The sequence below is a fragment of the Eretmochelys imbricata genome, chromosome 3 (genome assembly GCF_965152235.1).
Source record: "Eretmochelys imbricata isolate rEreImb1 chromosome 3, rEreImb1.hap1, whole genome shotgun sequence".
In the NCBI taxonomy this organism is placed as follows: Eukaryota; Metazoa; Chordata; order Testudines; family Cheloniidae; genus Eretmochelys; species Eretmochelys imbricata.
The window spans coordinates 201,936,585-203,090,017 of record NC_135574.1 but is presented as its reverse complement, the minus strand read 5'-3'; the positions used below and the strand labels follow the sequence as shown (position 1 = coordinate 203,090,017).

The 1,153,433-nt window shown below is 42.9% G+C and overlaps 3 protein-coding genes and 1 pseudogene across 3 annotated transcripts; 2 read left to right on the top strand and 2 right to left on the bottom strand.

The window, feature by feature from the left end:
- Positions 1–110,954: 110,954 nt before the first annotated feature.
- On the bottom strand, positions 110,955–156,764 carry HAO1 (hydroxyacid oxidase 1). The gene is made up of 8 exons (XM_077812058.1): positions 156,628–156,764; positions 145,242–145,393; positions 127,274–127,529; positions 122,315–122,490; positions 119,241–119,332; positions 113,968–114,126; positions 113,680–113,749; positions 110,955–111,025 (listed from the first exon to the last, which is right to left on the bottom strand). The coding sequence occupies exons 1-8, from the start codon at positions 156,762–156,764 to the stop codon at positions 110,955–110,957; spliced, it is 1,113 nt and encodes a 370-aa protein (XP_077668184.1).
- A 13,216-nt stretch (positions 156,765–169,980) lies between these two features.
- TMX4 (thioredoxin related transmembrane protein 4) lies at positions 169,981–227,672 on the bottom strand. The gene is made up of 8 exons (XM_077814097.1): positions 227,470–227,672; positions 208,049–208,164; positions 197,326–197,371; positions 195,567–195,695; positions 193,752–193,797; positions 188,702–188,803; positions 177,839–177,902; positions 169,981–174,776 (listed from the first exon to the last, which is right to left on the bottom strand). Exons 1-8 carry the CDS (start codon positions 227,670–227,672, stop codon positions 174,469–174,471), a joined length of 1,014 nt encoding a protein of 337 aa, XP_077670223.1. The 3' UTR covers positions 169,981–174,468.
- Positions 227,673–322,446: 94,774 nt separating this feature from the next.
- PLCB1 (phospholipase C beta 1) lies at positions 322,447–982,020 on the top strand. Its single transcript, XM_077812057.1, has 32 exons — positions 322,447–322,545; positions 339,779–339,856; positions 501,799–501,867; positions 743,347–743,487; positions 751,746–751,825; positions 760,108–760,161; positions 761,160–761,235; positions 770,948–771,048; positions 772,865–773,031; positions 794,870–795,016; positions 807,735–807,892; positions 812,964–813,046; positions 823,044–823,128; positions 823,629–823,806; positions 832,790–832,860; positions 835,454–835,550; positions 848,075–848,159; positions 849,338–849,462; positions 851,603–851,757; positions 854,153–854,317; positions 857,373–857,472; positions 859,129–859,233; positions 860,034–860,143; positions 865,164–865,296; positions 870,097–870,150; positions 872,250–872,469; positions 878,061–878,238; positions 889,268–889,344; positions 889,450–889,539; positions 893,549–893,606; positions 897,542–897,628; positions 981,790–982,020. The coding sequence occupies exons 1-32, from the start codon at positions 322,447–322,449 to the stop codon at positions 982,018–982,020; spliced, it is 3,657 nt and encodes a 1,218-aa protein (XP_077668183.1).
- On the top strand, positions 651,852–653,898 carry LOC144262451 (E3 SUMO-protein ligase ZBED1-like; annotated as a pseudogene).
- Positions 982,021–1,153,433: the final 171,413 nt, after the last annotated feature.

Sequence of the window (1,153,433 nt, the reverse complement as noted above, 5' to 3'; positions counted from 1 at the left end):
AAGGATTTTGGCAGGAGTGATTTTAAACATATACTGTATCAAACCCAAAGGTTAACGTTCCTTCTGAAGCTATACATATATATGACAGAAATAGAGCTTTTATATGTACATGAAAACGACAACTGAGTTCCCCTCCAAAGAGGAGGAAGATATTTCATGATTTTGTTTCTGTACCTGAACGTCAAACAGACAAATCAGTCTATTTGGTGCATGCTGACATGTGACTTTGACCGCACATCATAAACAGACAGAAAATTTTGCTTTACCAGTCAGTTATGTAGGACCAAAGGTGGAGAGAGAATACAGCAACAATGCCAAGTCACCAATAGGAGAGGAAAAAACCTACACCTTCTAATAGGCCCTCTCTCCAGAATTCCACACAGCATGAGTGAGTGTGGAGAGGCTTAATTGATTGTGGCTGATCCAAAAAGCAGCAGGAGTCACTACACGCAGCAGCAGACTGAATTCAAAACAAGATTAGACAAAAAGATACTCACTTTTGGTTCCTCTGGCTACCTACTCATTTCAATTTAGAGTTTGTTGACAGTTTAAAAAAAAATCATCAAGTGCTTCTTGTTGCTATGCAATATTCCTTTGCAAGTCTACCAACTAAAACATACAGCCACACGCACATAGCCTACTAAGGACGGTTACAACAGCCAGGTAATGGCATTGCACAGCTCTGCGATCTGGCTCAATCCTACAAATCCATGAGTCTTCAGGGTGGCCCCAGAGGTGGCAGCAAGTAGGGTCAAGGTGGGCAGATGGCAAGTTTGAGAGCATACTTTGCTGGGGCGTTTTTGCGAGATGGCCAAAGAGCAGACAATGCTGCTTTTGCATACGAGGAGTGACTGACGGGAAGCCAGTTCTTTGCAAGGATTGTGACATTTCACGCAAAGTCAAGCCATTTCACGCTCTGGCTTTGGCAGTGACCTGCACGTATGGAATGCCTCTAGCCCCTTCAAGTCTGTGTGTAGGAGGGTCCAGGTTTCCGACGCGTACAGTGATATGGGCAGCACCCAGTTTTCATAAATAGTCGCATTTTATATTCAGGGTACATTTACAGATAGGTTATGAAGGATTAATGTATTAATCTATATTTTAATAAATAATTCATCAGCAGAGTCCAACAGGTTAATGGGTTGCTTATGATGACTTATTGATAACATCTACTGAATGCGTACTTATAACAATCTATGCCACTTGTTATTTACGTCTCAAACAATGCTTGTAACATCAATCAATCATTTAGGATACAATTGTCAAAAGTGCCTAAGTGACTTAGATGCCTGTCACTTTTGAATATGGGACTGAGACTCTTAAGCACTTTTGACAGTTGTATCCTTAATAACCGGTTATAAACCATTTATGAATTTTCCCCAATATAAAATGTTACCTGAAATAGGACAATATTGATATAGGTTTCTATATTGTTGAATGCTGATGCTATTAAAACAGAATAAGAGCACCTTACATCACAAAGTGACCCATTGACTTAGATGAGACAACTTGTGGAGGAAGGTGCTATTCAGTTATCTACTCAGTGCATTATTCCAGAATGACTAGTCCATTTTGGATTAAACTAAAAAAGGAACAAGGTACACTTATTCCAGACTAGGAGCATCTACACATGGATTTATTCAGGAATAGCTATTGTGCTTTTTATTCACACCCTGCCTTAATCTGAATCAACTTTCCAGTGTAGACAAGCCCTGAGAGTAAGGAGTCCAAATCTGGCACTAAAAATATTTAGTGGATTTGCAACTGTGGATACTGTCAAACATGCACTAACAAGCACTCTCAGAGAAGCAATCTGTTGTTAGAGATCATTTGATGGTATCCCAAGTTTCCAGTACAATTTTGTTTAACTCAGGGTCAAAGTCCCTCTGCTAGACAACTAACTTTTGCTGACTTAAAGTAATAATAAAAAAAATTTTAAAAAAACGTGCGCCAGGTTTTATTGTATTTATTGGAACATCTACTTGTAAGTCTTAAAAAACACTACAAAAATATGGTATTTTTCAGTGATGTTCAAAGCAATTTTGGTTGGTTGGTGTGATGTTTTGCTACTGTACAATGATGAACTGGGCCAATATTTTTAAACTCGGATGCCTAAAATTAGGTACCTAAACCCATGCTTAGGATGTGGTTCCCAGAATTTGTCAGCGAACTGGAGGTTTGCCACTGAGTTCAGTGGAAGCAGTAACAGCTCTCCAGTGTTACTGACATTTGCCATTAAAGTTTATTTGACCCTTCTAAAGATTGTTTTTTTCTGCATCAAGCACTAGGAGAAGGGAAATTCAGAAGTAATTAATGCATTTTGCAATAGTTTATTCTTTTTGAAAACCTTGAGCCAAATTCGGTCCTCAATTTCCATGTGTGTAAATCCATAATATCCTTGTTAAATGCAGAGTATCTTCAGTGGCATTACTCTGGATTTACCCTAGCCTATGTGATCAGGATCAGGCCTGTCATGGTTATGAAGAGCAGTTTAAAAAAATGCAGTGAACAGATGTTTTGTTATCATAAGGCATTTAACATCTTGCCCCGTGCACATTTTTAAAACCCTGAGGTTAGTAGGGTTCCCTGATATAATTCTTGTATACTCTTGTTTGTAAAAGGAGGCATCCAGGATTTCCTGCAACATTCTTACTGTAGCTCCGATATTCTCTTAACTAAGCACCAGAGTCAATACAACCACCAAAACCCCTCTTATTGTTATACGCTACATACATTGCTTGAGATTTGCAGGACCAGATGCTATGGAGATGGCATTAGATCCTAAGGGATATTTCTAAACTAATAGTGGGCATACACTCCATCGCTCAGTATTCTGTTTACTTCAGACAACTGAGAAGCCATTACAAAAGACACTGTCTTTTTGTCCCAGAGCAGATTTATTTCTATTGGGAAAATCTGCTTGCTGAAAGTGGACCCCTCAAAAACCAATAGCAGGATATTAGCTATGTTAAACTTTGTTCTCACATGGCCTGACCCAAAGCCAGTTTGAAGTGTATGGGACAATTTCCACTAGCTTCAAGGGGATTCGGATCTATTGAAGTCAATGGAACCGCTCACCACTTGAGCATGTGCTCGAGTATTTTGCCATTTAGAGTCTTTGAGTTCTTGAAAGAGCCAGGACTGCCGGGAAGCCTTGTATGTCGCCAATATAGCTTCAGCTTTACACGGCGGTGGAGTAATTATGCTGACGGAAAAGCGCTCTCCTATTAGCATAGAGCATCGTCACCAGACACACTGAGCTGATGTCATGCTTCTAGTGTAGACCTGCCCTCAATATCAGTAGAAATTTTGATATTTTATTTTGACTGGATGGGAAATTTTGAAATCCTCCTGTAATGACAACAAACTTGAAAATAGCACCATGCTAGTGCATGGTACCAGAAAGTGAAACTGTCTATAAGAGAAAAGGAAAATAACCGCACCCCCCCCCCGCAAATAAAACAGATTTTAAAATAACCTTGGGGCTAGACAGGTTCAGGCCATAACAGCACAGTGACCATTAAAATCAAAGAGAGTTTTTCACGGTCTTCAGTGTGTTCAGCTACCTACCTAAACACATGAACAGACCTAGTCACAGGATGAATCCCTCAAGATGCATGAAGCATTCTTCATCCTGCAAAATACTTAAGCATCTATTTATCTTTAAGCACGTGAGCAATCCCATTGACTTCAAATTTAAACTCAGATGTTCTGACCAGTTTTACCTAGATTAGAATTGGTTGACTTTTATTTTTTAATAAACAAAAATTTTTGTAACATGGCTTTTTTTCAAAAATAATTCCCTCCCTCCACAGACGTACAACTTGTCGTCATTCTAGTAATGTCTTGGTTTCGTGAAGAGTGTCAATTTTTATTTATTAAAAAGTCATCTAAATGATTACAGAAACGTTGAATTAGTTACACCCTGAGCTCTCAGTAAACAAAGTTTTCAATAATCTTCATTTCTGAAAAAATTGAAATGGATGAAGAATTCCTCTATTTTGAATGCTTTGAAACAAACAAACAAAATGCACATTCAGCAAAAAATGGTTTTCCTGCTCTAATAATTCTGCAATTTTGGTAAATTGTTTTCCGATACAGTTGGGAGGAAAGATGCTATACCACAGTGCAATATTAATTTAAACATGCAAAATTTACTTTTGCCAAAAATAATATAACTTCAGTGGAAATTTTACTCTATCAACCACAAGAATGTAATGCATGATGTAATCTCTTTAAAAATGTCCATTTACGCATGGGATTACTGACAGGAATTTCCATACCGGGTCAGACTAGTGGTCCATCTAGTCCAGTAGCCGGTCTCTGACTGAGGCCCATACCAGATGTTACTGATGAATGTGCTGCCCCACCATTTGCTATTATAGGGTAACTTGCCCTGGGGGAAAGTTTCTTCCTGACCTCTGTTAGTTGGATTATGCCCTCAAGCACAGGGGTCTGTTCTGGGACCAGTCCTATTCAACATATTCATAAATGATCAGGAAAAAGGAGTAAACAGTGAGGTGGCAAAATTTGCAGATGATACAAAATTACTAAAGCTAGTTAAGACCCAGGAAAGACTGTGAAGAGCTATAAAAGGACCTCTCAAATCTGGGTGACTGGGCAACAAAATGGCAGGTGAAATTTACTGTTGATAAATGCAAAGTAATGCATATTGGAAAGCATAACCCCAACTATACATATAAAATGATGGGGTCTAAATTAACTGTTACCACTCAAAAAAAGAGATCTTGGAGTCATTGTGGATAGTTCTCTGAAAACATCCACTCAATGTGCAGCGGCAGTCAAAAAAACGAACAGAATGCTGAGAATAATTAAGAAAGGGATAGATAATAGGACAGAAAATATCATGTGGCCCCTATATAAATCCATGGTACGCCCACATCTTGAAAACTGTGTGCAGATGTGGTCGCCACATCTCAAAAAAAGATATTGGAATTGGAAAAGGTTCAGAAAAAGGCAAAAAAATGATTAGGGGTATGGAACGGCTTCCATATGAGGAGAGATTACTAAGACAGGGACTTTCCAGCTTGGAAAAGAGACAGCTAAGGGGAGATATGATTGAGGTCTATAAAATCAGGACTGGTGTAGAGAAAGTAGATAAGGAAGTGTTGCTTACTACTTCTCTTAACACAAAAACTAGGGGTCACCAAATGAAATGAATAGGCAGCAGGTTTAAAACAAATAAAAGGAAGTATTTCTTCACACAACGCTCAGTCAACCTGTGGAACTCCTTGCCAGAGGATGTTGTGAAGGCCAAGACTATAACAGGGTTTAAAAAAGAATTAGATACATTCATGGAGGATAGGTCTATCAATGGCTATTAGCCAGGATGAGCAGGAATGGTGTCCCTAGCCTCTGTTTGCCAGAGGCTGGGAATGAGCAACCGGGGATGGATCACTTGATTACCTGTTCTGTTCATTTACTCTGGGGCACTGGCCATTGTTTGAAGACAAGATACTGTGCTAGATGGACCTTTGGTCTGACCCAGTATGGCTGTTCTTATGATTTATATCCTCTTTTTTAAAATTCTAATTACAAGTCTGGATATTCTAGTTATCAGACTTAGGGTTTTATACTGCCACCCATCACCTTAGTATCCAAGCACCTACCGTGTGTCAAAAGTCAATAGCAATGGACCCAGATCCTCCAAAGGTATTTAGGTAACTAACTCCCATTGAAATGAATCTGGGACAAAGCTTATACATGTACACACAGATACTGCTTTTTAGACACACAGCTCTTGGAATAAAACCCAAAGCCATCAAATACAAATTCCTTGGGCACTATAGCTATTTACTCCAAGTGTCTGGCATGTTCCAACTTCAGAGCACATACTATTTAGGCTAAGTGGTAGTGGGGCCCCAGTAGAAAGGTGGGGGGCATGGATCAGCATTCATGTCACACTCCCAGTCAGTACCCAGCGCGGGCAAGCTAATGATCTGACCAGTGGACCACATTCGGTGATGAATCCTGGTCACATGCCACCTGAGGCACACTGTGCATACGCTAACTAGAAAGATTACATCACAAAATAGGACTTATTAATTATGACTGCGCCAGCATGGGGAGATTTCGGCGGGAGGCCTCTGGGTGTCACTTAATTCTTCTGAGCAGCAGAAAGCCATAATATAGTTGCCTGCCTTCATTTGGCCTGGTTCTCCATTGCCCTACACCTTATGTAGTCATCTACACATGTGCAACGGCTGCACGTGTCACCCTTGTGATGATGTAATAGTTTATACCCACTTTGCACAGGATGCAGGGCAATGGAAAAAACAGACCTCTTGATTGAAAGAGAAAGAGGTTCTGGCTTTCCCCTAGCATTAACAAGCATCTGCAAAGCTGAACTGTAGGGGGTGCACTTGTACTAATTGCAGCTATTAAGAATACCCCTCCCACACACCCCTCAAAAGGCATTGTACCCCCTCCTAATTCTTGTAGCCACCTCCCTAATAATATGCTTCCCCTTCCCCCCTCCCCATCCCCATCCCAATCCCGGCTCTGTTTCACAGCACTGAGCCTCTCATATTGTCTATTATGTACCATATTTCAGTGTATCATCAACCTTGGCTCCATAGGCTAGGCCCAGTTTATTTACAAAAGTTAAAAACTTAGTAAAAGACGTAAGGTTTAAAGGGAGTTTCAGTGGAGTCCCGTGCCGCCTCTTTACACATCTGCTCTAACAAACCTCGGTATGAAATATAAACACCCCATCACATGCTCTTCATATTGTCTCCCTTTGCGATTTCCCCCTGCCTCACCCAAAAACGTTAAGTCTGGGGATTTCAAAGGGAAGCAGGCACGCGGCTTCGTTTAAAAGTCAATGAGTTTCAACAGGAGCTGGGCCCCCAACTCTCTTGGGGCCCCTCTAAAAATCGCAGGCAAAAAGATTTTACCCCATCAAGACCAACAGCGTTAGAGTTTATAGCCATTCTGGAGCTAGGATAAGCCAAAGATGCGTTAGGAAGGTTTTCAAAAAGGCCCAGCCAAGACTATGGTTTGAATGCCACTGGCCTGATAGCCTCAGAACAGTGAGTGGAGAATCAAGCCCTGTAACTTTAAAACCCCCTCCTTTGCCCCCCGCACCCCCCCCCCCAGAAACATTCGACCCAGAATGAGGTCTGGCCTGTGACATTTCACGAGAGGTTAATCTTTTATGCAGTGGTGTGACTGCAAACAGCACTTAGATTGGAAGCCATGTCTGGTGGTGGAAGCACCCTGCTCTGTTGAGTGGAGCTCAAATCCTAAGCCACATGCCTGAGAGAACCATGCAGATCTCCCACCAAACGCAGACCTCTACAATCCCTGAGAGGCAGGCATTAAACCCACAAACAATTCCTATACTGACCTACAGATTACACCTATGTCTGGGCAGAGACAAACTCTCAAGTATACCAGGGACCATTCAGGGACTCTCATGGGGAGTCACACAGACCTTCACCCCAGCAACAGCACCCTGTTGCAAGTCCCCAACACCTAAATACACAGGGGGATGCTCTCTAAGCCAGTGCAGAACCCCCAGTCTCATAATGCCAAACGGGGTACCTTCTGTCCCTTGCGCTGGTCACCAGGGCTTGGGTGTGGGGCAAACTCAAAGGTGAATCCCAATTTCTGCTGTGCTGCCTGGCTCCCATCACAGAACTCCCACCCTGGATCCAGGCTGCTCCTTCACCCTGGCTGCTCCCTGGGCCAATCTCCTAACCCAGATTCCAGCTGTGTTTAGGCTTTCCAGCAGCAGCAAATACATAGGCAGGCTTCAGCAGGTGTCCCTCTTCCATTCTATCCACACCAGCCCATTGGCTCAGAGCCAATCAGCTGACTGGCAACCCAGCACCACCCCACTCGAGCAAGGCTGGGTGATATTCCTCTCCTCCAGTGGGATTTCCTTCCAGGTCCCTAGCCAAAAGCACCCAGGACCCACAGCCCTCTCTGTCCAGCCCTTCATCAACAAAGGCTCATAGGTGTGGGGCGCTGCTGCTGATTTGTGGAGTAGGAGCGCCACAAAAACCCTAACTGTGGACTGGCTACATAATACTGCATATGCTACTATTCTCTTCATGGTTGATATTTAAAGAGTTATGAGAGATGGATTTTAGCTAGACTTTGTCCTGTGATGTATGTTTCATTACAATTTTTATTGCCAAGGATTTAAAAGTCCATTTTCCCCTCTAGCCTATATAAAAGCCCGTACCAGTGTCTGCCTTAATTCTTTAAAGAGTGAATGCTTCAGGTCAGACATCAGTCACTTGCTAAGCACATCTGGGCCAATAAATGTCTGTGGATTACATACAATCTGCTTAAAGAGCATGTCTGTAAATTACGTCACTTATTCCTGAACCCACAATACTCAGATTTTGATCAGCTTCCTGGTTCTTAAATCAAAACTCTGCCGCCTGTTCTGATAAGAGTTTTATTTTTGCAGCTGTCGGCCAAACAATATGCCATCAGTTTAACAAAAGGATCAAGTTTCAAACAGAATTATAAACCAGCCTAGTTTATTTGTTTTGTTTTAATGGAGACAGCTTCTACCAGTGGATTCTAGAGTGATTCTAGACTCTATTCGCCAGTAGAAATCAAGTTGAGTGGCTTAGCCTAGCAAGTTTGGACTAGGGAGGGGCTTTCAGGGAACGTAGAAAAGAGGAGTGGGGGCCTGAGGCAGAGGAAACTGCCCCAGACAGATGGAACCCAGGATCCATCTTTTCTGGGGGTGTCAGAGGGCCTGGTTGGTTCAAAGTGAAGATTTGCTTGGTGGAGTTCTCCACTGGACAGGGGTACCCAAGAGCTGTCAGGACTCCAGCCAAAGAGGCAGGTGTGCCTTCTGAAGCTACTAAGAGGATTTTCTGGGGGGAGAGGAAAAATAACCTGGCACCCACTGTGATGTATATGAAATCCTGCAGCAGGCCTCTGGCCAGTATAAAAATCACCCCTTGAAAAAGCTGCTTCCATGCCCCATGGCTCCCTCTAGCCCCCAGGGTTTCTCCCCAGATGACGCTTTCCTCCATTTCCTCCCCTTCCACAGGGCTGACCCGATTTTATGGGAAGAGCCAAACCACGCCAGGCAGCTTGGTGTCCCAGGCTGCCCAGCTCCCTGCTAGCTCTCTCAACAGCATCAGCACCTGGCTCCTGTTTCTCTTCTGGGCAATCACCGCACAGTGGCTCTCAGGGAAAGGCAAATGCTAGAGGGGCCTCAGGGAGCTAGGGTGGGACTTACTGAGCTGCCCGCGGGGGAGAGAGCAGGTCATTTTTAAAAACACTGTCTCCTGCTGGCTGCAACCTGGAGCACCCATCCAGACCCGGGTTTCCTGGGATGTGCGTGTCCGACTCTGGACTGTCCTGGCAGTTCCTTTCCAGCTCTCAGACAGGGTGGGATGGGTCTGGTGCTTGTGCTCCTGTCCTGCATCCACAGTGCTGGTCAGGAATGCGAGCCCCAGACTCTCCTTTTCTTCTGGCTCAGGCAAATGTTGCAAGAGGGCAGCCGCCATTGCGCAGGGTGGGAAGAGAACTGCTACTCCAGAGGGTGAGAGGAATACAGGGAAGCTACTGTGTGTGCTAGGTGAGCTGCAGGTGCGGGAAGTACAGAGGGGCCCATCTCAGTCCCAACCTTAAAGAGACAGACATTGTGTTTGTTTGGGCGACTTGATTCGGTTCTCTCTTTCCAATCCCGTTTTGGGCAGGCTGGCTGGGGACCACCTAAAATGCCCCTGGAACCTCCATGGGCCATTCTGGTCCTGCAGCCTACTCTTCAATTGCCTAGACGGGTGTGCACAGGGCCACACAATCCAGCTTGTTTGTGGTCTCCGCCACAGGGAACGATACAACCAGAGCGTTGCAGATCCCACTGCATTGACAGCGCTGTATGGAGAAGCTGGGATAGTGTCCCCCTGCACTATTAGGCCTGATTCTGTTCTCATTTACACCCGTCTAGCTCCCCTGATTTCCCTGGAGTCATTCTTGATTTACATCACTCTAGCTGAGCTCAGAATCAAGCCCAGTATCAGGATCTGGTACATGCTAGACGGCCCTCTCATTCATGCCCATGAAAATGACTCACAGGTGGCATATATATTTTTTGCAGATTGAAGGAGTTCAGTTATTTAACATCTGTAAAGGATCAACGTGCTGAACAGTTCGGGGGAAATTAGATAGCAATGAGCACAGTGCATTTGCCCGCGCGTGGGATTGAACTCAACTTGTCTAGTTTTAGCACCGACAGGCGTATTTTCCTTTAATTACAACGTGAATCGTGAATGCCGTGCACACACAGTATATGTCATTTCTGTCAGCCCATGCTTCAGCACTAAGCTACTGTAGTTTGCAATAAGTGAACACTTAGCGGGCTGATGCAGCCAGCTGCCATTTTCCATCCCCATCAGTGAGTATACACTAACACTGGGGAATAAAGAGAACATTTATAGAGCTGCAGCCTTCTGAGTGCATTTCCAGCTGAACAGGAAAACATGGAGGGAGAGTCAACTGTAATGCACAATAAACCTCATTTAATTGTACCGCTGAAACAAGCTACAGCCTCGATCCAGTGGGGTCAGCGAGAGTCTATCAGTTGACTTTATGGGCACTAGATCAGGCTGGGTCTGTAATAACTGGTCCTTTAAAAAACAACCATTTTCCCAAGGAATTTCTTTTTTTAAATGAAAGTCTGTGTTGGGAAGTCTGTGATGCTGCTATCCTAACACCATTCCACCATATTTCCTACAGAAAATGAAGGATGACAGAAGATGAAAGAAGACATTAGCCTTCCCGTGTCTTCAATATCTCAATCCCTTTCTCTAGCATTGAAAAAAGATAAACGAGGTGGCCTGCCTCCTCCTTCATTCTTTGGGAGAACAGGTTCGCTCTTCGTCTGTTTGATGCTGCCCCTTACCACCCGCCAGCATTTCTCCAGGGGACAGCTGAATTCAGGTCACCACAAGAAGAATCGGTGCCTAGCACAGGATGACACTGTTGATTGCCTGCAGGACTTTTGATACTCCAACAGCAGATTACAAACCTAAGAACCACCATGCCTTGTAAAACAGAATATTCAAGGCTTTGCATGCCATATACATTCTCTGTTTTCCCAGCAGCTGGGTGTCATCTGGGACATTCCTCACACTTTTGCAAGTACGGAATCAGGCAGGACAGAATATAGCAAACCACCAAGAGTTCAAGAACTATTTTTGAAAGCCTTTCAAAATGGAAAAGCCGTTCAAAATGGAAGGGAGTTTCAGCTCCACTATTTTTCTTTTTTAACTCCCCCCACGTGCTAGGACTTTTTCTCCACTTGTCTGCAGTCTGCATGGAACTAAGGCAGGAAAACATTCCTGCAGGTGTGAGGGAAAGAATCAGTGCAGTGGGTCAACGTACAGGAGATTATTTTACCATATGGATAGCCATGTGTCCAAAAAGAAGTCTATATGCATTATCATTGTAGGACTCGGTGGATATGTCAAAAATCCCAGGTGTGACAGTAAAATTGGTTGTGAAGCCTTCACCTTCAGAAGAGTAATAAAATACAGGTTCAAAACTCATATTAAGGCCAACTTTTTCAGCAGGCTTTGACTTGCCTGCACCCCTCCTCCACCTCCCCCTCCCATTTCTGCACCTATATAGGGTAGGACAGAAGGGCACATAGGCCCTAAGGTATATAGATGCCTAAATACCATAGCTTTCAATAGGAGTTAGGCACCTAAATTCCTATGGGGACTGGGGCCATAGTCTACTGCAGATGAAGGGAGCTGCCTCCATACAAGGTGACAAATTGAAGTGTGGGCCTAAAAAAAGTCTACATAAGTAAAATTAGTTCCGGTTGTTACATTTTAATGATATTCTGATTATCCTTGAAACGGGACACTACTGAAATTGAGACTAGTCTGATACTTTATTATAGCCAATAGGTTTATGTTCCCAGCTGTGCCACATAGTTCCTGGGTGGGCTTGGGCAAGTCACTGCATTCTCTGTACTTCTGTATTCCATCTGTAAGTGATGGAGACGGATCCTTCCTTTCTCCCAGCCTGTCTGCCTTGTCTGCTTTGACTGTAAAAGCTTCAGGGGTGAGGCTGTCTCTTTTGAGCCTACCTGGGCCTTCTAGGTGCTTGAACCAAACACCACCAAATAACTCTGAGAATTATACCCAAATACAAACCTACCAAAGATATGATAGCATTTCATGTTATCTTTTTATTTGCTACTTGCCATTTAAAAAAAAAAAAAAGACTTTTGAAGTCTTTTGGAAGTGGCCACATTAAAGAAAAATGAGAACACCCAAAACTTCCCAGAGCCAAGTGAACCCACGAGTCAAACAAATGCACTTTAAAAGTCCTCTGTTATTTATATTGGCTTTGTTTCTGTAGCACTCTTTCATGAACGGCCTGCCTAAGGCGTTTGTCTCCTTTCCAGGCCAAAAGGTACTCTGCTGGGGTTGGGTACACCATGCTTTAGGTTCTGCACTGGGCTCCTCGCCGAAGCTTCCACCTGTATATTCCAAGCCGGAGCAGCTCATTTGTTCTGTGAGGGCTGATATATGAAAGTTAAAGACATATGCAGTGACGACCCATTGGTAGTACTGCACTCTGTCTCACTTATGGAGCTGAGAACAATCCGAGAGCCAGTCAAGAGTAAAGAAAGAGCAATATTTTAGACACTAAACTTTCCAAGCATTTAGCAGAGAATGGATTGCAGATGTATATGTTTAAATGCCATTTTCGGTCCTATTGCTTCCTTTAACCTATTGCCTTTCTTTCTGAAAGCATCTTCTGATGAAAATACCAATACTGCTGAAAGCAATGGTCTTCTCGGTGAGAAATAACATCTTTCTCCTGAATGCTAAAACAAAAGGCCAGCATTTCACTTTTACTCCTTCACAGAGATGAGGCCAGACTGTTGCCTTTTGTGCAGACCTCAGAAATGCCAATATAGCTTGTGTAACTGGCCACAGGTGAATCACCCCAATGCAGAGGGACCCTGACTTACACAACAACACAAGAACGGCCATACTGGGTCAGACCAAAGGTCCATCCAGCCCAGTGTCCTGTCTTCCAACCATGGCCAGTGCCAGATGCTTCAGGGGGAATAAACAGAACAGGGCAATTATTGAGTGATCCATTCCCTTGTCATCCAGTCCCAGCCTGGGGCAGACAGAGGCTTTGGGACACCCAGAGCATGGGCTTGAGTCCCTGACCACCATAGCTAAAAGTCACTGATGGACCTATTCTCCAGGAACATAACTAATTCTTTTTTTAACCCAATTATATACTATTGTCCTTTACAACATCCCCTTGGCAACGAGTTCCACAGGTTGACTGTGCATTGTTTGACATACTTTCCTATGTTTGTTTGAAACCTGCTACCTATTAATTTCATTGGGTGACTCCGGTACTTGTGTTGTGCTAAGGAGTAAATAGCACTTCCCTATTCACTTTGTTCATGATTTTATACATCTCTATCACATCTCCCCTTCAGCATCTCTTTTCTCAGCTGAACAGTCCCGGTCTTTTTAATCGCTCCTTGTATAGAAGTTGTTCGATACACCTAATCATTTTTGTTGCCCTTTGTACCTCTTCCAATTCTAATATATCTTTTTTGAGAGGGAGTGACCAGATCTGTACACAGTGTTCAAGGTGTGGGTGTACAATGGATTTATATAGTGGCATGATCTCTTATGTCTTATTATCTATCCATTTCCTAATGGTTCCTAACACTGTTAGCTTTTTTGACTGCTCAATGTGCAGGAGCAGATGTTTTCAGGGAACTATCCATGATAATTCCAGTTCACAGCCTGCCAATCTCCTACTGCCATTTTGGCTCCTTAGGGCTACTAGTAGCCAGTGTAACATAGAAAAGCGACTGGATAGATACCAAAACTCCCTCAAGGCAGTGCAAAGGTGAGCTGTATGTCACATTTGCGCCTGTTTCCTAATCTCCACTGTGTGGTTCTCAGCCACGCCTAAGGACCTAGCCCACAGTCAGCAGGACTTTAAGCCACCCAGTAGAATCAGTTTCAATAAGGGCCTGATCCAAAGCCCATTGAAGCCAAAGGGAGACTTTCTATCAAAGTCTGTGACGTTTGGATCAGGCCCTACATGCAAAACTATCACCGTTAGCTGAGTTTTTCTGTTTGCACACCTCAAAAATCACCTAAAGATTGAAACAGGCTACAGTAATAAAATACTGGAAATTAAGATGTTCTAGGGATTTGGGGGGAGGAAGGGTGAGGGGATGGCCTCCTTACCAAAGACCTAACCAAGGGCTCACTGAAGTCAGTGGCAAGGTTCCCACTGACCATGGTGCAAAAGCAGACCCTAAGCTTTGTATTAGCAGAGTTCTTTCAAATTCATATTGCAGGATAGGAAACCTTAGCATATTTTAATAAGAGTTCAATATTTCACTTTATTAGGCTTACATTAATGGCACATTGCCTGGTGCTTTCAGATAATTTAATCCCCAAATCAGGAACCCTTAAGTGCATATTTAAGCAGTTTGAACATAGATGGAATTATTCAAATGCTTGAAGTTAAGCATGTGCTTGAATCCTTTGCAGAATCGAGGGTTAACTACAGAAGTAACCTAATGCTGATTGAGAAATAGAAAAAAAGTCTTCGTCAAATATTATAATCAACAAATTTCACTAACATTCGTCAAGTAATTGATTTCATCAGGGCTTAAGCACATGCTTAAACTTAATCACACTTCCTGAATAAGGATGTGTTCCTGAATTGAAGCTACAGTCACCAAGGAGAATTCTAATAGAATTCTACAATTGTTATAAGGCTGGTTCATCACCAGAAAAAGAAAAAGCAAGTAATTATTCAAGCAAAAAAAGTGAAATGTACTAGTCATATTTAGTAGTCAAATACTACTTGAGTGGCCCTTATTATTCTGTAAACCAAAAATAGCCCCAGATAAACAAACCAACAAAAGCCCAAGCGTAAAATAAAGGGGCCAAGTTCTCATTTCATGTGTTCTTGTGCAATGGTGCGGAGTTTCAAGTGTGGCTGAAAGAAGAATTTAATCCCAGAAGTTTAGGGCCTGCTCCTGCTCCCTTTGACTTCAATAGCACAGTCCTCTCCTTGTTAAAACCAATATGATAATTATTTTTTCATTTACCTAGGTGTTTTGATTTCCTGGATGACAGTGCTTCTCTAGCCTTTACTTGTAAACGGTCAGATAAGCTCTAATGGTCTAAAAAGGAACTGCAAACCACTCCAGCTGTTTAGATGCAATATGACATTGCATCTAAATTTGCTGTAGGTATGGAATTTTTCCCATAGTTACATCAACAGTTCCATTTAGCCTAGGACTGCATGGTTTCCATTAGATTGCCTCCCCTGATTCCTTAAAGATGGAGGCCGCCTGGAAGTTTAAGATTCAACATTATTTTGAGAAAGAAAAAAAAAGTCTGCTTAGCATCTGAATAATGTTATCAGAATATTTGCTGATGTATAAAAGAATAGTGCTTCGAACTAGTGATGGCAGAGAGTGGTTGGGATGGACATCCACAGCATGATTCTCATTTTCACTAAGGTACCTCTACACCTCTCTGGCAGAGGTATGGGGCCATAAAGTGGACATAAAGTCAGAGACACCTAGTACATTGAGAATAGCCTTCCTCAGTAATAAGAGTGGGCTGCCAAGCTGAAGCATGAGGCATAGCTATATAGATAGTGCCTGACTCATAACATTTTCCAGATGGACGAGAAAAATGGATCACAGAACTTCAGTAGGAATCATTGAATAGCAGTGTCCTTTTGAGTAACTATATTTATTCACTGCACGGAGCCAGCTAGATGCGTCACCTTGTCTTGATGATGGGTCAGTCCCCAGAAATCAGCAACAGAGGTGGCTGGATATCAGAATTATATTTTATTTCTTTCCCCACGTGGGAAGGCCGAGATATGGAATAGAAATATCTTAACTTTGACATTTGCTAGCACTGTCATTCTATACAGACAAGCACAGCGCATTTTTGTGGCTATCGTGTACACAAGTGAACAGGAGTTAAGAAACAGTGGGAAGTAGTAAGAATTTTTCTAGAAACAATTACGATATCAAATACCAACCCCAAGGCCTGACCCAAAGGCCACTGAAGTTGGTGGAAAGAGACTCCCAATGACTTCAATGGACTTTGGAACAGGCTCTCGCTTTGTTACATCTCCACAGCAGTTTTTAATTCAATTTGCCCAACAGCTTCTTCCCAAATGGTACAGATACTTTGGCATCCCATACGAGAGTGTCTCTATTTTTGATTTTCTGTCTTGGAAATCTCCTTTGTGGTTCAACCACTTTTTTTATTTTTATTTTTTTAATTAAAACTTCCTATTTTGACACATGATCTTAGGTTGGCCAGGATAAAGGGACATGCTGCCTAACAGGTCATCAGGAGGAAACCTGCATGACCAAGAAATTTGCATAGAAGTGGTTTGACTGAAAAAGAGGAAAGCTTTTGGATAGGATCTTCCTGTGCGGAAAAACAGTCAAGCTAGACAGAGGGAAAAACGTCGGCCATCTGAAGAGATGGGCCCAGATCCTCAGCTGATGGAAGTTATAGCTCCTGTCAAGGTTCCTCCCCCACTCTGAACTCTAGGGTACAGATGTGGGGACCTGCATGAAAAACCTCCTAAGCTTATCTTTACCAGCTTAGGTCAAAACTTCCCCAAGGTACAAAGTATTCCACCCGTGGTCCTTGGAATGGCCGCTACCACCACCAAACTAATACTGGTTACTGGGGAAGAGCTGTTTGGACGCGTCTTTCCCCCCAAAATACTTCCCAAAACCCTGCACCCCACTTCCTGGACAAGGTTTGGTAAAAAGCCTCACCAATTTGCCTAGGTGACTACAGACCCAGACCCTTGGATCTTAAGAACAATGAACAATCCTCCCAACACTTGCACCCCCCCCTTTCCTGGGAAATGTTGGATAAAAAGCCTCACCAATTTGCATAGGTGACCACAGACCCAAACCCTTGGATCTGAGAACAATGAAAAAACATTCAGTTTTTTACAAGAAGACTTTTAATAGAAAATAGAAGTAAATAGAAATGAAGAAATCCCCCCTGTAAAATCAGGATGGTAGATATCTTACAGGGTAATTAGATTCAAAAACATAGAGAACCCCTCTAGGCAAAACCTTAAGTTACAAAAAAGATACACAGACAGAAATAGTTATTCTATTCAGCACAATTCTTTTCTCAGCCATTTAAAGAAATCATAATCTAACACATACCTAGCTAGATTACTTACTAAAAGTTCTAAGACTCCATTCCTGTTCTGTCCCTGGCAAAAGCAGCACACAGACAGACACAGACCCTTTGTTTCTCTCCCTCCTCCCAGCTTTTGAAAGTATCTTGTCTCCTCATTGGTCATTTTGGTCAGGTGCCAGCGAGGTTACCTTTAGCTTCTTAACCCTTTACAGGTGAGAGGAGCTTTCCCCTGGCCAGGAGGAATTTCAAAGGTGTTTACCCTTCCCCTTATATTTATGACACGCCCCCCAAATCTCAGCTAGGGTGAAACACTGGCTGGGATTTCTTCCTGGAGCTCTAGGAAAAACAGAGTTAATAAGACACATGCATCTCTAAATATACTACCAAGTACATAAAGACTAACAATATTTTCCACATCTTAAGGACGATTTTAACCAGTTGATTCTGGGAAACTTTCACGGGAGAGTGCATCAGCCACTTTGTTAGAAGCTCCTGAGATGTGTTGGATGTCGAAATCAAAATCTTGGAGAGCTAAACTCCACCGAAGAAGTTTTTTGTTAGTTTCTTTGACGGTGTGAAGCCACTTCAGTGCAGCATGGTCGGTTTGCAGGTGGAAACGCCGTCCCCAAACATATGGGCGTAGCTTTTCCAGAGCGTAGACAATGGCATAACATTCTTTTTCAGTGACTGACCAGTTGCTTTCCCTCTCAGACAGTTTTTTGCTGAGAAACACTACAGGGTGGAATTCTTGATCAGGTCCTTTCTGCATTAAAACTGCTCCCACACCACGCTCGGATGCATCTGTGGTTACTAGGAACGGTTTGTCAAAGTCTGGGGCCCTTAGTACAGGGTCAGACATGAGTGTCGCTTTAAGCTTGTTAAAGGCCTTCTGACACTTTCCGGTCCACTGAACAGCATTTGGCTGTTTCTTTTTGGTTAGGTCTGTCAGTGGGGCAGCGATTTGGCTGTAGTGCGGTACAAATCGTCTGTAATAACCGGCCAAGCCTAAGAAGGATTGAACCTGTTTCTTTGACTTTGGGACAGGCCACTTTTGGATAGCATCCACTTTGGCCTGTAGGGGGCTGATAGTTCCTTGACCCACCTGGTGTCCAAGGTAAGTCACTCTGTTTAGGCCTATTTGACACTTCTTAGCCTTAACAGTTAGTCCTGCCTCCCTTATGCGCTCAAGGACTTTTTGTAGATGTTCCAGGTGGTCTGCCCAGGAATCCGAAAATATGGCCACATCGTCAAGGTAGGCGACTGCATATTCTCCTAATCCCGCTAGGAGACCATCTACAAGTCTTTGGAAAGTGGCGGGTGCATTTCGCAGCCCGAAAGGGAGTACATTAAATTCATACAGCCCGAGATGTGTGATGAAGGCTGACCTTTCCTTGGCAGATTCATCTAGCGGTACCTGCCAGTACCCCTTTGTTAAGTCCAAGGTAGAGATGAACTGGGCCCGTCCCAGTTTCTCTAACAGTTCATCTGTGCGTGGCATTGGATAGTTGTCTGGGCGAGTTACAGCATTTAGCTTACGGTAGTCCACGCAAAAACGTATTTCCCCATCTGGTTTGGGAACTAGAACCACTGGAGATGCCCATGCACTTTCAGAGGGGCGGATTACACCCATCTGTAACATATCCTGGATCTCCCGTTCTATAGCAGTTTTAGCTTGAGGAGACACCCGGTAAGGTTGGACCCTAATTGGGTGAGCATTACCTGTGTCAATGGAGTGGTATGCCCGTTCAGTCAGTCCTGGGGTGGCTGAGAACGTTGGCGCGTAGCTAGTGCACAGCTCCTGGATCTGCTGTCGCTGCATACGCCCAAGGGTCATGGAGAGGTTCACCTCTTCCACACCACCAGCACATTTCCCTTCGTAGTAGACACCTTCAGGCCACTCAGCATCATCTTCTCCCTGGGCTGTAAACTGACAAACCTTTAATTCTCTGGAATAAAAGGGCTTTAGAGAATTAATATGGTACACCTTAGGCTTTCGGTTGGAGGTGGGGAATGCTATGAGATAATTAACAGCTCCCAGGCGCTCCTGGACCGTGAATGGCCCTTCCCACGATGCTTCCATTTTATGGGCCTGGAGCGCCCTTAAGACCATGACCTGGTCTCCTACTTTGAAGGAACGCTCTCTGGCATGTTTATCATACCAGGCTTTTTGCTCTTTTTGAGCATCCTGTAAGTTTTCTTTAGCAAGGGCTAAAGAGGTTCGGAGGGTGTTTTGTAGGTTGGTTACAAAGTCCAGAATGTTAGTTCCTGGAGAAGGTGTAAATCCCTCCCATTGCTGCTTCACCAACTGCAATGGCCCCTTAACCTCACGGCCATATACAAGTTCAAATGGGGAAAACCCTAAACTGGGATGTGGTACAGCTCTGTAGGCAAAGAGCAACTGCTGCAACACTAGGTCCCAATCATTGGAGTGCTCATTTACGAATTTACGTATCATGGCCCCCAAAGTTCCATTAAACTTCTCCACCATGCCATTTGTTTGATGGTGGTAAGGAGTGGCAACCAAGTGATTTACCCCATGAGCTTCCCAAAGGTTTTTCATAGTTCCTGCCAGGAAATTAGTCCCTGCATCTGTGAGGATGTCGGAGGGCCAACCTACCCTGGCAAAAATGTCTGCTAGTGCCTGGCATACACTTTTAGCCCTGGTGTTGCTTAGAGCTACTGCTTCCGGCCATCGGGTGGCAAAATCCATGAAAGTCAGTATGTACTGCTTTCCTCTGGGTGTCTTTTTCGGAAAAGGACCCAGAATATCCACAGCTACTCGCTGAAATGGAACTTCAATGATGGGGAGTGGTTGTAGAGGGGCTTTGACCTGGTCTTGGGGTTTTCCCACTCTTTGGCACACCTCACACGACTGGACATAGGTAGAAACATCCTTGCCCATTCCCTCCCAGTGGAATGACCCCCCCAAACGGTCTTTGGTCCTGTTCACCCCAGCATGGCCACTAGGGTGATCGTGGGCTAAGCTCAAGAGCTTGGCCCGGTATTTAGTTGGAACTACCAACTGTCTCTGAGGATGCCAGTCTTCCTGGTGTCCACCAGAAAGAGTTTCCTTGTATAAAAGTCCTCTTTCTACAACAAACCTGGATCGATTAGAAGAGCTGAGAGGCGGTGGGTTGCTCCGTGCCGCCATCCAAGCTCTCTGGAGGCTTTCATCTGCTTCCTGTTCGGTCTGGAACTGTTCCCTTGATGCTGGGGACATCAGTTCCTCATTGGATTGTGGACCTAGGCTTGGTCCCTCTGGAAGCGATATAGGGGATGGAGCTGTTTCTGTTGACTGTGAACCGCTCTCCGCTGGTGCACTAGGTTGGGATTCAGGCTCCGGCTGAGCCTCTTGTGTAGGGTTATCGGCTGCTGCCAGTTCAGGTTCGGTGGGGCCCTCTGGTGTTGAGGTTGCAAGTACTGGATTCAGTGCTGGCACGGGGTCTGGTGTTGGTTGTTCGGCTGGTTCTGGTTCTGGGACTGGTTCCGTCTGGGTCTCTGGGACTGGATCCACTACTGCTGTTGCAGACATTGGCCTGGGGTCCGGGTCCATCACCTCTGACTGGGTCCTGATAGAAGTTTCCGGAACAGAGCTAGGCCTCACGGCTTGTTTAGCCTGGCTGCGGGTGACCATTCCCACCCTCTTGGCCTGCTTCACATGATTGGCCAAGTCTTCCCCCAACAGCATGGGGATGGGATAATCATCATAGACTGCAAAAGTCCACATTCCTGACCAGCCCTTGTACTGGACAGGCAACTTGGCTGTAGGCAAATTGAAAGAGTTGGACTTGAAGGGTTGAATTGTCACTTGGATCTCTGGGTTGATTAAATTGGGGTCCACTAAGGAAGCATGGATAGCTGACACTTGTGCTCCGGTGTCCCTCCACGCGGTGACCTTCTTCCCGCCCACACTCACAGTTTCCCTCCGCTCCAAGGGTATCTGGGAGGTATCTGGGCCTGTGGACCTCTGGTGTGATTCCGGTGCAATGAACTGTAATCTGTTGGGGTTCTTGGGGCAGTTGGCCTTTACATGCCCCAGCTCGTTACATTTAAAACATCGTCCAGCTGACGGGTCACTGGGGCAAGGAGGGTTGCTGGAGAACGGGGTGGCAGGACGATAAGGGGTCTGGAGGGTTCTTTGGGAGGTAGGTGGGGCCTTGGGCTGCCCCCGGTAATAGGGTGTGGTCTGGGGTGGTCCCTTCTGGTCTCCGCTCCAACTGCGACCAGTTTTCTTCTTCTCTGCCACCTCCACCCATCTGGCTCCAATCTCTCCTGCCTCGATTACAGTTTTGGGTTTCCCATCTAGGATGTATCTTTCTATTTCCTCAGGAACACCCTCTAAGAACTGCTCCATTTGCATTAGGAAGGGCAAATTTACTGGAGATTCAACACTTGCTCCTGATATCCAGGCATCCCAATGTTTCACAATGTGGTAGGCATGTCGGGTAAATGACATGTCTGGTTTCCACCTTAGGGCTCTGAACCTCCAACGAGACTGCTCGGGTGTTATCCCCATTCTGACTCTCGCCTTGGATTTAAACAGTTCATACTTGTTCATGTGTTCTTTAGGCATTTCAGCTGCCACCTCAGCTAAGGGTCCACTGAGTTGCGGCCTCAGCTCTACCATGTACTGGTCAGTAGAGAGGTTGTATCCAAGGCAGGCCCTTTCGAAGTTTTCTAGGAAGGCCTCAGTATCATCGCCTGCCTTGTAGGTGGGGAACTTTCTGGGATGGGAAGTGGTACTTGGAGAAGGATTACTAGGGTTTGTTGGGATATTCTGCTGAGCCTTTATCTTCTCCATCTCCTCCACATACTTCCTCTCTTTTTCCTTCTCCTCCAGTTCTTTGTCCCTCGCTTCCATAGCTCTCCTGTGAGCAGCCGCTTGGTGTTGTTCTGCCTCCCTTTCTTGTTCCTTCTTCAGCCGCATGAGTTCTATCTGTCTTTCATGTTCCCTTTGTCTTTCCTCAGCCTGAAATTTGGCTAATTCCAGCTGTAGTCGAGCTGAGGATTTGGTCATTCTAACCTCTCTGTTTTTAACTAACTTTACACCCGAGGTTTAGAAATAAACAAACAAAACTTGGCTGTAAAATTTTGCTGTGCTGGAATAGAATACCTATTCTCTGATAGTGATTGTCAGCCTACAGAAAAAGACAATTCCCTTGTCTCTGTTCTGGGCCCAACTTAAAGCAAAAAACCTCCAAACTACTTGGAAACCTGCTTACCCAGCCCAAAGAAAAAGCAAATGGGTAGAACACACACCCCCTATTTACTTTTAGGAAGAAAAGAAAAAAAAAAACCTCTGGGTTGGAAGACTGTGAATTTCCCTGCAGGAGTTAAGTACCCTGCCTCCAGGCAAAGAAAACCTGCAATTCACAAGATAATCCCCTTTTGTCTCTGCTTGGCCACAAAGCAGGGAAAACCCAAGATGCTTTCAGTTTCAAAGCTGCTTCAAAGCCACAGGAAAAAAAAATTCCTTTTTAAAATCTGTATTTCTAGTTCAAAAAATCTCAACTGGATCTCAAAATGATTTCAGGTTAATCCCACCACTATGCCACCATGTCAAGGTTCCTCCCCCACTCTGAACTCTAGGGTACAGATGTGGGGACCTGCATGAAAAACCTCCTAAGCTTATCTTTACCAGCTTAGGTCAAAACTTCCCCAAGGTACAAAGTATTCCACCCGTGGTCCTTGGAATGGCCGCTACCACCACCAAACTAATACTGGTTACTGGGGAAGAGCTGTTTGGACGCGTCTTTCCCCCCAAAATACTTCCCAAAACCCTGCACCCCACTTCCTGGACAAGGTTTGGTAAAAAGCCTCACCAATTTGCCTAGGTGACTACAGACCCAGACCCTTGGATCTTAAGAACAATGAACAATCCTCCCAACACTTGCACCCCCCCCTTTCCTGGGAAATGTTGGATAAAAAGCCTCACCAATTTGCATAGGTGACCACAGACCCAAACCCTTGGATCTGAGAACAATGAAAAAACATTCAGTTTTTTACAAGAAGACTTTTAATAGAAAATAGAAGTAAATAGAAATGAAGAAATCCCCCCTGTAAAATCAGGATGGTAGATATCTTACAGGGTAATTAGATTCAAAAACATAGAGAACCCCTCTAGGCAAAACCTTAAGTTACAAAAAAGATACACAGACAGAAATAGTTATTCTATTCAGCACAATTCTTTTCTCAGCCATTTAAAGAAATCATAATCTAACACATACCTAGCTAGATTACTTACTAAAAGTTCTAAGACTCCAGTCCTGTTCTGTCCCTGGCAAAAGCAGCACACAGACAGACACAGACCCTTTGTTTCTCTCCCTCCTCCCAGCTTTTGAAAGTATCTTGTCTCCTCATTGGTCATTTTGGTCAGGTGCCAGCGAGGTTACCTTTAGCTTCTTAACCCTTTACAGGTGAGAGGAGCTTTCCCCTGGCCAGGAGGAATTTCAAAGGTGTTTACCCTTCCCCTTATATTTATGACAGCTCCATTGGAGATACCAGCTCCCCAGCTACATAAATTAATGTCACCAGATTTATGAAACTAGCCATGCTTGAAAAGACGTTGCCGTTCAACTGGTGACATTCCCCTCTCCTGTCTACAAGAAGTGACAGGTTCTATTACATGGCATTGCTGAGGTTCTAGCAGGAGGATGAAATAAGCAATGGTTGGTTCTCTACTGGCCTGCTTTCATACATGGGCTGAACTAATCCTAGGTCGGAAGACAATTCTATGCATTGGTCATTTAAATAGCTCACGCTTTTGGGGTGCAGTTTGCTTTCCCAGCTATCACATGTGAGTTGCTCTATGCTTATTTCCTAAAAGCTCCCAGGAATAGTAAAGCATGACACATTGTTGCTGTGGATGTTGCAGTTAACACCAAAATAACCATGCCTCGTGAATTAGGAACGTTTCCCCAAAATCGAGGGGGGCAGGACCTGATTTGGAGCTTTTCTTATACCAGGGTAAAATCAGTGTCACTCTAATGGAGTTATTCCAGATTTACACCAGTGCAAACGAGAACTGGGCTTATGATTCCTAACTCTGGGTCTGATTTACCATACAGTTTTCAGTGGCAATTGCTTTTGCTGAAAGCCTGTAGCTCCAAGTCACCCCCTTGGGAGCTGTTAAAAATATACTAAAACAGAATTCTGTTTACATTTATAACGTGACATTCATGCATAGATCTCACACTGCATGACAGTTACAGCAATGGGCATCGCTGTAAAACATTACAATAAGAAGCAAAAGAATGTGAACAGTAAATTGTGAGAGGCATAAAAGCTCAGGAATAGTACTGCAAGGGCCAGCACAGGCAAGGGGTTGACGTCTTATGGAAAGGAGGCAGCGCAGATGGTTAGGTTTTGCTTAGTTCAAAAGGGAGGGTGAATAGACTCCTCAGATGGCTTCAATAGCAGATTTTTTAAAGAAAACCTCTGTCATGCAGAATTTCCAGGCATTTTGCCTTGTGGAGAAGGTTTTGGTTTTGCCTCACTGGGAAAACAAAAAGTCAGGTTCTAAGCAAGTACCTGACATGTTAGAGGTGTGTGTAAATTCTGTGTGAGTGTCAGGGCTGGACAGCGGGCGGCCAGTGTGCATTGCCCAGTTACCAAGTTGTGATCAGGAGAGATGTAGCACAGTCGGAGTCAAGCCAAGTCAGGATACCAGGAACAGGCACCAAGTTGAAGGCAGGAGGCAAGTAGCTGGGTTCAGGTTGAGCCAGGTCAGGATACCAGGCTCAGGCACCAGATTACAGACAGGAGGCCAGTAGTGAGGACAAACTGGGATCAGAAGTTCAGAGTAAGCCATGGTCTGGAGCGGAAGCAAGCTGACAGTCTGCATCATTGCTCAGACAGCTCCCTGTAATGACTTCCTGGTTTATGTACCGGCATAGGCTAATCAAGGAACTGCGGAGGTCCACCACTCAGGCCCTGCTGGGCAGTACGTCCCACAGTGTCTAGCTCCACAGGGTCTCCCAGAAGAAACCCATCCTGAGCTTCAAGGCAACACAGAAGCATCAGCACACCACAGCCTCCATGGTCCCAGGTTCTAGTCCAGCCAGTGCTTACACGGAGGGCACTTACAGTGTGTCCTTGTGGACTGGAACTTGGGAGACCTGGGTATTATTCCCAGCTTTGCCACTGGCCTGCTGGCTGACCTTGCGCAAGTCGCTTTACATCTGTTTCCCCATTTTACAGATAGGGATAAGATACTGACCTTCTTTGGAAAGCACTTTGAGATCTCCTGAGGAAAAGTGCTATACAAGAGCCAGCGCTACAAGAGTTAGGTAGTAATATATAATCATGTAGCTATCCAGTGCTTAGAGTGAAAGAATGTGTTCCTGGAACAGTCGCAAATGGCACAAATTACAACACAGGACATAATGGGACCAAAAATAACCGACCAGCTACATTAGGCCTTGTTTCATAATTGCTTTACACAGCTCAAGTGCTTCCCTGATATCTCCACTAAACTATTCCTCATTGTGGGATGGATCCAAGCCCACTGGAGTGGCTGGAAAGACTCCTGATGACTCCAATTGGCTTTGGAGTGGACTCAGTCTGAATAATCTGAAGTAAGTGTCTCTGTGCCCTTCCATTTCATCTATTTGCTTAGAATAAATAAAAGCCGTAACTTCTGCTAGATGGGGAAAAAATGGAGCCCAACTCCATTCACAGCCTTGTGGGATTTAATAGCAATGCACGACTAACTCCCATCTCTTGGAGATGAGCTTTTGCAACCCCAGAATTTTATCTTCCTCTTTTGTAGAGATGCAATGGAATCTGCAAATATTTAAGGTACCTCTCCCACCTGGGGTCCGATCCAAAGCCCACTGAAGACAGTTGCTGCTTTTCAATCAAGTTCTCCTCATTTAAAGTCTCAAAAAATAGCCAGTACCACCTCTGTGTAGATACACAGAAAGGGCCAAGTTGTGCTCTCAGGCTGGTGTAATTCTGGAACAGCTCCCCTGATTTCAATACAGCCACTGCGATATTTCAGTGGCGTAACAGATTAGGCTCTTGGCCAATGGCTACCCCATGCGAAAAAAAGCAAAGTAATCTCATTTTTAGAGCTTCATGATGAGGTACATTAGTTAATTATTTTTTTAGGAAATAAATAGTTTAACTATCACCCAGTTCAGTTTTTGTGGGTACATCACCAAGTTCTCCAAAAGTTCTAGCTCCTGAGACAGTAAAAAAAGCCTGACTGAGGAAGTGTATTTATGCCCTCCAACACATGCATTAGTGAATGCCAGGTCACCCAGATAGTCAGCTGGTAACTGTTGCTGGCATAAAAGGAGTAATGGATGCAACCCACTGCTGCTTACATGTGAGAGAAAGGTTATATGGAGTCTCACTGTCCACCAACTAGCTGGTCACACACCCCTACTGTCCCTCCTTCCAAAACCGCAAATTCAATCTCTCCTAAACTTGGAAATCTCAATTTCAATCCAAATTTTGCATCTCATACCCACCTCCACTGCCACTTGCAAAAACTTGAATTTTTTTTTCATTCCAATGTGAAACAAAAAGAAAATTTCAAAACCTCAAAAGTTGTCACAAAACAGACTTGTCTTCCTCCAGCCAGCTCTAGAAGTGACCATTTACTGGTAAGAGAACAGGTCTTCTGAGGGCTAGATTATGCCAGTCAGGCACAGCCCTATATTTTTATTATTTGTATTCTCATAGTGCTAGGATAATCAGCCACGGACCAGGACCCCATTGAGTTAGGTGCTGTACAAACAGAGCAAAGAACTTACAATCTAAGTAATGGGGATGCTGCAAAGTCTCAGGCACACAGGATGCCTCCTAGACCACCTGTTGTCACACTGCACAACACACACACTAGAGAGGTACTACATTAGAATGTAATAACGTAATTTATGCGACCAGCTTCCACACCTTTAACGGAGTGCTGATTACTTCCAACCCATGAAGCTGGACAATTCCACCAGCCAACATGTAGGGCTGGAGCCAGGGTCCCACTTTCTCCACCCTCTCTTTGGGGCTGTATTCATTTATATTTCTTGAATATCCACCAATGAACAGGTCCGGGCAAAGCCTCTGGAGTGTGGTATTTGAAGCAATTCTATTGCACACGTTTTTGGAAGAGCAGTTATGTACAAGACCTGCTCTAGGAATTATTTAGAGGACGTTCTCTGGCCTGTGCTATACAGGAGGTCAGACTGAGATGATCACAGTGGCCCCTTGTGGCCTTGGAATCCATGAATCTATAAATTAGGGACTTTACAAAAGAATCAGAATATTAGTTATAGGTAATAAAGTGTTTTACAAATGAAGCTGTCCTGTCCATGTAACCTGTATTTATGTACTGCACTGCTATATTACTGCCTGTTTGTAATGCCAAGGTCCGTTTGGGATCATTTTGCTTTGCACAGCCTTGTCTCAATGGATTACTAAGGCTTTTCAATCCTGTTATGACTTTGTATATCTTCTCAATCAACAGCTATGGATTAAAAATCCATATACAGTCTCTATTGAGCCCATTACCTCAGAAATGTGCACAATCGCTGCCGTTTGTCACGAAAGAACAAAATTTACCATTTCTCTTTCAAATGCCAAAGGGTATCAGTGCACATTAGAGAGACATGGCCTATACAATTTCATTTATATATACACACACCAAAGTAGCTTTCCATTCATACACGTGCAAAACAAAACAAAAATGGACTCAATTTTTTGTTATTGTTGCTGTTTTTTGCCATCTTATCCAACTGCATAAAATGTCTAAGCAGAATTCCAACCTCCTCAAAATCTTACGTGAAAAGAAATCCCTCCTGGGCTAAAACCTTGATTGGAATGTCTGCAATCTCTGCCAAACATGCTTGTGAGTGAGGAACGCCTCAGTACAGCTGTTGGGAATTATTTTTTCCTGTTGTGAAAAGTTTTGATGAAAATAAAAACATGTTCATCAAAAACATCCATTGAAAGTTTCAATTTTTCAGCAAAAATTCAAAAACTGACGTTTTTCAATTTGGAAATGTTGCTGCAGTGCCTCATGGGAGCTGTTGTTCTGGTAGCTCACGCTTTCATTCTCCTTTATAGGCAAGGCTTAATGGCTGGGGGTGTGGGCTCTGATGTGGGGCCAGAGATTAGGAATTTGGGGTTCAAGAGGGGCTGGGGCTGAGGGGTTTGGAGGGCAGGAGGGGGATCAAGAATGGGACTGTGGGTTGGGGCCCGGGAGGGGGTCAGGGGTGCAGGCTCTGGGCAGCGCTTACCTCAAGCAGCTCCCAGAAGCAGCGGCATGTCCCACCTCTGGCTCCTATGCGGAGGCATGGCCAGGCAGCTCTGCGCGCTGCTCCATCCGCAGGCACTGCCCCTGCAGCTCCCATTGGCTGTGGTTCCCAGCCAATGGGAGCTGTGGGGGTGGCGCCTGGGGCGGGAGCGGCATGCGGAGCCCCCTGGCTGCCTCTACACATAGGAGTCGGAGGAGGGACATGCGAGCTGCTTCCCAGGAGCCTCTTGGCACAGAGGTTAGCAGGGAACCTGCCAGCCCCGCTGCACGGCGCCGCCACCAGGATCCCTTTTTGACCGGGTGTTCGAAAACCAGACACCTGGAAACCCTGACTCCCTACTCCTAACCTTGATGTGGCCTGGTCCACTTTGCTGGTTGGTCTGGAGTGAGGAGGGGGCCAAGTCCCCACATATTCTCTCCCCTTCTCCTTGCCCCCTGGGTGGTTTGTAGGGGGAGCAGACCTTGTACTCCACTGAATGCAGGTACTGTGATTGTATCTGTCCCTCATGCAGTGTGAGTGTTCCTAGCTCTCATTCACCACTGCACCTGTGGAATTGAAAATCTTCTTCTACCTGATCTCTGCCACTCTTTATAAAAGGGTCAGAGACAATCCAGCCCTAAAAAAACAAAAAAAAAAAAAGACCAGAAAAAATGTTTACAGCTCGGTTTTCAACCCCTCCAACAAGGGATTCTTTAGAACCAGAGACAAGCCAAGATCCAATACCCAGCTCTGACCCAACCCTTGGGAAAGCTTGGATTCACACCAAAAGAGTGCACCTCAGGCCTATTTCTGAGTAGTACAAAGGGTGAACTCTCACCTGTACCTCAGCTTCAGGGGCAAAAACAATGCTTGGATAAAGACAAAGTTCCATGGTTTTTTAAAAAAAAAAAAAAAAAAGTAAAATCCCAACTAATACTACAAAAAAAACCACACTTGGCAACAGGGATATTAAGTTTGATAGTTGCATCACTAAATCTAATACCCTTCATGAAGGCTGACATCAGAGGAAGGAGACGTCCTAAGAGTGATCTGTAGACTACCAAGGATTTTCAGATGATCAAAGAGAGAATACTGGCTCCTTTATATTACCAGTGATACCAGGAATTTCCTGGTTCACTAGAGTCTCTGGGCTGGATTCTGCTCTTACTCCCACAGGTTTTACACTGTTGCAACTCCATTATCTTGGCAGGTGTCACTCCTGATACACAGAAGTGCACGCTGTAAATAGAATCAAGCCCTTTATCTCAAATGCTGGCTAACTGAGAAGAATGCTAGGAGCGTGATCATTTGGGGCAAGATTCACCAACATGCTCCAGCTGCTTTGCATGTGTCTGGCAATGCAATGTAGCTGTAAACCCAGTTTAATGAGACCTGGCTTAAATGGTTAGTTAAGCAGCGTTTGACAACTTTGTATCAATGGAAGCACACAAAGCAGCCGGAGCCTACTGGTGAATCTGTATGCACTAAAGGGATAGACAATAAGACAGAAAATATCATACTGCCTTTATATAAATCCACGGTACGCCCACATCTTGAATACTGCATGCAGATGTGGTCGCCCAACCTCAAAAAAGATATATTGTAATTGGAAAAGGTTCAGAAAAGAGCAACAAAAATATTAGGGGTTTGGAACAGTTTCCGTATGAGGAGAGATTAATAAGACTGGGACTTTTCAGTTTGGAAAAGAGACGACTAAGGGGGTATATGATTGAGGTCTATAAAATCATGACTGGTGTGGAGAAAGTAAATAAGGAAATGTTATTTACTCCTTCTCATAACACAAGAACAAGGCGGCACCAAATGAAATTAATAGGCAGCAGGTTTAAAACAAACAAAAGGAAGTGTTTCTTCACACAACGCACAATCAACTTGTGGAACTCCTTGCCAGAGGATGTTGTGAAGGCCAAGGCTATAACAGGGTGTGGCAGAGCTCAGACCTTGTCCCCGTGGGTCCCGCGCTTCCAGGCAATTTATGCTACTTCAGAGGCTCACTGCAACCCTTCACATAGCCCTTCTCTCGCTAGGGCCAGGGATACAGTCTACTGAGCCCTTTTCATCATAAGCAAGCAATGGAGGTTGGTGAGAGAATTCCCACAGTCTCTGTTGCTCCTACAGCCTCATGCCAAAACAGTTTAGCCTCCTGTCCTGACAGGGGCCTGTTTTCCCCTCCCAGGAGGTGTTTCTGTAGTGGTTGGTTGGGGGGAACCCGGGCCCGCCCTCTACTCCGGGTTCCGGCCCAGGGACCCTAATGGTAGCAGCTGTTGGCAGCCAACCTTTTACTGCCAGAGTTGCTACATTTCCCTGGGCCACTTCCCCACAGCTCTCCTGCTTCTCCCTTCTTCACCCTTACCAATGGCTTGAGGGTGTCTTTATTAACCAGCCCTTCAGCCACACTTCCTCTCCTCTGTCCCCTCTCTGACTGACTGGAGTGAGCCCTTTTTATATTATCAGAGGGGCCCTAGTTAGAGTCAGGTGGTCACATTAGCTTAATGGCCTCACCTGACTCTTTGCAGGTTAATTGGAGTCAGGTGTTTTCATTAGCCTGGAGCAGCCCCATCTCTGGTCAGTCAGGGAACAGAAAACTGTTAATCCAGTGGCCAGTATATCTGCCTTCTGCTCCTCTGCTGAACCCAACTGGCCTGGGTCTATCACAAGGGTTCAAAAAAGAACTAGATAAATTCATGGAGGATAGGTCCATCAATGGCTGTTAGCCAGGATGGGCAGGGATGGTGTCCCTAGCCTCTGTTTGCCAGAAGCTGGGAATGGGCGATGGGGGATGGATCACTCGATGATTACCTGTTCTGTTCATTCCCTCTGCGGCACCTGGCATTGGCCACTGTCAGAAGACAGGATACTGGGCTAGATTGGTCTGACCCACTATGGCTTTTCTTATGTTCTTAAATTGTTAGGAGATGTCAGACATCTAGGTAATGAAGCTGTGACTTCTCAAAATCTGGTGATCATCAGTAGCACACAAGTATAAATTCTGCACACACCTTCTCGTTTGTAATTAAAGAAAATACTGAAAAAGAAACTCTTGTATTGCGAGGCAGGAACAACTTAGAAGACACTGCCCCACGAACATGATTTAACTCTAAACACACAATACTTCTGAGGGTGAAAAGATTATTTCTTCTCAGGGCTCGTTCAGTCCTTGGTTTCTCCAGTGAAACTGCCACCAAGGAACTGTAACTGTAGAAACTACTGAGACTGGGCTTTTTGCGATCAGCTGACCGCCACGAATGGGACTGAGGCCTCCACCTCAATTCACATAGGCTGCTGACCTGCAGTAGGATGGCAAAATTCCCATTGGTTTCTATAGGGCCCAGTGATTTTCAAGCACAATCAACCTCCCCTGGTTTGAAACCAGTTCCCTATATAGAAAGTCTCTGTATCACATTACCAGTCCTCTTGTCCCATAATATTTTGGGGGTTCGTAGGTTCTCGCCCTGTGTTAAGGTTTACCAAGCATTAAGTTTAAGCACACTACAGGAGCATATACAACTAAGTTCAATGTGAACCCCACTCCTTCTAAGCATTTACATGCTTAGATTTTGAAATAGTTTGCAGCTGTTGCTTGAGTTCGGCTAACAAACTCCCATTTCCTTCTCTCTTCATTTTTTACTTTGGTTGGGAGCTAGATGTAGTGATGGAAGAAACACCGAACAACAATTCATGTAGTGTATTCCATGCAAGACGAAAACAAAGGAGGAACCAACAATGGGACGAGGGCAAGAAAGCGTTTCTAGTTTGTTGGATACATGCTACCGGGAAGACCACCCTCTGCGTGTGGTATATATCGGTGTTAAGTCTCACGTCTCTTCTGCAATATATATATTTTTACAAGGTTCTAAGCCTTTTTATGAGGTGAATAAAACACACAAGAGCAACCTCCCAAGCAGTTAAAGGGCAGTGGTAGATGTCTCCGCTGTACACTTGCTTCTAATAGAATTCCCAGTTGCTTGGCTTCAGCAAATCAAAAGGCTTTGATGGAAAAATTCTTTGGAGATCAGTGGCCCACACTATCCCTTTCTAAAGGAAAGAAAGAGGCATTAAATGTTTGCAAGGCTTCCCCCAGAACATACATCCACGGAATACGCTGTTGAGTGAACGAAATGCACAGTAGTTCCCGATGAAATCATACAGGGTTACAGGCTCTGAGAATTTCAGGACTCCACACTTCACTGGAGACTCCAAAGGGCCTACAGGATACTGCAAAATCACTCTTGATGTCCCACAGCACACTGTACTTCCCCACGTGGGTTTGATCAATTTTCTTGGGTAGCAGCAATCTGCTCCATAGTGTTTTCTTTCATTTGAAGGCAGCTAATTGTTCTTGTCTCTCATCAGTCCTTTTTGAATCAAATGGTCTTTTACTCCAATGGAAGTGGAAGCATCTAGCTTTCTTCTCTGCTGCTTTTCAGGCCCTTTTCTTCAGCCACCAAACCATCTTCTCTAATCCAAGAACTTTCATTTTTTTCTGTTCTCCTCCTCCATTTCCAGGGTCAGTGCTTGGTTATAAGCAATGGGTACATTCTTTTAAGGATGTAGTGAGCCCAGCAAGATTCACTGAGGCCTCTAGATCTATCGGAGGTAAAGGAAGGGGATGCTGACCTCCAACGTATGGGAGAAAACTAAAATGAAGCACGTGACAAAAATTAGCAAAGAAGGAAGCTTGAAAAGATGGAAAGAATTTTCGTGGAGTGAATCAGATTTCTCATATGATTCAACAATTCTGTTGTTACGCTGCAAGTTGAAGTAATGGAAAACAGAGCAAGGACTGGGAGGATGGGAGGTGGAAGTGAACTGAAAATAAAATGATGTGCCACCTTTTAATGCAGGAGAGGTGACGGTTACATATGTTTAGGATGCATTAAAAGTATCTATCACTTGGTGAAATAAAATAACTTGTTCTATTTGCCTTTCCATTTGAATTTTGTTCTTCCACAAAAGGGTTTACTATTATTGGCTCTGTGTTTTACAAGAAGACCTAAGGTCTTCTGAAGGTTTGTTGGTCTCAATTTGGCCTGTAAACTTCAGCATCATGGAATCTGAGCAGCAGTTTGACAGAGGGAAATCTCACTAACTGACCTACAGCTAAACTGTCATAACCTCTTACATCTAGTGGAGCCAAGTACATCATCACATGGTGTTCACACTGAATATCAGTTGTGAATAGAGTTCTTTTCGGTTTCTAGAGCTGATGGCTCATTAGCTTTCACCACCAATTTTTACCCAGCTGACAAAGGAAAAATATTCAGTCATCACACTAAAAAGAGGAAAAATTCAGCAGTGTTACCTCTTCTCAGAATTTCATTGAGTCTTACAATATTTGTTGTTTTTGTGAAACCCCACTTCCAAGAATCAAGAGATGATAACATGAGAATCTCAGCTTTCATTTTATAAAAAAGTAAGTTTCTAGTCTTCATGGTTGTGGAGAATAAGCTTGAAAACATGAAAAATCTTATGATTATTTAGGCTTATATCATGATTTTGAGGGGATTGCCATGATTTCTGAATGCTTGCAGTTGGCAATACTGTGTGCCATAACACACAGGGGAATTTGCTCTTACTGTGTGCTAAGCATAGAATAAGAACACAAGAGAAAAAGAGAGATGAGTGACAGATAGAGAGCAGAACAGGAACTGTGCTTGGAGGGCCACCTGTGGTACTGTGGGTGTAACCTTTGCGGGGGGCTGGAGTTCACTTCCTTGCCGTTCTCCAGTGCCCCACAAAAATCCAGCTCCCCTAGAAAAGCAGTTGGAGGCCCAGAATTCAGTCTCTGAGGATTTTCCTCAAGGATTGCCCGGGTCAGCCTCCCCGCATTCAAGTCCCAAAAAGAACAAAAAGGAATGAACTTAACTAAGTACCAACTTTATAAAATCTCATGATAAAGAAACATAATTTTTTACAACAGAACATGGCTACTTTATAATTCACATACATTAACTTTACAGTTATACATCAGCATAAATAAAGAAAACAAATGACATCTAAACAGGTCAGTCCCCACAGAAACACAGTGAGCAGAAACTCGGAGTTCCCAAAAGCTTAGACTGAGTTCACCTGAGTCTCAGAGGCTTTGATCACCAAATCTATGCAGTCTGGGGAGTCAAAATCAACATCTTCCCTCCACTTGCCTGTAGGAATCTTCAGCTGGAATCCATGCAGACTCTTCCTTCTCCTCTGCCGAAATCACCGTTAGCTAGTCAGCTCCCTGATTAACCAACCACTCAGTGAAGTATATAGATTGAATTTTAAAAACCCTGCAGCAAAATGCTTCAGAGTTATGGAAAAAACAGCCTGCTTTCTGCTCCTGGACTCAGCTTCTCCCAGCCCACACAGGGCACATGGCCTTTGTAAAGCAGCTGCCTTGACTGCTTGTTCTCATGGAGCCTGAGTCCAGCTACAGGGAACCTACTAAGCATACCCAAAACTGCCACACCCAACTCCAGAAACTTCTGGGTGTGGAGTTAATTGTGCATCTGCCTAGCAACAACGATCCAGACACAACTCACTCCTACCCACCCCCATAATAGAGCCCTTAAAGAGATATCTCCCTATTAGTCACGTGGGTTACGAGATGACAGTCCAACTTATATCTGCAGTGAGACGATGACATGCTATAGCAAGAACGCCATGATAGGATGTGGAAAGGCACGGCAGTAAAGGATGAAACAAATGAAGACCGCCGTGGGAGACAGAGGGTAGGATAGCAATGCTGGGGGCAAGCATGGATAGCAGGAGACAGGCTGCCATCTGAGGGAAGGGGTGGGAAGCTGAAAGAAAGAAAACATGGAGAGAAGAAACGGAAAGGGAGATAAAAAAGAACCAAGCAAAGCAGGTTTGATTTTAAAGTGGTGTGCAAATGTTATGAAACATGTGACGGAGATGCAGGCATACAAACACTTTCACTGCATTGTGTAGTAAATGTACCCAGTTTACAGTGCAGCTGGGACCTTCAGTTGTGGGAATTAAGCTCCTTGTCCCTTTCCAATATTTTGGGTCAAAATTACCCCACTTCCCAGAGACAGAAGACCTGGGGCGATAGGAGTTAGTGCATAGCAGAGCAGATACTCAGCTGGTATAAATCAGCTTACCTCTATTCGAGTCAAAGGAGCAATATCAATTTACACGGGGGAGGTTTTGGCTGCATGTGTTTTGATAGCAGTGTCCAGGAAAAAATCCCTCCCCGCACTTCTCAGGGAAAGCATGTGAGTATCCTGCTGACAATGGCTGTATCTAACACACCTGTTCCACAGCTAGCATGGTTCTGATCCAGATGTGGGCAGGACCTAAGTCTTGTTCATGCCCTTAGTGCCTGATCCCGTGCCCATTGAAGTCAATGCGAATTTTCCCATTGACCGTAAAAGGAACGGGATTGGCTCCTTGGGAAAGACATGTCTGTAACAAGTATACCCTCTTGCAGTGATTACACTCAGCTTGCCAGACAGATTCATTCCAGACATGGTGGATGAGAGATGAAGTTTGAATTTCTACCACACCCACCCAAAATGAACTAAAAGAGCCCCACTCTCTTTCCCTCCTTTCCCCCAACATTCCCACCACCACCTCCTAGAAAAGCGCAAAACTCTAACTGGTACAGACCAAATTATATAAACTGATGTTCCAGTTAACAGTCACTTTGGAAATTCCCAAGCCGTGAGCTGTCCTGCAATCTAGAAACTGTGGTTACCAAACATGAGCTAAATCAGAAACTGCTGCACAAAGAGTCTTTGCAAACATTCCTGGGGTCATTGTTTCCAAATAAAGCTTGTAACATTTGAATCCCATGACCACAAGAGCTTATCCGTTGGAGCGAGTAAGGAATATCCAGTGAGTTAGGAAAGCACCCCTTCTCCCCGCACTCCCTTTCCACTCTGACAACACTGTATTGGATCAGGACTAGTAGCAAGGGGCGGGGGTGGGGAGGGGCTGCTGGAAAAGGATACTGATTTACCTGCAGCACTAATGATAACTTCAGGATAACTCTCAGTACATCTTAAATCAAGGTAATTTCCATATTCCTGTTACTGGTCGCTGTACATCCTGGAAGGCATTTTGAAAGACTTTCCTTAGCGTTCATGCCTGAGGAAAGCATTGGAAAGTAACATCTTATCCGCAGAACCGATACCATATGGGTTGCAACACTGCAATATTTTCCTTCTAGAATACCACCTTTCTCCATTGTTAGCAGCAGAATTACCATAGCACATAGAGGCTCAGATCACTGTACAAAAACCATAGTGAGAGTGTGTCTCTGGTCCCTCGGGAGCTTGCAGTTTAAACAGACAAGTATCACCATCCTGATTTTATAGTGTGCAGTCTAAACAGACAAGTATTACCACCCAGATCTCCTGACTCTTAGTCCAGTGTCTGACAAGACCATCCTTGCTCTCGAATGCCCAGCTACCACTCTGGGAGATAGGAAGTGAGTTCACTTTCAATGCTCATTAAGGGCTGAATCTAATGCCTACTGAAATCAGCTGAAAGACATCTGTCCTGATTTCACTGGTTTTTAGATGAGGCTCTAAATTCTCCAGGACAGGGACCTTCTCTCACACGGTGTTTGTACAGCACCTTGCACACTGGGGGCCTCAATCTCAGATGGGGCCTCTAGGCACTTCTGTAATACCAACAATGAACAATACTAATACATTCTCAGCCTTTCCGTGCTAGTTCTAATGGTGGACTTCATGATGTAGACACCTGTGCAACTATTCTGAAAATGATGGTATTTGACTTTGGTCACAACTATCCTGCTCCATGTTTAAACTGGTGAACCAGTTCCAAAAGATTTCAGATTCCATGGTCCTGAGTCTCATTTACACTAATGCCCTTATACATGGCTCTGGCTCACTCCTAGAGCCTTCTTCGATATCAGTACAATGTTTGCTGCCCTCCAATCCTCTGATACAGGAGCTTTTAATAAGACATTTCATATTTTTGCTAGCAGCTCAGCCACTTCACACTTCTGCTCCTTCCGAACTCTTGGATATAGCATTTGGGCCTTACTGCTTTTTTAAAATGATCAGTTTGCTCCAGAACCTGTTCTCCTGACACCTCATTCTCCAAGACTACCTGATCCATAGTACCAGAAAAGAGCAAGTCTGGGGTAGGTCTCTCCCCAACATCCTCTGCAGTGAAGACTAATGCAAAGACATCATTCAGTTTCTCCACAATGCCCTTATCTTCCTTAATTGCTACCTTTAGCCCCTCATGGTGCAATGGACCCACCAATTCTTTCACGGACTTCCTGCTTCTGATATCCTTAAAGAATTTCCTGAATAGGGATGCTTTCCTAATAAGTCAGGGCCTCTCTGAAGCAAGGAGGTATTAATATACCCACTGGCCACTCTTGGCTGCAAGAAATCTTTGGAACTTCTGGTTTTATTATAAAGGCTAGGTAGGACTATAATTGTAACTGTTGGTGAAATTAACACAAATATTTAGTAAACTGAAGTTCATTACCGGCAGATGGTATGACTCACTGAAAATCAAAACTTACCAGTAGGCTGGCACTTTGTTTTCAGTAATTTAGGAGGTGTTGGGAAAAGGAAAAGGAATTTATCAGAGAACCGTTATCTTCAGTCTGTTCCAGCCGGAGAGGTTAAAGGAGAATCAGCCAGAGGCAGTGAAGTGCAAATAGGATTTTTTTTTAGCTCCATAGCAGATTGTAGAGCTCTGCAAAAGTAAAAATACCACAAAGATTCCAGGAAAGCAACAAGGATTTGGATAAGTCAGGCTAACACAGACTATTAACTCTCTGGAGTTTGTGGACATAGAGAGAATTCCAAATTTTGCTTGATCAGCTGAAACAATTGAGGGGATAATTTTATCCAATTTTGTTGCCGGAATTTTAGCAAGAATTTTGTGTCAACAGTAGGGAAGATATATGTTTATAACTGCAAACATTAGGAGAATCCCTGCCTCGCTTTTCTAGTAAGGTGATATGAGCCTTGGAGGATGAAGCATCTTGCAGTGTCAATGAAATTTGCAAGTTAGAAGAGTGCTAAAGGTTTACATTAATACAGACCAAAAGCCAGCTGAAGCACGGGCTTTGCTCATTTTCATTTTAAGGCTGCTTTGGGAGCTTTCCTGTTCAGACTTATTCTTCCAGACCAGCTTGCACGGCTAAGACTGGTGGTTTTGTTGTTGTTTTGTCTGTAAGGTAGCCTTCAAACTTGTACCTCACAACACAACAGAGATGTGTATTAATGATCTAATATGCACCCTGTCATGGCGTATTGCTATATTAGTGTCTAGTTATAGAGAATGATTAGCCAAAGCCACATTCTGATTGGCTAAATGGACATTTCTGATGATGTCAAAACTGTGGCCAACTCCTAGCAGTGCACAGCTGATACCCTTGTCACTATAACACACACTGGCCTTACACCTTGTGCAGCAATTTACACCTGTGTAAAGTAAGTGTAAAATGGTAGCATTCCGATGGAGGAGTGTGTATACTCACTGCCCAGTATAAATGACTGCACAAGCACCTTCATGCATCAGGCCTATAGTCTCTAGGCCCATTATTTTAAATGTGGAGTGAGGAGAGAAGAGAACATCTATCTTGGAAGTATATAGTTGTAAGGCACACTCTAGGAATGGGGGCTGAAGAGGGGTAATTTGGTGTGGGTGGGGAGAGAGGGACTGAAAGCAAAAAGTGACAGGAGGATGGATAGGTGGAGAGGGTAAGTGGAGAGCCCACCTAATGAAACACTAGAGATGCAATTACAGGCAGTGGAGGAGAACCAGGAGAGGACAGAGTCATAAAAGCTGAGAGGGATAGACAACAAGAAGAAAAGCACAGTCACGGCGTGGTTCAGGGAGGGTGGAGCTTTGCCCAGAGACCAGCCACTGGAGACCATGGTGAGTATAGTTTCAGAGGAGCATGCAAGGTGGAAATCAGATTTGGAGAGGGCCTAGGATGGAATCAAAGGGAAGAATTCCAGGTACCATTTTTGTAGACAGCATGTTTGAGAATTGTGGAGAAGAAGGGGAGAAGAAAGACTGGTTTATACTTTGAGGGTGAGGTGAGGTCAATAGTATTATCTTAAGTTGGGGAGACCAAAGCATGCTTGTATGGAGAAGAAGGAACCTGATGAAAATGAGAGAGCCATCAGAAGTGGGGGGGAGCGGGGAAGAAAGAGAGACTATTGTACTATATGCTTTTGACAGCATCTTTATCCTGTTGGGCCAGTCACCTGCACATACTATGGAGTATATGTCAAGCCATGAACATCATCCCAGTCCTCCAGTACATCATGTGGAGCATTTGCTCATGTGCATTGGGAAGAGCAGCCATAGAGCCCTATTAAACAGAGCGGCTATAAAAATTCATTCTGCAGTGAAGAAAGCAGATTTTGGCAGGTGGCTCCTTCCTCCAAGAGGTTTTGCTGAATAGGCAGGCCATCTGTTTGGGGTGGATGTGGTTCGACAGCAAACCCAGCCAGTTCCCTGCAAATCATCATCCACTGGTAATTGTCATTGTACGGATCTGCAGCTGTTTAATTTTTCCCTAAAAAATGATAACAATGCTTTAAAGTTAGACACTGGAATAATAAAACCATGTAGGTTTGTACAAAGAAAGCGTGTTGGGGGGGGATTCTTGGGTATGCTGTGTTTATTGTTTTAACTAGTTGTGAACCACAATCTATTTTCATTGTCTCTCTGATCTGCATTGTACATCTGGCTGCCGGTGCTAATGTCAGCTTGGTGGGAAAATTCTCTAGTGGTTTGTGTATGTCAAATCTCTCTGTTTGGCAGCCTTGTATGTAGGTTTGGAGGTTTCCTTTGTTCTAACCTCCCACGGAAGGCTCACAAGTGAAATGCACTTCCATTAAGAAAAGAATCCAAACAGCAAAGCCACAGCAGCCAACTATGTATATGACTGGGAAAAATCAAGAAGCAACATGTCACTTGGCTTCTATTAACCACTTTGCCCAAACCCATCAAAAGCTTGTTTGTTCATGTCCAATAAAATAGCTCATGTTAGTGGTCAACCCTACTGTTCTGTCCCCCACAAGCCCTTGGGAAGTGTCTGAGGCACTAGGATTGTCTCAAGTTTAACATCTCTATTATGTCTTCTTTAACCATCTCTTGGTGAATGTGGACATACAAAAAAGAGGGAATATCTCAGGCAGTGACCTGCTTTCTTGTGTCAGTTGAACACTTGGCATCTCAACTTGGCTGTTGGAAATAAAGTGGGGGAAGTTTCGTATTTTGTCTCTTCTGGCCATGAGCCTCATCCTGGGAGCTATGCACCTCCTGGGAAATGCTGAACATTTTCAACTCCCAAGATTTACTTCACTGAGGGCTGAAGGCACTCCACATTTATAATGCATTGTTGGTCTTACAGTAACACCCAGAGGCCCCTACTGAGATGGGGGCACCATTGTGCTGGCTATCATACATATACATAGTAGGAGACCCTGTCCTGAAGAACTTACAATCTAAACCAGAGGTCTTCAATTTGTGGGGCGCGCCTCCCTAGGGGGGTGTAGAGTAATGTTTGGGGGAGCTCCACTCCTGATCCCAGCCCCAGCTGCCAGTCTGCGCCTGAGGTCCCAGTTTCTGACCCCACGCCCAAGGATCTGTGCCCGGGGTCCCAGCTGCCCTCCCTATGCCTGGCCACGGCTGAAGGCCTCAGCCCCTGGCTGAGGGTCCGCTCCTGCTTCCGCCCCCAGCTGTAGCTCCAGCCTCTGCTCCCTTACCCCTGTCCGCCTCCCCCCTCCCAGAGCTGTGGCCCCCCTCCATGGGGAGGGGGGTGTGCAGACAGGGGTAAGGGCGGCGCGAAGTAAAAAGTTTGGGGACCACTGATCTAAACAGACAAGACAGAGAAAGAAATACAATACACAAGGAAGAACTGACGCACAGAGAAGTTGGAAGATTTAGCAAGGAAGTCTGTGGCACAGCTGGGAATTGAACTCGGTATTACAGAATCCCAATCTACTGCCTTAATTACCCATCCTGCCCTTCCAGGACCAGGTAATTTCTATTAAGGTAATTTCTTTGTCATCTATATAGTCAAGCGAGAGAGAGAGAAAAAACACAGCCAAATTCTGCCCTCAGTTACATCTGTGCAATTTCTCTAAGTCAATAACATTGCACCAGTAGAAATGAAGACAAACTCAGTCCATAATTGCTAAGACAATAAAACAGTCATCTGTGGACACAACCTCTGATCTTGACGTCACACACCATTCTATGGGCCCCTTCAGGCTCCCCTTGAAGGTCAGTGTTCTAATACCCACACCAAAGTCTGGGTCATAAATATGGGTCTAACTCATGGAAATTCATAATGCTGTAAAAACAAAGATGATGAGTCCCATAATTTAAAGAGAACATTGTTGGTTTTGAAAACTAGTCTATTATATTTATGCTTTATGCGTGGATTTGGAAAATGGAAAACTCGATCTGTCTCTAGACATATGTATATTTTTTTAAATGCGCTTCGTTTAGATTTTCTACTCACTGCAAACCACACAATCCATATTTTTATCTTTTGAGGCTTTGTTAAAGAATTTGGCAGACAATCAGTGATCTGGAATGCTTCATACACTGCATACGCATAAATGAGCTGTAAATTGGACCTCATTTTCTCTCTCTTGTGACGAGCAGCTCCTCAAGTGCTAGATACAGCACGGTAATTACAACTATACTAATTTTTTTACTCCTGGTTTGGAGTTCATAATAGTGCGAACAACTGGCTTGGGGGTTCCCTGATGCTCCTGGAAGAAGAAAAAAATAAAAAAGCCACACATTTTGGGTTGAACAAAACATTTAAATAAATTTTAGTGAACCCAGAGTTAAAAGAAATGTTTCAGGTCAACCCAAATGTTTTGTTTAACCCTGTGATGGTCTGTAATTATCAGAAGCATCCCCTAGTGGTGAGCAGTTGGACCCTTTTAATGCAGAGGGAGGTGGTTAGGGGAGCTGGGTCCCTCCCATTCCCCTAAGCTGTGACCCAGGGCCCTGTAAGGGTTACCAAAGTTCTGGCACTCAGGAGTGCCTTAAGGCTGCCCTCCCGGAGCCACTTCCTGCCACCACTGTTCCCTCTAAGCTGTGCGCGCTGTGAAACAGGAGGGCCAGGGAGCAGTGGGAGAGTGCTAGATTACAAGCTCAAGGCTAATTAAGGCGTGGTTCCCTGTAGACTAGGGAAGGTGGTTGCAGGTTAATTGGAGCCCCTGCAGTCAATTAACCTGTTAGGAACCCAATAAAACCCCCTGCATCAGGTAGACAGAGGAGGAGGAGGAGGAAGGAGAAAGGAGTGGAGTTTGAAGGTGTGTCGAGAGAATTGGAAGACCTGAGAATTGGAGTAAGGGAAACCCTGCGCCCCAGCATCTAAGGACTGAGGGTAACCCCACCTAAGGGGGACGAGGGTAAGAAACCCACAGGGGTTGAGAGGGGCTGGGACTCAGAGCGAGAAGCAAACCCAGTCCCCTCCCCCTGCTTCCCTCCTCTACCACCTTCCCGGGCTAGTAGCAGGGCCCTCGGCACCCAAGAGCAGGGGCAAAGGGTGGCATCTTAGCTCCCCGCCGAGAAAAGCGCAGGACCCACCAAACTAAAATCGGCCATCTTGCCACAGCTCGCACACAGATCCTAAACACAGCAAAACACCGCACGCACAGAAATGTGCACAGAAGCACAAACATTTGCACAGAAAATTTTTTTTGCGCACACGGCCTGTCAAAAATTTGCACAGAAGAAATTTTTTGCGCTCACAGCCTATCAAAAATTAGAGGGAACATTGCCTACCACCCAGTCTCTCCTCAGAGTTTTGCAGTCTGTTCTGAAAAGGTAATAGAAAAAGGTGCTAACTGCACCTTCAGTCTGTCTGAGCCCATCAGGTAGGTACCTCTTCTCCAAGAGAAGGCTTCTGCAGCAGCCCTCCTCAGGATCTCCCAGGGCAGGTCTTCTTCCCTGCCTTGTCAGCCCCATTCTGAGCTTCCTGGCTTCCTTTTAAGTTCCACCTCCATCTGGAGCATGGTCTGTAGGGGAGGCTTGGTGGAGTCATCTGGACCCAGAGTTACTCTTTAACCCCTTCAGTTCTCTCATGAGCTTTATATACCCCATCGCAAACCCAAAAAGAAATGTTTTGTTTTAGTTTTAAGCTTTTTTTTTTTTTTTACACTGAATATATATATTTTAATAAAATTGAAGTCAATTTCAAAATCAAAAGTTTTGAATAAAAAATATATTTTAAAATGTCAAAAGTAAGCTTTTGTTTGTTTGTTCTTTTGTTCAGGTTTTTCCTCTTTTTTTTTTTTAACCAAAACAATTTGGCAAGCTCCGCACAAATTTACAAAACATGTTGGCTGACCCAAATCTTCATTATTCAGCCCAAAAGTTTAATCCAGCTCTATTTATAACTTCTATAAATCTGGAGAAATCTTCTGAAAATGGCCACTGAAAGCTCATGCAAAATTTTATTTCATCCACGATTGCAAAAAGCTCACTTTCATGCCAAAACTCCACTGGAAATTTTTTAAAACCTCAAATAAAAGTAGAGGGTGGCACCAGCGCTTAGTCCAGTGGATTAAATGCTAAACCATTCTATACTGTCAGTGGCAGAGGCAGGGACAGAATCTAGAAGTTCCTTGTGCCAATGACCCCTAGCTAAATTCACTAGGTCAGGAAGGTTTTAGGATACTGTTGGGCTTAGAATAATTTGCCATTATTATTTGTTAGGTAAACAATATTAACAATCATCCTGCCGGTCATATGCCTGATTCACCAGAGAACAATGGCCACGACTAGGAATGTCACTTGACCTTTCCAAATCCTCACAACAAGCATATTAATATTTAGCTACCTTCAATAGCTGTGTGACCAATTAAAATCCTGTATATTTCTGGATTTCACTTTAGATTTAGAGATAGACGGCCCTGGTCTTTGTGCAAGGGGGACAATCACAGGCCTGTCCCATCCATATGAACCCATAGAAGAGATTAAACACCCCCAACAGGGTGGGGTTATGGCTCTCAACTCCTATATGTCAGCCCACAAAGCTCACTGGTCATCCTGGGGAAACAGACTACAGGTGTGCCAAGGGACAGTGCATCTTGCTCTCTCTGTGTACTGGAGTAGGGAGAATGCATCCGGTAGCATAATCCTTCTTCGGGCTCCTGCTCCAGTGGTGCGGCTCCACCCTGCTGCCCGAGCAGGGCTTTCCCTCACTGCCTCAATCTAGTCCCTAGAAATTTACATTCAAGAAGGGAGAGTGACTTTCATGGCAGCCAATGTAGCCCTCTATGTTGGGCATAGGACCAGAAATCATGGGACCCGAGTCTGAGCCCTGGTTTTGACACTACATTGCTGTGTTACCGTGGGTAAGTCAGTTAAATGGGTTAAGCCAATATCATTCAGTCACTGAATAAGACATACCATGGTCCAGTTCCCAAGCGTATTGGACAATTAACGCTGCAACTGGCATCCTTGTTGGCATCCTCTCACTGCCTCCAGGAACATATTGACAGGACAGGGTGGAGAATTCTGATCTACAATTCTCTGTGCTAGATGGGCTCTTTGAGGGTAGATAGATAAATAATTTCACCAGCTGGGTGAGATAAGATCCAGACAGACCAGGGTGACATCAGTATTTTAAAAGTACTGTGGCCTATAACTCCTCACCAAGCCTCCTATCAGCTTCATATACATGTTGACTAGGACATTAGAAGAGAGAAACCCTTCCTAACTCCCATCAAACTAGCAACTGCCCCTCAGAATCTCTCAGGAAGAAAAGAACAGTCATATTCCATCTACCCTTACAAGGGGCCACAGACATTTCACCTCTACCTCACGGTCAACAGCTGGCAAACCTGAAAGAACTAACTTGGTCATCTGATCATCATCCATTGCCAGTGAGAAATAATTCATCAATGAAATTAGCACGGTTGTTACTTTACCAAGAGCAAAACTAGTTCAACCCAGGTCAACTCCACATATTGGTTGCTTTGTCACAAACCTTCCAGCAACTTCTCGCACCACCCCAAATATGGAAGGAGGGACTTGCTGTCATTCTCCAGCAACTCAATGCCTACTGCTCCCATGGTAGCTTTTGCAAGCAAGGATAAGCATGGATCCCTGCCAATATCAAAGCTCTCCAAGCACCTTCACTAGCCATGCACAAGTAATGAATACTTGGTATTTATCCCCTTATAATGTTGTTCTGCCACCACAGATAGATAGCTTTGTCCAGATGTGGGAAGATTACCTTATATGACTCCATAAAGAAGTGCAAACAACCCCGATTAACCAGGACGTCCTCCTCCATGGACCAGTTTCACTGTTTCAGCAGAAAACAGAGAACAAGCAATTTGGGAGGTTTTTTTGTAAACTGTTTATGGTTAAGATTTTCTGCTTTTCAAAAGCTAAAACCTGAATATTTTGATTTAAAAAAGAAATAACATTATCGAAAAATGTTTTGTTTCCAAGTTTTCATTTTTTCCAATGAAAAAGCAGAACATTTGGATCAAAATGAAAATTTGCTGTGAAATTTGCTTTTGATCGGAAAGCCATATTCCATAGAAACACATTTGGATGGGAAAAAAAGCTTGCAACTAGCTGCAATAATGCTATAATGAAGGCAAAGACTAATTTCTCCACCTCCTGCACAGTCATGGCCTAGAACTCCAAAAGCTATATAACACAACTGGTAGACTTGCTACACAACTTCTACCTGTGAAACACTCACTTTATATTGAAAAGATTCTCAGCCAGGGCTATAATAGTCTTAATATGAAAGGCCCAGATTATCAGGATTCTGATTTCTACATGCACATAATTTGTGTCTCCATCTGTCCTCACATATGAAACCTGCATCTGCACTGTCAGATGAGCATTTATGCATACAAACTGGGTTGGGGGGGGAGCCTTGCAGATGCAAAACGATGCTTTTGACCATGAAAATGAGTACACACACAGACTATTGGCTTGTCCTCTCAAAGGAAAATCTAATCCAAAATTGTGGACTAAGTAACCTCAACAGAAGGAACCTGATTTCCTATATAGGGATCATGGAGCGGTGATGAGAGAGCGTGCGACCAGGAGTCAGGATCTGTTTCTGGAGCGGTAACTGGCCTGCTGTGTGACCTTGGGCAAGACACTTCTCTGTGCACGAGTTTCCTCCTCTATAAAACAGGAGCAAAGAGAATACCTACCTGCCTCCCAGTGGTCTATGGAGGCTTAATCCATTGTGTGGAAAGCAATTTGAGATCCACAATGGAAAAGTGTTATAAGAGTGCAGAGTGCCATTATTTAATGATAATGTAACAGTTATACTGGTGACAGCCCTTCAGTCCCATCACCTGTCCTCTGAGCTGTCTAGTCACTTTGCCCAAAAGCTACCAGCATAATTTGTGATATAGCTAGTGCTAAACAGAAAACAGCAGTACGATTCGGGCATCATATCCTGCAAACAGACCATGGTGTGTTAATTTTATTCGCCAGGTATTATATTGCACACACAGGTTGGGTAAGAACCAAATGGGAAGAAGATTGAAGGGGAAAATAGTGCCGATCAAAGTAAGTAACGTTTCATGGAATACTAGAAATTTAATTTTGCGCACATCACAGCCATTTCAGCAAAACCTTCGCTAAGAGAACAGTTGCACTAAGAATGTCCCATAAATGAAGATGGTATCTCATTAGATCCATCAACTCCTTTTAAATCTGTTTTCTCTCTCTCAAGTTTTTCATTACCACCATAAGACATTGATTTTGCAATGTAAGGATGAAACATATCGTAGCCCCAGTAAAAGAGAAACAGAGTAGTTGCCAAGACTTAGCAAAGCTCAATGAATCCTGAAGTTTTTTCTGATCCAATTCCAGCTTATAAATGGTCAAGGCTTTGCAAACTTTATGGGACATCTGCAGGCCTTAGACAATTTATGTTTGAAGTGTTATGTCAGATCTTTAAATCCTATTTTCACTGAAATAAAATAGTGGGTAAAATTTATGCTTTGCAGAAATTTCTCTTACAATCCAGTTTTATCACAGTGAAATTGTGACAAACATACCAGAGGCCCTTGGTTTTCCTCTGAGCTCTTTCCCGTTCTCCCCACCATCCTCTCAGCATAGATTTGGTGGCTAAGGTCCTTTCTGGACACAAAAAGTGACCAAAACCTTAATCTAAATCTCAAACCAAACAAGAAGCAAGCTTTGAGTCGGGGGTTGGACAAGATGACCTCCTGAGGTCCCTTCCAGCCCTGATATTCTATGATTCTTCAAACCCCAACACTTTGGTTACAATATTTTTCTTCATTGTTTTTACCCTTTCCAGGCACTGGGTGATAATGGAAGCAAAAGAGACAAAATACCATGAAAAAGCCTGTTCTCATGAGATTCCATCTCATTTTTTGTAGACCCAAAGGATTCAGATAGCTTGGATACACTATGCATCCTAATGTTTGGGTATGAATGAAAGTAAGGGGCAAATCCTGTTTGTCTTGCTTACTCATGTCATACCAATGAAGTCAAAATAACATAGGGACATCAGCCGTGACAGACACTTACATAGAGACCTCTCAAGACGTGCACATGCTAAGCACAGTCAGATATTTCTAACAGAGTGATACACAAATGTGTAATTTATGGGTTGAGTTCAGGTCTCCATTTACTTGATGAATGTTCAGCGTCTACATTTTTTTAGTTCCAAGAGATTAGGTAAATTTAACATCAATAGAAAGAAGCAATGTAGCAAAGTATGTTGAACAACATTAATATTTATTGGCATAAAGGTGCCACCTATTGTCATGATGACCACTGTGAGAGTAGCTTTAAAAGGCTCAATTGAAAAGTGTACCCCTTTTAACTCTATCTATGGATCATTTTTCATGACCCATCCCCAACAGGTAAAAATTTCTACGCATATTTATGTGGGGATTTTTGTTAATGGCACGGATTATAATTTAACCAAATTTGGTCAGTGTTATGAATGTTTTAAATATATTTGATATTATCCTAGACAGTAAATGTCAAATATATAAATAGGCTTGGAAATGACAGTAAACATACAATTTCACCATACATGCACAAGCCAATGGAAAAATATTTCCGTCACCACTGATCGAAACTTACAGATACACAAAATAAGAAAACTGCTGCTTGAGACTTATTAGAGTTGATGAAAGGATATTTACTTTGCATACTTGTACACGTGATGCTGGCAATGTGTATTCTAATGGTTATACATTTTTGAACTCGACATCAAATCATCGTCTGGTTTGGTAAATCTGCTCAGGTTTACAAAGGCTGGTGTATATCCACTTGATGAAGTGGTGAACCAATTAATAAGCTTGCACTGCTTGTCTTGAGCAGTGCAAGACGGTATATTCCTGAGGTACAAGGCTGGGAGCTGGGGGGATTCGGCTGGTGTCTGTCTCATGAGTGGCTCTGGGAGCATTCATGCAATCTAGCTGGCTGTGGGGATCCACATGCGGTTGTGCTGAGTGATCAGAGCACCTGGAGGGGGTTGCTGCTTGTCACTGGCAAAGCACTGGGAGAGACAGATGGGTCTGGAGAGTTAAGGGGACACAGCGGTCCCACAGTCCCAGGCTGCACTCCGGGGATCCCGTCACAGTGTCATTGGAATAATACGTTATCAACGCTGCTCAAAAGCGTTGCTTTGCCCTAGTAGCGATGGTACAAGAAAACTAAAATCCTCATTGCAAAGCATTGGCTCTGTTGTAGCCCCTAATTTTTGATTTGCATTTTGGGCACAAACGCAGTTAATAGGTAGAGAACAGATTTTTTTTTTTTTTATAAATGGTGATCATTAGAGATGAGAAACACCATTAACGATATGGGACTATCAAGCTTCTCTGACTGTCAAAAGGGTGAATCTGCATTTTTACTAATGGGGTATAACAAAGATCAGGTACAAAAAGCTGTATTATGACCAGCAAGTGTTCATCCTTATCTTCAATAATAGTTAAATATTTTGGAGCAGGACCACCCAGCTGCTGCTAAGACTAAAGAAACATCCATTGCCAGTGGTGTGGGTTTTTTGTTTGTTTGTTTTTGCTAATAGTATTCTGAAAAGAAGGAGCATTTTACTGCATGTTAACAGATCAATATCTGCTTCTTTTGAACCAACAGGGTCTTCACATTAAGATTAACAGTCTCTATGAACTGGACAGGTACTCAGACACCATAGCAATGGTCAACCTTCTAAAAACCTAGAGGGATGCAAAGGATTAGCTGGGTTTCATTTCATTTCATTTGATCGTTCTGTGTTGCATAGACTGTGAGACCAAGAACTACTGAACTAAGGTGTTCAAACCATCTTGTACGCTACTTAAAAACAGTCAGGGTACAGACTGAGCCGGTACATGGTCAGCAGCAGTTTTTCTTTAGTGACTCATATAGTCCTGCTATCTTTGAGCTTTCAGGTGTGGGTTTTTTTTTTTTTTGGGGGGGGGGAGGGGTAATGGGGTTAAGACACATTTCTAGCCCAAAGAAAACCTACCAAATATGTAGTGTGATGCAATGCTGACTTACTGAGTCTGCAGACAGAAAGAAACAGAAATTCTAAGGCAGTAGAGAGTGATCCCCATTCTCCTCAAACGGAACTGAACATGGAAATCTAAACGTCAGCATTGTTAGCTGATTAGAATTCAAAACCTTGATAAATTAGAAATTTAGTCTGAAATCAACCCGATGAAATGTAATAAAGACAAGTGCAAAGTACTACACTTAGGAAGGAAAACATCAAATGCACAGCTACAAAATGGGGAACAACTGGCTAGGCAATAGGACTGCTGAAGAGGATTTGGGTGTTGTAGTGGATCACAAATTGAATAGAAGTCAATAACGCAATGCCATTGCAAAAAGGCTAATATTCTGGGTGTATTAACAGGAATGTTGTATATAAGACATGGGATGCAGTTGTCCTGCTCTACTCAGCACTGCTGAGGCCTCAGCTGGAGAATTGGGTTCAGTTCTAGGAAAGATGTGAACAAATTGGAGAGATACCAGAGGAGAGCAACGAAAATGATAAGATTTAGAAAACCTGACTGATGAGGAAAGATCAAATAAACTGGACATATTTACCCTTGAGAAATGAAGACTGAGGGTGGACCTGATAACAGTCTTCATATATTTTAAGGGGTATAAAAAAGGACAGTGATCAGTTGTTCTCCTTGTCCACTGAACATAAGACAAGTAATGGACGTAATCTGCAACAAGGGAGATTTAGATTAGATATCAGGAAAATCTTTCTAACTATAAGGGTGTTTACTGGAATTTGCTTCCAAGGGTGGTTGTAGAATCCCTATCGCTGGGGTTTTTAAGAACAGGCTAGACGAACACCTGTCAATAATGGTCTAGGTTACTTGGTCCTGCCTCAGTGCAGGGGGCTGAACTTGATGACCTCTCAAGGTCCTTTCCAGCCCGACATTTCTATGATTCTACAATTCTGTGGTCTTTTTAGCAGAAATAACCAAATATTCCAGGACTGTGGGTTTGAGTGTGTGGACCTGCCAGTGGGGTCACCACTCTGATCCCAAAAGACAGAACAACCGAACCAGTAGCTATTTGACTGTTAACTCTTCCAATCAGAATAATTCTATACTCGGTCGTTATTCTTCTAAGGCTAAGCTATAGTTCTGGAATTCTAAAAGTAAAAGTAACCCTGAGATTCCTAACTGACAATGTTAGCAGGAGGCAAAAAAAAATGCTTGTTTTAATTTGGCTGCCCTTTACCAAACAATATTAGTATTATTTAATATAATTGTTTAGATTTATGCAGCAATGAAAAAAGCCCTATACAAAAAGTTCTAGGTACTCTAATGATTCATTAGATTTATAGTCGCAGATATCAACCAATTGGCAGAATTAAATAATCATAAAAAATCATTTTAAAAAAAAATCAACATTTTCCCATGGAAAATCGATATTCCAGAAACCACATTTTCTGTCAAGAAAACATTTCAGTGGAAAATTCCCAACTATCTCTTGGATGAACAAGTTCCACAGTCCCGGAGATAATGGATGACTGTGGGAACGAATAGTGAGGTAAAGACCCAGGACGCCAGTTGAAATCTGCCTTAGGTCATTCATAACCAAAAGGCACTACTGGCTGAAGCCCATGCAGCTTTACTTGTGTGTATGGTATATTAAACCTCTAAAGAGGTTGGGATAGGAGGCGTCTCAGGGCTTGGGGCATATTTCAGAGGTAATGATTGAAGTAACCTCATTTTGGCTCTGCTAACTAACCAATATGTAGCTACAGCAGATTTCAGCTCAGCTGGTAATTCCCTTAATGAACTTGTTGACTTGTAACTATCAGCGGATGAGATAAGAAGCCCATTTGTTTACCTTTGGGAAAGAGAGATTTAGTGAGAACAGCTGTTCTTAATAACATCATCTAACCCTGAATTTGACCAACTAATGGAAATCCTGGTGACAATGCCAAAACACACGTCTTAATTGTTGACGCCGCTTTTACTTTTTGCAGTAAAAATATAAATCAATAAGCCAGTAATTAAAATTATAATATCCTAAGTGAGATCTTTATGCTTTGGCTCTTGCCAACAGATAAGAGTGGAGTTTAAGAACCATAAATGGACTCTTTTCAACTGCAATGGAGCAATAAGTTGTTTTTTGGAATTCATGTGTCCAGCCCGACAGCTCTTCTGTGAGAGCTCTGTACCCATAAAAGCAGGGGGGAGGTATTGATAAAGCAGAGTCCCCACCAACTTACATCAACCTCTCTTTCTCTAACCCCTCTCACACTGGGGACCCTGAAGTGCACGGCTAAGTCTCCCAGAGGGCGAGGTGCCTGAGCCCCTTTCTGCAAGGAATTGGATGGTTTCCACACAGATGATCTGCAGCCATAACAATTGGGGAATTAATCTGCCCCATTATTCATTAAAGCTAGGGGAACAGGTAATTATACCCCAGTTTAACAGCAGAACATCCCTCTCTGCCTGTTCTCAGCGGAGCAGCCTAATGAACCATTTCTACAGTTCAGCATGATTCGACCTCCGTATAACATGGGGAATGTAACAGGATGTTCAGTGCAGCGATTGTCACGCCCATGCGGGCCGCGGACCAGACATTAAAAACACACAGCATTGACTGCGTGGCAAAGGTGCAGATTTCTGTCCCTTGCCCAGGCACAGAAAACTGATGTCTGCTCATTGTTTGCTTTACAGAGAATCCACCCTTTTGATCAGTGGGGCAATGCTCTGAGTGCCTGAACCTACAGAAGCATCCTCTCCTGTGGACCCTCTCTCTCACACTGAGTGACACTGGACTATTGCAAGGCAGGTGCCCTCCTGGCCTCAGTGGGGTTCCATAAAGGGGTCGGGGTCCTTTTGCGCAGATTCTCCCTGGTGCTACTATTTTATTACTATGCTGAGTAGTGGGGAGGGTGGTATTTTGGTTAGGGCACTAAGCCAGGACCAAAGAATTCCAGCTTCAAATCCTGGCTCAGCCACAGACGCCTTGGGTAAGTCATTTAAGCTCTGTGCTCCAGTTTCCAATTGCTTGCTTTCATGTATTATCCCTCTCTCCCTCCCTTTGAGGGTCTTGTTTATGTAGCACGTATGCTCTTCGGGGCAGGGACGGTCTCTTACTGCATGGTTGGACAGCACCTACCACAGTAAGTTCCCCATGTCAGCCTCTAGTCACTACTGTAATGTAAATAATAAGAACATTCCATCGCATCCACGGCCTGGTCCACACACAGTTTTGTACTGGCCCAACTCGGTCAGTAGGGGTGAGATTATTTTACTAATATTACAACTCTTTATTACTTGTGTAACCCTTCTGCCCATCAGAGTTGGCAGCAACAAGGGCCGGGTTCAGTATCTAGGGGTTCCATTCCAATAACACAATGCAAAACCGGCTTGAGCACCCACCCAGTGACCTTGGACAAATATATACCACCCCCGCTGGGCACCTCTAAGAGGCAATACTTCCCTTCTCGCAAGCACAGAGTCTGACTGTAGCAAAAGCCTTTTAAGAAGAGAGAGAAACAATGTGGCATTACACCACCAACAGGATTCATAACACAACCCATGAGCAAAACCCATCCCAAGCAAATTGGGCTGTGTTCTTTCCCTTTGGTTCTTGAGTCCAGCAACCCAAAACCCACTCAAAGTCCCAAAAGTCCAACAACCCAAGTCTCTGTCCCTGGTCAGTACAGCCCCAAAGTTCGAAAGTTTATCTGCAGAGTTTTACCTCCCAACGTGGGTGGAAATGGGAGGGTTAAGGGGCACCTTACGTGGTCTGAAGTGGATTGCCCCATCTCTTTGTGGGGCTCCGCTCCGCTCTACCAGCTGTCCCATGAATCGCTTTGCTCTGCCAGCCCGCCTGTAAGCTGTGCCAGCTGTCCCACAAACTGCTCCACTCCACCAGCCGCTCCGCTCTGCCAGCCATCCCATGAGCCGCTCCACCCGTCCCGTGAACTGCTCTACAATATATCTTCAGGCCCCCCCACTACTTAACACAACACTCAGTGATTTCAGCTCTTTGTAATTTTAGCTCTGTCATGATTTCAGCTTGTAGTAGAGGAGCCTCAGTGCTGGTGCACCATTGGCCCAAAGTGAATTCAGCTCAGCAGCGTGTAACTAGATTCCTAATGAAATCAAAATTAGCTCTGATAATCCACAAAGAGGAGGAGGAGGACGTGGTGGTGGTGGAGGTGCAATTGGCATGTAGGGCCCTCACCAGGGGCCCATACCACCCGGTATTAATACCTGTCCCCAGCCTCTCTCAATTCACTGAATTTTGGAACCCATGTTCCTTGCCCAGCGAGTGCTACTTAGTTGATGGCAAGTCCCTCCATCATAACAAAAGGCCAAGTACACTTCCACTGTCCTTGATTCACATAATCAAGATAATAACAATTTATTCTTCCTGCCCCAATAACAGAGAAACTGGGGATCCCTCAGCAGCCAAAGTGACCATTTGGGCAGCTATGGACTCATGCTAGGTGGGGTGGGTGTGCCTATGCAAATGAGATACATAAAACTCCACAGAGATTCAAGCATCACAGGGCCCATAGTTAGATGGAGAGGGACTATGCTAATGTAAGACTGGCACTGCTGTAAAGTGACTGGTTACTTCACCACCACAACCCAGCAAAACACAGATCCCATCAAACACATTACATATTCTTGCTGCTGCAGCTTTAAAATTAACCAAAACACGGAGGGGAAAAAAACAAATGAATCTAGCAAGTGGCTGTCGGTTACAGTTACATGTTTATTTAGTGTCTCTTTTGTTGGATTTAAATGGATGGCATTGTCAAGCAGGGTAAACAAGTTTCTTCCTTTCCCTTTATTGATCCCCCCTTTCTTTCCCTAGCCCTTTTCTCCACAAAATCCCGTTTCCACCTCAAATGGAACTTCAAAAAAGCAAACAATGATTACAAGTCTGCCACTCGCATGGAATTTTTGCCACTTGACATTCAACGTGAAGTCGTATATAATTGGATTTCTGTTTGGCACTGTACATTACAGTTATATTCTTGGCAAAGGAGACCTAGAACTAGTGAAATTTAAAAAAAAAAACAAAAAAAACCTTCTTTTGCTTTGTTTTGTCCCCTACTTTCCTTCCACAGCCAAAAATCACAATTTGCTCCACAAAGAGAACACTCAGTAAGTCTCCGTGAGTCTGCCTCCTCCATTTATTTGCATTGTATAAACCACCGTAAATCTAACCCTGGATTTTAATTCCACTCCAAACCTAGGCTTTCTGCTCGACTGACATAATCACACAATGGACACTGTCTATTATATACAGCAAAACATGCCGCCTGTCGAGCTTCCGCTAATATGAAATTAAGCAGGAAAAATGCTTTTGTCCACTATTTCCAACTAGAGAAATAACATGCCCAATAACGCTCTCATTCTTGCATGATTTCCCATTAAAAACAGGACCACAAAGTATGCCTTTTATACAAACATCAGTTGAGAGTTGTATGCTACCAGATCAGAAACCTTTTATAACAAAGTTTGCCTATTTCAAAAGAGTTGTAAAGTTTAGAACTCCAAAACCCAGGCCTGCTCTATGAAGACATTCAACAGCCTGACGTGTAAGTAGGCAGAGAGTGCGGATCTAAAAATCAAATGCTTTGCGTCGCTATTTGTAGCCAGATTCTTCCCTCTCCAACAATAGACATGCACGATCCTCCTGCTGTAGTTGTGTATCAAAATCTGACATCAGAACAATTATGGATGAAATGCAGCCCCATTCAGAAGGCCAGCGTAAGATCAATGCACAACTTAAGTCCGCAAAATAGCACCGCATAGGCTTCATGCTGGTTCTCGACCCAGGGTGAAATTCACCCGGCAAGAATTTAAAATGGATGAACTAAAGACCTGTGGACAGGTCTACACTACAAAGTTGCATCAGCGTAGCTATGTTGGTTGGCGGCTGGGCTGTGGAAAAAAAACACTATCCCTGGCCAACATAGAGATGTCAGCAAAATCCCCAGTGTAGGCGTAAATGGGAAGAATTATTCAGTCAGCTACACTAATGTCGTTCGAGAAGGTGGTGTTACTCTGCTAGCAGAAAAACTCCTTCTGTCAGCAGACCCTGCATCTACACTATGGAGCTCTGCCGGTGTTGCTATACTGGCAAAGCAACTAGCCAAGGTATAGTATTGGGAGAAGAGGTGCTGGGAAGAGCTCTGGGCCAGCAAACGGGCATTTATAAGATTACAGCTATCATGGTACAATTCACTACAAGGTGCTCCACCAAACACAGGGCTATGATCCAAAGCTACCGAAGTCAATGGGAGTCTTTTCACTGACGTAACTAGGGTTGGATTAGACCCTAACGTTGCATGATGTAAAATAATCTACAAACTGGGTACAAATCCTGCTGCTCCCACAGTGTATCATAAGATCGTACCTTACACTGATAGGATGCTGTGGCAATGTGCCTGTATGAATTCACTCTGGTAATCTCTCATTAACTATATTTTTAACCTTAAAGACATTACACTTTGCTATTTAAATACAGTCAATAGTCCTGTGAGTAGGAACGAGGAGAAATGCAAATACTTCCCTAGCCAAATGCAGGACATTACTACATTAGTAAACCAGTCTTAGCCATTCGCAAAGCAAGATGGGGCAAACAACATAACGGTGCTGTTGGATAAGGCCTGCAGCACAATAGAAGACCAAGAAGCAATATCTGAATTCATAATTCACAATTCATAAATGTCTATTGCAACGATCAGTTCAAACCTTAAACCCTGAGAGATGGATGATCTGGAAATGCTGTACAAGTCTGTCTTAGTTGCCTCGTGGAAGGGGAGAACAAACAGGTGACGTACTGTATATTCTGGACTTCTCTCTGGAAATCTGGGAGCTAAACCACAAACATTTGTACAAGTAGCAGTCTCACCCTTTCATCACTATCATCATTTGTAAAAGAGCATGTAGTCAGTTGGATATGACATAAGCTTTGCAGTATTGCCAACTCTCACGATTTTTTTTTGGTCGTGAAACATTTACATACACATCTTAATATAGAATTAACATTATTAAGCAACACATATATTGACCGTGTATTGTTATATCATTTACATTTCCTTTTTTTTTTCAAAATTATTTAAATATAACCTTAACATGGTATCTATATTGTAACCATACATATGAACTTGTTTTGGGGAAACTGAATGGTTTCCAGGGTGAGAGAGAGAAGATTCTCAGGAAATCAGGAAAAGAAGCTGGGTCATGAGGGCAGAATGTAATTCAGTTATCTTCTGTGTATGTCCTTTATGACTAACCAATAAGCATAAGGTTACTGTGTCTACGTCACATCATCTCAATCATTTCAGTAACTGGAAACAAATGCTAATAGAATATCTTATAATGGAAGATTTAAATTTTGTGAGAACAGTGCCAAACAAATTCACAAAAAAGGATAAAATGAATAGCATACATTGCACAGGAAAACTCTCAGGGTTTCATTGTGAAGTCCTTGATATTTGGTGGGGGAGGGAAAGTTAAAAGCCGCAGCTCCTGGAGTCAGGTGATTTACATGAGAATGTCAACTTTTTTTTTTTAAGTAAGTTTCTAGCCATCATGGTCTCAGAGAAAAAGTTTGAAAACATCATCCCTAAAAGATCAAAAATGAGAAGGCAAATTAAAACAAGTCAAAAATGTATTATTTTTGAAAACTTCTTGATTTTTAAGCCGATGTCATAATTTAGTGGGCCCTGATTCATGATCTTAGAATCTTTAGGGTTTACAATAATGTAGCTGGCAATCCAATATGCTACAAGTCTATTACCCAAATCACTAGAATTACCCAGGTTCACATGTGATGTAATGTGGAGTTCTTCTCTTGCATAGTTTGAAATGTCCTTTTTTTAGTTGTTAAACTTTTTTTTGCAAACTAAATAAATAATGATATTCTTAAAGATAAAAATATTTCTCTTGGAGAATTCTCAGTTTGCTAGAGCACTTAATATATTACACATAAATAGTTGCATTAGCAAGTACTATGGATCTGATACAGTTATAGAAGCACTGCTGATTGACTGACAGTTCAGTTTTCAACCAACTTTGTTTTGTAATGAATATATGGAATGTAGATCCAGCTATGAACCATGTACAGAAAAGGAAGAACATTTGTTTAAAGTAGAGACATTAACAAATGTTTACATCCCCTGTGAATTAGCAAACAAAAGAAAGATTTTGCAATATTACCTTGGTGTTTACCTAGATTTTGTAGCTTAGATAAAGTATACTACATATTTCTCCAGAGTGACTCAAATTGATGGCCTTGTCTATTCATTTTTGCAACGTAGTAGTCACCAAGACAGCAATGCATTGCAGAGAGTAGTGCGTTTTACTGATGACATCTTTAAGAGTAAAGTTTAATTTTGTTAATTTAAATGAGCAAAGCAGTTGTCATGACCAGATCCGCAGTGGGTGTATATCAGCGTAACACTGATGTACTCCAGCTGAGAATCTGGTCCTACCGGTCCAGTCTATATTAGATATAGCATGGACTGGTTTGGAAAAATCTCACACTCTTTAAAGTTTCATGCACTTTGCAAACAGTGCACAGGGTTTGGGAAACTAGAGTTTGTGAACTATTTCCCTCCGTAATTTAGATCCTATGTTTTTTCAGGGAGATTCAATAAAAAATAACCAATGAATGGGAAGCTGTAAGGTGTATGAGGTGAACTTGCTCAATGTCATAGTATTGCCAACTCTATAACTTTATCATATGTCTCATTATTTGGTGCTTATCTTAAATCTCTAGCTCCTGGAGTCATTATTTGAGAATCTCTGCTTTCATTTTTGAAATCTCATTCCTAAAATGAAGGTATGTTTTCTTTCAATCTTTGCTTCTAAAAGGAATTAAAATGCCAATTTAGCCCCTGATCCTGCAACCACTTACACATGTGCTTAGCTGTATTATTGTGAGTAGTACCGCTGGCTAGAATGAGTTGATTTCAGCTGATTGATTTCAGTGAGATTTTTCACGGTAGCAAACACAATCATGTGCATAAGTACAGGACTGAGGCTTTTTATTGTTGGTATGCCTTGCGTAAGGAGCCCAGTTTTCCAATAGGGCATCTGAATCATGCATTTTAGACACACAAACTGGCATTCACAGTAAGCTCTTGAATGCTAGTTGCTGTAACTGAAGGTCAACCTGACCCTCCAAAATGTGGAATTTTTTACATCCAATTAAATAGCCTACCTTTTAGCACTGGACCCCCAATGGCTGCCAATATTTAATTATGTCTTGAGAAGACAAGAATTTAACGGAGACAATTCACACCTGCCTCATAAGGTTTTGATGGTGGCACTGAATAAATAGTCCTTTGCTCAACAGATGTACTGGATCAAGGTTTAGCTTGTTACATAGGAAAAAAAAAATAAACCAACTCATGTTTCCTTTACTTCATTTTTCCAGCTCTCTCATTCCATCAAGGAGCACATTGCATGGTCAAATCAGGCATGGCCATGCTTATTAATAAATCTTTGGAAAACCATGGATATCATGGTGCAATCATTTTTTATTATAGTCAGCGCACACCTGGTGAAAGATACTTTTATTTGTTATTAAAGCTCCCAAAAGCAGATGAAGAGAGGGGGGGGAAGTACTCCATAAGCAGAACCATAACTGTGATGCTGCTTTTCAAATCAAAAGGACAATACAGTCTTCACAGGATATGGCTCTTAGCCAGGTGTTTAATGCTCACAGGCCAATATACAACCACCTGAGCATCTGCTACCTAATTGAGAAACCAAATATCAGCGGCAGTTAGGTTAACAATTTAGCATTCCTTCATTTAAGATCTGGCTTTGAGTCCCTTAGCTCCTACCTCTTTTTATTTTATCATATACAAATATCCACTCTGATCCCAGAAAGACAATATAAATTTGACCCCTGGTGAACGGTGGGTGTTTGGACACTTTTGAGCAAGACCAGCTGTTCACCACCCTCCTGGCTTTCAGTCTGCCAAGCAGTTCAAACCCGTCATCACGGGCATAAATTATTCGCAGACTTGCAAACCAGGAAGACATTCCTCCCAAATATTTTTGATGGGTCACATCATGACCCCAAACATCAGCACATCACCAGGCAGCATGATACAATCCAGTAAAGGATTCCATCTTGTTGGTAAATCATTTGTGTTGCAGGCTAAATTTTTAACTGGGGGGGTGGGGGTGCCGGCGGCAAAACCAAGCACTCCAAACACTAACAAAGATTTTTTAAAAAAAAGCCACACAGTTATTCTTTCTTGTCCTTTCTCTATTTTGAGTGAGCAAACACACATGCGATGGCAGCATGCTAGGAGGGTGCACCGAACAAAGAATAAGCAAACAACAGAAGTCAAAGACATACATACAATTGCCCAGACAAGTAAGCAAGAGCCAACTTTAAGTATTATATGCTAGGGCTGATTACAGCCCTCATTCTGACCCTTCTATTGCCACTGAGGCTAAATATAAGGGCCAGAGAGGTGACAGAAGGGCCCAGATCCTCAAAGATACATAGGTGCCCAACTCCCATTGATCTGGGCCAAGGGACCGAGGAGAAATTCCAGAACTCAGCCCCATGCTACTGCTCCCTGCAAGCCTGAACATGCCCTGCCCCCAGCTCAGGGGTAAGGTGGGCTATTGGTGGGAGAGGGAGTAGAGACAGCACTGAGAGCCTGTCAGAGTGGATTCTGGGCTGTGGGATAGCCCCAGAAAGGGTACTGTAAGTTACAGCAGTCCTTACACAAAGGGCCATTTGGGCCCCATCAGCTGCCCAGAGACCACAGGCTGCAAACCTGGTGTCAAGCCCTCTCCCTGGGCTGCGCCTTCCACGCTGCATCTCTCAGGAGGTGCAGCACCGAACCTAGCTGGAAGCCCATGAGCGAAGTATGTCTGCACGATGCTGGGATCGTGCCCAAGCAGATATTCAGACACCAGATGGCGCTCTCAGTTACACCAGTGTAAATTCCAGAGTCACTCCACTGACTTCGTCAGCTTGCTCAGTTGTGGATTTAAACCAGTGTAAATGGGAGCGGCATCTGCCTTCTTTCAAATACACACCGTGATGCGTTCCGGCATGGCCTGTGCCGGAAGGGGAGAGAACACAGGCACTCCCTTGGCGCAGCCATGCAGGACCCCGGTGTAATGCTACCACCAGCGTTTCCTGGACGTAAAGGGAGCAGAGGGCCACCCAGCACACGGGGCCGCTGCGGGAGAAAGCCCCTGTTCATTTTGGAAGCAGCGGTAAAGGCTGGCTGCTTTGCTCGGGCCCCTCTGTCAATTTTCCCTGCCTCTGCCTTGTGCAGACAGACTGGCTCAGGGAAGCACCCCACAGCTGTGACATCTCCACGGCCTTCCAGCAGGGGAAAAGCCAGAAACTGGCCCTTAGCGTATGCAGCACAGAAAAATAGCCCTAGTACAATGCTGTGACCTGCAGGTTACTCTTTGCACATCCTCCTAGGGAGAAAGCTGGAACTTACCCAATGTCTAAGAGAGTCTCTGTTCCCTGGTCTTGGCCTGGTGGTATCCTGTGAATGTGCTTCACTGGCAATTATTTTTTTAAAAAAAATACACGTTTTATGAAGTTGCTGAGCCTAAATTGTAGGCCTGGGGGGCTGGAGCTGCAATATGCAACACGCAAAGCGGAGAGAAAGCGGCTTGTGTCACGAAGCCAGTGGAGTCCCTCCAGCTTTGCACCAGCGTGAGACCAGACACTCCACACACTTCCCCCTCTGGGGGGGAGAAGGGAAAGAACAAAGAGCATGTGACAGATGTGTAGTCGCGTTGCCTAATGCACTGCTGAAAGGTACTCCAATGCAGGGCTGATGAGCGCAGTATAAAACCTACGTAGAATAAAATACACAGAACTGGGAGCCAGGGGAGAAGCAGGACCTTGGGCCTGGCATGCTCAGAGTGGCCTGAGTCATGGAGGAAGCGAGCAGCCGCATTCTGTACCAGCTGGAGCCTGGTTTCAGTTTCATAAGAACATAAGAACGGCCACACTGGATCAGACCAAAGGTCCATCTAGCCCAGTATCCTGTCTTCCGACAGTGGCCAATGCCAGGTGCCCCAGAGGGAATGAACAGAACAAGTGATCCATCCCCTGTTGCCCATTCCCCGCTTCTGGCAAACAGAGACCCAGGCCACGTCAGAGCATAGGTTTTGCATCCCTGCCCATCCTGGCTAATAGCCATTTCAGACACAATGTGTTACAGTAATCCAGCTCGGAGGTGACAAACGCATGGATCACCATGGCCAGATGGCTGTTGGGAAGGAAGGGACAAAGTTTCCTCAGAAGCTGGCAGTGAAAGGAGGCATTTGGGGAAACTGACGAAACGTGATCATTCAAGCTTAGTGAGGAATCAAACAGGACCCCAAGGCATTGCTCTACTGTGATGAATGGGGGCTGCATGCCTTCAATGGAAGAGAGAGATAGTGCTTTGGCCAAGCATTTCCCTTTCCAAAAACCATCACTTTGGTCTTGCCTGCGTTCATCTTGAGCCAGCTGCTTTTCATCCGAGAGCTGATCTGGTAATTTTGTAGGTATGTCTACAATGCAATAAAAAAAAAACAACACACCTATGGCAATGAGTCTCAGAGCCCAGATCAACTGATTTGGGTTCATGAGGCTCATGCTTCAGGGCTAAAAATAGCAGTGTAGACATTCAGGCTCGGGCTGGAGCCTGAGCTCTGAAACCATCCGGGTTGCAGCCCGAACATCTACACTCCTCATTTTAGCCCCATAGCAAAAGCCCTATGAGCCCAAGTCAGTTGACCTGGGCTCTGAGACTTGCTACCACGGATCTTTTATTGCAATGTAGACATATCCACTGAGTGTTGAGTGGATAAGGGGCTGAACACTACAGGGGAATGCTTCAAAGGGGCTTGGCGACTGGGGTGTACCTATTGTTAACAAAGCAAGGGCTGGCCTAGCCCAGAAGATTGTTTGGGTGGCTGACAGATTGGAGGTGTCAGGGAGCTGGCACCCAGTTAAGCACAAACAATTCTCCCTTTCGTTGGAGGCGGGGGGGGAGGGATAACAAGGTGACTCTCAGGCCTGGGTACCCCAAGAACCCTCACAGAGGAATTGAATTTTTCCATTAGTTATAGGCATAGTTGTTCTTCACTGGTCTTCACCAGATGGGAGGGGCACAGATCCACTTTGCAAGGAGTGGCTCTAATTTTTTTTCGTAGGGTTTCCTTGAGTCTTGGCGTGTACAACGGGGCCAGTCCCAGTGTGGGGTCATGAAGCAGGTAGTACAGTCTGGGCAGCAGTGGAATGCTCTTTCCCAGATCCCTTGGAGTGTATTCGGGTGATCTTACCACGGCAGTGTGCTGACAGCTCTTCACAGCAGCCTGTGCTTGGGTCCGGTGTCTGAGCCAAGCGAGATAGCTCCACTGGCTGTGGTTCCGCTGGATCGATTGCAGATTCGCGTTGCTTCCTGTCCTGATGTTGCTGCTGCTCTCAGAGGGATTCAGCGTCTTTGGCTCTCTTTTTTTCCTGCCTGTGCAGAAAAAAAAAAAAACACCCCTGACCAACATAAGCAGAATGCTCTCCCACCGACATAGCTACCGCCGCTCGCTGGAGTGGTTTAATTATGCCGGCTTCGCAGGAGACCTTACAGTGCTGCAGCGGTACAGCCGAGCCGCTGTAGGGTCCATAGTGTCGACATAGCCTCAGAGATTGAGTCAAATGCTGCAATAATCACGGAGATCATCTTCGTTCTAGTTTTCCATAATCGTTCCACGCCATTAAGAATAGAAAGGAGCTCAAAGCACTGAAAAGGAAGGCTGGGCTCACCGGATTATCTGTAGCAACTACAGACATGGATACCAAACAAACAAACAAGTTTCTGAACCGACAGTGACCAATATCTGATTTGAAAGTAAATTCAGCATTCTATCCCTTTCCACGCAAGATCTTGTTCATCTTTGCCTTCGTAAACACAGTAACTTTGAATCTTATAGTTATTTATTGTAAGCCTTCCCATCATTACAATAACAAAACGGAACCAGCCTAATCCATGTGGCTTGATAGGCATGAAAACAGAAAGTCCTTAAGATAAGTTCATAGCTCTGAAAGTATCACAAGAAGGCCTAACACTTGCCTTAATAGCCCGAGCTATAGCATTTTCAGTTTTGCCAAAAGCAACGACTTTCCTTCTGATCCCAGAGTAACTGTTTCCACACAAATCACATGTGGAGACAGTTTACAGGGAGTTATGATTGTGATGCTGGGAGACCTGGTGCCAGCTCTTGCCAAGTCTGTAGGCATCAGTTGAGCACTGACAAATTCATAGCTGGAAACCAGACCAGCTCACCTGTATGTTAATATAGTTCAAGATAGGTGTTAGACTTTAAAGATGTGTTTAGTGTTTAGAGTCTATAAAATGCACGTAAATTGCTGAATGCGTTAATCTTACTCGTAATGTCTGCATCCCATGCCATCAGGTAATATGTAAGTTTTGCTTTATAATTGTAAAAACGCCTGCTCTGAACTTGTGAAGAGTGGTTGCTCTGCCCATCAAGGAATATGAAGACTAAATGAGCCATTGTAGGACAAATACGTTGTTGATTGCCCCTAGTCATGAAGAAGTTACGTGCAGGAGCCCTCGTCCCATCAGTTTGAATTCTGGGGAAAAGCATATAAAGATGCTCTCAAGAAGAAATGGTTCTCTTTTATGCTGCCTGGGCTCTGAGAGACAACATAAGCAAAGAGAACCATATGCTACTTGGCATGGGTTAGCCCTGAAAGACATTTTGAATTGACAGATTACTACAACTCTGTCCCCTTTGAAATCACAGACTGAATCATTTGTATGTATATACTTGGTTTCTTGAACCTGTACATAACTCTCTCATTGCTTTTTCCTAGTTAATAAATCCTTCGTTCATTGATTATAGAACTGGCTACAAGCATGGTCTTTGGTGTGAGATCTAAGGTACGAATTGACCTGGGGTAAGTGACTGGTCTCCTGGGACTGGGAGCAACCTGACTAGTTTGTGCTTTTTGGAGTAAAGTGACCACTTAGCACTAAGTCCAGCTTTCATGGGTGGCAAGATAAACTAGAATGCCCCAGAGGACTGCCTGTGACTCCATAGTAAGACTGTTACAGTGATCCAGGAGTTCACATTTGTTACTGGGTTGGTGAAATGTAATTACAGAACATACCATCCGTCTGGGGTGTCTGCACTGTTTTTTTGACAGTCTCCCCAGAGGTTCGCACTCACAGTCATGACCACTCCAGAGAGCATGACAATTGTATCTATGCCTCTTCTGTTATCTCTGTGCATCAATTATTGTATTTTAACACTACATTTCCTCCCTTATAGAAAGATCTTATCAATTAAATGTACAGTTTTACAACTGGGGACAGATTGGTCCAGCTTGTTATAGTTTGGTATATGGAACAGGAATGAACGTCCTTCATGTGTTTAAGGCAGACATTACCGTTTAGGAAGTGAGACAGTGTTCATCAGTGTCTAGATCAAAGGACTTTGGAATGAGGGAGCCCTGGGTTCTATTCCCAGCTCTGCTTCTGACTTGCTGTGCAAACCTGGCCAAGTCATTAAGCCCTTCTGTGCCTCAGTTTCCCCATCAGTAAAACAGAGCTATAATAATAATACTGGCCCACTTTAGCACCACAACATCCCTCTGCATTCATAGAGCCCTAGAAATGTAGGACTGGAAGGAACTTTCAGTAGTCATCAAGTCCAGCCCCCTGAGCTGTAGCAGGACCAAATAAATCTAAACTACCCCTCACAGGTGTCTGTCTAATTTGTTCTTAAAACTCGCTAGTGATGGGAATTTCATAACCCTTTTTGGAAGCTGATTCCAGAGCTTAACTACCCTTATAATTAGAAAGGTTTTTCCTAGTAGCTAACCTAAATCTTCCTTGCTGCTGATTAAGTCCACTACTTCTTGTCCTACCTTCAGTAGACATGGAGGACAATTGATCGCCGTCCTCTTAATATTTGAAGACTTATCAGACCCCTCCCCTTCAGTCTTCTTTTCTCTAGACTAAGCACACCCATTTTTTTGAAAAAAAAAAACTTTTCCTCACAGGTCAGGTTTTCTAAACCTTTTATCATTTTTGTTGTGCTCCTCTGCTCTCCCTTCAGTTTGTCCACATCTTCTCCTAAAGTGCAATGCCCAGACCTGGACACACTACTCCAGCCGAGGCCTTACCTGTGCTGAGTAGAGAGGGACAGTTACCTCCCGTGTCTCACTTGTGACACTCCTGTTAATACCGCCCAGAATGAAATTCACCTTTTCCACAGCTGCATTGCACTGTTGATTCATATTCCAGTGGTGATCCACTCTAACCCCCAGACCCTTTTCAGCAGTAGTGCCACCTAGCCACTTATTCCCCATTTTATAGTCGTGCGTTTGATTTTCCCTTCCCCCGTGAAGCACTTTGCACTTATCTTTAATGAATTTCATCTTGTTGAATTCAAACCAAAAGGTGCTTGCAACCCCGCCCAGCTTGGTGTCATCGGCAAAGTTTATAAACATACTCTCCACTCCATTATCCAAATCATTAATGAAAATGTCAGGTTTCGGAGTAGCAGCCGTGTTAGTCTGTATCCACAAAAAGAAAAGGAGTACTTGTGGCATCTTAGAGACTAACCAATTTATTCGATCATAAGCTTTCGTGAGCTACAGCTCACTTCATCCGATGCCTATGCTCAGATAAATTTGTCAGTCTCTAAGGTGCCACAAGTCCTCCTTTTCTTTTTATTAATGAAAATGTTGACTAGTACTTTGATGCCTGCAAAGTGCTGAAATACTGCAAGTATTCATGACATAGAAAAGACTCTAAATAAGGAAACCCAAGCCACTCTGGTAAAAGTGAGGTTATAAGGGAAATTGAATGACTCATCATTCAGGAGAATTATACCCCAGTATAATTACACGGCAAGCTTGTTAATTCTCACCTATGCAGTGGATAGCAGTAACAGTAGGCTAGCATTTAACATTAGGGCAGTATTCATGGTACTCCTTACATATTCTCTCTGCTAAGTGCAATGAATGCTGCAAATACCATGGTATTGTTCATTGCTTGCAATGGGGAAAAAAAAAAAAGATTATAAAAAAAACTGTATACCAACCATTGTACAAGTGCCAGTGTATAAGGCTTCAGGGACATGGATAGGACATTTGTACACTTTCTCTGAAAAGATAAGGCACCAAGATTTAAGTTTCCAGACACAACACAACTTAAGGATGCATGAGACGAATGTTACCTAATTTGAAATATTATTATTGGGCAGACATTCTGTTCATCTGTGTTAAGCTATAAAACAGCAAAGCCAAGGAGACTGGGTAGTCATCACACAGAGAGAAATGTTGAAACAGGAGTGTCACGTGCGGAGACCAATGAGAAATACAGGTGAGGGGTAAAACTCAGACAAAAATTGCACTGCCAAGCAAACTAATGACAAACGATTGTCTTGTCAATTTCACAAAAGGCCGGGCATGCACTGGCATTATAAAAAATAAAAAAGACTATTGCAACATTTGGATTCCATTTGCCTATTATCTATCTATTACTGGAGGCAGCATAATTTAGTGGATAGGGCACAGGCCTGAGACCGAAGCTCTATTCGTGGCATAGACCTGATCTGTGACCATGGGCCAATCATGTCACCTCTCTGCCTCAGTTTCCCTTCTCATCCTTTGTCTGGGTGGTCTACCATTCTTTCAATTTTCTCCCCCGTTATCAACTTCTAGCTTCATGCGGTGCTGTAATACTTAAAGTGAATTTCATTTATTGATTATCCTTTGGGCCTGATATTGCTGCAGTATTCACTCAAGCACCTATTATTCTCTATTATTCTCTGTAACTTGAAGTTTTTAAATCAAAATTTGAGGCCTTCAGTAACTCAGCCAGAGGTTATGCACCTATAACAGGAGTGGGTGGGTGAGGTCCTGTGGCCTGCAACATGCACGAGGCCAGATGAGATGATCAGGATGGTACCTTCTGGTCTTAAAGTCTATGGGCATGTCTACAGGCCAATAAAAAACCCACAGCACCGAGTGTCAGAGGTCAGGTCAGCTGATAGAGATTCACCAGGCTACAAATTGCAGCACTGATACTCAGGCTGGGGCCAGAGACCAAGCTTTGAGATCTTCCCTCACTTGAGGGCCTCAGGGTCCGGGATCCAGCCTAACATCCCCACAGCCAGAGCCCAGGTCAGGTCAGGTCAGATGACCTAAGCCAGTGGTTTCAAACTTTTTTTCTGAGGACCCAGTGAAAGAAAATTGTTGATGCCCATGACCCAATGGAACTGGGGATGAGGGGTTTGGGGTGTGGGCTGCAGGGTAGGGCCAGGAATGAGGGGTTCAGAGTGTGGGAGAGGACTCTGGGGTGCAGGAGGGGCTCCAAGTTTGGGGGAGCTCAGAGCATGGGAGGGGAATCTGGGCTGGGCAGGGGGTTGGGGTGCAGGAGGGGGTCGGGGCTCTGGGCTTGGGCCAGGGATGAGGGGTTTGGGGTTCAGGAGGACTCTGGGTTTGGGAGGGCTCAGGGCTCTCAGTGCAGGCACTGGGGTGGGGCTGGAGATGAGAGGTTTGGGGGGCTCAGGACTAGGGCAGATAATTGGGGCACGGGATTGGGGCATGGACTTACCTCCAGTGGCTCCTGGTCAGTGGTGCAGTGGGGGTGCAAAGGCAGGCTTCCCGCTTGTCCTGGCACCGCGGACCACGCTGCGCCCCAGAAGCAGCCCGCAGCAAGTCCGGCTCCTAGGCAGAGGCACGCAAGCAGCTCCGTGCGGCTCTCAGCCGCAGGCACCATCCCCACCCAGCTCCCATTGGCTAGGAACTGAGTGCAGAGCCTGTGCCCGGTACAGGGGGAGGGGAGGCAGCACATGGAACCCCATGACCCCCCTGCCTAGAAGCTGGACCTGCTGCTGGCCACAGGGACTAGCCTACCTTAGCCGGGCAGCATCACCGACGGGACTTCTAACAGCCCAGTCGGCAGTGCTGACCGGAGCAACCCAGTGCCTGACATGCCACAATCCAGTACTGGGTCATGACCCGAACTTTGAAAAACACTGACCTAGGTCAGCTGCGGCTGTGCCATAGACCTTTTATTACAATGTAGCCACACCCTATGAGTCTATGAAGTCAATGACCGCCTACCACAGGGTGCTCCCTCAGGTACCCACTGTGTGCGCTGCCTTGCCGGCTTCCATTGCCTCACAGTCATAAACTCACTCAGGCGGCTTCCCTTTCACCACCCGTACCTATTATTCCACCATTCTTTTCCAGACAGAACATGACACAGGCATATTGACACAGAAGGTTGCCACACACCTCTCTCTCAGCTCACCCTTAAGCCTCCTCCTTCCTGTTCCTCCCAATTATTGAGCTAATTGTCTCCTGAGCCCAGCTGTTACCACCTAGATGTCAGTAATCCCCCCAGCAGAAACTGGTTAAGTACTTCCAATTAAGCCTGCAGCCTTCTCTGTGCTGCAGGAACCTCAAGGTGCTCCAGCTATTCTGTCACACACTGCCCTTATTATTGATAAAAAAAAACAAACACTAAACTGTAATCTAACAAACCCAGAAAAGCCCAGGGGAGTATGTTCTCTTCCAGCTTTTCACACATTGTTCTGCATTCCCATATATAAATGTTGTGATTATTGGGAGTATGCTTTTTAGTTTACAGGAATAATGTTACGTTTAAGAGGAATAGCTTCAAAACATTTCTAAAAGTGGCCTCAAATATCTTTACTATACATAAAAAGAGTCATGATAGACTGATCTTCTCTGCCCCTCCTCCCAGGGCTAGATGCAGGTTTTGTGTGTCACATTGTAAAACTGGAAAATCTCCCCCTAACAGTATAACACAGCTCTTTCTCAACCTGAAGGGTGGTGATATATTGGACCTTAAACCTGACTATGATGCAGGAATGGACAGTGCCCATCCTGCTGCTCAAGCCAGTGTCATTTTGGTGGAAAATCTGCACATTTGGAGGAAAGAAGAAAACAATTAATTAGGTTTTTTTAAACATGACACAAAAAATTGGTTCATTAATATCAGCTGTTTGAAGCTACTCAGAGGTTTGGAACATTATTAAGTAATCCTGGAGGAGAGGGATTAATGCGCACAGTGTAGGTGAAGTAAGCAAATGTGCTTAATAAATGCTGTTTACCAAATTGAAGAGCCATGTATCACACGAATATCAACACCAGATATATGTGTGTGTGTTTGTGTGTGCACACATTATTTTTTAATATGATGGGTAATACATATAACAGTATAGCTGGAAATTCAAGTTGCAGTGGGGGAGGTTTAGATTGGATATTAGGAAAAACTTTTTCACTAAGAGGGTGGTGAAACACTGGAATGCGTTGCCTAGGGAGGTGGTGGAATCTCCTTCCTTGGAAGTTTTTAAGGTCAGGCTTGACAAAGCCCTGGCTGGGATGATTTAACTGGGAATTGGTCCTGCTTCGAGCAGGGGGTTGGACTAGATGACCTTCAGGGGTCCCTTCCAACCCTGATATTCTATGATTCTATGATTCTATGATAAATCCATACATCTATAAATACATGTTTTATGCTAGTTATGTTTGAAAACAAAAAATACATTAAACATTGTCCCATCACTATATCCAGAACCCCAAACCCTTGAGTTGTTTGAAATCCACATTTGAATTATGAGGGTTTCGGGCCGTTCTCTAGTGCAAGGCCTGGGGCATACCCCTGCAGAAATGAACAAGGACAAACGTCTGAAAACACAGTTTCATTGCAATGATATTATCCTTTATATTGGATCAGCTATTAGGTAAATTGTATAACAGGAAAGTCCAACTAGATTTATCAAAACGGCCACAGATTATGAATTCATTACTTTGCTTTGGAGCCAAATGCTCAGCAGGGACAGCGTAAGGAAGGTATAACAAAGGTTTTGTTTGTAGGGGATAGAACCACTGCTCGCTGGTCAGCGACGAGGTTGGCTGATGTGTTTTCCATAATAACCAGTTGAACAATCTGAGCACTCAATCCCAGCCAAATATTAATCTGCTGAATTTATTACCTTTGGGGTCTTAAATTAAAATTGCCAGCTGGAGCCTGCATGTGTGGTATACTGAACAGTGCAGTACTGTGACGAGGTAGACAAACTCATCTATACCTTGAAGCCCCATGAATTGTGATACTGCACACAGAGCATTTGCTTGCTTTGGTGGGGGGGGATTAATGAGATATTTGTTAATAATTCCGCAATGTACCTCTAATGGTGTACACAGCTCAGGTCTGGCTTGACCAAACCAGTCCTATCCATTGAACAAAGCCAAATTTTATAGGAAAAGGGCTGTGGTGGCCAGAAATAATGCACCTACACAAAAAATCCCAACTATTTTTCCCTTGCAGGCATAAAATGGGGCAAGACAACACAAACGGCTTCAATACTGCAGCTAGAGAAAGCTCACCAGGTAAAATCCTGGCCCCACTGAACTCACTGGGAGTTTTGCCATTGACTTCACTGGGGCTGAGATTTCACTCACAGCTTTGGTTTGTAAAGGTTTCTGTGGAGCTGCAATTTTAATTCACATTGTTTCATTCAGTCACAATGGGGTTAAATTTAGGCCCTTCACATCTTGCAAGTTATACTCAGGTGCCAGCATCTTGCTGAACAGGGCCACAAAGCTTGAAAACAGATTACTGTGTTGTGCCACGCTTTGGGCTTTCACAGCAGAGTTATGCCCAACCACCAGCACAACATGGTTTAGATGAGACATTGGAAGTGAGTCTAGGTTCACTGGATGCTGGACTCAAGTTCACTCAAGGTATGTCTACAGTGCAAAGAAAAACCCACAGCACAGCGTCTCCAAGCCTTTCTCCTGTCTCTCTCTTCCCTTCTGGGACTCCGCTCCTTCCTTTACGAAGCAATCCCAGCTCCTCCCCAGATGGTTCTGATAAGGAATGAAGTCTGATACCCTCCAGCTGCGACAAAGTGGACTAACTGAGCTCCCATTAGGCCCTGGCCTACCATCACACCCCACTATGATCAAAGGAGATCCTATTCCCTGCATCTGCTGCTCAATGTGGGGCGTGGAGACATGTAGAAGGGAGGATATTTTCTATTAGCCTAGCAAATTAACTCTTTCCCCATCCCTAGGTGTGGTCCCACAGAAGCATATTGACTGGGCATATGGGTAGCAGCATGCTTCCACAGCTGCTGCCCATGCTGTATAGAAAATGGATATAGATCTCCATAGTTATCATTACAGTGCCTTTTCTGGGCATAAACTCACTTTCAAATATGCTGTTTGCAGTGCAGTTGTAGCTGTGTTGGTCCCAAGATATGAGAGACACCAGGTAGGTGAGATAATATCTTTTATTGGACCAACTTCTGTTGGGAAAAGAGACCAGCTTTGAAGCTTAAGAACTCCGTGTAAACTTGAAAGTTGGTATTTCACTAACCAAAATTGGTCCAATAAAAGATATCACCTCACCCCACCTTGTCTCTTTGAAACATGTAACTAATTGCAAAGTGCCAAAGAGAGGTGAGGGCTTTGTTGGTTGGTTTTAGTTGCTGTATTTCCATGTAGCAAGAGAACAGATATGCAAAGAATCCATTTCTGTTTTTTATGTTGATATTTACGTCAGAGAAAAAGTGTGTAAACCTCTTTTCCCAACCTTTAGGTTTGTCAGTCTTAATCACTGTCATAATACCATCTCACTCACCCTCTTGTAAATGGATGAGTTGTTATGTTTCTGACTGTCCTTACAGAACCTCCTGTAAAGAGCAAGCTCAATGGAGTTCTCCACTGCACCCCCTGCCCCTTCTAATTTGTTATCTCTCCAGAGCTTTATGATTTAGTTACTTGAAACATCCTGTAAAACCTAACAGGATTAGTACCCCCTACAGAAATATTTGTTCTCCATCCAAGCTTACCAGGTGTTCCTCACATTCTAAGTCTTGAGGTTTAACAAAGTGCACCCAACATATTAGGCAAGAGTGGCCTTCCTAGTGTAAGAACATTATCCTGCTTTCTTATATCGCTTTGGCTGAGACAAGACTGAGCTGCAGCCATTGTGAATGAACCAAGGACAGCAGAGGAAGTGTCTCTCTGATGTCATTAGGACATTATATCCCAAGATGAAGAAAAGGTTCCCTTTTTAGACAGAACTGGACATTTTACATCACAATCTGTTGTGTGTCTTGACACAGCGTGTTGTGTTTAGGATTTTTGATCTCTGTTTCATCCTATTCCATAATCTCCAGAAGAATAAATAATCAGATTATAACCCAACACAGGTTATAACCCAACCCAACCCTAATATCTAGTCATGCCGGATGTCCTGATGATTAAGAAATTAAGGTGGGTAAGAGAAAAGGTCAGAATCTGGTTGTGGTAGAAGTGTGCTGAATTAGATGGAAATGGTAGTGGATTACTATTTTTGAGCAAACATTTCTTGCAGAACCTTTTATCAGTTTTACAGTGAAAACATGAAGGATTTTATAACAAAAAAGCCCACCAAGATGTCTGGTTAGATAAGGTGGCTTATTTCTAGTCATGTACAAGAAGGTATTTGTTTACACAGTGATAAAGATTGATTTCCCTTTCTTTGAATCATTCACTTCTCCTCACTGGAAGCTTTCGCCCACACCGCCCCTCATGCTTGGGAGAAATTCCCCATAAAGATCCACAAAACTAACTCATTATCCTACTTCAAAATCCTCCTTTTCCGTGAGACCTACCGAAAAACAAAACAAAACAAAAGAAAACGTAACAGGCTGCTGTTGCACATTGACCAATTGCTGATCACATTGACCAACATTGTCTCATTTTTTCCCTTTCCCTTCCATTGGCCGGTCTGTAACCATCTGGTGTCTCTTGTCTTACACATAGGCTATGTCTACACTGTGTACCTTACAGCAGCACAATTGTGCTGCAACAGCCATGCCGCTGTAAGGTCGGCCGTGTAGCTGCTCTTTGCAGCAGGTCTCTCTCCTTCTGACAAAATAAAACCACCTCCAATGAGAGGCGGCAGCTCTCCCGCCAACAAAGCTCTCCACACTGATGCTTTTTGTCAGTAAAATTTTTGTCGGTCAGGGGAGTGTTTCTTTCACACCCCGACCGACAAAAGTTTTACCGACAAAAGCGCCTGTGTCGATATAGCCTAAGATTGTGAGTTCTTTGGGGCAGGGACAGTCTTTTTGTTCTGTCATTTTGTAGCTCCTAGCACAATAGGGTCCCAGTCCATGCTGGAGCTCCTACGAGAATGCAAACAACACATCATAATAATTGGAAGCATCACTGCAGTGATGAAAGCTTGGAGGGTTCCAACCTGAAATGACTGCATTTCAGGATTTCAAAAGCCAATATTTCAGAACTAATTTCATTTCTTGAAGGCGGCTGTAATTCTGTACATTTTTGAATACCCATACTTTATATTTCGGCCTTTCTCTGAGGCCCTGTGCATACAATATTTAGACTTAAATTCACAGTAAGTCAATTATGAAAATACTTACCCAGGGCAGGGTCATGGAGGTTGCTACTTTTCCACCTTTACCAGAAGTGACTTTTGGGGCAACATCCAGATGAGGATGGTCAAAAAGCAATAAAAATTTGCCATTTAAAAAAATTATGCCATTTTCAATCAAGGTGTCAATAATTCGTAACATTTCTACCAGCTTTGTTTGTAGATTGTTCTAATTTTCCCTTGTTTAGTCATCACTTATTAAAATCAGTAGCTTGGCTCTTTTCTCATAACTCAGTCCCTTCTATTTTTCTTGCTCTTCTGGGCTGACCTTCAATTTTCCAGTAACTTTTCAGGTAAGGAAAGGTACCTGAAGTGGATTCAGTATTCTAATATACACTAGAGCCATAAAGAGGGACAATCACCTCCCTTCTCTGAAATGTGACAGCTGTATGAATGCAGCCAAAAGCTGCATTAACATATTACATTGCAAAAATCACTTCTAATTTGCTCTCCACTACTATTAGACTTAAGGCTTTCTGGATATTACTGCTTTCAAGCTGTATTTTGGTTAAATGCTGCACGAACGTAGTAGCACACATTCTAAGTTAGTCTCATGTTCTGTTTATGTAACTCCCCGGGTACCTTTTTTCACCCTGTGCTCTTGAGAGGAAGGGAGTGAGCAGGCAAAGATCCGGAGCCTTTTCAGCACAGAGCACCGTGCCTACTGCTTAATTTCCCCTCAGACCTACACGCAGTATCCACTCATACCACAGTGCAAAAACCTTGCAAGGATTTGAGGATCAAGACCTTGCTATCATTTGAGAAGTTCATTAATGCACTATCCACTCCTGGTTCCAGATCATTAATGAACATATCGAACAAACACAGATCTCTCTCCAGAGGAACAAAAGACACGTTCTCACAATACCTAGCTCTTCATCAGGTAACAGGGCATCTATCACTTGCTTTGGAAAACTGAATTGGTGTTCTTTTTACCTTTGTCATGCCCCATTGCAGTACAATTGACTACAGTATATCAGAGCTGAAAAAGTTCCCCCAACAATCACACATAAATCCTATATACAGAGACTGTTCTGCAGAGACATACTTGGGTGTCATGAGTGCTGAGCTACAAGTGTACAATACCAGGTTTACTGTGGCGCTGAGCCCACACTCAGAAGGGGCCCGGTCCCCATTCTCTGCCTTGAGGCCCTGCCCCTGCTCAGCCTCTTCCCCCCAAGGCCCTGCCCACTGCTAGCATAGGAGGAAAAGGCCGAGTGGGGGTGGGGCCTCAGGGCGGAGCACAGGCAGAGCAGGAGGCAGAGCCAACCATGGGTCCGGGCACCGGGGCCCACAAAAGATTAATCTGGCCCTGCAAGAATACTGTTAAAAATACAGGGCCATATCTGTTATGCCAGATAATAAGAGCACCCGTTAAGATATAACCCATAACGTAAGAGCAAATCATGGAATATTTTTCAGGAAGAAGCAGACCCAAAAGCCATCCATTCAACCACAAGAGTATACAATGGAAGCTTCACTGTGCCGGAGCCATGATTCAACAGCAGTCAGACTGGGTTAGGTGGTCTACTAGATATTTCAGTCACCACTTCCTTTTAAATACTCCTTTTCCACTCTCTGAACGTGGTACTCCTCCTGCTTTGACCACTAGTACAGCCTAGTTTATCTGGAAAGAATAGTAGCTTGTTACAGACCCAGAGTTTAAGGTCAGAAAGGACCATCATGATCACCTAGTCTGACCTCCTGCACATCTCAGGCCACAGAACCTCACCCACCCACTCCTGTAATAGGCCCGTACCGTCTGGTTGAGTTACGGAAGTTCTCAAATCTTGATTTAAAGACTTCAAGTTACAGAGAATCCACCATTTGCACTAGTGCAAAACTGCAAGTGACCAATGCCCCATGCTGCAGAGGAAAGTGAAAAGTCCCCAGAGCCTCTGCCAATCTGACCTGAAGAAAAATTCCTTCCCAACTCCACATATGGTGATCAGTTAGACTGTGAGCATGTGGGTGAGACCCACCAACCAGACACTTGGGAAAGAATTCTCTGTAGCAACTCAGAGCCCTCCCCATCTAGCATCCCACCTCTCGACATTGGAGATATTCGCTAAAAGCAGTCACAGAAGGCCATATGCCATTATAGGCAACCTCATCGTGCCATCCTCTCCACAAACGTATTAAGCTCAGCCCTGAAACAAGTTAGGTTTTTGCCCCTACTGGTCATCTTGGAAGGCTGTTCCAGAACTTCACTCCTGATGGCTAGAAACTTCTGTCTAATTTCAAACCTAAGCTTGTTGATGGCCAGTTTATACCCATTTGTTCTTGTGTCAACATTGGCCCTTAAATTAAATAACTCCTCTTACTTCCTGGTGTTTATCCCGCTGATGTATTTATAGAGAGCAATCATATCTCCCCTCAGCCTTCATTTTATTTGGGTAAACAAGCCAAGCTCCTTAAGTCTCCTTTCGTAAGGTAGGTTCTCCATTCCTCTGGTCATCCTAGTGGCCCTTCTCTGCACCTGTTCCAGTTTGAATTCATCTTTCTTCAACGTGGGAGACCAGAACTGCACAGTATTCCAGGTGAGGTCTAACCAGTGCCTTGTACAATAGCCATAACCCTTCCCTATCTCTTCTGGAAGTACCTCACCTGATGCATCCTAGGATTGCACTAGTGACAGATAAGCAAAAAGACTTGGGTGCATGTGTCAGTCACAAGATGACTATGAACTACCACTACAATACAATTGCCTTTTTCACAGCTGCATTATATTGACAGTTCATAGGCATCCTGTGATTGACCAATATACCCAAATCTTTCTGCTCCTTTGTCACTTCCAATTGGTCCCCAGCTTATAGCAAAAAGTCTTCTTGTTAGTCCCTATGTGCAAAGTGCAAGGTAATGCACAATTAAGTTTCATCCCATTTCTATTACCAGTTTACAAGATCATCCAGATCTTCTTATATGATATTCCGGTCCTCCTCCATATTGGCAAAACCTCCCAATTTGTGTCAACCACAAATGTTATTAGCACACTCCCACTTTTTGTGCCAAGGTCATAAATGAAAATGTTAAATAAGGTTAGTTCCAAGACCAATTCTTGAGGAACTTCATTAGTATCATCCCTCTGGCCTGAGAGTTCACCTTTCAGTATGACCCATTGTCCTCTCCCCTTTAACCAATTCCTTACTCATCTTTCAATTCTCATTAGTCCTCATCTTCTCCAATTTAACTAATAATTTCCCATGTGGAATTGTGTCAGATGATTTACTGAAATCCAGGCAGAATATATCTACTGCATTTCCTTTGTGTAGAAAATCTGTTATCTTCTTGAAGAAAGAGATGAGGTTGGTCTAGCCTGATCTACCTTTTGTAAAACCATGCTGTATTTTATCCCAGTTACCATTTACCTCTATGTGTTTATCCTCCCTCCCTTTCAAAATTTGTTTTAAGACCTTGCATACAATTGAGTTCAAACTAACAAGCCTGTAGTATCCCCAGATCACTTCCCCCGCCCCCCCCCCAACATGCCTTTCATAAAGAGAGGTACTATCTCTGCAATTTTCCAGTCAATAGGATACGAGCCTTGAGTTTATAGATTCATTAAAAATCCTTGCTATTTGACTTGCAATGTCATGTGACAGTTCCTTTAATATTTTGCATGGAGATTATCCAGCCCTCCCCGCAATTTGGTCCTATTAAGTTGTTTGAGTTTGGCTTCCATCTTGGATGTGGCAATTTCTGCTTCCATATCCTTGTTCCCATTAGCCACTCTGCTGCTGCCCCCAAGGCTCCTCATTATCTGTATTAAAAACGGAGACAAAGTATTTGTTTAGGTGTTGGGTCATACCTAGGTTATCTTTAATCTCCACCCTGTCCTCAATACTTAGCAGTCCCCCTTCTTTTTTATTTATATGGCTAAAGAACTTCTTACTATTGGTTTTAATTTCCTTTGAAAGGTCCAGCTCTGCCTGTCTTTTGGTATTTCACTTTTCCCCTGCACTTCTGATCTCCAAGAGGTAGCTCTCCTGGCAGATCAGTCCCTTCAACTGGTTAGGAGCAAGAGCCACAATTACTGCTTTGCATTCTAGACTTGTCATTAAGAGTCTCAAATGATTCACAAAACTGCCATGCTGGTTGCCTCAGATTCTGCCTCTTGACAGAAAAATTGTGGGCAGAGTAATTGTCATAAATATAAAGGGAAGGGTAAACCCCTTTGAAATCCCTCCTGGCCAGGGGAAAGCTCCTCTCACCTGTAAAGGGTTAAGAAGCTAAAGGTAACCTCGCTGGCACCTGACCAAAATGACCAATGAGGAGACAAGATACTTTCAAAAGCTGGGAGGAGGGAGAGAAACAAAGGGTCTGTGTCTGTCTGTATGCTGGGTCTTTGCCGGGGATAGACCAGGAATGGAGTCTTAGAACTTTTAGTAAATAATCTAGCTAGGTATGTGTTAGATTATGATTTCTTTAAATGGCTGAGAAAAGAATTGTGCTGAATAGAATAACTATTTCTGTCTGTGTATCTTTTTTGTAACTTAAGGTTTTGCCTAGAGGGGTTCTCTATGTTTTTGAATCTAATTACCCTGTAAGATATCTACCATCCTGATTTTACAGGGGGGATTTCTTTATTTCTATTTACTTCTATTTTTTATTAAAAGTCTTCTTGTAAAAAACTGAATGCTTTTTCATTGTTCTCAGATCCAAGGGTTTGGGTCTGTGGTCACCTATGCAAATTGGTGAGGCTTTTTATCCAACATTTCCCAGGAAAGGGGGGGTGCAAGTGTTGGGAGGATTGTTCATTGTTCTTAAGATCCAAGGGTCTGGGTCTGTAGTCACCTAGGCAAATTGGTGAGGCTTTTTACCAAACCTTGTCCAGGAAGTGGGGTACAGGGTTTTGGGAAGTATTTTGGGGGGAAAGACGCGTCCAAACAGCTCTTCCCCAGTAACCAGTATTAGTTTGGTGGTGGTAGCGGCCAGTCCAAGGACAACGGGTGGAATATTTTGTACCTTGGGGAAAGGTAAGATAAGCTTAGGAGGTTTTTCATGCAGGTCCCCACATCTGTACCCTAGAGTTCAGAGTGGGGGAGGAACCTTGACAGTAATGAAGGAAAGAGGGAGGTTTGTAAAAGACAAAAGAAACCCACCAGAAATATCCATGAAAGAACAGGCAGGACAAGTACCTATTTTCTCCATTCTGGATTCTAACACCACCAAAAATATGGTACACAGGACAGATCTAGAGCCATGCTTTTTTTTCAGTTCAGTGGCAATTCAGAAAAAAACCCAAAACTTTTGTGTTGAACTGAAAAATGAAATTTCTGGTTAACTGCAAAGTTTAAAAGTATTTCATTTCAGGTTGAACAAAACCTTTCGTTTAATCCAAAATTAAATGTTTTGGTTCAATTTTGAGCATTTAACAATTTTGATTGTTTTTTTTTAAATGAAGTCAAAAAAATTGAAACAAAAAAGTCATTTCAAATTGAAAAACTGAAACATTTCAATTTCAGAATTTTTTAGGACCCCCCCCCCAGCCAAAACAACTCAGTGACGCCAACATACATTTGTGAAATGTTTTGGTGTCAAATCTGAGTTTACACTGGCAACAAATTCCATCTGAAAAATTTCTTCTAGCTTTAGCCAGAGCCACCATTGTCCACAACCCATGTAATCATTTAAACTTGTGCATTGGGGGTGTGAAATGCTCTCAAAGCACAACAGTAGTGTTTCACATTCATTTTGCACTAGTAAGAATCTGTCCCTTTGAGCTCATTCCCACCTTTCTTCCACCAGTGTAGATCAGGAGTAATTCCACAGAGATCAATGGAATTACAGAAGTGTAAAACTGGTGTGAGATCAGAATAATATCATAAGAGTGGAAAAATTAAGAATGAAAGCAATTGACTTAAAAGCAGAGTACATGCAGAAAAAAAAACCCCAAGGGACGCATTAAAAAAGATAAACACTGACTTTGCCCCAATAAGTATCTCTTAAGCACTTTTTGAATAGAAGTCCTGCTTATAATTAATAAAAAAAACCAGCTGTGTGTAGCCTTGAGGCAACCTATGCGATCTTTGAATTTAATAGAGATAATCCAAAAATATGTCCATGAATCTACAGAGAGAAAATGTTTTTATTTTAATTTTGCCCAGGCTTTACAATTAGAATGCAAAACATCTTGTTAATACTAAAGCCAGAGAGAAAAGAATTAGGTTAGTAGGTGAGTTGAATTCCTTGACTGAATTTGGCTCAATTTAATTCTGAAACTATAATGTAGCATTAGTAAGAAATTTAATTTTTTACACAGGTTAGCTGCTTAAATTCCATTCGGGTAAAAGCAAACAGTCAAATGGATAAATCAAAAGATTTTGTCAGAAAATTTCAAAGCTTCCTACAGGGTTTGGACACCCAGTTCCCATTGATTTTAATGGGAAGTAGTCATCAAAATCCTTTACATGGCTTTGCAAACGTCAGCCTTTATTTCCTTAGACATACTAATATTAAAGAATGGGCCTGAGCAGCAAAATCCAGGTCTGGATCTGGATTTCCAAAGCTCTCCCTGCAAAGGGGCTAAGGTCTGGGGTTTGAGTTCCAGAGAAGCTTTGATCTAAAGCATTTCATTTCATGGTGGATTCTGTTTTATGTATTGTTTTAAAGTGTGCACAATATTCCTACCAACTGGTGTTGTATCCTATTTGTTGACTCCTGGAACTGTAGTTGTAAAGAACATAAAACTGACTCAGAAGTTACAGCATAATAAGAAAGCGTTACTCACATGCAAGTCTGGTAGCTTTTCCTGGCCTAAAATTGGAAAAATCCTGCCTTCCTCTCTACAAACAAAATGCAAAAGTAATAATTGTAGTAAACCCAAACTCATGCACACAAAGGGGGGAAAAAAGCATGGCAGACAATATTTTAATTGTAATTAAGTTGATTTTCCATTAGGAAAGCAATTAAGAGCTTTCATTAAATCATTATACTTTGTGCATGGTGGCATGTCATACCACAAAAAAAAAAAAAACCCCAAAGGAAAAAAAACCACCCCAAACATACACACAACCCAGGTATTCCACCTTGTCACAATTTGTCACAGTCCAAGGGCTTGTGTGATTGGTAGAGAGGCTGAGATACATGGGCTGTAGTGTTAATAATCCAAGACGTTATTTGTAACAGGTAAGAAGCTGTGATCTAATCCCACGCTTGGTGCAAGGACATGTTGTACCTACTTACGCATGTGGCAGCTGTCCATTTCAGAAGAGGGTGGCATACTAACTGAATGGCTTTGGCGTGTACGTGTCATGCTGCAGCATCACAAAGGAATAAAAAAGTCCAATTCTTGAGGGACAGCCCTTGCCACAAATAATTCGGGGGTAAAGTGCTTGAGGCCTGCTGCACTTTCCTCTCTCCCAGCCAGCTCTTTTCAGCCTTTTTAACTTCCTGGTGCAGCACAGCTCTCCAGTATAGCCTGTTACTCCCCACATCTTCCCAGCTGGTAATGTCAATTTTGAGAGTTTTCAAATTGTTCTTGCAAACCACCTTGAACTTTGGCCTCAACGCTTCAAGGCCACTGGGCTGACCCACAAGTTCTGCATAGAGAAGATCCGTTGGAATACATCTGTTGTCCATGTGGTGCAGTTGACCAAGCCAACAGAGGTGTCTGTGTTTGAGGGTAGTGATTAAACTTGGTAATTTCGCTTCCCCAAATACTTCATTGTCAGGAACTTTAGTTTGCCCTCTTGATATTTAGAGTATGGTGAAGAAAGCAGGCGTCAAAGGTGCTAGGCTTCTTTGTGGCCCAGGTCTTGCCACCATACAGATGCATGCTCAAATTTCAGTGGGTAGACCTGTGTTGTCAGTGTCCTGTTATCTCACATGTACTTGGTCAGCTGGCCAAATGAGGTGGCTGCCTTTCTCATGCAAGAATTAAGCCAGATTATCTGAAACAATCTCAAGATGACAATTGATTCCAGAGAGCAGAACTTGTGCACAAGCTATTAAAACTTCCAGTGCACTCAACATACCTTATGCCATAAACACTGTCTTCTGTGCACTGATGGTTAGTCTAAATTCATAACAAGCTAGTTCACACCTACTCTAACATTGCTGTAGCTCTCCTTCACAGTCTGTGACGAGCAGTGCCTCACTGGTGAAAAGAAGTTTTCCTATAGGGTGGTGTTTGACATTGCTTTTTGCTCTTAAATATGGAATGTTGAAGAGTTTTCCATATGGTCTTGTATGGAGAGGTACAGCCTTGGTGCTAGATGAGAAGGCAGGATGACGCAGCAGAGAGAAGAATATACCAAAGACCGTAGGTGCCAAAGCACATCCCTGTTTGACTCCTCAATGGATTTCAAAGCTGTCAGACTGATCACTGTCAGGCTGGACTGTAGCCTTCATGCCATCATGGAAGCATTGAATCTAAATGAGGACTGGAGAGTATCCAATTCTCTCAAGTGATTGGAAGAGGCCCTTTCTGCTGGCAAGATTAAAAGTCTTACATCAGGGATGAATTTGGGCTCCTGTTTTCAAAAGTAACATTTAAATTTTTAATTGTACAGAGTTGCTTTAAACCAAAATCTTTGGCCTACAACAGCAGTTTCATCAATAATGCGTGGTGTATGTAACAAAGTCATCACAATTTCATAGTATTTTGTGTGCCACAAATTTACATTTCCAAGAATGTTGCCCATGCACACTTGTATGGTATAAGAGACACAAGGTAGGTGAGGTAATATCTTTTAGTGGACCAATCTTGGTATATTGGAAGGTACAAACTTTCAAGCTTCACAGAGCTTTTAAGGTCTGAGGAAGGCAACCAGAGTGTCTGAACTAAATATAAGTTGGGACAGATGGTTAAGCATAAGGTGTTTCCATTTTATAGTAAGCAACAACGAGAGCAAAAGTTAGTTGAAATCTCAGTTCTTAATTATTTCAGTGACTGTAGCATTTTCACATGCAGTCATGAGCTCCGTATTATTCAGTTATAACATTTATGTAAAAAATATTACTTGGTTTTGTCCCAAGAAGAATTTCTCTCTGTTAAAAAACCTCCAAGCTATTTCCCTGGTCAGAAATTAGTGGTTACATAACATTTACTCCTGGAAACCAACGGTTAAGAACTATCAGTTTTCTTGAAAAAGGTCACACTAAGACAAATTAACTTTATTTCCTGCCTGGGTCACAGTCACCTTACCTGGGTCAGAGTTACAAAAAATACTGACCCCTGTCATATGAGAGGGGTATTATCTATTAATTCTAGTGGCTATTGTTAGTCAGCACTTCCGAGATACATTACAATCTACTAGAATATTTAAGCCATGTTCAGCGATACTTAGCACTAATACAATTAGGGGCCACTCCACTGAAGTTAATTTGGTCTAAGGCTAAATACATTAGACTTCTTTTTCTTAAAAAATTTCCCTGTATTGCTTCATCAGTGACTAAATTAGTCCCTAGGGCAGGGTGATTAAAATGCCAGCAGCCACCACCACTTTGTCTATTGGAGAGTCCCTGCCACTCCTGGTGGAATTGAACTAGTGAGAAGCAAAGATGGGAAATTTAAAGGAAAAAAGTCTACAATAGACAAAGCCCCAAATTGGGAAATGGGGCGGGGGGCGCATCCAGGAGGAATTGACTGAGGTATCTAGGTCTGAGATTTACATTGTCAATAGCAATTATTTTACAACTGTCTTTTTACTGAGAGATTCCAAGATCATGAGAACCATCACTACACACAGCTGTTTTCTGCTATCAGAGAGGATTCAGACAGAGCCCTCTGACAGTTCTCAGGGTGCCCGGGACTGTGAGTCACCTTGTTATCTCTGCCTCATGTGAGGGGGCGTCTGATAGAGGTTCACAATACACCTGGGACCATTCTTGCTCTGGCTTCACTGGATTCCATGAGGTTACTACAAGCATAAACTCGACCCTTGCTCTTTTCATATACTTTTGTAAAAATTGGTTGCACTGAGGTCTCTGCTCATCCTGAGCAGCCCAGGGTGATTGGGACTATGCCCTATGGAGATAACACATCCTGTGTGGAAGCAATGCCTTGGCTTGCTTCTGCAGGGCACTGAAAGGATTAGGTCCTAGTCTCCACTCCAGTGTGTATGGGTGTAGTCAGGGTTAAGTTCATGTGATAGATGTATATTTAATATACTGCAAAATTGACTTCTAATGAGTGTTCTTTTTTGAGGTGTGCATGAAAGTGCAGAGGTGCTACAAAAGTGCAACTGTTTAATTATAACTCCTTTCTGTTAGGGTTAACGATCCATTTGGGCCCATAGGTGTCCGTGGAAAAAGAAATATAAGATCACAGGCGGTGGTGGTTTGGGGTGGTGTCAGAAAGAACCGAAAGAAAGAAGGGAACAGACCTTGCAAATAGCCAACATATTGAAGGATTGTAGAAGGACAATGACATAACTATCATTCAAGCTGCCTATTGCCAGTAAACCTTAAAAAAACCATTTCTTTATCAGAACAAAAGTTTAAAACAGGTTGCACAGGAAGTTTGGTGGAACTGATTGAATTTCAGTGGGTTTGAAATCCCACGTGCTATGTTCAACCTACCCCATAGTAAAGTGCACAAAAACCCTATGTTAGTGGTGCATGCAACTTTATTATGAATCAGTCTCTTTCTCTGCACAGACACAAGCTCTTTGTTTATTGTGGATACTAGCAGTTACAGCTGCTACACCACATAGCTCAATATAATGCATCATATTACTGTAGTTATGATAAATAACAGTAACGTTGTTATTGCAAATAAGGTGGTGTTGTTGCTGTTCCTCTGCAACGTGAAGACTCATGGAGTATATCTTATTTGTTTTACAGGGAAATTCAGGGCCGTATTCTGGCTTTTATAATCAGACCACATGTAAGGAAAGTGCAAGAAGACACAGCACCAGTGGTCATTCCAGGAGGCACTGCCTGCCTAGGACCTAGGCAGAATATGTCCCATGTCACTTAGGAAAGAATATTCAGAAATGGCTCTGACCCCCCCTCCTGCCTTTTGAAAGTGTTGCTGGAAGGACTGGTAGAAAATTTTCTGTCAGAACTGTTTTGCTACAGAAAATTGGGTTTTGGACGAAACGAACATTTCTCTGGATCATATCTGCTGTCCACAGAAAATTTCACCTTTTCAGCAGATAAACAAAAATCCCAACTGCAAATATGTTGTTTTTTTTTAAAAAAAAAAAAATCTAAATTCTCTCCACATGAAAAAATCCCATTTTCCAGCCACATCTAGTTGTGTGTTTTCCCCCATCCTTCCCCAGTGGCAGTTTCAGTCTGCCAGCCAGTGCGAAATGAGGGCCTATAGCTCCACCCAACATATCTACGCTGGAGTATCTGTGGGGCTTGCAGCACTAACAGCCAGCTGTCCTTGAGTTCAGAAATCACAAGGACCTGGACTGTGGCTTCCCCCGTGAGCAGGTGCCAAAGCAGGGCAGGGTGGACAACCGCTCTCCACCCTTTATTCCCGTGTACCAGTAGCTGCCCTATGTATTTTTCATGTTTCCAGTCAGGAGATGTATTCAGACTTTCCAATACAAGGTGCCATGGAGACACGACCATGACCATGACCCTCCGGAATGAAAAGACTATGGGTACGCTCCTTTCCTTACTGCTAGGCTTTAGCAGTTGGTCACTACAGGTGACATTGGTTAGGTGTTGTTTAATCGAACAGCTGTGTACAGCTAGAAGCCAAGAACCGAAGGGATCATCAAAATTCAGAACTAGTGTGCAGTGTGAGGACCATTTCACACAGAGCCCCCTTATGTTTGCATTGCAGTTAGAAAGTACCACCTGTATATAATAGTACAGCAGCAACCACGTACCAAGTACGACTTCATGGGCGGCAGTTGATGCTTCCCCTTGGGGAGGCTAGCCCCCTGTCCGACCTCTTCCAGCCAAGGCCATGCCGGTGGCTCGCTGCTCTCATCTCCCCCCTGCCCCTTCCCCTCCGTGGCCCCAGCCAGGGTAGTGGGGAGGCTGAGCGCTCAGCCCTGGCCAGGGTCAAGCTCTCAGGCTCTGCCAGGAGCATGGTGGAGCTCTTTCTGCCCTGGCTAGAGCTCTGAGCCCTGCCCCCAATTCCACCCCTTCTGCCCATGGCCCCACCCCATTCTGCCCCTTCCCCCATGGCCCTGCCCCTGTTCGGCCTCCACTCCATTTCTTCCCCACCGACGACCTGCCCCCCACTCGATCCTTCTTCTCCCTCCTTCCACACCCCAAGACCAGAAAAGCTCTAGAGCCACAGCGGGGAGGGACAGCTCCTCCAGCCCCGGGGCCATGGAGGGGGGAGATTTTTCCTGGGGCCCCCAATCTGCCACTGCCCCTCCCCCACACACACCCAGCGGCATGAAGATTGGGGAGGCTTAGCCTCCCCCGGCCTCCATTACACATTGCCTCTGTACTACTTCCATGTTTTGAAACCGGCAGTGCTTTTGTGGCCTATTTCTCTGGTTTGTCATCACTGATTGTTTTTAGACAACTCACATTCCCTTACATACTTTTCAAGTCCCTGTAAGTGAGGCTATTGTCACTGAACTCCCATCACCAGGGACCCCGGCTAATTTTAGTTGCTGCTGGGGATGACAAATAACAGTTGGAGATTAAGGTGGGTGAGGTAATATCTTTTACTGGACTGACTTCTGTTGGTGAGAGAGACAAGCTTTCAAGCTTACACAGCACTCTGCTTCAGGCCTGGGAAACTAGCTCAGAGTGTCACAGCTAAATACAAAGTGGAACAGATTGTTCAGCATAAGTTGTTAACACATATTTCAAGGGACCGTACAAGGAGAAGTAGAAGGAGAAGGAGACCTCTCCCGGACATTTATAGGTAAAGTTATAGTGTATTTATATGATGCCTCATTTAGAAAGGAATGGGCTTGAATGTGCTGCCCATGCTCACCTTGAGTAGCCCCTTACTCCTTGAATAGTTCCACTGATGTCAACAGGTGCTCATCGCTCTAGGTGAGGAAGGACAGCACCAGTTGACCCAGCCTAATACTTTGTGTGACTATAGTGGCTTCTATCTGAACATCTCAAAGCACTTTGCAAACATCAAATTTAGCCTCATAATTACTGGAATCAAAGAAACCGAGGTGCAGCGAGACTAAGGGCCGGATAGTCAATAGCACTGAGGGGCCTAAAGATGCAGATACACGTTGTTTGTACTGGGGAAGGTGGTGAAGGCTGCTGGTGCTTCTGGAACGCTGGTGTTAGTTGCACCAGCCAGGAGTCCAGCTTGCCCATTCAGCAGACCTCAATGTTGTTCATAAAGAAAGACCACAGGCTCGGTGTGGTGGCAAAGGTGCTCGGCCAGGTTCAGTGTGGACAAAGTGTGATACTAGTGCCCCATAGGAGCTACAGGTACACTAAGACATGTCCACGACAATGGGACCAGCTCCATTAGCACACCAGGGTGCAGTCCCCTAGGCCAGCAGAAAGATGCCAGGTCTACTACACAATCATTGTTTTATGGTCCTTTAGGACGTTTCCCTAGTCCGGACCTAGGGCTTTGGAATGACGTGTCAGTGATGCTGACAAAGATGGAAAGATCAACATACACTTGCTAGTTGGAACAAAACATCGTCATCCATTATCCTGGCATTCTCTTCTTATCTGCTGTCTCCTTATGTGTGTGTCCCTGTACCACCTCCTAGGAATGTGTTCACGCAGTTACTTCTGACCGCTGAGTGTTCCTGTACCATCCTCTCCGGCCAGGAATGTGCTTACTTGGTGTTAGTTATTATCTGGTGTGTTGCTATTTTGCCAAGGCCAGACCTCCTCTGGTTCACAGCCTTTGGTTCATCCGATTAGTTATGCCAAGGGCTCCCGCAGGGCCTACCTTAGGCACTCAGGGGGATTTTCAATGTGCCTAAGCAGGTTAGTCACGTTACTCCTACTGACTTCAACCCAGAAACTCCCAAAATCCAGGTTTGTGCTTCAACAGCAACAAGGCCATGCAATTGTATAGGAATTCCCTTGCCCACCACTGAAACACAGCCATTCTTAAGGTGCAATGTAGCAATCCTAGGTAACCGTTTAGTACAACAAGCACTCGAGTTGAAACCACAGGTGTCATTTATGTACGGAGAATATATGTAGGTAAGCTGCAGTTTTGGCAAGACATGAAAGCTAGATTCCCCACTGTTGAAAAAAGAACCCTGGATTCTTTAAAGACCCTCACAGTCAAGATGAGGCCCCCATATACGTTACAATTCTGCAGATACATAGTCTGCAACTTGTTGCAAAGCTGCTCCAGAATCTGTTTTCATGTAAAACAATTGTTTCTAAGCCTTTATGTTTATAAAGAAAATCGTCTTACTATTGACTGACTATGCCAAAGGTACTTGATTTTGCAGGACAGTCTAGCTGATTTAGACTCCCTGTTCCAAATCGGGTGACACTCCAGGTGTGGGGGAGAAGAGCGAGCCTCCTTATCCTTTAATCAAGGTGAAGGTGCACTGAATTCTGAACTAGGGAACTCTGAGGTCTGTTCTCACCTCTACCAAATTCTGCTTATTTTGCTGTGAACCTCCCAGCCCTTATTAATGCACAAAGCCTCATAACCCTACCTGAGTGGACAGTCAAATAGTATTTGCCACATTTATAATGAAGGTGATCGAAAAGTTGCACATGGTCACTTGCAGAAAAGCTGAGACTAGAACCTGAGTCCCTAATACAAAAGGCCTAACGCTCATTTATTCAGCTGTACTGCCTTTTGATATGAATGGGCTAGCTTGTCTCTATGCAAGCGACCACAACCCTCTCAGAGCCCTGAGTAGGAACCTAGGATTCCTGATCACCAACACTCTGCTGCTTAACAAACAGCCATGTGGATTCCAGCAGCAAAAGTGTGTGTTACATCCCCCTCTAGTGGCTAATCGACTTGAAAAATAACAGTTTCTCCTCCAGATCAAGAGGCAGATCTCCGTGCTCGAGATTTGAAGGGTCAGTGCAAACGCTTCTACCAATCCATGGAGGGATCCTGAGGATCGCATGGGATGAAACTCCTGTTTTGGAAAACCCGGTTTATTTAATTCACACAGTGAGAAAACAGCCTTTAAAACAGATTTTTAAACAGACCATTATATAACCTATTATGGCACAATGTGCAACAAAACATGGCTTTCCTCATACGGGTCATTTGTCAGACACCTCCATTGCTTGAAGAGGGTTGAAGGGTGGGATATATGGTTGTCTTCCTGCATCTGCAGACAGCCTGAAGTAGTAGCTCTTGGAGATGTGTGAACTGCTTCCGTTCGCTTCCAAGGAGTGTTAACGATGAAGCCAAACCATCAGTTTAAATGTCAACATGGTTGACCACTTCCCTGTTGACCCTGTCAGCACAAACGCTCAGCTAATGTTCTTGCTCCACAATCCAAAACTGCTTCCTGCCTCTTCTCAGGTGCCCAAAAGTGCCATCTGTGCCCAACCCAGCTGCCAGAACATCGATAATCCCCCTCACACAACTGTCTTGCAGAAGGTGTGATCAATACAAAAATCTGTAGCAAACTGCACATTGGAGGACACCATAAAAGAAACTGAGAAAGTCAACGTCAGAATACAAAACACACGTGCTACTGTGCTGACTGCATCATTTATACGCATGTTTGTGGAGAGGAAAGATACTGTTGCAGTTGAAGTATTGGACTAGGACACTGGAGATCTGGTTTCAGGCACTCAATCTCTATGAGTCTTGGCTCCACATCTGTATAATAGGAAAACAATACTTCATTTGTCTATTTAGACTGTAAAGTCTTTGAAGCAAGAACCATCTCTCATTAGATGCTTGTACAGTGCCTTGGTTTCACCTGGGTACACAAATAGCACCCAGCCATTAAAAAATGTCCATTCCTCAATTTAAATGATCCTGACACTGAACTCCCAATCTGCTACAGAAATCAGGTCATCTGGCTGCAGAGTCCACAAGGCCTTGGCTATGACCATGGTATTCATGTGTCATCCAAAAAGGAGCACATCGACAAGACAGCACCTCCTAACACCACACAAGAGCACTTGTTCAGTATTGACTCATAAGGAAATGTACCACCTACTGAGTCACCAACACCACTTCCTACTGCACCTCAGTTTCCCCTTGAAGGTCTCCCATTTACGTACAGATTTGTCCTGACTAGAGCTGTGCACGATGTTTGCAACGAAACCCCAAACCGCACAAAATTGGCCTGGTTTGCAGTTCCACTGCAAACTCAAAACTCACATCAGGTTTGCCCTGAAAAAATCTGCTAAGGTTCATGCACTTTTGGAGCAAACCTGAGATCATTTTATTTCAAGCAAACCTGAACTACTTTCTGGCTGTTGATTCTGAATCTTTGGGATAATGATGGTTTCACAAAACCAGTTGGAGCACCGGAACCGAGGACTGAATGGCATTTTGAAATTCTGATATTTTTTAACTCAAAACAAATCAAAACTGAAAGAAAATGTGAAAAGCAACTGCTTAGTTATGCACAGATTTACACTTAATCTGATCCCCAAGACCACTGGGATGAGAGGTATAGCTGTCTACAAGAGATATTTGATACATTTATAAAGCAATGATTTTTCAAATGAAAATTTGTCCTAAGTAATGAATCATTTACTATGTACAATACATTCCATATGCATCCCACAGTCAACAGTCACAGCAACTGTTGGCATTGTATTGCAAAATACAGCACCATGTATTTAAGGAAATGACCCTTAAACAAACAAAAAAAATATTGTCTACAGGATTGTCATATGCATGTTTTGCATCTTTTGTCTGGCTTTGGGGTAAGTGTTCAAATACAGTCACAAATGAGACGTGCCAGAAAGAAACATGCCCTTTTCTATGGGAGATCAGCTCACAGGTGGACTCGCCTTTGATTCACTTTGACTCACATTAATATATATTTCCCCTTCCCCTTTAACCCACATCCTGAAAAGCTCTGCATTAAGGCAGCCATCCCCCTAGCCAAGAAGATACAGCTCTGGCTCTCTCCGGCGTCCCGGCACTGCTCAGCAACTCACGGCCACTAACCTAGCATGACAGCATCCCACAGAAGAAATGGCCTAGGCCCCAGTGACCTGAAACACCACTTCCTTCCCCACATCCTGCCCTGAAAGTTAAAGTCAGCTGTTGTGCTCCAGTTTACAGCCCCCGGACTGGAATACCTGGCTGCTGGGTGTTTTCAGTGGAAGGCCTCCATGCTGGAGTTTGTTCTGCCTCCACCTCCCCCCCAGTCCAAGTCAATTGAACTTCAATCCCAGGTGCAAGACTCATAGAATCATAGATGAACCAAAGGCTGTGAACCAGAGGAGGTCTGGCCTTGGCAAAATAGCAACACACCAGATAATAACTGACTCACCTGTCCTCCCAGTCCTTTGCCCTGAGGAGGGGGCAGGGGAAAGAGGTACAGGGTGGAGTTTCTGTGTTTACTTATTTCTCTATGTACGTAAGTCTATGTATTTATTTTTGTCTGGGTGAGGGCATTTATTTATCTTTGTTAAAATTGCCATTTGGAGTTTGTAGATTTTAAAGAAACTTCACATTGCAGGAGGCATTTGCCACAGCTACAGTTTTATAAATAAAATATTAGCACCCAGATTAATAGGTTATTAGTGGAGAGAGACCAAATGCATTCAGACAGTTCCAAACACAGGAGGACCTCTGGTTAGCACAAACTAAGCCTAGCAAGTTCATTAAAAAGCTACGTCTACACTGAGAAACAAACAAACACAGAAGCAAGTCTCCGGCTCCAGGCTCAGTGGAAATGGCCACACTGCGATTTTTAGCCCTGTACCATGGGCCTCCCCGGTCCGAGTCAGTTGAGCCAGGCTCTGAGAGTCGCTGCTGGTGGGATTTTTGCATTGTAGGCATACCCGAAGAAGCTTATCAAGGGTTCCCCCTATATACAGAGATGGTTCTAGTTGATGACCTCTCCTCTCGGCTATGGAAAGGGCCAGACATCCCTACTCACGCTGCTGGGCCTCTTCACAAGGTTTAATACAGTGAACCATGGAATGACAGGTTCCTGCCTCAAGATCTGGCAGCAGTCAGTGGAGCAGCACCTCATCCGGAGTCACAATCGGTCAGAGAAATTTCGACGCAACCACATCCCATCAGAATATGCGGTTCCATCAATGCTGAAATGCTTTGTGAAGCAGGGCAGATTTCACTGGCATTTCGTTTAAGAAGAAAACCTGGGAAGGGGGATTCGGAGGGGTGGAGGATAGTAATTCTGACAATGTTAAAACATCCTTTTATGACATTTTTCTTAATTGAACATTGCAATCGTTTGTTTTGAATTTATATTATATATCATAATAGAATACGACATTTTAAAAGTCAAAATCAAAACAAAACGTTTCCATCCACCTGAAACAAAAACCAAAAAAAATCAGAATTCTGCCGAGAATTTTGAGATCTTCTGTTGATTTGAAATGTTGCCAGATTTCAAAATCTCCAAGAAACAGAACTTGCACCCTCTGCTCAGCTCTATCCTTCAGCCTCCAAATTACCTCAGCCTCACCAGACCCCTCACCCGGGGAGTGCTGCAAGAATCCAGCCTCTCCCTCTCTGATTCAAAGCCCTAGAACACAGTATGAAACTGCAAGGGTTGATACATCAGAAACATGAAAACGACACCTAGCTCTACATTACCTTCACCTCAGCCCCGAACAAAACCATCTCCCAAGGGCCAGGCTGAAATCAGCAACTGAATGAAGAATAATTGGCTGACGTTGAATCCGGGAAAGAGTGAAGTGATATCAGTGTGGAGAAAAAGGGAAGATCACTTCGAAGAAATTGCTCCACCCATAACATCACCCTCCATAGCGGTTGTCCACCCTGATATCATGAAAATGGTCTGCTTCCTGAGTGTTCACCTGAATTCCTCACTGCTTTTGGATTCCTAAATAACCACATCCATTATTCACTGTGGCCTTGATTCAGCAAGGTACTCAAGTATGTGCTTCTAGAGTTTGGGAAGTGCTGTGGGATACACAATACAGATTATTTGTATTACAGTAACATACAAAGGACTATGTGATCTCTGTTTGTGCAGCAGCTAGCAGAATGGAGTTTTGACCCATGACTAGGGCTCCTAGGCGTAATGATAATAGACATGATAAATAATTGAGACTCATTATTATTATTATTATAAGTAGTCACTGGTAGGTGCTGCATGAATACCCAAGTGTAAAATGTAATTTTTTTCTTTAATGTATGCTCATTATGCAATATTTACAATCTGTCTTTGAAATGATCAATGACAAGTATAAGTGTGCTAGAGTGAATCAATAGACATGCAGCACAGTACCAACAAACTCACATAGATAGTCACCTTACCCAGTGAAAACCAGCTACGTAACATACAAAACTTGTTCTGTACGAACCATGCACAGGGAAAAGCTGATCACGCATTGGAATAGATCTGTTAAAATCATAACATACATTTTCTGTGCACTGAATCAAAACACACAGAGAATAATACAAAAGAGTCCTTTAAAATGTATGTCTGTCGAAGGAATAAATCTGTTAAACGAATCCCGTTTCTGTGTAACAAGGTTATGGCCCAAATTTCAGTCTCAGTTTTTTGGATGTAAATCTGGGGTAGCATGGCTTCAGTGGAACTTCTGCAGATTATACTTGTGTAGCTGAGGGTGCAATTTGGATCTATGGAGCATTAGTGGGTCCCCACACACTGTTCAACAGAGAGTATCACGTCAGCATTACTAACATTTTGAATCACACACTGGAGTTAGTTGCAAGTCCTGGCATTTGCCCTTCCATCGTTTTTTCTCATTAAGATGCGTATCGCGTCTCAGTCGGCACGTTGCCCTATTTGCTTTCAAATGAAAACCAATGGGGTTCTCTCCAGCTGGACTCTCCTGCAGAACACTTGAACACACCAGCATCCTGGCTCATTATTCAGTGATTCCTCAAGGGAAAGAAAGATCAGACTCAAATTATGTATCTGAAAAGGAGGAGTCGAAGTTCTAAACCCAGGTGGTCTGACACTCATTTGCTCTTTCACCCCAATGCAGAACATCATTGTAAAAAAGTCACTAGGTATTGCTTTCCGCATATCTGGTAGGCCAGATGCTCAGCTGGTGTGAATAATCCCAGCTCCAATGGAGCTACTCCAGTTTACATCACCAGCTGAGGATCTGACCCGTTGTCATTCAAACACCGTGTATTATATATCGAAGGGCCTGCTCTCATTTTTTCCAACTATTGTTTGTGTAAGTATTGGGGGTTGCTCAAGGCTGGAGCACACCAAACCCCAAGGGGGCCAGTCGTGAGCCAGGTGCACCACAACTTGGAGGCGGGCATGGTAGGTGTTTAAACACGAGCCCTGGTGGGTCCCAATAACCACCCAGACACATGGTTGAGGGAAAGGGTATTTTCCTAGGGCTGGTAGGAAAGGTTGTAGATACCCTAGAGGCGTCAACAGTTACAGTGCAAAGGGAGCAATTGTTTGGGTCCTTGGGGCTCTCCAGTAGAGAGCTTGGGGTGTCCTCTCCAGTCCAGTGTCTATTCAAGCAAATAGGAGCTTGCAGATTTCAAGGCCAGGTTCAGTTGAGTGTCTCTCCTGGGGTCCCTCTGCAGTGGCTCCCTGCCCAGCCGCTGCTGCTCTCCCATAAGTCCCACCCAGACCTGCACTCAGTAGTCATGGCTTGTTCCACACACACTCCTGGGGATTCTACTCTGAATTCAGTTCCTCTCCGGCTCCCTGCTTGCCACGCACTTCAGCTGAATTCACGCATTCTCTGCAGCTCCTGGCTCACCATGCCCACATTGCTTCCAAAGGGAGCCCAGACACTTCCCAGTTCAGGGACCTACCTGGCCAAGCGCAAAGGGATGTGTAGTTGGGTGAGGGCTAATGGGAGTTGTAGTCCCCTGCTTAGCAGATCTATCACATTTGAAAAAGAAAATACAAGGGCAGTCTCACACAAAAGTCCACGCTGAAACAACTTGAAGGGTCAACTAAAAGACAGGAACCTGACAGGCTTTAACTCTGTCCTTAACTCACCATTGGGCCTAGGTACAAACAGATTGAGAGAGAAACCTGGAGTTCAAAATGTGGTGTCTCTCTTTCCTTCCACGGCTGAGCTATTAAATTTTTTTTAAAAAAAATAAAAGTTAAATTGACTCAAAGCCCGAAGTGCCAGTAAGCAGAGCAGGATGGTGCGGAGTCCCCTTCTCTTGCTTTTCAACTCCTTTTTCAACTTTACAGCTTTGCGGGATAACAAAACCAGCTGCTCGAGGTTGTTTATGTTCCTTGCCATGCATATTTCACACTAGTCTAGCTGCTGCCCTTTTCCAGGTCTCTTCCCTTTACAGCACATTGTCAGCTCGCAAGATGCCAGTTCCAGCTGGCAAACATGGGGTTACTTTGCAAGAGAGTGATACGTGTCCACAGGGGGGCAACAATGCATTGGGTCTGATCCTACACTGATCGAAATGTGAAGGTGTCAGTGAGCCCTTCCCTTATCCCTGTAGCTCAGAAAAACAGGTGTTAGGTGAAATCATAACCAACAATACAGGACTGTGTGATTCATTTAACGTTTCGTTCCACAGAGACACACTGGGTCTGGATATTCGTACATGCATATATAGGACATGGCCTAATTTCCAGTCTGTGGAGGGGGTCTGGTATAGATGAGCCACAGGGATAATTTAGGGGCATTGCTCCTGGCAGCTGCGAGGGCCTGGCAGCGCTGGGCAGGAGTAGAAAGGAAAGGTGATGCTAATCTGGGAGGTGGGGGAGAAGCAGCTGTCAGGAAGCAGCAGGTGGACTGAGAAGGGGTGCGTGAGGCATGAGATGCATGTGAAGGGACAAAATGAAGGAATAAGGTAGAAGAGGGTGGGAGCGTCTAGGGGAGAGGGCCACATGAGTGGGAGCACATAAGGGTACCAGTGAGCTACTGCCATTGGAGGAGGAATAGGGAATCAGCCATTAAGGGCTGGGGAACAGGTAGGGGGGCAGCACTAGATGGGATGGAGAGGGGGAATGGGGACTGGAAACTCAGTGAATGAGGCCAAGGAGCCAGCAAGGGGAAGGAGGACTGAGAACTGAAGTGATGAAGGGGAAGAAGCACCAGGTGGGAGCAGGTAGGAACTAAGCGCTGGGGTTCACACCCTTCCCTTGAGGGGAGGGCAGAGGGTTGTCAGCCTGCATTGCCCCAGTCAGAAACATGCCGCCATCTCTAGGCTCATGCTTAGCACCTAGCTGGAGACTGAAAATAGAGCCCCTCCTCCTGGCGGGAGGCAAAAACCAGCAGAAGATGGCTGTCCAAGGAGCAGAGAAGATAGCGGCTGGATTTCCAGACCAATAGGAGCATCCCATTGCTGTGGGGAGGAGGAGGTGGATTGCCGCCGCAGCAGGTGGCTGAGAGTGGGCGTTCCATCATGGCAAAATCCTTGGGGCCGCTCAAGTGGGGACCCTTCTACTGTTCAGTCATTTGTGATTCCAGAGGCCCTGACCCTGCAATGAACTGTATGTGGGTGAACTCCCATTGACTTTGCTGCCTCCCACACAGAGCTCATGGCAGCACTAGGCCTTAGAAGGTTTTATGGGGGATCTCTGTCTCCTTGGCCCGCCTTTCCCCATGAATAGTTGTCTACACTAGCATTGGCCAGAGTAGCCATGCCAGCTGGCCTCGCCTCTCACAAACAAAACAACTTTGTTATGGTGCTTGGACAAGAGAAACACACCTTCCCGCCCTCTCATCTTGGTCTCCCTAGCAACCTTGTTTTGTTGTTCCACAAAGAAAGGCCAAATCAAATAGCATTGGAGGCAGAGGCACATTAAAAACCTCTTCCCTTCATTGAAAGCCTCCATAACTTGGCAAATTCCCTGGTTTGGGAAAAGTAAACAGTTTAGACAGCATGCTGTACACTACGATTTCTATTCTATGAGGATGTGGAGATCTGAACTTCACTCCTGTTCTGTTAGTAATTACACAGCCTTTCCTGAGAATATGGTCATGCCGCTTGTCAGGTTAGAATTAGTAGCCTATTACATAAGGGTGCATTTCCCCCAACTCACTTGATGTATCACAGCACCATCTGCTGGCTCCTATAAATTAAACAGATTGACGTCTCTGCTAAAAAAACAAAACAAAAAAAACGACTGGTAGAATATTCTTAATGCTTCACAGCTAACCTGAAGGTTCTAGATCTTGGTCTCTTCAACTAATTGTTGATGGTAAATAAAATAATTATCTATAAAGGGCTTTCGCCAGGAGTTCCTTCTCAGAAACCATATAATGATCAAAATCCAGCCATTATGCTAGTCCCCCCAGCTGAACTCTTGTGCCTTTTACAAGATTCTTTGGCCATGATTTTGCAATCCAACTAGTTATTCTGGGTGCCTCAGGTTTTGGGTGTCCAATTTGACACATCTGAAAGGGACCTGATTTTCAAAAAGTGCCACACACTTGCCTTCTGAAAATCAGGCTTTTTGAAGGTATCTGAAATTGGTCCCACGCAAAAGCTTTGGAAAATCCTCACTGGCCTCTAGCAATTATTTACTCCAGGCAATTGCCTCACTGGGCTTGCTTCACCAGAATGGCTCGGTCATCTTTATGAACTTTACTGACAGTTGCTTCTTGCAGTTAAGTTATAGCTTCTTGGGCATTGAGAGGAGTGTTCTGATCCCAGTCCCTTGCATGGTGATGCTCTGTGAGTGTCTTGGAAAGGCTTTGAAGAGGGGAAGACTTGAGCAAACTGGGAAAATGGCTAAAGAACTAAGAATGGAACATAATGTCTTTGTAGACACACACAGTCAAACATATTTACAGCACCTACCAGGTGGATCTGCCGGGGCTAGTAAATGTACTTTTATTTTTTAAACAAGCCATCAGAGGAATACAAAGAAAATGTGATGTTTTGCTGATGGTCCCTTGGTTGTTTTTATTTTCTCTGAGTGGGTTTCCTTTGCCTACTTAAAACAATCCAGATTCAAAGGAGACTGGGTTCCCACCCGCAAGCAAAAAGTAATATTGTTTTTAGATTATGAAATCTTTGATACACAGAAGATGAAAATAATTTTACTTTACTGCCTTACACACCCAGTCCCCAAAACCCTTACTCATTCCTGTAGCACGGTGTAAATTAGTGGGACTACTCACGTGAGTAAGGGCTATCACAGAAGTAATGGCAAGCAAGATCAGGCTATTATTTAGAAGTGTAGCATAATCACTACGTAAACTGGATAACTTAACCCACAGCAGTCAAATGTGTCATGATATTTGAGGTAGCTCCTGATTTGGGAGATAGTATGGTCAAATGGATAGTACAGACTGGGAATCAGAAGACCTGCTTCTATTCCCAGCTCTGCTTCGTAACCTAAGGCAAGTCATTTCATCTCCGTTTCCCCTCCTGCCCTTTGTCAGGCTTGTCTGTTTAGATTGCAGGCTCTTCAGGACAGAGACTGTCTCTGACTATATCTTTGTACACCACCTAGCACAGTGGGGGCCCATCTCGGTTAGGACCTCTAGGTGCTACTGGAACGCCAATAACAGGAATCATCATTTTAATCAGACAGAACCGATCTGCAGACAAAGTGGTAGAACTGAATACTGTGCAGCGGTAAATGGCCATTCTCTACTGTTGCCGGTAGTCTGCATGCTTCCATTTCTACAGGGGGTGCTAGCATGAATATACCATCTCCTAAAATTCAAGTTAAAAAAAAGGGATTTCATCCACACCCCCCAGTAGCACTTTATATTCCTTTCCAGTCTCGCTCTTTCATTGAGCCGTTTGAGCTGTTATGTGATGAAGAGCAATTTGCAATAATAAGCATTTAAAAATGTGACTCCAGATACACAGCGTTTGATTTAAGGAAGAGGGTTTCCCCTTTCACGGCCCAGCACACATACAAGGTTCAAACAAAGTGCGAGGTGCTGATGAACAGAGTCTTGACAAACTTTGTTTTCCTGTGCGGCATCTCAGCACATAATGATTTCATTCAGCAGCTACTGCTCAAGCGTGGAAAGCATTGCTAAAGAAATCCCACAGAGTTCAGACTATCTTTTCCCTAACTTCAGCTCCCCACACACACACACTTTGCCTTTCAGGTTTTTTGCCAGGGATAACATAAATATTCATCAGCTGATATTTGCCATAGCTGTGAAGTCATGAATGAGGCCAAACGCTTTTCCCGCCTGCCCTGTCTGCAAAATGGCAGCTTCTGGTCTTAGCTCATCGCCAAATGACACTTTCCAAAATCCCCAAAGTGCACTTGCAGGCTTTTCAAATTCGGTCAGGTTTTTAATGTGCAAAGCAGAAATGCTGTCTGCCTAATATTTACCCTGGGATTTACAGGGAAAAAAAATATTACTTTGCTATGCTTTAAACTGTGGGATGCCTTGACATAACGGACAGAAACGCTGGCAGCTCAAATCTTGGTTGGTTTATTTCAGTGAACATGACTGCTGCAGGTTTCCTTTCTGAGTCAAACACCAGACACTTGAACGATTTGTTGTGCGGAAAAGAGAAACAGCTTTAGTCCATCATGCCGTTTTCTTAACCACTTAGGTGCTGTCACAGGAAGCCACATGCATTGGGAAACACTTTTAATAAGACTCCTTTAAGCTTGCCTTGAAATTTGGATCCTGAAATGTAGACTCTCCCATCCCTTGTCACAAGTGTTTGCCCTCTATGGTCCAGGTAGTGATTACCTCCTTAGAATTGTTCTAACCAAATCCAGAATCATTCATTCAAGTTTATACAGAGTTAATAGGTAGAGGAGTATCTTACTTACTAATACCTCCAGGGATCCCCTGACCACTTCTGATACTGCTGCTCCAGGCTATGGGCCATTACCATTGTCACCAGTGCAGAAAAGAGGGTGGGGGGACAAGGATTGCTTGGTGCCACTTTTCCAGCCACCAGTCTCTCACCCTTCCTCCCTCTTTCTCTTCTTTTTCTCTCTCTCTCTTTTTTATGCACACACAGTGAAAGAGATAGCGTGTGAGGAAGTGAAAGAGAGAATGACAGAGCAAGAATGAGCAGTGACGAAGAAGTGATGAGGATAGAGAAGCACTGTTGCCCAGCAAGCCTACTCCCTGGGTGCATTCAGAGTCATATTTGCTAACATAACCAATGGAGCTGCACCAGATTACACCAGCTGAGAATACAGCCCAGTCAGCCATATCATTACAGCCCTTTGAGACACAGGAAACATTTTTCTCAGAAAGCTTTCATCAAAATTGCCAAAATTTGAAACATTTCAGTCATCACTCTGCTTTGCTGGCCAGTCAAAGCAATGAATGTAGCTGTGCATTTTCCCAGTGCATTGCTCTTCGTATATTGATTACTATTAAGTCACTATTAATGACAATAAAAATACTCTGGGGTAAAATATTCAATGCAAAGTGTTAGGATTCAGTAGGGGGAAACTTTTGTTATTAGTGGGAGGCAGTAGTTAAGTCCCTTCACTTCCCTTTCTCTACGACTGGAATGAAACTGTAGCTCTGGAGATCACAACTAAGATCACAGTGATGGACTTGGATGCCTGGAACTATATCCAAAATGTTTGCTTGCTTTAGGTGAATCAGGGATTTTTGATCACATCAGTGGACAGTAACTTGGAGAAACAGAAGGTTCAATAAGAATAAGTTCTAGAAGTACATTAGGAGCAAGAGAAAAACCAAAGAAAGTATAGGTCCTCTACTTAGAGTGGAAGGAAAGCTAAAAATGGAAGACATCAACATGGCTGAGATGTTCAATACCTTTTTTAATTCAGCCTTCATTAAAAAGGGTAATAGTGACCAGATACTTAACACAATTAATATTAACGTGGAGGGAAAGAACAGGTTAAAGTGCTTAGATAAGTTGTGTGTATTCAAGTTGGCAGGGCTTGATGAAATTCACCCTAAGATACTTAAAGAACTAGCTGAAACCATCTCCGAATCATTAGCAATTATCTTTGAGAACTCCTGTAGAATGGATGAAGTCCCAGAAAACAGAAGATGGGCAAACATAGTACACATCTTTAACAAGGAGAATGAACAGGACCCAGGGAATTACAGCATAATTCACTTAACTTTGATACTTGGAAAGATACTCTGTATACAAACTATTAAACAATCAATGTGTCAGCACACAAAGGATAATAAAGAGTTATAAGAAATACCCATCATGGATTTACCAAGAATGAATCATATAAGCCAACCTAATTTCATTTTTGACAAGGTTACTTGCCTAATGGATAGGGGGAAGCTGTAGACATGATATATATTGATTTTAGTAAGGCACCTGCCACAATCTCGCATATTATCATAAGCAAACTCGAGAAATGTGGTCTAGATGGAATTATTATAAGGTGGGTACAAAACTGGTTGAAAGACCATATTCAAAGAGCAGTTATCAATAATTTACTGTCCAACTGGGGTGGTGTATTTAGTTGGGTCCTGCAGGGGTTAGTCATGGATTAAATACTATTTAATATTTTCTTTAATTACACGTATAATGGAGTGGAGAGTATGCTACTAAAATTTGCCCATGAGAGCAAGCTGTGGGGGGTTGCGAGCACTTTGGAGGACAGGATTAGAATTCAAAAAGACCTTAACAAAACTGACAAACTGGTCTGAAATCAACAAGATGAAATTCAGTAGAGATGAGTGGGAAGTACTGCACTTAGGAAGAAAAAAATCAAATGCACAACTACAAAATGGGGAATAACTGGCTAGGTGGTCATACTGCTGAAAAGTATCTGCAGGCGATGGTGACTCACAAATTGAATATGAGTAAACCATGATGCAGTTGCGAAAAAGGGCTAATATTGTTCTGGGGTATATTAGCAGGAGTGTTGTATATAAGACAAAGGAGGTAACGGTCGCTCTCTACCAGGCACTGGTGAGGCCTCAGCTGGAGTACTTTGTCCAATTACAGGCGCCACACTTTAGGAAAGCTGTGGACAAATTGGAGAGTCCGGAGGAGAGCAACAAAAACAATCAAAGGTTTAGAAAACCTGGCTTGTGAGGAAAGGCTAAACAAACTGGGCATGTTTAGCTGTGAGAAAAGAAAACTGAGGGGAGACTCAATAACAGTCTTCAAATATGTTCAGGGCTATACAGAGGATGGTGATCGATTGTTCTCTAAGGTTACTGAAGGCAGGACAAGAAGTAATAGGCTTAATCTGTAGCAAGGGAGATTTAGGTTAGACATTAGGAAAAACTTTGGGACTGTAACAATAGTTAAGCACTAGAACAGGCTTCCAAGGGAGATTGTTGAATCCACATCAGTGACGGTTTTTAAGAACAGGTAGGGTAATACCTCTCCGAGATGGGCTATGTTTACTTGGTCCCACCTCAGCACAGGGGACTGGACTAGATTCCCTGGACTATGATTGTATGGTACAGTGGGACTGAATGACTCAGGATAACTGCCTTTCCCCTCTGAGTCGTTAATTCCAGTGTAACCCAGGCAAGTGGAAACAGAACATTTTAACCATGTGGCGGCTTTTCAGTGTTCCACTTAGTAAATATGTTTTGCACCATGAAAGCCATCAGCAAACCTTGCAAACTTGTTGGTTGCCACGTCTTGGGCTGTGTCTACACGAGGGATATATTCCCAGGGTTCTCCACCTTTGCAGCTCCACCAAAGGTCGCCTGGGGCAGAAGATGCTTCAAGCCACCACTTCAGTTTTAAGCAGGCCTGCACAAGACTCTAGTTAAAGCACCAGCAGCATCTTGCAGGTACGTGCATTGTCACCATTGCTACCGGCAGATGGGTTTGCAACGGTAGGGTGCTCTGGTGGGAAATTCCTAGGGTAGACGAGGCCAGAGAGGATGAAACAGGCATGGAGAGCAGTGGAGTAACTGCCAGCAAAGTCTGGGCAAGGCAATGGGCACAGACCTTCAGTGATGAGTGCCCCCTAGCAGGATAAATCCCCTGCTACACCCCCACCACCAATGAGGCTCTAAATGCCTCCCTCTCCCCAAATATTCACTCCTACACCCTCCTTCCAAACATCCAGCTTCTCCTCCCTGTCACAAACACTCATCCCACTACCCTCCCATCAAACCCTCACCTCCTCCAACCATCCTCCCCCTTCTCCCCAAACACACCTCTCTCCCACCCCACACTCAGCCCACAGTTAGCATGATAATGCTGCTGGAACTATTATTGCTATTTTATTTTAAACAAGGAAAGTTAAAAACTGAAATTCTCTGCACCGATTTGTGTCTTTATAGCCTGTTCCTGCACTCCCTTATCAAGGGAATGAGGGTTTCCAAGATGGGCCCTCAGTTTGCAAACCTTTGTTAAAGAATGTTCTATGCCCCTACCGGGACGGTTCTATTGAACAAATGCTATTCTGAAAGCTCAAATGGCAGCTGTTTACTCTAGATGGGCAGCATCAGGATGGGGTGTGGGCTTTATAAAACCAAAGTCAGGTACATTACAAATTCAGTTCCATAGTTTTCAACCTGTCAACATTTTGCAAGAGACATGTCTCCAAGTAAGCCAAGGAGTTGACCACTTGCTGTTTGTATTAACCGTTTAAGCACTGTCCCTTGAAATCTATAAAATGCAATGCCTTTGAAAATGAAGATGCTAAACTGTGACAAAGCCAGTTTGCATCTGGAGGAAAAGTTTTGCTACACTGAGAAATTCTTTGTGTAACACATGTGGTATTCTCCCACTGTTTGGCAGGAAATAAGATAAACAGAAGCATAGCAAAATGAAAACAAAATGGAGCATGTATGCATCATGAAATAATTACAGTGCCATTTCATTAGAATCTAAATCTGGATTGGCAAACCTGCTTTCAAAACAATTTTGCTCAATCCACTGTGATAGAATTTGAAAGCAGTGACATCTTGCAGTACAGCAGCCAGAGCCCAGCTGCTGTAAATCGGTGTAGATTGACAAAGTCTATTTGGAGTGACACCAATTTATACCAGCTGAGGGGCTGGCCCAAAAACTTTAAATCTACTTTCTAGGAGTGTTCAAGGACACCAACTTCTCTGTGTCCTGTAAGTCAGTGGTTACTTACAATGGTCTTCAGTGTGAGTTGGAGCCAAATGTCCACATCAAAAGTAGTTTTATAAGACAGAGCCTTACAGTGAGGTTCAGCACACCATCACAACTTCAGAAGGCAGCTTTTCCCATGCTCTTAGGATTTGATTTGGGGCTGAAAACCATTCAGGAAGCCAAAAAACACAGCGCCTACTTCCCTAGGTTTGTTTCATCTCTGAGTCTTCTGCATATTCAATAGCATCAGGACCTACACTGTTCTTTTATCAAAGTGAGATACTCTAAGTGTCTGTTTATTAATGTTAGGAAATTCTCAATAAGACAGACAAGTTTCACCCATAACTGGCACTCTCCCCACCAGCCGAGCTTGCGAAAAGGTAACACATGGCTCGCCAGAGCAATTCTGTTTGGTTTGCCCACAAGTAAAAATAAAATAAAATACACCAGATACCAGAGGAGAGCTGAAGGTCACAAACAAAGGTCTGGTGGGCTGGAAGCTCCCTGTAACACCCTTTCAGCTCTTGATTGTCAGATTACTACTATAATTTACCTACTGTAGCACCCGCTAGATGCTCTTTCCAAACATTCAAGAAGGAGCAGTTCCTTGCTCCAAGGAGTTCACAGTCTAAGGACAGATAGACAATAGTGAAGTTATACCATGTAGAGGAGATCAGCTGGAAGGAGGCATGAAGATGATGTTGCAAAACAAAAACGAGCAGACCAGTCAGGAGCGTTAGCGGAGCGGAGGGCATGGGTGACAAGATGAAGGACGGACAGGCAGAGTTTGAAGGCACTGACAAGAAGCTTAAATGTGATGCAATAGCAGAAGTGGAGCCAGTGAAGGCATTAAAAGAGGGGGAGACATTATCAGATGGTCATGCCAGGAAGATGTGTTTAGGGGCTGAATTTGGAATGGACTGAAGGGGACAAATCAAATACAACCCAGTGGGTTATGTCTCCAGGACTGGGTTGAGGTACATGGTATGAAGAAGCTAATGTGCCTTCTGTCTATGCTATTCCTGATCTGTAAGGGCCTGATCCAAAGTCCGTTGAAATAAACTGAAAATCTGTTGATTTGACTGGGCTTTGCATCAGGTCCTAGATGAAATAAGGATTTCAGTTCCTGGGGCTATCAATCCAGCACCTTCCACAAGTAATAAATTCACATAAAAACTCCAAGTACACAAAACCCAAGAAATGCCTCTCAATGATACATGATTCGCAAAAAGAAAATGATACATGATTGTTAGGGCAGTAGCCTTGTCAAGACACATTTTGGAAAAAGTTATCATTGGAACAAAAGCAAATGTATTTTGTTTGCAGAACCACCCCCCTAAGTCACACTGTTTGGTTCGGATAGTACCAACAACCTCTAGGGTCTCCTAACATCTACTGGCCCAATCCTCCATCTCAAAGGCTCAGATTAGTTACTTGAATTCTTCAGAAAAGTTGTCAAGATTTTGGAACCCCCTAATTCTCCCTCACTTTTCCTTTACCTCCTTGTCCACAGAATACAATTTGGAGGGTGAAATACCCAGTATGCTTTTTGCTTTGCTACAGCTGCTGTGCCTTCTGTTGATGATTATCACCCTCTGTGATGGGCTTAATCCCCATCACCTGTAACACAAGGGAAAGAACCTAATTAATTATGCTTCACACATGGGAGGTGATTATCTAATTGCCTCCTGGCCAAAGCTAGGCTGTATAAGATGTTGAGGGAGCGACTGCAGAAGAGACAGGTCCTGCGGGAGAAGGTCCTAGACTAAGGCTTAACTGGTAGGATACAATAAGGGAACTGTACTGAAGCCCAAGAGGCGTAGAAGGGCTATTAATTTAAAGACTCGTTTGAATCCTTATTTGGACTTGTTCATGCTATCCCAGAAGGGGCTTAGACTTTTATGTGACTTGACAAGAAGGCCCATGGAACACCTGGAAGGGGAGAAGATGCAGACTGAGAAAAGCTATTGCTGGCCAAAGGACTGGCCACTGGTGTTGCGCACAAGAGGCGAAGTTCTATGCAGTGCTGCATGCCCAGGTGTGAAGGGGCACCCTAGAGGCAAGGATGCACATTTACATCCTCCTCTGTGCTTTTTGGTTTTGGGGCAACACTGCCAATTACTTCTGTTTTCCCTACTTAAACAACTGAACTTATCAGCCGAAGACATATTCTATTCTATACAGCGTCCTATCCCATCGTCATCATCATGCATTAAGTGACATGAATAACTGTGACATACCAGGGTATAATCCCGACTAATACATAGCTGTGTCACCCCTGCCCTCTGACCTGGGGTGCCCTTTACAACACTTCCCACCTGGACTGCTCACAAACAGCCTCCAGCGTGCAAGTTACTCCCAGCTATGTCTGTGTGGGTGCTGTAGCCAGCCAGCCAAACCTTGGCTCTTACTAGCCTTGGTTATACTGCAGGGGACCCAACACATCCCCAGTCTTAGATTTTCCGCAAGAAATGTAGGTCCTGCCTACAATGCCCAGCTCTATCTAGGGCAATACAAGTTTCTATTAAGTCCATTATTCCTTGAATAGAAATAATATGCACAAAACTTGCCACCCGAATGAAGTTTCCCAAATACTTCAATTTAAGCACACTGGGTTAGATAAGACAAGTTTATTAACTACAAAGAAAGAGATTTTTAAGAGAACACAAGAAACAAGGCATGAAAGTCATAAATGGTTAGAAGGAAATAAAGTTAAAATGCCATGAGTGCCTAACTTAAACTGTATCAGATTTAAGCAAAATTTCTCACCATATTTGTTCAACAGTCTTACTGACCAAACCCTATAAATCAGGACCTCTTCTCTTCCAGAATCCAATGAAGGCTTCCTTTGTTACTTCAGATGTAGAGAATAATATGGGCAGGGGGAGAGAGATGGGTACCTTGGGGTGTTTGTCCCTTCCCGTTTATAGTTTCAGTACTCCTCTTTGGTACCAGGAGACAAAAAGTCTATGAGGAGGGATGTTCCCTGCTGCTTCTTCCCCACAGGTTTCCCTTCCTGCTTGATGACTCTGTTTACTGCTTAAATGCAAATCAAGCTGAGCACACATACCTTTGTTTGAAACAGACCTGTCTGCCAACTTCTGCTTGGTTAGGGCTGTGGTTTGGAGCATACGTTATCATCATCATACAGGGAAATCTAACCGTAACATACGATATCACACATTTTATCAGGATGATACTGATCAGTAAACTACAAATTTTCAAATGATACCTTACATGGCATACTTTGTACAAAGATTATTACAATAGTGTGTAAGTTGTGAATACAGGGGTACATTCTCTCACACTAACATCTGTCACATGTGGCTCATTCTCACTCATCCTAGCCCCAGGGGGGAAATTGGGTATGCAATGAAAGTTGTTTTTATTTTGGTTGGACGGGACTGGGGTGATTTGTGTGGGTTTTTATGAATCTGTGTGCTCCTCTGCGATCTGTTGAGCCAACCCCTGCTTTCCCACCCCATAATCAAAAATCAGATACAAAACTCCTGTCTTTTCACATTAATTTTCACAAACAATGTTGTTAGTCTGTCACAAGATCCAGGGAAATTCCACTTCACCATGAAAGTTTTTTTTTAAAAAGGAAAGATTTAAGGCAAATGCATTAACTTCATCCTGCAGCATTTGGCTCTGAAATCACTCTTTATGAAGAGGGCTTATCAGCTTTGAACTTGGAGAGTCAGTCAGTTTGGAGATAAGCAGAGCAAGTTCATTATCCCACAGGAGCAGTAACTTAGAAATGGTTAATTAAACCCAATAAATAAAGTCTATTTCCTCACCATCAAAATTTACTCTGGGCCACAACACTATGGAACCTTCCTCAAATTAAGCTGGGTTAAGGACAGGAAACTGCATCTTCTAAACTTTAGAAATAGATCTTAAACATGTAAACATAAGATACTATGCCCCTATCTTTTGAGTAACATTTATATTATCTAAAATAAACAGTCTTTCTGAAATTGCTCTGTAATTGACATCTGACACAGTCCACATTGCAACACATATGATAAGTGCAGTAAACAGTAGAAATTATGCTTCCTTATGCTCTGAGAAACATATTTCCTTAAACAGATAAACTTTATTTTGTTGCTATGCAACCGTCATGCAACATAATACACTCGGCAGTAAATACGAGTAAGAATTTTACAACTGAAGGGTAGCGTGTGGCCTTTTGTTTCCCCCCTCCCCCACCCTTTGAGTTCAAGTCCCAATTTACGTTCATGCTGTAATATTCCATCATTTTATTCTAAAACCTTTTGCAAATTCAAACTTTTGGCAAAAAATGATTCAATGAGTAAAGCTCAATGCGAGGTATTTCAAATAGTGCATAAGGGAAGTTGGGGTAGGAGGATGGGGGGGATGAAGATGCACCACTCCTATGTGGTTGATGGGAGATAAATGACTATGGGTCTGAGCCTACACCCATTTATATCAATGGCAAAATGCCCCGGGACTTCAACAAATGCAGAACAATGGGATAGAGCCCTACTTTCTGTTTAAAAAAAAACCTTATTGCTAGATTTCTAGGGCAGACTTTTCCAAAGCATTCTGCACTGATTTACCTTCGCTCCCACTGACCGTGCCACTGACTTCAAAGGAGTAGAGTTAGGCCAACAGCGATTGCTTTAGAAAACTCTAGTCCTAGTATTTTGTGTTCACTTGAGAGGTGAGATATCAAGAGCAATCTTGGGTTTAGGCTGAGGGAGACTACTAGATTCTTAACCCGACTGCCTTTATGGATTCGGGGAGGTCACTTAACACTGCTGTGCCCATTCCTATATTTTGTACCAAGGCAAAATTCCCATTCCCGTCTACTGAGAATTCTAGTTTGCTCAAGGCATACAGGACCAAGTCCCTTGTCTTAGTTTTGTCGTACCAAATAGCGTCAATAATACTTATGGACCTGCCTCAGACAATGTTAGATCTAAGGGCTATCAACCCTTCAAGTACACAAGTAGTTCTTATTTTATTGAAATACTCACCTAAGTAAAGCTTTGGAAGGTCAAGCCATGAATAGCTACGGCCCTTATGTGAACAATGGGACTAGTCATTTGAAAAAGGACTACTTATGTAAGCAAGGGTTGGAAGAATTAGCCTCTTGGGGGCCCAATCCAAAGGCCATTTAAGTCAACAGGAGTCTTTCCATTGACTTCAATGGATTTTGAATAAAGTCCTTGATGAGTCAAACCCTGCTCTCCTTACTCGCGCAAGGAGCCACACTGAGTTTAATGGGACTTGGGTAAATGGAACGTGATTTGGCCCAATGGCTGCAGAGTACCACTTATATGCCTATGTGAAATATCAGCCAATATATGGCTGCTAGGCTGGAGAGTTGGCCTATTATCTAAGCACTCTCCTACTACTTTCTCTGAGGTGTAAAAATTCCCAGTACACCATTTTGAGGACCTCCACCAAAATGAATACTTGCCAGCAGTAATATTCCTGAATTAATTATCAATCCAAAAAAACAGAAACACACATCCAGGCCTTCTTTATACATCATCAATGGAAATAAGAGGACACACTCAATTTTACTTACTTTCTTAGCAGTTTACCTATAATCTTTCTGCACCTCAGTTTCCCTATCTGGAGAATAATGGATAGAGACCTTCCTTGTGTGAAATGCTTTAAGATGTGTGGCTGACAATATAAGGTGTCATACTCAGCACTTACTGCATCATTATTATTATTTAGTATTTATACTTCAGGGAAGTTGAATTTGTCCAAGAAATCATCTAAACCAATGTTAATTTTTTTAAAGTAAAAATATAGCAGAGCTCCAGCTGGTGTCAGTCAGCATAGTTCTGTTCAAGTCACTAGGGCTACATGGATTTATACCAGCTGAGGATCTGGCTTATGGTCAGTATTCATATGTTATTATAATTTAAGTGCAAAGAGATTCATGTCAGTTAAGACTGTAAACCTCCAAACTCTGGATTGGCTGTACAATCCCTTGCATCTCAAAAGCCTCCAAGATACTTACCCAGCTCCCAGCCTACGCTGTTTACACACAGTAATGTAGTTGCTAGGGGAAACGATGCCATGTTGATACGAAAAGAATATTTAATCCGGACAATCTGAAGTGTAGTTTCTATAAACAGCGAACAAGAGGTATCCTTTAAACTTTGATATTTTGGTAGTTGTTTGCTATCAAAACATTTCTGTTTATAGTTTCATTTTAACATCTAAGCTACTTCCAGACATGCATGTTAACATCTGAGAAAAGTTCTTCGCATCTGTACACATATTGAAAAGTCAGCAGTTTCTGCTTAGCTGGACGACAACTACAATTGTGTGCACCAGGAGAGAATTGGGGCCCACTCTTTCCATCCTTATTCGCACCAGGGGCCAGATTCTCAAAAGTGCTCAGCTCCTTTTAAGGAGCTAGTGCGGGGTGCTGAGCACTTAGGAAAACCTGGTCCATGTACACCTTTCAGAAGTAGCCCTCTATAAACCAATAGGGCTACTCTCCTAAGTAAGGGTTTCATGATGAGGCCCAAACAGAACAATCTGGCCACAGTGAATAGGGTGGCTTTACCCAGAGCCACACTTTTTTTGTGCTAAATCTTGGAAACTGCAGATGAAGTTCTTCGTACCAATGTCGTGTCAATCCCTTTCACGCTCTGGCATCCTGGGAGATAAATTACATACATATAATATGAATATGCTTAGAAGAATAATCAGCATTATTCAGGAACTGGTCTTCCAGCAAAAGATGACCCTTGACTGTTGAGAGGATAGTCTTGTGGTTAAGGCATAGGTATAGAACTCAAGTCATAGGGTCTTCACCAAATGTCCTGTGTGACCTTGGGCATGTCACTTTCAGAGTTTAATTCTGGAAGGGACCACTATGATGATGCAATCTGACTACCTTACATAACACAGGTTAGAGAATGTCATCTGTGATTCCCGCACATTGAGCCATATAATTTGTAATTGAGCTCGAGTTACCTTTTAGAAAAACACTCAATCTTGATTTACAGATGCCTAGTGATGAAGAATGTACCACATCCCTGGTGTTGTGTGCTAATTGGTAATTAGCAACACTGAAAAATTTACTATTTAGTCTCACTTACTCTCTCTGTGCCTCAGCACTCCATCTGTAAAAGAGGGATAATTATACTTCTTTTCCTGGTATTGTCTATGTAAATAGCAAATTTTTTAGGGCCGGGACTCTTATTCTAGATCTCTGCAGTGCCCAGCACATGGGTCCTTTTCTCTCTGGTCCCTAGGCACTACTGTAATAAACATAATAAATAATAATAGATGGAACTATTCAGGATGGAGACTGTTTTGCTATATGAATGTGCAGCACCAAGGGCAATGAGTCTTGGTTGGGGTGTCTAGATACTACTGTAATACACAGAAATGTGTAAAGTTTACAGCTCAGTGCAGACTTGTTAACTTTTATAGTTTGGTGGATAGGACAGTGGGCTGGGACTCAGGAGACGTGGGTTCAATTCCAGGCTCTGCCACTGGCCTGCTGGGTGACCTTGAGTAAGGCACATCCTGCCCCGTGCCTCAGTTTCCTCATGCATAAAAATGGGGATAATGATACTAGTCTCCTTGGTAAAGCACTTTGACACCTACAGATGAAAAGAGCTAGATACTGAACCATTTTTATTATCTGCACTCAAGTGTAGGACTGGAAGGGACCTCAATAGGTCGGCTAGTCCAGTTCCCTGCACTTAAGGCAGGACTACGTAATAACTAGACCATTCCTGACAGGTGTTTACCTAACGTCCTCTTAAAAACCTCCAATGATGGAGATTCCACAACGGCCGTACGCAATTTATTCCAGTGCTTAACCACCCTGACAGTTAGGAAGTTTTTCCTAATGTCCAATCTAAGCCCCCATTGCTGCAATTTAAGCCCATTTCTTCTCATGCTAGCCTCAAAGGTTAACAAGAACAATTTTTCTCCCTCCTCCTTGTACCAACCTTTTATATACTTGAAAATTGTTATTGTGTCCCCACTCAGTCTTCACTTTCCAGACTAAACAAACCCAATTTTTTCAATTTTCCCTCAGAGGTGATGTTTTCTAGACCTTTAATCATTTTTGTTGCTCGTCTCTGGACTTTCTCCAATTTGTCCTCATCTTTCCTGAAATGTGGTGCCCAGAACTGGACATAATACTCTAGCTGAGGCCTAATCAACATGGAGTAGAGCGGAAGAATTAATTCTCGTGTCTTGCTTACAACACTCCTGCTAATACATCCCAGAATGATGTTTGCTTTATTTTTGCAACAGTGTTACACTGTTCACTCATATTTAGCTTCTGATCCACCATAGCCCCCAGATCCCTTTCCGCAGTCAGTTCCCATTTTGTATGTGTCCAATTGATTGTGCCTTCCTGAGTGGAGTACTTTGCATTTGTCCTCATTGAATTTCTCCCTGTTTTACTTCAGACCATTTCTCTAGTTTGTCCAGATCATCTTGAATGTTAATCCTATCCTCCAAAGCACTTGCAACCCCTCCCAGCTTGGTATCGTCCGCAAACTTTATAAGTGTACTCTCTATGCCATTATCTAAATCAATTATGAAGCTATTGAACAGAACTGGTCCTAGGACTGATCCCTGTGGGACCCCACTCGTTATGCCCTTCCAGCTTGACTGTGAACCATTGATAACTACTCTCTGGGAACAGTTTTCCAACCAGTTATGCACGCACCTTATACTAGTTCCACCTAGGCTGTATTTCCCTAGTTTGTTTATGAGGTCATGCAAGACAATATCAAAAAAGCCTTACTGAAATCAAGATATATCACAATTACTGCTTTCCCCCTATCCACAGGTTTGTTACCCTGTCAAGGAAAGCTATTAGGTTGGTTTGATGGGATTTGTTCTTGACAAATCCATGCTGATTGTTACTTACCACCTTATTATCTTCAAGGTGTTTACAAATTCATTGCTTGATTATTTGCTCCATTATCTTTCCGGATGCTGAAGTTAAGCTGACTAGTCTGTAATTCCCTGGGTTGTACTTATTCCCCTTTTTATAGATGGGCACCATATTTGCCCTCTTTAATCTAGCCAGTGCTGCTAAAAACAGCCGTGAAGACATGGTGCCACTGACCCCCAGCACAGGTTACCTACCTGACTGGGTACTCAGGCGGGCTTGTACAGCCTGCACTGAAGACCACGCTGCCACATCTTCACAGCTATTTTAGCCTCACTAGCTAGATTAAATCGAGCACAGGTTGGCCTATCTGAACTGAAAATAATGCTTTCAATTACAGCATCCAGAGAAGGATTGTGACTATGGAAAGGAAGCTGGTGTCTCACCAGAAAGTGCCATTGCTAGCTGGAATTCTTCCTTCAGCATCTGGAGAACTTCTTTTGCTCCTTCTTCACCCTAATAGATTGGAAGACAATACATTGTACTACAACATATATACGCACCAGGGGGCTGAATTAAGGTTTCATGGACAATCTTAATTCTGGCATTTCATAAATTTCATGTGCTTGAGTTTGCACCCATAACAGTCCCTAGTCATATTTTTTGAATGTTAATGCATGTCTAAAAGGTTAGTCTAATAGTCAAAATTTGGACTGCAGCCTTTGATGAATTACCTGATAAACCAACCCCCAGATGATAGGTCTTCCAATGAACACTGCCTTGGCACCAAGAGCCAATGCCTTGAGAACATCTGTGCCTTTTCTCACTCCACCATCCAGGAACACCTCTGCCTTCCCTTCCACAGCCTCAACAATTTCCGGCAAGACATCAATCTAGGAAAGCAAGAACAGGACAGTAGCAATTCAGTCACATGTGACACTACTGAATTTTTAAGCGAACTGCCACATGTAGGAACCAGTCTTTAATGAAGATAAGCGTGAATTTTGTGCCTAATGTATGTGCACAAATAATGCAGTTGTGTGTACAAATATGGACGTGACTAACCATACTAGTAGGCAGAGGTTAGTAATGATCCAGTGCAGTGCTAGGGGATACTTTGTTGAAGGTGCTGTCTTTCTCATTATACATAAAAGCAAGGTCCTGGTTAGGACTGTATGTGCCTTTCATAATGAAATCTAGAACCAGATTAAACTCATTTTTCTCTTAGCACAGTGTGGTATGGCGATTTACCAAGCCCAGTGACCAGCCACAATGAACCTGATCCACAAGACCTGAAGAAGAGCTCTGTGCAAGCTCAAAAGGTTGTCTCTCTCACCAGCAGAAGATGGTCCAATGAAAGATGTTACGTCCCCCACCTTGTCTCTCTAATTGTGCTAGAAGGTATACATAAAGATCCTGTTTTACATGCACAATCACAATGGCTACATATACAAGTTTCCTGTGCATGATACCATTTGTGTGTGTTATAGCCCATCAGAGATCAGGATCCCATTGTGCCAGGCTCTGTACGTACACATAGCAAGAGACAGCCCTTGCCCTGAAGAATTTACTGTTAAAGCTGGTAGAAAGTTTTCCATCAAAAGATTTTTTCCAGTGAAAATGGCTTTTTCAGTGAACATATTTTTGTGATCAATTTTCCATTTTTGTGAGGAAAATGTAGGCATTGATTGACAACCAAAACATTTTCAGTATTTCAACTAAAATCTGAAATACTATTTTAAAAAATGGTTTTGTCTAATTTTTTGGGGGGGGGCAGGGGGCATAATAATTCAATATTCAATATTCAATTGGAATAATTTCCAACCAACTCACTATCCAGCCAACTTAATATCAAACTAACCACGGGAAAGGATGGAAGAAAGAAAGGGGATTATTCCTATTTTACAAACAGGGAACTGAGGCAGAGACAGATTAAGTATCTTGCCCATGGTCACACAAGATGCCTTGAGTCCCAGACTAGTACCTTAACTGCAGGACCACCCTTCCTGTCATGCCTAACTTTTTACTATCTCAGCAAAGCAGGAGAGATATTCGATTAGAAGCAAAGTGCTAAAGAGGCTGAAAATATCACGCTCTAGGAAAGCAAGCAGGGATCCAAATTATCCCTTTTCAAACAGGGATGTAATTCCTTTCCCTTTTAAAGGATCAAAACATCTCCCTCTTTCTACATCCAAGCAAACTGCACCACCATACAAGTGCTGTAATTACTAAAGTACAATGTTTTAATTATGGTTTGTATCAATTTCCTCAATGTGTAATTAGATATTAGAAAATGTTAACCAGTTTGGGTTCAACTCACATTTCAAAAACCCATCCAAATTAAAGCATGTGATTATGATGCAGAAACAGAAACACTTTATGATCTGGTACAAATATATATTATGAAAAATGTAATATAAAATATACCCCATTGTAGCAATGTGAAACCCAGTGAACAGACCAAACATTCAAAATACATAACTTAACGGTTTCTTCTCCTCCAAACTAACTTATTACAAGCAAATAATTTGTAAAAAATACAGTTTTCAGTTCAATTTTTCCTTCATTTCAGTTGGCAAAATGTCAAAATTCTTGAATTTCCTTATTATTCAAAATCATTTGTTAATTTCCTCATGAATTGTTTATTTCAGAATAGCTCTCACATACAGTGTAAAATTTTCAGAAGTGCCCAAGTGACTTAGGAATCTAAGTCCCATTTTCAGAAGTGAGCAAGCAGATTTTCAGATGTGCCTCATTTTTTGGGTGTTCAGCTTCAGCCACCTAAAAAGAGATCCTCATTTTCAGAAAGGGCTGAGCCCTTGCCCTCTGAAAATCAGGCCTTTTTTGGTGTCTTAAATTGAGTACCTGAAAATTGAGGCTACCAAAAATCACTGGACATGTTTAAAACCTTGGTCTAGGTCACTTTTGAGAATGGGACTTTGACTTAAAAGTCTATGAGGCACTCTTGAAGATTTTAGTGATAATTCACTGCAAATCCTCTTTACATTTACACTTCAGAATCCATGCAGCACTGGTTAGTAAGCACAAGTCACATGGTAATAGTTAGTTCCCCAGTTGAGGGTCTTAAGTGCTGCCTGACACCATGCAAATTTGGAATTTTACTATCAAGTATATCATTTGACATTTGCTGTCTGCAAACATTCAAGGTGGTAAAGCCAGACCGAGCGAATGTTTGCAGAAAGCAAATATTAAAAAGTCATGATCACAGTTAAATTTCATTTTGAATGCAAACAAATGTTCATACAAATGCTTTCCCATTGTTGACTCCAATCTAATTTCATAAGTTAGCTGGAAGGGACAAGTACTAAATTCTGCTCATCTGACTTATCGCAAAGCATCTTCTTCTCTCCCTATAGGGGTAAGTTTCCTACTGTGATGTCATGGGAGAGCCACACTAGTATTCAGAGAACATCTGAGAACTGAAAGACCTGAGAGTAGAATTTTGACCCCTACCTTACATTTAAAAACTGAGCCAAGTTGCCAGCTGACATATTCACATTCTCCCAGGGTGAGAGTATCACTGCATGGCTGTCTTCCCCCAATCCTCCTCCTCCCTCCCCACCATCATCAGTAGTCCTTGGTCTTCCTGAGACACATGGCCAAGCTAGGGCCAATCAGAGGCTGACTCCTTGCTTTCTGTAACATTTAGGAAACACGTGTGATCATAGCTGGAATAGAGAGCTAAGATCATTTTTCTTCTGGAAACTAGCAAAAGGTCATTTGTGTAACACCAGCAGGATCTAGGGAAGAGGGTTAATGGTGGAAATTGGCAGGCCCCCCAGGGAGGAAGGAAGAAAGGAAGGAAGAGCTTGAAGGGTTCTAAGGGAAGGAAGGGATGTTCTAACACAAATACTGGAAATTTTTCATTCAAAATGTTTTTCAGTGAAAAACAGCTTGTGCTTCAGAACGGAGAACTATTGTGAAAACATCTGTATCAAGCTTTCCAGTTTTTTATCAAAAGCAACAATTTCCCCAATTACTCTTCTCTGCCACTGAATGCAAAAGCATGACTGAGTACTAGCTGTATGGTTATTCACCTCAGGTAAACATCTTTTCTTTTTTACTCTACTCACTATCTTTTCAAAGTTACAAAGTTACAGAGCAGCAAAAGAAAAAATGAAACACGAAGGGTTAGTCTACACTAAAGGCGCTACATTGGCATAGCTGCACCTCTGTAGCATGTCTGGTGAAGACACTCTGTGCAGACAGGAGAGGGCTCTCCCGTTGGCATAATAAATACACCTCCGTGAGAGGCGGTAGCTATGTCGGCAGGAGAAGCTATTCCCATTGACATAGCGCTGTCCACACTAGCACTTAGGTAGGCATAACTACGTCACTGAAGGGGGTGGCTTATTCACACCCCTGAGCGATGTAAGTTACACCGAAGTAAGTGGTAGTGTAGACCTGGCTTCAACGACTCTGTAAGGTTTCCAAAGTTGGAGAAGTAGTGAAAAGTCACAGTGGCAGACTTTGCAATTTTCATTTCTCCTTTTGCTGCTTCATAGCTTGCCAGTAGGTTTTGAAAAGTTATAGTGTATCAAAAGGAAAAGACGGGGTGGTGGGGACAAGTCTGGACATGATTCAATTTATTGCACTAGGTGGTAAAAAGGAGGGGTGGGGAGGAAACTGGATACAAATACTAAGAATTTCTAAATTTTTAAAATTCAGAAAACTTTGAAATAATATTCCATACATTTTGGGGGGTGAGGGGGAATAAGTTTTGTTGTATTGATCCAATCCTGCACAAAAACTTTGAACTTTTTTGTCAATTCCTTTTCCCATTTTCATCCAGTTCTATTAAGACTCCTGGTTTCCTGTAAAACCCTTGATTTTGGGCAACCTCTCCCACCCACCTGAATCTCCTGCTTTTCACACAGTCTCTCAGGAGCTCAGGAATCTCAAGCAGCAAGGAGCCAGAGAGTGGGGAAAAACGGTGAAGAAACTCAAAGGGGAGGAAAGCTAGGTGTGGTGAGCAGGAGACCTTTGATAGATTTGATTGTAGGAAGGTTTATTCAAATGAGGAAATGCATATTCAAATCTGCACATTAGAATATTGCCTAATAAGCATAAAATCCCCAGAATTCCAGGCCTCCATCCTTAACTGGTATGATTAGGAGAAGGTAACAGTACAGAAGTTGCTGGGCCCTACCATTCTTAATGTAAGTGGAAGACTGCCAAAGACTGGGGGCTCATGGACATCAGCGGGAACAGAGACAGATGGGAGCGGAAAGGAGTTCACTAAGGCTCAACCCCCAAACAAATGCAGACTTTCTGCTTACAGTAAAGTGGAGATATCGTAGTTAATTCAGCTATAGCTGGCTTGTCACCTGGCTAATCCAGCCAACAAATTCTTTAGATGTCACCTCTGGCCTCCTGATATATTATTTATTCCACATTCCGCTGTGTTGTATTGCCATCAGGTAACAGGAAGTAAGACATTGTTTCAACGTGTCAGAAGACACGGACCCACTTGCGCCTCCTAGTGCAGTTAAAGTTTTGAATTATCCAGGGCATGCCAAGCATCAAGGACTACTTTTCTCCTTTTATTGGGCTCTTAAATGAGCTAACCTGAAACCGCTCCTTTGGATTGCTTTCCTGAGCCCTGCAGCCAGGGCAGGCTGCCCAGGTTCCCAGAGGCAACAGCCCACATGTTAATCCTTCTGTGGCTTTTGGTTTGATTTCTTAGAAGAAAGAAATCCACAGGCTGCCCTCACACACGCACCAGTAAGAGGCTGCGAGTGCCTACATGCACGTTGTGAAATTCTAAGGGGCCTTGAAAGAAACAGCCCATTGGAGCTTAAAAAATATAGCACACGTTTACATGTTTCCTCTCCAGTAATCACATGTGCAACTTAAAAGGGGCAGGGCGGGAGCAGGGGACACAGAGACAGAGAGAGAGAACAAGTTAGCAAGCAGCTGTAGATGCAATTAAAGTTACTAAACAGATTCTCAAGTGCCATTCCTAAGTGGTTTCACCAATACTCACAGTTGCTGGCACACCATCCAGCTGGCGCGCACCATGGTTTGACACCAGGATCCCATTTACACCGTGCTTCACAGCTTCTCTAGCATCATCAGCTGGAAGAAACAAAAGTCAGCCCTTCAGACAGTGCAGTTTATTAGGGCTGTCCATGTAGAAATGAGAGCATCTGTAAAAATATTCTGTTAATAAGAATTTACCCAGGGCTCTGGCTTCTAATAGCTGGGCCTTGTACCAGCCTGTGGACAGCTGTGTCCATAAATTGTGGCCTGACCAGAATTAAAGTTAGCATTTGTATCACCTGGAACATTGGAGGAGGTAAGTAGCTCTGAGTGGGCAGTTATTGATCTCTTCTGGTGGCTGGCATGTACTTTCATCACACTGATCTGCAGTTCATCATCAGTAAGACAATCCTGCTGCGGTGAGTTTTACTGTAGTCTGAAATTATTAATATCATTACAGTGTGTAATCACTTCACTAGGTTCAATTGGCTTTTGATTGATTACAGAAGCTTCAGAAAGAAACAAAAAAAAGTCCCATTCTCACTTATACACATGCAGAGTGTAACTCAGAGCTGAGCTTGGGTCTGTACATGCCATGGGTAGAATACGTCCGTTTGTTCCCGTTTCCTGTCATAGCTGATTTCAGATTCACCCTAAATTAATGCCAACATATGAATGCTTATACAATTATGGAAAATGGAATATTGTATTGATTTGGGAATATCAGTTAAAATGGAAAATGAGGGTCTTCTAGAACTTAGACAGAGGGAAGATGGTCTAATGGTTAGGGCCCTAGTCTAAGATTTAGGATTCCAGTCTTTGCTGTGGCTCAGACTGAGTGACCTTGGTCAAGTCACTCAGGCGTTTTTGAAAATATGACCCTAAATGACTAAGCCTTTTAAGTGCCTATGTCATTTTTGAAAATGGGACTTAGGAGCCTAAGTCTCATCAGAAATCAATAGGACTGAGTACCTAAGTGACACAGGCACTTAGGTGTCTAAGTCACATAAATACTTCTGAACATTTTACCCAACGCTTCTGTGTGCCTCGGTCTCCCTATCTGTACAATGGGGATAATAGCACTTCCCTACCCCACAAGGCTGTTGTGAGGATAAATATATTAAAGACTGTGAAGTGCTCAGCTCCCATGGCCCTGGGGGCCATTATAAGTACTATAGATAGAATTATACCGAGTTTGACATATTAAAGTAGGTAAACATGTAAAACTATTGATCATACTTATATGGTGCCCACTACCATAGTATCTGAGCATGCACGCACAAACACACACAAATCTTTTAACGGGATCTCAAAGTCCTTTCCACATGCTAATTATGTCCCGCAAATATTACTGTTCACCTTTTATAGATGGGTTAACCATATGAGTGGTCAAACAACTTACTCAAACACCAAGACAGGGGCTGAGTCAGGAACTGAAGCCAAGTATCCTGACTCCAAGTGCACGGGACAATGACCCTTCCCTTATGCATGTAAATGAGCTGTAAGAATCTCTGATATTAGGCAGAACTGTGTTGCAATAATACATGGGGTACGGGATATGCACAAAGCAATACAAACTTGATTTCCACACAGAACAACGCTCTGTGTGTGTGTGTACAGCACCTAGCACAATGGGATTCTACCCCATGAATGACATTCCTAAGTGCCACTGCAATAGTTAATAACTCAAAGCCAACTTTTGGCTGTCCAGTCTGCAGTGCAGTACATGAAGACGGCTGAGGTGAAGGGTCCCGTACACATCACTGATTTGTTTGCAGGTGGTGATGGTCTCTCAGGGAGGCAGTGTGATTTAGAGCACCCGGGACAGCACTCGGAATAGGGAAATACAAATGCAAAGTCCTGGCTCTGTGCCTAGCTTGCCATGAGACCTTGGGCTAGCCACAACGTCTCCATACTTGATTCAATTACTTACACTGGTGTTAATTAGGAGTTACTACAATGAGGTCAGCAGAGTTACAGTGATCGGAAACCTGCGCGGGCAAAAGCACAACCCAGCCCTCTTCATCTCATCCATGTGGTGATAACACTTACCTACCTTGCAAGAGTAATGTGAGGAGTAGTTACCTAAGGTCCTGGTTCTGACGTCACTGACACTGGTCTAATTCCATTGGTTTCCAGGGAGCTACACCCACTTTACACCAGCATAGGTGAGATCAGAATTATGTCCACAAAATTCTATGCCATGTAAATGCTTAATAGTACTGGTGAGATGGTCTGTAACTATGCAAGGAGGCCAGTCCTGGTTCTAATTCTCTGCCATTACCCGTGTTACACCTCTGTAACTGCACTGACGTCAGAAGCCCATAAAAACCATGCTTCGCTGGTTTGTGCGATGCAGAAGCAGGATATAATTTTTGTTAGCTTGCACTCTCCTAGGGCCCAATCATTGAAGGCGATGAGCATCTCTTGGCCAGGTGATCAAAGACCTCCGACAATGCCTTCAGTGCCTACTACAAAACCCACATCTTTGCCCTAGCCTTCCCACAACTGGAAAAATAATGATGTCCAGTCCCTGCTGACCAGAAGGAAGAGTCAGAGCAATATAAAATCTATGTGTATGCTTCATAACATTGGGAGAGACTCCCATAGCACAATGAGGCATGCCGTAGAATAGTTTACATGAGAAAGAAAGGCAGAGAAAATGCCCTTCAACTCCCATTGAACTTGGTCAACACGGAAAGAAAGTTAGCACTTCCCAAGCCAGCCCCCAGTTAGGAAGAAGAAGCCATTTGTTTCAGCTGGTTTTTTAAGGCTCCAGTTGGGCAACTCCTCCCTATTCAGCAGATCGTTGAAGCATGCAGGTAATCCCCATTAAAATCCATGAGATTTCAGCATATGCTTAAAGTTACAGTGGCCTATGTTATAAGAATATTTTTTAAAAGATAAAGGAAAATCATGCACACTCTATATCTATTCTATGCACACATTCTTGCCATTTAATCCTACAGAAAAATCTGTGGCAATAAAGCAACATAAAAGTGTTTCTTTCTATCAGCGGTTGATTTAAATAAAAGAAGCCTCACGAGAACTTGTTGCTGAACCTTCACTGCTACAAACCTCGGAGAATTCCTTTAGTGACTATCGGCAGAGATGTCAGTCCTCTGAGCCATGTAATATCCTCCCACTTGATGGACGGATCGATTGCTTGGGCTACATAAACAGCCAGTCCGCTATTTTCACCGTAGCCTTTCTCGGAGGAAAATGCCAAATCGTTGGTGTCGAAATTTTTCATTCTAACATTACACAGAGACAAAAGAAAATGACACTGAAAAAAAAAACATTTAAAAACCCACATTCGCCCTGCAATGAATTCCATGCCAGCAGATCCCTTCACTGGTACAGATCTTATGGCAGGATCGGGGCCTCATATTGCACAGTGTGATGGGGCCGGTCACCTCCCGTGAGTGCCTCCTATCCTCCTCTCTCTCTAGCTGCGTCACTTGCAGTGACCACCTGTTGGGCTGTTAACTTCTCAAGCAGGTTTTCAGTGACTCAGCCCTCTGGCCAAGTCACACACTGTCTGTAGGTGTGCAACACAAGTCAACCCCTTCTGGGGTACACAGTCTAACAGGGCCTCTCACAGTGCCGTTAGCTATGTCTTTATCTGTAGCCCTGTTCCTGGGCTCAGTCCTTAATCAGTCCAACCTAACCTAGGCCTAACCCAGTACCCTCAGTTGGTCTCTTTCGCCCTACCTCTGGGCTTGGTTCTCAACTGTCTCTCAGCCGATTCTGGGCTAGCTTTCAATACTCCCTGCTCTGTTATAGAGCAGTGCCCCCAGGACTCCCTCCCTGGAGACTCTTCGCTCGGTAGCAAGGCTCACTGGCCCCGGCTCTTCAGCTAAGCCACTAGTTCAGTCCCCTTCCAGGGGGTTATCAAAGTCCACAAATGCTGACCCTCTTTGGGGTCTTCAGCCAGCTCCCTGGGGCCTGTGTAAATTCCCCTTCTCCAGGGCTTTGGCCACTCCACCTGTGGCTGGTGGTGGGGAGGGGTACCTGCTGCTGGGCTCACCCACTACTCTGAGTCCCAACCCAGGGACCCTATAAAGAGTAGCCACCTGCTGCATCCCTTTTAATTCTGTGGCTAGTGTTCCCTGGGCCACTTCCCCACTGTCCCTTCACCTGTACCTTCACCCTCAGCTCAGGGATAAAGTCTTGCTTGAGCCCCTGCAGTCAGCAGGAGCACCTTCCTTCCTCCCCTGGTCCCTGCTGGCAGTGCTCTGTCCAGTCCTGGAACTGTTGCAACCTGGAAAATGCAGCCAGGAGCATTTTCTTTGCTCCTCAGGCTCCAGCCAGCAACTGGTCTGATCTGTCCAGCAGCTGATTTTTATAGTAGCCTGATGGGCTCTGATTGACTACCCCTGCAGCCTCTCTCTAGTTGGCTGCTTCCATGCAGCCACTCTAGGAAGCCTGGAGGAGTCACCTCCACTGCTCCTTTTCTGGGACGCGGTGTGGTAGGACAGCAAGGCCTCCAGCAGGGGACCTCAGATACACCCCATCATACACAGTTAGCAAAGGCACATATCCTAGCATTTAGGGTAGTATTCGATATCAACGAAAAAAGTTGGCCAGTCATGTGTCTCATAGCTTGCATACAAAGGGCCTATACTACTGTCATTGCAGTCAATAACAACACTCCCCTTGCTTCCAAGGGAAGTAAGATCAGGCCCCAGTCCAACAGCAAGTCAGGAATAAAACCTATGAAGAGGAAGGATGGCCCAGTGGTTAGGACGGTGGATTCAAGTCCCTTCTCTGCCACAGGCTTCTTGTGTGACCTTGGACAAGTCACCAAGTCTCTCTGTGCCTCAGTTTCCCATCTGTACAATGGGGATAACTTCATGACCCTGCCTCACAAGGATATTGTGAGGATAAATCCAGGAAAGATTGTGAGGAGCGCAGATACTATGGTAACCAGGCCCATATAAGTACCTAAAATAGATAGATGCTCATTCTGCTGGACCAGAGCTGCTCCTTTAGGGCCTAATCCAAAGCCCATTAAACACAATGAGTGATATCCTGATCTCATTGAAGTCAATGGCATAACGCCTGTTGACTTCAGTGCAGCCAGGATTTCATACAGTGGATCTGGCCTATAGGTATCTCTAAGAGTACGTCCATGTAGCTATAGCTACAGCACTGTAGTGTAGACAATGAGGCCCCGTCTACACTACAGTGGCGCTGCTATCGCACTGCAGCTGTGCCGCTGAAGCACCGTAGTGTAGATGCTTCCTACCTCAACAGAAAGGGGTTTTTTTTTCCATCCATGTAGGTAATCCACATCTCAGAGGCGATAGCTAAGTCAATGGAAGAATTCTTCCCTCAACCTAGCTGCAGATACAGTGTGGGTTCGGTCAACCTAAATATGTTGCCCAGGCCATTAAATGTCTCACAGCTCTGAGGGACACAGCTAGGCCAGCCTAAGGCTTTGTCTACATTAGCACATATGTCGGCCAGGGGTGTGAAAAAAACACACCCCCGACCGACATAAGTTTCACCGACAAAAGGGCCAGTGCGGACAGTGCTATGTCGGTGGTAGATGCTCTCCTGCCGACATCGCTACCACCACTTCTTGGGGGTGGTTTAATTATGTCGGGGGATAGCTCTCTCCCACCGGCATACAGGGAGATCGTACAGCTGTGCCACTGTAAGGTCTGAAGTGTAGACATAGCCTAAGTTTTAGTTGAGGACCAAGCTTTAGTTAACCCACTTACATTTCAAGAGTTAGCTTGAAGCAAGAGGGATATTAAGGGGAATTTCCCCAGTGCAATCTTCATAGGCTGGCTCATCAGATGAGCTCACAAAGGCTTCATTAGCATTATAGTGGGAGTGGCAGCAATTGCTAACAATGAAGGTTGCTTAACAGTTTCCATTCAAACACCCCTTTTTACAGTTGTACATAACTTTCTGAAATGTTTACCTTTGGGACTGAGGTAATTATTTTTTTATTGGATGAACTCCTCCCCTCTCCAGAAGTAGGTCCAATAAAAAAATAACACTACGCCGAACTTGTCTCTGTAGTATCCTAGGACCAGCATGGCTACAACAACATGAATATCTTTTGGACTGAAATTTTCCTTGTGTGGTCACTGCCTGAAGGTGAATATTTTTGGAAAGTTTGAGCAAATGAAGCTTCCACTGTTTTTTTTTAAGTAAGATGAAGAGGGGTGTGTCACGTATTTCTTGTACACAGTAGGTTACTACTAGAAGATCAGGCTCTTATACCAGATATGGACCGGCTACAAAGCTTCTTACACTGAGAGATATACCAGAGGTGTGTATTTCATAACCATCCTTTAATGCACTCCTGCTTATGATACACTAACTCAAGTAAGGGATGTTGCACATGGTGCCACCTAGTGGCTGAACAGTATTGTACAGTTTAGCATTCCAAAATGGTGGGGGGGATCACATTGGGTTTTGTTAAGCTCTGTGCCTTGCATATGGGTATAGGAGGTTTCACAGTCCTTAAGCCTTGCAAAGCCTTGTGAAGATTCATCATTTCATTTGTCCAACAAGCATGACATTGAATCAGTTGATTCTAGTTTCCTTGTGAAACACAAAAGAAATCCATGGCACTCCATACCAGAACGTATACTGTTATTTGGATTATGGTAACACCCAGAGATGCTAAGCGGTCCCTGCTGTGCTAGGGGCTGTATATACACCTAGTACGAGATAGGCGCTGCTCCAAAATGCTCATTGTCTTAATAGACAAGAGACTTACCCAAGTCACCCAGTGGCAAAGCCAGCAATAGAACCAAGCTCTTCTGTGGCCCACTCGAATGCCCTATCTACCAAACAACTCTGCCTTTTCAGAAACTGGGCCCGTTCTCTGACGGCAGGAAAGTTTCATTTTGCATTTCAATGACCAGTTCTAAGAACCAAGCAATTTTCACATGAAACCAGCTGGTTTCACTTCTCTGTCCGTACCTAAAACTGGCTGAATTTCACCTGGTTTTAGGCTTTTATTGTGCCACTCTAATAGTAGCATTAGAAGAAAATGAGAAGGGAACAGTCTGCCTCCTCCCTCCCCTCTCCAAGTCAGATCCAGCTTTTCAGCACTTGGTTTGTGGGGTGGATAGGAAAAAACAGAACCATGGAGCCGATTTTAGCAATAACTGTTGTTTTTCTTGGACTCTGAAATGCAGATCAACGCTTGAATGAATGTTGTCTTACATACATTTCTGTGCACAATGGCACCTTGTTGTTACTCTGAAACTTTGTTGAAAGTCTGAAGCCAAGAAAAAGTTATCTGATAACTTGACAAAAGCATCATCCTGGAGAATTTCACCGATGGCTCTGAAACAAAAAGCTACATGGAAGTCTTGTTGTGTTTTCCATTTGAATTATGCTATTTCAGTGTTTAAAATAATTCTCTGGTTTTAGAAGGTTTTACAGGGTTAATTCAATGAAAAAGCAGATTTTCCCCAAGTTGTGGAATTACCTTGATGACAAACTGTTTCAGAAATGTCCTACTCAGTCTGACCACGCAGAGGCTCACAGGTAAGACTTGTTTCATTAGCAGTAAGTGACGCAGCAAACAGGAAGAGTTGTAGGAAACAGATCTTCGCTATGTGCGCTGAGCTACTAGTGTTATGTGATGAGAGCCAGCAACCTGACTCAGCGTGGATTCCGCAGATCCCCTGGTGGCACACTGAACAAGGTGCCTCCTGAAACTGGATCCTCTTTCTCCAGTCCAACTCATTACACTGCAAGATCCAGATGGGTTTGTTTTTAATCAGGAGGAGTTCCCCTTCCCCCCTCCCCACCGCTTGTAATACTTCCACTGACACGAAAGTGTTGGACTCAAGTACGCTCCTAGAGGTGGCAGAGGTGAGCACGACAGAGGAAGCTTGCTCAGCTCCTGAGTCATAAAGGAAAATGTGATGCACCTAACCTGGAAGAACCTGCCCCGAAAGGAACAACCCAAAACGACATACAACACTGCAGGAGCAGCAGCAACAGGTGCATATGTCCTAGCTGAAAATGGACTTTCCAAAGCAGCAGGCTGGTAAGTACCTGAGGTGCGGGGGGAGCTGGAATTTGTTGCGTACGTCGTCAAAGCGCTTGCCAAGGAGCGGCGTGTCCACCGTCACAAAGATTCCTTTGTAGCCTGCTCTCTCAGCACGCTGCACGAGCGACCTGGTGACCTCCCGGTCCTTGTAGATATAAAGCTGCAGCCAGTGAAGGCCATCAGGAGCCGCCTGGGCAACTTCTTCGATGGTGGAGGTGGCCCAGGAGCTGAGCATCATCCCTGTCCCCAGTGACCTGCAAGCTGAGGAGCAGAAGTTAGATTAGTGCCTGTTCTTGGACCCTTTTAGAGCTGGCTACTTGGCAGGAGTCACCAGGTTAAAACAGCAGTGAAGACACGGCATCTCTGCTTCCAGTACAGGTTAGCAGCTCAAGTTACAGTTTGTAGGGAAGTCTGGAGCGGGACTCAAAGCACCTAACCCAAGTTAAAGGCAGAGTAGCCATGTCTCCACTGCTGTTGTCACACAAATTAGCTCACTCGGGCTCAGAACACACCTTTTTTCCTGCAGTGAAGATATACCCTGAAAGTGGGCACACAAAGAGTAGGCGGTAAAAGAGAGGTGACTTGCCCAAGACCAAACAGCAGGTCAGTGGCAGAGGTGGGAATACAACCTAGGTCTCCTGCCTCCCAATCTAGTTCCCTGTCTATTAGACCACATTGCTTCTTGAGCTTTTTCCTCCTAGAATTTAAATATCTTGTGGGTGAAAACCCCCTCCTGTGCAGAAAGTTAGCTATAGAGTTATGCATCATTTAAAAGCTCCACACAGGGGTTCAGTGGTGCCCAGGCTGTGTGCTAGCTGTCTGCTCAGAGGGGACTTCCACCCCAGGGTGCTTGACAAACCAACTAACCTCGCACAATCACATTTTATGACTCTAACAGGGCAATCTATCACAATGTAAAATAGAGGGAAACCCACCGTAAAGCTCTAAAATATCAGATAGAGCCTGCTTTTTTCTTGGTGCACCACAGTATACATATTTTTCATGTAAATGGACCTCTGTCCAAAAACCTCATCTCCATACTTTCCAGGCCCTAAAAAGTGGTCTTTATGGCGAAGTTTGATTAAATAAGGATTACAAATCTCTCAAAGTGCCATCTTATGAACAGTTTATTCAAACAAATTGGTTACACCCTCCCACAAACACTAGGCAGCCTTCAATCGGTGAAACAAGCATGCTTTGGTCTTCTATCTTGCAAGTTTTGCTACTCCATGAAGCACAAGCAGAGGGAAGCGTAAATTACAGAAGTGGAAGGTTGGACATATGACCAGGGAAGAGTATAAAAATATTGCTCGGGCATGTAGGAATCATATCAGGAGGGCCAAATCGCACCTGGAGCTGCAGCTAGCAAGAGATGTCAAGAGTAACAAGAAGGGTTTCTTCAGGTATGTTGGCAACAAGAAGAAAGCCAAGGAAAGTGTGGGCCCCTTACTGAATGAGGGAGGCAACCTAGTGACAGAGGATGTGGAAAAAGCTAATGTACTCAATGCTTTTTTTGCCTCTGTTTTCACTAACAAGGTCAGCTCCCAGACTGCTGCGCTGGGCATCACAAAATGGGGAAGAGATGGCCAGCTCTCTGTGGAGATAGAGGTGGTTAGGGACTATTTAGAAAAGCTGGACGTGCACAAGTCCATGGGGCCGGAAGAGTTGCATCCGAGAGTGCTGAAGGAATTGGCGGCTGTGATTGCAGAGCCATTGGCCATTATCTTTGAAAACTCATGGCGAACCGGGGAAGTCCCGGATGACTGGAAAAAGGCTAATGTAGTGCCAATCTTTAAAAAAGGGAAGAAGGAGGATCCTGGGAACTACAGGCCAGTCAGCCTCACCTCAGTCCCTGGAAAAATCATGGAGCAGGTCCTCAAAGAATCAATCCTGAAGCACTTACATGAGAGGAAAGTGATCAGGAACAGCCAGCATGGATTCACCAAGGGAAGGTCATGCCTGACTAATCTAATCGCTTTTTATGATGAGATTACTGGTTCTGTGGATGAAGGGAAAGCAGTGGATGTATTGTTTCTTGACTTTAGCAAAGCTTTTGACACGGTCTCCCACAGTATTCTTGTCAGCAAGTTAAGGAAGTATGGGCTGGATGAATGCACTATAAGGTGGGTAGAAAGCTGGCTAGATTGTCGGGCTCAACGGGTAGTGATCAATGGCTCCATGTCTAGTTGGCAGCCGGTATCAAGTGGAGTGCCCCAAGGGTCGGTCCTGGGGCCGGTTTTGTTCAATATCTTCATAAATGATCTGGAGGATGGTGTGGATTGCACTCTCAGCAAATTTGCGGATGATACTAAACTGGGAGGAGTGGTAAATACGCTGGAGGGGAGGGATAGGATACAGAAGGACCTAGACAAATTAGAGGATTGGGCCAAAAGAAATCTGATGAGGTTCAATAAGGATAAGTGCAGGGTCCTGCACTTAGGATGGAAGAATCCAATGCACCGCTACAGACTAGGGACCGAATGGCTAGGCAGCAGTTCTGCGGAAAAGGACCTAGGGGTGACAGTGGACGAGAAGCTGGATATGAGTCAGCAGTGTGCCCTTGTTGCCAAGAAGGCCAATGGCATTTTGGGATGTATAAGTAGGGGCATAGCGAGCAGATCGAGGGACGTGATCGTCCCCCTCTATTCGACATTGGTGAGGCCTCATCTGGAGTACTGTGTCCAGTTTTGAGCCCCACACTACAAGAAGGATGTGGATAAATTGGAGAGAGTCCAGCGAAGGGCAACAAAAATGATTAGGGGTCTAGAACACATGACTTATGAGGAGAGGCTGAGGGAGCTGGGATTGTTTAGCCTGCAGAAGAGAAGAATGAGGGGGGATTTGATAGCTGCTTTCAACTACCTGAAAGGGGGTTCCAAAGAGGATGGCTCTAGACTATTCTCAGTGGTAGCAGATGACAGAACGAGGAGTAATGGTCTCAAGTTGCAGTGGGGGAGGTTTAGATTGGATATTAGGAAAAACTTTTTCACTAAGAGGGTGGTGAAACACTGGAATGCGTTACCTAGGGAGGTGGTAGAATCTCCTTCCTTAGAGGTTTTTAAGGTCAGGCTTGACAAAGCCCTGGCTGGGATGATTTAACTGGGAATTGGTCCTGCTTCGAGCAGGGGGTTGGACTAGATGACCTTCTGGGGTCCCTTCCAACCCTGATATTCTATGATTCTATGATACAGAATCCGTGAAGCAGGATAAATATAGATATCAGACAGGCGTTTATGATGCATTAGAATCTACTAAGCATTTGTTTTTATTTATATTCTCCTTTGGCTTAACTCAGTAGAAGGACAACCGTATAAAGTGAACAGCAGCAGATGGGTCTCTTGCATTTGCACTGTCCCAGTGAGAGAAATGATAGACAACATTTTTACTCCCTGGCCTGCCCAGAAAATTATAAAGTGCAAATCATTAATTATTTGAAAAACTTTGCCTCTGATTTTTTTCACAAATTAGCAGCAACTGGATAATGACTTCCGCCAATGACTCCATTGCCCAGAATTACGTGCTGAATAATTCTTGGTCTCAATGACAGGTGGTTCACAAAGCAATTCCTTGAAAATATTCAAAACTCAAGCTGATTTGGTGGGACATGCAAGTAACACAGTACATTTCTGTCACCTGATTAGATGAGAATCATTTTAACAGTTCGGTGTCTGGTATGAATCCTCTCATATTTGAAATTCGCTTTCAGCAAATATTCCGCAATATGACCTTGAAACTCACAATGTCAACAAATATTCCTACCAAAAAACTTAATGACAATATTTGTGAAAAGAAACATCTGTGCAACACTTTCATAATGTCTAAATTGAGCCATGATTTGGCCCAATGTGTAAGAAAGAATCCAGATTGATTTAAAGTCCTCGCTTGATTTCACGTGACTGGCAATTCAAAGAAAAATCTTTTTACTCATGAGCTAACCAAATCATGATGGAATCTCTCAGAAATCATCAGCTTTTCACGGTAGAACTCACTTTTGGCTCAGATCTAGCAAAGAACTGAAGCACACGCGTTAATTTGCCATGAATGGGACTGTACTCATGCTTAAATTTAATTGCTTAAAAGTGTCATAATCAACAGTGCCTAAGCAGGCTAGGGTCATAAATGCACAGACTTTAAGGGACCATCATGATAATCTAACCTGACCTTCTGCAAATTTCAGGCTAAACTGCCACACCCACCCATTCCTGTAATAGGCCCATAACCTCAGGCTGAGTTAACGAAGTCCTCAAATTTTGAGGTAAAGACGTCAAGGTGCAGACTCAACTGGGATCAATGGGAGTTAGGCACCTTAGTCACTTAGGTGACTTTCTATATCCCGCTATAAGTGTTTTGTGAAATCATGGCCTGTAAATGTTGGTAACTCAGCTACAGCAGACCTGAAATCTAATAATGGCAGAGAATGTAAATATTTTGCATTCAGATGTGTTTAGATAGTTATTTATTTTCTGTTAGGGCTTGTCTACATGGTGGGGTAATGTGCTCTATGGGGGTATGATTTCTCAAGTTCATTAACGTGTTGCATATTAATTGGACCATATAGACTCTGCTAGCATGCTTTAATTAATGCTGCTTGAAACAATACTACAGGTGAGTCGCATCATACGTGCATTTTATTTACGCGAATTCAACTATATGCGCTCGGCAAAAAAAAAAAAAAAAAGACCTGTAAATAGTGTGGGCGATTCCACCCACCATTCCACTCAGTGAGCGTGAGATGGGAGACGTGAATCTGCTGTTCCCTCAATCGGTCTCAGTTCCCACGTGCCTCTCATAGTGTGAGCATCTCGCCACGCTGAGTGTGATTCTAGTCTTTAAAGATACGTATTTTTCGTACAGCATGGCCCCTAAACGCAAGCCAACTACTTCATCTGGTGCTCAACCGAAGAAACAGCGATCTGTTCCAACGCTGGAGGAAAAACTGGCTGTGTTGGACTTATTGAGAGACGGTATGTTGGTCTCCAACGTGGCGCGTAAATATGGCCGCAACAGATCTAGCATCCGTGCCATCAAGATTCGAGAGAGAGAAATTCGTCAAGCTGTGGCATCAAGTGCTCCAATAACTGCTAAGGTGACGAGCCAGGTGCGTGGTAAGACTTTAGTGAAGACTGAAAAGGCATTAAACTTATGGCTGGAAGACATGAACCGTAAATGTGTGCCTATCGATGGCAACACGTTGCGGGAAAAGGCTCTTAGCCTCTACGCGCTGTTCAAACCTCCCGCCGAAGGGGACAGCCTCCTGCTGAGAAGGAATTCAAAGCCAGCCAAGGTTGGCTTGACAGTTTTAGGAACTGCTTCAACCTCAAAAACGTGCAGACTACTGGTGAAGCTGCATCTGCCAATGAAAAGTCAGCAAAAGCCTACCCCGAACAATTAAAGAAAATCACAGAAGAAAAGGGCTATCTTCCCTAACAAGTTTTTAATGCTGATGAGACTGGGCTCTTCTGGAAAAAAATGCCCAACCGCACTTACATTTCGAAATCAGAAAGACAAGCCCCTGGCTTCAAAGCAGCTACAGACCATGTGACTATGTTGTTTTGTGGCAATGCAGCTGGGCATTTAATAAAGCCGGGCTTGTTCTACAGGGCTGGAAATCCCTGTGCCCTAAAAGGCAAGAACAAAGGTCTCCTGCCTGTGTTCTGGCAATCAAATAAAAAGGCTTGGGTGATGGCAGCATTATTTCTGGATTGGTTCCACAAGTGTTTCATTCCGGAGGTCAGGCGATACCTTGAAGAGAAAGGACTTGACTTTAAAGTGTTACTGATCATAGAAAATGCTCCTGGCCACCCAGCGGCACTCCGGTTTGTGCATAACGACGTTGAAGTCGTCCTTCTCCCCCACAATACCACCTCCATCCTCCAACCTCTTGACCAAGGCGTGATTCGCTGTTTCAAGGCCACATACACAAGGCTTACGTCTCACGGATACGTAGCACTATGGATGCTGATCCCAATCGTAATGTGATGGAGTGCTAGAAGTCCTTCAACATTGGCAATTGCATCACTTATATTAAACAGGCAATGGATGCAATCAAGCCTGAAACAGTCAATGCATGTTGGCGAAACTGATGGAAAGAATGTGTGAATGATTTTAAGGGTTTCCCCAACCATTGACAAAGAAATGAAACGCATTGTTCAGGTGGCCAGGCAAGTGTGTGGTGATGGCTTCGTCAACATCTTTGAGGAAGAAATTGAAGAATTAATTGAGAGCCATAGAGAAACATTGACTAACGAAGAGTTAGAGGAAATGATAAAATCGTCTACAGAAGATGAAGATGACGACGACGAACAGGAAGAGCCAGCAAGTTGGAATCTTCATAAATTTGCTGCAGTGTTCCAAGCAGTGAAACACTTGAATGATTTAATTTCTGAATACGATCCCTCTATGGAACGAAGCCTCAAAATCACACGTAGTATTACAGATGATTTGAGACTGTATCAAGAAATGTTTGAGCAGCTCAAGAGACAACAGCGACAGTTGCCGATCACCATGTTTTTCAAGGAAAAACAACCAGCAGCAGATAAGCCTATGCAATCAACTTCTTGAGCTGAACCAGAGCCAACCACTTCATCTACGACTCGCTCTCCATCACCCAAGCTCTCAGTCACCTCCGTCTCCTGGACTGACATCAAGCCCTGACGACCCCCTGTAATTAATCCCTTTAATTAAAAATACAGTACTGTAAAATCATATTTTGCATATGTAGTCTATTATATATTGTACATTACTGTATACATTATACATATTACTGTATGGGGTTGTACAGTATACACAAAACCATGTACAGTATACTGTACTTTATGGGCAATTTAAAGGATTTTCAAGGGTAATTTTGACTATACACGATTTTCGCCTTACGCGCTGACTTTAGAACCTAACCCCCGCGTAAGATGCGACTCCACTGTACATTAAAGTGCACTTGGGAACTGAGCACGGGGGGAGCTGGAACACCAGCAGAGTCTACATGGGCCAATTAACGTGCAACACATTAGTGCACTTTAGAAATCACCCCCGCCCCATAAAGCGCATTATCCTACCATATAGACATGCCCTTATAGTTATACCTCTGTAACCCTGGTGACATAAGTGTAACCGCAAATGAGTAAATGAACATAATCTACCCTATTTACATTCATGTATATTCTGTTAATAGTAAAAGATCTTGGATATTTTTAATAAACATTTCAGTTCAACTATATATATGGAAATGAATTGGAAAGACTGTGTTTACATCTGGATCCAGATTAGGTTTAGGTTAGGGTTTGAGTTCAAAGTTGAATCCGGGCTTAATAGTGCCAAATTGGATTAAACAGAGCCAAATTCTCACAAAAGTTCAGCCTCATCTGAACTATATATGGAAAAGTCAATGGCTGGAGTCTACAGTCTAGGGGAACTTGGGCCCTCCCTGCTCCACCAGGTTCCAACCCAGGACCCAATGAAACAATAATTCGAAATGTGCGGCCAAGGGGGCGGGTGCCCTTATGCCTGCTCCCTGAGCCACTTCCTACTCCTGCTTCTGTTCCTCTGTTAGCATCCCCGGTTCGCCTCTGAGTCCCTCCTGGCGTCCTCCCTCTCTGTGCTCCAAAGGGCCTTTCTCTCTCAGTCACATCTTGTCATCATCAAAGGCCTGGGGCGCCTTGGCAGTGAGGCAAGGGCCCAGCCGCGTAGGGCCTTTGCGGATTCTTGGTAGGACCCTGCACCACACAACGGCTCCCCTGCTCCATCTGCCCTGAGTGAGCTGAGCTGCTCCCTTTTGAGCTCAGCCTCCACTGTGAGCCTGGCCGGCAGGGTGGCTGGGCAGGGCTTTCTGGGCCCAGAGCTGCTCTTTAACCTTTACCTCCCCAGTGTGGGGCTTGTCCACCCCATCGCACATGCATATTGGCCTGTGTCAACTGGTCAGACCAGATGATCGCAATGGTCCCGTCAGGTTTGATAATCTAGCTGTTGCTGGAAATATGCACCCCATTCTAGTATTTTATTTTAGCAACAGTTTTATGATAGATGAAACTAGCTACTCCAGCAACCGTATTTTACCCTTAAATTTCAGAATGTGCTTTTATTTGCTTAGTTATGCAAACTATTCCTGGATCCACAATAACTTGGGACACTCTTGTATTAACAAGAGACGTTTGCACAGAGCTTATACATCAGATTAATTTTGCTATCCTGCCCACCCACTCTTGTTTTTCATTTACCTTTTACTTCTTGTCTTTTAGGCCTCAATCCTACTCTGGTTGACATGTCTTTAACTAAATACATGTTGATTACTCCCATTAAAGTCAAATGGGCTACTCAAATTGCCTAAAGTTGGGCATGCATGAAGGTCTTTTCAGGTTCAGACTGTAAATTTCAGACTGTAAATTCTGTAGGGCAGAGCCCTGTATGTTTTTGCCTAGCACAAAGGGGCTCCGATCCAGTTGAGGCCTGCGAGAGGCCTTGGGACACTACCACAACATAAATGATAAATAATAATCAATTGTGATTCTGCTGGGGAATTCAATTTTAAAAATGGGATAAAGGGACAGATTAAAGCTTAATGAGCCCAGATCAACCAAGAAGTGGGGCCAAAACCCCACCAAGGAGCATGGTGAGAGGTAACACAGCCTTTCTTAACCCTTTTCATACTAGCAGCCCACCTTCCCAGGTTCCTCCTCCCACCTAGACAGGATCTAGCTGGGATCCCACTCCCATTTAACAGAATGGGCAAGATAGGTTGGTCAGGAACTCTAGGTTAAGACCCCTTGGGAAAGCATGTTTAAGGTTCCCTGGGGTTTGGCTTACATATTGTGACTCAGGTTGTTCATTGCCTTGTATGTTTCTTGGGAGGTTGACTAATTTTCTTTGTTTCTCGCAGGGAGGTTCTCCCATCATTTCCAGTCTTGGGGGGTCCTTTGGAAAGGGCAACCTGAATTGCCAGTCAGACCCAAATCCATCACTAAAGATATCATCTCTAGGTCACAGGATAATGCATTATGTTGGTTCAGCATGATGCCTTTAGAACTTGGCAGTATTTATGGAGAGAAACACCCACGTTTTCCAAGTTGTTTGAAGTGCCTAAAGTTATTTGCTTGACGAAACACGGTTGGTCCCTGCAATGACTTGCTCAACAAAATACTCTGCGCCAGCTCTGCCTAAAATAATTTTGTTGACAAAATGAATTTTGTCATCTTTGCAGGAAGTCGTTATGGAGTGGGGAAAATATGCCATGATGAAGTATAAAATGGTTTCTGTTGATCTAAAAAAAAACAGAGCGGTCATTCCGGAGCATTTCCACAAATGTGCACCTGAAGGCCACAGGCTGCGTCAGCCTCTCCCATGGTTCTGTTTGCTGCAGGGGCTGTGATTAGCTCAGACCAGCCATTTTTGCCAGTGTTGACATTGCTTGTTGAACAAATGAAAATGACTCCATTGAGATTTTCCAGAAGTACGGCTGAAGAGCGGTGACCTAACGGGGAATTCGGCACCCAGATCTGCCAGTTGCAGTAGACTAAAAGTACTTAGGAGAAGTCTCACACACAGAAGCAGTGTAAGATCTGTTCTCTCTACAAATGCTTAAGGAATACATCCCCCCCTGCTGCCCTACGAAATAGGAGAGTGCAGGGGGGAAACTTTGACCCTGGTTTCTAGCTGGTTTGTTTTTTAAGTGCCAGATGATAGCCCAGCCATAAGTGACCCCCCAAGGAGCCTAAGCAGGTATAAGCAACTCATCGCCCCCTGCCTGTGCACAGCAGATGCAGGGGGAGAAAAAGAAATGCTGCACGATTGGCTCATCAACACCTCATGCAGGTGGGCAGAAAGAGACGAGCACGGGTGGAACCTTGGCTCGTCCCTACCTCACATACCTGTCCAGCTGAGCTGGTGGGGTGAGGAGCGGTTCATTATCTAGCAGTAGTCAGAATCACGGGGAGATGACTTACCCCCGCCCCGTCTCAGGCTGATGCTCTGTATAGTGGAACTCAATGAGCAAATCAGACGTAGTAACTATGCTTTTGAAAAACAAAGAGGCGGGCAAAGACTGCCCATTCTACAAACCATACAACCTGTTGGGTTGGAAAGTCAGCATCATGCTGTCTCTTGGACTCCCATCCCGATGATGGTGTGCCCGCTGAATGGTAGCCAGCCACCCAAAGTAGATGTATTAATTAGGAGAGTTGCTACATCTCAAAGCTGGATTTATTGTGCCTGCAACCTGACCAACATCCCTCCCACATCCCTCACTGAGATTCAAATCAGGGCATTCTTAGTCCCCAGGCAACAGCTTCTCCAAGGAACTAACAGGACATCCTTCTTCCGGCCGAAAGCCCCATGCAGGTGGGTGGTTCCTGAGACCCCTCACAACAGCCATTCTCCTGCTAGAAAGAGTACGTTCTCACAATAGGAGAGGAATATGACATCTATTTTTTCTGTATATCTTACAGAGACTGCAAGGTTACAGAGTGTTGCATCTTCCAAGGGACTGGCCCAGATCCTCACCTGGTGTAAATCGCTGTAGCTCCATTGAAGCCATGTTGATTTACACCAACTGGCAATCGCCTGTGTGTGTTTCTGTAGTTAAAGGGGATACTGCACAGGCTTCCACAGGGGTAGAGGCTTATTTGACCACAAAATCCACTAATAACTAGCTTTTATATAGCACTTTTCATCACTAGATCTCAAAGCACTTAAAGGAGTAAGTATCATGCTTTTTCCTTTTCTGATTTAAAACTCAGGACAGTTAAACGTCAGATCATCTGTTAAGCTTGAAAATTTCAGGTGCGCAAAAGTCAGGGCATTCCAAAATGAAGGTACATCAGAATACCACAACCACAACGCAACCCTTGCGGTTAGTAGTTTGTATCGCTGTGCTGTATATGCCAGTTAATGTATGCCTTAAAAGCGAGTCGGTCCTGGGCTCTGTGGTAATCAACTATGGAATGTCCTGAATTTTGTGCATTTTAAATCTCAGCCATAACATGGCGTTACCATGGTTGCATTTAACAGCATTATGGGTCGCAGTTTCCCCAGTAATGTCCTATCATTGTAACCGAGGCCAAAAATATCGAAACATGTTTTCAGCTGACCAGCCATTTCTAAGAAAACGGACGGTGCGGGAAGCCCTGGTCTCTAATCACTACGATCTATTAAAGGTATTAGAGCTCCATCATGTGGAACAGATCTGTATAACTATAGAGATATATCAAAAGCCATTAACTCACGAATAAATCTCCCAAGAAGCAATACATCTTTAAACCTGCTATAAATCTTCATCAAAGCAACTTGCTCTTACAGAGTTTCTGATTCAGGCTGACGGCTAAAGAGCGATGAAGGCTAGTCTGAATAGAAAGGCTACGATTGACTGAGTCCTGGAACGCTGTGGGGAGCTGCGCTGCAATTCACCTCAGCAGACCCTGTGTGCAGTGCCTCTAACCACTTTTTTCATATAGAACTCAATCCTCCAGTAGGAACAGAACCAGACTCAAAGTTGCCCCTTCAAAAGGAACAGACACTGGCATTTTTCGGATTCTAGCATGGGAGATGTAGCTAAATGTATAGTTTATGCATGCACCTTGCCCACACGGTGCTGGTATTTTACCTTGTTATCCCTTGTTTATAGCCTCGTTCATTATTTTCACATTACAAAAACTTAAAGGTACTGGCTGGTCCTCTTTCATGAACAGTTATTGCATGGCCTCTGAGATACACACCTGGTGCTCTCTGTAAGTCCATAGGGTTAGGCTGAGCTAGAGACAAACAGCCCAGAGTAAGGAGTAAGAAGCAGCTCCAAGCTGGACACTGAATACTGGTTAATGACCCTGGACTTTAGGTCTATATTACAGCCTTGTAGCCTGTAAGCTCTCTGGAGCGGAGACCATCATTTACTATATATTTGTACAATGGGGCCCCAGCTTGGCTGACTACTTGGCATGACCACAGTATAAAGGTGAAATGTTAATATGTGCTCGAAGGGTTAAATTCCTTGAGCAGATGGCACTTGAAAGGGGAAGCAAAGGCTCCTGAAGTCCTACCGACAAAGGCATGGATTCTCGTAGCTGTACATAAACAGACCCACGACTGCCAGGAGAGGAGGCGTAATACCGGGGAGACAATCCATTAATCGGTGTTTGCATTTTTACAGACTTATTTGCACTGAATTGTTGTATTGACTGCTTTCACGTACCCTTCTGTGTGCAAGTATTCTAGCAAAGGACTTTACCAGGAGGAACAATCCCAGAAGCAGCTGATTGTCAGTGGCTATTGCAGAACATGTGGGCCAAGTAAACACTGAATTAACAATAAATAAATTCACCAGAAACCTGATTCTGAGGATTATGCTCCTCCAGTCAGGGAACAGAAACAATACCACATGACTGGCATGTAAAATGAAAACGACTTAAAGGATGAATATCCATTACTCCCCTTGTAAGCTGCTTGCAACAAGCTATCAGCCAAAAAATTATTCATAGAATGTGTTGGGAGGATAATTTTGAATAACAAATCTGAGGAAATTACCTGGGGATGTTGTGAAGGCCAAAACTATAACAGGGTTCAAAAAAAAGAACTAGATAAGTTGGTGGAGGATAGGTCCATCAATGGCTATGAGCCAAGATGGTCGGGGATGTAACCTCATGGTCTGAGTGTCCTTAGCCTCTGTTTGCCAGAAGCTGGGAGTGAATGACAGGGGATGGATCACACTCAACGATTGCCGGTCCTGTTCATTCCCTCTGAAGCATCTGCTATTGGCCACTGTCGGAAGACAGAATACTGGGCTAGATGGACCTATTGGTCTGATGCACTATCACCGTTCTTATGAAATTGTGATCGGTTTGCAGCCAGTTCCCAACAAACAAAAAGGAGGCAAAATGCCTTTAATTAATTATTTGTTATGAATCATTCAGCCAGCTCAAGGTATCATGAGTGATAACTTGAATGACTAGAGGCCTGGAAAACATGCCTTATAGTGAAAGACTACATTAGCTCAATCCATATAATTTATTGAGGAGCAGGTTAAGAGGTGATTTGCTCCAGCTCTGTAAGTACCTATATGGGGAAGAGACTTCTGGCAGTGGAGGGCTTTTTAATCTAGCAAATGAAGGCATAGCAAAATACAGTGGTTGGAACCTGAAGCGAGAGACATTCAGACTAGAAATCGGGCACACAAGGGACATGCTGGATTCCCCATCACTCGGAGTCCAAGTCAAGACTGGGTGTCTTTCTAAAAGACATGCTATGGCCCAAGCAGAAGTCATGGGTTTGGGGCAGATCTTAATGGGTGAGGTTCTTTGGCTTGTTTTATACGAGGAGTCAGACTAGATGATCAGAATGTTCCCATCTGACCTTAAAATCTCTGAATCTATAAAGCATTATTTATATTACAGTTGATTCCAAAAAGCATGTGATAATGTGCAGACACCTCGAAAGTCATAGTCTTTGTCCCAGGAAGTTTACAAAAGAAAAACAGACAAAGGGTCAGAGAAAAGGGTGCAAAATAGAAGCAAAATTGATCCATAGATGATTGACACCCAGTGAGAATCTGCCAAAATCTCAAGGAGTTCTGCAGGGCTTCCATACAACCATCTGCACTTTGTAGCTCCGACAATGCAAACACCTGTCATTTGCTCCTGTTTGCTTGCCATGTATTTAAGCTGATGGCACTTTTCCATGTTTATCTCTGCCACAAACCATTGTTACCCTGAAGCGCCATCAGGTTGCAAGTGGCCCCCACAGATGTTCTTTTAAAGAAGAATGTTTCTAAATGAAAGGCCAAATTTTTCACAACTGGGTGCCTAAATAGAGGCAAGTAAATCAAAGTGACCTGCTCTTCAAAGGTGCTGGCTGTACACGGTTCTCATCTGAAGCCAGATGGAGACGCATGTGCTCAGTAGCTTTGAAGGCCACTTTGATTTAAGACTCTACACATTAAATTAGTGCCTGGCATTAGATCCCCGACGTTTGCAGCCATTGGCCCATGTCACGGTTGAAATGGGATTCATTTGGTTCCAAAGAATATAATTGCTTCATGATTTGTCCCTTCTCTCTTTTACCGAGATATAATGATGGCAGTGAGCATGCCACCGTTCATTCTGTGCCTCAGAGCGTGCCTATGTCTGGAAGGAAGAGAAGAAATAAAAATGGTAGACCAGGAAACTGGTGCAGCTCCATGGACTCCAGCAGAGCTACGCTGATTTATACCCGCTGCAGAACTGGCTCAGGTGGCAATTCCTTTCCCACAATACTCATCTTACCTGACTGACTTTTTCAGGAACTGGAGCCAGAAAAGGAATTGTTGCTAATACGTAGTGCTAAGAACAATGGGATAGACCTTTGACGGCTCCTCCAGTGGAGCTATGCCGATAGACACCAGCTGAGGATCTGGCCCCTAATTCTAAAATAATTCTGTTATAGCTGAGCAAGGTGTTGTGAGCAGATGGGATTGTGTGAGTGTATGGAGGACAGGGAAGAAACAACAGGTACACCTCCAGAGTTATGCATGTTTTAATTCCCTTTTACTGTAATGGGAAGTGCATGGCTAAATGCTAAAGTGCTCCAAACGGCAACACAAGTAAAAACAATTTAAAAATGAGACCTTGGCCACACTGAACTGATAAGTTCATCCCCTCATCCTTAAAACATACAAGAGAATATTTTAGCCTTGTTCCCATAAATGTAACTGCCTAGCCACAAACTACTGCTGAAGCATCCAGTTGAGCCTGAAAACCAGGCCCAAATTCTGCTCCCAATTCCTAAACCCACCAGGAATTGAGTTTTCTATTCTGGTGTGGAGTTCTCCTCTCCACGTATCAACAGTGGGAAGGACCAGCTCTCTGTGCCCAAAGCCCCAGCTGGCTAGGCAGGTGGCTAAAAATCCCATGCCTACCTCCCGTAGGTCAGGTCAGGCTTTATAGCCTGCTAGTGTAACGGCAGTAGATGGTACCACCTGCAGCTGGTCCATGCTGTGCGCTGAGAAGCAGTTAAGTGACTTGGCAAACCTCAGCAAGCGCCAAACCCTTCAGATGGATGTGCACTTGCGGAAGGTAGTAGGACCTCAAGGAAGGAAATGTCATCAGAAGGCAGAAGAGGTAAATCATGATTTAACCAATGGCAGATGGGAGAGAACAAACTGGAGAGAAAGCGATGGGAAACCACCCTCTGTACTTTCACCCATGAGAACTATAATAGCCGAACAAAGGTAAAGTAATCCATGGGTGGCACTAGACAGTGAGCTCCCCAAGCCAGAAGGTGTGGCAAATTATACTGGAGAAGAGGCTCCAGCCATCAATACAAGCTGTGGCTATGATGATGTTGTACCAAATCCTTGCACCAAGGAAAAGAATGACTTGAACCTTCATAAATGAATCATCAGAGTAGGAACATGGAACTTGAGGAGTCTGTATGCAGGGAAGCTCACCATTGTGACCAAAGAATTGGAAAGATGTAGGACAGAAATATATGGAACTCAGAGCTGCATTGGAAGGGTAGGGGGTCATTTCATGACAATGGATGGATACAAGTATACTATTCAGGATCTGAGAAAATGGGCATGCATTTATGTCATCGGCGGAAACATCATAGTGTGTGCTTGGATAAAATCCAATCAGTGACAGAATCATTACAATTCACCTTAGAGAGTAGCCTGTCAAGAAGTTGAGTATACAGGTTTATGCCCCTACAACAGCAGCCGATGACAATATGATTGATGGGTTTTGTGAACAACTTGAAGAGACACTCACTAAAACACAGCGTAAAGATACCATTGCTGTAATTAGGGACTTGAATACTAAAGTTGGAGCTGTAAGCTTTCATAAAATAGTAATGGGGGGAAATGGTCTGGGTTCACAGAATGAAAGATGAAGGTGTTTAGCTGAATTCTGTTCCTCTGCTCACTTGGTTATTACAAACACCATCTTCACCCAACAACCTAGATATTTATACATGAGAGCATATGCCAAAGAACCAAATCAACTATGTAATGATATAGCAATACTGAAGATCGAGTGTCCATTGAGCAAACACTGTCTTGAGCGCAGACTGTGGGTCAGACCATCAGCTGTTAGCTCCAAAAATCAAATTAAAACTTTAAAAGATATGATGTTCAACAGAAGCAGTAGACGAATTCAGTTATCTGGGATCATACACACCAACCGAAGAGGCTGTCCCAAAGAAATCAGAAGACTAGGGATGGCTTGCTCAGCTATGGCCTCCTTTAAGAAAGTGTGGGAAACCTGTGGTATCTCGGAATATATGAAGGTGCAACTGGTGAAAAGCCTAATTTTTTTCCCCTAGCGATTTATGGATGTGAATCATGGGACATCAATGCTGCTGACATGAAGAAAATTGAAGCTTTTGAAATGTGGTGCTGGCAAAGACTCTTGCATATCTCCTGGATGGAAAAAAAAAAGATGGATTGCTGTGTTAGAGATACTATTGGAGAGAAACAGACCCTGATGTCAGAAATCAACAGATGGAAATGGATGTAATTTGGTCACATTAGACGATGGAAATAACCTTGAGAAAGTTACTGTGGAAGGAACGGTGGAGAGTCATTGCAGATGGACACCTGCTGCTGTTGCAGGGACACAGCAACAGAGTGTCTGAGCTTGGGGCAAGGGGACAGGCCCAGGGAGCAGCTGGTCTGTCTGTCCACTGTGCGCTTGTAATGCACTGCACAAAGACTAGCCATAGCCCAAAGGAAAGGGGTGCCCCGATGGGTGGCTGGGGGAGTGACACTGGAGCGGCACGTGGGCTGTTTGCTGATGTTAGTTTGTTCTGACCATGGTGATGGAGCGATTACAGGTGAAATCCTGACTCCCCAAAGACTGTTGTAGGGGTCTCCATCCCAAGGCAAAAGGTGGGAGTTTCTAACTACCATGGATCCATCCCCTGTCATCCAGTCCCAGCTTCTGGCAGTTGGAGGTTTAGGGAAACCCGGAGCATGGGTTTGTATCCTTGACCATCGTGCCTAATAGCCATTGATGGACCTATCCTCCATGAACTTATCTGATTCTTTTTTTAACCCAGTTATACTTTTGACCTTCACAACTTCCGATGACAAGTTCCAACTTCCCCAGGTTGACCTTGCGTTGTGTGAAGACGAATTTATTTTTGTTTGTTTTAAATTTGCTACCTATTAATTTCATCTGGTGACCTCTAGTTCCTGTGTTATATGAAGGGGTAAATAACAATTCCTTATTCACTTTCTCCAGAGAGAGGACACCACCACCATATGGCCATAACTGTGGTGACTCCCTTAGGAATAGCAAACCAAGCACAAAACTTCCTTGGCTGAAAGAGAATAAAGAGAACATGGTGGAAGATATGCTCATCACACAAAGTGTCCAGGTTATGACACTCATGACAGAATTAATATGTAGGCACCTGCAATCTTTGAAAAATGTCATTCTCCTGGGAACAGAGAAATGTTTGCCGTCACTACCCCATCTCTCCCTGATCCAGAACAAGTTCCTGTGTGCCAAAATGTATTCCAATTGGTGTTGGGTCAGTTTTATACTCCACAGAAGCCAGATCTTCAGCTGGTGTGAACTGGTGTCGCTCCATTGTGGAGTTATGCCACTTAGACTAGCAGAGGATTAGGCGTGCATACAACTCAACCGAGCGGAGGCTATTATCTGCTTGTACATGGGCTTAACGATCAGTGGTTTCAAAATGCCCTTACAGCTTTTGTAATTATGTATAGCTGTTTTGAAACATGGATTATGAAATGGTTATTAACTTGGGCCCAATGCCTCAGCCGCTGAGTCATTTCATTTCTCAACACCGTTGCACACTGAGGGAGAACCAAAAAAAAAAAAAAAACCACCCCAAAAACAAAACAAAAAAAACCTGACAGCAACAACTAAAAGCCATTTGTAGAAAAGAATCACCAGCAAGAAACAAAGCAAAGATTCATGAGCTGCAAGCTCAATGTCATTCCATTCATCTCTTTGATTTGCTCGAGGGGGTTTCTCTGCTGTGGTGGTTTACCTCTGGCGGTAGCTGCTTCTCCGTCCAAGTGAGCCATGCTCTGCATGGCAGTTGCTCCAACACATATTGGCATGCTGATTTTCTGCCCTAAGACAGCGGTTGACAGGTCCATGACAGACACATCCCTGAGCATCCGTGGATACAGTCTCAATCTGACATAAAGGAGAGGGGGGAGAAAAAATTAACTATGTTATTCATAGCTCACAATGAATGAGATCAGGTTTCCTTTCATGGCGACAATCGTCAGGAAAGATCGAGAAGAGAAGGAAGCCCAGAGAGCTATTTGAAAGGTAGGCAGGGGTAAGTTAAAAGCTAGGGAGGGACACTGCTTTAATTTACTATCCCAAGCTTCTGTGAAGCTGCTGAAATGTACAAAGCAAGGGAGGAAAGGAATCAAAAAAGGAGGAAATAGGTGAAAAGCATTAGATAAGTGGCTCTCAACCTTTCCAGACTACTGGAGCCCTTTCAGGAGTCTGATTTGTCTTGCGTACCCCCAAGTTTCACCTCATTTAAAAACTACTTGCTTACAAAAATCAGGTATAAAAATACATAAGTATTGTCACAGCATGCTATTACTGAAAAATTGCTGACTTTCTCACTTTTACCATACAATTATAAATCAATTGGAATCAATATTATATCCATATTGTACTTACATGTCAGCGTATACTTTATAGAGCAGCATAAACAAGTCATTGTCCATATGAAATTTTAGTTTGCACTGACTTCACCCATGCTTTTTATGTAGCCTATTGTAAAATTAGGAAAATATCTAGATGAGATGATGTACCCCCTGGAGGACCTCTGCGTATCCCCAGGGGTACGTGTACCCCTGGTTGAGAACCATGGCCTTAGAACATTATCTGTTCATACAGTATTCAAAAAACAGCCAGCAGGTGCAAAACAGCTACATGAGTCTCCATCCCAGAGCAGAAACGGGTGTCTGTCAATGTCAGATAGCAAGAAAAATTATTGCTCAGCTCAGCTGCCCTCGATTATTTTCCCCCTGTGGAAACAAGCATTTAACGGAAAATGGTACAACATGGTCAGTGATCTCATGCACTTTTGTCCCTATGTGGCTGACACCCTATGCACTGGCTGTCTAGAATATGCCATGGTCTTTCCTTAAGGCTAGGTTGTCTTACTTCCTATGCACCCAGTCAGGGGGAGTAAGGGAGTCCCAGGTAAGCCTTTTATTCCCTGGCATGGGCTACCTGCATCATCACTGGTGACCTTGTGGGGAGAACATGCTCCACTGGGCTGCTCTTTAAATGCAAATTATGAGATAACTCTGTTGGAGTAGCTGAATTAGTTTGACAGTTTAATTTTTGTCAACTCAAAGGCTGCATTAAGTGACAAATGAGTAGACAGGTGATCAGTGAATATCCTAGCAGGTGAGCGATTATGTGACAATTAACTGGGTATGCACCATGCATATTTTGAGAGGAGTGGCATGTAAATACATTGGATTGTAAAATGTTTCTTTGAATTGTCAGGCAAAGGGGAGAAATTTGAGTAGCAGGGGGGTGGGAAAGAAATGGGCACAGGCTTGGTTTCCCTCACCCTCTCCACTTAAAAGCAATGGCCCAGTGCAGAGGGGGAAGTCACCTGCTACTGATCTGTACCAGCAGCAAGATTACGTCCTTCCTGGAGGAAGTGGTGTGGGATGGAATGAATTGAAATGTTCCTTTTGTTGCATGGTCTGCTCCCGCACAGCTACGTACTCCCCCTGAGGCAGGGCTGACTGGTAAATTACACTCTACTCCTTGAATGAGTCTGGCAGAATCCGCATGACCCTCCCAGCCCCTGCATTGGGCCCAATCCATTCCAATGCCTGGAAATAACACCATTGCAGAGCACACCATTCTGGTTCTTTATAAAGGCCAGATTTCCAAAATGGATGCTGCATCAGGGTGGTTTCCCCGCTCCGGCCCTGAAGGGCTTAAAACAGCCCTGGGAGAGGGCTGTGGCAGAGGGAAAGCTGGGCTGATTGGGAAAGCAGCCATAGCTGTAGCCAGTGCAATCAGGGCCCAGCTGGCCCTTATAAGAGGGCAGTGGGCCAGAAGGAAAGGCAGTCTCTCTCTAGTTGCAGAGAGAGAAGGACCTGTCTGCCTGGGAAGCTGAGGAGGGTACCTAGGGTGGAGCAGTGCTGGGGAAGGGTAGAGGGAGCTAGGGAGTTCCAACCTAGCAAAACCCCAGGCTGCAGGCCGAGATAAGGACCCACAAAGGGTACTGGGGCTGCCGAGGGGTAGCCCAGAGATAGGCAGAGGCAGCAGATCCAAACCCTCCTTGCCAAAGATGAGTGGCCTTTACAGACTGCAGTCTACCCCAGTGAGCGGGGGCTAGATGGTGACAGGCAGTAGTCACTGAGGTGGAGATAGGGCGTTGGGGGTTCACCTGAATGGGGAGGCCCAGATTGTGGGTTGCTGTGGTGGGCAGAGCCCCTGAGTAAAGGGCACCAGGGTCTGGGAGGGACACCGGGGGCCAGCAGCAGGCGAGACATGAGCTGGCAGAGGGTGCTCCGGGGCTGGAAAGAGCTAATTCCCTGGACAACCAGCAGTGGGCACCACAGCAGTGAGTTGTCGTTGCCCCGCCACGTGCCATGAAATGGTATTCCAGAACAGGTAACAGAAGAGTCATGTATTACATCTCAATAAAGCCGAATGTCGTGCTTTGACAGTAAGCAACTCAGGACAGGGAGTCTTTGTACAAACAGCTAGCACAGTGGGGTCCTGGTCCCTCCCTGCCTCCTTTATCACACCCCCCCCCCCCGTGATATCACAATATAAATAACAAACATGCATGGGGTGACGTTAACGCTGGGCTGTCTGTCAAGTCACCCTTACTGTGACCAACAGGCTGAGGTCTGAAAGACAACAGTAAAGATCGAGCCATTATTACGACAAGCCACAAGAGGGTGTGCATTAGTAGGTACTGGTGCATGTCCGGAGTGCATTGTGAGACACAAGGAGGGAAGGCTGGGTGCTTTTGGCATGCAGTGACAAGACACGCATCTGTATCTTGCTAATGCACATGCTGGGATGGCTGCTTGCTATTAGATTGTGGCTCCTGAATTTTAACTAAAGAAAACTGATTAAAAGCTGCCCAGCTATCGGCTGAGTCCAACCACCCATGCTGCACGGGAGTCATGGATTCCCTTTGAAGCACCACTTCTGTTGTTATTCATAGGGTACCACCTAAATGCCCCAATGTGCTAGGCATTATAAAGCCATAGTAAGAGGAGGTCCCTACCCTGAGAAACTTACAATCTAAGTAGACCAAACAAGTTTTATAGAGGGCAAACTGAGACACAGAGAGATGAAGTGACTTTTCCAGGTCTGCGGCAGAGCCAGGAATTAAACCCAGATTCCTTGCATCTCCATGCATTGTCTTACCCACGAGACCATCCTACTTCTCCAGGAAAGCGCTCCTCGGGGAAGAGAAAAATGTTACCTTCTCTTTTGTTCAAGTGATTGTGCTCAGCAAGAGCTAAAGAAGTAGTGTGTGATTTTAACTATGCTGGCATTCTTTGCGTTCTCGTACTGCATAGGAACCCTAGTCATGGACCATGACCCCACGGTGCTAGGTGGTGTACAAACACAGAACAAAAAGATGGCTTCTGCCCCACAGAGTTTATAATCTATCCTATTTCTCGCCCGTTACATTCACATAAGACATGGCCCTCAGCCTTGTGCCTAACAACCCACTAAATAAGGAATTACCACTCCCATCAAGACCTCCCCCTGTCCTATCTGATTGTTGTGTTTTGGTGAAGAATGGGTTGAGGGATGCAAGGAAGGGGACACTGCTTTCCCCCACCCCCTATCATCCTCTCCATTCCAGCACTTACAACTTAGAATTTACAGAGACTTCCTATATGTAGCCATAGGAACATTTTCTGTTCTGGCCTGAGATGACACTAGAAGATTGGTGTGAACTATGCGTTCTGGGTCGGGGGAGGGATAGCTCAGTGGTTTGAGCATTGGTCTGCTAAACCCAGGGTTGTGAGCTCAATCCTTGAGGGGGCCATTTAGGGATTTGGGGCAAAAATTGGGGATCGGTCCTGCTTTGCGCAGGCGAGTTGGACTAGATGACCTCCTGAGGTCCCTTCCAATCCTGATATTCTATGATTCTATGATACTGCCAACAAATAACACTTACTCCTTGCCTTACTGCAACTGGTCTCCTCTGACACTCCAAGTCCACTTTTCCCAGCACTTATAAAGCAGGGATGGGCAAAACAGAGCAGAAAATGTAAATCCCTCTAAAACTTTTGCTCATTTTTTTGGGCAAACTTAAAATAAAACCTTATGGTTCGGGCAGTTTTTATGGTGGATTCTCTGTACCTTGAAGTCTTTAAATCACGAGTTGAGGACTTTAGTAACTCAGCCAGAGGTTAGGGGTCTATTACAGGAGTGGGTGAGTGAGGTTCTGTGGCCTGCAATGTGCAGGAGGTCAGACTAGATGATCACAATGGTCTCTTCTGACCTTAAAGTCTATGAAAGGTTTGCCACACCCCACCCCATCTTCTACTTTCAGGTTTTGGCTGTGCTTTATTCTGTAAGGCTCAGATTCATAGGTGCTGGGGGTGGCTGTTGCATCCCTTGGCCTGAAATGGTTTCCATTATATACATAGCTCACAGTTTAGTTCAATGGCTCTCAGCACCCCTACTATATGCATTGTTCCAGCACCCCTGCTCAGATCCCCAGCTGGTGTAAATCAGTGTGGTTCTGTTGAAGGACACCAGCTGAGGATCAAGCCATGCGTGCCAAAATACCATAACTCCCGCAGTATTTCTGGCCAGGAACAGATGCAGAAGTACCCAAATCTCTCTTTAAAAAAAGCTGATTTTCATGAGATTTCCAGCCTAAATTTGCAGAATCAGGAGGCGTGGCTGTTTATAAACATCCACATTTTAGGAGAATAACCTCAGTTCCCAGCCCCTTGGACTTCTACTGTCACTATTACATGGCTCCTAAAAGTGAATATTCTTTGGTTTCCTTTTTTGATACTTCTCCCCTTTAAACGTTTTCATGGAGCAAGTTCTAGACCAGGGGTGGGCAAATGCCTGAGGGCCACAACAGGGAATAGAAATTGTATGGCAGGCCATGAATGCTCACAAAATTGGGGTTGGGGTGTGGGACGAGGTGCGGGCTCCGGCTGGGGGTGCGGGCTCCGGGGTGGGGCTGGGGATGAGAGGTTTGGGGTGCAGAAGGGTGCTCCATGCTGGGATTGAGAGGTTTGGAGTGGAGGAGGGGGATCAGGGCTGGGGCAGGGGGTTGGGGAGAGGTTCAGGGGTGCAGGCTCCGAGCGGCGCTTACCTCAGGTGGCTCCCAGAAGCAGTGGCATGTCCCATCTCTGGCTCCTAGGTGTGGAGCAGCCTGCGACCCTCCGAGCAGGGCCGTGCCGCGGCTTCCGGGAGCCACATGGTGCAGCTCCCCAGCAGGAGCTCACGGGCCGACTTAAAACAGTTCGCAGGCTGGGTGCGGCCTGCGGGCCGTTGTTTTCCCACGCCTCTTCTAGACAGATGTTGGACCAATGCTCATGTTTCAGCAGTGATTTTACAAGGTCACCCATTGTTATGAAATAAAGAAAATGACACATTTGGTTCCTCCAGCCCTGGAATAATAGCATTTCCTGGACATATATTCAAGACCATGTATACTTTTTTTAATAATCTTTTGAGCACCCCCCCCCCTTTCTTTTTTTCAAGTTAATATAGCCTGCACAACCATGTGCTGTGATCCGCGGTTCTAAACTGTCAGTCGTTGGGATGAGAAACCACCACGATACATCTCAGTGATATGGAAAGTAGCTTTTGTGATTTCAGTGGCTGTGATGGTCACTTGTAATAACAAACTATCATTCTGTAGTTGTTAAACTCATCTTATTGTTTTATCTTAACCAATGTGTTTGGATTAGAGTGGAGGGGAACTCCATTTAGAATAGCAAGGCTGGGGCATATAGGATTTCCTTTGATGAAACGGACTGTCTATGAGCATGCATTGTTCTGTAGTGTGCTGGACAGGACAAGACGCACATTTCTGGGGGAAGATTTGGGACTGGGAATTAGCGGGTGTGGGCCTGTATGTAATTAAGAAGTGACTGGTCAGAGCACTCACCTATTTAGCTGGGAGTGAATTTGCATGCTGAAGTCAGTGTGAACAGGCCAAGAGGCACTCCAGGCCAGAGATTTTAGGGGACACAGTTGTTCAAACAGTCCAGATTGTACCCTGGGGACGGTCACAGTGGCTTGCTTCCAAAGTTGGTTTAAAAAAAAAAAAAAAGAGGAGGGAGGAGGAATTTCTCCCCCCCCCCCCGTTATTTTTGACATTTGAATTCCATTGAAATTTCAAAACCTGAAAAATTTCAATCAGTTCTATATTTGGTTTATAAAAAGAGAAAAAAATTCACTGACATTTTCCCCTATTGCTTTTTAAATTTCAGTATTTTAAATGTCATTGAAATGTTTAAATATAATAAATTTTAACCAGCTCTCCTTTGTTCCCTCTAAGTCGGTGCTAATTAATGCCCCAGCTCTGTGCTGCCAGATAAACATATTGTGAAATCAAGCTTCTTATCCCAGGCAAATTCTAACTCATTCTGCTACCTTCCTTCCCTCTACAGCTCTGCACTTCCTGTCATAAACTGTCACGGCTGGTGCTGTGCCCTGTTCAGCAGTTACCCAGAGGAAACCTAGTAGATCTCACAGGCTGTTTTGAATTTAATCTGTTTATTTTTTTGCAAAGCACTTGGAGAGCCTTAGATGACAGACATCACACAAATGCAGCCAGCGTATCCTCATTAAAAACCTATAAACCTTTTGGGGAAAGACAGGTGGAAATTTCCAGAGATTTATTCAAACAAGCCATGTAATAGTGGGTATGTCCACCCCCTTCTCTGGAGATCCCTCTGCAGTAGAAACAAGAAAATATTTCAATCACCCTTTGCTATCGATGGGGAGACAGCATGATACACATGTTCAGAGTAGATTCTTTAGTCTCCCAGTGCAGCGCTGTGTGGACACAGTATAGGGTTATCCTCCAGCAGCAAGCACTCAGCACTGAGAATTTACACCTGACAGGCTTAAGGAAGATGCTGACCAGAGTAAGTGAGCACAAGCCATAAATCACCCCCACTTCAAACATACCCCTTGAAGAGGGAGATGCCAAATGAGGTGACTTGCTGCTACTCAGTGAAGTACTTTGGCTTTCCAGAGGCAATGTTCCTCTTTGTTCCTTTGAACTTCTATCTAAAATACAAAACATTCCTGGCTTTTTTTTTTTTAACTGAATATAAATACCTGCTTGAACCTGACTGCATTCTCGATCTTCCCCAACAGATATGGACAGTCACTTGAATTACCTTAATACCTAGCCACAAGGCAACGATCATTTGCTGTGGCTTTGGTAAACAAGCAGTCGTTGTTCCATGTAGGTGTTCCTGAGTGTAATGTCTCTTGTTCCAAATGCCTTTGGAAAGTCCATGGCAGAGTGTGTCACAACAGGTTATCAGAGATTTATTCCCCTCCCCCTCCGCTCTTCATTTAAAATGCTGAAAGAAGAGATTTTAGATTGATTTCTTGAGTGCCATCAAGTCAAAGACACCATGACCTTGTCCTAAAATCCATTCTCTGTTCGTCCTGATTGGTAATTAGAAAACTTTAGGAGTGAATTTAATCACCAGGCAGCACAGCCTTGGAAGGACACAGTGTCGTGAGATAAAAACAAATGCAAGGTGAAAAAGGTCACGTTCTGTAGGGATGACGTGCTCGGACATCCCAAAATCTTCTCTGACCTTAAAAATCTCACCTTTACAACAATTACCACCATGTTATCCCAGGGCTCTGAAGGAACAGTGAGCTACTGTTAGCAATAAAGTCCTGACATTGGAATGTGACCCCTGGCTCTTATTGCAATACAGACTCATGTTCCTGATCAGTGTTAACAATCACTTAAAAATCAAAGAATACAAGAAAGTTACTGTGACTAGCATAAGAACTGATCTCTGGTGGAAATTTATACTCTAGGTGAACTGATATGTCAAGAGCATCTGAAGTTACTCAAACTTCTCATTGCTTAAAAGCGAAAACAATTATTTTTTAATCCATTATATGTGCGTGCCACTTCTCCAGAAGCACACATGGTCCAGACCAAATTACCTGTGTCACATCCCAAAGTAATCTCTCTCTTGCTAGTACATTCATTGATAACCATTCTAATCATTTGTCACTTAATGCAGCCATTGAGTTGACAAAAAAATAAACTGATCCAACAAAGTAATTCACATTTAAAGGCACCAAAACTATTTACTGCATGTACCTAAATAATTGCATCATGTACCAAATCAGCAACCTGCGCATTTCCCACACACTTTCCAAGTGCTGATTCGGTCTCAGTTTTGTGCTGTTACTTTGCAGTTAAAAAAAACCTGAATTTTAAAGCCAATCGGTCCTGACTCCTTTGTCTTCAAGGTATAAGGGACATCTGTGCTTTTAGGGTAGGGTTTTCAAAAGTATTGGCTTAATTCTGCCTCCATTGAAGGCAATGGGAGGTTTAGGGGTTTCATAAATAAAGTTCAGTGTTAATGAATCTTTGCAACACTAACTTTGTGAGCTGAAGAAGTAAGATTCCTTTCTCTCCCCCCCACCCCAGCCCGAGAACCCAATACTCCTGAGCCATAATCCAGCCACTGAACCACAAGACCATCCGTCCTTATTCAGCCTTGTGGCTGAAACATATTTGACAGCCTTCTCCATAGGCCCCAAAACACAACGGGGCAGAACCTCTGCCGGTGTGAATGGTCAATGCTATGTAACAGGCACTCTTCAGAATCCTGCAGAAAAACATCATTGCGGTGAAGCTCAGGTTGCAGACACTTATCCATGTTTCGAGTGCACGTTACCTTTCAAAAACATTAGAGTTTAAAAATACTTATACACACTAAAAATCCGGGAATGCAGTTAAGGTTGCACTTCTCAAACAAAGCACCCAAACTACATTAACTTTGTACCCTTAGAGATGCCAGATTACTGCCTTTCCTGATAGCTATGCATAGATAAGGGAATGGGAGTATTTCATGTTCTCAAGGTGCCTCTATAAGTTCTAATAATTACATATACATTAGCACACAACCAGTGGAAAACTCTTCCATTTTACAGTGTCACAGGAGCAGGTAAGTAGCTGAGGATCACCTAAATGGAGAATGAGCATTCTAATAGAAAGGACTTTTTTAGCTTCACATGTTAAGTATAATACAGCAGGATGGCCTAGCGACTAGAGCATTGGACTGTGACGCAGAAGATGTGAGTTCTATTCCCAGCTCTGCCACTGGCCTGCTGGGTGACCTTGGACAAGTCATTTCACCGTGCTGTGCCTCAGTTTCCCCAGCTGTAAAATGTGGATAAGGATTTCTACCCTCCTTTGTAAAGGAGCATTTGAGTGTTGAATAGCACCATAATGGAGCCAGTTTTTCTTAGTATTAAACCACAACTGCTGTTTTGGGTTTTTCCAATAATAATTCCCAATAGTAAAGACTCCTCCCTATAAAAAGTAACACTGAAAAAATATACTGGCCCTGCTTCCAGTCCCATTGACTTCAGTGGGAATACCCATTGTTAATGGAGTTTGCATTTCATCCTTTCTAAAAGCTGATATAATGGTATTTACTCATCCAAGGTTATTAATCCTATATAATGCAGAATATTTGTTACATATGAATAGGCCAATAAACACTTGCAAAGGAAAAAAGTGAGCAGTTATTTGTGTGAGCCTTTTGGCTGAACATCCTAAGGAGACTTCCAATTAGTTGAAGACTAATTATTTTTAATAGAGATAAGCTATCTGCATTGTCCTGTGATGTAACACACAGGGTCACACCTGTTATGTCTTCCATAGGCATTAGTTATACTCTATATGTTATAGTGATAACGGGGTGTCTTGTGCCCATCAGGAAACAAGGATTTCATTAACATCTTGTCCCTTGTTATATTAAATGGTTAAGTGTGATCCAAAAATTTCAAGTTAAGTTAAGGCTGGTTTTCTTCTGTTATAACCACCACCATTAACATCTTTTTAACCTTTTATTAAAGATACAGAAAAAGGAAAAACAGTTTCAGCATTAGAAATACAAAATGTTAAGAGTAAGGTTTTCATTTTAGCCATTTCCCTTATTCTCTTCCCTTTAGCTGCACAGAGTTGTTTATTGGGAATGCCCCTCTTTGTCTGTCTTTTAGACGTATAAAAGATGGTAGTAACTGGCCTTTTTTGGAGAAAAGGTTAGTTTAGATGATCTGGTGCCATCATTGAAGTCTGATCCTGGTTTGTTTGTTTTTTTAAGACGAAACATGACAAACACGCACTGAAAAGAGAACAGCAAAGATAGAAAAGCAGCTTTGGTCTCTGGTGTGTTTTTCAGACTCCTGAGCAGTGAAGGTAAGCCAACCGAATTTTCTAGCATAGACCAGGCCTAAGAGAGCCCGCCACCCAACAAAACTGGTCTCTGACTACCCGACAGTAATGGCTGGCCTTTGTAGAGATGTCTAGCACGTAACCCAGCCACTCAGACTGTGCACTAGGTTTTGTGGTTTGCCCCTAGTGGCACCAATAGGACACAGCTTTGATTCAGCTGCCCGGCAGGAATGCACGTCATTGGTCATCTGAATAACTGAGTGGAGGAGCAGTGATTCACTATTTTGAGATATGATATAAATCCCCCTGAATTTCATCCTCGCAAAGAGAATCTGACGAAGGTTGAAACTGATCTAAAGATTGTTGCCTACTGCTGTTAGTACATTTGTCTGAGTCAATAAACATGAGTGTCAGTTACCCGGGGTTGCAAATTTGCTGGAGTGCAATCCAGTTTTGAAGTTTTCCCACATCTCTCATTAGCCCGCCGGAGGCTGAAACGTGGAGGCTGAAACATACCCTGATGGCAGATGTGTGAAGACGAGTGTAGAAATTAAAATCTCAATTAGCAGATTAAATACTGCTTACCCCAGGGGTGATCCAAAGCACACTGAAGTCAATAGGAGTCTTTCTACAGAGTGCAGTGGAAAATCGATCGGGCTCCCAGTAAGAGCTGGTCAAAAAAACACTGTCAAAAATATTTTCCATCTTTGGATGGAAAACTTCGGGGGTTTTTTGTTATTAAATGGAAATTTTCAAGAAATTCCGTGTGCTCAAAAAGTGTTACTTAAAAACTAATTTATTTTCTCTTTTCAAAGAAAAAAGTATATGGAAATGAACAATTTTTCATTTCTGGGGTTTTTTTTTTGGGGGGGGGGGGGGGGAGGGTTTCTTGCTGGAAAAAAAATTATTTCCCAACCAGCTCCACTCCTAGTAAAGACTTTCAACCCGTTAAAGAGTGACTCTGTCTTTTTCCTACCTTGAAAATGCTGCTACGTTATCTGCTAATGTCTGTTGATTGTCTGCTCCTGACCGGTAATAGTCGTACACTGCTTTTGGAAGAACTCTCTTGGCATATTGTTCAAAATCACCCACACAAACTGGTTTTCCAGACATTTTGCGGACCCCACAGGATAAGTCTCTTCTTACATTCCACTCTTTTTAAGGTCTATTTTTCGGCCTGTAAATAATTAATGTGTGACTTTTCCAAAGTTCAAGTATCTGAATCATTTGAATTGATTTTTTAAAATGTGCAAACAACCCTGGCACATCTGGACATTCTCTTTGGACTTTGCCATTCTGTTCTGATTCACAATTTGAGGGACGTGCCCAGTGTGTTCAGGGCAGATCCAGACTGTAAAAGGTCTACAACATGGGGAAAAGGAAAAGCAAGAAATAAAAAATGAATAAATAAGCAAAATAAACATATTGGCACTTTACGGATGCATGAATTAAAAAGCTTAACCTAGGCTAGTCCCTCGGGTCAGGGACTCTCTGTGTGTATGCGTGTGCGTCTTGTTCAGTGCTCTAGACCTTGCCAGTGCTAAAGACTAAAAAATTCTGATCTAGGCAGTTTGCAAAACCAGCTCCAAATCCAGGTTCAAACACCCACAAACGTAGAGGATTCTCAGATGTCTACAGGTAAGGCCCCTACTCAGGAGATCTGGCCTCAATGCCCAGTTCTACCACAGGTTTCAGAGTAGCAGCCATGTTAGTCTGCATTTTCCACAGTATGCATCCGATGAAGTGAGCTGTAGCTCACGAAAGCTTATGCTCAAATAAATTGGTTAGTCTCTAAGGTGCCACAAGTCCTCCTTTTCTTTTTAGTTCTACCACAGACTCCCTGCCCCTGGGTAAGTGACTTTCTCCCTGTGGCTCAGTTCCCCCTTTGTAAAATGGGATAATAATCCTTCCTCTCTCCCACCCTGTCTTGTCCACTCGGACAGGAAGAGACAATACGTGCCCCAAAGTACTTACTGTGTGTCTGTACAGCACCAAGCACTGTAGAGTCCACTTCTGTAACATAAATAAATCCCACCTCTACTGATCACCCGTAACACGTAAAACTGGCCCCTCACTACTTCATTGACCAACACCTAGATCAATGGTGCTGTGCTTCCTTTTTTCCCCTGCAGGGGGGGCTGTGAGCAGCGGAAGCCTCTGCCCATTCCACCACTGCAGACACAAGCTCAGCGGGTGGGGGCCAGTCCTGTGAGAACCCCAGTGGGAAGAAGGCTGAATGCCCCAGCAAAAGGAGAGGTTGTTGAGGGAGTCAGAACAGTGAGTGGAGGGTTGCGGGGGGGGGGGGGGTTGGGGAGGGAGGGGGTGATCTTGGTTCTCTCACTAGCTCTCCTCCCCCACCCATCAACTCCTGGTGGTCTCTTCCCTCCCCCCATGCCCAAGCTCCATGCTCACCCACATTATTAAGACCTCACCAACCCCAGTTCGTTTGCCGGCCCGGCCCTTATCCTTAAATCTCTCTCCATACTGGGAGGAGCAGTGCATGATAGGACTAGTGGTTTCTATGGGTTGCAGTCTCAAAATAAAGATTAGGCAGGATTCTACTTTTGGCTTTTATGCATTTTAACAGATAACATTCGCATTTATTTTCAAACTACACCTAAAGACATCGTCTACAAGTAATGATTTGCAAAGTCTTGTTGAAACTGTGCAATCAACTGAGATTTATGCCTTAGCTGGAAATAAAATGAACTCACCTAATAGCTGTTATTTATCCAAAACGTAATAACTGTAAAACAAGTCAAGATTTAGAAATTAAATCATAGTACTTTGACTATATAACATTAATTTCTTCTTACCAGCTTGCCAAAGAGAATTGTAACTCACAAGCACAATGTATCTTAACGTTTTCAAATTTCTTGCTCTGTGGGTGTCGGTTATTAATGATGAAGATGTTTTCCATTGCTGTTTGGGGTAGAGGGAGAAATCTAGAACTGAATTAAAATCTTATCCTTCCAAGTCATAGGATGAGGTACAGTAGAACTTTGAAGGTCACCTACAAGCTCGGTAGGTCATATTTGGGTCACCACAGGTCAACATAGGGCCTGATTTCTCACCGCATGACTGCACTGTTGAAGTGACACCCGCTTCAAACTGGAGTAACGTGCTGATGAACCAGGCTCTAGTATCTACTTGTGATGTGCTATCCAATCAGGAATTGCACGTAATCAAAAAACAAAGCCAGCCACCCAGTCCCTTGGCCATTTGCATTGTAGAGTGGCTTTATGTTTCTTTAATGAGGCTGCAAAGTAAATAAACAAACAAACAAAACTGAATCACAATACTTCCTAGTACACTGTAATGTGATACAGGCTGTTTTTTAAACCAGTGCCTTTGTCTTGTTTTAAAGGTACATCTTTTTTTATGGATACACTGTCCAGAGTATAACATCCAACGATGAGTGAGAAAAACAATTCAGCAGGGATTTTCTAACATCTTTTAAGAAACACCTTAGGGATCGGAACAGGATGGGTAGTGCTGACCATACGGTCAGTCTTGGGAAACATTTAAAGAAAGCTACAGCACTTAGAGAGAAAGCTGTATGTCTCTAATTGCTTTTCCCATATGAAGAGAAGATTAGTCTAAGAGGCTTGCGAGAGAGAGGTTTATGCTTCTTATGGGTATTCATCTGCTGAGAACTTTCATGAGAGGAATTACTGGAGATGAATATTAACATAGGTATAATTATACCAGGAGATATTTTATCTAAAGAATGCAGGTCACACATCCATGTCAATTTCCAGCAAAATCCAGAATGGTTTAATTGACATCTCTCGCCCCTCATGATACAAAATTGGAGCTGTATCCTACCTTTTTTATTTCAAAAGCATACAGTCTATGCTAAACAGGCTATCTATCCCAATGCACACCAGAGAACAAATACTGTGTGATAGCCAGGCATTTTAATACAGGCAGCTGCATTCAAAGGTACTTTGTATGTCACTTTATAATCTTGATAATTTGCCCCAAAACTGGTGAAGATAGCTTAGCTGCTCCACTCTTCCCAAGCTGTTCATGCCACCTCCCCCACCCACTACGTCTTTTCATTAGTCACCCTCACATAAATGAGACTACCTTTATGTCACTAAGTAGTTATTTGGTGCACAAGCCAATGCTTCCTCTCCCATACTATGGGACACAAACTCACCACACACACAAAACAGGGGAGAATGCTCAGTCCAGACTGGCTAAGAAGGTAAACCTAGGACCAAATTCTGGCTGCTCTGTGCACAGAGCCATATGCCAGAAAATCCTCAAGGAACAGGAGAGACCTTCCACCTCAGTTTTAACCCCCCTCCCAAAGCATTCCACAGCTGTCCCATGACAGGCGACCAGGGAAGGACACTCCTGGTTGGAGCCTCAGTATAAGAAAACGTGGTCCACACGTTCGTATGTATAGGCTACCCTGACCCAGCAATGGGGACTATGAACACACCTCAGACAGATCATTCATGTTCCTAGCAGAGATAAGGTGGGTAAGGAAGGCTAGTGGGCAGGGCTGGGTCGTTACTGGCCACAATTCAGTAGCACGTTGCTATTTCAAAGGTTGCATTTGCAATATCCATGCATTTCCATTATGGAGCTACTTACGCGATAGGCCGGAATTTGTCCCATGTTTTTGATGTAGATGTAATCTATATATCTTTGTGTACATCCTCTGATTATAGATGAACATTCAGCAAGCAGAAAAGGATGGCTACATTATTTCATGTTCATTTTCACAGCAAATAATTCACTCTGCTGTACTGTGAAAAGATACGCTATAATCCCAGCAAATTGCCTTGGAGGTGGAACGAAATGCTTTTTAAAAAATGTACTAAATGTATAATCGCCCTTGGTGCTCTTTCCGTCTCCCCAGCAGCCCTGCTTTCACTGACGTAGGTGTTAGAGATGTCACTCACACCAGCCTACAGAACATGTCGCGAGGCACCACTGTTTAAACACGCCCTCTTCCCCAAACAGCAATGCTGTAATGATGTCAGGCGCAGAAGGCATCAAGCACCTGTGCCCTGTGGCTGTAAGGAACTGTTTTAGAAGAAGGGGTCCAACTAATCTGAGAAGGAGTTTGATATATTGTGAATGTTGAACAGTGCATTCATGCTACCACACACGAATGCCATAGACATGCTTCTGAATAGCATAGTTAGGGGCTACCAGGCTGGGATGGAAATAGGATGGGATGAGCAGCTTTTTCAGTGACATCACCTCCTAGCTTAGGGTGGCAGTACACCTCTACACTTAGGGGCTCGCGTTAGGTCTTGTGTTGGGAAGGCAGCAGGCGATATCATACATCGGTGTCCCAGATGCCATGGGCAGCTCGAGACTGATCCGTATCTGATTGTCATGTACCCCATCAGGATGGGTCTGCTTCATCCACTGGGAGCAACCCAAGACCATCAAGTAGAGGGTGGGGCAGCTCAAGCCAGGGAGGCAGGATACATTTATGTTGCCCAGCAAAGGTGCTTTGAGCTTTCTGCATTGGCTGTGAACACGTTATCCCATCCGGCTTCTCAGCACATGAGAACAGGGGGGTTATGAGTCTGCCCATCCACACTCCTTATTCTTAAGCAGCGCAGCTGTCCTCTTAGGCTACAGATGAGATGTATAAGGTGTGTGGTTACTGCTACCTGATCATTTCTGACCGGGGGGAACCTCCAAATTTATTACAGAGCACATCAAAAACTGGTTGTCTGACTATAGGTCTGATCATTTGGCCTCTTGCAGGTACAGCCCAGTGCACCGGACAGCCTCCTCGCTGCATCGGACAAGATATATACGCTAGCTCTGACATGGCTTCCTTGTAAGTAATTGGCTCCTTTATTTTAACGAACCTATGCACTTGCTGTCCTGCAGGATGAACGTCTCCTTCTGTCTGCTTAATGAGACCTCCGCGGTCTGAGCTTTCACCTTCGGGAAAGGCAATGGCATTTTGAGGCTCAGCAAAGAGCTCGCTGGACAAAGGCAAAGACAGCTGATAAAAGTCAAAGAGCAATCCAACTGAAACATTCAGATGTAATTGGAGGGGTCGAAAGGGGACAGAAATCAAGGCAATGTTAACATCCTATTCTGCAGCTATCACTGCTTCTCATTTGTTCCCCTGGCAGACACTGGAGAGTTACCATGGGAGTGACACAGCAGTGAAAGATTAGCCAGGCTGTCCACAGAACGCTGCCCTTTCCCAGGATTAAAGAGACAGTGAAGACAGAAGTCATATGTTCTTTTAAAAAAAATTATCATCCTTGTTTCAAGCACCTTCAGTGATTAAAATGGAGAGGCTGTTCTATTCAGGTTCTTAGCGAGGGCTCTTGATCACTGAATCAGAGTGATATTAACGCTAGGTTTCCCTATTTATGCTCTTTGTTTACTTTTCACTCACCTTGGCTATGAAGTCAGACAGGCCTGGTTCCTTTAGAGCATAAAATGCTTTCACAACAGTATAGTAGCTGAGTTATTGCCGACCACTTTTTGGCAGAAGCTGAGCTTTCCTTTTTCAAGGCTGAAGTCCAGGTCCTCTGCAAAGCTGGCCTCCCAAAGTAAGGTCTGATCCCTGCAGCCAAGCAGCTGCGTCTGGCAGTGGCTTTTAACCTTGGGGGTGGCCAAATTAGGCTGGAGCATGGTTTAGTTCAGCCCGTGTGGATGGGGTGAGGCACCAAATTGGGCACACTAGTGATAGCACCCGCTGGAAGGGGGGGAACAGGGTCAGGAAATGTTGTGAGGTTCACATCAGAGCCCTCATCTAAGCAGCCACTTGGGGATGCAGGCTCTGCAGGGGGTGTAGCTGCCCCGCCCCACAGATCTTGGGGCTCCTCAGGGAACCCCCAGTCCTGCAGAGAGTTAACACCTCTGTGCTACTCCCCAGACTCTTCCTGAGTAGCCGGGCTCCCTGAAGAGCCCTCGTGTCAGAAGGCAGCTATCCTGTGATTACACAGTCCCCACCCACCAACTCTCACAGCTTTTCTCTGATCAGCCTTTAGTGTAGGGGCAGATGTATGCTAGGATGGGCCCAACCACAGAAAGGTTCCTACTGCTCCCACCCTTGTCAGAGTGCCAGGCAAGTCCATTTTTAAAAAGGAAGTCTAGCAAAGGGAGAGGCAGCGTTCTGTATTGGACAGTATGGCCCAGCACTTCTGGAAAGATAGGACCAATTAGCCCTTTGTTTAATGAAGCAAATCAAAGAGGACAAGTTCTACAGGCAATCCTGTGAGCAAGAGTCAGAATCAGATGAGGGTATTCTTTGACAGTTCTCTTGCTTGTTCTCAGATGAACGATCATCCACGCTTAAAGTGTAATTATACTCTGATATTTTGGTAGAGTGCCTCTCTAGGGCCCCATCAGAATGCCTTGCAAACATTAAAGAATCTATGCTCAAAAGCACGGCAAGGCAGATAGGTGTGATTATCCCCATTTTACAACTGGGCAACTGATACATGGAGGTTAAGAGACTTGCCCAGGGTCACACAGTGAGACCGCACAGCCAGAGCTACATTTCAATCAGAAAGACATATCTCCTTTTATTTACACAGCTACATGTATCTCAAGTCTGGCCTGGCCTGGCCAGGCCCTTAATAACATTGGCAACGGTATATATCCTCCCTTCCATGCCTATCTAGACAAATCACTTTCCGTGTGTGGATCCACTTTCTGTGTGGATCTTTCTTCTGCCAGACTAACAGTGACAAGGCCTGGGGCCAACCTTCCCCAGTGGTGGCCATAGTCGCAAACTGAAATTTAAGATAACAGAGAGGTGAGGGACTGACACACCAATTTTACCTTCCCCTGTGGCAACCTGTGAGTTGAGGGCAGGTGCGCAGTGCCGGGTTGACAGTGGTGGGGAAAAGGGTGGCTTCTTGGCCAGGCAGAGCGAATGGTGGATGATAGCAGGGGAAAGCTGAGGGGCTCTGAAGAGAGACCATTCAGCCGCACAGGGTCAGAAGGACGGTGACCTCTACCTGGAGATCAGACGGTGGAGTGATAAGTGCAGGAAAGGGGCTTCTGGCAGAATCTGCAGGACTCTGTCATGAAGATAGGGGGGTATTACAAAAAGGGAATGTAACATTCTCTCCTCCTTCTTAACCAGGGTGATTTAGAAAGAAGCTGCATCCATCTCAGGTGTAGGTTTTGCACTCCCATTAGAATAGGGCGATTTGGTCCCAGGAAGCTCTTGTGACGTGTCAGGGCACAAGCCTGGTCAAACACGCAGTCAGAGCACAGGTTTCCCCAGACCGCGCCATTTCACCTGCTGGTTTGCAAGAGGAACAGCCTTTGGGATTCTCAGCCAGCGCCTGCCTCAGCCTGTGCATTCTCCACCTCCCTCACCCCAGGCCAACTGATAGGGCTCTGTGGGCCTCTGGAGATCAAGTCTGTGCACCATCATTTGAGAACCTCTGGCCTACAGCTTTAGCATCCTTCTAGACACCAATAAAAGAGTGCGAGAACAGGCTTCATTCTCCATGAAAACAGCCCAGTTTCTTTGCTCACCTTGAATGGCTTGCACCACTCCCACGCTCCAGGTATATTCACTGCATGAACTCTGAGGAGATACTCCACATTGGGTGTTAGGTTCCACAGTTCCACAGAGTTGCTCGCTATTTGGAAGAACCATGGGCTGAGCTTCTCAATGGCCATATCTGTACTGTTGGTGTCTACTTCCTGCATGACCAGCTGGTAAAAACTCACCTGCTGCCTGTTGAATGGGGCCATCCAGCAGAGCCCACATGAGCTTTCTTAGACCTGTGGATCTGCAGAAATCATCCGCAGACTAGAGAATGGGGAGAGGTTGTTATCTTTAGAGCAAACACCATAAATGGCCATGCTGACACACACAAGCAGCCTGCTGTTCTGTGACCACAAATGCCCCTAGCCACCACTGTTATCTAGAGCCATATCCTCAAAGATATTTAATGCCTAATTCCCCTTGATTTCAATGGGAGTTGGGTGCCTAAATACTTTGAGGATCTTGGCCCTAGTGACTAATGAATTGCACTTTCAGGTAGGAGGTTGAGGGTACATACTTTACATACGCTGCGGTGTGTGTACTAGCATTTGTGAGTAAGTGAACTGTGTGCATATCTTGTGTACATCATTTGTCAGTATATGAGCCCAATTCTTTTGTCACTCACACCTGTGTAAAATCAGGAGTAACACCATTGAAATCAATGGCTTTATACCAGTGTACAACCAACCGACGTCAGGAGAGAATCAGGCTCTTTGTGTTTATCATTATTCATTACAGTTGGTTGAATTTCTTTGGTCAAAGTTTTCTGCATTAAAATGGATTTCAATGAAAATTGAAAATTTTATGGAAAATTTCATTTTATTTGTTCCCCCCCTTTCTTTTTTTAATATACACTTTTCCTCCTCCCACCAGAAAAGAGGGAGAAAAGTAAAGAAAAGTTGGGGGGGAAGGGAGCGGAGGGGAACACTTTTTATTAAAAACTTTTTCCAGTGGAAGAGTAGAAAAGAGTGTGTTAAAAAGCAGGAGGAAATGTTACATTCACTTGTTCTTAAAAATACACGTTTTCTAGTTGGAAGGAAAGGTCAGAAAGAGCTGGGAAGGAAATGGGTTGTATTGATAGGACTGAGTACAGGTGGGAATAGAGTCAAACAGTGAATGAGGTTGTGAGTAGGGCAGGCTGGAAAACAAGAATTCCACTTTGCAAGGGCTTTTGAATTTTTTTTGGGGGGGAGAAAGATAGAAAGAGAGACCTCTGCCTCATTATAGCCAATAGCCCAGTGGTTAGGGCATTCATCTGGGATGTGGAAGACCTGGGGTCAGGTCCCTGTTCCATCTGATTCAGAGCAGGGACTTGAACCTGGTTCTCCCACATCCCAGGCATGTGCCCCTGCAGCCCAACTACTCATGCTGGAAATGAGGAGCCCCTGGCCTGCTTCGCGGGACAGTGCCTATAGTGAGTGTGAAGGACTGGAAAATGAAGTTAAACAGTCAAGATGGGGCAAGGAAAGGGAATGAGGCCCTCTTGGACTTGAAACTTTTGATGGAGCAAGTGGCAATTTTAATTTCCTTTCCTAGTGCCCAGTTCACTAGCAGCATGATGATGGATGGGTGGCTTTGCTGTAGCTCTGTGTTGGAGATCTAGAAAATCCAGGCGGTGGGAGACTGCAATAGTCCATTTACTCCCCATGCCAATGGATTCAGGGTGTGTCATGGAGGAATATACTGGCCTGAGACAAGGAGGTGGGGAGGGGTTGGGATGTTCTACTCGTGCCACCTGGCAAGCCGTCCTACAGAGTAGCCACTTTTGGGGACCAACACAGCCAAGAAAAGCCATGTTCCACTGCCAGGGAAGTGCATTCCTCAGACAATGATACATTGATTACTGACTGATCAATTCTACCTCATTGATTATAACTCACAAATCAGGAGGTTTGCTTTTAACATGAGATGCATCCTTGTACCATGGCAAAGGTCACCCTGTTATTACAGTAAAAATTAAAGTAAACAAGTCTGAGCTGCTTCCAGTTACTCTCTACTGAAATGAGCCAGCCATTTGTCCATTGACCTTCAGATGATCTCACCTCCTGCCATATTTAAAAGAGCTGGTTAAATACAGCACAATATTATAATAAAGACAATAAATATTAAAATAAGTTATCAGTCAAATAAATATACCACTTGGTTAGCGTTTGACCAGCTCTCACACTGAATCACACCACTGGTCCACCAAGTTCAGAGACCCGCCTTCAATGATGACCAATGTCTGATGCTTACAAGGAAGGCAAAAATACACCTAATTGTGCTATATAGTTGGCAAGAGAAAAACCTCCTTCCTGACCCTCTGCAGCAGTCAGCCTAGGCCCTGAATCATGAAGTTTGATCTCCCTTATCATCAGTAGCACAGGAATTTTCTGGCCTAATATTTTTCACAAGGTGGTCTGGTTTCCAGAGACACAAAATGTTCTTTGGAAAATGTGGATTTGAATGAATTTTTTTTTGTTTGTTTTATTTTCCACCCAAAAAAATCCCTTCACCTCTACCTGAGCCACCATGAAGAGACACATTCTAAACTATGCACCAGTCATGCCAGGCAGCCAGTACTTCCCATGATGGACTGGCCTCTCTGAGTGGCCAGGATGCATCATGGGAGGTGTAACATGGCAGAACAGTCCAGCCCTTAGAGGAGAATGGGGGCACGAGGCACCATGGTTCAGGTGGATCCAGACTGAAGTTGAATGGATCCAAAATTAAATGTTTCAAGTTGGGTTGAGAAACCAAAAATGTGATGTTTCAATCTGGGAATCTCAAAATGTCTCATTTTGATTGAAATGCTTTGAGGTTTCTGTATCAGATATTTTACGGAACTTTCTGTTCCAACATGGTGACAGGACCACTGAGGTCACAGGGGAGTTTACATGGGAAGAAGGCAGTAACGTGAGCTGCAGAGGAGTATGGAATGAAGGCTGTGCCAGGAACTGATGCGGGCGCTGTGGAAGCAAGAGTGTGGAAAGGAACAGGGGCAGGAGAAAGAGGGACTACAGTCTGAAGCAGGAAGGGACTACAGTATAAAGAGGTGGCATTTCCTTTCCTGAGGGTTAATAACTACAAAGAGGAATACCTTCCTACGGCAGTTGCTTAGGGGAAACCTCTCCATTTGTCTGTCTGCATTTCAGACTGAATTTACCAAGAGAAAGAGTCTCTCACGTTGAGAAGGGCTCCCCCCAAAGAGTTCCAACACAGAGGGCAGGCCAAAAATTCTGAGAGGCTGACGACAGGGTAGAGGCCCCTCGGTGTACCTATATTACAAGAGTTAAGGTTTTCAAAGATCCCCCAATAGGTCTATGAGATGTTTATCTCTGGCTTCCAGGGGCTAATACTATTGTAACTTAGGACTCTGGGACAACACAGTGTGCGCATGGTGGGGAGAGGAGGGGAAAATCCAGAGCTACCAGCACCATGTTGTGAGGCTGCCTATAAACAAAGCAGCAGTGTGCATGCAAGACCTTGCATTGAGCTTGTGAGAACAGCAGGGACTTATGGGCAGGGGCAGCAACTTTCTAAGATGCCTTGGGAAGACCAGTGCTGTTAGGGGTGGGTGCCTATGCATATCTGGCACGACAGGATGCAAGATTAGGTGTAGGTTGCAGCGAGGACCAGTATCACGTGCTAGGGCAGAGCCGATGTCAGGATTCATCAGTGTAATATATAAGAGCAGTGTTCCTTAATGTAACTTTTCACCTTTCGACCTTCTCTGTGCCCCTCGCTCCACCCTCTCTGGCTTTTTTTTTTTTTAAATAACTAATTTAACGTGTGTTCTGAACGTTTGTCATTGACATGACCGAGGTAGGGGCAGCACTTCAGGCAGATGATGTAAATGAGCCCGCAACGGCAGACAGGTGGCGCCAGCAGCAAGGATGTCCATTCCAGTGCATGGGAGGACTAAGGAATAAGGAAAATGGAGAGCAGCTCCACTTTTTCCCACCTGGTTACCCCTAATTCGCTCACCTAGTGACCCCCACGCCACCCTCAATCATTCATAAAGTCCCCCACCCACCTTCCAGCACCTGGGTGGATTTGTCTTTTGTTCCTCCTTTTTCTTGTTCTCATTTTTCCTGACTCTGTTCTCTTGTCTAAAAATGTAGAAGAAAGGCAGAGATGCCCATTGGGAACTAAGCTTTTATAGCAGGATTATTTACAACAGACACTCTCCAGACAGAATAATTCTTGGTTTAAATCCTTATCCACTAAATACCACCACATAATTCCCAAAGAGGAAAATTAAGGATTTGTTAGGAATTTATAATCTGCTATTCCAGAGATCCTGTGATTTTTATATTTTTTCCTGTCCTAGAGATTCTGTGATATTTTTTATAAAATGTATATATATTTAAAGCCACATAATCATATACCAGTCAAGGAATCAGCTACTAAAAAAGTTAAAAAAAAAAAAACACTGCCTTCTCCATTCCACAAAGCAGGCCTGTCTAATGAAACGCTGAGGGAATACTGAATTAATATTTTATAAGTGTTGATAAAGATTTGAGAGTGCTTCAGTTACTCAATAAGTATTCTCTCTCGGGCCCCCGATAGTTTAGTTTAATGAGTGTCTGAGAAGCTGTGGTAAGCAATGATAAAGTGTGAGGAAATCCCTACTTTCCTGTACTACTGAGCCACTCACCAAATTGAAAAGATCTTTGTCCTCAATATTTCACTTAGGCTCAGAGTTTATACTCTGAATAAATGGTAATGGCTCCCTATTAACTTCTAGGATGGTAGTGCTTTCAGGCTAACTCCACACTGGCCTTTGACAATGTAGCTAGCCACATTTTTATTATAGTGGAGAACAAACATTTGATGCTGAGATTCAAACCATGGAGCTGTACAGAATATTCACAGTGAACCTCAAATGCAGACAGCTTGAGCCTCGATACCTGGATTTGAAAGTCTCTCTGGAAGTCAATTAAGTCAAAGAGGGAGGGAGCACAGACTGGTGAGAGAAAATGAAGGAGAGGAGTTTGATGTCAGATTTATAACCAAACACACATACACACACAGGTCATTTGACTTTGAGACTGTTCGAACCAAACTTAGTTAAGATAGCAAACCCTTTCACAAAAGCCACATGAGTCTAATTTGAGAAACATGCAGCCCAGATGTAAAGAGAAAGATCACTCATCTACAGCAAGTGAAAAGGTGACAGCTACACAAAACTCAGCTGCTTCACTCAAAGGGCATATGAGAATATTTTGATATGCATGAGTTTGCATCTCATGTTTCACTGTGTTTTGGATTAGAAAAATGCAAAACCTTAAAAAAATAAATTTAGTTGCAACCTGGTTTTGTATGAAGATTAGAACACAAACCCATCAGCTGTCTTACTTTCACTTGAAATTTCAGCCCACATTAGCAACTCTTTGGATGAACAAAGAGTGAGCTTTAACTTTGCACCAACACAAGAAACTACAAATTTCAACCACAGTGAATAAATAAGTCAGCATTTCAAAGAATTGCAAGAATTCTGTTTCCCTACTGAATATAAAAACAAATTTTACATCTCAAAATACTGAGCCATTTGGGATTACAAACTCCGTTGCTTTAAAAATAATTACTAGAACAACTAGATCTTAGGCTCTCTTATTTCCATACCTGAAGTTGGCTAAGGAAAATTCTTTTATCAACTTCATAATTGGGTTTGCAGAGCTAATTATAAGTAGAATGTAGTATTAAATTGGTCAGATGTCATATCAATGGAACTCTTAAAGAGTTAAAAATTATGTATAAATGTTACAAGCACATTATAGCCACACTGTGTGTTATAGATGGCTTTCAACATCAGCAAGTGTTGTAAAACTAACAATTGATTAAACATTTATTAAAACATCTTAATTTATTAATCCTTTATAAACTATTTACAAACGCAACCTTGAGATACAGTGTGATTTTTCAATCAAATGTAATTGTGCTGAAAAATAAAAACTAGCCAGAACCAGATCATAAATAAAAAATTTATATGGAATTCCGGTACAAATACCCATGGCTTAAAGCCACAGAATTTTTAGTATAAAAAGTAATTTTGCATAACATTTCCATGAAAAAGCCATGTAACAAAAAATGTTGTCCAACAGAGTAATTATAGTCGAAGGCTTACACAGATTTTATTTCACTTGAAACTTTATCGGAAGCATAAGTAAAAAAGGCAAAGCTTCATTTGTGCCCTCTTTAGAAATGTAGCCTTAACATTTCAAGACTGACTTACTGGTTTGTGGATGCCTCATTTTTTGGAGGCTCTTGTTGAGACACTTTCAGGACATGATTGCCAGAACATGTTGAGCACCAGCCTCTGAAAAGTGAGTCTCTAAATTGGAAATCCAAAATCTATGGTCACCCTTCAAAAGTCTGCACTCCCCGTCAGCAGATCTTACCAGAGTTAACGGTGCTACAGTTACTCAAACCATTTCAGTCAATTGTGTGAACATCAGCCTCTTTTCAAAGACATTTTGTCTATATTCCAAATGCAAGGACAAATGCTACTTCTGTAAAGTGAATCAAAACAGAGGATGGAGGTGATGAGATGACAAACAGTCTTCTCAGTTGGCACAAATGAGAGGTATTAATCCTTTAAATAACCCAGAAACACAGACGATGCTAAAACTGCAAGTCTAATACTGACGTAAACATTTCAGTACTACACTAACGTGTCTTAAGGTTAAGAAGACATTTTTCAGTGAAAAGGTACACGCCTTCCATATATTCCAAGACCGACATTGCTATTATTGCATGGTTACCACATTATTCATTAAGGAGAAACCTGCCTTTTATAATGCCCTTTAATACCACCTGTTACTTAAGCAGAAGAGCAGATTTCCTCCACAAGCCAAGAGTTACTACTGTTTTGCTGCAAGTCTATTTGACAAAGAAAAATGACAATCTTAAAGTTGAGGTGTTATTAATGTCTGCACAGCACTTTGGGAAGTGTTCTATAAATACAATAATCAGACCCACTGTATTTCAACTCCATTTGCAGTACAAGAGATCAACTGTCAAACCAAAGCTAGCGCTAATCTTCCTTATTAGCGGGAATATGGAAATGAAGGGGCCACCATCTACGGGGTCTGATGTTTGAAACACCTTAAAATGAATGTATCATCACTCAAACAGAATGTCAGATTCACAAAAAACATAACTGGGGGGAGATGAACAGCTGCCATTTGGTATGTGCCTAAAGGTTTGCTGTTCTGGCACGAGTCCCACTTGTTTGTGTCCCTTCATCTACAGAGATTTCATGTCGTCTTTAGACCGGTTTTCACTGAATGCTTTCTACAGCCCGAACCTGAAACATGTGACATGCTCCTTGACTTGAATGGGAGTTACTTGAACATAAGGGACTGCAGAAATTTGTTTATGTCATTAAAGTTTTGTTGTTTCTCAGGACATCTTGTAATCCCTGCATCTTGTACGGCAATAAGCTTGTTATATAATTTGTTAAGATCTCTTAGTTAATGGAGACAGAGGTGTACCTCTTTGCAAGATTAACAGATTTTTCAACACCAGCATGTCAAGATTTTCAAAAACAGGTGCCTACAAAGTTACTCCTCACTTAATTCTCAGGCACCAAAACGAGAGGAAGGTTTTTTAAAGGCTATACACCTAGCATCTTGTACTGAAGTAACTGGGAGGTTCTAGATACTCTGTACTTTTGAAAATTAGGCCTCTAATTTAGATGCCTCAAGATGACTTTCTGAGGCCAACTTTAAGCTCTTATTTTTTAAAAATCTTTGCCATCACTTTTTGACATTTTTAATATGGACGTTTCTCTCCCTCCAAATCTTTTTGGAGCAACTCAAGACTCTATTCTGTAGGGAACACCCTTTTCTTTTTATATAGCACAAGTCAACGTTTTCAATTACTTCATGATGGACACAATCCCCTATATTTTCAGGTCAAGCAGAGCTTTAAATCCATGACTCATTGAAGATGTCATCAACTTGAATCTTAGTCAGGTCACTGAAGATATGACCCTTGGTCTGCTTGTCCTAGCTAGTTTTGGTGATTTTAATATTTCATTTTCCTATTCTTAAAATATTTTCCCCTCTCGCTGTATGATTTACCGACACAAACAAGGAAAACTGACTATAGAGGAAATTGTGAAATGGAGTATACACAGCTCTGTTAAAAGCACAGCCATGGTTTCTCTCCCCCCCAATCTCTTCCATTTACAGTAATCTTGCAACAGATGTAGGCAAAAATTAATTTTTTATATTGACTGTATCACTTTAAAAACAATGCTGAAGCCCTTAGCACCACTTCTGAAAGTTTAGGGGACTGTGTCCAGGCAAGCCAAGCCATCTGCTCTCATTTTAGTGCACTGCAACAATTTCATTTCCATCATATCTATTTAAGAATTTTCTCTGCATCTATTTTCTCTGCATCCAGAGGGCTGGAGAAAAGAGTCTAATCTTCATGGCTGTATGAACAGTCTAAGTATCTGAGTATATGCAGAAGGAAGTACTGCCCCAATTCTGATCTCCTTTATGCTCAAGAGCTCAGTGAAGTTACACCTCTTTACACTTAGACAACAGACCAGAATCAGGCCCTACGACTGCAGGATTTATACTAGATTAGCAAATGTTGTACATTTGGAAACATTTAAAAAACAGTGAGTCACAGTAAGTTAGATTGCTTTCTGCTAAATAAAATTTTCACATTAACAGTAAAACAATTCCCAAGACAGATGTAAACTGACCCTGTCAAGACTGATTGTCTCCAAAAAATCACCTTTGTGCACTGGTAATATCCCTTTTCTCACACAAGGGGGCAACCATCTTAATCTCACAGAACACTCCTTTTTCTCACAAAAGGAAATGAAGAGACTGATGCTAGATGGCCAGGTTTACGCAACATGGTAATTAAATATGCAATACAAAAGATGTAAACAACCTTTCTGCTTCTTATTATGCAATCTGGATCAGCATGCTGCCAAAGTGGGAATGTACACGATTATCCTTTAGATATTCATTCACGTAATGGGATGTGGTTATTAAAAAAAAATTCTTAATATAAGTCATGCTAACTAGAATGAATAAAATGCTGATCTCTTGAATAAACTCGACAGCATGGGGTGTTGTCAGCAGATTAGCTAATGAGCCGTTTCCACTTTATGCAGTTCAAAAGATGCATCTGAATGTAGACAAGACAGCAGTGTAACCAAAAACTATTTCTTTCATTTCCTGATGTGTTTTTCCCACTACTTCCGTCATTAAAGCCAGTACACTGGAGGTGAAACCATAAGTGGTTTTTCAGTTAATATTACTAAAGCAGTTCTGACTGCCAACTACTGTGAGCTGGGAACAGCAAAAAAAAAAAAAAAAAAATACTGCAGTTCTCTGCATATGACTAGCTTGTATTGGTAAGAAATATGGCATTTACTGTTTTAGACACAAATACTTCTCACTTCAACATCTTAAAGGAAAAAGGTTACACTTTGGTAAAAATTCCTTGTTCTCACTAAATCATTTCCCTTCCAGCCTCTGAGATTCCAAACACGTCATTTTAAGCATTTAGTTGTCTATGTTCCATAGCCCAAGGTTTTTTGATGATTTTAAATTATTAAAATCACCAGCTGACTTGTGCACTATGCTTTTGAATAATCAACAGTTGAGAAGCTTTGGGTGCACTTCAAGCATAGAATAAAACTAGTTTCTGTTATAAAATTATGGTATAGTTTCAAAATAACTTCAGCAGAAAAAAACAAGAAAAAAAGCAACATAATGAAGGTGCTTCAGTTGAGTTGATGAAAGCAAAACCACTAAACACAAAGCTGTTTTAATGGAAGACAATTAAGGTGCCTCTGTCTGCTGTTTTATGATGTGCCTGATATTCTTATGGCATTTAAGGAACATATTCAGAGAGAAAGAAAAGGAAGTCAAGACTCCTGCTAAGCTACTTCTTGTTAATGCAGGTTTGTGAATTCAGATTCTCTTGCCTCATCTTGCTTTGAGCAGTGTCTATAAAAGAGCACAAGCATGAACAACAAGCATCTCATTACCAAGTCTTTCATCCCATTGGTCACGTCCCCCTACCCCTTAAGTCTCTAAGCAGACCAAATTATACTTATGATTTTGATTGTCATGCCCAACGTAATATATAAAGGCGTGCTTATAAAAATGAAAATCTATGAGCAAACATTGGCTTAGAAAAAGGAAAGAAGAAAGAAGCCAGCTGATGCAGAGCAGAGGTTTCGCTTTACATAAACACAAACTACAAATCAAGTGTTTGGCTTCAGCTGCAGACCAGAAGGGCCCCAAATATTTCTTTGGTCCGAGTCGATGGAAAACACCAAGAAAACTATAGTCCATTGTCAGCCATCTGGCTTTTACGTTGCCTTACTGAGCTTTGGGTCTCTGAATCAGATGGAGGTTGTTCACAGATGTCTTCTGTCTCTTCTGTCCCTGATCCTTCATCAACGGCAGAATCCTCTTCTGAGCCATCCTCACTTGAATTGGCCTCTTCACTTGATCTGGCTCCATCTTCCCCATCTGAAATGTCCTTCTTTTCCTCTGCAGCCTCTTCTAACTCATTTGCTGATAACTCTTCAGCTTCTTCCACCTCTTCTACTGCTGTAAGCTCTGCATTCTCCTTTTCAATCCACTCTACTGAAACAAAATAAAGATTGAAAATGTTTAAATCATAGGGCAAGTCATCTGCTGAAGCCTCTTTTCTTGTTACCACACTATCACAAGAGTACAAAAATTACAAAATATGCTTTGTGAAAAGATCCTTGGTGTAATTCTAATGTAGCATCATCATCATCTCATTTTATTACTTTACTCTGTTTCTCTGTACTCTCAAACCTAGGTATAACTTCCACCCCCTTATAATTTGTCTGTTACTATTAGGAAAATATTTGTTTTCATTTTGTTCCTAATGGATTACAAGTTAACAGTAGCTCAATTTTATTTAGTTCCTTTAATGTCCACCGTCATCCTACAAGCATTAGCTGGAACATAAGCAACTCTGGGAATGCTTTTTGTTAGGTAATTGTAGCTATAGAGCCAATCTAGCAAACACAAAAAGCACATATTTGTGTAAATCTGTCATAAATATACTGTTCCCATTGTTTCTCAGAGTGATGGATGGCTTCATATTACATGAAGTATATTCTCCACAACTTTTAAATGTGGCCAGAGTGGGACCTAATTACTTAGCAGTATCACTTTAAATGATGCATTTGAGACACTCCGTTCATTATTTTCAATACTACTGAACCAAACCCAAAAACCTACCAGCAAACATTACAGAGATATTTATGATTCCATAAATCACATACATATATACAAATCAAATTTCTTTACCTCCAGGTATCAGTACAACTATGTCAAGATAAGATTCGTGGAATATGGTGTTCCAGAATCAAACCTAAACCTAGACACCATTAAATGATTAAATATTCACTGGGGACTGAGATTTTTGCTTTGTGCTCACTGCTACCACCATTACTTTTGTAGAGTGGAACCTTACTATAAGAATCTTCACACTGACAAGGTGGCAGGACTGTCTCCTTTATAAATCATATACAGTAGATTCCGCATATTAGCAACCCCGCTGGTTGCCAGCAAGAAGTTGCTTTTATCTGGCATTTGTCAATAAGTGGAAGGCAGGTTTGCAAGGCTGCAACCAGGGAAGCAGAGGGGAGAGGGGCTGCATTCCAGATGCTGCGGCCTTCTACAGGGAGCAGGGTGTGCTGCAGGCCCACAGTACTGCACAGTACCTCCCCCTGCACTCTCTGGGGATGGGGGTCTGCACATCCCAGCACTTCCTTCCCTGGGCACAGCCCTCCAGCAAGACACAGCCCAGAGAGCCCAGGGAGAGGTACCATGCAGCAGCCCCCCTGCGTGCTACTGCCCTGCCCGCAGCCTCCCTCCCTCCCAGCTCACAGACCCTTACCACCTGTGGGGTCCCTGTGCACAGGCAAGTTTGTGGGGCTGAAGCCAGGAATGACATGTCCCAGCACTTCCTTCCCTGGCTGCAGCCCTTAATAAGCAGCATGCCCATTGCCAATATCCAAATCCCATTAACACAGAAGTCATTGGGACAGGATTGGTTCCCAGCAAAATATTACTATTAACCAGATATCAATATCTGGGCTGCTATTAAGCAGAATCTACTGTATAAAAGTTTCTGAACCTTTCTAAAGGGCAGTTTCAACCCTCAGCTGCACATATTGCTTTCCATTAAAGTAATGGAGCGTTCTAAATATACTGGAGGGGATAATTCGGCCTTAAATGTGCTGAGACTACAGACAAAGATAATGAAATAATATTAGATTATTAAAGGTGCACTTTGTGCCATAAGAGGCAGCTTGGTCTACTGGATTGTCCCAGGGACTTGGGAGCCAGAAACTCCTGAGTTCTCATCATACGCTGCCATGGACTCACTGTATGCCTTTCAGGAAATCTTACACAGCAAATCTGCACCAAGTATGTCTTGAGGTACATCTGCCTCCTTTGCAGACCCAGTCAATCAATCAATCAATCAATCAATATTCTCGTTCTATTTTAGCAGCAACGATTGAGATGAACTCTACTAAGCAAGTGTCAGCTAAGATATGATCGCAAAATATTTAGTTCTGGTACTGAGGTAAGAGGCAGAAAACTTCCCAACTTGCGAACGGGGCACACTGGATACGGAAGTAATTAATTATTATAAAACTGCATCACGCCAACTTTTTTACATCTTTGGTGACTTTAAGCATCACAATACCCACTCTTGCAGACCATATGTGAACGTAACTTCCACTTAAGTGTTGCAGAGGGAGGATAATTTGGGTCCAAAGTGCAGTCTGTGTAATGTCTGCCTATATACAGAATGTGCATTAGAAAAATCCTGTCAGAGAGCAACACTGCTTGTACCTTTAAATTAGAACAGGGGTTCCCAAACTGGGGTTCGCAGAATGTTACAGGGGGTTCGCCAGAAAAATTTCACTAATGGCGGCCAGAGGACCCCGGACATTGGAGGCAGCAGGTGGGACCTAGTTGCAGAGCAGTGAACCCAAGCCCCAGGGAGAGTGGGGCCAGGCATTTGGGGCTGGCAGCCCAAACCCCGGCGGTCAGCGGAACCTGCAGCCCAAGCTCAGTGGAGCTCAGTTGACCAGGGCGGTCAACGGGGTCCAGCAGCAGGAGCCCTATGGAGTGCGGAGGAAATTTAAACTTAAATCCCCGGAAATATTCATTTTTAGGAGTGGGTTCATAAGATTTCACAATTTAGTGAAAGGGGTTTAGCAGGCTGCTAAAGTTTGGGAACCACTGAATTAGACAATTTTGTGGATAAGCATAAAACTGGGAATCAGGAGAACCATTTCTACTTCTGGCTCTAACATGGATTTCCTGATTGACTTGGGATGTTTTTTAGCCTCAGTTCGTGTGCCTGTAAAATGGGACTACTACTACTTTTTCTAATAAGGCTGTTACAAGGCTAAACTCTTTGGTGTTTATAGAGTGCTTTGAGTTCCTCAGATGGAAGGACATGAAAATCATAGTGTTGTTTACAACAGTAAATACAGACCCTTCTCAGATATGCATGAAGGAATTGCCTGTACTCAGGATTAGTCAGTTGCCATCAATGAATCTTAGAGGAAAGTTTTATCATGAAAAAAAATGTACATTAGTAGGCATAAATCTTTCCAAAAATAGAATATCCAAGCATGTCGAGTGCTTACCGGATGCTTCTTCTCTGTACCTAGCCTTGGAAGGGCAAAAGCAGTCTGCAAGCAAAACCAGTATCTAAGTAGAAGAAGAAAAAGTGTAATTCAGTAACTTAACCAGTAGGAATTTCTTATCTCACAGCCCCTGCAATATATCAGTCCCTTTGCACCACTGAACTGGGTTTATGAGCTTACAGTAAATTTAACTGGTGACCGGGTAATAAGAAGACTTTTTGAAGAAGACAGTGCCATCCTGACTAAGTCATTGCTGTACTGGTCCTCCACAGTGCAGAGGCCTAGTTCTAATGTTTTCTCCTATATAATTACTTACTTTTACATTACGAAAGGGGTCACACTTTGTATTAAGAATGTTTATAAAAAGTTAATAAATGATTAGACCATTTTAATAAACAGGTACTTTTTTACAATCACACCTTACCGTAATGGTCTATAACACATTCTATTCATATCTAACATGGTTAATAAATGATTAATACATGTTCTAAGCATTTATAAATATACCCTTAATATCAAGTAAAGGATTATTTCAGTATTTGGAATTTATATTACTCCGCATCTGTTCCTAACTAATATCTACACAAAAGTAAAGTGGCAAATGCAACAGATGAATTTCTTCAACAGATGAAAGCAGAGAAAAACAACAATGGCAGTGGACAGGCTCAGACAGGTTTAACAGCTATCATAAGCGGAACCACATTCAGAAAGGAATTACTACTTTCAAATAATTCTATGGGTCATTTTCCTCTTCTCCTATCCTACAATAAGAATTCCAATAGCCTCACTTACCAAGAAGCAGAGGACAAAAAACAACCGTGACTGGCAGTATAAATATCCACGCTTAAACCCCTTGCCTTAATTTATAAAGAGGACAAAGCCTGGGAAACCTCAATACTAAATACACAAAAATGGAGGAAGCAGAATAGGAGATGGTGCTGACAAAGTTACTAGCTTTCCATTGCTGTATGCTCAGCTTCTCTCATCCTACAATAATTCCAGTACAAGCAAGTAAGTAGACAGTACAACCAATGCAAAAAATGAGTTAGTCTAACCCTAAACAGCAACCTAGAAAAACTACAACCTCACAGGACAACAGCAGGTCAGGCTGTCACAATAAAGTACTGAACAGAGAACTACACAACAGACATGTCTGTATCAAGCTTTGAAGCGGATCCCCCCTTCCTAAAAACCATCATTCTTTTTGAGTATCTATTAATAGGTCTTCTATCCACTGAACAGTGGTCTTTACAAAGCTGATTGAAAACAACATTTTTTTCCATGCAACAGAATTTTAGAGACTTACAGAGAAGCTTTATCCAAGTTGATTGTCTCCTTAACATCTAAGCTATAGAATTTCTTCTGGGAACTAAAGTAAATAGTTCAGAGAGAAATAGAAAACTCATATGCTGCCAACATTGAGATGAAAAGTGTGCAAGAAACCAACACTGAGATGAAAAGTCTGCAAGAAACCGGAGGTTTATTCAAAACACTTGTAGATGAGGTGGACCAATATCTCCTCTCTTCCAATAGAGAGCACAAAACTTAAATAGAGCTGGACAGGAAATGACCTTCCTGTCCCAAGAAAACTTGGTATTTCAAAAACATTTTCGTGTCCCATATCAGGACAGTCAAAATCTCAAATGTTTGTGAACTGATAATCTAGAAAAATATCAGTTTTGATCAATCTAAACATTTTGTTTCCACAATTTGGAAATGTTTTGTTTAGATTTTGACGTGTTAAAAACGTTTTATTGTATATTAACTTGCATATGGAAATAAGTCATGTCAAATAAAAAAAGCAGCCGTTTCATTTAGAAAATGCCAAACAGGACATTTTGACAATGCTGAAACTTCGCAAAAAAAAAAATGTGACATGGGAAATTCATCAAAATTAACTTTCCACTGAAGAGTTTGGGTTTTCCCAAATCTGCCTAACAACAGAAAAACGTTCTGTGGAAAAATTTGTGACCAGCTCTACTGAAGAAGGCTATTTGGGCAGAAAGAAAATGAAAGGCTGCCTTTACCAGAGTCTTAAAACAACAACCCATAAAATACCATGTTTAAACGTAAAGTTGGTCCCACTGAGGGAAAATAAGTGTGCTTACTGCGCAAATCATTAAGTTCTGGAGAAAAAAACAAAACAGGAAAGTGATATGAACAAAAAGGCACATTCCTCAATGAAGTACCAAACAGCAGAAACAGTAGCTGTGAACTATTAGCACAGGGGTGGCCAACCTGGGGCTCCGGAGCCCCATGCGGCTCTTCAGAAGTTACTATGCAGCTCCTTGTACAGGCACCGACTCTGGGGCTGGAGCTACAGGTGCCAACTTCCCAATGTGCTGGGGGGGTGCTCACTGCTCAACCCCTGGCTCTGCCCCCATTCCACCCCTTCCTGCCCCAGCCTGCAGTACCCTCGCTTCTCCCCCCTAGAGCCTCCTGCATGCCACAAAACAGCTGATCAGGAGGCACAGGGAAAGAGGCGCTCATCGGCCTGGTGGGTGGGAGGCGCTGACATGGGGCTGCTGACGTATTACTGTGGCTCTCTGGCAATGTACACTGGTAAATTCTGGCTCCTTCTCAGGCTCAGGTTGGCCACCCCTTTATTAGTGATAAGCCCAAGATGCTCGGGGTGTACCTACACCACATGACAATATCAAAAGACACCTGCATAACATCTACCTGAGTGCTTACATTATTAACACCAGTGCAGAAAAATGGGTAAGAAATTACCTAGAGTAGACAGGCCTTTAAATGCTGTTAAAACAAAAATCAAGAACTTGTTGAAAAAGCAAACCTTAAACCTTAAAAAAAGAGAGTAAAATTTTCAAGGGCACCTAAGTGACTTAGGAGACTAAGTCCTACTGACTTCCAGCAAGACTAAGGGTCCTCAATTACTTATGGTCAAATTTTTAAAGGCACCAAAGTGGATCAGTGCTATTAGCAGACATTTGGACACTTCAGGCAAAAAATCTTCATTCAAAGAACGAAATGTGTGCATGTGTAGATAGAAACACAATGCATTGGCAAATCTACAGGCCTTACTCCTGAGGGAATTCTGCACCAAAAGATTTAAAATTCTGCAAATTTTATTTGTCAATAAATAAATGTGGCTCCAGCATGGCAGTGGGGAGCACATGCCACTACTGAGGTGGGAGATCACCCTGAAGCCCTCACCTGCCCTGTTACAAGGACTCGGCAGTGAGGTTGCACCTGTCCCTGATACAGTGCAAGGGCTGGGCCTGCCCTAGAAACACCCCGGGGTGCCAGGTGTGGGTGGGCAGGCTCAGCCCAGCAGGATCCAAGTATAGAGGGATCCAGATGTGGTGTGAGGGGTTACTGTGCGAGGCAATCTGGGTGTGGGCGACACAGTGGGAGATCTGGATGTGCAGCGGCTCGTTGGGGGGTACCAGGTGAAGGTGGCTGGGACTCGGGGGGGGGCTGTGTGTGGGGGTCCAGGTGCTGGGGAATTGGGGCTTGATGGGGTAGGGGTCCAGGTGCAGCTGGTTTGGGATCAGTGGGGTGGGAGTCTGGGTGTGAGGGGCTCGTCGGAGGGGTTCAGGTGTAGGGCTTGTCAGGGTGAGGGTTCAATGGGCCTGCTTAACAGGAAGCTCCAGCTGCTACTGTGGGGTTGCCGCATGCCGGGATCCCACTTCCCTTATCCCCGTTTTCCCTCCATCTCCCTGCCCTCACTCCCATATTCCCCTCCCCTGCCATATTTCATCCCCCTTCCTTCCCACCCCCTCACCCCCCCCCCACGTTACCCAGCCCCACCACGGGCACTCACTGTTGCACAGAATAGAAAACAGGAAGGCTCCCAGCAGAGAAGGGGACCACGACTGGCACTAGATCCAGGAGGCAGCATTCAGCTGCAGAGCCAGCGGAGCCCAGACACAGACTCCTTCGGATGAGCAGCTCTGTGCTAGTGGAATGAGGGGGGGCAGTGGCATGTGCCCCCTCCCTTGCCTCGCCTCTGTTTGGAGCGGGGCAGTCCTCGCAAAAAAACTGCACCCATCCCCGGGCGGCTTCCCTGCTATTTTCTGCAGGGAAAGGCAGGAAATCTACGGGAGAGGGGAGGACATTTTCTGTAGGCGTGTAGTCCCGCAGAATCCCCCCAGGAGTAACTGGCGCATTGGTATAAGCTATAGCAGCGTGACTATTCCATTTGCCTGTTACATGGTGCACCACTGTCATCCAGCAAAAGAATCTAATGGACATATGAGCTTCAGAGCTGGAAGAGGAACTGAAGACGCAAAAACTCGTGATCTCAGGAGATGAAGGTCCTGCGTGAATCAAGCCACATTTCCACTGACAAGGTAACAGTCATATCAGCCTGTAATTTGTCAACTCCCTCAAAAACTTCTTTCAGTTGCTTTTTGCAGTGTTGTCGTCACTGTGTTAGGTGACGACAACACTGATACTACAAAGACAAGGTGGGTGAGGTAATATCTTTTATTGGACCAACTTCTGTTGGTGAAAGAGACCAGCTTTCAAGGTACACAGAGCTCTTCTTCAGGTCTTCAGTTGCTTTTGTAAGTTCATTGCTTCTCTGTAGAGATGCGAGGTGTAAAATACAGGTTATGTTTTCATCAAAGACCTCCTCATGTTCAGTACATATTTATGGGAACGGGATGCAAGCAGACAACTTCCTGAGATTCCTGTCCCTGAGAAGTTGCGGTATTTATCCTCCTCGTTCAGTAAGCCAACGGGTGGTCAAAGACTCTTCTAACTTCCACAGTGTGCTGTAGAGGGCAGTGTTTAATGTTATTTTTTCCTCTAAGAGGTTTGAGTAGCATGCTGAACACACTAAAAGTTTAGGTTGCTTGCATCATAGAAGTGACCTACTTTCTCATTTTCTTTTTGTTGTGTGAGCAAAGACCTCCTTATACTTCTCTGCATTCCTGGGTTACAGTCAGCAATTTGGATGCAATATTCTGCAAGTTACTTTTCAGACTCAGAATAAATACCAGTAAGTAGGAACATATTTTTCCGTTCAATCACCATCTTACAATAATGCCATGTTGATTAATTTAATCCTTTAATTTTCCCTTTATTGCTTCACTAGCAGTATCTAACATTGGATTTACAAGCTTAAATCTGTCTCGAGAAGTACATCCAGTAAGAAACACTTCAGTTATGTCTTTAAATTACTCGTTTTGTGCTACACTGAAGGCCAAGTTAGCAGATACGACGGTTGCAACATTTTTATCAAATTCACTGCTTTGCCACTCAGTTTTTATGACAATTGCTAATTGTTCTTTGCTATTTTTGGATGGCAAACGTGCACTGAGAAGGCTCCTGAATGATGCTGATGCACCGCTGAAAGGCATCGAGAACTTAATTATTGTGGCTACACTGCAAGGGCAATGGCCTATTCGCCTCAGACAAAATTTCAAGTGCAACATCAATGGAGTTTCCCACAATCAAATCATTGCAGCGCTTTCTCAGTAATTATTTCAGGAAGTTTTCTGGAGGTAGAAGAGATGTAAGGTTAGTATACAAGGCAAGCCATGTGTCCAAGCCTACAGTGAATCTCAGCATGAGACTTTAATCCATGTTCCATGAAAGGAACACGAACAGTAGGGTCATGACTCAGACGGTTGTCTTCTTTTTGCTGGGAACCTGCAGCGTAAGTGGTGATTCCCAAACTAAATGTTTTTAACCTCTTTTTCCCCCTCATCCTCTTCCTTTATCTAAACGATCTCTTTTTCCCCCTCTGAAGACTCACATTTGTTCAACGTTGAGGAATGAGTGAGAATTCCATGTTTTCATTCTAAAGAAGCTAAAAAGTGCTGTAGGGAAGTGCTGCTGGAGCCAGGGTATTTATATGGACAGTTCCCTTCCTCCTGCTTCCTTTGTGTAGGGCACATTGAAATGGCTTAGGCTAGGAGAAAAGGAAACGTCCAGCAACTGCCATTTAATAAGCGAGGCTCTTTACAGCAAAGAGCTGACGTAGGGGGGGTTATTTATTTACAAGGCCTATGAAGTGTTTCTATCCACTGGATAATTATCCAAGTTATTTTTGCATAGAATATTTTCACCTCCTGCTATGGTTTTTTGTTTTGTTTTTTACACAAGGCTTTGCTGTCGGAGTAAGTTGTGACTTAAACTGCAAACACCATCTTATCACTTCTCAAAAAGTGCACCATGTAAGTGCTCAAACCAAAATTTATATATAAACAGTAGAAAAAGAAAAACAAGAAAATGGTACTATATATTTCAAGAAACAGATCTTCCAGTCAGTACAAAATACAGTTTTTCTAGAAGTAATGGCAAACAAATGATCCACCAGCTGAAACTTTTCACCTTCATCCATTTTTGGGTAATAAATGTATTCTGTTTCTTGCTAGCTGTGAATCTAATAAAAAACACCCATTTGATTCACATCCAGTTAGCAAGGGTACATTTACTACTTAAAAGAACACACAGACATCTAAATGTAATAAAACTTATAATGCAGGACATTCATCTTTGCACAGGTTATACACTGATGCCCACAATGTGCTGCATATATCGAAGGATAGAGAAACACACAATACATACACCGCTTCGATACAATTACAGCTCTGTTATAATTAAATTCTCAGAGCCCTTTATTCAATCCCAATCCCAGCAATCTGTGCTCAGGACCTAAGGGGAACGCCCAAAAGGTGGCTTTAAACTATCTCTTAGGCCAGTCGGGGTCTAGTTCAGCCCCTGATGCTGCTTGGCAACCAGCACACAAAGCTTATTTTGCTAGTAGATCACTGGACTACAACAAAACTACAGCTATGCCTCCTACTCCAGCCATACTCTCCGTGCCAGGGGCTGTGAGGTGAGTATGATGCTGGCCACACCATCTTGGGGAGGATAGGTGAATATTCAGTTGTCCAGTTAAAGCTGCTTTATATAGCCCCTTTCCAACGCTGAAGCAGTGCAAAGGCTTTAGATGGACTACATGAGCCAAAGGTGCAACATAACCTGGTCACTGTCTAACACTGAACAGTGTTAAACAAGGTTCAGGGTTTGGTATACAGAGACCGTGGCCTGCTTAGTACCATGGCAAACACACTATTAAAAATCTTTTTAACCTTTTATTAAAGATAAAGAAAAGAAGAAAAGGCAGTTAAAGCATTGGTCATGTAAAGTACTAAGTAAGGCTTTCATTTTAACAACATCCCTCGCTCCCTTTCCCTTTATCTGGAGAGGGTTTTTAGAAGGAAAAAAAAACCCTTGTTTGACAGTCCCTTAGATGATACCAAAGTTGGTAAAGTAACTGTCTTTTTGGAGAAAAGCAAAGAAATTAGTTGAGACAAGGTGGAGCTGTTACTGTTAAAATCCAATCGCATTTCATCCTGATGTTGTTTGGGATTCAGCTGGAGCCAGCAGAGGTGGCAACGTCATCTGGGTTCCTCTCTGGCCTGGTCTGGGCAGGACCTCTCTCAGGATCAGGGTGATGAAGGCCTGGGATCCCAGGGGATAGCCCAAAAGGGAATGTTGGGTGGAACAGCCATCCCCTCATTCTTTTGTCCACTAATTAGGCCTTATAATCCAACACACCAATTTTGATTGATTAATTTTTCTGGTCTTACACTTTCTCATTTCCAGGCACGATCTTAACACAGTCCTTGAGTTATATCACTAGGCCTTTTTGTTTGGACTAATTCAGTCTGTCTTCCTTTTCCCACCACTATTTGTCATTATAGATTATTGTGACATCTTATGAACTTTCACGTAATTGTTAGTTCAGCTGTAAAAAGCAAGGAAAATGTGAATACCCAGTTAACACAAGAGGCTCCAGAATCTGGCCCTCAGCATACAGGTATGTTACCAATGTTGTACAAGTCTCTACTGTAAGTACTTTTTTCAGCAACTGTAGTTCTGTGACCATCTGGGGATTTCAGAATACTCTTGGGTGTCAGTTTTGCTCAGTGACAACAGATGGCAATGTCACAGATACTTGATTTTGATTCACCAAGGGGGACTCAAATCAGGATGGAACACATGGACGAAACAGTGGGAAATTAAGTTTTAATATAGACTAAAATATCAAAACAGAGAAATTATGAACCACTGTTAAAAGCAAACATCTTCATACACAATGAAATTACAGAAAGCCTCTTTCAATCTGGGTTCCTTCCCCCCCAAAAGACCAAAAGTCAAACCTTGAAATTTAATGAATTATAACCTCACAGAGTGAATCAAAGTGACCTTATGCTTTCAGTATAACTAATCATTAGTATAAGATTATTTTTCACTGTTTCTGTTTTTTTAGCAACGGTATGGGTAGATATGGCACTTCAAGCACTACAATGCTACATATATCTCCATTCCACCTACCATACACAATCTTTTCCACAGTGATTGTGCTTTCAGAAAAACTGAATCAGATGGATATGTAAAAGATAAAAATATTTACCTGTAAACATGGAAACTTTCAATATAATGATACATCTTGTGAAGTTATTTACTGCTACTTAATTTTAGTCAATTTAAAAGAATATTTTTACTCCATCCATGAAGATAAAGGTCAAATAAAACCTAACCTGATTGAACCAATGAGTCCTGATCCCTGCTTAAGATAATCACTGAAGCCAAAAGAAGGCTCTGCTCTAGAATGGATAATATTTAAACCCACAACAGGAATGGAAAAGAGGAAAGCGTTTGTACGGTTCTACAAGTGTTGCAAGATGGTCACACACGAGATCAGTGATTCCTTCTTAAAGTAGGGAAGAGGTGTGTGATTACATGACAATTTACAGAACAGAAGAGCTTGACTATTTAATAAACTGCTATTTATGAAATCATTACATTTTGAAACAGTATTAAAAGAGCTAAAATAATTAAATGTATATTACTTCTTTTCAAATCTTTTTTTGGTTTGTCAAATAACCAAGACAACTTTAGGATTACTCCCATAACTTCCTTTCTCAGAGTAGAGAACTGGAAAATAAACTAAACCTCTAAACAGGACATGGTACAGAGGAAAAAAAATAGCTCTCAAATTGTGAACAATCTATCCTAATAATCCTAATTAGATCCGTTCTAATTCAGTATTGCTGCACCTTCTGTCACTTAGCTTTTGAGAAAGCCAAACAATACAGCAACATTTAAACCAGTAAGAGAACATATGTGCAGACTAGTTTAAAAAAGTAATACATTATAAAATTATATAATTGGGATTGGCAAGACAAGCGGAGCATAAAGAGACAGCTTTAAGTTTTTAAGGTCAGGCTTGACAAAGCCCTGGCTGGGATGATTTAATTGGGGATCAGTCCTGCTTTGAGCAGGGAGTTGGACTAGATGACCTCCTGAGGTCCCTTCCAACCCTGATATTCTATGATTCTATGATCTTGAGAGAAAATCAGTGGTAAACAAAGAAGCACCATCATGAAGAGCCTTGGATACGAGGAAGAGAAGTTTGAATGAGATGGGAGCACCATGAAGGAACTCAAACACAGGACCAAGATCAGAACTACGGGCAAGGAAGAGTGTTGCATGAACTGGAACTATGGAGAACGGAATGGAAAAAGTTGCAACCATTTAAGCAAGAAATGACGTGGGCATGGACAAGAGTTTTAGCAATATGGATGCAGAGGAAGGAGTGGATTTTGAAGATTATGTATAAGTGACTGATTTGGCAAAACCCTAGGGGTGAAAAGGATAGAGAAAAGTCAAAGATTGCAAGTTTGAGAGGCTAAGGAAAAGAGGCTGACAAAATATGGGGGGAAGACTAGAGTTCAAAAAAATAAATTACTAATCTGTTTACATTTTAAAACAACGTATCTGAAGACTGGCTTCCTTGTTTAACTAGTATAACCCACTTTCTGCTCCTCCAGCTACTGCTGTTGACTGTGGTCACATAAGGCCTCCACTCAACTCTCCTTATTCAGGCAAATCTTCCACTGAGCGTTGTTTGAGTAATGAGTGCTCAGCAGGGCTCGAAGGGTATGTCTACATTGCACACACACAAAAAAGCTGCAGCAGTTCTTATCAGAGCCCAAGTCTACAGACTCAGGTTCACAAGGCTCACACTATGGTGCTAACAACAGCTGTATAGGTATTCCTGATCCAGCTGGAGTTTGGGCTCTGTTACCCAGAGTGGGAATGTGTCCCAAGAAAGCTTTGCTTACAGTAGTTTTCTCATGTTAGTGATGCCATCAGCAGGGTAAATGAATTCAGAACATTGCAGCTAGAGGAACTAATTTTAAAGATTTTTTGTCTAAAAGGTAAATATATTTGTAAGTGGTAAACTTTGTCATGAATGCGACCAATTTGGGGAATGGGAGCTAGTTCAGGGGCTGGTAGCAGGGTGCCTCTTATTCCTCCCATACAGAAAGTTTGGATGCAGCGGGTGAGGTGAGTTTGCAGAGTATCCCACAAAACAGCTGCTACCAACACCACAGAGGTAAGGAAGGTTCACAGAAGTGCCTTGATGCTATTTAGTATCAAGATCTTATTGTGACAGTACATGCAGCCATTAATGGGACATGTTTTCTTCTCTGCAACCCTATGAAGACAGTTTAGAGCCATTATACATACCATCAGGTTTCAGAGTAGTAGCCGTGTTAGTCTGTATTAGCAAAAAGAACAGGAGTACTTGTGGCACCTTAGAGACTAACCAATTTATTTGAGCATAAGCTTTCGTGAGCTACAGCTCACTTCATTGGATGCATTCAGTGGAATACTATGTACACATTGAAACAAACGTTTAATTTTAAGTATTACAAAAGAGCCCCCTTGTAGCCCTTCATTAAAAATAAAATACCCTTGCTGTTTCTTTTTCAGCAATTACTGTAAAGCAAGATCTCTAGATAATTTTTAAAGCAATGAGTTCACATTTGGCTGTAAAGAGGAAAATTAAAATGTAATACGCTTTCTTACCAAACCTAGGATCAGGCCAATCAACAAGGTGGCTAAAATGAAGATTGCATAAGAACCCCAGACATGAATTCCAAGAGTGCCTGTGAAGTAGCTGTGAATTTGCTGCAAATGGGAAAAAAAACAGATTTAATATGCTCGTATTACACATATTTAGTACCCATTCTGTAAACTGTTCTTAAGTTAATTCCCAATTGAGACTTTTCATTCAACAGCCACTAATTACATTAAAAGAATCATCCCCCTTTGCCCTCACGCTCTTCCACACTATACTTAAGCTTACTGATACTGTAATTCTTATAAGACATATGATAGTGATAAAAATCAAACCATTTGTTTTCCTTATTTAATAATTCTACATGTAAAAGCTGTTTCAGGAAGGAAACTACAATTTTTCCTTCCTGTAATACTTTCAGTGACTAGTATTACAATATCAAATCTTCCTGAATTGAAATTTCATATTGGCTCCATCACTAATTTACAATGCAATTTCCACACTCCACTCATCATACTGGAAGGGACAGAGACAGGGCCTACACTTGTAAGAGGGCATATGCGCAAAAATATGTACCCAAGTTGTGCGTGCACTTTTAATGGTAAACCTAATCCTTTATATTAAAGAAAGGAAAGCCATGTCATAAGGAAATAATTACATATAGTGATCTTCACATTACTGACTTGAATCTTTTTCACGCTCTTCCCTAGGTCTTGTAGCACACAGTCCTGTGACATCTACTTTTGCTCAGAAATCGGGTAGCAAGAGAACAATATTAACAAATTTAAGGCTTCAGATTATCTTAATGATCTGATCCCTGTGCTCAGCACTATCATGCAGATCCATTAGTGTTAGCAATGTTAGGGGCCCTAGTAAAACAAATAAAACTTCATTACGTAATCTGTGCAAATCTGCAACAATTAGTATCACAAGGATGTTTACAATTCAGGGAACTTCTACCCCAATTTCTAATCAACTTAAGAACTGCCATATGGCTTCAGACCCCTAGTCATTGCCCTGTCTCAAACACTGGCTGGAAGGTACAAGAAACCCAAGAATACACAGATGTAGGATAATCTACTGCCCTCAAGAGAAAGTCTCCTCCTAATCCCTTATAGTTTAGATTGGCTTTAATGCATGAAATAAAAGGTTTTATATTCCTTCTGAAACCTCTCTTTTTAAAAAAATATTCCGTAAATTCTGGATATTCTTGTTATCCATCCAAGTGTCCAATGCCACTTGCACAATGCACTGATGCACAACAGTGTGCAAGTCATTTAACCACTGAATCTTAAAAGTGCCCTCCTGTAAAATGACATAGAAAAGATTTGCACCTACTAGGAAAGGAACGAGAAGGAGCAATAAGCTATGCCATTCACTGTTCCATCCAAGGGAACAACTAAAGAGTAGCTCAACCTACCTGCGTGGAATTCAGCTGCTCAGCTTCCCGTCCCTTCAGTTCAATCTTTTAATTTGCTGCAAAGCCGACTTTTCTGCCTCCCTTCTTTAGGGGTTGCAAGTTACCCTGCTATATGTGGCCTCTCCTTCATAGGAAGCTGAAGCCCACTGCTTGTGCTCTAGTGACATATTTATCAGCAGCTCTATACTTCATTAAAAATGCATGCTTGATAGAGCATTCTGATCAACCTAGTTTTTGCCTGATTAATAGAAAGCAAGTACCATGGGACTTAGTGAAATCAAGGATTCTGTTATCTTCAACCTTTTAGAAAAAACCTGGGTTGTTCACAGTACCATGTGCATTAGGCTCACAGGGAGGAAAGACTCATGTTTCTCTATGCCGGATGTAAGTGTGTGTGTGTATTTGTGGACTGGTTTCTTCCATCTCATCTTTTAAAAGGTGCTCTTTAAGCAATATTCCCATCTGCCATCACCTGCCTTCCCACCCAGGCACAGGATTTAAGAATTTGCCACCTCCTTACTCACCTACCAAATTGGTGGGGAGGTAGAGACTGGCAGGGGCTCAGAATTTCTCCTAGTAGCTCTACTGGGGAAGAGACTCTGGGGAGCATGTGGTTGTGTGAAGATTCCACCCCACTGTCCTTTCCGGTGAAAGTTATTTAGGTAGATGCCAGTGGACGGAAGCAAGAACTAAAGATGGGCACTCTGGCAACCAGTGGCTGATCAGAAAGGGGAGTAAAGAACATAGCTGAGGTATGGGGATTGCTGTGGAAAGGACCATGGATGATCTGAGCAGTTTTCTATCATTTAATTTATATTTTCAAAGACTACATTCAAACAAGTCTCAAAATTTAATTTAAAAAAACACTGTCTACCCCATTTCTTCATTTGCATTTATCCAAAGGATAATAAAAGGGACTCTGGACTCCTTGCCATTATTCAGCATTACAAAAGTTATCACCCATATCCCAAACAACTTCATCAATTTGCAAATAAACCCGGAGTATTCAAAACTTCAAATCCAGCACAAAATTCCCACCATGCCTTAAATCCTTCCCCTACACATCTAATCCATACATAATTCTCCTCCTCAAAGGCCCAAACAGATGGACATGCCTTGAACTTCAATAAATTCACACTATTTCAGAATGACCCCGGACATAGGTGAGAGGATGAAATCCAAAGATGAGGGGCCCTCATCATGGAGGACACCTTGGTACAGCTCCATCTGTTACATCAAGGAGACTACAGTTTGAACGTCCCCAATAATGGCAGTTGTGACAGTATTGGCAGTTGTGAAGCAAACAAGCCACAGACCATTAGAGCTTCCTAGGTCAAAGCATACTTTAATCTCCACCCAGAAGCCAAACAGCAACTATTGCAGATTACAAAGTAGAGATGTCATGTGACCTCATAAGAAGACCTTTCACTCAAGCAGGCAGCTGCCTTCTTCAGGGTTGCAGCTTCTGAATAGCCTTAAAACGTAGCCTCATACTACACTATCCTGGATTTAAAAGATGTTTTAATGTCTAAAATTTCATAAAACCAGATTCTCCAACTTTTATATTGAACCTTCAGTCAGGTAATTTGGCCTATAGTGAATAACTAAAATGAGCCATCCAGTTCCTAAAAGTACTTAAAGGCACTCCTCTGAGCTGAGGACAACTGAGGACACATTGAAAGTTTCTAAACTAAATCTTTTCAGAGGAGATATTCCAAAAATAAATGTTAAGACTTCCCCAGAAGTGAAGAATCTCATTATTCAAATCCGTACCTATAAGAAGTCAGATTTAAATAACGTAATCTTAAGAAAAACATTTATCTGGCTAGACACCAAGCATGAAAAATTCTAGGCGGAAGACTTTTTTTTAAAATGACCCTAGAAAGATGGAACAGTCTAAAATAAGCATATACTAGAAAACTATTTCTAACATTAACAGTGTCACTAATAGAATTCCAAATTCATTTCTATTTTCTTTTTCAAGGTTTTTTTACTTGTATAAATAAGAACGTCAGAACACAAGAACGGCCCTACTGGGTCAGACAAAAGGTCCATCTAGTCCGGTATCCTGTCTTTCAACAGTGGCCAGTGCCTCAGAGGGAGTGAACAGAACAGGTAATCATCAAGTGATCAATCCCCAGTCGCTCATTCCCAGCTTCTGGCAAACAGAGGTTATGGACACCATTCCTGACTATCCTTGCTAATAGCCATTGATGGACCTGTCCTCCATGAATTTATCTAGTTCTTTTTTGAACCCTGTTATGGTCTTGGCCTTCACAACATCGTCTGGCAAGGAGTTCCACAGGTTGCCTGTGCATTGTGTGAAGAAATACTTCCTTTTGTTTTAAACCTGTTGCTTATTAATTTCATTTGGTGAACCCTAGTTCTTGTGTTATGATTTGTTTATACTGTTGATTTGTTTATTCCTTAGATTTGTTTATACTGACTACACAGCTCCTAGTCTGTCAGTCATTCTGAGGAGGGCTGCTTTTTCTTTATTGGATTCCAACCCTTATTAATATTTCAGCAGTACATTCTATAAATCTACTTCATATGACTATTCAAGGCAATGAACTGAGGGACAAAGCAGCAAAAGGCCACTATATCCACAACAGGTCAAATAGTAGAAATACACAGCAGCTGAAGGATTAAGGGGATGTCCTGCTCAGGATGTGTGATACCCTTGCGAAAGACCGTACAATTCTGGAATGCTTATTCTGACAAATAAAAGGGAATTATTCTAGCAACATAAAAATTACTGAGGATACATTTAGAATGTTGTGCTTACTTCTGACCACCTTATTTTAAAAAGGGCATTACAGAAATGGAGAAAACACAGTATGGGGCAGCCAGAGAGTTTGAAATGGGTTAGTAGTTAGATGGGACAAGTCTAAATGGTTCCAAAAAAGGCTATAAGTTACAACAGAAAAAAGGACAAGAAATTCTAAATTTGAACTTGGGTCTTCTCTCATAGTTATATGGAAGTGATACTCCCAGCTTTGTATGATTAGAGAAAGATACGACACTAAAACAAGCTCATGTATAAAGCAATTCTTTCAGGCCGTGGTGCAGAGGGCCAACACAAGACCTTCCACAGACAAAGCAGTCTCTCAGACTTTAAGGTTAGAATGGACTATCATGATCATCCAAGTCTGATCTCCTGAACACTGCAGGCCACAGAACCTCATATATCAACCCCTAAAATATAAATATTAAGAAGAGAATCATCTAGAGAATATGATGGCATCCTACCTCCACTGTGAATGCAAAATATATTCTGCAATATGGTAGTAATCAGACTATAACAACTCCAAGTACCAGTACAGAATTAATTTTAGGCTGGCTCATTTTATTAGGGCTGCTAACCAATATTAAGATAACACTGAGCAGAGAGTACCCTTTGGCATTGATCATAATCTTATCTATAGCCTTAAAATGTCATTTTTGGCAAACAATTAATTAGCCAAGCACAATTTCTGCCTTCAGTTACAAGGACACAGGAATACATCAAGGGCATAGCCAGCCACAATAAGAAGAACGTAAGTTATGTATAAGGCTGTCAAATATCTGTTTAAACATTGTTTGACACACTTTTTCCTCAGATCTTAAATGCTGTAATAGCGAATAGTGTTACTTACCCTGATACATCCAGAGAGATGAAAAAGACCTGCCATTCCATGCATCCTAAGAAAGAAAGGGGATTAAGAGTTTGATGCACGACATACTGTACAAATTGAATGAAAACTGATGGAAGAGATGGATGTAAAATTTCCAACATCCATCACATCCAGCCGTTCACATCTTCAAAGAGAAACTTATATTGCACATTAGTGAACGTAGGGTGAAAGTCATCCCGCCTGCACTTAGCCTGAGGTAAACCAAGTTGTGTAGAGGACACTAAGTAGAGGCTTGGGAGAAGAAATTCAGACAGACACAGCTGTCCACAGCCACTACTTCATTCAATAGGCCAGAAGAGCCACTACCTGCCTTTTTATAACCCCCATGCAGGGCACAGTCATGGATCCTGTGGTTCTTCACCAGCCCAGCCTCCAACAGACACTGGAACAGGAGAGGCTCCTTATACCTGTAGAATCCCTAGAGCCTTCCCAGCAAAAAAAGGCTGGGGCCCTCGACACCTCACTTGACTTTCACTCATGATGACTAAAGGACTCTCTTACTTGCAGGTCCAACACAAATCTCTGATTCATTGTTTCATCACCATCTCTAACGGGAAAAGTGTGGTTTTCACTTAAAGCAAACCCTATGTAAATGCAGCAGGTTACAGGAAAATACCTTATTCTAGCACTACGCTTTATCTCCCACCATTCAGCAACAAAGTATGGGAAAACTGCACGTTGATGTATGTGCTAGTCACTTAATGACAGAGATTTTTAGTGAGTCAAAATGGCCCATGTGACCAGAAGTCATTATATGGCAGACCTGCATAACAAAGCAGTTTCATTCCAGTACTCAGTGGACATAAAAACTGCCATTCCTGTTAATAATAATGCTGAGCAGTTATGCTTTTCACCTTCCAAGAACTCTCTGTATTTAAAACATATAAATCTTAAAGATGTCAAGGACTGAACAGGCATGGAAAATAAACCGCTCACACACCAAAGGGTCAGGGCTGAGGCACCAGAGCAGGGTAGATTGCCAATACCTATGCTATGCTTCTCCAGTGAACAAGGACTTCAGTCTTTAATGCTATCAGTCTAGCACAGAGGTGGGCAAACTACGGCCCGCAGGCAACGTCTGGCCCGCAGGACCATCCTGCCCAGCCCCTGAGCTCCTGGCCCATGAGGCTAGCCCCCGACCCCTCCCCCGCAGTTCCCCTCCTGCTCCGCCACGCAGGCAGCGGGGCTGCGAACTCCCGCCACTCCGAGCGGCATGGTAAGGGGGCGGCGGTGCACGCATGGCGGTAGGGGGACAGGGAGCGGTTGGGGTGGGGGAGTCCCAGAGGGCAGTGAGGGGACAGGGAGCAGTTGGATGGGGTGGAGGTTCTGGGGCGGTCAAGGGTTGGGGAACAGGGTTGGATAGGGCGTGGGAGTCCCGGGGGGCCTGTCAGGGGGCAGGGGTGTGGATAGGTCAGGGCAGTCAGGGGACAGGGAGCAGGGGGGGTTGGATAGGAAGTGGGATCCCGGGGAGCGGTTTGGGGCGGGGGTCCCAGAAGGGGGCAGTCAGGGGACAAGGAGCGGGGGGGGGGGCAGCGCGTTGGATGGGTCGAGGGTTCTGAGGGGGACAGTCAGGGGACAGGAAGTGGGAGGGGGGCGAATAGGAGGCAGGGACCAGGCTATTTGGGGGGCACAGCCTTCCCTACCCAGCCCTCCATACAGTTTTTCACTCGGGTGTGGCCCTCGGGCCAAAAAGAGTTTGCCCACCCCTTGTCTAGCACCGTTTATTAGTAACATCAAAAGCCAGTTATTTTTAAGGTAAAATTATACGGCAGTTACATTAGAGAAGACGGGGATTTCCACCCAGCTACAGGCTCTACGGCTTCCCATTTTCTCTCTAGGACATAGCCTTGAAGGTCCTCTGACGTCCTTGATCCGCGGTATCTGCGAAACACTCCATCCTTCGCACTGAGGAGCACAGACACATAGTGATTACAATGATGCCCCTTATTAGAAGAAACTGCCCCCTACAGCCAAAGTGAATTACCCATCATCAGAGGTGTTGGTGCCACTTACGAAGTTTGAACTGCACACCAACGAAGAGACCCTTGACGGTAAATTAAGGTTCCAAAAAAATTATGAATACTTCAATTCATGAACTCTTGCAAACTAAACAATCCCGAGGGATTAAACCTATTTTTAAAAGAAATATACCCACATATACACACCATTAAGGCAGCGATTTTCTGAGAAACCTAAAAAAGTTGGGATTCCAAATCTCATTCAAATTCAATAGAATTCAGGCACCTGACTTGCTCAGGCTCCTTTGAAATAGCCTTCAGTGTTTTTGTTTTTTTGTTAAATTAGTTTACTGTAATAGACCTAACTGCGTGACATATTATTTATGTGCATTTATTTGAAGGATTCTTACAACATAATGGAGCGGAAGGATGAGGGGGTGTACACCTTACAATTTCTCCCCTGAATGTTTTAAATTATGTTATGCATAAACAAGGAATTTACAGATACTATTTTTCTTGGAAACAACTTCTGGTGAGGAATTTACCTGTGTTATCACAGACAAAAGTTTTAGCCCAAAGCTTGAATTAAATTTCAGACAATTAGTGTGTTCTCTTTGTTCATTCATATCCCCATTCTGCTTTCAATTATACCAGTTTAAGACCAGTTACAAGCAGAATTTGGAATACACACACACAGTATATGCACACATTAGATAGAGTTATTTTTAGGGTCCATACATTTTAAAACAATCTAGTAATAAAAAATCCAGTACTATATATATATATGCAGTGCGAGCAAGTTATTGTTGAGATGAAAACCCAGACTTCAGTTTCCTGATATGTTTGAATTTGCAACCTTAATGTTATTAACATTCCTATTCTTCCTGCTCAAATAATTCCCTTCGGACTTCACGATTACATAATTTTTCCAAGAAAATTCTCACTTTGAGATGATATGGTCATAATAAATCTCGACTCAAAATGAAAATTCCAAGGAAAACCACAAGCAAGTAAGAACAGAGGAAAATCTTTGTGCAAATTTAAACTATAGCACTGGTTGGTAATAATGCAATTAAAATTGTCTTTAGATTAAGAAATAGCTGATTTAATTCATATTAATCTGAACTACATATGCATAGCAAGGCTATTTTGTCTTGGAACAAAAAAAACTGTTTTTAAAAGATATTTTAAGCTCTAAAATTTATTTCTTCAATTTAAAAAAAACCTGTACTTAGCTATCCGGGGATCTCGGTGCTTATCCCATAAATTAAAACACAAAGCAGACAGACATAGGACTACTTATAGCTATAACCACTCATCCCACACCCTCCAACAGCCTTAGCAGAGAAGGAAAATAAACTGCAAGTCTTGTTCTTAGCCACTGCAACAGCTAATGCTCTGGGGAAGGTGAGGAGAATTATGTTACATAACATATGCCAGAATTATGTTCAACAGGTGGTGGCTATCAATAACAGTATGTAAGAAATAATTTTAATTTGCATCTGTTCACAGGCTCTGCATGATGCTTCATCTGTATGGAAACTGACAGCTTTGATTCCTGTATGATACAGACTTACTGGTAAATAGTAGGAAGTGTGGTAACAAAAAAACGGCCACTCAAACCTGGTGGAGAGAAAAAAAAATACAAATCACATTTGTTCAGTTCAGCTTTTGAAAAATAAATTTCTATTTCTATTTTCTAAAGATACCTATAAACATTTGTCTTTTCAGAACAAAATGTGAACATGAATGGGGTTACCACATCTCTAATAAAATGTTTAGTTTTATTCTAGAGAATACTGCAGTAAATCCATGACAACGCTATTCAATATAAAATATTGTCTAGCATAAAGGCAAAAAACTTAAAAACTGTTACTTACCTTATGGTAACTGATTCGTTGAGAAGTTTTGTCTGTTTGGATCCCACTCTAGGTGTGGGCATGTAAGATCAGAATCTTTGAAAAGCAGCATCAGTTGAGCTGTGCCTACAACGTTCATGTGCTGGCCCCCTGCCAAGGGCATAAAGTGCAGAATGGTTGCAACTGTCCCTCAGTTCACTTGCTAATTCAGAATCAGTTAACAAACACTCCAAAAAAAGCAGAGAGAGAGAGTGGGTGGGGGGATCCGGCTGATGACAACCACTCAAGATTACTAGTTACTAGAAGTTAAGTAAATGGAGGTTACTTACCTATAACAGGAAATTCTTAGAGATATGTAGTTCCTATCTGTACCCAACACACACCATGAGCCTGAGTCTGGCATTTTTTGCCAGCAATATCTGTTGGCCCACGCACGTGCTGTAGCTCTCTCCGTGCTCCAAACTGGTGATCTGGGCAGATGCCTCTCCAGTTTCCCCTTCTTATTGCAGTCCAAACAAAATGCACCGCAGGGGATGGAGGGCAGGTAATTGAATATGTTTAGGGACTACAAATCTCAAAGAACCTTTCGTTACAGGTAAGTAATCTCCATTTCTTCGAGTGAAAGTCTCTGTGTATTCCACATATGGCAGATTATCAAACAGTAGTCAGACGGGGGAGGGTGTGCGGACGCAGAAGTAAGAGCTGTCCCCACAGCTGCATCCACAGATGACTGGACCAGAGAGTAACGTCTCATGAAGGTATACAAAGGGCTCCAAGTAGCTACCCTACATATCTCTGGGAGAGGTACACCTCTCAGAGATGCAGCCAAAGTAGCTTGCGCTCCAGTGGAATGAGCCCTCACCCACTCCGAAGGAGGAACACAAGCTAGTTGGTAACAAAGCAATGCAATCCAAGATCTATTTTGAAAGTCTCTGGGCCGATACAGCTTGATTACTCAGCTATGGAAATAAATACTTTACGCATCTTTCTAATATCCTTTGTTCTTTGCAGATAAAAGGCCAAAACCCTTTTATCCAGATAATGCAGCCATCTTCCCTCATATGAGGCATGTGGTGTAGGGGAAAAAAAACAATGGTAAGTGGATGAAAGGGGACTCGTATGAAACTTGGAAACTATTTTAGGTATGCATCTGGGGTGGGGTCACAATGAGACCTTTTCGTTACATTCTCCATGAGATGTTTGCTGAGTCTCAGTTCCCAACCCTCATGAGGGAGGAGAAGGGCAGATGTTGCGCCTCGCAGAAACATTAGCCTCACCCAAGCAAAAGAGGCAGCATTGATGTTCATCGCTTACCAAAAAGGAGGGAGACCATAAAACACAGGTTTTGAACTCTGGGACCCTGGGCATAATCCCAGACATCTTGGGGAGAAAAAGCCCCCGGGCGGGGAAGAAATGGGGGAAGCTATCTTACTATACTATGTTGGATTATACTATAAAGACTACTAAAGCTACTAAAATTACTAAAAAAACTAACTATATACAGTATCTTACAGCTATGACACAGGAAAAAAGGTGCTGAGGACACAGAAGATTCCAACTCAGACCTTGCGGCAGTAAGAAGGAACTGGACAGGTGTCAGTTTCATGCCCGCAGTTCAGAGCACAAGGAAAGCTACAGTGCACGTGCGTGCCAATGGACACTGCTTGCAAAGAAAATTCTGGACTCAGGCAGATGGCACACACATGTATCCCACATGCAGAATATGCATACGAACCATCACTCGAAGAAGAATCATTTGTTCTTAATATGCATCCACGGGGATCCCTCTCTCCAGGTGACTGATGAGCAATGCCCTTATGGAAGGTGGGATTGCGCAATCCAAACTGCCAGTAAGAAAAGTGATTTTAACACTGTCCTACCAAATCTGGCACCTGATCTTGCAACTAAGTGTTTAAACAAAAATAAGGGGATTACCCAAAGTGGCTATCTTGCAGATCTCTGATATGGGGATGTTTCTAAAGCATGCAGAGGAGAGACTGTGGTCTAGTGGAATGAGCTTTGATGCTTGGAGGAAGAAGCGTTCAAGCCATGCGATAGATACACTGGGTAATCCAGTTAGACAGTCTCTAAAAGAAGTGGCCTACCCCTTAGAAGCACTACTTTTGGCAACAAATACAGGGAACTTGCCTAAAGGACTTTGTTCTCTCAAAATATTATAACAAGGCTCTGAAAAGATCCAAAGTGTGAGGTTTTGTTTCCCCTGGGGACAAATGGTGTTTTGGAATGAAAGCAGAGAGATCAACAGACTGATTTAAACGGAAATCTGATAATTTTGGTAATAATATTTTAGAGGGGATCTCAACATCACCTTATCTCTGTGGAATGTTGTATGAGGATCATCAGCCACAAGGCTTGGAATTCACTCACCTTCTGGCTGATGTAACAATAAAAAAAGGTCATCTAAAGAGTAAGGTGGTGTAAATTATTCACGAGAAATTCAAAAAGAGATTCCATGATGCTTGCAAGGACAATATTAAGATCCCACATCTGAGGGGGCTCTTTGGTGGGTAAGTATGAAAACTACAGAAACCTTTAGATATCTGGGGTGAAGAAGAAAGAACACAACTGCATAGGATGCCATGAATAAATAGCTGCAAGGTGGACCTGAATGGAACTAAATAAAAGTTGAGAGTGTTTCAAATGTAGAATACAAATCAAGGATTTTAGGTCTGGGAGCCTCCAATATGTCAAGGTTGTGCTGTGCTACCCAAATATTGAAAATCGTTTCCACTCAGAGGAGTACTTTATAATTGTAAATCGCTTTCTGCTTGGCAGGAGGATTTGTTGGACTTACAGTGAATCTGTCAGTAGCAGTCAACTGGACAATATCCAGGCTACCAGGTGTAGCAATTTTACTTCTAGGTGAAGTACTTTATATTGGTTCTGTGATCTGTCTGGACAGTTTGGAAGTGCGACTGGAAGCTGAGTAGAAGGAGACTAAGATCTATCAACCAGAATTTTCTTTGCCAATATGGCACTATCAAGATAAGTACAGATACATCCTGTCTGATTTTCCATATCACGCAGGTTATCAGAAAGATCAGTGAAGAAACACACAAGACTATGATTCCACAGCATGATACAGACATCTTTCAAGGATCACAGGCTCATGAATCCTCTGAAGCAAAAAAGACCAGACACTATGTTCTTTGGTGGCAAACAAGACTATAATATGATTCCCCATGGATGTTTTTATAAAAGGTATGATCTAGGAATTATTTGGGGGAAATTGTATGGCTTATGTTACACCACAGGTCTGCCTAGATTATCACAATGGTCTCTTTTGGCCTTAGAATCTATAAATCTGTGAAATACAGGCATGATGATGAAGCTCTTCAGAGATCATTTGTTGTTGCTGATGGCTTTCCTGCTTGAGAAGTCTGTTACATTGTTACTGGCTCCTGGGAAATGAAGAGCTATTAGGGCTATCCTGTATTGTTGACACCATGTCCATAATTTCATTGCCTCCAGGCACTGGAGTGATGAACAAGCATCTCCGTAGTTATTTACTGTGGAGTCTGTGAGAACCCATACAGTGGAATTCTATAAAACAAGCACAGCGACCTCCTCTATCATAAGGTCAGCTGGCACTATTAATGCTGCTATTATTGGTGCCTGTGTCAATGCTAGCAATTGCCAACATTGTCAGGTGCAGGCCCCATAAAGGTCTGAGCCAGAAGGTAAGCTCATGTCACTTGCCCCATCATATGAGTGGTCTTAATGCTCTATCCCAAGAGGAGAGCAAAGGTTTAAGCTTCTTTGGGAATGAGAAGATTGGCACGAGGAATGATGTTCTGACCTCCTTTGTTTTAAGGAGGAGATACTACTGGTCTTGGTGCTAGCCCATACAGCCGGGGGGACAGGGTTCGACAATCTCAGATCCTTATCAGACAGTGTTGGGGCAGATCTTTTGCAGGTATCAACCGCAAGGGTTGCAAACTGGCTATCAGGGGCACCAGCAGACTGGGATTTAGAAGTGACTAGTCCCATATTGGAAATTGATGTCCATTCTTCATTACTGAGGCTCCTCTCTCCAACTGCTGAAAAACATACTGAGTGTTTCTGGCTTTCTTGTTTTGGCTGAAAAGATCAGCAAATCAAGCAGCAGCCTAGTATGTGGCTCTAGCCAAGACAAAAAAAGGCAGTGGTTTTGACAGTCTGTGACGGCAAGGGTTTTGTCGCCAGAGGAACACAGGTTTGAAGCCCTAATGCTTCAAATTTGTTATTTTAGGGTTATGATATCGGCACAAAGTACCATGGAGAAATTAATTTTTTTTTAAAGGAGGAATTTTGTTTGGAAATTAACCTTAACCAGGTGAAGATAGGAAAGGAAAACTTCTGCTATGTGTAGTGGACAGACACCGCTTCTTCGGTCTCACTGCCATGGGTCGTAAGAGGGAACCAAGGGACTTGTGGCCACTCTGCCCTTTATGCCCTGAAGTGGAGGAGTGTAAGTACATGTATAGCACAGACAAAGCCCAACAGAGATGTCTACTCATTCAAAGATTCAGACCTTGTGCACGTCAGGGACATGTGCTTCTAGAGTGGGATCCACATGGATAAATACTTCAAGAAGAAATTACTGATTCTGTTACCTTTAAACTTCACTATCATTCATTTATGTATGTAAATATTCATTAATTCAGGCATGCAACTTCACACAGGTCTATAAAATTTTGCTAGAAGGCAGCCTGGCAGGAAGCCAGGGACAGTAGCAAGGGGCCCTAAATGCCAGTCACAAGGTACAGGGTCTTATGTGTAAATGCCAACTCACTTGTATATACCCCAGGCTTAAGGATCAAGCCTCTGCATCCCCACAACTCCCTGCTCTCAACAAAGAAGGTATTTGGAGAGGCATTTTGCTTGGTTTATTCTTAGCCAGCACTTTGGATTTTAAAAACATGGATTTTTTTTTTGATTTTTTTTTTTTTTTAGGACTTGTTAAATGATGCTTAAAATAAGGATTCTATGACTCTTGCATTACCCTAGACCAAAATCTGTGTTAAAAATGAGATGCTAAATGGATCAATCAGAAGTGAAAATTCAAATACCCAAAAAGCCCTTCAAAATTGTTGCAGTAAGAGGGAATCAGAGTAATCTCAGGTTAATCAGCCAAGACACGGCACTGGATTAAGAACCTGCTGCTTATTTCACCTCTGTAACGCAAGACCAAAAAAAAAAAAAAAAAAAAGAAGTGGGAGGGGAACAGAGGAAGGAAAAGCAATTAGATTAAATAAAGAAGAAACAATGTGAGATTTAAAGCTATGTATTACTTGTTATCGAGGGATCTAATTCAACCTGTAGCACATCAGAACTTTTAAAATATAATCACCGAAATGGCACTTTGTCATCACTGCACATTTTTTGATTTTCCAAGTTTCATTAGATCAGCTGGAAACTTCTACCTAGCAGTACTTAACTCCTGGTGTTTCCATCGTCAGCATCCTTAATGGAACTTATACCTCTCCGTCATGTTTAGTAATACCATTTTTTTCTTACATGTAACTGGTGTCGAAACAGATATTAACTTTTTTACATCAGTTGCCAGATATTCTGTTTTATCATTTTAGATGAGATCAAATAAAATCCCGTAGCGCTAGAGAAAATATTTTTCAAAATCATAACAATGAATTAAACCACTGATATGTCAAATTATTCTACACCACCATTTTCATTACATCTGCATAGTAACAGTTCCCATTATAGTTGTATACATTTCTAGAACAAAAGCACAGCCATACTGGGACAGACAGATGGTCCAGCTAGCCCAGTATCCTGTCTTTTGACAGTGGCCAATGCCAGATAATTCAAAGGGAATGAAAAGGAAAGGGCAATTTTAAGTAATCCATCCCTGTCATCCAGTCCCAGCTTCTGGCAGTCAGGGGCTTAGCGTCACCTAGAGCATGGGGTTGCATCCCTGACCATGCTGGCTAATAGCCCTTGATGGACCTATCCTCCATGAACTTAGCTACTTCTTTTTTTGAAAACAGATACACTTTTGGCCTTTACAACATCTCCTGGCTACGAGTTCCATAGGTTGACTGTGTGTTGTGTGAAGAAGTATTTCCTTTTGTTTCTTTTAAACCTGCTGCTTATTAAATTTCATTGGGTGACCCCTGGTTCTTGTGTTGTATGAAGGGGTAAATAATACTTCCTTAGTCACTTTCTACACACCATTCATGATTTTATAGACCTCTACCACATCCCCCCCTTAATCATCTCTTTTCTAAGATGAACAGTCCCAGGCTTTTTAAACTCTCCTCATATGGAAGCTGCTCCATACCCTTAATCATTTTTGTTGCCCTTTTTTGTACCTATTTCATTTCTAATGGATGTTTTTAGAGATGGGGCAATCAGGCCTGCACACGATATTCAAGCTGTGGGTATTCAAGCTGTGGATATTCAAGCCCTGGATTTATATAGTGGCATTACTGTAATTACTATCTTATTATCTATCCCCTTCCTAATGGTTCCTAACATTTTTTGACTGCAGCTGCGCATTGAGTGGATATTTTCAGAAAACTATCCATAATGACTCCACTTTCTTGAGTAGTAACAGCTAATGTTGACCCCATCATTTTGTATGTTTTCCAATCTGCATTACTTTACATTTATCAACACTGAACTTCAGTTGCCATTTTGTTGCCCAGTCACCCAGTTTTGAAATATCCCTTTGTAACTCTTCACAGTCTGCTTTGGACTTAGCTATCTTAAGTAATTTTGTATCAACTGCAAACTTTGCCCTTCACTGTTTCCACTTTTTCCAAATCATTTATGAATATGTTGAATAGCACTGGTCCCAGTAACGATCCATGGGGGACACTGCTATTTACCTCTCTCCAGTCTGCAAACTGACCATTTATCCCTACCCTTTGTTTCCTTTCAGTTACTGATGCACGGGAGGACCCTCCCTCTTATCCCATGACTCCTTACTTTGCTTAAGAGCCTTTGGTGAGGGACCTTTGTCAAAGGCTTTCTGAAAGTCCAAGTACACTGTACCCACTAGATCACCCTTGTCCATGTTTGTTGACCCCCTCCAAGAATTCTAATAGATTGGTGGGCATAATTTCCCTTACAAAAGCCATGTTGACTCTTCCCCTACATATTGTGTTCATCTATGTGTCTGATAATTCTGTTCTTTACTATAGTTGCAACCAATTTGCCTGGTACTGAAGTTAGGATTGCCTATAATTGTGAAGATTGCCTCTGGAGCATTGTTTAAAAATTGGCATCGCGTTAGCTATCCTCCAGCCATCTGCACAGAAGATGTAAGTGATAGCTTACATATCACAATTAGTAATTTAACATTTTATTTCCTTCTGAGCTGTTGGGTGATTTATTACTGTTTAATTTATCAATTATTAATTTAAGGAGCATTTGGTCCTGGTGATTTATTACTGTTTAATTTATCAATCTGTTCCAAAATCACCCCTACTGGTGATCAATCTGGGACAGTTCCTCAGATTTGTCACCTCTGACAAATGCAGAGAATTCTTTGACTGACGCAAAGAATTCATTTAGATTCTCCGCAAAGTCTTTTTTTTCCTTGAGTGCTCCTTAAGCATCTCAATCATTCAGTGGCCCCACTGATTGTTTGGTAGTCTTCCTACTTCTGATGTACTTTAAAAAAATTGCTGTTAGTTTGTGTGTTTTGTTAGCTGCTCTTCATATCTTATTTTTTGGCTTGCCTAACTATGCTTTTACACGGGACTTGCCAGAATTTATGCTCCTTTCCATTTTCCTCAGTTTGACTTCCAATTTTTAAAGGGTTCCTTTTTGCCTCTAACCGTTTCTTTTACTTTCTTGTTCAGCCATGGTGGCATTTTTCTGGTCCTCTTACTTTTTTTTTTTTTAATTTGGGGTATACATTTAACTTGGGGTATATATGAAATTTAATTTCTACTGTATATATTAATCCTTCACTGTCCATGGAGGCTACCATCATCCCAGGAGACATGCATAAGGCATTCATGCAGTACATTTATTAAGCTTGTAATGAATGACATGACCATTAATGTGTCTACTTTTCAAAGGCACAAATGGCAGCTAGGTGCCTAATTCCCATTGACCAGTGAGAGTTAGGCACCTGAAAACCATTTAGGCCTTTAAAAGTCTCCCTCACTATCCCTAAGTATTCCCATCCCTATCCAATTACCCAATCCATCTGAATGGAGACTTTTAGGGAGAGCAAGGCAAGGACATGGAAAAAATTTTCCCCACCTGTTGATTACAACCAAATTCACACTTCCAACAATGATCTTTCCCAGCACATACCTTCTAGCCAAGAACTGAAGCGGGCAAAGCCCCAGTATGATTGCCCCTATGGTTGAAAAATACTTCAACTTAGGTTACAACCAAAAATGGACTAAACTCAAGTAACCTTAACAGGTCCCCTTGCAAAAAACTTTTTAGAGCACAAAAAACATGGAAGCCTATGGTCAACTGAATTCCCACATAGGGCACACTGTAATCGTAAACTTACCTACTACAAGAAAAATCAGATGATAAACCAGAGAGCCAAAACCACTTAGGCTTTTTGAAAATCCTACCAGTAATTTTTAGGTTATTTATCAGAAAGACTAATTCTTTGAAATTTTCCCAAACAGTTCTGCTTGTCACAGCCTTATTTTTGAAAGAATCATTTTCTTAAAAAAATCACATGCTTCACATAAGTGCCTGTAGGCCCTAATAAAGATCAAAGTCCCATTGTTTTAGCACGGTACAAACACAAAAGAGCTTAAAATTTAATGCGCATTGGAAGGTCACAATGGAACACTGGTTGCAATCTTAATGTTGATATTGCAATAGTTAGGAGCTCATTGTTTCTTTAATATGAGGAAGCAGAGGTTCGTTTTAATTAAGGTCTCGCCCATGAGAAAGGAAGAACTGTTTTCAAACTCATCCCTTTATTAATCAGGTAACGATTCGTGCATTCGCTAACTGAAGAACCCATACCGGTACCTTTTCAATTTCAGAGAATTTTGGTGTTCCTCCAACTTTCTAATAATACAACTCACAAGCACACACTGAGCCCTTACGAACAGCCGGTATTCTTTGTCCTTGAGATTAGAGTTCAGCTTCACAGGTACAGAAAAATTAAGTCTGAACTTGTTAAAATTAACAGTATGGAATTAACTTAATTGCAGTATCACCTGCACTTGAGAAATAAACCCATAAAGTATGTACGCACTTCCATGGTTTGATAAAGCAAAATCATCAGCCATGGTTTTCTGATTTGGATGTATCTGGAACTTCCTCCCACTTTTATCGCAAATCATTACTATAATTAAGCTTAGCATATTTTTTTTATTTCAGTGGATGACACTGATGTTTATTTTAAAGCCTTTTTATTGTCATCAATATAAATTTTCATAGTTGTGGGAAATTGGGGGGCGGGGGGGACAGGCAGTAATTATTTAAAGGTAAATGTTGAGATTCAAAAAGTAGAAACTGTATAACCATTAAACCACAAAGTATCCTTAAGTCAAATGCTAATAATGGTTGTCAAACAGCATTTTTCTTACTTTGCCCATCTGTAAAGTTTCAGTCATCATCAGTGGAAATATTTTTTCCTAGGTTTATAAGTCTACAGTGAAATTGACGTTTACCGACATTTACTGATAAAATTCTAATCTTTCCAAGCCTAACTATAATAAACTTCATCCCTCTGCAGCTAGGATAGAATTGTAAAAATATTGCATTTATCTGCACGTACATAAAAAACTAACAAAGCTTTTTTTTTGTTTCAAAATGTTACATATCTGTGTCAGACTCATTCAAAAAACACACCGAAGCCAAGAAATAGCCTATTTGAAAGTATAATTTATAGAACAAGTTTATAAAAGCTTTTTTCTATTCATACTTCATTTAAAAGAAACAAATTAAACTGGTCCTTTAAAAGTACTTAAAAGCATTACTATAGCTAGATAATACAATAAAGCAATAAAGCAGCCAGCTAATAGAGAGAGTTTATAAAAATTTCCATTTAGCTTGAGCAGACTTCAAGATTGTTTCCCCAACTAGAATAATCCATGGTTTTCAATCTCCTTGTTCCCCCAACCATTACTACCAGGCAGTGGAAATATCTCAGTCAACTAAGAGCCTTCCATGGCAGAAGTAGATCAACACTGTAGGTAGACACTTTTATGGGATGTCCGCTGCAGAGGGCACTACAGCAGAGGACCCACACTGATCCTTCATTTGGAAGATAGAAACACTATGCTGTTAAATTCAAAAATGCAAGCAGCACAAAGAAATGGAAGGAAATAACATTTCTTTTGATTAAATAAGCTCATTTTTCTGAGTTGGCCAATTTTTCAGTTGCCCCAGTAAAATGGAATATTTTCCCAGTAGCTAAGAGTTACACAGGTTCGAGTGTTCCTTTTAAATACCTATATATAGTGCTCATTTCACAGCTTACCTGGTTCTTGAGTGACATCCACTTTTCCTACCGTGGTATCTAGATGTTCACTTTCTTTTGCAAAATTCTCCCATGCTGCTTCAATCTGTTGGCAGGCTGGACACCAAGGGGCGTAGCTAAGAACAGAGAAGAATGTATTAGTTTAATATACACACACAAATTGTTTTTTAAATCAAGATTTCAAGAAAATGCACATCTGATACAATGGAAATATAAAAGTACTAGCCACAGATAAGTAGACACTTTTTCTAATTTTCTCTTTAAACTACTGGATTAGGAAAAAAAATCATGAAATCCCAACCAGTTTTCTATAAATCCATAGGGATTTTTTTAAGTTGTTTAAACAATTCACAAGTTCGAAAAGATCAGCTTTTCCAAATCCTTCACAATGCAGCACAAATAACTCCATTTACACACAAAATTGATTTTCATGGAAGCTGTAAAAAGTTACCGAAGCGAGGTGTATCTTCAAAAATTATGTCCTAAAGACAACATTCTACATCACCTTCATACATCTCAGGCCCTCCTCTAAATTACATTGACTCTAATTTGTTAAAAGAACAGGAGTACTTGTAGCACCTTAGAGACTAAAATTTATTAGAGTATAAGCTTTCGTGGGCTACAGCCCACTTCATCGGATGCATAGAATGGAATATAGTATATATATGGAATAGCATATATGTAGATATATATATACACATATAGAGAAGGTGGAAGTTGACATGCAAACTGTAAGAGGCTAATTAGTTAAGATGAGCTATTATCAGTGGGAGAAAAGAAAAAAAAACTTGAGTGGTAATAATCAAGATGGCCCATTTAGACAGTTGACAAGAAGGTGTGAGGATACTTAACTTAGGTCATGTCTACACTGCGAAAGTACTCCGATTTTACAGAAGTCAATTTTTGGGAACAGATTTTATAAAGTTGAGTGCATGCGTCCACACTAAGCACATTAATTCGGCGGTGTGCGTCCACAGTACCCTGGCAAGTGTCGACATTCCGAGCGGTGCACTGTGGGTAGTTATCCCACAGTTCCCGCAGTCCCCGCTGCCCACTGGAATTCTGGACTGAGCTCCCAATGCCTGATGGGGTCAAACATTTGTTGCGGGTGGTTATGGGTAAATGTTGTCAGTCAACCCTCCCTCCCTCCGTGAAAGCAACAGCAGACAACTATTTCGTGTCCTTTTCCCTGGATTGCCCAAGCAGACGCCACAGCGCAGCAAGCATGGAGCCCGTTCAGCTCACCGCAGCAGTTATGGCCATTGTAAACACCTCGTGCATTATCGTGCAGTTTATGCAGAACTAGCACCTGAAAAACCAGGCGACGGCAGTGTGGTGATGAGGACATGAACACAGATTTCTCTAAAACCTCGATCCCCAGCAATTTGGAGATCATGGTGTTACTGGGGCAGGCTCATGCCGTGGAACGCCGATTCTGGGCCCGGGAAACAAGCACAGACTGGTGGGACTGCATAGTGTTGCAGGTTTGAGATGATTCCCCGTGGCTCCGAAACTTTTGCATGTGTAAGGGCACTTTCATGGAACTTTGTGACTTGCTTTCCCCTGCCCTGAAGCGCAGGAAGACCAAGATGAGAGCAGCCCTCACAGTTCACAAGCGAGTGGCAATAGCCCTGTGGAATCTTGCAACGCCAGACAGCTACAGGTAAGTCGGTAATCAATTTGGAGTAGGCAAATCTATTGTGGGGGTTGCTGTGATGCAAGTAGCCCACGCAATCATTGAGCTGCTGCTATCAAAGGTAGTGACTCTGGGAAACGTGCAGGTCATAGTGGATGGCTTTGCTGCAATGGGATTCCCTAACTGTGGTGGGGCGAAAGACGGAACACATCCCTATCTTGGGACCGGACCACCAGGGCAGCCAGTATATAAACCGCAAGGGGTACTTTTCAATGTTGCTGCAAGCACTGGTGGATCACAAGGGACGTTTCACCAACATCAACGTGGGATGGCTGGGAAAGGTTCATGACGCTCGCATCTTCAGGATCTCTGGTCTGTTTAAACGGCTGCAGGAAGGGATTTACTTCCCAGACCAGAAAATAACTGTTGGGGAAGTTGAAATGCCTAAAGTTATCCTTGGGGACCCAGCCTACCCCTTAATGCCCTGGCTCATGAAGCCGTACACAGGCACCCTGGACAGTAGTAAGGAGCTGTTCAACTATAGGCTGAGCAAGTGCAGAATGGTGGTAGAGTGTGCATTTGGACGTTTAAAGGGTCGCTGGCACAGTTTACTAACTCGCTCAGACCTCAGCAAAACCAATATTCCCATTGTTATTGCTGCTTGCAGTGTGCTCCACAATCTCTGAGAGAGTAAGGGGGAGATGTTTATGGCAGGGTGGGAGGTTGATGCAAATCGCTTGGCCACTGAATACGCACAGCCAGACACCAGGGCGGTTAGAAGAGCACAGCAGGAAGCGCTGCGCATCAGAGAAGCTTTGAAAACCAGTTTCAAGACTGGCCAGGGTACTGTGTTATCCTTCTGTTTTTTTCTCCTTGATGAAAACCCGCCCCCTTGGTTGACTCTAAATTCCCTGTAAGCCACGCGCCCGCCCCGCTTTTATCACAGCTTGCTTGCAAAGGAAATAAAGTCACTGTCATTTAAAAAACATGTATTCTTTATTAATTGATTATAAAAATAGGGAGACAACTCACAAGGTAGCCTGGGTGGGGTGTGGGAGGAGGGAAGGAAAAGGCCACTTTAAAACTTCTTGAATGGCAGCCTTCTGTTGCTTGGGCTGCCCACTGGGGTGGAGTGGTTGGGTGCCTGGAGCGCCCGCCCCGCGTTCTTGGGCATCTGGGTGAGGAGGCAATGGAACTTGGGGAGGAGGGAGGGTGGGCGGTTAAACAGGGGCTGCAGCGGCAGTCTGTGATCCTGCTGCCATTCATGAACCTCCACCAGATGCCAGAACATGTCCATTTGATCCCGCAGTACCCCAGTGTTGACTCATGCCTTCTCTGATCTTCCTGCCGCCACCCCTCCTCACGTTCATCAGCCGCTTTCCTGTACTCTGCTATTGTGTCCCTCCACACATTCTGCTGAGCTCTGTCAGTGCCGGACGACTGCATGAGCTCAGAGAACATGTCACCGCGCGTGCGTTTTTTTCACCGCCTTATCTGAGATAACCTTTGGGACGGAGGAGGGAGGCTTGAAACATTTGCAGCTGCTGGAGGAAAAAAAGGGAGTGAAGTATTTTAAAAGATACATTTTACAGAACAATGGCTATACTCTTTCACGGTGAACAACACTATTCACATTACAGAGCCCATGTGATTTTGGTACGAGGTCGCATTTTGTATCTTATATTGAGTGCCTGTGGCTTTGGTGTTTAGAGATCACACACGCAGGGCCGGGCAACAGAATTCGGCTTGCAGGTGGCCATGGTAAGCCATAGACTTTTGGCTTCTGCAGCCTTTATAACAGCAGCCCCCTCCTCTCCCATACCAAGCAAAGCACACTGAGTTGGCCATTTAGTGCTGCGGTTTTCCTGTTAACGTGCAGCAGAAGAAACCAAACTAGCCCTCCCACTCCAATTCTCTGGGACGATCGCTTTACCCCTCCTCCCACTGCGTGGCTGGTATCAGGGAAGATCCCTGCTAGCCAAATGCGAACAGCTCAGCGCAATGCCCCCCACCACCGCTTGGCTAACTGCAGGGAGAATTTCTTTTCAGCCACAGGCAAACAGCCCAGTAGGGAGGGCCATCTCTGAATGTCCCCTTAATTAAATTCCCCTATTTCAACCAGGTTACCATGAACGATATCACTCTCCTGAGGATAACACAGAGAGAGAAAGAACGGATGTTGCTTGAATGCCAGCAAACACTGGGACCATACGCTGCCAGGCTTTGTCATGCAAATGATACCACATTACTTGCTACTAGCATGGTGTGGTAAAGTGTCCTACCATGGAGAACAGAATAAGGCTTCTCTCCCCAGAAACCTTCCGCAAAGGCTTTTAGAGTACCTCCAGGAGAGCTTCATGGAGATGTCCCTGGAGGATATCCGCTCCATCCCCAGACACGTTAACAGACTTTTCCAGTAGCTGTACGGGCCATGAATGCATCCCAAGTCCTCAAGGCTACTTAATCACTAAAAAACGCTTGCTTTTATAATACGTATTATATTTTAAAAGGTACACTCACCAGAGGTCCCTTCTCTGGCTTTGTTAGGTTGGGAGGGTATTTCAGTCAAGGCGATAAAAAGACCCTGGCTGTCAGGGAGAACGGTGTGCTGTGTGCTCTCCTCAAGCTCGTCCTCCTCATCGGGACGCATTGGGCTTTGTTGCAAGGATAGGTTCCTGGGTTAGTGTTTTTGTTGTGTGGTTGCTGGAGAGTATTTGCTTCAGGTTGGGGGGCTGCCTGGGACTGGTCTGTCCTCGCTTAGAAATTTGTCTTATAGCTGCTTCAATGCCACTAATATCACAACTTGAGAGAATTTGATGGTATTTTAGAAATTGAAAGGGAAATTGTGATTGGAAATAAATTGTATTGCTTGTGATAATTAGAAATGGAAGCCTTAGCTTGAAAGCTAACCTAGTGGAATTATGAAGTAATGACATATGTATTAGACCATTTAAAAATACAAGAATATCACATATCCCGAGAGGGAACAAACATTTACAGATAATATTGTAGAAATGCATTTCCCAACAGAAAAGCAACAGATTTTTGTACTGAACTTTCTAAGTCACATTCCCCAAGAGAAAGCGCTTCTGACAAATAAAGCAGACAATATTGACAGGAAAAAAGCCATAAAATAACTCTGTGCTCTATGAAGAAAAGAATAAATCACTTAAGGTACATTCAGAAATCAGAGAGTAGTCAGAAAATACAAAAGACAAGAAGAAAAACTATTTAATGAGAAAGCAGAAGGTGAGAGAGAAAGCCGCTGCAGACAGCTGATGTGAGAAGAAAGAAAGAAAGAAAGAAAGAAAGAAAGAAAGAAAGAAAGAAAGAAAGAAAGAAAGAAAGAAAGAAAGAAAGAAAGAAAGAAAGAAAGAAAGAAAGAAAGAAAGAAAGAAAGAAAGAAAGAAAGAAAGAAAGAAAGAAAGAAAGAAAGAAAGAAGTCCACAGGCCTACATCCAAGTGAGCAAAACTGGGATTTAAGAATACTCCTAAAGCATTCCATTTTCAGAATAGCAAGAGAATTAAGTTTGTGCTATCCTTTTAGAATTCAAAGCTCCGTGTTTGCGGAGAGTTGAAAATGTAAAGTTTAAGAATTATGGGAAAGAAAAAAAATAAATGAGAAATGTTAAACTAAAGCAAAAGTATTTTATATTGATGTGAGAATAAAATGTAAGCAAAACCATCTCTTATACTACAACCAGATTTATAGGAAAGGCCAAATGGGACTGTGTCACTGTAGGCTACATTAAATTGAAAACAATATTAAACAATATTAAAAAGCGGGGCACAACTTTTAAAGTTATGTATGGAATAAAGGAGAGCTCTTTTATTGAGAGGTGGGTTTTGGGCAAGAACATGAAGTCTCCACTCCAACCACAAAGAAGAAAATATAAAATAAAACAGGCAACATAGAAATATTTAGATGAAAAAAATGGGAGAGGAAGATGAACTTAACACTGATTTCTGGAGTAGACTTATACAAGACTGTGTATATTACATAACAATATACCCTGCCCAAGATCTGCAAGTGGGATTGAGAACAATGGAAATTTCATTTACAACCAGATGACCCTTGTTCGCACATCAAGCTACATCTATTATACACATACCACTCAATACAATGCATAAACCCTGTAATATAAGCAATCCCACAGCCTTCTCTCTCATAGATGTCCAACATCCTATGTCACCTCATCTCTCATGTAGACCCTCACCCCATCAGGGATCTACATGGACAAACCCTCACTGTAGTAAATGGGGTTCCAGGAAGGCATAAATTCCCATTGACTCCTGTCATAAATATAAAGGGAAGGGTAAACCCCTTTAAAATCCCTTCTGGCCAGAGGAAAAATCCTCTCACCTGTAAAGGGTTAAGAAGCTAAAGGTAACCTCGCTGGCACCTGACCAAAATGACCAATGAGGAGACAAGGTACTTTCAAAAGCTGGGAGGAGGGAGAGAAACAAAGGGTCTCTGTCTGTCGGTACGCTGCTTTTCCCGGGGATAGAACAGGAATGGAGTCTTAGAATTTTTAGTAAGTAATCTAGCTAGGTATGTGTTAGATTATGATTTCTTTAAATGGCTGAGAAAAGAACTGTGCTGAATAGAATGACTATTTCTGTATGTGTGTCTTTTTTGTACCTTAAGGTTTTGCCTAGAGGGATTCTCTATGTTTTGAATCTAATTACCCTGTAAGGTATCTACCATCCTGATTTTACAAAGGTGATTCCTTTACTTCTATTTACTTCTATTTCTATTAAAAGTCTTCTTGTAAGAAAACTGAATGCTTTTTCATTGTTCTCAGATCCAAGGGTTTGGGTCTGTGGTCACCTATGCAAATTGGTGAGGATTTTTACCAAACCTTTCCCAGGAAGTGGGGTGCAAGGGTTGGGAGGATTTTGGGGGGTAAGACATGTCCAAACTACGTTTCCCAGTAAACCCAGTTAGAGTTTGGTGGTGGCAGTGGATATTCCAAGGACAAAGGATAAAATTAATCTGTACCTTGGGGAAGTTTTAACCTAAGCTGGTAAAAGTAAGCTTAGGAGGTTTTCATGCAGGTCTCCACATCTGTAGCCTAGAGTTCAGAGTGGGGGAGGAAACTTGACAACTCCAATGAGGGGCTACCTACATAACTTGCATGGGTTGATAGTAAACAAAGAAATAACATGCCATGACTAAAGTGGCAGCATGCTTTAACTGTTTCTTGTTTACAAACTTTATTATGTTGAGATGGTGCACAGTGTGCTCTTGTATAGTAGTAAGTAATATATGTAGAATTGTAAAAAGAGAAAGTGCCTTTTACAGGCTATAGGTGCCTTTAACACTAAAAACAAATTGCACAATATGACTGACCCAGCAGCCAAGCTTTCCTATGTATCAAAAATAATCAGAAGAGATTGAAAAAAACATCTTTCTTAGACACCATCCCTTAGCTACTCCTCCCTCCTACTCCCCAAACCTGAGAAAAGAGATTGGTTTTTCAGCATGCCCTGGAAGTCAATCATGGAATATTTCAGACGAGGACTTCACGCAATCGGCTGAGCCAGCAGTCCTCCCATCCTTTTAAAAGAAGGGGAATATAGCTGGAACCTTGCCATTCACCTCAGTTATGCTATTTTTTTTTATAGATATAAATGTGCTGATCTATCAAATGCTTTTAGGCGTAGCGTGGCTGTGTTCATGGTAAGTACTTACATTTATTTTATCCCCCATTGCAGATGAGGACAGAATTATTAAAGAGGAGATTATTACTACATTCCACAGTCTACTGTGCACCCGTCACAAGCGTTATGAATGTGACGCTACCAAACATGTTAAGAACAATGGCAAGGGATCCTGAGTGAGGACCAGGCTTCGGAGAAGCCTCTGTCCTCACTGCTGCTGCTAACATAGAGCTGCTAACACAAGTACACACGATGGCAGTCTTTCCCCTTCAGTGGGCTATAGGATTGCATATCCATATGTAGGCACTTCCACCAGGAGTTCCAAGAACAGTGAGAAAGAGCTTTAATAGCTGAAATTTTTTGGCGCTATTCAAAATTTTGAGACACTGCGACCCGCCTTTAACTTTCACTTCATATTTTTATGCACCTTAAGTTGACTGGTTTTGAGTCATCTCTTCACAAGCCACTCCCAGACACAGCCTTACAGACCTTAAACTACTGCAGTCCAGTAGTGATCAGATGTCACAAGAATGCAGTGAAATTAAAGAATGTACAGAAAAAACGACGTAAGTCCCAAAATAGTTAAGAATTAAACTGGATGGGAAGTGGAGGAAAGGAGTACTAAGATTGTGTGTGCAGAATGGAGGTGAACGATGGAATGGAGAAGGACAAAAAACTATTTTTATTTTCTCCTATTTCCCGCTGTTTACACCTCTTCCTCTTTAAAAATGACAATGGTTTTAAATAAAAATTACAGAAAAGGTGAGGCTCAGGGAAAGCAAAAACTGAGCTCTTGAAAGAATTTAGGTTTTAGTAAGTTACATAACAGTGGGATGGGTAATAGATTAATAAAGAAACTAAAGCCAGCCTATGCCCCTACAACCTAATAATTGTACATATTGATAGGAGTTTTATAAACCCAGCTGCACTACAAATGTGGTACCTGAGAAGATAATCACAAGATTTCCAATATTTACAAGATCAAAGAAGTTTTGTTGTTGTTGGTTTGCGGGGGGGGGGGGGGGGGGGGGGTGAAACCAAAATGTCACGATCTGGTCACAAAATTGGATTCCCAGATAATGAAGTTTTTCATGCCTCCCAGTTATAAAAGTAAAGCTACAAAAGCCATTTGAAGAAATATGACAGATAACTGGTTTCCTGTGAGTCTATTAAGTTACAGGTAACCTCAAAATAACAGATTATTTTTTCCATTGATGCTAAAATAGAAAATAGTCAAAATATTTTACAAATGCAGTAGACTACATTTTTCAGATCTGTGCAACAAATGAGAGAGCCAACCAGGAGAGGAAAAAAACTCCATGAAATGCTTCACACTAGAATTGTAGCTCAAAACTCCTTAAATAGAATCTGCTCCTTTAGAACAGGTCAGTGTCACACTGACATCCATAGCTTGTTAATAGGGCCAAAAACACACATCCTAACACCATCACAAACAGATATGGTTGAAGTATATTTATTTATATTTTTTAAAACTGCCTATGAAGTTCATTGATGCAAGAGTATAGAATTGTTTTAGTTACTGAACAAATACACATTTACCATCTTGTTATAAAGGCAATGTTTCAAAATCTTAAGTACAATACGCTGTTTGAAACAGAAAGGTGAAATCACTGAGGTCAAAGTTTCAAGTTTGGACGCCAAGTCACCTGAGACTATATGGTCAGCTCTTCCCTATGGCCTGGTCTACACTGGGGTGGGGAACGATCTAAGTAATGCAACTTCAGCTACGTGAATAACATAGCTGAAATCAATGTACTTAGATCTACTTACCGCGCCGGTGTCTTCACTGCAGTAGGTCGACTGCTTACGCTCCCCCGTCGACTCCGCCTATACTTCTCACTCCGGTGGAGTACCGGAGTTGATGGGAGAGCACTTAGCGGTCAGTTTATTGCGTCTTTGCTAGACATGATAAATCGACCCCTGCTGGATCGATCGCTCCGGAGGCAAGTGTAGACATGCTCCTATCATGCCTTTGAGAAGAGTGCCAGAGCCAGGACAGCAGCAGGGAGAGAAAGCCAACTGATAAAGGGACATATCAGACAACCCTGAGTGTTGATTTTATTGTATCATCAAATTATTGTATTTTGCTGTTGAGCACATGGGGAATAAGATGGATTTTCACACAACACAGGAATCGGCAATACTGGGCACCCCAGAATATAAAAGTAATTTCCTAGAGGCCAGCAAAACCACACCCAAAGCACACAAATCCTCCTGTGTTTTTGCCCTTACTAAAAATAAAATTATAAATTGTTTTTATTTATACTGCAGTAGCACCCAAAAGCCAAAGCAAGATTTGAGACCCAGTTGGGTTAAGCACTGTTCAGACACAGTAAGACCATCCACATGAATCTTAACAGCTTCAACCCTACTGTCTCTGCAGCCACTCTCAGTACAGCAGCTCCCAGCTGATACTGAGGTTATTTGTAGGGGTGGAAAAGGCCACTAGTGAAAACGAATCCTTAGACTGCTCTTCTCTGCCTCACATCCAAGCACATACCCAAAGAGAAACACACTGTAGATGGGACCAAATATGGCAACAAAACTAGCTTCAAACCAGTGAGTTAAACTTTATTAAAGCCATACTATTCGTTGTGCTAAATTTTACAGGTGGACAAATGGCCCAGGAAGCAGGGGAGGCAGAAGAATCTAATCTGAACAGTGATCCTATCAACAGTGGCAGTTGGGATTAGGACAGATATTTAACACACGTACGTTTTACTGTAGAGTTCATCTTCCATTGCACCTATTGAGGCTCTGGGGATGGGCAGGCTCAAGCCAACCTACATCTAAAGCACCACCATTCACCCCCCTCTCCCCTCCCACAGCCTAAGGGGAGGAGCCACCAGACACAGGCAAAAAAATGGAAAAACAGGGGCACAGGTTCAAAAGCAGGGATCCAGATAGGGACACTGAGCAGAGAACCCCGGACAGCGCCCACTGCTCCTTGAAGGCATCCAGGGAGCCAGTGAACGTGGCCCAGAGGAACTCTGCCTGGAGGTATGACTTGAGGGAAGATCAGAAATAGACCCTGCACCTGCAGAGCCCTCAGCCCCCATCCAATTTCCTCCTCCTGGTATGATGGATGACCACCATAGCCAGCACTAGGTGGTTGACGAGGAGGTCTCGCAACTTTGCGGGGCCACAGATAGGGTGTGCATAAATCAGGAGGTGTGGGAAAAGTGCAGCCAAAACTTAAGGAGGTGGTTTTGGAGGAGCTGGAAGAGGAGCTGCAACCTGGCACACCTGATGTAAATGTACGCCAGTGTCTCCCTCTGACCACAGAACGGACAAGTGTGTGAACGACACCAAGTACACGCCCATGGTTACGGCTCCATGAAGGAGCCGCCAACTAACATCCCCGGTGGGCCATAGGACTAGGGTGGAATACAGACTGGCCCACTGGGGTTCCTCATCCCACTTGGGTGGTGAAAGATCCCGCCATTTGGTGTCCGGGAGGGACATGAGGGTGAGGAGCATAAGCACGTACAGCTGTTTCTTGGGCATGATTCGGTGACAGCCTGGCTGCAAGTCTCGCAGCCAGCTTCGGTGGTGCGTGAGGCAGGAGGCGCTGAGGGGGCTCACAGGGCAGAGGCCCGATGGTGAGGTCCCCTGAATCTTCCACTGCAGTGACTCCCTGCTATACTCACTCATCCAGCTCAGTGGCAAGCTGAGGAGGCAGAATGTCCTTCCCGTCTGTCCTATCAAAATTGATGTGCCTTTTTACAGCACCAGGGGAACAGCCTTTTTTTTTTTTTTTTTTTAGTTCAAATCCAAATCTGACAGGGCAGCCTAGGATCATATGCAAAAGATTTTCTCAGAGGAAGGGGAAGGAATACTCATCATCTGTGGCCTATTACAACCAGTAGAGTACCCTCATTTTGCCTATAATTCGTCAGTCTTTCAAGGCCCAGACTGACAGAGAGCCTCAAATATTTAGAAATGTATATTTAATATAATGATCTATTCTGGTTCTCCCCCTTTCAAGTGCTCTAGGCAAGAATATTTCACCTTGTTTTTAAAACTTAATGGTTTCAAAGGGAAAAAATCTCTATATTTACTTTCTCAGAGACTGCACTTAACAGTGGGCTGTCTGAAGCTTTATCCACTGAACAGCTGTGGATTGAAACCTGCAAGACTCACGCGCTTCAAAGCCCAGAAGCGACTGTGTGAGTATATTTCTCCTACATTGGGTCCTGGCAACAGTGTGCATCACGTAAGGAAGTTGCTGCCTTTATGAGATGTAATTAAATATAACGTGATGTAACACAAACCAAAAAAGATTCAGGAGTACAAAGAAGGCAAGCAGAAGTCCAGCAACAGAGTGGGGGCTATCCAGTTTATTGCACTGAATGTGGCTTGTATGATTACCTGCCTTGTGGGCAGCTGGTCTATGTGTGCATTCGGTGCAAGGAGCTCATGGCCCTCAGACACCAAGTACAGATTCTTTACACTAGAGTGGCTGATCTGGATGAGCTAAGGGAGACAGAGAGCAGGTCTACACTGGAAGAGTTTACATCCAATGTAGATGTGCCGCTGTAGTGCGCATTGTGAAGACGCTCTATGCCGCTCTCGTGTCGGCATAATTACTCCACCACCGTGAGAGGCAGAAGCTATGCTGGCAGGAGAGTGTCTCTCACCGACACAGCACCGCTGTGGACAGCACTTAGGTCACTGTAATTTGCACTGCTCGGGGGGGGGGGGGGGGGGGTATGTCTTTTTCACACCCTGAGATCAACTTAAGTGGTAGCATAGACCTGCCCAGAGATACATAAAAGAGACTTTCTGAGACAAGGAACACATGAAACCCCAAATCCATACTAGAGGAAGGTGAAGATAGAAAGCCAGGCCCTGTTGATCAGGAAGATAAATAAAGGCTTTTATGCTGTTATGAGAGCGAAATCATGGCCCATCAGATATCAATGGAAAAATTTTCATTGACTTCAATGGAGTCAGGATTTCACCTCAGAGATCTTATTATGCACAGGAACCTACCACTGTTTTCCACCAGCCCCAAATACTTTCCTGTCCAGCATCTCCCCCTTCATATCCTAGCTTCCTTCCATCATTTTCTGCACCCTCTCCATTCCCCTAATACATTTTCCTCTGATTAGCCTCACGCTACAGTTCCTCTTTACATGAGCCTATAGTCTATTCTTTCAGTGAACTCCACTCAGGGTACGTGTGTAAGACTTATTGTTTATTAACATGTCTGTTACAAAGTGTGGCATCATTTACAGTGAGGAAACCACATCTTAAACCTTTGAATATATTCCAAAACAGAAAGAGATAAAAAGAATTGATAATCATGCTCTTAAAAACATTTCCTCCACTTTATAGCCAAATATGGTAAAATAATCCAGCATTTAACTTAAGCAGGAAATTGGTGACTAACGTCGCTAATATACCCACAGCAGCTACTATTGGCACGGTTTTCTTCATTTGTTTCCTTCCTTGTCTTTGCATTGCAAAAGCATTGCAAAGAGTACCACTTGGGTTAGGTTTCTTGACATGCACAACAGCACTAGCCTGGCATTCAAGGAGTTTCAGACTGATGAAACAGGGTTTTTTTAACCTCCTTAATCCATGCATTGTGAAGGGAGATGTATATTGCAAATACATAGTACACAAACCAAACATCGGGAATGCAGGTAGTGTTATCACTGCTCTTCAGGAGTTATCTTACGACCATTCAAATCTTGTTTTTACAACAGCTTCCTCAACACTCTGTGTTGGTTAATCCAGGACAGGCTGCATGCTCCAAGGAAATAAAAGATAAGTAGACTCACCAAGATTCTGCAGGAACAGAGACCTGATTTCTATGAGGAGGTGAGAAGAGAGTCACCTTTCACAAAACTCAGTAAGTCTCGAGAGCATTTAATCTGACCAGTCAACAAAGATTCAGGAATTAACCTCTGTAATCCACTAACTCCATATCACAAAGGAGTAGACTTTAAAATTGATATATTGATGCTTTTTGTTATAAGCAGAAAAGAAATATGTGAGTTCCATCAATCTGTCCACTATAGCTGCAGAAGGCCCAGAGGGTATGCCTACACTGCAACTGAACAACCAGGGCTGGCCCATGCCAGCTGACTCCGACTTGCAGGGCCTGGGCTAAGGGGCTGTTTCACTGTGGTGTAGACATGGCTCAGGCTCAAGTCCAATCTCCGGGACCCTCCCACCTCATAGGGTCCGAGAGCCTGAGCTCCAGCCCAAGACTCTACAACGCAATTGGACAGCCCCTTAGTCCAAGCTCGGGCCAGACATGGGTTTTTAATTGCAGTGTAGACATACCCTAATTATGCTCAAACCCTCAACAGTAAACACTAGCTCTAAATTCTATTGCTGTATAGACCATTAGCACAATGGCTTACACAGTAGACTTGCCTACACTTTACATGGAGGACAAATAAGTGGTACTCGATATCTACAAACAGCATCCCCAAAGTAATAGGTATTCTTTTGCCCACAGGAGGTGAAGCACTTGTCTGGGCAGCACTTATGCCAGGCCAAAGCCCTTCCTCCTCTTCTGTTAGTTCTTTGACCATTACTCAGTAGCGTACACCATTAGTTCAACTGGGGCCTAGTCCAAAACAAATGCCCTACTGGGGCAGAGTTCGTGGCCAACGAACAGGTAAACCAGGCACTATCAGGCCATTCAATGCACCACTAGACCTGGAATAGTGTTCAAGGCCTGGGCAGTTGTCAACAGTCACACTTGCACATAAATGTGTGAACTCAGGGACAACCTTCTGGCTCCCAAGTCATTCCTCCCACAAGTACAGGAGACAGCGGTTTAAGTTGCCACAGACAACGTCAGCAATGTATTCATATAACACAAAAACAACAACATAAAACCAAAAACAAAATATTTTCTCAGATATTGTGGAATGTATGATTTCTACTCTGTAAGCTGAGAAAAAATAGAAGTCAATTAAAAAGCCTTTCCTATTTTGTTCATACTAGCCTCTTGCTATCCCCATTTCTTGCAAATGTTGGATCTCACACACTTCAGCACACTCCTTTTCACCTTGATGCAAACAGAAGCCCCAAAAAAGCTATGATTTCTTTCAAAGATAGTTATCCTACATTTCATTGATAAAACGTTCTGCAGTATTTCCAGATCCTGCAACTTTGCCAGCTGTGAACAGTTACAAAAAGCCATCCAAGAACTAATTTTTTTTATTGGCGTGTTTTGCAGTGATACACTGTACTGTTCTGGAAAAAGAACTTGACTCTTCACAGCTGGTATTGTGTAGAAAAAGTTAAAACTGAAATGCTGACATTCAAGATTTTTCTGTTTTCTATTTGCGGCTTCTAAATGGTGTCAGTACTATGCCAATTAGTTTACACTATTCCCTAAGTATTTGCCATTGTATCATTTTGAACAAATGACAGCATTTTTCAGATATGCAGGTTGACATGGTCTAGACAGCAGCCCTTACTATACAACAGACAACTTACAGCCTTTAAAGAGGGATCTCCAGTGTAGTCATGGTTGCCACAGAAGTGCTAAGAGAACTCATCATGTGTTAGTGTAGAAAGAAAACTCTGGACACACCAAAGGAGTTGGAGAAAATGCCAGGCCTCCCAAGCAGCTAGGATTTTTATGTCAAATACTGCAACAATTTCAGAGGAGTATATCGGACTAAATTCTGGATCAAGAGACTGGTAACTGGGTGGGAATCTCACCTCCAGGTCACCAGTTCAAATCCAGACAAAGTAAGCAATGACAAACAGTTGTCATCATTTAATGGCTGTTCTGTGAATACCAGTGGATCTCAGACTAGTTTCTAGTAGAAAGACATCAAGACTCCTGATCACAAATCCAGCACCAGTGGATTCACTCTCACTTAGAGAGGTGACCTCTTGAGGTCAAGCCAGAGGCACTTTAGGATATTCAAGGAAAGAGAGCACGGGGAAGCTTAAACAGATATTTCCTATTACATACAGTGTCTATGTATAAACATAGTACAACTACCATAAGGGAAAAGAATTTAGGCAAGTCAAGTCCTATCCCCCATACTCAGCTAGTGGTAAAACCTGGGCTGATAGGTTTCCCATGCTACCATCTCCACGAGTCACTAGTTCATTTATCTTCATCACTTCTAAGCAGAGTTAACACTACAGTTGTAGTGTGGAAAATATGGTTTTCAGATTCATGAAGTTAGTGGAAGGGCAAAAAAACACATTGCAGACATCAGTCCAGCGGAGGAGTTTGTTGCTAGTTAAAAAAAATCAGGAGCTTTCATTTTTAAATTTAAAATACCATAGGAAGTATCTTAATTAAAAAGTCCCAGTGTCCCATAATTCAGGTGATTTAGTTAAATTAAGCACCAGTTTTGAGAAGAAGAGAGCATCTGACTGAAACAAGCTCTGAGATCTAACCAGCACTGAATTCTGACAAAATTAGCTCTTAAGGAATGAAAACCAACCTAATAATGTCCTTGCTCCACCACTTTTGGTTTTAGACATTCACCACCATCTTTGCATGCTGCATTTCTCCCTGCCCCCCTTTTTTGGCAGGCTGTGTGTGGAGTGGGCAGCTGGTTGCTTAAAATATTTTCCATCTTACTTTTTATGGCCAAGAGAAAGTGAGGAGCCACCACCATTAACCACCCACTTGATTTTAGTATAAATTTATTATTCATACACAGGCTAGTGAATCTTCTTTCTTCATATAAAAACCTTAATTTATAAACCTTCACAGAAAGTCTAAAATTTGTGTTAAACCATTCAAGGTCTAAGTGAATGAAAAGCTTTGTTACATTATGCAAAACCTCTTCTATTTAAATCCTACATTTTAAGTCTAAACTAACAGATTGTCTCCAACTAATGAAATACTAAATGACTTATCGTTACTGAAAAAGGTACTAGGAAATCATTAATATATCAGTTGATTATCAGTGGCTCATAATATTTTTCATACAGCAGTAACAAGGCAAAACACTAACTACCAGATGACCTCAACTCTATTTTATTATTTTTCTTCTATTTATATCAGAAACTTTCCTTTCATTTTCATATCACAGTTTTGCACTTAAGATAGACAATGAAAAATCAAGCCCGATCCTAAAAAACCTTATTCACAATAATGAGTCAGGGAATGTCTTTAAAGCAGGGCCTTCAAGATGGTCAGGCATAATATCTATTTTGACTACTTGCTGATATCACTAAGACTCCAATAGGCTTCTGAAATCTAAAATTCCTAGGTGGACTAGACAGTCCCTCCCTCTAATCACCTCCCAATGCAGAGTGACTCAATCCCAGTAGAAGAACAATAACAAGGCAGAAACAAACCTAGGGAAATAGTCTAAAAACAAACATGAATGCAGCTATCATAGACTCAATGCTAGTTTACATCCTAAATTTACCCAAGGATTTACTGAAGTTTAACACCCACCACCATCAACTTTGAGTCATGTTATTTAAACATGCACAGACTTTCTAGGAATAACGCGTACAGAATTAGATCATCCAAACTAACTCACGGCTTCAGTCTAGGACTAAGCTCTTTATTCTCTGTTATGAAGAGCATTTTTTAGAAAACAAAATTTTGGAAACAAGTACACTTGATTGTTCCTCATAACATCGTTGCAAAGGACACCACTAGTAGTTCTTAGCTTGTTTTTAACTGCTCGGATATTCAAGCTGTGAGAGCACTTTTACAGAAAGGCAGCAAACATGCCAAGATACAAATTGCACTTTACAGCACCCCTGCACGCAAAACCAGGGAAATATCATAATCCCTTCTAACGCTTGTTTTTAAAATGTTTTGCGGAAATGCAAAATTGTTGTTTCTAAACAAATACAGCTGGGCTAGCCTATAAATTAAAAATATCTATATTTCAGAGATTTGAATGGTCTGATATCCTGGGTGAAATCCTAGCATCATTACAGTTAATGGGAATTTTCCATTGACCTAAGTGAACTTCGCTCTATTTGTTAGTCTCTAAGGTGCCACAAGTACTCCTTTTCTTTTTGCAAATACTGACTAACATGGCTGTTACTCTGAAACCTGTCAACTTCCATAGAAGTCAATGGCAGAACTCCTACGGATGTCAATGGGAGACGGAACAGGCTCATGAGGCATTTTTGGTTTGCTTCATATCTTCCAAAGACAAGGAGAATTGGACATACCCTGCTGGGAAGTAAGAAGGGAGGGGGACGGACTTTGTAGTTTTGAACTCATGCATAGTGCCACTGTATCCCAATTTTGCATTCCTTATTCCAACAAAACTCAATCGAAGCTTTGAGTGCAAAGAAGATGCAGGACACATGCTTAACTTTGCAAACACAAATAGTCTCACTGAAGTCCATGGGACTACTAACATGCAGCAAACTAAGCATGTTCTTAAGTGTTTTTGGCCCTGATTATGCAAACATTATTTAGTGGATTTCCCACTCCCTGTTGAGGACAGAGGTAACAGCAGATATTTGTCACAGGAAAATTTTTGCATGTTTATAACCTAGGGTTGATGGGAAGCAGTAGAAAAGAGTATAGGCCTGGTAAGACTGTCCACGAAAAGCAGCGGTAGTCACTTAGTCATTTCTAAGTCAAGGTCAAGACTCCAAAGAAAATAATAAACAACAACAACAAGTGGTAAATAAAAAGATTTTAGGGTCTGTTCAAAAGCATCTAGCAATCCAGATTTGGCCCACCGGCTGCCTATGTAAAGGATTTGCCTGATGTAAAGGATTTGCTGGATCAGACCTGTATTTCAGAAGGTTGTTATCTAATCTGAAGAAACACACTGTATTTGGGCGTTAGTTACTACACAAATGAACAAAAATAATACTGTCCCAAGTAATGCAGTCACTCTCTCCTTCTAAGATGGTACACACAGGAAAAATATCACTCTAGGGATGGGAGAGCAAGTTATCTGGAGCACGGCATTATTTCTTCTCCTGGCCCCCTACACTGTCCCTCCTCTGGATAGGTGTTTGGGCTGGAAGGATGCACAGTGTTGTCACCCCACCAGCCCACAGGAGTTTGGGGGGCAGGGGAGGGTACAGTATAGGCATCCCAACACCGTGGGGTGACTGTCGCGGGGGAGAGGAGACTGTGCATGGGGAGGACAGGCTGCCCTGGGGCGGGGGGGACGGCACCCTTCGGAGGCGGCAAAGGCTGTGGAGAACAGGCAGTCCTGGGCAGGGGACAGACACTGGCACGGGGGGAGAGCGGGGCGATGGAGAACGGACTGTCCCGGGGGGACGGATTGTTCCCGGGGGGGGGGGGAGGGAGCGGGGCGATGGAGAACGGACTGTCCCGGGGGGACGGATTGTTCCCGGGGGGGGGGGGAGGGAGCGGGGCGATGGAGAACGGACTGTCCCGGGGGAGGGGGGGAAAGACGATGGAGAACAGACTGTCCGGGGGGGGGGCGGGGGGATGGATTGTCCCGGGGGCGGGCTATGGAGAACGGACTGTCCCGGGGGAGGGGGGGAAAGACGATGGAGAATAGACTGTCCGGGGGGGGCGGGCGGGATGGATTGTCCCGGGGGCGGGCTATGGAGAACGGACTGTCCCGGGGGAGGGGGGGAAAGACGATGGAGAATAGACTGTCCGGGGGGGGCGGGGGGATGGATTGTCCCGGGGGCGGGCTATGGAGAACGGACTGTCCCGGGGGAGGGGGGGAAAGACGATGGAGAATAGACTGTCCGGGGGGGGCGGGGGGATGGACTGCCCCGGGGGCGGGCTATGGAGAACGGACTGTCCCGGGGGAGGGGGGGAAAGACGATGGAGAACAGACTGTCCGGGGGGGGGGCGGGGGGATGGACTGCCCCGGGGGCGGGCTATGGAGAACGGACTGTCCCGGGGGAGGGGGGGGAAAGACGATGGAGAACAGACTGTCCGGGGGGGGGCGGGGGGATGGACTGCCCCGGGGGCGGGCTATGGAGAACGGACTGTCCCGCGGGAGGGGGGGAAAGACGATGGAGAACAGACTGTCCGGGGGGGGCGGGCGGGATGGATTGTCCCGGGGGCGGGCGATGGAGAACGGACCGTCCCGGGGGCGGGGCAGGGCGGGCAGGCGGCGGATTATCCCGGAGGCGAGGTGCCGGTGCCGGCGGCGGCGGCGGCGGCGGGGCCGTTACTCACAACTGCACCATCCACTGGCCCTGCAGCACCAGGCTCCAGTTGGCGGCGCTCAGGACCCGCACGCGGCTCCGCGGCTCGCCGGGGCTGCCCACCTCGGAGGGGCGGGACGCGGCGGCGGGGCCCAGCGCTAGCACCAGCCCGGCGGCCAGGAGCGCGCTCACCGCGGCGGCGCCGGGCCTGGGTTGCCGCGCGCCCGCCGCCATGTTCCCCGGCCCAGCCCAGTCCAGCCCAGCCGCTGGGGAGAGGCGCCGGAAGCGGTCCGGGGGCGGGGCCTCCCTCCGCGAGGGGGCGGGCCTCGCTGGCCGGGACGGCATGAGGGGCGGGGCCTGGGAGGACTGGGCGGGGCTGTCAGGGGGCGGGGCCTGGGAGGAGGGGGCGGGGCGTCACGTCGCTGGAGCGCAATGGAGGGGGCGGGGTCTATGGGGGCGGGGTCTATGGGGGGCGGGGCAGAGGTAGAACCAGAAGTGGGGTGTTGGGGGTGAGGCCTGCTGCAGCCCAGGTGTCTGGGGGCTTCCTCCCCCTCCCCCCCCCGTGGCAGGGCGGGGCTGTGAGCATGTGTTCAGCTGAGTGCACTTGCCCATGCCTCGGCCTCCATTGGCTGGTGCGTGTGCACGCCCTTCTGCGCCAGTGGTCTTGCACCTCCCCATGCTTCAGGTAGCATGTGCCTGTTCCTTTGGCCTTGTTTGTCCCCATTGTAAATTGACTGCCTGACTTAAAAACAAACAACATGTGCTGGGTCATCATCCGAGCCCGCCACAACATGAACTATCACAGAACATCAGGGTTGGACGGGACCTCAGGAGGTCATCTCGTCCAAACCCCTACTCAAAGCAGGACCAATCCCCCATTTTTGCCCCAGATCCCTAAATGGACCCCTCAAGGATTGAAGTCACAACTCTGGGTTGTGCAGGCCAATGCTCAAACCACTGAGCTATCCCTCCCCCCCATTATGTGGCAGAATGTGGGTAAAACAGAGCAGGAGACATACAGTTCTCCCCCAAGGAGTGCAGTCACAAATTTAATTAACGCATTTTTTTTAATGAGCGTCATGAGCGTGGAAGCATGTGCTCTGGAATGGTGGCTGAAGCATGAAGGGGTATACGAATGTTTAGCTTATCTGGCCTTGCAATGCTGGCTACAAAAGTACCATGTAAATGCCTGTTCTCACTTCCAGGTGACACTGTAAATAAGAAGCAGGCAGCAATTTGTCCCGTCAATGTAAACAAACTTGTTTGTCTGAGTGATTGGCTGAACAAGAAATAGGACTGAGTGGGCTAGTGGAGTCTAAAGTTTTACATTGTTTTGGTTTTTTGAGTGCAGTTCTATAACAAAAAAGCATCTACAGTTGTAAATTGCACTTTCTTGATAAAGAGATTTCTTTATGGTACTTGTATGAAGTAAATTGAAAAACACTGTTTCTTTGTTTATCATTTTTACGGGTGCAAATAGTTGTAATAAAAAATAATAATATAAAGTGAGCACTGTACACTGGGTGTTCTGTGTTGTAATTGAAATCAATATATTTGAAAATGTAGAAAAGCATCCAAAAATATTTAATAAATGTCAGTTGGTATTCTATTATTTAACAGTGTGATTAATCGCGATTAATTTTTTTGAGCTAATCGTGTGAGTTAACTGTGATTAATTGACAGCCCTAATTTATACTGATTAATTTTTTAAATGTAGATGAGACTTAAGTGTCTACAGGATCAGGGGCTTACTGTCTGCTTTTCTACAAAAATTCAAGATGGAACATAGTTGGATTTTTTAAAAATTGTTGTTCTCTAATTCAAGAGTGTTGTGTGTGAGTTTGTTTTAAAAAGGAGGAAGGGTGAGGCTATTGAAAAAAGCATTTTGCGGTAGAGGCCAAAGCCTGCTCTAAGTTGATGAGAGCTTTGCTATTGGCTTCAATGGGAACAGGTTCATATATATATATTGGTATATATTTAGGACTTGTTTACAATCGAAGCACAGCTACTGTGCTGTAGCTATGCCACTGGAACACTGCAGCATTGACCCTTCCTGAAGTGACAGAAGGGGGTTTCTCCATTGGTGTAGGTAATCTACCTTCCCAAGGGGCAGTAGCTAAGTTGTCAGAAGCTACTCTTCTATCAGCCTAGATATGTCTACACCGGGGTTAGGCCAGCATAGCTCTGGTGTTCAGAGATGTTGAGTTTTTCATACCCCTGAGTGATGTAGTTATGTCAATCTAAATTTGAAGTGTAGACCAGGCTTTAGCGGTCTGTCTACAAATCTTCTGGTTTTGTATGCGAGATGTGCAGAAATGGTGGACTGGGGGAAAGCCAACAGATGCAGGCGGGCACAGGATTTGGGTGGAGACGTCCCTTAGGAATACATTTATTGAAGGGGGAATTCTATATCCTAGTAAAGAGGATAGGAATGAAGTTGGTAAAGCACAGACAGGAGCTCGTGAGGAACAGTCAAATGTATATTTTGTCAATATTCAGTTGCTTGCCTTCCTGTGTTACATTTAAATAGGTTTCAGAGTAACAGCCGTGTTAGTCTGTATTTAAATGTAAAAAGAAAAGGAGTACTTGTCACGAAAGCTTATGCTCAAATAAATTGGTTAGTCTCTAAGGTACCACAAGTACTCCTTTTCCTTTTACATTTAAATAGGACTCTCTTACATGTGCTTACATACAAATACTAGAAGTCTACATACTAAGATGGGTTAACTTGAGTGCCTGGTATTAAATGAGGATATTGATATAATAGGCATCATAGAAACTGGGTGGAATGAAGATAATCAATGGAACATGGTAATACCAGGGTACAAAATATATAGGAAGTAGAGTAGGTTGTGCTGGCTGGGGAGTGGCACTATATGTGAAAGACAGCATAGAGTCAAATGTGGTAAAAATTTTAAATGAATCAAACTGTATCATAGAATCTCTAGGGATAGAAATTCCATGCTTGAATAATAAGAGTATAGCAGTAGGAATATATTATTGACCATCTGACCAGGATGGTGACCGTGATTGTGAAATGCTCAGGGATATAGAGGATACAAAAAGAGAAAATCCAGTAATGAGGGATTTCAGCAATCCTTATATCGACTGGAAACATCTCACCTCAGGAAGGGATGCAGAGATAAAATTCTAGACATTAAATGACTGCTTCTTGGAGCAGCTAGTCCTGGAATCAACAAGCTAGTCTTGATTTAGTCCTGAGTGGAACACAGGATCTAGTCCAATAGGTGACTATAGCTGAACTGCTCAGTAATAGTGATCCTAATGTAATTAAATTTAACATCCTTGTAGGGGGGAAACACCAAAGAAACCCACCATAGTAGCATTCAACATCAAAAAGGGGCACTATGAAAAATGAGAAAATTAGTTAAATGGAAATTAAAAGGAACAGTCAAGTGGAAAATGCCTGCAAGCTGCATGGAACCTAATTAAAAACAGCATAATATAGGCTCAAATTAAATATATACCCCAAATTTAAAAAAACAGTAAGAGAACCAAAAAAAATGCCACCACGACTAAACAGCAGGGCAAATGAAGCAATTGGAAGCAGAAAGCATCCTTCAAAAATTGGAAGTCAAATCCTACTGGGAAAAATAGAAAGGAGCATAAACTCTGATAAGGTGATTGGAATAGTATAATTAGGCAGGCCAAGAAAGAATTTGAAAAGCAATCAGCTAAGGAGACAAAATCTAACAGCAATTTTTTTTTTAAATACATCAGAAGCCTGCCAAACAGTCACTGGAAAATCGAGGGGCTAAGAGAGCATTCAAGGAAGATAAGGCCACTATGGAAAAGCTCAATTAGTTCTTTGCATCATTCTTTATTGCAGAGGATGTGGGGGAGATCCCCAAACCAGAGTCATTCTTTTTAGGTGACAAATCCGAGGAACTGTCCCAGATTGAGGTGTCAATTGAGGAGGCTTTGAAACAAATTGAAAATTAAACAGTAGTAAGTCACCATGACCAGATAGTATTCACCCAAGAATTCTGAAGGAACTCAAATATAAAATTGCAGAACTACTAACTTTGGTATGTGACCTGTCTCTTAAATCAGCCTCTGTACCTGATGATTAGAGGGCAACTAACATAACGATGATTTTTTTAAAAGGTTCCAGAGGTGATTCTGGCAATTACAGGCTGGTAAGACTAGCTTCAGTACCAGCCTAATTGGTTGAAAATATGCTAAGGAACTAAATTATCAGATACATATAATGTTTATCTATGTTGGGGAAGAGTCAACACAGCTTTTGTAAAGGGAAATCATGCCTCACCAATCTAGTACAATTCTTTGAGGAGATCAACAACCATGTTGACAAGGATGATCCAGTCAATATAATGCACTTGGACTTTCAGAAAGCCTTTGATAAGGTCCCACACCAAAGGCTCTTAAGCAAAGTAAGCAGTCATGTGATAAGAGGGAAGGTCCTCTTATGGATCACTAACTTGTTAAAAGATAGGAAACAAGGGTAGGAATAGGTGGTCAGTTTTCACAATGGAGAGGATCCCCCAAGGATCTGGACTGGGTGAGACCAGTGCTGTTCAGCATATTCATTAATTATCTGAAAAAAGGGGTAAATGGTGAGGTGGTTAGATTTATAGACAATAATAAATTATTCACGATAGTTAAGTCCAAAGCAGACTGCGAAGAGTCACAAAGGGATCTCACTGAACTGAGTGGCTGGGTGACAAAATGGCAAATGAAATTCAAAATTGATAAGTGCAAAGTAATGCACGTGGGAAAAAATAATCCCAACTATACATACAAAATACTTTTGTCTAAATTAGCTGTTACCACTCAGGAAAGAGATCTTGGAGTCACTGTAGATAGTTCTTTGAAAATACAGTATCTGCTCAGTGTGCAGCAGCCCGAGGCAACGCATGGGGGGGGGGTGAAGAGGGAGTCACATTCCCCCCAAAATTGCTCAATCACATGGTTCAGCTGAGTCCCCTCCTTGCAGGGCAGCTGAGCCTGCGAGCTGCACCTTGCAGGGAAAGGCAGAGGGAAGAGGAACAGCTGGAAGCTGCAGGGAAGGATAGCTGCTTTCTGGGAGGAGGAGGGGTTGCTTGGTGGATATGTGACTTAAGCTGTTCCAGGGTTGTGCCCTCCCACCCTTACCATCAGCAGGCATGGGTCATCTCTGGTAGCAGCAGTCAAAAAAGCTAACAGAATGTTAGTAACCATTAGGAAGGGGATAGATAATGACAGAAAATATCATATACCACTATATTAATCCATGGCATGCCCACACCTTGAATATGCATGCAGTTCTGGTTGCCCATCTCAAAAAAGATATTTTAGAATCGGAAAAGGTACAGAGAAGGACAACAAAAAATGATTAGGGGCATGGAACAGCTTCATTATGAGGAGAGATTTAAAAGATTGGGACTAGTTGTCTTAGAAAAAGAGACGACTAAGATGTTGAGGAGATAGGATAGAGGTCCATAAAATCATGAATGGTGTGGAGAATAGAGAAGTTTTGTTTACACCTTCACATAGCACAATAACCTGAGGTCATCCAATGAAATGAATATGCAGCAGGTTTAAAACAAACATAAGGAAGTACGTCTTCAGACAACACATACTCACCCTGTGGAACTCATTGCCAGGAGTTGTTTTGAAGGCCAAAAGTATAACCGGATTCAAAGAAAGAACTGGGTAAGTTCAGGGAGGATAGGTGCATCAATGGCTATTAGCCAAGATGGTCAAGCATGAAACCTCATGCTCCAGGTGTCCCCAAGCCTCTGATTCCCAGAAGCTTGAACTGGACAGCAGGCTGGATCATTCCAAATTGCCCTGTTCTGTTTGTGGCCCCTGATGCATCTGGCACTTGCCATTTGCCAGAAGATAGGATACTGGGCTAAGTGGACCATTGGTCTGACCCAGCATGGCCAGTCTCATGTTCTAATGTATGTGCTCTTTATAAACAGCGCTTTGAAATTTATTCTTGTCAAATGACAGAAATCACGCATAAGACTGTCTATGGATTCTATCCAAGACAGGGTTTCTCATATGAAATCCAAAGAGCACTATTTATTTCAGAGACTTGTAATTAAAAAACAGAGCAGCACTGCTCTCTGTTTACAATATCAACAAAGTCTATAAACACTGAACTAAATCATTACATTACAAGGAATATTTTAGCCTCATCATTCAGCAAAAGTCAAAACAAAGTTTTTCTCCTATAAATCTATTGTTGCCCTTAAACTCTTCTGCAGTAGGACCTTCCTTCTAGACACAGGAAGTTTTAGGGAATATTGCAGTAACATTTAGCTTCAAAGGGAAAATTGAAAAGTGTAAGGGGTTCAGCTTTGAAGACAGCTTCCACATTAAAATAATCTGTAAAATGAAAACATGAAACAACTTTAATTTGGTGTAACCACCAGCACTTCCTTCAGACATCCACATGTGATTCCCATTGAAGTCACTGGGACAGATCCTCAGCTGCTCTAAGAGGGTGCAGCTCCATTGACTTCAGCAAAGCTACACCAATTTACACCAGCTGAGGATCTGGTCCATAGTAAGTCACATGCATGCATGGGCAGACTGAGTGTTGGTGGACAATATGAAAAGGAGTACTTGTGGCACCTTAGAGACTAACCAATTTATTTGAGCATGAGCTTTCGTGAGCTACAGCTCACTTCATCAGATGCATACCGTGGAAACTGCAGCAGACTTTATATATACACAGAGAATATGAAACAATACCTCCTCCCACCCCACTGTCCTGCTGGTAATAGCTTATCTAAAGTAATCGTCAGGTTAGGCCATTTCCAGCACAAATCCAGGTTTTCTCACCCTCCACCCCCCCACACAAATTCACTCTCCTGCTGGTGACAGCCCATCCAAAGTGACAACTCTTTACACAATGTGCATGATAATGAAGTTAGGCCATTTCCTGCACAAATCCAGGTTCTCGCACTCCCTCACCCCCCTCGAAAAACCACCCCCATACACACACAAACTCACTCTCCTGCTGGTAATAGCTCATCCAAACTGACCACTCTCCAAGTTTAAATCCAAGTTAAACCAGAACATCTGGGGTGGGGGGTAGGAAAAAACAAGAGGAAATAGGCTACCTTGCATAATGACTTAGCCACTCCCAGTCTCTATTTAAGCCTAAATTAATAGTACCCAATTTGCAAATGAATTCCAATTCAGCAGTTTCTCGCTGGAGTCTGGATTTGAAGTTTTTTTGTTTTAAGATAGCGACCTTCATGTCTGTGATTGCGTGACCAGAGAGATTGAAGTGTTCTCCGACTGGTTTATGAATGTTATAATTCTTGACATCTGATTTGTGTCCATTTATTCTTTTACGTAGATACTGTCCAGTTTGACCAATGTACATGGCAGAGGGGCATTGCTGGCACATGATGGCATAAATCACATTGGTGGATGTGCAGGTGAACGAGCCTCTGATAGTGTGGCTGATGTTATTAGGCCCTGTGATGGTGTCCCCTGAATAGATATGTGGGCACAATTGGCAACGGGCTTTGTTGCAAGGATAAGTTCCTGGGTTAGTGGTTCTGTTGTGTGGTATGTGGTTGTTGGTGAGTATTTGCTTCAGGTTGCGGGGCTGTCTGTAGGCAAGGACTGGCCTGTCTCCCAAGATTTGTGAGAGTGTTGGGTCATCCTTTAGGGTAGGTTGTAGATCCTTAATAATGCGTTGGAGGGGTTTTAGTTGGGGGCTGAAGGTGACGGCTAGTGGCGTTCTGTTATTTTCTTTGTTAGGCCTGTCCTGTAGTAGGTAACTTCTGGGAACTCTTCTGGCTCTATCAATCTGTTTCTTTACTTCCGCAGGTGGGTATTGTAGTTGTAAGAAAGCTTGACAGAGATCTTGTAGGTGTTTGTCTCTGTCTGAGGGGTTGGAGCAAATGCGGTTGTATCGCAGAGCTTGGCTGTAGACGATGGATCGTGTGGTGTGGTCAGGGTGAAAGCTGGAGGCATGCAGGTAGGAATAGCGGTCAGTAGGTTTCCGGTATAGGGTGGTGTTTATGTGACCATTGTTTATTAGCACTGTAGTGTCCAGGAAGTGGATCTCTTGTGTGGACTGGACCAGGCTGAGGTTGGTGGTGGGATGGAAATTGTTGAAATCATGGTGGAATTCCTCAAGGGCTTCTTTTCCATGGGTCCAGATGATGAAGATGTCATCAATATAGCGAAAGTAGAGTAGGGGCTTTAGGGGACGAGAGCTGAGGAAGCGTTGTTCTAAATCAGCCATAAAAATGTTGGCATATTGTGGGGCCATGCGGGTACCCATAGCAGTGCCGCTGACCTGAAGGTATACATTGTCCCCAAATGTGAAATAGTTATGGGTAAGGACAAAGTCACAAAGTTCAGCCACCAGGTTAGCCGTGACATTATCGGGGATAGTGTTCCTGACGGCTTGTAGTCCATCTTTGTGTGGAATGTTGGTGTAGAGGGCTTCTACATCCATAGTGGCCAGGATGGTGTTATCAGGAAGATCACCGATGGATTAAGTTTCCTCAGGAAGTCAGTGGTGTCTCAAAGGTAGCTGGGAGTGCTGGTAGCGTAGGGCCTGAGGAGGGAGTCTACATAGCCAGACAATCCTGCTGTCAGGGTGCCAATGCCTGAAATGATGGGGCGCCCAGGAGTTCCAGGTTTATGGATCTTGGGTAGTAGATAGAATATCCCAGGTCGGGGTTCCAGGGGTGTGTCTGTGCGGATTTGATCTTGTGCTTTTTCAGGAAGTTTCTTGAGCAAATGCTGTAGTTGCTTTTGGTAACTCTCAGTGGGATCATAGGGTAATGGCTTGTAGAAACTCGTGTTGGAGAGCTGCCGAGCAACCTCTTGTTCATATTCCGACCTATTGATGATGACAACAGCACCTCCTTTGTCAGCCTTTTTGATTATGATGTCAGAGTTGTTTCTGAGGCTGTGGATGGCATTGCGTTCCGCATGGCTGAGGTTATGGGGCAAGTGATGCTGCTTTTCCACAATTTCAGCCCGTGCACGTCGGCGGAAGCACTCTATGTAGAAGTCCAGTCTGCTGTTTCGACCTTCAGGAGGAGTCCACCTAGAATCCTTCTTTCTGTAGTGTTGGTAGGGAGACCTCTGTGGATTAGTATGTTGTTCAGAGGTATTTTGGAAATATTCCTTGAGTCGGAGACGTCGAAAATAGGATTCTAGGTCACCACAGAACTGTATCATGTTCGTGGGGGTGGAGGGGCAGAAGGAGAGGCCCCGAGATAGAACAGCTGCTTCTGCTGGGCTGAGAGTATAGTTGGATAGGTTAACAATATTGCTAGGTGGGTTGAGGGAACCATTGCTGTGGCCCCTTGTAGCATGTAGTAGTTTAGAAAGTTTAGTGTCCTTTTTCTTTTGTAGAGAAGCAAAGTGTGCGTTGTAAATGGCTTGTCTAGTTTTAGTAAAATCCAGCCACGAGGAAGTTTGTGTGGAAGGTTGGTTTTTTATGAGAGTATCCATTTTTGAGAGCTCATTCTTAATCTTTCCCTGTTTGCTGTAGAGGATGTTGATCAGGTGATTCCGCAGTTTCTTTGAGAGCGTGTGGCACAAGCTGTCAGCATAGTCTGTGTGGTATGTAGATTGTAATGGATTTTTTACCTTCAGTCCTTTTGGTACGAAGTCCATCTGTTTGCATTTGGAAAGGAAGATGATGTCTGTCTGTATCTGTGCAAGTTTTTTCATGCAGTTGATAGATTTCCACTCCATACGGCTAAATGCAGTGCCTTGCATAATGACAGGTTTCAGAGTAACAGCCGTGTTAGTCTGTATTCGCAAAAAGAAAAGGAGTACTTGTGGCACCTTAGAGACTAACCAATTTATTTGAGCATGAGCTTTCGTGAGCCACAGCTCACTTCATCAGATGCATACCGTGGAAACTGCAGCAGACTTTATATATACACAGAGAATATGAAACAATATGCTGCATCTCTATCAACGGGCATGCACAAGTTCCTAAGCACAGCAGAAGTTCTTTGCTTCTACTATAGCAGGGGTGGCCAACCTGAGCCTGAGAAGGAGCCAGAATTTACCAATGTACATTGCCAAAGAGCCACAGTAACACGTCAGCAGCCCCACATCAGCTCCCCCCCTGCTCCCAGTGCCTCCCGCCCACCGGCAGCCCCGTTAATCAGCGCCTCCCCCTCCCTTCCCGCACCTCCCGATCAGCTGTTTCATGGCGTGCAGGAGGTTCGAAGGGATAAGGGGAGGAGTGAGGGCACAGCAGGCTCAGGGGAGGGGGCGGGAAGGGGTGGAGTGGGGGCAGGGCCTGTGGCAGAGCCGGGGGTTGAGCAGTGAACACCCCCCGCACGTTGGAAAGTTGGCACCTGTAGCTCCAGCCCCGGAGTCGATGCCTGGACAAGGAGCCGCATGTTAACTTCTGAAGAGCCGCACGTGGCTCCGGAGCCGCAGGTTGGCCACCCCTGTATTACAGGATGTTGGAGAGCCTGCAGTGTAAGAATCTGCAACCTCGAGACACAGTACAGAGCTCTGCAGTGTCTCGCTGCACTAGAATAGAGAGGATGATTTCTGTTTTGGGTGCATGACCCATGTACCCATATGCAGCATAGCCACTAACCTGCAAAGAGAACAACAGCAGACAGCCTGCTATTTTTCATAAACTGCCACAGTGGTAATGACCTATTTGCATGAGTTCTCAGGTCCCATTTGTTGGTTGTGAGGAAGATCGCCCTCTGTGCCTGTTATGATCATGGAATACACGCGGAGAAGTTAGATACAAACAAAATACTCTTGGCTGGGAGGCTGGAGCGTAACACTATTTTATCTCTTAGAATTCAGAACAATAACACACAAGAACCAAAACCCAGAGAGAGACAAAGCAGGCTGCTCTCTAAAACAGAGTGGCACAATTCACCCCCATCTTATTCTAGGTTGTCTGCTGACTAACTCTGTTGCCCCAGACAGATCACACACTTCCCTACAGATTTACAGAGACCCGTAAGGTGCAAGCAGGACCAGGAGAATCCCTGACAATTTAAAGTAATAGATCACTCTGGTCCACGGTATTAAAAGCTGTGTTAACACAGAGTACCATGTCTTTTCCACGGGCAAAGGCGTTTTACTTATGCTTTGTTCACTGACCCAGAATTTGGACTTCTGCGGCCCTGTCTGCCTGGCTATTGCCATAAAAAGGGTTAACAGAACACTCAGTTCTAGATACAACGGTGTAAGTACAGCATGTGTTTGGAAACTCTCTTCTGTAACTTTCCTCTATCGAGTTTATTTTCTACATTGTTAAACACTGTCCTATTATTAGGCTGGGTCGATGTCCTATGGTAAGGAATGTATAATCTGAGTGACTTCTTTCACTATGTGCCATGACAGATTCATGACACTGCCTCGGAGCAGAATAGATCATTGTAACACTCATTTTCCTAAAATACACCTAATTGCATAAGCCATGTAATTTTATCAGGTCAATACCGAATTTCCAGAGCTGTCATTCTAAAGTTTCATGGTTTGTTTGGGTTTCGTTGTTGCTGTCTTTCAAGAGCATATCTTAAAAACATGTCTGGGAGCTAAAGTACAATAGCAAAAAATTTCTCTTTTTATGATTTAATGTTCAAGTTAACAGAAAAGTAACTGTTGCACTCACTTGCCTCATTGTCAGCAATGTTGGTGGTTTGCTGGAGGAAAGCTACACCAAGTTTGGTGAACCCAACTGTGTGGGGAAATACATGATAAGAAGTATATTTCACCCTGTATAAATTACAATTTGCATTTCCAGTCCTAGTGATGGAGGCAAACTTTTCAGTAGAAAGTAATAACATTTGTGATATCACCTACGTAACAGCATACAAGATGCTGTGTTTAAAGCCTGTTTCAACTGTGATTTGAAAACCATACCGTGTAATATTTAAGCAGAATGTTTATTTTTTAAACATTAATGTTTTCTTCTGTTAAATTATTATCACCACATTCTATAATACTAACAGGTGCTTGGTTAACAATTTGCCATTGCACTGAATCTTGGTATCTATTTAAACTGAACCAAAAAATGTTCACAAAAAGCAGAGTTCCAGTTTTGGCGCCAGATGACAAACAGACAGCGTTTGCTTCCGTCCTGCATGAGTCAGACTACTATATTCCTGGGATCATTACTTCTTTACAGCAGTAAACTTGGAAAGCATGTCATTGTTTGTATGCATTAAAAGGGATCTTCACCAGAGCATCTGCTAAACCATTATCATGGACTGTAGATAAGGGATAAAATTGTAAGAGGACATTGCATGGTAACATTTTGCCTCAGTAATACACTAGGGCTAGAGGAAAGTTGCTACATTAATAATATACACTTAATTTAATATGGTGTTAAGAATTTATATCTGAGAAATTCCAGTACACAGCATCCTGTATATATGTACACAAAGGAATTAGGGCTAGATTTTTCAAGTGGTTACTACCCACAGCACCTCACATCCTGAGCTCTTTTGAAAATCTGACTACTTATTTGGAACCTAAGTGGGAGCTAAGGATGTGCAGAACCTATCTTTTCTCATAGACAAGGCATGAAATAACGTACCCTCTCATCTTCCTGGAATATCTAACTACAGAAGGCATGTGAGAGGTGTAGTAGAAAAACCTAATAGTGTACTGAACCTGCCGGCTCATTACTGAGCAAAGTGTTAACCCCCAGTGCAACATCCCGCCCATAGAGGACTCCACAGTCTACAAAGCACAGGGAAAGAAAGTATCACCAGAGGACAGAGGGGACGGGATGCAGGAGCAGCAGGCTGGGTCAGGGAGCTGACTGCAGAGGCAGTTGGGGAGCTGGGACTAAAAGTGGTGGTCTGGAGTGCATATCCTGTCAGTAGGCTTGAAGAGACGCACTTTCATACTTTTATCAGGCCAACCCTAAAGCCTGAGGTAGGAACTGCAGGTTCATTGTCTGTGACTTAAAGCCCTCGTGCATAGGGTAATGGCACTGATTGTACCTGGCAGTCCTAGGTTATTCATCAGCCTCTGGGTGTTTATGGGAACTCACCATGGCCGAGCCTAAAAGGCCTAGTCTTTAGAGAGCCTACAATGCTTACCTCCAATTGCGTTATACACCCAGCGCACGGCCAACTGTGTTGACACTACAGCGCTCCCAGCCACTCCCTCATGTGGGCTTGGATATAGTTGACTAGAATTTAGGTCTAGGTGACTTATTTTATATTTAAGGGAAACCAGCAACGTAAAATCCCCACGGGAGAGAAAGCAGCATCTCTCCTGTTGCCAGATCCTCCATTTAGAATTGCCTCACCACCCTGCCCCTAGCAGACAGGCAGGCACACATGCTGGGACAGGTCCTCAGCTGGCAGCATTCAGCATATCTGCACTGGAGCTAAGCCAATTGACCTCATGGTACATAAAGGTGCATGGCCCAGAAATCAGAATCATAGCTCTGTGCACCCTACTGAGGATCCAGTCCTGAGCCCAGGGCCATGCAGGAGGACTCCTGTGCCCGAGTGAAGTCTGTATGCAGACAGATCCCTGCAGCTGTCTCTTTGCAGGATTCAGGCCCCACCCCTCCAACTGCTGCTGTTCACTTTCACAGTCTACTCAGAATGCCTGTCTAGCTGCTACAACAGCATGAAATGAAGGCTGACGTTGCGCAGGAGATATAGGAGCAAGCTTTCCACTTTGAGCGGATCCGATCAGAACAGCGCTGACAAGAAGCATGAATTTTTATTGCTTCAGTTTTTCAAGGAGGAGGAGTTCTCCTTCCATGAGAGGAAGTGTTCCTAGCAATCTATTTCTTTTCTGCAGTAAAAAAAAAAAAGAAAAATCTCTAAGGCAGAGATACCATTCTCCCTTTGTGGCCCTGACACCTCTGAAGCCTGCTAAATAGGTTGCTGTGTAAACTAGATAAAATGGTTTTATTAGGTTATGAGGCAAGCCCCAGAGGGCTATGCTTATCAAATTGTAAATCTGCTGCAAACATGGAGGACCAAATTCTGCCCGCATACACCTGTCCCTGTCCAGTGACCACACCGTTCCTCTTTACCCCAATAGTAGCAGCCTTCCTTGAAATCAGTGTGGCGGCACAGGGGTAAATGAGAGCATGTTTTATTCCATACACAAACCTTTAGTACAGAGGTGGGCAAACTACGGCCCACGGGCCACATCCAGCCCACGGGACCGTCCTGCCCAGCCCCTGAGCTCCCTGCTGGGGAGGCTCGCCCCCGACCCCTCCCCTGTTGTCCCCCCTTCCCCGCAGCCTTAGCTCACCATGCCGCCAGCACTCTGGGCGGCAGGGCTGCAAGCTCCTGTCGGGCAGCACAGTGGCATGGCTGGCTCCGGCCAGGTGGAGCGGCTGCCAGTCCTGCTGCTCTGAGCAGCATGGTAAGGGGGCAGATAAGGGGCAGGGGGTCCCGGAGGGCAGTCAGGGAGCAGGAGGCGGTTGGATGGGGCAGAGGTTCTGGGGGGTGGGGGCAGTCAGGGGTTGGGGGTTTGGACAGGCATGGGAGTCCCAGGGGGCCTGTCATGGGGCAGGGGTGTGGACAGGGGTTGGGGCAGTCGGGGAACAGGGAAGAGGGGGGGTGGGGTCCTGTGGCGGGCGGGGAGTCCCAGGAGGAGGTGGTGAGGGGACAAGGAGCGGGGGGTAGGGGGGGGTTGGATGGGTCGGGGGTTCTGAGGGAGGCAGTCAGAGGGCAGGAAGTGGGAGGGGGCAGATAGAGGGTGGGGGCCAGGCTGTTTGGGGAGGCACAGCCTCCCCTACTCGGCCCTCCATACAGTTTCAGAACCCCAATGTGGCCTCAGGCCAAAAAGTTTGCCCACCCCTGCTTTAGTAGCAAGATTGCTTCTGATCTCACACCCATGTCAAGTCAGGAATGATTCCATTAATGCTGGTGAAGCTATGCCAGATTCTGGCCCTTTGTATCAACAGAAACTGAATCTAGCTTCTATAGTGTGAGTAAAAAGAAAAGGAGAACTTGTGGCACCTTAGAGACTAACCAATTTATTTGAGCATAAGCTTTCGTGAGCTACAGCTCACTTCATCGGATGCATGTAGCTCACGAAAGCTTATGCTCAAATAAATTGGTTAGTTTCTAAGGTGCCACAAATACTCCTGTTCTTTTTGCGAATACAGACTAACACGGCTGCTACTCTGAAACCTCTCATTATAGCATGAGTGTTTCCGCATCAGTCCCACTTAAACACTTTGCCATTTCAGAGACGTTCTGCTGCTAGAGAATCTGAGGGGGAGAGACTGTGTTTAGGGTAAGCAAAACCAGCTGCGGGGCCACATTTGCATGGACAGCTCTCATTGACTTTAGTAGTAATTGCCCAGGGATCGGGTCTGTGAAGGCAAAATCAGGTGTTCCAAGTTCAGCAGCTATGCCCTCTGCGTCAGCTGGTGAGACTGACCCATCGCATTGGTTCTAGCAACAGCTAGCTTTGTATACAGTCACCTTATGCACATTTACATCCTCAGGGATTTATATTTCTGTAAAAAGAGGCTATTAGAAAGTATACTGGACCAAATGCTACTGGTGTAAATCTGGAGTAAATTCACTGATTTCATGGGTGTCACTGCAGAGCAGAATGATCTCGGCAATATACAGCAGGCATACTGTACGTGTATAAATTAGATTTTTTTTAAAAGGTCACCTAATGCTTCGAGACTTCATATTAATAGAAAAGCTCACATGAAAAACTGCATGTCTGTGATCATGGAAACTGATACATCGTAAGCCGTGTTCATGCTCACAATCTGCATCTGGACACACAAGTATTAAGAATGGGCCTGAACCAAAACCCCAGAAGCAAACATTCTTGAACTTTGAAAATAAATCCCAATACAATCTTCCACAAACTTTTCAGTTGGCCCCTGTCTGTATTGCAGGCCAAATTAAATCCCCAAATCCAGGTACTGCTGAAGAAAGAAAGGAACAAAATAAACAGATAAAAATAAACCAGTTCCTACCCCACCACTTGTGTGTATGCAAATTCCTGATGGCTGTCAGTCTGTCACATCCACAGCAAGAAAGTACACCTTCATCCACATGCAGTGAGAGCTAATGCACTTGGAACCCACACCTGTGCAATTAGGGCTCTGCAGGATTGATGTCCTGCCAGTATTACCAAGCTGTTGACAGCTGTCTGAGAAGTCCACTTTCATCCTTCCGAAACCTGGAATCAAGTAATATTTGCTCATCCTCATCATCACTATGGTCAACAAATGTGCAATCCTTGCTCTGGAGTAATTAGTCAACTGGTGGTCAATCAAAATACTGTGAGCCTGATTTGCCATTGCTCTGCACTTTGTGTAGGCCTTTACATCAGGCCGAAGTGAGTGTAACACCGTCACTCTGATCTGGTAGTCTTTTACATCCTCTTAAGAGTGGGGTAATGACTTTATGATGTGTCAGGCAGTGGAGAATCAGACCCAAGGGCTTTTTCACGTGGAGAAACTGACTGGCAGAATGAGAGTTGTATAAATATGCTAAGCTGGCATAACTCCCCATATGGTCACGCTATACTGGAATAAAGTGCCTTTAGTAAAAAGTATCCACAGTGGGGGGTTATACTGGAATAGCCATAGTAGCATAATGATTCTGCTATAGTCAATTTCCCCCTGTAGTCAATTCCTGAGATTTGATGGAAGAGTTGCTTCTTACCCTTTCCAGTCATTTCTTTCAAGGAAAGACCTGCTTTGTTTTACAACAGGCGAATTGCCTTGTCCAACGTGAAGTCTATTGGCGATGTATCCACAAAGTACTGAAACGGTTCAGTGCTTTTAGATCAGTGCTAGCATCAGCAATACACTCTGATGGAATCAGTTCCTCTTTCAGAAGTATGCTCTTGATTACCCAGTGCAAGAGTTCATTATCCAATCACTCACCCCACACCACCACAATGGCAAATTGAGATTTCAGCCCATTTACCTTTCATGTGATAATCAGCTTTTCCTGCCACCCCCACTCCACCAAAGCAACAAGAAGAAAAACAGTGTTGTATTGAAACAGTCACTTCCTAGTGAATAATCGCTTTGCTTACCAAGTGTCTTCTCGCTTGGCAAGTCTGCTCACTTCAGTGTAAGAACAAGATAGGAGGAGGGAAATATTAGAGGGCAAAATCCTGCTCTCCTTACTCACACAATTAGCCCCATTGATTTTAAGGGGGGTTACTTATGGAAATAAAATGAACAGGATTTGGCCCCAAATGCTCTCTCTGCTTAGTTAACATTGAAATGTAAAGCATGCTGAGTGTATAATTCTTAGTCAGCAACAAAAAGCCCAGAAGTGCACAACATGCCAAGACAAGGGGATTTTATTGCTGTTGAGTGGGAGACTGGATTTTCTCTCCAAGAGGAATGCAAAATGGAATGAGGAGAGTGTTTAGGTTACATAGTAATTTATGCAGCCATGGGAACGTTCCTTTTTGCACCACAAAGGGGAGGGTGTGCAAATCTTTCAAGACGCTCATGCAAGAAAATATTTAGGAGTGAGCAGAAAGTGTCTAGAGTCATCAGAACCAAGAGAGTCACAAAGACTTGGGTGTACAGAGAGAATGAGCCACATAGATAACCCCATTCATAGCTTGGTCACACATCTGATGCATAAGCATCAGGCTGTTTTCTTGTGGTGTTTGCCAGTGGCCCAGACAGGGCTGCTGCTGTTGGAAGAAGCTTTTCAGCAACTTGCCATCTGGAGTTTGCACTGCCAATTAGACGGTAAATAAAACAGAGATCAAGGGCCCAATCCTGCCGTCCTTACTCAAACAAAATTCCTTTGCCTTCAGTGGGAATTTTGGCTGAATAGTTACCGCTGGATCAGATCACAGAATGTTGTAACCATTTCCTACTGGCATGTTATACTGATGCACGGATCTTCTTAAAGAGAAGGTGCTTAAAAAACAAAAACTAGAGCCATCCTGTAACAGGCTGGCTCACCCCTGAAGGGCTGGAGTCAGTCAACTCTGATTACAGAATAAGCCACACCTGGGATAAAGATCAGTGTGATTGCCCTATAGCAACAGGAACCATAGCAGATAGTGCTGGGATTTAGGACTAAGAGTCCAGCCAGGTAGGGCCTGCTAAAGCAGCAAGTGTAGGTGTGAGAACTAGGGGTGTGGGGGTGCTGCAACATCTCTGCTGGCCCTGTGCGCCTGGGGTCCTGGCATCAGCTTGGGGGAAAGGGGCTGGCTTTCAGCACCCCCACTATTAAAAATGTTCCAGCACCACTGGCAGCAAAACCCCAGGCAAGAAGGTCTGGGAGGAGGAACAGAAACCTTTGTTTTGCGTGGACTTTTAACGGGACTTGGAAACTTTATTTTGAATGTTTGTTAACTTATTAAAGGTAGAACCTGAGAAGGGACTGAAGGGGCAAAAAGTATTGAGTTTATTGAACAGTCTGATAGGGGAAGCTGAGGCAGGCTGCCTCTCACATGACCCTAGCCATGAGGAGGAACATGGGAGACAGCTGGTCCAGTTACACAGACAAACAGGCAAGCTCCCATGTAGCTTAGAGCTTGGTCTGGGGTTTGTTTTTTTAAAATGCTAGAGGCCACAATCTGCATGGAACTCCATAGTGCACAGAGACATCTAGTGACTCAATATCACCCTGCAAGTAAACCTGCTATAGCCACGACATACTATTTTGGAAATACTTTGGATCAATCGAGTTGTGCATTGTCAAACTAAGGACCTGGTCCTGGAAGCTCTCCACATCGATGACACTGATTGACTTCTCGAGGTGTTACACAGGTGCAAGGTTTGCAGAATCCAGCCTTGTGAGATAAGGGGAATGCCTGTGGTAGAAACAAGCAGATACTTGAACAGAAATGTTTCTTTAAAGATAAAGATGTTGGGCTAGTTTCATCCTGGTATAATTGCACAGTCTGAAGTAGAGTTACAGCAGGGATTAAGTTAGCATATCATGGGCCCAATACAACTCCCACTGAAATTAAAGAAGAGAGACCAGAGAGGAAATTCAGATCTTAGGACTTATACAAAAAATAATCAGTACCGCTGGAATGAAGCTCCTTTTGCCAAAGGCTGCATTAGCAGGCACCATGGGGAATGAGTTTATAATATTTTGAAAAGAGTATGAATGTTGGACCTTGCATCTTATCTGGCAGGCTTTTCCTACCCATTAAATCATGCGTGATCTGGGCAAGTAACCACGTGTTTCTCTAAGCAAATATCCAATGAGATTCACTGTATGTCTACACAGCGAAGAAAAACCCTTGGTTGGCCCATGCTAGACTACCTGAACTGCAGGCCTGGTTCACTGGTGGAGCCTGAGCTCTAGGACCCTGTGAGGGCAGAGGGTCCCAGAGCTCAAATTTCAACCCAAGCCTGGAAGTCTGGGTAGCAATGAAACAGCCCCGCAGCCCGAACCCCGTGAGCCTGAGTCATCTGGCACGGGCCAGCCATGGGTTTTTCTTTGCTGTATTGACATATCCATTGAGGGTTATAACTATCACGTCTGCTGTGGTTAACGGCCATTAGTGCCAACCTCAGGGCAGACTAACAAAAAGCAGGGAAAACACTCCAAACTAGTGGCATTTCACCCATCCAATAACAAATGTGAACTACTGGATCACAGTAACAAAGTCTTACCAGAGAATCCCAGGCAGTGGCCTTGGCATTCCAGCCTATGTCGCCACCCAGGTCAGCTGGACTCAGTGATAAATGAATGGAGTGTAATTGTAGCTGTGTTGCCCCAGGATATTAGAGAGACAGGGTGGATGAGGTAGTCTTTTGTTGGACCAACTCTCACAGGTGTAGGACAAAAAAAGCGGGGGGGTGCACTGTAACCCACCAACCCCCTCTTTTTGTTCTGTGCCTGCTGAGGTTTTACCAGACCACTCTACCTTGCATGGTCCCTTAAAATATGGGCTAACTACTCATGCTAAACAATCTGTTCCATCTTGTATTTTGCTGTGACCCTGGGAGTACCTTTCAGAGACCTGAAGAGCTCTATATGGCTCGAAAGCTTGTGTGTCTCACCAACAGAAGTTGGTCCAATAAAAAAGTATTACCTCACCCACCTTATCTCTCAGTAATAAATGGTCACTTACACCAAAGATCACAAAATATTTAGGTTGCTCCCAGGCTGACCCTGGGGATCTCTATTTTTGTTTTCCTAGCTCCAGCCCTGTGAGAGTCCAAGCAGCCAAAAGAGGAAGAATTTTCACACCAGCTATCTTTATTTTCTACTTCCAGAATTCAAGCTGATGGGACAAGCTTCTTTGCACATGGCTCCTTTGCCAGTCTGAGAGGGCCATTAGCCCAGTCTTTGTATCGTGATGTTTCAACAATGGTCCACTTAGTTTTTTATAGTTCTTGATGGTTGGGGGAACCCTCCATCTGAGTTCACAACCACAGCAGGCATTTTTATCCCACCTTATAGCACGGGATACAGGCATTACAAGTAAGATTCACGTACGACCCTGGCAAACCAGGTGCCAGCTCTTGCCCAGGCTGCAGGCATTAGCTAAGTACTAACAAACTCATAGCTGGAGAGCTGACCAGTTTGCCTGCATGTTAGTTTTGCTCAAAATAGGTATTAGTCTTATAACAATGTATTTAGTGTTTAGACTCTGAGATGCTTGTAAATTGCTGCATGCATTAATCTCACTTGTAATGTCGGTATTCCATGTGATAAGGAAATCTGTAAGTTTTGCTTTGTAACTTTGAAAATGTGTGCTCTGAATCGGTGAGCCCAGGCCTGGGAATCATCTCCCCCACTCTCCAGAAGGGCTATCAAAATCAGATGGGCCACCAAGGAACATCATCATCATACAAAGGATTAGTTAATGGCCACATCACACCTACATGCAAGGAAGCTCCTCTTGTGGACTTGGAAGCAGAATGAAGAAAATAAGAACAGGAAATTTTTCCATCTCGCTCTTCGCTGTTTGAACACTGCCAGGGCCAAAGCCCCTAAACTGAGACAGAGATATGCAGGGGTTGCGCCTAGGTCCACCCCTAAAAGACACTTTGAATTGACAGATCGCTACAGCTCAATTACTCTTAGGATTTAGATTGTAACTAATTTGTGTGTATACATTTACTAGCTTTAACCTGTAAATAACATTTCTTTTTCCTAGTTAATAAACCTTTAGATAGTTTATTACAGGACTGCTATGGGCGCTGCGTTTGGTGTAAGATCTAGGGTACCAACTGATCTGGGGTAAGTGACTGTCTCTTGGCACTGGGAGTGTCATAAATATAAAGGGAAGGGTAACCATCTTTCTGTATACAGTGCTATAAAATCCCTCCTGGTCAGAGGCAAAACTCTTTCACCTGTAAAGGGTTAAGAAGCTAATGTAACCTCGCTGTCACCTGACCCAAAATGACCAATAGATCATTCATGTGGTGTTAATATTTCAAATCTGCTTTCCTAATATTTTAGGCCATTAGCTCACTGTGAAAAGAAAATTAAAACACAAGGCACATAAAATGATGATTTCCAGCTCATTGTTTGCAGTGTTGTTATAGCCGTGTTGGTCCCAGGATATGCGAGAGACAAGGTGGGTGAAGTAACATCTTTCAGTGGACCAACTTTTGTTGGTGGTCGAGCCAAGCTTTCAAACTACACAGGTCAGGCCTGAAGAAGAACTCAGTGTAGCTCAAAAGCTTGTCTCATCCACCAACAGAAGATTTCTAATATGAAACTTCTGTTACTCATATTTACTGCTGCCTGGATCAAAGATAGATAAACTAATTCCACTTATTTAAGAACAAGTCACAAGGCTGACAAACTGGGTGCCACTTGCATTCTCAGATGATTTGAAACAGCAAAGTTACAAACTGCTGAAAAACCTGGTTTATAATGACAGGTTTCAGAGTAACAGCCATGTTAGTCTGTATTCGCAAAAAGAAAAGGAGTACTTGTGGCACCTTAGAGACTAACCAATGTATTTGAGCATAAGTTTTCGTGAGCTACAGCTCACTTCATCAGATGCATACTGTGGAAAATACAGAAGATGTTTGTTTTTATACACACAAATCACGAAAAAATGGGTGTTTATCACTACAAAAGGTTTTCTCTCCCCCCACCCCACTCTCCTGCTGGTAATAGCTTATGTAAAGTGATCACTCTCCTTACAATGTGTATGATAATCAAGGTGGGCCATTTCCATTTATAATGGAAATGCTGTCAGGGCCTTGACCATAATAATAAAATCACTTTTTGTAATGAGATTGTGTACCTATAACTACAATATTTCAATAAATTACCCTCTTCTGTTTGGCCTGAATATAGATTCACACTCACCAAATATATCCATCTAAATCACAGTTTCTAGCTTGAAAAGCTGTAGCAGTCTATTCTCTAGGGCTACCCGTAGTGCTTTTACAAACTTCTGTGAAGAAGCAAAGTTACAGCTCTGGCTGAAAAAGAAAAAAAATTTGTTTAGTAGAGTTTAGAAAAGAATAAACTTCAATTCAATGATCAAATCCTTGAGCAGCCTCTCAATCATGGAAAGCACAGAATTAAATGGAACAACCAAGGTACTGGTCATAAGGCAGCAAAGAAGTGGAATGTTTATGTAGAGATTTCATAGTCCCACCACCGCACTCTGGAACTGTGCTCTGCAGTGAATCTTCTAATATTATTGAGAGTCAGTAGATGGTACTATTACTGTATAATACACTGTATAGGCTGTTAGACCCTCCAGTAATGTTTATAGACAGCTGTGGTGCAATTCTTTTTAGAAGGTGAACACATCACCAGTAATGCTTGAGCCACTTTTCAACTAAAATAATACCTTGGGTGCAGAGTAGCTGCTTACAGATTAAGTCTGCAGGAGAGAGAGAGGAAAAAAAATCCTAGAACATTTTGTGGTTTCCAAAGCACTGTATCTGTAAAAAAAAAAAAAAAAAAAATGGCCTAACAAGAAAACAACTCTGGCCAGGATTTTAGTTTTCTGAGGTCCAGATGCCCAGGATGAACAGGGAGGGAATGCTTCTGAGAAGTGTAAAGAACTCCAGTAGCATGGAGAGCTCATTTTCAGTGATCCTATGAAATCTAAAAATGAGAGAAATATCATCTGCTAACCTGGGTTATCGAGAAAGGTAGAGAGCTTTCTAATACTTGGATAAATATGTCAGCAAATAGAAAAAAGGACTGAGGGAATATTAGAGTAGTTTTGATGAATTGTGTACTTTCAATGGGTAACCCATCATTTGCACGTAATAAATTTTATCTCAGGGTACAAGGTCCAAGTGAACCCATAGAAAAGTAGAAGATTTGCTGCTCAAGAATTTTGCATTAACTGACACAGATGAATTGTTTCAGATTTAGTATGCAGCCGGGTCACAGTTTCCAAGCTTTCCTAGGCAGCTATGAAGGGCAGAAACTTAACTTTTTAAAAATGAAAGCAGAGACTTACATTTTCACTTGACTCCAGGAGCTAGGGCTTTAAGAAACACATGAAATTGAGGCTCACAATAAAATCACAATAGTGAGCAACACTGCTGAGTTAACATCGGGGGTGGAGGGAGACTGCCAGGTTAAATTTAAATTGGACAGTGCTGTACAAGTTAGTGTAATATCCACTGAAGTATACAAACTGCTATCGCTCTTAAATCCCCCGCTTCCTTCACCCAGAAGGTGTCTGGTTATGGAAGTGAACCACAGACATACAGGAACTGCAACATGTAAATGTAATAATGATGCACAATGTCTACAATTTTACATCATAAATACATGGTCTCAGAGCATGCCTGGATCTTAAATTGATCAAATTTGTATCGACGGCAGTAAACATCTCAGGTACAGTGCCAAGCTATGACAGATGACCTAGTAAGAGAAATATCCAGATGCACTTCCTTGATTGGGTGCTGGGAACACAATATAAAAAATGAGCACCAATAGAGATACTCGTAAATAGCCCTCAAAAATTCTCAGCTGCACTGGGAGACGGGTTGACTGAAGAGATTTTGAGATTGGAAAATGCCTGCAGAGGACAGTGGCAGTGATATAGGGGGCTGGAACAATTTGTGTAGTGGGGGTGCTGAGAGCCACTGAACCAAACGGTAAACCCTTATGTGATGGAAACCACTTCAAGCCAGGCAGCACCCCTAATTCTAGCACCTATACAGTGATACCCAGACTCATGAGAGCTGAGTAAGGAAATCAGTTGAAAACATTACCAGATGCACCTATCTGATGATGTAGTGAGTGAACTAGCTGATGGCCGGGTTGTTGGGGGTTTTTTGTTTTTGTTTTCATGTGCTGGATGCCAGGTCTGGATACTAGCAGATAAATCTAAATAAAAGATCAGTGTTACTGCAAGAAGGGAAGACACTGGTTCATGTGTGCAAGCCTCTCACATCCACAGAAACTGCACTGCTCGGAAAAGATCTGTGCTGTTTTAGGGCTTTGAGTGCTTCCATCTATGCACGTGAGGGAGAAAAGCTGCTGCAGACCCTTAGCGTTAGCCGTAGGAGACAATAATGAAAAACACTTGCTACAAAACCCCCAAGGCTAAAAAAACGAATGCATTTCTTTTTAAAAATTGGAAAACAACAAATGGACCAAGAAGGAAAGGGGAACATTGTTGATGGAAAACATTTCAATAAGCAGATAAAGTCCACGATATTCATAGAGTATAAACCCAGAAGGGACTATTCGATCAACTAGTCTGACTTCCTGTGCAACACAGACCACAGAATTCCATCCAGTTACTCCTGAGTTGAGCCCCATAATTTGCATCTCTTCCAGAAAGGCACCCAGGCTTGATTTGGAGATGGAAGAGATGGAAGAACCACCATGTCCCCTAGTAGGTTGCTCCCATCACCTGTGGGGTGGGAGGGAGTAAATTCCTTAACTGGAAGATGTTGCACAGTATTTTGGGATGATAAAAGGCATGCTTGTCACCTCCTTAAATCACAGGAATTAACGTGATTAAGGAGAGCAGGATTTGGTCATAGTTTTGTTAAAATGGGCTGATCGGAGTAACAAATAAATAATCTTCCAAAGACACCTGGTTACTGCCTAGAGAGTATTTCCAGTTACTTTTCTTGGCAGTCCTACCCAAGTATGATTTTATTCATGATAGCTTGAGTGGCCAGTCATTTCCGTACAACTCAGATGCATTACAAAAAAGTGATTGACAAGCTATTGCTCTGAGGAAGTAATTATCCCTGTGTAACTGAGGAAAGGCGGCTTGGGGCTAAGATGCAGAACTGGTCGTCAGAAGAGCTGGGTTCATTCCCCCATGCCACAGATTTACTGTGTGACCTTGGGCAAACCACTTAGGGTGGGATTTTTCAAATGTGCTCTCAGCATCGACCTAACGCTGCTCCCATTGGGAGTTTTATCATTGACTTCCGCAGGAGCAGAATTAGGTCAAAACTTAGTGCTTTTGAAAATCCCACCCTATATTTCCATGCCTCATTCCCCAACCTGTAAAACTGGGATAATAATAAACCTTTCCCCCACCTTTTGTCTGTCCTATCTATTTCAACTGTAAGCTCGTTGGGGCAAATTATTTTTATAAAGAACCCAGACAACAGAACCCTGATCTCAGTTGAGCCCTCCAGGACCTACCATAATACAACTGAGAAATAACAAGTACTTTTCAAATTCAGTAGCAAGGAGTCAATTTTAATCAGTAACTTTTTCAGAATGTCTTTAACCAGTACTATAAAACCAGGGTATATTTTGTGCATCATATTCTCCTGATGTCCATGGGGCTCTTTCTTGCAGTACGCAGTGTGAAAAGCAGCTTTGCTCCTCACACTGAGGCTGTGAACCGTTTCTCTGTGATATTTCAGCTTGAACGATGACAGGTAGTTGGCACTGCCCTGTGGAGTCTTAGCAAACAGTCAAGCCTTGACTCACCAAAAAATAGGGCAAAAAAAGACTGTTTCACAAAAGGCAAAAGGGCTTGTGATGGTTTATACTCCCCACACTGGCCCTGAGAGGGTAAATTAGGCCTAATTAATTAATAGGCAGCACCTGGAGGAGGAGGCAGGGAGCAGGGATTGATTAGTCAGACATGAGGCTCAGCTAGACAAGAAGAAGAAGGGCCTGTATAAAGCCAGGTAGCTGGCAGCAGAAGTGGGTGGCAGGGGAGTAGGTTACAGTCCTTCCCTAGGAGGAAGGAGTTGGGAGGTTGGCAAACCCAGAACTGGGGGGAGGTAGGAAAAGGCTCGGGGGCCGGGGGGGGAAGCAGCAAGGTAGGGCAGTGCATGCCTTGGCTGCTGACGGGAGGGCCCTGGAGCTGGAACCTGGAGGGTGGGCCTGGGTTCCCCTATCAGCCACTGAGGATGTGACATAGACCAGGCAGAGGGCAGTGGATTGCCTGGGATGATTTGTTCTGGAAAGACTTTGTTATCCCCCCCTGAAGGGGGAGCCACGGAGTGACCTGGCCGGAGGGCCGAGTCACGAGGAGGAGGCTGGGGTTACTGGAACGAGAGGGGTCTGCAGGGCAAGAGGACGATGGGAGAGACGCTGCTGCCAGAGGAAGGCGCAATATCTGGAAGAGTTAATCCCCTGAATGAGCAGGGGGCGGCACCTCAAGCGGTGAGCGGACCCCCTGACAGGGCTATATTAGTCTTACCTGAACTTCCTCTGCTTGCAATGTGGATTTGCGTGTGATGCAGACAGGACACATAGGGACCTTGGAGAGACAAGGTGGGTGAGGTAATATCGTTTATTGGACCAACTTCTGTTGGTGAGAGAGACAACAAATCCTTGTCTATGTAATGTCCTGGGTCCAGAGCCGTCCCGTCCATAGGATGGACCGGGGCAATCGCCCTGGGCCCCATGCTTCGGGACGCAGGGTTCAGGGCGGCCTGGGGGGTTAGCAGGGAGCCTGGCACCGGCAGCAGCGAGCGGCCCGCCGCACTCTGCTGGCTCCCAGCATTGCTTGGGGAAGGGGGCGGAAGCCGGAAAGAGGTGGAGCGGGAGTTTGGGGGAAGAGGCGGGGTGGGCGTGGAGCGGGGGTGGGAAGAGGTGGGGTGAGGGCAGAGCAGGGGTGTGAAGAACCAGGGTGGGGACTTGGGGTTGGGGCGGGGCCTGGGCCGGAGTGGTGGGGTTGTCCTGGGCGCCATACCCCACTAGGGATGGCCCTGCCTGGGTCCAACATGGCTACAACAACACTTCATACAAGGTATAGATGTGTGGGCAGGTTGGCTTTTGACAGCAGAACTGGAACGATGGGCCCTCTTGTCAAGTGTGGCGTACTCCCACTTCCCCTTGATGTCTTCTCAACATAGATCCAGTCCCATATGTTCCCCACATGGTTAGGGAGTAAAAGCACCAGAAAAGCAGGGGGCAGCCAGGTCTCTTGGCATGTCTTCACTGCAGCCACAGATGTGATTTGCTGCTCATGAAGACACAGCCACACAATTTGTATACTAGCTAGCTCACTAAAAAGACACGTAGATGCTTTGGTGCAGGTTTTAGCAGGGACTGCACAAGCCTGCCTGACTCACACCCCACCCGCTCCTGGGGTATGTATTCACTTGGGCAGCTGGCCCTGAAGCTCACACCACAGCATCCTCGCTTCTCTTTTTAGTGAGATCACTAGAGGGCAGCTAGCACAGGTATGTCTACACAAGCTTCAAATCAAAGCCGTGGCCACAGGTGTTGGTGCTGGGGGTGCTACTGCACCCCCTGGCTTGAAGTGGTTTCCATTGTATACAGGGCTTACAGTTTGGTTCAATGGCTCTCAGCATCCCCACTCTAAAAATTGTTCCAGCATCCCTGCCTGTGGCTGCAGTATAGATGTACCCTAAGAATTCACCTAAAATATAGCTGTAGCTCAATCACTTACTAGCTTTTTCCCTCCATCATAAATCCTCTTTCCAAAGCCCCACGTTCAGAAATGTGCCAGTGGCTGGAAGAAAGTTTAAGATGTGTTACATTTTTGTTTTACCTTTGCTTTAGTTGTCCAACAGTAAGATTGGAAAAATATGCTATCAGTTTGGAGTCCACTCTGATCAAATTATCTGCTAGCTCCTTGTTGTTGTTTGCAATATTTCAGGTGCACTCTAACTGATTCCATTCTTTGCAGGGTACACATGGATAAGGTTACTGGCTCTACATTCCCTTAGCATAGAACAAGAGACAAATTGATGCATAAAGCATCTGATAGAATAGGTAGACAAGTCATAAACTCTTCTGGAGTTTCCATCTCCCACTTAGCCTTGGCCTGCACAACTCTCAATCAGTCTAGTTCTCCATTGTCTGGCACTTTGGCAGTCATTCACACCAGGGCGAAGTGGGAATAAATGCTACCAAATAAGAATGGCAGCGTTTTACACCCACTTTGCACAGGTGTGATTAACTGTACCAGGTGCAGAGCAGGGGAGCACAGCTATCTGATCATCTTTTCAGAAGAAGATGCCTGCCTAAAACCCACTTTGAAAGGCCTATGGAAAATAGCATCTGCTAGGAGGGTGTGTAGTCACCTGCTTTGAGTGCACAGACACAGGGTGAGAGCCTCCCCTTCTGTTCTGGCCCCTTAACACTGGGTAAAAGGGCTGGAATGGCATAAAGGGGCCATAAAAGCCCTGTATTTGGCCAGGGAGGATATGCCTTAGGGCACGTATGGTGGTTAGACATCCAGAAGGCTGCTCTCTGAGACCCCCAAAGAAAGTCAAGATGTGGAGTGTGTGCTAGGGCAGCACTGCAGAGATCCTAGGCGGTACTTAGCCTATAGAATTGGGAACCTTATGCCGAGGGTCTCTCCAGTCTGCAGAACTAGGAGGGCACAAAGGTGGCTTAAAACCCTAGAGGTGCAGCACAAAAAAACTCACCGCCAGCATGTTGCAAATTCTGATCTTAGAGGATTAAATGCAAAAAGCAATTTAAAATCTAAATGCATTTGTCACCATTTATGCCCTTTGCTTATCATTTGTCATTCACTCACCTTGTTGGACTTAAATTTCCCTTTGGTGGGCCTTGGGCAACAGTTCAGGGAAGAGAAACTGTGTGAGGTTTGGGGGAGGGGGGGAAAGGTGATTCTCACTGGGGATTTTAGCCTTTGAATGGAAACTACAGACTCAGCACTGCCCTATTTGGCCCAGAACCAAAGCATTCTAAGACCCATAGTTCTGAGAGAAGCTGTAGACTTCACAGCAAGGAATGCCAAATAAAAGAACTGGGTGGGAAGCAGTGTAGGGGAAAGTTGCAATGTGAGTGAAAGATATCAAAATCTTATTGACCATGATCTGAAAGAAAGCATGAAAAGAATCCTGGTAACTCTACCGTAGTATGGTGATGCCCTTTAAGCACCTACCTCTGACCTTATTGTTGGACTTTCAGTGGGTATTGCTCCAAACCAATGATACTTAACGTTCCTGCTAGGAACTTGTCACCCTTGCATCTTTCTAGGAGATAAATGAGGATCCCAATAAAAGTAAAGGAAGCCAAATGGGACCCCACTCAGATCACCTGCTAAACCATTCGCCACGTTTTCTCGTTTTAGAAACAAGGGAAATAAAACTGAAAATGGCAAAATGTACTGTCTGGATTTTGCAGCTGCTGTCCTTTCACAGTTGGCTTATTCCTGCGCCCTGGGGAGAATTCAGTTACACATAAAGATAGGAAATCAGATTACACCTCCAAGGCTTCAGTGTTAAACATTTCAAGACCAAGCGGGCTGCAATTTAGCAGAAATGTCAGTAGCTTTCTCTTGACTGCTTTATGAAAAACAAGATCTATCATCCCCTGACCTCAGACATTAAATCCAAATGGCCATGTTAGCCTCAATTAATGATCAGGATAGGGCCACATTTGCTCTCCTGGGAGTGAATTAGAATTTTGCCCATTTCCTCAGTAGGAGCCCACCCCCAGTTGTCTCTTTGGTTTTATTGTGGAAAGATTTTTTTAAAAGCAAAATCTATGTTTGATCTTTCAGAAAAATAAACACAAAGATGAGAGAAACCTCGAAAAAGCAGCATTTAACCCCCCCAAATCTGAGAGGAGAGACAGTAATTTGGATTGCTACACACTTCCGCAAGGTAGTTAGAAAGCCTCCCTATATGCTCTTACTTGGCTACACAGACTCGCATCTTGGGAGCATAGTAGTAAACAGGGGAAACCCTGCTTATTCCCAGTCCTGGAGCAGCTGGGCAGTGGGTCATGGTGGGTAGGACTTTGTAATGGGTAGAACTTTGATTCAGCCCCTCACCCCTTGGTGCCAGAGTAGGTGAATCCGTAGTAAATTATTATGGGTAAAATTTCAAAAGTGACTTAGGAGCCTGTCCCACTTTCAGAAGTGACTTGGACACTTATACACCTAGATTTCATTGAAAGTTGGTGAGATTTAAGAGCCTACCTGCCTAAGTCACTTTTGAGAATGGGACTGTCATAAATATAAAGGGAAGGGTAAACCCCTTTGAAATCCCTCCTGGCCAGGGGAAAGCTCCTCTCACCTGTAAAGGGTTAAGAAACTAAAGGTAACCTCGCTGGCACCTGACCAAAATGACCAATGAGGAGACAAGATACTTTAAAAAGCTGGGAGGAGGGAGAAAAACAAAGGGTCTGTGTCTGTCTGTATGCTGGGTCTTTGCCGGGGATAGACCAGGAATGGAGCCTTAGAACTTTTAGTAAGTAATCTAGCTAGGTATGTGTTAAATTATGATTTCTTTAAATGGCTGAGAAAAGAATTGTGCTGAATAGAATAACTATTTCTGTCTGTGTATCTTTTTTGTAACTTAAGGTTTTGCCTAGAGGGGTTCTCTATGTTTTTGAATCTAATTACCCTGTAAGATATCTACCATCCTGATTTTACAGGGGGGATTTCTTTATTTCTATTTACTTCTATTTTTTATTAAAAGTCTTCTTGTAAAAAACTGAATGCTTTTTCATTGTTCTCAGATCCAAGGGTTTGGGTCTGTGGTCACCTATGCAAATTGGTGAGGCTTTTTATCCAACATTTCCCACGAAAAGGGGGGTGCAAGTGTTGGGAGGATTGTTCATTGTTCTTAAGATCCAAGGGTCTGGGTCTGTAGTCACCTAGGCAAATTGGTGAGGCTTTTTACCAAACCTTGTCCAGGAAGTGGGGTGCAAGGTTTTGGGAAGTATTTTGGGGGGAAGGACGCGTCCAAACAGCTCTTCCCCAGTAACCAGTATTAGTTTGGTGGTGGTAGCGGCCAGTCCAAGGACAACAGGTGGAATATTTTGTACCTTGGGGAAGTTTTGACCTAAGCTGGTAAAGATAAGCTTAGGAGGTTTTTCATGCAGGTCCCCACATCTGTACCCTAGAGTTCAGAGTGGGGGAGGAACCTTGACAGGGACTTAAGCACTTCTCGAGAATTTTATCCTGTAACTCCAGGGAGATACTAAGACTCAGGGAGGGATCTGAGCTAGACAGCTTCCAGGAACTACTCCTGAGATAATGCATTTTATGCATCACACCTTCCTCAGGGCTAGTCTTGAAACCTCAATCTGGCTCACAGAATTAAATAGAAAGCAAGAACCTTTCTGTATATATATTTTTAAAAACTATCCTTTAGAATTTGAGAGAGAACTCTGTCCCTGTAATAGAATCCTCCAGGATCTGTCCCCAAATACCTACACACAAAGGTTTAGCATTTGCTCAAAGAAATGTAAGAGCATATTCTTTTTTTTTTTTATTGGCTTCATTCTTGTTAAATTTTATAGGACTCTCTCCCAAGAGAAAATCTTTATAAATATATACAGAGAAGCTACAGATGAAGTGCTTGCTTTTTCCACTTCGTCACTCCAGTTTTATGCCATACAATGTGCTGAAATCCATGGAGTTTCACCGCTATGGAATTGATATAAAGGAGTAAAATATCAGGTTCATTGTGCCAGATTATGCCAGCTTTACTCATGTTAAGTAGCACCTAACTCCTCAAGGAGTCCCATTGAATACAATGGGACAACTGGTAGAGTAAGCTGTTACTCAATGAAGGGTAAGAATAGCAGAATTTGACCCTCCCTGGTTATTCATTTAAGGCTGGTTACTTACAACAAGGAAACAAACGTGAACACAACATATCCCTATGCAGTTAATAGTTGCTGACTAAACTAATCCTACAAATAATCAACAAAGAAAAGGGTAACGCCTTCAAAAGAACATCCATTTAAATAAGGAAAGAGATTTGACTGAGTCTGGCCCACTGCTTGTAGATGTTAATTTATCTGGGGGGTTGTTCCCTGGGGAGGCAGTGTTGCCTAGTGGCTAGCACTGGGGCTCAGGAGACCGGGGCTCTATTCCTAGCTCTGCCACTGGCCTGCTGGATGGCCTTTGTTGGTCACTTCAGTGCCTCACTTTCCCCATATGTAAAATGGGGATAACGATACTGGCTTCCTTTGTAAAGTGCTTTGAGATTTGCTGATAAGAGCTAGGTTTTATATTATGGGTGTTTCATTGCTACTGTACACGTACTCTTACTCAAATTCAGGGTTGGGGGCCAGGCTCAGTGAGTGGAGAGTTAGGAGATGGTAAAGATGACTTCCAGTTTCTCATTGCAACACACTGTTCAGCATTTTCAAACTAGATACACAATTTATTTTTCAAACCTGTTGTGTGGACAGGTTCCCAGTGTTCCTTCTTGTGGCCACTTTTGACACCCCATATTCAGGAATTCCTTCTTTCTTAATAAATAGTTGAACCACACTAATGCTACCCCAGGATCATGAAGGAGTCTGTATCAATTTAGCACTTTAAAAAAAATAATAAATGAAAACTCTCTGCAGAAAGCACACAACTTTCCGGGTAAGCAGCATACAAGTACACTGGATGAATATCTTGTAGAAATCTAAGACGTCTATGTTTTAAAAAAAACAAACAATAAAAAAAAGCCGGCTATTCCTTTCATGGAAAAATGGACACCACAATTCATCTGCTAGTGTCTCAGACTATTGCGTTTTCACTGCCATCAAATAAATAAAAATATGGTTACCTCCAGCTTTGATAGTTCTACCACGAGCAATTTAGATTTGTTAGCTATGGCATCACTGTGCAGAATGTCTGGGTCTGCAGTAGGGAAATTAAGAGGAGTCTGTAAGCTACTAAAATGTCATGCAGACGTAGAAAATGAAAGGAACCGTGAAAACTCCAACCTCTTCAGCCCAGATCCTCAAAGATCCCATGGGAGCTGGGCACCTAAATGCATTTGAGGATCTGGGCCTTCCTGCTCTAAGCAGTGTTGCAGGAAAATACTTCTTGGAATAGGGGAGTAAGGGAAGAACCCAGCTGGGGCAGATACAGAGGGGATGATGTAAAGGGAGGGGAGCAATTTTCACTCTCAGGTGTACACACTTAAAATGTTACAGTGGCACAGCTGTAGTGCTTCACTGTACACACTGCCTACGTCAACGGAAGGGATTCTCATTTCAGTGCAGGTAATCCACCTCCCTGAGAGGCGGTAGTTATGCTGATGGGCAGAATTCTTCCATCGACCTAGCACTGTCTACACAGGGACTTTGATCGGCTTAACTTCACTGCTCAGGGGATGTGGATTTTTCACACCCCTGACCAATGTAGTGAAACACACCTCATCTTCTAGTGTACACCAGGCCTTAGTTCCCGTTGACTCAGTGGGAACTGTGTCAATATATTTGAAGGCAGAATTTAGTTCAAGATCCCCGCTGATTCTCTGTTCACACTAAAGCTAATCCATTTTAGAGCCAGACTTTTGGGTAGGGCTCAATTTAATCTCCTCTTTTGTGCATGCAACTTTGCTCCTGCAAATGCTTGTGTCTGCACTTTTTTCTGCAACTTTCACGGCAGATGCAAATATGAGCAGTTACACCCGACCTGCTGATATAAACAGATTTTTATATGCTTAGCTACTAATACGTACACATATAATGAATATCAGAGGAAAACTGTTCATGAATACGCAGGGAGAAATGGAGGCCAATGGTGAAAATCTGTCTTACCTGTCCTAGGTTGTCCAGTAGAAATCAACAATCCTAGGTAAGCAGATCTGATTTTGCTTAGTAGACTGCAGTAGAACATAAACACACATATATTGCAACATATAAGGCCAATTTTCAGAAGTAGCTTCTTATTCTAATCTTGCATATATTCATTTGCATGCACAAAATCAGCATTGCCCCAGGCACATGGACATTTGCAAGTATAAATCACTGTGAGATTTAAATGACCCAACACTTGTTTTGGTAAAAAGGGCCTGATCTTGATCCCACTGTAAACACTGGCCAAGGTCCTGTTGATTTCAGTAGTGGCTCAGAATTTGCATGGGCAAAATTGGAGGCTGTTTCAAAGCTGGCTGCTACTGGTCAGCCACCCTGGAACTGACTGCTGGATGCGAGAGGTGGTTGAAGATTTACCAGGTTTACATAAATGGAAGGAAAAATGAGATGGCAACTTAAAACATGGATTCTTTTCAAAATGTAACCCTAGGAGTTAGTACATCTTAAAATGAATTACCACAGGGAAGATGAAATTGTTCAGCACTTAAAGAGTTTTATCTTTTCAGCTGCTGGACTCATCTGATTTTCTGCAATAGGAATCTTCAGTTTCTTATTTACGCTTGGGAGGCATTAGCTAGTACTTCCTAGCCTGCAGAATCACTTTAACAGTGACAGGGCGGGAAGAGAAAAGTGTGGTAAATAGCATGGGAGATCAAAAATCACTATCATCGGATGCACTTCTCAGTGTTAAAGCACTTTAAAGTATTCTAAGTCTGACTTTTCTAAATGGATCACTCCTTTCTAAATCATATCTATTCTACCATCAGGCTTGTTTTGCCAGGAATGCAGAACAAGAGTAATTCTGAATGGATTCAGATTAATCTACCTAGCACCGCACTTCTTTTTTCACTACCCACTAATTATTAATATTCCTCACTGTCAATAACGTTCACTTGGGACCTGATTCGAAGCCCGTTGAAGTAAATGCAAATAATCCTATTACTATCCCTGGGTTTTGTATTGGGTCCTACCAGCACTAAACTACACTAGACATGCACTATCCAAATAGGATGGGTTGGAGTGGCATTTTTCTAACTGGAGTAGAACCAAGCAGCTATTTGTATAAAAGAGAGAGAGAGAGATGCAGAATTAATACGCCTGAGCTGAAATTAGTGACCATCTTCATGTGTGGATGTCACAACTCCGGTCAGATACCCACTTCTTGGCCACTCGTCAGACTGTTTGAGGGGATCCAACGGCTGGACCCTGTGTGTTTTAATCCTCTGGGGTCTGAATGAAGCCCAGGCAGTGCTGTTGTAAGGCTTGTTTTTTGGCCTTTGCAATTTTGTTTTATATAAGTGGTTGTTTGCCCTCCGTGTTTGACCCCCTTCTTGTTCATCAGTTGCTGCCCTTGTTCAGTAAGAGCAGGAAAATTGTGCCATGTGACTTGGGAATAGCCTGCCTAGTAACAGGAGAGCATAAAAGCCTGGCACGTCCCATGAGCGTGCTGTCCATCCCAGAGGCAGCCCAGTGTCTGCAGAATACCATCAAGAAAGAAGATCAACTTACCTGTTTGTGAGTCCCTGATCTGGTGTCATTGTTCCTGGTCCTTGTTGTCCAGTCCGTGGTGGTCTTAGTCATGGTCCTCTTCCGTCCCTGTTCCAGCCATGGCCCCGATCCTGTTGTGGCGTCCCTGCTCCCCTTTAGGTATCCCTGTGAAATGGTGATGTACAGTTTTACCTGTTTATCTTGTTAATCCACTTATAATTTGGGGTCCTGGCTGCAAACCAATTTGTGTGTTAACTACTGAGTTACTTCAATAAATCTTGTTGTTTTGTTAACACTGAGAAGCACCTCATTAATTGCTCTTCCTTTGAAGGGAAGATCTGGGGGTGAGGGAAGGGGATTGCAACCAGTGATCAGACATAGATCAAGGGGTGCTTGCAGTAAGAAGGAAGGGGGAATTTATTTCTTGGCCTCTCCTCCAACCCAACATTGTCTTGGGACCTTGTCATGGGGTGAAAAAAAACCCGTCTAGAGGGGAAGGAACTTGGCCCAGACTGGAGGAGGAGCTTTAAAGGAGAAGAGCCAGTGGAGGAGGGCTGAACCTAAGCTTGCAAAAGGAGCACAGTGGGAGGCCCAGCTGCCAGGGCCCATGATTATTGATGGTCTGCCTGACCTGCTGAGGAAAAAGGACTCTGGACACTTGCAAGGTCGGAGACATTTTTCTTTGATTTATTTTGTTTACAAGTCCTTGCTTTTCCTTCGTGTGTGGGGAGGCTGGTAGGAAGGGATCCAGGGAGGGTATTGCATAGCAATCCAGCATACAGGACCCTTTGGGCCCCAGATCAGAGCCTGGTGGAGATGGTAGGCCTGGGATCCCCTACCCACCTGTGCTGGGGCTGGAGGCAAGAAGCCTAGCTCTGATACTAGGGATAGGACTAAAAGCCCATATGCCAGAGAGCCCTGGCTGTGGCTGGGTGAAGCCTGAAGCCCCTGGCTGGGCAGTGGAACTAGCATTTGTTGAACTCTTTCCATACCCTGAAAGGGATGGATACAACTTGCAGCCCAGTCGGCGGGACGAGTCTCAGAAGGGACTGGGCCAGAGCAGCTATTGATAGGGAATGCTAAGATACAAGAGTACCTGTCACATCTTTTCCCGACCACTAGGTAGCACCTGTGAGGAGCAGATCCCTTCACAGGCCTTATGGCACACTTTTGGGTCTAGTACCCCTCCTGTAGAGCTGGGACCATCTGGCCCACTGCCCAGGCTCTGGAATCAGTACTGACCCCCTCGGACTCCTTCCTGCAATGTACACACTGTGGCCCAGAACCTCCACCGTATGGGTGTTCTGGGTCCACAGGTTAACACTTCAAGGGTGCATCATAAATGTAACACATAACATAGACAGACTCTTCAAAGGATTCTAAATCACCTTGGCGCTTTACTTAATTGCACAAGAAATACACAGATCTATACCAAAATATACCCTACTTGCATTTCCCTGCCTCGGTTTCCTCACCATTCTTTGGAGTGGGGTCCGACATCTGGTTATATCCAGGATCCATCTGCTGCAGCACATGGCATTGTCTTTTTTTTAAACATGGAGTCCTCTCTCCATCACACTTTCTGACTTTGGATGGTTGATACGCTTCCTGTCTCCTGCCCAAAGCTTCCTGTATGGCTCTGTGCATCTTTCCTCTGGCCCACCCGCCTCTGTGCTTTTCGAAGACTAGCATCAATATCTTGGTGTCTTTGTCCCACATTAGGGTATTTACAGTTCTCCAAATGCCAGCCACTTGCTGATGGCACATGGAAAACTGCTTCTCCCAGCTTCAGCCAACCTCTCTAAAGCATTGTGTGGTGCTCTCTCCCATCTGAATAGGCGATTGTAGAGTTCTAACAACTCACCATTGTATTTGGCCAGCAAGTTAAAGAAGTATGGGCTGGATGAATGGACTATAAGGTGGATAGAAAGCTGGCTAGATCATCTGGCTCAACGGGTAGTGATCAGTGGCTCCATGTCTAGTTGGCAGCCGGTATCAAGCGCAGTGCCCCAAGGGTTGGTTTTGTTCAATATCTTCATTAATGATCTGGAGGATGGTGTGGATTGCACCCTCAGCAAGTTTGCAGATGACATTAAACTAGGAGGAGTGGTAGATACGCTGTAGGGTAGAAATAGGATACAGAGGGCTCTAGACAAATTAGAGGACTGGGCCAAAAGAAATCTGATGAGGTTCAACAAGGACAAGTGCAGAGTCCTGCACTTAGGACGGAAGAATCCCGTGCACCGCTACAGATTAGGGACCGAATGGCTAGGCAGCAGTTCTGCAGAAAAGGACCTAGGGGTTACAGTGAACGAGAAGCTGGATAGGAGTCAACAGTGTGCCCTTGTTGCCAAGAAGGCTAATGGTATTTTGGGCTGTATAAGTAGGAGCATTGCCAACAGATGGAGGGACGTGATCGTTCCCCTCTATTCGACATTGGTGAGGCCTCATCTGGAGTACTGTGTCCAGTTTTGGGCCCCACACTACAAGAAGGATGTGGGAAAGATTGGAAAGCATCCAGCGGAGGGCAACAAAAATGATTAGGGGACTGGAACATATGACTTACAAGGAGAGGCTGAGGGAACTAGGATTGTTTAGTCCGCAGAAGAGAAGAATGAGGGGGGATTTGATAGCTGCTTTCAACTACCTGAGAGGTGGTTCCAGAGAGGATGGTTCTAGACTATTCTCAGTGGTGGAAGAGGACAGGACAAGGAGTAATGGTCTCAAGTTGCAGTGGGGGAGGTTTAGGTTGGATATTAGGAAAAACTTTTTCACTAGGAGGGTGGTGAAGCACTGGAATGGGTTACCTAGGGAGGTGGTGCAATCTCCTTCCTCTGAGGTTTTTAAGGTCAGGCTTGACAAAGCCCTGGCTGGGATGATTTAGTTGAGGATTGGTCCTGCTTTGAGCAGGGGGTTGGACTAGATGACCTCCTGAGGTCCCTTCCAACCCTGATATTCTATGGTCTGAGAGACATGCGCCCAGCCTTGCCAGCAGTGGTGGAATTCACATACACAGAGAGGCATTCCATGATTCATCAATTTCATAGTAACTTCTCAATATCAACCGGAATTGATAAGATACCCAAATCTTGGGCACAAAATATCATTCAAGACTTCAGTAGTTTGAGTATTGTTGGCAAAACGCTGGGCCAGATTCCTCGCTGATCTAAACTGGCATAGACATTATCATACTTAGGAGTACCATAGTTTTTAAAAAAAAAAAAAAAGAGTACCATAACTAAAACTGCTGTGGCCAAAAACATCATCTTATGCACAGTTAGACTTATCCTAGGAAAGAATTTCTGGGATAGTTTGTTTGAAAACAACTGGGTAAGTGAATAGTGGAAAAGCAGCTGTAGGAGAGATGGGGAAGCCATGGTTTCAATCCTTTAAAGTACAGTTTCACTGTGACAAATGGAGCGGATCAGAAAATGAAATTTTCAGTGGAAATAAATACCAAGTTTTGGGTGGACAAAAATTAGTGTTTTAGGGGGGAAATGACTTATTTCGATTCTGAAATGCCACCCTGGTGCCTTATGGGAGTGTTTGTAGTTTGGATCCCTCATGTGCTTAGGTGACTCTCCTCTAGCAGTGGCTCACTGCTCAGATTACCGTATATGCTCCGTTCATAAACCAAATGCTTTAGTAAAAAAGGGAAGCATCAGAGAAGGGGGTCGGCTTATGAACGGGTATAGAGAGGGGGAGAGGTGGGACACAGCCCCTCTCCCCAACAGAGGGGGCACTGAGAGGCAGTAGAGCCAGGAGGGAAGAGGTGGGGCCAGAGTCTCTCTGCTTCTGGCCACCTCTGAAGCAGCTGCAGCCCCAGGGCTGGCAGACTATGGCTACGCCGCTTGGACCGGCCCCCCAGAGCAGGCTGTGGCTGCACCGCCTGGCCCGCCGGAGCACGCTGCGGCCAGGCCAGAGACATCCTCCCCGGCCCTCCACAAATAAGGTGGGAAGGGATGGGATGGGGAGAGTGTGGGGGTCCCGGGCTAGGGGTGAGGTCATGTGGGGAGTGGTCACAGGTGTTACTCCCCCTCCACCCCCCCAAAAAAAATTTCCCTACCAGTTGCTGTCCCGGCCTGTCAGGGTAAGTAGCTGGCGTGCCAGGACACTTTGTTTACTTAGGTTTACCTCCATGCCTGCGGACGCTTGAGGTAAACAAACCATCTCGGCCTGCCAGCGGCTTATCCTCATGGCCCGGGAGCCAAAGTTTGCTGACCCCTGAATTACAGGGTCAGCTTATGAATGGGTCACAAAAATTTTCCATTTTTATTTATCCATCTTGGGGGGGGTTGGCTTATAAACGAACCGGCTTATGATTGAGTATATACGGTAAGTCTTCAAGTTTCATTTCAGAGTGCATTTTTAGTTTCCAGGTGGTCAGTTTTTTGACTGAAAAGTTGAAACAGAAAACAGACGCTTTTCATGAAAGTCTCTGTGTTGTTGAAAATCTGGTTTTCCATTGGGAAAACGCTCTTGATGTAAAACTTTCAACCAGCCATTGAGAAGAGTCACTTTGTGAAAAAAGGCACCTTGATGTATATGCTTCCTTTGTACAGTCAGCATCATAGCTGCATGCTTGCATGACGAGTGGCGTTTATTTTTAACCATTATAAGCCCTGCAGAGCTAAACTAGAAGTGAAAGTGGATTCTCTTCTGGCTTTTGTGTGGTTAGAAACATTGCCTAAATTCTACTAGTAGGACAGGTGTGATTATATAGCTTGCATTCACTTTGCAGCTGAGAATCAGGCTCAATAAGTCTGGAACCCCATGCTTCAGCAGATGCTCTCATTAAAAGTACTAGGGCCAGATTCATGGTCTTGTTAAGTCTGTGTTGTGCTGTGGGAATGCCTTAAGCCCATCTTAAAGGGCCACTTCATAATTCCCCCTGGTAGAGGAAACCCCAGGAGCAAAAGCTGTTCCCTTCAGTGTATGCATTCAGCAACACAGAGGCCACTGTGTGGTAATTCAGGCCAAGAAAACTGAGGAGGAAATGAAATTAGAAGAAAGCTTGCATAGTGACAGGCCAGCAAGTGGATTAATCAGTACATGGAGAATTGATTTGGAGTTCCTTCAGTATTTAGTCCTGAAGACATGCCATAACATTCCTTTGGGAGATTATTTTAAAACCCCAAGGAATGTGTGCACTGTTCTTGGGTGTTAAATATCCACGTGCTTGTGCAGTCTGCTTGTCCAAATGCCGAGGGAGTGGGTGATATAAAGAATCTCCTCTCTATTGAAAAAAGGCAGTGCTATTGCTCTTCTTCAACTAGAAATAAGTTTATTCTTGTCACGGAGTCACCGGGCGATGCTCTGGAACTACTCCATACGAAGCCAGTCAGGACTCTGGGGAAGCGTGCCTCCTCTCTGTGAGCAGACTGTCTCCAGGGCAAGAGGCTTACACAGCTTCGACCTTCCTAGGTCTGACCTCGGAGCATTCAGCATCCCCTTCCGCACCGTGCACTTCCCACAGCGAGTCTGCACCGGCGGGGCTCCTGGGGAAGCCAGAGGGCCCTGCACCCCAATTCCGCAGTCAGACGTGACTCTCAGCCAGCCAGTAAAACAGAAGGTTTATTAGACGGTAGGAACGTGGTCTAAAACACAGTTCATAGGTACAGCGAACAGGACTCCTCTGTCAGGTCCATCTTGCGGGGGCAGGGAGGCCAGAGCCCCATCTGGGCCTCCCTCCATTTCCCCAGCCAGCTCCAAACTGAAACTCTCCAGCACCTCCTCTGGCCTTTGTCTCTTTCCCGGGCCAGGAGGCCACCTGATCTCTTTGCTCTCCAACACCTTCAGTTGGCACCTTTTGCAGAGGAGGGGCCCAGGCCATCAGTTGCCAGGAGACAGAGTGTCAGCCATTCTCTGTGAAGACACCATCACACTGGCCCTCTAGGGCTCTGCCACAATCACACACCCTTATCCCACCACCTAGATACTTAAGAAATGCATAGGGGAAACTGAGGCACCCACCCAGTATTCAGAGAAAACATTAACAACAGTCCTACTTCATCACAATTCTGTTTCCACCTCTTGCACCCCCCGGTAGCCATTTTGGGTGAGAGCTTTCATGAGGCTCTCTCATTTCACATCATGATCGTTATTTCTCTGCCAGTGCAATGCCACACTTCCCATATCATCACACCCAGGAGATGAGTTTTGTTTGTTTAAGCAGAGAGATTTGTTCAAAATCAGGTTTAAAACAGTTTTCCGGACCAATTTTGGTAATCAATTTTATGCTGAGTTTAAGACAGACAAAGGCTTAAAGTGGACTTAAAGCCTTTGAGTAACTTCAATCAAAAACATCACAACCACTTTGAAGTGGCAATGTGCATAAAATTGAAACTTGGATCCTGAATATTCATAGTAATTATTTCATTCAGATGTGAAAACTAACTTCATTTTAAAATGTTCTCGCTCCAGCAATAGAATATCAAATGGCAATTGTAAAATTATCGTTAGTGGTCTATGGACTTCAAAACTCCAATAATGTGATTGCATATCTCTGGAGGTGGTGCAGCAAAGTCAAAATGCTTTGAAACAACATCAGCGGAAGTCCATGGAGAGAACAGCAAAACTAAACAGAGTAATGTCAACTTACAAGTCAAAATCCTGAGATGTAGTTGTGACCAAAAGCATCCCTGTATTCACACCCTACACATTGTTGTAATAATCTTTGTGTAAAATATGCCTTGTGAGGTATCATTTAAAAACAAATAACATTGATCATCAATATTCTTGTGTAATGTATATACAAAGTGCACATTAAAATTACGAAAACAAGCTGAAATTATCATGCAATGTGTTTGCCAGACAAGTCTGGGAAAAGGGTAAACCAGTTTCTCAAAGACAAAGGACAAGCTGATGCCTCTTGCCAGGTGTCATCAAAGTTGATTGGCTATCACAGGTCAGGTGGCAACAAAGAGGGACAGGAACAGATCGATCTGCATTTTAGCAAACAACAATGTAAAACCTCGTTCACCACAAGACTCCATGTCTCCATCCTCACAGCTGGAATGAACTTTATCCAAGGATAACCCTTAGGAAAATGCATTTCAAAGGGTGTCTGGACTATAAAGTGAGGGCAAAAACACCCCAAGATCTCACGCTCACTCTTTTATTTATTTTTTCCCACCTAAGATGACAAAGGAGCCAGCCTTTTGACTTTTGGAGGAGATCCTGACCTGATGTTACTGGTAACCTATGGTAAGGATTTTACTTTGAACCAAGTCTAGCTTGCTAAGCTTTAGCCACTAGGAAGCATTTTATCTTTTTCTTTTGTAATCATTTCTGACTTTAATACCTTGTACTTGTACTCACTTCAAATATATCTCTTTGTAGTTAAATAAACTTGTTTTATTTTTATTTTTAATTAAAACCAGTCCAGTGCTGTATTTGAACTGTTTGGTAACTTAAGTTAAAGTAGCAAACTGTCAAATATTGACTCTTTATGGGGCAATGGCCAGATTGAATTGCCCAAGAGAGGGTTGGACAGTGAAGGACACATGTTTTGGGGGAAATTCAGGACTGGGAGTGTGTTAGGGTCACTCTGCAAGAGATAACTAAGGTCAGCGGAAGCCAGAGTGTGACTGGAGAGTTACTGACAGGCTGTTAGAAAAGAAGTACTTGTGGCACCTTAGAGACTAACCAATTTATTTGAGCATAAGCTTTCGTGAGCCACAACTCACTTCATCGGATGCATCTGTAGCTCACAAAAGCTTATGCTCAAATAAATGGGTTAGTCTCTAAGGTGCCACAAGTACTCCTTTTCTTTTTGCGAATACAGACTAACACGGCTGCTACTCTGAAACCTGACAGGCTGTTGGAGTCAGAGTTGCTGGAGCTATACACAGACCCTCAGGGTGTGGCCTGCATGCTGCTAGGCTGTTTGTGAGCATTCCTGGTTGGGAGCCACAACAGCAAAGCCTTGTGAGGCAACCAAAGTTACGGGGCAGGCCACCACCCCTTGCTGGCCGGAGTTGCACCCTGGAATGTATTCTCTGGGGTTGGCGGTTACTGACCTGTGCCATGTAACTTTAGCTAAAGTAGAAGGGGGTTTCTTCTGCGGGATGGGAAGAGAGGCAGACAAGTGACAATAAATAATAGTCTATTGCAAAGTATAGCAAGATCTTCTAAGACATATCCACAAGTATGTCAGGCTAAGCATAGACTCTCCGCTCATGAATGCTAAGTTAAGCATGCTGTCAGTATACCTTGCTTTCATATATTTATCTCACTCAGTTTCAAATACTTCTTACTCTTTAATATGCACGTGAGTGTAAAAGCAAAGAAGGGGAAAATCCATTAAGAACATTCACTAAAATGTTGACTTTTAAATTAGACAGAGGGATTACAAATTACTCTGGTTTTTTTTAGTAAACTAAGCAGTGTTAGTCCACTTCATAACCATTATCAAGGGAGAAGGACGTCAAATACCCTTCATCAGTTCTGCCAGAGAAGGGAAATTATCCTTATTAAAATTGTGGTGTTTTTTTGTTGTTTTTTTTTAAAAATTTTATTCTGGTTTTTCTGGACTCCATCCAGGATGAACTGCTTTAATGACCATTGTCAGAGAAGCAAGCTCCATTGCAAGACAGATTGTGGAAGAATTTACTCTCAACAACACACCTGGAGCAATTCCACTAAAGTCAGTGGAGTCTGCACCATTGTGACAGATCAGAATCTGGCCCACACGCTCTCTCATTATAATGCAACAAGCTTAACTTTGTCAGCAAATAACTAATTTGCAGTCTGATGTTCTGGACCAGAATATTGAATGGAGATCAGAGGGCAAGCCTGCTGAATGTAATTTTAGAGAAATGGTGTGATTCTTGTAACCCCAACTGCAAGAGCACAGCAACAGTGCTTCCGTGGACCAAGCACTTAGTTGTCACATGCAGGGGAGCTGCTAAGACTCCAGTGGTAAGAGAATGGTATTTGCAAATGGCAGACGCAGCAGTTTATGGCTATATTTAGCAATCACCTTGGCAAGGGATTGAGTGCCCTAATTCCTTCAGCCTGGGTGTAGGCATGTTGAAAGATTGGGCCGAGATCGAATGCTCTTAGAAATGGATTTTGGGAGCCACACCACAGACGTGGGCCTCCAAATCTCTTAAGCGCACAGATCTTCAAGGAATTCAACCTCTGACTCCTCTGAGTATCCACAGAATGGGCCACTTTCTTCCTCCCTTCCCTGTGCCTTCAAGACCACTGTCCTGGTAGCATAGCCCCTCTCTGTATCGGAAATATTACTTAGATACTTGTATCAGTGTGGGAGGGGTTACTTGGCTCCAACGGGATGAACTAATCTTTCACCCCTCCACAAATTCTCAGCTATCATATGGCCCCTTGGGCCACCAGGGAAGCTTCTGTCTGAGGGATCCAGTTCCCCTATTCCCCTCCACCCCCAAATCTCCTCTGCCAATGTGATCTCTGCAAAAAGAATCTTCCCCCCCATGTTTGCACGGTTGGAGGCTACACAAGAAAAGGCTTAGGTTAGATACCAGGAAAGGCCCCTGTCAGAAATGGAGCTGAATATACTATTGTTAAAGCTAAGTTTTGGTCACAGATATTTTTAGTAAAAGTCCGGGACAGGACACGGGAAATAAACAAAAATTCACGGCAGCCTATGACCTGTCCCTGACTTTCACTAAAAATATCCCTGACAAAAGGGGTAGGTGGGGCTGCTGGGGCTCCCAGGTCCCCCCACCAATGCGGTGCTTAGGAGCTCCGGGGTCCCCCAGCTCCAGGGGCTGGGCAGCTGTGCGGTCTCCCCACCAGGTTGGGAGCTAGGAGCTGCAAGGGCAGGGCTGGAAAATGTCCCGTAGGTCAATGGAAGTCACCGATTGACATAATCGTAGCTTAACTATTGTTGGAGATGTTCACAGACACGAGTTCAAGCCCCAAAATATAGTTGCAATGCAGAAGTACAGTGAAGTGCATGATGCTGAATGGCCAGCTGTGACTGCAGTAAGATGACCCATTTCACTCCCCCTCCAAGTCAATGGTGAAACCTACCACTGACTTGGATAGGAACAAGCTCCAGGTGATTTTCTTCCTCTATAAATGCTACAGGTCTAGCGCTGCCCTCCCATACACCTGTACGATCCCAAGGGAAGTTGCCCACTAACGTGGGCATGCACAGGTTAGTCCTGTGGTTTTTGTGTTTCAGAATATTAGGCAAAGCATCGGTGTTTTTCCTAGGGTTTTTATTCTGCACTTGCAATAACGGCTTAGACTCTTTTACTAATTTTTTTTTAAAAATGTGTTTTAAAGTCTTCCAGTTATTCTCAGTTTCCTATTTCAGTTTCCCACTGACATGAATGATTTGAGCAGACAAACTGTATTGCTCTGGGTAACCAGCTTGCTCATCAAATGCCATGTGTGATTGAGCTAAGTGACTGTTATGATTTCAGGACAACGCTAAGTGCTAGAAGCTGAATAAACTTCACACTCTACATTTCAGTAGGTGAAGGCTGTTTATGCAGGACAAATATCCAGTGGAGACTGACTGTTCTAATTTTTAAAAGCATGGAAGGCTTTTGACACTTACACTATTAATTTTCCAGTAAGGACAGTGAGTCCTTAAAATAACTGTTTAGCTAACCTCTGTATGAACTGGCTCTGCTTGTTACTACTAAAAGTGGAAGTACTCATTGTACTAATGGATTTTGGCTCTTCTCTGCTGCTTTACCTTTATCTTTTAAGCATAGACTTTGTTATTTGAGAACTGGTGTTTTTCCTATGCGAAAAGATAAAGCGTGCATTTTAAATTAATCATACTTATAATATTAGCTACCATATCGCTGTAGCATTTCTTCCTGGAACAGGGGTGGGCAAAGTATGGCCCACAGGCCATGTCTGGCCCATCAGAACTTTTAATCCAGCCCTCGAGCTCCTGCTGGGGAGCGGGATTTGGGGCTTTCCGCGTGGCTCCCGGAAGCAGCGGCATTCCCCCCCGGGAACTGAGGCCAATGGGAGCTGCAGGGGCGTCTCCTGCGGACGGAACAGTGTGCAGAGCCGCCTGGCCAGCACCACGCCTCCACATAGGAGCCGGAGAGGGGACATGCCGCTGCTTCCGGGAGCTGCTTGAGGTAAGCGCCACCTGGAGCCTGCACCCCTGAGTCATTCCCCTGCCCCCCCCATGCCCCAGCCCTCTGCCCGAGCCCTGATCCCCATCCCACCCTCCAAACCCCTTGGTCCCAGCCCGGAGCAACCTCCTACACCCCAAACTCCTCATCCCCAGCCCCACCCCAGATCCTGCACCCCCAGTCAGAACCCTCATCTCCCCCTGCACCCCAACCCCCAATTTCATGAGCATTCATGGCCCGCCATACAATTTCTATACCCAGATGTGGCCCTCAGCCCAAAAAGTTTGCCCACCCCTGTCCTAGAAGCTCATAACTGCTGAACAATAATGCAATTACTAACATAGTAAATTGGACTGTACCAACATCCACTGCAAAGCTTTGCTTTGCTTTTTCTAGCAATACCCTTAAATCTCAGGTGCCAAAATCTTAGCCTGACCGCTGTTAATCTTGATACTCAAGGATCTGAAGGCCAAATGTAAACCTATATCCCAAAATACTGTATGCAAGCAGCTGTGTTTGATTAAAAGTCTTATGCTGGCAATATATTAATAAATTATTTGTGTGAAGATATAAGTGCAGTAAATATTTCATCTAAATATTTTAGATCTCAGCTCTCCCAAGTTTTAAAGCTCAGTTTCAACACTTAGAGCTGCTTTTGATGGACACTTTTAATCACTTCAAGTCAAGTCCCCTGCTTGGTATATCAAGACTCACTAGCTGCCTTGAAATCCTAAAATCCCAACTGAACCCTAAGCAGCAGGTTTCAAACTAATTTCCTGACTTCCTAGCAGTTGAAGTATGGGGCGGGAGTAGTCATCTGCAGCTGAACTAAGGCTTGGATTTGTATCATGTATTTATGCAATTAGGTTTCGTTGGATTTTAAGTTCTTTAGAAGTTCTTTGAATATATTTTTTTTTTCCAGAGGACCTGTCGGAGGATAAACAACTGTACAGGAACTCTGAAAAATAAACGTATGTTCCGGAGTAACTTGCTTTTGAAATAACTTCTGTAACATTGTGTGCCTGTATGTCGTCATCTTAGTAGAATTAGGTGTGGTTTTTTTTTAAAGATATAGAGGAAAAATCAGAGTATCATTCTATAATGGGTGAATAAGTAGCTGGCTAAGATTCATTCTAGAACCCCGTCTTACAGAATGAAAAGCATTTGAGGCATAACAGGTCTAGAGGCTAATCCCAAATGCCCCAGTGGCTCTAGAGTAACCAAAACTCTATTTGTCAAGCAGAAACTATATCAGTACTAGTACTGACAACATTGGAAAAAAAACGATGTTTTCCAGAGATATCTGCGAGATTGGCTTGTCTGTTTGCTTTCAGTGGATATGAATGTCATCCTGATCAACGAGTCTTCTACAAAGCTCTTGTAGATGTAAAACTGAATACTTGGTGCTCTTTCAAATGTCCTTTATTGGCTGGAAAATGTGGTACTGAAGTCTTTTTAATCATATGTTTGCATTCTGTGTATGTATATGTAATATGCACTTTATCTATGCCTATGTCCCTTTCTGAGTTTAGAGTGCTTGACTTTATAACCACATTCTTATAACATACCATTTTTTTAAACAAAATATAGCTCCCTATATCTTATTTAAAAAACTGGAAAAAATCATAGAATCATAGAATCTCAGGGTTGGAAGGAACCTCAGGAGGTCATCTAGTCCAACCCCCTGCTCAAAGCAGGACTGATCCCCAATTAAATCATCCCAGCCAGGGCTTTGTCAAGCCTGACCTTAAAAACTTCTAAGGAAGGAGATTCCACCACCTCCCTGGGTAACACATTCCAGTGTTTCACCACCCTCCTAGTGAAAAAGTTTTTCCTAATATCCAACCTAAATCTCCCCCACTGCAACTCCAAATGCCATCATGTGGAACAATATCAGCCTGCTGTGTAGGTCATCAGGAAGACTTCAACCCAGGACCTTTAGACCCACAGCACAAACTTCTACTACTGAAACTCAAGGAATAACTGGTAGTGGTAGTTGTCTTCTGTGGGAATCCTCCATTAGAAGAGAAGATGGAACACTGTGCCCTGCCAGGGGCTTACCATGGCTATTTGCTAAACAGCAGAGGAATATATGGAATCAGAAATCCTGGCTCTGGAGAGGAGCGTTGTCAAGTGGTTCACCAGCTGAGCCCCAAGTTTAGAGTTGGTCATTTCTTATAAAAGACAGCATGGCTCAAAGGGTACTTGAGTGTGCCGTGTTAGAGAACTGTCTTCTATTCCTTGCCTTACTAGAAGCAACCTTATGTAACCTCTTGGTGGGGCATGACACTTGTCTGCTTCCTAAGGTAAGGGTATGAGGCCTTGCTCAATAAGAGCTCTGAAGTGAACAGAGCTACTAGCATTAGTCAGTGCAGGAACTGAGATGAGAACTCATGGTAGTCTCCTGGCTCATAATAAAGTAGACCTTCCTTAAGGCCACACACAGGGACTGTTGGCTTGCCTGTGTATAGTCCAGAGAGTTTCCTCAGTGGGGCCTGGAAATATGCATGCTCAGTGCAGCTGAAATGTTCAGAGATCTTAAGAACAAGACTTTAAAAGGCTTTATTGAACCGGTACAAATAGTGATTTTTTTTTCCCCAGAGACTTATTACTTGGTGAAATCTGGATGAATTTTATTGGAGACAGTAAAAAGGCACTTCTGTGAATGTGGCAGTAACTCTCTGCCAGATGTCCAGTTCCTGCTCCAAAGCATCAAGGTGCTAGAGCTCTGCCAAGAAACAGTATGAAAAAATGTAACTGTGGCAAAACTACCTACTTTCCCCTAGCTTTATTCTGAGAAACAGCTCAACCACTTTTGCTGAAAGTTTTCCAGAACAATTCAGTCTGAGGTAGACACCCGGCCTGGAAAGATTTCGACCAAATGGTTAAAGTTTGGCAAAGTCACAAGCAACAGAAAACTGGATTTTATAATTGACTGTGTTAAGCAGCAGTGTTGCTACAAGTTCCATCTATAGTAGGATAGAGATGTTCCTGTTTGGCAGAGAGAGGTACCTAGAGTACTTGGTGTATGATTTTGGTACGTGCTCTTTAAAGGACTCCACATTTATTGAACCACTTCGGCTATGATTAAGCCCTTCAATTTCCAAAGTGAGATAAACAGCATTGTAGCAGTGCTAGGCAAAGGTCTTTGGTTTGTGAAGTCTGCAGCTGCAGATTTCAACACTGAGCCTTGCTTTATATGAGGCTTACCTATCTCATCCGAGAGACAGGACATGTTCAATTCCCATGCTCATTTCAGGTGTACAAATAGTTCAGGAAAGTCACAGGCTCACTGATGCTGTCCTCTGGGAAAACTTTTTGCAACTGACATTGGGCCAGATCTTCCTTGACTTTCTCATAAGGCATGTGCGTTGAGTGAAAGTTTTCAGTGTTAGTAAGGCAAGCAGAAATTGGCCTATTATTGTCACATCAATTTTGAAAGGCCCTGCTATGACCCCATGGAATCAAAACAAGCACAATCCTTTCAAGTGTGCCTTGGCACCTTTTGACCGGAAGCTAAAATAAAGATGACTATCCCCAGAACAGAATTGCTTCTGCCTGACGTTATGATGATAATTCCAGAACAGCTGTTTTATCTACAGCTATAGCGCTGGGCCAGATCCCATAAATCCAAACCACAATATTTCTATTTGTATCACTCCCATACAAAAGAGAGGAAATAGCTCTGATTTCTTCAAATGAAACAAAGTATTGAGATACTAGGGTTGGAAGTGGGTCAGTAATAGTGTCTTTCAGTTTAAAACAGCTCCTTTTTTAAAAAAAGAAACCCATTGCTCCTTAGGAAACTACACAACCCTGCCTGTGGCTCTTTTTAATTAGCTTTCTTGCTTTCATCTCATTTTTTCTGGAGACAGTTTAAAATGCACCTTTCTCTGTTACTTTGCAGAAGTTGTGACGTGTGATAATACTAAAACCCTTTTTAAAAAAAGCTGGAAAAAGGCAGAACATTCACAGAATTCCACTGCGCCACATGCCTAGTTATTACAGGGGGCAGGGGGGCAGAGCAGTAGTTGATTCAGCAAATATGCAGTCAGTCCACAGAATATAGCTTTAATGTTGGAGCATCATTGTTTTACTTGGCCTAATAATCATTAGCAGGATGTAAGATAGCTTTTGAATTTCATTTTCCATATTTTAACAGTTGGGAATGCTTTTTCAGAGGAAAAATGTGATTATCTTCCATTGTGGTATGCAGAGTTGTTGCCATATTGGTCCCAAGATATTCGAGAGACAAGCTGGGTGAGGTAATATCTTTTATTGGACCCATTTCTGTTGGCGAGAGAGACGAGGAAGAAGAGCTTGCTTCTCTCACCAATGGAAGTTAGTTTAATAAAAGATATTACATCACCCTCCTTCTCTCTCTAATATCCTGGGACTGACAGGACTGCAACAACACTGTATATTTCCTTGCTAACATTTTAAAGGGATGCTGTAGCCCCTTTAAAACCAATACATGAAGTTGATGTCTCAAGGACGTTTGATTTGTGGTGTTTGCTGGTATTGTGGACTAAAATGTTACCATCCACGTGGTCACTGAGCTGGCTGGGTATGTATGGATGCCAGACTGTGATGTCAGCTTTTGGGGCCTAGCTGCACCCTGATATCGGCACAGCAATCTGTTTCCTTTATGGATGTGTTAGCATCCTCACAGAGCTGACCATGGCAATGACTCATGCCTGATATCAGTAGCTATGAGTGGGGAGGGAATGGAGGCCTTATGTCCTCATAGGGGCTGGGGTCGTTAGTAAATGTAAGGATCAGATTGTTGACCCCTTTACTCTCAAAGCAGCAGCATTGACTTCATTGGAGCTATCGTGGAGTAAAGTACTACTCAGCATCACTGGGAGTATCCCAATCTTTTCAGACATCCAGCACTTCACACCCTTTCAGGAAGATTATACTACGTTTTTAGGCCACACCGTTGTTTATGACAAATGTATTTTCAGGAGGATCCATAGAATCATAGAATATCAGGGTTGGAAGGGACCTCAGGAGGTCATCTAGTCCAACCCCCTGCTCAAAAGCAGGACCAATCCCCAATTAAATCATCCCAGCCAGGGCTTTGTCAAGCCTGACCTTAAAAACTTCTAAGGAAGGAGATTCCACCACCTCCCTAGGCAACACATTCCAGTGTTTCACCACCCTCCTAGTGAAAAAGTTTTTCCTAATATCCAACCTAAACCTTCCCCACTGCAACTTGAGACCATTACTCCTTGTCCTGTCCTCTTCCACCACTGAGAACAGTCTAGAACCATCCTCTCTGGAACCACCTCTCAGGTAGTTGAAAGCAGCTATCAAATCCCCCCTCATTCTTCTCTTCTGCAGACTAAACAATCCCAGTTCCCTCAGCCTCTCCTCATAAGTCAGGTGTTCCAGACCCCTAATCATTTTTGTTGCCCTTCGCTGGACTCTTTCCAATTTCTCCACATCCTTCTTGTAGTGTGGGGCCCAAAACTGGACACAGTACTCCAGATGAGGCCTCACCAATGTTGAATAGAGGGGGACGATCACGTCCCTCGATCTACTTGCTATGCCCCTACTTATACATCCCAAAATGCCATTGGCCTTCTTGGCAACAAGGGCACACTGCTAACTCATATCCAGCTTCTCGTCCATTGTCACCCCTAGGTCTTTTTCCGCAGAACTGCTGCCTAGCCATTCGGTCCCTAGTCTGTAGCGGTGCATTGGGTTCTTCCGTCCTAAGTGCAGGACCCTGCACTTATCCTTATTGAACCTCATCAGATTAACCTCATCCAGTAGAACCCTGTCTTGTAACAAACCTAAAATTGCTAGGTAGATGTCTGTGCTTACACTCCGGGTATGTCTACAGTGCAATATGAGGGGTGACTGCAGAATGGGTAGACACACCTGCACTAGCTTGGCTAAATAGCAGTGTAGATGCTGGGTATGTACTAGTGGTTCTAGTCTGTGCCTTTGCAACTACACTGCTACTTTTAGCTGCGCTTGTGCAGGGACGTCTGCCCAGGCTGCACTCACACTTCTGACTAAGTATAACTACGCTGCAGTTCAAGGTGTATCATATGGCCCCTTCTATGTGAAAGAGAGAACAGGCCATTTGTGACATGAAGAGCAGTTACCACTTCTTGCAGTGAACTCTGAAATATACTGAAACCCACTGTATGGAAAGGAATCCTTTCCTTTATGACACTGAGACCAGCATGACACCACAGCCAACATCACAATAAGGTGAATTCTGCATTTCTAATGTAAGCTAAGGCATAACCTCCTCTGCCCTGTGGGCAAAGAGCCTGTGAAATTTCATTTAAAAATGAAGCTTTCATTATTGTTAACATCTAAAACAACCAAACCGCTATTCATTAAATGCTGTTTAATTAAAAACTGGATTAAGTGATTTAGGGGCCTGAACCAATTCCCCCGATGTTATTGAGAATATTTCCACTGAGTTTAATAGCAGTTGGATCTTGCCCCTAAGTTTAACCTTTTGGAAACAGCAAACAAGAGCATATTCAGCTTGTCCTGCTAATCACTCATTTGGCCAGCAGTCTGGAAACTGCAAATGTGCTAAGGCTTAAATACAGCTTTGTCACTGGACAAAGAAATTGCACACCAGGTTCTCACCAGTTGCACATTAATAAAGTGGGAATTTATAACTACCTCTGAAGTAGGCTTTATAACAGTCTGACATTCAGGGCTGAGAGTGGGTTAGGGAGACTTTTTTCCCCCTCTAGGTTACTCGTGTTAATCTGAAATCAAGTGAGTGAATCTTTATCTGATTTTTTTTCTGAAATTGGTTAGTGTTGCGGTCACTGTCCTAGTTGACAAGTGTCCATGTCACAAAAGAACACCCTCCCTGCTGCCCTTAACTGCTGCCCTGTGGGCATTCCTAGTAGAGAGGCCAAAGACCAAATGAACATGGAGGCTACACTACCATTCAAGCTAAGTGGCGGTCTCTCCGAGTCAAGGTTGAGGCATGTTGCCAAAAAGAGCGGGAAAGCTTGTGCGGCTGCTCTGCTCCCTGCTTATTTGTTCTGTACATTTGGCAACTTTCACAAGCACTGATATAATGAATTTATTTCCCCCAGCAGTAGAATTTCTGTTGAAGAAACACTTCCCTATACCAGCGCTGTTGTAATGCACTGGTAGCTGAGGAAACGGCTTAACTGCTACATTCTGACTTGAGGCACAGCATCGTATAAACTGTACTGCCCCAGGAGCAGCTGTTGGGGGTGCCGTGACTCAGACATGCCTGTATCAAAATTACACGGGCTCCCAGCGTGTAGAGATTTACCGCATGCCAATAGCAGCAGTGATTAAGTACCCTCCTGCCCCAGTGCTGGCTTAGCTACTGGGACCAATGAGTCCCACGGCCCACTGGGGATATCAGCTTGCGGCTCCTTTATGGAGCTGTGAGCACAGGTGTGTACCTGGCGTGGTTCAGCACCCTCCCCGACACCTGTCCCTTCTGCGGCATCAGGGAGACCCTGGGGCACGTCTCTCTGGGGTGTTCCAGGTTGCAGCTCCTTTTCCAGCTCTTCCAGAATCTTCCCTTGAGATTCTGGCTGCACTTTTCCCCGCACCTGCTGATATATGCACCTCCTATCCATGGCCCCACAAAGCCTCAAGGCCTCCTCGTCAACCTCTTCCTGGTGCTGGCCACAGTGGCTGTCTATAAAATCAGGAGGAGGATTTTGAACGGGGAGGTGCTCTGTGACTGTGGGGACTATTTCTGCTCCTCCCTAGGTTCACCTATTTGAGTGGAGTTCTTCTGGGTCACGTCTGTTGGCTCCCTAGAAACCTTTGAGGAGCAGTGGGCGCTATCCGGGGTTCTCTGCTCAGTGTCTCCTTCTGGCTCCCTGCTTATGTCCCTGTAACCTTCACTCCTGTTGCCATTCTGTCATTTGTTGCCCCCCGCCCCTCCCCAAAATCATTTGAGCCCTGGGTTCTGTAGCTCCTCCCCTCTGGCTGGGGGAAGGACATTTAGATGTAAGCCCACCTGCTCCTGGAACTCAATAGGTACTGGGACCAATGAGAGGGGGTGTGGGGAGCCAAGGGGGTGGTCATTCTCCATCTGCTCCCAAGACTGTAACTGAGCAAAGATTAAGCCCGACTTAATTTTATATGCATGAATCCAAGGTAGCCCATATAGGGGCATACTGTGGCGGTCTTGCTCCCTCTTATTCCCTTGCGCAGGTGCATAGTCTGAGCCACAACCTGGCACATAACTAGACAAATCGCTAGGAATTTTTTTAGTGATTTCTTTTATGTATCTACTGCAAGAACAAAGAGTTTATTGTATTGCTTATTGTATGTATTGCATATTGTAGACAGAAGGTGCAGGATAAACAAAATAGTTCCCCCACCTCCCTTTAAACTCTACCCCTCAGAAAGCAGCTGAACACTGAAAAATGCTCTTCACGAGGGCCAGCCAGAATGATGCTGAACTCCTTGCTGGCCTGACAATGGCTCCCAGCCTTCTTTTTGGAGGTGATCTCATTGGCTGTGCACACAGGCTCTTTCAGCTTGGCTTGGCAATCTCATGACCGCCGTGAAAGCGGGTGGAATACATCAGCTACTAACGGGGACCAGGGAACGACTGAGACTGTACCATAATGGGGGTGAACAATGGGTGGGGATATGTCAGTAGAGACAGCGCTTTCTGTGCGTGATGACGTATCTTTTCTAATAACTCCCAATATTAATTATACTTTAATGTCTGTGTATTGGATAAGGATAGAAATCACGGTCTCTTTAAAAAAAATGGGGTGGATCTATTTTCTTCTGGGTTTAGATGCCTAGTTCAACTACACAGTCAAGATGGAGGAAAGGAGCAGAACCTTGCTTGGGGCTAGACTGTCACAGCTCCTATATGGCCATGCAGGGGATAAAAGTGAGGAATGCCCCACACTCCTTTGCTTGAGCCCCTGCTCAGCCAAGGGATGATTGGCTTCTGGCTCTAGCCAAGAGAGAGTGAGTCAATGAATAGGGGCTACTCTGCCGATACTCCCCACTGTGAGTGGGGTGGTGGAACTGGGCAGGGTCTGGGAGAAACCCTGGCTCCATGCGCTCCCTTGCTCGCCGACCGGGCACATGTGACTGGCTGGGCACATGGGGGAGCAAGCTACTCCATGGAAGGGTGAAGTAACTTACTCCTTCCCCAAAGCAAGTGGGGAGCAGTGAAAGAACAAAGTGTGTTCATTCCTGCGGTAGGCCAACTACATGCTGCCCTTTACCCAGGGAAGATAGCAAAGTTATGATCCGGCTCTTGGAGAAGAATGGCAGGGATACTCCACACACTCTTAGTCCTATTTCCTTCCTTTTGCAGGGGGAGTGGGGGGCGGGGGGCTGTGATCAGTGTCATTTAAAGCATCTCACCCCGTTTATTAACTGAAATACATCAGACAATGCTGTGTGGAAGTAGCAAAGCTGACACATAATCCTCTGTTGCTCTGTGCTCCTTGTCTTGACAGAAGAGTCCCAAAGAAATCCCCAGGCTTGCTTCGCTGGTGAGAAAAACCTGAGCCAGGAAAATCTCCACAAACAAACCCTGCCGAAGGGACTTGCATTCTAAAAGAGAAGTTATCATTTAGCATGGCTGAGGAAACAAGGGCCCTGAGGCAGACCCCACTGGCAGGAGGATCAGGCCCCAGGTTGGGAGCCGTGAAGAGCAAATGAGAGTCCACAGTGGCTGAAATCTCAGAACGGAGAGGTTGCAGTACAGTTGTGGGGAACTAGAATTGACACACCAAGTTGTACAGAAATAGAATCTTGGTGCTAAAGGATTTAGGTGCCCACCATCTCATGTCGTTTAGCATCGCCCTCTAGTCTATCAGTGTCCATGACTGGGCTGCCACTCTGACCTCTCTGTCCTGCTCTCTCCTCTGTTAATTCACTCCACAGTCCAGCTTCATGGACTTCTTCACCTCTCTTTCCTGCATGCTGTAACCTGCCTCATCCATGCCCAACAGCTACTTCCTCTACACCTAGCCTCTCAGACCAGAGGGGCTATGGAGAAAATATCATCTCCCTTCAGAGGAGGAAAACTGATAAATAGCAAGAGAGAGCAGTAGAAATACCAGAAGGGAAATGGGTCAGTGGTGCCAGTATCAGGCCTCTTGTTTTCTCAGCCATGTTAAAAAGATAATTTCTCTTTTAGGATGAGACCCTCTGATAGGGTTTGTGGAGATTGTGGAGGCTCATCTCCAGTCTTGATTGTGTGGCTGGATGGTCCAGTGGACTGGGCGCTGGCCTGTGACTCAGGAGGCCTGGTTTCTAGTCTCAGCTCTGCCACTGATTTCCTATTTGACCTTGGGCAAGGAATTTACTCCACCCTGTGTCTCAGCTTCCCATCTGTAACATTGGGATACTACATCACAGGGGTGTTGTGTATATCAGATCCGCTAAAGATTGTGAGGCTCTGTGATGGGCTGTCCATGCCACACAAGGCAAAGCAGGTTGTTGGGGCAACTAACTTGGTAGGCCACACCTGGGGGACAGCCAGGGCCTGAAAGGCTAATTGATGAGGGAGCCCAGCTGGGCACGGGCTGGCTGAGCTTGTATGAAGCCAGCAAGCTGATAACAGAAGAGGGCTGCAGGGGAAGTAGTCTGCAGTTGTTCCCTGGGAGAAGGGAGTCTGGGATGGTAAACCCAAAGGAGGGGGCCAGAAGATATGAAGGAGAAATCACAATAGGGCCTGGGAGCCAGTAGACAGTAGTTGCGGGACAGGGTCCCTGGGCTGGAATTCAGAGTAGACAGCAGGCCTGATTTCCCCTACCAGCCGCTGGGAAAGTGGTACAGACCTAGCCTTGGACCAGAAAACAGTGTACAGCAGAGGACAGAGTGGGATTTTGATATCCTGGAAGGGGAGAACTATACAGTGAACGGGCTGGAGTGCTGAGTCATGACGAAGGAGCACCACGAGTCTTGGAGAGCAAGCGGGATATGTGGTGTGAGCAACTGTCGAGAGGGGGTGTCTGATCAGAAAAGAGCAAATCCCCAGATGCAACCATACAGCAGGACCCCAAGGGTGAGCAGTAAGCCCCGTGACAGGCACTCAAAAACTATAGGGATAGAATTTGTTTTTAAATAAACCCCAAGAAGCATTGTAACTCTTTCTTTTAGCTATAATTCTTGTCCCAAAAGAGCTAAAGCCAAGTCAGCTTAATGCTGTTATTTTCTATCTTCCCATAAGTCATATTATATTAAAAGGAAGAGCTTTTACTGCAGAATACAAATGGCAAACAAACCTAGTAGGGAAAAGGAGATGTATTTCACAATGTACTAATTGTGGGCCATTCTGGAGATAGCACAAATATTTAGTACTGACTAATATTCTTTCCTAGACTATACGAAGTCATTATAATGAATGATATACCCTTTTGAGTGTCTGTGCATTACGCATGCTCTCTGGACAAGTTGTGATCAGGACCAGGAATTATGCCAATTTATTATGGTTAAAGTGATACTATTTAGCATTTATATAGTACTTTATGTTTGCAAGGGGAATTTTAACTAACTAACCGTTTCAACACTCACATGTACTCAAGTGTTATCACCATTTTACAAATGAGAAACAGATTCAGAGGTTAAGGCCCAGATCCTGAAAGGTATTTAGGCTCCTAACTCCCACTGGCTGAAATCAAGGAGCCTAAATACCTTTGAGGATCTGGACTTGTCTCTGACTTCAGAATGCTGTGTTTAGAATGCAGGATTAGAACTCAGCGTCCTGGCTCCGTGATCCATCCACTAGATCATGCCACTTCATATATCTCCAGTTAAGAGTTTATAAAAGTGATTGGGATTGGGGAACGCTGGAATCTTCTGGCGTATTCCAGAGCTCCCCACAATAACCGCCCTGCTTCCCTGGGGTAGTTAGTGTGAGACAACACTGGGCAAAGAAATGGAAGCATCACATCATCAGAACCAACTCTGAGTCTAGCTGATGCTGTTGGCTAGCAGTTTCCCGGAACTGTTTTTTATGAATTAACCCTTTGATGGGTGTCAGATCCACAGTTAGTTCTTGGGCACTTACACCTTCCCCTGAAGAACTTTGGATCCTCAAACTCCATGTCCACATGACAAGCAGCCTTAAGCCCCACAATCTCAGCTGGCCAAGCTTTTAGCCACTCTAGACTTAAAAAAAAAAAAAAAAAGAAAAAGAAAAGGCAGATGGATTGAGGGCATATGAGTCCTTGTAGTCCTGATTTGCCAAATCCTTCAAAGAATGTATTTTTCATTTTTTACAGGCTATCTTTATCCCTAGGGCTCTCCTTCCCCTTTAGCTCAGTCCACATTTTCCTTTTTTTAAAAGCTACTCTGGTTTTGTGGCACGTAGCAATGACTTTCCGTGTACCTATCCTGCAGAATCTAAATGTTAAAAAGCAGCCATAGCCTTAGGTAAAGATTTTGGGTGCCTCATATTTCAGTCCTGTATCCCATCTTCAGGATACAGACACTCCAGAGGAAGGTGGATGGGGAAACCTTTTGTGGCCCATTATGAATAATGGGCCAGATTCTATGCTGCAGCAGGAGTAGGAACCCAGACTAAGGGGCTAGAAAGACGGCATTAAATCACTTCTTCATCTCCCTAATTTGCACAACTGTCCATTGGCTGTTCTGAGGTTTTGAGCAGCTCGAGTGCCCTGGCTACACCCCAGCATGCCACTAGTGAGGGGCTTACAGGTTAGTTTAGAGCTGCATGTTTGGCCCTAACCATCTTGCGTGCCGCATGCATTGGAGAATTCTCAAAGGGGCCATCCCTCTTTACTGTTCCCTTACCTCCCATTAATCCTATATTGGTTGTGTAACAGGGAAGAGAATCCATCTCAGCATTCCAAGTTTCTTCCCAATCCTGGGAAGTCCGTGATTAGTTTATGTCGTGAAGGAAGAGGATGTGTTCCCCTTCGAACTGTCTTACCCTAGCTGGTATAAAACGATATTCACATAAATGTCTAATCCTCATTTCATTACAGAGTCAACTTTAAAATCTGTTTGCAGAACAAACAAAGTTAAAATCAAAGCTAATGGAATCATGAAATGATTTAGTTGATTTACACTTTAGCTCATGCTACCACTAAGTACACTTTTAAAGTTATAAAGAGATGAAGAATTATGATATAATGTTAAAGCACAATTCATCTAGACATTGTTTGGAATGCTCACCCTGTTAGGCATATAATGCATCTGAAACACTGTAAAGATGCATTTAAAAAACCATTGAGAGATCAAAGTCAGTAGCACGAATGAGTGGTCATTGTAGACAGGGTTGACACATTTCATATCTGTTCCTACATATATATATATATAAGGCTCTGAACTTCTGAAGAGATTTCCAATTCAATCTTAGTCAAAGATTATCTCAGATGCCACTTAGCGTTAACAATTTTCATGTGCTTTTGTGTGATGAAGCAAGTACTCCCTCTGGGGATGATGTACACGGTTGAGTTAGGTGTTAAAATAAATTGTGGTAGGAGGGGGAAAGAGCTGATTGATTGAGAAGACAATTTCCTGGATTCTTAGCTTTTGCGTACTGTGACAGTGTATCTCTTTCATCATGGCAGGATTCAGCGTTGCCCCTCTGGCATTGAAGGGATCTGATGTAAATCAGTTCCACTCAGGATGTTTAATCCTTCACATTGTCTTATTCACAATATTTTACAGGGTAGGCCCACAGGGCTTCTTTAAACATAAACAAAAAAAAAATTAGATTTCCTAACTCCCACTGGAGTACTGCCTCTTATGCCAGCTACTGATCACCAGCCACCCTGTCTAACCACTCTTGGCCCAGCAATGTTGGGAACAAAGGCCTCCCTCCCCAAATACAAGGCTTCCCCTTACAGGGTAAAACAGCTCTTTACCTAGGAGGAGCCTGTCCCCTTACTTCACACAACCCTTCTGCACCTTGCTTCCCACCTCTCCTCCCCTTTCTCAGTGGGAGAGGTTTTTAAAGGTCACAGGCTGCCCTTAATTAGACTCAGGTGACCATAATTAACCTGAGGCAACTTCTTTCAGTTCATAGGGGAAAGGGCTTTAGTCATTCTAAGACAGAAAGTTACCTTCAACCACCCTCCCATTACTCAGGTCTGACTTTTTCACAATACCTATTGACAGAAAGGCCTGTTTTCTGGTAGGATCTTAAAACGGTTAGTAAACTTCCCCTGGCAAATGGGTAACTAAAGTCCTGACTGCAACCAGATCCAGTAATTCCAATCCTTGCACATTGGCACTCTACAGGAATGGGTGCAGGAGCTATGGATGTCACTTTGATTTTTGCCAGGGGGAGAGTAAAGCCTTGTATTTGATGTGATACAGCAGTCTGGCACTGCTCAGTGTTCCTTGACTAGTATAAGAAAGTCCTTCTCACAATTTGGGCTAAATGCAGGAATCATTGGGAGAACTCTCTGGCCTGTGTTTTATGCAGGAGGTCACGCTATGTGATCATAAGGGCATTACAGACCGGAATAGGTCCGGGGGGGGGGAAAATCAGTCATTTTGAAGAGTTTTGGTTTTGTTTGTTTTTCCTCTTCCTATCTCCCCCACCCTCCTCAACATTAAATACAGTCAGGGGTTGAAACGTTCCCACATAAACAGGAAATGTAAGACTGCTGTATGTAAACCCTCTTTGTCACAGGAGGAGATTAAATCAATGGGCACAGTCAAGTACAGGCTGGGGGAAAATTGTTCGAGAGCCCCACTACTCTGGGAGCAGCCATGTTTAAACATGATTGGCTACAATCTCAGAATTTATAGAACCTAGGCTTAAAAAACAGACATAAAATACACAGTTTATGGTTTATGTTTATGGGCATCCAGAATCCAGGCCAGGTTTTCAGCAGAGCTCAGCTCCCATTTAGACACCTAAATAAGCAGTCATCTTTTCAGATGAGTATGGCCTATATTGGGTGCTAAGTACTCTTGAAAGGTTTTTTTAAGGTACCTAGATAGGTGCTAGAGCACCTTGTGAAGATGTGTCCAAGAGCTCTCTTGAAAATCTGTCCTCACATGGGTGAATAACTGGTACTTAGCCTTTATTTTGTGTTTGATTAACCTATGCTGTATATGTTAATTTTTGTAAAATATTTCCAGCATCCTACTAACAACTGGTTAGGTGGCCTGATGGAATCAAAGTTTTGGTTCAAATACACAAAGAAGCTTATAAGTGCGAGAATGTGGATAAGATGCATTCTCAGTTAAAGACATAGAGTCAATAACCTTAAACTAAAGTTGCGTGTTGTGCATTAGCTGTGCAATGGCAACGTAAGAGGAATGTGTATACCAAGGCCTTCATTCCTAGGCCAGTTGGGTGGACTGTTGAAACAATACTGAACAGGAATAACGTCCCATAGGATTGGTCAGTGACTATGTTGAGGCATTGCAATCTTGAAAGAAGGATGTACTGTCACTATCATTTCTGACACCTTTTATACAGCATCCCTTTGATAAAACAAGATGGTTTACCAGAAGACAATCTTGCATCTAATAAGATTATTTTTTAATATGGATATTCTGCTTTCTCTCAGTTTACATTTAAATTTGTCATCGTTGCACTAGGAAAATCAGAATACATCTGGGGAGTATCTTTTGTAGTATCACTTCATGAAAGACTTCTGACAATCTTTCTGATCTCTTGTCACAACTGAAGTGCAGTCTTACTCTCTGCTCGGTCTGATGACAAATGGTGTGTCTGTCAGTCTATTCAGCCATCCTATAGTACTCATGCAAATTATTTTACTGTCATTTTAATGGTATGGGTCTGCCACAGGGTGTTCTACTCACTCCTAGGTGGTGCCTCTCTGGCAGTTCTGGGGATTAGCTCGGCCCAGTTCAGCACCCCCTTTCTTCTCTCCTACAGTTGCAGCTCTCTTTCTGCCCACAGAGTCACTCAACCCTCCAGCCGGGTCACACTGTGATTCCCCTTCCAAGGGAGTCTTTCAAAGTCCTCATGCCCCCTGCCCTGTGTCACTCCCACAGCGACTCCGGCAGTCTTCCTATTCACCAACCCTAGCAATGCCACTCTGTGGCTGGCAGGGAAACCCAGGCCTGCCCTCTGCTCTGAGTTGCAATGCAAGGCTTTACAGAGAGCAGTTAAGGTCTGCACCTACATCTCTACCTTACTGCTTTTACCCGTGAACTACCTATTGTGCTTGTCCAAGCTTTTCGTTCTCCAGCCTTCCTAGTCAGACACCTCTCTCTTAGGTCTACTAGGTAAACCCTTCCTCCTAGGTTCCTATCCCTTTCCTCAGGGGTTGCTATCTCCCCTTGCCTCGGGGAGAGAGACTGCAGGCTTCCTCCCGGCTCCCTCCTTGCTTTGTGGTATCTAGAAATTTTGTCTCGAACACATCCAGAGGTGACCTGTATCCAGTCAATATGGGGATTGTTGAAATCATCCATTATTATTGAGTTTTCTATTTTTATAGCCTCAGTAATCTCCTTGAGCATTTCACAGTCACCAAGACCATCTTGGTCAGGTGGTCTGTTTTATAGTCTGTCTGCTATACTCTTATTATTCAAGCATGTAATTTTTATCCATAGAGTGCATGTCACTTCAGGATGGGATGCACAGACAATATATCTACACACATTAAATGACTGCTTCTTGGAGCAGCAAGTCCTGGAACCCACAAGGGGAGAGGTACTTTTTGATTTAGTCTTAAGTGGCACACAGGAATTAGTCCAAGAGGTGAATATAGCTGAACCACTGAGTAATAGCAACCATAACATAATTAAATTTAACATCCATGGTGGCGGGAGAGGGGTGGGAGAATGCTAGAGAAACCCACCACAATAGCATTGAACTTCAAAAAGGGGAACTGCACAAAAATGAGGAAGCTAGTTAAAATGGTAATTAAGAGAAACAGTCACAAGAGAAATGCTTGCAAGCTGCATGAAAACTATTTATTAAACAACTTAAGAGAGGTTCGAACTAAATGCGTACCGCTAAATGAAAAAAAAAATACAGAAAGAAGCAAAAAAAAAAAAATTGCCACCATGGCTAAACAGAATAAAAGAGATAGTTAGAGGAAAAATGGTACTAGAAGCCAAATCCTATTAAGGAAAATAGAAAGGAGCATAAACTCTGGCAAGTCACTTGTAAAAGTGTAATTAGGCAGGCCAAATATTTGTAGAGCAACTAGCAAAATAGACAACAGCAAAAAATATATATATTTTTTTAATTATATCAGAAGCAGGAAGCCTGCCAAACAGTCAGTGGGGTTACTGGAGGATTGAGGCACTAAAGGAGCAGTCAAGGAAGACACAGCCTTTGCGGAGAAGCTAAATGAATTTTATGCATCAGTCTTCACTACAGAGAATGTGAGCAGTTCTTCTTAGGTGACAAATCTGAGGAACTGTCCCAGATTGAGGTGTCATTAGAAGTGGGTGGAACAAATTGATAAATTAAACAGTAATAAATCACCGGTACCAGATGATATTCATCCAAGAGTTCTGAAGGAACTCAAATGTGAAATTGCAGAACTACTAACTGTGGTATGTAACCTATCATTTAAATCAGCTTCTGTACCAGATGACTTTAGGAAAGCTAATGTAACACCAATTTTTTTAAAAAGGCTCCAGAGGTGATCCTGGCAATTACAGCTGGTAAGCCTAACTTCAGTTCCAGGTGAAAAACAGAACCTGTAAAGAACAGAATTATCATATGTATAGATGAACACGATTTATTGGGGAAGAGTCAACATGGTTTTAGTAAAGGGAAATCATGCTTCATCAATCTAGTACAATTCTTTGAGGGGGTCAAACATGTGGACAAGGGTAAGCCAGTGGATATAGTGTAGTTGGACTTTCAGAAAGCTTTTGGTAAGGTCCCTCACCAAAGGCTCTTAAGTAGACTAAGCAGTCACAGAATAAGAGGGAAGATCCTCTCATGGATCAGGAATTGGTTAAAAGATAGGAAACAAAGTGTAGGAATAAATGGTCCATTTTCAAAATGAAGAGAAGTAAATACCACTGTCCCACAAGGATCTGTACTGGGACCAGTGCTGTTCATAAATGATCTGGATCATAAATATTCATAAATGATCTGGAAAAAGGGGTTAACAGTGAGGTGGCAAAGTTTGCAGGTGATACAAAATTATTCAAGATAGCTAAGTCCAAAGCAGACTGAAAAGTTGCAAAGGAATGCACATTGGAAAATATAATCCCAGCTATACACACAAAATGATGGGGCCTAAATTAAGTGTTACCACTCAAAAAGAGAGACCTTGGAGTCATTGTGGATAGTATATTAGCTTTTGACTGCAACTGCACATTGTTCAAAAAGACTGTAAGGATCCATTAGGAAAGGGATAGACAAGAGAAATTATCATAATACCACTGTATAAATCCATGGTACACCCACACATTGAATACTGTGTGCAGTTCTGGTTGCCCCATCTCAAGCAAGTTATTTTAGAATCCGAAAAGATACAGAGAAGGACAACAAAAATGATTAGGGGGATGGAACAGCTTCCATATGAGGAGAGACTAAAGACTGGGACTGTTCAGCTTGGAAAAGAGACATCTAAATGCGCAGGGAGAGAAGAGAGAGAAATCTGTGGATGTTCTAGAGGTCTATAAAATTGAGTGGTATGGAGGAAGTGAATAGGGAAATGTTGTTTATCCCTTCACATAACACAAGAACCAGGGGTCACCAGATTAAATTAATAGGCAGCCAGTTTAAAACAAACCAAAGGAAACACTTCTTCACAGTCAGCCTGTGGAACTTTTTCCGGGGGATGTTGTGAAGGCCAAAAGTATAACTTGGTTTACAACAGAAGTAAGTTCAGGGAGGCTAGGTCCATCAATGGCTATTAGGCAAGATACCCTGGGGTGACAGGGGATGGATCACTCAATAATTGCCCTGTTCTGTTCATCCCTCTTGGCCACTGTCAGTTGGCAGGATAGTGGGCTAGATGGACCATTCATCTGACCAAGTATGGCCATTCTTATTTATCCAGGTAATATAGCAATAGTTGTAATCCATTATTCCTAGGGTTTTTCTGTTTTTTGGCAACTCCCTGAGCATTTCCCAGTCACTGTTACAAACCTGCTCAAGTGGTTAGTAGTTGAGTCCTACTGCTTTACTTTTTTTTTTTACATATAGTGCCACTCCCCCACCATTGTAACCTACTCTGTCATTCCTATGTATTGTGTACCACAGGGCCGGCTCCAGGCACCAGCGAACCGAGCAGGACGTCGGGCTCTGGGGCGGCAATCCGCCTTTGGCGGTGGCGGGAATTGGCGGCAGCTCCGTCACAGCGCGTTTTGCGCTCGGCGGCAATTCGGCAGTGGGGACGTGACTCTTCTTCGGTCGCCGGCAGCAATTCCGTGGCCATACCCTCACTCCACCTCCGTGTTCAGCGGGCAGGATTCCGCCTCCCCATTCGGCAGCAAGTTTTGGGTTTTTTTGACGCTTGGGGCGGCAAATACGCTGGAGCCAGCCGTGGTGTACCAGGATATTACCATGTCCCACTGATTATAATTCTTTCATCACGCCAAAACGCCCAAATAAAATAAACACATTCTATATGTTGTACCATAATTCTGCTGTATTTTAGTTTTATAAGGCAGTCAAAGGCTTTGACCACTGAATGGATTAGATTTAAATCAAGGCACCAAAGGTAGGTGCCTTACTTTTGAAATACAAAAGGAATTTATTTTAAAAGCAATGTACATTTGAGGAAGAATTTCTCTTCCATAAAGATAACATGTACTTTGCCAGTCACATTTATAATGCAGTACCAATACTCTCCTGCACTGTGCATTTGTAATATTTCACATAGTTCTCTTAAAAAATTGATGCTGTGAGTGGAATTACTTCAGCTCTGGCACTTACTGGCTGCAAGCATAGTGTCCTCTATTGAACATTTACAGCAAGCTAAAACACTACGAAAATATTGTTGCCAGCAAGAAACGTGTTATACTGAGTGCTAAGCACAAAGTTGTTGTGGTCTTTTATGTCAAAGAGCTGACCAGCGGAGCCCCAGCTGTGTCGGTTTCATTTATAATAAGGGTGTCTACTACTCACTGCTGGGTCATCTCCTTGTGGCCACATCTGGGGACTACCGCTCAACCAGTCTGATGCCCCTTCCTTCGGTTGCATACCCTTTCTCTCTCTCTCAGGACTCTGTATTGCTTCCTCTTTGTGGCTTGGCCCTCTGGCCACCTCACTATAGTGTTTTCCCCTTCCAGGGTCTCAAAGTCCCACTGGACAATCTGTCTCAGGCAGTCTTCCATTCCATTCCCAGACTATGCCACTTCCCCTGGAGCTGGTAGGGGAACCCCAGGCCCATCAACTCCTCAGGGTTCCAGCCCAGGGACTCTTATGTCCAGCAACTATGATCTAAGCAAGCCCAGACCCTGTTGCTGCTTCCCTGGGCTCTTTCCTACTGTCCTTTCTCAGTCTTCTGGCCCACCCCTGAGTTATCACTAGAACCACCACTGTTCCCTGTGGCTACTTCACCCTCTCTCGGGTACTTGCTAGAGTCTGTGTTCCCAGGCAAGATCCCAGGGTTTAGTCCCCACTAGGATTCCGTGTCTCTTTCCAGTTCCCTTCTGCTCTAGAGAATGACTGCAAAGTTCCTTCCTGCAGCCTCCTTCTTACCACCAACTTCCTCTTTTTGTAAGTCCAGCCCAGCTTCTCCCCGAGCCGAACTTCATCAGTGATTAGGCCTCATCCATCCCTGACTTTCTACCAGGTGCATCCTGTAAGGTTAATTGGCCTATTTTACTATTTAGGGCTCGTGTTGTGTATATGGTGTCCTATCAAAAAGGGCATTGCAAGATCCAGACAAATCATTCACTTTCTTCAGTGCCTGCAGATCAGTAAGGACATGATTGAGCAAGGTACTCAAGCATGTGCCTAGTTTTAATCATGGGAGTAGTCTTCAATGGAAGACTACTCCCATGCTTAAAGTTAAGCATGCACTGAAGTACCTTGCTGAATTGGGCCCTTATCTTTGTGTCTGTATTTTATTCAAGGGGCTTGCAAACTGGCCCTCTTTGTATGCTTCCATTCAACCAGACATGCCTCTCAAACTGGAGACCAGAAGGAGGTGGTGAAGAGCCACTGTGTCACTTCTGTATCATCCCAGGGATTCTGTCTACATTGGAGCAATCCCCATGTAGCCAGTGAAGTGAGCTTTACAGCATCTTTGTTTCACACTAGAGTAAAAGATCTGGCCCTTTAAGATAAAGAGGGGCTAGATAAAGGCTTGTGGCAGGTGGGAAAATATATTTAAGCATCCTGTTTCAAGAATTACCTATTCCCAAAGTTCATTTCCTTAACTGTGGAACAAACTTTTACAGGTGAAGCATGTCACGTGTCATAGGCAATGCTGTCTGACTAACAGCAGGCAGAGCTAATTGAGCACAGATACTAATGTCAGGGAGGGATGGTCCTGAATACAGGGTAGCAATTCCTTTGTGCCTACAGGGAATCTCATTTGTATGCAATGGCACAGACAGAGTACCTCTTCTCTGCCCCTCTGTTAAACCTAGTTAGCCTAGAGAATCTCCGGAGATTTAATAATGCAGTATAACAAAGTCACCAAAGAGGTAAACAAGAAGAGAGTGTCTTCCTGCATATTTGATGGGCATGTCAGGAAGCTTGGCTGTTAGGGGGGCAGATGAATGATGAATTTCAGTCCAAATGGTGTTTAGTTCAGAAAATTACAAGTGCCTCAAATCAGGGCCTTAGAATGAAAACACCTCTTAAACCTTAACAATAACATCCTTGCCACAGTGCCATAATGCTTTCAATGTATTTAGCCCATTTTGATACCGAATGCTATCATTTTTTGTGCACAGCTGATCTCGTATCACTTGATATGATGGCAAACAAATAAACCCCTTCAAATATAAAATAGCATGTTCATATACTGAAGTCTGTCAATATAAAGTATCCATTATTTTTTATCTCTAAAGAAGTACTATATGTATTTACCGTCTCTAAAATGTACAGTGTAGTCTACAGGTTTCCTTCTGAGTCATTGTGCTTAGAAAGTACTTAACACTGAAACAGGTTTTAACTCATTTTTATAGCACTAGTAGGCAGTGTCTTCTTAATAACATTTTCTGAGACTAGAGAAATGTTACCATTAGAGGTGGACTGTTGCTAGAAAGAGGCAACTGAGATCAACTAGACCAGCGGTTCTCAAACTTTTGTACTGGTGACCCCTTTCACACAGCAAGCCTCTGAGTGCGACCCCCCCCTTTTAAATTAAAAACACTTTTAAATATATTTAACTCCATTATAAATGCTGGAGGCAAAGCGGGGTTTAGGGTGGAGGCTGACAGCTTGTGACCCACCACGTAATACCCTTGCGACCCTCTGAGGGGTCCCGACCCCCAGTTTGAGAACCCCCGAACCAGACACTTCATTAAAGAATGCAACAGAATAAATTCAAGCAAGGCTCTAGCTTCTTTTTGGTGTTTTGGTTTTTTGTTTAATAGAAGTCTAAAGAAATAGAGGGCATTTCTGTGTCACCTTTCTGCCTCGTCTTGTCAGCAGCAACCAGGGGGCTGGATTAAATAGCTCCTGCAACCAATAAACACCAGACGCTTGAACCCCCACCCAGAAGTTCTGGGCTCACTAAAATCTGGGCTCACTACCTTCCCTACGCACCTCTCATGGGCAATACATCCCCACACACAAGCACTGAGTCTGGGTATGAGACAAGGAAAACTTATTAGGGGAAAATGGAACACAGCATCAAGCTGGGAAGACACAGCACCAATATATCTATGTGAATGGTAAGTAAAACACTCTCTCAGGGTGTCTTTGGCAGTCTTTTGCATATCAGCGCCACGCTCCCCTCTTCCCCCGCCCAATAACTTAGTGTTAGTGAGCAGGATAGTCCTAGAATCCCGAGGTCCATTCCAGCAGACTTGCCTCTAGTCCCTCAGGCAGTGCCGCCTGGTCCTGTCTCGAGGATCCACCACCTAACCCAGTGGTAGTTACCTCAGCTTTATTTAATGGCTGGATAGGAGGGACCTCACCAACATTCATTCAGCTCTATGGCTTCAGCAAAGAGCCCTCTTTAGGATCCACCTTGCAGAGATGACCCATGTCTGCTGATAGTGGAGGGGCTGAGTGCGGTCAGCCAGCTTCAGCATTGTTACTGAGCATGCTCAGTACAAGCCAAGCAGAAAATCAAAGGCGTCGAGGTGTATGTGATCCCTCGCCTCTACCACCTTGGCATCATCTCCCATAGCAAAGTCCTTAGCCTGCATTATCTCTCACCATGAAGTCCTCTCAGGAGCACAGGATCTGCAGGAGAGAAGAACCAGTAGCATACAGGAGCTATGCGCAGATCCCTTGTCCTCCGATAGACCCTTTTTCCCCTTCCTTAGTTCCATACCACTATCCAACCAGTCTGGAGTTTGTGTATAGTTATGGCGGCTCTCACAATATAATTGGAGGATTCTGGGTAGAAAGCTTATGCAAATTAAGCTAGCTGAAGCCCTATATGTTCCTGTGCACTAACGGATGGGAGCAGAGCGCCTTTTCCTCTGTAAAGCTTCAGTACATAGGGCTTCCGTTTATATATATTAAAAAATAAACAAGGCATTTGTAAATACCAATCACCATAGTATCTAGGCACCAAGTGTCATATCTGTAAGACAGAAGTGTTTCTCCACCAAATTGATTTTGACCTGTACAAGATGTTTCAATCTAACATCTTTGCCCTATGTGTTCTGCTTGCTCTTGCTAAAACATGGTATTGATTTGAAGCCTTCCATAGTGCTGTAAATTCCATGCTATGCCTGCTTTTGTGTACTTCGGATGGATATCAAAATGGACTGATCTTAACCTCTTCATTTTTAAAGATCCTGTGGTTCTTTTGCACGACAAGCGCTAGCCCTGGCGTCCTCGCAAATTGGTTTCATTTTATCTTGGTTATCTAAAATTTCCTAGCTGTTTCCAGTGAACAAATTCCTCTTCGTCTTCTGTCCTATAGGGATGTGTAAAGTTCCTGTCATCTGTTAAATGGCTCCCCCGCAACTTACATCTCTTGACATATTGTTTGACTAAGTGATCTCAGTCTATCTGATGCAAAGAATTATATTGAGACAGTGGTGTGTGATGACTGCCATCTTTGGCTGGCTGACGCACTAAGAATTGAAGTAGGGACCTCCAGGCCTAAAAGGTATACACTGCTACAGCTTGAGGTAAAGAGCACAGTCTGATATTACACTCCATAGTCTTTATGAAATTATGCTTATGATATGGATATGACATAGCCACATGAGATGTACTTTATGCAAGATAGCTCATGTAAAATATCATTGGAAAGGTTATGACTTACTGAATGTGATTATCCAATTTGTATGCCTGTATCATTTCTGTATCTGAAGTTAGGAATGAAGTGAGCTGTAGCTCACGAAAGCTCATGCTCAAATAAATTGGTTAATCTCTAAGGTGCCACAAGTACTCCTTTTCTTTTTGCGAATACAGACTAACACGGCTGTTACTCTGAAACCTGACTATGTATCTGTATTTCAAATGGGTTACTTTGGGTGTCACCTCCAACTAGCCCTTCAGGTACAACAGTGAGAAAGCCAGACAGTGCTAATGGCCCATTAGCAAAGACAATGGACTGTAAAAGAGCTTAGTCTTCCTGTGGACCCTGGAGACAGGCTAGGAGCAATGGCTACCACAGCCATGCATAGACATGGGTCTGAGTCACCTGATACTGGATACCCTTCATTCCCTTTTGGAATGCCAGTGTTTTTCTGCTGGAAGACAACGGGTTCCCACCTTACTCAAGAGCTATATAAGGCAGGGAAGTGACATCATTGTCGTTCTCCTCTGCCTCCCCACCCAAAGAGACACTGAAAACAAGAACTGAACTGGGGGGAGAAGGGTTGAGCCCAAGCTGTCAGGGCGTCTAGCTTGTGAGTAATAATACCTGAGGTCTCAAGCTGTAGACCAGTGCAGGTGCCTTTCATGACTGTCTGTAATCTCCCTGCAACAATATCTAGGGTGAGAAATTACTATTTGTAACCAATTTCTTTAGTGAAACAAGCTTAGTTTGCGTGTTTTGTTTTATTTGCTTCATAATTTCCTTTGTTCTGTTTATCTGTTTATCTTTAACCACTTAAAATTCACCTTTTGTAGTTAATAAACCTATATCTTGTTTATAATATAATCCCGTTTGTACAATTAACAATGGGGGGGGCAATAGGAGGCTGTGCATACCTTTCTCCACATTAAGAGAGGAGGTGGATTTCATAATATACCTTTGGGTCTGCACTCTAAACACCTGAGTGCTGGGGCAAGTCCCTTAAGCTAAGTCTTCCCAGAACTGATCTCAGTGTCTGTGTCGTTCTGCAGTTGGGTGTGACCCTGCCCGTGTGCGTGCTGGAGGAGGTTTAATAGCCTGGCTCAGCAAGACAGGTTAAAAGGGTGCCCAGGCTGACAGAACAGGTGGGCTCAGTGATATCAGCACATCAGGTGGCATCCTAATGGGGGCAACCTGTCATACCCAGACTCTGTAGCCATGGGCTGTAACAACTCCAATCCTCTGTGGATTGGCACAGAGAGGGGACCTATAACACACATGCACTTGCCTGGGGGTTACAGTTGCACAGCTGAAATCACAGAAAATGGGGAAATGGAAAAATAGTTTTCACTCCTGCAACAGAGTTGACTCAGCCGTGTTGCACAACCGCTGGGTACACAAATGGAGATTTAAAAAAAAAATGCTTGTGCTTAACTTCAGCATGTATGTGCTCATAGTTTGGCATGAGGGAGAGGAAAGTTCCCCCATTGGTACCACTGTTTGTTTGGTTAGAGATGGTGTCAAGGTTCCTCCCCCACTCTAGGGTACAGATGTGGGGACCTGCATGAAAAACCTCCTAAGCTTATCTTTACCAGCTTAGGTCAAAACTTCCCCAAGGTACAAAATATTCCACCCGTTGTCCTTGGACTGGCCGCTACCACCACCAAACTAATACTGGTTACTGGGGAAGAGCTGTTTGGATGCGTCCTTCCCCCCAAAATACTTCCCAAAACCTTGCACCCCACTTCCTGGACAAGGTTTGGTAAAAAGCCTCACCAATTTGCCTAGGTGACTACAGACCCAGACCCTTGGATCTTAAGAACAATGAACAATCCTTCCAACACTTGCACCCCCCTTTCCTGGGAAATGTTGGATAAAAAGCCTCACCAATTTGCATAGGTGACCACAGACCCAAACCCTTGGATCTGAGAACAATGAAAAAACATTCAGTTTCTTACAAGAAGACTTTTAATAAAAATAGAAGTAAATAGAAATGAAGAAATTCCCCCTGTAAAATCAGGATGGTAGATATCTTACAGGGTAATTAGATTCAAAAACATAGAGAACCCCCTCTAGGCAAAACCTTAAGTTACAAAAAAGATACACAGACAGAAATAGTTATTCTATTCAGCACAATTCTTTTCTCAGCCATTTAAAGAAATCATAATCTAACACATACCTAGCTAGATTACTTACTAAAAGTTCTAAGGCTCCATTCCTGGTCTATCCCCGGCAGAAACCAGCATATAGACAGACACACAGACCCTTTGTTTCTCTCCCTCCTCCCAGCTTTTGAAAGTATCTTGTCTCCTCATTGGTCATTTTGGTCAGGTGCCAGCAAGGTTACCTTTAGCTTCTTAACCCTTTACAGGTGAGAGGAGCTTTCCCCTGGCCAGGAGGGATTTCAAAGGGGTTTACCCTTCCCTTTATATTTATGACACGCCCCCCAAATCTCAGCTAGGGTGAAATACTGACTGGGATTTCTTCCTGGAGCTCTAGGAAAAACAGAGTTAATAAGACACATGCATCTCTAAATATACTACCAAGTACATAAAGACTAACAATATTTTCCACATCTCAAAGACGATTTTAACCAGTTGATTCTGGGAAACTTTCACAGGAGAGTGCATCAGCCACTTTGTTAGAAGCTCCTGAGATGTGTTGGATGTCGAAATCAAAATCTTGGAGAGCTAAACTCCACCGAAGAAGTTTTTTGTTAGTTTCCTTGACGGTGTGAAGCAACTTCAGTGCAGCATGGTCGGTTTGCAGGTGGAAACGCCGTCCCCAAACATATGGGCATAGCTTTTCCAGAGCTTAGACAATGGCATAACATTCTTTTTCAGTGACTGACCAGTTGCTTTCCCTCTCAGACAGTTTTTTGCTGAGAAACACTACAGGGTGGAATTCTTGATCAGGTCCTTTCTGCATTAAAACTGCTCCCACACCACGCTCGGATGCATCTGTGGTTACTAGGAACGGTTTGTCAAAGTCTGGGGCCCTTAGGACAGGGTCAGACATGAGTGTCGCTTTAAGCTTGTTAAAGGCCTTCTGACACTTTCCGGTCCACTGAACAGCATTTGGCTGTTTCTTTTTGGTTAGGTCTGTCAGTGGGGCAGCGATTTGGCTGTAGTGCGGTACAAATCGTCTGTAATAACCGGCCAAGCCTAAGAAGGATTGAACCTGTTTCTTTGACTTTGGGACAGGCCACTTTTGGATAGCATCCACTTTGGCCTGTAGGGGGCTGATAGTTCCTTGACCCACCTGGTGTCCAAGGTAAGTCACTCTGTTTAGGCCTATTTGACACTTCTTAGCCTTAACAGTTAGTCCTGCCTCCCTTATGCGCTCAAGGACTTTTTGTAGATGTTCCAGGTGGTCTGCCCAGGAATCCGAAAATATGGCCACATCGTCAAGGTAGGCGACTGCATATTCTCCTAATCCCGCTAGGAGACCATCTACAAGCCTTTGGAAAGTGGCGGGTGCATTTCGCAGCCCGAAAGGGAGTACATTAAATTCATACAGCCCGAGATGTGTGATGAAGGCTGACCTTTCCTTGGCAGATTCATCTAGCGGTACCTGCCAGTACCCCTTGGTTAAGTCCAAGGTAGAGATGAACTGGGCCCGTCCCAGTTTCTCTAATAGTTCATCTGTGCATGGCATTGGATAGTTGTCTGGGCGAGTTACAGCATTTAGCTTACGGTAGTCCACGCAAAAACGTATTTCCCCATCTGGTTTGGGAACTAGAACCACTGGAGATGCCCATGCACTTTCAGAGGGGTGGATTACACCCATCTGCAACATATCCTGGATCTCCCGTTCTATAGCAGTTTTAGCTTGAGGAGACACCCGGTAAGGTTGGACCCTAATTGGGTGAGCATTACCTGTGTCAATGGAGTGGTATGCCCGTTCAGTCAGTCCTGGGGTGGCTGAGAACGTTGGCGCGTAGCTAGTGCACAGCTCCTGGATCTGCTGTCGCTGCATACGCCCAAGGGTCATGGAGAGGTTCACCTCTTCCACACCACCAGCATATTTCCCTTCGTAGTAGACACCTTCAGGCCACTCAGCGTCGTCTCCTCCCTGGGCTGTAAACTGACAAACCTTTAATTCTCTGGAATAAAAGGGCTTAAGAGAATTAATATGGTACACCTTAGGCTTTCGGTTGGAGGTGGGGAATGCTATGAGATAATTAACAGCTCCCAGGCGCTCCTGGACCGTGAATGGCCCTTCCCACGATGCTTCCATTTTATGGGCCTGGAGCGCCTTTAAGACCATGACCTGGTCTCCTACTTTGAAGGAACGCTCTCTGGCATGTTTATCATACCAGGCTTTTTGCTCTTTTTGAGCATCCTGTAAGTTTTCTCTAGCAAGGGCTAAAGAGGTTCGGAGGGTGTTTTGTAGGTTGGTTACAAAGTCCAGAATGTTAGTTCCTGGAGACGGTGTAAATCCCTCCCATTGCTGCTTCACCAACTGCAATGGCCCCTTAACCTCACGGCCATATACAAGTTCAAATGGGGAAAACCCTAAACTGGGATGTGGTACAGCTCTGTAGGCAAAGAGCAACTGCTGCAACACTAGGTCCCAATCATTGGAGTGCTCATTTACGAATTTACGTATCATGGCCCCCAAAGTTCCATTAAACTTCTCCACCATGCCATTTGTTTGATGGTGGTAAGGAGTGGCAACCAAGTGATTTACCCCATGAGCTTCCCAAAGGTTTTTCATAGTTCCTGCCAGGAAATTAGTCCCTGCATCTGTGAGGATGTCGGAGGGCCAACCTACCCTGGCAAAAATGTCTGCTAGTGCCTGGCACACACTTTTAGCCCTGGTGTTGCTTAGAGCTACTGCTTCCGGCCATCGGGTGGCAAAATCCATGAAAGTCAGTATGTACTGCTTTCCTCTGGGTGTCTTTTTCGGAAAAGGACCCAGAATATCCACAGCTACTCGCTGAAATGGAACTTCAATGATGGGGAGTGGCTGGAGAGGGGCTTTGACCTGGTCTTGGGGTTTTCCCACTCTTTGGCACACCTCACAAGACTGGACATAGGTAGAAACATCCTTGCCCATTCCCTCCCAGTGGAATGACCCCCCCAAACGGTCTTTGGTCCTGTTCACCCCAGCATGGCCACTAGGGTGATCATGGGCTAAGCTCAAGAGCTTGGCCCGGTATTTAGTTGGAACTACCAACTGTCTCTGAGGATGCCAGTCTTCCTGGTGTCCCCCAGAAAGAGTTTCCTTGTATAAAAGTCCTCTTTCTACAACAAACCTGGATCGATTAGAAGAGTTGAGAGGCGGTGGGTTGCTCCATGCCGCCGTCCAAGCTCTCTGGAGGCTTTCATCTGCTTCCTGTTCGGTCTGGAACTGTTCCCTTGATGCTGGAGACATCAGTCCCTCATTGGATTGTGGACCTAGGCTTGGTCCCTCTGGAAGCGATATAGGGGATGGAGCTGTTTCTGTTGACTGTGAACCGCTCTCCGCTGGTGCACTATGTTGGGATTCAGGCTCCGGCTGAGCCTCTTGTGTAGGGTTATTGGCTGCTGCCAGTTCAGGTTCGGTGGGGCCCTCTGGTGTTGAGGTTGCAAGTACTGGATTCAGTGCTGACACGGGGTCTGGTGTTGGTTGTTCGGCTGGTTCCGGTTCTGGGACTGGTTCCGTCTGGGTCTCTGGGACTGGATCCACTACTGCTGTTGCAGACATTGCCTGGGGTCTGGGTCCATCACCTCTGACCGGGTCCTGATAGAAGTTTCCGGAACAGAGCTAGGCCTCACGGCTTGTTTAGCCTGGCTGCGGGTGACCGTTCCCACCCTCTTGGCCTGCTTCACATGATTGGCCAAGTCTTCCCCCAACAGCATGGGGATGGGATAATCATCATAGACTGCAAAAGTCCACATTCCTGACCAGCCCTTGTACTGGACAGGCAACTTGGCTGTAGGCAAATTGAAAGAGTTGGACTTGAAGGGTTGGATCATCACTTGGATCTCTGGGTTGATTAAATTGGGGTCCACTAAGGAAGCATGGATAGCTGACACTTGTGCTCCGGTGTCCCTCCACGCGGTGACCTTCTTCCCGCCCACACTCACAGTTTCCCTCCGCTCCAAGGGTATCTGGGAGGTATCTGGGCCTGTGGACCTCTGGTGTGATTCCGGTGCAATGAACTGTAATCTGTTGGGGTTCTTGGGGCAGTTGGCCTTTACATGCCCCAGCTCGTTACATTTAAAACATCGTCCAGCTGACGGGTCACTGGGGCGAGGAGAGTTGCTGGAGAACGGGGTGGCGGGACGATAAGGGGTCTGGAGGGTTCTTTGGGAGGTAGGTGGGGCCTTGGGCGGCCCCCGGTAATAGGGTGTGGTCTGGGGTGGTCCCTTCTGGTCTCCGCTCCAACTGCGACCAGTTTTCTTCTTCTCTGCCACCTCCACCCATCTGGCTCCAATCTCTCCTGCCTCGATTACAGTTTTGGGTTTCCCATCTAGGATGTATCTTTCTATTTCCTCAGGAACACCCTCTAAGAATTGTTCCATTTGCATTAGGAAGGGCAAATTTTCTGGAGATTCAACACTTGCTCCTGATATCCAGGCATCCCAATGTTTCACAATGTGGTAGGCATGTCGGGTAAATGACATGTCTGGTTTCCACCTTAGGGCTCTGAACCTCTGACGAGACTGCTCGGGTGTTATCCCCATTCTGACTCTCGCCTTGGATTTAAACAGTTCATACTTGTTCATGTGTTCTTTAGGCATTTCAGCTGCCACCTCAGCTAAGGGTCCACTGAGCTGCGGCCTCAGCTCTACCATGTATTGGTCAGTAGAGATGTTGTACCCAAGGCAGGCCCTTTCAAAGTTTTCTAGGAAGGCCTCAGTATCATCGCCTGCCTTGTAGGTGGGGAACTTTCTGGGATGGGAAGTGGTACTTGGAGAAGGATTACTAGGGTTTGTTGGGATATTCTGCTGAGCCTTTATCTTCTCCATCTCCTCCACATACTTCCTCTCTTTTTCCTTCTCCTCCAGTTCTTTGTCCCTTGCTTCCATAGCTCTCCTGTGAGCAGCCGCTTGGTGTTGTTCTGCTTCTCTCGCTGCCTCCCCTTCTTGTTCCTTCTTCAACCGCATGAGTTCTATCTGTCTTTCATGTTCCCTTTGTCTTTCCTCAGCCTGAAATTTGGCTAATTCGAGCTGTAGTCGAGCCGCGGATTTTGTCATTCTAACCTCTCTGTTTTTAACTAACTTTACACCCGAGGGGTAGAAATAAACAAACAAAACTTGGCTGTAAAATTTTGCTGTGCTGGAATAGAATACCTATTCTCTGATAGTGATTGTCAGCCTACAGAAAAAGACAATTCCCTTGTCTCTGCTCTGGGCCCAAATTAAAGCAAAAAACCTCCAACTACTTGGAAACCTGCTTACCCAGCCCAAAGAAAAAGCAAATGGGTAGAACACACACCTCCTATTTACTTTTAGGAAGAAAAAAAAAACCTCTGGGTTGGAAGACTGTGAATTTCCCTGCAGGAGTTAAGTACCCTGCCTCCAGGCAAAGAAAACCTGCAATTCACAAAGATAATCCCCTTTTGTCTCTGCTTGGCCACAAAGCAGAGAAAAAACAAGCTGCTTTCAGTTTCAGCTGCTTTCTGGACTTCCTTTCCAAAGGAAAAAAAAATTTCCTTTTTAAAATCTGTATTTCTTGTTCAAAAAATCTCAACTGGATCTCAAAATGATTTCAGGTTAATCCCACCACTATGCCACCATGTCAAGGTTCCTCCCCCACTCTGAACTCTAGGGTACAGATGTGGGGACCTGCATGAAAAACCTCCTAAGCTTATCTTTACCAGCTTAGGTCAAAACTTCCCCAAGGTACAAAATATTCCACCCGTTGTCCTTGGACTGGCCGCTACCACCACCAAACTAATACTGGTTACTGGAGAAGAGCTGTTTGGATGCGTCCTTCCCCCCAAAATACTTCCCAAAACCTTGCACCCCACTTCCTGGACAAGGTTTGGTAAAAAGCCTCACCAATTTGCCTAGGTGACTACAGACCCAGACCCTTGGATCTTAAGAACAATGAACAATCCTCCCAACACTTGCACCCCCCCTTTCCTGGGAAATGTTGGATAAAAAGCCTCACCAATTTGCATAGGTGACCACAGACCCAAACCCTTGGATCTGAGAACAATGAAAAAGCATTCAGTTTCTTACAAGAAGACTTTTAATAAAAATAGAAGTAAATAGAAATGAAGAAATTCCTCCTGTAAAATCAGGATGGTAGATACCTTACAGGGTAATTAGATTCAAAAACATAGAGAACCCCTCTAGGCAAAACCTTAAGTTACAAAAAAGATACACAGACAGAAATAGTTATTCTATTCAGCACAGTTCTTTTCTCAGCCATTTAAAGAAATCATAATCTAACACATACCTAGCTAGATTACTTACTAAAAGTTCTAAGGCTCCATTCCTGGTCTATCCCCGGCAGAAACCAGCATATAGACAGACACACAGACCCTTTGTTTCTCTCCCTCCTCCCAGCTTTTGAAAGTATCTTGTCTCCTCATTGGTCATTTTGGTCAGGTGCCAGCGAGGTTACCTTTAGCTTCTTAACCCTTTACAGGTGAGAGGAGCTTTCCCCTGGCCAGGAGGGATTTCAAAGGGGTTTACCCTTCCCTTTATATTTATGACAGATGGTTTTCTGTAAAATGGGGCAGTTGCACAAATGTTTAGGAAAAGAGGTGCTCATTTTTGGATGACAGGTTTCAGAATTGACAAGAAGTTGCAGAGTGTCAGAGAGAGAACAAAAACTGCAGCAATGCTAATGTTGCAAGATCCATGATTTCTTTTTCTTCACCTGCAGTTTTCTCCTTCAGTACCATTAAGGCAAGTTTTTAAACAGCTTTTGCGTTAAGGCTTCCTCATACAAACAGACCCAGCAGCAAGCCCCTTCTTTGGAAAATCATACAGCGATTAAGCAAAGGTGTGGGGTTCTGGTCACTTTAAAACAAAAGCTTAGCAAATGCACATTGGTTGTGTTTAAAAAGTCAAGGTGGTCAAAAATGTTGTCAATTTTTCTTTGACAGAATGGAAATTTTCACCGATATTTTTTTTATTGAAAAATGTTTGTCAACCCGCCTCCCCCAGATAGTCAGATTTCAGCAGCTGAAAACCAAATATTGTTTTTTCTGTCAACTCCAAAATATTTTTTTTTAAATCTTTTTTGAGGAAAATGAAGGGGGAAAAATTAATTGAGAATATCCATCGGGAGAGAAAATCATTTGCCAACCAGCTCTATGGAAGTGATTTTTCTACTGGCTGTTTTTCATTCTCCATGCAATTAAGCAAAGGGACCAGACCTCAATTAAGAGCATATATCTCACATTCCAAGTTTCAGACTTTACCTGGTTTGGCTATAATTCGGTCTAAATATGTGGTCAATATGTTTTCTTTTTATAGTGGCAAAAGCAGATTCCCTTTCTTGTAGCTCAGAAATGCTTAGATTTTATTCAAATTTCATATTAACAAAGGAAAACAAAAACCATTTTCGGGCAGCGAACAAGGTTATAAAAATTTAATTCCAAAATGCCAATGTTATTGAAAGTCACAAATGTGGGAGAGCAGAAGTTTATAATAGAAATTTTTCTGCAACCTTAGCTATGCTGGACGCAAGCATTGTCTGGTATAATAAAGAGCTCTATTTTCCTCTATGCAGGAACAAAATGTATAGCTCAAAAGGTCCTCTTTCCATTACGGTGGCATAGTTCAATTCATCCCTGAAGAAGCCAGCAGTTTCTGAGAATAAAATGGACCTCAGGGTATCTGCGGGAACCAAGGGACATTCACACAGATGTCCCCTGCTTCTCCTTGGCTGCTAGGACCTTGTGACTCACACCTACCTATGGACTAGTTGGGGATTGGTCCCGCTTTGAGCAGGGGGTTGGACTAGATGACCTCCTGAGGTCCCTTCCAACCCTGATATTCTATGATTCTACGTGGATCCTGCAGAAACTATTGTTCCAGGATTTCCCCAAATGCATCTGCGAAATTCCACCTCACAGGGGTAGGGACAGAACAAGTGAATGCTACACCAGACTGTATCAACTTGAGCTGGGTTCCCACACAGGACTGGGACAAGGGAACCCATAGGGTGCCAGGCACATCTTTCTTCACCCACTCCAGTGCCCCCCACCCCCACCCCACGCACACACAAAGGATTCTGTAAGACAAGGAAGGGGTGAGACCATGATGTCATCCTTGCATGGCAGGGAGCTCACAGAGAAAATCATGTTTTCCACAATTTGAATGATGTTACTTTTGAGCCCTTTGGTGTCTCTGGATAAGAGGTACTTCATAAATGTCAACCATTAGCCTATGTCTGTTCCTTTGCTCTCTTAACTGGCCAGACTTTTAGTAACCACTTACATACCAAGGCAATCTTTGGGCTGTTTAGAGATCTTCCTCCTTGTTCCTGATATTCATACCCCAGCCAGGAGTGTTGTGATGTTTTTGTTTTTCTCCCTCTCATCAATAAAATCTGGTCCCCTTCTGCATGTGATTTGCTGCTAGGTGATCTAACTTCCACCATATTTTATGTGCCCTTGCTTATGGCTGTAAACCTAAGTGTAATCTTTCTATACAGCAGTCTGTGATATAGAATTGGTAAGAAGGGAGACTCAGTGTAGTTAGTATTTCAGAGGTGGTGACCAAGTCCTCTGGAGTTGATGTGGCAGTCAGAGTTCAGGGACGGTATTCCATATTCCTCTCCACCCCCCACAAATCCATCCATTCAGTAAGTGTCCACAGAATGAGCTGGGGGAAGCTTTTGTGGAGTGTTTTTAACCTTCCTCCCGTTCCCTCCCCTCCTCCAAAAAAAACCCCCTTCACACACAAGTTTTGCCAGCATCCCTATTGCCAACATTTTATTATACAGGTTTATCATTACTGATGTTTTCCTATGATAGATCGAGCACCCTTTAGCTGACAATCCCACAGTGCTTTGCAGATAGTAAGTAAGCCTTGCAACACCCTAGTGTGGTGAATAAGCATCATGATACCCACTGAAACTGAAGCACTTGTGCAAAACATTTCAATTTCTCTCAAGTTGAGAATGGCAGAGATGGGGAAAGAAACCAGGACTCCTGATGCCTAGTCCTGCGCTTTAACGGATACACAAGCTACCTCTGTGTACGTGTGGTCAGACTGAAGCACTGTGGTTGCATCTTTCATCAAAATTAGCCATGTACATGTAAATTTATGTGCAGGAATCTATACCATGTTTTGATAGATTTGTATTCATTACTTTAGGATCCACTGGATTTTCCCTGTGGAATGCTGGGATTCTGGCTGAGGAAGGGTGATCTTTTATGACCTGAAGTTGACAATTGATGGGCACTTACAAACTCCATGGAGATCAATGGGTGCCCAGTACCTCCTGGGATCAGGCACGTGGATTGCAAGCACTTTGACAGTCCCTGCTGTGGTGTCTTTGCCTTCTCAGTGATTAAACTCATTAGGTTGCCCTACCCTCCACTCTGCCAATGATGCCAGCCTGGATGCTGCATTTATGTGGCCTTCCTGCCATACTTTCCTGATTTTCTTTGATGCATAGAACTTCTTTCTTGAGCTCGTCTGCAAAGCAGCTCTACTTTCCTCATTTAAATACCTCCTTGTGAGCAGTTTCTGCTCTGTTATCTCTGAGAAGTTAGCTCACGCTGAGAATATGTTCTTGACAATTATTTTATGTATACTTTTTTAAAAAAATGGGCCAGATCCTCAGCTGGTGTAAATCGACCTAGCTTCGACTTCAGTAGAGATGTGCTGACTCACCTAAGGATCTGGTCCCATGTTCTTACTACAGCATGGTATGGGCTAGCCATCACCGAGGAACTGTGTATACTTATTAATGTGCCCCATGTCCTTTCTCCCACTCCCTTCCCTACTGGTTTGTTAACCCCTGATGCTGCATCCTGGTTAGAACACCTGTGTTTCCTTATATGTATTGGGAGGCACCTGGGAAGAGAGAAAATGACAGGTGGTTTGGTTTTTGGTGAGTAAGGCCTTCTACTGGGATTCTGGCCATCTAGGCTCAATTCCCAGTGCTCTCTTAATCTCTTTGTGCCTCATTTCTCCATCAACTCCCTAAAATGGGAATGACACTTACTTTCTTCCTGTGTCCATCTTGCCTATTTAGACCGTTTGGACAGGGACTGTTTCTTACTTTGTGAAGGTACAGCACCTAGTTGTTGTGTCCTCCTGGCACTACTGTATTATGAATAAACAATAACCTAGCACATTCTGGGCACTGTCAAACGAATGAAAGATGTTGATTGTTCCTGGTTTTTCTGATGAATCATAGAATATCAGGATTGGAAGGGACGTCATGAGGTTATCTAGTCCAACCCCCTGCTCAAAGCAGGACCAGTCCCCAACCAATCCTCAACTAAATGAAGAAACAGCAAAATATACTGTCTTTAATTTGCATACCCATTCAGATTAATGCTGGAAGCACGCAGTCGGATCAGTAATGATTTATGAAATAATGTTGGGCACATTGCTGCCGGGAACGGTAATGCTCATGTGTATTATGGGTCCATTCTGGATGACCATCGGTTACATTCACATAAAATCAATGCTTATGCCAGCTGTTCCAAATGACTACTGCAAATCTCAGCCTCGTTAGAGAAAGCAAGATATGTCCTTTATTATATTTTGTGTAGTTCATTTGAGTTCTGTTTAGCTCAAAGTTTTATTCCTACTTGCTGATGAAAAGCTGAGGTTCCTTTATGGTAACTGCTCTTTATTTCAAATTATATGTCACAACCTTTAAATATTTACAAGACTACTGGGAAAACGAGAGTTGAATCCTAAATTAATCATTGGATGTTTCATCGAAACTGTTGCATAATCTCATAAAAAGATCATTAGGAGATCACTTATATTGTTTGCTTTCCTAGGGCCCATTCCAGCTCCCACTGAAGCTGATGGAATGACTGCAACAGGAGTTGGATTGGGCCCTTGGTAATCACTTTCAGTGACATAATGCTTTGTTTTGGTTCTCGCTCCCTGGACAAGACGGGGATTGGATTGCTAATGGGGAGTGTGAGGGGAGAATGGGAATAAGGGGTGTGTTCTGCATTGTTCGAGTGATCCCAGTGCTGTCTAACTCTTATACAACAGACACACAGTGGCTTCTCATTCCTTCCCCCCCCCCACCCGCCTCCCCCAGCAACCCCTACTGCCACTCGTGGTTAGATCATAAATACCAAGTTGCAGGCTGCTGGCTCCTTCATAAAGGCTTTCTTTTCTTTTTCATTTAACCTCCTCCCTTCCTCTACACATGACTTGTGTATCTCCCAGTTGGGAACTCAGGGAATGTTGCTTCTGATTGCCCAGCAAGTGTCCCCACAGAGCAGGTTACATCCCTGAGAATTCAGTGTTTCACCTCAGCAGGGCTTTGACTTGCCCAGGTTCAGGGTACGAGGCGCTGATTGCACATTCTTCAGACCCAGATCTCTAGCTTCATAGTTCTTAGCTCACTTCTAGGTCACAGAGTCCATTACGGCTAGTCGCTGATTAATAGATGCCTCTATGTGTCCAACAGAATGATTTCTAACTCACAAAACCTTGTCACAGCTCTTAGTGGTTCATCAGTTTAAGAATTTGGATAACACAGAATAGCCCTTAGGTTACTTAGCTAAGCTGCAGTCTTTGGATCAAGGGGGAAGATACTAATTGGTCTCAGTTTGGCAGTTGTACATATGTTGTATCTAGCCAGGGTGGAAGGAAATTAACTGGTTGTCTACTCTATATACCTGGGCATAAGTGATCAGACACAACATTGCTAAAGAATGCTAAAGAATGTTAAGAACTAATCTTAAAATTTAAAGAAACCTCTTTGAAACATGTCACTGGCTTGTAGGAGAATGAGTTAAAAATGAGAAGGATCACTGTAAGATATTGTGGTTCAGAGTTTACGTCATTAGAAACACAATTAATCAAACCTTGGAATATCTCTTCTGTTTCAACTACGTAAATGGTGTTCTGTTGTTTTGTGACTAATTTTTTTGGTCATGGAATTCCAGTTTTTACAACTGTGTTTTGTAAGATAGCCAGAATGGACATGGGAAGCCTGTGCTGATTTCAAAATGCTTTGGGGAAGTGGAAGTAGATATTTCTGAAAAGGGAGGAGAGAAGAAACATTAGGAGATTACAAACAAGACTTTACATTTTAAAATCAGATGTTTAGCTCCATGATACGGCATAATCATAATCTATTTGTATTCTCTTGAGAGAGGTATCAAAACACATAAGCGTCTGGGAACTTTCAAAAAGTTTGGAAAACAACATGCCAGAGTGCCAATGCAACACGTTCAAACCCAAATTTGCCTGTAACATGGAATGACCTAAAAGAAACCCTGAACTATTTTTGTGAAATTAAATTGAGATGATGTACATTTTTCAATATCTTAAATGTTCTCTTTCGTTTCTGGCTATTTAAGCCAACAATTCCTTATTACTTATTTGTATTATGGTAGTACCTAGAGACCCTAAGCAAGATCAGGACCCCATTGTGCCAGGCACTGTACATACAGAGACAGTCCCTGCTCAGAAGATCTTATAAGCTAAATAGACAAGCCAGTCCAAATGATGTGGGACTGGGGGAAGAGAGGCACAGAGAGATGAAGCCACTTGAACACATTCACATGACAGGTCAGTGGCAAAGCCAGGAATAGAACCTACAGAGTCCCAATCTAATACCCTAGCCGCTAGGCCACCCTGCCTTGTGTGCTGTGATGTGTGAGTGCTTGTAAAACTGCACAAAACTTGGTGCTCGAGACTGAACTCGTGAGCTTCCACAGGACAAAGCTTGCAGGAGCTGTTTGGTCCCCTTGGCCTCTGCAGCCATGGAACTACCATGCATACTGAGTAGGAAGGAACGGCCTCTGAAGTGGCTACGTGCGGCCTATGCTGCTCCCTACCCCTCTTCCCACTGGTAGAGTCCATGACCTTGCCCATCCTGGCTGACACACATGGCAGTCAGGCTTTTGGGAATAATACCCAGGCATCCACTGAGCACGCATACTGCCTTCCTGATGGTCCTTCTCACCGGCAGGACAAGGTCCTAGAAAACAGTCATCTAGCTGACTGCTCCACAAAAGAGGCATCAGCCAGGGTATTGAGATGCCCCTAACCGATCCCCTCTCCACACCAGATGCATAGCCTTCTCAATTGTTCTGACCTTATATGTCTCCTGCAGCTATGCAGGCCAGCCTCAATGTTCAGCTCTTAATCAGCACACCATGGAACAAAAGAGGCAAAGCTGGTCTTGGTTATTAAAATACAATTCCAAAGGACTTATAACCTTGTCATGGTCTGACCATTACTGCCTTTCCTTCAAGGTTAACTCAACACAGCTCTCATCAGGACCTACTGTATTGATCCTCCCTCACAGATAAGTGGAACTGGTGTTGTTCGGGAGACTGCTCTGAGGAGAATACAAGGCAACTGATTAAACCTAATAGTCAGATTAGAAATTATCACTTTCTCTAGTTAAATACAGTTGACACAGTGCCCCCAACCTCCGTTTTGTATTGTTCTCGCAGGTCATTGGCACACAGACAACCTACAGCAGATGAATCATAAAGCAAGGAGGTTGGAATTACTTGCTGTGACGTTACCTATCTATGTGACGGATACGATCATCTAGATTCAGACCGGGCTGGTTCCTTCAGTGGAGGCAGAACCATATTACGAAGGGATGTGGTGAAGTCATCTCTGCCTTAGTTTTGGCCATTTATCCTTGATGAATTATGATGCTCAGGGAGCTCTGGGCTGTGGGCCACTCCTTTGCAAGCTGATGAAAGCATGCTGGGACACACTGGGTCCATTACTGGTGGAGATTATCAGTAGATCTTGGAGTGGGGGGCAAGGTTACAGGCACCTCTAAATAAATTATTATTAGGTCTGTTCTTAAGAGACCAACTCTTGACACCGACAGACTTACCAATTACTACCCTTTTATTTATTATTTTTATTATTTGTATTACCATAGTGCCTAAAAGCCCCTGTCATAGACCAGGATCCCATTGTGTTAGGTGCTGTACAAACGCAGAACAAAAAGATGGTCTCTGCCCCCAAGTGGCTTACAACATAAGTACAAGTCAAGAGACAACAGATGGATACAGACAGATGGGAAACTACAAGGAAACAAGACAATACTGGCCTGCATGATAGGCAGTGGTCTTGGCATACCAGCAGATGAGCCATTGTCAAGTTTTTGCAGGTGTAACCCACACACCTCCTAGGTGTGGTGTTCTGTCCTGTCTAGCGGCACTGAGACCACTTAGAGAGAGAGAGAGAAAATGAATCTGCTCTACAGCCTTAGCTAACAGTCAGTAGACCTTTAGCTCATGTGGTAGAGGCTCATGCACTAAGCTCCAGAGGTCCCCGGTTCGATCCTGCTCGCTGATGACTGGGGTCCCTCGGTGTTACATAGGCATCATGGCAAAACAGTTTTGAGGAGGGATTTGAAGGTGGATAATGATGTAGCTTTACAAGTATTTATGGGAAGTTCATTCCTCCCAAGCACGATGGAGAACGTACAAAGGGGTTTCTTCAAAAACTTAACAAGTGGGAGTGGCATGAGCGGCGGGTATAAGAAGCCTCCCCAAACAACCAGCTTGCTGCCTTTGGAGCGCGTTGCCGCCAAAAGGGTGCCCAGGCCGTGGCCCCGTCCCCACTTCACCCTGAGACCCCGCTCTTGCTCATCTTCTTCCCTCCAAGACCCCACCCTCGCTCTGCCTCTTCCCATCCCCACGCCGCCCGCATGGGGACCTGGGGGAGGGGATGAAGAGGCGCATGCAAGCAAGTGGTGAGCTGCCGAAGGGCAGGCAGGGGGCCTCAGGGGAGGGGGCTGAGCAGGGCTGGGGGTGGAGTGGGCTGGGGCTTTGGGGGGAGGAGCTCAAGTGGGGACAGACCTTGAGGCGGGGCCATGGTCCGGGTACGCCCAACCTCCCCAAATGGAGGAGTCACATGCCGCCCATGGGGCGTGGAAATTGGTATCATGGGCCGATCAGAGGTGAGCATCGATAGCAAATGAGGGATGTTAGGGAGAGTGGGAATTGACTGTGAAGGGCCATGAAAGTGAGGACCAGCAGCTTGTATTTGATGGGATAGAGAAGGGGGAGCCAGTGGAGGGATTCAAAGAGAAGGGTATTATGGTCAAAGTGATGAGCTAGGGAAATAATCTTTGCAGCAGCAAGATTACATGTGTCAAGGCCAGAGAGAAGGATGTTGCCGAAGATCAGAATTGAGATGATGAGGCCTTGGACGAGAGTTTAAATTATCTTAGAGATGTTATGCAGAAAGAATCAGCAATACTTAGACATTGTCTGGACGTGAGGACCTAGAGAGAGGTCTGAGTTGAAGATGACACCTTATGGGCCCGAGTGACATGCAGGATTGTAGTGTTGTCCACAGTGATCAAGAAAGGAGTAGCTGGGTCGACTTTAGGAGGGAAAACTAATAGCTCTGTTGAGCTAGAGCTAACAGCTAGACATCCAGACATCCACAAGGAGATATCTCAGACAGGCTGAGATTTTAGTTTGGACAGAAGGAGACCAGTCTGGAGTATAGAGGTAGACCTCCAAGCCCTCAGCATACAGAGATGGCAGAATTTGTGTCTGCTGATGAGATTGCCCAGAAATAAGGTGCAGAGGGAGAAAAGAACAGGACCAAGCGCGGAGCCCTGTGGAACCCCCACAGAAAGTTGGAAAGAAGACCTGTCTCTAATGAGAAGACCTGTCTCTAATTTCTCTGAGAAAGAAAGGTTGTGATGAAGCAGCTGGGGCATTAGCTAGACTCCTCAGAGTTCCTCAGTAACCAGTGACTAAATAAGTAGATCAGAATGAATAAAATAAAACCAAGACAGTGGCAGAGACAATTTCAAAAGAGCAAAAAAAATCGCAATGTGGGATTTCCCTTGCAAGTGCTTGTTATGAAAATTCTGCTCTAATGCCAGAAAATTAAAGTGCCTCTGCAGAATTCCTTGCTTCTCGCAGGAGCCGTGCTCTCATTAATGACTTTGCCAGCACCTGCACAAAGCATTGCCACACAGGGATAGAGTGAGAGTTAATGATTTGGAAAAAAGTGAGGAAAGCAAATGATAAAGGTCTAGAAACTCATCTGGTGTAAATTGGTGCATCAGTATTAAAGTCCATGGAGTTGTGTACCTGTTTTCACCAGCTGAGAATCTGGTATGTAACAGGATATTTCACAGCAATGATAATTTAGCCATTATTGTACATTCTGTACAGTTCTTACGGTGTGTAGTTAATGATAAAAATATATTAAAACACACGTTATCAGAGAAGCAAGAATAGACTGTATTATATACAGCAACAAGGGTGAAGTGACATCACTGTGAACCCTACCTTTTGACTCTCTCGACTTGTTCTGTTTTGACCTGGGCAGTCATGACACTGCATTAATGGAGTTTTTTGTGTTTAACAGAGTCTTAATGTGCTTTATTTTTTCTGAGTAAAGGCAATTATCTAGCTGTTCCAGTTCAGCTGCTGATCCCATATAGGCGACACAGAAAAGGATACTGAGAGCATAGGGCTATATGATCTCCCAATGGAATGAATTAATCTGCAGGACATATAGAACCACAGAGCTCCAAAGACATTGGCTGTAGAGCCCTGATAGGCAATGTTTGCTCTAAAGATCACTGGGGGAATAGATCTACCTAATCCTGAGTCCTGCTCAGAAGAAATAAGCAGCTTGCTGAGGTATGGAAATACATGTGCCAGCTAGTGTATCAGGCTAGCCAATCCAGAATAAATGGTGGGCTTAGTGCAGAAGTGACTTCTTGGGTCACTTCATATACATGAAGGTGCTGATAAAGTCACAGATAATCTCAACCATTATGCATTAAGCTTTCTCATAGTCTATATTCTCCCAGGATTTTTAAAGATGTTGCATGACACATTATGAAGAAAAAATGTTGTTTTTTAAAAAATTCTATTGACAGGGAATAGATGTTTGTGGCAGATTGCTCTTTTATTTTTCCCTTTCCTCCCCTCCTTCTAATTTTTCCTTTGTGCAGCTGCGGCTGTTGCCAGGCTGTCTTTGTTGCTATGGTGTTGTTTTGTGTGCCAGAATTTTATATTCACTCTTGAGTCACCTGATAACTCTGTCTGCTCACTCCTATAAAGATAAAGGATATATCAGACCTCACCCATCAGATCTTATTTACGCATGACATCTAGTGAGTTGATCAAATTAAACATAAATATATTCCACCATGTACTGTTCTTGGGTGCATACAATTATTCATTTAGCAGGTGTGAATTTTTTTACTCTGGGGGATTGACTGAAAAAAGATCTCATGGGGATTTTTACCTTTACTAGGTTTATTTTTCACAAGACAGTCATCTGTGAGAGGGTTTCACTACACATTGCAGTAAACACTGGTAAGATTTGGATCCTACTCATGAAATCACTAGACTATTTTCTTGGCAATTACTTTGTTTTTATTAGGAGATTAGGGCCAAATTTTGCAAGTTGTCCTACTGAAGCCAGTGAGTCTACATGTATTATTAAGGAAAACGTACTTTGCCCCAATTCACAATGTAATTAAGATAATGCCATTTTTTAATTTTTATTTCTTTCACTGAATTTGTCTTTCACCTTTGATCTGCAAACACTTATGGGCATGGTTAGAGTTAAGCATGTGAATAGACCCACTGATGTGTGTGTGTGTGTGTGTGTGAGACTAAGGCCATAACTTGTTTCTTGACAGAGAGTTTAACCAGAATAAATTATTTAAAATTCTGATACACTCAGAATAACATCTCTGGTTGATATTTTGCATTTATTTTTTCTGAAATCAGGATAAAGGAACTGTATTTTTCACATATTTTTCTTATCACTTTATGGCACAGTCATCCAATATATTTCTTATAGCTTTATTTAATCTTACTTAGAACAATGCCATCTGTTATTTAAATCATTTCTGACTCGCCTATCTGTATTTGTCTACTTACATACGCATATGTGAATCTAACACACACTGTACATTGAATTCTCTCTCTGTAAATTACATATATGTACACGTGCACACACAATATAAACATATAGTGTGCATTTAATATATCTGTTCACTATCTATGTTAATACAGCAGTAAGGGTGAGATTTTGAATGCACAAAACATCGAGACATTCAAAAGCGAGCTCCCGCAACTTGGGACATCTCATTTGAGATGGCCCTGGCTCTCAGCCCCAAACACTGCCCCGCTTAAGTTGGTGTTGGAAGTGTTCCTGGTGAGGACGCGCACTACCAACAGAAGAAGGGTGATGTGGACATGAACCCCTGCAGGAATTACTGCAGTGGCTGTAAATCAAACTAACGTAGGTCAACTTCAGTTTATAGTGCAGACATGCGATAGACTTTGGGGCCGAGGTATGTCAGATTCTTATTTTCCCTGAACTGCTCCAACCCGCTCAGTGATAGGACCGCCTCATCCCTCCTTCCTGCTGACCCCAACCTTCTCCCAGAACCTTAACTTTAGCCTTTGTAGCTATAAAAGCTTGACTTTAATTGTGCATTTTTATTTTATTTGCAACATGCATTGCCTATTTAGGGCCAGATCCTCAGCTGGTGTAAATGTCAATGGAGCGACACAACCTGATGATTGGGGATTAAATCCTGGTCCCACTGAAGTCAATGGCAAAACTCCCATTGACTGCACTGGATCCAGGATCTCATCCTGGGTCCACAGTATCAAAGAAGAAAGACACATGCTAATGTTACTAATGTTCATATACTTATTTAATGCCATCTCCTCACTCACCTTTTTTAAGAGTTAGTTATTGAAATAACATGCTATATTTTCCTTTGTTCCTCTTATTTAGGTGCAAAATTCATTACCAAAATTTATTATATGTGCTATTAAAGGCATATTTCTGTGAGGCCAAATTCTATTATCGGGTGCATCTCATATAAAAGTGACTTAACTGAAGAAGCTTGTGGTTGAAATATGTGTGGGTGGGTAGCCAGGTATATGCTGTATGTGCACCTCTTAGACTTTAAGATTTATAAAGCATCCCCAAAATGGAATGTGAGGATGGAATAGTGGAGAAACAAGTGTTTTTTAGCACAGTGAATCAGAAGCGTCTGTCCTGATGCTGGATTTAGTAAAGGCTAGCTTAGGTGAATCGGTTCTTTCTCTCTTGTTGAGAAAAAGGGACACAGTAGTCTCTCATGTATAGCCAATAAGCAGATGGAAGAACCAAGATGGGTATTCATTACCCTGCACGGAGATCCACACACCATGAAACTCCTTCAAGGGTGTCTTCCCTACAGGTGAATTAGTAGCTTGCTGGGAATGTGAGAGTTTAAGTGATCATGGATGATCATTCTACTACTCCCACTCTCACCTACCAGTTTTTTCCAACCCAAACTCTTCATAAATCACACACTATATGCTTGGGTGAAAAGGCAATCCTGACAACTGTCACCCAGATTCTGGTCTCAGCTACCCCGGCATAAATGGAGCTGTTCTGGCTTTACGCTGGTGCATTTGAAAACTGAATTTGGCATCGTCTCTCCTAAATCATGGCAAATCAACAGAAATTAAAGCACTGCAGTGAGTGGGCAGACTTTCATCCTGACTAATGTTACATTCGTTCATGCATGCAAGCTTGATAAGAAGAAAAAATAGATCAAACAGGTTCATGGGTAGTGGAACACTGATTATTGTCTGCATGGACTATCACAAAGGGCCAGATTCAACTCCCATTGAAGGCAATGGAAAGTATCCCATTGAAGGCAATGAAAGTTGAAGCAAGCCCAATACATTTTAATAACCCAGGAACTAACAATAACAGACAAATGAGTAAATTGTAACATTCTTGTAACTTATTTTTAAAACATCTCAAAAACATATACCTACACCAAATGAATTATTTGTAATAACAATCCTCAACCCCAAAACTTATTTCCTCAAAGGCTGTTCCTTCTGCATAATTTGCATTGGCCAAGTTAGAACAAGTTTGACCAGCTGCCTTTAAATCTTAAGGGTCAACCAGAAACCTCTGCAGGGAAATCCGAACTCTTATGTGCTGCGTCATCTGACACTTTATCTCTGCAGTGACTCTTCAACAGGCAGAAGGTCACTGCTAGAGCATGTTTGATTTTGTTCTTCAAAAACCTTTTTCTTGAAAACCTTGGTTTTAGGATGTCACTCGAATGTTAGTGCACATTCTGTCTTTAAATGAATTGAGAAAAGGATACCTAAAATGGAATTAAGGTCAGAGGTCTTTATTCCAAGAAAACCTCTCAGTATGGATGATTAGTTGGAGATGATTAGTATTGGATGATTTAGTTGGGGACTGGTCCTGCTTTGAGCAGAGGGTTGGACTAGGTGACCTCCTGAGATCCCTTCCAACCCTGATATTCTATGATTCTATGAAGAGAACATAAAACTTTCTAAAACCCCTTTCTTATACACTTTTGTGGCTCACCAGAGACCAGTGCTATGAGATTATAACTAGATCCCAAAAAGAGTTGATGATTTTAGGTGTTGTCTTTACCCTTTCGTCACCTCATTTGTCAATTTCCAGACGAATGAATTTCTTCCCTTTGTCTGAACAGCACCCCAATAACATTTTCCAGACTTAGCCTCAACTTTCTCTGCACTTTATTCTCTCTGAAGAGGTATTTGTAACCACTAACAACCCTACCTGTCACACTGTACCTAAATAGCAAGTGTGATACAACTTTTACCCCTGGGTCTTCCAAACCCAGTGTTCTCACACCATCTGTTACAGTAAGTTAGGGAATAAGAGAAATGCTTAATTATTACAATAATACTCCCTAGCTCTTATACAGCACTTCTCAGCCATAGGTTTCAAAGTGCTCTACACAGCAAGTCAGTATCATTATTCTCATTGCACAATGGGGAAACTGAGGCAGAAGGCTGTGCGATGACTTGCCCAAAGTCACGCAGCCAGCCAATGGCAGAGCGGGAAATAGAGCCCATGTCTAAGCATGGTGTTCTTTATAGGTAGGGTGGGCTACGTTTCAAGGAAATAAAGGACAGGTGTAGGAAAGTTAGGGACATAATTTTTTCCCCATATGTTTTACCGATGATATAAAGCAGCGGTTCACAAACTGTGGGTCGGGACCCCAAAGTGGGTCACGACCCAGTTTTAAGGGGTTCACCATGGCTGGTGTTAGACTTGCTGGGGCCCGGGGCTGAAGCCCAAGCCTAAGCCCTACCACCCGGGGCTGAAGACTGAGGGCTTCAGCCCTGGGTGGCAGGGCTCAGGTTACAGGCCCCCCAACCGGGGCTGAAGCCCTTGGGCTTTGGATCTGGTCCACCCGGGGCAGTGAGGTTCGGGCTTTAAAAAACAAATAACCAACCCTGGCATTTGTACCAGACTAGAATTTTCCCCATCATTGCTGGCTGCCATGTGGGCTGTCTCCTATATGTCATGCGCTCATGGGGACACTCGTCACCGGTCCCTGGGCAGGAGGGACGGGTGTCACCCTAGCTATAAGACTCCTGGGTGGAATTTTGCCTCTGCTTGCCGGCCAAGGGGCGTTCTCCCGCGTGGGGCCAGGATTTCCCCCTTCCTGCTGAGCAGAGAAAGCCTTTGTCACCTGTTCTGCAGGTGGGCCCTGCCCCCTCAGCTGATGCTGGCAAAGGGCCATGAAATACTGGGGGCGATTGGAGCCGGGGGGGAGAGGGGAAAAGCTGCAGCTGTGCTAACCCCTCTCTCCCCATATAGAGCCAGAGCTGGCCTGCCCCTAACTTCGCCTTGCCTGGGGGTTGCAAAGCCAGTCTCCCCCACCCCACCCGCCAGCTCCGCGCGCGCCACTCTGTCTCCTCCCGCCCCCCCACCCCCGGCTGCAGCGGCCTCCTTGTGCCGGTAGGTGGCGCTGCCGCCCCGCGGGCAGGCGGGTGACCCAGCGCGGAGGAAAGTTGGGGGCCGAGTCAGCTGGGGGGGGGGGGAGGGGGAGGAGGAGGAGGGCGGGCAGCGCGCTCGCGCCGGGCGCGCGTGTATATAGGATGTGCCGCCGCTGCATGGCTCTGTCCGCCGGCGGCCGCGCCAGCTGCCTGCTCGCCGCCCCTGCGCGCCGGTGACTCCCTCGCCCGGCTTCTCGCCGCCGCTCGCCCCGGCTGCGGCAGCCCACTCCCCGGTGCTTCCTCCTCCTCCTCCTCCTCCTCCCCCTCCTCCCCCCCCGCGCCCGGGGCTGCCCTCCTGCGGGCAGCCTCCATGCGCTGCCCATGGCCGGGGCACAGCCAGGCGTCCACGCGCTGCAGCTCAAGCCCGTCTGCGTCTCCGACCTCCTGAAGAAAGGCACCAAATTTGTCAAGTGGGACGATGTAAGTCGGATCTGCCCCCCCCCCCCCACGCCTTCTCCGTCCCCCCCCCCCCCCCGCCTCTCCCTTTCCAGGACAAGGTGTGTGTGTGTGTCCCTCTACCCGCCCTCCAGGCGCTCCCCCCCGCCCCGCCCAGGGCTGCCCCCTCGGGCGGCGGGATGGGGGACAAGGCAACGTGCCGAGCGCGGCTGGATGCCCGGCTCCGGCCCGGCCCATGGACCGCGCCGCGCACCGCCGGGGGACGGGGATCGGGGGAGGCGGGGGGCAGCCTCACCCCGGCTCACACCTGTTGTGGGCTGGGGCAGAGCGAGGGGGCCCCCCGCGTCCGTGCCGAGTGTTGCATTTCATGTTGGGGCGGGGGAAGAGGATGATTCCTCCGAAAAGGAGGAGCCCGCGCTCGGGTGCCGGGGGTTTGGGGCCAGCACCGGTGTGTGGTGTGGCCTCCCCCGCGACTGGGTTTGTTTCCAGAGCGTAGGGCGAGTGTGTGGGGCCGGAAGCCACACAGGTGCCGGGCCGCAGTATACAAGTTGGAGGATGAGTCTGGGGGTGGGGGGCGTTTAAAACGGAGGGGGAGCAGGTTGACAGTACGGATTTGTTTCCATGCCGGCGGTGAATTATTGTCCCTATTCCTTTTAGCATGCCATCTACGTTAGTGTGTGCACCTTCGGATCTATTGTTTATTGTAACCCTTTGACATCTAAATTGCCTCTTGACTGCTAAAACTTTTCTGAACTTACTTTGTCTCCCTTGCATCTATCTGTTCTTCCCATTTCACTTCATTCACTGTTATCTTTCCCCTCTCCGGTGTCTCTTGGTTATGTTGTATTCCATCTAATTCACCCTGTATTCCCCTATATTGTTATATATGGTGATTTAAAGTGTATTCTTTTTGCTTTTGTCCCCTTCCTCTTTCTTTCCCTGTGTTCTCTCTCTCTTCGTAATGACTACTTTCGCAGCCTTTTGCCGCTTTCGCCAGTCTTCTTTATTCCCTCTTTCTTTATGGACTGGTCCCCTTCCACCTTGTGACCTGAAATAGGCTGAAAGCTTGTCTCTTTCACTGACAGAATTTGGTCCAATAAAAGCTTCTACCTCACCCAGCTTGCCTCTCCACCCTCTATCACACGACCTGTGCATACACACCCTTGCATCCCCTAAATGAAGAACATCACAGGTACCCGCTCACCTTTTTTCCTCGGCAAACAGCTCTCACAATCCTTGACTCCTCCCAAAATCTACATGCATTCAAGCCTCCCAGCAAGACCCCCTCTCTCATACACACTTCTTCTCTGATTCCCCCAAAGCTCTCGTGCATTTTTGTTTCTGCAACGCAAAACACATTCACACCCCTTCAGTACAAAATCACACACACACAAGCAGCATCCCTTCCTCCCCTGAAACATCCAATACTATTTCTGTCTCTTCATCTCAGCATTGCTACATAGTGTGGGAGAGGGGTAGGTCTATGTTGCCCCCTGAACGGTAGCCAATTAGCAGTTGGGACTTCTTTTTCTCCCTATAGGCTGTGCTAGGGACTTCTTCAGAGACCGGGTGGATAGCATTCTCCTCCCCAGCATTGGGCCACCAGTTATGAGTGGGGAGGATATAGCATCGGGTGGAAGGAAACAGAGGGGGCAGGTTCCTTGTGAATCCCATCCCTCAGTGGTTGCTCCTGTGGTAAAACCTCAAGGGTTCCTGCCCTCCACACACAGCTAGAGAAATGGACACCCCACCAGGGCTGGTGCTGAAGTGTGCACTGAGGCAGCATTGTGATGAAAGTATATGGATTGGGCATAAAGGAGAAGACCGACTTGCTGCACAGACTGAATGGCAAGAGTTGTTGAGAAGAACTAGTTTTCGAGATCTCCTTTTATACTAGCTCAGCTCAAAAAGAAAAATTCTTGTGTAAAGTTGACTTCTCTGGAGACATGCGCAGTAACAGCTAGTGGGACAGCAAAGAGAAAGTGCCGTTCACTGCTCCCGTTCTGTTGCACAGTATCACGTTACCATTGCTCTCAACCTGTCAAGAGACTAAAGGTGTGATCCTGACCTTCATAAATGTGTGACAAATGCTTGCAGTGAGGAATGCAACACCAAAAAATTAGGAGGGAAGTCTTGAAGCAATGGGGATTTACTTATTAAGGGATTCCTAGAAGCTGAGTTTCATGACTGTGCCAATACTTTACAGTTATAAACAGTGAGATAACACCAGGGTCACATAGTGCCTGAGGTAGATTTGGATCTAAAATGGATGATTCACTTGCTGTTCGGGTTGAGTTGACACCTGTGAGTTCTCACCGATCAGATTTGCTGTATTGTAGATCACAGCACAGTTTCAGCCTTAGTGCTGTGAGATATATATATATATTTTTGATAAGCAATCTTGCCAGCAAATTCATAAACTACATATATGCTGAGGGCAAATTAACAGTGATTTATATTCTCCAGGTGAAGAATACAAGGAGTTATCAAACATGGATTATGTGTTTTGCCTATTTTTCATGGCCCTCGAATGTGTAACTGTGACAAGAACAGAATTGTTTGCAATATCTCATGGATATTGTTACCTTGAAAGATAGGACTAAATTATCTGCAGATAAAACTAGCTGATAGAGTTAAGTCTGCAGAGAATTTGGTCCTTCGTTTTTATTTGTGAGGGCTATTACTGCACCGTAATTCAGAAATGTGTATAGGTGAAGAGATGCACTCTGTGAAAATGGAGTCTTCCTGTATAAATAACTTACAGGATTTTTTTATTTAATTATAACTATATATTAGTATTGTATAGACTAAGTGAAACCACCCACAATATTAAGCATGAAGGTTGTTAGCAAAAATTGACAAAGGATATAAATCCTAAATCAAGATTAATTGTTATAGATTCCCTGTTATATCTGGCACATATGAGCCCCCCAATCCTGCAACCTCATACACAAGAATAGATCCTCATGCCCCGCCCCATTCTTTATTGGTGGGCTCTCTAAGTGAGGAGGGTTCTCTGGAACATATATGAATGTAGAAATGGGACTGAGATTATCTGGCACTGAGACACCTGCCATGGGCATAACACTGAAATAGTTTTGAGCCTTAACTCTCTTTTGATTTATTTAATTGCAATTTACTTAGTGTGTGCGAGAGGGTTTTTTTCTTTAATATTTTTTTACCCACAATGCCTCATTCCAGCAATGGAATCACCCCAGGGAAAAATATTTTAGTGGAAGTGATCCCTACTGTAGTATGGAACATTTCATACCTTAAATTGTCACTAGACATACATTGCCTGTATTCAGAAAAATTTTTTTTTTAATGAGCATCATTGACCTGAGGCTTTATGGTCTAAAGTGTGAAAATGTGTATATAGGAGCTCCTCTGTGAAACAATAAGCCATAATAATGATGATACATAATATGTTAAAGAACTTACCATGACAATAAAACCTAATAGACCATTACAACTACTTTGGATCCATTGTGTAAACCTAGTGGATGTGCAGAGAAGTTAAGCTCATGCACTAAGGTTCCTTATGAAATATTTGTTGGGTGGAGGCAGGGGAGAATACTTCCCACAATCCGCTTTTGTAGGAGGAGATTTTAAAAGGTGCTTAAGGGGTTTAGGAGCACAAGCTCCTTTGACTATCAATGGGACGTGTGCTCCTAAACACCTTAGGTGCTTTTGAAAATATCTTACTAAACAAATAATTAGCTATTCTTCTCTTACCCCCTTCCTCCTCCCATACATGAATACTGGTCCTGTCTGTAGGCAGAGCCAAATTACCACTGAAGTAACAAGTCCACAGAACTTGGTCCTGGAATTTCAGTTTGTGTTGTTTTGGCCTCCCCAAAGCACCTGAAAACGACTTTTTTCGTGTTTGGTACAACCCTAGAAATCTGATATGGAAAAGATTTGATCCACTCCTCTGTCAAGACAGCATTATCGCCTACCTATGCTTTCCCATACAGCACATTTCCTGTCTGTTTTATTTCTCTAATAGAAAAATGACCATATTGACTTCTTTTCACATCTCATAAAACAAAGGCTCTTCCTCAGCAAAACCTTGTGACTTTTACCAAGTTTCAGCCCAGAGCAAAATTTTCCAGATGAGTTATAAGCCACTGAAAATAGCTTTCTGCAAATGGGAGTGCTGAAAGGATTTTACCCAGAGTAGCACTTAGTGGCTATCACGCAGTCACACAATGTGTTGGATGAAGAGTAAAGCAATAGCTCTTAAAGAATTAATTTAGTACTTCTTTGAATGATGCTGGGGTGAGATGCTGGCAGAAGCAGTAGTAATGTAAGCTTTTAAACTGACCCACCAGTGTGCTTGAAACCTGGCCTGGAGCAGCCATTCCTAGGTGTTAGAGAGCGAACTGCCCTCCAATATCCATCTAGTAACTTTGCTGAGACCACTAAGAAGTGCAACATGTGCAATGCTAAATGTGTGATGTGGACCCTCATCTACTCATAAGTGCAAATTGGTCACCTACACGCCTCGTATAGGGCCTGATCCAATGTCTGTGTGAAGTGCATAGGTGATCTCAGTTGAAAGACTCTTGTTGACTTCATTGACTGTGCTCTGAGCAGTAATCATCTTCTGTCAATTTAGACTGTTTAAATTGGTGCAATCTACGCAATCGTAAAGGCTGGAAATTCCATGTGTTCTGCAGCGGATTTCCTGTCCTGTACGTTGAAATCCATTTAAAATCTTATTTAAATAAAAGAGAATACACCTCTATCTTACGAGACAAGTGAAGTTCTCATACACCAGGATTACAGGTGACTATATAATATCCCCATAGCCATCTGCTTCCCCATTGAAGGATGTTTTGGCTTGAGACTCCTTACAGGGGGGCCTGATTGTCAGAATGGGCTGAGCACCTTGCTCTCCGAAATTGGGATCCTTTCAGCTGTCTCAAGTTAGGCTTCCAAAAATCAAGATGAGCAGAGTCACTGGTCAGGAACAATCTTAGCCTTTCGTAGCAGGGAAAGAAGTCTGGGTTGTTCAAACATTGGTTTGACTGCCAGTGCTGTAGACATGCTGGTGTCCCTCGTTCCCAGTGTTTGACAGTTACCGTTTCAGGAAGAGGAGATTTATAGACTGAATTTACTCTGGCCACTTGACAGTAAATCAAACCCAATGTTTTAATAATTCTTCCTTGGAGAGTTTTAAAGCCATTTTCAAAAGAACTACATTCACTGCAAAGTGACGTTATAAGGCTTTCCAAAGTCCACTTTGTTTAGGGATAGTGCAGGGGGTGGGGCCTGATAACGGCAGATATATTACTAGCTGGGTGAGTTAAAGAAACCGGAGTAGAAAGGAGTTTTTCTCATGGGGTTGGTGGAGGTACAGCTCTGCCCTGGCTTTGTGTGCATAGTTGCTGGAACTAGGGGAGCTGGGGGTGTGGCAGCTTGAAGTGGTTTCCATTATATACAGGGCTTACAGTTTGGTTCAAAGGCTCTCGGCACCACCACTATATACAAATTGCTGATTGTGCATAATGGTTTCCGCTGTGTGGCCCCAGCAGGAACAGGACAGACATTGCCGAGGTAGCACCAGCCCCAGAGCTAGGACACCGTTTAGCTGGTATTGTCTAGTGGTGGTAATTGGCATGCCAAGGCAGGTTAATGGAATGGTATATGTTAAAAAAGTGTATTTGTTTTCAATTCTCACTTAAAGAGTTTCTTATCTTCTGTAGTGATAATATGTACTTTACATAAAGGCTTTGACTGGGTCTTTGCTGCTTATGCTATTTACTTTCACTTTCAAGTGTAGTCTACCAATAAATAATGGAGAGGTTATATTTATTGGGAATGCTGCCTAAATTAGGCGACTTTCTGGCCATAAAACTGGAACCCAGTTTGAACCAAAAATGTAGTTATCAGAATTGAACTGTTGCACACGCAGCAGCATCCAGTGGCTAGGGCACCAGGTGGGAAGTCAGGAGACCGGGGGCAAGGTAGTCCAGGGTGACTAGTGAATTCTGAGCACCCAAATTGAGATACTTTAAAGGGGTCTTATTTTTAGGAAGGGCTGAGCACTCACCTTTGAAAATGAGGTTCTTCCGTTTGTCTCATGTTGACTCGCTGCTCACTCTTAAAAATCTTGGCCCTGGGCTCTGCCATGTCATTTGTTTTATGACCATGGGCAAATCACTTAACCACTCTCTGCCTCCACACCCTCCTCTGTAAAATGGGGTAAATATCATTATCCTATCTACTCATCACAGTAGCGCCTGAGCCCGTCAAAACCACTAGTGGATTTTATCCTCACAATACCCCTGGGAGGTAGGGAAACGTTATTCCCATTTTACAGGTGGGGAACAAAGGTGCAGACAAACTAAGTGACCTGCCCACGCTCACCCAGGAAGTTCAGAGAGAAGTCAGGAATTGAACCCAGAGTTCTTCAGTAGACTTCATAAGGACTCACCTGCTAGACCAGTGATTCTCAACTAGGGGTATTTGTATCCCTGGAGATACGCAGAGGTCTTCCAAGGGGTACATCAACTCATCTAGATGTTTGCCTAGTTTTACAACAGGCTACATAAAAAGCACTAGCGAAGTGAGTACAAACAAAAATTTTATACAGACGACTTGTTTATGCTGCTCTGTATACTATACACTGAAATGTAAGTTCAATATTTATATTGCAATTGATTTATTTTATAATTATATGGTAAAAATGAGAAAGGAAGCCATTTGTCAGTAATAGTGTGGCTGTGACACTTTTGTATTTTTATGTCTGATTTTGTAAGCAGTAGTTTTTAAGTGAGATGTAACTTGCGGGTAGGCAAGACAAATCAAGACTCCTGGAAGGGGTACAGTAGCCTGGAAGGGTTGAGAGCCACTGTGCTAGATTATCTTTACTCACATTTATAAAATGCTTTTGAACTTGGTGGGTGACTAGTGCAGTGTGATTTGATCCGGGAGAATTCATGGGCCTATTTGTTTGTTTGGCGTCTTTTTTTCAGAAGATTATCAAGAACTTTTGATGTGTTTGTTATATTTTATAAACATCCAGATATGTACATGTATCAAGTATTATCAGTATGGATAAGTAGAAATAAATAAAACAAACTAGTTGTGAATACTTGCCTGAGAATGTATTTCTCCCTTGAAGAAACTTTCAGATGTGGTTTAAATTATTGGCTGTCATATAGCTTGTTTTATTTTGGCATTTTTTTTATTCTGTCCAAATCAGTCACTACTGAATATTTCTGAGACCATCAGAAATGAACCAACATTGGTCTGCTCTTAGATATATTCAGAGATTAGACTTTTCCTTTTTTAAAAACAGAAGAAAAACATACTCAACTGAACAACTTTGTTTTTCCAGCCGGTTTGGATTTGGAACTCTCTTGAGTCCAACGTGTTCCGTTTGTTTTTCTTTAATTATATTTAATCTGCAATGATCGGACCAAATATAATGAACAAAAATAAAGTAGGGAAGGATACACTGTTATCTAAACTAGTGGGAAAATGTTGTATAACCGTTCTCTTGCAACACAAGAAGAAAATCAGATACTGAATTTAAACAAATCATATTTCAGATGTTCAATCAGCTAATATTTCATCACAGGATAAATTCTGATCCTATTGAACTCCATTGGAAAGCATTTATTGGGACAGAGATTTGGCCCCAAGGTTATCTTGTAAAATGAGTAGACTCTTATCCCAAAAGGATATGAAAATGATTTTCAATTCCATATACAGCCTCTACATCACCTCACAATCCCTTTGTCATAAATATAAAGGGAAGGGTAAACCCCTTTGAAATCCTTCCTGGCCAGGGGAAAGCTCCTCTCACCTGTAAAGGGTTAAGAAGCTAAAGGTAACCTCGCTGGCACCTGACCAAAATGACCAATGAGGAGACAAGATACTTTCAAAAGCTGGGAGGAGGGAGAGAAACAAAGGGTCTGTGTGTCTGTCTATATTCTGCCTTTGCCGGGGATAGACCAGGAATGGAGTCTTAGAACTTTTAGTAAGTAATCTAGCTAGGTACATGTTAGATTATGATTTCTTTAAATGGCTGAGAAAAGAACTGTGCTGAATAGAATAACTATTTCTGTCTGTGTATCTTTTTTGTAACTTAAGGTTTTGCCTAGAGGGGTTCTCTATGTTTTGAATCTAATTACCCTGTAAGGTATCTACCATCCTGATTTTACAGGGGGGATTTCTTTATTTCTATTTACTTCTATTTTTATTAAAAGTCTTCTTGTAAGAAAACTGAATGCTTTTTCATTGTTCTCAGATCCAAGGATTTGGGTCTGTGGTCACCTATGCAAATTGGTGAGGCTTTTTATCCAACATTTCCCAGGAAAGTGGGGGGGGGTGCAAGTGTTGGGAGGATTGTTCATTGTTCTTAAGATCCAAGGGTCTGGGTCTGTAGTCACCTAGGCAAATTGGTGAGGCTTTTTACCAAACCTTGTCCAGGAAGTGGGGTGCAAGGTTTTGGGAAGTATTTTGGGGGGAAGGACGCGTCCAAACAGCTCTTCCCCAGTAACCAGTATTAGTTTGGTGGTGGTAGCAGCCAATCCAAGGACGACGGGTGGAATATTTTGTACCTTGGGGAAGTTTTGACCTAAGCTTGTAAAGATAAGCTTAGGAGGTTTTTCATGCAGGTCCCCACATCTGTACCCTAGAGTTCAGAGTGGGGGAGGAACCTTGACACTCTTATTATATTTATTCTCACAACATCCGTGTAAGATAGGCAAGTTCTATTTTACCCTCTTTACAGATGGGGAACTGGGACACAGACAGGCTAAGTGAATTGCCTACGGTCATACAGGAAGTCTGAGGTGGAGAAAGGACTTGAAGTGAGGTCTCTGAAGTCACAAGCTAGTGCCCCAAGCATTGGATTATCCTTCAAACAGCTATGCCAGATAATGATGAAAGGACTGAAATCCTTATCTGTTTTAATCTGGTAAATACAAGTTCTGTCAGTAGAATTTGATGTATCATTATTTTCATTGTGCAAAAATGCTTTCTAGCAGAGTGGAAAAAAATGGAGAAAAACCGTGGCTATCAAAATGTGTCAGCCACCAAAAACTGGCTTTTTGTTAACTAAAACATTTCAAAATGGTCACTGAAGTTTTTGATTTACTGAAACAAGATGGGTTATTTTTAAATGAAAAACTTGTATAAAGTATAAACATTGACATTTTTATGCAATAAATTGCAGTTTAGAGAAAAAGGTTCTTATTTGATTGAAAAAAGTTCTAGTTAAAGAAGTTTTGACCTGCTCTACTTTCTACACAAAACTTTGCTTTTTAAGAAAAAAAAAACATTAAATAAATTTTTTGTTACTACAGTCAAACCACATTAAAAGACCATTAGTAAGGTTGCAAAATCAAGCAATTAAAAGCTAGGAAATGCCAGAATTAAGATTGCCTGTGCAACTTAATTTGGTCCCTTGTGTGTATGCATTATGATACAGTCTTTAATTACATAATCACATACTATTTTGCTACAGGATTCCTGGCTCATTCGTTGCACAGGACAGTGGTGTTGACTTATTCAATCTTATTAACAGTCCTCATTGTTCAGTGGATGGCTCCATGGCTTATTTACTGTATGCTATTCAAACCCTGCGCTGATGACACAATTATTAATTTCTTCATGGGCTTTTCTGTAGTACCCCTCACCGTTTGTTGAAGCACTCAGATACTACATCAATGAATTAATGTTCACAATGCCCCTGTGTGCTCAGGGTGTGTTGTTCCCATTTCAATCCCCATCCCCAAAACTCTTCCCCCCCCCCACCCCCCCAGCCTTGTTTAGCGGCATGACATGAAGGGCATGTCTACACTTTGAGCTGGGTGGGTGATGCCAGACTCAAGGAGACATCCTTGTGTGAGCTCTCAGCTGGCTCGGACAAAGCTAGTGCACTAAAAACAGGGGGTAGCCGCGGCAGTGTGAGCGGCCCTGAGTACGTACCCGCTGGGGACTGTAGGCATGTACTCAGGTCAGGAGAGACGGAAGCGCCCTAAAAGTGGATGGGCCACCGGTGCCTGAACTGTGGCCCTGCACTGCCCCTTCTTCCCACCCTCGCACCGCCCCTTCCATGAGGTCCTGCCCCTGTGCTACTGCTTCCCTCCCCAAGACTCCGGTGCAAAAACAACGAGGAGTCCTTGTGGCACCTTTAGCCCACGAAAGCTTATGCCCAAATAAATGCGTTTAGTCTCTAAGGTGCCACAAGGACTCCTTGTTTTTGCTGATACAGACTAACACGGCCACCACTCTGAAACCTTCCTGGTACAGTATCCTAGGGCTTGTGTGTGTAGAAAACTTGTACCGCTTTTAGCTATGCTGTACTGGTATAGTTAAAGCAGTGCAACTCTAGAAATTGCACTGGTAAAGTGCTTTTACCCCTATCACTTATTCCTGTACGGGAAGGGGGGTTAATTATACTGGTATAAGGCGCCTTTATGCTGCTCTAACTGCATCCACACTAGGGGTTATACTGGTATAACTATTTTGGTTTAAAAAAAAAAAAAACCCTACACCCATAACTGTAACCCCCTACAAACTCTGAATGTGGGCCCGGCTTTAGCTGAATCTGAGGGGCTTGTCTACATGAATGTTTAGTTTGTTGCAAGTTGGGGTGTGAATTTACCCCGCACTAGCCTGCAGCTCACATCTGTCCTTGGGAATCCTGGAGACGTGTATTAACAGTTCTTTAAAGTGCATTTATCTAGTGCTCTTTACACTGGGAGGGCATCAGCAGGGGCCATACAGACAGCGCAGCAGGTCAGTGCGGAATAGGGTCACACCCCAGCTTGCAGTGAACTAAACTTTCTTACAAAACTGCTGTAGGTGAAGACCAAAATATTGGGAGATTAAAGCCATGATCCTGTGGATTCTTAAACAGGTGCATAATTTTAGTCATCATCTCCTGTCTGCTGCTCTTGTGCTTAAAGCCATCCAGCCACTTTTATAGCATTTCTCATAGGACGTGTCTCAACACAGAAGTTGCACCAGTAAAAGTTTTGGCAGAATGCATTCATGTTGGGTCGTTTGTGCCATTCAGCATGTCACCACAGCATTGGGCAGTAGTGGCAGAAGTGTGGAGCAGTGCGGGTAGACATCCCACTTTCTTTGATTGTGCCTCAGTGGCATAAAATCTCTTTACAACAATGAAAAGTCACTTAGGTTTTTCAGTACACTAAAAATTACAGTGACCTTTTTTTATATACACAGGCCCGAATTTTCCAAAATGGGAGCCTAAAGTTATGCTTCTAAGGGGGTGGGGGGGAATTTTCAAGTCTCCTGAATGATTTACGGGCACAAGTCCCATTAACATCAAACTTTGATGGAGGCATGTAGCCTGGTTGATGCATTTCAGCTTTCTTGACTTCTGTGAATGCAGTATGTCAGGAGGTGGTTTTGGTTGCAAATACAGCACAGGGCTAGAAGAGTGTTTTAAGTGTGAAACGTCTTAGTGGAAAATATCTCTATGCAAAATATGAAATTAATACCAAGTTAGGAAACCACTTAAAGAAAATAGTCCAAAATGTCTGTTTGAGCAATTCAAGACTATAAAATTGGAAGAGAGTAAAGAACATGTAAATAAAAAAAAATCTGTTTTAAATTAAAAATCAGGGTTTTGTTGTTTTTTTTAATCCCTCTGATGTTGTATATACTGGTCTATCAGATTGGGTCCATGCTGCTGCTGTTCTTTTTATTTCAGGAATTTGCAGAGGAACTCCATCAGAAGCCAGAGCTCTGCTTGGCAATAGTAGGCAGAGGGTGGTATTTGAAGCTGCTAACAATTTGCGGTCATTTGTGGCATGGACTTGTTGGCTAGACGTTGCAGATCTGCTGTGCCTTTCTCTGCTTTTTTTTTTTCCTTCTCCACCCTAATTGTTTCTCTTCCCCATCCCACATCTTGATTGTATTCTCGGAACGTCTCCATGAATGTTTCAGCATGCCATGTATTGGTTGTTCTGTTTGTTTATTTAGGGCCAGATGTTCAAAAGATGTTCTAAATACGTGTTTGGCTTTCCAAAAGGGACACCTGTTCTCAATGGGAGCTGCTGCGCTTTGAGTACCTTTTTGACAATCAGGTGCCTAAATGGGAGTTGAGCTCTTTAGAAATCTAGTCCTGAGAGACTGTGCTGAGAACAGCCTCTTTGCTCACTTGTGTGAGGATACAGTCAACCGAGCCTCGTCTTTCCTTCTGTTGCTTTATTCTCTCTCTTTTCTTTTGTGTGTTGGATTCAATAGGGGTGGGGAAGAAATGAGTTTGCCCCCCTCCCTCTTTGTTTGTCCTTAGGTGTTTTTCCTTTGTAGGGGTGGCTTGTTTACCTGGATGGAAGGGAATTGTATTTCGTACACTCATAAAGTGCTTTTGTGTCTCCTCGGTTTTGTTGTCTGTGTAGGTGTGGATGGAAAACCGCTCCATTTGGGGAGGTTGGGAAGTGGGTCAGTTATGTGCGGGAGAAAACTGAATGAATGGGTTTGAAGATACTCCTCAGCAATGACTCGTAGCAATGCGGGGTGCAAAAATATCTTATTTGTAAATATAATACAGCAATTGTGTATGAAATATTTATCTGCTAAGTCAGACAGTTATTACTTGGAACGGTGGGGTTGACCAAACTTCTGATGCACTGGTTTAGGTTCTTCATTTTCTTATGTGTAAATGTATAGGGCGTTTTCATGGGTTTTTTTGATTGATTTCCCCTCCCCAAATAAAAAGCTACTTGTGGGTCCATAGTCCCAAAGACTGAGTGCTTGTGAGTGGGGAAGAGCATCCTGCAAAGGTGAGCAGAGAAGTTTTATTTCTGTTCCCAGATCCAGAAATAGGAGTATGGCTCTGGATGAGAGCTTGACACAGTTTTATTTTAGAAACAAGAACGTAGAGACAGTCTGAACCCAGCCCTTGCTGCTGCTGCTGCCACTCGCAGCTGCCACAAGGGTGAGGAAGATCTGTAGACAACATTTTTAAAAAGTTAGATATGGTAAATAAAAGTTTTATAGGGCAGGCACTGTCTCTGGCTCTGTGTTTATACGATGTCTAGCAGAATGGGACACCAATTTTGGTTGGGACTTTTATGTGCTGTTGTAATACACATCATAAAATGTTTTGTCATATCAGAGCAGTGCATTTAACATAAAAAACAAGAGTAGAAATTATTATAAATTAGTAACAGAGCAGAGAAAATGTTCTTGCTTTTGCATTTCCTGACTTAAAGCTGAAAATTTTTTTTGTTAGCACAGCTTTTGATTTTGTAATATAATAAAATTTCTACTATACTCAGAAGCTTTAATTAAAGCTTCTATGTGTAATTCCTCTTTATGCATCGCATGGTGCAGATTCCGTTTTGTCACTTTACAGGGATTGGAGGCTTTGGTGCAATTCTTTTTGTGGCACTACGAAGTCTGCTGAGTGTAGCTGGCATCCCACAGCCTGAGACTCGAAAAATCGTACTTTGACAGCCGTATATCGTCCACGCAGATGCAGCCAAACAGCTTTTGGATTTAAGCAGTTGATTTGGAATGATTAACCAGCAAAACGGATTAATCCTAGACATAATCTCTTTATGCCTGTCTTTCCCAACACCTCCGCCTCCTCCAAATGTCCTGTGTGCCTCATCCTTCAGAGGAGCAACTTGCATCTCTTTTACTGTGCTGTCAGTTTACGTACAAACGGCACAAAAAATGTCTAGAGGTGGGCTGAGGAAAGGCAGTTACGTGGTGTGAATCATTTCTTTTCGAAAGGAACAGATTTCAGAGCACTTTTATAGTATTTTACAGATACTGACATCCACTCAATCTCTTCTTCATTAGGTTTGTTTTAGATTTATTTTCCATTGCATCTAGTACAAGTGTAACATGGACAGACCCTAGTCGTCGGCAGGTGGGATCGAACCTAGGACCTTAGTGCATGAGCCTCTACCACAGAAGCTAAAAGCCAGCTGACTCTTAGCTAAGGCTGTAGAGCAGACTCATTTAACTCTCTCTTTCTAAGTGGTCTTGGTGCCACGAGATGGGACAGAACACCACACCCAGAAGGTGTGTGGTTTACACAAGCAACCACATTGCACCCTTTAGACTTGGGGAAGACCCTGATTCAGGAAAACAATCCAGTGTGTTCTTATCTTTATTCAGCAAAACATTTAAGCATAGGCACAAGTTCTACTGAAATTGAAAGTTAAGCAGGTGCCCAAATGCATTGCTGAATCATAGCAAAATATCTTGTCTCCCTCCATACTTTTAATTTGTTGTGACGTCTTTTGCTAATACACAGTACCACTAGTATTTTTTTAGTGGATCAGACTTTCCCTTCAGTTGACTGTCAGGACACTTGTCGCAGGACAGTTAATGTCCTAGTGTGACTTACCAGCTTGTGTTCTATGACTTTAACGTTTGGAGAGAGAATTTCTGGTTTTCATTTAACAAAATTCTAGCCAGCACATTTTGTGTTTTGTTTCCTTTCCTTATTACTGTCCACCTTTCCATAGCTTCTTTCCCTCAGTGTTTCCCCTTGATCTTACATCTGAACTGTGGGTGTCCTGTGTTGTGCTTCTGAGTTGAACTGTAATACTTTCAGGGCAAGGACATAGACTTTCCTCAGACCTTCACGTGTTATCTGTTGAATTAAAGTGTTTTGTGCGGTAAGGTGCTACTGAATATGAGTAAGGGTATTTGAATTGTGCATTATGTGCTTTGTAAAGCTGACATAAAATACTCCATAAATAATCATGTCCCCAAAGCAGATAATGTCACATGTCAGTTACTTTTGTCAGGTAATCCTCATTAAGGGCTTGATGCTGCATTCCTTGTGCATCCACAAGAAACATAGAGTTTGGTTCTATAAAGTATATGTCCTTATGCTGGGATGAAAACTTCTTTAAGGGACACTGTTCACACTTCTCTGTTTCTCTCCCTCCCTTCCCCCTCCCCACCCCCGTTGATACAAATGACAGCTGACAGATAACAGAAAGGGATTAGAGAAATTATTTTTCCAGTGTGTGTTTGTGCATTTGACAAGCAGTTTCACTATTTCTCTTTATAGTCAAATTTGCCTATTTGGATGTATCTTTCATACAGCCATGGGGACAGTTAAAAGACTGTAAAACAATTTAAAAAAAACTGGTGAGGGTATTGAGGGCAGATGTCTCACCGTTGTTATGATGGCTGTCAATTGCTTGACCATAGCTAAGTGGTGGACATGCTGTCACTTTTGCTTATTGTATCAACTATGATTATTTCACTAGTTCGTCTTCACCTATTGCCTCCTCATACATTCAGATTGTAAATTCTTTGGGATGGAGATTGTCTCTTTATTATGTATGCGCACTGCACAGCACGGGGGGCTCCAATCCCTGTATGCTGCTTCTAGGCACCACTGCAATACAAATGGTTCATCAAGTGTCGTGCTTGAAACTACTCAACTCTCTCTCTCTTTTTTTTTTTTTTTAAAGCTGACTAGACTTCAAGTCGATGGGATCACTTTTAATTAAATCAAGCAACCTGCTTGTGTCCGTTGTGTATTAGACATTATATTCTATACACCGCCCTTGATCCATTCACACAAGAAGGGGGAAAAATCAGCTGTGAAGCTGAGTGGCTAATGGATCAGTCAGCAAAGGAATGTCCGAGCCCAACTGAATTTGTCAGAAAAAGCAAGCTAAATGCCACTGAGCCAGCCCCCGTACTGCATTCTCCCCATGCGGTGGTCCCTGGGGAGGATCGAATCAGAAAGACGGGTCTTCAAGTCCTCACCCACAGAGGCCAGTGAGAACAAATTATAAACTGGTACTGCATTGGCCTTGTGTGACCAATAAGTGCTTGTCAGGGTGGATGCCAAGAGAAATAAGGTGACATGGCTGCTTCAGGCAGGCAGCTGTCTCAGGGAAACCACTGTTCCATCCCTGTTGTTGGAAAAATAGTGATGACTGTCCAAACCTTGCACCCTGAAGTGCAGTCCACCCCTGAGGAAAGCACTTGATTGAGGCCTACCCTGACTCCCATGACCGCTGCACTGGATGCTCTTGTGTAAACACTGCAGGAAGCAGGATGTACCCTGTGGGAAGACCTGGCAAATCCGTTTGCCATCTGGCTCCCATTCTGTGATCCCTGGTGGCTAGGCCACTGGTTATCTTCTCAAGACCAGTGGCTCTTGCTGAGATGGTCAGCGTTGGATCACTTTCCTTAAGATAGTATTTGCTGCTGCAAATTTAATACCTTTCCAGTCCAGACAGGATCCCCAGTCTTTAAAAGCTTGTCTATGGAGGGGAAGGATGCTCCAGTGGTGAGGGCCCTCTCTTAGGAATTGGGACCCTGGGCCCTGCTCTCTCTGACTTTGTGTGACCGTGGACAAATCCAGTTAACCTCTCTGTGCCTTGTTTCCCCATATGGAGGGTAATAGCACTGTCCTACGTCGTGGGGGTGTTGTGAGGATAAGCATGTTTAAAGATTGTGAGGTGCTCCGATACTACAGTAAAAGGAGCCGTATAAGTATTTAAGACAGACCAACATTATCCTGCTTTTTAAAATTTTTATTTGTATTGCATCTGTTTTGTGGAATAAAAGAAAGTTGAGTAATATCATAGACTGCAACTTACATGATTAAATCGTGTTCTATGTTTTTTTTGTTTTTGTTTTGTTTTTTAAATGTTCAGCACATTTTATTTTAACTTGGATCAATCGGAGCCATATTTTCTAAAGATCTGTAGAATGTGGCCTTATTTTTTGTTGCGTGGGAAATGGCTGAGTTTCAAAGCTTTACAGGAACTGTAACTGGTTAGGAGAAATATACATCCACTTTCCGAATAATTTTAATAAATAAAATTTTCAGTGATCCCACATATGGACTTTACAATTGGATTTTTATCTGCTTTCAGAAAAATGCATATCGCTATAAAAAACGCATATATGAATTACAGACAAAAACAGGAAGTATTTAAATGGAAAACAGAATTAACAAGATTCCTACAGTAATTTAATATGTATAACTGAGCATGATTGGGCAGATACATTCTCTCTCTCTCTCTCTTTCTCTTGCACATATACAGAATGTAGAACATGAAAACATTTAAATTACTTAGAAATATATTATGACATCGGAATGGAGATTTGGGATGTGGGATTAAACTGTGTAAGTGACATTCTGTGATTTGGTACCTTCAGGGTGGCTGTTAGGGCTGTTATTTGTTAACAGTGAAGATAAGGTGGACCCGGCCTTGTGGCATCTGCCTTGCAAGTTTAATGTTCATATTGTTTACCCTTTTTTTTGTAGGATTCCACTGTTGTGACTCCAATTCTTCTCAGAACAGATCCACATGGATTTTTCTTTTACTGGACAGATCAAAATAAGGTAAGAGAAGAAATGACTTTTTTCGTATTGATTTGAATACGGTGCGATAGGGCTGGTGCGATAGGGCTGTGGGCAGGAAGCTTTGCACTCTAATTCTGGCATAGAGGATGCCCAAGGAGCGCTGCAGTGCAGAGAGCTCCTCTGTGATGTAGAGAAAGCATACATACTCCTCCCCAGCCCCTGCTGCACAGGGCATGTGGCTGGGAAGAAGGAGAGTGATTGGCAATCCTCAGCTGCCTGAGTGGCCCCTTGTGGACAGGGGCCACTACTGGCATAATACAGAGTTGTTCCAATTTATACCTGGGGACCAATCTGGCGTGAAATCTTGGCTCTGCTCAAGTCAGTAGGATTTTTTCCATGGTGTGGTTGGTCCAATATTGGAGGAGTTTAAAGCCACCTATTTAAACCTCCCTGCTGAGCTACTCTGCGCTCCTCAACTGCGACTAAGGATGTGGGTCTATGTTTTTATTAATCCGTGTTGGAGACTCGGTCTCTTGTTAAATATGTTCCTGTATGCTTGTTGGGAAGGCTTAGAGCCTGCTGTATTGCTCCTATTTTACACCAGTGTCATTCCAGTGCTGTCCTGTTTCCTGCAGACAGAATCCATGGCATTACACCAGGGTGAAAGTGGAGCAATACAGTGGCGCATCAGGCCTTTGATCTCTTGTCAATATGCTGTCATAGCGATTCAATGGAAAAACACAGTCCAAGTATTATGAAGAAATTAGTTCCTCTTGTCCCCGAAGATGGATTGTGGTGGTACCTTGTTAGAAAGTAACCTTATCTTGTATCTGTTGCCTGTTACAAAAGAAAATATTAGAATAATGTAATTGCTTCTGTACAGTTTTCATTTTCTGTTAGTGTTTTTTGCTGGGTTCAGAGTATACAAGGCTGAAGCATCAAGGCTGCTGAAACTTAGTTTTCAAAACACACCCTCTCACCCTCAAGTCTTTACAAATAATTCTTTGGCGTTGCAAAAAGGCTTTTATTTTGGTTGTTCTCTATACCACATGGTCCTCTTTAAATATAACGTCCCTTTTAGGCTTTGATTCAGCAAAACACTTAAGCATGTACTTAAGTCTGGAGTTAAAAAATGACCCAGAGTTGATTGGAGAGTTTATTCACGTACCCTTCAGTTTCCTACTGTTGTCTGTAAAAACAATGCCTTGAAGCAGTTCTGTAAAATGGCTATTTATAGAATGGTTATTTCCATATTCATGAAAAAATGTATTTATAATGCCCAAAACATTTTTTAAAAGGTTGGGTATTTGTACAAGAGACATAAGTGTCAGTTTGATTTTTTTGAAACTGGGGAATCAAATATATATAAATGGCAACAAAAAAGATTTTGTCTGGTTAGTAATTCATGACAACTAAGTAAAGCTTGTTTTCAAAACCTATCCTAAAGGTCTCTTTATTTAAAATGTTTGTGTTTGGGGATGATCACTTTCTGCTTATGCAGTGAATATTTTGATTTATATTTATTGTGAAATTATTGAAATTTTTAAAAAAAAATTAAATTCTGGTTAAGTATTAGGTGAGATATTTAAGGTGGTTCTTATGATTTATGGTTGGAAATCCAAAGAAGGAACAGTAACCTTACTTACACACCTACAACCATTGAGAGATCTTCTAAGAGACACATTTTTCACAGCACTGCTGTCATGTTTCTGACAGATGGTAGACCATCACGGGTTAAGCTGCTCCCTTCTAAAAAGGAGAAGTTATGAATTCCATCGCATTTTGGACTTACCTGAAACCATTCTCTTCCTCTTGTGTACTGGAAGAAGCAGACACAGGTTTTGGCTTCATTCCATGTAATCGGTGCTAATTAAAATGGGTATGTGCGACTGGCGTTACATTTTGGACAGGTTTGTCAAAACCTCTCTCTAAATCCAGAGAGTCATACACCTCTAACAACATTAAAGCCTCAGTGAGACACGCATCTCTTAACCGTTCATCCTTATTATTATTATTATTTTATTTTATGATCAGCTACACAATAATTTGTGTGTGTGTGCACTCATCAAAAGAACTGAAGGAAAGGGTAGATATAACAAAGGGAAAATTCTGCATGCATGACCTCTGTGGTGTTTTCTTGAGACAATGCACAGTTGGTGCAAATATAAATTGCATTCATGCCAGTGGTAGTTCAATTTACACTGGCATCTATGGTATTTCCTGTTCTGTGTTTACAAAGATAGAGCAAATACCTCATTAAAATCAGATTCTGAGGTATAGATTGATTTTTTTTATCTTTAATGGTGCTTGTTTGATATCTGTTGATAAAAAGACACATGAAATATTAAGGTAACCAACTTTGCTCAGAATAGCAAAACCACAATAAAGAACTTTCTTGCTCAATCATTCCCCTCTATTCAGCACTGGTGAGGCCTCATCTGGAGTACTGTGTCCAGTTTTGGGCCCCACACGACAAGAAGGATGTGGAAAAATTGGAAAGAGTCCAGCGGAAGGCAACAAAAATGATTAGGGGGCTGGAGCCTTATGAGGAGAGGCTGAGGGAAATGCGATTATTTAGTCTCAGAAGAAAAGAATGAGGGGTAATTTGATAGCTGCTTTCAAAGAGGATGGAGCTCCGCTGTTCTCAGTGGTAGCAGATGACAGAACAAGGAGTAATGGTCTCAAGTTGCAGTGGGGGAGGTTTAGGTTGGATATTAGGACAAACTTTTTCACTAGGAGGGTGGTGAAGCACTGGAATGCGTTACCTAGGGAGGTGGTGGAATCTCCTTCCTTTGAGGTTTTTAGGGTCAGGCTTGACAAAGCCCTGGCTGGGCTGATTTAGTTGGGGATTTGTCCTGCGTTGAGCAGGGGGTTGGCCTAGATGACCTCCTGAGGTCCCTTCCAAACCTGATATTCTATGATTGATTAATATAGGATAGCTGGCTTTGGGCCAAAGGAAAGAAGAGACCTCGTCTCTCTTTATGACAAGGAAAATGTACAAAGTCGGTGCTTACAGACGCTGTGTTTATTGCCTTGGAGCTTGGATGTTCGCACTCCAGGGATGGTGTGAAGCTGAAAAAAGACCTGTTCGTGTCACATCTGTCCCTTCTTCACAGCCAAACCAGAGTACAGAGATGCTAGCAGATATTCCCCTTCCTTCCTCAGAGCACTGGCACCAAAACAAGGTCTTCTGTAGCTGAGAAGAGAGAAGATCAAACATTTCAGAGCAAGGATTCAGTAATATTCCATAGGATCTAAAACTATGCCTTTCTCCCTGATGATGATGAGTAAGAGGCATGAGAGACTAGATAGTCGTTGATAACCTGACCCCCAATTTACAGCTCCTGGGGATTATTCTATTATCCTGTGCAGAAGGAGGAACAGGGAGAGTATGACTGTATCCCAGGTGATGTGTATATTGTGGAGTCCCAGCAGTTTATGAATGGGAAGAATCAAGGGACTGGTATAAAGTCAGGTTGGTTTTGGCAGTGGAGGAAAGGAAGGGGGAGTAGCACAATGAGCTGGAAAGTGGCATTAGCTCTTAGGTTCTTAGACTGTGTTTTTTTCCAAGGCATGAACAGGGCCTTTCTAGTTAGGGGTAGGGGTGTGTGTGTGTGTGTAAAGTCCTATCACAGTGTGGCCCAATTTGTGATTTCGGGGTGCTAACCCAATATAAATAACATTAGAACAAAATGAGTAGTGACTGTCGCCGTCTGAACTTTTCCTGGAAGGTTGCTGTCCGCAGAATACTGATCAGTTCCAAGGTAACCTGGGTTTTTATGGGACCCGGATCATGCATGTAGATGCTTGGGATGTGGCTTGTGCACTGGCATGGGTGAGCCCCACAAAGGTGAGAGCAGCGTCTGTGATTTTCAAGGGTGGACTTGGTCATGTGCAGACCTCATGGTGCTAGGGCTCTGCCTCTCTCCATTCTTGAGGGAGTGTACTACATTGCAAAAAAAAAAAACCAAAAAAAAAACCACCCCAAAAAACCAAACAGCCCTGCAGCAGTAAGTCTGAAAGCCTGGGTCCACTAATTGCAGCTCTCAGACCTCGTGTTTGGGGGCTCAAAATTGTAGTGTAAACATTCCCGCTCAGGCTCTGAGACCCAGCAAGAGAGAGGGATTTCAGAGCCCTACCAGGAATGTCTACACTACTATTTTTGTTTTTGCAGTGTGGACATACCCTTGGAGTCCCCCCCCTTGGTCTCAGGAGCTTTGCTCTGTTGTGTTTCCCTACAGCTTGGATTGGGATGCTCTGTTAAACACTGGCAACCCATGGACCCTCTCCTAGAGAAGATGATATGAAAAGGTTGCGGTTACTATTTCAAGGACTGTCTTCTTGGACAGATACTGTACCCTGGGACAGTATTCTTCCACTTTGCCCTGCCTCATGAGATTCATAACTCATAAAAAAAATAGATGGTGAAAAATAAATTTCTGGACGGCGAGGGTTTTGTCATAGTGGTGATGCGGTTTCTCTAAGAATAGCCTTTGTGTGCAATGGGAGAGCAGAGCATAACTCAAGATACAAGTTACCTATTGATAATAGTTTTGGATCAGCTGAATTCTGCTGCTTTGATAAGGAGTTTGAAGATAGAGAAGCTGGCAAAGTACTATTATAATGTGGCCCAGCGCCCATTCCTGTGCTAGCCCGAGGCAGAAGCTAGCTTCAAAACAGAAGCTTTGGATCCCTTGACATTTTTGGAATATTTCTCTTGTCCAGCCAGCATGAAAGGTAAAGGATTGTTTATAGAATTCTTCAAACCCTGTGCTGTACAGGTGGCTGGGTACATTTTTTTCCCTCTGAATAGCTTGATCTGGAGGAAAAAGCAGTCCCAGGCAAGAATGCATGCAATTTCTGACCAGGATCCTAGAGACAAGCTCATCTGCATTCTGATCCTGCAACCAGATATAGGCAAGATGGGGATCAATCCATTGCAGGATTGGACCTTTTATTTTGTAAATTTTCAAATTAACAATTTTATAAAACCATAAGATGTCTCGTATTTTAATTGTTTATAATGTGCCCATGCACAAAGTGCACTGCTGCCTTAGATTTACAACTGGGCTATCATTTGTTATCATTCAATCCTAACTTAGTTATATTTAAATTTGAACTGTGACTGGTTTTTTTTCTATGTTGCCTTGGGGATTTAGGTGCGCACATTTTTCTTTGACATTAATGGGTGGGATTTTTATATATGCTTAAGTGACTCAGAAGCACAAGTCCCATGTGTCTCCTTGAGTCATTTAGCTGCTTCTGAAAAAGTACCATCCAGTGTCTCTGAATGCCCTAGGCAGTTTTGAAAAATTTCAGGAGTGCTCTTCAGTTGTTTTGGAGTTGCACAAAAATTGTGCTTTTGTACCATTCTGAAAGAAAAGTAAACTTCTGCCTGTAACAAAATTGGCATACTTGCCCCCCCCCCCGCTTTTTTTTTTTTTGGAACTTCCAGACAATGAAAATATCAATTGATACTTTAGGAATCATGGAGACCTATTAATATTCGTGCCTCTCCATGAGATGAATAGCAGATGAATAGCAAGATTTTTGCCTGGACAGTACAGGGGTGCAGTGCAGAGGTGTAGCATTTCATTGGCAGCTCTAAGAGGAACTGTGGTAGATGCATACAGAATTTCCCTTGGGGATCTGGAGCAGCATATGCTGAAGTGGCAGCTTGACCACCTTCTGAACACGTTCATTTCATATTTCAGCGCTAGTCAGCTCTGTTGGCCAGTGTGCAGTGTGGGAGAGGCCATGGCCCAACCCTCACCCAACCCCTTTTGGGAAGGGTAGACCCTCTGGCTTTGCTAGTATCGAGCTCTGGTTGTGCTCTCCTACCGTGGTGAAGATGGCCCCTTACATAGAGGTGTTTAGTAGAGGGGAAAAGTTCTTTTTGCAGGTCCATGCAGAGTCAGCCAGAATACCGGCTCTGTTCACAGTAGACCTCAAAAATTCTCCCTTCTGCTGTATAAAGTGTGTCCCTTGTCTAAATCTAAGGCCATGTCTACACTACAAAATTATGTAGACCTAAATGACCTTGGCATACAGCCGACACAGTTATTAAATCGTTTGTGTTGTGTGCACACGTAGCTCACAAAAGCTTATGCTCAAGTAAATTGGTTAGTCTCTAAGGTACCACAAGTACTCCTTTTCTTTTTGCAAATACAGACTAACACGGCTGCTACTCTGAAACTTGGTTCCTTGTGTCAGCAGTACGCATCCTCACCATGAGCGCTTGTATCAATGCAGTGTGCAGTGCAGTATGGGTGAGTATCCCACTGTGCAACTCAGCACCATCCAGTGCAGGCTGTTTTGGAAATTTTTTGCAGTGCCTGATGGGGCTGGAATGAGTTGCGCAGGGGTGACTGGAAGCATGTGGTCAAATTCCCATAACGTGGTCTTCTCTGTCCCATAATTTCATCTGCAGCCCATAATATTTTGCACCTTCTTTTCAAAGACCCACAAACCCATGCATCCCTCCTCGCTGCCCACCATCTCTGATGGAAGCATGCGGCCTTCACAGCTCTGCACTATTGTGATGAGCGTTGCAATCACAGGGCGCCTGATCCTGCAGTATTTGCAGAGGCACAAGAGGAGCCGTGGGGAACGTGATGTTTCCTTGGAAGCTAGATTGCGATGGGACATAGAAACAATTCAAGGTTCTTGGTGTCATTCATGGAGTAACTGTAAGGGAGATGGTGGAGTGCCGGTTCCAGGCTCAAGAAACAAGCACTGACTGGTGGAATCTCATTGTTATGCAAGTTTGGGGTGGTGGGTAGTGGCTGGAGAACTTTCGGATACATAAGACCACATTCCTTGATCTGTGTGCCAAACTCACCCCAGTCCTCCAGCTCAGGGACACCGAAATGAGAGCTGCACTGACAGTTGAGAAGTGAGTGGTGACTGCACTGTGGAAACTTGCAATGCCAGATTGCTTCTGGTCAGTTGAGAATCAATTTGGAGTCAAGAAATTCACTGCAGGGACCGTTGTCATGCATGTGTGCTGGGCCATTAATCACCTCTTGCTATGCAGGACTGTGACTCTGGGCAATCTGCAGGATGTGCTGGATGGTTTTGCAGCAGTGGGGTTCCCGAACTGCAGTGGAGTAATAGATGGCATGCATGTCCCTATTTTAGCACCAGACCACCTTGCTTCAGTACATCAACAGAAAGGGCTCTTTTTCTACAGTATTGCAGATGCTGGTAGATCACCGGGAACACTTTACTGACATCCGTGTGGGCTGGTCAGGGAAGGTACATGACGCCTGCATCTTCAAGAACACGGAACTGTTCAGAAAGCTACAGGCAGGGACTTTCTTTCCTGACTAGTGGATTACCATTGGAAATATGGAGATGCCAAGAGTCATCCTGGGTGACCAGCCTATCCCTTGCTCCTGCGGTTCGTGAAGCCATATACTGGCCCCCTCAACAGCACCGAGAAGCGCTTCAGCAACAAGTGCTCAGCAGGTGCAGAATGACCGTTGAATGTGCCTTTGGTCTTCTGAAGGGTGGCTGGCATTGTTTACTTCCCAGATTGGTACCTCAGTGAGAAAAATATCCCAGTGGTTATAGCTGCCTGCTGTGGTCTGCATAATATCTGTGAAGCAAAGGGAGAAAAGTTTCTGCCGAGGTGGTGGGCGGAGGTGGAGCGGCTGTCTGCGGAATTTGAACAGCTAGATACAAGGGCTGTTAGAAGACCTCAGTGCAGAGCTGTACAACTCAGGGAGGCTTTGAAAGATGATTTTAATAGTGAATAGTGTGGGTTGTTGTTGTAGTGTGCTCTACCTGGCCTTGCTGTTTCGTGGCCTGGTATGAATCTTGTGATTGCTGTGTATGTAGGACTATAACAATGTCCATGCACCTATTAATATTGTTTGTTGGTGAATGGTGTTTATGGGTTCTGTAACACAGTGCAGGAACAGGAAATTGGTCGCTGTCAGATCTGCTTAGTACCAGCCAGCATATGTTGTGAACTAATAAAGATGAATTCTGTTCCAAACAATAAACTTTTATTCTGTAACATGAACCAGGCAATTAAAAAAAGGCAGTACTTGATTAAATTTAGGGAACAGGACTTACGAAGGAGAGAGAACAGTTGTTTCCATTTCAGGTACCCCTACACTGACCTGTGAAAGTCACGGTTGGTGCATGAGAAGCTGTGATTGTCTTTAATGTTCCCTGGGTGGAGTGGTAAGGGCAGTGCACTGAGCCCTGATGCCATGTGGAATGTTGGGGATAGGGAGGTCCCAATATAGAGTTTTCTCTATGGGCTGCAGAGAGAGGCAAGCACGGGATGAGATTCTGGTCCCCTTGAAGTCAATGGTAAAGCTCCAACTGATGTCAATAGGGCTAGGATTTCAAAAGAGATGCTCTAGCTCAATCACGGGCTTGATGCAGGAATCACTAAGTAGTGCAGGAATCAATGCAGGAGGCTCTGTGGCCTATGTCATACAACAGGTGAGATTAGATGGTCATAATAGTCCCTTCTAGCCCTAAAATCTGTGATTGAGAATTGATCTGCTATGTGTCATGTGGCCAAAGTGCTACATCTAGAAAAAGAGAGGAGTAGAGTATGTAGGATCCTTCAGGATCCGAGTCAATTTCAGCATTCCTGTAAATAGCGGGTCACTTTTCAGCTAGTTAAATTGCCAATGATCCATTCAAATCGAAGGAGCTGTGCTCACTTGCACCTGCTGGGGATTTGGGCCAGTATCTTTTTATGGTGCTCTGTATCCATTTTTAAATTTGGCTTTAAAGCAGAGCGTTCCTTAGTGACCTGCAGGCAAAAGAACTTTAAGTCCTTTATATGTTTTACAGTGCATCTGATTAGAAAACTGTAGTAATGGGTATGTTTTTTAATATATATTTAATACATAACTAATATAATTTCATCACACTAATTTCACACAGAATTTTAAAAGGGTCATATAGCTTTTTTAAAAAAACCTGCTCCAACATTGAAGTAGCTTTGTTTAGTTTAATAAAGAAAGAGTATACTGTACAGTCTATTTCACTGCTAAGGAGGTCTTGGCAGGATGTCTATAAACATTCTGACTGCCTAGTCCCTCTCTGTGAAAAGAAGGCCAAACAAACCCTTTGTACTGAGGCTTTTAGAAGATCAAGATTATAAATACTGCTGAATCAATGGGAAGAGGTGATGCTTATGCCTCTCTTGTTAAGCGATCATCTTAACATGCTAAATCAAATAAAAGTTATTGTCTTTTTCCCTGTTTGTAAATATTTGGTAGTAACCTTACCATTTCAGCAGACAGAACCACTTACAGTGAGTCTGCACTTATCTGTCGTGAGCCTTAGTCACAAAGGCATTCTATCAACTTGTAGGTACCATTCAAACAGCCTTTTGCTGCAACTGCAAGCTATAATCCACACAGAATCCGAGAGCCAAGACACATGGACTGAAGAGTATTACAGGCTTTGAACACAACTTCAACATTTTTGTATCAGTTGGGTTTTTTGTTTTGTTGTGAACACTTTTAGAAAGCATGTGTTTTACGACATAGTCCCAGCATTCTTGTACCTGTGGGACTTTGATGTGGATATAGGTACAACATCTAACCCATATCTCCACATCCCCTCTGGTAAACTGAGGCTAAGTGGAGCCCTTGGATCAATGGTGAAAGTCCAAAATCCCTTTCTTCTGAGCTCTGTGACCTTGTTAATTATTGAAGGAACCTCTGATAGCATCTGAACGTTGCTGTCTTCAGCTATACTTTGAGTTAAACTCCTAGAAGTCTATCTGAGTGAGTAATGAGTTAGCGCACGAATGTGGGAAACAAGCATCCTGTTAGTTGATACCAAGCAGACTGATTTAAGTGGCTTCATGACACTTCTCGGGGCACCCAAGGTTCCAAGTCACCTTGCTTCCACTGATGTAAGTTGCCCTCTACACCAACCTAATAACTCCACCTCCGCGAGAGGCATAGCACCTAGGTCAATGTCGTTAGGTCAACATAGTGTCCCTGTAGTCACTGTGTTGCTTACATTGCCTGTTGCTGCCTTTGACAGCCAGAGCCCCGCCACCCTGGGGCTGACCGCCCAAGTGGGACTTCCCCTTGAATGGTTTCTTGAAATATGCATTAGCCACTTATGCTAAACAATCTGTTCCACTTCGTACGTGGACACACTTCGTAGCAGGGACATACTGAGTTAGTTTCCCAGACCTGAAGAAGAGCTCTGTAAGCTTGAAAACTCATCTCTCTCCCCGACAGAGATTGGTCCAGTAAAAGATATGACCTCACCCACCTTGTCTCGCTAATATCCTGGGACCAACACGGCTACAACAATACTGCATATTTAAGACTTTACTCCTCAGCAGAGCCCTCAAAAATAAGACTGGCAATAGCACCCATCCTGGCACTTTCACGCTGTACTGGAAACTGACTGGGTTACCTTTCTCCTCCCTGCTGGGTTTTGAGTAGAAAGCGAGCCCCCCTGCTTACCTTAGGTGTGCTATATAGATCACTTGAAAGGAAAAAGAATCTGTTTATATATTTAAAGTGGAGCAGCTTTCTAGCTTAGCAGTTAACACAACAGGGGAGTCAGTCTAGTAACAATCTGTAGTCACCTGTAATTCCCAGATGCTGAGATGCCCTCCACCCCAACTACTTACAAATCAGCATGTGGAGCGGGAGGGAAGTGAGGGGGAGTGATGGGGATTGCAGCTGAAAGTGAAAATAAAGAGAAATCTTTCATGGAGGCCAGCTTTCTGTCATTTGCTATTATATTTTATTTTTAAGAGGAAATCCCTCAACTTTCAAAACATGGAAATTGTTCAGGACTTGTAAGGGAAATGGGACTACATCAAAGACAGAGGCACACTAATAAGCGTTTGCCACTGGTAAATATAACTTCTTATTGCGTGGGATGTAACCTTCGTAAAACAGGTGTGGGAAATTATTAATACACAGTTCGGGCCCAGTACTTAAAATGAGAGAAATCCTCAACTTTTAAAGGGGATTACTGCTTTTGTGGGGTGACTAAATTTTTTGAGACCAACATGTGACCCCTTAAATTGGCCTAATTATTCAGAAAATGCTGAGCACCACTTCCTCTCTCTGAAAACAGTGTTGTCCTAATGTAGCTGTTGGAGCGCAAGAGTATGTCCAGCAAATTGCTGTATGGAGAACAGGCTGTGCTCACTCTTGTAAGAACATACTGTAGCTTGTCCTACTTTTGGAGAAGAGATAGGGTTATGCAGTTGTAGATTCAGTTCAGAAATAAATATTAAGGCTGGTCAAATTTTCCATTGTAACTGTTTTTTGGTGGGAAAACTGGTTCTTTGAGAAACCAGTGTTTTTCATAACAAGTGTCTGATTTATGTGAAAAATTTCAGGTTTTAAAGTATTTCAGACCCAAACTTTGACAGAAACAAAACAAAACATTTGGACCATCTGCACTAGAAAGGTGTAACAGGATCCAGTGACTGGAAGTTGAAGCTAGACAAATTCAGATAGGAAAAGGCCTATATTTTTAGCAGCATGGGTAATTAACCAAGGGGACAACTTACCAAGGGTCGTGGTGGACTCTCCGTCACTGGCAATTTTTAAATCAAGATTGGCTGTTTTTCTCAAAGATCTGCTCCAGGAATTATTTTGGGGAAGTTTTATGGCCTATGAGATACAGGAGGTCAGACTAGATGATCTCAGTGATCCCTTCTGGCTTTGGTACCTGCAAATATGACCTATTGATCTTGTATGTAGCTGTGACACTCTTAGTACCTTTCCCAGACCCAAAGAAGAGCTCTGTGTAGCTCAAAAGTGTCTCTCTCACCAACAGAAGTTGGTCCAATAAAAGATATTAACTCACCCACCTTATTTCTATGATTAGTCCATGTTAATTCATACATCCTGTGAGCTGTTCGGAGTGTTGCTTTATCTCTGTCGCTACAGTAAGTTTAAGTAGCTTAAGTAAGTTTAGCGATCTTCAACTAACAGTTGTGCACAATTTTAGGAGTAGCATGGTGTAGTGGATTAGGGCAGTGGAGTGGGGTCCAGAGGATCTGGGTTCTAGTCCTAGCTCTGCTGTGAGACCTTCAGCAAGTCACTTCATCTGTTTGTGCCCGTTTTCCCTCCTACTTTTTGTCTGTCTTGTCTAATTAGAATGTAAGTACTTTAAGGCAGAGACTGTCTTACTGTGTTTTTTTTTTTTTTTTTTTACAGCGTATAAGACAATGGGGCTCCAGTCTACTGTAATACAAATAATTTGGCAGCAGAATTGCTAATGTACATAAAATCCCCCAGCTGCACAGAGACCCGGGCAATAATTGAACACAGCAGCGGGTTGGTCAGCTGGAAGTCAGACTTCCATTTCTTTGTTTTTTACTTTTTAAGTCTTTTCTTATTTCATAGTCTTCACTACTGCACAGGTGCCATTGATTTTGCCAGCTGACCTACTGTTAGTATGGTTGGAAAGACTACTGCTCTTACATCAGCCTTTGTACTTTTGAGAAAAAGCAATTGATCTCTTGATGTCTGTTAAATTGGATTCTCTGTGTGCAGTTGGGCTAGTTCAAATACTACTATCTCTTTTGCGTGTTTGCTCCTCTTACTCACTATTTATTCTTCCTATTGTGCTTTTAAATAGCCATTCTTTTTGGGGGGAAAGTTTGCATTCAAACGCATTTTCTCCAAGTAGGATATGTTCCATCTCTATGCATGTCATCTCCCTCCATAGGTGTATTCTTTGACTGCAGCTACTAATACAAAATAAGACAAATTGAAAAAAAAAAAAAGGGTTTTAGCAGAAACATGGGGTGGCACACAACTAACTGTGGGATAGTCTGAATATTTCATAATCTTTGAACAAATACTTGCACTTCTTTAAGACCAATCAAGCGCTGAGACTATTCACTTGACCGCACTGCCTTGTATCTTTCGGTATGTCTACACGTTAGTAAAAGACCCATGACTGGCCCATGCTAGCTGACTCGGGACTATGAAATTGCACTTCAGGCTCAGGCTGGAGCCTGGGCTCTGGGACCCTGCAAAGGTATGTAGACATACCCTTTGTGCAGTCTTGCTGATCTGGTAGCATTTTGCTTGAACTCGGTATAGCTATAAATGACTACCCAAGTCTCCATGGTGGTAAGAAGAACATGCTCTATTGTGCAGCGTGCTCTATTGTGCAGCGTTCTCTTTTGTCTATACCACAAACTGTTCAAAGCAAGTGGACAGTAGTGTACTAGGCAGTCCTTGTAGAGAGAGGACAGCAGCAGCAGCATTCGGCTACATCTGTCCTGCCTCTAGCCTTGCCCCTGCTCTTTAGTACTTGATGTCCCCCACTGCTCCAACTCCTAGTGCTATGCATGGCCAGTGATCAGATGCCATGCAGGCACACCTTCCCACAGCAGCCTTCAGCGCTCCAAGTTCTTTGCACATTCGTCCCACAATATTATTTTTTAAGTGTTTTGTAACTATGGAGGGGCAGCACCCATCACCATCCTCCTCCAGAGAGTCTGCTGGGGTAGAAGACTGTGGCTCTGTGGAAGAAGCGTCCCCAACAGAGGCTGTCTGCGGGTTATGCTGAAATAGAGATTTCAAAATTTGTGTCGAGATTAAGGCCAGAAGAGACCATGAGATCATCCAGTCTGACCAGCACATCCCAGGCCAGTAAATGTCTCCCAGTTACCCCTATGCTGAGCCCAATAATTTGGATTCAACTCAAGTATTTCAGTCCTCAGGAGGCTCAACTGCTGCAGAGAACAGGCAAGAACAAGATGCCACTAACACTCAAGACCCCTGCAATGACAGGGCCTTGATTAGCGAAGAGACTCCCTTACTGGTTCTGCAGGAGTAGGGCTTTTTTACATGGTGGGGGGTAGAGGGGATGACCAGACTAGCTCTGCAGTAGCTATTCCAGTCAACTTCCCAAGGTCGACAAGCCCCCTAGCTATAATGCTTTGTTGGAAAGAAGTCCTCTTCTATTTCTGGGCAGGTCACTGATGGCAGCGCCCTTTTAATAGGAAAACCAAACCCAATAGGCACTGGCTCAGAATCTCACTGGCGATTGTTTAGTACGCCTTTTCTTTTTTTTTATGTCAGTGTAACTCCACTGATGTCAACGGTTCCTCCTGAGTTACACCAGTGTGAGGGAGTGGCACTTGGGACACAAAAGGGTTTACTGGCTCCCATGCCTTATCCATCCACTTGAGGTTCTGACACAAGTAACTCTTTACATTATTTCTCCAAAGATAGGCTTCACAAGGGGTGAAATGGCACTCTGAGGCCCCGAAATCCAAAATTTAGATCCTCAAAATCCCTGTTCAGCTGCTGCCTCATTCTGTAGCTGCCTAAACTCCTCAGCCACGTGATCTTCTGCCAGCTGGCGTGTGCATAGCCTCCTCCGTCCTGCTGCTGCTGACACTTAACTCATGCTTAAGCCCTGTCCGGATTCATAAAACAGGGTCTGCCCCTGCTTGTTTTGCCTGTGGGGCCCAATCCACTAGACGAGCTCCGAGACCACTTTAGAGCACATCTACCTGATAGGCCTCCCCACAAAACACAGCTGGAGGAGGTGGTGTCCCCTTTATATGCTTGAGACCTGTAGTTTGAGCCCTCAACCCAGGTGTGGGAGACGTGGGCTCAGTTTCCCCCTCTGCTTGCTGTAGAGCATGGACTTAAACCCAGGACTCTCACCTCCCAAGTCTCACCCCTAGCATATGGGGTATTTTGAGGTGGGTCTCTCCTGTTGAAGCTGTTTATTTGCATAAAATATTTAAACAGTGATTGGAGCAGAGTCTTGAACTTGGATCCCTCATCCCAGGTGAGGACCCTAACCACAGGGCTATGGGGTCAGTTGCTCTTTCTCTGGGCCAATGCCTTGTTATACAAAGTGGAACAGCTTCAGCAGGAGTGTCTGAGAGAGACTTGCTCCAGGATACTTGCTCCAGGAGACTTGCTCCACTGGTTGGAGCACTAATCTAGGAGTTCAGAGACTTGAGTTCAAGTCCCTGCACCGTCACCGTAGGCAGAGTGGGGCTTTGAACCTAGGTCTCCCATGTCCTTGGGGTGTGCCCTAACCAGTGGGATATGTGAGTAAAAGTGGGAACAATTACAGCATTTTTTCTGAAATCGGGCTGAGCTGGTGTTGGTGCCTGACTCCATGAGAATAGTTGATGCTGTGAATCCCGAGCAGAGGGAGATGCATCCTTTCACCTGGAGTTAGGTGCCCAGCTCCGTGAGAGGGCCTGGGCTTAGGCCTCACCCCTTTGCTCAGCATTTTCTGTTGGCTAGCTTAGGTGCCTCCCCACTCAATGTGCTGGCTTCTGTGAATCCTTTTTTAAAAAAAGTGAGATGCAGCAATGCTCAGCCCAAGCCCCCCGCAACACGTACTTTTAAGCTGGTGCACAACTTTATTCAGGATGTGCTCTGCACTATAAGATGAACAGGGTGTGCAAGATTTCAGTGAACAGTTGCTAAAGAACATATTCTAAATTATGGCTCCCCAGGGCATCTTTAAAACCTCTAACATGTCCCATTAGCACGGTGATAAAACGTACGCTTAGGAAGTGCACACAGCACTGCAGTTTAAATGTGCTGCAGTGACACTTTCTCCCCCCCCACCCCCCTCTTAAGAGTTAACAGACTTCACAAGGTTTTGGGGGGGGGTTCAGACCTCAACCGCTCCCCCTTCAATTTATGCACAGGCTGTAATTCTGCAGCGTAGCCCTTCCATGTCCAATGTCCTAATCTGCTGTGTTGCTGATGGTAATAAGCTGACCAAAATCTGTCAATACACATATCTATAAAGTATGTTCGTCTTAAGTGGGACATGGGTAATCGGGACAGCTGCTTTAGGGGAACATTTTCCCAGGGAGCTGATTAATCCTGGCGTTCACAAGTGGCAATGACTGCCGCTTAACAAGCGCAATAATAACAAAAATGTTGATTAATGGGCATGCGCTTGCTTGGTGCCAAGCAGTAAGTGAGGCGGGCTTCCCCAGCTGTTCAATAGCGGTGAAACTCTAAGCTCTGCTTTTCATACGGAAGTTGTTTAATGTGGTAGAGCTCAGTTGTGCAACTCTTGCTCAAGTCAATGGGACTACCTAAGTAAGTGCTTCCTAACATCAAAATTGCACAAATGACACCAATAATGATTGAAAGGAGGAGGAATAAAGGTGAAATATAGTGTAGAGCCCTCTTGTTCGGTACAGAATTCTATGCTGCTTAGCCCTTTGAGGCTTTATTGCCTCGTGTTTGTAGGAACATTCAGAGTGTGTCAAGCAGCTATGCTCTATAACTCATCTAACAAATTACAAAGGTTGTTTATCTGTGCTGGCAAGCTGAACCTGCCTGCTAAATATTGACAGTTGTTGTTTCCCAGGGTAGATGTAAAAGCATGTAACTCTGTACATCACCTTTCTCAGGGCCAATTAGGACTGTCTGTCTGAAACGTCAAACAAATTGTCCTTATCTCTACTTGGGCCTGTGTATCAATCATAGGTTTCAGAGTAGCAGCCGTGTTAGTCTGTATCCGCAAAAAGAGCAGGAGTACTTGTGGCACCTTAGAGACTAGGTGAAGTGGGCTGTAGCCCACAAAAGCTTATGCTCAAATAAATTTGTTAGTCTCTAAGGTGCCACAAGTCCTCCTGTTCTTTTTGTATCAATCATGCTTCCCTTCGACTCCGATCCCCAACTCACCTCTACTGGCTAGCCTTCCAGTGTAAATTCTCTGCTCCATCACTACCTACCCCTCTGCAGCCTGGACAACTCTTAATTTAAACAAAAGCAATTTCCCCCCACTCATAGATGTGAGGTGAAACTGACTTGATCTGCGTTCTTTGTAAACAATGCTCTTCCAAGGCCAATCCCCTTCCCTGTTATCACTTGTGTCAACTCCTTTCCGCTGCCCCCCTGTTCCCATGTTGGTCATTACGCACTGTGATGTCTGGACCTTGGAGCATGAGAGGTGCTGAGTGGACGCTTTTCTGCATCTTGCAGGCTTGGACCTGAGTCTGCTCTCATTGCAGTCCACTGGAATTTTGTTCCTATGTTCCTTGGCTCAGGCTCATGCTGTAGCGCTGGATTGTGATGTTAGGTCTGGCCCAAGTAAGGGGTGTGGTGGAAACAGCATCACCGGGAGGTACTGTGACTGGGTCAGAGTTCTCCCTTGGGGGAGTGGGAAAGGAGGAGCTAGTGTTTTCCTCGTAGTCTGTGGTGGCAGAAAATTGTGACATCTTTCTGCACCAATGTTTGCTATGCTGACCAGTGATTAGGGGTGCAGAACCATGGCTACCCTGACACCCCATCCAGCTGCTCTGGTCACTAACCCCACTTTATTCCCATACATCTGGCTCCTGTAACCCATGTATCAGTGTAAGGGGGGAAACTACTTATTCCATTGTGGGTCATGTTGTCAAAGTCCCAAGCTAGTCCATACATTTTAGCCTCCTATGTATCACCTTGCCTCTGTGTTTGTCTGTAGTGCCATGCACACTTGTTATAATGCTTTAATATTGAAGTTTTGCACAGTGTGTTTTAAATGGCTTGAATGCCGTAATGCCATCTGCATAAATACAGTAGCTATTGTTTGCATTTTCTGTATTTACAGTTACAGATCCCATAATGCCTGCCTTCTCTGTACTGTATCGTTTATACAATGATTCATAAGCTCCATCCTGTGCTACGTGTGTTTTGATTTACATGAAAATGACTGTCTATAAGTCTTGCACCCTGTCACGTATAGCTCTGCATTTCAGCACATTAACCCATCTTACTGAGTAAAGCTCCCAGTGGGAACTTAATGAAGCTCAATGGGGTCTTTTGAATAGAGCATGGGGAGATATTGTACTCCATCACTTCCTGCCCCATGCTAACCATTCTTGGGAATATTTCATTAAGATAGAAATGTGTAAACATCGTTCATGGTGAAGGTTGCCTGAGAAAACTTTCTTGTTAAACCAATCATGCTGGTGATACTTTAGTATGTCTTTAACCAGTTGTGTTGAATTCGTGGAAAGGAGAGAAGCTCTTTCATCAGCTCACATCATATAATCCCTTTCATAAAATTATCAAGCTCCATCTTAAAACAAGTTAGATTTCTTGCCGCCCCTATTCCTATCAGGAAGCTGTTCCAGAACTGCATTCCTCTGACAGATAGTAATCTTCTTCTAATTTCCAGTCTAAATTTGTTCATGACCACTTTATCCCCATATGTTTTTCTGCCAACATTGTCCTTTAGCTTAAATCATTCTTCTCTCTCCCTGGTGTTTACCCCCTGGATGTATTTATAGACAGCAGTCGTACCCCTCTGAGCCTTCTTTTTGCTAGGCTCAACAAGCCAACCTCTTTTAGTCTCCTCTCTGTAAGATAGGTTCTCCGTTCCACTTTGAGTTCATCTTTCTTGAACACAAATGACCCGAATGAGATTCCTCCCCGTCCACTACCTGATCATAACTATCTGCATCTCAGTCACACGCACCTTCCAAAGCGTCCGTCCCCCTGCTGTGTGTCTGCAAAGTATACACGAGAGTGATGTTTCTAATACAGGGACACGCATTTTTTTTTTAATGCACGTGCTTCAGTATTCTTGTGAAAAATGAATTTAGAAAAAACCTGTGCCCGTAGGTAAGATACAGCATGTGAAGTTTCAAGTCAGTTGAACTGGGTGTGCTGAGGTGGTGAGAGTGCGGTCTTATAATGGGAAACTAGCTTCAACTTGAATTATGGGCAAACTAATTCAAAGGAGAATTAAACCAGGGAAGTCCTGTGGTTTGTGTTATGCAGGTCATGCTAAGTTATCAATGTCCCGTCTAGCGGTGCTACGTAATGGAGAGGAAGGGTGGTTGTGTGGATGGTCAGGGCACTGGACTAGGAATTAAGAGATCTGGTCTAGGAATTGAGAGATCTGGGATCTAGTGCTCCATGGCAGGCTTCCTCTATGACTTCAGGCAAGTCACTCCACCTCTCTGCGCCACAGGTTCAGCAGCTGTAAAAGAGGCTCAGCACTTCCCTACCTCAGATGGACGCTATGACGCTAAATCCATGAGTGCTTGTGAGGTGTACAGATACTACGGAGAGGCGCACCATAGAAAAACTGACAAATCACTACTTTCTAGACTCACTTCATGTGAAGTATGTCATGGCTATGGATTTTGTATTCAGGAGAAAATATACCATATCTAACCTATCCATGGACTAGAGCATAGGCTTGGCCTCCAACAAGTTTCCAAAACATCTTCAACCTATTTAAGACCCACTCCTGTACGCACTTATATACATGTTTAACTTTAAGCATACGGGTAGTTCCATTAAAGTCAATCATAGGCATAAGTGTTAACAGGAGTGGGACCTGTGGGACCTTGGACAAGTGACTTAGTTGCTCTGTGCCTCAGTTTCCCCATGTGTAAAATGAGGGATATTCTCGTTACTACCAAGCTTCATAGCTTTTAATCTGCCGCTACTAGACTGGTGACCTGATGCACATACTGCAGCGTAATGTACTGTTATTGGTATTTACCTGGAGGGGGGAAAGTTAATATTTGGTGATTGTCCTCCCCAGGAGAGCTTTGGTAATGTCTTCTTTCTTTCTTTTTGTCCAAGCTCAGGTGAGTGTCTGCTTGAAACTTGTTTATCCAGGTATTCTCTTCCTCTCAAACAGTTATTAGAATCACAGGTTTTGACATGGAACAACAGAATCAAGAAGTTCACTGTTAGGATTGTAAGCTCCGGCTTTTGGGCTTTTTCATTATATTTCAGCTTGGTGAAATGCAGAGTTGTGTTCATGAGTTGACGAAAATGAGTGAGAGTAGTATGCTTCTAAATCAGGGGTGGCCAACCTGAGCCTGAGAAGGAGCGAGAATTTACCAATGTACATTGCCAAAGAGCCACAGTAATACGTCAGCAGCCCCACGTCAGCTCCCAGTGCCTCCCCCTCCCTCCCTGCACCTCCCAGTCAGCTGTTTCGTTGGGTGCAGGAGGCTCTGGAGGGGAGGGGGATGGAGCGAGGGCACGGCAGGCCCAGGGGAAGGTGTGGGAAGGGGTGCAGTGGGGGCAGGGCCTGTGGCAGAGCCGGGGGTTGAGCCGTGAGCACCCCCCGGCACATTGGAAAGTTGGCGCCTGGAGCTCCAGCCCCGGAGTCGGTGCCTGGACAAGGAGCCGCATGTTAACTTCTGAAGAGCCGCATATGACTCCAGAGCCCCAGGTTGGCTGCCCCTGTTCTAAATGATGAGTTGCGTGGGGTGATCTTGGTCTAGATTTTAGCTGTCCTAAAATCTCAAATGTGCCCTTTCCCACGTTAAAGGGACACAGTCAACTGAAAAATCACACTTCTTCCGCCTGACTTTTTAACTTACTGTTGAGGGTCAATCTGTTTCCTGGGTGTAGCCGGCCCCCCCATTTGCTTTTCACATATTCGACTCCCACGCAGGGGTTGGCAAAGAAGATGATTAGTTCATGTACTCAGCTTCACGTGGTTTATTTTAATAAGGAACCGACATCTTAAAAATGTGTAAGGTTTGTCATTAGGATTGTCTGGGATCTTGGCAGGAAAGATTTCTATGGTGTTTAAATTATAAGATCAGAGGGGACCATTAGAACGTCTAGTCTGACTTCTTGTGTATCACAGGCCATGTTGTTCAGTTATTCCTGCATGGAGCCCAATGACCTTTTTGGCGAAAGTGTATTTTCCAATACAGGCATCTTGTTTGGATTTGAAGCCATCAAGAGATGTAGAATCCACCACTTCCTTTGGTAGTTTGTTCCAATAATTAATCTCACTCTCTGTTAAGTGGTGCCCAATTCCTAATTGGAACTTGTCTGGCTTCAGCTTCCAGCCAATGGTTTGTGTTCACTGAAACAGCTGCGAAGCCACTTAGGTTATGCCTACACAGCAAAAAAAACCCAAACCCACTCCACAGCAGGGCGTCTCAGAGCTTGGGATCAACTCACTTGGGCTCACGCCATGGGGTTGAATGAGCAGTGGAGATGTTCCTGCTCAGGCTGGAGCCCGGGCTCTGAAACCTGACAAACAGGGAGGGCCTTGGAGCGCAGACTCCAGTCCTAGCCTGAATGTCTACAGTGCTCTTTTTAGCCCTGTACTGCGAGCTTGAGTCAGCTGACATGGGCTCTGAGACTCGGTGCATGGGGTGTTTCATTTCCCTCTGTGTAGATGTACCCTTAGGCGAACGGTCAAGGCTTGTCTGTACTAACGGTGGCATGTAGGATACAGGCACCTACCTATGTAGCTGTGCGTTGGAGTGAAAAGCGGGTTGTGTCCATCTGTAGCTACATAACATAGCAAAAGGCTCTGGTGGTAGGGAGAACTGGGGAAAAGCTCCAGCAGCTCCCTACTGCCACAGGCTTTCCCTGCCGCCTCCACCATGCCAGGGTCTTTTCCTGACGCTGGAGCCTTTCGCTGCTGCAGGGAGGCAGTGGGACACCGTGCTGCTAAAAATAGCAATATAGATGGGGAGGCGTTGCTTGGGCGTGAGGAGAGAGCCATGTAGGGTAGGTACCCGAAGGATCTGGTGCATGTCTGTACTCACCTGAGCAGTGCCTTGCTGTCTAGTGTCTGTTCTCTACTCGCTGCCATATGGAGTTTGCAGCATCAACATACCCGTAGAGTTAGATATCTTTCTGGGTTATTTTAGAACAACTTGACCTGATGTCTCAAAAAGCTTCCCAGCTGCATATAAACGCATCTGTCATTGTTCATACCCAAGGCTTCATATAGAGACTGATCCTGCAATCTGTTGGGCTGGAATCTGCTCAGCACTTTTGAAAGATAGGGCCCCCTTTGCTGTTCAATGGAGAAAGAGACATCCGCCTAATCCAACATGATGGAAAAGGTTCATCAGTTGTAAAGCATGAGACCTGGCTCATTGATTTGCCACTCCCACTGACCACAGGGACCTGGGTTTAAAATTGAATGGCTGGCGTCTGATTAAAGCCTTCCCTGCTGATCTTTTTTTTTTTTCCTATTGAAAATGGCACATAAAAGAATATTTATCACATACCTACAGGGGGAAACTTAGCAAGCCTCGAGCACAGATATGCTGCATTATTTAAGAGTATCTGGTAGCTTCTTTCATTTCCCTGCTTGGATGAACAGTTAAATTAAACTATACACCAGGATTTCAATAGAGTCTCTGTAGCAGAGGCTTAGGAAAAGTCATGCTATATATTATTTACTTTCCTGGAATTAGGAGTCTACATGTTTTTCCCTACTAGATAAGACCCTGCCAAGAAAAGGAGCCAAAGAGCTAATGTTTTGTCTCATTTTATTGTTCCAATACAGTTCTAAAGCACCTGTTAGTGGGCACTCATATATACATTTGTCTACTACAAGGCTTGTCCCTTAAAATGAAGAGCTATCTTCCTACTTTCCTCCTGCACAGCTTTGTATAAGAAAAATTAGACGTCCTGCTCTATTTTATTCTAGACATTGTTATTTTTTAAATGTATGTGGACCTGGACAGACACACATTTGAACCTGTTTGGGGGTGGGGGGAGAGCGGGTTGGTTAGAAACTAAGTAGGTTTTAGCTACAATATGTGCAATTTTTTACAGCACCCAAGAACAAGGAGCAAACGCAAAGGGGGATTCTAGTGGGTCGGACAGTGGCAAAGGTTTCATGTAGCTCTACAGAGCTTTTATGTGGGTCTACGCAGCTCTGCTTAGGCTTCCCTGTAAGTATAGGAGCTAGATTGGAAATAATCCTCTCACCTGCCTTTTGACAGAAGGTTCTACCATGGTGGTAACATGCTCATCCTTTCTTATGACACAGAGACAGTGGCCTAAGTTTCTGGAAGCCAGGCCCAAGTGTAAAGTTTTTCCCAGGGGTGGGGAGGAAATGAGATGTTTGGTCACTGAGCCTGTACAGAGTACACCAAACTCTGCTGTAGTCATCTCATCTTTCATCAGGTGATATCACTTGGGGGTCTCTGAGCCTTTAGACCATGGGATGATAGCCGGAGTATGAGGAGCGCAGACATGTTTGGTTTCCTCCTCACCAGCTACCAATCATAGAGTCACAAAATCAATCATAGAATATCAGGGTTGGAAGGGACCACAGGAAGTCATCTAGTCCACCCCCCTGCTCAAAGCAGGACCAACCCCAACTAAATCATCCCAGCCAGAGCTTTGTCAAGCCTGACCTTAAAAAACCTCTAAGGAAGGAGATTCCACCACCTCCCTAAGTAACCCATTCCAGTGCTTCACCACCCTCCTAGTGAAAAAGTCAATAGGTCATCACTTAATGTTGTGTTTTGCAGTTGGTGTGTAAGCTTTTTGCCTTTCACAGAGGACATTCTGCTGGTACACTTATTTACAGTCTTGTGCACTCATTGTCAAAGTAAAGCTGGAGGATGGGTTTCTCAGAAGTACTCACCTTTGGCCCAACTCCGCTCCTATTGAAGTCCATGGCAGTTTTACTGTTGCCTACAGTGGGAGCCAGTTCTTTAGACATATCCTACCCGAAGTATATCATGTGCCATAGTAGGGTGCTTTTCTGGGTGCGGACTTGGAGCAATCATTCTCAATAGAAAGAGGAATGCTATTCTGACCTATGGAATCCCCTTTTTTATGATGACTTCTCTGTCTTCATCCCATAATCCTCCTGTCTTTATATTAAGTGGAAGGCAAGTGACTTGGTAGTGATGTCTGGGGATGTATTGGAATCTTATGTCAAGGTTTTGCTGAAACACAAGGGAAAGTATTAGATTGATGTAAATTAAAGCTCTGGGAGATCGTAGGGGGGATGTATGAGAGTATGGAAGTATTGCTTGCTACTTAGCAATTACATTGATAAGAGACTTTTTTTTTTGCATCCACTTTGAAGTGTTGTGCTGATGGTAAACAGCTTTTGGCAACTGAAATCTTAGATCAGGGGGTATATGAGTAATGAGTCTAGCGTTACAAAGGAAAAAATCCTTCCTCTGCTGACCACAGGGAAGATTGTCATGAGGAGATAGCTTGAAGCCATTGAGCTCCAGTAGCTTCTTTAATTAAAGTGCTAGGGCAAAAGAACCAGAACTTTTTCAAAGGAGTCTGGCTACACAGTGTGGTGGAACCTTGGGGGTTTTTTAGAGGTTTCAGAATAAAATGAACAGCATCAAGAGCGATGCATTTGTACAGCCCAACACAGCAAAGCTCTTCCATTATAACAGAGAAATGAGAATGACTTTTTTTTTTTTTTTTTTTAGACAAGTACAGAATTGTATTCTATTTAACTTGTGCGGTATTTTTTTTTCCCTTTAGCTGTGACTTCAAATTAAATGGGCTGTCGAAATGAGTAGCTGTGTGTGAGCTGTTTATTCAGCATTCTTCACTGAGGATTTACTGGAGTAAGGAATTGGGAAACACAGAGTAAAATAACTGCCTCTTCCAAGGTTGGTGGATTGACTCAAGGTCGTCTTGTTTGGGAGGCCCTTTCCCAATACAGGACTCGTTACGTAGTGAAAGTTCAGGGATGGATGCCTGCCCTGCACCTAGGCTAGTTAGGATAAAGGCCTGTATCTTCCATCCCATCCCTGCCCTTGGAGTCTGGCCCACTATACAAAATAAGGATCTACTCTGATGGGTTTCAATAGGAGGAGTACTGAGCCTGAAAGTTGGCATTTCCTATTTTTCCATTGATTGACTTTTTGCCCTTAATGTAATGAGATTTTATTTTTTATGAATATATCTGTGGGACCTCTTTCTTAAATTAGCACTTATTGAGGGCCTGAATGATTCAAGGCGTTGCTAGTGAACTACAGAGCCTTCACCTGTGGTTCACCAGTTTGAATCCAGCCTTGCTGAGTAGGGTTTAAAAGTTGTTCCTGTCTAGTGGATATTCAGTGGCCTCTGAGATGAGTTTGGGTCTTTGTTCCAGCTTCCACATCATAAATTTATTAGACCATTTGGGGTAACTGGCAGATTAAACAGAGAGGCAAAGGACTGCATAGGCAATGGAGACTGAGCTACCACTAGAGAAAGTCCTTGCTTTTTTTTACTTTCCAATCCGTGAGGCATGCTGGCAGCGCAGTTTGTGTGCGAGGATTACTTTGCTGCTGCCCCGTTAAACACAGGTTTTTAAATGATCAGTTCAGAACTGCTGATTTTTTTTGTCTTGTCTTTGCGTACTACACCGAGCACAGTTGTCCAGGACTGGAGCTTCTAGATGCTGCTGCAGTACAAGTAGTAATCCAGATGTCTAGCCGACGCCTCTCACAAACACTAAATCTAGTTTTTTATAGTTATATACGCAAACAAGCTCATTAAATAACCTGCATAAAATATTACACATGGAGCTGTACAAAATTTGGCAGCTACGCCTCCTTTCTGCTAGGAAGGAGTAACTGTACCTGCACAGCAGTGTTCATTAAAGCGTAATCGGATTTATGCTGCCCTTTGTATCAACTTTTTACTGTATGCTATACGTGGAACACATTGCATCAGTTCCACAGAGGATCATACCTTTTGATCCTGCTTTGCATTCAAAATAGTGAAGAATATCATTTGCAATTCAAGATTTTTTTGAGGGGGTGCCTTTTGAATTTGTCTCCTGTAGGAAAATGGATTCTTTGCCCCTCTTCCTGCGGCTTGTGTCGTATACTTGAACAGTAACCATCCTTCTTTTTTTTTTTTTTTTGTGCTACAAATTTATTCTTGTCTTGTGTCTGTATGTAGTGGATGTAAAGCAAAACCCACTGAAAAACACACAGTAAACTTGGCAGCACCCCACCACCACAAAAACTATCCTCTTGGATATTTAACCCTACTCTTCCTGGCATTACCTCTGTGTCTTACCTGCTCTGCACATGGGCAAGACTTCATGCTAATTGATATTGCAACAATTGGTAAAGCTCCCATGAGATCCAGCTGGCTGTCAGAAGACTCGGAGGTTCTTCTCTGGAAGCTGTCCGTCTGGCAGCGACATCTCCCTCCTTGGCAGCTTCCGTAGGTAGTTAAGCTGATAATGCTGGAGTTGCATCTGAATCTGTTACAGAGGAGGAAACCTCAAGCCTTTTGAATGCTTACCTGAATGTTTTGAGGCTTCCCATGCTACTTTCTAAGGAATGGATTAAATCTGTCTCAGTGTTTTTTGTCCTCTTGCCACCCAGCCTTCCAGTTGCTCCTGGCAACAACTCATTCCTGTGACACCCAATCACCCCCCTGCCCTTCACTCAACAACCTACAGGTTTTGAAGCTTCCACTGACACTGGTTCTATTTCTGCTGGCCCCCTTTGTGTGCCCATGTGTGTGAGATTTGAACTCAGTGTAGCATCCATCCTTCTGCAGAGAAAGTGTCAGGGCTGCTGGGCACTGGAATGGGATCTCCAAAGGGTAGACGGATTTGCAGGAGGAAGGAGCTCAGCGTCTTTGGTTCACTGGTTGTTCCCTGTAGTGTTAATACATGCCCTCTCTTACAGTGACAATCCCATCCTCCAATCAGAGGAGGCTTAGCAGTAGGAAATAGGGTCAGAATTTCCTGCTGGCTTTCTAGCCAACTGGGTCTCTGTGCGGGGAGGGTAGAAAGGCCAGCTTCTTCTTGACTGCCCATCCCCAGTCAATTGGGATGCCAGGGCAAGGCCAGCCTTTGTAGCCTGGTTGCTGATCTGCCATGTGGGCACTCTACAATACTATTTTCAATGATGCGTTTAGTAACTCTTTAAGACTATCCTTAATGGCATGTAAGCCACTAATTGTTGTTTCTTCTACACTGTAAAACTAACATCTTTGTCTTCCGCTGCCACCAGCTTGCTGTACTCAGCATGGCTGTGAGGGGCATTGATTAGTGTTGCACTCAATTATTATAGAGCTGGCTTTTCCTGATTCTAATCCTGAAGCCTAGTTATCCTGCCTTAACTGTTCCAGAGTCAGAAGAGCGTTACTTCATGCACCCAAAGGTTAATGAACACGGGACTGTTCTTAGCACCCACATTTGTACTGCGCAGAATGTCTACACTCATTGGCCTTAAAGCCAGCGATTTTTGAGTGTTTGGATGTTGGCTTCCTGGAGGAATATTGTGAATGAAAATTTGGGAGAAAGATCAGTTAGGGGTGTAGCATTGATCAGGTGGCATTTGGCAGGGGCTAGCATCCCTTTAGTTAGAAATAGGATCCACTGGAGAGTAATTCTAGCTGAGTGAAGGCTTTCTCCCCCGCCCCCCCCCCCATTACCTAAAATCATTGATCTGTTTGGAAACTGCATCTGCACTCTAAGGTCTAAAACCTGTCCTTGCTGTCACCCATGTAACCCCTGTTCTAGTCAATGAGGATGCATGGGAGTGAATAAGGGCAGAACTTGGGCTCTGCATGTCGTTGTCTTTTTTTGACTAAACAGATACACTGACCTGGATTATACAGTGCATGATGAGCTCTAGTTTCCATTTATGTTTATATATGCTTGGGATTATTACCACGTCTGTAGCTAATATGGAACACTGGAGTCCTATGTTGGAATACCATCGTGGAAGGAATCATGGAGCTCCAAGACAGACTCCAGAAGTGGATGGTTCTGTCCAGGGAGGGGGCATGGTAGGTCACCTGGAAGATGTATGGACCCCAAGTGAAGGCTCTAATCTTCTGGAATGTGATGGGGTGTCTGCCCCACACTAGCAGAAAAGGGGTTAAAAGCAGCCCTTGGGAGGCTGCACAGGAGGCAGCCAATCACAGAAGGGATTATAGGAGCAGCCAATCGGGGCCAGGCTGGCCTATATAAGAAGGGCTGCAGAACAGGGCAGTGGGAGTCACTCCCTGGAGCTTGAGAAGGCAGGAGGACTGGCTGCCTTGCAGGCGGAGGGCAGCAAGCACCCTGGGTAGAGCAGTGCTTCAGGAAGAGACCCAAGGAGCTAAAGGCAGTTCCTGGCAGGTTGCACGGATCTGCAGACTGAGGCCCTGACACAAGGGCAAGTAGGGTACTGGTGCCACTGAAGGAAGTGGCTAGAGTGTGGACTGCAGGTGCCCCTGGAAGTGGGGGACATAGACTGGCACAGCTGGAGGGCAGTGTCACGGAAGAGGACATGGGTCCAGGAACAGAGGTGAGAGCGGGCAACACACCACCAGAAGAGGGTGCAGCATCAATTCCCCGGACTGCCAGCAGGAGGCGCTGCAGTGATGAGGTGCGCCCCGTCACATGGAACCACAATGCAAAATGACTGCGTTGAATGCCTCTTCAGATGCCGCTTCCCCACTGCTGTAGGAGTGCTGCAACTTGCATCCTCCACTGTGAGCAGGGATAAGTCAAGCCATCAAAGTGTGAATGCAGATAGTTTTTATAAAGTGAAAAACATTGCCTAACATTTGGGCAATAAATGAAATAGAATAATTGAAAGCCTTGTAATCTTCATAAGGGTTGGGCTTTGTGGTGTTGTTTAGTATATTATCTCTCACCAGGCGGGCAAACGTGGCTAATCATTAGCTCCGTTGCTACTAAACCTCTCCTTAAGGCATCTAACTTCCAGTGGTCTGCAGGTGAATAATAATGAAGCATAATTTAGCAGAAGAAAGGGTTGCTGCATGCTATATGTAATCCACACCTGTTGTTACTAGTTTAAACATTAACTTGGCCTTTTTAACTCTGATAAAGTAACCGGAAACTATTATCAATATGGACGGTATTACACAAACAAAACTCCCAAACTCTGCTCCTCATGTTAAAATGGAGAAAACACTTTTATCTTCTGTTGGAGGTAATATATATTCCTAAGTGTGTGGGGTTGTTTTTGTTTTGTTTTGGTCGATTTATTTTTTTATGATTTGCCTCCAAAAACCATGGTGTGCTTAACCAGAAGATTTTGGTACAAAGTGATCAACAGTTTGGCTCTGAACAGAGAACTTAAATATCCCTGTACTTTTAACTGTGACTGTTACCTCCTTTTTAGATCTACATTTTTTCCCCTGTACAGCCCTCTTATTTCAAATGAAAACGTCCATAGTGTAATGTTCTTTTCAGCAGTGTGAGCAGGTCGATCTATCACTATCTTCCCCTCTCATCAATGAGATCTAGGAATACATTCATAAAAAGCTGCATGCATGGATACTCTAAGCTCTTTGGCAAAGAAGCAGAAAACCTCATGAGTTCTAACCACTTACATTTAGCCTGTACTGGTTCATGTGCTGAAATTCTTCTTTCTGGGGCATCAGGGTAGTCCGGCTGCAAATGCTTTGGCCAGTGGGCAATCTTGTTAGCAGAACTTTGGAGACATACGTTGTTTTCTTAATGAATGATAATGAGAATGCAATAATGAATTGTTGTTGTTGTTATTATTTATTTGATTATTATTTTATTATTTATTATTAAAGATTTATATTCTGACATCTGTTTTCACTAATGGCTTAGAAGATCAGTAGAGAGACAATAAATAGGGACCCAAATCTATTTTCTGCATTTTCATTGTCTGTTGAATATTTATTTGTAAAGTTCTGGAAACCACTTAGGTACTTGGAGGGAAAAAAACCCTCTTAAGAGCCTGTTAAAATTGGCTCGTGTTCTAGTTTCAGCATGATTGTAAAACTGGGTTGAGTAGTCCTAAATTGGAATAGGAATGGTTAAAGATCACAAGATTCACGATACATGCCAGTAGTGGTTAAAGCTTTCAGCAGAATTTACATGTGTTCTGTTATTCTGATATGTATATTTTAAAGTGAATGGCACTATTTTATATGTCACATGTCGTTTCTAGTTATAGAGTTATTGGGAGTTGAACCTTGTATGTAACAGAATGAGGTGATCACTAGAATTAATGACATAAAAAGCAACGAGTTTTTTTTCCAGTACATGTTTTGACTGAGGTAAGCTAGAAATTGAACATTACTTTTGTTATTACAGCTTCATAAAAAGTGTCTTCACAGTCATAAAAGAAGTCTTATTCACAGCAATATTTACTGGGTCAAACCCCGAGCAGCTACGAATTGGCATAGCTCTATTGAAGTCACTTGGGCTCTTTTGATTTAAACCAGCTGAGGATTTGGCCCATCTTATAGAACGTCTGCTCTCTCTCTCTCGCTGGCTGAAAGTTAATCATTACAAAATGAAATAGGTGAGTGGCCTGCTCATCTGTCAGAGGGAGGGACATGAGGACACTGCAACTGAAGCTGGTGTGAGAGAAAGCCAAAGGGTTGAATTATGGAGGAAGGGGGCTGCAGAAGATTCAAATATGTTTCATTTGAACAACGAGTAAGGCGTGTGCCTGTTGATCATTTTGCTTTTATATTATAGACTTCAAGGTCAGAAGAGACCATTATGATCACTTAGTCTTATGTCCTGTGTAACACAGACCAGAGAATTTTCATGCATCCAGTACCCTTTCCTCAAACCGATCCCTTTTGTTATTTAGACTGCATATACTCTTCAGGGCAGGGACTGTTCCTTCCTTTGTCTTTGGAAAGTTTCTAGTAAATTTGGAGTATTACTGCAATCCAAATAACTAACAGAGAACACTAAAGGTATTGTAAAGGCAAGTGTAAAGGCAATCTATTGCTAGTAGAAAAGAATATGCTGTGATCTAAATCATTAAGTCTAACGGCAATAGCTGTAATCTGACTTCTTGCCAGATCCATTGGCGGCTTTGTCAGAGATTGTGATTGAAATACAGAAACAAACACTAATCATATTCATACAAAACCTGTATCATTAGCCTCAGGCTCATCAATGCATGATTACTAAATGCTTCACCAGCTGCTTTTTATTAGCCTCTTTTTTAAAAAATCTTGCAGGGTTTAGACAAAAAGTCCATTAAAGTAAGCTTGTAACTCAAACTCCTAAAATCAAGGAAATTTGAAGTTAAAGTTGAAGCTCACTTCTTTTAGTCTGGTTGTGTTCAGTTATTGCAGAACGCATTACTTCAGGTCTCATTTTTTTCCAGCAACGTGTAGGCTCCATCTGTCTCAACTGTTCAGATCAGCCTGCCATTTTGAATCTCTTTACATTTTGTGTTTGAGTTGGAAACGTTACCTCTAGGCTATCAGAGAGAGAGAGTGAACCGGGATTTTAAGCATTCCCTGATGTAAATTCAACTCAGGTATTCCAGAATTGTTCTTCGTGGGGTTCCTTGCACCATGATCCGTTACTGGCCAGTATCAGACACAGGGTGTTTGACTTACACTCTAAGTGCAATCCAGTGTGGTATCTCCTGTGTTCATATGCATCACTGGGATGAAATGATGGAAACTGTTTAATAGTGAAACACCATCCAATAGTTCAGTATAGGAAATTAAGAATATATATTTTTTTATTTTAATTGAAAGTGCTGGGACGTTTTAAAAAGTTTTTTCAATAGTGTGGAGTTCCACATAGGGAACAGATAATAATGCACAAATGGGTGCTCTGCAGCTAGGGGTGTGTGTGTGTGTGAGTATGCACGCGCATTTTAGTTACATTTAAAAATGTGATCAATTGGAACAACTTTTTTTCCCCTCTTTTTAGATTAGTTTAGAAGAGTACGTGAGTCAACCAAACGTTATGGGAAAACATAGTTGCTCTGCGTGCACCACTTTTAAGATATTAGGGCTTGATCCTCCACTTTGCAACTTTGTAATAATTTATACCAATGCAGAGTGGGGGGCTAAAGTGTTGTCCTTCTGGCTTGGCAATGCCTTGCACTCCCTCTGCACAGCTTGTGATTCAAAGCTTGTGGAAATCAATGGTAAGACTTCCATTGTCTTCAGTGCCCTTTTGTCTCTGGATAGTATCAGATGTAAACTCCATATTCTCATGTTACTCTTGTTTCAAAACAACAATGCCTCCATGGATCAGTTGATGGTTTTTCCTACCTCTGGGGCATCTGGTCTTAGTTTCATGTACTATTTCAGAATTTGTGCTCGCTCCCATTGTTAATACCCCCGTGCGATACTAAGTATTGTAAGGATCCAGTGCTTGATCCTGTGATCACTGAAATTGATGGTTCAACCTTCACTGACTTCAATGGGAGCAGGGTTAGGCCTTTGTCCTCATACAGACTTTGTCCTTCTGCTGAAATATTGAATCGAGGTCCCTTCTACCCATTAAGAAATGTCCTTTTTAGAAAGTGCAGGTCAGAACCTTGGTGTTCTAGCCAACATTCCCCCTCTCAGTCAGGAGCTGATGTTCAAGGCTGTGCACAAGATATTGGGGAGGTGTTCAGCTATTGAAGTCTGAGGAGTGAATTGATTCTATGCTAGCACTATGGGGTCCTGGTCCAGATTTAGGGCTCTTAGGCACTACAGTAATACAAATAATACACTATAAATTGCTTTGTAGTACTGTACCTTAAGTAAGAAAGGTGCTACATTAAACCAAATCCCCTTCTATAATTGTCAACCAAATGTCAGGGTATTTTTAAACAACTTGATTTGCTAGTAAAGCACTATGAAGGTCTGAAACCAGTTGAAGTCCTTTATACCCATCAAAACACTTAAAAACAAACAAAACCCAACCGAATGGATCTTTCACACTGTACAAAAACATGTGCTGATAGCCTGTGTGCCAATTTTCAGCACAAAACTATTAATAAACTTTGGATGGAAATATTAACACAGCCCTAAAATATATCCTTGGCTGTATTATTTGGGGAGAGGTGGAAGGAAATCATGTTCAGTAATTTGAGAAAAGATTTCTTTTATTGATCCAACACTTATCCAGATTATAATTACCCATAACATAATTATAATTATTGATCCAACACTTATCCAGATTATAATTACCCAAACAAAAATAATTTTTTCAAAGGTCACATAACGTATTGTTAGAAATGTGACGTCCACCACCCCAATAATGTCAGGTGTTACAATATTCTATGTGTGCACGGTACATAATCTTAAAAACAAACAAACAAAAACCTCTTTGCTGTGGATTCGAGGACGTATTGTTTCTTGAAGTTTGGCATTTGAGCCCTAAGCTTGTTTTACTCTGCACAGTTGCTTGTGTTGAATTCTTGCCCGCTCTTTTCACTTCTCAGGGCATGCAAAACTTGTTAAATTTCATGGGAAAGGATTGTGTTTTTGGTACATAAACATCCAGCCAAGTGTTTTTAGAACTCAGGAAGAGCAGGCACTTTCTTTAAAAGTTGCTGGAGTCAAACACATCCATGGAGCTTGTACATGGCCCTTTCTCTAGGGAGAATATTGTATTAAAAGATCAGGAAATGTCTTTGCCAAGCTGGAGTTTCAAAATACTCTCCCCCTACCAGAATAAAATGCACATCAGACTGTCTCATGAAAGCTGGTTTTGTCACTTGCTGGATGATATGTCTTTACATTCTAGAAAAATCAGGCAATAAATAAAGCAAGACTTGGCATGGCCAAGGCTGATTTGAAATTTTCAAAGGAAATGCCCCCTTAAGGTTAGCCTTTGTTTTCATTTTCCCTTGAACTTGCTAAAAAGTCACCTAAACAAACCAGAGAGGCTTAATTCAGACTAAACAGGGAGCTTTATTTTTCAAAGTAGGTCCCGGTTTGTTAAGAAACGTTAAATTTACAAGCACTTCTAATAGGATAAACAAAAGCTGCCAAGATCAGCCACAGAAAGCATCATAGTCATGAGTAACCATTTCTCTCCAGAGTCATTAAAACATGGCATGCGTTATGTTTAAATTTTGTATCTTGATTTATTAATTGACCCAATGAGTGTTGGAAATTAAGGGATACATTGAGTCTTTCATGCATTTAAGAGCACCAGGGGGATGTAAGAGTTGCTCTTCTGAGTTAGCCAGAATTCCTCCTAGGACTGCCCTAGATTCCAGCTCCATCACTCTCTGTGGGGGTACTGGATGATCTGATGCCTCCATTGAGTCCCCTATGGCCAGACGCTGCGTTAGCAGCTCCTGCCAGGTGCCCCTCCAAAACTGGAGAGCCTGTGGCTATGAGGTTCCTGGGCTGCCATAGCTGGCCTTGGGCAGCTGTGATGGAGACCGTGAATAACCTGTGAGTTTCAGGGGAAACTGCCAGGACACACTTTCAGTCCTGGGCCCATTTTATGTTTTGAAGCATACACTTTGCAACAACATGGCTTAAAAATAAATGATTTGGAAGCTGAGGTCAGCATTAAGAGTTACAGGGGCTCAAAAATGTGGGGGCAACAGCGGCTGAATAGTGGGTAGGCCCCAAACGCCAGCTCTGCAACCTTGGTCCAATCCTCCAGTTTTAAGCCCAAAGTCATGCTTTTCTAAGGTTTGTCCCCAATCCGATACTGAGACAAAACTGAACATGGTTTTGTGTGGTGTAGAGCGTGTTGCCTCAGTCACGCAGGTGCGGGTGGGCCCATGCCATTCCCAGAAATCCCGGAATGTTTGGTTTCTAGGGATGCATCGGTGACCACCCTACTGCAATCAGAGTTTGCCCTTGAAAGGAAAAAAGGCATTTACGTCAACTTTTCGGTGGTTCTCTGCATGGTATAGAGGTAGCAAAGCTCCTGCAAGGGTGGTGTGTAAGCTTCCCCCTTATTTTCATAGATCTGTTTTTTCGTCACTCCTGGCTTTATTCTCACTGATGCCCTTCCAAGTATTTTTCAGAAAGAATGGACCTCTGAGTCATTTTGGTACCTGGAAAAATTCAGTGATCATCTTCCAGACTGTACTCAGAGATTAGTGTCCCAGACTGTGCTCAGACATACCTGTGCTCAGAGATCAGTGTCCCAAGAAACTATATGAAAAAGATTAATCTAAAATGAATTATCCTGGGTGGCACATCTCAACCATGAACTAATAGTATGCAAGAGAGTGTCAAATTATAGCAGCATGATACTGTGGATACTATTTTTTAGCAGTGTCTGAGTCCCACCTTCAAACGTGAGCTAGGCATGTCCAGATTTTTAAAGCTTTTTGAGCATTGCTGTGCTCAGCGTCACAATGTCAAACTGATGTAGGAGCCTAAAACTAATTTTCAAAAGGGATTTAGGCATTCAGGAGTCATTCAGAGGTAAAAAGTAATTGATGGCATATCTGTTTTCATTCTCAAAGTCCCGCACTTTTGAGTGTGTTGGCTACTTGGGCATCTAGCTGTCTATTTTCATAGATTAGTTAATGTAGTTTTCAATGGTAGCTGAAAGTGTGGCCCTGAACATTTGCACTCTTCAAATTAGCAATATTGAGCCTTGCAACATTCCCCTTATCCTTAAACAATATGATGTGGCCATGACAATATTTCTGTGATTCTGAACAGTACAAATTTCAGGTCTACAGTCCGTATCCCTAAGTAACTTTAAACAGTAGCTGGGATTTTATTTGCTGGAAGATAAGTCCATACAAGTGCTTGCTAATTAAATCTGGCACTCTGCCTTCATTTTAAATGTGGCCCTGTATGTTCATTAATCACAGTGTCGAACCACTTGAGGCACCATAGCAATTCCACCCTTCTCTTGCTCCTTTCAGCTTGCTCTTTGTCCCATAGAGTAAATGTTAGTAATGAAACTGCTTCCCACATGACTTTAAATGCCATTGCTAAAGCAAGAGTGAATTTTAAAATGTCAACCCTGCTTAACCTTATGTTTAGACTAGGAGTTGTGTTAAAGAAATAAACTGAACACGAACTGAAGTTTTAACATTTATTTAAATAAATCCCATTAGCCTTTGCTGGCAACAAGAAACTTGGCCCTGTAATGTGTGCTTTCAAAGGAATGCCCACGCTTAGGGTGCCTTTTCTGTGCCCTTCCTGGGATAAGTATTTTGCATAAGAGAGTGCGCTCAGGTTCAGCCTCAACATGTCAGGTCCTTAGGTGTTGTATATGTTCCTTTTATTAAAGTGCTGTATAGTGTAAATTCATTTTTGTGGTTAAATATTCATTTACTGGTACTTTGTCTTCTGTTCATTTATGGTCTTCTCTTTTAAGGATTTCTTGTTTAAACCCAAAGAACTTCCATTCTTGAGGTGAACCAGGACCTGAGGCAGATTTAACTAATGCAGCAAGCCCCTGATTCCATTCAGTCATCATGTTTGTTTCAGCCCTTACGACGTTAATTATATCACATAGCTCTTTTCATCATCAAGGTGCCGTATTAACGTTAATTGACTAATTCTTACAGTGTAAGTATCGTTGCCCCAATCATTTGGTGCACCCGGAACCTGCATAGTTAACTTAGTTGCATACTTATTTCTCAGTTATGCAGCTTGTCAAGGTTCCTCCCCCACTCTGAACTCTAGGGTACAGATGTGGGGACCTGCATGAAAACCTCCTAAGCTTACTTTCACCAGCTTAGGTTAAAACTTCCCCAAGGTACAAATTAATTTTATCCTTTGCCCCTGGATTTCCACTGCCACCACCAAACTTTAACTGGGTTTACTGGGAAACATAGTTTGGACATGTCTTTCCCCCCAAAATCCTCCCAACCCTTGCACCCCACTTCCTGGGGAAGGTTTGGTAAAAATCCTCACCAATTTGCATAGGTGACCACAGACCCAAACCCTTGGATCTTAGAACAATGAAAAAGCATTCAGTTTTCTTACAAGAAGACTTTTAATAGAAGGAAAGGAATCACCTCTGTAAAATCAGGATGGTATATACCTTACAGCTTAATTAGATTAAAAAACATAGAGAATACCTCTAGGCAAAACCTTAAGTCACAAAAAAGACACACAGACAGGAATAGTCATTTTATTCAGCACAGTTCTTTTCTCAGCCATTTAAAGAAATCATAATCTAACACGTACCTAGCTAGATTACTTACTAAAAGTTCTAAGACTCCATTCCTGTTCTATCCCCGGCAAAAGCAGCATACAGACAGACACAGACCCTTTGTTTCTCTCCCTCCTCCCAGCTTTTGAAAGTATCTTTTCTCCTCATTGGTCATTTTGGTCAGGTGCCAGCGAGGTTACCTTTAGCTTCTTAACCCTTTACAGGTAAGAGAATTTTTCCTCTGGCCAGGAGGGATTTCAAAGGGGTTTACCCTTCTCTTTATATTTATGACACAGCTCCTTGCACTCTAATAACCATCTGAACATTTGGCTATCTCAACGTCTCCCCACTGCGTTACACAATCGAACCCTGGGAAGTGCTCTTAGTTCCCACCCACTTCCCCTCACTAAGCCCTCCTCAAGGGGCACTGAGGAACTGGGACATAGATTGAGAAGACTGGGGTTTTGTGAGGAGGGAATACAGTTTAGGTGGCCATATTTCTTGTGGTCGTGTAGACAGGGAGTTATGTGAGCAGAAGTGTTAACAGGAGTCACTCTGAGGGCATAAAATAGAAGATGGAGTGCATATTTCCCAATAACAACTTGTAACGCTTCCTCTTAACCATACTGTGGGCTAAATTATCGACTCAGCCTCGGTGCCTCTTATTAAGCCCAAGTTGATATTACTTCTTAAAAAATGAGCATGCTGAAGGCGTGTTCAAATTCTTCCTGTTTTACAGATTTGGGTAGTGAGGCTGAGAGTTTAGGTGGCTTGCCGAAGGCTTTGAGGCGGACTGTTGTCAGACCTGGGATTAGAACTTGACATCCTGGCTCCTGGTCTGGGCTCAGATTGCCCGCAGTACCTTCTTGCGTACGAACTTTAAACGCAAATGGAACGCTACGTTTCCAGTAAGAACCAGAACACACAGACAAAACAAAGTCGCGACACCAGTACTGCACGCCTTTAACAACCAAAAATCAGCTCAAAATTGTCTTTTGCTCTCACCAGGCTCTCTGCCATCTCCCAGCACTCCCTTGGGTCTTCTCAACCATGGCAACGTGCCGAAGAGCAACACAAATAGTTGAGCCTAGTTCTGCAGGTGCTTCTTCTTGTGTCTGGAAACAGGCTGAATGCTTTCATGGGCACAACGAATACAGAATCACATATTGACTGAAAATCCCCAGGGAAATCTCAGGCCAGTGCCTCCCCTTCCTGGGTGCACCCATTTCTTCAATGGATGAGTCAAATAAAAACCATGTAGCTGGGTTTGGCTCTGCAGCAGAAGAACTTCTAGTTTTCTTACCACTGAACACCAGATAGTCAGTCACATTTTTAAAAGGCAGACAAGGAAAAATTGTTCCAGAGTACTAGAGGACCTTATTTTCAGGCAGCCACCTCTTCAGTTGTGGGTGCTTGGTACTTCTGAGAATCATTCCCTAAATGTTTCAAACTTCCTTCTTTTAGACAGTCTTCACTCACTATCAATGCTGACCACTCTGATCCAACCCAACGTTAAGCAGGTGTGTTGTTGTATTGACGTTGGTGGGACTGTGGATGTGCTTTGTGGGATAAATGCTTGAATAGTCAGCATTTAGCATACGGTTTACCACCGAATACCAGAATATTCCTAATAGCCCTGCAGTTAACAAAACATTATTATTATGTAGGCACAATAATGCTCCACTTAAACAATTCAGGACTTTCTCTTGGCATTATCAGGGAGTTCTTAGGGAATGTCATGTAGAAAGGGTTTTCCTAAAGTATGAACCTCTATGCCGGAACACTGTTGCAGAAATTTGCGGTTGAGAAATATACCATTAAGCTCTTGAGACGTGAAAAGGAGCCCACAGATCAGTTACTGGGGAAATAGATCTTCTTCAGTGCTGAATTCCCATTTTGTTTCCCTCTACTGTTGCCCAGTAATACTGAAAAATAATTGACCATTCCTCACCACCGATACTTGAACCAATGGAAGTTAAAACCTCTGGGCACGTCACCCCCGTTCTCATTTCTTTGACTGGTAAGTGCACTATACATCTCTTAACCAAATTACATGCATTGCCTGTTAAGTTTCTGAAATACCAGAGGAGGGGATACAAATAAGCCACATAGATACAGACCGCTAAATAGGTTTGTCTTTATGAATAAGCACCTATCTGCTAGTGTCAGTTCTAACCATTCCACCTCATCCCCTTAGCCTGAGAAGTGGCAGTCTTCTTATCCTGATTCAGCTTTGCTTCTGAATCATTATCAAATATTATTCCCCAAATATCTGCTGCTGCTGTAGGACTTGACACCACCTGCAAAGCTCCTGGAAAAGGAAGTCCCCATCCTCAAGCCTGTATAATCTATATGTTAGTGTCAGCTCCAGCTGCAGGTAAATAGTGTGTGTGTGTGTGTGATCTCTCAAAATGTACTAACATTCTCACATGTGCATGAGGGAACATTTGATTGCCTTATCTAAATATTTCTCTCTTGTCCATGCATTTTAGGTATGCAATTGCCTGTTACCGTATGCTGCCCACAATAATGGGGTCCTAAGAGAAACAATCCAACAGTGAAAAGAAAAGGAGGACTTGGGGCACCTTAGAGACTAACCAATTTATTTGAGCATAAGCTTTCGTGAGCTACAGCTCACTTCATCGGATGCATACTGTGGAAAGTGTAGAAGATCTTTTTATACACACAAAGCATGAAAAAATACCTCCCCCCACCCCACTCTCCTGCTGGTAATAGGTTATCTAAAGTGACCACTCTCCTTACAATGTGTATGATAATCAAGGTGGGCCATTTCCAGCACAAATCCAGGGTTTAACAAGAATGTCTGAGGGGGGCAGGGGGTAGGAAAAAACAAGGGGAAATAGGTTCCCTTGCATAATGACTTAGCCACTCCCAGTCTCTATTCAAACCTAAGTTAATTGTATCCAATTTGCAAATGAATTCCAATTCAACAGTCTCTCACCGGAGTCTGGATTTGAAGTTTTTTTGTTGTAATATCGCAACTTTCATGTCTGTAATCGCGTGACCAGAGAGACTGAAGTGTTCTCCGACTGGTTTATGAATGTTATAATTCTTGACATCTGATTTGTGTCCATTTGTTCTTTTACGTAGAGACTGTCCAGTTTGCTATTACCAGCAGGAGAGTGGGTTTGTGTGTGTGTGTGTGGGGGGGGGGGGACCTGGATTTGTGCTGGAAATGGCCCAACTTGATTATCATACACATTGTAAAGAGAGTGATCACTTTAGATAAACTATTACCAGCAGGAGAGTGCGGTGGGGGGAGGTATTTTTTCATGCTTTGTGTGTATAAAAAGATCTTCTACACTTTCCACAGTATGCTTCCGATGAAGTGAGCTGTAGCTCACGAAAGCTTATGCTCAGATAAATTGGTTAGTATCTAAGGTGCCACAGGTCCTCCTTTTCTTTTTGCAAATACAGACTAACATGGCTGTTACTCTGAAATCCAACAGTGGACTCAAGGACAACATTGCCTTTTTAACCCAGAGTGTGCTTCTATAACTTCCCCTTCCACACATCCACCAAAGGAATATGCACTGCTGGAATTTACATGACCTGTAGCCAATTAATATAAAGTATGGTGGAATATTATGCAACAACGCCAGCCATAAATAAATTAAGTTCACGCTATCAAATACAATGCTGGAAAGAACCCTCCCCTTCGCCCACGTTCAAATACCTCCCATAGACTACTTAGCGTATCGGCAATAAGCAGTGGCTGAATACTGGAGATGAGTTTCAGGTACAACCTTCAAATGTGATGCACAAGTAATACACCACCCAAGGCATTTCTGTTATCGATGGCATTTCTAAGCTCTCTGCTTAATTGTGAAATATTAAATGGACCTGCATGTTTACCAACAACTGTTCAATACAAATTATTTTTTTTTCTTTCTCTTTCAGCTACTTCATTTAAAAAGTCATCTCACTTGTATTTGTAAATGAGCAAGAATAGACATCAGGGTCTACTCATTTGATGCTATTTGATGTTATATTTATAAAATGCATAGTTCCACAGGGCTTAGGCTACAGGTAAATATGTCAAGTGATCATCTAAACTCTCATTTCACACTCTAATTACACACTACAACTGTGTTGGGTGTCTTTTTTTTTATTGGGGGGGAAAAAAGCTAGCAGTTTATACTGTTCTAGCATAAGCATTACAGGAATTGGCTGCAAACATCTGGTTTTTTTTTTTTTTTCAATTTTGCGGAACTGCTGCATCCCCAAATACACTGTAAGCTCACTCTTCCTTTCGCTACTGATATATCACCTAAGTTGCCAAGGATCATGAAATATGTAACACACGTGGGGATATTATGATACCATTTGGAAAGCCATGTCTTACCATTGTCTGTCATACTGAGAGGGAGTTTACCAATGGTCTATTTATGATAAGGCTTTTTAAGACAACTGTCTATTAGAAAGCCTGTATGCAGCTCAGAGTTGGTGCAGCTGTAAGACACACTTCTGACTCCCAGTGATGGGATTTTTAGAAGAAGGAGGAATTAGCATTATTATTATTATTACACTAAATTCAGGGAGTCTTTATTAGGAGGAATATAGAGTAGAGCAGATTTTTTTGTCCCCCAGGTATTGGGGGAATTCCTCACAGCAGGATGCAATGCAGAATTTATACTGTATTTCAAAGCCCATCCTCGTCATTAACAGCAAACAGTTATGGATAACATGCATCTGGGGGGGGCCTCTCTCCAGTTTATATTTGCTGAGCTTATCCTAATGTTTTCACGCTTCTCTATTTAGAATGTCTAGTGCTTTCTTTAAAGCACAATCTGAAAGCCCATGAAATCAAATTTCAAGATATTCTACCTGAAGTGAAGAAAACAAAAGATAAAAGTGAGATATAAGTGGAGCAAAAGAAAAATAAAGCGCTGCATTACAAAAGCAGACAGATGTTTCAGCTAGATACATAATTTGTAGGAAAATGAGAGAATGCCTGTAACCTTGATTTCTCTGCTGGGTTTTCTATCCTTACACTGTAGAGTTGTTTAGTACCAAGGGTCTGATTCTGATCTCCTTTATATTAGTGCGTGGCAGTAGGAAAGTGTGGTAGTCTGGTCATTTTAGGGAGGACTACTAAGGCACAATGAACCCATTTTTGAACTCTCATATTTTACCCAGATGTAATTCCACTGGCTGCAATGGACTTGTTTTCTATGCTCTCTAAAGGATTTAGCTGTGAATGTCCCATAACACATGAATGATGGCTTTGATTAACCCAGCAGCAGGTCAGTCTGATCCCATCTTTGCCGTGGTTATCCACTAGAAAGAAAGTGCTGTTGGTCGAGTACCATTACCAGATCTTTGGCTCAGTGGCATGGCAAACTAGTGAGAAGGGAAAGAACAATGCTTCATGCCACAGATACAAAGTAAAACCTGATTCTTCCCGCCTTTGCCTGTGGGTGACTTGCCCAGTGGCCAGTCCTGGACCTGGACTACTTCTTAACCGATCCAGTTACAGGTCCCAGAACCAAGTAATTGGTTGCACTGGCCATGTCTGCTGGGCCAGTTGAGCTCCTGTTGTCAACCATCAGAAGGATTATCAATTGTTTGCTGCTAACTCTAGAGGAACTGCCATTTAATGGATATCATTACATGAATATAAATAGAACCTTTAAAGAATCCAGATGCACTCCTCACAGCTGTTACTATTTTTAACTTTAAATTCTGACATATGAGTTATTTAACGCTCAGACACAAATTACCTTTGTTCATAAAACGTTTAATGCATGAAGTAATGCAGTTTTATAAGTTTATATGGTATCATAAAATGAGAACCTTTGCCCCATATACTGTAGCAAGAATCTAATATTGCTAGCTTAATTTTTTGTTCCCGCTTAACTACTCCATTTTGAGCATGAAGAGGCCAACGTTTTATATTTTCTTAATGGTAGCAATGTAATTTCATAGGTACAGTCAGAGTTTTGTGGCTACATTTGCAAATAGCTTGATACCTAAAAGGAAAACTGATTAGCAAGCATGCCATTTTCATCCAGTTTTTAGTTTTGTCTTCTGTTTTCCTTTTCTTCTGCCAGATGGCGGTGATATTCCAGGGGTCCAAACGGCCCATTTTGTGTGTAGTGCACGTTAGACAAAAAAGTGTCAGTTATATCTAGTGCACTCAGAAGTGTGCCACACCCACACTGCCATTTTATGAATCCAAGAGAGAACAGTATGAGCATAACCTTGGTGCGCAGACATGGCTTGTTCGCTCATAGTAGGCATGGTCTTTTAAAAAGTTGTGGCCAAATACCCTGTACTCAGGACAACTCCTTCTAAGAGCTTCATGTAAAAAGTCACAAGTTAAAGCTGCCAAGTGGAGTTTTAACTTGCAGCTCAGCCTCTTCACATGTGGAACTGCAGCAGCTGTTGGTGCCACTGAAAGCAATGGAAGTATATGAGGGCAGAGCAATGAGTATAACTAACGGCAGAATTTGGCCTAGTCTGCCGGTTCCTTAAGGGCCTCCTCTTTAACCCATTTAAATTCATGGGAGCTTTGCCTTGACTTCCTTAGAAGCTGGACTGGGATCTAGGTCCACAAGGTCCCCTCAGTGAAAATTAAGTTGGACGAGTGCTTTGAAAGCAGTGCACATTTTCTGTACGTTACGGGCTTGTCTTCATTATGGAAGCAGCGGCATCGATTTAGCGGGTCTTTACCCGCTCAGGCTTTACCTTGAGATCTTGGACGTTCCTTCAAGTACAGGTGCAGTAAACCTAGATGGACTGAACTCGGTTTGTTTTTATAGCTCTTGCTCAATTGAAGATAATACATTTCCCACAAGATTTGACTGACATTCAGGTATGTAAAAGCCTTTCCGGCTCTCATTTGCTTTGGGAACTGCCTCTACCAACTTCTCCAGCAGATATAGTCCATTCCAGAGTTTTCAAAGTACAATAGCTCCATTCACAGCAAATACTGTAAGTTTGTGGCGGCTGTGGACCTCTTCTGCTAAAGATCTACTAGTTTCATCCACAAAGCTTGTCGCCACCTTTCTCTGGAGCTAATGGGCTTGAGGAGTATCAGTATGTATCGGTAAACAGCTGGCTGTGTTTACAAGCTCCACCACCCATTCATAACATAACATAACATAAGAACAGTTATACTGGGTCAGAGCAAAGGTCCATCTAGCCCAGTATCCTGTCTTCGGATAGTGGCCAATGCCAGGTGTCCCAGAGGGAATGAACAGAACAGGTAATCATCAAGTGATCCATCCCCTGTCGCTCATTCCCAGCTTCTGGCAAACAGAGGCTAGGGACACTAATAGGTCTAATAGTCATTGATGGACTTATCCTCCATGAATTTATCTAGTTCTTTTTTTAACCCTGTTAGTGTCTTTGCCTTCATAACATCCTCTGGCAAAGAGTTCCACAGGTTGACTATGTGTCAACCTGATTGATTGCTCCGAAACCACTACCCTTTTGGGCTTGCAAACTTCTGCTCCAGTAGCTGAACTTGTAAATACCTGTAAGCAAAGACCCATGTGTGAATAATTCATAGCAAATAATTTATTCAGCACACTTAGCCTCCTTTCTTGTTTGTGAATTGAACATGAGGAGTTAGAGAGAATCAAATGTATGTACCTTAATTGGATGGATAATTTCTGAAAATTATTTGTAGATTGTTAATTAACAGGTTGTATTTACTATCCAAACTTCAAGCTGTCTTGTCTCTGAATACACATAGAGCTGATGGTATTCTTTTTGTTCCCTGATTAGATGAGTGTAGCTCTTAGAATCTGGTTCCCAGTGCGAATACTTGCACTTACAAGTTCAGAACTCACTTACCGAGAATCTTCTATAACATCCACTTTAAATTCACTATTTCTATTAACTTTCCTGCCAGTAAACTCTTCTCCTGGAACATTAATGAAAAGGGGAACAGACACAGGCCAAGCCAGTTCACGTTTTTATTCAAGCAAAGAGTGAGGTACTGCATTTCCATTAGCTGTATCTATGAGCATGTAAAAATGTGTTTGAGTGGAAACTGTTTTTCATCGTTAACGACGGAAGCTTTTACCGGCACAACCACTAAAATACTTGAGATTCTGTGCTGTGCCTCTTAGAAGCATAGTACTGAACTTGCAATGCAGTGGCAGGGAAGGCCAATCAATGGTGGCTTTAAGCCACCTTTGCACTCTCTTGATACTGGGCTGTTCTGGAGACTGAAGAGACCCACAGCATCAGAAAAACAGCTCTGGGGGCACTCCAAGTTACAGCCTCTCTGGGCCCCTCTATGGGCTGTAATGCTGACTGGACTCTCCATAGCACCATGTGCCATGGCCCTTCTTGTCCTCAGCCATTTCTCCAACAAGCCCCCTATGCCAGGGCTTGTGAAGGGAGTCCTTGGGAGGCAGCCTGCAGAGCCTGCACTGAGGTACCCTCCCCAGGCTCTAGAGCGGCCCCTTTTTGCTACTCTGGCCCTTTTACATGGCATAAAGGAGTCAGAGTTGGGGGAATGAGCTTGCTATCTGCCTTTCCATAAGGCTTTTCAATGGAGGACAGAAAGTGCTTTACCAATGATAACAAAGTCTCGCAGCATCCTTGTGAGGATGGCATCTTGGGGTTCCAGCGTCCTAACAATTTCCATATCAAATTAGCTCAAGTTCACAGGTATAGTGTGGTTGGTGTGTCGTCCGTCCCGTCGTCCCCCCCCACAATCTAAACCTGGTCTCTAAAACTCAAGTTGTCGTCTTTCTGGATGATGAATAAAAGATTTTTCAGGTTAAATTCTGTTTCTGAAGTTCCAGCAACTGTCCTCTTTAGAGCGGCAGGTACCACAACTGAGGGCAGAATTTGGAAGTGCAGTGGGAACCAAGGCCCAGATTCACAAAGAGATTTAGGTGATGCGACACTGAGCGTCGCACCGCTAAACTTTTAGAGGCTTAGAGAGTTTGCAGGAGCAAAACTTTAATTCTCACAAAGCCCGAGTCAGTTGCCCAGACTCCCTATACATTGAATAGGGAGAGACAGGTGCCTTTGAATATGATTCACAAAAGCCAATACGCTAGGCAGGGAGCTGCTTAAGCTAGCCAATGGGAGAAGCTGAGGAGAAGAGAATATGCTAAACCCTTCCCCTATCATGGAGATAGGCACCTCTCTGCAGCCCAGACTTAGGTGTCTATCTCTGCTGGCCATTCTCAGCTGTAAACCCTCTCCTGGAGTTCGGTATCTATGCTATTTCTTGCAAAAAGCTGTGGGTGGCAGGAGGAGGAGGCCCTCCTTCAGGACTTTTAGCTTTGAGTACTCATCTGGGATGAAGGAAAAGCCCCAGTTCAAGTCCCTCCCACCCAACCTGATGAGGGAGGTGAAGGGATTTGAACAGGGATCTGCCATTTCTTGGGTGAGGGCCCTAAGAACTAGGCCATGGGATATTCTTATGGGGAATGTCCCTCAGTTTCTCCTGATGAAGCTGGATGAAGAGTCATCGGAGCAGTGGGACTGGATCCAGGGTCTCCCACATTCTGGGTGAGTGCTCTAATGACCAGGCTAAGAGTAATTCTCATATTGGTGTGCACGGGCTCTCTGGCCCAGTGACATTTATCCAAAGTGCAACAACTTCCTCGGGGCAGATTGAGGGGACTTAGACTTTGGATTTAGAATCTCCTTTGCCTAGTTGCACACAAAGCATCTCATTTTTCCCACTGCCGTCTGCCTGGAGCAAGACGTTTGACCCCATGGGAAGTTGTCTCTGTGAAAGCAGCATCCTTTTAGATCATCCTGCAGTCGGCCATTCTTTGTTCTCGATGCCTTCTCTTCCCTCCAGGCGGGATCCAGACCAAGATGTACCTTTTGCTTCTGCCACGAGAGAGCCTGAAGATATGGCTAAACTACAGTAGCCATCTGTCTAATTATTGAGTCCCCAGTCTTTTGACCCATGCAGCTCTCCACATTGGTTACACAATGTCTCCAATCACTTCCCCAAATTCTTCTTAAACAATCCTGGCAGAGTGGATTCTGTTTTCTATTGTGTACTTCCACCATCTGCCACATTTCTGAGGCCTACAGTAGTTTAAGAGGACAGTAACATTGTACAGTCTCATTTGAGTGTGTAGATGTATCTTCTTACTCTTCCAGATGTTTGACAAGCAGGAAAGTGATCTACTGGCTTTACCGATTCGTGTGTGTGTGTGTGGGGGGGTTCTGGCTGGTTAAGCACAACCTAGAAATGTTCCACCCAACAGGCTGTCTGTCCTTCCTCTTGGGCTAAAATTGTGCCATCTGAAGCCTTCACAATGCCACAACGGTTCAAGGTCTGTGATGTCAGTTATTTAGAGATTTGAAAAATCTTTTCAGAATCCCTTCTTTTGGAACGTGTTCTCAGCTTCTCTTGCTTTATTTTCCAGCCCTTCTCTTTTATCTCTTCTGGCTGCTCTTTTAACTTCCTTGTTTTTGTCCGCATATTCTTGTCACAGAATAGCTTTTATTGTTGCCTCGTTCTTGCTGAATTCTCTTCTTTAATTATTTCCTAGCTTCAACAAGCCTTCATATATTTGGTTGGAGCCAATCTTCTCCATTAGATCTTTTCATCCCTACTGTAGTCCTGGCTACATCCACACATGTTTCTTAAAAGTACAATGGCAGTTTTTCAATGTTATCCATCAATGTCTGTCTTTAACTTTTCAAATCTATTGTGAAATATGCCTTCACTGCTGGATCCGCTAGGTTTCAAGTATAATACATACCCTCTGATAACTTGTTTTAGTCTACTAGTGCTTCAAAGCGATCTAATGGTCCAAAACCTAATTCTTGTCTTAACCTTAGCTATGAAGATGCCGCATTTCAGATGAAGAATTTCCTTGTGGCTTTGATTCTCCATTATCATAGTGTCACCTATATTTGTTGGTTGGCCAGTACTATCTTTGTCTTATGTCCAGCTCATGATTCTCCATAGTTGATTATTGTATTTGCAAATCTGTGACAGATATTTCTTGTGTCTGGGTTATTTCAGTAACAGAAAAAGCATTTTTATGTGGACAGTTTGTTCTCCTGCATCACAATCCCCTACTGGGAGGACTGGTGGACTGCCTTTAGTTTGCCCCCTACCCTTTGACCTTTCTGGCTTGGATGGTCCTACTAAGAGTTCTTCTCCCACCAGCACAGCTCTTAGGGTCATTGGATGCAAGCCTTCCCACCATGTCAAGGAATAGTCCCTGGGGAAAGGATTGAAGGGAAACCCTCAGACTAACCCATGCCCATTAATTAGGTCACTCTTACTTGAGAGGTGGCAGATCCTTGTTCAAATCCCTTCTTCTTATAAGGTGGATAGGGGGCTTGATCTGTGGGTCTCCCACATCCTAGTTGAGTACCCTAAGGACTGGACTAAAAGTTATGAGGGAGGTCCTCCTCCTCTTTCTCAGTCCCCACTGGCTTTGTGTGAATTCTCCTGCAGGGCCTGAGCTGGTAGGCATGCTTTGAGTACGCCTACTGGATTGGGTTCTGCAGGTGGGTTAGGCAGAGGAACGCCTATCATCCCCCAGTTTGTGAATTGCTCTCGGGTTTACATGGGAGATAGGTGTCCAGATGCCTAGAGTGAGGCAGCAGTGTTTATGCCCAGAGACAGTAAAATAGGTGCCTAGGGAACTTATATTCCACAAATGTCGGCACTGAGGCACCAACGGGTTTCAGCAGATTATTTTTTGAATTGCAGTGAAGCTTGAAACTGGAATGCCAGTGCCTAGTCCTGGATTTAGGCACCTAAATCTGCGGTTTAAGAGCCTAAGTCCCTTTGTGAATCCAGGCCTAGTGAACCAATGTGTTGGTGTGAGCCAGAACAGAACCCAGGTCATTCTCCTTCTGTGCTTCTTTTGGTGCTGAAGTGCTCCTGGGAGCAAAACTAAGTCAAAGTAACTGTGTCACTGAAATCAGCAGATAGAACTGTGAATACACATGGGAGCAGGTCTACTGAGTGAGAAGGGACCATTTTTACATAGCCACTTTTCAGAGAAGGTAAAATATGGTGTATCGGGCCTTCTCTATCCAAGCAAAAACTGACACCCTAATTCACCGTCAGTACAGCTCTAGTTTGTCAACAGTGGAAGCTGTAGATTAGAAAGGGCTTCAGCGTCTTTCCCATTGCGTTGTGTATCCCTAGTTTTAGCCAACAAAGTCATTTTAAATACTGGAATCCTGCCTACGCTGCAGCTTCCATTCCTCCTACCACTGACAATGACTTACAGAGGCTGTATCCACATTGACAGTGTTGCACAAGTGCTTCTTGAGGTGAAACATCAAATGATTAATTAGTAAGAGACAGACAGGGAGGGGACGAAAGACTTAAACCGGATATCAGCAGACCTCAGACAGACCAATTTGCATGACAGCTTGGCTTACGATCATGAGTTTTGGAAGAAGGCTATAAAAGTAGCCAACCCTGAATAGGTAAGTGGCAAGAAAGAAGAGGTAATAAGAGAATGAAAATATTATACTGTAAATGTTTGTTACATGAATACTACATAATGTTAGATAATAAAATAATGTTTAAGTCTGAACTTTTATGACATGTTGTTTGGACTTTCTTTGGAATAGTTTCAATGAGCTTTAGAGGTGCATGTTACTGGAGAGTCATAGATTTTAAGGTCAGAAGGGAGTGCTATATCATTCAGTCTGACCTCCTGAACTACACAGCATATAGGACTTCCTGAAATTAGCTCCTGTCTCACGTCCTGTAGCTGTGTTTGAACTAAAGCAGCAGTTCTCAAACTGTGGGTCGGGACCCTGTTTTAATGGGGTCTCCAGGGCTGACATTAGACTTGCTGGGGCCTGGGGCCAAAGCTGAAGTCTGAGCCACATCATCCTGGGCAGTGGAGCTTGGGCTTTGGCTTTGCCCGCCCCCCCTTCCACTGGAGGCAGTGGGGCTCGGATGGGCTCAGGCTTCGTTCCCCCTCGGGGTCATGTAATAATTTTTGTTGTCAGAAGGGGGTGCAATGAAGTTTGAGAACCCCTGAACTAGAGCATATCTTCTAGGAAAAAAAATCCCCAACAAGCAGCATGTTCTTGTAAACCTGTATTCCTAATACTTCTCTGTTTTTGTTGTGTGAAAAGAGCATTGTAGGGAACTATGGGGAATCTCTGGCAGTTTCCAACCATTCTGAAGGCTGTGAAAGAGTTGTGTCCAATTGTATGTAGTAGATTTCAAGAAATGGAAAAAATAAATTACTTCCTTGTTGCTTTGCTTAATCCAATGTCCTTTCCCCTCAGATCCTTTATAGCTGGCCTTTTCGTATAAACAATAGAAATACCGAAAGCAAATCTGACAGCTGGCAGGGAAGGAACTGTTCCTTGGCCTGCTTCAAAATAAATAAGTAAACACAGGTTTTCATTCTTCAGTAAAATTCCAAACCTTTTGCTCTCAGTGGTGATATATTAGAATGAATGGATTAACTCAGGAGAGCTTCATTGATGCATCCTTAACAAACACGTCCTTAATTGTCTTATTCTACACTGCAGTATCCTTACTGCAGGAGTCCTCAACCAATGCATCCTTAACTGAAGCCTCTTGTGACAAACTGAGAAGTCCTTAACTGAAGTGGCCTGCAAACCGCAAACATTATGGATTGCTCTAAAAGAAAGCTGTTCTAAGTGAGTAGGAAATGTTCTAGTGCCCAAGAGAACATCTTAAATGTACATCAACTTTAAAAATATCAAACTTTCTTCCATCCATAAGGTCTCTAAATAAAGTCAAATGTGAAGCTTCCATCTTTAGCCACTACTGAGTTCTTGGCATGTGAACATTTATGTTGGAACATGAGGGACCATGTCTAGGCCTGGCTGACAATTTTCTGTCAAAACTGCTTTTTAAATGGAAAACTGGGTTTTGCGAAAAGTGTTTGCTTTTCATGGAAATCATTGGTGGTTGTTTTTTTGTTTTGTGGTTTGGTTTTGTTTTAATATCAAAGAAACTTGGATATATTTTGGCTTTTGGCCACATTTTTTTTGCCATTCTAATTTCTGCCAAAAAAATCTAAATTTTCCACAGGGCAAAAATATTTTCAGCCATCACTAAATGTGTGGTGGTTTTCCCCCCCAGGGCTCTCATAACACAAATATAAACAAATCTTAGCCATTTCCTCAAATATATGTGTATGCAATTCACCTGTTAAGCTGAAAACCAGCAAAGACAATTTCATCCTCTGTAATTTTTTTTAATAAACAATTGAGAAGGGGGAGTTAGAAAGGTAACTGTAAAAAGACAAGTAGGACTTGTGACACCTTAGAGACTAACAAATTTATTAGAGCATAAGCTTTCGTGAGCTACAGCTCACTTCATCAGATGCATACAGAAAGGTAACTGGAGTACAACCTTCAGCATTCTCTATGCATGAATGCTATATTAAAGCCACAGACAGTTAATAAAAAGATTTAAACAGATGCTTATGATTATGAAGCACTACAATATGTGCTGTTTGTTTTGACCTGAGGAAAACTACCATGTGCATGTCTGTTACACAAACAATATTGTAGTGGTGACTAAAACAAATGTTGTTGCTTTTTTAACAGTGTGAATGGCATGACATAGGCCTGATCTGAAGCCAATGAGAGTTATCCCATTGACTTCAGTGGGGTTTGGATCAGGCCCCTTGAGATCACAGTACAGGTACATGCAAATCTAAAATCCTTTTACTAAAGACCAAATCCGCTTGTGACATTTGTGTTCCTCTTGGCTGTCATTGCTTTAAGAATATTTTTACATTTGCATTTATTGTTTGTTTATCCTTGGTGCCCCCCGGTGTTCTGAGGTTTTTTTTAACATAGCATATGCAAGAAGTTGCTGAGGTATAAACTGAGGTATGTATTTACACTGTGGTGGTAATTGCATGCATAGCTTTCTTTTCATCTGAAACCCAGGAAGTCAGTTACTACGAACATATTTTTGTTGGAGATTAGCATTATAGGAAGCCTTATAACCTTGGTTTTAAAATGATTGTATTAAGACCGCTCGCGCTCTCTCTCTCTCTCTCTCTCTTTGAAGAGTCTTCATTCCTTTTGCACACCAAGCTCTTATTGGCTTGGGTTGGAGTCATGCACTTACACAGCTTGCAGAAGTGGCTAAAAATAAACAGATTGATCCCACGAACTGTACACATTTAGGAATCCATTTTACTCTGTGATCAACAGTCATGCCAGACACATTGAAATCTTAGTTTTTACATATGAAAGTAGTTTCCTTAAGTATGTAAAGCTGACCATTTTTCTTTACAGTAGACATATGGCAAATCCAGTTTACAGGCACATTATTAGACAGTCCTGTCTCTGGAAAGCACTTAGCTGCAAGTTGCAGCTTCCAGTGTTTAGTAGGTGACCTTTTCATAGGCCTCTTCTCCTTGTGCTTTATTGCTTAAATAAAAAATATTAATTAAAATCATTAAGGATATGCTTAATAGAAGTCTGAGAGTCAGTGACCTAAGAAGAAATGTCTGAGCTGACACTGGCCAGGAGGTGTTGCCTGCATGCAATAAACACGGTGAAATTTAATGTAACTAACAAGTGAAAAGTGTGATGTAGCTATCAGAATCTAGCAGGCTAGACTGATTCCTTTAGTGTCTGAATGTAGTTGGAATAAGGAAGAGAATAATGTGAACTTCAAAATGGACAATACAGTAAAAGAGAGTGGAATAAAGAGGTGGAGAAGTTAGATGTCTGGCTTGGGGTTGCCTCTTTCTAGGTTGTCTGTGAGTGCAAACATTATTAAATGATTCTCCAAGCCACTCAGTGATGCATAATGTGTGTAAAGGCAGAATTGCTTAGTATTCTAGTTTCACTTGATAGGTTTATCTTTAAATTTATTACTGTGTGGCAATTTGTAACAGTTTATTAACTGATATTTTTAAGGTATGTTTATCTTGAGCTCAGATGCAAATACCATTTCTAAATCATATGCCAGTCATCTTACGTTTGGGAAATGCGTTTGGCAAAGGGATAATTTTTGGACAGAATTCATTGTTGCAAGATTTTTACCATATATGGATGCCCATTTGGCCTGTGTTTGTTCCCCTTTTGATTTCACTTTCCAAAGAATATTGTAGAGAAAGTTATCGGAAATGGTCAACTTTAAGTGGCTATTACAGAATATTCTCAGAAAGTGAGGTCTGAACAGGTAAGTGCAAATATGCACACTGGAAATTTGATTCTAAGAGTTACGCTTACCCAGTCAGGGAACAGAAACAATGGCATGAGACCAGTGTCCAGTCAGAACTAACCAACACTACTTGAATTATGGGTAGTTTTGTACAACATGCACAACATCAAACAGCCAGCTAAAGTAAAATGACTTAAGGCCCATACCCTACTGGACGTTGGAGACCTGAGTTCTTTTTAAGTGTGTGTCACTTTTTAACAAATACACGTATCTCTGTGCTATTGTACCACTGTCCGACATAATGAAGCAAATGCTCTTCTGGGCCCAGGCTGGACAGCGTGGGAGAGAAGAGGACATTAAAAGACAGATTACAGCTCTGCCTAGTCCCAGCCTGTTGAGTGCTCTAAGGTACACCAGCTGGCAGTTGTCCCCAAGGGATCTTGCACCTGTTTAAGATTTCCAGAATGCATCATGCTTCAGTCATGTGCGTGCTCTCTCTCTCTCCCTCCCCTGTCCCCCTTCCCCCCGGCATCATGTCCTCTGCACTGGGGGCTGTGAGGGATGGATGAAGAGGATCCTAGGGCCAGATCTACTGCTCCACACCAAATGGGGGAAATTCTCCCAGAGGCCTCTTTGGGGATGGTAAATCTGCTGCTGCACAAAAGGAGTGGAGCAAGATGGAGAACCTACCCGAGTAATGTTAGGATGTGTTGTGTTTGTCAGAACTAAAGCAGAGCTTGGGGAAACTCAAATTTGCTGCCTCAAAAACTGATTAAATGGTCAGATGAAAATCTTGAAAATGATGAGGTGTGATCTGAATTTCTGGCTAGGAAGCAGTGGGGAGATTGGATGAGTGCTCATTCCTATTTGGGATTATAAAATATATGAATGATCAGCATCAGTATTATTATTTTTAAAATTCATGATAACGGGAAGCTGTTTTGGGACTGTAGCAGTTATACAGTTAGGGCCAAGCCCTATCGCTGGGCAGATCTTGAGTAACTGGGCTGCAAGTTGAGGAATTCCTTACAAAACAAAGGAAAAGAACCTTCCCTACCCCTCATGCCCAAAACCACTGTGGCCGTTCCTGTGGGCCTGAGGCTGTAGGAGCCTATATAATCCCCATACACCTCTCCAAGCATAGGGGGTTTGGTGCATGGATCTGTGCAGCCATGTTCGGCTGGCCTCAACTAAGCCATATCCCCACACTTAAAATCCCAATATCCTCTGCATCAAGACAGACAGGAAGCCTTTGCTAAGCTGTACTCCACGGTGCACGGAGATATATAGCTTCTATACGAGTCACTGATTCCTGCATAGTAGAACCATGTCCCAATCAGTTGAATCTAGAGCCCTCTTCACCTCCTCCTAACCAGGGCCAGCGAAGAATGTGGATCTCTGATTCCCTCTAGTGCCTGGTCCACTTAAGTGACTTTGTTACTGCGTTCTGCTATAGGGTTTAGTCTTTCAGCTCAAGTGGTAGAGCCTCAGGTTTTCTGCACTGAAGTCCCTGGGTTTAGATCCCACAAGCAGAGTCCGTTGCATATGGAAGGAGCAGGGGCAGTATGTCCTCATGGTCCTTATTGCTGAATGTACTTCCTTCTACTAAATAATAGTATTAAGTTATAGGTAAGTTTACAAGTGCTCTGAGTGGAAGGCAGGGGATGTGCAGGGTGGTATGACCCAGTTCTCTTCCTCCAGTAATTTTTCTCTCCTCTGCATTTTCATATTAAGTATGGAATTTAGTTATCAGCCCTTACAGAAAATGCCTTTGTCAAAGGGGGAGATTTCAAATACCATTACAATGGTGATTACTGTCACTTGTTACCTTTAAGTCCACTGTGAGTCTTATTTGAGTAAGTGAAGAACTCATTAGGCACATGTGGAAGACGCGGCAAATTTAACTCTGCCCTGATTAATCGATTTCAGCTCCTAGTGCACAAAAGATGTTGTTGGCCTTGTTTTAGTAGCTTTCCAGGTATCAGGAGTGTAAGACTGCATTTAAAGTCATTTGTCACAGCATTGTGTCCAAAATGAGAATTGTCACTGCCAACAGCTAATAATATCTGAATTACCCAATTATAATCTTATTTCTGCCAGTGGTTTATGAACACTGATCTTGCTGAATCTCTCCATTCAATAGGTCAGTTCCTAGGATATATGTAAAGTCAAGACAGTAGTACTGACTTGTACAAAAATGTGTTATGACTGTAGCTCTTTCTGCTAAATTACATTTATTAAGACATTTCAGGTCTCTCCAGGAGACTTTAGAGAGGAGGGAGCAAGCCATCAAATAGCTTCTGTCTTCTACAGGATTTTCCCTGGTGTTGACGTTTTACTGAAGCCTCCAATCAACTGTCAGATTCAACATCTCCTTCCTTTGATCATTGAGCTCCCAATGTGGGCGGTGTTTGAATGTTTTTAAAGAGAATACATCATAAGTGACGTACTGTGATATAATTTTAGATTACTTTAAAGGGTGAGGGGAGGCTTCCATGGAATTCTTGGTGATGGAAATTAAGGGCATGGTGGGGTCTTGGTGTTGATGCATTATTATTATTATCTTGGAGGCCCAACAGAGACCAGAACCCCATTGTGCTCAGAAGCTGAGACAGAGAGACTTTCCTACACCGTAACTTTGTGATGCAGCCAAGAATTTAACCCCAATCTGCTGGTCTAACTAACAATTAAACAAGTTCTTTGGTGATCATTCTTGTGCCTTATAACTGAAACATTCAGAACTGTTCAATTTTAGGGCCCAGTCCGACTCCCACTAAGGTCAATGGCAAATATCCATCTGTATTAGCCAATCAGAATATTAAAAAATTGATTAAAATACGAAGAAATACATTCACCAGGAAAGATATGCATCAATGGCAAGGATGAAACATGGTCTCAGGGGGTGTATCCAAACTAGGAGAAAAGGTGGGTATTTTTACCACATGTTAGCTAACCCATCTTAAAATCCTAGATTGTGCAAAACAACTGTCGTTTTAACGTTTGTCCCACTCAGTGTTAACATGTGTTAGTGGGTCAAGATAAAAACTATAATTGCATTGTCTACCCTGGGATTTTACCACATGTTGTTACCATGTGTTAGCTGATATAGGGTGGTAAAATACTTCCACTGCCCCTCTTTCCCCCTGATTAAGACAAGGCCTAACTGAGGTAGGCTCCCACAGTCTCTCCTTTCCATACCTTGCGCCAAGAGCACAGATTGAGAAAGGAAGCCTGGGTGTTTTAGTCACATAATAATGTGATGCAAGTAATAAGTGAAGTTAAATAACAAAAACAGCGTTTCCCCCTTGCAGGGTAGTCCTTTTTCAAAGGGACTAACAGCTTACTTCAAAGTGAATAAGACTCTAGACCAACCGAGAGGACCAAATATTTCTGAATGTGCACTATTGATGCTTTAACATCTGTATTGGGGAATAACATCCCATTTCGGCTGAATGTGTCACTTGTCCCTAGACTTGACTGGAGTGCGTTTGAAGAGTGTTAAAATCAAGGATTATGGAGCCCCCATCTAACAGAGAAGACTCCATTCTACCCATATATCATCTCTTCTATGCCATTGAGCTGACTACCCCTGCTCCACCAATAATGCCGGCCTTCATTGTCTATTGTCATATTTTCCCACAAACACCACTTCACTTTCTCCATTGTCTCCCCTTCTATGTGGGAAAAGTGCCACATAAATATCTGCAAAGCCACTACATTGTCCTCCTCCAAATCTCTCCTTAAAACGACTAAAATTTGCTACAATGCCTACCAAACAGTCATCAATGCCTAGTCAGCTGGTGTGCTAGGACTGCTACTTATCACACTTACCAGTGTCCGACTATTACTGCTTCCTGCATCCTGTTTGCATCCACCTGATGTCTCGTCTTTTGCTTAGGTTGCACACTCATTGGACAGTGACTGCTTAGAGCCTTTAGACCCAGCATGAAAGCCATATGTTTTAACTTCTGCAGGGGTTATTGGTTGGCAACTCCACACATGGGAATCCAAAGTCAAGTTACATTGCTTCCTTATTGGTCTGTAACAGTTCTTGGCATGAGATCTAAAATGATAGAAATCTATCTTTGCCCACTTTACAAACATGTACTGAAAAGAAGGAGAACTAATTGATTCTAACATGGAACAAGGAAAGCATAACCCTTGGGCATGGATTTTATGGGGAAATTTTTTTTCCCATGACTAATTCCTAACAGATAAAAATGTTAACAGACAAAAACCAGCTTCTATATCTGCATTTGGCATAAAGGACCTCTTGACATGCCTTGTGACTTGACCATGTAAATTGGCTTGTCAAATGAAATAAATGGATCCACAAGAGCAGGTCAGAATAATTAGTGACAGCAGCTTTCCCTAATTCTGTAACTAATAAAGTAGCCAAGATTTCCTTGAGACAGTTCACAGGTAGAGTTAGCTGGAAAATGGAAATTCCTTCCTTTGGAAAAATTTAGTTTCTCAGATTTTTTTTCATCACAAATCAGGATGAAAAGTCAAAAATGTAAAATTTTTGTGAGGCGGCATTTCCGGAAAAATTGTTTTTTTGGGAGAACCAAGACAGACTATTTTGGCACGCCAACTGCTCATCTGGAAGGGTCTTGTCACTTTCATTTTGCCTCCCAGCTCTCAACCTCCATTTCTAGGATTTGCCCAAAATTTTAAAATGAAAATTCTCCCTGTCTGGGGTTCAAGCTGCATTCTCTCCTTCCGTAAACCTACCCCCATCCCTCCCAAACATTGTTCTAGATTTTTCTAGAATCTAGTCACTGGGCCTGATAGATTACAGAACCCAATTTCGTGTGCTCCAAGCTGCCAAATCCTTTTCTTCTTGCTTGTACACCCTTGCCATGAAAAGGGAGTGTTGGCTAAGTCGGACAAGGTGGAACCAATATGCCCAAACACTTCCAGGATTCTCATGATGGGCAGTATAAGGCATTACAAATCCCCAATTCCTACATGCTACTCCTGTTGAAGGATATTTTCTTCAGTCATAAAACCATTTATAGCTAATCTTAGTTCTGTACATAATTACTGTATTTTCAACCACCACAGCAAACTCTTTATACTTTCCCAGGAGTTCATGTTCTTAATTGCAGCCTCAGAGCGACTTTTAAATTTAACATGTCTTTCCTTTGATCTTGATACCTACTTGAAACATGTAGTAATTGGGAATGCATCCTCTGCATCCTAAACATTCATGCTTTAAAAACTGCTATTAAGCTTAATTGCCCCTCTTTCTCTCTTCCTCTGCTACACAGTGCTGAACCATTGAAGAAAGCTTGAAACCTACCCGTCTTATTGTTCTGTAGCATTTCTTTTCCTGCTCTTTGCAGTCTGCTGATTTTTCCTACTTGGTACAAGCTGTGCCAACTTCTGACAGCCTCCGGAGGGCACTCATCAGGCCATAAAGAACTGCCCAGTGATCTGTCTAGTTTGATACCTTGTTTTTGACAGTGATTAATGTGGGATTAATTCAAGGAAAGAATAAATCTCTGTAATGCACCTGATAGCACACTATTATACAGCACTTTTTCCAGATGCTAGTGTAGGATTATTATGATTTAATGCTGTGGCAGTACCTAAAGTCCACAGACAGATTTGGCCCTATAATCACCGTATGCAAGAGAAGAGATAGTCATGGTTGCATAAATATCTAATTTGTTTTTGACTATGCTACTTGTCTGTCACAGGACATTGAGGCTACTTCTAGAGTGTTGCCTTTTAATGTCAACGCATAGTCCCCTTTCTTCTAAGAGTAGAAGGAGAGGAAGGATGATGCAATGGTTAGGGTGCTAGCATGGGTCTCAGGTGTCCTGGGTTGAATGGAAGTTAGGCATCAGAGCACTTTCGAAAATCCCACGAGGCGCCTTTCTGCATCTTTAGATGCCCTAATACCTTTACATTTCTGGCATCTCATCTCTTTGGCCCAGATCCTCAAAGGTATTTATGCTTCAGACTTCCATTGATTCATTTGGGCCCTTGTGCCTCGGTTCTCCAGCTGTAAAATGCACTTCCTTACTTCATAGGGGTGTGTGAGATTTGCCAAATATTAAGGATTCGGAGGCTATGCTAATACACCTTAGATAGCTAGACATGGTTGCCAGCAGCCTCTTCTGTAACTTATTAGGCCTTGTTTGCATTCCTTTCCGCTAAACCATTGATGTGTGTTCAGTAGCCATGTGTTCTCTAAACATAGTTAATTTTGAGGGGGATTAGTAAACTGAAATCTGCTGCTAAAGGAACTTCCGCTGCTTTCGTCGCCAAAGAGTTTTGCCATGTGGAACCCAATATCCAAGTACCCCCCCCACCATACCATCAGCTGGTCAATGCTGACAAATTGGCCTGAGGACAGCAGGGCTTGCTTTCTCCATCATGCTTTAAACTCCTTGCAAATGCTTGTTGATGGCTGATGGTATGAAATGAGTGGTGCGAAGTACGACGAAACCATCTATCTTTTTTTATATTCTTTGCTAGACAGGCAGCCAGACTTTTGAAGACTGAATTTATTCCACTTTGAAAAAGCCCTCTATTTTCAGTGTATCTGAAAAATTTTTATGCCTTTCAAGCAGGCTTCTTTGGAGGGTCACCAGTTTTGGTTGGATGTATTTTGGGAGGTTTCATCACATGACATAATCGTTAACTAAAAATTAATCTTTAATTCCTGGAGAGTCCAGGACAATCCTGGAGGGTTGGCAACCATACTTCCTTAGCATCTATCATCTGTGGATCTTAAAGCACTTTACAGGCGTTAACTAGCTGAGCCTTGCATCATCCATGTGAAGAGGTTGATAGGGATTATACAAGGATCACTTCAGTAATCACTGAAATGCAACCACTTCTGAGGTTGAACACAGCCCCAGTTTAACAGTCTAGCAACTCACTTAGGCCTGAGTTCAGCGAAGTTCTTAAACACCTGCCTAACTTTAAACATGCTCGCGGTCCTGTTGGCTTTAAAGTGGTATATGCTGAAGTAACTTGAATGCAGGCCTTTGGCACTTTTGAAAATCTCTACGTAAAAGCATGCTTTTTTCAAACACTCTTGTATAATAAGCACACGCTTGTTATACTTTCAATACATGGTTTTTACAGTCCCACCTTCCTTCCCTACAACCCATTATCTAAATCAGAGGGAGGGTGGTGCCATGGCTGGGAAGTTCAAAGGAGTCTAAATTCATTGATTCAGTGAAATCCTACAGGAGATGGTTGCCTGACTTTCTTAGGGTCTTTTGAAAGTCCCAGCTTGTCTCAGGATATCAAATGGATACCAAGTGATACAGAAGGGGTAAGGTAAATATAGGTAGCAGTCTTCCTAAAGCCCTTACTGAATTCTGTAGCATTCAGAGTGTGCCGTACCTGTGTGTCGTACACAACATATGCATGAAAATAATGTGTCAGGCTATCTTTGTACAGACATCGTCCTTTTATTAGACAACAGTTTTCCTGAAAGGCATATCAAGCTTAAAGATAACAAAAGTATTCTGTCTGTTTCATTCCCAGACTTCTGCATCTCTCAATAAAACACCTTCCCTTTATTATAATCATTCACATCAAAACCGTGGGAGCCTTGGAGAATAGTGATGTATCTGGAATTCCCTTTTTGTCCTGATCAGTGGTGATTAGACAATACAGTATCCGTTTGCCCAAAACTCTAGTGACAGTGTGTGCCAAACCTTCCTTCCAGCATTTCTCTAAGTGCCTTCTTTTTTTCTGTCTCTCTCTTTTAAAGTGATTAGCTGACAAAATAACTATTATTCCTTGGCTTTTCTGAACTACAGTTAGTATAGAAAGAAAAGAAGTACTTGTGGCACCTTAGAAACTAACAAATTTATTTGAGCATAAGCTTTCATGAGCTACAGCTCACTTCATCAGATGCATTCAGTGGAATTAGTCTCTAAGGTGCCACAAGTACTCTTTTTCTTTTTGCGAATACAGACTAACACAGCTACTACTCTGAAACCAGTTAGTATAAAAGGCTCTGTTAATTGCTGAAAGTCTTATACTGGCTTCAGCCTATGTATTGAAAATCTGCCTGATGTACTAGATGTACAGGAAAACCTGCCCGATGTAGTTGAGGAGTAGACTTTCTACTAAAGCAGAAATTACCTTTCCTTAACAAAACAAGTTGGCAACAGTCATTCAGTCCTGTAAGAATTTTTGGCATTTTAGTGCTTGTTGATTCACCAGAAGATTCCATTTCCTTGATTCTGGATAATTTGCACATACAGGAGTTCATGTTGATACTTGCTAGACGTAATCCTTCTGAGCAACAGGCAGAACTATCTCATCTGATAAAGCAGAAATTTACTTAACCAAAGTATTAGAATTCCTTCTAAGAGCTATATACACCTCTCTGTCTGTGCACACAGCTTCCACGGATATCAATAGAAATTTAGCCACAGATCAAGGGCAGTTTATGGCCCTAAGTATATAATGTTGCTCTGTGATTAAAATGCTAATATAAATAATTAATGTAAACCCTGTAGATGCATCTAATAGATCCTAATTTTGCTCAAAACTGTTGAGTTAACGAAGCTCTGAAAAAATAAGCTACCCAAGTACATTTTATAGAACAGTTTGTTTCATCTTTGTGCATATTAAATACTGCTACTTTTTTAAATAAAAAGAGCACACAAGTGCTTAAAGTGCACTTATGTTTTAATGATTATAATCAGGACAAAACACCTCGTTAGCCAATATATTATGGGTACAGATCCAGATTCAATAGACTAAATTAGAATAAACATAATTGACTTCATCACTCAGTACAATAGGTTTGCAAATCAGAATGAGATGAGTCTTTATCCAAATGCTTGCCCTGTCAGGAGGCTCTACTTTAACAGGGAAAAAGGAAACAAATGTACAGATTTCTTGTCAGGCCACTGAAATAATTTCCCAGTTCTTTTTCTCTTGCTCAACACTGGCTGCAGTTATTGTAGGGAGCCCAGTTGGGAACCAGTGAATCTGTGTAGATACTCAATGAGATTGTATTTGAGCCAACCCTCTGCTCAGTGCCAAGTAACCATGTGGGGCACTGGGCAGCTGTAGGGGGATAGGACATGGAATTATTCTCCACAGGCCTCCAGGCAGTGTAGTAGGTACAGAGTTGATCTGCAGAATCTATTTCTAGCAGCCAGCCCAATAACTGGAGTAGTCCCCATAGAGCCAGGGCCAGCCCTAGACGAATGATGCCTCAGGCGAGGAGTGTCTTCAGTGCCCGCCCCATTTGTTAAACTTTTGAATACCTTATTTTTTATTGCATTTGTAGCCCATTTCATCACATTAATGCACAATTTGCATGCATGATTTATCCCTGTCACATAAGATGATAAATTGGCACACTAGGGTCTGTAAATCTGTATTTATTCATTATATTTATGAATCCGCATATGGAATACCTGAAACGTTTTACTTCAAACATTCTATTTTCCCTGTTGTCGCTAACAACAAAAATGGGACCCTGAACCTGGTGCCCCCCAAGTCCGGCACCCCAGGCCGTTGCCTGGGTCGCCCGCCCCTATATCTGGCCCTGCATAGAGCTTTGTACAGCAAGGATGGAAGGATCTGTTCAGTGCAGGATCTCCTGCCCGTACTTCTTCCCAAACATGACCCATCTCTTCAGAGCCCTGTATGTTGCAGTTGGCCAGTACTTGCTCATGCAGCAGAGCCATGCAAATTCCCTTGACTGTGGAGAAGAGAGCTGGTTTCTTACCTTTGTCCTTCAAGGATTATGAAGTAAGAAATATTTTAAAATGTGGAGTGGGTACTTGGGAAACATTAATGAGTGAAAAGAAAAGGAGTACTTGTGGCAATTTATTTGAGCATGAGCTTTCGTGAGCTACAGCATCTGATGTGATCTGTAGCTCACGAAAGCTCATGCTCAAATAAATTCGTTAGTCTCTAAGGTGCCACAAGTACTCCTTTTCTTTTTGCGAATACAGACTAACACGGCTGTTACTCTGAAACCTGTCATTAATGAGTGAGTGTATTTCTGCCATTCCTTGTCTGTTGGTTGGAATTTGTGTGATCATATGTGATGGAGGGGTGCAAAATCAGTTGTATAAATGGCAATGTGCAGAGCTCACAGGAAATGGTTTGTGACCCTGTCAGTTATACAGCCCACAATACACCAGGTACTTGTAGGAGATGGTGACATATAGATCTTTTAGTATTTTATCTATGACCTCACCCCAAAGCCCCTTGAAGTCAATAGATACACTGACATTGATTTTAATAATCTTTGGATGTGACCCCTTAACCTCACAAATCATCAATATGTTTTGATTTGGGAGACTCAAAAAGAAAATAGCTTGAAAGTTACTTTGCACTGTAAAGTTACCAGGAAAAAACAGTATAGGCATGTGAATAAAGACTTTAACTTCCTGTAATTTTACAACATTACAATTCTATTAGCAAACAGAGATACCAACCTTACTAAGCACACATTGAATTCAGCCGTTTCTGACAGCAGTTTTAAGCCATTCTTTTTAAGTTTTGCATCATCCGTTTCTCAACATACCATTTTAAAGCAATGTAATGTCACAAATGATTACATCAGAGAAGGGGAAAACCGTAAATTCAGATTCAAGCATCACTCAGGCATAGCAGCTCTCATTTGCACTTTCCAAAATTGGGCTGGGGAAGTTGGCATTTGCAAACCAACAATAATATCAAGACACTAGACGCTTCTGCGTGAAGAGGTGGTGTGTAGTAGTAACCTCAGGCTACTGCATCAGAGTTAAAATGGATCCCTAATTCTACAAGCTGTTAAGATGGTTGCATATGCCTAAAGGCCATATTAATCCTACCCAAAACTAAACTTGAACAAGCTATTTATTGCAGTTGTTGGTAAAATCCGTATTGTACAGGAACATATATAATGTATGTCACAGTATATTTTGTTAACCAGGTAGGGGAAATAATTTTTTAAATTTATTTGGATTTATACTTTAAAATTTAAACACACAAGAATACCTATTCCAGATTCTAGGCACCATTGCCATTAATTGAAAAAAACAATACAGTGCAAACCTTGCTCCTAAATGAAACCGAGCTGCACACTCTCCGATACGGACAATCACCATATAGCATACCAAAACTTTCTGACCCTTCTAATTTCCTGAAGCAATGTCCCCCTACTGCCACCTCACCCCTCCCCAGCTATCTGCTGCAGAAGACAGGCTTTGCAGCATTCCCCAAAGGTCAGTTCAGGGAATTTGGGGCCATTCCGAGTGAGGAATGGGTGGGCCAGAACTGTGATGTACTTAGCCCCGGTTGGGGATGTCCCTGGCAGTGCTGGGAATGTGGCAGCTTTTAAAGGGGCAACACCCTCTCTCCCCGCCCACAGATAGAGGCAGTCCAAGACCTTTTTATTTTTATTACAAAATACTTTTTTTTTTTTAAAAAAAGGTTGCTGGAGGAGGATTCAGATCTCATCGTGAATTTCTCTTTGGTGGGATCAGCTTGAATCTTTGGTGTACAAACTTTTTGGATGGATTGCCCGAGGCAATCTGACAATAGGGACCGGAGCTAATAGATCCCCTGATGTTGGTTGGTTTGTTGTGTGTGTGTGTGGGGTACAATGTTTTGTGTGTTGCTGTTATCTGCAAGATGAAGAGCCCGTGCAGAACCCACTGCCATTACTATAAACGCTCCTGTACTATTATTTCAAGGAAGGCTAAATTTCCCCATAAATCTATAAAGGGGAAGAGTGTTTTGCCAATGATTCACTGTTTTCTGAGAAGATGATTATCTCGGTCTGCATTCTTAGAGTTTACTTACTGTCACATAACTTCATACGTTTATCTATTTATTCTAATTTCTAAAACAAAAGGCACGTACCTAAAACATTAGGGCCCCCGCTATCATTTCAAATCACTATTCAATATTATATAGCACAGTCCAGAGAGGAAGGATGATCTTGGGGCAGACTCAGGGAGATGGGGGTTTACTTTTCAGCTCTGCCACAAAGCTCCTGTGTGACCTTGGGCAAGTCACTCAATCTCTCTGTGCTTCTGCGCTCGACCTACAGAGTAAGGATAACACCATTCCTTTCTCTCACCCTGTGTTTGTCTTGTCTATTTAAATTGTGAGCTTTTGGGAGCAGAGGCTCTCTCTCGTTATGTCCTGGTCTGCATTTAATGGCTGTGTCATTGAGGGGTGTGATTGTTTGTCTTTCCTCCCCATAGCTCTGCTGGCAAAAGCCCTAGGTTAGATGCAGTAATACCAGCATAAAAGTGCTTTTGCCTGTATAGCTTGTTTTGCTCACCAAACTGCACTAAGCTCCGTCAGCAGAAGCACTGCTACGCCAGCATGGTTACACTGGAAGGGTTTGCTGGTATAGCTATACAGGCAAAATTTCTAAGCGTACACCTGGCCCAAATGTTTGTACAGCACCTATCACGACAGGGCTCTGATCTTGATTAAGGCCTCAAGGCCTTATTGTAATAGTACCCCCCATTGGCCTTATCCCTTAACATTATCCAGTGATTCTTAACCAGCAAGGATTAAGCTCATTCCACATCAGACCCGACCCATTTTCTCCTATTCTTCCACCTTCTTGAAAAGCCTGTGAAAACAGATGGGCTTTGCAAGGTGTCCAAAGGGTCAGTAGATTTGGCTATTTCAGCCCAGGCAGGGGAATGAAATCCAAAGTGAAGGGGTCCTCATGGAAAGCACCCTGCTGGCAGCTCGCTCCAGCTTCATCAATGATGCTATTGCAGGGGCAAGGAGGCAGATTATGCAACCTGGCAGATCCCAGCTCTTCAGGGCTTTAAATTGTCCGCAGCCAGCAAGCAGGGTGGATCCTGGAGTATAGGTGTCATGTAGGCTCAGTAAGATGCTCCACTTAACAAGATGGCAATCGCAATCTGTGCGAGTTTCAGCATCTGGAGGATGTTAATATAACCTCACAAGTGAATCCTTCTGAGGTTCAGGAGCCCCCACTAGCAAAAAAGGTGCAGTTTGCACACACCCTTGTGCTAGTAATTGTGAGTTAAGTCCATAGTTCAGGGTGCTGTTACATAGGACTCTTGTTAGAGGCAAACAATATGGTATTGCATTCACAGCATTCATTAAAACTTACATGGGAAGGCACCATGCCATGCTCTGCTCTCATTTGTACCAGCGTAAATCTGGAGTGACACCACTGACTTCTTCAGAACTGCTCCAGATTTGTTCGGGTGTAACAGAGAGAAGAGTTTGCCCTGGAGTCTTTAAAAATGCTGAGCATTCTCTTCAGCTATATCCACACTACATCATGTACCGTAGCGCAGCTGCACCGATACACCTGTGCCACTGTAGCGCTTCTGGTGAAGACAGTCTAAGCCGATGGGAGAAAACTCTCCCGTCGGCTTAATACCTCCTGCCTCCATGAGAGGCGGTAGCTGCGTCGGCTGGAGAAGCTCTCCCACCAACATAGCACTGTCCACACAGTGCTTAGGTCAGTATAACTACGTAGTGCAGGGGTGTGGATCATTCACGCCCCTGAGTGACGTAAATTATACCAAAGTAATTTGTAGGGAGTCATAGCCTTCCTTTGCCTGGATGAGAGAGAGAAGAAATGCTAGTTAACGCAATTGGGGACTTTGTTAATTCTGTGGAAAACTCTTCAGACTTCTGAAGGGAAAGTGGTCTCCATGCTGTTTCAACTCCAGCAGCCGCTTCTACAAAGATGCTGAGATAGGATCACTAGTATTTGTAAGATTATTACCTCTTGCCTTACCAAAGCCTCTCAGGTTGTAGATCTGACTTTTGTGCTTACCTACTGTATTTAACTCACCAGAGCGGCCTTGTGCTCTCATTTCTAAAACTGGACTTCACAGACCCACCTTAGAGCTTCTGGGCTTACTGCACCGTGAGTATGAACGATACACCCATCGTTTGGGAATATTCACTTAACAAGAAAAGTGAAAGAAAGAACAATTAAGGTCCTGCCCGGGAACTCTTTAATTCAGTCACCGACCATTACATATGTGTTAGATAAAGATGGAGCATAAAATCCAGACTCTAGTGATGTTAATGGCAAAACACCCTTTAGGGCCAGGGTTTCACCAAGAATGTCTGTTTGCCAAAGGAGTCAATCCTGCAAGGTACTGAACATCTCTTTTATCCATGTCCTGAAATCCATGGGGTTAGAAGTGGGGCAGTACCCCACCTGTGATGTGGAGGGCAACCCACAATGTGACAATTTGGAGGAAACGCTGCCAGTCCAAATGCAGATTTTCCCATCTGTTACGATTTTTTCTCATAGAGACAATGAGTTAGCTGTAGATATGTCATTCAATAATTCAGACATATCATCTGTGTTAACCCAGTTCTTCTAATAGATGTGTAGATCTGTTTTCTCCTTTTTTTAACTGAAGCACCCGGGCCTTTGTAGCTCCAATTGGCTAAAACATTTTCAAGGCTTAGACAGAGGCTATTTGTCATCATAAGTTCCTCGATTGGAAATACTGGCAGGCTGACCATTAGGTTAACCGCCATTGAGTCATTAGGTAATACAGCCCCCAAGTTTTGCTGCCATGGCATACCTAAGCGATACTGAAGGTGGGTGTTTGTTTTTCACTTACTGGTGTTTGAGCTGCTTTGCATAGGTTGCAGTGCACTGATTGTACCTCCCTTCTGTAAACAAAATACTCCCGTGAGAGTTTTACCGGTATAGAATTTCAAGATCAGGTCTATAATATTTAACGATGTTTAAATATATTTATTGGGAATTAACTTCAAAATTAAAATATTGACTGTGCAAATAATACATTTCACCTGGTCATTTCAGTTCATTGTAAGTTTGATTAATGTCAGTTTTGTAAATTGCAAACAACAGAAATAAGATTAATGTCCTAATTTAATATTTATATAGGTGCCCTAGCAATATGGCCTAAATATATAACACAGACAAGGGTCAGTGCTGACATGAGGATCACATGTACATGTAGGACAAGAAGCCTGGCTGAATAATTAGCCTCCATTTCTAGCAAGCAGCACATATTCCATCCTCACAGTGTAACACTGCAGGAAAAAAATAAGATTTTTAAGGCATAATGAGGAACAGCTGTTTGATGTTGACATTTAGCTTCCCCATTGTTTGATAAAATTTGGCTAGCGTCATGTTTAGCATCAGTCAGGTAGCTAACGTGTTATATAGTTCCTTCTTCTTTGAAGACAGTAATGAGGCAAGAAAAGTATTGAAGTAACTGGTTTTTCTTCAAGTCATTTTATCTGCACTGGAAATGTATTTCTCATCCCCTGTAAGAATGAATATTTACGAGGTTTATGCAATAACATCTTCACTTCCCAGCTAGAGATGCCGTAAGAATTATGTTTAATATGTATTATTCTCTCTACTCAGTTTGTTTTAAACTTCTTAAAAATCACATGAACTGTCATTTTGAAATTTGTCATGTTTAGAATTAGTCCAGAAAACACAGAGTGGTTTATGGCGTTTTTAAAATAAATGGGTTTGTTTGCTTCAGTGTGATATTTTTAAATCAATTAGGTTCCATTCCTGCAAATACTCACTTCACTTGACTACCAAAGGATAGTCCCTTTGATGTCAGGGCAGGCCTTAATTGCAGGCCTAAGTGTTTGCAGGATCAGGACCCTGTTTATTGTTGAGCCCAGTTTTGTAATTCCTCATGTCATGGAACTCTTCCATACTTCAGTGATTGAGCCCATCCCTTGTAAGTTCTTTAAGGAAGAGATTTGTGAGGGCACAAATCGGTGTTAGACACCCAACATCTATTGACTGCCAGTAGGAGTAGGCAGCCTAGCTGCCCTTTGTGCCTTTGAAAATCTTCCCCTAAAATCATTATGAAACCTAAAGCAGAGAGACTGCACAATTAGTGCAGCCTTTTATCATTTAGAAAAACATAGGAGACATAATTTCTTTAATAAAGTTGTTCGATGAAATGCTTTGTGTGCCGTAATAAAATGAAAGATTATTATTGTTCTTCAACATCAGAAAGACAAATCTGGGAATACAAGGACTAATGATGCAGGAGGAGACAAGTTTCTCAGCTGTTTTGTCATAATTAGCACAATTTTGTGGGGTGAGGGCAGAGGCGAGTGCAACAGTGGAAAAAAGACACAGAATTTAATTTTCCAAAGCCACTAAGTGATGTAGGTGCCTAAAGCTAGGTCTGTACTACAAAGCTTTGTCGGCATAGCTGTGTCTGTTGGTGTGTGGGGAAAAAACCAACACCCTCTAGTCAATATATCTGTGCCATCTGTGCAGTGTAGATGGAACTATGCCGAGAGAAGAGTTCTTCTGTCAGCATAGCTCGGCCTGGTCTGCACTTAAAAATTAGGTGGACGTAGGTATAGCACTTGGGGTGTGAAAAATCCACACCCCGGAACACCAGAGCTCTGCTGACTAAACCCCCAGTGTAGACGTGGCTAGGTCCATGGAAGCATTCTTCTGTCAACCTATCTACTGTCCCTTAGGGAGGCGGAGGTACTAAAGCGATGGAAGAAGCCTTTCAATCACCATAGCGTGTGTACACTACTGGTTTACAGTAGCATAGCTGCAGTGCTGTGGCTATGCCATTATAGTCCCCGTAGTGTAGACGAGCCCCTAATGTCGTTTGGGGAAGTGGCGTTCCTATCCTGAGAGAGAAACTCCTTCTGTAGGAGTGTAACTGTATCCGCACAGTCTGTGGAGTAAGTCTTATGTCAAAGCCCCATCAACTTTATTGGGACTTAGGCTACTGGGTCACTTCGGTGCTTTGGAAAATTTAACCCTGTTTCCTGTATTAAAGTTGTTCGTGTCTTGCAGCTGGTTCCCTGCCTAGCAAGATATCTAATGTGCAGGCTTTACCTTACGCAGAGCTGGTCGACCCAGCTGTGTCGCTGACGGGTGTGAAAAATCTACACCCCTGAGCGATGTAGTTAAGCTGACCTAACCCCCAGTGTAGACTGTGCTAGGTTTTGGAAGAATTCTTCTGTCAACCTAGCTACAGTGATGGGGAAAACCCTTCCCATTGGTGTAGATAGCGTCTACACTGAAGCGCTGTATTGGTGCATTTGCAGTGCTGCAGCTGAACCACTGTAGTGTTTCAAGTGTAGACAAGTCCTTGGTCTTTACTGAGGGCCTGGCTACACTTGCAGATGTAGAGCGCTTTGAGTTAAACCAGCCTTCGGAGAGCGCAGTAGGGAACTTAGCGCAGCAGGCGTGGCCACATTTGCGGCACTTGCAGCGGCATTGGGAGCGGTGCATTATGGGCAGCTATCCCAGCATGCAAGTGGCTGCAACGTGCTTTTCAAATGGGGGGCGGGTGGGGTGGAGTGTGACAGGGAGTGTTGTGTGTATGTGGGGGGAGAGAGAGTGGGTTTTTAGGGGGCCGAGAGGATGTCAGCATGCTGTCTTGTGAGTTCAGACAGCAGCAGACCCCCCTCGCTCCCCCGCCTCTCTCTCTCACACACAGCATTCCACAGGAATGGTTGCTTTGTCTCGGAGCAGATAAGCAGCTGGCTGTCAGAGACGGAGCTTTCAAAGGGCATATCCGCATTCCTACAGCCGATTCCAAACAATGACAAGAGTGGCCACTTGACTTAAGGGGATTATGGGACATTTACGGAGGCTGATCGGAGTGCAGTAAAGCAACACCTCGTTCACACTGGCGCTGCGGGACTCCAGCGAGGGCTCAGCAAACGTTATTCCACTCACCGAGGTGGAGTACCAGCAGCGCTGTAGCCGCGGAGTCAGAGCGCTCTACGTGCCTTGCCAGTGTGGACAGGTAGTGAGCTAGTGCCCCTGGGGCTCCTTTACTGCACTGTAACTCGCAAGTGTAGCCAAGTCCTTTGGCAGAACTCCCCACTGAAGTCCCTGCTCAGGCTAGGCGGCAGGAGGTTTGCTTTGATAAGCCCTGAGGATTGTTTCCGTTTGTTCAGTACTCTCTGAAATACATTGGTAGCCAGGGCGGTGCCCCAAAATCAGAACAGCCCTAAAGCACATGCTAAACATCAAACACACACTTAACTGCTGTCCTGAGAATAAGGATGGACTTAAGCACGTACTGATGTTGCCTTTCTGAATCTATCCTGAGTGAATTAAAATGGGTTTGATTAAACAGGTTTGACAGTTAAAATGCACATAGAAAAATGGAGTTTTCTGGGTTGTCTCAGCTGAAAAGTTGAATGCAACTAAGCCATTTTTGCAAATAGCTTTGTTGCAAACTAAAAAACCAAATGGATTTTACATGGAGCTTGTGAGTAAGAGACGATCTTACAGAGACTTACACTCTGACATGCAAACATTTGCCATTCCATTCTGCTTACCGTGAAACAGCTATGATTGATAAATAGATGATCAAATGGTTTGTAGCAAATGAGAATTCTAATACTGAGACAGCTTGAGTTCCAGCCAATGCCGAGTGCTTTTTGAGGACAGGATGAACGTAATATTATGGGTCAGGTGCAACTGCCACTTTACAGTCAGGATCAATGTAAAGAAGACATTGTCATCCGGTGGCTGAAACAGTTAAGTGGCCTCCATCCCAAACATAGGCCCACGTATCTGGCCAAAACAAAGGCAAATCCAAGGCCACTCAGGAATTTGAACTGTGTGGGTAGGTGCCAGGCTGGGCACTGTTTATTTGGAGGATGGGTGTGTGAGTGAATGAGAAGCAGGACAGAGAAACAGAAGCAGAAAGAAAGCCAAGCAGACAGCAACAGAATGCTGGTAATCTGGCCCTGGGATTTCCGTTTTCATTGAAAATGTTCAGGCTTACCTTGAAAACCTGAAAATTGTTCTACTTTCGGCAACTGAAAATAACACCTTTTTTAAAAAAAAGAAACACCCCATCCCCAAACAAACACTTTCATTGAAAGAGTTTGACGTTTGTTTGTTGGTTTGTTTCCATCCCCATATCTTGCAGGAAAAATGTTTGTTTCGTGACCATCTGGCTGCAACGCATAAGTTAAGGAAAAGCGCCTCTCATGTGATAGCTGTTAATAAGCCATTATGTACATACTGCTGGTAAATCTGAGAGTGCTATGTGACCTATTCTGTGCACAGCTGTATCTTTGCTTTACAAAAGGTGTTTTTTTGCCATGGTATAACTAACATGTTAGCGATCCCACTGGACAGACCTAGTGGAGACCAGGTCCCTGAAGCATTTACCGTGAGGTAGCTATGCGATGTCAGCGCTATGCACCCCTCCCCACCCATGATTGCCCTGGCTTCATGTACCTGACAGTGAAACTGCAGCGCCTTGGCTCCACTAGGATTGTACAGCAGGATTGCTAATGTACAGGTTTAAAAGGTTCCACCTTTTTTGCCATGGAGGCAACATTTTTGTATGTCAAGCTCCTGTTAGTCAGCTGTTTGGGAAGTGACACTCTCATTGTGTAAGTGGCAGGGATATGTCTGAAGAGTGCTTGGTTATGTAAAGAAGGGTGAGTGCGAAATATAAAACAATGGAGAAGTAATGTGTTGCTGTTCAGGTTTTATTTTTTCCTTTTGAGCTTGCCAGTATCAAAGGCCCTTTTTCTCTTCCTCCCCATTACAACTGAAGGAGAAAGACAAGAAAAGGGAAAATAATTCACCACACTCACATCTCTGCTTCTGTCCAGAGACTCTGTCCTTGGTGTGGTTTCCCACATCCTGAATGATGAAAAAGTAAATATAGAAGATTACGAACAAAAATGCAAAATGTGATGGGATGTGTTGTATAGAGGCACTGTCTACATTTTATTTTTGTAACCGACAACTAGCATTTAAAAATGTAAAAATAAATTATTTCAGACCCCAGATTTATCCAGAAAGTTGTGTGATGGTTTTTGATCAATTTGAAAGCGTCTTAATTCTGAAGGACTTCCATCCCTCTGTTATTCTCTGGCCAAGTGGGAGGTGGGCTTTAGTACTTTTTGGTTACGTTCATGTTGCTGCCACCATAGTGTTATTTATGGATAAATACGTGAGTCTCTTTTTGTTTGGTTGCATTTATAGATGTAAGAGTTTATCAAGGTCTCCCAGAGCTCCACATAGGCATTCTTTTATATAGTGTAATATAAATCTAAATAATAAACCACATGCTAGTGATCCATTCAGTCCCTTGATGTATATCGTCAATGACTGGCTAGGTTAATTGCCTCTTTCTGAGAGTGTAGGTCAGGATTGCACAATAGATGTTGTATGATGGACAAATATGGATAAATATTCTATTTATTTTAGGTGTAGAGAGACAAAGTGGATGAGGTAATATTTTTTATTGGACCAGCTTCTGTTGGGGAAGGAGACAAGCCTTTGAGCTTACAGAGTGCTCTTCAGGGCTGGGAAAGGTACTCAGAGTGTCACTGTGAAATACAAGGTTTGAACAGATTGTTTAGCATAATACAGATGTGCTCCCTCCCCTTCCAATTACCATAGTATCTTACAATCTGTAATGTCTTTAACTCTAGGTACTATTACCCCATTTTATGTATAGGTGCACTAAGGCACAGACTGATGGTGGCTTGTCCAAGGTCTCAAAAGGTAGTCTGTGGCAGAACGGGGAATTGAAATGAACCCAAGTATCCCAAGTCCTAAGTTAGTACCAGTTGTTTGTGATAACACGAAGATCATTGGCTGATGTAAAATTCATGTTGCAGAACTCTGCTAGTGAATGCAATTGAGTGTATGCTCTTTGTATTGTTAGTGTGTGTTCCGTGCTGATAAAATGGCATAAAGGAAGAAAAGCTGCACATTTAGGGCCTGATACTCCCATTCCCTTATGTGGGCTACATACTCCGTTGTGTTTTTTTTCCCCAGAGAACCCGACAACCCCTCCTGTACAGCTGGCTGGGGCTGCATGGCCCATGAGGGAGTGTTCCGGGGAGGAGTGAGCCGCTGCTTTCTATCGCATACACTCTTTGGGACCCAGCAGCATGCTTAGTGGGTTTCCAAATAGCATTAACTTTCTGCCCTCTGAGGAGTGAGTCCATTTGTGGTCTTGTGGGGGACATCTTTAAAGAGCTTGAGACTGGGAAGCCAAGGAAGCAGGCCCAGATCCATGAGGTTGGAACCTGGTTTCCTGAGTGCACCCACCATTACCTTTTGAGGCACTACTAGAAGAAGGATCACCATTATATATGTGATATAGTATTATATCATCGTCCCCATTTTAATTTTCCTTCCTTTTTTAAAAGAATGAAGTTTGGCATTGTGACTCCATTAAAAGTAGCTCTGAATAACACAGAGTGCGCTGCACATGTTCCATTGCTTTGAAAGAATTCCCGGGTCCCAAAGATTCCTTAGAGCTGGGAGGAAAATGCTGTTTATTATCTGCATACTGTTTTCAAGCAAAGTGAATTTTTTCATTCTGTTTGAATTATTTTTTGTCCAGTTTTGGTTTCAGCCAAAAAAAAAAAAAAATTAAAAAGAAAGAATCGGTTGTCCGTTTCCCACTGAAAACCAAGGAATTTTTGTTTTGGTCAAAAAGCCATTTTTCATCAAAACCTTCCCTCACGTTTTGATGAAAATATGTCAACCAACTGAAATATTCACTATTTGAAAGTAGGGATTTCCATAGGAGATGGTAGAATCATCCAAACCTACCGTATTCACCACGTCATGGGCAAAATGCAGCGTGCCTCCAGCAAATATCTGAAGTCAGTAAACACACCATATGGTACCTTCATATTTTAACTACCTTGTCATAGTGTGGCTTTCAACTCCTTGGTTTTACATTCTCTGCTTTTCCATAAACGATATCCCATATCAGACTCTAATTTCTCACTTTCAACCTGCTGGCCATGGTCGACACCACTGCTATACCGCAGACTAAAAGGCTTTTCTAAACTGCCTTTCAATCAGTGTCTGTTGGTAAATCCATGTTTAAATTTGTCATTGCAATTGCAAGCCCTTTGCAAAGTTTCCCTGGTACTGATTCTCTTGAAGTTCAGTATGTTCATTTGGTCCCCTTGACCTTGTACTTTCATTGCTTCAGTTTAACACAGCACCTTATGTACCTCTCCTAATTTGTCCTGTTTTCTTTTAATTTGCATAACTTTTAATGGTTATAGGGAAACAGACTAGGTGAAGCTATCTAAGTGCCTGGTAGTGCTTTTTTTGCCATGAGTGCTCCCGCTGATTTCTGATGGACACTTTGTGGGAATGATAACAGCACCTAGGCCTTACTTACCACTCTCCAGGAGTAGATCTCAAAGCGCTTTCACGTTTCAGCTCCGGCTCCTGGCTGTCAATCCCAGGTGGGAGGAGGGGGCTCCAGCTGTGAAACAACAGCAGCCATGAAACGGACAGGAATGTCAGTTTCTCTGCTGGTCAGTTTTCTGCTGTGAAAATGAGCCCTGAGCAGGCTCCCAGCTGGGCTGTCAGTGCCAGGGTGGGGGGCCCCAACTGTGAGCCAGTGCCTGCCTGGCAGTTGCGGAGGAGGGGAGCTGTGAGCCCTGTGCCTACAGCTGAGTCTGTCAGTCCCAGGGCTGCCAGGCTCCAGCTCTGTGTCCAACAATTCCCCACTTCAGTTGGTGGAAGCGCTCCTGCTGAGGACATGCTCCACCAACAGAAGGAGCCACTGTGGACATGAACCACCTGTTTAATTACTGTGGTGGCTGTATGACAACTTAACTTAAGTCAACTTAATTTGTAGGGTAGACAAGCCCTTATTGATGTCACATTAAAAAAAATAAGATTCCCTTTGTCACAGAGAGATTTTTATCTCAACACCTCTCACCTCTTCAGCATCAAATTGCATATAAGTCAGTAGTCCAGTCTCAGTGCTTCACAGAGTCTGATTTTTCCCGAGAGAAATGGACGGAGCCTTTCACACACTTGATATTTGCCCGTTCAGAAGTGAACGCTATCTTTACTCACCCAAGTTTTATCAATTGATTGATTTTACTATTTGTATTGTACCTAGAGGTCCCAACCTATCTGTACTAGGCACTGCAGTTGTAGTCTATCCAGTGCTGTTTGAAATGAACCCTTGCATTGAAATCCCCTCTTAGGGTCTAATTGCTTTACAGGTGTTTGAGCACTGTCAGCTCTGTGGCAGAGGGCTTGGAGTTAGCAGGTGAAGCAGCACACTGATCACTCTGGTACTAATTAGGTCCCACAGAGTGGCCTGTTTGGGAATTGGGATGTAATTATCCAATCAAGCTGGCAGGCTAGGGGGCGCTAGATGAATAATTAGCCCATCTGCTGAGGACTGATCAAAAGGCACAGGAAAGAAGTGGGGGTGGAAGATAGTAAGTAGGGCTAGCTAAGCTCAAATTCACAGGGCTCTCAAGGAAGGGAGACCTCTTCTACTCTTGGGCTCTGGGGAGAGGGCTGACGAGACAAGGGGCAAAATAGTACTTCCACACAGAACTGTAAAAGTGTTGGCGGAGGAACCTAAATAAAATCGCTACCTAACTGGCAGTTGGAGCAGGTTTCAAGCTCCCAGGGACATCAGCTGGAATTCTGGGTGCTGCACGTCAGCAAATCGAGCTAAGAATGTATTCGTTTGCAGTCAGGTCAAATGCAAACCCTCCTGCCTGCCCCACTGCCCAAACTAGAACTCAGAGAAATGGAGCATGAACCATGAACCTTTTCTGTTACCCTAAGATGAAGAGTCTGGGATGTCTACACTATAAAATTAGATCGAATTATTAGGACGTGATTTTATACAGTCGATTGTGTGTGTCCCCACTAAGCACATTAAGTCGGCGGAGTGCGTCCACAGTACTGTGGCTACCATTGACTTTCGGAGCGTTACACTGTGGGTAGCTATCCCACAGTTCCCACAGTCTCCGCCGCCCATTGGAATTCTGGGTTAAGCTCCCAATGCCTGATGGGGCAAAAACATTGTCGCGGGTGGCTTTGGGTACATGTCGTCAGTCGTCCCTCCCTCTGTGAAAGCTATGGCAGACAATCGTTTTGCACTTTTTTCCCGTGCGGATGCCATACTGCTTTCAGCAGACGGTGCAGTAGGACCGTTAGCCGTCATCATCGAATCACCATTTCTGCTGCAACTCTGTTCTCCTGCTCTTGTTTCCTGCTCTTGTCCCCTCCATGTTGGGTGTCATGGGCTCCCACTTCTGCTGCAACTCTGCTCTCCTGAATCCACCTCTCAGGTCCTCTCATTGTTCTCTCTAAATATCTATTCTCGTGGCATCCGTCGTCAGCCACCGCTTCCGCTGCAACTCTGTTCTCCTGCAGATGCCATACCATGGCAAGCATGGAGCCCGCTCAGATCACCGTGGCAGTTATGAGCATTGTAAACACCTCACGCATTATCCTGCAGTATGTTCAGAACCAGAACTTGCGAAAGCAGGCGAGGAGGCGACAGCAGTGTGGTGACGAGAGCGATGAGGACATGGACACAGACTTCTCTCAAAGTACAGGCCCCGGCAGTTTGGACATCCTGGTGGCAATGGGCGGGCTTATGCCGTGGAATGCTGATTCTGGGCCTGGGAAACAAGCACAGATTGGTGGGACCGCATAGTGTTGCAGGTCTGGGATGATTCACAGTGGCTCAGAAACTTTCGTATGCGTAAGGGCACTTACATGGAACTTTGTGACGTGCTTTTCCCTGTCCTAAAGTGCAGGAATACCAAGATGATAGCAGCCTTCACAGTTCACAAGTGAGTGGCGATAGCCCTCTGGAAGCTTGCAACGCCAGACAACTACCGGTCAGCTGGGAATCAGTTTGGAGTGGGCAAAACCACTGTGGGGGCTGCTGTGATCCAAGTAGCCAATGCAATCACTGAGCTGCTGCTATCAAGGGTAGTGACTCTGGGAAATGTGCAGGTCATAGTGGATGGCTTTGCTGCAATGGGATTCCCTAACTGTGGTGGGGCCATAGACGGAACCCATATCCCTATCTTGGGACCAGACCAACTTGGCAGCCAGTACATAAACCGCAAGGGGTACTTTTCAATGGTGCCGCAAGCACTGGTGGATCACAAGGGACATTTCACCAACATCAGCGTGGGATGGCCGGGAAAGGTACATGATGCTTGCATCTTCAGGAACTCTGGTCTGTTTGAACAGCTGCAGGAAGGGACTTACTTTCCAGACCAGAAAATAATGTTTGGCGATGTTGAAATGCCTATAGTTATCCTTGGGGACCCAGCCTACCCCTTAATGTCATGGCTCATGAAGCCATACACAGGCAGCCTGGACAGTAGTCAGGAGCTGTTCAACTATAGGCTGAGCAACTGTAGAATGGAGGTAGAATATGCATTTGGACGTTTAAAAGTGCGCTGGCGCAGTTTACTGACTCGGTTAGACCTCAGCGAAACCAATATTCCCATTGTTTATGCATCCAATGAAGTGAGCTGTAGCTCACGAAAGCTTATGCTGAAATAAATTGGTTAGTCTCTAAGGTGCCACAAGTACTCCTTTTCTTTTTGCAAATATTCCCATTGTTATTACTGCTTTCTGTGTGCTCCACAATATCTGTGAGAGTAAGGTGAAGATGTTTATGGTGGGGTGAGAGGTTGAGGGAAATCGCCTGGCCACTGATTACACCAGACACCAGGGAGATTAGAAGAGCACAGCAGGGCGCGCTGCGCATCAGAGAAGCTTTGAAAACCAGTTTCATGACTGGCCACGCTATGGAGTGACAGTTCTGTTTGTTTCTCCTTGATGAAAACCCGCCCCCTTGGTTCACTCTACTTCCCTGTAAGCCACCCAACCTCCCCACTTCGATCTCCACTTGCAGAGGCAATAAAGTCATTGTTGTTTCAAATTCATTCATTCTTTTTTAATTCGTCACACAAATACGGGGATAACTGCCAAGGTAGCCCGGAAGGGGTGGGTGAGGAGGGAAGCACCGGGTGGGGTGATGGAGGAGGGAAGGACAAGGCCACACTGCACATCAAAACTTATTGAATATGCCAGCCTTCTGTTTCTTGGGCAGTCCTCTGGGGTGGAGTGGTTGGGTGCCCGGAGCACCCCCACCCCGCCCCCTGTGTTTTTGGGCGTCTGGGTGAGGAGGCTATGGAACTTGGGGAGGAGGGTGGGCGATTACACAGGGGCTGCAACAGTGGTCTGTGCCTTTCCTGCACCTCAACCATACTCTGGGGCATATCAGTTTGATCCTCCAGTAGCCTCAGCATTGCATCCTGCCTACTCTCATCACGCTGCCTACACCTATAATCTTGATCCCGCCGCCTCTCCTCTTGCTCCTGCCACCTCTCCTCTTGCGCGTCCCTCCTGTCCTCACATTCATTTTGTGCTTTCCTATTGCTTGCCTCCACACATTCTGCTGAACTCTTTCAGTGCGGGAGGACTGCATGAGCTCAGAGAAAATTCATCGCGAGTGCGTTTTTTTCGCCTTCTTATCTGCATTAGCCTCTGGGATGGAGATGATGGGGGAGCGTTGAAACATTTGCAGCTGCGGGAGGAAAAAAAGGGAGAGTAGTATTTAAAAACACACATTTTAGAGAACAATGGGTAGACTCTTTCAGGGTGAACCAAGCTGTTAACATTACATAGCACAGGTGTTTTCGGTACAAGGTTGCCCCCCCAACCCCCGCCAATTCTCTGGGATGATCACTTCACCCCTCCTGCCACTGCGTAGCTAACAGCGGGGATGATTTCTTTTCAGCCACAGGCAGGAACAGCCACCTCTGAATGTCCCCTTAATAAAATTCCCATTTCAACCAGGTGACCACGAATGATATCGCTCTCCTGAGGATAACACAGAGAGATAAAAATGGATGTTGCTTGAATGCCAGCAAACACCGGGACCATACGCTGCCATGCTTTGTTATGCAATGATTCCAGACTACGTGCTACTGGCCTGGCATGGTAAAGTGTCCTACCATGGAGGGCGGAATAAGGCTGTCCTCCCCAGAAACCTTTTGCAAAGGCTTTGGGAGTACCTCCAGGAGAGCTTCATTGAGATGTCCCTGGAGGATTTCTGCTCCATCCTCAGACACGTTAACAGACTTTTGCAGTAGCTGTACTGACCGTGAATGCATCCCTAGTCTTCAGGGCAAATTAATCATTAAACACGCTTGCTTTTAGACCATGTATTATATTTACAAAGGTACGCTCACCAGAGGTGCCTTCTCCACCTTCAAGGTCCGGGAGCCCGACCTTGAAGGGATAAACAGTTCCTGGCTGTCAGGGAGAACGGTTTCATCCTCCTCCTCCTCCTCATCTTCCTCGCCCCCAAGATCCTCATCCCTGTTGCGTGAGACTCCCCCCTTGCAGGAGTCCATGTACAGGGGTGGGGTAGTGGTAGGGGCACCACCTAGAATTGCATGCAGCTCATCATAGAAGCGGCATGTCTGGGGGGTCTGACCCGGAGCGGCCATTTGCATCTTTGGATTTTTGGTAGGCTTGCCTGAACTCCTTAAGTTCCATGCGGCACTGCTGCGGGTCCCTGTTATAGCCTCTGTCCTTCATGCCTTTGGAGATTTTTTTCAAATATTTTGGCATTTCGTCTTTTGGAACGGAGTTCCGATAGCACAGATTCGTCTCCCCATACAGCGATCAGATCCAGTACCTCCTGTTCAGTCCATGCTGGAGCTCTTTTGTGATTCTGGGTCTGCATGGTCACCTCTGCTGATGACCTTGCCACGCTGGCCAAACAGGAGATGAAATTCAAAAGTTCCCGGTGCTTTTCCTGTGTACCTGGCTAGTGCATCTGAGTTGAAAGTGCTGTACAGAGCGGTCACAACAGAGCACTCTGGGATAGCTCCCGGAGGCCAATACCGTCAAATTGCGTCCACACTACCCCAAATTCGACCCGGCGATGTCAATTTCAGCGCTAATCCCCTCGTCGGGGAGGAGTACACAAATCAATTTTAAGAGCCCTTTAAGTCTACAAAAAAGGCTTCGTCGTGTGGATGGGTTCAGGGTTAAATTGATCTAACACTGCTAAATTCGACCTAAACTTGTAGTGTAGACCAGGGCTAAGTAGCAGCCATGCATGTCTTCTCAAATGTATTTTCTAATTTAGAATACTGATACCGGCTTTTGTTTAAAATGCACTTGGGAATCTCGGTGATATTTCATTCTGCTCAAGTTGTCGCCTTTTTTAAAAAAAGAAAATGGATAGTACATGATTGTAGAAAATTGTTAGTTTATTTTGAATATATTTAAATTTTTCCTCTTTTGTGTTTGACTCATCTGTTTATCTTGCTCGTAGTTTTTGCTTTGTTTCCTGTGCCGAAATAGGTATGTAGTTAGAATATTATTTTAAATTGTTACAGAATACCCATTTTTATGGAGAAGAGATCTTCCAATGCAGTATTTAATATACTGCGCTGGTGGGTTAAATTTGCTTAAAATGTAGAAAATCTCCCACATTTTACCTATTCTTAGACCAATAGAAACATTTCCAAATAACCCTCCCGTTGTGACTTCCAGCGAAAGCATTGCTAGTGGTAGAAATGTGCTGGTGTCTGAGAACCTGAAAGTGACTAATGTGTATTCATTGTCTAATTTGAGAGAATTTTCTAAGGTGGTGTTGTAAACTAGGTAAATGCTCTCTGGAAATCTGAGATTTATTTATTTTTTTAATCCTGACACTGTTCCTAGCATATATAAATAAACCCAGCAATCCTTCGTGTGTTATAGGATAAAGTTTTCAACATGTTACAGAGGAGGTTAGTTGTACCATGTCACCTATAATTGGGACTTGTCCGATGTGTCCCTCTAAGTTTCAGCTTTGCCATAAAATCACCACTTATCACAGTCTGTATCTAGATCGGTCTATGATTGATCCTACAGTCCTTACCCAGATTACATACTCACTGATGTCTGTGGGAGTTTTGCCAGAGACCATGGTATCAGTCCCACCATGAGTTAAAATAGTGCTAACCGTCCCGGAAACATGCTTAATGCAATCCTTGTTTTTCTTCTTCTGTCAGCCAAGCGTGTGCTGTAATCCTACAACATTGATGAATCATCTGGGTACAAGTGGAAATCTGAACACACTAAAACTAACATGGTTTATTTATTTCTGTCCTCGTCTGAGTGAAATTACTTAATTTGACAACTAATAAAAATGACTCTTCTTTTTTACAAATAGCTCTCACTGATTAAATGACTGGAAATGGATATACCTACGCCCACCCCCCCGCCCCCCCTTACACACAGACTCATTCACTCAGTCTCGTTTAGATCACAGATTTGAGGAAAATTTTAAGCCAGTGCAAACCTCTCATCCCATACTGTGGCTAAGAAACGCATTGGAAGTTACTCTCTAGGGGGTCATAATGCATCCTAGTACCGCACAGTAAGTTTTTTATAGTCCTTTAGGGTGCCCTTTCTTGACCTGTATTCTCTCGTAACATGTCTCTCTTGCACCCCAGCCTTAGGGAAATGACACCCACTTCTAAAAATAGTTGCTGCTTTTTGTTAAGATGCCAGAAGTATTTGCATGAATAAACAAAGTCAAATTCTTTCTTTTAAAATTACATGTACTGCTCTCAAGGGAAGTTCTTGCTGACAATCTCCAGACTTACCCATGATGGCTTTTCAGCCACTTTAACCTCTTCTTGTAACCTCTTAAACTAATGCTCACAATTTCAGTCATCTATGTTCACTTTTTTTTCCACTTTCTTCTAATGACCATTTTTAAACTGCTGTTTACCTTTGTGCAGATGGTGCTGTCAAATTCAGTAGCGATGAACCAGTTGTGTAATTGGAGTAAATTGCATGTGTATTACATCGGTGAATAGATAACAATTTATGTTATACAAAGAGGTGGTGAAGGGGAAGGAGGAAAAGCAGTTAACTGGAAGGGTGTAGGCTAGTTTTCTTATCTATTCGTGCTAGTTACTTTTTCCACTGCTACCTTACCATTTCATCCCCTTGACAGGTAAGACATGCCTATTTACACTCACACCCATATGCAGACTTGTAACTTCAAGACTTGTACACTCACACCCATATAGCAAACCTATATTTGTTAATTGGGAGGAAGGCTGGTTTTGTGGTTAAACTGCTGGACTGGTTCTTGGGAGACCTGTATTTGGTTTTGAGCTCTGCTACAGATTTCCTGTGGGAAAGTCACTTAATGTCTGTGCCTCAATTCTCCCAGCTGTAGAATGTGGGGTAATAATGCTTCCTTTCTCCCACCCTTTATCTCTCTCGTCTGTTTTGACTGTAAGCTCTTTAAGGCAGACACTGTGTTTGCAGGTTTCAGAGTAACAGCCGTGTTAGTCTGTATTCGCAAAAAGAAAAGGAGGACTTGTGGCACCTTAGAGACTAACCAATGTATTTGAGCATGAGCTTTCGTGAGCTACAGCTCACTTCATCGGATGTTTGCAGTGCCTAGCACAATTAGGGCCACTAGGTGCTACTGTAATAATAATATTTACCAAGTCAGTTTTCAATTGTAATTGGAAGGGTTTGCACGGCTCTGTCTATAGCCTTTGTTAGAAACCAAAATTTAGAGCTAGGCCATTAATTTGCCTGGACAGCAAACCTTGTAATAAAATTAGTTCTCTGCTGATTGTCCGTCAGAATACTGCTTCCCCTCCTCAGTTGATCTGGAAGTTCCAGAGGCCAAATGAACTCTCATCTGAATGTCAAAAAGTGACTTCCATGTTTCCATTTGATCAACTGGTGACTAACTGGTATGAGTGACAGGCAAGCCGCTTTCTTACCAGGCATCCAGTTTGTTTATTCTGTGGCACTTGCATGAGTGTGCGTTTCTGAAGCACAGTTAGAGATGTCGGCAATCAGTGTTGCGTGAGTGAAGGTTTCTGTCAGCTCCTTCAATTCATTTTCTCCTTTGGGTGGAAACAGATTGAATTTGATTTTTTTCTGGTAATTGCTGAGAGCCGAAAATAACTACTCTTAAGTGGTTGCTAAGGTAGTGGAAAGCTACAGCAACACAAAACCACAAACACCAAAGTACAGAACTGTGGCCTGGAAGGCAAAATAACTACAACTGGCACATCCTTTATTGATAACATTGTCGTATGATGGACGCTTACCTAATGTTAATGCAGTGATAATGCACTGAGTCCAATTCTCCCAGAGCAATCCAGGTTAACCAGGGATTCGACAAGCAAATGATTAAAAGTGACCTCTGAATAATGCACCTGTCAAGGTTCCTTCCCCACTCTGAACTCTAGGGTACAGATGTGGGGACCTGCATGAAAGACCCCTAAGCTTATTCTGACCAGCTTAGGTTAAAAACTTCCCCAAGGTACAAACTTTGCCTTGTCCTTGAACAGTATGCGGCTACCACCAAGTGTTTTAAACAAAGAACAGGGAAAGAGACCACTTGGAGACGTCTTCTTACAAAATATCCCCCCAAGCCCTACACCCCCTTTCCTGGGGAGGGCTTGATAATAATCCTCACCAGTTGGTACAGGTGAACACAGACCCAAACCCTTGGATCTTAAGAACAATGAAAAATCAATCAGGTTCTTAAAAGAAGAATTTTAATTAAAGAAAAGGTAAAAGAATCACCTCTGTAAAATCAGGATGGTAAATACTTTACAGGGTAATCTGATTCAAAACAGAGAGAATCCCTCTAGGCAAAACCTTAAGTTACAAAAAGACACAAAAACAGGAATATACATTCCATTCAGCACAGCTTATTTTACCAGCCGTTAAACAAAACAAAATGTAACGCATTTTCTAGGTAGATTACTTACTAACTTAACAGGAGTTGTAAGGCTTACATTTCTGATCTGTTCCCAGCAAAAGCATCACACAGACAGACAGAACCCTTTGTTCTCCCCCCACTTCCAGATCTGAAAGTATCTTGTCCCCTCATTGGTCATTTTGGGTCAGGTGGCAGCAAGGTTACCTTAGCTTCTTAACCCTTTACAGGTGAAAGGGTTTTACCTCTGGCCAGGAGGGATTTTATAGCACTGTATACAGAAAGATGGATATCCTTCCCTTTATATTTATGACAGCACTTCATTAAGAGTTTATTGATAAAACACTGAAAAGCTGTAGAGGACAGACAGACAAAGGCCAGCAAATACGCAATAATAAAGAGGCTCACTGAACGATGACTGGGATCAGACACTATTGATCTACAGAATGGCTGAGACAGCTTTCAGAGAATTCTGAGGATGTTTCGTTACTAGTCCAAAATTGCTTTTCAGGCGTTAAAGGGCCATTAATAGTTCTGAATGGGAGGAGACATTTTCACTGAAGCTCATATGAAGCTGGCCTGGAAACTTCTGTTCCTGCTAGTGAAAGCTGCCTGGCAGATATCCACATCACACGGGACTATGCACCGAAGCCATGTACCTGGGACCACACATGCCTAACGCAGAGGGAATTATGTATTTCTGGAGACGAATTGGTGCTGAGCCCATGCTTGGGGCCTCAGAGGGACTTCATGATGAAAATCTCAGCTATGATAGAAGGGGCACAGCAGGCCATATCTACTTCTCCCTTTGCTAAACTGACTGTCGTCTCAGAGCGATGGCTGGGCCTTGTGACACACGTTACAGCTGAGATTTCACTCCCTCAGGCTATGTCTACACTACTGTGGGAGCAACACTCCAGTGATCGATGCACCGGGGATCGATTTAGCGGGTCTAGTGAAGACCCACTAAATTGACAGCAGAATGCTCTCCGGTCGACCCCGGTACTCCACCGGGAACGAGAGGAGTAAGATAAGTTGCAGTGTAGACCCCACAGTAACTTGACTTAAGTTACGTCGACTCCAGCTACGCTATTCGCTACGTAGCTGGAGTTGCGTAACTTAGGTTGATGTACTGTGGTAGTGTAGACATAGCCTCAGCCTTGCTGGCTTTGCAGCACATTGTTATTCAAGTGAAGCTCACTTGCTCAGGATAAGTTCTGTAGTGCTAAAGTGAATTTAGTGCTCAGGTAAGGTGTCATGCAGACAGTCCTGGAGATGGAATTCTTCTGTCCATCTGCAGAACAGATACAATCTGCAAAGCAGCAGTACAAGCTTCCCTCCAGTCTCCTACCAATGTGTTTCATCCCTGCTCTTCTTGTTGATGGGGAAGTCAGTCTTTTTGATCATCTTACCATGGCCTCTGTTGTAAAACTTCCCGCAAGGTTGATAGGTAACCATTGTAAGCCACCAAACAGCTAGCAGATAGCAACAATATTTGGTAGCAGTCACTCTGATCTGGATCAGTAGTGATGACCTAGAAGTAAAAAGCTCCCTGGCCTATTATTAATTCCCTGAGCCTTCTGTTCCCCTGAAAATGTACCTCTAAGTCAGACTTCCATTAATTCTTTTTTACCTCTGCATCATTCTTATTTTACCCACAGTTTTCCTAAATCTGCAGATACTCAGCCAGTCCAGGGAATTTCCCAAATCCTCAAACGAGCTCTGACGCTACCACAGAGAAAACCAGCCTGGTGAATTTGGGCATTTTACTTTCGGTGAATTATTGCAGCGAGTCCGTATTTCTGCTAAAAAAGTACCTGCGGTTTCACACAGTGCTTTCTCTATGAAGTGTTGATATATAAACATAGTGTGAACATACATATTGGTGCTGCCTGCTTTATGGTGCTATTCAAGCAAAAGCAACATGAGCCAGTCGGAAAACTTGCAAGTCTTAAATTATTTTGAAAATCTCCCATTTTACATATATGACTCATTATAACACACCTTTGTAAATTCTAGCTTGCTGATTTTTTAAATAAATGTTTCTTGGCATCAGTAAATCCATTACATTTTACCCAACAATTTTTCTCCCTAGTTCTAGACACGGGCAGAACTTAACTTAAGATAAAGAGATTGCTGTTGAAGATATACTGTGATTTGCCCATATCAGCCTGCACTATTTTGACTTTCTTTTCACATGGGATGTCAAGACATCATGGTCATTGTCGTTAAAGGCAGTGGATTGGTCTAAAAGAATCTACATAGACACCTAATCTTCATCCACCTTCATGAAGGGACGTATGCAACTAATAAACTCTTTGTGCCCTACCCAAGCTTGAAACCAAGTTGACAAATTCAAGGAGACCCAAGATGGAACCACTCCCAAAATGCCTGAATTTGTCAAAGTATGTAAACAGCCCTAATTAACCAGGTTGTTCATCGCCCAGAAAAGTTCAGCTGATCCTGACTTTGTGGATGCTATCACTTTCCTTGAGTCCTACAAAATGATGGCATAATATTTCAGAAAGACTTTACACTGCAATCAGCAATATTCAGCAAAAGCTGTTTCCCCTTGACTTTCTTCCCCTCTTCCCTGCTTATTCACCTGTCACAAGCAATCAGTATATCATATTGACAAAGGGTAGCAGATGCTCAAGGGCCCACTATTTCAATTGTCAAGGACTAGGGAGATTATGATGCGTGTCGCACCACGCTACCAGTAGAGTTCTTTGTTGGCTCAACAGTATTCTTCCCCTGAGTCCTCTTACCATAATGATTTAGGAGCTCAAATCATTTTGTTTATTGTTACCTTTAAATAAAAGCATTTAATTCCACCTTTAAATTGGAGGAGTGAGCATGTTGCTGCTGAGTTTCTGCCAAAGCATTTGCTGTTAATTTTGCAGACGTATAAACAAACATGAGGGATGGAATTTCAAGAGTTATTTACAACATTATTCACAGCTTAATTTCACTGCCTGGCAGTAATAGAAACTCGGGTTAGGACTATCATTTCACTTCATTTTATTTTCAAGGATTGCAGTATTGGTTGTATCTGTAAAAACAATGCCTTGCTCTTCTGATAGCAAAACTTGCAAGAAGCCTACGTATGTATCACTGACTGTGCAGGAAGTAGCAGAGGGGGAAATGGCAGAGACAAAGCAATTGAGAACAAATTAACACTTCATTTCTATATTCAGAGTGTCTAGGCCTCCATAGAAATTATTTAACTGCAGCCCCCAATGCACCAAAGTGCTCAACTGCCTACGTAACTGTAATCAAACGAATTGTGCTCTTGAAGTCAATGGGCCAGATTCCTTGACCTGCACATTGCATAGTCACTTTCACCAGTGCTAAGCGAATGCTACGTGCTATTCGATTTACACCCATTTTTCACAGGGGTAAACGGCTGCAAAAGGCGCAGAACAATGGTGAATCTGGCCCAACAGGTCTGCTCTCGTGGTTGAAATTAGGCATGTGTTTAGACGCCACTGCTTTAGAACCTCATCCTGCAAGGCGGTGAAAGACTGGCATGAATACCAGTGACGGAACCCTGAACCTTTTTGCTGGGCCTTGTGCAACCTGGTTACCTGCCTCTCATTCATCATCACATGCCTTAACTCTCAATGGAATTTGGTCTGCTCCCAACCCCAGTCTTACTGTTGTGTCCAAGCTCCATGGCAGGTTACAAGGTGTGCTTTTGAATAGGTGGTGGACGCTGCCTGGTACATTTAGTACCAACTCTGCAAGGGCAGAGTTCCACTGATGTCAATGAGGCTCTGTACAGAGACGTATGCAGAATGGGGGTGGAGTCTTAGTTAGATGTAGAGTACACAGAAGGAAGCCAGTAATGGGCATTTTGTGCTAGAGTGCTGTGCCCCCGGGCACCATTTCTTTTTATTGGTAAGTTTTCTAAGTATACTGAAAAGCTAGGGAAAGCCACATGAGGGTGTCTAAAATAATAAAAGTGCCTCTATGAGTTCTTTGCTGGGCATTCATTATCCCTTTTATTTCTGTTTATGTTCTCTGTAGGTTTTTCCCAGAGTGGAGAGACTAGGAACAGGAGGAAATCACTGGTTTCCTTCTCAGACCCCTCCTCTCTCCTTCCCTTGATCCGCTCTGCATGCTTGAAACACACTGTTGCAACCACCTTCTCTCTGGCTTAAGAGAATTGGAGGGAGCTCTCCTGAGCCGGCCAACATATTGCTTCTGTTTATGCAGCTGCAGGGGGAGCCGTTGAGCAGCCCACCATTGTATCGCTCCCCGGTCACGGAATGTGCTGTCTTGACAGCACACCCAGCAGGTGATGGGAGAAGGGAGAGGCTGGCAGGGAATTTGCCCTGCGATTTCCCAAGTGCCAATTCCCCAAGCAACTGGGGAGCTCTGCTGCTTTTTTGCGTATGCGCAACATGCCTCAGACATGAGCAGGATTCAGCACCGAATTTGGTCCGCTGGCTGGATCATTCGCTTCCCAGCCCAGGCCGGGTACTAATGGGGAGTGTGACATGACCGCTGATCCACGCTACAAACTCCTGTACCACTTGAAAAATGAGTGATGTAATTTAGTTACCTCATGATTTATGAGTAAATAAAGACTATAATAGTAATTGGCACCCCGTCAGTGCATTCACAGCTGGTTTCAACTCTTCTCTATCCCTATGATTGGGTTAGATCATACAAGTGGTTTTTCCACTTGCTCTGCAGAGACGACATGAAAAGATCTGTGCCACCGTGGGTGGTGAGTTAGGCACACAAGCCCTGGTATTGTTAAGGGAAGTTGACAGCCTGGCATTCCACACCATCTGTTCCCAACTTATACCTTGAGATTTAATGTCTGTTAGAAAAAATAAAAAGTCTTATGAAAGGAAGTTATTGACTGTGAAGGCAGCAAGGGAAATCCAGTGTATATATCGGCATGTGCTTTTTAAACTGGAAAGCAGATCAGTCATTGAAATAATGGAAATAGTTTTTCATGCAATTTTGTTTGGGTTTGACCAGGCCCTCTTCCTCAGGGAATGTGGGATGATTGTCATCTTGGCCAACCCTGGGCACTTCCAGGAGTAAAAGCACTAGTCTCTACAGCTCGTGCTAAAGCACCAGCCTAACTGGGAGACGGATAAGACTTGCATCCTCTGTGGACTGGGCACAGAGGAGGTCTGTATCATGGGTGACAGAGGCGCAGGGGAAGACAACAAAAAACTCCTGCCCCTTTTGTGCCTTCTGGACACAGGGCTTGATCCTGCAAGGTGCAGAGTGGATCCTCCAAGGGTGAGCATCCTCAACGCCTACTGAAGTTAATGGAAGTTGAAGCCGCATTGCAGGATCGAGCCCAGAGACAGAAGAGGGTCACAGTGCATGCTGTGATTTTGGATGGTCAGCAGGTGAGTGCAGTAGCTGGAGTGTCATTCAGACGTGATTAGGCAGAGCCGTGGTGCCTGAGGGCCAAACATTATCTTATAAAAGTCAAAGGACTGCAATCACACTTAGGCGGATTCTCCAGCAGGGGAACGGCTGCCTGAAGACTTAAATCCACAGTCTGTAGCTGTGACAGGTTCTCGGTGGAGTTCTCATAGATGAGGTTTGAATTAGCTGCAGTGAGTAATTTATTATTTTTTGTACTAATGCAGTGCTTAGGAACCCTAGTCATGGACCAGGGTCCCCACTGTGCTAGGCGCTGTACAAAGCCTGAACAAAAAGATGGTCCCTGCCCCAATGAGTTTACAATCTAAGCATAAAACAAGAGATTACGAAGGGATTGATGGGGGGATTACAAGGAAACAATGAGAAAATATTAGTCAGCATGTTGGCAGCGGCCTCAGCACCTGGGCACCTGAACCAGTGTCAAATTTTTTCTAGGCATCACGGCAGAGGAGAGTTTGAAGGAGTATAATGAGGTAGCTTATGGGGATGCTCTTCTCAAATGTGAGGAGCATCATGGGTTTGTTTGACAAGTTAAACTGACAATGGAAACTGGCATCATGAGCCAGTTGGAGGTAGGAGCTGACATCTCGATAGCAAATGAGAGATATGTCTGGTGGGGATAGACTGTGACCAGCCTCAAAAGGGAAGATGTGCACTGTATGTTTGATGCTATAGAAAAGGGGGAGACAGTGAAGGGATGCAAAGAGAGGAGCAATATGGGCAAAGCGACAGACTGAGTGGATATGAGTGGGGCCAGGCTGCATTTGTTCAGAGCAGAGAGAAGGATGCTGCCATAATCGAGATGTGAGGTGATGAGAGCTCCCGCTGGGTGGCTGGAGAAGAACGGTGTACCTTAGAGATGTTACGCAGAATGAATCTGCAAGATTTAGACATAGCCGGAATGTGAGGACCTAGGGAGAGGTCTAAGTTGAAGATGACGTCCAGGTTACAGGCCTGAGTGATGGTCAGGAAGGTGGTGTTGTCCACAGTGATCAAGAAAGGATGGAAAGCTTAGTTGATGGCTAGGCATCCATGGGGAGATGTCAGAGAGACAGACTGAGACTGTAGTTTGGACAGAAGGAGACGAGTCTGGAGCAGAGAGGTAGAGGAAGTGGATGTTGGGAAGAGCCAGGGCTGAGGATCAGCAGGGCAGGCCTTGCAATAGGAAAAAGGGGCAAAAGAATGGAGGGTGGAGCCATTGTGGACTGGATTCTAGAATATCCCTGGCTGTTCCTGAATGTGCAGAAATGTTTTAAATGTTCAGAACCACCAAAACAATTCATGGTCTCCTGCACAATTGATTTGCAGCAGGAAGTTGGCAAATAGTGCTTATATTGAAACTTCTTCAGATGGGCTGGGTGGGGATCCAACCTCAGATGTTCACTATCCATTGGTCTTTTTTTGAAAGAGCTTAGAATTTTGGAAGAATGCAAGTCCTCTTTTTCTTTTTGCGGATACAGACTAACACGGCTGCTACTCTGAAGACAAAGGGAGATTTCCCACAAATTTCAACTGGCATTGGATCAGGCCCTCTGCTTCAAGCAGTAAATAAATAAAAAAACAGAAATAATACTGCTGATAAGCATATTAGCTGAACTCACAAGTTGCATCAAAAAATATAAATCCCCCTTTTAAAAAATTCCTGTTCATTCTATTTTCTTCCCAATATGTTGTCTGGTATGAGAGTTGCAATGGGGATTCATCTTCCTTATTTAATGCTGGGAAAATATTTTTAGCAATAGAGAGGAAAAAATTCGTTAAAGTCATAGCAAAATATTATTGGTATTCTCCCTGTAACTTTTCTTTAAAGCCTCATGTACTGATGCAAAAGCAAATAGAATTAATGCTCCATTTATATTTTAAGAATATTTAGGGTGTTTCTCCCATAAATATTTTAATGTGCCTAGCTTTGTTTTTCCATTGTATCCAAAATACTGGAATTTGATATCATCACTGGAAATTGTAGCCTAGATTCTAACCTCAAAATCTGTGGTTTACAACTACGTAGTCCTTGCAACAAAGCCCGTTGCCAACTGTGTCCACATATCTGTTTGGGGACACCATCATAGGGCCTAATCACATCAGCCACACTATCAGAGGCTCGTTCACCTGCACATCTACCAATGTGATATATGCCATCATGTGCCAGCAATGCCCCTCTGCCATGTACATTGGCCAAACTGGACAGTCTTTACGTAAAAGAATAAATGGACACAAATCAGTCGTTAAGAATTATAACATTCAAAAACCAGTCGGAGAACACTTCAATCTCTTTGGTCACTCGATTACAGACCTAAAAGTGGCAATTCTTCAACAAAAAAACTTCAAAAATAGACTCCAATGAGAGACTGCTGAATTGAAATTAATTTGCAAACTGGATACAATTAACTTAGGCTTGAATAAAGACTGGGAGTGGATGGGTCATTACACAAAGTAAAACTATTTCCCCATGTTTATCCTGCCCCCCTTCTTCTCCTCCCGTTCCTCAGATGTTCTTGTCAACTGCTGGAAATGGCCCACCTTAATTATCACTACAAAAGGTTCCCCCCCCCCGCCCTCCCCTGCTCTCCTGCTGGTAATAGCTCACCTTACCTGATCACTCTCCTTACAGTGTGTATGGTAACATCCATTGTTTCATGTTCTCTATGTATATAAATCTCCCCACTGTATTTTCCACTGAATGCATCCGATGAAGTGAGCGGTAGCTCACGAAAGCTTATGCTCAAATAAATTTGTTAGTCTCTAAGGTGCCACAAGTCCTCCTTTTCCTTTGTCTTCAGTGTTCTTTGAGCCTGTATTGAATGCAAAACAGGAAGTAACTGATTCAAAATCAGTTGAGCAATTGTTGAAAGTGGGTCATTGGCCACTGAAGTGGCGTTTGGTGTAGTCTATAAGTAGAAATGTTTAAAGGCATCCATAGTACAGTAGTTAAGTAGAGTATTTCATTGGACAATACAATGAATAGGCATGGGAAATTAACTTTGTTGGCAGGATGGAGGGGAATTTTTTAATCCTTTTTAATTCAAGTTGTTTATTGGTGAAGGGAGTGCTTTCCTCCTTTATCCTGCTATCTTGGGTGGGCAAGTATTGGATTTTGTTCTGCAATCTGTCTTCTACTACTTATAAGCACTCTGTGCTAAATAAGCTGAACCACGTGCATTGTAACTGGTTGTTCTCTTGTGTGCTTCCTGTACGGCAGAGTACTCACAGCTCTTGGTGGCTGAACTTAAAGCAACAAAGAACTTAATATTTATTTCCTTTTATCGAACAGGATGATGGGACGGACCAGAGAGCATGAATCTCTGCAAAAGCATAGGCACTGATTTTTATTTTTCCCCACCTCCGCTTTGCCCTCAGGCTCTGCCTCCACTCTGCCCCTTCCTCCGAGGCCCTGCCCCAACTCTGCTCCCTCCCTGAGACCCCCACCCGCCTCTCGTTGCTCTCCTCCCTCCCCCAAACCACTCCCCCAACCACCAAACATCTGATTGGCAGCACAGCCGATCAGCTGTTCGGTCTGGTGGGTGCTGAGCATTCACCCCTGGAGCACCCATGGAATCAGCGCCTATCTGCACAAGGCACCCTCTTTGGTTCAGAAAGCCTCTCACCCATTAGACATTCTCAGACAAATTTTGCAAAGCAAATGGTGAATTTGGGTTGCTCAGTTTTTGGATCCACCGCTTGAGACATCTTGAAGTGGGCTGATATACACAAAGCAGTTACTGAAAATCAGACCCTTCTGATGTATCTCAGGTTGGGTACCCCGCAAACATATCACAAGTCACTTTTGAAAGTTGAGGCCATTAAGTGCAGAACAAGGCTAAGAATCAGGGCTTCAAAAATTTACCCAGCACCTACTGGCATGAAGACTAAGGCTAAGTCAACACTACAAGCTACGACCATGAGTTCCCTGCTCACATACATACTTTATGTTTTAAACTAGCTTCCAGAAAGAGAAATACCTATAATGCCCCCGATCCTGCAGCTTTATTGTGTATTGTTTATTATATTGATTTCAATGTGACATCAATGTGTTTAGGATTCTATTTAGTACATTTGACTGTCAACTAAGGGTGGTAGAACATTATTTGGCTGATTTCGCTGACGTTTCTGGAGTAATATACTGCTGAATAGTAGTTGGCCAGTTACAGAGCTGGCCAGATAGCTCAAATTATTTGCCCAGCCCCAGTTACTGTGAGTCTGATCAAAAGCACATTGAAATCAGCGGGAGTTTATACCATCTTTCCCCTTCGTCTTTTATGTAACAGATCACTTGGTGTCATTGCCTACATGTCAGTATCTGTTTCCTTCTTTCTGTTCCCCTACACCCATTATTTCGTCCTCTCTTTCCCTGCCCTTTTGAGTTGGTAGGATTGCACGCTCTGTTTGCACTGCTGTAAATGACTGCACAAAGTGCAGGGCAGTGGACAGTCGGGCCCCTGAAATCTTTGGACAGGCGGCCCAGCGGGCCTCTCTGGATCTGTCTATAGGTGGAGGGTGACTGGCTGGTTGGCTCACTCCTTGACTTCTTAGGGAAGCAGAGTAGCTTCCAGGTTTGCTTTAGATAGTGCTAATGCTTACACCAGTTCTTATTTTGCAACAGGTGATTTGTTCATCACTAATTTTATTAAAAACATTTTTTTTTAAATCCCCAAAGGAAAGAAATGAAATAGGGAAGACATACACGAGCATCTCTGTTTCCTTTCCAGGAGAAAGCAAAGGGGAGGAGAAACTCTTACATGGCTAGAGTTGCTCGGGAAACCATTTTATAAAGAATATGCAAAATTCAGAACCTTTGGAAATGAAAAGCAATTGTCATTAAAATAAACAAGAAAAAAAACAAAATTGAATCCCTCATTTCTATAGGTTACAGGTCAGATTATTATCTCTTTGTTATCTGGCAATACAAGCGATAACGGGCTAGCTGCTGATGAAGTTACCAACTGACGTGTTGAATATAAATACCATAGTTCAGTATTAAGGCAAATGACACAGTGAAATGCTATCTCTTTAAGTAATCCTGTTGACAGCCGTTTTCTTTAGCCCTTGATTCACTGCTCTTCTGGTGAGGGCTGATTGCCCTTAACTCAGCGCTGGCATTTCTTTGTTTCCATGGTACTGATTTGCATATGGAACTAGTCCTTGCATTTTCATGTGTTCGTGTGGCTCACACATTTACTGTGTTAACTGTTCTCAAGGAAGGGATAAGCCTGTTACTGTTAAAGGGAGTTTGCCAGAAGGAAAGTGTGGGCGAATAATTCTTTAGGATGTGTTTGCAATGGTGGAGTGCTGACTGAGTGACTGGCTTCTGCAGTGCCATAGAAAATGAAAAAGGAGTTTGTTAGGGGTCCATCCTTATAACTGCGGAGAGGCTTACCCCTTCCTCCAGTGACGGATTAATAGGCCCCTGCAGGAGCGCTGGACCTGCATAGAAGTGGGGGGGCCTCCGGTGCCAGAACTGTGGCCCCGCACCCCTACTTCTCCTTGTCCCCCTGGGGTCCCAGCCCCTGCTCCTCCTCTTCCCCCAGAGGCCCTGCCCCCTGGCCAGGCCAGAAGCTGGAGCTGGGTGGGAGGTTGGGGTGTCCAAGGGCAGCCCCTGGCCTGTGTTCCCGCCTGCTGAGGTGCACTACCTAGGGCAGGTGGAGACTTCGGGGCTCCCCACAGCAGCCTAGGCTCCCTGGGTGGCTCTTACCATGGCCTGCCTTCAGTTTCCAGCCCGGTCATGGGGTGGGACCTCAGGGGACAAGGAGGAGCAGGGGGGGGAGCCCCATAGCGAGGGAGGTGTGGGGGGCCCAAATGTTCTTAGCACCCAGGGTTCCTGCCTTCCTCCCACCCTTTACTGGAGCCAACACCATTCAGGGGTGGTCCTTAAACTGCAAGCTCTTCAGGGCAAGAATTTAGGGTGAAATTTTCAGAAGCGCCTGAGTGGCTTGGAGTCCAGATGCTTAACTCCCACTGATTTCTGGGATTTAGGAGTCTAGATCCCATTTTCAAAAGTGATATGCACGTGGGAGTGACATTCAGTGTTGAGCATGCACAGCTGCGACTGAAGTCAGTGAACAGTTAAAGCACTACATAATATTTAGCTCTCTGGAAAATCAAGTCTTGGGCCTCTCAAACTGGGGATCCAAAATTAGTGGATGCTCTTGGACCTTAATTGATCTGGGCCTCAGTTCCCCGTCTGTACAATGGGGATAATATGCCCTCACCTCGCCAGGATGTTGTGAAGTCAATTAATATTTGTAAGCACTTGATTCACGTAGTGATGTGTGCCATTGAAAAGCCTGTGAGGAAATTTAATAATCCCGTCTTCAGAGCAGGGTGTGAATAGTGGGCAGCGAATTAGGCCTGGGGCCCACACCCGGAGCAGTGAGGATGAAACGAAATGTTGAATAGTTGCTCATCACTTGAGTCCTGTCCATTCTATGGAAGTGGAATCCTTGCCCTTCCCTTCTTTTTTGGCGTGAGAGTGTGCAACTACCCAAAGGAGAGATCCTTGGAAAAGTCCACATTTTCTGCTTTCCTAGGGAGGAGAACAGGGCTCTAATTTTAAAGCTCTTTATTAAACATGACTCCAATGGAAAAATGAGCCTTTGAAAATGCTGGCCTTTCTTATCCCTATGTTAGCACCATTTTGCCCCCTGAATCGGGATGTGGTTAATTGAGGCAGTCACTTTTACTGGGATATCTCCCAGGGAACCGTCTTAGCCTAATGATAATCAATGGCAATCACTGTTGCTTAATCAAGGCAGCACCATAAATCCCACTTATCAGGCATGCATGTGACCAGTGTCAAGAGTGGTTAAACAGGTGTTAAATAAGCATGCGCGGGGGGGCTTCCTTCAGGCATTACAATGCGGAGGATGCCAAGTGACAACTGGAAGCAGTTTTGTGCTTGTGCTTTGTGTATATTTGTGCTTGTCTTTTTAATTCCATACGAGATTTTATGTAGTGTTAACAGGCTGCTTTAAAAATAGCCTCCTTTCTTAAGTGAGATAGGATGAGAAGGGAGGAAAGAGGGTCTAGGGGATTGGGCACTATTCTAGGGTTAGAGAACTTGGGTTAAAATGTGCACCTCTGCCAGGGGCTGATGTGACTGTCCTTGCTCTGGTTGAGTTCCCCCTCTTGACCACTCACCAGACTGCATCCCTGCGTGTTTTAAACCTCTGGAGTCTGAACAGCATCCAGGCACTGCCCCATCTTGGTGTCCACAGGCACACTGTCTGGGTGCAGACCCAATATCTAGCACCCTTCATGAGAGCTGCAACCACGTGGCCCCCTGCCTCTGGAACCAGTGCTGAGCCTCAGACTCCACTGCTCTTTACTTAATCACATGAGCAATACACAGCTCTAAACAAAAATAATAAACTCTCCAGGCATGTTCCTGCCTCAGTTTCCTCACCTCTCTGGGGCATTCTTTGGGCTGAGGTCAGAGTCATCTGGGGCATCCAGGGACCTTCTGCTGCAGTGCAAGGCCTGCATTCTGAAATATGCAGCTTTCTCCTACCAGCTCGCTTCTCTGAGCTTGTCTGCTCTGTCCCCTTCCTCTCATCTGCCTAAAACTTCCTGTGTGTCTCCTGCAGTCTTCCCCCTGAGAGTCCTTTTTAAAGACTATCGTCACCCCTGTGGTGACTGTATTCTGCTGTCTGATCTCCAACCCCTCAGACTGATGGTGAGAGAAGTTGGAGAGAACTGGTTTCTCTGCTCAGGCAACCTCTTCAGTGTACCTGTTGTCTGGTCATTAAATTCTAACGACCCTCTGTTGTCCCTGGGCTGGCAGAGATGAGACACAGCCCACCTAGCGGCATTCACTGATACAGCAGTTTTCATACTAACAACTTCATTGTAGCAACTAGAATTTACAAGTTGTACAGACAGATCCCCCAAATTGTCTCCATGACCTTGGACAAGTCCCTTAGGGTAAAAATATCAAAAGCCCCTAAGTGACTTAGGCTTCTGAGTCTCATTGAAAGCCACCACATGGTTGCTTTTGAAAATGTTACTTCTAGCCTACTCTGTTTCCCAGTCCCCCTTCTGTAAAAGGGAAATAATACTTCCCAAAGGTGGTGTTAGGATAAAATCCATTAGTGACTGAGAGTCTCTTTGTGACTATGGTGATGCGAACCAAGGAATGACCTAGAGCGAGAAGCAGCAGCATGATTGTGTGGGATCTGCCAACTCTTGTCTCACTTATGTAGGTGGCTCAGGCAGAATTGCAATCCATACATTCTCCCACTCCATGGAGTACAAGCCAGGATCATGGGCGACTCCCACTACAAGCCCACATAGCCTGGCCAGCCAGTGCTCCTTCTTGGGCAGTGCAGCTCCACCTATCCCCTTTCTCAGAGTTGTCCCTTATGGCACAAATTGGCCCTTATCAGGGATGGTATAAGTTGTCCCCTGCTGTTAAGAGGGGAATGGAATGCTTTGCAGATTCAGTTTTCCATCCTAGTCATGATGGAATTTTACTGATTTAAAATGAAATACATGTACAACACCTTTTATAAACATGTAATATTGAACATGAATTTGGGAGGGGAGGTTAATGGGTTTTTCGTATTTTTAATAAAGATTAAGAAGAAGTGCATGTTCCTCAACAGAAAACAAAATATCGCTACAAACCCACTGTAAGAGAGAAATCCCACAGACCCTTATTGAACCCTGTGTAATTGCTGCAGAGCACTTATGCCAGGGACAAATCAGTCTCACTGAATTGATATGAAATGTATGCAACCAGACATACCTGAAACAGATGGTAGGCCACAATTGTCATGCTCAATCATAGACTTACAAGATATGGGCCCATATTACACGATACTTGTCATACCCATAATTGCTACCTCAGCTCTGTTAATTTTGTTTGCCGACATCTAGATTTTTAACAATTATTTTCCTAGCAACTGTGCCTGCTCTGAGGATAAAACACTTCACACACTTTACTAATATCACCTAAGTAAGAATTTCTGGGTTTTCTGCTGGGAAAACTCAGCATTGCCATAGGTGCATGGTTTTTCTTTCCAAATAGAAGAACTGTGGTGTCATCCCAAAGCCTAGGTACTAAATCACCCCAGTTCCTACTCAATCTGTGCATCCATCACTAACATACAACAGTAGGTGCCACCTCCCCTCCTGAAAAGGGACAGTCCCCATTTAACAGCAGCTAGCATTGTTAAAATTCTTTCTAAATGTCCCTCCTAGCCCATTGCATTTCAGGAGCGTTTCCAGCTGTGCCCCTGTATCTCTCACCTTGTTTCCCTGCATGTTGCTTATGTAAAACACTTTGCTTCCTACCAGAGAATCCTAGGGTGGGTTCTATCCAGCATTATGAGCTCATGCAACCTCATCCTAAAATGTGCTGTAGAGGTTTGTATTAAAAGGAAACTCTTCATATCGGATTAGTCTGTGCATTGCATACTGCCCTGGGGGAGAACTGGAGTCCTTCAGCTTTCCGAGTCCTCAGAGTGGTATGGGCCTCCTGTGGAGCAGTTTATGCCCTGCCTCAAGTAGGTACTGCAATTCTGCCTGGCCTAGGTTTGGGTTAACTTGACTTTACCCCATATAGCTTGTTTTATTTGCTGCTTGGTCCTCAGTAACCTAAGGAGGTAAATACGTACAGAGCAGAGAAAGAACTAGTCACATGCTGCAGATGAATGGATGTATTACGAGTAGAAAGCCCCACTGCACTTTGGTACATTTTTTTAGCTAACAGATCTGTCATCTCCCTAACTGGATGTAAGATTTGGAAAACTCATCTCACTCAAACTGACATCAGCTCGGTGTTTATAAATAGCCAGTCCACTGCCAGCCCCTTCACTCCACACACATTGCCTGGGTCATTACAAGTTTTAAATAGAAATAGCTCTATATTCTGTTACACGGTGAGCTCGAGGATGAGGAGATATTTGGGAACTCACAGGAAGCCAGGATGGTATTGCAGCAGCTACTTGATTTTTGCTTTTTTTCTCCAGCACGGCAATGCACAGCCAGCAGATACAGAGGGACAGGTGGTGTTAAATCTTTAATAGAAGCCTTGGTTAATATTGCAGGACCAAAACCTTACATAGGAATGAGAAAGACTTTACTGTGCACATCTTCACAGCATCACGGCACGTTTCCGCAGTGCAGACGTTCCTAATCCAGCACTAGAATGAAGTGTCTGTCATTTCAAGGCCCACTCCTGTAAGGTATAGAGCAGGGGTTCTCAAACTTTTTTTCCTGGGACCCCCTTTGAACATATTACAGGCTGTGACGACTCCCCTTCCTCCCCATACCATGCCATGCTTGCTTCTGCGCTGAATAGCTCTGAAGGCAGAGCAGAAGTAAGAACTACAATACGGTGACTCTTCCCCCGGCCCTTGCAACAGGCTTGCAGCCTCCTCTTGGATCGGGACCCCCTGTTTGAGAAACGCTGGTACAGAGCTACCCCCAACTACCATTGACTTCAGTCATGATCATTATTTGTATTTCGTTAGTGCCTTGAGGTCCCAGTCAAGATCAGGGTCCCATGGCATTAGGCTCTGTGTAGACAGAGTAAAAGATAGTCCCCACCTTGAAGACATTATAATTTAAAAGAGACAGGAAGTGTTCTCCTCATTTTATAAATAAGGAACTGAAACACAGAGAGATGAAATCATTTACTTAAGGTCAGACAAGATGTCTGTATCAAAGCCAGGAGATGAATGCAGATCTCCTGAGTCTGAAACCAGTGCCTTCACCACAAGCAAACCCCTTCTTTTTGCATAGCAGTTCAATAGACATTAAGGGTACTGACCTCACAGGATCATCTCACTGGCTTAGGGCCTAGGAGGCTAGCACTGCAGCCAGCCAATTACTGCTCGCAGTCTCCCTGAAAAATGCATGGAAAGGCCAGGATTCAGGAAACTCTGTGGGTTGAATCTCAGAGACCTTCCATGGAATCATTCCATAATGGGATCTAGTTGCCCACCTGTGCATGTATATTGAGAGAAATCCTTCCCCATCGGGCCGTGAAGTGGAAGCAGAGCAGCTCAGTGGCTGCAGTAGCCTTTGCAGTTCTTACTTCCCACCTGTGTGGGGAAGTGGGTGTTGGGAATGGTTGGGGAGCCCACAAAAATCATACATCTACCAGCTATTGCCCCAGCTTCTCCCATGTCATGACTGGGACGGGGCAGCCTGACCTAGTGGTCAAAGCAGGAGTCAGGCATCAGGCCGGGTCAGATACCCGGAGGTCAGAGTCTGAGAGCGGCCATAGGCACAACTGAGATTCGAGTGTCAGGAGGCAGGCAGAGTCACGTTACCAGGAGATCAGAAGCAGGAGACAAATGTGAGAACAGAACTATGGATCGATAACCAGAGTCAGATACCATGAAGTCAAGCCACAGAAGCAGGAAGCACACAGTCCAGAGCAAGGTGGATACTGGTTGCATGGACAAATTTCTGTTTCAGTGCTGGGTTTACATGGGGGCTGTGGACCAATCAGGGCCCCCAGCGTTCTGCCAATCTGCTCCCAGGACTGGAGTCCTCTGTCTGAGTTCAGCTCCTATTCTGACAACAATTAGCAGGTCCCTGGGTGGCAGGGTGGAACCTGCTAGCTTCAAAAAGCCCAGTGGACCAGCATTCAAGACCCATGGTGCCTGACATCCCCTGATCTGTCCCAGTGTGTCTCTCTTTTTAAACAGCCAGGCTTCCCTGCCGCAAACAAACAGACACCCTAATGCCCGACCCCTGCAGGCTAGCAGCCAATCAGACACTCACTCAGGCTCTCACACTGCCCTCCCAGCAAACACACGCTGGGATACTTCCTCAGCAAGCAAACAAACACACACTCGGATACTTACCAGTCCCAGGCAAACTCCTGCTGTGAACTGCTCTGCTGTCCCCCGCTGCTCAGCTGGTTCGCCGCCGCTCAGCTGGTTCGCGAAGCTCTGGCTATTTTTAAACAGCCAGGCTTCCCTGCCGCAAACAAACAGACACCCTAATGCCCGCCCCCTGCAGGCTAGCAGCCAATCAGAAGGACCTAGACAAATTGGAGGATTGGGCCAAAAGAAATCTGATGAGGTTCAATAAGGATAAGTGCAGGGTCCTGCACTTAGGATGGAAGAATCCAATGCACCGCTACAGACTAGGGACCGAATGGCCAGGCAGCAGTTCTGCGGAAAAGGACCTAGGGGTGACAGTGGACGAGAAGCTGGATATGAGTCAGCAGTGTGCCCTTGTTGCCAAGAAGGCCAATGGCATTTTGGGATGTATAAGTAGGGGCATAGCGAGCAGATCGAGGGACGTGATCGTTCCCCTCTATTCGACATTGGTGAGGCCTCATCTGGAGTACTGTGTCCAGTTTTGGGCTCCACACTACAAGAAGGATGTGGATAAATTGGAGAGAGTCCAGCGAAGGGCAACAAAAATGATTAGGGGTCTAGAACACATGACTTATGAGGAGAGGCTGAGGGAGCTGGGATTGTTTAGCCTGCAGAAGAGAAGAATGAGGGGGGATTTGATAGCTGCTTTCAACTACCTGAAAGGGGGTTCCAAAGAGGATGGCTCTAGACTGTTCTCAATGGTAGCAGATGACAGAACGAGGAGTAATGGTCTCAAGTTGCAGTGGGGGAGGTTTAGATTGGATATTAGGAAAAACTTTTTCACTAAGAGGGTGGTGAAACACTGGAATGCGTTACCTAGGGAGGTGGTAGAATCTCCTTCCTTAGAGGTTTTTAAGGTCAGGCTTGACAAAGCCCTGGCTGGGATGATTTAACTGGGAATTGGTCCTGCTTCGAGCAGGGGGTTGGACTAGATGACCTTCTGGGGTCCCTTCCAACCCTGATATTCTGTGATTCTATGATTCTGCAGAAGCACCTTCTTAATAGTGTATTAAGAAGGAAATCAATCTGGAGGTATGCTTGTGCAGCTAGCATAGGCTCACTTTCCAATTCAGTATGCATGCAAACTGATGAAGGAGGAAGAAATAATAGTAAGACAGAGAATATGACTGAGGGTGTGAGGTTAGAAGTGAAAGAGCTATCATAGGAATGTAGGGTAGACTAAAAATAAAAATGTAAATGCAAAATTTGAGAGAACGTGAGATCTAATCAGCGAAATAAAAGAAAAAGGTGTGTGCATATAGGGAGGAAAAAATACACCAGACATTTCAAAAGAGCTCAAAGTGGATTTTCAAATGACCGATATCCACAATTTGAGAGCAGATTTCCATGTACAGGTTGAACATCTCTAACCTGACACCCTCGGGACCTGACTGGTGCCGAGCCAGAGAATTTGCCGAACCATGGAAGCGGGCAGGTCTCTTTTTATTTGTATCTCGCCAAGGCGAATAAACGGAACGATGCTTACAACGCCGCTAGCCAAGGCTTACCGGCTTCCTTCATAGCAAAGTGTTAGTGTTGTTACACAATTTTACTATATTGGCACAAGGAAATAAGTAGACGAAGCACAAAAAACATAAAATAAAATCATGCCGGAGCACAGATGTTGCCAGACCAGAGAGTGCTGGACTAGAGTGGTTCAACCTGTACAATTAACTCCCATTATCATAACAAGGAGTCCGGTGACACCTTAAAGTCTAACAGATTTATTTGGGCATAAGTTTTAGTGAGTAAAAAACCCACTTTTTTACCCATGAAAGCTTATTGTTTTTCTGGATACAGACTAACACGGCTACCCCCAATACTTGATCTCATTGTGATGTGGAGGGTCAGGTTTTGTGCTGAGGTCTTTTGAAAATGTGGACTCAAGTGCTGAGTACTTTGGAAAATCTGGCCCTAGTGGAATAGAAAGGTGAGTAAAGCAAAATAATAATTGCATGTTTTTTAAAAAAAAAAAGCTGTTTGTTTTAGGGAGTAATAAATATAGTGAGGAATAAAAAAAGAACTGTGTGTGGGTGAGTGAGAGGAAGTTCACCAGTGGTGAGCTGGAGCCGGTTCGCGTGAACCGCTTGTTAAATTTTTCAGCCGGTTTAGAACCGGTTGTTAAAGGGGTGGGCAAACTCCTGTCCTGCTCGTCCCGCCCGAGCTCTCGGCTCCCACTGTGAATTTGTACTCACCCGGCGGCACTGCGCGCCTTCAGCAGCATTTTGGCAGCGGGCCCTTCACTCGTTCTGGGTCTTCGGCGGCATTTCGGCGGCGGGGCCTTCACTCGTTCCGGGTCTTTGGTGGCAGGTCTTTCAGTGCAGCCGAAGACCTGGAGCGAGTGAAGAACCTGCCACCGAAGTGCCGCCATAGACCCAGAGCGACGGAAGGAATCGGATCTTCAGCTTCTGGCAGCTCATCTCTGAAGTTCACCATGTAATTAAGAGAAAGAAAACAATTGATGAGACACCTAAAATATCAGGGAAGGAAGAGGATGAGCAGGTAAATGGCTGAAAGAGGTAATGGATGCAACATACATGTCCAAATGCTAAAGTAACTAATACAGTCCTAGTGGCAATAATGTAAAGAAAGAGACTCTGGATACTAAATAGCCTGGACGCAAACATAGGATCAGAGGCAGAGCCTGGAAGAAACGTGATGTGCGGGAGAGCATTGAGAGTGGGAGGATGTGAAAATCTACGTGTACTTTCCGCAGCCATCTGCCCTGGCCAGGATTTTCAGAAGGGCTGAGCACTCCCAATGGGAGGGGAGTCAACCAGGGATAGGAGCAGCAGAAGCTCCCTAAAAGTGGAGGAGCCACAGGCTCCCAAACTGTGGCCCCAACCCCCAATGCTGCCCCTTCTCCCTGAGCCCCCACCCTCGTGCCACCCTGTCATAAATATAAAGGGAAGGGTAAACCCCTTTGAAATCCCTCCTGGCCAGGGGAAAGCTCCTCTCACCTGTAAAGGGTTAAGAAGCTAAAGGTAACCTCGCTGGCACCTGACCAAAATGACCAATGAGGGGACAAGATACTTTCAAAAGCTGGGAGGAGGGAGAGAAACAAAGGGTCTGTGTCTGTCTGTATGCTGTGCTTGGCCAGGGATAGACCAGGAATGGAGTCTTAGAACTTTTAGTAAGTAATCTAGCTAGGTATGTGTTAGATTATGATTTCTTTAAATGGCTGAGAAAAGAATTGTGCTGAATAGAATAACTATTTCTGTCTGTGTATCTTTTTTGTAACTTAAGGTTTTGCCTAGAGGGGTTCTCTATGTTTTTTAATCTAATTACCCTGTAAGATATCTACCATCCTGATTTTACAGGGGGGATTTCTTTATTTCTATTTACTTCTATTTTCTATTAAAAGTTTTCTTGTAAAAAACTGAATGCTTTTTCATTGTTCTCAGATCCAAGGGTTTGGGTCTGTGGTCACCTATGCAAATTGGTGAGGCTTTTTATCCAACATTTCCCAGGAAAGGGGGGGTGCAAGTGTTGGGAGGATTGTTCATTGTTCTTAAGATCCAAGGGTCTGGGTCTGTAGTCACCTAGGCAAATTGGTGAGGCTTTTTACCAAACCTTGTCCAGGAAGTGGGGTGCAGGGTTTTGGGAAGTATTTTGCGGGGAAAGACGCGTCCAAACAGCTCTTCCCCAGTAACCAGTATTAGTTTGGTGGTGGTAGCGGCCATTCCAAGGACCACGGGTGGAATACTTTGTACCTTGGGGAAGTTTTGACCTAAGCTGGTAAAGATAAGCTTAGGAGGTTTTTCATGCAGGTCCCCACATCTGTACCCTAGAGTTCAGAGTGGGGGAGGAACCTTGACATGGTGGCATAGTGGTGGGATTAACCTGAAATCATTTTGAGATCCAGTTGAGATTTTTTGAACTAGAAATACAGATTTTAAAAGAAATTTTTTTTTTCCTTTGGAAAGCAGCTGAAACTGAAAGCTGAAACTGTGGCCAAGCAGAGACAAAAGGGGATTATCTTTGTGAATTGCAGGTTTTCTTTGCCTGGAGGCAGGGTACTTAACTCCTGCAGGGAAATTCACAGTCTTCCAACCCAGAGGTTTTTTTTTCTTTTCTTCCTAAAAGTAAATAGGGGGTGTGTGTTCTACCCATTTGCTTTTTCTTTGGGCTGGATAAGCAGGTTTCCAAGTAGTTGGAATTTTTTTGCTTTAAGTTGGGCCCAGAGCAGAGACAAGGGAATTGTCTTTTTCTGTAGGCTGACAATCACTATCAGAGAATAGGTATTCTATTCCAGCACAGCAAAATTTTACAGCCAAGTTTTGTTTGTTTATTTCTAAACCTCGGGTGTAAAGTTAGTTAAAAACAGAGAGGTTAGAATGGCAAAATCCGCGGCTCGACTACAGCTCGAATTAGCCAAATTTCAGGCTGAGGAAAGACAAAGGGAACATGAAAGACAGATAGAACTCATGCAGCTGAAGAAGGAACAAGAAAGGGAGGCAGCGAGAGAAGCAGAACAACACCAAGCGGCTGCTCACAGGAGAGCTATGGAAGCGAGGGACAAAGAACTGGAGGAGAAGGAAAAAGAGAGGAAGTATGTGGAGGAGATGGAGAAGATAAAGGCTCAGCAGAATATCCCAACAAACCCTAGTAATCCTTCTCCAAGTACCACTTCCCATCCCAGAAAGTTCCCCACCTACAAGGCAGGCGATGATACTGAGGCCTTCCTAGAAAACTTCGAAAGGGCCTGCCTTGGGTACAACATCTCTACTGACCAATACATGGTAGAGCTGAGGCCGCAGCTCAGTGGACCCTTAGCTGAGGTGGCAGCTGAAATGCCTAAAGAACACATGAACAAGTATGAACTGTTTAAATCCAAGGCGAGAGTCAGAATGGGGATAACACCCGAGCAGTCTCGTCGGAGGTTCAGAGCCCTAAGGTGGAAACCAGACATGTCATTTACCCGACATGCCTACCACATTGTGAAACATTGGGATGCCTGGATATCAGGAGCAAGTGTTGAATCTCCAGTAAATTTGCCCTTCCTAATGCAAATGGAACAATTCTTAGAGGGTGTTCCTGAGGAAATAGAAAGATACATCCTAGATGGGAAACCCAAAACTGTAATCGAGGCAGGAAAGATTGGAGCCAGATGGGTGGAGGTGGCAGAGAAGAAGAAAACTGGTCGCAGTTGGAGCGGAGACCAGAAGGGACCACCCCAGACCACACCCTATTACCGGGGGCCGCCCAAGGCCCCACCTACCTCCCAAAGAACCCTCCAGACCCCTTATCGTCCCACCACCCCGTTCTCCAGCAACCCTCCTCGCCCCAGTGACTCGTCAGCTGGACGATGTTTTAAATGTAACGAGCTGGGGCATATAAAGGCCAACTGCCCCAAGAACCCCAACAGATTACAGTTCATTGCACCGGAATCACACCAGAGGTCCACAGGCCCAGATACCTCCCAGATACCCTTGGAGCGGAGGGAAACTGTGAGTGTGGGCGGGAAGAAGGTCACCGCGTGGAGGGACACCGGAGCACAAGTGTCAGCTATCCATGCTTCCTTAGTGGACCCCAATTTAATCAACCCAGAGATCCAAGTGACGATTCAACCCTTCAAGTCCACCTCTTTCAATTTGCCTACAGCCAAGTTGCCTGTCCAGTACAAGGGCTGGTCAGGAATGTGGACTTTTGCAGTCTATGATGATTATCCCATCCCCATGCTGTTGGGGGAAGACTTGGCCAATCATGTGAAGCAGGCCAAGAGGGTGGGAATGGTCACCCGCAGCCAGGCTAAACAAGCCGTGAGGCCTAGCTCTGTTCCGGAAACTTCTATCAGGACCCAGTCAGAGGTGATGGACCCGGACCCCAGGCCAATGTCTGCAACAGCAGTAGTGGATCCAGTCCCAGAGACCCAGACGGAACCAGTCCCAGAACCGGAACCAGCCGAACAACCAACACCAGACCCCGTGCCAGCACTGAATCCAGTACTTGCAACCTCAACACCAGAGGGCCCCACCGAACCTGAACTGGCAGCAGCCGATAACCCTACACAAGAGGCTCAGCCGGAGCCTGAATCCCAACCTAGTGCACCAGCGGAGAGTGGTTCACAGTCAACAGAAACAGCTCCATCCCCTATATCGCTTCCAGAGGGACCAAGCCTAGGTCCACAATCCAATGAGGAACTGATGTCCCCAGCATCAAGGGAACAGTTCCAGACCGAACAGGAAGCAGATGAAAGCCTCCAGAGAGCTTGGACGGCGGCACGGAGCAACCCACCGCCTCTCAGCTCTTCTAATCGATCCAGGTTTGTTGTAGAAAGAGGACTTTTATACAAGGAAACTCTTTCTGGTGGACACCAGGAAGACTGGCATCCTCAGAGACAGTTGGTAGTTCCAACTAAATACCGGGCCAAGCTCTTGAGCTTAGCCCACGATCACCCTAGTGGCCATGCTGGGGTGAACAGGACCAAAGACCGTTTGGGGGGATCATTCCACTGGGAGGGAATGGGCAAGGATGTTTCTACCTATGTCCAGTCTTGTGAGGTGTGCCAAAGAGTGGGAAAACCCCAAGACCAGGTCAAAGCCCCTCTACAACCACTCCCCATCATTGAAGTTCCATTTCAGCGAGTAGCTGTGGATCTTCTGGGTCCTTTTCCGAAAAAGACAGCCAGAGGAAAGCAGTACATACTGACTTTCATGGATTTTGCCACCCGATGGCCGGAAGCAGTAGCTCTAAGCAACACCAGAGCTAAAAGTGTATGCCAGGCACTAGCAGACATTTTTGCCAGGGTAGGTTGGCCCTCCGACATCCTCACAGATGCAGGGACTAATTTCCTGGCAGGAACTATGAAAAACCTTTGGGAAGCTCATGGGGTAAATCACTTGGTTGCCACTCCTTACCACCATCAAACAAATGGCATGGTGGAGAAGTTTAATGGAACTTTGGGGGCCATGATACGTAAATTCGTAAATGAGCACTCCAATGATTGGGACCTAGTGTTGCAGCAGTTGCTCTTTGTCTACAGAGCTGTACCACATCCCAGTTTAGGGTTTTCCCCATTTGAACTTGTATATGGCTGTGAGGTTAAGGGGCCATTGCAGTTGGTGAAGCAGCAATGGGAGGGATTTACACCTTCTCCAGGAACTAACATTCTGGACTTTGTAACCAACCTACAAAACACCCTCCGAACCTCTTTAGCCCTTGCTAAAGAAAACTTACAGGATGCTCAAAAAGAGCAAAAAGCCTGGTATGATAAACATGCCAGAGAGCGTTCCTTCAAAGTAGGAGACCAGGTCATGGTCTTAAGGGCGCTCCAGGCCCATAAAATGGAAGCATCGTGGGAAGGGCCATTCACGGTCCAGGAGCGCCTGGGAGCTGTTAATTATCTCATAGCATTCCCCACCTCCAACCGAAAGCCTAAGGTGTACCATATTAATTCTCTAAAGCCCTTTTATTCCAGAGAATTAAAGGTTTGTCAGTTTACAGCCCAGGGAGAAGATGATGCTGAGTGGCCTGAAGGTGTCTACTACGAAGGGAAATGTGCTGGTGGTGTGGAAGAGGTGAACCTCTCCATGACCCTTGGGCGTATGCAGCGACAGCAGATCCAGGAGCTGTGCACTAGCTACGCGCCAACGTTCTCAGCCACCCCAGGACTGACTGAATGGGCATACCACTCCATTGACACAGGTAATGCTCACCCAATTAGGGTCCAACCTTACCGGGTGTCTCCTCAAGCTAAAACTGCTATAGAACGGGAGATCCAGGATATGTTACAGATGGGTGTAATCCGCCCCTCTGAAAGTGCATGGGCATCTCCAGTGGTTCTAGTTCCCAAACCAGATGGGGAAATACGTTTTTGCGTGGACTACCGTAAGCTAAATGCTGTAACTCGCCCAGACAACTATCCAATGCCACGCACAGATGAACTGTTAGAGAAACTGGGACGGGCCCAGTTCATCTCTACCTTGGACTTAACAAAGGGGTACTGGCAGGTACCACTAGATGAATCTGCCAAGGAAAGGTCAGCCTTCATCACACATCTCGGGCTGTATGAATTTAATGTACTCCCTTTCGGGCTGCGAAATGCACCCGCCACTTTCCAAAGACTTGTAGATGGTCTCCTAGCGGGATTAGGAGAATATGCAGTCGCCTACCTTGACGATGTGGCCATATTTTCGGATTCCTGGGCAGACCACCTGGAACATCTACAAAAAGTCCTTGAGCGCATAAGGGAGGCAGGACTAACTGTTAAGGCTAAGAAGTGTCAAATAGGCCTAAACAGAGTGACTTACGTTGGACACCAGGTGGGTCAAGGAACTATCAGCCCCCTACAGGCCAAAGTGGATGCTATCCAAAAGTGGCCTGTCCCAAAGTCAAAGAAACAGGTTCAATCCTTCTTAGGCTTGGCCGGTTATTACAGACGATTTGTACCGCACTACAGCCAAATCGCTGCCCCACTGACAGACCTAACCAAAAAGAAACAGCCAAATGCTGTTCAGTGGACCGGAAAGTGTCAGAAGGCCTTTAACAAGCTTAAAGCGACACTCATGTCTGACCCTGTCCTAAGGGCCCCAGACTTTGACAAACCGTTCCTAGTAACCACAGATGCATCCGAGCGTGGTGTGGGAGCAGTTTTAATGCAGAAAGGATCTGATCAAGAATTCCACCCTGTAGTGTTTCTCAGCAAAAAACTGTCTGAGAGGGAAAGCAACTGGTCAGTCACTGAAAAAGAATGTTATGCCATTGTCTACGCTCTGGAAAAGCTACGCCCATATGTTTGGGGACGGCGTTTCCACCTGCAAACCGACCATGCTGCACTGAAGTGGCTTCACACCGTCAAGGAAACTAACAAAAAACTTCTTCGGTGGAGTTTAGCTCTCCAAGATTTTGATTTCGACATCCAACACATCTCAGGAGCTTCTAACAAAGTGGCTGATGCACTCTCCCGTGAAAGTTTCCCAGAGTCAACTGGTTAAAATCGTCCTTGAGATGTGGAAAATATTGTTAGTCTTTATGTACTTGGTAGTATATTTAGAGATGCATGTGTCTTATTAACTCTGTTTTCTTAGAGCTCCAGGAAGAAATCCCAGCCAGTGTTTCACCCTAGCTGAGATTTGGGGGGCGTGTCATAAATATAAAGGGAAGGGTAAACCCCTTTGAAATCCCTCCTGGCCAGGGGAAAGCTCCTCTCACCTGTAAAGGGTTAAGAAGCTAAAGGTAACCTCGCTGGCACCTGACCAAAATGACCAATGAGGGGACAAGATACTTTCAAAAGCTGGGAGGAGGGAGAGAAACAAAGGGTCTGTGTCTGTCTGTATGCTGTGCTTGGCCAGGGATAGACCAGGAATGGAGTCTTAGAACTTTTAGTAAGTAATCTAGCTAGGTATGTGTTAGATTATGATTTCTTTAAATGGCTGAGAAAAGAATTGTGCTGAATAGAATAACTATTTCTGTCTGTGTATCTTTTTTGTAACTTAAGGTTTTGCCTAGAGGGGTTCTCTATGTTTTTTAATCTAATTACCCTGTAAGATATCTACCATCCTGATTTTACAGGGGGGATTTCTTTATTTCTATTTACTTCTATTTTCTATTAAAAGTTTTCTTGTAAAAAACTGAATGCTTTTTCATTGTTCTCAGATCCAAGGGTTTGGGTCTGTGGTCACCTATGCAAATTGGTGAGGCTTTTTATCCAACATTTCCCAGGAAAGGGGGGGTGCAAGTGTTGGGAGGATTGTTCATTGTTCTTAAGATCCAAGGGTCTGGGTCTGTAGTCACCTAGGCAAATTGGTGAGGCTTTTTACCAAACCTTGTCCAGGAAGTGGGGTGCAGGGTTTTGGGAAGTATTTTGGGGGGAAAGACGCGTCCAAACAGCTCTTCCCCAGTAACCAGTATTAGTTTGGTGGTGGTAGCGGCCATTCCAAGGACCACGGGTGGAATACTTTGTACCTTGGGGAAGTTTTGACCTAAGCTGGTAAAGATAAGCTTAGGAGGTTTTTCATGCAGGTCCCCACATCTGTACCCTAGAGTTCAGAGTGGGGGAGGAACCGCCCCCACACTGCCCCTTACCTGAGGTCCTACCCCTGTGCTGCCTCTTCCCCCCAAGACCGTGCCCCCTCTCACTCTTCTCCACCCCCTTCCCACTGTTGCTCGCCCTTATGGCTGGTAAAAAGTTGCCCCCTCTGTTCCAGTGCCCCTGACCAGGGATTTCCCGAGCTAAAGCCTGAGCTGCTACCATTTAGACGTACTCGCTGGTGCAGTAACACACTTCAACCTGCTGTGGATCTGGTGCAGAGGGGGACCTGTTACACACACTCCCAGCGGGTTACAGAGGCACCAAAATAAGCAGCCACATTTTCAGAAGAGCTCGGCATGGTGGGTGCTGAGATATTTGGAAAAAAATCTGGGCAGAAGTGTTACAATGGGAGCTGCTGGATGAGCACTATTGAAAACCTGGTCTTTGTATAGGTGTCTAAAGGGAAGCTGAGCTCTTCTGAAAATCGGCCCACCTGTGACCAATGGGACTGCCACTGCCAGGATCCTGTCCTCAAGATTCACTCCTCTAGGCTGGAAGACTGCAGTGCTCCTGAACAGCTTGTCATACAGAACTAATGATATAGCCCCTTTTGAAGCATGTATTCTTTATAGACGACACATTCTGGGCATCATTTATTTACACGCTAGCTTTTGTCTGCAGCAACTGGGCAACGTTTTAAAGTGCAGATCTTCTCTGAAAAGTGACCCTGTTCCAATGGAATTGTGGGGATTCCTGTTGGTTGTGTCTCACTGATTCTGGCAGATCAAATGGGCTTCATGAGGAAGTGAAAAGATGTTTTTCCTAACTGCTATGCAAACTAGGGTTGACACCTGTCTGGGTTGTACCTGGACAGTCCAGTTCTTGGCTTTTGTGTCCGGGTGCCATTTAGGGTTGCTAGGTGCCCGGTTTTTTACTGGAAAATGGCACTTGGCAGTTACCGCGGGGTGGGGGGGAAGCACCGGGTCATTAACTTGAGCCAGCCACTGCTCAGCCGGGGCCACCTCCTACCTGCAGGCAGGCTCCTTGTCAGCCCCGGAGCAGAGGGAGCCCAGCTGGGGACTTGTGGGGAGGGAAGGGAGGTGGAGACGATCCAGAGAGTGATGGGGGAAGGGGAGAGAGGAGCGAGCGATCAGGACGGGGCCTTGGGGGAAGAGGCCGAGATGGGGGTGGAGCCTGGGGGAAGAGGTGGGCCAGGGGGTGGGGCTTGGGAGTCTAGTTACCAGCAATTAGAAAAGTGGCAATCCTAATACAAACTCAGCATGTGTTTAAGATTCCCCAGGCCAAATTCTGCCTTTAGTTTCACCTGTTCAATACCATTTTCTTCAATTCAAGCGGAGTAGGCATTTGGAACTTTGTTATCTTTGATGTGATTGCATTTTTAATCCTTGCCAGGGGCTCTCTGAGCTCTGACGAGATGCTTTTTTGTATATATTATACACTAAAAAAGAAATACATTACTTGGGGGTCTGATAGAACATGGAATGCACCTTGCTAACCCTTAGTACAGAGCTAAGAGTGGTGGACACTGGGGATAAAATGAACACAAATGCCCTCTGCTTTGCAAGATGTTTAATGTACTTTACCTACCACTAGCAGGTACGCCAGGTTGTTGGGTTTCTTTTTCACTTTGGCAGCACCATATAGTGGGGAATAAAGGCAGCGATCCCCCCTTACCCCATCTTTACCCTGCCCCCCCCGGAGTCGGGGCTGAGCGGGGCCACAGCTCGGGAGGGGAGCATGGACGGGGTAAGGGGGCCAAGGCTGGGGGTGGGGACAGGAGCGAAGCTGCAGCGGGGCTGCAGTGGGGGCCTGTGGCCAGGTGCGGCTTCTCTCCCGGCCCCGCCCCCAGCCTTGGCCCAGGGGACACGGCCAGGGAGCTGGGGAGGGGCTGAGGGCCGGATCGGAGCAGATCTGGGCTTGGGGAGGGGCACGCTCCCTCCCCGCCCCTGCAAGGGCTGGTGCAGGCCCTGCCGTGCCCCCCCGGACGTTATTCCATGCCCCACAGTTTGGAGACCTCTGGCATAAGGTATTTTGAAAAGAACTGCAGTTAAGAAGGTTACATTGCAACCCGCATATTGGACTCTGGAGCCTCCGTTCCTTCCACCTCTTCCGCCTTCATCCCCATCCCTCGAGTCTGATCTGATCCCCTTCCTTCTCTGGATCCCTTTTACTGAAAAGAAGCCTCCAAGCACCTTTGTCCCTGGCAGCAGCAGGAGTAGAAGGGTCCTGAACAGCAAAGGCAGGCTCTGAGTATTTAAGATGTTGAGAAGGGGGCAGTCAGCTGGAGAGTGAAAAATATTCGGGATCAGATATGGTTTGGTGGGCTTGTTCTCCTATATCCCAAAGCCAAACAAACACACCACCTTCCTAATTCTATGCATCATTAGCACCAGAGCAATCCCGTCCATGTTCCTCATGGCAGGGAGGGATTGTCTCACTATGTATGTGTAGACCACCTAGCAAAACTGGACATATTTCTTGATGCTCTGTGGGCCCCGATGTGTTCCCCTTACCACCACTCTGCCACGGAGAAGCCCATGGGGAAGGGCAAAACTTTTTTTTTTTTTTAAACGGCAAAGTTCATCTTGTGGAGGTGGTGCTGCCGGCTGCCCTCAAAGGGAGAGGTCTGGGGCCCTAGAACTGAGAAGGAGGCATATGACTATGTAGTTAAGGTCATTGGACAGGATCCACCGTCCGTTCCATTTGTGCCTCTGCTGAAAATAGTTTATTGCCATGTTTAAATTTAGTGGTGGTGTTGCTGTGTCGGTCCCAGGATATTAGAGAAACAAGGTGGGTGAGGTAATATCTTTTATTGCAACAACTTCTGTTGGTGAGAGAGACGAGCTTTCAAGCTTACACAGAGCTCTTCTACAGAACTGAGATATGTACTCAGAGTGCCATATCTAAATAGAAAGTGGAACAGATTGTTTAGCATAAGTAGTTGACAGATATTTTGAGGGACACCACAGAGCAGACAATCACTACACTGATTGCCTCAGGAAATTTTTTCGTAAAATCCTTAACAACACATTCACTACAATCTCTCCACTGCTGAGAGGACAGCTATGCAGTCCCTGAAATCTAACCACTAAATAGTGTTCAAAGGAGCAGAAAAAGGGGGTGCCATTACAATCCTGAGCCATGAAGAATATGTTAATGAGGCCGAGACAACTCTCTCACACCACCTGTTATAAAGAACTCAAAGAAGACGCCACACACAATTTACCCAGGAATTTAAGGATATCATCAGATCCTTTCCCAAACAACTCCAAGAGAAACTTCACAAACTTCTTCTCCCATGAACTCACCCCAGGTTCCTTCTACACGCTTCCTAGGATAAGGGAACCCAGGCATGCCCATCATATCTGGCCATGGCACTCTTACTGAAGGAATATTGGGACTCATAGAAACCATCCTCAAACCACTCACCACACAAAGGGCCAGTTTCCTCCAGGACACAACTGACTATCTCCACAAACTCTGCAACATTAATAACCTCCCTCAGAACACCATCCTCGCCATCAAGGATATCACTTCCCTATACACCAAAATCCCTCACAATGAGGGCATAGTTGCCTGATTCAAATATTTACATGACAATGGACAACCCTCAGATATCCACCCCAAACATGTTGCCAAACTCATGCATTTCATCCTCACCCATAACAATTTTACATTCAACAACAAATGCTTTGTCCAAACCATGGGAACAGTCATGGGTACTAGGATGTCTCCCAAATATGCCAACCTCTTCATGGTCCATCCTGAAGAATTTCTGGACAAATGCACTACAAAACCAATGATATACCTAAGGTACATCAAAGATATTTTGATCCTCTAGACAGAAGACTTAAACTCCCTCATAGATTTTCACCACAACTTCAGGAACCACCACCCATCCATTAAACTTTCTCCGGAACACTTGCACACCAGCATCAATTTCCTGGACACCACACTCAGCTTCAACAATGGAACCCGACACACAACTTTATACAAGAAACCCACAGATCACCACACCTACCTTCATAGGTACAGTAACCACCTCAAACACACCAAGAAATCTGTTATCTACAGCCAGGCACTCAGATACCACAGAATATGCTCTGAGGAGAAAGTCTGGGATATACACCTTAACACACTCAAAACCGCCTTCATCAAACAACGACACTCCACCAGAGAAGTAGATCGCATCATGAACTGGACCACCCAAATGCCCCAATAGAATCTGCTTATACAGAAATAAAACCCCCTCCTATTGCACACCCCTAGTTGTCACCTACTACCACACACTGGAACCCATATGAGGTCTCATCAAACAACAATAACCCATACTCAATGGGGACCCCATCCTGAAAGAAATCTTTCCTGAACCCCCTCTTGTAGTCTTCAAACCTCCCCCCCGGCCCCGCCAACCTCTCCAAGCTCATCGTCAGAAGCAAGCTCCTCACAGACCAAGACACACCAACTCAAAGCAGCACCAGACCTTGTCAGATCAACAGATGCAAAACCTGCAGACATCTCTCCACTCCTACAATGATGAACACCCCTCGCAACACACGTTTCACAGTCCATGGATCGTATACATGCTTATCACAACATGCAGTGTACCTCATCCAGTGCACTAAATGCCCAACAACAACTATGGGGTGCGGGGGGGGGGGGGGGACCAGACAATCTCTGTGCTCTCGAATGAACTCACACAGGAAAGTGGTAAAAGACAAGAACACCGTATCACCTCGGGGTGAACTTGCCACAAGTACTCCTTTTCTTTTCACAAAAGCAATCACTCTCTATCTGACCTATCAGTCATAATTCTCAAAGGAAAGTTGCACAGCGCTTTCAACAGATGGGTCTGGGACCTTAAATTCATAACTCTGCTAGACACTAAAATCATGGACTGAATAGGAAGATGCTGGATTTATGGCTTATTACAACAATCTGTAACCCACTTACACCCCCCCGCTGCTTTTTTCCCCTACCTTACTTCCTTTTCTCCCTATGACTGGCAGGGTGTTAATGGGCTACTTCACCTTGAATGGTCCCTTGAAATAATATGTGTTAACTACTTATGCTAAACAATTTGTTCCACCTTTTATTTAACTGTGACACTCAGTAAGTTTCCCAGACCTGAAGAAGAGCTCTGTGTAAGGTTGAAATTCTCTCTCACCAACAGAATCTGGTCCAATAAAATACAGTACCTCACCCACCTTGTGTCTCTATTTTTAAATTTATTATTTGCATTTCCTGCCCAGGCAGAATTGTATTATTTTAAGGGACGCCCGAGGCTAATCAGACTAGCTGTTCCTGAGTTATAAGGCTTTGAAAAAGTGGTGGATTTTTCCATACTTTTTTAAATTATATTTTTTGTTCAGAAACTCACAATGCAAAAATTGCTTGCTGTAAAAATGTCAGACGTGAGCCAGCCCTGGAAGAGGTGTAATAGATGGGATGTATACACCACCAGGCCGTACTGCCTCTCTGCTAACACCTCAAGATCAGATTTAAAATCACTTTAACTTCCCTTGTGTAAAGATAACCTTGAATACCATAAAGTAGACAATATAATGATAATACAGAAGATATAGCCTACCTATGTAGGAAAGGACTTTGCTATATGCAGTTTTCTTGACCCTGAATTTTGCTGCTGTTGGTATAGTAAAGTACTGCTCAGATTTAGCATTTAGCTGTTGTATTTAGACTGAATGAAGGTTTTTCACATTCTAGAGACTGATCCAATACCCATTGAAACAAGTGGAAAGACACCCATTGATTTCAAAGGAGCTGAATCTGGCTCCTAGCCTCCACTCAATGAAAGCATTATCCACCTAACTCTCATTAACCTTACTGCAAGCCAGACAATGAGCTGGGACTCCAGATTGCTTCTAGGACATTGCGTGATGATGATTATGCTGGCAGGCACACCTATTTTTTTAATGTGCTTGATTTGACATAGTGCTGTTCACCATCTGAATTTTACCACAAGTTCTTTCTGCCAAAAGGAAAGAGGTAGTGTTTTTCTTTTCATCCATTTTAGACAATCATTTACTCCCTTTCTGTGGAAGAAGAATATTAACATTGTGGTAAATTCTTAACTCTTCACTTCCTAAATTAAAACAACTAGGAAAAACTCCTCAGCTGGTATAAATCAGGATAGCTCAAACAACTCTGTGGGGCTACCTTTATTAACACCAGGTGCAAATCTGGCCTGACTATCTAGAGTGGCAGCTGCATGTAATTTATCTTATCTGCTAGTTCATTATTCTGTGCACTTTGGAAAGTGCTCTGACTCCTCTTGTTGTGTCAGACTGGTCGAAGGAGACCTCTCTGCTGCTGCTCTGCAACAGCAGCTCTCAACCTTTCCAGGCTACTGTACCCCTTTCAGGAGTCTGATTTGTCTTGCATACCCCCAAGTTTCACCTCACTTAAAAACTACTTGTTTAGAAAATCAGACATAAAAATGCAAAAGCGTCACAGCACACTATTACTGAAAAATTGCTGACTCCCTCATTTTCCCCATAACATTATAAAATAAATCCAAGTGGAATATAAATAGTGTCTAACATGTCATTGTCTGTATGGAATGTTAGTTTGTACTGACTTCACTAGTGCTTTTTATGTAGCCGGCAGTAAAACTAGGCAAATATCTAGATGAGTTGATCTATCCCCTGGAAGACCTCTGTGTGCCCCTGGTTGAGAACCACTGCTCTGCAACACCGTATCAGAAGGTATAGTATGGGATGCTGATGTACCTGTCCTTTGTCCAGGAGAACTAGCTGTTAAATAGCTATACTGTCATGCTGTGAATTGGGAGGAAGATAAACAAATTATCCTCTGACTTTATTTTCTCCATTTTCTGATTAAGGCAGTGCCCTAAGGTGCACTCGTGGCAGAGTTGCCACTGAACCCAATTGCTTCTTGCAGTGTTTCCTTACTGTTCTTAACCTTGTAAGGTCACTCTGGAGATCTGACCCCCAAAAGGAGGGAAAGATCTTAAAATTGTCTTCTGAATGCAGGGGGGCTGGAAAGTCTCTGAATTTGGACTGACAGGGTGAAATCCTGGTCCGATTGAAGTCTATGGTAAAACTCCCATTGACTTTAATGGGGCCAAGATTTCACCCACAAAGCTTTCATGGGTTTTTTCCTGCTGTCAGTGTTGCCAACATGGGTAATTTGATCCCAAATCTCATAACCTGTGGTGTTTTGCTGAGAGTTCCAGCTCTGGGAGTACTGTGATTGTGTGAGGATCTCCCCTTATGGGTGCCAAGAAAATCTTGAGCGTGTGGCCTGAGCGCACCCTAAAGACTCAACCCTCCCCAAAGTGTGTATAAAAGAACACCAGATCTATTATCCATTTAAACTCTTGTGATTTGTAAGCCAGTCTCATGATTTTTGAATGTTTGGGGTTGGCAGGAGCATGAAGTGCACAGATCTCCAGAGGGCTGCTGGAGATGCTGGCCATCCATCCATGACTGATTTACCCAATTTTCAGAGTAGCAGCTGTGTTAGTCTGTATCCGCAAAAAGAACAGGAGGACTTGTGTTAGTCTCTAAGGTGCCACAAGTACTTCTGATTTACCCAAGGCTGGCAGTTAGAAAAGAAACCAAAACATCTTAATGCTTGCAAACAGAACCACGCTGAAATGGTATCCGGGAGAGTTAGCAAACATGAACCTGTGCCATGGCACTCGTGCAGAGCTGAGCCATCTTTCAAACGGATTGAATGTCTTTGAAGATGGTAGAATAAACATACGCTGACCTCGATCTCTGTAAAGAATAACACTTTGCTTATTGTTGATGGATGTCTTCCTACTGGCACACCTTTTATTTGTCTAAAGGGAGAGAGCGGGGTATCGGTTTAATGTTCTTGTTTATCATTTCAGATAGATTACAAGATGTTCTCTTCAATGGCAATATATTTTAAGGAATTTTATGGTTTTCATGTTTTTTTTAATTTAATTTTCTTTGTTTTTTTGCCAGCATGAGAAACTTCCTCCTATTCTCCCATCTGGCTAAATAACAAGCCGCAAAAATGTCTAGAATAAGTTGAAACTGGCAAAATCTGTGACTTGGTTAATTAACTCCCCATTAGTTCAAATAGCCAAAAAGTCCATTTTCCATTAAATACTTTTGTATAGATGCGTGTACCGCCCACATGTATGTAGTTAAAACAAACCATAAGGTATTCAGTCTTGGCTGGTCCATGCAGCAATGATCTTGTTTCTGAATTCAGCTTCCAATAGGTATATAGCAGCATGCTGTCATTTGAAGTACATGTTAAAGACATGGTGATGTCTTTATGACGTAACTGACATGTGCGAATATGTGTTCTAGCTCTTGGCAGAAGCTTGGTAAGGAGGCTGAGAGAGAGAGAGGGAGAGTAGGGCGACTATTGTTACCTTTATTCTAATAAAGTTCCTTGTTCAGTGTTCAGATAAAGTCTCTTCATGCGATCCTTTACCATTGTCATATGACAGAAGCCTATCTATCTTCCCGCCTCACCTCATCGCTTTCCCTTGTGAATGTTCTGAAGTGTAGCTCTTGGGTATCTTTGTCTTGCCCGCTCCAAGACTGAGCAGAATCTGGAGAGGGTAATGGATTTGACAAGCACCATTTTTTAATTGGGGGCGGGAGTTTCAGTTGAAAAAAATGGCGCCAGTTCTAACAGTGACTAATGATTTGGGGACATGTTTTCATTGCTATTCATGCTGTGTCAATATCTGTCCCCAGATTTATAGTCATTCTCTCTTTTCTTTTCATAGGCGCAAAAGGGATTTTTATATTTAAATCTAAAAGCTAATACTTGAAATAGCTGATTAATCCGCCCCTCCGCCCTTTATTTTTTATTGGCCTTTTCTTAATCCAGTGTTTGCTAAATCTGTCAATTCCTCGCTCTATAAATCTGTGCTGAGGTTGCAGAACCATTTCTGTGCAGACACCCAGTGGGGAGGTAATCCTCTTGCCCTCCTTCCCAGCAGCCTCTGCAAATATCTGCCTGAGTGTGTAGGGAGGGCAAGGCTGCATGCCCAGTACTTCCTCTGGTGGAGAGTAGGTGGCTGGCACCAGGGGAAGGAATCTGCACATGGTAAAGGGGTGGCATAGTTCACTTCCCCCTAGGAGCAAGGGTAGAACAGAGAAGGGATTGTGCTAGGGTAACCAGACAGCAAGTGTGAAAAATCGGGACCGGGGGGAGGGAGGAGGGGAGGGGAATAGGATCCTATATAAGAAAAAGACCCCAAAATCAGGACTGTCCCTATAAAATTGGGACATCTGGTCACCCTAGATTGTGCCGTTTTGACGAGTTCTTCTGAGGCATGCTGCTGTCTCTTACACAGGATGTTTAGCAAAGTCTTGGTCTTCTAGCCTTTAGATCTCGGCCTCCTGTTTCCGTCACTCATACTCACATGTTGAGGCCAACAAATGAGGTGTCTGTTATATGTTACTGCATATTTACTTGCTAAGCAAACCCTCTGTACTTTGTTATGGTCAGAGATGTTTGTCCTGAGCTGGAAGGAATTGTGGAGGAAAAAACCCATGCCCAAACCTACTAGCGTGCTGGTCACCGATCAAAGGTCACAGCTAAATTTTTGAACCTGGAACATCCTGATGATAAAGATGGGGTGACCAGAACCAGATATGTACCCGATGGCTGCATATGTGTGGTTGGCCTCTGCTGGCAGAGGAGGTACATAAGATATAATGAAGGGGAAGGAATTGCTCCCAGATAATCTGTTTGACTAGTGTGGGCCATTCTAATGTTGCCTTTAAAAAAACAGCATGCTCAGGGCTTACGACTCGAAGGGTCTCATCCAAAGTCCATGGAAGTCCATGAGAGTGCATGAGTCTAGCACAAAGAGCTGTGCTGTGAGGATGAAGGAGATGTGTTGCCGGAGTGCTGGCGTCTGGAGGCCTTATGCCTGTAGTAGCCAGGAACAAGCTCGTTCCCTGCAGGTGCACTGGGCTGGGTAGGGAGGTCTGTCTTGTTTACCAGGGACAGTTACTACATCACCAGCTCAGGTGAAGTGTGAGCTGCCCCTCTTTTAGCTCTGCTGCCACTGGCCAATGTGCAGGAGATGGGACTATCCCCACCCACCCATCTTGCCAAGACACAGCCCCTTTGGAACAGCAGCAGTCGCTCCTGTGAGTGCTAGAAGTCCCCACTTCTCCCTCTCGCATTCAGGATGTGCATTATTGCAACATCCTAAGCAGGAACGTTAAAGGGGGAAGCTGCTGGTGGTGCCCTCTGCTGTGTCACCCTGAGCTTTTAGGATCGTTTGATAGAAGGGAACTCATTGCAGTGAAATGGAATCTAAACACTACTGAGATCACCACATAACTAATACTGCAAGCAACCCCCTGCTTTCAACGGAGGACAATAAAATGGCTCTTTCTGATTCTCAGATCTGATCTGTTCAAGTTGTTTCCAGCTCTAACATGTGTTGTGTGTGTCAGATCCTTCTGTGCCTAGTGTTGTGTTAGAAATAGCTCCTGTACTCCATAAAGGGGCAAGTGTGGCAAATGCCTCTAAAAATGCTGTTCTAATACCATGCAACTTTTAGCAAATAAGTAAAAGTGTCAGGAATAGAAACCAGGCGCCCTGACTCCCACTCTCTTTCTGTAGCTACTAAACAACATTCCCTCTCAGCTGGTGTTCCGTATTAGGAGTGCTATAGCTTGCAACATGTATTGGTGCACTGAACTGGCTCTGTCCGACGCAAGGGAAAGATTATCGATTAGCTCTGCTACTTTCCTCTGAAGATGCATGTGACTAAGAGCTGAAGTGATGTGTGACTGGAAGCGTCTGCTGATGTCTCTGAATGTTCAGAAACAAAGACAGCTATGTGCAGCAGGCCTGATTCTTCCCTCACTGGCTTGAGTCCATATCGTCACTGAAGCCAGTGGAATTACACGGGAGTAGAACGTGTGTGAGTGAGTGCAGAATCGAGCCGCTGGGTATACTAGGCTATGATTAAAATGGTGTGTCCAGACTAATGCAGCGAGAGACGCAGCTCTGAAGCTAAGTGAAGTGAATGTATAAGAAGAGCAGTTTTGGAAGAGTATTTTCTCCCCCCTCTAGTGAATACAAGAGAGATTTTTGTATCTCAGATCCAGATATCCAGAGCACTGACCACGCCCATTGAAACTAATACTTAAGCACATTGAGATGAAAGGCACTATGTAAGTGCAACGTATTGCGTAAGGCCCAGGGGTTGCCATGAAAAATAAATAATTATCCACGTTTACCACACAGCTATACGTGAGATGCTCGTTCTTACTCTAAGTGCAGGGAGAAACTATGCAGCATGTGGACTACCACTAAATGGTAAATGTGGTCAGCCAGTCTAAGGGTATGTCTTCACGGCCATTGGGAGGTGTGATTGCAACACACATACACATATCTGAGCTAGTTTTGGGCACTGGCTAGCCTTGCCTGCCCAGGACCTAGGCTATTACTTGAATGGCTGCCACCCATATTGTTGTGACTTCAGCACTGTAGGAAGGCTTGTAACTCTTCCATTCATTATACACCAAAGACCATCGGTGGCAACTTTCAGAGCAAGACTCTAGATCAGTGGTTCTCAACCAGGGGCACACGTACTCCTGGGGGTACACATCAACTCATCTAGATAGTTGCCTAGTTTTACAACAGACTACATAAAAAGCACTAGCAAAGTCAGGACAAATGAAAATTTCATACAGACAATGACTTGTTTATAGTGCTCTATATACTAGACACTGAAATATAAGTACGATATTTATATTCCAATTGATTTATCTTATAATTACATGATAAAAATGAGAAAGTCAGCAATTTTTTCAGTAACAGAGTGCCGTGACACACGTGTATTTTTTTTAGTCTGATTTTGTAAGCAAGTAGTTTTTAAGTGAGGTGTAACTTAGCGGAAGGCAAGACAAATCAGACTCCTGAAAGGGGTACAGTAGTCTGGAAAGGTTGAGAGCCACTGATCTAGATCTCTTTGTTTTCCGTGTTGCTGTATTGATGTCATCAGGTTATGCTATTGCATCTTGTACTGGTATGGGGGAGGAGATGCTGGGAAGGTTTTTTTTCCACTCCTTTTTGCAGTCTATTTGACACATTGCTCCTTGGCAAATTGCTGTATGGAGTATGAACTCCCTCATACCACAGAGGAAGGGGTTTTGGGTTGGGGGGCAGGAGAAGCTAGTAACTGCTGAGACCCACAGTCCATTACTCCCTGGAGTTATGGGGTGAACCATTAGTAAGGACAGCTACTACAGTGAGGGTGCTGTTTGCTCCTGGGACTGTGTAGGGAAATTTATCCTTTGTGAAGCTTGCATACCTCCTCAGCACGTACTTAGCTATATGGAGGGGAATAAATATTTTGCCTCTTAGTTATTTTTAGCTTAGGGTGCCCAGAGGTCTTTCAAACACAAGGCACAAAGGAATGCTCCTTTATTTATTTACTTACTTAATGTTTATATAGAACACAACATAGAGCAGAAATAGATCTAACACTTTGACAGCACCTGGCATCTTAAATCATATCAGACGTGGTTAGAATGGTCAGGTTTAGTCAGTTGTCTATGTGGATTCACTCCACAGCTCCTGGAGATGATTGACCGTTCTCCTTCGACAAGAAATGCGTACAGTGCGTTCAGCAGTCGACGTCTATTAAAATGAGAAGCAGAGCAGATACCGCGGATTGCATCCCTTGGAGGAGTATCTCTGTGTGTGTGCGTGTGCGCTCAATAAGACCTTTGCTTGACGGGTCACAAATGACTTTGCCCATTTTTTGAAGAGAAAAAAAAATGGACAGCCCTTGAGACCGAAACTCTCTCCATTCAGAGAACAGATAACGCGTGGCAGCAAAGCTCCATAGTCAGTGTGCTTCACCCTAGCCACTCTAGGGAAGAGAGGGCAGCTCAGTTTCTATTCTCACTGAGAGTCTGATCCAAAGACCATGAAAATCAATGGAAAGACTCTGACTGACTTTGGATCAGTCCTACAATCCAGTGAGAGAACCAGCTCATTTTACATAAGCCAGCACTGACAATCTGCTGGGGCAGGGCTCCATTCCCTATGGCACGTTTTTCAGCCGTCCCTTCCCATCTGAGTGCATAGTTTTCAAGCCTGTTCCATTTTCAGCGTCGTTTGGATTCCGCAGCCTTTAGAGCATTGCAGCTGCCAGGCATAAAGACATCAAGTAGACCTAGAAAAATGAAATGGCAGAATATTTTATTGATTCGTCAAATCTAGTTGCCCAACTGCCCGTGGTGGCTTGGATGAGCAGAAGCAGGACACGTCCAATGCTCCTGTCAGAAAATGTTCATAAGACGATAACAGCTAGTCCGTTCCAGTGCTTGCAGAGAAACAAACCTAAATTATGAGAGCTTATTATTTTAATTATAGCACTTAGTGTGTGCTACATGCTCTAATAAGAAGACTTGAGGAGTCAATCGCATAAGAGGTCTTATTTCCACAATACCAGTTCCTATAATAACTCCTCAAACAGTCCACCCCTTTTTTATTAGGTACGGAGCTGAAAGAGTCCTTGACACTGCTCTCTCTGTGTTGTACTGCTAAGGTAGATCTGGGTTCCGTTGCTTGCATAGTGACTTGTATCCCTAAACATTTTGTTCCAGGATTGCAACAGGTAGACATCACATGATCCTTGATATTTAAAATAGACTCATAAAGAAAGAAGCTTTTGGAAGGTGGTTTAGCAATCACTTCTTGGATTTGACTTGAAAGCAAAGTGCCTGGGTGTAGCGTAGGCACATGTGGTATGCTGGCAGCCTAGCGAAAATTAAACTGGAAAGGCTTTTTATCTGCCAAGCCTTGCATTCGGGATTCTACGTATGCCTTGCAGCAGGCGGGGCATGACACTAGTAACTTCAGACTACACTCAGAAAGTCACATCTTCTATTGCTTTAGCTGGTGTAGGCAGGGGAGATCAGCTGCAGTTGTAGTGCGGTGTTGCAGTCCTCCAACAGCCATAGCAGGACACATACAGGATGCAGCTGGGATTTTCAAAAGCATGCAGTGTGGGTGTAACTCTGCTCCCATTGATGCCATTAGGAGTTTTACTGTGGACTTCAGTGAGAGCAGATTTACACCAACACAGAGTGCTTGTGCAAATCCCAGGTGAAATGTTGTGATACACATCTGCTGGACGATCCTAAGGAGGAAAAGAGCCTTGTATGTCTAAAAGTAAGAGGTGTCAATCCTAGACATCGCTTATTCACGTGCTGTTGTCGGCAACAAAGGATAAATGTTGTGCTCATGAAACATGCTGTCTGATCATGGGGCTTTTCTGGCATTTCTTGCGCACCCAAAGCTCTCGCTGAGGAGAACAGAAATGTTAGGTGTATGATGAATTGAGGATGGAGCCAGAGATGTGCAGGTACGTAATAAGGTACTACCTGCCTCCATAACACGGCATACGCCTGTCAAATAAGCTAGACGTGCAGTAGCAAAATCCAGCTCTTGTGGACAGTGAATGGATTTATGTCACTGCATGTTGGCCGGGAAGAGTCTGGATTGCACAGATATGAGAGCTAGGGCCTGGGATGGGGCGTCATAATTTACTAGCAGGAATCAAAAGAACCAATAAACATCCAGAATATGGAATTCTGGACAAGTCCCTAGTGGAAGTGAGAAATACTAATGTATGCACTGCTTTGGAATTCCATGCATGTGTATATAACTAACTGCATTGGAATTGCTTAGCCAGTTGAGAAGGGACTGCTGTGTTTTCTGGTATGTGCCATGCCTTGCGGTTAAGCAAAAGCTATGTCATGCTCTACTTTTTTTCAGCTGAGGCGTGCCACCAAGACAAGCTGAAAAAACAGCCTTTAACTCTGCTGAGAAGCGCGACACATGTCCCCAAGTCCATCAGTTCTAACTTCACAATGTTCAGATCTATACTAGTCAGTTACACTTTCTATCCATGTTGCTGAAGTAGCTGTAATTTATGAAAGCAACAGTTCCACATTTGGGAGCCTCAGCTGGTGTCAATTCCCATGTAATCCCTTGATTTTCACAGGCTGAGTATCCAGCCCATTGTATAAAAAATGAGGCATTTATTATATATTATGGGGCAAATTCTGCTCTGGGATGTGAAGAGCCCCTCCTAGTGGCATAAGTGGGATCAAGGAGTGTGCATCGAATGGCAGATTTCTTTGGTTTTAGTTCCGTTTTTAAAAACCTGTTTCTTTTATTTAAAGAGACACTGTCAACTTGAATTTTTTGCAAAGTAGCAGGACACCTGATTTTATTCTGTTAATTATTCCTTTTAAAATACCATTTAAGAGTTTTTCTGCTGATCCTTATTAGGTTCTCTTCGGAAAGGAGAGTGGGCACATTCCAGAGCAATACAACCAGACATGCTCTGCTCCCTCCTCATACCCTTATCCCTTCCCCAGGCTATTCCTCTTCTCAGTTCCTGTTGCTCCCTTCCTCCAAAGGGTAAAGACTCTTGGAGCCAAACTCAGAAGCAGCTGTGGTGTTGTTCCTGCTGAAAGCCTTCTTGAAAAGCCTGGGAGAAAGTATGCACAACAGTTCTTCTTTCTCCCCCCCCCCCTTCCCTAGCTCCTCACCCCCAGCAGTGCATAAGAGTGGTGTCATGATGTTGGTTCAGGAGACAAGAAATGTAACTGACCCTTGAAGAAGAGCTCTGTGTGGCTCAAAAGCGTGTCTCTCTCACCAACAGAAATCGGTCCAATAAAAGAGATTACCACACCCACCTTGGCAAAACAGTGAAACTGACTACTCACAAAGTGCTGCCTAATCCACAAAGTAAATAAACTAAAAAGATTGGGGATTGGGTGAATAGTTTCCTTTCTCCTTCAGCCTTAGGAATTGTAGATGTTACTGGTAAATATAGTAGTTAAAAGAAAATCAGAAAGAGTTGTGATCCCCCCCCCCCCCAAGCTGGTGTCCTCTTTTAAATTTAATTTTAATTCCATGCTGTGTTTAAAGTAAAAATAATACAGATTTGATATCTGCAGATCCAGATACCCATTAGTACAAACAAATTAGCTTTATGTTAGATATAATGAAGGAAGGTCTGGGGGCGGGGGGGAGAAGAGGGAAAAAAAAATCTTGAATGCACGTGGCTTTTAAAGTTCACCTTTAGTATTAACCTGCCATATATTTCCTGCTTGTACAAACAGATTGTTCATTTTGTTTCCCTAATGCTGCATATATGTCACTTTACTATGTTTGTTTTGAGTAGTACGCAATAAGACCCTTTTCTGGGTTGACAGCTAGAATGAGACACTCCAGGAAAAACCCATACGATGCTTGGTTATAAGTAATGGTTAGACAAGGACCGTATCTGCCAGAATCCCTGCCCTGTGTCAGTTGCTCCAGGCACAAGGATGAACCAAAACAAATTGAGCAGTATGTGGTGTAATTGAAATGTCACTAGAGCAGTCCATCTACTTTTTCCACCTATTCATTTCCCCCCTGAATTGATACCTAAGATCATTACAAGCTTTGAATAGTATACTCAAGCCAGCACATTGGATTTGGGAGGATAAAACAGAAATGCGCTGGTTATTTATATAGCAGAGGAGGTAATTGGCTATATCGTTTTATAATACAGAAGTCCTGTAATACAGGTACACATGCTGTACTATCCCAGTCATGTAACAGTTAACACTAACATTTCGGCCACTGAGTATGCATGCTTTTAAACCTGAAAATTGGTATCTTTACTTTGTACTATGAGTGCTAATCTATAGACACCTTTGTGTTGCCCTGTGCACTGTGGTTAATTTTGCCTCTGGGCCTAATTCCATCTTCACATATGTGGGGTCAGGAAGGAATTTTCACCCAGATCAGATTGGCAGGGACCTTGGCAGGGTTTTTGCCTTCCTGTGCAGCGTGTGGGCATGGGACACTTGCCAGGATCATCTAGGTGTGGCTCATGTAATCATTTCCCTACCCTTGTGAGGACCTAAAACATCTTGGTCCCTCCTATTCTCTGCTGGTGTTACATTGTAGTTTTATGTCCTCTGGGCTGTAATACTTTGGTCTCATTTAGGTTGTTGGATTTAGTGGTGTTGGTAGCCTGTATATATAGGAAATCAGATTAGGTGATCTATTGGTCTGTGATTTAAGCAGATTTGCCTCCCAATTTGCATGGGCATCAAGCGTGTCCAGAATTGGGCCTTTTGTTCCTTTACCTGTTTGCAAATTGACAAAACCATTGGCTGTGGTTTTTCGCCACATGCTGTGTGCTACAGTTAAAGGGGACAACAGAATGCGTTAGAACTGAAGATTCTCAGCTGTCATGGAGAATTTGATCTTGTGAAGTAGGGTCAGGCTCGAGTGAGACACAGGAGTCGCTGCAACAATGCTTATTGGCTCTCGTTGAATAAATATGGGATTATAGAATGAGTATCATTTTCTGGTTATTCCACAAAGTTGTTTGGATACATGGTGCATAAGGACCTGAAAGTAATATATGTATTTATTTGATTATCTGTAATGGCTCCACCAGAGCCAATTATGGATGCCTGTAAATATATAATTATGAACCTTTTTAAAATGGGTAACATTTCTTTTGTAGCACTGAGGAAGCCATTACTGAGCCTAGCTAGACTATTTAGTGGATTATTGACTTGACAGACTATAACCATGGCCTCCAGTGTAAGTGTTATTGACATAAGAGCCTGTAATGGGTCCTTTAGAAGCCATTATGGCCTTTCACTGAAGGCGTGCTGCACTTTGAGACTTGCTTTGGGTGGACAGATCATAACATACTGGGTATATGTTAACCGACATACACAATAGACATTTGTTAAAATATTTCATAACAGCCAAAGAAAAAACACATCACAATAACAATCCAGGCACGCGGTCTTTTTCCTAGGTGGAGAGGATGTCCTCATGCACAGCCAAGAGCCATAAAAGCAGCCATGCAATTTCAAGTGGCAGTTATTGCTATAAAGTTATTTTAAAAACAAAAATAATCCCCATTGGTTTTTATTCATTTGCCTTTTGTCGTAGTTTGATTTGGTGCAGAGTTCTTACATAACTTTTGACCACAGTGCCCTAGCTGTGTAGTCTCCATTATTCAAATCACTACCAGATATCCCCACTGCTCATGTCAGCATGTTGCATCACACTGCCCTGCAACCATTAAAAAGCAGTTAAGCATAAGCCAGCATTGCATTTCTCAGTGCGTACAGAGAGAGGCAAATGGGTGCCAAGAGGAAGGACGACCTAGTTGGGAAGTGAGAGGCGCTACTGGGACCAAATGGGGCAAGTGGGGCTAGCCACGATGGAATTAGGTGCAGGAAAGGCTCATTAACCATGTCTAGCTTGAAATAGAAGGGAGAAGGCAACACTTCCGAAGGGGTATAGGGCAGAGGAAGTTCCACACCAGAGCACATTAAATAATCGTAGCCTTTTTAATCTGAAAAGAAAAGACTGCTGTTGGAGGAGATAGGATAGAACCATATAAAGTAATGAATGACGGGCCATCTGGTTGCTCCATTTTACGTTGTCTCATTACACAAAAAGAGTGCACTCAATGTAATGAACATGATAGGAACAAATTCAGAATTGTTTATGCAATACAGAGTCCAAGGAAAATCCCTGCTGTGGGATATCATTGAGACAAACAATGCGGGTAGCCATATTGGAATGGAACTAGACAGCTAATGTGAATGAGAATCTGCATGTTTCAGTGTGTAAGATGATCACTGGCGGGTACCAGCAAGAGTATTCTTCTCCCTCCCTCCCACCCAATTCTGTACAGCTGGAGAATTGCCAGATATACTTTAATGGATTTTATGGTGCATTGAAAACTATCACTTTATCAGGGAGATTCTTGGTCCTGCTTGTAGTCCAGGGGGCTCTGTAAGGAAGTGTGCTATCTAGGTCCAGTAGCAGTAAGTCTGCAGAAAGACACCCTAGAATAAAGTGGGTTGTGCCTCTCTATTTTAGGGAGCAGCCTGCTTTGTTTCTCTCTGTTTCTGGATTCTTGTGTGTTATCATTCTGAATTTTAAGAAATAAAGTAGTTACACTGCAACTTCGCAGAAACAGCACTTTGCTTGTATCTAAACTTCTCTGTGCATATTCCATGAATAAAACAGATTTACATTTTCCTATCAAATATCAGAAGTAGAGTTCCTGACTAGTTGGATCACTGGTCTATTCCAGTGTGGCAATTAATCATAATAATAACTTCTTACATTTTTCTATTGTTTCTTTCATTTCACAGCACCGTAGAAACAATCCATACTTATATTGTGTGGGGTGTGTAATCAGAGATTTTATATACCTATGCAAAGAGAGACTATGTGTTTGCATGCTATATCATGGTTTTATTAGCAAGTGTATGGTTGGCTACATTGCTTGCATGTAGTGAAGCTATGTGTGAGCTATGTTTGTTTTAGTGGCATCTGAAGCTGTTCAGATGTTTAATGTTGTAAGTCCCACTGAAGATGGATTGGTGGAGGGTAATTCAGGCACTCAGACTTTATGGTAAATGTTATTTATCACATGCTTGGCAACTTCCCAAATGCAGCTGTCTCAAGAGTGTATATATATGTGTGTGTGAGCACACGCATATGCGTGTATGTTGCGGGGGGGATATGAATAGTGTAGGCATGTTTTTATATTGTGTGTATGAGGGGAAATTGCTGTTTTCCACTGAAATGCAGCCATTTCAATAGCAACTGTTAAATGCACAGCAATGCTACACAGATTTTAGGACAAGGAATGAAGGAGATTTCTGTATTCTGTGACACTGTAGGGAGAGTTTACATAGGCAGAATGTATAGTAGTTACCCAGTTACTCTCCCAAAACTCTCCTTTCTAATTAGTTGGAGGCAGGCGGAGGGCAGCTGCATCTTCCAGATCTCTCTTTGTGCCAAATAGCATTTAATCTACATCAAACCCTGCTGGGACAGAAGGATAAACTATCTGATTTTTTCCGCTCTGTCTGCATCCAATCTCTGCACCTCAGTCTTACTGAGAAAAATTGCAAATTCTAATCCCTGCATCGTGAACATGGAAAAATATTAAAAACTGATCTCCAATATTACTGAAACCCATTGATTTGCACAAGCTGAAGTTTGGTACAATTTCAATTTATGAAAGGGGGCGGGGGGGAAGGGGGCTGTAAGTGTATCCCAGAAATAGATTGATGAGGATATTTTAGAACTTTGGGATTTGTTTGATAGTGGGTGTTTCAAGACTCTTCTGAACTCCAGAGATACTTTATAATTTATCTGAGGTAGAAAACTAGTTAAACAATCCAAACTGGGATTCTTTGGTTTCTTTGCCAATGGCTAGACTTTCTACTCTAGTGTTTATAAGATTTTACTTAAACAAATTAACACAAATGAGTAGTTAAAAAATGATGCGAGTTTGATGTGCAAACCTTTAATATCACAGACAGGAATCCCATCCCTAGCAATGTTTAAAACAGCTACGTGGCTCTAAAGATATGGACTTTGAAATCACAGGAGGTACTGCAACCTGAAAAGGCTTGGAAGAATGAACCATACAATTCCGTATACCTCTGGAAATGTCACACTGAGAAGGAAATGCTAAATCTCACACAGTATTAGGAGATTGCCCAAGAGATCAGCCATTTTGGCCCTGTGTCTTCTCCAGAATTAGTTTGTTATTGAGTCTGTTTCTGAAGAAGTCTGAATCCACCGTACTCGATAATACATCTCAGCTGGTTTGATATGAGGTAATACTTTGACTCATAACCGAAGTTACTCATGTGGCTTCAAGTGTTACAGTAAAGAAAATCCCAGCTCTTCCTGTTACTAACCATTAGGAGCCAGCCAGATTATACCATTCTCACTGAAGTTATGGTAATATTTTACCCACTAGTAGATTCTTTGAAATGACTGGCTCTACTCCAAAGAAGGGACCTACTCAAAGAATAAGGTTAATTCAGCTTCAGTAAGAGTGATAGACTTTGCCCCTAGAGTATTATTTTATAAGAAATATATGATCTCTATACTAATTAATACACAACCTACAGTATTATAATAGGTGAACTCTGATTTTATGCTTATGCATACGGCCAAATTTTCAGAAAAATCATCTGAATTGCACCTGTCAAATTTGAGTGGAGAAGAACTTGTGAATGCAAGCGGAAACATGCATACAATTACACCTTTCTGCTTGCACAAATGCAGGCTTGTGCATGCACAGTTTATGCTCTGGTACAATTTAGGAGGATCCTTGGAAAATGTGACCCCTAGTCTTAAAAATAAGAATTTTGGTCAAGTGCTAAAACATCATACATCTACACTTTTTTAGAGCCAAACTTCCTAACAGGAAAACTAATCTTCCTGCAGTGCGTGCTATATTTCATGGTTCATTCCATGACTGTTCCATTTGGAAGACTGGGATGAGGCTTGGAGAATTGATATCTGTGTTTTGTTTTCTCTCTTCGGTATTTGACTGATACTGTTTATTTTGCGCTGGTACAAAAAATTATTTCAGCCCTTGGCGTGTGCCTTCCATGCATATTCTGACAATGCTTGTATACAGATTTATCCCAAATATGTAGCTAACAGGCAAAAGTAATTTTTGCAATCTGTATATTCCAGAATGATAGCTAAGCCTCAGCTGCTTTGGGTTTTTTTTTTAGGTTTTGTTTGTTTTTTTTACCATAGCTGGTACATGAAAGTTCTTGGCTTGTCTGTAAAGCAGTGAAACTGATGTTATTGTACAGACCAAAGTGAGAGCAAAGCACTTGAGGCAAAATTATACTGATTAAAAACAAGGTTAAAAATTCACATTGAAACGTCTTTATAAACTGATTGACAGCCAAATTTATAGCAGGGCTTTCACTTAAAGCTTTTCAGGGAGCATGTACATTATCAGGAGATGTCTGTGCTTTGAAGCACCTTTTGTGTATTTGGGGGATATAATACCAGTGTGGTGAAAGAGCAGGACAAGGCCAAGCTGGCTTGTGTTTTAAGTTCAGATTGGCACAGGCAAGCTGATCTACAAAAACTCACCAATCAAGTCGAATATGTTGCACAATAACTTTTGGTATATTAGTCACTTGGTTGATGAAATTAACCAGGTTATTTAACACTTGATAAAACTACTAACCCCTTGTAACGTAGAGTCTGATCCTTATCCCCTCGCTCAGGTCAAGTACCCTCTTACTCCATGAGTGGATCTGTTGGCTTAAATGGGACCATTTGTGGCACGAGAGGTCTGGGACTTTTAAGAGAAAGCTGATGCAGCTCACCTGTGCCTCATCATGGGGCTTGATAGAGGGCAGCTGGTCTCTATAAAGAGCCAGAGGATGTCTACATTGCAATTGCACATCAGTGCCTGGCCCATTACCAGCTGACTCGGGCTTATAGGGCTCAGGCTGTGGGGCTGTTTTATTGCGGTGTAGACATTCTAACCTAGGCCGCAACCCAAGCTCTGGGACCCTCCCACCTCACAGGGTCCTAAAGCCCACACTTCAGGCTGAGTCTACTCTGCAGGTAAACAGCCCTGCAGCCCAAGTCCCATGAGCCCTAGTCAGTTGGCATGGGCCAGCTGCGGCTTAATGGTAGTGTAGACATACCCAGAGAGGTAGCTGTGGCAGGGGGAGCTGCAGACAGTTGGATGACTCCTGCAGGTAGCAGCAGAAGAGTTTGAGTCTGCAGGGGAACAAGCCCCCAGTCAGGGAGTGGCTGCCTTAAAAGCAGGAAATTGAATGGGACTTTGTGAACTTTATTTGGGGACTTTGCGTTTTGTTTGCCCCTTTGATAGGAATTGATCGGGACCCTGAGGGGTGTTGCAACAGAGAGAAAAGTGTGTGAAGTTGATGGAAGTTTATTTCTCCCCAGCTGCCTTCCTTGAGGAAATCAGAAAGTTGTTTTCCTTTCACTCTGCAGCCTCTTCACCTCAGAAACAACTTGAGACTTGTCTAATTGAAAATGAGCTTTATCAAGAATAGGGAGTTGATCAGATTGAAACAAAAGACTGGATAATGCTTAATGCAGCAAGTCTGAAACAGTTCAGCAAGATAGGTACACAGCACTGTTAACCCCAGCATTCAAAAATCTCATGATTTTTTCCAAGTCTGACTTATAAGGGGCCAGGTAAGTGAGTGTATAGCTATAAGTGAGTGTATAGCTATAAATAATTTTGGGATCTTTGTTTGCCTTCTGGTTTCTGAGTCTTTACCATACACTTTGGTCATTTTTTCTGTCTTTCCTTTGTAACCTTGAGGACTATAGACTTTTTATTTAAGTGGAATCTGAGATTCTCCAATAATCACAGGACTCCAGGAGCTGGGGCTTTCAAAAATACCAAATATCACAGGACTTGTGATTAAAATCATGAGATTTGGCAACACTGTATGGTATCATTACAATGAAGTCTGTCTTGCCTTCCTAGAGTGCTTGCTTTCCCCCCTTCTGAGCCCTTCAACAATCCTGTATGTCAGAAACACAGTTTCTAGTTTCAGGTATCTGTCGTCATCTTCCCTGCTCAGACTGACTCACACCCTGGCTAGACTTTGTTCAAAAGTGCTCAGCACTGGCCTAACCTTGCTCCTATTGAAGTCAGTGGTAAAGCTCCTGGTGTAGGAATTAATATCCTCCCATGGAACTTCTCCCAGCCCACCCCATGCAAAATGGTGTCCTCTGGTTTCTCCTCAGGGAAGGATATTTTCTGGCTCTCCAGTTGTTTTTACTAGTCATTGTAATCGCTGTCTTGGAGACACCATTTAGCTTCCTGATGAATTCTGTTTACATTCCATAACTTAAAGTTCCTTTTGAAGGTTTAGCCACACAATAGCTCTCTTATTATCAAAATAAGCACCCCTCCTCTAAAGGCTGCCTGCCCTTTGTTCTCTCCTCACTAGCACGCTTTTTGCATGTTAGTGGTTTTGGCAGGAGGTATCTGTTTTTAAAGATACAGCAGTTCTTAGTGTTAAGAATTAACTAAAACTTGACTGTAGATCAACTTGCATCCAAAAAAAACCTGTGTTAAGTAATGCTAAAGTTGCCAAGCAAAGAACTCAAGTTAGGAATTGCCAGATCTAAGGCTGCATGTGCAACCTTAATTCGGTCTCCATGTGCATTATGATACAGTCTTTAACTAGATCCCATTCTAGCTTTTCCACAGGACCTTTACTTAACATGTGCAAATTGAGATTTTTTTCACAGGCATATCATTTTTCCAAATTTGGATGTATTTTCATGTGCAAAAGGCACATCTCTGAAAACTGGGTGATCCCTGCCCAAGCCAGATTTAAAATCTTGTGGGGATGACAGTACTGTCCTGTAGAATTTAGAATCTAGCCCTTTTTGGCTGAGCCATTTTAGCTGAAACTTTAAAAAAATATTCAGCCTGATGATTGACACCTGAGACTGGCATGGAGAATTTGGTAATTTCCTAAAAGATAAGCCAATCAGTGAACAGCCAGCAAGTAGCAATATGCTGCTGTTGGAGGAAGGGAGCTGACTGGAGGTCATAGACAAGACAGTGGGAATTTAAAGTGTTTGTGGGTTGGGGAATTTAGGACTTCAAAAAAAAGTCAAGAGCTAAATATGGAAACTATAGTAATAGCATTAGTTAACAGAGGCAGCCTTGGGTTCGTTGCTTTTGTGTTTCACTCCAAACTGTTCACATGTAAACAATACAAACACGAAAGGCATTAATTGGGAAAAGTTTCACTTCAGTCTTCTGTAGTAAGGAGTACAAATAAAATGCTAACAAACCAAAATAAATAAATAAATAAAAACCCCTTTGAGATCAAGACAATAAAATATCTAAAAACAGCAAATGTTTTACAAAAAGACCAAATGGGGCACTGGAAAAAAAACCCCACACTTATACTCCAGAATCTATAAAACAGACTTTTGTAACAGACAGCACAGTTTATTCCCATGTTTTCAACAAGCGGGAATTTTAAAATGTGATGTTAATTATGGGCCGTTGAGAACTGAAAAATCCCAGATTTGAAATTTGATCATTCTGTCCAAAGTCAGTAGGCATGGGATTCATAAAGATAAGCTAATTCAGTGCAAGTTAGGTCTCTAAGTACCTTTGTGATTTCCCCCTAAAAGCCCAGTCATTTTTCTTGGATTTCAGCCATATGAGTGTCCTTATGTATACTAAGGGTAACAATTTACAAAACAAATTCTTCTGTGACTTAGTCGTGTCCGGTACAAGCCATCCAATTAGGAGTAAGGAAGGCCATCTGATGTTACTAGTTCAATGGATCATATTTTTAAACAGGAAAACATCCATAAAGTGCATTTATTGGATAGGATTATAAGATTTTTTTGTTTGGTAGATAGACAATGTGACACTGAGCTGTAGCTGAGGTTCTCCCTTATTCTGTCACTTATTCAAATCCTTCCTAATATATGGTATGAAAGATTCTGTGCAATGGGACAGCCTTTTGTACAATTTCAGTTCATCTTGTTTGCAGAGAATGGCAACTTGAATAGAAGGATAAAAATATATTAAAAACATTATAAGAAAATTAATGATTGAAATCCCCAGGATGATCTAACTCTTCAGATGTCATTGAAGTACAGTCCCGTATTTTTAGAAGGTCCACATGTCCTGTGGAGTGGAGTAACGCTTACAGGAAATCAGTGTTGTCCATTGGCATTCCACTTGCAAGTGGTATTTAAAGGCTTCAATGCCCATAATCAGTGTGTGATTAAGTCAATCCCTATTCATGAAAGCTCTTGCTCACTTCCCAGTGAAGTTAATGGGATCTTAGTGCACACAGGCTTTATTTAAGTTAAGCACCCGCTTAAGTGCTTTGCTGAATCATGAGCCAACAGTGTAAAGCAACCCAAGTGTGACAGTGTCAAGACTCACCACCGCTGGCGCCTCCTGCTGGTTGTTCTAGGAATTAGCTCTGTCCACTGCGGGGCATCCTCAGCGTGTGGTGTCTTGCCTGTTGTCAATTCTGCTGCCCTGGGACCCACATTACTCCCCGCTTGGTGGCATCCGCTTCAGGACACTGCCCTCCAGCAGTGCCCACTACTCCAGACTCACCCCCCTTCCAGGGGGCGGGTTAACAGCAGTCTTTGGGACTTGCACCTGCCTCAGTGGCTAACCATAACCCAAAGTCTAGCCCCTTAGCTCAGGGGCAGGTTGCAGTCTGTATTGGCCACAATCTTCTGTGGCCAGGTGCAGTATAAGGGCGAGGACCCAGGCCCGCCCGCTACTCTGGGTCCCAATCCAGGGACCCTTTAGCAGCAGCCTCTTTCTGCTCTCCTTTGTTCCCCTCTTGTCCGCCTAGTCTTCCCTGGGCCACTTCCCCTTTGTTATCTGTGCACCTTCTAGGCCCTTCGTAGCAGGGTCTGCAGCCTGGCAGGTAACGGGGCTGGAGTTCTCTCCTGCTCCCCGGAGCCTGCCCAGCACTGCTCTGTCCAAGGTGCTGGCTCCTTGCTTCAGGAGCCTGTCCTTCTCCCTCACTAGTCAGGGAGAGACTCCCTTCTTCTCTGCTAGGCAGCCTTTATAGAGGGTCTTGCCCGGCCCTCATTGGCTGCCTCTTCCTTCCCCTGATTGGCCCTCCACAGGCCTTTATTGATTGGCTGCTGGTCTGCGCAGCCTCAAAAGGCCTGTTCCAGCCCTTTTCTCAGGGGGTGGGGGCGACTGCCCCACCACACCAAGATTTTCAAGTTTTGGGGTAGCCAGTTCATTCATCTTTCAGTGAGATTACAGAATGTCCCACTTCTTTATGCAGTAGAATTCTAATTTCACGTGTAGCTTCCCCCTCACAGTATGAGAGCATGAGACATACCACTACAAATACACTAAGAAAATAATTATTTCCCATATGTATTTAGAAGATTCATAAAATACGGTAATAATAAAGGAAATTATGCACTCAGATTTCTAGTGGATGAATGTAAATTAAATCTTTAGAGATTCACCCACTAGTAATTTAGATCCTTACGTGTTGCTTATCTTTATGTTTTTGACTTTGATTTTTAAAATGTACTTATCCACATACTCAGGGACCACATACAGTAAAAATAAGTACAGCTCATACAAAACAAACCAGTAAGAAATTCTAAGCTCCACCCAATTAATTCACCAATATGAATAACCATCCTCCTCAATGAACTGAGTGAGTTTAGGAGCTAGAAAATGGGAGAAACAGGGCAGGTTAAAAGATGTCAACTACAGATGTTAAGAGAAAAAGAAATGGAAATAAGTTTACTTCTGACAAGTGGCATCATCTGTTGCTGGAGTATATGTCAGTGATAGTTTCTGCTGAGTTATTACACTAGAAACTATATAAATTCCAAGAGGGGAAAGTGAGATTTGCCCAGTGATAACATGTTTTCCTGTGCTCACATTTGATTGCTGTATACAATTATGCACTCACCTAAACTCTTCTCATCTGTTATATTGAGACATAAAGAGCCAATCCTCAGCTGGAGCAAATTGGTGCATTTCTATTGACTTCAATAGAGCATTGCAAATTTACATCAGCTGAAGAACTGGCTCAATAAGTTTCCCATTTTATTTTTCTAAGTCTGTGTAACTTATATTGGGTCTTCCTTACACCTGCATAAAGGGTTTTTGCCCTTACACAGGGAAAACATCCACTGAAACCACTGCAGGATCAGACCCACAAGGTAGGCCTCAGTTTAAACTACTCTTTAATTATTCCTTCCTTAACTGTCCTATGGTAACTTTAGATTTGATAAGCAATTGCTGCTGTGGGGGAAAAAAAGAGTTTTTGTTCATATAGTCTCTTTTTATGGTATCAAATCAATAATTCATACTTATATGAAATGTGTAAAATAAGACTGTTTTATTCCAAATGGGATAATGAGATTCCTGTTTGTTACATTATGAATTTCTTAAATGACTCATTAAAGACCCAAACACCAAAGCACTTTTATTACCAAGGTCTAGCATCCCTGCGAGGGAAGGCTGATAGAATATGTAGGGAAGTTGAGTTCCAATGCGGTATTTGTTATCGCCTCATAAATAATTCTCTGGCATATTAGTCCAAAATGTGTATGTCCATAATCAAGGAAAGATGTAGAAAGGGATATATATGTTGCATGCTGCTTTTGTGTTTGATTGTCTTGATCTCCTTGATATAAAGTCGATCAACAGTGGTGCTGAAAAAATTGCTGAATACACATCTTGAATACTATGTGCCGATGGGGTCGCCCCATCTCAAAAAAGATATATTGGAATTGGAAAAGGTTCAGAAAAGGGCAACAAAAATGATTAGGGGTATGGAATGGCTGCCATATGAGGAGAGATTGAGCACAAATCTTCACCCTGAGATGGCAGAAATCTTCTCAGAATAACTGATCTTATGAGTTTTTTCAGGATTCAGGGCTGGAAATCTGAGAGCAGGTTTTTTTTGGCACTGTTTGAACCCAAACCACAGCCCTGAAGTCAAACCTGGATCCTGTCATCTTCACTCTAGTTCATGTTTATTACACAGAGTCAGTTTATAGCCCTTAAGCTATTGTCTGTGAAGGAGGCAGTGCTTAGAGACCATGCTGCAGGGGGAGATTCCACTAGGAAATTTGGCAGGCATTTGCCTCACCCATACCTCTATCCTTTTCTGGGTAGCTAATGTGTGTGTTTGGGGGGGGGCGGGGAAGGGGGAGAAGCAGCTAGCTGTAAGAAACACATGCACTCCCCAATGAACTTGCTCCCAGCCTTTGTATAGTATGCAGTGAAAGAATTCTTGTGCCTTCCCCCTGCTTGAGTAGCCATACAGAGCTGGTCCTGTAAGTAGGATCTGGGTTTCTGTGTTAAGATTTAGCTTTGTCACCACTCCATAAACTATGTATTTAGACAGAGAACAGATCTAAGGGTCTAATTCCCTACTCTTGCTAGCTTAAAAGGCATCAAGGAAATATTATAAATATAGAATCATAGATAACACATTAAACATAAAAGCTGCCTATTGAAGATTCTAGGCACCCTGCCATCAATTAAACATACAGACTATAACCCCGTCCACATAAAACAACCAGTCAGTAAGAAAACCATTGCAGAGCAAAGTCCCCTTTGAAAACCCCACACTCCCACCCCCTGGAGTCCTTTCCAAAACATCTCCTCCAAACAAAGATGAGCTTTTCAGCCTGCCCTGAATGTCAGCACCTTCAGGCTGCATAAAACAGAACAGGGATCATGTAGAATAGGTCAAAAAGACACAGCTTGTGGTCCATACTTGGACAGATCTCCCATTGCCATCAAGGGTAGTTTTGCATGATTAAGGACTGCAGGGTTGGCTCCTACATGGGCATATCATGCTTTGCGACAAGCAGCAAGCTCTGCATTGTCTCGTTCAGGTCTGTGGGTGGATTAGGTGACAGCCTGTGTTCCAACTATCCACTATCTAGGGCACTCTGGAAATAATACTTCACGGACAGGTTGTGGGCAATACACAAAAATTCATGGGAGCCCTGACCTATCCATAACTTTTACTAAAAATAATGGGGGTGGGGAGAGGGAGGAATGACACCTGGATCCCCATAAGCGGCACTGACAGCCCCAGCCCCATGGGGGTGGGGGGGCACAGCCCCAGCTCCAGAACCTGCCAAAGCTGTGGGGTGGGGGTGCGCAGCAGCAGCCCTGGCCACGGCCAAAGCCACAGGGACAGAGGCAGGCGCGCAGCTGAAGCCAAAGTCACAGAGGTCCGGTAAATTCACGGAATCCTTGACTTCCCTGAGCGCCGTGACAAAAATCGTATTCTTAACGATCCCCTGAGAGCATGAGCCAATGTCAGGAAATATCTTACAAAAATATGATCGGTCTCTCATGTGGGGCGGCATTTAATCATTATGGACTCGTGATTATAACTGTTTGGTTTGGAGAGACAAGCTTCTTAACAGACAGTGCTTTTTGTCTGCTGCATGAAAGGTCAATTCAAAGTGACTCTTACTTGAATTCTGGTCCCAACTCCATCATTTCTACCATTGCTACTCATTGCTCATGACTGTAGAGAACAGCTCCAATGGAACCAAACTAATCTAACTGGTATATCAGTACTGTCTGTGCAAACTCCCACTGCTCATTGCAGAAAAACAAAACAAAACACCTGTTTGGACGCAACATCTAGCTGCAACAATCAAGAGAAATTGACTTGCACTATGGTTCAGCAAATAGCTCCTACTGTGTGCAGACCCCCAGCTGTGAAGGAAGCAAAAGTTTCTTTCATAGTGAGACCACAGTCATGTGAGCCAGCGGAGCAGTGCAGAATTGAGGATTCCAAAGAAACCTCAGACATGCTGATTGGAACATTTAAAGCCGGAAGACAACCATGAAGCTTATCAAGGCTTATCAAATCTGATGTGGACACTTACACCCTGGTGGGATCCTCCTGTGAGGCATTCCCTCACTATCTCGCCCGTGGGGCCCAATTCAGTAGGCATGTTCTGAGGTCAGTTTCCCTGTCTATGAAATGAAGGTAGTGATAATTCATCAGCTTGGTATGATACTAAAGTCAACCTGATTCCCCAGGTAACTCAAGTTACTACTACCACAGAGCTGCCAGCTGCTACGTAGCAGCTCTTTACTCCACACCACATAGCACTAGTGCGTGGGCATTCAAACATCACCCTGGCTTTCCAGCCCATTCTTGGGGAAGCGGATCCCCTGGATTTGGAGGATACGGGCCGTTGCAAGTTCATCCACCTTGTAGGGGAGGCAGCCTGGTCTAATGGACTGGAAGCCTTTGAGTTCTATTCCCAGCTCTGCCACTCACTTGCTGTGTGACCTTGGGCAGATCACTTCACAACTGTTCTCTCTCAGCCTCTGCCTGCCCCACAATCACAACCTGGAGAGGAAACTAGGACCAGCCCGTGCATGTTGCGGCAGCACTGGATGAGCCTGAGAGTAGCTTCTTGAGCCTGGTCCAGGATCTGTGATCAAGATCAAAGACACAGAGGCAGGTGCAGAGATGGGCTTCTGAATTTACTTAGTGTTAGACTTTATCCCACTGATGTTTCCACTCTATAAGAACATAGTTTTCAGCTCCCTGGCGTTGCTGCTCATCCGTGCATGGAAAAGCAACAGTAAGGCTCTTGTCCGAGAGTGCATGAGTTGCTGTAGCAACGGGGTGTCAAGAGATCAGCTGTGATGTCACATCCCGGTTTGCAGCAGTGGGATTCCTTGCCTGATTATGAGCAGACTTTTGAGTTGGCACAGCGTGTTGCCTCCTGTCCTATAATGGGGCATCAGTCAACTGGAGTCGTAAGAGGTCTGTTTCATCTGTCACAGCTCTCCAGGCAAACGTAACAGCAGTAGCATCTCATCGATGGTCTGGCAGAGCGAAGTGCACTGGCACATACAGACTAGTGGTTGATGTATAATTCAAGCAGCCGCTCAGAATAGAAGTGGGCAAATTCAGCTGCAAGTCACCAAGCTGAATGTGGTGACTGTACCCCCATACATACTGACCAGTATTCAGCTGGAGCAAACACCAGGGCCAGTACAGCTGTGTGCAGGACCAAAGGGTCTGTTCCCCAGCAGACTCCAGACAGTTTTTGTATCAAGGCAGTACTGGAAGAGATCTTCATTTTTCGGTGCTCCAGGTGAGGCTAAATGTCAGGCTATGGTCGAGTTTTACTCCCAAGTATGTGACAAGTGGTTGGAATAGCGGTAGCCATCCTAGTACATGGATCGAGATGGATCAATTGGCAAGATGGTTGTGATGGCAAGTAGTTCGCACTGTCTCCGTTTCATTAAGAATTTGTCTCCGTTTCTGGAAGTAAGTGGTCACGTCTTGGAGGAGGTTCCCTTCAATGCTATGGAAATTGTTTCCATACAGATGTCATCAGCATACACGTACTTCTCAATCTGCCTTTTAGGAAACTTTTACATGTATATTGAACAATGGGAACCAAAACTGACCCTTGTGGAAGGCTGTTGCAGAGATATTTAAGGCACGTGATTTTTTTTTCTCCCCCAACTTGCAGGATGCAACTGCAGTTACTAAACATTTCTTGGATGAAACGTATCATCGATCTAGAAGGAATAAGTTAGAGCAGCTTGGCTTTCAGCCCAACGTGTCAGACAGTGACGTAGGCTGCCGTCAGATCAATACGTTTGCTAATAATTATCTTGCTCTACCCCGATAACGTCTAATCTCATCATGCTATAGCAATATTGAAATATAGCCATAGCTTCAGACATGTACAAGAAAACACAGATTTAAAAAAATCTTAGTCCAAACTACATGCTTTTCAGATACACGGAGAGCTTGAACCTGGGCTGATGGCTAGCACAATAGCATTGACTGTGTGACATGTGCTTCATGCATCAATATGGTTCAGTTCACTGTGCACTGGTGGAAATGAGAATTGTTACTACTGTCAGAGCATATTCCAGAGTTTCCATTCCTGGGAGCGGGAGGTAATCACAGATTGTGACAAGGGCAGAGATTCTTGACCCTACCTTTTGACATTGGGAATTGAGTTGCAATCAGCTCCCATGGACCAATTTCCAGTCTGCTCAGCCACTATGTCTGTAAATCCAAGCAAATGTATTTATTTTTTAATGTAGAGGTGAGGAACTGAAGACCTAGATCTGCAAGGGCTGTTTTTGCTTTGTTTTGGTATCAGAAGGGTACACTAGTATGGAAATCTCTTTGCATTCGTTCTTCTAATAGCATTGTGCATCCTATTTCCTCTGTATTTGAAAATGTTGTCATTTCTAGGTCTCCAGGGACATATTTTTAGAGCTTGCGCATCATTAAGATGGCAAACACTTTTTCTGAGTCAACGGTGGTTCTTTTTCTTCTCTGGCCTTCCAGTAAGGATGTCACTACAGGAGTCACTGGGTACTACTTTAAGAATAACTGCTTAGAAGATCAGTGTGACACTGCACCCCATATTCTTCATAGTGATATTAGTATGATTTCATTTATATCATAATTACAATGTATTTTATGCAAGATAAGGCATGTGAGGTGTCATTGGAAAGTTTATGGTTTGCTGAATATGATTATTCTATTTGTATGCATGTATCATTTTTGTATTCAAAGTTATGGATATTGACTATGTATCTATTTCACCTGTAGCTATTCCTGGGCAATGCCCAGTAGGCAAAATGCTCTGTGTGTAGATGCAAAAAGAAAAGGAGTACTTGTGGCACCTTAAAGACTAACCAATTTATTTGAGCATGAGCTTTCGTGTAGCTCACGAAAGCTCATGCTCAAATAAATTGGTTAGTCTCTAAGTGCCACAAGTACTCCTTTTCTTTTTGCGAATACAGACTAACACGGCTGTTACTCTGAAACCTGTGTGTAGATGGGTGGCTGGGAAGGGCCCATTCAGGTTAATGAGCCAGTAGGAAGAAACAATAGGCCTTAGGAGAAGCTTCGCTCCCACCTGGTGAGCCTTCCTGTGAATGCTCCAAACAGCTCTGGGGGATGGCTGCTGTGACTCTACAGGGACAAGTGACCAGGTCACCTGGTGCTGGACTCCATCTTGGGATGTCAGTATTTTTCCGCTGCCTGGCGTGAGAACCAAGCTTTGAAACAAAGAAATTCCCCCCATATGCAAAAGCTATATAAGGGAGGGGAGTGACATCATCTGCGTTCTTCACTGACTCCCCACCCAAGAAGACTCCTGGAAACACCTGAGGAACAAAGACTGAACTGGGGAATGTGCTGGACCCAGGCTGAAGGGATTTTTAGCCTGTGAATGGAACATCTGGGGATTCCAAGCTGTAAGCAAGTGCAGCTAGCCCCTTAAGAGCCTTCAGTCTGCTTGTATCATCTCTTAGGGTGAGAATTTGCTACTCATATCCAATCTATTTAGTATATTAAGTGTAGTTTGCGTTTTTTGTTTATTTGCTTGGAAATCTGCTTTGATCTGTTTGCTATCCCTTATAATCAGTTTAAAATCTAACTTATTTTTGCTCTATCATAACTCAGGGCAAAAAGCTGTAGCATATTTCTCTCCACATTGAGGGAGGGGGCAAATTTTATGAGCTTATGCCGTAGAGTTCCCTGTGTAGCACAAGGCGGTATAATTTTGGGTTTACGCTCTAGAGGGGATGTGTGCCTGAGGAGCTTGAAGGTGCCTTAGCTGGAGCCTTCCCATGCTGGGGCTGGTCAGAGAGCCTGCATGTAACTGCAGCTGGGTGTGTCCCATCTATATGTATGTTGGTGAAAGTGCAGGCTAGAGAAGGCTTTGCAGCTTGTCATAGCAGTACGGTGTAAAAGGGAACCCAGGCTGGTGGGTCAGGGAGGCTCAGTGGTATCCCAGTTCCAGGTGGCACCCCGGGGGAACCCATCACAATAAGAACCTCAAATAAATGGACTCTAGAGGACATCTGAAAAACACACGCAACACAGTTAAGTTATATTGCAAATATTGCAGCAACTGAAATTGCCAGGTGCTGAGAATCAACAACTCTTTGCTCAGCCCATGAAGGTTCAGCTCCACAATTAAATCTTGAGATAATACCTGGCTTCACTGCTTGCAAAGAACACCCTCATGCTTTTGGATGAATCACTGCCCCAGGCTAACTGCGTGTGTGCGCGATGGAGGCACTAGACTGAAAGAGAAATAGCCCATAATGTCCTGACCAAAGATGTGTGCCTAAGGGGCTCACCTCTGCCCAGGACAATGACCCTGAACATAAAGCTGGTCAGGCTGAATTTGCAAGCTTCCACCTCTTCAAGCTTCACCTCTTCTCTATGATGGACATTGCTCTTCCACTGCCTCAGCAGCTTGCAATGCCTCAAAACCCTAAGCATGCTGCCAAGGAAGCAAGCAGCCTGTTGGATGACCAAAATACTCAGCGTTTTATAACAAGAAATGGGATTAGACATTTCTACAAATGGGGGAGAAAGGACAGTCTGTACGCAAGGATAATAAGGCATCAGAATGCTGTAATAATTTAGTAATGCTTTACTGTTATATTGTGCTTTCAGCTCAAAGCACTTTACAAGCACAAATCTTTAACCCAGTGCAGAGCCTGAGTGTTTTCCAGGAGAACAAGTAGGGGACTGGCTCCTACTCTACATGGGTTGCACAGAGGAGCAGTGTAGCCGCTCCATGGCTGCTAATGCACCCTGTGGTTCCTTGCACCAACTCTATTCATGGAGAATGGAGCAATAGGTGGTGGGTCAATCCTTGTGGATCCCCTGCATCTGCTCCTTTCTAGCTTGTCTCCCCAAAAAAACCCACCTGTGTATGGGGGTGGAAGGATCCTCTTTCTGTGGCAAACAGGGGTTTGGACCCCCTGTGAAGGGTCACAGCATTCTGCTCTCTCCCCACCTGCAGTGGGATCCTTGGATCATGGGGATAGGGTTTGCCCCTAATTACGCCTCACCCCATGGAGTCTGTATGGTATCCTCCCCTTTTACTGGTGGGCAAGTAATGCACAGAAGAGCTAATTGGCTTACTCAGCTTTGCACAGGAAGTTTGTGTAGAGCTAAGTTTAGAGCCTTGAACTCCTGTCCCCCAACCCCATGCTGTAACCGATAAGGGATATCCATACATTGCAAATGTAATGAAACTCGACTGATCTTTAAAAGCCATAGTTAGGCACTGCTCGTTGAATTTCAGTCTTTTAGTGAGCAACTCCAGAGGAAGTCCGAGTAGACTTTTTAATGCATGGTGGGCGCTGAAATCAATGGAACAACTCCCCTGGAATGAAACAATATATTTGACGCTGCAGTGCCACTCCATGACCTGTCAGTCCAGGGCGTTGGAGCGTGATGTAGACTTCTGCCGTCCCTCACTAAATAGTGCCATGCGCTGAAAGCAAGTGGCACAGAATTCTCAAGGGTGTAAGCATAAAAGAAATCCTGACATATTCCATAAAATGTATATAGGGCTTCTGGGTTTTTTTGGAGGGGGGGGTATTAATTTCATTGGGAGAGGGGTTATTTTGGCATTTTTTGAGTTCTACATCAATGTCCCATAACCAGGTTTTTCAGGGCTCTCTCTTCGTTATGTTCCCCATTGCACTTTAATGTGTGTTTCAAGCAGCACTACATTAAAGCACACTAGGGAACCTTTAGAGCATGTCAGCAGGATCTACATGGACCAATTAATGCGCAGCACATTGGTGTGCTTTAAAAATCACACCCCCATAGAGTGTATTACTGGTCCATATACATAAGCCATTAGGTACAAGAAGGCTGGATAGAATTCAATATTTGGTGGGGTTTTTTAATAATTGTGACAGATAATATTGATTATTTTTAAGCATTTTTTTCAATATCCATTTTCACAGTTGTGGAAAATTATGGGGGGAGCGTCAAACAATAATTATTTAATAACTGTCGACGTTGAGATTCCAAGAGTTAATGCTCTATAATCATTACCAGACAAGTTGTCAACATCGCATATGAAAATATACACAGTAAATATCCTTAAATCAAACTCCAAGTTCTCAAGCGCCGTTTTCCTACTTTGCTTATTTGTAAATTTTTATTCTTATTGAAGGAAATATTGTTTTGGTGATTTGTGAGTGTGCGGCAAAATTGACATTTACTGACATTTACTGGAAGAAAAAAAACAAACCAAAACAAAACCGCCCTAATTCTTCTAAGCCTAGATTCAAGTAACAATCTCTGGTTCTTTTTCTGGCATTTATTGAATAAACACCAACTTCATATTTTTTTTTGTATTGAGAGTGTTTTACTGGTGTTTGAGTTAAAACTGAAAATCAGTACCCTAAACACGTTTTTATATGGTCACATCTGCCATTTATTGGGCCTCTATGAGATGATCCAATGTTTGAGTTTCAAAATCTCTACAATAGTTAAATGTTGCTATTAAATTCTCCTAATTACAGCTAGTTTAGATTCTTCAGTCCAAAAATAATTTTTGATGCACAGAGGCTTTTTACTAAACGTTTTGAAAATGTCTAGTGTGTCAACAAAAGTTAAAAAAAAGTAAAAATGGAAAATGTCCATGAAAACTTTGAAAATGAACATTCATTTCTTTCAAAAACTTTTACAGAAAATACTTACTGTTTTCCAACTAGCCCATTTAAGAAATGGGACCATTTTCTGTTCTCTGCTAAGACTTACCATTTGAGTTAGGCGCTTAAAAAAAGCAAACCCCAAAAACTTTGTCTCAGAAAGATTGTGGTAATTTAAAAAGGGCATTATCTGATGGCAAAATACTTTCCTCTTTCTATTGGAAGTCATTGTCTGTATACAGCTTGTTTAACGTGCTTTATCTTTTGGGCCAGATTGACTTGTGTAAGGAACCCACTCCCTGCTTACATCTTGTGCAACGACTGGGCTCAGTTAGCTGGAGTGAAAACAAAGCAACTAAACAATGTTGCTTGCAGCATATCCTGCCCCCATTGGGGTGTAAATGGTCATCACTCAATTGAAGTCATCAAAGCTATGACAGTTTACACCAGCTGAGGATCACTGACTGTCATCGGACCCCTATGTCTGGTCCCTTTCAATTGTGGTGGTCACAAGGTGACATTGGCCCTTTAAGATGGAAGAGGGGCTCCCAGTTGGGCTTAGGAGTGGGCACCTGAGTCCGAGAGGAAACGAGACTGTATGAATCAGAGATTTGGAGAGTCAGAGGGGTCAGACTCAGGCAGGGTGGGTGAGAGCTCCCTAAGACTCAGAGAGAGAGAGAGACCGGAAGCAACAAGAAAGTACGAGCAGGAGTTGCTTGAAGAGAGCAGTAGAGAGAGCTGAGTCTGGATGAGACCTGGTGGGGGCAGAATAGGAGTTGAAGAAAGCCGTTGGAGAGGACTGGCCATATCTGGGAAACCCTGCTGAACTGCAGGAAGGTTTGTGCATAGGTGCCTGGGCTAAGGGGAGAAACCAGCTTGGTCCACGGAGACTGAGCCCAGAAACAAGAGAGTTGTTGTGGGCGGCTGGCTCCTCCTGTTGTGGGCAGGAGTAGGACTCCCTGGCAGGGAGGCCTGGAGGAGTGGAATGCTGCAGGAGGGCGAGCCTCCTGGGTGAAGACCAGGGCTGCAGGAAGGCTGGTTGCTGTCAGGAAGGGAGGTCTGAAGAGTGGGGTCTTGGCTCTGAGCAAAAGGGACTGGGAACAAAGTGCTGCTGTTCACTCTTGAATGGGTGATTTGGAGGTGAATGGGAAAAATCATATGTTTATATGGGAATTGGATAATGGTTTTATTACAAGGATTTTGGGGAATTACAGCCCTAGTCTCTGTGAATAAATTTGTATTAAACACTGAGAAACTGAATTCCTTTCACGGGTGGACAGAAAGGGAAACCGAAGCTTGGTGTACATGTCGTGCCATAACCTGATACTGGAGGGGGTTTGAGGCGGGACCGCCCTGCCGCAGTGGTTGATGTGGATTTATGCTCCATGGGTGTGGGATTGTTTCCCTAGATCCACATATGGAGGGGACTTTTTGTGCATGGAGAGGGATCCAGTGATTTCCATGCACTTGTTCCACTGTGTCCCTGCACATGGTTATGGGGGGCATGCCTAGGGTTGCACTAGGGGTGAATGTGCATCTTTCTGCTAGCACTGGACCCCAGGCTATATTACCCATTCTGCATTCCCCTGCAATATCGCTCTGTGGAGCAGAGCCCTTCTCTGTGGGATGTGTAGGTGGAAGAAACAGTGGCCAAATGGCTCAAGGGGAACTCCATCGCTAGGGAACAGTCGAGAGCCACAGGGGGCTGCAGAACCAGTAGGGAGGCACATTGCCTCTGCAAGCATGGCCTTGGCCTGTGGAGGATCCCTGGGAGGCTCTGTCTGGGGCTGACTTTGCTGCTGTTTTGTGAGGTGCTCAGGAATTTGGGGAAACTCGGTGAGAATTCAGACCCTCACAGCGTTGTTTTCTCCTTGGCCTCCCTCCTGCAAGTGGGAGCTGGTTCTTATGTTTTAAATGGCACTGAAGTGGAGGAGGGCTGTAGAGGGCTTGGGTCAGCATTGTCAGCTATGGAAGCAGAGCTTGCAAATAAATGCGCCATTGTCAGGCAACTGAAGCTGTGGAGGAAGCCGAGGATTCTGTCTTTCGCAGCACTTCAGAAACGCTGAAGCACTGGGTGCCAGAACAGTGGGCGTTGATTTTTCAAGAGGTGTTTGGAGGCAGAGAATTCAGAATTTCCTCCTTGCCAGCTTAGAGGAGTTAGAATACAGGAATAGCAATGTTCATTAATGTGCCTTCATAGAAGCTGGTCCGTGTGTTTTTATATAAATGGTACCCACAGCAGTGCTGCCCTCAAGATCCACCCCTTCCTCCTCACCTCAATCTAAGCAATCTTTCCACTGTACCTGATAATTGCATGCCTGCCCGCAGAGTTCAGGTAAAATCCTGCCTTTTTCTGAGCTGTGGTGCGGAGGGAAGCAGAAGTTTAAGTGCCAATGCAGGGCAGGAAGTCTTGGGGAGGGAACGTGCCGTCAGGAGCACCTTATGCAGCTCCATTACAGCCTCCCCGTCATGGCAGCTGCCATCCATAGCTGACAGCAGCATATGCAGAGGAGCCTCGCCATGTCCTTACGTAAGTAGATAACGCCCTGGCTTGCCACGCGCCCGCTGGGGTATTAGCCTGTGTCCCAGCAGGTCACTTGAATGCTAGGTTAGAATCTTGCCCTGCTACATTATAGGAAAAAGAGGAGTGTCTCTCTCCCCTAGCTTCCCTGCTTAGTGCACCCATACAGAAGATAGCAGGGTTTGGCTTTTTTAATCCATAACAGATTTTTAGGATGTTTTAGCAGCTCACTGGCTTTAAATCACAGTTTGAAGAGGTTGCTATATTTTCTTCCGGTAGGGACTACAATGAACATCCAGAGAGCAAAGTGTGCTGTTAGCAGCAAGACAGTGGTCCTCTCTTTGCGCTAGTGGACCTGCGTGATGGGCAGTTTACCAGAGGGTCCTTCTGGCATTGTCAAGCAGAGATTTCAGTCGTGACCAAAGTAAATTGCTAACTGGATTCTGCAGAAAATGACGAACCCAGAACTGCACAGCTTTTTCATTGCCATAAATGTTTATTCTTGTGACATCTTTTGATTACCCTTCTGGAAACCAATTACACGTTCAGTGCCAATACAAACAAGTTTTAGGTATTTATGACCAGACAAGAGCATTTGTTTCCTTTCGTTTGAATACCTAGCTATTGCCACAAATATCTGCTAGCAGAAGGAGATCCCATAATTGATTTGAATCCTATACAAGACGCTAGAAGGGAACTGTGCAGTTAGAAAAGGTAGGCCAGCCTTAGCATGAGAGCAATAATATGTGTGTGTGTGGGGGGGTAACAGTTCATTGTTTAAGGAGCTAAGAGGAAAAAAGGGGTGGATGAAAGATCATAAAGAATTTGACAGAGAATTGCCAGCTAGGATTCATAAAGAAAATTAACTTATAAAGATTCTTCACTAGTATCAGTAATACCTAAACTTTTAAAAAGGCGGATTTAGTGATAAATTGGAGAACACAGACTAAATTCTAACCACAAAAACCATGTATGCATACACTATGGGTGAAATCTCTGCCCCCTGGAATCCCAGGTGAAGTTTTGACCCAAATGGGAGTTTTGCCCTTGACTGCAATGGGGTTGGGATTTCACCCTGAAATTCCATTATTGACAAAGAAGTTGAGTTTATGATGCTTGACAACACACCATTTGGTATCCATCTTTTCATGCTTCCACAACCTGAAGAAGCTTGTGACTTCCACCGAGTTGGTCGAGTAAAAGATATTCTCTCACTTACCTTGTCTCTCCTTATATCCTGGGACCAATGCAGCTACAATAACACTTTAGTGGAGTTAGGGAAATGCTGAGAGCTTTTAACCCCCCCTCACCTCCCCATTCTCCCATAAAGCTTTCCTTTTGGGATGATGACATTAGTTTTGCTGTGTGCTTGTAGGCGTGCGGGACTCACCCCTGCAGCACCTCCTGCTGGTGTCCTGGGAATTAGTTCTACATCAAGCCTTAGAGTGCCCTCTGCAGGCCAGTATCCTGCTTACGCCAGACCCAGTGCCCCTTGTACCCCGGGGTGCTGCCCCCTGGCACTAACCCCTCACTTGCAGGGTCTCCCCTCCCCAGGGAACCCCTATCCCTACCTTGCCTCAGTCATAGGCTACTGCCAGTCACCAGCGAGCCCCCACGCCCTGGGGCAGACTGCAGTATAAGCCCCTCATCACAGGCCAGACTGGGTTTGGACCTGCTGCCTCTGTCTAACCTTGGGCTGTCCCCTACAACCCCAGTACATGTTGGGCCTAATACCAGCCTGCAGCTTTCCTGACTGGAGCTCCCCAGCCCTGCTCCAATCTAGGTATTCTGCTAAGGTCCCTGCAGCAAGGTCCCTCCCTCTCCGAAGCTAGAGAGAGGCTCTTGAGTGTCAGCCCAGCAGCCCCTTTATAGAGCCAGCCAAGTCTGTTTGGGGCGTGGCCACAGCTGAGGCTGCCTTCCAATCAGCCCCACCTAAGGCTCCCAGCCCCGGCCCTCTCCAAGGGCTGGCTTTTAACCCTTTTGGGCCAGGAGCGGGTGACCACCCCGCTACAGTTGTACACGCTCGTGCTCAATACGTTACATTTCCTCACCTTCGTGTCCCGCCCCGACACCAAATGGCGGGACTATCTTCCACCTAAAGAGGGTGAGGAGCCCTGGTGGGCCAGCCTTTATTCCACCTTTGTGCCACGGCCCGCCGGGGACATTAGTTGGCAGCTCCTTCATGGAGCCATGAGCACGGGCATGCACCTGGCGCGGTTCACCCCTACACCTGAGGCCTGTCCCTTTTGCGGCGTGAGGGAGAACCTGGCGCACGCCTATCTCGAATGCGCCAGGTTGCAGCCCCTATTCCGGCTCCTCCAGAACCTCTTGTTGAGGTTCTGGCTGCACTTTTCCCCACACTTGTTCCTCTTCGCACACCCTATCCGTGGCCCCACGAAGTCGCGAGACCTCCTCGTCAACCTCCTTCTGGCTCTGGCCAAAGTCTCCATCTACAATACCAGGAGGAGGATGTTGGACGAGGGGGTGCTCTGCGGCTGTGGGGCCTATTTCCATTCCTCCCTAGTTTCATGTATCCGGGCAGAATTCCACTGGGCAGCGTCTGCTGGCTCCCTCGACAGCTTTGAGGAGCAGTGGGTGCTGTCCGGGTTCTCTGCTCGGTGTCCTCATCCGGTATCCTCATTTTGAACCTTTGACCCTCACTCCGGTCCCCGTTTTTCATTAGTTGTCCCCCGTAATCAGTTGGTCCCTGGGTCCAGTGGTCCCTCCCGCTAGGCTGGGGGAGGGGCCTTTAGCAGTGGGTAGGCTTGCACCCACCCACTTCCCGGGTTTTCCAATAAGACCCCGCTACAGTGCTATATTGCAAAGTGACTAAAGGAAAGAGAAAAGGAAGGGAAGAGTACATGATGCAGCCCTGACTGAAAAAGAACCTTTTCTATTTCAACCTTTCATGTTCATTGGTCATTTCGGGGAATTTAATACCTGAGACAGTTTGGATGTAACTGAAGTTGGAGCTTTCTACTGAAATCTCTAACCCTGAATGTGGCTGCCATATTCACTCTAGAGATGAGTGTGAGTCACAAAATCTGCATACATATTTAGTCCTGAATATACAGGGTGAGATTCTTAGCTGGTATAAATCAGCATAGCTCTGTTTACTTCAATACAGCTACACCAATGTATATAAACTAAAACTCTGGTCCATAAACATAAACAATTATCTTGATAAGAATTTGCCTTATTAAGGCTTGCCAAACTCATTTTCACTTAATCTTTTACACTCAGTGGACAACATTTTCCCATAATGGGTTGTTTAACCTAAAAAGAAATCACATACTTATTTGCTTGTCAAGTTGAGTGGAAAAACAAAGCAGTTACTCCAGATTCATACTGTTGTTACTGACAAAAAAATCAAGTTCGGTATGTTCGGGTTGGGCCAGGGTGTATTGATAAAACATTTGTAACAGTAACTGTGCTACACAGATTTTCCATTTAACTGAAAATTCTCTGATTTCAAAATTTGGTTTTATTCTGACTCAGAACGGAAGGTCAAATTTAGAAATTTCCTGCAAAACAAAATTTTCAAAAAAAAATCACTTCAGGTCAGTCAAAACATTTTGTTTTGATAAAACCAAAATATTTCATTTTAATTTTGACTCTTTCTATTTCATTTTTTTAACGACTTAAAAGAAATCGAAATAGGTTATTTTGATGCACAAAATCAAAACATCACAAAAATGTCCAAATAGAACACTCTGACATCACAACCCTTTGTTTTGATTTTTTTTTTCCTGAACAAAATTTTGTCAGCCAACATATTCCTGTGGAAAGTTTCAATTTCAAGGAATTGATATTTCCGATTCAAAAATTTTCATCTGGCTGTAATTATTAGGAAACAACATGATTTAATTATCATGTAATTAATGCAGATTACAGTAGGGTTTACTCAACCAAATCCCCTGCTAATGTAAATTGGCATAGCTACACTGAAGACAAATCTGCCCAGAGTTGTGCTAGGCACTTCACAGCAGTAGTCTGACGTGATGCAAGGAGGAAGGTGGAAGGATGAATGGAGTTTATAGCAGTAAGATTACATGGTTTCTCAACAGGCTAGCACTCAACATGGTGGAGTAGAATTGTGTTTTTGGGGGGGAGTGGAGTAAGGTTATATATAAAATAAGTACATATCTATGCTGATTCATTCCATGCAGACATCAAAACAGACATCTACATTTACTATGTAATCTTGAAATAGGCTAAAGTGTCATGCAGAATTTCACAAACTAAACTATGAGCCATTGATCTTATTGGGAACTCTGGTTCACAAACGGATGGCACAATCCTTATTTCTATTTATGTATACTGTTTACATGTAAATCCACACTATTTAGCAAGTAGAGAACAACCACCAAGAGGGATTTATAGCTAACTGGCTGGCTGGGTGTCCATAAAAGGGAGCTACCCCACACCTTTCATTTATCACTGAGGAATTTTGCCTTGTTAACTAATGTTATGTTCATACGAAGTACCTAGACAAGGGGTGATGTGCTTCGCTCGGTTTTGGGAGGCTGAAATTATCTAATAAAAGTAAGAGTGAGCCAGATCCTGGGCAGGTATAAATTGGTGTTGCTCTACTGAATTCAGATGAGACTGCTTGCATGAGTAAGTGCTCCCCAACACAGGAAGGGTTGCACAATGCGCGGTTTCTGTGAGAACGTGCTCACCCAGAAAAGTGAGGATGCACAATCTAGCCCTATATGGATGGGTCTCTGTCTCAGATGATAGTTGAAAACAAACAGCAGGAGTAATATTAATTTCTTAGTGTTTTTATGGTAGCTGAATTAAGAGACATTATTCTCTTGCAAGAGTAATAGCTCACGGTAACAATGGTTACAGGTCTCTACTCAGTGCCAGGCTGGACTTATAGTGTTTTTGCTTCTCCGTTGCCATAGGCTTTCATGGCTCATCTAGCACACAGTTCCAATCCTGTGCCCATTGATTTCCGTAGCAGCAGGATTTAGAATTTCAATTTTGCAGGTCTTGAGCTGCAGCATTCTTCTGCCAAGTAGTAAAGAATGGAAGCATATTTTGGCTTCACAAAAAACCTGTCCAAAATGTATACTAAAATATTAGGAAATTGCCCTCCCACTCTTTAATGAGTCATTGGGAAGATGAAAGCAATTACTAAAGGTCGCAAAGTTCCCAAGGGTTTGATATTCTTGAACCTCGGAACTTCTAAGAAATGTTACATTATGCCTTCTGACTTATTCAGACCCTAGTGAATGCAGACTACAGTGACATTTATGTGGGTGTGCTTACCTCAGTCTGTTGCCTTTAGATGGCAAATTACAATGGCATAAGGGCTACTGTTTTCACAGTGCAGGAGGCACATGTAAAATTAAATTGCATAAATGTACCGTAGTTGTATGCAGTGTTGTTGTAGCTGTGTTAGGCCCAGGACATTAGCGAGACAAGGTGGGTGAGGTAATATCTTTATTGGACCAACTTCTGTCTCTTGCCTCTCTCACCAACAGAAGTTGGTCCAATAAAGATATTACCTCACCCACCTTGTCTCTATAAATGTACCGTTCAGTTCTAATATCTGTTAATAAACAAGGACTATGGGGCATATGTTCCCAGGGCTTGCGTAGCTACTTCCTACAAAACCTACATGAAAAGTCTGTGTGCTCGCCAAAAAAACCTCCTATGTGCTCGGTTGCCAGACCCAAAATATGGTAACGTGGATAAGGTCTCAGCAAGGATTGACAGATCCCACTCTTTAAAAGTAGGGATCTAATTACATCCCCTCTTCAGATGGCCTTGGTTTTGTAGACTGAGTGTGCTGACAGCTCCACTGCCCTGTTCTAACAATCCCCTTCCTAAAGGGAGCCCAGATCCTAGGATACAAATGCTGGTAATAATATTGACTTGATTGTTCTGTGAGGTGTTGATTTGTTTGGCTGTTTGTTGTTCGCGTTTATTCTTGATGTGTATTATTTGAGTTGAAAGGCTCTTGTTATATGTTTGTGTTAGGGGAGGTCTAGCCATTTATTCTCTTTTTAAAATAAAACACAAGGCCAATCCTACAATAACAAGCTTCTCACAATCACCTTGTGTGTGGTTTTTCATCTTCTCTTGTAATCCCTTTTTCTTCTACTTCTTTCATTCTTTCTCATGTTCTCGCTGTTACAACCATTCACTTCTAGCAGTTGTCAGTCTTTTCAGTTTTCTAAATCCTTCTTTGATTGCGTAAGCGGAATATCTTTCTTCATGTCTATAACGTCCTTAGAGCCACATTGCCACAAGGTTGCCATCCCTCAGGATTTTATCTTGTGATATTTGGTGTTTTTTGGAAAGCCCCAGTGTTGGGAGACCTGTGATTACACAAGCGTCTTGGCTTTCATTTAAAAAAAAAAGTTTTTTCTAGCCCTCATAATTGCAGGGAAAAACTGAAAACCACAAACCCTAAAGGCTCAAAAACCAGAATACAAATAGAGCACCCAAAATGTTTCCCTCATCTTTTGATTTTTAAGCCCTTCTCGTTACTTTTGAGCTCTTGGTGTTGTCAGTAGTGGATTGTGGATACCTGAACTCATGTTGAATATTGCCTGACCCCACAAGCAGTCTCACTGAAGTCAGTGGGACTTCTTTTGGGGTGAAGGTATTACTCAGTGAGACAAGGGGATCACCATGTGATCCTTAACATTTAGGGCCAGATACTCAGCTAGTGTCCATGGATCTATGCTGATTGACACTAGTCGAGGATAAAACCCTGAATTTCGAATAGTCATAATCTGCATGCTTCATTGTGTGTAGAATTTTTTTTTACCCTGTTCAGTTCTGTTGATAGAGCAGAACTGCAAAGAAGGAGAAAGACTGTCTTAGTTTCCATTTCACTCTCGAATCCCTGGTTCTCTTTTCAGTTTCTCGCTTACCTTATCTCCCTTTTGTTAAATGTCCTCTCTTCTCCATCTTTCTTTAATTACATCTAAAGTCTAGAGCTCCTCTTCCCATTCTAAATCTTATTGCCGTTATCAGTCTGATAAACATGAATGCAACTCTTCCATATATTTCATTAGTTTTGTTCTTGCCTATATTTGAGTGTCTCTCAGACATTAAGTCAACAGAGAGACTCCACATCGCGTCCTTATTTTGCTGTATTCAGAGTCAAGCTCGCTACCAGCCCTGCACACGCAGCTATTTAATAGAGCGCTGCAATTAGCTTCATTTGTTTCAGATGCTTTTCTTCCTGTCTCCTCCGTTGAGTCTGCCCTTAGTTTTGATACATTCCAAATGGGACTTCCACAGAACAGGCGCTAGAGTGGTTCCTAAGAACAGCTTGAAAAAATAAATAACTTGTATTTTTTTATCTTTCTTACATCAGAACTAGGGGGGAAAAAAGCTTTTTTAATTAACAAAGAATAGACTGGCTGTCTGCACCAAAAACGTTATGCTGCATTCTGAGATGCATTTACAGTGGTATGCAAATATGGCATAAAATAAATTGCAGAAGAAATAAAAACGTATGTGAGGCATTCTTGCACAGATCTGACATCTCTGGGGTCTGGAAGAAAATTCTGCACAAGGATGGACAAAATATGAAGAGAATGTAGAAATGTTACAGTAAGACCTAGGGTCAGATTCTCAACCGGTATAAATCAGCATTGCTTTGTTGAAGTCAGTGAAGCTGTGCTGATTTACACCAGTTGAGGATCTGGCCCCATCCCAGCCTGGGGATCAGTTATGCTGGGTGCTGGAGAACAAAACACAATCCACACTGCACTCTTTGTGCACTGTGGATGACGCTCATGCTTTGGTAGAGGGCCCATTGCTAGATCCTACATGACAAGAAGGTGTCATGCAAGTGAGCTTCTGCAGCACCTTTGCACTGGGAGCGAGTGAGTCCCACAGCAGCTTCAAAACCCACCTGGATGATCTAGAAGAGGAGCTGCTCCACCTAGACCTGAACAGATTCAGTAACTAGGAACCTTCACGTGAGGGCAAGGAGCAGCATCCACTCTTCAGGCCTGTCAGCTGGGGTATTAGCCATGACAGCATTGTACGCTGTCACAGAGGGACTGTGCTTCACTGCTGTGGCCTGCCCGGGTGTTTGGGGGATGGTTCTATTATCTTCAATCCCCATTTCATTTCCATGTCCTAAGTCTCTTCATGCTTTGGTGGGGCTTGGAATCGAACACATAAGCCCATGGGATGCCAAAAGGCCTTTCTGCTCCCAGCAGAGGTGTATGCATGGATCTGATCCAATCAATATCCACCTCATTTGTGATGGTATGTCAGACGGAGCAAGGGACGGGAAAGTGTGGGAGCAGTGTGGTATGTCTGGGAGTGGATCTTCAGTCTGGAATTGAAGTGGTGCACAGTGGCCATTTTGTTAAGAATCAGATACTCCTGAACACTGGTTCGGATAACGGTACAGGCAGCCAGCTGTGAAAAGGATAGGAACTGGTGTTGTCAGGTGAATATTTTTTCCACAGGATACAAGTGTATTTCTCTCACTCTTTTTTTTTGTTTGTCTGTTTTTTGTTTTGACTGGCTCAGGATCTGGCCTACAAAAAATGAAAAAGAAACCAATTGACTGCTACTATAGTACAGGTCACAGAGAAAACCTGTATTTTCTCTTGGGAATTTGCTTTTGCTTTTCGAGGTATAGTGGCTTTATACTGTACATGGATTTCAGATTTTCTGAGCATCAACGCAGGAATTATTTAAGATAAAAATTCTGTTAAAGTAGTGTTGCTCTGTGGCTAGTGTGGTCTGATTCTTGCTTTAGCACTGTTTATACCTGTAATTGAACAGATTTATGCTAATATGGACTATTAGTCTTCATCAAGGTGTAAATGAGGCAGACAATAGTAAGAGGGGCTTTAATATTTTTAAGCAATGTCCAGTCAAATCAGAGTTATTTGCCCGAGTCTCACAGGATAGTTTGTGTTGCTACTTGGGAAATATGTGCTCGGTGCTTGCAAAGAGCGTACAAGTGGAGATAAATCTCTCTTCAAGTACTGTTCTTTCCACAGTAGCTATGTCCATATGTGATGGCCTTCACTTGTGGGGAGCATTGCCTAGTGGTGAGGCTTACTGCCTTCAAACGGCGGGTGGTGGTGGTGGGGGGAGGGTTGGTAGGGGAGCCCAGGCCCTCCCATTCCACCAGACTCCAGCCCAGAGCCCTGTAAGGACTATCAAAGGTCTGATGGCCCAGAGAGGGCAGCATCGGCTACTTTCTACCACCCCATGGTTGCCCAAAGCTTGCTGTCTATGGTTAGATGTGCAGGTGGTCAACTCACCACTTGGCACCAACTTATGGCCATGCATGGTGTGGTAGCTCCCTCTGTCTCGGGGCAGCAGCTATCTCTTCCGGTGGCTTGGCCCTCAGCCAGGTTCGGGACAGGGTATGGGGAGGGTAATAGGAGCCTGTATAAGAAAAAGACCCCAAAATCGGGACTGTCCCTATAAAATCGGGACGTCTGGTCACCCTAGTTCCAACTCTCTCCCCTGCTGGGGTAGTCCATAAAGAAAACAAGAAGAATTAACGCAAATAAACTGAGTCCATATGTGGGAGGGAATGCCTCCCTCTCAGGGCATCCCTGAAGCAGGTCCTCCCTTCCCTCAGGGAGGGACCTTTGGTAGGGGAGATTCTGCCTTCCCTCAGCTTTTCTCTCAGGAGCTGCGAAGTGCATGTCTGCTCTCTTTTTTGATCTGCCCCCAAGGGAGCTGTTCTGCATCCTTTAATTTCTCCTCCACCCTGTGTCTGCCTTGCAGGTGTGGCGGGGCAGGCCTGGCCGAGCCCAGAGCAGCCCCTTAACCCCTTGTTGCCCAGTGTGGGGTTTGTATACGTTAAGGTATTACATCCAAAACCCTCCATGATGTGCAATTACACCTACCCAGGAGCAGGTAGGGAAGAGGATATTGATTCTGAGTCTGCCTGGTTTCCCCCTGCTCCAAGAGGGTGGGAGTCCTTTGTACCAATCCTAGACTTGGTGATGGGTATGCTCCCCAATGGTGCGGCAGCAATGCCCTGCTCATTGTGTGTGTGTGGGGGGGGGGCTAGCCATGGTTCCGTTCATTCTCTGCACCTTCTCCACCTCCCCATGCAGCGTGGGGGAATACTGGCCCTGCAGAGGGTGCGTCTCATGCTGCACTGCTACCCATGGTATGGGTAGTTAGTGCAGAGTAATGGAGGGATACCTTACACCTCTGCATGGGTATGCAGGACTGGACACAATAAGGCCCTAGGGGAGATAAAGTTTGGCTATTGTTAAGGTGGATGACTGGGACTCAGGAGACCTAAGTTCTGTTTCTGGCTCAACCACTGGCCTGCTTGATGAGCTTGGACAAATCATGTCACTCCTGTGTGCCTCAGTTTCCCCATCTGTAAAATGGGGATAATGATACTGAACTCCTCTTTGTAGAGTGCTTTGAGATCTGATAAAAGCTAGCTGGTATTATTAAAACTGTGTTTAAAAGGTAAAATTAAACCCTTGGAAAATACAACACAATATTCTCTGTAATTGTTTCCCTATGTAGGAGAGGTCACGTAGCACATCGTTTTTGTTCTCTTAAGTGCAATATGTAGAAGTCATCTGAAGTGTGAGATGGTGGTCAAAAGTACATGATTTTTAATGAGTAGTAAGGAAAATAGTCGTCCTAAAATTGATGGTGCACGTTATCACTGAGTGCACAGCATCCTTCTTATTCACACACACTTTTCAAAATGTCCTGTCTACAATCATGTAGATTTTTCCACTGTGAAGTTAGGATGTTCTGTTTTTTTCTCTTTTGCAGAATGGTAGCCAGGAGCTAATTATTGCGAGACAAGGGATACATAAAAAACAATACACAGAGGTTTTGTTGAAAAATGTGAACCACAGTAGAGTGCTTGGCAACACAAGAAATAGGCTAAATAATTTTGGTTTGAAATGAGTACCTGGAAAATCAATATATCAAACTGGTGGTGGAGATGGGGTGGGGGGGAAAAAGACCAAAGCAGATTTTCAAGGAAATAATGGGGCTATATGACAACGGTTCCGCTATTGCAGTGAGGAATTGTTACTCCTGACTGGTATGCAATGTGCAGGACAGAACCTGCACAGAGCTCACTGAAGACTGAGGTCTAACAGTAGCATTACTAGGGAACAAAAGCGCAGTTAGCGAAGTGTGCATTTTCAATGAATGGGTAACAATGTGTATTTCAACTTTTCCTTATAGGAGACAGAGCTGCTAGATCTCAGCTTCGTCAGAGATGCCAGATGTGGGAAACATGCCAGAGCTCCCAAGGTAGGAACTGCTGTTGTGTACGTACCAGATGTTGCATTGATAACTTAGATGAGATGGCTTGGAAACTATATACAGCAATTAGAAAATTTGCCCAACACAATAAATATCATTTTGCTTTTTTCTTCATTTACACAGCCTGTGAAACGATGCACTGAGACGGCTGGGCCATTGACTGTTGAGCCTGTGTATACAATTCTGATGAATGTTTTCTTTGCAGTGAATAAACAAAAAACTGGAAACTCATGCATTATTTCTAAAGATCCAGTCAAAATGATGGAAGCTCTTAACTTCCCTGGGGGCTGAGTGTTTAGTTTTAGTTCTCCCTTGCATTTGGTATGGGATGTTTGCCTGCTTGTTGAAGCCAATTAGTCTTTTTCATGTGACTTCAGTGGTCATTGAATCAGACCCTGTGGATCCCGTTAGGTGGGGTTTTTTTGTACCTTCCTGTTGAACGTTGCTGACAGAAATATGTTTTTTGTATTGTTGGTTTTGGACAGATAATTTCCTTCTAAGTGGAAAATCCCTAGCGCGCCGTTCTGGTAACTGGACTGTACCCTAGGGAAATCCACAGAGGTTTGTAGAAGGAAAGAAAATCTCTCCAGGGCTCTGGAAATGAATATCTGCGGCTTCACGGCTGCTGCCGAAGCTTCAGGGTTGCAGCGGCCTCTGGAGTTGCAATTCCTACCCTGGCCTCAGGGGAGGAAGTGGATGATTGATTTGCAGTTGATCCTCTCCTTCCACACTCCTTTCTGCCCCTCCTGTGCTCCACCCAGCTGTGTTGCAGGATGCTTTCCCATAAGCTGCTCAGGTTTTGTCAGAATACGTTTTAGCAGCATGAATGGCAAGTCCTGTGTATTTGAACCTATCTGATGGTTATCTTCAAATGTATTTAAATCTGGTTTTCAAAGCTTTCCATATGGTGCCAGCAGCATTTGAAATGCTGAATTGTAAGTGAAATGCTACAGAAGTACTTTATGACATCAACATTAATATCAAATTAATTCTTCATGATTAATGGTTTTATGATGAATAGTAATAAAAAATTAACAAGGGCTGGAACATTATTTTTAAACTGATACCCACCTTTATATAAGGCATTCAAGTTCTTCTAGCAAAAATGTTTTTAGCTTAGATTTATGTGCAGGCATTGTTTTGGGGGCTTTTGTTTAGTAGGTTACATAAAGGCCGTTTTTGTTATTGTGTTTCACCAGCCTGAGTGCAGTGGCATTAATTGAAGGGTACCAGAAAACCAAGACTTCCGTCCTGGTGTAATGCCTTGTACCTGTGTGAATCAGCCCGCCTTTCATCGCTGGTTGCGTGGGATCCTTGATTGCGAGGCGCAATAGATGCAGCACCTGCATTGGCAGTTTGACAGGGCCATGTTTACCCGGTGGAGCAAAATGCTCATTTGGGGATCAGTTATGCCTGTTATGCACAGGTCCGTGTTCTGAGCACTGTGGGCAAAGAGGTGTAATTCATGGGCGAGTGTATGTTACAGGAGACTCAGTATGACAGAGCCACATTAGCAGCTCATGCTTTGAGATCTGGACATCACTAGTTCAACCCCAGGCCGAGGGGGGGCCGCCAGAGAGGTATAGTGACTCCCCAAGCTACCAGATGTACAGAATCACTTCTCCACCGCTACCCTCCTTAACAGGTCGCAGGGTGCCCTGTCCATGGACCCTCTACTTCCCTACCATTAAGTACTAGTGGGAATAATCCTTGCATTCAGGTGAGGGCAAGGATTGTAATTGTGGCCAGCCCCTGCATGGAGCCTATTCAGAGGAGAAAGTTCCTTGCACTTAGCACCCATGTAAAAGCATAGCACCCATAATCTGCTCATCCTACATCATTCCTGAATGTATGGTATATAAATATTATGGTCCAGAGTCTCAGCTTCTGTAAATTGGCGTAGATTCACTGAAGTTGTCTTAGACCAGCTGAGGATCTGGCCGTTTATGTGGTGCCGGAGGCACTCTCCGTACCAGGGACATGTCGTAAGCCTATATGATCTGTGTCCCGGCTGTCTTAGAGATCGTGTGATATTTAGGTCATGGCACAAGGTCCAACTGTTTGTATCAGAAAGAGGATTTGGATGGAAGATTCATTAAATGGGTAGAAATAACCTTTTTTCTTTGCATTCCTCTAATTTATGATGATTTGTGGTATTGAATTTGGTGACTCTGTTTCCTGCTAGTTTGAGTAAGCTCATTTAATTTTGTGTATTAATTATAATAAAAAAGGCTTGTAGATTGGGCCTCAGTCTTACAAGGGCCTGATCCAAAACCCATTTAAGTCAGTGGGAGTCTTTACACCACCTTCAGTGGTCTTTAGATCAGGCTTAAAGGTGGACAGAAATAAAGTGATCATCTGTATCCAGCACTGGCTTTTCTAATGTCCTATTTGATTTATTTACTTTTGTAGTTAAATAACAACACCAAAGATGCCTATACAAGGCACTAGGTACCCTAACACATTATTAGTATTGCAACAAAGTCCCAGCATCATTAAAATAATTATTTGAAATTATATTAAATTTTACACAGCCACCCACATGTAAAAAAAAAACCCTCCTTTCCACCTGTTCATTATTCCGGGATGCTCTTCCTCCACCCTCTTCTGAACCCCTATCAAACAAAAAGGGGGGTTGTAAGGGACTGCGGAAGACTTTGTTACAGCCTAGCTAGGGAACTTCCGCTATCTCGAAGCTGACAGGTCACTGTAGGACATAGAAATCCGACTATAACCAGCTTTAGTTATAGGTTAGCCAGGTAGCGGAAAACCCCTTTAGGAAAGTACCTAATTATATATTCATGAGGTGTTTCTGTGTACTGCTTATTATGGCTCACTGTTTGCCCCTTCGTCGGACTCCGTCCCAGGCAGAGCTCCGGTGCGCTGGGTTCCCCGCCTCCGTGACAGCAACGCTTGGAGTCCCTGTTGCGGGTGTGTCACTTACCTTCATTAAAGCCAATAACTCGCTGCTTTGCTGCTTGTAGGTCTCATTCTTTTGGAGCACTCCTGATAGGCCTGCGGCCTAGCACAGAACAGGGGTGTTTCTAGGGTTACCTTTAATTATTTGCCACGGTATTGTATAAAGTCCATCTTTGGTAGTAAGTGCTGGCATCTTTAAGTACAGGAAGCGAAACTGCTCATTTATAGGTCTGTTTCAAACTCATCTGTGTGTATTATTTTCAACAATTGTCTTCCACCAGTCAAGAGAGCCATACTTTGTGAATTGTTTTGTATGTGTTTTGTAATCTCTAATGTGCCTTCTTAATTGTTATAAAAAGGAATATTCTTTTCCTTTGGTCATTTTTAGCCGTAGGGGGAAAATACTCAATTCCTTTTATCTTCTTGTGTAGTGGGTAACATTGCTAGTCTTTCTGTCAGCCTATCTCACTCTGTCTCAAACTATCATGATATGTTTTGCTCTGATAACAATCATTAAAGCTAAGCTATGGATTTATGTGCTGTGGAAGGCTGGTAGGGAGGGAGCAGCCTGTCCTCTGGAGAAAGGAAATATTACGAAGGTGGTCTTTTTAATACCTGCCATGGCCACAATGTATGGTGCCTGGTACACCTCTTGGGAAGGTGAAATCTGTAAATCCCCTTATACTCCCCTGTAGTTGTGATAAAAAGGACATTTTCCTGTACACGGTCCCACAAGACTTGTTCTTGCCATCCAGGTACCAATATGAACCTCATCACCATGGCATCTAAGCCTCCTCACAGTCTTTAATGTATTTTTCCTCCCATCATCCTTTGAGGCAGGGAAGTTCTACTCCCCTTTTACAGGTGGGAAACAGGCACAGGGCATGTTAAATGCCTTTCTCAGCATCACACAGGAAGTCGGCTGCAGAGCCAGGGACTGATCCGAGGTTCCTTGTGACCCAGTCTAATGTCCTATCCATGACTAGACCCTCCTTCCTTTCGCTGCGGACAGTAGCATGATGGGCGGTACTACTTCTCCCCACGTCTGCACTCCCAAGCACTGCAGCTGAGTCTTGTGGCTCTTCTCTGCTGGGGTGCCTGAGGAAAGAAGGGGCTCTTTTGCACCCACCGCTCCCCCCGAGTACCCACTCAAGCATTATTTGAACCTTCATGTTTTCCTAGGATCAGCATCAGCTGCTGGGTGTGAATATACCAACATCCTGATCCATCTCATGAATTCTCCAGAAATCGACCAAGCATTTTGTTGTCTTGCACATGTGCAATGTACTCTATCCAATGCCTTTTTGAAAGCTGGGCGGGTGAGATCCTGGCCCCGCGCAAGTCAATGGCAAATCTTCTGTTGGCATCAGCGTGGCCAGCATTTTATCCAGTATCCGGAACAACGGCTCACTGAGACTCCAACAGTGGTATTTGACTACTTGCTCAAGTAGGAGTGCTGCAGAGGAGTCTCACCCCTGGAAAGCTCAGAGGAAGGACTGTGTTCCAGGAACAATTCCCTCCTAGTGTGCAAGGGGCCATTGTAGGTTGCACCATACTCCAGATGCACCTGGCCAACTATGACCTATGACTCTTTTGGTGCCAACTGGCAGAGGGCACAGGGCATGCATATAGTTTTACAGAGTTCCCCCTGGATCAGATTCCCTGGATCACTAAAAGGCGGCATGTAGGGTCTCTGCTGTCATCATAATCACTGTGGAGCGTATACATAGATAAAATTTACCAAGGTATGCATCGTATACTGAAAATTATGTTCTTAAGGTAAGGCAGGTCACTGGACGGTTCCTTCTAAGCAGGAAGTAACAGGCACTTCTCTTTCTGTCTGGTTATGCATGTACTGGGCATTGCATAATGAGCCTGATACCAGTTGAAAGATTGCCAACTCTACAAGAGAGGACATTGCAGGAAGAAATAAACAGCTGGAGGGGATCCTGTTTACGAGTAAAAGCAATGGATTATGGGGGTCTATCTGGGAGAGCAGATGAAGGTCCGCTCTGGGTCTTTCAACTTGGAGACCAGCTGACAGCATGTCTTGTCTCATGAGAAACGGATCACAGCCTGACTTATGTCTGAGCTACTGAAGTCCTCAAATCGTGGTTTAAAGACTTCAAGGTGCAGAGAATCCTCCAGCAAGTGACCTGTGCCCCACATTGCAGAGGAAGTCAAAAACCCCCCAGGGCCTCTGCCAATCTGCCCTGGGGGAAAATTCCTTCCCGACCCTAAATATGGCGATCAGCTGAACCCTGAGCATGTGGGCAAGACTCACCAGCCAGATACCCAGGAAAAGATTCTCTGTAGTAACTCAGATCCCACCCCATCTAACATCCCATCACAGGCCATTGGGCCTATTTACCACTAATAGTCAAAGATCCGTTAATTGCCAAAATCATGTTATCCCATCATACCATCTCCTCCATAAACTTTTCAAGCTTAGTCTTGAAGCCAGATAGGTCTTTTGCCTGCACTGCTTCCCTTGGAAGGCTGTTCCAGAACTTCACTCCTCTGATGGTTAGAAACGTTCATCTAATATCAAGTCTAAACTTCCTGATGACCAGTTTATATCCATTTGTTCTTGTGTCCACATTGGTACCGAGCTTAAATAATTCCTCTCCCTCCCTCATATTTATCTCTCTGATATATTTATAGAGAGCAATCATATCTCCCCTCAGCCTTCTTTTGGTTAGACTAAACAAGCCAAGCTCCTTGAGTCTCCTTTCATAAGACAGGTTTTTCATTCCTCGGATCATCCTAGTAGCCCTTCTCTGTACCTGTTCCGGTTTGAAATCATCCTTCTTAAACATGGGCGACCAGAACTGCACACAGTATTCCTGATGAGGTCTCACCAGTGCCTTGTATAATGGTACTAACACCTCCTTATCTTTACTGGAAATACATCGCCTGATGCATCCCAAGACTCATTAGCTTTTTTCACAGCCGTATCACATTGGCAGCTCATAGTCATCCTGTGGTCAACCAATACTCCAAGGTCCTTCTCCTCCTTTGTTACTTCCAATTGATGCGTCCCCAGCTTATATCTAAAATTCTAGTTATTAATCCCTTAATGCATGACCTTACACTTCTCACTATTAAATTTCATCCTATTACTATTACTCCAGTTTACAAGGTCATCCAGATCTTCCTGTATGATATCCTGGTCCTTTCTGAATTGGTATTACCTCCCAGCTTTGTGTCATCTGCAAATTTTATTAGCACATTCCCACTTTTTTGTGCTGAGGTCAGTAATAAAGATTGGTCCCAAAACCGATCCCTGAGGAACTCCACTGGTAACCTCCCTCCAGCCTGACAGTTCACCTTTCAGTATGACCCGCTGTAGTCTCCCCTTTAACCAGTTTCTTATTCACCTATCAATTTTCATATTGATCCCCATCTTTTCCAATTTAACTAATAATTCCCCATGTGGCACTGTATCAAACACCTTACTAAAATTGAGGTAAATTAGGTCCACTGCGTTTCCTTTGTCTAAAAAATCTGTTACTTTCTCAAAGAAGGAGATCAGGTTGGTTTGGCATAATCTACCTTTTGTAAAACCATGTTGTATTTTGTCCCAGTTACCATTGACCTCAATGTCCTTAACTACTTTCTCCTTCAAAATTTTTTCCAAGACCTTGCATGCTGCAGATGTCAAACTAACAGACCTGTAGTTACCCGGATCACTTTATAGGAACTATGTTAGCATTTTCCAGTCACATGGTACAACCCCTGAGTTTACAGATTCATTAAAAATTCTTGCTAATGGGCTTGCAATTTCCTGTGCCAGTTCCTTTAATATTCTCGGATGAAGATTATCTGCCCCCCCGATTTAGTCCCATTAAGCTGTTCGAGTTCGGCTTCGACCTTGGATATGGTAATATCTACCTCCATATCCTCATTCCCATTTGTCATGCTACCATTATCCCTAAGCTCCTCATTAGCCTCATTAAAGACTGAGGCAAAATATTTGTGTAGATATTGGGCCATGCCTACATTATCCTTAACCTCCACTCCATCCTCAGTGTTTAGTGGTCCCACTTCTTCTTTCTTTGTTTTCTTCTTATTTATATGTCTATAGAACCTTTTACTATTGGTTTTAATTTCCTTTGCAAGGTTCAACTCTACATGACTTTTAGCCTTTCTCACTTTATCTCTACATGTTCTGACCTCAATAAAGTAGTTTTCTTTGCTGATCCCTCCCATCTTCCACTCCTTGTATGCTTTCTGCTTTTTCTTAATTGCTTCTCTGAGATGCTTGCTCATCGAGCTTGGTCTACAACTCCTGCCTATGAATTTTTTCCCCTTTCTTGGGATGCAGGCTTCTGATAGCTTCTGCAGCTTTGACTTGAAGTAATCCCAGGCCTCTTCCACCTTTAGATCCATAAGTGTTTCAGTACAATTCACTTCCCTAACCAATTTCCTTAATTTTTGAAAGTCAGCCCTTTTGAAATCAAAAACCCTAGTCACAGATTTATTTTTGTTTATCCTTCTGTTCAGTTTGAACTGAATTAGCTCATGATCACTCGAGCCAAGGTTGTCCACTACAACTGTCTCTTCTATGAGGTCCTGACTGCTCACCAAAACCAAATCTAAAATGGCATCCCCTCTTGTTGGTTCAGCAACTACTTGATGAAGAAATGCATCTAGGAAAATCTGAGCCCTATTATTATTACTTGCACTTGTCCTCCAGTCTATATCTGGGAAGTTAAAGTCTCCCATGATCACGCAGTTCCCATTAGTATTTACTTCATTAAAAACATTAAAGAGGTCTCTATCCATATCCACATCGGATCCAGCGGGCTATAGCACACCCCAAGCACTATCCCAGGGGAGGCTCCAGTAGCTTTCTTCCCCACTGTGATTTTTGCCCAGACAGACTCTGTCTTATCCATTCCATCACTTCTTATTTCTTTACAGTCTACCTCATCATTGATGTACAATGCTACTCCACCACCTTTACCTTTATTTCTGTCTTTCCTAAACAGCACATACCCTTCAATACCTGTACTCCAGTCGTGACTACTATACCACCATGTTTCTGTTATCCCTATAATATCTGGTTTCACTTCCTGCACCCAGTAGCTCTAGTTCCTCCATTTTGTTTCCTAGGCTCCTCGCATACAAACATCTTAATTTTTGCTGTTTGGCCTCACTCACTTTCTTCACCTGATTAGGCATGGTCATTCTACAGCCAGTATGACCTATGAGACTGATATCCACACTGTCCTTCCTCCTTATGTCCATTCTCCTATCCACAGCTGTATCCTTTCTTACTTCATTTTCTTCCCTCTCAGTGTTAAAATCTGGCATGGAGATTACCTGGACATCTCCCAACCATCTCCCCCAAATTCCTAGTTTAAAGCTCTCTTAATCAGCTGTGCCATCCTCCATCCTAGAAGTCTATTTCCCTCCCGACTCAGATGGAGTCCATCCCAAGAGAACAGTCCTCTGTCTATGAATGCCTCCCAGTGGCCATACGTCCCAAAGCCCTCCTTATAGCACCACTGCCTGAGCCATCTGTTGAGCACCATAATCTTGTCACACCTTTATTGCCCTTCTCTAGGAACAGGCAGAATCCCACGGAAGATCACCTGAGTCTCTATTTCCTTAAGCATCTTCCCCAGCCTGGCATAGTCTCCCTCGATACGTTCCAGTGAGAATCTATCGGTATCATTTGTTCCCACATGAAGGATGATGAATGGATTCTTTCCTGCTCCCTTTAGGATCCTCTTCAACGTCAGGTCCACATCCCGTATCATAACACCCAGTAGACAGCATGCCCTTCTGTTCTCTGGATCAGCTCTGGTTACAGACCTGTCTATTCTTCTCAGTAAGGAGTCCCCAGTCACGTAGATCTGCCTTTTCCTGGTGACGGTGCAATTCTCCGGTCTATCCCCTGTTCCCTCTGGCTGCAAGTCCTTTTCATTCCTATTCCTATTCCTATTTTGGGCTGTCGTGTTCCTTTGGGAGCAGCAAGTCTGTGAGTGTCCCATGGAACAGGGATGGGACACTCCAGGCAGACTCTTGGAGGGCTCAAGGGGTGAGCTGTGCCTATCGCTAACCTTTAGAGAGAGCAAGGCCTGTGCAGGCCTAAAGGGGAGGGCTTGTGTTGCGCGTGGCTGGTGAAGTTGGGGAGAGGACCCCCTGCAGGCACAGACAAGGCTTCCTCATTCTAAGGAGCAGATGGTAGCGACGTGCCCCCATAGCCATGGGTACCCCCAGGAAGTGTCACACACCCTTCTCCATTCTTTTTTGCCCCTTTTTTTCGGATGATGTGTTTCCACAGGACCCTATCATGATTTAGCTCTAAAAAAGGGCTTGATCCTGCACCTCCAGCTCAGGCCAGATTTCCACTGATCTCAGCTGGCAAGGAAACAACAGAAAGATTTGTTTTCATTGAATTTCCTTGTTCATTGTCTTCACTACCGGTGAACGCTGAATGTTCCAAATAGGTGAAAGAGGGCTCAACCAGTCCCCACTTGTAAAGAAACTGGGTGAAACTCAGGGGTGGTAACCATGGAAGTGGGGCCCATTGATTGTATTGTTATTTACAATTCAACAACACCTAGAAGCCCCAGCCGAGATCTTTGGCCATTGTGATGATCACTGTACATTCACATAGTCAGAGCTCCTGCCTCCTATAATAAATAGAGAAGACAGACAGAGTCAGAGGAAGGGAGTGATATGCCCTTTTTACATATGGGGGAACTGAGGGAAAGTTAGATCAAGGACCAGATTTTAAAGGTATTTAGGCATCTAGAGATGCAGGTGGACCTTCAGTGGGATTTTGAATGGGAGGTAGGCACCTAGGCACTTTTGAAAATCCCACTGGTGGAGCCTCAATATCTTTAAAAATCTGGCCCCAAGTGACTTGTGATAGAGGGCTTTAACCACAAGCCAATCCTTCCTATCCCCTAATTTTAAAGGATTTATTCTTCTTTCTTCAACCTCAAAACACCAGACTTGGAAATTGTGGCAATATTTCCCACCTAACTGGGGTGTTTGTGCAAAGTCTTATGCTTTAGGTACAGAGTGCTGGTAACCAAGGACAAATATCAAGCGCCACCAGTGTTGCAGTGAATTTGCAAATGAGAAGATAAATGGAACTAATGTTCCAAAAAAACCCAAAAGAAACCTTTATAATTGTGAATTAGGAGAAGTGTCTTGATTCCAATATAATCAGAGATATAACAGGGCCGAGGGAATAGTAAGATGATAATATTAACCTCTGCTTTTTAAATAAGTTATTAGAATCATTTAAGAAGGAAGCAAAAGTAATTTGGGGAGCAGGAGATTAATAAGCGATTCATCTTTAAACCAGAAGGAATAACTGCTGATGTAGATTCATTTCTGAAACATGAAATGCTCAGGGCCTCACCCCATAGTCCTCACTCATCAAAACTCCCATTGACGTCAGCCAGATTAGAACTCCAGCAAGGGCAGACCCCAAGCTATTTATGTTTCAAAAATGCTGAAGCTGATTTGTAAATCAATAGTTGCTCCTTTGAATTCCACATTCATTTCCTCTTGCCATCCCATTTACCTGGTAGCAACCTCTGCAGTTTTATTTCAGTGTGAGGGCTGGGAAAGGCCTGTTTTTGTTCTTTTACTTGGAATGTATAGAAGAAAATTAACTATATACATGCAGTGAAGAGAAAAATTGGTTCTTGTGCAATAAAACACACATTTCTGTGAACATTCATATGCTCTGATGTGAGGTGTAGATGTGTCAATAATATATAAATTCTTTAATGTAGGAACATAACTTAATAATGTCATAAGATACTAAATATCAGTTGAACGAATAACTATTGAAGAATTTGCATCCACAGTATGCTAACAGGACTATAAAATACACACTATTTTTTACCATTTTGAAATTCTTGAGACAATAACAGTTTCTATGGGAACTGAAATCTTCATGTAACTATATAAGGGTTTCAGTAGCAAACAGAAATATTAGGACGAGTTGGCGAGGCTCAGGAAGAATCCTTATGGCAAATGTTCACCTTTTAGAACTTTTGATGCATTTGATTATTGCTTTCCCCCTTTCAACAGGAAATGAAATATTTTAAAATGACAGATGGTATAGAAACTTGAGAAAATTAAATAATAAATAATTAAAGGGACTGTTCTGAAAGCCTAAAATAAATAAATAGGGCAACCCCCAGTACTTCAAACGTTTCAGCCCTGCAAACGCATTTCCAGTTAACATGGTAAAAATCCGCTAAGCGCAGTCGTTAGCGTTTTGAAGTGTCAGGTGTTGTGTTCGCAACTCTTGTGGTCTTGAGATATTTGGCATTTTTCTCAAAGCCCCAGCTTCTGGAATCAGGTGACCTGGGGAAAATCTCAGCTATCAATTTAAAAAAACCAGGAAGTTTCTAGCACTCGTAACTGTGGAGGAAAGCTTGAATATGTGAACCCTAGAAGCTCAAAAACCAGAGAGGCAAATAAAAAGGATCCCAAGTTTATTACTTTTTAAAGTCTCATGACTTTTGGATGGGGTCATTCATGAATTTGAAATGCTTGAGGGTTTTACTGCACTTGATTTTCTATTCTGTTGCACTGTTTTTTTTCATTGACAAGTGTGGTGGAGTGGAGAATCAGGCCAGATGTGTATTGAGATTTCTTTAGCAGTCTCTCTCTCTCACTTTGTTTTTAACCCTGTCCTCTGAATTTACAAATTGGGATTTTAGAGCACTGTTTCAGACTCATTCAGCACATGCATGCATAAATAAATAACACGTGGTTGTTCTAACTTCTGATACAGCTGATCAAATAGGAATTACAAGAAACCATCAGGATAGTAAATATAGTTGAGGCATTTGACTTTTGCGTGAACCCTGTCCTGAAGCAGAATTTGACCGCTATTTTATGTTTGCAAACATGGTCTGGTGCTTTGGGGAGTGTATACTTCAGGGGAAGTTTCTATAGTCTCATGTTGAACAGGGTCTGATTTAAGGGAGTGAGTGTGATACCAATGAAATATGAAAGATTGTCTTGTTTTGGGGTGTTTTCTTTCTCTCTCTTTTTAACTCTCTCTGATGTTCATTTGATTCCCAAAAGAGCCAGGAAGGAAATGTCTGCACTGGAACTGGAAAGTAGAATTTCCAGCTCCATGAGACATCCTCGCGCGAAGTCTGATCGAGCTAATGTTGCTGTGGCGGTGAGGGTGGCAGGGCGGGGCTAGTCGCTTAAGTATGGCAAGCTGCCAAGCATCATACGCCGATGGACTGCCTGTTCCACCGCTAGCACCACTGCATCTACAGTGCTCTTGCTAGCATGTTAGCTTGATCAGAGATCGCCTGGGTATGTCTACCTGGGCTGGAAGTGACACCTTTCCAGCTCCACAGTAGACATACGCAGACTCCTGACGCCTAGTCGTGTTGCTTTAACCACCAACTGACCCAAAAAGATAGGGGCTAATTGTCCTTGTTAAATTCTCAACAAGCCCTACCTGGCCTCTGAAGAAAGTAGATTCCTGGGCCAATCGGGAGAGCTACCATTCAGATGTTGGAAGCTACTGGCCTCCTGCTTCCAAGTGCTGGCAGTTAAACTGCGGGGGCTGGAGCTGAAACCTCGGAGGACAGTAGGCTGGAAAACCACCCGAAGGGGCAGCTGTGATGCTCTAATCTGACCTCCTGTAGAATGGGGGCCATAGAACTCCCCCAGATTAAGGGCTTGTCCACACTGGCAATTTACAGCGCTGCAACTTTCTCGCTCGGGGGGTGTGAAAAAACGCCCTGCTGAGCGCAGCAAGTTGCAGCGCTGTAAAGGGCCCGTGTAGACAGTGCACCAGTGCTGGTAGCTATGCCCCTCGTGGAGGTGGGTGTTTTCGAGCGTTGGGAGAGCTCTTTTCCAGCGCTCGGACGCGACCACACAAGCCACATTAATGCGCAGCGTTGCCAGCGTAGACTAGCCCTGACTCATAGAGCACATCATCGATAGCCTGTGTTATGACTTGGGTTGGGATGTTTTTGAAATGTTTTGGCACATGTCCTCTCCCAGCTCAGGGAAGGACAAATAAAACTCCTACCCTCTAGGGAGAGAGGGAAAGCACCTGTGACTTTTTGTGTGTGAAGGCCACACCCACCACTCAGGGTGGCCCTGTGACAACAGTCAAGTTATATTTTTATCAGTGGAACAAAAGAGGCTTTTGTTGTCTTTATCACATTTGAAAGCTGGAGCGGTTGTTCTTTTCTTTGTGGTGAAGGCTGAACTAGGGCAATTATGCTGTGTTTAATAGCCTCCCTGATAAGACAGCGTGTGGGAAATGGTGCATAGCCTTTTTCTTCTGTGCTATAAATCCCCTAGAAAAGTTAGCTGCCTACTTAGAATTTTATTGGAAGGTAGATCAGGCCCTAGTTTTGCAGCCCAGCAAGGTTTCTGCTGCTCTGCCTGTTTCAAATGTTGGCATCACTGCTATTTATATCCCTTGATAAATTCATGTCATTTTTCCCTTCAATAACCTTGGCGTTAAGTTAGAAACTCTTATGTAAATTACACCTTAGTAGGGCTCTATTTCTGCCAACAATAAATAAAAGCAGATTGTGCACATTGCTCACCTTCTCTTCACCCAAGCTCATTTGAATTCACTGTACTTAAATACAACAGTGGCATCTTTTTAAAAAAAAAATGTTTGTTCTTTTCCTGCATAGCATTTCAGTTTCACGTTCACAATAATGAGAGTTAACCGTATTTCCCCCCCTCCCCCAGGCAGTTGGCATAGCTGTAAAAGGAGAGTTGTCTTAAAAAAGCAAAATAAAGATGTCAAGGAGTCTTTCCTCTGCTGCGGAAAGTCGGATACACACCATGCTGTGTGTGTTTATCTGAGGGAGATGTTGATTTAAACAAAAGCATTTTTGCTATGGGTTGGAATTGTCTGGTAAACGTTACACCTGAATGGAGTTTACCTTGCGAGTTCATGGTCACAGGACGCGGGAGTTTAAATAACTGGAGTGCAGCAAAGAAAGTGATAAAGGAAGTTTGCCTTTAGAGCGCATTCCCTGGGAGAAGAACACATTTCTTGCTTGTGAATTCTTTGCAAGGTGTGGAGGAGAGAGGTCTTTGTGGACAGAGTACTTGAGATGGTCTTAGGAAGGTGCAGTCAACTGATAGTGTACTAGAGGGATGACTGAAAAGGAAATGCTGGATTTAGGCCATGTCTACACAAGCACATCTATCGGCAAAACTTTGGTCGCTCAGGGGTGTGGAAAAAAACGCCCCCCTGAGTGACATAAGCTTTGCCAGCATAAGCAATGTGTGTACAGCACTGTCGGCGGGAGTTCCTCTCCTGCCTACATAGCTACTGCCTCTTGTTGAGCTGGTTTTATTATGTCGACTAACGCGCCTACACGAGCGTTCTTACAGTGGCACAGCTGTCTCGGTACAGCTGTGCCGCTGTAAGCTTGTAAGTGTAGACATGGCCTAAGTCTGCCCAGGAATGAGTCTCTGTTGGGGAGTTCACCTTGCTTACCTCAGATCTCCTCACAATGGGTTGGAATCCTTTGACTTTCAGGAGGACTTGTGCTCCTCAATCCCTTAGACACTTGTGAAAATCTCCCTCAGAACGGTTCCAAGATGGTGAGAAGAGTGATGAATCCGGACGATCTACAGCAGTGATACTCAGACCTCAGTGGTTCAGGAGCCAAATTAGTGACCAACATTACCCAAAAGAGCCACAGCAGTGTGAATTCGTTGTTTCGTTTACTATATTACTATAAATTCATATTTAAACAGTATGATGGGGAAATATTTTGTGTGTGTGTGTGTGTATTATTCTCACAGCAAAATGACTGATCAAGTACTATTATTTTACCAACTACAATTGGTTAATAACATAGTAAAAGCATCCTGATTGGTTAAGAACTTAGATTAGTTAATAGTTAAATCAGTGTTTTAATATGTGCTGCAAAGAGCCGCAGAACATGCACTAAAAGGCCACTTGTGGCTTGCAAGCCTCAGTCTGAGTATCACTGATCTACAGACACAAGCATTTCTCTGTGAAAAGTTTTCTAGACAGTCTATGCATAAAACTAGCTGGATCCACAACAGTTTGACTCCTTCCATGGCTGGTCTTTGTGTCCTCACACTCCTTTTCTGTGTACCATCATATTGCCCCTCACACCTAGGTCACCCATTCTCTTTGTGAGAGAGCAAACATCTCATGTTAGCAAACATCTACCCTCTCCTATTTCAAATCTCTCCTCAAAACACACTCCTTCCAGGAAGTGTATCTCAGCATTACCTGCCACCTGGTGAAGTGCTGTTATTTATTTAAAATCCCAACTGCTTCACTGCTAGGTGATGGATCCTTATCTTACTGACATGGTGTTCTTTATGTCTCCATTGTTGTCTGCTTGTATAGGGGGTCAGCTTCTTGGGGAAGGCCCCATTATCTCCACTCTGTTCTGTATAATGCGGATTACATTGTTTGGGCTCCATAAACCATTAAAACACTATAGTATGAAGTAGAGAGACAATGGTATCCTCTTCGATAGAGCGTCACATGACATTTTAGACAGAAGGTGTAGTGTGGGTGGGAGGAGGCAGAGAACTCACCAGTGCCAAGAGCATGTTTCTTGAGCAAAAGCCCAACAATTACTTCTTTAAGAGAAGCCAGCCCCTTGTCCTTCCTAAAGGGAGGCAGTGACATTCCACTCCTGCAATGGACCCACTGTTTTCCACAGTAAATTTTACCAACCAAGACATAGGGGCTTTGCATAACGTGGCCTGAAGCTCATTATTTTCTTGTACTCCCCCATCTTTCTGTCTGAATCCATCTGTTGTCTCTTGTCTTATGCTTAGATTGTAAGCTTTTAGGGGTAGTTCTGTGTTTATACAGTGCCTAGCACAATCGGGCCTGGTCCAGGACTAGGCTTGCTAGGTGCTATGATAATCCAAATAATACTAATAAAATAATAACAACAAAAACAACAACTTTGCTTTCCTAGAAAAGATAAGACGTGCTGCACTCTGAATAAGCTGCATTTTACGTAATTCTATCATGAACTTCAGAAAACAATTACAACTATCAGTTGTAAACAAAGGCATTAACTAACGTATGTAAATCCTTCTTGCTGAACAATGGTCTCAGCCTGGTAATATTATAATAAATAAAATATTTTAGCAGTAGACTGAACCTTACCCATTGATAGATCTGATGACAGTGTATGTAACAGACCTAGACTTTGGATGCTTGAAGATGGAATAAATAGTGCATTATAAAATAAAAATGCCAAAGTGGGAGCAATTTTCAGCAGGCACTTAGAACAAATAATTAAACCTTCCCCGTTTTATTATAATTCAGTTTAGTAAACTTACATGACACCCATAGCTGGATGTCTTGTAAACAATTGGTCAGAGTGGAAGTTGCAGCATTGACAATTAGATGGAAAGTTAGATATATTTGTTGTCATCAGCATATTAATGACAGGCAGATTATTCTGTACCTCGCTGAGCTGAAAGCAAGTAGAAGCATATAAACACTTAGAAGTTCGAAAACTGCTCCCTGTAGAGCACCACAGTAAAGAGAAGCAGAATCTGAACATTGCAGACACAAGGAAACCATCACCAAATGAAGTGCTAGGTTCATTTTAACCATGGGAAAGCTGTATTACTCAGCACAGCAGTGGACACTAAATGTGTTAAAAGAATGATGTGACGGGTAGCATGGAATGCTGCTGGGGAGTCCAGTGATGCTAAACATTGACAAATGATGTAAGAGTCAGGAGAATCAGTAAGTCATTATCTACCTTGAGCAATGCAGCTTCCGAGCTATGATGCATCCTAAAACTTGATTTGAAAATTTTTGGATAAACCAAATGGAACTAAACCATTTGCAACAGACTATAAGCACTTTTTAAACAGTATCTTTGATCAACCTCATTACTTAGAAGCTGAGTAAAAATTAGAGACAAGGTAGGTGAGGTGATATTTTTTGTTGGACCAACTTCTGTTGGCAAGAGAGACAAGCTTTCGAGTTACATGGAGCTGCTTTTCAGGTCTGGGGAAGGTTCTTGAGAGTGTCACAGCGAAATACAAGATTGAACACATTGTTTAACATAACTAACTAGTTAGCACATATTCTAAGGAAACATTCAAGGTGGAGTGTGCCATTAACACTCTTCCAGTCATAGGATAAAAAGGGAGGTTACAGATTATTGTAATAAACCATAAATCCAGTGTCTTAATAAAGACTGTGATTTTTAGTGTCTAGGAAAGATATGAGCTTAAGCTCCCAGGCTTGTCTTTTGAAAGTGTTGTGCAGGTTTCCTTTGAGGACAAGGACTCAGATATAGAGTGATTGTAATAAGCCATAAATCACTTTTCAGAAAGCAGTCAATAACCCACTAACAACTTCCGCAGCCCCCTTCCTTTTCTCCCTGTGATTGGAGGGGTGTTAACAGGTCAGTTCACTTTGAATGGTCCCTTGTTAACTACTTATGCTAAAGATTTTCAAAATTTTTGTGTTGGTGACCCCTTCCTCACACAGCCAGCCTCTTGAGTGTGATCCGCCATTATAAATTAAAAATGGGGGCGGGGTTTAATTTAATGGAGGCTCGGGGCTATCAGTCCCACAGAACTGACAGCTCACAACCCTCATGTAATCACCTAGCGACCCCCTGTGGGGTCACAACCCCAAGTTTGAGAACCCCTGTGCTAAACAATCTGTTCCACTTTCTGTTTAGCTGTGAGGTACTCAGGCCAGGTGTACACTACAGACCAGGTATAACTACGTTGCTCAGGGGGGTGAAACTGTAGTTATACCAACCTACCCCACCCTCCCACCCACCCATATAGACAGCGCCATCAGCGGGAGAGTTTCTCCCATTAACATAGCTACTGCCTCTTGGGAAAGTGGAATAACTACACCAACAGCAGAAGCTTTCCCATCGGCGCGGTTGCATCTTCATTAAAGCGACACAGCGGCACCGCCGTGGTGTTGTATGTGAAGACGAGCCCTGAGTAAAATTTCCCAGTCCTGAAGGAGAGCTCTGTGAATGTTCGAAAGCTTGCCTCTCTCACCAACAAAAGTTGGTCCAATATTATATCACCCAACTTGAGTCTCTAATATCCTGGGCTACAACACTGCATACAACGCTGGAATATATCGAGCTTAGTTACTTGATGGAATGCGACTTACTAGGATTCAGTTATTGTTGGATTCCAACAATATTTGGGAGTCTAAATATTAGATAAAAGAATGAGGAGTATTTGTGGCGCCTTAGAGACTAACAAATTTATTTCAACATAAGCTTTCGTGGGCTAAAACCCACTTATTAGATGGCTCACAGGGTGATTCTGGATTTCTTACATCCTCATGTTCGAGGTAAGATTGGATTTATTGTAAGAGTAGAGTATACTCATTGTATGTGCCCTGAAATTGCAGTACACTGTGCTTCCCTTGTTGTGGGAATATGTTTTCAAGCCCCTGTACTCAGCCTAGGATGTATGTCTTACATTGGTGTTATGTTACTGTATTCTGCTTGTGTGCAAGAGAATGGAGGTGAATTCATCCCCACCTCTGTTCTTGTTTATACCAATGGACATTTCGGTAAGAAATAGTTTTTTAAAACATAGGCAGGAGTGCACTAATATTAAGGCGTGTCCAAACCTCACTTTTTAGAAGTGATAACAAAATACCTTAGAGCTTTATTCAGTACGAATTCTATGTCTCTGGGCTTCCACAGCTCAGCTGCCTCACCGCCTCATCCTAGTTAAGTAAACAAAATTATCAATTGTTGCTGCTGGCGAATTTAGCTGCTTGCCTTTTGATGACACTCCTCCACCCTGCTCACCCAGAAGGCCTTCATGAGCCATCTGTGGGTATGATGGCTCAATATTTCTATTTCTCTACTTCTTATACACCTTAGGATCTGAGTGCCTTCCAGCAATGCATTGAGCGGCATGACTAACATCTGTCACATGTTGGTTCTCTCATCCTCTCCCCAGAGGGACATTGTGTCTGCAATGAAGTATTTTCTTTTGGTAGGTTTGGGGTTTTGTTTTTGTTTTTAATATACATGTTGCTGTATGTCTGTTAGAGGAGGCAAGGTCAAAGAATTTTACCTGGCACTTGGAGTGGAAATTTGCGATGATTCTTAGTTCCTTCCACATATGACCCATTGACATATGTGTTTATTTATGGTCCACTGACATCAACAAGGCTGAGCAATATTATTGTACTACCCATAATATTGATGCTAGAAGAAACACCCAGGTTAGCTTAGTCCACATTTTACTCAGACTCCCACTGGATTCACTGGCAGTTTTGCCTGAGTAAAAGTGAGGACTCAGCTTTGTCTGGTATGCACTGCCCAGTGTTGGGAGTGGTACAAGGCTGTTGCCTGCCAGTAACACACAATGCATGCAGGAATTGTCTACCACCCAGGGGAATGCACATACTGTTACAGCGCCTAACTGGAGTGCCGCATGTACTCACCTTGACGGCCAGCCTGGTCTGCCTCTTTTGAGGGTGGCTAGCCTTCCCTAGTCGCTGTGCTTGGTGGGCCTTTGACCTGTCACTCCCATGCAGGGGCTGATCTTGAGTGACAAAAATCAGGAGTTGGTCCCTCCTGACAAGGTCCAAAGGCAGAGGAATCCTGCCCATCAGCCAGTGTCACTTCTATTGAGTGGAGCCCTTTTGTATGATCTTCTGGATACAGCATGGAAGTAGCTAAATTACACAAGTATAAATGGTTTCACCGTGGTAGTCGTGCTAGTCTGTATCAGCAAAAACAATGACGAGTCCTTGTGGCACCTTAGAGACTAACAAATTTATTTGGGCATAAGCTTTCGTGGGTTAAAACCCACTTCATCAGATGCATGGAGTGGAAAGTACAGTAGGCAGGATGTATCTACCATTCAAGTGCATGGACTAGCACCACATTTCATGCTGACTTAAAGTGTCTAAGTTGGACACAGGTTTTTTGTTGGGAAACAGTTGTTCTCCGTTCCAGGGAGCTTGATATGTTCCAGGCATAGAAACCCCAGGGGTTCTCTTCAAAATGTACAGGAATGATGCCAGATGCTTGGTAGAAGTTCTGGCAAGCTGTACGGCATATGTAAGAGCAGGATCAGTCTGTTGGCTTTTGCATTAATTAGGACTGATGACTTCCCAATCTGAATAAAGTAGTTCAGTCTGAATTTCACACCTGCTCGTAGATATCATGTACTGAATGCCATTTCAGGCCACATAGTACTCTTAATAGTCAAATAGTTGCATGTGTGGATCAAGGGCAGTGATATGATCATTAGACAGCATAGGTGAATTGTCAAATGTCCACACCAAGGTTAGGAAGTGCTGTAAAAATACTCCTAAGGCTTTTAAGCCAAATTCAGTCCAGGGCTGAGTGTTTCTTTGTTGGTAATCAGAAAACAACTTCTACATCTAAAACTAAAAATCAAAGCATGTAACTGTAACATACATTAATTTATTAGTGCGAAGTTTCGATCTTTAGGTCTGGTTCCGTGTGGTTTAGGTTTGTTTGTTATTTGTGGGGAATTTTGAAAAAAAATAAACACCTCTAATTCTGAGACAATAGAAATACTGTTTCTGTGAGTTGCCATGTATCGGTGCACGTTTAAGTCGCTCTATTTTGTGTGTGTGTGTGTGTGTGTGTTTGTCAAAATAACAATACCTCTAGTCAATACAATTTTAGAAATAGAATCAGCTACAATGGAGAGTGGGTGGAAAATATTCTTTGTCATGCTAAAATTATTAATTCCTCTCATACACTGGGATTGCATTGCCTCTGATTAATATGCAGAGATGTTTAGTTCTTTGCCAAGATACAAATTCCTTGGGACTGTTACTACCCATAACACTTTTATTCTGTGTATTAAAAAAAAAAAAGTGTATGGCTTTTCCTGATTATTGCCGTGAAGAATCCTAAAACACATTTTTAATTATAATGTGAGAATGCTAACATAATCTATGTTCCATGAATTGCAACATTTCTAAAACTGAATGAGCATTTCTGCTGAAATACGATTACATTAGTCGATACAAGCTGGATTCTTTGCTGATGGTGGGAGGCTAGCTGCAGACCATAGTGAGTCTGGTTCCACCTGGCCAGCATAGTAAGGTGATAAGGTGCGTGCGTGTGTGTGTGCGTATATATACGCACTCCCTCCCTCCCATCCGCCCCCGGCCCTTGCAACAGAAACAGTGTCTCATTAACCTGGCCAGTTAAGACCAGCAGGCTGTAAAATGAGTGGTGGTTCATTAGCTGTTTAAAAAAAAAAAAAAAAAACCAAAAAACCAGCTCTACGGAGGCGAGACCTAGTTGCAGGTGTTAGAAAGCAGTGTTGCCAATTTTTATGATTTTATCACAAATCTATTGATATTTGGTGACTTTTCATAAGGGCTCAGCTGCTGGAATCAGGTTATTAGTTGAAAATCTCAGCTTTAATTTAAACAAAAGAAAAGCGGAGAGTCTTCTATAAAAGGAGTTGAGCACCCTGATGCATAGGGGCCGACTCTACAGGTGCTCCGAGGCTGGAGCACCCACAGAAAAAAAAAATGGGTGCTCAGCACCCAACGGCAGCCCCCTCAATCAACTCCTCTCTCTCCCCCCAGCACCTCCTGCCCACCGGTGATCAGCTATTCAGTGGCGTGCAGGAGGTGCTGGGGGAGGGGGAGGAGCGAGGGCAGGGCATGCTTGGGTGAGGGGGCAGAACCGGGTGGGAAGAGGTGGGGCAGAGCAGGAGTGGGAAGAGGCGGGGCACGGGTGGGGGCTTGGGAAAAGGGGTGGAGTGGGGGCGGGGCCTGGAGCGGAGCAGAGGTCGAGCACCCCTGGCAACTGAGAAAGACAGCTCCTGTGCCCTGATGTACTAGCAGTAGTTTTATCCTTTGAGGTATTTTGAAGGCTTTGCTGTTGTCTATTAGAAAGGGACAGCAGTAAGGGCAGTCTTTGGGGATTAAAAATGCAGAGTGAAATCCTGGCCCTACTGAAGTCAGTTAAATATCCCCTGATACATTAGGATTTAGATGCAATCACTTCCGATAGAAGAATATTTAGTAACCAAAACCTGACTATCAGGGTGGTGGAACTGGGTATCGGGCAGGATTTCACATTCAGACAGTTCAACTTGAGCATGACTAACGGCTTAATTTGACTCACTGAAGTCACTGTTAGTCTTTCTGCTGAAATGATGGGAATTGTATCAGATTCCAAGTAGTCAGTACCAGCTGATGGCTTTTTTGTAGCTTAAGTAAAATGAATTAGTTGTCTCAATTCCCAGTGGACATCTTCACATCACCAAACTCAGCCTTCCCATTAGCACTAACTGGCACTTGTATTGGCATTTGTCAAGGTTCCTTCCCCACTCTGTACTCTAGGGTACAGATGTGGGGACCTGCATGAAAAACTCCTAAGCTTACTTTACCAGCTTAGGTTAAAACTTCCCCAATGTACAAACTATTTTACACTTTGCCCTTGGACTTCCACTGTCACCACCAAACGTTTATCTGGGTTTATTTATTAGGAAAGCGTTGTTTGGAAACATCTTTCCCCCCAAAATCCTCCCAACCCTTGCACCCCACTTCCTGGGGAAGGTTTGGTAAAAATCCTCACCAATTTGCATAGGTGACCACAGACCCAAACCCTTGGATCTTAAGAACAATGAAAAAGCATTCAGTTTCTGAAAAGAAGGAATTTAATAGAAGTAAAAAGTAAAAAAGAATCACCTCTGAAAAATCAGGATGGTAAATACCTTACAGGGTAATTAGATTCAAAACATAGAGAATCCCTCTAGGCAAAACCTTAAGTTACAACAAAGACACACAGACAGGAATATCCATTCTATTCAGCACAGCTTAATTTCTCAGCCATTTAAAGAAATCATAATCTAACGCATATCTAGCTAGATTACTTACTAAATTCTAAGACTCCATTCCTGTTCTGTTCCCAGCAAAAGCATCACATAGACAGACACAGACCCTTTGTTTTTCTCCCTCCTCCTAGCTTTTGAAAGTATCTTGTCTCCTCATTGGTCATTTTGGTCAGGTGCCAGCGAAGTTATCCTAGCTTCTTAACCCTTTACAGGTGAAAGGATTTTTCCTCTGGCCAGGAGGGATTTTAAAGGTGTTTACCCTTCCCTTTATATTTATGACAGCTTGGAGACAAGCTATCCTGGTTCACCTTCAGAGTAGGTTACACTGCTGCAGTTTCTTGTGTGTGTGTGTGTAATATGGTTTCTGGAGCAATCAGTTGTTTGGGATTTTTCACCAGCAAAAACTGTTAATCAAAGATTCGTAGTTAACCCTGTGATGATCAGCCAAATATCTGGTGAAATCTTGGCCCCTTTTGAAGACAATGGGAATTTTGCCATTGACTTCACTGGGGTGGGAAGTTCACTCTACAGCTAGGCAATGTTAGTGAAGCATTTTGTATTTAAAATAGCAGTGAAAATATTTAAACTCACAGTAATCCTTTTGTAGTTAAAAAAAAAAGTGAAAATCCTGTTTTTCCTTATTTACTCCTTGTATTTGTTTCTGCGAATATCCCACCAATGATTCTCAAGCAGAAAAATGAACAACACAGAACATCGGTCAATCATTTTTTGTGTCCCACTGACTTTATTCAATACTCTCTCTTTAACTTTTCTTGGTGGTGTTCCATTTGTGCTTTCTTTTATAGGCTGTGTGCTGTTTGATCACCCGAGAAACCCAATAGAGCAGGGGTTCTCAAAATTCATTGCACCGCGACCCGCTGCTGACAACAGAAATTACTTCACGAGCTCAGGACGGGTGACCGAAGCCTGAGCCCCCCGCGAGCCCCACCGCTCCAGGGGTGGGTGGGTGTGTGTGTGTGTGTGTGTGTGTGTGTCTGGGGGGGAACAAAGCCTGAGCCGGGGCGCAAAGCTCAAGGGCTTCAGCCCCAGGTAGGGGGCCTGTACCCTGAGCCCCGCCACCCTGGACTGAAACCCTCAGGCTTTGGCTTTGGCCCTGGGCAGTGAGGCTCAGTCTTCAGCCCTGGGCCCCAGCAAGTCTAAGCCAGCCCTGGCGACCCCGTTCAAAAGGAGTCACGACCCACTTTGGGGTCCCAACCCACAGTTTGATGCAATAGAGCATCCTTTTGGAACTGCAACTTCTTTCTCCTACTCCAGTGGTGCTGGAGATGGGGGATGGCTTTGGCACTACCTTTACTCTACCCAACAACTCATTCTGATGCTTTCTTTGTAATGAGTGGTTTCTATTATAATACAGCCCCGAGTAAAGGGTAGTGCATTGTTGTGCTGACCCAATAGCAGCCCAGCGCAGTCTTTTCGCAGCACTAAGAATGGCCCAAACTGCGAGAGGTCTGTATCTGTTGCAGCGTGGGTTTCTCAATGAGCTGCACTGCCAGGCACGTTCTGCCCACTCATAGACTTTAAGGCCAGAAGGGACGATCATGATTATCTAGTCTGACCGCCTGCACAAGGCAGGCCACAGAATCTCACCCACCCACTCCTGTAATAGACCCAGAACCTCTGGCTGAGTTGCTGAAGGCCTCAAATCATGATGTTAAAGACTTCAGGTTACAGAGAATCCACCATTTACACTAGTTTAAACCTGCAAGTGACCAGTGCCCCATGTTGCAAGGAAGGCGGACCCCGCCCCACCCCCCCAAGGTCTATGCCAATCTAACCCTGCGGGGGGGGAAATTCCTCCTTGACCCCAAATATGGTGATCAGTTAGACCCTGAGCATGTGTGCAAGACCCACCCAATCAGTCAGACAATTGGGAAAGAATTCTCCATAGCAACTGAGACCCTCTCCATCTAGTATCTGATGGTATCTCCATTGGCCGTTGTAGATATTTGCTGCTAGCAGGCACAGATCGGCTACATGCCATTGTAGGCATCTCATCATAACATCCCCTCCACTCTTCATCTTTCCATTCACCTGCTCAAGGGGGTAACACAGCAGCTCTATAGGACTTGTTCCCCTCACTCACTGAAGGCAGTGGTGTGGCTCACCAGTGCAAGGGGAGGAATCGCACCTTATTTCCCTTTTGTCCTTTGTGCCGGCATGCAGGAATAAAAAATTGTAGACAGGTTTAATGTATGTATCTGTTCAACTTCTCGATGTTTTGCTTACAGTAGAGTTTATATGCTCCTTCTCTGCATGATTTACAAATCCCCTGATACTGTACAGGCTATGGTTGTGGAGTCCGTTACTGACTTTTGTCACGTGCTAAACGACTGATTGTCAGACAGCATACTTCGTTTGTCGTGAGCATATCCTGGAAATAGTAAAATGTGGACATTTGATAAGAACTATCTCAGCCCTGTAACCTAACGATTCAGTGGCTTGCAACTGTCTCTCTGAGAGTATCTGTTCAGTGATTTTAATCTCAGAGGCAACTGTCAGAGGACAATGCTGTCCTTCGTATTGTGTGTTCCATTAACTGTGTTCCCCACTCCCCCCCCCCCCAAACCAAAAAAACGAAGCAACAATTTCTTTCAAGCACCGTAACAGTGAGGCTTGGAGGCAGAAATCTTCTCTGACGTAGCCTCAGCCGTTCTGCTATAGAGTTTCAGCAGCCAGGAAAAATAAGGCAGGTTGTGCACAGAAAATTATGCGTGTTTTAGTCAAAAGAGTGCACGAATGTGTTACTTGCCAAATGAGATACAGTTCATATCAAGCCCAGTCAAGCAGAAGAGTTATTCTCTTCACTAAACAAATAAAAAAACACTCTTCAAGTAAGAAAAATCGTGCAGCCAGTGATGTGCTTTCTGTGTGCGTAGTTACTGGCCTGTAATCTAGACTGCTGTTCATGGAGTGGTTTCTGTCACACTGGTGCAGCATCTACCAGTCTTCAAACAGCAAAGCTTGGTGCTGGCTTTAGCCTGGTGCAGGAGCCAAGTTAACCAGCACTGTAAACTGATTCAATTGCATTGACTTGCGTGGATCTGTTTCTCCATGATTCCACTGAGTCTTACGGTGAATTTGTCACCAGGGCTCATTAAAGATTTACAGAGGCTTTTCTGAGAAACAAATGAGAACAACTCCAGTACTTTTCCTACATCCCCCATATCTGCTTCATGTCTTTCTCTGTTGTAAAATCAACCAGGGTCACATCTGTAGAGGACATTGCAGTTTGAGAAGTAGCAAACACAGGAGGGCAGAACGCAACTGCAAAGTAACCAGGAGAGATTAGAGCAATAGGGGCTGCCCTCTATTATGGAGTGAATCAGTAACAAGAAGATTCATCCTTGGTGTAATATCCAGCATGTATTTGGTTCAGCAGAGGTAATTACAAGCATAGACACACAATTGTTTGAGTTGTGATTAGATGGACAAACAAGCAGCCACATACATCACGTTAACGGAAATGCATTGTCGTCATGTCAACTTTTAGGACCCAAATCAGCAAAGCACCTACCGTGTGCTTATGTACTTTGCTGAATCAAAGCCTATATGACCTAATATTGCTTTTGCACATAGCCAAATAGTAGAATAGCTGCAGGGAAGGTGTGAGATCAAGAGTGAACAAGTAGGAAGTGCGGTGGAGTATGAAGGGTCTTGGTCTTGAGATACAGTCCAAAATATTGTGAAGGTTGAGAATCAGTGTATTAGTCAAAGGGTTCTGCCTCAGTGAAATCAACAGCTCCTCCATTGACAAACCACCATGTCAGTATTAACATGTTTTAGCCGAAAGACAAATTCAAAGCCATTTTGATGGATTATTGACAACAATTTATAAGGGAAAAAGGATAATCTGCACTCACTCCTGGAGTTAATGCCAAGCAGTTCATTGATTATAAAACTGTTTTATTTAAATATAGGGGATAGCTGTATGACTTTAACCTTTATTTATTTGTGGACTGTAATAGGTGTCGGGAGAGAGGATATTTTCCTCTGTCTGTAGCATTGCGTGGCAGTCTAGGTACAAGAGTAATTTACTGGTCACTTCTAGAAACAGGAGATTGAATTTCATGAACCCAGTGGTCTGCTCTGGCATGGTAAATCCTATGCTCTTGTTCAAACTTCTAAATATCTAATGGCACATGTGCTTTGGTTAAAGATTCTGTTCTGCATGAAAATCGAGAAGGGGGTGTTTCTATTTAAATTTACCAGCTATTGGCAGTTCCTCTGAAGTTTTACAATTGCAGTTTGTATTTTCATTTCCTATGTTACAAAGGTGTGAAACACAAGAGTGGTACTGAGGGTCTAATATTTATTTCAAAGCCTGCCATATGACATGGGTTGAGTTTTAAAAGGTTATACCATGTCACATAGCAGGGATCTGTACCTGATGACTTAGTTACATTCTTGGCAACATTTCCATTTGAAAGTGTTGTCTGATGCCAAAAAACCTCCAAGAATATCCTGGCCTGTAGAACTTTTGATCACTCGTGAGACTGTTTACTCCTGAGAATAAGAGAACAGCTAACATAAATGAAGATATATCTCATGAGGCTTTCAGAAATCCTGCCAAATAAAAGACTTGGAAACTTATGCTCCCCGAGAAGCTCACAGAAGTCATGGGCTACAAAAAGCTGATAGTTTGAGTGTCTGTGGAATGGAAAGAAGACAATCTGTGCTGCTAGTATAGGACTTTCCTTTTCTATAACAATGGCTTCAAGTAGGGTTCGAAGTATAAAATGTTGGAACAAGTTTTAGGGTCACTGGACCCATGTGAATATTTGGGTTTGAAATTTTTTGACTTCAATGCATTGATCGATATGTACTTTAAAGACCGGTCATTTTTATCTCAGTCCTTTGATGGCTGCAGTTCATACATAGTTGGCATTCATGTTACACTAAGAAAATCCATTTCCCACTTCTGTGTTGGTGTCTTCTTCGCTACAGGAACTCAGACATGCACCATTAATTAGGTACATCATTTTGACTTGATGAAAAGTACCTCTAGCGGGATCTCAAGTAATCTAACGAGCATTGAAATTCACCCATGAAATTCACCCACGGGTTCTTTACATAACCTGAGCTATACAAGTGGAGTGCACCACTGTGATGTTTTGAGGATCACCCAGACCAGTAAGGGGTTCTGTCATTGCCTGCCCTGTAACCTGCGGTGCCTTTATGCTGTGCAGCTTTGGTTCAGAACCCTGACACCAGTAATCTGCCCACCAACACAAAGTCTCACCCTGGCTTCCACCAGTCTAATTACTCCATGCAGAGAGATACCGTTTGCCCTTCCTGTCCCAAGTCTCCCCAAATCTGTCCTCCCTGAGTTCTTAACTACCAGACCCTCCGACATTTCCCCTCTGATTTGTCACTCCCAAAGGCGTGAAACCAGCCCCCGCCCAGATGTCAGTGTGGTTTGGTACAGCCATTCAACACAGTTTGCACGACAGTCTGTGGTCTGTGTCGGATAAAAATAAACAAAGGGGTTATTTTAATAGAAAAATCAAAGATGGGAAGATAAAATAGTAAGGAAAAACAAACATATACAGGTTACCTGGAAGATGAAAGTAAAGACACAACCTCAAGCTTTACACTTTTATGCTAAATAAACTTCCTTTTCTAATACAGGCTACCTGTTGCCTCTGGACAGTTTCCCAGTGTACCCCCTGCCACAAAGGGGACCCAGCCATTCACAGACACTACCCTCAGTTTCTGGACCCCAAACCTCAGATACAAGTCTGCTTTTAAAAGGCTTTTTCCCCTCTTTTTTCCCCCCCTCAGTCCATGGTGACTCTTATTTATTCAGAGTAGGGAAACCCCTTCTCAATCAGGCATTACTTGGAGCTGGCTCCTTGGAAACACCTGTCTTGGGAGGTGCCCCTCCCTGCTGTGAGGTGTACTTGAAATTGTGGTACAGGCTATGAGCACAAAAAGAAAAGGAGGACTTGTGGCACCTTAGAGACTAACCCATTTATTTGAGCATAAGCTTTCATGAGCTACAGCTCACTTCATCGAATGCATCCGATGAAGTGAGCTGTAGCTCACGAAAGCTTATGCTCAAATAAATGGGTTAGTCTCTAAGGTGCCACAAGTCCTCCTTTTTGCGAATACAGACTAACACGGCTGCTGCTATGAGCACAGTTTTCTATATACATAAATACATAGATTCATAACCACAGTCTGTATACATATCTTATAATGACCATCAAGTTCAGAACATTGTAAGCGTTCATAAAAGACCTTACTTGACATTTTTATACACAGTGACTTCGTATATAATCAGCTGATTCAATTGCTTATTCTTTGGGGTTCATACCACTTGTTCTCCCCTTGGGGTGTCTGGACTTTGATTGTCACACCCACACATGGGTGCACTTACATACACAATGGAAAGACTCTTCACACTGTGGTATAAGGAGTTGGCGTGGCAAACAGCAGTGGGGTGGGACAAGGATCATCACATGTATGGCATTATGGTAACCGTGTTTTCAACGTCCTGAGCAAGGGTGGCGAAGGGGAGGTGACCGCAACTCTAACCCAAAGACCCGAGCCCAGGCTGGGGGATGGATTTCATGTCCACTTGTCCTATGTTGAGCTTTGTTTAAGCAGTGAAATGGGTTTCACATTATCGAGTGCCAGAGCGGAGTACTGTTTATTTCAATGTTCATAAATCAGGTTTCCTGTAACAATCAGTAAACCGCGAAGTATTTATAGGGCTCTTTGTTATCTGTATTTGCCATGTGTTTTTTCAATTTCCTTAATGGCTGTGTGAGTCTACTGCTTGAAATAAATAAATAAATCCCTTTTTGCTACAAATATGTGTTGGTGCCCACTGAGACATTCGAATGCCCCTGTTAAGGCTGAATCCCCACTCTGGCACCTCGAGTGCAGGAAGTAGGGCCTGCAAGGTTTCTAAAAACTAATACTTGCCACTCCAGGTATTAAACTCCCAGGATTACAGCTTTTCTCTGACCTAGGCTTCGTAAACGCAGCCACCACCCAAATGCAAAAAATCCCTTTTGGACCCAGGAAGGAGCAGTTGGAAATTCCTCCCTGTGGGGTACCCTCAAACACTTTCACCCCACCCTCCGGCGAAGAGCTAAGAAAGAAAACAAAGGAAATTAGTGGTGGCCACCAGCTAATTAAACAACATATGCACAAACCTCTTAGGACACCAAAAATCCAATCCTGTTGTTAAAAAAGGTAAATTTTATTAAAAAGAAAGAAAGAAAATACATCTGGAACTTAGGCTTTTGCTAGATTTTAAAAGAGCAATTCCAAAAATTAAGCACCCAAAATAGCTTCCTTGGGGGTTCAGGTTAAAGGTTACAAGCAAACCAAAAGCATCTGGGGTTAGCACAGAGGAGATCCACAAGCCAAAATAAGAAATAAACCTGATAGCATCTAACTAAACATTCCCTGGTTTGCACCTGGTTCAAGCCTTACACAGCATTCCTGCTGCCCTTTGTTCCCTTATTTCCTGGAGAGACACAACACACAAAACAAAGGGAAGTTTTTTTCCCCCCATTTTAAAAAGGTCTAGCCCTCCCATTGGGTCTTTTGGTCAGGTGTCCACTCCTTTTCCTTTACCTGGGGAACTTTGTTAACCCTTAGAAATTCATTTCTAGCTATTGTGATTAAGGAGAAAAGCTTGAAAACATGACCTGAAGGTACTAAAGACGTTCTTACTCTCGAAGATTAAAAAAAAAAATCAACGCTGTGTTCTTTTTATTTATCTCATGGTTTTTAAGCCAGTCTCATGATTTTAGGGAACTGCCTCATTTTTGACAAGTTAAGTAGGTGATACTACTTTCTACAGCTCGAAATATTTTGGTCACATCCATGTTTGATGAGACAGGAGAACCAATCCACATGTTCTTCATCTCCACCCCTTTCCTTTTCTTCTCCTGCCCGTCGCATCTTCCAGTGTGCCAGAACATGAAACTCATTGGCTTTGAAACCCAAGTTGATTCCATCACTGCTGTTTTCCTGGTATGCAATTTTTCAAGCTCATTCTTGATTACTGATGATAAATTACCTCTGAGATGTGAGAAAAATGATCCCTGGTAAACTGCAAGCAAATGAGCCTGACTCTTCATTAATATGTGTGTGAAATAAAATCATGGAGGAAAATCAGTTCATAACTTACCTATGTAACGTGACTGAGGAGGAAATGGAAATGTGTCTGGTATTGTTTGAAACGATTCCCAGTCTTAACATAAAAAGACAAGTGATGTGGACATCAATGCCTGCTGTGACCCAGTTTTAAATAATGTTGCAGTCACTGGTGTTGTAATGGGGTCTACATACTGAATTTAGCATGGGGAGGAGAACCTCTCTAGTTTACAAGCAAGCTGCTTCACCACACCCCAGGCAACTGCCAGAGCTGCCAGTCATGGAGACAGGCACCTGCAGCTACAACCAATAGAGGAAACTGGGCCTGCTATAAAGGAGGGAGTACAGAGAAAGAAAGGGAGGCAAAAAGGTCTGGGACAGCAGAGGGGAGACAGTCCTGCACCAGGCTGCCAACAAGAAACTGAAGCAGACTGCAAGCCCTAAAACTGAAGGGCTGCTAGCCTTAATTAGAGGTGAAGGTCCAGGTATTGATCTGACCGAAGGCAAGCTAAGGGGAGTGGTCAGTCCTTGAAAGACCACACTAAGGGACAGTGACAGGTGTATTAGGACAAAGATGCCTGCTACACTGAGAGTTCAAAAATCTTATTAATACTTCAATTTTTTTTTAATATAATTTCTATGGAAGATCTGTTTTCCATGGCTCTATAAATTGTTTAATTAAAGGCCACTGAGATGTGGGTTTAACAGATGAACAACAAATGAGCATGAGATTGCAAAAAGAATTAACTCTCTTACTTCATTCAGTGTTAAAAACATTTCAGTCAGTGTTAAAAGAGGCATCTAGAGGAAATACCCTTTCAATTTTGCTATTATAATTACTCACTGCAGGTGTGGATCACGGTATTTACTTGTTTGTTTGAAATTGCATGACAATGCCACACGAAGACTCCCTAATTGTGGGTATATATAGTTTCTGTCAATGTTTCTATCTACCTACACAACCTTTTGTGAATGTTAAGAGGAAATAATTGTGTTATCTCACATACCACTTTGTGTAAATGTTGGTTTGTTAAGGGAGAAAACTGTATTTCTATTGTTATTGTTTTAATCTATCGCTCTTGTCATTTGAAAAGTGGAAGTATGTTTTCATCATATGCAATTGTTTCTGAAACTGGCTACAGCACAGTAGCTGATTTCAGAAGCTATGCAGTCTGTATGCCCGCATATCTTTGGTTAGGATCATGCATTAATCTATAATCAGTTTAGGTAGATGTACAATTCCCGTCCTGTTCTCTGTAACATGTTTCTTGGAAGAATAAATTGTGCCTGACAATGTACTTGTTACTGGAGAGAGAAAATCAAATCTGTCTAATCCTTGAAATCTATCTCATGTTTTTATTAGTGAAAAAAGCCTCCGTCCAGAGTGCTGTCTGGAATGTCCCGCAGAAATAACAACTAACAGCCATTAACCTCTACCAGTGCACAGTACATCCAAGCACGAGCTAGGTAGGACACACCAAAGCTGTCTCCATGGTTTCCCCCATGGCTTCCGACTACAAAATATTAGCATCACTTTAAATTTAAACATCTTCATCGTTTACTTTTCAGAGACACCCACGAGATATCTGAAAGATAAGCCATTTGTTTCTGTGGCCATTCATCAAAATTGTTTAACTGGTGAAAGAGATGGCTTACAGATATTGTCATCTGCATCTCTATGAATACAGCCCTTCTAACTCTGCTTTGTAAGCTGCTGGCTTGCAGGCATGGCATTCAGTGTGTTTGCAAATGTGTACAGGTTGTGTAAAAGCCAAGGCACGGAATGGTTATTATTTTGAGATCTGTGCCTAATGCAATTTCACAGTAGTAACTGAATCAGACAATGCCCTCCATATTTATTTGCTTTCTTTTTCTGTTCACGGTGAGTTTGGAATACCCTGTTTTTGTGAATCTGAGGAAGAAACAATGAACATTTGAAACAGAACTTATGAAAATGTTCATATTTTGAGTTGTTTTGAGGTGTTGCTTTCTTTCTCTTTCCTTTTTGCTGGAGAATATATTTAGAAGAAAAAGCTCTGATTTACTTACTCTTTTTCACACACGTGATTAATGCTTCTAGGACACTGGAGTGAATATTTGCAGATGTGAAGTGAACATGTAATATTGGAACAATCAAATATTTAAACTGACCATCTACCGCACAACTTAACAGATGAAAAATGAGCAGCAGGGAATTTATATAACATGTCACTTGTTTGCATAAATCTAGGATTAATCCTTTACAGAACTATCACATTAGACGCACGTGCTAATTTTGTTTTAAACCCTCCGATGTGGTATGTAATCTAATTGTGCACCTCAGCACTGTCTATCATTTTTAGTGGAACAATAGGGCTTGTTGATAAACATAAAATAATCAAAGAAGCATCAAACATAAGAGCCAAAAGTTCCTAAAACTACTCAGAAAAGAGCACAAAATATATCTCGAACTGATTTTAAATAATCTCTTACGCAGTGTACAGATTTCGTGTACGAAAATGAACTGCTGACTACTGGTAGACTTCGCAGCAGGTAAATTACTGAAAGAATGATACATAGCTGATGTAACTGAATTATTGTTGATTTGCCTGATTCCTTGCCTAATTAATGGCTAATATAAAGGCATTTTTGAAAGCACACATTTAGAAGTTAATGACTGTCACAGAAAAGCGGGAGCTAACATTGTCCCTGAGCCTGAAGAGCTATGATGTACAACAGCAGAGGATCTGGCCTCTTTTCTGGGGAGAAATTAAAAGATAGCGGGCCAGATTTTGCTCTAAATCCTTCCCTTTCGAGACCATGTCCTTGAGATTCTTCGTTCAGTTCAACCTGTTGGTTTGTTATTGACTTCAAAGAGTGGGCTTTGAACCAGTGGCTAGAGTTTCAAGGATTTTAAATAGGGAAAATGGTATTTATGAATCTATTAGTGGAGAAGCTTGGCTTTAGGTTATCTATTATTAAGGATAACTAATTAAAAGAGATGTTTGATGTTGTCACTACTGATGTTTTCCCGTGTTAATATTTTAATTTATTTCTAAAATCGCCTTAGATAGCAGCATGCCCTGTGCACAAGTGATGTCCAGGGACCAGCCCTGCTGTAACTCTGAGAACTAAAACAGTGATCAAGCACATCAGAGAAGTAAATAAATCATGGACAGGCAAATATGTGGGGTTTGATTCTCCACTGGCCCTGTATTTTGTATAGGTCATCCTCACTAATACACGATGAGGCCAAAATGTACCGGAATCATAATTATTTTGCACACTAGTGAATCAAGCCCATTGTGGGATGCCAATCTCAAAAGTTGAAAAATCATGGTAGCCCAATGTATGTGAGGTAATACCTTTTATTGGACTAACTTCTGTTGGTGACAAGGATAAGCTTTCGAGACTGTGAAGCTCAGAAGCTTGTCTCTTCCACCAGCAGAAGTCGGTCCAGTAAGTGGTGTATTACCTCACCTACCTTGGCTCTCTCGGATCCTGGGACCAACATGGCTACAGCAAAACTGCAAATAGTAATAATAAAAAAACCCATAAGTCAGGCTCCCAATATTCATGACAGTATTTATAAAAAAAAAAAAAAACCTCATGATTATTAAGAAATAATAACTATTAAGTTCTTTTTATTTTCTTTTGGAGCTTTGAGGCTTCAAACTTCTCTCTGCAACAATGAGGGCTAGAAATTATCTTTTTCAAAATAAAAACTGAGATTCTCATGTGACTTCCTCTGATTCCAGGAGCAGGGGCTTTAAGAAAAAGACCAAATATCATGAGTTGGCAATGCTGCCATTGTGACTTCATTACTAATTTGTGATGTTTCTGTGCTCTCTATACCCATGAGTTACTATGAAATAATTGAGAATTGTTTAGAGGAACTGTGAGAGGAGGTAAGATATTTAAAAACATACAGATCTTTCACTTTAGTGAGCCCTCAACTGATGTACAAATAGAAGATAACGTTGCTTACATATTGGCCTTTTACGTCTTTAATATCATTCAAATAGACATCCCTCTTTTTAAAGCATTATCCATATCAGCACCCTGCTCCATTAGGTTGTGATTCCGTCAGATCAAATAAACAAACCTGGGTTAGGCCAGGACAGTAGGTGGATCAGTGAAGACTAGGTGCTGCAAGGTATGGAGCTGGTAATTCAATAGGTGATGGTACTCCTGTTTCCAGCATACTTAAAAAATGACCTAGTGCTAGGTGTACTGCAATGCTGGAGGTAGGTTAAATGGAGGTCTTGACCTCTTGTGATAACCCAAGATCCTGTAGTTTGTTTTGCAAGGGTAATTATGTTTGACCTTAGTGTCCTGGCCAAATCCCAAAGTGGCTCATTTTTCATTTCCTGCCGTGAACTCTGGTGGCGTTTTGCTATAGTCTGTTACAGAGCTACTTCATTACAAGAGGTTACGTTTTCAGTGGTGGATAAAGTGAACTTTGTGCATAGTTTATATGTTAGTTTATTAAAGATGTAAAATGCTCTGGTATCGCTTTATAGGAAAGGTACCAAATATATTCAGGATTATTTTTATTATTTGCTCTTTAAAATGTATTTATTTTGTTCATATTTGCTCTATGTTCATAACAGCGCCTTATTGTTCATTGTTTGTATGCCCCTTTTTTATGTGTGGGATAAGGAAAGAGTCCTATCTGAAGACCATAAGCAAAATGATCTTCAAATATCAATATTGGTCCCTCTATTTTTACAAGGCTAAAAGAGTATAGAACTCAAATGAAAGCAATGGTAAGCTGGGGAAACAAGGAGGAGCTCTATCTAATCGCAAGACAAATGACTGTCTGAGGTCACTGAAGAGAGAACTCCATTTTGGGGCACACTGAGCCACAAAGATTGTACCATTTAATGGGTGCTGCATTAATAAATAATAATACTAATACTTAACAGCATTGTGGTGATGCCCAGAAGCACAGTCACAGACCAGGACCCCATTGGGTTAGGCCCGTACAAGCACAGAACAAAAAGACAGCCCCTGCTCCAAAGAGCTTACAGTCTAAGATGGCACTTAGTTCATTCACATGCTTTAAAGAGTTTCCTAAATATGGCCCCAAGCTGAGAAGTCCCTCACATCTCATTATGTGCTGCTTAGGCTTATTTAATAGTTAGCTTGGTTTGGCCAAAACAATCCAAAGCAGGTTGTTGAGGAGGTCATAAAAGATAGTTAGCAAGAGGGTGCCTGAAAATAAAAAGGTTTGTTGGAGGTGCTCCCAGAACTATAGGAGGTGGAATAGTGCAGATTTATGCACATGTCCCACCAGCTCCTCCCTTACGCAGAAAGGTCAGGCAACAGAAATCTTTTTGTAATTGCTCATCTATGTACATGTCTCCACAGAGCAATCTCCAGATCTCTGAGTGGCCTCTGGATGAGGCGTACCAGAGGGGTAGCCAGGTTAGTCTGTATCCACAAAAACAACGAGGAGTCCGGTGGCACCTTAAAGACTAACAGATTTATTTGGGCATAAGCTCTGGATGGGGGTTCACTTAATCAAACAGGGATCCTCAATGGGTGGTAGGATGTTCCACCAGGTGATAACTGGGCAGGACATAATGGCAATTCAGCAGACTATGTAGAACGTGTGTTATAAAGTTATAGTCCTTGGCATGGATGGGAGTGGGCTATGGTAAAAATCTGACAGCTTGGATATGTTGTCAGTAAGGAAGGGGATTGAGAGACTGCACATGAAGATTTGATTTACGGTGCCAGAGAGTTAGAGGAGGATGGTGAAACAACAATTTTCACTGGAGCTGTGACAGCTCTGTGCTGTTGATCCACAAGAAGAGCGTTCTGTAATAGAATTAAAAGTCCTGATTCCCCCTGTCACGTACACTGGGTTAAATCAAGATCATTGAAATCAATGGAGTTGCATTAGTTTAAACCAAGTGTAAGTCAAAGGAAAATCAACTTCAAAACTACCATTAGCTTCAGTAGAGTCAGGATTTCACCCTTGATCTACATTCTGCAATGGTTTTATTTCCTTCAGAATGTGCCCGTTGGTGCTGGTTTGGGTCTTCCCAGAGTCTAGATTTCTATATACAGTAATACTAAAGTAAGCCACTGCAAAATCAGTGACTGGCTGCTGGAACAGATAACACTCCATATTGCTTTTTATTTTCTGTACAGCTTTTCTCTGGATCCTCCCTGCCCCCCACTGGGTTGATTTTTAATTTGATGTTTGGTGAAGCATTTAATAAAAACGATTTCCCCAACATTTTCATGCAAATTATCAGTGTATTTAGTTTGTAATGGATAAGGCTGTGCTTGCAACTAAAGATAGCATTAGTATCTACAAACCAGTCTCAAGTTTAGATACTAATGCTAAGTCAGCTGGTCGAACTTAGCTCACCAGATGTATTTAACAGAAATCAGAGCATGACTAATGCTTTGAGAAAGATTTGCACACACAGAAGGGCCAAAAAAATCCAGATTTACAAGATGGTATTTTTTTTAAAAAAAGAGAACCCTTTCATGCATATTATAGCCATAACATTATTAATATTTTAAAGGAAAGGCGTAATTGCAGAAAGAGGAACCCATCAAAAATGAAAAATACTGGTGACTAAAAACTGCATATTGGAGACATCTTCATGGAATGCATTTTTGAAATTGAATTATCTTACTCATGCAAGCTGCTTTGCTCCAGATAAACAAAACCAGACAGGCTATAAACAGATTAAGATATTGTACAATTAAGGAAAAATCTTGGAAGTGTAAACCGCTATTTCAGTTTTAAAAGTTTGCAGCTGAACCTTTAGACTGCTAGCACAACTCTATGGCCTGGTCTACACTCTGGCGGGGGGATGATCGATCTAAGTTATGCAACTTCAGCTGAGTGAATAACGTAGCTGAAGTCGACGTACTTAGATCTACTTACCGCGGCGCCTTTCACTGTGGTAAGTCGACGGCTGACGCTATCCTGTTGGCTCCGCCTGCGACTCTCGCCCTGGTGGAGTACCGAGTCGATGGGAGAGTGCTCGGCCGTCCATTTATCGCATCTAGACTAGACGCGATAAATCGACACCCGCTGGATTGATCGCTGGCTGTTGATCCAGAGGGTAATGTAGACAAGCCCTATGTGTGCTAGGCATTTTAGACACCTGAGTTATTGAAGATTTGAATAACTACAAATAAGTAATTCAAAATTTAACTTATGCATTAGAATAAAGCTTTTTGTCTGTGCTAAATAATTACAAGTCATTGGCGGTTGAAGTTGTTCCATACCACACAGCCTGGCTCAGCATCTTGCACGATCAGGCTTTTAAAGTAATATCCAACTCAGATGCTGCAACTTAGTTTGTTATTTCCATGAAGACAATGGTATGTTTCATGTACTGTAATTTAAGTTATGTAGTGCACAGCTATTTATATTGCACATTATCATCTTCTAAAATATAGACAACAGGTGATACACTTAGAAATAATTTGGTATTGCCAGCTTGAAGGTAATTGCTCGATAGTTTTTAGAAGGAATGAAGGGGAGCTGACAGTATAATTTTAATGCTGCATTTTTGGTTTCTTAAACATAATATATACTAGAAGCAACATCAGTAATAAAGGCCATTAGTTAAGCTATAAAAAGCAAGCAGGTAGGCAGCATAGTAGGATAAAGTCAAGGTCACCTGCATTATGAGGAATGAGAGGCAAAGTAGAGTTCTTTAAATGATTTCAGATGGCATCGGCTCTGCTCAGTTAATGCCTTGAGGTAGCTTCCTTTGGTTAGAAAATAATATATTAAAAATAACAAACAAACAAATACATACCTTTTAATTTTTATTTATTTGACTTTTCCTTGCTCTATTTTCTTATCCTTCTCCTAGGAACTATTTTCCTTAGTGGAAGGATACATTGCATAAACACTTCAATTTTTAAAGTGTGTTGTTTTCCAAATTTAATTTCAGTTTAGCTGCTATACTGGAATAACATTGAGTGATTGCGCTTAATTCATCAGTAGGATACTGAAGTCAGGGTTACACATCAGGCCATACAAACGGCCAACTTATACATACCCTCCTTTGGCCTATTGCTGTGTTAAACCATTTAGACTATATGATGAATATTTCTGTAAATTAATACCCCTTTTTCAAGATCCTGTGAAAAAGTTTTATATGATTATGTAACTAAAGTAGTAAAATGCATTCACAGAAATGCTAGAATTCCAGCGTTTCCCGATGTTTGAGTGCTTCACTTTGGAACCTTAAAAATATTATTTGAACTTTTTTTTTGTTTAATATTGTGTGGGGGTGTGTATTTGTAAAATATTTTATATACAGGTATGTATAAATCTGATGTCTAGCATCTGGGCATATAAGGAATGGTATCTCTGTGTGTGTGTTTGTATTATATACAAATATAAAATCTAGGCTTCAGTGTTGACTGAGCATATTAGCAATACTTAAGATAGAAGATATCTGTACCATCATGCAATGACATTTGCACTATGAGATTATACACTTGTGCCAGCATAGGCAGTAATATCCATATCATTTATTCCACATCAGTAATTATTAAGTCAATCATACTACATCAAGTTGAGTTCTCATAAGCTAAGCAGGGGCAGCCCTGATCAGCATTTGAATGACAGACATAAAGGAAAACCTTGGTGGTTAAGAAATTGGCAAATCAGTTGGTGGTGGACCTCCTTTTGAGTCAATACTTAAATAGTGCCCACCTGAAGTGCCCACCGCAATGTCAATTGGAGATTCGTAGGCTGGTAGAGTCCAAGGTCAGAAGGACCATTGTGATTGTCTAGTCTGACCTCCTGTATACCACAGGCCATACAACTTCCCTAAAATAATTCCTAGAACAAAATCTAATCTTGATTTAAAAATTGTCAGTGATGGAGACTCCACCATGAATCTTGGTAGATTGTTCCAATGATAATTACTCTCACTGTTAAAAATTTGCACCTTATTTCCAGTCTGAATTTGTCTAGTTTTAACTTCCAGCCATTGGATCATGTTATACCTTTCTCTGCTAGACTGAAGAGCCCATTTTCAAGTATTTGGTCCCCATGCAGGTACTTACAGGCTGTGATCAAGTCACTCCTTAACCGTCTCTTCATTAAGCTAAATACATTGAGCTCCTTGAGTCAATCACTATAAGTCATGTTTTCCAAACTTTTAATTGTTCTTGTTGCTCTTCTCTCTCCAATTTATCAACATCCTTCTTGAATTGTGGGCACCACAGCTGGACACAGTGTTCTAGCAGTGGTCTCATGAGTGTCAAACAGAGGTAAACTAACCTCTCTTTTCTTACTCAAGAGTCCCCTGTTTATGAATCTCAGGATCATATAAGCTCTTTTGGCCACAGTGTTGAGCTCATGTTCAGCTGGTTATCCACCATGACCCCCAAATCTTTTTCAGAGTCACTTCTTCCCAGGAGAGAGTCCCCTGCATCCTGTAAGTGGGGTCTACATTCTTTAGTCCCAGATGTAACCATTTACATTTAGCTGTATTAAAATGCATACTGTTCACTTGTGCACGGTTCATCAAATGATCCAGATCACTCTGAATCAGAGATCCGTGCTCTTAGTTATATACCACTCCCCTAATTTTTGTGTCATCTGCACACCTTGTCAGTGATTTTGTTTTTCTCCAGATCATTGATGAAAATCATGTAAATGTGCATCTGCACATCCCCACTTAAAATAATTGTTCATTACTGGTGGTGCAGAGTGGCTGTTGTTTTGTTTGTGAGTAATCCCTGTATATACCATCTGTAATGGACTTTAGGGCCTGATCCAAAGCCCACTGAAGTCATTTGGAGTCATTCCATTAACTTCAATGAGCTTTGGATCAGCCCATTCTGGTATGGACAAAAGGTGCTATAAAAATAATGGAAATGGAAGTTTTAGAACTTTAATTAATTGCCAGCTCCGAATTAATGAGTCAAACAGTATTACTTGCACAAGATAGTTTAAACTAAATCATTATTTTTTCTTTAGTTTTAAATACAGGCTTTTGATAGCTAATATGGCAGAAAATGTAAATTAAACTCCTTGGGATTAAGAGTAAGTAGTTCAAAGTAATTAAAATGTGTGTATATAATATACTGGGGATATCTAAACCATTTCCCACCACTCAATGGTGCCACGTACTTGCACTGCATTAGATGAAATTTTCTGAGTGGCACACTATTTTTGTATGAGCAGGATCAGTTATTACTGCTTGTATTAGCACAGCGCATAAGAATCCCTAAGTATTGCTAGGTGCAGTTCATATAGTCCCTGCCCCAAAGAGATGACAATCTAAGGCCTTGTCTACACCACGGGGGGAGATCGATCTGTTACACAACTTCAGCTACGTGAATAATGTAGCTGAAGTCGACGTACTTAGATCTACTTACCGCGGGGTCCACACTATGCTATGTCGACAGGAGACGCTCTCCCGTCAACTCCCCTTGCGCTTCTCATTCAGGTGGAGTACACGAGTCGACGGGAGAGTGATCTGTGGTTGATTTAGCAGGACTTCACTAGGCCCGCTAAATCGAGCGCTGATGCATCGATCACCGCACGTCTACAGGTACTGGGGAATGGACAAGCCCTAAGTATAAGACAAGAGACAACAGATAGCTACAGACAGACAAATGGGGGAGTACAAGGAAACAATGAGAGAATACTGAGCAGCACAGTAGGCAATGATTTCAGCACACCAACAGCCTAACTACGATCAAGTTTTTTTTGTAGGCATCACGGTAAAGGAGAGTCTTAAAGAGGGTTTGAAACCTGCAAAGCTTTATACTGACTTCCTTAAATGTATACACTGCATTGATTTCATTTAGACTACCCACAGCAGATACATTTAAGTCTGTGCAGGATCAGGGCCTTAGTTCGATCCACTGTAAAATGGCAACACTAAATATTAAGTCATGCACCTTTTAAAAATATTTTAATCACGAGGCCGAATACCTGTTCTTCTGCTGATTAATATTGAAGGCCTGACCCTGCAGTGTTCTACCTCTGGGCAGGGCATGCCACTACACTTGCACAGATCCCCAGTAACTACAGGGGGGCTCTGCATAGACGCTACATGTGGTCTCTGCAACAATTTCCAGGATCAGGGCCTAAGAGGTGTAAGTTTAAGTTTATTAGCTTTAAGGAAAAACACCGAGATTTACTATTTGCATTTGAGAATTATAACAGAGAATCCTTTGGGAATTATTTTTCTATTAGACTCAGTTTTGCACCAATTCTGTACTCTTCCTCTGTTTCTTTGATTTTTTTTTTAAATTAATAGATTTCACAGCAGTTCATTCTCTCCTAGCTTTCCCTTTCTATTTCCTATTCTTATCTGTTATAAAACTATGTGCTGTTCATCCTCTCAGCTTCCCACGAATGAAATGTTTTATGTATTCTGGTTATTTTTTAATTGATCTCATTATTTTGCCATCTGATAAATAAGCATTTTTATGATAGTTCAGATGTAGATCAATACTATCAGATAATTGTTTCTCTCCAGATGGCCAGATGGATTACTGGTTTTAGGGATTAAAATACTTGACACTGCCTTTCCCCCCAGTTAAAACAAAAGCAAAACTCCTGTTTACATCCCAAGACATCAGGAGACAAATTCTGCCCATCTCACTTGGGCAAAACTCCCACTGAAACCAAATGGGAGCTTTGTCTGAGAGAGCCTGGCAAGATTTGATCCTAAGAGAGAACATATAAGCACATATGCGTTCAAATAAATGCCTTTCACAGTGGACCTGGTAGGTTTTTGCCTGTTATGTCCTGAGTTACAGCTCTGAAAGTTTACAGTGGGTCTTGCAGCAGCTGCTGATCACACTAGCATCTAATCAGTACAACAAGTGACTATGTTATTAACACAGCTTTAGGGATTAGAGATGTCGACAGCTCTGGTAGAGAAAATACCAAACTTGAGTCTTGAGAGGAAAGCAAAGAGGGAACTAGTGGGAAACAGTGTCTGGTTGTGCTTGTTTGTAATTCCTACCTCCCTACCCATATCCTGTTAACATTGTTCATTTATTATTTTAAAGGCATTTCGGTCACCTTCAGTGTAGGATTTGAGGTGTTCTCCTTTTCTGTTTCACATAAATTGGGACAAAAAGAAAATATTGGAAGTGATTGCTACCTTATATCTTACATCATTTGCAGGAATTGGCAACACCTAGTTAAGAGGCTGTCATTAAACACCATGGTCTAGGTTCCAATTTACACTAAGCCCCATCCATTCCCCCCACTGCTCTGGTAGTTTAAATGGGGCTTAAAGTGTGAATAAATTATTTACACTCACTCCATGGGCCCTTTATACCACCGTGGTGGTGCAAATGAGAAGCCAACTTTAGCCCTGTAGTAAGCAGGCACTACTCTGTTGGGTTCTGTGGACTGTGCTAAGGCATGATTTGGCCCAGTGGACTTGCAGCTAGAAAAATAAAGGCAGAATTTATCTTAACACGGTTCCAAAGATGCAACCAACGGCAGAATTTTCCCGTGCTGGTACAAGATATATAATTGCCATTATAGATGGTGAAATTCACCCCAGTGCAGAGAGTCTGTCCAACGCCCTCGGTGATGCTTATCCTCCATGCACGAGTGAGTTTGTGGAGAGAGCAGACAAGCAGAGCGATATCCAGTAGTAGAGATGGGCTCCCAGTGAGCTGGCATAGAGAGGAGCGTTGTGCAGGAGGAGCCCATTGCATCTGAGTTCACATAGATCCAGGACCTAGTAACCCCGACATAGTGTGCGTAAAGGGACAGCAACCACTATTCCAGCCCATAACCATGGAGGAGGCTGGAATACAGCCATATGGCCTGTCCATGGTTTGAGGTTGCTTTACATTCCTCCCATGCAGAGGTGACACATGTGGGGGCCGTACAAGGTCACATCCCCCCCCCCGATTTGCTTGTACTGAGCATGCTCATACGGACTGAGCGTGCTCAGTAACAGTGCTGAAGCCGGCTGCCCTCGCTTTGCCCCCTCATTACCATCAGGTACGGCTCGTCTCTGGAGGAAGCCTGTTTCTGGGGCTTCATATAGGCAGAGGTGAAATGCATTAATGGTGCACTGAGAAATCAATCCAGGGCTGTTCAGTAGGATCCCATGCTGTAAATCAGTGCAGTAATCCATCCCTGCATTGTGAATTCTTTCCTTGTTAATTTCTAGACACCTTAGAAAACCTAGGCACTGATCGTTTAGTTGTTTTGGTCCTGAATGTGTTGTTTGTTTTTTGCTATCACTTCCATAGGCAGAACTGGGCAACTGGGGACCCTTTCATGTGTTCAGGACTTTGCATTAGTTGTATTAGCTACAGGGTAGTGGTGTGTGCCATAGCTTATTCTTCCATGGTGTGTCTAAAGCAAAATCTGCCCTTCACGTGAACTTGGAAATGTGCTCACCACGTTTTTACCCAACTGTTATCTGAGCTATTAATATGTCACTATGTGGACACTAAAGAGGCCATGGGGTGATATTTACAAAGGGTTCAATGCTTGCAGAAGACTCCTCATTAGGCTTTCATCGCTATCAGCCTAACAGCTAACCTTTGCTATTCTACCTTTGTTAAGGAAAGTAGGGCTAAGGTCCTGTTGCTTCTTTGCAACTGGGGCCTGGTCTACCGTTAAAAGTTTTGCTGGCATAGCTCTGTCATTTAGGAGTGTGTGGGGTTGGGGGGGGGGGCGAGGGGAGGGGAAATCACACATCCCAGCCAACGTAGATATAGACCTTATATGAGAGTTTAAGGGCAGAAGGGACCATCAGATCATCTAGTTCGACTGGTAAATCACAGGCCATTTAAATTTCACCCCTATATTGAGCCCAGTAACTTGGGACTAAAACATTTCAGTCTTCAGGAGACTAAACTTTTGTGTGCCACAAATTTGAGGCCCCTGTGATGACAGGGATAGGTAAAATATGCCCAGATGTTCCCAGCAGACAATCAACAGTCCATGCTCCAGAGGAAGACAAAACCCCCCTAAGGTCCTGTCAGTTTGGCCTGGGGGAAAATTCCTTCCTGGCCCCAATTCTGGTGATCAGCTTGAACTTGATCACGTAAGCAAGAGACACCAGCCAGGCACCTAAGAAAGATGATTGTCTGTATTACCTCAGAGCACTGGTCCGTCTGGTGTTCCCTCTCCAGCTGTGGCCAATCTCTGATGCTTCAGAGGAAGGTATTTGTTTTTTTGTTTGTTTTTTTTTAAAAACCCTCCAAAATGCATCTGGCCAGTTGTGCATTGGGGAAATAATTCCTGCAGGTAACCAACTTAAGCCTGAGATTTATGACAGTTATTGTTATACTACAGAGCTGCACATGTTAGCAGCAACATGTTGAGGGCAGAGCAGAACTTCCTGTTCGCTCCATGACCTGTGAAAGAAGAGGTGAAGAACATTCACAGATTCAGATGTCAAGGCCAGAAAGGCTGGATGGTCACAGTGGTCCTGATTGCCTGCACACAAGATCTATGGATCTTGAAATGTGTGTTGCGGGGTGGGGGGAGTAATCATAATAGTAGCAGAGCTATATCTGCAGGTTTTGCATCTGTTGTTCTGGCAGGATCTGGTGCTGCTTTGAGTTGGTTTGACCTGGTCAGTGTGGAGCTTGCTTCTGATGGTGAGCTTGGAGAAGGTGGAGGGTGGGGTGTTGTTTGAAGGCCAGAAGAGGAGGGTTCAGGAAAGATTTCTTTCAGGATGACGTCCCCATCAAGTATGGAATGTAGTTGTTTGGTGTGCCATGGTAGGTGACAAGTAGGGGTGTGTAGTTGGAGGGGTTTTATTTCTATATTGAAGCAGGTTCTCTTGGGTATTTGGGTAGCCTGTCCCATAATGTGATCTACTTCTCTGGAGTATCCTAGGTTGGTGAAGACGGTTTTGAGCATGTTAAGGTCTATATCCCAGATTTTCTCTTCAGAGCATATTCTGCAATGTTCGAGTGCCTGGCTATAGGTAACAGATTTCTTGGTGTGTTTTGGATGATTACCAGATCTATGAAGGTAAGTGTGGGGATCCATGGGCTTCTTGTGCCTGGTATAAGGACATCTTGTTAAAATACTGTAAGTTTTTAGCTTGTTCCCTGAAATTCCCTATCCAAGAGAATATAGTGAATAGAAATTGCCTTTGGTCTAAAGTCTGGGTTTTGCTATATTAAGTCTTGTAGCTTTGGTAAAGAAAGCATTTGCTGATCTGTTGAACACTCTTAAGGTTGAAAATTTTGTAAAGCAGCAGGGATAAAAACAAATGCTCAAGATGTCAATAAAAATGATTCCACAAAACTAAAATAAAAGAACTGAATGCAGTGACAAGAATTTGTCACCTGGGCATCTGGCCCGATATTTACTCTGGTATGGCTCTTGCTCCCTATGACATCTGAGGACTAGGGTGGGGGAGAAATACAGTCCTATGATGCATCTTAGGTAGAGCTAGTCAAATAATGGGATGTTCACTTTCCAATCTGTCGAAATCTGAAATGTTTCAAGCAGCTCTCTAACTGGTTATAAAATGGGGCAAAAATGTTAACAGTGCATATTTTTGAAATCTTTTTACCATGAAACAGTTCTCTCTTCCATGCTTTTAGAGGATTTTCAACAGTGCAGTGAAATTAACTGGAGAAAATGTTGGATTCCTTATTTCTTTAGGTTAAATATTTCTCCATTTAACTTCTATGTAGCTTCTCTTGTATGTGAAAAAGGAAACAATGACCCACGTGCATAAGATCAAGAGTTACAAATAGGAATATTTATGTAAATATTTATGTTGTGAAAGTACAGAGAAGTTTTAAGATGTTTGCACTAAATAACAGATTATATATCACACATTTTATTTTAGGAGGTTGATAGCCAGGCTTACCAACCCATATCCCATGACCTGAAAGGTCACAAAATATTTGCAGATGTAGTACTGTTTTCAGAAGACCAGTACACTACTTTAAAAGAAATTTTGTTCCTGTAGTCAGTCAAATTCTGTAAGACTCACTCAAGTTCTCATCATACTTATTTGGCCAGATAGTTACTACCACCCACTTAGGCATTTTACTTTCATAAGTAAAAGCACTTTTAGTCTATAATGGCCTTCTGCTTAGCCAGCTTAATCATCTGAATTCATTAAAAAGATCCCCTCAGATCACTCTTACAATCAGTCTGGGAATCAAGAACTTCTGCAGGAAACCATATATTTTAGTTTTAAGTACCTCTGAAATGAAGTTCTCATGGATTAGTTAAATCTCTGGACAGAAAGAGGAGCTGGAAGAGAAAGATAAAACTTTCAGAATTCCAAATAAGAAATTAGAATGATACTGGTAAATCATCAGAAGGATAAAGTATTTAAACATGGAACACAGTGAAGGCAACAGTCAATCAAAGGCAATACTTCCTTGCTGGAATTCAGCCATCGAGAATCATAAATGAAGAGATTATGTAGCTGACCCTGTGACAATTTCTGCTTCAGTATGACTATTGCTCTCTCAGTAGATCAAGAAAATTTGGTTCTGTTTGTTTAAGGAAAAAGGAGCCCTGTCTAAGGAAGCTGAAAGTCTGATTTACCTATGAATGATATCTTTATGGATGTTTTATTAAATTTTCTGGCAAAGGGTAAGTGTAAGTTAAATGAAAGCCTGATGCTACAATAGGTAGGTAGGTAAAGTTGTAAGTCTTGGAGCAGTTAAATTTGAGTTCTGTGGTGGTGATGGTTATGAAAGGCCTTTGGGAAGTATTAATTTGTAAGTATATTTGTCACCTGTAATCATTTCAAGGCTCAATTTTCAAATCTGAGTGACTCAGATTAGACACTAAAGGCACATTTTAGAGCGAGACTAGGTGGGTGAGGTAATATCTTTTACTGAACCAACTTCTGTTGGTAGAAGAGACAAGCTGTTGAGCTTTTCTTCAGGTCTGGAAAGCTCTTCAGCTCTCCAGCTCTGACAGGTTTTCTTCAGGTCTGGAAAAAGTAACCAGACTGTCACAGATAAATACAAGATGGGACAGATTATTAAGCATAAAGGGTTAACACATGTTGCAAGAAAGTACTTAAAATGAAGTGGGCAATTAACACCTCTGCAGTCATAGGACAAAGGAGGGTTAGTAGGTTACAAATTGTTTTCATGACCCATAAAACCAGTGTCTCTGAGACCATGATTTTTACTGTCTAGCAGAGTAATGAATTTAACCTCCCCGGCTCATCTTTTGAAAGTGTTCTGCAGGAACCTTCTGCAGGTTTCCTTTGAGGATGAGACTGAGAGGTAAGATGCGGAGTGATCGCTTTGTGAAAAGTGTTCGCCCACAGGTGATGCGGTGTTTTTGTTTCATCTTTTTTCTGTGTGAGTTCATTCAAGAGCGTAGTGATTGTCTGGTTTCACCACATAGTTTTTGCTGAGGCATTTGATGCACTGGATGAGGTATGTCCCATGTTGTGATAGGCATGTATAGGACTCATGAATTTTGAAAGATGTTTTGTGGGGGATATTGATCATTGTAGCAATGGAGAGATGTCTGCAGGTTTTGCATCTATTCTGGCTCTGAGTTGCCGCTTTGAGTTAGAGTGCCCTGCTGTGTGCGGAGCTTGCTTCTGATGATGAGTTTGGCAAAGTTGGGGGGCTGTCTGAAGGCCCGAAGATGAGGTTCGAGAAAGATTTCTTTCAGGACGTGGTCCCCATCAAGTACGAATTGTTGTTTGATGGTACCCCATATGGGTTCTTGTGTTTCTGTGGTGTAGTAGGTGACAGCTAGCAATGCAAACATTTTCAAGACTCAGGATAAACTTTTCAAAGGCATGTGAGTGACTTAGAGCCTAAATCCTATTTTCCAAAGCACGTAATTCCCAATTAAAGTGTCATTCAGGAGCTAAATCAGCTCTTATAATCTAAAATCAGTATTAACTGGATTCCTAAAAACAGTCATGTAATCAGTAGCTGATGAGAGATGCTGGGTGTTCAGCACTTTTGAATATCCAGCCACTCACTTAAGTGCCTGATTGTAGACCTAGGAGCTTAACTTTAGGCTACTATTTTTGAAAATCTTGTCCCTAGATTTTAAAACTAGGCCCATATTTAACTGTATATTAGAAAAATATTTATTGTACATGTTTGAGACCAATATAAACATCTGGATAGATTATTAGAAGATTGGGCGGGGGCAGTCTTTCACTGTTGCAATACTGCTGATTTCCTCTGAATTACCAACTGACAACTTTGCACAGTGTCCACTGATATTTTGAACAGGACAGAGATGAGGTACAGTTTAGCAGGTATTATGGACCAGCTCCAGCTTATGCTGAAGTCTGTGGAAGTCTTTCCTTTGACATCAGTTGCAATAGGATTAAGCCATATAAGAACTGCTCCACAGACCTCTGGAAAATAACACTGGACACATAAGGCAGAATTCTTCCATTTTGTGTCACAAGCAAAATCAGGACTTTCATGGACGGGCTTGATCTGTAGTTGACAGCTAATATGCTACCACTAGTAATAGCTGAACTTTGAAGACTTTAGGCATTCTGTTCAGATAAATACTTCAGAAAATGGATTGAGCCAAACCTCCTTCGGTCACCAAAAACAGGCAAAAATCTTGCAAGAAGAAGGTTCTCTTGGAAGATTTTTTGGTACCACTTACTGCTTCAGCTTGGTCAGGGAATGCACAGTACTATGATCTCGGGATAGAACATGGAAATAAAAATCTAAGGCACAGCTGCAAAATGAGGAATAACTGGCTAGACGGTAATACTGCTTTAAAGGATCAGGAGGTTATAGTGGACCACAAATTGAATAAGAATTAACAGTGTGGATCACTTTAGAAAAAGGCTGATATCAGTCTGGGTTGTATTAACCAGAATGTCATGTATAAGATAGTGGAGGTAATTGTATTTCTCCACTTGGCACTGGTGAGGCCTCAGCTGGAGTACTGAGTCCAATTCTGATCACCACACTTTAATAAAGACGTGGACAAATTGGAGAGAGTCCAGAAGAGAGCAACAAAAATGGTGCAAGCTTTAGAAAACCTGACCTCTGAGGGAGGATTTAAAACCCCCCACAAAAACTGGGTATATGTTTACTGTTGAGAAAAGAAGACTGAGGTGGGAGCTGATAAGTCTTCAGATATGTTAAGGGCTATTATAAAAAGGATGATGATCAGTTGTTCTCCATGTCCATTGAAGGTCGGACAGGAAGAAATTGTCTTAATCGTGCAGGAAGGTTAAATTTTAGGGGAGGGGGAAGTTTCTAACTATAAGGATAGATCAACACTGAAATAGGCTTCCAAAGGAAGTTGTGGGATCCCCATCACTAGAGGTTTCTCAGACAGGTTGGACAGACACCCAATGGTCTGAGTAGGCTTGGCCCTGCCTCAGTGCAGGGGGCTGGACTAGATGACCCCTCAACTCTATACATGCAGAGATGTGTAAAGACAAAAAGCAATGAATGTCTGGATTTTACAGAACCTCAAAAGAAAAAAAAATCACTTTGGGTGAACGTTCAAGTCCGTTCTTACTGTATGCAAACCAGCATGCACATTTCTTAATTTTTAAGCATTTGTTTCCTTAATGTGGCCTTAGTGACAGCAAGAATTTTCATGTCCATTCTCATGAGAATATTGGATAGAAGCACTGGCTTATATCAGCATGATGTCTCCCACACAAGCTGAATGATGAAATCAGGACTGGTTATGTGAACACGTTCCCATCCCTGAAAGTGTTTGCGCGTCTAACCCCAAATGATTCTTGCTACCAGGAGGGACCCCTTCATCCACCAATAGCCATAATCGGAAGGCCCTCCTATCAAAATGAAAATAGTTAAAAATAACTAAGAAAAAGTAAGAAAAAAATAAAAACCATGATCAGGAACAAGGAGATAATGAATTTGCAAAGCTCTTCTTCCATTGCCACAGTGATCTAAGTGCTTGCACCACAGTACTTGATGGTCCTAGCTATAGAATCTTACAACACGGGGCAGGAAGCCGTGGTTGGGCACTCATGTGCATGGGTGCTGTGTACCGGGCACACATGCTATCCTAGTAGCATCAGCATTTGTGTCATGGCTGGATATCATGGGTGAGGGCAGGAAGTAAACTGCTAGCAGCAGACGGTGCTGCTGGAACAGTACTCCTGTGATTTTAATTGCCTTAAAAATAAGAATGTAATTTTCATAGAATGAAATAACTTGGGGTTTGATCGTGTTCCAAAGGGAAAGTCATGGAGAGAAAGATCCCGCTTTTCTTTCTAACAGGCTGCAGCCAACAAGTTCTCCAGAAATTCTGGCCTTGTATCAGAGGGAATGCCCTCGACTTCTTTCACAGTCCAGGCTGTTCAACTCTTGTCTACCATGCTTATTGCTGACTGAGCACCTACATGTCAAGGGGAATATCACAGCATCTTTGCCCAGCGAGGTAGATGCACGGCTCTTAAAGCCAAGTCTGAGAATATATTTTATGCAGTTTTATTCTTGGATGAACCAGAAACAACTGGTGTGAAAAGATTAAGACATTCAGTTTGTGGGGACCACAGTGTGTACATTGTGACATTTTGGGCTTATTTTATCAATCATTAAATCTGGAAGTGCTTTGTTATCATTCTGCTAGTCTCCCTAGAGAGAAAAGCAACTGCATTCATCAAGGCAAAAATAATGATGTAAAATTTATGAAGTGGAAGAATTTCCACTAGCTTATTTTCAAACATAGCGGGGATGAGCATTTGCAAAACTATTACACAAAACTTTCCTCTGCTCGTATTGCAGAAATTATACATAGCTTGAATCTCTTTCAAAGTGAAGAAAGGATTGCTGCTTCTCACTTGGGTTTATGTAAGCATCCACATGAGACATAAACCCCTAATGGTACCAGGATTAATAAAATCAGAGTTCTGTTTGGGATTTAATTGCTTGTAGTCTTTTTTATTAATAGTAGTGAGACTTTTTAATGTTAAGAATGCATTATCTAAAACATTTAAATATTCAATAGCAAGGGAGCAACTTAAAAAGCAGTGATGCTGATAAAGACTTCCATGTTATATTGTACAACAAATTGGAGGAACTTCAAGGAAGACCAACACAAGTTAAGGAGCTGGAGTGGTTGACTTATGAGAAAAAATTAAAAGGGGCTAAATATTGATACTTGGCTAAACAATTACTACACAGTACATAACAAATCTGAAGAGTGAAAATGCCAAGAGCTAAATTCATCTACAGAGTTTTGGGATGGGGAATAGGGGCTGTTGGTGCCAGTCATCAAAGACCCAAAAGAGAGCATAGGGGTATGTATGCATTGATTCAGTATGTTCCTTAGGCACTCTAAGCCAGTGGTTTTCAACCTTTTTTCATTTACAGCCCCCCTAAAAAATTTCAAATGGTGGTTCAGACCCCTTTGGAAATCTTAGACATAGTTGGTGAAGCTCCAGGATATGTGGATCACAGGATGAAAACCACTGCTCAAAGCCTATTGGTCTCCTCCTGAGTTCACATCCAAGAAACTCTGGATCTGGTCTCCAAACTGCAAATTGAGGTTAGGTTAGTGCAGGGGTTCCCAAACTTGGTTCATGGCTTGTCCAGGGTAAGCCGCGCTTGCAGCTCCCAGTGGCCACGGTTTGCCGTTCCTGGCCAATGGGAGCTGCGGGAAGCTTATGCCCAAATAAATCTGTTAGTCTTTAAGATGCCACTGGACTCCTCGTTGTTTTTGTGGATACAGACTAACACGGCTAGCCCTCTGTCATAAATATAAAGGGAAGGGTAAACCCCTTTGAAATCCCTCCTGGCCAGGGGAAAGCTCCTCTCACCTGTAAAGGGTTAAGAAGCTAAAGGTAACCTCGCTGGCACCTGACCAAAATGACCAATGAGGAGACAAGATACTTTCAAAAGCTGGGAGGAGGGAGAGAAACAAAGGGTCTGTGTCTGTCGGTATGCTGCTTTTGCCGGGGATAGACCAGGAATGGAGTCTTAGAACTTTTAGTAAGTAATCTAGCTAGATATGTGTTAGATTATGATTTCTTTAAATGGCTGAGAAAAGAATTGTGCTGAATAGAATGACTATCTCTGTCTGTATGTCTTTTCTGTAACTTAAGGTTTTGCCTAGAGGGATTCTCTATGTTTTGAATCTAATTACCCTGTAAGGTATTTACCATCCTAATTTTACAGAGGTGATTCTTTTTTACTTCTATTAAAAGTCTTCTTGTAAGAAAACTGAATGCTTTTTCATTGTTCTAAGATCCAAGGGTTTGGGTCTGTGGTCACCTATGCAAATTGGTGAGGCTTTTTATCCAACATTTCCCAGGAAAGGGGGGGTGCAAGTGTTGGGAGGATTGTTCATTGTTCTTAAGATCCAAGGGTCTGGGTCTGTAGTCACCTAGGCAAATTGGTGAGGCTTTTTACCAAACCTTGTCCAGGAAGTGGGGTGCAAGGTTTTGGGAAGTATTTTGGGGGGAAGGACGCGTCCAAACAGCTCTTCCCCAGTAACCAGTATTAGTTTGGTGGTGGTAGCGGCCAGTTCAAGGACAACGGGTGGAATATTTTGTACCTTGGGGAAGTTTTGACCTAAGCTGGTAAAGATAAGCTTAGGAGGTTTTTCATGCAGGTCCCCACATCTGTACCCTAGAGTTCAGAGTGGGGGAGGAACCTTGACACCCTCTGATAATAAATAATACATTTAAAAAAAATCTGCCATGGCTTTCTGTAATTAACTGGGACTACTTGCCTTAATTTTGCATTATTTTTCATCATCTCAGTCCACTGTGGCACTGTAGTGTATGTCTAATTGTTAGAACTGTGTTTCAAACCTCTCTCCTGTTTTGTGACACAGGGCGATGACGTCTTCTTGTTATTGCTAAGGGCCAAGTAATGCCCTAGAGCTGTGCGCATGACTTCCATTGACACCTGTCACAAGAGATCTTCCCTGAAACTTTTGGCTGGAATGTATATAAAGATCTGTTGTGAATTGCTTTGGCCCTGATCCAGCAAAGCAGCAGGTGTGTAACTTTAAGAACTTGTCTTCAATGGGATATTGATGTCAATAGGAATACTGACAAACTTCTAGTTATGCATATGATTAAGTGCTTTGCTAGAATGAGGTCTTAGCTTCGAAGGCAAATTTTAACATAAATCGTCACTCTATTTTTCTCTTCTTTTATTTATTATCAATTATTTTAGAGTGAAGTAAATTAAAAACCTCATTTACTTACCAATCCATCAAAGACTTCTGTGAATAAAAGCTTCAGGGAAAAAAATGTAAATATCACAATAATATATCTTAATGTAAATATTTAGCTCCTTATATCCTTAAGAAGCATAAGTAATTCCAGAATGAATTAAATTAAATCAGCAGGGGGAAAACCTTGATTTAAATAATAGATTTTAATTATTCTTTGTATTTGTGCTTTTTTGTTATTTTCCTAAAGAAAAGAGGATTTTTGTTGGTTGGTATCCATTAGACATTTGCAAGTATAACCTTTACACTAAATTTGGTGCTTCTTTTTGCTAATCAGGAGGATACGGTATAGCTATACACATGTAAACAGTTATGTAGCCTAATTTGCATTTGTTCAGATTCTTAATTTTTATATTTTTTGAATATTTTAGAAAATGGTGAATGATCCATCTTATTTACTAGATTATGCTTCATTTTTTACTTGTGATTTTCATCAAGTTCTCTTTGAATGGAAGCTCAAATTCAATTACAAATACACAAAAACTGCATTTTATTTTTTTCTTAAATTAAATAAATCTACTTTTAAATGTGCTAGAAATACAAGACAAAAAGTTTGTCAAGGTTTATCAAAGTATGTTTTGGATTTAAAATTAACTGCCCAATTAAAGAAAGAAAGTTAGTAAATTGAATTGATTATTTCTTGTCACCGTGTCCTTTAAGATTTTAGAACTAGTAGATCTCATCCTCTCAAATGTTGTTGTTATTCATAGATTGGAAGACGAAAACAAGCTGTCCTGATTTTTCAACTCCCAGTTGGTTTCTTAACTTCGAATGACTAGTAATTTAACTGATCCAGTTGAATAATCTGAAGTGAAGAAAATATTCTTTCTGTACCTGTAGAAGAGGCTACCGCTGTCAAAAGCCATTTTAACATTCAGTAACTTCCGGTTTAGGTACTTAGTCAGTGACTTCCACCAGTTCAGTGGTCTGACTTTCTTTAAAACTTGGTAGCAAACGTGCTATTTAATATTATTTTTTTGAATTTCATTTAAATACTTTCAATAGATTGTAATAAAATGATGCTTAACATTTATTGTCAATTTCCAATTGAATATTAAATGGAGTTAGTTTTAAAAAAACAAAAAGTTAAAGTTAAAAAAATCCAATTTAAATAAAAAAAAAATTTAAATCTTTGACTTTTATCCACCCTGACTATGCCTGACTTTCATTAGCTTCAGGTAGTGCTTGAGAATAGATGGCCAGGCATAAAATAGCCTTCTATTCCTAAAGGCTAATATTCAGAAACCAGAAGTAAGGTCACTTTGTGGTTGAAAAAAATGTAAAATTTACCATATGGTTTCATTCATTATATCTAAGCAGTAGAAAATGATACACGTTTTCCAGGACTGTCTTTGCCCTAACTAATGTTTCTTCAGCCATTTTAGTGTAGGAGATTATTTCCATCATTCCTTATCAAAGTCTGCCCTGGGCCACAGATGGCTCATCAGTCTGAGACAGTTTATGTCTCATCAGTTTCCATAGCCAATGGTACAAAAGGGAGCAATATAGCTAGCATCACGTCCAGCCCCCTTTGTTTTCCCTAATCCTATGGGTCAGGTACCCATTTGGCTGCTGATGGAACACAGCCTTCAGTGTGAAATAGAGCAATCCTTGAACTCACAACTTCTAGGATTGTAGTCAAGCAGTTTAATCACTCAGCCTCTGCACTTCTATTGTTCTTTGTAATAAGGAATTATTCTGACCTGTTACATTCAAATTTGCATGACTAGTTGTGTAAAAATATCATCATAAGAATGGGATGTATCCAGTAATTGCCATGTAATTGAGGGAAATGTCACCATTGCTATGACATGATTTTAACGACACCTGGGAGCAAAATGTGTAATGTTTTGGGCTTCGGTTAATCATTCCCACAATGTTAATATATGTAAACTCAATATCAGTCTTGTCTTTACATCTCTTTTGTATGCAATCCAATATTTCCAATATGAGAAAGTAAATGAATAATACAGTTGAATATGGATAAAAATATCACTTGCTTGAAGTGACCAGCTAAGTCTGAAAATGAGTGATTAATCATCTCTACATATTCTGGCAGGTCTCTTTATGGCTTTATGAAATGTACAAACAATCCTGTCCGTTTTAATGGCCACGTATAGGGCAAGATCCTCAGCTAATATAAAGCGTGTAATACTACTGCAGTGGAAGTCAGTGGATTTAAACCAGCTGAGATCTTTACTCTGCTTATGAAACTAAGAAAACTATTTTAATCTCTGTGGGCCAGATTCTGATACCCATAATTTGTGTTGAATAGCATCGTACTCCACAAGTATCTCCAGTGACTTTGTTGGGGCAATTTCTGAAGGAAGATGCTACTCCGTGTGAATAAAGGGATTGGAATCTAGCACTTTACATCTGGGCATGTGCGAGTGGAATTCCACGTGCATTAAAATGAGCACAAACCAGTTTGACAGGCTCAGTTTTTAAGAGAGAGAGACATTAATTGTGTTCTAAACAGGAAGGCAGGCGCAGATGACATCAGTAAATGACTATTACTAGAAAACCTGCCTAAGTGAATTTTAGCTGGCTTTCTTTTAACCTAAAAACAATAGTGCTGGAGCTGAAAGCTCTTACTAAATTAATATTTTTCAGCCTGCTTTTTCTCCCCAATGTTTCCCTATGTCAGAGAAATAGATGCCAGGTTTATCCTAATTCTAATTTTTTTTATGACAGTGGAAGTAACATGTTTTCTTGCTGGAGGCTGGGGGTTTAATAGTCTCAAGACTTCCATTCATTTCCCAGAGAAGCAGTTTTTACAAATTCCTTTCTTTGCAGCAGCATTTTTGCCTTTTTTTAAAAAAATCTTTGCACAATACTTTAACACTGTCTCTGCTCAGTAACAATAGGTCATCTCATTTCATAAAGTTGTTGGAGCTGGTGACATGCTATTGATATAAGCAACAGCATGATCGTAATTTAGCCATTAAGCCATTATTCTTTTTTCTCTGCCTTGTCTGGATTTTTGGAAACTGTCTCCTTAGTTTAGTTGAGTGGCCTGACCTGCCACTGCTAGTGGCAAAAGTTCACGATTTGGATTTATTTCATCCTTTATATTTACATTGCTGGAAGATATATGTCAGAAATACTGGAGCTTTGTAATTCAGTGCTATTCAGGGGAGCTGGAATAATTTGTATAATGGGGGTGCTGAGAGCCTTTAAACCAAACTGTAAACCCTGTATATAATGGAAACCACTTCAAGCTGGGGGGGTAGCAGCACCCCCAGCACTCTTAGTTCCAGCACCTATGGAACTTAGTCTCAAGTTCTGTTGTTCATGGTTCTCTTCATGGTTTCTTAGTTTCACTTCTTGGTGCATAGTAAGCTTTGTGGGACAAGAACACAAAATAATCTATTTTGCCATAAATATCTTTTTAAACAATGACAGTGGCTACCCTTGAAATATTGTTATTGAACTTTATACACCAAGAGCATCATGCCCTTTTATTATTATACTTGTTTTGTTCCTGATTATTTGTCAAGGATTAGGGCAGTGAAAAGTTTAGAGCGCTTGAAAGCATTTGTATGGATTGGTTCACCAAAGTGTTTCTAAACAAGGTGCCACACCAAAGTGTCACATGGAAAGATATTGCACCCTGAAATGGCGCAATACATTTTAAGACTGGAAGAGGAACTCTTTTGGTCAGCTGGTTTGACCTCCTATATCACACAGGCTTTAGGATTTCACTCAGTGATGTCTGCACGGAGTCAAATGACTCGTGGTTGAGCGACAGCACCTTTTTCAGAAAGACAGCCAATCTAGATTTAAACACTGCAAATGATGGAGAATGAATCGCATCCCGGGGTAGATGGGTCCAATGGTTAGTTGAAAATGTGTGCCTTATTTCCTGCTTGAATTTATCTTGCTTCAGTTTCTAGTCATCTGATCTTGGTTGGCCTTTGTGTGAACATCTCTTGCATTTTGCTCTACTTCCATTCTGATAAGGACTGCTGGGGCTAGTAAGCAAAAACATTGACTCACCTGATACCGAAGCAGGAATGAAGCAAGTGGGTTATCAGAATGATGGGATCTTAAGCATCCATATTTGCCACCTATATCTCACTGCCTGACAAGGACAGAAATGAGTGCTGAAAACCGCAGCTCTCCAGTGTCACCATATAAGACAGATATTTCTGAACCTGATGGTTTGGAAGGCTTGCGGCAGTAAAGCTTTCACCTCTCCATCAGCCTAGCAGAGCTTTTTGGTCTAAATATAACCAGTCCCAGACCCACATCAATGTAATTAATATTCAATACAAACATCCCGTTGACATCCTGAGTATGGTTGATTTTGGAAGCTATTTTGTGTCTTTGAGTTTTGCATGTATTACACAATTACAATCACTTATATTTTTACTGCTTTTGTTTCTAAACACCAGGGCAAACAGCAACATTCAGTCTGTGAAGGCATTTTGTTCCCTGCTGTTGTCAAAATCCACTCTTTTTACTGCACCAGTTTTATCATCCTGCCACCCCCTCTTTACTGCCCTGTACCACCATGCTTGGGTGATGTGTAGTTTCAGGCCTGAACCATAGAATTGTCTAGCTCTCCGTAAGATAAAATCCATTAATGTATTTCACAAAGCATACTGTCTTTGCAAAAGAGTTTAAATGAATTATTCCAAGTAAAAACGATTGCATGAATGCAACATATAGAGCTCTGTCCTGCTCCTACTGGAGTCAGCTTAAAACTTCCAGGGTCTGATTTTCAAAAGAGTTAAACATCCACAGCTACCACTGACTTTGAGTTGGAGTTGTGGGTGGACAGTGCTTCTGATTTCAGTATAACATTGTAAATTAGAATTTCTCAAGGTAGCCCACAAGAGAGACTTCTTCTCATGCTGTTGGAAGTCAACATTACATGATTCTGAGTCACTTAAAAAAATAATCAAACCTATTTAGAGGTGCTTCAAAGTCGACTGTGTACCTTGTTATGAACAAGTATTACAAAAGAGTTACAGAGATGTTGTAAATTAGAAGTATATTCTCTTTTAAAAGCTTTCATGCTGCATCTAAGTTTGGAGAGTCTGAGTTCTGTAAGATTATTTAAATGAACTTGTTTGTGCAAAGATATACTTTATAAGAGTATTGGATGGCGGGCCTGGATTGTGTGCTGGGGCTGATCAGTTTTCCTGGCTGTTCTACACATGTATCGATCGATCGATCGATCTATCTAGACTAGACCAGATGACCTCTCAAGTTCCCTTCCAGTCCTAAGATTCCATGAGTCTATGCTTTTTGAGTGCGTGAACATGCAACCATTGCATGTGGGTAAATCTCTGACACCTTGTTTAATATGCAGTCATTACATAACTATAATATAGGCTGCTGCTAATGATAAATGGAAATTCTGCTTGTGAGGGAAAGCTAAATGTAAAGCCATTGTTACCTTTTTGGTTTCATTAATCTTTTATGGGAGATCTGCCACATTGGACTATTGTTTTCAAGTACTTTCTCTGGTCCCTTCTTATGCTCTGTAAGCAAGTAATATTACCACTATTCCTTTTTGTCTCATATAGAATAAGTGATGCAAAGAGTAGCCTTGGATTAATAATAATTGACTGGCAGGTGGCCCTACAAAAATAAAAAGTAAGACTGCATCCCCTAATAAAAATCTGCCACAATACTAACGGCCTTATCAAAGGCTCATTGAAGTCAATGGGAGTCTTTCTAAAGACTTCAAAGGGCTTTGAATAAGGCCCCAAGTAATATGTTAGTTTCTCTTAACTTAGGCCCTGATTAAACAAGGTACTTATGCCCATGACCAACTTCGTATACATGTGTAGTGGGACTAGTCATTTACTTAAAAGTAAGGCACATGTTTGAGAGGATAGTTGAATTTGAGCCGCAGTGATCCAATTTTTCACTATTATTTCATAGTTGTTACGGTCTTTTTAAATAATTGAAACATGCCCTATCTTTCCTGGTTAAATAACATTCTTAGATGAATACTAAAAATAAAACGGTTAGAATTTAAAGTTACACACTGCAGACCTTACCCAAGACAGGAAATGGAGGGCATATAAGGGTAGAATTCAACCTGCGGTATTTGAACAGTTCTGACATGCAGAATTTTTAATGTAGTCCCTAAAAGCACTCAATGTACCATAATCTTTCTCTTGTTTGTATTCCTACTATCATAAATGTTTCTAACTAAACCTAAAATCCCTCCTGTGCTACAGTTTCCCCTTGTTAGGAAACTGTTTGTAAAAAGTTTTTAAAAGTCGGGGTAGATGCTCAGCCGGTGTGATGCTTTAGCTCAACTAGGGGTTATGGGCTTGATGCAGGGATGACTGGCTGAAATTCTCTGGCTTCTCTTGTGCAGGCGGTCAGACTAGATGACCATAATGGTCTCTTTTTTTGGCCTTAGAATCTACCAGTAAATTGGCGCAGCTTCATTGGAATGAATCCAGAAGGATTGCAATGTGCTTAGCAGGCGTGTGTCATATACAAAACCCGCTATGTATTCAACCAGCTCAGTCCCTGCAAATCAAGCAAAGTTTCATAGTATTTTACTGCCCATCTAAAATACATTTTCTCTTGATAGAAAACATCTTTTAAAAATGGGTACAAAAATGGTTATTGCAAACATAGTTGCACCAGCCTTTGTGGATGGAACATGGCACATTGCTAAAACCATTGCTAAAACCATTTGTAAAAACAATTTTCCATAATTTCAGCCAAATCCTGCTCACTTTACTCACTGCAGATTGATGCAAACGAGCATATTTGTGTGAATAAATTGAGCAGAATTTGCCTTATCTCTTTGCAAACAGTGGTTTTACAAAGCGGTGCTCCAAAGCAGCATCAAAACCACACAGGCTAGCCTAAATAGAGCCATGAACTGAATTCTGAACGCTGGCCAGGCCTTCAGCTGATGTAAATTTCCATTGAGGCTTTACTGGAGAAGCTAGTGGAGTTGAAGGGGAAGCCTTGGAAAAAGTACGGGGAGGAGGAGATATCTGTGAGGGGCTTTGTGCAGCAGCAGCAAGGGGGTCTTGAGATAGCAACGAGGCTTCAGCCCACGTAGGAGCACCCTGGGCCCATGCAAAGCTCAGATTCTCATGCGTGCAATGTTTATAAAATGTCTAGTAGTACATTTGGCTCAGTTTTTGCTTTAGCTTCACCATTGTGAATGTTGTCACCAGAACCTCTTGATGGAATTGCAGCCCCACAAATCCAAGTTACCTGTTGTTGGCTCCCCCTCAGCGGAGATCTTCAAAGGCAGCTAAGGGATTTAGGAGCACAATCTCATTGACTTGTGCAATTGGTTTCCGCTGGATTAATATTATGTTGTTTTTCCCTTTTATCACATCCTCCGAACAGTCAGTAGTATTCAGTATGTACAGGTGATCAGATAAAAATGGCTTCCACTTAATTTTGTTCCATCTGTCCTTTTCTATCACACCATGAACTCTTTTTACTACATTTCCCTTGGCCTTTTTTCGAGTTTCTGAGAGAGCGTCCTGATTGCTGAGTGACGTTTAGTATGTGGGAAACTCTTTTAAACCCCTCTGTCAGCTCATCAGATAAGTATACTTGAGTGAGTTGGACATCACTATAGCAGATAGTTCCTCAATCCCATTCTTCTTTGGCCTTCTATCAGTTAACGATCATGAAATAACTGTGTCTGTGTGTGTGTGCCAGCAAGATATGAATGATTTTCATTTTTATTTTAGCTCTGGGACCATGAAAAAAGAGGCTTGTCAAAACTGCTACATTCTCACAAGTTCACTTTTTACAAGTTCAAGTATGCCAATAAACAGAGAGGGACAGAAATAGATATTCTATCGAAGTACTGAAAAGTTTTTTGGTTTACAGTTTGTCTTTGCTGCTTATCACTATCAAGAGGCTCTTCTACCTCCCAGGATCTTTTTAGTTCCTGAAAGAAGAGAACAGAGTGGTGTGCTTGTCAGTGCTTTTATGGGAGGGTGCTTTCTCTCTTTCATTCCCTCCAATCAACACACTGGCAACAGTTGTGAATCATGTTTCCCCAAACTCTCACTGGCAACACCAGGAGGGCAAAGAAGGGCTTGTGTTCCCTCCTTCACACTAGTTACACCACCAATGAGGCATTCAGTGACGTACAATGGGGTAGTGTACTGCAAAGATTGAGTGCTCCTTTTGGATGGGGTGGGGAAAGGGGTTGTTGTTTTTGCACAGTAGGAGCCAGCATTCTGGAACAAACTACTTTAGAAAGTGCAGATTCTCTCTCTCCTCCTCCTCCATGATCAGAATAAGAAATGTATTACACAAAGAAACTTCATGCTGTTTGTGTTTTTCCTTTCACCCCTGCCAGATACTTTTACCAAGTGAAAAGGGTTCTGAAAACCCTTGTAATGAACATCAGTCTTGAACATTTTTTTTTGTATGCGTGCTACTTAATGGTTGGTAATTATACCTCTTTTCAAATATTCAGCAGATCTAACTTCTCTTTCTTTGGGAAGGGAAAAAAAATCCGTTTTCTGTAGCTAAGTGGTTGATGTACTTGGGAGCAAACCTGTAGATGCATTGTTTAGAAAGTGGGAAGAAAGTGAAAGGTGGCAGGTTAATTACTGGGCTGGGATGCCAATAGAGACAAATAAGGTGCTCACATCTGTAAAATGCTGTCTTGTAAAATACAAGGACTTAGTTCTGCAACAGGAACTCTTATCTCAATAGAAATATAGAGATGTCTAAGAGGTAGAAATTTGAGCAAGCTGAAGAGGAAAAAATCAGTATTGTGTTACAAGGGCATTATTATTATTTTCAGTGAATATAAAGTCTCTGCTTAGTGCTGCTTTTAAAAGAGACTTGTGTTGGAATTTTGGACATACTTTTTGGTCTAAAGTGCCCCATTCATATCTTCCTTCTGGTGGGTAAGAAGCTGAGGCTGATGTTAATCTGGCCCTACAACGGCTGCCACACCAACTCCCTCTTCCTACATCCTTATTACCACTGATATATACTCTGCTTAGCTACTGAGACCAAGCAGCAGTGCAGTTCAGATGAGCCTTGTCCTTTTTAGGATCATAAGACAGTGAATTTATTTTCTTAGATATTTGTCAGAGTACTCCAGAATTTTAGAAGAATTTGTATATTGCAGAGGACTCACTGATGCCCAATTTCAAACAAATTAATCTGTTTTCTTTGTTTTTTCTTCTTCAAACATTTAAGGTTCTTGTGAGTGTAGAAGAGTTTTGGATATTGTCTCCATGGTCCTCTGTGTTTAAATGATCATATTTAATAACAGGCTATTTGTCACTGAGGCTATTAAATGATCTGTCATTTTGAAGTATGTATCATGGTGGGTATATTTTTAAACTAAAGAAGAATCACTTCAGATTCTGTTCTTGTGGGAATGATTCAATTGCATTAGACAATCGTCAACATATTTTAAGGTTAATAAAAATAGGAACCTGCTAAAAGTTCCCGAATCTTGGCATGTTAATGATTGGTTTGCTAGTCAGAGTTGGAAGAGTCGTAAACCTTTTTGACTTGTACAAATTAGGTTAAGGCTTTGGACACAGACCTCAAAAAGTTGCAGGGTCCCAGGAAATAGCCTCCAGAGATCCCTGTGAAGCACCGTGTCCCTCACTGGCTTTGGGAATGTGGTGATTTGCTGCTGACCTATACTACCAAAATTGCTGTTCTAGTCTGCACTGCCTGGTGCATGAGGGAATGGGAAAAGCCAAGCTCCGCTCTCTCTTCTCAGCTCACCTGCTCTAACGCAGGCAACTTGCAATTACTTGTATGTGCTCAGACCCAAGGCCTGGGTAACTGTTGTGGGCATGCAAGAGAGGTTCTTTCACCGCCTACGTGCCCTGTATTGACACTCAGCCCAAGTCACAACCTAACCCTATGTTAATTTGAAATGCAGGGAAGCAACTCTAGAGATTATAACAAGCATTTTAAAAGCTACAGAAATATATATTTTCCTAATAATTTTTGCAGCATATCACTTAAAATAAGAACATAAGATGCATCCTGAACTTTCCAGTTAGGATCTGTATTTGTCCTGTTCTCTCTATATGAACTCAGCTCACTGCATACATGGCTACTGCTATAACTTGATGGTGATTTTTTTTCTAATCTTGGCTCTCTCTGGGCATATATACATAACCATATCATGCTCTGTGTGTGTGTGTGTGTGTGTATTTACACACATATATATCACCACAGTCTCCGCTGAAATTAATATTTGCCAAGAGATACTGTTTTACTGTTGCTACAACTATTGTTAATTCCAAGTAAGGGGGAATTTGTGATAATTTGCATGTCAATGTTTCATGAACTGTTGCAGAAATATGATTTTTCAGAGGTGAGCACTGCGGGGGGGGGGCGGGGGGCTATTTTTATTGACAACTTATTTTCACAGTCCTTCAGAAGGGGTTGATTTTTGTATGTAATTACATTATTTCTCAAGCCACTGGCCTGTACAGTACAGCTTTCTTAGACAAGCTCATTCTACAGGAACTTACACACCTTAAGCTTCCCATCCTTCCCCTACTTTGAGTTCAGACTCACTCTGCTGAACTGCTGCAGCTCTACATTTGACCCCGCTTCACCTTCCCTCTGAGAAAGTAAGGCTAATCTCATTGCTCTCCACAACGGAGAGATTTTGGGAGGATGAGAATTTCCTCTCTCAAAGTCCTGGGAATTTGTCAACTTAAGGATCTTTTGTGTGGGACCTGCACTTCCATTTGATTCTGAAGTTTGTATGTGAGTCAGAGTGGTATAGTTTGGCCAGCCATTTCACCTCCCTTGGTTTTCTTGGCACTGACATATCGGGTCATCTATGACAGGCACTTTCTCCTTCCTGTGCATGTATCTACCAATATATGACTTTCTTCCCATGGTCTGAGTGGCTCAGCACATGACTATTTGTAGCACAGTCCATAGCTACCCAGGTTCATAAAGATGCAAGTTTGATAACAGCCAATGCTTCCAGTTTTCATCAAGGCCACCACAACCACTCTTGAATTTGACAGTGATCCTCCAGCAAGGATACTACCCCGAGCTAGTATCAGAAACCGTGCACAGCCTGAGAATATAAAAAGATTTGGAGCATTTTTTCAACAAGTACATAGGTCTTGGCCTAAATCTGTCCCAAAAGGCTGTCACAGACCTCTTCTAACTTAAGAATCTCTTTATGCCAACTGGCGAAGGGCACATCTAACACACTGTTATTAAAATATTTAGCCAAACTGCCTCATGGTATCATGTAAAAACTGGTAACATGCTGGTGATGAATTGTGTGATGCACATGCTGGTCATGTATAAAGAGTTATCGATATATGCTGGAAATATGGTCTTAAAATATGTTTTGGAGGCAGCTGATAAACAAGCCTGCCCTAGGCACAGGAGAGCTGGGTCTTGGTCCTCCACTTTCTGCTGTACCCTCGCATCGGTTTCTTTGAAGCTCTCACTCGAGAGGCGCTTCATAAAGAAATCAGTAGCACTTTCGCCTGGTTGTACAGGCCCTCGCAGAATGTCCTTTGAAATATTGGCCTCAATTTATTTGTCTCCAACATTATAACAGTTGCTTCAGATAAGAGACTCAAATACTTAGGCTTCTTCAACTGATGAAGCTCCTTTCTCCAATTCTTCCTTGTCGAGGTGATACTCAGTTCCAGGCCTGCCTGTGTAGGCACTTTAAATAAATTAAAAAGAACACAATTCCCTTTAAAAAAGTTTTTCTCTACCATACTTTTGTCCTATATCTGTTGGGGAGGCTGCACACACCAATGAACAAGGCATCGGATGTCGGGCCTGGGTTGTGTGCTGGGGCTGATCTGTTTTCCTGGCTCTTCTACACATTTATATCACATGCAACCACTGCGTGTGAGTAAATCTCTGACATCTTGTTTAATATGCAGTCATTACATAACTATAATATAGGCTGCTGCTAATGATAAATGGAAATTCTGCTTGTGAGGAAAGCTAAATGTAAAGCCATTGTTACCTTTTTGGTTTCATTAATCTTTTAAGGGAGATCTGCCATATTGGACTATTGTTTTCAAGTACTTTCTCTGGTCCCTTCTTATCCTCTGTAAGCAAGTAATATTACCACTATTTCCTTTTGACTCATATAGAATAAGTGCTGCAAAGAGTAGCCTTGGATTAATAATAATTGGCTGGCAGGTGGCCCTACAAGAATAAAAAGTAGCCAGTATCCCCTAATAATTAACATGCACACAGTCTCTTTACACATTCAACAACCCCTGGGAAAATAAGGATGTCAGTTATGGTATGTAATGCGGCTAGCTGGGGCTCGACCCTCTCTGGGGCGGCAGGGAGCCACACACCAGCTTACTACACACAGATAATGTTTGGGGAAATTAGTCTGGCCGCGGGAGTCTCCCTCGGCAGCCCTTGCTGCAACTGAAACAAGCACTGTAAGCCCGGGCCCTAGATCAGGGAGGGGCAACAATAAGTCAGGTGCTCAGGCCCTCCGGCAGGGGCTGAGCAGTAGCAAACATTATATAGAAATAGGCCCAGGCCCTGGGTCAGGGCGGGGAAAGCAAGTCAGTAGCTCCGGCCTTCAGGCAATGGCTGAGCAAACAGTTCAATGTTAGCAGGTCCAGGCCCTAAAGGACCTGGAAGAGGGGGAGACGGCCAGCCACGAGTTGGGTGACAAGGGGGACACAGGCCCTCCCACTCCACTGCGTCCCAGCCCGAGGCCCTAGTAGCGGCAGAAGACCCGCTGCTGGGTCAGTGGGGATCCTGGCCGCAACACACTGACGTGGGCTCTGTCAATCCTACAGCCAGACTGGGGTCGGCTGTCCCCGGGCTACGTCCTAATCCCTCCTCTTGGGGTATCTGGGTCCAGGCGGTGTCCTCCGGGGCGTCCAGCACCATGGGTTCCTCAGGGTAGCGGGCAAGTGGCAGGCCCGGCAACTCCTCCGGGTAGCGGGCGCAGGGCAGGTCCGGCAACTCCTGGCATGAACCGTGGGCGGAGGGGGCTTCCCAGTCGTGGGCCAGGCTGGAGGCGTCTGGCCTCCCCGGCGTCTGGGCCCTCAGTGAGCTCTGAGGGCGAGCTTTTATACTTTCAGGTCGCTGCCTGACCCTCTGAGGGGCGGGCTCAGAGCTCCCTGTCTCCGCCCACTCCGGCACCGGGATGGGCTTGTCCCTCTCCAGAGCAGCGGGGAGCCACACCGCCTCACTACATGGTACCACTAGTTCAACTTCATTAATTCTTACGTATTTTGTTATATGATTCCATTATCTTCTTTCTTATGTCAATAGTGATATGAGTATAATTTTGCTCTTGCTATTCTCAGAATAAAGGAAAAATAATTACTTTTAAACAATCTCAGCTCCTGCCTATCAGTTCTGACACCATGTAATTAACGTGATCATGGACTCTGTTCCCTTCCTAAGAAACCTCCTAATCCAGAGCCCATTGATGTCCATAGGAGCCTTTCGATTGACTTCAGTGAAATTTGGATGAGATGAGACCTTTTCAGCCAAATCCTGTAATCAGAAAACTCTCATTTCCTTTAACACTTTCGCCTGCAAAAGGACTGCAGGATTTCACCCTAAATAATTCACTGTTGGCTGACTAGCTCTTTTCTTTCAGTTGTCTCCTTGTACATTTTCACTGTTTCCGTGGTATAATTGCCCCTTTCCCCCCTTAGTGAGTAAGAAATAATGAAGTTGTTCCAACGAGAGAGGAAATGCGTTTTGACTCCATTGTGTCACAGTGCCACTTTGGAGGTGATTTGTTTAACTTGTGTTAAGTTTCCGTTGCCAGTTCTTTTAGATGATTATCGTTTTGTAAACATTACATAGTAGGTTGCGGAGTGCCAGCTGCTTTCTGTTTTCTGTTCAGTAAAACCTATAGTGTAGGCCATTCCCATGGTGAACTTGCCTTTGGTTCCCATGTTGTTAGGCATCATTGGGGGCCAGTGCCCAGAAGAGGGCCAATGTTCAGTAATTCATAAACATAGGGGCCGTAGTGCGCTCAGCGTTAGAAGCAGTGACGGCGAGATGTGGTGACTAGAATGAGGGCAAATTAAAACACTGAACGTAATTCATTTCAGTAAAGGAGAGAGATTCATTTGGCAATGAAAGCTGTAGGTGCTGCTATACCACGTAAATCTGATTTCCTCGTAGCTAGTTTGTACATTGGGGTCCTGACCATTGATACCCAGGGTACGTCTACACTGCACCGCCACTGGTGGCGGTATGTAGGACACATGTTGCCATATGCAGCAGTGAAAGGCTCTGGCAGGGGGAGACGTTTGGAAAGACTTCAGCAGCAGGGTAGGGCTCTGACAGTTTCCTGTGGTGGGGAAAGGCCCCAGCAATGGGGAGTTGCCGGAGCCTTTCCCTGCTGCCAGAATCTTTCACTACAGCTGGGAAATGCTCCCACAGTGGGGAGGCAGTGTAGCTGGAAGAGTGTTTGTGTAGAGCAGGGAACATACCCAGAGCATTCAGGTGTGTCTTTTCGTACTCGCCTAATCAGTGCCTTGCCATCTACACTGCTATTTATACGCATGCCAGGGCGGGTGCGCAGTGTATGTATTCTACACACTGCCATGTGCCGTGCAGGGACTCTATCCACTGAGTTCAGTGGGCACGGGACCAGTTACCCCAGGCTCATGTCTGTGCAACAAATGCTGGTTTGCTCTCTTTGTTCCTTTTATCCTTTGTATGTTCCAGTGGGCAAATCCTATCCACAGTGCACGACCTGTGGATAAAACCACCCCAGCAACACAATAGTTCTCCTACAGCTGCTGTAGCCCCAGGACCAACCATAGGAGCTCTGTGGCTCTTGTGTCCCTCTCAGTGGATGGGGGAGAGGGAATTGCTAGGGGAGCCATATAACTGTGGAACCCTTGGCCTGGCCTGCCCCTAGGATAAATCCTCTGTCCTGCCTCATCAGTTCTTGACCCTATATTCCTGCTGGTTGTACAGGGGAGTGAAGGGTAGGATTTGACCCCAGTTCAGTAAGAAATCAATTCCTGTTATAATTACGATCGGTTCAAATCCATTTCACAAGACCAGAGCTGATAATTGAATCACATTTAAAATATTGAACATCAAGGACCTTCATGAGTTATCTAGTTTTCAAGAGGACAATGCGCCTGTCTGTTCTAAAAGATGGCATAAAACGTGGGAACATTATTTCAGTTCAGACTTCCTAATGGCTCTCACTATCTATATTGTGTTAACATGCATCACTTCTCTACTTAGTCCTTTCATGGGTGGGCGCACACAGACACAAAGAGGGCAGTTGACTTATAGTTAGTGCAGGCAAACAGCAGAAATGGATAATTATGCATATTGTGGAGGGTGAATATTTAAAAGTAATTTTGGATGCATTAACTACCCTCTCAAAATGGTATAGTCTTAATAATCTGTTATGGCTAGTTTCCATTGTTTTCATAAAGTTCCTTCAGAAAATCTGGAAACCTCTTTTCCCTGAATGGTAGCAATTTTTTTTGCATAGGATAAAACTACCAGTTGATAGATTTTTAAGGCCAGAAGAGACCATTATGATCATCTAGACAGACCTCCAGCATAACACTGGACAAAGAACTTCGTCCAATAATTTCAAGTCCATAACTTCTGTTTGAGCAATTGCATAGCTTTAAGGAAGATAGCCAGTCTTGATCTAGATTTCAAATGATGTGAGAGTCCACTGTTTTCTTAAAACCTGATTAATTTTTCACATACGATTGCTGAGATCTTCGTAAATCATGGTCCCCTATCTTCTCCATACATTTCTTTATGTAGGACTTTTGTCGATTTCTAAATATTATTGCTTTTTTAAATTTGTGGTCTTTTCCAATAGGCCAATTGTAGATTTTGGGGAGCTCCATCTGAGGCAGTGCAAATTACATAATGACACTTCCCAGATTTATAAAGCAATATTGGCCAAGCAGGCTGAGATGGGACCTGTCTACAGGGTTGTGTGACAGTTCTAAGGACTTGCTTTCCTGCAGGCAAAAGCAACCAAGCTGCTGTACTGACAGCATGTCTGCTGGTAATGAAGGAAAAATTAGGTTTTCAGGGGCAGGAAGATTCTTGTTATATTTGTGACAATAGTTGAAGGATCAGAGAAAGTTGTTTTCTTTTAACACTGATCAAGGAATTTCTTAGAATAAGGCGAAAGGGTATATAGCTGAAGCCAGCCATCCTGCCTGATTCTCTCTCTCTCTCTCTCTCTCTCTCTCTCTCTCTCTCCCCCAGAGTTAACTCAGACATGAACGGTAACTTTCGGAAACATTCTTATTTAAAAATCTTAGCTACTAGACAATCTCTTTTATGCTTTTTTTTTGCTTATGTGACGGACATGGAGCTGTTGAATTATAATTTACTAATGCTGTGTGGCGATCTGTCTGTTGAGATGTTTACTGTATGGATATATTGGGTTAAATCAACAGCTCTGTTGGAAAAACAAGCAGGAAGTAAAACAATGGCTCCGGATAAGTCACCCCTGGTAAACAATGTGACAGTTCTATCTCTGAGTTCCAGCTAAATTCCCAAACTTGTTTTGTCACATGGGGTCAAGGCTGGGAGCCACCAAATCAAAAAGGACTACAAAGACTTAAAAAGAGTCTGTGTCCACAGATCAGGCAGTTGTTGTGTGGGGGGGAGCAGTTCCAACCAGAACCGTTGGGGATGTCTAAAGGACGTAGGCCTGCCTACAGGATGGTAGGACTTTAGATAAGATAGACATGCATGTAGACTGTTACCACTGGTGAGGGACTCCCGAAAGGAAGAACTGCAAATGCCTAACTCACTAAGACCTGCTGGGTAAGCATACATGTGGGTCTATTCTCCAGGACACTGTCCAAGATTGGGAGAATAGCATGATTTCACCCCCGGAGAGGAAAAGGCACATGAGGCCTGACATCTGAGGAAATGCACTCAGAGAGACCAGGGATGGGACAGAGGTGCAGCTAGCGCTGTAACTGTGGCAGTTTATATTAGTCACATGATCCGATAGTTAATATAGCATTCTTATAAAGGTTCCCGTACTTTCCCAGGGCCTCTGGGCCTTTTGGTAAAAGAGTGCCCATTCCCAAGTTCTGTTCTTTTTGGAAGGAAATGCTGATGAAGCTTTTTAAGAATAGCAGTGTCACTGTTCTTGTTTCCTCCCTCTGCAAAGGCACATGACTTATCACTGTTTGCAGATTTGATCCCTGTTGCATCTATTAATGAGCTTACCTGCACTTTTGCATTCAGCTTTGTTGCAGTTCAGAATCTGGAGAATTGCTTCTGGCCATCAGGCTATTGGTGGGGCTTATCAGTCTGAAAGATCCAATCTCAGGTGTGTCCATGAAAGAATCACAGAGAGTCTCTTTTTGCTAAGAGTGAACAAGGAACTTTATGAGAACATTAAATAGTGTCGTCCTTCACTGTAGTACCTTCACTGTAGGACCTTCTCCAGTCCTCTCCTGTAACAGTGTACATATTCTTGCACTAGGTGCTTCTATTAGCTATTCATTCACTAAATGCAAAACATAGTGTGTAGAAGGTAATTAATAGGCTAGTCTTTGCTGTAAAATCAGTCTTTCTTTCAGCTTCTTGCATGTGCCAATGTGCCTTTGATAAACTTTTGACTCAGCCTTGTTTGGATCAGGTATGTATGCTGCCTTAATTTTAAAATACTGATGCTGTATTCTTACTTTAAAAATATTTTTTTAAAAGGAAATAAGATGGGACCTTAGTGAGGATATAAAATGCTAAACTGAAATGGACACTGCATGGCTGACAAATCAGTGACAACTAAGAGTCGTAACTAAGGCATATACTTTTATAAGCTATACAAGCATTAGGGTCCCTTGATTTAATTCTAGTCATTCATTTCTGCTAGCTAAGAGCAAGGGAATGCTTCTTCCCCTATCTATATACCTATTCTGTAATCGCCCCTAGCTTTACAAATACTGCCAAAGTCCAGCTGTAGGAGACAAAAGCCATCTTCCATTCAGATGAGTCACTGGGGTAGGCATACAACAAAATGGATGCACATCATGTTTACAAATACACTGTGGCCAGCCTTATTTGGTAGTTTATATGGATGAGCCTATAAAGTAGCTGCAAGGTTTAAAGTGGTGTTGTAGCTGTGTTGGTCCCAGGATACTAAAGAGACAAGATGGGTGAGTGTGACATTACGGGGTGTAATCCAGTACAGTGAAGGGGTGTAATCCTGGCCAGTGAAGGGCTGTGCCACCCCTGCCATGCAAATTTGGGTGTCTTATCATAGCTTGCTGTAGTAGCTCCCGCCTCGGCAGCTTCAAACAGCCTTCCATCATGCAAGCCAAACTCTGAGTGTTGTTGCGTAACTTCAGCCTGCCTGCTGGGTTACACTCTGGTGTTTACCAGCCTGGGTTACCTCTGCAGGGTAACCCCAACACACTCCTAGTCCCAGATTTTCCTTCAGAAATGTATATCTTATACTGCCCAGTCCTCTCCTGGACAGTCCAGAGATATTCAATCTGTTGTCCCTTTAAGGAAACAATACACAAAAACTTGCCACTTTAAGTGGAGTTACCCAGACAATTTAATTTAAACACACTGGATTAGTTTCAATTAAAGAATCAAACAGGTTTATTTAACAACAAAGAGACTAAGTGATTACAGGCAATGAGGCATAGCAGTTAGAAATGATTACAAGAAAAATGCAGATTAAATGCTTCCTTCCTAGGGCCTAACTTCACAAACAAGCAAGCTTTTGTGCTGAACAGAGCTCTTCTTCTTTCGAGCCTGTAGCTTGAAAGCTTGTCTCTTTCATAGAAGTTGGTCCAATTAAAAGTAGTACCTCACTTTCCTTTTCTCTGTAAGATTTAAACTCATACTGCTGCCTGAGGATAATAAACAGCACCAGCTTCAGCTGTAGCTCATACAACTTTCTCTGTCTCAGTCCTAGACAAACCCAGGGAACCATCAGTACTTCAGCATTGCCAGCCCCAACACTCAAGTCCCTCACAAAACATAAAATTGGCTTTAAAATTAATTATTTTTATTCATCTTCTGGATTCTGAGCTTTTAGGGTATACCCAGGCCACATTTCAAGCTTGTCTCTGCAACCATGAGGGCCAGAAACTTGCTTTTAAAAGAAAATTAAAGCTGAGATATTCATGTAATTACATAACTCTGGCACATGGCTTTTTAATAAAAGTAACTCACAACAAAATTGGGAGAGACTCACGATAAAATGAGGAGAATTGCTACAAGGAATACAGTAAGTAAAATATACCCCAGTGCAGAGATCCTGTACAGGCTCACAGTTTCAAAAGTGGCTTCTACTTTTTGGTGGCTCACTTTCACAGGCTCTGCATGCGCACCGCTCCTGTTGACATCAGCTGGAGTATGCCGTACTCAACTTCTGAAAATTCTGAAGAGCTTCTGAAAATCAGACTCAAGGTGACTCGAGTAGAAGAACCAAAAACAGAAGCACCCAAGGTTAGAGGCTACTTTTTGAAAGTTTGAACCCCAAGGTGGGATTTTCACAGACATTTCGTGGCAGTCTAATTCAATTCCCATTTAAGTCAATAAGGATTGTATCACTGATTTCAGTGGGAGCAGAGTTAAGGCCAAAGCTGAGTGCTTTTAAGAAACGCATCCTACCTGCTGGGCCTAAGTCAGGAGTAAGGTGTGCATCAGGCTTTGTACAGGCCTTCTGGAATTCTGAATTTCACAGAGAGGAAACTGAGATCAGGCGTGTGGTGTATTAGAAAGGGAGCAATTTAACATATAAGCACCTACAAATGACTATAAGACCACACAAGTTTGTCATTATATTATATTTAAATAGCACCGAGAGAGTCTAATGACGGTACTAGGTACTGTAGAAACATATAGCTGAAATGCAGTCCTTGTCCTGCTGATGAATGGGAGGGTTCCTAACCAAAAGACAAAAAAGACCTCCCCTCCCCCCAGAAAACTAACCAAACACCACCACCTCCATCTGAAGGCCTTTTCCCTACTTCCCTTTCCCCACCATGTGTAATCCTAGCCCAGTGAAGTTAATGGGTATTTTATCACTGACTTCAGTGAGGCCAGGATTTCACTGCAGCTCTCCTGAATTTTCTCATGGTGAAAGAATACCCCTTCACTGTGCGTCACCATATCAAGAGAGCTGATCTTTATTTTTATTCAGCTTTCCTGCTTGAGCCTTTAGTATACTTGATTTCCTAAGTACCTTGTTAACTGAGAAATCTTCTTCTTCAGAATCGCCTGCCATACAAATTCCATAGCCCACTTCACTGGCAGACGCTTGGGGCATAACCTCAGCTGGAACTAGCTCAGTGGAGCTCTGACAATTTACACCTGCTGAAGATGTGCCACTTGTTCTCCCTTGTACAATATCATCTTCACTTAGTATATAAAGAATAAGATGCTCTTCAGCATCTGTTTCTTGACTCAGAGCAGCATCAGTAGCTGTATTGAGGGGCTCTGTTTGGAACTCTGAAGTGGTTTACGTAATCAGTTCTATACAGTGCATTATGGTATATTAAAAAATCACTCCCCAGCACTGTCTGAAAATAGTTTGTTACTGAGGACTTTAGGTACGTATGCCCTTTCACAATGGATTGCATATTCTGCTGTATAGATGAAATATAAAGCAGATGGTTAATTTTATAACTAAGTGGGGAGGTAGTTTGCGCCTTCTTGACAGGACACCTGCTAATTTATCCCTCAGCACTAGTTAGAGTCGCCTCAAGTGCTGTCCTACTAACATGCCGACAAAATGAAGCCCTGATTCTGCAATCTGATCCGCAAGGGTAGACTCTGACACCTGTCCAGGAGCCATATTAAGGTCAGTGGGGCTCCCACAGAGTAAAGATTACCTAACTTCATGGCTCAGCTTGGGTGATCAGGTTGCATGGATGTAAACATGATTGGAATTTAGTCATTAACAATTTTATTTTCGGTTTTCTGTTTGCTGAATTTGATGATCTGTCTTACCCTTTCAAATATTTCCTTCTCCAGCCATTAGATTATTATTAGTGTTGCTAATAAAAATAATGAAACAGTGTAATTAAAACAAAAGAGAACAAAGCAACACATTTAAAATCAGAATAGAATTGTAAGTAATGCTAGGACTTCATGTGAATGAGTGAGGCATTTCATAGGGCCAAATGTTCCTGCTAATCCCGACACTCTTTTTTTTTTTTTTTGGTTCTAAGGCTGCAGAGGTGCTAATGCACTCCACCTTGAATGCTCCCATAGAATATGTGCTAATTACCTACACAAAACAATCTGTTCCACCTTGCATTTAGCTGTGATGCAGGGAGTTCCTTTCCCGGACCTGAAGAAGAGCACTGTGTAGCCTGAAAGTTTGCCTCTCTCACCAACAGAAGTTGGTCCACTAAAAGATATTTCCAACCACCTTGTCTCTCAACTGAGGAGGGGACACGTCCTTGATTTTAGCAGAGGATAAATAATGCTTCCCAACCATTTTCCAAAACATGCCTCAGCACCAATGCACATCAAGGGAGTTAGAATGTGGGTCCTATTTTAAAACGTTGGGCAGTTAGTGACTGTTTTTCAGTTTAGCTATAATCCACTGCAACTGAAAGGTTCCAATCACCTTTTTATTCATATATTCATGCACATTTCCAGGGGTTGTCAATACCCCAATCTGTTTTATAGCCTGAACCTCGTTCTCATATATTACGTTGCCATTCGGGTAATGGATGAAATCTACTCATTCTCAGCTGGAAGTGACTTGTCTGTGCAATATCTCAGTATAATTCATTTCACTGCTAACTTGAGATTTCATGGTGAAGAGAAGTGCTGAGTGCCCGTTTGATATCAGACTTGAGGCTGTTTAGTTAGAACAGCCAGGCAAGCCTCAATTAACCATGTTTTTAATTCTTTAGGACTGTGTCCCTGAAGTCATACATATAAATCAGAAGTCATGTGGGTGATTTGGCTGGTATTTTAGTATCTAAGGTGATCTCAGTTTTTCCCAGGATTTCATCCCCTGATTTATGTGCAATTAACTTCCTGCTATGCCAAAGCACATGGCGTTAGATCTCATTCTTGTTTTGCGACTCTCCAGCAGAGAGAGAAATTCTCAAGCCTAGCTGGTGCCTAATAAATAATACCACAGTATTTCAAAGATCCAGTTCACTAACATACACGTTTTCTCTATAGTAAACTATTGTTCTCTAGGATACAGCTTCCTACTTAATAAGATGTTCCTGGCCATCCATTTCTGAACTCAGAAGCACCCAGACCTCTGTGATCCTTTGTACTTTCAGGGTCTTGTGTTAGTTTTTGTATTGTACTTTAAACAGCCACAGTTTTTCAATTGTGGTGTATTTTAACTGCTCTTCTGCTGTGCTTCTGTTTACTGAAACCTTTCTTTTTCATAGAGGTGGAAAGGACTTGAGTTTTAAAGCCCAAAGTTAGAGATCCAAGAAGCTGAGGGTTGATGTACTTTTTAAATCTTAATATGTTTAAAGTTTTAGACAGGTTGTAATCAAGTCTATCTAAGGAGTCTCCCAAAACCCAAAAAAATCCTGTGATCTGCAGAAATATCAACTATGTATGGAATTCCTTTTTACCCCCCAGCTTTTGAAGTGATCTCAAACATTTTTTTTAAATGCTACTTTAAAAGGAAACAGAGACAGCTGAAGAGCAGGGCTGTAGAGTGAGGGAGACAAGAAAGTTTGGTACTGCTCAGAGTGCTCTTATTATATTAGCTGAAGTCTGGCATCCTGTATAATGAATTAGATTTGACAGGCTCATTCTCCTCATTAATGGCTCTAAATTACACTTCCCGTTGCCCCGTGAAGATGGAAGAGTGTGTGTAAGGGGAACAGGGTAGGGCTGCATCATTACAGCTTTGGCTCTGGCAATCTGCTCTGTTTCTTTCATACCAGTGAGGCCTGATGGCATCTTCCTGAGGGAAGGGAGGAAAGTCCCAATGCCTGGATCCTGTTCAATGGGGAGAAAAAGGTTAAGTGTCTCTAGGAATCTGACACTTTCTCAGCTTTCATTGCCTGTTGGAGACAAGTGTGTCAGAAAAGGGAGGGGCAAGGGGACCATGGCCCCACCACTTTTAAAAGTAGGAGGGCTATGCCCTTCCACTTTCTACTGCTGTAAGGATGAGTGACAGGGATAGGGGATGGGGTCTTGGAGGGAAGAGGCGGCATGGCGGCAGGGCTTCAGGGGAAGGGGCAGTGCAGGGGGTGGGACCACGATTCAGATGCTAGTGTTCCCACCCCCCCAACACACACTGTTAGGAAGCTTTCACCGCCCCTGGTTGGAGATACTTCTATAGACAGTGCAGGTGGGAGAAGACAGGAAAGGACATCCTTGGTGAGTTCATCTCATGTCATCTCTCCAGACCACTGCTGGCAGTTCAGCATGGATCATTTGTGTTAGTGACTGTCCCAATTCATCTAGAGTTAAGGAAACTCCAACCTACCCGAATGGCTTTTTGGAACTCTAGGGATGTGGTAGCTAGTGAATTCACATTGTAAACTTTTATGTTCCAGCCTGCTTTATTGCTTCATTTTACTTGGCAGGGTTCAGGTGAGGTGGAGAATCTGTTGCTTTGAATTAAAGTGTTTTCTTGACTTTACACGTTATTCCCACTATAGGTATTGCAGGTTACATCCAAAATGAGCTACAGAGATTATAATTTTCCATATTTCTACATTCATTTGTGTTATAAATAGAAGAGCCCTATGTAGGAGAAATGCAGCCTAACCACAGTGCTCTACTGTCTGTGCACTCTGTCTACCAATATGGGAAGAGTTTTAAAGGGACATGAAGGAGAGGAAGAAGCATCTACCAACCTGCGCTTCCTATCCCCTTGGTGAAAAAGGAACAGGAAATGCTACCCACTGTCTCTGCAGCCATGGCACTTAAGCTGGCCAGAATCTGTTTATCTGTCCCCTGGGGTCTCCTACAAGGGGTTCCTCAATCAATAACTCTGTTTTTGTGTTTTTGTTGTCTGGGTGGATAACTGCTTAGACGGTTTGCTGTGTCAAGACTTAGAGGTCTTTTGCTTTGATTATTTGACCTTGTTTGCATTGAGAAAAAGTCTCAAGTATATAGAAAACTCTCTTCACAAATTCTTGAACCCCTCTCCGCACCCAAAGTATTACATTATCAAATGCATCAACAAAACAAATATTAGGTTTTCAGTTAGGCAGCATACTAAGGAACAGGTCATTATGAAACCAATGCCGATAAAAATTGTATCTGACAGTCCACCCTTGTTTACTAGTATCATTTTGATAGGTATCATTGACATGTGGATTCAGAACATTGAAGCAGATGGAGAACACTAATGGATACCAAGTGCCTATCAAGGCAATGCAGCAGCATCTTCAGCATGGAAAATAACTTCATATAATTTGTTTAGTTTGAATTTCTCAGTGGATGAAAATGGATGGTTGGGACCTTGTCAAGACATTGTCATGTCTTGTCATTTTCCATAGAGAAGATTCTTGTAAAGTTAACTGTGTCAGTTACATTCTCTGTCTATTCCACTCTTCTGTTAAACAAATTTTTATCACAATGTCCTGTTAAAGCCAGTTACTCATTTCGCAACCTAATTCTGAAAGGAGGATACAATCCAAAAATCTAAATAGAAATGGTTAATCTCATTTGTACAAAATACATGTAATTTTCTCAGATTGGTATTAAACAGGTTAACATGGGCAGTAGTACGCAGTGCTTAGTGAAATTATTGATGCTTTTAATTTAGATTTGTATACCAAAGCATAGATTCAATAAGTACTCTTCACACGTGCTTAAAACCTATTGGCATAAATGAAGCCAAATAATTTTGTATAGCCTGTTGGAAATGCATATACGTCTCTATATAAATGTATGTATGCCAGAAGCTATCCAATTGGCTGAGAGGGTCAAGTGATCTAGAAGATTTGTAGTATTGCTTTACTAGCTGATTAATTATTTTCGGTGACTCAGTTAGCTATTGGCTGAGACAAATTGACGTAACCTGTGACCTAAAATAGTGCCTCTAAGGCCATTTGCAAGTGAGCTGTTAGGACATACGTGTGAAACACAAAGTCTTTTCCACACTTATTTCAGTGGTCGGGACCCATTTTTGTGGCTTTTTTTTTTTTTTAAATTAGGCTTGTTAACTCACAGCAAATATCGTTTTAAAAAAATACATCCGCTAGGCACCAACAGATACAACAAAGTCCCGAGTAAGTTTAAAATCTTACTGTCAGTGCGATTGTGTGAGGGACAGGAAATGTAAAGTAAAATTTAAATGTACAGACATCAAAGATAGCCGCCACAATTCCTGTTGGGACTCTGGAGTGAGGAGCGCATTGTCTTGTGATGTAATCAGAGAAGCCTCAGCAGAGAGTAAATACAGGTTTTGCATCTTGTCAAGAGTATTGTAAAACATCACCTGGCCCAACCCTGAATTTGACAGTCTGACATGTGGTGCCTGTCCCTTTGGGAGCCTAATGAGGACTTTAATGGGGTTACACAGAGACACAGAGGGCTAATCATGCACTTTCAATGGCAAGACTGGCCATATATTGCCAATCGCAGTAGGCCGGAAAAAAACCACCCTTATTCTGTGCAGCACTTCAACACATATTTAACCTTAAACATGTGCTGAAGTCCTAATGAAGTCAATGGGACTTAAGCACTTGCTCAAAGTTAAGGAGCTAATTGAGTGCTGACATGAACTGAAGCTGCAGTCTACAGCTTTCTATTGTTGGTGTGTATTCCAACCCCACATATTAGTTGAAGAGGACCAATAAACCTGACAAGAAAAGGAATGGCCTCCCAGTAATTGACAGTAGTTAGTACCTACATATTGCAGAATACAGCTACATTGCCCTTATATGGGAAGTGTCAAACTGATGCAGTCCAGCTCACTGAGAAAGCATGTCCTAAGGAAATATAATTGTGGGTCTGACTACTTTCATGTAACCTCACTCTGTTCCCTTGTGCACAGAAAAGTTGGAGTTTTTATTACTATGACATTCCTCCAGCATAATTTATTTTTCTCTCTAGGTAGAAATATTCTTCCAATTGCCCTGGAACCTACAGGCTGTCACAGAAGTTTTGGCAACCTTATATTAATTAGTTGATGTGGTTTTATGTGCTGGGATGATTTCTTTTATATATTGCAATTTATAATGGTTACATACTGTTATATCTTTTGTAATCCTACTGTTCAACGTACACACATCGTGTGTGCACTGAGATCAGCCCCCTCCATCCCTCCTACCCCCAAATTTTCATCCATCCCCATGCTCAGATTTTTCAGTGTCTTTAACTTGTTACAAAGACGTGTTGGTGGAGAATCACAGAGTTCCTTCATAGTGATACTCTTTCTGTTCTTGATTCAGTGACATATGCTGTTTAAATAAATTGGATTTTTCTTTGTTCTTCTATCTCTTCATCAGTAATGCTCTGAATGCTCCATTTCCCCCAAAAAGGCAAAACACTCCTTGTATTTGCATCCTGAATGTCAGTGAGCATTAATTACTAATGGCAAAAAGAATAGTGTATTATGTAGGGAGAAATACTATCATTTGTTCCAGTGACTTATTCTTTTTTCATTTATTATTGCTATTAAATGGTAAGCATTAGAAATTACACTACAACCAGTTTTCCTTCTCCTACTCTCTCAAAATATTTGATAAAGAGAAGGGAATGTCACTGATTCTGTGAAACTGCACGTAAATATCTATCAAAAAATATTATAGCAAGATTTCTTGTTCAGGAGCCATTTGGAGTTCTGTTTCTTTTTTTCAGTGGTTTAAGACTGTTGCCACTCCATGCACTTTTAAATGACTGCTAAAGTGCAGGATTGCAAAGTCTGATTAAATATTAATTGTGAAGTTGAGAATTTCTATCTTCTATTAATTGCTTGCTACATTGATCCCTAACCTCCACTTGAACATCCTTTTGCAACTGATTAAATATGATGAAAATGAGAGGAGAGCCTCCATGAGGCTAAGTTTTAGCTGGACTGCTTATTTACTGGTATGGAAACAGATTTTTTTTTTAAATAAAACATTTTGGTGACATATTCAGCACTAATTCTGTACCCAGAACTTCCACTGATGTCCAAAGGAGTTTTCCACATTGAAGACTCAATCCTGCAACCTAGCAGTCCCTACTTTGGCAAAGCTCCCATTAACTTTACCAGGAGGTCTTTTGATGGCTAAGGACTGCAGGATTTGCCCTTAATATGCGGAATACATGCCCCTCTTATAGTTAGTTTCCCAGAGATACTCTAAATAGTTTGTGCTAAAATTAGGCGCATCCCACTGGAAGACGTACAAATTCTTATAGATACAGAATACTGGCATTTGTGCTATACACACAACAGTGCTGCATTCCTTATGTGATGGCCACCCTCCTGGCTAAAAGTATGAACTGCTACAGCTTGAGTTAACACGCTGTAGCTGCGGATGTTACAGACTCATATACTCTGCAGACTTGGTGCAGACTGGTACCTGTAACTTGAGTTGGGCCAATCCCATGACAAATTCAGAGATTTTGAACAGTTTGCCCCTCCCCTCCTAAATCCCAGGGATGAGCCATAACCACTGCACTATAGAATCCATCTGTTTCTCTCTGACTGAACGGATATTTATTTGCTTAAAAAAAGTGGAAAAACTCCAACAGGAGACGTTGAGAATGATCCACCTCAGAATAGCTGATAGCCTGGGGATTGGAGCACACAGTTGGGATCTTGGTGACTCAGGCTCAAGTCCCTGCTCCAAATCTGGAAGATCACGGACTTGCATAATGACCTCCCACATCCCAGGTGAATGCTCTAACCACCTGACTATTGTATGTTCTGGCCAGAAATTCTATCTTAGACCTGAGAAATTTTTCCCGATGAAAGTTTCGTCAGCATTCATACACAGAGTGTCGGTTTCAGTGAATTCATTTTCTGATGGAAACATTCCGGTTGAAATATTCCTGATCAGCTGTACCTGTGACAGTCATTCATCACTGGATTGCACTTAGGCAGAAACTGAATTCCCATTGACCCCATGATCGGGCTCTGAAAAGTGCATTCCCATTCATGCCGGTCACAAATTCTTTTGGTCTCTGCACATACTTGCAGAATTGGGCCCTTATGCTCTTAGGATTCCTTTCGCTCACTGGACCATGTGTTGGTCACTGTTACAAATCTGATTTATGTTGATGGAACTGAGAACAGAATTTGGCCCACTGTTTGTGTCAGAACATTTAATATATTGTTTACAAGTCAAAAAGGTAAAAATTCTGTATGTAGAGTTTGGCTCATAGAACGCAAACATTTGTTAGCATACAACCTATTTATATATTAAATACATTTGTGTGCAGTATACTCCTGTTTATACAAAATCCTATTATCTGAACCTCGACATTGTTCAAATTTCTTCCTTGTCCCCCATCATGGAATGATTAGGATGATTTACTTGGGGGTTGGTCCTGCTTTGAGCAGGGGGTTGGACGAGATGACCTCCTGAGGTCCCTTCCAACCCTGATATTATACGATTCTATGATTCATGAGACACATACTGTCTGCAGCATGTATCTCGTGCTAGGGGACAAGAGAGGGGTTTGGATAATCCAGCAGTTCGGATAATAAAGCAGAGACCCCTGGGCAGGACTGCGGAATGGCAGAGGGCGCCCTGCGCTGCCCCCGGTCCTGTGACACTCCATCCCTGCAGGCGCAAGGTGCAGGGAAGGCTGTGGTCCTGGCGAGACAGAGAAGAGTCCAAACTCCCCATAATCCAAATAAAATCTGTCTCTCTCGTGCTGTTCGGATTGCAGCGGGTACACTTGTGCGTATGGAGTCAGTGCAGATTGTCAGGCCTGAGACAAAAAGTCTTTTATGAAGCCACAAATCAGGCACTGCACAGGCAATGGCTTCTGCGCTCTGCACCAACTGCGGCCTGGAACTTGTCCTGAAGCGACCTCCCTCTAGAGGTGTGGAGAGAATTCATTCTCTGTGGCAGACCCACAGGGTATTCAGACTCCAAGACTGCCATTAAGGCAGCTAATTAGGGACAATTATGATCGGAGCACCAGTCTACTGAGCACCGAGACAGTAGACCGTGGTACTCAGACGTCACTGTGGAGGGCATAATATAGATATCATGATTTTATGTAGACCGCTTCACAGCCACCCATGAGCTAGAGTCAAACCAGTGACTTACTGCAGAGCTGAACGGCTCCATACCTCATTGCCAGTTCACTGAGTCATGCAGTGCTCTCTGAGGGCAATTTTGATTACTTTTCCTCATGTGCTTTTCATATCTTGAAGTGTGTAGTAAGACGGTAGCAATCATTGGTTATCAGTTTGCTGTAGGGTTTTGTGATAATAAATGTCTGTTAATACAGTTTTCGCATAAAGTATATTAAAAACTAAAAAATCCTGCCTAAAGATTTTTTTTTAAATCAGTTCCCATTCAAAGAGCATAACACTGAATTTTTCTACCATTGCTGGATAACTAAGGGGATCTGGCCCCAAAAATATTAATGGTTTCAATATTAAGCTGTTTTATTTGTCATATTTTCCCTCACTGAAAATGAGTTATGAAGACTTTAAAGGCATAGTGCCAACCAAGAGGAAAGTTATTCTGTTGGAAATCCAGTTTTTGAAATACTGAATTTCTCCACTGAAATAATCAAAAATGTAAAATCCGTCCCAGTGGAGTATAGCAAGGGTTTAAATTGGCAGTATCGTGAGAACATATACATGCTTTAAAATCCGGTGTGGTAGCAAAGCATGTAGCATATTCAAATTCACTTACAATGAAACAAGTGAAAGATCCGGGAACAAACAGGGAGAAGTTTGTGCATTATGGTGTGACTGCTTTGTATCGTGGCTCAAAGCTGGTGTAAATAGACTCGGAAGTGTAGGGAGAATCTTTCTGGTGGCACAGAGCCAGTATATAACTTTTGCTCCAAGGGCTTGCCCATTGCTGCTGACATAGTGGGCATGGTTAGCAGAAAGGGGGAATAGCCAGGAGTAGCTTATGGTCACCTGATTCCTGTCTGCTGTATCAGCTCTGGAGTTGTTGGCAGCTGGTGTAGCTTAGAGCAGCCTTTAGGCTGCTCTAGATTGTTACGGGACCAACTGGAGGAGACAAACCTTTATGTTCTACCTGCTGAGCAGTCATATGCAGTACTTGACTACATCTAGGTATCTAGGGGTAACATTTTCAAAAGTGATTTAGGAGCCTAAGTCTTACTGAAAATTTAGTGGGAGTTAGGAGCTGAAATGGGATTTTCAAAAGGATCTAGGTACCTAATTTCCATTGATTTCAATGAATGTTAAACACTTGGGTGTTTTTAAAGCCTTACAAGGCACCTAATACCTGTAAAAAATCTGGCCTTAAGTGCTTGAGTCACTTTTGAAAGTGAGACTTTGGCTCTTAAATCACTCAGGTGCTTATGAGAATTTTATCCATTTATCCTTTTTTTTTCCATGAGAATTTTTATCCATTTTATCCTTAATTTCTGCTATAATCTAGTTCACATGATGTTGTGATATTGTAGCTAATGAATTTTAAAATGCTTTGTAAAGATTTGGGATGGAGGGAGCCGGGAGAAAACCCAAGACATTTTAAACCATAAGAAGACAATGCGGACTAAGTGCTGATCACATATTTATAAAGATTCTGCAGAACATTTTGAGTTGTGTTTAATGATTATGTGGCTACCGTCTGCACTGGTTTTAAACATTTGGGGCAGAGGGTAGCAGTATTGCTAAAAGGAACGAGTGGGGAAAAATCAACAGTTACTAACCAACATTGATATTGTTCTGAATGATGACATGGCTCTTACCAGACGTTTTCTGGCTTGCTGCTGACTGCAGCTTCCCACCTGTTTCCAACCATCTGTATCCACAGCACAGCTTCTCGTATCCAGATCATCCACCAAATCACCATTTAATGTCTCACTTGTTTGCCTTCACTCTTATCCCATTTGGTTATCTTGCCATTTACATCTCACGTTGTAAGCCTTCAGAATCCTGCCCCATTACCTTACTTGCCACTAGCGTTACCCGATTCACAAGTTAATTCTCCAGCTTTCTCTCTAGCAATGATTGTTCTGAGTCAGTGGGCTCATATTTAACCCAGTAATTTTGTTGCCTGCTTTAGAATATTATGTAAGTTTCTCCCCAGTGGTAATGCTACTATGATGAGCTCAATTTTCAAATTTCGGTGCTGAGAGTCTGGTACCTAAATCTGTAAAATGGAGAGTTAGCCACCTAAATGCAGACTTCCACTGTGACTCCCATTTCCTTCATCCGGAATTGTGGATGCAATTTTGGAAATTGACCTCTTAGGGAAGGAATTTTTGAAGAGGCATAAAGGAGTTGGGTGCCCAACTCCCAGTGATGTTCTTACTTAGCTTACATGGTGCAAAATGGCCTTTGGGCAGCTGGAGTGGGCCACTGGAGAGGAATTCTGCTGGTGTAAATCTGATGTAGATAGTTCTGCTGCTCCTATACTACCATCCCCTGACCCCCAGGATAAGGAGATTGAGAGCATGAGAGACGTTCCAGGGAGGGACATGGCAGAGCAGAATTCCAAAAACCTCATTCTCTGGTGAGGGACATTACACCTGTAGCCTAAAGGCTGCCCTAAGGGCTGGGCAGCTCTAAATCAGGGAAGTGCAACCAGTTCTCGTATCCCTGACCACTACATATAACTGTGGTCAGGCATGGGAGATACAGTAGAGATGGTCCAATGGTTAAGGTGCTGGCTTACAAGTTAGGGGGCCCAAGTTCAACACCCTGCTCTGCTACAGCCTTACTGTGTGACCTTGGGCAACTCACTTACTGGTAGGGCAAAAAAGGGGACTTTGACTCTGGATTGCAACATCTCATTTTTAGGGGCTCTGCTATGCAGTGGAATCCACAGCCCTGAGTTAGGCACCCCAGCTCCTTATACAATGCATGCAAGTGTTTAAAAATGGGGTCCACAACAGCCATGAGTCTGAGCAAGGAGCTGCCTAAGCTAGCCAATGGGAAATGCTGAGGAGAGTGGCCTAAGCCTTGCTCTTCAATGGGAGTTAGGCTCCTTATGGCAGGCACCTCCCTCCACTTGGGATTCATCACTGTGAACCCTCTCCTGAAGTTAGGCACCTAAGCCACATCAGCCCTTTCTCACAGGAAGCAAAGTGGAGGCACTCCCCTTTTATCATATAGCCTAGTGGTTAGAGCACTCAGGGACTGGGAGACCCAGGTTCAAATACCCACTTTGCCTGAGTCAGATCAGGGTCTTGAACTTGGCTCTTCTAGGAGAGGCCTTGAACCAATGGGCCACAGAGCCATTCTCTCACTGGTCAGTCTGTATGAGTACCTAAGGTAGATAAGCACCCAGACCATGGTTCTTCTTACTTAAAATAGAAACCTCTTATTCTTTGTCTTCCTAAATGTATCCTTTTACTCTGTGCATCCTTTATAAAATCATATTTCCCAACAGGAGGGAGCTTTTTATCCCTCCTCATGACGGATTTTGTCTTTTGCAGTGTTTATTTAAATAATTTCCCTTCTTAATCTGCAACACATCACTTGAATTTTGGCTCATATTCCTCTTTATTCACGTGTCCATGCTCTCCTAATCCAGCAGTTATTTCCATTAATATTATTAATATAGAACTGCTCTTAGTTAATCGATGTAACATCTACAGCAGATTGCAAGCAATTCAATTCCATTGTTTAAATAGAACTTTCAAAACTTGTTTTGTTTGAACACAATATGGAATAGCTTCAGGCAAATTCAGTCCATGCATTCCTTCTTCTTCTTTGCTAAAAACTCCTCAGTCACAAGAGGAAATAATCAAAATGATTTATCTCATTGCTGTTCACTGTTGACACCGTGCTTTCGGTAAACATGGCACTTTGGAGACATGGTTCCTGGACTAAGGAACTGACCATCTAAGTTTGATATGGCAATGGAAGGACAAGGCTCTGCCTGTCTAGGTACTTTATATGGCTCTCATCACTATGGTGTATGAGTGTGCCACAGTCATTCATGGGTTGGGTTTTATCTTCCCCATGCCATGGTAGGGCAATATTATCCCCACTTTACAGATTGGGGGTAAGGGACGTGGTTTGAGGCATGGAGAGGTTTATGCCTGCTTGAGAGTGAGTTTAGATACCTAGCGGGTTCGGCAGGAGTCTTATGCATCACGGTGGTCCCAAAACTAGGACTTAGGTGCCTAATGTCTTTGTGCATTAAGGCTTCAGTGACTTGCCCGAGGTCACACCACAAATTTGTGGTGGGGCAAAGAATTGAAACCAGCGCTGTTGAGATGGATCACCCATGCTACCTTTACATGGAGGGGTCATGAAAAGTTGTTTTCCTAATGTGGGCACCGTAGTTCAGATGACCCAGATCATCCTTTCCTCTGGAGGAAGGAGAGAAATCTCTGTGTAGATCCTCCCATGTCATCCTGTTGGTAGAGTGCAGTTTGGCACCCCCTGCAAGGCCACAAGTCCCACCCACAGACGTGGCAGAATCACCTCTGTGGTTTTCCTTGCAGCGGGGTTCTATCAGATTGTTACTAGGGACTAGCTGTAGCTTCAGGAACGCTTGACAAGGAGCTCAACAGAAAAGATAATACAGCCCTGGGACCATGTTCCTCCCTCCAGCTCCACTCCAGTCCCCTCTCTCTTTTTTCTCCTTGCCCAGTCTCTATTCTTTCCCTCATGTGGATTCCCTGACCCTGTGGGACATCCTCCGTGGGACTGGGAGGAGGGAGAGGAGATGATATGATGGCAGCTGGGCTCCCATGCTGTGCAAAATTGGAGAGATCCATGCCCAGAGGCCCTTCCATACGCAGACATGCGGGCACATATGTGTTATCCATTTCCTCCCTTGTAATGTAAAAATATTTGTACATCACTTTAAGTTGTATTTCCATTAAATCTGGCTCTATAGTGGGGATGGGGTTTGGCATTGCTTCTTGTTGATAAACTTTAAATTTTCAAACCATTATAGCCAATATTCTGGCCCTACCGTAGGTGGGGGCTGTTGTCTTTGTCACCCCTGGTCATTAGTCCTTTGCCTAATAGGGAACACTAAGTTTTCTTGTGTGTTTCATGGGGCTTGTCAGCTGCCTACTTCTAAGCTATGAAAGCTAATGCTCTACTTAATGCCTATAATCCTACTTTCCTTAGTATCTGATTCACACCATTCCGTGGCGATATTAAAGCTATATGTAAAGCCTGGCTTTTGTTCTCTGCTGGTTTGGGTGAAACAAAACTTCTAGTAAATAAGGGTGAATGTGTATTGAAAGGCTAATGAAACACCTCTTTTCCTTCCTCCTCTCTTGTCTCCTTTTTAATACAACCAGTCATGGGATGCACTTTAGTGTATAGTTTCCTTAGTTCATAGTGTTTGGTAAAAACTTACAGGGTTCTTATTACCAGCCTGATCCACTTCTGCCCCATGGGAGCAACACAAAGGATCCAAGCACCAGACTCTGGGAGGATGAGGCAGTGAGAAGGGGGTCATACTGCTGCTTTTCTCTGCTCCTGCGGCAAAGCGGCATTTCCCCCAGGCTGCTCCGGTGTTTCTACTCAGAAGTGCTGACCACCCACCCTGAGGAGGGCAAGGCACATTGAGATGAGTGGAGAGCCTGGAGGCAAAGCCTGCTTTTCATTAGGGAGAGCAGATTCTGCAGATCCTGACCCATCCAACAGGAAGGGTAGGGTGTGGGCCACTCTCTTCTCTATATGGAAGCAGAGGATTCTTCTTTAGCAGAGAATGAGGGATGCGGGTAATATTGAAGTAAGGGCAGCTGGGAAAAGGAGGGGTAAAGGGAAGAAAGAACTGAAAGAGAAAAAAGCCCCAGACCTTACACTCTACTGGCAGAAGACTGCAAAGAAGAGCCTCTTCCCACATGCCAGGCAGTGATATCCATCTGCATTTCAGGACCCATCTGCTGACTTTCAGAGAGAATCATAGAATCATAGAATATCAGGGTTGGAAGGGACCCCTAAAGGTCATCTAGTCCAACCCCCTGCTCGAAGCAGGACCAATTCCTAGTTAAATCATCCCAGCCAGGGCTTTGTCAAGCCTGACCTTAAAAACCTCTAAGGAAGGAGATTCTACCACCTCCCTAGGTAACGCATTCCAGTGTTTCACCACCCTCTTAGTGAAAAAGTTTTTCCTAATATCCAATCTAAACCTCCCCCACTGCAACTTGAGACCATTACTCCTCGTTCTGTCATCTGCTACCATTGAGAACAGTCTAGATCCATCCTCTTTGGAACCCCCTTTCAGGTAGTTGAAAGCAGCTATCAAATCCCCCCTCATTCTTCTCTTCTGCAGGCTAAACAATCCCAGCTCCCTCAGCCTCTCCTCATAAGTCATGTGTTCTAGACCCCTAATCATTTTTGTTGCCCTTTGCTGGACTCTCTCCAATTTATCCACATCCTTCTTGTAGTGTGGGGCCCAAAACTGGACACAGTACTCCAGATGAGGCCTCACCAATGTCGAATAGAGGGGAACGATCACGTCCCTCAATCTGCTCGCTATGCCCCTACTCATACATCCCAAAATGCCATTGGCCTTCTTGGCAACAAGGGCACACTGCTGACTCATATCCAGCTTCTCGTCCACTGTCACCCCTAGGTCCTTTTCCGCAGAACTGCTGCCTAGCCATTCGGTCCCTAGTCTGTAGCGGTGCATTGGATTCTTTATGAAACATAAAAAGCAGGCAGCCAGAGGATGGCCAGTAAAATCATATGCAGTAAATCATATGCAGAAGTTGCCACTATATCCCAGGCCTCTGCTTTGCATCATTGTCTGCTTTGGCACTCCCAGGGATTTGGTACGCTCCATGTTCAGTACTGAGACGTGGTATGCAAGAACTCAAAAGGAGAGGTGCAGGGTGGGAAGTGGGCAAGGGTGGGAGGGGAGGGAAGGGAGGAAAAAGGAAGTGGGCTAGAGTGGGCTAAGGAAAGAGGCAGATCATAGATCTGCAACTCACCCGAAATGTATCATTTGATTTGGTGTCTGGAAAACTGGTGAGAGGATCAGAGCAACAAATATTTGCTCACATTTTGTTCAGCTATCCATGCTCTTCCATCAATCTAAAGTGACAGTTTCAAATTTCCTTTCTTCATCCAGTTTTTTAGTTATTTATTTTAGCCAAACAGTGAAAGGCCCTATTACTAGACTGTGAACTAAACGTGACTTGGAGTGCGGAAAAAAGTGCCTTGCTGTAACGCCTCATGAAATATACATGCTTCAGACATTAGGTTTGATATGAGGAGATTGACTCATACGCTATTTTTAGCTCATTACTGCATATGATTTTACTGGCCATCCTCTGGCTGCCTGCTTTTTATGTTTCATAAAGCGTGTTGGGTTATGCATGGTAAGCGTGCTTATATGAATAAGAATAGTATCTGCCATTATACTAGCTAGGTTAGAAATTGCCAGGGCTATCCATCAATCCGCCAGTTTCAGGAGGATGGTGATAATCAGTTGGGCAGGGGAAAAAATTCTCCCCATAGTATTCTGCAATTAGCCTGGTATATTATGGATTATTCCTCCTTGCTCTGGAATAGCTTTTTAAAGCCACTGTTGGTTACAAGATACTAGATTAAATGTGGCCTGGGTTTCTACCAGTATTGTACTGTGCAATTAGCCAGATTCTGCTCCGAGAAAGCCTGCACAAAGTAAACTAAATTAAAATAAAACATCCATCTTGCCAAAGCAGGATGAAGCTTTTATTGAATGTGCCCTTGAGAGATTAAGTTAGAGTTCCTAGAAGCTAAGAGTACGAGACTGTCTGTCAGCAAATAAAATTATGGCTCAGGATCTGAATGGGAGAGTAGATGTTACCCCCATGCCGTGTGGTCTCAAATGAACTTAATATCGCACCTGAATTGCCACACTATAGAACAGTGGTGCCCAAGCTTTTTCTCTCACCTGCCCCCGCCCCCCATAGTGGAGTCTGTCTCCATTACTGCACAGCCAAGGCTTTCTCAGCAGAGGACCTTGGGCTGAAGGTGGAGCTGGGGGAGGAGGCAGGGCTGCTGGGCTGCCGGTGGAGAGGGAATGAGAGAAGAGCTGGGCTGGGGGCAGAGCAGGGGCTGGCGTGGAGCTGCAGCTGGGCTGGGTCTGGAGCAGAGCTGGAGCTGGGGTCGGAGCTGGGCTGGGGACAGAGCCCGGCTGGGTGGCGTTCCCTCCCTGTCTCCTGTTGGGACTGGCCTGGGCCCCACCGCTCCCCCTTCCCCCAAACATTCCTCTGTGCCTCCCTAGGGGGCCATGCCCCACAATTTGGGGACCAATGCTATAGAATGTATGGTCCTAGTCAATTCAAGAAGCAACATGTCTCTTGGGAAGGTTAAAAAGGAGAATCTACTGACCAGTAGGAAGTCTAATAAATAGCTACCTGGTTTCTTAGGCACTAATGAAAAGCCTTTCAAATCAGTGGCAGGTCTTGCATTAACCTGAGTAAGCTTTGGGTCAGGCCTGTGTTCTGTCGGAGAATGTTCCCTGAGAACATAAACCCATCCCTTTATCTTTTTCAGTTTGGAATAATTGTCACACTGTGGTTACTGGTTATGCTGTGTATAAAATTACATGCATTTTACAGATTATTTTTTTCCACAATGCTGTGCTATACAGTACTCATCAAATTCCCCCCTTGGGTTGATTCTGATCTACTTTCCCTCCATACTTGTTTCTCCCTGTGAATACCAATTCTTGTCAACTTCTGAGCAATATATATATATGTTCTGTAGCATTCCACACTTCTTCAGATATCCCACTTTCATCGCCCTTCTGATTTCGATAGCACTGTGAAAATATTTAATGACTGGGGAGTGTTTGCATCTCTTTGTATTGCATGTTGCAGAATTAAAAGGATTTTTTGAAGTTCTTCTCCTCCACCATTATAAAAAAAACCCCTCACAAATGAAATTACATACACTATTCATAGCTTCTGGAAAACTTTTCAGCAGTTCTGCTTTCATATTTTAGGCATCTGAGATAAATGAATGAGTCTTGGTGGGATTTTACTGTGTTCTATCAGATGAAACTGGAAGCAGACTGTAAGGGTAACCTGAAATTATGACACCCAGAGGAATTTAGTTTCCAGGTGGCAATGGGGAAATAAAACAATTTTAAGGAGTTCATTGATGACATTGTTTTAAAACCACTGTAGCAAGATTTTCTCTGGAGACTTCTTTTTTTCCCCCCAAGTGAGTTTATTTTACACCTGAATAGACATATTTTATACGGCACTCAACACCATAGTGCCTCACATTCATTGATGGATTTTATCCTCACAACATTCTTGTGAGATAAGGAAATACTATTCCCATTTTGCAGATAGGGAACTGAGGCACAAGGTAAATCAAATGACGTGCCCAACATCACACAAAAAAGTCGATTGCTGAGCCAGGTGTTGAACCCAGATCACCTCCATCCCTATCCAGTGCCATCACCACTGGTTAATCCTTTCCACCACTTTATGGTGAAGAAGCAAAAAATGAATTCGTATAAACGGGTTTCAAAGGTCATGGTGGAAAGTTTATGCCAGGAAAAAAACTCGGAGGAGCCTACATGAAAAAAATACCACAGTCAGTATGTGTGTAATAAACTCAGGAGGATTTTGTGTTGAAAATAAAATGACTCCAAAGGATTTCCTGTCTCTATGCAATGTTTTTGTTGTTGGCATGTGTTCAGCGTGTGGAATAGTTTTGAAATTTCAGCACAAGTCTTTTCAAAGGTTATTTATAGACACTTCAAAAGTTAAATGATGAACTGTTATGTTAGAACTGAAAGACAAGTGTTGCTGTGCGTAAAGGCTGAACTCTCTCTTACTTGATAGATTAATTTTTGTGCCTTGTGCTTTAAAGGGCTCTGAGCACTCTGTGTGCTGAGCATTCTGGCCTGATCCAACAAAGTGCTTAAGGGCGTGCATTGCCTTCAGTGTGTGAAAGTCCTACTGACTTTGGTGGAACTATCCAGGTGCTCGAACTTCAGTACGTGATAAAATGCGGGATTGGAGCCAGAGTGTTCAGCACACCTTGCAGGCTCGAGCCCTACATTTGTTGTGCTGTAGTCCATCTCGCTATTTCTCTCCTCTAAACTAAGCTTCTTATGCAATATCTCTGTGCTTTGTAAACAGGTCCCTTTTGCCATTAAGATGGATGGGAGAAAGATGTACCTCATGGCTGGATGATTATTAGCTCAATTATTAGCGGAAAAACCTTCCTCAGTTATGCATGCAATAATGTGGGATAAGTTGTGTAAAACTCACTGCCCACAGAGGAGTCCCCATGCACATGTTGCAATCTCCATTTTAAATGGTGCAGCAGGCTCTCTGCTTTGCTGGGGTGCCTAGGAGCAAAGAGAGAAGTTTCTGCACTTCCTGGATCTCAGGGGCTCTCCTTGTACCCAGCACTTGCACAGGGATTGCAAGATGGAAGAGAACACCAAGAGCCTTCAACCAAAGGCTAGGTGAAATCTGACCCACAGTGAGCCAGATTCTGATCTCACCGACAGTCAGTTACTCCAGATTTACACTGCCATGCCGCGAGATCAGAATCTGACCCAGTGACCTGGAGTACACTGTGTGTTTTGTAAGGAATCCATTCTTCTTTCTAGTAGTACTTTATATACGCTTTGTAATGCTGGCTGTTCAGGTACCAGTTGATGTGTTGGTTTCTTTGTTATAAAATCATTTAGACAAACATCTTCAAACCTGTGGGCTAAATTCTGGCCTGGCCACTTGTCTGGAAGCCTGCTGCCAGCAGGAGCGGTGTGGAACAGGAACTGCCTACCCCATTCTGGCTATATAGGTCTAATATAGAATCCACCCACCCCATGTTGGATTCAACAGTTTTAGTCACATCTATACTATTAAGAAATTCAAAGGATAGTTCAATAATAGCAGTATTTGACCTGCAGTAGATGTCACCCAAATTGAAGCAAACCTTTTTGACTACACATTATAGATAGCTGCCTAAGGAGACATCCTGTTCCCTAGTGTCATTTGGTGGTCAATAGCAGACACCAACTAATACCCCATCTTGTGCTCAATCTGTTAGGACACTGGTCCATTAGCATTTAAGATCATTTTCTTCCAAGTTATCAGAGACTGGGAAGCAGGTAATGCCATTTTTTGGCATATAGTGTCACTCCCCCAACCCCCTTTCATAGAATCATAGAATATCAGGGTTGGAAGGGACCTCAGGAGATCATCTAGTCCAACCCCCTGCTCAAAGCAGGACCAATCCCCAATTTTTGCCCCAGATCCCAAATGGCCCCCTCAAGGATTGAACTCACAACCCTGGGTTTAGCAGGCCAATGCTCAAACCACTGAGATATCTTTTGCTTTGGAATCCTTCCTAAATAAGTTATAACCATTGATTTTAACATTCCCATCGTACAAATCATCCCACAAGGTTTCAGTAATACCAACTAAATCAAATGTATGCTCACAAATGAGTACGGCTACGATTCTGTATGGTTATTTTTAGTAAAAGTCAGGGACAGGTCAAGAGCAATAAACAAAAATTCTCAGAAGCTCCTGACCAGTTTCTGACTTCTACCGAAAATACTCTGGTGACGGACAGAGGGCTGCTGAGGCTTGCAGCTGCTCCAGCCCCGAGTCTGCTCCTGTGGCAGGGGCTGATTGCTGTTGTTGCAACCCTGGGGGGCTGATCCAATCCCAGCCGCTGTTCTGGCGGGTCATGGACCGCTGTTCTGGCGGGTCATGGACCACTGTTCTGGCAACTCTGGGACTCCAGCTGCCCCGGAGCTGACGACTGCTCCAGCGCTGCCTCAGAAGACGTCCCAGAGTTCTCGGAAAGTCACAGAATCCGTGACCTTCATGACACAATCAGAGCCTTATAAATGAGTAGTTCCTTTTGTTTGTTACCCAGATTCTCTTAGCACTGGTGTCTAGGCAATTAAAGAATTTCTTCTCTTCATGTCCTTTGGTTCCTTGATTAATTTTGTTCTCAGCATCTCGATTTTGTGCTAAATGAGTGCTCATATCTCCCTCTTTTTATCCTCACCTTTTGTTATTAGTTTAACACTCTCCTGACTACTCCAACCCTGGAGGATATGGCTCGTTGCTTCACCAGCTTGACCTGAAAGTGCCAATCCAGATTAAAAAGGGCTTCCTCCTCAAACTTGCCACATGGGAATGTAGAGAGTTATTGCTAGGTCACTGGGGCAGCTAAGCACAGCATTACAATATGTGCTGAAAACGAAAGGCTTAAATGATGGAATTTATAAGTGCTCTGGCTGTATTAAATTCAATTTTCCATTTAAAGTTTGAGGCCTTTTGTCATTATCCAAAGGATAGTTAGGTAAGTGTCTAGTTTTTTGAGCAGAAATAAAATATCCAAGCCATTATTTTGCTCATACAGTAGACTGACAAGTCACAATATAAACTCCACTTTAACCGTGGTATCATTGGTTGAGTTCCACTGAAATCCAAATGACAGAATTAAAGGCTTTATTTTATTGCCTCAGAAATTCTCTTCCAGGGATCTGTTTTTCTAACCTGTTCAAACCTCTGTGATTCTAGATTCAAAACTCAACTATAAAAAGAGCAATCCACTCACCCTATGTGGATGAATTTAATCTATCATGTCAAATTCACAAGGTAACTCTTACTAAAGCATTATGTGGTGGGGGACAGAGGCTGAGGAACGGATCAGGGGAGCAGGTGAACGAACACCTCCTCACCACAGAAAAGATCTCAGCACCAAAGCTGCATTTTTACGGGCTGGGAGAGGGACCCTAAAGAGCTGTACTCTGGATTGTGTGTGTGCACGTTGCAATTCACCCCCCCACCACTGTAGTCTGCACTGCGGTGGTGTGTAGACAAGCCTGTCTTATTTATTTATTTGTTTGTTTGTTTAAATCTGCCTGCTTATTTTGATGTGATGGGATATTAGGTGGGGTGGGATCCGAGTTACCCAGGAAAGAATTTTCTGTAGTATCTGGCTAGTGAATCTTGCCCATATGCTCAGGGTTTAGCTGATGGCCATATTTGGGGTCGGGAAGGAATTTTCCTCCAGGGCAGATTGGAAGAGGACCTGGAGGTTTTTCGCCTTCCTCTGTAGCATGGGGCACGGGTCACTTGCTGGAGAATTCTCTGCTTCGTGAAGTCTTTAAACCACGATTTGAGGACTTCAATAGCTTAGACATAGGTGAGAGGTTTTTCGCAGGAGTGGGTGGGTGAAATTCTGTGGCCTGCGTTGTGCAGGAGGTCAGACTAGATGATCATAATGGTCCCTTCTGACCTAAATATCTATGAATCTATGTGTAAAAGGGAGCTCTTTTGAAAATAGAGCCCCTAGTGTGTGAGCTTGCTTGAAAATCTGGCCCATTGTCAGTTTATAGGCATTTTCAAGAGGAAAAAAACATGCTGTTTCATTCAAACATTGAATGTAAATATTGTTAAATGCTTTTCTGGGTATAAATTGTATCTAATTTGATTTTGTTACATTGTTACTGATTGAGGTGTTAAAGGTTGATTAAATGCTAACTACTCAGGCAATAAAAAGTGACAGACCGGGCAGGGCATTTTGGGGCAATCATTGCTGCTTTAGCTGGTACTGGTGGACATGAGGCTGATGCGTGAGTGAATTTAACTACCTGGGAAAGGCATTCTCCCATAAATACAATGCCTGGAACATGGCCTTGTTGCTATGTCGATAAACTTCCAGAAGGAAAACAATCAGACGTGTGTATTTGCCAGGTGTTACTATACATAAGAACAGCCTCACTAATGAACAGACATGCCATCTGTCTGACTCTCTAAACCTAGTCCCTCATCTTCTAAACACTTCATTTATTTCCATGAGTAGTCCCGCAGTAAAGTCGAAAACATGCCTACGTGTTGGCGTGATAATTTCAGATACTTTAATCCACATATCTAGGTTTTAGACACTTACCCGGGCACATACGTATACAGGATAGGGGAAGTTAAAATTCTCCAAATCAAATCCAGCCTTAAGTACTTGTGCAGAAATTGTCAGTGGGGTCGTACGGATTTGCATTTTCCAGGTGTGTACTGGTTACAATAGGAATAAAACCAAACAGCAAAAGAGAAATATGAAAATGTTCAAAGAATATTTTAACTAGAAAACATATTGAACACCGCTGTTTCAGAATGCATGTATATTTTTTTTAAGCCAGAGTTGCTAATGGAATCTTCTGTTTATGATCCAGAGAACCTGAGCTTCTGGTGGAGAACCCTGTTCCACTAATTTCCCATATGAAGGGGCAACTGCTGTTAATGCTAACTTTTACGTGAATGACCTGTGTCTTACGTAAGCAGAGAACAATGATGTGCAGAATTTGAATTTCATTCATGGCCAGATTCCCTGAGTCAGTATTAAACTTAATTACGCTATGAATTGAAAAATACAAAGCTGCCTGTGTGGTCATTTCATATTGCAGTCTCCTTATAATAATATGGAAATGGCATCGTATATTGAATTGATTCTAGTAATTATATTTATGCAACACCACACATCCATGTGCAGCATTAAAGCAATGCAGGGGAGAGCTAATAATGAATAAGCTGAAATTCTGTAATATTAATTAGACTGTTATCATAGAGTTCTACTATTATGATCAAAATGTGCATCATATTTTGACTTTATTTTTGCAAAATTGCAGAAAATATTGCAGATCTTCAATCCTTTTACCACATTCATGATTGTCAAAATTTGTATATATCTATTAAATGATATACTGTTAATGCTGGTGAATGTATTACATCTACTTTTACGTCACACATTTTATGTTTTCCTTTATTATGAAAATATTTTTTTAACTTAAAACACAATCATCAAGTTGTAAGAAAATGAAATTAGCTTTATAAGAAGAAATTTTCACAAACAAAAGCCGTCATTAAAAATTGGCATAATGGAGAGTAATATGTTGCACTGTAGTGGGAGAACCAGCTTCCACACAGGTTAGGTGCCTAAGCTCCTCTGAAAAATCCTGGTAGATGCCTATCATATATCTTTAGGCCCCTGAATAGCTTTGAAAATCTAGCCCACTGTATGCCTGGTTGATATGGCCATTCTATTCTAAGGCCCCGATTCAACAAAGCATCTAAGCATGTGCTTAACTTTTAAGCCAGTGGTTCTTAAGCACATGCTTAAAATTAAGCATGTGCATAAGTGCTTTGTTGAATTCGAGCCCCTATGTTCTGGCCTTTACTACTTTCTGAAAACATTTTAAGGTGCTTTTTGCTATTTTCCCAGAACGGCCATCCGCCATGACTTTTCAACTAGTCACTATCTCAGTGATTTATAAAACTAGAAAGCTAATCGTATAACAAGTTGTGCAACTGATTTTCAAATAGCTGATTGTACAAGAAACTCACATTACACAAGTGCATCCTAGGATGACCAGATTACTGAGGACACAGTCAGTCACAGTTGAATGGAGAGGAAGCTGCAGGTTTGAGAAGAAATATTCTGACTGGTTTTGAGTTTGTCTGATTTTTACAAATTGAGCAGACTGTGTCCTGTTCAATATTTAGATGGGTGACCTACAGAGAATACCTCTATGTTCTGCACACATGTTGCTTCTCTGTCATAGCAATGGCTGATCTTAATTATTGTGGCTGAGATTTCAAAGGAGCCTGAGGTATTTAGGTGCTCAAGTCCTCATGGGAATTAGGAAATCAGTGGCTTAATTTCCCAGCGGATTTATATGTATACACATGTAATATGATTTTTTAAAAACGTTCTCTATAGTCTATTACACACAGCTGCATGAGAGCGCACACACAACAAAAAACAGCACTATGTTAAAAGAACATTATCTAGGTTGTAAATTAAATACTAAAAAGTTAGGAAATGCCAAATTTATATTTGTCCATGCAGCCTTAATTTGACCCTCTTGTATGTCCACTCTGTGCACTGAATGAGGTAGGGGGTCATGTGGAAAAAATAATACATTATCATATACTTAAGGATCATAATACACGCTCATACCACAGCCAAATTAAGGTTGCTCTTGAGAGCATGTTTTGTGATTTGGGGAGGCTACCTAAGTTTTCCCAAGGAAAGCAAGAGGAAATGGTGATTTTTAACATATTGTAACTCAGTTACATCTGAGTGCTATTTCAAAGGACTATATATATACTTCTGTAGCCTGAGGAGCGTCTCCCTGCAGAATATCAAAGGCCTGCTTTTGTCAAAGAAAAGGTCAGAAGAATCTTTAATGTGAAAAAGTATTAGGTGATCTAAATAAAGGGTTGTTGCCAGCTCCCCGATCCTATATTGATGTTTTTTCTTGTGACTCTCTGACAGTATTCTGAAATAGTTCTTATGTGGAACCCTTGGTTTGATTCCTGCCCTTGTTATCCCACAGTATGAATCTTCTATCTAAACAACTGCAAAACAATATAAATAAAACATTGAGAGAAACAAGGTGGGTGAGGTAATCTCTTTTATTGGACCACCATTGGTGGAAGAGACAAGCTTTTGAGCTACTCAGAGCTCTCCTTCAGAGTGTTCTTCAGCTTTTTCAGACCTGAGGAAGAGGTCTGTATAAGCTTATCTTGCGCACCAACAGAAGTTGGTCTAATAAAAGAGATTACCTCATGCCCCTTATCTCACTCGTATCCTGGGAAAACATTACTTCAACACTGCAAACATAAATTTAACATTGTTATTTCTGTTATTAATAAACAAAAGTCCCTAACCTGTAGACACACCGTATCAGCACAGGCTGTGATCTTGCTACATCTCATAAGGTCAGCAAGGCTGGTCCTGGTCAGTACTTTGATGGGAGACATGTAAAGAAGGTATATATGATATGCAGCAGACTGTGACTACTATTTCTTCTTCTAAGGAACTTCTTTCTCCCTGCACCTCTTATCTATTAGTGATATTAGAGATGGCCTGGACCAAAATCTCCAGTATCACCTTTGGTGTGGATGAGAATTTATAGCTTGAATTTATCTTTATAATTGGCTAAATGTGAAATTTGAGAAAGTTTAGCATGGTCCCAACTAATCCATCAGTACTTCTAGTTCTGCTAGGGCCTGCTTTTGCAGCAGTGAAGTCAAAGAACCATTGCCATTGACTGTAATGGTGAAGGATTGGGCTCTAGGTACACTGAAACCTACAGCTTAAAAAATAAAATCTGTTCAGCAGCAGGGACAGAAGGCCAGATCTTCAGCTTGTGTAAATCATCAAAGCTCCATGGATTTCAAGGGTGCTGTACTGATTTAAACCAGCTGGGATCGGGCCCAGAGTTTCTATTTATGAATTATATTGAAATTTACCAGTGAGTAGTTGGTTAGGTAAAATATTCTTGATCAGCCAGTGAGTGTGTCTGTGTGTGAATGACAGAGCAGCAGCAGGAGTTACATTTAACTAGTATTTTTGCCTTTGAGGAACTAGACACGTTCATATCTCAAACTGATGAATTAGTTATCCTATTCTGACATACTGAGGCACAATTCAGACTAGTCAGGGGCTGTGCACCCCTGCTCTGCAACTTGAGTGCCTTACAATGCCTCGCTGTAGTAGCTCCCACCTGGGTCGCTCACAAACAGCCTCCCAGCATGCAAGTCACACCCTGAGTGTCTTTGTGTAACTGCCCACTACACCCTGGCTCTGACCAGCCTGGGTTATATGGCAGGGTTACCCCGACACGCCTTCAATCTTCCCCCAGAAATGTATGTCCTGTACTGGCCAGCCCTCTCCTGGACAGTTCAAATATGTTAACTCTATTTAAGATAATAGGCTGGTATGTTATTCCTTTACGAGACTAATATGCCAGGCTATTATCTTAAATAGAGTGACCCAGACACTTCAACTTAAACACACAGGATTAGATAAAACAATAAAACAAGTTTATTAGCTACAAAGAGAGAGATTTTAAGTGAGTAAAAGTAATGAGGCATAAATGTCAGAAATGGGTATGAGAGAAATAAAGATAAAAGGCTTACTAGTATCTACTTAAGAAACTGAGTTGCAAAGCAAACTTTTTCACCACATGCTCCAGCAGATTACTGACCAAACTTTCAGGTCAGGTCCCCTCCCCCAGAGTCCAGCAGCTGTTTCCTTTTGTCTTCCCAGGTATGGAGAATGAAGTGGGCAGGGTGATAAAGAAGAATGTCTTGGGCTATTTGCCTCTGCTTTTTATAGTTTAAGCCCCCTCGCTTGAAAAAAATTTTCCAGCTGAGAACCAAGAGACACAGTCTGTGTGGAAGGATATTCCCTGCTGTTTTTTCTTCAATTGTTTGAGCTTCCTTTGTTTCCCTTCCTGCTTGATGACTCTGTTTACTGCTTACATGCAAATTCAGGCAAGCACTCATTCTTTTGGTTAAGACAGATCTGTTTGCCAACTTCAGTTTGGGCAGGGCTTGGAACACATGTTAATAACACCATACAGGGAAATCTTCTAACTCCACATACAATGTTACCTCACATATTTTATCAGGACAATCAATACTGATCAGCAAATTATGAGTTTTCAAACAATACCTTACAAGGCATACTCTGTACAAAGATCATTACAATAGTGTGTCAGGTGGAGTACGGGGTGTATTCCATTACACTGATGAATCCTGAAAAACTTAGTTTTCGTTTGTTGAACATTTCTCCGCTTGCTTTTCAAAATGGACATGTTCCATGACCCTTAGTGTCAGCCTTGCTATTTGACAGACATGTAAATTGCCTTTTCTGTTTAGATTTTCAGTGTAGTAGCTATGATATCTTTTTAGGCCCCTAATTCCCTTCCTGGAAATATGTTTCCCATTGTATTTTGCAATGTATGTATTTATGTGTTTTTGAATAGAAATGAAATTTCTGAACATAAAAAGAATCTTTATTTAGAAAGAAATCAAAATATATTGTAAGAAGTAAAAATGCAATAACGTAACTAATTTTCTCTCTCTCTCTCTAGATAAAGATCTTATATATTTGAGCTATAAATCTATAAAATCATCTATTCATTCCCACAAGTGAATCATCAATAGTCACTATTTTATATATCTTTTATGTTTTAAAGTATTTAAAATAGATTAAAAAAATAACAAACCCATCAAGATATGTATGCATCTAAACTGAATAACTGTGAATTCAATTTACTGTAACTACTCTTCTTTCTCACCTCACCATTTTGTCATGGCTAACATTTTGACCCCAGTCTTGGATGTACATGCATACTCCCAGAGAGCTTAATAAAATGACTCATGAATAAAACCATTTTACTAGTGTGTGGCAGGGTTTACATGATCAGGGCCTATGACTGTGATGTTTAGGGGGCAGGGATCATGTCTTCCTTCATTTCCCATAGAGTGCTTAGCACACATGTTGGTGCTGTAAAACAAATGATAACAGCATAAAATGCTGTAGAGACTACATGTGTGCAGGGGTTGTTCCATTCACCCCTGAATTACATCCGCCCCTAGGATGAGAGGGATCCAGGTAGAGAGACCACTGGCTCAAAGGATGTTTCACAGCCATGCCAGGAAGGGGATATTTTTCAGGGTGAAGATGTAGCTAACTACTGTTAGGAAGAATGACATGGGATCTGTGATGGGATTCCCCAGCCTGGAACTGTGGGACCGCTGTGCCCCCTTAACTCTCCAGCCCGGGCTGTCTCTCACAGTGCTTTGCTAATGACAACCTGCAAACCCCTGCAGCCGCTGTTATCACTCAGCACAGCAGCATGTGGAGCCCCACACCCAGCTAGGTTACATGAATGCTCCTAGAGCCACTCATGAATCACACAGAGAAAGGCACCAGCCAAATCCCCCCAGCTCCCAGCCTTGTACCTCAGGACTGTACTGTCTTGTACTGCTCAAGATGAGCAGTGCAAATGTATTAACTGGTTCACCACTTCATCAATGGAAAGTGGATATACACCAGCCTTTGTAAACCTGAACAGATTTACCAAACAGTTTAAGCAAACTCACTGGTAAAGATAAAGAGTTAAACAAATTTATTAGCTACAAAAGCTAGGTTTTAATTGATTATAAGTGATAGGCAAAACGTCAGAGTTAGTTACCAAAATAAAATAAAATATAAGCACGCAGTCTAAACTCTCAACCGTATTAGACTGGGCAACATCTAGATCAAGCAGTGTTTCTCACCCCACTGGATGCTGCAGTTCATAGTACACAAATTTCACCCTTGAAACCTGGGCCAGTCCCCTCTGCTGGAGTCTTCAGTCTTCCGAGCGTCCTTGTTATTTGCAGCATAGGTGGGCAAAGGAGAAAGGCCCAGCATGTGGCCACTATGTTCTGTTTTATGCCCTTCATCCATGTGCTTGGAGAACACAAGAGCAGGCATGTCTGGTGGGCATTGCTGAGTCACAAGGTGAAGCAATATCCCTGCTCCGGTGTGTATCCTGTGAGTGAGTCATGGAATTGTAACTCCTCTGCTGGACAATAGCTGGTGATGTCTGTTCAGTACCCACCCAGGTGTTGGTTACTTCCCTTGTCATTGTCTCTGGAGAGCTAGTAGCTGGGCGCTTCCCAAACCCACAGCATGTTTTAGTGTCAGCCGTACAATACTATTCTCATAACTTCATATGCCCTAATCATATACATATTTAGATAGAACCCTGGCTTTCAGCAGATCATAACGTTTCCCCTGATACCTCACATGACATGCTTTATACGAAATATCACAATTATATATAAATGATAAATATGGGGGTTACAGGGCGCTCCCTCAAAGTATGGAATGTCACAGAATCTTTGGTCCAGATTCAGCAGAACACTTAAGCAGGTGCTTAACATTAAGCATGTGCTTATGTCTGAGTGGTTAGAAATGGCCAGGGGAAAATTCCCACTGTGCAGGGGAATTCTCTGCTAGCCTTCTCCATGTCCTCGGCAGAAGAGTGCATTTCGGGACAGGGAACTGGGCTACTCTCACAGCTATTGTAGGGCAGGCAGGAGGCAGACAGGCAACCAAACCACACTCCAATCCCGCAGCTGGGTGTTCAGTGCCTCTCAGATTTCCGCTCTCTCCTTGTATCTATGTGGAGCCGGGGTGCAGAGACCCATCTGCCACGGCAGGACTAGTTGGGCAGGGCAGAGGAACAGCGATAGCAATCTCCATGGGAAGCAGCGCTGCAGAGAGGGAGGACAAAGAGGTGTGAAGGGGGAGCCACTCAGGGGTGGTGAACAGGTAGCTATAGCTCTGCATGTAGTAATGAAATGCAGCACTGCTAGTTGAATGCAGCAGAAAATTTGGCCCAGAAGATCTTCAGTAGAGATTGTGAGTATTTTATAGAAGATTTGACTTCTACTACTGCTACCTCTAAGGCTTTGTAAAGGGGAAATAGTGTTAAAACAGTGAAAGATGTGCTCTGTGTCATCTTAAGATTAAAAAGACAAGTTTTCAGGCTAGTGAAATAGGAGACATTTACTCTTTTCCCAAGGCATTCTTTGGCATCCATGTGGGTTATATTAGATCAAATCAGTGCTTATTTAAGGATTGCAGGTCATTTGTTTTCAATATATTTTGTCCTGCACTAGCCACAGAAAGCTACAATAGTACATATTCTTGGCAAGACAAGTCCCTTACAACCACTTCTTACACTTCAGCGGTGGAAAAAGTGCCTCCATCGATCATAATGTTTTAAAACTTTTGATGTATTTCAAACACTCCAAGATTTTCTTTCATCCGTGAAGCTAACACGCTTTTTTGTCAAAAAGATCTGAGCATCCGTGAACAAAAGCACTTTGGGAACAGAATGGAAAGACAACCAGCAATAGGCTAGATTTATGTTAACTTCTTAGTATTGCTGAAATGTCGAAAGAAACTTTCTGACCAGTTTTAGTATCAGTTGCATTATAAAACAATGTTGAATCATTCAGCATTTTGATGTGTGCTCAGTTTGTTTGGTTTAGGTTTTTGTGTGCCTTTTGAATTTAGATATAATCTAAAAAGATACCCATAAAAGGATCATCCAAATAACAGCTCCCTGATAAGTGTGAAAGGAAAAATCATACAGACACAGGCTCTGCTCAGTATTATTCCCTGCAAGTCAGCATATTTGCATGGCCGGGTTTGGGGGAGGGATAAACATCAAAAAACATGCGGGAAAGGCAGTTAGCCAAAATAGTTTCCTCCTATGCCCCTCAAGCACTAAAAAAGAAGCATGGCTGAGAGAAGAGCTAGGGAACAGCTGAGCTAAGGAGGATTGCTCTGTCTTGCAATAAAATCTGTGGGTGAAATCTTCACCTTTGTTCCAGCTCCTCCATGCAGCCTAAAAGGGCCTAAACCAGCTAAAGGCACTCTAAAAGCGCAGGTTCTGACCAGAGGAGGTTTCTCCTAATGCAGATATTGTAGTGGGCAGCTGTAAGGCTGCCAAAGATATGTCTTGGTATAGGGGCTGTGCCGGGGCAAGGCTGTGGATGGGGCAGCAGCACTATGGAGATTGCAGGCAGCGCAGTTCTAGGCCCCTGGGGCTCTCTAAATTATGCCAAGGACTTTGGAGAAGCCCAGTATTGTGAAGGTGCAGAGGTGGCTTAACCGCCTCTGCTCCGTTCCCAGGTGGCAAGTTTTGTGCTGTGTCTCTGACAGCAGTGGTTCTCAACCAGGGGTCTGGGGCCCACTGGGGGGCCGAGAGCAGGTTTCAGGGGGTCCACCAAGCAGGGCCAGCATTAGATTTGTTGGGGCCCAGGTCAGAAAGCTGAAGTCCCACTAAATTCTTTATTTTTCAATATGCTCCTTCGGGACATGTAGTGTCCTCCTAAGTATTTACATCAACAGTCTTCGATAGGCACTTTTCAAAAAGCAGTAGTGAATTTTTGCCCACTAAACCTGTAGATGTCTACTGCTCGCAACCCCCAGAATAGAAGCATCATGTGACTACCTGATTCCCCAACACTTCCACTTCTGTGCTCAGCAATCTGTTATCTTCTATGTCCTCACCTGCGTTTCTATGTACTTACCTGCGTTTGTATGAGAAATCATCTTATCCACTTCTCAATCTACTGTGGCTACAGTTCATTGTAGGTTATTCAGTTTAAAGTGTGTTTCTTCTAATGACTCCTTCGAAGTCTTATCACAGCTGCTGTGGTGTACCCTATCTAAAATGGACAAAAGAATCAAGTTGGACTTGGTGGGTTACATCTGGTACCAAGGTGACATTTTTCTACCAAATTTGAAATGAACCAGAAAAGTGGTTCTTGAATTATGACACCCTAAAAATGCAGGTGCTCACTACAATGCAAAAGGTCTCTAATATGTTTTTGGTTTGTTTGTTTGTTCTGCAGCTGTAGGAAAGAAAGAGAGAAATTAAAGTTAGTTTATTGGACTTCCTTTATTGAGATCTAATGTCCAGGACTGAAATTTAGTTGATTAAAGTTTAATTTCAAAGGTTATTAACTCATAAAGTGCTATAGCATAACAAGAGGCTTGTGGAGCCCTAAGCTTTTATTTGGGAGAGTGGGTGGGAATAAGACCTTTTGAGACCCTAGACCTTTTGAGCCCTTTGCCTTGCAAAGATAGATCTCAAAACGTGAACCAGGCAGTCCCCAGAGAGGCTTGTCATGGGAAAAAATTCCTCTTGTGAGGTACAACACCAAGCCTACTGAGCCTCACTAAGTGTTTTCCCAATTTGTAGACTTCAGGAGAGCTGCAGATTGCCCCAGTCTCTTCTTCAACATCTCTGTTTTCAGTCTCCTCTTCCCATGAACCTCCTGAGCTTCCCTGACAGTCCTCTCTGGGTCACAGCTGCAGTGGCCACCCCCCCCATTACAAAAACCACAGGAGGGTCATTATCAGGGAATCACTAGTGTTTCCACCCTGCTTTCTTCTGCAGTACTGAGGTGCTTTTCATCTCCAGACTTCGAGGCCCCCTCCTGCCACAGCCCACTCCCTCGTGGCAATGTACCCCTGAGAGCCGTTAGCACTTCCTGAAGTGGAGCCCTGCACTGAGAGCTCTCATCCTGTTCTCAGCATCAAGGATTCCAGGCTCATCGCTGATGCCTTCTTCACATGTAAATAATAAACCGCATCACTTCTTCCTCTGCAATATCTCTACATTCATTCTTCCTTCCCAGCCATGCCACTGATGATGCCCTTGTCCATGCCTCTGCCAGCTCGTGCCTCACCGACTGTGACCTCCTCCTTTGCTCTCCCTGCATCTCCCCTTTCCAATTAATCCAAATTGCAGCTGCTAAAATCATTTCCCTCTCTTCTGACTTGGCCCAGCCTACGTCTCTACTCTCCTCCCTTCCTGCTCCCGCCTTGTCCTGCTGCCCAGGAAGTTCTGCTCGCCAGTGCTGTTCTGGCTCCACACATCCCCCTCCTGTTCCCCCACCAGCTGGCCTCTGGCTGGCTGGGGGATGACTCTTCTGCTGTGCTGGTGCAGATACCAACCTGCTCCCTGCCCTTGCCCTGCCTGATGGTGCCCAAGTGCGAGGGGGTGGATGAGGCAGGAAGGCAAGGGGAACAGGGGTAGACCGAACCTTCCTTTTCCTCTCCACAGCAGCTTCTGGGTGGAGGCCAGTTTCCTTGTCTGTTTTTTTTCAAGCACTGAGCCTCTTGCCTCAGAATTCGGCTGGACTTGCAGACACATAAGAATAGGTAAAAACACTGAGGGTAATCCTGGCCAAAATCGGAAAGTTGGGGTAGTTGCCGTTTACAGTGCTAGAGTATATAAACACTAGTGCTAGAGTGGGCACACGCATACACGCTTGTGCACATAGACACACACACGCGCACACACACACACACACAACATGGCAGTGATCCAAACACTCTTGAACTTGTAAGAGTTTGACTCTTGAGCTGGACCTGATCAGTACCGCTCAGGTCACTGCGCTGCTCTTTTGTGCATTCTGTAATTTTTATGAACAAATCTGAATTCTAAATAATGGAAACCCGTTTCACCTCTTATTTTGTTAAAAAATACAGAATGCACAAAAGAGCAGTTCAGTGCATGCCTAAACCTCTGCAACACCTAGGGCTCAACCTTATGTGGGGGTGCAAGGCACAATGCTATCAAGAGCTCCCACAGGGGCACTGCACCTCCATACCATGCCCCCACCTCACTGGCCTGGGGCTTAATCACACAAGACTCAATGCGCAGTAATGACCTCCCAAATGCATCCAAAGGATCAAAATTCATAACGCTTATCTTGTGTGATGGACCTGAGCAGTACAGATCAGGTCCAGCTCAAGATTTCCCGGCCAATGGGAGCTTCGGGGGAGGTACCTGGAGAAGCAGCCAGGGCAACACACAGACCCCTGTGCCCCCACTCCCCCAGGTCCCGGCCGCTTTCCGGAGCAGCGCGGGGGCAGGGCAGGCAGGCAGGGAGCCTGCCCTGCCCCTGGTTTGTGCCGGGCCAGACCCGCCCCCCCCCGAATGCTTCCTGCAGCCAAACCCTCTGCCCTGAGCCCCCTGCTGCACCCCACACCCCCCTGCACCCCAACCCCCTGCCCTGAGCCCCCTGCTGCACCCCACAACCCTCCTGCATCCCAACCCCCTGCCCTGAGCCACCTGCTGCACCCTGAGCCCCTGCCCCACCCTGCACCCCAACCTCCTGCCCTGAAGCCCCTGACCCACCTCGCACCCCTCCTGCACCCCAACCCCCTGCCCTGAGCCCCCTGATGCACTCTGAACCCCTCCTGCACCCCCTGGGGGCAGGAAGGGGGAGGAGTTGGGGTGGGGATTTCAGGGAAGGGGTTGGAATGGGAAGAGGCAGGGCAGGGGCGGGGCCTCACGGAAGGGGTGGAGTGGGGGCGGTACCGGGGCAACGGGGTGGGGGTCAGTGGTGCAGCCCTCGGGCCAATGTACAAGTCCTCATGTGGCCCTTGTTGTCATTTGAGTTTGAGAGCCCTGATATAGCATGTCTAATAAGGAGCTTTTAAATGGGAACTCTTGCTAAGTGTTTCATCTCCTAGTACCATGTAAATCATGAGATCTCAGATACAGGAAATTGTCTTTGTTAGATCTCGCCATTCTGATCAAAGCGTGCCGCTCAATAACTAGGCTCCCAAGAAGAAAGTATCCATTACATTCCCATTACCATTCTCATCCTATGTACCAAAGAGCAAAAACTAAAGTTTTGAGAGGGAAGGGAAGGCCTAAAGGTGGCTTTCTATTCTGGTCTGTGAACTTCAAGCAGTGAACGGTTTCTGGGATTATATAGCCGTGACTGACACATATATATGGTATCATTAAATGGATTACACTGACATTTTTGTGTGTGTAATCTCTCTCTGCTTAAATGCTTACAAATTAGAAGCAGATGAACAATAAATGACCCATTATTCAGAAGGTAGAAATAAGAAAAGACTGCAGCATGCCCTTCTGTATTCACCTGCCAGCTAGATATACTGAAGGGAGAATTCTTACTCACTGGGGTAAATTGGCGTGGTTCCATTACAGTCAATGAAGTTATGCCTATTTACAACAAGGAAGGATCTGGCCTTTAATGGTTCATAGTATGAATTGTTTTATATTTCCCGATACCCATCTGATATTTGTTACAGAATTCAGAATGATGTATAGGGCTTTAAATAAATATCATCTGTCGAAAAACAATTTTGGAGAGTCACTCAGAAAATAATGCTGTAAACATACACGTGCCAGTAATAATGAAATACACTTTGTGAAGAAACTGAACTCCAGATTACCCATCTAAGACCAGCTTTATCAGAAGCTAGAAAATATAGTTTTATTTATTAAAGCGCTGCTAACGAACAATTAGACGCTAATTGATTGAAACAGTTCTAACGTTCAGTGTTCCACCAAAAGGATCAGTTCTGGTTGGCTGGCTGCCTTGGAGACAGTTTGGAATAATCTTATGCGGATAGAAACAATACTTTTTGACAGATGTATCATTAATTGAGAGAGACTCCCTGCGCCTCTAATACAGAAGGAAATGGAAGTCATTTCTCTTCTTGTGAATTTGGGAGATATTTTGAGTGAAGAAGTAACGTTTGTGAAATAGCAAGTAGCATTTATAAATTATTTAAAATCAGTAAGTGTGGACTCTTTTATATTTTAAAACTAGGTGTCTGAAGAAATTCAGCTTGAGAGATTTCATCTCCTTTTTCGTTACTATGAAGAAAAGGCGACCGTGTGGAGCACTGGATGCAGTGTATCAGTTCTAACTCAGAACAGTCATTAGAATTCACGAGTCAGGGAAAAAGAGAGGAGGTACCCTTTTTTCCCCTACCCTACCCCTAATCAAATGAGAAGGGACTTTCTTCAGCCATAGATTTGCCCCTCTGCTAGGTCAACAGTTGCAGTTCGGAGTGGTCAGCTGGGATTGCTGCTTAAAATTTCTATCAAATGGGCTGTTGGCAGTGTTGTGGTAGCCATGCTGGTCCCAGGATAAGTGGCCCAACTTCTGTTTGTGAAGGCGACAAGCTTTTCTGCCACACAGAGCTCTGCTGCTGACGAAGAAGCAACTGGCACTGCACCCCGGAAACTCTGGCCCTGCATCCCCAGTGATTTTATGAAACACAGAAAGTAGGATTTAAGTGGTTCCAAGTAGTAACAGACAGAACAAAGTGAATTACCAAGCAAAATAAAATAAAACACGCAAGTCTAAATCTAGTACAGTAATAAAAACTGAATACAGATAAAAACCTCACCAGTTCCAGTAAACTTTCTTTTACAGACTAATCTCCTTCTAGTCTGGGTCTAGCAATCACTCACACCCCCTGTAGTTACTGTCCTTTGTTCCAGTTTCTTTCAGGTATCAGGTGCTGTCCTTTGTTCCAGTTTCTTTCAGGTGGAGAGTCTCTCTCTTTTGCCAGCTGAAGACAAAATGGAGGGGTCTCCCAGGGGTTTAAATAGACTTTGTCTTGTGGGTGGAGACTCTCTCCTCTCTCCTATGCAAAGTCCAGCTACAAAATGGAGTTTTGGAGTCACGTGAGCAAGTCACATGTCCATGCATGACTGAGTTCCTTACCAGCCAAGCCACATTCCTGGGAAAGCTCAGATGTGGATTGGCATCTCCAAGTTCGTTGTTGGCTTAAGGGCTTCTTGATCGGGCACTTACTGAGAATAGTCTTTTCTCAGGAAACTGGCTGACTGCTTCACTAAAACCTACTTAGAATCAGACAAGTATACAGACAATATTCATAACTTCAAATACAAAAATGATACATGCATACAAATAGGATTAATAGATTCAGTAGATCATAACCTCTACAGAGATATGTTATATGGCATAAATAGCATAAAACATATTCCAGTTATGTAATATAGATACACTCATAAGCATATTTCCATAAAGCCTCATGGGGGGCACTGTCACTGTAATGTCTTTTTATTGGACCAACTTCTGTTGTAGCTCAAAAGCTTGTCTCTTTCACCAACAGAAGTTGGTCCAATAAAATATATTACTCCCCCCCGACACTGTGGCTATCTGATGGACTGTCAGCCAGTGGGGGAGAAACCTGCAGTGCCCTCCCCCACCTCTTGCCTTGTGCCTGCCCAGCAGCTCCCTGAAAACAAAGCCCTGGTGATGCAGTGCCAGAGTTTGTCAGCTGTGCTGAGGAGGTTCCTGTCTCAACAGATCCTACTGTCTGGGTGCTAAGAAGTAGGCTAAGGCCTGGATGTCAACCCTGTACAAGCACCAATATTCAGTCACCACTTATGTCATTTTTGCAGTTGTTTAAAGGGACATTGAAAATCACATTTTTTTGCCCAAGAAATCCTGTGCCATACTAAATAGCCAGTAACTCCTAAAAGGATTAGAATTGAAATCAGTTAGTGGAAAACAATATTTTTCTCATTTTAATTTTTTTTATTTGTTTATTCTGTGAATTTTGCAACACCCTGTGTGTAGTCATGTCTCTTGTTTTCCCTACAGTCAGCCAGTTTCTTTCTTAATGCAAAGACCCAACTGGGGAGTGGGAAAAACAAAACAAGTCTAAAATTTTATAAAGGAATTAAAAATAAATAAATAACATGGTGTTTGAAGGGGGCTTTATCAGTTGGGATTTTCAAAATGTCCATGTTGACACCTTTCACTACATAAAACAGTCCTGTATGAAAGTTTAATGTAAGAAATGAAAATGGACTGATGGCCAGAAGAACCTGGATGGGGATTTTAGTCAAAATAACCTCCCTAGGTAAATTATTCCAGTGCTTAACTACCCTTGCAGTTAAGAAATTTTTCTTACCTAAATCTCCCTGGCTACAATTTAAACCATTTACTTCTTGTCCTGTCCTTAATGGATAAGGACAATTCATTACCCTCCTCTTTACAACAACCTCTTTAGGTTCTTGAAGACTGTTATCATGTCCCCCCTCAGTCTTCTGTTCTCCAGACTAAACAAACCCATTTTTTTCGATCTTTCCTTGTAGGTCATGTTTTCTAGACCTCTAATAATTTTTGTTGCTCTACTCTGGACTTTCTCCAGTTTGTCCACATCTTTCCTGAAGTGTGGTGCCCGAAACTGGCCATGGCACTCCAGTTAAGGCCTTCTCAGTGATGACTAGAGAAAGAATTCCTTCTCCTGTCCTGCTTACAACACTCCTGCTAATACATCCCAGAATGATGTTCGCTTTTTTTGCAAGTGTTTCATTGTTGACTCATGCAGTTTGTGACCCGCCATAACCTTCAGATCCTTTTCTACAGTGTTGCTCCTAAGTTGTCATTTCCTATTTTGTATTTGGTGCAGTTGATTATTTCTTCCTGAACGCAGTACTTTGCATTTGTCCGTATTGAATTTCATCCTGTTTGTTTCAGCCTATTTCTCTAGTTTGTCAAGATAATTTCGAATTCTAATCCCATACTCCAAAGTGCTTCAGCATCTCCCATCTTGGTATCATCCACAAACCTAATAAGTGTACTCTCTATGCCATTGTACAAATTATTTATGAAGTTGTTGAATGGAATTGGATGCAGGGCAAATCCCTATGGGACTCCACTCAATATGCCCTTCCAGCTTGACTGTGAACCATTAATAACTACTCTCTGAGTACAGTTTTCCAACCAGTTGTGCACCCACCATATAGTAGGTTCATCTAGGCTCTATTTCTCTAGTTTGTGTATGGAGGGTCCTGTGAGACAGTATCAAAAGCCTTACTAAAATCAAGATAGAACACATCTACAGCTTCTCCCCTTTCCACAAGGCTTGCTACACTGTCAAAGATGGATATTAGTTTGGTTTGACATAATTTGTTTGTGACAAATCCATGTTGACTGTTACTTATCACTTGTTATCTTTTCTAGCTCCTTACAAAGTGATAGTTTTATTATTTGCTCCATTATCTTATTGTCCTTATTCCTCCTTTTCTAGATGTTGCTATATTTGCCTTCTGGGATCTCTCCTGTCCTCCATGAATTCTCAGAGATAATGGTTAATGACTCAGAGATCTTTTCAGGCAGTTTCTAGTATTCTAGGATGTATTTTGTCAGGCCCTGCTGACTTGAAGAGATCTATCTTCTCTAAGTAATTCTTAACTTCTCTTTCCCTGTTTGAGCCCCCGATCCTATCCCGTTTACCCCGATGTTCACTATTTTAGTCATCTAATCACTGCTAACCTTTTTGGTGAAAACTGAAACAAAAATGGCATTCAACATGTTGCCCATTGCTGCATTTTCTGTTATTGTCTTTCCCACCTCAGAGTAATGGACCTAGTCTGTCCTTGTCTTCCTCTTGTTTCTGATGTGTTTGTAAAATATTGTCTTGTTACTCTTTATGTCCCTATCTAGTTTAATCTCGTTTTCTGCCTTGGCCTTACAAATTTTGTCCATACCTGCTTGTGTCATTTGGATCAAAATGTAAAAATGAGTTCCCAGATACTAGTGACAATTAAAGATCTCAAGGAGCTTTTTGAAAAAGACGTGTTAATGCAAATTCACTAGGCAAATTGCAGTGTGGAATATTGCATTTAGCCTACTTGAAATTCTACCGGCAGTTTCAATGTTGTGTGATATTTTTAGACCAAACCATTGTGTACTGTATCTGTGTATACAGTATGATCAGTACTCTTCTTCTGAAATATTAAACTATTAGTGCACTTCCATCAGAAGTTCCACCTCTGACATAAAGTAGGTGATCATTTTTCAAATCATCTCTTGGTACCATACAATGAATTTAAAATATAGGAGGCTTTTCAAAGGGCAAATAAGGAAACTGGTTATTATTGACTAAACAATTTAGAGAGCATCTTTTCAATAATTGGAGGGACTTGTGGATTTCCTAAAACAAGGTGAACTTTATTACTTGACTACCTCTATTTCTATGATGTAGAGTTGCTAACAGTTGACCTGTGTTATAAGCAGGTGCATGGTACAAATTCAGTTGTTCAAATCTCAATTTTAAGAATTTCCTGTTAGATGATACAAAGTCATCTTTCATAACATTTTTTCATTACTCTGAAGGTTACCTTGATTACCCAAAACCTCAATTCATCAGGACTTAATCAGTGTCTCCCTAGGAATTTAGAGAATCCAGGTTTGACTTCAGTTATCCATGTTTCTGAAACAAGTAAATGTCTTTTGGTGATTTTAAGTTTCAAATAGAACTTTTTGTTTGCCTAAATAAACTAGGGTTTTTTTCCCAGGAGGCATACATGTTTATTACTTACCTTCATCAAAGCTTACCAAAAATGATACAAATATTTTAATATGTACAGAACTTTGACAAAGAATGATCCCAGCTCCAGGCTGTGAGAAACTCTTAGGGAATATTAAATTAAGTCAAAGGAGTTTAAGCATATTCTTAAAGTGCTTAAGTACTTTCCTGAATCGGGTCCCTGTGCTTTTTCTTCCTCATGTACATTCCCAATTCCTGAATTATGGAACTAATTTGCTACTGGATGGTAACTAGAGTAGATAATATAAACTGAATTCAGCCCTCATTTGAGCATGTACATTTTCCACTGAACCAGCTTCAGAGAAACTGAGGTCAGTGGGATTTGTGCCTGGTTATTCTAGGTCTGATTATGGTTCCATGGGTTTTGTGGATATAGAGCCTTGATCCAAATTCCATTGAAGTTGATGGCGGACTTTCCATTGATTTCAGTGGGGTTTGGATCTGGCCCCTAAAATCATAAGCTTGAATCTCTTGATTGCTCTCACTTTCTCCACGTATCTAGAACTTTGTATTTAGGGACCTCTCTTACAAAGTTAGTCATTTTTACTGATTTGCATTTAAAGCTAGGGCCCTGGAAAGTGCTGCTTGGAGAGGAGTGTTTTGATGCTTAAGAATTAAGAGCACAAAGTAATTAGCAAATGTATAAATAATAAAACAGTTTGCATTTGTTTTAATAGCCTAATTAATATAGCAAGATGCTCATTTCCTTCCATAATCCTTTTCTGTATTTCAGTTCAGTATTTGACCAGATTTTTTAAAATATTAAAATAAAATAATAATAATTAATAATAAAGACTTTACAGAAATGCTTAGAATGTTTTTCATCTTAGATTATAGCCTTTTATATTTCCCGAGAGACCAAAATGAAAAAGAGAGATTGCATTGCTTGGTATTTCCGTAATAAGCTTGCGGTAGGTATGAAATGATAGCATTCACGTAATGTAGTGTCACAACACCAAATCCATTTCTGCGTGAGGCTGGGAGTCAGAAGATCTGGGCACTACTGCGTGTTTAGCCACCGCATCTTGGGAAAGTCACATCTCTTCTCTGTGGTGAGAACTCGCAGCCCAGGGGAGGTGGGGCAAAGGTAACTTTAAGCCACTTTTGTGCCCTCCTTACCTTGTGCTGTTCCTGGGGCTAGAGAGGCCTCCAGAAGAACATAGATAGCCCTTGGGGCGTCTTTAAGTTACTACAGCCTCCCTAGGAGGCTCTAGTACTGCTCAGAATCTCCACTGTGCTATGGTCCTGGCCCCAACCCACTCGTCCTGCCCCTAGCCCTGCCCCTGGTATGTCTTCTACACCAGTGAGTCCTCGGGAAACAGCCTTACAGCTGTCATCACAGTGCCTGCACTAGGGAATCAAACCCCAGCTAAATATGGGGCTTTTAGGATTCTTTATGCTGCTCTGTCCCTTAAACCTAGTTTAAAGCGGCTAGAGTAGGGTGGTGGGGATTTCACTAGTGCCTTTTTCCTTATCTGTCTTACTGCCCTGATATTGGTTGTGGTCTCCAAAGTGATTTGTATGCATTGCAGAAAAAGAACCAACACTTGTAGTTGTTCCTTCGGGGCCTACAGGAAGTGGTGTTGCCTTTTTTGTTGTTAGCAATACTCAGAGGTTAAGCAGTGGTGGCATCAGCTGTATATGGTGTATATTCAGCTCGCCTGTCAAGGTACAGTGTATTGGAATAGTCCTGTATTGTTTTGACTCATTTAAAGTCAGACTTTTAAAATGTGATTTCATACCCTTCTTCTTGGACTGATCAGATATAGAATTCAGTATTTTGTTATTCCTGATGGATTTCTTTTAAAATGTATATATATATTTATATATTCTTGAAAGAGGTCTAGTTAAATACTGTTACTGTAGAATAAGATGCTTGGGAGAAGGGGTAGGCTCTGGTAGGCTTCCACAAATTCCTCGACTCTACGAGTATTCTAACGTCTTCCTGCCCCAGTGGTTCACAACGCTTTGGAGCTTATAAGCTTCACAAGCCCCAGGCTGCAGTGACTCATACTGAGCTTTCTTTGATACAGATGTGATATTTTACCAATATAGGTATGTCAGTACAACCCCTAGTGTGGATGCAGTTATACCAGTATAAATGTATGACTTTTAGTCCCCTTCCCATATGGGAAAAAGCTATACCTGTATAAGAACATTGATAGCAGTATAAATGTGTCCATTGGTGGGTGGAGAGAAAATGGGTGTGTTGTACTGCTGTAACTATAAAAGCATCCGTGTACACAACTATACAAATATAGGTAAAGCAGTACAACTTGTGTGTGTAAACAAGACCTTCCTGAGTGCTCCTTAAGAATGAGGCGGGGAGGTGGTGCAATTTTCGCCAGACAAAAGAGGATTTACAACTAGCATTTATTTCCGAGATTCTAAAGAGTTGTTACAAATAATGGAGTATGATAAAAACACAATGTAATCTGTGGGGCAGTACTTGACAGTAGGGTGGTTGTTGTTTTTTAAGTACTTGCAGTTGGGAAGAAGTCTCTCTTTAAGAGAATGATACCTGCTTAATTAAAATGTCCAATTCTGACACAGCAGTACTTTGATCCTCTTTATACTGCCAACCTTGTCTAATTAGGTAATAAAGGTAAACTTTTAATGGCTGCCCGCTCTTCATGTTGCTGTACAATGGTGGAACAATGCTAAGGCAGATATGTAGGCTGTGACTATCATCAGACCTTTTTCTGGTGAGTCTTCTTGAATGCATTGCTACTTGTAACAGAGACAGGTCTTTTCCTTCATTTTTGAGAATAAAATGGCAAGTTTTTATTGTATTTGAATCCAGCTTGCTGAGTCTTACAACTGAACACGTTTAAATAAAATAAAACCCTCGTTTATATTTGCAAGCAGAACCAATCTTTTTACTTTAATACTTTTTATTGTAATTGGGCCAACCATAGGAATGTCATACAGTGTTGGCAAAGAAAAATTAATTGAGGTTTTTACAGGGTGTAAGGCCAAACAACAGGACAGAGTCACTAAGGTGACCCCTTGCCGACTGAATGTAACTAACTAAAGCATTTTCAAGGGACCACAAACCCAACTATTGGGCTGGCCCTGGCTGACGACTGTCTTTTGGAGGCATGTGTGACACCCTGTACCTCAAAATAACACCCCGTACCTACGTATATTTTCTACTAAGTATGCCTTATGAGGTATAATTTGAAAAGTCATGATCTGTTGAACATTACTAGTCTGTTGAATTATGTGTATTGCCATTGCATGTGAAGTTAGGAAGTTTTGCTCTATGGATGTTACTGAAATATGTTGTGAGTCTGGGAGATGCCCACAGCCAGCTCCATGCTTGCCTAGCCTGGCCAGGGTCTCACGGGGAAGAGGATGGGAAGGGGCGGGGTTCACCCTGGCGAAAAGTGGGTAGGCTAACGCCACTGGCCTGGGGCCCCAGTGATCTGGGAAGGAAAAGCTGCAGCAGAGCATGGCAGGAAGCAGGAGAGGGCCTGGGAGTGGAGTGTGGGCCGGGCCATGCAGGCAATTTGGTTAGGCTTAGCCTTCCCCTGCCTTTGATACCCGCCGCTCATGGTTGCCATCCTCTCAGGAGAGATGTTTCTTGGAACTATCCAATAGGTATCAATAGACACCACCAATAACACTACAGAGATAGCAGTGATATGTCCCTCCTCAGTAATGATTATTTTAATATATTCCAGACTCTTAAATCAAGATCAGATCTCCTAGCCTAGAAAAGTGAGACATTCCCTGGTGCTGGAGCAACTCACACAGGCTGTAAGATTGCAGTAGTGAGGAACCACATAGATTCGGGGTGATGGATGAAGAACTGGGAGTCCTCCTCATTTGTCAGTGCTGATAATGTAGGAAGCACTGACTGAATGACAAGACCTGGTGCCTTCCTCAATTGCTTAAATGTAAATAGACAATCAGCCACGCTGACACAGAACCCCTGGTTCTTGTGTTATGTGAAGGAGTTAATAACACTTACTTTCTCCACGCCAGTCATTATTTTATAGACCTCTGTCATATCCCCTCTTAGTCATCTCTTTTCCAGCATGAAAAATCCCAGTCATTTTAATATCTCCTCATACGGAAGCTGTTCCATACCCTTAATCATTTTTGTTGCCTTTCTCTGCACCTTTTCCAGTTCTAATATATTTTTTTTGAGATGGCGCAACCAGAACTTCATGCGGTATTCAAGGTGTGGCCATACCATGGAATTATATAGTGGCATTATATTTTTGGTCTTATATCTATCCTTTTCCCAGTGGTTCCCAATGGTTCCTTTTTTGACTGCTGCTGCACACTGAGCAGATGTTTTCAGAGAACTACCAACGATGACTCCAAGATCTCTTTCTTGAGTGGTAAAAACTAATTAAAACTGTATCAAAGAATTCTAGTAGATTGATGAGGCATGATTTTCCTTTTCAAAAACCATGTTGACTCTTCTCCGACATATTGTGTTCATCTATCTGTCTGATAATTCTCTTCTTTATTCTATAGTTTCAACCAAATTGTCTGGTACTGAAGTTAGTCTTATTGGCCTATAATTGCCAGGATTGCCTCTGGACCCTTTTAAAAAAAATTGGCCTTACATTAGCTATCCTCCTGTGTAACAGGGCCTTCTTGGTCCTGCTTCTGTCTCCGTCTGCAAACCACGCAGAGACCCTTGTGCTGATTCAACACCCTGTGCAGTTTATTTATAATTGAGTCCCACCACCTTCACAGCATACCTAGTGCCTTTACAAGTAGGGGGAGAGCACTCACTCACTCACTCACTCACTCACTCACTCACTCACTCACTCACTCTGTTTCTCCCCCTTTGTCACTTCTTTCCTGTGCCTATTTGTAGGCTCTGACTAATGGCTTAATTAGCCTTTCTGCCCTGCCCCACCCACAAATTAGGCACAGGTCTGCCTTGTCAGCTCCAATCTGCTATGCCTGATTGAAGCTGCTATGAACAGAGTGCTGACTCAGGGTTTCATACCTAGCACTCTGTCGCATCCTGATCGCTGATTTAAGTGATAGGTTACATAGCGCAGTTAGTAGTTCTGTAATTTCATATTTGAGTTCCTTCAGAGCTCTTGTGTGAATACTGTTTGGTCCTGGTGACTTATTACTGTTTAATTATCAATTTGTTCCAAAACCACCTCTACTGACACCTCCATCTGGGACAGTTCCTCAGATTTGTCATCTAAAAGAAAGGCTCAGGTGTGGGAATCTTCCTCACATACTCTGCAGCGAAGACCGATGCAAATAATTCATTTAGCTTCTATGCAATGACCCTATCTTCCTGAGTGCTCCCTTAGTACCTTGGTCATCCAATGGCCCCACTGATTGTTTTTGGCAGTTTGCCTGCTTCTGATGTACTTAGTTTTTGTGTGTTTTGCTAGTGGCTCTTCAATTTCTTTGGCTTGCCTAACTACTTTTACACATGACTTGCCAGCGTTTATGCTCCTTTCTATTTTCCTCAGTAGGATTTGACTTCCAATTTTTAAATGAAGCCTTTTTGCTTCTAACCACTTCTTTTACTGTGACAGGTTTCAGCGTGGTAGCCGTATTAGTCTGTATCAACAAAAACAACGAGAAGTCCTTGTGGCACCTCATTGTGTTTTCTTTTACGGTGCTTCTAGCCATGGTGTCACTTTTATGGTCCTCTTACTATGTTTTTTAATTTGGGGTATACATTTAAGTTGAGCCGCTATTTGGTGCTCTAAAAAAGTTTTCATGCAACTTGCAGGAGTTTCCCTATTGTGACCCTATCTTTTAAGTTCTGTTTAATTAGATTCCTCATTTTTGTGCAGTTCCACTTTCTGAAGTCAAATGCTACTGTGTTGGGTTTCCTCTTGTATTTTCCCTCATACGAAGGTGTTATATTCAATTACATTATGGCTGCAATTACCAAGCAGTTCAGGTGTATTCACTTCTTGTACCAGATCCTGTTCTTCATTTAGGGCTAAATCAAGAATTGCTTCTTCCTGTGTGGGTTCCAGGACTAGCTGCTCTAAAAAGCAGCCATTTTTAGTCAGTATAATAGAACTAGTCAAAAACTAGTCGTTGAAAAATATTTTCAACAAAAATTTGCTTTTTTATAGAATGAAAATGTTCACAAATAAATTTAATTTCTATTGACATGTTTTTTATTTGTGGTTTGTTTCCTCTTTTCTCTCGCTCCCTCCCTCCCTCCATTTCCTTTTCTCCTTTCTCCTCCTTTGCCAGAGGCAAACTGAAAGAAAGGAGAGGGGCATAAAAGAAAAAGGGGGAAAAAAACCAAACCCTCCAAAGTGAAAAATTTCAGCTTTCAATTAAATACTTTTAAAAAAAAAACATTTTTTTCAAATGATTTTTTCCCTTTTTTAAAATAGAATTTTCAGACAAACTGCTTAATATTTTGCAACCAGTTCCAGTAAACAGAACTTCTTTTTTGGAGATTGATTAAGACCTATGGGCATAATGGGAGAAGAGGGTTTTGAGGAGGGGTTGAAGGAGGAGGAGCTCCAGTGTAAGGGAACCTTGGCAGAAGGCACAGATCTGAAACAGGGAGAAAGATGTAAAGGAGCGTAGTTACATGCAGGCAGAGTGGAGAGAGAAAATGGGGGCATAGGAAGAAATGGGAGTGCAGCTGTAGACTGGAGCAGTTGTACAGACAGTTGCACAGGAGGAAAAGGAGGGTAAATTTAATTCAGCAACTAAGAGGGAGCCAGGAGAGGGATTCAAACACATGGCCAGAAAGGTAGGGAAGGTGGATGATTTGCATCGAAGCATGTTGGCTGGGGAGGCAGAAGGAAGGGGGATGGATTTTCAGGAATCAAGGCAAGACGATTGCTTTAGCTAAAGGAAAGGAGTGGTATTGGAGATGATGTATAGGAAAGAAACCCACTGGGATTGGATGCTGGGGGGAAAAAGAGGAAAGTCAAACTGACAAAAGCCATAGGCTGAGTACGATGGAATAGTCAGTGAGTGAGTGATGAAGGAAAGCCAAGGTCAGCTATTGCAGTGGTTCTCAACCTTTCCAGACTAGTGTACCCCTTTCACGAGGTTGATTTGTGTTGCATACCCCAAGTTTCACCTCACTTAAAAAGTACTTGCTTACAAAATCAGATATAAAAATACAAACGTGCCACAGCACACTATTACTGAAAAAGTGCTGACATTCTCATTTTTGCCATACAATTATACAATAAATTGATTGGAATATGGGTATTGTACTTACCCATACTCACAATTTCAGTGTGATACTTGAGCCTGTTTTTTCACTTCTGAGCCTTGTCTGAAGCCCAAAGCCAGGCAGTGGGGCTGAAGCATGTAACTTTGCTGCGCTGGGCCCCCTGTGATGGGCAACCCTGAGCAATTGCTTGCCACTCCTAATGCTGGCCCTGCACTTGTGACCACCCCCCTCCCCAAACCTGTCCCTCGATCCCTCTCGAGGCTGCAACCCACAGGTTGAGAAACACAATCTAGATGAGTTGAGTACCCTCTGGAAGACCTCTGAGAACCCCCAGGTTGAGAACCACTGAGCTATTGCACATTTTGGGTTGAGTTGGCAGTGGGATGTCCATAATGAGACCTCGCAGACACAGATATTTCTACACAAACGCCTCCCTTTGTCTTGTTGCTCTCCACAGTGGCTGACCTTTCCACGGAAGTGGTCTGTGTGCTGCAGAGCAAGCACTTTCAGCCATTTTGTATGGTGCACCAATATCATCTCATCAGACCTGCTATGAACAGTATGCTTGTAAAAAGCCTAACTTTTCATTTTTGTGCACTTCCCCATATTGCGTATGGTTCTCTTATAATTTAAAATGGTCAGACATGTTCCCCCCTGTTGCTTTATTTACACAGCAGTTTAAACGCGTCTGTAATATGACAAATCTCAAAAACGGTGCCTGCCAAAGTATCATTGCATAGGAATCGGCGCCCTATAAATGCCCGAGAGAGGGAATGTAATGGCTTAATCCAGCAGTTGGTAAGAATTGTTTGTCATAAAACAGTTTGACTGCACTGAAGCCGTGTGGAGCTCACTTAGACAGCACACCTCACTGCATTAAAGCCCTGCCACTTTTCCTGCTTTTGCTACACACTGGAGCACAAAACTTTAGAAATAAGTTCCTGGAGATTTTTAATGTTACTCTTTTAGAAAAATTAATACTCTTATTAAAAAATTATTATTATCAAAGAAGGGAAAAGACTGATCCTGTGCACCATTTGCAAGGTGTTTAGTGCCCTTGGTTCACACTGATTTAAGAGGGAGCTGATTGCATGTAACATCTAGGTATTATTAATAATACTATTGTTGAGATTTGCAGCTCTTTGGAGGTTCAGATCCTTTCAGACCAATATAAATTATTTTCAGGCTTCTCCATGTAAACTGTCACGAATCTGCTGCAATTAGCAGTGGAGAAGGGACTAAGCCACGAAGTGTTGATCCACATGTAAAAACCTAGGTTGTTCACATCCAAGGTTTTTCTTTGGGCCCATCCATAGACTGGAGGGCCAGGTTTTCAAAAGAGTTTGGCGCTCAGCAGCTGCCCTTGGGACACCTGTGGCTAACATGCTGACTTCTTTTGAAAATCTGGCCCCAGCTTTCCACCAGACGAACATCTAGATCAGTGGTTTCCAAACTTGTTCCGCCACTTGTTCAGGGAAAGCCCCTGGCTGGCCGGGCCGGTTTGTTTCCCTGCCGCAGGTTCGGCCGATCACGGCTCCCAGTGGCCGCGGTTCACTGCTCCAGGCCAACAGGAGCTGCTGGAAGCGGCGTGGGCCGAGGGACGTACTGGCTGCCGCTTCCAGCAGCTCCCACTGGCCTGGAGCAGCGAACCGTGGCCAGTGGGAGCTGCGATCAGACGAACCTGCAGAAGCGACAGGTAAACAAACCGGCCCGGCCCGCCAGGGGCTTTCCCTGCATAAGCGGTGGAACAAGTTTGGGAACCACTGATCCAGACTAACCCCCCACCCACAGTCATCCCTACCAAAATAATAGTAGTCCGTATTGTCCCCTTACCCGGTGTCCCATCAGACTCCGTCCTTTCCCTGGTTCTGTGCAACATCTAGATGAAATGGAGACAGAACATTCTCACAAGAGATCAAAATGATCACTGACCTCATAGCATTCAGAACCAAGTAACCCCACCTCCCCCATTTTGCCTGCTTTGCACAGCCTCTTAAATTCACTTATTAAAATAAAAATCCAACATCGTCCGCCTACAGGTGTGGGAAGGAGAGAGAAGGCTTTCAAAAATACAAATAGCAATTATAAAACTAATTATTTGGGAGGCATGCAGCTACTACTGTGACGGGCACCGTAAAAGCTGGTAGCACTTTCAGCCATAGGAAGGACTAGAGATGTAGGGTTGAGAGGTATACAGAACAAACTGCAGGGGACAGCTGGCATGGCTCAGTAAATTAAAGCATGAGCTCGTCTATCCCTTTGTCCTAAGTGACCCTGTCTGATTCTCTGCACATGAGTTTTGTTCTGTGCAATTTAGTAGCAAGTATAGAAAAGCCTCTGTTAGGCTGGCAGAAGTTCACAGGTGCTGATTGTGGCAGGCTGGTCGCTTCTGGAGTAATCAAAGGGCTTATTGCACTCATGGCAACCTTCCACCATATGGACATAGGCTGGAATAGAAAGTACCGATGACTGAATTCTGTAGCATGTGGATCCATTCAGTGGCACACAGTAGTTTTAAGAAAAAGTGTGTTCTAGCGAGAGGAAAAAAAGCTTTACAAATACCTGTGTATTTAGCTGCATTACCATGTAGCTTTATATGGTATTTTAATGCAACTTTGTGGATGACAGAACTCTTTTATAGTCTCTGAATCTTTTGGTCCTTAGTAAGTTGGCACAGGGTTATTGATGGGAGGGAAAGGACATTCTATTCACTCATCTGCTTGAGCCAGAACATGCTGCTCACTTATTTTTGGCTGCAAGCAAAGAAACTCATTTGTTTTCCATCCCGGAAAGTGACAGTCTAGGCATGCTGAAGTGCAAAGAAGGTACAGGTAGGAATTTTCTGTAGAATAAAAAGTTGTAACAGTAAAAAAAAAGATTCTTTGGGCATTTTCTAAAGCTGTATTAACCGATTTTGGTTTCGATAACATTGCAGGTGCTAGCTGAGATACTGCTACTTTGAGACACTTTGCAAAAGTTCGCTCCCTATCTTTCTACTGGGAACCAAAATACGTTCAATAGATAAGGACTGAACAAAACAATGTTCAAAAAGAAAATAAGCAGATGTTGAGGTTACAGCTGATCCTACGAGGACAATTCTCTGGTAATAAGCACTTTGTTCCAGAGATGCACTCAGTCATTGTGCACAAAGTTTCAGCATTAAGGCTGCTGTCATGAGTCACAAAAGCTGTTGTTACATCTAAGACATTGGAACTTAAAATGGTGTTATTTCCAGTGCAAGGTACAATTTGATTCAGAGGGTTAAGGCACAGTGGAGTTGAGGGGCGTGGCAGTCCTCTCCTAACAAGTGTCATTTGCCACTCCCGCATTCCTTGTGTTCGCCATTTTCCATGCCCTCTCTTTAATCTCTCCTTCCCTTTTACTGTCCACTACGGGAAAGGGAGGAGGGTCTTTCTCACCCACCTCCTAGCTACTCCCGGCTTCTGTCTCTGTACATCATTCATCACTCTGCTCCAGCTCCACTATCTAACTTCCACCAACTTTGTCTCTCATTAGACTCACTTAGCCAGATTCTGTTCTCAGTTATAATGGTGTAAATCCAGAGTAACACCATTGGCTGAATTGGGTTTGCTCTGGGTTTAAACTGCCATGATAGAAACCAGACCTCTGGGCATTTCAACTCTTTCTATCAGAGTGTAATTTAGACTGCCGTACTCGTCACCTCTGAATTTGTCCCAATGTCTCTAAAAAGGTTGAATCCCCTTGTAGTGGGCAAACATCGATTCCAATTACTTTGATAATGAATGAAATAATTCATTGGAATCACATTGACTTTGCGTTGTTGGAGGCAAGGGAGGAATGTTTTTAATTATCAACAAGACTATCATTCCTCTAAGGGAAGTGAAACTGGAAATCTGATGATTTCAGAACAAACTCAGATTGTTCAATTCAGAAAAGAACCCTGAGGATTTTTAATGTAACCAGGATCAGTTTAAGGAAAAACTAAGGTAACAAATAGGGCAACAGTTTAATTAAGGGCATGGTGAGTTTTTTATGAGTTACTTGCTGAAATTTTTTGTAGCTGTCCCAGCTGTAGCAGATGAGCGGTGACAAAACTAAATTACTGTGTTATTATTTATTAGGGCTGGTTGAAAATCAGAATTCCCATTCTGTTGGAAATTCTGATATTTTGACACCTGTTTTCATCTCAGATTCGGAAGAAATTTAGACATATTAAAACTTTTTGCTGAATGGAAAGTTCTGATTTTTTTTTTAATTTGGAAATGTCGAAACCTTTGTTTTGATATTTTCGATCGAAATGAAATGTTTAATCATTCCTGGATCTAAACGCTTCATTTCAGTTTGTTGAACTGAACTGAAAAGTTTAAACTGCACCCACCCAAGCTGTCACAGTGCCTTATGGACATTGTTGTTCTGATGCTTCATGACCTTATTCTTCACCATGGGCTGGGCTACCTGGCACATCTCCCATGCTAATGCCATGAAATATTTTATTTTGATTTTCCCAAGTGAAAATCAAAAATTTTCAATAACATAAATTTTTTTCAGCAAAACAACATTTTTCATGTACATAAGAACATAAGGTAAATAGGTTTATGCATTTATGCAAAGCCCATTAAAGTCAGTGGAAAGACTCCCATTGATTTCAATGGGCTTCAAGTCAGGTCTTTAATTGACAACATTGTGATAGCTAATGAACTGCACATTACAAAGTGGATGTCTAATTCGTATTTTGGAAGGAAAAAACTGGCAACAGAGATCTATAAAAGTTCTGTGATCCTAAATTCCATGAACAAACATAGATGAGACAGAATGTAAGTAACTACCCTTGAATACATCCTTGTTATTGATATAAATAGCTGCTTGTTTTTTATCCACCATGCCATTTATTAAAGATATTGTCAACAACAGAGCTGTTAAGAGGCTATTTAAAAATAACAACTTTGTCTGTGTTTAGTTTGGGGGAGTTAGTTCTGCAGAAAACCTCCAGTATGCAAAACCAGAGTAATTGCCCATTTCCTAACAGAATGCTCAATATACCGTTGCTACATTAGTCATTTTAAAGACTTGCCTGCATCTAAGAAGGTGCCACCATCTGCTTTATTTCCTGTGAACTTGCACACAGTTTGCTTTTGTTTCATGAGATACTTTACGGAATGGCTATCAACTAGAGTATGTACCGTGATTGGACCTGGTGAACAAGAGTGGGCATGAGTACAGCTGATAGATGCGTGATGAGGTGTAAGGCATTGGGAAAGATGGTAAACCTGCTGCCCATTTTCTGTGACCTGAGAGTGGGGAACATTTTTCTCATTTGGTGATTTGTGACCCAAAAGGCCAGTTTACCAATAATTGCAAAGGGCTTTGAGTGTTTCAGGGGATCCAGCAAGTAGATTGATCTTTTTGATGATTTCACAGTATCAGAACTGGCTGTGGGATCCTATTTCATTATTAATTGTTTTATTCCTATGGTCAATTTTTGTTCACTTCTTTAATTATATTCCAGATTATACAAGAGTCCCACATGACATTCTGATAAGTAAGCTGGAGAAATGCGGGCTCAGCGGAACTACCATTAAGTGGATACATAAATTGTTTAAGCAACCGCAAACAAAGAGTAGCTATTAATGGAAAGATGCCAGATTTGAAGGAGGTCTCAAGTGGGGTTCCACAGGGATCAGTTCTACGTCCCTTGTTATTTAACATCTTTATGAATGGCCTGGATGTAGGAATAGAGAGCATACTGATCAAATCTGAAGAGGACACAAAGCTGGGGTTGGATTGCAAACACTTTGGAGGACAGAACTAAAATTCAAAGGGATCTTGATAAATTGGAGAACTGGGCTATAGACAGAAAAATGAAACTAAATAAAGACAAATATAAGGTGCTACATTTAGGGAAGAAAAACCAAATGTGCAAATATAGAATGAGGGATAACTGGCTTGGCAGCAGCACTGCGGAGAAGGATCTGGGATTTGTAGTGGATCACAAGCTCAACATGAGTCAGCAATGTGGCGCTGTTGCAAAAAGAGCAAATGCAATTTTAGGTTGCATTAACAGAGGCAGAGCATGCAGGTCATGGCAGGTAATAGTACTTCTCTACTGGTGCTGGTTAGGCCTCAGCCAGAGCACTGTGTCCAATTTTGGTCACCTATGTATAGAAAGGATGCAGAGAAACTGGAAAGGATCCAGAGGTGAGCGACAAAGACGATCAAAGGGATGGGATGCAAGCCATGACAGCAAAGGAACTGGGTATGTTTAGTTTGGAAAGAGGAGATTAAGGGGGGACATGATAGTGGTCTTCAGATACTCGAAAGACTGCCATAAACAAGATAGAGAAAAGTTGTTCTTTCTTGTCACAGAGGGCAGGGCAAGAGGCAGTGGGTTCAAACTACAGCAGAACAGATTCAGATTAAATCTCAGGAAAAACTTCCTAACTGTAAGAACAGTAGGGCAATGGAACAGACGCCTCGGGAGGTTGTGGAAGGTCCTTCACTGGAGGTTTTCAACAGGAGGCTGGATCGTCAGTTGTTTAGACAAAACAAATCCTGAATCTTGGCAGGGGTTAGACTAGATGACCCTTGCGGTCTCTTCTAACCCTATGGCTTTATGATTCAAAGAGAGTTTTCCAAATTGTACAATATTCTAATGCCTGGGCTGCAGTTTTAAACTATTCTGCTTCCTTAGCAGCCAGTTGATTTGTTTAATTACTTTCCTCCCAGACAGAAGTTAAAGCCTGATAATTCAGTGGAATTATAAAATTATCCTGCCCTGGCCTCACATCTTGCATGCTATAATTTTTTGATTGGTCAACCACCCTTTTGAGAAAGCTGCATTTTAAGTCTTCGCTGGAGGTTCTAATCTTTAATTGGAAAACCCATCAAACTTGGAGCCATTCAACTACTAGATTTAGGATGAAAAAGAAAACATTATCGCCATTTGTGTTATCCAAGCATTATTTTCGGTTGAAAGCAGATGTGTGTCAGTTTTCCAGAGCCATCATTTTCCCTATGACACCATGTAGACAAAGACTTCTACATGAAAAGTGGAATTGTGAACTGCCTTACCCAGAGTTTCAGTTCCTTGAATCTCCTGTTCCTGCTTAGTCCAGGCTATCCTCAAGCAAAGTTCACACTTGAAATTTAACCTCACTGATCATAGCTTAATGACCAACTGATAGCTATAAAGTACTGGATAGCCTTACAAATTCTCAGAAACAAATAAGATATTAAACAACAGTAATATTTATCAGTTATATAGCATGATTATATCTTTAAAATGCTGTACAAAGTATCTATTCAGACTTGTGAATTAAACTTCACAATACTCCTGAGACAGGAAAGTTATATTACCTCCCACTTGAGATGGAGAAACTGAGATTCACAGAATAGTTAAGGCCCAGATTTTCAAGAGGATCCCCTATTTTGGACACCTCAATTTTGGGGTGTCAAACTTTAGAAACAGTGGCTAGGAGTCTCAAAGGAACCTAGGGGAGTTAGGCACCAGTCTTAGGGTCCAAGTTTCAGAGGAGCAGTACACCTGCAACTCCAACTGAAATCAGTGGCCCCAAGGGTGAAACCCTGACTCCACTGAAATCATTGGCAAAACTCCCATTGATCCAACATGGACAGGATTTCACTCTAGGCTCTGTAATGTCAGGCACTCAAATTAGAGGCTACTATTTAAAATGTTGCCCTTGCAAGTGGCTTGTGGAAGCTAAAACAGCATGTTAGTGCATGTCAGTCCTTTGCTCAGTCTACAAGATGGCTCTGGCTTGCTGAAGTCTGGCATTGTCTGATTCCATTTCAGTGGAAATACCTCTCTCATTTCTTCTGGCTTTGTAAAGCTACCTTCACATTGTAATGTATTTATTTTATTATTGGGCTTTTGATGGCTTTTACTCATGAATAAATTACAATAAAATAACAATTGCAGTTATTATATTTGTCTTTACTCCATGTAGATATTAACTTCAGATGGTAGAGGATTCAAAGAAATCAAATGTAAAACCTAGCTTTTATTTAGTAAATTTTGCCAACCATTTATATATGATTTTAAACATTGATAATTCAGGCCTATAGAATTGAGGGATTTATAAGAGCTAAAATATGGAGGCCGAAAGTCAAGTTTCCATGACTGATTCACATTTAAAGGAGACAATTTGGTCTTCTTTCTTCATCCTCCCAACTTTTGACTGGCGGCCTTGAATGCCACCTGACATTTTAGTAGGTGGTAAGATTTAAAACAAGAAAAGTCATCAGTCGTACAGCAGGAGTATCAAAAGCATTAAGAAAAATATAAAAAGCAAGATATCCATCAAAGAGCAAGAGGCCTCAGCCTGAAATCTTCACTTAGCTTCCTCTGACCCCCTCATCTGCCCCACAGTGATGGAAAGTTCACCTGGAGGCAATGAACAGTAATGCATGCTACCTGCTACCATGTGACCTCTGATCTTCTTCTTCCTCTCCCCTCCCGCCACCTCACTCCATAGAAGCTGCTGTGGCCCAATGGCTGAAGTAACCTCTCCAGCCCCCGCTTGCAAAAGGTTTGAGAGGGGAAAATGCGCCCTGCCTCACCTGCTTCTCCGAGTTCCCTGCAATCGCGCATCTACCTCACCCAGCAGAAATATTTCTTCTCCCTGGGGAGAATGAGTGGGATGGGTCTGGATCTGGTGCTTTGTGAACACACAGCTGTACTGTAGCTGGTGATAACTGGAACGTGGTCAACCTCAGCTGACCGACCTGGAGACTGAATTACCCGCTCAGCTCTGTAGCTGGTTCCTCCATTATATGATCAAGGCAGATTAGGAGGGAACGTTGCACTGCTGATGAAGGTGTTTGGGCGTGTATAGACAATGTTAGGCTCCATAACTTTCAACTCGGCATCTTTCAGAAATGCTCACTGTACTTTATGAACATAATCCAGATCCTCTGTCTAAATCAAGTTAGTTTTATAGCCTTTGATATCTGCTGTCACTTTAATTTTGTCAATTTTTGCACTCCTTTAAGGCTGAGACCCTCTACGCTGCCTCAGTGATTTGGACATACAATTCCCATTGGAAATTATTGACAATTGGGTGTCCAAATTCCTCAGACAGCTTTCACATGCGTAATTCAGAGGAGGTCTTTCTTACTGCCATCATGTTGGGACTCTTTACCCAATTGCCAGGGACACCTGGGGTAGAACTCATTTTTCTAAGAGAAGAGGCACCCTAAGTAACTTTCAGCATCTTCAGAAGAGAATTTTCAGTATTTTTTAATAACACAAGAGAACTTATCTTAACACTTTTATGATAAAGGTGATTCTATAATATTGTTATTTAAATGCAATAGTGTTTCTGTGATAGTATCAACTCACTTAAAGAAGTGCTCTTATTATGGAATAGCCATTTTCACAAGCACACTATATTATTAAATTATATTATATTATTATGCTTTTATAATTCAGGCCCCAAAACCTGCCAGTATTGAAGAAAATTATGACAAATTTACCCCTGATCATAAACTCAAGAGAGTAGCGAGATTTAGATTTTTATGGCTAAATCATGTTCTGTTTGCTCTGTTGAATAGTCCTAGTAAAATCAACTGGACAACTCTGCTGAGTTAGAAGAGCAAGATTTAATTGAAATTCTTTAAAAATCCCTACTGAGGGCCTTTTCCTCAGATGTGTATTTTGGCTTAGCTTAGGCTTCAGTTTAATTTATGTAATGTTGCATTTTCCTTCCTGGAATCTGATGAGATGCATCTACATGGGAATCTCAAGTAGGAGTAGAGAGGCTATTTTACCTCTGTATTTGATAGTGGTGCTATGCTGCTAGCATATGGCATCCAGTTCCGTTTTCCACAGTGCAAGAAGGATGTTGATAAATTGGGGAGGGATAAGAGAAGAGCCACGAGAACATAGCTGCTGGAACTAGGCTGGCGCACGCCCTGCGTGGAGGTAGTAATAACAACCCAAATACATGGCTTCCACCTTTATCACCCCCGCTATAAAAATTGTTGCAGCACCAGTGTATGAGAATGATTAAAGGATTAGAAAACATGCCTTATAGTGAATGACTTAAGGAGCTCAATCTAGTAAGTTTAACAAAGAGATGGTTGGGGTGACTTGATTACAGTCTATAAGTACCTATATGGGGGACAAATATTTGATAATGGGCTGTTCAGAGTACCAGAAAAAGGTATAACATGATCCAAGGTCTGGAACTTGAAGCTAGACGTAAGCAGACTGGAAATAAGGAGTACATTTTTAACAGTGCAAGTAATTAACCACTGGAATAGTTTACCAAGGGTCATGGTAGATTCTCCACCACGGGCAATTTTTAAATCAAGGTTGGGTGTTTGTATAATTAACATTTTAGCTAGTCTAGAAAAAGAAATTCCAGACATTTTCCAATTTGGAGTTATTGCCCAGATCTTAGACACTAACTCCACTGTGAAACGGCTGAATGTGAGGGGTCCTCTTATATGCAAATAAACACATCCAGTTTCCCACTTTCTTCAAAATGTCACTGCCACAAATGCTTCTTGAGCTAAACAATCACTATTTATTCCAGGCAGCAAAGCCAACATGCAAAATGTCCATTAAGGCTGGTCCACCTGCTATAATAGCCTGCTGTAGTGGAAACAAACCGAAATTGTATGGCTGTTAAAACTGAGTAAAATTTAATTCATTCCCACAATTGAACTATCAAGGCAGTGTTGGGATGATTTAAATGCTTATTCACATGTTAACTTCCAAAATCCTCTTCCATATCCCAGCTTTTTAATAGTTGATGCTTGTAGATTTAGACACTAATAGGCCATTTTATGTTCTCTTTTTTTTCCATTTATTTTTTTCAACACAGCAAACATACAGTTCCTGACCCTGTCCTCTTGAAGAGAATGGGAAAACACCCATTGACTTCAACTGGGATATTTACCATATTTAAGAAAATCTCACCGTTCAGCTTTGTGGTTGTCATTTAAGGGTTGAATTTTCAAAAGCTTTCCTTTACTCCTATTGACATCAGTGCTTAAACTCCCATTGATGTCAACAGAGGCAGAGTGAGGCCAGTGCTAAGCGCTCTTGCAAATCCCCTCATATATTCCACTCAATCCATCTTGCAATATCTCATGTCACTGATGGAGCATGGGAAATCATTTGTCTTCTTTACAAGGAAGGAGTCACTCTGAGGAAGTCAGTCTCCAGACTGCAGGGCTATAGACCTAGTGATCGTGTTTGCCATGGTAGTTCCATATTTTTTTTTCAAAGGTCGTAGCTGAGTCTCTTTCTCTTGTATCGTGAAGATTCATATTGTGCTCAGGCTCCTTTGCAAGCATTGGCACCACCAGCAGCAAGGAATCTGCAGGAAGACAATTTTCATGCATCAGGAATTGCAGCTTCAGGAATACACACATGAATAAATTGAGTTTTGCTGGCTTTTATGTGCTGATCACAAGTCTTGTGGTATGTGGTGCTTTTCTTAAAGCCACAGCTCTTGGATTCATGTGGCTAGAGGAGAATCTCACTTTTCATTTTTCTAGTCCTTACAGGTACAAAGAAAAGCTAGAAAATAAGACCTGAAAGTAACCGAAAGGCTCAGAAATCAGAATACAAATAAAAAAAAATGAATTTTAAGCCAATGTCATGATTTTTTTGAATGCTTGCTGTTGACAGTACTGAAACTGTGTTCAGTTAGCTTAACCAATCTATCATGGGAAGGTAGGGGAGATGTTTTTAGGTAAGTTAAAGTCTCTCAGTTAAGTTTATTGTAATATAATTAATTTGTATAGTACTTTTCTTTCAGAAAGGTTTCAAAGCAATGCTAATAATCAATGACATAGTTATGTATTATTTGAGTTTATTAAAAATGATAGTCACAACTTTTAAATATAAAAAAACCTGTAAGTGGCACAGCACATAATCTCACTCCAAAATATTCCTTTATTAAATATTGTCACAATTATATTTTCCTCAGTGTACATGGAACAGGATCTTTTTTTAATTAATATTTTATTATAGATTCTTATTCAGCTGCCCAGGTTCTAGTAAAAGTGATTCCAGCAGTTTATGTCTGACTTGTGACTGAACATGCTAAATATTCATTTAAACCAAAGGGAGCACATCTGAAGCGTATTGCTATCATCTGCTATTAGTTTTGTAATCTTTTGTTTGGGTTTATCTTAGAAGTGGGAAGGAAAAATTATTGTCCCTCTCCAAATTTCAGTATGACAAGTGTTAATCTGTTTTGAAGATCAGGAATAAATATATGTATGTGGATGGTGTTATAAGCATTATACAATGCTCAGAATACTGATCCCGTCTTGTAGGACATTGTCAGCTGTCAGCAATGGGTATTGAGTCAGTTTAGCTTACACGTGCCATTAAAAAATCAACATTTGACAACAGTTATCAGAAATTGGTGGGTGAGACAGAATAGGAAATAATCATGCTAAGTAAAGTGAAACTGTGGCATTTCAGAGGACAATATCATAATATCATAAGGGCAAATAGTGACCTTTCATGCAAACTCTGGATTTCTTGCATCTTGTGCTTTTACATTCGAAGCCTTGAATATAATTTCTGACATTCAATTCGAATGACAACAAGTGAAAATAGATAGTGTTTGTCCGGTGCCTAGTACAGTGGGCTCCCGGTCCATGACAAGGGCTCCTAGGCATTACAATAATGCAGATAATACATTTTTATACATATGATATAGTCAGTTTAAATGTAAGTGATTATTTTCAAAGATGTGCTTTTAATAGCAGAAGATACAAGAAATCCAGAATTACCACAAAAGGTCTGCGTTCTGTATGGGACCTCATCATCTGCTCCGACTGAGGATTGCACTATGCAAATCGAGGCGGGCGTGGGCATGTTTGTATTGTGTGCGCATGCAAAGGGGGATTTAAGCTGCTTTGTGTTCTCCTGATCCTGGACCAGCTGTGAAGGATGATCCTAACCAGTAGACTCAAGAGATCAGCTGAGTAGCCGGTGGCCCTCATTCCCTTTGCCATGTCTACAACACTGCATCACACAATGTCACCCAGGGATAGTCCTCCGGTGGCCAGTTAACATGGCTTCAGGGCACATCTTTATGCTGGCAGAACAGCGTGAAAGTGCCCTAATACAGGGAGAATCTGGCCCATTATATTTTGTCACCAAATGTCCTTGTTTAAAGTTTGAAACAAAAAACTGTCTAGCAGGATTCTTGAGGCTCAGACATTCAAATTAGCACAAAAAATCATCATCGTTGGGCTGGGAATAAGCATGAGAAATTTCATCCCTATAGATAATTGAAAATAAGTTGAGAATGAAAGTGCCTGCTCAGCCATAAGCCGTACAAAAAGAGCAAATGAATAAGTGCACTCTGGCAAAAATAAATAAAAACTCCACAGTCGGTCACGGACAATGCGGAATGCAGAAAGGTAAACATTATGTGAAGGACTATCCTTACTTGAGAGGAATCATTCCAGCAAGGAGCTCTCCACCCAAAGCCAATACAGTTTATGAAATCAATGGGGAATCTTCTTTATATGTCAGTAGGAGGAGCCATATCTGAGGCCTGCAAAGCAAAACATTAGTATGTCCCACACACAGCCTGTGGATGACTGCCATATTGGTTAGATCCAGACATGATTGTGCTTACGTTTTACAAACCAGATCAAATAAAGCACACTCCAAGCACTCTAGCCATCCTCTTTCAAGCACCCAGCCACTGGTTCTTAAATTTCGGTGTAATGTGACTACTTTAATTTATTAATCTCAGAATGAAGAGAAGGGCTGAGGCTCAGAGAGTTGAAGAAGGCAGTTGAAGTTAGATGAAAGGCTCTGCAGCCCATCACCTGTCCTGTGAGCAATCTAATGTGTCAAAACCAAATTCATTTTATCATAACAGTTAGATTCACGTTTTTCACACTCTGGTAACTTTAATGACTGAACTTCAAAGAGAATCATCACTACAGTGCTAAGAGTAAGAATAAAATGTTCTTCGAGTGCTTGCTCACGTCGATTCCATCCTAGGTGTGCGTGTACCCACATGCTCAGTCGTCGGAGACTTTTGCTTTAGCAGTATCCATAGGGGGCCCTCCGTTCCTTAGTTCCTTCTTGCCAACAACTCTGACAGAGGGGCAGGAGGGTAGGTTATGGAATCGACATGAGCAACACATCTCCAAGAACAACAGTTACGAAAGGTTGGTAGCCGTTTGGGTTTTTTTCAATTCAAGGAAGATTTTTTGAGAAAATCTACAAGTGAGCGACATTGGGGTTTTGGAACTGATGTGCAAACTGATTCTTAACTTCACATGCTCTGCCTGTAGGGTAGCTGTGATGGATCATCTTCTTTGGGCAGGGAATTATTACAGGTTCTGCCTTAAAATAGATGTTAACGTGATCCTTTACGTACCTCACTGAGAAATAATATTTTCTAGTCTATGAACTTACCATTATGGAGAAAGTGGAAGAAATACTTACAATTACTAAAATAACTTTGGTAATAATGCATGGTTAGATTGACAAGTCAAGATGCTTGGAAAAAAATGGACTTTGTTGTATTTATATAACTGAGGAAAACAAGGTACACTTTTAATCAATAATGCAATGTATCACTCAATTGTTGCTATTTTTCAGAACCCTTTTTGCATCACAAGATGTATTTCAAGTCTGTTTGTTTCAGTGACAAAGTGCTTCTTGTAATAGTCTCTCTCAAGGTCATTGCAACCTTTTATGTCGGACCTAATTCTTTATTCTCAGCCAGGCATTCACATTCAATAAAATATGTATAAAACCAATTGGGTGAACTTTAAATTTAGCAGACAATCATTTTAACAAGTAAAACGCTGAGTGTCTGACTATGGAGTGTTTTCTCTCCTACTGTGTGCTGGGTTTTCAGTTCTCTTGTTCATATGATCATTCAAATCGAGGGTTAATGATTGCTACACTGGTGTTCTCAGATCTAGGTAATATGCTATAATAGTGTTTGAAAACCTGTAATACGTGGAGCTCATGCCATTGAAGGATAGGGGTTAGGAGAAAGGACTGGACCCCTGAAGGCCCCACACATGTCACAGCCACTTGCTGCAGTTTTTTTCCCTTCAAAAGTAATTCACTTTTCTGCCAGAAGAAGCTCTTCCCCTACAATGCTGCTTGTGTATTTCACTGCCTGTAGAATGAAGAGAGAAGAAGAAACCAAGCACAATGGAGCTGTTGACTGTGAGGGGTCTAGGAGAAGGAGAGAGAAACTTGGGAAGGTGTCGTGGGCAGTAGATAAAATGCAAGGGAATCCTGTAGAGGCAGAAAGGAGGAACTGGTGGGGAGGAGCCAGGAGGAAAGATACATATTGGGGGGTAAGAGAGAAATGAATGTATTGTGAGGGAGGCATCAGGTGAGCTTAGACCAGGGTGAAGCAGGGAGAAAGGAGAGGTCCCTAGGTTGGAACACTGGCCTCACACGGCCATGATAAAGGAGATGCATTCTGTTGATACTGTATCTGTAATTAAGCTGGGTACACTAGAGGTGTTTTCATTTTCCTCCAGGAAAATCCTACTGTGACAGGGACACTCGCCTCTCATGAGTGCCTACTGTCGGCCAGGTCTGATGCTGCAATCTTTTTTCTCTTGGCACGCCCTGTAGGTTGTCGGCCTCACTAGATGGCTCTCCAATAGCACAGCTCTCCCGCTAAGTCAAAGCATCAGAATTGATGAATGAATCCCTTCCAGAGTAACAGGAGTTCAACACAGGGTCTTCAGCATTGTCTCTGCGCCCTTTAAATCTAGTCCCTTTCTCAACCCTTTAGTAAAGAGTCCAACTGGAACTGTTGGTCTACCCTGACCAGGGTGTTTAGCCCTACCTCTGGCCCCTTCAAGTCCTGCCTTCACTTGGGCTTCCCAGCAGAGCCTTCTCAGGGCTTAGGCCACTTCACTAGAGGCCTGTGGAGGGACATGGCTCACCCACTACTCCACGTCCCAGCCCAGGGCCCTGTAAACAACAGCCACATACTGCTTCCCTTAATAATTGCTGCTGAATTCTCTGGGCTGTTTCCCACTTGGTCCCATCACCTTAGGGTTACAGTTCTTGGGTTCTCTCTGTCTGTTCCCTGTGGAGCAGGGTCTCTCCCAGGGCTCTTTGCCTGGAGAGTTGCTCTGTCTTCCAGCCCGTTCTCACTCTTCTGGTCCCAGCCAGCAACTGACCTGCTCAGCCCTTGCAGCTCCTTTTATCTGAGCCTGCTGCGCTCTGATTGGCTGCTTCCCTGCAGCCTTTCTAGGCAGGCCTGAAAGACCCACCTTCACTGCTCCTCTCCTGGGGCTGGGTGTAGTAGACCCAAGGCCTCGAGCAGGGGACCACCAAAGGCCTGATATACCCTGTCACACCTGCGTATCAGTATTAGGGTGCAGTTTAGGGTTGCGAATTTTGGTTGGCCGTATTCCTGGAGATTTCATCCCATGACATAATCATTAATTAAAGATTAATCTTTAATTCCTGGAGACTCCAGGACAATCCTGGAGGCTTGGCAATCCTAGTGCAGTTTCTTTCTGTAGGCAGTAGAAAGCTGGTGTGTGGGTGGGCGTAACATAAATTTGGTGTCATAGAGGATACAGTATCTCCTGCCTTACCCTCTCCACTCTCAGGACACAGTGTTTTTGACTCCCAGAATGAATGCAATTACTGTATAAAATTATAGACTTCTGGCTATTTGTGGCTTTTGGCAGATTTTTTCAGGGCACTTGATGTGCTCTTTCAGCTCCAGTAGGATAATCCTCAGTAAGCAGGTTAAGTATTTTTCCTGTGTAGTATCTTTTATGTTGGATTCTCTCTTTAAATTTGAGTATAGTGGGAAGAAGAAAGATGTTCTAACTTTGTAGCTACTAAGACCTACTAAAATAGGTCCTTAGATTTTTCAGGCAGCAAACATCAGGGATTGTAAAATTGTCTGTTTACACTCTACTTTCTTTCATATGTTTATTCTTAGCCTGATGTGATTTACAAAGAAATGATTATTTTCCTTTGAATATGTTTAGGCAACTACTATACTGGATGATTATTAGTCTGCATATATTTTCAAACTCTTTCAAGGGCAATTGAGTAGAAAATGACCAGAAAGTATCACAATAGAAAAAGTAAGATATTAACTTTAACACAATTATCCTAATAATCTGTGGGACAGATTGTCAGGTGGTGCAAAGCAGCATAGCATTGTACAAATCGGTGGCACTACATGGATTTACTGCTGTTGAGGAACTCTGTGTGTGTGTGTGCGTTTTTCTATACACAGACTTTATATCTGGTGTGTATTAGGTATGTTTGCTATTACTGGTGTGTATGTCTACATAGAAATATTAAAATTAGCTTAGATTATTTATTTTAAATGTGCTGTTCATAGTTATAATTGCTGTAATATATTTTGGGAGGTGGAGTTGATAAAATTCAAATACTTTCTGTTTTTTTCTAGAGACAAGTACCATTTTAAATAGTTGTTAATAATATAAGCATGGATGCGGTGCACTTAAAATATGAAGGGCATAACCTCTTAGGGACAGATTTTCAAAAGAGTTCAGGGTCAGATTTTCAGATGCCCAGCACTCAAAACTGGAGCCAAATTTTCAAAAGTGCTTAGCACCCAGCCACTCCCATTCTAACGTTTATAGCTGGGTTCTCAAAGGAGTTCAGATTAAAACAACATGCTGAGTGCTTTTGAAATTCTGGCAAGTAATTTTAGTGCCGAAATGGAAGCTGAGCTCATCTGAAAATACAGCCTTAATGTACTGTATTCTTAGGCTACTATATCTACTTAATGAACAGGACTAACTCGAGCAACCTTCTTCTGTGATTTAGGCTATGTCTACACAACGGACCTTACCTGTACCGCTGCAGCCATGCCGCTGTCAGATCTCCTGTGTGGCCGCTCCATGCCAGAGGGAGAGAGCTCTCCTGCCGGCATAATTAAACCATCCCCAATGCCGGTACTTTTGTTGGTGAAACTTTTGTCTGTCAGGTAGGTGTTTTCTTCACACCCCTGACTGACAAAAGTTTTACTGAATAAAGTGCTAATGTAGACATATCCTAAGTACTCACCAACATCAGTAAAGGTTGGACAATGTAGCCCACAGAGTGTAGCTTATTGCAATAGTCCAAATATAGGTTCCCATTCAAACTCTGAGCAAATTGGCCTTCTATAGGAGATCTACACTTGTTGCTATTAAAAAGTCGTCATATCCTAATTGGCTATAGCTTCTAAGTGGAAGTCTCTGAGCAACATCCCTATTAATAGATCACTGCATAACCTGTCTACTGAAAAATGTAACCGCATTAGGAATTGTACCTTGAAAACGCTTATTAAATATGGATAAAATACAATTTCATTTTTTATACCATGGAAGTGCAAAAAAACCCAACCCTTTAAGTTCTTATATTGCAATTTATGCTGCATGGAGAGACTGCTGTACCCAGATATTGTCAATTGTTGGGTTGGAGCCGAAATCTTATTTTTTCACTTTGCTAGTGCAGTTATAACTTACACTTTTTTTCTTTTTCAATTCGTTCAGTATTACCACTACTTTTCTTTAACATACAGATTGCATGCTTTTTGATTCTGTAGATGTTCATTTCTGACCATGTGTGTGTTCTGTTGCTTTTTCCCTAAAGTTCTAATTCCACCTGTTTTAATAAGATAATGTATAGAAGTCAGCATTTGCTGTAATTGTGAGGGCATTTTTATTCATGTTTGGCACATATTCACTTTTTAATAGCAAGTACTTGTACATGAATTGCACAGTGTTTACTAGCAATAAGTGTGGAATAGAATTTTCCATTAAAATTCCTGTTATTCCCTAATCATTTAGTTTTCCTCTGATGGCATTGTAACATCTGTTTCAATAAGGATTATGCACGCCCAAATCTGGAGGAACATGTAGCCACAAAGAAGATCCCAGTTCTAACTGTTACATATGTATATTCCTCCAAGAAAAGGAAGGAAATGTGGATGAATAATGGGTTTCAAAGTAGCAGCTGTGTTAGTCTGTATCCGCAAAAAGAACAGGAGTACTTGTGGCACCTTAGAGACTAACAGATTTATTTGAGCATAAGCTTTTGTGGGCTAAAACCCACTTCATCGGCTGCATAGAGTGGAACATATAGTGAGAAGATACACATATATATATACAGAGAGCATGAAAAAGTGCAGTAAGAGGCTAATTAATTAAGATGAGCTATTATCAGTAGGAGGGGGGAAAAGGATAAATAATGAATTTTTATATCGAGAAAGGAGCAATATATTTTTGTCATAGTATGAAGTGGTTTTATGTCTACTTAATATACTAGTCCACAAAATGTGCATATTTGCAATGATTGATTAAATCATGCCTCTCTTTCTTCAGGACAGTCACCCGGAGATAAAGGAATAGGCCAGATTCACACCTTTTGTTAACTCACTCAGGTTCAGTGAACTTCAGTGGAGTTACCCCAAGGATGAATTTTAACGATCATATTCTTTTTCCCACATGCCTCATGCTTTTCTTCGTGCATCTAGCTGCGTAGTACTGGTAATTCTATGGAACTGTTGATTTGTAATCCCCTATAGTTTGATTGGCATCTTCATCTGTTAATGGTGCGTGTTAGATTTTGAAATGCTGTAATCAGTTGAGTGCCACCGGCATGTAACATCATATTGCTTTAATGTTTATCAAGTCAGCTATTTTTAGGTACAAATCCTAAATAAAAAGGGGAAAAGATACACTATTTATAGGCATATAGCTGTCTCCATTAAATAAATGGAAAGGAACTGTAATTATAACGCCGATTGACGTTATAAAAGTAACATTTAGCCATTGCTGTAAAATCAGTTGCATCAGTAGCAGGCTGATGTATCACATTGGAATTCTTGTTAGACTTATTAAATACAACCACTTTTCTATTTAAAAACTGATCATGTATAACATTTTGTTGCTAGGCACCTGCTTGGCCAAGCGGTGGTTTCTAGGCATGCAGTTACTTTGACTGTAACCCCTGCAATGCCTACAAGTGATTCTGTTCATGCAAGCTCTAATTTTCCCTTCATTATTTTCCATGTTCATTTTTCAGTGTTTCAAAGGAATTCCATTTGTGTGGCCTACCTTTAGTCAAGATTTATATTAAAGCCACTCTTTTTTGGAGCTGAAGAAAAAGCATGCGATGGAAATATTACAATGCAGACGTTGTTACAATCAAGGGATAACAACAAAAAATCTAAATGAAAGGGCTCTACCTTTTACCCTGTAATTTTTGTATTTTCATGTTCTTTGAACCAAAAAATGTTTCATTTTCAAAAAAAAAAAAGAAAGAAGAGAGTCATTTTCCATTCAGAGAATTAGATGTTCTGTTTACGAGGTATCCATGAGTCCAGTACAGGTCCAAGAGGGGGGCAGGGATACTACAAAAAGGAAATAATTGGGCTTCCAAACGCAAGTCGCATGTATCTTGTCCAATGTTTTAAAATTATAATGGGAGTTAAATTGTATGTATCAGTTAAAGTTGCTTCCTATAACTTGTGTAACTAATATTTTTTTTCACCTAGGACCAAATTCAGCAAAGCATTTAGGCTTCAATTCAGGAAAGCATCGCTATTTAGAAAGTGCTTAAGCACACGCTAATGTCCCATTGAAGTCAGAGAGGCTTAAGCATGTGCTCTGCTGCATAGGGATGAACTCCTGAATCGGGGCCCAGGGTCCTCATATGTCCCTCTGACCTTGGACATTTCAGATGTCACATTTTCACGTGTATTGCTTGGTTTTGCATCATTTTTCTTCTGCGTATTCTGCACAAACAGGCCCCCACTCTACTCTTTTCAAACACATTGTGGCCATTGTAAAGTATGATCCCACTACTTATAATGCTTGAGTTCTCCTGTGCCCTTTCTAGGACTAGTGGTGGAATAAAGGGTCTTGTCAGATTTTTTTAACTCTTTAAATGCTATAAAAAGTGTGTACTCAAGATGACATGATGTGTCAAGGCACCTGACATGTTTTGTGAAACTTCAATGGAATATTCAGGTATTTAGTGGCTGCCTTTTGAGCTGTATAAATACTACATTTCTGGTCAAATGGCAAATGTTTACAAGGCACCAAAGTGGTCAAAGGCACCCTATCCACATTCAATCCTGCCATGAGGCAATGCTATTGTTACTCCTCTTGACCCAAGCAGTTAGCCAAATTCAGGGTATTACAGGTTGTTCCAGCTAGGAGGGAAAACTAATAGTACAGCCAGATATAAAAATTGTGAATGCAGGTGGACCAAGGATGAAAATCCTGGCTCCACTGAAATCAATTGCTAATCTCCCATGGACTTCAGTTGGGCCAGGATTTCACCCCAAAAGTCTACTTAACTGTCCCTTTCATTTACCTAGATGAAGTCAGGTTTACAAATAGACATAGTGCAGTCTTTCTTACCTGCAAGTTTTACAAGCTTAGCCGAAATCTACTTTGCATGGCATACAATATGTTCTTTAATATATGGGCACAAGAGAATGAGTTTAGAAGGGATAAGAGCCTTTGTCTGGAATTGTCTAGCTTTTGTAGTTTCAATAAAATCTATTTAATAGTATAGTTGTTTTAAGGGACCCTTGCTGTTCTGTATGTTGAAGTTAAATTGAGGCTTTGAGCCTATATATTCAAACAATGATATTCTGATTGAAAATAAAAACTAAAAAAAATGGAGTGCTGAACGTTCTGTTTCTGTCTAAAAAAATTAGAGAGGCTCTGAACAAGAAAGTTTGTTTTTTTTAGTAGGTAGTCTGCTCCAGAGACATGTTCTGAGTGCATATCTCAGCAGTGATCAAAGGAAGTCTTGTCAGTTTCTGCTAACAGCTGTGCTCCATACAGGTTAGGGAATTCTTCTCTTCTTATCTGAAAGAACAAAAAGGGCTACATTTACAAAAGACATTAGAACTGTTGCCTGGAATTTCTTTTTTAATTGGGGATAGATCAAGAAATGTCAAAGCATCCAACCCTGTAGCCTTTACGCATATGAGGTATCCATTCCTTTTAGAGTCAAATTGATAATCTCTGAAGGGATAAAGCTTTTCTCAGACATATATGCCAACTACAGTTTTGGAACCTGATCCTCAACTGGTGTAAATCAGCACAGCTCTGTTGAAATAAAAAAATCTACACCATTCCAGGGAATATGTTAGTGACTTGTCTTTCTATGGGCTACTCATCACTGCAGTTAACTCAAGTTGTAACTTGAGTGTTGCCCCTAACTCAAGTCCAGTCCACACACACAAACCCTTCACTCATGTGTGATTGTGTTTTTAACTCAAGTTGGCTGGCTCCTTGGGGGGTACAGGATCAGTTCAAGTTAGCACAACTTGTTAGCTGCTAACACAATCGTTCTGTGCAGCTTGAGTGGTGTTTTGCAGTACATCACTCTCGAGCTCGGCTAACTTGCGTTAACTCTGTAGTGAAGACATAACCTCAGAAGCCGTATATTCGTAATGATTTTCCTTGTTCAGCTGCAGAAGAACAAAAATTATACAAGATAAAAATAAATTTAAAAAATCCTAAAATTAGACCCAGCAGGAAACTGTGAGCAGCTCTATGTCATTCTAGCACAACAACAATACTGTATACTAGTCAGCTGTGCTAGCTGCTCAAATCATTAGGAAAGATCTCATTGATACTCTCCCTGGAATATCCATTTAGAAAAGTATGAGTATGTATGTGCAAAGGAAGAGAAACCAGCTTTTTTTTTTTTTTGCCAAAGAACCATGCTCTGTTTCAGTTAGTTTTCAGAGCGATTTCCACCTTTAAAGCATGATTACACCTAGCAATAATTTAAGACTAATATTGCAGTAATGACTCCATGTGCTGCAGACAGTGGACACAATTACTAGAAAAATCATACACAAATACAGGGAGCTCGGACTACAGCCATAGACTTTCAGCAGGAAAAGCCAGCAGTTCTGTCACATGAGGTAGAGGAGAACTTTCAGTGGGTCGTATTTGCATATTCTCCTAGCCACTTAGCAAGCCAGCTACTAGAAACAGATACAATCCCATACACATTACATACTCTGGTGAACTACCAAATGTGGTGTGGAGTATTTCTAAAGGCATTGATAGAAAATTTACAATTATAGAAAGATAAAACATGCAGTTTAGAATAGTATAAGGACACAGAGGATAGCTGGTGCCATTGTGCTGTTAATGAAGAATAGTACTGCAGGGGTCCATCGCTTTCACTGATCCACTTGATCCCCCACAGATCCAGGCTAACTATGAGATATCAAAGATAACGTTCATAGTGATAGGTTTCAGAGTAACAGCCATGTTAGTCTGTATTCGCAAAAAGAAAAGGAGTACTTGTGGCACCTCAGAGACTAACCAATTTATTTGAGCATGAGCTTTCGTGAGCCACAGCTCACTTCATCATGGTTCTAGCTCTTCCCTTTTTGTCTGGGTTATTTCAGATCCATTGCTCACAGATTGTTTCTACAATCCATTCAGTCAGTGGTAAGTGCCAGTCATAGATTAGGTGATTATCTTCATAGTGGCATGTAACACATTATTATACTTTATTCTCATGGTTTCTAAATGAAACAGGTTAAGTATGCTTTGAGTAGCACCCAAACTGATGCAAAGATACAATTCTTCTAGCAGTACATATGTTATGACAGTGGTTACAGGGCATGAAGAATAACCTACTTTTAGACTTGTTTCTACTACATGTTCATAAGACTGTAGAGACAGTAATGTCATCTACAGTGGAACAAAGGGAAGGATGAGGGGGTTTCAGCTATCTATAGAAGACAGATTCTGATGAATATGCTTCACAGCTGCTTGTAATTTTCACTCCAAGAAGAGTCAGTATTCTGAATAAAATGAGCATGTCTAATAGCAGAAGTACTGTCATTAGAAGTATGGTTCAGTTACTTGGTAAAGAGCTCAGATAGCCAACTGGCATGAATGCTCAGGCTAAAATGTTTTGCTTTCCACTTTAGACTCCAGTGCAAATAGATGGACGAAGATTAATAAACCACTTAATCTATCTCTATACCCAAATACTGCCATGTGCCCGCTGTGATTCTTTCTTCTGCATCCAGGGATGTTATCCATTAGCTAGCCTGGGAACTGCTCCTTCCCCCAAATCTCTATAGATACACCCATATATTGGTCAGTGCACCCTTGCATCCTAGAGACCAGGCTGACTGAGCACATTTGAATAAGAACATCTTAAGAGCTTGTCAGTGATGTGACTTAACTGGCTAGAGGGATCTCTGTCAAACAACACAATCCATGCCCTGTTCAAGGAGGACTTTAGCATGCTGCTTACAGCAGTGCTCCTAAGTCCATGGCAGTTCAAAGAGAAAGGGTAGGTACTGAATGTAGATGGGTCTCCCATAAAGCAGTGCAGATGCAAAGCATGACCACACAGTCGTAAAGCTGGGTTGCCTTTTTAGTTGGGGTTTATCATGAGTGTTGCATTAAAGTCAAGCTTGTGTGCCTCTCTTCACAGCACCAGGAGAGAGGAAGTAGTTCCAGAGCTGGTAAGTGTGTGTGTGGAGGGGAAGCCAAGTGAAAATGGAACTTGCATTTATTCACTGGGAGGGTAGGTAGTCACAGCCCTTACATGGCTGTCTGCAGAAGTAAGTCCAAGTACCTTTTGCTCCCCTCTCTTCTCAGATTCTGACTCTGGCTGTGGGAGGGAAGGTGGGTGCTGCTTACCTGATATTCCCTCCTACAAGAGAGTGGGTGGGGAGTGGATAGAGCTCCGCCTCCGTTTGTGACAGGGAGGAGTGAGCAGCTCCATGAAAACAGGTGAAGTAACTTATTTCCCCCTCTCTCCCAAAGGCAGCGGGGAGGAACAGTGAATCTACATGCATCCGCTGATCTACTCCTGGGGTGGCATAGCTGCGCGTTGCCCTTTACTCAGGGCAAGTTGTAACTAGAGCTGGTTGAAAAATGGAAATCCCTTCCTGTGGAATTTTTGAAAAAAAAATCATCCTGAACTATGAAATTTTTCAGTGGAAGGGAGAACTGAAATGGAACTTCTCAGCTTCCCAGAAGCCCAGCTGGAAGGTTCTTGTCAATTTCACTCACTAAGTGAAATTGTCAAGTGCCTTTAGCTGGGCTTCTGGAGAGGCAGAGAGTGGGGGTGCTCTAACTCTTCTCCCCACCCCATCTTTGTGACCAGAGATTCAGATGCTCATTTTGCTTCCCCCCAGCTCCAGGAGCCAGTGAGGCAGAGAACTGGGGTGCTCATCCCCTCTGGCCCCCAGATTGGGGTGGCGGGGGGAGGCAGAAAGGCAGAGTCAGGATGCTCAGCCTTGGCAGCCCCCTTGAAATGCTTTTGTCAATTTCACTTTCGGCCCAGAAGAGCCTTCCTGGCAGTAGACAGGGAGCCATCACTTGGATTTTCCCAATAGAACGTTTTTGTTAGTTTTTTTGCAATACTGATGTTTTCATGCAGACCATTTTGGTTTTGCGAAAAAAAGACATTTTTCATTGGAAAATCATTCTGACAAAAAAATTTCCAACCAGCTCTAGTTGCAACCTTACCATCTAGCCCAGAGCAGTTCGAGGTATAGCTAATGCAGTGCTCTGATATAGCTACACAAAATGATGCAGACGACAATAGTCAGGCTACTTTCCTGGATTATCTTTCTCTGAGTCTGTGTCAGAGAAGAACAGATGTAACCACTCTATTGTCCTGGTTATCTGTATTCTATGTATAGGCCATGCACATTCACTATTAAAAATAAAATTTGTCATCACAACTGGCAGTAACTGTCACCTTTGTCTGGGCTGTCTATTGAGAGGCACCTGTGTAACTCAGTTTAGCCTGGGATTCATTTTAAGCAGGCTCTTAGGGGCAAAGACACACAGATGGATTTATTTATAGAAGTAAATTGCAGTCAATGAAAATACTCCTATTTCTTTGCGAATGCAGTTCTTTGACTCGTTAATCTTGATACCTGTTGAAAGGGTTTTTCCTTTACAACATAAAATGTATGTGTGAGAGCACCAGTCAAAGTGCTGGTTTCAGAGCAGCAGCCGTGTTAGTCTGTATTCGCAAAAAGAACAGGAGGACTTGTGGCACCTTAGAGACTAACCAATTTATTTGAGCATAAGCTTCCGTGAGCCACAGCTCACTTCATCGGATGCAGAAAGTGGAAAACTGCTGAATTTTCTGGTCTTATTCTAAAGTACAGCATATGGCTTATACTTTCAAAACCTGCTTCCGATTGTGGGCACAATTAATTGGACTTTTTAATTGCACCCACTGGATGTGTCTACATAGTTATTTTTACCTCACATTAGCTGATTGTCAGTTAACTCAAGGTCGTTAACCACTGGGTGAAGGCAAGTATGGACACTCAGTAAGGCCTTGTCTTCACTAGGAAAAGAAGTGTGTTCTTCACTTGAGGTAAAATCCTAGTGAAGACAAGGCAAACTGTTGATTTAACATGAGTTAGTAGGTCAAGATAAACCCTAGGCTCCTCCCTCATCTTTAAATTGACCTGCTAACACTATGTGAAAACTGCAAGCCTCCTTGTCTTCACTGGGATGTTGCTTCATGCTGGTTACTTTGTGTTAGCTAACTGGAGATACGAACCTTCTTTCTTAGTGAAAATGCAGTCCAAATATTTGTGCCAGGCTACAAAGGTTTGTGATTTTTCTTAGAGTAAATCACAATCTCTCTCTTACACTCTCACTTGCTCTCCAAACCCTTCATTATTAAGGTTGCAAAGTCAAGCACTTGAGAGTTAGGAAATACCAGAATTAAGGTTCCCCGTGTGGACGGATAATGTTCAGTTCCTCTGTGGAGATGGCGCATGCTCAGTGGGGTCACACACAGGAGCTGTAAGGGGATGGTAGGTATGGCACACAGGGATTAGGTGCTGTGAGTCATTGGAGTGTGCTCAGTGTAGACAGAATCTTCAGGGAATTTAGCTTCTAAAACTGAGGAAACCTCTAGTGAGCATGTGCCCACTGAATTTTTTCAAAGGCTTATCACTTAGCCACAGTATTTGGTTGGATTTTCATAGGAATGGCAAGAGGCACATACCTGACACAAAGGCCACCCTCTGCCAAATTTCAAGTCCTGGTTCCAAATCATGGGGGCTCCAGAGCTTCCCAAAGAAAAGATAATCAGAATATTTTAACATGGGCAAAACAATATATTTTTCCTTTGCCTCATTCTTGGAAACAGATGAACCATTTTGGCTGGTATAAATAAAAAAAAAAGGGGGAAAAAATCAGCTCGAGGAAGACATCGGCCATGTAAAAACTCAGCCCAAATAGTTAAAGTTTGGCAAAGTTATAAGCCATTGAAAACAGCTTCTTATAATGGGAAGTGTCAAGCAACTTTAATTATTGGTGGCACTACCAAGCCCATGTATAATTACAAATTAGGGTTGTCAATTAATTGCAGTTAAGTCAAGCGATAAACGCAAAACAAATTAACTAGATTTTAAAAAATAACGATTAATCACAGTTAATAATAGAATACCAATTTAAATTTATTATAAATGTTATTGCTTGTTTTTCTACATTTTCAAATACATTGATTTCAGTTACAACACAGAATACAAATTGTACAGTGCTCATTTTATATTATTTTTATTCAAAATATTTTCACTGTCCAAAAGCTAAACAAAAGAAATCATATTTTTTCAGTTCACCTCATACAAGTAGTGTAGTGCAATCTCTTTATTGTGAGAGGGCAACTTACAAAAGTAGAATTATTTTTTTAGGGCTGTCAATCGCAGTTAACCCAAGTGATTAATGCAAAATTAACGCTTTTTTAAAACAAATATTAACCGCACCTCTCTATTTTCACCCTTTTCACTTACTGTACTTCATCACTTAGAATCATAGAATCATAGAATATCAGGGTTGGAAGGGACCTCAGGAGGTCATCTAGTCCAACCCCCTGCTCAGAAGCAGGACCCATCCCCAATTAAATCATCCCAGCCAGGGCTTTGTCAAGCCTGACCTTAAAAACTTCTAAGGAAGGAGATTCTACCACCTCCCTAGGCAACGCATTCCAGTGTTTCACCACCCTCCTAGTGAAAAAGTTTTTCCTAATATCCAACCTAAACCTCCCCCACTGCAACTTGAGACCATTACTCCTTGTCCTGTCCTCTTCTACCACTGAGAATAGTCTAGAACCATCCTCTCTGGAACCACCTCTCAGGTAGTTGAAAGCAGCTATCAAATCCCCCCTCATTCTTCTCTTCCACAGACTAAACAATCCCAGTTCCCTCAGCCTCGCCTCACTTGGCGGACATTGGCACAGAGCTGTGTTCTCATGATATGAAGTGATTAAATATCAGAAGAAGTTAATGGAGCAAAGCAGTAAAAGTTTAGGTCTTTTGAATAGGAAGTTTATTTTTAAAAAATGTCCGGATGGTTCTCTGGATAAAAAGATGGTTATCTTTAGCTATTGCAAGGCTGAGTTCCAATACCATCGAAGTACTTCAAATCTGCAATACCACCTAGGCGCTAAACATGCTTTCTCCTCCAGTTCTTGTGCTCCAGATAACCCCGCAACAGCAAATGAATCCCACCAGTCGAGACAGAGTACTCTTACAGAGTTTCAGGATTGCTACAAGCCCATGGATCAAACAAAGTACAACAGTTTAACCAGTGCTATTGAAAGTGGATAGCTATGGACTGCAGACCACTCCACACTGTAAACAACAGAGGGCTGAGAAATGTTGTTCAAATTGTATCTTCCAATCAGTCACACACCTTGCCGTCCCGAGGAACCATTTCATCAGGAATAAATGACCTATATAATAATGAGCAGACTACAAAGCTGGAGCTTCTGTAAAATGTACTCGCTGTTGCTGTGACTGGTGATCACTGGACATCCTTGAGCAATCACAGCTATCTTGGAGTCACGACACCCCTGATTGAAGCTGCATGGACACTGCAATCGTTTGCTTTAATGATAACACATACTGAAGAGAGACATTATGCTGAAGCATATGCAGAGCGTTTCTTGGATGTTGCAGAAGAATGGAATATTCAGGAAAAGGTAACAACAGTTAGTACTGACCGTGCATGTAAAATGATAGCAGCAGACAGTGGTTTGCCTTTTGAACACGGCCGGCATCACTCACAGCCTGCAGCAATCCCTCACAGTAGCGCTCAGTGATGGCGGTTTGGAAAATACGCTGGCAAAATGTAGAAAACTTGTGGGCCATTTCAAACACAGTCCAGCTAACAGTGCAGAGCTAGGAATACCACAAGCTACAAATGGACAGAAAACGATGCGCAAGATATTTCAACCAGATGGAACTCCACATTGGGTAGGGTTCAGCGCTTGCTTTTCAGTAAAGCCACTGTCGCAGCCATTAGCTCTTCAAAAGCACAATCTATCAGTGCCAACAGGTAGGATTTGGAAAGGCTAGAAACAGGACTTGAGCCCTGCAGGTTTGTGACTGAACTCCTTGGGGGGGAGAACTGTATGTCTCCTGCTCTGTGGTTTTACTCGCGTTCTGCCATTTATTTCATGTTGTAGCAGTCTCAGATGATGACTCAGCACATGTTGTTCGATTTAAGAACACTGTCGCTGCAGATTTGTCAAAACGCAAAGGAGGTACCAATGTGAGCTTTCTAAAGATAGCTACAGCACTCAACCCAAGGTTTAAGAATCTGAAGTGCCTTCCAAAATCTGAGAGCAACAAGGTGTGGAACATGCTGTCAGAAGTCTTTAAAAAGCAACACTCTGATTTGGAAACTACAGAACCCGAACCACCACAAAAGAAAAACAACCTTCTGCTGGTGGCATCTGACTCAGATGATGAAAATGAACATAGAATATCAGGGTTGGAAGGGACCTCAGGAGATCATCTAGTCCAACCCCCTGCTCAAAGCAGGACCAATCCCCAATTATTATTATTTTTTTTTGCCCTAGATTCCTAAATGGCCCCCTCAAGGATTGAAGTCACAACCCTGGGTTTAGCAGGCCAGTGCTCAAACCACTGAGCTATCCCTCCCACCCAAGCATCAGTCTGCACTGCTATGCAGTGATTGTCATCGAACAGAACCCGTCATCAGCATGGAAGAATGTGGGTAACACAGACCAGGAGACATATAATTCTTCCCCAAGTAGTTCATTCACAAATTTCATTAACACATGATTTTTTAATGAGTGTCATCAGCGTGGAAGCATGTCCTCTGGAATGGTGGCTGAAGCATGAAGGGGCATATGAATGTTTAGCATATCTGGCACATAAATACCTTGCAATGACAGCCACAGTAGTGCCATACGAATGCCTGTTCTCACTTTCAAGTGACATTGTAAATAAGAAGCGGACACCATTATCTCCCGTAAATGTAAACAAACTTGTTTGTCTTAGCAATTGGCTAAAGAAAAGATAGGACTGAGTGGACTTGTAGGCTCTGAAGTTTTATATTGTCTTACTTTTGAGTGCAGTTATGTAAAAAACAACAACCTACATTTGTAAGTTGCACTTTCACGATAAAGAGATTGCTCTACAATACTTGTATGAGGTGAATTGAAAAATACTTTTTCTTTTATCTTTCTTACAGTGCAAATATTTATAATAAAAATAATATAAAGTGAGCACGGTATTCTTTGTATTCTGTGTTGTAACTGAAATCAATATATTTGAAAATGTAGAAAACATTCAAAAATATTTAAATAAATGGTATTCTATTACTGTTTAACAGTGTGATTGAAATTGCGATTAATCATGACTATTCTTTTAATCTGAGATTAATCGTGATTAATTTTTTTAATTCTTTGACAGCCCTATTACAACTGTTTTTAGTCTGGAGCAAATATTTGGGGAGCATCCAGACTTGCCTTTACAAAAGTGTTAGCTACCTCGAGTTAATTTTCAATGAGTTAATTAGAGGTAAAATACCTCTAGAGAAGAGAAGCCCATTGAAGAGATTACTACTCTATCACATCCTCAGATTTTATACCAAAGTCTATAGGTATAACTGTGGACACAATTAATTCCATTTGTATTAAACTGTGTGTGCAAAATTGCAACAATATTGGAAGGTGGACTGAGATCCTGATATTTAGTTGGGCCACAACCCCACCTTCAATATTAAGGTAGAAAATTTCATTTCAAAATTAAATGTAGTATCCAGGTGCAGTTAGCTACTTAGTTTTCAAAATGGGTACGGTTCTGGGGCCAACTTAATTCTGCCCACAATATTGAAGACGGTTTTGAAAAATTCAGGCCTAAATGTCTCTTGCCTTCCATAGATTAAGCAGCTGGAATTTCTCCCACTTCTCCATTCGGTGTTTTAAAACTTATCATTTCACGTTATTTATTGGCTTAAAAATATGACTGAGATCATAGTACTGTGAAGAGACCATTGGGTCTCTGTTCATCTGTCCCCCAGGGTTCAGACCCTTGAACTATCAGTTCTGCAAGTTGCTGAGAGATCTATTTATATCCAGCGTTTTGAATTCAGATTCCTTGGGGAGAAGAAGATTTTTGTGCAGAGCAGAAGTAAGAGCACTTTTTTATCTGCTACCTAATGTCTTCCTCCTACCTTCATTTCTGTGACACCCCTTCTCTCTGACAGACAAAACCTTGTTGAAGCTCAAGCTCACGCAGCGTTGGTTAAGACTCCTACTCGTTCTAAACTTAGAATAACTTTTGCTACTTATAAAAAAAGAGACATCTATTGTTAAAGCAATCAGCAGCCTTTCCTTCCACGTTTAAGGTGCTTGGTTCCTATAGAAAATGTTTCCCTTAAATTTTTTTTAAAAGCATGTTTTGGTTCATATTGGTCCCAGAGCTGTAAATCATAATTATTTAGAATTATTGTCTCAAGAAATGATTCTCTTTGGCTGGCCATGGAAGATTTGATCAGTCTTTGTAGAAATATGGCTAACCTGCTAAAATGGATGATGCCTTCTTCTGTTCACACTACTGCTTGAGGGTTTACCGTTTACAGAAGAGGGATAAACTTGGTCATGCCATTTCTATGCGTCCAGCAGTGAAAAACTTAGTGGGTAATACCTGGGTCACTCCTGATGCAAAATGTAAGCTTTCTTCTTTGTAGTTCTAAATGACTCACAGATAAAGTGAAGCTGTGGACTCAAGCACTCCAGGTCCTCTAGCAAATCTTTTCTTCCTAACAAGCAACAAATTCCTATTGAGGACCCCAGACAGAAAATGAATTGTAGAGTTTTAAAGAGAGAGAGCAATACATTCTCATATGAATTCTGTACCATTTAGCTTGCCATTTCCATATGCTCCTGCAAGGTTTCTTAACAAAAGCTAGGGATAATGCTGTCTCTGCAGAGAGACTGTAACGGAGTCCTACTCACCACTGGGGCACCTTCTTGGGGCTGCGTCTGGGAATTAGCTCTGCCCAGTCTGATATCCCTTTCCGTCTTTCATTCATGCTGCAGCCCCTCTCATGGTCCAGGAGTCACAGTGCTTCCTCTTTGTGAGTCAGGATGCTCCCTCCGTGTGGCCTAGCCTTCCAGCCAGGTCACTATCGTTTTCCCATTCCGGGACATCAAAGTCTCACTGGATTGGTTGACCGGGTATTGTTCCCAGCAGTCATCCAATTCAAAGCTATCAGTTCAATTCAATCCTTCCCAGTGGCTGGTAGGGGAACCCAGACACGCCCACTATTCCGGGTTTCATCCTAGGGACCCTCAGATCAGTGGCCAAGGTCTGCACCATCCCAAACCTTGCTGTCATCTCCCTGGGCCTTTTGCTAATCCACCTCTACAAGTGTAACTCCACTTAAGAAGAAATCCTATCTAAGTTAGCTTGTTGTAAAGCACATCGTTAGGTGAGACTAAATACAGTAGGCTGCTTGTGTTTTAAAATCCCCTTTTCCCCAAAACTTTGCTCCAACTGCTAAATAAAGCATTTTATTTTAGGAAGGTTTTTGGTCACAATATCACTGATCACCAAAGGGAAGAAATGCAGGTGCCTAACATCCAGTCAGTCCTGCAGGGTTAAAAGCAGTCGATAGTGCACCTGGGTGCTAATTTAAGAGTTTCCCACCCCAAGACAAGTCTGGGCAAGACCTGACGTGTCTACACTCTGAGAGGCTGAAAAGAGGGCGGAGGCACAGCTAACTCCATCACCAGGACTGTATCTTAAATAAATTAAACATTAAATCATAGTCCTAACGTGGACACAAATTGCTCCATATTCCTCGTCATTCTCCTGTCTGTCACCACAACACCACAGTTCTTCCTGTCATGCAGGCTTATAACCAAAGCATCATCTGTCTCTCCTCCCTCTTCTCCATCCCTGACATCTCAGCTGTGTCCAAATGCTGATGCTCCTTCCTTCACAACATTTTTAAGGTCTGAACTTTTCTCTCTGTCCAGGCATGAAAACTTGTCACCCAGGCCCTCAATGTCTCCTCCCCTGACTGTTGAAGCTTCCTTTTCTCTGCCCCCCCTTAAACACACACATCTTCCCTCAAAAAAAAAAATACACACACATACACACGTGTGCACACACATACACACACACACACTAACATCATCTTCCTTGCTCATCAACCAGACCCAGTCACCCCTTCTTTGAATCTTTCCACCTGTCACCTTTGCTTCGTTGCACCATACTCAAGCTTCTTGCCCTTGCCTTCAAGTCTCTGAATAACTCTGTCTCACCGATGTATCTGACCGAGTCTTTCATCTCATTGGCCCACACCCACTCAGGTCAGTCAGGGAAGCCAGCCACAGTGCGGTGTGGGCCAGCTTTTCAGAAAAGCTCAGCATATTGGGTACTGGGCTCTTTTGAAAATCTGTCCGTAAGTGTTACCAGGGGAGAGCTGCCAGGTGCTGAGCACTTCCGAAAAATCTTTCCCCATTTGTGAGAGCTGAGCCATTGAAAAATTGACCCAAGCTTTTTGGAAAATCTGGCCACACAATCCCCTTTTCCAGTAATTGTTTCTGTACTTCTTCGTCATGCTACTTCCCATGCAGCAAAGTCCTCCGTCTCCAACCTACCACCCTTCCCGCATTCAAATCCTACCTTCTGACCTACCTCTGCTGTTACACCCACCAGAAATGAGTCAGCCAAAACAGTTGTCTTCCCTGTGCTACACTATTTTTTTTTAAACTATACTTTTTAAAAAAATTCCACCACACAAGACTTTGCTGAGCAATTACATAAACTTGTTACTGTGTCTGCTGTCTCTCCCCTTGGAACCACAGTGCTCTCTTCCATTGCCCATTCATTGCATTGTGTAAAGTTTAGTCCCGTTCCTACAGTGAGCACTGTATGGGCACAGGTGCCCCTCCAGGTGTTGCTCATTGCAGGAATAGAAGGTTTAGATTGCAAGCTTTTGGGGTCAGGGACAGCATGCTGTTCATTTGTTCTGCAAGATGCCTAGCATGCTTGTGAGTTCTGTAAAATAATCATAAAAAATTAGACTTGAGTCCATATTGTGATTTCGGTTATGGGTACAGAATTCTCATCAAAATCCCTTGTGTGCATGGAATTCTCACTAAGGCAATTGTAGCTGGCTACACATGTGGCTCTGGAATCCAGAATATAATTCAGATAATTTTAGCACCAACTGTTTCCCCGTCAATAGATAATGAATTTGAGCTTTCAATTTTGGCAAACGTATTGCAAGAATCATGAAATATATGTATGTATTCACTTGGAATGGGACACTGAATTTCCTTATAGTGGTTCAGTGAAGCTTTGTGTCATATATATTTCATACATTTCTTTAAAAGTATTGCACTGGTCAACAAGTCAATGAAAGTTTAGGCAGATAAAGGAAAAGCAACTGGATACATACTAGCTATTTGCCTTACTAGATGTGTTTATGTAGCAGCAGTGGAAAGAATGGATAAGTGTAGTACAAGTTGTCAGGGAGCTGCCACGATATTTATTCTGCATCCTTCAGGTGTATTTTTTATGTTTGGCTCAGTCATTCCAGTAAACAGTCGATGAAAAGTTTGTAGATCAAAATGTAATTTATTCAGGGAAGAATCTAAAGGTTTCAGACATAGCACATGAATAAATGCAGGGTCAGTGTTCTTACTCTGTTCTACTTGCTTCAAAAAAATCCTATAAATTATTCTACCTCTTCCGTACTTCTGCTGGGTTCCGAATCTTTTTGAACACGCCAAATCATCAGCATGGCATCAAATGCTTGGCAGCTAATTCTTGATAAACAATTATTGCTACACTAATGCACAACACGGCACCTTATAATTAATACACATCCGTCTTACAGCCATTTTCATAGATACTAAATTTTTCTTAAAAGACGATGCCCTCAAATTAGCACCTGCAGAATAAAGATGCAGGTTTAGTTTTGGGTAGAGCCATGGGAAAGCCAGTAAAGGATATGATGATTACATAAGCTGCTATATTTTTGTTCATGTAGTTCTTATTGCAGTTGTACATTTCTAGGGAATAAGTCATGTTTCATTTTTAATAGGGTCCCGCTGAAAAAACAGCACAAAATCTCAATTAGGATTCCCTCCCCACCTAAATAGGACTATAATGGAAGCAAATGAACTCTTCTTTTGAATTCTTCCGGCCTTTGTTTTTATTATTTGTTAGCAATGGTTTTAATCTTACTGTGTCTGCTCACTTGCTTCACTTCTGCTCGTCTGATAAGCTTTTGAAGATACCGTATGCTTAAAAGACAAGGCTTAGATGTTAATTAAAACTTCAAATGAAATAACCATCTTATTAAAATATTGTCCATACTATTGCTGGGCAGTACCTGCTCAGTCCTCCCTCTGCATGCCGGCCACCCCACCCCCCCACTCAGCACAGACCCCTGTACCCACAAAAAGGCTTCCTCAGGTTTCCAGGGAAGTGAAAGAGACTGCTACAGAGGAAGTCAAGTCGTGTTTCTGCCTGGGGAAGGGGACCCTCTCTGCTTGCAGATCAAAAAAGCACAAACTGGTCCATTACCGACATGTTTCTCCTAGAAGTTCCCAGGCAAAAAACTCCATTAAGTTAAGGCTGAAAGGATGTATCAGTGATTTAATAATAAAATAATAATAATAATAAAAAGATTACAAGGATGTTGCATTTTCCCAGAATCATGCATTATAAACCCAGGGAAATTCAGAGTTAAGACTTCATTTAAAATAAATCCAAGTATGTGAAAGGGAAGACATAGGTTGTTAAGGCATCCATGCAACCCTTACTCTGTCCTGTAATGATGTCAGATAAGATTAAACAGATTTTGAAAGACACGTTCGATTTTTTTTCTTATTTATTGTTTCGTGGTGGCATCACTGGTTACACATGGTCCTGCACAAGTGGGCTGTAAGCACTGCATTAAACAGCCCCACCACCAGAGCCCCATGAGCAGGCCAGCTGCGGGTATCTAATGGCAGTGTAGACAGACCCATAGAGGCAAATTCTTTCCATAATAAATAATTGGACAGGAGGGGTTGCAAACTCGGTTGATATAATAAATTATTTTGGGGGGATGCTGACATTATATGCAAATGAATGGGGCTGTATACTTAGCAAGTAACAAAATTAAAATATCAATTAATCTAACTGACCAAAATGTACTGTACTGTGTGAGTTTAGCTCAATAAAGAGTATTTCTAATGCACACAAGGACTTGAGCAGCTGTGGCCATACTGCGCACTAAACACAATCTGCTTTGAGTTTGGCAGATTTTTTCCCCAGCAACTTTGACAGATTAGTTTTTATACATAAGCAAAATTGCTTCATTTGAGGAATATTTTCCTAGATGGAATGATACTCAATTTAGAAGCTTGAGATGACTTCAAACAACTATGAACTATAATGAGGAAAGATATTATGCATAAACTTCTCAAGCAATGCTATTCACGAAGATTACAGTGAGACATTCATTATCTTTCCATTTATATTTTTATTCTTATTATATTCGAAGTCCTCTCTTCACTGTTTTCTGACTGAACTGAGTCATTTATTTTCATTTTGCAAAAAGACCGCACTCCTGCAAACACTTTTTGGCACATGCTTAACTTTGTATTTGAGTTGTCCCATCGAAACCAGTGGGACAGCCCATGGGCATGATCTCAAATACATGTGCATGCTTGTTTAGGCCTAATTGTCAAACATATCCTATTAATCAGCTTCCTGTGTTACTGAAAGCAACAAGACACCTCTATTTTGTAATATTCAGTATATCATCTCCCCTAATATCTTACATTGGTATTAAATTGTTTTCTTATTTTTGTTTTGGAAAATATTATTTATATAATCTTCATTTTATGTAACTGATAACTTCTAATATCTGTTGTATTTATATCTTTTTGGATAATTGTTTAGTCATGAAAAAATGTTCAGTACACATTACATATTTTTTTTAAAAAATGACTCCAGGTTTAGGTATTTGGGGACCTTACAGTGACAGCACAAACTACTTGAAAAAGATGTTGTCTATGACCCTGATCCTGCAAACACTTTATTAATTCAGTGGAACTACTCCTCTGTTATTTACTCACTGGGGTAAGAATTTTTAGTTCCGATTTATCATTTAAGAGCCATACAATAACTTTCCCATGTTCCAGTGATGGGGTATTTTCAGGGGTGCTGAATGAATGTTAAAGTGATTTGTTTTTAAACTTCTAACTAATATTTTTTTAACAAAAAGAAATGGAGTACTTGTGGCACCTTAGAGACTTATTTGAGCATAAGCTTTCGTGAGCTACAGCTCACTTCATCGGATGCATACTGTGGAAAGTGTAGAAGATCTTTTATACACACAAAACATGAAAAAATACCTCCCCCCACCCCACTCTCCTGCTGGCAATAGCTTATCTAAAGTGATCACTCTCCTTACAATGTGTATGATAATCAAGTTGGGCCATTTCCAGCACAAATCCAGGTTTTCTCACCCCCACCCCCCCACATACACACAAACCCACTCTCCTGCTGGTAATAGCTTATCTAAAGTGACCACTCTCCTTACAATGTGTATGATAATCAAGGTGGGCCATTTCCAGCACAAATCCAGGGTTTAACAAGAACGAAAGTTGCAATTCTTCAACAAAAAAACTTCAAATCCAGACTCCAGCGAGAAACTGTTGAATTGGAATTCATTTGCAAATTGGATACAATTAACTTAGGCTTGAATAGAGACTGGGAGTGGCTAAGTTATTATGCAAGGTAACCTATTTCCCCTTGTTTTTCCTAAGCCCCCCCCATGTTCTTGTTAAACCCTGGATTTGTGCTGGAAATGATTGCCACCTTGATTATCATACACATTGTAAGGAGAGTGGTCACTTTAGATAAGCTATTACCAGCAGGAGAGTGGGTTTGTGTGGCGGGGGGTGGGGGGGTGAGAAAACCTGGATTTGTGCTGGAAATGGCCCAACTTGATTATCATACACATTGTAAGGAGAGTGATCACTTTAGATAAGCTATTGCCAGCAGGGAGAGTGGGGTGGGGGGAGGTATTTTTCATGCTTTGTGTGTATAAAAGATCTTCTACACTTTCCACAGTATGCATCCGATGAAGTGAGCTGTAGCTCATGAAAGCTCATGCTCAAATAAATTGGTTAGTCTCTAAGGTGCCACAAGTCCTCCTTTTCTTTTTGTGAATACAGACTAACACGGCTGTTACTCTGAAACCATTTTTTTAACAATTAGATTATATTGTATGTGTTTGACAGTGCATTTATAGGTGCCTTAAATGGAGTGACTAGTGATAAATCCATTTTACCAGTCTAAGGGATTGCTTAGCATTAGATAAAACACACAAGGTAGGAGAGGTAATCTCTTTTATGGGACCAGCTTCTGTTGGTGAGAGAGACAAGCTTTTGAGCTTACACAGCACTTGTCTTCATGTCACGCAATACCTAAACCTAGAGTAATTTTTTAAAAAGCATGTAATGTGTATTGAACATTTTTCGTGACTAAACAATTACCCAAAAGATATAAATGCAATAGATATTAGAACTTATCAGTTACATTAAGGGACCTGAAGCAGAGCTCTGTGTAAGCTCCAAAGCTTCTCTCTCTCACCAACAGAAGTTGGTCCAGTAAAAGAGATTACCTCACCTATCATGTCTCTCCAATATCCTGGGACCTACATGGCTACAACAAGACTGCCGAAAACATAGTATACAGGAGACTGCAGTCCAGAATCTCTCAGTGACAGTCCCGTAATTCCAGAACAGCTTTGTGATTAGTAGGGTTAGAAATTTCTCCGTGAGATCTAGCCCAGGTGTCTGCTGTCGCTGTTGAGTGTGCCAGAAAATGCAGTCATGAGAAGAATGTGGTTGGATCAGCTGCAGAGGACTACTCTGTCTGGGAACCGTACGAAGATGTGAGCTCTTGAGACTCCTTCAGGCTGAGCTTGGAGTGGCTTGGGAACCAGAACCACCATGGGGCAAGGAGAGAGAGGCTAAAACATGCATTTTTCTTTCAACATTTAGGATGAAATTCACCCAGGAGTCTCTGATACCATTTAAACCCTGTGGGGCTGCAGCCAAAACAGCTGCTCAGGGGAACATTTGTGCCCTCTCCCGTTGCTGAGCGGATCTCCCAGCCAACTCTAACTAGGTCAAACGAGAGAGGAGAAATTAGCTAGATTTAAAGTTATGCTCATGCTTATTAGAGGGGATTTGAACTCCACGTTGTTTGTAAACCATTGTTAAGAGCTCAAAAATGTTTCTTTCCTCTGGCCATTTGTTTCATTCCCCACCCATTTTGGAAAGCATTGCTTTTTCCTGTGTTTTTGAATGGCGTTCGTAACACAGATGCTTTTATTGGATAATAACTTTAACTTTTTATATCTCTTTATCACGCCAAAACAGCTGTCTACCAACACCATTCACTGATAGCTCCAGAGACTGGGACACAGGATTTGTTACTGAACAGCTGCTGCTGCAAAACTAGCAGTTTAAGCACAAACCGTGGTTTGGAAACTGACCAAATGTATCTGTCTTGGAAAGACAGGCTTTTGGGTTTGTTTGACAACAGCGATACATTTAATATCTGTAGAATTCCTCTTCGCCACCTCTCTTCTGACAGATCAAAATATTTAGGGTGACATTTTCCAAAGCGCTCAGCATTGGCCTAACTGCTTCCACTGAAATCAACAGTGAAATTCTCATGGAGATCTAAAAATCTTTAGTGTGTGTCTCTGAGGTCAGGTAACCTGAGGGAAGGTGAACTACGCCTGGGTTTAATCAGCTGAGGACCTATAGGTCCGCTGAAAGAAGGCTTGTCATAGTGTTAATTCACATGGAGGAAAGTCACCCCTCCCCTTACAAAGCATGAAGCAAGAACTAAGCGAGAATTCAATCCACAAGTTGTGTGTTGTGTTTCTACATAGCCCCTTCCTGGCTACTGTCTCAGCCAGAGGATTTGATTGCTGCTGCTGCCCATCCGTACACCCCTCTTTGATAAATGTGTGGAGGACTGCTGTACTAGATTTCCTATACAGCTCAGATCCCACAGCTTCTCCTCCAACATGCACCCAAACATCCCTCTCTACTCTGGCCTAGTCAGGGGAGTTGGCTAAACTGTTTAGTCAAAAACACTTTAAAAAACCCAAACAGCTTTTCGATCAAAACAAAATTTTCATTTTGGTTGAAGTTTTCTGGAGGGTTTCTACAAAAATAAAAAACAAACTAAAATCGAAAAAAGTGCTTTGGAATAAAAAAAACTCAAGTTTTGGCCTTTGAAGTTTTTTACCAAAAACCGAACATTTTTACTAAAAATCGTTTTGAACACCGAGAGGTTTATATGTTTTGGTTTTGTTTTCTTCAAAAAGCTGTAAACTTTTCATGGAAAATTAAAAACGCAAAACAAACATTTTAAAATTTCCTGCAAAACAATTAACCTTTAACATTTAATGAATGTTAACACTGTTCAACCAGTTCTGCTCGTCCTAGCTGGCTCAGAGATCCCCTCAGCAACATGCCTGGAGTTCAGAGGCCCTCCTGGATGCAGCTTTGTGGGACTTAGTTACTTCAGAGGACCTTGCCTCAGGCTCCTCCACCACACCTGGGTAAGCTTCATCCTAAATGAAATGTGAAAAAGAACTTCTCTTATTCAGGCTTCCTTTGTCCCAGGAAGGCTCCAGTTACCAGCTCAACATAAGTTCATTCTGAGGGCAAGTTCGAGAAGGATGACATTTTGCAGAGTCCCGCAGAAGAACAAATTGCTCCAGCTGAGCCCAGCCACATTCCCCCTAGCTGGGTTTTCTGACAATCCCAGCTCTGAACGCTGACACCTGGCTTGATATGGGTGGGATTTTTAACCCACATAGCAGAACCTTTATAGCCCTTGACAGTGTCCCTTTGACTTTCCCTAAAGAATCCTCAATCCCATGTCTTTGACAGGGAAATGAATTGCCCTGAATTTCACAGATCCTGAGCCTTTGAAGCACTCATTAACTCTGGGCCTGAAAAATGGTCCACGCAGGCCTTGTATATTGACCTCAAAGGGGGAATGCATGATCTGCCTGCCTGTATTAGCTTGCAGGATTGGGCCATAGACTTTAGAGGGATTTTGTTGGGCACTCAGAACTTCTGAAAATCTGGACCCATGTGTATAACTGTGTTTTCTTTAATTTGTAACTGGTGGGCTAAGAGAGGTCACTCCAAGCGTTCAGCTGACTCTTTAGCCATTAGCGCTTAACATTTCAAAATGTCCCAGTGTTCCCCAGTGAGGATACTTGCCTTTTGATGTACCATGTTACAGTACCAATCCTGCAAACACACACACACACACACAGCTTTACTGAATGAGTATTCCAACGGGCATCAGTGAAAACACTTGCTGGCATAGCATTCCACAAGAGGCCCCAGGGTTACAGTCAAGTTAACACATTTAAATATGACTTGTCCCTTTCTTCCCAAGGCATGTTTAGCATTGTCAAGGTTTCTTCCCCACTCTGAACTCTAGGGTACAGATATGGGCACCTGCATGAAAGACCCCCTAAACTTATTCTTACCAGCTTAAGTTAAAAGCTGCCACCACCAAAGTGTCTAACAATAATAACAGGGAAACGCCCACTTGGAAACTTCTCCCTGCCGAAAATATCCCAACAAGCCCTACACTCCCTTTCCTGGGGAAGGCTTGATAAAAATCCTCACCAATTTGCATAGGTGAACACAGACCCAAACCCTTGGATCTTAAGAACAATGAAAAAGCAATCAGGTTCTTAAAAGAAAAATTTTAATTGAAGAAAAAATAGAAGAATCACCTCTGTAAAATCAGGATGATAAATATCTTACAGGGTAATCAGATTCAAAACATAGAGAATCTCTCTAGGCAAAACCTTAAGTTACAAAAAGATACAAAAACAGGAATATACATTCCATTCAGCACAGCTTATTTTATCAGCCATTTAAACAAAACAGAATCTAACGCATATCTAACTAGATTGCTTACTAACTCTTTACAGGAGTTCTGACCTGCATTCCTGCTCTGGTCCCGGCAAAAGCATCACACAGACAGAGAGGACCCTTTGTTCCCCCCCCCCGCCCAGCTTTGAAAGTATCTTGACTCCTCATTGGTCATTTTGGTCAGGTGCCAGCAAGGTTATCTTAGCTTCTTAACCCTTTACAGGTGAAAGGGTTTTTCCTCTGGCCAGGAGGGATTTAAAGGTGGTTAGCCTTCCCTTTATATTTATGACAAGCATCATGTAAGTTATCATGTATTCTAACATGAGGAATTTTCCTAATGTGGACCTAGCCTATGTTTTAGCGGGATAAGGGCCTCATAGTGCAAAATATTCTACATAGTTTTTTATGATTAGGAACTACTGTGATTGCCATTGATCTTCAGGAAACTCTCGCATTAGACAGGCTCATTTTATTTTGTTTCTTCTGCTGTCGGTTGGTTAATATTAGCTGGCAGGTAGAGCTCTCAGGGCTTTGAGGTAACAACAATGAATATTCCCCTAGGAGGAGAGAGACAGATGTGTGATCACCGTGTCAGGTTAAGGATGGCTGAGAGGAAAGAGGCACCATTTATCAAACCTATTAACTTTAAAAGCATATTCTGTGCGGCAGATGAAACTGGTAGTTTTCATTGCAGATTAGACAATGGATTGAATAGGCAGCATAACAACAAACACTGAAGGATTAATATTGTTAAATGCTATATGACAAAAGTCTTTCTAAATAATCAGAGCTCTTCAAGATCTAGAGAGCATTTCTATTAGTCACTCTTCATCAAAATGGATAGTATTCTTCTTTGATGAGAGCCAGAGCCAGATGGAGCTAGACTGTTCTCAGTGGTGGCAGATGACAGAACAAGAAGCAATGGTCTCAAGTTGCAGTGGGGGAGGTCTAGGTTGGATATTAGGAAACATTATTTTGCTAGGAGGGTGGTGAAGCACTGGAATTGGTTACCTAGGGATGTGGTGGAATCTCCATCTTTAGAGGTTTCTAAGGCCTGGCTTGACAAAACCTTGGCTGGGATGATTTAGTTGGTGTTGGTCCTGATTTGAACAGGGGATTGGACTTGATGACATCCTGAGGTGTCTTCCAACCCTAATCTTCTATGATTCTAATAGCTATTTATTTGTATCTTTATGAGTGAGGAGGGTCTACTTTCTTCTACGTATGACTGATCGGTAAGGTGATCGCCTCTTCCCTCTCCAGCAAAGCTGTGCCACTTGTACTTGAATCAGAGGGAAAGAAGTTAGCAAGTTAACAGCAGGAATGATATGATTATCATTTCATTGACTGTGCGATATTCCACAGGTGACCAGGAGGAAAGAAGAGCTACAAAAGCTCAAGTAGTATTGAAGGGGGAGGGGAATTGTAACTGAAGATGTGAAAAGAACTCTGCTATCCACATCTTGGACTCCATTCCTTAAAAAAGCATACTTTATATTTACACTTTATAGAGATGATCTTTTCTGTCTGATGAGAACATTCAGAAATATGATCATCCCCAAACTGTTATGGACCAGGATGTAGGCAGCATGGCCTAGTAGTCAGAGCAGGAGTCAGGTCTAGTGGGCGGAGCAGGCATCCAGGTTGGGGACCAAAGCCAAGAGTCAGCACCTGAGTCAACTGCCAATTACCAAAGACAGGGGTCAAACCAAAGTCAGAACCAGGAATCGAAGCTGAGGGTCAGAACCGAGGTCAGATACCAAATGCCGGAGCCAAGGGTCAGGCAAGAGTCAGGGTCAGAGGCCGGGGTCGGAGCCAGGACTGAGGAGTTGAGGTGGAAGGGCAGGAACTGGAGGAGAAGAAAGGATCAAATACAAAGCAGGAGCATGGTGGGAACAGGAGAGAAGGCAGGGGTGAGGCAGGAGCCGGGGGTGGAGCAGGAAATAGGAACAGGGTTGGTGCAGGAGGCAGGCAGAAGCAGGTTCCAGTGCAGCCACAACAGGAAATCACCTTGTTGCTTCCTGTGCCTCCTTCTGGCTTAAATAGCGTGGTTGGACCAATCGGTGGAGCCGGGCGATCCTCCAATCAGGGCTCCTGTGCGTGGTGCCTTGCCAGAAGCTGTAGTCCTACTAGCTTCTGAACCCTGCAGGTTTCAGCAGACATTGGGTAGCAGCCCGGAGGTGGTGGCTGTCTATGGACTCCCAGGCTTGGGTTCAAAACCTGGGACATCACAATTACAAAAAGGAGGAAGGACAGGAAGAATGGATTTCAGCCGTGAACTGGCTCCTTCCTTATCTCCCAGATAAATTTGCAACTTTCATCTTGTTCCTTTAAATGGATGTCAGGCTGTACCAATTAAACTCAGCGCCTATGCCAAGAAAACTCCCATTAGCGTCTCTCAGTTTTGCCTTTATATGGGTTTCAGGATCAGAGTTTGGTGTTTGTCTAGCGATATGGACAGAGTCATAACTGCATCCAGACCATTGCTAGAAATGCTCCGAATAATAGCTGATCTATGAAGACAAGTTTGCTATACAGTGTTTACTGATACACATACCACAGCAACTAAATACAGTCAAAAGCCTTTGTTTTGTCCCAAAAGTATAGTGTGCTAGAAACGTGAAAATATGAGAGTCCAATTTTCTTTAATTTTGCAAGTTTCATTTATTTTTTCTGTTTGATCATGGAGACTAAAATGCATGTGTTATATATTACCAAATAAGAGAGAAGACTTCACCAGAATTCAAAATCCCAGATGGCCTCAGACATTGCATAAGTGTGAAATCTGGGCTTGAACCTAGATCTGAACAGTGTGATTAGAGCCTGTGAGTTCAAAAGTGCCTAAGTCCCATCATGCTCACAAGTGATTTAGGGCCATATTTTCAAAGGTATTTAGGTGCCTAAGGGTTCGGAGAGGCACCTGGTGGGGTTTTCTGAAGTGCCAAAGCAGGTTAGGTGTCTAAGGGCTTGACTATGCAAACAGTTCATGCAAACTGAGGTGCAAATCTACCCTATCTAAGTAGCCTGCCGCATACTAAGCATCCCATGTGGACCCTGTTGGCACATACTAAAAGTTCCCTAGTGCACTTTGATCTACCCTGCTTTGATACGGGAGTAGATTAAAGCAGACTGGGTAATTTTTAGTACATGGGAGCAGAGTCCACATGGGAGACCAGTGTGTGATAGACTTACACCCCAACTTGCCTCAAACTAAGTGTTCGAATAGACAAGCCTTTAGACACCTAACCTGCTTGGTGCTTTTGAAAACCTCTCTAGGTGCCTATCTTCATCCTTAAGTGCCTAAATACCTTTGGAAATCTGGCCGTAAATCACTTGTGAACATGGGATTTTGGCTTTTGAAAATGTTACACTGTCTCTCTAATGAGCCAGATTGGAAACCCAGTTCAGAACACTTTCATTTTAAATCTAAACCTGAACTCTGATCTCCATTTTGCAAACTCATCTGAATTCAAAATAAATACTGGGAAGTAAATGAAATGAAAAACATGGGGAAATACAGCTTTTTTTTTTTTTTTACTCTCTGTCTTCTGTCTCTTATATATTAACATTACAACTCATTTAGTGTCATGAAACCAGTTTTCTGGTTTAGCACGTGGCAATTAGAATGTGTATTTTATGGAAGAAAGATATTTTATCAACAAGCTAATTCATCAACAATACAGCCAATTAATATAATTGACTAACACTCTTTAAGAAATTCAAGTAGCAGCTCAATGAATGGCTACTGTGCAGTATTAAACTGAAATGATACATCACAGAGTGACAGAAACAAATGCTCTCCTAGGACTGTGGTTTTATGGATATGTATAGTGTAGTGTTAACAGCTGGCCTCTATTTAGATTAATTATATAGCATTAAAACTGATAAGTAACTTTCATTTACACATGTTTTGCATACCCTGAGGTTTGTTATAATAACTAGAGCATATAAGAGTAAGAAGGTGAAGAGGTAAAGAAAAATGAGTGGAATATTTTTCTCTTGTGTATGTAGCTGTTTGACATGACGACTAATTTTCTGCAGCAATGTGTGGGTAGCCCCAAATTTACTGATAATTTCATGCTCACCTGTGTGACTCATTTTCATTGTATAAGTGTTACTGTCATTTTAGAACCAATACAGAGATTCCGCTTATAAGTGACAGTTAAGTAGCACATCCACTAGGGATGCCATAGTGAAATTATTTGTCTTGGTAGATGAGATAAGAACTAGAGTTGGTCAAAAAATTTCCGATGGAACAGTCTTCCATCATAAGATGCTGATTCAATGAAATCGTAATGTTCTGCGGGACCATGTTGATGCTGTCAAACTTTTGATGGAAATCAGGCAGGCCAGCTGGCTAGCATTTTGACCTAGCATTTTGACAGCCCACCTGGTGAGCTGTTGGAGAGTCCAGGCTCCCTGGCTTCTTGCTCTTTTTTTTTCCCGAAAACTCAGAACTTTTCACAGGACAGAAATTCAATTTCCTGGCCAGCTCCAGTAAGAATGTCTAGCCTTTAGTGTTGCCAGCTCTCGCAAGTTGATTGTGAGTCTCGCAGTATTTGCAGTTTATACTTATAGTCCTGGCATGTGATGAGCGGAGAATCTCACCTTTCCTTTGTTTAAAAAAAAATAAATCTAGCCTTCACGGCTATGGAGAAAAGCTTGAAAATGTGGCCTGAGTGCATCCTAAAGACTCAAAAATTCGAAGGCAAATAAAAAGAATCTCAGTTTTAGTATTATTTTTAAATCTCATGATTGTTTGGCTGTGACTCAAGATTTTTTAACGTTGGGATTGGCAATACTGAGTCTTTTCTTGTGGATCTAGAGGACTAGCTGTCTCTACTTCACATGGACCTGATTCTGAAGTTCCTAGCCAGGCAAAACTTTCAGGTCCCTTGTCTCAGCTCTGTTCAGTATGGGATTGGGGAGCCGACGGGTGGGAGCGTTAGAACTCCATGATACTGTGTTGGCCTGGTCCTAGTGCAAAAGCAGCCTGTGGCCCTTATGTCACACAGACCAAGGTTCTCAGCTCATCTACCAAAGACGAGGGGCCTGATTCTCATCTCACACTTACTTTAGAGCACTGTAATTCGTCTGATGTCAGTGGAGTAACTTGCAGTGTGAGACCAGAATCAGGCTCAGAGACTCCTGCAGTATGGAACCTGCTTGCATTGAAATTAATGGCAGTTTTGCCCCTGGTCGTGCTCTCTCATTTCATGTGAGTCAGATCCTATTGACATCAGTGGGAGTTTGGCTACAAGATTTGTTCCTTGATAGTACACATCTCTAAGATGCCGAAATATTGGACTGATGTTTTGCACATAACCGTAATTTAACATGCTTGGCCATCGGTACCATTGATTGTAAGTCTTCTATGCATCAAATACCATAACTAACGCAAATAGAATTAACAGCTTCAAATCCCTCAAACGTGTGGACGTTTAATTACTGATAGGAGATGATTTCAGATGCTCCATCGAAGAATGGAAGTCTTAGAATGGGAGCCCTGCGTATCGCATTGTATTTTTACCAGTTAGCTTCTGCTGTTATTTTAGGTCAATATAAATATTGGATTGAATCTGACAAAATTGGGTGAGGAAATGTATCTGACTTAAAATTATGAAGTCAGTCTTTACCGTGTGTTTGGGGAAACTTGTTAAAAGCAAGGTGTGTAGTCAGTCCTTCCCAGAATCCAGTGTAACTTCCTGCAAGGTCGATATTCCAAAATCCTGGTTTAACACCAGCTAAAAAACAACATTTCCCTCCCACCTGTTTCTTAAGGCTGTTGTGGCGGGTGTGGATGAAGGTGGATACAGTTATGGGCAGCTCTAGATCTGCATTTTAATTTCATAATTTTTTTAAATGTACGGGATAGGCATTGTAAATGCCTTGCCTCCTCCTGGGTGCCCGCTGCAAGTGACTGCTTGCCTCAGTTTCCCTTCTTGATTCCTCAAGTAAACTCAGTAAAGCCTTCGAAGTATAAAAAGAGTTCTTTTTTGTAAGGGTTAATTTATTACCAGAAGTCCCACTACCGTAAACCAGAACTCCCCACCCCCTCGGTCCATTTGTCCCCACAGTCGAACACCAAATATGGCTCCAGCGTCTCTCACCGTGCCTTACCCCAGCGCCAGGTGCAGCTGCTATGCTTCTCACCATGACTCACCTCAGCCCCTCCAGTTTCCTTCCCAAGGAGGGTTACAGATCTTGCCTGAAGACATCAGACCGGTCACCCCTCTATCATTCCCCAGCCTTGAGCCCTCTCTGGCCCTCTGGGTTCTTCCTCTGCTGCTCTCAGCCTTCAGTCATCTCTAGCCAGGGCTCTTTGCCCTGGAGAAGTATAGAAGTGACCCCCTGCCTGCCTTCTGCTTTCACCAGCCTGATCTGGCTCCCCTGCTCAACCAGGGAACTTTCCGTGCTCCCTACTGCAGAGGCATCTCCTTCCTGAAGAACGTAAGAACATAAGAACAGCCATACTGGGTCAGACCAAAGGTCCATTCAGCCCAGTATCCTGTCTACCAACAGTGGCCAGTGCCAGGTGCCGCAGAGGGAGTGAACCTAATGGGTAATGATCAAGTGATCTCTCTTCTGCCATCCATCTCCACCCTCTGACAAACAGAGGCTGGGGACACCATTCCTTTCCCATCCTGGCTAATAGCCATTAATGGACTTAACTGCATGAATTTATCTAGTTCTCTTTTAAACCCTGTTATAGTCCTAGCCTTCACAACCTCCTCAGGCAAGGAGTTCCACAGGTTGACTGTGCGCTGTGTGAAGAAGAACTTCCTTTTATTTGTTTTAGCTCTCAGTCTAGCTGAGCTCTTACTCTCGGGACTCCGGACTTTCTCCCTTTCTAGACTCCAGGTTCTAAACTCTACGCGCTTTCTCAGGAATCTGGACTCTGCATTCTGGACTCTGCTCTCAGCATCCTGAGATCTCACTTATAACTCCCCTGGGGCAGCCACGCCCTCCTCATTGCAACAAACTAGGGCGCGCCTGGACTGGAACAGAAGAAATGAGCCCAGTTTCATTTAATGTGCTATTACAGGCACCCAAGGCATTGGACAGATGCCTACAGATGTATTTTAAACATTTGAAGGACTAAATAAATACAACTTCTGGGAAAAACCCACATGGCCCAAACTCTCTTAACAGAACGTACCTGCCAGACTGCGAGGGAGTGCTACAAGTTTATATGGAAAAGTAGGCTAGATAGAATGCTTTCAAATACTTCTTTGATTCTGATCATCCCTCTAGTGCAGGGTTCTCAAACTTCATTGCACCACGATCCCCCACTGACAAAAAAAATTACTACACAACCTTGGGAAGGGGGACCAAAGCCCGTGCCCCGCCACCCTGGGCAGGGGGAAAGGGGAGCCAAAGCTCAAGGTGCTGAAGCTTGAGGGCTTCAGTCCTGGGCAGTGGGGCTCCAACTTTGGCATCAGCCCCGAGGCCCAGCAAATCTAATGCCAGCCCTGGCGACCCCATTCAAACAGGGTCACGACCCACTTTGGGGTCCCAGTTCACCATTTGAGAACTGCTGCTCTAGTGGGAAGGGAAAAACTACATACAAGGTTCTGCTTGGTTCCTGCCACAGATTTTCCACTTCCATTTTTCCAGGCTCATGGAGATGGGGAAGAGAAAAGGCTGTATAGGCCTGGTAATCTCTTGGTAAAGTGAAAACCAAGGGCAGGTATTCTGTCTGGACCTCTCTATGGCTACTGGGCTTCCCCTCCTATATGGCCACTTAGATTCAGTACAGTGGTGCAGCATAATACAACCTTGTGCATGGGGAGTGGTGAGCCTCAATGCACAGAGGGTAGGTTATGCTGGATGAACCAGAACTCCATCTGTGCTGAATTGCCCCAGACTGTAAGACCCCTTCCAGGGGTTGGCAAGTCAAGTACTGCCACCACAAACAAGTGATGGTGAGATTGCAACCTGAATATTGTCTTTAACTCACAGACCATCATTAAAACTGGCCTCATTACAGACCAGCACATCTCTCCAGGTTAAGTGATTTATCAGTTTCCCTGTGGATCTCTGCTGCTCAAGACAAATGGCAATTTCAGCCCTTCCTTTTCTTTTTAAGCAATAACTAATCTTTCTTAGGTGACACCGCCAATTATTCGACATTTCAGGGATTGGAGTTCAGTTGCTATCTCTTGGGTTTCAGTACGCAAGGATATAATGTGCAAAACATGACACATTAGAATATCCTGGCTATATGATCTACTTTCCTCCATCTTTATGAATAAGAACAATATGACCTGGCAATTGTAGGCGAGCACAAATATTATATTAAGCTGTGGTATTAGGACTCACAGTCAGAAGATATCACTGAGACCATGAGCTTAACAGGATTCAAGAAAGGATTGGACATATATAGACATGACAATGATATCTAGAGGTATAGCAGTAAGGATTTAAAATGTATCTAATGCTTTTGGAAGGCATAGAAACCTTCATGATCCAGGGCTAATAGGGGTTAGGAGGACACTTTCCCCATGAGCAAGTTATCCCGTAACTGCCTACTGCAGGGTTTCTTGCACTTTCTTTTGAAGCGTCTGGTGCTGGAGGCAGATACTGGTCTAAGTGGATCACTGTTCTGATGCAGGATGGTAATTCATATTTGCCTTTGTAGTTTGCTTCTTCCTCTTACCTTGTTCTTTTTCATGTTTGCAAGCGAGTATAATATATTCCTCTTTTTTTTTTTTTTTTTGGTATTATTGTTTCATTCACTTGAAATCAAGTTAAAAGAAAAAAATTCCTTTTCAGTTCAGACAGGAAAAAGAGGATGTGGCGATTGTTTTTGCTACTCAGGACAGCCTAAACCAACAAAACCACAGTCAAGTGTGTACAGATGTGACGCTGATGTGGTTCTGTTAAACTAGGCTGAAGATATGAAAGGAAGCACATGTGTTTCTTTTAAGGAGGGAGAATATGAATGAGATTGGGATCATAATTTAAATAACACTGAATAAACATCATATTGTTCTGTATTTTTTAGACAGCTACAGTCTCTACAGCATATGTTACAGCTTTGTCATGCTTAGGAGCTAGGTAATCAGGATATTGAATTTAATAAATAGGAGTTATTGAATTTCCTTTGAATGCTTTTGGTGATGTAATGTCACTACTGTACTTATCACATGCAGCTGGCTGCTGTAACATGACTTTTACTTTCTAAAACTCTAGTGAATAAATGTGATGCATTCTGAACAGCTTTGTTACTGACTAGGGATGCTCAAACTAGTTTGGAAAACCAGCCTCCTGGCCCAGACCCTGTCCCTCCAGTTTATCCAGGCTGCATCTGAATGGGAAAACATAGCCATGTTCAGTGTCATTTTCCCCACCATCACCAACCCCACACCTCATCTCATTCTAAGCATGCCTTATTGAAGTCCTGTAGATCAGACGACTTTCACTAAGGGCATGTCTACATTTCGCACTGGATCGATGGGCAGCGATTAATCCAGCGGGGGTTGATTTATCACATCTAGTCTAGATGCAATAAATTGACCACCGAGCACTCTCCCGTCAACTCCGGTACTCCACCAGAGTGAGAGGTGCAAGCAGAGTTGACGGGGGAGCGTCAGCCGTCACCTTACCGCAGTGAAGACACTGCGGTAAGTAGATCTAAGTACATCGATTTCAGCTTTGCTATTCACATAGCTGAAGTTGCGTAACTTAGATCGATCCCCCCCAGTGTAGACCAGGGCTAAGAGACGTCTGCTCTCCAACCCAATCATTGTTTCTTTTTACCAATCAAATTCTCTTTCCTTTTTAGATTCTCCTATAACCTCAGTCTGTCACAATAGTCCTGTTGCTACTCTATTAAATAATAATAATTAATAAACTACTCAGTCCACAATCACAGTCTCTGTCCTGTTCTGCTGCTCTCTTGTGTTCTGACGGGCTTGTGGTCGGTGCATGCTGGGGTTTTCTGATCAGGGGACACACACCACAAGCGGCTTTAGGAGTTCTGCTATAAGGAAAGGAAGGACAGCTTGGCACAGTGTTTAAAAGAGAAGATTGGAGTGGAAGGCAAAGGTAGTCGTTCACACATGCAGAGAGGGCGGAGACTGATCAAGGTTGTGGCTGCTGAGTATGTAATCCACCAGTCAGCATGTGTTATTGCAGCCCTCTCTGTGCCTGATCCACAGAGGATGTGGGCCTGTTTCTGTTTCAGCTCTCAGCATGAGAGCCCGTCTTTCTAGTTCAAACTGCAGAGACTCCTGCTTTCAGCTCTAGAGGTGCCTCGCTCGTTCCCTGCTGTTGGCCAGCATGGAGCCTGTCACAAAGCCTTTCTTTCTTTCTTTCTTTCTTTCTTTCTTTCTTGCTTCTCCTTTTGCGATCTCTCAATCTGCTGCACTGAGCAGGAAGCCAGAAGTAACCGGGAGGGAGGAGAGCCTGTGCAGAGAGAATGTTCAGCAGCAGTCAGCAGGAAAAATGAAATCTCCTCTAGCCCAGAGGCTACAAAAATAGCAGTGACAGCAGTCTCTGTCCTGTCCCTACCACCACCAGGGCGCCTTGAGGTCTCAATGGGGAAAACAGCACAGAGTGAGGGAGCAGGGAGAAGAGATAGTGGCGTGTAAGTGTGCAGGACACCAGGACATAACCAAATGAAGGCTTAGGGGAGATACGACTGCTCTCTATAAATAAATCAGAGGGATAAATACCAGGGAGGGGGAGGAGTTATTTAAGTTAAGCATCAGTGTGGGCACAGGAACAAATACCATCAACAACTTTAGGCTTGAAATAAGGTTTCTAACCATCAGAGAAATGAAGTTCTTGAACAGCCTTCCAAGGGGAGCAATGAGGGGCAAAAAACCTAACTGGCTTCAAGACTGAGCTTGATAAATTTATGGAGGGAGTGGTGTGATGGGACTGCCTACAATGGCATGTGGCCCATCGGCGAGTGCCAGTAGCAAAAATCCCCAATGGCTGGAGACAGGAACTAGATGGGGAGGGCTCTGAGTTACTGCAGGGAATTCTTTCCCAGGTGTCTACCTGGTGGGTCTTGTTCACATGCTCAGGGTCTAATTGATTGCCATATTGGGGGTCGGGAAGGAATTGTCAGATTGGCAAAGACCCTGGGGTTGGTTTTTTTTTTTTTTTTTTTTTGGTCTTCCTCTGCAGCATGGGACACTGGTAACTTGCAGGTTTAAACTAGTGTAAAGAGCGGATTCTCTGTAACTTGAAGTCTTCAAATCATGATTTGAGGACTTCAGTTACTCAGCCAGAGGTTAGGGGTCTATTACAGGAGTGGGTGAGGTTCTGTGGCCTGCAGTGTGCAGAAGGTCAGATTAGATTATCACGATGGTCCCCTTTGACCTTAAAATCTATGAGTCCATAGCCTGGTGATCAGGGAACTAAACTAGCTTGTGGGAGATCCAGGTTCAGATCGTTGCTTTAGTGACTCTTCAATTATTTATACAAAGTGAAACAGCTTCCATAGGCAATCCTGAGAAAGCCACATACCAGAATATCCCATAACCCACAGGCTGGGTTGCTTTCCTGTAATGTGGGGTACACAAGTTCAAATCCCTTCTCCACCTGAGGTAGCGGGGGGACTTTACCTTGCGTCTCTCACACACCAGGCGAGTGCTCTAGTCACACAGCTAACACTTGTAAGGGCAGTGCTACTACTTCCTCCAGCTGGTTGGTGAGTCCAGTCCTCCTTTCCTTTGCTTCTGTCAAACCGCCTGAAAATCAAAATGCAATGGTTTGGGTTGAAACTAAACGTTTTGTTTTCCCACATTACTGAAACGTTTTGACTTTTTCAGATGGGTCAAAACTGTTTGGCAAACTCGACACAAATGTGCAAATAGTTTCGGTGGATTTGAAAGAGCATTTTTTCGGCAAGTAAACTGTTTGCCTGAAAAATATTGCCCAGCTCTCTCAGTTATTGGCTCTTGCAAATCTGTCTGCTGCCATGGCTCCCATCTGCCTTTGTATATTGACCAATAAGTAAGCCCAATAGCCCTTCGTTTCATTGATATCATTGTACTGTGTCCTCCCTTGAGTTTTGACATTAACTTTGGAAGTAGTTAGTTGAGATTTCAGGGAAAACTGCAACAAGTGGTGGATCCTGATTGGTTTTGTTAATTCACTGACATTTTCTAGGGTGAAATCCCCTTTTTGGAACTACTGTTCCTAGTCTCAGCTCGTGGTAGGAGATTATTGCTTAATGCTTAGTTATTGTAAGGCTGAAACCTCTGCCTTTGTAAGCCCTAAACTGATCTCTTTTTTTCAATGAGAAAGTCGGTGCTGAAAACGTCTCAGAAAACTGCAGGTTTGTTCTCGTGCTGTTGTTTGTATCCAAATAATCATTACATCCAATCAAAAGGAGGAAATTGCTCAGGGCTAAAGAAGTCAATTTTAGAATAGTGCCTGGACTTTGTGGCCCTGCACCCATCCCAGTTTAGAGTGAATTTGCTGCATAATCATCTTCAGAGAGTTGAAGAAAAATAATGTAGAAGAAATAGGAAATAAAGGGAGATCTCCAGAGTATGACCTCTGAAGGCTCCATACAGCAAAGACTTAGGGCTTTTTTGATGTTGTTGCTGACCCAAAAGCCCTGTGTTGCACTATAGCAAGCTATTTTTTCCTTTGGTTGGATGATATGTGGGGCTTAGCAGAGAGAATCAACAGAGCTTTGGAAAGCTGTGAATATATTGTTTTTAATTTTCCTTAATTACTGAAGCGCTCATAGATAATCTGTTTTTATGATGGTTTAAGAGAATTTATGCGCTGTACATTTCTGTATAGCTAAAAAGGTTCTCAGGTTATTCATCTTTGTCAGCTACTAACTGCATGATGGAAATTTAGGTATATTTGGGAATATCTTATGTTTCAAATGTAACAATTCTATTTTTGCTGAGTTTTGATGTGTTTTCTAACTAAAAAGACAGTCAATTTCAAAGTTGATGCTAATTTCACATAATTCAGTTGACTGACAAAGTATCCTTTGATAGATTTTGATTTTTTTTAAATAAATCTGTTAAAAATATTTTATGGGGTGTTGTGGATGATTTTGGTATTCCCCCTGCTCTTTACTGTGTGTACAAGGGTCTGTATTTAGAAGGGCCCAGCAGCAACACAATCAAACATGTTTGTTTGGGGCTATTTATATTTTGTTGTTTATATAGTTTTGAGATTTCTCTTAATTGAGACAAAAATACAGTAGTCGATTGCTCAGTGTTGGCAACTCTCCTGATTTTATTGAGAGTCTCACAACATTTGGTGTTTTTCTTTTCAATCAGCTGCTGGAGTCAGGTGATTATGTTGGATCTAAGTTTGTAGCCATCATGATTGCAGCTAAAAACTTTAAAATATGAACCCTAATTCAAACCCTATAAGGTAAACAGAAAGAACCTCAAATATAACATTTTTAAACATCAATCATTTTTAAGCCAATCTCATGAATTTTTGAATGCTTAAGATTGACAACACTGGTTTCTAGTCAATTTCACTTTCAGGGGCTCATTCACTGGCACAATATTGCAGTGTCTGGGTGGAAAACTCTGCAAGAAAATAGTTATTGGGTTCTGTTTTTTAAACTGCTTCCCTTGGAATTGACCTTTTTGGACAATGTCCCTTTACTATAGCTCTGTTTGATTATTCTTCCACCTACAGTAAGTGTTCACTGGTGTATCTGCCATCTCAGGTTACATCTACACTACACACCAGTGTGAGCGGCATATAGTATACGTGTAGCTACATGCTATGGTGAAAAGCAAGCTGCATCCACGCTGTAGTATGTAGCTCCATGTGTCAGTGAGACTCTGGCAGAGGGGAGACAGCGGGGAAAAGGCTTCAGAAGCTCTCCACTGCCAGAACCTTTCACTGCAATGAGGAAAGGCTCTGGTGCGGGGAGGCAGTGGGAATATTCCCTTTCCAGAGTCTTTCCATGCTGCTGGAGCCTTTGCCTGCTGTGAGAAAAGGCAGCTGGATACTACATTGCTAAAATTGATGTGTAGACAGGGAGGCGCAGCTTCTAAGTCATATCTTACACATAACAAATTTGGCGATATGCGTGCTGCTTTTTCTCTATTTGAATATATAATCTCTTTAGGCTTAAGGTCTGTTGGGGAGCAGAAAGGCTTTTAGAAAAGCATGTTCTTTAGATAAATCAGATCCCTAACATTATTTTAAATCTTGCTGTATACAAAGAAAGTATTCCTCTTTTGTTTTAATTACACCAGTTCATAGTATTGTTTTGTGTACTTCTGTTTCAAGATCTCTTACATAGTGTAGTGTTTTGAAACATTCATTTGAACACACTTGAAAGTTGTTGTCGGTTTAGTTTAAATGCAGCTTTCTGGAAGCAATACGCCAAAGTTACAGCCTTGAAGTAAATTTATACTTTAAAGGGAATCCGTGATCAGTTAGAGTTTCAGATCTTGTGTCCCAAATGAAAGTATCATCTCTGTTTTAAGAGGAATTTGAAGGTTTGAAGAGCTGACCATTTTTCACAGCAAATACATTTTTAAACATGCACCAATAATAGCGTCTCTCAGCGGAAAGCTTGCAAAGTTTTCTTTTAAAAGATCCTAAGTGCGGGCTCCTAATCTTACACCTGATTGGCATGAAGAACTCCCATGAAAGGGAACAGTTCTATCTGTGGAGGAGCACTTGCAGAATCAGGCTCTGATTTATTGGATCTCTGTGAATTAACATCAGCCATTCATGCCACAAAATACCAGAAGATGCTATTCTAGTTCATCGTCCATAGGCAGAGTGTTCTGATAGAGGCCTCTTTTTGCTTGCAGAGAGCAATAACATTCAAGTTTTCCATATCTGTTTCCATTTTGACCATACAAACCTGTCTTCTTTGCGATTACTAGTCTTGAATCATCCCCTTGAGTGTTGATGGGGCAATTTGTACCCATGGGGGCAGCAGCACCTGCACTGGGATTCGTTCATGGGGAGGGAAGGAGACAGCCCACTGTACCCCCCTGCCCGGGGAGATGAACTTTACACTTAGTGAGAACCCTGCCAGCCGAATCTCTCTGGGAAAAGTGCAGATGTAGTGCACCTTCCAGATGGCCAGGCTATGCTGCTGCTTTGGGATCCTGGTGGATTGCTGGGAAAGAGGTGGGAGAGAGACTGCATCACAGCTCCCCAACTCTTTTGGTCTGCAGAATCCAGGCAGTGGATCTGGCCCACTGGATGTACAACTCAGGTCCCGAATAAAATGTGAATTGAAAAATAAAGTGTGTGTATTTATGGGAACAAATGCTGCTTTGCTTTGATGTGATTTCCTTTAACCACCCCACAATTAAAGCCTGGTGAGAATCCGGCTGCTTACTTTCAACTAAAAGATGCAAGGTTCTAAACTCCACCCCTAAGCAACTCAGAAAGGCTTCTATGCTGGGAAGCCTTTGGGTTTTTTGTAAACAGTTTCTCAGTGTACCATAGCCTCACATTAAAAGAGAAAAAAAAGCTGATGATCCCAATACCTTTAAATGGCTAAACTCCTCCCTCCACCCCCAGTGCTATGCAGGGGGAAGGCATAATTGGAGCTTGGCAGCTCCAGGAGTGTTACTAGCCCTGCCAACAGAGCTGGGAGCGCAAGAGGGCATGCCCCTTCCCATGCTTCAGCAGGACTGTTATGGAAAAAGCACTAGCTGCAAGTTGGCAGGCGTGTAGCAAGTCCTGCCATACTCTCCCTGGTTTCCAGGACTTGCTAAGAGTCTGATTTGTGACCAGTGGATGGTTTTATTGCCTTTTGTAGGCTTTGTGTCAGAGCAGCATGCTTTTAATATATTTTTCTGTTACCTTCTTATTATTTAATGGACACTGTTGATTTGTGGGCATGGCTCTCTGTTGGATGCTGTCCCGTTGACGGAAAACAAATCTTTAGAAATCACTAGATGCTTATTTCTTGACCTTGAAGATTTTGTATCTGTGTTTTAATAACATTGAGGCCGAACCTCTGAGGCAGTGAGCAATCCTGACTTCCATTGAAGTGGGGGAGAGATGAAGGCATGGTCAACTTGCCACAATAGCTGAGGTGATGCATCATGAGACGTTTAATCTGTGAATCCAGAGTTCGTGTCCCTGTTCTGGCAGTAACATTTCCGTCGCAGGATATGTTTAAATGAAGGTGGTATGGTTTTTTCTAGAAGATATGCTCTAGTTCAGTCACAGCTGTTGGACTTGAAGCAAGAATTAATTTATGGAATCTTGTTGCCTGTGTTCTCCAAGAGGTCAGGCCAGATGATGATTGATGATCTCTTCTGGCCTTGGAATCTATAAATCTGGGAATTTCATTGGGAATTGACGAACCGGTCTCATAATTAGCATCTTGCCTATGTCTTTTTCATCTTAGAAACAACTGTACTTTTTATAATCATGCTAAAATTTGCAGACCCATCCATTAGATTGCAGTTTACGTTGATATCAGTGCATTGGTCTTTTTCACCCTTTAGTGCTCAGAGCAGTTTATCAGTCTGCTGCAGCTTGTGGGCTAATGACTCTTATTCTTTAGATCAAGTAGTGGAGACCCCTTTTTTTAGTTTCAGTGGTCCTGGGTCCAAGCCTTGCTAACAACCCATGAGCTATCATTACAAGATTAAATTAAGAGCTAATTGTGTCGGGTTAGACCACCCGTTCCACCAGCCTGGGCTTCCTCACCCTGTTTATGCTGTGCCAGGCCTTCAAGCCTTCGCTAGCACACACACACAGGTAAGGCCACACCCAGCTGCAGACACAATCCAAAGTTAGCTCTGTGTGAGGGGGTTCAGCCCAGCAGTTCACCCAGCACTCATGTGCACACCTCCTTTGGGGAGTCAATCGAAAATATTGCCTTGCACTGTATAGAAAGATCTGCACAGCGCAAGCTCATAAAAATTTGCCCTCTCCCTCAATGTGGAAAGAGATATGCACAACTTCTTGCCCCTCTCCCCAGTTATAAATTGCACAAACTGGGTTTTATGATAAACAAAAACAAGTTTATTAACTACAAAAGGCAAATTTTAAGTGATTATAAGGGATAGCAAACAGAACAAAGCAGATTAGTAAGCAAATAAAACAAAACACTCATACTAAGCTTAAGATCTTAAAGAGACTGGTTTCAAGAAGTAATTTCTCATCCTAAATGTTGCTTTTGGGCATGATGCAGAAATTCTTGAAGGTTAGCTACCCTGCTTGCATCTTAAATCTTCAGACACCATATTCACAGACCAGATCCCTTTTCCAGCCTGGGCTCAACAATTCTCCCCCCTGTGTCTTTGTTTCTCAGATCTTTCCAGCTGTCATCCTGGGTGGGAATTCAGTGAAGAGTGAACCAAGATCAACTTATTCCCCAGCCTTAAATAGAATGTACATAAGGCGGGAACTTTTGTTTCCCAGTCTTGACCTCCCCATCCTTCTAGTGGAAAATTACTAGAAGTCCAAGGTGGTTTTTAGTACCAGGTGACATGACCACCTGACCTTGTAGTGTCAAAGCAACATCCCAGAACATTCTTCTCAGGAAGGGGAGAGATTAGTATCTTCACAGACTTACTGTTTCTTCCTAATGGCCCATCGAGGCTGACGGCCTGTTGTCTGGTGGGTGTTTTCCAAGTACACACACACTTGTAATTGTTACATAGCCAATATTCCTAACTTTAGATACAGAAACGATACATGCATACAAATTGGATAAACACATTCAGTAAATCATACCCTTTCCAGTGATATCTCACATGATCCATCTTGTATAAAACATATCTTAGTTATGTCACGTTCATATCATAACAGTATTTCCATGAAGAATATGGAGTGTAACGTCACACTAATAATTTATATTTATAAATGGTCTGCTAAGTGGTTTTAAAGCAGCTTAAGATGGCCAATGGACAATTTCTCCTGTGCAGGGCAACTTGCCACTTCTGCAAGATTTCCACCAGTATCTTCATCACCTCCTGTGCCAGCTGTTCACCCCTCCCGCGGGGTAAGGGGAAGTCATGGCATGAGTGGGACAGAGAAGGAGTGGTGGAGTGGAGCTTTGCTATGTCTGATTCTCCACAAACATCAGGGGTGTTGAATCAGGGAACTATGATCAACTCTTTTTGGTCCGTCCTCTTACTCTTTCTGAGCCAGACTCGGAGAGAAAGGAAAATTGAGCCGCTAATTGAGCATAGTAACATAAAACAAAATGGTCACATCTAGCAGCAAAACAATTTCTGGAAGTTTGTCCAGAAAACAAGTAACTTTAAGGTGGGAATCGGTAAAGAAAATTGTTGGATTTGAGTGGGGGTTGGATAAGGTCCTAATTATCTGACTTTCTGATTCCACTGTAATAAAACATGCAAAATCTTTCAGAATCAGACATGTAAAATTCATTCTTGAAGACCTACAAAACTGCAGCAGGTCTGTTAACCTATTGGCAAAAATGTACAGAACTTTGCTTATACAAACTGTGAAATCAGCATGAGTGAACAGGCAGAATTAATGTATTTAATATCAGGGGGAAATACCAATATCAGTACCAGATTAAACAGATTTACAATTAATTCCATTGGGTAGATTTAGGGAAAAAGGCATCAGAGCAATTTTTGACATATGAGATTTCCTTCTTCCTTTTACCTTAATTTTTCCCTTGTGCTTGGTTAGATGAGGTTCCAACAAGGGTCCAATCTTTTACCTATGGCTAAACACATAGACTGAAATAAGAATCCAGTACAGGATATAGCCATTTAGACACAAGTGGCTTCATTTATACGTTTTCTGTTTAACAGGCACTGGATTATGAGATAGCCTGTTAGAGTCTAGAAAGAGTGGACCATAAGAGTCTCTGGAAAGACAGATGCAATGTTTTGCCCAAAACACAATCACCTGACCAAGCTGGTACACCGAGGTCCTATTTAAGAGTGAGATATCAGTATTTATTATGCTATTGATTGTACAATATGTTTGGGGGGGGGGAATAGTAAGTCTTGAATAGTGTTAAATTGTGTTAATTACTGTCTCTTTGAGCCTGTTATACATGAGGTCAGACTAGATGATTTAATGGTCCCTTTTGGCCTTAAAAAGCTATGAACACTGTCGGAGAAAAGGAAGAAAAAATATTGATCTAGTCAGAGGTTTTTGGAGACTCTTCAACAAAATTCCAGGAATTTGTTGAGTGAGGTTGCTCTTGCCGTTTGAATGAAAAAAATCCCGTGTGAAGGATGTCCCTTGAAGAGATCACCCATAGATTCCGAAAAGTAAATACAGTAGCATACAAATATTTTTTAAAGAATGAAATAAAATGGGAAAAAGTAATGAACTAAACAGCTTTGGCAATGTTATTTTGTTAACGCTTTATTTAGAGCCCTTATCCACCACTATTTTATATTGTTAATCTTTTCCTGATTCATTTGTCTGTGTTATAAAGTGCACTCTGGCACTCAAACTAAATGGATTGTTCTGCTTAAATTTGGAGGAGTGACAAACCAATCTTTTCTTAAACCCCGTAATGGAAGATACTGTTCTTTCTCCCATTTCCTTAGAACTAGCTACGTTTTTTTTTTTCTGTTTACTTTCTGTATTTTCTTTTTTCTGCATTAACCCCCTTGGAGACCAGTGTATTGTAGCTTGTTGTGGTGTAGACATATGCGCTGAGTTTCCAGGATGCTACTGGAATGAGAACAGCATTCGCACAGCCCAAATGGCCTGGCCAAGCACTCCTTGACAGTGATAAAGCTTTGCCAGATGGCTAAAAGGACACAGTGGTTGCAAGGTTCTTGAGCCCTACCAATTTGGTCAGCTTGTCTCTCAGCTTCATTATTCTTCCCTCTCCAGCACTGTTCAACAGAGGGGCGACACATGGGGAGGCATGCAGGGTAACGTGTCCCCCACCAGATTTGCTGCTTGGCTGAGCATGCTCAGTAACACTTCTGAAGCCGGCTGCCCTCACTCTGCCCCCTCCCCCAGATAGGCAGGCACAGGTCGTCTCTGCTGTTGAGCATGGGTTCTGGAAATGTTATTTATTATTCCCCACTCTGAGTGTCATGGCTGCAATTTTTGTGACACCAGAACCATACCGATGTAGCTTTACAAGCATGAAACAATGCAGAGTCCCACGGCTGATGTCAAAGAACATTACAGATGGCTACCGCTTGAAGGAAATTTGGGCCTGATCCAAAGCCTCTTGAAGTCAGTGGGAGCATTTGCATTGAGTTAAATGGGTTTGGGATCAGGCCCTAGTTTAACCCTCACCCCGAAAAAAGAAGAACAAAATCCATCAACAAGAGTAAAGAATCCTCTAGCGTTCTAGAAGCCATGTTTTATTTGGAGAACTTTCACTAGACTCCCTGCACAGCCAAAGAAAATTGCACTTGCAGACTAAGGAATACGGGATAGGGTCAAATCTACTGGAGGTGTAGCTCTGACTTCAATGGAACTGTGTCTGTTTGAACCAGATTAGGATCACGTCTGCTGTAGTGTGTCATTTTTCCTCTGTCCAAAGAGTGTAACAAAAGAATATAAAATGTTACTTGCATCTTATTTTAGCATCAGACCAGATTTTCAAATGTCTGCGAGGTATGGAAATAGCAAAGAAATAGCATTATAAAGTCCAAGTTTGACTCCATGTGGGTCAAAGGGAAATCACGCGGAGCAAGCAGATACCAATGCGGCAGGAGCATTTTGCCACTCTCCATTACTTAACATGCTGGCTCACTCGTCTATGTCTGGGAAGATGAGAAAAGGGGACCATCAGCATACTGAGTAACCGCTTGAGGAGTTGTAACCATCCTCGCATCTGCATTTGAATGAACTTGTTCTGCAGCAAGAAGAACCCTTAAGACACTACACTGTAACCCTTTAGCTGATGAGGGTGATACAGCAGCCTTCTGATTAGGCAGTCGGAGAGGACAAGAATACATTTTGTTTGATTAAACGGACATAAGAGTTATCGTAATTTTGGCACAAAGTTGATCATGTAGAATACTCAGAAGAGGGGAAAAAATGAAAAGAAAGCACTAGTTGTATTCGAGACCAGAAACTGCAATCAGATTTGTATGAGTTTGTGGATGTTGGAACATTTCCAATCATGTAACAGAAATGAGATGTTAAAAGCTTGCATTCACTCTCCGAGTTGTTGCTATTGACCTTGTTGGCTACACTGACAACCTAGTGTGTTCAAAAAGAACGTTAAAGCCTTTCCTAAATTATTTACAATATTCTTTGCCAGATGTGCTTGCATACCTTCCGTTTACATAAGTATGGGTTACATGTGTCTGTCAAGGAGATGATAAAATCCTTCTGTATTTAAATCAATCAATCAATCAATCGAGGTGTGCTTCCAAGAGGAAAGGAGACAATATGCAGCCTCTGAGGAAAACCTTTTTACAGTGCAGTAGTTTAAATACATTCTTACAGTATGATCTCAAGAAATAGGAAGATGTTGACACGAACACCGTATTTCATCAGAGATATACATTCTCACATGGTTCACTGGAGCTTCTGTGTTACAGATGCTGTATAAATGAAGTGCAAGACTTAATTAAAGCAAATAAGTGTTGGGAGAAAAAAAATTCAAAGTCAACTTTTACTTGTGCAACAAAATATCGTATCTGTACAGTAGTAGCATGGTCTCTGGCAGACGCTGATTAGAAGTTAATCAATTTTCTACATGGAGACATTCATTGCTAGAGACATGAATTTACAATGCGGTAAAGATTTAGTAGAACTAGTTGGCAAGGGGGCCAAAGAGATGCAACTTTTATCATGTGATGTAAGGCCAGATATTTTTAGGAACATATGTTTACTAAACCAACAGGTTTTGTGCCTGTGCTGGAAATAAGTCTTGTCAGTTCAAGAATCAAACTATCTAATTTTAATGGTATTGATTGTACTGGATAGCTCTTTTGTATGTTTGCATCCCTTTAGATAAATACATTATAACTCAGGTTAAGATTTTGTCAGTTATGTTTAGTAAAAGTCACGGACAAGTTGTGAGCAATAAACAAAATTTCACAGTAGCCTGTGACCTGTTCGTGACTTATACTAAAAATAATGGGGAGGGGAGGTGATGGGGGACAACTGACAACCGGTGGGGAGGGAAAGAGAACCCGAGCCATGCTGCGCCGGGGACCCACTGCAGTCCTGGCAGCTTGGCACTCTAGGGCCCCCCATGGCAGCTGACTGCTCCAGGACTGAAGAGGAAAATGTCACAGAGGTCCCTGAAAGTCATGGAATCCGTGACATAAGCTTATCCTTAATTTTAACCATGGCCACCTTTCAGTAGCCTTTGTCAGAGAATAGTATCAGTGCCATATTAGCAAAGTTCCCACAACAAAAAAGGCATAAAATAAATAAAAAACCCAAACATCCCTCTTTATATATTTTTTTAAATGGCTGCTAATTAGTGAGCTGCAAAATGTTGGTATGCTCTGTTTGTGTTCGTATTTGTATTTATACAATCTGTTCTTGTCAAAAAGATATCAAAGGAGCAAAGAAGGCAAATGAAAGAAAAAGGAAATGAGAGTAAATGTGACCAATAATTTGTGACTAATTGATGAGACGTCACTCAAACAAATCCTGGGGTTGTGGAGGTTCACATACACCACAGAGTTCTGAACGTACATGTGTCTAAATAGACATGGAGGTTTCTCACTTGTTCTCAGGCTTGCGGTATCGACAACATGGAGGTGTGGTTGTGCATGTGCAAAGCATAGCCTTATTTGCAGCCTGCAGATTAGGCCCACTGATGTGTGTTGCAAACTACTGCAATTTTATCGTTAGTCATGAGATATTTGGTTATTTTCTTAAAGTCCCAGCTCCTGGAGCCAAACGAATACATGAGAATCTCAGCTTTCATTTTAAAAATAGTAAGTTTCTCAAACCTGTGGTTTGTGGAGAAAAGTTTGAAAACATGAACCCTTACAGGCTCAGAAACCAGAAGGCCAAATAAGTGAACCTGCCACTTTCTATTATTTTTTAAAATCTTATGATTTTCAAACCAATCTCATGATTTTGGGGGCCTGACTCGCAATTTTTGAGTGCGTGGGATTGGCAGTACTGTGAATACAGAACTAAAATAGCTAGCATTAATAGAAGGCTATGGGCAGGTGAAGGAGTAAATGAAAATGCATTCCAAGAAGTTTATAATTTAATTACATCCTTTTAAAATTCACACTCTCCTTCTTTACCTCTAGAACTCCAACAGATATATTCATTTAGACTGAGAGTAACTGGGAAGCCCAGAGCTACTGAACATCCCCTGGTTCAAAGTTAGCCAGCGTTCACTTATCTAGTTTTGCTCGTCTCTTCATCTGATTCCATCTTTGGAATCAAAACAAGTATTAAATTATTTTAAACCAGAATAAGTAAAAGGTTGTTCTCTGCAGATAGAAGACAAGCATTAGAGTCTGACAGCATAAGGGATCATTCTAATGGAGTGCGTTACAATATTTTATGTTTAATGTTTCCTTCATCCAAACAAAGCCAAGGTTGCCAGCTGTTCAAGTTCACAGAAGAGGGAAATAAGTGTGAGCTACACCATGCTGAAACAATGCTGTAAGAAAAATATTGGAAACTGTGGCTCAAATGAACTCAAATATTCTTTTTAAAAAATGTACAACACTAGGATTACTGACAAACTGGAATCTTTCAAAGTGTGGAAATTCATTGAGAAAAAAAACAGCTGTCACATTAAAAAGTCATCGTTTGCGAACATTTACCACAATGGTTTCTAAAATACCACTATTTCTCCCATATGTAGAATAGAAAATAACTATATGGTACCTGTTGGCAAATATTGACTTTTAAATGGCAGCTACTCTGTAGAATGTGTAATTGCGAGCTGTTCCACTTTGCAGATAAATGCAGACGTGCCTGAAAATTAATTGAGTGTTACAGCCACTGGCCAAAATTTCAGTCCAATTGCGTGACACCCTACTTGAGGCCTTCATGCTGGTCAAAGATGATAAAAGAGAAGCTTAAGCTGTGTGAGAAAAGTACCCTGTGTGTGCAGAGAATGACTGTTATGCTTCAAGTAAGCGAACTCATAACCTCTGTGATCTGTTTTCGTGAGCATTTGAAAATGGCACATGCAGCATTTAAAGTAAAATCATGGGATCAGGACATTTGAGTCTATTATTCAGCAGAGGATTTCTGGACCGAGTGTTTTAAAAGGACAGGGCTCACAAGGTTATTGATTTATGCACTGAGCACTCAGTACATATATCAATAATCGAGTGCTACTTGTCATATTATTCAGTGTGACAATTCTGGCTGAATATGGGTGCTCATAAATGTGAGAGACTGATCAGCTGGGTAGCACGTGTGTGGAGTCTGCAAGGTAGGAGTTCTGCAAGTTTTTCAGGCTTTCCCATTAAGTTCTGCCATGAACCTCATTCTTGACCTGTGCCATTCACCTGCTATTCCCATATTAGATTTTCCATATTAAATTGCTTGTTGGCTTTGTGAGGTGGTTGGATGTCCACTTGGTTCTATGCTCAGATCATTTTTAAAAACTTTGAACTGCTTTGAATTTGGCACTGTATTTATTTAATTGTACTTCTTTCCATTTAAATTAATTTAATCTCTCCATGAAGCCTTGTGCAGTCTTCTAGTCTTAAGCAGTCATGTAGAGCCTGATCCAGACCCAAGGAAGTTTCTATGATGAGATTACTGGTTCTGTGGATGAAGGGAAAGCAGTGGTTGTATTGTATCTTGACTTTAGCAAAGCTTTTGACACGGTCTCCCACAGTATTCTTGTCAGCAAGTTAAAGAAGTACGGGCTGGATGAGTGCACTATGAGGTGGGTAGAAAGTTGGCTAGATTGTCGGGCTCAACGGGTAGTGATCAATGGCTCCATGTCTAGTTGGCAGCCGGTGTCAAGTGGAGTGCCCCAGGGGTCGGTCCTGGTGCCGGTTTTGTTCAATATCTTCATAAATGATCTGGAGGATGGTGTGGATTGCACTCTCAGCAAATTTGCGGATGATACTAAACTGGGAGGAGTGGTAGATACGCTGGAGGGCAGGGATAGGATACAGAGGGACCTAGACAAATTGGAGGATTGGGCCAAAAGAAATCTGATGAGGTTCAATAAGGATAAGTGCAGGGTCCTGCACTTAGGACAGAAGAACCCAATGCACAGTTACAGACTAGGGACCGAATGGCTAGGCAGCAGTTCTGCGGAAAAGGACCTAGGGGTGACAGTGGACGAGAAGCTGGATATGAGTCAGCAGTGTGCCCTTGTTGCCAAGAAGGCCAATGGCATTTTGGGATGTATAAGTAGGGGCATAGCAAGCAGATCGAGGGACTTGATCGTCCCCCTCTATTCGACATTGGTGAGGCCTCATCTGGAGTACTGTGTCAAGTTTTGGGCCCCACACTACAAGAAGGATGTGGATAAATTGGAAAGAGTCCAGCAAAGGACAACAAAAATGATTAGGGGTCTGGAACACATGACTTATGAGGAGAGGCTGAGGGAACTGGGATTGTTTAGTCTGCAAAAGAGAAGAATGAGGGGGGATTTGATAGCTGCTTTCAACTACCTGAGAGGTGGTTCCAGAGAGGATGGTTCTAGACTATTCTCAGTGGTGGAAGAGGACAGGACAAGGAGTAATGGTCTCAAGTTGCTGTGGGGGAGGTTTAGGTTGGATATTAGGAAAAACTTTTTCACTAGGAGGGTGGTGAAACATAGGGAGGTGGTGGAATCTCCTTCCTTAGAAGTTTTTAAGGTCAGGCTTGACAAAGCCCTGGCTGGGATGATTTAGTTGGGGATTGGTCCTGCTTTTGAGCAGGGGGTTGGACTAGATGACCTCCTGAGGTCCCTTCCAACCCTGATATTCTATGATTCTATGAAGTCAATGGGAGTCTCCATTGACTTCCATGGTCTTTGGATGATACTGATAGACTCTAAGGTTGGCAGCTACAAGTGTTAGAATGTTTCTTCTTTTTTCCCCTCCACTATTGATAATACTTAGTATTCTTTAATACTTAGTACATCAATAGAGTATGCTAACATTGAGCATCATACATCCTGGATGTTGGCCTGCCAGACAACTGTGTCAAGAGCCATTTCTCCAGACCAACTCAGCTTCTTGCTTCTTGTGTCATTTTTCTTATGCCGTATAGAAAGTCAGTTTGTATTTTCTGCACGGGTAACAGCTTTCATTTCCCAAACAGCTCGACAACTGTCCAGTCCTTGCCGTGCTCCCTTGATGGTTTCTCTGGGCATGTATAATATGTCAATTAAAACACAACAAATACAAATACATAAATAATATGTATAGTCATAGATAACCCTAGCTATCATGGACTAGAGGGAGCAGGGAAGCGATCTGGTAGGTTGTGGAGCTGCTGGGGAAAGGACTCTTTTAGACAGCTCACAAACTTTACTGTATTATTTAGACCCTTTGTTTTCAGTTTTTACCAAATTTCCCTGAAAAATCCCTTTTGAAAAAGCAAGTATTTGAATTTTACCGATTTTTTGTTTTTATGCAAATTTTGCAAACGCTGAAAATCCCTGGACCCAGCTGCTTCCCTTGCAGAATGCCTGCAGGACAGCATAGTACGAGTGTGTACATGTATAATGTAAAGTAATGCACACTGGAAAATATAACCCCAACTATACATGCAATATGATGGGGGCTAATTTAGCTACAACTAATCAGGAAAGATCTTGGAGTCATCGTGGATAGTTCTCTGACGACGTCCACACAGTGTGTAGCGGCAGTCAAAAAAGCAAACAGGATGTTAGGAATCATTAAAAAAGGGATAGAGAATAAGACAGAGAATATCTTATTTCCCTTATATAAATCCATGGTACGCCCACATCTTGAATACTGCATACAGATGTGGTCTCCTCATCTCAAAAAAGATATATTGGCATTAGAAAAGGTTCAGAGAAGGGCAACTAAAATGATTAGGGGTTTGGAATGGGTCCCATATGAGAGAGATTAAAGAGACTAGGACTTTTCAGCTTGAAAAAGAGGGGAGACTAAGGGAGGGATCTGATAGAGGTCTATAAAATCATGAGTGGTGTGGAGAAAGTGAATAAGGAAAAGTGATTTACTTGTTCCCATAATAAAAGTACTAGGGGCCACAAAATGAAATTAACGGGCAGCAGGTTTAAAACAAATAAAAGGAAGTTCTTCTTCACACCGTGCACAGTCAACCTGTGGAACTCTTTGCCTGAGGATGTTGTGAAGGCTAGGACTATAACTGGGTTTAAAAGAAAACTAAATAAATTCATGGAGGTTAAGTCCGTTAATGGCTATTAGCCAGGATGGGTAAGGAATGGTGTCCCTAGCCTCTGTTTGTCAGAAGGTGGAGATGGATGGCAGGGGAGAGATCACTTGATCATTACCCGTTAGGTTCACTCCCTCTGGGGTACCTGGCATTGGTCACGGTTGGCAGACTGGATCCTGGGCTGGATGGACCTTTGGTCTGACCCAGTATGGCCATTCTTATGTTCTTATGCAGGAGGGTTACTGCAAGTTGGCAGCGGGTGCTGCACTGTGGAGGAGTGAGACAAGCAGGGAGCCTGGTCCCGGCAGTCAAGAGGGGTCTGTTCCTGTCTCAATCCCCTATCACCCAGTTCCCTGTGCAGTGGGGGTGTAAGATGGGCAAGGAGCTGGCTATTAGCCCTCTCCTGCTTTCCCTGCCTGACAAAGTCCCCCCTGAGCCTGGGCCCTTACACATGCCTATCTGCGTCTCCTGTGTAGTAGGGGAATGAAACAGGCTGGGTCCTGGCAGCTGAGACCACCTGGCCGCTTCAGTGATAGGCCGGCAAGGAGCTGAAGGTTGCCTTCCCAACCCATCACACATTTCTGCATGTGGCCTCCTGTGAATCCCAGGCACCACTGTACACCCCTGGGTACTGGCCCTTTGTTTTCAGGTTTTACCAATTTTCGTCCTTTTTAATGTTTTTTAATAAACACCAGTAAATTCCTGGGAAATTTTATAGAAAATAAAAAATGAAAATGAAGGGCCATTTTGCACAGTGGGCCTGATCCAAAGCCCTTTGAATTCAGTGAAAGGATTGCTGTTGAATTCAGCATAATTTGGATAAGGCGCTATGTTTGTGTACTTTAAATCCATGGAATATGCATCCTTAGACAGACATTTATCCAGAGAATTAAAGCTATTTTTTTTTAAAATCTTGCTACACAGTCTCACAAACAGGAATGAATTAGGGATGCAGGATGAGACCCAGAGATTGCAAGTGGAGGTTTTTTTTTTTATTGTTTCTGAAAATGTCTTTTGTTGTGTGTTCCCTATAGACTCCTCTGAGATAGTGTTGTCCGTAATTCCAGCTCACCTTTACTGTGCACAAGGCTATGCTAGCTAGAATGTCAAATCTTAGAGAAGAACAATTTTTTTCTAATATCTGATCTTCCTTAAACAGTCTGGACATTGCTAATTTGATCTCAGAGGTAGGCTATTATCTGTATTAATTCCACATACGAAACTTCTATTCATGCACCAAGAGACTGCAGGTTTGGGTCTGATGTTTGTATGAGGCATACTCAAAATGAAAACCAAAAAATATACTTGGAAAACAACCTCTTGGAGAAAATGTCTCTGGCATGAAACAAACTGTTTTTTGTTGTCATTGTTTAGTTCAAATCAAGCATGTGGGTTAAGACAAAAACTTTTCTGTTTCTCACATTAAATTCTTTGTTGTGTGTATTTAATCATATGTGAAAGGCTTCAAACAGTCATATATTTATCGAGCAAGAAACAAGGCTTGGAAAGTGAAAAGCTGATGTTTTCAAATCATTGCCTCATCTTATAAATGTCAAAGCCACTATTCATTTCTGTTACATTGCAAAAAATAATAAAACTTCTCTGTCAATATTTCCTACCTAAACAGCAGAATGCTTAGAAAATTTCAAGTCCTAAGTACAAAATTCCAGTATCCTTTTATTTTTATAACTATAAAAAATTGGTATGTTTGCCTGAATAATGGTTTGTATTTTACAAGTTTGCGTTAAAATGACATATATTACACCTATGTAAAATCAAAACAGAACAAGCCTGATTCTTATTTACAGTAAGCTCCCTTCACACCACTCTGACAGAGTAAAATGAGTTTAAATACAATTTACTATACTTTATGCTCCCCCTTCACACTGCCAGATTGGTTTAAAGGGGCCGAAGTTTAAAGAAGTGTTAGACCCAAAATGAAATTTTCAGAATGTCTGTCATTGTGAATCTACAGTACATTGATTTCAGTGGGACCACTCGTGTGCTTTACATCAAGCACATACTTAAATGTTTTGCTGAATCCAGGCCTAAATGCCCGAATCCAGTCCTCAACCGTGCGTATGTATAGTGGAAGTTGGGGCATGTGTCAAAGGACAAACCTAAACTGAAAATACTTAATACAGCTGTACCTCAGTGGGATCCTTATTCTGCACTCGGTGTTCAGGGTATGTCTACACTAGGAATGCTACAGCTGCGGCATAGACACTTACTGCAGTGACAGAAGAATAGCTGAAAGGCTGTCGCTAGGTTGATGGAAGAATTATTCCATCGACCTAGTGGTGTCTAAACTGGGTTAGATTGGCTTAACTATGTCGCACAGGGCGTGAAATTTTTCACAGCCCTATCAAGGTAATTAAACTGACCTAACTTTGTTGTGTAGACCGGCCCTCACTCTTTTCTCATACCATGTCTACCCTACGGTAACTACACCAACACAGCTACCATACCGTGTATATGCTAGCATAACCCTGAAGTGTAGATGCAGACTCCACCACTATCTCCCTAAGCGATGGTAACTAGGTTGATGGAAGCATTCTTCTGTCAGCCTAGCTGCGTCTACACCTGGGGGTTAGGTTGGCACACCTATGTCAGTCAGGGGTGTGGATTTTTCAGACCCTTGAGTGATGTAGCTATGTCGACCTATTTTTAAGTGTAGACCAGGCTTCAGACAAAAAAACTTTCCATTAAAGACAATGAGAGAAATTAGTATGATTGAAGCAACAACTAGGACATGTTAGATGTTTTGATTCTTTTCCCCTTGGATACAGCATTATCCAGTTACTCTTGTATTGGGTGGAAGCAATCATCCCACCATTGTAAAGCTGACCAAGAGAAAGTTATATTAAAGCAGCCCACCCCCACATACACCCTGCCCCAGATCTCTCCACTATGCACATTCTGTGGGCATCTGCCGTTCCTCATCACTATTATGGGACTTACTCATTCAGGCTTTCACTGCTAAAATCCATGCTATTGTTCACCTGAGTAAGGCCAGCATGATTTGGCTAATTCAAATTCCTTGCTCAAACAGAACCCCTATAGTGTATCATGTATCTATTTGCTCTTGTTATTATCATAGTATTGCTAATTGCTGAGGTCATAAACACAACCCTTCATGTTCATTAGCTAGAATGTTAACATATTTACATTTGCAACATCCAGACCAGGGGCGGGCAAACTTTTTGGCCTGAAGGCCGCATCGGGTTTCAGAAACTGTATGGAAGGCCAGTTTGGGGAGGTTATGCCTCCCCAAACAGCCAGTGACCTGGCCCCCACCCCTTATCTGACCCCCCCCCACGTCTCACCCCTTGATGACCCCCCCAGGACTCCTGCCCCATCCACACCCCCTGCTCTCTGTCCCCTGACCCCCTGCTACCCCATCCAACCCCCCCTCTCCTCCCTGACTGCCCCCCCCGGGACTCCTGCCTCATCCACCCCCCCCCGACTGCCCCCAGAACCCCCGCCCCTGACTGCCCCCCCGCCAACCCATCCAACCCCTCCTCTACTTCCTGACCACCCCCGGAACCCCTGCCCCCATTCAACCCCCCCTGTTCCCCACCCTCTGACCGCCCCGACCCTTATCCACACCCCTGGCCCCTGACCACCCACCGAACTCCCCTGCTCTCAATCCCCCTCCCCCGCTCCCTGCCCCTTTACCATGCTGCCTGGAGCACCGGTGGCTGGCTGTGCGGTTGCACCGGGCGTGGCAGCCACACTGCCCGGCTGGAGCCAGCCACACTGCCCGGCTGGAGCCAGCCATGCACCACGCAGCACAGAGCTCCGGGTCAGGCCGGGCTCTGCAGCTGCGCTGCCCCAGGACCTCGCAGCCCTGCTGTCCAGAGCATTGCGCCGGTGATGCCGTGAGCTGAGGCTGCAGGGGAGGGAGAACAGCGTGGATGGGGCTGGGGGCAAGCTTCCCAGGCCAGAAGCTCAGGGGCCGGGCAGAAAGGTCCCACGGGCCAGATGTGGCCAGCAGGCCGCAGTTTGCCCACCTCTGATCTAGATACTGCCATGTTTGTTGCTCTATGAAGACTGATATTTGAGCCACAAGGCAAATCACTTTTTTAAACAAAGCTTTGCATTAACTTCTCATTTCATAAGGTTTTCATATGCTACTGCGTGAATGTTTCTTATAAAATTGCTCATTAATGTTTAAACAGTGGGATGAAACAGAAGATACACTGATGTACTTTAATTTTGCTTTGCACTATTAGGTCATTCTGTGGGCTGCATTTTTATGTTCCTTCTCAGTTTCTACCCAGTCTTAACTCAGGTAGAATTCATAATGACTTCATATGGAAATATATAGAATTTAGTATCTGCAGCCTTTTGTAGGTGAGTTTCATAGAATCCTACGCAGAAAATTCCCTTATAAATTTGCTTTTTTAATGGTTTATTTAAAGGCAAAGAAGAATTCATCTGACAGCTGATCTAATAAAATATGCCAATGTCAAATATTTTCTCCACTGCTGCTGACACTTGATCCAAGGGGGGACAAAACATGTTCAGTAGCTCTGGGCTTTTTTTTTTTTAGCGGCAAACTTGTTCTTTGGTAGACAGTTGTGTTGCTCTGAAACATTGAACAGACTACATTGCCTGGAAGGGGTCTCAGAGCAGGTTTGAAGAGGTGACTTTTCTCTGCTTAGATGTGAGAGAGAAAAAGGCGATTTTTTTGGGGGACGGGATCCCCAGGGTTCAACCTGGAACTGGAGTACTGCCGTGCCCCTTTAACTCTCCAGCCTGGGCTGTCTCTCACAGTGCTTTGCTAGTGACAAGCCGCAAACCTCTCCAGGAGCTGTGATCACTCAGCACAACTGCATGTGGAGCCTTACATCCAGCGAGATTGCATGAATGCTCCCTGAGCCACTCACGAATCACACAGAGAAAGGCACCAGCAAATCTCCCAAGCCTCCAGCCCGGCACCCCAGAACTGTACCGTCTTGGCTGGTCAGAAGGCTGACCACTGTAAGTTCATTACCCAGTCTGCCCCTCCCTCGATGTAGAGAGGACACGCACTAGCCTTTGTAATCTTAGCTGAGCTTGCCAAAGCACTTGAACCAAAACACTCTGTTTTAGGTAAAATATAAAACAGATTTATTAACTACTGATAGATTTTAAATGATTATAAGTGGTAGACACAAAAGGTCAGAGATAATTACCAAAGAAAATAAAAGGTAAGCACGCAGTCTAAAAATGTATTAGACTGAGCAATATTTGGATCAAGTAGTTTTTCTACCCCACTGGATGTTGCGGGTAGGTTATACTCCTTAATACACAGGCTTTCCCTTTAAGCCTGGGACCAGTCTCCTCAGTTCAGGGGTTTTGTGTTCCCAGCGTTCTTGTTGCTTCCAACATAGGTGAGGGAGAAGAAAAGTAAAAGCATGATGCCACTGTCTCTTATTTTATACTCAAAAAAGTATAGTCCATGTCCCTGAAAAGAAACTACCCCAGGCTAGTGCCTGGTGGGCCTTGCTGAGTCACAGGGTTGAGCAATCACCATTGTGTGGTACTGCTATTACAGAATTTCAAATCCCTTGTCTACAACTCCCCTGATGATTGTTGGTCGTTTAACACGTGCCTGGGTGTGGGTCATATCCTTTGTTGTCACTGGAGAAATAGCCAGGGACGACTCCCAAATCTTACACATATTTCAAAAACTACCATATAGCAAAATCTCATAATTTCACACACACTAATGATATATAGACAGAACAGTGGGTTTTAGAAGACCATGACCTTTCCTATGATTTCTTACATGACATACTTTGTATGAAACATATCATAATTACGTGACAGTGGTGAATATGAGAGTTCCAAGGGGCTGTGTTGAGGTACAGATTGCCACAGTTTTAGATTTCAGTTTTCTCCTAAATCTCCAAGTTAGCAGAAATCTGTTTGGTTTTTCATTTGATTCTCCTTGTTCATGAAATCAATGGGAGTCTTTCCAATAACTTCAGTGGTCTTTGGAGCGGGTCTGCACTTTCTAATAGAATTATAGTCCACAATTCAACACCCTTTTGCATATGAAATATGGATTCCATAAGAGAGAAATGAATCCTCCAACTTCCCTCTGAGGTTTAACTGGGTGCCTCCAAGTTTTTTCTGTTGTCGGATGATTTTCCTGGAACAAAAGCTTATTACACATCTGCAGGTTGCTGAACCACTTTTCAGTGACTTGACTGATGTCACGCCATAGGGACCTGGTCCTTCTTGTAGGGTGATGAGCATCCTCAGTTTCTGTGGGAGTTGAGGGCTCTAAGAACATTGCAGTTCTCTGAATTGGACCATAGATGTTCATGGCATTTTACAAAACTGACTAACATGGATTCCTTGCCCCATAGAGTTTACAAGCCAAATACAATGAGAGAAACAAGAAGAGGCTCCGAAAGGTCAGCAAGTGTAGCAGGGTGGTTGCTTACTAAGCACCCCCTCATGCCCAGGGATTGTTTTGCAGGTACCCCGCTTCTGCTTCTCCTTCTTCAGGGCCCCCTTAAAAACTGTACATATGGATAACACTGCCTGCTGCCTGGGGCTGGTTTAATAACAGAAACACTCCTTTTCTGAATTAACAATAGCCCTGCATGGGCCCAGTTTAATAACAGAAATAATTCTAACAGTCCTCAGGATCCCCAAATTAAGTCCCTCACCACATAAAAGTCTACACTTCGCTCTGAGGTCTCTCACAGCCAGAGCTCTTTCTCTGGCCCAGTCTTGTTCTCACAGCCCATTCTCCCAGCTCTCCCTACCTGGAGCTCAGTCTTCTGATTCTGGCCAATGGGCCTCCAAATGTCTAGGCCCAAACCCTGTCACGGTTTCCCCTCAGAAGCTTCCTGAGCTCCTTTTTTTTTTTTCACAGCTCCCTTGGTCTCAGAGTCTTCCCTGCAGGAGCACTTCACATTCTCTGCAGTCTCGCTAGTGTTTCCTGAGTTATCCAGCTTCATTTTAGGTAGAGTGACCAGATTTCCCATTTTTGGGGACTTTTTCTTATATAGGCACCTATTCCCCCCCGTCCCGTTTTTTCACAGTTGCTATCTGGTCACCCTAATCTTAGGCCCCTGTTGCTCTTTATAGGACAATCCCTCTGTTCTGTCCCAGGTCTGGCTTATTCTGTGATCGGGGTTGGCTAACCCTGTTATAGAGAGGGTTATAGATTTGTAGACACCATGCACCATGAATGTCAAAAATGGTGGAATAATAGAGCCATTCAGTAGAACATTGCAAATGAACTCATTTAATAATACTTATGTCGTACATAGCACTGTTCAGCTGTAGGTCACAAAGTGCTTTGCACAGGAGGTAAGTATGATGAGAAAACAGAGGCTGAATGACTTTCCCAAGATCACCACCAGGCTAGTGGAATAGAACCCAGTTCTCCTGTGTCTTAGCCAATGGCAGAATAAACTGGATCATGCTGCCTTCCAGACAGACTGCCTCGGTGAACTGTACTTTGCTGTCAATGTCAACATCGCAATAGCATTTTGTAAGAGGGAACACAAGGGCAGAGGGAAAAGACTTCTTGTGCCTTCACTCATGCAGGGGCAGGTGTATGTCTTGCATGTGTAGATTATAATTGTCTGATGAAGTGATTGATACATTTACTATACTGGAAAAGTATTGTTTTCGTATTCCATTTTTTTATTCTTCCCCCAAATTTCACTCTGGGAAAATATAAACTTGCCATCTGTGATCGCAAGGCAACCTTCTAAATACTCATGTTATATGGAGTTTTCAATAGAGGCTTATCATTTTTTTCAAATCTATAATGAATTGTAACCTTAAAGTTTCAACATGTCCTTCCTTATCCTGTTAAAAGGTTCAGCTGGGTAAAGGGACCTTTTCACCAGTTATACAGAGAGCTTCACTTGCAGGTTCCATCAAGAGTAATGGAAATATTGTGGAAAATTGCACATTGAACATATATGGTATTCTGTAGTTCGTTCTGATAGATCAGGGTTCTGGGTTACATAACTTAACAAGCTAGACTCAGTGTCAGAAAAAGTCATATCACACAAAGTTTCTCACATTTGAAAGGTGAGCAAAGGTGAGCACAAGGCATAATGATTCTGCAGCACTTTTGAAGGCTGAGACAAAAGAACTATCCCAGACTAGACTGATGACCAAAAGATTCTGATGGATCAAAGGCTTTTTCTTTTAAGTCACAGAAGTGGGTAATTGTATGAAATGTCTGCTAAAGATCTCAGCAAAATGACACAATACAGCAAACTAATTGAATGGTTCTGGCATTGTCCAAAGATTAAATGTTCTTACAACAATTTATAGCAGTGTGTAATGTGGAACAGTAAGTTACTGTTTGCAGTTTGTCCAGTTGCTGTGTATTTCAAGTATTTTACAATTCTTACTTGCTGGTGGTTGACAGCAAACCTAAAATAATAATGGCTCTGAGGGGACTGTGGTACTATCATCACTGCTAGATTATGATTCCTGCTATGGCTGGCCTAGGGGCTGCTCCCCAAACTGACTCTGTACTAGGCAGGAATTACCTGCTCACTAGAGCTGGTCAGAAAATGGCCTTTTTCCCCTGGAAACTTTTGACGTTTCAGCACAAAATCAAAAACCTAAATATTTTGATTTGGAAATGCTGCAGTGGTGCTGTATGCTCCCATTCTCCCCTATAGGCCAGGCTCTGTTGAAGGACTAGATCTCCCATACTGTACCTAATGATGAGGGTAGATGTGAGGGTGATAAATTGTTCTTGTTGTCCCTGAGGGCAGGACAAGGAGTAATGGTCTTAAATTGCAGCAAGGGAGATTTAAGTTGGACACTGGGAAAAATTTCCTGTCAGGGTAGTTAAGCCCTGGAACAAATTACTTAGGGATTTGTGGAATCTCACTGGAGTTTTTTAACAACAGGTTAGACAAACAGCTGTCAGGGATGATCTAGATAATACTTAGTACTGCTTCAGTGCAGGGAACTAGACTAGATGACCTGTTGAGGTTCCTTCCAGGCCTACATTTCTGGGATACTATTTTTGCATATGCTTTATAAGTCTCTTATCTAAATGAAACAGTTTTAAATTACTGGTTGTAGTTCAAGAAATTCTTCAATAAGTAAAATCTTCTGTGGTGCCTACTTAGTGATATTAGTAATAAAAACACTGGCCTATATTCCAATGTAAGAAATTTAAAGTTCTTTGCAAGTTGGCATGATCTAATTGAAGAAGTCTATTAAAAAAATTAACAAATGTATGACTGTTAAACAAATGGTCCCAATTCTGCCCGTTTTACACTGCTGTAAATCCAGAATAACTCCTTTCAAGTTAATAAAGTTATTCTATATTTATGCTGTCATGGCTGACAGCAAAATCTGCCCAAACACCTTTAATTTTACTAGACACACAAAGTGGGCGAGGTAATAGCTTTCATTGCACCAGCTTCTGTTGGCGAAAGAAACAAACGTTTGAGCTACACAGAGCTCTTCAGGTCTGGGAAAGGTACTCAGAGTGTCGCAGCTAAATACAAGTGGAACAGATAGTTTAACGTAAGTAGTTAACAGATATTGAAAGAGACTGTACCGGAGTCCACTTGCCGCTAGGGCACCTCCTCCTTGCTGCACAGGGGATTAGCTCCGTCCAAGCCTGCCATCCCCTTCCTTAGTTTACTCTCACCGCAGCTCCTCTCTCTCTGGGGCTCAGCACGCTCCCTCTTCATGACTTAGCCCTCTGGCCAGGTCATTATCTTTGTTTCCCTTTCCAGGAGTATCAAAGTCCCACAGGATCAACTTCCAGGCTGTCTTACCAAGCCACCCTCTAATTCAAGCCTATGCCACTTTTCTCAGTGGGGGAACCTTGGCCCACGCACTACTCCAGGTTCCACCACCAGGACCCACTAGTCAGTGGCTCACTCTCAGATCCCATTGCTATTTCCCTGTGCTCCTTCCTACTTCCCTTCTCTTTCTCTGTGTTCTGGCCCTCCCATGGGGTCCAGCTGAAGCTCCCAACGCCTAGGGAATGACTGCAGCCTACTTCCCCTACAGCTCCCTTCTTTCCTCACCTTGCTGGCTTTGTATTAGCCCAGCCCACACCTGCTCAGCTGAGTTTCATCTTCTATTAAATCTTGCCTATCCTGCCTAATTCTCCCTCAGGTGTGTCCTATTACGTCAGTTAGCTCCTTCCCAGCTACCTTAACCGTTTCAGGTAAAGTGTGACATGAACACCAATCACAGAGACTATTCAAGGTGAAGTGGCCAGTTAACACCTCTGTAGTCATAGGAAAAAAAAGGGGAGGTAGTGGCTTGCAGATTGTTGTAATAAACCATAAATCCAGTGTCTTTAAGTCTGTGATTTTTAGTATCTAGCAAAGTTATGAATTTAAATTCTCAGGCTTGTCTTTTGAAGATGTGCAGATTTTCTTTGAGGATATTGATCGTCATAGAAGTGGAGATATGTCTACAGGTTTTGCATCTGTTGTGGTGGCAGGGTCTGGTGCCGCTTTGATTTGGTTTGTCCTGGTCTGTGGAGGAGCTTGATTCTGATCATGAACTTGGCGAGGTTGATTTGAAGGCCAGAAAAGGGTATTCGGGAAAGGTTTCTTTCAAGATGTGGTCCCCTTCGAATATGGGTTGCAATTGTTTAGTGATATCCTGTATGGGTTCTAGGGTGGGGCGGTAATTTTACTATGTCTGTGATGGGCTGGATCGCAGAAACCCCCTTGGGAACTGCCACCTGATGTGCTGAGACTACCCTTGAGCCCATTTTCCCTGGCAGCTTGCGACTTCAGTGCCCTGCCTGGTTTGAGCCAGACATGCTAGCCTGCTACAAACACAGACCCAGGTCTGAAACACATCCCCCAAAAGCTGCAGGCTTAACTGAAAACAGCTTAAGAAGTGTTCCTGTCTCCAACACTCAGATGCCTAACTCCCAATGGGGTCAAAACCCCAAATAAATCCATTTTACCATGTATAAAGCTTATGTAGGGTAAACTCATAAATTGTTTGCCCTCCATAACACCGATAAAGAGATATGCACAGATGTTTGCTCCCCCTCAGGTATTAACACATACTCTGGGTTAATTAATAAGTAAAAAGTGATTTTATTAAATACAAAAAGTAGGATTTAAGTGGTTCCAAGTAATAACAGACAGAACAAAGTGAATTAGCAAGCAAAATACAATAAAACATGCAAGTTTAAGCCTAATACAGTAAAAAAGTGATTACAGATGAAATCTCAGCCTCAGAAATGTTCCAGTAAGCTTCTTTTACAGACTAGAATTCTTCTAGTCTGGGTCCAGCAATCACTCACACCCCTATAGTTACTCTCCTTTGTTCCAGTTTCTTTCAGGTATCCTTTGGGGGTGGAGAGGCTACCTTTTGAGCCAGCTGAAGACAAAATGGAGGGGTCTCCCAGGTCTTTATATAGTTCCTCTCTTGTGGGTGGAAACCCCTTCTCCTCTCCTAAGCAGCATACGGCTGCAAGATGGAGTTTTGGAGTCACATGGGCAAGCCCATCCATGACTCAGAACTTTATCGGCTGATGCCACATTCCCAGGAAAGGTCAGATGTGGACTGGCGCCTCTCAAAGTTCATTGTTAGCTTAAGTGTTTCTTGACTGGGCACTTACTGAGAATAGTCTTTTCTCATGAAGCTGACCAACTGCTTCACTGAGGCTACTTAAAATCAAACAAATATATGGCCAATATTCATAACTTTGAACACAAAAATGATACATGCATGTAAATAGGATGAATATATCTAGTAGATCATATCCTTTGCAGAGATCTGTTACATGGCATATCTAGCATAAAACATATTCCAGTCATGTCATATGTACACTCATAAGCAGATTTCTATAAAGCATTATGGGGTGCAACATCACAATGTCATTTAGTATTTTTGTTGAGCCTGAGATTTTGAAAATTGCCTAAGGTAGTTACCAAAATACATTTGAATTGAGAGTGTCCATTTATATAAGAACGGCCATATGGGCAGACCTATGGTTCATCTAGCCCAGTGTCCTGCCTTCCGACAGTGTGCCAGGTGCCCCAGAGGGAATGAACAGAACAGGTAATCATCAAGCGAGCCATTCCCTGTCACCCATTCCCAGCATCTGACAAACAGAGGGACATTTCAGAGCATCGCTTACCTTTCGATTTCAATGGAATTTAGGCACCTAGCTTCCTTAGGATCCTTTGAAAAATCCTGATTAAATTAATTACTATTTGCTAATTTCCATTCATGGAAAGAATGGGAATCTTGCATACGATATCATTGTTATCAGAAGAGACGTTTACTGGATATTGTCTATTATTTCAAGAACACAAACTATTACCCTTCTTGATTTTGCTCTTCTCATCCCTGCTTTTCTGGTTGTCGTTAGTATTCCATCTGGGTTTTCCTACATACATTCCTAATGATGTACACTCCATTTTCTGCTGGAACCGTTTCCATCACCTCCTTCACACATTGATTTTTCCATCATCTCTATTTTCGTTTTCTCACTGACCATGTTGTTGTGCTACTCACACGTCTATGCTTCTCATTATTTCCATCATGACTCTGTTTTCCAAGCTGATGCGTTATGTTCTCCATACAAACCTATCTCGAATGCATCCGGCCACGCTTTTTATGTTGTCTTCATTGATTAGCTCTCAGCACTATATAGTTCAAAGCAACCTGTTTTCAATGATTTTCATGACATCCCCTGAGAAATTTCTTCTCCTTCCAAGGGCTTGCCAAAAACGTTGCCATCGGAATGTTCTTTTTCTAACAGGTACTGAGAGACAGCATTATGCACTTTCTCAACTACTGAAATTCATTTATCATTTAACCACCTGAATCCAATTTCTTTACTGATTCTTCATTTCGCGCTCTCTCCTGATGCACAAGGTCTCAGAACATTTTCATAGTTCTTACTCATACTCCTGGTATATTTCATTCCTCTTTTTCAATATACAGGTTGCATCAGTACAAAGTCACATTGCCTTGTGAAGTTGAACTGTTCATTTTCAGTGACATGTCCATACATTAAGTTTAAATATACTTGTAACACACCACCTTCCCAGCAGGGCCGGATAAAGGCAGGGACTTTAGGGGCTGCAGCCCAGGGTCCCAGCTCAAGGGGGGGGCCCAACAAAAATAAATTGTAGGCAGTGATCTCCAACTCCAGGCCACTAAAAGTCCCATGGCACAGCAAGGCACTCAGGCAGGCTGCCTGCATGCCGTGGCCCCACGCCACTTCCGGAAGCGGCTGGCTGCTAGCACGTCTGTGTGGCCCCTTGCGGCGAGGAGGCGGCTCCGCGTGCTGCCCCTGCCCCCAGCACTGTCCTCACAGCTCCCACTGGCCAGAAACCAGCCAATAGGAGCTACAATGGTAGCGTTTGCGGGCGCGAGCAGTGCATGGAGACACACTGTCCCCCTACCCCCAGGGGCTGCAGAGACATGTTAGGAGCCAGCTGCTTCTGGGAGCAGTGTGGGGCTATGGCAGGCAGGCAGGCAGCCTGCCTGAGCCCTGCTGTGCCACCGGCCAAGAGCTGCCTGTCGTAAGCGCCTCCCATCCGGAGCCTGCACCTCGCACCCCCTCATCCACCCCAACCCCCTGCCCCAGATCAGAATCCCCCTCCTGCACCCAAACTCCCTCCCAGACCCTGCACCCCAATCTCCTGCCCCAGCCCCCTCCTGCACCACACTCCCTCCCAGGAAAACAACTTGTATACAGGGGCCCCACAAAATCTAATAGCCCCGGGCCCAGAGGAGAGTAAATCTGGCCCTGCTTCCCAGGGGTTTTTCCATAATAAAATAACCTATCAGTTAATCAGTCTGTTTTAAGGACTTATCAGGTAATTGTAAAATTACTGCAGTTAACAAAAGTCACAGAATACCTTCGGAATTAACTTCTGAAGTTATTGCACTCCATGACATCTCGTGAGAACTTGTGGTTAGCATGAAGTAGCCCAGGAGAAAATGTGTCATAACTCACTGGTGAGTGTATGTTATATGTCCCCCTCTGTGCCGCATCCACAGAGTATATGAGACTGTCACAGCCCAAGCTCGAGAGCTCAAGTTGTAGCAGCTTATACTTCTTAGCTCTGGAGGTCTCCACTTCAGTCCTGTTGTGTCGGCCAAGATGGCTGCCATCACGTCATCACTGTAATTCTTTCCTCCTTTCAAATATGCTCTGTAGCAATGAACACTTAAAGTCAGTGGGGACGGCAGGTTTTTAGCAACACTCAAAATAATAAAGAAGAAATAATTACTCGCAAGTTTGTGGCTTTCCCTTCCTTCATCTGCTTTCTTTTTTATACTGCCACACCTATGTCTTTTCCATCTTCCATTCTCTTGGTAAATCTGAGATTGTATCAGTAAGAACCCTCTACCACTCTCTCATAATTGAAGTATTAGTAATTGTAATCTATATTTCTAACCATTTCTGACCAAAGTGAGGCTGGTCCCTCTAGGCAGTGGGTTATGGTGGAAGAAGATAAGGTGGCCAAATAGAATACTTCCCGCTCATTGTCATTTTCCAGCAGTTCTAATCAAACTGTCAAAGTCATATGTATTAACTCAGAAGTTTATAATCCATATGTTTTCAACAGTAACTATTAACAGTCTGTTCCAGAGGGCTATTTTGATGCTGTGTAGGCAACAATTACATTCAGTACCTTCGATGTTCTGGGTTTAAATTTCCACCAGATAAAAGCTGCAGCAAACTCAATACCGATTGTGGGAATTCACAGTCCAAGCCCTGCAGAGCTCTCAAAGCATAAATGACATTTATACTGTGCCTTTCATCCAAAGGATCTCAGAAAGTCTATAGACTTTGCAACCTATATATAGAGAAGTCGCTGAAATGCATGGCCACATCTGAGATAAAGCCTTCAAACAGAGTAACGGCACAGCAGTTCAGGACTGAAAGAAGAATATTTTATTTGTAGGTAGGTGGAAATTGAGCCAGGACAGCAGGGCAAACGTTCCTGCTCCTATGTAATATGCCATGCAACCTGCTGTAGAAATCACGTCTTCTGTAGAAATCTTTTCAGTGGATGGCTATGATTACAATACTCCACACTGGACCAAAGAGAATGAATTAGTAAGGGTTTTGCTGGGGAAAAAAAGTGAATGTCACGTTTGTTTTCTCTGCTTTTTCTACCTTTGAAATTCCATTGCAGAAAAATAAAATAAAATATTTGAGAAAGAGAGGAGTTGAAAAATTTTTAGGTTACCAAGTTTTTTTGGGTTTTTTGACAGTGAAATATCTGCAGCTGATGGAAATTGATACAATTTTGCTGCTTTCAAAAATCTTAAGAAAGGTTGATCATTAAAATGGGATTGTTGCTTTCTTCTGTGAGTTAAGGCTTCTTTGTAAAATATCTTTTGGATTAAGATGTGCTTTAACACAGTTGAATGTGACGATTGATAGAAATTATTCTTAGCATTGGGCTATTTTCCCTGTAGGGATACTCCCAAAATAGCATGGATTGAAAAAAATATCACATTTCGTTCAGTTTTACAGAGGTAAACATCTTCTTGCACTTACATTTTTGAGTCTTTTTTGCTAGGGTGTTTTTACAGGTGTGAACTGGATGGCATTACTATGGTATAGTGTCTAGCAAAAGAAATGCTTTCAAGAAATAAAAGCTGCCATACTAAAGCTGTGGAAGAATAAAAGAAAGTGTAATATAGCTGTATGGTACAGTAAATGGAATGCCAAACAAAACATCTGGTATGATGATGATTATTATTTATGTCAATAACAACCAAAATATGCTAGGAGCTGTACGGACATGTAGAAAACCACCCTGCCTTTTTAGAATTTCCTCAGTTTATCAATTAATCTAAAAAAAGTTAAAAGGAAATGCAGAAAGTCACGTCACCAGAGTTCTTAGAAGACATCGGTTCAATTCCCTGGTTTTGCATAGACTTTCTTGGGCAAGTCACTTAGGCCCTGATCTACAGAGGTATTTAGGTTCCTAACTTCCATTGATTTCAATGATTTAAATACCATCGGGGTTGTGGGCCCTAGTCTCTCTGTGCCTCAGTTCCCCATCTGTAAAATGGTGATAATTGTACTTCCCTACCTCACAAGGATGTTGTGAGGATAAATGTGTTAATGATTCTGATACTGCATTGATGGGCCTATCTACCTAAGATGGATAGATAGTACTAGCAGTAGCATTGAAAGGTTGTGCATTGGATGGTCAAAGATCCAAAAAGAAAACCATCCCTAACTTGTTTCTGCAAACATGCCTGCTGTCTGATCTCTGGGAATGACCTAAAAACTTCCAAGGTTGCTATCTGGGACCGTAGTTCCAGGCATGCAGGGGTCAGCTGGGCTGTGCAACCATTTATTCCCTCCCTGGAGCAGCTGTGAGGAGAGTAGGGCAGAAAGCAGCTGGGAATGGCAGGAGCCGTGGGTCCACCCCTTGCTCTCTGGCCAGTATAGCTGAGCATGTGTGGGGGAAAGGCCAGCAGAAAATTACTCACTCCTTTTCTCCCTAGCAGCTTGGGAGGAACAGGGAGGGAATTGTGTCTTCCTGCACCCCCAGGGTGCTCCTGGGCAGTGCAATCGTGCTCCACACCTTATTATTGGCACATGATCTTGCCTATAGTAAATTTCAAACACGAAGAGCATGAAATGAGAAATCTGGACATTATAAGGGAAAACAAACAAAGGAGTGAGAGAGAGATTTGCTTAGAATTATGCCATGGGCGAGCATGGGGAATCTGGTTTTTGATTGCTTAAATTATGAGAGAAGTCAGAGAAACGGAAAATGATTTTGAAACATTTTCAGGGCCAGGGCTTTTTCTTAACGCACAGTAAAATCATAGGAAACCCATCATGGCACAGAGCCTGGCTTATTACTAAACAGTAGATTGGCCATATTTCCTAATAGGCCAAAAGTGCTTTATTCTACAGGGAAAACCAGTAGAGTAGGAAGGTCTTCTGCTGAGATTCTATCTGTAAGTGAAGCATACCATGTCCTTGATACTGTTACACTTGCCTGTCATAACCACACCATATATATGGTATAGGAATCAAGTAATACAAATTGTAGGCAGTTTCGGGCAGGGACCATCTTTTTGTTTTATGTTTGTATTGCACCTAGCACAATGGAATTCTGGTCCAAAACTGGGGATCCCAGGTCCTACAGTAATGGCAGCAATAATGATTATTAATGAATTATAATTTTCATAACCTGATTTTCTTATGTGGTGATTTTTATAATGAACTGGAAATGGAATCACTGCTTTTTCCTTTCAGAGTTGAATTTTGTTCAGACAGGCATATGAAATCTGCTTAGCATTTAATCTCTATACTGAAAAAAACCCACTTCATTTTATATAGTCACGCATATAATTCATAAAATGTTTCTCTAATTATTCTCCCTTTCTCAAAGACCCCATATCATAATGCCAAGGGAAATTTAGATACTGTTCGCATCTGAGCCTTTCAGCCTGCTATATGTATGCAAAAAGATCAGTGTTAGAGGGCAATGCAAGGTGCAATCTGTTTCCACAGGGACTAAATCCTCCTCTAAAGCGCTCCCAGCTCCTGTTTGTCTAGTCTTGTAGTGGGAGCCATACGTGTAGTCCCATGATATTGGACTTTGCTAACTATAGACTGTCAGCTTTAAACCAGCCTTTGATTTCTGGACATTTAGAGACAATTTTGTGCATTCTAAATTGGGTTGTGCAACTATCACATTTGCAAACAAGTACCTGGATGTTCAAATCAGGCAGCTGGGCACCTAACTACTCTCTGTACGTACACCACTGCAGTAATTGAACACACACATTTAAAATATAGTTTGATGCCATAGGAAAGATGAGTATTTTCAGTAGTATTTTCCGTTAGAACGTATCTGCATAATTCTCAGGAACTCATTGATTTGATATTTTTGCAAAAGGTGCATGAGAATATAAGGGTTGCTGCACAGGGTCAAACCAATGGTCCATCTAGCCCAGTATCCTGTCTTTGATGGTGGCCAGTACCAGAGCTATAGGGAGAGTGTACGGAGCAGGGAGACTGAAGAGACCCACCCGTCTTCCACTCCCGGCTTCTGGAAGTCAGAGGTTTATGGTTTTCCTTAGCATAGGATTGTATCCCTGACCATCGTAGCTCATAGCCATAGCTGGACCTATCCTCCATGAACTGATCTAATTCTTTTTTTGAACTCAGTTATACTTTTTGGCCATCACAACATCCAATAGCAAATGAGTTTCACACATTAATTGTGCTATGTGTGAAAAAGTACATCCTCTTGTTTGTATTAAACCTGCTGCCTATTAATTTCATTGGTGACCCCTGATATTTTTGCATTGTGTGAAGGGGTAAATATCACTTCTCTATTCCCACACTACTCATGATTTTATAGACCTCTATCATATCCCCCTCTTTGTCGTCTCTTTTCTAAGATGAACAGCCCTAATCTTTTAGTCTCTCCTCATATGGAAACCAATCCAAACCCTTGATCATCTTTGTTGCCCTCCTCCGAACCTATTCCAGTTCCATTATATCCTTTTTGAGATGGGCTGACCAGAACTGGACACAGTATGGATTTATATAGCAAGAATTATATAGTGGTAGGATATTTTCTGTTCTATTTTCTATCCCTTCCCTAATCATTCCTAACAATCTGTTAGCCCTTTTGACTACTGCTGCACACTGAGTTGAAGTTTTCAGAGAACTATCCATGGTGACTCCAAGATCTCTTTCTTTAGCGATAACTGCTAATTTAGAACTCATATGTACAGTTGGGATATTTTTTCCAGTGTAAATTACTTTGCACTTATCGGTGTTGAACATCATCTGCCATTTTGTTAAAATGTTTTTATTAAAAGGTGTTAAAATGGTTGTTGTAAAAACCCATTACACAGCTTTTGGCTTTCTTGGACTAAATTAATTTGTGGATTATCATGATGGGGGTCTGTCAGCCCTTCCCTGCTCCCACTAGACACATTAGCAGCGACAACTCTCCAACCAAGGAAAATCCAGTCAGACCTAGCGACCAACAAGAGAATTCTCCAGAGGCCTAGAAGGGCCAGAGTAAATACTGACCAATCAAGAACAAGCAGGCTAGTTAAGACAGCTTGCCTGTGTTTGCTTGGGGCAGAGCTGGGTGAGATGGGGAGCTCCTCAGGATTGGCCCAGGCCAGGGCCTTGCCCTAAATACTGCAACTAAGCGCTTGCTTTTTGAAGGGTTTTCTTCTTTGTTTCAAGGCTCAGACAGCCGAATCCTGAGTTACAATTTTTGTTTAGAGACTAATGCCAAGCATATAGCCTGGGCTACCCTGCCCCAAACAGGTGGCCAAACTTTGCAAACCATACTGGGGAGCAGTTCCAGTACTATGCATGGCCCTCAAGCGGGTACTGCAGAGCACCCCTGCCTGCCGGTTAGCCACTGCAAATTTAGTAAGAATGAATTAATGATGTAAATAGACACATTTTAAAAAAATCAGAATACATTTGCATTTTTATAGTAATGAAAAGGGGGAGTTTAAAAAGTGCTGATTTGAATATCTTTGATGTTGCCAATAATGTCTGTCGGGAATGAAAAACATATGAAATCCTTTCAACTAGGGGTATGTCTACACTACGGAATAAGGTCGAATTTATAGAAGTCAGTTTTTTAGAAATCAGTTTTATATATTCGAGTGTGTGTGTCCCCATAGAAAATGCTCTAAGTGCATTAACTCGGCGGAGTGCTTCCATAGTACCGAGGCTAGAGTCGACTTCCGGAGCGTTGCACTGTGGGTAGCTATCCCACAGTTCCCGCAGTCTCCGCTGCCCATTGGAATTCTGGGTTGAGATCCCAATGCCTGATGGGGCTAAAACATTGTCGCGGGTGGTTCTGGGTACATATTGTCAGGCCCCCCTTCCCTCCCTCCCTCCATGAAAGCAAGGGCAGACAATCGTTTTGCGCCTTTTTTCCTGAGTTACCTGTGCAGACGCCATACCATGGCAAGCATGGAGCCCGCTCAGGTAACCGTCACCGTATGTCTCCTGGGTGCTGGCAGACGCAGTACGGCATTGCTACACAGTAACAGCAACCCCTTGCCTTGTGGCAGCAGACAGCACAGTATGACTGGTAGCCGTCATCGTCGTGTCCGAGGTGCTCCTGGCCACGTCGGCTGGGAGCGCCTGGGCAGACATGGGTGCAGGGACTAAATTTGGAGTGACTTGACCAGGTCATTCTCTTTAGTCCTGCAGTCAGTCCTATTGAACCATCTTATGGTGAGCAGGCAGGCGATACGGATTACTAGCAGTCGTTCTGTACCATCTTCTGCCAGGCAGGCAAGAGATGAGGATGGCTAGCAGTCATATTGTACCATCTTCTGCCGGGCAGGCAAGAGATGAGGATGGCTAGCAGTCGTACTGTACCATCTTCTGCCGAGCAGCCATGAGATGTGGATGGCATGCAATCATTCTGCACCGTCTGCTGCCAGCCAAAGATGTAAAAGATAGATGGAATGGATCAAAACAAGAAATAGACCAGATTTGTTTTGTACTCATTTGCTTTCCCCCCTCCCCTGTCTAGGGGACTCATTCCTCTAGGTCACACTGTAGTCACTCACAGAGAAGGTGCAGCGAGGTAAATCTAGCCATGTATCAATCAGAGGCTAGGCTAACCTCCTTGTTCCAATAAGAAAAATAACTTAGGTGCACCATTTCTTATTGGAACCCTCCGTGAAGTCCTGCCTGAAATACTCCTTGATGTAAAGCCACCCCCTTTGTTGATTTTAGCTCCCTGAAGCCAACCCTGTAAGCCGTGTCCTCAGTCGCCCCTCCCTGGGTCAGAGCAATGGCAAACAATCATGCATCTGAGTTGAGAGTGCTGTCCAGAGCAGTCACAATGGAGCACTCCGATGGGGCTAAAACATTGTCGCGAGTGGTTCTGGGTACATATTGTCAGGCCCCCATTCCCTCCCTCCCTCCGTGAAAGCAAGAGCAGACAATCGTTTTGCGCCTTTTTTCTTGAGTTACCTGTGCAGATGCCATACCATGGCAAGCATGGAGCCCGCTCAGGTAACCGTCACCGTATGTCTCCTGGGTGCTGGCAGACGCGGTACTGCATTGCTACACAGTAGCAGCAACCCCTTGCCTTGTGGCAGCAGACAGCACAGTACGACTGGTAGCCGGCATCGTCATGTCCGAGGTGCTCCTGGCCACGTCGGCCACGAGCGCCTGGGCAGACATGGGCGCAGGGACTAAATTGGGAGTGACTTGACCAGGTCATTCTCTTTAGTCCTGCAGTCAGTCCTATTGAACCATCTTATGGTGAGCAGGCAGGTGATACGGATTGCTAGCAGTCCTATTGCACCATCTTCTGCCGAGCAGCCATGAGATGTGGATGGCATGCAGTCCTTCTGCACCGTCTGCTGCCAGCCAAAGATGTAAAAGATAGATGGAGTGGATCAAAACAAGAAATAGACCAGATTTGTTTTGTACTCATTTGCCTCCTCCCCTGTCTAGGGGACTCATTCCTCTAGGTCACACTGTAGTCACTCACAGGGAAGGTGCAGCCAGGTAAATCTAGCCATGTATCAATCAGAGGCCAGACTAACCTCCTTGTTCCAATAAGAACAATAACTTAGGTGCACCATTTCTTATTGGAACCCTCCGTGAAGTCCTGCCTGAAATACTCCTTGATGTAAAGCCACCCCCTTTGTTGATTTTAGCTCCCTGAAGCCAACCCTGTAAGCCATATCTCCCTCCGTCAGAGCAACAGCAGACAATCGTTCCTCGCCTTTTTTCTGTGCGGACGCCATACCAAGGCAAGCATGGAGGCCGCTCAGCTCACTTTGGCAATTAGGAGCACATTCAACACCACACGCATTATCCAGCAGTATATGCAGCACCAGAACCTGGCAAAGCGATACCGGGCGAGGAGGCGACGTCAGCGCGGTCACGTGAGTGATCAGGACATGGACACAGATTTCTCTGAAAGCATGGGCCCTGCCAATGCATGCATCATGGTGCTAATGGGGCAGGTTCATGCTGTGGAACGCCGATTCTGGGCTCAGGAAACAAGCACAGACTGGAGGGACCGCATAGTGTTGCAGGTCTGAGACGATTCCCAGTGGCTGCGAACCTTTCGCATGCGTAAGGGCACTTTCATGGAACTTTGTGACTTGCTTTCTCCTGCCCTGAAGCGCATGAATACCAAGATGAGAGCAGCCCTCACAGTTGAGAAGTGAGTGGCGATAGCCCTGTGGAAGCTTGCAACGCCAGAAAGCTACCGGTCAGTTGGGAATCAATTTGGAGTGGGCAAATCTACTGTTGGGGCTGCTGTGATTCAAGTAGTCCACACAATCAAAGATCTGCTGATATCAAGGGTAGTGACCCTGGGAAATGTGCAGGTCATAGTGGATGACTTTGCTGCAATGGGATTCCCTAACTGTAGTGGGGCCATAGGCGGAACCCATATCCCTATCTTCGCACCGGAGCACCAAGCCGCCGAGTACATAAACTGCAAGGGGTACTTTTCAGCAGTGCTGCAAGCTCTGGTGGATCACAAGGGACGTTTCACCAACATCAACGTGGGATGGCCGGGAAAGGTACATGACGCTCGCATCTTCAGGAACTCTGGTCTATTTCAAAAGCTGCAAGAAGGGACTTTATTCCCAGACCAGAAAATAACTGTTGGGGATGTTGAAATGCCTATATGTATCCTTGGGGACCCAGCCTACCCCTTAATGCCATGGCTCATGAAGCCATACACAGGCAGCCTGGACAGTAGTCAGGAGCTGTTCAACTACAGGCTGAGCAAGTGCAGAATGGTGGTAGGATGTGCATTTGGATGTTTAAAGGCGCGCTGGCGCAGTTTACTGACTCGCTTAGACCTCAGCGAAACAAATATTCCCACTGTTATTACTGCTTGCTGTGTGCTCCACAATATCTGTGAGAGTAAGGGGGAGACGTTTATGGCAGGGTGGGAGGTTGAGGCAAATCGCCTGGCTGCTGGTTACGCGCAGCCAGACACCAGGGCGGTTAGAAGAGCACAGGAGGGCGCGGTACGCATCAGAGAAGCTTTGAAAACCAGTTTCATAACTGTCCAGGCTACGGTGTGATAGTTCTGTTTGTTTCTCCTTGATGAAACCCCCCGCCCCTTGGTTCACTCTACTTCCCTGTAAGCTAACCACCCTCCCCTCCTCCCTTCGATCACTGCTTGCAGAGGCAATAAAGTCATTGTTGCTTCACATTCATGCATTCTTTATTCATTCATCACACAAATAGGGGGATGACTACCAAGGTAGCCCAGGAGGGGTGGTGGAGGAGGGAAGGAAAATGCCACACAGCACTTTAAAAGTTTATAACTTTAAAATTTATTGAATGCTGGCCTTCTTTTTTTTGGGCAATCCTCTGTGGTGGAGTGGCTGGTTGGCCGGTGGTCCCCCCACCGCGTTCTTGGGCGTCTGGGTGTGGAGTCTATGGAACGTGGGGAGGAGGGCGGTTGGTTACACAAGGGCTGTAGTGGCAGTCTGTGCTCCAGCTGCCTTTGCTGCAGCTGAACCATACACTGGAGCCTACGGGTTTGGTCCTCCAGCAGCCTCAGCATTGAATCCTGCCTCCTCTCATCACGCTGTCGCCACATTTGACCTTCAGCCCTGTCTTCAGCCTGCCACTTACTCTCTTCAGCCCGCCACTTACTCTCTTCAGCCCGCCAGCTCTCCTCCCGGTCATTTTGTGCTTTCCTGCACTCTGACATTATTTGCCTCCACGCATTCGTCTGTGCTCTGTCAGTGCGGGAGGACAGCATGAGCTCGGAGAACATTTCATCTCGAGTGCATTTTTTTTTCTTTCTAATCTTCACTAGCCTCTGGGAAGAAGAAGATCCTGTGATCATTGAAACACATGCAGCTGGTGGAGAAAAAAAAAGTGACAACGGTATTTAAAAAGACACATTTTATAAAACAGTGGCTACGCTCTTTCAAGGTAAACCTTGCTGTTAACATTACATACATAGCACATGTGCTTTCGTTACAAGGTCGCATTTTGCCTCCCCCCACCGCGTAGCTACCCCCTCAACCCTCCCCCCTCCCCCTGGCTAACAGCGGGGAACATTTCTGTTTAGCCACAGGCAAACAGCCCAGCAGGAACGGGCTTCTCTGAGTGTCCCCTGAAGAAAAGCACTCTATTTCAACCAGGTGACCATGAATTATATCTCTCTCTCCTGAGGATAACACAGAGAGATAAAGAATGGATGTTGTTTGAATGCCAGCACTGCAATGCTTTGTTGTACAATGATTCCCGAGTACGTGTTACTGGCCTGGAGTGGTAAAGTGTCCTACCATGGAGGACGCAATAAGGCTGCCCTCCCTAGAAACCTTTTGCAAGGGCTTTGGGAGTACATCCAGGAGAGCTGCGAATGCCAGGGCAAAGTAATCCTTTCACATGCTTGCTTTTAAACCATGTACAGTATTTTAAAAAGTACACTCACCGGAGGTCCCTTCTCCGCCTGCCGGGTCCAGGAAGCAGCCTTGGGTGGGTTCAGGGGGTACTGGCTCCAGCTCCCAGGGTGAGAAACAGTTCCTGGCTGTCGGGAAAACCGGTTTCTCCGCTTGCTTGCTGTGAGCTATCTACAACCTCATCATCATCATCATTATCATCATCATCTTCTTCTTCATCCCCAAAACCTGCTTCCATGTTGCCTCCATCTCCATTGAAGGAGTCAAATAACACGGCTGGGGTAGTGGTGGCTGAACCCCCTAAAATGGCATGCAGCTCATCATAGAAGCGGCATGTTTGGGGCTCTGACCCGGAGCGGCCGTTCGCCTCTCTGGTTTTCTGGTAGGCTTGCCTCAGCTCGTTAAGTTTCACGCAGCACTGCTTTGGGTCCCTCTTATGGCCTCTGTCCTTCATGCCCTGGGAGATTTTGACAAAGGTTTTGGCATTTCAAAAACTGGAACGGAGTTCTGATAGCACGGATTCCTCTCCCCAAACAGCGATCAGATCCCGTACCTCCCGTTCGGTCCATGCTGGAGCTCTTTTGCGATTCTGGGACTCCATCATGGTCACCTCTGCTGATGAGCTCTGCATGGTCACCTGCAGCTTGCCATGCTGGCCAAACAGGAAATGAGATTCAAAAGTTCGCGGTTCTTTTCCTGTCTACCTGGCCAGTGCATGTGAGTTGAGAGTGCTGTCCAGAGCGGTAAAATGGAGCACTCTGGGATAGCTCCCGGAGGCCAATACCGTCGAATTGTTTCCACAGTACCCCAAATTCGAGCCGGCAAGGCCGATTTAAGCGCTAATCCACTTGTCAGTGGTGGAGTAAGGAAATCAATTTTAAGAGCCCTTTAAGTCGAAATAAAGGGCTTCATCGTGTGGACGGGTGCAGGTTTACATCGATTTAATGCTGCTAAATTCGACCTAAAGTCCTAGTGTAGACCAGGGCTAGGTTTGTTGTTGTATTTGATTCCCGTGCCTGGACATTTTTAAAGTTTAATGTTTAATCAGTGAGAAGGGATTCGTGACAGATAAACTATTGATAGTTTTGACTTCGGTCTCAGAAAAGAAAAGATTGAGAAAAAAAAATTGATTTCTGTGAAAAATGAGGCTGTCAGTCTATTTGATTGGAAGTCCTCCATCCTGTATTATTGCTTGATGGTGTGTGACAGAAAAGGGTTTTTGAGTCAGCTTTGAAATTTAGATTTGAGTTAAAAGCAATAAATGCCACTTAGCTATCTGTGATGTCTCATACCTTTGTGCTACTGTGTTCCACTAAAGAGGCCACAGGCTTTTATGGGGTATTATTGAATGATTGTCCCTTCAAGATCTTGTTGTGGAGCCCTTATTCATACTGGTGAAAACTTACACAAAAAGTCTTAATGAGCAGTGTGGTGGCCGTTAGCAGAGAGACATACACCCTCATTAGGCATTGGGCTTCCTTGGATGGCCTGGTGCACTGGATGGTACATGACAGGGTAGTATATAGCCTGCTCTTTCTCTCTCCTGGAGTTTGACCACTCCAGAGGTCAGAGCAGGTAGTGACAGGAAAAGAAAGGCAACTAATTCCGTATGTAGTCACTGAAATAAGTGCCCTGATTTCAGAGGTTTGTAGTCTTTGTCATCATTCAACAGTTAGAACCCAAATTAGACTATTTATTTATGTGGTTTAATAGGTACCTAATTTTTGGATCCAAAGTTTCAAAATTTTTGACCTTTTTTTCTTTTTTTAAAATGTGTACAAACTCTGATAAGGTATTTGTGAAGTAAGGGCCTGATTCTGCATCATGGAAGTTCATGGGAGTTTTGTCACTGACTTCTGAGGAAACAAAATCAAGCTTTAAGGCCCCAGAGCAACAAAATATTTAGCATGTGCTTAACGTTGAACTAAGTTAAAATCAAACACGTGCGTAAGTGTTTTGTTGGATCAGGGCCTTTGAGAACCCTCTTTCCAACTTTAGCCAACTTAACTAAGCTGATTTCTCCTGGGATTTATTCAGAGCTAGAAATGTAGAAATTCAGCAAATGTTATGGGCTTAGAAATTTCATTTTATTAAGCACTGCACTAACATGAAATCCCACTGCCAATTTTATTGATAACCTCTCCAGTCTAGTAGTCATTAAAGGACAATAATAACAATTTGTGATTAAAAAGCACCTCACGTTCAAAGGAATTCCAAAGTACTTTAAAATGATAAAATGCAGGTTAAAACATTTGGAAAATGCGTGTGTCGTAAAATATGCTAGCAGTGAAAATGATAAAAACCTAGGCCATGACCTTGCAATTGACTCTAACTAGTACTTGTGTCAGAGCAGGCTACATACAATAACATGTCTGATTTGTCTAGAGTGGTTCTTTTCCAAATACCCACAACTTCTTGCGCTGCTCGGATGTCTTTTACATTACCTCTAATAAGGCTGGTAGCACAGGTTTGTCAGTTGGCACGATAATGAATTCTGTGACTCACCCACTCAGACTGAGACAGATGAGATACTTAACGTGACAATGGAACTCCCAAAGATGTCCCCTAACTTTGCTGGTGCCGCAGTGTTCAGGTTTTGTTGTAGAGCTGGGGGAGGTCCTTTAGCAGTACTCTAAAATAGTTGTCATGAGAATCATGGAATATAACCCAGCAGGACTCATACAGACTCAGCTTCCCCTGCACCACATTCTCTTTCGGAACTGGGAATGTATTACTGTCGTTGTTTAATCTTTATAAGGGTGTGCTGTCAGCTTTGCATACCTTGCCGTTGCACTTCTTAAACCTCATGCAAGATGCCTGTGAGCCCAATTTAATCTCTTCAGTGATTGGTTTTTGTTTCTGATTTAGTGGCAGCTAAGCTTTAAAGTATGTGTAGGAAAGAGACCCCCCCACACAATGTCTTGTTCACACACAAGGGCTGCCTCTGTTTATGAGCAGGGTATCATCAGGTATGAGATTTGTTCTGATTTATTAATTTACCCTTTTTATACCTATTCCTAAGTTTTATAATAACCCTGCTGTAGTTTTCTATAATGCTTTACTGACTTAGGACCTGATCTTTGGCCCCTCCAAGTCAATGGGACCTGTGGTTTGGCTATAGTAAGCACAGGATCAGGCCCCTACTGAATTTATTTTAACACACTCCTGTGAGGTAGATACATATTGTTATCCGAGACGTAAATGCAATAGATGGAGGAACTGAGAGACAGGGAAGGTAAGTGACTTGCCTCTGGTCACTCGGGATAGTCTTTAGAACTGCTGGAAAGAGCATTCACGACTTGACGCTCAATACTGTTCAGTTAGCACAAGCCCACCATCCCATATAAAAAGCAAATTGGATACCTGGAGAAGGCTTGTCCCAGAATGGTGCAAGTGTCCTAATGGTACTGGCAAACACTGCAGTTGGACCACCTGATCCCCTTCCAAACCTTTTTTAAAATTAAAGTACTATTAAAATATCAGCATCTGTTTTGAATAAATTCCCAGCAACACTCCACCAGCCCTTTTGTAAGCTGTGTGTTGCTATTTTAGCAGTACTGATCATGTAGCACTTTGGCAGTTTGCCACTGGCATAATAGTATTCTTTCACCAACAGAAGTGGATCCGATGGAAAATATTACCCCCCCTACCTTACCTTTAATACTCAATACATATTCATAAGAGTCCCTTGCAATTCTCAGAATTGCATGTTTAGCCCTTGATCAAATGAACTCTGCATTCTTACAGAGAGGTCTGTTATCAAGTTCTTGGCCAGTCCTTTTTTACTAAAAGAAGCCTTTGCACCATGGCCTTTGAGAGTTATAGAAACTGAAAGAGAAAGTGTTAATCAGGATGCTTTATTAAAAGGAGTGTTACGGGCTTTTTACAGTTGCCAACCCCAAGCATTCAGAAATCATGAGTCAGGCATCCAAAATCATAAAATTGGCTTAAAAATTATGAGATTCCTTTTTAGGGCTGTCAAGTGATAAAAAAATTCATCGCGATTAATCATGCAATTATAAAAACAATAATAGAATACCATTTAAGTATTTTTGGATGTTTTCTACATTTTCTACAATGTCAAACTTTAGCGCCTACAAGTCCAATCAGTCCTACTTCTTGTCCAGACAGTCGCTCAGACAAACAGGTTTGTTTACATTTGCAGAAGATAATGTAGAAGGTTGATTTTCTTTTTTGGTGATTAGGCTTCTGTAGTTTCCGCATAGGAGTGTTGCTCTTTTAAGACTTCTGAAAGCATACTCCACATCTCGTCCCTCTCAGATTTTGGAAGGCACTTCAGATTCTTAAATCTTGGGTCGAGTGCTGTAGCTATCTTTAGAAATTTCACACTGATATCTTCTTTGCATTTTGTCAAATGTGCAGTGAAAGTGTTCTTAAAACAAACATGTGCTCGGTCATCATCCAAGTCTGCTATAACATGAAATATATATGGCAGAATGAGGATAAAACAGATCAGGAGACATACAATTCTTGTCCAAGGAGTTCAGTCACAAATTTAATGAGCGACATCAACATGGAAGTATGTCCTCTGGAATTATGGCCGAAGCATGAAGAGGCATAGAAATCTTTAGTGCATCTGGCGTATAAATATCTTGCGACACCAGACACAACAGTGCCATGCGAATGCCTGTTCTCATTTTCAGGTGACATTGTAAATAAGAACCGGGCAGCATTACCTCCTGTAAATGTGAACAAACTTGTTTCTCTTAGCAATTGGCTGAACAAGAAGTAGGACTGAGTGGACTTGTAAGCGCTAAAGTTTTACATTGTTTTGTTTTTGAGTGCAGTTATGTAACAAAAAAAATCTACATTTGTAAGTTGCACTTGCATGATAGAGATTGCACTACAGTACTTGTATGAGGTGAATTGAAAAATACTATTTCTTTTGTTTATCATTTTTACAGTGCAAATATTTGTAATAAAAATAATATAAAGTGAGCACTGTACATGTTGTATTCTGTTATGTGACTGAAATTGATACATTTAAAAATGTAGAAAAATATTTAATACATTTCAATTGGTATTCTATTGTTTAACAGTGCGGTTAATTGTGATTAATTTTTTTGAGTTAATCACGTGAGTTAACTGCAATTAATTGGGAGCCCTATTCATTATTTTTTTAAAAAAACACCCATTTGTGGTTCTTGTGGTTCTTTTTCTTGGCTTTCTGCTTTTTGTGCCTTTGTGCCTTTGGGGTTCATATTTTCTCGCTTTGATGTCAGTGGGGTTTCAGCATGTGTTTAAATGCTGTCCTAAATAAAGATGTTTTCGTGAGTCAGGGTGCAGCTGATTTATATGCATGGAGTGGCAATGTGAAGTTGGTATTTTCACAGCAGCAGCCTATAAAGATCCAGGCTTTTACTGTAATTGGATTTTCACTCCACATATATTACAACACTCTCATGTCACATTCATAATTTTATAACAAAGAATCTGAAAGCTGATAATGCGTCAAAATGTCTTTAAGTTAAATGTGGCCGTTCAAACAGTCCAGCATTTTTAATAATACATGTTATACGGGAATGTAGAATCATGACTGTAACACATCCTGCTATAATATTTAAGCGGTTAAGAACTTTAATACATTTTTCTGCCAAAACGACATTCAAAATTGACTTCCCTTTAGAGAGAAAATGGTTTTTATGTGAATCTGGTATTTCTCAAAGGCTTGAATAGTATCTAAAGGAAAAAATAGTTCTTGTGAGAGACATGTTTCCTTTTTTGGAGTTATTCTAAGAGACTGAAAAGTTAGAATTAGGGAATCAGTGCTGTAAATTTCCCATACAGGTAAGAGAGATGGACAGAATTCATTAATCGTCTCTGCAGACGCTAAGCCAGCTTTCAATAAAGCTCTGACTTACGTTTTTCATAATCCAATGGTGTTTTACTATAGAATCCGATACACCGAGAAGCAGAATGTAGCAGTTAATGTATCATCCACGCATTTTTATATTCACCCCTCCATTAAATAAACACCATAACGTGGAAATGACAATTTACAGAAAAGGTAGACTATTTTAGTTTAACAACGGATACTTCTGCTCTCCAGAAATGGCAGCCTGCCCTTCCAGGACAATTAACTTAATGATCACATAGGTCTTTTCTACATCCATTGCCATGATTCTGTATAAAGAGATCACCACAGCACTCCTCCTCCGCATTTTAATTCTTACAAAACTAGCAAACCCCCAGGTGGCTGTTACAAGAAATGTCAACTATTACCTAAGGATTTTGGTGGCTTCTGTGTGATACTGTGAGAGAATGGAAGATTTCTGACTATTCGGGGGCATGATGGTGGTTGAGATTCTTGAAATGAGGCTTTCTGCCACTGCGGTGCATGTGTTTTGGCTAGCAGAAGGCACAGGGGTGTGATTATGTGATCCTCTAACTTGAACGACAGACTGTAAACTGTTTGGGGCAGGGACTGTCTTTGTAGTCTGTGTGTGTGCAGTGCCGAGCACAGTGGGGTGTTGCTCCATGACTGCCGCTGCTATGTGCTACCACAATACAAATGATGATGAAGATAATAGTAATGATAATAATAATATGTAATAAGGCCTCCATGAATGGTGAGCACGAGGATTGCAGACAGTGTTGTTAGGGTAGCAGGTACCTGGTTTTCGACCGGAAAGTCCAGTCAAAAAGGGGACCTGACAGTGTCCGGCCATATCTACTGACTGGGTACGCAAAGTCTGGTTACTGCAAGCAGGGAGGCCCCAGGTCGTCACCAGCGCCAGCCTCCTACCTGCGTCAGGCGGCTGCAGCCCCCATCCGCAGCACTGCAGGTGACTCCTTCCCAACCCAGGCAGGGGAGAGAGGGGAATAGCAGCAAGCAATGTGGGGGGGAGGGGAGGAAGAGGATCAAATGAGGGGCGGGGTCTTGGTGGGAAGAGGCGGGGCAGGGGTGGGGCCTTGTGTGGAAGAGTCAGGATGAGGGAGGATGACGGTGTCCGGGTTTTAAATATTATGAAGTTGGCAACCCTAAGTGTTGTCATTATTCAATGCGTAGATTGCGGATAGCGCCTACAGGCCTCAGCCAGGCCAAGGTCCCATTGAACTGGACACTGCACAAAAATATAGGAAAGCCCTGAGGAGCTAACACTCTAAAAGACAAGATGTAACAGGCCAGTGAGACAAACAAGCGGGAGGAGTGCAGAGGAGACAGGGTAACAAAAATAATAGGACCGGCACAATTCTTAGTCACCTGCTTTGTCTGTGGCAGCTTTCAAATAGCTCCACTCCTGCTCTGCAGCCTGGGAGAAGTAGTCTGTCTGCCTTATGATCCCTACACTTGGCTCTTTCACCTGGGCTTTGCCCAGAGGTCACGATCTGGCATGCATTGACCTCTGCCTTTTTTCTTCTTCTCATCCCTTTGAGTGGCTCTCATTCACCCTGATAGTTTTTGTTAAATAAAGAACTAAAGGTTGGAAGATTTACACAGCTATTAAAGGCTAAATTCTCTCTGGTCTGGGCCACAGAGCTGATCTCTTGATGCCCATTCTGCTCTGCGTGTGAAATTCCTCCCATGCAAAGGGCCAGTAACAGTCGTGTATGTGATGTAAGTCCTTAAACCCTCAGAATAGCACAAAAGAGAGACAGAAGAACAGAAGTAAAGAATTTCATCATGCAGATGACAGAGGAGATTTTGGCCCTAAGATTGTGGCATGACCCACAGTTTCAAACTCTGGTTTATGGGGTTACTGGGGGTCATCACTCTCAGCTAGAATCAGGACTCCCTGAAGCCCAGATCAAAGGTTCCCCTCTGGGGAGGAACAGTGGCCCACTCCCTCTACTTAAACAAAAAGAAGAAACAAATGGGCTCTGCCGTGCTTTGGACTGTTCACCCAGCTCTACTTGTTCTTGTCTTCTAATCCAGACCTCCTTGTTTCTTGACTCAGTCTGATTCCTGGAATCTGACTCATGGTTCTTGATATCTGGTTTGTCTCCTTTTCCTGACCTGCTTTGGTTTCCTTATTTAACCTGTTTTCTGGTATCTGACTCATAATTCCTGACCTCCCTGTTCCCTGACTCGTCCTGATTCCTGGTGTCTGACTCTTGGTTCCTGACCTCAGCTCCTGACCTCCTGGTTCTGAACCCTGGCTGGCGTGGAGACCTGCCTCCCCCAACACTAACCACAAGTCCTGACTACCTACATCCCGGCCTTGATAAATTGGTCCTGACAGTATAGGCCCAATCCAGCATCCAGTGAATTTAATGGAAAAACTCCAGTTGACTTCAATGGGATCTGCATCATGCACTGTGAAAGAATTATTTTAATATATACATTTATCAGTGTCAGTTTCATCTCTAAATATTCTCATTCCTACTATATTATAAATGACTGAGCTTATAGTGAGATAAAAGTTATAGCTAGATGAAAGTGTTGCTCATTTTAAGGAAATTATTCTTTAAGTCTTGGAACAATATTAACCGAGTAGCTAGAGGTGGGAAGAGTATGGAAGCTCCATTTTGTGAAGGATTTCAAGTTTTTCAAATTTGACTTAGTTCTGATTTGACGCAAAATTTTGAAATTTTGCAAGAAGGAATTTTAAAAATAAAACAAAAAAGTGTTTCAGGTCAATCATTTCATATTGATTTTGATTCTTTAAACTTTCTTTGCATAATAATCATAATAATAAATATGATACAATATTTTAAAAATTTCAAAACAAAAAATCCTTTCAGAACAAAAAATCGAAACATTTCATTCTGAAAATGTCAAAATTGGACATTTCAACATTGTCGGAACTTCCCCTCCCATTTTTCCGAAATGAAAATTCCGGTGAAATCGACCCAATTGTACAAAGTCTTTTGATTTCAAGAGAACTGTATACTCTGATGAAATATGGATTTGTCAAAGTTTCGCTGAGCAGCTCTACTAATATCTCAGATATAGAAATAAGAAACATTTTGACAATATATTTTATTGTAGGTGAATGTGTAAATGTTACTTGATCAATGCAGGAACAGGAGTCACATTTCTCACCAAAGAGGTCTTTAGGTCTATTGTGTTGATAGATTAAATTATTCATAAGGTATGTCTACACTACGAAATTAGGTCGAATTTATAGCAGTCGGTTTTGTAGAAAGCGGTTTTATACAGTTGATTGTGTGTGTCCCCACACAAGTGCTCTAAGTGCATGTAGTCGGCGGAGTGTGTCCACGGTACCGAGGCTAGCGTCGACTTCCGGAGCGTTGCACTGTGGGTAGCTATTCCACAGTTCCCGCAGTCTCCGCCGCCCATTTGAATTCTGGGTAGAAATCCCAGTGCCTGATGGGGCTAAAATATTGTCGCGGGTGGTTCTGGGTACATATCGTCAGGCCCCCGTTCCCTCCCTCCCTCCGTGAAAGCAAGGGCAGACAATCGTTTTGTGCCTTTTTTCTTGAGTTACCTGTGCAGACGCCATACCACGGCAAGCATGGAGCCCGCTCAGGTAACCGTCACCGTATGTCTCCTGGGTGCTGGCAGACGCGGTACTGCGTTGCTACGCAGTAGCAGTTAATTGCCTTTTGGCAGCAGACAGTGTAGTATGACTGGTAGCCGTCATCGACGAAGTCCTGGGTGCTCTTTTAATCGGGCGCCTAGGCAAACATGGGAGTGACTCAGCCAGGTCATTTCCCTTTTAAGTTTCGTCTCGTGGCGATTGAGTCCTACCGGCAGTGCACTGTCTTTTAACCTCCAACCAGCAGAAGATGATGACTAGTCATCATACTGCACCATCTTCTGCCGAGCACCCAGGAGATGATGATGGCTAGCGGTCGTACTGCACAGTCTGCTGCCAGCAAGATGTATAAAGATAGATGAAGTGGCTCAAAACAAGAAATAGACCAGATTTGGTTTGTATTCATTTTCTCCTCCTTCCCCCTGTGACATCAACGGCCTGCTAAACCCAGTTTTGAGTTCTATCCTTGAGGTTTTGAGTTCTATCCTTGAAGGAACCATTCAGTTTCTTGCAAAGCCACCCCCTTTCTTGATTTTAATTCCCTGTAAGCCAACCCTGTAAGCTATGTCGTCAGTCGCCCCTCCCTCCGTCAGGGCAACGGCAGACAATCGTTCCGTGCCTTTTTTCTGTGCAGACGCCATACCACGGCAAGCATGGAGCCCGCTCAGATCACTTTGGCAATTAGGAGTACATTAAACACCACGCAAATTATCCAGCAGTATATCCAGCACCGGAACCTGGCAAAGCGATACCGGGCTAGTAGGCGACGTCAGCGCGGTAACGTGAGTAATGAGGTCAGGGACACAGACTTCTCTCAAAGCAGGGGCTCTGGCAATGTGGGCATCATGGTGCTAATGGGCCAGGTTCATGCGGTGGAACACCGATTCTGGGCTCGGGAAACAAGCACAGACTGGTGGGACCACATAGCGTTGCAGGTCTGGGACGATTCCCAATGGTTGCGAACCTTTCGCATGCATAAGGGCACTTTCGTGGAACTTTGTGACTTGCTTTCCCCTGCCCTGAGGCGCAAGAATACCAAGATGAGAGCAGCCCTCACAGTTGAGAAGCGAGTGGCAATAGCCCTGTGGAAGCTTGCAACGCCAGACAGCTACCGGTCAGTCGGGAATCAATTTGGAGTGGGCAAATCTACTGTTGGGGCTGCTGTGATGCAAGTAGCCCACGCAATCAAAGATCTGCTGATATCAAGGGTAGTGACCCTGGGAAATATGCAGGTCATAGTGGATGACTTTGCTGCAATGGGATTCCCTAACTGTGGTGGGGCCATAGACGGAACCCATATCCCTATCTTCGCACCGGAGCACCAAGCCGGCGAGTACATAAACCGCAAGGGTTACTTTTCAATAGTGCTGCAAGCACTGGTGGATCACAAGGGACGTTTCACCAACATCAATGTGGGATGGCCGGGAAAGGTACATGACGCTCGCATCTTCAGGAACTCTGGTCTGTTTCAAAAGCTGCAAGAAGGGACTTTATTTCCAGACCAGAAAATAACCGTTGGGGACATTGAAATGCCTATATGTATTCTTGGGGACCCAGCCTACCCCTTAATGCCATGGCTCATGAAGCCATACACAGGCAGCCTGGACAGTAGTCAGGAGCTGTTCAACTACAGGCTGAGCAAGTGAAGAATGGCGGTAGAACGTGCATTTGGACATTTAAAAACGCACTGGCGCAGTTTACTGACTCGGTTAGACCTCAGTGAAGCCAATATTCCCACTGTTATTACTGCTTGCTGTGTGCTCCACAATATCTGTGAGAGTAAGGGGGAGACGTTTATGGCAGGGTGGGAGGTTGAGGCAAATCGCCTGGCTGTTGGTTTCGCACAGCCAGACACCAGGGTGGTTAGAAGAGCACAGGAGGGTGCAGTACGCATCAGAGAAGTTTTGAAAACCAGTTTCATGACTGTCCAGGCTACAGTGTGAAAGTTCTGTTTGTTTCTTCATGATGAAACCTACTGCCCCTTGGTTCACTCTACTTCCCTGTAAGCTAACCACCCTCTCCTCCTCCCTTCGATCACCGCTGTCAGAGGCAATAAAGTCATTGTTGCTTCACATTCATGCATTCTTTATTCATTCATCACACAAATAGGGGGATAACTACCAAGGTAGCCCAGGAGGGGTGGTGGAGGAGAGAAGCACCAGGAGGGGTGGTGGAGGAGGGAAAGACAAGGCCACACAGCACTTTAAAAGTTTAAAACTTTAAAACTTATTGAATGCCAGCCTTCTGTTGCTTGGGGAATCCTCTGGGGTGGAGTGGCCGGGTGGCCAGAGGCCCCTGCACCGCGTTCTTGGGCGTCTGGGTGAGGAGGCTATGGAACTTGGGGAGGAGGGCGGTTGGTTACACAGGGGCTGTAGCAGCGGTCTGTGCTCCTGCTGCCTTTCCTGCAGCTCAACCATACGCTGGAGCATATTGGTTTGAGCCTCCAGCAGCCTCAGCATTGAATCCCGCCTCCTCTCATCATGCTGCCGCCACATTTGAGCTTCAGCCCTGTCTTCAGCCTGCCACTTACTCTCCTCAGCCCGCCACTTACTCTCTTCAGCCCGCCACCTCTCCTCCCGGTCATATTGTGCTTTCCTGAAGTCTGACATTGTCTGCCTCCACGCAGTCGTCTGTGCTCTGTCAGTGTGGGAGGACAGCATGAGCTCAGAGAACATTTCATCTTGAGTGCATTTTTTTTGCCTTCTAATCTTCACTAGCCTCTGGGAAGGAGAAGATCCTGTGATCATTGAAACACATGCAGCTGGTGGAGAAAAAAAAAGAGGCAGTGGTATTTAAAAAGACACATTTTCTAAAACAATGGCTACACTCTTTCACAGTAAACCTTGCTGTTAACATCACATACACAGCACATGTGCTTTCGTTCCAAGGTCGCATTTTGCCTCCTCCCACCATGTGGCTAGCCCTTCACCCCCCCACCCCCGGCTAACAGCGGGGAGCATTTCTGTTCAGCCACAGGCAACAGCCCAGCAGCAACGGGCACCTCTGCATGTCCCCTTAAGAAAAGCCCCCTATTTCAACCAGGTGACCGTGAATGATATCACTCTCCTGAGGATAACACAGAGAGATAAAGAACGGATGTTGTTTGAATGCCAGAAAACATACACTGCAATGCTTTGTTCTACAATGATTCCCGAGTACGTGCTACTGGCCTGGTGTGTCCTACCATGGTGGGTGGAATAAGGCTGCCCTCCCCAGAAACCTTTTGCAAAGGCTTTGGGAGTACATCCAGGAGAGCCACAAATGCCAGGGCAAATTAATCATTAAACATGCTTGCTTTTAAACCATGTATAGTATTTTAAAAAGTACACTCACCAGAGGTCCCTTCTCCACCTGGCAGGTCCGGGAGGCAGCCTTGGGTGGGTCCGGGGGGGGACTGCCTCCAGCTCCAGGGTGAGAAACAGTTCCTGGCTGTCAGGAAAACCGGTTTCTCCGCTTGCTTGCTGTGAGCTATCTACAACTTCATCATCATCATCTTCCTCGTCCCCAAAACCTGCTTCTGTTTTGCCTCCATCTCCATTGAAGGAGTCAAATAACACGGCTGGGGTAGTGGTGGCTGAACCCCCTAAAATGGCATGCAGCTCATCATAGAAGCAGCACATTTGGGGCTCTGACCCGGAGCAGCCGTTTGCCTCTCTGGTTTTCTGGGAGGCTTTCCTCAGCTCCTTAAGTTTCACGTGACATTGCTTCGGGTCTGTCATAAATATAAAGGGAAGGGTAAACCCCTTTAAAATCCCTTCTGGCCAGAGGAAAAATCCTCTCACTTGTAAAGGGTTAAGAAGCTAAAGGTAACATCACTGGCACCTGACCAAAATGACCAATGAGGAGAAAAGATACTTTCAAAAGCTGGGAGGAGGGAGAGAAACAAAGGGTCTGTGTCTGTCGGTACGCTGCTTTTCCCGGGGATAGAACAGGAATGGAGTCTTAGAACTTTTAGTAAGTAATCTAGCTAGGTATGTGTTAGATTATGATTTCTTTAAATGGCTGAGAAAAGAATTGTGCTGAATAGAATGACTATTTCTGTCTGTGTGTCTTTTTTGTAACTTAAGGTTTTGCCTAGAGGGATTCTCTATGTTTTGAATCTAATTACCCTGTAAGGTATCTACCATCCTGATTTTACAGAGGTGATTCCTTTACTTCTATTTACTTCTATTTCTATTAAAAGTCTTCTTGTAAGAAAACTGAATGCTTTTTCATTGTTCTCAGATCCAAGGGTTTGGGTCTGTGGTCACCTATGCAAATTGGTGAGGATTTTTACCAAACCTTTCCCAGGAAGTGGGATGCAAGGGTTGGGAGGATTTTGGGGGGTAAGACATGTCCAAACTACGTTTCCCTGTAAACCCAGTTAGAGTTTGGTGGTGGCAGTGGATATTCCAAGGACAAAGGATAAAATTAATTTGTACCTTGGGGAAGTTTTAACCTAAGCTGGTAAAAGTAAGCTTAGGAGGTTTTCATGCAGGTCCCCACATCTGTACCCTAGAGTTCAGAGTGGGGGAGGAACCTTGAAAGGGTCCCTGTTATGGCCTCTGTCCTTCATGCCCTGGGAGATTTTGACAAATGTTTTGGCATTTCGAAAACTGGAACGGAGTTCTGATAGCATGGATTCCTCTCCCCACACAGCAATCAGATCCCGTACCTCCTGTTCGGTCCATGCTGAAGCTCTTTTGCGATTCTGGGACTCCATCATGGTCACCTCTGCTGATGAGCTCTGGCCAGCGTGGCAAGCTGCAGGTGACCATGCGAACAGGAAATTGAAATTCAAAAGTTTGCAGGCCTTTTCCTGTCTACCTGGCCAGTGCATCTGAGTTGAGAGTGCTGTCCAGAGCGGTCACAATGGAGCACTCTGGGATAGCTCCCGGAGGCCAACACCGTCTAATTGCGTCCACAGTACCCCAAATTTGACCTGGCAAGGCCGATTTAAGCGCTAATCCACTTGTCAGAGGTTGATTAAGGAAATCGATTTTAAGAGCCCTTTAAGTCGAAAAAAAGGGCTTCATTGTGTGGACGGGTGCAGGTTTACATCGATTTAACACTGCTAAATTCGACCTAAACTCCTAGTGTAGACCAGGGCATAGATTCATAGATTTTTAAGGCCAGAAGGGACTATTAGACCATGCCTGACCTCCTGTATAACACAAACAATAGAATTTCATCGAGGTACGCCTGTATTCGGCCCAATAAATTGTGTTTCAATAAAGCACGTCTTTCCAGAAAAACATCTAGTCTTGATTGGAAGACTTTAAGAGATGGAGAATCCATCACTTGCCTTGGTAGTTTGTTTAAAAGCTTAATCACCCAATTAAAAAAAATTATGCCTTATTTCCAGTTTGGTTTTAACTTCCAGCCATTGATTCTGTGTTATGCTTTTCTCCACTAGATTAAAGAGCCTGTTAGTGTTTTCTCACTGAGAAGGTACTTATACCTTCCTGTTATAGCTAACATTCCTTTTTAAGCAATTTATACACACCCACATGCACAAAACGTGTAACAAAAAAGAAAGAAGCTTTCCACTGTCATTTCTTTATTTTACTAAAAACTTGGTAAATTAATGACTTTAACAAATGAGACTTGCTATAATATTTTAATTGTGCACCTGTTTCTAAGAAGCAATGTATTCCTGTTGAGTCGTTTGATACTTATTTCATTTTACCCTGGTTGTTCAGTCCTGAGAAAATCTTTAGCATCTGGCACATTCTCCAAGTGCTTGACACAGATCTCAGACTCAGCTGCTCTAGGGGGGAAAAGAAAGGGCTGAAGCTTTGACAGGCTTTAGTAAGATGGGTGTCGCAGTACATTTAAGTTGAAGACTTGGCTGGTCTGTTGCCCGTTGATGTGTATAAGAGAAAAAACAGTGTTTGGGCTTTAATAAACACAGAAATCTGTTCTGCAGAGATGGGATAATTTAATCATTAATCCTTGTGGTTCAGAGAAAGTGAGGCTTAGCTAGGCAACGTACAGTATGCTACACACAGCCCCTGAGAGCGAAGTATGATTAGAAGACGCAATAAATGCATGCCGCTTATTAGAGCTGGGTGTGTTTTTTTGCACAAATATTTTATTCACCAAAAAACTGTAGCTGTGGTCACATGTCTACACTGCATTTTAAAACCCATAGCAGTGAGTCGCAGAGTCTCGAGATGTGGAGCTCGTGCTACAGCATTAAAAACAGCAGTCTAGATATTGTGGCTTGGGCTCTAAAACCCATCCCCTTCCTTGGGCTTCAGAGCTCAAGCTCAGATGTCTACACAGCCTTTGGCATCTTAGCACAAGCCCAAGTCTGTAGATCTGGGCTCTGACGCTCACTGCTGGGTGGCAGGAGCAGTGGAGGACGAGAGCACCCTTATAAATTTTAGCCCAGTGGTTCAGACCCTCATTTGGGTTGTGGGAGACCCAGGTTCACTACCCTGCTCTGCCTGATGCAGAGAAGCAAGTTGAAATTGGGTCTCCTACACTGCAGGGGAGTGCCTGGGCCACTAGCCTATGGGATATCCTGATGGGGGACTCTTTCAGTCTCTCCTGTTCAAGCTGAACCATTATATATAAATAGTCACTGGATCTTTCATGTCCTAGGTTAGTGCCTCTTTCCCTGGCCCAATGACTATTCATTGTCATTCATTTTGTCATTACTGGCCTTGGCAACAATCCCCCTCAGTAAAACAGGTTCCTATATCCAAGGTGGTATGTGGTCTATTATCTGATCCATAACATTTGCCATAGCAATATAGACACTGCAGTCTCTTTATCTAAAGAATAGCTTTGCAAAATACCTCTTCTTTTAGGATGAAAAGCACTGTACAATAAGCATGTGAAGAATCCATCTTTTTTCTGATTTGTTGGATACTGTATTCCAGCTCCCCCAAATGTCACGGCTATCAAATAGGAATCCGGGTGGGGGTGGGGGTGGGGAATTTATATCCTTTAATCTCTGAGGAGAGAAATTGTCTAACATATCCCAGCCAGGCTTTAAAAGCTAAGTCAATAAAACTACATTGCAATGTTTTATATACACAGCCTACAGTATGTAACAAAAATAGTATGGTCAATTTCCTCTTAAAGATGGTGCAAATTTTAGGGGATAGGTTAAACAAATTCTGACATTATTACAAGGCTATATTGCATTGACTGTAACATATAAAACATATATTAGTTAAAAGAAAAGGAGTACTTGTGGCACCTTAGAGACTAACCAATTTATTTGAGCATGAGCTTTCGTGAGCTACAGCTCACTTCATCAGATGCATACCGTGGAAACTGCAGCAGACTTTATATATACACAGAGAATATGAAACAATACCTCCTCCCACCCCACTGGAATTTAAATACCAGCAAGTTACATTTTAAGAACCCTAGCCTTTCTGCATTGTCTGGCAGTAATCTAAGGATATGTCTAGTCAGCAGAAACTGTGCAAAGGCGAGTCTCTCCAAGCTAGCTTGAATCCAGCTCATGTGGGTCGCACTAGCAGTGAAGATGGTCAAGTGCAAGTTTCAGTGCAATTAGTGCAAGCCCAACACAAACCCTGGGTATGTGCATGGGTTGCTTGCCAGCACTGAAGGCCGTCTTCACTGCTATTGTTGTCTGCAGTAGCAGGATGCAAGGTTGTAGCCCACGCACCACTTTTGCTTTGTGGATATACCCTAAGACTGGAGAAGCTATCATTGAGATTGCTGGACATGCCATTGGTCAGACTTCAAGGAAAGACATCACAACTGGAGAAGGATTTGGAAGGCTGTTAGAATTTTATTTCCATCAGTCTATGGACAAATGGGAGAGAATCCAGCAGAGTGCAACAAAAATTATTAGAGGGCTGGGGGACATGACTTACAAGGAGAGGCTGAGGGAACTGGGGTTATTTAGTCTGCAGAAAAGAAGAGTGAGGGGGAATTTGATAGTAGCCTTTAACCACCGGAAGGGGGTGTTCCAAAGAGGATGGAGCTAGGCTGTTCTCAGTGGTAGCAGATGACAGGACAAGGAGCAATGGTCTCAAGTTGCAGTGTGGGAGGTCTAGGTTGGATATGAGGAAACACTATTTCACTAGGAGGGTGGTGAAGCACTGGAATGGGTTACCTAGGGAGGTGGTGGAATCTCCTTCCTTAGAGGTTTTTAAGGTCAGGCTTGACAAAACTCTGGCTGGGATGAGTTAGCTGGTGTTGGTCCTGCTTTGAGCAGGGAATTGGACTAGATGACCAACCCTCTTCCAACCCTAATCTTCTATTATTCTATGATTCTACCTGTGGGCTAAGTGGGTTCTAACAAATGTTCAGTACAGTTTCATGAATGTCAGTAGAATCCATCAATAAACTTCTCCCATCCATCCCATCCACTTAACTATTCTGGCTTTCTTTTCATGTTGCTGGAGGATTTCTTCTCTGCTCTGCACTTCTATTTTGGCTTCTTCACTTTGGGGCATATTTTTGTTTACCAGTTTCAGGGAGGGAGCAGAATGAAATAGTTCAGCTCCTACATAAGGGGATGGCAACACAGGCACCTGTCCTATCCTTGTTCAACATGGATGAACCAGTTCGAAATGGATTCTAAATTCTTTCCTCCTGCTGACACTATCCTTTGTCACTCTTCGTGTATTTGTCTGTTTAGAATGCTCCTCACCCTGGCATCTATCAGTGCTTGAGCCACGGGGGTGTCACTGCAGAAATGCTGGGTTTGTGTGAGTTCATCTCCTGAGTTAGGTCTTCGGATAGGTCCAGTATGAGAACTGTAGTTCGTGAAAGACTCCAGTGGGATGGAGTCAGCCACCATCTGACCTTTTGTAAAGAAGACCATCACAGGCTGTTTATCTCTTGCAGCAAACATCTGAGCATATTGGAAGTAGAATCTTATCTGGTCACTACATCTGGAATCAGCTTGAATACAGTCTTCATCATGTTAGCACCAATGTTTAAGACTTACGTGGATGCTAACATTGACAATCTGCCATTTAGCAAGCATGCCCAGAGATATCTTCTAATCTATATGGTAGTTCCTGACTGTTTGGTGCCAAAAGACTTCGTCTATAGCACAAATATTTTCTTTATAAGCTTGTCTAGCTGGTTTTCTGTGAATCTTAGAAAGAGCTGGGTGATTTTTCTTTTTCCCTGTGTCCTCACTAAAGTCCCAGTCCAGCAAAACACTTAGGCCCAGATCCTCAAAGGCATTTAGGCTCCCGACTTCCATTGATTTCAATGGCAATCAAGCTTTGTTGGATCAAGACTGTAACCTGGTGGGCCCACTTGCCAGCCAGTGCATCAAATTAAGTTCCAAACAGCAGCAGAATTTCAGTCCCTTTCTTTAGGGACAGGTTTATTTCACCAAACCAGACCATTCTAACATAAATCAAATGGATAAATCAGGTCCTGCTGCCTGACCCCTGTCCAGGTCCTTTCCTATGACCTAGGGTGTCTTGCAGGTCTTTCTCCCCACTGAACTGCCTGTTGGCCTGAGGAGCAGATGATTTTAGACTATCACCTCCTTCCTGCCCTCAGACCCATCACTGGAGAGGCAGGTAATTGGTCACAGGTGGGGCTAAGACCACCTCCCTTGGAGGGCCAAACCTCCTTTGGGCATGACCTAAAAGGGTAGTATTTTGCCATTTATCAGAATTATTACTTGGGTCCCAATTTCTTCATATATGCCCGGGGTAATGATTTTAGCAAAAAATATGCAGGGAAGTTGGTAATGAGTTTTCTATAGTTCTCTTTGCCACCCCAATATAAATGCACAGCTGGAATGGGTTGGGTATCTACACCTGTGATTCGGGGAGCTATTTCAGATTTCAATAGGAGGGTCAGGTCCAGAAGTCTGGAAGATCTTGGAAATTTCTGAAGGAAAAGATGTAAAAAATCAATCTATTTCAGGAGCATTTCTTGTGATTATTTCCTATATCTTTAATAGCAATTCATATAGATTTACTACAACAAAATTATCCAACACAGGGCAGACAGGCAATTTTTAAAGCTAAGTAATCTGCACCTGTGGCATGCAGACCCAGTACCAAATAAAACCTATTTTTCAAGCTAAAAAAAAACAAATTCAGAACACACAGGAGACAAATATAGTAAAATATTATTGATGCCCTGGCCTTAATGTATCCATCTTTTAGCCTTTGCACTGCAAGCAATGTAGTCTCGCAGTATGATACATTGCTACTATTTTTAGTAGAGAAAGATCAAATGATTTACTTTTAAAAAATAAAATCTATTTACCCCCATATATGTAATCCCCCATTATAAAGCCTGAATGACATTTACTGCAGTCTGTGGTGTAGTCCCTGGTGGTTTCAAATCCAAGCATAATTCTGGATGGTTTCATAGCTCTCCTCTTTCTTATTTAAAACATTATCTATGCATAATGAACTTCTGAAGTCAATCCATTAAACTATTTATAAATGAATGTTTTAGTAGTTAGTTGATCATATTTCAGATTGTGGGAAGGAGAATGAGTATAAGGATGGTCATATTGGGTTAGGCCAATGGTCCATCTAGCCCAATATCCTGTCTTCTGACAGTTGGCAACATCAGATGCTTCAAAGAGAATGAACAGAACAGGCAATCATCAAGTGATCCATGCCCTGTCATCCAGTCCCAGCATCTGGCAGTCAGAGGTTTAGGGTCACCCACAGCATGGGGTTGCTGACCATCTTGGCGAGTAGCCATAGATGTTATCCTCCATGAATTTATCTTATTCTTTTTTGAACAAAGCTGTACCTTTGGCCTTCACAACATTCCCTGGCAAGGAGTTCCACAGGCTGTTTGTGTATTGTGTGAAGAAGTACTTCCTTTTATTTGTTTTAAACCTGCTGCCTGTTACTTTCATTGGGTAACCCCTGGTTCTTGTGTTAACTGCAGTGGTAAATAACACTTCATTATTCACTTTCTCCACACCATCCCTGATTTTATAGACCTCTATCATATGCCCCCTCAGTCATCTCTTTTCCAAGCTGATTAATCCCAGCCTTTTTAATCTGTCCTCAAATGGAAGCCGTTCCATATCCTTAATAATTTGTGTTGCCCTTCTCTGTACCTTTATCATTTCTAATATATCTTTTTTGAGATGGGGTGACCAGAACTGCACACAGTATTCAAGGGGTGGGATTTGTACCATGGATTTGTATAGAAGCATTATGATATTTACTGTCTTATTCTCTATCCCTTTCCTAATGGTTCCTAGCATTCTGTTAGCTTTTTTGACTGCTGCTGCACATAAATGGAGAACTATCCACAATGAATCCAAGATCTGTTTCTTGAGTGATAACAGATAATTTAGGCCGCGTCATTTTATATAATGTGCATTACTTTGCATTCATCAACATTGAATTTCGTCGCCCATTCTGTTGCCCAGTTACCCAGTTTTGTGAGATCCCTTTGTAACTCTTTGCTTTGTACAACTATCTTGCATAATTTTGTATCATCTGCAAACTTTGTGCTGTATATCCCTTTTTCCAGATCATTTATGAATATGTTGAACAGCACTGGTCCCTCGGGGGATCCCTCCATTTACCTCTCTACATTCTGAAAACTGACCATTTATCCCTACTCTTTATTTCCTGTGTATTATCCAGTTACTGGTCCATGAGGGGACCTTCCCTCTTATCCCATGACTGCTTACTTTGCTTTAGAGCCTTTTGTGAGGGACCTTGTCAAAGGATTTCTGAAGGTCCAAGTACATTAAGTCCATTGGATCACCCTTGCCCACATGTTTGTTGATCCCCTCAAAGAATTATAGTGAGTTGCTGAAGCATGATTTCCTTTTACAAAATCCACGTTAACTCTTCCCCAACATACCATCTTCATCTATGTGTCTGATAATTCTGTTCTTTACTATAGTTTCAATCAATTTGCCTGGTACTGAAGTTACCCTTACCGACGGGTAATTGCCAGGGTGGCCTCTGGAGCCTTTTTTAAAAATTGTTACATTAGCTATCTTCCAGTCATCTGGTACAGAAGCTGATTTAAATGATAGGTTACATACCACAGTTAGTAGTTCTGCAATTTCACATTTGAGTTCCTTCAGAACTCTTGGGTGAATACCATCTGGTCCTGGAGACTTATTACTGTTTATCAGTTTATTCCAAAACCTCCTCTACTGATCCCTCAGTCTGGGACAGTTCTTCAGATTTGTCCTCCAAGAAGAATGGTTTAAGTGTGGGAATCTCCCTGGCATCCTCTGCAGTGAATACTGATGCAAAGAATTAATTTAGCTTCTCAGCAAAGACCTTGTCTTCCTTAAGTGCTCCTTTAGCATCTTGATCATCCAGTGGCCCCACTGATTGTTTGACAGACTTCTTGCTTGTGATGTGCTTAAAGAAAAATTTCTGTTTGTTTTTGTGTCTTTAGCTATTTGCTCATCAAACTCTTATCTGGCCTTCCTAATTATACTTTTACACATGACCTGCCAGAGTTTATGCTCCTTTATATTTTCCTCAGACGGATATGACTTCCGCTTTTTAAAAGATGCGTTTTTTTCTCTTAACTCTTTTTTATAGCCATGGTGGGTTTTTTGTTGTTGCTGGGTTTTTTTGGTCCTCTTACTGTTTTTTTTTTAATTGGGGTATACATTTAGTTTCAGCCTCTATTATGGTGTTTTTAAAAAGTTTTCATGCAGCTTGCAGGCATTTAATTCTTGTGACTGTTCCTTTTAATTAACTAGCTTCCTCATTTTTGTGTAGGTCTCCGTTTTTGAAGTTAAATACTGATGTGGTGGATTTCTTTGGTATTTTCCCCCTTACAAGGATGTTGAATTTAATTACATTATGGTGGCTATTCCTGAGTGGTTCAGCTATATTCACCACTTAGACCAGATCCTGTGCTTCATTTAGAACTTTATCAAGAACTGCTTCTCTTCTTGTGGGTTCCAGGACTAGCTGCTCCAAGAAGTAGGCTTTAATGGTGTCTAGAAATTTTATTTCTGCATCCCGTCCTGAGGTGCCCTGTACCCAGTCAATATGGGGATAGTTGAAATCCCCCATTATTGTTTGGTTTTCTGTTTTTGTAGTCTCTCTAATCTCCCGGAGCATTTCACAGTCACCATCACCATCCTGGTCAGGTGGTCTGTAGTACATTCATACCGTTATACTCTTATTATTGAAGCACGGAATTTCTATCCATAGAGATTCTATGGTGACATTTCAGTCATTTAAGATTTTTACTATATTTGACTTTATACTTTCTTTCACATATGGTGCCACTCCTCCGCCAGCACGACCTACTCTGTCATTGCTAGATATTTTGTACCCTGGTATTACCGGGTCCCATTGATTATCATTGTTCCACCAAGTTTCTGTGATGCCTATTATATCAATATCCTCATTTAATACCAGGCACTCAAATTCATCCACCTTAGTTCTTAGACTTCTAGCATTTGTATACAAGCATTATAAAATATGTCAATATTTAATTGTCTGCCTTCGTGTAATGTAATTGAATGGGACTCTTTTTCGTTTGATTGTCTCTTCAGTTCCTACCTGTACTTTATCAACTACTGTCTTCTCATCGTTACTAGGATGTACGGTATGCCCCTTAATAAATCTTCCCCTAGGGATTTCTCTATGTGAACTGTGTGCTCCTCACCTGTCAGCTTTCTTCCAATCCTTAGTTTAAAAACTCCTCTACAGTCTTTCTAATTTTACATACCAGCAGTCTGGTTCTGTTTTGGTTTAGCTGGAGCCCATCCTTCCTGTGTAGACTTCTCCTTTCCCAATAATTAATAAAGCAAAATCCCTGCTCCAGAATACCATCGTCTCATCCATGCCTTCAGACCCTGCCGTTCTGCCTGTCTAACTGGCTCTGCACGTAAAACTGGAAGCATTTCAGAGAATGTTACAATGGAGGTTCTGGACTTTAATCTTTTACCTTGCAGCCTAAATTTGGCCTCCAGGACCTCTTTCCTACCTTTCCTTATGTCATTGGTACGTACATGTACCACAACCTCCAATTCCTCATCAACAGTGCACATCAGTCTATCTAGATGTCTCGAGAACCATCTAGATGTCTCACAGCCTTCAAACCCTTCAGGCAATTCACCATGAGGTTCTCTCAGTCATCAGAAACCCAACTATTAATATTTTTAATAATTGAATAATCCCCCATTACTATTCCCTGTCTCTTCCTAATAACTGAGGTCCTCTTCCTTGCAGGGGTATCCTCAGTGTGAGAGGATACCATGACATCAGTTGTAAGGAGAGTCCCAACTATAGGATTCTTTCCCTCTGTTCCAGCTTGATGTTTTCCTTCACTGAGACTTTTATCCCCCGCAGCAGCCCAGAGGCTGTCAGAGCGGGAGGTACTCCTCTACTGTGTCCTGAAAAGTCTCTTTTTTGTACCTCTCTATCTTTCTTAGATCCTCCAGTTCAAACCCTCTGGTTTTGAGAGCCTGTACTTGCACTCTGAGGGCCCTGAGTAGCTTTCACCGAATGCACACACATGCCTCTTGCCCACAAGGCAGGTAATTATACATGCTGCATTCATTGCAATATACTGGATAGCCCCCACTCTGTTGCTGGACTTCTGCCTGTGTTATTTATACTCTTGGGTAAAGATTGAGTAAACCTTGTACACACTGTGTTCTGACTGAAAAGTCTACATTTCTTCTCGGTCTGTTTTTCTCCTTACCCAGCAACTAGCTGACATCATCTCTGTCTTTCTTCTTTCCGTCACGGTCCCTTGGCCACCGCTCCTGCTTTTATATTCCTTTGCTGTTTGTGTCTGAGGTGTGAAAACGTTGTTTTAACTTGTTTATCCGTGAGGTCTGCTTTGGTTCAGAGCACGTACCATAATATTCCTCATCTTCAACATATTTGAATAGGCTTATTATTCTGTCTCCTTTCCCGACGCAATTTACCGTTGTACCCAATATTTAAAGAAGCTCAGCATCCCGTGAGAGACAGCTTTTCTATTTCCTTCCAATTAACATGTGGTGCTTCAAAATATTCCTTTGAACCAGGGTAAGCATTCAGTAGATACTTACAAGCCATGCATGCAAATGCATGTAATACCTATCAGAAGATGTCCGTGTTAGATTAATGTCTACTAGCATGTTGATATTCCTCTTGTGCTGAGATCTCCCTATTTTCCAAGATAAATGGTCATTTTCACACACTGAAATTTATCATCCTGCTATAATAAACCCCATTTATAGAGGACAAATAGCTCTTAGTTTGTCATTCCAAGGGTATTTGAGGTTTGAAGAACGGTAGCGTGAATAATAATGGCATTTACTCAACGGGGGAAAAGTTTACATGAGAGCTAAATGGGAGCTGCTATTATATATGTCTTTCATAGATCACAAGTGATTCAATTCACTAGAGAGATTTCATCATGTCTTAACTTTTCTGAAGGAATGCGAGTGTTGGTTTTAATTTAACCCAGTAAGGATCCGATTCGCTTGGCAAATTTTTATATTTATAACATTCTGAAAAATTTTACCTGTGAAAGAAGCCTACGCTTTCAGATTGTGCTAGCAAAGGGGTGAATGTCACCCAGTTTGACTTCAAAAAATTTTTTCCACCAGCTGTCATTGTCTGAAGACCGTAAACTCTTCAGGGCAAGGGCCATGCATTGTTCTGAGTTTGGAAAGCGCCTAGCACAGAGGTTCTCAAACTTTAGCAACCTGAGGACCTCCATTTTGATTTAAAATGTTTCAGGGACCCCCAAACCCTCCCTGCTCCATGGACCCCAGTTTGAGAAACACTGACCTAGCACGCTGGTTGGCACTGCTGCAGTCTAAATCATCAGAAGCGAAGAGATAAACAAAATATCCTGAAACAGGTTCTTGTTAGAGATTGTGTTACCAGTGGCAAACCTCAGTTACTATAGTTAACTGCAAAATTAATTATCTCTTCACTATTCAGAAATGGTATGCATTTGTTTTTACAACACTGCTCCTACAGATTAATATTGCTATAAGAGCATGAGACTGGAAATCCTGCAAATTAAATATATCTGGATTATAATTTTCAATTAAAATAATATGTTTTTATTATTTTCTTAAAAGATCTCTTGGGAGGAGAAGGGAGGGGAAGGGAGTGGAGTAAAAGTATATTCTTCTGTTGTACGTGGTGGTGTCGTTTCTAATGATTCTGCTTGAATTCCTTGTGAGGGAAGAAATCAGCTGAAATCCTTTTCTTCCCACGTTGGGGCTGATCCAAAATCCATTAAAATCACTGACTTCAGTGGATTTTGGATCAGGCTCTATGGCTGTGATTAAGCAAAGCACTTAGAAGCACATGATTAACTTTAAGGAGGCCAGATGGGTGGGAAACTTTAAGAGGCCCTTACAATCTGTCCTCTTCACTGCACCCATCCAGAGATCAAGCTCATTGGAAAATCAAGATCAAGTCTTTCACTGTTCCCGGAGGTGATTACTTTGGATATTTGCAGTGAGGAATGAACCAGGCCAGAAATGTAGCTGATGCTTAAAATGTTCATGTCTCTCAAAATGCAAGTTATTTTGCAAATCAGATGTTTACTGTCTCACAATATATTTACTTGCAGGATCCAAAATTGCGTGAACTGTTGGATGCTGGGAACCTAGGAGGTCGGCTGGAGAATCGAATGATAACTGTTGTCTATGGTCCAGATCTGGTCAACATATCGTACTTGAACTTAGTGGCATTTCAAGAGGAAATAGCAAAGGTACATTCAATGTTACCATTATTTACATTTATGAATATTATTATTCTTATTGTTTTATTTATTATTCAAATATGGGTAAAATAGAAAAAAGGAGGGGATTGTTAAGATGCACTCATGGATGAAATCAGCTTGCTGTTAGAGAAATATACTGTACTGCATCACAGCAGCAAAGTGTATTCATGGGAAATTGTAAGCCATTGGTGTCTTTATCCTCAGAACATTGCTGGTTATTCTCTTTGCACAGCCGGAATGAGTGTTTTGTAAACAACTGTATGTCCAGAAAATTGCCTCCATGTCAAAGAATGCATTGTGAATTTCCAATAATAAGTCAATTTTTATCAACACCCATCACAAGTCATTTCCTATTGTGGGATATCCGTGATACCACAGTGTGGAAACTGTTGACTTTTTAATGTTGTCCTAGGTCAAAGTAATGAACTGAGGTTTGAGAGTCTATTTATCTGCACCTGCCTATTTATAAACTGATATGCCAGCAACGACACATGGCTTATACACCTAGCCTTTCTTGTAGTGTGCAAAGGTTTGTACTCCACAAATTTTCAGCATGTCTTTTCTCCACTCTTAGTGATTACCATATGTAAACACTTTTTTGTACAGTTTTACAGTACAGGCAAGTTGCATAAAATTAACATGTATTCAGCAAAATACAACAGATTTTTTAACGCAAGCTTTAGTTCCCTGTCTTCAAATACCTCCTAAATGCCTACATTCATTTAATTAAAATCATAATGTTTTGATCATGAAGTCCGCTAGATTGGCCAAAGATTGCTAGTCTTTATAGACTCCTGCTCTTTGTCTAGGGAAGGGGATATTTTCATTACTCACCAGTACCCTTTGGCCTCTCAGCCAACCCTCTTCTGAGCGTGCGCAGCCCTGGCCTTTGAGACACACCACCTGAGCAGACCATCCACCCATGTGGGGAGGGACATGAGCAGCAACCCATTTGTCCCTGTGTGGGTGTGGCTTCCCTCTTCCCCATGCAGCTGTGATTGCAAATTCTCTCTGGCTGGTTGGTTGATCCTGGAGGATATAAAAAATGCAGAATGGTTACCTCACAGTACATTGTACAGCTAGGCTGCTAAGAAACCCAACACGGGTTTATTCTGCATGGGAGGAAGCACTTGAAATAAACATGAATAAATGGAAAAAGAATTTGAAGGAAGATGTAAAGGCATAATAAAGCCAAATTGCGCAAATCTGCTCACTCTTTGGAAGAAAGAAGAAATGAACTAACACGGGACGAGTTGTATACCTTTCTTTTCTGTTTTCCAGTCTAGCCATCCTGGGTCAAAGTCATGATATGTTTGCTATCTGAAGGACAAATTAGAAAAATCCAGAAATACTGTTATGTGTCCATCTCCAAGTTATTGATGGAAAGTGAAAATACAGTAAATAAAATTAGGTTCTGTGGAGGTTGAGCTACAGTAAATCCAGAGTTTCAGAGTAGCAGCCATGTTAGTCTGTATCTGCAAAAAGAACAGATGCATGAAGTGAGCTGTAGCTCACGAAAGCTTATGCTCAAATAAATTTGTTAGTCTCTAAGGTGCCACAAGTCCTCCTTTTCTTTTAGTAAATCCAGAGTTAATCTCTTTGATTTTAGTAACTAAGATCTGAATCAGGCTCTTAATTTATCCTTAATGTAATTTGACATATATGTAAACCAGCTGAGTTCATTTGTTACTGATCTGTCAGGCAGTATGTCCTGAGGGTAGGATTTTTAAAAGCATTCAGCACTGACATAGCTCTGCTCTCATTAAAGTCATGCTAAAACTCCCACTTATTTCAGTGTGAAAATCCCACCCTGCTTGTATATACCGCACTGTACTAAATAAACCCTCTAATTTTTCACAGGCCCAGTTCCTGCAATGAACTCCATGAGTGTAGAGTTATCCCTGCACCCACATAAAGCCTCACTGGAGCTTCTAATGTGGACCTCATTGCAGGATCAGGGCCTTATAAATTTAGGATGAGATTTTCAAAATCCCAGATGGCAATTAGGCACCTAACTCCCATTGACTTTCCAATGGAAGTAGGTGCCCAATTGCCATATGTGCTTTTGGAAACATACTCTCAGTCACTGACATGCACACTTTGCTATTTACCTTTCACGTGTCCTATGTTTGGGCTCGGCAGAATTCAATTTTTATTTTTTGCTGTTTTCTACAGATAACGTTTGTTTATTTCTAAGCACTGACTTTAGATTTGTATGGATGTAAAGGTTTAAGGTTGTGCAAAATGGATTTTAAGCCTTTTATTTTTATTGATTTAAATGTTTAGTTGTGGAATGGGCGGAGTCAGGCAATGGGGTGGGTCAGACAGCAATAATTTAATGGCAGTAGATGATGAGATTCAAAAAGTTAAAGCATTATAACTATAAAACACAAATTGACAACATCACATGACAAATATACATCAAATATCCTTCAGTCAAACTCTGATAAGATCTCAAGATGCATTTGTCTCATTTTGCCTATCTGTAAATTTCAATTATTATTGTTGGAAACATTTTTTGTAGGTTTGCGCGTACAGTGAAATTGACGTTCATTGACATTTGCCAATAAAATCTAATCTTTTAAATCCTGAGTATGTTATTTTTCAAGCTAAAAACACTCACTCTGAAAAACTTAACCTAAAATTATTTGAAAAAGATCTTAACAAAGCAATTTAAATAATCAAATTGTATTTTTTTTCTTACAGGAGTTGGTTTATATTTCTGTAGGATCTGAGTTTATTATTATTCAACTTTTGAAATTAATATATTTTCAAGACTTTTACTGGTCATTCAGTTCAAAAGGTTCAGTTCCTCACCTCCACTCTCTGAGTTGTGATAGAATTAATGCGGATATGAGCCTAAAGCTAAGCATTTAGTACTGATCTCGCTTTACGTGAATTAAATAAAGAACTAGAAAATTAAAATGAAGTCACAATACACTGCTTTGCTCACATTTCTCTAGGTAAAATAAATAATTGTTAATGCTCTCTAGGTGTGAGTTGAAGGTAACAGACATGCTAGTTAATACAGAGAGTGCCTGTTTGTACCTCATTTGTTGGGAATCCAAGAAATGGATTAGTAGATACATTTTAATGGTGGTGGGGATGAAGATGAATGGCAGTTACGCAACTCTTTTGTTTATTTAAATGGGAGTTGTATGTGTGTATCAAGGAGCAGAATTTGCAAGGGATTCCAGACACATTGGGTCAACATCTGGGCTTGAGTCTTGATTGTGGCATATATTGAGGTAACTCAGAAGTCGCTTTGCTGTAACCAGTGTCATTGAGAGGAGAATGAGCCCCTCCATGTTTGTTTATTTTTCTCCTTTCCCTATATGATCAAGGGCAATGTTTCCCCAGCCCCATTTTGTCTGATCCTTTCCATTCAAACTACTCTTGAAAACCCTTGGAGCTTCTGACTTCCACTCCATTAACTGTCTTCAAAGCATTTTTTTCTTTCTCCAGTAATCTAATCTCTGCCCCTTCAGACACCTGCTGTTTCCCATCATTGTCTTTCTGATGGTTTCAGTCTTCATTTCTTGCATTCACTTCATCTTTATGCTCCTCTTCCAGAATCTGTTTTCAAAGCTATCAAAAAATCCTTCTCTTCACATAGGAACTTATGCAGGGTCTCATCCACCAGTGTGATTGATACATGAGTTTTAAGGATCATCAGTCTGGTCTGAAAGAGACTCCCTTACCTTTTTTTAAAGACAACTCTGACCATTGCATTCCTCTTTCACCTATTCTACATCCGCTTGACTGTTATACAGTATCAGACTTCCTAGACAGACAAAGCTCTCAACTGTCTTATTTCCCAGTCTCAGAACCTATTTTATTTTGTCTAGTTCTATATCTTTTATGGTCCTCATTTCATTCTTTTCCATTTACTTAGAAAATGTTGTTGAAGAGAAAGATTTATATACAGATTTTATACAGATAAGGAGCTCAAAAAGTAGGGTCCTTAATATAAAAATTGGGGAGATGACCAGTACCGATAGAAAGGGAACTGAGACAGGGCTAGATCACGTGCTGGGTATGTGGCAGTTCAAGGAACAACTGGATCTAGGTGGGAAGGGGCTTTGGATCAGGCCTTTAGCTAACAGTTTGTCATTTCCTCCATACATGAGGGACAGTCCCTCATTTGTCTACATGGGGACACTCAGGAAGGTTAATCTGTATTAAATAAAGGTGTGTAAGTGCATTAAAGGAAGAAATCAAATTAAGGCCACTTTAATTCAGAATAAAAGTGTCTACATGGGGGTTTTATGCTGTTTATCTAATCCATGTTAAAAATTAATTTCTATTAACCTTCCTTAATATCCCCTGGTAGATAAGCCTTAAGTGATTTATCTACAGCATGTGCCCAGATACCATATGTTCTGTGATATGTTTTTTTAGTATACTTCTTTATTCTTCCAAATTTCCTTTTTTGTTAAAATAAGCAGTAAAATAAATAATAAAATAATCAGTACAGAGTCATGCTTTAAAAAAAAAATAAAATGAAATGTTTCATACCAGAGGATGCTGAAACATGTGACTTCAACAACTTCAGATGGTAATTTTGAGCCAAAAACAAACATGCGAAAAACGTTGTCTTCACGCATATTCAGTTCTGATTTGAATTAAATGTTTTCAAAAATGTGTAGCACTTAGGTACTGTCTTTTGCCATGAAAAATAGCTCTCATCTCTCATACTGAGATAAATGCCTCTAGGTATATATTCTGATTCATGTAATAGATGAAAGAAATGTGTTCACTGAGCAAGAGCTCTCAAAATATACTACACATGGTTTGCTCCTTACTGACTAGAGTACATAACAGCTACCTGATTTGTTAGTAAAGTTAATAGAAATGATATAAATATGAATGATGGTAACAGAACAAAGCCAAAAGGAGAGCAGGAACATATGGCTCTTTTATTATGATGGAAGCAGTTTGCTTGAAATTAAAATTTGTTGCAAGGCTCCATTTTTCTGCTTTTAAAAAATACCATAGCTCAGAGGCTTCCAACTTGGGAGAGGAGTTTGTTGGCACTAGCAAAATCTTACTTCAAAATCTCCAGATTTATCATTTCCTTTTGCATTATGTATGGGGGTAAGTGTTCATAGTTACAACCCCATGGTAAGCAACCATGATTGTGAGTCTGTTGTAATCTTCCCACAGTAAAATACCAGCTGTTTTCTTTCTATATATAATAGCTATTCATCCCATAGATGAAGTCTCAGCATGGCTTGCCTTGTGGAATCTATGCTGCTAGTAATGTGGGCTACCACGATGTGTTATATGTAACACCTTGGTTTTCAGTTTTTACCTTTTTTTTTTTTTTTACTGAAAATTTCCCAGGCTTTACAAAAGGCATTATTTGGGTGTTTTTTTAACCAATTTCTACCTGAATTTTGGAAGTGCCAGAACTCCCTGGACCTGGCTCCCTGCTCCAGAAAGGGAGATGACGGCTCGATAACCTGTGCCAGGTTACTGAGCTGCCATCTCTCCTTCTGGAGTAGGGAGCCAGGTTAGGAGTACTGGAATGATTTGAGCACTGGTGTACATGTTATCAATCCCATACACATACACAGTAGCAGCTTGACAGATAGCTTGGATAGTTAGCAGCATTCAAAGCAAATAAAAGTTAGTGAACTACTTTTCATGCCAAAATGGTTCAAAAATGAAAACCCTGTCTAACTACATTTGAGAGCATAAGTGTTGGTTTTTTTAAGTTAAAAAAAAAAACACAAGAGAAGAAAGTAATATTTACCTAGAAATTGCAAAGTGGATTTTTTTGCACTGATTTTCACCTGTTTTTAATTTTTTGTATTAAACACTGGTACATTTCCAGGAATTTTTAAACTAAAAAAACCTGAAAATAATGGGCCTTAATTATATGATGCATCATAATTCCAGATCTCAGTATTGACTGTATACAATACTGCTTAACGAAAGAGAGCGGATGTCCATTCGGTAGCTAAAATAACAGGACACCGCTTGTTTCATAGTCTGATCCAAACAGAAGTCAATAGAAAGACCCCCATTGGTTTCAGTGAGCTTTGGATCTTTGCTCAGTGCCATCATTTCATGACAGGAAGGATGATGTGACGTTTGCCAGCTTTCCTGATCTTCTTGGCTTTACTGGCTGGAGCATTTGGGGATTTAAATGTATACCCTTGAAAGTGAGGGGAAGTGATCAAGTATTATTTCTCACTCATTGCTTCACACAGATATTTGACAGGGTCAGTTATTGCTCAATCTGAGGGTAGGCGTTAGATTACTTGGCTCGAGTGTTGCTTCTCTTGCAAGTGTCATAGAGAGGTTTGGGAGGGAAAATATCTTGACAAGGATAACTGCATATAAAAAATGCTTGCAATAAAAATCCAGTAACAGCCTGTCCACTCTCAGTTCTTGGGATGCATTTGAAGTGATATAGTTCTGTCTGACCAAAACAGAGCCCACCAGGTTTTCTTAAAAGAAAACGTATCTTAAGATGCTAAAATAACATTTTATGCTGCTGTTAAACTTTGCAGCAGTTAGTGTCACAAAGAACGTTTTTAAATGTTGTTGTTATTCGTGCTTAAACAAAGCAATGTTTACAAAATGTGGCTATTCTGAGACTGGAAAACTGAGACGCCAGGATGAAATAAAATGCTATCTTTAATATGCCTCTGCTGAAAACAGTCACAGGAGAGTAATGATGCTAGAGGCCCTATTCTTTTGTTGTTCTCACATCCCTTGTGTCTTAAGGTTAGACCTTACAAGGTTACGGTCAAGAAAAACAATACAATACAGTCTGTATTTGGACCTGGGAGACAGAGGTCCAAAATCTCTCGGCAATGAGTATGTAAATCCAGAACAACTTTGTGACCAGCAGGGCTAGAAGTCTCTCTCTGAGATCTAGGCCAGGTGTCTGCTGTCGCTGTTGGGTATGCCAGAAAACTCAGTCATGGGGAGAAAGTTGTTGGCTCAGCTGCAGAGGACTACTCTGCCTTGGGACTGTACAAGATATGAGCTCTTGAGGCTCCCTCATGCTGAACTTGGAGTGACCTGAGAACCAGAATCAACTTTGGGGCTGTTTGACTAGAGACCCATGTACAAAGGTATGGTATCAGAATACTTTGCCATTATTAATCTTGACACATTCAGAATGGCAGGAGAGGAATATTATTTTGCTGTTGAATGTTGGATAGACTCAAGAAGGCAGCTTGGAGAAGAGGAGGTTACAGTAGTCTGGGTGAAAGGGAAAATTATGGTATGAATGAATGTTTTAGAAGCAGAGACAAAAGGGGTAGATTCTGGAAATGTTATAAAAAACAACGAGATTGGGCAAGATCCTGGTTGCGGGAAGGAAAGGAAAGGGGGTATCAAATATAACCCTCCAACTGCCAACTTGAATGACGGGGGATTAGCAGAGCTGTCAGTAGTGTTGGAGAAAGGAAGAACATATTGCACGTGCAGTGATGGATTCAGTGCACCCAGCAGCACGCATCACCAGAGCATGCAAAATTTTAATTAACCACATGATTGTGACTTCGATGGAACTATTAATCTGACTGAATCCACAGTATCCACATGCTTGTGTCTATCCAAAACAAAATGCTGTCTGTCAACATCAGTTAATTGCAGTAAAAGTATTCTTACTGGAAACTATTAACTGAACATTCATTCTCCTCTCCTCTCCCCCAGGATATTCAGATAATCAAGCCACTTCAGTATTTCCCTGATGCTGTGGTTTCTTTTGCATATTTCTCAGGTCAATGCATAGTAGTCCATACAAAATCTATACTTACATATACGTTTTGACCATATACCCCTTAAGGGGGAAGTGCAGTATTGTTGCCTAACTATGTTACTTTCCTGTACTTCATTGGTTTGTAGTGATGTATCCACCAAGATGGTGGCCATCACACGGTCATAGGTATTTTTTTGTGGGCCTGATTCACAGTCCATTGAAGTCAGCGAAAAGACTGCCATTGACTGCAGTGGGGTTTGCATCAGGCCCTATCTGACAATATTTGAAATCTCTTTTGAAACACACAGGTGTCAAAGTTTTGATTTATGCATAATGAAAAAGACAGTACCTTAGTCTAGAACTTAAGCTGTGCTGGGAAACGCATGGTTCAGACTTTTATGAAACATTTTCTGTTAATAATACTCATGTTGAAACTATTTGCCATCATGAAAATAAGGGTCTAAACAAGCACCTTTGAGAGGCTGCATCTGGGCTACATCAACTGTAATTTATATCTCCCTAGGAATGGACGGACAAAGTTTTCAGTTTGGCAACAAACCTGCTGGCACACAACATGTCAAGGGATGCATTTCTGGAAAAAGCGTAAGTAGCAGTAATATTTATTGCCAAGGGTGTTGCTCCTTGTTCTGAGTCATTTTCCTTTTTCTTTTGTCAGCCTTCTTACCATCTATTGTTTATACTTTGTTGGCTTGTCAGTTCTATAAACATGGATTTTCCTCTCTCACTGAGTTCAAAAAACTGATATCTAAAAAAAAAAAAATCAGGGAAATATGATTCCTTTCACAAACTATTACCTAGGAGACGTGGCTGGAATATACTTTTGAATGCCATTGCATTCTTCCTGCTACACACACAGAGAGTGACGTCAGGTCTTGGCACTGCTGCTCAGGGTTAAAAACAATGAATTTCAGACTGACCCACTTCTCTGTTTTTTTTCTGTGCTATCTATTATTAGTCAAAGAATGAGAAGTACAAGATTTCCATTTTCCTCCGGCTGATCCCTCGGGTCTCGGTACTCAGTAGAGAGAAACTGTGAATCTGTTCATCTAGATTCATTGGCACACAATACATTGATTCTGAGTGTTGTAGGACAAAGTACAGAGGGTGTTTATGAGAAGTTCATAAAAATAGCAGGCATTTTGCAAATCAAAGAAACATAGTTGAATAAATCCAAGATTACCAGGTGTCATGTGGATGATGAACGCACAGACAGAGATAGTTTTGTTTAAGTGACAGTGCTGAGAACGTCATACTTTGAATGCAGTTCTCTTTATAACAGGATAAAGCAAGCGACACTCTGTTTTCCAGAGCTAACCCCAGAGCATCGCTTGATTCATTTATCTAAATGGTTGCTATTTGTGGGGCTCAGAACATGACACTTGAGTCTTCTTTGAGAGATGGTCCCTATTGTATTCCATTGTGGGTTATGCATTCGCATCATGCACCCGGAGTTGGAGAATTTGAAAGTGGTGTCCGTTGGTCTGTGCATGTGCCCTGACTCACCTCATGCTTCCATCTAAGGTGATAAAGGGCGGTACGGACTGACTGCGTCTTCAGTTCCTTCTCACTGCCTCATGGTCTGGGTTGGATCCTCCAGGGTCCTCATCTCTGACGCAGCTCTAATACTTTTAATTGTACATATGTCTATCGGTTTTAGTCATAGCTTTAATAGTTCTACTTATTTTCCTAGTTTTAGTAGTTTACCAGTTTAGAATAGAGTAGAATTTGGGGGGCCTTCCCCCATGCTCCATTCAGGTACCGAACTATGCCCAGAACTCTGGTCTTCAAACTCTGCACCTCCTCCTGCAATCCTTCTCAGTCAGCGACAACTACCAACACTGCCTCTCCTGCCTGGGAGAATCTCACATCGCAGCTGGGTGCAATATGTGTCAAACTTTCCCCAGGCATACCTGAGAAGTTTGAGCAGTAAGGCCTTGTCTACACTACAGAGTTAAGACAAGTTACATTGACAGTTATATGTTGCTTTAATTACATTGGTTGTGCATGCCACACAACGCTTCTTGTGTCTGCAGAGCACATCCACAGTGGGTGCTCTTGCTTTGACAGATAGAGCATTGCATCATGGGTAGCTATCCGACAGTGCAACTCACCACCCTCTTCCCCTGGGAGATACGGGAATAGATCACCGTTCACCATGGGGGCAGGCTCACTATCCCATTATGCAGTTCTTTCGGTCCTATCATTCCGTGGGCTTCTGACTTCATTTCGTACCACTTTTGAACAGCCCCTGTCAACTGTGTGCCTGCCATCTCTGCCTGAAAACATGGATCCTGCACTGCTCTCCAGTCTTGTGATCAGCATTATGAATACAATTCAGCTGATCTTGCAGTATTTCATGAGCTGTGAGTCTAATAACGACACCGTGGCGTCTGCCCTGCTGTGTGCCCTGGAAAGAAACAATTCAAGATTTCTTTTGGCATTCACGAAGGTCACCTTCCTTGTTGATATCACTTTGGCGAGAAGGGTCGGTGAACTTGGAGCTATGCGGGCAGACCCGCTATTTACAGTATTCCACAGGGATAAGGTCTCTTTATGCTTATACCTGAAATTTTTACCAAAGGTGGTCTCCCCATTTCATATTAACCAATCCATTTACCTACCTGTTTTCTTCCCGAAACCGCACACATCCACAGAAGAACATAGACTCAATTCCCTCGACGTCCGACAGACTTTGGCCATTTACCTGCAGAGAACAAAAACAATCAGGAAGTCCCCTAGACCATTTACTGAGGTAGCAGAGAGAATCAGAGGACACACCATCTCCACCCGGAGAATCTCCAAATGGATTTCTGGCTACATTAAACTCTGCTAACAGCTGTAAAATCAACCTCTCCCCACGTGGGGGTACGGGCTCATTCCACTAGAGCTCAAACAACGACTGTGGCATCCCTTCAAGATGTACCTCTGATAGATGTATGTAGAGCAGCCATGTGGAGTTCTGTCCACACGTTCACAACACACTACGCCTTGGTGCAGGACTCGGCAGTGGATAACTCCTTTGGCACGGCAGGAAGAGGAAGACGACGTGACTTACCTGTAATGGGAAGTTCCTTGAGTTGTGTGGTCTCTATCTGTATTCCACTTCCCGCCCTCCTTCCACTCTGCTTCCAATCTGTCAGATTCATGGTGGAGAAGGAACTGGAGACATGGCTGGCCTGCCCCTGCCCTTTATCCCCTTGGACGGAAGCACAAGGCGAGTCAGGGCGCATGCATAAACCAGCAGACACTATTTCTAAATTCTTCAACTCCAGGCTAATGGTGTGCATGCGTAACCCACAGTGGAATACAGTTAGGGACCACACATCTCAAAGAACCTCCAGTGACTGGTGAGTAACCTCCTCTTTCAGCTCTTAGCTCATAAACTACTAACACTAGACTGTATTGCGCATGGTAGACACAACCCTGTGTTGGGGACAGAGCAGAGATGCACTGCCTCTAGGGGAAGCACAGCATGTGTGTGTATGTACAAGGGCACACAAATTGCTACAACTCTAAGATGTGTAGAATAGCAGGCAAGCATGGTATCTCCATGCCTTTTATTTTTTCACCATTTAATAGCTCACTTAGGTGCTGCAGGATTTCCAGGACCCTTAAGCACAGATGCCAAATCAGAGTTACTCAAGGTATCTTTGACTTTGAAGATTAAACATTTCCCACCTATTATAATGCCAGTCCTGCATAAAGTGGTGATCATAGTCCTATTAGAATCATGTCATCCAATTTAAAAATGATTGCAGTAGAGCTGAATTATAGAGGCATTTTCCTCCCTTTGGCATCCAAACTTTCATAATGTCCAGGGTGTATTAATAAAATGACTGAACAGGTTTCCTGTGATCAGGTCACATGAGGAAAAATAGGGTTAGACTGTGGTGTACAAAACAGGCACCTAGGATTTAAATCTCTGTTGTCTTTGTTATACTGTAATTGTGCAGTACAATTTTGCCTTTATTACTGGAATACATAGCAAAGGCTTAACCAGGGCTGACATGGAGACCTGGGATTGGTTTCAAGTCCTGGATCTATCATTCTCAGAGCCAGCAGTGAGCTACTGAAGTAGCATGTTTAGCTTCTGAGGGTGGTAATATCTCTCAGTAGCAGCCCTTCTAGCCAGTAATGGAGCAGGAATAACCTCCAGACCTTCGAGGAGGGAAGAATTGTGGCTATAGAACAAGGTAAAATGGTGTGTACTCGGGTGTTCCATAAAACATACCGAGAAGTCCTGGGGGAAGGAATCCCGATCAGGATTGGTCAGAATTGTTATAACACCAGTGTTGTTCATTCTTGTGATACCATCACAACAGTTGAAGCTTTACATAAAGAACACAGCTGAGAATCTCAGCTTTCATTGAACTAAAGTGTGAGTTTCTAGCTATGGTTCTCATGGGTGACTTTAATTTTCCTGATATCTGCTGGGAGAGCAATACAGCGGTGCATAGACAATCCAGGAAGTTTTTGGAAAACGTAGGGGACAATTTCCTGGTGCAAGTGCTAGAGGAGCCAACTAGGGGGGGAGCTTTTCTTGACCTGCTGCTCACAAACTGGGAAGAATTAGTGGGGGAAGCAAAAGTGGATGGGAATTTGGGAGGCAGTGACCATGAGATGGTCGAGTTCAGGATCCTGACACAGGGAAGAAAGGTAAGCAGCAGGATACGGACCCTGGACTTCAGGAAAGCAGACTTCGACTCCCTCAGGGAATGGATGGGTAGGATCCCCTGGGGGACTAACATGAAGGGGAAAGGAGTCCAGGAGAGATGGCTGTATTTCAAGGAATCCCTGTTGAGGTTACAGGGACAAACCATCCCGATGTGTCGAAAGAATAGTAAATAGCAGGCGACCAGCTTGGTTTAACGGTGAAATCCTAGCAGATCTTAAACATAAAAAAGAAGCTTACAAGAAGTGGAAGGTTGGACATATGACCAGGGAAGAGTATAAAAATATTGCTCGGGCATGTAGGAATGAAATCAGGAGGGCCAAATCGCACCTGGAGCTGCAGCTAGCAAGAGATGTCAAGAGTAACAAGAAGGGTTTCTTCAGGTATGTTGGCAACAAGAAGAAAGCCAAGGAAAGTGTGGGCCCCTTACTGAATGAGGGAGGCAACCTAGTGACAGAGGATGTGGAAAAAGCTCATGTACTCAATGCTTTTTTGCCTCTGTCTTCACTAACAAGGTCAGCTCCCAGACTGCTGCGGTGGGCATCACAGCATGGGGAGTAGATGGCCAGCCCTCTGTGGAGAAAGTGGTGGTTAGGGACTATTTAGAAAAGCTGGACGTGCACAAGTCCATGGGGCCGGACGAGTTGCATCCGAGAGTGCTAAAGGAATTGGCGGCTGTGATTGCAGAGCCATTGGCCATTATCTTTGAAAACTCGTAGTGAACGGGGGAAGTCCCAGATGACTGGAAAAAGGCTAATGTAGTGCCAATCTTTAAAAAAGGGAAGAAGGAGGATCCTGGGAACTACAGGCCAGTCAGCCTCACCTCAGTCCCCGGAAAAATCATGCAGCAGGTCCTCAAAGAATCAATCCTGAAGCACTTACATGAGAGGAAAGTGATCAGGAACAGTCAGCATGGATTCACCAAGGGAAGGTCATGCCTGACTAATCTAATCACCTTCTGTGATGAGATTACTGGTTCTGTGGATGAAGGGAAAGCAGTGGATGTATTGTTTCTTGACTTTAGCAAAGCTTTTGACACGGTCTCCCACAGTATTCTTGTCAGCAAGTTAAAGAAGTATGGGCTGGATGAATGCAATAAAGGTGGGTAGAAAGTTGGCTAGATTGTCGGGCTCAACGGGTAGTGATCAATGGCTCCATGTCTAGTTGGCAGCCGGTGACAAGTGGAGTGCCCCAGGGGTCAGTCCTGGGGCCGGTTTTGTTCAATATCTTCATAAATGATCTGGAGGATGGTGTGGATTGCACTCTCAGCAAATTTGCGGATGATACTAAACTGGGAGGAGTGGTAGATATGCTGGAGGGCAGGATAGGATACAGAGGGACCTAGACAAATTGGAGGATTGGGCCAAAAGAAATCTGATGAGGTTCAACAAGGACAAGTGCAGGGTCCTGCACTTAGGACAGAAGAACCCAATGCACCGCTACAGACTAGGGACCGAATGGCTAGGCAGCAGTTCTGCGGAAAAGGACCTAGGGGTGACAGTGGACGAGAAGCTGGATATGAGTCAGCAGTGTGCCCTTGTTGCCAAGAAGGCCAATGGCATTTTGGGATGTATAAGTAGGGGCATAGCGAGCAGATCGAGGGACGTAATCGTCCCCCTCTATTCAACATTGGTGAGGCCTCATCTGGAGTACTGTGTCCAGTTTTGGGCCCCACACTACAAGAAGGATGTGGATAAATTGGAGAGAGTCCAGCGAAGGGCAACAAAAATGATTAGGGGTCTGGAACACATGACTTATGAGGGCAGGCTGAGGGAAGGGGGATTGTTTAGTCTGCAGAAGAGAAGAATGAGGGGGGATTTGATAGCTGCTTTCAACTACCTGAGAGGTGGTTCCAGAGAGGATGGTTCTAGACTATTCTCAGTGGTAGAAGAGGACAGGACAAGGAGTAATGGTCTCAAGTTGCAGTGGGGGAGGTTTAGATTGGATATTAGGAAAAACTTTTTCACTAGGAGGGTGGTGAAACACTGGAATGCGTTACCTAGGGAGGTGGTAGAATCTCCTTCCTTAGAAGTTTTTAAGGTCAGGCTTGACAAAGCCCTGGCTGGGATGATTTAATTGGGGATTGGTCCTGCTTTGAGCAGGGGGTTGGACTAGATGACCTCCTGAGGTCCCTTCCAACCCTGATATTCTATGATTCTATGATCTTGGTTTCACAGGAAAGCTCATAAATGTGAACTCAGGATCCCGTAAAGCTGCAAAAGCAGAAGACAATGAAAAAGAACCCCAAATGTATGCATATTTTTAAAATGCTTGTGATTTTAAGCCAGTCACATGATCTTGTAACGTTTGGGTTTGGCAGTACTGTGTAGCACAGGAAGTCTGGCTGCTTTGGTATATCTCTAAAGGCAAGGATTTGTGAAAACACCTCACCGTTATTACACAGGCTAGAGTATTAGAACTTGCTCTGTTTTTGACAGTGCTGCTAATGTTCTGATCTTGCAAATGCCAAACCTAGAAGAGGGTGGGTGGGGATGTTAATTATATTCTTTATGTTACAAAACAAACAAAAAACCCTAAACCAAAAAGCTTACCCCAGAAGCTCTGCTATTTTCAGACAAAGGGCTGATGCGGTAGATAGATCCTTATGCAAGTAGCCCTCACTCAGCTGGGCAAGTCCCAAGGAAGGTCTGATCTAATGCCCGCTAGAGTCAATGGAATGACTCCCATTGATTTCCTCAGGCTTTGGATCAGACCCTGTTTGTGTGAGTGAGGATGTGCATAGCTTGGAAAAAAAAGAAATGTATTCTTATCCCGATGTTCCGACAGGCATGGCATGGGTAAAGCTGTGAGGGTTGGGATATAAATACACTCTAAGAGGTCAGTCCACATAGTGCACTTAGTTGCCTGTATGTAGGCACCTTTGGTAGATAGTTAATAGATTTGTCCACCAGAAAAGTACTAGTGAGACTTTAACCCATTTGATCATCACACAAGGCTTTCAGGCTGACACGAGTGAAGTGGCCAGACTGATAGTCAGACTTCTTTAGCACATTGATTCTAAGTCTTTGAGCCGGCTTATGTTGGCTAGAGGGGATTTCACGCTCTCACTGCTGCCAGGATGTTTAATTGGCTGTGGTTTGACTTGTTTTCGTCTGACTAGTGATATGAAGACCAAGGGCCACGTTATCTCTAGTTCTTCTACGGGTGTGCAGTGGGGTGGGCCAGGGACAGTTACAATCCCTGCACTCGGCAGAGAGTGTGCCCCCTACTAGCCCGTGGAGAGGGACTGGCACAGCATAGGGAGCAGGCTGCACCATCTCCAGGAATGGGGCTGCTTACTCAGTATCCCTGTGCGTCAGTGAGCTAGAAGTTGTACCTCCTGAGGCATATTCTCTCCTTCCCCTCTCCCTGGGATGGGCTAGCTCTGTACCAGGCCCACAATTTGCCTCAAGGAAGGAATTATTTCTAGGGTGCTTAAAGGGGGTTATAATTAGGAGTAACAAGATGCAATTAAGCAAAGGAAAATTTAGACTGGCTATCAGGCAAATTTTCCTAGCAGAGAAAGCCATCAGGCTGTAGAATAGTTTTCCAAAGGAGGTGATGGAAGGGTCCATTACTTAAACATGGACTCAACAAAGCAGTAGGGAGCAACCCTCGCTTAGCAGGAATCTTAGCTGATCTGTTCGGCCATTCCATTCCTAATCTAACAGTTTGTCATCTCTGGATCTAGATGTTGTATCGCGGAGACCATACCCATGTTAGCTTGGTCAGAGCTAGCTTGCTGAATGTAGCCACAGCGGCTAGCTACCCCAAATATTATCCCATCTAAAACCCTAAACACGTACTTAAGATGACTAGCCCTGCCCACTAGCATGGCTACACCACACCAGCTTGATCAGAGGTAGCATGGGCACATCTCCTTGAGCTGGGAATGACATGTTCCAGCTCCAATGCAGAGAGAACCTCTGATTCTGAGTTTTTCGATGTCAGTGTTGTGGGTTTTGTTTTGTATTCATGTGTACTGCTGATTTTTGCATTGCTCCATATGAAGGCAGGCAACGTTTCTCACTCACCAGTGATGTTTGTTAATGATGTCCTGCAAGATTTTCAGACAGTACAAAATGAGCGAGTAAAACTCGCAGACTGATAGAAACAATAGGGTTGAGCTGTAAGAGTCTTTGAAAAGCTTTTAAAAAGAAAAAGACATTCCCCGTGTTTTTTTTCTCTACAGTTACACAAAACTGAAGCTGCAAGTCACTCCAGAAGGACGTATTCCTCTGAAGAGGTAATTCCTCCTTTGTTCTTAAATCGGATCTTTCAGACTTTTGAGTGTGATTTTAATCTTTGGAATGGTGCTGGACTGTCACCCCTTTGACTGAAATCTGTTTATCCACGCAGCATGCATATAGCCCCGCTGGCAGTGCGAGCTGCTTCCTCACTGCTGTGTCAGTGTGCGCCACCCCATGCTAACCAGACCACTTTTGGGGGGCAGGAACCCGCTCTGTCTTCATGGGCTGTGGGTGAAGTCTATGGAGGTTGCACTTCTGTATCTGATGCTAAGACCACTCGGTTAAAATACCAAAAGGGAAGGATGGTCCACTGGTTCGGAACCTAGGTTCAAGTCCTTTCTTCATCCTAGATTGCCTGTGTGATTTTGAGCAAGTCACCTAGACTGTCTGCACCTCAGTTCCCCATCTGTAAAATGGGGGTAATAGCACTTCCCTACCTCAGGGTTGTTGTGATGATAATATATTAAAGATTATGATGTGCTCAAATGCTACAGGTATTGGGAGCCATTATAACTATGCTAGATACCCATTGTGATGATGGCTTTTTTGGTGGGAATGCTGGGAAATGGGCTGACATCACCCAAATTATTTAATATATGCCACTAAGCACCAAAAAATAGTAATAAGTGTTGATAACTACCATTCTGGGCTGGATTTGAACCAGTGACCTAGAGGTGAAAGAAACTGATCTCCCCTTTCAGGGCTCTTTCTGTCCTCACCCTTTCTGTCCCTTCTATGACTACTTTCCCTGTCAACTCCCTGCCTCCAATGTTAAGTGTTTATCTGATTGGAATATTTTGATTTCTTTTTCTTTTTTGTGAAAGTGTTTCTGTTTTCAAGATCTAGCTATGAAACAAAGGATGAATGCACAAGTTTTCCCAAAAAGTCACTTTGCTGTGCAGTCCGTTAGCCATGCACAGCTTGTATCCATATAATACAGAAAAGTGTGATGTGCCTTTGAACAAATCCCTGCTTGTTTATTTCCATTTTGCAGCATATACCGCTTGTTTTCCGCTGACAGAAAGCGAGTAGAGACTGCCTTAGAAGCTTGTAGCCTTCCATCTGCCAGGGTAAGCATTCAGATATTTTCTTGGCCTGCTCTGAAGTGTTACCAAATCATAGCTGATTCCAGCAGTGTTTTCTCAGGGGCTGATCATGCCCCTTGAGACCTGCCCAACAAACAGGCCCTCAGCCAGTGGCTCTTCCTCTCCTGCACAGAAGATACCCCTGGATTCCAGAGATGGCTCTCTGCAAGTCTGAGTATCTTTGCTGAGGAGTTGGGAAGGGAACTGAAGGAAGTGTAAGTGAGCTGGAGGGAAGGGTACAGGATTGTGTGCCATACTTTGTGGAGATGCCATGAGACTATAACACAGTCACTGACTCTATTACAGACTTTCAGGACTCATTTTCACTGCAGTGTTAGCTCAAGTTATAATTGGAGCATTGCACAGAACATGACTCCCGCCCACACACTTAATCTCCAGGTCAAGTTAAGTGGTGCTTTAAACTTGAGCTAGTGAGCCTGGGAACATGGGTAAAATCTTGAGTACAGCTAACACTTAGCTACTATGGACACAGCTACTCTGCACTGCTAATACAATCATTCTGCACTGCTAATACAGCTAGAGGTCGTTGGGAATTTTCTGACGAAGCATTGTTACGTCAGAAACCAATGTGTTAAAACTGAAGCTGTTCACAAGAAAGGGTTGATATGGACAGATCTCCCAATTTGAAAACAGTTTGAAAAAGCAGTGTGAAACATCCCATTTTGATGTTTTCAAAATGAAAAGTTTAGGTTTTTAATTTATTCAAAATGTTAGTTAATGTATACTAAAAATGTTATTTTGTTTAAAAAGTCAAAATCTCAATGAAACATTTTGAAATGATCAAAGCCTTTCAATTTTTTAGATGATCAGTTGATGGAAATTTTTGAGATTTTAATTTTTCATCCCGTTTCGGAATGGAGGCAAAAATCCAAAATCTCAGTAACTCTCAAAGGATGGGGAAATGGTTTCCCACCCAGGTGTAAATGCACTCATTGTGTGCTGCAGATTCAAACACTTTGTGCATCTCCAGTGGTGTTTGCTTTGTGATTTGTTCTCACTTGAGCTAGGATAACTAAAGAGGAGTTAGCTCAGGTGTGGATAACTCCAGCTCACTCTGCAGTGAAGGTAAGCCTGTAGTCTCTTCACTGTTGAAGAGACCCCACTTTAACAGAGGGATGCCAGGAACAGCTACCACCAAGGTAGTCTCTAGCAGCCTAGCTTCAATGGAGACAGGTCTGCTGCAGAAGCACAGAGCTGGCCTGCAGAAGGCCCAGACTTCTTGTGAGCACCCAGACTGTCTTTGGGACCTGGTTCCACAGCTGATTCCTGCGGGAAGGGAAAATCTGGTGCCCCAGAACAGCAACAGGGCAAAACTCCACAAGCCAATCGTCAAAGATCTCATCTTCCCCGGTTCAATCAGACCCTCAGATGTTTCAGAAATCTAGGGGAAAATGGATCTAAAAAGATGGAAAGAGGCTTTGGGAGCTTTTTGCAAGCAATTTATGTAAATATTTGCAAAACGTATGTAAAGATTATGGAAATCTAAACTGATTGTGAAAATAATGCACCGTATACTTTACCACACACAGCAGATATGTGATTGGTTTTCTACCTTCTCATTTGTTTCTTAAAAAAAGAAATATGTTTGAGGTTTGTTTCCAGGATTGCTTTTCATTTAATTGGCAGTGCAGTTAGCATTTAAGATGAGATATTCAAGAATCTCCGAGGCATGCTTTTTAACTCATTTGATTTAATGTATCCGTTTACTGAGTGGTAATAAGGATAAAAATGATTTCTTAACTCTCATTGAAAGAAACATAAACATTGTTACAATGCTTGAAGGAAACCACAAGCTCCTTCTGTTGTTTATTTGAGTCAATAGTCAATTTTATCTAGAGATTGCTGTATATTTTTTGCCGGGACACTAGTTGGACAATTATTCATAGTATAAGGTAGATCTTTTTGTTCAGGACAAAAAATGATGTGTTACATGCAGTAAGGAAAACTCAGTTGATTATCCTGGAAATAAAATCTTTTAAAAGAAACACTGTTCCATGACCAAATCCTCCAGGAAAGAGCAAATCCCACGGAGTTAAGGGGAAATTCGACTGTTTTGACTTCTGCTCTTTCACCTGTGTTCCCATTTATTTAAACAAGCAGAATTCTGGGCTCTCAGCTTCCAATTTCTGTGATATTTTCACCCATCTTGTGTCCTCTAGACATAAAGTTTAGACTAGAACAAGGTAAAGTTGAAACTAATACAGGATACTGTCTCTCATTGATGTATGTGAATAGCATGCAATCCTCCTTGGAAAAGTGGAATTTGTTCATTTAGTATATTTTTTACAAAGGTTGACGGGGCACCCAGAACACTAGATGAGTGTGCTTGTATATATTTTCTAAACCTCCAAAGATGTCTCTCCAAGCTGCGTAGAAAGGATATTTACGAGATACATTAGGGAAGCGGAGGACTCATGGGCTGAGATTTTTCCAAAGTGAGAGTGTGATTTTGTGCTGCACTTCTAAGAGACTGTAACAGCCCCTAAGGCACAGCCAAAAAACCCTGCAGCCCTGGGGGGGAAAGGGGCTTAGGTGGGTTTAAGCCACTTTTGCACCATCCTGATTCTAGGTTGTGTCAGGAGCTGATATGGCCCCTGGCATGTAACTTAGGCTATGGCTACACTGGAGAGCTTACAGCAGTGCAGCTGCACCAATGCAAGCCCTCTCACATTGCCAACGGGAGAGAGCTCTTCCATCAGCTTTACTAGTCCAGCTCCCAAGAGCGGCAGCAGCTATGTCAGTGGGAAAAGCTCTCCTGCTGTCCACACAGGCGCTTATGTCAATGTAACTTATGTCACTGGGGGAGATGCTTTATTCATGCCCCTGCCAACATAAGCTGTAGTGTAGTCATAGCCTCCACCTTAGGAGACTGCCTAAAAGTTCATAGAATCATAGGGTTGGAAGGGACCTCAGTCCAGCCCCCTGCTCAAACCAGGACCAATCCCCAATTTTTGCCCCAGATCCCTATAAAGCCCCCTCAAGGATTGAACTCACAACCTTGGGTTTAGCAGGCCAATGCTCAAACCACTGAGCTATCCCTCCCCCAGCCCAAAGTTATTGTAGTCTGAGCTGAACTGCCTACAGGTGACATCTTTGCACAGAACTCCTGTAGCTGCGTCGACTACAGGCCCAGCCCCTGCCCCTGCCCCTGACATGCCCCTAATGCTGCAGCTTGTGGAGGGGGCCTCCCAAGACAATGTGGAGGTATCTGACTTAGTTCCTGGGAGTTCTCCTCCAGCTGGCACAGAGATTTAACAGTCCCTTTATGCTGCTGTGGAAGAATAATAGGAAGGGGTATCTCGCCCTAAAAGCCTAAAATTAAGCTCTTCAATTCATACATAGGCACCGAAATAAGGGCTCGCTCCTGCAAGGTGCTGAGCACTCTCACCCCGAGTCTGCAAATCACTTAAACATGTGCTTAGCTTGAAGCATATGTGTCATCCTATGAAAGTCAAGGCGATGATCCGTGTGCTTAAAGTGAAGCACCAACGCAAGTGCTTTGCTGGTGCTGGGTCAGAGTGCTCAGCCCCTTGTAGGACTGAGTCCTTATTGACGTGCCTAAATATGAATTTAAGAGCTTGTGGCCTGATTTTCCACATTTTTGAGTATCCAGCAGCAAATACTGAAGCCAGGGGAGTGAATTTTTCAAAAATGCCTGAGGGGATTAGGTGTCCAACTGGGCATCCGACTCCCCTAGGCATTTTTTAAAATCTCAGCCAGGCTGGTTGAAGTCAGCAGGAGCTGAAAGGTGCTCGGCACTTCGGCAAACCGACCATGCTTCAGGATGTGACGTTTGTAGCTTGACTTTGGGCACTTGTTTTTGAAAACCTTGGCCATGGAGATTGTATTCTACGCTCCATTGAGCACGAAAAACGGGCCACGAATATAAATATTCACTCCAAAATAAAATACCCTGGCTATTGAATCCTATCATCTGAGTAGCTGTTGTGCTGTTAAATCAATAGGGGAATGAGACAGATGCTGCAAAAGCAAGTGGGATTCCAGACGAATCATAAATGGTCAGTGCCTGAAATGAACAGAGGGCCTTAATAACAAAACAGTATTGAATGCCAAATATACAGCAAATTTAGAAACAAGGCGTGTTTTTCTGCAGTGCAAAAAGCAGGGCAGTTTGTTCAGAGGATGCAGAAAGAGCTTAGGACAAAAGGTCTGTGGGTGACTCCGCTGATATGTGGCTAGCTCTCAGGCCAGCATGTTGAAAGGGACAAAATATATTAAATATTTCTGGCAATGAGGATTTTGCTGTCCAAACTCAGCGAGTGTCTAAAATTGTCTCTTAGGTTGTAGAAGCTATTTGGGCCAAGCTTTTATCTCCTGTCTTTATCTTTGGGTCATGTGCAATACTGAGCACATTGGCAGGGGCGGCGAATTGTATGGGCCCGGGGTGCCTGTGCTCCAGGAATATTCAGAGCACGGGGCCCGGCTCCACCAATGTTTGGGCCGGGTCTCTCCCCCAGCCCCGCTGCCCTCGCACGCCTCCCCCCAGAGCATCTGTCATTCCCGTCTGCCGCCCCCGGGCGATTAAAAAGGGCCTAGGGGCCTCGGCCACCAGCAGCACAGCGAGGCTAAAGCGGCTTCCTGCCCGCCCTCGCTCCGCATGGCGCGCCATTCCTGGAACTCCCCGCTCCGAGCACCCAATCTGCAGCCAATGGGAGCTGCTGAGGCGGTGCCTGCGGGCAGCGGTGTGCAGAGACCCCTGGCCCTCGCCATCTAGGAGCTGCTGCCTGAGGAGTGTGCGGGTCGCTTTCAGGAGCCGCCTGAGGTAAGTGCCGCACCCCTCACCCCCTCCCATACCCAAACTCCCTCCCACAGCTTGAACCCTTTCCTGCACCCAAACTCCCTCCCAGAGCCCGCACCCCCTCCTGTACCCCAACCCCGTGCCCTAGTCCAGAGCCCGCACCCCACACCCAAACTCCCTCCCAGAGCCCTAAGCAGGTGTGGAAGTGGGGTGGGACTTGGACCTGCACCAAAAATTATACAAACCTGCCACCCCTGCACACTGGTGGTGGTAAATAAATAATATGTACATTTCATACTTTATTTCCTCCCAGCAGCTTGCATCGGTGGCTTTTTGTATGGTTGTGGCCGTAAATGGATGGAAATTCAAATGCGTTTCTGAATTTGAACCAAATTATATGCAAAAGGGGACAGAAACGCAGATCTCTGGTCATCAGGAAAGGTCCCCATCCAGCAAAGTGCTGAGCGCTCTCAAACTCCCATTAAAGCCAATAGGAATGGAAATCTATGGGAATATAAAGACCCTCAGTAATCAGAGCACTGATATCAAAATTGCCCCTGTAAGAAATACTTACTCATTTAGTGAAGCAATGGCATATTGTAATTATCCATTGTCTAGCGAGTTTTCAGACGCAATGCAAATTGAGCTACATGCTTTACTGCAGACAGCCTTTCTTTGTTCTGTTTTTTTACGAATGTATAGCAGTCAGATTTGGGAGAAAATGCCTATTGTCAGCTGTGGTACAATTCTTTTTAGACATTGCGCATACCACTGGGAAGGTATTTTTCTGCCTGGTTCTCTCTAAGAACCATAATTAGGTGTAGCAACTGCCTACAGATTATGCCCACACAAGCATTCAGAAATATTACAGTGTGCCAAAACAAAGAGTGTAAAGAGCTTTTCGCTCCTCAGCTCTGTAAAACTGTATTTTTCAAGAATTGTCATTATTTGTTATGTGTTGTGCCCCACACTATTTCAAGTTAAATAGAGGTGTCACTACGTCTGAAGACTGAATCAGTTCATTTGAAGCCTTTTCTCCACTTGCTATAGAAACGCAAATGTACATTAACAAAGAAAATAACTGAGTCTCCATTTGTCACACACAATGTAAGCAAACTTATGAGAAAGTCCAACTTGGTTATTCATAAAACATTTTGTACCCATTAGTGAAAAACCACTGATTTTTTTAATCCAGAAAAAAAGACACCCCAAAAAGCTGTCGAGAAAGCTTTACACTCTGTAAGCAGGCATCACATACAGCCAGCAATTCCACTTCAGGGTATGATCTCATTCAGTCTCACCAGCTAAACAGGTTCAGTTTGGATCAGTTCTTTGATTGGAGGCAGAACTCTAGGTGGCCTGGGAAGCTGTGTTGGGTGATCACTAGATTCTCTTCCCTGTGACTCAGTAGTGCACCAGTGCGCCACCATCGTGCTGGGGAGGCGAATACTTATTAATATGCCCTTGAAACAATCACTGAATTTGGGAGCGAAAAAGATTGTCCTTGTGCACGTGTCCCCACAATGCATTGGGGATTTGTGCATGTCAACAAGGTTTCACCCAAAGCCGTTGGGTCAGATCTTTGTCCCAATTCAAGTCACCTTTTTTATCACTCCAGCTTCTAAAGGGGCAGCTGGGGATTCCTGTGTCTGGGTGAGGCTGGAGTGTTCCATGCTCTAGCTATCTCAGGTACTTAGGGGACTGTTGAACTGTTCCAGCCAGCATAATTTTGAGCAGCCAGGTGGCTGCTCTAGCTTATGTTGGGGGGGCTGGTTTGGCCTCTGGTCACCTCTGGGATTAGGGGAGATGGACAGTTCCCTTGTAGGCACGTTTTACCCCCACACCTCCATCCCAGCTGCACTGAATATGAACTTGGTGAGGATTAGCCTCCATTTCAGCAGTGGGTTTGGTTGTTTTAATAGATTTTTGTATATTCCGATTCTACTTCACTTTCCATCTGCCCTGATTCCAACTAGAGTATGACTCTGGGCACTGATTGTCCAAAGCCACATTCTGGTTGGACTTGTGTTCTGATCAAAATGCTGCATGCCTGTGCACCAACGCCTGGTAGTATGTAGGAGGGAACCTCACCACTGAGAAGAGTGAAATGGATAAGTGGGGAAGATAACTAGTGACAAATATAACAGAAGGAGATTTAACTCACTGGTCATTCTGTCCCCCAGAGAATGTGGGCCTGTTGCTATGTAATGGCCTCCATCTTGGCTGACAGCAGGGATTCAACTAGAGATCTGCAGAGCTAAAAGTAGGAGTCTCTACAGCTTGTGCTAAAGCTCCAGGCTAACTGGTATTTATAGCAGACTTACATCCTCTGTGTACTGGGGACAGACAAGGACACATCACACATCCTAAGTGGTGGCTTACACACTTGCTCTGCACTTTCGAGCATCTGAGGCCTACAACCGTTCAAATCCCAAGAATGGGGGCCATTACACAGATGCTGTAGGAGTGGAGTGTTGAAAAGAGGAGGCTTTTGTGAAGGAGATGAGGAAAACATCCCAGTCCCTCAAAGATCCAAACTTGCCCTTCAGCCCTGCAGCCACGTTTAGCTCCCTTGCAATTATAAAAACGACACTGAGGACTGTTTAATACACCCAACTTAGGTGTTTATAATAGAAAATGCATTGAAGGTGGTTGTTGGGCCACAAACTGCTGATGAAAAGGTGTCCAGAGAGCAGGAAGGAACAGTTCAGGAAACCTAAGGAAGCAAAAATGAAAAAAGTTGGGAAGAAATGAATAGCCCGTTAAGCATAATGAAAATAGCTGTGTGTGTGTGCGTGAGAGATACATTTCCAGTTCCCTCAGCAACTGTATGTGCATATAAAAACACGTTACTTTTTTTGTGGTTGTCTGTATAATTGGCTTATTTTGAGGCACTTTTGCTGCCCCCACTGCGTGGAACTGACTGGAGGATTACAGGGTCTGAGGCGGACACATGTGGTGGGGCATGGCAAGTGTATGGTGGGGAGAGAGGTGTCTCGTTCTGAGTCTCACCGTGCCACAGAGCCAAGGAGCTTTGAGCTTGGGCTTTTATTGCTATAACTGAGGGCACAGGCGCCTGGGTGGTGGAAAGCCCTCTTTTGTCACAGACTCCTGAGCCATCCAACCCTAAACGTGGGTACCTTGGGTAGGGAGGAGGTGTGGCCAGGACAGTGGGGAATATACAAGTCAGCACATCTCCTAAGCAGCCTGCAGTGCTGAGCTTTGGATGTACCCCCTCCCAGCAGAAACATCAAGGGGTGGTTCTGATACAAACACCCACAGGTGACTTCCCTTTGGGGCTGGATGGATCCCACTAGTGCAGAGGAGGTGGGGACAATCACTCCAATGGCACATTTTTAGCAGAAAAATATTGAAAAGTTCCCTTCCTTCTAACAAAAGCTTGAATAGACACTTCCGGTTCCCTTGGCAACAGTGCTAAACAGCAGAATAAATAATAGCAATGATTTCCTCTGTCGGCGGCTTGCTTCTGACACAAGTGGGCTCAGCAGCATTGCCAGGGAAATGGCTTTGCATCCGATCCCAAAACACTTTCGTCTCACTGATTGGAATCATGTACTTAGTTTGGAGGTATGGAGAAGTGTTACCTGATACTGTAGTCCTTCCACAGGCCAAACCCCCAGTGCCTTCCATGTGGGTGGCTCACATGAAAGGAATTCAGGATCAGGTCTTCGATATGTCTGTTCCACATTTTTGCATTTTCAGTTTTGTTCTGGCTCCTTAGGAGGTTTCCTCTACACAGTAATTATTTTGCATGTCCTCCTCCTTTCTCAGAAGAGCTCATTGGACTGATGCAAAGGCAAAAGTCAAAACGTGTGAAGCTACTGGCCTGCATTGGGGCTTGCATCATTATTTAGACCTCCTCTCTCCGTTTTCCCTGCCCCAGTGGGTGCATGGAGGGAGCAGCCCCTGCTCTTCGCTGAGCTCAAGGACTGTGATTGGATGGGCTCTTAGACAAGTGTCAAGTAGGAAGAAAGCTCTTGCATCCACCTGAGTCCCATGAAAGGGCCAATCGCAATAAGCCTCAAATCTTCTGTACTGTAATAAAATACCCCATGTGTAAGAGCAAACACAATAATCCTATTCTTCTGGAAAAGCTCTGTAGAATATAATAGAGATTATAAAAATAGCATGTAAAAATAGAGTTATATACTTTACTCTAGAGACTTATAAAATTTAAAAAATCTTTCTTTCTATAGGTTTTGGAACCATTCTGCAGAATTCTGTAGTATTTTCTCTTAAGTTATATTGGATGTTAATACAAACAAATGAACAAAAACTTTTAGAAAAGCTAAATTCCATAGGACTTTTCCAGGAGAAGAATATTTTATCCATGTGTCCTGAGTAAGTAGCGGGAAATATTTGTGCGGTCCTTGGACAAGACCAGGGTATTAATTTTTGCTCAGGGTTCCAATTCATTCCCTGGTTCTTCACATGCTCCAAGGAGTCAAGTAACCTGTTGCAGCTCTATAAAAGTATCAGTTTGTTTCCCCTTGGGAAGGCTGGGAGGAGCAACCTGGGTTCCACCCATTCCCTGCCCCTAACCACTCTCCGCGCACCTGTGTGGAGTTGGAATTAGCGGCTACACGGAGGCTGCTCCTTCACCCATTCTGTGGGTAACTCACATAGGGGAAGAAGGGAAAGTTTTGTGTCTTCTTACAGTTCCGCATGGGTGCATAGGGTAAAAGATAATCTTGTCTAAGGGAGGACATAGTCATACAACAAATCACCCAGTTATTGAAACAGATCATTTTACTTTTTGTCAGAAGCTATATTCTTAAAACTGCTCTGTTATTCAGGAGAGTTGATTATTCTGCAAAGGGAAATAATCTTGTAATGACTTGCTTATAAACAAAATGTGCTATTTCTTTACTTCAGTGTTTTTCCCCCATTTCACAGAATGATTCAATCCCTCAAGAGGACTTCACCCCAGAAGCATACAGAGTATTCTTAAACAATCTCTGCCCTCGGCCTGAAATTGACCACATCTTTTCTGAGTTGTAAGAAATAACACTTTTTTTCCCCTCCTCCACTGATTTTCTCTGGTAGTGATGGCAAAGTAGGTTATTTAGGCTACAGCATCACAACGACTGCCAGGAACAGATTTCCATGTCAAGAAGGATTGTTATTTAACCTAGAAGGTGAATGTAGATCAAAAGTTCCTTCCTCCAAGCTTTAGTCACTGTTTGTAATGGCCAGAGTTTTACAGTAATTTATTTCGAGAGGAATAGAACTGCCAGGCCTTGTTTCTCAATATGTATTATGATAGTTTAAGCTTCAGTGAGAAAAAAGGAGAGGAAGTGATAAGCATGAGAACAGGCATTAGATATCAGCGTATAGAAACCACTTGAAGACTAATAAGGAGTTGGAATAAGAATGCAATAGCATTTAGGATTCATGCATGATGCAGTTAGAGATCATATGCCTCATTACAGCGTAAATTACATTTGCAAACAGCTGTGCTTTTGTCATTTCATATTTTCAATTTCTTAAACACCTGAAAGCCATACAACTTTAGCCGAACCTTTTCACATCCTCTTTTTCTGGGATTGGATCAATACGGTTTTATGTTTCTTTGGTGAACCTCACAGACCTTTCAGGCTTAAAAAACTTGCTTTGGTTTCACTGGCATTCCTATGTACAACTCCGTCCTCCACAAGATATTGACTATTTCTGCAGCAACCTGCTGTCTCACTATTGGAGATAAATGCAACCCCAGCCTAAGTAGATGCAACACTCCTTGGTTTCACAAAATGTTTCACCTGCTTACTCCAGAGCTAAATTTGGCCCCTGGCAAGCAAGCAGTCAATGGCATGTGGTGGTATGGCTATTCCTGCAAGATTCACTGTACTTCTCAGCTCCAACACAGCCTATTCTCCTACTACCAGTGGAGCAAGAAAATGGGGCAAGATGGTAGCCACGTGGATGAGATGTTAGTTCCCAAGATACCTAAGACACATCCCAAGAGCCATCAAAGCAAATTCATGAGCTTATATTTGAAACCTGTGTGTTCTTGCTCTGTTCATCTTTTTCTGCCCCAACCGATAGGGTGACATTTTCAAAAGTGCTCAGCGTTCTTCCCATTGAACTTAATGGAAAAACTGCCACTGATTGCAATAGGAACACAGTCAGGCCACCAATAAATGCTTCTGAAAATGCCACATATAGTAATCTCCTTTTGCACCAATCCTGCATGCATGCAGGCACATCACAGTGCCTGGTATTCATGTGGTGTTCATTGGGGCCCTAGGTGTGTTCAGAGGTCCCTCTACACAAAGCCTGTTGCAGGATCGTAGCCTGAGATTGTCAGCTCCTTGGGTTGGGATCTATTTTTTTTTGCCTGTTTTGTAAAGTCCCTAGCATTCTTTGAGGGCACTGTAAACCAAGCAAATAATCGTATAATAAAATCAGGGCTTCTGTCCTCCAACAGAAAAACCTAATAGCTAGGCCTGGAATGCCAATGGAACTTAGGTAACAGGCTCAGTAATACAGCATTTCGTTTCCTCTCATTTAAAAAGTATGTCCTGTCCAGGAATCTAGGAGTAGAATTTTCAAAAGCTCTCAACATTGGCCTAATTGTCTTTCACTGACATCAACGATGCTGAGCCCTCTCACTGATAGGTGTTTAATAAAGAAAGTTTGCCATACCTAGTCATAAAGTCAATGAGTTTGAAGACTTAACAGAACATAATTTTTTGTTGCCTGGTAGTTTGAATCTTGTTTCTGTTTCCATGGGAAGTTGCAAACCATTGAACAAAACTGCAAGGGAAAATATTCTAATTTCTTTTATTTTTTTTAACCATCATTTTTCTCTAGCGGTGCCAAGAGCAGACCATACCTTACTGTTGATCAGATGATGGAGTTTATAAATTATAAGCAACGTGATCCACGGTTAAATGAAATCCTTTATCCGCCAATGAAACAGGAGCAAGTTCAACAGCTGATTGAGAAATATGAACCCAATAATACTCTAGCAAAGAAAGGTCAGTGGTTTTGATAGTCTTGCTGTCTTCTGTTTCTGGTTTGAAACAATGAACAAATTATACTAGAGCAACACACTGGAGCAGACTTTGGATCAGAGTCTAATCACATTTCCAAATGGCTGATTTTAGACTTTACAGGCTTGTGAGACTTGATGTAGTTAATATTCCAATGAATTTTGTTGGAACTTAAGTTAGGAAGGATGGGCTGGTTTCCGTTTGCTTTTCAGTATGTATAATTGAGAGTTCAGGACAGTTCCTCTGATATGTAAATTTCAGCACAAGCAGCACTATGACAATAACTGTTTTCTTGCGTATGAGATGTTTGGGAAATGCAAAACGTTATAAAACAATCAGTGGTATTGAATCTGAGAAGAATCGTTCTATGGCCTGATCATTGTAATAACACTAATAGCTCAGCCATCTATTTGCTGATAAGGTGGTTATACAACGCAGGCTTTGATTATAGCAGAATGTGGGTTTTTTTGTCATAATCACAGAAAATTCTCTTTTGAAAATCTTGAATGTTTTCTGGGCTCAGCTGGGCTTTTTGCCAAAAGCTCTGTGAGATCCTATTCTACTCTCAGCAGATAGACTTTTACTACCACCCTGAGTCTTAACATAACATTGATTTTACGCATGCATCTTGTTTTATTCTGATTCATATGTTCTACTGTCTACGCTCCTTTTCAATGTGTTTATATCATAGAATTGTTATGGGTGTGGGAATATCCTGAAAAAACAGATCTGATGTGAAAAAACATATTTTGATTCAGAGATACAGGACGCAGTCCTACAAGTTGCTAACCATCTCCTCAGAGCTGCTGAGTACCCTGAATTCCACACCCTTATCACTTCAAAGGATCAGATTCAAAATAACCATCAAAGAGACAAAGCCTTGGAGCCTCAGTTTAACAAAACTCTCAGAGTCTGATCCTCATTTACACTAAGTCCAGTACATTGGCACCAATTTGAATGCCCCTTTACACTGCCAAAGGGGGTGTTAAGTCCAAAGCAGACTGCAGAGAGTTACAAAGGGATCTCACAAAACTGGGTGACTGGGCAACAAAATGTCAGGTGAAATTCAATGTTGATAAATGCAAAGTAATGCACATTGGAAAACATAACCCCAGCTATACATACAAAATGATGGGGTCTAAATTAGCTGTTACCCATTCAAGAAGGAGATCTTGGAGTCATTGTGGATAGTTCTCTGCAAACATCTGCTCAATGTGCAATGGCAGTCAAAAGAGCGAACAAGGAAAGGGATTAAAGAACAAGACAGAAAATATAAATCCATGCTATGCCCACATCTTGAATACTGTATGCAGATCTGGACACCCCATCTCAAAAAAAGATATATTGGAATTTGAAAAGGTACAGAGAAGGGCAACTTAAACTGATTAGGGACATGGAACAGATTCTGTATGAGGAGAGATTAAAAAGACTGGGACTTTTCAGCTTAGAAAAAAGTCAACTGGGGGGTCTATAAAATCTTGACCGGTGTGGAGAAAGTGAATAAGGAAATGCTATTTACTCCTTCACATAACACAAGAACTTGGGGACACCCAATGAAATTAATAGGCAGCAGATTTAAAACAAACAAAAGGAAGTACTTCTTCACACAATGCACAATCAGCCTGTGGAGCTCTTTGCTAGAGAGGTTATGAAGCCTAAAAGATACGAATAGACCTGAAATCAACACCGATCAATGGTGTGGGTTCAGAGTCATGGTTTATCCTTTAAACTGAATTTTTGCTTCACATTCTTTGTGCTATTGGAAGGGATTGTGCAGAGATTAAATTGGAAAAGTAAAGAGAAAGGTTCTGGTACTTTTCCAAGTTCTGCCCACAAAATGAGCTTTCAGTAGATCATGCAGGAGTTCAAACCATGACATGTTTGCTGTCTGGGCTCCAGTCCCCTAATACACCATTGGGCTCTTCCAGCTTGGCTTCCTTCTGGGTGTGGCTCAGATGGCCTGTTGGGTTTCTTGGGGCAGGTCTCCACTACAGCCGGGATCGACGTTCTGAGATCGACCCCACCAGTGGTCGATTTAGCGGGTCTAGTTAAGACCCACCAAATCGACTGCAGATCGCTCTCCAGTCGACCCTGACAAGAAGAGTAAGGTAAGTGGATGGGATATTTTCTCCCGTCGACCCCCCACAGTCGAGTCCCCCACGGTAACTCGACTCTAGCTACATTATTCACATAGACATAGTAGTGTAGACAGAGCCTTGGGCTTCGCTCCTTTTTGATTTGGGGAAAAAATAAGAGGTGGTATCTCCCAAGCCTGCCCACTCAGGGTGCTAAAATGAGCAGCCGATTAGAGTTGATTGGGAAGCTCTTCCCAGTATGATCCTTCCTCTCCTTCCATGCAGTTAAATAACTTTAACCCCCTGGCCCAATCACTTGCCAGCCGGAGCTCTACGAACATGCAGAAGCTCCACGGTTCCCAGAACATACCAGAAACTGGCCAAAGAGATAAGCAAGAACAGAGCTGACGGCCTCATTTGGTATATTTGGCCCCTTACTCCTCCTCCACAGGGACCAGGGCAGCAGCAGTTCCAAGGGGGGTGGTTTGAATGTTCCCTGCAGCCATGAAGAAAAGCTGCTCTAGTGAGGCAGAAAGAGGGCCTGACCTGAGCAACCATCGCCCAGGTTTAATGAGGTACAACAAGGAAAAGAGTGATGGTATGAGGAAGGCAGGAAGCAGCATGCCAAGAGAGACAGGTGGAGAAGGGACGCTGGGAGATGGTGTAATGAGCATGGATCAGAGGGGCACAGATGGCCGAGGTAAGCAGGCTCCTATACTGAACTTATCACTGTAGTGTCTGGACGATATACTGAAATAAGTGCATATTTGAGACAGGAGAGAGGATCGGGGGAGTGACAGGAGTTGCAGGGTTGGAGCCCCCAGGAGCAAGTCATTGTCAATGTGCCGATCGTGTTATATGGTTTTGCAAGAAAAAAATATCACTGTACTTGAAATGAACCAACACCATTGAAACTGAATCAAATCCAAACCCAGAACAAAAGAAAACCCCGTCAGAAATCAAAAGCTTTTTTCAACCAAGTGATTTCAACCACTTTAAATCACACCAATGTACACATACAGTGTTTTATGGTGGTATTAGAGAAACTTTAAAGACTGCGTACTAGTGTTAGATTGATTTAATTGGCTAGCCTTAGAGCAAATTACATTGCTTCTTCCCCAGATTTCTCAAAAGAGTTTAAACGTGTGCAACTGTTTCTGGGTTTGTTTTTTTCAGTTCCTGCCATTTCTGATTTTGTAAAACCCATCAGCTGTGCTCATTGTCTTGTTTTAGGTTAACTGATGGTTTGCAAAAGTGCATACAATGAAACAGAGACTAAATGTAAAAACAGATATTAATGGTGAAGGGTGTCCCCTTCCTTTGTTTGAATATCGTTATATATTTATGTGAATTATTGGCCTCATTTTCAGAAGTTCTGAGCACCCGCAAATCCCACTGAGGTCAGTAGGCGCTGCTGTGTTGCACCCTTGAAAGCCAAGCCAAGTCTTTCTCTTGTATTCCTAGCTTTTAAAGACATTATTTCCCTGATTTAAATTGCCATGTAAAATAGCTGTTACAAAGCGGGAATCAGATTCAAAAGCTTTTGATGGCTCAAGTATCCCATAAAGTTCTGGACTTCTAGTTGATTCCTACAAAGAGAACCAAAAGACTACGGCATTTATTAAATTTTCCTGTGTGTGTAATAACACACATCAAGACATTGACTTAGGCTGGGTACCTGTAATTTTGAGATGGTTGAAAACATTTGGCTTCAAGCTTTCCTGTGGAGCTGTGCGGTGGAGATGAGGGTTCAGTTTTGTAAGGTGTTGAGCACTCTGACCCCAATTGGATGAAGCACTTCAGAATGTACTTAAGTTTAAATGTAATGGTTGAGGGTAATATTATGGACAATTCTATTACACTCCACTTTCTTACTCCTCATTTTAGCTCTTTACGTATGTCTACACTGCAGTCAGGAGGAGTGATTGCCGCACAAGAAGAAATATCTGAGCTAGCTTTGGTCAAAGCTACAATAACCCCTCCTGATTTCAGTGTAGACATACACTGTGCTGAAGCTCAGTTCTCTATTTTCAGGACTTCAGAAGGCATTACAGAGTTAAACCTTGGGACCGTTGTATGCAAAACCCTGCTTCCAGTCCTATTCAAAGAGCGAGTTCTACACAATTCTTAATAAACTGACATTTGATATATACAGAAAAGTTGTAAACGGTATTCAGGATATTTCGTAAATAACTTTTAAAACAAAAGCTTTTAGGCAGTAAATCTACTGGTGCTCTTTCTACAGACTTCCACCACTTTGTTGCTGTTACGCGTATTGCAATGAAAGGTTTCAATGTAACATTAACAATCGTATACATTAGTACTACTATAAACACATTCCCCTCTGATCTTCCTTCACAGATGATCTCTGATGGCTTAAATATATAGTGTGTGTATGCGTGTGTCACTTGGAGACTTCAGAGCTTGTGAAGAACGGTACCATCTCAGTTCTTTTCCAAGCTCTTCAGCCTTGTCCGAAAATGGCTGTCTGGGGTTTCTTACAGCTTGCAGCATTCCAGTCCTTGGGCTCCTTTATTCATATGAGTAGTCAGAGTCCCATTAAAGTCAATGGTGACTACTCACATGAGTAAAATACATGCAGGATCAGTTAGATTGTAAAGTTTAGAGTGCAGGGGGCTGTCTTCCTACATATCTGTAAATCACCTAGCACATTTTGTGGCAATGTAGTCTGTTGCTAGGTTAAAATTAAGGTTTTGCAATATCAGCAGACGCTTATGGTTGACAATGCACATAGGTCAAGTATATGGTGTGTTGTTTGTTTCTGGAGGAAGTGTGAGGTTGTGACTAATGTTTTGCATGATAACTATGAAGGAGATTAATGCGTGTAGTATTTCCTTATCTATTGGAAGCAGAAGGAAGTTCCTTGTGATGATGTGCAGTCTATCACGGTCAGCAGAAACATGCTATGCAGGCATTTGGCATGGTTAAGAGACATCTCATAACTTGGTATTTCCATGCTGTTTAGGGCTTGCATAAGATAGATGTCACACGTGAGCAACCTTAATCCCTTTTAAAGGAAATTTGTGTATATGAAATAATAACCATAACCTTATTGCTACACCTTTGATGTGGGAATTGCCTGAGTTGATTGGGTTTTAAAGAAACCTTTGGTCTGTGAACACATGATGTCAAAGGGCTTGTTACAATTTTGATCAGAGAGCGATGAGACTTATATTCTGAGTCCCAAGAGTATGAGCCCTGTCTCTCTGTCTCTGTCTTTGCCTCTGGAGTTTAGAAACTCCTCAAGAACCGCACCCTGTGTATCTATTTTTTTTTTTCTGTGAAAATTAAGTTCTGCAGGAATTCCTGCAAGACGAGTAAACCCTGCAGGAATATCTGCAGTGCTCATAAGCTGTGCAGAAATCCCAGCCCAGCTCTGCCAACTATCATACGAAGCTTGTAAAATGTGCAGGCAGAGCTGTGCAAATATCTGATTTCTCAAGTCACTGGCTGTTCCAAAATAATAAATAATAATAATAATAGTAAAAACATTTGAAGTTGAATGAAACTTTTTGTTGGCCCAAAACATTTCAGTCAGTTTTAAGCTTTTACATTTAAAAAAAAAAAATTTAAATAAAATGGATGTAAATTTTGAAACAAAATCATTGGGAATAGAAAAATTGAAATGTTTCATTTTGATTTCTTCCAAACTTTGTTTAGGTTGTGTTTTTTTAACCATAACAATTTGGCAAAATTGTAATAAAATTGTTTCAGTTGATTGGAACCTGCATTTTCCTCTGGAAAAACTGAAAAACGTCACCCAGCTTTATGTCTAGGATCCTTTATTAAAGTTATAATCTTTGCACAATAACACCTACAAGTTTACTGCTGCTGAAGTGAATCATTTTTCCATCAGCCACCCAGCATAACTCAAGGCCCGACACTTAGTGACTTCAACAAATTCAGTTCCTAAGCAAAGCAGGAGAATAGTGTAAGCCCTGGGAATGGAGTCTTGACGTGCCTTGCAGTTTCTCCTTCCCTGGTGGATGAATCAGAACACAAGCTCCCCCAAAGCATATTTTTGAGATATGAGAGGGAATAAAGATTTTAGACTTTTCCATGTCTTAAATATGGGCATGCTGAAATATTAATTCTGCCTGTTGCAAACCCTTTCCTAGGGAAATTACCACATTCTCCATAAGCCAAAAAACTGACCAATTATAAAACTCACAAGGGTAACCCCCTTTAATCTTCAAAGAAAAAAGAACCTTCCCACAACAGCAAAGAGTGTTTCTCCCCTCAAACTCAGTCAGCTCCTTGATCAACTGCCTCATAAATATTGTGTGTGTGTCATTAGTAGGGAGAGAGGGAGATAGATAGGCAGCGGGGTTTCAAAGCACTCTACGGAAGGTGTCCAACTCCTATTTAATTTCAACATCCATTCAAATTGTCTTGTGCAAGTTTCCTGGTTGTTACTCTTGCTTTTTAAACAATAAGGTAAATTAATGAACTCCCTGTCGTAGATTGAAACACACTTTTATTTTATAGAGCGCCTGACACATGGATTTTTTTTCCAGAGCACTGTTAAGACATCATGCCGTGTTGTTTGAATATAAATGTACTTTCCCCACCCTGTTAAACATCAATATGTTTTTAAACAATTTTGTTCCACTGCTTTAAATCGCCTTTCAGTAACTGCTTTAGAATGGTTAGAGACTCCAGGTTGGTGAGGTAATATCTTTTATGAGACCACGAAGAAGAGCTCTGTGTAACCTCGAAAGCTGGTCTCTCTCACCAACAGAAGTCGGTCCAATAAAAGGTATGACCTCACCACAAACCTTCTGTCTCTAATATCCTGGGACCAACACAGCTACAATAACACTGCATGTAAGAATAGTCACATTAGAGTCCTTTGATGACTTGATGGGGTCATTTCCTAGGCAACAGTGTTTACTGGCACAAACAAGTACAAAGCAGGTAAGGGCCCTGCTGTTGCAGTTTGAAGGAGCTCTAATAATGCAAGTCTATTTAAAGCCTAACTTTGGACATATAGGCGGTGGGGCTTCCTGTCTCCAGAGGTCATGGAGGCAGATCTTCCAAGGTGCTAAACACCTCCTACAAGCTGCTCTTAATTCTGACATTAAACATTAGAGATGTTTATATTAACTCCTGAGTTCTGGACATTTTCCATGCCGCTCCCCCATGTTACAGCAGAAGACCTTTCAGCAGTTTCTGTTGTTTGATGATGTCATAAATATAAAGGGAAGGGTAAACCCCTTTGAAATCCCTCCTGGCCAGGGGAAAGCTCCTCTCACCTGTAAAGGGTTAAGAAGCTAAAGGTAACCTCGCTGGCACCTGACCAAAATGACCAATGAGGAGACAAGATATTTTCAAAAGCTGGGAGGAGGGAGAGAAACAAAGGGTCTGGGTCTGTCTGTAGTCGTCTTGGCCGGGGATAGACCAGGAATGGAGTCTTAGAACTTTTAGTAAGTAATCTAGCTAGGTATGTGTTAGATTATGATTTCTTTAAATGGCTGAGAAAAGAATTGTGCTGAATAGAATAACTATTTCTGTCTGTGTATCTTTTTTGTAACTTAAGGTTTTGCCTAGAGGGGTTCTCTATGTTTTTGAATCTAATTACCCTGTAAGATATCTACCATCCTGATTTTACAGGGGGGATTTCTTTATTTCTATTTACTTCTATTTTTTATTAAAAGTCTTCTTGTAAGAAAACTGAATGCTTTTTCATTGTTCTCAGATCCAAGGGTTTGGGTCTGTGGTCACCTATGCAAATTGGTGAGGCTTTTTATCCAACATTTCCCAGGAAAGGGGGGGTGCAAGTGTTGGGAGGATTGTCCATTGTTCTTAAGATCCAAGGGTCTGGGTCTGTAGTCACCTAGGCAAATTGGTGAGGCTTTTTACCAAACCTTGTCCAGGAAGTGGGGTGCAGGGTTTTGGGAAGTATTTTGGGGGGAAAGACGCGTCCAAACAGCTCTTCCCCAGTAACCAGTATTAGTTTGGTGGTGGTAGCGGCCAGTCCAAGGACAACGGGTAGAATATTTTGTACCTTGGGGAAGTTTTGACCTAAGCTGGTAAAGATAAGCTTAGGAGGTTTTTCATGCAGGTCCCCACATCTGTACCCTAGAGTTCAGAGTGGGGGAGGAACCTTGACAGATGAGTACGGTACAACAGAGCCCACCAAAACAGCAGTTCACTAATCTTCACAATTTGTAATTCACAGAAAAATATCTGGCTTCTCCCCCCTGTCTCCGCAAAATATTCATAGAGTGCTCAGGTTAGGTTCTCTTATTACTGAGACTTCATTAGTTTTATAAACAGAACTGCAGCAAATTTTAGAGTGTATTCTGTATTATCAAAAATAATTACATGTAAACTGCTCTTGTCAAAATAAATGAGCAAAGTACAGTTTTGTAATGCACTCTCTTTTCTTTTTAGATGGGTGTGTTTGACTTGCTTGCCGATTGGTAAAATTCATTGCTTTGCACTAGCTTGCACATTTGCTAACAAGAGTCTATTTTAAGTGAAGCCCCAGCCCCTAAAATTCCTACTGAAATGTGAGATCTCCGCACACTGGATCCACTTTGCAAATACGTTACAGTGGAAGCACTTAAACTTTCTGAATTATTAACTGGAGCAACATAATAAATAAATAATGGAAAACAAAGCAATGATGTGTACTAGCACTAATGGATATTGAAGGTGCTAACCTAAAAACACAGCAGTGGGAAAATATGGCTTTATATGGATTGATAATATGGCTAGGTTTTTTGCTTTTTAATCACTGGGTGGGTTCTGCAACCCTTTGTTGAGCAATACTTATGGTGTTAGGTTTTGTGCATTGTCCCTACATTTATAATATTAAAGTTTAGGCTGTAGGGGAAATTCCCTATTCTGTTACATTTGTTGCATATACTTGTATAGAAATATGAGCTGTCTTGCACATATGCGTTCTCAGCCTGATTCTGCTCTCAGGTGTTAATCGGGAGTAACCGCACTGAAGCCAGGGGAGTTACACCAGTATAGAACTGGTGCAACTGAGAACAGAAGCGTATTTCCAGTCTTCTTGATCCATGTGTGAAGATAAATTTTTTCCCATCCCAGTCTAGCCTCCACCAAAATCATATTGCTGAATTTGTGTCATCAACCTGTGATAGTGTTAGGGAGACGTATCCCAAAAAGCTTTAATGAAAGTTTGTCTCACAACACATAGCCTGATCAGGCTCCTTGCTAGGAGGGGGAAGGTCCCCAAACAAACTTAAAAAGGGAAATTCGCCAATCACTCACAGATGTCCAAAAAGTCTGTCCCAGGGTGTGGCTCTTACCTCAGAGCTTGGGTGAGCAAAAAGGGCTCCTTCACAGTCTGTCTTGTCTTAGCTTCCAACTGGCCTTCCTAAGCAGACTCCCTTGTGGCTTCCCAAAGTCAGTCCCCTCCACCTTTTCTTTCTCCTCCTCCTCTGGAGCTGCTTCAGCTACTTTGATAAGGAATCAGCTGCTTAAGGTTCCTTCTCTGTGCAGGTATCTCTGGTTGGCTCATTTTGCAAGCCTGCTTGAGGCTTCAAGCCGCCTACAGGCCAGCTCCTTCACTCCCATTCACTCAGAAGTCAAGGGAGTCTCTACCATAGTCAGCCTAGGCAGTAGCAAAGTCCTGGCTCACCAAGGCAATTACCCCTGCCGCCACAATCTCTTGTTGACTCTGGCAGTGTGGAAGGAACCTGCTAAGTGAACGCTGATGCGTGTCAGCATGAGGAGTATACTCTGTGCCCCTCCTCCTCTTCTCTTCCGTGGAGGAACTCATGGTGCCTAAAGAAAACAAGAGCCATGGCCCAAAAATCCTAAAACAGCCAGCAAAAAAGACAGTAAAACTGCCCAAAATGGGAGCAGCTGGGATTTGCTTCCTCTTTCCAGTGAAGCAAGAGGAAGACTGGGAAGAGGGAAGGGGGAGGAGCTTGGGTAGCTGAATGACACTAAAATAACTATTTCCCATTGGCTGCTGTCCTATCTAATAAGAGGAGGAGGCCCAACTCCTGTCCTGTTCTATTGGAACCATTAGTTTTTCTTTTATTTTTAAAGTTTTCCATTTCCACTTTGGTAAGTTATTTAAGAATTTTCCAACCAATATCTGCTTCTCTCCAGCGCAGACTGTTTGGTCTCTTCATAGCCAATCCCACAACAAAATCTTAATGCAGAATTTCTGACAGCACTGTTACTTTAATTAATTTTAACCTTTAAAACAGCACTACTAAAATTACTGGGGAACTTTTAGTTCTCACCAACAGGGTCTACATGGACCAATTAATGGGCAACATGTTAGTGTGCTTTAGAAATCACATTCCCCATAGTGCTCCATTTAGACAAACCCTAAGTGGCCCACAGATCACAGTTTGGAAAAATAACTACATATGCTAATAGTGGCATTCCTACTAGACATTATTTGGCTGAGATAAAACAGTGGTCTACTGTGAATCAATGTATTTTTGTCTGTCACTCTAGATCTACCATGGGATCCAGGCACCATGTACGTAAGAAAAAGTCAGAACTAGTTCTCTTTGCAAAGGACCTAATGTCTCTGCCTCTCTCATGTCATAGAAAATATCTTCTACAGGACTGCTTAGTTGTTTGTCTTCCAAGAAGGCATCTCAGGGCCATTTCATTGCTCTAGAAAGGCCTGTGTTATCTTGCATTGTGACCTAAAAGTGTCCAGACATAAGTTCATTCTGAATTTTGGAGATTAGGACCCTCTACCAGGAGAACAAGAAAATATTTTGGGCTTACTGCTTTAAAGACTGTACATATCAGGGCCATCACTTTGAAATGAAACGGGAATTGGATAGGGAGTCAGAGAAAAGCACAGAGTTAGCAGTAAGATGTGTTCTCTTTGGACTGCACGATGGAGCAAGTTGCTGAGGTTCCATGTGGCTTTTATGGTTTACCTCAGATGGATGTTTTGTGGTAGTCTAACCTAGAGTTGATGAAACCATTGGTCACCATGTCTAGGTCTACACTCTGGAGGAAAGGGTATGCGTATTTACACCAGAATGAAATTTAGCCCCCTAGTTTTTGATATTTTTTAATGTAACCCTTTAAAAAATATTGTTAAAACTGTTTTGGTTTAATAATTTTAACTGTGATATAAAGTAAAACCAGTGGGGCTGACCCCTGCCTACATTTATGCAATTCCCATTAAAGACAGTATAACTGAGATCAAAATTTGGTCTGTGGCTTTGAAAAATTACATTATAACTTTAAGAAAAGGAGTACTTGTGGCACCTTAGAGACTAACCAATTTATTTGAGCATGAGCTTTCGTGAGCTATAGCTCACTTCATCAGATGTAGTGAGCTATAGCTCACGAAAGCTCATGCTCAAATAAATTGGTTAGTCTCTAAGGTGCCACAAGTACTCCTTTTCTTTTTGCGAATACAGACTAACACGGCTGTTACTCTGAAACCTGTCATTATAACTTTAAAAAGCAAATATTAGATTGTCTTGTATCAAAGGGAAATGCATAGACTTTTAAGGCCAGAAGGGACCACTACGATCATCTACCGTTACTTTCTGCATAACATGGGTCATAGGACCTCACTCAGTAATTCCTCCATCGAGCCCATAACTTCTGTTTGAGCAATAGCACATCCGTTAAGCTACCTCTACATTACACGTCACTTTTGGCAGCACGTAGTGTACGTGTAGCTACAAGTGGGAGTGAAAACAGGCTGTGTCCATGCTGCAGTGTGTAGCTGTACGTGTCAGTGAAAGGCTCTGGCAGAGGGGAGGCAGGGGGAAAATGATTCAACTGTTCCCTGCTGCGGGAGTCTTTCCCTGCGGCAGAGAAGGGCTCCAGCAGTGGGGAGCTGCCAGGGCCTTCCCCTGCTGCTGAAGCATTTCCCTGTGGCAGGGAAGGAGGAGAGGCTCCAGCAGCTGGAGGCAATGGGATGCTACACTGCTAATAAAAAGCAGTGTAGACAGGAGGTGTGGCTTGCAGCAGTAGAGAACGCATAGGGTATGTACTCTGGGTACATACCCATATCCTTCAGGTGTGTCTTTACTAGGTTCATCCATGCCTCACCATCTACAATGCGATTTATACCATGACGGGGGGGCTATGCACGTATGCACACTACATGTTTCCAAAAGAAACCTGCAGTGTAGACATACCCTTAGCGAGACATCCAGTTTTGATTTCAATAAAGGCAAAGCAAAGCGAAAAGGGAAGCTTTTCCAGAAGCTCCGTATTCTGAAATTATGTTTTTAACACACAATGTGTATCCATTAATCACCAGCAGTTGTGATTCCTAGTCCTACTTTCTAGCAGGCAAAACAGAGATTTTCAAAACTACCTTAGGGAGTTAGAAACCCAATTCCCATTGAAATTAATGAGAATTGGCCATCTGATTTTCTGAGGTGGCTTTGAAAAACCCACCCTACAAGTTTAACCTACTGGTATCAACCACCACTGTGGCAGAAGGCACAAATTCCATAGACTGTGAGCCCCTTGGAGCAGAGCCCATCTTTCTTGAGCGTTTGGAAAGTGCCGAAGGCAGAATGGAAATCTCCATAAATAGATAGATAAATAAATAAATAAATAAATAGGAATAAATTTAACATTGTAACATTACTTGCGTACTTCCTTGATCTGTATTTATTGACATGAACCAGGCACATCTTGGAGAAATTTTTGGAAGCTTTGCCTCTTCTGTTCTCCTGTCTTCCTTTTACATTTGACGTGACCATGTTCTTCTTGGAGATTTTCCGAGGTTCGTGATACTAGAGGCACATGTAGATTATTGGGTAGACATTCACTTTGCTAGTGCATTTCTGCTTGGTTCATATACAGCTTAAGAATGGTAGTAAGTTGAGGAAAGGTTTACTTACGTAAATGCAGCGTAAATTGCTTAAGGGTCTAAATTCCTCTACCACAGGCAGTAGAGTGGAGGATATATTGTTTTCCTATTGCAGAAACTATCCTGAGACATCAAATGTTTGTTTTCCCTGTTCCATAGGGATCATCTGAAATGATAAAAAGTTGGTGATGCCTTTGTTTTAAATGAGAGCTGTGTGAATTGCTGGGGTTTTTTTTCCCCATCTTTGTTTGTTTTTTGTTTTGTTTTGTGGGCTAAACTAAAAAATAAAAAAATAGTTGTGGGCCAAACCAAGTGGTTTGTTCAAACTGAAACAAAATGTTTTGTTGAGTTTTTCAACTTTTCTTAAATAAAATTGTAAAATTTGAAACAAAAAGCTGTTTTGAATTGAAAAGTCAAAACGTTTCATTTCAAAAATGGCAAAAGGGAATGTTTTGACTTTTTTGGAATCTTTTTTCTGATCAGCAAATTTGACCCACATTCACATACTATTTCAGTTGCCCTGAATCGGAATTATTTTGGCAAAATAAGTTTCATCCAAAAAATGTTGCCCAGCTCGAATTATAGTGACAAAGATTTCTAACTCAAACAAAGCGGATTCTTCTTTCTTTGTTCAACTGGCTCTTACTCAGCAAAACATCCTAGAATTGACTGTCCTTCGCTGCAGGATGGAGTCGTATTTCCACATGGATTAACTGATATTGAACAATTTCCTTATGTACTCAATTAAAGGGCAGACATCTTTTTTCTTTCAGACCTATGTTTTCTCTCCCTACCTACTTGTCATTCACCAACTATTTATTCTGGAAATTGCTTAGAAAATACCATTCTCCATTCCTGTGTCTTTAGTACAATATTTCAAGGCAGCCATACAGCAAGGAATCTTGCTCTTCTCCTGTGTTATTGGTTAAGAGTCCTCTGCAAGATTCTAATTTTATAGTAAGCCTGCTTTTTTTTCAGCAGTGTTACAGTCTGTGTAAGTCTGAGAGTTGCTGGGTAGGTGTAATTCAGAGTAGAATTTAGTGTGTTATTTTTATCTTTAAAAAAGTAAAGATCCAAAGTGTGGTCACCATTCTCTCAGTATGACCGTATATTCTCCAATATTATATCAGGTCTAATTTTAAATGATTCAAGCAATGGGGCATCTGCCACATCCATTGCACTACTGTTCCACAGTTTAATAGATTTCACTATTATGAAACTTTTTCAAATATTCCGACGTAAATTTTCCATTGCTTATTCTGTTCTCATTACTCTTAGCTGCTTCTGCTCTTGGCCACCTTAAACAATTCCTTCCCATCCTTGTTGTTTATGCTTCAGATCCTTGCTGACAGTTATTACATTCCTACTTAGTCACTGTTTACACAGGTTATATGTATTGAGCTCTCTCATTTTTCTTATTTCTCTAGGTACCTTAGGGAGGCAATGTCATCTAGTGGTTAGAGCATAAGACACAGAATCAGGAGACCTAAGATCTTTTTCCAGGTCATATAATCTTGTTATAGCTCCATTTCTGTCGTGAGATGGAAATAATAATGCTTACGTTCCTGTTTAAAGCTTTTTACGATGCTTGGGTAGAAAGTGCTATCCTGTTATCCTGGGCGCCACATTTCAGGAAAGATGTGGACAGAGTGGAGGAAAAAGAGCAACAAAAAAGATTAAAGATCTAGAAAACATGACCTATAAGGGAAAATTGAAAAGCTTGGGTTTGTTGAGTCTGGAGAAGACTGAGAGGGGACATGAGAACAGTTTTCAAGTACATAAAAAAGGTTGTTACAAGGAGGAGGGAGAAATATTGTTCTTCTTAACCTCTGAGGACATGACAAGAAGCAATGGGCTTAAATTGCAGCAAGGGCGGTTTAGGTTGGACGTTAGGAAAAACTTCCTAACTGTCAGAGTGGTTAAGCACTGGAATAAATTGCCTAGGGAGGTGGTGGAATCTCCATCATTAGGGATTTTTAAGAGCAGGTTGTAGAAATACCTGTCAGGGATGGTCTAGATAATACTTGGTCCTGCCTTGAGTACAGGGGACTAGACTAGATGACCTCTCGAGGTCCCTTCCAGTTCTACGATTCTATGAAAATATTATAAATAATTTCTGTTGCTGTTCTCTAAATTATCTCCAGTTGACAGACACCTTTGCGATAGTGAGGAGTACAGACTTAGCACTTACATATAGACCCTTATCCTTCCAACACTTCTAGCACATGCTTACCTCTAAACTCATGCGTCTAATGGGACTCCTCTCATTATTAAGGTTATGTATGTGCATTAGTGGTGGTATGACTGAGGCCATGTATTGTCACTTCCTTGGTCTGTTATTTGATATTGGTATCCTCTGCAGCCCTAAATCACATTGGCTTCTTTTACGACCATTTCTCATTGCTAACTCATCCAGTATTGCTGCCCTTTGTAACCTCTCCATTTTTCCAGTATTGCTGATTTCCAAGTATCTCCCTCCCATCCTATTCACAAAGACTCCCATGTCAATTTATTTGTCATGTGGCTGACCCTTCTTTCAGATTATTAACAGAGATGTGAAATGAAACCAGCCCTAGCAATGGGACCCCCATACAATCCAATTCATAGCTTCAGAGCCAGGAGGAACCATCATGACCATCTAGTTAGCCTTCAGTTCATTTTCATTTCTCGTTCTCTGCTGGATTAACTTTTCCAGTAAGATTCCTTCATCAATAATAGCCAGATATATGCATTCTAGTGTATCGCTTCCTCCACTAGCTTGTTAATATGATCAAAAAAGGGATCAATTTTGTCTCGTGCAACTTTTCTGTGTTGCCGATCACTGTGAGAAAGTGGCTTAAAAGGAAGGGGGGAGGGGAGTGTTCCTCTTCTCAGATAACCGATGAAGTTTATAAAATGCCCAGATATTATGGTGAGGGCTGAAACAATTAAACAATTAAAAAACCTTAATTCCCATTTTCAAAAGTGACTTGGGCACCTGGATATTTTTGAGAATCTGTGTCTGTCTCCTTTGAAAATGTGGGGTAGGCCCCTAAGCCACTTGAGTGCTTTTGAAAATGTTACCTCATTTACAAATAATACATAGAGTAGCAGGACTACATATTATTCCAGGTATCCTTTAGGCCCTTATATGTTTTTCTCAATACTTTTCCAGTATTTTACTTCTCCCATTCCTTTATGTGGTAAAATATGGGGCCACATTCTGTATTCACACTCCTAGGAGGCTGCTTTCACCAAACCCCACCAAAGCCTTTTGTGTGTGTGTGTGTTCATGTTTTGGGACCCAAATATCATGCAACTGAAACACTCCTCCTCTCTCTCTATCTCTCAGTATAGTGGGTCCATGGGAGAAAAACGATAGTCATCAGCAGGGAATCCTAGTTTTCTGTGATAAAAAACCCAAAATTCTCCAACAAAAATAATCTTGGTTTTTTCGTGATTAAAATTAAATGCTGCACTTTAGTTTCACTAGCCCCAATATAGATAGGTATCAGTTGAACACAGTGTCTTACTGATATACAGTAGAACGCAGTGTATCCAAGCCACCATTATCCAGCTCTGCATCTTAACTGAACCACCCAGGGCTGCCAGCGGCTGGTGGTTCAGGTGGTCAGCCCCATGCAGCTGGTGGGTCAGTTAATATGGAGAGATGGATAAATGGGGTTCTACTGTATGTTTTTTTTCACAAAATGTAAAAACTAAAGATTCTCTGTAAAAATGCAAATTCCACTTTTTTCCATGGTAAACAGATTTCTAGGCTCCATGGTCATCAGACACAAAAGTATAGTCCATTCTGCACAGGAGCAAGATCTTTATGACAAGCTCTGCCAGTAAATCCAGCTGTCACATAATATGAAATATGCTTGTTGTGTTTTTAATTTTAAAACATGTACTAGTGAGTGAGGTCAAAAGCTCATCAGTCACCAGTTGTCCTGTCAAATACATAACTAATATCAATAATCCATCAGTTTTCTCTGTGTATAGAAGAAAAAATTATGTACCAGGCTGGTTTTTACACTTTTTTGACAACAAAAATAACAGTATGGATTTCCTTTCTTAAAAAGAAGTATTAAGACAAATTGTAATTGACCATTAATCAGAAACAGACTTGGCTTAAGTTGAAAATTGGTGATCCATTAGAACATCCTTAATATTCTCCTGCATGAGAACTGTAAACCTTGATATGATGGAAGTACAATGTTCTGTTACAAAGGACATCAAGGGTATCTTCACAAAGAGTATACATGTGGTATTTTTCCCTTAAGAAACTTGTATCTTTAAACAGAACAAGTACTTGCTGAATGATGGGAAAGGTCTAAGTAATGTATAGGATGTTTAATGTATAGGATGCACAGAAGGGAGGAAGTATTTTTTTTTGGTGGACATCATCTGGGTGAGCATTTCATGGCGGAGAGTCCTTCTGCATTACCCCATGAAATATAATTTTGTAAATAACCTCTGAAGAATTACATGTATTAGAGAGGAGCCATCTCGGTGGGAAAGAAAGGCATTCTGTGTACTGGTGACCTACTGAACAGTACGCTACCCCAGTAAAGGAAAAGATCTCAACTGTTAACTGCAAGAGATTTATGAACATAGCTGGTGTGATTATAACTAGAGTACAGTTTACTCCAGTGCCAACACAGCTAAGAAAGTGTGTTTTGGATTCTATTCGTTCTTTTGCATTATCAATGAAATTATTTACTGTATACTTGATCCAAAACCCATAGGAATTAATGGGAGTCTTTTAACTGACTTCAGTGTGCTTTGGATCAGATCCTATGTAGTGGTTAGTTACACTCGTTCCAACGCATAGAAGGCAAGGGAATTGCAGAGGTATCGCTGAGGGCATCATGTGAAAGCTTTAGGGCCACACAAGGAATGATTTGACCCCTTGAACTCTTATTAATGGTAATGGTGAGTGAGAAGAAAACAAGCCAATTTAATTCTCTTTTCACAGCAGTGCACTGCACTTTATATCAGGGATGTGGAGAGAGATTATATTGATTATTTTAAAGAAATTAAATTGGAACATTTCTAAAGACCTGAGTTAGAGGAAAAAAAGAAAAAAAAAGCTTAGGTTAGTGAAGTAGATAAAGACACAACATAGGCCTCGTGGGAATTGCCCAAGTAAGGTCTCTGTGATCAAGCCCGATACTTCAGTTTCTTGTGCTGCTCCTTTTCAGATCCAGGACTGTGTCCTCCTGTTTGTAGAAGAGCACAAAGAACAGCAGTTTCACTGTGGACCTGTCTTGCTGTGCTTGTTCGCTTGGCCAGTTTCCCTTTTCCTAATACTCAGATGAAATATGATAGTCGGTACTGAAGAAGCTGGTCATGCTTTTTTTTCCCCTTGTGGCATGACTGAGAAAACTCAGAACACACCGTACCAATACGTTCAAGTAATTTTATTGCAGACTACCATCTATGGAGAATTGTCGATCATTGGTGGGCCTTGGCAAGATCATTTACATGGTCACAAACGAGCTACTAAATTAGAACCCAGGAATAAAAGCATCTTTTACATCTGCTGTCTCCATTCCACCATCAAACTCACACCACTGCAAAATCTGCAATAATTCTGCTTGCATATTGTGTCAGTGTCTGAGATGCAGTCTGCCTCATTGTGATGAAGAAGAAGTAGCCCACTGTCGCAATGAGCTAGCTGCTAAGCTATGTAGGTGCATAGCTAGCAAGGCTATGAGGCCTCTCCACATTAGCACCACCTGTTTAAGGCTCCACAGATATTTGAGGTGAGGATGAGGTAGGGAACTGTGGTGGGGGTATGATGGGGCATGCCTCCATCCCAATCAAGATGGCTAACAAGCTCCTCTGGAGCAGAGCCTGCTCCACTTGGAGGAAGCAAGTTTAAAAGGGAGAACTTGTCACAGGAAGGGCAGCAGCCAGGAGAAAAGCTGCTGTCCCTTACAACAGGGTTGCTGGGAGGAAGACAGCATGTAAACTTCCGCCACCCACAAGGACTCACCAGACCAGATACAAGCTGATCACTCCAGGGAGCAGTTGAAGATAAACCCTGGCCCAAGGTTTAGCCATACCTACCTGCTATAAACAAGCCAGACCTCAATGGATTCTCTTAAAGGAAAACTCAGACTGAACGTCCTTAAGAGGAAGGTCCTTGTACCTGGAAATCCAGGAAGACTGAAGTAAGGTTCCCAAAGGAAAAAAAAAACTTTGGAAGGGAAGAGAAGAAACTCTGAAAACACCCAAGCGGGGCCCAGGAAAGCCCCACCCTGTCCCGGGCGTGGGGGTGGAGAGTGTGGTTAATTCTGCAGGAAACAGTCACAGAGTAGCATTAACTCTGCATTTATGTCACGCAGAGCCTGATCCAAGTCATTGGGAGTCTTTCTGTTGATTTTGATGGGTTTGGGATCAGGTCTGTACTCGCTGGGTAGCAATGTGCAGCCAGTAACAGCACAGCCCCATGGCACCTGAACTGGTCAGGTCTTTGTGCCGAGCAGATTTTCCAGCCCTCTGATTGTCCAATGAATCACTGGGCTTGAAACCCGAGGAAGGTTTCCTGACTCTTTTTGCTCCAGCTGTGAAAGGGAAAGCATCTAGGCCTCAGTCTATAGGTGATTGATTACTCTGTGTCAGAGCATCCAAGGAGGCTGTAGTCAGATTGCTATGTTCAAGCTGTGGATGGGCTTGCTGTTTTCCCTTTCACCCTTCTTCTGGTCGTTGTCATGAGAAAGAATAATGATTGCGCTATTTTGTATTCTGACTATGCTCCTTGTCACAGAAATAGATTCATTTGGTGTGATGATCATTGGTGGTCATGAGAACAAGACATCAGAATGTAAATCTGTTACACACTTAACACGCTTTGGTTCACTGGCCACATCCTCCTCTCTGATCACAGCCAAATCCTGAAGTCCATGCCCAGACTTAAAATAGCTACTTTATGCAGGGAGAGAGAGTGAGCACATTTTCACCTGATAATCTCAGAGGCCTTTACAAAGGCCAGGTGCCATTTTCACAGGTCAGGTTGCTTGAGGCATAGAACTTGTGATTTTTGCTATGATCACAGAGTTAGACAGTCTCAGAGTTAGGAACCAGATCCCAGATCTTCCACGTCCTAGCCCAGTCCCGAGTCCGCTAGCTCCTGCAGTTAGAGATATTGTACAGATACACAGATATTGTGTATCCTAGGTTCTTCAAAGGTAGAGAAGTCAGTATTTATTTATGTTTATCTACAAGGAACAAGTATGTAGTGCAGGGGCGGGCAAACTTTTTGGCCTGAGGTCCACATCGGGTTTCCGAAAGTGTATGGAGGGCCAGTTAGGGGAGGCTGTGCCTCCCCAAACAGCCAGGCGTGGCCTGGCCCCCGCCCCCTAGCCAACCCCCCGTGCTTCTTACTCCCTGAAGGCTCCCCCGGGACTCTTGCCCCATCCAACCCCCCCATTCCCTGTCCCCTGATGGCCACCCCTGGAACCCCTGCCCCATCCAATCACCCCTTCTCCCTGACCGCCCCCGGAACTCCTGCCCCGACTGCCCCCCGCCACCCCATCCAACCCCCCCCTCCTTCCTGACTGCCCCCCCGGACCCCTGCCCCCATTCAACCCCCCTGTTCCCCGCCCTCTGACCGCCCCGACCCCAATGCACACCCCCACCCCGAACCACCACCCTGAACTCCCCTGCCCTCTATCCAACCCCCCCCGGCTCCCTGCCCTCTTACCGCGTTGCCTGGAGCACCGGTGGCTGGCGGCACTACAGCCGTGCCGTCCAGAGCACCAGGAGAGGCAGCCGCGCACCACGCAGCACAGAGCCCCGGGGCAGGCCGCGGCCCTGCAGGAGCTCGCAGCCCCGCCGCCCGGAGCATTGCGCCGGCGGTGCAGTGAGCTGAGGCTGCCGGGGAGGGGGAACAGCAGGGGAGGGGCCGGGAGCGAGCTACATCAGAGGTTTCCCCACCTCTGAGGTAATGCGCTGAGGGAACAGCCTGAAGCTGCTGGGTTACTACAGTTCCTCTAACAGACCAGTAGAGGAAAACTAGACAAATAAAATCAGAAAAAAACGGCGGGGGGGAAGGTTGAGAGGAAATGTTATGGCTTGGCCCAGTGGAGTAGCATGTGTCAGATCCAGAGTAAGTCAAAGCCTAGTGGTTTACAGCTCAAATTCAGCCTCTGTGGAATGAGGCACAGCTTCACTGCCGTCAGTGGTGTAGATCCCGCTTGTGCCCAGGCAGATCTTGCTCCTGCAGTTTCAAAGGGGTGTTCAAATTGGTGAAGTAATTACAAAACAAAACACTAACTCACACTTGCTGAGGGGGTTCGTTAGTCTAAGTTCAGATGTACATACTGGAATCATGTTGACAGCAGAGAATTTACCAGATCCTTTTGATTGGTTTGTGTCCATAGCCTTCTGACCTACAGATTCCTGGCATATTTATTCCCCCAGCAGTGGGCTTTTTTACTCTGTCCTTATCCAGGAAAATTGCAAAGAATTGAATGCAAACTGAGTTAGGACCTCAGGCTTTGGCTCTAGAGGAACTGGAGGGAATGAGAATAGTTAGAAAGTTAATGAACAAACCAAAATAAATGGCAAGGTAGTACTATTTATGACATTTTATGTATGGGCCATATATGGGGAATTTTGATGCTTGGCTCTCATTGCAGTGAATGGAATGAGATCAACAGTGTGGCAGGACAGTCTCTCTGTACGAAACTGTACAATTGATGTCATGTGTTTAGATCCCTACACACAATTCTGAGAGTTTAAGGGTAATAATAATAAAAACACTTCTGTAAATGGTATAAATGTAGGCCATATTCATAACTAGTCTAATGTGATTATAACGTGGCCTTTCTCATATGCCACATTCTAGATATGCATTGAATGGGAAAATATGTATGTACCGAGGAGACTGTGCTTAGAATTAACGTTTGATTCCCCCGAATCTGTGCTTTCCCAGGACAGATATCGGTGGATGGATTTATGCGATACCTGGGTGGAGAAGAGAATGGCGTTGTTCCACCTGAGAAACTGGATTTGAATGAAGACATGTCTCAGCCATTATCTCACTATTTGATCAATTCCTCACACAACACCTACCTCACAGGTATAGTACGGGAAGGATCTGATTTCTTACTTTGCAACATTAATAGACAGCGTATTTGCAGTCATACTGGATGGATGCACTAACCACTCGGGTGTAAATGATCCCACACTCTGATTGTTTCTGAAAAGTAAGGACAACACAGACAGTGATTCTTATCCTGCTTCACAGAGATGTTACCTCCTTATTCTTATTAATATTGAACATCCATTGGAAGTTATATAGTTCAGTCAGTGCCTGATCCAAAAAGCCTAGTGAAGTTGAAAGATCCCCATGAACATAAAAAGGCTTCGGAGCAGATGTTTAAGTTGGAAAAGAAATGGTTCGTTGTCTAGCGTCCAAGACAATATTTCATAACGATTCGTGAGAGGTGAACCAATATGGTAAAATCCTCATAGTAAGAACCTCCCTGCATCTACTTCATTTTTCCCCCTCTAATTGAAACTAATTGAACCTGAAGCTTTTGTGAGATCAACCTTCCCAATAGATTTGTTTTGGTTTGAGAGATCAGAGAGGTCCAGAATGGCTCATGAGTCTCCTGCCTTTCTGCCCCTTTCTTCTTAAGGAGGGGCGATCTGGGCTGCTAACTGCCTTCAGCATCTAGGCTCTTTGATGGTGCAAGCCAATTCTCAGAAATGCTGAGCTCCCAGAAGCTCCCATGACATAATTAAATTAAGGGCCTGATCTGTATTATTTATGCTCTAAAGTCAATGGGGCTTTAAAACACTCAAGACTGCAAGAGCAGATCATTACCCTGATTATGCTACATAAAGATTTAGGAGCCTATCTTTTGACTCTCCTTTTTTATAATCTTGGCCATAGGGTTTATCTCCGGGGAAAGAATTGTGAATTCACAATTTTAAAATGTTTTTTTTCTATATTATATAAAAATTAAGCATTTTTAAGCACACTTGCCTAAGGGAATTTTGTTTGTTACATTTGATTTTATGTTAGCATCATCTTGTGTTATATTAAACAAGGAAGAAGTGATAACAGTACATAGTAAAAATCTGGCTCATATAATTGATTTATGGTCTTTTTAATGTTACTGATTTAGAGACATGCCTTAGTTCTGCAAAATGCCAGAGAGCACTGATCCAAACACAACAATTCCATGTAGAAGCCCAATCTAAACAGGGCAAGTGGTTGTTAATTTGCATCTGTTATATATGTTATAGAACTTTCTGCAGCACCTACTGCCGCTGTTGTATAATTAATGAACTGTCAGTATTTCCATTAGACACCCGTAGTCCAGAGTTTTATACCTTGGCTGTAAATCGTATTGTATCCTAAAACTTCTCATGCTCTGCTCAGGAGCAGCTTTGTTTCTGCAAATTAGATTAAAAAAATATCAGCTTGGCTGCTTAAAAGTTAAGATTCTAATATATAGAAATGTATGATCTTTAGACGAATTCAAGCATTCTCAATACAAAAGCAGCTTTATTTTTATGGTGATATTTTGCAGGTCTATTGTCTGTAATGTGGACTGGGCCCTACTGATATACAGAAGAATCCATTTAGTTAGAATGCTGCAATGTTACAAAGAATTCCTGATCCATGGAAACTGTCACTTAAATAGTAAGGCTGCTGTCCAAGGAGCTGTAGAGAAGTGGCAAGTCTCTCACATTAGTGGATAGGCTCATGGAGTGGGGAGGCAGTACAGGGCCAAATTCTGCTCCCATTTATGGTAGTGAAAATTTGCAGTCCTGCCCTTGATTTCAGTGGAGTAACTCTAGATTTACATAGGTGCAGCTCAGAACATGATGAAGCCCTAAAGGTCTAACTTAAAAGCAACCAACAGAACCGACAACTAGCTAACAACTAACAGAAGCCAAGAAGTACAGAATCAAGGATGAAACTTTGGCAGAAATCCAAACTATTCGTCTTAGATATCGTAAATGTCTCAGGACTGTAAATAATCTTACAGTACACACCTTAATATTGCAGCAGGAAGGAGTGAGTTACCAATTGTGTTTCAAACTTGCCTTGCCTTTTATGAGTTTAAGTCAGACCAAATTTGAAAAGAATTCCTACCAAATTGCACCAGCACGTTACTTGATGTACATTTTGGGATAGTTTCAGAAGCTACTCTTGGAAACAATAGAATTGTAGGACTGGAAGGGACCTCAAGAGGTCTTCGAGTCCAGTCTCCTGCGCTCAAAGCAGAACTAAGTATTATAGACCATCCCTGACAAGTGTTTGTCTAACTTGCTCTTCCAAATCTCCAATGGTGGAGATCATACAACCTCCCTAGGCCAATGGTTCCCAAACTTGTTCCGCCGCTTCTGCAGGGAAAGCCCCTAGCAGGCCAGGCCGAGGGACGTACTGGCCGCTGCTTCCAGCAGCTCCCATTGGCCTGCAGCAGCGAACCGCGGCCACTGGGAGCCGCGATCAGCCGAACCTGCGGGTGCGGCAGGTAAACAAACCGGCCCGGCCCGCCAGGGGCTTCCCCTGCACAAGCAGTGGAACAAGTTTGGGAACCACTGCCCTAGGCAATTTATTCCAGTGCTTAACTATCCTGACAGTTAGGAAGTTTTCCCTAATGTCCAACCTTAACTGCCCTGGCTGCAATTTAAGCCCATTGCTTCTTGTCCTATGCTCAGAGGTTAAAGAGAACAATTTTTCTCCCTCCTCCTTGTAACAACCTTTTATGTACTTGAAAACTGTTATCATGTTCCCCCTCAGTCTTCTCTTCTCCAGACGAAACAAACCCAATGTTTTTCAATCTTCCCTCATAGCTCATGTTTTCTAGATCTTTAATCATTTTTGTTGCTCTTCTCTGGACTCTCTCCAATTCGTCCATATCCAGTGGCACCCAGAGCTAGACACAATACTCCAGTTGAGGCCTAATCAGCATGGAGTAAAGCAGAAGTATTCCTTCTTGTGTCTTGCTTACAACACTCCTGCTGCTAATATATCCCAGAATGGCATTTGCTTTTTTGCAACAGTGTTACACTGTTCACTCAAATGTAGCTCTCAGTCCTATTTAACATATCATTTGTGGATTGGTGGAATTAAAATGCTGTTACAGAACAAGTGAAAAAAAGCTGTCATAATTTAAACCAGAAAAAATACAAAATCATGCTGAGAGTGTTTTAACTTTTGAGATACAAAATGTGTGCCCTGTTTCTTTGTGGGTTCATGTGCTCCATAAATCTGAGACAGCTGGCGTGGAACAGGACTTAATAATTAGATTTTATAGATTCATTACAAAAGCTGAGAGCCATAGATTTATTTTCAAGCTAGCCCAGATACAGCCGTGTTGCTGTTTTCATTTTTTCCGCAGACACTTCATTCAGTTTAACATGTCAACAAATGCTACTGGATTGTAATCTTATTTGTTGACTGTTGAAGGGGTTAAAGGCTTGGAAAGTTGGGAACAAAAGCTTCAGCAACATCTGTGTACTCATTTGAGCAGTGCAAATGGCAGTAGCAACCAATCATGTAATCATTATTAAGGAAGTAGGGAAACCATTCAGTCTAGCAATCCATCTTTATTATGGTTACAGTTATTGCCCTACTAATTATCAATCCTTTTGTTAGTTTTTAAGCTAAGAAAAAGGCATCCCCAAAGAAACACTGTTACAACATGAAGAGAAACATATGTACAGTCTGACTTTATTTTTAATTGTCGTGACTATTTTTCTAGCCTTTAGTAGAAACAAGTCCTGATTATTTATTTAGAAGCTTTATTGCTTCCCCCTCCCCCTGAAAGAAATGCAATAGTTAAGAACAAAGGTAAAATCCATCAGGAAAGAAGTAATTTCTATTAATTCGAACGTGGTTTAAAGAAATCTCCTCTTCGGGGCAAAAAATATTTCTCTCACCACTGATTTTTTAAAGAAATATCCTTCAGACATTAATCGGCAGTCCTGTTTTGTGACTGATTTCTTCTCAGAGTTGCCTGAAGTTATTGCTGTTGTCACAGTGGGGAGTGACACTGCAGCAGCATTCCTTGCAGCACTGGAAGCCAAGCAGTAATGATCATTATCTATCACAATCGTTTTCGCACACTTATTTAACCTTTAAAATTATATTTTGCCATCCGCCTTTTTGCCTGTTAAGAAGAAAAACAAATGCAGGATGCAGAGCTCATCAGTTTTGTGTTGAGTGTGTATGCATAGACTGCAAAGTCTGCCCAACTAACTCCCAACCCTGCTTCACCTCCAATATCCATTTCCTCTACCTGTGCTCCTAGGCCATTGAGCATCTCCCATGAAGAATGCCGAGCAGTATTCCTTGGATACAAATTCATTATCTCCTTCTTTATTGCAACAATATTCTTTGCCTACAGCACCCATCTGCTTTTGTGCTTCAAGTACTGAGCCCACAACTTGCATCACTTATTTGCAACCTTCAACACTTCCCTAAAACCTTTCCACCCAACCTGTGCACCCACCTCCCTTCTTGCACAGGATCTTGCCAGCTTTTCCAAGCAGAATAGACCTTCCCAGCTTGTGGGTTACCAACATCTACCTCACAACACCTGAAGTTTCAGGGGTGGGAAGGAAATTAAGATGGGCAAAAAAACAACAACAACAAAAAACCCAACACCATGATGCTCCAGCTTCACAATTTCAAGAGACAACAATGTGCTGTTGAGGAGGGGGAGGACAAGACGGGACAGTGACCAGTCTGAGGTTGCTGTGTTATGTAGCAGCACTAAGCTAACTTTCCTCTCCCCTCACCATCTTCCCTGCTGTCACTGAACACTTGTTGAGCTGCTGGGACCAGGCAATAGGGTAGCAGGGCCACTTTACAGTAGGTTTCCCCCCAGCCATCTCTGTCTGGGTTTTTCCCACCCCTGCTCTGTTGGCTTGGAGGGTAGAAGAGCTTGGGAGAGGCAGAAACCTGGTCACCAGGTGGGAGCTGAGCAGGGTGGGGAGGAGCCCCAGGTATCCTCTCAGGAGCAGCTTCTCGTTCTCCCTCCATTCAGAGACACATAAAGAGTGTTGCTTTCCATGGCAACAGGGAAAGTTGGGGTATGGGCACCTTTGGGCAGGACAGAAGCAGTGATGAGCTGCCAAAATCTTAATAACCTGTTCCCTCCTCACCCCACGATGGGGTCATAGCCCCCCTAAGAGCCAGAGGGACCTGCCGGGGGGCGAGGTGGGGAGTCCTGGGCAGCTCCCAGGAAGCATCCCGCAGGTCCCTCTGGCTCCTAGGGGCGGGGTAGTGTAGCTAGGGGGAGCAGGGGGAGCGGCCGCTCCCCCTACTGATCACATCAAAAGTGGCGCCTTAGGCGCCAAATCTGTGGGTGCTCCGGCGTTGGAGCACCCACGGGGAAAATTTGGTGGGTGCAGAGCAAACACCAGCAGCTCCCCGCCCCACCCTGCGCCTGGCCCCAGCTTGCCTCCACCCCTGAACGCACTGTCCTGCTCTGCTTTTCCGACCCCCCCTCCACTTCCTGCTAATCAGCTGTTCACGTGGGAAGCCTGGGAGGGCTGAGAAGCAGGTGGCAGCTTCGCACTCAGGCCCAGGGAGGCAGAGGCGAGCTGGGGAGAGCTTCCCCTGCGCGCCCCCTGGGTTTACCTGCTGCGGCGCGGGCAGCCCTCCTCGCCCCCCCGCCGCCCCAGCTCACCTCTGCTCCGCCTCCTTGGGCCTGAGCGTGAAGTCACCGCTTGCTTCTCAGCCCACCCACGCCCCCGACTTAGAATCATAGAATCATAGAATATCAGGGTTGGAAGGGACCTCAGGAGGTCATCTAGTCCAACCCCCTGCTCAAAGCAGGACCGATCCCCAATTAAATCATCCCAGCCAGGGCTTTGTCAAGCCTGACCTTAAAAACTTCTAAGGAAGGAGATTCCACCACCTCCCTAGGTAACGCGTTCCAGTGTTTCACCACCCTCCTAGTGGAAAAGTTTTTCCTAATATCCAACCTAAATCTCCCCCACTGCAACTTGAGACCATTACTCCTTGTCCTGTCATCCGCTACCACTGAGAATAGTCTAGATCCATTCTCTTTGGAACCCCCTTTCAGGTAGTTGAAAGCAGCTATCAAATCCCCCCTCATTCTTCTCTTCCGAAGACTAAACAATCCCAGTTCCCTCAGCATCTCCTCATAAGTCATATGTTCCAGTCCCCTACTCATTTTTGTTGCCCTCCGCTGGACTCTCTCCAATTTTTCCACATCCTTCTTGTAGTGTGGTGCCGAAAACTGGACACAGTACTCCAGATGAGGCCTCACCAATGCCGAATAGAGGGAAACAATCACGTCCCTCAATCTGCTGGCAATGCCCCTACGTATACATCCCAAAATGCCATTGGCCTTCTTGGCAACAAGGGCACACTGCTGACTCATATCCAGCTTCTCGTCCAATGAAACCCCTAGGTCCTTTTCTGCAGAACTGCTGCTGAGCCATTCAGTCCCTAGTCTGTAGCGGTGCATTGGATTCTTCTGTCCAAAGTGCAGGACTCTGCACTTGTCCTTGTTGAACCTCATCAGATTTCTTTTGGCCCAATCCTCCAATTTATCTAGGTCCCTCTGTATCCTATGCCTACCCTCCAGCATATCTACCTCTCCTCCCAGTTTAGTGTCATCTTCAAACTTGCTGAGAGTGCAATCCACACCATCCTCCAGATCATTTATGAAGATATTGAACAAAACCGGCCCCAGGACCGACCCTTGGGGCACTCCGCTTGATACTGGCTGCCAACTAGACATGGAGCCATTGATCACTACCCATTGAGCCTGACAATCTAGCCAGCTTTCTACCCACCTTATAGTGCATTCATCCAGCCCATACTTCTTTAACTTGCTGACAAGAATACTGTGGGAGACCATGTCAAAAGCTTTGTTAAAGTCATGGAACAACACGTCCACTGCTTTCCCTTCATCCACAGAGCCAGTTATCTCGTCATAGAAGGCAATTAGATTAGTCAGGCATGACTTGCCCTTGGTGAATCCATGCTGACTGTTCCTGATCACTTTCCTCTCATCTAAGTGCAAACAGCTGATTCGCGGGAAGCCGGGGGGCGGAGAAGCAGAGCGGGGCGGAGAGTAACTCTGAGGCGAAGGCGGAACGGAGGTGAGCTGGGGACGGGGAGGGGAGCTGCCGGTGGGTGCTCTGGACCCACTAAATTTTCCCTGTGGGTGTTCCAGCCCCGGAGCACCCACGGAGTCGGCGCCTAAGGTACCAGTTTTGCCTGGTTGTTAAATTTAGAAGCCTTTTTAGAACCAGTTATCCCTCACAGGACAACCGGTTCTAAAAGGGCTTCTAAATTTAATAACCGGCTCCAGCGAACCGGTGTGAACCAGCTCCAGCTCACCACTGGACAGAAGGGACTTATAGGGAGAGAGGGATGGAAAGCGGGGGGCACCTTGGGGAGAGGGCACTGGAGTAGTGCCCACCGTGCAAAACCACGACCACTCTGCAGTTTTGTGAAGATGCTTCTTTGCCTTCCCCATTTCCAAAGCCCCCAGTGGGAAGACCACAAAACCCCATCCAAGTTACCCAGTAGAGGGGAAAAGGACTGGGCTCTCAACGATTAAGATTAGCTGGAACATGGAGCTGTGTAACTTCACCTCTTACTAAAAAAAGGCACAGGTACAGTACCAGTCCATCTACTCCACACAGTATTTATGTTGCAACATCCAGAACTTACAATGCCCACGCTGGCATAGTTCATAGACACTTTGAGGATGCTTTAAAAAAAAGAGTGAAGGGTAAGTTATTTCATGATGTTCCCGCTTGAGAAATGCATTTTAGTGAGGAAGAGAGGTTAGAGTACTCATCTAGGAACTGGGAGATGTGGGTCACATCCCTGCTCTGCCACAGACTTCCTGTGGGACCATGGGAAGTCACTTAGCCTCATTGTGCCTCAGGTCCCCAATCTGTAAAATGGGGAGAGGATCACTGCCCTACATCACAGGGGTGTTTGTGAGGAAAAACACGTTTAATGTGAGGTGCTAAGATACTATGGTAATGAGATTTTAGGGCTGGTCTGACACCATTTGGAGTCACACTAGCTAGGGTAAGGATTATAAGGACTGTAAATCCTCATTCTTCAGGCCACGAGATGATCACCAGCTGCAGTCAGAAATTCCATCCTGCCCCAATACAGTATCACACAGCTACTGTATAGGGGTCTTACATTTTCCCCTGAAGGTGAGATTGGCCACTCTGAGTGACCCGTTACTGGTCTAGATGGACCACTGTTCTGGTCTAGCATGACAATTCTTACGTTCTTACTGCCAAAAATAAAACATCCTCATTTGGATTCATCTCAGGTCTCCTGCTCCTTCACTTGTCAGGCTCTGAGTGTGCCATGGAGGCAAAACTCTTAGAGTATGTCTACACTGCAGTTAAACACCTGTGTCTGGCCTGTGTCAGCTTGGGCTTGGGCTGCAGGGCTGTCAAACTGGTGCAGATGTTCAGGGGTCCCAGAGCTCAGGCTCTAGCATGAGTCCGAATGTCTAGATTGCAGTTTTCCAGCTCTGCAGCCGGAGCCCTGCAAGCCTGAGTCAGTTGAGACAGGCCAGCCATGGGGGTTTAATTGAAGTGTAGACATACTCTCAGTTCAGGCTGTCTTTAAAGCAGCTGGTACTAATAGCTTCGAGGACTTCTGCCTTAACTAGCTGCAGAAATGAACAGCCACAGTAGAAAGTAGCCGTTTGGTCGGATGGGAACATAGGATACACAGAGAGAAAATAGGCCCAAATTAAAGGGCAGGTTAAAAAAATCCACAACTTTTAATGGCCATTCATCACTTCTTTGTTTCCTTTAATTTGTTTTTTTGTGGGGATAATTCACTGTTGTTTAACAATGAGCTATTAACCCTAACCCTAAGATATTAACATTTTCTGTGCCCGTTCTTGTTGCCATTTTGAAATTTCCTAGGTTTGGGCATATCCTTTAGTGCAATGCTCAGAAGCCTGAGGGTTAGAGTGCATTAAAATTAAAGAGTTGTCCTCAAGCTTCTATTTTAAGGAGGAGAAAGCCCCACTTACATACACTGGTACTGTACGTTGTGCTGAATGGAGTACCCGGGGCAAATACATCCAGGCTGCCAACTTTAAGCCCCATGGCCACATTGTGCTAGTCCCTCTTGATCCATGTGCTGTGGCATGTTTCCACATCTAGTCCCTTAAAAATGAAGTCAGTGGGATTTTTGCCAGTGACTTTAATGAAGTCAGGATTTCACCCCTGGATTGCACTGTGCTACATGTGTGATCAGCAACATGTGCTAGAAGCAGCTGCATACTGCATCTGTTTGAAGAAGTACTAAGGTGAACTTCAGAATACATTCTCCCCCTCTCCCGCCAAACCAGTCTGCCTTGCACAGGAAGGGTGAATCAGGACCTCACACCTGACTTGCTCTGATCCCACCTCTAGAGAGGCTAAAGGTAAGTGCAGGCTTTTGTCCTATGCCATGTGACACTTCAGTGGTTTGTTTGTGTAAATCATTGAAATTCAGATTTGAAGTCACATCTTTGGCAATCAGACAACTCTGGCATATCAGATCCGATGCGGGATGTTTTACACGTCAGATATGAAGCTTACTGCTATGCAAATATAAAGAAAAATGAGCTGGTACTCAGCATAGCTATGATAGTGATAAAGCAATAGTTTAAAGGGCACATCCAACTGGCTATGTGCTGGAAAAACTTACCTCTATGACATGTTTTACACACGTGGAAGGGGTATGTGCACACAAGCGGGCTAGCATAACTTTGAAAATCTAGATCTGTGTGAAAGCTTCTGCAAATCATGTTGTTTGCAGGCCGAATGGGTAATTGTAAGTGCACGGATGTGGAGACAGTAGGCTAGCCCCCTGACAGCCAAAACAGCTGTGATGGATGAGTGGTTAACACATTGGACTCAAAATCAATGGGGTTCCCCCGTGCAGTTTTGAATCTTGCTCACAGTGAGGGGCTGCTTTTGACTGAGTGTCTTTTTCTAAAATACACGCTCTAGGAATTATTTTGGGGGGGCTCTGTGGCCTGTGCTATACAGGGGGTCAGACTAGCTGAGCACAACGGTCCCATCTGGCTTTGGAATCTATGAATCCTCAGCTGGTATAAATCGGCATAGTTCAATTGACTTTAATAGTGCAATGCCAGTTCATACCAGCTGAGGATCTGGTCTTGTGTTTACTGGGAAATTCAGGTTTTGTCAAAAATATGCTCCTCCTTATTCAGTGCAATTCAGTAGCAATTAGAGTACTATGGTGCTAAAGCAGATTTAGTATGTATTGAAGAAGGGAACTTCCAGTGTTCAGTATTATATTGTTCTGTAGTAGCGTGATACTCAAACTACCCTATTGCAAGTATTACCATTATTGCTTCTATTAGTACCTTTCAGAATTTGTCTGCGAGAGAGATTATTTGGAATAGATGCAGAATCAAGTGGCCATCCCTTGAATAAATAATATACGTTAAACACTTGGAATATTGCTTTTATTTCATGTATTAGAAAAATTAGTCGTCCAAAGCACTAAACCAATTGATACTGGTTTTGCACACTGGTTGGCAGTCTTGCTGAGGATTGAATGTTCATGGACACTGAACATCCTCTCACCCTTAGCGGTGATCGTTCCAAAGAGAGTTGAATCATGTTAGCAGAGCAACGTGGATACGTGTCATATGGCAAGCAGTGCATGTGATGCTTTGGATAGAGATTTCCGAAGTCAAGGATTTCACAAGTCCAAAATGTTTGATGCAAACCAGTAGATGATGGACAATATTCTCCTAAGACATACAGTAGCATTCATCAACATTCAGACTGCTTTGAGGGAAAACAAAGACAACGTAAAAGAAAACAGCTGTAAATACATACAACTTTTCAGGCAACATAGATCAGCGGACCCAAACATTGAGAGCTGAGTTTTCAAAAACAGACACTTAAGATGCAGACACAATATGCGCATGCTGCTGCAAACAGACATGTGCTTGTGCAAATTAGGCATTCTACAGGGGGAATGGATAATTGTGCATCACAGACGGTGTGACTGCGTGCACGGTATATGTTTGCAAGCAAGATTATCTGCTTGTGCATCCATCTGCTTCTGAAAAGTTATGATGCAGAATCAAAGGGGAAAAGCACTTAAAGAAAACAGGAAGGAGATGTGAAATGGGGGAGGAGGGAATAACAGTGAGGCAGGGAGAAAGAATTGAAGGGAGCCAGGTTCATATAAACACCAAGTGCATTAACCACATGGAAAAGGTAGAAAAACTCTCAGACTTCAGTAGCAGAGTTAGGCCAGCATAGAGCACCTTTGAAAATTCCATCCTCAGTTTTCTATCCCAGGCACCAGCCCTAAATAAGCATTTTCAAAGAGGAGGGCTTTTTATTGTTTTTAAAGTGAATTTAAAATAAGAGTAAAGGGTAGAGAAAATAGAAAGTAAACATTTAAATTGAGTGGAGCAGTCAGAGGAGCTGAGCTCCCAACAGAGAGCTTATCCACAGGAGGACCACAGAAATGGTGAATGCGGAGTGCATTCATCGACAGGTATATTATATATCTCTTTGACATACTTATATGACCCCTGTTATCATAGTATCTGAGCACCTCACAGTTCTTAATGTATTTATCTTCACAACAACCCCACAAGGTCAGGAAGTGCTATCCCCATTTTAAAAATGGGAAAATGATGTGTGAAGAGATTAAATGACTTGCCCAAGGTCACACAGGAAGTCTGTGGCACAGCAGGGCATTAAACCCAGGTCTTCCCAGTCTGAGGCTGGCATCCTGCTCACTGGGCCATTCTTCCATTATCTTTAGTCTTCCATCACAGGACATTTGCACTGCCATTACTGGAGTTGAACCCATTGTAAAGATTGAGGTTTCCAGTGCTGGAAGCCCAGAACCTTTCATAAACACAAACATTTGATTTAAACGAGAGGGGAATTTTTTTCCTAAAGTCTCCAGGTTTGAGAAAAAGCTGTTGGTTGTTTTTTTAATTTTACAATATGTCAGTATTGCAAACAGGTAATATAATTAAATTTTTAATACATAGTGCAGCATCACCTCGGGAAATTTAACTAACCAAATAACCGTGGTGATTAGTATGATACGTATTGATTTGGGAGCTACTGTTGATCCATGAGTGACTGTACAGCTGTTGATTTTCTCTTGCACTGCACTGTATTGTGTGTTGTGACAAAAAGAGGTCTACTGTCCCAGTTTTGTGGCGTAGCCTTTGTATCTTGTGTGGCTTGTTTAAAGTATAACACGTGCTTTAGAACCGAGACTTTAAAAAGAGCTCTTTATTAATGTGGAATTCAGACTAACTTGGGGATCTTAGCAATTACTTTTGAAGACAACGATAGCAAGGAACTTTTTAAAATCTTGTTTATGAAGTCTTGCAATTATTACATCTCACCGATGTCAAAGATGCATGTTTATCTGCCATTTGAAAAATGCAAACATTTAAAAGATAGGAGAATAATAATGAGGCACACTGACTTGCGTGTCTGTCTGTCTGTACAGGCCTTAATGCTAGTCTCCCGGTGGCTTTGCATCAGGGTAACTCTATTGCCTTCAATGGAGGTAGTCCTGATTTACACCATTGTAAATAAAGACAGAACCTGGACTATGGCACTGTCTTGTGTGAAGTCATTTTCATTTAGATCTGGTGCTCTTAAGATGTCTTTGACAGCTTGCCTGTCACCAGAGGGTGAATGATGTTATTAACACTCATTGTTATTAGATTCATTATAATTATCCCAGCAGCCCAGAATGAATCCCCTTGTTTTGTGTCCTTGTTATGTTGTTGCAGCTGGACAGCTGGCTGGTAACTCCTCAGTAGAGATGTATCGCCAAGTGCTGTTGTCAGGCTGCCGCTGTGTGGAGCTGGACTGCTGGAAGGGACGAACAGCAGAAGAAGAGCCCGTCATTACACATGGATTCACCATGACAACGGAAATATCCTTCAAGGTATAATGAGGCAACACAGTGTCACTTTATCTTGGGTAGTTCCTTGCATGTAAAATGTGTCCCAACACATGGCAGAGTTAAACACCTTCATACAGCGAAGGTAGAAGGAAAGAGAAATGGAGGGGCAAAGAGATGTTTTCAGATGAGTGTTGAAAACAGGTGGAGAGTCATTGAAACTGAGATAGAGGGAGGATGTTCCAGTAGTCCAGAGCTGCAAGAAGAAGATCATGAGTGGAGAGATGCCACGTTCGGACAGAAAAGAGACCAGTGCTAGATGATAGAGAGAGCAGACAGACATGTATGGAGTCCCTGGCGGGTTTTATAAGCAAGGAGGGCAAGTGTGAACTGAATCTTGAGGTGAATGGGGAGCCAGTGGAATTGTCTGAAGATAGAGGGGATATGGCCACATTTCTTGTATGGGTGATAACAAGAGCAGGGGGATCCTGTATGTGCTGGAGTCTGCAGAACTGGAATTGAAGCCATGACAAAATGAGTCCAAGCAAGAGAAGAAGGCCTGAATGAGGATTTTGACAGAAAAGGGGACAAAGCTCCCTCTCTTCTCTATCTGGCAGGGACTCTTAACTCCCTGCCAAGTTTGCTGTCATGTGTTTTCTTTCCTTTCCGTGGCCTGCAGCTTTACTCATTCCTTTCCCCCTGCAGGTCTGACTGTTAGCACTAAGGTTGCAGAAAGGCCTGCAGGGAGAACGGCTGTGTAGCAGTAACCCTGGCTGGGAGGATTTAATTGGGGATTGGTCCTGCTTTGAGCAGGGGGTTGGACTAGATGACCTCCTGAGGTCCCATAGATATTCTGTGATTCTGTGTGAGGGAGAAAGGAGACAAGAGTGCACACAGCCAGTGGCAGAGGACCTCTTCCCCTCTAGGCATTCAAAAGCTGCCAACATCCTGGCACGTTCAGTGACACTTGAGATGTTATTCCCATGATTCCCCTGAACAGTCTGGTACCCACAGCTTGGGAATCAGTGGGTTAATGGGGAAAGCAGGAAACAAAAATGCTGGAGCTTAGAAGGCAGCAAGATAGTAACTGTAGATAAAGAAATAACAAAGTTGTAAATTCCAGGAACTAAAGTGACAATGGACTGCCCATCCAGGTAGCGAGACATTAACAGTGTCAGTGCACAGCAGTAATTGAAATTGGCTAAAAGGCTATCTCACTTTCAGTCTACAGTATGTATTTGATCTGCAGTTTTTGTGCCTCCAGCACAAATGCTGGATAGCGGTAATAGTACATTAGCTGAAATGCTGTGTAAGGGCAGCATTTTAGAGTTCTGAAAGAAATACCTCCAGTTAATTTTAGGTACTTCTTTTCTATGGAAATACAGTTCTAGGCTTACTAATATGCAGAAGATATTTGGGAAAATATCATCCTTCTCTGAAGTATCCTTTTGTTACTGGTGATAGGCTTGGCCACTTTAACAGCTACAGATTTTGTGTGGGTCTCTTTCACTGTAAGGCACAAGTGTTTACTTGTCTTGATAGTCATTCACTTACAACATAAATAAGTAACACAACAACAAAGTATCTATATTTCACTTGCACTGCACTGCTTCTCTGCTTTTTTCACTCTTTCTCTCTAACTCTATGCTCTTTCTCTCTAACTCTATGCTGATAGATTTAGTCACAGGAAATTGTAAAATACTACCCCAGCACTATTATTCTCTATTCTATTCTCACTATTATTATTATTATTATTCTCTCTAACTCTATGCTCTTTCTCTCTAACTATTATTCTCTATTCTATTCTCACTATTATTATTATTATTATTCTCTCTAACTCTATGCTCTTTCTCTCTAACTCTATGCTGATAGATTTAGTCACAGGAAATTGTAAAATACTACCCCAGCACTATTATTACTAACCTTCCCCATTCATAGTTGAGAAATTAGTTAATGCTGATGTAGAGTTTGGTTTCTGAAAGTTGTTTAATTAAATAAGGTGGTTCTCAACCTCTCCTCAGCCAAGTACAAGAGTATAAAGCAAAACCTGTCTGATTCTTTTAAAGCATACACAAGAATAGGGCCCAGGAGATTTCAGGATCCGGTCCACATCTCGCTGGCATCTGAAGGGGGTGGGAGGGACATCTGAGTGTAATCAGAATCTTTCAGTCACCACTAATGCAAACGTCCTTTTACATTTATTTATTTATTTATTTATTGCCGCTTCTCTTTTCACCTCTAAAGTGTATGCTAGGTGAGCAAAGCAGTAGTGATAGAACGCATCAGAGGTGTGTGACTCAGTTCTGAACCATTGTTGGCTCTGGCTGTTGGGTGCTAAGTCACTGAACGGTTCGTGCTTTTGGCGTGGCTGTCACAGGCACTGCTGTTTGCTCAGACCGTCGGTTTTCACTGACGTAAAGAGATTTTCTAAAGTGTAGAGACAAAAAGTAATATGAATCCCCTTTGAGACAACTTCATTCATTCGTTTTTTGTCTCCTCTCGTGACTCAGAGCAATTTGTGAGGCTTCTGACTCCTTCAGATTGGGAGCCACTGCAGGTATATGACCTTATAGCAAAAACAACCATATTCCTCTTGTCAAATTCAGGAGTTGCTTTCTAGATATACGCACTTTCTGTGTCTCTACTTTGGAGAATCATTTCAAGTGAGTCACGCTCCTGCTACAATGAAACATGGATCTTAGCATCATTTCTGCACTGACTGAAGTGGATCTGTATATAAATTTGAAGATGCAGAAAGCTCAGTGTCTCCAAAAGGGCCCATCACTTCATTGACCCAAAGTTTGAATCTCACATCTACAGATTCAGCCAATCCCAGAAGGGTGACAAAGCTCTTACCCTTTCAAGCTGACTTTCCCCCCACTTCATTTTCTCCCCCTGTATTCAGTATTTTATCCCATCTGAGGAGTTGCAATGACAGCCGAGGAAGTAGTTTCATATGACTATACAGAACTAGTCCATAACTGGAGCAAAGCTCTCCTTCCAAGTGCACAATGGGGTGCTTAGCTTTCATACTGTGCTCTTCCCAACACAGGCAGAGCTCCCACTGCTATCCATACTGTTGCGCGGAGCTGAGAAGAGAATTTGGCTCACTGTCCCTTGCAGGTGTCTAAAATGTAACACACGCTGTACCCTTTCACCCGGACATGAGTCACAGGTCTCTTAGAAAGAACATTTCATAGAATGCTACTCGGCCCAAGTCTACTACAAAATGAGAAATAGATCTCTGCAGTAGGGTTAAGGGCCTGCAGCTTGATTATTTTAATTATGCTTTCAGGGGCTCTTGCAGTCCATGCGTGAGAGTGGTGAAGTCTAAAGGGAACAAAAAATAGAGCTAATAAATCTTAAAGATCTAAACTAAACTTTCTGTAGATCATAATGGGTGGGATTTTCAAAAGATCCTTGTCACTTAGGTGCACAAGCCACATTGGCTTTCAATGGGACTTATGTGCTTACGTCGCATAGGCACTAATAAAAAAATCCCACCCAGTGTCACAAATGTAAGGTGACATCAGTGTTTTGTGATCTACCTGGGCTAGAAGCAAGTTTCATCTAGAATGAGGTATTTTGTACTGTCCAGTGGCGTGCAGTGTCTGTTGCTAACTCTCATGGTTCATGAGATATCCGACTGCTTACTTATGTATCATTTATTTATCAGTTTTACTTCTACAAATAAACATGTAACCAGAAACCTATTGCTAGATAGAATCGACCCATGCTAGGCCCTGAGGAGGAAGATTCCACATTTGGGAAAAGGAAAAAACAAATGGCTTTTGAAGCTTTTGAAGCTCAGAGGCTAGAGAATGAGAAGTAATCTTGGTAGAGCTGGGTTAATGATCAGTGTGCCGGTGAGGTAGTTAAGTGTGTAAAGTTTGCTGTTTATTATGTGGGGAGTGTGTGCATGTGTATACAGTCATATCACTGGTGAGTCAGTTCTTCAGCTGGTGTAAATAGTCATATCTCCATTGACTTCAGGTCAGGATCTGCTCCATACAGTATAGATATAATCTGATGTTTCTATAGGGAACATCAGGATATACACTCAGTGTTGCCAACTCTTGCTATATTTGGTGTTTTTTCTTAAATCCCTGGGCCCTAGAGTTGTGTGAATGCACCGGAATCTCAGCTTTCATTAAAATAAAATTAATTTCCAACCCTCGTGGTTGTATAGCATAGCTTGGGAAGGTGACTTCTAAAAGTTCAAAAGCCAGAAAGTAAATTAAAAGAACTCTCACTAGATTAAAAAACCCTCATTATTTTGCATTCCATTGTATGATTTTTGGTGCTTGACTCATTATTTTTTTTTAATCACTGTATGGGTATAACAGTCTTCGATGCTAAAGCGAATTCATCTGGAAGCAGGTTTGTATTTCAAGAGGGAAATGTGAATTATTTCTAACAATATGTGCGTTGATATAGGATAAAATGGGCACGCAGCTAAAATTAGTGTCATAAAATGATTCCTCCGGTAGATAAACTATTGCCATCTTCAGTCAAGGCTGAAAGGCAGCCTTTACAAATAAATGGTTCCATTTCTGAATATATGTTTTATAGATTATTACATAGTAGGATGCTAAAACTCAATGAAACAGTCTTTTTTGTATTGTGCCTTGAAGGCTTTTCCCACAACAAACAGGAGAGGACTGAAAATTTGTGCATCAGAGTACTACGGATTTTACAAAAAAAAAAAAGAAACGAGAAAAGAAAAAGAAAGATGCTACTTAGAAGATACAACAGGCTTGTCAAATAAAACATGATTATTTTAATTATTCAAAATAATCCATGAAAGGTATAACTTTAGGCATGGAATGAATCATGACCTGCAAAAAGTTCTACAATAAGCTATAGGTTCAGTCACAGAGAGGCACAAAACCACGTTTGGAGTGAGGTAACACTTTGGAGATCAGATTGTAGATCAGACTGTAAAAGCACATCCAGAGCTTTCAAGTTGTTCAGAATAAAAAGTCTGGGCATGGTTTTGGAAGGCACTGAGTTCTCTTGTGTTTGCTTTGCAGATAGATAAGTTAGATCAAGAACCAAAATATATCTCCTGTAGACATAAAGGGTGTGTAACCTATCTGTGTCCTAATTTCTTTAGGAAGTAATAGAAGCTATTGCTGAGTGTGCATTTAAGACATCGCCTTTTCCGATCCTCCTTTCCTTTGAAAACCATGTGGATTCGTAAGTAATTACGGTGTTACAATGTTTATTATACAGTGTTACAATGTCAAGACACAAGATTATTTAGCATTTTTGTTATCTGGCATTATCGTCAATCATCATAATTACTGAATTTGTCATCCTACATGTAAGCCCTTAAGGTACTTGAACATGTGCATAACTTTCAGTATGTGAGTAGTCTGATTGATTTAAATGAGATTACTCACCTTCTTAAAGTTAGGCACAAGCTTAGGTATCTTGCTGGAGCCTTGAATGTGAGGGGAATGTTTTAATAATTATTGGCCAAATTCTCTCACCTGCACTCAGGTTCAATAGTATCTTTCTGCCCAAGTAGCCTCAGTGATTTTAATGAGCTTACTCCTGGAGTAAGGTTCTACTCCAGCAGAGTATGTGAAATTCGCATTGACAGTAAACATAACAAAAATGAAAGAGAGCGCGAGAGAGAATATGCCCCATAATCTATTTTAATGTACACAGCAATTTCCTTGGAGGTGGCACAAGTGTAAACGAGAGTGGAAGTTGTCCACAGTGTGTCTTAGAGGAGAGCCCAGAAGTGGGCTTAGCGTGTGTGTGTGTATGTTGGAGTTGGTCAGTAATTTTTCAACCAAACCTCTTTCTGGCAAAAAATGCAGATTTGTTTAAACCAACACTTTCTTGCATGAAAGGTTCAGTTCTGACAAATTTCCTGATTTAAAAAACTTTTGAGAAAAAAGTCTTGAAATTGTTGAAACGTCTCACTTTGACGCTTTCAACACAAGAAGTTTTTTCTTGTTTGATTTGGAAGGACTTTTCATTTAGAAATTTAGGTGAATAGTAATTTTTTTAATTAAAAAAGCTGAACGCAAAACAAAATGTTTCGATTGACCAGAACCAATTTTTTTTTCTCACATTTTTGGTTTGGGCAAATTTTCAGGATTTTGTCATTCTGTGCCAATGTGGTTGGGAAAAATGTTGAAATCTTGAAAAATCTCCTGTGGAAAAAAACTGTCTCTCCCCTCCCCCCTACTTCCCCTCCTCTGAGCTCCAAAATATATATGATTAGTCATGGAGTCGGGAAATATTTTGTGACTCCCTCTTTTTGTGCTATTAGACAAAGATAAAAAGAAAAAGGGATGGATTTGCTTACCAATGGATACTAAATGCACTGTTCTTCATTGCCCACACTGATTGATTCACAGAGCAAAATTAATGTCGAGATATAGCTACTCATCCCTCCTTTTTAGCAGAATCTAAGATCCCATTGTCTTATAGTGAACTGGGGTGTCTCTACATCATAGCAAAACTGTCACCAAAAAAAATTAGGGAAAAATCACATGCATCCCATTTCATCTGCAGTTGACCCATACAACACTGACACTATGCTGATTGTCGGTCTTGCTCCCATTCCCCCTCCAATCACCCCTTTGTATCAACCCCTCCTTCCACTGACGAAAGAAATCAGGAACCCTGGATGATCAGAAGTTTGAAATGTACCCATAGGACCAAATTCAAAGGTGTGGTTAAAGGTAGCAAAATGTGTGGAAGGGAATCTCAGTTTGTCACTTTCACTCTGAGAGACTGGAGAAATGTATTGTACAAGTTAAAGTTGAGGGGTTGACCTATTTTTTCCTACACCTGTTAGTTTCTTTCACTGGTAAAACCTTTATTCTGGCTCCTATGTAAATCACGCCAGCTGACACTCAATTAGACTCCTTTACACGTACCCACTAATGTATAACTTACATCACCTTACACATCAAATCTGAATCTGACCCAGAGTCAACAAACTTTGTTTAGAAAAGGCAGATAGGAGAATCAGCATAATGACCTATTTATTATCTCAACTGTTCAGGTCTACAGGTTAAACAAAAAGCATTAAGGATAAGGTCTTTTCCAGAGCACCAGCCTCCACTTTATTTTAAAGAAACAAAGAAATTAATAATTTTTTAGAAAAAGAAAGAAATTAATAATTGCAAAAAAGAAAACAATTATTTTCAGAAGTAAAATAAGTGCCAAAATATCTTTTAAAAATGGGATTATATTTTAATCACAACTAGATATGTTGTAAAATTCCAGGAAGATGAAAAACCGGGAGTAGTTTCCACTGTGTTACTCCAGTTTTATGCCAATGTTACCCCATAGAAATCAATGGTGTTTCAGCATCAGAAAACTGCAGTAACAGAGAGATGAATCAGGCCCTACGTGTATTATCTGCAGTGCTCTTTCATGTGTTGTGATGACAATAACAAATTATTAACAAAGGATATTTGGGAAAGCAATATCAAATGTGTTGTTTTATTTGGCTTTAAGGTTGATTAACTATTGGTATTGGTTGTTGTTAACTTTCTGCTGCAATAAATTATCCCATTTAATGTGTGAAGCTTCTAATTTTGCCTTGGCCAAATACCACTTCCAGTTATTTGACTGCATGTTATAATTAGACTTTCATTTCTTCACAAGTTACTGGAGAATACGGCAATTAGTCATGCCAGTCAGAGAATCCCTCATCTAATTTCATGGAATGCTTCTTCTGCCTTTCCGTTTAGATGGAACATTATTTTTCTTTTAGATTTTCATGATCATTCAGGCCTAAATACCAGTTTCTAATGCTAAGTACTTTTAGAGCTTGCACTTTTGGAGAATTTATGTAAATCCTGGTCTCATAGAAGTCAACTCCCTGTAATTCTCAGCTATTAGATTTGTCTTCACTGAAAATTTTGGGTGAAATCCCGATTGCATCAAAGTCAATGAGAATTTTGCCATTGACTTCAGCTGGTACATGTACCCGGTATGCTTTGGTCATGTCATTTTTTTTTAGTGACTATTAGATCACCTGAGGTAAATATTTGTTATTACCTTTCAATATTTTTCCCAAAAGGATTTAAACCTCATGGAATTTGATACCATGTGAATTAGCTCCTCCATTTTCCTTACCACTATTCCAATATGTGGCACCATAATCTGCGTGTCATTTTCAGCTTGGACCTCGCTCTTGGTCCACACATCTAGATTATGTCTAAATCTTGATGATTCTTTGTGCACAACATCTCTAAGAGACAGCGTTTTTCCCCCCATCCAGACAGCTAAAACACTTATCCAGGCTCTTATGATCTCATGTCTCGATACTGCAACAACCTTCTCTCTGGCCTTGACAAAGGCAATTTTGCCCTGTTCCTATCCATCCAGAATCCTGCTACTAAGATAATTTTCCTAGTCAGATGCTTTGGCCACGTTTTGCATTCTTCCACTGGCTTCTCCTTCTCTATCACATCAAACATTGGCTGCTTGTATTCACTTTCAAGGCCCTTCACGGTCAATCCCCACCCTACTTATCATCTCTCTTTCACTGTCAAGCTGTCAAAGCTCACCTCTGATTGGCCAGTGATGCCAATCTGCACTGCCCATTTGTTAAACTTTCAAACACATATCTTCATACCTCCCACATCTGTCTGTATTAACCTGTTGTTTCTTGTCTTATATTGTAAGCTCCTTGGATCAGGGATTGTCTTTTTGTGTTTGTACAGCACCTAGCACAATGGATAAGCCTGGATAAGTGTTTTTTTTAAACAGGGCTCCAGAGGCGATCCTGGCAATTCCAGGCTGACAAGCCTTACTTCAGAACCAGGTTGAAACTATAGCAAAGAACAGAATTATCAGACACATAGATGGTGTTGCGGAAGAGTCAAGATGACTTTTGTAAAGGGAAATCATACCTTGCCAATCTACTAGAATTCTTTGAGGGGGTCAACAAACATGTGGACAGAGGTGATACAGTGTACTTAGACTTTCATAAAGCCTTTGATAAGGTCCCTCACCAAAGGCTCTTAAGCAAAGCAAGCAGTCATGGGATAAGAGGGAAGGTCCTTGCAAGGATCACTAACTGGTTACAAGAGAAGAAACAAAGGGTTAGGAATAAATGGTCAGTTTTCAGAATGGAGAGAGGTAAATAGCGGGGTCCCCCAGGGATTTGTTCTGAGACTAGTGCTGTTCGACATATTCATAAATAATCTGGAAAACAGGGTAAACGGTGAGGTGGCAAAGTTTGCAGATGATACAAGATAGCTAAATCCAAAGCAGACTATGAAGAGCTACAAAGGGATCTCACAAAACTGGGTGACTAGGTAATAAAATGGCAGATGAAATTTAATGTTGACAAACGAAAAGTAATGCACATTGAAAAACATACTATACATCAAAAATGATGCAGTCTAAATAAGCTGTTACCACACAAGAAAGAGATATTTGGGTCATTGTGGATAGCTCTCTGAAAATATCTGCTCAATAGGCAACAGCAGTTAAAAAAGCTAACAGGATGTTAGGAACCATTAGGAAAGGGATAGGTAATAAGATAGTAAATATCATAAAGCTACTATATAAATCTACCATATGCCCACACCTTGAATACTGCATGCAGTTCTGGTTGCCCCATCACTAAAAGTTGTATTAGAATTGGAAAAGGTACCAAGAAGGGCAACAAAAATTATAAGTGATATAGAAAAGCTTCCGTATGAGTAGAGATTAAAAAGATTTGGACTATTTGGCTCTGAAAAGAGACGATGTGATAGAGGTCTATAAAATCATGAATGGTGTGGAGAGAGTGAATGGGAAAGTGTTATTTACCCCTTCACATAACATAAGAACCAGGGTTCACCCAATGAATGTAATAGGCAGCAGTTTTAAAACAAACAAAAGGAAGTATTGCTTCACACAATACACAGTCAACCTGTGGAACTCATTGCCAAAGGATGCATAAAACTATTAACTGGATTCAGAAAAGTACTAGATAAGTTCATGGAGGCCATGAGTGGCTATTAGCCAAGATGGTCAGGGACACAACCCCATGTGCTAAGTGTCCCTAAGCTTCTGACTGCCAGATGCTGGGACTGGACTACAGGGGGATGGATCACTCGATAATAGCCTGTTCTGTTCATTCCCTCTGAAACACCTGGCAAATGGACCATTGGTCTGACCCAGTATTGCCATTCTTATGTAATGGGGTTCTGGTCCATGACTAGGTCCTTGGCACTGATGATAATAATAATCATAAAAAATAAATGTCATTCATGACTCACTAAGGCATCCAGTATTGTGTGTAGGTTTTACAGTATAGAAAATAATTCTAATGTTAAGATATATCATCATTTAGTAATGAATATTGAGGTCAAAGGCAGCATACTGAAAAAAACAGCACTAAGAAATGGACCCACAAAATGGAGTGGGGGGCGGGGAAACATTTAGACCCTTGAAAGCATTGGAAAAGCCTCAGAAAGACCTTGAAGTGAGATTAATACAAGGTATCTAAAAATCTGAAGGCAGACACCTCTATAATTAGAAACATACTCATGACCTAGCAGCTAAAAGGTTAAGTAATCCTTGGACAATATCCCTCTAAGATCCATTTTAAGATTAAACTTAATTAAAGGCAAACTCACCTTGCTGTTTTCTGTCTAGAATTAGTATTACAAATATTAATAGATGTTATGCTCTCTGGAGTGGCTCACAGCCTTGAGTGCTTACCTCAGGGCAGACACTCCAAATTGATGCTGTGATCTAAAATTAGATTTCACCAAGCCAGTAACAAATGTGAACTCCAGGATCACTACTGCAGTCCTTCCATGGAGTCACAGACAGTCCCCTTAGCCTCTCCAGTCTGTCTTGACACTCAGACAAACTGGACTTAGTGATAAATTGTCACTTATGCTAAAAATCACACCACATTCAGATTGCTTCCAGTCCCAAGAGATCAGCCACTTACCTCAGATCAACTGGTACCCTAGATTTTACACCAAAGACAGCATCTCTAGCAGTCCTGTAATAAACTGTCTAAAGGTTTATTAACTAGGAAAAAGAAATAAGAGTTATTTACAGATTAAAGCAAGCAAATGTATACACACAAATGAGTTACCATTTAAATCCTAAGAGTGATGGAGCTGTAGTGATTTATCAATTCAAAGTGTCTTTCAGACAGAACCTTGGGGATTTCTGCCTCCATTTAGAGCCTCTGGCCCTAAGAGTTCAAACAGCGAAGGGTGAGATGGAAACTTCTTGTTTTATTTCCTTCATTCAGCTTCCAAGTCCACAGGAGGACCTTCCTTGCATGTAGCATTTCACAGGTGTGATGTGGCCATTAACCAAGCCTTTGTATGGTGATGTTCCTGGATGGCCCATCTGATTTTGATAGTCCTTCTGGATGGAGGGTGGAGTGGGGGATGATTCCCATGCCGGGGCTCACTAGTTCAGAGCAAACATTTTCAAAGTTATAAAACAAAATCTACAGATTTTCTGATCACATGGAATACCGACATTACAAGTGAGATTAAGGCATGCCGCAATTTACAAGCATCTCATAGAATAAAAAACACTAAATACATTCTTATAAGACTAATACCTATTTTGAGCAAAACTAACATACAGGTGAACTGTTCTGGTCTTCAGCTATGAGTCTGTTAGTCCTTAGCTAATGCCTGCAGTCTTGGCAAGAGCTGGCACCTGGTTTGCCAGAGTTACAATAGTGCTTTTAGCAAAGTTTCTTTTTCAGAATCCTCTTTACAATCTTTTAAACTTCTGGGGAAGGACTGTGACTTTATGCACGGCTGGTACAGCAGTAGGCACATTGTCAACAGTTCATAAATAATAGGCTATTATTATATGTAATGCCTAGGAGACCCAGTTATAAAGTAGGACTGCATTTTACTAGGTGTTGTACATACACAAAACAAAAAGAATGGTCCTTGTCACAGAATTTCACAATCTAAGTAAAGGGGCAAATATCAGTTTGTGTATTTCCTGCTTAACACATATTGAAAGTAGAAAGGTATTACGCTCCTCCTTTATCTTGTAAATAAAGTCCTTTGCCATTGCACCTTTTGGGGGGTTTCTCCATTTCGCATACTGCTGGTACAATTCCATACAGTACGGATCATTACTGCGTGGCTCAGTATGTTATAAACTGTTAGTTCTTCACACACTGAGAAGTGAGATAAATAGAGAGAGAGTTCGATGTGGGGTTAGGACAGGATTGTACAATTTCCTTCTAGTACTACTTCTAGTGAGGATAGTTCTAAACCTAAATTCTCTCTGAAGTGCTATAAGATTTCGCTGTTGTGTAGGAGTGAAACTCTCACTACCTCCAGACATCTGGGTTTTTTTTTTCTGTTGATGTGCCCTTTTAAAATCTAATCTTATGCCTGTTCCTAAGTTTTAGATAATGTGGGGTTTGGTTTAAAGAGGAACAGACTTTGAACATCATACTCTCTAGGAGTGTGGATCCGTTAGAAATACATACTAGTTGAGAAAATTAAGATGAACTTGCCTATAATAATTTCCCCATGGAGGCAGGAGTTATAACAAATCCCCACTCACCCACCCACTTTCCACAGAGAGCTAGGGGTGTTTTGTGCACCCTGTCTGTTTTATTTGTTTGAAAAGGAGCTGCCGGTTAGATAAGGACTATAACACTCTATCTTCACCCCCAAGTCACTGCATTCTCCACCAACCCTTCTCTTGAGGGCTCTTAGCTCTCTTTGCTTCCTACGCATCTTTCTAATATTATGCCTGAGACTGAACCTGCATCTTAACTTTCTTGCAGAACTGGCTAACTTTAAGCGACAGCATTAACAAAATACTGCAGTGATGAAAAATGTAGCGGTTTAAAACCCCACATAGCTTTGTGGAATCATTTAAAATCTACATCCATATGTACTGTGGGCAACTGAAGTTTGTGACTGTTTTAACCTATGGCTGCTAAAGACAGAATCCCCCAAATGGGAGCAATGCTGAACTTTGGGAGATTCCGATTCTGAGTTAAATGACATCCAGGCTTGGTCCTATCTCTGATTTACTCACTTTTTCACCAGCTATCTTTCCATTACCAACTACACTGCGGGCACACAATGAATAATTAGTGACCATAATAAGAGGGCAAGCTGGGCAACAGAATGGGGTGTTCAGTAATGTGAACAGTGCATATTGCTGAACTGCAAGTTTATCCAAACACTTTTGGCTAGATTCTCATTTACACTAAGGTTCTTTCACGCTGCCCTGGTAGTACAGCAGAGCTAGTACAATAGGGTAGTTTAAAGTAGATGCACTAGTTTATTTGTGTTTGTAAAAGGTTAGTCGAGAAGTAGATTAAAAATTCTTCCTGTCACCTGGGCAGTTGTCCTTTCAACTAGAGCTGGTTGGGAATTTTTGGATGAGTTGTTTTTCATTGAAAAATGCAGATTCATCGAAATCCAAACTGTTCATGAAACAGGGTGTGGTTCGATGAATTTTCCAACTTAACAAAAAGAAGAAAACATTTCATTTCAGAATGTTCAAAATAAAAAATCCTGTTTTCCTGTTCCAAATGTCCTCTTAAAAGGTTTTACAAAAGAAAAAAATGTCAACACTGAAAATGTATTGTTTCAAACTGACCAAAACCAAACGTTTCAATGACCAAAACTGAATTTTTTTGCGGGGGAGGGGTTGGCCTTTTTTGGTTTATGAATATTTTCAAAATTTTCAACTTTTTCTCCAAATTGAGAAACAAAAAACAAAACAAACCCCACAATGTTCAAAAATATTCACGAGACTAGAAAACTGTTTCCCACCCAGCTTGAGTTTCAACCTCCTGTGAGGAGATATGATTGTAACAGCGGGGTTCCCAAACGTTGTGATACACGGGACTGTAACTTGCAAGAAAAAACCTAGGGCCTCACCTCTTCTATATTAATTTATATAGATACATTCTGTTGTCAACAATAGATGCAACGATAACTGTTTGGCGTGTCCATGTGTCGTCCATGATCTGTGAACAGAAATTGCTTTTTGTTTGATTTCACTAACGAAACAAACCCTGTAGTTGAACAGTTTTAACCTGTCCCTGTGGTTATAAAAAAACTGGAGCTGCAGGCCGCATTCTAAGGCTATGCAAGTGGCATTTATTATAACCTATCTGTAGTCCTAAAACTCCCAAAACAATGATATGTAGACATAATTTCACTCTTGGTTTGCACTTTGGGTAAACTGGCCGTAAGCACAGTCTGCTCAGTTTGACTTATCCCTAGTGGATGTCATGAAAACCACCAAAGTAATTTACTGTAGTACAATATGATATAGGTAGACAAGCGTCTGATAAGGGGCAGTCTCAACAGTGGTCCACACTACAGGCTAAAATAATTATCCAGCTACTTGCTCCAGGAGCTTGTTGCTAAGGCCAGGTCTACGTTAGGAAGATGTTGCTGATCAGTATAGCTTTTCCAGCAAAGCTCTCCTATACCAAAAAACTGTGCTTATGCCTGTTTCCCAAACACCATATAAGATATATCAGCCTAAGCAGAATTATGCCATTATGACTGCGCTGAAAATAGGTCTTTTGCCAACAAAGCTATGGCAGTAAAAAAACCAAAACCACTAGCTAGTATCTAGTGTAGAACTGGCCGGAGGGTGACCATGTTTGAGAAAGTTTCTGTGTGACTCTGTGCAAGATGTTGGAAGTGCCATTGAAAAGAAAAACCCCTTTTCTCTTTTTTGTCTCTTCTGCTTTACATTCTCAAGTTACAAAGAAGAAAAGCAAAAGGGGGGTGGGGAGGAGTAAAGGCATAGATATACCTTGAAAATCCTTGACGTGACCTAAAAGTATGATGAAGGAAAACATATTTAAATAGGTTGTCTAAAGAGCCAAACATGTATAACAGTTTATTTCTATCACTCCCACAACTGATATATTCAGTTTTTATATTCTGTAAAGTGCATGTGAATATTTGTCTCTATGTGACAAGGTCAGTTTCACTATTTATGACTTCAGATGGCCAGTGCCTTTATTGTACTATTTCATGTATAAGCTCTGTGATAAGAGCTGTCAGAGAAGTCAGAATAATTGTATGATGAATCAAGATCATTGTGAACAATTTACAATGATAGGATCAGGAAATTATCCTTTCATCGAGTTAAGGGATATTAGATTTTTCCATTACTGCTGCTTTCAGCTTGCAGTATGAATAAGTCTCACTTAATTCTATCCTTTCCCCCCTTCTAGCCCTAAGCAGCAAGCCAAAATGGCAGAATATTGCAGATTAATTTTTGGAGATGCACTGCTCATGGATCCACTGGAAAAATACCCAGTAAGATGGTTTGGTATTTCCCTGATCATAAGCATATGTATGAATATGTATTTGCATATTTCAGTTTTCTGTTGCTCTTCATATACCGCCTTACAAGATTGAAGCTGCTGGATTTTTGGGTTTGGGGTTTTTAAAAGTAATTTATGCTATTATTGGTTTAAGCATATGGTTTCTGATCTGGAGATTATTGTGAGCTAATCCTCTAAATCAAAATTGGCTCTAACATCTACTCTTTTATAATCTGGGCTTTCACATTGGAAATAATACTTCTTACGGTTACTGTTGTAGATATTTCATAGTGCATTTTTTCTTTATCTTCTAAAGCGCCTTCATTGGTGCTGTTTTGTTTAGCACAGAGCCTACCTGTTGTGCAAACCACGCTTCATCTTAAAATGGGGTTACATTTTGGATTGCACAACTGTACATTGTATCATGGGGAGAATGAGAAGCTGGCTTGGGACCATTTTATTTATTACACATCTCTCCTTCTTTCCTCTAAGCTTGAAAGTGGCATTCCCCTTCCAAGCCCTATGGACTTAATGTACAAAATTCTGGTGAAGAATAAAAAGAAATCACAAAAGTCTGCCGACGGAAGTTCAAAAAAGAAGCTCTCTGAGCAAGCTTCCAACACGTGCAGTGATACATCCAGTGGATTTGAACCCTCATCTCCTGGAGCAGGTAAAAGTTGAACTTCCAAATACATTACTGCCTGAAACATAAGGAGCCCAATTGTGATTGACACTAAGTCTTGTTTACACCACTCTGTAAGTGTAAAGGTGCCTCAGTGTGGGTCTAGCCCAATGGCTGGTACGTTACTTAGTTAGGGCAAAGTGCTGTCCCCCTTACAAAAGCCAAGTCAACAGGCTTTGCTCATGATCTAAGCGAGGTTGAGGCTCAGGAGTATTTCCTGCTAATCATAGAATCAGAATATCAGGGTTGGAAGAGACCTCAGGAGGTCATCTAGTCCAACCCCCTGCTCAAAGCAGGACCAATCCCCAACTAAATCATCCCAGCCAGGGCTTTGTCAATCCTGACCTTAAAAACTTCTAAGGAAGGAGATTCCACCACCTCCCTAGGTAACGCATTCCAGTGTTTCACCACCCTCCTAGTGGAAAAGTTTTTCCTAATATCCAGCCTAAACCTAATATCCAGCCTAAACCTCCCTCATTGCAACTTGAGACCATTACTCCTTGTTCTGTCATCTGCTACCACTGAGAACAGTCTAGATTCATCCTCTTTGGAACCCCCTTTCAGGTAGTTGAAAGTAGCTATCAAATCCCCCCTCAGTCTTCTCTTCCGCAGACTAAACAATCCCAGTTCCCTCAGTCTCTCCTCATAAGTCATATGTTCCAGTCCCCTAATCATTTTTGTTGCCCTCCTCTGGACTCTTTCCAATTTGTCCACATCCTTCTTGTAGTGTGGGGCCCAAAACTGGACACAGTACTCCAGATGAGGCCTCACCAATGCCGAATAGAGGGAAACAATCACGTCCCTCAATCTGCTGGCAATGCCCCTACGTATACATCCCAAAATGCCATTGGCCTTCTTGGCAACAATGGCACACTGTTGGCTCATATCCAGCTTCTCATCCACTGTAACCCCTAGGTCCTTTTCTGCAGAACTGCTGCCTAGCCATTGGGTCCCTAGTCTGTAGCGGTGCATTGGATTCTTCCGTCCTAAGTGCAGGACTCTGCACTTGTCCTTGTTGAACCTCATCAGATTTCTTTTGGTCCAATCCTCCAATTTGTCTAGGTCCCTCTGTATCCTATGCCTACCCTCCAGCATATCTACCTCTCCTCCCAGTTTAGTGTCATCTGCAAACTTGCTGAGGGTGCAATCCACACCATCCTCCAGATCATTTATGAAGATACTGAACAAAACCAGCCCAAGGACCGACCCTTGAGGCACTCCACTTGATACCGGCTGCCACCTGGACATGGAGCCATTGATCACTACCCGTTGAGCCCGACAATCTAGCCAGCTTTCTATCCACCTTATAGTCCATTCATCCAGCCCATACTTCTTTAACATGCTGGCAAGGACACTGTGGGAGACTGTGTCAAAAGCTTTGCTAAAGTCAAGGAACAACACGTTCACTGCTTTCCACTCATCCACAGAGCAGGTTATCTCGTCATAGAAGGCAACTAGATTAGTCAGGCATGACTTGCCCTTGGTGAATCCATGCTGACTGTTCCTGATCACTTTCCTCTCCTCTAAGTGCTTCAGAATTGATTCCTTGAGGACCTACTCCATGATTTTTCCAGGGACTGAGGTGAGGCTGACTGGCCTGTAGTTCCCCGGATCCTCCTCCTTCCCTTTTTTAAAGATGGGCACTACATTAGCCTTTTTCCAGTCGTCCGGGACTTCCCCCGATCGCCATGAGTTTTCAAAGATAATGGCCAATGGCTCTGCAATCACATCCACCAACTCCTTTAGCACTCTCGGATGCAGCGCATCCGGCCCCATGAACTTGTGCTCGTCCAGCTTTTCTAAATAGTCGCGAACCACTTCTTTCTCCACAGAGGGCTGGTCACCTCCTCCCATGCTGTGCTGCCCAGTGCAGTAGTCTGGGAGCTGACCTTGTTCGTGAAGACAGAGGCAAAAAAAGCATTGAGTACATTAGCTTTTTCCACATCCTCTGTCACTAGGTTGCCTCCTTCATTCAGTAAGGGACCCACACTTTCCTTGACTTTCTTCTTGTTGCTAACATACCTGAAGAAACCCTTCTTGTTACTCTTAACATCTCTTGCTAGCTGCAACTCCAGGTATGATTTGACCTTCCTGATTTCACTCCTGCATGCCCGAGCAATATTTTTATACTCTTCCCTGGTCATTTGTCCAATCTTCCACTTCTTGTAAGCTTCTTTTTTGTGTTTAAGATCAGCAAGGATTTCACTGTTAAGCCAAGCTGGTCGCCTGCCATATTTACTATTCTTTCTACACATCGGGATGGTTTGTCCCTGTAACCTCAATAAGGATTCTTTAAAATACAGCCAGCTCTCCTGGCCTCCTTTCCCCTTCATGTTATTCTCCCAGGGGATCCTGCCCATCAGTTCCCTGAGGGAGTCAAAGTCTGCTTTTCTGAAGTCCAGGGTCCGTATTCTGATGCTCTCCTTTCTTCCCTGTGTCAGGATTCTGAACTCGATCATCTCATGGTCACTGCCTCCCAGGTTCCCATCCACTTTAGCTTCCCCTACTAATTCTTCCCGGTTTGTGAGCAGCAGGTCAAGAAGAGGTCTGCCCCTAGTTGGTTCCTCCAGCACTTGCACCAGGAAATTGTCCGCTACACCTTCCAAAAACTTCCTGGATTGTCTGTGCACCGCTGTGTTGCTCTCCCAACAGATATCAGGGTGATTGAAGTCTCCCATGAGAACCAGGGCCTGCGATCTAGTAACATCTGTTAGTTGCCGGAAGAAATCTAATGACCTGGTGCATTGTGTTGTGTGCGATACATTTAGGTCCCCTCCCCTCTTCCCCCCGCCCCACACACTTGGGGAGTTTAGTATATGATCAGCTCCTCCAGCCTCCCATTGCCATGTGCCCAAACTTCCAATGCAAAGGGAAGCACCATGGAGCAGAGCTTTGGGCCAAAAGAAATCTGATGAGGTTCAACAAGGACAAGTGCAGAGTCCTGCACTTAGGATGGAAGAATCCCATGCACCGCTACAGACTAGGGACCAAATGGCTCGGCAGCAGTTCTGCAGAAAAGGAACTAGGGGTTACAGTGGACGAGAAGTTGGATATGAGTCAACAGTGTGCCCTTGTTGCCAAAAAAGCCAATGGCATTTTTGGATGTATAAGTAGGGGCATTGCCAGGAGATCAAGGGACGTGATCGTTCCCCTCTATTCGACATTGGTGAGGCCTCATCTGGAGTACTGTGTCCAGTTTTGGGCCCCACATTACAAGAAGGATGTGGATAAATTGGAAAGAGTCCAGAGGAGGGCAACAAAAATGATTAGGGGACTGGAACACATGACTTATGAGGAGAAGCTGAGGGAACTGGGGATGTTTAGTCTTCAGAAGAGAAGAATGAGGAGGGATTTGATAGCTGCTTTCAACTACCTGAAAGGGGGTTCCAAAGAGGATGGCTCTAGACTGTTCTCAGTGGTAGCAGATGACAGAACAAGGAGTAATGCTCTCAAGTTGCAATGGGGGAGATTTAGGTTGGATATTAGGAAAAACTTTTTCACTAAGAGGGTGGTGAAACACTGGAATGCGTTACCTAGGGAGGTGGTGGAATCTCCTTCCCTAGAAGTTTTTAAGGTCAGGCTTGACAAAGGATGATTTAATTGGGGATCGGTCCTGCTTTGAGCAGGGGGTTGGACTAGATGACCTCCTGAGGTCCCTTCCAACCCTGATATTCTATGATTCTATGAAGCATGCAAGGGATATGACTTCCATGAAGGGCCTTTCTGTGTATTAGCTCCGTGCACAGTGAAACTGCAGTGGTTCTTCTGTATTTAAGACTGAATGCAGGGGGTGATTTGGCTCTCAAAGTCCCAGAGCCCCATTCACTGCTGCCTCACATCTAGTAGGGTCACATGTACCTGTGTAAAGTGGGTGTAAAATGCTAGCACATCAGAATGGTATCATTTTACATCCACTTACATTGCACTGGGGAAAATGACCACACAAGGTGCAAGGCCAGGGTAAATCAGGCCCTACATCTTGTATTACTTCATGGTATATTTCTCAGCTCAATGCACCGCTATTTAACCATGTGACTCCCATTAATTCCCACTCCTCCATATGAAAGTACACTGCTCTGTTTCCATTTTACCCACCTAAATAAAACAAATAAATTGATAGCACGGGCTGTGCATTCCTCTGGACAGAGAGCGGATTAATTTTTCCAAGACACCACAGTCACCAATACATGGATGTAGATTATTTGCATTTACTTAGCTTTGATTTCTCTAATTATCACCACACTGTACTCTTACTTTTATACCTGTAGCTGCTCCCACCCACCCGCAATGCACAGTACAGACTGTTCATGCAGCTAGAGTTTACACTATTCCTATTGTAAACCTCCTGTACTGAAGAAGGTAAAAAACTTGCTCCAGGCTAAAACTGGGCAAACTAAGTAGAAGAGCAATTTCCAATAAATAAAATATATAAAAGTATCTTTATCTGCTTTTGATTTGAGAGCTATATATCTATATATCTATCTACCTGAGTTCACTAAGGTTTGTTCTGCACTCCTATAACAAACCACATTAAATTGTTGTTTTTTTAAGTTCCTATGTTCTAGTGAGAAACATAATATTGAAACTAAATATCCAGTACAATTGGTGATTATAGGGATCTTAGCCAATGGGAAGCAGTAGGTAATACTTCATTTCTTGTTGGTCACTAGCTGGTTTCTTGAATACAGATTTAGAACAGGAAGGTTATCATCATGTATTAGTTGTATCATGATAGTGCCCAGAGATCCCATGTGAGATCAGAGACCAGTTGTGCAAGGCACTGTTCACACACATAATAAGAGAAATCTTTGCCCTGAAGAACTTACATCCTAAACAATTATTATAGGCAGGTAGCGCTGCCCAAAATTAAGGTTGTCTAACACTTTTCATTATAAGACCCTGTTTTCCGTTGCTTATAACTTTGCCAAACTTTAAGCATTAGGGGTGACATTTTCTATGCCAGGTGTCAGCCAGTCATGTAATTAAAAACTATCATTATGCATACACACAAGACAGCTGTATTAAGGTAGCACAGGCAACTTCAGTTCTGCCATTTCCTAACTTTTGACTGTGTGATGTTTGCAAGCTTAAAGTTCCTTTAATGTAGGTTTTTAAAAATCTATTATTTAAATGTGTTTATAGCAGTATACAGGACTTGTGAGAATAAGGACTTGCCTTGACAAGCAGTGTTGCATAGTCAATAAAGCACTGGACTGGGTCTTGGGAGACCTAGCTTCTATTCTTTGCTTGCCCATGGGCCTGCTGGGTGACCTTGGGCAAGTCTTGTCACTGCCTTGTGCCTCAGTTTCCCCATCTGGAAAATAGAGATAATGATTCTGACCTCCTTTGTTAAACACCTGTGAGATCTGTGGATGAAACGTATTGAATAAATCCTGGGTATTATTATTACATGAGAAAGGTGAGCCCGTTTAATTATAGGTGCGATTTAAAACCATTTTAGTCAAACTGATGCAAAAGGTGCGGAGACTTGTATTTCATTTTAAGCTAGGCTTATTTGGCTTTAGTTGAAATTGATTTAGGACAGTCTTAAAGATGACTCTTGGATGTACTTATAAGCAAAATATAGCAGCAAAATATTATTATTTATAACCCAAAATCAGAGTGTTCAGAGAAGGCTTTGCACCTGATTCACTACATTGGTTTATAAACCAATTTAAGTCACTTTTCTGTGAGTTGAAAATGCCTGTATACCACCAGCGTCACTGCAGCATTGTATGCTGGCCAAATCACCAGACGTTTGAGAAATTGGTTTGGATTAGAGTTTCATTTTGGAAAAAGAAAATCTCATTCCTAGCATTGTGGTATTGTGGTATTTTGTTTCCTTTTCATATTACCTCTGTACGCGGTAGGTTGTTTTTCATGGGCTTGACGTGGACGGATTATTTAATATAAAGGCCCAAAGCAACTGACAGTTTAAAGCAGCCAAAGTTTGGATAACTGCTAAGTGCCTGGCTAACACTTAAAAATAGTGGGGCAAATTCTTAACCCTTCCCTTTTAGGGTGAGATTCACTATGGTCTGCAGAGGAACTACTCACGGAGAGTTGCAGGAATGCTAGGAGAAGATGAAGGAGCGTATGTGCTCCCTGGGTGACTGAGTAAAAATGGATTAAAGCTTTTAGAGCTAGCTCCTCAGCTGGTGTGAATCAGCATTGGGTTGTTGTAGTCTGAGGAGCTTTGCCGATTTAAACCAGCTGAAGAGCTGGCGCATTGCCAGCTGTCAGCAAGTGACCACTTTAAATTTACAAGCTAAATAAAATGAACTCCTAAATCTAAAAAGTATGTCAGCACTGAAAGGTATCCAAAGAGTAAATAAAAGGTGCTTTCCCGCACAAGGTGTTCCTGCAGGTCTTCAGTTGATTGAGCTATTTTGGTGCAGTTTAGACCGCTAACAGAGCTGCACAAGTGAATTTTAAATTTTTTTTCACTCAGATGGGGATTTGCAAAGGGGCCTAAGGCGGTTCTGAATTTCATTCAATGTTGGACACCTACTTATCTTAGGCTTCTTTGGAAACCCCAGTATCTAGCACCATCTCTTATCTTACTGTATACATAGTGCTCAAATATCTGTAGTCAGACTCTGTTCAACTAGCCTTTCCCGCCCATGGTTTTCGTTGTAGCTTCATATAACGTCATAAATCCACATCCTTAGCTGGTGTAAATTCCAGAACAACAACAGTCAATGGAGCTATGGCAACTCAAGTTGAGGATCTGACCCGTAGTTTCTAAAGCTGCATTAATTTGCAATATTTGTTTGTAGACCCTTACATGTACATAAGAGGGAATGAACAGAACAGGTAATCATCAAGTGATCCATCTCTTGTTGCCTATTCCCAGCTTCTGGCAAACAGAGTGTTCACAGCTGCAGCTTATGCTGTCCTAGGAGAACTTTTGTAAGTGAGAATTGATCTAATTGGGATATTTCAGTTAAACCTTTTCAAATAAATAGGTAATATGTTGCAGATTTCCCTCCATGGACACATCTGGTGGTGATAAGCTGCCAACCAATGGGTGCCACCAATATATACTAATCTCAGCAGGGCAAAAAGTTTGCCATAATCTGCCTCTTCTTCTCGTTTAATGGACTCTAGGAAGTGCTTTTTGCTAATCTAAATGAATAAATTAAGAGATTCATAGCCAGTGGCTGTTACTGCAAATCCAGCGAGAACACTTCAGGCTCTTAGCAATACATTAAAGTTCCCCCAAACTATCCCCTGAGCCTGTTGAGCGCTCATGTTATTTTCTTCAATGAAATGTTCAAACAAAGATTTGTTCATGAAAAAAGGCATGGCATATCAACACCAGTGTCTGGGAGAAAACCCAGCCTGGGGAATCATAGCTCGATTGAGAAAGTAGCCCACTTTGCTTTCATTATATATGCTCTACATAGTCAACAGAGGTCATTACGTTGACTTCGGTGGGCTTTGAATCAGGCCATGAATTGAGATGAAGAATCAGGACTGAATTATCTCTTCCCCCCAAGGAGGAAGATTGTGGCATTGTGGATGAATTCTCACATTGCAGTTTGTTTTTGCAGCACGCAAGGATGTTAGCCGTTCCTGATGCCAAAAGAAAATTGCTTTGCCATGGTTAACTGAGAAAAGTGAAAACCGTGGGCAAAAGGTTGTGAAATAAAAAGATTCATGCAGCCTGTAATAAAACATACTGACCTAGCAGGTCCATCTAGGGATCTGCGCGTAAGTTAAAGCTCAGTTTTGATGGCTTCTTTCTGAAAGTAAAACCTACAGTAGAAATTTCTAAGGAGAAAGATAAGGCTGCAATTTTTGTTGAACGTGATTGTTTCTGGAAAGCGCTATAATAAGACTATTTTGTTTAGGGGGAAAATGTTTCTTTGATTTAGTAACAAATTAATCTGTCTTGCCAATAGTGTTTAAATTGGTATAAAATAACTGAGAACAAGGCTTAAAAATCTATGTGATTCAGTCTCATCTACTCATTCAGTACTTTTTGAGTAAAAGAATGATATTTAAGCAGCTTCTTCACATTATTTAGTTTGCATTGCCCTCTGCTGGTGAGAGTGTGATATGCCACCTCAGCGCTGAGGGCTAGAAAAACATGCAGGGACAGAACTTCAATTGGTATACATTGAAATAGCTCCATTGAAATCAAAGGAACTATTGCCAGTTGACAGCAGCTGAGTATCTGCCTCACAATTGTCAATATTTTATGATAAAAATATTAAATATTTTAATTTAACCCAAAATATTATTTATTGAATAAGTACATTGTTGTTAGTAGTAATAACTAAGTTTATTACAGTAGTGCATAAGGACTAATGGAGAATGCAGCCCCATTGTGCTAGACACTGTACAAACAAAGACGTTACAGTCCAAGTAATGGTACTTATATAGCATCCATTGCCATGGTTTCTCAGGATCTTTAATGTATTTATCCTTACAACACCCTTAGGGAAGTGCTATTATCCCCATTTTACAGATAGAGAACTGAGGCATAAAGAAAAAGGTAAGTGACTTGCCCAACATCACACAGGAAGTGTGTGGCAGAGGAGAGACTTGAACTCAAATCAGCCAAGTCCTAACCATTGGACTATCCTTGGTTAATAATATGTGATACTGTATATTGTATATGCACGGACTATCAAAATGCAGCATTCTTTTTTCTTTTTTTTTAGTTCATTATTCTAACATCTAAACTGCTGTTCTGAATCACTGTTTTGTTGACCACAAAAGTCCTTTACAAAGACACAAAGGGGTTGTTTGTTTGATAGGCAAATTCCCCAAAGTAAGTCAGCGATGTTGAGGATGGCTAAACCACTCAAGACAGTGAATTTGGTGTGTTATATAAGAGGCAGTCCCCCTAAAATGTGGAACCCTCTAAAGCAACAGCACTTGAAGGTGTCTATCAAGAATAGTCTTGGTATTTATAATCATTGTTTCAGCCAATAATTGTATTGTAATTAAAATGTTGCAGGAGAAGCAGAGATCGAAAGTGACGATGACGATGACTATGATGATGACTGCAAAAAATCGTCAACAGATGAAGTAAGGATTTAAATATTTTGAAATAGCGGTGGAGTGATTCTGGTCCTTTAATTTGGCTTGCATTACTAAGTGTTGGACTGCCATCTAGTGGAGAAAGGAAGACATGCCCTTAAAACATAATACAAACTTTAGAAATATTTGCCAATAGTCCTAAAAGAATTCGCTGTAGCTCACGAAAGCTTATGCTCAAATAAATTGGTTAGTCTCTAAGGTGCCACAAGTACTTCTTTTCTTTTTGCGAACACGTGTACACTGTTGCTCACTTTATTCATATTTTAACTTCGTAAAATAAGATATAATGAATCAGTTTTAGACAGCTACTTCTTTATTATATGTGTGTATATACATATATATGTATGTATATATGTGTGTATCTCTCTCTCTCTATATATATATATACAGCTTATATATAACTATGCTGTGACAGCTCTGTGGTGAAATCTGTAGGAGACACATTTATTATTATTATTAATTTATATGGGTGCTCACAATGTGCTCGGCACTTTTCAGAAGATAAGATAAGGCAGTCTGTTTCCCAGGAATCTTATAGGCATGTATAAAGTATTAAAATACCAGCTATGTGATTTAGCTTTTAAATAGAGTGGTAAGGTCTCCTCTTCATAGAATCATAGAATAATCAGAGTTGGAAGGGACCTCAGGAGGTCATCTAGTCCAACCCCCTGCTCAAAGCAGGACCAATCCCCAACTAAATCATCCCAGCCAGGGCTTTGTCAAGCCTGACCTTAAAAACCTCTATGGAAGGAGATTCTACCAGCTCCCTAGGTAACGCATTCCAGTGCTTCACCATCCTTCTAGTAAAAAAGTTTTTCCTAATATCCAACCTAAACCTCCCCCACTGCAACTTGAGACCATTACTCCTTGTTCTGTCACCTGCTATCACTGGGAACAGTCTAGATCCATCCTCTTTGGAATCCCCTTTCAGATAGTTGAAAGCAGCTATCAAATCCCTCCTCATTCTTCTCTTCTGCAGACTAAACAATCCCACTTCCCTCAGCCTCTCCTCATAAATCATGTGTTCCAGTCCCCTAATCATTTTTGTTGCCCTCCGCTGGACGCTTTCCAATTTGTCCACATCCTTCTTGTCGTGTGGGGCCCAAATCTGGACGCAGTACTCCAGATGAGACCTAACCAATGCCGAATAGAGGGGAATGATCACGTCCCTCGATCTGCTGGCAGTGCCCCTATTATACATCCCAAAATGCCATTGGCCTTCTTGGCAACAAGGGCACACTGTTGACTCATATCCAGCTTCTCATCCACTGTAACCCCTAGTTCCTTTTCTGCAGAACTGCTGCCTAGCCATTTGGTCCCCAGTCTGTAGCGGTTTGTGGGATTCTTCCGTCCTAAGTGCAGGACTCCGCACTTGTCCTTGTTGAACCTCATCAGATTTCTTTTGGCCCAATCCTCTAATTTGTCTAGGTCCCTCTGTATCCTATCCCTACCCTCCAGCATATCTACCACTCCTCCCAGTTTAGTGTCATCTGCAAACTTGCTGAGGGTGCAGTCCATGCCATCCTCTAGATCATTAATGAAGATATTGAACAAAACCGGCCCCAAGACAGACCCTTGAGGCACTTAGCTTGATACCTGCTGCCAACTAGACATGGAGCCATTAATCACTACCCGTTGAGCCCGACAATCTAGCCAGCTTTCTATACACCTTATAGTCCATTCATCCAGCCCATATTACTTGCTGGCAAGAATACTGTGGGAGACCATATCAAAAGCTTTGTTAAAGTCAAGAAACAACACATCCACTACTTTCCCCTCATCCACAGAGCCAGTTATTTCATGATAGAAGGCAATTAGATTAGTCAGGCATGACTTGCCCTTGGTGAATCCATGCTGACTGTTCCTGATCACTTTCCTCTCCTCTAAGTGCTTCAGAATTGATTCCTTGAGGACCTGCTCCGTGATTTTTCCAGGGACCTAGGTGAGGCTGGCTGGCCTGTAGTTCCCCAGATCCTCCTCCTTCTCTCTTTTAAAGATTGGCACTACATTAGTCTTTTTCCAGTCATCCGGGACCTCCTCCAATTGCCACGAGTTTTCAAAGATAATGGCCAACGGCTCTGCAATCACATCCACCAACTCCTTTAGCACCTTCGGATGCAGAACATCCAGCCCCATGGACTTGTGCTCATCCATATAAATCTGTGAAACTCCCACGAGGCTCATTAAGACTATTTCACATGTATTTCCTTTTGTCCCCTTGAAATTCCTCCTTCTCTCAATGAGTTTCACAACTTTCAGAGTGAATTTCATTGCTTAACACCCTGTTAACAAAAACAAACAAAAACGACTCCCTTCCTCTAGATGAGGAGCCTAAAGGGGATGAGCCAAGCCCCATATCAAAGGGAAATAGGCCAGATAATGTGCATATACAAATGAATAATGATCTATTGGACATTGATCCCACACCCACTAAAGTAAATGGTAAAGCTCCCATTGACTTTGCTGTGGCAGGTAACGGACACTTGGAGTCTTAGATATATAAAGTCTACTTTATAGAAATCCCACCAGTGACCTTTGATATGCAATAAACACAAAGTCTTCCCTTGTCTCCTTGTTCTAGGGCACTGCTGGCAGTGAAGCCATGGCCACGGAAGAAATGTCTAACCTGGTGAACTACATACAGCCAGTGAAGTTTGAGTCATTTGAGATATCAAAAAGTAAGTAATCTAAATAGCCATAGCATGATTTTATACTGGGAATTACTTAGGAGGTCGCTTTCTTATCCTCAATCGGAATTATTTGAACATATCATGGGGCAGATCTTCAACCTGTGTAAATGCAGTTGTCATATCTTCATGGAAGTCAAGTAGACACCCGTAGAGGATCTGTCCCCATAGGTATAGGAGAAGAGACTGCTCAGAAAACTGATGACTCTCTGCTTTTCTCTCCTTAGTGCGTTACATAAATCCTGTTAAGGGTATTAGGAATTACCCACATGTATCGAGGGACAATAGAGCCACATTCATTTTGAGATATGCACTGGTCTAAACATTCAGTTTTGTCTATGGTAAACATTGGTATGCAGTGTGTGCGTCAGGTTCGACAAAGTTTCTGGAATTGAAAAAGTCTTTGCTTGTCAAATTAAATGTCCATGAATAAACAGGGTCAGAAAAGCGAGGCGTATTGTCAACCTTTGAACAACGAGATCGTGAGCATTGAGCGAGAAACAGCAAGTGCTTTTACGCTGTGCCCATGTTGCACGTACAACAGATAAAATATAAACACAGCGCTCACCCCTCATGTAAATCTATCTTTTCTACCACAGCCTAGGCTATAACTTCATCCCCTGCTGATTTTTCACTGATAAAGTCTTGCTGGGAATGCACTTTGCAGCATCATTAATAAACAGAACAGCAGCATTTCCTGTCTAGGAGCAGAACCCCCTACCATCTACCTGCCCTTTTTCATGGTGTTTTGACAGGATACAACATGTTCTTGACATTTCTTTTTTGTTAAAGCAGCCTATCGCATTTTCATTTTTAAGTCCTGGATTTATGAGGCCCTTGAAGACCAGGGTTATGGGTGCCTAAATCCATTACCTCTATACAAGATTTTACATCTACTGAGCCTTGTATTGCAGTTGTTATGAGCATGATGGCAACTGCTTCATCAGAAGCAAATTAAGTAACTCCCCCAAACAAATATATTGAAATATTTAAAACTTCATTGTCAATATATGTATATATTTATATATCTTTGATTCCCATCCATCAGCTCAACAGCGATAATAGGACTGCAAGAAATCTTTACATCACTTTCTATCTTGAACCAACTTCATGGCTTCATTATAAAATATTTAAAACATTGTGTGTGTGTGTACTGGTCCAACTTATAGTAAGCTGTTTGTATTCAAGTTGCCTTTTTCTAATATTAAATTTTCTGTTGGATGCACATTTATACTCCCTGTAGAGGCTTTGAGTGGTTCCCCCCCGTCAGTGTCAGAGAGAATAGTCGGCTAGCCTCAGGAATTGACGCTCTTGTCCCTTCATGGTGGGTGGTAGCCAGGCCTGCAAGGCTTGAACCTGTCCAATGAGAGGCCGTGCCTGTCCTCGGCCCAAGGTGTATCCAAGGTATGTCATTTCCTGCCACCCGATCCGACACTTCCTTGGGTTGGTGGGCAGTTAAGCCCACAGGGCCCATACGACAGCCACCACCTGGTTGAGATGGTCTTCCTGGTGTCGGCTGTGTATCACCACGTCATTGAGATATGCTGCAGCGTAGGAACCGTGAGGCTACAGGAGGAGGCGATCCATCAGCCTCTGGAAGGTGGTGGGGGCCCCATAGAGACTGAAGGGCATCCAGAGAAACTGGTAGATCACAGTTGGCACGGCAAACGCTGTCTTCTCTCTCAGGCTTGGATTAAGGGGGATTTGCCAGCAGCCGTTTGTGAGGGGCGGTGATGAAGTGAGCTTCCCCGAGGTGGTCAAGCAATTCATCAATACGCGGTATTGGGTACGCATTGAATTTAGAGATCTTGTTTACCCTTTGTAAGTCGATGCAAAAGTGCAGGATCACACCATGGGAGGTGCCACGTCACCTCACAACCATCACACCCCTGGGTTGGTCAGGATGGCATGGTGGACAAGAGTGGTCTGGCCAGGTAGAGCAGTGAAGGTCTTAGGGAAGGCCTTCAACAGGCTTCAAGCCTGCCTCTGTTGCTCCTTGGTGAGGGTATTCCTGAGTTGTGGTTCCTCTGGGCCGATTGCCCAGGTCTGGCTCAGTAGAGTAAGGGACAATCAATAGACGCCCCTGCTCTTGCGAAGTCTTCAGGAGGTTGACAAGATAGAGCTGTTATTTCTTCTGCCAGTCCAGTTGCTGAATTTCATACATTACTGACCCCACCCGACAGATTACTTTGTACAGCCCCTGCCAGGGGGCCAGGAGCTTGTACTCCTCAGAGGTAGTAGGAGCAGGACCCGTTCACCAACTTCAAAGGTCTGAAACTGTGCCCCCTGGTTATAGCTTCACTCCTGGGTCCCTTGGGCAGCTTGCAGGTTTTCCTTCGCCAGAGTCCCTGCATGGTTCAGGCACTCCTGGCACTGGAATACATATTGTACGAGTCTCTGGGCCTGCGATGGTGAGTACTCCCATGTCTTACACATCAGGTTGAGCAACCCAGTAGTCCGCCAACAACTACAGGGCTCGTAATTTTTTCGACAGGCTGCTTGTGGGCACGGGACTCTCCCATGCAGATCTGGCCAAAGGTACAGTCCATCAGGGGATATTCCTGCTGCAAGTGTCCAAAACTGCCACAGGAGAAACAGGGTCCTAGCTGGGGATGTCTGAGCCAGGTCTCCTGGTTCAGCGAGTGTCTGTGCGAGGGGAGGGGTGGGGACGTCCTCAGGTTCTGAGGTCCCGCTCAATGCATCGGGTTTGCGTGTCAGGGTTCAGTGCCACCTCGTCTGCCATGACTCCTCAGGGTCAACCGGGAGTTGGCCCATGAGCCAGAACTTTCTCCAGGCTTGTCAGGGTTGACCCCAATATCGTGGCTTGGGCCTCTGGCCCGACAAGGGCCTCTGCTGCCAAGAAGTCCTCCATGAGGGTGACTGCCACACTTAAAGTAGTGGGGCAGTGTTGGAGCATCCAGGACCTCCCTCAGGGTGGGAGGATGTGGGTGAATTGTTCCAGCGTGACCTGTTTGGCCACCTCGGCGACAGAATGCTGATTGGTCTGGAGCCACCACCAGCAGCTGTCCTTCAGCTCCTGTCATATCCCCTGAATCTGGGGTCAGGCACGTGGTGGGTACCCCTTCCCCTGGAACCGCACAGAACATCTCTGGGGTGATGTCCAGCATGTTAAGCACTGTGACCTTTACTTGCCCATAATCCTGGGCCTCTTCGATGAGGAGCCCACAGTAGGCCGATTGGGCCATCCCTGTTAGATATGTGGCCCACTCCTCAAGGGGCCCCCGGGTGGCCGAGGCGACCCTCTCAAATGTCATGAGGAAAGCCTTGGGGTCATCTTCGGGTCCCATCTTTGCTAGCCATACAGGAATGGTAAGCACAGCAAGGGTTGTTTCCCCAGAGGGGCTAGGGCCACTGCGACCAGGCAGCAGGGCAGCCAGCTCTTGCAGGCACTGCTGCTGTTGTTCCCGATGCTGGGTCCCCAACTCCCAGAGCAACTGTCGCTGCTGACCTGCCAGCTACTTCATGAGTTGCTGTTGATGTTGCAGCTGGGTTGCCTGCTGTTGCTGCTGGCTCTCCGGCAGCCACTTATCCAGTTTCTCGACCACATGGCCAGAGACGGTTGCTGGGAGGTCTTTGGGGCATCCTCAGCCCCTTGCCTCAGGGGTTGGGTTGGTGCCCACCTTCTCCACCAAGTGTAGTGACTTTGAGTGGTTCCTTCCTGTCAGCATCCAAGGGAGGCCACTCCGCCTTGCTATGCCACCTAGCTGCTGAGAGCCAATCGACAGGGGATTAGCACAGTAAATCAGTAAAGAGTCTCGGGCTCTGGTCCCTCGGGACAGGGCAGTGGGCTGTCTTTAGCCCAGCTCTCCGGCTGGGGCAGACAATCGCCACAGTCAGGCTCAAGCCCTCTGGGCAGGACAGAGCAATAGCAGTCTGTAGCCAGCCTTCTGTCCGGGGCAGACAGCATCTAGAAACAGGCTGTCTGGCCTAAAATGAATAGGCTGCCACCCCAGGGGTGAGGTTGGCAGCAGGGGGTAGGGAGACCCAGGCCCACCCTACTCCACTGGGTCAGCAGGGATCCTGCCAAAACACGCTGACCATGGTTTAAGCACCACAACCGGACTAATGTCTGATTTCCCTGGACTACTTCCTAACCCTGTCTGTTCATAGGGCGTCATTTCTCACGGGTCCTTGGCACATGGCTGTTCCAGCAGCTCCTCAGGATGTTCCTTCAGGGGTCCGGCAGGGGTTGGTATAGCATGGTCCCTGGCTCAGGGGCCAGCAGCAAGGCAGAGATGTCTGACTCCTTCCCTGGCTCTCTCTTAACTGAGCCGGAAGCCCTGCCTCTTATACTTCTTGTTCTGCCCCTCTGCTTCCAGAACAAAGGGCGGGCCTGACCTGGCTTCACCCGCCCGCACGGGGGCTGGGAATGGTTCCTCCCTGTGAACGTCGGAGGGAGGCCACTTTGCTTCTCTACACTTCCCTTAACACTAATAGGAGTTATGCGTACACATTATGGGGAAAAATATTCCTCCTAGAAAGGAAGCTAAATGGGTGAGGGAACTCTTACTTTGAAGCCTACCAACCTTTCTGAACAATATGATGTATCTGTTGTCAAAAATCTGGGCATGACATTTATCTCTCACATGCTCTTGCCCTAACTGAGTTCTACCTCTTGTAAGGAACAGTATGTGCAGATTTAACACAGCAGGTTTTAACTTTGAGCTTTGATCCAAACATATTTTATTCTCATTTGAGTACTCCTTGCATTATAACATTGGGGTGAGTATTTATGGTGTTCAAGTATAAAAAGACATTATTGTTAGGGTGTTATATATTGGTTAAAACTGGCCTGGGTGGCAGGATGCCAGGCTGCATTGCTAACTCTGCCTCTGACTTACTCAGTGACCTCAGGAAGTCCACTAAAGATTAATGCAAAGGGGGGGATTAAATCAAGCTTTTTTAATTTAAATTAATTTTTAAACATTTGAAATGACTTTTCATTTGTCTTGCTCATTCTTTACTTTCTTCCCATTTTGTAGTTTTAAATTGCAAAAGTGTTTTGTACTTGTTTCTTTCCTAGTTGTTAGTAAAATTTCAAATTTTACAAAGATTTTTTTTTTTTCTGTTTAGAAGTTTCACACTTAAAAAGCTTATCTGAATTGAAAAAGACACATCTAGGGCCTCGTTACCATCTTTACTGTGAGAAAACACAAACTCAAGAACATCACCACAACATAATTAAGCAAATCACACATGCTATATTCGCAACCAGACCAACCTTCCAATATATTGAACTTACACAAGTCACAAAATCTGAAATGCTTCGAACAGGCCACTCTCCTCCATTAAGATTTGCTCTTTGAAGTCAATGGGTTCCTAAATCACCTCGGTGCCTAACTATGGGCTTAGCAGCTGACCTTTGGGCTCCTATTTGTGAAAATTTTGGCCTGTGTGTATAAACACGTTCACAATAATTTTGTTTAATGTAGTGGAAGCCTACTTAACTCCCCATTGTTAACACTGAAGCACCTTTGTATTGAAGTGAAAAAGATTGTATGCCACTAAGATAAAAGTTTTTAATAAAAATACAATTTTAGCTCCTGATACTGCAAACACCAAGGCATGTGCTTAACCTTAAACAATCCCTTGAAGTCAGTAGGATTGTTCATGTGAGTAAAGTTATGTCACTCTGTCAATGCAGGATAAAGGCCTTAATTTTCAATATTTTGTTTTTTGCCAGTAGCAGTTTTGTTAGGTTCAAATAAGATACCGCACAGGGGTCACATTTATGAAAAATCCAGCATGTATCTGTGATGGGGTCTCCAGGGTGCAACCTGGACTGTGAATAGCTGAACCCTTGGTGGGTCACCTCTCACACTGTGACGCTGATGTCAAATTACAAACCTCTGATATGCACTGCACTTACACAGCCATCCATAGGCACAGACATACCCAACTGAGTCACATGAATGACTTCCCGGTCACTCATGAACCATCAATAAGGAAGCTCCAGCCAATTCCCCTCAGCTCCCTAGCCTTGTATCCCGGAACTGTACTGAGTTGCACTAGTCAGAAACCTGGCCAATGTAAGCTCATTACCTTGTTCACCACTCTGACAAAAGGATAGTGGGCGTGCAACTGCCCTTGTTGACCTGAGCTGAGTTTTCCCAAGCACTTCAACCAAAACACACTGTTTTAGGTAAAATATAAAACAGATTTAATAACTACAGAAGGATAGAATATAAGTGGTAGGCATAAAGGTGAGAGATAGTTTACCTTAAGAAAATGAAAAGTAAATATGCATTCTAAATCCTAAACTTTTAGTCTAAGCAAGAGTTGAATCATACAGTGCCTCACCCTGACAAATGGTACAAGCAGGTACAGTTCCTCAATACACAAGCTACGACTACATTCCAGCCTTGGTCCACCCTTCCCCCGTTCATAGTCTTTGTCTTCCAGACATTCTTCCAGGGGGAAATATGCCAAGTGATGATGTCACTTCTCCTCTCTTATACTTTCTTCCAGGTTGCTGGAAAGATCCTTGCTGTAAGGGAAGGATCAGGCAGTCCCCATTGGTCAAGAAGTCTCCATTGCCTACCTGCTATAGGAGTCTCTGGGATAGTGGATTCTTTTCTTGATGGATGTTGATGAGCTATTAATGCTGTCTGGCTATTGATGGCTACTCCTTTGTTGTAACTGAAAGGCTGTTGTGGATGTTCCCAACCTCACAACATATGTCAGTAATACATAGAGCAATACTTCATAATGTCACATATAATGACAGCACATACAATCCAACAGGATATTCATGTTCAACAGACTAAGACTTTAAAAGTACAGTAATTTAAACTGATTATTTAAGCAGAGAACAGCACAAATCCATTCTCACCCACTCCTTTTCACACTGCAGCTCTCTTTAACCTCTGCATGTCTGCTTCCCCATTCATAAAAGTGAGGACAATAATACTTATCTCCCAACGGTGATGTAAGGCAGAATTAAACTTTGTCAAGTGATTTGAGACCCTTGCCCTAAAGTGCAAAGCATCCCTATGGAAATAAATGTCTCTGCACGAATGTATCCTGTTCATATGGCCAATTTCTATCCTTCCTAATTTGACCAAAAATACCCATTATTATTATTATTATTATTATTATTATTATCATCGTCATTGTTATTAATTGTACAGCTGATTAAATGCTGAGCCATTTCATAACCGTGAACATAATTTGCAATTGCCAGCTCCTCCATTCCTGTGGGCATTTCCCTTTGGTAGGGCATGGCTAAAAGATACCATACGCCACAAACCCTAACACAATACATCTTAAATAGAAGAAACAGAGATGCTGCTTGTCCTTCCTGGGCGCATTAGAACTTGAAGGCTCTGTCTTTCTCAGCCTTTCCACTGAGGTTATATGGAAGTTGAATAGCCACATGGGGGTTAAAAAGCCAATGGTCATATCATGACAGGATTTAAAAATACTCATTACAAGGAAAGTTCATTGTGGAAGAGGACAAATGTGATTACACAAACAGAGACTTCAGGTGTCTGGCTAGTAGTTCCTAAAGAAAGAGGGTGTTGGAAGAAGACCGCAGTGAGTTCCAGTAGCTTGCTGCTGAACAATGCACAAAGCACCCATCCCAGCAGCAAGGAGCATGGAGCTGAAACAATCCAGCTTGTAGGACGGTCCCTACCCTGAGTACAGCCAGGCTTTGTTTTGGTGTATATGGCAGGTGCGTAGGAGCATTTCTCAGCCAGCTGCATTAGCGTTGTTAGCCTTCACCAAAGCAGTGGGTGCTAAGGAGGGATTTGAACAAAGAGAAGGGGGTGGCCTTGGGCAGCATGGGAAAAACCCCACAAAGATTAAAGTGAGGAAAGAAAACAAGGGGTGTGGTGAGGCAGCAGGCAACGGTGCTGCAAAAGGAGTGAGGACTCAGTGAAGATTTAACACCCGATGGAACCTGCAGTGATCCTGGTGCACTGTAGCCTTTGCGCCTATAAAACTGTCCTGAGAATAGTTTCCACCATCTGGTTTTGCTGCTCCTCTGCCAGCAGCTCGCTTTCCCCCCGTGCTGTGCGCGCGAATACAGCTCCTTCACCTGTGGGGGTGGAGTTCGCCTTCTGGCTCCCTCTAAGAACGGGGAGAGTTTTCACCTGCCTCTATTATCTCTCCGCAGGAGCAGGGAAAGCTCTTGTTCAGTTTTTGCCTGCTTCCACTTGGCTTCTTGTTCTGATTGCACAAAGCAGACCAGGCCGACTCTGCGCCTCTTCAATCCACGGGTGACTGCAACCAAATTACTTCTAAGTCCAACGTGGGTCAATTGCCCTCCACTGTGCCTCTGGCTTGTACTTTGCCTCTGAGAGCTTTGTGAGGCACCAGAGCTCATTCAGATGTGACACACATACACTCACTAATTGCTTCATTTTGAGAGAGGTGCCAAGGCATTTGGTGGAGGGGAATCAGCTCTCAATAGTGTAAGCACTTCTGTGCAAGCGACATGGCTTAGAATTTGCTGGAATGAAAGGCTTTTTTTCTGAGGGGTCTGTGCCTCGTGTGCAAGACTAATTTGGGGCGAAAATTTAAAGGAGAACTTACTTAAGCCACAGGGGTTTTGACCTGGGTTTTCCATTTCAGGAGGCTATTCCGCTGCGTAGAAAGGATCCGCACAAGTATCACTTGAGGGAGTAACAGACACAAAAGAAAAGGGAGATGTTCCTTTTTAAGTTGAATATGCAAATTGCAACCAGCTCTATGCATTTAGCCCAATCAAGCCATGAGCTTAGGCTGTCTCTCCCCTCCTGCTGTGACTGTTTTATGGCAGGTAAGAGGTCTGGGGCAGTGTAAAGGATCCCTAAAAACTCTGGATCAGCCCAGGGGGTAGGAATGGGGACAGGGCCGTAGCACATAGCGCTGTAAAGATTCTAGCCCGCAATTGCAGGTCACTGTAACTTGGAGAGGTTCTGAGGCTGACCTAAGTTACACCTGGGGCTTCTCCAGTCCCTGCAACTGTCTAAAATCAACTGTATGCAAAGGTGGCTTAAAGCCACCAGAAGCCTCCTACTTTTGTGCAGCAAGTTCTGTGCTTTGCTTCTCAGAGTATATTTACACAGCTGAAAAAAGCCCATGGCAGTGAGTCTCAGAGCCCAGATTAATGGACGCTGGCTCCTGGGACTCGCACTACAGGGCTAAAAATTGCAGTGTAGAGACATTCCCACTCGGGCTGGAGCCCAGGCTCCAAGACGCCTCCCTCCTCGCTGGGTTTCATCCAAACCCAAACATCTACCCTGCTCTTTTTAGCCCTTTCGCCTTGATCAGCTGACTCGGGCTCTCATATTTGCTGCCCCAGGTCTTTTTTTGTGTGGTGTCGACTTACCCGTAGAGCAGTGGTTCTCAACCTATCTACCATTGTGGGCCACATTCACACAATATATATATTATCTGTATGGCCCTGAGGATGTCACCTGGGCCTCAGTTGTGTGCTGATTGGGCCATGGGTTGAGCGCCACTGCCTTAGAGGGATAGCGTAGAATCTCACCCTTACTGGGTTACTGGGACAAGCTTTTTAGTCAGGCTCATGCATTTCTCCTGTGCATGAGCAGATGGCTGAAATGTTCAGGAAGAAAGTTCTTTCTACTATGCCCAGCATTTCCTGGTGGCTGGGTACCTCATGGTCTGTATGGAACTCGTTGCCACAATGTACCAGTGACACCAGGAACCTTTTTTTTGAAGAGGGACTAGATACTTATATGGAAAGTGAGACCATCCACAACTATATTGGGCAAACAGTTTAGGAGGGATATAAGCTCTCTTGCTTCAGAGCATGATCCAGCCTCGAACTTCCTGGAGTTGGGAAGAAGTTTCTTATATGGACAGGGTATTCCATTACAGGATTATTTACTCCTTCCTCTGGAGCATCTGGCACGCCTACTGTAGGAGACAGGCTACTGGGTTAGAGAGTGTACTGGGATGATCCTGGATGGCAGTTCCCATGTCCCTATTTGATTCATAAGCAAACTTTCTTTATCAGCCATTTCCTTACTGTGGCTGTAGGAATGTAGCAACATAAGATTTGTCATATCCCATTTCACAATGGGTCATAACTTGGGCTACAGATTTGTCATGGTGGTCACGCAAATGGTGAATTTGGTTAAACTCCTTGGAATCTTGGCAATGGCTGTAAGACCACATCTGATTGGGCCCGAAACCTAGTGTCGTTGAGCTAGGCTACATCACTTGGATTTGTCCCATCCACCCCTCAGAAGAAGGAGGAGCAGATGGGCCAAACCGGAGTGGCACTGCAACCCCATGTGCCAGGTCAGAACACCGGCAGTGGGGATCTGGATACAGCCTTGTGGAATAGAATGAATCCAGGGTGGACTTGCTCTCCAAACCCCATGCTCTGGGCTTCAGCTTTCACCACTTGTACTATACTGTTGTGTACTGCATTCTTTGGTGACCTTTCCATGACTTACCATTTTTCCCCAAACCTCTGCTGTGAAATTTACTAACAGTGGCCATGCCAAAATCATACCCTTCTTCATGACATTTCCCTCACTTTTAACACCCAGCTGACAGCAATTGTACCCTGGGCTGCTGCGGTAGCGAACTCCATAGGATGAGCAAGCGCTGTGCAAAGAAGTCTAGTCCTTTTTATTCCTGACAGCTCTTTATTCTAGTGCTCGCTATTATTCTGTGGTGGCTAAGGTGTGGAAACAGTTTCCTTATTTAAACCTTGTTTTCATACACTCCTGTCTTTACAAAACATTCATTTTTTCAAAGTGAAACTGTCCCCGGTTTGTGTATCAAGGTGATTCTTTTTTAAAGTGTGAACACAGTTTTTTTCAGTCTTATTTGAGTTGAGAGAATGAAAAAGAATTGCATGTGCCCATTCGAAAACAATTGTCTCATGCTTTTATCCAAGGAAAACACCTTGGAACCTTATAACCTGAACTTTTTTTTGCTATAAATACATAGAGCTAGATTTAGGTGCCAAAAGTTGCAGATAGGCATCAAGTGGGATTTTCAAAAAGGGCTTAAGCAGGTTAGGCACAGAACTCCCATTGACTTTCAAGGGAGTTTGGCACCTAACTCACTTAGGCACTTCTGAAAATCCCTCTTGATGGCTATCTGCAATTTTTGATACATAAATACCTTTGTAAATCTGGGCCATAGTCTGTCATGAGTGTACCAAATATATTAACAAATGTATTGGTTTGACGGTTAGGGATGTTTAAAAGTGCATCATTGCAGAAGCCAAGTAGAGAAATGTGTTAACTTTTAAGCAGCTCACGTGTCCATCCCAACTAATTGCCTCATGAGATGCCTGGTTAACTAAAATTATCTCAATCTCTGGGGGCTTTTAAAAGCTTTCATAGATGCCAAGGCCAGAAGGGACCATTGCGATCATCTAGTCTGACAGGCTAAATAGCTCCCCCAAAATAATTCCTAGAGCAGATCTTTAAAAAAAAATTCCAATGTTGATTTTAAAATTACCAGACTCACCATGACCTTTGGTATATTGTTCCAGGTGTTAATCCAAAGGTTTGGCCCTAATTTACTACCCAAATTCTAGCAGCATTTCTTCAGCCACAATGTATTTTGATTTAGTCCCAGAGTTTTGTGCTGCCTGTGTTTCGGCATCATTATCTTTTTGCATAATCTTCCCAGTCCTTGATAAGATTGGTGCACAATTTACTAATGCTGCACTCTGCCTAGAATGAAACACCTTTACTGTACCTCAGTAAACAAGGTCGGCGCTCTTCTTTTCATGTCGTGGAAAATCATAGCTGTGGGAATAGCATGAGTGCCACTGCTGCTCAGCTTGTGCTTATTTTTTATTAATCCTGAACAGCAAGAAAATGGGGGATTAAGACAGTTGACAGGACACTGTACTTCTGACTGGCATCTTCGACATTTTCCATCCTCGGCTTGGATGCTGCCAGTAGAGATACTGGAAAAGCTAGCGGAGGCCTGCAGTAAGCAGGAGAGAACTGGACAATGTTTGCACTCCAGTGTGTGCTTGCATTTTACCTCAGCACTCCCCCTCCCCCTTTCATGAGATCAGTCACCCCCCTAGCTCTACATGGGATTTGCTGCTCTTAAAGTGGGGTTAGTGCTGTGTCTAACCCTAATGAATGTTTTCAAACGCTGGAGGCTCCTGGGCTCAGAAACTTTTATTTTGTTTTCCTTTTGTTTGTGGTTTTAATTTCCCCAAACATGTGGCTTTGTCAAGCATTTTAATTTTAAATATTTTTTAAAAGAATGGAAAAGGGAAATGTTGGAAATCATTTGATGATATGAACGGTGGTGTGAAATAGGTAAGTCTATGAAGAGCAGATGGAATATAGGCACTGCGATGAACCCATTAATTTGCAGCTCTACTGTATGTCAGCTTGAAAGTTTGTCTCTTTCACCACGAGAGGATGATCCAATAAAATATATTACCTCACCCACCTTGTCTTACAATATCCTGGGACCAACATGGCTACAGCAACCTGGCAAACAACAATGTTTTATCTAATCTATCACTGTTTTCCCCCTTTGAATTACAGAACGCAACAGGAGTTTTGAAATGTCTTCCTTTGTGGAAACCAAAGGGCTTGAGCAACTCACAAAGTCTCCAGTGGAGTTCGTGGAGTATCCTTGGCATTCAGAAAGATACACCATGTGCTTTTGTAAATCTGAGTAAGAGCCGTTATGGTTCTTCATTGGGCTTTGGAGACATGAGTTTGGGAAATTTGGAACCTAGCCTAACTTTGTTAGCTCGATTACCTCTTCCATTAGCAAAGAGAGCTGGCCTCTCATGAGACCTCATTGAGTTTTAGAGTGAATTCTTGTGATGTGGATTAGGGGCAAAAGGGATCATCTTAAAATACAGATTAAAGGTCTGAGGAGGAAGAGTGAGTCAAATCATTAGTGAGCATGTGGGAAAACAAAGCAAAGGTAATTTGTTATATAAAATGATAGAAGATAAATTAAAACAAAGGAAAATATGTCAGAGAGAGATCATCTGGGTAACTCAGTACTTTGCATAGTCTTATGGGAGATCCGATTTTGATTCCTGGTCACAGCTGATTCTTTCCTGACTACCAGGAGCTAGCTGCACTGATTTGTTTTTTGGAGAAACATAACTAAAGGGGAGTGCTTTTCGGTTTAATGGCTCTCAGTGTATGTCATTGTCTCCTTTGAAGCCTACAATTTACAAAAATGGATCCAGGTACAATATGGCCTTACGGAACATTAACTGAGAGCAACTTCTACATCTAGACTGCAATGTATTCCCATATCTAAAATTTGTGGAGTGGCCATTTGACGCTCAGGCTCGCTACATCAGTTTACTCACCATTGCTTTCTCTATGTGGAGGCTAAATCTGAAACTCGTGTGAGGAGAGCAGTTACTTCTTAACTGGGCTCTCCTCAGTCCAGCTCTAGAAGGATTGTTACTGCTGGCTAGTTTCTGTAGAGGCAATTTAGGACCATATTAGATTATTTACTGTGTAACTGAAGTTACACATATATTGTCTTCTCAGATCCACACTTGCCCTTGCTTTTCCCCTGCTTCTTTAGAGTCTGTTAGCCCTCACAGGAACAAAAGGAAAGTATGTAACGTATCATTTTATAACCTCAACTTAGACACCTGAGTATTTATATAGACCAGCCGCCCTCCCAAGAACGTGAATCTGTGAATGTAGTATGTTTGGAGAACTCCACTAAGCAACCTACTATTGTTCTGTAAAGAGCATCTACATTTAATGACTGAAAGTATATATAATTATTTTGCCAAATGCACTGTCTCTTAACCACTCACCATCTAGATATAACAAAAGGCAGCTTAGCCGGATTTATCCAAAGGGAACACGTGTAGATTCCTCAAACTACATGCCGCAAGTCTTCTGGAATGCTGGCTGTCAGTTGGTTGCTCTTAACTTCCAAACTGTAGGTAAGTCTCAGCTTTTTCTTGGTTTAGTGAGCTGTACGTGCCACTTTTTCAATAGGTTCTGTTACTGGGAGCCAAGAGAGTTGTTTTGTTCAACAAAAGACGTTGGGCTATTGACCAGTTCTACGAAGCTGTTTGTTCATGAGCCCAAGTTATTCTCAAATTCATTAGCATATTGTACCATAGTGCAGCATGCGCACAGTGGTCATCTTAAAGAGCCATCATTTACCAACCACTACATATTGCAGTTTCTCATATGCAGTTCTGCAAATATTCGCTTGTTAATAGCAGCCCCTTTATATTGCGTAATGAACTGAAAATATAACTAACTTTCCGCCAGTCTCCAGAAATAATTATTATTGGTCATTTTATTGCAGTAACACCTGGATTCAAATGTTCTTGGCACTGTACAAAGTGACAAGGCCAGATTTTCATAGGCGGGCCCAACGGGAGCATCCCGTGAAATGCGTTTGTGCTGCTCCCACAAACACCTGGCACGGGCATGCACAAAAGGGAAATTGTACATATAGGTGCCTATGTCTCATTGAAAGTCAGCTAGGGTTGCCAACTTTCTTCTCCCACAAAACCGAACACCCTTGCCCCACCCCTTCTCCGAGGCCCCACCCCACACTCACTCAATTCCCACCCCCCCATCGCTCACTCTCTCCACCCTCACTTGCTCATTTTCACCTGGCTGGTTCAGGGGGCTGGGGTATGGGATGGGGTGAGGGCTCCATCTGGGGGTGTGAGCTCCGGGGTGGGGACAGAAATGAGGGGTTCAGGGTACTGGAGGGGGCTCGGGGCTGGGGCAGGCGGTTGGGGTGTGGGGCGGATGAGGACTCCGGCTGGGGATGCAGGCTCCGATGTGGGGCTGGAGATGAAGGGTACGGCATGTAGGAGGGTGCTTCAGGCTGGGACCAAGGGGTTCACAGGGCAGGAGGGGGATCAGGGCTGGGGCAGGGGGTTGGAGTGTGTGGGGGGGGAGAGTAAGGGCTCCGGCTGGGGGTGCAGGCTCTGGGGTGGGGCTCGGGATGAGGGGTTTGGAGTGCAAGAGGGTGCTCCAGGCTGGGATTGAAAGGTTTGGAGGACGGGAGGGAGATCAGGGCTGGGGCTCGGGCAGGGGGTTGGGGCCCAGGAGGGAGTCAGGGGTACTGGCTCCAGTTGGTGCTTTCCTCAAGCAGCTCCCAGAAGCAGCGGCATGTCCCCCCTCTGGTTCCTATGTGGAGGGGCAGCCAGGCAGCTCTGCGCGCTGCCCCATCTGCAGGCACTGCCCCCACAGCTCCCATTGGCCTCGGTTCTGCCAATGGGAGCTGCAGGGGCGGCACTTGGGGGGGCAGCGTGCGGAGCCCCCTGGCTGCCCCTATGCATAGGAGCCGGAGCGGGGACATGCCTGCTGCTTCCCAGGAGCTGTGCTGTGTGGAGGCTAGCAGGGAGCCTGCCAGCCCCGCTGTGTGGCGGAGCCAACCAGATAGTCAATGGCCCAGTCAGTGGTGCTGACCAGAGCTGCAAGGATCCCTTTTCGACCAGGTGATCTGGTCGAAAAGCAGGCATCTGGTCACCCTAAAGTCAACAGGACTTAGAAGCCTAACTCACTTTTGAAAATGAGACATATCCAAGTCACTTAGTGTCTTTAATGCTAAGCAGAGCAACACCTAAGTACCTTTAAAATCTAGGCCTTAGGCTCTTTCGAAAATGTTATCCCACGACACAGGAATGGGTTACCTAGGGAGGTAGAGGAATCTCCATCTTTAGAGGTTTTTAAGGCCTGGCTTTACAAAGCCCTGGCTGGGATGATTTAATTGGGGTTGGTCCTGCTTTGAGGAGGGGATTGGACTAGATGACCTCCTGAGGTCTCTTCCAACCCTAATCTTCTATAATTCTATCATTCTATCTTCTGGAACATCTCTAGAGAATTCCCTCCTCTTACAGAGAGAATCCAAGATGGTGGCCACTGAGGACTGTGTGAGTGAAACTTGAGTCTTTCAGTGAAATATTTCCTGAAACCTAGGTTTAAGTGACAGCAGTGCTCAAGAAATAGCTGTTTATTTGCATTGCCCTTAGTCATATTACTGCAGTTATACTTGTTTTTGTATATTTGATACTTATCCAGAAGTTAATTCCTCGTGATATTTTTATTGCTTAGATTTGTCTATGCAAATAAACATGGGGATGTATGAATACAATGGCAAAAGTGGTTACAGGCTAAAGCCAGAGTTTATGAGAAGACCAGACAAACATTTTGACCCATTTACTGAAAGTATTGTGGATGGAATAGTAGCCAACACGTTGTCTGTGAAGGTATGTACACAGTTGTTGAAAATTCTGTTTATGTTAGAACCTGGACATATTTCTGTTTTATCTGGAGCCCTGGCAGATCTTCTTTAGCTGTGTCTGCACTGCAGTCAGGAGGTGTGATTACAACACGCGTAGGCATACCCAACCTAGCTTTAATCTAGCTAACTTGGATTCTGTGGCAGAGACGCTCACCACCAGCGCTGCCTAGTGGTCAGGCTGGGGTGTGGCAGGTGGTCTTCCGGGCATCCCCCTTTCTTACTGCTGCTTCACCCTGCAGTCGTCTGTCTTTCTGGTGACTCTGCCCTCCAGCCAGGTCATGTATTCAAGTCTGTCCCTTTCAGGGTATGTATAGAGTCCAACAATGGGGGAGCCTTCAGGATTAAGCAGGATGCTCAGGACTCTACCCCTTGGGTCAAGATCTCACAGCCCAGACCCTTTTATCTTCAGGGGTTTCTCCCTCCAGGTAGGTTCCCCACATCAGGAATAGGCCTCTGTAGTTGCCCCTCTGCAGAAGTTGCTAGGGAAGCCCAGGCCCACACTGTCAACTGGGCTCCGATCTAGGGCCCAGTGGCAGGCAGCTAAATCCTGAGATTCTATGCGGCTGCCTCCCTGGGTCACTTCCTACCAGGCCCCTCTCTTCTCAACAGCTAAAGTAAAGAACTAAAACACAAAGATAAAGTCTTTGGCTTTCAGAGAGTCACAGGTCCCTTCTCTGTTGGCTCGGTCAGGTCACCATAGCCAGGTCTCAGGAAGCAAGAGCTCCATGGTGCTCCTTCTCACAAGCTCAGAGTATAGGTCAGCTCACCTCCACAGCCTGCCTGCCAGTGCCACTAAGCTACTGTGTTCCCCTTTGTAAGTTCTTCCTCCAGCCAGTGCAGGTGTGGCAGGTGTGGTGGAGCAGAGCTGCCTGGGCCCAGGGCATCTCTTTAATCTGTACCTTTCCAGTGTGAGGTTTGTACACCCCATCACAGGGACCAACCGCAGTGAAGGTGCGGCTTCACAGGCTTCAGCATGGCCCGTACAAGCTCACCCAGAACCCTGGGCACTTACTTGGACAGCTAGCCCCCGCTGAAGTCTGTGCTGCCATGGCTACACTATTGGTACTCACTCTAGCTAGATTCAAGCTAACTCATGTCTACATGTGCTGAAGTCACACCTCCAGCTGCAGTGTAGACATACTGTAAATTGAGACAATGAGATACGTTTAATTTGCAGTGGGGCATATTTAATTTTTAAACTCAACAGTATCTAAATTCATAAAAAAACAGAAGCTCAAATTTTGAAGGAATATTGCCTATTAAGTAAATTTGCTTGTGTTTTGTTTTTAATTTCCTTTCCAATCCCTTTTCTTTTAATCACATAAGACTTCCCAGGAAACTGATGTATTTAAGAAGAGGTTGAAGATTTTTAAGCTTTTGTTTATGAAGTGCTGTATTTCAAATAGTGTAACCTTAAAAACATCCCTAGTCCATGCTAAATGCTAACTTGCACTGAGATGACCAACAGAGCATGCTGCTTAGTGTAAATTAATACAATAACAGGTTTTTGCAATGAGACCAGGAAGTTATAAAAGTCATGGTTTCGTACCGAGAGTTACAAAAACAATTTATTTCATTAATAGGCCTATTCAGCTGAACAATCTCCCCTATCAGAAGCCACCCACAAAATATCCTGTTTTGTTCAGTGGTAGGAAACTGCTATCCACCTTGAGGCTGCAGGCACTAGTCAGCTGTGGCAAAGCAGTGGTGTGAGAGCGTGTGTGAAAGAGGTGGCTGGCAGCTTTGGGACCACATCTAAATGGAGGTTATTCAGTAGCTCTAGGGAGATGCTTAGCCCTTTGCAGGAATTGAGTCCCTAAGAGTAATGTGGCCATTGCCCGAAGTTGGCTCCTTCTGACTGTCCAGCAGAGATTGTGCTAGTTGTGATGTCATGGCATGGTAGATGCTGAGGCCTCACAAATGAATAGGAGCTGGCATACTTTGGGCAAATCTGAGGTTCTTTAAGATACCCTGACATTGGCTGAATATCCCTCGCTCCTTGTTACTCAGGGAATTCATCAACAACCTTTACATTTACCTCATATTTAAAAAAAAAAAAAAAAAGGCTGGAAGGAGACAAAAACAAAACAGGTGCATCTGCTTTTTTATCATTGCCTTGGTTGCAACACCACCACACATAGCTCTGGCGTTACCGTATCTTTTTATTTACCATAACAGTATGTTATAGTCCTGTATTTGCAGTATTAGAGAATGCTTGTTTTGAGTTTGGGGTTTATTTAGGAGAGAACTATACCATCACTAAGAAGAATTCTTCAGCCTGAATTTCAGCCAGAAATTTCAGAATCCACACTAAGCTGTCTTTATTAATCATTTTCAAACACTCCTATCTTGTTTTCTAGATAATTTCAGGTCAGTTTCTTTCGGATAAAAAAGTTGGTACTTATGTAGAAGTAGACATGTTTGGCCTGCCTGTGGATACAAGACGAAAAGCTTTAAAGACAAAGACCTCTCAAGGCAATGCTGTTAATCCGGTATGGGAAGAAGAACCCATAGTATTTAAGAAGGTTGGTGTGATGTTTATTTCCCTACAGTGCAGAGTGATTATTTTATTGCTTTCCACTAGGTTAATTTTGTGTTGTACAGAAAATCAGAATGATTGCATTTGCTGAAGAGATCATTTAAGAGACTCTGAAACAGCTATGCTGTAGAGCCCACCCCTGCTCCAATAAAATCAAGCCAGCTCCTACTGAAATCAGTCAACTGATGTAACTTTGTTAGTTTCATTGACACAAGATTGGGCCTCTGTACATACCAGGCAAAAAATTCCAAAGTGCATGAAACCCAGATTTTGTAAGGTATTTAGGGGTTGCGTCATTGAGCTTTGGAATGCCTAACTGATTTAGGAGCCAAAGTCTCATTTACAAAGTGACTTAGGAGCCTATCCTATTGACTGTCAATGGGATTTTGACGCCTAAGTGCCTTAATCCCTTTTGATTAGAAGATTTAGGTTCCTAGATCAGTTAGGGATTGCAATGCTGAGCACAGCAACACCTAAATACCTTTAATCATCTGGGACCAGATGATTCAAGAGCCTAAATCCCATTCACTTACAATGGGACATAGGCTCTTGAGTTACCGAGGTGCTTTGGAAAATTTTACCCAGAGGACCCAATCCTACAAAGTCAGTGGGAGCTGAGGGTACTAAGCATTCTTTCAGAATCATGCCCCTGCAGCATTAGTATCTCACAGTGCTTTGTAAATGGGATTGCAGCCAATTTCCTAAAGAGAGCTGTAGTATTGTCTATTTTTAGTTTACTGGCTAATGCAGTTAATTAGTCTTGGATCAAGTAGAGAACCTGCCTTTTCCTGACGTCCCATGACAGCAATTAAAGTTCATGGAGGCACTTACACAGTCAGTGCCTGAAACTCAGCTTTCTAGGAGCTGCAGTAGGACGCCCTCATCTGAAGACCCTGTCCTCAGACCTCCTTCCCTTTGGCGTTCTGCCAGGGCTGGATTTTGGAAACAGCATTAGCATTTTGTTGTTGTTGTTCTCATGGGCCCTTAATTAATATATTTTATTTCTGTTACCAGTTTTACTATAATGTGTGGGAGCCTCCAGGCTCATAATGGGCCTGGATTGTTATTTTGAGTGATCTGAAGATTAACTCATATAATCTGTTGTTAGTGGGAGGTGAAACTAAGTGCCTACATATTTCATATAAACATCCATTAAATAACACACTGATTTCCGCATAGTGTGCTCTGAGGAAAAGAGGCCAGTATAACCAGCCTTACAATGTGTATGTGTATCTACACATGACTTCTCTACGACACAGTAATGAGATACGGTGCACATTTTTTACAGTACTATTTGGTTGGGTAGGAATTAAGGTCGGGTCTGTTACTTGTGGGATTTGGGCCTTGACTAAAATTTAAGGCAATGTAAGAATGTTCATTCAATGCCAAGCACGGTTTTGGTCTCTAGGAGGGCTTGTTTTGGGACACGAACAGTCCTGACTTCTGGGTCCCAGTTCTTGTCAGCAGGAATGATCCAGTGGCACAGAGCTTTTGAGGATGAAATCAGAGACTGCCTTTCTAGGACTCTACTCAAGCAAACAAGCCCTTCTGTCTGATGGCTTGCAGAAAAATCAGCTGTTGGTCATGGCCAATCTGACAAAAGACTACATCTCACTGGAGAGCCCTATAGGGTTAATATTTGATGATGTCGTGTTCAACAGCTCTATGACACACACCCCGTACTATCCCCATGTGCCAGGGATAAGGATTGGGGGATATGTCTGTTGCCAGAAATAAGCTGGGTGATAGGAAATGTCTCATTACTGCTTGTTGGACTGGGAGCTGAAAGCTCCAGTTTGACTGCATTCCGCTTTGTAAATCTAGGCCCTAGCTCACCTGGGCCTTCCCACTGTCTTGAATATTGATCCCTATGAACAACGAGTGCTTTCGAAAGGGACAGGCCTTCCAAGCTCAGTTCTTTCACATATCCTTACCTCATAAAGGAAAAGATTAATCCTTCTCGCACAGGCAGACTGATTTCCTACCAAATCACCCGTCCTCTTGGAGAAAGACACGCTATTTAATATATCGCCAGAGCAATCTCCCTTTCGAAAGAAATCACATCACATATTTGTTTATGAGGTTAGTCCAGGTTCCTTTCTGCCCTACTGCTATTATAGTCTTTTAATGTATTTCTTCCTCCACCACCAAGGTCCATCCATTGTAGCAACCCTCGGAACTTAGTACAACCCTGAAGGACTTTTCCATCCTTTCACTGAGGCTAAGGTTAGCATCCCAGGCATACCCATCTTTGCTCCTGGCCTCACCTGTCCAGTAAACATCATTTGCCTGATCTGTGGAAGGCAGGATAGGTGTTCTGAAACACAAGCTACAGAGAGCTCTGTTAGGTGTAGGCATGCAAGGGAAAGCACTTATGACAGGTATGGTTATTGGCATTATGCAAGCATGCTAAACTGCCTCAATCCATTCAGCCTGTCAGGATGCTTTATGTAATTAAATAACTAAGGTCTAGCAACCTGCTCAGACTTTTCCCTCTTAAAACACACCGATTGACAGATTTGTTATTTGATGGTTTTATCAGCACTAATGTGCTTATCACTGCCCTGCCTAATTAATTAAGGGATCCTTAGGACACATTGGTTCTGAGTGACACTCATGATTTCACCTCATACATTGTCACTACATTTTCTACATGTACATGTCTACATTTTCAAAGCCTCATTCAGGCCTAATTAGAGGCATGATGCTAAAGATCTATGTGCTGCTTTGAAAATGTAGGGATAAGTTCTCAGCTTCAGATTTGGCTGTTCTAGCCATTCCCTGTCAATGAGTTATTCGCCTGTAAAGAAACTGTCCTGCCACCTGTTACTTGACTGAAGCATGATCATTTCAGAATGATTTTCATACACGGGTCATATGCATTCTGACCTGTTGTATGGCAAACTCTTAGTCTGGCTATAGAACTCTTTATTTGCTGACTAGAGCCTTATCTTTCTACTCTGCTATCTGCCTTGTATGCAGAAGGATCTTTTCTTATTTATAGCAGACAACTGATAACTGTACCAAATATGTCCCTGTAGGTGGTTCTGCCTTCTCTGGCATGTTTGAGGATAGCAGTATATGAAGAAGGAGGAAAGTTTATCGGACATCGGATATTGCCTGTCTCAGCAATTCGACCAGGTAAGATTATGGCTCTGCTGTAGTGAAGAGAAGCAACTTGGCAGACCCTCAGCAAGATTCTTTTGACGTCAATGCAGCTATGCTGATTTATGCCAACTGAGGCTCTGTCCCAGCGTATGCAGCCAATGGAGAAATTCACCTAATTTGGTACTGCATTATTTCAGCTTTAGCTATAACTTCATTTTGTTTTTTTAAAAAGTAAATAATTTTGAATATGTTTATATCATCCATGAGAGGAGAAACACCTGAATCACCGAAAGTTAAATCTAGAATGAAACAAGAAAACCTACAGAACTAAAACATACAAAGCAGTTGATGGCATTTACTGGTTAATTGTAGCTATGAAACCATTTTAAAAGAAGGAGCTTGGCAGTCGTTTCTCCTTTTCAGTCATTGTTTCTGAGATCGACTGCTCAGTGAGCTTTAGCTGTGGTGGGTGGAGACACTGACGGCATGAAACATGCTCTCACAGGACAGTCAGCTTGGCTCATCCTTCCGCACTTTCAAAATTGCCTGCAAATGCTCATATTGTAGGTGTATTTTAATTTTAGCCACTGTGAAGGATTTATTCCCATTCATTCCCGGTCTTTTTAAATATGTTGCTGTGTCATTTATTCTGGTATTCTCTGGGGTTTTTATTGTTAGGTATTCATGTTGTGTGCATATTACGGCATCCTGATTCCTTTTAATTAACATTTCAGCTCTCTGAGTATCTTGACCGGAAGTACTTATAAATATTTTAAATGAAAATAAAGTAGGGTTACAAAGCCAAATCAATCCAAACTAAATGGAAAACAATAAGAAAAGATCAAAGAATTATATAAATTAGAGCTAGGGAAATAACTGATTTCTTTTGTTCGCTGGCACTTCCGAAAAATCATTTCAGTTCAGGTTGAACTGAAATGAAAAAATGCGGAAAAAGTTGGGGCACATTGAAAACATTCATTTAAGGTCAAAGAAACCAAGTTTTATATGACCCAAAACATTTTGTTTCAAGCATGTTTGAAGGGCTCAGTTCACCAAACAGCCAGAGGAGGAGGAGGAGCCGATGATGGTTATAAAGAGGTTACCACCGGCAGCTAACACTGACATTTTTGTGCCATATGGGAGACCCACGTTCAAATCCCTGCTCCATGTCAGGCAGAGGGAACATTAAACTTGGCTCTCCCACATCCCCAATGAGTCCCCTAAGAATTTAGCTAAACGTTCTAAAGAAAGCACCATCACCATCTCCTCCTCCTCCAGCCATCTTGCGAATGGCATCTCGGTATCCCCAAATTACTTTTGGCTGAAACTATTTGGCGAATTCATGTACAATTCCCAAATTTATTTCATTCGACTGATATTCGCCAAAAAAAAATTCGCCCGACTCTAATCAAACTGCAAATTGGCATGAGCCGAAGAACAAGAAATTAGTAAATGGTTTAAAAATAAAGGGGGAAAGATTTTTTTTTTAATTGTGCTGTCTTGAACCTTTCACCTGCTCCCTTGTCTGTATGTTGTCTATGTAGCCTGTAAACTTTTCTGAGTCAGGATTTGCCTTCCCACAGTCTCTAAAGAGCCTAGGTCACTTGGGCACTATATAAATAATGAATAATAATCCAGTTACATTGGACACAGTTTACAGTTCTGGACTCGACTGCTCTTGTATTCCAGGCTATCACTACATCTGTCTGAGGAATGAGCGGAACCAACCTTTAATGCTGCCAGCAGTCTTTGTGTACATAGACGTTAAAGACTACGTACCCGATACTTATGCAGGTAACTATTAAACTATGAACTATAAAGGTAAAATTAAATACACGAGTCTTTGGAACCTTCTCAGTCTGTTTGTGACAGAGAGCCTGAAACACCCCTGTATAAAACTGGTGTAACCATCTGCAGGCTGCCTGCATGGATCACAGTCCAGGATCGGGGCCTAAGTACTTATTTCCTAGCGGACTTTGGGTAGCCCTAAAGAAGCCAGGAGTCTTAGGATTTTGTAAGATAAACAATATGCAGTAGCTGTGAGATCAAATTGCAAATGTGCAATTAAAAAAATATGAGTGTGAATGTAAGGGTTCAAAAGCGCTCTGCATTGTCCTAAGTAAGCATTGGGAGTTTTACCATTGTCTTCTGTGGGAACAGAGTTGGGCCAATGCTGAACAGGCTAGAAAATCTCATCCTAAACCTCCCCCCAAAGAGTGCTCATCCCAGGCTCCAAGTGTTTTGGACATAAACTTAAAAACACAGCACATAGGAGAGACAAAAGAAAACTCATTCAAAGCAGCAGTATTTCTCCTACCTTTTCTTTCCCCAGTACCTCTCACAGTAGTGAAATAGGGATTAAAATTCTCACCTACATATTGGCCTAAACATGTGCAGAATGTATATTTCCATAAATGGTGTTTCACAGTTAATGCCTTTGGTATGACGGCATAGTCACATTCACTGAAGTTTCTGATGTCCAAGTGGTATTGAATAATAGATTTCAAGAAAAACTATGCATCTTCTTAACACCTTAGGATCTCTAAAACCATAGATTAAGGAACTTTGACCTAAAATGTTTACTTCATTTCCAGATGTGATTGAAGCATTATCCAATCCAATTAGATATGTAAACTTGATGGAACAAAGAGCTAAACAGCTGGCAGCACTCACACTGGAGGACGAAGAAGAGGTAAAGAAAGAGGTAAGGGAGAGTCACTGAAAATTCATCATATTTGGTGGGACTTTCAAAAGCATCTACGTGATTTAGAACTTCATTGAAAGTCAGTGGGACTTGTGCTCATCAGTCACTTAAGGACTTTTCAACACCCCACCCATTATCTGAGAGCCAGGTTTTGATACACTCACATTGTGTACATTGTACTGTATGTGGGATCCTCTTGAAGTCCGTGGGCTAATGCAAAGTCAAATGAAGTAAGGGTATCAGAATCTGGTCTTTAGTGAAAAAGTATCGGATGTCACACAACACGCAGAAAAAAAACACCCCCAACCACAGACCCTCACGTTTGTTTAGCACTCTGATCATGTGGTTTTCCTAGTCCCGAAGAGAGGACTATATCATTCGCTTTCTTTGAAAATATTACAAATTTTGCAGGAATTTTGAGGGCTTTCTATTTCACAGCAGTTTGTCTCTAAAAATTGTATTCTGTTCGCAGGAGGAGAGAGTCTCTTCACATCCTGCACAAATTCTGATGTCTCCATATTACAAGCTCAATTTTCATTTGCACAAAGGCCACTTTACATCCACTATAAGGCTCCATTAAACTGCCAGAGTGGTGTAGAGTCTTTCACATGAATGAGAATTCAGGCCTATTGCTCTAGTTTAACTGGAATTTTGTGGAAGCCAGATTTTCAGTGGTTCATCTTTGTGCCTTTGTTTGCATAAGCGCTTGTCACTAAGAACATATAAGAATGGCCATACTGGGTCAGACCAAAGCTCCATCTAGCCCAGTATCCTGTCTTCCGACAGTGGCAAATACTAGGTGCCCCAGAGGGAATGAACAGAACAGGTGATCATCAAGTGATCCATCCCCTGTCGCCCATTCCCAGTTTCTGGCAAACAGAGGCTAAGGACACCATCCCTGCCCAGCCTGGCTAATAGCCATTGATGGACCTATCCTCCATGAATTCATCTAGTTCTTTTTTGAACCCTGTTATAGTCTTGGCCTTCACAACATCCTCTGGCAAACAGTTCCACAGGTTGACTGTGCATTGTGTGACGAAATACTTCCTTTTGTTTGTTTTAAACCTGCTGCCTATTAATTTCATTTGGTGACCCCTAGTTCTGGTGTTATGAGCTGGAGTAAATAGCACTTCCTTATTTACTTTCTCCACACCAGCCATAATTTTATAGACCTCTATAATATCCTCTCTTAGTCGTCTCTTTTCCAAGCTGAAAAGTCCAAGTCTTATTAATCTCTCCTTATACGGAAGCTGTTCCCCTAATCACTTTTGTTGCCCTTTTTCAATTCCAATGTATGATTTTTGACATGGGGCGACCACAGCTGCACGTAGTATTCAAGATGTGGGCGTACCATGGGTTTATAAAACTAAACTCACATTTGCTTGTGCAGATGCAGTGATTGTACAAACATATGTAGACATATGTGTATTTTTGTGCATGCCTGGGGGCCTCTGACAATTATGCACTTACTTTCAGTGGTAAATGCATATTATAATTTTATTTAAGTTGAGGTTTAAAAAGCACCTGTGGAATTTGGCTTCCCAATTCCGATTAATGTTACTAGAAATTGGGCACCCGAATGGCTTTGAAAATACCAGCATTAGATTTTAAACAATTCCTGTGTCATTCTCTAGGTCTATCACATGAGTTAAAGAGTATTCAGTACAATCAGTTAAGTCCTGATTCCTGGAAGGCAGGGAAACAGTCCCTTTTTTGCCTCCTGCCCCGTTTCCTGGATCCTCCATTCTCAAAGGTATAAAAGCTCAACTGAACTCGCTTTTGTAACCAAGAATACACTCCCCCAAATAAGATTAAATGAGTGATAATCATTACAGTTCTTTGGCCAACAGTTTGCCTCTTTGTCTCTTTATTATGTACAGTCTCACAAGTTTGCTTGAATGAGGACATGGAAATACAGAGTATCTGCCCCATTCCATTCCCTTTGCTCATATGGCACAAAGGGAGCAGAAGTCACTAACAGGTCCCCAGCTGGAGATTCCTGGGCATGAGGAAGTCCTTGTCAGGTGTAGAGCCATGTAACTAGCTCCTGTGCTGTTCTCCCTGCAGCCATGCCACAGTTAGGGTTGCCTACCCTCCCGGATTGGCCAAGAGTCTCCCGGAATTGGAATCAATCTCCCTGTGGCTACTGAAACCAATCCAGGAGATTTTAATAGGCCGCTAAAAGGCTGGTTGGCAGCGCAGCAGGGCTAAGGCAGGCTCTCTACCTGCCCTGGTTCCGCACGGATCCCGGAAGTGACTGGCACGTCCCTCTGGCTCCTAGGTGCAGGGCTGGCCAGGGGGTCTCCGAGCACTGCTCACCCCCTCCCCCGAGTGCCAACTCCGCATCTCCCGTTGGCCAGGGCAGCGCGCAGAGCCGCCTGGCCACCCCTGAGCCTAGGAGCCAGACATGCCGTTTGCTTCTGGGAGCCACTCAAGGTAAGCACCACCCAGCCGGAGCCCGCACACCAACCCCCTTTGGCACACCAGCCCCCTGCCCGAGCCCTGAGCCCCCTCCTGCACCCCAACCCCCTGCCCTAGGTTCAGCCCAGAGCCCCCTCACGCACTCCCACAACTGGCATTCTGCCGATGATACCGACTTCAACGTCCTGTTAGCCCACTTCTCACGGTTATCTCTGTGTCTTTGTCCATTGCCATCTCCTCGTGGAATACCCATTCTGAGTTGGCACCCCGGCCGCTACTCTCTCCTCATTCAGATCCTTCCTAACTTCTCTGCTACTGACATGCACAGATGTGAGTGAACAAAGACTGTAATCCTGAAATCTCCACTACATCTAGACAGGGTGTAGAGTGGTGGCTACAGGGAGGTGATTGTGACTCACTGATTCGGAGTCACTCAGCCTTGTCATAAGTCAGAGCACAAGGGGTGCTGCTGGCATAAAATCCCTTTTACAAGAAAGAATCGGGTCAGCCATAGGGGATCTTCTGAGATGATCCCCCCTTCTCCTTACATCAGGTGTGGTTAGTGTGGAAGATAGCTACAATGCCACTTTTTGGTGTATAGTAGAACAGAATCCAATCCTATGTGTCTATATAAGACTGCTCTTCCCTGCTGACCACTAACCTTTGCTGAGTAAGCACAGTCTTACTAAAGACATGAGAAAGCAAAGGGTGTAAACTAATGTTCCTTTTATACCTCGCTACTAAAACTGTAAAATATGAGGGTGGAATACATAATGTATTAAGAAAGATAGCCTGTGATATTCTCCATTAAGGGAAAATCACATTCACTTAAGAATTGTGGGTGGTCATGAATTATGTGAAGAGAACATGCTTTATAACAAGATTAAATTGCTTGTTACACACAAAAAAATGGCTCTTTGTTCACTTCCTGAACTTGTCTCACGTTTGTGATTTAGTTTCTGGAAACAAATGTCTCCGGTGCCCAAAACTAAACAGCCATGCTAATTGTTTGAAAACAAGGTGCAGTGCTACATGAGTTTTATTAGCATATATAAACCTGGTGGCCAAAAAGAAAATGTGCACCTGCACACGCAAAATTGGCTCCTAACTTTCCATGTGTGAATTTGCAAGCTGGGATGCGAGCTTGTAAGTCTAGCTTTATTTTTATTAATCATTCATGCAGTCCAAGTTCTCACTAGCAGAGCCCTTTTTATTAAACTATTGAACATCACTTCCTTTAACAGTGTTTAAAGGAGAAAAAAAGAAAACCAGCCAAGACTTCTGCCAAAAACAGGATCATTCTAGAATGAAAGTGGACGTGCACATCGCTGTTCAGATCATGTTTTGCTTATGCATGAGATAAATGAAGTGGTTGGAATAGATTGAATCTCCTGATAGACACAATGGTGGTGGTATCCTTATATCCCATTGTATAGCTGCGTTAGAATTAAGTTGTTGAGACAGAGATCCCTTCACAATACACAAAGTGTTAAGTTATATGACTGTTGAGCCAGATTGCAGTAAACTGGCAATGTAATTAGCGTAAAACAATTATACCAGAACCTGTGTTGCCTCTTGATAGAGTGGCAGACGGATATTCTGAGAGCTGTCTCCTGCTTCTGCCTGTAATTTGATTTTCCTCCAAGAGTGAAACAGAAGCAGCCTGAGGAACAAGCCAGGACTGTATTCAGCTGGTGCCATGGCAACCAGTTCTTCATACTCTTTTTGGCTGTCTCAAAATCCAAATACCTTACCAATGCTGTGAGTCCCCCTCCTCTTCCTCCCTGAGCATGGAGTGTTTGTATGTCTTTATAAATCTGACGTCCACAAGAGTAACTGTAAGGTGTTCATAAGGGAACTGGCAAGGAGGGAAAAAACGGCTGTGGAAAATGCTTAGATGAGTTGGATACCAGAGACACGTTTATGTAGAGTTCAGCAGGATGGAGGTACTGTTTATATGCTCTCTGTTGAGTGTAAATATGACACTATTATATCCTGGGGATAAGAAGTATGTGTGTGTGTCTTGAGAGGTGGTGAATAATTACACTGTCATGTGTATCTAGTAAAATTAGCTATGAAATTTAGCAGCCCTTCTATACACATATTTTGTTCATAATAAGGATCTGAATGGTATTTTCCTGCTACCTTCTGCTTACTTCTAGAAGGGTTTTATGATGCAGCACAATGCTGATTCCATGTAGTTTCACCTCTGATATTGCTAACTAATACATATTATCAATGAGTAAATTACCTGTCTGTTTTGTGGCTAAAAACCACCAGCTGAATTATATCCTGTTAACAGTTTTATTTTTCCGGTGGTTATACAAGACAAAAGTACACTCAGAATAATTGTTCTGAAAGATATGTGCTGAAAGTTAAACTGCAAAAATGAACTGTCACTAATACAGTGGAAAACTGAAGCTACTAAGTCCAGATTTTTCTTTTAGAGCAGTGTATTTAAAACCTGTACGAAATTTCAGAATCAAAAGAGGCATGAAGGTTGGACTGGAAATAAATAACACCTTCCCCCTCCCCCTGCGTGTATTTATTATGTATATACCTATTTGGAAGAGTAATGTAAAATATTCTGTATCTTTAGGTTGATCAGGGGGATGCACCATCAGAAGATAAAAGCGAGCCCAGACCAACTCCAGCAGAAAATGGACTAAGTCACTCCACTTCTCTGACAATGAAGCCAGCAACTCAGGTTGTCCATAGCCAACCAGTCCCGGGTAAGAGACTTAAACACAGTTTTCCTACATTAATTATTTAAAAAGCAAAAACCAAGAAATGGCCGAATAACACTTTCTGTGTGTGCTTTGCATTTAAAAAAAAAACTATATAAAATGAGTAGGGGAAAATTGTCCTCTGTTGTAACATATATTATTATTTTATTTCACAGCATAGTAGTCTCTTTCTTCCAGAAGGATACCTATAGGCTTCACATACTGTATCCAGTATTTGAGTGAAACAGGTCATGATTATGCAAGATTTGAAGACAGAAATAATAAATAATAATAATAAAATATAGGACGGTCAAGCAATTAAAAATTAATCATGATTAATCGTGCAATTAAAAAAATTATTTGCGATTAATTGTGCGATTAATTGCGCTGTTAATAATAGAATACCATTTATTTAAATATTTTTGGATGTTTTCTACATTTTCAAATATACTGATTTCAATTACAACACAGAATACAAAGTGTACAGTGCTCACTTTATATTTATTTTTATTACACATACTTGCACTATAAAAAACAAAAGAAATAGTATTTTTCAATTCACCTCATACAAGTACTGTAGTGCAATCTCTTTATCATGAAAGTTGAACTTACAAATGTAGAATTATGTACAAAAAATAACTCACTCAAAAATAAAACAATGTAAAACTTTAGAGCCTACAAGTCCACTCAGTCCTATTTCTTGTTCACTCAATCACTCAGACAAACAAGTTTGTTTACATTTGCAGGAGATAATGCTGCCCACTTCTTGTCACACTGTCACCTAAAAGTGAGAACAGGTGTTTTCATGGCACTGTTGTAGCCGGTGTCACAAGATATTTACATGCCAGATGCACTAAAGATTCATAGGTCCCTTCATGCTTCAACCACCATTGGCAGCCAAAGCATTAAGGGGTATACAAATGTTTAGGATATCTGGCACATAAATACCTTGCACCACCGGTGACAAAAGTGCCATGTGAACGCCTGTTTTCACTTTCAGGGGGCATTGTAAATAAGAAGCAGGCAACATTATTGCCCGTAAATGTAAACAAGTTTGTTTGTCTTTGTGATTGGCTGAACAAGAAGTAGGACTAAGTGGACTTGTAGGCTCTAAAGTTTTACATTGTTTTGTTTTTGAGTGCAGTTATGTAACAAAAACCCTACATTTGTAAGTCACACTTTCACGATAAAGAGATTGCACTACAGTACTTGTATGAGGTGAATTGAAAAATACTATTTCTTTTGTTTATCATTTTTACAGTGCAAATATTTGTAATAAAAAATAATATAAAGTAAGCACCGCACACTTTGTATTCTGTGTTGTAATAGAAATCAATATATTTGAAAATGTAGAAAAACATCCACAAATATTGAATAAATTTCAATTGGTATTCTATTGTTTAACAGTGCGATTAATCGCGATTAATTTTTTTAATCACAATTAATTTTTTCAGTCAATTGTGTGAGTTAACTGCGATTAATCAACAGCCCTAATAAAATAATAATAATAAAACACACTCATAGACAAGGACTCCTTGAACTTTCGAGAGGCAATGAGCAGAATCCAGTATGAACATTACTTTGGTATTTGCTTGTGAATCTTAAGTACCAGTGCAGCACTTAAACATGCAGTGCCCAGCACTTCCCATTGTGTCAGTGGAGTGAGATCTTGAGAACAATGGAAGCCGTGGAATACTAAACACATCTGAAGAATCTGGCCACTTCATGAAGCTGAGCTGTGTAGAAAATCAGACCCCAGTATTGTGTGCTGAGCATTTTTTTGACACTTGGCTCCATGTTGATAAGCATAATAGCAGTATGTTTTGAACTTCTCCTAGTCTTACAGTAAAGTACACATGTCCCTCACTTCAGATGCTTTCTAAAATCTCACTTCTTCCAGAGGTGAGTTTGTTATCCCAACCTCTGGATGTTCCAGGGTGACCAATCTTCTGGTATTTAATATTTACATGCCTCTGTCTCCTAAATTGCCATGTCTTTAGGGCTGTCTTCATTTTCATATATTAATACAGCACAAGCACATTATTAATGCTAAATAAATAATCATAACCCCATGCATATTATCCTGGTAAATGTACATTTTTACTCCTGTCTCAGGTCCTCCAAAACAATTGCCCCATCATCTCAATACTTTTATTGGTTCGGCCATTGGCCTATGCTACTTGAGAAGCAATTTGCCCGCACAAAGGAAGATGTAAATAGGAGAGGGCATGTATTTTAATGAACATGGGGGCACAGATGCAAGCTGTCATAAATATAAAGGGAAGGGTAAACCCCTTTGAAATCCCTCCTGGCCAGGGGAAAGCTCCTCTCACCTGTAAAGGGTTAAGAAGCTAAAGGTAACCTCGCTGGCACCTGACCAAAATGACCAATGAGGAGACAAGATACTTTCAAAAGCTGGGAGGAGGGAGAGAAACAAAGGGTCTGTGTCTGTCTGTATGCTGGGTCTTGGCCGGGGATAGACCAGGAATGGAGTCTTAGAACTTTTAGTAAGTAATCTAGCTAGGCATGTGTTAGATTATGATTTCTTTAAATGGCTGAGAAAAGAATTGTGCTGAATAGAATAACTATTTCTGTCTGTGTATCTTTTTTGTAACTTAAGGTTTTGCCTAGAGGGGTTCTCTATGTTTTTGAATCTAATTACCCTGTAAGATATCTACCATCCTGATTTTACAGGGGGGATTTCTTTATTTCTATTTACTTCTATTTTTTATTAAAAGTCTTCTTGTAAGAAACTGAATGCTTTTTCATTGTTCTCAGATCCAAGGGTTTGGGTCTGTGGTCACCTATGCAAATTGGTGAGGCTTTTTATCCAACATTTCCCAGGAAAGGGGGGGTGCAAGTGTTGGGAGGATTACTCATTGTTCTTAAGATCCAAGGGTCTGGGTCTGTAGTCACCTAGGCAAATTGGTGAGGCTTTTTACCAAACCTTGTCCAGGAAGTGGGGTGCAAGGTTTTGGGAAGTATTTTGGGGGGAAGGACGCATCCAAACAGCTCTTCCCCAGTAACCAGTATTAGTTTGGTGGTGGTAGCGGCCAGTCCAAGGACAACGGGTGGAATATTTTGTACCTTGGGGAAGTTTTGACCTAAGCTGGTAAAGATAAGCTTAGGAGGTTTTTCATGCAGGTCCCCACATCTGTACCCTAGAGTTCAGAGTGGGGGAGGAACCTTGACACAAGCATAGACATTTTTTCTGAGTTTTGAAAATTACGAAGTATTCTGCAATTGTGCGGCTGAGTGTTCCATTATGGGCAAGGTCGTTATGTCCAAGGGTGGTAGACCCTTAAACTGCTTTTACAAAAATATTTTCAGTTATTTGTGCATGCATTTACCTTTTATTGTACACTTTAAATTCATTCATTGAAAATGGAGGCCTGTGTACATTTGTTTTGATATATCTATTTTAATATGAATTCTAAAACTGCATTATTTCCAATTTAATTATTGATTGTTCATCATCGGCCCGATCCAACTTCCACAGTCTTCAGAGGAGTTATATCAGACCCTTTTAAAGCAATTTTGAACTGTCACTTAAAGTACCAGTGTTGTACTAACCATGAGCCAAATCCTGTTTACCTTACTCACATGATTGGTCCCACTGAGTTCACTAGCATCCCTTCCATAAGAAAAGTGAGGAGGCTAGGGTGTTTTATTTTGTGTTGTGTTGTTTGGTGTTGATATAAGCGTTGCCTCTGTAGACCATAGGGCTAGTTTGCCTTTATTATTTTCACGGCCTTGCTTTCATTATATTCCACCTTTATGATATTCAGCAGTCACGCAAGAAACCTACAGGCCTGTATCCTGTAAGACATTAGCCTCAGCACTTAATTTAAGGCTTGAGGCCTATGAACTTTGGCACAGATAAATGATCCAATGGTAACCCCCAAGTTCTGGAGAACTGAGAATAAAGTGTTTAAGGGGAAATTTTGTCAGAATTTACCATAACTACGTGAACATGAGCTAACATCTGCAGATGTCTGACCACAAGAATGCCCTGGCAACGAATTGACATATATCATAATAAATGGAGATCATTAGTATACTAACCTATAGGAGAAGGGCACCTCAACATTAGTATGGTGAGGAAATACAAATAAGGAAGAGGGGAGAAACCCCTTCTGAATGTGCATTGGGCAGAGTGGTGTCAGCATAACATATTCTAAAAGTTGTATCCCAGCCTGCGGGCAATAGGAGAGGGAGGTGTAGCCCTTGGGAGATGCCAGGATGATGGCCACTGATGATGAGGAGGAAGGTGATGATGATGAGGAAGATAATGGCTAACATTTTAGGTTGTTCTGCAAGGGATGGTGTGAGTATATGGATGTGCAGAAGGACATTTTGTATTATCTCCATCTACCTTACTGAGTTGGAGTGTTCGTGACTTTGCTAAATGTATTTAATAAACTATTGTAAATACAGAAGTTTTCCTATAGTGTGAGTGTTGCAACTGTGCACATCCAGGTTTCCACATCTACAGTAATGTTAATACTGAGCCTGATCTTGGGACAAGAACCTGTCAACTGTCAAAGTGATAACTGGAATTCTGAAGTAATCAATATAATTAATACATATATTCTATGAACTGGGATACACCTCCATGTTGCTACATCTTGGCAGTGTAAAGGGTATCTGAAAGATATATTTTCTCACATTATTCAGAATGTTTACACAACTGTATATGCTATGTCAACTGCAATAACGATATAGAATATATATACATTTTGTAAGGGCAACACGTGTGTCTTGTGTTTAAAAAGAATTGATATCAATAATATCTTTTACTTCCAGGTTCTGTGAAAGCACCTGCAAAAACAGAAGATCTTATTCAGAGTGTCCTAACAGGTAATAAATATACGGGTGTTATGCAGTAGCATACTCTGAATAAATTTTACGGTTTTGTCAGGGATACGTACATTTCGTAAAATAGGCTACCTGGTTTAGACTTTTCATTGTCTGATTATTCTGAAAGAACTTTGTGGCAAATGTACATACCACGACTTGTGCCCACAGGACATAATCCTGCATCTTTGAATGGCAAACGCCCCGTTGACTACAACATGAGTAGGATCGAGTCCCTACAGGGAGCTTTTTCTTAGTATCTCCCTCTGTTGCACTGCCACCCGTGCCGGTAATGGTGGGAGTATTCGGAGTCTGAATGCAAAGAAGGTACCAGTATTATGACCACCGTGTCATCTAGACTTGCTGAAGTCAATGGCATAACTCCTAAGAATAAGATACACCACTTGTATTTCATCGTACCTCGTTGAATGTCATTGCTGGCTTAGCTTCTTGAGGACATCAAGTCCATTCTCCACTTCCAAAACTGAGAAGCCCTTCAATTCAACTTCTTTGAAGAATGCATTGATTCTGCTGTAGTAAGAGGTATATTTTCAATGTGGTCCATGGAGCTTTAGTTTTGCAATCCTCCTGGACATTCAACTGAAAATAGAAGTAACTTGTCAAAGTGTTGCACAGCTAAAGCTTTGTGTACTGGTATGAAAATGTGTCCTTATGCAGACCAAACTGTTGCCTAGAGAAGGGAGTGGGAAAGGAATAGTTAACAGTATTTACCCATGGACTGCATTGTACCTTAGGACAGAACTGGATTTGACATTATCTTTGGATTTCAGTTAAATACAGTAGCTTGCACTGTTTAAAGTTTCATAATTGGAGGCCCAGCCAGAGCTTTGGCTTCTTTTCCATAAGGATTTTTGTGAGGTAACATCTCCCATTTCCTCTTGTTAATCTCCATTTCCCAAAGAACACGTGTAACCTGTCGGTGAGTGTGTGTTACTGGTCTCCCAATCCTCAGAGGAATATGAATTGTTACAGCCCACAGCTGTATAGCTTTACTTCAAGCTGCAGCTGCTCGTGCTTTTTTTTTTAGCTCTGGCGGTCCCTGGTTGAATCCCTGGTGTGTCAGCCAAGATGGCGACCATCACTCACATACAAACTGAACATAAGACAAACACAACATAGGATGGAACTCTCCAACCTGAACATGTTAGCATGACCCATTGTAATTTAGACTACGAACAGTGTCAAGTATAACCAGCCTCAGCCAGTTTTTGGATCCAGAAGAGATGTGTAGATTTACTTGACTGTTTTTTTCAGCATCTCTTCATTAGGTCTATTTTAGATGATGTTTCCTTACTGGATGGACAATTAAAGAATAAAAATAGATCCGTCTTTCCTTGTGTTTTAAAATACAACACATATTTGCCTGATAAACTGCTGAGAAATCATCCTTAGCAGATAAATGTGAGAAACTGGTCAATCTCTGTCTAAGTGGGAGGACCTCTTTAAGGGAAAATGAGCCAATGGAAATGTAAAGGAAACAAGAATAAAGTCTATCTGCATAATGTTTTTAGAACTGGGACTGCCCCATTACTCCAGCCAGACTGGTCTGATGTTCTTACAGTAACCGTCTGTCAGTGCCTGGGCAATGGCAGCTTGTACTAGGGATATTCTGAAGCAGCTCCTCTAACCCCAGAATGGTTTTGTCTTGTCCTCTGCTGTCTGAGGGATATTTGTCCACAGTGATATGTTTCTGGTGTGTTGGGGAAACACAGGAGAGGACTGTGGTTTGGTTTGTCTTGGGCTGGTGGTGGGAGTCCTCTGCATCTGAAAGGGATTGAAGGAAAGATAAAATAGTGTATATTTGTCTTGCAAAATGTGATGATTCTGAACTTATCACTGAACTACCTAGACATTAATTGATTACACTTACTACAATATTTTCAGCCTTATTCGTTTATTTCCAGATAAAGTTGGTTGCTGTCATTGAAAGCCCTTGATTTATCTCAAGCCAATAAAAGTTGTTTATCAATAGTAAACAAAAGCCCTTGGTTCCATGTCCTGCTGATCAGAATTTGAATGTCCGACTAATATATCATTTCAATCAGAGAAAAATGATGCATTTTCCATTATTATTGTTGCAGAAGTGGAAGCACAGACCATTGAGGAGCTAAAACAACAGAAGTCATTTGTTAAACTTCAGAAGAAGCACTACAAAGAAATGAAGGACCTTGTAAAGAAACACCACAAGAAAACCACTGATCTGATCAAAGAGCACACTGCAAAATACAACGAAATTCAGAACGACTACCTGCGACGCAGGGCAGTCTTAGAGAAAACCACAAAAAGGGATACTAAGAAAAGGTATGTTAACTGGAACTTCCTCTCCTTTAATCTTAAAAAAAGATCTTTATCCATTTACTCATAATTGGTAACATAACAAGTATGTGGAGATAGCACTAAAGTACAGATGAAAAACAAAGTCCCTGACATTCATAGAATGAGGGCAGGGATCTTGAAATAAAGGTGGACCCTGCAAAAGTGGACGGAAGCCCCCTTTGTGATGCATTTCTTCTCTACTCGCAACCCAAGAAGACCGTCCCAATTTACATGGTAGATTGCTTGTATATATCACCTTCCCTGTACAATAGGGGAACACACTGTTTGTGTATTGAGAAACACACTTTCATCTGTATGGTGATCTCATGTGATTCAGCTGTTCTGATAATCCATTCTTTTTCGGGAGACCATACATCCTGTTTTGCGCGGGACAGCCCCTTTCTTAAGCCCTGCCCTGGTCGTCCCTTTTTTTTTTTTGGCAAAAGTGTGCATTTGTCCCCTTTGCTCTTGCCAACTTTTGTCACAAAAGTATGGTGCAGTGCAGAGGAACATGTGGAGGGGCAAGGGGCGATGCCAGCCCGGTGCAGGGGGAGAGGCAGGGCTGGAGCGACCAGGGATAGTGGCAGGGGCGGAGGGGGACTAACGACCAGTGATAGCCTTGCGCAGGAGTAGGGGAGAGGGAGGAGGAGGCAGGGCTCAGACCAGCGGTTCAGTCCAGCCTCCACGGGGTGAGGGGAGAGTACGGGAGGAGAGGCCCTTGGGCCAGCCATGTGCGGTGTCCTGTTTTCCCTTTGGGAAATATGGCCACCCTAATTCTTTTGTAAATTGTGGAGTTTCCACATGCCCTGAGTAAGAGGCTGCACCTAGGTGCAAGAGTAGACCAGGGACCAACTCACAGAGTCACAATTCAATCCCTGATTCCCTCCTTGCTGCAGGCAGGAAGTAATCTGCATCAGCTCTTTACTGGCACAGATGACTTGCCTCTCCTAGTAGGCACAGCTACACTGGCTGATGTGCTTTGCAAGGTGCCGCATGCTTCCCGTGCCTCTCTGCTTTTCTGCAGGGAAGGAGGAGGAGTATCCCCAGGGAAACTGCTGCTGCCCCCTCTCCTTTACACTGTAACTCATGCATGTAGTCCACAGAGGGGCGGGGGGGAGATAAGAGACCACCTTATGCCCCTTTACTCCCCTGCAGAGACAAATAGGACAACCCATGATCTGGCCCCAAATGAGCAAACAATTGGCTCTAGATCCCACAGTGTGAATTCTAAAGGTGCAACCCTAGAAATGAAAATCAAAATTGGTCCTGTTTTATTATTTGCGGCAAGGGGGGCCATCCTTAATTTGTGTCTGCCTCCAAACTGGAACCCTGGAAAGAATACTAAGAATTAGACCTATTCCTTGAATTTAACACCTGATAGATTTACTGACTAACAACTGAAAGTAATCAAATAAATTTTAAAATATGAATTCTCTAGACCACTTGGTGACGATTGATTTATTGTAAGTAGATCTAGGCAAGATGTTATGCCCCCTTCCCTTTATGCAGTCCCTTGCTGTGCCCTGTCTACTTTTCAATCCTCCATTCCCCTGTATTTTTTTGTTTGTGTGAAAATGTTTTGTTTTGTTTTTTAGTTTGTTAGAAAATAAAGGGGCATGGACATTGTAGTTATTTCTGTCAATTTGATGTGGGAAGTATTCTGTGACTCACTAAATCTTTCCAATACTCTCATTTTGTGCATGTAGCAATGAACTATATATTAATAAACAACTACTACTGTAAACAGTTACACAAAATATAATTACTCGCATGCCTAAGTTTATGCAGGATTAGATGCTAATAATACCACAGTTGAATCTGCTTAATCAGGGATGCCTTTTGGTAGATTTCTGTTCATCGCAATTATACAGCATTTTCATTTAATTATAATTTATTTAAATGTAGTAAACATTACAGCATCATTCTGCAACTCATTTAATTCAAATAAGCACCATTACAGTCTAAGTCCTTTTTATTATTTCATAAAATTGACTACTTGCAATTCATCATAGCTTTTCAAATATGAAAACCATGAACATAAAAAAAAAATCTCTGGGAGACAAGCAGAGAGAAAAAGCCAAGAGTGATTTCTGGCCCCTGACTTCCATAATAACACCTCTGATTGTGACTGGCAGGGAATTAGCCCACAAATTGTTCCCAGAAGGCAACTTGGCCATTTATGATTGTCCAGTGGCAGAACCCTCATTCAACTTAACAGGAATTTTGTACTTCTAAAGCAGCCTCCCCATATTTAAGTGACTTAGAATTTGACATTCTGAAAACAGAATACAGCCAAGGTTTGAGTCAATAAAATTCTTTAGCGCTGTTTGTCAGCTGTGTTACATAGAAATTTGTAATCTGCTATATAGTCCAATGCCAACATGCAGGACAGAAATCTACAGACAGCGACGTTAAGATTTTTCTTGCTTTGGTTTATTCCATTCAAACTTCAGCAATATAACAAAACTAAATAAATAACTCATTTACCTTTCAGTGATGGCCATTTCTGTTCCATTAGGATGTGGTCATAGATCTTCCACAGTGTCAGGCAATGAAACATTCAACTACCCGTTATTACATTGAGCTGCCAAAATAATTTCAAAGATGAGAAGTTTTATATTGGAAAATCTGAAGGTTACACTAAGTCTGATGCTGAATTTTAAAAAGGCAGGAATATATCATTAGGGTTTTTCAAACTTGCAAGTACATAATATCTTAAGCAAAAGACTTCTAATAGATTACAACATCCCAGCAAAAAGGCAGTTTATATCATTTTAGATCATTACTGAAGCTGTTTCCCTGCAACTACAGTATACAAATTACTATTTTGTCAGTAGTCCCTGTATTAGAAACTGACTCAAATGTGCATAACCGGATCAGAGGGCAATCCGTGTTTTGCAGCTGTGTGTAGAATTGGGCCCTAATTCAGTAAAGTTGAAGTCAGTGTGGGTGACTCACATACTGAAAGTTACACAGAAGCTCCGCTGCATTGGGGTCATAATGGTGTAATAAATTCAGATTTTTTATTTTGTGATCTTGTTGGTTAAATATCTTAAGGTCTTAGTAGTTTTAGCTGAGGTTTAGCAGAAAGCCATATTTTTTCAACAACCCGAGTGAAGTATTATCCTGAAAATACATAAACTAATCATATAAATTGCTCAGTTTAGTAAGTATGACCACCTTATTCTGGGCTGCAGCTCCATATTTAGATTGGACTCTCCTTTCTCAGTGATAATGCCAGTGCTGCCATTTGAGTCCTGAACACTTTGGACTTAATGCTTAGTAGGCAATGGCATTGCACAAATTGATTTTAGGATTAGATTGATACTTGGTTAGGAAGGTTGTAACCCTACTTAAATTTTCCTTACTAAAGTAATTGTTCTGTCAATATAAACTACCTGAACTAGGAAAACAGTGCTGTGCCATTATTTCTGTCATTTCTTTCTAGAATATGTGCTGCTCATCTTGCCCCTCAATCCTTGTAGCTGAAAATTGGGTTATGGGCATTCAGAGATTTGGTGTGCATGTGTGCATGCTAAACCTGCATTTTGTCTGGAAATTGACCTGCTAATCTCACAAGAACAGACTTTTCCATAAAAATACCAGTATTCTCTTGGTCTGGCCATGCTGGGAATACTGTGAGAATAGCCTTTCTCATGCTATTTCAATGATTGTTTTTTTTATTTGAATCCATGTCAAAAGTCTCCCCCATTGGAACACCTATGTTCATCCACAGTGTTTTGCCTACCTGTGCCAAGGACGGGGCTCAGAGGAACTGGAGTGAGGGCTTTCTGAGTAGCAGGTCCTTCTCTTCTGAATTCTCTTGCACCATAGATACATCTGAGTTGGAACATGGCTGTATTTAGGAAGCATTGTAGGACGGACACACACACCTTTATCTGGACTTTTTGCTGATTCAGTTTTCACTTTAATTTAGAATAGTCACAAGATCTTCCTAGTCTGGGTTTTTGTTTTTGTTTTTTAGGATCATGGTGGTGAGTGGGCAGGGTCTTGGGATTTTCAATTTACAGGAATATAGGAATCTTTCCTCCCCCGCCCCCACCCCCACCCCTTTAGTCTAAGGTAGGTGGTGTGTACCAGGTATTTTAATGATCAATGCTTATAATAAGCATTTATATTGCAAAAAGCAGAATTTATAGGTCTGCCCAGTAGGGGGACAAACAATTAAACATGCAGTATGAAAGAGAAAAAGGGGAGTTTTATTGCTGGTAAAAACTTAAAATTGAGGTACAAAAGTCCAGATCCTCAGCTGGTGAAAATCAGTATGGTTCCATTAGCTTCAGTGAAGCTACTCCAGTTTGCACCAGCTCAGAATCTGGCCCAGTGTATCCATCCAAACAGAAAGAATGACACACTGGCAAGGTAGAGAGCTCTCTACATTATAATTGGTTTTCTGGATTTGAATTTCTGAGTGGCTGACCCATGTGTTCCTACAAATTGTGCTCTCTCTTCAGGGCTTTATAATTCCATCTATCTGAAGCAAGAACTCTATCCTAGGCTGAACTCTGGCCCTTTTTCACATCAGAATAAACTGACAATGCTAATTGTATTCTTGATGTTTCCTAGGCAACTAACTTAATGCCTAGAATAGAGCAGTAAACATGTAGGAATTTGGATCAGGGCATATGCTTACATGTTTAATTTTTTTTTGTTAGATAGTTATTATTTTACCTTAATCCTTTAACTTTATGCACTGTTTATCTCACTCTCACATGCACATGCTCCCTCATCAATCCCTTTCCGTGCCCTTGTTCGTTTACCTTTCTTTCCCAAGACCAAAATCTCATTCTGCTTCTGAGGGAATTTGGGTTTTAGATTCTTTTTTTAAGTTTTCCTTTGCTTCTGTGTGCTCCCTTACTCAGTCTCCTTAATCCTCTGCTAGTTTTCTTTTTCACAGAAGTCCACAGTTCTGCAGTTCATAAAATACTTCCACACAAATGCACACACATTCACTGTAAGTTAGCAGATATAGGAATGTTCCTAGCTCCTGAATAAACACTGGCCATGCTTTTTCTAAATGCAAGCGTCAGGTTAGGTTCCTAAATCCCCATTTAGGGATCTAAATAGGTGACTTGATTTTCAAAATGGCTCAGCACCCAAGAGCTCCCATTATTCTCATTGAGGGCTGGGCTATTTTGAAAATCAAGCCACTTATTTAGGTATATAAATGTGAACTTACGCCCAGTTTGGGGAAATATTGGTGATTATGTTTATGACTTATTTATATTGATCCTGATTCTCCACGGCAATGCACCTTGTGCAAATTGAGTTTAAACCACTATAACCACCACCACCAAAATATTACATGTTTTACACTCATTTTATATAGAAAATACAAATCAGTGATGACACCAGCCAGTCATTTTAAGTGTGCAGTAGAGCGTATAATAGCACTAGTAAGAATATACAGCTCTGAGAGACTTATGCATTCTTGATGGGCTACAGCTACTACTTTAGACAATTGCTTAAAAAAAAAAAAGAAAGAAAGAAAGAAATAGGAATTGTACTAACTGTACCTATTGAATGAGTTATCAGTATTCCATGTGTCTTTGCAGATGTGAAACTGGCAGCCCGGATCACAGTTCAACTATTGAACAAGAACTGGCTGCCCTTGACTCAGAAATGACCCAGAAGTTAATAGAACTGAAGGAAAAGCAACAACAGCAGCTGCTCAATCTCCGACAAGAACAGTATTATAGTGAAAAGTATCAGAAGCGAGAACATATTAAGCTGGTAAGTGTAAAGACTCATGGCTTACACTTTTCTTTGAGACTCTCTCAGTCATTAGTGGAAATTATGTATTGTTATTAATTATGTTGCATTTTGTCCTGTACTTCCCTTCCCAGACTCCAGTTCTGAGCCTTAATTTATCCAGGTCCACAGGGTGCATTCTGTGTTCAGTGAAAACAAAACTGGCCAATTATAGATGGTGACTTGGGCCTGAAACCACACGAATAAACTAGTCAAACACCACATGTAAAACTCACTCTTACTCACTTGCTTGGGCTACCAGCATCACAGGGAGGTGGGAAAGAGAGTAGCCTCCATGCTCTCCCTCCTATCCAGAAATGGGTGAAGCCAAATTCCCTCCTCACCAACCCGAACACTCCAGCCAGCAGAGCTGAGTGAGCACTGAAGGGAGTGTAAACCTGCTGCTTCCACTGTGGAGCAAGGGAGCGATCAGGGATAGTCTGGTCTACTCCTGCAGCTGTACAGGTATGCACTGATTCTTGCTCGGGGCAGATTATAAACCAACAGTCGAGCCTTACATGCTCAGGGCCAGGATGGAATTTAGAGAGAGGCCCACCATGCCAGAATAGGTTGGTGGCTTGGAAATTCTGCCGTGATTCAGAGCAGCGATTTGACCTAGGTCTCCCACATCCCAGGTGAGTATCATAACCACCAGACTGCTGACTATTCTGTAGGTGTCTCTCTCTTCCCCCCTCCCTGTTTTTTGTCATGCAAAACTTCAAAAGTTTCATTCCGCTTCAGAAAAAATTGCAAAACACCCACATTTTTTTGCAAAATGGAAGTGTTGTTTTCTGGCCAGCCCATGTGTTTATGTGTTTACTGAAGGTGTCAAAAGGAATATTAAGGTACATTAAGTTATGTCAGACTTCTAAGTTTTCTCATAATGTAATTTTTTGGTAGAGCCAAAGAATGTTTATGTGACTGGTTGGTCTCTTTGATGTTACGAAGTGGGTGGCCTATACCATGTATTTCTGTGTGTGTACGCCTTGCAATGTTGTATTTTTAACAATGTTGTTTAGCAACTAACACAGCTTTTTCGTAGTGGGTAATGTGACACCTGATGGTGTCATGCTATTTTAGAAGGGCATACCTTTAATAGGAAATGGGATTTTCTAATCTTATTTATTATTTTGATCTTTGCATATGTTTTGCGGATGTTAGGAGTCAATGTGAAGGTTGGATGGGAGTGTAAATCAGCAAATGATGAAGGGTAATATGGCTGTGAGGAAACAGCTCTCGCGCTCACCCTGCTTAATAACCTCAGCACAGAATATTCCACACTCATTTCATCATTTGAATCAGATTTCCTCTTTTTTTCTGCTGCTTTTTAGACTTATGATATTCTCGGAAGCAAAATTAATTGTAAAATAAAGTAAAAGTTCATGAAAATGAATCAATAAAAATAGCTTCAAACATTCCCTGAGGCGTGAAGTTGTACCAAACAGTGTCCTCAGCAAAAATGAATGCTTTAAAGGGGTGCAAGGCCATCCTTTATAGATAGTGAAGAAGTCTTTTGCATACATTATTCCAAGTCAGTTTTTGTTTTCCCAGGTGGAATTCTGCTGTTGGCTGAAGCAGGATCATAAGGCCCTATGAGCTAATATAGGGAAGACTGAGCACATGGCAACCCATGATGCAGAGTGTTTTGAGGGAGGAAAAGGTTTTTTTAAGGGTGTTATAACACATACACGAGAGTTTTAGTGAACAGAGAAAGCCATTGCTCATAGGGTAGAAGAATGAGCTGAGATTCTGTGCTAAGCCCCCAAGGTGCCCAGTACAAAGGCACAGCTCAGGGGAATTGGGAGCAAAAGTGGCATCTTTGTGCCTTCTGGATTCTGGGCTCATCTGTGGGCCAAAATCCCTCCACCTTAAATTAGAGCAACCCTGGGGGTGATTCTAATTTACAGCAGCCTCCCAAAGTCTAGGGAATTCCCAGAATCTCCATAGCAGCATGGACTAGGAAGATTCCCCATCCCAGTCTACCTTATCCCTCCTACCCTGAAACACCCCCTGCAACAAGGCTTGCAAGTGCTGGGAGAATTTTCCCCTGGTCTCTTGGAGCACAGGTCCTATATTCTTCTAGAGCAAATGATAAGGCCTGAGGGGCAGGAGACAGATTCTGTCCCACAGTCGCCAATAGACAATCATGCCCTTAAGATGTAGCTTCAATTGTTGTATCTATCGATCATTTTTTTAACCTGCAAGGCCGTACTTTTCACTATAAACTTCAAGTCCAGTCAAATATTGTCCCAAATTTTTAAAAGTGTGCTCAGGATGTCGTCAGTCCTCGCACAACAAGGTACGTGTGCTTGGAAATCCCAATGTGCAACCAGGGCTCATGCACGAGTGCGTGTATGCTTTTGCAATTATGCGACGCAATTAAATATGGCAATAGAGTTATCTGAATCTAAGGTGTGATACCAGTGTTTTAGAGCAAGCAGAAGGTGTAGAATGGAAGGCCAAAGCAGTTCCATGGCTTCCAAAAATATTTTTATGAGATATATAAATATATCGAGTGAGATTTTCAAATGCACTCAGCATTGGTCTACTCTACTCCCTTTGAAGTCAATGGTAAAATTTCCAATGATTTTAACAAGAGCAGAATTATACCAACCACAAGCACTCAGCTTCCCCCATGATAAAAGTGGAACAATGATACACACCTCCTCTGTAAAGTGCTTTGAGATATATGGATGAAGAGTGCTATATAAGAGCTAGGTATTTACTATTATTGAAAATCCTGCTCACAACAAAGGTGAAAATATTTTTTCTTGGAGGTTTTAGTTATTTGTTGATTGACAGTTGCCTCTGCGGGTTGTGTCACCAGTGAAAGGGCTGGGCCAGAGATGGAGAAGCCTCAAGGAGACTGTAACCACACAGGGTATTTTGATAAGGCACACAATGATCTTATTAATCAGCAGTAAGCAAGACAAGAATAGAAGTAGGCTCTGGCAGGTCTATGGAGTGGGTGGAACATCCTGACTGATAGACTCATACAAGCTAACCAGAGGCAAAAGAAGGAGAGATGGGACGTCCAGTGATTAGGGCCCTAGCCTGGGGCTCTGGAAACCCAGGTTGGGTTCCCTGCTCTATCACAGACTAACTGTATGAGCATGGGTAAGTCACCTAGCCTCTCTGTGCCTTAGTTCCCCATCTGTAAAATGGGAATAATAGCACTTCCCTACCGACAGGGTTGTTGCAAGGATAAATACATTAAAGATGAGAGCTGATCAGATACCTCAGTGATGGGGACTATCTAGGTATCTTACACAGAGGACCTGTTTAGTTGTCTGTTCCATCCCTTTGTTTCTTCATTTCCATCCCTTTATTCCTTTAAGAAAAATATGTGTTTCTGGCTTCCTTCTATGCTCCAGCTAGCAGCTAATCAGCAAGCTGTAGTCTTTGCAGTTACACTTTGTAATTTCTTATCTCAAGTGCTCACTCTCAAGGTGACATAGTCCATCATAAGAACGGCTACAGATGTATTCCACCTATGACCTAGTGTTACTGTTCTGCCATCATTTTTCAAGTAGCTACCATGCTCAGACTTAGCAAAAATTGCAGTAGAAAATTTCCCTTTGATATAACATGTTAGCGATAAAGACTTTTAAAATTTTTTGTGTTGGCTCTCTGCCAGCACTCAAAGCAATACATTGTCCTTAAGAACAATAAGGAGTCGGGTGGCACCTTAAAGACTCCTTGTTGTTTTTGTGGATACAGATTAACACGGCTACCCCCTGATATTGTCCTTAAGGTAACTGAGAAATTCTCCCTCTGTTCATTCCTCACAAAGAGCTGTGTGTTCTGTTATTACCTGAAAAGCTTTGCGTCCTCCAACATACATCAAGGGTCATGAAAAGCAAAAAATGTATGATGTTGCATGATGTGAAAAAATCCACACAATTTAATATACTGAGTTATTTATGATTATATACTCAAGTCTAATAGAGTGACCTACTACACATATATTTTTGAAAAACACAGAGCTAATAAAAATTAACTGGCAAAGCAAGAAAGGGTAGGAGCGCGCTTGTCATCTTTGCCTTTTATGTAGTTTATTGTCAAAGTTAGGGCAGATATCTTGTCCCCATATAAGTCCATGGGAGTTTGGCCATTGTATTTAACCAGGCCAGGATTTTACTCTCAGTCCCTATCCTTCAGTTGGGTCCACACAGAGATCCACTTTTGGGGATTTCTGGATCAAGGACTTGGCTTGTATTTTGCACTGTAGACCTTGGACAGTTTGTAATGCAGACTCTTGTTTAAAATACAGTTTTTGAAAAAAACTTGTGCTTAAAAACACTTGAGTGGCTGCCCGTGAACCCCAGTGAATGCAGAAAGGTTGTATGAAGTGCAAGTCCAACAGAATCTGGATGCTTCTATACAGTACACATAGCTGTTGTAATTTTTAATATACATCTGTTAAAAACGACATAAACAACCTTTCTGTAAGATCAGTAGTCTTCATTTTAAAAATGTCTTCAGTTTACTTTCTATAAAAGTTTAGGTGGGAGCTTTTCATGTTGATGTATCCTTTTGCTATAGTTTGTTGATATGTTCATACCTTTCAGGAAGATAGATGTAGATTTTTTTCCTCTAGAAAAAATTGTATATAATTGTGTAATTAAAGACTGTATCATAATGCATATGTAAAAGGGGGTCAAATTAAGATTGGATAAGCAACCTTAGTTCTGGCATTTCCTAACTTTTGGTTGCTTGACTTTTTAACTTTAATAATGCTCTTGTAATGTAGTGGGTTTTTAGTGTAATTTCCCAGGTTTTTTAAAAAAGCAAACTGAAAAAGCAGACATTCCATCATGTGCCATCATACTGACACCCACATGGATCAGCAGCAGGTTTGGAACTTTTAGATCCATGCTACAGACCTCTGCCACTTCAGCTAACAGAGTGCGTTATCGTGCTGTGTATGGCCCAGCACTAGAGGTGATGGGACCCTTCGTGAACAGGTTTCACAGATATTTGCTGACAGACGAGAAATAGTGAGACTCAGGAATCTTGGGTTCCATTCAGGGCTCTGGAGGGGAGTGTGCTCATGGGGGATAGGTATAAACTCTTCTGTTTTTTTTCTCACCAAGTATGACCCTGTCTGACTCATCTGCTCCAACCTCTCCCAGTCTCCACTCCTCAAGTGTCTCATCCCAGTCTCCTTGCCCATCAAGTCCTAGTCTGACCCGTCCAGACTCACTGTCCCAGTCTCCTCAAGTCCCAATTCCTCATTTATTCTCCTTATTTACCCATTTCCAGTTACCCCCCCATCCCACCTCCCCCCTGCAGCACTTTGTCCCCAGTCTCCTTGTCTAGCCATGCCCCCACCCTCCTGCCAGCTCCTCATCCACTCTGTCTGCATCTCTCTCTCTCACCATGGCCTTCTATGTGACTTTCTCCATCCCAATTGGTTTCCAGTCCCAATCTCTCTCCTCAGGCTCCTCATCCAATCAGGCTCCTCATCCGATCTCTGCGACTCTTGTCCCAGTTCTCCCCTCGCACCTGAGTTCCTTGTCTGATCTCCTTTCCCCCTTTACTTTGTTCTCTCTGTTGCAGTTTCAGGGCAGCTGCACCTGTTTCCCCCCAATGATCCATCAGTGGCACCCATTCTAGGCTTCTGGCTGCGAGCCGTCACCTAACTTGGGCAGAGACTGCATCTGACTCCCTTCTGACCAGGGTTTTTTAAAGCTGCACAGTTGCCTACCTTACACTATGATATCCCCAGCAAGCCAGACTGCCTAAACAGGCCAGGGTCTGCACTTTGTATTCTCTCTGATTTCTATGAACAGTGTGATTGCCTGCAGTTATGAGTTACCACTCTGCTCCTTCTAACCAAGCACATTTATTCTTAAGGTGGAAGCATTACAGAGAAAACATATTAAAAACTATAAAGAACCTACCTGCTAAAAACCTTACCAGAGGTCACCCCCAACTCCAACGTTGGGCTCTGGTAGCTGTCAGTCCTTCAAAACCCACAGCTGGGTTTTCCCCATTGTTGCAAGGTCATGGCTGTCTCAGATTCAGAACCAGAAGCCAGGCTGGGCAGTTCAGCCATTTCTTCATAGCCGTTGGGCCTTTGGTCTGGGAACAAGTAATCATCAGACAAAGACTTAGCTCAGGATATAGCTTCACAGGGCAGGAGTTTTGCATAACCAGAGGTGGGAAATTTTCATTTATTTCCCCCTTGACATTTCCCAGGAAATCCACTTGACACTTATTGTCCATTCTTGTCTGGCACATTTTTAGTATAGTCCTTTGAACTCCCACACTTCACATCACATCTCCCCCCTACAGAGCTAACATACAATCCTGGCCCACAATAATACATAAACTTTGCATGTAATACAATGGAACCCAAAGATACTTAGGGCTTGTCTACACTTACCAGGGGATCGATGCATCGGCGGTCGATTTAGCGGGTCTAGTGAAGACCCACTAAATCGACTGCAGATCGCTCTCCCATCAACATAGCATAGTGTGGACCCCATGGTAAATAGATCTAAGCCACATTGACTTGAGTTACACTATTAATGTAGCTCAAATTGCATGGTTTAGCTCGACTTTCCCCTGTAGTGTGGACAAGGCCTTAAACTTATTTTTCAAAGACATTGCAGGAAATTGCCGTATCTGTCACACTCCCCAACCCACTAATTTTCATTTCCAGTCTCCTTGCTCAGCCAGTCCCAGTCTCCCTGCAGCTCCTCATCTGGTCTCAGTCTCCCCTGCACCTGTTGTCTCTTAGTCCCCCCTCCATTTACCTTCATGGGTTTTGGTCCCAGTCTCCTTGCCGCATCTCCTTGGCTTAATCTACCTCTCCCACCCCATCCCCCATTGCTTCAGCTCTTCTCCCCTCTGCATTTGGATCAGTGCAGCTGCACTGATGCAACATTTGTAGTGTTGACCTGCCCTCTGCCCCTTACAGCTGTGTGAGGTTTAAGTCTGAAGCTAACTCCGTGTTTACTGTAATACAAGGGATCTTGATCGGGTCACACTGTGCAAATTAAGGCCCCCTCCCTATTAGGAGCTCTGTGTGAGTGCTGGGATCCGCCCGCAAAACTCATTGCAGGATCAATGCCTAAAGGCTCTCAGGGACACGGCCATTTTCTAAAGTTACCGAGTTTAAATGTGTTGTCTCTTCATTGTGTGAAATACATATGGAATGCTCTCACATATCTGATTGTTCATAACTCATCTTGATGAATGGGAGATGTGTGATTACACAGGGAAAGTGTTTTTGCTGCATTCATGGACAGCTCTTGTTCATTTCACAATACGGAGGTGCTGTTCAGGACTCCATAGTTAAGGATGGAGTTTGATTTTGCACTTAAAGAAACCTTTTTGTTTTGTATGAAAAATGCAGTATATCCTCAACAAACTTTCAGTGCTTATTTTAAGTATAGAGTTGATTTTCTGAGCATTTACAAGTGGGGCTCTCAAGCGATTAAAAAAATTAATTGCAATTAATTGCTTGATTAAAAAGATTAATCATGATTAATTGCACTATTAATTGTGCTGATAAACAATAGTACAATGCCATTTATTTAAATATTTTGGATGTTTTCCATATTTTCAAATATATTGATTTCAATTACAACACAGAATACAATGTGTACAGTTCTCACCTTATATTTATTTTAGACTTATATATTTTAGGCTTCTTGTTTAGAATGTCACCTGAAAATGAGAACAGGCGTTCGCAAGGCACGGTTGTAGCCAGCATCACAAGATATTTACATGTCAGATGCGCTAAAGATTCATACGTCCCTTCATGCTTCAACCACCATTCTAGAAGACATTCGTCCATGTTGATGATGAGTTCTGCTCGATAATGATTCAAAGCAACCCGACGCATGTTCCAAAGCATGTTCATTTTCATCATCTGAGTCAGATGCCATCAGCAGAAGGTTGATTTTCTTTTTTGGTGGTTCGGGTTCTGTAGTTTCCGCATCAGAGTGTTGCTCTTTTAAGACTTCTGAACACATGTGCCACACCTCAGCCCTCTCAGATTTTGGAAGGCACTTCGGTTTCTTAAATCTTGGGTCGAGTGCTGTAGCTATCTTTAGAAATTTCACATTGGTATCTTCTTTGAATTTTGTCAAATTTGCGGTGAAAATGTTCTTAAAACAAACATGTGCTAGGTCATCATCCGAGACTGCCATAACATGAAATATGTGGCAGAATGCAGGTAAAGCAGCAGGAGACATAATTCTGCTGTTCAGTCACAAATTTAATTCACACCTTATTTTTTTAACGAGTGTCATCAGCATGGGAGCATGTCCTCTGGAACAATGGCGAAGCATGAAGAGGCATATGAATCTTTAACGCATCTGGCACGTAAATATCTTGCGACGCCAGCTACAACAGTGCCAGGTGAACACCTGTTCTCATTTCAGGTGACACTGTAATTAAGAAGTGGGCAGCATTATCACCCGTAAATGTACACAAACTTGTTTCTCTTAGAGACTGGCTGAACAAGAAGTAGGACTGAGTTGACTTGTAGACTCTAAAGTTTTACATTGTTTTGTTGAGTGCAGTTATGTAACAAAAAAACTACATTTGTAAGTTGGACTTTCATGATAGAGATTGCACTACAGTACTTGTATGAGGTGAATTGAAAAATACTATTTGTTTTATCATTTTTACAGTGCAAATATTTGTAATAAAAATAATAATATAAAGTGAGCACTGTGCACTTTGTATTCTGTGTTGTAATTGAAAGCAATATTGAAAATGTAGGAAAACATCCAGAAATATTTAATACATTTCAATTGGTATTCTGTTGTTTAACAGTGGGCTGAGCTGGGTGTGAGCAAGAACCGAATTTGGCCCACTGATTTTTTCTCTCTTGTCGTCATTAATTTGCTCTTATCCCTTGATTTTGTCAAGTTACATATACCACACAGGAAAAAGTATTGAGGATAGTCATTCCCCCTAGGTCAAGAGCAATTTAACTGCTTCTGGTGACGATTATTAGACATTGTGGGTATTCACTCTTTGTGAAATGCTCTCCACTTGATTTTTCTCCTGGATGATTTGAGATCATCTTAAAAGTTGGTTTCACCTCTGCCCAAGAAATACTTCTTTATCTCTCACTGGCACTTTTGCTAAAGGCAGGTTTGAATAGGTCCGGAAGCTGGGTCAGCACTCTAATTCCTTTCCAGGCCAGACACAAGACTGGCTCTCGCTTTCTCTCTCAAGATTTCTCTATCTCATTTGCCTTCGCCTTTCTTTCTTCCTCACATCCACACTCTTAAGAGATAAATCATCATTGAACGACATGAGGATGTGGTAAGAACTTGGAATTCCCAATGTTGTATGATGCATTCCACTCACAAGAAGATGTGAGGAGAACATTGAACAGTTATGCACTCAAAGTGAAGAAATGCCAAAGTTAAGGAGGCGTTCAAATCCTTATCACTGCCCCCTTGGCTTTATAGGCTGGTCTGTGTTCATGTGATCACAAGCTATTTCTCAGATAACACCAAGTAGTATCATACCATTTTTCCTGTAGCATTAGTTGCATATCCGTATCATTTTGAAGTATTGTGTCCCTGCCATACAAATAGTCCAAAAAAAGTATGCATTTGAAAAATACACAATTAATCCTTTCTACACAACATGCTGCAGGTTACCTATAGCAGAGTAATATGCAAAGCCCCTTTATGTTTGCAGTTGGAGGATATGAAGGTAAACCCCTTACTCACACTGATGAACAGTTACATGATTAGTCCAATGTCCTCAGGAACCCACCCTCGGTTTTGGTAATGAGCTATGTCTAAAATGGGCTGTGTCTTATCTTTTTATTTGGAATGTAACATTTATATTACTTTCATGCAAACAACCATTTTGGACTAGTATATAATTATTTTGTGGGGCTTCTTATTGTCTGTGAACTCATTTCCCTGCTTACATTTACATTTCAAAACACATAATGACTGTTCCCAACTTGGTTACATTTTCTGAATTGTTCAGTTATGAAGTGTCATGATAATTACTTTTTCAATAAGAAACATTCTGACAGTTTCCTCTGAGCTTTATTTGCTCTGATGAAAATTTGCTTCACAAACAAAAGAGAATTCTTTCTTAGTTGTATACTTTGTTATTCTGTAGTTCTAGAAGAGAGTTCATACTCAATACCCTCCTTTTGTTCTCTGCAAATAGGAAATAAAAATTGGATTTTACTAACTACCCTTTACTATACGTTCTCTGTTTCATGGTTCTAAATGTCTATCTGATTATTTTTACTGAATTATGCCTAAACTGTAGTGATCTTCAAGTGAAATATATCAGTGACCCTTTTATGACTCATAATATTATGAAGTTAGTCTCATATGATGTAGGGAAGTATTGTTCCCCCTTTTACAGATGGGCAAACTGAGGCATAGAGGGGTTTTTTTTTTTCGCCAATAGGGACCACTCTTGTTCCTACTGAAGTCAATAGAGATTTTGTTTCTGACTTCAGTGGGAACAGAATTTGGCCTTAAATCTGCCAACAGTCATAGACCAGGTCTCTGGCAAAGCCAGAACTCAGATCTTCTGACTCCCAATCCTGTGCTTTAACCTCTAGTCCATACTTCCTAGATATGAGCAAAGATCACTTCTAACCCAAAATGCATGAAACTATTACTTCTACCTGGCTACACCAAAATCAGAATTGTTGCAAATAACAGTGTTCTGTTCATGGAAACTGTATACCACACTTGCATGTGTGAAACTGAACTAGACAAAGGCACGGAGATTCAATTGTAATTTATCAATGACCACAATTATTCTTGTTCATAAGTAGGAAAACACTTGGAAGCGAATGAGATTTTTATGTGTAAGTCCACAGTTCTCAAGATGACAGTCCACGCTTCATTGATAGAACTGCTGCTAGCTTTTAATCACGTATACCTACTGGTGATGAAATAACATTTGCACGTATTCACCACGCTACATTTTTGAAGAAATCTGGGATTATTTATGATGACAAAATATAAAATACTCATTGTTTTACTTTTTTCAGCTCATTCAGAAGCTGACAGACGTGGCAGAGGAATGTCAGAGCAGCCAGTTAAAGAAACTGAAAGAGACTTGTGAAAAGTAAGGTGCTATTCTCATATAACTAACTAAATCTTCTTCAGCATCTAACTTCTGGTTGAAATATGTATGTGTGTGTAGATTTATCTTTATTTCTCTTTCCTGTAGAGAAAAGAAAGAGTTAAAGAAGAAAATGGACAAGAAGAGGCAGGAGAAGATCACAGAAGCTAAGTCCAGGGATAAAAATCAAGTGGATGAGTAAGTGTATTCTAAAACTGTGTTAGATTTTATGAAGAGGTTCAAGGACATTTGGTCCACGTGACATCAAAAGAAAAGCCTCAACTAAATGATCAGTATGCAGGCAGTAAGGGGTCACCAAAGGAATCATGCCACCTCCTGTTGAATGAATCCAAACCCCTCCTCCGCATGTAAGCGCTTTGCCAGCTGAATGGGTGTGCTTTTGCACTGCAGTCCATGTCAAATGAGAGAATCCTCATGAAAAGAGCCAAGGTCAGTGTGGTGACAGAATGGCACACTTAGGCACTGATCCCACAAACACTTCTACATGTGCGTGAAAAAGCCCATTGGCTTCAAATCAATGTTGTAAAGTTACTCATGTGCGGGAGTGTTCGTGGGATTAGGCCTGGATTTGAGAGACACCCTTAAAACACACTATAAAACTAGGTTTCAGAGTAACAGCCGTGTTAGTCTGTATTCGCAAAAAGAAAAGGAGTACTTGTGGCACCTTAGAGACTAACCAATTTATTTGAGCATGAGCTTTCGTGAGCTACAGCTCACTTCATCCGATGAAGTGAGCTGTAGCTCACGAAAGCTCATGCTCAAATAAATTGGCTAGTCTCTAAGGTGCCACAAGTACTCCTTTTCTTTTTACTATAAAACTAATGTTCTGTGGGCCATTTTTGATTTGGAGCATACCAGGAAAGGAATGTGGCAGGCTGGCCCCTCTATGGGTGCAGCGTTCAAGTAGTTCGGGTGCCTTGTTTGAGAAATGCAACCTTACCGGCATATTACCTTTTTCCTATGTTTAAAAAATTATAATGTTATTGAATGATAGCATGAACTCAAACTACTGACAGTTCCTGAGGCTTTCATTTCACCTTAACAGAGTTTGTTGGGTAGGAATTTCCTTTCTTTTTAACTTTACCTATTATAAACTCGTTTCTGATTGAAACAAACAGCATCATTATAATGGAGGGTTTGTGGTAGTTTTGTAATGTCACCTCAGATCCTTCTTTCATGCTAGCTTTAGTCAATGTGGAGTTACTCCTGATTTTTCAACAGTGGAAGTGAGAAGAATTGGGTTCTGTGGGTGCAGTATCTCTAAAAAAGTGCAAAAATATTTATTTGATTTATGGTTCACAAATAAGCACAGAATATATCTGGGTAAGTGGGCTATATCCTCCTCTAGTATGCAGTAAATAGGATTTGTTTGTTTTCTTCAATTCCTTTTTGGCAAATAATTCAAAGAGAGAATAGAACATTTTAGGTTGCACTACTGTATTTATTATTAGCTATCAATCTTTGTGTAAGGCCTAGTGGGTCTCAAACCCAGGCCTGCAGAGTTTCTAGATAGCAAACAACTCCACACTGCTACCCAGTAACAGCTGTAAGTAGCTTGTGTATCCCCACCCATGACCCGCTGCAGACACCAACCACAGGAAATCCCACCTCAAGGGACTTGTGAAGTGGCACCTTTATGGCACTTGATTGGCTCACTGCTCTATATAAACCCAAGGGGTGTTTCAGGAAGTGTCCAGGTAACAGTGTGGGTTATTAGCTAGCTACTATGACCTCCCTGTTCCTGAGCCTTGGTATTGGCTTCTTCTCTGATTTGGACCTTGACTCCTGCTACCCTGCTACCCAGTATTGACCCTCAGCCTGATCTCCGACCTGTCCCCGGCTCTGCCTCTCAGCTGGACCCTCGGCCTGACTGGTGACTCTGATACTGACTCTGAACTCCGGTGGTTGTTCTGCCTACTGAGCTCCTGCCACTAGTCCTGCCTACCTCTGCCCAGGATCCTGATGCTTTGTAATATTTAAAACCAAATTTAAAAAAAAAAATGCAAAAGAATTTAAAAAACCCAAGCAAACAAAAAAAAACCCCAGGCTTTTCCACAAAGCCACGATTATACAGTGTTTAATATAGTATTACCACTGTGTATGGTTTGGAGCTTCTTGTTGTAGGAAAAAGAAATACATCTTTTTATTGATAGAAATGAAAGATGGGCTACAGAGATAAAGGGACTACAATGCATGACCTGAGAACAGACATTAGAGGAATTTAACAAGCAGCCTAAGGAGAAGATGACAAAACAGGAATAAAAAGTGATAGTGTAAAAGGGGAAGAATTATTTAAGGTGGTTAAAGTTGGCATAATGGCATGGAAATAAAATTGGGAAGAATCAGTTAGACATTATGAAAAATGTCCTAATGGTAAAATCAATTGCAACATGAAATGATTTGCCTGTCGCAAGATTATTGAAATATGAATTTAGGTGTTCAAAAGTAGACAGGTAAAAGTCCCTAAGGAGGCTCCCTCAAACTCCTTGCACAGGAAAATCCAGTGGAGGCAGCAAAAGGAGCAGGAAACTCATTATGTTTCTCCCCAGCTGTTCCAACAAGTGGACACAGTTTGCCCCTCCCCACTGAAAGAAGTAGCAGGACCTGTGTGCAAACTCAGTGGTTTCCTTGAAGACCTCCTGTGCCAAGTAGGGATTTGAGGATGCTCTCTTGCAAATGTGGGAAATCAAAATACGCCCAGATTAATATATCGTGCCAAACTTTGCAGGCTTTTGTTTTTCTATCGTTCTTAATTTTTCCCTGTCTCTAGGGTTTGCATAGCTGCCTGGAAGCAACATATTTTAGTCCCTTATGTATAGATAGGTTTACCAAGCAATTCAAAATTCTGTTTAACCTCTTAAGTGCTCCTTGATTTTATTGAAATTTTGCAACTAGTCCATCATTTGGGAACAGTTATCTTCCCCTCTGCGAACTTCATAAACAGTAAAGAAACCTTTTGCACTGTATACTCAAATTACTACATGCCATCATCTCTAATGAACTGCATGTTCACTGTGGGCTTGATACTGTGCTCATTGAAGTCAACGGCAAAGTTCCCATTCATTTTAATGGTGCGGAATCAGGGCCTATATTGCCACAAGTAAAATTTTCAAAGGCCCATAAGTGGCTTTGGAGCTTAAGTCCCACTGACTTCTAATGTATCTGCACTTGCCCCTGCTATAGTGCACATGTCTATGGCAGTGTGTGCTAACTCTGACTAGGCCATCCTGAAAAAAATCTGTCTAAAAGGTCACTGCTGATGAAGCTGTTGAGATATTCCCGCCCAAGTTCTCCTGCCTCCACTTAAAATGGTTGTAAAGAAAACCAGTGACAAAGGTCAGTAGAAACCTCTTTTTGTTGTGTCCAGTCAGTGTGGCAGCTGAGAGGCGAACCAACATGGTACAGCAGCATTGCTGTGGAGAAGAATAAGACAACGCAGTTCAAAAGCAGAAGACAAGCAGCCGTGCCCTACCCCCCAAAGTATTGCAGCACATCACCAGCTAAACTACCACATTAGCAGAGAAGCTCTGTTAAGTCATTTGGCCTGCCAGGCTGTCTGCCACGGTAGAGTAAGCCCCTATCCAATGCCATTCATAGGCACCTTTAAAATTCAAATGTTTCAACTGAATCCAGAGCTCCGTGGCTCACATAGTAAAGTTATGGGGTGAAATCCTGACCCTACTGGAGTCGCTGAGAGTTTTGTCATTGACTTCAGTGAGGCTGGATTTCATCCGCAGTATCTGCTCACTGACATGGAATACTGCGTAATATAACATGTTGGGTAACGTAGCAGGTGATGCCCTGGGCGTTCTCTTTGGTATTCCATTTTCCACACTTAAAAGAACAGTGCTGCCACATAGAAGCCGCAACAGGAACAATACTCTACAGCAGAAGGACTAACTGAGAGCAGGACTTGCCTGACATTATCAGGACTTAAAGGCAAGCAAGGGAAAATAATTTCATTGCAGGAAGTCACAGATCTGGACATTTTGGGTCGTTTCTGAAGATACAACTCCAACACCCTGATTCTAACGTATTAGACACTTTAGAAATGCAGATGGATGGACAGACAGAACTGTCTCTTCAAGGCAGAGTCTATCACATTGGGTATTTGATGTATCTGAATTGACAAACATATTGATGTAATTTTGTCTACTGCAATAACTTGTTAATCCCTTGTCCCCAGAGAGAAGACAGAAATGATTCGATCGTATATCCAGGAAGTGGTGCAGTACATAAAGAGGGTACGTCAGTCTGTTGTACTTACATTCTTTGTAAATCTTCAGCTTTTACAGATTACAGTTTGACTGGAAGTTATCCATGGGCGTGAGTATGAGCATATACATTTCACTGTAGGCGTATGTGCACCCAACGCACTCAAGCCAAAGACCACTAGGGGGCGCATTCCCCCCATGCACAGAGCCAAGGGCATAAAAGGGGCATAGCCACCACCTTCCTCTCAGTTCCCTCTCACCACCCATGGCAATATTTAGAGCTCCCCAGCACTCATGAGCCTTGGTTCGCCAACTTAGGGATTTTCTCACTTTGTACATAGTTATAGTTCACTTAGCATAGTTATAGTTTAGTTACTTAGGCTTTGTGGAGTGGGTTTTGCCAGGCAAAAATGTGCCATGTGCAGGACCCTTATCCCATCACTGACAGGCACAAAAGTTTTCTCGTTTGTTTAGGCGAGGGACATGTGAGGGACAAGTGCTTATCTGCATCTCATTCCCCATGAGAGCAAAGAAACAGAGGGATTTGTGATATAAGGTTTATTTTCTTGGAAAGGCAATGCATCCCTCTTCAGAGCCTGATCCCTAGGACGAGAGAGCAAGATTTACCCCACAAGGAGGGCCCCTCCAGCTGCCATGGCTCCAAAGCCAATTTCGGGGGAGAATCATAGATCTCCTTCCTTTCCTGCGGCCACCCCAGCCGGTTCAGAACTTTGGGGCAGATAGGCCGCACTCCTGATCTCAAAAAATGGTGCTAAAAGTCCTCCGGTGCCAACTCAACACCCCCTATACAATGTCTGAGGCTGCACCGCTGCTGCCAGCTCCAGTGGGCCTAACAAGACCAGTGTTTTCTCCTTTACTGGAGAGATCGTTAACCCCGGCACTGGTGGATCCAATACCAGCTCCAGCAACAGAAAATTTACCTTCATTGGTGGTGCTTGTCTGCTTCCACCAGCACCGTCGGATACTTCGTCCTACCTTTGGTGCAGCGCCACGTGTCTCCTGTGCCCAGGACTCCACCAGGAACCACTGGACTTGCCTGTCCATTCAATGAAGAGAGGGAGTTATCTTTCCTCCTCGTCAGACTCAGACAATGATAGACCTTTATCTCTGAGGTCTTTTGGATCTCCATACGGATCTCACTCTTAGCATGCATGACCCGTGGAGCAAGTTATTCATACAGATGCCCTGGTATGGTGCCCTTCACCACAGACACTGCAAACACTGCTATAGCCCCTTTGGCCATACTGGGCCTCTGGGACTGCTCTCAGGCCCTCTGGCCTCTATCAGCTACACAATCCAGGAGGAAGTCACCTCTTCCAACTCCTGTAGCCACTAGTGAAGCTCCTGTGGAACCACGAGATCCTGTCACTCTGCTTTGGAGTACCCAGACCAAGAGGACCCAATAGAAGAACTCCAAGATATTCCTCCTCTTCTGCAGATGAGTCCGTCGCACTTGAGTCAACTTCACCTCTGCCTGAGCACTTTAAGGTCTTTCAAGACTTTAGAAGGAGGGTGGCGGCTTCCCTAGGAGCATAGGTGGAACTTTAGCAAGATGATCTGCACAAGCTATTATCAGCCTTCCCATTAACGAAATCCTGCTGGAACTTGCTAAGGCCACTTGGCAGATACCTGTTTCTCTGCCAAATGTGTGGATAGGCGACATCAGGTTTCCCAGCAAGAACATGATTTTTTTTTCACTCACCCTACCCCAGTTTCTCTAGTTGTCACAGCAGTGAATGAACAGTTGAGGCAGTTGCTCCCCAAGGCTACCCCGAAAGACAAGGAATTTAAGAGATTGGATTTATACCGGAGAGAGGCCTATACCTTCATAAACTTTCAAATTAGAGTGTCGAACTGTCAGGCTTTATTGGCCAAGTATTCCTTTATTAATTGCTGGGCAATTTCTAAATTCACGGATAAGTTGCCTGAGGAATATAAAGAGCAGTTCTTGGCCATAGCCTCTAAAGGTCACCTCACTGCCCAGGCATCTCTAAATGGCTATCAACACAGCGGATATGGCTTCATTTTCAAAGGTGACAGCCATCTCAATGAGGTATTCTCGTTAGTTACAGGCCTCCTGAATGCCAAGGGAACTTCAAAATGCAATAGAAAACTTGCCACTTGAGGGCACTAAGCTCTTTTCTCGAAAGACTGATGTTCATGGTGTGCATGTGAAGATTCCTGTGCGACTCTTTGCTCTCTCAGTATCTGTACCCAAGTGATGAAGAGGAAATATTTCAGACCACAGGGACAATATGAACTTTAAGATCATTCTAGCCAGAGATCTAAGCCTTCTAGAGGTTGTCCATCAGCTTTGTCCACAGCAGGCCTTTCTCACCAGACCTCTGCTTCAAAACAGTCATTTTGGCATCAGAGTCAAAGACAGCATACTGACTGTAAATCATCTCCAAAGTTTCGGCTGCCCATTTGGAAACTGCCTACCTTTCTTTTACAGTGAATGGATAGAAATTTCTTCTCGGCCAATTCACTTCCTTCCCCACCCTACCTTCCCCATCCCTTTTCGGGGACCCATATCATGAGGCTGTATCTATGCAAGATGTACAGTCTCTTGGATCTGGGCTCAATACAGGAAGCTGTTTATCAGCACATTAGGAAAGGCTTTTATTCCCACTATATCCTGATTCCAATAGAGGTACTACTAGGCATGTACTGCCTAGTGGTTCTGCTGGCAAAAGCCTCTGACTTGAGTGCATTGGGTGTAGGTACTCTACAATGAAATGCATAAGTACATAAAACATCCTGAAGAACAATTGTTATTGTACAGGTGAGTAACCATTTTTTCTGAAGTTTTAAATGAAGCTTCTAAAACTTCAACTTTTTGTGCAACTGCCATACGGATTATTTCTATATTACTGTATATGAAATTAGAATTTTATGTCTTTTTTGAACAATCCATGACTGGGGGAATTAAATTATTTTTCTTATCTGAATCTAGATTTATTTTGATCTTTGTGCAGTTTTTATTCATGGAAACTGTGTATGGCTTCTTGCCTTCAGGTATTGGAGAAACATTTTTGTAAATTGGTTTGCTGTCTCAAGAATGCATTGATGGCTTAAAGAACGCTGAGAACCAAAGAACATTTAATTACAGCATATTCTTTATTAGGTTTGTAGAACTGCTGAAATGTGTAAGCATTCTAAGCAGAGCTCTGCAAAATACATTTTTTTTTCATGGAAATTCATGAGAAAATGTTAGCTATTTTATGGTTTTAACTGTCTTAATGTTGTACTGAGCCCCAAATTTTGCTTTGTGAAATGTGGATCAAAATGTTTTCAAATCAAAAATATGCAAAATAAACTCCCAGGAATTTCTTTAGGTCTTCAGTGCAGAACTATTTTAATTCAACAGCTGGGTCATTTTTGCTCACAAAGGCCCCAATACAGGAAACCACTTAAGAATATGCTTAACTTTAAGCATGTGTTCCATTTCCATGGAAGTCAAGTGCATGTTTAAGTGCTTTGGTGAATCAGGGCCCAAGTTCTGTACTATAGCCAAAAATATGTGGATGTTTCCTTCTTCAAGCACTGCAAAGAGTTCTTTCTGGGTGCAGAAATTAGCCATACAAAGCTCCTTGCAGGATGGGGACCAAATATTATTTTTAGGAGCATTGCCTCCTGTGAAGTTTATATGCAGTGTTGTAGCCGTGTCAGTCCCAGGATATTAGAGAGACAAGCTTGTCTTTCTCACCAACAGAAGTTGGTCCAATTATCTCACCCATCTTGTCTCTCCTGTGAAGTGTGCATGTGTGGTATATGTACCCATAGAAGAACTATTGCCAACAACATAAGTCATTGGTGCATGTCAAAAAGGGGATTACACAGCTGTATTAAAAAGGTTTACAGTTGTCATTAGAGAATTTTTAATTGGAAAAAAGCAGGTTTGTGTATTGGGTGAAACAGAACTTTTTGCTGTTTTCTTATAGCTAGAAGATGCTCAGAGTAAAAGACAGGAGAAACTCGTAGAAAAACACAAGGAGATTCGTCAGCAAATACTGGATGAAAAGCCCAAGGTAAAGAGTTTTGTACAGTGACATAGTGCTTTTAAAAACTTTTTTTCAGCAAATGCACCTACTGTATGCATCGATTAATTTGATACTCGAGAAGTGTGATCGAATCCGCGCATAGTGAGAGTTTCATAGACAAGTTCCCCGATATTTGAGATAATGAAAAAAGTCAGATAGCAAGCTGCTAGTGAGTAACCACTTCAGACCCTGACCCCCTGTAATTAAATCGTTCTTTTAGTCATTGTAGAGTATCTCTGAAAGGCACCTGGTGTAAAGGGTGCTTCTGACCAGCAGAGTGTGCCCTTTGCTGTAATGTTCTTTAGCCGTACAAAAACAAAACACAGTTTGCATAAAAAAAGGAGATATCTTTTTAGCATGCTTAGCTCAAAGTGTTCTTGATAGTAATGAAAGCCGGTAAAAATAGATGATGATAATAAATGTTTTTCCATTTGTGGAAAAACAATGAGATGTCAAAATGCTGTTGCTGAACATGGCATATATGCTGAATTTTCTACACTGGATTTTGTGCACTGAATCTTTTGTATTCTCCTTCATGTCAGCTAAGATCATGTAGTATTCTGAAATCTCTCCCTGTCTCTGTCTCTCTCTCACTTTATTTTAGAGATTGTGGGCTGGATCCTGGTCCTGCTGAAGCCAATGGGAATCCATTGACTCCAGTGGAGCATATTCAGGCCCCCAAAATGTTGTAAAATTTGTTTCAGGAAGTCTTAATTATATCAACAGGCTATTGTACATGAATATGGTGTCATTCAACAGAGTGCTCCTCCTGGTCTAATTCTTCATGGACCATTTTGGTCATCTCTGCTTTCATGTTTCCTATATTAGAGCCAGTATGTTACAGACTTCAATTTTAATTTCTTGTCTGTCTACAGACTAATGTTCCAATGCTTGTATTACAGTTAAATTGGCAGTAATAAGGAATTTTAATTTTGACAGTAGTTAATCAGTGTTGGCCTCCCATTTGTGTGAAATATCAAAAGAATGAATCAAGTAACTATTTTAACAGCTAATGGGTGATAAATGATAAACTTAGTACGTTTCTAAAAATAACATATTTTTGTTCATGTAATTTTCTACTTTGATTTTAAAAATAAACTTTATAAAAAACAACAATAATAATTAATAACAGATAGTGTAAATGCCGTGGTATCTGGGATCAGAATATATACCTTCTTTAAACTTTTAAAATGCTTCCTTTTTGTGTTTGATCACCAGCTTCTCTTGAGGAATAGCGCTAACTTATTGTTTTTACATTAATAGAATTTAAGTGCACAAATATAATGCAAAAATAACTCATTGTCAGTCATTCTAAGGCTATGGTTTGATAAGCTTGTTTATATAAACTCTTGATTAACTTCTTTCCTTCTTTTTTTAATCTCAAGGCTGCTACTGTATTTCTTAGTAAAGTAGTAGCAGATCTGAACTCTGGACTCACTCCTACCACAATTGTATGACTTGCATGCAGAGAGAAGGATCATGTGCAGGCTTGGCAGGATTAGAATTCTCCCATGCACATTCACATCCACAACCTCAGGACAGGGCATGAGGAACTCTGCCTTTATATGGGCTTTGGCTAGATCCTCTCTGTAGTCAGTGACCCATTGACAATGCATTTAACCTCCACTTTCAAGGTCCTGCCTTGAGAGCCAGCATAGTGTTGTGCTCTGTAGTGCACCACGGGATCTGTATCCTACCCTTTACCGCATAATGGAAATGATTTCAGGACTGTGCATAGCTTTTACTTGGGCCAAAAGATTTAGTGCAAAACAACAATTCATTGTATAAACAGTTTATTTTTTGCTTCGTATTCAAAGCCAAGCTCCCTTATTAGCAGGGCATTAATAAGCAGTAGATCAAAAGTTTCCCCAGTTGTAGGTGTTTGAAAGGTGCAGACACAAATATGTACTCTGTACCCTTTCCAGAGGTATTTCTCTAAGTACCCAGACATGCATTATTTGTGTATCCAAAGCTCCCATCAAAATTAATGCTAATGTAAGTCAATGGGAGTTTATGGGTACATAAGCAATGCAGGATCAGTCCCTAAACAGCCTAATATGTTTAGGGATAGCATTAGCTTTGTGTGCTCCTGCCAATAATGTCACTGGGGACACCCTTCCATCCATTCATCATTTTACTTAGTTACTTAGCAGTGACTCACAAAACTTCTTGTATTATGACTTTACATGCAGAGCCCAGTCATAGAAAAAAAGATTATTGCAGTCTTAGCCATTATTAGCCATTTGCAGCAGGGCTTGGTAGTTTGATAAGTGTAAGTTTGTAATTTCCTGTATTGTAAATTCTCTAGGAAACTAGAGAGAATTTTGCATTAAATAGCTGAGGTTTTAAATCTTTTTTAAAAATGCAGAAATCCTGTAGAAAGGTATGCCACAGATAAAGGCCTTTGGGTTTTAAAAAATAATTTTTCTAGACTAAGGCACCACATTCACCACTGATTTACACCTTTAAATACCCCACTGAAGTCAGTAGAATAATAAATCAGTACAGATTTTTTTTCCCCTAAACAAGTCCTAGACACAGGGCTACTTTGTACTTTTTCAACTGCTTGGCTTATAGTTGAAAATAACTTGAACTTCCATCTACTCTTGTTTGATTCCTGAACTGATGCTGTCAGCAGAAAGGGATGGGAGCAGTCCCTCTGAATACTATATTCCCCTTGAAGTCAGTGGGAGTTCTGCTTCAATGGAACCAGAATTTCACATTGTATCTGTATAATACGATACTCCCTCTGATCACAAATTCATCTTTGGTCTAGCAGAGACTAGAAATTTAATAATCTCATGGATGTTTTTCTAATATATGTGTGTGTGAGGACATACCAAACACTTCCAGCAAGCTAATGTGGGAGAGCTTCCAGGCAAAGGAAAATGTCGCCTTGTTAATTCAAAGACTATGTGCTCGTGTGTGGAACAGTAAATACCCTGGCCTTATCCTTCCTTGATTGTCCTCTACCTTGAGTGTTATGTTACAGAATGCACACCAGAGAGAGCTTGTTCAAAAGTTACACCTACAAATGCATACATTGAAAGCCAGGTAGCAATTGGAATCCATTAGGATTTCTAATTGATGCCTTCCTCTTGAGCATCAGATATTGACCACTGAAAGCAGGTAGATAACTTAACCAGGTGGATTAGTTATAACGATTCAGGGTGGTTCACCTTTGTCCTATGTGATAGTTGCCTCCACTGTGTTCTCCCTGACAGCCCCATTTCCCATCAGTCCAATTATTTCTTTGCGCTCCTTTCTTTCCCTTTCTCCTCCACCTGCTCTCCTTTTTGCTTTCTATTGTTCACTTCCTATTCATACACCCCTCCTCTTTTCTCCCCGTTCCCATTCCTTGTCTTCTCTCTTTATTTCATTCATTTACATTAAGCCTTCGTCTGCCCCTCTCTTCTGCCCCTTCAGCTGCCTCTCTTGTAAATTCCTGAGGGCTACTGTAGGAACACAGTTCATTACACCTCAGTATGGAATTCAGTACATTCAGGGCAAAGAGTGATCTGGGATGCTTACTGCCGAGCATGTGTGGCGCTGTGATATCGAAGTACAACTGAGGGACTTGAGGATGGCGTGGTCATTTTATCTCAGTGTCTTTGCTTTGAATAATCTGTTCATCCATTTAAATCTAAATTAAGTGCATTTCCATCCCCTCCTCCCCCATTGCATTGTAATGACAAAACTCCATCCACATGAGATATGGCAAGGAATTCATTCTTTTGCATGAAAATTGATTGTTACAGTAAATGGACCCTGCACTTCCTGTCACTGGAGTCAATGAGGGTTTGTCATGGATGTTGAAAGGGTCAGAATCAGGCCCATTACAGTTTGCAACTTTTAGCTCAATCCATTAGAGCACATTATTATTAATATTTTACACTTCTGTAGTGCCTTCCATTCAAAGACCTTAAAGCACTTGACAAACATTAACTCATTCAGCCCCACGTACTTAGGTAAGTGTTGTTAGTTACAAATGGAAAAGCCTGAAGCACGGTGTCAGTAAGTGACTTGCCCAAGGTCCTACGGAAGACAAGGCCTTGCCACAGACCTTCTGTATGACCTTGGGCAAGTCACTTACTGTAGATAAAACCCCAGTCTCCAGACTCCCAGTCTCAGACTGGAGCATCCTTTCTGCCTATTGCTTTTTCTTTTTAATTCATAGCACTTACCCGAAAAGCTAATTGAACAATGCAAACAGTGGACAGCCATAGATTATGCAGAAAAGGCATGGGGAAGCCATAGAGCAGAGAAATGCCGCTAAGCAGTATTTTCTCATGACATGCCTTAGTTCATACATGAATGCAGGGGCGGAGTCTGAGAGCAGCCACTCTGCATGGCATGATCCCCTCTGTAAGAGCCGGACATTTTCTATGCAAGATAAAGCTGCCCCAAAGCACTTTAAGATAGCCGATAAGCTCCATGACCAGCTGCCACTCTCACCACCATTGTAGGAGTCACATATGCCATGCTGCAGTGCCAGAGGAAATCCAATGGCAGCACAACAGGAGAGACTCCTGCGCTGTTAAAGCCTGATCCAGCTCCTGCTGAAGTTGACTGGAATCTTTCCATTGACTTCAGTGGTAACCTCAGTGCCTGGAGGAAGGAAGACTCAGCACAGCAAGGAAGATATAATCATCTGTGTTCACGCTCCCACAGCTTATGCTCAGTTTGCACGAATCAGAGGAGAGAGAGATGGCCAAGTGTGTCTTGCTAAATTGCTCTGCCTGGCTTTCACCTCTGACATTTATAATTTTTTCCTCAAAAAAACATCATAAAAGCAAAGGTACTTTTAATTTAAAATGGTGTATAAATAGAGGCTATTTAAGAATCTGATGTATGCTAAATAATTTAAAAACACAAGCTTATTATCTCACAGTTTGTTATGCATTATTAATTGCACCCACTGTGTGTATACATTGCTATACCTAATCAATAATTTATACCAGGGCCATGCCTGAAAAATTTATGGGGACTTAAAATGACACGTTTTCAAGGAGCAAAGTAAGGAGCCACTCCAACTCTGAAATAATAATCCTCCTGTAACTCCAGCGTCTTCATCCTGTTGAAACAATGCCTTGCAAAAACAATGGATGACTTCTTCCCCCCTGCCAGGTGCAGTAGTTAAATTCAATTATTTGAAAGCACAATTAAGGGAGAATGATCCTGAAGTCACAGACAATCTTAAAGTATCTTTTTTGTAGACCGCAACTTGGTTGTCTAATACCCGTTTTGTGGTTTTTGTTTCAAATCATTCATTTTACTCCTGCAAATAATATAAGTGATTTAAATGTGGCTGTTCATAAAAGTAAGGTCAGCAGGATTCTCTCTCTAATTTTTGAGAATAGTCAATGTACAGTGCATATGATTCACAAAACTTTTGAAATTACTTTAGATATGTCTTTATCAATTCCTAGAGCCCAGAATTGCTACTTTAAATCAATTCCAGGGAAGAAAGTAATTCCCAGGGAGTTTTATGGCTCTTCCAATATGTTTTCAGGTCATTGCACATTGCACAAAAAGACCATACCCCATTTTCTCAACTCAGTGCCCAGGTAAGAAGCCAAACCTCCTTTCAGGACAAGCTAGGTTAGACGCACTTCCATCCAACTCCTGTCAGACCCATTCGAGTTTCTACTGCATGGGATCACCCAAAAATGTTAGGGATAGAGCTTTGCAAAGTGATGATTTCAGTTTGCAGGGCTTCGCGAAGACCTTGGATGCTATAGACTCATACTGGAATGGAGAAAGTGGCCTTCTTAAAGTGTTCCCCATCTTAATCCCCCTTTGTCCCCTACTCCCAGAGGCAAATAGTCTTTTCTGTGCAGTGGATAGTTTTAATCCCTCCAGATTTTAAAAAGAAATTTCACAGCTTTTAAGAACCTGCAGCTTTTAAGCTACATGTGTTACAGCAATGCCTAGCAGTAAAACACAGAAGGAATACAGAGGGTTTAAAATAATGTACTGTTTTTTTTCATTGTTCAACTTTTTTTCTAGGCTTGTAAATCCATCAGAGTCATACGAGTTAACTGTCTCTGGGTCTTCTTAAGTAGGCAATAGCACAGAGACATGAATGACATTTTCTCAGTCTCAATGAACTGCAAATCTTTTAAAAGAATATTTTTATAAAAAGTAATTTCTGTGGGCTGAGATTTTCAAAGCCACCTCAGGGCTTGATCCCGCAAGGTGCTGAGCACTTTGGTCTCAATCCTGCAATGTGCTTAAGAACAGTCTTAACTATAAGCACATGAATAGTTCCATTGATTTCATTGGGATTACACACATGTTTAAAGCAAAGCATGTGCTTAGTTGCTCTCAGCCGCTCACAGGATCAGCCCCTAAGAGATGGGCATCCAAATCCTGTAGGCAGCTTTGAATATCTCAGCTCTGATGTTTGGGTGTACTTTTTTGTGTCACATTTGGGTTAAATTCTTAGGCTTTCCCTAGAATGTGTTGTGGTCATTGAATAGGCTGGTCTGGATCTCATACTGGTTTTGCTCAAGTAAAACTCCATGGACTTCAGTGGAATGACTCCAAACCATCACCAGTGTGGGGTCAGAATCCTGCCCATAATCTTCAGCCTCAATCACAAAAAGCAGAGAGGCCTTCACAAGTGAAAAGAGTGAAAACTGGAGCTTTCTCATGTGCTTTTTATTCATATAGATCCCCTCTTTTAATAACTTTATTTTTCCAGCACAATATCCATTACAGTTCTAAAGATGGATAACAGGTCACAAACGATACATGTAACAATCTGAAGCGATATTCAGTATGTTAATTAAATCTCTTTTCGTGATGATACTGTACACACAAGTGTCACTTGGGAATTCTAGCTTTCAAATCAAATAGCCCAAATGCCTACATTAAATTTTCAATGGAAATTTGCGAAATGCTTCTACTTTTATTTTAATGACTTGCAACTTCATTTATTTTGAATAAGGGTGTCATAGACCCCCGGTAGAAAGAAAATATAAGTAATTATTTTAATGAAAACCAGAGGAGGGAATTGTTAAGAAAACTGTTTTTTCTTCAGCAGAGGACATTTTTCCAGACACGTATTTAGTGTTCATTGGTGTTCCTTGTAGGAGGTGCCAGAGGAAATCTACTTTTTTGAGAGCTGTAAAGAATTGAGATTGAGAGGACTGAAAGGCCAAGCTTTGTTTTCATTTTTCACCAGTGTAAATCAGGAGCAGCTCTTCTTATTTCAGCTGACTCACTCTTGAATGCACTGGCAAGACTGAGAGCAGCATATGGTCCAGAGTATATTTCATGTAGTTGAAAAGTTTGATTTGTAAAGATCATTGTTTTGTAATGGTCTAGGCAAGTTAGACAGTTCCTAGCACCTCCCACCACCTCAACTCTCTGCCTGACATATTTCTGAGCCCCTTCCGGCGTGTGGCAGTCTTTCTTAAGCATTCTCACTTCTCCTATTCCAAGTTTTAAAAAATAACATTCCGAGTCAAAACCCAAAGATCGTCTCTGTTATAATGTGTAAATTGAGGTTTCTGAGTGAGAGGTGAGTGTTCATCAGTGGCGTTAGGCAGCAGTCCACTGCTGGAAACATTGGAACAGATATGATGCTGTGTCCAACAGGAGGCCAAGCACAGAAGCTGCAGCATGGGAGGAGTTGAGGCCAAAGGTAACTAAGCCATCTTTGTACCACCTGAATTATGACTCAGGGGTACCACAGCCTGTGGTTTCAACTAGAGCAGTGCTGAATTACAACACCATGGACACTCCCTCTTCTGGTCCTCCTGCACACATCCAGCCTGCACCGCCTCCCCTCTTCCACTGAGACAGCATAAAGCTGCATATTCAGCCCTCATGACAATGTAGTGCCTTACTGCCCCTGTATGCCACTAGGGTAGCATATAGGGGTTGGGTTGGAGGACAGAATCTGCTCCATTGGTTGTAAGGGATAAAGCAGTGAGCATTCTGCTATTTAGCATTATGCAGTTACTTACAAAGAGATCTCCTCTTATGATAGCTGATTCTTCCTAATGGACAGTCCTTTGAAATGACCAACTTTGCGTAAGTTCTCAGGGTATGTTTTCTCACAGTCGTGGGCCTAGCAGATGCCAGCAATAACAACATGCTAATAAAAGATTTGTTAAAAGGTATATAAAGTAATTATTGATTTTGACACTAGTGCATGTTTAACTGTTCCCAAGACTATTGTCTCCCTGACACAGAAAGGAGAAGATGATAAAACTCACCTTGCCCTTCACGCAAGAGAAAACCAGACCAGGAAGGAGACATGAAGGTGGATATATAGCTTCTTCCTGCCAAAGCCCATCCCAAGAATAGATAACATCCTAGAGAGAGAGAGGCTGGTGATGTTGCCCAAACACAAAACTGTTTCTGTGGGCAATATGATTAGGGGTTGTAAATTGCTAAGATGATCCCAAGACAAGAAACATTGCCTATTTAATACCCAACTGACGTAAACAGGATAATGCTATAAAGATATCTCACACACTGAGGAATCTCAAAGCTTTTTAGAAGCTATTTATATATAGTAATCATTTCAGCATTGAAATTCAGAAGCATACTCTTGGATGTACAAAAAAGTTCTGTGGAATTTTCAGTGTTTACCCAAAGCAGCCAGGATCTCTATTCTTAGGTCTAATCTGAAAGAACCATGTGTAATACACTGCATGGAAGTTAATGCATCTACCTCTGGAGAAAGACGAGCTGAAAATGATAAAAATGAGTTGACGTGTGTAGCAGGGTGGCTTGTCCCACAAGGGCTGGTGGCCTAGGGGCCAGCCAACCCTGATCACTGGGTATGGATCAGGCGATCCCCCTATAAAAAGCAGCAGGAGGCTGCAATGAAGTGGGGGTACTCAGACTCCAGCAGAGTCCTGGGTGTTGAGGCTGAGACTCCAGGCAGGTAGAGCCTGGGAGTGGCATGTCAAAGCAGGAAAGGGCCCAGGCAGAAAGGCCTTGGAGTAGGAAGAGAAACTTTTGCTTTGTATAGACTTTAGTTGGCCTTTAATTTGGGACTTGGCATTTTATTTGGAGTTTATTTTTATATGAATAAACACAGGCCCCAAGGAGGGTGCATTTTTGTCCACAGAAAGCCTGTGTGAAGTTTATTTGGGGAAACTGAGGTGAAGGGCTGCCCTGAGGATATGGAAACTCGATGACAACATGATTATGAGTTTGAAGAGATTCATGACAGAATGTTTACAAAAGCTTCCAATTACTGAATTAGACAACATTGATGTTTAAACCCCAGAAGGAAAGCCTCATAAGAGAAGAACAACTGCAATTTGCCAAAGGGGATTACTTTTGCATACCAAAGCTAAATAATTGAAAGGGCCCTAACAGGGAATGTTTGAATAGTTTTTAATGTTCACTGTTAACATTCCATTCTTTATGACATCCCTCTTTGAAATTTGAAATAATTTTCCTCACTAGTCTTGCCTTTTGTTTCGAAACCCTTGACTTTTCCCTTCCTCCATTGTGGAGCTCAGACCAGGACCCTAGTGTTTATTAATATAGTGTTTATTACCCCCTAAAATAAGTACCATATATTGTATAGTGCTTTGTAATCTCAAACCATGGCCCAGCTCCAGGAATGAGCTCCACAAAGACAGATCCCTGCAACCATACAGAACTTAGCTATATCCATCTCTCTGCATCAGAATTACCATATTTGTGTTATTTAACTGCTGCTGTGAGGTAAAACCAAGGACTGAAGCACAATACTTCATATGATATGATTGAGGTCTATAAAATCATGAGTGGTGTAGAGAAAGTAGATAAGGAAGTGTTGTTTACTACTTCTCATAACACAAGAACTGGGGTCACCAAATGAAATTAATAGGCAGCAGATTTAAAACAAATAAAAGGAAGTATTTATTCACACAACACACAGTCAACCTGTGGAACTCCTTGCCAGAGGATGTTGTTAAGGCCAAGACCATAACAGCGTTCAAAAAGAACTAGATAAAGTCATGGAGGATAGGTCCATCAATGGTATTAGCCAGGATGGGCAGGAATGGTGTCCCTAGCCTCTGTTTGCCAGAAGCTGGGAATGAGCGACGGGATGGATCACTTGATGATTACCTGTTCTGTTCATTACCTCTGGGGCACCTGGCATTGGCCACTGTCAGAAGAGAGGATACTGGGCTAGATGGACCTTTGGTCTGACCCAGTAGGGTCGTTCTTATGGCTGGTTAGGAACTACAAAACTAATGTCTGTAGTTTTTAATAAATATTGATATTTATTACAGTAACCTTGTCTGAAAGATCAAAATAGAGGTGAAATAGGAAAAATACATAGAATAATACTGCATAATCCACCAGTATCAACTAATAGAGATGTCAAGGTTCTTTCCCCGCTCTGAACTCTAGGGTACAGATGTGGGGACCTGCATGAAAACCTCCTAAGCTTACTTTTACCAACTTAGGTTAAAACTTCCCCAAGGTACAAACTATTTTACCCTTTGCCCTTGGACTTCCCCTGCCACCACCAAACGTTTATCTGGGTTTATTTTTATTAGGAAAGCGTTGTTTGGAAACGTCTTTCCCCCCAAAATCCTCCCAACCCTTGCACCCCACTTCCTGGGGAACGTTTGGTAAAAATCCTCACCAATTTGCATAGGTGACCACAGAACCAAACCCTTGGATCTTAAGAACAATGAAAAAAGCATTCAGTTCTTGAAAAGAAGAATTTTAATAGAAGTAACAGTAAAAAAGAAGTAACAATAAAAAGAATCACCTCTGTAAAATCAGGATGGTAAATACCTTACAGGGTAATTAGATTCAAAACATAGAGAATCCCTCTAGGCAAAACCTTAAGTTACAAAAAGAGACACAGACAGGAATATCCATTCTATTCAGCACAGCTTAATTTCTCAGCCATTTAAAGAAATCATAATCTAATGCATATCTAGCTAGATTACTAAATTCTAAGACTCCATTCCTGTTTTGTCCCCGGCAGAAGCATCACACAGACAGACTCTTTGTTTTTCCCTCCCCCCAGCTTTTGAATGTATCTTGTCTCCTCATTGGTCATTTTGGTCAGGTGCCAGCGAGATTATCCTAGCTTCTTAACCCTTTACAGGTGAGAGGATTTTTCCTCTGGCCAGGAGGGATTTTTAAGGGGTTTACCCTTCCCTTTATATTTATGACAAGAGAAATCAATGCAAGTCTTGCAGAAACTTAAGCACATGTATAATTTATGCATGTAAGTAGTTGCTTTAAGCACATGGTTAAGGCTGCAGGATCAGGCCCCCAAAAAAGTCAGAAAGAATTGGAATGATTGGATTTTGTAAATCTTGCAGTTCTATAAAATCAAGATCTCAGGTAGTCTATATAAGTCCTACCATGGCAATGTATATTGTAGCTTTAAGCTTACATATATATAGGGAAACACTCCAATAAGATAAAAATCATAGTAAATGAAGACTCCCCAAGCTAAGGCTAACTAAAGATATCAAGAATATTGTGACATTTCCATAGCTATAAATAAATTAAAACATATACACAGAATGGAGACAAAAATCGAAAACCTCAGAATGGCTCGTGGAGCTGGAAGTCTGCAATATTTTTGTTATGGAAACACCTGCAGTAAGAACAATTTAGTGTTTCCAAAATGAAACAAGGTCCCTGTGTTCCAAGCTCCCCAGAGGTGGGAGCCCGGGCTCACCAAGGAGCTGGGGCACTTGGGAAGCAAGGCTCAGTCAGGGCTTCCAGGTTCCTAGTTTTTTAGCAGCAAGCTGCTGAGGAGCCATGAGCCTGGAATTCCAGGAAGCCCTGGTAGGTTGGCAACTGACCTGCTGGGGAGCTGGGGTTCCCAGGGTTTTCTGACTGCTTAGCAGCCTGCCAGGAGTCTGGAGGTCCTGAGCTCCTCAGCTCCACAGGAGCCTCTAGGCGAACTGCCAAGGTGCCTGGCATCTGGGAGCCCCGGAAATCATGGGCACCTGCTAGGCAAGCCCCTGAGGAGCTGTGGAGGTAGGCAGATGAGCCGGCAGGAAACCTGCCTGGCTCCTGCAAAAGAAATGTCAGAATCAACACATTCCTGTGCAATGTTTCGCTTTTGAGAAATTGGCAGAAATATTTTTCATCAGAAAATTTCCAGCTGGCTCTGCTGAGCACTCACCCTTGTCACCGATGTCTTGGGAGCTGGGCTTTGACGAGATAAAGTACTTTATCATGCTGAGTAGTCCGGAAAATCAGGTCCCAGTTGTCTGAAGTTGGGCACCCAAGATTCGTGGAAACATTTGACCCTAATCTCTCGCCTTCATCCCCTCAGCTCAGAGAGGTGTTGTGGAAGTAGATTAGTAGACGCAGAAGCACTATACTATAGTGATGAGCTCCATAGAAAACCCCATGAAGAAATAAATAATTCTGTCATCAGAGCAGGGTTTGAATAGTGTGCAGTAAAAAAAGCCTGTGTCACACACTGAACAATGAGGAGAAAAAACAGTTGAAGATGCTCATTAACTAAGCACAGTGCATTTTGTGCACTAAATGAGGCAGGGTCCTGTGGAAATAGCATTATGTGCTCGTGTAGTTAAAGACTGTATCTTAATGCATACAGAGTGTCCATGTTAAGGCAACATTCGGCCATTTCCAACGATTGAGCACTTGACTTAGCAACTTTAATAATGTTCTTTTAATGTCATTGTGTGTGCGTAATATATATGTGTGTGTGTGTGTGTATATATATATTTTACACACACAAAATTACATATAGATATATCTATATCTATCTATGTTTAAATGTATATAGATAGATATAAATATAAATGCACACACCGGGTATCTAACATTTAGATTCTTATGCAGCACCCACCAGTGTCATATATGAACATTTTACAAAATTAGGAAATGTACAGCTAATTATGTATTTTTCTCTTTCCACTCCAGTCTGCAGAAACTCGGCTTTTGTTGTTGTTGGTGGTGGTGGTTAGAGATAGTAAAAATCATTCGGCAAGGTAGGGTTTAATGGCTGCTAGGGTTGAACAGAATTGAGTTTTCTCACTTTCATTCACAGTCAGGGTATAGGCTCATGATTTTTGTCACTTATACTCAAGTTTCTTTCCTTCTGCTTCTTCCATCAGAGGCTGATAGCAAATGATGGGGATTTGTGGGAATGATGGGGAGGGAAGTGGACATTTCAGTGATGATTGATGTGGTCTTAGTGATTCCCTACACTTTTGATTCCACCGCCTTTTGGTGGGCAGGGGGGAGAAAAGTTAACTTCAGAGAAGTTTTGGAATGTGACTGGGCACATAAGCTTCTGGGATGGACCACTGGATGATTTCTTGCCTATAGACATGGAGGTTTTTGATCTTCACCTGGAGAAGATGGTGTCAGTTAGGAGAGGCAGGTCTAATCCAGACATGGGTAGATATGGACTCTACACCAGGGCTGGGAAAGATGAAGCACTACCTTGCTGCGAGTTAAAATTTCCAAGCTAGTGAGGGGTCCAAAGAACTTCTCTTGGAAGATTCCTGTGAAATAGATGCAACCTGAAAGTGTCCCGGTGCTTAAATAAAGTGTGGGTGGATAGCCTCTGGGTTTTGATCTTCACCTCAAACTTGTTGGATAGTTGGCATAAGCACCTCTCCTTTTTACCACCTGATTGAATCCACCCATTCTAAAGGCCTCAAGCGGTGACCACTAGCTTTCTGACCCAGATAAAAATGGAAGGGAGGGTTCCTGTTTGTGACGGGTATATGCTGGTGCTGATAGGCAGACCATCTTCATCTTTCCTTGACCCTCCTCTGTTTGAACTTTTTGCCTCTCCATCAGTTATACTGTTTCTCTTGTTTGTTCTTCTCTTTCTTTCACCCTTTCTCCTCTGTTTTCTCCTGTTGTCTATCCTTACATTATATTTTTCTTCTCTGCTCCGATTCCTCAGTTGTATCCCCTTTTTTCCAGTCGTTGTTTCCCTAGTTAAGATATTCATAGATTGTAAGGTCAGAAGGGACCATTGTGATCATCTAGTCTGATCTGGATAGCACAGGCCATAGAACTTGTCCAAAAATAATTTCTGGAGCAGAACTTTTAGAAGAATATTCAATCTTGCTTTAAAAGTTTTCGGTGATGAAGACTCCACCATAACCTTTGGTAAATTGTTCCAGTGGTTAATTACTCTCACCGTTAAAAATTTACACCTTATTTCCAGTCTGAATTTGTCTAGCTTCAGCTTCCAGTCATTGGATTGTGTTATAACTTTCTCTGCTAGAATGAAGAGCCAAATGTTTGTACGGCATGTAGGTACTTATAGACTATAATCAAGTCACACATAACCTTCTCTTTGTTAAGCCAAATAGATGGACTCAAGGAGCTCAATTACGGTAAGGCATGTTTTCTAACCATTAAATCATTCTCATTTAATCTCTTAGAATATCAGGGTTGGAAGGGACCTCAGGAGGTCATCTAGTCCAACCCCCTGCTCAAAGCAGAACCAATCCCCAATTAAATCATCCCAGCCAAGGCTTTGTCAAGCCTGACCTTAAAAACTTCTAAGGAAGGAGATCTGAACCCTTTCCAATCTATCAACATACTCCTTGAATTGTGGGCACTGGACATGGTATTCCAGCAGTGGGTCACACCAGTGCCAAATATAGGAGTAAAATAATCTTTCTACTCCTACTTGTGACTCCCCTGTTTGTGCATCCCAGGAGCACATTAGGTCTTTTGGCCACAGTGTCACACTGAGAGCTCATGTTCAGCTGATTATCCACCACAACCCCCAAATCTTTTTCAGAGTCATTGCTTCCCAGGATAGAGTCTCCCAGCCCATAACTATGGCCTAAATTCTTTGTTCTTCGTATATTTACATTTAGCCATATTAAAGTGCATATTGTTTGATTGTGCTCAGACTACCAAGAGATGTAGATCACGCTGAATCACTGACCTGTCCTCTTCATAATTTACCACTCCCCCGATTTTTGTGTCATCCACAAACTTTATCAATGATGATTTTGTGTTTCCTTCAAGGTCATTGATAAAGATGTTAAATAGCATAAGGCCAATCCCTATTAGAAATAGACCCACTCAATGACAATTCCCCTTTTAGTTATATTTTGAAACCTATGAATTAAGCAATTTTTAATCCACTTAATGTGTAATTTTATATCTCATTTTTAATCAAAATGTCACGCCTTATAGAAGTCTAAGTATATTATGTCAACACTATTGCTTTTATCAACCAAACTTGTAATCTCATTAAAAAAAATTCAAGTTAGTTTGACAGGATCTTTTTTCCGTAAACCCACGCTGATTTGTGTTAACTACATTACCCTCCGTTAGTTCTTTATGAATCAAGTTCCATATCAGACATTCCATTACCTTGCCTGGGATTGATATCATGCTGACAGGCCGATAATTAGCTCTGTCATCCAGTTTTCCCTTTTTAAAGATTGGCACAACATTAGCTTTCTTCCAGTCTTCTGTAACTTCCACAGTGCTCTAAGACTTATTGAAAGTAAATCTTATTGAAACTAATGGTCCAAAGTGCTCCTCAGCCAGCTCTTTTAAAACTGTATGATGCAAGTTATCTGGAACTGCTGATTTTAGAATGTCTGTCTTTAGTTGCTGCTATTTAACATCCTCCAGAGATACTAGTGGAATGGTAACACTCTTACCATGAGACTGCAGCACCTGCTTTTTGTCCAAACACAGAAACAAAATGTTAATTGAAAATGTGTGCCTATTCAGCATTATAATTCTACTATTTCCATTTAGTAATAGACTAATACCATTGTGAGGATTGTTTTTGTTCCTAATATATTTTAAAACTCCTCACTGTCCTTAATTCTGGTGGCCATAGATTTCTCCTTCGTGTCCCTTGGCTTCCCTTATCAATTTTCTACAATTCCTAACTTCTGAGTTATATTCATTACTATCAACTTGCCCTTTTTCCTTTTGTTATATATTATTTTTATTTTTTTCAGCTGCCTTCACTTCTCCTCTAAAGCAGGTGGTTTTATTAACCAGCCCAGCCAATTTCCTTGATTGTGGAATTGTGGCTTTTCGACCATCTAGTAAGGTGCTCTTAAATGATTCCCAATTATCATTCACAATTTCTGATTAAATTCTTCCTCCCATCTGGTTTGGCTCATCTTTGTAAAAATGGCCCCGAAAAGCATCAACTATATATATGACTGATCTCCTTTATTCTCTTTGCAAATTATAAATGTAATCGAGTCATGACCACTTTTACCTAAACTACCATAAACTTTTAGTTCTGTGATCAGTTCCTCTTTATCTGTTAGGACAAGGTCTAATGTAGAATTCCCCCATGTTGGCTGCAACACTTTTTGAGTTAGGAAATTGTCATCTAAAGTTGAAGTCCCCCATGATCACACATTTCCCCCGTTATACATTATAGATAAGTGTGTAAGGAGACAGTCATCTTGTTCCCTAGTGTGATTTGGTGGTCTGTAACAACTAGTACCCCATCTTGTGCTTTATCTCTTAGGCCAGCGGTTCTCAAACCTAAGCAACCTGAGGACCCCCATTTTTATTTTAATTTTTTTTGCGGACTCCCAAGCCCCCATGTCAGTCCCAGGCCCCGCCCCCACTCCACGCCTTCCCCCAAGGCCCCACCCCCTGCCCCACCTCTTCCCACTCACACTCCACCCCTTCCCCTTCTTTTCCTCACCTCTTTCCACCCCCTGCCCTGAGCGCACCTTGTCCCCGCTCCTCCACCTCCCTTGGAGTGCCTCCTGTGTGCCACTGAACAGCTGTTCCCTGGCTTGCAGGAGGCACTGGGAGGGGTGGGGAGGAGTTGATCAGCGGGGCCGGCAGCCCCGGACATGATTCTGCCCCCTCCCCATAGTGCGCTCCATCCCTGCTCCTCCCCCTCCCTGCCAGTGCCTCCTGCACACTGGGGAACAGCTGTTCCATGGCATGCAGGAGGCACTGGGAAGGAGGAGGAGGAGTTGATCAACAGGGCCCGCAGACCCCCTGGAGTACCCTTATGGACCCCCAGGGGTCTGCGGACCCCAGTTTGGGAAACATTGTGTTCGGCCATTGATCCATAAGCATTTGAAATCATTTTCTTCCAAGTTATCTGTGACTTGGGAACAGGTATGTAAACAATTTATACAAACCCAGCAGGATAGCACTTTCCTGCAGGCTGAATGCCCATTCCTTCCAGCCTCATTTTGGTGGGACTACACACAGAGTAAGTAATTTTAGTCACGATTCAGGGCAGCAGAATCTGGAGCTAAAGAATCGAGAAGTCCACCAGATGATGGATACTTACATGAAATTGGCAGTTTTTGCCTAAATCATTAACATGTAGCCCTTCAGTGAAATTTATTGAAATATATATTTTCAAAGAGATTGCAACCAAATCCAAAGGGAAGAGATTCTAAAGAACTGCCAACTGAAAAGAGGACAATGGGAGTACAACATGTTCCTGAGTCTCTTCTCTTATCGAATAAAGGAAATGATCAATCAATTCTGTCTAGAGACCTACCATGAAAAACTTGTCAGTCACAAAGAAGTTGAACCCCCAGAATTACCAGCTCTAACAAGGAGAGAAATACTTAAAATGATGGCAACAGTTAAGTGTTGGAAGGGAAAACAGGACTGAAATGCGGGTTAAGCCAAAGAGGGGAAACCACAGAGTTGAACCTTGAACATACGACACAGGTTAGAACTGCAAACCAGCTGAGACTTTAGACAGCAAAGGAGAAATGGATCGAGTGTGATAAAAATTACACAAGAGTGAGCCTATGGGGGAAGGATACCTGCTATTGCTTTGTTCACCCCTGCTCTTTTACTACCCTAGATTTCAATTTATGTCAGCTACCCAACAAAGAAAAAACACACTGGAATTGCTCCCATCGTAGAGCCAGTCATGCCGCAGGCGCTGACTTCCATTTTTCTGGGTGGGTGCTCCACGCCTGCTCTGCTCCGAGGCTGCACCCCCACTCCACCCCTTCCCCTAAGGCCCCACCTCGCTCCGCCTCTTCCCATCCCTGCTCTGCCCCCTCCCCCAAGCGCCAACTGCCGAACAGCTGAGCTGAAGAGCTGTGGCTGGTGGGTGCTGAGCACCCACTGTTTTTTTTCTGTGGGTGCTTCAGCCCTGGAGCACCCACGGAGTCAGCGCCTGTGAGTCTTGCTTTCTTTGTTCTGCGGACTGTGAGCCTTGAGCAACATGGGCTTTACCCTGACTGCAGTTTTAATTTGAGTTCATGCAATTTGGTGAACATCCTCTGCTCTGCATTATTATTACTGCTTAGATTTTGGTTGGTGATGTTTTGCTGTTATAGTCAAAGTTACAATATGAACGGGACAATTAGAGTCTTGCTTTGAGATTTGATGGTGGCTTAGCCGTGAACTGCCGAGTCCTTGTGATAATTGCTGGCTTTTGTTCGGGATATGTGAGATAGGGTTTATATAAGGAAACCCACTCATGGAATGTGTATCAAATACATGTGAGCGGTGGGCATGTGCAACAGAGTGTTTGTGACAACAGGGGGCTTGGAAGGTCTGCTCAGTAGCATTGGATGTCATGCTGATAAAAGAAATTGCCAATTACAGCTTAAATGTAATTTCATATTGTATTTCATGGCAGTCTAGGGCCCTACTACCAGTCATTAGGGCACTAAATCTTCAGTGTCCAAAAATCCCAGCTGCTGCCAGAAAGACAGCCTTGCTGTTTTCTTTTTCTGAATTAAAATATTTGTTTGTTTTTGTTTATCCATTTTGTACAGTCTACTTTGCAGGATTTCTGCTGCTTTCTGTTGCTGATCATATGCTGGACAGATTGGGAATGGGACCTGGTAGCCAATAGCAAGAATATTAATTGAAAATGAGCTAGAGAAAGGCTGATTAGATTCAAAGGCACGACCCTATAATGTCACAATTCAGAGACAAAGACTATCTCTAAATAATAAATTTTGTTTTGTCTCCCTCGTTCCTTCCTTAAAGCAAAGGTGAGGGCAGACAGGCAGTAACACCATGACGTCAGTGAAACAAATACACTTGACTTATAAATAAGGGAAACCTAGTAAACTCTGCTTAGCAACAGAAAACAATCTCAGTTAAGATGTGGTAAAAACAGCAACGCAAATATCTATGATGCAGTATTACAAACCTTTCTGTCTTTCCTCCCATTTTAAAAAAGTCATTTATTTAAATGCCTTGGATACAAGTACCAAATGAAAATGAATGAACAAAATTGATAAAGGTGTCCTGCAGTAAAATACACAAACAAAACATTAGCATGCATTTGGTGTTCATTCACAACACAACAGGTTTGGAAGCAAGGAGACATTACCAGGACTGTGTATAGCCTATACGCAATAGAAATCCTTGTGAATTCCCCAGTGAATGATTCTTTAGTTTCAGCAGAGTGAGCTCCAGAGTAGCTGTTACATGAATGATTTGAATGAACTATCCATTTGTGATTTGTGGGTGTGAGTTTTAATCCACTACAATAAAACTCAGATAGTTTGCATCTTGTACCTGCTAAAGATTACTAGCTGAAGCACTGTCAATGAGTCATTCTGTGTCTGTAACCTTGGTAACCCCTCTTTTTAGTGTCTTGAAGCCTTGCTAGAAGGAAGAGTATAAAAAATGTATGTCCTGTATATACTCTGTGTACATTCATATACCTGTGTGTGTGCGTACATGTACACACATACATATGCCATGTGTGTGGAGATGATATCAATGCTATTTATTTAGATTAATTTTGAAAGAAATAATAGAAGTGCTCATCTCCGGCCGTGGGCACCCCTTAGGAGGCTTAAAAATTCCCAATCAGAAAATGACATTTGTCGATTAAATCTATCACTATCACTGTCGCCACAATTTAATTATCTCTTTCCAGTAAACAAACCTGTCTACTTCTGAACCTCCCCAAATACCTGAGGGGAAAAAGATGAGCTTTGCCACATGTCCAGGAAATAACAAATCCAGACTGTGGCAGACTCCGTGGGAAAGTGCATTCTGGGGTCAATGGGCCCTCATGGATCTCTTTGATATTGAAGGAGCTCCATGCTTACTAACCACAACGGCAGCAGAATGACCTGAGGAGAGGGGTGGTCTCTTAGGCCTTGCCTAGAGGAGGATTTAAAGGTGTGATGTCAGATGAAGTTATCCAGCTCAATCTACCTAACACCTCCTAGAACTTTTGACAAGTCCCAGCAATTGTACTTGAGCTGCAGCACATGCTAAATTGGTTGCGTTAAAACTGAAAGGGGAACCTAGACTTTAATTTGTCCAGTTTGGCACACGGTAAAGATCAATTGCTTTGTCTTGACTAGAGTTTCAGAAGGCATTAATTAGATCAAGCTGAATAATATGATAGTCTCAAGTAATCCAGACTGAGACCCGTACTACATATGGCTTTACAGACAAATAGCCTCACCTTGAATTCCACTCTGAAGACCACAGACAACTAGTACAGCTCATTGGCCACTGGTGTAGTGTGCGCCCAATGTAAAGCAGTGCTTAATAAATGTGTGCCACATTCTACACTATCTTCAGCTTCTGAATGGTCTCAGTGTGTAACCCCAAAGAAGAGCACACTCCAGTAGCCTAATCTTGAAGAGACAAAGGCATGAATAAACTTCGTAAGGGACACATCTGAAATGGAAGGCCTCACTTCCTTACAAAGTGCAGATGGAAAACCATGTTCAACACAGCTGCTGTCAGAATAGCAGCCTTGGGTATAATATCCCTAAATTGTAAACCCATTTCACAATTAATAGTCACACACCATCAATTAGTGGGGCATGTACAATTTAGCTAATATGGCTAGCCTAGTCCTCTTGAACTATGACTCATCTATAGTGTGAGAGGTTCTGGACTAAAATCATGGGGAAGACATGGTGGCAGAAGTGAAAATTATTTTTTGGAAGGAAGGACAGGCTAGTCATTAGGCCGTTGGGATTCAGGAGACCCTCATTTAATTCTCTGTTCTTCCACAGACTTCCTGGGTGACCTTGGGCAAATTACTCAGTCTCTCTGTGCCTCAGTTCCCCATCTGTAAAATGAACCCCATTTTTTCTAAAGGGGACCAGGGTCCACAGCCACCTAGCTATCAGCTGAATTCTGTTCTCTGTTATCCCAGCATAAAGCTAAAGTAACTATTGACCCCACATGAGAGATCTTTGGAATGCATGAACAATTGTGCAGCCATTTCCATCTGCTTCTAAGGACCACAGCCATATCAACAACGTAAGACTTACTCATAAGAAAATTATTTTGTGGGAGAGATGACAGGTGAGGCATCAAAAGTACATAATAAATCCATTTCTCACATGCCTCCACAGTTTATCATATAGATATCTCACCCCACTATGCAATTTCTGTGTATCTCTCAAACATATAAACTGTATTGCTTAACGGTAGCTTTCAATTTAAAAAAAAAAATCTCCTGTACTTTGTAAAGGCCATTTTAACGGCTTGAACACAAATCTGTTTTCCCTTCCAGTTCTGTCCTTTTCTATTTAGCTAATTGAAACTAATAAGGCTCTTTTGTGTGCTTCTGTGTTTATTAGATTAACCTGATATCCTAGTTCCTGGGGATTTTTTTCAGTGCTCTGGCTGAATTATATTGAAACTGATTCGTTACCATCAGCCATTGACACATTTAGCGCCTTCTGTCCTGGCTCCCCCTTTCCACCACAGTTTCCTTATTTGTTTTCTCCCCTTCCCCTTATGGCTCCCTGCCTCTTTTTCCTTAATGCAGAATTCTGGTCCAGATCTTTCTGTCCTGGACCTGCTGTATTGCCTGCCACCTCTCTGATGGCAAATACCTCCTCATCAATTAATGTTTTTCTAAAGGTTATGCTCTAGCTGAAGCAGGAATTACTTCAGGGAAGTTCTATGGCCTGTATTATGCAGAAGATCAGACTAATGATCCTTTCTGGCCTTGGAATATATTAATCCAAATTCGGGACATGTTACCACAAGGAGGTAGGGGGCATCGCAGATTGTGCCTTGTTCTCCCTTGCCCACGGCGTTAAAGGAGAAGAAGAGTAGGTGATGCATTCAGGCTTAGCACGGAGACAAGTGGGCCCAACTTCAATGTTAAGGTAGGCAGGGGAGGAGGAAGAGGCTTGAATGTTCAAAAACAAGGGAGTTTGGGGGAGGGAGTGTGTGGTGTTCTGTTTTGTTATGTGGGTGGGGGGGTGTTTGGTTTTTTGTTTTCCTTCTCAAGAGCTTAGGCAGGACGGCTATGGCAGATACAGAGGCAGCAGCGGTAGTGACCTAAGGAATGGAGGAGATAATGAAGATGACTGGCTGTGGAAGCTGTGGGATTTACATTATCCTGCATCTCCAAACCTCGGATCTCCTCTTCCATCAACTCTATCAGGCATGAAGCTCTTTTTGAGTACACTACAGCAGGGATCGGCAACCTTTGGCACACGGCCCGTCAGGGAAATCTGCAGGCGGGCCGGGACAGTTTGTTTACCTGCAGCGCCCACAGGTTCAGCCAGTCGCAGCTCCCACTGGCCGCAGTTCGCTGTTCCAGGCCAATGGGGGCTGCGGGAAGCGACGGCCAGCACATCCCTCGGCCCATGCTGCTTCCTGCAGCCCCCATTAGCCTGGAATGGCAAACTGCAGCCAGTGGGAGCTGCGATCGGCTGAACCTGCGGACACTGCAGGTAAACAAACCATCCTTGCCCGCAAGCAGATTTCCCTGATGGGCCACATGACAAAGGTTGCTGATCCCTGCTGTAGTGGGTACTCAAAAAGAGCTTCATGCCTGATAGAGCTAAGTGGCCATTTCCTCTGTCTGGGTCTCATAGCCACATGCTTCCACTGGTCACTTTCCTCACCCATCAGTCTACCCTCATATTTCTCCAGTCCAGCTTGCATATGAGAATCTTGACTTTTCCCTCAAGCCTCCTCATGCTTTCTCTCCATCATCTGCTTGAATCCTCTTCAAAACTCAACCATAGTCTCCACCTGCATCTCCAAACCTCAGATCTCTTCTTCCACACTTCTAGAGTAACTTTAAATGGGTCAGATTTGGGTCCCAGCAGGCTGTCACTATGGCTTTGAAGAGGAATTTGTAGGGTAGTGTGTTGGCAACAGGTGAATGCAATAAAGTATTCCATTGTTTGCAGGTATTAGATCTTTACTGGAGGGTAAATGTGTCTCTAAAAGAATATGAGCACTCAGTAAATGTCTGACAATACCCTGCAAGCATCTTAGGACAGACTAATCAGGCAAAGTCTGATTTATCCATCTCACTTGCTCAATGTTCCAGCTAAACAGATCAACACCAGGGAGCTTTGACAAAGGATTGCAGCAGAGAAATGGGGAGCAGCTGGAGTAATCAGAGGAGTAATTGGAGAAGCTGCCAGGGATTGCGTCCCCATACCTGCCAATAGTCTGGTTTGGCTGGGCCACCCCTGGATTATGAACAAGGATTCTGTGGTGCTGCTGTCCTGGCCTGTGTATTGGGACAGTAGCATGTATGATCTCCATCCTCAGCTGAAACTAGAAACTCAGGCCCTGCAAGAGAGCGTGGAGAAGAGGGGCTGTTGTTATTAGGGCAGGAAAGAGGAAATCCAATCCAAATGGCTGTGCTCCTGCTGCTGGACTGAACCACATGGCATCCTGCTCAGCACCAGAAGGAGCATCAGTTCCCCCAAAGCCCACCATCCGCTCTTCAGCCCCTACATCCTGCTTGCTATGGAGCTGCTTCTTCTCCATCCTCCCCCTCCCCACCCCAGAGCCCCCATACTTCAAATTCTCCCCTACCACGTTTTCCCTGCCTCCCCAACCCCTGCCACCCAGCAACCCATGGTCACCACGTACCATTCCTGGGTGTGGGAGCATTAATAAAGTTTTGATTAACTCAGAACTTCTAGTCAAAAGAGTTCAGATTCACAGTCAACCGTTGGTTATTTTAACAATCTCTGTTTTGACTGTAATGGTAGTTAGACATATTTTCTATTTTTAGATTACTTTACTTTTCTATTAAATCTGAGAGTGATTTTTTCCTACCACAGCACCTCGATTTGGGCACACAGTAGCGTATGCAGAATAACTTGTGCACACAAATTTGCTCACACAGACAAGGTGTATGCATGCACACCAGTAGTTAGACTCCTGACTGCCCAAACTATTTGATTTGTATCCACATATCATACTTGCACTTGCAAGTAATCATGCACGTAGACTTACAGGCTGATTGAGGTCCTTTCTGAGGATTTGACCTTTAATTTTAGCTTTTACTGAAAGGTTGGAGCTTTTAAACATTTTGTAGAACAACATACATGTTTTTCCTAATTTTCACCTTGACTCGTAGTGCTGCTGGCAATTAGTGTTCACCTCAGTGGTTTTGGTCCCTTCCCATGTCTTTTCCCCTTATTTTCATTCCTAAATTATCAAATGCTACCCCTAAACTTGTGCAGATAATCATCTAATTCTGGTACTCTCTGTGGTTGGCTCAAAGATTTGCAAGACTCTTGCATTTTTGCAGTGTCACTCTTCTCCTCTGTTCTGAGTGTTGATGGCACATTGAATTAATAGTGCCCACCCCCGTTTACTGTTCTATTAATTCTACTGTCCACCCTGCTTGCAGACTTGTCCATTATGCAGAGAACACCTATGAGGGTTCTTTCTCTGTGGACTTACTGATTGCTCTCCCAGTAGTATTCAGCTTTGCACATCTTGCATTGAAAACAGTGTTCTCCGGTAAGCTTTGTGATGGCTTTACAGGTGAAGGTCCTGTTTTTCCATAGCAAGTCTGTGCTAAGGAAACCCAGTTCCTGTTTGTGGCATAAACCTGTGAAAATATAAAACCCTTAAAACGCAGTGTACATTATTACAAATTTATTGTCCATATTGCACAAATGTTGACAACTCGTTCTTAGGTCCCAAATCAAAATCTGCCCTCAGGGCAAAATAGATGTACAGACTCCACTTCATCTAGCTGCTGCCTATACCCCTCTTGATGAGAGACATCTTGATGAGAGTGAAACGTTCTGTGTCAATAGTTGTGCAATATTTGCTGTAAATACCCATTTTTAATCATCCAGTTCTCTCCTGGGGTTTCCTTCTTGTCCCAGCCAGAGACATGAGATTCTCCTTATTTCATCCTCCCACCTCCCAACATTTCACATTTGACTCTTTAAAACCAATTTGCAGCTATTATATTCTTTCCTTGTCAGACTATCACCCTGACACTCCTTAGGGTTTGACTTCAGTAAGAGTGCTTGGAAGGGCTGCTGTGTTGGACGATTCATTAGAAAAAAAGGGATTGCTCTTGAGTGTTCTGCTGTTGTGAAATCCTTCCCATGGGTTTAAGCCTGTTGCCTATGTCATGCTCCCTTGCTGGCCCCGGAAGAAAGAGATTGTACTTGGAAGCAATTAGGCAGTATTATTTCATAAAATTGTATGCAATTATTTACAAAACATACTGTATAATTGCTTCCAAGTACACTGTGAAAATATGGTTCATTTTATTTTTACTGAATTTTATAAAATTATGTAAAAACAAGCCATATTTTTCACAGGTTCGTTTCTATCATATGGTAATAGTAGCATGCTATCGGCCCCTTGTCTTATTTTGTAGCCCATGAGAATTCCATGTGGCTTGTAAACAAAAGCGATGCTTTCAATCAATCTTTTGATGATAAAAAAAATCCTACTTCCTTTGATTTTTTTCTGCCTATCGATTTCTTTTGCACCCTCCTTCGTTGTTATATCTAGATGTCAAATACAAAATTAAGACGCCCACTACAATGTTGTCCATAACTCTCCATCACCCCTTAATTAATGAGGTGTTGGGCTTTTTAATCTTATCCAACTATGAGAAATTAGAATGCAAGTTCCTGTTTATTTGTCCAGTGTTACGCACATCTATGATACTGCACACAAACCTTGTGTAATAATAACCAATGCCACGTCATTCTTCAGCTCTTGTCCGTCCCCCATCTGTCTATATCCATCTGTTGTCTCTTGCCTTATGCTTAGCCTGAAAGCCCACTGGGGCAGGGACTGTCTTTTAGTTCTGTGTTTGTGCAGCACCTAGCACAGTGGGGTCCTGGGCCACATCGAGGGTCCCTAAGTGCTATAGTAATACAAATTAATAATAATGTTTTTGAAATAAATTTTATGCACCTAAAATAGGAGTCAGCAGAGCGTGGTAAGTCTGTTTCCTGTTTCACTGGACAGGAGCAGGAACGAACGAGCTGCTTTTCTGGCATGGAGCTGGGCACAGAGGCATCTCCCTCACTCTGGTCTTGACAGGGAGGAGAGCAGGAGTTCATTCTCCCATCCGTGTTATTCTAGAATTTTCTGTACCTGGCTAGGCATTTCTCAGTTGGTTCAGGTTTTAGGTCCGACTGACGGGAGAAGATGAAGCCACTGCCAATCCCTCCTACCATAGTTTGGCTAGTTTTAGCCCCATCTGTCCCCATCGCCCATGGTTCTTTATATACTTTTGTCAAAACACTAGATAGCACAGTTCAGACTGGTTCTAGAGTCTTGGCCAGAAGCTCCTTGGCTATCACAGATGGTACTTCTACCCTCCAGAGGACATAAATACAAGTGACCCTGATTTCTGAGATGAGGAGGCTAAATGATAACTCCTGATTCAAAGCTGGATAAAGACTTGCTCACTGAATGTTGGACCATGGCAAAACTACTAAGAATATCTCACCTCTATTGATTCTGTCCATGACTTTTGCCCCTTACTGTTGAGGAGAAGCTGGATAATAACCATGCCTGTCTGGTTTTTTTTCAAAGGTACTGACTTATAATACTGATGTGGCTCCTGAAAGCAGACTTGTACACCTAGACAGCCATGGTGAAAATCCAGGGCTTACTCCAAAGAAAAGGTTATTGTAAACCAAGCGAACATATTTATGATGCCTAGGCAGATTATTGTCCTTATCAGGATATAATTTCAGAATGACAAAGGAGAAGGTCTTTTGCACATACATAATAACTCCAAAACTCCAGGGATTCTGCCATCAGCAGTTCTATACCTTCTCAAAGGCTTTAGCTTCAAGTATTCTGCATCCGTTTTTTCCTTGCTTCTGATTCCAAGTTCTACAGCGGCATGTGATGATATGTGGAACTGCAAGACCACCTATTTGAATTTATATTTTCTGTTTCATCTTCTCATTGGACCCTAATCTGGTGTCTGTAGCAATCCCAGCTCTCTGGAGGAGCTTCCATGTCCAAATTACCCTAAACTCATGACTACAGATGCTAGCCTGTTTGGAATCCCATAGGAAGCTGAATATGGCACAAAGCGACTGGCCTAAATAGAGTTATAGGTATATCTCAATGTGCTTGAGCTCAGGGCTGTAATATGAGCTTTTCACTTTCAGGAGAAGCATAGTGTACTCCTTTAGCCTTTGAGATGTCAAACTACCAAGCTTCCAGGAATGCTGAGAGCAGTAATCGCTCTTGGGAGGAAGACAAAACGTGTGAATGAAGAAAAGCTGCTAGGAGACTATCTGGCAGTAACAAGTAATAGCAATTCAGAGAGACTGTAGATCTAGTATCCCTTGAGGCTTTGTAGTTGTTGTTGATTCCAAAGTTAAACAGGCTCAGTACTCATGATATTTGCACAATCCCTAACTGAGGAATTATGTATGTTAAAATTACTGGAGACATCACAGCACTTCTCCTGTTTTTTTCATCTTCGACAGAGAGATAGGGGTGGGGTTTTTTGTTTGTTTGTTTTGTTGTTGTTTGTTTTTATTAAATATAGAGCGTATTACCAGACTATCAAGCTAGGTCTTACCTTATTTTGTAAAAATGTTTTTAACACGTGATATTATTATTGTGTGAAACATAAGTCTGCTATATTTGGTGTTTTACTCTGTAATTCTTAGAAAACGTGTAAACCACTGGCCAGACTTTTAAAAGGACTTGGGATAATCTTGCTCATTTAGTTTGGGAGTTAGATATTAATTTTTAACACATCATTCTAAATTTGTGGTGCACAGATTATAAATTCTTCATGTGTTTTTATAGTTAAGTGTATACCGAACGATAAATGGATATTTTCTTGTAATGTTTTGTTTTGGTTTGTAATAACTGAATAGATAAGAGGATAACATTTCAAGCTTAAATCTTGGATTGCAAAGCATCTATATGTCTTATATACTTGTGAGAAAAATTGCCCATAATCACTTCTAGATACTTATATGCAGTATTACTGGTGCTCAATGTTGAAAATTAGCAATTTTGATTTTTTGCAATACTTCTAATGTAACCAACAGAGAATTTTGGACTCCTTTTAATTCTGTTCATAAGAACTTTTTTAAGTAGTTGAAATCATGCCTCCCTACTCTTTCTTCCTTTGGAATTTTTTGTCATTAGGGCACTGCTATATATCACAAGTATCTGTAAAGAAACTTTGGGGTTTTTTGCCTGGCTTTTGTACTAGTGGTTCTTTTAGTATTGTTTCTCAAGGGTAATTTCTATGACATAATTAGATCCTGATTAAATATCAACATGCAGGTAATATTTCACTCTTTTGTAATTTCCAGACCTCAGTAGAGACAGTAACATGTGAGTGCAGCCTGTTCTGCAATGTGCTTGTTATAGTTTGGTGCCAGTTGCTAACTGGCAGTACGAAGGGGCATTGTTGTCCTGGTATATTTTAGTCTGTTTATACTTTTTGTGCTGCCCTTACTCCACATCTGCTGTTGTTTTTCTGATGGATTTTTGTAAATCAGATGAATTCTAATTCAATCAAAGTTGGAGTCAGACGATTTAGAGATAAGGCAAATTAATTTGGGTTGAGTAACACAATTCCTTAGTCTTTTAAGCATGTTTTTCAGCTGTTTGGGGAGGAAATTTATATCAAGCTACAAGTCTAAAACATTAAAAGCCCTTACTAATTAAAATGGGCGATATTTGCTATACGGTAACCAGAGAATACATTGAGGAGAAAGTAAATAAGGAAATATTATTTACTCCTTCTCTTAACACAAGAACTAGGGGTCACCAAATGAAATTAATAGGCAGCAGGTTTAAAACAAACAAAAGGAAGTATTTTTTCACACAACGCACAGTCAACCTGTGGAACTCCTTGCCAGAGGATGTTGTGAAGGCCAAGACTATAACAGGGTTAAAAAAAAAAAAGAACTTGATAAGTGCATAGAGGATAGGTCCATGAATGGCTATTAGCCCACGATGGACAGGGATGGTGTTGCTAGCCTCTGTTTGCCAGAAGCTGGGAATGGGCGACAGGGGATGGATTACTTGATTATTACCTGTTCTGTTCATTCCCTCTGGGCACCTGGCATTGGCCACTGTCGGAAGACAGGATACTGGGCTAGATGGAACTTTGGTCTGACCCAGTATGGCCGTTCTTATGTTCTTAAGGTCAAAATATTCAAAATTGAGTGTCTTACTGTCTAAAGCCCAGATTTTTAAAGATATTTAGGCAGTGCTGCACTCAGCTTGTTTCTTTCACCAGCAGAAGTAGGTCCAATAAAAGACACCTCACTACCTTTGTTTCTTTAATATCCTGGGACCAACACAGCTACAACACTACAATTAACCAAATATGTTAGTTTCAAATCATGTAATGCTGTATAAAAAAAAATTACAGTAAACCTCACTAACTACAGAGGCACTTGCCATTCCATAGTTGGGGGCAAGTTTAGTTTTGTATTTAAAACAGGGATTCATACTCTGTTATACGTGAAACAACAAAATATATCTTCCCCAAAATTACAGCATTTACTTTGAGTACAAAATAACTTTTCTGAGAATTTGTTAATAAGCTTACTAGTTAAAATTAATTTAAAATGTGTCCTTTAAGAAAGTTAGCACATGGTATCAGATGTTCTTTTTGTCCAAAATGACCTTAGTAACAAAATAATGCAGGGCCTTTAAACTTCCCATATAGTTAAAACTCACTCAAATCTTGTGCATAGACTACATTGTACAGGCTGCTCTACTCAAAATGGCCACCATCTCCCATTGTTCTCCATGAGACTGGGGGTCACAAGCTGCCCTTAGTTAAGATGCAGCGTAGCACTTGAGTTGCTGTGTCTACACTGACACTGCATTCACTTTTGTGTGGCGCTAAGTCTTCTAAGGGCACATCTCCTCATTCTTTGCGCTGTAGTGAGCTTATATGGTCTATGAATTCTCTCCCCCTGTGGGAGAAATAGTCTGTGTTTTCTGGGAACACCAGGTGAATTATGGGATGACATTGGAGGACTAGTGTTGCTAGCCTGCATTCACATTACAGAGTGGACATGTTAGCAGCTGACAAGTTGCGCTCACTCGAGTTTTAACCCGTACCTGGTCTTGGGCCAGTCACAATTCAAGTTAACTTTGCAGTGAAGGCCATCCCGTAGCTGGTTGCTAGCGGGAGGGTGAGGGGAGGAGTCCTCCCATTGCCGCAGCCTCACCACCTCCCTCCTCACTGAACAGAGGGAAGGTCGAGAGGATCTGAGTAGAGGTCATAAAATCCAGCGTGACCTGCTGTCAACCCCACACGGTCATGTACTGATCCCCCTACAAAGCTGAGCACGTCAATCAGGGTGCACACCCAGTCCTGCTCACCCCCATGTACCGAGCAGAACCGCACGGGTTCTGCAGCTGGGCAGCCTAGTGCCCTTGTTGCAGTGGGACAGGATTTAACCATCTCTTGAAACACACAGTACATTCTGGCTCAGTTTTCTGCCTTTACCAAGTAGGGGGGAGAGATGAATTTTACCTTAGCAACTGAATCTATTTCCCTCAGTAGGATTTAATCTGGGAAGAGTCATTCCATTTTGTGTAAAGCGCCTCAGGCTAACCGATCTTTGTAGATTACTGAAACCGGACTCACAATATAGATTTGGAAAGTCATTGCTTTACGCCAGGCTTACTGACAGCCTTTTGTTCATTTGCCTTGCATATCATCTACATGGAGCATATAAATGTTCTGATCTCATCGCCTTTCAAAGATCTAGAAGACTCTGCATCTAGGAAGCTAGAAGAGTGAATATTTAAATACTGGAAAGAGGGTGTTTTTATACAACAGAATTATCAGTCTCATTGTCTCTGTCTGTCCACCTGCCTGTCTCTGTGCAGAGCATGCAAGAGATGTACATTCCATTTTTGCTCCCCATTCTCCCTATGGTTTTAACCCTGTTCTAGAGGAGTACCTTACATTTGCATGAAAGAGAACTCAATATCTAAAGCAGTATAGAACCTGCTTTAATGCAATAATGCAAGTTGACTTTTCATGACTTAGTTATCATGTGATGAGTGTCCAAGAGTTGCATAAATATAATCAGCTATATCTCACTCCTGTGCACTTTAGGGAAAGGAATTTTTTGTTGCTGTTCTTGTAACTCGTTTCAACAGCATTAACCCCCATGAAGTCCACTCTGTCGCTGATACTGGGCAACCACAGGTCACTCAATCAATGGAAGCTCTGCAAATACAATAGTGGAAAAGGGAAGACCAGAGTTGCAAGGCACAGAATAACAACCCTGTATGACTTGAACCTGCCCCATTGAAGTCAATGGGAGCAGGATCATACACTTTATGAATGCCTTTGTGAATCTATTGTTTTTCTAGGGTCTGAAAGGCAATACTGCATACCCACTTGGCCCTAATGAGACAACTTCCTGGAAATTCCAAAAGGTTATCCTTGCAAAGAATCCTAAACCTTCTCCCATGAGCTTTTCCAGGGAAGGATTGAATGAGACCCTTGGTTTTAGATCACCTGTCTAATTTCAGGTAGATTCCTTTTCATTGTGCTGAACTCATCATTATCAATAAACAAATATACAATAAATAGACAGTACATTGGACAGCTCAGAGCTAGTGAGCAGGATCCAAAGTAGATGGATTGTCATGTTCCATACCTAGCTTAGGTAAAAAAAATTAATTAAGATCACCTTCCCTTCCCCACAGAATGACATGTTTTATAGCTTCCTTGAATGGCGTCATTGAAATAATACATCAGAAGTTGCAGCTGACAGTAAATGACAAGGTACAAGAGACAAAAGCTGGGTGACTTAGATGAAACCTGTCTGGCTGCACTTGCTTCTTAGGAAGATGGTCTCAATGCTTGCAAGGCTACGGAGACAGCTTCATTAAAGTCAATGGAGAGAAAAATTAGGACTTTTCAAGTGGTGTTTGTGACTCACAAAACTTTAATAAGTAAAAATATGCAATAGTCAGCCAGTGCTTTGTATTTCTGGAATTTGCTTTGCAAACCCTATGCAGAGGGAAGGGGGTAAGAATACAAGTACACTTTCCTCTGCTTTGCTGCTCAGTGCCGGGTGCTTCTCCTTCTCCTCCTCCCCTCCCATGATTTGCCTCATGCACATGTTCACTGCTCACAGAGACTGCTTTCATTTCAGTCTCATTGTCCTCTCAGCTGCTTCTGGCACTCAAATCCTCTTGCTTTAGAAATATGTTGGAGACCCCATATCTTTGCCCTGTTGGGACAGATGCATCCGGCATGCAAACTGTACATGCCACATGTGAGCTAACTAAGAAACAAAATTAAAATTTTAATCAAAGCCTTCATGCTTTTACTAAGTATTAAGCAGCAGATTGTTAGGCGTGTAAGTAGGTCACACATTGTGTTGAACGATTGTGCTTTGTCCTTACCATCTGGCAGCATGAATCAACGTCAGCTGGATGCAAATATAACTATGCAAAGGTGACCTTGGTAACAGTATTGGTCCATTGAGCAGAGACCACAAGAGGGTTACCTGCATTCACAAGTACATTTTAAGGATAAAACCGAAAGTGGCATTGCATGATTCTAATACTGGGAAACCTTCAGGATACATGGCCACAACTGTCAATACCAGTTAAACAGTCTGCTGTTTTTCATTGATAACTATCTGTAGTTTCAAATCAGCAATTGCCTTAACCCATAGTCATAAATCTGGATTTCAGTGCATGCCCAAGGGCTCACTGAAATTCAAGTGAGTTACAAAAAAGCACAAGGAAAATAAGATGAAAATTATCCTTTGTGTTTGATTGCTGTTTAAATAAAAAAGGGGGTGGGGAGTGAGACATTTCCACGTATTATCCAAGACATGTTCTAGAGTGAAAGCCATTGTTCTTTTGTACACTGAAAGGTAGGGCTAAAAAAAGAGCTCACTCATTGTTTGTTTGGTTTTTTTGGGGGGGGGGAGAGAGGGAAGGAATTAACTCATCTCTTGAAACATAAACCACTAAACTCTCCCTGATATCTGAGAAAACCTATAACAAAAACCATTAACTTAACCATAACACTGTCAGATCAAATCCTGCTCCTCGTTTTTTGGTTTTTTAAGCCTTTGCAAAACCTAAGACCAGTAGAAATGTTTCAGTTTTTTTAATGCCAAAATAAATCAGTTTTTAAAAAACAGAATTCCCTTATGTTGATTCCAACCCATACATCACAGCTTTGAACATGTGCTTAAGAGTTGTGCTGGAATGGAGCCTTATCTGTATTTGAATATCTAATTTTAGGTGCCCAAGTTTGAAATTTTTGCCATTAAGTGACAGAGGACATAGTTTCCGTGGCAAGATTAGAACCCAGTTCTGATGACTCCCAGGCCTGTCCACTAAATACTAGATCACATAACTTCTCATGGAGATTGCTGAGCCTTTCACAATGTGAATGCATTGGTAGAGTAAGAGCTTCTTTAAAAAGAAATAAAAAACTTTCAGGGAGAAAATATAAAGCAAAGAGGGCAGATTTATAAGTTTCCAAGGTTCCATGCCATCTATATCATGGGTTTACCATTTGGCAAACCTACACCCGTAACTGAAGAGACCACTTAATTAAGGAAGCCCTTACAAAAACAGAATACAAAATATCAGATGCTTATGTGTGACTTATTTGGCTGCAAAATGTGTGTTCAACTATAATAAGCTAATTGTCTTCAAACTTGGATTGTGTTTCCTTTGCCAGTGAGGACTATGAAATATAGCCATTTAAGGGTTTCTAGCTTCAGCTCTGGTAGGGTGATGAAAGCACAACATTTCAACGGGAACATAAAGGGAAAGCATTTTTCTCCCATTTAAAAAATGTTTGACCCAATTGTACTCAATTACAAATAAATAAATAAAATCTCCTTTATGCTGATCCCAAGCTCTGAAAACATCTGGTGAAAAAGAATTTGTCTGAGAAGGTTACAAGAAAGTTGAAGTGGAAATTGGAACTCAGCCTTAGCCATGTATTCACTGCCAACAAACACTGTCATATATTAAATATCAGGCCAACAGCTCCTACCATATTCACACATTAATTTCAATAAAAAGAAAAGGAGGACTTGTGGCACCTTAGAGACTAACCCATTTATTTGATCATAAGCTTCCGATGAAGTGAGCTGTAGCTCATGAAAGCTCATGCTCAAATAAATGGGTTAGTCTCTAAGGTGCCACGAGTCCTCCTGTTCCTTTTGCGAATACAGACTAACGCGGCTGTTACTCTGAAACCTGTTATTAATTCCAGTGGCATTACTCACATGAGGGTACTGAATAGAATTTGGATTTCTGAAAGCAGTCTGGAATTAAACAAGGAAAGAGTAGCGAACACTGTACTATAATATACAGGAGTATTATTGTCCACTGGAGGTCACTTTTTCCAATATAAGGGATAATAGTTATTTAAACATCTGTTTCATTATTAAAACCACTGAGAAATGTATTCACTTTAAATTACTGATAGATGTGGCTCAGAGGAAGTCCACAATGTCTCGTGGAATATTTTTGATGCGGAAATATAAAATGTGTAATGACAGTGATACTCAACATTTCATTTCTGTTGCTTTAGACTTAAATTTTACGGGGTTTTTGGTTTTGTTTTATTTAAGGCTTCCAGATTTACTTTTTCCCCTAGAACAGGCAGTCCAATTATTCATATGGAATAAAATGTTCAGTGAACTTTACCATTTTTGTGCTTGGAATTAATTTGGAAACAAACCTTTTTAGTAATTTATTCATTATTTTTAATTGTTCAGCTAACCATTTTGAACAAATTTCACCTTATTTATTTGTGAACGGCTCACTTAGATTATTTACTTTTATTTGTGAGGTGTGACTGTTTTCCCCCAGTCATATGGCATTATGGGCCTCCTTGAGCACCCATTGAAGTCAATTAAAAAAAAAATTCCGCTGACTTCTGTGAGAGGTGGATTGGACTCTGGGGGGCGGGGAGGGGGAATCATGGGCCTATTGAAGTCAATTGGAATTATGCAATTAACTTCAGGAAAGGCAGGATTTCACCCTGAACTCTCACTACTGCAACTTTTTAAACAGTAGAATAGCAAGTATTGACCAACAAAATCTCATGCTAAAAACACAAATTGACATACGAAGATTGTCATTCATATAGACTTCAGTTCGAGAAAGCATTCATATTCAGGAAAGCACTTTAAATTTAAGCACATGCTGCCATTAAGAGGCCATAAAGAGCAGCCATTCTCAAACATTTGGGAAAGTATTTTTGCTCACAAAGCAAAGTTCACAAATAGACAATAAAATGGACCACAGATTGCCAAACTGAATAATCATTCAGCATTCAAGCAAACACGCCTAAATACTTGTAGTGTTGGGTGTGGGGGTTAGTAGTACTTCTGCAACTCTATTCTAGACCTTTTCCCTGAAGCGAGAACATTGGTGGGTTTTCAGTAATCCAATTTACAATTCCATCAGGATTAACGTTCACTTTTAAATAACTATCCGAGAGCCTGAAAGGTGATCCACTCAGTGTGTAGGCAAGGACTGGCCTGTCTCCCAGGATTTGTGAGAGTGTTGGGTCATCCTTCAGGATAGGTTGTAGAACCTTGATAATGCGTTGGAGGGGTTTTAGTTGCGGGCTGAAGGTGACGGCTAGTGGCGTTCTGTTATTTTCTTTGTTCGGCCTGTCCTGTAGTAGGTGACTTCTGCGAACTCTTCTGGCTCTATCAATCTGTTTCTTCATTTCTGCAGGTGGATATTGTAGTTGTAAGAATGCTTGATAGTATTGTAGTTGTAAGAATCCTTGCCTACAGACAGCCCCCCAACCTGAAGCGAATACTCACCAGCAACCACATACCACACAACAGAACCACTAACCCAGGAACCTATCCTTGCAACAAAGCCCACATATCTATTCAGGGGACACCATCACAGGGCCTAATAACATCAGCCACACTATCAGAGGCTCGTTCACCTGCACCTCTACCAATGTGATATATGCCATCATGTGCTAGCAATGCCCCTCTGCCATTTACATTGGTCAAACTGGACAGTCTCTACGTAAAAGAATAAATGGACACAAATCAGATGTCAAGAATTATAACATTCATAAACCAGTCGGAGAACACTTCAATCTCTCTGGTCACGCGATTACAGACATGAAAGTTGCGATATTACAACAGAAAAACTTCAAATCCAGACTCCAGCGAGAGACTGCTGAATTGGAATTCATTTGCAAATTGGATACAATTAACTTAGGCTTGAATAGAGACTGGGAGTGGCTAAGTCATTATGGAAGGTAACCTATTTCCCCTTGTTTTTTCCTACCCCCCCGCCCCTTCCTCAGACTTTCTTGTTAAATCCTGGATTTGTGCTGGAAATGGCCCACCTTGATTATCATACACATTGTAAGGAGAGTCATCACGTTAGATAAGCTATTACCAACAGGAGAGGGGGTTTGTGTGTGTGTTGGTGGAGGGGTGGAGAAAACCTGGATTTGTGCTGGAAATGGCCCACCTTGATTATCATACACATTGTAAGGAGAGTGATCACTTTAGATAAGCTATTACCAACAGGAGAGTGGTTTTTTGGGGGGAGGGTGTTGGGGGTGGAGAAAACCTGGATTTCTGCTGGAAATGGCCCACCTTGATTATCATACACATCGTAAGGAGAATGATCACTTTACATAAGCTATTACCAGCAGGAGAGTTGGGTGGGGGGAGAGAAAACCTTTTGTAGTGATAATCCCCCATTTTTTCATGGTTTGTGTGTATAAAAACGTCTTCTGTACTTTCCACAGTATGCATCCGATGAACTGAGCTGTAGCTCACGAAAGCTTATGCTCAAATACATTGGTTAATCTCTAAGGTGCCACAAGTACTCCTTTTTATAAAAAGATTGTTAATGAATATGCATTATTCTTATTTATTTGTGTGGCAGTAGCGCCAGGATCCACAGCCATGGACCTGCTAAGTGCTGGGCAAACACAGCACAAAAACTCTTCCCATGTTGCTTCCTGACCACAGTGGTGAACCAGATGAATAGATACTCTTTACACCTTTAATTTTATGTGCATTGTATAATTACTAGTGGAATTTACTACTTGTATTATGCAAGAAAACTTGAACTACTTCTTGCTTACTGGAGTGTAGAACTGATAAATAGCCATCGCATTCATACGTTTGGCATGATGGTTAGCATTATTTATTATTTACTTATGGTTGCATACGCCTTGTCCTTTCATTAAAACCTCTAAGACCAGTTGGTAACAAACAACCATTGTGAAGCCCTAAGAAATGAATGAGAGAGACTGCTGCAGCTTTTAGAGTAAATTTTTATCCCAAGAAAAGCAGACGAGATGACCCTTGAGATGACCGTCTAACCCTGTGGTTCTGTGATTCTATGAATGAATAAGCCATCAGTTCTGATTCTGGGAAGAACAATGTGAAGAGTTTAACACAGCTTTGAGCGGGGGTGGAGAATGAGCGCTGCCCTTGAATTTAAAACTCAGACAAATAAAAGAGACATATTAGTGACATAATGAACATTACCTCCAAGAAAGGTGAAAAACTTTGCCTCAGGACAATGCAACAGACCATAGCTACCACTGCTGTTCCTGACACAGAGCAATATTATCACCATGGTGTAGTCTAACCTCATGCACAGAGACATAATGGCATTACAAGAAAAATGTGTGCCATCATTCAAAGCAACAAGAAGGAGTGCAGTGATCAGTCAAACAGTTAATACAGCAAATGGATGGGACAGTCCTAACAATTTGTTGTGCCACCACTCCTGGCTCTTTCTATGAAGGCAGCATGATAAAAATATTTTGTAATGTATCCAGGTAAAGAACTAGTTACAACTTGTCGGACACTTTCTAAAATCTGATTACTTGACCCATTGTGAATTCCAGGCCTAATTTTGTAGAACACTGAGACTTTCCATTTGTCACATTCTCTGGTAAAAGTCAAGGCCAGCATTTTAAACCTAGGTTCCTATAAGTTAAGCACCAAAATCCATTTAGGCTCCCAACTAAAAGTTCCCAGACTTTTGGAAGCAAGCAACAACTGCAATTCCTATTGATTTCATTCAGGAGTTTAGAAACCTACCTAGGAACCCAGTTTGCAAAATTTTGGTGCATGTTCTCTGAGAATTGTCTCTGCAGATTGCCACTTATGGGTTGAGCACCCTGGAGCAGCTGAGCATCAGTAACCTTCTAGAGAGTAGTGCTTATTAGAGCTGCCCAAGCACCCTTTCATGACATTAATCATCTGGTGCCTAAGCTATAAAAGGGCTGCGTGGTTCCAACTACCTCAGATTTTACGTGAGTGGCTGTAGGTGGTAGAGCTACCTTCTTTCCATACCTGGAGGTGTTCGTGAATCCATATGTACCTGTACTAGATATTGGCTGGCTTGGGCTCAAAAGGAAAGCTCTTGAGGAGTTCCTGAAAGAGACATCCACTGTTTCTATCCCCAGGACTGCAGATAACTGGGGCAGATCTACCTTGATATCTAACTAGAGGTTCTCTTTTGTATAGGCTAATGGGGCTCTGTACAAATCAAGGCTTTCCTCCCAAAGATGATTTGTGGACACTGATAGAGCTGAAGAAGCTTTGAAGACTTGCCTTTGTATTTTAGAAATCTGTTGGGCTTCCGTCTGAAGCTCTGTTAATACATTTATACACCACTACACTCTCACCTTCGCATCTAGAACTCATATTTGCTTCAGGAGGGCCGTTCTGCACTCTGATTGATAAGAACTTCTAAGACCACCTTCCTGAGCAATTACTGCTCCTAGACAAGAACATAAGAATGGCCATACTGGGTCAGACCTATGGTCCATCTAGCCCAGTGCCCTGTCTTCTGACAGTGACCAATGCCAGATGCTTCAAAGGGAATGAACAGAAGAGGGCAGTCATCAAGTGATCCACCCCTGTCATCCAGTCCCAGCATCTGGCAGTCAGAGGCCTAGGGACCCCCAGAGCATGGCATTGCATCTCTGATCATCTTGGCTAATAACCATTGATGGATCTGTCCATGAACTTAACTAATTCTTTTTTAATCCAGCTATAGTTTTGGCCTTCACAACATCCCTTGGCAACAAGTTCCACAGGTTGACTGTGGATTGTGTGACATAGTACTTCCTTTTGTTTGTTTTAAGCCTTCTGCCTATTAATTTCATTGGATGACCCCGGGTTCTTGTGTTATGTGAAGGAGTAAATAACACTTCCTTACTTATTTTCTCCACACCATTCATTACCATTCATGCTTTATAGACCTCTGTCATGTCCCCCCTTAGCAGTCTGTTTTCTAAGCTGGCCAGTCCCAGTCTTTTTAATGTCTCCTCATATGAAGCTGTTCCATACCCTTAATCATTTTTGTTGCCCTCTCTGTACCTTTTCCATTTCTAATATATTTTTGAGATGGGGTGACCAGAACTGCACACAGTATTTAAGGTGTGGGCATACCATGATTTATATAGTGGCATTATTGTATTTTCTGACATATTATCTTTCCCTTTCCTAATCGTTCCTAACATTCTGTTTGATTTGTTGACTGCTTCTGCACATTGAGCAGATGTTTACAGAGAGCTATCCACAACAACCCCAAGATCTCTTTCTTGAGTGGTAAAAGCTAATTTACATATGTATTGTTGGAATTATGTTTTCCAACAGTGTGCATTACTTTGCATTTACCAACACTGAATTTCATCTGCCATTTTGTTGCCCAATCACCCAGTTTTATGAGATCCTTTTGTAACTCTTTGCAGGCTGCTTTGAACTTAACTATCTTGATTAATTTTATATTATCTGTAAACTTTGCCACTTCAGTGTTTAACCCTTTTTGCAGATCGTTTATGAATATGTTGAACAGTATTGGTTCCAGTACAGATCCCTCAGGGACACCAATATTTACCTTTCTCCATTTGGAAAACAGACCATTTCCCCCTACCCTTTGTTTCCTGTCTTTTACCCAGTTACTGATCCATGAGAGGACCTTCCCGCTTACCCATGACAGCTTACTTTGTTTAAGAACCTTTGGTGAGGGACCTTTTCAAAGGTTTTCTGGAAGTCCATGTACACTGTAGAAACTGGATCACCCTTGTCCACATGTTTGTTGACCCCCTCCAAGAATTTTGTTAGATTGGTGAGGCATGATTTCCCTTTACAGAAGCTGTGGTGACTCCTCCTCAACAAGTCATGTTCATCTATGTGTCTGATAATTCTGTTCTTTATTATAGTTTCAACCAATTTACCTAGTATAGAAGTTAGGCTTACCAGCCTGTAATTGCCAGGATCGTGTCTGGAACCTTTTTAAAAAATTGGTGTCACATTACCTGTTCTCCAGTCATCTGGTACAGAAGCTGATTTAAGCGATAGGTTACATACCATACTTAGTACTGCAATTTCATATTTGAGTTTCTTCAGAACTCGTGGGTGAATAAATACTAATAAGTCACCAGGACCAAATAGTAATTTCTCATCTTGTTCCAAATCTCCTCTATTGACACCTCAACATGGGACATTTCCTCAGATTAGTCACCTAAAAATAATGGCTCAAGTGTGGGAATCTCCCTCACATCCTCTGCAGTGGGAAATGTGCAGAGGCAATAATTAGAGAAGGAAGAAAGTTTATTCAGCAGCAGCTAGTTATTTCAGGTATTACTCCTACATGTCCACACTACCTGCCTATATTCCCTTCTTCCTCAGAGCTCTTTGCTAGAACTCTGAGGTTTAGAGGAAGGAGCTAATATGGTTAGGATGGCATGGCCCTTCTATACATTCTGTTCTGGAAGTTTGGTGAGAACCTTTCTGTGGTCCCAATGGGCTCTGCTGTCCTGGAGGTTCCCAAAGTCCTGGCACGAAGCTGCAGATGCATATCTTATAAGGGTGAATGTGCAGAGACAATACGCTCAAAGCACTGGACAGGGATCTCTCTTAAAGTTCAGACTTTTTTTCAAGTTGCTGTTCCACTGTCTCTTGAGTCTGTTTGCTTAACACAACACTGAAAAGAAAGGGATGGGTGTTTTCTTAAAATACACTGTCAGTTGAAAGTATTTTTGTTGAAAACTGAGACCAAAAGCGTGGGCCAATGAGGGTCAAACTGAAATGCCACCTCTGAATCTGCAGTCCTCTCGTTGGCAACAGAACAGTTTATTATTCTGCTGCATGCCTGGGAGAAGCTGGAATTGGGGCATCCAGGCAGGGGGAGGTACACATACACACCTGTGTGCCACCGGGTTCCGTCCCAATAAGAAATCAGATCTCCCTTGGACGGTACATAAAACTGTAAGTGTGTCATTCTTGGAGTCTCTAATGCTCAAAAGTGAAATTGGCTGTGTGGAGGTATTCAGTCCACCCATTCCCTTGTTGTATAGATTTGTTGTTCATAAAAACTGTGGAACTAGACTGTAAACATAGAATTATATGCCGCTGGCTGGGTTAATTGAACACCATTTGTGTGGAGTGCTGTAGTTCTTTAGGATTAAATGCTGCTTGGAGCAGGAAATCTGTGATTTTAAATTGACAGGAAATTGTTTATTGTGAATTGATCTGAAGTAGGCGCAGGTGTACTCAATTAGTTCAATATTAGCAGGATTTTCTACTCAGCAAATTGATATTAAGTCAGCATGAGTTTACCAGCGTCCATTCAATGTATTATCTGAATGAGGCGAACTTTGGCTTCAGATGAGAATGCAGCTGAAAATGTGTTGTTAAAAACGAAGAAAATCACTTCTTGTACAATATATAGACTGGAGAAGGGACTTTCCCATCTGGCACCTTGAAAACTGTCATTTGGCCTATATACTAAATCTGGCAAAATAAAAGTAAATAATGATGATTTGCTGAAAACTCTTTTGCATACAAGTTTTTTCTTCCTTTGTTCATTCAGTTTGTGATTTTGAAACCGTCAAATTTTGATTTTTAATGAAGTTTGAGGAGACTTAACATTTTTCTTGATAGGGTATTATTTGAGAACTGCAAAAAGGCCCTTCCTGGTACAACCTCATTGAGGAGGTGGCATTGGACTAAATCTTCTCACAGAAGAAGTCCCCACTACCCCTCTCCCCCACAAAAGCAGCACCATGTGGTCTGGTGCATTTTGAGCTCAAGAGAAGGATCTAGAAACGCCTGAGTTTTAGCCCCCATCTCTGCAGCATAGTGGCCTTATCAATGCTTTTTACTTTCAGCTTTTTACAAACCATATTAAGTTTGAGGCAGGTAAATATAGTTCAGCCCATATTACAGATGGGGAAATTGTGGCTGATAGAGATCAGGAGATCTGCTGAAAATCACACAGTAGCACAGGCAGGATTGTTAGAATGTCAGACTGCTAAATTTATGCCAAATCTACTAGACCATGGAGACTCCTAGACAAGGTGCATCCTCAGTCCAGTCTGATTCTGATCTCAGTTGCACCGATGTAAACCTGGAGTCACGTCAGAGATAGCAGTGGAGTCACTCCAGATTTACACAGGTATGACTTAGAACAGGATCTGGGGTAGAAAGAGCAACATTTCTGAACCCCCAATGTTCCAAATCAAAATGTGTTGTTTCATCATAGAGATAACAGGGGAAATCGGAGATTTGATTTGGAGATCAAAGCATACAGGCCTCAGCTGTGAGTTGCATGCCTAAGCAGAGAAGTAATGGGACATATGGATCGCCTTACATCCCCAAGTAGATTACCCACATCACACTGAGAAGCAGGGGGAGACAACAGCTGCCACTGGGCTGTTACTCCACCTTCCACATACATAGGTGGGGAGAGTCACATTCCTCCCTTTACTGGTAGCCAGCCCAGAGGGGCAAGTAAGTTGTACCAGCCAAAGAGCCTGAACAAATTATTTCCCCCATGGAGCAAAGCAGGAGTCTGGGAGCTGATTGTGAACCCCGGAGTCACGTTCAGGTTCCTGTCTTGCTCTTGGGGCAGCGCAGCTATGCACTGCCCTTGACTTACACTCTATCCCAGCAGTTCTCAAACTGTGGATCAGGCCCCCAACATGGGTCGCGACCCCATTTTAATGGGGTCACCATGGCTGGTTGAGATTTGCTGGGGCCAGAGCTGAAGCCTGAGCCCCACCACCCGGGGCTGAAGCTGAAGCTTGAGGGCTTCAGCCCTGGGCAGCGCAGCTCAGGTTACAAGCCTCCTGCCTGGGGCTGAAGCCCTTGGGCTTCGGCTTTGCTCTCCCTGCTTGACGCGGTGGGACTCTGGCTTTGGCCAACCTGGGGTGGTGGGGCTCAGGCAGGCTCAGGGCTTCAGTCCCCCCTCCTGGGGTCATGCAGTAATTTTTGTTGTCAGAAGGGGGTCGTGGTGCAATGAAGTTTGAGAACCCCTGCTCTTGCCCACGAAGACCTTTGGGGTGCATTGGCTCTTGTCCAAGTGCAGTTCTGAAGTTACCTTTGTACCACCACAGGAGATTTATTGGGTGTAGAAAACAAGCATCTGGTGGGGAAGTGACTTGCCCAACCTCACCCAGCATGCTAATGGCAGGGCTGGGAATTGCACCAAGGTTTTGTAAGTCCCACACAAGTGTCCTAGCCACTAGGCCACAATGGCTCCCAAACTTACTGTTTAGGCAATTTTAAGATCAAAGAATTCACACAAGTGGTAACTAATATGGGGAACTGACTCTGGGAAATGAGTTAGGGCTTTGGTTAATTTGTTCTTATTGGGAATCAAGTATTAGTCTTTTGTGGATATATTGGTAAATTATTAAATATTATTTTTCTGGGTCATAAACTCTCCCAAGAGTGACCCAATAAATCTCTCTAGACCTGAGGAGCTTTATAGTATCTATACTGGTATTTTTAGCAGTGTAGTATCCTGCTACCTTGGAGTTCTTCCCCACCACAGTGAAAAACTCCAGAGATGGGGAAAGGTTCTGGCAGGAGGGTGTCAGCAGGGAAAGCTCTGGCAGCTCCCTGCGGCCGAGCCTTTCCCTACTGCCTCTCTTGTGTCAGAGCCTTTCATAGACATGAGTAGCTATGCACCGCAGTGTGGACACAGCCTTCGGTGTGTAGATAATGGATTGATCAGGGATCTTGTCCACAGACTAAATTAAGACATGGAGTGAGGTTATATATTTTATTGGACCAACTTCATTCGGTGGAAGAGACAAGCTTTCAAGCTTCAGAGAGCCCTTTGATTACCTTTCCAGACCTGAAGAAGAACTCTGTCAGGATCAAGAGCTTGTCCTTTTGACAAACAGTAGTTGGCCCAATAAAAGATATTACCTTATCTTCCTTGTGTGTCTCATTGAATTCACAGAAGTTTTATTTCTGAAAAATAAATTACATTCTCTTGCTGTCTGTCTATCTAAAAAATGCCGATAGATAGACAGGCAGACAGATAGATATAGATATAGATATAAAAAGTGCTTTGTAGATGTATATATACAAAACAGTTTCTACCTATAAAAATTCAATTCTACTTTAAGCAGATTAAGTTATATTGAAAGGATTTAGGAAGGCCTTTTGAAGTTGAGAAATTTATGTACAGACCTTGCCTTTTAACTTATCTGGAATTATTTTACAATAATAGTAATCACAAGTTGATTTTAAAAAATTAGCATGAATAAAATAATCATAGAAGAACCCAGCCTGAAAACCTACCCTTCTTGCCCAGAAATGAAAATAGGAGGAAATATTAGAGGCTAAGTTCCACCTTTGATTAGATTGCGCAGTTTAACTGAAGTCATTGTGGTTGCACCGGTGAAATGAGGACAGAATTGGGCCTTTAGGTCTAATATTGCTTTCTCTTACACTGGTTTTATACTAGTCCTGATTTACACCCACATAAACAAGATCAGAATCAGACCCATTCTGCTGCTCGTACATTTATTCTCTGTACTTTTCTTGATGAAAGAAAAATTCCGTGAATTTTTAATGAAAGTAGCTGCTCCAAAGTGGGCAATCGAACAGTTTTGATTCAAACAGACACTATAGTCTAGAGTCACAAAGAAACACAGTTTCTGGGTCTTTTGAAGGCAAAATGGCAGGACCAGAACGAGTAAGATAGGACATATTGTTATGATCCAGATTCTGCTCTGAGCTCCTCCCTATAAAGCCCAATTGAGTTTATTGGAATTGCAAAGCGTTAAAAGTTGGGGGGAAAATTTGGCCCCGGATCTCATCTTTTCCTTTTGTGTTGTGTGATTTAACCTTCTGCTTGCAGACATTTGTATAATGAAAGTTATTATTTAAAATATCATTGACACCTCTCTTTTGAAGGTAAACTCTATTGCACATCCAAGGGAAAATTTCAAAGGAATCCATAGGTGCTGGAACTGGGGGTGCTGCCGCACTCCCTGGCTTGAAGTGGTTTCCAGCATATACAGGGTTTACAGTTTGGTACAATGGCTTTCAGCACCTCCACTGTAAAAATTATTCCAGCACCTCTTGAAGGAATCGTGAATTAAAAACAATTCTGGGAGAGATTTTCAAAGTTTAGGATTCCCATTGACCTGTGCTCCTAACTTGCTGGGCCTTTTTGAAAATCTTCTCCTCTTTCTCAAACAAAGAGGTCTTATCACAGACCTGAGCAGCCATGAAACCCTTGTTTTAGGCCAAACGCTAGGGTGGTGTCTGTACAAATGAGTTGCCAGTTGAGAGACTGGGGAAGAAAGTCTGATTTGTCAGGAACTGTGCAAACAGAATCAAATAAGGTGTTATGAGACAATGTTTTTGGTAGCTAGTATTCCCTTTGTATTTTCCATAATGTGATTCATTTTTCTTTGTAATGTTTTCAAGATGCCCATAAAGGATAATCAGGAAAAAAAAATCCAAATTGACAGAACTGATTTTAAGCTTCAGGCTCAAAGCTTCAGGTTGTTGTTGTGGATTCCAAGTACAGAGTGCTCTGGGTGAGATTCGGCTCTCATTTGTGATGATGATGATGTAAATCTGGAGTAACATCATTTACTCCAGTGGCTGTCCACTGGATTTACAGCTGCGTAACTCAGAAGAGCATCTAACCCCTCATGACAGCTCTGAGACCAGAAATGTAAAATACTCTTTTTGATGGCCTTTGGGACAGTACAGAATAGCCACGCATTGACTATTGTCAGATAAAATGAAACATGTTTATAACCTTCACATTTTAAATGCTTATCATGCACTGAATGATTTTTGCACTTTCTATAATAGTAGGGCTTCTCCACATAAATGCTGGGAAAATACAGCATTGCAAATTAATTATGGATAACAGAAAAAATATACTCATTTGACTCTGATCTCCTAAGATCTAGTCCGTCGTTCAGAAGCTTAGTGTCTTCTCTCTGTGATGTTCCCTGAACATTACTGTGACTAATAGCTCTTCAGATGCATTTTTATGATTTGGGAAGCAGTAAATTCTGTCTGTGTTGCATTAATTATCTGCAGATTTAAAATGTTTCACCAAAAGCCATTTAACATGACTACCGTGCACGCACAAAGGCCACTAAAATCAATTCCTTGCTAGAACAAAGGAGTTGCTGGTTTTTAAAGACAAGATCCATGTAACTTACAATACGATAAATGTAGTCATAACAAATGAAATCAAAAGAGCTTCAAATTCGGAGTTCATTTTAATTCTTGTGTTTCTTCCTGACTCTCTTTCTTATGCTGCAAGACAATCCTGTTCGCTGACTGGGACTCCATAGCAAGCGAGCACTCTGTGGTAAATATGAGTGTGCAACACATGATTTATAATGTCTGATACACTTGTGCTAATTGCATCAAAAAATAGCAATAGTGGCAGAGTACATACATTATCTATATAAGCTCTGAAAATATTGTAGAATTTGAATTATGTGCACCTTAATTCAAACTAGGGTGTCATATTTTGTAACTGTATATCACAGAGAAATTCAGGCTGTCAGTTAGCTACAGCTGCTATACAGATATCTCTGTTACATCTGATTGACTGCGTTTTGGGTACTTGCTACTGATGAAGGTGAAAATCCCAAGTATGGTAGAGGAGAATTGTTTTATTGTCACTTTTGGATGTTGCTTTTATGAAGTGATTAGCCATTTTGAACCTGATTTTCAGCTTCCAGCTAGGTGGTATTTGCATGTTCGCAAATGTGCACGCACTTTGCACACGCCCCTCACCGTGTGCACACCCAGATCCCTGCCTGTGAACAAAAAAGGCTACAGGAATACCTATCTAGCCCTGTGAGTATGTAAAATTGGGATCGCTTGCATGCAAAGCAAACGCCTTTTCACAAACGCAAATGTGCACTTACCCAGGAGGTAGGCTAAAAATAAGATCCTTGAAGTAAGGATCAGGAGGAGCATTAGACAAAGTAAATAAGTTAGCCCTGGGATGGAAGTTAGTGTGCTCCAAGGTTTGTTTTAAGGAAAATTCTAGGGGCCAAATTCAGACCTTATGTAATGGATGCAACTCTCCTGGAAGTAACTAGGCCAAATTCTGCAGTGACAGAATGGTAATGTAACTTAAACCTCACATATAACTGTGGCATAAAACTGGGGCAAGTGCTAAAATAATGCAACTTCAGCTGATTTATCTGTCAGCAGGTATGCAAAACCAGTGTAAGTTCCAGGCCAAAAGGGCCAGAAATTAAAATGCCCCAGGAAAAGTAACAAGGAAATATGCACAATAAAGCAGCCGTCTCATCCCACCTTACATTTCACCTTCTCACTGCTCCATTTTTCCTGCTGTAATCTCCACATTCTGCTCCCTCCGCATAGATTATGGATTTACTTTGCAAACTCCACTCTCACGAGCGCCCATTTTCTGGCCAATTTATACCCAATATGTAACTTACAACACCATTTATGTCACTGCTAATGTAGCAGTTTTACAGCCCAAGGTGAAAGAGAGTTCAAGGGGAAAAGAGATGAAGTGGTTTCATTCATTCATTGTGACGCAATATAGGAGGGCTTTGTAAGTTCTGTTACATATTAATTTCATTCAAATCCAGCCATATTAAGTTAGTTGATGATGATTTTTTTCTCCACTGTGACTCAATTACAAGACATTTATAAATCCAAATGAATGTAAGATGAGCACACAATGCATAAAATGCATTTTTCTCCCCCTTCACCATTACCAAGGATGTGACTTGGTAATTATGATCAGTTTACAAAAATGCTTTAAGGGGAAACATTTTATGATCAATTTAAGTATTACTTCGGCTATTAAGTTACATAAACTTTATTAGTGGTTTCATTAGAATAGAAAATGAAAACACTGACCTTTGTGCTACTCATTTCTTTCTATTTCAGTTTAAAAGTTTATTTTCAATGCTTTCTTAACAAATTTAACAGACAACCAGCAAGGACCAAGCATCGTTGACTTTAATTAATGTGTGCCCAGCTATCATACCAGGGCTGACTTTGGCCCAGTGTCACCATGTATTTAAAACATACCGTGGTGTCTGTAATATTTCCCATTCTGAATATATGGAGCACCATGTATGGCATGGTGTGGTAGACCCCAAGCTTTTAATAGCACCTACTGTACTGTAAAAATAGCCATAAAGTTTTAACTCCTACAAACAGAACTAGAACTGCAATCCTTATTCATGCAGCTACCATCAACATGTAGCAATCACATCACTCCCCACTGCAATCTCTGCTGGGGTGAAATATCAGCTGTTACCACACAGCAATGCTACACAACAGTATAGGAAAATAGACGAAGAATGCACAGCCAATTGCAAGTGGAAAAGTAATTTTAGTAGGGAAAATGTATTTATATGTAAACTGATGGTGTTCTAATCCAGCTCCAAATAAAAGCTACACCTTAGTCAGCTCCAAAAAGCTACCCTTCCTGAAGTACAGTTTTATTAACAAAAAGATAACCTTCAAGGTAATTGCTGTATGTGGACCCCTTGGAGTTTTTTGGATGCTTCTAGGCTGGAGTTCTTTCTTTCAGGGCCTCTCTGACTCAGGCCTGTACTCTCTTACAGAAGGCTACCTTTACCCCCTTTACATTTGGGGTGGTGTATAATGAGCTACTCCTGTCCCAGAGAGTCAGCAATAATTAGTCTGCAGCTCTCTGAAGGGTTCCAATGCCTGCTAGCAGGGTGGGCTAATATTAAAATCCTGCCACTCTTTTAAATTACCCAAATATGAATTTTGACACTGGGAATCAAATGCAAATTTAGGTGTTTTTGTTTCATTTTGTTTTGTTTTTTTAAGGGCTCTTTGGTGGATCAGAATATTGGTCTTATACTTTATCCTGAAAATGTCACCTCCTCCAGCATCATGCCCAGTAGCTCCCTCTGCTCAAGCATTGGTTAAACACTGACTCAAAAGGAAGTGTTCCACCTGTTGATTCTCTAGCACCACTTTCTGAAGCATTCTGTGTATTGCTTGAAGATCTCCTATCTAAGAACTGATTAAGGCCAATCCCGCTTAGTTTAAGAAATCTGGCATGATCAGAGGCAGAGGTGATATATCTGTAGTGGCCTTAGATACTCCTTCCAGTAGGAACTGAGATGGCATGGCTGATTGACATTGTCCTTATGGAAATATACTTTTCTTCCCCTATCGAAAGAATATGTCTTTTTCTTGAGGAAATTTTTTTTCGACAATGTGCCTGAGCTCCAGCTGCACCCAAGCTCAGATCTCCCACACAGAAGCATGCTGAAACATTGTCCTTTTTTAATAAAGAGTGACAGGTTATGTTTCATAGATTGGTTTGACTGCCTAATGTGTTCCTACCAACCGGTCAAATTCACTGCCTAATGTGATCCTAGCAACCAGTCAAATATTAATGAGCCAGCACTCAGAAGGGCAGAGTGATCTTTCTATTGTTCATTATGTGCCTAGATAAAAGAGAGGTTACTTTTTTGTACTGCACAAAATTATGTAATTTTAGTTTAGAGTAATTGCTAATCACCGAAAATTGAAATGATCCTTGGTTTTGTTTTAAAGAGCATAGAAGAACAAGAAGTAGAGGAAAAACAGAAGTAGAAATGGAATATGAGACTATAGTGAAAGTGAGTGAAATGTTCCCCTTCTTATCTAGTAATGCGCATGTTGTTTTCATTTTTCATGTCAAAACGTGAGTCGGTGGGGTCCACAGTTTACTGCCCATTAGTTCACGTGATAACTGAAATCTCTGAAGGTTTTGAATCCTTTTATTATCTGCTGGCTTCGTAACATATGTTGCCACTGGTGGTTATACTCTTTTTAGACTGGGAAAGCAGTTTGTGGCTTCTTTGCCTCACACTCCACCCCACTGTTTTGTTTGTAATGCTTTTGTCTCACCTCTAATGCAGCGATCAAGAGATGCATGTAGCAGCATGAGTATAAAAGCTTTTCAGGCAGCCATCTCCATTGCCCTTTTGATCATCTGAGCATCTTCTGTTCCATCTCTCAGCCAAGTCAGAGCCAAAATCCCATTCCCTCGAGACCACCCACGAGAAGGCCAATGCTCTGTTTCCCATAGACTACTGGAAAGTCCCCTGAAAAAGCAAAGAGAGATTATGGAGAAGGAAAAGAGGGAACTTAAAGTCTCCAGAGAAGGGCATCAAGGACTGGCAGCATCAGAGAGGGGAAGGGACTGTAGGCAAAAAGTGGGACAGAGTGGGGCACAGAAAACATTCGAGGCGTGAGGGAAGGGGAGAGATTCAAGCATTGTTGATAGGAAAGAAGGAGGAACAGAAGATAATAGGGTAGAGAAGAGAGTGCCAAGGCAACAGATCTTAGGGATGGAAAGGAGAAGAGAGGTAACCAGGAGACGGGAGAGGTAGGGGAAATTGTGGCAAGCAGTGAAAGGGGGAATTAGTGGAGCCACCAGGAGAGATTAAGAGACAAAAGTGGGGGAATTATTCTGGTGGAAATGAAGAAGACTGAGGAAAAGACAGACACACCCACCAGGACAGATGAAAGTAGAGTATAAGAAAATAATTTCTTTCTTTAAATTGTTTTATAGACGGGTTGATGCTCAAAATGCCCTAGCAGAAGGGATAAGAGTTTGATTGTGTGTCACAGGGCAGTGGGGATATGACTGTTTAGGAGGAAGGAGGCTTGGGACAGCTGCTTGAAGATGCGGATGTGCATGGGATCTCAGGTTTTCTTCTGTCTAGGGGATGGAAATAAACTGCTTTGGTTATTAATCAGTCATTTTTGTTTGCTTTGTTCTGATCTTTTACCATTTACCTGATTCTACCTTTCTGAATGTTTTAATATGCATTGTGTCTTGCTGATGGAATAAGAACAAGTTCTTTTGAAGCACTGCCGCTTTGGGGGGACTAGCAAGGGACTTGGGAAAACTAAGTATTGTAACAGAACATAACTTCCCATTGGAGAGTTCCCATAGTAAAGGATTTCAGATACTCTCTAGGAAGGCACTTACCTTTGTTTGCATACAATACATATTTTTCAGTGTTTTTCATATTTTTAGGGCCATATGGTGCCAGGGAGCAAGGGGCAACAGCCTTCACAGAGCTGCTACTTCTCCTCCTTCTGTCTAGGTAGAGAGGGAGGAAGCCAAGGGCTGAGGAGTGAGTGAAACACACACAAGTAAAGCAATTTGTGTCAGCTGTCAGTCCGCTGCAGGTACTCACTCCAGCCCTCCAAGAGGCCGATTTTGACTCTGAGTCACAATCTAGTTACCAGTGTGCTTCTGAGGAAGCACAACCACATGTTGCTGCCCCTTTCTCCGGGCTTTGGCAAAGCCACAAGTTAGTGCATAATCTTTAAAAATGCAGGGCGTTGCAATTGATGGGTACAGATATTTGGAGGGGGACCCCAGACATCTAATCTTAAAGAAGGAGGTGATTGGGCCAACAAGGTGGCACAACCGAGACAGAGATCTGTGGTGGGGAAGTGTTCTGACAGTAGTGTATGGAGAAAAGACTTAATTTACTGCAATCTCTATAGCTCTCCTCTGAATTTTTTAACACAAGGTTCCTATGCACCTTGAAAGTAAATATCTCTCTCTTTCTGTAATTCATAATCCTTGCCCTCAGTAGCTCAAGATCACATCTTGTTTGGATCTGGAGTTACTCTCCTTTCTACTGTGATGGCTACAACAAAGTCAAACAGTGGTTAGGCCTCTTGGTTGCTTTGATCTCTGTTTTCCATGCTGGCCACAATCATTTCATTGCTTCCTTGTGCTCCCCCCATGTGTTGTTTTAGCCACCTGTTTTCTGTAGTCTTACAATTAGATTGTAAAGGCTTTGAGGGAGGGACTGTCTCTTCACAGCTTCATAGATTATAAAGCTAGAAGGGACCAGTTGAGTCATCTGTGTATAACACAGGCCATAGGACTTCCCTGAATTAATTCCTGTTTGAAATAAAGGATATTATATGTTCGTATAGAGCCTACCATATTGGGACCATCGTCAGGACCTAGTTAGAGATTGATCCAGGCAACAGTCAGTCTGCAAGGTGGCTACATCCCTTTGGGATTTGCCATGATGACAGCAGTTTGGGGCCCTGGCCTCTAGGCTCTACTGTAATAGAAATAATAAATAATGTATATGTTTACTGATGCTTAAAATGCCACCTTAATTTGAGCCACATTGGTTTTCTGATGTGCATGATCAGTCTTCTGACCACGTGGACTCTACCATAGTCTTCACGTATCTATTAGGGTTGTCAGTCGTCTGGTTTTCCCCAGTCGAAAAGGGACCCTGCCGGCTCCGGTCGGCACTGCCAACCGGGCCGATAAAAGTCTGGGCAGCAGCTCAATGGGGGCCCGGGGCTAGGGCAGACTCCCTTTCTGCCCTGGCTCCACGCTGCTCCTGGAAGCGGCCACCAGGGACTACCAATGGGACCTGCGGGGGGTGGTGCCTGCAGGCGCAAAGGCAGCAAGCACTACGCAGAGCCACCTGGCCGCCCATGTGCCTAGAGGCTGCAGGGACCTGGCGGCCACTTCCTCGGAGCCACGGTAAGCACTGCTAGGACCCTGCACCTCCCTGCCCCCCAACCTCGTGGCCCAGCCCGGAGCCCCCTCCTGTACCCCAAATCCCTTATCCCCGGCCTCAGCCGAAGCCCTCACCCCAACTACCTGGCCCAGCCCGGTGTCCCCTCCTGAAACCCAAACCCCTCATCCCCAGCCCCACCCCAGAGCCTGCACCTCCAGCCCAGAACCCGTACCCCCTCCACCCCAGCCCAGTGAAAGTGAGTGAGGGTGGAGAAGAGTGAGCATTGGGGTGGGGGGTATGGAGTGAGCCAGGGCGGGGCCTTGGAGAAGAGGCGGGGTGGGGGTGTTCGGTTTTGTGTGATGAGAAAATTTGCAACCCTAGTATCTAAACATACTAATGCATGCTTATAATCTCTTATATAAATGTTTTTAGTTGTTGTAAGATCTCTTGCAAAGAGAATAATGAACTTGTAAAATACAATGTGTTTAAAGCAGATATTTCACTCTAAATTGTGCTCAGTTGTCGTCTCTCAGCTTGGCAGAATTAGGCCACAAAACTAGGGCTGGTCCTTGCTTGTCGTGAGCTCTCGGTTCAACTATTGATACACAGGAAAGCATTGGACAAGCATTTTCATGAGCAAACTTGTTGCAACAAAAGCAAGTAGAACTGTGAGAGCATAATAAATACCTCGGTACCTGATGATGTGCAGAAGGGACAGCCCGGGTGACTTACGGGAGACAGCATTATTACATTGGCAACAGTTTGCCAGGGAGCTGATAGTTCTTTGTTTTTATGCAAATGTCATGAGGATATTGATTTCTGCTTCTCGGAGATGTACTCTCTTCTTTCCTGAAAAGCTGAAGGGCTAGACTAGCGCTCAGTTTCTTTGAAATAACTCAACTAACATTCTGAAAGTCAGAAATAATAGTGTTCAAGATTGCTGCCCCCTTTTGACCTGAGCAGCTCGGCAATGTTCAGGCCCTGTGCGATGTTCCAGTTGGAAGGAGAAATTGATGGAGTCTGGTATTTTCTTCGATGCAGTCTTTTTTATTGACAAGGAATGTACAAAACCCAGTGTTTTCTGAGTGCAGAAGGAACCAAGTAGCATAAAACAACTACTTTTGCTTACAGCACAAAAGGCACTCTTTTCAGCTTGCACCCCGACCCAAAAATCTCTTCCCAGGGTTTTTCCATGGTCAGCCACCATTCTTTCAAGTAGCAGCTCCTTACGTGGTCTCTCCCCCCCCGCCCCAGTCCTTTTTGTCTGTAGGCAGTTACTTTTTGTTCTGACTTCCCACACACAAACACGTGCCCAAAACAATGTTCAGCAAAAGCTCCTGGGCAGGGCCACAGACTTCTTTTGTCTTAGGTGGGCCTTATGCTTACAGTCTTGTTAATTAAAGGGTTGGCTCACGCCCATCAATCTCAGTCCATAAAAACGTTTCACCCAGATCATAACAACACCCCCCACATACACACACCTCAGCTTCACCTGTTGTCCCAGTGAGGCTTAAAACGGTGACACTCACCAGCCCCATCCCAAACAGAAATTTTTTTTAAACATTCAGAATGATACAAGGTTAACTATTTACATATGTACGGTGTCTTTCTGTCAAGATGTTTTCACATCACCAACCCAAAGGAATTTTATTTCCTCCCAAATCTCTTTTCTCTCCCTGGGTTTCATGTCAACCAGACCCTAAAGACTGCCTATTGTTTATGTGGAATTTGCTGGCTGAGGCAGACCACACCCTTGAGGAGAATTCACTCTGTAACAACTTTTCCAGTCTCGACTTCCACAGCTACATTCTCAGATTCAGAGGGCAGCAAAACTGAAATTCTGTCCTCCAGTATCTTCTCAGAGGGTTCTTATGGATAATGTTGGGTTTAGTCCTGTGACCCAACAATACAGTGTATACCATTTCATTGATTTGGGTCAGTACTCTATAGGGTTCCCTCCCAAAGTTTATCCAGTTTAGGCCTCCTACCCTTCTTTCTTCTAGGATTGTGGAACCAGACCAGGTTCCTCCTTTTAAAGGTTTCCCCAGATGACCTTACATCACACAGCTTTTTCATTTTGACAGAGGCGATCCTCAGATATTCCCTAGCCAAAAGTGTGATTTTTTTCAGTTTTGGAATGTAGGGTAGTCCCCATGGTTCAAATCCCTTTGTTCCTCTCCAGGAACTCCATACAACAGGTTTCCTGGGGTCCTTAGCTCACGTCCAAACATGAGGAATGCTAGGGTACACTTCTTACTCTCATTAACTGCTGTTCTATAAACCATCAAAAGGAATGGGATATGCTGGTGCTAGTTCTTTGATGCTGTTCGGCAAGGTAGCCAGCTGAACCCCCAGAGTTCTGTTGAACCTAGCCATCGCCCCATCAGATTGGGGGTGTGCTGAGATGGTGCAAATTTTGTGGATCCTAGAATCTCACAAACCTGGTGAAACACATTGGATTCAGAGATTCTCTCTTAATCCATAACTTGCCTGGGCCCCAAAATCTGGTGAAGAATTCATTCACTCGTCTGCTACTGTCACAACCTCTTGGTTTCTTATTAGATAAGCCTCAGGCCATTTTGTGAAGCAGTCCATAGCTGTCATCAAGTATTGATTGCCAGCCTCTGTCTCAGTCAAGGGCCTAAGAACATCAGTGGCAATGCACTCCTTTGGCACCCCCACAAGATGCTGCTGCAAAGGGGCTTTCCCAGTTTTAGGGGGGCCCTCCTTTGCAATGCAGGCATCACATTTCCTGCACCAATTTCTGCACCCTGCCTGCATGTTACTCAATAGAAATTCTCCCTGACCTTGGCTAAGTTTTTTGCAACCCCCCAGTGTCCAGCAGTTTTAAGATCATGACATCACCTCAGACCCTCCTATTTCATTGCATCTGGTACAAACAGCTGCTACCTGTGTCCATCACTTGCTGCTTTTTCCCATCTCCTATACAATATTTCATCTTTAAGCCTTTAGCTTTCCTACTGTGACCAGACAACTTTTACTGTGGCATTGTTACATTGCATTCCAGGGTGGGTGCATTTTCCAGTTGATTTTCCAGTCACACACTATCCTGATATCAGGGTCTCTCTTTGAGAAGTTTTTAGTTGCTCTGGGACACATACTTTAGCCCCAGCCCGGTTACTCTAATGGATGAAATAGGAACATGGGCCCTTCTGCGAATTAGAGGAAGAGCGGCACACTCATCTTTTTGAGTGACTAGTTCCTTGCTCTCCTGCTTGGGGCAGCGTTGGTAATTAGCCTCCCAACAAGACTGTCTGGATAAGGCAGCAGCATTATCACGCTCATGGCCAGGCCTGTGTGTGGCTGTGAAATCATAGCATGCAGTTTCTCCAGCCACCTGGCAAGCTATCCCTCAGGACTTGTGACTAAAGAGCCACTGCAGGGAAGCCTGCTCTGTCCTGACCATAAACTTCCTCCCATGCAAATAGTGCGGAAAATGTTCTGTGGATTTAACCACGGCTAAGAGTTCCTTTCAAGTGGTGCAATAATTTCTTAGGAGAATTTAGACTTCTGTTGTAACAAGCTGTCACTCTCTTAAGCCCCTTGTGTTCTCGTGTCCGTACTGGCCCCAGACCATAAGCACCAGCATCCATGTCCAATACAAAACGGGTTTTGAAACATGGATAGTCCAAGACAGGAGCAGGAACAATGGCACTTTTCAGCTCTCCGAATGCTACATCATCCCTGTTGACCACTGAAATGGCTCCCTTTCTCACCCAACGTCTGCAGTGGTTTCGCAATATAGGCAAACCCACCACTGAACCGTCTATCATAGGAGCAGCGCCCTATAAAATGGCACATCTGTGAGTGTCTGGCACATTGGCCAGCTCTATACAGCTTCAGTTTCCTTTTTTGTCAATGGAAATTCCCTGCTTGCTGATTTTGTTGTACCCAAGGTAGAGGACCTCTTTTTGGAACAACTCTCATTTCCTTGGGCTCAGTTTCAAACTGGCCACCTTCAGGTTGCCGCAGACCATTGGTAAATGTTTTAGTTCCTGCTCAAATGTTTTCGCAAGCACCAGGATATCCCCTAGGTATAACAGACAGGCTGAGAGAGGCATGCTTGTAATACCCTCTCCATTAGCCTCTCAGTTGTGGCTGGTGCATTGCACAAGCCAAAAGCCATCACTTTAAATTGTCACAAGCTCTGTTCTGGATCCACTTCCAATATCCACTTTTAAATGTCAGTGTGGAAAACCAGACTGAACCTGCTACAGCATCCAGGGTATCGTCCATTCATGATAATACATAAGAATCCTTGAAAGTGACTTCAGATATTTTTCTGTAATCCACACAGAAACTGGGGCTGCCATCCTTTTTCATAACCAGAACTATGAGTGAGGCTTATGGGTGAGGCCCAAGCAGGCTTGATTATGCCTTCCTGATACATTTCCTTGATGCCCTGTAGTGCACCTTCCCTTTTTGCTACAGGTAGGTGAGGTGGCTTTTTAATGGGTCTGTTCCCCCCAGTATCACCCTTGGGCCGGACCAGTGCAATACAACATATATCTTTGTTAGATCGGGAGAACTCCTGATTCCTTACCGGAAAGCACTGTAGACTGTTCTGCTAGTCCTCATTCAAGTGTGCTGTACTGAGCTGGAACAAATCCAATAGAAACTCTTGGAGTTCACCTTTATTCCTTTGTAATTGTCTTCTCTACCGTGTTTACCAGATCTCTCACGTATCGCAACTGCATCCCTTTGTTTACAATTTCCTGTTTGTCAGAACCCTGCCACAAACAAGCGGGGCTCAGTTCTTGTTTCAGATCCACAAGATCTTACTGGCTAAGATTCCCCCAAGACCCTGGGTCTCAAAACAGATTTCAAAACTCCGCATCTTGCCCTTGCTGAAAAGCTACCATGGCATGTAGCTGTTATAATGGTTCCTACCCCATCGGAGCAGAAGAATTAGTTCACTGCAAACCAGTTGCCTACAAACCATTTGTCTCATGTGGGCCATATCTATATAAAGAATTTCCACAGACTGAATTTGTAAGATACCTTGCCTGGCATTGATTGCACAGTTATTAGCCACAATGAAATCCAAGCTAATCATTAGCTCAGCCACTGTTTCTGCCACCCAGATTTCTTGTTCCAATTTCAGAGGTCCAATCTTCAAACCCAGTTTTCCCAGTTTTTGAACTGGTTCCCTGACCCCAGTCTCTGTGTCCATTGAAGACCAATTATGTGGTTCAGTTTGGGATTCCTAGCCTCTTTAGTGTCTGGTCTAATATCTGTAATGTTTGAGCCTGTGTCAGTTACCCCTGTATACATCACAGATCCTATTACAGACTCAATAGTCCAACTTACTTTACTGTTGTTTAACGGCCTCACATCTAAACAAAAATTCTGGGACTGATCCTTGTATTTCCAAGCTTTGCCCCTTCAGATTGGTGTTCCCCCCTTCCCCAAAGTGGGAGAGAAGCTTTCACGAGACCCTTGTGACAGCCATAAATTTATAAGAATCCTTCTTTTTGTGGCCAATTTTGTCACAGTACCAGCATTTAACTGAACTCTTTCTGAACACAAAAGTAATCAAATTTCAGGAAAAGCTTTTTTCGCTCTCAGCGCCAAGAGTATTCTTTTCAGCCTGCACCCTGACCCAGAAATCTCTCTCCAGGTTTCTTCCACGGACAGCCCCTGTGCTTTCCGCTGCCCCTTTAGACTCTCTCTCTCTGTGTTTTCAGTGCTGTCCTGAACACGAGCCAAATCCTGATCAGTATCTCCTAATTTGGGCCATGTTACGGGGGTGGGAAGGGTGAAGGCTAATCAGTCCAAATAGTTACCCCAGTTGTGGAGAGCAAATCAGATCCCAAGGGGGAAACCCCTGTGTCATCGTGGAGTTGCTCAGATAAACCTATCCCTTCCCCTGGAGGTGAAGTCTGTGACTCCCTCTTGCCTCGCTCACCCCATTACATGGCAGTGAGGACACCAAGGAATGAGGTTGGGGGAAACTATGCCTGAAAGGACCATGGGGTGAGATCTACCCAACTGAGTAAAAGTTGGGAGACAGAATGCACCAAGTAGTGCACATCCAATAGGCCGCTCCAAAATGCAGTGAATGGGCCCATCGGCCCAAGGATCTCCCCTTCTCCAGAGCCAATAGGACAGGTGATTGGGGAGAGCGGTGGAAGAATGACAGCACAGCCCCTCCAATGCCCACCAAGTCCTCTGCAACCAAAGGGTAAGGGTCATTTTGAGCCCCCAAGCTCACCCTTGCCCCAATAGATGCTCTGCAAAATGGAAAGAGGGCAAGCTTTACAGACATAGGGAGAGGAGTGGGAATCCCTTCAGGGCATCACATGGCCCTTACTCCCACATGAGATAGCATCAGATTTTGCTTCAGCAGAATTCATGGCCAAAGTGTATGCCCACTTGTTACAGATGCACATAACTCTCATTAGCATTGATGGTAGTTAGGCATGCAGCAATCTAGCTGAATTCATCGGATCTAGTTGCATAACTTCATGCAGCGATTCACTGACTTAACTACCTACTGTATTCTGCTACACAGAGGTGTAGGGGGAATTTTCTTTCCTCTGGTTAATGACATTGTGATTGACAGATGCCAGCAGTAAGAGGGCTAATTTGATGATTTTAAGAAAGAATAGGAGGAGATACAGTCACAAGTCTGTACTGTACACGGGGCTTCATAAGAAAGGCTGAAGCGAGTCCCTATCGAGAGCCTGGCTACTAGCAGCTAGTGAGTACTGCCATAATTTACTCGTACCAGAAGCCATGATTCAGGAAAGCTTTTACATACATGCGTAAATCAATCCCTGTTCAGGACAGCATTGAAGCCCATATTTAACATTAAGCACATTCTAAAGTCCTTCGGTGGGCTTTGACCACAAGTTTGAGCGCTGTTCTGCATCAGGATGCTTTCCTGAATCAGCGCCGCAGGCTAAAATTTGCAGGCGCTGTTGTGTGGAGCTGGAATTCTGCCTGGCGTAGTGTCAGCTGCTATATCTAGTGACAGCATGGCTTATGGGAATAATATTGCACTTCACAGATCACATTCTGACATCTTTATTTTCATGCAGTAGGTGTTAAAAACACATAAATAAAATACATACCATGCAATATGTAGGAGGGATTATTTCCGCAAATAGTTGATACTGAACTTCAATGTTTCAGAAGTGATTAGTAAAGATTAAAACTTACAGTAGTTACTATTCAATAGGTACATTACGGTAGGATCCAGAGGCACCGATCAGAATGAGCATTCCATTCTACAAGTTGTACAAACCCTTACAAGGATATGGTCGGTAATCTAGAGAATTCACAGTCTAAGGTACCTGCTTTTAAAACACTCGTTTCTGTGTAAATGCTACAAAGGCAAAATTTTCGGTGCAGGGTTTAGGACTTTAGAGTCAGTACTCCTGTTAGAACTAATGACATTTATGGGAATTAAACTCCTCCACCGTTCTTTTAGTAATGTGCCTTTTATTGCATATAGTGGATACTGCTGCAGAAAAGGCCATTAAAACACATTAGAGGTATCAGTGTAGAATGTCGAATGGAGCTGAGGGGTATAAGATTCTGAGAATTATAACTCACTGTCAGTCACTTTCTCAATACACAACGTCCTCAGCAGCACAATGGGACCAAATTCTCTGGCAACAACCGCTAAAGTCTGCTTCATTGTTAACTTACCCTATCGCCCTAGAATACCATTTATTCCTACCCCCACCCCCACTGAACAAACCATGGCACATGCTTGAAAATACTCATTGGTGAAAAAAATCATCCACGGTTATTTTTGACCATGATTTTATTTTAAAGATGGGTTTTGTTTGCTGTGTTCTCCGACCCAGCTCCACTCCCTAGGCCTTGGCTTCTGCGGTGTTGTCCAGATGGCCTGGCTGACTACCTCTTTGCTTTCATGTATGCCAGAGAAGTGGGATCCTGGTAGCCAACTTCAGCAGCTTATCTCCCTGGCTTACCAGACCCAGCTTACAAGTCTACACTTCTGGCTCCCACATTCCCTGCCTGCAAGCTGGACTCCCATCCTAGCTCCCCAAAGCCTGGCTCCAACAAACAGTGCAGGAAGCCTTGAGAACAAAGCTGGAGAAGACAAGGCAGATCTTGGCAGGGCTGGGGCAGGGAGACAGGCACAAAACTGCAAATTCCGCAGTATCTTGGGAGAATGCCAATTGTAGTAGCAGAGTCCATGGGAATTGGGGCAATTCACATCTCTTAGAGCTATTGTTTCAGGCTCTCTGCAGATTCAGACAGGCATCACTGCATAGGTTTTCACTTGAAACATCACCTAAGTGTATATCTGCAATAGCATGTGCTAGAAACAGTTTTTTAAAATGAAAGCTGAGATTCTCAAGCACAGTTCTGTGGCACAAGATGAATTCTGCGTGGCCAGATTACAGGGGGTCCTGATTATAGCATATTCTGCTTTTAAAATAATTGAGAGGAGAGCAGTTTTCTCCTGTGTCCCCTTCCAGCCTTCCTAATTATTCATCTTGGGCTAGTTTCTCTTCTTTTTATAATATTTTAATGTTTCCAATTCCCCTTCTCTGTAAGCAGTCAGATCCTGATGACTGATGCTGCAATCCATGGGGTGTGACATTACAAGTTGCTAGGCTGAAACCAGCTGTGGTGTCACAGATGCTAGAATGTGGCTTCAGTACATGAACAGAGCAGAAGGCTGGCTCTGAAGGAGAACTTCAGCTGTCTTAAGGCCTCTTTTACAAAGAGATCAAGGCAGTTTAACAGCTTCTCAGTGAGCCACAACAGCAGGCAGATAAAAATTAAGAACTGTGAATTCCCCATGTGTGTAGACAACGTGTCTCTCCAATAAACCCATCTCCATTAGCTAACAGAAAAGCAAGAGCACTGACTGAACTATTTAAAGCTCCCCCATCCACATTTACCTTACATATCTATTATTTCTGAGGGCATTCTGCACCAAAAAATTAAAAATTCTGCACCCAATATTTTAAAATTCTGTGAGTTTCATTTGTCAATAAATGAATGCAGAGGATCCAGCATGACAGTGGGGAGCACAGGCCACTGGCTGCACGAAGGTGGGAGATCACCCTGCAGCCCCAACCCCACCCCCGGGACCCAGACTCAGCAGTGAGACTGCACCCGACCCTGACACAGCAGAAGACCCAGAAACACCCTGGGGCTCTGCCCCTCTGCACCAGGTGCACCAGGGATAGGGCAGACAGGCTCAACAGGCAGGATCCAAGTGTGGAGGGGCTCAGTGTGGGGGGATCCAGGTGTGGGGTGAGAGGATTCCGTGTGGGACAATCTGGGTGCAGGCAGCTCAGTGGAGGGTCTAGGTGTGGGGGGATCTGGATGCACAGAGGCTCGTTGGGGGCTGGGGTTCCAGGTGCAGGGGCAATGGGATTCTGCAGGGGCTTCCAGGTGAAGGTGATTGGGGCTCAGCAGAGGGGTCTGGGTGTGGGGGTCTCAGCAGGGGTATCTGGGTGATAGGGAATTAGTGGGGTGGGAGTCTGGGTGCAGCTAATTGGGGGGTCAGTGGCATGGGGGTCTGGATGTGGGGGCTCAGGGTGGTGCAGGGGTGTGGGGCTTGTCAGAGTGGGGGTTTGAGTGCCAGGAGCTCAGTGGGCGGTGGTCTCGGTGCAAGAGTGAGGATCCGGAGGCAGGAGATTTGAGGGCAGGGGTTGAGGTGCAGTAGGGTGGGGTTTGGGTATGGAGGGCTAGGGGTATTCTGGATGTACTGGGTGACGCTCGGCAGGGGTGTCTGGGTATGGGAGGTCTGGATTCACAAGGGTTGGGTGGATGTGGGGGGAAGCCGCTCCCCATACAGTGTCCCCTCCCCCCACAGCTGAAGAGCGATGGGGCCAAGAAGCAGGGGGGGATGCTGAGCTTCCTGCAGCTGGGGGAGGTTTCTGGGGGTGAGTCTTACACAGCCCCAGCCACTCCTTGCAGGGGAAAAGGAAGTCCCATCCTCTCCTGCCTCCAGCCCAGCCAGGACTAGCAGCTGATCCCGGCTCAGAATAGAAGCCACTGGCTGGGGTGTCCCCAGCCCCACAGTGATTTTCCTCTCCACAGGCTGCTCCAGGTGCCTGAAACAATGTATCTGCACTACTAGGGAGCGATGTGTGACTGCTCTTGAAGCTTCCCTTTGCTTCCCTGTCAGAAAGTCATTTTTCTGCAGGGAAGCAAAGAAATCTGCACAGGGCATGAATTCTGCGCACACACAGTGGCGCAGAATTCTCCCAGGAGTAGTCTATTGCAGTATCTTCTAAGTGAAGTTTCTCAAACAAATAAGTCCTTGGACTTATGTATGAAGCTGGCCTTCCTTTACATGAATAATGTGTTTCTTTCAGCACCGGACTTTTGGCAGAAAGTAGTTATACTGTATAATCTGGAAAGAATACATGGAAAATACAACAATATGTGTTAAACATCTGTAGATAAAAGCTTATAGCTGCAGCAATCTGTCTTAGCGTGTAACAGCAGAAAATGGTAAACTGACAAAGAGTCTCTTGTGTATTCATTGCTCCCATTAACTTTTCTTTGTTATTTGAAGGCTAAAGAAACCTTTTCTGTTAGCCAAGATTCTTTGTTGCTTCAGCCTAATTTTCATTGCTTAACGTTAAATACAGGTCATGTCTACAGTGCAGCAATTAATGGATAGCCTAAAGTCTTATTATTTCAAACTAATTGATGTGTAAGAAATTTTAAATAACATAGGAAATTTTAGGAACGATTTATGTAAGTAATTCAGAATAATCCTATTGCTGTTGTAAAAGTAGCAAAATAATTTAATTATTCAGTCATACTTATTAGTGCTAATATTGCATGCCTTTTTTCTACATTTTGAAATCCATGTTCATGGATGGGTCAGCCAAGATGAAGTTTTACAAGTCATAGTTTTTAAAAAAGAGTTTTTTAGATTTACAACCTCGCTCATCTCATAGCTGATACTTCCCTATCACCACTTGAGCTCTTCCCAAAGAAAAAGATAACTGTCTGGTATCCTAAATAAAACTATGCAATCTGGATGTATTTTAAATAGAGCCATTAATCAATCAACCAGCGTTTTACAATTCCCAAAATAATGTGATCATGGCAGGTTGTGTTTTTTCTAGTATACATTCAACTTGTCTCCAGCTAGATTGTGATCAGAATTGCCATCACAGAATACATTCTAAACATGCATGAACTGAAAGAGCCTTTTAATGCACTTGGGAGATGTCAAGTGTGATAACAGTAGCAGGGGTCTAACAAAATAAATCTCTCTTCAAACAGACATTCTTGGCATCTGAAAAAAAAAGGGCGGCACAGAAGCAGGAGAGGGATTGGTAAGAACAAAACTTAAAGAGCTTAAAGTTACAAATAGTCAAGAATAGAAATTAGATTCAGATAGAAAGCAAAGGACATTCCTAGGGACCACATTATACCCTCCTGTGGTATATCTCGGACAAAGGGAACAGAAGACTTGGAGAAACTCCATAGGGTTCACCTCACATCTGGCCACATACTCAGCTGGAGTAGACCTGGCCTACTTTAACGGGAATATGCCAGATTTACACCAGGGACTGAATCCAAAATCCATTTAAACCATTGGAAAGACTTTCATTGACTTCAGTAGGCTTTGGATCAGGCCTCAGCTGAGGATCTGTCTTACAGGTTCCTCGTAGTGCCTGGATGACCCTGGAGGAAGCAAGGGTGGTAGCTTCTAAACCTCATGGATCTGTGGGATCTGTACAGAAAGAAAGTCCCAATGACATAGAGGGTTTCCTCTGTACTAATGTCTAGCAGCCATTCTCTCTCCCTTGGCATCCATGCTGTCCTTGGCCAGCCTGCTGTGCCTAAACTCTTCTCCCCTTCCATGGTTGAGTGGACACAGCATGGAACAAAAGGCAATAAAACCACTTGGAACAGCAGTAGCTTCCCCTCTGTATTCTAACAAATTCTGCCAGTCAGAGAGGGGAGTATGCCATACAAAGCAGCTGCTCCTCCTCTCTACCCCTTCCCCTGACACACCTTCTCATTCCTCCACCCTCATGAGCCGCTGAGCACTGACCAGACACAGATCTAGCATAGAGGGCCTCCACAGGCCCCAGGGATAGGTGTGGGAGTCATGCCTTACTGCTGTTTCTGCCCTTTCTGCTCCTTTTGCGGCTTTCTACCTCATTTTATGCTTCTTTGCCCATCATCATGCATAATAGCGAATAGCGGGGAATTAGCGATCCCTTATATCTATATCTCCAAAATACTGGATGTGTGGAGTGTGATTGTCCTCTCTCCTGCTATCTCGATTTGAATTTGCCACTTTAATCTCTACTAGAAGCTATACGATCTGCTTGGGAAAAAGCATATTTTTCAGCTTCTGAACTTTCCTTGATAACATGGGCATCAAGCCCTAACAAAAATTTTAAGCAAAATATGCACAGCACTTCAACTCCAGACATACATCTGCTTCAGATAATATCCTGAATGGATAATATTTAGCCTGTTCATGTTGGGGTTATCCTGATATATTTAGGTCTATCTTGTCTGTTCTAATTTTTGTCTGTTCAGAAAATAAAATACAAGCTGTCACTTGCCCTTAAACAGTTACAATTCAACACCTTCTGCGAGAATAACTTGCAAACGAATGTGAATTATTTAGGGATCTGACTTGCATGCCGAGAGAAAATCTAGATAGACTCCCTCGCCCTCTGTCTGAATCACTGAACAATTAGCAAGCTGCTGTCAGTCAAAGTACAACTGAGTTAAAGATTCTCCCTTTCCTTTTCTGCACATGAGGGGACTCTCTTTGATCCTGTTTATATTCCTCCCTGTCAGTTGTCCCTCTATCATTCCAGCATTTTCTACCTTTAAGCTAGGAATTGTTATTAATGATTAGTAACAAATATGTATTAATTAGTCATTGATTGGGTGCTATTACCATACAAAACTATCAGAACAGGACCCGATTATATTGGACACTGTATAAACATACAGTAAAAGAGTCCTTACGTCAAAGAACTGACAAACAAAGACCAGGCAAAACAGGTGGGTGACATGACGTTTGGAAGAGCTGAAAGGAGAGGAAGACAAGGGAACACATTATGTAAACATGCCATGTGCATAACTTGCACGTTTTCCATGTTATTATATATTCCTGTTGATTTGTAATCCACTCACCATTGTGGCCTCACTAAGTTGTACTAAACTGGGGCTTGCTGGGGCACCTCTTCCTGTAAGTGACTGGTGGGCCCATAGGTGCCGACTCCATCTGTGCACCAGGGCTCAAACACCCACGGGGAAAAAAGTAGTGGGTGCTCAGCACCTACCAGCCACAGCTGTTCCATGGTGCCACGATCAGCTGTTCGGAATCACCATCGATCAGCTGTTCGGAGGCGTGGCTGATCAGCTGTTTGGCAGCTGAGGGAGGCACTTGGGGGAGGGCGGAGAGCAGCAGGTGGGCAGGAGCTTTGGGGGAGGGGGCGGAGCAGGGTCAGGAAGAGGTGGGGTGTGGGTGGGGCCTCGGGGGGAAGGGGCGGGGCCTTGGGCCACAGTGGGGGTGCAGCACCCCCAGGGGAGAATAAACGTCAGAGCCTATGGGAGGGCTGCTGCTGCAGAGTGTAGCACCAGACCAATACTGGTTCTGCAGCAGCAGCGGCCACACGGGTGAGTGGATTCAGACACCTTCAGAGACAGGGGTGCCAAATCCAGATCTAATGTCAGCACTCGGCCACTCACCTCAAGCCCGTGGAATGTCCATGCTTATTCCTGGCTTGATTATTTAATGACTGTGCTGCAGCTTTATGCATGGGTATGTCTGCGCCATGAGCTGAGAGTTTGAGTCCCTGCCACGTGCTCATCGAGCTGGCGTACAAAAGTAGCGAGGTCTCTGGGGTAGCACAGGTGGTGGCGAGCAGCGGCCTGGGCTAGCCACCCCAATACGTACCAAGGGGGCTCAGGCAGATGCGCACTCGGCAGGGCTAACTCGTACCATCGCTTGCCGCTGCCTGTTTGACTGCAGCAACACCGCTGTGTTTAGCATGCTAGCTTGATGAGAGCTAGCACACCGACGTCTGCCTGAGCTGGGAATCACACCTCCGGGTCCAAGTGTAGACATAGCCTAAGTGGTCCAAATTTCGACCTAGTGCAGTCTGGAGGAAGCAGATCCAACTTCGAGGAAGTCTCTGGGCCAAAAGTGCATCATTGCCAGTATTTGAACATTTTTGCCCGGGACCATTTTCCAGAGGAGCAGCCCTTCCCCCTCAGCAGGGATTTGTGAGCACTATGGTCACATAAATAATACAACTGATAATAATATGTGCTACAATTCATAGGTGATATCCATGTATGGTAAGGTACTCCTCCTCCTTCTGAGGCATTGAGAGCACTGTAGTTTAGCTCACTCTTAGTATCTTCCAAATCCATCAGGGTTGAAGAACTCTCGTGGGATTTGTTTCAAAAGGAATAATTCCCTTTCAAAAGCTAACAGCGCTAAACCTGAAGAATTTAGGTTAATGTAATGAAATTACCACCGTCCTTTCATGCTAACTAATGCTTTTTATTTTTTTAGTCCCGAATCGGCTTTATGAAATCTTTTAGAAGGAAACGGATTGTCATGCTACTTTTTAAAACCATTTAAAATGCTCAGTATGATTTACGTTTGTTTTTTACATCAGTCTAGAATTGTATAGCTCACCTGACAAAAGCAGAAGGTAGAATGACATTATGCATTATCCCTTTTATCCATGTACGGCACCTAACTAAAATATTCAGAGACTTACATTTTTCCAGAAAGAATGCAAAGTCTAGAGGCCTGATTCTATCTCCTTTATGGTGATGTAAATCAGGAGAGACTCCATTCAGGTTGGTACCATGACACCAGTGTAAAGCACATGTACTTGACATCAGAGCTGGACTCTAAGTAGAGAAGAAAAGTCTTACGGCTCTCTCAGGCAAGATTTTTTTTAACAGCCATTTTTTACTCGTATGTAGCCCATCACTTGCATAGAATATGCTGTTTAATGTCCACTGTGGATGTATATGATGGAGGGCCATAAATATATTGGATCCAGACTAAAATCCTCTCAAAATGGAACTAGGAGTCTGAATGGGAAAACATCATACCAAAGACATACTTAAGGTCAATGGCAAGATTTCTATCCACTTCAGTGGGTGCTGGATCAAGCCCCTATGGGATTGCTCATCTGCTCCTCAGCAGTACCCAAGTGCAGGTGACTAGACGAGGATAAAGTCCCTCTGTACTGCTGACCTTCAGAAGTACCACAGGCAGCTGTGATGGCTGTTCCTGGTTTGAAGTAGGGGAATTTCCCATCTGCAGAACGCTTGATGGGTTATTCCAGATCTTCCTTTTCCCCAAGGCCATGGTCTGACTGCCCAGCCAGACTGCACAATTGGGAATGACACTGAATAGTTTAAAGGGACTGTGGTGCCAAAGTGGTGTCCCCAGCTTGAGATTTTAAAAAAAAAATCAGTAAAGAAGGAAGAAAACAAATACACACAATGAGGGGACAGCATTCCTGCAGTGCTCTAACAGCCGTGGAAGTAATAGGGGCACAACCACTGTGACTGGGATGGGAGTGTTCTCCATCCATTGTGGGAAGGCCTCTTTCGCCACAGGACTTGGTTTGTAAACAGACCTGCCTGAAGGAAGAGAGGCTTGTATTTTAAACACCCAGCTGATACTGTACCTCAGCCTCTAGCTATACTAACTCCTGCTTGGTTTCACGCCTCTCTCGGGTGTAGAGATGGGAGGATGGGAGCACTGAAGGCTCCAAGAACCTGAGTGGTGCAGTCGGGGGAAGCGAGGTTCCATTACATGAGGTTGTGAATAGAGTCTGAGCCTTAGGGCTTGGCTACACTTGCGAGTTACAGCGCAATAAAGGAGCCCCGGGCGCACTAGCTCACTACCTGTCCACACTGGCAAAGCACGTAGAGTGCTCTGACTCCGCGGCTACCGCACTGCTGGTACTCCACCTCGGCGAGTGGAATAACGTTTGCTGCGCCCTCGCTGGAGTCCCGCAGCGCCAGTGTGAACAAGGTGTTGCTTCACTGCGCTCCGATCAGCCTCCGGAAACGTCCCATAATCCCCTTAAGTCAAGTGGCCACTCTTGTCATTGTTTGGAATCGGCTGTAGGAATGCGGATATGCCCTTTGAAAGCTCCTTCTCTGACAGCCAGCTGCTTATCTGCTCCGAGACAAAGCAACCATTCCTGTGGAATGCTGTGTGTGAGAGAGAGAGGCGGGGGAGCGAGGGGGGTCTGCTGCTGTCTGAACTCACAAGACAGGATGCTGACATGCTCTCAGCCCCCCCAAAAACCCACTCTCTCTCCCCCCACATACACACAACACACTCCCTGTCACATTCCACCCCACCCGCCCCCCATTTGAAAAGCAAGTTGCAGCCACTTGCATGCTGGGATAGCTGCCCATAATGCGCCACTCCCAATGCCGCTGCAAGTGCCGCAGATGTGGCCATGCCAGTGCGCTTGAAGCGGTCAGTGTGGACAGACTGCAGCGCTTTCCCTACTGCGCTCTCCGAAGGCTGGTTTAACTCAAAGCGCTCTACATCTGCAAGTGTAGCCAGGCCCTTATCTGTTTGCTAAACTCAAACTCAGAGCATCACAAAAGCTGCATCACTGAGAGGTGCTGTGGGTCTGTGTGACTTAGGGCCCAGATTTTTAAAGCGATGTAGACGTTGCTGCTCTCAGTGTTGCAATGCCTAACTGATTTCAGGGCTTATATCTCATTTTCAAAAGTGATTGAGACACTTAGGAGCCAAACTCTTATTGACAGTCAATGGGAATTAGGTACTGAAGTTCCTAAATCACTTTGAAAATGAGATTGACGCTCCTAAATCAATTCAGTGTTGCAATGCTAAAAAGCGCAGCAATGCCTAAATGCCTTTAAAAATCTCAGCTTCTGAGCCTAAGTCTCATTGAAAGTCAATGGGACGTAGGTTCTTAGGTGCCTACATCTCTTTTGAAAAAATGGAGTTTAGGCTCCTAAACCACTTAGGCACACTTGAAAATTTTACCCAAAAATCTATAATGTTCCTGCTCTAATTTTTTGTGTAGTGTTGCCAGGCACTACTGAACAGTTGTCGAGTCTTGTCCCAGAGGTAGTTTTGTTTTCATAGTGGGCAAAATTATTCTTGTTTTTATGCCATTTGATAGAGAAAAGTTAATAAAAAGCTTATTTGAAAAAAAATTTCAAAGTATTCCAGACTTGTGCAAACCTTCCTGGAGAGAGATGATCTGACATTTAATTTATCTCCAATTAACATATGCACCTGTTCAGTACAAATTAATATTTACTTTAAGAGAAACCTTCTTTAGTAAACAACTATGTGACAAAGAATCTTTTTAAACAAAGCGCCCCAAGCTCCTGTGTGGACTTGTCTGCTAAGTGCAATGCTCATAGATAGGTGGTGGGGTGTGGAAAAGGGAGGTTACTTTATCAAAAAGTTTCGCTCGTTTATACCGTTTAAAATAATCTTTTGACGCTACAGAATTTATGAGAGACGATAACACTGAGAGGCAGAAGAGAGCAGTGATTCGCAAGGACTCAAGGAGTTGTTAATCAATGTGGCAATTCTACCGTGTGCCATTAAGCTGAGAGATAAATCAAGGAGCTCTGCTAGAATCACAGCACTGAGTAATAAGCAACCAGGAGTCCTTGTGGCACCTTAGAGACTAACAAATTTATGCCACAAGTACTCCTCATTCTTTTTGCTGATACAGACCAACACGGCTCCCACTCAGAGCACTGAGTAATGCTCTGTAGCCATTCCATCTGTAAACACGATGGGTATTGCCACATAAAAGAAGTGCATTACCCTGTTCTTTCTAGCTGATTTGAGCATTTGGCTATACCTGTAATCCTCACATGCACATTTGGATGGTTAATATTGGGGTCTCAGAGGCCATGATGATCAGTACAAGGTCAGACTCTGAATAGACTTTCTCATCAGCTGCTGTGCGAGAAAACTGTGGATTGCCCATTAAAATGCCACAGATAAATGGAAACCTCCAGTGAGATTCAGTACAGAATCTCTGGTTACGTGGAGTGCAAATCCAGGCTAGCGTTGTTAGTGAGCTAGTTAAGAAACCTTTCAGAACAAAGGATTTCGTTGCAAAGGATTACAGAACTATAACTACTTGAAAGGGGTTTCAATGACACTTCCATGGCTTTGATCTTTAATCATAGAGAGGCTGGTTTCTAGTCTAAAACCACTCATTTTTAACAAGATATTAACAGAACATCTGCTCGGTAATTTGCAGAACAGACTTTTCAAACAAACTCTGTGCTGCAGAGTCTCCTTCCTGACACATACAAGTGTAGTGACACATCAGGCTCATCTTGTCACTAAGCAGGGAAAATGTCAAAGAGCTGTATAGGGTTTTATCAGTGTGAAAAAGTCAACTAAAATCCCATGCAATTCTCCAACAATAATAGGTATAAAAATTGTACTAAATTGGTGTGTCCCCCCAGCCAATGGGACAGTACTCTCAGGTGCAAAATCTTCAGCTAAGTCTACACTGCAAAAACAAACAACCTGTGGCAGTCTCAGAGCCCAGGTCTACAGCCTTGGGCTACGCTGCTAAAAATAGCAGTGTGGACGTTCCCGGTTGGGCTGGAATTCGGGCTCTGAAACCTGGTGAGGGGGTTGGATCTCAGAGCCCAGGCTCCAGCCTGAACAGAACATTTACACTGCTATTTTTAGCACCATTATGAGCCCAAGTCTCTAGACCCGGCTCTGAAGCTTACTGCTGCTGTTTGGGGGGTTTTATGCAGTGAGAGCTCTTGTTGCTGTAGGGGGTGCCTGAGGGTTTTGGTTGCTGGGGAGAGTAAAGCGTAAATCAGAATGACGCAGTGGAAGGAAGTAGCCAGACGCGACCAGAAGTCAGCCATGCTAGAATGATGCATTATGATGCCACACGGCGTTTCAGACAGGCCATGCTAGAATGATGCATTATGAAGTTAAAGTTCAAAAACTGAAAAGCACTGTTCAATTGTGTTCAGATACCTGTTTAGAATTGCAAGGGATCCACAAGAGGGGCCAGTTGCCCTCAGAGCATTTTATAGTATCATAGGATAATGACATTGATTCCTTTGGAAAGTGCTTTGAGATTTAAAGTTGAAAAGGCGTTATATAAGAGCGAGGTATTATTATTATTACTACTGCTGTGTATCGCCTATTATGTCTTGTCATTTCTGGCCTCCAGAGAAGAGTATTCCAAGCTTTACTGTCTTCCTACATATCTCTTCTCCTCCAAAAAGAACCCAACCTCTCCCCCTGCAGGACAGCAGTGCTTTTAGGCAACAGAGACTGTATAACTGACCCTGTAGATCCCACTGCACTCAAGACACATTCACCTTAGCTGCAAGGAAGGCTGTTCAGCTTTCAGAGTGCAGAGAACTCTAGCAGGCAAGGGACTTGAAACATTTCTGGAATAGATCGGCTCTGTCATAATCTCAAGATTTAATTGTGAGAAAGGGTTTCCAAGAGACTGTTAAGCACTTTTGAGCAGATAGTTAAAATAATGATACCCTTTAGAAGGGTTCTGCTGTCTGATAGTCAACTGCCTATTCAGAGGGCATACTGGAAGCTCCATGGAAGGGAATAAATAGCCATCATTAGAAGGCAATGGAGAAATCACTGTGTTAGTCTTTAATGCAGTGCCATAAAGTGCATAGCACTTTATGAAAGAACTAAATCAGAGCTTATATTGCAGCTTCTGTTGAGTGATGTCAGAGAAGTTACTTACCCAGGATCCTCACCGGGGAAACAGAGTGCAGAATGTGGCAATAGAGAGGCAGATGTCAATGGAGTTTCTCTGGATTTCTTCCAGTGAAATAGAGAAGACTCCGGCCATAAGTAGCTTGCAGTGAACTTACTTCAGTTTCATGATGGTGTAAAAAGCAAAATCTGGCCCAACGTCATCATGCATAGTCAGGGAAGAGGGATTTTTTTCCCCTTTCATACCAGTTCAAATTCTCTCCGTTTATTTTTATCACGAGATGCATGTCACATATTTATAGTCATAAAAAAAATCACCGACAGCTTAAGAAAGCCTTCTAGCTACAAAAGCAAACAGTTAAACTGCAAGTACACAAAATATTAATCAGAAACAAGAGTAGTTCCAGATATACAGCTTAAAAGGCCCAGAGCGGGATTTTGCATGAGAATTAACTGAGGAAATGTTAGAGAAGTAGAAAACAAAGGGACCATGAAAAAATCCCCAGACATTTCAGAGTAATCCGTCCATTTGAAGGAAATATAAGAGATCTGAAATGTGCAAATACAGCCAGTATTGAGCTGAGCTTCCTGAATCTTCACACAATACCCAGGCTGCTATAATAACATGATTTTACTATGGATCCTATAAAGAGATATGTATTGCTAATGTATCTATCCTCTTGGATCTAGGTGTCTGGTTTTTTGGTTTTTGGGTTTTTTTAGTTGGTAACAATTTTATTTGACAAAGGATTGCTGATGCGTTTCACCAGTCACACTTATTTATTAATTAGCCCTTGAAGTAGGTGGCAGTTTGCTGAACAAACAACAGGTAAAGTCCCTTCACCAAAGAACTGCAATCTAAGAGCCTTATTTAAGGACCCGATTAACTTCACAAATCCATTAATTTAATCGGGGTTACAGTCGCATGAAGCAATCTGGTCAGGCAAGAAGCAGCGTGCACCGGTCTGTTAGTAACCTGGATAAAACTAAGTCTCTGGCCATTTCCATCAAGCCGTCTCCAGCTTCAGATTACAAGGAGTTCAGTGTTAATCTGTCTGGATGGGAGATTGAGCGGGTGGCAACTAGCATATACTTGAGAGGTGGGATAGACCGTGTTGGAGGATGCTCCAAAGAGGTGGATACTCATACAGCAGCCCCTGCTGCCGTGTTTTGGCCCCGCCAGGGTATGTGTACACAGCAGCTGGGAGCACGTCTCCATCCCAGCTCATAGTCATAGCATTTAAGGCCAGAAGGGACCACTAGATTATATATAGTCTGATCTCCTGTATAACATAGGCTACGAAAACTACCTAAAAGGAAGAGAGACTTGTGCTAGCTTGGCTCGAGCTAGCATGCTAAAAATAGCAGAGTAGAGGTTGTGGCTTAGGGGGCAGCATGTGCTCTCAAGCCCACCCAACACCCTGCATCTGAGATTGGGTGGCTAACCCAAGGATCCACCGGAGCTGCAATGTCCACACTGCTATTTTTAGCACGCTAGCTCAAGTGGAGCTAGCACGAGTCGGTCCACCCCGCTTGCTCCCAGCTCCAATGCAAACGTACCCTCAGTGACCTCTGTGGGACCTGTCCTGACATCAAGCTTGCTCCGAAGCGGTGGAGCTATGGAACCTCATACCAATTCTGTTGTACGGCAGTGAAAGATGGGCACCGAGGAAGGTTGAAGAGCGGTGGCTTGAGATTTTTATTCTGGTCACCTTCATCAACGGCTCCACATTAAATGGCAGGACAGGATCAGAAATGAGAATATTCAAAGCTGAACCCACAACCATCTCCATCAGCACTGGTTTGGTTTTGGCAGCTTTCTTGGTACAGACACGTTGGAAGGCCAATGAATTACAAAGCATGTTGAATAAGGAATGCTGCTACACCGCCAGCAATCTGGTGCTCATCAAAACCTTCCGTGGCATGAACACATTAATTACCTGACTAGAGATTGATCCATGTGGCACTAAATCTGCAAGCAGGGTATATCCTTTCGGGATTTGCCATGATGAAGACAGTAGCACAGCGCTTGGGGTTACTGTATCTCCACACAATACCTAGAGTGCCATAATACACCTGCTTTCACCAAGGATCCCATTAAATACATATATGCAATGTATCTATCGCCTTGGGTCTAGGTACCTGTCGACAAGCTAATTCATTTCACCAGTCACACAATCTAAAGCCTTGATCCTGCAAACAGTTATGCACATGCTTGACTTTATTAAGATGAGCAGAACCATTCAAGTCATCAGGATAACTTGTGCTTAACTTGAAGCAAGCGTGTAAATGTTTACAGGATCAGAATTTAAGGGCATAATCCTGCATCCACTGAAGTCAATGGCAAAAATGTTTGGCTTTAAGAGGAACAGGAATTAAATTAAGACAACATGAGTGAGAAACATGAGAAGACAAAAGAAGGGCATAAGAGGGCGTAAAAGAAAGGTCAGATGGGGGAACAGAAGGTTTTGGGGCTGGCTAGGTTTGTAAAGGGCACTGGGTGGTTTATTGTGCGTTGTTTAACTCTATAGGTTTGCGGTTTATAAACAAAAGTTCTTCGAGATCTTGCAAAGGCAGAGAGAGTGGCAGAGGAATGACTGAAAGTGTTGTCAAGGTGCTGGAGGCTGTGACGGTGGGACCCTGTTGCTGCTGAGTGAGATTCCTCTGGGGGGAGTGGCCTTTATGGGCTGGAGCTTCTGCTACTCTCATCCCCCATGGGGCAAACTGGGATCTGAAGTCCCAGAAGGCTGGTCTGGTGGGAAGCAGAGGAGTTGGGTTTAGCAGGCCCTGCTCTCTTGGGCCTGCTGTCTTCCTTGCTGCAGCTGAGTGAACTGAGTGTTCTGAGTGAACTGCAGCTGAGTGTTCCCCAGACATTGGCACCTGTAAAGTGTTGCCCCTGGAAGAGCCCTGAAGACGATGCTGTCCGCGGTGGGAAGGGCATGCTTACCCCCCTTCCAAATCACACTTAATGTCCTGGGAAATGAACAATTTCCCAGGATATTGAGTGTGATTTGGAAGGGCGGCAGTGGGCATCTGCTGAGCTTTGGATGTTCTTGTCAGATGGCAGCAGTCATCAGTGGGAGAATTGTGCTGTTTCCTAGTCAGTTAAAAGAAGTGCGTGCACCATGAGTCACTTACATAGCCTAATGCAGAGCCAAGTTGTCTCTGTACCATCATTGTTAGAGCCTTTATGTCATCCCTAATTACTCCACATACCAGGTTCTTTGGAGATGATTCTCTAGTGGCCAGAATGGTTTCTTTTCATCCTTATCTATACTGACCGTGTGTAGTTTGTTGAAGTCCAGGTATTAACACGTGGGCCCCATTTGCTCTTGTGTTAGTTTGCACTTACTAAAAAAAGATACTCTTTATTTCACCAAGTCGGGTGAGCTCCACAGATGGTTCTCTGCAGGGTCAAGAAGGAGACCGGGGAGGAGAACAATGCCATGGAGATGACACTTCCATGCCATGCCAGTAGGCTTCTGCTTGGTGGCAGGAATAGCAGGGACCTTAGTAAGAAACTCTTGCTGTTTCAAAATAGAAAAGAAAAACAATTGTTGACTATAGATCACTTGATCCCTAAGCTCTGCTCCTCAATTTCAATCTGCTTTTTACAATTCTTGCTACGCAGCCTTTAATTCCGTATCCCTCTCAAACGGCTCTCTAATTAAGTAAGCTCTGAAAACGAAAAGTAGCAGCGCGTTTGCTCTCTGTCCCCTTAATCTGGGAGTCCGGAATGCACTGTTTTGGGAGCTAAATTGAGGATGTGGACATAGTGCGTATTTGTTGTTTGATGCTGTCATAAAAGCCCCGACTCTGCTACTCAAAATTGTCTTTGGGCACGTAGGTCAAATGTTTGCAGGCATGAAAACAAGTCTGTGGCGCTTTAGCAGGCTCAGAGAAGTGTGAGGGCAAATAAAAAGTGGTTTCAAGCACAATAGTTCTGTTACAGACATATGCTTTTCCTGATCCACAGCTTTAACAGCTCCCTGGTGTTGGGGAAACAAACCGTCGTTCCTAGTGGCTTGTGAAAATGGAAACATGAATTTAAAACAGTCGTTTATTATACTGAACTGCTGGTGCAATCCCACTTTTATTAATAATCAATATAGTCACTGATATATCACCTGCATTCAAAATGAATGCAGTTTATCCCACACAATGCATGGAAGAAATTAATTTAATTGCTTCGTTCATCAGTCGACCAAAAGGCAGATGGGAACATTCAGATAGAATTAAATATTATGCGGGATGCTTGCTAAAGCCTACAATTGTTATGGATACAAAACTGTTTTAGACACAAGTCTTCAAAACATTTGCCTTTAAGGCTTGCATTCGCCACGCTTGGCTTCTGCCGGGAAGGGAATTTTTTTCTATGCTCTTTAAACAACACCCTGTGACGGGGTCAAGACTCCCGCTACTTGTTCCGGGAATTAGCTCTGTCTGCTGCGGGGCACCCTCAGCATGGGGTGTCTTGCCCGTTGTCTGTTCTGCTGCCCTAGGATCTGCGTTGCTCCCTGCTCGGTGGCGTCTGCTTCAGGACACTGCCCTCCGTCAGTGCCCACTACTCCAGACTCACCCCCTTCTGGGGCGGGAGAAGGGGGGGGATGATTAACAGCAGTCTGTGGGACTCGCACCTGCCTCAGTGGCCAACCACAACCCAAAGTCTAGCCCCTTAGCTCCAGGGGCAAGTTGCAGTCTGTATTGGCCCCCGTCTTCCATGGCCAGGTGCAATATAAGGGGGAGGACCCAGGTCCGCCCGCTACTCTGGGTCCCGACCCAGGAACCCTCTAGCGGCAGCCTCTTTCTGCTCTCCTTCGTTCCCCTCTTGTCCGCCTAGTCTTCCCTGGGCCACTTCCACTTTGGATCCGTGCACCTTCTAGGCCCTTTGTAGCAGGGTCTGCAGCCTGGCAGGTAACGGGGCTGGAGCTCTCTCCTGCTCCCCGGAGCCTGCCCAGCACTGCTCTGTCCAAGGTGCTTGCTCCCTAGCTCAGGAGCCAGTCCTCCTCCCTTGCTAGTCAGGGAGAGACTCCCTTCTTCTCTGCTAGGCAGCCTTTATATAGGGCCTCGCCCAGCCCTCATTGGCTGCCTTTTCCTTCCCCTGATTTGCCCTCCACAGGCCTTTATTGATTGGCTGCCGGTCTGTGCAGCCTCAAAAGGCCTGTTCCAGCCCTTTTCTCAGGGGGTGGGGTGACCACCACACACCCCTTCAGTTATTTTGAGTTCAAAGAAGTTGGGGGGAAAATCCCATTAAATAATATAAGTAAGGATGGCATGGTATGGTATTGCCACCCTTACTTCTGCGCTGCTGCTGTCGGGCAACCCCCCAGCTCTGAAGGCAGCGCCAAAGTAAGGGTGGCAATACCATGACCCGCTAAAATAACTTTGTGACACCCTCCACCCCCGCAACTCCCTTTTCTATCATGACACCCAATTTGAGAAACCCTGGTCACCCCCGTGAAATCTGTATTCACTGTATAGTATATGGTAAAAGCACACAAAAGAGCAGATTTCACAGTCTGTGACGTGTTTTTCATGGTCGTGAATTTGGTAGGGCCCCCACAATGACCATATGTGTCTATGTATGCAGCTGCCGATTTGTTACCATGTGCTTAGACTAATGCCGAGATTTTCTTAACTATGTTGTGCTTCTGAGAGCTAAAGTATTTTATTATGTGATGATCTGATTCCCATAACAAATTACCCCAGCCATTTCTTTCATGCTACCTGAAATGAAAAACAGTTTCACCAGCAAGAGCGTGAGGATAAATTAGATTTCAAATACTGAGAACTGACGAAATCAGTATTCTACTCTTAAACTCACTAACAAGATAACTCTGAGCGCTATGAATCTGATCTTATTCAGCATTGTGGGGATTCATCTTTATTTTTACCCAATACACTCCATGTGAACTACAATCCTCCTGGTAACTTGTGCTGGGGTTTTTCATGTGATCCTGTTATTTTTGTTCTTGGTGGAAGCAGAAGTTCATTAGATCATGCTGGAAGTATGCAGAGGTCTAGAGAGGTTGGTCAGAATAAGTTTGAAACCACAGTTTCTGCTTCTATGCTTGGTAATTCTGTCTGACCCAAGTTGGGTTTTTTTTTAGTATTGACCTCTTAGCATGTGCTCCATTTTAGTAAGTTTAAAATTAATTTGGGGTTTACGTAACATAAAAATTATAAACTGTATAAATCACAGCATTTATTTTCTTTCCTCAATGCTTTTCCCTTACTTTAAGCTGAATGAATCAGGTTAGCTTTCACTCCCGTGCTCCCAGGCAGTCCTGCTCAGACCTCTCCCTGCTCCATGCCCCTTTTCAAACAGTGGTTTTAACCAAGAACCCTGAAGACTTTTATTTTCCAGCTGAGAGGCAGTTTGGGTACAAGGGATTGCGCTCTAGGCTAAAGATCATGTGCTCACAATTCCTGTGCTGGCACGAACTTGGTGTGTGGCCATGGGAGATCAACGCTGCTGCAATCGATGCAGTAGGTGTTGATTTAGCGAGTCTAGTGAAGACCCGCTAAATCGACAGCAGAGCGCTCTCCGGTTGACTCCCGTGCTCCAGCTCCCCAGGAGAGTAAGGGAAGTCAACCAGAGAGTGTTTCCCATCGACGCAGCACAGTGAAGACACCAGGGTAAGTCGACCTAAGCTACATCGACTCCAGCTACGTTATTCACATAGCACAAGAATAAACAGCTGAAGAAGAGTCAGCTGAAGAATCTGAGTTGCATTACTGAAGGGCTATGTACGCTAAGTGTTGCAAGAAATCACACAACAGAATCCAGATCACCGCATGTCCTGTGTCATGTAATTAGTTTGGGATCCCTCTGTGGCTTGAGCGCTGATGAAGCTGTGGATATAGACAAGTAAATGAAGTTTTTTGGGCCAATCCCAATGAAGTTTAGAAATTCTTGATAAATAAAAGCCATTAATAAGCAACCTTTTATTACCAAAAATGAATAACGAACAGGTGAATCTATTTTATTCACACATATTAGATACTAGATCTCCTAGAGGAAGGATGAATTAACAGAAGTCTTTTTTTAAAGGCTCATGAAGCAAGAACCCAGGGAACAAATCTGAGAATACTATTGATAATCCATGTTACACCTTGAATCATACAGAGATGTATGTCAACATGAGAAGTCAGGATCTCCAGAATTGACCTAGATGGATAAAAGTCATAGAAACCACACGCAGAAACTATAAACCTGCCCTACAAAAATTATAGTTTGTATGATTTTTCAGATACCTGGCTCTGTGAACAAAATATATTAAAGAGACAGTTTCAAGGAGATCAAGTAATTATGCTAGGTGTCCTTTTCATTTATGTCTGCAGGAGCAAGACTTCCACGAATATCATAAAATATGATTAGAGATGTGCCAAAATTGGAAACCTTTTCTACACTCCTGTGTATTTCACAGGAGTGTAGATGCAAATTCCTCAGATCCAACTCTGCCTCCATTCCAAATCAGATTCTAAATTGAAAAAGGCCTATTTCCCAGGCTGGTTATAGCCAAAATCCTACAAGTCAATTTCACCATGTTTTGAGTTAAAATCGCAGAAATCTCACAAGATTTTAGTACCCTTAAGTCCAAAACTCAACCTTAGTCTTAATTTGGGTTTGAACCTAGACCAAATGTAATGGAGATCTGAACACCATTGCCTCACTCATACGTCAAATTGATGCTGTTTAGTTCTAGGAATTATTTTGGTGAAATTCTATGGCCTGTGTAATATAAGATGTCAGACTAGATGATCACATTGGACCCTTCTGGCCTTGGAATCTGGAAATCTAGGAGCAATACAAATAGCGGCTCAGAATGATAAACCTCTCAGGGATGTACAATGATTTCTATTTCATATGTCATTCTTGGGTGTCTCCCCAATACACTAATTCCATTATCCACAGTAAGGTGTATCACCGTAGGTATTGATGTGGTCCTACAACATGAAATATTTTATTATTTGTGGCCAAATTAAGTTGAAAACCTTGCATTCTGTACATCGTATTGCTGTTTGTAGAAATGTGTTGATTCCTGTTTCTTAATTAAACTTACTAATATTCTGATGTGTCCCAGTTCAATAAGCCTTGCGTTAGGAAAGGATTTTAATGTATGCTAATAATCTCCATATGTGGAGTTCATCACTAAGAGTTAAGAGTAACTGTAACAAATATTAACACCTACATCTCTGAAGATTCCTATAAAACAAGGATCTTAACGACTGCTTGATACAGCTTGACACTGACGGTCTTGCCAGCTATTGACTTAATTCTGGAGAGTCTCTACTTGTTATTGGAAAAAATCCTTGAGAAGTTTGTGGCAAGAAAACTCCAGTGGTTTCTGAATTGCCTTGACACCAAACAGTCAGATTTTAGACTTAGATATGGACCAGGCACTTGTTGCATTAGTCAGTGATCTCCTCCTCATGATCATAGAATAGTAGGCCTGGAAGAGACCTCGAGAGCTTATCTAGTCCAGTCCCTTGTGCTCATGGCAGGACTAAGTATTATCTAGTAGTATCTATGATGGATGGATATAAAGTGTCCATGCTGCTGCTTTTGAATGTGCTGGGTTGCCTTTCATAGTACTGACCACATGGTTTAGTTGACATACCTGAGACCCGCCCCTAGAAGGACTGGATGGAGGGTTTTTTTGAGCGTGAGAGAGCCCAATGGGTAGCGTTGGCCAGCTGCTCTTCTGCTGTAGGGTTCCCTTATGCGGGTTACCACCGTGGTTTATTTCATCATATCCACTGTGTAGAATTTGTGTAGAAGTATGAGGCTTAATGAGGAGATGTGGACTGTAATAACACACCCATGTCTACAGCTTTGTTGCTTTGATCTTGGTAGGTAGAGTTGAACAAATGGTCCAGAGGTTGTCTGAGACTGTGAACTGAATGAGGGCTAGATATAGAGAAGATAAACGGAATGTTGGTAGGCTGGAGCAACCAATAGAATTGATAAACCAAGTAGAGTGAGGGAATCTGCCACGTGCGGCACAGATTTTGTAATTTAGCAGTTTCATGCGATGTTGGTCTGCTCCTGGATAACTAGCTGTGGCTAAGAGCACTTTTGACACATGGTGAAACATGACTGTCCTTTTTCTCTAGGATGTGGTCCTTGATGCAAATATCCCTGCCTTTGGTCTCCTCCAGAGTAGAATATTGTAATGCATTCTGCACCATGCTGCGCATTGAGACCATTCTGAAATGAAAACTAGCGCAGAATGCAGCATCTCAGTTGTTCAGTCGCGTGTCAGGCAGAGAGCATACCATAATAGTGCTCTGTAATCTTCACTGGCTGTCAGTAAATTTCCAGGGGCGTTTCAATGTGTTAGTTTGTAACTTACTGCTATTATACTTTTTATTAATTTATCTCAGGTATTGCCCACACTCTTCTAGGTGATCTCAGAGGAAAGTCCCTTAAAGACAGAGAGAGGGTAGGGAGAAGGGGCACAAGAAAAAGAAGAGGAGGCATTGCATAAGAGAAGAGTGATCAAAGTGGTAACTGCCCATGTCATGGCAAAATAAGACTGATGCAAATACGTATTTGAAATCTGGGATACATAATTTATTCCTCAGACTTGTCAGCAGCAGTGAGGGTGACCAGCTGTCCTTATTTTATTGGTACTGTCCCGATATTAGGGGCTTTGTCTTCTATAGGACCCTATTACCCCCACCTCCATCCCGATTTTTCACACTTGCTGTCTGGTCACCCTAATAGCCATCAGTAATATGGATTGGGGGTGGGCAAGATGGCTGTCGTGAGGCCAGAGCAGATGGTTACCGCAATCAAAATGGGAGATGAGGGCCAGAGCAAGCATTCTAGCAGCAGAGATAGAAAGAAGAGGGCTGATCTTAGACACTAAGGAGGAAGAAGCTACAAGATTTGGACACTGCTTGTATGTAGGGAGAGGAAGGAGTTAGAGATGGATTCAAGCTGGGAAGTGGTGGATTTGAGTAACAGGGAGGATGATGGTGTTGTCAATAACAACAAAGAAGTGGGGGAGTGGCCGGGGTTTAGGAGTGAAGATAAGGAGGTCAGTTTGGGTCATGGGAAGCTTACATGGATGGCAAGACATCCAAGAGGAAGGGTCAGAGAGACAGACCGAGATGTGGGATATGCTGGAGGCAAGTTGAGGGCAGAGAGGTAGATTTGTGAGAGGTTGCCATAGCGCTGGTAACTGAAACCAAGTAAGCAGATGAGGTCACCCGAAGAAGAGGTGACCTAGTGGACAGAGCATTGTGCTGGGACTCAGGCTTCTATTGCCGGCTCTACTGCTGGTGACTTTGAGCATGCCACTTAGGCACCTAAAGAACAGTCTAAAGAGACTTAGGCACCTAAAGGCCAGTTTTCAGCCTACCTTTAGCCTAGTGGTTAGCTTACTCACCTAGGATGTGGAAGACCCTGGTTCACTTCCCCCTCTGCCTGATGAGAGGAAGGGATTTGAATAGGGACATTCTGATGTGGCTCAGTCTCTCCTGTTGAAGCTGTTCCATTTTGGATAAATAAGGAAATATGCACTGGGCCCGAGAGAGATTGAGAATGCCTCTGTAGTCCGTTAGTTGGGGCATTTCTTGTTCATCTCCCTTCTCCTCATCAAATAGAGGGGGCAGTGGAACAGGGATCTCCCATACCCCAGGTGAGTCCCCTAACCACTGGGCTAAAGGTTATAAGAGAGGCCTTCTCCTCCCCTCAGCTGTATTCTTGCAAGAGAAATGGCTGAGGCTCCTGATTCCAGGAAAGGTTTCCCAGCCATGAATCACAAAGGGAGCTAGGCACTGACCTATCTGAGAGGGGCAGGGTTAAGGATACACCCTTCTCACCAGCATCTCACACTGGTTAGTTTAGGCAGCTCCTTGCCTACTGTGCTAGCATTTGTGGATTTCATTTTCCGGCACCTGTCTCTCCCCCCATGCATTGTATATGGAGCCGAGGCACCTAAACCAGGGTTTGTGGATTCCAATGATTTTCCCAAGGTGCCTTTCCTGGATCTGAGCTTTAATTTCTTTGTGCTTCAGTTTCCCCATCTGTAAAATGGGGTAACGATACTGACCTCCTGTGTAAAGCGCTTTGAGATCTGTTGATGAACAGTGCCATATAAGAGCTAGGTATTATTATTATTTATTACTAACAGAAGTAAAATTAAGCACATGCATGTTTGCAGGATTTTGGTGCCTATGAGTGTCGTAACAAAACAAAATGTAAAAATGGTTGTATTTGCCTTCAGCTTTGCAGTGGATGCATGATAATTAATAGGTGTCTGATCATTATTAGGTGTATCATAGGTATAGCACTAAACCTACAAACTGAAAATAAGCCCCCAATCATGTAAAAATAACAAATGGAGGTGAGTTTGCAAGTTTTTCCTCTCCTGCTTGTAGTGTCCCCGTGCTGTAGGTTATTGTTCCCATCAGAAATTATTTAAGACCGTTTCTGTTTTGTTTTTGTTCCAGTTACAAGGTGAACTTGATCAGGAATATCAAGACAAATTCAAAAGGCTCCCTCTGGAAATTCTGGAGTTTGTACAGGATGCCATGAAAGGGAAAATCAGTGAAGACGGAGACCACAGTTCTGCCACTTCCTCCCTGACATCTGACAGTGGAAAACTGAACCATAACCCTCTGCAAAATGAAGAGGAAACGGAAGAAAATAATCCAGATAAAGTGTTCGATACCCCTTTTTAACTACCCAGGGCAGCCCACAAGCAACAGTTATTGTGCCAGGGCATGCCACTCCCATGCTGCCCATTCTCTGGTTTCCTGTTGTGAGCTGCCATTGAAAAGCTTCTGAATGCAGGAGGCATCTGTATTGAAGTTCACATTTTAAAAAGAAACATTTTATAAAGAGATTGTGCAAAGGTCTTCACTCTCATGCTTCGTTTTTTTTTATTATACTAAAGCTTAGTGCAGTGAGAGTAGGGAATGAATGTGTTAATACTCCCCCCTCCCCCAATTTACAATGGGTAATTTTCAGGCCTTATGCACTTTTAAGATAGTTTAATGAAGACCAGAGTATTGTACACAGGCAAATGTGCACAGATTTCCTTTTAAAGTGCCAATGCAAAGCGTCCCAAACTAATACTGACCTTACGGAATTGTATGACAATACTTAATCATTTTTGTTTCCTGCTTTCTAACTGCACCTTGACAGCTGTGTCATCATGTTACATTTGCACTGAAACATTTGATCCTTTTTAGCTTTGCAAGCACTGGTGGCTTGCTGTCTCGATATTATGTTTATCATGTGGAGAGAAATATATTTGCTGCTGAAAAAAATCCTTTGTTGGAACTGTGGTGATTAGAGTAAGTTTAAAACCAAGAGTTGGACTTAGTCTGCTTAGAGAAAGAGAGTGTTTGTATGTTGTACACTTGTGTGAGTGCATATATGTTTGAGCATATACACACACACACACATACACACACACACACAGCATGTATGTATTTGCAGTCGGTCTGCTCTCATGGCAAAATGAAAAGTTTCAGGGATACGTGAATAGAAAACCTTTATAGATTGTAACCTCTGGGTTACAGTGATATTAAACAAACATTAAATCATAAGATTCTTTTCGTGTTGTTGGTGTTGTAAATTGAAGTACATTTAGCAAATAAATTTGATATATATTTTGCAGACTTGAAAGTATTGATTTTAAGTGTCATATTTTAAGCTTACTGAATTTGATAGGGTTATAAAAATGTTTAAAACTACAGGATTTGAACATTTAGGAACATCTTCCATCATTTTTAATTCTGCAGTTCAGTTTTACTAACGTCTGAAGTTTAAAAGCAAATTTAAAAACCCCACCCCTGTTATTTCAAATATCTGTTAATCCATATATCCATACTTTAACATAAGAACAATCCAAGCTTATGTACAGTATGATATGCATGAGAGAAATAAACCGCATATTTTCAGAAATCTATATAAAAATAATTAGTAAGACTTTCTGAAAATCAGGATATTTGAGAAGGGAAAGAAAAATATTATTCTCTGGCATCCCCTGTTAAAGAGGATATAGGGTATGATAATATATATGGCCTGATTCTCATTTACACTAAGGCCACTTTATACTGCTCTCGTCATGTAAAGGAGTTTTAAAGTGAGCATAAATATAATTTACTTGTACTTTAAGGCCCCTTTATAGTACCAGAGCAGTGGGGCCCTTAGTGTAAATGAGAAACAAGCTCAGAATGTGTAGATTTTCATACTTAGGCCGACGTCCTGCAAACACTCACATGAGTAACTTTATACACATGAATAATCCCATTGGATTCAGTGAAACTACTCTGTGGATAATAATGCTCGCATACATGTTTGCAGGATTTGGGCCTTAATTTGTATTTTTAAATAAATAAATTTAAATGGTCTAATAGTAGCATAGCAAAGCATTTTAATAAATAATAGCAATTAAGTTACTTTACTTGCTTTCCCTCAGGATTTTAATATTTTAAGTAACTTATTTTATTTAAATTTAAGCAATAAATACCGATCAAGCTTAAGTTTTGAGTTAAATCCTATATGTGTATATATATTATAAGTTCAAATCTTAGAAAACAAACAGTATTTTGATGGGTTTTTTTTAAACTTAGAGCAGGCAAAAAGAAAAATTGCACATTCTTTGGAGATCATATTTTGGATTAAACTATTCTGGTTGATGATGATTACACTAACTGAATGACCATAAAACTCAAAAGTCTGACTTTCAGCTTGATTTTAGAAAAATCAGTCTACTTTTGCACTTTGAAGATTGGCATTAATCATTCGATAAAAATCTAGAATGGTAAATTTAATGCTGCATTTTATAAACTAAAAATTACATAGGTTGTTGAAATTATAGAAAGGATATACTAATAGCAGTGTTCACAACCCTATTGAAGACTATTGCATTATAGTAATCATTGCCTTAGGGTAAAAATCATGACTCCACTGAAGTTTATGGTAACACTTCCGGGGACTTCAGGGTAGCCAGGGGCTTCACCATTAGTCTTCAAATAGACTTGGGCAAATACAAATTAGCCTTTTATTTATATTTTAAAAAGTGTATGGTTGGACTAAATATATGATCAGTTGTAGTCATTTTACAGTATGTTTGTATTTGACCATTTACTGTACTCCCATTTTTTATATCTGTACAGTGCTAATTTTTGCAGTTGTAGGGTAGTGTGTAATACTGTACACCTTGCATTGTTCAGATTATTACAGTGATACAGATATCATTTAATATTAATATTACTTGAACTAAATAAGATAACGAAAAAAGGGTCTTTATGATGTGCAAGTCTTGTGCCTTTTATGTATTTGCCTTGTTATGTGTTGAATGTGTGGAAATGCTGTACTGTGGACCTTTCTGTTGTATAGAATAGAACTCTCTATATTAAACTAGATTGTACACTTCAAATATCTTAACACTACTGAGAATAGATTGACTTGGGCAGTATAAGCAGAATTTTAAAAGTTCTAATGAAATGCCGGACATTTTGGATTTAACATGTTCATAATTATGTTAATTAATGCTCATGTATTAATTATTATTATTATGTATTCATTAAAAGATAACTAAAGGGACATTGCTTGCCTTTCTTTCAAATCAGTGTTGCTCTTGTACATTGTATTAATAGTGTCTGTGATTGATTGGATTTTGGTGATTTGCTTTGAAAAAAAATAAGAGAAATATTTCGGTTAACATGTACATATTTTCGTTTCTCAATCTAATTGTTTCAGATGCATAATTCACATTTTTGTAAGAATTCTATGCAATTTTGTGGCATGGTGTTTCTTCCATTTGTAATTTTATGTGCTTTCATCACAGATCCAAAGGACAAATAAAAATTTTCTTAACACAAAACTGTTGCTATGTTTGTTTTATTATTGGCTCAAAGCATGTACTTCCAACTACCAAGTCCTTTGGTGACTAGACGGGTAATGGCATGCCTTCTGTGCTGCCTTCAGAGCTGAGTGGCTAGAGAGTGGCGGCTGCTGACTGAGGGCCCAGCTCTGCAGGCAGCAGCGCAGAAGTAAGGGTGGCAACGCCCTACCGGGCCATCCTCACTTCAGCTCTACTGCTGGCAGCAGCTCTTCCTTCCGAGCTGGGCTCCCGGCCAGCAGCCGGCGCTCTCCAGCTGCCCAGCTCTGCAGGCAGCACCCCGCCAGCAGCAGCGCAGAAGTAAGGGTGCCAATACCATAGCACGCAACTCTTTTGAAGTCAAGACCATGGCCAGGAATCCAGCCAAGTGAGTGGGTCCTTCCTGATGGGAAGACTCAAGCTGTTAATTATTGGCCTGCCCCTAAAGAACCTACCCATCAGTTGGAATCCAGAATACTTTGGCTCTGAAACCAAGAGTAACAGCTGGAGCTGGAGCTTTCTAGTTTTTATCAGCTATACTTAGGGCTTCCAGCAGTGACTTAATCGTAACAGAGGACAGCTGAATGCTGAATGGGCCTGCTTTCCTGTGAGGGACTGAAGGGCTCGCCTGAAGAGAAAACTATTATAATAGAGGTTGAGAGTAGAACTGTGAGCCTCTCTCCCAGACCTTTACCCACTGGGCTGAGATCCTCTCCTGCTTACCACAGTAGGATTCACAGGATTCTGAGCGAGGGGCACCTGATTGCGCCTTGGAGTGCACCCTAAGACTTTATTTTTCCTCCTTTGGGAGCAATTTACTCTGCTTACGTTAGGGAGATGAATACTTACCTGCTGGAAGAGAAGGAGATGCAGCCAGCAGCAGCCACTTGTCAAATGGCCACTTTAGGGCTGCAGCTGCTTGTCTCTGCCAAATTTAAAGGGCCAGCCCTCAGAAAGTCTTTTTTTTTGGGGGGGGGAGTTGGGAGTTCCTATAACAAGACCAGCCTACAGTAGGAAACATTAGTAAGAGACAGGTAGTTATCAAAAGCAGTGCACCTGGGAAATGTCTGTTTCTGTGCTGTTGTCACTATACCATATCCCCATGTTTGGTAGTTATTCTATCTGGGCATCTCTTTCATCTTCTGGAACCAATTCACAGATCATAAAAGATTTCAGGGATCTTGGAAGAGAGCTGAAGAAAAATAAAGCCCACGTCATCTTCTTGGAGATCCTACCAGTCCCACAAGAGAAAGGAAAAATCAGAAAATACTAGAGTTGAAAAATTGGTTGTGTGACTGTGACACTGAAGACTTTGTGGAATACTGGGCCATGTTTCAGCGGGAGAGGACACTGAACAAACAGGACTGCTTGCATCTCACGGTGGGTGAGGGTGGGGGTACTCTTTTCTGTTGGAGATAGCTGGAGCAGGTGAGAGGGTGTTAAGAAGGCAAGTGTGTCATAAACTCTGCATGTTGTCAACCAATTGAACCGATGTGGTACAGAATGTGAAAAGAAGACATTTTAATTGCTTGTATACCAATGTTCGGAGGCTGGGTAACACACACAAGAAGAACTGGAAGCTGATTGATGAGAAGTAATTTGATACACATGTTATCACTGAAACCTTGTGGGTGATTCACAAAGTTGGAATGTTCAGGTATAACCTGTTAAGGAAGGACTGAGTGGGTAAGAGAGGTCGTGGGCAGCATTCTATATCAAAGACATCGTTGCCTTTTTTAGAGTGATTGAGAACTTGAGACTCACAGGAACCTGAATGCATATGGCTACAAAGCTCAGGAGGTATTACAGGTATGGATCTGTTGGAGATAATCAAACCGTGATCGTTCCCCTCTATTCGACATTGGTGAGGCCTCATCTGGAGTACTGTGTCCAGTTTTGGGCCCCACACTACAAGAAGGATGTGGAAAAATTGGAAAACGTCCAGTGGAGGGCAACAAAAATGATTAGGGGACTGGAACACATGACTTATGAGGAGAGGCTGGGGGAACTGGGATTGTTTCGTCTGCGGAAGAGAAGAATGAGGGGGGATTTGATAGCTGCTTTCAACTACCTGAAAGGGGGTTCCAAAGAGGATGGATCTAGACTGTTCTCAGTGGTAGCTGATGACAGAACAAGAAGCAATGGTCTCAAGTTGCAGTGGGGGAGGTTTAGGTTGGATATTAGAAAAAAACTTTTTCACTAGGAGGGTGGTGAAACACTGGAATGCGTTACCTAGGGAGGTGGTGGAATCTCCTTCCTTAGATATTTTTAAGGTCAGCCTTGACAAAGCCCTGGCTGGGATGATTTAGTTGGGGTTGGTCCTGCTTTGAGCAGGGGGGTTGGACTAGATGACCTCCTGAGGTCTCTTCCAACCCTGATATTCTATGATTCAGAGAAGAGGCTGAATTACTCATTAAGCACTTGTCTTTAAAATGTGGATAGAGAAATTGTAGTGTTGGAGGCTTCAATTTGGGAACTATACATTGGAAGTCACATGCTGCCAGTGTCAAAACATCACTAGACTTATAGATGATTGTTCTAACAAAAAGGCTTGCACTCAACAAGAGGTAACTCTGTTTTGGGTTATTATTATAGACAGATAAAGCTGTATTAATCACTGGACTAGGAGTTGGTGGCTGTGGCTGCAGCTCTGATCATGACCTGATTTCCTAAAAGTGAGAAATTATGGGCAAAATTGAGAGGAGAAATTTAGACAACAATATATGATTAAATAGTGAGAGCGCTTTACGACATGTTTGTTAGATGGCCAAAATAAATCACTAGTCCCCAGTCAAAAAACAAAATTAGCCTTAACTAAAGCACCTGCTAGTTCAGAGTTGAAGTGCAAGCAGCAAGTAAAATAAAGAAGCAATATCGAACAAATAGAAAAAAGGGAAATAGCAATCACTATAAAACTAGAAGTTATAGAGAGTAGAAAATTGATAAGGGACTCTAAAGACATCAGAGTAAAAAAATCCATAGCTGGGTGGGCCAGTGACAATAAGGAGTCTAAGTATATTAGTGTGATGGGGTGGACTAGTTCCAGAGGTCCCGTCCTGGAGGCCTCATGGCCCTGTCTCATCCCACACCAGAGGAGCAGATGAGAAGTCCTCCAAGCAGCCTAGAGTGGCTGCAGGGGAAGCAACCAACCAGAGGGGCTGATGGTGTGGCCAGTCAGGGGCCGGAAAGGCCATATAAAAATAAGCAGCAGAGGCAGAGTAGTCAGTTGCTGCCTGGAGCTGGAAGAGCGAGGAGTGGGTTCCTGGCTGGCTGGAAGAGCAGCAGGACCATGGATCACTCAGTGTGGGCAGGACTGAGCCCAGGGAGGGCTGCTGAAGCCTGGGGGAGCTAAGAAGGATCTCTTGCCTGGATGTGGGAATCTAGCAAGGACTGACCTCAGAACCTAGCCAGGCCAAGCAAGGGTACTGTGATGGGCCCTGTTGGATAGAGGGCAGTGTCTCCTGGGAGGAAGCCTTGGTGGAAGGTAAAGACTATATACCCTGGAAGGAGTTTTTGTTCTGTTCCAGCTACAGTGTATGTGACTTGGCCAGAAGGCTGAGTCACTGAAGACCCCTGAAGAAACCAGCAGCCAGGAGGGGTGCTTGTGAGAGGTGCGTGCTGACCCTGTTACAGTTAGGAATAAAAGAAATCCTAGCAATAGTATAAACCCATTACTAGCTGTAGATGATAAAATTGTACTGATGATGCAGAAAAGGGAGAAATGTTCAATATTTCCATTCTGTATTTGGAAAGAAGCAGGGTGATAACTTGCCCCCAAGAGTCCTGAAAGAGCTGGATGAGACGATCTCTAGCCATTGATAGATTTTAATAAATCTTGGAATTCCATGGAAATTACAGAAGGCAGGAAGAGTGCTAATCTTGTGCCAATCTTCAAAAAGGGCATGTGGGTTGATCAGGGTAACTATAGACCAGCTAGTCTGACATGAATCCTGAGCAAAATAATTGAAATGCTGATATGGAACTCAATGAATTAATAGAAACTTAACCCATATTTTCAATATGCCTATCCTTTATCAAATGTGGTTTTACTTTTTTGAGATTTTTCAAGAGTGGGCAAGGAAGGTTTGGTGAATGTGCGAAGTCTCTGTAATATTATTATGAACTATCTGTATACCTCTGTACCTATTCACTTTGTATTGGTAAACTTTCACAGGGCTGTGGAGTCGTCTCAATGTTCTCCCTGGGACAAGGTAGATGTTTGAGACATAGAACCACTAGGCCTGTCTGGACTGGACTTAGTGGATTATGACCACTTGAGGGGAGCAGAGAGGAATCCTATTTCCTTTCCCATCCCTACAACAGCTCTCGCTGGCTCAGGGAGTCAAGATGGCCATCAAGTTGTGGTGAGAAGTATCTCTGTCATCAAGCCATAGCCTGTTAGGTTCATTGCCATAGATCAGAGCTACAGACAGAGCACCCAGGCTAAGAAGGCTCTCCTCTTCCAGGAGGCCTGGCTATAAACTGTCAATGATTTGACAATCAGAGGCTGTCAATGATTTGTATAAGAGCATGTGACATCAATGGGATACTTCTTTTGAGCCCAGTGCTGTTGACTACTCAAGCCTGCTTCCCTGTCTTGTGGGGAAGGGCCAGACCTGCTCTTTCTAGGAAGAGACATTTACAGATAGGAAAAGCTTCATTTACTGTTTGGAAAAAATACAAAGTCCTGCTTTTCTTCTAATACTCTGCACCATGGCCCAAAATGCCCCCTCTGTCTTTAAGGGGGGCTTTTGTCCTTGAAATTCTTCCTCCCCATGGTTGTTAGATATATTCCCCTACCAATGGCAGTGCTATTAGAGCTCCCTACAGCCATTCTTCTGTGTGGCATGGCAGGGAAGAAATGTACAGAAATCTGTGGAAATTGGCTGTGGGGGACATGTGGAATAGAACGGATACTATTGGGACTGGGTGGTCAAACCTAGTGGTCAGAGTCAGGAGCTGAGCCAGGGGTTGGAGTCAGAGGTAAGGGGCAGGGATTAAGAACCAGACAGGAAAGCAGGAACCAGGTGCAAGTCATGGAAGCAGGGATCAGGAATTAGTTGAGAAGGCAGGATCTGATGGAAAAGCCAACCAGAAACTCACTCAATTACACAAATGCCTCCCTGAATATCCCAGCCAGCCCAGTCGGTGGGGCTCGGTGCCCCCCCAGGCAGGAGAACTCTGGGCAGGGCCTCAGGGTGGCCTAGGGTTCCATTAACCACTTCACCCAGTAGCTACTAGTATGCTACTGGATCGTGGCTGGGAGGCAAAGGTTGCCTGCAGACTGATAGACCTGAGTTCAAGACCCCTGGATCCTTCAATACAATGAATGGGTTTTTTCCTACAACCTCCCTCCCCTTTGCATAGCCAGCTCTTCTCCCTTCTCCGCCCCCCACCACCTTCCCAGAACCTCTCTGTGGAAATGGGGAGGGAGGATGGACATCTCAAAGAAACAAAGTGGTGGAGCCACAGAAGAATCACTCTAATTGGCATGGCCATTCTCCCTATACCAGCCAAATTTGTATGAAAGAAGGGAATATTCGTCAGTGCTGCTTAAAGCAGCGTGACGTCCTCTTCCATGCTCTGCAACAACCAGTATGGTTTGCAAAGGGCAGATGTGTCATGGCACATCTGGGCTATGTTGCCAATGCCCTGGAGAGGCTGAAAGGAGTGCAGGTGGCTGAGCTCCAAGTGGGACCCCCCTTCCATGCAGGTTCAGGCATAGTTTCATTTCCCCCAGGTTTTACAAAGGGGGCTGTTGGGTCCCATGCCTTTCTCACAAAGTAGGCTGCTGAGCCCAAATGTGGCAGCCAAATAAGTCTCCTCTGAATTGTTTTGCGCCTTAAATTGTACAGAGAAAAACAGATTGGGTTGCAGGGAGACTCAAGGAAATAATTGCATGAAAGGTGTCTTGTGACCAGTTTATAAACCAAGAGAAATAATGCCAGAAGGCCAATATGGAATTCCGTGTGGGATAAGAGGCCCAAGTCTTTGGCTATCTTAGTCAAGTTGATGAACCTATTTTGGGTATGTAGTGTTGTGAGAAGCCTTTACCTCTATCAGTGTAGTGAACTTGGTTCTCTGTTGCTGAGTATGATGTGCACAAGTAGTTAAAGAGCTGGTGTTGCACGGCTGGTGATTTCTTTCTACCACAAGGTGAAGTATATTTCTTGTGTTTGTAACCTTGCTGTGTTCGAGGTCACCTTTCTTGCGCTCTTTGGTGGGTGATAAACTGGGGGAACTTAACACTTTCATATGAACTGGGTGGCAAGAGAATTTCTCTTCATACCTTCTTGCGTCATTTGGATGCTACTGTAGAAAACTATCTGTGAGAGGGAGTATAGATGAATTCCTAACCTGTCCCTGGATATTTTTGTGCCTTGGCTTCTCTGTAGTGAATCAGACAAGCTTTAACATCTCAAATCACTGTGATCTGCTAATATTTTATAATAGCCTCACCTTTGTAAGGTCATTTCTGAAGATGAGGAAGAATCAGGTACCACCGCCAGACCTGTGAACTATCAGAAAGTTAGCCACCTTGTAGATCTGCCACTCAGAACTCCAGAGGAAGGTGGGACCGTCAATAGGAACTGGAGGGAAACGCCTTTCCTATTTCCAAATATGGTGATCGCTTTAATTTTGTGTATGTGTCCAGTATCTCCATGGGTTAGCATTGACTTTCAGATTCCATTTACAGCTGGACAAGTAACTGTCCTCCTTTATTTTCTTCATTAGTTTGCTTTGACAGTATTCAATAAATGAGAGCCATGACTGTTTCTAGACCTGTGTGGCTATTTATTCCAGGTATTCACTTTGGGCTAAATTCACCACTGGTGTAAGTGGGTACAATGCCACTGATGTGAATGGAGTTGTACCCCTTTCTGCCAGCATGGACAGTAACCCAGTGGCTTGGACCGTCACTCACTAATTGGTGTTATATTTAACTCTGATTCATGGCTCTTGCCAATGTTCCTTTTTTTTTTTTTTTAATATTACAGAGTCCCGGAACTTGGAAGAAAACATCCAGGTATCTCCTTGATAACAATAAAATTGCTTCTCCCTCCCTCCCCACAGAGAAATCCAGTTTAGAGCTATGTCATACTCTGTACTAGAGTCATTTTACGAACAGCAATGTTCGGTCTATTTTCTTAGTTTAAAAAATCAAAGAACTGAAGTCTCAGAAATTCCCAGCGCATCATTCTGTTGGCAAGTCAGGGTGTTTAATAACTTTTGGGTATCAAAATAACTGAATTTCTTTTTTTTTTGCTGACTTACTATGAAAACATTACTGAGGCCCCAATCCTGTGTTTGAGTGCAGCATGATGTTGGACAGCCGTGCACACCTATGGAGCACCACTGACATCAACAGGGCTCTGCGTGGGCTCACACTGATCCCAGTGCAGGGCCAGGGTTAAGAGCCTTTATTCTGAGACCCTCCCTCATATTGGGTTGAATCTTACACTCCAGTTGGTCCCATTGATGTCAGTGGGATTAGCTGGACTAAAGTGCATTCAGCAAGTAATTGTATCAGAATCTAGCCCTCAGGTTTTAGTACACTTACATATTTTCTGCTTATTCTGTCCATTATTTAGTGACACTAGGTATTACAGCAAATGTGTGCTGTTTTGACTCTGACAAACTCGCTGTTAAAATATACTTGTATTTACATCCAACACACATGTAAATAACTAGGACCTATTTTAGATGCCATTAGGAGACTCTGCTAAATGTTGCTTACCGAGGACAGGTTTCAAACTGTCTCCTGGGCCACTTTCCTTTTTAAAAGCTCTTCATTTCATTGGCACTAGCTGCCACTGTTGCTGGCAGGTTCATCAGAAGCCAGTGCAATAGGCATGGAGATTAAATTACTCTTACTAGCAAAGGTGATTCCCTCAAAAAATGTCTACTGGCAGGACGAGGTGCAGAGACCATTGGCTGCAGCATACTCATTCTTTGGATAATCAGACTACTTTATTCTCTGTTGCTATTTAAACTGATTTGTAAGTGTGCATCCTTCATCCTAAAGCATGTGGGAAAAACTCCACTAGAAGTTTAGTTCAGTTTATACATGAAATTACTTTAGAAGTACCTTGTTCTCCACCTACAATGACTTGCGATTTACCAGGTTTCTCTGACTACCTTGGAGCTACAGTTGAAATACCCAGCTGGTTTAGCACAGTATGTATTGCTCTTGTCTCAGAAGGTGAACATTCCTCAGAGCTGCTGGTTTGGCGGCTTGTATTTTCTGAAAAGCAGAGCTCTAAAACATGACATAGGCTGGGTCTAGGCAACTGAGCAGAATGCCTCTGTCTTCTGTCACTCCTTTACAACATTAATAACATTTCTACAACGTGTATTTCTTTTGTACAGAGATCACCTGTTTCAAATTCAGCATGGTCACTGACACTAGACTAGCCCCTAGAGCAGGGGTCTCAAACACGCAGCCCGCATACGGCCCGTGGAATTCTTTCCTGTGGCCTGCCAAGCTCCCCTCCCGCTTCACGCCACGTCCCCACTCCTCTGCCTACCTTCCAGCACTTTCCCACCGCCGAACAGCTGTTTGGCAGCGCTTAAGATTTTCCAGGAGGGAGTGGGGAGGAGCAGAGACGCGGTGCGCTCAGGGGAAGAGGCGGGGCTGGGGCAGGGATTTGGGGAAGGGGTTGGAATAGGGGCAGGGAGGGGGAAGAGTTGGGGCAGGGACTTCGGGGAAGGGGTTGGAATGAGGGCAGGGAAGGGGTGGGAAGAGGCGGGGCAGGGTGTCATGGAAGGTTTCAGTGATGCGGCCCTTGGGCCAATGTACTAGTCCTCATGTGGGCCTCATGGTGATTTGAGTTTGAGATCCCTGCCCTGGAGGCCCCACCCAAGATCAAGGCCCAGTTGCGCTAGGCACTGTACAAAGACATAGTAAGAGACAGTCCAAAGATTACAGTCTAAATAGGCAAATAGGTTTTTATCCCCATCTTACAGCTAGGGGACTGAGGTACAGAGAAATTAAATGGCTTGCCCAAAGTCACACAGGAAATGGATGGCAGAGCTGGGTACTGAACCCAAAGCTCTTCAGTCCAGTGCTTTAACCACAGGACCCTCTCTTCTGTTCAGCATGAAGCCAGGTCTAGACTGCAGTCACTGGCTGTGAGTGAAGCTTGAGTAGACATTCCTGAGCTAGCTTTATTCTAACTAGCGTGGGTCCTGGCACAGTGACACTGGAGCAGTGTGGGCTAGCCCTGTGAGTAATTACCCAGGGTTCCTCACATTAGCTCTGATACAGCTTGTATCAGATGGGATGTTCACCCCCACACCACCCTGGAAGGAGTAAAGGTGGCTCAGAAGGGGCTAATTAACCTGGTTGACTGCATGGGGGTGGAGGGAGAGAGCCCTGATGTTCAATATAGCCATTGACTATGGAATCCATCTGGGCAAGAGGAGGCAGGGCTTGTATAAAGCCAGGAAGTGAGAGTAGAAGGGGGCTGTTGTGTGGGGGGTCTGCAGTCACTTTTTGAGCCTAGTGAGGAGAAAAGAAGGAAACCTGGGGGTGGGGAGCAGAAGCCCTGGGAGCCTTACCAAGTGGCTGGCAGGAGAACCCAGGCCCACCCACTACTCTGGGTTTCAGTCTGGAAACCCTACAATCAGCAGCTAAGGTTTCCTCAATTCTTGTTGCTTGTTCCTTGGGCTTCTTCCTGCTCTGCCCTTGTAGGCCGTCTTCCCCACCACCCTGTAGGGAAAATTCATTCCTTCAGGGTAAGTGGAATGGCACCTGCACAGCTGGTCTGGGTTTGCTTTATCCTGGAAGGGGAAAACTATATAGTGACCTGTCTGGAGTGCTGAGCCCCTAAAAGGAAGCACTGTGACTCTTAGCGAGCAAGCCAGGCCACAGCGTGAGCGACTGAGAGAAAGGGGTATTAGACTGGGCAGCGCTAATCCCCAGACACAGCCACAAGTGAGTGAACCTCTGTTACACAGAGATTACTAATTTTTCCTTCAACTTATTTAAGGGTCCAAGTTTACCAGCCCAATATAAATATTGATTTTGGGTGTAGGTAGAACGTATAGTAAACAAAATCTGCTACCATTTATTTTTGCATAGCCTCTTTTGTACACTTTCACAATACATTTCAGGGCAGATTCCTTCTGTTACTCATGCCTGGGAGGTGGGGGGACTAACTAGCCATACTAATCTCAAACCAATATTCTCTTCAGATGCTGCAAATAATTCTTTGGAGGCATTACAGGGAATGCTGTACTGTTTAGGCATGCTGTGTAAAAGGAGAAGTTTTTCCCCAGGTTATTCGTCAATGCCCCTAAAAGTCTTTACAGTCTATTTGCTTCTTAGGGGCAGCTTCTGTCTTACACCTCTAAGTGCAAGGTTTTGGTGGCTCAAGCTACATAATCAGGGTAGTGGATCTGTAGTAAATCCTGACCCTTGATTTGTGCATGTTGAGCTGGCTATACAGGGCCCATAATGTTTTCAAGGCTAGATTCTGGCCTTTTTATTCTGGCTTTTCCTAGGATGAGATGGGGTGTAAGGTCCTGGAATGGCAGTCCCACCAAGAGGACATGTGGTATACCCAGACACTCCTGCGCACACATCCCCTCTAGCAGGAGCCCTACAGAGGCCAGCAAATCCTCAAGAGTGAGTAGTGGGACTGCAAAGGGTAAAGCAGCTGTAGCTGGCTTGCCTCAAGCACCAGGTGTTGTGCACAATTCCACAAGCAAATGAAAGCTGCTGAAGAAAATCCTGGCTCTCCTTGCACCAGCGCTGCTAGATGGGAGGCCAGCCATTGGTTCCAGATTGCTGGATTCAGGATAAATTCCCAGCATAGAAAAGGCTTCAGAATACAATATAATTGCCTCCAAATCTCATTCTTCTTGTGGCTTTTGCAATCACATCTAAGCACAGCAATATAGTCCCTGACTTATACAGCCTGTATTGCAACACACTGCAGTCCTGGTGGCATCTGGTCATCTCTTGGAGGGAAGTGAAGGCTGCTGTGCTAGGAAACTTTTCCAGTCATTCATTCTATATCATTTTCTCAGATCTCAAAAGCCAGTGTTTAAAACTGCAATGAAAGGGTAAAGGCTCAGCAAGCTGCCTGAAATTCAGGAGGTGAGAACAAGTCACTCATTATTTTGGTCCTGAATCTATTGTGGAAGCAGTTTGGAATAAAGGGTTGCACACTCCTAGGATTAAAGACCTTCTTGATTATTGGTTCCTGCTGGAGTCCTATCAAGTGCCATCATTCTCTCTGAAAACAGCAGCAAGGAAAGCATATATGGAGGTGAGGTAACTTAAAACCAGCTTTAGTGTAAACATTTCCACCCACATATTAGAGCAGTGGATTCTTTGATTTCCCCCCCCCACACACACACCCAATATTGCAGACCAAAAGAACAAATTGGGACACCCTTCAAAACCCTCCTTTGGCATGTTGCCTACAAAAAACCTGACAATGGTAAGGCCAGTGGTTCTCAACCAGGGAAACGCCTACCCCTCGGGGTATGCAGAGGTCTTCCAGGGGGTACATCAACTCATCCGGATATTCGCTTAGTTTTACAACAGGCTAGACAAAAAGCAGTAGCGAAGTCAGTCCAAACTCAAATTTCAGACAGACAAAATGAGAAAGTAAGCAATTTTTCCAGTAATGTGCTGACACACTTTTGTATTTTTGTCTGATTTATTTTTTTAAATAAGCAAGTCATTTTTTAAGTGAGGTGAAAGTTTGCAGTACCCAAGACAAATCAGACTCCTGAAAGGGGTACAGTAGCCTGGAAAGGTTGAGAACCACTGGGTTAGGCTACTGGTGTGCTGAGACCAATCATGCTGACAAACATTGTCTCGTTTGCTGCTTGTACTCCCCCATCTGTCTGTATCTATCTCTCTTGTCTGATATTTAGATTGTAAGCTCCTTGGGCCAGGGACTGTCTTGTTTGATTGTGTAGTGCCTAGTCCAGTGGGATACTAGGTGCTATGGTAATACTAATAATAAAAAGGGAGGGAAGTCACAACCCTCTGAATCCTGTCTGTGACCCTCAGGTTGAGAACCCATGCTCAGAGAAGGAAACAGGGTGTTAGGAGATGAAGCAGGCCTTGTGAAAATATTTCCTTAATCTTCCTGTCTTTGGGCTTGTTTGCACTATAAACAATCATTTTTGTAACCAGGTTGTGATGGTCCCATCTCACCCTGTTACAGTAAACAGAATTAAGTTGGATTCATTTAGCTGCTATTTCCAAACCACAGACAGTTTGTGCCTCCTCACTGCCTCATTGTGTCTACAGCTGTGTATTCTGGGAGAATCAGGCCAGTGCTTGAGCAGAACATAGATGCCCAGAGGATAGTAACATATGAGGCAATGCATTGCGGGATGCCCAACAACAGAGCTGGGGGAAAGTACCAGTCAGTCCAGTTACACAGATTTGTTTTGGGAGTTCTCTCCTCACACAAAATAACAGCCTGGATTCTGGAAGACGACTACATGCCAAATTAGGCTGCCAGCAAGGACCACAGAATATGAACCATGTTGTGTGTATACAAAGTGTGTTTTAGAGCCTACCTTGCTGACAAATGTCACCAACACAGCTATATGTTGTGGTGCATACTGGACCTCCTCTTCCAGATGCTGAGAATCCCAGAGAGAATGGGATGCACTGAGTCATCTCTCTGTTTAGCCTTGTAACTAAGCTTTTTCTGTTGTACTGCAAAAAACCTCTTAAATAGTCTTCAGTGAGTCATGCTGTGTAAAATGCATCCTCCACATATTCTATGGCCTTGTACATACAATATGTGCCATGGGACAGAGTGTAAATTGGCAGAGCTTTATTGATGTCCATGGCGCTACACTGAGTTACACCAGCTGAAGAGCTATACAATTTATGATCCTCTGACCGCTCTAAGAGGTCACTCAGGACAGCTCTTGTAGTGGACACGCTTTGGTAAGGTGCCTGCAAGTGTCTTTCTCACTAGACAGGAGATTTTAAGCTCTTTTGGGAAGGGACCATCTTCTTGTTGTGCTTAACCTGTTGGGTTGCCCTGATCCTTGGCTAGGGCGGCGAAGGACTGCTGCAATACAAATGTTTGATTTGCAGTCCCAGCAACTCAGAGACCCCAGCTTTATGTTCATCGCAAACTGGGCAGGGCTCAATTTGTGCCAGAGCTTGGCAGGCCTGAGGCCCAGCACCTCTGGGCTTGCCCGGTCAGTTATGAAAGTAAAAATATTGCTTGAGCTCCAGCACCTCTTTCGTTACAAATTAAGCACTGAAGCTGGGGGGGGAACCTGCATTGCTGTGGTGGAATTTTGGAACCCATTGTCTGTTTTCGGCCTCATTGTCTGAGGGAGAAAACTATGACAGCCCCTTTCTGCTTATGGCATGCTGGCCTATAGGTTTCATTGCGACAGGCTAAAAGCGAAAGTTACACTCCATATTCCTTATGAAAATAGGCTTATGATATGGATATGACATAACTGAGATACTTCATGCAGGATGGCTCATGTAAGATATGATTTACTGAATGTGATTATCCAGTTTGTATGCCTGTATCATTTCTGTATCTAAAGTTAGAAATATTGGCCATGTGTCTGTATTTCAAATGTGCTACTTTGGGTGTCACCTACAATTTAGTCCTTCAGGTACAACAAGGACAAGCCAGACCGGGCTGATGGCCCTTTGCAAATACAATGAACTGTGAAAGGGCTTAGTCTTCCTGTGGACACTCCAGACAGCCTAGGAGTAATGGCTGCCACAGCCCTGCAGAGACATGGGTCTGGGTCACCTGGCCCTGGACCCCCACCCCTTGGAATGACAGTGTTTCTTCCCCTGGAAGACAAAGGGTTCCTGCCATACCCAAAAGCTATATAAGGTCGGGGAGTGACATCATGGTGGTTCTCCTCTGCCTCACCACCAAAAAAGACCCAGAAAAACACCTGGAAGTAAGAACTGAACTGAGGGGAGAGGGTTGAACCCAAGTTGGGAGGGTGTCCAGTCTGTGAGTGGAATTACCTAATTTCAGTCTGTGTCTGCAGTGAAGTCACACAAATGAGGGTCATTCTTGTCAGTGGCCAGCTTGAGCAGATGTGTGCGTGCGTGTGCTGCAAGAGGCCGGAGAGCCTAATTCAGCAAAACGGGAGAGGGAATCCAGGCTGGTGGAACAGGAGAGGCTCAAGTTAAACCCCAGTACGTCAGGTAGCATCCCAGACAGGGGGGTCCGACCCGTCACATAGCATAAGGTATGCAATTAATACCTTATCCTAATTCTAAAGGACAGGCCACATGCCATGAAATACTCTACAGCAGACTTTCTCAACCTGTGGGTCAGGACCCAAAATTGGGTCACCAGAATGCGTCCAAGGGTCACATGGCAGCTCCTGTCCCACGGGGCTGGCTGGGCTCCACTCCCTGTTACCGGCACTGCAACCTCTGGGGTCCCAGCACCGCTCAGGTTTCACTCAGCTGTCATGATGACAGGAGCCCAGGTAGGCCAAATTTGAGTGTGTGGCATGGCAACCTCATGAGCCAGGTCACAACTCCGCTCTCTCAAATTTTGTCCAGTCAGGGCAGCAGGTCAAACCTGAATGGTGCTACAACCCCGGAGGTGGCAATGCCTGGAGCAGAGAGCCCAGCCCAGCCAGCCCCACAGCACAGGAGCCGCCACTGTTCGGTGAGTGCCGGGCAGGATCCAACCCTCCCAGGGTGCAGGATCCGACTGAAACCACCCCAGGTTCTCCATCCCCAGGCTATTTACTGGGACACAACAGGCCATAAACATTTACAAATGGGTCCTGAGCCCAAAAACATTGAGAACCACTGCTCTAGAGCATTTCTCCCATGCTTCAGAAGTCTGAGCCATTGCCACACTCTGTTCCACATGGCTGTTATGAAACAAACTGTGAAGTGAAGAATATTATTGTATCTGTCACTAATGACAAAACTACGATGATAGATCAGTATAATCCCTTTGTTTCTAGACCCCCAAATCCTCTTGGGTGCATTACTAATCTACTTGACATTCCTGAGAATTAGATTTTTGCCTTTAGATGTCTAATTTAGCTGAAAGATCTGACAGAGGCTCAAGGGCATAAATTATTCCTGCCAATTGTAATGTATGCTTATTAAATTGCCATCAGATCTGCCTATTTTCAGATGGTTGGACAAGAATATATATGTGCTAGGCCAAATCACCATCTTTGAGAAATTCATAGATAATATGAATGCCTGGAGATCTCCAAATCTTATAGGAGGTCAGAATACTGGTGGATCAAATGAATCACTTAGCATAGTCTTCAGAGAGTTAGGGCCAGTTTTAGGGGCCTAGATAAATGATTGTTGGCATGACCTCAAACACAAGTTACTGGGCTCAATACAGGGGTAGCTGGTCTTAAACTGTATGAATCTGTAGTGCAAGTGGGTGTAATTTATACAGTGGAAAGGTTTAAGGGTTGCGATGCTCAGGTCCTGCAGAAGACACTTTGGTAGTTAGAACTGCCACACACCCCCCAAGCGTTCCCAAATCAAGCATCAAAATCCCATGTTCTTGGCTTTAAAATCATGAGGGTGTTTTCTATTTTGTTTTTTTGGGGGTTTTTAGATCTTGGCATTCTTTTTCTTCTCTGTTGTAGCTATTAGAGGTCACATTCTCCAGCTTTTTCTGCAAACATGAGTCTTAGATATTTATTTTTATTTATTTATTTATTTTAAATGGAAGCTGAGATTCTCCTATAATTACATGCCTTCAGAAGCTGGGGCTCTGCGAGAATTACCAAGAATCATAACTCATGACAATTTAGGTACCTAGATTGGTTTTCCTGCTACAATCTCTATCAACTAGAGGGTGTAAAATGAAGGAAATCTCCCTGCTTTATCCTACATGCTCCTGCTGGACACTTTTCCAACTATTACCCTCTCCTCCTCACCTACCCACTCTGCCCCGCCCCCATCCCTCTTGCACTTCCAGGGACCAAACCTGCTCCTCCTGAAGTCCATTGCAGAATTCCCATTGACTTGATTTCAGTGGGAGCAGGACCAAGCCTACTCACATTAAATTATGCCATTTTACCAGTGTGTGTCCTCTCCATTTAGCCCCTAATGTGGATATGCTTGGAGGCTGAAGCCCTTTGCATTATATTTGTTTGGTTATTTGGTAATTCTGCTGCCAGGAAGTCTACACTACAGTAGGGATTGACGCTCTGAGATTGATCTGCCGACAGTTGATTTAGCAGGTCTAGTAAAGACCCACCAAATTGACTGCAGATCACTCTCCAGTCGATCTCTGTACTCTATCCTCGACGAGAAGAGTAAGGTAAGTCGACAGGAGATTTTCTCCTTTGTAGACCCCATGGTAACTCGACCTAAGGTACGTCGACTCCAGCTACGTTATTCATGTAGATGGAGTTGCATAGCCTAGGTCAACATACTGTAGCAGTGTAGACATAGATTTAGGCTATGCACCTTCTTCCAACACAACTTTAAACACATTTCTGCCAAGAGACCTGCTATCAATTCACTGCCTATTCATTTGCACCAAAAAATAGTAGAAATGGTTAAAGGAGCATTTTTATCATTTAACAGGTGAAATAATGAATGTGCTATCTGCTATAGCAAGTAAAAACAATTTAAATTACTGCTCAGATTGCACAGTGTCCATTACTGTTTGGCACATATGGTTGCATTTCTGCACAAATAGCAAATAAATATATGCTACCTAGAGAGGATTGGTGGTTATCCCATACTTCTACCTCTTACTGCTGGCAGTTGAAAAAAAAAAAGGAGGGGGGAGGAAGAGAACTATTAGTTTTGACAAAGTTTTAGTTGGGAATGGTTTTGAGGCCCAGGGTTTTCTGGTCTCTTCTGACCAAAGGAGGAGAGAGACCAAACCAAATTGAAAAGGTCAGTTTTTCAATCTGAAAACCACCATTTTGACACACATCTGTTTCAGAAAAACTTTCCAAAGGTTTTGTTTTCATTTCATAGTTGAATGAAAACAAACTGTGAAACCTCAAGTTGCCACAAAATGGAACTGTCATCCTCCAGACAACTCTAATAAATAGTAGTAATGAGAAAACACTGGCTTAGCCTCTCACTTTATATACTGGTGTGGTTGTATAAGTAGTGGGTAGGTGATTGGCAATCCAGCTCCTCCATATTCTAGTTCTACCAACACTGCAGAAAAGTTCTAGATGCAGGCTCATGTGCCTGGCCTCTAGGCTTCAGAGCCAGCGCTCCAGGCCAAACCACAGCTTCAAAGTGCTGTCTAAACAACTATTGTTACAGCTCTGGTATGACCCTCACTAGCTTGAGTCTTTGACCCAGGTAGGACGCTCACTCCTTAACTGTGTAGCTGTATCCTTTGACTCCAGTATGGCTACTCATGTGAGTAAGTGTTTGGAGGATCAAACCCTTCTGCTAGTTGTGAGCAGAAGAGTAATTGATTATATCTAATATTTCAGGCCAAAAAAATCCATTTTATCTTTTCCCTCTTGAATTCCCAATGGTGGTTGAGATTTACTCTGCAAATATCAAAGCAGTTTATCAGTGACAATGAAATAACTTCCATCCATTGAAAATGTTATAGCTAAGTAAACAACCGGCCTTCACAATCTTGTTAAGTGACATGATTGAGATGGCTCTTGGGTCAGCTGTCAATGGGCTGATGGATGCAGAGATGTTTATGAAAGTCTGTGATTTGGAGATGCTTCCTCCTAAGGGACAGTGTTGTGAGTTTGGGAATTTGGAGATGTGCCCCACTAGAGGCAGAGTTGGGAACACTGCGTGACTGTGTGCAGCAGCTCACTTCAGAAGCTCTCCGATTTGTTTTGTTAAAGTTTATTCCTTTCTTATTCACTGGTTTGTTGTTGTGACGGGGCAAGGCCAGACGGCTCTAGGAAAGTAGTGAGAAACAGGTATATTAGCTCCAGGCTAAACAAATACCTGTTACCATGGTAACCAAATGGCAGTTGTTCCAGTCAATTAAGACACCTGGGGTCAATTAAGAGCCTTCTAGAAAGCAGTGGAAACAGCTAGGTTGACTGGGAAACCTGAAGCCAATCAAGGGCTGGATATAGCTAGTTAAAAGCCTCCCAGTTCGTCATTTGGGGGACATGTGTCAGGAGCTGTAGGACAAAGCCATGCTGCTGGAGAAACTGGGCAGTACAAACCCTATCAGGCACAAGGAACGAGGCCCTGAGGTAAGGGTGAAGTAGATATTGAGGAAGTGGGGGAAGTGACCCAGGGAATTGTACTTGTCCTGTTTCCAAAAGTCAGCTCCCAATAGCTGCTACTATTAGGGTCCCTGGGCTGGAGCCCGGAGTAGATGGTGGGCCCGGGCTCCTCCCCTCTCTCCCCAATTAATCACAGAGACTGAGAAAACAGACTGTGCGATGGAGGGTAGCTTCTTCCCACTTCCCTTCCTGGCTTGATGAAAATGGCTCAGTAGGCTGTGACCCTTGCCTCGAGAGAGAGAGAAGGGCTACGTGGAAGATCACAGTGCGCCTCTGAGGCTAGTGTAATCCGCTTGGAAACGCAGGACCCACTGAACCAAGGTAGGAGATTTGTCACATTATTTAATAAACCCCAAGATCATTACAATGGACATGTGGCTATATATCGTGGCAAAATGATTGAACTGAAATGTGTTGCAGCTGTTATCCTGAGGAGATGATTAGTGTGTTTGCATTGAGTGTATTCTGCATTAGTTCTCAGTACAGAGAAATCCCATCTCCAGCAGTTAATGGTAGTATAGTTCCATTTTCCATTTTTTTTAAAGTGACAAATTTCACAACTCTTTTGAAAGAGCATTGTCATAAATATAAAGGGAAGGGTAAACCCCTTTGAAATCCCTCCTGGCCAGGGGAAAGCTCCTCTCACCTGTAAAGGGTTAAGAAGCTAAAGGTAACCTCGCTGGCACCTGACCAAAATGACCAATGAGGAGACAAGATACTTTCAAAAGCTGGGAGGAGGGAGAGAAACAAAGGGTCTGTGTGTCTGTCTATATGCTGGTTTCTGCCAGGGATAGACCAGGAATGGAGTCTTAGAACTTTTAGTAAGTAATCTAGCTAGGTATGTGTTAGATTATGATTTCTTTAAATGGCTGAGAAAAGAATTGTGCTGAATAGAATAACTATTTCTGTCTGTGTATCTTTTTTGTAACTTAAGGTTTTGCCTAGAGGGGTTCTCTGTTTTTGAATCTAATTACCCTGTAAGATATCTACCATCCTGATTTTACAGGGGGGATTTCTTTATTTCTATTTACTTCTATTTTTATTAAAAGTCTTCTTGTAAGAAAACTGAATGCTTTTTCATTGTTCTCAGATCCAAGGGTTTGGGTCTGTGGTCACCTATGCAAATTGGTGAGGCTTTTTATCCAACATTTCCCAGGAAAGGGGGGGTGCAAGTGTTGGGAGGATTGTTCATTGTTCTTAAGATCCAAGGGTCTGGGTCTGTAGTCACCTAGGCAAATTGGTGAGGCTTTTTACCAAACCTTGTCCAGGAAGTGGGGTGCAAGGTTTTGGGAAGTATTTTGGGGGGAAAGACGCGTCCAAACAGCTCTTCCCCAGTAACCAGTATTAGTTTGGTGGTAGCGGCCAATCCAAGGACGATGGGTGGAATATTTTGTACCTTGGGGAAGTTTTGACGTAAGCTGGTAAAGATAAGCTTAGGAGGTTTTTCATGCAGGTCCCACATCTGTACCCTAGAGTTCAGAGTGGGGGAGGAACCTTGACAAGCATTAATATTAAATCCTCTGGAAAATTTCAAACTGCACATCTGTGATGACAGTCCTGTGACAGAACATTTCCCATGAGGGGAAAAAAATTAAGGGGATATCACAGCTTAGCAAACTTAGCTCTCTCATTTTCCTCCAGGGACATGTAAACCAATGGACTGGATTTCGGTAAATGACCAAGGACATTTCTGTAGAGCAATTGACAGGTTTTGACAAGTGATTTGAATGTGCATGTAACTGGGCAGTGTCAGAGAAGAAGTAGTTGAAAACTGTCCCTTCTAAAATGTGCCTCACTGTCCTATGAGCATTCAATTCATCATGATGCCTTCTATTACAATTCTCAGGCGGGCAAACCAGTGACTTTAATGTCTGTGATTTATTTTATTTTTAAGTACTGAGGAACACATACTGTGAGGAAGCAAAGAGTACATGGATTTATCTGCACAGACTTGGAACATTTCAGAACTGTTCTGAATTAAGAATAAAAACACCCCATGCTTTGTCAACTCTGAAAATAAGCATTTTGCGTAGCTGAGGTCCAGATTGAAGTCAGCTTCTTTCATCTAAAATGTTCTAAAATGACTTAGGATCAAGATAAATGCTCTCCCTGGTACCCTGCAGTTAACATCGGTCATATTTTGATTTTTCTGTAATGGTTTCCAGATGCAAGTACTGTTCTATAAACACTTAAAATAGTAATATAAATCCTTTGGGGGAAATTATTGTAGTTAAGCCTGCTCTTCTGAATTCTAATGTTGATATTTGTATTATAATTAGGGCTGTCAATTAATCGCAGTTAACTCACATGATTAACTCAAAAATTAATCACGATTAATCACAGTTTTAATCGCATTGTTAAACAACAGAATACCAATTGAAACTTATTAAATATTTTGGATGTTTTTCTACATTTTCAAATATATTGATTTCAATTACAACACAATACAAAGTGTACAGTGTTCACTTTATATTATCATATTTGCTTACAAATATTTGCACTGTAAAAATGAAAAATACTGTTTTTATTTATCAGTTCACCTCATACAAGTACTGTCGTGCAATCTCTTTATTGTGAAAATGCAACTTACAAAGGTAGATTTTTTTATCTTATTGGTTACATAACTGCACTCAAAAACAAAACAATGCAGAACTTTAGAGCCTACAAGTCCAATCAATCCTACTTCTCATTCAGCCAATCGCTAAGATAAACATATTTGTTTACATTTACAGGAGATAATGCTGCCTGCTTCTTATTTAAACTATAACCTGAAAGTGAGAACAGGCGTTCACATGGGATTTTTATAGCCAGTATGGCAACGTATTTACGTGCCAGATATGCTGAACATTTGTATGCCCCTTCATGCTTCGGCCACCATTCCTGAGGACGTGCTTCCATGCTGATGACGCACATTTAAAAAATAATAATAATGCATTAATTAAATTTGTCACTGAACTCCCTGGGGAAGAATTATATGTCTCCGGCTCCATTTTACCTGCATTCTGCCATTATTTCATATTATAGCAGTCTCAGATGATGACTCCGCACATATCCATTTTAAGAAAACTTTCGCTGCAGATTTGACAGAACGCAAAGAAGGTACCAATGTGAGACTTCTAAAGATAGCTATAGCACTCGACCCAAGGTTTAAGAATCTGAAGTGCCTTCCAAAATCTGAGAGGGAAGAGGTGTAGAGCATGCTTTCAGAAGTCTTAAAAGAGCAACACTCCAATGCGGAAACTACAGAACCCAAACCACCAAAAAAGAAAACCAACCTTCTGCTGGTGGCATCTGACTCAGATGATGAAAATGAACATGCGTCAGTCCGTACTGCTTTGGATCATTACTGAGCAGAACCCATCATCACCATGGACACACATCTTCTGGAACTGTGGTTGAAGCATGAAGGGACCTATGAATCTTTAGTGCATCTGGCATGTAAATATCTTGCAATGCTGGCTACAACCGTGACATGTGAACGCCTGTTCTCGCTTTCAGGTGACGTTGTAAACAAGAAGCAGACAGCATTATCTCCTGCAAATGTAAACAAACTTGTTTTTCTGAGTGACTGGCTGAATAAGAAATAGGATTGAGTGGACTTGTAGGCTTTAAAGTTTTGTATTGGTTTTGAGTGCAGTTTATTTTTTTGTACATTCTACATTTGTAAATTCAACGTTCATGATAGAGATTCACCACAGTACTTATATTAGATTAACTGAAATACTATTTCTTTTTTACAGTGTAAATATTTATAATAAATATAAGTGAACACTTCACACTTTGTATTCTGTTAGAATTGAAATCAATATATTTGAAAATGTAGAAAACATCCAAAAATATTTAAATAAATGGTATTCTATTATTAACAGTGCAATTAGGAGTTTAATTTTTTATATTATAAAAATATAATATATATTATAGTAATTATAATATCCCCATAGAGACCCACAATTGTGCTAGGTGCTGTACATACATCTTGCCCCAAAGACCTTATAATTTAAATAGATAAGAAAGACAAAAGGTGGGAGAGAAAACAGGTTAATTGACTTGCTCAGCTCACACAGCAAGTCTGTGGCAAATTTAGGAATAGATTCCAGGTCCCCTGATACCCAGTTCACACTACCAGCTAGACCAGTAGTCCCCAAACTGTGCCCCCCCCGCAAGGAGGTACAGAGGAATGGTAGGGGGGGACGCACAGCAGGGCGAGGACTAGCCCCCCTGGACAGAGGGAGCACCATGCCTCCAGACCAGCTCTGACCCCACCTTGCTCCCCCTTCAGCCCTCAGTCCTGCTCCGCCTCCAGGCCCAGCTCTGCCCTCATTCTCCACTCTCATATAAAAGGGGAGAGCCCAGTCTGAAGAGAGAAGCCATAGGGTGCAGACAGGAATTCAGACTCCTGTAAAGGGCTGAAGAACCAGAAACTTCAGGAAGTTTGTGGTTGGGCAGGACTGTGAGGTGAGGAAAGGCAGTGGAACCCCAGGAAAGGGTTGAAGACCAGGCCCAGCAGATAGGGTGATTTCTTTGGACTGTACCTGGACACTTGTTACCTCAGAAGGGATTTAAACTAGTCCCTTCTCAGCCAGAGGGCTGCATGACCTCACGTGCAAAGGCAAGAGCCCTGGAGGAGGTGAAAACCCCTGCAACATCACACCCTGACACACAGGGGTGCAATAGTGGGGAGTACACAACATAACCTGTCGATATTCCAAATATGAGTGTGTGATGCTTGGCTCCGCTGGCGTCCCAAGTAAGGCTCCTTCTCAGTGTGACTAGAATATACCCATGGGCTCTGGCTTGGCTCTCCCATGAGAATGGGGGTGGGGGGGGTGTCATCCGCACACCACCTACCAAGATGTGGCACTGACCTGTTGCAGTAAATTGCACAGGCTTGTGACCTTCCCTCTCCTTTACGCGTCAAGAACCAAATCCTTGCCCATGTTAACATTTCAATTACTGTGACCAGCCTCTGAGTGAGCACCTCAGATGAATAAACCAGTTCATGACTCTCAGCTATCATTCCCACCTTTCTGAAGGCTCATCTCTGCCATGGCTATTTTCGAATCCCAATTTCAAGGTTTTTTTCCACCATCATAACAGTCAGAGACTTGCTTTCCCCCCCCTCCCTTTTTAGTGAAAGATGAGATTCTGGAGAGCAGGATAGTGTACACACACATGCCAGTCCGAAACTTCTTTGAAGGCAATAACTGTTTCTGAACTCTCCATCTAGGATGAAGCTCAGGGTAGACAACGTGGGTTTCCCTTGACAGAAAAATTTGCCACCTACTCAATAGCCATTAACTAATGCAATCTCTGAATCTCACTGGCCCTCTGGTCATGTTACCATTCTGGTCATGTGGCCAAATCTTTCCAGTGGCCTGTCCGGTCACTGAGATGGATCTGCTGTCTGCAGTCTGAATTTGCTGCACCTCGTGCTTTGCATTGTTGGTGGCTGGGAGAAGCGAGGGGGGATGTCTGTCAGCTGTGAGCACTCATGGTAGTATACTGGATACTGCAGTGACACAGGCTTTTGGTTTAGATGTCTTCTGTTCTTCCTGCTGGACTGACCCAAAATGGTGAATGATGTATGACCTTCATAGATTCTAAGACCTGGATGGATCACAGTGATTATTTAGTGTGGCCTGCAGTCAAAGACAGGACATGGAACATCCCTGAATTAATTGCTGTTTGAACTGGACCATGGTAGGATGGTATGGCTTTTTGCCTTGGCAAATTGCTTGAAATCTGATATTCTCTCCTACTGGCTATGCAGGTGACTCTGGCATCCTTGCTGTAGTTTTTCTGTTCTGGTTTCCTGGCATAGTTCTTTGGTAGCTACGACAGGGTTTAATTCAAGAAGCCTGTTAAATGTTAGACCTAAGGTGGTTGTCCTCTCTCTCTCTCTCTGTAATCAGTCTCTGAACTGACAATGCGAGTAAAGCATGGTGAGGTGTGGCAATTCTTGAACATGGCTAAGGCCTGGTCTGCCTTAGTTGAAAGTTGTAGTGGTGTTACTGTGTTGATCGGGAAAGTGCTTTGTTTTCCTTTTTCTTTTTTTCCCCACCTGAAAGTTTTATGCTGGTGCAATCCCTAATGTGGACGTGGTTATACCTGCATACAAATTATTTACACCAGTTTAATTTATTCCTCTTCCCCTATGGGAATAGCTGTACTGGCATAAAGCATTTTCATTCCAATATAACTGCATCCACATTAGGAGGGGGATACACTGCTTCATTATACCCATATTGTTAAAGCAATGCAACTTAGTCGTGTAGATGAGGCCCAAGTCTGAATCCCTTGAATCTGCCAGGCTTTTAAAATTAAGTTCTTTGCTATTTGTACTGAATTTGCTGCTAGCCCTTTATTATGAGGGCTTGATATGATATATCAAACAGCTTTTGATGGAAGCTCACATTCTTACATCCTCACGTGTTAGGGTTTAGATATTCAGGCCTGTCTGTAAAGGCCTATACTCTAAGAATTTAGGTGTATTCTTATCATTTGGCTAGTTAGAGGTATAAAAGAGAGAATCAAAATCACTATCTGCCAGTGTAAGATCCTTCTCTTACTGTGACAGTCTGAGGCCCTGTGCTTAGGCTAAGATCTTTGGCTAAGCAACAGAGGCAGCCATAAGCTGGGAAATGACTGGTCACCTCCTCACATTCCAAACTAGTCACACTGAAATAAGGTGCTATTGGGCTGTTAGGAATACAGTCCTGTCCTGATAGTGCCTATCGCCTCCAGAGAAAGGGAAGTGCCTAGAAGATTTAAAAGGAAACTTAGTTTGATAGCATCCTGTCTGGCAAGAACTCACTTATCCATAGCTGGGATGTGAAATCCTCACTTCTGTATTGTTTTGCCATTATGGCTCCCACTTTGCTATTGTTTGTCTGTATAATCTCTGTCTGGTTCTGTGATTGTTCCTGTCTGCTGTATAATTAATTTTGCTGGGTGTGAACTAATTAAGGTGGTGGGATATAATTGGTTAAATAAACATGTTACAATATGTTAGGATTGGTTAGTTAAATTTCAGTAAAATGATTGGTTAAGGTATAGCTAATCAGAACTCAAGTTTTACTATATAGTCTGCAGTCAATCAGGAAGGATGGGTGGGTGGGTGTGGGAAATGGTAACAGGGCATGGGGGTGGGGAAATTGGAATCATGTTTTGCTAAAGGGGAAAATGGGAACAGGGAGACAGGTAAGCCTCTGTGGTGTCAGAGGTGGGAAGGGGGACACTAAGGAAGGAAACTGGAATCATGCTTGCTGGAAGTTCACCCCAATAAACATTGAATTGTTTGCACCTTTGGACTTCGGGTATTGTCGCTCTCTGTTCATGCGAGAAGGACCAGGGAAGTAAGTGGGTGAAGGAATAAGCCCCCTAACAACATGACTCCAGGAGCTGGGGGCTTTTAAAAAATGAAGCTCATAATAAAATCACTAGAGAAGTAAACTCAGTATTGGCAGCTGACACTATGCATTAAACATGCAATACAGAAATGTGACTACTCTGCTCTGTATTTCTCTTCCCTAGCAACCTGACATGGTTCCAGGATACAAATGGTTAATAATACCTCAGTCACATGGCAGAGGACAGTTCCACTGATTTCATTGGTGGTTGTTACAAAAGCGGTGTTCATAAAGCTGGGCTGAAGATCTAGGTAAACAATGCTCAACAGAAATTTTAAAAATTACCTAACTACTGCGTAAGGATGTTGGTGGCAAATCAAGAGACACTTCTGTGCTTAATAACAAAAATTATATAACAGTCTTAAATAACAGACTTGCTCAGTGAGCACTTTCCCCCCTCAAATTCAGTCGGTCAGTTTGTGGAAAGTTCTCACCAGAAGATGAGTGGGCCAAATCAACAGGAGCAGAGGAGCATTGCCTTGCCTAACTCATCCCTCAGATGTGTCACTGCTTTCATGCCTTCAGCGTGTCATATGACTAGTTTAAGAATTCTTATCTTCTTGTATGTTCTGCATTAAATACACAGCCAGCAACAGAGCTGCCTATCTGCAAGTAAGGAGGGGAATATTTTTTTAAGCTTTGTTGACAGAAATATCTTCAATTAAAAGATAAAGGTTATGTTAAAATGTACTTCTAGGTTCACATTACCATCCCTCCCTTCTGGATTGGAATGGATTGGCATCCTTATGGACAGACTCAACAGAGCCACCAATGGCTGGATGAGCATGAACCTAGCACTGAAATGGGATGGATTTAAGCATGAATCAAGAACTTTCAAATAATGGATTTCTCACCCTTAGAGAACATTCATAGTCATGGTTTGGATGGTCATGTGGTCAAAGCACTGCCTTGGATGCTAGAGATTGGTGGGTTCAATTTGTGGGTCTGCCATAGACACTCTCTGTGAGCTTGGTGCAGTCACTCAGTCTCTCTTACCTTGCCTTATGGGACACAGTGCAAAGCCTATCCACTAACCCAGGTTTTTGCCTGAAGGGTAAATGAGGGTGTATTTTGATTGTGCTAATCAGTTAATTTTGATATTGTTTCACTTATGCACATGTGCCCTCAGAAAGAGGGAAAGGCACACTTCGAGAAACAAACAAAAGACATTATAATGTTCTCCTTTTTAAAGTCCTTTTTCAGAGCAGAGCCACCCCCTATGTGGGTTTTCTGCGCTTGCTGTACCCAACAGCTGTTTTTCAAGCTCCCATATCACCAGCATTGCAGAGCTCTTATCTTCAAAATGCCAAAAGACCCTCAACTATGAGCCTAGTGTTGCGGTCCTCACCCAAATGGGCCTTCCACTGAGTTCAGATGGGAGCGCTATTTGTATCAAGGCTGATATCTCATTTGCAAGAGTGAAGATTGTCCCCCATCCCCATTTGTTTTTTTTAAGCTGGAATTTAGCCAACCTAGAAAAGAATAAAAATCTGCAACATAAAAAGGATTAAAAAGGTGCAACAAGGCTCATGACTTTTCTCCAGTTTAGCCTGGAGAAAATTTAGCGTTTAGTTTGCTTCCAGCGTGCAATGCCACTTCCATGTCAAAATATTGCTACTGAAACAGTACGGACAGCAAATGCGCTGCGCACGCACAATCAGTGCTTACAGTGTGGTTTCCCCAGCATGGATGTGTAGGACTGAGTGGAGAAAAGGGACACAGAGAGTCCCATTTCCTGCCATGCCTGCCCTCCAGTGTGGGAAACACTTATTCCAGTAACTGAAACTGTAACAGAGCTCCCCCGTATAGCATTTGTATAGACTTAGAATCATAGAATATCAGGGTTCGAAGGGACCTCAGGAGGTCATCTAGTCCAACCCCCTGCTCAAAGCAGGACCAATCCCCAATTTTTGCCCCAGATCCCAAATGGCCCCCTCAAGGATTGAACTCACAACCCTGGGTTTAGCAGGCCAATGCTCAAACCACTGAGCTATCCCTCCCCCCGACTTAGCACGTGACAGGATGGTTTTGCACATGGGTTCTTTCTGATTGTTACACAGGCTAGTTCAAGGCTTTGCAAATCTGCTACACTCTCGGCTTCTCCTGAAGAAAGTCTAAAGATGACGCAGTCACTCTCTGAGCACAAACTGGGAGAGGGGGCATGTCTGGGCATGGTAGTGATGGGGCATGCTTTCCCCCCAGCACACCCAGTAAGGGTGCCAGAAAAGCCTGTGCCAACAGTACCGAGTACAGTCCCTCAGTGCTTCTGAAGACACATGCAAAATGTCTCCTTCCACACCATTCAAGGAGTGCCGCTTCTATCCCAGAGCAGATATAGCGCCTGCAGTCTCCTGGCGGTGGCAACCTGCTGTTTGTGTCCATGAGCAATAATGACAATAAAGGGTTTTTCTCTCTCCTAATACTGATGGGCACATCCAGGCTCTGTCTAATGGCTTTTGCTTGGTCTACTGCTGGCATCTTGGGTATGGATATAACCCATGCCTGCTTGGTGGGGCACTCTGTCCCACTCTAGTGGTGACTAGAGATTGGTGAGCCTGCTACAGCCCTGGCTAATAGCCGTGTCTTTTAGCTCAGGCAGTAGAAACTCATGCATTAAGCTCCAGAGGTCTCAGGTTTGACCCCAGCTGCCGCCGACCCAGGTCTGTTGGCGTTACATGTGCAAACCACAAACTCCATTTATCTGACATGATTTGAACCCATCAAAATGAAACCTGCTGATTTGGGTTGGCAAATCCCTCTCAGACCTAAAGTGGCCTACTTGGCACAGTTCTAGAACGTGTAATTCCTGAATCAGGCAAGAACCACCTAACTCAACTAATGGGCAGCAGCCATGACACAAACTTAGCCTTAAATAAACTCTTCCATATCCTCAGTGCTGTAGCAGATAGGAGTAAAATAGCAACATAAACAAACATCAGGTCCCTGACTAAGCACAGAACACACATTTGGTTGTCAGTGATACGGGCTGCGAGATCTTCTTCACGTGCACTATTGCAGCTCAATCTTTGTGTCCTAATCTCCTGTGGACCCCTTTGACAAAATTATTGGCTTGTAAGTGGAAGACGGGGATTAGATATGCCAATTTTTATGGTTCTTAAAACTGCTAGAAACCTACCAATAAAGATGCCTCCTAGATAAAATCTGTCCTCGTTTGCTTTGAGTGCTGCCATAAGAACACAGCAAAGTGTCAGGAGCGCAAGGAAGTCCTCAAGAAGCACTTTCCCTTGACATAATGAAGACATGTATTCATTGTGTTCTCCTGTGTCTGTCACAGCAGAATGCAGACAGATTTCTCCAACACCCAATTTGCAATCTGTAGTCTAGAAGAAAAGGTACTTCAGCTGTAAGAATAATTTGCACTAATAAGGTACAAAAAATGAAACTTTCCAGGATGGCTGATGTTAGTCAAGCAAATATTGAATGTCACCCCAGGTTTCTGACTCGCTAATGTGCTTGACAGGCATCTCAGCCACACTGCTCCATAACGGACATTGCTTTTCAAAACGTTTATTTTACAAGTTATCATGGTTGAGCAAATGCCACCAAAAGCTTTAACTGCATAAGAATGAAATTGTGTCATCAGGGATCATGCCTCCTTTGTGTTCTTTCTGCACTTTATAGGCATGCTATGTAAAAGAGAGGACGGTACATACATGTCTGTATAGATACCTAATATAAAGAGTGCCATCTCCTGGCACACAGAAATATGTGGCATTGTCCGTATGTTGTTAGGTTCAATACAATTGTTCCTGTTGTGTATCACAGCATAGGGGCGCCAACCCTCAGGATTGTCCTGGAGTCTCCGGGAATTAAAAATTAATCTTTAAATTAAAGATTAGGTCAGGTGACAAAACCTCCAGGAATACGTCCAACCAAAGCTAAGGAGTTTTACTCCCAGTTGCTCTCAAAGCGAATTTTAAGCTTGTGTGTACTGTTAGCAGAGCCCTGGCCCAGAGGCAATTACACAAACCAGACAAGAATATCACCAACTCTTCTCATCACGGCTAGGACTGTGCACATATACACAAGTACCTTGCGTCAGTGACCATTACAACAGAAAAATACAGAACTGAGGCAATGAACTTGGTATATTTTAATTACTATGAATGTGATCAGATACACCATTTAATTTTAAACTCCATGCCCAGCTAACAAATTCTATAACAGGCAGGCCTTGTCCGGGCATCACTCCAGTAAAAGTTACTCACCTCATTCCTCACCTGTCTTGTTCAGCTGTTATAGTTCAAAAGAGAACCATCTTTCTCCCTCACCCCCACAAAAGAGAAGGAATGTTAAATTGTGAGGATTGCCACCCTGAGATTCATAGGGTCTGCATGCCCCCTTCGAATGAGGAGCAAGAGCAGTTCGCTCGCAGAGAACTACAAGCTAACCAGGGGAGGACTAATTTTCACTTGCAGTAACTATCCATGGTCACAAGTGCTGACTTATCCTTCAGCTTGTCTATTTCTGCTCAGGTTATGGATTGGGTTTTATTTGTTTTTGTCTTATTTTTCTTTTTTCTTATTGAAAGCTGCTATATTACATAATGGATGATTGTATTGTGGTTATCTATACTGACTTCCACTTCCTGGAGAATCCTTTCTGTATGGTCATTAATTCAGCTATTGAAATAACACTTTACATGAACATATACTGGATTATACAATTTATTCATTATCCTAATATACACCAGACTATAAGGTATAATGGGATATTATCTGTGCATTCTTCTAAGCGCCTTTTAATTTTCCCTCCCCTTTTCCCTCTCATCCTCCCTTCTCTTGTTAATGCCCCATGGAAAGCTCTTTGCACTTATATAGCATTGTTTACCGAAGGGTCTAAAGGACCCTTACAAAAGTGGGGTAAATCCACTCTTCCCCCTCTGCTGCAGCAACTGGACTATAGCATATTCAGTGTGCAACTGCAGTCATCCCAGTGGGAATGCCGCATCAAGGCCTCCCTTCTGTATCCCTTACAGATCCAAAATTCCCACCAAAGACAACAGTATTTGTGTGTGCTCAAGGAATGAAGGAGCAGGGTCAGATCTTCAGAAGAGCTCAGTATCTAGCAACTCCCAGTTCGGCACCTGAATAACTAGATTGTCAGATAAGGACCTAAATGACATGGGTGCTGGACATCTCTGAAAAATTAGGCCACTTTATTGACATGTTTCAGTGGGAGATGAGCTCTTATGAACTATCCATGCCCAATTTGTGGGTGCTGAGCACTTTGAAAGTGCAGGCCCTGGGTGGACAACTCAGTTAATCAGTAGGTAACTCATCTAATTCCCTCTCCTGTGACTCCTCCCTCATCCCCAGTAGGATTGTTAACATCAGAAGATGCAAGGGGCCTCAGTGCCACAGTGAGGTGTCAGTTTTCTATGGCTTCCTTTGTCAGCATGAGTGAATCTGGAACTAACTCTGTCAGCTTGAACTACAGGAGACATCACTTAGTAACGATGTCCTACTGCCCAAACAGGGACAGCGTCACGCTCACCTAAAATACCTTAGTGCCCTGCAGGGAGTGTCATTTTTGCAGAAGTGCAAGGTGATGTTCCCCGCTGGTTACAAACCCAGCAATCCCCATCCAGGTTAGTATTTCATTAAGATGACTGTAGCTGTATACTACACTGGTTCAGTATATATTGGACCAATCAACTGGAAAATATCTATGCAGGAATGATGAGTATTGTCATATAATTTGCTGATTAGCATTGGCATGTCAGTCGATAGAATACAGCATAACTTCTGGGGTTTTCACCCATAGGATCTTCAGTCAATGCAACCAAGTAATTGAACTTGCTGGTTTCAAAGGTTACATGAAAACCAAGCATTACTATAACAAAAGCGATGTGGTGATGATACTGAGCAGCTTTCCATTGCAAATTTACACCTATTGATTACAACTACATGCCGCAACTGGGAAATAAGAAAACCAAGAAGCATTGAGAAAGGTCCTTAAGCTATTTTTTCCCCAGCAAATGGCCAAGGTAACTTTTCAACCATGTCATTAAAAGCCATTTAGTGTCTGAAGAGAAGGAAAAAGTAAGAAGGACTAGGATTATCTTTATATGAATTCAAAGACAGAGGCTGTCAAGGTTCTTTCCCCACTCTGAACTCTAGGGTACAGATGTGGGGACCTGCATGAAAAACCCCCTAAGCTTATTTTTACCATCTTAGGTTAAAACTTCCCCAAGGTACAAACTATTTTACCTTTTGTCCCTGGACTTTATTGCTGCCACCACCAAGCATCTAACAAATATAACAGGGAAAGAGCCCACTTGGAAACATCTTTCCCCCCAAAATCCCCCCAAGCCCTACACCCCCTTTCCTGGGGAAGGCTTCATAAAAAATCCTCACCAATTTGCATAGGTGAACACAGACCAAAACTTTTGGATCTTAAGAACAATGAAAAAGCAATCAGGTTCTTAAAAGAAGAATTTTAATTTAAAGAAAAAGTAAAAGAATCACCTCTGTAAAATCAGGATGGTAAATATCTTACTGGGTAATCAGATTCAAAACATAGAGAATCCCCCTAGGCAAACCCTTAAGTTACAAAAAGACACAAAAACAGGAATCTACATTCCATCCAGCACAACTTACTTTATCAGTCATTTAAACAAAACTGAATCTAACGCATATCTAACTAGATTGCTTATTAACTCTTTACAGGAGTTCTGACCTGCATTGGTGCTCTGGTCCCAGCAAAAGCAACACACAGACCAAGAGAACCCTTTGTTTTCCCCCCCTCCAGCTTTGAAAGTATCTTGTCTCCTCATTGGTCATTTTGGTCAGGTGCCAGCGAGGTTGTCTTAGCTTCTTAACCCTTTACAGGTGAAAGGGTTTTTCCTCTGGCCAGGAGGGATTTAAAGGTGTTTACCCTTCCCTTTATATTTTTGACAGAGGCAATCAAACATCATGATTTTTTTTTCTTAAGAAATTGCTCAGTGGTGAACTCTGGGAAGGTGAGTGCAATTTCCCCCTTCCGTCAGAACAGCATCTGAAATTACAAGTCTGCGAGCCTGTGTTCCTCTTGTATAATGGCAGACCAAGTGACTTTCCTTAGCAAAAAGAGTTATCTGGATGTGAGAGCTTCTATAACGAGGCTTTCTAATTTGGTTCTGTTGTTTTGTGGAGTAGCTCTTGCAGATACAATGGAGATTTTAAAGGGTGGCCATGTTCTCTCCACCTGGTCCAGGGAAGAGCAGCATCTTAGGTGTACCTGGCTGTAGTGCATTATGGGAGGTGTAGTGCAGCCAGCAAGTGTGGCCTATACAGGCAAATAAGAGTATAATGACCTGAACTGCAACTCCCATGAGGTACTGTCACATGATTTGACTTAGAATAATTCAGGTTTTGGCCAAAACCCCAACACTTTTCAGGTTGGAGGCATTTCGTGTTTTTTGACAGACATTTTTTCACACAAATTCACGTAGCTGAAAACTCAGTTTTCTGTCAAAACAGTTTTGACAGAAAATTTTCAAGGAGTCCTAGCTTTTACTGAGCCAGTTAGAATTTTTGGAGACATGTCCTGTCCAGGGAGGATAACTGAATCAGTGAAAGAGCTGGCAACAGAACCCATGTGTCGGGACTCATACTAACTACATTCACTCTGTACTCCAACATGTATTCCGGGGGGAATTCTGCATGGAAAAAGTAAAAAAATTCTGCAACAAATAATTAAAAATTCTGCACACGATATTTTCAAATTCTGCATATTTTATTTGTCAAAAAACACAATATAATTACACCACTTTTGATTATTTTGGTCATTTGTTTCACAATACCTGTCAGCAAGTATGTCTATAACAATACAGACAACAAAAAAGATTCAAGAAATGTTTTTTGAGAAATAGATTCCTTACTAGGCATATTAATACAGAAGAGTTGTAATTCATTTAAACTAAAATATAGAACTCTATTTCCCACACCCCTCAGAAGCAGTGCAAAGGCTTGGGGGAGTCAGGGGTAACGGAGGAGCTGAGGGAGAGAGAAGTAATTGCTGTAAAGGAGCCTGAGTGTGAACTTGGAGGGTTGTTGGGTGTGGGTAGGAAAAGTGTGGAACAGTTGGGGGTTTTTGGTGGGGAGGGGAGAGTGAATGGGAGATGCTAGGGGTCAGCCAGTGTCTGCATGGGGGAAGCTCCCTCACAGTCAGGCACATCTGTCTCTGTCCCCATGTGTTCTTGCACCCCCTGTCCACATGTCCCTCCACCCCCTCTCAGACACCCACTCCCCCATCTCTATGTGGCCCTGCACCCCTTCCCTCATCCCCATGTGGCCCTGAAACTCCCTCCCCACTGTGGCCCTGTGCCTCTACTCCCATTCAGCCCCTCCCCCCTTATGAGCCCCTGTCTGGCCCCCCAGCAGCCCTAAACTGTCTGCCTCCCCATAGCCCCTGTCTCCTGTCCTGGCCCAACAGGTGCTGTGAAGAAGGAAGACTCTTTCTCTTCCCTAGCTGGTGGGAGCTAATGCTCTTTTCTATTGCCACAGTGCCCTCTGGTGGGCAATAGCAGATCTGCAGCAACTTTCCAGCAGAAGCTTTTTCTGTGCAAAAAATTAAAATATGCACAGCTCATTAATTATGTGCATGTACAGCGGCACAGAATCCCCCCAGGAGTAAGCATGCATACCCTGGTTCAAAGTTATTTCTAAACCACACCATTTTGCATTCCCACTTTCCTGGCACTCTTTTTAGACCCTTCCCACTTCAGTGGCCTACATAAATCTAATTTCTGGGTCAGATTTCCAAAAATGCTCAGCATCGAGGTGATTCTACTCCTAATAAAATCCATGGGACTTTGACCATGGACCTCAATGGCAGAAGAGTCAGGCCAACATTAAATGCTTTGGGGAATCCCATCTTAAGCCAGTTCTCTCCCTTCCCCCTCATGGGTTCTGAAACATTCCCTACCTATATTAAATATTTTGCTGGTGAATTTAAACCAGATGGAATCGTCTTGCCATGAACCAGAGTGCATTGTTTCTTAGGCAATGGAAAGGAGAAGGTGGATGGAAGCAGTGATTGTATTCTGAAGAGTATCTGTCACTGGGACGCGGCCTCCAATACCTGCACTGTGTTTTTCAATTAACTTTATTATGAGCATTTCTAGGGCATGCATCACTGTGGTATCTGGAAGCAACTCCTGCTTGTTACTGTTTAAAAAGGGGAATGTGATGCTGAGGTGCTTATACATTTTGTAAATGAAGTACCTAGTAAAAGAGGTGGATACATACTTCTTAATAAAACCCATTCCCAATAAGAAATCAAGCCCTGTTAATTCTGTGCTTTGTTTCCATGGTGGACATGTTTATAGGCTGAGAACATTCTTTTTAGTAGTACTGTAAATCATCAGCTTAACATACCCCAGGCTGCACAATGACTGCATGCCCATCTCCTTCCAAGATCACATGGGCTGAAACCCACTGCTTTAAGGGCCCCACCTGCAGAGCATTTAAACATATGCCTAACTGCACACAATGCATAGTTTCATCAAAGTCAATAGAGCTATACTTGTACCTAAAGTTAAGAAGGTGCTTCAGTGCTTTGACGGCATGGGGCCTAAATACATACGGACATTTCAAAATAGGGACACGGTCTTAATCATCAGCAACATCTCCTTACCTCAGCAGTGTGCTCTGCTGCAGCTCCAGTTTGTAGTAAAAGGGACCCCTCGAAATAAACAGACAAATGATACACTACAGGAACAGTCTCCAAGGGGCAAAGCCTAGAAATGTGCCCGTGACTCATTAGGAACCATAAATATGAAAATAACACACACCCTTCCAAATTTCATTGCTGCTGGAGCACTACAGTGGTTCATCTCATTGCATCACCAAGTGTTTTTTAGTTGTAAGTGTAACACCACCACCAACTTACTGCAGACTTCATTGTAGCTGGACCTGCTAATGCATTTTGGGGTTTTTTTTGTTATTGTTTCAAGTTTTGATCATGGCAGTAGAGATGTTAACTTATGAGTGAACTGAAGAGAAGCTAATTCTGTATTGTTTATCAACACGTTGTGAGGGGGGAACCTTGAAAAACAAGCTCAGCTATATACACATGATTTCTTAATACAACTGCATTAAAAAAGTATTCATCATGTAAATGTCAAACTGTGTATGAAACATTAGTCACATGCCATTTGAATTCACTGCCTTTGCAGTTTAAGACAGACACTTGATGCCAAGACCTAAGGGAATTTACAGGTGTTTAAATTAGCTATGTAAGCGCTCCCTGCTGTTCTCTGAATACAACAGAAATACATGAAGAATTAATCAAAAACAATTTATTGTACAGTTTGAACATAAGCACTAAATCATTCAAACGGAATTTGATTCAGTCACACCAAAATCTACATGTACGTAAAATTTCATATAACTCTAACTTACTTTAATGTTTTGTTTTTTCAAAAGAAAGCCAAAGAGCAATAAGTGACACAAAGATTAGCTACCCATCCCTTCAAAATAGGGCGCTGATTAAAATGACATTATTGGGGGTTTCAAAAACACTCTGCTTCCATTGATATTGTTGGGAGATTTACCATTGGCTTCAATGGAAGCAGAGTTAGGCAGACTCCGATTTCTTCTGAAAATCCCACCTTTTGTGTTTCATAGTTGGGTGAGCAGCTCTATGGAAAAACAGAGCCTGATCTAAATCCACCAAAGCCAATACAAAGCTCCCTTGACTTATGTGGGTGTTGAATCAGGTTCAGAAAGAATAAAGCTCCAGTATATGATATTGTCAAGCCAATACCTCAGATCCCGCATCAAGCTTAGTCCATCTGTATTATAATGAGCAGGGAGAATAGCACCCTTGGAACCTGTGTTGGGAAGCTGGTGGGGAGCAAATAGGATAAAAATAAAGTCCCAAAAGGACTTGCAATAAGCTCTCCCTTCATATGTATCAGTGTAGAAAACTCAACAGCAAATTGACACACTCAGGATTCTGGAAGGGTTGGGGAGGTGCGTTCATGGTCCAGGAGCAACCATGTTATATCCAGCTTTTTCTGGCATTGGAGGAAATACCACTGAGGGGGGAGAGGGTTGGAGTGAAAGCTGCTGCGAGCAATGTTAGGTCCTGTCCTGTGCTGTTCCCTCCCCACCCCCTGGAGGGGATGTGGCTATGCTGGGATCAGCAGGTGGTAGCATTGATATCCCAGACAGCAGACTTCCCCAATTCCCCAGACTTCCCCAATGAGGACAGCATTTGTCAGGAATTCCACAAGCTGGCACACACAGATTTTCCTGTGCTTTCTATCCTGCTCCAGCATGTGGGTTTAACCCAGGAGGGTATCATCTGGACCTAAATTTCTAACTTGACTTACTACTGTACTTCCCAATAGATTTGTGTCTATAATAGAGAGGTATAATTTATAAGAAACCTATTAAAGTAACTTTCTGGTTGAAATAGAAAAAAGGCATTTACTCTTCTGCAAGTGAGAAGGAAAATATCTTGGATTTGCGGTGGATACAACTCCAAAACCGTTGGCGTATTAAAGATTGATTAGTGTGCTATAATAGACATATGGTATCAGGCACAAATTAGGAACATTATTTTAGTGCCCTCAAGGGAGGTAGTGAGGCCAAACAGCGTTGGATAAATCAAATGTGCAGGTCTGGTTCTCTTATATAATAAGATTAGTGTAGAAATCAAGGTGTACTGGAGAGAAACCAGAGTGGGACAAGAATGCAGAGATCAGGGTTATTAAAGGAAAAAAGCTCACAGAAATTAGGTCGTGTATTTTTAGGGAAAAAAACAGAAATTAATAGGAGACCTCCATGAGGTTTAGCGAATTCTAAGGAAAGGACATGTTGCAGCACCAGTTAGGCAGTATTAGATGCATGACATGGGGAGTGAAATCTTGAACTAAGGAAGTGCTAGTCTCTAAGCATTTCTTTGCAGCGAGCAGATAGTATAGGGTGCCATCAGCCAAACATAGCAATAGGAATAATGTGGTATAAAGGGCTTCTGAAAGGAGTTAGGCCTGAATGCACAAAAGGAGTCTGGCACCTGGGACAATTGTTGCGGTATGCAAAGCCTGAGTTCCCTGCCGTAGCTGGAGAGACAGGGACGCTAGCTTACGATTTGTAAAAGCCAGCTTGCCTACGCTAGCCAATGGGCGATGCCAACCAGAGGGATGTGTGCTAAGCCCCATCCCTCTCACTGAGAGAGGTGTCTGAGCCGGAGCTGCAGAGAGGTGCCTATTTCTGCCTGCAAGTCACAGCTGGGAATCTCCTTTGGACTTAGGAGCCTTATGCTGTTTCAGCAAGAAGCCTGGGGTGGAAGGAGGAGAAGGATGACGACTTCCCTCATAACTTTTAGCCTGGTGGTTAGGGTACTACACATGTTGGAGGTGGAAAATCCCTGGTTCGAGTCTCTCCTCTCCCTGAGGTGGGAAGGAACAGAATCTGCCCCCTCTCGTGTGAGCGCTCTAACTACCTGGCTATTGTCATGCTCCTGCTTTCTCTGTGAGTCATTTGGAGAGAGGGATGGCAGGAGCCTGAGAGTGACTCTATAGCCTGGTGGTTGGCGCACACCCCCAGGAAGTGGGAGATTGAGTCCCGTAGCTTCCATGGCTCTTTAATTACTTATCTAGAGTGCAATGGGAGAAATCGAGGGAATCTCACAACAGAATACCGCATTGCCCAATGCTTACAGCACTCCTTTCTCCTTCCTCAGGTGGAAGGAGAACTTGAAGCAGGGGTCTGCCACATCCCAGGTGAGTACCCTAGCCACCATGCTGAAAGATATGAGGGAAGTCCTCCCTGGTTATCTTTTGTGTACCTGCCTGATGGGCCCAATCCAGTAGGCAGTCTCGGAGCATGCCTAGAAGATCAGGCCTCTGGGTTAGGGAGCTGAATGTCTATTTTCCCCCAGTTTGTGAATCGCTCTGGGGCTTAGGAGGGAGCTAGGCATCCGGGTGTCTCGAGGAAGACTGCAGTGCGCCTGCTCACAGGCAGAAACATAGGCCCCTAGGGAACTTTTACTGCAAAAACTTAGGTGCCAAGTGATTTTAGGTGCCTACGGGGTTTCAGCAGGCGTTTTGTGCTTTACTGGAGCCAAAAATGGGACTTAGGTTTTGTGCATTCAGGTGTTAGCAAAGTATTTGTCTTACAATGGTCCATTACTCATACTCCAGAGTGCCCATGACACTTTGATATTGTTCGATGCCAAAGGTGTTTTGAAATAAAGGCTACATCACAGCCGCCCAGTAGAAAGCAAAGAAGCAGGTTTCGAACCGTCGTGGTGTTAGCATTGATTTGCAAATGCAGTACGGAACACTAAGATAGCTCCCACAGTAGTTTCTTTCCCTTCCGGACTGAGCCATGTCCTTCTAGCACTCTGCAGTATGGAACACAGAATTAACCCTGTGCCCAGGAATTTTTAATCTCAGTCAGAAATGTCCTGTAGAATTAAGGGTTGGATTTAAATGTCTCCAAGCAGGATATCCTCAACAGGTGAGCGCTAAGCAAGCATCAAGCCAGGCTGCTATTTTATTCCATGTGCCATCATTTACAGAAGGTTAGTTTTTGTGGCGCAGCTCAGCAATATGTTTTCAATGCCAAGTATTAAATATGCCACATTTGCCGTCTCCTGCTCCATGAAACACACAGTATTGTCTTCTGTATTATCCACCTATACAACTCAATTTGTTCTGTTAGCTAGCTTATGAAAGTTACTTGTGAATTGCGGTGTGGGAGTGTTGTTTGCTGTTCTGATCTGTAACATGGATATTGTAATCCCATATTCCCTCTGAACAATTGTAGTCATGATGCATTATTTATTGATTCATTTGTGGGCATCTCTGTGGCGTTTATCACTGCAGTATCTCATAGGAACCATGGGCTAAGAAGCAGACATGTCATTGCAGTAAAATTCTTGGAGACATGGGAAGTTCTGTTTGCTTCTCCACCTTTTGTGGTTCTGTTTCTGATTTATTTCACGATTAGAATATCAAGCCCTTTCCCAAGTTGCTGTTTGATGCTGGGACAAGGCTCCTTCAGGAAATCGTAGCGAAAATGATGTATATTGCAGTGAAGGAGAATTGTAAGAAGGTTGGCTGGGCAGAGGAGGGGTAACGCCAGGTAATCAGCAATTGGACAAGAGAACAATACCATCTAATATATACACACTCAGGAGGACACCCTTGGTTTTATTCCTGTTTATTATTTCCATATTACCATAGATATTCAGAGTACTTTACAGACAAATGCAAGAACACCTAACTTCTGCCAGGAGAATTCTCTTTTCTTTTTCCTTCTCTGTACAATCCTTTCTGTTTGGGCCCAATCCTGCTCCGATTGACTTCAATGGGAGCGCGACTGGCCCACCATAGTGCAGCAGTGGATCTCACTGAGAAAGTTATGTGGCCTAATCTACAGCCCTTCCTTGTACCAATAAACCCTGTGCATGTGTGTGGTCCCATTGACACCAGTGGAACTCCTGGCACTATGGTGTGGGTAATGTGTAGGGATTACGCATGGTTTTGTAGGACAAGATTCTGCCAGTGGCCGCTGTGCAAATAGGAATTACTCAGCATAAATAAAGGTGGTAGAATTTGCCCTTAATAATTACCTTGTGGGCTAAGGAGTGTGGTTTATTGCAGATGTGGAAGCCATTTTCTCTTCTGTGGAGTAGCTCACACAGAGTCAGTGGGAGTGGAAACCATTTTCTTTTCTGTGCATCATAACGGCATCGCTCCTACGGCTGAGTGGGTGGAGTTCTCTTGTTCTCCTCTTCTGCCTCCCTTGATGGTGGGGCAGGATTACAAAGGGAGAGGCTGGTTCAGAAAACCATGCTATTGCTCCAATTTTCCAATGGTATCTGATCACAGGACTTAACGAGAATGTGCTAGATGTGAATCGCGACTGCATGTATGTTTCCTGGCTTGCCAGCCACCTCTTTTTAATCCCCTTTGTTCTTTTTCCTTGCTAGTCTACAACACGGTAAAGGATGGCTCTTGAGATCATGGTGGGATTGCCCTATAATACATAAAGGCAACACCAGGGCTTTTTCTAGTTCTTGGGGGATCCCTGAAAAGAGGGACTTTTGGGATATAATAGGACCCTGGTGAACTGACTGAAAAAGTAGGGGATAGATGAATGAACTACCTTGTCTGTAGCCTTCTGTAGTAAAAAGACAAGGTGATGCCCTTCAAACTTTAGCTTGGGCTAAGTCTATGGTTAATTTGGCAAGTTAAACAGTTAGACAAGTTAGAAAGGCCTTTCTGTTCCTACAGAAGGCCTCTGGGGAGGATTTATGTTCAGTGTGCTGCTGTGATCATGGTACTGTTTCTTTAAGGAAGCCAGAGTTTAAAAGCTACCTAAGGCGAGTGTAAAAATGCTTCTCAAGCAAAGAACGTCACATAGGTGAAGGTTGCAGATACCGAGAGAGGTATCCACAGCTTGTGTTTTCAGCATAGAAACAACACGAGACAAGGTGAACGTGTATCCTCACTGTCTTCTGAGGTGCATTGCTACATTTCTTTTGTTTATCTTTCACTTTTGCTTTAATGTTTTATTCTCCTGCTGAGTTGCAGGATTTTTCACCCAGTTGCCCAGCCTGTCTCACAGTTATATAGACAGAACGAGGAGCAACGGTCTCAAGTTGCAGTGGGGGAGGTTTAGGTTGGATGTTAGGAAAAACTTTTTCATGAGGAGGTTGGTGAAACACTGGAATGCGTTACCTAGGGAGGTGGTGGAATCTCCTTCCTAAGAGGTTTTTAAGGTCAGGCTTGACAAAGCCCTGGCTGGGCTGATTTAGTTGGGGATTGGTCCTGCTTTGAGCAGGGGGTTGTACTAGATGACCGCCTGAGGTCCTTCCAACCCTGATAGTCTATGATTCTGTGATTCTATATCTAGCAAAATAATTACAGTTCAGCAAAACCAGCCTGCTGCGTTTGTCAGCATTGCGCAATGCCACCTGTTTAGTTACAAAAATTTAACGCTTTGAGATACTAGAAAGGTTTCTGGTTTTATTTTTTTTCACAGGTAATCACAGCAACTGGGGGAAGGCCTTGACTTTTTTGGCCATGATGGGTTTTCAGCACTCATGAACATCAATCAATATGGCATTTTTCCTGATATTTGTGTCATCAAACACCACACTAAATGCAGGCTCCCTTGAGAAACTGACGAGGAGTAACATTTTCAAAAGCTCATAATTCCCATTTTCTAAAGTGACTTAGGAGCTTAAATCTCAGTGAAAGTCAATGGGACTTAGGAGCCTAAGCATTCTACAACCTCCCTTGGAAGCCAATTCCAGAGCTTAACTGCCCTTAGAGTAGGAAAGATTTTCCTAATATCTAACATAAATCTCCCTTGCTGCAGATTAAGTTCATTACTTCTTGTCTTACATTCAGTGGACATGGAGAACAATTGATCACCATCCTCTTTATATCAACCCTTAACATATGTTAACACTGTTATCAGTGTCCCCCTCAGTCGTCTTTTCTCAAAACTAAAAATGCCCATTTTTTTCACCTTTCCTCATCAGTCAGGTTTTCTAAATCTTTTATTATTTTTGTTGCTCTCCTCTGGACTCTCTCCAATCTGTCCACATCTTTCCTATAGTGTAATGCCCAGAACTGGACACAGTACTCCAGCTGAGGCTTCACCAGTGCCGACTAGAGTGGGAGAATTATCTCCTGTGTCTTGCATACAAAACTGCTGTTAATACACCCCTGAATATTAGCCTTTAACCATCTGCATCACATTGTTGACTCAGATTCAATTTGTGATCCATTATAACCCCCAGAACCTCTTCAGCAGTACACCTTTGGTTTTTCACAGATATCTAGCCAGTATTCTCCATTTTGTTGTTGTGCATTTGATTTTTCCTTCCTAAGTGAAGTGCTTTGCACTTGTCCGCACTGAATTTCATTTTGTTGAATTCCGACCAATTCTCCAATTTGTCAAGGTCATTTTGAATTCTAATCCTGTCCTCCAAAGTGCTTGCAAGCCCTCCCTGTTTGGTGTCATCTGCAAATCATATCAGAATACTCTCCATTATTCAAGTAATGAATGAAAATATTGAATAGTACCAGACCCAGGACTGACCCCCAAGGAACTCCATTAGCTGCACCCTCCCAATTTGACAGTGAACGACTGATAAATTACTCCTTAATATGTTTTTTCAGCCAGTTGTGCACCCACCTTATAGTAATTTCGTCTAGATTACATTTCTCTAATTTGCTTATGAGAATGTTGCATGGACTGTCAAACCCTTTCTAAAATCAAGATATGGCACATCTACTGCTTCCATCCTATCCATTAGGTCAGTAACCCTATCAAAGAAAGAAAATGGGTTGGTTTGGCATGATTTGTTCTTGACAAATCCATACTCCTATTCCTTATAACCCTATTATCTAGAAGTGCTTACAAATTGTTTAATCATTTGTTCCTATATATTTTTAGGTATCGAAGTTAGTCTGACTGGTCTATAATTCCCAGGGACCTCTTTGTTTCCCTTTTTAAAGATAGGTTCTATGTTTGCCCTTCTCCAATCCTCTGGGACCTCACCCGTCCTCCATGAGTTCTCAATGATAATTGCTCATGGTCCCGAGACTGCTTCAGCTAGTTCCTTAAGTACTTAAGGATAAATTTCATCAGGCCCTGCCAACTTGAATACATCAAACTTATTTAAATATTCTTTAACCTGTTCTTTCCCTATTTTGGCTGCATTCCTTCTCCCTTGTAGTTAATGTTAATTGTGGTGAGTAATTGGTCCCCACTAACCTTTTTTTTGTGACGACTGGAGCAAAATTGGCATTAAACACCTCAGCCTTCTTGATGTCATCTGTTATTATCTCTCCTTTTCCACTAAGTAGAGGACATACACTTCCCTTTGTCTTTCTCTGGCTCCTAATATATTTAAAGAACATCTTCTTATTACATTTTATGTCTCTTGCTAGGTCTAACTCTTTTTAACTCAAATTATCCCATGGCTTATTTTATTACCTGAGCGTGTGCCATAAGCTCAGCCATTCAGGGAACCAGAATATAACATGTCTCCATCCATTTGATTTGAACTCAAATGAGCAACTCATCTGAAAATGTGTCTGGAAAAAACTTTGGTTTTTCACAGATATCTAAAAAATGGATAAACAAATAAATAAAAATAAAATCTCTCCCGATTAGTCAAAAACTCTTAGCCACAATGTCTAACGGAACAATATGATTTTAGTTTCAAGTGAGATGTTGTAAAGCTCTAACAATGGCTTAATTTGATACGCTTGTGCTTTTTTAACCAACTCTGAAATAAACAGGAGTGTGGATCATCAATTATGCCCTTTTCAAGGATGGTTTGCAATGTCTCTTAAGATCAAAATTTGGTTTTAAAGGAGAGATGATCTACCCCATTCATCTAATTAGGATATGGACTCTGAAACCTAATGACATTTCACATTAACGATTTCACTGCTGATAATTTTAGCAGAAATATACAGGTACTGGGTTTGCAGTAGTAGTTTGTTGCTCAGGACAGCACTTTTTTCCGCTGACTTGGGCCCTGAATGTCAACTTTTCAAATTGCAGATATTCTACTGTGTGTTTTTAGTGTAGGCTTTGTCGCCAATAGATTACTTTAAACTCCAATACTTCTGACCTGGTAATCTAATCAATTGAAAAAACAGCTTTTCAGGTAAAACCAGCCTCTTTAATATCATTGCAGAGAAGGCTTTATTTAGGCATGAGTCCAATTCCTTATGTCTCCAGAGGAGAATTACATTTGCTACAATCAGAAATGCAAAGGCAGAGTTAACATAATGGGGTCTATTCTTCTACATGCACAGGATGTGTACATAATGACTAATTTTTGTGTAACCTCTTTCTAGTTCTGTTTAATACCAAACTTTTGATAGGGTGCAGACTTCTTTTGTCATTCATTGAAAGCAAAGATCCAAACTTCGGTTTGGATAATTGTGAAATTGTTTGAAAAGAAGAATAATCAGTTGTAGTTACTGGACTCTGGATTTTCAGTGGGCCCTAGATGAATTAGATGCCCAATTCCTACTAATTTTTTTTCAATGGGAGCCAGGAATTTAATTGTCCTAGCTGCCTTAAAATCTTGGCCAGTGTAGAATGGAGAAAAGGGTGAGCTCTTAATTCCTTCTGAAGCCAAATCAAAACACTGCACACATTCTGTCATTCCAGCTCTCTGTTTCTTAACGGCTTCCTCACCTACCCGAACAGGCTGAGACTATAATGAGATGTCTTCACTGCAGAATTACCCTAGGTGATCCCCAACTGGGTTAGCCTAGCCCAGGTGCGAGCAGCAAGACTGCAAAACCTTACCCAAGTCTGTGTGTCCTCGCTGGTGCTGCTGGTTCCCCCTGCTGGACTTTGCTGGGACTACTCTGATTCTTTCCCAGCGATTTGTAAGAGAACTTATCTTTCCTTCTGAGCACACAGGGGAATTATGGGAAAGCACTGGAAGACTATCGGGACTTGAGTAGCTTAGCTTGTGCTCTCACTGCAGAGTGGACAGGTTGGCAGTCTGAGTGAAAGCAGAACCTAGGCTCTGCCCCACACCCCCAGCTCTGCCAGCTAACTCAGGTTTAAAGCACTCGTGTGAGAGGCTTTTGTGTGTGGACAGGGTGGGGTTAAGGGGCATCACCGGGGAAGAGCTTGGGCCAATTCTACAGTGAGGCCATACCCTTTGTGGTTAGAATCCTTGCTGAATCCCGATGTATGGAAGCTTTCTAACCTCTGAGCACAAATGAGAGGATCATCCTTGGGCTGTTTTCACTGTTTCTCTCTTATCCTCAAACAGCACAGAAAATGTTCTGATTCACTTACGTGTAAATTATGCAAACTTTTTAGCAAAGAAGAGGATAAAGCTCTCAAAGCCAAGTGATTTTAGATTAGCATAATCACATAAATAGAATAGCCTTAAATTCTCGCCAGCGATTAATTTCTCTGAAACAAACCATAACTGTTCAGCACCATTATTATTGTTCACTCGTATTGCAGTTGCACCCTCCTGAGACAAACATCCCATTGTGCTGGGAGCAGTATACATGCATAATGGGGAAACAGTCCATGCCCCAAAAGTTTACCATCTAACTACACAGACAAGGAGTGGAGAAAGGGCATATTATCCCCATATTACAGATAGGGAACTGAGGCACCATGAGATTAAATGACATGCCCAAGATCACACATGAAATCTGTGGCACAGTTGAACTCAGATCTTGTGAGGCCAAATACAAGGCCTTAACCACAAGACCAGCCTATGTCTCTGTTTAGACTATGTCTACACTCTGGAGGGGAGCTTATGCCCCATCTTAGGTGGCCACATGTGTACTAGCTCTGCTGGGACTAGCAAGCTGACAAAAGCAGCATAGCGATTCAGGCTAGCAGTCCAAGTACAAACCCACATGGACCGCTGCTATTTTTAGTGCGCTGGCTCGAGCAGAGTTAGCGCGTGTCTGTCCGCCGGAGATGCAAACCACACTTCCAGCTGCAGTGTACATGGACCCTAAGTGACATCAAGATCCTTCATAGTAACTATTACATTTGCATTGACAGGAGCTATGGGCACAGGCCTTGTGTCCTTCAACAGACAAAGCAACTCTGTGGAAAACTGCCTCAGAGCTGCAGCTAGAAAATATCTTTGATTTTGCTTATTGTTTTGGTAAACCCAGTTACAAAACAACAACACTCTTAAATTCATCCTTGTTGGATTCCCCTAAGCAATAGTCACAATCTCTTCCTTTTGCTACCATATTCATTTTAGCAAACAGATTAACATGCATGTAAGAGCAGGATGCTTGGTATGACAGAAGACCAAATTGTCTCACTCCACATCAGGCAAAATTCAGAGCCGCAAGGCAGACCCAAGTAGCCAGGCCAGACATTGGCTACCAGAGAAGGAAATAGGCAAGGAATCCATTTTCCTGGCTGCAGAGCTGCTCAACTGAGGAGGTTACCCCATCTATGTGGTCTGCCTCAGGAGGTGTTGGATAGAAGGATCTCAATGGTTTCAGAGTAGCAGCCGTGTTAGTCTGTATCCACAAAAAGTACGGGAGGACTTGTGGCACCTTAGAGACTAACAAATTTATTAGAGCATAAGCTTTTGTGGGCTACAGCGCACTTCATCGGATGCATAGAATGGAACATATAGTAAGAAGATAGATATATAGAGAGATATAGATAGATACATACAGAGAAGGTGGAAGTTGCCATACAAACTGTAAGGGTCTAATTAATTAAGATGAGCTATTATTAGCAGGAGAAAAAAACTTTTGTAGTGATAATCAAGATGGCCCATTTAGACAGTTGACAAGAAGGTGTGAGGATACTTAACATGGGAAAATAGATTTGAATCCTCTGAATCCACAGCCTTCATGTGCAGCAGGGTCCTGAGACATTAGGCGGGGGATGGGGACGGGGGAAGTGGGGCTCCCTAGTAGAGCAGCAGGCTGGATTTGTATGGTCCCATGCTTACAAGTGAAGACAAAGATATAGTGGAAACAGCAGGGCAGGTCAGTGTCTTGGGCTAGTTTGATTTTTAAACCTGTTCTATCTGCGGAAAGGTTTTAGGACATGTATTTGGATAGAAGCTGAGTAGGAACTTGCTGGGATCCAGAACATTTCTAAGAAATAGTGCTCCTCATGAAGGAAGAAAGCAGAACGCAGGATTGATATTTGTGTACAGTGTTATGGTCACTGAAGATTCTACATGTTTAATGTCACGGTGCTTTTCTCCTGGCTCTGAAACGCCTGGTTTTCATAACGCTCCATGTCATGTTATGGTGTGTTATACACACACACACAAGTTTATTAATAATTAATAAAAAATGAAGTGTACTGGGACTACCATCCATCCAGAGCAGCCAACTAACACGCACAAAAGATCTCTCTAGACTGTGGCCTCAGTCCTATCTTTAAAACAATAGGAGGGTAATCAAGCATCTGTGGGCTAGTCCGCCACCGGGCATGCATGACTGACCTTGCAACGTGTGCAGCCGGGGTGCTCAAACATCAGAAGGGGAGGCTGGGTCATAAGTGTCTGACTTTAAGCGTTCAGCATGCCCGCTTCCTCCTCTGAAGCACGATGCTGATGCCTGCCTATGAGTTGTTCCACAGGTCAGACTTCCAGAGCTCTACTTGCCTCCAACATGCCTGCTAGCTAGTCATGCCTGCAGTGCACCCCTATGCTGAGAACTGCAGTGGCATGTATGTTGGTCCTATGCCACTCCTGCACTGGGGGTGTTCCCTGGTGGCCCCTGATTCAGACTGAAGACGGGCTTGCCCTAAGCTGTTTCTCTCTAAACAACCAGGCTAGAGGGAAGAGCAGAGAGAAGGACAGAGGTGGGGCAATGAAAAGGAGAAGAGGAAAGAATGAAAATAAGAGCAGGGGATTGGGGAAAAGCTGAGGAGCAAGTAGATCCTAGCAGGGAAGAGAAGAGAAGTGGTGGCTGGTGATCTTGGAAGGTGATAAGTAACTAACCGGATGATGTGATATTAGCATAATTTCCTACTGCCATCCTTGTTAAACCAGGCAATTACATGTAGACTGTCTCTCATTAGGAACGGTGTCCCCTATTTTAGACCCAGATTTACTTCTGCTCCGCAAATGGCTTCTCTCTCTCGCTGCATTAGCTTACATGATGGATGCACAAAATTCTGACTCATGAAGTTGGGGTTCTAGTAACTGTTTCTTTGTGGTTATGGGATTGAGCCCAAATCGTTTTCACCCGAATCCAAAGCCCATTTTTGTTGTGTGTATTACAGTCGCTCCTTGAGGCCCCAGTCACGATGAGGGCCCCATTGTGCTAAGTGTTGTACGTATGCCTAGTGAGAGACGCTTCCGGCCCAAAGATCTCACAAAGGATGCAATGGAAAACTGAGGCCCAGAGTGGTGACGTGACTCTCAAAACGTCACTCAGAAGGTCTGTGAAAGAGGGAGGAATAACTCCGAGTCCCTTTTCTTGCCCTATTCACTGGGTAATGCCTCTGTATTGAAGTATTACTTGAGACATGTCAAACAAACTCACAGATTCTAAGGGACATTACAGAGAAGGGGGTGAGGGAGATCCATATTAATACATCCTCCCACTGTCTGCCCATCTCTGCACAGGGACAACAGCTGTCAAGCCAAATCTTAAACTCCTTGCAAGGTGAATCTCCCTGTATGACTTTGTGGAAGGGTTATCCGGGTCCACATTTCCCAAATGCATGGGTAGTGTAGTCAGCTAATGGCTAACTCCATAGCTGGAGACAGATTTAAGTGTGTGCTATCAATTCACAGTGTCTGTTGCTGGCCTGGAAAGTTTTTTTCTCCGTTCTGAATTTCTATATTATCGCCTCAAACATATCTGTTTGTGCTCGGGGAGCAGAAATCTACCCAAATGAAAAAACTAAACAAAATTTATTCCCTCACAATGTGCTTCTTAAAGTGTGTGTATATATCACACATGCCAAAGGCCTTATAACGTGTGCTGCTATTGAACTTTGTATAAAGTCTTGTGTACTATCACAGGGAATTAGCTTTGAAATGAAAGTAAAGGGGATGGCATCATTTAAAAATATATATGGGCTAAATTTTTAGCTGGCATACATTAGGCACAGCCCCATTAACATCAGTGGAGTCACACCAGATGACACCAGCAGAGAATGTGAGCCTTATTTCCTTTATTTGAAGAGAGATATTACAGTGACCATACTGCATAAACACAGCATGTGATGATTCATAGCTTCTTCCAATCTACCTTTCTGCTCCCGTCTTTTTCCACTGCTCCCCATGCTCTGCTTCACCAATAAGGCCAGCCACAAACCCATGTCTGTCTACTTGTCCTACAAGCAACTTCACACTCCTTTCCATGCTGTCAATGAACTGATTCAAAGAGCCACTCTCTTCTTCAAGTTTCAGAGTAGCAGCCATGTTAGTCTGTATTCGCAAAAAGAAAAGGAGTACTTGTGGCACCTTAGAGACTAACCAATTTATTTGAGCATAAGCTTTCGTGAGCTACAGCTCACTTCATCGGATGCTTATGCTCAAATAAATTGGTTAGTCTCTAAGGTGCCACAAGTATTCCTTTTCTTTTCTCTTCTTCAAGTCCCTGCTCACGAGCAACTCCTACTATAATGCCTATAAGAAATTAGCCAACTAATTATGGCAGGGACCAAGAGGAGGGGAAGGTTGTTGATATTTATAGAAAGAAAGGAGGGGGGAAATAGGAAGGGAGAGAGGAGTATATGCCATTTTTTTTTTATTTAAAACTGGTTGACATTTTTAATGTTTTTTTTTTTTTTTTTACACCAACAATGGCCTTTTTCTACCAAATGAGAAAAATTCACAAAGAAGTTTAAAAGTTTTGTACAAAAACTTTTGGAATATTTTAAAAACCAAACATCATAAAAACTGCTATCGAAATGGTTATGAAACCTTCATTTACAAAAAAAGTTTTCTTTAAGGGGTTCAATAAACATTTTGATTAAAAAGAGTTACACTGCAAAAACATATTTAAAACATAAAAACATTGGAACTGTTTCCAACCCTGCAAAATGCAAATAATTTTTTTAAAATTTTTCTCAGCCAGCTTTAGTTTTACCCTTCTTTTCCCCACCTTTTCATTTGCCGCTTGTATCCTGAGGCCTAGTCTAAACTCAGATTTTTGTAATACTATAACTATTTTGGGTGTGATTTGTTTTTTTGTATTTTTTTTTTGTTCTTTTACCCAAATATTTATACCAATACAACTCCCTAATGTGGACTTCTACTGGTACAGCTTATTCCTTTTCCCATACAGCAATAGGCTATACCAGTATAAGCACTTTCTATAGTAGCAGAATTGCAGCCACACTAGGGATAGTTGTAGAGGAGCCCTTGGAGTTTGTGAGCTTTTCAGGGCAGAGATTGGGCCTTCCCTTGTCTCTGGGCAATCCCTCGCACATTCTTACACTTAGGGAGCATACTATATACATACGAAGTACGCTAATACCCATCAGATCAACATTTTCTTAGTTGTAGCCATATGAGGACTTAATTTTTTGTGTCTTTCTGAGATCCTATTCCTGGGAGATTCATCCCTTAGAGTTGCGTAACACTTTCCTTTCACATTGACCTCCGAGATCATCTACCTCGTGCACGTAAAATTATCAAGAGAACCGGGCAGGAGCTTGGGAGTTAGCACAAGGTCACATGAATAATGGCATTATTTGCACTCAGAAAATGGCTAAATTTAAATCAGTTACTGAATTGAATAGAATGCTGGCAAGCGGGGCAGCGCTTGTGATGTACTGTGCAGAAATGAAATATTGCTTAGAACCGGGGGTGGGGGTGTGGGAGGGGGAAGATGGGGGACAGCAGCAGTTTCACAAGAATATTCCCCAAGAGAAAGTGGAACAGAATTTTTTAAATGTTTAGAATTTTTTTTTCTATTTTGTAGGCAATCTCTCCTCCTTTATTTCAAAGTCGTTTTAACGCAAATATAATTTCTCCAGACAACATACCAAATGAAATAAGCAACAATGTGAAAGTAATCGCTTCATATATCTGATCCTCTGCGTGTGCAAATTGCCCTAGCATTGACTTCAACTGAGCTATGACAACTTATACAAACTGAGGGTCTGGCTCTCAAAATAAAACCAGGGAAGCAGTGAGGGTGGCATGGACGCCCGGTACACTATTTACCAATCATATATTTCAATCAAAATTTGCATAAATACTTAATACACCAAAAAACAGATTCTGCCACCCTTACTCATGCTGACTAGCACCTTACTCCAAGAGTAGGCCCATGGATGAGACGAGTTGCAGTGTAAGGTATTACATGCTGAACTCAGTTCAGCAAAACATTTAAGTACATGCTTAAGTCCATCCCTCTTCAGGAAAGTTATTATATAATTTTTAACTTAAACCCTGCACTGCGGTCCCACTGAAAACATCATGAAGTCAGTGGGATTTAAGCCGTATGCTGAATAGAGATAACCCTGATTTAGCTGTCAATCTGAGTGAATGTGACAGAATGGGGGCCATTATAAGTGAAACCGTTAGTGCTGCCTGCAGTTAGGTTTGCCCAATACTGCCCATTATAAAACTCTCCCACCGTGCCTATGTACAAGAGGGTTGAATTAAGGCTGCACTGCTTCCTGAATTTTGCATGCTTGACTTTGCAACTTTAAGGATGATTTAAGGCAGGACTTCTGGTGTGTAATATCAATGTATAATATATACGTGAAGAGAATATCATCGGTGCCAAAAATGAATTATTCTGTTTCACTCCTAGCAGAAAATTAGGCTTTCCCATCTAACAGAAGGAAGACGAAGCCAAACTGCTCTCTAAAATTATTAACACGGGGTACAAAGGTGAATGATGTTTCCTGTTTCTTATTTATGCTGACAAAAAGAGGAAGCAGTCAGACATTGATAACTCTCTCTTCTCGGGAATGGTTTTATATTTTAAGTTATATATCAACGGCATCACCAGTAAATACATATTAAACAGCAACGCATTTTAAAATGAAACCAGGGCCTAACAAAACACATTTACTGTATAGGGTGGTGGTGTTTTTTTTGTGGGGAAGGCAAAATGCTTTAATTTACTGAATCTTTTTATGGTTGGTTCACTTATAGAAATCAGAAATGGAGAACACCTATTAGATCATCTAGATCTTCCCCCAGCTATTGCCAATATTGGTGAAACCTGTTCCTTCAAATATAATTTTCCCAGCCTCTCTGCCCTATACAAAGCAATATACCATACAGCAGAACAAACCATGACATTAAAGTCCTTGTATAACTGCAATTATCTTACCTGCCCGTGTTTTTAAAAGGTATCTGCTGCTATTGTGTAGAGTATGCAAAAGACAATGCATGTAGAGTGAGCTCCTGCTGTGTTATAAAAACAGGTTCAATTGGGTTTTGATTACAAGAGGCACCAAAGCAGAGCACCATAGAAATAGAGCACTATAGATGTATGAATATATTCACTTCACTCACATTCTTTATAGGCGCTGACATTATTAAAAAAATGTAATATATTTTCACCAGCATCACTGGGATTTTAGTTCTAAAGGGAAATCACTCCAAAGTAGGCTAGCCTAAGTAATTCATTGTGCATACTGTATGTAATAAGCCAGATCTGATATTTAGTTACATAATCCAAAAAAACTCCCAACCTATAGATTTCCCCCCCCCCTCTTTTTTTTTCTCTTTGCTAATTTCCTATGCTCCAAAATCAAAACAGGCTTGAACCCAGCCTTAGATACATGGCTGAACATGAGTGTGTAGTGTAACATAATCGAGATAGTTCATGTAGATCCACCTGTATCGGGTCCTGTGTCTACCACCTTTTCTCATGGTTAATACCTTACTTGATTAGTAGTCTCATAGAAATCAAAGCTGACTTAGGCTCAGATCCTGCAAGAGGGTACATGTGGGGGCAGGGGTCTTTCTGTAAAGGACTGAGTCTTTTGGCTCAGGTGCCCGAGAGAAAAATCACCTCAGGGATGTAAAGCATGGCATTCTGCAAACTTCTACCTATATAGTTCCACACTATGGAATCTATATATGCCATTGCCATATATTTGCAAACGTGCAGAGCTTCAAAGTCCTGGCGAATGACTGTCTCTCTTTCATAAATCTTTTTCTCCCACTAGTTTTCTTCCAAGAAACTTAGGCAATGCTGTACAAAAATCTATGTTAAGGTCACACAGTCAAGTAGCAGTCAAGTCAGGAAATTTAAAAGTTAAGGCTCTTCAAGCAACCTTAAGTATAATGCAGTTTCTTCTATAACCTTTTTATATATGTGTGTATTATGTACTATACTGTGTAGAGCAGATGAACATGCATATGTAGGAAAAGTACACAGTAAAATGTACTTACGCAATGTATACTATAGATTTAATAGTAAAAGTGAAAATTTTCTGTATTATAATGAAAGTTGTACTGAAAATATATAACCCTGAGATAAGGGAACTTGTATAAAAAGTCTCGGGCTTAGACTTACTGAACTATTTTGACAATGAAAATAAGTATATAAAATGAAAAAATAAGATACAAGATGCTACTTGTGCATCTAAGATTTGAAAAAAATAGTGTATGGTATTAAAATACTTGAGAAATAGTATGTGATCATGTAATTAAAGGTGGCACATGCGATCTTTAATTTGTCATTTCCTGACTTTTGAGTGCTCAACCATGTATACCACAAAATACATCAGATATGTGACGCTGAGAAATTAATGCAATGGGGGGACGTTTTTTGGAATTCCTCATGCACTTGATTTTGTTACCTTAACATCACATTAAGATAAAAATTTTTTTGCTTTCATTACTGATGTAGATTTGTTCCCTGTTAAGTGAAAACTCTTGGTGCAATATTAAAGATTACAGGCAGGGTTAATGATAAGACAAAGAGAGGAAATACCTGAAAAGGATTAGAAATTGGTCTCCCACCTATGTCTTTCCTGCCTAGATTCCTACATGAATGATCCTCATAGGGAAAATGGGGGATGTTAAATGCGGAATCAATGGGAACAGGTTTGTAAGCAAAGACAGGTGTATTTTAGGTTAGAAAAAAGAATGATATGGCATAGAATAGTTTGATTAGTCTGTTTGAAGAATATTGAGGTTCACTAAACATAATGGAAAGAAATTGTTGCTTTTCACTTATATTAAGATTTAAAAACTACTTTGGCAAAATAAAATGTGAAAAAGTAAAAGTAGGGCCCAATTTTCGAAAGATCAGGAACCTCAGATACTGTGTTGGGTGTGCAATTGTGTGTCTAATTTATACATACAAGACTCCTATGTGCAGCAATCATAACTGTATTTCTACATTCAAATAGCACATTGATAGCCAGAGGCCAATACTCAGTTTAGTCACAATAATTGCATGTATAAACTAGGTGTAGAATTGCATGCACGTGTCCCTTGGTGCCAGATGTCTTAAAATCACACCTTAAAGACTAAAAACGTTTCGATCTGGAACACAGGAACATTAGAATTGCTGTTCTGTATCAGACTCCTGGTCCATCTACTCCAGTTCTAGTATCCAACAGTTGCCAATACCAGTTATTTGTGAGGAAGTTACAGGAATCATAGAATCATAGAAATGTAGGATTGGAAGGGACCTAGAGAGGTCTTCAAGTCCAGTCCCCTGCACTCAAGGCAGGACTAAGTATTATCTAGACCATCCCTGACAGGTGTTTGTCTAACCTGCTCTTAGAAATCTCCAATGATGGAGATTCCACAACCTCCCTAGGCAATTTATTCCAGTGCTTAACCACCCTGACAGTTAGGAAGCTTTTCCTAATGTCCAACCTAAACCGCACTTGCTGCAATTTATGCCCATTGCCTCGTGTCCTATCTTCAGAGGTTAAAAAGAACAATTCTTCTCCCTACTCCTTGTAACAACCTTTTATGTACTTGAAAACTGTTATCATGCCCCCACCCCCAGTCTTCTCTTTTCCAGATGAAACAAACCCATTTTTTTAAATCTCAGTGAACACTACAATAGGTGGCTATGAGACAACCTGCCCCCAGGGCAAGTTTCCTTCTGACCCCTATCAGTCAGAAGCTTAAGGCTTGAAGCATGAAGATTTATATCCCTTCCCTAAACTCCAGATAGTCTTATTAAACATATAAATGGCTAATCCCATTTTCTAATCCTTCTAAATTCAAGGGCTTGGTGTTACTTGGTTGCAATGAGTCCCATGGGATAATTGTGCATTGTGAAAAACAGTATTTCTTGGGCAAATACATGTTACAGCAACTGCCCCCTGAAAAATAGGGGTCACCAGTCCCTTGCCAGTACAATAAAGAACTGTTGTCACATGGTTTTCATAGAACATCAATTGTTCTCCAGCATTTTTCTTTTTCATGGGATCCTGAAGGAAGCACAGAGGTGAAAAAATACAAAGGAATGGTCATGGGGCAGGAGCTGGAGAATGGCAAGTCAATAGCAAGGATCTTTCTCAATGAGCATTCCAAATCCAAGCAAAACTTCAGTACCAGACTGAAAAAGTCTTCCTGTGGCATTGCCTGCCAAAATTTCAAAGGATATATGTAACCAGCTGAAGCTGAGGTGAACGTTAATTATGCCATGAGTAATATTTCTTGAGAACAGGTTTCAGAGTAGCAGCCGTGTTAGTCTGTATTCGCAAAAAGAAAAGGAGTACTTGTGGCACCTTAGAGACTAACAAATTTATTTGAGCATAAGCTTTCGTGAGCTACACGAAAGCTTATGCTCAGATAAATTTGTTAGTCTCTAAGGTGCCACAAGTACTCCTTTTCTTATTTCTTGAGAACGACTCTTCTAGTGCTGTGTTGCTCTCATTTAACAAATTAAACTAAATCAACATAAATCAGTTGTAAACTGAAGTAAGCTAAATTGATACATGCCAATTCTAAACCAACGTTACATCCAAACAGCGATTTGCATCGGTTTAATTTAACCAATTTAAAAACTGATTTCAGTCAAACTTTTCTATGTTCAAGGCCAAAGAGTTTGGAATGATTTTAAAACGTATCAGGATAATTCCATGCACCAATGTTTAAAAAACAAAACAACCCGCAAGCAATAAAGTTTATACTTTGTAAAATTTAGGGCAGGATGTTTACAACCTTCCAGTTTTTATGCATTACTGTACCTGAGTAAATGCATATAAATGCAATCAAAACATAGGCCATCACTTTCAAAAGTGACTACTGTAGTTACTTCACGAGTCTCAATTGCTGGTGCCCAACCTGAAACACCCTAAATGGGACCTATTTTCAGAAATGTAGAGTACTTGCTCTCTGAAAATTAGGTTCCTTTAAGGTGTCACAAGTGCAGTCAAAAATTAAGGCACCTAAAATCTCTAGTAACTTTTGAAAATGTTGGGCAAAGTTTATAATAACTGAGGAGTCAAAATTACCTTCATGTGGATATCTGAAAACCAGATGCAACCTGGTGGATACTTTAAAAATAAATTGCTAGCCAGTACTTGGCATCCCTAGATGGAAAATCAGTTGACTATAGTAACACTTAATCCACTCCAAACTGAGAATTAGGGTTTTTTTAAGTTGTTTGTTGCCCTTTTCACTGAGAATTATTTCCTATGTCTGCCAATATTTAACTACAGAATGCACACAAAAAAATATCTATTCTTTGGTTACTTCAAATATGGATGATTGGAGCTTCCTCTTTTATAACCTTCATGATAGGGATTATTTTTATTAGGGTATTTGGAATGTGTCAACTCCTATCTCAACTAAATATTACCAGAAACAGAATTTCATTCCACCATTGATAGCTTTCATTTGCTGTCAGTATGGGTCAGGATTTTTTTAAAAGGTTTTAGTTCTAGATTTCCAGATTTCCTCTTTGACAGGTTACTGGCCTAGTGGATTGGGGGAAGGAGTAGATTTTATATATACTGATTTTTAGTAAGGCTTTTGACATAATCCCGCATGACATTCTCATAAACAAACTAGGGAAATGTGGGCTAGATGAAATGATTATAAGGTGGGTGCACAACTGGTTGAAAAAACGTACTCAAAGCATAGTTATCAATGGTTTGCTGTCAAAATGAGAGGGAGTATGCAGTGGGGTCTCACATGGGTCAGTCCTGGGTCTGGTGTTGTTTCATATTTTCATTACTGACTTGGATAATGTAGTGAAGAGTATGCTTATATATTTGCAGATGACATCAAGTTGGGAGGGGTTATAAGCACTTTGGAGGACAGGATTAGAATTCAAAACCACTGTGACAAATTGGAGAATTGGTTTTAAATCAACAAGATGAAATTCAATAAAGACCAGTGCAAATTACTTCACTTATGAAAGAAAAATCAAATGCTAGATGGTAGTACAGTCCTGCCAAAAAGGATCTGGGGGTTATCGTGGATCACAAATCGAACATGAGTCAACAATGTGATCCAGGTGGAAAAAAGGCTAATATTCTGGAGTGTATTAACAGGAGTGTCATAGGTAAGACTTGGGAAGTAGTTGGTGCTGGTCAGGCCTCAAATGGAGTACAGTGTCCAGTTCTGGGTACCACATTTCAGGAAAGATGTGGACAAACTGGAGTGAGTCCAAAGGAGAGCAAGAAAAATAATAAAAGGTTTATAAAACCTGACCTATGAGGAAAGGTTAAAAAAAAAACTGGACATGCTTAGTCTTGAGAAAAGAAAACTGAGGGGGACCTGATAAATCTTCAAATGTGTAAAGGACTCTAATAAAGAGGATGGTGATCAATTGTTCTCCATGTCCACTGAAAGAAGGACAAGATGTAATGGGCTTAATCGGCAGCAAAGGAGATTTAGATTAGATATTAGGAAAAACTTCTGAAACATAAGGATAATTAAGCTCTGGGACAGGCTTCCAGAGGAGGTTTGGAATGCCCATCACTGGAGGTTTTTAAAAACAGGTTGGCTAAACACCAGTCAGGGATGGTCTAGGTTTACTTGGCCCTGCCTCAGCACAAGGAGCTGGACATGCTGACCTCTTGAGACCTCTTCCAGCCCTACATTTCTATGATTCTATGACGTACTAGGCTCCCTCGTGTCCTGTAGAAGAGGGGTGTCAAATTTACTCTGTGGCAAGGGCCAAATTACAATATAATAAAGCATGGGTCTCAAGAGTAGGATAAGGCCTTTGTTTAATCACTAAGATGATGTTCCTGCAATGTAATTTTTTGGCATATCCCTCTCTCCACTTGAATGAAGTCTCATTGACTTTGGTGCACAGGCGGAGAGTCTGTACTAGTGGACTGCATTGCAGAACTAAGCCTACACTTTTAATTAAAAGTTTTGTTCCATTCCGTTTGAATCAATGGGGAAAAATTATGCAGGGCAACTTAAGGACCAGGGTCATTTCTGCACTTTGATTAGCCATTTGCATGAGCAACTCAATAATTGTTCCCACAAACTTGGCATGACAGTAGGTGCACATTTTACACCTGCCTGGCTACCTTTTTAGAAAATCTGGTGTTAAAGGTGTGACAGGTACAGCAATTTCCTGCAATATCCCTAGGAAACTTTATTGAATTAACTGTAAGTATCCTTGGGGTCCACTGTATTAAATGAATGATTTGTGTATTATTATGGGCCAAGATTGTATGTAACCTGTCAAGAGGGAAGATGTGACAGATCCGAGACCTGGGTTTCAAAGGACTAATCTGAACAATGTGGCAGACAAGAGTGGACTTTTAGAAGAAAAAGTGTTAAGTGGTTTTCCTGGTGAATATCTAGGAGTAGGTGAATGCAAATGCCCCACCTCTGGTTATGCAAAAGCCCAGCCTTTTGAAGCTACACCCTGAGCAGTGGGCCATTGCCTGCTGATCACCTGTTACATGAGGCCAAGATCAAAGGCCCAAACTGTATAAAGAAAGGTGAACTATTCGTGGTTGTTTTGGTTCTGAATCTGACATAGGTTGAACTTACAAACACGGGGAAAACCCAGTTGTGGGTTTTGAAGGACTGACATTGGGGGTGGCCTCTGGTAAGCTTTTTAACATGCATGCAGGTTCTGTTATTGTTTTTATATATTTTCTCTGTAATGCTTTCACCTTAAGAATAAATGTACTTACTTAGAAAGAGCTCTGTGGTAATTTGTAATTACAGGCAATACACTAGGCATAGCCTTTGGAGAGACAGCAAAGTGGTAACACTGGCCTTTTAGGCAGTCTGGCTTGGATATCCCAATCGAGGCAGGAATCTGTGCAACCCGGAAAACTCCCAGGGTCTCCGCCCAAGAGAGGGGATGGCTGAGGAGCCAGGAACCTAGAGGGAGTGCCCTCAAGGGACCATGGAGGTGGAAATACAGGTGTAGTTGCCCTAAACTGTGACAGCAGATATCTGCATTAGTCTTCAGAATTGACATGTAATTCCCTGATTCAGGAAAACTTCCCTATTCAGGAAAGCACTTAATCCTGTGCTTAAGCTCCATTGAAATCAATGTCCTTAAGCTTAAGCACTTGCTCTATTTCTTTCTTAAATAGAGAAGGATTAAGCACATTTTTATGAACTTCCCTAAATTTGAAGTGTAGGGGGTGTTAGCGATGTTTCCGGTAAATACAACATTATATGTGGTTGGTTTCCTTGACAAATTATGAGGGCAAACAACTTTATAGTTCAAAGCATAAAAACGTGTAGAAATTAAATAAATGATAGTGTGCCCTGCTTCTGCTCCGGGCCATTGAACTCCAACACTGACAAATCAGCATGTTTCAGGAACATAGACACTGTAGATCAAAGCAATGGTCTGGCTAGTCAGTATCCTGTCTTTGGCAATGGGGTGTGCTTCAGAGGAAGGTAGGAGAAATTCAATAATGGATAATTATAGAATAACTTGGCCACAGGGGAAGCTTCTCCAATTGTGGGCAAGAGAACTAGCTGTTCCAAGAAGCAATTATTTAAAGTGCTGAGAAATTGCTTCTCTGAACTTTGTCCTGACATGACATTTGACCATATTATGTGTGGGTAGCTGAAGTCACCCATTATTAAACATCCATGTTTTATTATATTTTGTTGCTTCTCTAACCTCCCTCAATACTGTGGACTCAAAATCATTTTCCTGATCCAGAGACCAGTAGTATAGCCATGGTAGCATATTTATATTCTTTTGACTTGGTAGCCAAATATATTCTAATGTATGATCTTGAGTCCCGCTCCCTTGGAACTAAAGATGTACTATACATACCTACAAAGGCTTTCCATTGTGATGTCCCTGTTGTTTAAAATGGTCACTCATCACAAATATTCTCTTCCTAGAGTAATTAAAAAACTGCACTGAAATATCATGATGTACATACTCAGACAGCCTTCAGGTTGCATGAGTACATTGGGATGTTCATGCCTAAAACAAATGGGTGCAAAGTTTCACACAGCTTTGACTATTTGGCCCATAATGTTCTGGGCCTACATAAATATAACTGGCTTTTGAGTTTCCCCTGTCCCTTTAAGCTTTCAGTGCTACAGAGCAACTGGCATTTGCACAACACCTAGCATCATGGGGCCCTGGTCTTGGTTCATGACGAGGCTCCTGTGCACTACAATAATACAAATAATAATTTAAAAAATAATAGTAATGTAGTGACCTTTCGGAATTTTGTTGCTCATACATTGACACTGGTTTTCCAGAAGCAGATTTAAGAGTGTCTTTTCCAGCATTGCTTGTGCATGCTTGGTGGCAACAACAGCTGAAGAGATACCCAAGCAGCAGCTTTTCCTTGTGTAGGGTTGTGTCGGCATCAAGAAAAGACCGTGTCCAAGCAATTGTGTTCTACAAGACCATCATACCAGAAGGTTCACTGGTGCTATAGTGTTCTGTCTGGAGACAATTTATATGCTGATAAATAAGAAAAGCATAAGTTCTGTATGTGGACAATTACGCAATTAACTTTCATAGTGGTAAGATGTTTTTCTAGGCCTGCAACCGTACTGTGAATTTACCAACAGATGAAGAGATAAATACTCAGTTGACAGCTTATTTGACTGGGTAGGGTGAGACTGCACAGAAATATATGTCTGTCCACCAATGTTAAGACCCACATTTTTGTGAAATGTGGAGATGATCACTCACAAAAAGACATTCATATAACCTGATAATTTGGAAGGCATTTCTCATGGATATCTTTAAATATAGTAGGATTCAACTAATGGGAACAATTCTTATTCTCTTGTTCTTGTCTGTACTTATGTCAAGATTCTAATAGCTTTGGTGTAAATCTGGAATAGCTCCATTAACTCCAGACTTACACAGGACAGGTTTAATTGAGCTAGCAGTCTGGCCCTTACCATGTAAACCTCATTGCCTGAAATTATCCCTCTCATCTGTACAAAGAGTTTTCTCTCGAAATCTAAAGTAAAATGAAAATAATCACTCACCTCCATGAAAACATGCACCACTTTTTCCACCAGTAACAAAGGCTCTTAGTACAATTCTTTGATTTAAACCAGTAAAATTGGAACAGAAAATTATTTTCTCGGGGCCCTTTTCTGTAAGCATCAATTATAATGTCTAAACTGCATGAAGTTTAGTAACACAACTCTGTGCATAACCCAAATGCACTGAAATATATTCACATTAAGATGTAAGATCATACAAATGTTAATTGCAGAATCCTTCAAATATTAATATTTTTTTCACTTAAGGCTATAAACAACTATTTGATTAGCTTGCACATATGTCAGTATCAGAATACATATTTAAAGGGACATTTCTCAGCACTGAATAATTATAGCTTGACTTTAGCTGTAATATGGTTTCAATCAGCTTTCTATTTAATACATTTTTAAATGAAATTTCCTCTATGCCCCTTATATTGTTTTACCGCCTTTCCTTTCCTAGAGGCACTCCACTGCTTTTATTTTCCCCATAACAGATGATGATGCATCTTCTCCTGCTCTCTTTTCAGTGTCTATAGTGTCCTCTTTTTTTCTTTGTCTCTCCCTCTATCTCCCTCTATCCTCTTTCTTTTTCCTTACACTATGTTCTCGGCTTTGTCCCCTATATTTTCTGCCCGTACCACTGTCCCCTTCCCCACAAACCTTTCTCTTCTACATCAATCCCTCTCCAATATGCACTTATTCACCCCCACTGCCCCTACCCCAAACTCTCACTCCCATTAGTTCCCTCATAAACAGGACTGGAAAAATTAACCAGACACAAGAGTCAAAGGATTAAACTAGGATAAGGGGCTCCACTACCCAGGGACAGCACCCAGGTGAAAATCTAAGGCCTTCCCAGCATCTGGAAAAGAGAAAGGTGATTGGATTTGAACCAGGGTGCTGTCCCTGGACCCTGTGTAGGGGCTCCATCTTTTCTCATCTCTAGCAAAGTAGGTATCTGATAAATTTGAATTTTCTTCTGGAAGAAAGAAGTGTGTTTTCTCTCTCGGTCTCCAACTTTTCCAAGAGCCTTGTGGCTAGTGCAAGGCCATGGGGAAGAATACGTCTGTCCCGCCCACTGATTTGTTTTTGTGTGTGACTAACTCCAGTGTCTGACACCTTCCTGCTCAAAGCTTTCTTGGGCAGCAGCTGTGTGAAAGTGACATGGTTCTTTACAGTGCCCCAGCCGCTTTCTGCTGAATTCTGAACAGCAGCCATGAAATTGAACAGAGTCCTGTTAAACTCAGTCTGCTACTGCTTGGCAAAGCTACAGCAAGAGAAGCCAGAGGCTTTGGAGTTGTCTGCAGACTTGGGGAGACGACAGGGCACTGGTTTATACATGGCTCATGTTTAGAAAGATTTCTCAAACATACGGGCCGGGAGCTTTTATTAATGAAAGCATATATTCTGAAGAAACTGATGTCACGCAAGCTTTCCAGTCACTATGGACGATAGGGCAAGTGGATCCTTCAACCCCTGGTGCCATATATTTTAGAGAGAAGCTGATTTTAGGAAAGGTTTGGAGTTTTAAAAACATTTATTGGAACTATTTTTTCATATTAACCCAGCTGCAAAGCCTGGTTGTCTTGGCCTCATTAGATCAACTCTACAGAAAGAGGGAGCAAGAGAAATTAATAGTCAGTGGATTATAAAACTTCTGCAAACATATTATTCATTCCTATTCCTCCCCCTCGTTCTGTGGAAATGACCCATCTGACATAACATAAGCTTTTGGGGCGTGCCAGCTGGGGTATCCAATTTGAATGGCTTAACTGAAGGCCCCAAGTTTGAACTGGAGGTGTTGGGGAAAATAGTGAAGACATAATGGATTTTTTGGATGGGGAGGAAGGAGCGTAGCACCCGCATACATTCTGGTCTTGCATCAGAGCAATCCCCATTGATTTCCATGGGGGATGCATGAGTGTAAAGGAGAGCAGGGGCTGGTTAGAAGGTTTTTCTCACACTGTCTGTCTTATTACTCCCCCTCATTCTGGCTCAGGCTACTCACCTAACCATCCTCCGTGCCTTCTTTCATGCCATCCCTTTTACCGGGAAACCCCCTTCTGACCTGGACCACCATGCCTCCATCTCTGTGCCCTTTCAGTTCCCTCCTCAACGCAGACGTATTCCGTGAAGCTACTGAACCTTATAGGCTGTTATAAACTGTTATATAAAATCCAGCTGATGGGTCTAACAAGACACACGCCAGACATAACAACTCGGCCACTTTGCCTCCCTTCCCCATCCTTCAAATGGACTGTGAGCTTCTGAAGCGGGGGGGGGGGGGGGGGGGGCTTATCTTCTCCATACTAAGCTATAAAATGCCAACCATACTTGAAACCGTACATAAGCGACCTAAATAGAGGGGTCACTGCCAACGTGGATAGAAAAATAGAACACACAATTATCTTTGAAATACACAGCAAGTTACGGGCTTGCTCCCATTGAAGTCAATAGCAAAACTCAGATTTAATGGAACTGTTACATCAGATATAAGTTTCTCCTTTGAGCTTTGCTGGGGCAAAAGGAAGGTGTTACCAAGCAGCTGCTTAGTTTATGTGACGACTAAGTGAATTAATGATTGGAAGGATCACATTTAAGGTACTAAATATAAAAACAGTATTATTTTGTGCTTCTGGTTAAGAATATTAAGGCATACCATAAGGAACATCAAAGCCCTTAATACTTCTGCAAATGCTACTGCCATGTGCTTAACCATCTGTGCAATATCTCCAAAGATTTTATTTAACAAACGGCAGCATTAAGAAGCAATCCATCTTACAGCTTCCAACTCTGGCCTTTCATCAAAGATTATTTTCACTTACAACCTTATTCTGCATTCCTAATGCAAACATAACTCACTGAAGTTTTGCCTGCATAAAGGCTGAACGGTGGCCTGAAATGCTAATTTCCAGGAAACTTTTCACAGAGCCATCTGCAAAATGGGGTAGTTTCTTCAACTTCCAAGCAAAGTCTATCGATCTTATTTTTGTCTCAGTGGTGCTACACAACAGCAGCTCCTATGGTCTTGTACCAGGAAAAAAAACATGTGGTATGTAAACTCAAGTCAGCATAGATAAATATTTAAAAAGAAAAGGGAAAACTGCAAGTGAAATAACCAATCATTACTTTAAAGTAGTTCTGATTCAGTGCAAAAGCTGGGTTGATACACTGTGTAATACATAGTGTATTGTACTGCCACGCTGGGCTTACGACATATTTCAAAGAATGGATTTTAAAAAAACTACTTTGCATCTCTAATTTAAAAATGGTTTGCTCCGTTGAAGCCTGCATTTGCATGATCAGAAATGCTGAATTTTGGAATGGAAGTATTGGAAAGGGGAGGCTCAGGGATGATAGAAGAAATCATTTGAAAATGCAATTGTGAGAGATGTCATTAGATGTGGATGGAATAACTCCAACTACACAAGGGATGCTGCTGTGGCACGTTGCAGTGGGAAATCTCACTGACCTCTCTATGCTGCTGTTTCCCTCTGTGAGCTCGTCCATCCTGGGACAAGGAACTGTGATAGAAAGCACATTTACTAACCTCGGGATCCTAGGGTTCACCACCACCATCAGATAGGTTTGTAAGCAGAACTGTCTTTATCTGCACTAAGATAAAAGCTGGGTTTGCAATTGGCTTTGCTGAAATGTGTCCACTGGTTATTGTAATCTTTACTACCTCGTGAAGTTTTGTGGCACCGAAAGCTGTCTTGAAAAATAGTCCTGGATATTGCACAAAGAATATTAAGCACTGTTTAGATTATAATCCCTTGGGGGCAGGGTCTGTATTTTTGTTCTGTTTGTACAGCGCCTAGTACAAATAATTAACAACAATAATAATAATTAGGATCAATGGGCCCTAACATCTGGTGGAGCTCTCCAATTCTCTTCAACGCCATTCCCCTTCCAGGGCCCTCCCCACACCAAATGCCTCCCAAATGCCATAGTATCTTCCCTGGTGGGCACCCCATCACCTTCCTCTCCCAGAGGAAAGGAGTAACAGCAGAGTCACCCTCAGTAAATTTACCACATTGCCCTCTGCTGACCTATGTTCGTTCGAAAGCATTTGTATGTATTATACTGCAATGCATTTTCCCAGTGCAGGCATACCCGATATTTATTAAACAGTGTTGCCCCGTTCTCCTGATTTCATTGCAAGTCTCATGATATTTGGTGTGTTTTTTCCTTAAAGCCCTAGGTGCTAGAATCAAGAAATGCATGCGAATCTCCGCTGTCATTTAGCCCCAACCCTCCAACCCCCAGGAAGTTTCAAGCCCCCATAGTTGTGGAGAAAACCTTGAAACATGGAGGTAAATGAAAAGCACTCAATTTTTTTTAAAATAAATTAGGATTTTTGTGTTTTGAATAATGATTTTGGAACACTTGAGCTTGGCAATATTGCTCATGTCTCCTCTCACCAAATACAGGTTGACCCAGAGTAGAACTTGTGAACAGAAGAAAACCGACATTGCAATCTATCATGGTGTAAAGTACATTAACCAGAAGGGAAAAGTCACTGATAGGTGGCCAGTACCTTGGCATAGTTCCCTGTGCCCATACATAATGATTAAACAGTTACAGCTTTCACAGTGGTGAAATATCTTTGCAAGGTTTGAGTTAAATCTATTCCGAAAAATCTTTTTTTTCTGCTTAGAAAATCGTAGGATTTTTCTCTTTTTTGCACCCAAATTTCTCAAAGTGGCCGATTAAAAGAAAAATCAGACTTTCCAGTCAGCTGGTCCTTACTGGAGTTTCAAGGCATATTTAAATTGCAACGCTCTCTCTGATTAAAAGAATTGGTTTGGGGGCAAGAACTTTCCCCTCCGTTTTAATCTGTGTAACTGCCTGTGGTACTATGGAGTTGCTACTATGGAGAAGAAATATGGAAGTTCAGAGCTCTCAGCTGGCCTTCAAGAGGTGCATCAGCCCATGCATGAGCCTGGTTTTGTGGCTGTTGGGACTGGAGAGTTGGTTCTGACGTGCTCAGGCTTTTCTGCCCTGTGGGCCAATTGCATCCTTTGTTGCAACGCTGTTGCAATCGGTGGAGTGACACCAATGAATTTGGCTCCCTTTCCTGGAAATGACTTAGTTGACACCCCTTCCCCTCCCTCGGCAGCTCCCACTTAGACCAGGTGACTCAGCAGATGCCTCCCCCCACTCCCTGCAGTGCCACGTGAAACCAGGCAGACGGTGTGCACCCCTATCTCCGTACTACTCCCCACACAGACAGGTGCTTCCTTTCTCTTGTCCAGCTGAGGAGAGAACAGACCACTGTCTAGAGGGGAGATTGTAGCGGTAGCGGGGGGGGGGAGGGGGGAAGGGAGAGTAATGGAGGAGAAGGGGGAAGAAGGACAGAGAGGAACACAGGAACTGTTGTTTTTTTTAATTAGTTAGGCTTTTAAACATGTACTTTATTGCTGATAATATTCTGGTCTGTTACAGCAATGCCTGCCCCATGCCCACTCAAGCAGGCAGGCAGGGAGAGTTCTTGTGTTTAAAAATGGAGTTCTGTATCCAGTGTGGGAATTGCAACCTCTTTTACCTTGACACACAGAGAGAGAGACTCCATGAGGGGGACTGGGCGGCCGCACCCAAGGGAAGATTTCTACAGTGGGGGCAGTAGAGAACCTTTGCTTTTCGTTTTCTGATTCTGGTCTGTGTGTTTGCATCCATGGGGCTCTATCATGCCCGTTAATCTCAGTCCCCCTCAATCCCACCCTGAGATCTTCAGCATGCCTCTGAGGCTGCTCTCCGGGGGTGCAGCATTCTCCCCACTGCATGAGTGACCAGGGCTGTTGTCATGGTCCATCCACACCGCACCTTCTCTGGGATGTCTCATGCTCCATGTGAGGCAGGACAGGAATAATTTCTTTCCCAGCCTGATCAGAGGGACTGGAGCTGAGCCCCACTCTGAAACAAGCGAGAACGCACTTTTATGGCCCTCGCCCCATTGTGCGCCCGGGGAACAGCAGGGCACAATCCTATCATTAAAGGGGCTTTCCTGTGTGCAATTTATACCTGCCTGGGTCTGAATAAGTGCTGTACCATACAGTATAATACCTATCAGTATTCAAGCAAATACTAAACTGTCTAATACCTAACAAACTACAAAGGTATAACGCTATCCAGTGGCTGGAAGCTGAGCCTTGACAAATTCAGACTGGAAATAAGGCGTAAATTTTCAACAGTAAAGGTAATTAACCACTTGAACAATTTACCAAGGGTCATGGTGGATTCTCCATCACTGCAAATTTTAAAATCAAGATAGGATGTTTTTTCTAAAAGATCTTCTCTAGGAATTATTTTGGGGATGTTCTATGGCCTCTGTTACACGGCGGGGGAGGGGAAGGGGTGAGCGGGGGAATCAGACTAGATGATCACAGTGGTCCCTCCTGGCACTGGAATGCGTGAAAGTGTGGTTTGCTGTTTGACACACAGATTTACTGCCAAAAGTTGGCTGCTTGGGGTTCTACCAACTGCTAGCTTATGCATTCATGGACTATTGCCCTGTATCCTTGCCAGTACATGAATTAAAAACAAATGCAGAAAAACAAGGTAATGCGATAAATGAGAGCACTTCCAGGGAGAAAAAGTGCTTAAGCTGATGCTGTGGACTTCTTGTGACTCGTCTTGATAACAGTTCACTTTCCATCCAGTAACTGTCACGTGTAATATCCTGCAGATGGATCAGTGGTGGATGACATTAATATAGTTGCACTTCTCAGGCACACAAACATCTGGCTTTGTGCTTGCTGCAGTCGTTTGTTGGCCAGCGACAGACTAAGCTTTGTTACAGATTGTTAGCTTAAGGCAAATGGGAATGAGCAAAAGACAAGTGTCTGCCATATGAAACACAACCAGCAAGATTTCCTGCTGCCTTGCACCTGTCAGCGTTTACACCTGTACAAGAGAGGTGTAAAAGGCAACCGTGTTCACAGGGTAGCGTTGTGCAGCCACTTTTACAAAGAGACGAGGTGCAAAACAGTGGAGAATCAGGCCAGTGTCTGAACAACTGAAATAGCAAGGCTCTTTAGATGGCTAATTGAGATACCATTTGTATTCTTATTTAAATATTATAGCGCCCAGAAGCCCTGAGGAGAACCAGGGTCCAATTTTGTTTGGCACCATATGAATGCATGTAAAGACACAGCCCTTACCCAAAGAGCTCTGGTCCAGATCCTCAAAGATATTATGGGGCCTAATTCCCATTGATTTCAATGGGATTTATGCACCTAAATACCTTTTGAGGATCTGGGCTTTTAGTAAAGCCAATGACATCAGCAGAACAATCTCTGGTGAATGTTTGATAGGGAAGAGTTTGAGCGCTGGAAAGGGAAGGAGGTGCAGGTAAGAAGGTAGGTGATGCTGGTTATTTTATTAGGTAGGAGTTTACTAGAAAAATTAAATAGAAAATGAGACAGAAAATTGTTACTATAAACCAATACACTAATACAATGGATTGAGGCATAGGTGACGATGGATGCTGAATAAACGCTGGAGAAACAGAAAAAGTAGTATATCTAATAAGTAAATTAAAAACAAATTCAAAGAAACTTGGATTGCATCCTTTTTGCTGCTTTTTTGAATGAGTTATCTTTTTAGGCTAGAAAATCCTTGGGACGCTATCGTCTCATGTCTGTAAAGTAGCTAGCACTCTCTGGGACAACAGTGTAGCCTAGTGATTAGAGCACTACACTGGAACTCAGAAGAGTGGTCTAGTCTCAGCTCTGCATCTGGTCTGTTGGATGACCGTAGGAAAGTCTGTGCCTCAGTTTCTCCATCTGTAAATGGCAGGTAATGATACTGACCTTGTTTGTAAAATCCTTTGAGGTCTACTAATTGAGAGGTATGATTATAAATACTAATTAAAACAAAATAGTTTCTAATCAGTGACCCAGCTTTATTGCAACAGATATATATGTATTCCACTATGATGTGGATGCATGTATAATATTCCTTTATATGGTTTCTGGTTCTATTTTTAATTACTGTTGTAAACTTTCTTGCTAAAATTTTGCAATTGAGTTCGGAATAGTTATTGTTTAGGGTCCATATATGAGGAACTCCAAATGCATTCAGAGAGCCAAGATTCTGCTACAAATTAAATCTGATTTGTGTTGATCACATCCCTGTTTAGAACTAATGAATCCAGATCTTCAGCAAATTGAGGAAGAGTACAAGTGAATTCAAGTGCTGACAATAGTCCATGCTAGTCTCCACTGCTTGTCATGTAACGGGCAAAGAATCACAAACACTTTCTTCTCACACTAAACAATAAGCTTTAATCTAATAGAATTTACAGTATTACCCCAAAAGTACCCTGTCTCCCTGGCTCTGTTCCATTGTACGGGAGATTTTCAAAGGTGCAAATTACAAGTAGGTGCCCAACCCCCACTCACTCTGAATGAGAAATTGGCACCTAACTGGGATTGGTGTCTTTGAAAATCTCCCTCCTTGCAGCGCCCCTCCTGCTTGGCTTCTTGCTATAGTGTTGAACAAAAAATATACAGACATCCGCACTGTGGTCCCAGTTCAGAAAAGCACATGCATTACGTTAACAACATGCTTAAATCATTTAAGTTAATGGAACTTAAGCACATGCCTAAAATTAAGCCTACGTTTCCTGAATTAGGGCCTTTATTAGTAAAAAATTCAGTGCTAATACACTGTGTTATCTACTGCTAGTAAAGAATACAAAAGTGATGGGCATGCTTTTAATAAGATTAGGTATTTGTGGACAGGGGGAAAAACAGCATCTCCTTTTCTTAACGAGACGCGAGTACCGTCCTGGCTCTGCTTAGGGTGCTTACTTAGGTGATTTTATTCACGACAGTTTCTGAGAGCTAATTTTATTTTTATAATTATTTTAAAAAAATCAGATATCAGCATAACCTTTATTTACCAGGGAACTAACATTTAACAAGGCAACCTCAGCTTAAGTCGAAGTATTTTCTCGGACATGGAGCCACATTGTAAATTCCTGTAGCGTATACAAATTATAGTGTCTAAATTCATAACTGGTCTGGCACAAGCATGTATTTGCAGTTGTGGAAAGTGAAAGGTCCAAGAAGGACTTTTTAAAAATAAAATTGTTCCTCGTTCTCCCTAACCATAAACTCTGCTTAGGAAAGCATTATTATAGGGGAGCTGGTGGTGACACCTACAGGTAAAGCTGCCTACCACTCTTCATTATAAGTATTTCAGTCCTTTTAACTTTGCCAAGTGTTAACCATCGGGATTAAAACTGTCTATGATTGTAGTCTGCCTTGGCTTGAGTTTTTGTGTGAAAGTTCCAACAAAAATGGTTCAGCAATTTCCAAGAACCAATTAGTGGGGAGGAAAAAAAAATGGCATATTGTCAATGTTAAAACGTTTTCCAAGCATTTATTTGAAGAGCTCTAGAGCAGAGCTTGGAGTTTGCCATTAGGATGGCCCTGGGGTTAGAAAGGTGCCTTTTGCAGTTCTCATTAAAATACATTCAGATCTGGCTGTACTATACACCTCTGAAAATCAGACAGGGTGAAATCTTGCCCCCACTGAAATCAAATGGTAGTGTCAATCATGAGACCTATATTATTTGTTCCACAGGATCCTGCTTCCATCAGCACATAGGATGGACAGTGAAGGAGGCAAAGGATGGACAGAAGAGAAAGGTTATGCTCTTAAGTTACAGCCGACCCAGTATAGCTGGGTTCTATTCCTGACTGTGTTGCAGATGCCCCATGTGACGCTGAACAAGACTATTATAATGCATATGCACAAGAGGAGTACATGAAAGTTATACAGACAGCATTACAGCTGGCATTAATTAACTTTGGAGTGCTTCACTTTGCAACCTTAATGTACTTTTATATGTAACCGTAATACAGAGAGTTATATTGACTCGGGCTGCCCAGGGCTAGGACTCAAGAGATCTGTGGCCTGATTCTCCACTGGTGTGAATTGGTCAGCAGAACTAGGCCTATTTACATCAGCTGAGGATATGGTAGTATAAGCTGGCTGCATTACTGATTCCTTGTGTGCCCTGGGCCAAGTCCTTGAAGCCTGAAGTTTCAACATTCTTATTTTTACATGCCCAACTTGAAACAACTAGAGCCTGAGTTTCAGTCACTGAGCACTCACAGGTCCCAGGAAAATTTTGCCTTACCTCCATGTGCCTTAAGTTATCCATAGGACAAGGGTTTCTAAACTTTTTGCTGCCACAACTCCATTTTAATTATTTCCTCATAGTACCTCAGACAACATGGTGGATGCCACCTTGAAGAGCAAAATGCTTTCCTCTGCACAGTGTGACCTCACATGCACCGTACTTGTGAGGTCACGACGTATGGAGGATGCCATTTTGTAGAGCAAAACAGCATCCCCCATGCAATGTGATCTCACATGCCCTGTACATTGCAAGGTCATGCCGTGCGGAGCAAAACGGCACCCTCTGCACGCTAGGGCTCTCCATGACCCCATCTGTGATGGCATGACCCCATCTGGGATTTCAACCCACAGTTTGGGAACTGCTGCCATATGTAGAATGGTGAACGTAAACTCCTTCATAGATAGGCTGTGCGGTTAAATGTATTCATGATTGTGAAGTGCATGGAGATCTTCAGATGGGGTGTGCCATAGAAGTGCAAAGTATTCATATTATATACTAAACGCTTCAGGTTATGTCCTTCGAAAAAGTACCTTTGCTCTAAATACGGTGCAGATTGAGTTAGCCTCTGCTGGGACTACTGTATTTTAGCTCACATGGTCATGTGATCTGGGGGTGGGGGGGTCTAACAGTAAGAGCAGCAGCTATCTTGGAGGCAGCAGGTGTAAGTGAACCATATGGTAAATGTGGGAATGTTTTAAAGTATTTTTATAGATTTATCTTCAGGTCACTTGTTTCCTCTTTACCTCAGGTTCCCCTTGCCCCAAACTATATGTGGTTGGCAAGCCTGAGGAACAATAGAAAAACAACAAAATATGCCCCAAATGCTGTAGATGTAGGAGTAATTTAAACATCTAAAATGCAGGATCTTTTAGCTCTAAATTTATGTCAGTTTCACTTATACTTTCCTGACTCCTCCCTCTTTTAAGTCATAGTGTTTAGCATTTATGTAACACTTTCCACTTTAACTAATCCTCGCAATCACCTCTGAGTTAGAAAAGTATTAATATATCCATTTTACAAATGGGGAAACTGATACAGAGAGGTGCTGCATCCTGCCCATGGTGAACTAGCATACACAGTCTATCTATGCAACACTCGAACCGAATCTCTACCAACTTGGGAAGCCTGGACCATCAATTCTCATGTCTGTAAAGTAGCTAGCACTCTCTGGGGCAACAGTGTAGCCTAGTGATTAGCGCACCAAACTGGGCCTCTTGTCTCATGCCTAGTAAGTCTACTAAATTGTGTGTGTGTTTTGTTTTTTGTTTGTCCTCCATTTCTAGCTCCAAATTGCTGAGCTCTAAGGAGGACATTAGTTAAGAAATATAAATGACACCTTCCTTGAACTGGTGATAAAGACACTACCATGTTTGCCTTTAATTCCCTTCTCTAGACTCTTTTATCATCATGTCTGTGGGACGTTTCCACCAAAAGAAGTAGGTAACAATTAGTAAATACTGATACCTGCTTAACGTATTTATTTACATCTTCTTATTAATTTTTTGACTTGAGGGTGTCTAATTATGTACACACCTACTCTGTGTAACCATGTGTTACCATCACTGTCACTCCCATCCTCTCTGATAGTTACACCTACCTGTTACATCATCTTAAAGTAGACTAAGCTCTTCAAGATGGTACTGTTTGTTACTATGTGTCTGTACAACACCTGAGACAATGGGGTCTCTTTCCTGACTGAGGTCTGTGGACACTATCATAATACAATATATAAATATAATATATTTGTGGAAAATATAGTGGAAGAGACATATAATGCATTAATTTCTAGGCAGCAGTTAATGAAATACCGGACCTAAACACTGTGACATTCTGATTTACAGAAAAGCTATTTTAAATTATTTTTGCAATTTTCTAAATTTATTGCATATAATTTCCTTCTCTCTTTGGGGCCTGTCCTGTTTAGATTCATGGTACCAAAGTAGTCTTGCTTTAGAGGTGGTGGTATGTAAAAATCAGTACCAATAAAATATTTGACTCTTTAAACAAACAAGCAGAATAGTTTCTGTGCTAAGTTTCTGGCATGAAAAAGTACACGCTAGGTGGTGTAAAAGATGAGTTTTATTGCTACTTCTGTAATGCACTCATCCCAAATAACACATAATCTTGTAGCTCACACATCATCTTATACATAATGTACATAATTCTTACTGGTGAGTGTGTTTTGCTTTATTTTTTTGCTTCATGCAGGATCTGCTCTCGTATTTGTAGGGAAACGGCTACAAGGTTATTAAAATTTGTTGCACTGTTAAAGCTTTAAGTAATAGTTTAATGTAGTAGTTTAAAAAGAAATAAGACATTCAAGGACACTGAAGAGGAAGGCAACAGCGAAATTCTAGTATGCAGCTGCCTGGTTTTGAGACCGAGAAAACCTCTAAAGAAAACATCACACTTGCGCTTTGTATCCAGTTTTCTTTCAGTGCCAGCTCAAGATATGGTCTTAATCCTTAAGGAACTTGATGAATCAGGGCCTGGCTAATGGTCTCAGTTCACAACACAGCTAACTGCATTCTTTTAGACAGTGTTTCTCAACAGAGGCTACAACCAAGAAGTGGGTCACAAGGGAGCATCCAGTGGAGAGTACCTAACTGCAGAAAGAAAAGGGAGCACCCACTTGTTCCTAAGACCTGATGGGAGTCAAGGAGGGTAGAGAAGGTACAATTTTCTCCTTTTTTTTTGTTCCTGCTGCTTCCCCTGGTCCAATACTTCCTTCCCCCCCCCCAACTCAATCACATTCAAGTTCTTTCTTCTGTAGCCCATAAGGCTAGTTTGCTATATTGTGTTTTCTTCATTGGTTTGATTCATATTATTTTGCTATCCTATCCCAGTATTATCGAGTCATCTTCTTTTCTTGAGTTTTGTTTATGTTGAATTCTAGTATATGCTATTCATAATAGTTATTCATAATGGTTGGCTATAATGCAAGTAACCTACAGGCCTGTATCCTGTAGGATTAGCTAGAGCAATTCAGTGTGTTTGTAACCTTTGGCATAGATAAATGACCTACTGGTTATCTCTCTTGACTTTGGGGAATTGAATGGGGGAACCGAACAAAGAACTGAATATGTTTATCGTAGGTCTGGAACAGACTGGTAACCGCAGGGTACACCGCAGAACATGGAAGTCTTAAGTAAGGCCAAGGGTAACGGTTTTGGGGATGAGATAATCAATATTAATACATATAAATATACGTCATAATATGTTAACCTATAGAGTAAGTGTACACGAAGATTTATTTCGGTGAGGAAATAAGATTTGGGCATGGTAGGTTGGGCCTGGATTAAGGCAGTGTCTGGACCCTATAAAAGGGCAAACAACCATGCAGGGAGGTTGCTTTTTCCTATCTTCTATCAAGCTATCAGCTCGGCTTCGCAATACAGTCTAGCTACTCAACACTCGAACTGAATCCCTACCAATTTGGAAAGCCTGGACCATCAATTCCTTGGGCATGCCAGAGGCGAGGCTGGTCCTCTGTCTTCTACTACCAGGTCTTTAGGGAAGGGTGTGAGTATGCTAGTTTAAGTAATCTTTTAGAATAGAGATGTTACCATCAGTGGTCATAGAATTGTATTACTTCTCTGTGACTCTGTGTTTAAAAGGCATTTATTGTTCTTTCATTTATATTAATAACTATCTTATCAATTTGGTATTGTCCTCAGTGTAAGTGTCCTTGCCACACAACCCGAGAGTTCTCTAACCCTGTAGCCGGAATTGGGACAAGAATCTAAATATCTTCTGATCAGATCAGTGGTGAGCCATAATAAACTAGCACATAAATTCAGGTCAACACTTCCCTCCTCAGCCCCCCAAATATTGCTCAGCAGTAGAGATGAAGTAGAGATTGTAGAGGCAGTGGTATTGGCTCCTTTTAGCCTCTGGGAGCAGCATTGCCCTGAGCTGAGGGCTGCTCAGGAGAGTAGAAAGACACTCCCAGGAACCAGCATCAGCTCAAAACCAGCACCAGCCTTTCACAATTCCCCAAATCAGCTCCTCAATCTGCATCATTCACTGCCTCGCCAGCCTTAAATCCACCACTCTTCACCATTCCTTTCTATCTATTGCCCACAGTGCCAACAATCCTCACCTTCCCTTGTTTCACTGTGCAACCAATCCCACAATACTTTGTGACATAAATGCTATGGGATATGGTGGGTTGCCTTTTTGTGGACCCAAAGGATATACTGTAGAGACCAATATGGGCAACTCTATGCAAATCTTAATCACTGTAGTTTGCAGTCAGATAATATCACTATAAATACTACAGGTAGCTAAATAAGATACAGAAAGAATTCCACACTATTGACAGTCTGTGCTTAGGACAGGCCCAAGAGTGGAAGAGTAAACTGTGCTGCAGTTCATTGAAAATAGTATTGTAACTTAGCGCACAATAAAAAAAAAAATCAAAGTTGGGCAGTATCACAAACTTCATGGCCCACTTTACGACAGTGTCAGAACAGAGTGATTAAGCTTTCAGTCTTTATAGTAGAGCTTGTGAATGTTATGAAAATGTCATCTCAAATCTCTTCCTCATTCTCAATTTGAATTCAGGGATTAATAAATACCATTTCCTGTAGTATAGGTGGTAATATACAGTGGGTTGGGAAAGCTATTTGGGTTCTTCTGGATCCTGCCAAATTGAAAGCAAACAGTGAATCAAATGCTTCCTTTTCCTTTGTAGCTGTACTTTTTTTTAAATATAAACTATTATATCTTTTAACAGCACTGTCTGAACTCAAATACTGTATGCGGAATTTCAGCTGGCTGAATTCAAAGATCCATTATGTAACAACAGTTTACCTAAAAGGCAAAAATCAATGAGCTATGATTATAGAGTTTACATTTATTTGGGTGGCAGACAAAATAAAAGACATGTAACCTCAAACACCTGAAACTAGCAAACTACTGAGTCAAAGCCCTCTCTCATACATACCAGACAAAACCACCTCTATAGTTTACACGTGCACATGGATACACAAATAATATTTACATATGCACAGCCATTTATCAAAATAAAAAGACCTGATACCATTCGATTGTTGTTATTTTATAATTTTGACATATCACTGTTTATAGTTATTTTTTCAATGTTTAATAACTTTAATGTTCACAATTACAAAATATATTTTAAGCATTTTTTATTTGTCAATTTAAATGTTCAGCTGTGGGAAATTATGGGGAGGGTTTTCAGACAATAAGCCATCACACCACAATTATTTAATTACAATGCTGAGATTAAAAAAAAACCCTACAGCTTAAAGCTGTCAGCGTCCCATGTCAAAATACACGAAGCAAATATCCCTTAATCAAACCGGCATCATGCCTCAAGCCGCCTTTCCTTACTTTGCGGATCAGTACATTTGGATGACCAATGCAAATATTTTTCATCAGCGTGAGTACGACCAGGGAAAATCAGTGTTTACAGATACAAATCTAATCCTTCCAAGCCTCTCTCGCCCAGGAAAATAGCCACACACGCTCACGTCCTGTTCACGTGTAACCACGCATGAATGCTCGGCCAACACACTGTGTTGTACACATGCACCGATCCTGGCCGTCCACATGCGCACACGCCTACGGGCCACACGCCGCTGGGCTCATGCCCTCACGCGGGCACCTGCCGTGAGGGGCGCTCCGGCCGCCTGGGAGTAACCGGCCCGCGCGCGCCGCCCTGCGGCCCGGGCGCACCTGCTGGCACGTCCCGGCTCTCGCGCTGCGCCCACGCAGGCCCCGCTCCTCCCGCGGCTCCCGCCGCCCCTGCGCTCCTCCCGCGCCGGCTCGGCCGGGCCAGGTCCGTGTCCTCCCAGGAGAGAGCCCGGCGCGGCGGAGCGCCCCCCCCCCCCACACTCTGCGGGGACTGACCCGGGCCCGCCGGCCGCGTGTGTGCGCGGGGAGGCGCGGCGCGGGGAGGCCCCAGCCCCCGGGGAGGGACGAGCCGGTGCCGCTGCCGCCGCCGCCGCCAGGCCAGTGCCGCGCTCCAGCCCCGCGCGCGCCCGCTCCCGGGACCTGGCGTCTCGCGCCTGCCTGGAGCAGCGGGGGGAGGCCCGGGGAGGGGGAGGGGGTGCAAAATAAGGAGCCACGGGGCGCGGAAGCCACCCGCCCGCCCCCTTCTCGGCTCAGCCCCAGCACATCCTGTGCACAGGGGGCGGGCTGGCCGGGGCTGCTGCCCTCCTCCTCCTCCTCCTCCGGAACCCTCCCGGCTGCAGCTGATGTAAGGCGATGGGGGGCTTCTGCGGGGAGTGGGGCTTGCTCGGGGAGCTCCGTGCACGGGCAAAGGCGGCGTGGGGGGCGGAGGATGCGGCGCAAGCGGTAGATGCGTTTCCTGGTGAGCAGCCCGGCAGCTCCGGAGCGGCAGCGGGAAGCCAAGGGGACAGGTAGGGGGAAGCCGGCTCCGGCGCTGCCCCGCGCTACGGGGGGGATGCGTGGGGGTGCCTGCCCCCCCCCCTCCGCCCCTCTGTCTCTCTGTGTACCGGTGCGGCGGCCCGTCGCAGCGACGGGAGCGTTCGCCTTGTCCCCGCCTCGCAAGGTGTCCCTCCACCGCTGTGCCTAGGCTCCGAGTGAATGCGTGTGATTGGAGAAGGGGGTAGGGGGGCACGACTGTTCATTTCTATTTTGCTCTTCCAGGCTCGTTGCGGTGGAGAAAGCCCTTGCTTCAGTGATCCTGACATGAGTTCTGGTCCTTTCCCACGGGCCATAACCTTGGGGTTCTGGCTGGCCGTGCAAAGTAGGCAGGATTAGTGCATCTTTGCAAGCCCAAACTCGCAGCTCGAACCGATCCTTCCACTTGCTGCACACAAGACCAGATTTTTGTTCTAAATTAAATTCTTCTTCTCCTCATCCTTATTGCCAGCTGAGCCGATCACTGTAGTTTTTTCAGGGGTATCCGGTTTGTGTCAATGCAGTGTGGTGTGTGACCAATGTGTCTCTTTTAGCTGAGAGTAACTTTGTTTTGAACAATGGGATCCTACCTCTGAAGGGTTTTTTTTTTATGTTCTTTAATACAGAGAGAGAGAGCGAGAGCAGGACTATTATTAAATAGAATACCTGTGTGAATATATGTGTGTATGCATGCATTAGCTCTGTGTGTGTAAAACATGTCAAGTCTAATTTACATAAATGTATCAACATAATATTTTTATAATATAACTTTTAAACCAAGATGTTGACTACGGTTGCCATTTTGCCAGCAATACTGTATGTATTTGACTTTTGAATTATGTACAGTCAGACACCTGTTACTTAATCCTGTTTATCCTTGTCAATTATTGTTATCCAACCTTAGTCATCATTTTATCTCTGAAAATAAAATGCAAATATGGTTCTTCTAAAAATGATGCTATGCTGGTACACAGTAAGAACAGGAGAGACTAATGGATATCTCAAGTAATATTTTTCCAAAGAGAGTAATTCTGGAAAATACCTGGGAAAAAAATCTTTCTCTCAGAGGTAGGTTTATGCTGCATGCAGAGATGTGTGTGGTGGGGGTAGGTGGGGGGTACAACTTTAAAACAATCAGCAGAGGATATGCTAAATGATTTACAGTGTAGATGACTTTCCTTTGTTTTTGTAAATAATGTGTGCAGTATGTTTGCTTAATAGTATAATGTTGCTTACTACTCTCTGAACTTCCCTTTGAAAGTGTAAAATTATAAGACATTATGATGAATAATCTGAGTTATTGTCAATTATACAGAAAAATAAAACAGACCCTAATTATACAAAAGAATAGAATGAATGGTGTCATTACGCATAGAAAATCATATTATGTAAAGCTTATTTGAGTAGTGTATTAAGTGTTTTCCCGAGACAAGGAATGTTATTTATTTGAAGAGGTTTTCTGTAAATTAACTTCTAAAAGTATAACATTTATTGTATTCACAGTTTTCTTCCAGGTCACAGGTACCTACCTAGGCCCTTATACAGTAGAAGGATTGCTATTACATAGGACTGCGCATTTTTGTATCATACAGAGGCAGTTTATAAATATTAATTGGAAACAGATTCATTCCTTTCTGTTAGTGATAATTTAATAATGTAATTAAAATAAATTCCAAAATAGTATGTCACGGGTAAGATTAATTGCCATCTACAGTGAGATTTTAGGTATGGCCATCTAATTCTAGGAAGGAACAAAATGATCAGGGAATATAAAATAGTATGCATTTCGGGCATGGAAACTTTTTCACAACTGCTAATTTCACTCTGCCTGCAAATATCAGGTTTGAGTCTTCTTTTGATGACTAAACACCTAGTATTCATCTAAAAGTCAAACCTCTGGTGAAAATATAACTCTTCAAGTAGCTGTCAAAACAGAATTTTAAGGTCTGATTTGATCACTGGGTATGGATTCATATCTGGTGGAGTAACAATGCCTTTTATTTTATAGGTGTACGCCCACACACAAGAGCTTTGTTCTAAAACAGAATTTTTTATGCAGTGAATTTAAAAATAAAACACATAATGTATTCTGTAAGCTATATTTTGCTCTTTTTTTTTGTGAACAGAGAGGAAAGCACCTAGAGGGAAAAGAGATAAAGACAGAAGAAAGGGTAAAGAGAGAAATTCCATATTGGCTTCCCTTACAAATGCAGGAAAGACAAACCTATTTTCTGTGTATCTCATTGTTATATACCATCCAAAATCCAGTCGCTAGCTATACGCTTCTGCTTCCATCTTTTTTAAATAAATGACCAGTTCTTTTGACCTGATGTACACTGCTGACTTCTGTTGCTGACTTTGGCCATTTGTTCCAGTAATGTCGTGCACTTAGAGCTCTACTATGAGTCTGTCAAATCCATTTGCACTGTACTTACTCATAACAAAAATATTAGAACAGTTTCTGGTTTAATGTACCTTAAATATTTGGTACTGCTTGTGTAGGAAGTGATGACTTTATTTTAAAATCAGATTTAAATACCCTCTATTTCAAACTCTTGTCGGTATAATTTCCATTATTCTCATGATTATTCACTTTGTTTCAATATTTCCTTTATGTTAGCTTGACGTTTTTTGTAGTCTTGTAGCTTTATGATTCATTTTCATTTGTGGTTTTACCGTATGAATTATATTCCATTCTTGGTCGTCATTTGCAGAATAACTAATTCTGATAATTTTAGTTTAAATGTTTTGTTGTTGAAACTGAAGTGGATGCTGTGCTAAAGATGAAGCCAACCATTTTACGAATGAGTGTCTGTCTAAGAGAAACAATACCTCATTTGTTTTAGGAAGACTTTGGCTTCCTCCACATTTTTAAGCATCTGTCCTACAGTATTCTGGGAATTGTTGGAAAATGTGGTGGAAATCAAATTTCCTAAGTCATCCAATTACAGGATGCTTCAAACTGGTTGATTGTCAGTAGTAACCATTATCAAAAATTGCACAAAACAACATTTCTGATTGGGCTAATCAATAGTAAAGGCTCAATTCCACCCTCAGATTAAAGGGTGGATTGTACCACTGTGACCACTTGCAGCGAGAGTGAGAGGTTATGGGCTCTGCTGCCAACTGTCTGTTGATGACAGCTGGCTGCATATCTCTTTCTCCACTATTGCAACCACTGGCACTAATAAGATGTCACAATACTTACAAAAGATCAGCTCCTGGACGAAGAGCAGCTGGCTCAAATTCAATCTAGGCGAGATCTGAGTCATGCTGGTTGGCGGGGGGTAGCCCTAAGAAGAGCTAGCCAGTCCTCTGACCCTTTCTTTCTTTTGAAGGCTTCCAGCCGTCATTCAAAGTGGTGGAAAGTCTTGGGTCCTCTTTGACTCATTACTGAACTTGGATGAGCAGGTAGCATCAAAAACCAAAAGTGTCACCTTCACGTCCAGCTTGCTAGGAAACACTACCCCTTCCTTGTGGATAAGCACAGGTTTCAGCTGGCACAAGATGTGGCTGTCTGTCTTCTTCATGGCTTATGCTGCCGTGAGCACATCAAGCCAGTGCTCCTGTCCCTGCACTGGCTTCCAGTCCTTTGTCCACTGCCATTCTAGGTCTTTGATCCTAATCTTAGAACAACTGATGGATCGTGTCCCAGCTATGTCAGAGACCCCATCATCATCGACAAGCCACAGAGACAGCTGTGTTCCTTTGGGACCAATGCCGATTGCAAAGCCCAGAGTGACGCGTGCATGAGAATGGGGATGAGATAATTTCAGTTGAGGGCATCTGTCTATCAGAGAACTTTGAGGAGATGAGAGGAATCCAGAATTTGACTTTCTTTGGGAAATGCTGGGAAGCCTTTCTTTCTGATAAATCTTAAACTCCATAACCAGAACAGCATACACAGCATCAACTGCTCCCCTTTCCTCTTACCCCTTCCAAAAAAAGAGACCTTACGGAAAGCCCGGTGTTTTTTAATAACCCAAAAAGGGAGACACACAAGAGATTCCATGACACCCATTGGCAAAAGTGGGTGTAATACTTCCTAATCTATTTTATATGGAAGGTGTAGCGCTACTAGAGGGGTGAGTGGCAGTACCAAACCCTAAACTAGGATAGTTTGGTGCCATTTCTTTTTTGTGTTTTCTCAAAATGGAGGCCAGGTCTCACTCTTTGCCCAGCAAGAACAGTGTCTTCTGGAGCTTTAGAAAAACAGTTGCTAGGCACCTGAGGCAAGACGGAGGGTGATCTGCCCTTCGGTCTTCTCGTAGAGAGCCCAAGACTGAAATCAGTGCCTGATGGAGTTTTTGCTGCAATAGTCCTGCGCCCAGCTCCAACCGCTGAAGAAGCCTTTTTGTGCAGTATATGAGGATAGCGTTTGGGTCTGTGTTTGGGATTGGGATCTTTTTAATACCTCTGTGGTGAGCTAACCCTCAGTGTTTGCAGCACCAGACCATGGGAAGGAAATCTGCTCCCTGTGCAGACTGATGACCCTTGTAGAAGCTGAGTAACCTGCATAGTTCCCTGTTAGTTGGTGTATTGCTAGACCAGCAGATGATAAGAAATACTTTTTTCTGACCATTTGGTGGTGGGATTATACTCTTGTTATTTTTATGCATATGTATGTGTCTGAGTATACACACATGCATGTGTATATCAAAATATATTTATATGCACACACCCATGCGCGCGCTCTCTCTCTTTTTAGTGTATGTATTAGTGAGACAAGGTGGGTGAAGTAGTATCTTTTGCTGGACCAATTGCTTTGTATTCGTCATTAACTTGCATAAGCACTGCTGTCAGCCTGACCTCTCCTTTGTGTATGTGTGTTTAATAAATACATTTCTGGAAAAGGAAGCCTATGCACAATTTGAATATCAAACAGTCTGCTCTTAAATACTCATTCCGCATCAGTTCCTTCCTCCAAGTATTTCCTCACCAAAATGTATACAAATCATTGGTGAATCAGGGGATTCCTTTACATATATATATATAAAGCCTCTCATTTGTGTTCCAGTTCTCTTTTCCACAGTCGTGTAAACACTGGAATGATTGTGAAGAAGGAGAATAAGGGGCAGTCCAATGAAGGAATTCTGGGCAGGAGAGACTGGGATAAATGAAGAGAATGCGGGTGACATTTTCCCTTAGGCATTCACTAAAAAGCTCCTTGTTGGTTTTCCATTCCTATTTCTCTTTCTGGAGATAGTCCTGTGTGATTACCTTTTGCCTGCTTGAATATGCTCTGTCTCTCAAACCTCTTCTTTTCCATCTTGAATTTGCACATGTGCAGAGATATGAAGAGTGACTCTGAATATATGTCCAGGGACAGGTCTTCCCTCCTCTTCTTTTGCTTTGCTCAGTAAGATTTTCCATGTTCTGGATCCCGTACACCTGCCATGTCTACTTTAGGACATCTGTATGCTGCAGTGGCCACCAAAGTGAAAAACAAGAAATGAAAGAGTTTCTAACCATAGCAATAGCCTGTCCATCCCTTGAAATACATGAAGTACAATAAAAGTAACAATTTTTGTTCCAGTTTAGAATTCCAGTGCCGTCTTGAGAGTCATTTTTTCTCTTAGACCAGAGATGGTGAGGACATATTACAATTTACTCACAATACATGTAAAAATTAATGCCATAATGGGAGGAAGGAAGAGGAACCATGAGGTAATCACTAAAACGGGACCCTTAAAAACACCTCTGTGGAGGGTCCCATCCAGGAAAGAAAAGGTGTTTTGAGAGAGTAGGGGGGAAAAGACAGAAACTTGCAGTAGGGCTGTTTTTGCACAAAGGATAGCGGGGGATCAGATCCATGAAAGGAGAGGCTGTGTGATCCTCTCTGATGGTAGAGGGAAATGTATGTTGCCCCAAAAGTTGATTGCAAGGCAGTAGGAGGACTGCTGGATGGGAGCTTTTATTTCAGATAGAACTCTAGAGGATTGGTGCTGAGGGCTAAGATTAATTGGCCTCTCTGATGGATGTAGAGAACTGTCTGAGAGCAGCAAGAAACAGTCAGTGTAATTATTTCAGCCTATTTCATGACCTGTGTTACTTGTGCATCACTTGGCTAGGAAAGTATGCCTAGGAATGTTTTTCATGCGTTAAATGACAGGACAGAAAGGATGAAATTTGATAGCAGGTATATCAGAGCAGCCTGCAAATTAGGTGCTGCAGCTTGGCATATGAGCTGATAGATGCAAGCTAATGTAAATACTTTGGCCTTAGTGCTCAGTATGTAATTTCTTGCAGGAAAGATCTCCCATATGTGTGTACGTTGCAGGTGCTGTGTAACCCTGGGAAACCTTTGCCCCCGTCCACCCCCCAAGCATGTCTGCCATTTTGAGTCTGTTCATATGGTGTGATCAGCCCTGTTGACTGGTGCGCTTCTGCCCTGAAGTTGAAAATTATGAGTACTTTTTTGGTGGGGAGGGGAATGTGATGCTGAAGAATAATAGGGATCCAAAGAGGGCAGGCTAGTGAGGAGCCTTGGCAGTTGCTTTTTGTGGTGATAAGGTGGAAGAGCTGGGGCAGAGGTGGACACTTTCCCACTCATGCTGGTGGCTATTAGAACCCAGGAAGCTCTTCTCTCAGCTGCAAAATCAGCCCCTGCCAATGCATTTTACAATAAAAACCCGGCGTTCTTGCTACAAAGGGGTCACTCCTCTCCCGCTTTCTCCACCTCCAACTGAGCTCAGCTTCTGTCTGCAGATCCAGGGAAGCTGGCGATATGTCTAGCATCTCTGAGTCCGGCTCCTCATCCCACTGGTTTTCTCTGCCGCATCCTCTCTGTCTCTCACTAGCGCAATGCATGGTGCCTCAGGCAGGGAAGAGGGGTGAGTCTTGAGGGTTTGTTCCGGTTCATCCTAAAAGGGGCAAATTTTCTGAGCTGGACTAATTGCTGTTGTCCTGGGCCCTTACACACAGGAATTCTAGCCCCCTTTACTCTCTCTTGGCCCTGGATACTGCCTGTCATTGCACCACTGTCAGCTGGTCTCTTTGCCACCTGGTCATACACTAGAGTTTTACATGTGACTGAATTCAGCTGGTCCTGGAACCCTTGTATCCCCATACAGATATCAGAGCCTGCACATCTGCCTTGGGCGAGCTGGCAATGTGCCCGTAAAATGGCTTCCTCTGAGACATGCTGGTGATAGAATCAGATTAATTTGCAAAGAGTAGAAGAAGTTATTTACTGTGCAAACAGCATACAACTAAGCGCCACGGTTGGTGCGAGGACTGCTGAACGCGTAAATGGTTTCTGGCTAAGAGCAGACCGCCGCAGTGGAATGCGGGCTGCTAACCTAGCCAGGCAAAGGGAGGAGTATTTGCATATTTGGAACTGTTATGGAAGCTATCTGCCTCCACACTGGCTGGTGGAGACTGGCGAAGAGGAGAAGCACGTGGTGGTTAACTTTGAAACCAGTCTGATTCAAATGGTGGTGCCGCACTGGGGGGAACTTCTGTGTGTTGGCACAAGTTATTGTATAGATGTGCTGTGGGTTAGCACCCCACATTTCTCTACTGCTGCCAGAGCTTTTGGCTCCATTACATCAAATAAGAGACCGTCCCTGACCTTCCTGATCTAGGATTGAAAATAGTTTAGCTGCTTGTGTAGATGAGATCAAACCGTTTTCAGCAGTGGCACAGAAAGAGTGATAGAGACCTGCAGATCATTCTTGCCTCTAAAGGTATCTCTGCTACCATTTCTTCCTGCCTCTGAACTTTGGGAAACTTACATTGTGCTGCCCATATTGTATGCACTATACAGCTAAAGCAGAAGATCGAAGTTTGCATTGCTGGTAGTCTGGCATCTTGTATAAGCGGTAAGTTCTTTTAGAAGAAGCTGTGTTTCTTTACAGAAGAAGCCTGTACTAAGGAATTGAAGCCCCCAAAAGTAACTTTCTGGAGCCTAGATAGGTTTGGAAGTCCTATATCTTGCTGCTGAGGGTCTTCAGTCTATACAGTGATAAAAGAGCTGCGGCATGGGGAGGTGAAGGGTCTGAGGGTCCGAGCTCCAGGCCAAGCCCAAATGTCTACACTGCAATTTTTAGACCCATAGTCCGAGCCCAAGTCAGCTGACTGGGGTCTGAGACTTGGTGCCAGGGTTTTTTTTATCGCAGAGTACACGTTAAGACAACTGATTTCCATTTCACTGATGCTTCTCCATTTCGTATGCCTTGCCTTCTCCTGACCTGCGGCTTCAGAATATGAGTTGTTAACTGACAATGCTGACATTCCACCAGGTTGGTTTACTCAGTCGTGGATTTTTTTCCCCTGCCTTTCAGAGATAAGTGGTGATTTCAGAGCTTGATTCGTTTTTTTTTTTATTCTGCTTTTTCTGGTAAATGGTGATTTCAGAGCTTTGTCGTGACAGTTTTTTCTGTGGGTAGGTGCCTACCACCTTTCCTCCTACAGGCAACAACAGTTGGTTGTGTAAGAGCAGGGCTTCATTTATAAATGTGGGAATCTACAAAGCAAAATAAAAGTTGATATTTGCAATGGCTCTTTGCCATGTAAGCATGTGTATTTTTTTAAATGGCAATTCTTGCTGTATTTTGAAACACATGTTTTGAGAAAATATGTGTGTGAGTAGTTTTGACTTTGTATGAATTAGATTAAGTTAATAACAGGTGAAACCTTGTTACTGGCAGGAATGATGCACACTGTTTTGTGCTTTTGTGCTTTAGTTGTGCTTTTCCTAGTGAGTAGCCAGGGGTTCCCCGAAATCTTAGAGTGTCATTACATTTTCATTTCTGTTCCCTATCAGCCCACTTCTACCCATAATAAAGCACTGGATATTATGAAAATTACAAAATTATCTCATTTTTGGGATGTCTTGTAAATGGAAATCATTGGTGGGCTTGTCTGGTTTACTAAAATCATGAGAACTCTGGTAGCTTTAAATTAATAGTTTGAAATGATTCATTTTAGTGACTAATCTTCAGTGACTCTAGTACTATGTATTGTAGGGACGGGCAACGGAAACCTGGAAAATTTGTTTTTCATATTCAAAGGCAGCAATGACAGGTACACAGGGGATGATATTGCTGGTTTAAATGTTGGCTGACTCCCATTTTAATTTAGTTTGGGAATATTCTATATGAACTTGCAGAGAAACTTTCATTAATACTCTGTTCTTCATAATGGGGTTGTTTTCTTTGCGAAAATCATTTTAATAGAACAAAATGTAATAAAGATTTTGAGTCATGCAAAATTACCTTGGCATTTCTTTAACCTCAGTTTTTGGGTTATTTTCTATTTCCATTTTCTTATTAAAGTTTGATGTTTAAAAAAGATAACTTCTTTCTCTTAGCAGCAATTTAAATACCATAAATAACCTTCATGAGGAATTCAAATATTTTAAACAGGTAATTGGGGGCAACAAAGGGATTGGTTCACACAGTTTCTGATGAAAAGCTGTAGAACCGATTTCTTAATGTAGGAAGGGGCGAAAATTATCTGAATATGAGAGATCCGTTTTTGCTAACCGGTGTAGGCCTTTGGTGTGTGTTAGGCAAAGCATAATAATACCAGGATTCACAAAACTTTTAACATATTTTTTATTCCAAAAAAGGAAGAGTTTACATGGTGATAATTTCTATTCTAAAACTGCGTAACTTTTGTAATCCATAAAACTGGAATACCAGTGGCTAATGTACCTTAGTGTTTTTTTCCCCCCCAGATGTTTGGAAAACCTGTCAAGCAGGTGGAGTGAAAATAATTGATTCTTTCGTTTTTAAGAAGTGCATTACAAATGTTAAAGAAAGGAAATCAATTGTCAATTAATATTTAAAAAATCATTTAAATGAATCATTCCTTAAAGGCAACTGGAAGGTGGACCAAATCTCCCAGCCCCTATCACTGCTTTTTTATATTGTAGGACTTAAATCAAGTTTGTTGTACAGGAAGCAGAACATATTTTGCTGAACTGAGCAACCTAAAAGTCCAATTGATATGTAGCACCTTTTTCATGAATAAAGCACTGTTTTAATGGTAACATTTGGTTCTGTATGATCAACAATATCAATTAGCGTATTTTACATCTGATGAAGTGAGCTGTAGCTCACGAAAGCTCATGCTCAAATAAATTGGTTAGTCTCTAAGGTGCCACAAGTACTCCTTTTCTTTTTGCAAAGACAGACTAACACGGCTGTTACTCTGAAACCATTCTACATTCTGTTATACCCACGTAACCTCAGCCGGTGCTCTAGTATGTAGCCCAATGCTGAGGGCATAATTTGGCCCTGACATGAACAACTTTACACCGTGGCATGCCTGCTCTAAGAAGAATGGAACTTCTATGAGATTCTGCCCTTTGATTTATGTTTATTGGTATCACGCTGGGGGGTGGATTTCTGAATCGGCACTTCTGTCAAACATCATCATTTAGCCCCAAGCTTTCAAATGTGCATATGAATTTTGGCTGCCTCTGTGGGTTTTTATTTTTGTTTTTTGGATTTCTAACTTTATGCACTTCGGGCTTGTTTCCTATTCCGGACTCCTCTACTAACTCATTCTGGACTAGATTGTGAGATAACAATCAGCCTGGGGTAATGGGCTGCATAGTATGGCATGGTACGTGGAGTATCTGGGGAAGGACATTGTGATCTGGTTTATCTGCTGCTCTGGGAGGGAGCATGTTTATACCCAGGGCAGTGTATACTGCACCTATGTTTATACCCAGGGCAGTGTATGCTGCCCGATGTGCCAGTGAAGCAGTGCCTCCTGGCATGTTGGAGGTAGAGCCAAGTTTCCATCCATTCCCTGCCCGATTCCATCCCCTCTTGCTCGCTTGTGCCAGGGTGAGGTGGCTCTGTGGAGCCTGTCTCTACTTAGCTGCTGCTACCTCTGCTTATGTTGCTCTGCTAGCCAGGCCACAGTATGGTCCTGTGTGAATTTGGACAAATCAGTAAGTCTCGCTGTGCCTCAGGCTTCCCATCTGTAAAATGAGTATAACGACACTTACCTCTTCAGATTTTGGTGAGGCTTGGTTAATGCTTGTCTGTAAATTGCTTTGACAGCCTCATGTGAATGAGGCTACTGTATGTATGTACTATTTTATATCTGTATAATAAGTGCTGCTGATAACTTAGCAGCTGATTAATGATGCACAGCAGCGCTGCAGAAGAACGTCAGAGAATGAAAAAAGGGAACTGTATTCAATAGAAAAAGTAGAGGATACTTAATTACCTACCTTAAAGTTAGACATGAGGAAGGAAAACCAACCTGACTCTAGCAAAAAGTGCCATGCGATATTTAATGAGGACAAGAGGCCAGGACGTTTTTCTTGCATCTCCTCTGAAAGGCAGTGCCTCCAAACAACACAATGACACTAACACCCTAGCAGGGCATTGGTTCAGGAATGGCTCAGAAGGAAAGTACCATCTATTGAAGAAATCATCAGCAACTTTTGTTTCCCTATGGGGGCTCCACGCTCAAGAATTGACCAAGGCAAACCTCTGAGCTTGTGAGACCTGATGAGAGAAGTCTTTAGGCTGTTCAGAGGAAATGCTTCATTTTGCCTTCAGAACTTGTCTTGCTGAAAGCGGTGTACGGTATTTTTGACAGCTCCATATTGGCTCTGTGTCTCACATTATTCCTGCTAAAGTCAAATGTAATTTATATTTACTGAGTTAGATCAAGATCCACCCATTTCTGACAGTAGCAAAGAGGTAACCTGCGTATTTGCTAAAAGCAACCATTTTCAGCCAAACGATATCCCAGATCATGTGAATGGCTATCATAGATGCACAGGTTATGCATCGAGAGAAGCATTTTATTTTTTAAGGATGGGAAGAAGATACTAGATTTATCAATCCTAACTTTAAATACCGAGGCTGATGTCATTTCTTGAAAATCCTTAACTTCAAATTTCAAAGATCTATAGGGCAAAATATAGCTCAAAGTAACTATAGTTCATCATATGGATTGTGGTAGTAGCTATCTTGCTTAGAGAATGTAATGATTTGTGACACTTTCAGTTTAGGAGCCCGGCTTAATAACAGTTTTATATCCTGTTTGATAGTGTTTTAACAATTGTAGCATCCAGTTCTTTTCTCAGATCTACTGCACATTGCAGAAATTGCTGCTTATCTTGGCTGATTCCTTTATGTTCCAAATAGGGATTTGCACCTTTGGCTACAGCTGGCTTAGGTTAAACACCGTTTCAAACAAAGCCATGTTCTAGCCAAAAAGATAGTCTCTTTATATTAACGTCCCAACTCTTGATCGATTCATCTGTCTTGACCGTGGTGGAAATGAAGGCTGTTTGTGCTACATATGATGTGATGCACAGCAGTCTTCTTAAAGGTGAAGTGACCAAGGAAATGGATGCACATACTTGCAGCATAGCTCTACAAATATTTGCTAAAGCACAGGCACAATGTAAACATCAGAATTTAGGAATGCTACGTAGGTTGGAATCAGCCTTGAGGATTCTCATTCCATATTCTGAACTGTAAGATCTCTGGGGCAAGTACTATCTTTGTGTTATTTATTACACATCATCTAGACAACAGGGACCTTGCTCTTTTTTTTTCTGTTTGTCTTTAGGTACTACTGCAATAGAGGTAATAAATACATTGCTTTGAAGCTTAGGACGGATACCACATATTCTGTGCAAGTTAAAGGCGAAGAGTACTTGTATTGTTCTGATCAGCAAGCTGAAACTTCTAAAGATAAGCAGCTCTCAGCATGAACCGAACAATTAGGTGTCTTGAAATTCCAGGTATCTGGGACTTCCTTTTCAGCACCATATGGGTTACAGGAGTTTATGACCATGTATGTTAGCAAAGTGAAAGGAATCCTGTTCAATTTTTTCTTAACTATAATATGCAAATTAAAATAGTACAAGCTCAGTGATATGAACAATACCACATCTGGGCAAACTATCAGGAGTGCAGCATAATTTATGGGACAAGGCATTGTCTAAACTAGTTGAACTTACATTTCACATGCTACTAAAGGCCCCTACAGGTTTCCTTCATTAGGAAACCAACCCAATTTTGGTTTGACTTATGGTCCAGTAATAGCAGAGTTACATTATCTTTGGGCTTTGGAAATATAGTCTGGGATATCGCATTTATAGAGCCGTCAAATGTTTTGTGACCCTGGGCTTCTGGCACAAATGTAAAAGTGCTTCACTCAGTGTTAGTTCTAGCTCTGAGGATTCCCTTTGTAAACTTTCAAGTTGGAACATAACTCAGGAGCACATTCATTCTGTGTTTGGCAACAGGAATGAGACAGTTCGAATCAGCAGCACATGCTTAAAGGGACAATGTCAGTACGAAATCAGGTCTGTTTGAACAACGACTTAAAATACCCTCCAATACCGAACCTGCCACTGAATCCCCCTGCCAATTTTGGTTGCTTCATAGTCACATTTTTGTACTTTTTAGGAATGGTTGTTCTCTTCCCTGTTGTGTTAAAGACCCACAAAAATGCTGGATACTGATTAAATAACTACACAGGGGAAACAGAACAACTGACGGGCACAAAATGCAGTTAGATAAAGTAAACAAACTAGGGAAAAAATTTCCCCTCAAAGCCCTTTCAGCTACAGTAAGGTTCTGTGCTATTTAAAACATTATTATTTATTTGTATTGTTACAATGCCTAGAAGCTCCAGTCAAGAATTAAAGTCCCATTTTGCTAGGCACTGGAGACGCATAGGTACTCCTTGCCTCAAAGATCTTACAGTCTTAAGGGTAGGATAAGGCAACAAGTGTACATACTCCTGGTGGACAAAGGGAGCAAAAGGGAACAGTGAGACAATCAGAAGAGTAATAAGGAGCAGTCAGAGCAGACCAGCTGCCAGGCCTTTGGATTCCATAGTACATGTGAACAATTTTCAGCCAGAAATGTTATATTTATAAGTCGGTGGCCTCCCTTTAAATGTATCCCTAGGTACAGGGCTAGCTGTTGGCTGGAAACTGACTGGATCAGGCTAACTTAAAAAAGAATTTTGTTTGAATGATGTCTTTAGGATCAAGCCCAGTGTGTTTGCACAGTGAGGATGTGCTGCACAGATGGGTAACACCCAGTTCTGTTTGCTGAACAAATAAGAAATTAAACTGATGGCTCGTGCTTTGTTCATTTATAGGGATCAGCAGACAGTGACAAAATCCGGCCGGATAGACCTGACCTGAAGATTTCATACACAGAATAGCTTCAGAGTTTTTTAAAAAAGGTGTTGTGCTTACAGTTTAATGTTAAAATACCATGTTAAATATTTAATATACTTTAAGATTCTTTCTGTGAATTTAACCCAGCAATAATATAGGAACATTGTTTATTACTTACCTTGAACTATCCATATTGCTAGTTCACAGTAATGGCACTTTTAGCAGGTTGATGACTGTCAGGCTCAGAAATAGCAATTGTAATATGATAAAATTATTCTGGAATATATTTGCATGGTTTATTCATGGTAAGAATTGCTTTTTTGCATGTCAGACTGCTGACTAGAGCAAAATGTGTTTACTTGGAGCTGGATATACATTCTGGGTTAAAAAAAGACGTGTTCTCTTAAACTGTGTATGGAAAGAAAAGAAAATTAGTTTGGTTTAATCCAGTTGTTATTTAATTTCAACTTTGTGTCAAAGTTTCAGTAAAAACTTCTGGCAGCTATGTCTGGCAATGGACATTATAAAGTAATGTCACTTAGTGTCAGACTCATATGAAATCAAACCTTCATTGTCGGGGGTGTGGTTGGGTGGGGGGGTTGGGATGGAAGCAACACACATATATTAAACTAAATTTTACTGCGTTCCCTTTGCTGTTGTTGAAAATATTTGTTTCAATAAAACTTCCTTTCACCAGTTCCTCTGGGATCCTACAGTGAAGTGATAATTCTATGCTGTAATATTCTGCTGGCATGAAAATGATTATAAATTCACCACTGTGTGATCTGATAAGAGGGAAAGAGGGGCCAGAAGGGAGGAAGCCCGATAAGCTCAAGTAGCTTTAGAATTAGCAAAGATAATTTTAAAAAGAGTGAAAGCTGCATGAATTTGTCTGTTACCTTTGAAGATGTTCACCAGTATTAAAGGTTCTTTGTATGAAAATGCCTAAAATGGTCATATGTGTACTGCCCATTATATTAGGGTGCAGAAAAGCAGAAGTATTCCATAATGGTGTTCTGTTCAGTGTGACTCTATACAGGGCTGTGTGTGCTGTATGATTGATGTCATGTAGTAGTCCCATTAAACATTAAAAGGGAAAAATAATTCTGCTTAATCCTTCTCTTTCACTGTCAGTAGTATATAGAAGGTAGGGGTAATGGAAAGTTTAGATCAGAACATGCCACTTTAGAATTGCTGCTGGCCTACATTTCGAAGTATGAACCGAGATGAACATTCAGTCCTTGGAATACAGGAGCATCCCAAACAGAACTACTGAGTGGTGATAAAGATAAAGATTACCCTGTACATGCTGAGTTTTCTTGGGAGACTCTATAGTTACTGCACTTTATTTTAGTGCCTGAAACTTCCTGCAGCAAAGGCCGGATCCAGCTCCCCACTTCAGTCGCTGTGGAGCAGCCTTGTGCTGTGGACCTGGTGTGGTTCCACTGGACCAGGGGTGGCCAACCTGCGGCTCCGGAGTCACATGCGGCTCTTCAGAAGTTAAGATGCGGCTCCTTGTAAAGGCACCGACTCTGGGGGCTGGAGCTACAGGGGCCAACTTTCCAATGTGCCAGGGGATGCTCACTGTTCAACCCCTGGTTCTGCCACAGGCCCTGCCCGCCCTCCACCCCTTCCTGCGCCCTCCCCTGAGCCTGCCGTGCCCTCGCTCCCCTCTCCCCACGCCCAAGCCTCCTGCACGCCACGAAACAGCTGATCAGGAGGTGCAGGGAGGGAGGGGGAGGCGCTGATTGGTGGGGCTGCTGGTGGGTGGGAGACGCTGGGAGCAGGGTAGAGGAGTTGACATGGGGCTGCTGATGTATTACTGTGGCTTTTTGGCAATGTACATTGGTAAATTCTGGCTCCTTCTCAGGCTCCTTCTCAGGCCACTCCTGCACTGGATTGCGGCTGGCCAGTAGGCTGAAGTAGCCCTATGCAGAATGGCCATGAATCCTGGAGGGAGGATTCTTTCCTTTCCTATCCTATCCCTTACCCTAGTGCCTAGTCTGTCCACATCTCCCCAACACCTGACCTGACCAGTCAGGCTGGGCACTAGGGTAAGGATTTGACCCTAAGTGACTGTCTGCTTCAAATGCATTATGGGTCACCCTAACTTCACTCTTGGCTGTGTTGTAGTTTTTCATAAAAATATTGAATTTCATTGGCCAAAGCAGAACTAAAGTGTTTGCACTTAAATGAGCTGGGATTGTTTGTAGTGCTCATAAGTGAAGCCTTGGATTGTTACCTAACTTTCTTTTTTCAGTGACTAATTTCACAGATTTTTGAATTGCGTTTCTTAGGATAATTTTTGTTCTAAAGAACTACTACAAAGAAACTATAAAAATAACCAATGTGTTTTTTTTTTTTAAATTTGGCTTTAGAAAATGTAAATAGAATATTTTATCTACTCTTGTACTAGTTGGTGCCTATCTGTATAGCTTTAGTACAATGTGTAAGAAAAGTAATTTGATATATGGCTGGAATATAAGGAAAAGTAGAGAGAATAGTGCTTTCCTATAGTAGTTATGCCTAAAGACAAAAGAGCCTTTATCTTATTCATTATTTTTACCTTTATTTACATTTAATTGTCTGAATATATGTCTTTGGGAAATTTTAGAAATAAACTGTTAGCCTGTATTTCTGAGGTATGTTGAAAGTGTATTAGGATCAGAGTTTGTGGTATTACAGTTTTGTTTCTTTTGCACAAAAGAGGATCTTATTTATTGCCTGCTTTAAACTATTATATTTTGAGTGATAACAGGAATCCATTTATTTCAGAAAAATATTAAAAATCCCTTAGACAGTAATGTTTTGCTTATAAACGTCATTAAAAAGGATGCAATCACTGTCATTGCAGTCAGTCTCCTTTTCAGTAAGAATAATCCTAAAATTCCAGCCCATCTGGAGAGCCATTAAAAACCCTTTTTCCTGTGGAACTAATCTGGATGTGTCATGCAACCAGTCCAAAACCCATTCTGTATAGATATCCAGAGTAGCTTTTGTTTTTCAAATTGGTTGTATGCACCCTGATCCTGTTCTGAGAAATGTGCAGCAAGCATGGTGTGTGTGGGTGTGTGTGCGTGTTATGTTAATTGCAAGATCGGTGCCAAGCTGTCCAAATGGCAATAGCCACAGGCTATAAAATTTTTTTTTACTGGTAAGGCAGTTTGCTTACTTCACACAATGTGCCTGAGCACATATGTCCTTTGTACGGCCATAGATGGTTTATGAAAGTGGAGTTTTCTATTGATTCCATCACTGTATTCCTTTGGGCAAAAACAGACAAAATTCACTTTTTTTGATGTCAGTTTAGAGTAGCCGCTCTTAAACTGGTGCTGCTGAGGTAGAAAGCTACAGTCTGGACAAGGAAATGTAAAACAAGGACTTGTCGTGCAGAGTAACTTCAACCATTATGTCATTTGTCATCTACACTGTGTCATATGGCTGATACTCAGTTAAATGGGACGATATCTGACTGTGATATTACTTGATCCAGATCCTGTATACAGGGCTGCAAGGTTGTGTAGATTCATAGATTTTAGGGCTAGAAGGGATTATTAGGTTATCTAATCTGACCTCCTGTATATCACAGGCAATTACATTTCACCCAAAAAGAAAAGGAGTACTTGTGGCACCTTAGAGACTAACCAATTTATTTGAGCATAAGCTTTCGGGAGCTACAGCTCACTTCATCGGATGCATACTGTGGAAACTGCAGAAGATATTATATACACAGAGACCATGAAACAATACCTCCTCCCACCCCACTCTCCTGCTGGTAATAGCTTATCTAAAGTGATCGCTCTCCTTACAATGTGTATGATAATCAAGTTGGGCCATTTCCAGGACAAATCCAGGTTTTCTCACCCTCCGCCTCCCCCCCCACCCCCACAAACTCACTCTCCTGCTGGTAATAGCCCATCATCATACACATTGTAAGAAGAGTGATCACTTTAGATAAGCTGTTACCAGCAGGAGAGTGGGTTGGGAGGAGGTATTGTTTCATGGTCTCTGTGTATATAATGTCTTCTGCAGTTTCCACAGTATGCATCCGATGAAGTGAGCTGTAGCTCACGAAAGCTTATGCTCAAATAAATTGGTTAGTCTCTAAGGTGCCACAAGTACTCCTTTTCTTTTTGCGATTACAGACTAACACGGCTGTTACTCTGAAATCTATAAAGAATGCTAGGCCAACTGGATTAGGTCCTTTGTAGCTTTAAGTGACCAGGATGTAACCCCCCTCTTCCTGCCTGCTATGGGTCCAGCCTTTCATTTCCGGAAGAATCGCACATGCTTTTCCACAAATCCTGGGCCCAGTGCTCAGTGCTGCACTGTGCAATCATGGGATTAGATTTGCAGTGTGCCATGGGATCCATTTGCAAGGCCCACTAAGTCAGCCTCCTTTCATAATTCAAGCTCCAGAGGTTCTGAGATGGATAGGCTGCTGTCAGGAGGCTTAAATTGAATGGCTCTGGTCATGATTTCCAGTTAGCAATGGTTGGCTGTTTGTTTCCAGAGCCATAGATGGGCTACTGGCTGTCTAGGCATGGGAAGCCTCATACTTCAGCTATGCAATGCTATGTGTTGTGTAAGATTGAGAGAGAAATATATTTAGTGAGGCACAGTGTGTGCTCTGTCTTCAAATAAATAATAGTAAATAATTCAAATAAATAATTGTTCAGTGTGTTGCCTCGTGCCTTCTTTAGTACTCACTATTCACACCCTCCTCTGAAGACAGAACATGAATTTTCTCATGGGCTTTTTTGTAGTACTCTGATACCTGAGTGCTTCACAAACATGAATTAATTTAACTTCACAGCTCCACATTTTGCAGGTGGGGAGCTGAGGGCACAGACAGATTAAGGTCAGAAGTTTTCACTAATTCTGAGTGCCTACACTGAGATGCCTAGGACACAATTTTACGTCGTGTTTAGGCATCTGTAGCCCTATGTGTGTTCAAAGTCCAGCTCCCATTGAGTTCAGTTATAAGCTGTGGGTGCTCAGTACTTCTGCAACGCAGACCCTAGGGTCTCAAGTCAGGCACCTAGAAAATGAGGAACACATAGTTAGTGACCACCTTTGAAGAGCTTGGTATGTAGCCAGATATATAGGGTCAACTTATTTGTCCCTCCATATTTTATTTTTCTTTATGGCATGAGAGAAGTGAGAACCTTACTTAGGTCAAGTCTGTATCTGCACTGACTTTCCAACCAGTGGTGGAGTGAGGATAAATTTGCAGCAGCAGCTGTGGTCTGTTCTGGCCATTGGCTACGCTGGCTGAAATCAGTGGTCGCTCAGCATTTCTATGAGTGCAAGCGAGTCTTGAATCTGGTTCGAAGTCCTTGTCCCAAGGAGTTTACCATTTCACTAAAAAGGCCACTGGAGTTTCTGAGCAGAAACAAGCTTCTGAAAAATACTAAACTGGTGAAAGATACATTTTATTTCTATTTGTACAAAGAAACAGAAGCTGCATTTTTTTTCCCATTAAACTTTCCAACATGTCAGGCATGGGCTGAAATGGAACATAGAAATTTCAGACCCAAAGGTAATTTTCCCCCAGAAAGGCTATAAATGACTGACGATAGGAATTTTGGGCCAAATTCTCCTATGTTATATACATTAAGTCTGGAGTAATGCAGGTGACTTTGGTGGATTTATCTGGTGTAACTGAGTTGAATTTGGCCCAGAATCTCTAGATGCAGAATAAAAATATCCATCATGTATCTTACAAACTGTTAGAAGGATCTGTTTATGTATTAAGATATTGTTGTTATGTCTTGCATCGTTTTCCCAACAGCAGCATGTTCTGAGTAGTGACTTAATTATTCTGTGCTGTGAGCTGATTTCACTTGTCCCTAGAAACAACTGTAGAAACTGGGTTAGTCTTCCGTGTGTGATTGTGCAATAGTGAGACCAATATAAAGGTGCATTGGGGTAAGCAGAGAAGTTGGATCTGAGTTTTTTTTTTTTTTAAAATAAAACAACTTTTGTTTTCTTCTACTGGAAGAACACATTGTCAATATTTAGTGAAAACGGAACAACCAACCCCCTCAGCAGTTGTCCCCTCAGACTCAGTTTATATTTCTGGAATGGTTTCAGTTTTGGTGGGAATTGCTGAACACCTCTGGCAGCTTGGAGAGGATTCAGTGTAGTCTTAAATCAAGTGATTTACTGTTACTAACGACACAGCCTAAAATCGTTGTAACCAACACCAGCACGGGGCATGACTGTGAGGCGCTGCTGGAGTGAACCACTTTCGTGCCCCTTGCTGGCTACCTGTGCTACGTTCTGTGCAGGGGAAGGAACAGATTCCCATGGGCTGCTAATTCCTTTCCCGCACAAGTGGGTGGCGAGTGGTCTGCTCCACGTGGGAGTGGATGGAGCCTTCGTTCCATCCCCCTCTCGTGTATGTGATTGTGCTGCACCGTCAGTTTATATCTTGCCCTAGAGCTGGGGGAAGCAGGGATTGTGAACCTCGGAGCTGAAATCAGATGATTCCTGTCCTGCTTCTGGGGCAGCACAGCTACACGTGGTTAAGCATCATTATAAGGTTACAGTCTGGCCTAAATGTTTTGGAAAAAACGGATACATCATCTTAAAGACTCAGTCGTAGGCAGTAAGGGGATTTCAAAGTCAAATTAACACCAATCACCAATGTTTTGATGTCAACTGCAGTAGTGCTCATAGTCTCATCCGGGGGGGGCGGGGCGGTGAGGGGGAAACGTATTGGAAAAACAATGCCACTTGGAATAATCTGTTGTACTTTGTTAGGATAAGTGCAGACTTATTTTTTAATTTATATAAGCGATGACTGTTCTTAGAATTTGCTGTTTTTAAAATAGGCACGATGTTCTATTGTATATTTAATGTACAGCTTTGAGAACCTTCATATAGTATCTTTGTTTCTGAAAAAGCATCTCTTTTGTTTTTTTGGTTTTTAGGGGAAAGCAGCAATTTCTCTACCATGGAAACCTCTACAAAGTGATCGTTGGTTTACAAAGGTAGATGTCTTTTCCTTTTTTCTTCTTTTTAGCATTTTTTTTATACTGTGTGTGTAGACGACTCCCGTTCAAAATATAGCTTAAAGCTGCTATGCCGTGTGGTTAATGTTAGTAGAATATAGAACTTATTCCAGAGTAAAGAATGGCAGTTTGGAAACGAGAACGATAAGGGTCAATGAGCATGGACACAGCATTTGCTTTTTTGGCCAAGTGGCTGCAAATTTCCTGAGCCTTAAAATATCTCCTAAAAGCAACGGGCCTGACAGGGGTGAATGGGGGCGGAGGCTAGTGCCACAGGTGCCCCCTCCACTTTTTTGATGCTCAAATCCATAGCATCCTAATATTTCCTGGGCGTACTAGGCCCATCTTATTCCCAGACCTCAGCAAGCCATGTCATGAAGCAACCACCAGGCTTCATTCAAGTGTCAGATTTACAGGAAAGGGGCATTAACCCTCTCCGTGGGCTTTTGAGCACCTGCCGCTCCTGCCAGTTAATTTTATCTCCACGTAGGGAAAAAATCTCGCCTGGTGCTGCTAACCTGGAATATCCTTGGTGTGCCCCACCAGCAGCCAGGATCTCACCATATTTGCTCCCAGCATCCGAGAGGTATATGCCACCTGGGCACAACAGTCAGAGGCAGTTCCGAGCAACACTCAAACCACCACCACCAGTTGGTCAGGTGTCGCCCAACCACGTGTAACAGTAGGTCACGTGATACCAGCGCACGTGGGGGAATTGCCTCCTCCGCATGAGCCGATCCGTTTGGCTGAAGTGGGCCCCTTTGATGCCTGTCCGTGATCGTATCAGTGTGCATAAGCAGCGGGATGATGGTCCACATACAAGTTGAATGTAGAACTTATTTCCGTGCCAAGCATGGTGAGATATTTGGGATTGAGTGTGAAATAGATCTATTTTATTTTTGATGTTTCTGCAGTAAGTAAATGTGTAACAGGACCACCCCGTGAGGCTCTTCTGGCATGTGATGGATACTGAGGTGGTTCCTTAGACTATAAAAGCATTTAAAGCTTCTGATTGGAGGGGGGAAGTCTGCAGTAGTGGAATCATTTGGAGAGGTGGGCCTGGGAAAATATTAGAGGAGAAAGTCAGGGCTGTAATACTTTGGGGCTAATTCTGGTTTTGGGGTTCATTGTGCGGGTGGCTGGGTGGTATTTAGTGACCTGTGACATACAGGAGGTCTGCCTAGATGATCTGGTGGTTCCTCCTGGCCTTAAACTCTGACTTTGTGAACATCTAGAACAATGGGACCTTGCTTGCACCCTTATGGTTAAAGAGGCTCCTTGCGAAAAGTAGAATTAAAAAATAGTAAATTAACAGGTGACAGCAGTGGTGTAGCTGGAGCTAGTGTGTTACCTGTAACTTGTGGTCATCGGGGTTAGTCGCTGGAAAAGTGATGTGACTTGTTGAGCACAGTGTCCAATACTGATCTTCAGTAACTAGGCATAGCTACCTAACAGCCTGTAGTGTCATCGCCGTGCACGTCTGTCTAGAAGCATCATGGCTCTAGAACCGTCAAATTAAAATGCCTGCACTGTCTAGGGTGATCTGCCTCCTGGCTTCTGCTCCTTTTGGTGTCCGGTGTACCACTAAACTGTGCCAATGTGATTTCGGGGACGGTTGCACTCTGACCCAATGTTCTCTCGTTGTTGCTTTGTTTGTCTTTAAATTATTAAAATGCTCCCACTGTGATTCTCCTCTGGGCACATGTCCACTTTGCTAAAACAATTAAAAACAAAAATATTAACTTACGTCAACCAAAAATAGACGCTTTCTCAGAAATGATCAATTAACATAAACACACCCCGACAACCCTCACAGCAAAAGTCTCAGTAGACAGATGGAGCCAGGTTCTTTCCTGGTATAGGGGGAAGTGTAAGTGATAACTCCCACTGAAGACTCTGGACTGAATTCAGAAGTGATATAATTGCTGGGCTAATTTATCTATCTGTTGTGGGAAAAACCACTAACTGCAGATGTAAGGTAAGGTAGGGAAGGTTGCCTTTTTTTTACACCCTGCTATAAGTTGCTGCTCTTGCTAAACTCCCTTCTTTCCCTCTCTCGGTGTGAGTTACTCATTTTGTAGAGATGGGTGCAGATGGCAGTATATATCACTTGTACCCATATTTAACCCATTTACTCTGATTGTGTAAACTTAGACCACCGTTTGGGCACATCTGAATTTGGGTATAGACTTTACACCACATCAACAGACTTTGGGAAAGCAAAGTCCAGAGTTTCTAGATTTACACCAAGTAAATGAGAGCAGAATTTAGTTCAAGGGCCTTCTGCCAAAAAAATTCCCTGGCTCTTCCCCTGGAGCATTCAAATCTAGGGGTCTCCAGCAGAACACTTCAGCCAATACTTGATATCTCAGAGCTGCATGGGAAGAGAAGCAGTTTTTCTGCTACCTAACATGCTAAAAACATAGGGTACTAAAACCCAAGAGAGACCATCATGAGTTAGTTCCCTTTGTACTCCTTTGCGTTCTTCCATACTGCACTCCCTCTTGGAAATGCTGCTGGCCAGTGTCTCCTTTGCTACAGAACATTCAGATTCAGTCCTGATAACCACCACTGCCAATAGATACTGATGGGGAGAAAACGGTACAAAAATTTACATGCGGTAGCATTGACATGCCTGTGAGTGGTGTGTGGGCTTTGAACTCCTCTCCTTGGTGTGGAGTCCATGTCTGCTCTTCTCCTCCTGGGCTCAGGGCAAGAAAAGGGTCTGAGGTCCCACTGGCCCTGGGAATAAGCGTTTTTTCTTGCTGGTCATATATGGAGCCCAGGGAGTGGCTAGAGAGGCTCTCCACCCACGGGAGGTGTGGGATACAGTACTGTGATGCCTGGGGGTTGGCATTAGGAGCTAGTTCTGGGATCTAAGGGCTGCACAATCCAGGAGCAGCCCCAATGTTTTGTTTACATAACTGAGAGGAAGGGAGTTCGGGTTGGAACCCCCTGCTCCCTGTGCTACGTGGAGAGGCACCAGGACTCCCATTTAGCATGTGCAGCAGTGTCGATTGGCTGCCCTTCCTTCGAGCAGTTGTGGCAGAATTGGACAGCTCAGCCAGTTGGAGATGCATTTTTCTGTAGATCAGGGATTTTCCCTACATTCCTGTATGGGGGAGGATATGAAAAAATCAGTCTAGAGGGGGAAGTCCCATGGGGGTGGCATTTCTGAATAATGAAAAAACGTAACTACGCATGACACCAGAACAGCCTCATTAACTTCATTAAGCCCCAGACACCAGTTGATTTCCTTGAGGTTGTGTGGGGTGTAAGCCAGGGCAGGATTTGGCCCTACGAGGCTTTGTACAGGAAGGCAGAAATTAGGACAGGCTGTTTTCATAGCGGAGAAGGCAAAATTCGGGATTCCAACTTCTCTTCTGGTGATGGCACAGACGGAGGGAGAGAGCCTAACTTTTGTTTTATAACAGGCCTCCTTTTTTTTGTTGGTACAGTTAATTGTGTTACTGTTTAGATCTGTATGTACTTGAGTTTATGCACAAATTGGGCATTTAAACATCTAGCTGTAAGATTCTGCATCTGGAGTTAATTGTGGCTGCAAAATAGGAGGCTAGCTTAAGGCTCCTCCAAAAACTGGCCCATAATATTAAAGGTATTCAAGCTCAATCTGTTCCTTTTGTACATCCGAGTGATCTGAGAGAAGACCTAACAAAGGTCATTTAAAAAAAACAAAAAAAAATCCTGCAAACATTTCTCAACTGTAAAGTTCCCGAAAACCGCTCTTCATGCAGAAGGGGATGCAAAATGATATCTCAACTAGGGTTCTCGATTAATTGCAGTTAGCTCACGCAATTAACTCCAAAAAAATAATTGCGATTAAAAAAATTAGTCGTGATTAATCACAGTTTTAATCGCACGGTTAAACAATAGACTACCAATTGAAATTTATTAAATATTTTGGATATTTTTCTATATTTTCATATATATTGTATTCTGTGTTGTAATTGAAATCAAAGTATATATTATTTTTGATTACAAATATTTGCACTGTAAAAATAATAAACAGAATAAATAGTATTTTTCAACTCACTTCATACAAGTACTGTAGTGCAATCTCTTTGTCCTGAAAGTGCAACTTACAAATGTAGATTTTTTTGTTGTTACATAACTGCACTCAAAAACAAAACAATGTAAAACTTCAGAGCCTACAAGTCCATTCAGTCCTACTTCTTATTCAGCCAATCATGAAGACAAGCAAGTTTGTTTACATTTACAGGAGGTAATGCTGCCCTCTTCTTATTTACAATGTGACCAGAAAGTGAGAACAGGCATTTGCATGGCACTTTTGTAGCTGGCTTTGGAAGGTATTTACATGCCAGATATGCTGAACATTCGAATGCCCCTTCATACTTCGGCTACCATTCCATGTTGCTCATTAAAAAAAGTGTTAATTAAATTTGTGTTTGAACTCCTTGGGGGAGAATTGTATGTCCTGCTCTGTTTTAACAGCCTTCTGCCATATATTTCATGTTCTAGTAGTCTCAGATGATGACCCAGCTCATGTTGTTCATTTTAAGAACACTTTCACTGCAGATTTGACAAAACGCAAAGAAGGTACCTTTGTGAAATTTCTAAAGATAGTTACAGCGCTCGACCCAAGGTTTAAGAATCTGAAATGCCTCCCAAAATCTGAGGGGGACGAGGTGTGGAACATGCTTTCAGAAGTCTTAAAAGAGCAACACTCCAATGTAGAAACTACAGAACCCGAACCACCAAAAAAAAAAAAAAAATCAACCTTATGCTAGTGGCATCTGAGTCAGATAATGAAAATGAACATGCATCGGTCCGTACTGCTTTGGATCGTTATCGAGCAGAACCCATAATCAGCATGGGCGCATGTCCCCTGGAATGGTGGTAGAAGCATGAAGGGGCATCTCAATCTTTAGCGCATCTGGCATGTAAATATCTTGCGATGCTGGCTACAACAGTGCCATGAGCACACCTGTTCTCATTTTCAGGTAACGTTGTAAACCAGAAGCAGGCAGCATCATCTCCTGCAAATATAAACAAACTTGTTTGTCTGAGCAATTGGCTGAACAAGAAGTAGGACTGAGTGGACTTGTAGGCTCTAAAATTTTACATTGTTTAATTTTTGAATGCAGGTTTGTTTGTTTTTTTTTACACAATTCTACATTTGTAAGTTCAACTTTCATGATAAAGAGATTGCACTACAGAACTTGTATTTTTCAATTCACCTCATACTATTTCTTTTGTTTTTTTACAGTGCAAATAATCAAAAATAAAGTGAGCACTGTACACTTTGTATTCTGTGTTGTAATTGAAATCGGTATATTTGAAAATGTAGAAAACATCCAAAAATATTGAAATAAATATTGTATTATTGTTTAACAGCGCAATTAATTGCGAAATCATCGATTAATCGGGATTAATATTTTTTAATCGCTTGACAGCCCTAATCTCAATCACACAATGGCATTGACAAAATTTCGTTGAATACAGTAATATGACAGAAATGGTTCCAAGAGTTTCAGTATATGTTTTATCAGTCTGGTAATTCGAAAGATGTAACTACTCCTTCTCCATGCTTCAGAGCCTTTGTAAATGTCATGATGCCACCTGGCAATTTAAAAGAATAGTAATTGTCTCCCCACTCCAGAAGCCATGCTTGGTACAAAACTGTCTCCTGATTCAGTTTTGGGGTTTTTTTTTTAGATGGAGGCAAGTCCTTTCATTGCTCTGACAGGCATGGAAATACCTGTTAGCTTTGGAAGCCCAACTCATTGATAATTCTGGAAGCCTTCAGAACAATGGAATAAGACTGGGGGCCCCTTCATAAAGCTGTGATGGTATTTCAAACAAGTTGCCTGGTCTTCACTCCCTCACACAGGTGTAAATCAGGAGTAACCCCCTTTGTAATCAGTGGAGCTACGTTGGTGCCAAACCGGTTCAAGTGTGAGGAGAACCAAGCCCGATGAGTATTTTACCTCTTTGTAACCCTTGTGCTAGGGTTTCGAAGTACTGTGGGCCAAATTCTCCTCCCTGTAGTAGTGTGGATGTGGAGTAACTCCATTGACATCAGTGTAGTTACTTTGGATCCATGCTGGTGTAACCGAGGACAGGATCTGGCCCTAAGAGACTTGCTCCCCAGTTGTACGCTAAGGACCCAATTCTATTGTCTGATACATGGCAACTACTCCCACTATGAAAGTGACAGCAAGTATATGAGAGCAGAATTGGCTACTAAGAGTTACTGGCTAGAGACCATTGCATCCCCTGCCAAATCTCCCAATTCATTACTCTCAGATGCATAACAGTTGAAATGTTTTTACCCTAGATTTAGTCTTGATATCCCTGACAGTACTGGATAACCTCTTATTGTCTTTAATAAGCACTGCAATTAAGTAATTTTGTCCTGGGGCTGAATTTTCCATCTCAGTTACCCATGGCTCTGCAGCATCTATTCTTTCCATGAATCCTTCTACTGTTCTTGTAATCGGGTCCATTGACTCCTGCAGTCTATCTAATCCGTTATGCATGAGGTCCCTGGCTTTTGGAAGTGGAGTTCTTTACCTCGAACAAGTCAGCCTTTGTTCCCAAGCAACCACTACAGCTTATCGAGGCAGTGTGTAGACTGTCTTTTTGCTCTTCAGATGGACAAGGTTTTCATTAAAAAATCCTCTTATTCTTACCACATTTCTAGGTCAAGAGTGCTCAAATTCTCTGCTGCCATTAAAACTCGGAGCCAACAGGATCAAACAAACAAACAAAAAAAGAGAAGGAAAAGAAAATCTAACTCAGATTCCTGCAACTAGATGAAACACTGTTTTCCACATTCTCCCTGCTGTTCCTGCCCATGTACTTCCCATACTTTTCCTCCAAAAGAATGGTTTGTTTAGCAACCACGAAATCCAGTTATCAGAGCCTCATTGGAAGAGGTGAACGCTGAGGTGGGGAGGGGAAACACAAAGGGGGGAAGGGTAGCCAAGTTGCAGAGTGAGTGGGGAGGAAGATCAGGAACTGATGTTTTGGAAGGAGAAGGAGGAACTGCGGGAACCATTAACCCAGGGCGAGCTGCAAACCACAGAGATCTGCAAAATGGGCTGACGAAGCTTTCTTTCCCGTTTGCGACAATAGTCGTTAGTGGGTTGTCGGATTGTTTGTCAGACAGTTTGTGCACATCTTAGGTGGAGTCAAATGTACTAAAATAATGCCACTGTAAAGTTGTCGTCTTGTTTTATTGAAATATTTATGCAGTCCAGATACTGTGGTGCACTCATATAAGGCAATGAACTCTATAGAAATGAGCGGGTGAGGGGGGGAAAGGATGTTGCAGACTTGTATGGCTATTGAGATTACCCAGAGTTATCATAATTAATGATAACAAATATTTTGTAGGGATAAGAAACGTCATGCTTAATGCATTAAGCCAATCCTTAACTATTAGAAACCAGGATGAGACCTAATGTGCAAGGAAGATTATCTCATGTCTGCCTGCCTTATACCTTCATCTGAAGTATCTGTACTAGCCATTATCAGAGACAGGCTTCTGAACTAGATGGACCATAGGTCTGATCCAGTCTGGCAACTCCTGTGTTTCTAGTGATCTTGTATGTTACTATAGTTAGGTAAGAAATTTTGAACCAGGAGTGTGATCTTTTTTTTTAAGTTGTTGATGTCCTTTTGAAGGCCTAATGCTTCCCTTGGGTGCTTACATGCTGCTCCTGTCAACGTGTACGTATGAACAAACACTGAAGCTAAGTAGCTATTGGTTTTGGCTGAGTAGGTTTTCTTATACAGCAATTTTTGTTAATGGATTATTTATATAATTTTCCATCACAAAGTTATTTTTTATCCTTAAGGAGGAGAGGTAATTTATTGTGTTCTGCAAAATGTACAGGGGTGTTATGTAAAGAATTTAAATCAGATGATTATTTTATTTGATATTTATGTTGCAGTAGTGCCCAGAGCCACAAACCAGGATTGGGACCCCATTCTGTACAAACACATGAAGACGTGGTCCCTGCCCTGAAGAGGTTACAATATGTAAAGACAAGTGGCACATAAAGGGTTCGGTTTGTGGGAGAGGGATACCATCTAATATACGTATATACATTGTATAACACGTGACAATTAATGTCACCCAGGGATAGCTTAGTGGTTTGATCATTGGCCTGCTAAATCCAGGATTGTGAGTTCAATCCTTGAGGGGGCCATTTAGGGATCTGGGGCAGAAATTGGGGATTGGCCCTGCTGAGCAGGGGTTTGGACTAGATGATCTCCTGAGGTCCCTTCCAACCCTGATATTCTATGATTCTGTGACAAGTGGGTTATTTCCTAATGTTATCTAAATCAGGTAATGAGCATATAGCTGTTATGTATATTATAATAATGGTGTATAATAATGCATTTGTAAGGTGTCCGTCACTGTGATATTTTAGGCACCATATATGTGCCCAGGGTACAAACATGAACTTCAGGTCAAAACTTGAACTGAGTGCTCAAGGAAACACCTGGAAATGGAAAACATTTTTGCGCCTCTGCATATTAGCACGGTTGAAGTTTTTGTAATTATGGGCTGAGAGATTCTTTCCGTATGTGTGGGGTGGAGGGCTGGGTTCATGGTCACCTGAGATTGTGGGTGAAATCATGACCCCATTGAAGACAGTGGGAGTTTTGCCACAAATTTCATTGAGGGCAGTTTGTGTATATGTGTGAGAGAGGAATAGGTAGTAGGATTTGTCTAAGCAGGAGGAAAAACACGATGGAAGATACGAGAAAAGGTGCAAAATAAATGAAGAAAAGAAAAAGAAAAATACAGAATGGTCTGATGTAAAAGTGAGAGATAGGAGAGAAAATGAAAAACAGTAAGAAACGAGAGGAAAAAAACACCAAGAATTCATTGAGTAGGCAATTAAGTTTGGAAAAAATATTTTATTCATTTCTGTCTCTCCTCTTCTCCCCTCCTAAAACCTTATGCTGAGCCCTATTGTTAAGAATTGCCAGATCATTTGCCCAGTGGATATTTTTCTTCAGATTGGCCCACAGTCATACCTTGTGTGCATGGCAGCTGCAGATTTGTGCTTTTATTGTTTTCAAATGAGGTTAGAAAGCAAACTACTGAGATAATGGGCGGGGGGAGAATCTGCTTTTTTGTTGTTTTGCACAGTATCTCCTCCTGTCTGGAACCAAGGACTACAGAAAATTCCACAAAATGCCTTTCCTCATTTGATTTCCAGCCCCAAAGGTGTTTGCTTAACATCAGTTCCAATTTTTTTACAAAGTGGAACAGCTTCAACAGGAGAGTAACTGGAATACCCAGTGATGAGGGCACTTACCCAAGAGGTGGGAGACCTGAGTTCAAGTCACTGCTCCATATCAGTAGAGGGGGGATTTGAACCTGGGGTCTCCTACACTGTGGGTGAGGTTCCCTAACCACCTGGCTATTGATTCTGGGTGTGTGAGTGGGTAGGTAGGTGTGTGGGTGGGTGGTGGAGGAGGGGATACTTCTCCTTGGCTGTGTTTTTTCCTGGGTCCTTTCCAGTAGGTGTGCTCAGAGGCTGCCTAAGAACATGCTCTCTAGATCAGTGGTTTTCAAAATGTGGGTGATGACCCAGTACTGGGTCGCGGCATGTAAGGCACTGGGTTGCGGCAGCTCTGGTCAGCACTGCCGACCTGGCCATTAAAATTCCCGTTGGCGGTGCTGCCCGGCTAAGGCAGGCTAGTCCCTACGTGTTCTGACACCGCGCTGCACCCTGTAAGTGGCCAGCAGCAGATCCAGCTCCTAGGTGGGGGGGCCATGGGGCAGCAGCGAGCACCAGCTCTGCACTCCCATTGGTTGGTTTCTGGCCTATGGGAACTGGGTGGGGCGGTGCCTGCATGTGAGAGCTGCTTGTGCACCTCTGCCTAGGAGCCGGACCTGTTGCTGGCCACTTCTGGGGCCCAGCACGGTCCGTGGTGCCGAGACAGGCAGGAAGCCTGCCTCTGCACCCCCGCTGCGCTACTGACCGGGAGCCGCCCAAGGTAAGCCCAGGCCCCAACCCTATGCCCCAATCCCCTGCCTCAGCCCTGAGCCCCACCTCAAACCCAAAGCCCCTTCCTGCACCCCAAACTCCTCATCCCCGGCCCCACCCTAGAGCCTGCACCCCCAGTCCAGAGCCCTGATCCCCTCCCACACCCCAACCCTCTGTTCGAGCCCAGAGCTCTCTCCCACACCCCAAATCCCTCATCCCCAGCTCTGTTGGGTTGCAGGCATCAACAATTTTCTTCAACTGCGTCGCCAGAAAACAAATTTGAAAATCACTGTTCTAGATCCAGTCTCACAGGTGAGGTAGGTGGGGAAGAATCTAGTTTGTGAATCCTGCAGAGGCTTACGCATGAATTAGGCTGAACTGCCTGATGGTGTCAGGACTTAGGTGGCTGTGCTCATAACCAGTAGTAGAAATGTAGGCACTATGGAAACTTTACTAGTGAAAATGTTGGCACCTAGAGACTTCAGATGCCTTTGGGGTTAGGCAGCAGCTGAACAGTGGCTTTGTGAATGCAAGTGGTGCCTAAATGTTGGATGTAGGCCCTAAAGTGGCATTTAAGCACCTAAGTCCCTAGCCACAAATCTTGTGGTTTGCCCATTTCTGGAGAGAACCCTTGTTTTTTTCCAAGAGATTCCCACTTTATCTGCTGCAGTTCTCACATCGCTGTTGTGGCTCTTGTGACAGGGTCAGGCCAGATGGCTACAGGAGGGTGATGGAAAGCAGATATATTAGCCCCAGGTTAAGTAGGTCCCTTTTCCCTGGGTGAGGTAACAGGGAAGGTTCCAGAACAATCAGGAACTTTCTGGAAACAATTAAGGCAGACAGGCTGATTAGAACACCTGCAGCCAATCAAGAAGCTGCCAGAATCAATTAAGACAGGCAGGCTAATCAGGGCACCTGGGTTAAAAAGGAGCTCACTTCAGTTTGTGGTGTGTGTGTGAGGAGCTGGGAGGAAGAGGTGCAAGAAGCTGAGAGTGAGAAGGCGTACTACTGGAGGACTGAGAAGTACAAGCATTATCAGACATCAGGAGGAAGATCCTGTGGCGAGAATAAAGAAGGTGTTGGGAGGAAGCCATGGGGAAGTAGCCCAGGGAGTTGTAGCTGTCACACAGCTGTTACAGGAGCCACTGTAGACAGCTGCAATCCACAGGGCCTTGGGCTGGAACCCGGAGTAGAGGGCGGGCCTGGGTTCCCCCCATCCTCCCAACTCCCTACTTGATACCGGAGGAGTTGACCCGGGCTGTGGGTTCCACCAGAGGGGAAGGTCTTTGGCCTGTTCCCTGATCCACTAGGTGGCTCAGCAGAGACTGTGGGGATTGTTCTTCTTCCTTTTTCCCATGCTGGCCAGTGATGAGGCTAACTGAGCGAACGGCAGATTTGAGCCACGAAAGAGGCCAAACTGAGGGCTGCCGTGAACCTCTGAGGCGAGCGAATCCACCAATAAGCGCAGGACCCACTAGGCAGAGGAGGAACTTTGTCACACTCTTGTTTAACAGGACTCATCGATCAGAAAACAGGGCATGTGTTTAGTAGTTATGCAGCCTGCCCTGTGGCCAGCTGTTTACCTAAACAAATCCTCCTTGATTGCAACGCCTGTGAAAATTGGAATCTGAGCACATGAGTGCTGTTCACCATAAGAATTTCTCTTTACCGGCTATGTAAATATCTATGTGGCAAAGTGAATTGTCATGCAAAGCTTTGACTGTGATTCTTATAGTTTCATCTTTTCTGTTTGTGTGCAACCACTCAGATCTACTAAGTGTAAATTTCCTAAACTCAGCAGGTTGGGTAAGCCAAAAAGTAGGCGATGACTCCCAAAGAGAAGCTACTGCCAGATCTTAGAAGCAAATATTGAGCTATTGCATCTAAAACACAATGTACAAGTGTTCCTTTGCCAAGACTTGCTCGTTGGAGTACATGGATTTGTACTCTCTGGTTACATTGTGTTAAACAGGCAAAATGTATGGTATACTGTGTATTGCTTAAAAATACATGCAAATTCCGCTTTTCAGATGTGCTTATATTTTTGACACTTTTAATTATTTGGTTTTCAAAATTCAGAATTTTTGTTAAACATTTCAGTGAAAAGTGGGGGAGTGAAACTGTTCCACGTTACATAAGTGCATATTTTTCACTGTTTGATGAGCCCCCGTCTTTGAAAGCTCATATTATAAACAAGATGACAGAGATTTTTTTTTTTTTTTGGCATTCTGAACTGGCAGTTGGGAAAATGGTTTTGGAACTGCTGCCTCGGTGATCAGATAATTAACATGCCGGGGGGTTGCCTGAGCTGCTTTTCAAAAATGCAAAATACTCTTTCCAAATACCATAGATTTGGAAGAATCTGACCCTTTTAAATTTGTTATGCAATGAGTCTTTATGTATATGAACTGAGCAAGAGAACAAACACCTTTTGTTGCAGGAAAGGAATGCTTCTTTCATCTCAGTAAACAAGGCCCCCCGAATTACCAAAAGCACATGACCAGTTTCTGAGCATTCAACGCCTGATGGTCACATGCAGATGCAGGAACCGTTATTAGCATCTAGTCTGACCTGCGTAACACAGGCCAAAGAACCTCATCCAGGAATTTCTGCCTCAAGCTTCTAGCATTTGGTTGAGCTATTGTGTATCTTGTAGCAAGACATCCAGTCTTGATTTAAAGACTGCAAGTGATGGAGAATTTTCCAGGTCCATTATGTCAGTTGTTCCAATAGTTAGTTAATCTCACTGTTTAAACATTTGCATCATATTTCTGGTCTGCATTTGCCTCGCTTCAGCTTCCAACTAGTTGATCTCATTAGTTTTTTGTTTTTCTTTTGTTTTTCTGGATGAATCAAAAATCTCATCCCCATGTAAGTACTTGTAGACCACAATCAGGTCACTTCTTAACCTTGTCTTGGATAAACTAAATAGATTGTGCTTCTTAAATCTCACCCTCAAAGGCAGATTTTCCATATCTGGAATCATTCTGATAGCTCGGATCTGAACCCCTTTGAATTTTTCATCATCCTTTTTGAAGTGTGGACACAATATTGCATATCACATGGGAAGTATGTGGCAAAACCAGGAGTGGAAACTGGGTTTCTTGAGTTCCAGGTGAGCATCCTGAACACATATGCCATTCCTTTCTAAGTACAATCCTGTAATCCTTCATTTAACTCCTTGGGAGTTTGGGGTGTATGAGGAATACAGGATGAGACTCTTATGGCCAGATTTTTAAAGGTATTTAGACTCCTAAAGATGCAGGCAGGTGCCTAATGGGATTTTCAAAAGTTGTCTAGGTACCTAAATACCTTTGAAACTCTGACCCTTAATGATCTTTTTTCTTCATTGATTGATTTATCCTCAGTGAGCATTTTTTCCACATCTTCTTTAGGCAATTTATTGCACAGGCATTTTGGAATAATATTTTTCCTCTTTGTAAATTATGTAGATAAATAATCAGTGACCTAAGGGAATTTTTTATTCTGCTAAAATGTTAAAAATTAAAAGCCGGCTTTTGTTTGAACTATTAAATTCTAACAAATGTGCAGTTTTGCTTGTTTACTGACTAGACGTATCACCATGGAGTATATTGGCAAGGTCATAAAAGCTAATGGACCTGATTCTGAATTTCAGTAAAGACCATTTTACATCACTCTGCAACAATAACGAGGTCTTAAAGTGGGAGCAAATTATATGTTTCTCCGACTTTGAGGATCATTTTACATTGCAGGGGTGATGCAAATGGGCTTTAGTGTAAATGGGAATCAGGCCCTAAGCATATTTATTAAAAGTTATGAAGGCTAAAGCATCAGTAACGAGCACAGTGAATACTACAGTGAACACCCTTTAAACGTGAGGTAGCGTAGCTGTGGTGATACTGTAAGGAATGGCTACTCGCTGAGGGCTGGATCAGACAAAACCAATGGGAGATGGCCTCACAAGGAGGAAATTCATCACAAACATCCTGTCCTGGAGACTCCATGAGGCTGGTCTCCCCGCTGAATAGGGCCTGAGGCTGTCTCCAGTTAAAGCAGTGGATCCCCTAGGGTATACTTGGATCTGGATGGGAATCTCTAGGAGACCAGGGCCATCCGCATAGAGATGCTGTGTTTCTGATATCTGTTATGGCTCTGTCCCTCAACAGGGCACCCTGCACTCAGAACCCTGCTTAAAAGTAGGGAGGAGACTGAGTGGGAAAGGTAATACAGCCTCGGGACAATGCAGGGCTGGAGGGCAGATGTGTTTTTCACCAGTCCCCTTCTCCTGGCCTGGTCATTCGTTCCCAGAACCATGGGTAGATCCCTAAACCTGCTGATATCTGGGGTCAGGGAGATGCTGCTGTGGTCCTGCATGGAAAGAGTGAGATTGGCATGTAGAGAAATCATCTCCAGGTATATCTGAGGAGCCCCATCTTTCTGTCTCTCCCTTCCCCTCCCAAGGATGTATGTTAGTTATTGAACCTGGGAAAGAAGTCTCACAAACTATTGTGACCCGACTATCCCGTTGTGGTGGTGGTAGTCTGGGGCGTGGTGTTCCTTACTCTGTCTGTTGCACTGGTGACCTCAGCAGAAAGACTGGAAATCAGTATTACAAAACAGAACAGCGTTAACATGTGACCTTTCATTGCTGATCCTCATGGTTGATCTTTATTGCTTTTTTAAAATCACTGGTTTCCAGAACACAAGAGGTCTTTTTCCCCTGTGGCTGTTTACTGTTGCTGATACTCAATGTTAGCGAGTATATCTGATGTGAACTTGAGTCAAGTGTTTTAAATGTTAAATCAAGTTCCCACAGGTGTTCTTTACTGCCAGTGAAAGGTGAACTTTCAACATAAATACTATATTTAAACACTCATCAAATATTTATTATTGGGAATGAATGACCAACAAGGATGCAGTTAAACTAAAATGTGCAGTTTACCTTTATGAAAATGAAAACTTTTACTGGTATTTGAAGTGTAGTTTTTAATTGTTTTAACTATATGTTAGGTGTGTTCACTTTCTAAATGTATATCCGGTATAGCTTGTTTCTCTAACTTATAATTGGCAGTTTCCCATAGGAAATGATCATTATTGGTGTTATAAAAGCACTTCATATTTATCCCATTTGGGAAATGAAAGTTTTGCAAAGATCAGAATAAAGTATGCCCCCAATTATGCTAATGACTTGTACCACAAATTATCCACTGGAATGTTTAATAGCTTTGAAATCACCTTTCGTACCCCAACCCCCCTCACCATCCCAAACAACAATGAAACCCCCACAAAACAAAACAAAAAATATTAATTTAATAACGTTAAATTTTGTCAGTAAAAAAGGCAAGAACAACACCGTCCCCGGCCTGCCCTCTCACCCACTTTTTGAGTCTCTACATGTATTCTCTTAATGAATTGGGATCTCAAGCAAGTTTTTTCTTTTTTAGACTTAGTTAATTTTAAAAGCACCTTCAATACACTTTTGTTTAATGAGTTCAAGATCGTTAAGCAGACCATGGTATCCATTTGTTACTGCTTACCCATTTTAGTGAGAATTTCAAAGGATGCTTTTACTACAGTTGGGTTCTTTGCGAAAGAGACTTTTTTTGTTAAAGCCATTTAGAATAATGGATTCAAAAAACCCCATAAATATTCTCGTGTTGCAAGCGATGTCAAAGCTTCTCTTTTTTATACTTCAACACATGACCCAGTGGAAGGATCAGACGATACTGCAGACATAAGGAACACATTGCTTGTTTGTAGAAAAGAGTTGAGGATGGTATGGTGCCTGTTTACAGGTTGTTTAGTCCTTTTTGCCTGTGTATACATGTTAGCAATGAAATATTGATAGGCGGCTTGCATACCCATATTCTGCCCTGTTGGTGATCGCACTGAAGTTGAGACGATTTATCACGATGCCACTTTGAACTTGATCATACATGTGGCTGCATGGCGGAAGAAGAGTAAATACATGTTTAGAAAGGAGATGGAAGAATAGTGTCTGAGAAGAAGGCTATCTCGACTGAAAAGGAAAGTCAGTATAGCAGCAACATCATGTATCATAATAGCATATACATCATAAATGTGCAAAGTAATCTCTTATAGTAATATTCAGCTCTGTGTAGAGTTTTCACAGCGCCCTTCTGTTGCGAGCATTACCATGATGCGGGAATGAGAGCTACAAAACTGGAGAGCGGGGAAGGGATAGAACTCAATTCGTAAGTACTGGGAAGTGAGATGGCCCTCTCCATGAGGGAAGCTAGAAAATAGTTTGCATGTGTTTTCATCTAACAAATGCGTATGTGTCGACCATGCAAAAGGTAGGACTTCTCTTTCCTACGTACAGCCAGAGGCAGAGAATGAGGGTGCCAATCCTATGTGGTTTCTGGATTTTTGTGGGGATTTTGCTGTAGTGCCAGAAAGGCACTCAGATAACATGGCGATTTGATGACTTTATAAAAACAGAGGTGGGATGATAGTGCGGCAAAGTGCATTCACCCCCTGGATGTTTGGAGGAAAGGTTGGGGTGTTGTTTTTTGGTTTGCATTCCATGGCCTCTTCCCTTACTAAAAGAAATGTCAATCCTTCAGGTGAACATCCTCTTTGCCCACACTTTCGTGGAGGGATTGAGGCTGAAATGGGTTCAGTTTCAATTGATATTAAGCCCTGCTGAAGCATAAGTCCACTCCAAAATGCCACCCACCTGCATCAATGGGTGGGGGACATTCATGGGGCCAGCAGTGAAAGGGGGACAGTCCAAACAACAAAGGAGGGAGGCACTTGCTAAGGGGACACTCAGTAGCTCCTCCTCCTATAGGAGTCTGTGGCACCCATTGGCCAGCTGGGGAGAGGGGTGCTGATTGGGCAGCGTTTCCCAGCTCCCAGGATTTAGCCCAGAACATGGACCATGTGGAGCCTCTTTTGGCATGGTTCTAGCAGCCCACCCTAACCACTCAAACTAGGAATGGGAACCCAGCCGGACAGATGCTGCGGGTCTAGCCAATTGCCTGTTTGGGGGTCAGGAAGGAATTTTTTCTCCCATGGGCCAAATGGCAGAAGGCCAGGGAAGTTTTTGACGTCCTTGCAGCACCTGCGAGCCGCAGGGAGCTAAGTAGTACCTAATTAACGTACTGGGTGCTGTTGCTTACTTGTTGCAACTTGCAGCCAGTTTCCCTGCGGTTAAGAGAATAAAGTGAACGGTTCCCAGAGGTAAAAGGCCTGGGATTTTGGTGACGGGCCTTGGGCTCATGGGATAAGGTGAGACTTGTGGCCTTTGTGGGCTGAAGTTAGACCTTGTGTCTCTCGTGGGCTGAGGTCCCCACCCACCCTGCTGCACCCGCTGTCCCCCTTGAGGGGGAAGGGTGCTAGGACTGAGAGAGAGCTGAGTTCTGGGGCGGGGAAAGGAGGTAGGTTGAGGAGAGCCTAACCTTCATTATGGGCTATATGGGAAGGAGCCCTGTAACCCTGGGGCCAGTTATGAGTTATATGGGAAGGAGCCCTGTAACTCCCACACTAGAACCAGTTAACTGCCTGGTATAGGAGAGTCTGGGTGATGGGCAGGTATCGCCCCTCCTTTGTGCTAAAAGTTTAATAAAAGTTGCAGCCTGCCACTTAATTCCATGCATGGGCCTGTCCTCATTTTGTTGCTGTGTCCAGATCAATGGTATCTGGCAGGGCTCCAAACAATTTGGAGCACTTGTGTGCATGTGTGCGAGATGTATTACAGTTGGATTACACGGAAAAAATGGTAAGAGTACATTTTTCTGGTATACGCCAAGCTGTACAGTTAGTTGACCCCATTCTCATTTGATACCAGGGTCAGTGCAAGGTTCTGAGGTATGGGTGGGTCACAATCTCTTTATTGGTGCTGAGTCTTCTTTGCCTTGGACTGCCAGCACTACTGTATTCAGGGGTTATTTCCAAAATCAAGAGTCAAATGCTCAGTTGTTGACTCTAGATTCATCAGACAACAAATTTTAAGCTCCAGAGCCGTAGAAACTTGTAAAATCTGTGGCCAAAACCACAGAATTTTTAAAAATGAATCTCAAATTCTGTTTTTCTGTTTGATCTTTTATCTGCCTTGTTATAGTTACATTGGTTTCTCTGAAAAGAGACTATGAATTCACAGTTTTGAATGACTGAAACATTTTTAAACCACTGTTCAGAACTCCTGAAAACATTATATCAGAACCAATATTTCAAAATATAATTATCTTGAAATTAAATTCATATCACATTTTCTCACTTACATAACCAGACAGATTTTCCTTTGATACAGAAGACTGGCAGTGCTTGAAAAAGGCTTTTTCTTTTGGTGAATTTTGAGGATAAAAATCAACAAAAGACTAGATGGAATGCTTTACTCCTGGGACTGAGTATCCTAATATACTCTGTTCCTGTGCATCTAGTGAGTTGTTTCAGAAATTATTAGGAGGGCCGAAAGCTAACATTTGCAAATGTACTAAATTGAATTATAAACCTCACTGGTAAACAAAATATTTGCTACACCATGGTAGTTTGGCTTAGATATCTGGATATATCACCTATGCATCTTTTTCAGAGACTTTGAAAAAGGGGGGGAAGGAAGACATTTTGAAAAATGCCTGCCTTTTTTGAGTGAGATGTTTTGTATGGGTTGTGTTTGAACAGATGAACACATATATGGTATATTTAATCTTCTAGAGGAAGATGGGTTTTTCTAATTTGAAGTGGGGGGAAAAATGATCTTTATAAAGATTGGAGTAGATGGTAGAAATTTACAGTGCTTCAGATATAGTTAGCTGGCTGCTCATAAACATATCTGTCAAATTAAAATTACTCTGGTAAAATGAATGTAGGCAGGAATGCACGCAAGGATTATGGTTTCTATAAATTATACTCATACTGTGCATGTGCGCCATAGTAATGAATATAAACAGCAGTAATTTTCTAGCAAAGAACTGCAAGTTTTAAATATTTGGCATTGTTGAAAGATAGCTTTATCTGTGCCAGAGATTAAAGATGATATCTATTATATAACCTGTTGCCATATTTACAATAGTAGGCCATATCTTAGTGCCTTTCCCAGACCTGAAGCAGAGTTCTGTGTAGCTCAAAAGCTTCTCTCTCTCACCAACAGAAGTTGGTCCAATGAAGATATTACCTCACCCACCTTGTCTCTCGAATGTCCTGTGACTGACACAACTACAACACTGCATGAAATCATTAGCCATTGTGTAATTTTTCTGACTGTCCTAATTATTATTTTTTTTTTCCATATGAAGCTCGCTGATACAGGTCTCAATGCTATTCACTGAGTCAGGTATGTCTCCTGATGGTAATTCTGCTTTTAGACCAATGGGGACAATGTGATCCAGTTTTTCCTCCCTTCCAGGTGCAATTATGGGTCTCGATACAATAAAAATATAATAATTGAATACCTACAGAGGTTCATATGACATATTTTTCCATTTATTTTAAATTTGAAAGCTAAAATATCTTAATTGATAATCCCAGAAGGGTTATTTTTCATGAGCTCATTTTTTTTCCGAGATTATATATTTTTTCAGGCTATTGTCAGTTGTGTAAATTTAGCTATCAGACTGATTTAGGGCCTGATCCTGCTCTCACTGAAGTGAATGACAGAACTCCCATTGTGTTCAGTGGAGCAGGATCAGAGTAAATGGGGCAGATCTGCAGCTGGGTACCTGGACTTCAGTGGAGTTTATGACAGTTTATACCATCTGAGGATCTGACCCATATCAATAATAGATAAGAAGGATTATTATCTAAGGATCTGCTCTAAAGCCCACTGAAATCAACGGGGATCTTCCCATTGACTTTAATGGGCTTCTAATTCGGCCCTAAATAATTTTTTTTTTAAAGTTATCCATCTCCTGTATTTTATTTTGTCTTCCTTCTTCCTTGTCCCTTTAGGTTTTAGTTGGGAATGGACAACTGAGGTTGTTGGCCAAACTGTATGGGATTAGGGAGAGGTCTTGAGTCAAGGTTCTGTGTCTCGGCTGAATGCATTGTCTCTGCAATTAGTGGTGATAGTGGTATTTAGAACAGCTAGTGTACTGGCAATATGTTGTTTTGGTGTGTTAGCACAAGCGAGTTTAGTTGTTGTGTCAGCACACTTTGGGCACCACCTTGCAACCCTCAGCCCCCCTGAGCAATTCCACTGAGAACATGAGAAGAAGGGGCTGTATGAGGCAGTGTGCTCCAGTGGACAGGACAGTGGCCTAGGAACAGAGCTCAGGTCTGCTGGGTTCTAGCTCTGCCACTGACCTTGGGCAGTTCAAGGTCATCTCTCAGTGCCTGTTTCCTTTGCCTGTGACGTTGTAAACTCTTTGAGGAAGTGGCTATCTCTTATGTGTTTATACAGTACAAAGCACAATGTGGCCCTGATCTCCACTAGGGCCTTCTGTAATGCAAATAATCAGAGTAGGGGTGGGCCTTTTGTTTGTGAATATTTTCTACCTCTGTTTTCTCTCACGCGCAAAATTTTCATTACATCCCTAAATATGAAAGGCAAGGAGTCAGAGCATCACAGATTAAGAAATGTTGCTCTGGTGTGATGATAGATCTCCTGCACTGATTATGTTTCTTGTTTATTGGTTGAACAATCCATTTGTTATTATGTATGTGAAGAACTAGTGTGCTGACTATAATTGCCTCATTGTGCAACTTGACAAACTGAGAAAGTTCTGTTTGTTGCTTAGCAAGCTGGTATGAAAAGAAATAAGGAAAAAAAACAGACATTAAAGAAAACAGTCAGTGGCAACAAAAAAGCTGTGGGTCAGGGTCAGTGCAAGTTTCAACATGTCAAGTTCATTTTTCCATTTCTTTTTGAGATCTGGAGAAAGGTGCTGATTTAGAATAGGAACTTGCACTACGTTGTTCAGTGTGGTGGTTATGAGAGTTTGTGGTAGGAAATGCAATTTGTTGCACATCATCATCCCCCCGCCCCCCCCCCCCCCCGGATAAATGGGCTGGATCCTGTAACTCAGGTGAGTAAGTATTCAGGTCATGGCCAGTATTTTAAATTGCACTTAGCATTTCTGAATGTATTGTTTCTTTCAGTCTTTTTTTGCAAAATGACATTACTTATGTAATTGGTTGCATGGCAACTCAGTGTCAAGAGACTGATTACCTCGCTGCTTTATTACTGGTTTTATAATCAGGAGTGGAGCCATATTGCTTAAGATTAAGGCCCTAATCCTTCACTTCTTACTTGGAAATCAATGGGATGTAAGCCTTGGTAAGATGAGCTGTCTCAGGCCCTTAGATGTGGAACATTTTCCTTACGTCCTACAATATTTTTTCTGAGTGTTAATCACAAGTTCCGCATATTCTTTACACTGAGTTAGCTGGAGCACACAGTACAACGCTGATAAAAATTACAGCGAAGGTTGTATCTGCCTATGTGTGGAAGTGCCGGGAGCTGTGAAGAGCAAAGTTGTGCCCAGGTTTCGATGGGTTAGGGTGGATATGCAAGAATGCGCAGAGAGGGTAAATGGAGGTTCCTTCTCCATGACTTCTCCAGTGTGTTCTAATAGCAGTTCTTTCTTCCTCCAGAGTAGGCTGGTGGCTCAATCATTTCTCCTCCCTTCCCGTCCCATGTGCTGCTTAGTTCAGCAGAGCTGGCAGCAAATTCAGGGGCATGCCCTGCCCCTTTTAAAAGGGTGATTTCACAGGGTGTGGCTTCTCTTCTGCCTTCTTCCCCTGCTGAAACTTCACAGACTCCAGTGCTTGTGCCTTCACCGTATTCTTTTATTTTAAATTCCCTCCACCATTTCCACAACAACCCCATAGCGACAATCTATTGACAGCACCAACCGTGCTTTTTGGCCCTCTCCCCCAAGACCCGAGGGTAACAGATGTCTCCCTCCCTCGAGACCTTTGTGTCATTGGGCTTAACTAGTCCTAATCTCCTCTCTTGGGACTTCCTTCCTATTTCTTTATCAGCCTTGGTCTGAGGGGGTAGTTGGCTCCTTATCCCATCCATCCAGCCGGCCTGATTGTCTAATCACCCAGGTCAACTTCCTCTAGGGGAACTAATTAACATCTGAGTGATCAGAGAGTAGGCACACCCACTCCCTCCCTGCACTCAGTCACCGGGTGAAACAGCAATTTCATAACTCTCTGCTCTGCAGGCAAGGGGTGAAAATCCTGGCCCTGTTGATATCAATGGGAATTTTATCATCAACTTCAGTGGGGCCAGGATTTCACCCAATTTTCCTGTGTGAAGTACACTGCCTGCAGAAGCTGTTGTTCGGTTAGTATGCCTCTGAAATGGCCCAGTGCAATTCGTTGCTACCCTTAGGGTGGTTAACATCATTTCAGTCATGGGTGGATTCTTTTCTCTTGCTTTTGCTGACAATTTGTAACCACTGCCTCTATCTAAGGGCTTGTCTACACTTAAAATGCTAAAAGTAACTATGATGTAACGTTGTTTTAGTTTGGTACAGTAAAGAATGTGGCATGCCACCAGGGCTGCCCAGAGAGGGGCAATTTGGGCAATTTGCCCCCAGGCCCTTCAGGGTCCCCCACGAAAGTTTTCAGTGGCAGGTCCTTCAGTGCTGCTGAACACACCCAGAGTGAAGGACCCGCTGCCGAAGACCCACCACCGCTTCTTCCGCTCTGGGTCTTTGGCGACAATTCGGCGGTGGGGGGTCCTTCTGCTCCATGTCTTCGGCGAAGTGCCCCAAAGACCCGGAGTGGAAGGACCCCCGCTGCCGAAGACCCCAGGCCCCCTGAATCCTCTGGGTGGCCCTGCATGCCGTGAAAGACCTATCTTAAGATTTTTTCACTGTTCCATTTGCCTTCAGTGTGTCTTTTACCCTACACTGATGGGGGGCTTCTGTCATTTAAGATATTGTAAAAGGAGAAAATGGAGGAAATTAGCTTTTGGGTAATTTCCTTTGGTTCCATTTTAGGCATTAACTTAGGGTTTTGGTGTTTTTTTTTTTTTTTTATCCTGTATGTACTTTTCTGTCTTTCATGGGAGGTCAAATAATCTGGTTTTCCTGTTAGTCATAAAGTAGGCCAAAGGAATGCCATCCAGCTTGCTTTAATTTCTTGGTGATTGTGTGCGCTTGCGCGCTGTTCTTTTAAATATTCTTCGCAATTCGGTGTCTGCCATGAAAATGCACCGTCCAATCTATTGATAAGTTCTGTGACAGAACATCCGGACAACAAGAGCTGAAAAGAATGGAACATATCTGTACAGGGTACTTTCATCTTCACAATTTGGCTTATTTCCTAATATGCATTGTAGTGGGGCAGCTGCCCCACTCCTGCAGAAAAGGGGATAAAAGCGGCTCTGTAGAGGGCTGTGGCTGGAAATAAGGGGAGTGAGAACAGTTGGGGGAAGCTGACTGAGTTGCTGACCACAGCTGTGGCTAGCGCAATCAGGGCCCAGCTGGCCTTTATAAGAGGGCTGTGGTCTTAGACCTGGGAAGGGGAGAAGTCTCACTCTAGCCCTGGAGGGAGAAGGCTTGCCTGGGAGCTGAAGGTGCTTGAGTGGAGCAGGACTGGGGAAGGACAAGGGGAGCAGGGGAGCTCCGGCCTGGTAAATCCCCAGGCTGCAGGCCTTGGTGAAGGCCTACACAGGTACTGGGATTGCAGAGGTGCAGCCTGGGGTTAGGCAGAGGCAGCTGGTCCTAACCCTCTTGCCTGTGATGAGTGGCCATTACAGACTGCAGTGTGCCCCAGTGAGCGGGGGCTAGATGATGACTGGCAGTAGCCACTGAGGCAAGGTGCGTTTAGGGGATTGGGGGTTCCCCTGGGAGGGGAGACCCAGAGTGGGGCTTCCACAGAAGGCAGAACCCCAAGGTAAAGGGACAGGGGGGCCAGTGGCAGGCGAGACACCGGCTTGTAGAGGGCGCTCCGGGCTGGAAGAGTTAATTCCCGAGACAACCAGCAGGAGGCGCTGCACCGGTAAGTCATTGCCTCGCTACATGCATACACACACATTGTCATATAAGGCTCTAGATATGCCGTCCACAAGCATTAGAATAAGTGATGTTGAAAACAAACTACTTCAAACAGGTCATGGTGACTTGTTGTCTTTATCCGCAAAGTACCTGCAGTGCTTTCTGGCACAATATAAAATAATAAATGTCTCTATATAATTGCGTGTCATTACTAACTGGCAATTAAAAATAGGAAGCTAATATGGCCCATTTTGGGCATATTAAGGCCCTGTGCCACTCTTGCTACCATGAGCCACGGTACCTACCTACTAGAGAATTTAGAGTTGAAGCTCCTAGAAACCTGGTTTCTTCCTTCCTTTTGATCTTATGCAGGGCAGAGCTCAGTGTTGGCACCCTGTAAATAAGCCCACTGCTTAGTCAGGGAGAATGCCATGGAAAATGGCCTGTTACTGATAACACCAGTGACTCCAATCCTGCACAGTTTGGAATGGTGGAACCGCTGTACTCTTCGGAGGCAGAGGGGAGCATGCAATGAGATTGTCAGCTCTTTGTGGGCTTTTTCTGCCACATATTTCTGCCCATCCCAGTTTTGAAGTTGATAGTTCAGGATTTTTACTCTTTAAGTGCTGCAGCACTATCTGCTGGGATACTGTGGAGGGGAAGGTCAGAACCAATTTCACTCACACTGGACAGGCAGGAGCACCAATACATATGACCCACGCTCTATGCTGCTGTTCCAGAGATCCTTTTAGTCGGGTGGGCAATTTCTCCATTGGAATACAGTTCTTGATTTCCTTTGTCTACTCTTCTACTGAAGGAGGGATTCACCTTTTCAAATATAGAGCAATAACCTTCCTCTCCCTCCTCCCACCCACTTCAATCATCAGCTATGCACTATATCCAAGAATCTAATTTTATAATAACTTGTCACCCTATGTTCCATCTGTAGGGCATTAAAATTTTAAACCAATTACCTCTGAGGTGACTTTACATACTATTGCACACACACTCTCTCTCCCCCGCCCCCATAGAATAAAAGTCCCCTTTTGAATGAGACATCTATGGGGAAAGGAGAGAGTTCTCTTCTGAGTTTACGTAGAATCAGATGTGAGATATTAAACCCTAATAGTAGAGCTATGAAACGTTTATAATAGTTATTTTTGGGGCTGTTTTTGGAATGGGTACAAGTATCAGCTGAGTTCCATTTCCTTGATACTTTACTTTTTATGATTCATGCTAAGCAGCAAATTGTAACATGGGAGAAGTGAAACCAGTCTTAATTTGCAAATATTTGCTTGGTGAGGGTGTTGACTTTTTCTTGAAAGCATTTCTACCTTAATGAAGTATGAAGAATTATGTAAATATGAGGATATCCGATTACGTTTATGAGACTATTAACTGTCTGGATGCTGCAGATCTATGTAACACTGTGTATGCTTGTGGAACTAAATTTGAGTGAAATTCTGTTTAGACCCTGCAGTTTTTACACTGGTCTGAGGAACAGGATGTATGTTATTTACATATGGGGCGGAAGCAGGTTGACAGTCCAGTAGTTTGCACCCAATCTGGACAAGAGCAGGAGCTTTATACAATTGTAAATAATGCTACCTGGCTTTTCAGTAGGATGCTCAGTTTTTATTTACGGCCTTGGGAGATCCTGAGATATGAGACTTAAACCTGTGACATAGGAAAGCTATTTTAGGTAACTTTTAGTAGAGGTTTTCTCTCCTCTGAGGTCTGGACCTGGCAGCTGGCTGCAAGTGGTGGGTGACAAAATTTAGTGTCAAAAACTTTATTTAAAAAAAAAAAAAAGCCCTAAAACAGTCATAGAATAGCTTTTTTCTGTAAAGCATGCAGTGTTGGCACAAAACGTTTATTGGTATTCACTTGGCATGGCTTCTCACTCATGCTTTGTCACTTGTGAATTATCCAGGACATCCCAAATTTATGCTAGCACACACCACATTGTGTATTTCCCCTCTCCTTCGTAAATATGGAAAAATTATTATTTGTGTTTACAGTAGTGCATAGGGATCTGTATCAGGAACAGGGTCCCGTTGTGCAAGGTGCCATTTAAATACAGAGTGAACAATGGCCTCTTTCCTGAACAGTTTGCAATCTAAAGACCCAATCGTACAAAGACTCAGAAGTATGCTTAACATTACACACTGGATCTGTTCTGGACTAACTGTCTGTAAATTTAAGCATGTGTCTGTGTCTTTGCAGGACTGGAGCCTGAGAAAAAGTTTCAAGAAGGTATGACAAGATAGCCATTTAGAAGGAACAGGGGAAGGAGATGAGGGAAATAGTGATAAGAATCATAGAATTGTGGGCCTGGAAGGGTCCTTGAAGTCATGTAGTCCAGTCCCCTGCACTCAAGGCAGAACTAAGTATTATCTAGACCACCCCTGACAGGTGTTTGTCTAACCTGCTCTTAAAAATCTCCAATGATAGGGATTACACAACCTCCCTGGGCAATTTATTCCAGTGCTTAATTACTTTGACAGGAAGTTTTTCCTAATATCCAACTTAAACTGCCTTTGCTGCAATTTAAGACCATTGCTTCTTGTCCTATTCTCAGAGGTTAAGGAGAAATTGTTTTTTCCCTCCTTGTAACAACCTTTTATGTACTTGAAAACTGTTAGCATGTCCCCTCTGCCTTCTCTTTTCCAGACTTAACAAACCCAATTTTTTTCAATCTTCCCTCATAGCTCATGTTGTCTAGACCTTTAATCATTTTTGTTGCTCTTCTCTGGACTTTCTACAGTTTGTCCGCATCTTTTTTGAAATGTGGTGCCCAGAACTGGACATCATACTCCAGCTGAGACCTAATCAGCATGGCATAGAGCGGAAGAATTACTTCTCGTGTCTTGCTTACAACACTCCTGTTAATACATCCCAGAATGATGTTTGCTTTTTTTGCAACAGTGATACACTGTTGCCTCATATTTAGCTTGTGATTCACCCCAGATCCCTTTCTGCAGTACTCCTTTCTAGGCAGTCAGTTCCCATTTTGTATGTGTGCAGCTGATTGTTCCTTCCTAAGGAGAGTATTTTGCATTTGTCCTTATTGAATTTCATGCTATTTACTTCAGACCATTTCTCCAGTTTGTCCAGATCATTTTAAATTTTAATCCTATCCTCCAAAGCCTTGCAACCCCTCCCAGATGGGTATTGTCCGAGAACTTTATAAGTGTACTCTCCATGCCATGATCTGAATCATTGATAAAGATATTGAATAGAACTAGATCGACAACTGATCCCTGTGGGACCCCACTCAATATGCCCTTCCAGCTTGACTGTGAACCACTAATAACTATTCTCTGAGAATGGTTTTCCAACCTGTTATGCACCCACCTTACATTAGCTCCATCTCAGTTGGATTTCCCTGGTTTGTTTATGAGAAGGTCATATGAGACAGTATCAAAAGCTTTACTAAAGTCAAGATATACCACATCTACCGCTTCCCCCCATCCACAAGGCTTGTTACCCTGTCAAAAAAAGTTATTAGGTTCATTTGACACAATTTGTTCTTGACACTCCATGCTGACTGTTACTTATCACCTTATTATCTTCTTGGTGTTTGCAAATTGATTGCTTAATTATTTGGTCCATTATCTTTCTGTGTACTGAAGTTAAGCTGACTGATGTGTAATTCCCTGGGTTGTCCTTATTTCCCTTTTTATAAATGGGCACTATATTAACCCTTTTCCAGACTTCTGGAATCTCTCCCATCTTCCATGACTATTCAGAAATAATTGCTAATGGCTCAGATATCTCTTCAGCCAGCTCATTGAGCATTCTAACATGTGTTTCATAGGCCCTGGTGATTTGAAGACATCGAATCTTGTCTAAGTAAATTTTAATTTGTTCTTTCCCTATTTTAGCCTCTGATCCTACCTGATTTTCACTGGCATTCACTGTGTTAGATGTCCAATTGCTACTAACCTTTTCAGTGAAAAGTGAAACAAAACAATCTTTTAGCACTTCTACCATTTCCACATTTTCTGTTGTTGTTTTTCCCCCCCCTCATTGAGTAATGGACCTACCCTGTCCTTGGTCTTCCTCTTGCTTCTAATGTATTTGTAGAATTTTTTCTTGTTACCATTTATGTCTCTCCCTGTAACAGAGCCATATCCTCCTCCCCTGTTCTCTCTAGCTAGTTTAATCTCATTTTGTGCTTTGGCCTTTCTAATTTTTTGGGTACATACTTGTGTTATTTGTTTATAGTCATCCTTTGTAATTTGACCTAGGACTCTCTCTTTGAGTTTCAGATCACTGAAGATCTCTTGGTTAAGCCAGGGTGGTTTCTTGCCAAACTTTCCTTTGTAGTGGGATAGTTTGGTCTTGTGCCCTTAATAACGTCTGTTTGAAAAACTGCCAACTCTCTCTAAGTGTTATTCCACTTAGACTTGCTTCGCATGTAATCTTACCTATTAAGTCCCTGAGTTTGCTAAAGTCTGCCTTCTTGAAATCCATTATCTTTATTGTGCTGTTTTCCCTCCTACCATTACTTAGAATCATGAACTCTACCATTTTATGATCACTTTCACCTGTGCTACCTTCCACTTTCAAATTCTGAACCAGTTCCTCCCTATTTGTCAAAATCAAATGTAAACAGTCTCTTCCGCTAGTAGCTTTCTCCACCTTCTGAAATAAAAAAATGTCTCCCGTACATTCCAAGAACTTGTTGGATAATCTGTGTCCTGATGTATTATTTTCCCAACAGATGTCTGGGTAGTTGAAGTCCCCCATCACCACCAAGTCCTGTGCTTTGGATGATTTTGTTAGTTGTTTAACAAAAAACCTCATCCATCTCTCCTTCCTGATTAGGTGGTCTGTAGTAGACCCTACCATAACATCACCCTTGTTTTTTACCCCTTTCATCCTTACCTAGAGACTTTCAGCAAGTCTGTCTCCTATTTCTATTTCAACCTCGGTCCAAGTGTGTACATTATTAATATATAAGGCAAAATCTCCTCTCTGCCTATCCTTTGTGAGCAAGCTGTATCCTTCTATACCTATATTCCAGTCATGTGTACTGTGATGCCAACTATGTCATAGTTGTGTTTATTCTCTAGCATTTCAAGTTCTTCCTGCTTATTTTCCATATTTCTTGCATTAGTATACAGACATCTAAGATATTGATTTGATTTTCCTCCATGTTGTCTCTTGTCTGTCCCTTATCCCTGCTATAACAGTTCATCTCTCCTCAGATTCTGACCCTTCTCCCAGGTCTCCATGTGTCATAAATTTAAATGGAAGGGTAACCACCTTTCTGTATACAGTGCTATAAAATCCCTCCTGGCCAGAGGCAAAACCCTTTCACCTGTAAAGGGTTAAGAAGCTAAGATAATCTTGCTGGCACCTGACCCAAAATGACAATGAGGGGACAAGATACTTTCAAATCTGGAGGCCTGGGTGGGGGGAACAAAGGGTTTGTCTGTCTGGGTGATGCTTTTGCCGGGAACAGATCTGGAATGCAGCCTTACAACTCCTGTTAAGTTAGTAAATAATCTAGCTAGAAATGTGTTAGATTTCCTTTTGTTTAATGGCTGGTAAAATAAGCTGTGCTAGATAGAATGTATATTCCTGTTTTTGTGTCTTAAGGTTTTGCCTCGCGGGATTCTCTGTGTTTTGAATCTGATTACCCTGTAAGGTATTTACCATCCTGATTTTACAGAGGTGATTCTTTTACCTTTTCTTCTATTAAAATTATTCTTTTAAGAACCTGATTTCTTTTTCATTGTTCTTAAGATCCAAGGGTTTGGGTCTGTGTTCACCTGTACAAATTGGTGAGGATTCTTATCAAGCCTTCCCCAGGAAAGGGGGTATAGGGCTTGGGGGGATATTTTGGGGGAAGACGTCTCCAAGTGGGCTCTTTCCCTAGTCTTCGTTTAAAACACTTGGTGGTGGCAGCATACAGTTCAAGGACAAGGCAAAGTTTGTACCTTGGAAGTTTTTAACTTAAGCTGGGAAGAATAAGCTTAGGGGGTCTTTCATGCAGGTCCCCACATCTGTACCCGAGAGTTCAGAGTGGGGAAGGAACCTTGACACCATGTTTTTGAGTTACCTAAGGGATTTTCTCTCCTGCCCCCATCAAACCTAGTTTAAAGCCCTCCTCACTAAGTTAGCCAGCCTGTGTCCAAATATGCTCTTCCCCTTCCTTGTTAGGTGGACCCCATCTCTGCTTAGCAGTCTTTCTTCCTGGAACAGCATCCTGTGGCCAAGGAAGCTGAAGCCCTCCTGGCGACACCATCCTCGTAGCCAGGCGTTCACCTCCAGGATGCATCTGTCTCTGCTGGGGCCCCTACCCTTGACTGGAAGGATTGAAGAGAACAACACCTGTGCCCCCAGCTCCTTCACCCTTAGTCTCAGAACCCTGTAGTCACTTCTGATCTGCTCAGGGTCATACCTTGCAGTATCATTAGTGCCCACATGGATGAATAGCATGAGGTGGTAGTCAGAGGGCCGGATCATTCTCAACAATCCCTCTGTAACGTCTTGGATATGGGCCCCTGGCAGGCGGCATACCTCCCTGGATGCCGTGTCAGGCTGACAGATGGGTGCCTCCAACCCCTCAGAAGAGAGTCACTAGCCACCACTACCCTACATTTCCTCCTGGGAGTGGTGGCTGTGATGCTCCCAGCCTTGGGGGTACATGGCTTCTCCTCCTCCACCTTTGGGGGTGATTCCTCATTGCTAGGGCAACATAATGGTTTTTCATCGCTATGGTGGGTGGTTGGGAGTAGGGGTGGAGCTCTACCTGCTGCCAGAAGTAACTGGCAGCCAGTGTCCTTCCTGTGACAGATCCATATCCTCCTCCCCAGTTCTCTCTAGCTGGACAGATTCCTCAGTCTGGGATGTCTCCGTATGAATATTCTCAATGAATTCCTCATGGGCACAGACGCTCCTCAGCCTAGCCACCTCCTCCTGTAGCTCTTCCACCGGCTTCCTGAGAGATTTCACCAGCAGGCACCTCTCACACTGGCCGGTCCCCCCAGCCTGGCTTTCTGAGAGTGGGAAATGCAGGCCACAGTTTCTGCAAACCTGGTCAGGTTCTCTGTCTGGATAGAGGTGCAGGTGGAGGAGACAGGAGCAGTGTCAGGACTGGTGATGCGGCCCTTCCTAACCATAGCAATTATATGATGAGTCCCTCTTGAAAACTCCCTCTCAAACAATGTTTACATAGGCTAGCTTTGTGCACAGCTAGATGTCTGCAAATTTATATAGAAAAGTATAGGTTTACTTACATAATAAGCCCTTTCAGGGCAGGGGTGGAGGGTCTGTTTGTTGTTTTAATTTTTTAACAATGTCTAGCACAAGTGGGTCCTGGTCCATGACAGGCGTTCCTAAGATATAAATATCAGAAGTCATTACTAGCCGTCTTCCCAGCCATTATCCGTTGGCCTGTGGGCATCCCACTAGAAAGGGGCTTTAGTTTATAGGAGAGACAGGTTAGTGGTTTTTGGACAGTTTTGGACACTGCATTCTATGCACAGAAGATATGCAAAGGTACTTCTTGGAGAAGTAAGCAAAAGGGCTATGGAGGCTGGTACAGCTGCAGTGCAGAGGCTGGAGAGTGGGAGGGGCAACACAGTTAAACTCAGGGATCAATAAATAGGGAAGGGCTAAATTGCAAAGAGCCTTAAAGGTAAGGACTAGAATCTTGTATTTGATTCAGAGAAGAGTTGGCAGTTTTTGGTGCTACTAAGAACACCTTGGTAGATTAATTAAACAAAAAGTCACTGTCAATTTACAGGTTTCAGAGTAACAGCCGTGTTAGTCTGTATTCGCAAAAAGAAAAGGAGTACTTGTGGCACCTTAGAGACTAACCAATTTATTTGAGCATGAGCTTTCGTGAGCTACAGCTCACTTCATCAGATGCATACCGTGGAAACTGCAGCAGACTTTATATATACACAGAGAATATGAAACAATACCTCCTCCCACCCCACTGTCCTGCTGGTAATAGCTTATCTAAAGTAATCTTCAGGTTAGGCCATTTCCAGCACAAATCCAGGTTTTCTCACCCTCCACCCCCCACACAAAATCACTCTCCTGCTGGTGATAGCCCATCCAAAGTGACAACTCTTTACACAATGTGCATGATAATCAAGTTAGGCCATTTCCTGCACAAATCCAGGTTCTCTCACTCCCTCACCCCCCTCCAAAAACCCAACAGATTGATAGAGCCAGAAGAGTTCCCAGAAGTTACCTACTACAGGACAGGCCTAACAAAGAAAATAACAGAACGCCACTAGCCGTCACCTTCAGCCCCCAACTAAAACCCCTCCAACGCATTATTAAGGATCTACAACCTATCCTAAAGGATGACCCAACACTCTCACAAATCTTGGGAGACAGGCCAGTCCTTGCCTACAGACAGCCCCGCAACCTGAAGCAAATACTCACCAACAACCACATACCACACAACAGAACCACTAACCCAGGAACTTATCCTTGCAACAAAGCCCGTTGCCAATTGTGCCCACATATCTATTCAGGGGACACCATCACAGGGCCTAATAACATCAGCCACACTATCAGAGGCTCGTTCACCTGCACATCCACCAATGTGATTTATGCCATCATGTGCCAGCAATGCCCCTCTGCCATGTACATTGGTCAAACTGGACAGTCTCTACGTAAAAGAATAAATGGACACAAATCAGATGTCAAGAATTATAACATTCATAAACCAGTCGGAGAACACTTCAGTCTCTCTGGTCACGCAATCACAGACATGAAGGTCGCTATCTTAAAACAAAAAAACTTCAAATCCAGACTCCAGCGAGAAACTGCTGAATTGGAATTCATTTGCAAATTGGATACTATTAATTTAGGCTTAAATAGAGACTGGGAGTGGCTAAGTCATTATGCAAGGTAGCCTATTTCCTCTTGTTTTTTCCTACCACCCCCCCCCCCCCAGATGTTCTGGTTTAACTTGGATTTAAACTTGGAGAGTGGTCAGTTTGGATGAGCTATTACCAGCAGGAGAGTGAGTTTGTGTGTGTATGGGGGTGCGTTTTTGGAGGGGGGTGAGGGAGTGAGAGAACCTGGATTTGTGCAGGAAATGGCCTAACTTGATTATCATGCACATTGTGTAAAGAGTTGTCACTTTGGATGGGCTATCACCAGCAGGAGAGTGATTTTGTGTGGGGGGGTGGAGGGTGAGAAAACCTGGATTTGTGCTGGAAATGGCCTAACCTGAAGATTACTTTAGATAAGCTATTACCAGCAGGACAGTGGGGTGGGAGGAGGTATTGTTTCATATTCTCTGTGTATATATAAAGTCTGCTGCAGTTTCCACGGTATGCATCTGATGAAGTGAGCTGTAGCTCACGAAAGCTCATGCTCAAATAAATTGGTTAGTTTCTAAGGTGCCACAAGTACTCCTTTTCTTTTTGTCAATTTACAAAATGCTACTTTTCGAAGGGATTAAGTAATATGTTTAAAATAATAAAAATAATTTGTGTTTTCTCTCTAAAACAAAAACTGTGATTTTGAGAGGTTTTGTAATGTTCCTCTTTTATATTCTGTTATACATCATCATTTTATCTTTTAGTGCTAAAGTGAAAAAAGAACTGCCACTAAAAGGAGCAGAAGGAAGGGGAAATATTTGAAATAAAAATTTATTTGCTAATCCAGGTCTTTTTAGGTATTGTGATTTTAAAGAGAGGACTAGAGATCCCCTAAATACATAAAGATTACTTTGAAAAGATTAAATTTTTCATAGATTATAGGAGAACAAAGACAGACCATTGATTGTTGTATACAGTTTTATTTGATGTTTTTCCTGTCAGATGATATTAACATGAGATGAAATTCTTAATGCAAAGGCACCATGAAAGGGTTTACGTGGGTTATAGTGCCTTATACAGGACTTTTGCACGAAGATAATAATGCTCTGCAGTCTCCTATTAAAGTTAATAATCACATGTTTTTCCTTGCAATACTGTATTTTTTTAAAACCGTAATTGGACATTGATTTGATTATTTTCAGTTGATGAATATTTCATAAGGTGGCTCTTTCCCCCCTGCTAAAATGAAAGTGTTTCTTTCTTGGTACTTTGGAAAAATCCAGTTTCTTATAACAATGATATCATGACAATTCTGCAGCTGTTGAGTTACTCATACAAAACAGTTAGTAAAATAGAATGTATATCTATAGACAGTGTTCAGACATAATGCCAGCTTCTCATGCACTGCCAGGTGGGAGAAATCCACGTTCAGGTCTTGATCCTGGTCTCTTATTCCTGGGCAGTCAGCTACAGAGAAGGGGGAGCATGCTCGGTAAAGGAGCTGTGCTGGCTGGTAAAAATGAACTGAGTGAAAAAGAGCCGCGGTCCGTCACTTTTGGCGAGAAGGATGGTGGTCATGACCTCAGGGGTGAAATCCTTGCTCCACTGAGCTCAAACTCTCATTGACTTTAGTTAGGCCATGATTTCACCCTTCCATTCAAGGATGTGGGGGCCTCAAGGAGCCCCTAAGAGCCCCAGTCATGGATCATCTTTATAGGTGCTGTACAAACACAGACCAAAAGGATGGTCCCTGCCCTGAAGATCTTAATCTAAATAATGTAGTGATATCTTTTTTAGATTATGGTGATTTGCCAGGCATGTGTCAATCCCTTACATAAAAACAGGGCTGAATACTACTGTTCCCCCCCCCCCCCCCCCCCCCCCGAGCTTTTTGTTTGGGAAGCTCAAGTAGAGCTCTGCAGCTGATCAGTTCATAGTGATGGTATTATCCTTAATGAATCTCATTGTATGTTCAAAAATTCATGCTGTGTTTATGTGTAGGGAGGAGGCTGGGAATATTTTAATAACAGAATTGATGCCAGAAGCTGGGCGCTAGGATATCGATGGAACTAGTGATTTAGATGATGGATTAGATTTAATGAAATTTTTTTTACCAGTCTTATTTGCAAAGAAATAGATGTGCAAAAGACAGTCACTTTGCAGTGAAATCTTAGCAAACAAGGAAGCACACACAGGCAACCAGCAGTCCGCCCATGTGATATACCCAGAGGCTAATTTTTAGAGTCAGTTCAGGAGGCTATTTAGCTCAATGACAGTGAAATATTTTCCACAGCTGTGCCTTAAAAGCTATTGGATAGGCCATTAGTGTGTGTGTGTGTGTGTGTGGGGGGGGGGGGGGGGGGGGTCAAGAGGTAATGGGGGGTGGGGGGTGAAGAACAGGGAAGAAGACTTGACATTGGGGGGGGAATATTCATTTTACAACTCAACGTTTAAAAAATGGCATTTCTGAAAATAAACTTGAAAACATTTCTATAATTTTCCCATTACTTGGAAGCTGTTGTTAAAACGGGTTTCAGAGTAGCAGCCATGTTAGTCTGTATTCGCAAAAAGAAAAGGAGTACCTGTGGTACCTTAGAGACTAACCAATTTATTTGAACAGATGTTTTACTCAGCAGGTCTATGTAATTGGGTATGTGGGGGACTAAATGGGGCACAGGGAAGGAATTCCAACCTTTCTCCATCCCCAGTAACCCATAGGAAGGTTGTAGACTACAGATTAGCCCCTTGCAGCAGCTTCCTTCCTGAATCCCGTGCATAGCCACCCCAGTCCATCACAGAGGATTTATGGAGGCTTTCCTGTGCCTATTCCGTGCCTATTGAAGAGGATTTAAGAATGATGAAGTCTCTAAACATAGGTAATTTCACCTCAAATCAGTAGTAAAGTGTGCCCAGTAAAGGAATGTGAGAGACAGGAGTGTTTCTCTAACACCATTATTCTTATTATTTATATTGTGGTAGCACTTAAGAACCCCAGTGATGGAACAAGACCCCAGTATGCGAAGTGCTGTACAAGCACAGAACAAAAAGACCATTCATATTTACGTAGGTGTATCTATTTCAACCCAATGTCAACTTTGTGCTCCATGCATGCAATTAAAAATTCCAGCTCTCCCATAAAGCAAAGTGTTTTAATGATTTTTTTTTTAAATAGCCCCCCAAAGTGCCTATTCCCACACCCCCCTTTTTTTTTACTTTAAAATTATACGTTGCCTCATGAGAAGGTGCTGTAAGAATGAAACACTTGCTATAAACGGATATGAAAGATCTTAAAAAAAAAAAATCATAGCTTCACTAACTAAGTGAACCTTAGTTTAACTAAGATCACACCTTTGTGTGTAGACCGGGCCCTAGGTCAGAGGTGGTAGAACTATTCTGTAGTGTGTCCTACGTTTTAAAAGAGAGTGACTACACAAGGGACTAGCCCAGACAGAGAATCCAGGGTATTCCAGTTTCTCTACAATTCCTCTCACTTGGCCTTACTAGGGTCCATGAAAACAATGAGGAGTCTAGTGGCACCTTAAAGACTAACAGATATTTATTTGGGCATAAGCTTTCGTGGGTAAGCTTAAAACCCCCACTTCTTCAGATGCATGGAGTGAAAATTTACAAATACAAGCATAAATATACTGACACATGAAGAGAAGGGAGTAATCACCTTACACGTGGAGAACCAGTGTTGACAGGGCCAATTCAATCAGGGTGGATGTGGTCCACTCCCAATAATTGAGGGGGAGGTGTCCATACCGAGAGAGGGAAAATTGCTTTTGTCGTGAACCAGCCACTCCCAGTCCCTATTCAAGCCCAAATTAATGGTGTTAAATTAGCAAATGAATTGTAGCTCTGCAGTTTCTATTTGAAGTCTGTTTATGAAGATTTTTTTTTTGTTGAGGGATGGCTACTTTTAAATCTGTTGTTGGATGTCCAGGAGATTGAAGTGTTCTCCTACTGGCTTTTGTGTGTTACCATTCCTGGTGTCTGATTTGTGTCCATTTATTCTTTTATGTAGAGACTGTCCAGTTTAGCCAATGTACATGGCAGAGGGGCATTGCTGGCACATGATGGCATATATCACATTAGTAGATCACCCTGATGATGTCACTCATGTGATTGGGTCCTATGACGTCTCTAGAGTAGATATGGGGACAGAGTAGGCAATGGGGTTTGTTACAGGGCATGCTTCTGAAGAAGTGGGTTTTTTTACTCATGAAAGCTTATGCCCAAATAAATCTGTTAGTCTTTAAGGTGCCACCGGACTTCTCATTGTTTTTGTGGATACAGACTAACATGGCTACCCTCTGATACTAGGGTCCATGGAATCTGTACATGCATAACTCCAAATTCATCAGACCCTGGGGGAATCAAGGGAACCTTCCTCATGCAGGGAACACCCTCAACCCACCCAAGACCAAATGGTGGGAGGAAGAGAACCAGATCAGATGGAACGGCCCACACTGGTGTGGTTATTATTGTTGTCTTCAGACAAGGTGGTCATGCCAGCCTTGCCATCATCACCTGACGACTACTGGCAGTTTTAGGATCTCCTGAGGAGGATCACTGATACAATCCAGATAGCCCTGAAGTACAGGCTACTGGAGATTTTGCACTCTCAATTAGGAGTCCATCGTAGAACTGCCAGGACAGTCTGGCATACTCAAGCCACCTGTGCTCCCACTCTGAAGAGAAAGGAGAAGAAATACTTTATATCATCTAAGAGAGCGGAATACCTAGTCACGCACCCCGCATGAACTCACTGGTCACCAAAAGAAACAGACTCCACCATCTTATATGTAAACCCTCTGATAGGGAGGGGAAATGTTTAGCTCTTTTGGGGAGAAAGAACTTTACTTTCGCAAGCTTACAGCTCCGCAGAGCAAACTACTAAGCATTACTGTAAAAGTATAAAGTTTGTTAATTACAGTGAGTTCTCAGAGTTCACCAACAAACTCTGGGAGAAAAACGGGCTGCAATTCCACGAAATTATTGATGGGATAAATTGCTGGCTAGATCAGTCCTCCAAGCCTCAGTGGATGCAGCAGATAAAGCCTCCTGCTCAATGGCTACTTCTGTAGGCATGAGGTGGGGATTGTGGCTCCATTCCTCTGGATTTCCCAAACAGGTCAACTCCACTGTGGAGGATCTGCCCTTCTGAGGAAAGTAACCCATTCAGTGAAAAGACAGACAAGGACTATATTTCCTCAAGGACTCAAGAGCAACCCTTCAGCTCGCTGGATATCTATACCCGTGCACCATGGAGGAAATACGCTACTGTATAAACAATGACCAACCCCTAAGCCGCTCCACCACTGGAGGTCATACGAGCGAAAGAGAATGCAGCATTCAAAGCATGATCTTCCCACCTTCATTGTTCTTCCAGACCCATCTTCTTACCAAGAAATCCTTTTGACAGAGATTTTGAGAGCTGCAAACCCGTTTTTTCTGCCACATGTACTGGTTGAGGTCTCCTCCTGTATCTCGTTTGGTGGCCACATATCTTGTTTTATCCAGGCTTGGCACCTGGACATTGGGCAGATGGGCTCTGGAGATAATCATCCCCAATTACACAACAGCGTTCCTCTCTCTCCCCCTTCCAACATCCCCCTTTCCATCCCTTTTCTGAGACCTCTCTCATGAGAGGGTGCTCAGACAGAAGTAGACTCCTTGCTCCATCTGTGAGCTGTGGAGTCAGTACCTCTTCAGCACAGGGGAAGAGGATTTTACTTACGATATTTCCTCGTCCCCAAGAAGAAAGGAGGCTGGACGCCCATCTGAGATCTCAGAGAAATGAATGTCTTTTATCTGCTACCTGGGGTTCAGAATGATCACCCTGGCCTTTGAAATCCTGTCATTGAACCAGGGGGATGGGTTCACAGCTCTTGATTCAAAGGATGCTTATTTCCAAATAGACATCCACCCTGTGCACAGGAAATTCCTGAGAATCGCTGAAGGCCTAGACCAGTAGTTGTCAACCTTTTAATTTGTGGACCCTTAAAAATTTTTGGAGTGGAGGTATGGACCTCTTTGGAAATCTATTGTCTGTATATAGAGATGAATTCTATTCAGTCAGTTTCCAGTCTAAGTCTTTCGTGGAGCCCTTAGACGTGGTCGGGGTCCAGAGACCACAGGTTGAGAACCACTGGCCTAGACTCTTACCATGACAGAGTTTCACTTTGGCCTCTTGACGGAACTGAGGGTATTCACAAAAGGTGTTAGTGGGAGCCCATTTCCACCATCAGGGCTTCTCCATATTCCCCTACCTTGGTAATGGATTGCCCACAGTGACGTCCTATCAAGAATGATGGGAAACAGCTCTGTCCCTCCTCAGACTCCTACGTTTGTTAGAGCATCAAGTAAACATAAGAGTCCATTTTAGTTACTGATCTGTCAAAAAAAAAAATGAAAGAAAGAAAAAGATTCTCAGTGGATGGGGCAGACTAAGTATTTGGTGTGACTACTCCTTGGCCTGGTCTACACCTAAAACTTAGGTTGACCTAGCTATGTTGCCCAAGTGTGTGGAAAAATTCACACCTCCTGTGAAACATATTTACACCAACCTAAGTTCGGGTGTGGATACTGATAGGCTGATGGTAGAATTATGCTGTCAACCTAGTTATTGCCTCTCAGGGCACGTTTACACTACAAAATTTTGCTGATGCAAGCTACTTCAGCATAAAGCCACCGCACTTTAGTCTATCACTTGTGCACATGCATACTTGGCTCCTTGGGTTGGCGCTGCGTGTAGTCACCAGAAGTGCTTTTGTCGATGCATAGGGTGGTGCACCATGGGTAGGTATCCCAGTGTGCAACTCACCCGCTTCCAGTGGGAAGTTTTTGGCAATGCATGGTGGGGCATTAATGAGCCACACAGGGGTGGCTGGGGCTGCGGGGTCAAGTTCCCATCATGCAACTTTCTTCATCCCATAATGCCATCCCTGTTCCATAATGTTGGTCCCTATTTTGAAAATCCCACAAACCTGTGCAGCCCTCTTTGCTGTGCACCATCTGTAACCGAAGCATGGATCCTGCACAGCTTGCACTGTTACCATGAGCATTGCAAGCTCGACACACGATCCTCTGGTATTCGCAGAGCCACAAGCAGAGCTGTGAGGAACATAACGATTTCCTGAAGCACAGATTTCTGTGGGACACAGCGAGAACCAATTCAAGCTGGTTGTTGGCCTTCCCAGAGCAGCAGCAGATGGTGGAGTGCCGCTCCCAGGCCTGAGAAACGAGCACTGCCTGATGGGATGGCATTGTAGTGCAGGCTTGGGATGACGAGCAGTGGCACAAGGCCAGATGCCTGAATCTGTGTGTGCTGAGCCCTCAGCCCTTTAGTGCAGGGACATGCAGAATGAGAGCTGCACTGACAGTGGAGTGGCTAGTGGTGTTTGCACTTTGGAAACTTGGAATGCCGGATTGCTACTGGTCAGTGGGAAACCATTTTGGAGTTGGAAGATCCACTATGGGGGCTGTTGTCATGCAAGTGTTCAGGCCCATTAATCATCTACTGTTACGCAGGACTGTGACTGTCAGCCATGTGCAGGATGTAGTGGATGGATTTGCAGGAATGGTGGAGCAATAGATGGCATGCATATCGCTATTTTGGCTCCAGAGCACCTTGCCGCAGAACACATCAAAAGAAGGGATTGTTTTGCTGTGGTTATGCAAGCGTTGGTGGATCACCAGGGATGCTTCACTTGACATCCGTGTTGGCTGGTCAGGGAAAATGCATGATGCTCACACTTTAAGAACACAGGGCTGTTCAGAAAGCTACAAGCAGGGATTTTCTTTCCTGATTGGCAGAATACCATTGGCAATGTTGAAATGCCAGTAGTGATCCTGGGGGACCCAGCCAAGCCCTTGCTCCTCTGGCAAACCACCATGAAGCCATACACAGGCCACCTCGAAGCACCAAGGAAAAAATCAGCTACCAGCTCAGCAGGTACAGAATGACAGTTGAATGTGCTTTTACTAGTTGGAAGGGTTGCTGGCGTTTGTTTACTTACAAGATTAGATCTCAGGGAGAAAAATATCCCAATGGTTATAGCTGCCCGCTGTGGTCCTGCAGAATATCTGTGAAGCAAAAGGGGAAAAGACACCGCCGGGGTGGAGATGGAGTGGCTGTCTGCTGAGTTTGAGCAGCCAGAGTCAAGAACTATTACAGCTCTGCAGCTCAGGGAGGCTTTGAAAGAGCACTTTAACAGTGAATCACAGTAATGTGTTATGGTGAACTGTCCTATACCTGGCCCTACGGTTGAGGGTGTGTTAGGTATTGTGTGGTGCTTGGTGTACGTCTAGGAGTATAACACTGTCAATGCACCTATTAATTTTGTGGTGCTTGCTGTACATTTATGATTAGTACACTGTGTTTGTCACGGATCGTCTTGAGTTGTGGCACCCTGTAAAATATGTAGTGGGTGCTTTTACTACCACTGGGCTTTCAGCAGCATATGTTGGGAACTAATAAAGATTAATTATTTCCCAAACAATAGAGTTTTATTGAGTAATGAAAACACTTCTAAAAATCTGTGCAAGTTAAAAGCAAACACATTTAAAAACTTTACGAATGCATGGTATAGAGGTTAAGAAGAGTGAAGAAGATTCATATCCATTTTAGTTACGCTGGCCTATGAGAGCCACAGTTGATTTTTTTTGTGTATGTGAAGCTGTGGTTGTCCTTAATGTCCCCTGGTGTGGAGTGGCAGGAGTAGGGGATGCAGGCCTTGATGCCACATGGAATGATGAAGGGAGATGCTATAATGAAGTTCTTCATAGGCTGCAAAGGGAGGGAAGCCTGTGATTGTTGAACCTGTAAGTCCACAAGCATCTGCAGCATCTGTTTGTGCTGCTGGAGAACCCCTCGTTATGTCCTGGTGCATCTCCCTCTACTTTTCCTGTGCCTTTCTTCTGTCTGCTCTGTGCTTCTCCATACAGTCTGCAGTATTCATTCTCCAGGACCTCCGGTTATGGTCAGATGCAGCACTGGCTTGCATGATGTCACTGAACATGTCACCCTGAGTCCTCTTCTTTTTCCTCCTTATCTGGCTCAAGCTTTCCATGGGTGTGGAGGGGGAGACCCTCAAGGCTGCAACGGCAGCAGCTGCAGAAACAACACACAGAGGAACCATTCTCTATATCGTCACAATGAAAAGTGAAAGTTAAGATTCAGAACTCCCTTCCCTTGGTCCCCTGAAGTTTCATACAAGACGTGCGTATTTACACTTGTTTCGGAACAGAGCCGTTCATAGCACCAGCCATGATGAATATGGCCTGTGGGGACGGGAAATGAGGAGGAAATTGCTCAGTTGCATGAAACTCTGAGTACAGGGTAATGGCATTGAATATTGGCACCGTTTTCCACAGGCAGAGATGATATTAGCTGATATCTCACTCCTGTGGGTAACAAAGGCACAGAGAGCCCATCTGCTGCTGGCATCTTGAAGCCACCTGGCCAGTATGCTGCTAGCCTGCTTATTGCAATGTGCCTGCCGAAGTTGTCGCCGACTGGCACGGGAACGTGTCCTGCCATGGAGGAAGAAATAAGGTCGCCATCCCTAGAAACCTTCAGGAGAGGATTGCAGAGTACCTCCATGAAAGTTTCATCGAGATCTCTCAGAAAAATGTAAGGGACATCCCGGTGCCCATAAACAAACTGCTCCGCATGCCCCTTCACTCCCCCCCCCCCAACTCCGATAGTAACTCTGTCTCTTTGTTGTTCCGCTACCTCATCTAGTATGAGTTGATTAGTGAAAACTCAATAGCTGTGTCCTGTTAAATTGGGGGTGCCATCACTGTAATGGGGAAATACGTTTACCTGAGGTTCCTTCCCCTGCATGGGGCTCGGCTGGGTTTGATTGCCAGGACTGACTGGACTGCAGAGGAGTTTAAAATAGGTCTTGCTCGCAGCATAGTTGGACCCTCCAGTTGCATGTTCTCCTGTCCTTGTGCTCTTCCTCCTCCTCCTCCTTGTCCTCGCTGTTCACACTGGAGGCCTGTGACTTGAGCTCCTCAGAGGTATCCCCGGTGCTGTGGGGGGCAGTGGTGAGGGCTCCGCCAAGCATGGCATGCAGCTCTCTGTAAAACTGGCAGCTCAGTGGCTTGGTACCGGGTTGACTGTTGGCCTCCTTCTGATAGGCCTGCCGCAGCTCCTTTGCTTTCATGTGGCACTGTTGCTGATCCCTGTCGTACCCTCTTGTCCTGCATCCCCCGTGCAATCTGCTCATAGATTTCCATGATTCTTTGGCTGGTCCGTACCTCTGCTTGCACAGCCTCTTCTCCTCACAAGCCCAGGAGATCCAGCACCTCCCGTGTACTCCAGGCTGGAGATGCAGCCAGTGGGCTAGTTTGCTTTATTATATTCACTGCTACTGTAGCTCAGTGGGCTAGCTTGCCTTCATTATATTCTGCTTTGCATTATATTCAGCTGTAATGCAAGTAACCTACCAGCCTGCATCCTGTAAGACATTAGTGTCAGCAAGTTAGCATAAGGTTTAAGACCGGTAATCTTTGAACAGATAAACGGCCCAGCGGAAAAATGCCAAGTATTTGGGGAGCTGAAAGTAGAGTTTAAGGGGAAGTTCTGACCACAAGTAAATAATTCAACCACAGAAGTGTCCTGGCAATGAACTGAAGTACATGAGATACATTTAAGGCTAGCCTGCTTTCTTGCCTATATATATATTTTTTTTTTTCTTATAAGTTTCTTATAGGTTTGATGATGTATTTTATTTATAATAGGTTTATATAAGGGTATATTTTGGCTGTAACACAAGGGACCTGCAGGCCACATCTTGTATGGTGGGCTAAGGCAAAGTTAGCATACATATGTTTGGGACCTTTCACATAGAGAAATGGAGCTAAAGTGTAAGGTCTGTGTATGACTGCGACCTTTAATATAGAGGATGCGTTAAAGCAGGCTGGCATAGGGGCTTTCCTAAGTTCATACCCTTTTAAACTTAACAGGTACATCACAACTTGGAAAGAACCAAAATAACCAGTTTGGACAGAAATAACAAATGTGATGCCTAACCACAAAAGGGCCAAAGTAACGAATTAACGTATATAATAAATTAGATCATTGATATACTCACCTATAGAAAAAAGACACTCCAACATTAGTGTGGTGAGGAAATACAAATAAGGTGAAGGGAAAAATCACCTACTGAATATGCATTGAACATCGTGGTGTCAGCGTAACATATTACCAAAGTGGCATCCCAGCCTAGGGGCAGGGGAAAGAGAGGTGTAGTCCTTGGGAGGTGCCAGGATGATGGCCGCTGATGATGAAGGGGAAGGTGATGGTGATGAGGCAGATGATGGCTAACATTTCAGGTTCTTTTACAGGAGATGGTGTGAGTATACGGGTGTTGTAAATGTACTTTCTGTAGTATCTCTATCTTACTGAGTTGGGGTGTTTGTGACTGTGCTAAATGTTTTAATAAACTATATTTGTAAATATAAAAGAGTTCCTATGTTGTGAGTGTTGCAACTGTGTGCACATCAGGGTTCCCAACTATATAATAATTTAAATACTGGGCCTGATCTTGGGGCAAGAACCTGTCAACCCTCAAAGTGATAACTGGGGATTCTTAAGTAATCAGTATAATTAATACGTAATCTAAGATAAGGCAACAGAGTGTAATTGGAGTGTGTAGCTGGTAGGGTTAGCCGAGAAGTTGCACACAGCAATGGAGAGCTCTAGGTGTTCTTGCCAAGATGAACAACCAAGAAAAGGCATTTCAGAAATTTGCAGGATTTTAAAAGGGGGAGGGGTTTCCAGTCTCCGCGACCCCTGGGCAGCAGAAGTCACAATTGTGACTGAAGCAGCCAGTCAGGCATTGTGGGACAGCTGCTGGATTACTGTTAGAGTTGACATAGGTAATACAGTGTCTACATTCATGCTGTGTCAACCTCAGTACATTGATCCTGGCTCAACAGTGCTCCGGGAGGTGGTGGTACTAGATTGGCGTTGGTATCAGTGGGAGGCAAATTTAGGTGTAGACGCGTGGCACAACCGGATGGATGCAAGGCTACGGGAAACCCCCTTCGGTTGCTGTAGCAAGTGTCTACATTACCACACTGCGGGGGCCCAGCCGCAGCACAGGAGCTGTGACGCTGTAGCATAGGCAAGCCCCTGGCTTCTCCAGATGCAGTACCGTCTCCGCGAGGTACTGCAGGAGCCAGTCTGTCAAAGTGAGCACCTCAATAATTTTCAGGTAAACGCTGTTTTCAAATGTAAACAGCTGCCCTTTAGGACGGTAAAGGGTACTCTTGCCAGTTCGGGCAGACAGACACAATTTCCATTTCGACTTGCAGACCGATTCCAGTGCCAAATTTGCGTCCCTAATTTTGCAGTGCGTTTGGAAATTTGGACCTAAAAGCTGCTTTCGAAGGGTGACACTGTATGGAAGGGAAGGACGGGCTCCAGACTAGGGAGATGCTTCGGCGTGTGTGTGTCAGCATTCCTGTCATGCATGCGTATTTGGTCCTGTAATCAGGCCAGCTGCCTCCGCTGCACTCCCTCGCGGCCTATGGTCACAGTGCAGGACACATGCCTCAGTTTCCCCAGCAGTTTATGGACTGTTCATATACACTTCACTTTCACTGTTTCTTGGTCATTGGTTGCTGATATAATACAAATATAAAATAAATTGTAGACACAACTAAGACGCCAAAACAAATTCCATCTAGAAGTCCACACAATCCAGGGTTTCTCTTCATCCTCCCAGGCCGCCTCAGTCTCTCCTAGGCCTCCCTGCCTGGAGAGCTTTCCTCAGACTCTGTCACAACTTCCTGAGCTATTTGTTCCTTCGCCATAACCCCCTGACTCTTTTATACTAGACTCACCTGATTCCTCCAGGATGGACACATCCTGTAGTCAGGATTGGCTTAGGCCCAGGCTCTCCAGAAACTCTTTCCTTTCCCCCACTCCCAGAGATAACATGACAGTGCACCTGTCCTCTAAGGAACAGTAGTTCTTGATAGTCTCAGTTCAAGTGGAATGTTGTTCAGTGTTTTGAAGGAGTTTTATCATAGCGAGTAGTAACGCTTCCAGCGATAAAACTCATGGCTGAGTTTAATTTATTGAGTTACTGTTTTTGTGAGTCTGAAAGAACCTCTGGCCTTTCCTTTCCCATATTCGTAGTTTAAGTTTTAGAAAGCAGGAGGATGTGGAAACTTGCCAGTGTTAATGAGATTTGGTTTTTGTTTTAGTTTGGGAAGTCTGCAAGGCAATTCATGGAAAAATCATGTTTCATCAGTGTGAGCATTAACTAATCTGCATCATTTAGGTATTACTGATTACTACACAGCTGTAAGTATTCAAATTATAGAAATATCAACAACCTTGTGATGCATAATTTTGATATTTCTAATGAGCACATACTGCTGTTTTCATCCTCTTATGATTTTTATTTTCATGTGAAGTGGTTTTAGGTCAACATGAGTAATATTTTCTACTGAAAAGCAGTCTGAGTACATGGCATAAGGTGTGTTGGTTATCGAGGTAAGTTTTGCATAGTAGTTCCTTGTATTAATTTTTTTCTCTTTGATGAAGTAATCAGGTTTCTTTCTTGAGTTAACTACATTGTTGTTTTTGGCTGGTAGGGCAAAATAGATATTTCATTTTTCTCTATATATGGCAGTGGAACATTGCAAGAAGGCTCTCATCACAACACACGGTGAGTAATTTAGCTAAGGAGGTACATATTCTTTGAAGTGTTATAGAATATTGTAAGGCACATTTTAAACACTTCTGCGGCATCCTTATGTATATATTTCTGGTTTTTGTTTGGGAACAAAAATGTTTGTTTTATGCCAGTGTTTTAATACCTTACACTCCTGCTTCTCCCAAGCCCTGAGTTTATAATGGTGTGTGCTTTGTGAATATTTGTATGGCTGATCTGTTGCTATTCACTCAGCCTTATTTCTTATTAGACTGAATAGTGCAAATGGCATCTCTCTTCCTGCACGGATTGCTTTGCTCTCTGTGTGGCTGCTGCTGTTTTGAAGTCAGTGAGCATTTGCCTTTTGACTTGAATAGGAGGAGGACTGTGCTCTGTATTTGGGATCTGATTTTAAACCAAACCAATATTCATGTTACATTTTTTTTTTTATTTGGGGAAAGCAAAAGAGTAATCAGGTAATTAATCTTGCAGAAGGAAGAAAAGGCTTTATCTTGGCTTAGAGGTCCCTTTTGTAAAATAGGCCTTTCGGTGTATTTCCTTCATGTATCGTTGATTTGAGAGAGATAGGGCCCAGGTCTGCAAACATTTACACACAGGCATAACTGTACTTGTGTGAGTAGTTTCATGGACAACAATGGAACTACTCACAGGCATTAAGTTGGCTCTGTGTTTGTAGAGTCAAACCCACAGTCAGCTACATTAGTGGCCATATTCTATCATCAGCCATTGGCTTCACTGGGAGTCGCACATGCATATGAGGGTAGAACTGGGCCCATAGTTGGCCAACAGAGCTATATGCTGTTTTCCCGGTGGCTTGGCTCATTTGTTTCACTGTGACAGAAAAAAAAAATTAATAATTTGTCCATTATGATACTATTAAAGGGCTACTGGCAAATACTTTTAACATCTCCCCTTCCCCCGCGATTTCTATTTGTACAATTCCACCTGTGCAGTTTGTCCTTTTCTCTTTTGAAAGGTCACCTCTCTGACTGGCGGGAGGTTACTAGTGGAGTTCCTCAGGGATTAGTCTTGAGACCAGTCTTATTTAAGATTTTTATTAATGACGTTGGCACAAGTGGGAGTGTGCTAATAAAATTTGTGGGTGACACAAAGCTAGGAGGTATTGCCAATATGGAGGAGGACTGGAATATTATACAAGAAGATCTGGATGAGCTTGAAAACTGGAGTAATAGAAATGGGATGAAATATAATAGTGTAAAGTGCTAGGTCATGCACTTAAGGACTAACAACAAGAATTTTTGCTATAAGCTGGGGAATTATCAGTTGGAAGCAACAGAGGGGGAGAAAGACCTGGATGTATAGGTTGATCACAGGATAACTATAAACCACTAGTGTGATGTGGCTACGAAAAAGGCTAATGCAATCCTAGGGTGCATCAGGCCAGATATTTCCAGTAGAACCAGGAAAGTGTTAGTACCATTATACAAGGCACTGGTGAGACCTCATCTGGAATACTGTGTGCAATTCTAGTCTCCCATGTTTAAGAAAGACAAATTCAAATTGGAACAGGTGCAGAGAAGGGCTACTAGCATGATGCGAGGAATGGAAAACCAGTCTTTTGAAAGGAGACTCAATTAACTTGGCTTGTTTAGCCTAACCAAAAGAAGGCTGAGGAGGAGATATGCTAGCCCTCTCTAAATATATCAGAGGGATAAATACCAGGGAGAGAGAGGAGTTATTTACATTAAGCACCAGTGTTGACACAAGAACAAATGGGTATAAACTGGCCCTCAACAAGGTTGGGTTTGAAATTAGATGAAGGTTTCTAACCATCAGAGCAAAGTTCTGGAACAGTCTTCCAGGGGGAGGAGTGGGGGCAAAAAACCCCAAAACTAATTGGCTTCAAGACTGAGCTTGATACATTTATGGAGGGGATGATATGATGAGATTGCCTACTATGGCATGTAGCTGATCTGTGACTGCTAGTAGCAATTATCCCCAATGGCCGGTGGTGGGACACTAGATGGGGTGGGCTGTGAGTTATAGTGAATTCTTTCTTGGGGGTCTGGCTGCTGGGTCTTGCCAAAATGCACATGGTCCAACTGACTGCCATATTTGGGGTCAGGGAGAAATTTTCCCTTGGGTCAAATTGGCAGAGACTCTGGGGTTTTTTCGCCTTTGTCTGCATCATGGGGCATGGGTCACATGCAGGTTTAAACTGGAGTAAATGGTGAATTCTCTCTACTTTGAAGTCTTTAAATCATGGTCTGAGGACTTCTGTAACTCAGCTAGAGGTTCAGGGTCTATTACAGGAGCGGGCAGCTGAGGTTCTGTGGTCTGCAATGTACAGGAGGTCAGATTAGATGATCGTGATGGTCCATTCTGGCCTTAAAGTCTACGAGTCCATGAAAGGTTTGTTTCCCTTTGTTTATCAGGAACGTGAGCCAATATATCTGTGCTGTTTTCCCTGGAATGTCATCAGTGATGAGAACGCATCTGTTGGAATAGGATTTGTTTGTTAATCTGTGCGCCCTATATTGTGGCTGCAGTGGGTTTCATGTAAACCGCGGTTTATCCAGTTTACTCTGGGGCATATTGGTTTTGGTTTGGTCCACCCTTAACCCCAAGTACGCTCTCAAAACAGCATGGTGAAGGGAACAGGAGAAATTGCTTCCTCTTTCTATCTACTACTCTGAGATGACCTTTTTTTTTTTTAAAGTGTTTTGTTTGCAACGTTGGTTTGCTGTCCTTGTTTGTGAGACTCTGCCCATTCCATTGCTCTCTGCTTAGTAAGCCAAATCTTTGTCGTACAGATGCATCCATCTATAAGGAAAAGCTTTGTAGAAGCAGAGAACGAAGTTGCCTAGCTTAGCAAGACTGTCGGGCTCATGGCATCAGTGACCATGGAGGCTGTGGAATGGTACCAGTTGAAGCCCTTTCTAAAACCTTGTTCTTTTTAGCACCTTGTTGCCAGCTACACACAAGTTGGGGAGGCAAATTTTGGTCTTTATTTGACTTTTTTATTGTTTACTAGCACCAGTTCCTGAAATAGTATTATCGGACATGTTAAAATACCAGCCAGGTGGTAACTCAAGAAGAAAGATATGTATTTTTCTCTCTCGTTTTGTTTTCTAAAAGTATTTATAATTCAGAGGGTGTTCACTACTAGACTGCAACCATTTTAAAGTATGTCAGTTTTGGGACCTAAACCTAAACTTTCTGTAAATGAGGTCAAGTCACATTGTGATGCAACACATGATTACAAAACCGTGGTGCAATATATCTCCATTGAGTTCATACTTGGATTTCTGTAGTGTCTGTGTGTATTTATAGACCTTGGGCCAGATCTTCAGCTGATGTAAATTGTCATGGCACCATTGACTTCAATAAAACAACAACAGTTTACACCAGCTGAGTATCTGGCCTCTGGGTTCTAGCCACCTATCTGCTTAAATATGTAGTTTAGTTTTGCTGTCATAGCCTTCTTAATATTCCTCTGCTCTTAATAATAACAGTTGTCCATGCTCCGGTCACTTACAATGATAAAATCTTCCAGATGAGTCAATTTTTGTTACTAAAGTCATTGAAAAGCAGTAGTACTTAGTGCAGTCCTGTTTGCTATTTGTTGTTCAGTTTACTCTTGAAAATGTCTTTCCATCTTCAAGTTGTTGAGGGTAAAGCTTTAAAATAAAACATCAGACCAGTAGCATTATGGAAAGGGCCACGAAAATACTCCAAGAGAAGTTGCTTCAATATGGAAAAAATACCCTTTCAACTGCACACCCCTACTTGTTTACCTGCCACCTCACACTGGAACCCAGCAGGATATCATTAAACAATTACAATCCATACTCAATGGGGACCACATCCTGAAAGAAATCTTTCCGGAACCCCCTCTTCTAGTCTTCAAACAACCCCCCCAACTCACCAAGCTCATCATCAAAAGCAGACTCCCCACAGATCAGGACACTCCAACCCAAAGCAGCATCAGACCCTGCCACAACAACAGAAAACCTGCAGACATACCTCCACTGCTACAATGATCAGTACCCCCCCACAACACACCTTTCAAGATCCATGGTTTCTTCCACTGCCATGACCCCAGTTGGCACGACCAAAGAGGGTCTCATACCAGTGCCTGGTCGCGCATGCGTGTGTGTGTGTGTGAGAGAGAGAGATCCCTGCGAATGTTATTTATCATTCATGAAATACGGGGTACTTCATACAGTGCACTGACTGCTCCAATAACAACTATGTGGGTGAAATGAGACAATCTCTATGCTCTCAAATGAACTCTCACAAAAATGATAAAAGACAAAAACATCCTATCACCCATGGGCATGATCACCCTCTGCCTGACCTCTCAGTCCCCATCTTCAAAGGAAACCTGCACAACACCTTCAAAAGACAAGCCTGGGATCTTAAATTCATTACTCTGCTAGACACTAAAAATTGTGGACTCCATAGAGATGCTGGATTTATGGCTCATTACAAAGTCTATAACCTATTAACCCTACTTTCTCCTACCACCACCAAGATGTTAACTGGCCACTTCACCTGAAAAGGTCTCTTACAACATTTGTTAACTACTTATGCTTAACAATTTGTTCCATCTTTCCCAGACCTGAAGTAGAGCTCTCTGTAAGCTTGAAAGTTTCTCATTTACCAACAAAAGTTGGTACAATAAAGGACATTACCTCACCTACTTTGTCTCTCTAATAACATGGCTACAACACTGCAAACAAGTATTATTAGTCTTAAGTGCTAGAAGAACAGTACTTGAGCTCTCATGATGCCCCTGTGCTTTGCCCTCTCTTATTATAAAACTGGAGCTTTGGAGAAGAGCTATGATTGCCATTAAGCTTTTCAACCTTATGATCAATCATTAGGGTTCTCAAGAATTAACTTCACTGATGACACTCTGTAGTATACTGGCTTTCTGGTCAGATGTTATATTTTAGATTATTTTAAGATTTATTATATATATTTTTAATAAATTTGATAGAATAGTTTTAGCAACTTGTACCTGAGAAATACCAGATTAAATATTTACTGGAGCCAAAAGAGACTGTTCATCGCATAAAGTATATTGATAATGTAGTGGATATTTGCAGATACTTTGAACATTGTTTTCTGTTAAATTGGCATTGTCTTAACCAACAAGCTATCTACAGCTTAGTAAAATTGTGTTAACTAGGGCTGTCGATTAATTGCAGTTAACTCATGCAATTAACTAAAAAAAAATTAATCCTGATTAATTGCAGTTAAACAATAGAATACCAGTTGAAGTGTATTAAATATTTGTGGATGTTTTCTACGTTTTCAAATATATAGATTTCAATTACAACACAGAATACAAAGTGTACAGTATTAACTTTATATTATTTTTATTGCAAATATTTGCACTGTAAAATGATAAAAAAAATATTAATCAATTCACCTCATACAAGTACTGTAGTGCAATCTCTTCATCATGAAAGTGCAACTTACAAATGAAGGGGCTTTTGTTACATAACTACACTCAAAACCACAATGATGTAAAACTTTAGAGCCTACAAGTCCACGCAGTCCTACTTCTTGTTCAGTCAATCGCTAAGAGAAACAAGTTTGTTTACATCTATGGGAGATAATGCTGCCTGCTTTTTAATTACAGTGTTGCCTGAAAATGAGAATAGGTGTTCCCATGGCACCGTTGTAGCTGGCATCGCAAGATATTTATGTGCCAGATGCGCTAAAGATTCATATGTCTCTTCAGGCTTCGGCCATCGTTCCAGAGGACATGCGTCCATGCTGATGATGCTTGTTAAAAAAATAATGCGTTAATTACGTTTGTGGCTGAACACCTTGAGGGAGAATTGTATGTCTCCTGCTCTGTTTTACCTGTATTTTGCCATATATTTCATGTTATAGCAGCCTTGGATGATGACCCAGCACGTGTTGTTCATTTTAAGAACACTTTCACTGCACATACGACAAAATGCAAAGAAGATCCCAATGGGAAATTTCGAAACATAGCTACAGCACTCAAACCAAGATTTAAGAAGATGAAGTTCCTTCCAAAATCTGAGAGGTGTGGAACATGCTTTCAGAAGTCTTAAAAAAGCAACATTCCAATGCAGAAACTACCGAACCCGAACCACCAAAAAAAGAAAATCAACCTTCTGCTGGTGGCATCTGACTCAGATGATGAAAATGAACATGCTTTGGATCATTAGTGAGCGGAACCCATCATCAGCATGGATGCATGTCCTCTGGAATGGTGGTTGAAGCATCAAGGGACATCTCAATCTTTAGCGCATGCAAGTATTTGTTTTAATTATTGAAACAATTGAAAAGTGTTCCCTTATGCAAGTAGTAAACAAGCAAAATAAGGGAATAGAAACATCTACTGAAACACAAAATTGAGTCTATGTAACGAACACATCTCCATGACAGTGTGCAAAAACACATGTTTTTTCCTCTTGATACACCTCTACCCCGATATAACACGGTCCTTGGGAGCCAAAAAATCTTACCACCTTATAGTGGAACTGCGTTACATCGGGGTAGAGGGATTAGAGTTTACAAAGAAATAATGTGCTTTGAAATTTTACTAGGAAAGGTATTTGTGTTCCTGTAGGATAAAAATGTTTGCAAACTTGCGAACTAAATCATTTTTGTTCGTAGGGGCAGAGGGTCTTGGGCCGGGGGTGCGGGAGGGAGGCAGGAGCTCAGCGAAGCAATGGCAGCGGCACCAAACTGCACAGCCCAGCGGGACGCGCAGCGCCGCCAGGCCGGGGCGCGGGAAGCGCAGAGCCGGGCCGGGGCTGCAGCACGGGCCCACTCCCTCTGGTCGCAGTACACCTGGGCTGGGGCATGGTCGCAGTACACCCGGGCTGGGGCATGAACTTCCAGCCAGGAGCCGCCCTCCGGGTTGTCACAGCCTGGCCGAGCCCCGCCGCGCTGCCCCTGCACGTCTGAATCGACCCCCTGTTCTCCTCCCCCCCCATGGCCCTATTATCCAACCCCTCGGCCCCAGCCCGGCACCCTTAACACGCCGCTCAGAGCAGCGTGTCGGAGCCAGACACGCTGACGCCCTGATCCGCCGGAACGTGCAGCCCCTCCCCCCGGAGCGCTGCGTTACCGTGTGTTGTATCTGAATTTGCATTATATCAGACCACGTTATATAGATTCATAGATGTTAAGGTCAGAAGGGACCATTATGATCATCTAGTCTGACCTCCTGCACAACGCAGGCCACAGAATCTCACCCACCCACTCCTGCGAAAAACCTCTCACCTATGTCTGAGCTATTGAAGTCCTCAAATCGTGGTTTAAAGACTTCAAGGAGCAGAGAATCCTCCAGCAAGTGACCCGTGCCCCATGCTACAGAGGAAGGTGAAAAACCTCCAGGGCCTCTTCAAATCTGCCCTGGAGGAAAATTCCTTCCCGATCCCAAATATGGCGATCAGCTAAACCCTGAGCATATGGGCAAGATTCACCAGCACGCTACCGAAGAAAGAATTCTCTGTAGTAACTCAGATCCCACCCCATCTAACATCTCATCACTGGCCATTGGGCCTATTTACCGTGAATATTTAAGGATCAATTAATTGCCAAAATCAAGTTATCCCATCATACCATCTCCTCCATAAATTTATCGAGTTTAATCTTAAAGCCAGATGGGTCTTTTGCCCCCACTGCTTCCCTTGGAAGGCCATTCCAAAACTTCACTCCTCTGATGGTTAGAAACCTTCGTCTAATTTCAAGTCTAAACTTCCCAATGACCAGTTTATATCCATTTGTTCTTGTGTCCATATTGGTACTGAGCTTAAATAATTCCTCTCCCTCTCCGGTATTTATCCCTCTGATATATTTATAGAGAACAATCACATCTCCCTTCCACCTTCTTTTAGTTAGGCTAAACAAGCCAAGCTCCTTGAGTCTCCTTTCATAAGACAGGTTTTCCATTCCTCGCATCATGCTAGTAGCCCTTCTCTGTACCTGCTCCAGTTTTGAATTCATCCTTCTTAAACGTGGGAGACTAGAATTGCACACAGTATTCCAGGTGAGGTCTCACCAGTGCCTTGTATAATGGTACTAAAACCTCCTTGTCTCTACTGGAAATACCTCGCCTGATGCATCCCAAGACTGCATTAGCTTTTTTCATGGCCACATCACATTGGCAGCTCATAGTCATCCTGTGGTCAACCAATACTCCAAGGTCCTTCTCCTCCTCCGTTACTTCTAATTGATGCGTCCCCAGCTTATAACTAAAATTCTTGTTGTTAATCCTGAAACATCGGGGTAGAGGTATACTTTAAAATATGCCTTCTGAAAGTATATTAATGTTCCTTTTACTGATACAGGTATTTTAATGATACATAATTTGAAGATCTCTGCATAATATTATTTACAGGGAAATAAGGATATAACCATAAGTGTTTTTGATGAGAAAAGGGCAAGATTTCGTCATTCTAAAGGTTACAGAATAATGAACTTTCAGCAGTGACACAGTAATCTGTTCAGTCTTTGTACAGCATATTTTTTTATAAACTGTTGCAGCTCAGCTTTCTTTTTGAAGCCTTGAAAATGAATAATATGTTGTATTTCTTGTAGAAGACAGTCACTTGCACAAAAGGAGAACGGCACTAAAATGAATAATTTGAGGTAGCAATTTATAGGCGGGTCTCAGGAATATGAGACAGCAGAACAAAAATTATTACTGCCTGCGGAAACAAAAAAGGGTTCGGTGCAATATTTAATTTCAGATTTCTCTTGTTGCAACAAGGAAGCATGCGGTGATTAAATGTCACCGATTTCACTTTCTATTCGCTCTGTCTGAGGACAACACTGTAGATCAGGACTTGAAGAACCTATCAGTCACTTACCAGCCAGACGACTAAATTTAGTAGCGAGAGGACAGTATGGAAGGTGTTGGGGGAATATAAGCAACATCCTAGTGAGGAGTCCAACTTCTATCCCACCCCAGCTGCTAGGAAAGGATGTTGACTTTTCTACCCGGGTGCTACCCAGCTCTGGTTAGAAGCTCCATCTTTTCTATTAGCCCACCCCTCCCCACTCTTAGGTGTCTGACAAATGTGAAATCCTCTCTCATTCACACCCCGCCTCTCTCTCTAGCTGTTGAAAGGGAATAGGAGCTTTCTTTTCCTCTCATCCTGCCAGCCCACAGTCTCCTGACAGGGTTGGTGGGCCTTCTACACCCCAGCCTCCTGGCTGCTGCTGGATCAGGAGGGGCCGTTTTCTGCTCTAGTCTTCTCCCAGCATCCTGACCTCTGCAGGGGCAGGGGTGGGTCTCTGCTGCTCACCAATAGTTCAGAGCACTGGATTGTGTGCTGGGTACACAATCCCGCCCTCCCATCTCATCTCTCCTGGCTCCCAGGGGCATGGACTCTCCTAGCCTGCAAAAGCAGCCCAGTGGAGTTAGCAGCAAACAATGAACCCACTCCCATTTCCTTATTAGTTCCAAGCTCCTTGCAGGCATGTCTTTCCTGGCTGACTCCTTCTTCTATATTCCTGTTCCAGCCACATTCTCTCCCATCTGGTTTCTCCTGCTATGAGCTCAAGCCCACCAAGCTTTCCCTGTTCATTGGCCTAGTAAGGTTTTCTTTTCTTCCCTATTCGATTATTTCCTGGCAGTAGCGTAGTTCTCCACTCTCCCAGCAGGTCTTGATTATCCAGCATTACCCAGTAACTGAATGGCTGGAATGAACTCTGTGTGATTCTGTATCCTTCTAGCAGCCTCCTCGCTCCCAGGAGAGGTGTGTAAGTGTCCGTCCCCTCCTCCTGGCAGCGGAAAGCTGCATGTTCTCCGCTGCGTTCCCCATGCTCTGTTTTTTCCAACCTCTTTTCACACAAATAGCTGCAGTCTTGGTGTCTATTGCTCAGAGTTTCCCTACATAACAGCAGAGCAAAACCAACACAATCCTTGTCAGTTTCACTGTTGCCCATTGGGCTGTGACTAACAGCCTCGAAACTAACCTGGTAAGAGAGTGGTGCATTCAGTCACACTTGGAAGGTTATCCCTGCAATTGCAGTGTCTGGAAATGTAATTGATTAGAAAAATACAAGTTTTAAATTCTGAAGACACCGGTGGGTTTGGTTCCTCTTTAAACACCAGGGAATGGTTCCTACTTGCCACTGGTGAGTGGATTGTTCAGGCCCTGGTTCAGATTGTTTACAGGGGAATAGATGTGTATATGGCGAATGGAGTTTATTGCTGATAATCGTAGCTAACATTTTAAAATCATCTTATGTGCTGAAGGCATGACTGTATGGAGAAACAACATTGTACACACTAATCTACTTACTTTTTCCTGAAACGTCTTAGGTATCGATGATAACATGAAGTTTCCAAAAGGCCTGTCAACATGGACGGCGCATGGACCCCCCCCCACTTTTGGAAGGCTAGCCCCTGCCCCGCCCCTTCCACACAAGGCCCCGCTCCAACTCCGCTCTCCTGCTCTTGCCCGCCAGAGGAGCTGTCCCGACCCCTGGCCCGCCCGCCCTGGCCCGTTGGCCCACCCCGATCGTTGGGATGCCCAAGCCATCCTGAGCCCCGATTGGCCAGAGGCTCTGAGCTCCGCCACGGCCCAGCCCTGGTGGGGAGCATTAGCGGAGGTTTGGGGAGGCTTAGCGCCAAGTCTGTCAAGGTGTCGTAACATGGTCAGTAGGATTTCTAAAATGGAGACAGTATCAGGACATTGAGAATTTGTTTAGTAGGGCATGATTATGTTGCTATAGTCAAGATTTTAAGTAGCTGCAGTGCATATATAGCACATATTAATTGTTATGGGCCATGCTCTGTCATGCTCATTTGTATAAACAAGCACAGTAGCATATGAATAGTGCAAGAAGTACACTCAGTAAAGCCGTTGGGTGGTATTATCTCTGCTAACAACACACCTTGAGCTGTCAGAGGAAGCAGGGTGCTTGGCCTCAAAACCACACAGGAGACAAATGTGTGGAGTGAGGCAGCGAAGCCTACAGAGGGGAAAAAAAACAGCCCAGTATAGTAGGGTTGGCTGATTGGGAGCATCTGAACCTGCTGCCCGGGCTCAAAGGGGGAGCAAGATCAGTAGTGGCAGTGATTCCTTTAAAAAAAGAACAGGAGGACTTGTGGCACCTTAGAGACTAACCAATTTATTTGAGGATAAGCTTTCGTGAGCTACAGCTCACTTCATCGGATGCATACTGTGGAAATGATTCCTTTGGCAGTCAGACTGACCAGACCAGCTCGAGATTCACAGTGGATCAGATCCTCAGCTGGTGTAGCCTGCGTTAGCATGCGGGTTGGACGTGGTTCTGTGTCCTTCTGGCTGTGGCCAGCACGACCTCTTTCCAATCCCTAAATTGCCTCTACTACTAAAAGGGCATTGTTGGCCCAGGAAGGCTGGTGGCAGCATCAGTACATTCAAGGAAAAGAGTTGGTTTCATAGTCATCTGTATCTTCTGCCTGATCCAGCTCACCCATTTTCCTATTAATTATGTGGCAAAATGGTTGAGTCCCCTGCTCATATTTACAAATTCTTGCCAGTTCTGCTCGGCATTCAGGCGGTGGCTTTGGCTGAGACCTTGAAAATTCTTGGAAAGTTTCTAAGTAGTTAATACAGGAGTTATCATATCCTGGTAGGTTTGTTTTAAAATTTAAATAAGGATTGCTTACCTCTGTGGGAAAGTCAAACAAGTTAAGCTTGGTAGTTTAGCCAATTTGCATAACCTTTGTGTATTTGTGTATGATGGCATGACAGAATTTACCTGTTTATCGCGTGTTGGTTTTGATCCTTTGGGTTTGCGAAAGGCCCTATGATATTGTCTGTTCTGCATTGTGGATGATACTAATACTTAGGCTACTTAGGATAGTGCCTTCCAGCTGAGGATCTCCAAATGCTTTGTGAGCCTTAATTAATTAATTCTCACATCTGTCCCATGAAGTGGCCTTATCCCCAGTTTTACAGATCGTAGAACACAGAGAGGTTAAGTATCTTTTGCAAGGATAGACTGCGAGCAAGGTTTTCTCAGAGCTAGGATTAGAATCCAGGCTTCCTGACTCCTAGTCCCAGGCTTTTTGTACCATCCACATTCAGAAGATACTTAGCAAATTTTGTTGGGGGCAAGTTAATGCCAACCTCACCTAGACGAAGGTGTGCTCTAGTATCTGTATATACAGCGCCAACATGTGGTCACTAGGAAGCGGACTGGCAATCTGTGCTTCGTAAACTCCCTCACTTGCCATGTCTCGTAATAGTCACCGTTTAATGTTTGCATGTGGATAGGGAATAAAGTTTTGTTTTGCCATCTCACTGATCTATTCCTTTTGAGATTGCATTGATGACATATTAACTCATAACTACCTCTTTACTACTATCCAATTTACCCTGAGAAACACTGGTGTGTTTGAAGCCAATATTGTAGATTGTTATGTCTCGTGAGAAGGATACTAGCGTCTGTCCAGTGATAGTAGTTTCCTGTATTGACATCACTAGCTGGCTGGCTAATCCCATGCAGTACTTCCCTTCCATACAGACCCCTAAACCGTAACCTCTGCAATCCTGTTCCCACCAGCATCTGGCCAGACAATTCGTAGAACAGCAAGTGACATGTTCAGATATTATTCTAAACATTAGGTTGCTACGCTCTCTGCATTCAGTTCCATCCTAAAGACCCAACTCCACACGACACCAACTGGCTGATGATGGGAACGGGGGCTATTTTATTTGTTTTTTATTTTTTAAAAAATCCACTGTTATTAAAACATTGCTGAACCGGTTCAGCTGCCATCTTGTATGCTTCGCTGATATGTTCTACCTCTTCCCTTATACTTTATCTGTTTGTCTTTTAGATTGTAAGCTCTTTGGGTCGGGGCTATGGTTTCTGATATGTTTGGAAAATACGTAATGTATTGTGAGCACTACGGGAAACAAATAATTAACAGAAGACTCTACAATCTGTTGTATTAATTTAGATGGAATAAATGGGCCAAATGTGTTAACATAACCCAGTAACTGTCCAACATTAAACAGTGTTAAACGAGGTCTGGGGCTTGGTTTACCGAGACCTGAATCTGTTTAGTACCATGGTAAACACATCATTAAAAATCTCCTTTTAACCTTTTTTAAAGATACAGAAAAGAAGGCAAAACAGTTAAAGCATTTGAAATGTAAAGTATTATATAAGGCTTTCTTTATAATGGCATCCCTTGTTCCCTTGCCCTTTAGCTGTAGATAGCTTTTAGAAGGAAAATGTGTTTGACAGTCTCGTAGATGGTACCAAACATGGTAGTAACTGTCCTCCCAGGTGGTGTTTAGGATTCAGGGTAGGAGTGGCAATGTTGCCTGGGTCCCTTTCTTGCTGGCCATTCTAGTCAGGACATCTCTCAGGATCATGGAGATGAAGGCCGAGGGTCTCAGGAAACCTGGGTGTGGAGGCCAATGATTGTAAAGCTCACTCCAGTAGCCTCTGATTGTTCTTTTGTCTGTTCTTCTTTTTGTTCTTTTGTACTTTCCCCACAACATCCTTTTTCTTGTAAGGACCCAAAAAGGGAGCGATGGGTGGAATAACCGATCCCCTCAGTATTTGGCCCACCAATTAGTCCTAATAGCTGACATACCAATTTTGCCGCATCAATTTCCATCTCCACATTTTTCCTATTTTTAACACACATAATTTCAACACAGTCCTTGAATTATATCAATTTGGCCTTTTTGTTTGGACTAATTCAGTTATTCTGTCTCCCTTTCGTACCTTTTTTCCATCAACATTTATTATTATAGGTTATTGTAACATCTTACGAACTTTTAAATGCGCTTTACAGTTGAGCTCACTATTTGGATAAATTTGTAGGCCCAGTTGTCACCACAATATTATCACTTGCTTTTTGTGTAACTTTTTATGGACTTTTATAATCCTTTTTCATTTTGACGTATGCTGTCGTATGCAGGATAATGTTCTTTGAGATATTTTGCAGCTAAAAAGGGAATGAATATCCAAGTATAAATAACACTCATCTGTGTTTTCCATGATGATGATGATGATGATGTGATGCTATTTGTTGAGATTGTTTAGTGTTGCAGTGTTTGGGTATCTCGATTCGTTCTGGATGTCTTTGAAGCAGTGTCTGCAACTCCTAATGATTGAAATGATCTGTTTTCTGTCAAGGGATACTGCAAGAACCAAAATGCTTTGATTAAGAAACGGACAAGTAAATTAATAGACAGATCTCTTATTTGGCATGGGTACTTATCTGGAAAGCCTGCTGGTAAACCAGTCTGCAAATGGAAGTCCATGATTTTTGAAGGGCATATTTTGGTAGAGGGTCTCCTAATTTTATATCTCATGTAGATCTGTTGAGATTTTTAGTTTAAGCAGTTTCTCTTTTAACGAAAGGATATGGTAATGGCCCTATGAATTCCACTGTGTTAAATATGATGATAGAGTTTGCTTGGAATAGTTACATTACAAGAATAATAAAAGGCAAGGTGAAAAGAGCTCTCTCCTGGGACATCTCAAACTCTGGCCTTTTGCATCAAGCAAGAAGGACTTTTCTTTATAGTGTTGTTTACCTATTTTGAGCTGAGTGATATAATGTGTACTTGTATTCATTTGGAAGTGGAGTAATTTGAGTAGTTTCCTTCAATATTTGCCTTAAGCAGTGGTTATGAAATAATCTGAAGACCTGCCTTCTAAAGTCAATACGTTTAGTTTAAGTATCATTTTCTTATGTATTACAATTTGCATAAAGATAAGGAGGACTTGTGGCACCTTAGAGACTAACCAATTTATTTGAGCATAAGCTTTCGTGAGCTACAGCTTAGTCTCTAAGGTGCCACAAGTACTCCTTTTCTTTTTGCAAATACAGACTAACACGGCTGTTACTCTGAAACCTACAATTTGCATGACATTTTCATGACCATCAATTTTAATTGGGCCTGTGTGTGATGTGGAGAACAGAGCGGTGTTCATAGCCTTGAAAACACCTTTGGTAAGGCAGTACGCAATGTTTCTCTCCTTGCCTGCATAGGTATGTAGGACTGTGTGATGGGGCATGCAAGCCTTCATTCAAGGCAGGAATGGATTAATGTGTTACTGAAGGCCCAGTCAGCCCAAACTCAGATGCATAGAGCAGGAGGGGCTTAAAAGGAGGAGCCCTTCTCAGTCAGAGGGAAGCAGGCGGAGAGAGAGAGAGAGAGTGGATGTGGGTCTCTTGCTGTGTGAGAAAAGGTGGGCCAGGGCCAAGACTGGTACATAGCAGATCGCCTGGAGGATAGGAAAGAGTTCATGTTCATGTTGCTTCATATTTGTTATGGATTTCGAGTCCCCTGGAAGGAGTAGAACTGAAAGTGAGCTATCTGGAGAGCTAAGTCTTTGCAACCATGGAGGCATTGCAGGCTGGGTAAAGCAGTGAAAGACCAGCTGGGAAGCTGAGCTGAGTGCGTGCTGCCCTGTACCATGTCACAAGGGTGTGCACTTACAAGGATGTACTATAACAGACTGTATGTAATGTTGCACCCCCTGTTGCATAAAGTCTGCATGGCAGATGGGCACGGTGGAGAAAGCAAGGATGTCTGTGCAGCCTGATGGAGGAACTGCCATTGTATGCAGCACAGTCAACTTCCTACACAATGCCTATACTGCCTGAAAGTGTAAATTAGTTAATAATTACTTGGAACTGTGTAACTCCCCCTTTGTGCTTTTTACTTCTTCATTGAGTGCTCAGAAAAGCATGAGGTGCCAATCAGGCAAATGCAAAGGATATTGTCCCTGTCCAGAAGAACCCAGAGGAAAATGTTGATGGGAGATGTAGTCTGGCTGGGAAGCCCAGCTCACAGAGGAGAATGGGGACATGGAGTAACCAAGCTACAACACCCATGAGGCCCTGCTGCAGCCTATCCACGTTAAAGTATTTTGTTTGTTAGACATTATTTTTTGGCCAAAAAAAAGAAAATCAGAATTTTCTATGGAAAGCAGATACTTTTTCACAAAAACCAATTTAGTCAAAACCCCAAGTTTCCATCAAAACTGAGTGTGTGTGTGTTTGTTTTTTTTACTGAAATTTTCTAGCAGCCCTAGTTACAATATACACCTCTACCCTGATATAATGCGGTCCGATATAACGCAAATGCGGATATAGTGCGGTAAAGAAGTGCTCTGGGGAGTGGGGCTGCTTTACCTCATTATATCCGAATTTGTGTTACTGCAAGCGGTTCCTCTGCGCCCCCCCTTACTCGCTGCGGCCCCCCTGCCCCAGCTCCTCTCTGCTCTGCCTCCACCTACGAGCACGCCGCCACTCCACTTCTCCCCCCTCCCTCCCAGGCTTGCCGTGCCAAACAGCTGATTGGCGCGGCAAGCCTGGAAGGAAGCGGGGAAGAAGCTGAGCGGTGGCAGCACATTCAGGGGAGGAGGCGGAGCGGAGGTGAGCTGGGGCGGGGAGCGGTTCCTCTCCCTACCCCGATATAATGCAGTCTCACCTATAAGACGGTAAGATTTTTTGGTTCCCGAGGACCGCGTTCTATCGGGGTTGAGGTGTATGTAGATATGGGGAAGCCAGGGTTACACATGCAAGGTCAGGAGTTAGCTCAGTGGTTCTGCACATGTTGTCGTGTTTGGTGGTTTTGTATGTTAATAATTCAGAAAGAGGATTCTTATACGCATTGATCTTGGGAGCAAGAACGGACGAAAGAAATGAGGTGAAGTTGTGCAGAGCTGGGAGAGAACAGGAGTGAGAGAGAGCGCAAGTAGGATAACATGGTTAAATAACGAAGGGAGAGCTGCTTGCAGAAATGTGTTTGACAGTACTCTGGCAATGATGGGAGACAGTAGTCCACATGCAACCTGGCTAGCCTGGTTCTTTCTGGGTTACAGTGGTAGGAGCCTGGGCCTGGGGTTGGAGCCTGGCAAAACTGCCCAGAGTTTGGGAGGGTGTTTCCTGGGTGGGTGCAGGGGAGACTGATTCTCACTAGTGATATGGTTGGCCTTTTTCAGTCCGAGTGGCTCGGCAAAGTTTGGAGCCCTGTGAGTGTTCCAGTTGGGAGTAGAAGTTGGCAATAGATGGGTGGTGCTTTGATGCAGTTGTGTTTATTTATAAAGAATATACAAGGTCTTGTGTTTCTGAATGCAGAGGAAATCAAATAACAGGAAACTGCTTCTTTTGCTCAGCTGGAATATGGTGTCCAGTTCTGAGTGCCACATTTCAGGAAAGATGTGGACAAATTGGAGAAAGTCTAGAGAAGAGCAACAAAAATGATTAAAGGACTAGAAAACATGACCTATGAGGGAAGATTGAAAAAATTGGGTTTGTTTAGTGTGGAGAAGAAAAGACTGAGAGGGGACATGGTAACAATTTTCAAGTACATGAAAGGTTGTTACAAGGAGGAGGGAGAAAAATTGTTTTCCTTAGCCTCTGGGATAGGAGAAGAAACAGTGAGCTTAAATTGCAGCAAAGGCGGTTTAGGTTGGACATTAGGAAAAACTTCCTAACTGTCAGGGTGGTTAAGCACTGGAATAAATTGCCTAGGGAGATGGTGGAATCTCCATCACTGGGAATTTTTTAGAGCTGGTTAGAGATACACCTGTAAGGGACGGTCTAGATCAGTGGTTCCCAAACTTGTTCCACCGCTTGTGCAGGGAAAGCCCCTGGCAGGCCGGGCCGGTTTGTTTACCTGCTGCGTCCGCAGGTTTGCTGGCCGCTGCTTCCAGCAGCTCCCATTGCCCTGAAGCAGCGAACCGCGGCCACTGGGAGCCGTGATCGGCCGAACGTGAGGACACGGCAGGTAGGTAAACCAGCCTGGCCCGCCAGAGGCTTTCCCTGCACAAGCAGTGGAACAAGTTTGGGAACCACTGGTCTAGATAATACTTAGTCCTGCCATGAGTTCAGGGGACTAGACTAAATGACCTCTCAAGGTCCCTTCCAGCCCTACGATTCTATGAAAGCAATTGTATTTACAGAGTCCAGGCCCTATGATGGTTGGTGCTGACTCCCTCTGATCGAAGCAGTAGAGAGCCAGGAAATCTAGCAAAAACCACATTTTTGGGGCTCATTTTTGTAACTTATGATGAACCTTTTAAAATATAGCTGTAGCTGAACAGATACACAGCTAGCTGAATGCTTTACATAAAGAGAAAAAAATACTAAAAAGCTATTAAAATTAATTAACACAATCCTTGTCACAAACTGCCAGACAGTCGGAAAAACAATTGCTTCCCCACCCCTGTAACGCTGCTTGCACGCACCATGGGGGCACGTTATCAGTATAGTAGGTGAGGAATTATACATGCAATTTAAACTCTGTAAACAAGAACTGTGCGCATGGTTCATCACATATTCACCGCATTGTGTTTTTTGTTTAAAGTCCCTGTTGTCTTTTTTAAAGACCTGCACAATTTTTTAAAATAATGGATTTTTTTACAGCTATATAGGATGATTAAAATAAAAACATCCTTTTACAATTCCAACCAGGCACTGCTAAGCTGATTTGACTTTTTGTAATTAGCCAGTTTCTGTTTGACTTAGAAGCAAAGGACCAGATTTTGCAACAGAGCTCAGTACCCAACAACTCCCATGTAGCTACCTAAAGAAGTGGCTGGATTTGGAGAAGAGCAACGATCCCAATTAAGCACCTAGATGAAGTGCCTGGATTCTTTTCAAATCATCCAGCAGATCCCAGTAAGTGCCATGGAGTGGTGTTGCAAACATGGAGAACAAAATGTGAGCAGTGTGTGGAGTGCTTAGAATTCCAGAATACTTACGTTCCCATAATGCAAATGGTGCCTGCAGTTTACTACAGCATCACAGTATTAAAAGGCCATAACTGGAAATGGCACCTGCTGTCAGTCAAAGAAAAACATTCTAAAAAAATTACCTGGGCTAAAATGTTTCACTTTTTTGCTCTGTACTCTAAAAGATAACTTTGTTTGCTGAAAGTTTCATAAACAATCATTCACCCACTCATGACTCTACCTGTTGTTGGGTGGCTTTTGAAAGCACTTTTTCCAGCTAAGGTTATCGTTCATAGTTTCTTGCACTCTTTTATAGCTATCATACATGTTTCTTTTTGAAGTGAATTGTGTGAGTTGTTAAAGATATGTATGTGTTTGACCACAGCGTCGTGAGTACGTCCAGTCTTTTGGTTAGTTTTTGAAAGTGCATAGCTTTCTGCAGCTTTGCAGTGTTTTTTGCAGGGAGGGGTGGAAGGCTAATGTTAGGACATTAGTGTCACCTGTGATCTATGTATTTAAAAGTGTGATCACTCAGATACAGCAACAGAAGGAGCATGGGACCACGCACGCCATGGACCCCATGATTTTCTGCCACGTGGGTGTGTAGCACCAAGGTTGTGTATAACCAAGCCTTTGTCTGAGAAATGTCCACATGTTTCTCTGTGCTTCTTGGCTTAGCTATGAAGTGCTAAAATAACTTGATTAAAAACCCTGTTGCTGCAGTATTTTTGACTCGGAGGAAACAGCGAAGTGATTGAAACCCTGCACCACATTTCAGGACCCAGTCTGTTGGGTTTTTTATTTTATTTATTTATTTTTATTGCACTTATGCATGGCTAGGAAGGGAGAGGGGAAGTTGCTTTGAGAGCTGGGCTGTTGCAGATATTGGCCCCAATCCTGGAAAGACTTGTGCGTGTGCTTAATGTACACATACCAAGTAGTTCTGTTGCCTTCACTGACACCACTCATATGCATGAAGTTAAGCATGTGCTAAGTCTTGGAAAATTGTAGTGAAAGCAGAGAGAAGAGAAGGGAACACAGAGAAAGATTACAGTTTGTCTAGCAGGCCAGCTGCTGGTAACTAGGGACAGGGTCTCTGCATCGCGTCAAGAAGCCTAGTGTTCTGTGAGCTGTGGATTGGTTTTTTTGTTTTTTTTTTTTGGCCAGGTTTCAGTGAATGTTAAACAACCACTCACTGTCTCAAGTAGATGTATTATTGTGGGAGATGTATTATTTGCTGCCAGGCATGCCAACAAAGCTAATGTAGTCCTTTATCAAAACCAGTAACAATGACCCAGATCCTCAAAGGTATTTAGGGGCCTAACTCCTATTGAAATCAATGAGAGTTAGGTGCATAAATACCAATAAGCCTGTTGGAAGAAAATGGAACACCTCTTATTGTAGCTTTGCCAGTAGATAGTCATAAAAAGGTACATTCGTAAATCACCAGCATCCCAAAAGTATTATTTCTCCTTGTGGAACAAAAATCCATTTCTACATGAATGCGTCTAAGTAGCATACCTCTTACATGCTGGTCTCGTAAGAGATCATCTGTTGACTCATTCGTGAACTAATATAAATGTGGCCCCTTTCTGGTATGTGGACTGTAACACGTGAAACAGCTTTTGCAAATATGGCATCCTATGTATAATACACACATATATTTTTGCAATATGATACTTTCAGGGTGAAATCCTGGCTCCATTGTAGCCAATGGCAAACCTTCCATAGATTTCATTGAAGCCAGAAAGTCACCCTCCAGAGAAGAACCACTATTCTGCCTTCTAGTTTTCATCCCTTTCCTTCAGTCAAATCTACTCTCCCTTCAGCCGTTAAGAGTGGACAGAACGCTCTTTGATGTCCATTACTAATGCTTCTAGGTTGCCAAAGGGATTGCTGCAGAGTGGCTCAGGCTGTTTTAATGAATTAATTGGGGCTTCTCATGTGTGTAACGTTTCTGTAGGATTAGGCCCTTAGTTTATCATGAAGTACATTAGTTATGGATGGTGTATTTAGAGCTCTTTATATGAAAATGAATCCCTGATCTGTTTGTAGACAACAGTAAAAACCTGTATTATGATCAGAAAATTGGGTCTTGAGTTGCCAGAAAGAATTTTAAAGGATCATTTATACAGTTAACACCACCTACCTTCAATTTCTTGAAATCTGAAAGACTCTGAACAAGTAGTACTGGTGGGTTGTCCAGCAGATGAGTTCAGGAAAGCTATGTCCAAAGGGTTTTTAACGTGTTCTTTGGCCCCTCCCCTTCCCCCCCCCCCCCAACCGCCATTATCAACTGAATTTTAACACATTCATGTATCGATGAGCCAAGTTAAAAACTTGCTGAAGGCTTTGTCCTTATGCCGGGTTGGGGTTGCTTGGGAGCAACTGAGAACAAAAATTGATCCCCAGGTATTAGCTTTATTACCTCTGATCCTATCAAGTTGATCATGGAGGTCATTCCAGTTCTCCCTTCCCCAACATATTTTCAACAAAATAGATACAAGAATATGCATTTACATAATTTCCCCCTTAAATAGATGTATCTAAGTCTAAATGAGGCTGCCATTATACCCCTATAATAATGTTAAACTGATAACAAAGCCACACAATAGCTTGTTCATTCTGAAATAATTGCTTGCATATTTGCTTGCATAATTTATACTTGCCTCCGGAAATTTCCACTACATGCATCCAACAAAGTGGGGATTCACCCACGAAAGCTCATGCTCCAATACATCTGTTAGTCTAGAAGGTGCCACAGGACTCTTTGCTGCTTTTACAGATCCAGACTAACACGGCTACCCCTCTGATACTCTGAAGTAATCGTTGCTGTTTCCCCACCTTTCTTTTCAAACTGGCCTGAGTTCTGCGTTTCGAGGCAGTTCTTTCCCTTTATTAGCGGTCTCCACCTTCTCCTTTCTCTCTCTATATCTCCTCAACCCTTTGAAATATACACTCTGCAAAATGTGAAAGCAGTGACTGCATAATTGGACTAAGAATTTAGCGCAATTTTATCCATTCCAACAGGAAATCTGAGGAGAAACAGTTCTGAAGTTCATAAAATGGAACCCGTAGTGTAAATTCCCCCCTGCATGGCTGCATTGACCTTGGAGTATAATTTGCATCCGTTTTAGAAAATAACAACAAATAGATAACTCTACTGTGGTTGGGGAACAGCAGCATTCAGTTTTTATTATCCTTTTTTTTAACTGCGGAATGGGAGATGCATTAACTTTCAAGGGGTTATTTTACCCAACAGTAAAAAAGAATACAGGAATTAAAAAGAAAAAATATAGACGGAAAATTCTGCCAACTAGGAAATTATGTTGCTGTCAGAATTTTAATTCCTGTTTACAAAGACTGTTACAGATTGTATAAAAAACCCTTATGAATAAAAGAAAATAAGTTATTTCAAAAAGAACTGTCTTTGTTTGATTGAGCACTTAAATTATGTATCACTTATTTCTTTACTGTCGTTTTATACACAGAACGTAGTTTTAACTTCCACTTAACCTCCACTTAAAAGTGTCTAGTACAGAAGTGTCATGCCTTTACCGTATGATCAGTAAAATGCTAGGTAAGAGGCCAAGAAAATCTGTTATAGCTTCTCTTTTGTCCCCTAGAGTATTCTGGATGGAATTGGTAAAACCTTCTGTGATTATAAGTGAAGCTTTTGTGGCAGAGTGTTTTCACTCCTTACTCTTTTTCACTGCTTCAGTATTCCCCACTTGATTGATTGCGATGAAATACATGGTTTTGCCAATGTAATGATAATAGTTGCTGTATATTAAAAATGCAGGGTGGGGAAAAACTTTAGCCTTTCACCTCTGAAGAACAGGATCCAAACCTGTAATTGGGACAGAAGTGAAAATAAGTTTGGTCTCCGATCTATTCCAACTGGCAGAGCATTCCAGGCAGCTAAATGCAGGGATGTGGTGGTTCTGTGGTTGACTATGCACATAGACACTGACTCTGGAAAAGGCAGCTAGGTCATGTCAAATCCAGTATTCTGCTCCCAATTAGTGACCTG

What these genes read in the sequence shown, in the direction of transcription:
- HAO1 (XM_077812058.1), bottom strand. Translation starts at nt 156,764, where the DNA reads ATGTCTGGAAAACCAGTTTGTGTGGGTGATTTTGAACAATATGCCAAG. An exon ending in AACGTAGCAGCATTTTCAAG is followed by an intron (nt 145,394 to 156,627) that starts GTAGGAAAAAGA and finishes CCTTTATGTCAG; the next exon opens with ATTGAGACTGTATCCACGGA. An exon ending in TGGATGGTGTGCCAGCAACT is followed by an intron (nt 114,127 to 119,240) that starts GTGAGTATTGGT and finishes TTGCTTTCCTAG; the next exon opens with ATTGATGTCTTGCCGGAAAT.
- TMX4 (XM_077814097.1), bottom strand. Translation starts at nt 227,672, where the DNA reads ATGGCGGCGGGCGCGCGGCAACCCAGGCCCGGCGCCGCCGCGGTGAGC. An exon ending in ACACTTCCTACTATTTACCA is followed by an intron (nt 195,696 to 197,325) that starts GTAAGTCTGTAT and finishes TGTGCTCCTCAG; the next exon opens with TGCGAAGGATGGAGTGTTTC. An exon ending in GTACAGAGAAGAAGCATCCG is followed by an intron (nt 174,777 to 177,838) that starts GTAAGCACTCGA and finishes ATTTTGTTTCAG; the next exon opens with TAGAGTGGATTGAAAAGGAG.
- PLCB1 (XM_077812057.1), top strand. Translation starts at nt 322,447, where the DNA reads ATGGCCGGGGCACAGCCAGGCGTCCACGCGCTGCAGCTCAAGCCCGTC. An exon ending in ATCCACTGGAAAAATACCCA is followed by an intron (nt 823,129 to 823,628) that starts GTAAGATGGTTT and finishes CTTTCCTCTAAG; the next exon opens with CTTGAAAGTGGCATTCCCCT. An exon ending in ACCCTCATCTCCTGGAGCAG is followed by an intron (nt 823,807 to 832,789) that starts GTAAAAGTTGAA and finishes AAAATGTTGCAG; the next exon opens with GAGAAGCAGAGATCGAAAGT.